General features: G+C 41.9%; 15 protein-coding genes and 2 long non-coding RNA genes across 45 annotated transcripts; 7 read left to right on the top strand and 10 right to left on the bottom strand.

Moving 5' to 3' along the window:
* Positions 1-3,744: 3,744 nt before the first annotated feature.
* Positions 3,745-15,235, bottom strand: LRRC57 (leucine rich repeat containing 57). Of its 3 annotated transcripts, none has more exons than XM_061611288.1 (6): positions 14,742-15,235; positions 12,689-12,869; positions 8,895-9,030; positions 8,029-8,297; positions 6,395-6,580; positions 3,745-4,734 (listed from the first exon to the last, which is right to left on the bottom strand). In XM_061611288.1, exons 2-6 carry the CDS (start codon positions 12,770-12,772, stop codon positions 4,693-4,695), a joined length of 717 nt encoding a protein of 238 aa, XP_061467272.1. In that variant the 5' UTR covers positions 12,773-12,869; positions 14,742-15,235; the 3' UTR covers positions 3,745-4,692. The 3 variants fall into 3 exon arrangements, with proteins under 3 accessions (XP_061467272.1, XP_061467274.1, XP_061467273.1); XM_061611290.1 differs by lacking the exon at positions 14,742-15,235 and adding an exon at positions 14,540-14,649; XM_061611289.1 differs by lacking the exon at positions 14,742-15,235 and adding an exon at positions 13,964-14,083.
* HAUS2 (HAUS augmin like complex subunit 2) lies at positions 14,850-26,170 on the top strand. 2 transcript variants are annotated; one of them, XM_061611292.1, is made up of 7 exons: positions 14,850-15,024; positions 15,159-15,384; positions 17,752-17,844; positions 19,443-19,512; positions 22,666-22,798; positions 24,265-24,373; positions 25,704-26,170. In XM_061611292.1, exons 2-7 carry the CDS (start codon positions 15,295-15,297, stop codon positions 25,860-25,862), a joined length of 654 nt encoding a protein of 217 aa, XP_061467276.1. In that variant the 5' UTR covers positions 14,850-15,024; positions 15,159-15,294; the 3' UTR covers positions 25,863-26,170. The 2 variants fall into 2 exon arrangements, with proteins under 2 accessions (XP_061467276.1, XP_061467275.1); XM_061611291.1 differs by having other exon boundaries at positions 14,850-15,059.
* A 4,201-nt stretch (positions 26,171-30,371) lies between these two features.
* On the top strand, positions 30,372-247,389 carry STARD9 (StAR related lipid transfer domain containing 9). Of its 5 annotated transcripts, XM_061611273.1 has the most exons (35): positions 30,372-30,477; positions 31,354-31,563; positions 42,833-42,902; positions 57,819-57,935; positions 113,036-113,152; positions 114,158-114,190; positions 114,287-114,348; positions 116,476-116,588; positions 129,008-129,077; positions 134,110-134,182; positions 134,686-134,753; positions 135,710-135,807; positions 137,278-137,478; positions 148,185-148,282; positions 148,864-148,941; positions 150,358-150,432; positions 151,014-151,193; positions 160,728-160,779; positions 160,947-161,084; positions 168,981-169,063; positions 171,951-172,057; positions 176,402-176,446; positions 190,024-190,226; positions 198,290-198,758; positions 200,316-210,755; positions 211,963-212,160; positions 217,509-217,689; positions 228,476-228,622; positions 229,717-229,825; positions 231,649-231,818; positions 241,824-241,888; positions 241,977-242,185; positions 242,782-242,861; positions 244,018-244,176; positions 244,697-247,389. In XM_061611273.1, exons 2-35 carry the CDS (start codon positions 31,517-31,519, stop codon positions 244,796-244,798), a joined length of 14,457 nt encoding a protein of 4,818 aa, XP_061467257.1. In that variant the 5' UTR covers positions 30,372-30,477; positions 31,354-31,516; the 3' UTR covers positions 244,799-247,389. The 5 variants fall into 5 exon arrangements, with proteins under 5 accessions (XP_061467257.1, XP_061467258.1, XP_061467261.1 ...); XM_061611274.1 differs by lacking the exon at positions 30,372-30,477 and having other exon boundaries at positions 30,902-31,563; positions 135,710-135,753; XM_061611277.1 differs by lacking the exon at positions 30,372-30,477 and having other exon boundaries at positions 30,904-31,563; positions 200,316-201,566.
* Positions 247,390-248,304: 915 nt separating this feature from the next.
* CDAN1 (codanin 1) lies at positions 248,305-332,152 on the bottom strand. The gene is made up of 28 exons (XM_061611278.1): positions 331,647-332,152; positions 326,400-327,082; positions 323,600-323,815; positions 322,546-322,739; positions 321,898-322,017; positions 320,467-320,548; positions 318,582-318,702; positions 317,304-317,413; positions 313,257-313,346; positions 304,974-305,049; positions 304,437-304,645; positions 302,070-302,181; positions 293,807-293,950; positions 288,595-288,761; positions 287,679-287,760; positions 287,369-287,458; positions 287,137-287,191; positions 269,308-269,441; positions 266,913-267,016; positions 264,910-265,059; positions 264,459-264,522; positions 261,649-261,727; positions 258,784-258,941; positions 257,564-257,671; positions 256,956-257,019; positions 254,035-254,240; positions 250,385-250,492; positions 248,305-249,523 (listed from the first exon to the last, which is right to left on the bottom strand). Exons 1-28 carry the CDS (start codon positions 331,740-331,742, stop codon positions 249,398-249,400), a joined length of 3,948 nt encoding a protein of 1,315 aa, XP_061467262.1. The 5' UTR covers positions 331,743-332,152; the 3' UTR covers positions 248,305-249,397.
* Positions 332,153-332,226: 74 nt separating this feature from the next.
* On the top strand, positions 332,227-340,420 carry LOC133377349 (myb-related transcription factor, partner of profilin-like). The gene is made up of 2 exons (XM_061611285.1): positions 332,227-332,889; positions 338,904-340,420. Exons 1-2 carry the CDS (start codon positions 332,448-332,450, stop codon positions 339,551-339,553), a joined length of 1,092 nt encoding a protein of 363 aa, XP_061467269.1. The 5' UTR covers positions 332,227-332,447; the 3' UTR covers positions 339,554-340,420.
* A 3,778-nt stretch (positions 340,421-344,198) lies between these two features.
* TTBK2 (tau tubulin kinase 2) lies at positions 344,199-508,151 on the bottom strand. 9 transcript variants are annotated; one of them, XR_009760697.1, is made up of 18 exons: positions 507,397-508,149; positions 467,812-467,971; positions 462,831-462,978; positions 418,598-418,671; positions 409,915-410,055; positions 406,168-406,272; positions 403,507-403,572; positions 395,185-395,277; positions 392,581-392,706; positions 388,832-388,989; positions 380,998-381,211; positions 378,179-378,390; positions 377,034-377,595; positions 366,217-366,465; positions 357,691-358,955; positions 353,801-353,910; positions 349,786-349,872; positions 348,661-348,672 (listed from the first exon to the last, which is right to left on the bottom strand). XR_009760697.1 is itself a non-coding variant. In XM_061611282.1 (17 exons), the coding sequence occupies exons 2-17, from the start codon at positions 467,878-467,880 to the stop codon at positions 348,567-348,569; spliced, it is 3,675 nt and encodes a 1,224-aa protein (XP_061467266.1). In that variant the 5' UTR covers positions 467,881-467,971; positions 507,397-508,150; the 3' UTR covers positions 345,306-348,566. The 9 variants fall into 9 exon arrangements, 6 of the variants coding, with proteins under 6 accessions (XP_061467268.1, XP_061467266.1, XP_061467267.1 ...); XM_061611282.1 differs by lacking the exon at positions 353,801-353,910 and having other exon boundaries at positions 345,306-348,672; positions 507,397-508,150; XM_061611283.1 differs by lacking the exon at positions 348,661-348,672 and having other exon boundaries at positions 349,778-349,872.
* A 38,407-nt stretch (positions 508,152-546,558) lies between these two features.
* UBR1 (ubiquitin protein ligase E3 component n-recognin 1) lies at positions 546,559-668,828 on the bottom strand. 2 transcript variants are annotated; one of them, XM_061611261.1, is made up of 47 exons: positions 668,537-668,828; positions 659,167-659,423; positions 656,652-656,730; positions 652,783-652,893; positions 652,089-652,219; positions 643,785-643,923; positions 635,870-635,932; positions 635,442-635,565; positions 631,220-631,327; positions 626,533-626,621; positions 624,947-625,045; positions 614,831-614,988; positions 614,090-614,189; positions 613,500-613,628; positions 612,461-612,641; positions 611,384-611,445; positions 604,898-605,008; positions 602,906-602,971; positions 602,706-602,807; positions 601,983-602,046; positions 599,865-599,989; positions 599,005-599,057; positions 597,168-597,270; positions 594,990-595,038; positions 593,244-593,398; positions 592,056-592,155; positions 591,022-591,131; positions 587,479-587,568; positions 586,568-586,752; positions 583,915-584,117; positions 583,355-583,448; positions 582,612-582,761; positions 582,175-582,272; positions 581,270-581,363; positions 580,692-580,840; positions 575,942-575,997; positions 574,061-574,157; positions 573,719-573,786; positions 572,957-573,107; positions 571,261-571,348; positions 569,894-570,027; positions 568,683-568,791; positions 563,459-563,515; positions 562,094-562,171; positions 557,232-557,402; positions 556,851-556,952; positions 546,559-549,943 (listed from the first exon to the last, which is right to left on the bottom strand). In XM_061611261.1, the coding sequence occupies exons 1-47, from the start codon at positions 668,615-668,617 to the stop codon at positions 549,802-549,804; spliced, it is 5,265 nt and encodes a 1,754-aa protein (XP_061467245.1). In that variant the 5' UTR covers positions 668,618-668,828; the 3' UTR covers positions 546,559-549,801. The 2 variants fall into 2 exon arrangements, with proteins under 2 accessions (XP_061467245.1, XP_061467244.1); XM_061611260.1 differs by having other exon boundaries at positions 546,560-549,943; positions 643,785-643,926; positions 668,537-668,827.
* A 729-nt stretch (positions 668,829-669,557) lies between these two features.
* TMEM62 (transmembrane protein 62) lies at positions 669,558-716,356 on the top strand. Of its 7 annotated transcripts, none has more exons than XM_061611266.1 (15): positions 669,558-670,039; positions 670,179-670,710; positions 671,532-671,643; positions 676,099-676,236; positions 677,125-677,170; positions 677,611-677,752; positions 695,056-695,180; positions 695,314-695,436; positions 701,900-702,055; positions 702,513-702,672; positions 704,858-704,971; positions 705,427-705,511; positions 707,625-707,729; positions 708,764-708,882; positions 710,696-716,356. In XM_061611266.1, the coding sequence occupies exons 2-15, from the start codon at positions 670,528-670,530 to the stop codon at positions 711,023-711,025; spliced, it is 1,938 nt and encodes a 645-aa protein (XP_061467250.1). In that variant the 5' UTR covers positions 669,558-670,039; positions 670,179-670,527; the 3' UTR covers positions 711,026-716,356. The 7 variants fall into 7 exon arrangements, with proteins under 7 accessions (XP_061467250.1, XP_061467249.1, XP_061467253.1 ...); XM_061611265.1 differs by having other exon boundaries at positions 669,563-670,039; positions 670,179-670,776; XM_061611270.1 differs by having other exon boundaries at positions 669,945-670,039; positions 670,179-670,272.
* PTGR2 (prostaglandin reductase 2) lies at positions 715,183-737,716 on the bottom strand. Its single transcript, XM_061611272.1, has 9 exons — positions 737,637-737,716; positions 734,460-734,578; positions 730,234-730,425; positions 727,280-727,450; positions 725,703-725,912; positions 718,250-718,371; positions 716,561-716,648; positions 716,242-716,281; positions 715,183-715,941 (listed from the first exon to the last, which is right to left on the bottom strand). Exons 1-9 carry the CDS (start codon positions 737,671-737,673, stop codon positions 715,877-715,879), a joined length of 1,044 nt encoding a protein of 347 aa, XP_061467256.1. The 5' UTR covers positions 737,674-737,716; the 3' UTR covers positions 715,183-715,876.
* Positions 737,717-746,175: 8,459 nt separating this feature from the next.
* Positions 746,176-747,769, top strand: LOC133377344 (uncharacterized). Its single transcript, XR_009760694.1, has 2 exons — positions 746,176-746,415; positions 747,635-747,769. It is a non-coding gene; the product is annotated as an uncharacterized LOC133377344 (long non-coding RNA).
* Positions 747,770-756,137: 8,368 nt separating this feature from the next.
* Positions 756,138-766,064, bottom strand: LOC133377343 (uncharacterized). The gene is made up of 2 exons (XR_009760693.1): positions 765,548-766,064; positions 756,138-756,488 (listed from the first exon to the last, which is right to left on the bottom strand). It is a non-coding gene; the product is annotated as an uncharacterized LOC133377343 (long non-coding RNA).
* MIDEAS (mitotic deacetylase associated SANT domain protein) lies at positions 765,493-850,595 on the top strand. Of its 3 annotated transcripts, XM_061611264.1 has the most exons (14): positions 785,959-786,550; positions 805,037-805,154; positions 808,057-809,734; positions 814,175-814,486; positions 816,803-817,148; positions 817,874-817,940; positions 822,813-822,955; positions 823,936-824,039; positions 825,995-826,070; positions 829,963-830,051; positions 832,456-832,605; positions 833,088-833,285; positions 835,043-835,260; positions 843,907-850,595. In XM_061611264.1, the coding sequence occupies exons 3-14, from the start codon at positions 808,259-808,261 to the stop codon at positions 844,127-844,129; spliced, it is 3,402 nt and encodes a 1,133-aa protein (XP_061467248.1). In that variant the 5' UTR covers positions 785,959-786,550; positions 805,037-805,154; positions 808,057-808,258; the 3' UTR covers positions 844,130-850,595. The 3 variants fall into 3 exon arrangements, with proteins under 3 accessions (XP_061467247.1, XP_061467248.1, XP_061467246.1); XM_061611263.1 differs by lacking the exons at positions 785,959-786,550; positions 805,037-805,154 and adding an exon at positions 765,493-765,692; XM_061611262.1 differs by lacking the exon at positions 805,037-805,154.
* A 5,564-nt stretch (positions 850,596-856,159) lies between these two features.
* Positions 856,160-884,257, bottom strand: DNAL1 (dynein axonemal light chain 1). Of its 5 annotated transcripts, none has more exons than XM_061611257.1 (10): positions 884,140-884,257; positions 883,059-883,145; positions 878,531-878,569; positions 877,741-877,850; positions 875,969-876,024; positions 873,625-873,680; positions 872,453-872,579; positions 870,736-870,882; positions 865,985-866,079; positions 856,160-856,180 (listed from the first exon to the last, which is right to left on the bottom strand). In XM_061611257.1, the coding sequence occupies exons 2-9, from the start codon at positions 883,059-883,061 to the stop codon at positions 866,033-866,035; spliced, it is 585 nt and encodes a 194-aa protein (XP_061467241.1). In that variant the 5' UTR covers positions 883,062-883,145; positions 884,140-884,257; the 3' UTR covers positions 856,160-856,180; positions 865,985-866,032. The 5 variants fall into 5 exon arrangements, with proteins under 5 accessions (XP_061467241.1, XP_061467240.1, XP_061467239.1 ...); XM_061611256.1 differs by lacking the exon at positions 856,160-856,180 and adding an exon at positions 858,360-858,708; XM_061611255.1 differs by lacking the exon at positions 856,160-856,180 and having other exon boundaries at positions 863,092-866,079.
* Positions 884,258-889,433: 5,176 nt separating this feature from the next.
* LOC133378359 (acyl-coenzyme A thioesterase 1-like) lies at positions 889,434-895,928 on the bottom strand. Its single transcript, XM_061613190.1, has 3 exons — positions 895,337-895,928; positions 892,080-892,282; positions 889,434-891,514 (listed from the first exon to the last, which is right to left on the bottom strand). Exons 1-3 carry the CDS (start codon positions 895,911-895,913, stop codon positions 890,939-890,941), a joined length of 1,356 nt encoding a protein of 451 aa, XP_061469174.1. The 5' UTR covers positions 895,914-895,928; the 3' UTR covers positions 889,434-890,938.
* Positions 895,929-900,245: 4,317 nt separating this feature from the next.
* LOC133377337 (acyl-coenzyme A thioesterase 1-like) lies at positions 900,246-905,466 on the bottom strand. Its single transcript, XM_061611254.1, has 3 exons — positions 904,812-905,466; positions 903,790-903,992; positions 900,246-902,746 (listed from the first exon to the last, which is right to left on the bottom strand). The coding sequence occupies exons 1-3, from the start codon at positions 905,419-905,421 to the stop codon at positions 902,141-902,143; spliced, it is 1,419 nt and encodes a 472-aa protein (XP_061467238.1). The 5' UTR covers positions 905,422-905,466; the 3' UTR covers positions 900,246-902,140.
* A 2,851-nt stretch (positions 905,467-908,317) lies between these two features.
* On the top strand, positions 908,318-950,941 carry HEATR4 (HEAT repeat containing 4). The gene is given in 18 exon segments (XM_061612796.1): positions 908,318-908,329; positions 908,542-909,506; positions 912,092-912,279; positions 912,967-913,104; positions 919,525-919,725; positions 919,939-920,085; positions 921,060-921,248; positions 922,927-923,087; positions 924,725-924,829; positions 925,841-925,959; positions 929,919-930,099; positions 932,408-932,477; positions 937,044-937,233; positions 939,875-939,953; positions 941,674-941,845; positions 943,071-943,132; positions 950,428-950,505; positions 950,507-950,941. Coding segments are annotated over 18 exon segments (3,174 nt in total). The 3' UTR covers positions 950,624-950,941.
* Positions 943,149-945,160, bottom strand: RIOX1 (ribosomal oxygenase 1). The gene has a single exon (XM_061611253.1). The coding sequence runs from the start codon at positions 944,975-944,977 to the stop codon at positions 943,190-943,192; it is 1,788 nt and encodes a 595-aa protein (XP_061467237.1). The 5' UTR covers positions 944,978-945,160; the 3' UTR covers positions 943,149-943,189.
* Positions 950,942-966,202: the final 15,261 nt, after the last annotated feature.

Below are 966,202 nucleotides of genomic sequence, written 5' to 3'. Positions count from 1 at the left end.
AAAATAACAGTATTGGGAGAAACTCAAACCTCAACCATTCTCCTTTCCATATATTTATGTCAAATGGCATGTCCTTTGATTTTTGTCAAATGCTATATACCATGAGGAATTTCTAAGAATTTAGGGCTACAAAGGCTATGATAGACAAAGAACAGTTCTTTTGTTTACTTCAGTTTTGTGGGAGTAGCTTATTTTTTTTAATCTCCCCATGTAGCTTTTTTGCTCACAGAGGAAGCAATGATCCATATAGGATTTTGTTTAAGAAATCTTTCTCCTGCACCCTTGTTACCCTATGGACCAGAAGATGAACATATTTGGGGGCAGGGGTTGCTGTTGGAGCAGTACACTGGAAAGTGGGCACAGGTTTTATTTTTGAGTAATTGGGAAAATACTGCTTTTTATCTGTAAAACAGTATTTTTTAAAAAATCATTTTTAAAATGAAAGCAGGTAACACTCTGCTTTCCACAGTTCCCTGTCCCTAGCAGCTATGGGCCTCAGGTAACTCCTCTGAAGAATCAATCCACTGCATACAACTAACCTGAAAATAAACTCGGTTGAACAAGTGGGGCTATGCATCTAAAACATGAATCAAGTCAGACTTAGATTGGTTGAAGTGTTGCAGCTATATTTATTTGTGGAGGGAGGCTGCAGGAAAACATGGCCCTTGGTAGTACAAAGATGCATCAGCCTGGTTAAAAGGAACCAAATGTGGATACCTGTGATAGAAGCACTAAATCCCCTTCCACAGCCATTTTATACCACTAACAACAGTCATGTGAAGCAGGTTTGGCTGAGAGCTAGCAACTGGCACGAGACAGGAAGTGAGCAAAAAATAAGAGAGTTTAAAATGTGAAACTCCACCTGCTCAAGAGTATTTTTCTAGCCTACAAAAGCTTGTGTTGCAGTAAACTTGTTAGTATTCAAAGATATAACACCTACTTTGTGGTACCTTTATGGGTGTCTTTTCAGGGTAGGGGGCTATTTAGGGAACTGCACCAGAGCAAATTCTTACCACCTCACCCACATTAATCTAGCATTCACAATAATAACCTAATTTCCAATACTTTGCTTCAAAGTCCTTGTTTAGGTCTTTGAACAGCTTTCAATTTATGCATGAAACAATGGTAGTCTTTACATGCTTGAGATACAATGACTGTAGACAGATCCTCTTAATGGATAAATACTGTGATAACTGAGTCGACTGACTTGTATTTATACTGAATTGCTCAACTTTTTCTTTATTAAAGCAACAGATCATAGAGTTGGACAGGACCTATAAGGCCATGTCAATCCAAATTAAAGCATACTCGATAGGTGGCTGTCCAGCTGCTTCTTGAGTATCTCTATTGTTGGAGAGCCCACCACCTACCCAGGTAATTGGTTCCACTGTCATACCGCTCTAAGAGGAAGTTTTTCCTGATGTTCAGTTGAAATCTGGCTTCCTGTAACTTGAGCCCATTACTTCGTGTTCTGCACTCTGGGATGATTGAGATCCTGGCCCTCCTCTGCATGGCAACATTTCAAGTACTTGAACAGTGCTATCATATCTCCCCTCAATCTTCTCAAGGCTAAACATGCCCAGTTCTTTCAGTCTCTCCTCATAGGACTTTGTTTCCAGTCGCCGATCATCCTTGTTGCCCTCCTCTGAACCCATTCCAGTTTGTCGGCATTCTTCAAAGTGTGGGATCCAGAACTGGACACAGTACTCAAGATGAAGCCTAACCAGTGCTGAATAGAGTGGAACCAATACTTCACGCAATTTGGAAACTATACTTCTGTTACTGCAGCCTAAAATAGCATTTGCCTTTTTTGCAGCCACATTGCACTGTTGGCTCATATTCAGCTTGTGATCAACAATTCCAAGATCCTTCTCACATGTTGTATTGTGGAGCCAAGTATCCCCCATCTTATAACTGTGCATTTGGCTTATTTTTCCTAGGTGTAGACCTTTGCACTTGTCCTTCTTAAATTTCATTGTTTTCAGCCCAATGCTCCAGGCTGTCAAGATCACTTTGAATTTTCTGTCTTCCCTCCCAATTTTGTATCATCTGCAAATTTGATAAGCATACCCTGCCCCTCCCCATCCAAGTCATTAATAAAAATGTTGAAGAGCACTAGGTCCAGGACAGCCCTGCAGTACTCTGCTGGTTACCTCCCCCCAGTTTGAGAAGGAACCATTGAGAAGCACTCTTTGAGTACAATTCTGGAGCCAACTGTGGATCCACCTGATAGTTGTTCCATCCAGCCCACATTTAGCTAGTTTGCTAATCAGAATATCATGCGGCACTTTGTCAAAAGCTTTGCTGAAGTTGTGATGTATTATGTCCACAGCATTCCCACAGTCTATCAGGGAGGTTACCCAATCAAAAAATGAGATAAAGATTAGTCTGGCAGGATTTGTTCTCGATAAGTCCATCTTGGCTTCTAGTAATCACTGCATTGTTTTCAAGGTTCTTACAGATTGACTGCTTTATAATGTGTTCCATAATTTTCCCAGGGTTCCCTTCCAAGGGATCATAGCTAGTACTTCTTCACTGGTAAGACTACTTAGGTTTTCAAATGGCAACATCCAAGTCTGACTAAATTTAAGCTAAATAGGTATGTATTTTGTACTGCATTGAGCAGTAAAGGCAAGAACAAGTGTACAGTTTTCAAAGGGAGAGCCTGTGATGTTCCTGTATTAATGTATATATGGTAAGTGCTGTTTGTATAGAAGATATGTGGTAAGTGGAATGAAAGAGGAGGGGGGAGTAAATGAGCAGTAGAATGCTGGATGATTGGCTGAGGGTTTGGATGGCTGAGAGTATAAATGGAAGGATGACAGTTGAATCTGGGTGGACGTGAGTGGGTTGTTTTGGTGGAGTTGGGAGGTGGGTGTGAGTTGGTGTATGTCAGGAGAGTGTGGAGAAAGAGGGAGGTGGAGTTCGGATTAGTAATAAGTCAAATATCACAGTAATAGATGAAACCATAAGCTTGTAGATCATTATTTATTTATTTAATTTATTTATTTATTTAATTTAATTTATATACCGCCCTAAGCCAAAAAGGCTCTCTGGGCGGTGTACATAGAGGATATCAAAGTTATCTTGTTATTAATGTTATTTAATAAATACTATTTTGGTTTACCGAAGGCCTGATACTTGGCTGGGGTTTCACAGACCAGAAGGGAGGGTAAGGTAATAACCAAGGCTGAAGGGAAACAGTAACAAATGGTGGCAGCGGTGAAGAGGAGAAGATAACATTATAAGTATCCAGAGCAACCCCGAGTTATGAGTTATCTGCATTGATACAACGGGGTTGGGAACAGCATAGGCACACAGTCACAAATGTAACCGGACAGAGAGACTCAGGCAAGGTCTCTGGGAACATTGGTTGTAGAACGTGACTGGTGGTGCTGCCTAGCAGGGGGATCTATTGAGATCTGTGCTAGAGCGGAGAGAGAAACCATAAAAAGGACAGTCCGGACTGGTGGAGTCCCTGGTGGTGCCTAGTGAAAGGCAGTAGCCACGAGCAGGTAGGAACCTGACAGGGAGAGCCAGGGAAGGGCATCAAAGAGCCCTTGCATGTTCTTTTATCTCTAAAACTATGGACTCCTTTCCCTACAATTAAACGCAAGTAGTTAAACCAAACTGACCACATAATGTTTCTTCATACACCCCCTTTCAAAGCAGCCACCTGTGGAGATAGGGACATGCATATTGTTGATCTTATTGATTCTATGTAGAACCATGAAGCATACAGTATTCCTTTTCCTCCAGAGATTTTATTTTAAAAAGAACAAGAACAACTTTACCTGTGCATATTTGTTTTTTACTATTCCGTTTACATGGCAAGAACTTATATATTAACTAAAGTTTGTCAAAAGGTGCCAAATAGCTTAAGACAGTTGCGGATGCAAGTTCTCTTTAGTAAAAATATACAAGTTATTCAAGGAAGTTGCATATCTTCAGTCCTCCTGGGTGCTCTGTATAAGGCAGCAATAAGGTGATTAACCCCATTTAACATTAAACTAAACCCCTACTGCCATGAACATTGAGTGCAAATGTCAGATTCCCTCCCCCATCAAATAAAGCATAGACAATATGATAGTGTATGTCATTAACTTAGAATGCTCAGAGGAACTAGAGGACACTTTGCCATCAAATGGAAGACAAGCCATTCAGACTTGTTGAACAAGTATTAGCCCAACTACTGTGCTTCAAAATGTACATGATTTTTTTTAAAAAAAGGTCAGCCTCTTCTACACTATAAACATTTAATTCAAAGAGATGACTTTGCAATGTAGAGTTAATCCTGTTACAGAACCCTGGCAAGTATTCCTCTTACATAGTGGGTTATTCCTTACTTTAAGGCTGCCAACATCTGTAATCAAACCGCTTCGGCCCAAATAAATTTTACAACATTTTTCTTCTTAAATCATAATGATCCCTGAAGATGGACAATCACATAAGCGTAAGTGTTCTGCTAGCGGGAAAGGTGTTGTTACATATAGAATAGTTTCACCGATTCCTGGCTTCCTTTGTAGCCTTAATGACAACATACGACACCACTTCAAGTCCATGGACCACTGTTATCTTGACATTAATCCAAGCCTTGAATTTCCTTCTCCTGGTAGGCTAGCAGCATAGAAGATACATGTATCACACCTCTTGTCTCTCTCTCATGGAAAAAAGATATGACTGAGCAATCCATCAGGCAAATTTTTTCTTTGTGGCTGTGAATCTCTCCATATACTAAAAAAAATGGACAACATTAGTTTGGTGGAAGGAATGCAACACAAGTGAAGTTGAAGTTTTCTATATGGGCAAGTATGACCTTTGTAGAGATTCTCAAGGATGTTTCCAATTCAGCGGTTTTTTATACTAACCAATTCAAGATCATGGGTTGTATCCTGTTAGTCCTACTTAGAGTAGACCCACTGAAATTAATGGACATGCCTAACTTAGGTCCATTAATCATATAATTGGAAGGGGCCTATAAGGCCATTGAGTCCAACCTCCTGCTCAATGCAGAAATAAAAATTAAAGCATTCCCAACAGGTGGCTATCCCCACTGCCTCCTGAAGGCCTCCAATGTTGGAGAGCGAACCACCTCCCTAGGTAATTGGTTCCATTGTCATACCACTCTAACAGTTAGGATGTTCTTTCTAATTTCAGCTGTCTACTCAGAGAATGACTTAATTGGTTACAATACCATGATCTATACTGGCCAAGCAAATATCATTGTTTTATAAATAAAATATTCTAATGTACAGCAATTGATAGAAACAAACAACTTTTCAAAGTAGGACCCTGGCACTTACTCCAAACAAACTAAAAAGCAAAGAACTCATCTCTGATATTTTCCATCTATGATTAACGTCCAGTGATGACATCAGTACACCATTAGTTTGATGAAGCAGCAGATCCAACTCACCATGTTACCTCCTTTCCCAGGTGTCTTATAAGATGGATTCATAGCTAGTTGAAACAATGCTACTACTTGAACTAAGACATTGCCTGGCTTAGTGTGAACATGCAGGTTCCTAGAGAGCTGATCACAGCTGCTGCACTCCACTCCAGTCCTTTTAACTGCCAGGCTGACTTAAATTTTGGCCGAGCATGTCATCCAACCCATACAAACTCTCTCCAGACTCAGCATGAGCCCAGGTTCAGATGACACGCTGAGCCAAGCTCTGGCTTAGCACAGGGCAGCACGGCAACAAAAAGGACCGGGAAGGAGCAAAGCAACTGTGAGGTCCTCTCCAGGAACCTACACATTTGCCCCAAGCCAAAGTTTGGCTTAGCGTGACATGCAAACCAGGCCTCTCTTGGATCTGATCCAAAGGTTTCAAATCAGAGGTTTTAATTGACAAGAGTCTTGAACAACAGCCTACATGAAATAATGCTTGTGTGAGTAAGTTATCTTAACTAGAGACACTGCACCCCTCTTCTTTTTATTGTAGGCTGATTTATTTATTTATTTATATTCCACCTTTCCTCCAAGGAGCTCAAGGTGGCATCCAAATATGGTTCTCCCCTTCCTGATTTTTTCCTCACAACAACCCTGTGAGATAGGATAAGAGACAGTGACTGGCCCAAGATCACCCAATGAGCTTCATTACTAAGTGGGATTTGAACCCTGGTCTCCTAGGTCACAACCTAGCACCCTAACCATTATACTACACTGGCTCTCAATTCAGAAATACACTGTAATATTCATAACTGGATACAAGTATATATCACCAAGGCCTGACAGATACTTTGGAACCAGATATAATGAGAGGCAAAGAGCTAGTCTGGACTTTTTTTCCTGATTTCATTTCCCAAATGGCCCTTATTTTCCCAAAGCCTATTGGTTTATTTAAGGTAGAAAAGGGGAGGGGAAAGAAAGAGAGGGAGAGACCCTACAAACCTTGTCATATCCATCCAGTTCTCGGAGTTTCTTGATCTCAAAGAGATTACCCTCTACAGCAAGCAGGGAGATCTGAGAATCACTGAGAATACTTTGAGGAAGCACACTTAGTTCTAAACAGTTCTCTTCCAGACGCAGGACCTTGAGGCGTGGACAGTAAGATATCTGCGAGGAGATCTGGGAAATCTATCATGCACAAAAAGGTGCAAGGAAAAAGTTATTGTTCTGTCACTGCTACCAACAGCTCTTTTAAATTTCTTTTAAAAAACAAGTCTCTGTTACAAAGTATCCCATATCCCACAGATTTTCGTTTAATTTACATTAGTCATCCCTCGATGCTAGACAGCAGGTGCTGAATATGTACTGAATAGGCCCTAACTAAAATGCAGTTGTGCATAATTCTCAACCTTCTACTGATTAAATAAAGCTGTTCAAAATCTTGATACACAAAACTGGGTAGTTAGGACGGACTTGCTGTAGGTAGCCAAGCCACAGCAGCAATTAACACCAAGAGTTAAATTTCAGGATTCCAATACTGAGTTTGAGTGCAGACACATTTACAAATGTCACAGGGCCATGAATTTACTAGTTCCCCATTTCCTGTATTACCAATGCTAAATAGAGGGAACGGGACTTGAGCTACATATTTGATTGAACAGGATGTCTATGTTTTGTCCATCATGACTAGCATCAACTCAGTGCTTTGGTGTGAACTTCTCATCTTATTAACAGGATTACAAATGTTTCACTGTATTTTAAAACATGAAGACATAAAATTTTGCTACTAAAGTTGTCATTTCAGCTTGAACAAAATGCAGGTTCAAACTCACTTTCTATTACAATACTAAGCAAAAAAAAAGTCTTCAAGTTAGACATAATTTCAAGCAATCACAATGTTATTTTTGCTAGTAAGCTGCCTCCAATGGGTTATACCGAATGATGTGCAACACTGGGCCCATCTCCCTCCTCCCCTTGCACCTCCCCCAAAAGTCTCTCTCCTGAACATTGTGTGCTGTGTCCAACGGGGTTGCAGTGGGGGTGAGGGAATTGTTCATGCAAGATTTAAGGTGATTTCTTCTCTCCCATACTAGCCCCATCAGACACAGCACAGTCAGTGTCCTTTTCAATCCCTCTAGAGAGCTTTTTGGAAGCTACAAAGTGGAAGAAAGGGAACAGGAAGATCAGTCATATGAACTGTCTTCCACTTGCACATGGTTGGATGCAACACCCTGGGCTCCTTCTGGGAGGAAGGGTAGGATATAAATTTAGTAAGTAAATAAATAAACACAATGTCTCCCTCATTTGTGAAGTGCACCTAAATTGCCATTAAAAATGTATCATTCTAATAGAATTGAAAAAAGACTAGTTGAGGAAAGATGTAATGTTCAAAGCATTAATCCTACAGAAATGAACTCTGCCCCCCAACAAATGGAAAACTGTACTAGAAAGTAGAGAATAACATAGCAGGATTTCCACCAACACAATCATTTATTGCAAACAAAGCAATAAATAACTTGTTAAATTTTGCTTGCAGAATTAAGTGGGATTCCCACGTCAGGAGTATTTTAAGTGACGTCTATGTTGAGGAGCTCCTTCCTCCTTAACATATATACCTACAAAACCAGTTTCCAGACCTGGTTCTGATTCAAGTTCAGTTCAATAGCCTGCAGCTCCCCAACTGTGTCTGGCACACTCTGGATCTGATTTCTGGAGAGATCCACCACATCTAGCTGACGAAGACTGCAGAGCTGGATAGGTACAGTTCGGAGCTTGTTTCCAGAAAGGCTCAGAGTCTTTAGTGCTGCAAGTTGTCCAAATGCAGCCGGTAATTGTGTCAGTTGGTTACTGTTCAGATGTAAAGCTTCTAGCTTTTTCAATTTGCACAGCTCTTCAGGTAATGCAGCTAGCAAGAAATTATGAGCAGAAATAAAATCAAGCTGTTCATTAAATTATCAAGAACAACCTTTGTCAAATAACATAACACCCCATGCAATTAGGATTTTAGATAGTCACATTTTTGTTTCGCAATAGGTCAAGGTCAAGGTACAGTTGCCTGGATTAGCATACAGGCTCCACCTTCCCTTTGGAATTCTAGATGTTTGGACAAAGAGGGAGAAGAAGCTGGGCACGATTAAGGGAAATTATTCAAGTTAAGGGCTTGTTGCAGAAGAGCACATTTCAACAAGACAGGATAATTTCAAGTATCTTAGCAACGTGCAATTGTAATGGTGACAAATTAAATATTTGCTACCTTGGAAGCATCCTCGTTGTGAAGTGTCAGGAGCTTTTAGTTAATGTATTGAGTTATCTCCTTTTATTATTTTGGAGGGAAAGGATGGAATTTAGGAATTCTAGTAATTTAGGTTTCAATCCTAAACATGTTTTCCTGTCAGTAAGACCTACTGAAACTATGGGAATTACTTCTATGTAGATCTGAATAGAATGGCTCTATAAGTGCACCATATTCAGCAAATTGATAAGATATTTAAAGAAGTCATACTTAGTTTGTTGTGATTTAGAGCAAGGCTTTTCAACACAAAGAATTTTCCCATTAGCGGTGGTAGGACCTCAATCTTATTGTTGGACAAGTCTATTGTTCTGAGATTACTTGCAAGTTTCTGCAGATCTTCAGGAAACTGAAAAAACAATTCAGAAATTATAAGATAATTCCAGAGAGCCACAAATTATATTAAGTATACACAGGCAGGCAATTTAGTAAAAGCTGCAGGTGAGGGACTTTTTGGACTTATAAGATTGTGACACATAATTATAAAAATTATGTTGTGTGAAAGTCTCTCCCAAGATTGACGATCAGAATGAAGTATTTCATATTATGCATAATTAATTTAGTGAATTGATCATCGCAAGTTGTAAAGCCCATAGGTAACTTAACCAATGCAATAACTTATCCATTCACATTTCTTTTTAAACACTTGCAGAGCAATCCAATTCAGGATGCTGGCAGGAGTGAAGGTGGCAGAAGTGGAGCCAGCTGAAGGGGCTGCCACATCCAACTGCCCTTCAGGAGCCGCTCAGAGAGGAGAATGCTGGCTGTGCCAGCAGGGCATGGCAGAAGAAAACAAAATGCATGTTTCCTTCTGTCACCCATTCCCAGAGTATCAGTTGCCAAGACGGAAAGCTGCAGGACTAAGCCAAATGGGCTCAGGATGCAACGTAAGACCCCCTCCCCTTGGTTCCACCCCAACATGCCCCTGGAATGCTCTTTTTTTGCCTGGGTGGTAGCAGAGTTCCCCCATGGCACCACCCAGGAGGACTTCTGCTGGTGCTGTCAACACCTTTCCTCCTCCACCACAGCTATACCGCATTCAGCAGCCCCTCAGCCCACTGTATCTAGGAGGTGGATTGCACGCGAAGGCTATGTCACTTGGTCTGAGTAGCAATTGTCTTAATGTTGCAATCCTCAACACATATATTGGGGAGTAAGCCCTAGTAAAGCCAAGAAGGATTTATTTCTATACCTAGGATAAGGTACAGGTGCATTAATTGGCGGGAGTTGGCTGTATGAAATATATATCCCCGCACAGAAATAAAGAAGGATGAGCTTGGTAAATCCATTGAGAGTATCTGGATTAAAATGAATGGGGCAAGTAATAAAAGGAATGTGGTGCTTGGAGTCTACTACCGACCACGCAATCAATGAGAAGACAAAAATGTAACTTTTGAAAAGCAAATTGCCCATGTTTCAAGAAGGCATGATGTAGTAGTAATGGGGGACTTTAATCATCCCGCTATCTGTTGGGAAAAACTCTGCCAAACACAGCCCCTCCAAGAAATTTCTGGCTTGTGTTGGAGATAACTTTCTCGTACAGAATGTGGAGGAAGCAACTAGAGGATCAGCTATCCTGGACTTGATTCTAACCAGTAGAGATGATTTGGTGGATGAAGTAGCAGTTACGGGAACTCTGGGGGAAGTGGCCACACCATACTTGAATTCTGGATTTTAACAGAAGCAAAAGCTACGAGTAGCCATACACACACCCTGGACTTCGGGAAAGCTGATTTTCATAAACTCAGAACAACTGTAAATAAGGTTCCATGGCAAGTGACCCTAATGAGAAAAGGAGTCCAAGATGGGTGGGAGTTTCTAAAAAAGGAAATTCTAAAAACGCAATGGCAAGCAATTCCAACAAGGAAAAAAGGGGGGGAAACAGAAGAAGCCAATGTGGCTTCACAAAAAGCTTAGAGATGACCTGAAAACAAAAAGGGACACATACAGGAAGTGGAAGGAAGGCCAGGCCACAAAGGAAGAGTGCAGGCAGGTATCACAGAATTACAGGCATGGCGACAGGAAGACTAAAGCTGAGAATGAGCTGAGGTTAGTGAGAGATGCTAAAAGCAACAAAAAAGCTTTTACTATGGACGTACCTGAAGAAAAGAAAGGGCTGCACAGCTACTCAATGAGGATGGCAAAATGACAACAGATGATAAAGAAAAGACAGAAGTGCTCAATTCATACTTTGGCTCAGTCTTCTCCCAAAAAAGGGTCTATGACCCTCCCGGGAAACATGAAGTAGAAGGGGTAGGATTGGACCTTAAGACTGATAGACAAACAGTCAAGGAATATCTAATCACTTTGAACGAGTTCAAATTGTCAGGGCCCGATAAACTGCATCCTAGAGTATTGAAGAACTGGCTGAAGAACTCTCAGAACTGCTGTCTATTATCTTTGCGAAATCATGGAGGACTGGTGAAGTGCCGGATGACTGGAGGAGAGCTAATGTTGTCCCTATCTTCAAAAAGGGTAAGAAGGAGGAACTGGGGAACTACAGACCAGTCAGCCTAACATCAATCCCTGGAAAAATTCTGGAGCAGATTATAAAGCAGTCAATCTGTAAGCACCTTGAAAACAATGCAGGGATTACTAGGAGCCAACATGGATTTATGAAGAACAAATCCTGCCAAACTAATCTTATCTCATTTTTTGATCGGGTAACCTCCCTTGAAGACAGTGGGAATCCTGTGGACATAATATATCTCGACTTCAGCAAAGCTTTTGACAAAGTGCCCCATGATATTCTGATCAGCAAGCTAGCTAAAAGTGGGCTGGATGGAACAGCTATCAGGTGAATCCACAGTTGGCTCTAGAATCGTAATCAAAGAATGCTTATCAATGGTTCCTTCTCAAACTGGGCAGAAGTAACAAGTGGGGTACCACAGGGCTCGGTTCTGGGCCCAGTGCTCTTCAACATTTTTATTAACAACTTGGATGAGGAGGTACAGAGCACGCTTATCAAATTTGCAGATTATACAGAATTGGGGGGCATAGCTAATACCATGGAAGACAGAAAGAAAATTCAAAGGGACCTTGATAGGCTGGAGAAGTGGGCTGAAAACAACAGAATGAAATTTAACAGGAATAAATGCAAAGTTCTACACTTAGGAAAAAGAAACCAAATGCACAGTTATAAGATGGGGGATACTTGGCTCCACAATACAATATGTGAGAAGGATCTTGGAATTGTCGTTGATCACAAACTGAATATGAGCCAAGAGTGCGATGTGGCTGCAAAAAAGGCAAATGCTATATTAGGCTGCATTAACAGAAGCATAGTTTCAAAATCACATGAAGTATTGGTTCCTCTCTATTTGGCACTGGTTAGGCCTCATCATGAGTACTGCATTCAGTTCTGGTCTCCGCACTTCAAGAAGGATGCAGGCAAACTGGAACAGATTCAGAGGAGGGCAACAAGGATGATCAGGGGACTGGAAACAAAGCCCTATGAGGAGAGACTGAAAGAACTGGGTATGTTTAGTCTGGAGAAGACTGAAGGGGAGATATGATAGCACTCTTCAAGTACATGAAAGGTTGCCACATAGAGGAGGGCCAGGATCTCTTCTCGGTCGTCCCGGAGTGCAGGACACAAAATAATGGGCTCAAGTTGCATGAAGCCAGATTATCAGAAAAAGCTTCCTAACTGTTAGAGCCATACGACAATGGAACCAATTACCTAGAGAGGTAGTGGGCTCTCTGATACTGGAGGCATTCATGAGGCAGCTGGACAGCCATCTGTCGGGAATGCTTTGATTTGGATTCCTGCATTGAGCAGGGGGTTGGACTTGATGGCCTTATAGACCCCTTCCAACTCTACTATTCTATGATTCTAATTAGAAGCCATTCAACTCACATGTATATATGCTTGTTATCCCACAAATCTATTAAAATAGTTTTTCAAAATATAAAAATTCTTCAAGGCACAAATATTTTTATCTCTTGCATTTTGCACTATAAAATAAAAATTATTTGTGGCACGTGTTTATGAAATAGGTATTTACCTCAGAAAGGCCTTTTCCTGTCAGCTGGAATACTCCTGTTTTCTGGGCTGTTTCCAAATGCGCTTTTAAGGCACTGTTTCCCATCTTCCTGCTTTGGTGTCAGAAACTGACAAATGGTTGTGGCACAAGTCCAGCTGAATCACTTTCATTCACACCACATTAGGCAACACGAGTTTATTTTCTATTAAAAGGTAAGACCTGTTTTAATCTTTTAGTAGCTGTTTGTTTTAAATGTCTTTAATTACTTGTTTTTAACTGTTTTATTGACAATTTAAATTTTTTGTAAACTATTTAGAGGTCTTTACATTGAAGTGGTATATAATTTTTGTTAAATAAATAATTTTTTTATTATTATTATTACTACTACTACAACTGATTAAATTTCTATCCTGCCCTTCCTCCAGAAGAAGCTCAGGGCAGCACAACAAGGGACAAAACACTAAAAATGTCTTTAAAACATTTTTAACAAACAATCTTTAAAAGCAATTCCAACACAGACACAGACTGGGGTAAGGTCTCTACTTAAAACCTTGGGCCAGCCTAGAATGTGGCACAGGAGCAAAAAGGACTCGGGAAGGATCAAAGTCCTGGTAGTCCATAGTTTGGTTATAAGGAAATACAAATCATCACACAGGAGAGTGAGTGCAAAGGTACTTGCACAAAAAGTTCTAGCAGATGTCCCTCAACCAACCTTGCAAACTGCATTAAAACAATGAGGCAGTACAAAAAATATTTGTGTATTAATATGGCTTTGATAATCATCCCTGAAAATCCTAGATTAACATCAAGCAATGAGTAACGGAGATAAATGCTTTCACAGTCCTAAGCAAACAAAAGACAAGGATCCAGAGCACCAGAAGGTAGTATTTATCTCCTCAGTATTCCCAAATTTGCTTTCATCAATCCCATCTACCCGACAAAATACTCTCACTGCAAACAAGCAAATAAGGGTTGCAGATAGGACCTCATATAACCTGTTTCGCTTCCTGGACATTCAAATATATATGTATAGCAAAAACTGCAGTCTGCGTCTGTGTTGGAATTGCTTTTAATATGTTCTTAAACCTTTTTTTAAAATGTTTTTAATCTTAGATAATGTTTTAAAAGCTTTTTTTTAAAGAAACGTTTTTAAAGATGTTTTGTTTTAATGTGTTTTAAAGTTTGTTTTTATGATGTTTTAAAGTTTTTAGTGCTTTTGTTTGCCACCCCGGGCTCCTGCCAGTAGGAAGGGTGGGATATAAATAAAATAACAAATAAATAAAAACCCCTTTTCACCTAATAATAGTGTTTAGACAGCATATCTTGGCTCTACCGAACCAGGTTTTATAAATCCGCTCTTGAGGTCGCCTCCTCACTTCTCTCAGTTGGAGCTCAGTTGGTGCAGACAGGCCCGATCTAAGGAGAACAAGCCCAAATCCAGGTACCCTACCTTCTACCACCTCAGCAGGCGATAGAAAAAGAAGAATCCCACTCCACTGAACTTTTAACTTCCACACACGGCTATTAAAGCCCGGATGGGGGGCGGGGGAACAACAGATCCTCTGTCTAGAGCAAAACGATGTAAGGCTATATCCAACCCATTGGACTTGACCCACTGAAGTTAATGGACACAGATACATTAATTTCAGCTGGTCCACTCTGAGTATAATTTTCTTGGATACAATCGAGGCGGACTAGGAGCGGTGAGGAAAAAGCAGACCGGCATATTTAAGATGGGCGTTGTCCAAGTTACCCCACGTTAGTTATTTACCATTATTCAGAAGTCAATCACATTGAGTTCAGTGGGACGATGGCTACAGCCTTCAGCATACTGGTTTGGAGTAGGAACCATCATATTCAAATAAGACTTACTTTCGACTATACATGCAGAGGTGGGCTGCCCGGCCGCACTGCCATACAATCTAGCTGGGTGTTAGTTCCCAGGGACAACTATATTTGGGTAAAGCTACTACAAACTTTCCTCTCTTAGTTTGACTTTCCTAAAAGGAAGAAGGATGGGAACAAGGGCTATTCTCAGGAGAATGACCTAATGCAAGCACCTGACTCTACTTACCTGTAACCACCGTCGCCGCTGCTTCGCATCCTAGCAACAAGCACACGCAGTATAAGAAACACCATCCACGCTATTTTGATCCCCCATGGTGAATCACAAGACCCAGATGAAAGCCGAATCCGCACTATAACAGGAATAATGGCGAACCCTCCGCCCGGAATAAACAGCTTGGGTCCTCCGGGGCTGGACGTTTCCCAGCTTGCCAGATTCACTTCCGCCACAAACAATATGGTGGGATCACACTTTTTCGTTCTCTGAATTCCAGTGGCTTCATTATGTCAAGGTGGCCCATCTACCGCAGCCGGCATGGCTAAGCAAGTACTAATGGGGGTTACATTGGGATTGCATCTCTTAAATGGGAGAGTTCTTTACTCTCTGCAGCAATAGAAGCAGTCCCTTCCTTCTTTTTTGCTGCAGAGTCTACTATGGTGATTAGCCGGTTTCCCACACTCAAGATGGCGGCGCGAGTTTCAAAGAAAGCGAAAGGTGGGATTTGCTAAACAGCCAAAGCGCGCGCGAAAGTTTTAGGTCAGCGCCAGAAGCTATCACTGCTATGGCTTCTTCAAACCCTTGGGATGCTGTGCAGCCGTCGGCGGCTGGGCTGCTACTAACTCGGTGCCTGTCCGCGGGAGTGGTGTCCCAGGTGAGATTGTTCGTTCACTCTCTTCTCTTCACCCGTATTGTATAACTATGCTCGCATTGTAAACTGTAATCTGAAATCTTTTTATTTCAACGCGACCTTACGATTTTTCTCTTTTGCAGCCCTGCTACATGTGTTCATTTGGAAAATAGCCATTTTTATTCCTAGTCTTGTCTCACCCTTTGCTTTAAAGTATATCTAGGTGGATTTACTTTGAAATAGGCATTATTTAAAGTATTTAAATTTCCACCATAAATGTGTAGCTATAATTGCATAGCTGTCAGTTCTTGTATCTATTTAGACCATCTGGATCGAGTTCTGTTCCTAAACAAGAAAATGTTTTTTTTTTCATTTATAGCTTGTTTCTTCATAAAGACTGTGCATGTTTTATATGTGGTGGATATGTGATAAGGTAACTCAGTTTTGGAAACTTGTTTTTAATAAGTACCTTTATTCAACAAAACAGTTGTTTGTTCACCTCAGCTTTATTAACTTCTTCATTAAAACCAAAAGGATTGTCTACACAAGGAACTGATCACTTTCCTTCTTGTTGCTGCCGGATGAGTTATTGTGCAGCACTGGAAAATACTGGACAATGACATTCCTGGAGGGAACGAGCGTGGACTTCTGCATTAATGGAAAAGTTAATAAATCAAGCAAGGGCTTTGAATGATCACAGAAGTACACATGATTTTTTTTGAGATATGGTATCCGTTCATAACTTTTGCATCTGAGAATAGACAAAACTGGAATCTACCATTGACACATTAACAACTTTGGGTTGGTGTTATTTTTAAATGCGGCTTGTTCTCATGTCCATCCTATGGGGGGGAGGGTTATGTGTTATATCCTGCTATTTGTTATTGGAAAATTCAATAAAAAACATTAATTAAAAGAAAGACTCTGCAAGTTTTATATAAATACTTCAGGGCTGATCCAGTCAGCAGTGTTTGCAATGCCCATGGGTGGAAAATTCCCATAGGTTCAGTAGAACTCTTTTTGTTCCTCCCCTGCTTCATTGCAAACTGGTAGCCTGAGATGATGTTTGGGGTATTGGAGTGGGGGAGTCAATGCATGTGTAACCGTTGAGCCAGAGCTAGGGCAGCCTTTACCAATTGAGTGCACTCTAGATGTTTTGAACTACAACTCTCATCAGCCCTGTGTTTGCTGGGGCTGGGAGTTTTAGCCTAAAATATCTGAAGGGCACTTGATTTAGTTGGCAAAGGCTGAGTTAGGGATTCTCTTCCAACTCAAGCAAAGTACTCTGTGCCTTCCAATGTCGTATCTGACCCTCTCAACTAGTCCAAGAAAGTGCATGCTGTAATAAACCTATTAATTTTGAAGGTGCCATAAGACTTCTTGTTGCTTTTACTTCTATACAAGTTGCTTTGGTTCCAGAGCTTAAGTCAGTTACCCAAAGTGGAACATAGGAAACTGTGTTACACTGAGTCAGACCATTTGTCCATCTTGCTGAGTAGTCAACACCGACTGGCAGTGTGCCCCTCCAGAGTTTCTGACAAGGCTATCAGAGTCTGCAGACATTCCATTCCCCTAACAGTCCATGAAGTTGCATGTGAACTCCCCCTGTGTTGGACTGATTGATGCCCAGTAAATCTTAAGAAAAAATAAAATGTTTGAAGAGGCCTTCCTTTAAATATTTAAGGTATGCCTATTCCTACTCTGACACTACTAGGTAGTGTCTTGTGGCAGAGCTTCAGAGAGCAACTGGCAGTTTTAATGCAGGTTCTTGTGCTTGGTTGCCAGAGTGCCCTCTTTCTTATTGTACTACAGATTTGGGAGTTGGGTTCAATTTTAATTAATTAATTAATTCAAAAGCAGAAAGGATTTGGATGTTAATCACACATACTAAGGATGATTTTCCTCTACTTCTTGCAAATATGTTTTGAAATGTACCAAAGATCATCTTGGGTTGCAAAGATTGACCAAACAGAAGAATGATACCAGAATTTCCAGGTAGCTGTTTTTAGATGCTTGTCATTTCAATAGCATTGATTTCATATTTGGTGAGCACAGTAAAAATAATCAAATGGGAGGAATGCAGTCTTGTCCCCTAATTCATTAGCTCCTGAGGAATAATGGATGCAGTGTATTGTCTTTCACAGTTAAACTTGTGGTCATGCAGCCTGATTCCAAGGATGTTTTTAGGGAGTTCAGTGGGGCTTATTCCTAAATAAGTCTGCCATCCTCACCATGTCTACTCAATAGTAAATCCTATTGATTTCAGTGGAGCTTACTCCCAGGTAAGTAGGGTTAGTATTGTAGCCTATGTGTATTTAAGACTGGAAGCCTAATTTCAAAGAAGCGCAAGTTGCATATGTTTGTTGTCAATTCTCATGTTTCTGTTGCAAGGAGGCTGTGGACATATGTGGAAAACCAGCTCCTTGTTTTGTTCACCTCTCAGAAGCAGAACAAGTTGCAGATCTACAAGCTGAACTCAGCCAGGTAAAATAATCTTTCAGCATTGGAATAGGCACGGTACTGATTAGCCATATATAAAATTTTCTTGGCGTTGTAACGTATGGTTTCATAATGGTGAAACAGTATTCTAGTAACATAAGATCATAGACTTGGAGGGAATTTGTAGGCCATCTAGTCCAACATCCAGTTTACTGCAGGAAATCCAGAGCTAGAGCATTTCTAACTAATTGCTGTCTGGCCTCTGCTTGAAGACCTCTAGTGAGGGGCAGCACACCACCTCCTTATGAAACTTGTTCTATTGTTGAACTGCTCTTACAGTTAAGAACTTTCTTCTAATGTTCAACTGAAACCTTTCCTGTAACTTATGCCCAATAGATCTAGTCCTGCCCTTTGGGACAGGAAAGAACAAATCTTTAATCCCAATCATCTTAGTTTCCATACGCTGAATTTCTTCTAATATATCCTTCTTAAATTGTGGTGCCCAGAACTGGACACAGTTTTATACATGGGGTCTGACTAGTCCAAAATAAAGTGGAACTATTATTACTTGTTAGAAACTGTGGTTCTATTAATACATCCTAAAGTTATATTAGCATTTTTTGCAACCCCATCACACTGCTGACTCATGTTAGCTTGTGATCAACTACAATCCTAAGATCTTTTACACATGTACTACTGCAAAGCCAGGTATCCCTATACTATACCTGCACATTTGATTTTTTTTTTTGGCTTGGTTGATTTCAGAAGAAACACTTATCAACTGAACAATATCTTTTGAAATCAATGTTAGAAATTTCTTAGTGAAGACTGGCTCTGCCTTCTCCTTGTTTTTTGGCACCTAAATACCCAAAGAATTAGAAAAGCACACCTATCCAAAGGCTTAACAAATTATCACACATAATTCTCTTGAAGATATAATCCATAATTCAGTGATATTTTTTTATTTGGTTTTGTGACTTGGCTATTGGAAATTATATTAACTAGGAATGTAGCCTGTAATGCTTCTACCTAGTACAGAATATAAACAAACTATTACAGATTATGAATAGAAGAATTCTAGAATCATTTAGTTTGCTGTTGTTGTCATGTGACTTCAAGTGGACTACGACTTATGGTGACCCTATGAATCAGTGATCTCCAACAGCATGAGCTGTCGTGAACCACCCTGTTCAGATCTTGTAAGTTCAGGTCTGTGGCTTCCTTATGGAATCAATCCATCTCTTGTTTGGCCTTTTTAATGTTCACCATTTTCTAGCCAGATCACAATATCTGAAAAAAATGCCTTTTCTATAGTTTGTATAATGAGAGTTTGGATGTTGGCAAACAGAAGAACGCTGTTAGACTGAAACTCTTACTAAAGCTGGAACTAAGGTATGATAATTGAACTCTTTTAAGGAAGAGACTGGATTTCAGTTAGTAGATGCAAACTAAGCTTCCCTCAAATCATACTAGAAATAAAAATATGTAGTGGCTCTTGAAAGCATAGAAGAGTTAATTTTTTTCCCTAAACAACAATTAGATGGTCAGGGTTGTTGTTGTTTTTAAAGGCAATTATAAATGCAGCTGTAAATGCATTAAACGTACTGCATGTATATAAAATGTAATTATTTCAATATGCGTAGATTAAGCTGGATACTGAAATCCTGCAGATGGAAAAAGATACAGCAGATGTTACGCATCCATTCTATCTGAGTAAGTATTTTTGTTTTAAGCTATTATCTGACCTTCCAGGAGTGCCATTAATGTAATACTGTTACTTGGACCAAGCTTCACAGCTTCATACTGCTATCGGCATTCCCATTAGAAAGATTCGTTGAATAACAAAGTTACCATCTATGAGTAAGATCCAGCATTATTTCAGTGGACACATTAGGACCTAACCCGCCTCCTCTTCTCCCTTGCAGCCCTCCATGCCCCCAAATATGTTCCCTCCAGAGCAGATTTGGGGGGCTATGAAAGGGGAGAAGTGTACCTCCCATTTGGCTGGATGACGGCTAGAGCGCAAGTGGTGAAATACATGCTGTGAGGCTGATTGGGCATGAGTAAAACATAACCGTCCCTACCGTGTGGCTGTGAGAGGAGCGAAGAAGGCCCACTTCTTTGCCGCCTTCATATCAAGTAGCTGTACAGTGGAGCTTTTCCATATTGTCAGGGGTCTGTTGACATCAGCTCCAGGAAATAGAGTTTCAGACCCTTCGGAGGCCCACTGTGAACTGTTTGCAAGGCACTTTGAGAGTAATGTTGCCCGCCTCTGTAGCAATCTTGATGCCCCATCCACATCTACTGTAGTCCACAGTGAGGTGTCCAGTGCAATGTCTGCTGCAACTTCTTGGGATTAGTTTCAGTTGGTGATGTGGACAAGGTGCTTGTGACGAATCGGTAAGCAATGTAACCTCTCGACCCTTGCCCTTCTTGGCTTATTAAAGCTTGCTGGGGGGGGTATGATTGAGTGGATCCAGGGTGTGGTCAATTTGTCTTTGTGGGAGAAAGTGGTTCCAGCCACCCTGAAAGAGGCGGTGATCCAACCTCTTCTGGAAAAGCTCACCCTGGATCTATTAGTTTGTGACAACTACCACCCAGTCGCAAACACCCCTTTTTTAGGGAAGGTGATTGAGAGGGTTGTGGTGCAGCACTTGCAAGTACTCTTGGATGAAACAGATTATCTTGACCCGTTCCAATCTGGTTTCAGGCCTGGTTATGGGACTTAATCGGCCTTGTTCACCCTGATGGGGTCGCCCTGATGGATGACCTTTATTGGGAGAAGGACGGAGGAGTGTGACAGACTTTAAAATACATTAAAACAAAACATCATTTAAAACATCTTTTTAAAAAAGGTTTAAAAACATCTTGAAAAATAATTCCAACACAGATGCAGATTGGAGTAAGATCTCTACTTAAAAGGTTTGTTGAAAGAGGAAGATCTTCAGTAGGTGCTGAGAAGATAACACAGATGGTGCCTGTCTAAAATTTAAGGGGAGGGAATTCCACAGGGTAGGTGCCACAACAGTAAAGGGCCGCTTCCTATGTTGTGTGGAACAGACCTTCTAATAAGCTGATATCTGCAGGAGGCCCTCACCTGCAGAATGCAGTGATCAACTGGGTATATAAGGGATAAGATGGTCATTCAGGTAGCCTGGTCCCAAGCTGTATAGGGCATTGTACACCAGAACCTTGAACTTGGCCCAGTAGCTAATGGGCAGCCAGCACAATTCTTTCAGCAGTAGGGTGACATGTTGGCAATACCCTGCCCTAGACAGGAGTTACACTGCCGCATTTTGCACCAACTGCAGCTTCTGGACCAACTTCAAGAGCAGCCCCTGATAGAGCACATTACAGTAGTCCAGCCTGGAGGTTACCAGTGCATAGACAACAGTGGTCGGGCTATTCCGTTCCAGAAATGGCTGCAGCTGTCTTACCAGCTGAAGCTGGTCAAAGGCACTCCTAGCCACTGAGGTCACTTCAGCCTCTAGCAACAAAAATGGAGCCAGGAGCACCCCCAGACTATGAACCTGCTCTTTCAGAGGAAGTACAACTCCATCCAAAGCAGGCAGCTGACCAATTATTCGAACTCGGGAACCACCAGCCCACAGTGCCTCCGTCTTACTAGGATTCAGGCTCAGTTTATGGGCTGTCATCCAGCCCACTACCAATTCCAGGTCTTGCATGGCCTCTCCCGATTCAGATGTTACAGAGAAATAGAGCTGGGTATCATCAGTGTACAGCTGACACCTCGTCCCAAATCTCCTGATGACCGCTCCCAAGAACTTCATATAGATGTTAAACAGCATGGGGGACAAGATGGTACATGCGGGACCCCACAGCACAACTGCTAGGGGGCTGAAACAATTGTCCAATGCTGTTCTCTGAAAACAACCCTGGAGGTAGGATCGGAACCACTGTAAAACAGTGTCTCTGATATCCATCTAACCAAGTGAGCTCAGGATACCATGGTCAACAGTATCAAAAGCCACCGAGAGATCAAGTAAAAATCACAGGGTTGCACTCCCCCTGTCATCCTGGTAAATAAGGTCATCCATCAGGCGACCGAGGGTAATTCAGTCCCATGTACTTCACAGGTGTGTGTACATCTATCCTGAAAACATTATAGCTGCAGTCCTCTATGTATTTACCTGGGAGCAAGTCCCGTTGAACACAATGGATCTAACTTTTGAGCAAACACACATAGGATTGTGCAGTGACACTTTGTTTCAAAACAGTTTCAGTGAATGTTTTCCAGAAATGTACATCTTTTAAAATTTACTTTATAATTTATAGCCATTAGTTTTTGTACACATAGTCATCTTAAATATGCTTCTTCTATAATGGTTTTCATAGTTTTTCTCCTTGTAGACCTCTGTTGGGCAAATCTTAGGTAGTTGTGTTAGGGCTAAGTGTTGCCCTGCATTAGTGGAGAATGCTCATCATTTTTTTATGTAACCCGCTTAGAGGTTTTGATGATTAAGCACTATATAAATCTTGTAAAATCAAATTCTTGCACTGCAGTGAAAGATTGGGAATGGTGAACAAATTGCCGTTTTCAGCAGTTTGTCTGCTCTTACTTGTCTTGTTATCAAAAGTTTGCAGCATTCCCTGGAACATATTTCTCAGCTGCCGCCACTTGCTTTCTAGTCTGCTTCCAAAGGAGTCTCCCAACATGATTTGCAATAGTTAGTCTTTCAGGTGTTACATGAGTCATATGCTTCTATTATACAGTTATTAACATGGCATACTACCAATATTTGCCTGTTACTCAAAGGATATCAGTAATGTTTACAAAGGACCTGCTGTCACTTCAATTCATGGCTAACTGTGACAGATTTTTATTTTATAAAAAATCTTGTATAGCTCAGAAGTGCCAGGCTCTGCAAGTGATGAACAGGCATCTAGAAGCAGTGCTGAAAGAGAAGAGGACTCTTAGGCAGAGGCTAGTGAAACCATTGTGTCAAGAAAGTCTGCCCATTGAAGCTGCCTTTCACAGGTAACAAACTGTCAGATGGCATTTTGCTTTATTTTACTTTGATTTAACATATATTAGGGAAGAGGGACAAAACAGACAGGTATTTATTGTATTTGTATACCGCCCCATAGCTGAAGCTCCCTGGGTGGTTTACAGCAACTAAAAACATTAAAAACAAACATACAAATTTAAAACATATCTTTTAAAACACAATTTAAAAAATTTAAAACAATTAAAATGAACACATGCTAAATTGCCTGGGAGAAGAGGAAAGTCTTGACCGGGCACCGAAAAGATAACAGTGATGGCCGGGCGCACCTCGTCAGGGAGATCATTCCATAATTTGGGGGCCACCACTGAGAAGGCCCTCTCCCTTGTTGCCACCCTCCGAGCTTCCCTCGGAGTAGGCACCTGGAGGAGGGCCTTAGAAGGTAGCTTAAAAAAGAAACAAAACTGTTTACGTAACATAAACTAGATTATTTTAAAGAGAAATCTCAACTAACTTGTGAGGAACAAAGAAAGGGCCACTGGCATCTTTCAGTGATCCAGGAAGGTGAAAGTTAAGGTCAAGAACTGGGAGATTTCCAAATCATTCCTGATAGACAGAACTATTGGGGGTGGGCAGGGAGAGATATTCTAGCCTGTGTGCTGGAGCGCATATAATACATGATAGAGAAGTTGCTCTGCAATGGGGAAGCTCGGCCATTATGTTAGGTACATTGAAGTTTTAAAGAGACAGACATTTTATTCTCAGGTCTTTCTCCCCAATGTGGCTAGCAGAATGTTGTTTGGTGCATAGTGATTGGAATACATTACATTGATCCTATATAAACTGCATTAGATACTTCTTTATTTCTGGACTCATTTTTAAAGTGCTGGTATTAACCTTTAAAGGCCTTTATGGTTGCGACCATGTTATCACCAAGGACCATCTGAACCTACATGAACCTGCCTGAGTCTTTTGATCAGCCTTTAAAGCCCTGCTCTGTCCTCTCCACTGGTGGTACAGTAGATAGGCCTATCTCTAGTGCCCTTCTCAGTAGTAGCATCACAGTTATGGAATGCCCCATCCTGGAGAGATCTGCAAGGGCTATGAAAACATTTTATCCTGGCAGGCATCTGACACTGCTGTTTTACTGTTTACTATTTTTATTTTTTAGTGTTTTAACTTTTAAGTGTATGCACTTAAAGTACATTTTGTGTAGAAAAGTGGGGTAGAAGTTAAGTAAAATAATGGCATCTTTCATAATTGTTCCTTAGCTTTTACACATATTCACGCTTCTGGCACATTTCTGGAGTACTTGGGCTTGATTTAGGTATATTCAGGCATATTTTAGATTTGACAAAAATGGCTTATATAAACTTAGAAACTTGATATGAATGGTTTTATCTAAATTTATTAAATAAATTAATGAGGATTTGGGAATGAAAGGCAAATGTTCTTAAACTGCAGTATTTTGAATAGTCTTTGTTTCTTTTTACCCCAGGCATGCAGTAGAATTGTTGGCTGTGGCGGTGGCTTTCATTGAAAACCTAGAAATCCATCTAAATGCAGTAAGGAGCATTCCTCAGATACCTCTAACTATGAAAAATATGGTGAGTAGCCTGTCCCATGCCTTCTACTAGCTTCCTTTAATAGTAAGCATAGTTTACAGCTGCTAAAGTTGTGGCTAACAACATGAAATCTGAGCTGAATGTCCTCAATTCAAATTTCGTCTTGGCTATAGACTCCATGGCTTGTCTTAAGTAAGCTCTTATATCTTAACTTCAGAATACCTACCTACTTTCCAGGATAGGCATGTAACATGACATAATATATGTGAAGCACTTCAGAAAAAAAGTGGTGTAATTACTTCATACTAAGCTTGTACCTGGAATTAGAGAAACTATAAATCTGTGTATTGGTCTTTTAACAAAGGAGATTCAAAGAGAAAACTACAGCATGAAACTGCTGAATTGCAATTGATGAAGAAGTTCAGTTCCATTCATTTGGTCTGAATCTTGTTATCACCAATTACTGTTACTGTGAAAGGTCACTCTGGCTGTTTTGCATACATTTCAATTCCAGTTACTGGCACAGACAGTTTTTTTTATTATTTGCATTTTGTTGCCATTTAATTCCAGTGTTTCCATTTTTTCATTGATTTGGAATATTGATTGATATACCTCCCTCTCATTAAATTCATGCCAAGTCAGGGTACAATAAAACAATTAAATACAAAACAACAATTGAAAAACAATCCAATAAACAATAAAAACAGCATATCAGAAATACAGTAGCCAGGAACTGTTCAACTGATATCAGAGCCCAGGGAAAACTTGAGTGAATAGATATGTTTTTGACAGTTGTTGGAAGCTCTCCACAAGAGATGCCTACTACTTCTCTCTCTTGATAAACCTCTGCAGGCTGCAGCATAACTAATAGGGTCTCCTCCAAAGATCTTGGTGAATAGGCAGATCTATATGGGAGAAGGCATTTTTTCAGATAACCTGGTCCTAAGCTCTTTAGGGCTTTATAAGTTAGCAACAAAACCTTAAACTTGGCTCAGTAGCAGACTGGCATTTCTTTGTGTGTGTACTATATGTCTGCTGACTGAGGATTATACATTATGCATGTGATATAGTGAACTCTAGTCTATGAAAACCTATGCCATGATAAATGTGTTAGCCTTTAAGGTGCCACAACTACTGGTTTTTGCTGCAACGCAATAATATGGCTACCCCTCAGGAAATCCTATATCTGTATGTTCTTTTCTAATACTGAAGCCATATGAAGGACTCTTTCCCTGGAGTATGTTGACAAATGCCAGGGCAGCTACATTAGTTTTACTTCTCTTGCTTGAACAACGCTCCTTGTGATTAGAACTTATGTTGCTGAAGCCTTAGCATAACATTCTAAAATATTTGTTTTCCTATTTCATTTCAGGACAGTGCACTAGCAAAAATAGACTTGCTGGTAACAGAGACAGAAGAGCTGGCAGAACATATAATGGTGTGGAGAGAGAAACAAAAGGGAATCTTCTCTGACAATTCACAGCTGACTGTTGGATCAGATTCCTGGTTCAAAAGTATATCTCTACAATAGTGCACACTCCCCCCCCCCTTCTCCTTCCCAATTTCAAGGCTACTTAGCAATTTTGTAGGTTGATAGAACACATCTGCATTTTATTCTTGCTCTCAGATTTACAACCAGTTGTGTTTGCCTTCCAGAATGATTATTTGTATGTGGAACTAGTGTTATGTAGAAATCGACAATGGATGTTAAATGGACCTGGATGTTACAAGGAATATTTTAAAGAAGCAATTTCATGATACTGCTGTAATGTCAACTTTATGTTCATATGTCTTATATTTTATAGAAAGTGAATAAACCTAACATTACCTATTTTAAAAGTGAGACCACTGTTGTATTTTGTACAAAACGTCAATTGAAATACTAGACTATAGACCCTCTGGTAGGGGTGGAGAACCTTTTTCATATTGAGGGCCAAAGTCCCTTCTGGGCAACCTTCTGGGGACCACTTGCTGATAGCAAAAGTGGACAGTTTAGCAAATGTAAATGTTACCCTAGTACAATACTCTACTTCTACACATGCTCAGCCCATATCCCAGCATAAGCTTTGAAGCTTTAAAAAAAAAACACATTCTGAAGGCTTAGACTTCTGCTTAGAAAATACATTGGAGAGGCAAGTATATTTCTCTTTAAGCACAAGTGTAAGGTCCCAAAGTGGCTAATCTAGGCATTCTCCTGAGGTAAGAATTTTGACTTGGGAGACATTCCTAATAAGTGTATTTCTCATTATTTCTCTTTCAAGTATTTATGTGCACTCTTCATGTTGCTATACCTAGTCATAAACTAGTAAATTATGCAAGGTATGGAGAAAGTGAGTAGTGAGAAGTTTTTCTGCCTCTCATAATACTTGAAAGTGGGGCCATCCAATGAAGGTGAATGTAGGAAGATTCAGGACAGACAAAAAGAGGTGGAACTTCACACAACGCATAGTTAATTACAGAATTCGCTCCCTCAAGATGTAGTGATGTCCATCAGCTTGGATGGCTTTAAAAGAAGATTAGCCAAATTCATGAAGGATAAGGCTATCAATGACTACTAGCCATGATGGCTATGTTCTAACTCCAGTTTTGGAAACAATATGCTTCTGAATATCAGTTGCTAGGAATTACAAGGGGGGAGTGCTCTTGCACAGGTCCTGCTTGCACACTTTCCATAGGCATCTGCCTGGCCAAAGCAAGACCAGGATACTGGATTAGATGGGCGTTTGGTCTGATCCAGCAAGGCTCTTAATTAAAATTATGGAACAGACTTCCCCATCTCTTCCTGCCCTGTATGCCCCCGCATGCCCTGAAAATCTGCTGTGGGGGGTTGGAGAACTTTCCAGTGCAGATTTTGGGGTGTACAGTGGAAGAGAGGACGGTGAAGTCCCATTGTGCAAGTGGAAGGCCATTCATACAATGTTGGATTCTGCCTTATCTCTGTTTACATGCATATGAATTTATTTAGTTTGATACCTTTGCTCTTTATGCTTCTGAATATTGTACGCTCTTCCTCTGCATTTTCTAACTAAAACTTTTTTTTTAATTTGGATAAAAAAGGGGGTTAACAATTGCATGCAGATAAACTGCATGCAGAAATTTGTAGCAAATTCATGTGTTTCCTAATTCTCAGCCAGCTATGCTTAATCCGTAATGTGTGACTTTCATATAGCAGGAAATTACTCCAGTGGTAACCATGTGAATAAACTATTGCTGCACAATGGGAGATGGAAGACTCAGTGATTCTCTCATATCCATTTACTCTCCATTTGACACTTGGAGAAACACAAGATAGCTGCTCTAATATGTAAACTGCATTCACATGTGTTCTCCTGTGTAGTAATCATGAGGCATATCTTAAATCACTGCAGCAGTTCTTGGCCTCCACAGTCACAGACACCCTGGAAGATGATCTTACTCGGCCATGAGTGATCGCCAGTGAATGAAATGAAGACCATTCTTTTATTGCAGTGCCTATATAAAAAAAACCACAAGCAGGGCACTTCCTGCAATAAATGCCTATGTGCATACAGCATATGGAGCAGGTATTTGTGTGTTAATAGAAATGGATGAGATCTACATTCACACATACAATGGTAATTCTAATACTTTATAGTGTTCATACTTGTTACTAGGTGACTTATAGGTAAATATGTAAATTCACCCATGCATTATCCCAGATGTATGGACCTTTCTTTGGAACTAAGTCTTACTGAATTCAGTGGAACTTCCATGTTTCTGCAGTATTACAGTTGTTAGCTTAACATACCTAACACATGCTTGTAGATTGAATTCTGAATTTATTTCTGCTGAATTTTGTTTAAAGATGTTAACTGGCGGCTGAGATCTACAGATAAATTAAACTATAGTAATTTAAGCAGATATTCCCATTAGAATGTGTTCACAAAGCTTACATGATGCAACATCAGGACTTAATTTCCCAGCACACTCCTAAGTGCACCGCTGCCGTTATTACCATCATGGGCATGGAGGCATGTGGTCCCAGCCCTCGGGCGCTGACTTCCTGGGACGTGGAGGAGGTTGAGTTGCTGGGCGCCGACACCCAAGGCTCTGAGTCCGAGGTCAGAGTTCGAGTTTGCTGACTTCACTGCCCAGCTAGACTCGGAAGTGGGGGGGTGATGGGCAGCGGCGGCAGCAGCAGCAGCGGAGGAGGAGGTTCCATGCAAGGTACCCCTGGAGTCCAGTGGGGTTGCCCTCTGTCGCCTCACCAGGGCAGCTGGACGCCCAAGAAAATCAGGACATTCCCCTCCCAACAATAAATATTTAAATATTAGGCAGGTGCCATCTCTGCTATCTTTTTGGCGCCTTTTGAAGATTTTCTTCTTCCAGCAAGCCTTTTAAGTTGAGACCTATCCCAGTCTGCGTCTGTGTCAGCAGGGCTGTGGAGTCAGCGTCATGGAGTCGGAGTCGGTAGAAATGTACTGACTCTGACTTCAAAATAAAATTAATATTAATATTAATTTATTAATATTAATACATTAATATACACTTGCCATTTATGAAGGAGTCAGAGTCGGAGTCAGTAGAAAAATTAATATACATTTGCCATTTATGAAGGAATCGGAGTCAGACAGAAAAATAGAGGAGTCGGAGTCAAAGGTTTGACATACCAACTCCACAGCCCTGTGTGTTAGAATTGCTTTTAATGTCTTTTAATATCTTTAACCCTTTTTTAAAAATATGTTTTTAAAGTTTTTTTAAATGTTTTTAACGTTCTGTTTTTAATGTATTTTAAGGTCTTTTTATGATGTTCTAAAGTGTTTTTAGTGTTTCTGTTTGCCGCCCTGGGCTCCTGCTGGAAGGAATGGTGTGGTATACATAAATTAATAAATAATAAATAAATAAATAAAATAAACATATGAAACTATAGACCTGGTTGTGAATGCAATTCGGCTGGCTTTGAGGAGACTGGAATTTAACACAGAAAATGCAGTTACTTGTACCATGGATAAAGCCTAAGAGCTACTATGTGTATTGTTATTTAACTTTTGCAGATTGTATTTTGTATTTTGCATTGTTTTATTGATGCATTTTTATATTGTATTATATTTGTGTTTTTTGTAAGCTGCCTTGAGGGCCTTTGGCCAAAAGGCGGGGTATAAATAAACTAATAATAAGTATGCTCACTCATGAGACTTTCTTCTTCATAAGTGTGTTTAGGACTGTGGCCTCAAATCCAAAGTGATATACTGTAGTCTAAATTAAAGGAAATAAGTAATCTTTATACAAACTAAACTGATGTAAGAATATTACTACCTGAGAAAGCTTAAGATAAAATAATTAAAAGCCAATACAACTTCTTAAACTTTGGTATTTATTGGGAGTTGCAAACATTGTGGCTACATGGGCCCAGCATTACACTAGGAGATGTTTAAATAAAACTAATTGGTAAGTCTTTCTTTACATGTTAAATGGGTTATTTCATTTGAGCATTAGTGACTTATGAAGATGAATTGAACTTCTCATACCATTTTATGCCATCTGAGAAAAAGGAAGATCAAAGTGGCTGATTCCTGAGAACAGCATAGAACAGATGACTGGTAAGTTGGTAACTGCATGTATTAAAATGCTGGTCTCTCCTTGAGAAATGCTGAAGCATTTTGGAGTACTGATGTGTTTGTCACTAGGGGGCATAATTATTAATGGTTTGCTTTTGTTACTGGTAAGTAACTGCAATAGTCTATGTCATATGTTTACTTTGTTTTTCCTCTGTTTTATTTACAATCAACTTGGGGTGGTTTAGAGCAAGATTGTATATCTCAGTATCAGTTCTATATTGTAAAATGGAAATAATACTAAACTGTCTCATAGTATTGTGAAGACAAATACTTTAAAGTCAGCAGAGCTGTTTATAAGTACTAACTAGTATTTCCTAGCAAATGGGAGGTGTTTTATGTGTTAAACCAATATTGTACTAACTGCACTGGATGCCAGTATGCTTATAGGTTCTAAATGAAAAGCTAGAGCTTCCCTTTTAAAAAGCCCTTCACACCCTGGACCACATCTCTCTGGTCACTTCTCTTAGTATTTATTGACTATGCCCCTTAAGTTATATACAGACTCCATGGGAACATAGCAGGATATTTCCATCAATTGCTCCAAGGCTTTGGAATGATCTTCCCTCAGAGGTGAGCTGGGAGGGGAAATCTTCCCTTTATTACTCTGTTTTTTACAATGCAGTGAATCCAAAGCAACCAAGGAGCTAGGAAACAAGCCATCAACAGAGTGGTGGGCCCGCAACAGGTAAAAGTTGCAAGATGGCCTGTGTGGCTAACAAAGGTGTATCATCATAGCAGCAAGCAGGAGCGTTCAGCAATTTAGATCAGTCATGGGGATAGATGTCTTGATTGTGGTTTATCCATATATGAAGGATCAGTTTCTGGTAGACTGCTGGGATTTTTGCAGACAATGCTAGATTAAGAAATTAGTCTGATTCAGTAAGGCAATTATGTACATTCAGGATTGCCTGTTACAGAACAAATGTCTCAGTTGTTGGGAGAACTTGACCGATGTAAACTGAACACAATGGACTACAGTATGAGGATTCCTGTTTTTGTTTTTAAAAATGCAGACCACGTGAAACTGAACTCAGCCCATCCCTGTTCTCTTTATTTTGTGGTAAAGCAAGTCAGGAACCCACCACACGCGTTGTTCTGACGAGAGGCATACTCTGATTTATTTTCTTTTTTGACGCACATGTCGGATTGGCATCCTTAATTTTGGGCGAAGTCTTGCTCAGTTTTGTGTTTTTTTGTGGCATTTCCAGCGCAGTCTTTAGGTCAACAGTGGAGGGTTGTGGAGTTAAGCTATTTAACTCCTTCTACTCCCCATGAAATGTTCGCAAGTTTTACCCTCAACTTCGTCGCTAGTTGGAACAGGTCACATAGTCAGAAACAGCGACTCGAAGAAAACAGGGAGAAATGAGAGACCCCCCCTCCCCTAAACTGGCCTCGAGAAGCAACCACCACAAGGAGCCCCTCCCCATTTCCTCTTCTCTTCCCCAGGCGGGCAGGCCCTTCCCTCAAGAGCAGCCGCGTTGGGCGGGGGCGGGCCATGGCCGGGGCTCTGAGCCGAAGCTCTTGAGCTGCTGAGGGACAGCGATGTGATGTGGAGTCGTGGCTTGGGCGGCCGAGGAGCTGGCGTCTTTTCCTGGGACTCAGACGGGACATGGCAAACGTCAAAGTGGCAGTGCGGGTCCGGCCTCTCAGCAAAAGGTGAACCAGCAGCTCTTGGGGATGGGGGGGGGAGACCTCAAATGTATACACACACGCACATGTGCACAAAGGATGAAGGTACATCTGCACCCACGTACGCTCAAACTTGTTTGAACTGTAGAGAGGAGTGCGGCTTGTGCATGCGTGACTCGTCTTTTTCCCCCTCTGGGATGTGTTTGCGTGTGCGGAGCTGCCAGATGTACACGTGCAGCCTGCGTTGCTAGCTGGAAACCTGGGAAGTCAAAAGAACTGAAGGTACTACGCTGTGTGGGTAGCTGGTCCTATGATGGGGACGAAAGACTTTTGTATTATATCGCTCAGTCCGATGCTGTAGGACTATCCATAAAGTATATCGTGCTTTAAAGGGAAGGGTTCAAATGGTACAAAATAGTACAGGTTGTGTCAAAAAGGGCCAAAAAGAAGCGTGGCACATTTCGTGAACCGTCTCTCTACAGGTATATTGACTCAAATCAAGTCAATGGAACTTACTCCCCAAAAGCATGCTGTGTAAACTATGCGTTATTTTCATGATATACTTGTTATATGAATATTCTGCATTATTAAAATTATGTTATAAGTTCACAAGAACTAGGCTGCAGTTGAATTATATAAGGGCCTTTCTAGGCAATTAGTTTATATTGGTGTGTTGAAAGTGCCATTGTTTCTCATTTGTTAGAGGATTCATTTGGCTTCCCAAGATTACACTTTTGTTGTTAAAATACTGCCTTTTCCATGCAAATTGTACATTTTATCTCTGAGAATGTGATTTTTTTCCCCAGCTACCACGTTGACTGCTTTTCTGATTGCTGTGTGGAACACAAAGTATAGTAAACAATTATTGAAATTGTATCTGTGGTAGCTAAAGATGAGCCACACAATTCTCCCCCATGCAACTCTTATTTTTAATACTTTGATGACCTTTGTTTAAATGCCCTTGTAGGGCTTTGCTACTCCAATGCTGGAGTGCTCATCTAGGGTTACTTCATAATTGCCAAAAAACATATTGAAAGGCAAGCTACTTCTCTCCCCACAGAGCCCTGCCAATTTCAGAAAACTTTACCCAAAATTGTTCCTTTGTTGCTGGTTGTACACTCTCTGGTTGTGCAAACCCAGAGCTATCCTACCCTATTTACAAAATTTTCCCGCAGCAAAATTCCTCTTTTCACTAGGGCTGGTCCTACCATTAGGCAAAGTTAGGTGACTACCTCAGGCAACAGTTGCTGGGGGACAGTGATGGCACCTCTTGGATGTACTCTTCTGAACCCACTGGCTGTAAAGGACAAAGTTGCGTGTATTGTATGGCCTGTCCTATGCTTCCATAACTAGCTGGCCTCATGTGTGGTGGGGGATACTGTCCTGTTGCCGGTACTGAAGTAAGATTCCATTGTCAAGCAAGTTTCCATAGAAAGAACCAGATCAGTTCTAAGCCTCTGTAACATTCCCACCTGCACCCCCAATCTTATTTTGATAGATGCTCTTCCTTCTCCCTGGTTTCTAGGCTGAGTTAACATATTTAATAATTCCACAAAGCTGATTCTCATTTCTGTTGCTGAACGTTAATCTTGATATACAAGATTACAGGACTGCAAATTGAGCTCTCATAAGTGCTGGAAAGGCCATTGTGTAAATGTGTTCCTGTGTATAACGGGATAATTAAAACAATGTGTACTGTGGAAATTTTGGGAGGGTGAGATTGAGAGTGAGTTTTGGAGTTGTGCAAAAATGTGTATGACTAGTAACATAACTCCTCCTCTGGAGAAAAAAGAGAATAGCAAGAAAGTAACATTGAACAATTCAGTATGCTCCTTGTTTCACTAGCTTAACTTTACTTCTTAAATGTGGTTCAGTCATGTTGTTGGACCACTGGCCCTCATAATAAATAACCATTTATGTTCTAGGTGGAACAGTTTCTCAGTCTTTAAAGTATTAAGATGACTTGAGTAGCCGTAACTCAATTCACAAAGTCCTTAAAGCAAAGCCCTGAATATCTGTGCATAAATGCAGCTACCTAACTAGCTTCCAGAATCATACTCTGAGTAGACTTATCAAAAGCAGTGGGGTTGCCCAGTTATTTCAGTGGGCTTACTTTGAGTATGATTTAGTTCAGATTTGGGGAATCTCTGGGCCATGGGCCATTCTTGGCCTGCCATTGGGTTCAGTTTGGCCTGTGAGTCCATTTCCCCCCAAACTATTCCTACCTGTCTATCAGCTAACATCACTGGGTAATGTCAGTTGATAGGCAGGGCATTTAGATTTGTTGGATGCTCCTTTGCCACTGGTTTTCCTGCAGGGAACATGCTAGTAAAGCAGAGCCTACCCCCCACAATCAATTTTGACAGGTGGGAAAGACCGTCCACATATCAGTCACTTGACATCATCATGACAGCAAATGGTTGACAGGTGAGTGGCCCCACCCACCTGTCATAGTTGGCTCACATGGTGGGGGGAGATAAAGATCTGGTACACTGAGCCAAAAAGGTTCCCAAAAAGGGAATAACTATGAAAATTCTTCACTGAAGAAACTCTTAAGTCAGTCTCTGTCTCTAAGCAGGTCTTGTGGGACTTCTGCAGTTGGTTCTTGAAGGGAGTTGTCTTGTACCAGTATTATTTCTCTTTGTTGTGGCTTCTGCTCTTGAAGCACTTACCTGCTGTTTTCTATGCCCCATAACACAAGGAACACGTTTCATCTTTGAACATAGAAACCCTGCCCTTGGCATGCCTCCCAGATTTCCTCAGCTAGCTCTGCCCCCATGGGTCAAACTTAGTGGGAGGTAGTAGAGCCAGGGATAAGACAGTAGGATTCCCGGGAATCAAGGGCATATTTACAGTGATACATTAAACCCAGTGGTTCAGGGAAGACTGGTGGTATGTTGACACATGTTTAATTCGTTCAAGAGTTCTTAAGTACCCCACAAAGCAAGAACACAATGATTGGTAGGTTAGAATAAAATAAATTATTCTGTGCACAGCCATTAAGCTAGCTCAAAACATGATGAGTTTTCCAAGAAGGCTTTTAATGAACATTTACTGACTTCAGTAATATCAGGAACAATATCAGGGTCCCAACACAATCAAGAGGGCTTGTCAGGCCCTGTACACAAGTGAGTCTATCTCCCTAGCTGACATCACTTAGTCATTGGGAGGGGTGTATGTTGTTTCATTTTATTTTTATCTTTCATATCCTACCATTCTCTTTCAGTGCCTGAGGAGGCCAGCTGGTGTGAATTCTACATCCTGTAATGGAGCCTCTCTTTTACTTCGGGGGAGGGGGGAGGGACTGTAAGCCATAGAGAGCATGAAATGCTGTATTTGGATGTGTGTGAAGAGGAGAGTGGCTGTGTGGGTTAAATGTGTCTGTATCAGAACTTCCTGGAGAGCTTTCTGGATTGGATCAATAAAAGCAGGCCATGCTGTTGATGTTGCACCCCAGATGTTTGTTTTGTTTTTTGAAAGACACAATGTCTGGTGTGTGATTGGTGGCCATGTTGAGTGGGGAGGACACCCAGAGTAAGAAGCTGGGTGGGTGAGGTGTATGTAGTTTTATACCCACCATTCCTGGGTCAGATTCAAGGGCAGGTGGTGGTGGATAGAGGTTGGTATCTGAGAGACAGATACCTGTTGGGGGTAGGTGAGCATTGGTTTGATATGTGGTTGGGGGGCATTGGTTGTTTGGCACGCCAGGATTAGGGAGTAGGCTGCTTGAGATTGCCTGCCACTAACCAGCAAGTAACAGTCGAACTTTATCAGGGTTGATTTAAAAAAAATGTTTTTTTTAAAAAAATAGGCATTTTAAAATTTTAATAGGATTTTTTTTTATTGAAGTCAGATATTAAATTTTTCTTAAAACAATTAGTAAACAAAGAACCTATGTCAAGCATATCATAATGAATACTAATTATACAACTTCTAATTATATTCTATGATTATGTTAACAGCAGTTTATGGAGATGGGAGATGACCTGATCAGTCCTATTCTGCAGGTAGCATACATGAAATATACTCTCTCTCTCTCTCTCCCCCCCCTACCCTGCCTTGCCTCTCTCTAAGTGCAAAGATAGAAAATAGAGAATTTGGGGAGATGGAGTAGATCTGAACAAGGAGGAGACCACTGAAGTAGTAATCCAGCTCTTGACAGCAGTTGCCTCTTCTGCAGGTGTAGAGATTTTTTTTTCTTCCTTTGGGCTAATTCATTCTAAATTGAGAAAGAAGTTGGGAACTGAAAAAGCAGGAAAGCTTGTATTTCTTTTCCAGATAATGAACAAGGAAGACAAAGGTGAAGAAGACTTGAGTTAACTGTGCCACCCGTTGTTTTAAGTTTTTCATGTTGACTTGGTTGAAATTGCCTACATTTTATTTTTAAAAGAACTTTACCTTTATCTAAAAACTGAAATAGTGAACCATTCAAAAATCCATGTGCACGTTTTGTAAATGTTGTTGTTTATTTAAAAAAACTAACCAGAAGAATAAACAATCAATTTAAAAGCCTGTTTGGTGGTGGTGATTCTGGCACATTATGACAAAAATATGACATGCATTACTGAGAGCTGAGTGGGCCTGATCTGCTCCAGCTCTGGATACTCAGTACAGTACCAATACATGTTGAAGTGTTGGAGGTAAAGTTTCAGTTACCCATAAAAAATCCATCTGCCTGGCTGGCGAAACTAATCCGCCTTGGGGCAAAATTTGGGTGATTGCCCTGGGTGTTAAGCCACAGAGACAAAACGAGGATACTTGTGTACCAGGTGAACTTTGGGGATGCAAGGTTCCTCCACTGAAAATGTCCCCTCCTTTGTAGCCATCCATCTCACCTCAATAGGTGGTGGCAGTGGAAACATGGCCTCTGAAAAGAATCTTAGGATTTGGGTGGGTATATGCAAGAGGAGGTGATGTTTCAGGTATTGGTCCCAATACTTAGCACTTCATTGTCTAAAACCAGCACTTTAAATTGGGCCCAGTAATAGACTGGTAGCTCACACAGCTGGTAAAGAACTGACATAACAGACATAATATAATGCCAATCCCCAGTCCCATAGAATCATAGACTGGTAGAGTTGGAAGGGGCCTATAAGCCATTGAGTCCACCTCCTGCTCAGTGCAGGAATCCAGATTAAAGCATACCCAACAAATAACTGTCCAGCTGCCTGCCTCTTGAATGCCTCCAGTGTCGGAGAGCCCACTACCTCTTTAGGTAATTGGTTCCATTGTCATACCGCTCTAACAGTTAAGATGTTTTTCCTGATGTTCATTTGAAATCTGGCTTCCTGTAACTTGAGCACATTATTTCGTGTCCTGCACTCAGATGATCGAGAAGAGATCCTGGCCCTCCTCTGTGTGACAGCCTTTCATGTACTTGAAGAGTACCTCCCCTCAGTCTTCTCTTCTCAAGGCTAAACATGCCCAGTTCTTTCAGTCTCTCCTCATAGGGCTTTGTTTCCAGTCCTCTGATCATCCTCGTTGCCTTCTCTGAACCTGTACCAGTTTGTCTGCATCCTTCTTAAAGTGCAGTGTCCAGAACTGGATGCAGTACTCAAGATGAGACAATCCCAAGATCCTTCTCACATGTAGTATTGCTGAGCCACATATCCTCCATGTTATAACTGTACATTTGATTTCTTTTTCCAAGGTGTAGAACTTTGCACTTATCCCTGTTAAATTTCATTCTGTTGTTTTCAGCCCAATGTACCAGCCTGTCAAGGTCCCTTTGAATTTTCTTTCTGTCTTCCAAGGTATTAGTTATTCCTCCCAATTTTGTATCACCTGCAAATTTGATAATTATTCCCTGCACCTCCTCATTTCATTTCATTTCATTTTATTAAATTTATATACCGCCCATAGCCAAAGCTCCCTGGGCGGTTCACAACAATCAGCAAAAATACAATAAACACATATTTAAAACAGTATTAAAAACTTAAAAGTTAAATTTAAAACGTAAACATTTTTACACAATACTAAAATGCCTGGGAGAAGAGGAAAGTTTTAACCTGGCGCCAGAAAGATAGTAATGTTGGTGCCAGGCATACCTCATCCAGAAGACTATTCCATAGTTCGGGGGCCACCACTGAGAAGGCCCTTTTTCTTGTCGCCACCCTCCGAGCCTCCCTCTGAGTAGGCACTCGGACGAGGGTCTTCGATGCTGAGCGTAGCGTATGGGTAGGTTCATATCGGGAGAGACGTTCCATCAGGTATCGTGGTCCCGTGCCGTGTAAGGCTTTATAGGTTAGAACCAGCACCTTGAATCGGGCCCGGAAACCTATAGGCAGCCAATGCAAGTGGGCCAGAATCGGTGTTATATGTTCGGACCGCTTGGTCCCCGTTATCAATCTGGCCGCTGCATTTTGCACGAGCTGCAGTTTCCGAACCGTCTTCAAAGGCAGCCCCACATACAGCGCATTGCATTAATCTAATTTAGAGGTTACCAGAGCATGGACAACTGAGGCGAGGTCGTCCCTATCCAGATAGGGGCGAAGTTGGGCCACCAGACGGAGTTGGTAAAAAGCACTCCATGCCACCAAGGCTGCCTAATCCTCAAGTGACAGGGATGGTTCTAAAAGAACTCCCAAACTTTGAACCTGCTCTTTCAGGGGGAGTGTAACCCCGTCCAGAACAGGTTGGATATCCACCATCTGGTTGGGAGAACCACCCACTAACAGCATCTCGGTCTTGTCTGGATTAAGCCTCAGTTTATTAGCTCTCATCCAGTCCATTGTCGCGGCCAGGCATCGGTTCAGGACACTGACAGCCTCACCTGAAAAAGATGAAAAGAAGTAGAGCTGCGTGTCATCAGCATACTGATGGCAACGCACTCCAAAACTCCTGATGACCGCACCCAGGGGCTTCATATAGATGTTAAAATCATGGGGGACAAAACTGACCCCTGCGGAACTCTATACTGGAGGACCCAGGGTGCCGAGCAGTGCTCCCCAAGCATTACCTTCTGGAGACGGCCCACCAAGTAGGAGCGGAACCACTGCCAAGCAGGGCTGCCAACTCCCAAGTCAGCGAGTCTCCCCAGAAGGATACCATGGTCGATGGTATCAAAAGCCGCTGAGAGATCAAGGAGAATCAACAGAGTCACACTCCCCTTGTCTTTCTCCCGACAAAGGTCATCATACAGGGCGACCAAGGCTGTCTCTGTGTGAAAACCAGGCCTGAAACCCGACTGAAATGGATCTAGATAATCGGTTTCATCCAAGAGTGTCTGGAGCTGGCTGGCAACCACTTGTTCGAGGACCTTGCCCAGGAATGGGACATTTGCTACCGGCCTGTAATTATCATCCAAGTCATGAATAAAAATGTTGAAGAGCATTGGGCCCAGGACTGAGCTGTGCAATACCCTGCTCATTGCCTCCCTCCAGTTTGTGAAGGAACCATTGATAAGTACTCTTTGAGTATGATTCTACAGCCAACTGTGGATCCATCTGATAGTTGTTCCATCCAGCCCACATTTAGCTAGTTTGCTAGTTTGTGGTACTTTGTTAAAAGCTTTGCTGAAGTTGTGATATATTATATCCACAGCATTCCCCCAGTCTACCAGGAAGGTCACCCTGGTAGTCAAAAAATGAGATGAGATAAGATTAGTCTGGCAGGATTTGTTCTTGATAAATCCATGTGGGCTTCTAGTAATCATTGCATTGTTTTCAACAGGGCTGTGGAGTCAGAGTTGTGGAGTCGGAAGCAATTTTGGGTGGAGTCGGAGTCGGTAGAAATGTACTGACTCCGACTTCGGCTTCAAAATAAAAACTTTCATAGGAATTTAGGAAAGTTTTCTTGTTCAGAAATTTTAATCAAATAAATATATTTTATGTTCTATCAATCTAGCCTGATGATTCATGTGGTGGTGATGAAATGCCTTGTGCTACCATTTTACTACAGTAAACGGCTGTGGAGTCGGTATGTCAAAACTTCTACTCCGACTCCTCTATTTTTCTACTGTCCAACTCCGACTCTTTCATAAATGGCAAATGTATATTAATTTTTCTACTCTGACTCCTTCATAAATGGCAAATGTATATTAATGTATTAATATTAATAAATTAATATTAAAATATTAATTTTATTTTGAAGTCTGAGTCAGTACATTTCTACCGACTCTGACTCCACCCAAAATTGCTTCCGACTCCAACTCCATGACTCCGACTCCACAGCCCTGACAGTAAATTTGTTATTACTAGTTAATATACATTTGCCATTTATGAAAGAGTCAGAGTCGGACAGTAGAAAAATAGAAGAGTCGGAGTCGAAGGTTTGGTGTACTGACTCCACAGACCTGGTTTTCAAGGCGCTTACAGATTGACCGCTTTATAATCTGCTCCAGAATTTTCCCAGGGATTGATGTCAGGCTGACTGGTTTGTAGTTCCCAGGTTCCTCTTTTTTGAAGATAGGGACAACATTAGCCCTCCTCCAGTCATCTGGCACTTCACCCATCCTTCATGATTTTGCAAAGATAATAGGAAGCGGTTCCGAGAGTTCATCAGCCAGTTCCTTCAATACTCTAGGAAGCAGTTCATTGGGCCCTGGAGATTTGAACTCGTTCAAAGTAATTAGGTATTCCTTGACCATTTGTCTATCATTCTCAAGGTGCGATCCTGCCCCTTCAACTTCACGTTTCTCAGGAGGATCATAGACCCTGTTTGGGGAGAAGACTGAGCGAAAGTATGAATTGAGCACTTCTGCCTTTTCTTTGTCATCTGTTACCATTTTGCCATCCTCATTGACTGGCTGTACCACCATTTCTTCTCTATGTCTTTTATTATGGATGTATCTGAAGAAAGCTTTTTTGTTGCTTTTGGTATCTCCCGCTAACCTCAGCTCATTCTCAGCTTTAGTCTTCCTGACGCCATCCCTGCAATTCTGTGCTACATGTTAAACACATGTCAGGAATTTCTTGGAGGGGGTGTGTTTGGCAGAATTTGTCTCCCAACAAATATTGAGGTAATTGAAGTCTTTCGTTTGTTTGTTCGTTCTTTTATATTCTGCCTACATCATGCCTCCTAGAAAATTAGCAATTTGCTTTACAAAAATTTCATCTTCGTTTCCTCCTTGATATGGTGGTTGGTAGTAGACTCCAACCACCATGTTCCTTTTATTCCTTGCCCCATTAATTTTAATCCAGATACTCTTGATGGATTTACCAAGCTCATCCTCCTTTATTTCTGTGCGGGGATATATATTTCTAACATACAGCCAACTCCGCCTCCCTTTCTATTCCTTCTTTTCTTTTTGAAGACGTTATATCCTTCAATTGCTGTATTCCAGTTATGGGAGTCATCCCACCAAGTTTCATTTACACCTATCAAGTTGTATTTACTCTCCTGTATTAAGAGTCAGGTTTGTCCTGTTTGTTTCCCGTGCTCTGGGAATTGGTATACAGACATCGAAGACCATGTGATTTACTGCTTGGCTTCTTTCCTACATTTTTATGAAAACTATTACTGAGCCCCATTAGAGCAGTTCTGTCAGTTCCTCTTGTGCACAAGGCTTTGTTAGTCATTACTGCCATGTTCATGTCTCCCTCCCCCTTAGGATTCAGTTTAAAGCTCTTCTGATGAATTTCTCCATGCTGTGGCCAAACACATTCTTCCTAGTCCTTGTGAGGTGCAGCCCATCACTTGCCAGCAGTCCATCTTCCAGGAAGCGTAGCCCGTGGTCCCAGAATCCAAATCTTTCACGTCAGCACCACCTTCCTAGCCAATCATTATACCCCGAGTATTTTTCTTTCTCTTTCCATTCCTAAGTACCGGAAGGATGGACAAGAAAACTATCTGGGCCCCAAAGTCCTTGAGTTTCCTTCTCAGAGCTTTTATACTGTTTTATACTGTGAGTAGAGGATTGCTCTGTTAATTGATATCAAGTTTTTTGGAAATCTTTTACGTAGAATAGTTATTTCCCTTTTTACCACAAATTACTACAAAAACAAGTGCCTGGTATGTTGCCAAATGTATTATTATTTGAAAGCAGGAAATATTTGGCTCATGTATTATTTGTATGCAGGGAATATTTGTTCAAAATGTTCCAAACAAGGGTTTTTGAATGACACCTTCCATCCCTGGCTAGTTAACAAAGATGTAAGTTGCATAGGAACCATAATGTATATCAGCTGTGACCAAACCAGCTCCAGACCCTGGGTAGGCTACCCTCGGTGGGTCCCCCAGTATCTGCTGCTACTTGGGCCTTCTGGCATTGGCAGTGTTGCTGCAACCACCAGTTTTGTCCTTGGTTTCATACAGGCTTACTAGGCCCTGCTGCTGGGGGCCCAAGTGGCAATGGTTGCTAGGGAGGAAGGGGTTCAGGCAAGGTTGCTAGGGAGGAAGGGGTTCAGCAGCAGTGGGCCCTGCCAAGGCATGTGGGGCCCGGCAAATGTCCCAGCAAATGCTGATGTTAGGTCTGGAGGTGACAATTTAATAATTGTAGATATGGGCCTTACTTTAGCTGGTCTGATGTAAAGGCTGCAGTGCTGAAACCCATGTTTGCAGTTAAACAAAAATAACTCTGAAGTGTAATGAAACAGCATTATTAATATTGTAAAAATGAAACATAACTCAAGATTGCTTTCTGAAGTAACTTGCCTTTGTAAAAAAGTGCCAGACCTTCAGTTTATGGCACTGTACTCCAAATTAAGCGTTGTCTCAACCTTGTGGAAGTTCTTTTTCATCTGTTTCCATCTTTTCCATCATCATCAGACTTTTAAAACGTATAAGTACATTAAAAATCTTCTCAAGAGTAAAAAGAATGTAATTTTCCACCTTTGAAATTCTGTATGTATAGAATATTGGTTGGTGTGTGTCTCACTGAACTAATGCTTTTTCATTATTTCTCCTATTTGTATTTTTTTTACTGCAGAGTTGTTTGTCAACAGTTCTATAAATAATTTTAACTTTCAGCATTGGGGTGGTATTAAATGCTAGTCCTGCTCAGACTATACCATTGGAGTTAATAGACATGACTAACTTAGGTTCATTAATTTCAGTGGGTGTACTCTGAGTAAGATTTAGTTGAATACAATCCTAAGACCGTAAGCAAATTATTACATAGCAATATGTGAAATATAGGGAATGAGCCCACTGAAATTAAGCGTTTTCAGGTTGTGCTATTGGGACAATTAAGAACGCACATGACTTTTTCCTATTTAAGCCAGTGGGACTTAAACGTTCTGAATTTTAGCTGGATCATGCCCATAATGTTTAATACATATCATTATTGGTTTTTAATACAGAAAAGCTTGATAACTTAATTGTTGTCTAATTTTGTTTATTTTCATATGATTTTCAGAGAGCATTCAGAGGGAAGAAGAATAATTGTAGAAGTTGAAGACAGAGTGGCAAAAGTCAGAAATCTAAAGGTATGCTTTATTTTTACTTTTGGCATCTGAAAACCTGACATCTCTAGTAAAATAATTGTCACTTGTAGAGTAGAGACAGTGTGGTGTAATGGATAGAGTATTAGACTTGGAGCAAGGGAGACAAAAGGTCATTGCCATTCAACCATGAAGCTGACTTGGTGAGCTTGGACAAAGTCTAAGCTATATCACAGGGTTGTTTTAAGAGAGAAAACGGGATAATCATATATACTTGCTAGCATTTGAGTTCCTTGGGGAAAAGATGGATTAGGAATATAATAAATAAACAGAAGCAATGCAAGAGAGGCTTGAACTGAGAATCTGAGGTTGGTCTGTGCTCTACCAACCAGGAAATGCAGAGAGATTTATGTTTATCAGTACTTTGCTGGTACATTGAAAGCTTCCTATTCTTATATATGTGTGTGGCGGTCATATTCGCTTCTTTGATCTGAGCATCCAGTCATCCGCTTGTTGCAGGTCACTCTGTGCAGGTTGAATCTTGGCTTCAACCTGCTGTGACTTTGTTTGCTATGCCTTACTCTGCTTCTCTCATTGCTTTCCCTCTGTCCCCTGCTTGGATGGATTCTCAGAAATGCTTGCATCAAATTCCCAAATTGGTTTTGAACTCAGAGGTGGGCTCCTTCTGGGAGGAAGGGCAGGATATAAATTTAACAAATACTTTTGAAAAGGATTTTGAGGAGTCTGTGGAGCCTTCTGAGAAAAAATGCACTTTAAAATATGTGCCCCTCTGGATCTGGACATCAGAGCAAAATCTGGAGCCATATTGATAACTGATGACAATAGGCTCTGAGGATAATGTAATACAAAGTATTAAAAAGACTTTAGTTCTGTGTCTGGCATTGGAACGTATAGGTGAGGAAAAACAACAGGAAAAAGTTTGAAAATGGAAATGGATTGCTTTCAAATCGATTCTGACTTATGGCTACCCTGTGAATAGGCTTTTCATGGTAAGTGGTATTCAGAGGTGGTTTACCATTGCCTTTCTCTGAGGCTGAGAGGCCGTGACTGGCCCAGTGTCGCCCAGTGAGCTTCATGGCTATGTGGGGATTCGAACTCTGGACTCCCAGGTCGTAGTCCAACACCTTAACCACTACACCACACTGGCTCTCACTAGGTTTATTGTCTGTTAAAAAAATATAGCAGTTATCAGTTCTTCAGAAAAATCTGTTGAAGTCACTCACTCTTTCATATCCCAGAAGCAAGCTTTAAAAATAAATCAGGAAGGAAATGCAAAAGGGAGCAAGGAGAGAGAGTCCAAATTGGCACAGCTTCTGAATTCCTTATAGAACTGAAGTAAACATCTTCTAGCCTTAACCTTTTTCTAGCCACGCTGCTGTTCCTGACTCCCTGCATTTCAGTTGTATGCCTTTATTCTTTCAAGGCTGTCAGTGAATTGTTAGTAATAGCAAGATAAGCACAAAATTCCAAACATCTGGATAACTTTCTGGCTTATTTCTCTCCTCTTGCTTTCCTCATAATTGCAGTCTAATATGATTACAATTAATCTCTGGGAAACTTAACAGAAATGTGTATTGAACTACAGTTAACATCCTGATGGGTGACTGGCTACATTTAAAATTGACTTAGTTGGATTGTACATCCTTTCCTTTTTGAGATTCTTGGAGGCTTCCTTTATAGGGCATGGGAAACAGAACTGTTTTTTCCAGACATTGGGACTCCTGAATGCTACTGTACTCATTTAGTCAAATAGTAAAATGGGGCCAAAATCAGTTTCTGTTGGCAATGTATCTTACTACTCAGAAGGCAGGCAGATAAGTGAATTATAGAGTTACCGTGATTACTGTGGGAATTCTACAGGACAGATGCTTTTTATTTCTTGCTTAGTCTTTATTTGTATCTTCATGTCCGCCTGATTATTTTAGGTGACTTGCTTAAGATAATTAGTATTTTAAATGTCTTAAGAGGAAGTTGGCAGAGATATAATAACTAGATAAGTGTTATTTCCTCCTTCTTTTATGTACTTTCTGGAGCTGGGTTAATTCTCGGACCTGTTCTAGGAGTATGCCAATAGATGGTGTTCGGTGTCTTTTAGGACATTCAGGAGATCAGTTGGCTGGTTCTGTACTGTGGGTTGTGATATGGAAGGCATATTGTTTAAGCAAAGTAATTTTTTTCTTGTCATATGTAAGACACTGCAAGGTGTTGTCCAAACACTTGGAGCAACTACAGATGAAGCAATTTGTGGACTTAGGATATATTTATGTGAAATACTTGCACTTAATAGAGCTAAAGAATCATAGAATAGTAGAGTTGGAAGGGTCCTATAAGGCCATCAAGTCCAACCCCCTGCTCAATGCAGGAATCCAAATCAAAGCATTCCCGACAGATGGCTGTGCAGCTGCCTCTTGAATGCCTCCAGTGTCGGAGAGCCCACTACCTCTCTAGGTAATTGGTTCCATTGTCATATGGCTCTAACAGTTAGGAAGTTTTTCCTGATAATCTGGCTTCATGCAACTTGAGCCCATTATTCCGTGTCCTGCACTCTGGGAGACCGAGATCCCGGCCCTCCTCTATGTGGCAACCTTTCATGTACTTGAAGAGTGCTATCATATCTCCCTTCAGTCTTCTCCAGGCTAAACATACCCAGTTCTTTCAGTCTCTCCTCATAGGGCTTTGTTTCCAGTCCCCTGATCATCCTTGTTGCCCTCCTCTGAAGCTGTTCCAGTGTCTGCATCCTTCTTGAAGTGCGGAGACCAGAACTGGATGCAGTATTCAAGATGAGGCCTAACCAGTGCTGAATAGAAGGGAGCTAGTACTTCACGTGATTTGGAAACTATACTTCTGTTAATGAATGAAATATAGCATTTGCGTTCTTTGCAGCAACATCACCCTGTTGATTCATATTCAGCTTGTGACCAACGACAATTCCAAGATCCTTCTCGCATGTCGTATTGCTGAGCCAAGTATCCCCCATCTTATAACTGTGCATTTGGTTTCTTTTTCCAAAGTGTAGAACTTTGCATTTATCCATGTTGAATTTCATTCTGTTGTTTTCAGCCCACTGCTCCAACCTATCAAGGTCCCTTTGAATTTTTTCTGTCTTCCATGGTATTAGCTATGCCCCCCAATTTTGTATCATCTGCAAATTTGATAAGCGTGCTCTGTACCTCCTCATCCAATTCGTTAATAAAAATGTTGTAGAGCACTGGGCCCACGACCGAGCCCTGTAGTACCCCACTTGTTACTCCTGCCCATTTTGAGAAGGAACCATTGATAAGCACTCCTTGAGTACGATTCTGGACCCAACTGTGGATCCACCTGATAGTTGTTCCATCCAGCCCACAATTATCTAGCTTGCTAATCAGAATATCATGGGGCACTTTGTCAAAAGTTTTGCTGAAGTCGAGATATATTATGTCCACAGCATTCCCACAGTCTACAAAGAAGGTTACCCGATCAAAAAATGAGATAAGATTAGTTTGGCAGGATTTGTTCTTCATAAATCCATGGTGGTTCCTAGTAAGCCCTGCATTGTTTTCAAGGTGCTTACAGATTGACTGCTTTATAATCTGCTCCAGAATTTTTCCAGGGATTGATGTTAGGCTGACTGGCCTGTAGTTCCCTGGTTCCTCCTTCTTACCCTTTTTGAAGATAGGGACAACATTAGCTCTCCTCCAGTGAGGGCCAAACCTTCGACTCCGACTCCACTATTTTTCTACTCTCCAACTCGACTCCTTCATACATGGCAAATGTATATTAACTAGTAATAACAAATTTACTGTAGTAGAAAGGTAGCACAAGGCATTTCATCACCACCACATGAATCATCAGGCTAGATTGATAGAACATAAAATATATTTATTTGATTAAAATTCCTGAACAAGAAAACTTTCCTAAATTCCTATGAAAGTTTTTATTTTGAAGCCGGAGTCGGTACATTTCGACCGACTCCGACTCCACAGCCCTGCCTCCAATCATCTGGCACTTCACCAGTCCTCCATGATTTTGCAAAGATAATAGACAGCGGTTCTGAGAGTTCTTCAGCCAGTTCCTTCAATACTCTGGGATGCAGTTTATTGGGCCCTGCCAATTTGAACTCATTCAAAGTGATTAGGTATTGCTTGACCATTTGTCTATCAATCTCAAGCTCCAATCCTGCCCCTTCCACTTCATGTTTCCCGGAAGGGTCATAGACCCTTTTTGGGGAGAAGACTGAGCCAAAGTATGAATTGAGCACTTCTGCCTTTTCTTTGTCATCTGTTAGCATTTTGCCATCCTCATTGAGTAGCTGTGCCACCATTTCTTTTCTCTGACTTTTATTATGGACGTACCTGAAGAAAGCTTTTTTGTTGCTTTTAGCATCTCGCGATAACCTCAGCTCATTCTCAGCTTTAGCCTTCCTGATGCCATCCCTGCAGTTCCGTAATACCTGCCTATACTCTTTCTTTGTGGCCTGGCTGTCCTTCCACTTCCTGTATGTGTCCTTTTTTGTTTTCAGGTCATCTCTAAGCTTTTTGTGAAGCCACATTGGCGGCTTCTGCTGTTTCCCACCTTTTTTCCCTGTTGGGATTGCTTGCCATTGTGCTTTTAGAATTTCCTTTTTTAGAAACTCCCACCCATCTTGGACTCCTTTTCTCATTAGAGTCGCTTGCCATGGAACCGTACTTGCAATTGTTCTGAGTTTATTAAAATCAGCTTTCCTGAAGTCCAGGGTGCATAATCTGTCATTGTAGAACATGAAGTGAAATGTAGAAATGAAGCTTGATTCTGAATGATTGTAAAATATAAACCTAATTTTTAAAGATAATGCTTTTGAAATAATTGATAAAAAGACCAGTTTAAATTATACCAGGAGGCAAATCAGTTCAAGTTAGTTTAATATGACTAATTTGTTCATATGGGTTAGGGTTACTTCAACACAGATTAAATTTTATTAAGGAATAAAGTATGGATGTGGGAGAAATTTGGTTTGGTAACATTTGCATTTCCTGAACAAGTGTGTGAACCAAAATGCAGCTATCTTTCATAATTTGACTTCTACAAATTTTGTAATGCAGCTCTGCAGCCAAAAACGTATTACAAAAACATAGGAGAAATGACTCTATAAGTGAAAATATATTAGTAAAAGTAACATAGAAATATGTATTTATTAATTAATTTGTGAATTGCTTTTCACATAAGTCTCATGAAATTTACAATCATATAATTAAAACAACTAACAGGTTTAAAAACAATAAAAGTAGGCAGAAATCTACTTTTTTAAAAAAAATCCATGTAGCTGAAAAAACTTGTTGAAACAAAAATATCTTCAAATGTATCCAGAAACTACAAATAATGAGTGCCTGTTGTATCTCAGCAGGGATGCTGTTCTGCAAAACAGCTCTCCTCAGAGAAAGTCTTACTCTGAGTTGCTGTAAACCAAGCTTCTGATATTTTAGAGTCTTCAGGGAAAAAGCTCTCCTGTAAAATATAGTGACCTTCTGGGTACGTTTAGGGGTAAAGCAGTCTCTCGTGTAACCTGGTCTCAAGATGTATATTAGTACTAAAATCATGACCTTGGCCCGCTAGCAGGTTGGCAGCTAGTTCAGATCCTGTAGTGCAGCCTTGTCCAACCTTTGGGCCACAGATGTTGCTGGACTACAGTTCCCATAATTCCTGACCATTGGCCATGCTGGCTGGGGCTGATGGGAGTTGCAGTCTAGCAACATCTGGGAACCCAAAGGTTGGACAAGGCTGCTGTAGTGTTTTATGCTGGTGGCAGTTTGATCCCACAAGCAGCCTAGCTGTTGCATTCTAACTATCTGTAGCCTCTGGACTAACCTCAAGGGTAGGTCTGCACAAAGCACATTGCAATAATCTAACCTTGGGTTACCAATGCATGTACAACTGTGGTCAAGCTATTCTGATTCAGGAGTGGCCGAAGTTGTCTTATCAGCTGAAGCTGGTGAAAGGTACTTCTCGATACTGAGAACATTTGTGCCTCTGGTGACAGATCATCTTGGATCTAGGAATAACCCAAACTATGCACCTGCTCCTTCAGGGAAAGTGCAGCCCTGTCCAGGGCAGGCAACAGATTTCCCACAGAGTCTACTTTTTGCTGGAATTCAGACTCTGTGTATTAGCCTTCATCTAGCCCACCATTGCATTCAGACACTGGTCCTAGGCCTGCATAGCAATTCCTGATTCTTATGTTGCAAGGAAACAGGTATCAACAGTGTACTGATTACACCTTGTGCCATATCTCCTAATGACAACTTCCAACAGCTTCATATAAATGTTAAAAAGCATAGAGGCTATATAGTGTCCTGTGGCCCCCCATAGCTCAAGAACAAAATGGCTAAGTACTTGTCCACTACTTTCTTCTGGAACTATCCCTGGAGATAAGATCAGGACAGCTGCAGAACTGTGCCCCCAGTACCCATCTCACAGAAACAGTCCACGAGGATGCCATGGTCAGTGGTATCAAAAGCTAATGAGAGATTGAACAGAAGCAGCAGGGTTGCATTCCCCCTGTCCCTCTCCTTATAAAGGCCATCCATCAGGGCGATCAAGGCTGATTTGGTTCTAAACCCAGATTGGAATGAGTTTTGATAATCTGTTTCCTCCAAGAATGCTTACATCAGCACTATCAAGACCCTCTTGCCCAAAAATGGAGTATTTGCAACTGGATAGTAGTTGTTAAATACTATCAAGTCCAAGTTGTTGTTGTTGTTGTTGTTTTAGGAGTGACTGCACTACTGCTTCCTTCAAGGTGACAGACACCACCCCTTTACACAAAGGTGCATTCACCACATCCCAGACCCGCCCAGCCAAGCCCTGCTAGCTTTAATCAGCCATGCAGGGCAAGGGTTGAGAGGGCATGTGGTTGGCTGCATACTTGCGAGTACTTTGCAAATCACCAGGTTCCATAAATGTATTAGGGCATTGTATACAAAAAAATGTATATTAGGAGAAATCCACACTAAAATGTTGGGAAATTTAAATGAGGACTTTAAAAAAATAATGATCACAAATTAATGCAGAAATGTGGCAAACAGAATATAAAATTGGAAAAATTAGAAATGGAGAAAAAGAAATTGACAGATTCACCCATCCCTAGATCAAAGTTATAGAAGGCGTTTAGGTAGTTTTCAGCATGCTTACTCTGAGGAGCAATTGCATTGCTGTTGATGTATATGTTTTCATTTATTGCTCTTTTTTGTCATTTAGGATATTCCTTGTCTGTATGTGGTGGTCCTGACATATGGGGCATACATTCTGGATAGTATGGACATTAATGTGACAACACATTCAGATAGAGAAGGCTAAAATGTGGGTCAGCTTTTGTTAGTAGCATATTTGGAAATAATTATTTTGTTTTTAGTTATTTTATTACCATTATTGACTTGTGGACAATGTCCCTTCCAGACTCTCAAGGAAGTTGCTTGTCTGGCAAGTGCAAAGCCAAGACTAGAAAAATGGGAAGAGCGTTTAAAGAACTTTGTATAATAAAGGAATACCTTTCCTTTAATATATGACACACTCGCAATGCCAGACTCCTTTTTATACAGTGAACTGACACTTCAGTCCTCCTTACTGACTTAGGCCTGTGCGGTGTCATGGTGTTGCCCAGGTGCCACTGCAAGGTGCCACTCCCATGCTGATTCGATACATTGATGAGTTCTGGATTTATGGGTTCTCGCATCCATTCTGTGCCTTGCACTTAAACTGTATATTATTCTAGACTCCTCTGCCACTTCTAGCACACAATCACAGCTCCAACCTCATTAGACTTACTCTTCAGGGTACTAGTAACAGTTTCCTTTTTCTTCATCAGCTTTATACCCCTCACCTCTCTGTTCTCTATATTGACTCCCCAGGTTCCCCCCCCCCGTTTGTCTCTTCCCCACCCCAGTATTCTGAACTGCTTGGCAACAGTTGCCAGGGCTATCCATATGAAACATGAGTCACACCTGCCACATGTATTAATATAATTCCTCCATAAAACGTGTACATGATGTTGCACATGCGCTTTAATGAGGAGTGGAGATGATACATGTGGACATGGTTTGCATTTGAAGTGTGGTTCCTGTTGTGGAGAAAGTGGATGGAGAGAAGTTTTTCTTCCTCTCAATACTAGAACATGGAGCTGTTCAATGAAGCTGAATGTTGGAATATTAAAGGACAGACCAAAGAGTGTATGTTTTCATATAGTGCATAGTTAAACTTAGGAATTCAGTTCAACAAGATTTAGTGATGGCTACTAACTTGGATAGCTTTCATGGAGGATAAGACTATTAATGCCTATTAGCCATGATATCTATGTTCTATCTTCACTGCCAGAGGCAGTATGTCTCTGAACACTAGTTGCTGGTAATCTGAGGTGGGAAGAGGATTGTTGCAGTCAGGTCCTTCTTGTGGGTTCCCCATAGTTTTCTAGTGGCCACTGTGAGAACAGGATGCTGGACTAGATGAACCTTTGGTCCGATCCAGTAGGGCTGCTCTTATGTTATGTCCTTATTTTGTGCTTGGGATTTCACAGCTGCAGGTGTCATAATAAACTGGCTTAAGGAACTCTGTAATTTGCTATGGGGTTGGGGAGTCAATATTCAAGCAAAAATATCAGACTATTGGCTTCTGAAGTGTTATTTTATGTTAGAAGAACATCAGAAGAGCCTGCTGGATCAGAGCAATGACCCATTTAGTTCAGCATCTTGTTCTCACAATTGTTATTAACGGACCTTGAACTTCCTCATGAGCATAGCTCACTAGACGTGCAAGTTTCCCTTGCAGCAGGATCTTTTGCTGGAGTTACCCGCATGTCACCCCCAGAGCATGTACACATTTACCTTTAATCCAATGACACACACACACAGAAAGTAAAATAAAGAGTGGTTTTATTAAGAGAAGACACAAGGAAAAATATTGCTGTGTACCAATTTAACAATGAGCAGCTTTCTAACTATTATTCATTCAGGAACTAAATAGACTAAAGCAAAGAGACTGAACTTATACACACTTTCACATCAAACTCACCCACACAGAAAGAAAAGAAAGAAACGCAGAAGTTGTGTATACCTTTCCTGGAGAGTTGCTGGGAGTCTAAGGCTGAGAGAGTCTTTCGTATCTAGCCCAATGAGCCAAAGCTCCGCCCTTTGTAACCTGCGCTAGATTTGAAAGATCTCACCCAAATCCTTAGCTCTGAAGCTCTGCAATTGTCCCAAAGATGCTAGGGAGAGTTGATAAGAAAAGCAGCTGTTGGAGCCCTCCAGAAGAGGAACTACCGACTCCTTCCAACCCCTCATGTTTTATACCTTTTCCTAACTAAACTGACCCCAATGTAAACCCAATGTAAATGTCCCCAGGAAGATGTGGACGTGACAAAGAACAATGAAAGAATTTAGGATCAGTCAAGGAATTTGGTTTTCCCCCAGAAACCATTCCTTGATGAATTCCCAGATAATGACTGCAATATCCTACCTGTGAATTGCTGATGTTCTGTCTCCGCTTAAAGATTAAGATTATCATAACTGTTATGCAGACCATTTCCTAGTTTGAAAGGAGCTATCCTGTCTCTTCCTAAAGGCTAGATTATAATAAACATTTCCTTGTTTGAAAGGAGCTCCTGTGCTTACTGAGTGACATTCCCCAAATTTCCATAGGAGTCAGGAGTTCAGGCTTTCAAGATATGTACTCAAGGGTCACAGAGGGGCTGTCTCCCAGGAATCTTTGCTGTTGCAGGCTTTCCAAACTCTGGTTCACTGAGGTGAATCAAAGATTAAAAATCCTCAATATTTGATTCCTCTTTACACAATGGCCAACCAGTTGCCAATGGGAAGCCTGCAAGTAGGACCTGAGTGCAAGAGCACTCTTTCTTCCTGCAGAGCACTCTCTCTTCCTGCAGTTTCCAGCAACTGATACAGTTTTTGGAAGCACACTGCCTCTGACTATGGAGGCAGCACATAGCCATCATGGCTAGTAGTCATTAATAGCCTTATCTTCCATAAATTTGTCTAATCCTCTCTTGTGGGATCGAATTCTATAATTTAACTATGAATGGTGTGAAGAAGTATTTTCTTTTGCCTGTCCTGAATCTTCCAACATTCAGCTTCATCGGATGTCCACAAGTTCTAGTGTTATGAGAGAGTGTGAAAAGCTTTTATCTATCCACACTTCTATCTTATTCATCTTTTCTCTAAACCAAAAAGCCTCAAATGCTACAACCTTTCCTCATAGAGGAGTTGCTCCATCCCATTGATAATTTTGATTACACTTTTCTGAACTTTTTCCAGATCTACAATATCTTTTTTTGAGGATGAGGCGAACTGAACTGTACACAGTATTCCAAATGCAGCCTCACCTTATTTTGTATAATGGCATTATGATATTGGCAGTTTTATTTTCAGTATCTTTTCTAAAGATCCCTAGCATGGAATTTGCCTTTTTCACAGGCTCGACACACTGGGTCAATATTTTCATTGAGCTCTACAACCGCAAGGTCTTATTCTTAGTTACTCACAGCCAGTTCAGACCCTATGAGTGTGTATGTGAAATTAAGATTCTTTGCTCCAATACGCACAATTTTACACTTGTTTGCATCAAATTTCATTTGCCATTCTATGGCCTATTCACTCAGTTTCGAGGGGTCCTTTTGGAGCTGTTCACAAAACCTTTGTGTTTTAAAAGTGCTGAGCAATTTCGTATCATCAGCAAATTTGGCCACCTCACTGTTCATTCCTAACTCTAGATCATGTTTAAACAAGGTAAAAATCAAAGATCCCAATACTGATCATTGGGGGACTTCACTTTCTACAGCTCTCCATTACGAGAACTTTCCATTTATTCCTACTCTCTGCTTCCTGTTGCCTAGCCAGTTCCTGATCCACAAGAGGACCTCTCTTCATATTCCATGAGTGCTAAATTTACTCAGGAGTCTGTGGTGAGGTACCTTGTCGAAAGCTTTTTCAAAGTCCAAGTACATTATGTCCACTGGATCATCTCTATCAATATGCTTGTTGACACTCTCAAAGAACAATACTTTGTACCAGTTTTCCCAGACATTAAGCTAACTGCCCTGTAATTTCCAGGATCGCCCCAGATCCGTTTTTAAAGATTGGTGTTAAATTGGCCATTTTCCAGTCCTGAGGTATGGAGTCAGATCTGAGGGACAAGTTACATAGTTTTGTTAGAATAGCAGCAATTTGATATTTGAGTTCTTTGAGAACTCTTGAGTGGATGCCATCTGGATCCGGCAATTAGTCAGGTTTTTTTTGTCTATTAAACCTAGAACTTCATCTCTCATCGCCACTATTTGTCTCAGTTCCTCAGACTTCCTTCCTGCAAAAGTTAGTTCAGAGACAGGGTCTACCCTATATCCTCCACTGTGAAGACGGATGCAAAGAATTCGTTTAGTTTCTCTGCAATCTCCTTACCCTGCTTTAGCACACCTTTGACTCCCTTGTCATCTAAGAGTCCAACTACCTCCCTAGTCAGTCTCCTGCTTTGAATGTATTTAAAGTTTTTTTGTTGGTTTTTATGTTTTTAGCAATGTGTTCCTCAAATTCTTTTTTTAACATACCTTATTGTCTTCTTGCATTTCTTTTGCCATAGTTTGTGTTCCTTTTTATTTTCCTCACTTGGACAAGACTGCCATTTTTTGAAGGAATTCTTCTTGCCCTCTAATAGCATCTTTGACTCTGCTTGTTGACTACACCAGCACCCTCCTCCAGTTGAACTTTTAATATAGTGTTTTTAAACAGCTCTCAAGCATTTTGGAATGATTTTACCCTCAGAACTTTGCCTTTTAACTTTCTTTTTACCAATCCCCTCATTTTTGGGAAATGTTACCGTTAATACTTTTCTCAGTTTTTTCGTCACTGTTATTTATCTTCTTGAGACGAGCAGCTTTCTATTCTGGGTGGCAGAGATGTGATGCAAAGCTGAGAATGGAGTTCCTCAGGCCTATTTCCTAGTTACTTCAGACAGGTCCTCTGTCTCTCCCCTTCTCCTCCTCCTCCTAACTTGTGTTGCTGCTGCTCCAGACTGTCTGTAATTTTTTCATCAGCAAAGTGTAAATGGTGTGTTATCTTGCATTACTGCTAGCCATGTGGTGCATGTATCTGATAAACAGAATGAATTCCCATTGAGTGTAAAAGGATCATCGATGGAATCGTAATATACTAGATTATGTTAATAAAAAATAATTACATAGCACTGAGGTATGCTAGTTTTAAATTATCAAAGTTCTTGTCAAGGTTGTTGTAAATAGGTGGGCAGGGTTTTGTGCTAAGCAGCAGAACTGCTTTTGGGCATTGTTGGGGCAGCAAACATCCATTACCTTTGGTTAGCATTTGGTTTTAATTAATACAAGTCACTTCAGAGTAAATATTGCTAGCATTTAAAGAAAAATTATCTGATTGCTTTCAGTGTATTTTCAGTCTGTGTTGTGAATGATGATCTGTAAAAATGTTGAGTTGTTTGTTTTTACTGCGGTTAGGGTGCTGCTATTTCTCCTCAGTGTGGTGACTCAGTGCTTTCCTCTTTTGATGAGCACAAGATAAAAATATATTTGTTTAGGGACATGCCCTGCCTGCTTTCCTGGTGCAGACAGATTAGTAATAGAGTAGCCTACCAGAAGTCAAAAACAATAGTTTGCGTGTTTTTCACTTCTGTCCCTCTGTGTCTGCTATTAGTTCAGCACTATAGGCATAAGTAATGTTTCCTTAAATTGTGAAAAAGAAGAACCCTATCCTGTAATGTTTATCGCCAAGCTATTGATTTAGGCCTTGCATTAATTATGAATATGTTACAAATAGTGAGTATGTCAAGTATGAGGCTAATTCACAGACTATGGCCGTTTCTTCTGCTCACAAGAAGTCTTACATCAGTTGTATAATGTGAGTTGAAACTTGCAGTTCTCGCATCTCCTTCCAACTAGTATTGGTGAGGTGATATAACGGTCAAAGGGAAAGCACTTGAAAAGCCTATTTGGTGTATTGGTTCCCAGTCTCTGGTGAGCCAGTGATGTACATCCATTGCCATACACAGTTGCATCCTAACTCTTATTAGCTGACATACACAAACCAGCTGGTCATGGGCTTGACAACAAACATATGCAAGCTTTTTCCTTCTGCATGTGTGCAACCTTGTGAATCTGATCAGCTGTAGCAGCTTGTGCAATAGTTAAGATATAATATACTTTGAACTTGTTATATTACTAATGTTTGTAGATGATTTTTTGCAGGCAAAAGAAGTAGCCAGAAGTATTGTGTGAATCAGATGGAGAAAATGAATATATTAAAGCAAATATGTGTAATACTTTATAGAAAATAATATGGCATTCTTTTGTAGAATTGTGGTGTTCTTAGGGTTTAGGGTGTTTTTTTTAAAAAAACTAGCAAGTGTATACTGTATATCATGTAACTGCAGCACGCCCTCCCCCCAAAAACACACACACACAGATATGGCAGTTTCTGCTTCAGGCATTTTAGCAAGATATTTGAACAACTGGGTACTATCACAGCTCTCAGTCCTTTCCCTAGTATTACCTCATGAGTTCTGAGCTTCTTTTCAGGTTTCTGTAATTCAAAGCAAAACCCATAAAGTTTTGAGGGTGTGTGAAGTGAGATACAAGTTCTTTCTGTGACAGTTCATTAACACATGCAGATTGCCACTTGATAAAGCAGTGATCTACTAGAGAACATGCATATATGAACCAGTCGCTATTTACTTGTGCCATTTTATCAGTATGCATAATGCTATATGTTGTTGTTATGTGCCTTCAATTATGACTTATGGCAACCCTATGAATCAGCGACCTCCAATAGCATCTGTCATGAACCACCCTGTTCAGATCTTGGATATGGAATCAATCTTTCTCTTGTTTGGCCTTCCTCTTTTTCTACTCCCTTCTGTTTTTCCCAGCATTATTGTCTTTTCCAGTGATTCATGTCTTCTCATTATGTTTCCAAAGTATGATAACCTCAGTTTCATCATTTTAGCTTCTAGTGATAGTTCTGATTTAGTTTGTTCTAACACCCAATTATTTGTCTTTTTCGTGGTCCATGGTATGCACAAAGCTCTCCTCCAACACCACATTTCAAATGAGTTGATTTTTCTCTTATCCGCTTTTTCACTGTCCAACTTTCACATCTATATACAGTAGGGCCCCGCTTCCCAGTGCTTTGCTTCCCGGCATTCCGCTAATGCGGCGGCTTTCATTCCCCATTTTAAAGCCGCTTTTGCGAGATTTTTGCGCGACGCACCCCATTATACTCACTGGGGTTCCGCTTTACGGCGATTTCCGCTGTCCGGAACGGAACCTGCCGTATAAGCGGGGTCGGCCTGTATAGAGATCAAGAATACCATGGTCTGAATGATCCTGACTTTAGTGTTCAGTGATACATCTTTGCATTTGAAGACCTTTTTTAGTTCTCACATAGCTGCCCTCCCCAGTCCTAGCCTTCTTCTAATTTCTTGACTATTGTCTCCATTTTGGTTAATGACTGTGCCAAGTTATTGATAATCTTTGACAAGTTCAATGTCTTCGTTGTCAACTTTAAAGTTACATAAATCTTCCATTGTTATTACTTCAGTCTTCTTGACATTCAGCTGTAGTCCTGCTTTTGTGCTTTCCTCTTTAACTTTTATCAGCATTCATTTCAAATCTGGTTTCTGCTGGTAGTATGGTATTGTCTTGGGTATACGAGAAACAGGATTCTGAGTTTTTTATTTTCATTGCACAACTTCTGGACACCCTTGCTTAAGTGGCATTTATTATCTTTTCATGCATTTGTTTTAAATTTAAACATATGAAGAGGAATACACAGACTATGTTTAGTTCTGTAAATATTTTTTATGGAAAGCAATGTACTCAGTGTAAACATCAGACTTGTTCTAGAATAATTCTTGTAGATATAACTAATGTATACTGCATCTTTCTATTTCTTTCCATCTCAGGTGGACAACAGGTACGAGGGCCTTTGGGACACAAGAGAGAAAGTTGTGGCATTTGGCTTTGATTACTGCTATTGGTCAGTTGATCCTGAAGATCCCAAATATGCATCTCAGGAAGTGGTAAGTGGTGATGACTTCAGCTTTTTTGTTGTTGTTGTTGTTCATTCTTTTTGTTTTTACTTGGAAATCTATAAGAAGAAATTTATTTGTTTGTAAAATCAGTAACACATTAAAACCAGCAGTTACTACTACTACTTCTTTTGGTATATATACTGTGTCAGACCAGTTATGCCCCCTTACAACCCACTCAGGATGTTCTTAACATTGTCCAAACTTCAAGATGGTTTGGAGCAGACTTGCAAATAAATACAAAAATGTACCATCCCATCTGTCAGTGACATAAGACAGAACAGTGGGCTTGGCAATAGATCTACCTGGAAGGAATCATTGCTTCCCATGGATTAAGTGCTAACTGCAGTGATTATTGTAATGCAAGATGTACTACAATTGGATGCTCAGGTTGATGTAAACCTCTGCTTCTACTGTTCCCTTTCCCCTCATCAGCCCATTGTTGGTTACATAGCAATCTGGAGCTTTTGCCTCGTACCCTAGCTTTGGTCTCCAGTCAGTAGCTGTGTGTTTCCCTCATTGTTTGGATTGACCATGGTGATATCCAATTGAACCCTTCTCCCTGCCTCTACCACCTTGATGTTCCTGAGATGATTCTTGGAACAAGATATGTGCATGTGGATATATATAGGAAACCTTGACTGATTTGTTTGGTTTTTTACTTTGTGTGAACTTGCTGTGATACAGTTTGAAAGTTCTTCAGAAAATAGCAGGAGAAGACATAAAGGGAATACACCATTTCTTCAAACCTTTTTCAGACTAAACATTTTAGAGCATTGTGAACATCAAGATGAATGTCCTTAACTAATATCTATAGTTGCACTTATATTCTGTTATCTTGTGTAGCCAGTTTTTAAACCCATTGCAATTTGGAAGAATGGATACAGATAGCCATTTGCAAACTGTTGTACATGCTGTTCCATTCCTGTACATCTGATTAAAAGGGGTATGTCAATATGAGAGAGAGAGAGAGAGAATGCAGTGGCTTGCTGTTTACTTTCTGATACTTGTTTGAGGCTTTTTATTTATTTAAGCCAGTGAAGAGTTTTGTGGACAAGCCTATCATGCAATGCCATTGCTTTTTATGATAGTCTTGTATACTGGAGGCACAGCAAGTTTCGACTTGTTATTCAGACGTTGACAGAGGAAATATATGGAACCAAAGAGTGTATTATGGACAAACATATCTTTGTACTTAACCATTAGTTATGTCCTTACAGATTGATACAACAAAACATTTAAGGGCTTGTGTTTGTCTTCCAGCTCTTTGCAACAAAGATTAATTAATAAGTTTGCTGAAATGCATCTCTGTCTACTATGAAAATTAAACACTTTTACTGACCGAAACTGGCACTTGGAATTAGATTGTGGAGAAATTGAGCTTGCTCACATTGCCAGAACCACAGACTATAAAGCTTTTGAGGAGAATTATATTATGTTACAGCATTTTAAAATTGCATGCTTTCCAAAAGCCATCAAATCTAGGTTTCAATCCCTGCAAATTTCAGGTTACTAGATTGTTTCCCTTTTCTAAACTACAAAACTGGTAATGGTTCCATAGGTGGTCTATTAGAATCGAGGCCCAGCCAAGAAACTACCAATAAAAGTATAGTCTAGGGCAGTCGTTTTGACATTCCTTCAGAGAACCCTTTAATTGTTTTAAACTGCCCAGAGAGCTTTGGCTATGGGGTGATATACAACTGCATTCAATCAATCAAACAAACCAACAAACAAACCAACAAACCCTTTCCATATTATCTTATTCGTTAAAAATACCTGCAATTGTGCCACTGAAATCTAGCATATAGCAGAAAATTCTGGAGCATGATCTAAGACACACATTCTGTGGAGTACTGGGCAGGCCTCACTCCCAACACTCACTTGTGACAGTGCATTGCAGTGAGGCCAAAATTCTATAGAGTGAAGCATGTTTGCTTGACTGATCTTCTCACTGGTGGGCCTTCCTAAGTTTCTGAAGAACCTCAGAGTGACTGGAACACACTGTGAAAATCACAGGTCTTAGATGGTCATGGTCAATTTTATATCACATTTTAAGAGTGAAAATAATGTTTTCAAAGATTTACTGCAACAGGTTGTTAGAATATTAAGAAATTTAAAAAAAATTATCAGCCCTGCTAATCTTAATCATGTATAAACAAACAGAGAGCTTAGGGCTATACAGTTTATCATATCTGCAGAGGCTAAGTAATATTTGCAGATTCTCCAAAGTCCAACTCTGTCTTGTTCTTTTGCAAGTTCTTTTTTCAAATTCAAAAAATTGTTTTCATGAGGTCACCTGGAATTTTTTAAAAGCAGAACTATAGAATTACTTTTTGTTCAGCAAATGTAATACTCCCAGTAAGCTATTTCCTGTAAAGGAAAAAGTCGGCTGGTATTGTATAAACCAATATATTTTATTTTAAAGGCACAACTAAAATAGCCTTTAAAAAATAGATTTGCCCTTAATTTACCCTCCCACCATTTAAAATGTGCCCTTGCTGATCAGTCAGCTAAAACTTTGGTTAATTAATCATATGGCACAATGAAGATTTTATCAAAACAAGACAAAGAACCTTGGTGCCTAGCAGAGCAGCTGGAAGTTCTTGTGCATTGAAGTATTTTATAAACATTTTCCTGTAAATATATTTCCATAAAAAGCCTCCAGACTGACATAAGAGCAAGAGGAAATGCTATTCATGGAGTAATATGACTACCATGTGCCAGTACTGGCACCTAGGGTTATAGCACTAAAGTTCTTTTTAGCACTGCTTTCATGATATGATAGAAATCTTAACTTTTCTCCAGAGTTTCATAGCTGGAAAACACACACACATTGCACACATGGAAGCCATTGTTAAAAACTATTCTGTCTGTTCTTTTTCTTCACTTTTCTCTATTCTTAGCTTAAAGCTCACTATCACTTGCCCTTGTATAGATTTTAATAAAAGACACCTTGAAAGAGCCTATCCCTTATAGAAATGACCACATTTCCTGATTAAAACCCCTACCATCTACTTAGTGTTTCTACAAATTAGATTGTACAGATAAACTATTTGATTCTAATCTAGACCATCACACTGCTAGTTTCAGTGTTTCTGATGTGTAAATCTACATATAACTCTTTATTCATATTAGAGATAACTGCGATGGAAAATCCAGATCTTCAATCCTGCTTTTGGATTGTCAATGGTGGTTCTTGGCCTGATTGACAGGTATCAACACAGCATTTATCTGTGAATATGCACCCTTCCCTTTCCTCCAGTTTCTTGGACATTATCAGTTCTACTACTTTTTTCGTCCAGCAGTTCATAACTATTCCATTCTCTCTGTGTTATTGTATTCTCATTTGGCAAACTGGGAAGGAACAAAATCAGATGAGTTTAGGACAATAACGCTTATGTTGGTTGAGCAGGTTATGTTGGTTTCAGAAACACATACAGGCATACCCCGCTTAACGTCGCTTCACTTAACGTCGCCTCGCTATAACGTACATGCTCCATATGCCTGTATTTCTCCAGAAACGCAGTGCAGCAGCAGAGGCTTTAGCACCTGGGGGTGGAAATAGACGCGATCGCGCCACCACAAATCAGCTGGGAGGCGCGATCGCGATTAGCTGAGAGGCGCGGCAGCACAGCAGCAGAGGCTTTAGCGCGCAGGGGTGGAAATAGATGCAATTGCGCCACCGCAAATCAGCTGGGAGGCGCGATCGCGATTAGCTGAGAGGCGCGGCAGCGCAGCAGCAGAGGCTTTAGTGCGGGGCTTTGAGGCTCCGCATGAAGGAGAGGTAAAAAAAGTTTTACCGTAAAAGGTTGTGCTTCACTTTAAGGACATTTTTGGTTTACATACTCGCTCTGGTCCCATTGAGTACGTTAATGCGAGGTATTACTGTACTTTTTTCCCCTCAACAAATTTAAAGAAAAATCTATAAGTTTTTACTTTGTAACTTGCCCTGTATTGATAGTATGGTATAAATAATATGCCTAATAATTATTAAATTATCAGGGAAACAATTATGATGGACCTAAAAAGGGTTTTAAATAACACACACGCCAACCCAGTAAGTTGCACATTGTGGTGTTACGTTGGTCACAAGAGCTGTTGCATATAAAACACATTTCAGTTAACATCTCATCACATTTTCTTAATACTTACAAACTCAAAGAAGAGAATAAAGAGTTTTAACAAAAAGAGACAGATCCCTGCCCTTAAGAAGGTTACAGTCTAAAAGACTAGACAGACAAGGGCAGGGAGGATATACATTACTGCTTTTAGAAGAAAGTTAATAGAATTATATGTTAATATATTTAGTAATTAGATAATGCTTTAGGTTAATTATCCGTAAACTTCAAACTAGATGTAGTTTACAAAAATGTAGAATTGATATTTCTCTACTAGATGCCCACCCACTTTTCTGAAGCTTGTAGAAGTTTCTAGCAGCCTCCTCTCAGAGATATCAAGGAGGCAAGCCTGTCATGATTGCCTCTCCCTAGCTATGCTGAATAGGTGGGGTCAGGGGTTGCTAACCTTTCTGGACCAGAAGGTACATTTCAAATTTTGAGAGAGTACTGGGGGCACCAGTCACAAAATGGCTGTCAAGGGGTGTGGCATAACACAAAATTAAAGAGTAGTCATTTCATTTATTTATTATTTGATTTATATTCTGCCCTTCCTCCCAGCAGGAGCCCAGGGCGGCATGCTGAAGTCATGCTGAAGCTGTCCCCATAAATGTATTTCCATACTAAAAAAATGCTTGACCTGTTGAATTTCTGTCTACCATACAGCTATTAAAGGCACTGTTCTTCCCCAATGCCAATGTGATGTTCCATATTTCTGTGTAAATAATTGTTGTGCATTTTTTTCAATGTTTATGGTAAGTGACCATGATATAATCGTGTGAGTATGATAAATAGTAAGAGTTGGGAAGGAGGAATGACAGTATGGAAGGTTGGTGAATGCTGCACATGATTGGTTGGGGGAATGCAGAATGACTGATATATATTTGACAGGTAACAATTGGATAGGGATTGAGGTTGGAGAGGGATAGGGTTTGACATTTCGAGGAAGAGGGCTGGAGGGTGTGTGTGGGTATGAGGGGGTTGTAGAGGATTATATAGGCAGGTTAATATTAATTGACAATACAGTAAAGACTGTTGGAACTGTACAAGTAAAGAACATATTTAGGAATCACATGCTTGAGTACTTGAAACGTAAACAATCCTGCTTAAGAAACATCTGTTAAACAAATAAACTTATTTGTTCTTTTTAAACATGCCTGGTTACTGGCCAGCTTTTACAAGAATACAAGGGTGACAAAATATAAACAAAAAGGGGGAAACAGGATCAGTGGTGGCAGCGAAGTACTTGAGAATGTAACTGTAGCAGGTTACTGAATGTGGGAAGATTCAGAACATATAAAGCGAGGTTTACTTCACGTTGCACATAGTTAATTATGGAATTCACTCCTACAAGATGTAGCAATGAGCACCAATTTGGATGGCTTTAAAAGGAGATTAGATTAATGGAGAATAAGGCTATCAAAGGCTACTAGCCACAGTGGCTGTATTCTACCCCCACTGTTGGAGGCAGTATATCTCTGTATACCAATTGTTGGGAATTGCAAATGGGGAGAGTACTGTTGCACTCAGGTCTTACTTGCAGGCTTCCCATCAGCATATGGCTGGCCACTTTGAGAACAGGATGCTGAACTAGATGGACCTTTGGTTTGAACCATCAGTGTTCTTTGTATGTTCTTAGATTCAGCTAACAGTCATAGAACAGTGCCAAAGGATGGTGTAGTGGTCAATATGTTGGAATTTGGCTGGAAAGACCTGGGTTCATATCCCTTTGGCTGGAATCCTTAGCATAGCTACCTGGGAGTAAGTTCCATTGGTGCTTACTTTTGACTGCATAGGTTCAACTTCTAAAACACACTGAGCATGAACAAAAGATCTTCAGCCAGCTGAAATGCAACCTTTAGTTTTAAATTAGAATTGCAAAAAATCCTGAAAAGTGTGTCTGTTTGAAGAAGTACCTAGCCTCTGCTTGATTATTTTCTTTATTCTCTGACTTTCTTTCTCCTAATTTGTCAAAAACTATAGAAATACTTGAAAGCCTTATCACTTCATTCACTTGCCAGAGCACTGAGGTTCCATCAGTTACCATGGTGTTCAGCAGATGACCTCTTCATTCCTGTTCTACATACACATACCACAGTGTTGCTCCACTCCTGCTCCATGCAGTCATGCACAGCACTACTGGTGGGGTGTTTGTTTCATCGTTTATGCCTCTGTGGATCTTTAATGATTTAATATCATTAGTATAATTGTGTTCTACACTGTATCAGTCTTTATTGTCTACCAGCAAATTGCACAGTCTGTGCCAAGGCTGGGAAATTCTGGGGTGGAGGACTGATTTGGAAAATTTTATGTATGTTGTAGAACTTAGGAAAACTAATTAATAAAGCATTAATAAATTGGTTACATGTTTCATGATACTGTGAATTTCCAAACAGAATTATAAATCTCTCTTTTCCTGTACAACTGTATAGTAGGCAACACCCCTACACCAAGACATCTGTTTAACAGATAATATTGTTTGCACACACTTCTGATATTTTCCATTATGTGATTTCGTTAGAACTGTTTACACCCTAGGGACAGGAGTGGATATTGTTGAAGCCAGGCATATAATGAGTCAATGCACATGAGATTTAAAGACAGGGATTTTATAAACAGTGATAAAAGATAGCTTGCAATTAAAGTGCTTTTGCTCTTGAACATATGTTTTCTTAAAATGTGTATATTTTGTATCCAAAGCAGCACTAAATCATAGTACAAGGATTTCCACTGGCACAACAGGACTTCCCCTCCTCCCTTGCCCCATGGCCCCCTAAATCTATTCTAGGGGTTCCTCCAACCCCGAGAGCGTAGAGGGAAGGAGAGGAGGAGAAGGTCCCATTGAATAAATGGAAATCCTTGTACTGATGGGGTGTGTTAATTGGGTATTGCTTTTTGTTAAAAGTGCAACTGAACAAAGTATGGGGGGGAATGAAAAAGAAAAAAATAAAAGCTAAAATTGGAAACAACTTTAAAAAAGAGGTAAAGTATCAAATATTATTTGGTTGGCAGATATGATCAAAGGATTATGATAGTAGAATACAAGAATACTGCTTGCAGGCTTCCCAAAGGCATTTGATTGGCTACTGTGAGAACAGGATGCTGGACTAGATAAGCTATTGGCCTGATCCAGCAGGCTCTTCTAATGTTCTTATGCTCTTAAGATAGAGACCACGATACAAACTGCAGAACGGCTAGATTCAGGCTGCAATGCTATGCATTATTACCTGGAAGCATTATGGAAACTATTCCTGAAAAATCTTTCATAGGAATGGACTGTGATGAAAAATATAATGTGAAATTGGGGGCTTCTGGAAGAAGCAAACACTTAGTAGGTGTGATGGCATTGGCTATAGCATCCACCAAGAGTAGGAAAGGAGACAAGCAAACCAGCCAAACCAATCCCTCATCTTTGTTGTTAACTTCACCACTGCCACTGGGGAAGGAAGGATCTGTCAATTTTGGTTTTCTCAGTTTCTGAGATTTTTCCAATCTTTAATTCAGTTCCCAGGGCTGGCACCAAAGGGCGGCCAGTTTGGGCCCTAGTCGAGGGCCCTGAAGGGCCCCTCGTTAGGGTGGGAGAGTAGCACTCCCCTTTTGCAATCATGTCAACCAAGATGACAGTGACAGCTTTTCTAAGGGGCTACTACTGCCCCCACAGCCGTCTTGGTTGATGGCACGCATGCGCAGTATGCTACGTGCGCACACATGCCTACAATCAACCAAGATGGTGGTATGGGCATCAGCCCCTTAAAGAAGCTTCTGCCACCATCTTCGTTGATGGCAGCCCTGCGCGCACAGTAGCAGAATGCAGGAGAGAGGTAGGTGGAACAGGTAGGAGCCACGCACCCGGCCAGGCTGGTACCGGCCATGTCAGTTCCCCACATTTATGCAGCAATTTGCTATTTTTTTTAACCCTCATGAAAATTCTTCAGCATTTTAGTGCATTTTAATGTAGTTTTGATTCATGTAAACATTTTTGCAAGCAATTTCTTATAACATGATGTGTTTTGTATGCTGTTTTCACTAATATAGTCATTCTTATGCTCGCTTGTCCCAATATATACATTTTTTGTAAACATCATTTGGTTAGAGAACTGCATTGCAAAATTTGGATAAGTGCGAATTTAGAAGGATGGCTGTATTTCAGTTCTCATATTGTTTTGGCAAATGTGAATTTGAAGGATCGGCTTTAAATGCAAATGGAAACAAATTTCTCCCACATCCCTGACTGCTACCAAGTGAATATATTTTTCCCCACCTTTGGGGGACTCCGCTAAACAGCTCTTTAACATTGTAAACTTTAACTGGCCTAAAAATGGAAATGGACTGCCTTCAAGGAAGGCCCTACCATGATGGGAAAATCAGCCCGCACTTCTAAGGAAGATACAGACCCAGTGCTTGAGCTCCTTCAACAATTTTAAAAAGAACTTAACGAAGAGTGGATTGCTACAATTAATCCTTTAAAGACAGAGATCAAGAGCCTTTCAGAGATTTGTGAGATCACTTAAAAATGCAGACGCAGCCCTTGATCTAGGCCTAAAACACAAGTCTGCCATTTCAGCATTATAAAGGGCAACTGCACACATTCACCAAAGGATGTCTGAATGGGAAGATTGCAACCGTAGAAATAACCTGATGACCTGAGGGATTCTTGAATCAGAAGGGAACCAAAACCTCTTTTCTTTCTTTAGCACTTGGGCTAATGATACCTTCCCTCCTCAAGGATGCACACCTTAACCTGGTGAGGGGGGTTGAGAGTGTCGAAGAAGTTGAGAGCAATGCCGTCAGGAGTCTACACAAAGAGGCTAGACACCTAGCAGTGTCACCCAAGGTGGAATGTTCGGGAAACAAGATTAAACGGGAAACCTATTAATACAACCATCATCCAAATCTGCGCTGCAACAGCAAACACAGAAGAAGAGGAATTGGAGAGATTTTACACAGAAGTACAGAAAGAAATTGATCACACACCAAAAAAAGATGTTCTGATAATCATGGGGGACTGGAATGCAAAAGTAGGGAACAGAGAAGAACTAGGAATTGTGGGGAAATGGGGCTTAGGAGATAGAAATGAAGCAGGAGAGAGACCTATTGAATTCTGTGAAGCCAATAAATTTGTTTCTTGCAAACACATATTTTGAGCAACCAAAAAGAGGACTGTACAATAGACATCACCAAATGGTCAATGTAGGAATCAAATTGATAATATAATTGGTAGCAGGAGATGGAAAAGTTCCATACTTTCTGTGAAAACAAGACCAGGAGCAGATTGCGGTACAGATCATGAACTGGTAATATCGAAAATCAGAGTAAAGGTAAAGAAGAAGAACAAAGCAATCATAATGCCAAAATACAATTTAAATAACATCCCAGAAGAATATAAAGATCAAATAAGGAACAGATTTGAGGCTTTAAACTTAGTTGATAGAGAACCAGAAGAACTATGGATTGAAGTCAGAGTCATTATCAGGGAAGAATGCAAAAAGACAATATCTCTACTTAAAAAGAGAGAAAGGCCTCAATGGATGACTGACGAAACTCTTAAAATGGTTAAAGAAGGAAGGAAAGGAAAGCAAAAGGAGACAGAAACACAGTCAGAACCCTAAATGCAACTGTACAGTGACTAGTACGTAGGGACAAAGAAAATCGTTACAATAGTTATTGTATAGAAATAGAAGAGGACAACAAGAAAAGGTAGAACAAGAGCCCTATTCCAAAAGATTAGAGAAATGAAAGGGAAATTTAAACCAAGTGTAAGGATGTTGAATAATCAACAGGAGAACACACTGACTGACTGAGATTAAATAAAAGGAAGATAGAAGCAATACACTGCAGAACTCTATAAAAGAGATGACAGATTCATTCACAGAGGAACGGTATGATGAAGAACCAGAAATTTTAGAATGTGAGGTGAAAGCTGCTCTTAGAATACTTGCAAGAAACAAATCAACAAGAACAGATGGCATACCAGTAGAGTTGCTACAAGTTACTGAGACTGAATCTGTCCAAATTTTGACAAAAATCTGTCAGCAAATATGGAAAACTAAACAGTGGCCCACAGACTGGAAGTGTTCAATGTCTATCCCAATTCCAAAGAAAGGGATCACAGGAATGTAGTAATTATTGAACTATTGCCTTAATATCCCAAGTAAGTAAAGTAATGCTCAAGATTCTACAACAAAGGCTGTTACCATATATGGAGAGAGAAATGCCAGATGTCCAAGCTGGATTTAGAAGAGGAAGAGATACCAGAGATCATATTGCAAACATACGTTGGATAATGGAACGAACCAAGAAAATCACCTTGTGCTTTATCAATTACAGCAAAGCCTTTGACTGTGTAGATCATGAAAAACTATGGAATGCTTTAAAAGAAATGGAGGTGCCACAGCATCTGATTGTCCTGATGCACAACCTGTACTCTGGATAAGAGGCTACTGTAAGAACAGAATACGGAGAAACGGATTGGTTCCCAATCGGAAAGGGTATATTTTATCGCCTTATTTGTTTAATCTACATGCAGAACATATCTTATGGAAAGCGGGATTGGACCAAGATGAAGGACGTGTGAAAATTGGGGGGAGAAATATCAATAATTTAAGATATGCAGACAATGCTATACTACTAGCAGAAACCAGTAATGATTTGAAATAAATGCTGATGGACGTTAAAGAGGAAAGCACAAAAGCAGGACTACAGCTGAATGTCAAGAAGAGTAACGACAATAGAAGATTTATGTAACTTTAAAGTTGAGAATGAGGACACTGAACATGTCAAGGATTATCAATACCTCGGCACAGTCATTAACCCAAATGGAGGCAATAGTCAATAAATTAAGAGAAGGCTAGGACTAAGGAGGGCAGCTATGTGAGAACTTGAAAAGGTCCTCAAATGCAAAGATGTATCACTGAACACTAAAGTCAGGATCATACAAACCATGGTATTCCCGATCTCTATGTATAGATGTGAAAGTTGGACAGTGAAAAAAGCAGAAAAGAGAAAAATCAACTCATTTGAAATGTGGTGTTGAAGGAGAGCTTTGTGCATACCATGGACTGAGAAAAAGACAAATAATTGGGTGTTAGAACCAATTTAACCAGAACTATCATTAGAAGCTAAAATGATGAAACTGAAGTTATCATACTTTGGACACGTAATGAGAAGACATGATTCACTAGAAGAGAGAATAATGCTTGGAAAAACAGAAGGAAGTAGAAAAAGTGGAAGGCCAAACAAGAGATGGATTGATTCCATAAAGGAAGCCACAGACCTGAAGTTACCAGATCTGAACAGGGTGGTTTACAACAGATGCCATTGGATGTCGCTGTTCATAGGGTCGCCATACGTTAATCAACTTGAAGGCACATTACAACAACGATACCTTCACCAATATACATTTGGAAGAGAAAGCCACTAAATGCATTCACAGGGCTTTAGCTCTAAAGCCACCTCAGGGACAGTGTCCTAGAGACATTATAATTAGATTCCACCATTACCAAGTCAAAGACAAATAATGTGTGACACTTGAGCAAACCCTGATCTCGTGTGCTGGAGAAAAAAATTACCCTTTCCTAGATCTGAGTAGTGAAACACTGGAAAAAAAGGCGCGAGTTCAAGAACTACACTGAAAAGCTGAGGCATGCTGAAATCAGATACAGGCAGGGATTGCCCTTCAAACGGATTGTAATCAGTAATGGAACTATGCTGACTGCTACTACCAATGAGGAAGCAAAAAATTACTTGGGAGGCTGAAACTTAATCAAGAAGAAGAGTCAGACTCAGATGACAATGATCTGAGTGACCCAGAACAAGTCTGTATGACTGACAAAGACGAAGAAAAATAGGAAAAAGCTGAGAAAGGAAAAATATAATGGCACCTGAAAATATCCATGCCTGGGATCTGTATCTGAAAAGAAGTGCTTTCTTAAGTCTACTTATGACATCTCTTACAGTTCATCAAAAATGGGTGTTAATAGTTGATCCACTTGTATTTGGTTTGCTATAATTAGTTAAATACAGGAAAGAACCTTGAGGTTGTTTTTCTTTTGTGCAGAGGATAGTAATAATAGCGGTATGGAGCAGGGGAAGGTGGTAAAAACATTCTCTACTTAAACTCCCTATCCATCATTGCCTCTCCTGAGTACAAACTCTGGGTTTGTACTGAGTCTGTGGAGGGAGACTTCTTTGTTGGGGGGAAATTGGGGGCTGGAGGGTTGTTCTATGTTGAAGGAGTGCATATTCCATGTGTATTTTTGCTATACATATTCATTTGTATACTTGAACTGTCTCTGGAATTTAGTTTTAAACAATTCTTGATTTCTGTCAGCAGTTCAAGAGACCAAACATCACTCTTGAGGGCTGTAAGTTGGTCAGTTTTAGAGGAAAAGATCTCTCTCAGCATTTGATGATACCAAGCCTGTGGCTTATTGCTAAGTGTTTTATATTATTAATTAATGGAAAGGATGGATCTACACTAATTCTAACATTGATATTATGGATGTGAAAGTCTGTACATGGAATATTAATGGTATGGGCTGTCCAGTTAAGAGAAGAAGAGTGGTCTGCATTAAAAAAGAAGCTCCAGACATTATACTGGTACAAGAAACCCTCAAAAAAAATCCACATATTTAAAACCTTTGATTTCTTGCACAGAGGGCGAATGGCATATGGCCCCAGACACCTCCGATGCTAGAGGTGTGGCAATTTGGAGTGTCAACAGTTTGGGCCTAGTGGTGCAAGATACATTAATTGACCTTAAGAGCAGATTTATTTTTTATTAGGGTGCTTATACAAACTGTTGAAATAACTGTAGGTTCTGTATATAGCCCTAACAATGGTCAACGAGACTTTTTACAGCAAACTCTTCCATCACCCAATTTGTAAAAGGAACTATAATTCTTGGTGAAGACTTTAAATTGGATCAATGATGCAAAAAAAGATAGGAGAGGGAAAGTGAGAAAGACTGATTTGTGAAGATTCTAATTTAAAAGATATTTCTGATGCTGCTGATCTGATAAGATATATGGTGAGGAAAAAAAATCCTACAGACTTAAATTACACATTTTTCTCCCACAGACACAATTTGTACATGAGGATAGATTACTTATTAAGCACAAATCTGGCTGGACAAATACTTTCCTTCTCTATAGGCTGGAAATAAAACCCTATGAGGAGAGACAACTGGGCATGTTTAGATTTAAGAAAAGGAGGGGAGATATAGCACTCCTCAAGTACTTGAAAGGTTGCCACACAGAGGAGGGCCCGGGATCTCTTCTTGGTTTTCCCAGAGTGCAGGACACGGAATAATGGAAATATTGCTCATTTTTATGTAAATAGGAGAAATAGTATACAATTATGGAATAGTCATTATTGTCAGATACAAATACCCTCTTGCTCCTCCTCCTCCTTCCTCTTTATTATTATTACTACTACTATTACATTTTAAATTGTGTAATCATATATCTATGCAGCATATAAGATACAAAATTTAAAAACCAGCACAAAAATAAAACAATGAGATAACATAATAAAACACAACATAAATTCATAGAAATACAGTATGGGTCACTTTCAAGAGAATGTTAATCTGAAAATGTTAACTGTTATTTTTTCTTCTTCTCTGCTGTTATGATATGTGTGCATTATCTTTTGTATATTAGAATTAGACAGCCAGGGAAAAAAGGCCTTTTCCATTTTCATTTGAACATTTTTTTGTAAATGTTCTTTGGGAACTTGTGCAATGCCTCTATTGAAAGAGATTTGCCAACAAATTTATTTATCTATTTATTTATTTATTTATTTATTACACTTGTATACTGCCCCAGCTCTCTGGGCGGTTTACAGCAATCAAAAACATTAAAACAAATATACCATTTAAAACACATATTTTAAAAACAATTTAAAACACAATTTTAAAATTCAAAACAATATAAAAACAATTTAAAAACACATGCTAAAATGCCTGGTAGAAGAGGAAAGTCTTGACCTGGCGCCAAAAAGATAACAGTGTTGGCGCCAGGCGCACCTCGTCAAAATAATCATTCTATAATTTGGGGGCCACCACTGAGAAGGCCCTCTCCCTTGTTGCCACCCTCCGAGATTCCCTTGGAGTAGGCACCCGGAGGAGGGCCTTTGAACTTGGACATAGTGTACAGGTGGGTTCGTATCGGGAGAGGTGTTCCATCAGGTATTGTGGTCCCAAGCCGTGTAAGGCTTTAAAGGTCAAAACCAGCACCTTGAATTGAGCTCAGAAACATAAAGGCAGCCAATGCAAGCGGGCCAGAATTGGTTTTATATGTTCCCTTTTATCTGGTCCCTTTTACCAATCTGGCTGCTGCATTTTGCACAAGCTGCAGTTTCCGAACCGTCTTCAAAGGCAGCCCCATGTAAAGTGCATTGCAGTAATCTAATTTGGAGGTTACCAGAGCATGGACAACTGAAGCCAGGTTATCCCTGTCCAGATAGGGACGTAGTTGGGCCACCAACCGAAGCTGGTAGAAGGCACTCCGTGCCACCAAGGCTACGTGAGCCTCAAGTGACAGAGATGGTTCTAGAAGAACCCCCAAGCTACAAACCTGCTCCTTCAGGGGGAGTGCAACCCCATCCAGAACAGGTTGGACATCCACCATCTGGTCAGAAGAACCATCCACTAGCAGCATCTGAGTCTTGTCTGGATTGAACCTCAGTTTATTAGCCCTCATCCAGTCCATTGTCACAGCCAGGCACCGGTTCAGCACCTTGACAGCCTCACCTGAAGAAGATGAAAAGGAGAAATAGAGCATACTGATGGCAACGCACTCCAAAGCTCCGGATGACCGCACCCAACGGTTTCATGTAGATGTTGAACAGCATGGGGAACAGAACTGACCCCTACGGAACCCCATACTGGAGAGTCCAGGGTGCCGAGTAATGTTCTCCAAGCACCACCTTCTGGAGGCTACCTGCCAAGTAGGAGTGGAACCACTGCAATGCAGTACCTTCCACTCCCAACTCAGCTAGTCTCCCCAGAAGGATACCATGGTTGATGGTATCGAAAGCCGCTGAGAGATCAAGGAGAATCAACAGAGTCACACTCCCCCTGCCTGTCTCCTGACAAAAGTCATCATGCAGGGCGACAAAGGCTGTTTCCGTGCCAAAACCAGGCCTGAAACCCGACTGAAATGGATCCAGATAATCCGTCTCATCCAAGAGTGTCTGGAGCTGGCCTGCAACCACTCGTTCCAGGTCCTTGCACAGGAATGGAACATTTGCTACCGGCCTATAGTTATTAAGATTTTCTGGGTCCAGGGAGGGCCTCTTCAGGAGTGGTCTCACTACTGCCTCTTTCAGGCTGCCAGGGACCACCCCCTCTCGCAGAGAGGCATTAATCACTTCCCTGGCCCAGCCGGCTGTTCCATCCCTGCTAGCTTTTATTAGCCAAGAAGGGCAAGGATCCAGCACAGAAGCGGTTGCATGAACCTGTCCAAGCACCTTGTCAATATCCTCAAGCTGCACCAACTGAAACTCATCCAAGAAGTCGGGACAAGGCTGTGCTCTGGTTACCTCACTTGATTCACCTGCTATAACACTGGAGTCTAAGTCCTGGCAGACGCTAAAGATTTTATCGTGGAAGTGCCTAGCAAATTCATTACAGCGGGCCTCAGATGGTTCTACCATGTCCCTGGGGCCAGAGTGTAATAGCCCCCGGACAGTTCTGAAGAGCTCCACTGGGCGGCAGATTGATGATTTGATAGTGGCAGCAAAATACTGTTTTTTTGCTGCCCTCACTGCCCCTAAATACAGCTTACCATAGGCACTTACCAGTGTATAATTGCATCCACTAGGAGTTCGCCTCCATCTGCACTCAAGCTGTCTGCTATATTGTTTCATTGCTCTCAGCTCTGGGGTATACCATGGAGCTGTACGAGCTCTACACAAGAGAGGGCACTCAGGAGCAACCATGTCAACCGCCTGGGTCATTTCTGTATCCCACAGTTCAACCAGGGTTTTGACAGGAGCACCAGTCCTATCAGCCGGAAAACTCCCCAGAGCCCTTTGGAAACCATCCGGATCCATTAGTCTCTGGGGGTGGACCAACTTAATAGGTCCCCCACCCTTGCAGAGGGGAAAAGCCGCTGTAAGTCTAAACTTCAGCAAGGAGTGATCTGTCCATGACAGGGACTGATATAAGGCCCCCCAATTCAGATCACCAACTCCATGTCCAGATGCAAAAACCAAATCTAGAGTATACCCTGCTACATGTGTTGGGCCAATGGCATATTGGGACAGTCCCATGGTTGTCATGGAGACCATGAAATCCTGAGCCGCCCCGGATAAGGTGGCCTCAGCATGGATGTTGACATCCCCCAGAACCAACAGTCTGGGGGATCTCAACAGTACACCCGAGACCACCTCCGTCAGCTCAGCTAGGGAGTCTGTTGGGCAGCGGGGTGGGCGGTACACCAACAGAATCCCCAGTCTGTCCCACTGACCCAACATAATTTATATATTTAAAGAATCCAGGATTGTGTTAAAAATTACTTTTGAGTTATAGAACAGAATAATTATCACAATAAATTTGGAAAGGTTTTAATGGATATGATTTAAAAAACTGAAGTAGATAGCAGTGATGGGGGCTACATAAACATATTTTGTTCTCTTGTGAAATTCCAGTTTTATCTGGTTTGTAGTCCTTGGCAGAAGCTGTATCCTTAACAGAAAGATTGGTGTATTTAATTGTAAAAAGCAGTTAATAATTAGCTTTTAAATACATATATTGGGAAGTGATTAATGCAATGTCTGTGGGTGTAAATGACATCATGAAATACTTGCAAAGTGCTGAGCATTCAATTGTCATTGTTTTCCCAGTCTTGAGCGAAAGAAATGAAAAAGAGAGCATGCTGTAAGAAAAGGGGTTTTTGTGCAGTAATTAGATCAGTATATAATGGACTGCAAGAGGGGGAGGGAAATCTCCTTCATGAATGTTTCAGTTATGTTACATTTCTTTTGCCAGCAATACAGCTGCTGTATTCAACAGGCATTTAAATGGCTTGGATTTTACATGAATAAGGTCACTTTTTTGGCATTAACATGTTTTGTTCCCCCTGTAGAATTCTTAACATGGAATCAGCGAGCATAATGAATTAATTGTATATTAAGAAAAGATACCATGCAGTAAGGAACAAAAATTCTTCCTATTTAAGTTCTAGTTTAATCTTTAATAATATCTCACTATACAAATAAAAAGATCCTCCTTGGCGCAGAGAGGTAAGCGGCGGTAACGCAGCCAAAACTCTGCTCACGGACGGAGTTCAATTCCAACGAAAGGAGGAAGTTGAATCTCCGGTAAAAGGGGTTGAGGTCCACTCAGCCTTCCATCCATCCGTGGTTGGTAAAATGAGTACCCAGCATATGTTGGGGGGGTAAAGAAAGGCCGGGGACGGAACTGGCAATCCCACCCCATATATATGGTCTGCCTAGTAAACAGCGCAAGACGTCACCCTAAGAGTCGGAAACGACTCGCACTACAAGTGCGGGGACACGTTTACCTTTTTATACAAATAAAAAGTTGTATAGAATTGTATCTATTTTAAAGCTGTGATCTGCAAACTATAACGCCAGCATGTTAATTTCAATTAACCCTTGCAGTGTTAAGTAATTTTTGAAGACTTGGCAGACTATTATGACGATAAAGTAGGAAATGATTAAAAAGTTAAAAATGGTTGTCTGTCACTGACCTTTGGAAGTCCTCAGTAATTGGCTAAGCTGTTGTGAATGTGTCAATAGTTACAGGAGGTATGAAAACTGGAGGGAGAAATATCAATAATTTAAGATAGGCAGACGATACCATACTGCTAACAGAAACCAATAATGATTTGAAACAAATGCTGATGAAAGTTAAAGAGGAAAGCACAAAAGCAGGACTAAACCGAACGTCAAGAAGACTAAAGTAATGACAACAGAAGATTTATGTAACTAGTTGACAACGAGGACATTGAACTGGTCAAAGATTATCAATACCTTGGCAGAGTCATTAACCAAAATGGAGCCAATAGTCAAGAAATCAGAAGAAGGCTGGGACCAGCGAGGGCAGCTGTGAGAGAACTAGAAAAGGTCTTCAAATGCAAAGATGTATCACTGAACACTAAAGTCAGGATCGCTATGTATAGATGTGAAAGCTGGACAGTGAAAAAGCGGATAAGAGAAAAATCAACTCATTTGAAATGTGGTGTTGGAGGAGAGCTTTGTGCATACCATGGACCATGAAAAAGACAAATAATTGGGTGTTAGAACAAATTAAACCAGAACTATCACTGGAAGCTAAATTGATGAAACTGAGGTTATCATACTTTGGAAACATAATGAGAAGACATGATTCATTAGAAAAGATAATAATGCTTGGAAAAACAGAAGGAAGTCGAAAAAGAGGAAGGCCAAACAAGAGATGGATTGATTCCATAAAGGAAGCCACAGACCTGAACTTACAAGATCTGAACAGGGTGGTTCATGACAGATGCTCTTGGAGATCACTGATTCATAGGGTCACCATAAGTCGTAGTTGACTTGGAGGCACATAACAACAACAAATAACTGTACTGGTTATTAGCCACTTGCTGATTCTTTGGTCATATCCATACCATACATTTAAAGCACACTTATACCACTACAACAGTCATGGTGTTGTCACAAAGAATCCAAGCAACTGAGGCTTACCCCTCACAGAGCTACATTCCTCAGCATCCCTAACAGACTAGAGTCCCCACGATCCTTTTATGGAAACCATGCACTTTAAATGTATGGGGTGGTATCCAATTAACTTGTTGCGTTAGCAGGAAGATTTACACTTGTGCAATGGAACTTTCCCCGTGCCATCCCTCAAATCTAGCATATATTGGATATAAGTCATAGTTACTAGATAAATAATGGTATTAAGTACTTAATTTTGCACATGCAAACTGAAGCTGTGCTAAGATACTCCACCACCTCTCATACCACATATGCAAATTTAACCCCTTTGTCACATTAACAAATCAATAATATGCTCCATTCCTTCATTTAATACACAGACCTGAAGTTTCCAGATCTGAACAGGGTGGTTCACAACAGATGCTATTGGAGGTTGCTGATTCATAGGGTCGCCATAAGTCGTAATTGACTTGAAGGCATATAACAACAAACAGCCTCTGTAACAGAATGAAAGGGCAGTTGAGATGGAGAAAATCTCTCACAGGGCCTAGAGGCAAGATGTTAGTCAGGTTGGGCGTTCAAGGGCTGGGAAAGCAAGTAAGAAGACAACCCAGAGAACGTTTATAGAAAAGATGGTTGAAGGAAGACAGTGGAAACTGTCTTCAGAAACAGGAACCTGAGAGAAAAATAGCTATACAACAGTAATGGCATAGGGAAAAGACAGAGTTTAGGAAAGCAGGGACCATTGAAGTTTGATGCTGATAGCCAGGGGTTGTAGAGGGGACAGAGGAGAATTTGGAACAGGGAATTTATGGGCTAAGGAGCCTAGAGGTGTGTTAGTATTAATGGCATAGATTGTTTTTGTCTGTTTTAGTCTGCAATCCATACACATTTATCTGGGAATAAGTGTCAGTGAAACTTACATCTGGGTAGAAATGCATAGAATTAGGCTCTTAGTTCTTGATAGACTCCAGGAAGTACTTTTGTCTTGACCAGATTTTTAGAAGGCCCATTGAGTTCAATTGAATTTATTCCCAAGTAAAGGGATATAGGCACTAAAACATTTATTTTCTTCAGTTTCATGGTAGCCTATGATCCTATCAACCAAACTATTAGATTGGGCTCATGAGTTTCTGATTTGTTGAAATAAATTAAATTGGACTTACTTGTGGTCAACCTTACATTTATAATAAGTAATAACAATTTTTTATGGTTAAAAGTACTGGTTTCATTTTCAACCATCGTACAATCCCTTAAGATATCTAGCAGTTGAGGGTACTGTTCTGAAATAACTTTATAAATGAACAGTGAAATTTGTAACTACTGGGAAGATTGTTGGATGTGTCTATACTAATCTTGAATAATGGAATAACAGCTGCAGTCTAGCACAACACAGACCTTCTTCCAACTCCTAAAATGTGTTGTGTTGATATGTGTTAGGCATCAATTTCATTTGCCAGCCAAAACTTTTAAGACTATAATTTGAGATCCCACTGAACTCAGAGGAATTTACTTTTAAGTAAGCACATTTAAGATTGTGCTGTTAAAAGTCAATCCACTTGTAAACACTCCTGTGTTCAGTTAATCAGAAGTAGCAGTTGCATGCAAAACGTTTTTCACCAGATTTATTTCTGTGTTGGTATAACTAATCTTGGAGACTATGGGTTGTATCCAACATGTGTAGTTAGACTTGATCCATTGAAATCAATGGACTTAAGTCTATTCTGAGTATAATTTGGTTGAATACAATCCTATATTTTCAGAATAAATTTTATTAATTGAAACAGATTATATTAAATTATTGCTCTTGAATGTGGAGCAGTTTTTAGAACCCTCCATTTAGGAACAAATTATACATGTCATGCCCTCGGTCCCTCAGGAACCACGGGGTGCATGCTTCAGACCCAATTCCCCCACTTTGGGCAATTGATCTGGAACCCAATTCCCAATTTCCCCTTGCCAAGGCTGTGCAAACCAACCCCAACCCTGCAAGGTAGAAGATAGGCTGCCACCACCCCTTCAACTGGTTCCACTCTGAGTTAGGGGACACCCAGAGCCCAGGTATAGGTAACCAAGGGTTCCTAAAGACAAGAGCCAAACAAGCACTCCTTGTCCAAAAGCCTCTGGTAAAGCCAAAATACAATCCCTTCTTCTTGGTAGTTATGGTCAGTGGTCAAGGTGCTGGATTCAGAACCAAATTGGTCTCACTCAGTCAATACACAAGGTTAATAAGAAGTAGCTTTATTAAAAATATAAGTGCACATTTAATATATAGCAGCAAAACAATTCCTCAAAACCACACCCAACCAGGGGTTTAGATATAACACAAGAGAGTTCAACACACAACAGAAAATAATAAACTAACTAGCCTGTTCTACTTACTGAAGAGGTAGTTGTTTGTAAATCTCATCTCTCCTCAGAGAGAATAACATCAGGTTGGTAAGAAGCAGTGGAACCCCATATGGCATCCAAAGAACAACCAGGGGACCATTCAAGAGAACGCCCTAGGGGAACAAAGGCTATGGGTCTTGGCCGCTATACTTAAGGAAAAAGGCATACAATGGTTCAGGATGAATCAGCCAATCAGGGGGCTTTCTGATACAATCATATTCCCGAAGCTTCCTCATTTTTTCGCACCTTGCAGGCCCCCCTCCCTTCTCTGATCTCAACCTTCTCAGGCCCGCATGGCCTTGAGCACCAGACTCCCAGCAGAGATAAACAGGTGTTTCTGTTCAGGCCTCCCAACTGCTTGCAGCTGGAAACAAAACTTAAAATTTTCCTCTCACAGAGGCCTGTCTCCTTCCAAGATGTAACTCCCACAATTCCCTGTATCTGAGCCATGTTACAAGAAAACCAGGTTAACAAATTTGCAAGTTCATGACAATACAGAGTTCTAAGCATATAAAACTTTAAAATCTTACATTGAAATCTAAACCCCAGCCGGGTTGCAGTGGGACTTAATTGAGCAGCAGTGCCACCGTCACATCTGCAGCCCTGCTGCTGTTATCACATGGGGGAGAAGGGAAGGGGGCAGACAAATCATTGCACCAACCTGGAGCTGGCACAGCAGTCAAGCCCAGATTGGGCCCAGTGCTGTCAAGTGACAGCAATTGTGCTGGCTTGGGATCAAGTGGATCCTGGTCAGCAGAGCAGAATAGGGTACTCCACATTGGCAGAGTGACACTGGAGTCACTCTGTGGGCAGAGGCCAGGAAGGCTATGTGGAAGGATACCTCCACCCACTCCAATCCCCCCCCAGCCTGACACAAAGAGGGATTGTAGTACAACCTTGACAGTTGACTGTAACTAATTTATCAAAATATTTAGTGATGTAATAGACTTCTCTGGGTGATCTCAGCATACTCCTCTCCCTCTGTCTTGGAGCTGCTCATTGTAGGGTGTGTGGTGTTGTTTTTACAATTCTAAACGCAGTGAGGATCTCCCACAGCATAGTTCAACCACTAACAAGACCCAATTACATATAAAAGTATGTATTAAATTCTCATTTAAACAAAATATCCATACATACACACATGCATACAATAGATAACCACAACATATGCATATATTTGTAAATGTATCAATGTCCTAAAACCACAACAGAGTACTGGTAATGGACCACTGGATAAAACTCAGATAAAAATTTATTTTACATTCGAATGAAGTTTATTTTGTCCTAGAAGGCATCTTTGTTATCTCTGAACAACAGAGAAGATGTCGATAAAAATGATGCAATAGATTGCCATAACATGGGAGTATAGGAAACTGCTTTATATTAAGTCAGACCATTGGTTCATCTAGCTCAGTGTTGTTGAAACATTTGCAAACCAGACTAGGGCTGGTATCATAGATCTGTTTTACAACTTTTTCATTATCACTTGAGAATCTTTGTCTTTTACTAATTTGCTCTAATACACAGGGATACACAGTTTTTAGCTGGCCTGGCTACTCAAACAAAAATTTGTAGTCATGAAAACTTGGCTTGGCCCTGTACAGCTAACACGCTGTAGGCTTCTCAGCATGGAGTGGCCAAGTAAGCTTCCTGCAGGCTTTCTGTAGTTTGGATGACTATGTCTTCCTAATTTGTCCACTACTGGGTTGAGGTGTTCTGGTCTTTCAGAAGTACAGTGGCCAAACAACCCCCAGCCTTCCTCTCAGACATGGAGATGAGGACACATTGGGGATTATTATGAAACTGCCAGAAGAATCTCTTGTCTCCCACTCCAAGAGAGAGGCTGGTTGCTCATAATGCTCACCAGAGGGCAATGGCATGCTCACAAATACAAGCACAGTGAGCAAAAATGCATGAGCCTGCTACCAACATTTTCAAGTTAAGGTTTTCCCATTTAAAATGTTACTACAGCTCTTCCAGATATCTTCTCCCATCTCACTACCCATAGCACCATGTACACTTGGATACATTCCCGCAATTACAGTCTCTCCCACAGCAATTCCTTCACCAGCATCGCCCCTGCTAGGGAATGGATCTGTCAGTTTTGGTTCTCTTGGTTTGACATTTTTCCAATATTAAATCCATTTCTCCACGTTTCTGCAGCAATTTGGTTTTTTTTTTAAAAAATCCTCATGAAAATTCTTCAGCATTGTGGTGTGAATATCTCCTAATTAACACATTTTTGTATGCATTTTTGACCAATGTACACATTTTTGGAAGCAATTTCTCATAATATAATGGGAGTAGAGTAATGGTGCACAAGTGAACCATACCAAGGATTCTGCATAACACTGGCATTTATGGGAGGGTGGCAAAAAAGAAGCCATTACTCAAAAAGTACCATCTGAAAGTACATCTGGAGTTTGCCAGAAAGTATGAGAGTGGCCCAGCTGCGATGTGGGGAAAGGTTTTGTGGTCAGATGAGATCAAGATAGAGTTTTTTGGCCAAAACTCAAAGTGCTATGTGTGGCGCAGACAACACTGCCCATGCCTCAAGACACACCATCCCTAAGGTGAAGTATGGTGGTGGCAACATCATGCTGTGGGGATGCTTCTCATCAGCAGGGACTGGGCATCTTGTTAAAACTGAAGGAAGAATGGATGGAGCAAAATATAGGGAAATACTGCAGGAGAACCTGCTTCAGTCCACTCAAAAACTGAAGCTTGGGAGGAAATTCACTTTTCCCAAGCACAAGGCCAAAGCAATATTGGACTGGCTCAAGAACAAAAGGGTGAATGTCCTACAGTGGCCCAGTCAAAGTCCTGATCTCAATCCCATTGAGAATCTGTGGCGCTCTTTGAAAATTGAGGTCCACAAGCGATGTCCAACCAACCTGAACGACCTAGAGTGAATCTGTCAAGAAGAATGGGTCACAATCCCTCTGATACTGTGTGCAAAGCTGGTAAGTACTTACCCCAAAAGACTTAAAGCTGTTATTGCAGCAAAAGGTGGCTCTACCAAATATTAATGTGTGGGGGCTAAATACTTATGCAGGCAACACATTTCGTTTTTTATGTTTCTTGCAAACATTTCCCAACTTAAAACCAATGTTACCTTACAGGAATTGATTTTGAGTTTCAGTGTTTCAAAATAAAATATCATACAGAATGAAATCACAATGTACTGTTTGTAATTCAGTAATATGAGAGCATTGGTCAGGGGTCTGATTACTTTTGCAAGGCACTGTATGCAGCAATTTCTTTTAAGGTTTGAAAAGTAGAAATAGAATTGAGTTTCCCCAAGAGAGTTTATATTTTATGTTCTTTATTGTGTTTATTTAATGGGTTGCTATCAGCTATTTCAAAAGAGTTATTATAAATAGTAATTCTGGAGTCACTACACAGCATTTATTTTAGAAATTCTACAACTTATTCTTGTTCCTAGATTCTCATGTATTTCCCATTTTCATAGCCCTGGAATTTCTGTCTGTAGACTCACAGGCTCTGTCTGTATGTAGCTTTGCCTAGCACAGTGTGTGTATTGTTTCACATCCTACTGGGTATAATTTGCATACATTTATTCCCTGATTACAGTAGATTGAATAGCAACTTCTTAGAATAGTTTGCTACCGTTGAATGTCATAGAAGGAGACGGAGGGGTATCTGTGAAAATAAAATTTAAAAAAGTTTTTTCAATCCCACAAGATACCTGGAATCAACAGGTGCTTTTACTAAGTATTGAGATCTCTGTGGTCACTGGAAGTGGATGTGCCACCATTAGATTTGCAGCTAACCTTACAATACTTTCAGTTTCTTATCAAATACATAGATTGATCTTGCATGCCTCAACATATTTAAGGATTCAGTTAGTTTATCTGCTGGCAGCTGCTAGAATATAAATAATCAGGCATTGGAAAACGAGAGCTGGGAAGGGTTGCTTTGCTGCCTCTGAGACGAGCTCTTGTCTCAGAAGAAGCTTTTTCAGCTTTAAAATCAGTCACAACGCTCTTTTTGACTGATAAAGATTTTCTCCCGATCAGGGAGAAACGTAGAGATTAACCATAAAGCCTGTTTTTGTGGGGAGGACTGGATTTCATTTATTTATGAGAGAAGGTTCAAACTGCAATGCCGGACGGACTTTCATCAAGTTCTTGCTGATTACAGCGACACGTTTATCTTTTCTTTAAAGAAAAACGGACTTCAACAGGCAGATAAGCATCCTTCTTTATATTTTCTTTTTTTACTTGGTTTAAATTGGTGTAGCAAAAAGATTTGTCAATGAATCAGCTGTGAAGAACTTCTAGGTGTGTTTATGGCTTTTCTCTTTCACTAACGAAATTAAGGAGGAAAGAAATCAAAAAAGCTTATCTTTGTTTTTATCGCAAAAAGCTGTCCTGGAGGTGCATTCTAAAGATACCAACGGAAGAGGGATTTCTATTTCGAGGAGGGGGGAACAAAAACTTTTTTTTTTGGTCTATTTCATTTTGACGAATCTGCTTATTCACGACGCCACTAATTGTTTTGATGTTGGGAACTAAGTTTGTTTTTGTATTCCTGAATACATAGAGATAAGGCAGGCTGTATTGTCTACACTGATATAAGCAAGCCTGGAACATTAACCCAATTGTGGCTGAAATAATTTTTGTTTCTGTGATTTTAAGAAAGACAACCAGGAAAGTGATTGAGACCATGGAAGAAATTATGTTTCAGAAAATAATGGGTGAGATTGAGATAACGAAACAAACCCTGAGACAGGGTAGACAGGAGATGAAAATTGAATTTAACAAAATGACGCAGGAGCTTAAAGAAACAATGGATTTTGTGAGAGAGGAGTTTGATGGGATAGGGAAGCTACAAGCCCTGGAGATTGGAACAAATGTGAAATTGGAAAAAGATTTGGAGTTTATGGATGTTAGAAATAAAGTTTACTGTTTGGAATTCAACGTTGTCTCTGAAGAAATTAATGAAGATTTTGGTTGTAAAGTTATCAATGTCTTGGATAATTTTCTGGACTGGAATTATGTGATGGAGCTTAACATAGAAAAAATCTATGGAGTTGGCTACAGATATGTGACAGTGGAGAAACTCTTAAGAAATGAGCCAGTGCATTTTGTAAAAAAGAAGAACAGAGATATGACTTTGCAGCAATATTTCAGCAACATATTCAGAATTCTTGACTGGAATGATGTGATGGGGCTTGACATAGAAAAAAGTTATGGAATTAACTACAAATATGTGACAGAGCAGAGATGCACCCAGAGCAGAGATGTGACTTTACAACAATATTTCAACAAGATATTCAGAATTGATGGCAAGGACATATTTGTGATGGGGGAAATTCCCATCAGACTCTTGTTATATGACTATGGCTATGACAGCAAGATCATCATGGGATACTGGTAATGGATGAATGGATACTGAAACCACTGGATTTAACAGGACTATTGAAGATGGAAGATGGAATTAATATTGATAATGGAAGAATGGTTATGGAAATTATTGGACTTAACAGATTTGACGAGATGGATTAATTGATATGTTTACTTGGACTATGGCTATGACAACAAGATTATTATGGGATACTGATAATGGAAGAATGGCTACTGAAATTACTGGACTTAACAGGATTATTGAAGATGGAAGATGGAATTAATATAGATAATGGAAGAATGGCTATTGAAATTATTGGGCCTAACAGATTTGAATTAGATGGATTAAACGATATGTTTATTTGGAGAAAAATTGAAAGATATATCTCTCAAGGAATTGAAACCTCTCTTGGACTTTTTGTGGAAAGAATAAAATAATGTTTATGAGATTTGATGATTAATTAAGATAACTACTGGAGGAAAGTGATTTTATAATATAATTTTAGAGATAGGATTGTTATATATTGTAGACCTATAACTGATCTGCGACAAATCGGAAGTCAACATTTTATTTTATTGTTTGGTTGTTTTTGTTTTGTTTTGTTTCTTGTCTTTGAAAATTTGAATAAAAATTAATGATAAAAAAACTGATGGTGTTGGGCTTCCAGTGTCAGTAGACCCAAGCTATGAGTGCAGTCCAGTAATGTGGACTGCAGAAAATCATTGCAAGAGCACACTACACCAGAAAAAAATATGAGAAGGTTAGTAGGACAGGCTTGTGTTAATTTGGAGATGCAAAGGCTTAAAAATAAATAAATTAGAGAATATCTGTTGTTTGAGTGTATGTCTGTCAAGATATTTCATTATAATTGTATTATGAAATGGTTTTAATAATACACATGTGCACGCACACACACACACAAATATTTAATAAATTTAAAAAAAAAAAGAAAGAAAACGAGAGCTGGTTGGCCAGAATCTTGCAGCTTGCAGTAGCAGAAAAGCTTACAATTCAAAGCAGACTGGCAAGAGGGATGGTTAAATAAGATAATTTTCTTGAAACATGGTTTCTGTTCTTCACATATGTTAGTGGAAGAACATCATAAACCGCACCCCCAGCAGTGCATGTATTATTTGTTTTATTAGTCATGTACTACAAGAAAGTCTCATAAAAAAAGTTAGAAGGGACAAAATATAAAATGGACCATTGGTCTCACCTGAAGGGTGGTTTTCCCAGGTATCATGCCATCACGTGGGTTATAGCGCCATTTAGCATCCGAGGGCAAGAATGTACTGAAGTCAAGACCTGGGGGCATCCATGCCCCTCTCACTCCAGTTCATTTGTGATGAGGCTGAAGTGAGATATCTGAAAAAGTACCAAGGACCAACAGGCCTACCAGCAAGGAAAACAGAGACACTACCTCAAATAACACCAAACCACATTCATTCCTAATTGAACCAGAAAGGTCTTGACTCAGTCACACAATGTACTCAGTAAAAGTTTAACAGAAACAATTTGAGAGGTGGTACGAAACACCCAGGCATCCTCCAACAGGGAGGGCCGTGATGGCATGATACCTGGGAAAACCACCCTTCAGGTGAGACCAATGGTCCGTTTTCCCCAGGTAGCATGCCATCATGTGGGATGTACCAAAGCAGCCCGAACAGTGCGGGACCACCCACTGCTTACATATGAGAAAGAATCTGTTGCAGAACACACCTCCCAAAAGAGGCATTGGCAGAAGTGTAGTGGTCTATCTTGTAATGCTTGAGGAAGGAATCTGGAGTAGACTATACAGCCACTCTGCAAATATCTGCAAGAGGTGCATTGGATGTGAATGCAGCCATAGTGGCTGCCAATCTAGTCGAGTGCGCTGTTATCTTTCTAAGCACTGGAAGCTTAAGCGACTCGTAAGGCAGGCGCGCAACCAACAAAACAAGGTGGAGTTAGAAACCTTGTTCCCCAATGACCATGGTGACAGGATACAAACAGTGAATCCATTAATCTTATGCCCTAGGTTTGAGACAGGTAGGACTTGAGGGGGCCCCAAACATCGAAAGAGTGCCAGACCTTCTCCAGTGGATGGACGGGCTTAGGACAGAGCGAGGCAAGACTAGTGTCCTGATTGCAGCGGAAAATGAATTGACTCTGGGATGAAAGGTCAGATCTGGACGCAGCACAACTGAGTCCTTATGGGCGATGTAAAGATAGTGTGTCGATGACAAAGCTCCCAGCTCTGAAACTCTTCTCACCGCGGTGACTGCCACCAGAAACAGGACCTTGGAGGGCAACAGTTGAAATGGTACTGACCTAAGAGGCTCCAAGGGAGGTCGCTGCAGGGCTTGCAGGACCTTTGGTAAACTCCAGGAAGGAAAAGGTGACACACTGCCAAGGGAAGGAGGGCAGCTGCCTAGAAAGAACCTACAATCATCGGATGCGGGCCCATTTAAGCATGCGAAGGGTAATCAAACTAAGCCTGGCGATGCAAGGTGTTACCTGTCACTCCCATCTTCAGACCTCTATGAAGACACTGGAAGACTTGTTTTAACGTGGCTCGTGAAGGTGGAAGAGCCCTGGAAGCATACCCGTTGGAGAAGGTGGACCATGAAGTCTGGTAGATGTGATTTATTGGCGGCCTTCTAGACGCCAGCATGGTATCAGCACCCTTCTGTGATAGGCCTGTGCAGATCAGCTGTGCCCACTCCAACGCCAAGCCATCGGGCTCAACAAGTCGGGATCCGGATGCCAGATTGGACCATGTGAAGGAAGATCTGATCTCGATGGCAGCCACCGAGGATCTGCTATTAATAGGGCAAGCTGATCTGAGAATCACAGTCGACACGGCCAGTGCATAAGGTCCTGTAGCGCGGAAACTTCCACAGTGCTCTGCCCAGGAGGGAACCAAATAGGAGACGGTCCAGTCAGGGGTTCCCAAGGGCATCTACGGAATGAGGGAACTGTAGTCCAACATCTGGGGACCCAAAGGTTGGGAAAGGCTGATCTAGAAGGAAGTTACGCAAACAGCTAGCGAACAGAATCCAGTTCGCTGAACATCGAAATGAGCCTTAATAAGGCTGCATGGAATTTGTAATAGACGATATCACCCAGGGATCTGCTGGTGACAACTCCCCTAGCCACCAGGTTCATGATGTTATTCTGCTAAGCATCATTTACCAAGGATAAATGCTACACAGTCAGTTATGAGGGCCTGCAAAGGTTCACACAGAGATATGGAGGGCTGAAACCTAGAACTGAGGCTGATGCAATTCAAATATCTGAGGCCTCTATAGCGGTCACCAAGTTATGAATCCTGCCAAGTTTACACCAACGGTCATGAAGGCCAGCAACTGTTCAAAGGGACAGAGTAAGGCTTTGAGTTATAGCTCGAAAAGCCAGTCGTATATTTCAGGTACATCGAGGCCCCTAGAGGAGGCACCACGTTGTACCACTGTTGCCCCAGGAAGTGGCCTGCTATTAGATCAGGCCTAAGGAAGAAATGGGAAATCAAATATTGCTTTCAATGCAAAAGCTCGGACATAATTCCAGCCGAGGACTATGCCATCTCTCTGGCCTAAGCTTCTGGAGAAATAGCTGGGCCCCTTTTCCCAGTCACTAGAAAGAATGACAGGAATTCCTCAGCAGAGGGCTACACCGTTTTCTGCCCAAGGAGTCTGGGTAGCAAACTAGGCCCTTTCCCCAGGGTTTTGAGTGAAAGGCTAAGCCCTTCCACAGTCACTGAACAGACTGAGAAAACACCCATTAAGTTCCACAAGCAGCATCAACACCCTCAGCGTCAACACCAACCTTGCTGCTCATGTGCAATTGCTGAGGAGGAATACTCAGAAGGCCCAAGTTTGGCTGCTATACTCACTGTAGGACCGCCTTGCATACCTTAGGGTCAGTGTATACCTTGTGCAGCCCAAATTGCATGCAACATTCCTCCCAGCAGAATTCCTTCTGACGCAGGCTGTGCGAAAAACTGACAGCTGCTGAAAAAGTTACTGCTGCATATCAGTGACTGCTGCTGAAGTGGGTGCTGGTGCCTATCACTGACAGCTGAAGAAATGGCTATCGCTGCCTATCACTGTACTGTGCCTAAATAACAACAATTAGAAAACCAACATAGGGTGATCTGGCCTCAAATGTGCACACACAGTAGAAGGAAGCAGACTCAGACCATATATCAACATTCGCACGGGAAGAGGAGAGTAGCAGAATAGCGAGGCCCAAAATGACCCCATCCCCAGAGGGTGGAGGTCTGATCTTTAATGAGCTCTAAATGCAGCCAAAGGCTGGATTGGTGAGGCCAAAAAGGACCCAACCCAGATGTTAGGAGAGGTCTGAGCCCAAAGGAACTCTGAATGCAGCCAAGCAGAAGATAACTACCCAAGGTAGAGGAGAGCGGTAAAAGCGAGCCCAAAAACTGTCGCCTGGCCTGCTGTTGGTGCCCGAACCATGCGGTACCTTTAGTGAAACACACACACTAGAAGAGGGGTGCGGTGTGAAGGGGCACCAGCACACGCCCACGGATGAGGGGAGCGGTACAGCCCCAAGTGCACTGCAGGCGATGAGGTACAATGAAGTCAAAGCTCAGGTACACGCACACAACGGGAGGGGTGCAGTACTGCTCCTGTGCACATATATATCTGGTAGCCTCTCCGCCTCCTAGAACTGTTTTTTAAATTATTTTATTTTATTTAAATAAAAATAATGTTTACAAATATGCCTATATATCCCCCTGTATAAATACCAGTACATTGACCACACAGTGCTGACAGTTGTAATATGAGGAGGGGAAAAATAAATGGCACTAAAGAAAAGATGCCTTGGGGAAAAGGGCAGGAAAACAGTAAAGCAAACAAAATGGCAGCCACTGAGTCTACACTACCAGGCCTCGAAAGGAGCACAGTGGCAGCCATCACAGTAGTAGAAGTGACTGTCTGGGGGGCAGCAATAAAGGCAGCCACTGTGATGCCCTTCCCTGGCTCTCCCTGTCAGGTTCCTACCTGCTCTTGGCTACTGCCTTTCACTAGGCACCACCAGGGACTCCACCAGTCCGGACTGTCCTTTTTTATGGTTTCTCTCTCCGCTCTAGCACAGATCTCAATAGATCCCCCTGCTAGGCAGCACCACCAGTCACGTTCTACAACCAATGTTCCCAGAGACCTTGCCTGAGTCTCTCTATCCGGTTACATTCGTGACTGCGTGCCTATGCTGTTCCCAACCCCCTTGTATCGATGCAGATAACTCATAACTCTGGGTTGCTCTGGATACTTATAATGTTATCTTCTCCTCTTCACCACTGCCACCATTTGTTACTGTTTCCCTTCAGCCTTGGTTATTACCTTACCCTCCCTTCTGGTCTGTGAAACCCCAGCCAAGGATCAGGCCTTCGGTAAACCAAAATAGTATTTATTAAATAACATTAATAACAAGATAACTTTGATAATGATCTACAAGCTCATGGTTTCATCTATTACTGTGATATTTGACTTATTACTAATCCGAACTCCACCTCCCTCTTTCTCCACACTCTCCTGACATACACCAACTCACACCCACCTCCCAACTCCACCAAAACAACCCACTAACGTCCACCAAACACCTCTCAAACAACCCACTCACGTCCACCCAGATTCAACTGTCATCCTTCCATTTATACTCTCAGCCATCCAAACCCTCAGCCAATCATCCAGCATTCTACTGCTCATTTACTCCTCCCTCCTCTTTCATTCCACTTACCACATATCTTCTATACAAACAGCACTTACCATATATACATTAATACAGGAACATCACATTTCCCCCCTCCTTAAAATAATGGCAGAGTATTATTCCTGCTCTAGGATTCATACGCCGCGTTAACAATAAAACCAAGTCTTTATGGGGAAAATGTCTTTTTTGTTCCTACGTCTGCGTCACGTCACTGCAGTCCCGGCCACTTGCCTTGAAAGTCCATCGACGAATACATTGTCCTTGCCTTTGCTGAATTGGAAGTCCACTTGATAGTCTTGTAGAGCCCAGGACCACCTCTGCAGCATAGTGTTATGGTTTTTCGTAGTCTGCAACCATAACAAGGCCCGATGATCTGTCGTCACCGTAAATCTTCGTCCCCACACGTATGGGCGCAACTTGCTCAGTCCCCACACGACCGCTAGGCACTCCTTTTGGACCGACGAATAATTCTTCTCCCTCGATGTTAGCTTGCGACTCAGATACGCCACCGGATGTCTGGTGCCTCCTCTCTCCTGCAGCAAGACGACTCCCAGCGCGAGGTCTGATGCATCCGTAGCCACGATGAATGGTTGCTCATAGTCTGGTGCTATTAATATAGGTCCTTGGCACAAGGCTTGCTTCAGCAGATCAAAAGCCTTTTGACATTCATCCGTCCATACCACACGTTCAGCACACTTTTTCTTTGTCAGCTCATGCAAGGGGGTCGCTATTTCCCCAAAATTTTTCACAAACTTTCGGTAGAATCCAGCCACACCTAAAAATGCCCTAACTTGTTTCTTTGTTAAGGGGATAGGCCATGATTGTATTGCCTCAACTTTGCTCCATAAGGGGGTTATTTTCCCACTCCCCACCTTATGTCCTAAATAGATGACCTCATTCAATCCAAACTGGCATTTCTTAGCTTTTATTGTTAGCCCTGCTTTTCTTAATGCCTCTAATACTGTGGTAATTACATACATCACTGTGTCAAGCTTTTCTCTTATGGTATATGGTCCCTCCCAGTTAGCCTGTAATTTATCATGTTTCCTGGGTATGAATGCCATAACCATATCTCCCACATCATACACAAGTTCCCTGGCTGTTCTGTCATACCAGTAACTTTGCTTCTCCTGAGCTTGACTCAGATTCTTTTGTACAGCTTCCATCATCGATGTTAATTTGCTGCGGAAGTCTAATACAAAATCAACTACAGATGTTTTGTACTCTCCCAGGGTTCCTTCCCATGAATTTTTTAACAGTTCCAAGGGTCCCTTCACTTTTCTAGTGAACATCAGTTCAAAGGGTGAGAAGCCTGTTGACTCCTGAGGGACTTCTCTGTACGCGAATAAGAAGCACCCCAAACGTTCTTTTTTTTGCCATTGTTTAAAAGGTAAATCAGAGGATATTACAGGTATTGTTTGAAATAGAAACATCATTCTTGGCAATACATTCATTTTTATTACAGATATTCTACCCATTAATGACAACTGTAATTTATTCCATTTTAACAAATCTTTCTTAATCTCTGTCCATAATTTTTCATAATTATTATGAAACAACTTTGAATTTTTATTTGTCATAATAATACCTAAATATTTCACTTTTTCTTCTATTTTAAAATCTGTCTTCTCCATTAAATCTTTTTGATCCCTTAACGATAAATTTTTCACCAACATCGTTGTTTTTTGGTTATTGATCTTAAATCCTGCTAATGGTCCAAATTCTTTTAGTTTATCCATCAATACTTTAATTCCTTCCAAGGGATTTTCTAATACAATTATCAAGTCGTCAGCAAATGCTCTCAGTTTATATTCCTCTTTTTTTATCTTTATTCCCGAAATCCTTTTGTCTTGCCTTATGTCTCTAAGCAGCACTTCTAGAACCAAAATAAATAAAAGAGGGGACAGTGGACATCCTTGTCTTGTACCCTTTTGTATTTCACATGAGTCCGTTAAATCCCCATTGACAATTATCTGTGCCTTCTGTGATGTATAAATCGATCTAATCCATTTTATAAAATTATCTCCAAAATCCATTTGCTCTAGAACCTTAAACATAAATTTCCAATTCAAATTATCAAATGCTTTCTCAGCATCCAAAAAAATCAAAGCTGCTTGTATGTCATTTCGTTGTTCTAGATATTCCAACACATTCAAAACATTCCTGACGTTATCACGTAGTTGTCTTTTAGGTAAAAACCCCGCTTGATCTTCCTGAATAAATTGTTGCAATATTATTTTCATTCTTTCTGCCAAAATCATTGTAAAAATTTTATAGTCATTATTCAATAAAGATATTGGCCGATAATTTTTTGTTTTAGTTAAGTCCTGCTCCTCTTTCGGTATTAATGTTATATTAGCATTTTTCCAACTATCCGGTATCTTCCCCTCTTGCAAAATTGAATTCATTGTACATTGTAAAGGTGACAAGAGTTCCTCCTCCAAACATTTGTAATACGCTGCCGATAATCCATCCGGTCCTGGTGCCTTTCCTAGTTTAATTTTACTTCTTGCATCGGATATTTCTCTTAACGTAATAGGACCATTAATAGCTTGTCTCTGAAAATCTGTGATTTTAGGCAAATTCTGTTTGGATATATACTCTTCTATTTTTTCAGAAGGAATTTCCTGACATTTGTACAACATTGAATAATATTGATGAAAAGCTTTTTGGATTTTTACATTGTCTGTCAACATCTCTTCTCCTTGTATCTTTAAAATGAGATTTTTTTGGTCGTTCTTTTCTTAATTTATATGCTAACCATTTCCCCGGTTTATTTGCAAATTCAAAAGTCCTTTGTTTAGCAAAGTTTAATTTCCTTTCAATTTCTCTAGCTGTCAACATTGACACTTGTTTCTGTAACATTTTAATTTGATTTATAATGAAAACTTTAGTTGGATTCTTTTTCAATTCTTCCTCTTTTTGTTTTATTTCTTCCAGAATTAATTGTATTTTCTGTTGTTTCTTCTTTTTTAGTTCAGAATTGCATTTAATAAAATATCCCCTCATAAGTGCTTTACTTGTATCCCAAACAATATTTTCATCTGTTCCTTTGTATAAATTATGTTCAAAAAACTCTTTTAATTTCTTCTTACATTCTTGCACTACTTTATCATTCTGTAATAAAGATTCATTTAGTCTCCATCTAAATCCAAGATTTTTTTTTTTTAAAGTCAATATCACAGGGTTATGATCCGAAAAAGTTTTTGGTAGTACATCCATCTTGGAAATGTCTTTCACTAAATTTTTAGACATCCAAATCATATCAATCCTCGAAAATGTTTTATGTCTTTCTGAAAAGTAAGTAAATTCCTTTGCATTGTCATTTATATATCTCCAAGCATCCACCAATTCTAAATTTTCCATCAATTTGAAGCAGATCTTCGGCAATTTGCCCTGTGTCTCTTTAATATTTTTCTCAGAAAGTCTATCCATTTTTGGTGAAATTACCCCATTCCAATCACCCATGACACACCAATGATCATATGCAAACTCTGATAATTTTTCCATAAGTCCTGTATAAAACCTTGTTTTATCTTCATTGGGGGCATAAATGCCCACTATCAAAATTTTTGTACCCTGTATGGTGATTTCAACTCCCACAAATCTGCCACTATCATCCAATAATATCAATTTAGGAGACAGTTGTGAGTTAATATAAAGAACAACACCATTTCTTTTCTTGGATCCTGCCGAAATAAATTCTTCACCCAAATTTTTACAGATCAAATATTTAGAATCTTTCTTCTTAATATGAGTTTCTTGTAAACAAATTATATCCAATTTTAATTTTTTCAAATAATGAAATACTTTCTTTCTCTTCTGCGACGTATTAGCTCCATTTATATTCCAAGTTAGATATTTGTAATCCATTTTTGGCATGTATTTTAGAAAAGTCTGTACCTGTTGCTCCCTTTAATTCATCATCATCCTTTTCTTCCTCTACCTGTTTCTGTTGACTTTGTTTCCCAGGAATTATATCCATGTCTTTAAGTTTGTCTTCTTCCATGTCTTTTGAAGCTTTTCTCAAGAAATCCCTTGCTTTTTGAACAGTATTCAATCGATACTTCTGTTGTCTAAATGTAAAAATCACTCCCTCTGGAACATCCCATCTAAATTGAATTTTACATTGTTTGAGTTTTTCTGTGAAGAAAGCGTATTCTTTTCTCTTACGTAGAAGTCTAATAGGAATTTCCTTCATCACCAATATTTCTTTACCGTCAATTTTGAAGACATTGTTAAAATGATGTTGCAAAACCATATCTCTGGTCCTCTTTTTTAAAAAGTAAACAAGCACATCTCTTGGGATTTTTTTCAATGTTGCGTATCTGGAATTAATTCTATAAACTTTATCTATTTCAAGTTCCATCTGATCATCATCCCAGTCCAAGAATTTTACCAAGGCATTAACCATTTTCTCTCTGATATCTTCACCTGTTTCCTCAGGAATTGCATGGAATCTCAAGCAATGTTCTTTGTCTCTGAGTTCTATGACAGCAATATAGTCCAAATTTTTTTCCAATTCTATATTTAAAATATCTGTTCTATTCTCTAAGGTTTGCACCTTGTCTTTAACATTTTTTACATTTTGTGTTAGTTGTCCAATTGTGACTTTAATCTGATCCACTTCTATTGTGATATGATCTTTTAAATCTTTAAAATCCTTTTTCATATTGCAAAAATCACCTTTAAATTCCTGTCTGTCCTGTTTCATCTCTTGTTTCATCTCTTGTTTAAGATCATTAATCCCCTCCATAATTTTCTGGAACATATCTATCCCTTCCTGTGTATCAGTTGAACCTCTTCGCTCTAAAACTTTGGCTGTTTTCCTGGTTGTCATTGTTGAAAAAACCTTTTCTATTATCTAGTCAATGTTCCCAAACTTAGAGGCAAACTGTTTCTTTTTTCCCCCAACAGCAAAAGAGTTAATATTCCAGGCCTGTTAATATGATCTGACCAGCACGGTTCTTATCTCCAGCACGTTCAGGAATGTAAAACAAATCCAGCTCTCAGCATCCAGCAGTTAGTAACATACACGAACAGCAGATTCGTTCAAAGAACAATAATCCAAAAAAAGGAATAAAAAAATAGTCTCAGATATATTTCCTTCAAATAATCAAATCATCTTATCTAATAAATTGCCTCTTATCCGTTGTAATCTTTGTAATTCCAAATTTAAGCCAGCTTTTTGTCATAAAAAAATAAAACAAGTTCTTTAAGTTGCTCCCTTCTTCCTTAACTTTATATAAAAGAAAAAAGTGTGACTCACCCAGATTCCTGAATTGCTGATTCATAAACAAGTCTCTTTTACGGTAGTAATTTAAGTCAAATGATAAGATATAGACAGAAGGAGGCTCGCTCGTTAAAAACGTTTTTTTGAAAGAAAAAAAAAGTCTTGCTTATTTTCAGCACAGCTTGTTGTAAATCCGGACTCCGTCTTCCGCTGCTAGATATGGCTTCTTATCTCAGGGGATTCCTGATCATATCCAGCTATCTACAGCTCAACGAAGTTGACGTGGATAATCTCTTTGGTTCTCCTTTATCTTGGAGAACATTTACGCCAGTCAGAGATTCCTCTTGACTGACTTTTAACTGAAAAAAGCTTCCTCTGAGGCAGAGCTCCCTCAGAGACAACCACCAGACAGCACTCCTTCCGGGAAGTCCCACGTTCATCCCAGTCTTGTGGGTGAACTTGAACATAACTTCTTATCATGCCCTTCAGAACCCCATTAAATCTCTCAGTCAATCCGTTAGTGGCTGGATGGTAAGTGGTGGTCTTTAGATGTTTTAGACCACAACACTTCCACATACATTGCATCACTTCTCCCATGAATACACTGCCTTGATCCGTCAGCACTTCATGAGGGAAACCCAGCCTCATAAAGATTTTTAACAAAGCCTCTGCCACTACAGGGGCTTCTACGGATCTTAATGCTTCCGCGTCTGGGTACCTGGTGGCAAAATCCACCACCACCAATAGATATTTCTTGCCATGCCTTGTGGGTTTGGAAAAAGGGCCCACCAAATCTACTCCCACTCTATAAAAGGGTTGTCCAATTATAGGAAGGGGCTTTAAGGGTGCCTTAGTCTTTACTCCACTTTTTCCCACCTTTTGGCATATACCACAAGATAGACAATATTGTTTTACATCTTTGGAGATATTTAGCCAATAATAGTGTGCTGCCAATCTCCTCTTGGTCTTTTTTATTCCCAGATGTCCTGCACATGGGACATCGTGGGCTACCTCTAGCAATCTGGTTCTGTATTTGCTAGGTACTATCAATTGCTTCACTGGTTCACATTCATCCTTTCTCTCAGCAGGCATCCACAGTCTATATAAAATCCCATTCTCACACACAATTTGATTCCTCAGTTTGTCAGTGAAAGGAATCTGTTGGGTCAGGGCTTGCTCCTTTATTTGCCTCAAACTTGTATCCCTATTCAGTTCTTCCCTGAACTGCTCTGCCTCTTCCCCAGAGACCATTTGATACAGTTTGTCTCCTTCAGCAGGCCTGCCAAGGGTTGCTATGGTGACCGTAGGCTCGATAACAGGTTGCACCCTGTTTTTTTCAGCCTCTGTTAACATGGCTTCTGTCTCTCTGCCAAGATGTCGTCTGGTCACCACATATATTTTTCCTTGTGCCCCCATTACATACATACTTTATAATTTCCCTCTTTGCCTCTCCACTGTATGTTTACCAGGGCCATGGGTAAGTTTTCTGGTTCACCCCTCACTCCTTGGATAGTCACCGTTTCCTGAGGTAATATTTCCTCAGATTTTATTAAATCTGGCCTCAGTAACATCTGAGCGGCACCAGTATCAAGCAATGCCCAATAATTTGCCCCTTGAACACACACGTCCTCTCTTAGACTCGTATCCAAGTCTTTTACTTCTGTCCAGTTTATCTGGCAGAACTGAACCTTTTTTGTTTCCAGCTCTTTTGGTTCTGTTTTCACTGCCCTTCCCTGAGCAGGATTACTAATGGGGTTGGCAACCTCACATTGAAAACGTAGGTGCCCCGGTCTACCACATTTATAGCATAATTTCTCCTCCATTTTAGGGTACACAGATCCACTCTGGTGTGTCCTGTGCCCTTCAGGTTTTATTGAAGGACTCACTCGCTGTGGTACTACATCCTTTCTGCCACCATTATATGGTCTGGGTTTAAACTCTCTTGATGTTTTCCCCACCCAGCCAGTTCTATTGGAGGCAAAGTGATCCGCCATCTCTGCGGTCTCCTGCACCGCTGTAGGGGAACGGTCTTTGACAAGGAGCCTTATTTCTGGTGGTAACTGATGGAATAATTGATCCAGTATCATGAGGCTTTTCACCTCTTCCACTGACTGAGCTTTGGCACTACTCATCCACTTTCCAAATATATCCATCAACTTTGCTCCCAGTTCAACAAAAGACCTCCCTGCTTGGATCTGACAGTTTCGGAATAACTTTCTAAAATAGTCAGGTCCCAGTCTGAATCTTTTGTATACTGCCTCTTTATACTCAGCATAGGTGATGGGCCTGTCTGAGGGGAAATATTGGTATACCTCTGCCAATTCCCCTTTGATCAGGTTTGATAAATATTGCATATATTTATCCTCCGGTAGCCCCCACGTTTGAGCTGCCTTCTCAAAAGTGCTGAGGTAAATTTGTGGATCTTGTCCAGGCTCAAACACTGCAAAATCTTTCGGTGTCACCTTTATTTTAGTTTCATTTCTGTCCTTTCTTGTTTCATCAGAATGAAACTTCTCTCTTTCAAACGTTAACTTTTCCACCTGTATCTCAGCATCCAATGCTCGTTGCTTCTCTCTCTCCTCAAACCCCATTCTCATTCTCTCAATTTCCAACTCCCGCTGTTTTTCTTTCTCATCAGCTTCAAAGACCCGCTGCTTTTCTTTCTCATCAGCCTCCCTCCTCAATCTCTCAGTTTCCAACTCATGCTCCCATCTTAACTTCTCTCTCAAATACTCTATATAAGCGGGATTGCTTGAATACCATTCTGGGGTCTCTTCCCTGACAGGTTGTTTTTGCTGGACAGTTGTAAATCCTATTAGTGCTACCCTCAATTCATCTACCCCTTTACCCTCGTGAGGTAAATTGAATGTTATGCACTTCTCCACCAGCTCCTCTCTTTTCATCTTTATGTATTCAGCCATGATGTTGGAGTTCACTCACTCTTTGCCACACACTCTTTGCCAGTCACTCTCACAAGTAATCTTTATTTGTTATTTCTGTTTGCCACACCACTGTTAGGTACTCTCTTTTGTATCTGGACTCTCTTTTGTTCGTATCCCACCGCTACAGCCAACACCTGTGACGCCCTTCCCTGGCTCTCCCTGTCAGGTTCCTACCTGCTCGTGGCTACTGCCTTTCACTAGGCACCACCAGGGACTCCACCAGTCCGGACTATCCTTTTTTATGGTTTCTCTCTCCGCTCTAGCACAGATCTCAATAGATCCCCCTGCTAGGCAGCACCACCAATCACGTTCTACAACCAATGTTCCCAGAGACCTTGCCTGAGTCTCTCTATCCGGTTACATTCGTGACTGCGTGCCTATGCTGTTCCCAACCCCCTTGTATCAATGCAGATAACTCATAACTCTGGGTTGCTCTGGATACTTATAATGTTATCTTCTCCTCTTCACCGCTGCCACCATTTGTTACTGTTTCCCTTCAGCCTTGGTTATTACCTTACCCTCCCTTCTGGTCTGTGAAACCCCAGCCAAGGATCAGGCCTTCGGTAAACCAAAATAGTATTTATTAAATAACATTAATAACAAGATAACTTTGATAATGATCTACAAGCTCATGGTTTCATCTATTACTGTGATATTTGACTTATTACTAATCCGAACTCCACCTCCCTCTTTCTCCACACTCTCCTGACATAAACCAACTCACACCCACCTCCCAACTCCACCAAAACAGCCCACTAACGTCCACCAAACACCTCTCAAACAACCCACTCACGTCCACCCAGATTCAACTGTCATCCTTCCATTTATACTCTCAGCCATCCAAACCCTCAGCCAATCATCCAGCATTCTACTGCTCATTTACTCCCCCCTCTTCTTTCATTCCACTTACCACATATCTTCTATACAAACAGCAGTTACCATATATACATTAATACAGGAACATCACAGCCACCCCCGCAGTCAATGAAAGAAGGAGAAAGCCACTGTAACACACTCTAGGCGGGCCGCACTACCAGGCGCAGCCGCCTCTCCTTTAACTGGAGCTGCAGCTGCATGCTCCAAAAGGGGGGGGATGGGAAAAAGCCCCCTCGCAGGTAGAGACAGCCTCCTGAGAGAGCAATAAGAAGACAACCACCCCAGGTCGCTGTCGCCAGGGACAAAGGAAGAGAGCTGCCGCTGCAGGCACTAAGCGCACCTCAGCAGCCAAAACAAGGAGCCACTGCCGCGAGCTCCTTCAAGGGGTGAAAAACAGAAGCCACCGCTGCAGTAAAGCAGGATGCAAGTAGAAGGTGCAGCTGCACGCTTCAAACTTGCCGCTTTTGCCGGTGGCAAAGTAACCGTCCTGAAGGAAGGGAAGCCGCCGCTGCTGCTGCAGAGGCAGAGACCCAACATCTCCCGCTGTCGCCAAAAAAGTCGGGGGAAAAAATACCAACTAAAAAAGCAGAGGCAATACCTGCAGCCTCCGCTGTCTCCCCCAAAAAGGAGGGACAAGCAGGGCAGGAGGAAGGGGGAGGGAAACACAACTGAAAAACAACCACCTCTACCAGCCCAGACTATCCCAAAAAAGGGTAAAGGTGAAAGAGGGGGGGGGGACTGGAAACAAAACCCTCAAAAACAACAACCCCCAGTCCCAACACACTATCTCACACACAACACTAAAGTCTCACACTACAAGTAGGTATAACTGCCTCGGACAAAGGCAAGAATGAACTGGAGTGGGAGGCGCATGGATGCTCCCAGGTCTTGACTTCAGTACATTCTTGCCGTCAGACGCTAGATGGCGTTATAACCCATGTGATGGCATGCTACCGGGGAAAACAATACATTTCAATAAAACGATTCCAATCACTCATAAACAAACTCAGCAGAAAAACAACAAAAACTTCAGCAGCAAGAATATTCCATCCAATAGGCCATCAACCTGCTTGTTATAATTTGTAAACTACTAGAAGAAGAGATACGGTAACTGGTTGAATGATACTGATTCTCTGGATTCATTTTAATCTAGTATCCAGCCTTGGCACTGCACCAGCTCAACCAATTAAGGGTGGTATCCTAGCTCAGGTCCTCCTGGACACAGTTATTCTCACTCTGGTACCATCTCAGTTAGACTACTATAATGTGTTATACATGGCGCTGCCTTTGAAGATTGTTAAGAACTGGTTGGTTCAAAATATAGTGGTTGGATTAGTGACTAGTACCAGGTGAATGGAACATATCTTGGCAGTTTTAAAACAGTTACACCGGTTCCAGGCTCATTGCTGAGTACAATTCAAAGTGTTTGTTTTAAACTTAAAATCCTAAATCTCATGGAATGTTTTATTTATTAATAATTAAAACAAATTGGGATGGGAAAAAGACCTCTGCAAAATTACTTATTTATATAAGCTTTGTTCATACAAAGTGGAAGGCTCTAAAATAGCATACACCATAACGTAATTTTAGCAATTATATATGTATTATGTGAGAGTTTGTGCTTTGCTTATTCCCCCCCCATTATTTTAAAGTGAAACATTACAGTTTATTAACTAGAAATCTAACTTTGATGAAATTACTGCATGCTCTGGATGCATGGGGGAGACCTTGCTTAAAATACCTATATCATTTAAATTGAAAGCATTTTATATGAATTTATTATTTGTATCTAAATCCCCAGTGTCCTTTTGCAACTGTTTCCATGTAAACACAAAGAATAAAATTGACATCATTTAGGCTTTGTGCAGCTTTCTTTAATGTCTGTCAATTTGCTCAGAATGTGACATGAGAGCATTATTGACAAACTAAGATAAATTAGACAGACATTTGACAACCTGGTGCCCTCCATTCCAAAACAGCTGGAGGGTGCCAAGTTGGCAAAGACTGAATTAGACTTTTGGAAATGTTAGGTAGGCATTACTGAGTTGCCTGCCTGCATTGAGAAAACAACTGTTGGAGACCCGAAGTCTCCAATCCCTGCCTTGGGGCTATTAGAATTTAAAGTGAGAACTAGATGATCAGAATAATTTTTAATAATATTTATTTTATGAAAGCTTAACTGAATCTGTACCTCTGAATATCAGATCTGTAGTCTTCATGCCCTTGTGAGCTTTCCAGGGCTGTCTTGTCAGCTATTGTTGAAAACAGAACGATGGACCTTTAGTTGGAATCAGGAGGACACCGTCTTATGTGTCTCTTATAAATTGCCACTGTGAAGTATACAAAACCAACTTTTTTATTTAAAATAATAGTCTTATTTATGCTATATTTTAAAGGGATCCTTTAAAGAGCAAATGTTACAAGACATATGCCAGGACATTTTAGCATGCTTCACTGACAGGGATGTACAAAAGAAAGAGTGGCTTAGAAGTTGTGTAGGATTTCAGAATTTTGGGATACCACCCTGCAGGCCTGACCTCTTCCACACCTCTTCCAGGGCAGAGCATCTGCAGATAAAAACAAGGAACAAGGCAAGGGAAGTAACAAAAATAATGGGGCTTGGTTCATTCTCTAGCCCTGGTAGGTGGGGGAAAGAAAGAGAATATATTAAGAAGGGTGTTCAAACAGCAGCTCCTTCAACAGGTGTGAGGAAGGGCTGCCTTGCTTATTTGTCAAAACTTGGGTGCAGAACTGAGGAAGCTACCAGTGCTGTTGAGGTGATTTTGTGGTTCAGAACAAGTTTAGGTAAAGTCTTCTCTTCCAAACTGTGGAGCTCATGTTTTCTTCCTGGGTTCTTCCGTCACTCTTACTCTCTCCACCTCAACTGTGGAAAAGGAAGAATGGTTTTAACCTTTGAAGGATGGAAGTACCATCCGCTCTCCATGCCTCCCAGCCAGTCCTTCTCCTGGTTGCAAGTGGCCATTCCTGATTGTGTTTCAGTTGGGAAACAATTCAAACCACAGTAAGGGAGGCTGGTTTTTGTCAGCAGCACTTGTTCTGCTGTTTGATGGTCAGGGTGGGTGAACATAATCACCCAAGGCTAGTATGGGGGGGAGGTAGCTGCCAGATATAAATATAAAATTCAGGGATTTCACTGCTGGCAGGAAAGAAAACACTGTTTCTAATTCAGAGAGAGAGAGAGAGAGACTGACATTGTGCTGTTAGAATAAAAACTGACATAAACTTCATCCTATAGCATCACTATTTTTGTTAAAAAAACAAAAACCTTGGGTTGCATCCAGCTAAGTCTTACTCAGTAGTCCCATTAAAATTAATGGACCTAAGTTAGTCATATCCATTTATATCAACGGGTCTGCTCTGAGTAGGACTTAATTAAATAGAACCCATTATTCATATAACTTAAGAGTTTGTTTTATAAAGCTGTTTTATCAGTTGAATGGTGCCAGTGGAAACTTTTCTTCAAGAGCTAATAATGGCTTTGGGGTGGCAATTTCTGTCAGGACCACATTGTGGAAGGAGACGTTAAACTTCCCTTCCCCATGTACAGTGGACCTTGACTCTATTGCTTTATTGATTTACAATCTGTATTTTGAATCATGTAATGGCATGATTTTTTTAAAAATCATGGCCATTGTGGTAGGTTTTCCTGTCCCTTATAAATTGGTTATTTGTCTCTCTCAATAGCAATCTGAGCATGGTGTTGTACAGGGGACTACTATCCCAAAGCATACCTGGTTCATATTTCACTGAACTAAGTCAAAGTGTTTTTCACAGGATCCTGAATGGACATATTCTGCACTATGTATAGAGTGAACAGCTGAAATAACAAAATGAATCCTTCATCTGGAAGTCCTTATTAGAAAGAATTAGTACAGCTAGGGAGACCTCCACAAAGTATATTTCAGGCAGATTTTTAATGCTTTCCTGGTAGACTGTGCAACATCATTTTGTGATATAAAATACCTGAGAGAGTATTTTTGGGGATCCATTTATATTGACTAAGAAAGTATGCAAAGTTAATGTATCAAATCTTGGCTTTGCACTAGCAGAAAGTACTTCAGCAATGCATGGTGAATTGGCCTGTTTTTTTCAATTAGAGGAAGGAGAGAGATGCCTTCTAGCAGCAAGTTTTCAGGAAGAATGTTTTTGGATAGTTGGTAGGACACTTTCTTGTACCTCTTGATGGAACTGTGCTTTGGACAGCTGCTAGAATTACTGGATCCATTTCAATCGGGCTTTCGGCCAGCGTTTGGTACAGAAACTGCCTTGGTCGCCCTGTATGATGATCTCTGTCGGGAGAAGGACAGAGGGAGTGTAACTCTGTTGGTTCTCCTTGATCTCTCAGCGGCTTTTGATACCATCGACCATGGTATCCTTCTGGGGCGACTTGCGGATTTAGGAGTTGGAGGCACTGCTTGGCAGTGGCTGTGCTCCTACCTGGAGAACCGTCTCCAGAAGGTGATGCTTGGGGAGCATTACTCGAGGCCCTGGGTACTCCAATATGGGGTCCCGCAGGGCTCAGTTCTGTCCCCTATGCTCTTTAATATCTATATGAAGCCGCTGGGCGAGGTCATTAGGTGTTTTGGAGTGCGTTTTCAGCAATATGCTGATGATACGCAGCTCTATTTCTCCTTTTCATCTTCTTCAGGTGAGGCTGTTGATGTACTAAACCGCTGCCTGGTTGCGATAATGGTCTGGATGAGAGCTAATAAACTGAGACTCAATCCTGACAAGACTGAGATGCTGTTGGTGGGGGAGCCCTCTGCCCAGATGGTTGATGTCCGACCTACCCTAGATGGGCTTACACTCCCCCTAAAGGGGCAGGTCCGTAGTTTGGGGATCTTATTAGATCCGCTCCTGTCTCTGGAGGCTCAGGTAGCCTCGGTGGCACGGAATGCGTTCTACCAGCTTCGGCTGGTAGCCCAACTACGACCCTACCTGGACAGGGAGAACCTTGCCTCAGTTATCCATGCTCTGGTAACCTCTAGATTGGATTACTGTAATGCACTCTACGTAGGGTTACCTTTGAAGACGGTTCGGAAACTTCAGCTGGTGCAGAATGCTGCAGCCAGAGTTCTCACTCGGACTAAAAGATCTGATCATATAACACCTGTCCTGGCCCAACTGCACTGGTTTCCGGGCCAGATTCATAGTGTTGGTTCTTACCTATAAAGCACTTAACGGCACCGGACCGCAATACCTGATGGAACGCCTCTCCCACTATGAACCTACCCGTTCGCTGCGCTCAACGTCGAAGGCCCTTCTCTGGGTTCCAACTCACAAGGAGGCCCGGAGAGCAATAACGAGATCTAGGGCCTTCTCGGTGGTGGCCCCCGAATTATGGAATGCCCTCCCTGACGAGATACGCCTGGCGCCTTCTTTGATATCTTTTCAGCGCCAGGTAAAGACCTACCTCTTTGCCCAGGCATTTTAGTCTTAGTTTTTAATTAATATTATAGTTAATTAATTGTAATTTTTATTAATTTTGTCTTAATCTGTTTTTAATGTGTTTTATACTTATATGTTGTACTCATATTTGCTGGTTTTAAATGTGTTTTTATCCTGTTGTACACTGCCCTGAGAGCCTGTTGCTATAGGGCGGTCTAAAAGTGCAATAAATAAAATAAATAAATAAATAAATAATAGAGTGTTCATTTTCCAGCTGTGTGTTTTATTTTCAAAGGGTTGTATCCAGTGAAGTCCCATTTGCACAAGGACTTCTGCTTCTGCAACAGAACGTCCCCTCCCTCTCCTCTTCTTATCTTCCTACCGTACATCCATATATGCTCTGGAAGATTGTGGGAACTCCTAGAACAGATTTGAGGGGCACATGTGGGAAAGAGAAGAAGTTCAGCTGCACAAGCAGAAGTTATTGCTCAAATAGGACAACTTCATTGGATACAAACCATGGTTAAGTTATATTCCTTAAATCTGAAACTTGTATACAAATGTTTGGGCTTATACATTGCCTTGGCCTTTAGGCAGAACAGCCAAGTGATAGGAATCCAACTCAGAGTTACATGTGCCTTAGTTCCGAGAAGAGGAATTTAAGCATGCCTAACTATTAACCGGACTGCAGGAATTGCCCTTATATAAAAAAAGATATCCATATTCATTTTCTTATTTTCTTATCCGTTTCTTATTCTCAATAAATGTTAGTGGAACTACTTATATCCTATGTCCCAGGGTATAGTCTGAAGACACATGAGACTTACACCTTGCAGATCTGGGTCTGATTAGTGCTGGGATGAGAGACTGCCTGGGAAACAGTTGTATGCTGCCTTGGGTACTATGATGGAAGAAAGGTGAAATAAAATAATAAAAATATAAGAAAGTAAATAAACATTAAAATTCCACATTTGTTAATTAGCTTTGGTCCGTGTATACTTTAGACTACATTCTGCCTTTTGAAGGAGGCACCACAGGAATAGAAAACATTCAATAGTGAGTCCTTTTATCTCAAACTTACTGTTTTCTGGGGCTAGTACAGCAACTGTTCTCTGTGCTTCATTTTTACCGTGGTAAACTAAGTGAGATGAGGTAGACAACAACCTGTCTATGGTTGGGCAGTATGGTTGCAAAAATATGAATTGATGTCCCTTTGGTCAACTGGAAATTCTCTAGTAGGAGAGCCAGGTTGTTTTCAGAACCCCAGAGCTCCATTCTAGCCACGCAGCCAATAGAGTTTTTTTCCATAGATTTATCTGTTGGAGAGCAGCCTTCTGTTCTGTTTCGCTATTTCCTGTTTAATTGAGCAAAGAAGTGAAGAGTTGAGGATTGGCTAGGATTCCTAATAGCGTAGCCAGTCATCTATTTACAAGAGAGAGAAATGCTCCAAAATGACCACAGTCTTGCTTTTTCTTCTTCATTGTGAATAGTGTAATGCTGCTTAAATAAACCTAGTGTCATAGCAGAAGATTCTTGCTCAAATAATGAGTATAATGGGGTTCCCTGTGTTCTGGTGGCTGCTTTCTTTGAACACAGAAAGCCTTCAGCTGGGATTAAGTTAGTATTCCTCATGAGAGCTCACATGCAGAAAAGACCCTGTATCATTGAAACAAAGCTATTACATTAGTCCTTCCTTCATGCATTATAGTCTTTTTCCTTTTTAATAAGAAAGGACCCCATTCTCTGCACCCTTTCTATAAAGTTTTCTATGATTTTTTGCCATTGGCTTTTACTATCTTGATAAAGGGGTGCAGATTATTTGATAGTTTTATCAGAGGTTATGGTCTGACACTACCTAGCAGTTGACTTGGAGTGGAACAACTAATTATGTATTGTTCCATGATGCTTCTGTCAGCAGCTGAATATGGCTTCAGGCCAAGCCAAAGACCAGATAGAGGTGTATGTGTGTTTAATCCTTATCTCCTTAGCCATGTCTACTCAGAAGAGCCCCCTGAACTGATAAAAGATGCAGGGGCTTGTATCTTTGATTTTGCAAGGAGAAAAGCAGTGGGGTGTGATTTTGAGCAAACAGCTTAAAAGAATCAGGTTAAACAACCCCTCATCCCTCCATGAATTGCCTGTTCAGAGTGAAGACATATAGTACTTTACCTCAAATAAAAACAGAATTCTCGGGGAAAGAATAATGAAACCACATGTTATATATACAGCTGCATAAACACTATACATCTAAAGCACATAGCTTCCCCCCCAAAATTCTGAGAACTGTAGTTTATCCCTTACAGAGTTACAGTTCCCAGTACCATGGATTCTTTGGGGGAAGTAATAAGCTTTAAATGTATGGTGTGTACGGAGCCTTTGTTTTGCAGTAAAGTTTTCCCCCCTAAAGTTATTAGCTTTTCATATTTTCATATGAATTTACGGGGATCAGCTTCTTACAAGAGTAGGAACCATATTCTCATGTCTTTCAGTGTATCAATCATGGCTTAATAATGCTTAATAATGCCATTTATTACAGGTAAGACTGCTGACTGACTAGGTGTTCCTGGTCTGCTTTTGGGCACTCAGTTAAAAGTGCTGGTCCGGTCCTTTAAAGCCCTATATAGCTTAGGACTAGCTTGCACCCATATGAACATGCCCAGATGCTGAGATTCTTTTCAGAAGCCCATTTTCATGTCCAGCTGAGGCTTTTGGGTGCAATATCTTTTAGCCCCACTTCACACATAAGGATCAAATTAAATTATATGTAAGAATTCCAGAATTTGGATTTTTCATGTTCTTTCTTAAAAAGCAGCTGTGGTAGATGTTTTGGACTGGGAAAGGGTGGGTCTAACCCTTTGCCTCTGCACCAATTCCTTGACAGTTTCAAAAATGTGTCTGTAAGTTTTCATCTCTGTGGCAATATCTTCAGGAGGGTTTTAAGTTTGGCAACCAATGCCAGGGCAAAGAATTATGCTGCAGCCCCTGTCTAAATAGAAGTCTCCAATTTCTTTTTAAGAGGAAAAAATGGAGGTTCCTACCACAGAACTTGCACCTTGCCAAGCTCTTTGGTGTCATGCCCCTCTCCCTTCTCTTCTTGGTCACCAGCAGTGATACATGGTATTTGGAAGCCAGGTGAGCAATGTTGCCCTGCCAGCCAGGGCTGTGGAGTCGGTACGCCAGACCTTCGACTCCAACTCCGACTCCTCTATTTTTCTACTGTCCGACTCCAACTCCGACTCCTTCATAAATGGCAAATGTATATTAACTAGTAATAACAAATTTACTGTAGTAAAATGGTAGCACAAGGCATTTCATCACCACCGTGTGAATCCAGAGCTTGGGAAAGTTACTTTTTTAAACTATAACTCCCATCAGCCCCAGGGATTGGGCTCGTGGGAGTTGTAGTTCAAAAAAGTAACTTTTCCAAGCTCTGGATTCACGTGGTGGTGATGAAATGCCTTGCGCTACCATTTTACTACAGTAAATTTGTTATTACTAGTTAATATACATTTGCCATTTATGAAGGAGTCGGAGTCGGTACATTTCTACCGACTCCCGACTCCACCCAAAATTGCTTACGACTCCGACTCCACAGCCCTGCTGCCAGCTGCTACTGCTCTAGTATATGCATTTTAATACACTTTACTTGGCTGGAGAACTGCATTGCAAAATTCAGGGAAGTGAGAATTCCAAAGGATGGCTGCTTTCAGTCCACATATTATTTCAGAAAATGTGAATTAGGTAGGTTCACCTTTAAATGAATTGAATTTCTACCCCATCCCTACTTCAAGGATCCTATCCTGACTAACCCAAGTGGTACACTTTAGGCAAAGGGACAGGGAAGAGAAGGATGGAGAGGAATTAGCTAGAGTTGGAGCAAACTGCTCCTGGGTAGGCTCAATGAAGATTGAGCAGACTAAACAACTTGGTTCTTGCTAGGACTAATTGATGGTCACATCTAGGTATGTGCTAGTGTTGGTTGGCAGTTAGCAAATAGATCAGGTGCAGAGAGTTCAACATTTGCATACATCTGTTCGTCTGAGACACTGAGGGAAGCTTGTTTGCTATTAATGAAGGTAGCTAGTGTAAGCCAAGATTAGCCTTCTCTGTGCACTTGCCAAAGCCTCATGCTTTGCACAGCTACTTGTAGAGCAAAGCTAAAGGAGCCAAGGAGTTAAGGGTTATGCTTAAGGTGCCAGCCAGACTGGGCACCTGGGTAACACACACCATATTGAGGTGCAGCAAAGGCTTTCCTAACTCTGTTGCAGCAGGTGCCTTCAGAATAGGGCACAGCTCTAAGCCCAAGCAGTTTTCCTCTGAAGTCTTGTTGTGCTGGTTCACTATGCCTCTGTAGGCTCCGCAACATGTAGACAATGTATTTATGCCATTGAATAATCCCATCTCCAATTCAATTTGGAATTATTTCTGGCTTAAACATTAGCTGGAATAAGACACAAAGAATGACTGTGTTCAAAAGACCAGAATCCTCACAGTGCCAACAATTTCAGTTACAAAGCATTGTATTTTGATATTTATGTGGTGTTTATTGTGAGCCACTTTAGGCACAGTCCATTGTGGAAAAGCAGTGTTTAAATAAATTAAAACAAACTAATTTGGGTGTTAATGCTGAAAAATATTGTACAATGTTATTTAAACTAACGTGGAAAATATTTTAAAACAAATGTTGAACAACGTGCAGATGGCTGCTGGCAAACTGGCCTACTACGCTACAAACCAGAGCTTGGAAAAGTTACTTTTTTAAAACTACAACTCCCATCAGCCCCAGCCAGCATGGCCACTGGATTGGGCTGATGGGAGTTGTAGTTCAAAAAAGTAACTTTTCCAAGCTCTGCTACAAACTGACAAGTGTACTTGACTAAGAGGGGGATCCACAAGCTGAAAGTAGAACTTCCATATGTGTTCCAATGCTTTTTTTATAAGTAACAGTGAATTCAATGGAATTTTTGCCTCCTTGACCGTGCTAGCATTCTTTCCCTCCCCCAAGAAGGTGCATTGGGTGATAGGCTGTGTTTACTGATACTCAGAGCAGAGCCCCTGGAACCAATGCACTTAAGTAATTTATGACCATCGATTTCAGTTAGTCTAGTCTGTGACTTAGTTAGATATCACCCACTGTCTTCTTCATAGAAACCAATTTAAGTAAAAACAGATGTTAAAATAGTGCTGTAAAGCAACCCAAGGTAATGTCAGGCCAAAACCAGCTTTCCACTGCAGTGTTTTTCCACACTCAGAGGGGGGAAGATCAAGAGTATACATGTGATTACACAAGGACAAAAACTCTTGAAAATTGTAGTTGTGGTATTTGAGAATATGAGAAGCAAGTGAAATTAATTTGAAAGAATTAGGCATATTTAGCCTTGAGAAGACTGAGGGGAGATATGATAGCACTCTTCAAGTACATGAAAGGTTGCTTCATAGAGGAGGGCCAGGATATCTTCTTGATAATCCCAGAATGCAGGACATGGGATAATGGGCTCAAGTTGAAGGAAGCCAGATTTTGGCTGAACATCAGGAAAAACTTTGTCAGAGCAGTACAAACATGGAAACAATTACCTAGGAAAGTGGGGGGCTCTTCAACACTGGAGGCATTCAAGAGGCAGCTGGACAGCCACCTGTCGGTTGTGCTTTAACTTGGATTCCTGCATTGGGCAGGGGGTTGGACTTGATGGCCTTATTGGTCCCTTCCAACTTTCCTATGATTCTATGACTCTATGAATTTGAGATGTTCCTAAAACAACTTAGGGCTCATTCAAACGGAGTGGGATAATCCACGTTTTCCATATCTGGTTCATCATCTGACAGTCTTCACTTTGCCTGTTTGTTCGCCCTTTCCCAATTAAAAAACCTGCTTGTTTTGCGCCCACACACGCAGTGAGAGGACCCGTACTTCTTCTCGCTTTTTCCCAGCTCCGCCCATAACACTCCCCCCATCAGCCAATTGGTCCGCAAAAATATGACGTATGCTCCTCTCCCCCTTTGCAACAAAACACAACAAGGCGCATGCGCTTGAACGTATGAGTGCGAAAGTTTGAATTTCCTGATGGGAATGGAGTTCCTTGTCGCTCACCACCCTGGAGCAGTGCCGGCTGGGGTGGGTGTGTCTCTAGGTGCCCCTGACCATCCAGGGGGATTGTGGGCAGTGCAAGGGATCAACGCTTGTAATCGCCGGGCAAATCCCACCCACCCCCGTAATCCTTGGGCTCATTCACTGCAGGGTTCAGTCCCGGACCGTTATGTGGCTCAGCGGCAGGAATGCTGCCCCTGAGGGAAGCAAACAGCCCCCCCCCACGGGTGGCCGCTCTCGGCTCGGGCAGGGAATGCGGGCAAAAAGCCCCACATGCTGCTATGTCAATCTGCGCTGAAGCAACCAGCACAGGCTTTGCGGTATTCCCTCTGATAAAAGAAACATGCAAACCACTTATATGCCTATAATTCCTGTATTTTTGTTTGTATTTGCGATATTTCGCAAAACCGACTGTATGCTTTTCTAACTTTAACGTTTCTGGAGATACACATGATTGCAATTCCACTTATTTCTCCAGAACAGCAAGTAACGATGTGTCATGTCTAGGAAGGTAGACCACCAGTCTCTATGGTTGCGGGTGGCTGAGATGCTGTAGCAAACCATTTATATGCCAATAATTCCTGTGGGATTTTTGCTTGTATTTGCGATATTTCGCAAAAGCGACTGTATACTTTTCAGCTCAGTTGGGCTGCAGAGAACCTGCAGGCTGTGGTTGAAATTGACAAGACTCAAAGAGAGTAGCCCTGCAGGCAGGAAAGCGAAATTGGCTAAGGGTGCCTGAGTGTCTGTAATCCAAGAGGAAAGTCTCTATTTCTCTTCTCCCCCCCTCGACTCTGGATGCCTGGAAGCAATGACCAATATGTTCAAGAAGGACATTTGATGCGGGGGGGTGAGGGGTGGGAGGTGGAGGTTAAGCAAAGATAAATATTTTCTCCCTTGAAAAAGTTTACAAACAACCACAATTGCAGATCTCACCCTGAGCGGCTGCCCAGTTTGCAGGCTGGCTAAAAATTAACCGCTGTTGCTGCTTCTGCGCAAATGCACTTTTTTGCATCTGCGCAGTACACCACACCATTGCTCTGATAGGTTCCTTTTTCCTGGCTTTACCCGGACATTCGCACACATGCACAACAGTGGAAATACGTGATTGGCTGAGAATGAGGGAAGGGATATGGGGAACCGCCCATCAAATGCCCACAGCTGTAAAGTCCACGGTATTGCATCCAAGCACCTGAAGGTACAGCGGATGATTCCCAGTTTAAAGAAGCAAATCGCATGATTTGCAGTATTGCAGGAGCAGATTTAACTGTGTGAAAATGCGCAAAAGCGCACGGTGTCATATGGACGACCAAAAAATAATGAAAACACAAAGTGATCATGTCACACATTTTACAGTCATCTGGATGAGCCCTTGTTCAGCCACACAGCTTGTCAAGGAAGAGTAACTTTCTCCACAACAAGTCTACAAGATTTTCATAAGCCTGACCTCAATGTCTTATTAGTTGAAGTAATGTGAAGTATAAAACAGTAATAATTTCAAAATTGCCTACTAAATTTATAGAAAGACTACCCTGAATATATTCAGATCAGGCAAAAAGTTTTTTAGATATTCTCAGCCTTTCCTCTGCATTGTTTACAGATAATCTTTCCATGTCTTTAACAAAATATGTCATCATAGCTAACTGTGCTTCATTAGCAGGTGATTTATTGCCTTTGTGCAATAAACAAAGTCATTTTTATTTTAATATACTGTGTCTGTGTTTCATGTTTTACTGCCTTGTAAACATATGGTGTCCTCTTGCCATGTGGCTGAATATTTGCTGTGGTACATTTCTGGAAGGCCTTGTTATTGAAGCTAGTATTCTTAGGAAGAATGAAACGAAACTGTATTTATGTGTATATTTGGAACACCTGAAATACAGTCATCTAAGTGCAAAATCTGATAATTGATACAAAATTTAGAGCAGCAATTAAAAAGCATCTGGGTTCTGTTTCACAGCACTACCTCTATAGCCCACTTTTCCCACATTCTTTATACCTGTCCCATCTTCTGGGCATCCTGTATTCTTTGAAACCTTGGATCTTTGAAACAAGATTATTTATGCAAAATAAAACAAGAAAGTATAGCCAGGCTTCAGATAGTTTAAAGAGGTTGACAAGTCATGACAATTCACTGATGCACAGAATGCATCTTCCCTTTTTGAAGATACACAGGCTGGAGTGACACCTTCCTACTCATGCTTCCTGAGTATTACTGAGTATAATTTCTGAGTATACTGAGTATACATACTGAGTATAATTTCCCTGTCTTTCTTTGTTCATGGCAGGTTTTCCAGGATCTTGGTACTTCAGTATTATCCGGTGCTTTTAAAGGATACAACATTTGTCTTTTTGCTTACGGACAGACAGGTTCAGGAAAAACATACACCATGATGGGAACTCCAGTGAGTAACATCATCAAATACATTCTGTGCTTTATTTTAAATTTGTTGTTGGCGCTTGGGACTGGTTCAATATGCAGCAAAATTTTTAATATGGATAATGAGTAGTCACAAGTGCACTGGTATAGATATTATCATCGCCTATGTATGTCATTCCTTCAAGGCATTCTTGTTTTCACCATCTGGACTTATTTTGACTACAGTCATCCAGTCCGGAGGGCTACTTCTGGTTTTGTGAGCCTTGCTTTTACCCTTGCTGTATACTTTGTAGTACATTTGAATCTGTACAATTTTAATTAACAGGAGTGTTTGATATCAAAGAGCTTGTTCTTTCACAAAGGAGCGGACTACATAATTTTCAACTCTTATAACTTATTGGGTTGCATACAAAATTACAGAAACAAGTCTGCTGTCACAGCAGGGCTTTCTTGTCCTCTCTGCCCCACTACAGTCCTCTTTGCCTTCTTTTGTAGAGCCTCTGTTGAGGATTGAGGGGCCCTCAGGAAAGGCCTGGGATTTGTTGCTTTGTGTGGGGAATGCATTGGGAAGAGGGAATAAGTGAAAATTGGATGGAGACAACTTACACGAGCTTCTGCTCACACAAGCACTCTCTGCCCAGTTTTCACTGATTTCACACACACAAACAGACAAGAGACTTTGCAGGGGGGGCAGAATGGGGAAGAACTGGTGGGAAATTGCACAAGTGGACTTCTGCTTGTGTAACTGTGGAAACATCTCATTATTTAAAACAGTTTTTTAAAGCTTTTTGTGTTATACAACAGAGCAACAATCCTGTTCTTCCTTCATTTTCCAACTATCCAGTTTTATGATCTGAGCTAATAGGTACTAAAGCTGGAGAAGCTGGTTGCATTGTTGAAACAGTTTTGTCCCCATAACTTTTTTTTAACTTTTCATGTTTTAGTCAGATGGTACCATGGAGATTTTACCATTGTGTAAACACTATTTACTCTTTATAAAGTGATCTTATCTCTTTCTTCACTTTTCAAGGCATCCATTGGATTAACACCTCGTATATGTGAGGTATTTATTTCGTTGAACCAAATATTTACATTGTTTAAATTCCATTGATCTTTTTCATCCTAAAAGCAAAAAAATGAAAATGTTTGACTTCTTTAGGGTCTGTTTTCAAGGGAAGATGACTATTCAAAACAGTCAGCATCATGCAGAGTGGAAGTCAGGTAAGCCTGCCCCTCTCTGTCTTTTTGTTGTGTAGTTCTATAGGTCTTAACACATTTTATTTCTTCATCTAAGATTGCAGTCTGACACTTACACACCCGATCTTTGCTGCTGGAGTAATTAGAATTTCCCTGGCATCCCCATCCACTGGTCTCCATAGAGAAGAGAGTCACTGCTGCTTCTGAGGCTCTCACTGCAGCCATGGAAAGTACAGTAGAGTAAGTGCTACCACCAGTGGTATTACAATGGAGGGGCAGAGCAGGTCTCATAATGGATCTGCTGGATCCTAAACTGGGCTTGTCCATGGAGAGGGGCCTGTTCTGGTCCTTCAGCCGCACAAACCTGCAGCTGATACCGCCAAAAAAAATTAGAGGAAAAACTATCCCCACCTTCCATCCTGAGTGGTGCGAGCAGTAGGGCTTGGGGTGCAGTGGTTTATCTGCCATTTCACTGCTACCTGCCTGGCCAGAGTTTGGATTGGTCTATAATTGAGCCATCTCAGTTTTTCTGTTTCTAAAGCTGTAGGCAATTTTTTGGAATTAGATTTGTATGTGATTATTGTTTTCTGTTATTTCATCTGTTTTATGATTTGCATAGATATTTAAATGTCACTAGATCCAGTTAGCATTAGACATTTTCAGGTCCTCTCGACACTATAGGCCCTCCATAATAACGGCAGAGCGCCCAAAGGAATCCTAGTTTGTTCAGTTTTAGTCTAGATTAATACAGTGCATTAATGATAGATGCAATCATTATGTAATTATACTTATGGTATATAAGGGAATGTATATAAGGGAATGTACAGGAAATACTGGTTCCATCAGAGGAAGAAAGGAACGTTTGGATCCAATGTAGGGTATCTACACTCAGAGGCAGATATTCAACAAGTAGCTTATCAGTTGCATAGTATTTTTTCTAGCATTTGTAAGCACACATGGAACACTTGTACTGTTTTATAACTTGCCTATACATTGCAGGTACATGTTTTCATGGCCCTAAACTTGTCTTAAATACCTTGTTTTGTGGCATAGCATATTTCAACCTCATCTGGACTAATGTCTCTATGACTAGAAGCACCTACTGAAGACCTTCCTCTTTCAACAAGCCGTTTCATTAGAGACCTTATCCCACTTTGTGTCTGTTTTGGAATTGCTTTTTAAGATATTTTACAAGATTTTTTAAAAAATATTTTTTTAAGAACATAAGAAGAGCCTGCTGGTTCAGGCCAGTGGCCCATCTAGTCCAGCATCCTGTTCTCACAGTGGCCAAGCAGATGCCCATGAGAAGCCCGCAAGCAGTACCTGAGCACAAGAGCACTCTCCCCTACTGTGGCTTCTGTCAACTGGTTTTCAAAAGAATACTGCATCTAGCTATAGTGGCAGAGTACAGTCATCATGGCTAGTAACCACTGATAGCTGTATCTTCCATGAATTTGTCTAATCTTTTTTTAAAGCCATCCAAGTTGGTGGACATCACTGCCTCTTGTAAAGTGCCTCTTGTTTTTAAGATGTTTTATTTTTAAAAAAAATTAAGATGTTTTGTTTTGGGGATGTTTTTAGAGTTTTGTTCTTTGTTTGCTCCTTCTAGGAGGAAAGGTGGGATAGAAATTTTAATAACAATAGCAATAAATTGATTGATTGATTAATATCCCTCCCTTTCTCCCAGCAGGAGCCCAGGGTGGCAAACAAAAGCCCAATAATAATAATAATAATAATAGGCTCCACATGGTGAGGGAGGAAGATTGTTCCCTCCCACCTCAACCACTGGATATGCCTGTCCTGCCTCTGGGCCCACTGGATGTCTACACAGTGGTATCCATTTTACATGTGGCCTACATGTGCAGCATCCAATCAAGTAGGCTGAATTCACATGGCTGATTACCAAACTGCAAGTGGTATATCAGTCAGTGGTTAGGCTTTTTCATGCATTAGTTTTATGTATGTAGGCCGGAAGCAAATGTTAGGCCCTAGCCAGTGTTGCGTTTAAAAATCCTAGGGATGGGACAGGTGTGTCTGCTGGGCAAGACAGGGTAAGCATAATCTTGTTTTCTCATCATGAATAGCTCCTCCTTATGGAGAAGTACATCCAAACTGGCCCAGAATTCCTGTATCATTACCTCTACTTTTCAGTTTCCTAGAAGTCTATAATGAGCGAGTCCGAGACTTATTAAGCCAGTCAGACCATAAGAAGCCATATACGCTTCGTGTCCGTGAACATCCTGAGATGGGTCCATATGTTCAAGGTAAGTGACTTTTAAGGGGGCTGCAAATTGATATTATGTGCATATTTTGCTCATTTGTGTTGTTCCCTCCCTTTTGTTAATTGTAGATTGGAAACATAGATGTGGAAGGGAAATCAGATTCCCAAAATTGTGATATGTGACTTCTGTATGTTTACCTACTGATGGTATACAGCATGTGTGAGAAACCTTTGGCCCTCCAGATGTTGATGAACTACAACTCCCATCAGCCCCAGGAAGCATGGCCAATGGCCAGGGATGATGGGAGTTGTAGTTCAGCAACATTTGGAGGGCCAAAGGTTCCCCACACCTAGTATACAGCTCTGAGTTACACAACAATACACCGAAGTAGAAATGGGTGAGCTTCCAAATTCCCGCCTCAGTTTAACTTGGAATTTCTCTCGGTTCTTTGGGGAAAAATGGAAACAACTAGTCTAATTGTTCTTATCTTTTTTTAAAGAAGTATTTTATTATTTTTGGTTGCAACAAAGAAGAACTTGCGTAATAGTTCAGAGCCAGTCTGAGTGCTCATCTTGGGAGCCTTTTTTCTCCTCCAGATGATCCACACACATAAAGCAGGATTAAGGGTCTGAAATCATGCTGTGGCCTTCTGGCTGTGAATTGAGCCCTCCCCACCATCACTCTCATCTGTAGCAAGCAAGTATTGGGGATATCTAGAGGTTGTTCTGGAAATTCCTGTTACTCTGTGTTGTTTGCTGAGCAGGCTGAGGCTCATCTCTTAACAGAGATACTTCTGTTCCCATTACTAAATAACATTAAGAAATGTAAAAGCTATGTAACAACTGAATGCTTTCAGACCAGTTGACTTTGTCACAAATTCTCCATATTGATGGGACAATCCACGGAAACCTTTGGGGCTTCTTATTTTCCCAGACTCTGGAAATTGCAATGTTCATGTGATAGTATTTTTTCAATGCGGATTAAGATAAATATTTGCAACTAGTGATTGTGAACTGCACATTAGATGTTTCTAGGTTTGTTACAGTTCAAGAAGAACTAACACCATGTGCTAGATATATTACATGGTGATATTTCTTCCTGTACTGTAGTGAACCTAGAAACATATAACAAGGGCTTTCCAGCCTTTTTTGAGAACAGGAATAATGTTGCTGTGAATTATTAATTACGCCTTAGTTCTGAATTTGGGAAAGGTCATTTGAACATGCCCCATGATATTATGATTAGCAAGCTAGCTAAATGTGGGCTGCATGGAGCAACTATCAGGTGGATCCACAGTTGGCTCCAGAATCGTACTCAAAGAGTGCTCATCAATGGTTCTTTCTTAAACTGGGTGGAAGTAATGAGTGGGGTACCACAGGGCTCGGTCGTGGGCCCAGTGCTCTTCAACATTTTTATTAACAACTTGGATGAGGAGGTACAGAGCATGCTTATCAGATTTGCAGATGATACAAAATTGGGGGGCATAGCTAATACTATAGAATACAGAAAGAAAATTCAAAGGGACCTTGATAGGCTGGAGCCGTGGGTTGAAAACAACAGAATGAAATTTAACAGGGATAAATGCAGAGTTCTACACTTAGGAAAAAGAAACCAAATGCACAGTTATAAGATGGGGGATACTTGGCTCAGCAATACGACATGTGAGAAGGATCTTGGAATTGTTGTTGATCACAAGTTGAATATAAGCCAAAAGTGCGATGTGGCTGCAAAAAAGGCAAATGCTATATTAGGCTGCATTAACAGAAGTATAATTTCCAAATCGCGTGAAGTATTAGTTCCCCTCTATTCAGCACTGGTTAGGCCTCATTTTGAGTACTACATCCAGTTCTGGTCTCCACACTTCAAGAAGGATGCAGACAAAGTGAAACAGGTTCAGAGGAGGGCAACAAGGATGATGAGGGGACTGGAAACAAAGCCCTATGAGGAGAGACTGAAAGAACTGGGCACATTTAGTCTGGAGAAGAGAAGACTGAAGGGAGATATGATAGCACTCTTCAAGTACATGAAAGGTTGCCACACAGAGGAGGGCCGGGATCTCTTCTCGATAGTCCCAGAGTGCAGGACATGGAATAATGGGCTCAAGTTGCAGGAAGTCAGGTTTCAACTGAACATCAGGAAAAACGTCCTTAACTGTTAGAACCATATGACAATGGAACCAATTACCTAGAGAGGTAGTGGGCTCTCCGACACTGGAGGCATTCAAGAGGCAGCTGGACAGCCATCTGTCGGGAATGCTTTGATTTGGATTCTTGCATTGAGCAGGGGGTTGGACTTGATGATCTTATAGGCCCCTTCCAACGCTACTATTCTATGAACAAGTAAATTCTTTCAAGTCTCTGACATTTTTCTCTTAAATTACAAGTGAAATTACTGTGACCTGCTTATGAAAAACAAATCATGTTTCATGAAACATACTTTTAAAGTGCACAGACATGATTGGTTGTGACATAGACATAGTGCCTGATAATGGTGTTTCCTTATGGCATTTATAATTAGAGAGGGTGATCTCTTCTTCCCTTACTTTCTAATAGCAATGAGAGCAAAGGCATAACAAGGACATTGGAGGAGAAATGGCATCTATCCAAATTTTGGGAATCCTGCTTCAGCACACCATATAAGGTTGTTGTTGCCTTGTATCTGTGTCTTCTGATAGGCTCCTAAGTTCCAACAAAGTTCTGAAGCACTACTCTTGCTAACGATTAAACACTGCAGTTCAAATGTTTAGAAAAACTTGGCTAGATGCCTCAGAGATGAAATACTGTATTTGTTAAACAGTGTGACTTAATAGTGTAGACTTAAAATGCTTGTGTGAGACCACATAAACTGAATTGATTTTTAACTGGTGATTCAGTTTGGTTGAGTTACTAGTCAGATGGTAGGTTGGTACATGTACACGAATATTTTAAAGATTTATTTAAAAAGTAGGTGAATATTTCACTTTATTCTATCCATATCTTGTTTTAATTATTTCTTTAGAGGAGCCTTCTCCAACCTGAAGGGGCCTCCAGATGTTTTGTACTATAACTCTCATCAACCGCAGTCAGTATAGCCAATGGCCAGGGATGACTGAAGTTGGGAAGGCTTTTTTGGATTAACAGTCAATAAAGAAGAGTGTGAACCATATATATCTGCATATATTCCCAAATTAAGTTTCATGGAAAGTGAAAATTTGTAAAAGAAACACCATAACTTGCTCATTAGAATAGGCACATGGATGTTAAGAAATATACAGCCTGATTTCATGCCTGTTTACATAGATGTAAATCCCATTGTATTCAATAGGATCTACTTCAAAGAATGTTGGATTACGTGTGCAGCCTTAGCGTCAAAATTATTGTTTATTAAATTTATATTCCATCCTTCCTCCCAGACAAATCCCAGGGCAGCAAACAAAAATACTAAAAACATCTTTATAACATCTTAAAAACAAAACATCTGTGGGTAGGTGGTTCCCGAAAGCCTGCTTTGGATCGGGTCATCCGTAGTCTGGGGGTGCTCCTGGATCCATCTTTTTCACTAGAGGCCCAGGTGGTCTCAGTGGCTCGAAGTGCCTCTTGCCAGCTTCAGCTGGTGTCCAACCCAAAGACAAAGGAACCAGACCGAGACGAGGTGTGATCTGTTTGTTGTTTTATTATTGTGATGGTCACATCCAAAGCGGTGCGCTTCGTATACCTGTCTACCCTGACTCACTACTTTCCCTAACTATTCTGCCTAAGCAGTCTCTGCAGCATGTGGGGAGAGTTGACCCGGCACTAGAGTCTGGGGAGGCACCTGCTTAAGTAGGGAAGGTCTTTGTGAGTAAACGACAGCTCCGATGGAGTTCCACCCTTTGAAAGTCTCCCTTCTCACGCCTCCTTGTGCAGGCCATGGGGGGGCAAACCTCAGACAGCCTATCTGAGAGCAGGGCTTCGCTAGGTGACAGCGCGGGCTGTGAAAGTGCAATGCTGATTGGTGCAGAAGCGTTTGAAGTGCCTGGCAGGGGATTCCTGCATGGGTGGGGTTGGCACGAGTGAAGGGTCGCTTCCCAACAGTTCTGGCAGGGGACTCGCAGGCGGGGCTGGAACTGCCTCGATGGGGGTGCCAGCCATGGGAGTCTGCCAGAGCCCTCCCTTCCTCCAACGCCCCCAAGAACCTCGTCCTCATCTGACTCCTCTCTCTGATCTAACTGTCCTTGTGTCTGGGGTGCAACAGCTGGTAAGACGCTACAGCCATTTCTGGACCACAGTAGCCTGACCATTGTTGTCCATGTGCTGGTAACCTCCAGGCTAGATTACTGCAATGCACTCAATGCAGGGCTGCCCTTGAGGTTGGTCTAGAAGCTGCAGCTGGTGCAAAATGCAGTGGCCTGACAGCTTACTGAGGTAGGATACTGCCAACATGCTACACCACTGCTGAAAGAATTGCACTGGCTGCCCATTAGCTGCCTGGCTAAGTTCAAGGTGCTGTTTTTGGTCTATAAAGGCTTACACAGCTTGGGACCAGGATACCTGAAATACTGTCATACCCCTTATATGCCTAGTTGATCACTGCATTCTGCAGGCTAGGGAATCACCTACCTACAGTGCCTCTGTCTTCCTAGGATTCAGAGTCAGTTTATTGGCCCTCATCCAGCCCACCACCACGTCCAGGCACCGGTCCACTGCTTGCACAGATTCATACATTACTGAGAAATAGACAGTCACCCAGTGATATTCTCTGAAAACGACCCTGGAGATAGGGTTGGAATCACTGCAAAACAGTGCCTCTGTTACCCATCTCCCCAAATGGGCTCAGAAGGATACCATGGTTATTCCAGGCTGTCCATGGAGGCTCAGATTTCGGCAGTGAACTGGGCAGCCTGGTACCAATTACACCTCATACGTAGGCTGCAACCCTACCTCCCTGTTCATCAGCTCCCACTGGTAGTACATGCCCTGGTCACCTCTCGATTAGACTACTGCAATGCGCTCTACGTGGGGTTACCCTTGAAAACGGTCCGGAAACTTCAACTGGTACAGAATGTGGCGGCTCGTTTACTTACAAACAGTCATCGCCGTGATCATATTACGCCAGTATTATTCAATCTACACTGGCTTCCAGTAGTTTTCTGGGCCCAATTCAAGGTGTTGGTGTTGACCTTTAAATCCCTATACGGTTTCGGCCCAGTTTATCTGAAGGAGCACCTCCAGCATCACTAATTATGCCGCCAGACAAGATCAGCCACGCAGGGCCTTCTCTCAATCCCACCAACAAAAGCAGCTAGGTTGGTTGGGGCTAGAGAGAGGGCTTTTTCTGTGGCGGCCCCCACTCTCTGGAATTCCCTCCCGTTCGATCTTCGGCATGCCCCTTCCCTGGATACCTTCCGCTGAGCCTTAAAAACGTGGCTGTTTGGACAGGCCTTTGGGACTGCCGGGATGGGCTAATTACATACTGAATGCCCGTTGTTGTGTACTGCATATGTTGTTATTTTTGTTACTGCTGATTATATTGTATTTTATTGTAATTATTGTATTTTATTGTATTTTATTGAAATTTAATATGTACGTCGCCTAGAGTGGCTTCAACCAGATAGGCGACCTAAAAATTAAATTTACATTTACATTTACATTTAATGGTATCAAAAGCTTCTGAGAGATCACTCCCCCTGTCCTTTTCCTGATAAAGGTCATCCACCAGAGAGACTAAGGCCAATTCAGTCCCATAACCAGGCCTGAACCCAGATTGGAATGGGTCAAGGTTATTTGTTTCATCCAAGAGTACTTGCAGTTGCTGTGCCGCAACTCTCTCTACCACTTTCCCTAAAAAGGGAGTATTTGCAACTGGGTGGTAGTTGTCACTAACCAGTGGGTTCAGGGTGGGCTTTTTCAGGAGTGATCAGATCACCACCTTTTTCAGGGTGGCTGGGACCACCTCCTGCAAAGATGTGTTGACCACACTCTGGATCCATTCGGTCATATTCCTGTAGCAAGCTTTAATAAGCCAAGAAGGGCAACTGTTGAGAGGACATATTGCTGGCCACATTGTCGCAAGCACCTTTTCCACGTCATCAGACCACATAACTGAAACTGATCCCAAGAAATTATAGCAGATGTTGCACTGGGCACCTTGTGGATGGGGCATCAAGATTACTATGGAGGAGGAACTTTACTCTCAAAGTGCCTTGAAAACAATTCACAGTGGGCTTACAAAGGATCTAAAACTCCATTTCCTAGAACAGATGTTAACAGACCCCTGACAATACAAAAAAGCTCGACTGGATGGCTACTTGAGGATACAGTGAAGGCAGAGAAGTGGGCCTTCTTCAACGCCTTTACTGCCACACATTGGCACAGTTATGCCTGGTCAGCCTCATAGCACGTCTTTTGCCGCTTGCATTCTAGCCCTTGACCAGTCTGTTTCATTACCCTTGTTCAGTGGAATATCAAGGTGCAAACTGCACTCCATAATGCCAGAGAAGTTGCTCAGGGGCAACCATGTCAAGAGCCCGATAGATCTTGTTCCACAGTGTGACAAGGGTTTCAGTAGGGTCACCTGCTCTATCTACTGGACCACACACCCCCTGAGCATTCAGGACTCAATTGGATTCCATTAGTTTCCGGGGGTGGACCATCTTAGTCTGTCTACCAGGCAGACTAAGACAGGTGTGTTGCTACAGCTTACTGGGAGGGAGAAGGGTAGGGGCGAGGCAGCAGGTAGGTTGCTGAAGTGCGAGAATTCCCCAGAACCAATCTGGTGCTCCCTCTGGTGTGTCTGCACCATGCCAACATCCCCACTGCCTCGCCCTTACCCCTCCCAGTAAGCGACAGCAACACACCTGCCAGGAAGCTAGCAACACACCCCATCAGGGGAGCCACTTCTGAGTATTTAGAATGAATTTGGACATTGATTCATGTTTCTTCATTATACCTTGGTGATATAAATAATATGTGTGGTTTAATTTCTGGAACATAGGGCAAAATGTAAGCTTTCTATTTTTGCATGCATTGTGCTTTTTAAAGTCCAGTCAGGAAATAGCTTATAGATAGGGGGGGAAAGTGTTAATCTTTTAGCTCAGTGGGGTAGGATGTGCCCTTTTTATGTTATTGTAGGATGAACACTTCTAGTGTATTAAATTTTGTTATTGGATGCTTTTTAAAAAATTATAATTGTTTTGAGGCAGTATTTTTTGTAGTAAGCGACAGATGATGATAATAATAACCATAACCACCACCACCAAAAAAGTCTGGAGTTTGCAGGAGAGTTGTGTACCACCCAGTTTGTTTCAATTACAAACTGCATTCTCATATATATTTGAAATAGTCAAAATTGCAGTCTGTTATGCAATGTTCAGGTTCATTTGCTTGTATGAGGATTAATGCATGCCACTGAAAGCAGCATTTTTTGTTATCCCCTGTCCGTCACGAGGTCTAGTAAAGTAAAATGTGGGATGTGACATCATTGAATTCCTAGGTTCCCTGCCCTACTCTGCTTCATTGGTTGCTACTAAAGAGTAAGGCAACTTGCAACAAGACGACATCTGTCACACATTAAAATATTTTGTTTTAATAGATGGTATGGGGGAGAAATGCGAGGGAGGCATGAGAAGTACTGTGGGGGGAGAGAGAGAGAGAAGAGTTTGAACAGCAGCCGCACATCCTCAGAAATGCCAAGTTCTGGTCTTGGGTACAATTAAAATATGCAAGTTTTGGTCTTATGCTTCTTGCATTTGTACTGACCTTAAATATGAACAAGGTGTCCATACTTATTTCAATTGCATTTTGATTCTCTCTGTTTATAAGCAGTGCGTTTCCCAGATGCAAAATCTCATTTTTTTAAAAAAGAAACAGCACTAAACATTTTGGATAGCTTCTATACTATCATTCTTCACTGCAAATGTTTTTGAGATCCTACATTTTAAATGCTGAAAGGCTTTCAGTGCTTCTTATTGGAATGGTTTCAAAATTTTCCCATCCAGATGGTTCAGCTGTTAAGGAACCAGCATCTTTTAACATCAGGAAATGATGCAATACAAGACGTATTATTAGCCTAGAAAGACTTTCAGATCTTTCTGTGATATTTAAAAATGACCATTCTTTTCTAAAACAGCCAAAATTGTGCTTTTCGTGTTATTTCATCTCTACCAGCTTGGCATACTTAATTTTGTGTGACCTTTAAGAGTAAAATGTGGATTACAGATTCCATAAGGTGGACCAGAACAAAGATTCATCTGGTTCACCATCCTGTTTCTAACAGTGGCCAGTAACGATGGGGGAGAAATTTGATTCTGTTCTCATTTAAAAGTGAATCTACTGAATTTGCACTTTCCAAAATAATACACAAGCCGAAATAAGGCCATCCTTCGAAATTTACACTTCACATTTTATAATGCAGTTCTCTAGTCAAGTAATATGTACAAAAATGCAGATGCTAGGGTTAAGCTGGTATAAAAATAGATATATTGGTGAAAATAGTATGTACAATGTATTATTAGGGGAAATTGCTTGCAAAAAATGTGCATGTTGGTCTTCATTAGGATATATTTTAAGTTGCAAATTGTTGCAGAAATGTGGAGACCTGAATTTAAGATTCGAAAAATGAGAAACTTGGAGAATGAAAATTGATTTCTTGTCCATCCCTAGTGGCCATCCAGATGCTTCGATGAAGCCCACAAGCAGGGCACAAAGGCAACAATTTTATTATGGTTTATTACTGTTTATCAAACAGTGTTGCTCAGCTGATAGTAAGGATTCTGTCAGTGTAATGGGGAGGGCAGCAGTTTGCAGCAATCCCTCCTCCTTCAGGCAACTGCCCCCCTAAATCTGCTGCGGAAGGTCCTCTGACCCTCCGGAGCAGATTTAGGGGTGGTGACAGGCTACAGGAGGGACCTCTCTGTTTTGCTAATGGAAGCCTTACTGTCAGCTGAGCAGGACTGTTGCCCACAACCCATACTGTTTTTGCTCCAAAGGCATATTAAAACAACAAAAGATACAGTGCATTACAATAAATTGCCATAAATAAAAAATCAACCAAAACAATATAGGACTGCAAAATTGCAATGTAAAGGGGCCAGAAGAAAACCTTCCTAAGCCAGGGGCTTATAGAGTGGTTTTACTCCACTTCTGTTACTGTTTAATAACCTGCTACCATTTGACTATTGCTTCAGATTTATTAGGGCTACAAAAAAAGGCTGAAGCATTTGAGGCTCTATAAGCTTAGAATAAAGCTCAGATCCTTCAGCCTTTCTTTGTAGCCGAATAAATCCAAAGAAATGGTCAGCAGGTAGTTGGCTTTTAAATAGTAACAGAACTAAAAATGTGAATAACTTTATATTTCTCCTTTAAGATTATGTACAAAGAAAAAATTATTGACAGAACAAAGATACTGAGTCATTCATCACAGTTACAATTCTCTAATAGGCAAAAAAAAAAACTTTGCAGTTTAAGAATATACCTATAGCCAACAGATATTTCTGTCAAACTTTTAAAAGCAGGGAAATTGGGCAGTGTGATGCGTCCTTCCCTGGCTCTCCCTGTCAGGTTCCTACCTGCTCGTGGTTACTGCCTGTCTCTAGGCACCACCAGGGACTCCACCAGTCCGGACCGCTCTCTCTTATGGTTTCTCTCCCCGCTCTAGCACAGATCTCAACAGATCCCCCTGCTAGGCAACCACCAGTAACGTCCCAATACTAGTATTCCCAGAGACTCTGAATACTGGTATTGTTATTCTCTTCACCGCTGCCACCATTTGTTACAGTTCCCCTTCAGCCTTGGTCATTACCTTACCCTCCCTTCTGGTCTGTGAAACCCCAGCCAAGGATCAGGCCTTTGGTAAACCAAATTAAGTATTTATTAAAGATAACAAAGCTAACAAGATTAACAAGATTTCTTCTTAAGGCGCATAAGCATATGGTTTTACTCAATACTAATCTGAACTCCACCTCCCTCCTGGTAAACAACTCTCTAAACCCCACCAAGCAATCCACTCTTTCTCTTCTCCCCCTATTCCACTCTCACTCTTCCTTTTATACATTCAGCCATTTTAAACACTCAGCCAATCATCTAGCATTCTACTGCCCATTCACTCCCCCTCTTTCACTCCACTTACCATGTATCTTCTAAAACAACAACACTTACCATATATACATTAATATAGGAACATCACAGGCAGCTATAGTGAATGCACCAGGCGAGCAGGAGACCTGACCTCCTCTCTGAGATATTGTACCGTCCTACAAATTTGTCAAAATGCAAACACAATTTGGGTTGGTCTTTCACAGTCCAATCCACTTCCTGTGTAGCTTGGAAGAATTTGGTGGCACATGTCTCTGAGCAAATGGTGAGTGGTGGCAACACCTGCAGTCAGTCCAAATAACAGAAACGAGACATGTGCTGTGCTGATCGTATTTTAGCAGGAAGGAAGCAACTATATTAAGACAGTTGATATAGCGGAGGGGAAAGACTGCTCTGGTCATTTGCATGCTCATTGAGTTCAGTGGGATTTGCTCCCATGCGATCATGCTTAGAATAGGTAAAACTAACCTTGAAGAAAGGGATAGGTACGGGGGGGATTTGAAAGAGGGGGGGAGGGGGCGAAGGAAGGGAAGGGATAGGAGGGCAGGAAGAAAGCTCCTTTCCTTTCCAAAAGGAACACATTGTGAACAGTATCATTGTTTTTGAGGGTTTCCCCCATCTTTTTATTCTACAGCAGGCACATGTAGCCTCCCACCCAAATTTAAACCAAAGCTGTCCCTGGCCACATCCACACCAGACTCTCATTTCACTTTAGACAGTCATGGCTTCTCCCAGATAATCCTGGGAAGTGTAGTTAGTGAAGGGTGCTGAGAGTTGCTAGGAGAGGCCTTATTCCCATCACAGAGCTACAATCCCCAGAAGAGGGGCTGACTGTTAAACCACTGTGGCCACTGGAGCTCTTTTAGGGGAATAAGACTGTCCTAACAATTCTCAGCAACCTTCACAAACTACACTTCCCAGAATTCTTTGAGGGAAGTCATGACTGTCTAAAGTGAAATAAAAGCTTGGTGTGGGTGTGGCCCCCTGATTAGCCTAGCGAAGCAGCTGAGTCTGGCTTTTAGAACACTGACAGTTGGTTCTTGCTGAGCATGCGTGGACTTATAATTGACTCCAATGCTAAATTTCTTAAATTAATTAAAAATTGGCCAGGCATTTTTTAACCTTTTAGACTGCAGAAGATGAAGGTCAGAGTATGGGGCAAGGTCTGTAATAGGATTACAGGTACTCTGTGAACATGGCTGATTTTTAATTAATTTCAAAATATTATGAGAACACTGACAGAAAAGAGTCCAACAGGGGTCTGTCGTCCCCCCCCTTTTTACACTTTGAACTCTTGATTCTCTCTTGACTGTTTTGTGTGTCACTATGAAAATTTAGAGGGTTGTTAAGCAAGTGTTTCTGAGTTCAGGACTATACGTTTTGTAAGGTTTTGTTTTGAAATGAGCTTATGGGAAGCAGCAGTATGGCATGGGGGAGTATTTTCAATTTAACATCGCGGAATGTGAAAAATCCATGTTGAGTATAGTGTACAGCCGCTCTTGTGGCTGTACAATTTCTCTGCAAACTTTACTGCAGTAGCTATGTGAAATCTTTGAGTTCCACGTGACCTCTGGGCGCTAAAGAGATCTTCCAGCAGGTGAACTCTCTGAATCCTATTTCAGGTGCTGCAGCAGACAGGTATTATAGAACCACAAGAGACCTGTATTTATGCATTTTTTGTTTCTGCTGCAACATATTTTAGTAGCAGCTTGCTCATACAGAGCTGTAAATATAAAGCAGTGAGTCACTACCAATACAGCACTCATTATTCCTATGATGATAATTTTATATTAATCATATTGAAGGAGCTGTATCTCTACAATATACTGCTCTCCAGTGGGGCTGCAGAGACTATTTCTGCATTCTGCAATGAAGTATCCTTTATTCTTTGTCTTGTCATTTTCTCTTTTTCAAGTTCACAGAAAACTTTTTAGTTAAATAATTGTTTTCTTGTTTTCTCTTGTACTAATTTGTTTTGATGTCATTTATCAATTTGATTTCATTTATTTGATTTCATTTATTTATAGTTAACACAGTAGTGATAACAGTCTTAGAAAAGCTGTTTGCATTACATTATTGTCAAATCAGTTACTTTGATTTTTTTTCTTCCTGCACAATCAACCACAGTTCAGGATACCAAGGACTGTACATGCAGCAACACGTATGCCTTGGAGCTTTTCTGGCCTTTCTTCCTAGGAAATGCAGCCTCTTGTGCTCCATGAAAAGCTGCTCCTAGTGGAGACTCTCTGGAGTAGATTTACCAGTATTCTCTTTCCTCCCACCAGTACACATGCAGAAGTCCTTTCCACTTTTGCATGGAGTTATTCGGCTCCTCCTGACTATATTAGGTCTAAAAAGTAGGAAGGAAAGCTTATTAACTATAGGTCCTTTTGTTTTTAAAATCTCTGCTAGGACTGTCTCAACATGTGGTTACAGACTACAAACAAGTAGTTGGACTTCTAGAAGAAGGAATAGCAAACAGGTATTTTTTTCAAAAAAAGAAACTTCCAAGATATGCTACCTCTTTATTTATGTTGATTTTTCTAGGTGTGCTGTGTTCCATCTTACATAAGATAAGAATAGTTAATACTTGCAAGGACATTGATATCTTAGTTATTCTCAAGATGACCAGGGTGTATTGATGCTTTCAGTGCTATCTATCCTTGATAGTACTGAAACAACACTTCCTGATTTAGGCTGCAGTCCATTACATTTCTACTCAGAAGTAAGTTCCATTGGGTTCAATGGGAGTAACTCCCAGGTAAGTGTGTATTGGATTGCAGCCTCGGTTATAATAAAACAGTTTCTGAGGACAATTCAGTTTTAGGCTGATGTTTGTTTTAAACTAATTGTTCACTGTAGACTCTGCAAGATGTGTTTTGATCACTTGGCCATATAGTTCACTATATTTTGGGAGCATTCTACATTATGTTATTTATTTTTCATTTCATAAATAACATAATTAGAAAACATTGAATGATATCCAATCTTAGTCATACACAGAGTAGACCCATGGAAACAAATGGATTTAAATAACTTTATGTTCTATTTCTTAATTTTATTAATTTATTAAATGTATATCCCGCCCTTCCTCCATAGTAGGAGCCCAGGGCTGCAATTCAATTTACTCTGTAATGTAGCTTATCATGATCAGTGAGTTTCTGTTGAATATAATGCCAGAGTCCAGTTTTATATACTCAATCAGTGGAAACCAAAAAGAACATGCAAATGTCAAGACATTTCCAGATAATCAGTGACCACTGTGAAAGCACAAAAAACAAATAATCCTGGAGAAAGTTTATTTTATTTATCTATTTTATTTATTACATTTGTATATCGCCCCATAGCCGAAGCTCTCTGGGCGGTTTACAACTATTAAAACATAAAAACAAATATACAAATTTAAAAACACATTTAAAAACCAATTAAAACGCATGCTAAAATGCCTGAGAGAAGAGAAAACCTTTCCAAAGTAGCAGTGTTCTACTAGTAACAGGTGGCCTGTAAACCTGGGATCCAGTTCTCTTCAGCACATAGTCCACAACGTCAGGGGTCTGAGTCCAGGAGAATCACACTTGGTTAGCTTTGCATCTCTTTTTACTTAATTCTTAAAGCATTAGGGTTCCATTAAAGGTAATGAGGGTAGGACTAGGTCTAATGGTTTTAAGTTGCAGGAGCGTAGATTCAGATTGGACATTAGAAGGAACTTCTTGACAGTAAGGGCAGTTCGGCAATGGAACCGACTGCCTAGGGAGGTGGTGGGATCCCCTTCGCTGGATGTCTTCAAGCAGAGGCTGGACAGCTATCTGCGGGAGATGCTCTAGCTGTGGATTTCCTGCTGTGAGCAGGGGGTTGGACTCGATGGCCTACAAGGCCCCTTCCAACTCTATGATTCTATGATTCTAATGATAGACATTTGAATATCCAGTTGGTTCTCTTAACTTTTCCCTTATGACTTTTTGCACCCCAGGTGTTTTGCATGTGTGTTGTTCGACCTACACTGGCTACCAGTTGTTTTCCGAGCCCAATTCAAGGTGTTGGTATCGACCTTTAAATCCCTACACGGTTCCGGCCCAGTTTATCTTACGGAGCGCCTTCAACGCCACCAATTATGCCACCCGACAAGATCGGCCACACAGGGCCTTCTCTCAATCCCACCAACAAAAACAGCCAGATTGGCGGGTACAAGAGAGAGGGCATTCTCAGTGGCGGCCCCCACTCTTTGGAACTCCCTCCCACAAGATCTCCGGCACGCCTCTTCTTTAAATGTGTTTCGGAAAGCCTTAAAGACCTGGCTCTTTCAGCAGGCCTTCGGGGTATCTGGGGAGGGTTAATTGTTATAACTGAAATGCCTCCTGCCCAGTTTTAATATTGTTGCTGCAGATGTGTTGTTTTTATATTGTATTACTGTATTTTATCAATTGTATTTTAACAATTTTGTAAGTCGCCTAGAGTGGCCATTGGCCAGATAGGCGACGAAGAAATTAAATTTATTATTATTATTTATTATGTTCTGTCTGAGTCAGATGTTCCAACAAGTCCCTAGATGTTCCTATTTCTGTGTTTGTATGTGCCATATAGAACATGTTCATGTGCAGAGGAATTTCTCAGTTGAATGCTAATTCTCACTTCCCTGTTCTCTGACATTTTCCTTTGTCCTGCTTGTTTCCCTTTTTCCATTTTCACTTCAGCCCAATCACAAGCCTAACCACAAGCCATATTTCCTGTCATGGTACATCTATGAACTGTACTAAGTGCTGAAATAACCTCACACCCCCTACTTTATGTGCCTAAGCTACAGCCATATGCAATTTGATATTTACTACACAAGGTGAATGAGCTGGTTCAATATGGACCTCTTTGGGCATTATTCAAAGTCTTCCTTCAGAAAATCCAAGTGTTTCCCCATTGACGTACCTGGGGAAATGAAAGCAACAACGGCTATATCCTTTTTACTCATTGGCAAAATTGGATGAAATTTGCAGACATAGTTGCACCTTCTTGCACCAATGGCCAGATAGGCGACACATAAATTAAATTTATTTATTTATTTATTATTTATGAGGCCACCAAATATCAGACAGATAGATGCAAAGGGTCTAGTGCAAAGGGAATATTTAAGTTTAGGGGAAAAGTGATTCACACATGCACATGCACACACACACACACACACACATCTCAAAAATAGTGGGTTCTTTTGGAAATTATTATGAAAATAGCATACACCATAGAAATTCCCCCAGGTAAGTAACATAAACAATTTCAGATGAAAAAGTTTGAGGGCTTGTTTTTGTTTTCTTTTCAATTGACACCAACTAATAAGTTCCTTTTGTGCTCCTCCCAAAAGCACTGTGATTGGAATTAAAAAGGAGAGCACTGATAAAATTATTTATTTGTTAGCAGCAGTCACAAAACTATATTCCTTTCCTCTCCCTTCCCCCTGGCTTCCATTTTCATTTAATGAAGACCTTGGAGGGGAAATGTAACCATTTATAAACAGACAGCGAGACTGTAGGATTCTGTTTCCAGCCTCCAAATCTCTGAAATGGACCCGAAGCTGCAGAAGCAGCTCTATTAGCTTTGAGACATAATATGAAAACTGTGATTGACATGAGGCGAAGCCCGAGTTTCTGCAAAGCTGCCCACTTCAGTTTTTGATTTCAAGTTCATTTGAACTTGATATACACCCCTATTTAATATTACTTTAAGATCATATTCCTTGAAACATAATTATTTCAGCTTTGTATATATATTGGGCACAATCCAGATGTACTAGAATGTAAAAGAACTTTGTCCAAGGCAAAGCAATGTTTCCATAAGCATCTCAAAACAAATCAGGCTGGTCTTGAACCTTTAGGTCAGAGCTGGAGAGTCAGACTGCCTTAAAATCTGGTTTGGTTCATATTTAAAGATGAAGATACCTAATTTGCATATCCAGCAACAATACACAAACCGATACACAAATCCATATACCAGGGGAAAGTGTGCATAAAATGCATATATAAGTGAAAATAACATACAAAATGTGTTATATTAGTGAAGAGATTTGCAAAAATGTTAGGCAAGATTGCATTAAAATGTGTATGTTAGGAGAAATTCAGTGATGAATTTTCATGAGTTTTTTTCCCTTTTAATCGCAAATTTAGGTGGAAATGTGGAGAACTGAACTTCAGATTGAAAAAATGAGAAACAGAGAAACTACAGTTGGCTGCCATGCCTAACAGCAGGCAGGGGGAGAGAGAGAAAGGGGGAGTGATTTTTTCATAATTGTAGCTTTCAACCAGGGAATAACTTTACCTGGTTCTCCTTTTTATTGATTGATTGATTGATTGATTGATTGTACTTGTATGCCGCCCCATAGCTGAAGCTTTCTGGGCGATTTACGGCAATCAAAAACATTAAAACAAATATACAATTTAAAACACATATTTTAAAAACAATTTAAAACACAATTTTAAAATTTAAAACAATTTAAAACACATGCTAAAATGCCTGGGAGAAGAGGAAAGTCTTGACCTGGCGCCGAAAAGACAACAGTGTTCGCGCCAGGCGCACCTTGTCACGAGAGTCATTCCATAATTTGGGGGCCACCACTGAGAAGGCCCTCACCCTTGTTGCCATTCTCCGAGCTTCCCTTGGAGTAGGCACCCGGTGGAGGACCTTTGATCTTGGACGTGGTGTACGGGTGGGTTCGTATCGTGAGAGGCGTTCCATCAGGTATTGTGGTCCCAAGCCGTGTAAGACTTTATATGTCAATACCAGCACCTTGAATTGAGCTCGGAAACATACAGGCAACCAATGCAAGTGGGCCAGAATCGGTTTTATATGTTCGGACCATCTGGTCCCTGTTACCAATCTGGCTGCTACATTTTGCACAAGCTGCAGTTTCCGAACCGTCTTCAAAGGGAGCCCCACGTAGAGTGCATTGCAGTAATCTAATTTGGAGGTTACCAGAGCATGAAGCCAGGTTAGTTGGGCCACCAACCGAAGTTGGTAGAAGGCAGTCCGTGCCACCGAGGCTACCTGAGCCTCAAGTGACAGAGATGGTTCTAGGAGAACCCCCAAGCTACAAACCTGCTCCTTCAGGGGGAGTGCAACCCCATCCAGGACAGGTTGGACATCCACCATCTGGATCCACCATCCATTCGCAATGCACAAACTAGTCATTTCATGAAATGTGCTTTCACTTCCGGATGCAAGGGTAGATCTTTAGAGCAGGGGTGGGGAACCTGTGGCCCTCCAGCTGATGACAGAGTGCAATTCCCATCAGACCCAACTGGCTTCACCCAGATGGGAGTTTTAGTCCAGCAGCATCTGGAAGGCCACTGGTTTTCCACACCTCCTCTAAAGACATTAATAACTGATGACAGAAGTGGATAGTCCCCACCCCCAATCTAAATCTTTAAACCAGGGTTGTTATCTTGATTCTTTAGCTTTTTAATATTAGTTATCTGTTTTCTATACGACCTTACAGACAATGAAATTTTAACCGTTGTGCTTTTTCTTGCATGTAGAATTACAGCAGCTACGCAGATTCATGATGCCAGCAGTAGATCCCATGCTATCTTCACCATCCAGTATACTCAAGTTAGTCCCATTTTCCATTCCAGCATTTTTGACACTGATAAAGATAAAATGTATTGGCTTTGATTTGAACAATAAAGCCATTGTATCAAAATGGCTTGCATGCTCATAAATCTAGTCATTTTAAATTGGACTTCAAAGTGTTTATGTAGATTCCAGCATTTTCCTAACAGATGGAAATCTTTCAAGCATTTTAGTCCTTAGACTAGCATGCATTAGAGTACAATTAACTGAAACCCTCAGTAAGTATCACACTTTTGTGAAAATCATGGCATATGTTCTCATCTTGGATGGTGTTCTGGTGTGGTAAAATCCATGTCAGTTGATGTACATGAACTGGAGGGCTTATTTGGACTTCCCATGTAGCAGTTCTTATGCTAAACCTTCAACTGCTTTGTGAATTTCTTGGAGGATGCAGGAAAAACAAAAATTGTACACACATAAGAATAACTTAATTTTGTTTGAATTAGTGTGAATAACTAACACTTGAATTTGTTTCCCTTCAGGCTATATTAGAGAACAATCTGCCCTCTGAAATTGCAAGCAAGATCAACTTAGTGGACCTTGCAGGCAGGTAATATTTTGCCTTCTGAGATAGCATTCTATAAGCAATTGTTTTTAAACTTTTTAGGGAACAATTATCATATTGACTTGTTTCCCATGGGGCTCCTGTACAGTGCAGAGAACTCCAGGGCATGTTCACACATCCTGATTTGCTTTCACAAAGCGTACATGGAGGTTAGACTATGTTAGGTCTTTATTGAGCATTTGTTCTGATTTGTTTGCGGAGCAGTTATATGACAATGAATATTCATCCTGTATTGCTTTTTAAGATCTTTTTAAATCTTTTTTTTAAAGATTTTTTTTAATATATTTTAAAGTCTGTTTTTAAGATGTTTTAGAGTATTTTTAGTGTTTTGTTTGCCACCCTGAACTCCTTCTGGGAGGAAGGGCGGGAGATAGATAAATAAATATAGAAATAATCCTGATATGCTTGCAGGGTGTTCACGTCTTCCCATTAATCATTTGTTTATTACACACGTTAATGCAGTTCCCCATTGCTTTCCAAACCACAAAAAATCTGATTCTGCTTAAAAGTAGATTTGTGGCAATATGGTAACAGAGTGCTTTAATCCACTTTAATCATACAAACCTAAAGTTCCGGTATGCACTTGCATCCCTCCCGTAAAACAGTGACAGTCTGGAGGAACCCTGAGAGTTGTCTCTTGTGCATCCCTTTTGTGAGGCTCTCAGAGGAGTTTAAAATGGCAGGTGCATAATTAAATAATCACTTCCTTGTTTCTTATTGCCATAGTTTAACCTGAAGCATTTTCTAGAAAAGTTTAAAAGTTTTTACGACTGGTTTTTGATAGTGGTGAGAAACTGCTTGTTTTATTTTTTCCCCAGTTTTGTAGGGATTTTTTTTTGGCTTTCATTGTGTTTAAAGTTTGAATTTATACTCTTGGCTTTTATTTATTGTCTTTCTCAGAGCCGTGTTACTTACCGCCTTGTTTCCATTGTGTGTTTCAGTGAAAGAGCTGATCCTAGTTACTGTAAACATCGGATTATAGAAGGTGCCAATATTAACAAATCATTGGTTACTCTTGGCATTGTCATCTCTACATTAGGTATAGATAATGTTGCCCTTCATTTGAATAATAACTGGACACAAAGCTGCAGTACAAAGCACCATATTGAATTTTACTATAAAATTTACCAGACAAACAATCATGATGCTTCTTTGTATTCTCGCTTAGCATAGTAAATCAGTTAAATATTCATAAACTATTTCAGTGGTTTTCAAGGGAAACAACTTCTGCTTAGGATAATAAATGAAACCTTGGCCTCATGTGCATATCACAGTAAGCCAGACTAAGACCTAGTGGGAGCATGCAAACATGAGGGCTCCTGGAAAGGAGCTCCCAGCCACTTTGCTCCTCCCCAGATTATTTTTTCCTGCATTGTGCTGACCTAAACCAAGGTTTGGCTTAGTATGTCGTTCGAATCAAGGCTTGTGGTTAAGCTCTCTTCTCGCTAACCACCAGTTGTAGCCAAGAACAAACTTTTTAAACAGTGCAGTAGTGTGGTTTCTTTTCTTCATAAACTGGATGGAGATAACCTTTATGTGGGGAGACATCCAATCTACTTTCAACCTTTTTAAAAAGAAAAACCTCTGTAGGGCAGAGAGCTTCGGTGAAGTACAAAGCTGCTCAAGGAAGTTGAGTGTAAGCTATTTTCTGACTCCGAATAGCAATGGCTAACTTAGAAAACAGGAAGATGCCTCATGCCATTTTTTTAAAAAAAATATTGCTAGACGATTATCCTTGCATGGGAACTATACAATATGGGAGCATTTATTTCACATTTTTTTAAAAAAAAATGAAGAAAAGTAAAGTGAGTGAAGGAGTTGTGTCATTTATTAACATTATTATCTACTCTACTCATATTCCACCCAAGAACCTATTTGCAGTGGTGGCACTATTATCTGTTGGAAAATTGTATTTACTCAGGCCACATTCACACCATACATGTATTGAACTTTAAACTGTCATGGCTTCTCCAAAGAATCCTGAGAAATGTAGTTTGTGAACGGTGCTGCTAGGAGACCCCTATTCTCACAGAGTTTCAGTCAATTCCTCTTACCAGAGAACTCTGGGAATTGTAGCTCGATGAGGAGAATAGGGGTCTCCTAACAACTCTCAGCACCCTTCACAAACTACACTTCCTGAGATTCTTTGGGGGAAGCCGTGGCTGTATAAAGTGGAATAATAGTGGGCAAAATGTATGGTGTGAATGTGGTTTTCATGGCAAACCATCATGGTTTTAGTTTTGAGCAGATACAGTATCTCAGTGACACGAATGCTACATTTAGTAAAGATCTGTGGTTCTCCCACAACTATTGAGTGGTGACTGTATATTTAATACAGGGGTGGGATTACAGGTGTTGCTGGATTACAGCTCCCATCATCTCTGGCTATAGGCCATGCTGACTGGTGCTGATGGGAGTTGTAGTCCAACCACATCTGGAGGGCCACAGATTCACCACCACAGATTTATTATATAAGGTAGAGCCTTATTGTTGATTTCCCCTTTCTCAGCACAAAACTCTCAGATGTTCAGCAGCTGCCAGAGTATAAACAGCATAGCCAGTGAAGTGGATAGCAGCCACGTAGACAATCCCTCTGGAGGTAGTATCAGCAGCCACAGACGTCAAGCTTACATCCCATACCGTGACTCCATCCTCACTTGGCTTCTGAAGGATAGTCTGGGTGGCAATTCCAAGACCATTATGATTGCAAGTAGGTTCAAGATCTTATTTTCCTAACATTCTGCTGAAGAATATCACACTGCGATGGAAATTTTGGAAGGTTTGATGCTTAACTTCAAAATAAAAAGTGTTTATCTTATGGGAGGGTACAGTGTGATTCTTTGAGTTACAGGGAGGTTTCCTTATTCCTTAATACATCTAACAAGAATGCAAAATCTGTGTAGTGTAGACCTGGATTAATACAATATTAACTTAATATAGGATCTTGGGTTTTGCTAGTTTTGCAAAATTGGCTGCTGTGGAAAGAGCTCTTTTTCAGAGATGAAACTTTTAGTTATTGCTGCTTCACAGCAAACATGCAAAACCTTCAGTTATGAATTATATGCACAAGTCTGGGTGCAGATGGGAGGTTCCCTATAACAAACACTGTTATCCTATGGAAGAAACTCATGTATCGCCCACAAGGCCAAACCTCTTTCAAGATACGTGCAGCACGGAGCAGTGTGAAACTCCCACTGATCAATCACTCTCAGCCATAATATGAATATAGAACTACCTTTTTTATCTCTAAGTTGCCCCACCATTATTTATTTATTTAAACAGATTTATGTACCATCTTTCTATTGTAGGCAAAATACCCAAGGCAGCTAACATTTTTAAAAAAAACCCTACAGCTTGAAAAAGGAATTACACAAATTCATCGAGGATAAGTCTATTAATAGCAGCTAATTATAATGTTATTTATTTATAAAATATTTATATACTCCTATTCATAAAAATAACAAAGTGTTTTACAACATAAATACATGATAAAGCCATATAATTTAAATTTTAAATAAGAAATCATTAACTAACTATTGCAGAAAGATACCTTGCCTGCATAAGCCTGGTGACATAGAGGTTTTCAGCAAGCATTTTAAAAAGTCAGAACAGAAGGTGCTTGCTGAATCTCTGTTGGCAGGTAATTCCACAGGACTGGGCTGATGATGCTAGAGGCTGGATTTCTTGTTGTCAAATGAGCCTCACCAGCTTGGGGAATGACCAGTGATGCTCCTACAGATTATCTCAGTGATTGAGCTGGGATATAAGGGCTCAGGCAGTCCCTAAAATAACCTGGAACTAAGTTGGTCAGGGCTTTGTAAATTAGTATAAGGATCTTGAAGCTGGCTCAGTAGTAGATGGGCAGCCAGTGCAGATGTTTTAACAGTGGTGTCACATTTTGTTAGCCATGTGCCCTGATCAGCAGTCTGGCCCCTGCATTCAGCACCATCTGGATCTTATGAACCAGGCACAAGGGAAGCCCCACAAAAAGTGCATTGCAGTAATTCAGCCTTGAGGTTACCAGTGCATAGACTCCAGTGGTCAGGCTACGTTGCCCAGGAACGGCTGTAGCTGGTGAACTAGACGAAGCTAGTGAAAGGCACTACTAGCCACAGAAGTCACTTGAGCCTCTAATGATAGACATGTATCCAGGGTACCGCAAGCTGCATGCCTGCTCCTTCAGTGGGAGTGTGGCCCCATCCAGAACAGGTAACATTCTTCTAGATATGGGAACCACCCACCCAAAGAATCTCCATCTTCCCAAGATTCAAGCACCATTTATTGGCCCTTTACCACTGCGTTCAGACACTGATTCAGAGCTTTCACAGCCTCACTTGGTTCAAATGTTATGGAAAAGTAGAGCTGTATGTCATCAACATAGTGATGACACCTTGCTCCAAAACCCCTAATGACTGCTCCCAATGGCTTCATGTAGATCAGCCTTTTCCAACCTTTAGGTCCCCAGATGTTGCTGGACTGCAACTCCCATCAGCCCCAGCCAGCATGGACAATGGTCAGAAATTATAGGAACTGTAGTCCAGCAACATCTGGTGACCCAAAGGTTGGAAAAGGCTGATACAATGTTAAGTATCACTGAGGAAAGGATAGTACCCTGCGGAACTCCATAGTACAAGTACCAGGGGGATGAGTAGTACTCACCCAGTGCTACTGTCTGAACACTGCCCTATAGGTAAGAACGGAATCACTGTAATACAGGGCCCCTGATACTCATCCCACTGGGTTGGTCCAGGGGAAGATACCATGGTCAGTGGTGTCAAAAGCTGCTGAGAGATCGAACACAATAACAGGGTTGCACTCTCCCATCTCTCTCCTGATAAAGGTCATCCGTTAGGGTGACCACGGCTGATTTAGCTTCAAAACCAGGTCTGAATCCAGACTGTAGTGGATCTTGGTAATCAGTCTCATCCAGGAATCCACTATCATCCACTATCTTTAGGATCAGAGGCTCCATGCCTCTCAGAACTGGGGAACAGCAGTGGGAGAAGGTTACTGCGCTCATGTCCTGTTTGTGGGCTTCCCATAGGTGTCTGGTTGACCACTGTGGAGACAGGATGCTAGACTAGATAGGCCAGCCTTTCCCAACCAGTGTGCCTCCAGATGTTGTTGGACCACAACTCCCATCAGCCTCAGCCAGCATTGCCAATGTTCAGGAAAGATGGGGATTGTGGTCCAACAACATCTGGAGGCACGCTGGTTGGGAATGGCTGAGATAGGCCTTTAGTCTGATCCAGCAGGGCTGTCCTTAGTCATACAATAAAAGCAAGAAACAGGAGCAGTATATAAAATGGCCTAAAACAAGGGGCCAAATGCTTGTCAGAATAATAGTGTCTTGGCTAGGCTGGAGAGAGGTGACCAAAGAGACGTCCTAAGGAATTCCATAATTTAGGTGCTGCCACAGAAAAGGCTTTCTTCTCTATCCCAGCCAGTTACGTGTCTGCAATTGATGAGTAGCAACAAAGAGTGCTGAACTTAATGAGAGGCAGGCTCATATGAGAGGAGATGGTCCTTTAGATATCCTGTGTCCATGCCACTTTAAGTATAACAAACTGCAAATTCAATTTTGCCCAGTGCAGCTATTGTAAAATCAGTATCAAGGCCTCCCAAAGTCAAACACCCACGAAAACCCCTTGCTGCCACATTCTGGATCAGATGAAGTTCTGGTAACTCTTCATAGGCAGCCCCCTGTACGGTACATTGCAGTAATCTAATCTAGAACATAATTAAAGCATGTGTCACCATGTGTCTAACCTTCCTGAGATTGGGGGCTGCCATTAAGCTGTTCTTTACCATGAACCTGTGCTAGTAGGTTCCTTGTCTGCTTGTCTGTTTCCATGGAGCTTGGAATTTAAGAGACTTGTGTTGTGAGTATCTACTCCAAGGAAAGCCAGCCACCATGGCCCATCTTTTCAACAATATTCACTTTGTCAAAAATGTACATTTGATTTATGTGCTGTGATTTGTCCTGAATTAACAACACTCACACATGGCCAATAATCAGTGGGCGGCCCAAAAGTGCTTTCTAGTTTCAGTGCAAAATAGATCTTAAGATTTGATTTCAAATCCCAGCTTACCCCAGGACTCATCAGTTGGCCTTGGGCAAGACTGTAGATAGTGTAGTGAGAGTTTGGCTTGGAGGGCCAGTTGTGCAAAGGCAGGAGTGCTGTATTGTTTATACTCCCTTTCCTGCGCTTTGTACACCCTCTCCTGCCCTACTAGAAACACCCCATTTTCCACAGGTAGACTGCCACCAGGCGGGTATTATAGCTCCACCTAGCATCTGAAGGCAAGAATGTTCTGAAGTCAAGACTAGGGGCCTCAGGCCCCTCCCACTCTCCAGTTTATTCTTGCCTTCGTCTGAGGCAGTTGGATAACTAGAATCGCGTAGCGTATAGCTAAGTTTTCTGTGTTTGTGTTTTGTGTGACAGAGTGTGTGGGACTGATTGTTGTAGATTCCTCTTGTTCCCTTCCCTCTGTCATTGCCTTAGGAGTGTGGTTCTGATCGTTCATTCACTTCGTTCATTTTTATGTTTAGCTGGGATTTTTTGGGGGGGGGGTTGTGTGCGTGTTTGTCTTGCCCCTCCCCCTTGGTCCCTTTGTTGGGGATGGCCGCCGCTTCCCCTCCGTTGGCTGAGAGATCACTTCCGCTGTTCTCCCTTCCTTATACGGCGACGGCTTGTATTTTCCCAGCTGGGAGTCTGCGGCTGCGGCTCCCTCCTTAGCTCCACCGCTAAACCGTTTTTGTGCCGCTGGCTCAGCGGCGGCTCAAGCTGTTTCTTTTTAGCAGCCAGGATCCTGCGGCTGCGGATCCTCTTTTTCCCTGAAGCTCTGCTTCGACGCAGCGGTGCCTGCTTTGTTGGCACCCCCCCTGCTCACTACTGCTGCCGTTTGGAGAGCCAGCAACTGCTATCTCAGCCTAGGAGCACGCGCGGTTTTTCCTGGCGGGGTGACTGCGGCTGCCTTCCTCAGTTCCTCCCACCTCCCTCCCCGGCTAGCTATTGCGGCTGTTTGCACTGACCGCAGCTGACCTCTTAGCTCTCGGCGGCCGTTTTTTCTCTAGACGGCAGCGGTTCTCCCAGCTGGCCTTTAACGTTTCTGGTAATCTCAATCACCGTCATTGCTCCTTCCTTTCTCCAGCCACCATTTTGTTTCACTTTTTTCCCACTCTTTTGGAGGGTGCCATTTTGTTTTAGCCTTTTCCCCGCTCTTTTTCTCTGAAATCTACTGGTTTATCTCTCTGCCTGTGCTAGAGTTGTTTAGACCTGTGTTTTTCTTATTTTGTTCCAGTACAGATATATCTTGAGTTTTTCTTATTTTATTCAAGTATAGATAAAGCCTGCACAAGATCCTTCCGCATAGCAGCTGTACATCCTGCTGTGTGTGTACTGCAGTGTATTGGAATCAGTACATTCTCCCCCATCTGTGGGCGTGTACTAAAGCCTTCAAGTTTGCACATTCTCCCCCATCCGTGGGCGTGTACTGAGGCTATTTGGAACTGTGAATTCTCCCCCATCCGTGGGCGTGTACTGAACCCCTCTCAGAGATATCTGATGGCGGATCAACAGTCAGTGGCAACTCAGGCAACCAGGACAAAACGATCAGGCAAAACTACTTCGCACAAGTCAGCTAAGCATAAGCAACGCCAAGGCTGTTGCTAAAACTAAACATCTGTCAAGCCACAGCACTTCCAAGCGAGCACCTTACATGTCTTCTCTAGCTTCTGAGGATGTAGGCCAAGAACAATTAACAGCCCTTTTTCATTCCCCTGCCCGGTTGTCTGGGGATGAATTTGAGGGGTTCCCTGCCCAGCCAGCGGTCAGTTGCCCGCCTCCACCTATATTGCCCCCTAGGGCTCATTCATCTCTTCAGCCTGATGAGCTCCCTGTAAATTTGCCTCAACAAGGGCAACCATCATTGAACCAGCCGGGCCACTCAGACCATCCTACCCCACCGGGCCTGCAGTTGTCTCCTGAGTTTCTCTCTCTGTTACAGGACATGCTATCATTTTTTTCTCAAGCGCAGTCACAATTACAGGTCACTGCCCTTCATCAGCGGAGCGTACACAGTCAATCTGGCACTTGGGGACACTACGTAGCCAATGAGGCAGATCCATCCTGCTCACCAAACCCTTTCAACGTTGCCAGGGGCAGGTTTGGCGATGCGATTACCGGTTTGGAGGATCTATCGTATACTATGCAAGCCGAAGGAGACGAGTGGAGTGATCAGTCAGAACAGGAGGAGGATGCATCCTATCGCCTGTTTGATGCAGCCAATTATCATCCCCTTGCTCATAGAGTTTTGAACACCTTAGGCCTCCAACCTCTGCAACCTGCAGCTGCCACTCCCCTTGTTAAGGGGGCCAAGGTTTTGAAATCCCCCAAATCAATGGAGCACTACCTCCCTGTGCCAGATCTGATCAACAAACTGACCAAGGATGAATGGTCTCGCCCGCTGCAGACACGCCGTTTCATGGCCCTTTCTGACAAGCTTTACACCTTGGCTCCAGAGTTTACAAATCGGCTGGCTGTCCCTTGTATAGACGAGCCAATTTCTAGTTTGGTTTCTCGATCCCTCCTGCCGAGGGACGCCTCTGAGCGTTGACTAGACTTTGCCTTACGTAAAAACCACGAGTCTACCGCCTTTGCCATGCGGGCTGCTGCTTCAGCTTCCATCTTCTCAAGGACGTCAATGATGTGGTTAGATGACCCCAATCCCGATCCAGTCTCTCTAAGACGGACCCTGGTGAAACTATGCAAGACAGCGGCATTTGTAGCAGATGCCACCTTGGATTCAACTCAGCTGGGAGCAAGAGCCATGGCTGCTCAGGTGGTGGCTCGGTGAACTCTCTGGCTCTATCACTGGGAGGCTGACTCTACAGCCAGGGTCAACTTGTCAAGGGCACCTTTCGCTGGATCATTACCCTTCAGGGAGGAAGCCCTAAAAGCAGTATTAGTGGACCCCAAGGATGCTCGGAAGCCTGACTTGGCCACTGCCCAAAATGATGATCGCAGGCAGTTCAGACATTTCGCCCCATACCATGCGTTCCAGGCCTTTTCGAGGAACGCGGTCCGGGGGATGAGGCTGCGATTTTCGAGCCACCGACTTCTGTTCCTCCAGGGGAGTTTGGCACAGACAACGTTACCCGGGCAGAGGTCAGTACCAGGGACGCAGAGGTACCTCAACATCTTTATATCATGGAGGGGTTCGCCAGCGCAGACAATACTGACACGATCGCGGTCGGGGGCAGATTACTTCTGTTTGCAAACCACTGGTGTCCCATCCAGAGTCGATACCAGGAGACTGAGACGCTGGTGCAAGTAAATCTCATTTTATTAGAGTAATGGGTACATCAAAAGCAGTGCGCTTCATAGAAAACCCTACATTAACTCACCAGGAATCCCTAACTACACTCTTGAGATGCTCTGCGACGTAAGAAGAAAGTTGACTCAACACCACCCTCAGTACTCAGCAGACTTATATAGGGAAAGTTTTTGAGTGCAATCTCTCACTCCTTCGCACACCCGCCCTCTGCCCGGTACGCTTTTCCCGCCGCCGAGAGCGAGGTGAGGGGGGGCAAGCCTCCATGGGCTCATCAGACGAAACAGGGTCCTTATCAACAGTCCAGGAAGTAGAGGGCTGAGAAGCATCAGGCATCTCTAAGTTACTGCGGGACAAAGGGGGGGTTACTGCTAATTCACGGCTTGGTGAAGGAGGAGTTACTGCTCTTTTGGAATCCTCCCCTAACTGATCCATTGGGATGGTTGAAGGCTGAGCGCTGTCCCCAAGGGGGGCTGGGTCACCCATGGGAATTGGCGGCGCATCTAACACACTCCTTTCTTAATGTCTGGAATAGACACAACAACAGCTGGATCTTCCACGCCTTCTGGCAGTTGAGGCATCTGCAACTCATGCCTTCCCCCTCCCTGCCCTTCCAGAGAGAGCTGGAGCTCAACAACTGGCTGCGTCTGACACAGGTCCCTTGGATCAGAGATCTTTTTCGTCACGGCTATGCACTAGAGTTTTGGGCAACCCCTCCAGACAGATTTCATCCCTCCCCTTGTCCCAAGGCTCCATCCAGACACTACATCATGCAGAAAGCCATACATCACCTCTTGGACATAGTGGCAATAGAGCCAGTCCCCACAGCAGAGAGGTCGGAAGGGGTGTACTCCCTCCTGTTTGCAGTGCCCAAACAAGATCTGTCATGGAGGGCGGTGTTGGACCTCAAGTTCATCAACCGTTTCGTAAAGTATTGCAGGTTCAAAATGGAATCCCTCCACTCCATTACAGAAAGCCTTCACGAAGGAGATTTCCTGGCTTCTGTCGACCTAAAGGAAGCATACCTCCACGTGCCTATTTGCATAGCTCACAGAAAGTTCCTTTGGTTTGCCTTCGGCCCCCAGCATTTTCAATGAGTGATGCCATTCGGTCTCTTGTCCACCGCGAGAGTCTTCACCAAGGTGCTACTCATTTTGGTGGCTTACCTCCGCCTACAAGGGTGCATATCTACCCCTACTTAGATGATCTATTAATACGGGCAAGTTCCATGGAGCTGGCTCATCTCCATCTGACCCTCACGCTCCTTGTTTTGCGGATCCATGGTTGGCTAGTCAGTCTCGACAAAAGTCACCTCCAGCCAACCCAACAACTACAATATCTAGGAGCAATGCTAGACACCTTATAGGCGATGGTCTTTTTGTCTTCAGACCGCATCACAGCCGTCAGAGATATGGCACTCCTTTTGATGCGTCGTTCAAGTGCAGATGTGATGCTTCTAGCAAAGGCTGTGGGAATGTTGGTGTCTACCATCCACATTGTACCATGGGCACGAGCTCATACTCGCCAACTTCAGTGGGCCTTATTACCATTCCAGCAGGACATTGCCAGATCCAACCACCAAACAATCTTCGTGGATCATGCACTGCGTTTTTCCTTCCACTGGTGGACGATAGTCCAAAATCTCAACAGGGGCACTCCATTCAGAGAACCCCACAGTACTGTTACAACCACAGATGCCAGTCTCACCGGCTGGGGAGCCCACTGCAACTCCAAGTTTGTTCAAGGGGTTTGGTCCGACGTCGAGCGGACTCAGAGTATCAGTTGGCTGGAATTGAGAGCTGTCCACTTAGCTCTTCTTCATTTTCAGTCTCTATTCCCCTTGGACCATATTCTCATTCGAACGGTCAATACATGTGCGAAATCTCATTTAAACAGACAAGGGGGAACCAGGTCTCGTTCCATACAGAACCTAGCCTACCAAATATTCGAGTGGGCAGAAAAACGTCTGAAATCCTTGAAAGCAGAACATCTCAGAGGAATTTGGAATGTGACAGCAGACTGGCTCAGCAGACAACAGGTCTTTCCGGGAGAATGGAAACTTCATCCGACGATATTCCATCTTCTTCAATGTTGATTCAGCGTTTTCTCAGTGGATCTGTTTGCCTCCAGTCTCAATTTCCAGCTGCCCAGGTATTTCGCACGGTACCTGGACACAACAGCGGAAGCAGTGGATGCTCTATCGATACCATGGCCAGACGGCCTGCTGTATGCATTTCCTCCAATACCACTTCTGGCCAGAACTCTGAGGAAGGTTCGACGTGAGAGGGCCAAGTTGGTTCTAATAGCCCCGTATCAGCCCCGTCGACCGTGGTTTTTGGACCTCCTTGCCATGTCAGTGACAGACCCTTGGACGCTCCCAGTCAGGCCAGACTTCTTATCACAGTGTCCAGTATGGCATCAGGACCCCAATTGGCTCAACCTAACAGTTTGACTTTTGAACGGGGACATTTGAGGTACACAGGCCTATCTAAAGAGGTAATTGACATTATACTGACCTCTAGACGTCCCGTCTACCACTCGTATATATCAGAATACTTGGGTGGCATTCTCCAGGTGGTGTCAGTCCCAGACCTTCCATCCTTCTCAAACCACAATACAACAGGTGTTGCAATTCCTTCATAAAGGCCTAATGATGGGGCTTAAACCCAACACCTTACGTTGACATGCGTCCACTTTATCGTCCATTCTCTCAGTTTCATCCACTGATACTCCTATTGCCTCGCACCCTCTTATCAAATGTTTTCTGAGGGGAGACGCTCTACGTTCGCTGGCTGTATCCCATCGCTTTCCTTCATGGAGTTTGTTAAAGGTTCTGCAGGCTCTACAATGCCCTCCATTTAAACCCCTTAGGACTGTGCCATTACGTCTGTTGTCATTCAAAGTCTTGTTCCTGATAGCGATCACCTCTGCGAGAAGAGTCTCAGAATTGGACGCATTGTCTTCCGCCCACCATCTTTGTGTTTTTCATAAGGCCAATTCAGCCTTTCATTGCAACCAGGACATCATTCTTCCTTCCTTTTGCCTGAATCCCATCCATCCCCTGGAGAAGGCTTGGCATTCGTTAGATGTCCGGAGGGCCCTCAAGACCTACTTGTCTTGAACCCAGGATATAAGACTAACTGAGTCCTTGTTTGTATCCTTTCATCTGTGATCTGTGGGGAAGAGAGTAGCTAATTCTACCTTATCTCGCTGGTTGCGCGCATGTATTACCTTGGCTTATGAGTCTCTTAAGCTTCCTATTCCTTCTAGAATTCTACTAGATCAGCAGCCACTACGGCTGCTTTTGCAACCAACGCTCCCCTTGCAGACATTTGCAGTGCGGCTGTTTGGTCTACCCCAGATTAGTTTATAAGGCATTACAAAATAGACCATTATGCCTCCTTTGGTAGGTGGGTGTTGCAACAGGTTCTCAATGATGATTAGGATGTGGGTGGTCCCTCCCCGTTATGGGCTGCTTTGGTACATCCCGCTTGATGGCAGGCTACCTGTGGAAAATGGACCATTGGTCTCACCTGAAGGGTGATTTTCACAGGTAGACTGCCATCACAACCCTCCCCGTTGGAGGATATCTAGGGATTTTCCATCTGTTTCTATATATTTCTGTTTACTCCATAAGGTTTAGGTTCTATGTAATGAAGTCAAGACCTTCTGAATCTGTTATATTGAAATGTTAGTATTGTATTATTATGGGATCGCAATTTTGTTATTTCCTTGTCCGTTGGCCTTTTTTCATACATTTTTAGATATCTCTCTCTGGACTCATCGCGAATGAACTGGAGAGTGGGAGGGGCCTGAGGCCCCTAGTCTTGACTTCAGAACATTCTTGCCTTCAGATGCTAGGTGGAGCTATAATACCTGCTTGATGGCAGTCTACTGTGAAAATCACCCTTCAGGTGAGACCATTGGTCCAATTTCTATTCTTGGCCATTTTCACGCAGACAGGCTGAATTCAAAATAGGGTATATATTCTCTTATGTAGCTCTTGTGTGCAGGAATAAAAAGTGTAATTTGGTTTTGCAGTCAAAATATTATTTGCACAGTTTTTTTTTTAATCTATAGCTATCTCACCTGCAAGTTCTTGTTACATCGAGACCATGAGTACCTTGCGATATGCCTCAAATGCTAAAAACATTATAAACAAACCCCGGGTAAATGAGGTAAGCTATCATGCTATTTTGTTATGTTTTCTTAATAAATATTTTTCTCCATGTATCAAATCAACCAGAGCATCTCTTACAAAAGCACAATAAATAAATTGCCGTCCTGGGCTCCTGCTGATAGGAAGGGCAGGATATAAATCTAATAATAAAAATAAATTAATTAATCAGTGTGGGGCTCAGCTTTTTATCTTATATGTGTGCATGTTAAAATGCTATTGTTTGTTTAAATGTTGCATTGTTAGTTCTAATTCCTTATACTCAAGGTAGTTTTTCATCATATATGTACCTACTACACATGCTCATACCAATTATCATCACGGTTTGGATTTTAACACAGAGGGAAGGGGGAGATTCAGTACAGATATTCTGTACAGTAGGCAAAGTATGAATTTGGCATGAGAGCCATTATTTCTCTCTCTCCTTCCCCCCCATTGTCATTTATAAATAATATATGGAATTCTGGGAAACATCCAGTGGATTTCTTTTAGAACAAGCTGTATGAAATCAGTTGCTTCCATCATTTCATAGGATTGTTGTACTGTTTTTTAAAAAGTGTGTTTGTCCTCTTAATTTTTCAGGATGCAAATGTAAAGCTGATTAGAGAATTGCGAGAAGAAATAGATAGATTGAAGGCTATGCTGATGAGCTTTGGGCTGGTGCGTACAAATGTTTATTTATATGGAATTTAAATGAACCATTCATTAGAGGTGTGGGCTTATGTGTGTGTTAAGGGGAATGTAAATTGAGTGGTTAACATGCATAATAACTGACCAATTCGCATATTCACGAGGCGTGATGGAAAATGTGCATATTAACCTTCAGTGAAGAGGGAATTGTGCACTTTCCCGGTCAATATACATAATCTCCAATAGGTCTTGGGAAATGTGCATATATCAGTTTAGTTTTGTACATTGTCTGACCACTGTGCATAATCTCCAACAGGACTTGGGGAATGTGCAATGTACAGTGTTGCAGTGCAGATGTCACTTGCTAATACAAAATTATAAAGTTGATATAATTTCTTTTTAACTGTTTTTAATGTTGTATATTTACCAAAACAATGAGTTTTTTCAATTTTATTAAGATTGGATATTTTTAGGCTAGTCTTGTTTTGAGCCCTACATGCACTGTGAAAGCATTTTTAGTTGTTCTTGATTTTAGAATTAGATGTCTCCAAAAGAGTGATGACCTCTTTGAGACTTTAAAGGCAAAATCTTCAATCACACCAGATTCAAAGGAATCACCAAAAGAAAAATCCAGGAATATACTTGGTTCTTACACAGAAATCCACATGTGTCTGTGTGTGTGTCTGTCTAAAATGTTAAACAGAACAGAGCTGCTGCCCATTTTTACAAGTGCCACTTTGTTTTGCATTTCCCTTGTCTGTAAATAAAATATTGTTAGTACTAGTACTAGTAATAGTAATAATAATAATTTAATTATGTAATTTATATCCCGTCTTTCCTCCCAGTAGGAGCCCAGGACAGCAAGCAAAACCACAAAAAACTCTAAAACATCTTAAAAACAGACTTTAAATATATTAAAACAAAACAGCTTTAAAGCATCTTAAAAAGCAATTATATTGAATTTAAAAACCTGATCTCTTACACTTTCTATACTGCATTAACAATATTTCAGTCAATGCCATTCTAGTTCAGATTAGCAGCCTACAGAGACAGCAGTCATGAATCTCCTTTCTGATGTCTGGCTTCTGATGGCTTTGTAGTTAACACTGCTGAGTCATCTCAGAGAATTTCAGAGACTTTGTGGAAATGGCAGACTCCTGGTGGAGTCTGTCCATGAAGTCCTGGAAAAAGGTGACATCAAATTTGAGTCCATGCACTTATGTAAAGAAAAGACAGATTTATCTTTAAGATCCAGGTTTTCCTCTCCACCCCTGCCCAACCTTCAATTACTGTGATTAGAAATACTTTGTAAGTAGATAAGAATAGTCAAATATAGAACAATTCTGACACGAATCTTTATGTTCTGACTTTAGGAAGGTAAAACCATTAGATCATTTTGTCTTCATTCTGAATATGGAAACATCTCTCTGATATTTGTTTCTACAGAGGAATTCTAGTCCTTCATGGAGTGATGACAGAGAAGGAAATCTAACAGAATTAGTTCTTCAGAATGAACTTAAGGTATGTACACTTAATAGTTTCCCCAATGGCTGTGTGGCATTTATATTGAAGTGTATATGTATAGTTTAGCAAATTTCCCAAAGACTCTTTCTGAAATCCCCATGTGGAGTGTCCTCTTGAGCAGAGTGACTGTATGGAGAAAGCCACTTTAAGGTGTTAGAGTCTCAAACTGGGAACTCCTGCAGTATTCAAGCATCCTTGTACCATTGTTACAGCTTGCAAGTGGAGAAAACTGCTGGCTTGAACTTGACTAGATTGCAGTCATCACTAGAAATGGTTGGGATCATGCGACAAGGAATCAACAGAGCCCCAGTTTGGCTCTATAAAGCTTCTGACTCAGCTTGGCTCCTCTGTCTGGGCAATTTATAATTCCATGCAGATCAAGTTTCCCACCTATTTGACTGCTGTGGAGCCATCTTCTTGCTTCTAGAATGCTATTTACAAACATGCTGATGAGCACTCTTTCCCAGCAAGAGAGTAATTTGTGTCCTTTTGTAATTTCATACTTGCTTGCAGAAAAAAATGGGTTTACATTATACTATTAAAATAAGCACATTTTTCCCCATTTACTGTCTCCAAAGATTGAGCAGTTGACCAAAGACTGGACAGAAAAGTGGATTAACAGGAAAGCTATTATGGAAGAATACAATGTGGATATCAACAAGAAAAAAGCTGGAGTGATGATAGACTCCAGTTTACCTCATTTAATGGCCATGGATTATGATATCCTTAGTACGGGAGTTATGCTCTATCATCTCAGGGTGAGATAGAATCCAAGTATTTATTTACTTTCAAATGTCAACAGTTATATTGAATAGAGAGAAAAGGTTGATTCTACTGTGTTTGTTTAATAGCACTAATGTGGACACAAATAATTTGAAATGATATAAAGCTTCAAAATTGTGAGATGAGAAAAAATAATTGCATTCTTCTTTAAGAAGAGTTTAAATGGAAGCTAAACAATGGTGCATCTAAATTTTGCACCTCAGTTAATATTTCCATTCATTTGTCTAGCAAACAAAAGGGAAGGTTATATTATCTGTGCTTAATGCTAGCATATAGACTGCATTATTGCCATGCAGAAACAGAAGAAATTCCTGCTTTGGGGGAGGGAACTTAAAAAATGAAGAGAATGTCTGGTATCCAACAAAAGTGCTTCTGCTAGTGCAAGGATTTCTGCTTTCACAACTAAACTTATCTTCTTTCATCTCTTCCTGCATACTTCCTGTATTCTCTCCAAATCTGCCTAGAGGGTTGGGGAGAACCACAGAACAAATTTATGGGGCGGGAAGGTTAGAGTGGTATTGCATTCAGGTCTTGCTTTTAGGCTTCCTTTAGGCATCTGGCTGGCCACTGTCAGAACAGGATGCTGGACTAGATGGACCATTAGTTTGAACCAGCAGGCTCTTCTTATGCTGTTATGTACTTCTTACAACAAAGTTTCTTTTTGGAACGTAAGAATGAAATCCTTTGCATGCTTATCATGAGTAGATAACTCAAAAACAATGTAAGCAAGAGTGAGAAGATGAATTGCAGAAGAAAAAGAAGGCAGTGATCCTATGCCTTTATTGATAATATAATTTTTATTCTCCTGTGCATGTAAAGATGACCTTTATATGCACAGGAGCTAGCTCCACCTAGCGGTTGAAGGCAGAAACAGTGCTGTTCAATTTTGCAGGGACTTTGTTTCCTGCAGCTCCTTATCTCCTTTCTGCCTTCACCAAAGATGATTGACTTCACTCTCTGCTCTCTTGGTTCAGGCCTGTATATTTCTATGTTTGTTTGTCTTTAGTTGTCATTCTCCTTGGGTCGGTTTGATCCTTTCTCCCATTCCCATGGGTGTTCATATACACACACATATGGATATATATATATATACATACACACATATATGGAGATACACACACACACACACACACACACATGTAAGAGGAGCGGGGGACCACAATACTTCAGCTGTGAGGGAGGGAAATACCTCTCAAACCAAATTCTTTACGTGCCGGCAGGCACACGGAAGAATCTTGCCCACCTGAAACACTAAGCATTGGCTTTCCTTTTCTTCCCTCCACTTCATCCGAGGCCGCAGCAAGCACAGAGGAGTGTTTCTCAGCCACCAGCAATTATCTGGCCGCCTACCCCACTTCACCTCCTCGCCACCAGAGCCATCTGTGGCCACCAAGCCACTACATTGCCACATCCACCTTCCTCCCTCCCCATTGTCCTTCCTCACTGTAGGCCACAGTAGGCCCACGAGTAGGCTGCAGTAGGGCCAACGAAGCCTGCCAAGCCGCTACATTGCGGCATCCACCTTCCTCCCCCCCATTGTCCATCCTCACAGTAGGCTACAATAGGCTCCCCGAGTAGGCCGCAATAGGACCAATAAAGGCCCAACAGAGCCACTGTGGTTGCGCCATTGGGACAGAGATCCCATGGCTTACTCTACTCTGGTCTCAGAACCCTACATAGGAGCTAAGCTGTTGGCTGACGCCGCCCTCGCAGACATCCTGGAATCTAAAGAAAAGAAGAAATCCCTCAACCAGGAAAAGAGACTATAGAAGGTCCTTTCGGAGAATCTTCATCCTTATCAGACATCCTAGCCCTTTCGAGGCTCCAGGCCATTGGGAAGGGCTAAGCAAGGCTGACCCAGCCGCCCCTTCTGGAATAGACAGAGCAGCCAGGTCAGGGGCCAACAGGACCGGATTCGGGTCTTTATTGCGTGGAAACAAACACCAATTCTGGCACCTGCACCACTCTAGTGGGAGGTCACCTCCACCGGTTCGCCCTTCGATGGAGGGACATATCATCAGACCAATGGGTGCAGCAGACCCTCTGGCATAGGCTACATCTTGAATTCACATTCTCCCCTCAACCAAGGTTCATACTGCCTCCCAGCTTGACATCTCCACACAAAAGTGAGAGGATCCTCCAGGCAATCTCTCACCTGCTGCAGATAGCAGTAATAGAACCTGTTTCCACAGGAGAGTTTTTTGGGAAACTACTCACTCTTTGTTACAGTTGGGAGAAAAGAGTTTCTTCAGAGCGATACTCGACCTGCACAACCTGAATGAGTACGTCACATGCCACAAGTTTTGCATGGACACCTTTACCTCACCTCAATAGACTTAAAGGAGGCGTGCCTACATACCCCTATTTTTCCAAATCACCGATGCTACCTCAGGTTCACAGTAGAGGGAGACCATTTCCAATACAGGTCCAGGCCCTTCGGTCTGTCATCCACCCCCAGGGTCTTCACATAGTTGTGGTGACCCTGATGGCATGCCTCAAGACGCAGGAACTACACATTGTTCCCTACCTGGAAGATTTCCTAATTTGATCCTCATTGATTCACAAATCATGGGAGGGATCTACACATCACCTTAGCAGCCTTTAATCAATAATGCCAAGAGCCAGTTGTTCCGATCTCTTCGCCTAATGCACAGAATTATTAGACTGGCACAGGACAGAATAAACAAGACATGTACAGTGATGTCACATCTTCTGTCCTCTACATCAGTGGACCCCGTACACGGGACAGTAGCCCCAGGCTTGATTGTTTCTACATTCCAAACCACTCCCAGGACAAGTCACCATTTGCGTCCCCTGCAGTGGTCGATACTGCTCTTCCAAGCGACATAGCAGCCAGGCGTCACCAAAGGCTAGCGCTATCACCAAGGTTCATCACTCCCTACTATGATGGACACATGAACCCAATCTGTAAGGGGAATTCTGTTTCATGACCCTAGGCGAACACTAATCAAATCACATGCCACCCCTCACAGGATGGGGGGCCATACGCGATGGCCAGATGATCCAAGGATTTTGGTTGACACAGGAGTTCTTACTTCCCATCAGTCTTCTGTAGCTGCACATGATCCACCTAGCACTAAAGCACCTCGCGAGATTGAGAAAGCTGGAGGTGGTGATTGTGAGAACCAACAATGTGGCTATCTACCTCATTTGAATTGTCGGGGGCATAGGGTCGGCTCAGCTCCAGAGGGAAGCCTCACTACTGTTCCTATGGGCAGTGGTTTACCTGGATTCAATCCAAGTGGAATACCTCAGAGGGGAGGACGACAGTCAAGCGGACTGGTTGAGTTGGGAGCAAATCCATCAGGGGAAGAGTCAAAGTAGATCTCTTTGCCACCCACCTCAACTGTCAGGTGAAAAGGTTCTTCGCCAGATACGCAACACCAAAGGTGGAAGGAATAGATGCCCTGACATCCTGGTGGCCTGCAGCTCATTTGTATGCCTTCCAGAGGGTACTCCAAAAGAGCTACTGGTTGCTCTATATTGGCCAAGGAGAGCCCAGTTTCCGGAACTCTTGACCTGGTGGTCACTCCTCCTTAACAAATTTCCCCTAGGGATGTCTGCTATCACTAGCACAGCTTCTCCTCCCAGACTTGGGATGGCTGGTGCTTCATGTCTGCAATTGAAGAGGTGATGCCTGCTAAGAAGGGCCCTCAGCCGTCGGTAATGGAGACAGTGATGGCCTCTTGACATCTACCTACTATTTGGATTTACGAGGGCACTTCAAAACCTTTCTCAACTGGGTCTCAGAGGAAGAAGATACCTCTTAAGAAGCCTGAATCAGTGAGGTTCTCTCCTTCTTCAAGATGGGTTAGCGTTGGGACTCTGACCCAACACCTTGAAGCATCAGGCTTCAGCTCTGTCAGCAATTCTGTCCTGATCCCCAGTGAATCCACTGGGATCTCATCCCTTCCTGAAGCATTTCCCTTGCGGAGCAACACCGCTACCCAACATGGGACCTACACAAATGCTGACTGCCCTTCAGAACTTCCCTTTGAACTACTGAGTAAACTTGGTCTCCACCTACTGTCCTGCAAGGTGTTATTTCTTGTGGCCATTACCTCGCCTCAGAGTGTCACAGCTGTTGACAAGCGTTACTGGGTGTTTTCATAAAGATAGGGCTGTTCCCTGCACTGTCCCTTCCTTTTCTCTTAAAGGGTTGTTTAACTTCCTCTGTCAGCAAGAGCTTGTTTGTCTTTCACCCAGCTTCGTTAGGGAAGAAGGTTTCCACCTCAGCGCTAGCCAGGTGGATGAAGCCTGCATTACGATGGCATATGCTTCCCTGAGGTGAATTCACCCCACCAAGGTAGTGGCCCACTCCACTAGGGTGGCAGCCACATCTACAGTGTTTTCCTACAGTACTTCCCTCCTGGAGATCTGCAGAGCGGCTACATGGGCTGATCCTAACACATTTATTGAACTCTACAAAATAAATGATTACATCTCTGCTGAGGCGACATTTGGGAGGAGAGTGCTACAGCATGTTCTCCCAGACCAATAATGTTGTTACAGCCCAGCTATATTCCCACCCTACATGGATCAGCTTTGGTATGTCCCACCTGAGATCATATTCGTATGCACAGGAAAAAAGACATTTGGTCTTACTGTGAAATGGTTTTCTCTGTGCATGTCAAAGATGACCTCAGAGCCACTCCCTATGAGGGCTGGGCTGCCATAGTTCTTTAAGTGAGCCTGTGTTTAGCAGAGAGAGTGTGAGTGCTGTTTGTTTTTCTTCAGTTGTATTTTCTACAGGTTAAGTCTGTACTCTTCTAATTTGCTTGTCATAAAGAACTGAGATAAGGAGCCACAGGAAGTGCCTGCAAAATTGAACAGGGCTCTTTCTGCCTTCAACCACTAGGTGGAGCTAGATGACCCACTTGAGGTCATCTTTGGCATGCACAGAGAAAACTGTTTTATGGTAAGACCAAATGTCTTTTTTAAAACAATTCTGTCATACATGTTAAGAATGGAGCATAGCTCACTAGAAATGCAAGTTCCTCTGTTGTGAGTACAGCAGGATCTTTTGCTGGAGTTACCCGCACGTCACCCCCAAAGCGTATATAAATCTACCCTTAACCCAATGACACATACACAGAAAGTAAAATAAAGAGTGGTTTTATTAAGAGAAGAAACAGTGAAAAATATTGCAGTGTACAATTACAATTTAACAATGAGCAGCTTTCTAACTATTATTCATTCATTCAGGAACACTAGATAGACTAAAGCAAAGAGACTAAACTTATGCACACTTTCACATCAAACTCACCCACACAGAAAGAAAAGGAAAGAAAGAAACCCAGAAGTTGTGTATACCTTTCCTGGAGAGTTGCTGGGAGTCTAAGGCTGAGAGAGAGACTTTCATATCTAGCCCAATGAGCCAAAGCTTCACCCTTGTGTAACCAGCGCTAGATTTGAAAGACCCATATCCTTAGCTCTGAAGCTCCGCAATTGTCCCAAAGGTGCTAGGGAGCATTGATAAAAAAAAAGCTGTTGGAGCCCTCCAGAAGAGGAACTGCCGACCCCTTCAAACCCCTCATGTTTTATATCTTTTTCTAACTAAACTGACCCCAATGTAAACCCAATGTAAATGTCCCCAGGAAGATGTGGACGTGACAGATAAGAACAGTGAAAGAGTTTAGGAGTCCTGGTGAAGGAATCTGGAGTTTTTTTCCAGAAACCATTCCCTGATAAGTTCCCAGATAATAGGTGTGATCTCCCTGCTGTCAATTCCTGATGTTTCAGGTAATCGTTATCCTGTCTTCTCCTAAAGGTTAACATTATCATAATCCTTATGTAAATAGTTTGTTTGAAAGGAGTGCCTGATTCTTACTGGGCAACATTCCCCAAATTTCCATAGGAGTTAGGAAGTCCATACCCTCAGGCTTTCAAGATATGTAGCTACTCAGAGATCACGAGGAGGCTGTTTCCCAGGAATCTTTGCTGTTGGACTTCCGGGAAGGGTGACTTAGCCTGTGCCTGCTTTTGAGACGGGCTCCTGCCTCAAAAGAAGCTTATTCAGATATATCAGTCAGTTTTTTTTTTTTTTTTTTGACTGATTAAACTTCTCCCGGGTAGGGAGAAACGAAGAGATTAACCTCAAAGCCTATTTTTGTTGGGACGACCAGATCTCATTAATTTATGGGACGAGGTCCAGCCGACGAAGGTGGGACGGATTTTCAACAACAAGCTCTATCTGATAAAGCGAACGTTCATCTTATCTTCTAAGAGAGAACGCACTAACAGGCAAGCACCCTTCTTTCTATATTTTTCTTTTACTTGACTTAAATTGTTGCTGTTTAAAAGAGATTTGCCAGATTGATCGGTTTTTGACATCTCACTGGGGAGCCATAACTTCTCTCTGCTACTCACTAATTAATAGCTTATCTCTGTTTTTGTTGCAAAAAGCTGTCCTGGATTTGCATTCTAAAGATATACACAGAAGAGGGATTTCTATTCCAGATTTTTATTTTGAAGAATATTATATTGTCTGAGACTACTCTCTTTTTGGTCTATTTTATTTTGACGAATCTGTTTCCTGACGACCGCCATTAATTGTTTCGATCCTGGGAACTGCATTTTGTTTACTTAAGCATGGAGAGATAAGGCTGTCTGCTCTGTTTATACTGTGATGTCACCAAGTTTGGAGTATTAACCCAATTGTTGCTGAAATAAGAAGTGGTTTTCCTATATTTTTCTTTTAAAATGGCAATTAAGAAAGTGGCTGAGAATCTGGAAATAACTATGTTTCAGAAAATAATGGATGAGATTGAGATAACGAAACAAAACCTGCGACAGGGTTGTAAGGAGCTGAAAATTGAATTGAGTAAAATGAAGCAGGAGATTAAAGATATAGGGGTCCCTGTGAGAGAGGTGACCCTGGAAGGGGTCCCTGTGAGAGAGGAGACCCCGGAGATTGGAACAAACGTGGAACAGGAAAAAGATTTGGAGTCTATGGACTTTAGAAACAAAATCTATTGTTTGGAGACACAGGAGATTAAAGACATAGGGGTCCTTGTGAGAGAGGAGACCCTGGAGACTGGAACAGGGGTCCCTGTGAGAGAGGAGACCCTGGAGACTGGAACAGGGGTCCCTGTGAGAGAGGAGATCCCGGAGATTGGAACAAACGTGGAACAGGAACAAGATTTGGAGTCTATGGACTTTAGAAATAAAATCTATTGTTTGGAACTCAATGTTATCTCTGAAGAAATTAATGAAGATTCTAGAGATAAAGTTATCAATGGCATGGATAATCTTCTGGACTGGAATGATGTGATGGAGCCCAATATAGAGAAAATCTATGGAATTAACTGCAGCCATGTGACAATGGAAAAACTTTCAAGAGATGACCCAGTGTATTTTGAAAAAAAGAACAGAGATATGATTTTACAGCAGTATTTCAGCAACCTATTCAGAATGGATGGCAAGAAAATATTTGGGATAGAGGTAATTCCCATCAGACTCTTACTATATGACTATGGCTTTGACAGCAAGATTATTATGGAATACTGATAATGGAAGATTGGATACTGAAATTACTGGACTTAACAAGACTACTGAAGATGGAAGATGGAAAATGGAACTAATAGGGATAATAGAACAATGGCTACTGAAATTACTGAACCTAACAGATTCTGATGTGATGGATTAATTGAAATGTTTATTTTGACTATGGTTATGACAATAAGATTATCATAATTAGTAATGAGATGGATTAATCGATATGCTTATCTGGAAAAAAAAATTGATAGATATATTTCTTAAAGAATTGAAACCTCTCTTTGACTTTTTGTGGAAAGAATAAAGTAATGTTTATGAGATTTGATGATTAAGTAAGATAACTACTGGAGGAAAGTGATTTTATAATATGACTTAAGAGACAGGATTGTTATATATTATAGACTTATAACTGATTTGATCTTTGACAAATGGGAAGTCAATATTTTACTCTTTATTTTTTATTTTTGTTTTTTTTTTCTTTTTTTCTTTTTGTTTAACTATTTTTGATTTTGTTTTTTGTCTTTGAATGTTTTATGATTTCGTCTTGTATGTTTTATGAAAATCTGAATAAAAAATATTGAAAAAAAAAAAGGAATCTTTGCTGTTACAGGTTTTCCAAACTCTGGTTTACTGAGGTGAATCAAATATTAAAAATCCCCAATATTTTGTTCCTCATTACAATGTTTACACACTTTTTGTTTGATCTATATATCTAAAGCTGGAGTTCAACTTCCTAGGAATTCTGTCAGCAAAATTATAGAAAGAACTTATTTTTACTATGGTTTTGTATTTATTTTTTTTACTGACACTATGAAGTCAGTGCCTTGCTTTAAAATTTCCCATTAAGGAATCTAGTTCAAGAAGGGTGTTCAGTAACAGTACATCCCATGTTCTCCTCTTTTTTCCTTTTCCTAAGCTAACTTTCACTGTTTAAAGCTAGCCAATGAGTATCATGTCACTTCAGCTAACATGAGATATCTCAAATTTCAGATGATTTGCCCGGAGATACTCCATTTACTCTGCTCTCCTACTTCTCAAAGATAATTTCAGATCCAAGAATGTTGGTCTGTGCGTTCTCTTTTGCCGATTCTTTATGATTATTGGTATTTTGTCTTAAAGTTGTGCCATATAAGGCCCCATGATTGAATATATTTTCCATTGTTTGGGTCTGGTGCAAGATGCAATATTTGCCTAGATTTCTCTGTCCCACTGTAATAGAAAGCCAAGCCTTTTTCAAAATGTTTCTTCAGTTTTTAGTTTGCCAAAACTACCAGGGGTCTTATCATGGCAAGGTAACCGTTCAGACACCATAGAAAGAATGGCTTTCATAACAAATGGCTTTCATAACATAATACTTAATGTTGCACAATACTCACATTTTCAGTGTCTGAGAGAGAAAGAAGATATCTTTATACACAAGGAAGCCTTGTTGCATACTCACCAACAGCACTTTCATTAAGCTCTCTTGTCTGTTTCATTTACACTGCACTAACAACTTTCTCCCCTCTTTCTTTGCTTCTAGTTGTTGCCTTTTATTTCTTTTCTTTATGCTTTGCCTTTTTTAGATTCAGGTGTCTGTTACCTTCCTCTGAGGAACAAGAAGGTAAAATGTTAATGTTATTTTTACATAGACAAAGTGCTATCATGCCATCTTGCATGACTGGCAAAGGAAAAGAAGCCAGCTTTAGGTCATGATGTACATTGACCCTCGTGCAGCTCTTGTTACCTGTATTTTACCATGTCTACCAGGTGTGGCAGCAGTTGTATAAAAGCAGAAGTACAGGATTTACTTGTGACAAACTGACAATATATTTAGGGGGAGAATAGCATAATTAAAATGTCTCCAGACAGTGTAACTCTGCTGCCCGCTGCCATGAAAATGTTAAACAAAGTATAAAACTCTGCACACTTGTATGGAAGAGAATATATAACTCTATCAAAGTCTTTTTTTAAAAAACACAAAATTTAATGTTGTTGTTTCAATTTTGTAGGAAGGAACAACCAAAATTGGAAGAAGTGATTCAAACCAGGAACAGGATATTGGTAAGAGTTATGAGAAAGTCCCCAAGCTCTTGCAGAAAAATAGTGAGAGCTTATCCTTACTAGTTTTTCTGGATATTCACACCAAAATTTTCTACCAGGAAAATAATAAATATTTCCCCCTCCAAATCTCACAATTTAAGTAAATAAGAAATCCATGCATTTTGCAGTTTTGCAGGGTCAGTGGATTGAAAGGGACCATTGTGTTGTAGACAACCAGCATGGGATCGTGACTCTGCGGCCTCTTCAGGGAGCACATTGCATTGTGAATGGTCATGAAGTCACAGATTCTGTCCGTTTGTCACAAGGTGAATTCTATTCTTCTGCCTTTACAGTACTGCTGCCATCAGCCATGCCTAATAGTTATGTAAAATGTTTTGAGAATAGCATTATTTATGGAAAAGGTTCATAATGTCTTTTAAACATTGAATGGCTTGATCCTAGCTATGTTTTCTCTTGATTTCAGTGGGACTTACAATGCATAACATTTATTGTTACAGTAGTGTGTGAGTGCAATAATTGCTATGCCCATTTTTCTGGGGGAAATTAGATTTGAGAAATACTTGTTTAACCAAAGGCCACGCTAGCTAAGATGGGGTTTAAAATCAAGCCGCACTGGTAGCTTTGGCTTAGCACCTCCGATGCTTATATTGAAAGTCTGTAACTGAATGTCTCATTCAGTGTTCTCTGAAGTCTTAATGCAAAGGCCAGCATGGTGAATTGAAAACAAATTCAATAATGATGTGATGTACCAGATGTAGTGGCAGTCTTAAGGTTTCATCTCATATCATTTCAAGTAACTTCCAAAGTAGACACACTATAAAGATGCCTTCATAATTGGTGTGCAAGTCTCATTTTTCTTGCAGTGCCAACACTGGTGAACGTGGCATGGCATATCTTTCTTAAAATTTTTATAATGCCATTGGAAAAAAGATTGAAAATAAATCTGCCAGCTTCAAGATGCTGTTATGGTACAACTAAATTTGGGATACTGTGTACGGTTTCGGCCGCCCCATATGAGAAGGTTATTGTAGAGCTCAAAAATGGGCAGATAAAAGCAGTCCAAAATGATCAAAGTAGATTGGGCACCTTCCTTATGAAAGAAGGCTAAGGGTTTGAGGCCTTTTGGTTTAAAAAACGAAGAAGATGGAAGAGAGACCTGATAGAGATTTATAAAAGAACACATGATATGGAGAGGGTGGATACTCTCATAATGCTAGAACCCTGAGTCATGTATGAAATTGATTGGGAGTAGATTCAGGATGGACAAAACATAGCATGCTTTCATACAATTCAGAATTAATTTAATGGAATTCACTGCACAGGATATAGTGATGCCTATTGGCTTAGATGGTTTTAAAAGATGATTAAACAAATTCAAGGACTACTGATAGACTTAGAATTAGCTATATGGATTCTCTCATGGATGACAGACGTCTCCAAGTGGGTATTGTAGCTCCCCCTATAGCTCAGAGACAGCAGACGTTTAAGTTCCTCCCCTCCTGCTGAGGCTTAGTTTTAGTTTCCTGTCAGCTCGGAGAAAATCTTGTCTGGGTTCTCTATTCTCCTCACTGAGATTGTTTTTCTTTCTGTGTTCCTTTCCGGTATATTTCATGGTTTTCATCCTTTTCTGCCCTCCCTTATGTTCCTGAGTGCTTTCTGGGAAAATTCTTTCTCCTTTCAGGTCCTTGTTTACTGAGTGTCTTACCTGTCAGTTCGTCTGTTCTTTCTTCAGAGCAATTTGGTGGTCTTTAACCTACTTCAATGTCTTTCCTTAAAAAACACACACAAAAATCCCTGTTTGTTTGTTGGTATTTTCTTTCTGTCACATCTAACGCTTTCTCTCAATGCTGCCTAACTGTCTTCCTCTCAGTTCCGTTCAGATCTGCCTTTCCTGATCAGCTGTCTCGTTATCTGAGCTTATTTTCTCTGTTAACTCCTGCCGGACCTACTATTTTGTAATGGAGAAACGTAGCGTTAAGACTCAGCATTCTAAGAAAAAGCAGGCTAAAAAATCTGGACAGTACTCAGCCACAGCCATGTTCAGATCCCAGTCCTCGCAACTTCCCTCCATTTTGAATAGAAACCCACCTCCGATTACTAATGACCCTGAGGAGGGCACTTCATCCAGCTATTGCGGTAGACATGGCCCTGGTATGGAAGTATTCCCAGGTAGGGAGGCCACGGAGGCAGCCCCTTTGCCTGAGGGGTTGCGGGAAGCAGCGGTGGTAGCTGCAAGCGGAGACGTGGCTTCAGGCTCTAGCAGGCCAACGGTGGCAATGGACGCCATTTTTGGTAGCAGGGCGAGGATGCCCGCCAATTTGGAGGCTGGAATGAGAGAGCCCGCCGTTTTGAATGCTGGAATGAGAGCGCCCGCCACTTTGGATCAGGGCAAAGTGGCAAGGCCTGCAATTTCAGTGCAAAGGGGCGGTATAGCCCCCGCTGGCTCACAGGGCAGCAGATCACCACCACCCGATTATTCACAGCGTGCCCAAACTGCTGTGTCTTGCATTCCCGCCCTGCCACTGGCACGGCACACGCAATATTCTGTTCCACCCACAGCCTCATCCATGTCCGCCCTGTCAGCAGCACGGCAAATGCAATATTCTGAGCCACCCTATCTAACATGTAATGACCCTACGCGTCTTGAGCTTCTATCTTCAGATGAAGAGGGCGCAGGAGCTTCACCACAAGACTGGCAGAGCTAGATGGAGCAACAGTATGTGGCAGGGGCATTTGGGTTGCGTAATATTAGTCCCCCTTCCCATCTCAGAGCGACAGCATATGTCAAGGATTCCGCTGCAACAGCATCAGCCACAAGTTCTGTGGGCTGGCTTTTTTTCACCCGCAGTTCTCCAACATTTAAGGGAGGCTATGATAGGAGATTTGGCTAATTAATTGTCTGTGGGAGGCCCCCCAAAGCATATGTTGCCTCCTCCACAGAGCACAATGAATTTGGATCCCCTTCTCTTAAAGAGACACTCAACGGGGCAGCAACAGGATAATTTGCCTTCCCCGAGTCATTTCGCAGTTGCCAGGGGGCATGCTTCAGTATTGGGCTCTAGACAACAACCGCCTCATGATGTTGACTCACAGCCTGAGGCTGAGGGAGATACGATGCTAGATGATGGAGAGTAGAATGATGGTTCGGGCATGGATGAGTTAGTGTCAACTAGACTGTTTTTGGATGTGTATTTCCCTCCCTTATTTGCTAAAGTGATCGCTGCTCTGGATTTATCTTCTATGCAGCAGCAACAACAGCAGGAACCGGGCTCTAAAAGTGCTATGGTGTTACCAGTTCCTAAGACATCAAGTAGATGCATTCTGTTACCCGCCCCATTCAAGGCTATAATGAAATCAAACTGGGATTCTCCGTTACAGTGTAGGAAGGGCCAATAAGTTTTATGCTGTCGGAGTATCCACCTGCCAGGTTCCTTCCTTCTCCAGTCTCCAGCTCCGTAGTGGAGCAACAAGCAGTCTCCAGCGAGATTCGTCATCTGCTGAACATCTCTGCAATAGAGGAAGTTCCTTCTGACGAGTGTTTCACAGGGCTCTACTCAGTCTTCTTCTTGGTGGGGAAGAAAGACAGAATGTGGCGCACGGTACTTGACCTCAAATTTCTCAAATTGCTTTGTTACCCAGTGGAAGTTCAGGATAGAGACTCTAACGTCCATCAAGCAGGCTCTGCAGCACCAAGATTTCCTAGCATCAATAGACTTGAAGGAAGCATACCTTCGTATTCTGATTCTTCCAGCACACCAATGTCTGCTGCATTTTTATTACAATGGAGATCATTACCAGTTCAAAGTCTTACCTTTTGGTTTGGCGTCTGCTCCAAGAGTCTTCACCAAAGTAATGGCAGCATTAGTGGCCAGCCTTTGAATGTGAGGTCTGCACATATATCCTTATCTGGACAATCTCCTGATCCAATCAAAGTCCCTTCATCAGGCGCAGGAGGACGTCCAGATAACATTGGCCCATCTAAAAGACCATGGCTTCTTAGTGAACATTACAAAGAGCCAGCTAATTCCATCACAGCAGTTGCAACACCTGGGGGCATGGCTGGACACTGTTCGCCAATCCATCTCTGTCTCACTGGAGAGGGTTCACAAAATCAAGGTCATGGTAATGTTGTTGGCTTGCGTGGCATCGTCAGATTTCATGAAGTTGGCAGAATTGTTGGGTGTGATGGCCTCTGCCATAGGAATTACTCCTTGGGCTTGTTTGCACTCTCGTCTGCTACAATGGTTGCTACTCCGCTACCAGGATGACATTGTGCACTACAGGCACTGCTGTGTCCTGATTCCCCGACACATCAAGACTTCTCTGTATTGGTGGACATCAGAGATGTATCTGCAGAGGGGCATCCCTCTGTATGATCCTCCTCGCTCACTCATTACCACCAATGCGAGTCTCAAAGGTTGGGGAGCTCACTGCCAGGGGCAATATATCCAGGGCACGTGGTTGTAGAGAGAGTCGGCCAGAAGCATCAGTCGGCTGGAGCTTCGGGTGATGCATCTGGCTCTTCGACAGTTTTATAACTCACTCAGGTTTCCAGATGTTCTGATTCGCACCGACAACACTACAACCCGGCCCACTTGAACAAACAAGGGGGCACTCAGTCATTGGCACTGCACAGGGAAACTATGGTCATGCTTTCCTGGGCAGAGCAGCATCTTTCCTCAATCAGAGCGGAGTAGATCCAGGGACAATTGAATGTGACAGCCGGCTGGTTGAGTTGACAGCACCTGTTCCCGGGGGAGTGGGCTCTCAACAGAGAGGTTTTCAATTTCCTTCAGACAACGTTCGGTACATTCATCATAGCTCTGTTCACCTCGGAGGACAATCACCAGAAGAAACGTTTTTACTCTTGCTACCTGTCTCACAGGGCAGAACAATTAGATGCCCTAGCAGTTCCCTGGCCGAAGGGCCTGCACTATGTCTTTCCTCCGACACCTCTATTATCCAGAGTGCTCAAGAAAATTCAGTTAGAAAGGGCCAGGGTGGTGTTAGTCACCCCCTATTGGCCACGACGTCCATGGGTTTTGGACATCATTCAGTTCACCACATCACCACCACTTCATCTTCCGTCGCGCCCAGACCTGCTCCATCAGGGTCCTCTGATGCATCTGGACCCCCAGTGGCTTCAACTAACCGCCTGGAAATTAAACACCTGCAACTGTTGAATTCTGGCATTCCGGCAGAGGTGGTGACAACATCTAAGCTGCCAGGCGCCCATCGACCATTCAAAGTTATCAGGTGACGTGGGCGACATCTTGCTGTTCGTGCAATAAAAAAGGAGTTGCTCCTGTATCGGCTGGGGTGTCTAACGTACTGTTGTTTCTGCAAGAAGGTCTTCAGAAGGGCATACGTCCTAACACTTTGAAGAGGCAGCTTTGTCATTCGTCTTACAAGACAGGGCGTTTGATTCACTAGCGATGCATCCATAGTTGAAGTGTTTCCTCAGGGGAGCTACAAATCTTAGTCTACCAGTTGTTCATCGCTTTCCCACCTGGAGTTTGCATACAGTTTTGTCTGCACTGCAGAAACCTCCATTTGAGCCTCTGAATTCCGTCCTACTGAGAATCATGTCGCTTAAAACAGATTTCTTGGTTGCCATTGCATTGGCGCGCAGGGTATCGGAATTACACGCGTTATCCATTCAAAAGCACCTATGTTCCTTTCATAAAGACAGAGCGGTCCTACGCACCTATCCAGCCTTCGTTCCTAAGGTGAACACATTGTTTCACAGACAACAGGAGTTAATCTTGCCTTCATTCTGTCCTAACCCTTCTCACCTCAAGGAAAAGGCATGGCACTCCTTGGACATTAGGCGCACATTAAAAGTATATATTAGCAGAACCGAGTCTTTCAGACTATTTCTTTCCATCCAGCCACTATGGGAAAACAAGTGTCTTCTGCAACACTGGCACATTGGATTAAGGCTTGTATTTCACTAGCTTATGAGGCACTACACCTACCATCTCCTTTACATATTACAGCACACTCTACCAGGTCTGCTGCCACTTTGGCAGCTTTTTTCATGGATGCTCCATTGGCAGATATCTGTCGAGCAGCAATATGGTCCACTCTGAACACTTTTACCAAACACTATAAAATTGATTTGTATGCCTCGGTGGAGGCTTCTTTTGTCTGCAGGGTTTTACAACAAGTCCTGCCTACATCTATCCCGCCCTAGATCTGCAGCTTTAGTACGTCCCACTTGGAGACCTCCGTCATCTATGAGAGAAGGGACAGTTTGTCCTTACCATAAACAGTGTTTCTTCATGGATGACAAGAGGTCTCCAAGGCCCACCCTTGCAGAGTTTCCTCTGGTGGAGGGGATGAAGTCAATGAGTGCCATGACTTTTCTGTATTGTTTGTTGTTGGTCAGTAGACCATGTTACTAATACACTTAGTGACTATCAAGTTTGGATGTTTTTTCTATGTTTTATGTTGAATTTAAACTGAGGCTGAATTCCAAAGCTTTACAAGAAATGAATTGAGCCTCAGCAGGAGGGGAGGAGCTGAAATGTCTGCTGAAGTGTTTCCTGTCTCTGAGCTGTCGAGGGAGCTACAATACCCACTTGGAGACCTCTTGTCATCCATGAAGAAACACCATTTACAGTAAGGACAAACTGCCCCATCTCTGTGTTTGGATGCTGAATACCAGTTGCTGAATGATAAAGAGTTGGTGAAATTGTTGCCCTCATACCCTGTGTTTGTGTGGGCTTCAGGGATGGGTGAGAATGCCACTGAATCCAGATTTAGTACTGGATTTTTCAATGGTTCACATAGTCTCCATCTTTGTGGAGCGATCCTGTTTGCTCTGAAATTCAGTGGCTTTTCCCCGACACCGTTTTTTCTCCCTCGAATATTCCCTCAAATAGATTGTTCTTTTACTGTTTTTACTGACAGCACAGTACCCCTGCCACCTCCCACCACTCCAATAATCCAAACTCCAAGTGGGGGGAAAAAAGCCGCATCTCACCCACATTAACTCTAGGAGGAGATGGGAGGCTCTGAAAGCTGCTTTCCTCTTTTCCTTTCTAAAAATAAAATAGCCTGTCTCTGCTTGCTTGCTAACATGAAAACTGACCAGCCTCACAGCTGAGAAGGAGAAGGCAAAACTGCTTTCCTTTCCTTTTATCAATATTTTCTTTCAAAATATTTTTGGAGTGGGAAAATCTCAGACTGGTAAAACCAGCAGAAAGTGGACAAAGAATGAACTCGAATTGATACTGCTTGTTAGGTTGATAGAATGCTTTCAAAGTGGCACCAGCTAACGGATCCCATCCCTAGTGGGCATCTAGGAAGCATCTGGTTCACCACTCTGAAAAAAATATGTTTTAAGTTTGTATATTTGTTTTTAATGTTGTTAATTGTTGTAAACTGCCCAGAGAGCTTCGGCTATGGGGCGGTATACAAATGCAATAAATAAATAAATAATAAAAGGATGCAGGGGTAGATGGACATTTGGTCTGATCTAGAAGGGCTTCTGTTCTTAATAATTGGTGTAGTGATAGGTGGGGAATTGTGCTAATTTCCCATGATTAATGGCATGAAGTTCAGCCTTAGGAGAGTCGCCATCCCTGAGCCAGCTTCCCCACAAGGTTTTGGTGAGGATAACAATAACAGATAAAAATATATTGTAATCCACTATGAGCTTTTCACTGTAGCAGCAAAGAAATATAAGTATGTTGATCCAATCTAATTTTGTTTTTCTTTAAAATGTGGCTTTACGTAATTTTTCCTAAACACTTCATTTAAACCAGTTTCCCCCAACTTGGTCCCTTCAGATATATTAGGCTACAACTTTCATCAACTCCACCCACCATAGAAGTCAAAATCCAAAACATTTGGAGGGCCCCATGTTGGGGAAAGGGTGATTTAAGCATTTTATACTTTGTTTTTTATTTCTATAATGTTTTCACTTGAACAATTTGAGAATCTCAGTTAATGCCAAACTAGGATCTAAAATGTCTTTTAGTTACTAGGATACTTCCAGAATTAAATTAATAAAAATATATTTTTAGTCACATGATATCTGATATTTGCTTTTATTTTTCAAAGCTTAAAATTATAGAGCCAGAAACACCACATTTGCAGTAGAATGTACCATGAATACATGTAAAAAGTCAAATATTTGTGACATCGTTTAAATAACTTCAGATTTCTCATTTTGTCTTTTCTCTTGTTTTTAGGAGCTCTTGTTATTCTGGGCAAAGTTCACAAATTTAGGTTCAACCACCCAGCTGAGGCTGCCATTTTAAGACAAAGGCGATCAGTAAGTTTGGTGTGTTGTCATTTCCCTCTCCCCATTGCTTCATTGGCTGTTAATGTCAGTAAATGGGAAAACGTAACATACTTATTTGCCAGGAAGAAAACTTACGTACTTTATAAAAGGACTGTGTGTTCAAAAATGTTAGGGACTTGCTATTGGATAGCAGTTTTTGATACCATTGACTGTATTGTCCTTCTGGATTGTTTGGTCAGGATGGGGCTTTAGGCCAAGGAGTAAAACCAGCATGCCACATCACCCTCTTCCTAAATGGTCCCTGTAGGAAGGACCAGAACCACTATAAAACAATAGTCTGGGTCCTTCCTAGAGGGGTAATTTCAGAAGAGAGTTTTACTCACTGGCTTTTGGCCTCTGAAGTTTTTCAGAGTTCTCCTCTGTCCTCCATGCAGTTTAGCATCTACGTAACACCACTGGGTGAGATCTTCTGGGTATTTTAAGTTTGGTGTCACCAATATGCAGTTGTCACCCAATCTGTATGTTTTGTTTCCATTATAGTCTACATTTTAAATTGGTGCCTGGAATTAATAATGAACTGGATGGAGATAAACAAATTGAAACTTAATCCAGACAATACAGAGGTGTTCTGGGTCAGTAAAACAGCTAATCCAGAAATAGATTTATTTTTGCTGAGTGGGGGCAGCACTCACTTAAAATAACAGATCCTTAGCTTGGGTATGTTCTTGGACCTACCCTTGACCCTGGATGCTTATGTGATGGCCATGGCCAGGTGTGCCTTTGCCTACCTTAGACGATGTATCAACTACTCCAATTCCTGAAGGCAAATCTGACCATAGTAACCCATGCCCTAATTATAAAGTGACAGATGCTTTTGACTACTGCAATGCACTCTCTTTGGAGCTGCCTTTGAGCAGTGTCCAGCAACCTCAGCTTGTTCAAAATGTGGCAAATAGGTTGATGACTAGAGCTGTGTATTGGGTCCATTGCTCAGACAGCTGCATTAGCTCTCTGTTGTAGGCCCAGATCGAAGTGCTGGTTATGACCTTTTAAAGACCCATATGATTTGAAACGAGGATACCTGAAGGACTACCTTCTCCAATGTGAGTCTACCCAAGTATTAACAGCCTGTCTGCTGTTTGTTTCTTTTTTGTTGTGGTGTTTTTATTGTATTCGTTAGTGTTTCTGTATTTCCATTTTGTGTGTTTATATATTTGTTAGCCTTTCTTTTGCAACTGGCAGGATATAATTGCTGTATATTACACACACACACACACCCATGGAACGTTACAGGTAAGGAGGAAGTGGAGGAAAAAACTATTATCTTTTTAGTTCTCATTCTTTTTCATGGAACTGTTAAAGCATATAAAGACTGAGAACGATAGGAAGTGGTGGTGGTGGTGGTGGTGGTGGCGGTTATAAATATTTACAGCGGAGTTGCATCTTATGCAGGGGTTAGGTTCTAAAGTCAGCGTGTAAGATGAAAATCATGTATAGTCAAAACTACCCTTGAAAATCCCTTAAATCATCCATAAAGTACAGTACGAAAAACTCATGTCTTTAAACACTAGAGTCACACTCAGCACAGCAAGATGCTCATACTATGAGAGGCATGCGAGAACTGAGACCGACTGAGGGAACAGCATATTTATGACTCCCATCTCACACTCATTCCAGGGCATGTGCTCATTGAGTGGAATGACAGGCAGAATCGCCTGCACTATTTAATTTTGGTTTTTTTGAGTACGTACGGTTGAATTTGCATCAGTTAAATGCGCATATGATGCGACGCCACTGTATTACCCACCCTTTATCCAAAGGTCCCAGAGCAAGCTATAACAATTTCAAAATACAGCATTAAAAACAATTAAAAAACAACCTAAAATCACAAAATATATAAGTTGTTTAAGGTAAAGCCCTAAACAATTTAAGCACTACACATCTGAAGGCCTCATATGCTCCCTATTTTATTTATTTATTGTATTTGTACCCTGCTCTTCAGCCAAAAAGGCTCCCAAAGTGGCTTACTTGCAGTCAATTAATACAAGACAGTCCCTGCCTGCACACTTACAATCTAAAACAATAACATGACATACAAAGAGAAAAGGGCCAATATGAGCATGTAAGGTGATTTATACCTCTATTTTTACTTCACTGTGGTCTTTATTTAATATTTTGTTATGGTATATTCTGTGGTTTGAATTATATCTTGATTACATGCCAATTATATATTGATTCTGCATGCATGTACCATATTGAGCCATTGGTTTGGTAATCTAAAATCAAATAATATAATGTAAATATATAAATCATATAATTGATAAACTGCGACGGGCAACAAATAGCTTGATGATGGCATCCTTTCATGTATTATATATATATCATATATATATATAATGCAGTTGGGGCTGCAACGCAGAAAAATAAACAGAATCTTAATATTGTGGGTCTGTTATACAGTAGCTGAAATGGACACAATTTTACAGGACCTTTTTCTGCTCATATTGAAATTAAATTTGAGTTTTGGAAAATACACCCCTGGGGCATTCACATGCATTTCTTTAGGACTTCTGCTGAATTTGTTCCAAGCAGATTGGGCACCTTATCACTCAGAACCACTGGAATAATCCTGAATACAACACAAGTCCTCTTCTTACCCACACTCATGTGGTCATAATTAGTTAAATCGTGTGTATGACTGATGTGGTCTGTCAAGAGTGCAAAGCTCTTTGTTTCGTGATAGGCTTGGATATAAGACCCAGCCTAGGACATGAAAGTGAGATTTAAATCTCAGTATCAGTTACTGAGACTTTTGGCCCTATAAAGCAGGGGCTGTATTTTATAGCAAATACTGTCAGCAATTAGTTTAATTATCTTGTGCTTTTTCACATCCTTCCCTATATTTTCTATTTTATAGATCAGTGAGGCCTCTTCTGTGGCGAGTTGTAGATCTCTTGAATGGCTAGATTTGGATGGAGAATATCCTTCCCTTTCCTATAGCTTTTATCGAGCTGAAACAGAAAGGTACATTTAAAAGGATTTTATTGAACTAAAATGCCATTTGTCTGAATTCTTCTGTTTGTTTTTTTAAAAAAAGATTGTAAAGGTGGAATCTTCAGTTTTCCCCAGGTAGCATGCCATCAAGTGGGTAATAGCGCCATCTAGCATCTGAAGGCAAGAATGCACTGAAGTCAAGACCCAGGGCAACCATGCCCGTCCCACTCCAGTTCATTCTTGCCTTCGTCCGAGGCTGGTCATATCTCCATAGCATGAGGAACATTAAACTCAAGTTATACAAAGCGGCTGCATTTGTGGCGGATGCCACACTGGACACAACTCACCAAGGAGCACGGGCCTTGGCTGCTGAAATAGTGGCTCAGCGAACACTCTGGCTCTGACACTGGAACATGGATGCCACAGCCAGGGCCAACTTGTCTACGGCTTCATACTCTGGGTCCTTGCTGTTCAGAGAAGAAGCCCTTAAAGCTGTTTTGGTAGACCCTAAGGACAACCGAAAGCCAGCTTTAGCCATGGCCAAGAAAGATGACTGCAGACCGTTCCAAAGGTTTGCTCCATATCACTCTTTCCAGCCCTTTCGGGGGGGGAGGCCGCGAATCTCAAGTTGCCTATTTCCGCTCCTCCAGGGCACCCTGGCACAAACAGCGATTCCAGGGCAGGGCTCAGTACCGGGGACGACAAGGTCCTTCATTTTCATCATATGGTAGAGGAGCTCGTCAGTGTAGACAATTCTGATGTCATCCCTATTGGAGGCAGGCTACTTCACTACACAAGATCCTGGTTCGCCTTAACTCAGATCTCTTGGGTCAGAGATATTTTCTCCCACGGTTACAAAATAGAGTTTTGGTTGACTTCCCGGACAGATTTCATCTTTCTCCCGTCTCCAGTTCCCAGGAACAGCGGAGAGTCATTCAGGAAGCAATCAGTCATCTACTCGACATAGCCGCAATAGAACCAGTACCACCAGCAGAGAGATCGGACGGCATTTACTCTTGTTTGCGGTTCCCAAGCAAGATCTGCCGTGGAGGGCAGTCTTAGACCTCAAGTTTGTCAACCGCTTTGTGAAGTATTGTCGGTTCATAATGGAGTCCCTGGCATCGATTGTAGAAGCTCTGCAACAAGGGGACTTTCTGGCATCCATCGACCTGAAAGAGCCATACCTCCACATCCTGATTTGTCCTGCCCACAGACGGTTCCTGAGGTTTACATTAGGCCAGCATCATTTTCAATACCAGGCCATGCTGTACAGCCTTGCGTCGGCCCCAAGGGTATTCACCAAAGTGATGGTCACTCTGGTGGCTTACCTCCGCCTCCAGGGGGTCCATATTTACCCATACTTGGACAGCCTTTTACTTCGGGCGGATCCCAGGGACCAGGGCCACAGACAGGTTTTCTACACTGTTGAGATTCTAAGGACCCATGGTTGGCTAGTCAACATCAAGAAGAGTCACCTAGACCCAACTCAGCAGCTGCAGCATCTGGGAGCAATACTGGATACTGCTCAGGCCATGGTCTTCCTGTCTCCAGAGCATACTACAACCATCAGAGACATGGCAATTCTGCTGTCGCGACGCTCAAAAGCGGACGTAATGTTTCTGGCAAAAGCTCTCGGGACGTTAGTATCCACCATTCACATTGTACCGTGGGCTCAACATCACACTCAACCACTCCAGTGGGCCTTATTACCATTTCAGGCGGACTTTGCCAATTTCAACCATCGCGTGATCCACCTGGATCCTTCACTGCATGCGTCTTTCCGCTGGTAGGCAACAACTCAACACTTCAGCAGGTGTACTCCATTTCGGGAGCCAGACAAAACTATAATAACCACAGATGCCAGCCTGACCGGCTGGGGCCCCCACTGCAATTCCCATTTTGTCCAGGGTCTGTGGTCCAGAGCAGAGCAATGTCAGAACATCAACTGGCTGGAAGTAAGAGCTGTCCATCTGGCTCTTTGACATTTCCAGCCAATCTTGTTGTTAGAGCATGTGCTAATCCGGACAGACAGCACATGCGTAAAATCACATTTGAACAGGCAGGGGGGAACCAGATCTCAGGTTCTTCAAGTAGAAGCGACCCAAATCTTCGACTGGGCCGAGAATCATCTGCTGTCACTGAGGGCAGAGCATCTCAGCGGGGTTCTGAATGTGATGGCCGATTGGCTCAGCAGGCAGCACATGAGTTCAGGAGAGTGGAAACTTCATCCAGCGGTGTTTGACCTTCTCCGGTGTCAGTTCGGCATCCTCTCAGTGGACCTCTTCGCTTCAAGTCACAATTGCCAGCTGTCCCGGTACTTCTCGAGGTACCTGGAATTGACTGAGGAATCAGTAGATGCGCTGATAACACCCTGGCTGGACGGTCTGCTGTATGCCTTTCCCCCAATTTCTCTACTGGGCAGAATGCTGAGGAAACTGCAATGCAAAGGGGCTCAATTGGTCCTGCTAGCCCCATATTGGCCTCGCCGACCATGGTTCTCGGACCTTCTCTCACTGTCAGTAACAGACCCTTGGAGGTTGACTGTCAGGCCGGATCTTATTTCACAGGGACCGATCTGGCATCTGGATCCCGACTGGTTAAGTCTGATGGCTTGGCATTTGAACAGAGGCAGCTGAGTAGCACAGGCCTACCTCAGGGGGTGGTTGACACAATTCTGGCATCTAGGAGACTGTCGACAAATCGTATCTACCAGAGAACTTGGCTTGCTTTTTCCAACTGGTGTACGTCCCAGGGCTTCCTACCTTCGCAAGTCACTATACAGCAGGTTTTGCAGTTCCTGTATAGAGGCCTGAAAATGGGACTAGAAGTAAACATCTTGCGTCGTCATGCCTCCACTATCTCCTCAGTCCTGTCCGTCTCTTCATCTGCTGTTCCCATGGGTTCACACCCACTTTTCAAACGTTTTTTGAAAGGGGCTGCCCACCCTCCGGCTGTGTGTCACCATTTCCCTTCCTGGAGTCTACCTAAGGTCCTGCAAGCCCTGCAGCGCCCTCCATTTCAACCCCTTGTTTCAGTGCCATTGCAACTGTTATCCTTCAAGGTCCTGTTTCTGGTGACGATCACATCAGCGAGAAGAGTCTCAGAGCTGGGAGCTTTGTCATCGGCCCGCCATCTCTGCATCTTCCATAAAGACTCAGTAGTGTTGCAGCCAGATCCATCTTTTTGTCCCAAGGTCAGCTCAGTGTTCCACTGTGACCAGGACATTGTTCTTCCATCATTCTGTCCGAAGCTTGTCCATCCACTAGAGAAGGCCTAGCACTCGCTAGATGTTTGGAGAGCTCTCAAGATCTACCTATCTCGAACTCAGAATATAAGGCTAACAGAGTTATTATTTGTATCCTTTCACCCAAGGACCCTGGGGAAAAAGGTCTCTAAATCTACTTTGTCTTGTTGGTTGCGCGCCTGCGTTGCACTAGTGTATGAGTCACTTAAACTTCCAGTGCCTGCTAAGATAACGGCACATTCCACCAGGTCAGGCGCTACTACGGCTGCCTTGCAACCAGCGCACCTCTTGCAGACAACTGTAGAGCGGCTGTATGGCCTACTCCAGACTCCTTTATTAAGCATTATAAGATAGACCGCTATGCCTCTGCTGACGCTTCTTTTGGGAGGCATGTTCTGCAACAGGTCATTTCTCATGACTAATCAGGGGGTGGTCCCTCCCTGTTAGGGCTGCTCTGGTACATCCCACGTGATGGCATGCTACCTGGAGAAAACAGACCATTGGTCTCACCTGAAGGGTGGTTTTCCCAGGTATCATGCCATCACGGCCCTCCCTGTTGGAGGATGCTGGGGTGTTTTTACCATCTTCTAACTCTTTAATGTTCCAGGTTACATGATTTTACTTTATGCATTAGGTCAAGATCCTTTATTATGTTAAGAAGGTATGTGTTGGTATTACACAGTTAGTTCCTGTATTTTCCTTGCTGGTAGGCCGGTTGGCGGCCACTGTATCTTCTCAGGTATCTCACTTTGGACTCGTCGCGAATGAACTGGAGTGGGAGGGGCATGGTTGCCCTTGGTCTTGACTTCAGTGCATTCTTGCTTTCAGACGCTAGATGGCGCTATTACCCACGTGATGGCATGATACCTGGGAAAACCACCCTTCAGGTGAGACCAGTGGTCCGTTCGTAGACCATGCCGTAGCACTGAGTGTTATTCACGGTTCTGAAGCCTTCTCGCTTCTCTTAACATTAGGAGACAGAGCTTCTTTTGATACTGAATTAAGCATTGCAACCATCTTGTGGGTTTTCTTTCATTTTGTGAGAAGCAGAAAATGCCATTAATTTAGAAAATGTGTTTTGCAGCCCTATGTCTGTGGGTGGAAAAGTAATGTATTGCTTCCTTTCACAGTCTGGACTCTGCAGTTCACAATGACTTCAAATCTTCTGAAAAGAGGTAAGAAAATAACCTAAAACTGAAATCAGTTTACCTTAGGACATGGAACAGCTGCAGGGTTGCAGATTTTGATTTTGTCTAATATTCACGGTTTGCGTATCTGAATGTAACTTCACATGATTCTCAATGAAATAAGTTGTGAGGCAAGGGCATCATCCATATCCTCAGTAGTATTAAGCCCTTTTATTTTTTTTCAGATTATTCAAATATCATTGTCAATAAATAATATTATTCTTATCTTAAACTGCCAGAATCATAGTGGATGATCCAGTACAGATGTGTGGACCCTTCACCAGTGGTAGGGAGAAAAGCTTGGTTTTTAATATTTTTTTCAATATGTCAGCTCCAAGAGAGAAGTGCCTCTCCTTTGATTCTTCCATAGTTTGTCATCTTGTGAGAGGGCAGTGAGGTAGGGTTTCACGGAGGCTCTGCTTGTTTGAATTTAGGGAGGACTATTTATAGTTGTTGCTATTATCATTGTCATCATTAGTTTGGAAAATGTATTCCCTGCTTTTCTTAAAAATGTAATTGAAAGTGGCTGGCATTGAAACAGAATAAGCAAGTATTTAGGCCTAGTTTTATCTTTTGCCTCTCTTTACTACTAGTTGGAAGGGGAACTTCTCTGATCTCCTGAACCACCATGACTTAGGGCAGTGGTTTTCAAACTTTCTACCTTCAAGGAATATTTTCTGCACCAGTGTATCTGCCGAGGAGCCCCCACAAAAGCCTAGTGTGTTGCAGAGGATTCAGGAGCCTATACATTCAGTTTATGTAGAACAGTGGTCTCTAGTTGTTGGGGTCACCATTGATCTGCATGAACTGAATGACCTCGAAGATTACCAGTTCTGCTGCCTTTTATTGCAGGGAAAAACAGCAAAAGATAAATGGGCCAGTTGTCTTTTAGAGAAGCTTATCGACCATTACAGGATGTGTCATTGAGGGACCACTGATTTAGTTTCAAAGGAATTCCAGGGTTCTGTAAAACACAATTTAAAAACCACAGTTGAAGCGAACACTTAGGAAACAAGAGTATGCAGCAGTTTGGCAGGCATCAAACTATCATTTGTGGTCATGAGGAGGGGGAAGTATTATGTGGGGGATTGACTGTAACAGCTTAGAAGTAGTCAACTGAAGGTTATCACATTTTCTGAGCTATCTTTAGCTTCCAGGAACTGGGCTGTCATGCAAACCTACCTTCTCACTTGGTGTTGGGGTTGCTGCTGAATGCAAGGTCAGTCCACCATAAAACTCTCTCCGACCTGATCACAGATGAGGTTGCTGTGCTAGTGTGCATAATTGAAATGTGGAAGATGAGCTTGGGAGCCTGATCTGACTCAGCTTTTCTCACAAGGGCAGTGCAGCACCAGCATTCATCAGAATGGGGCTGCAGTGATCCATAGAGATTCCACCTGATTTTGCAGGAAACTGATCTGCTTGGGAGTGGAATGTGGGAGACTGTACCTGGTGTTAGACCAGAGAGACAGAACAGGGATCTTGTTCGTATACTACCCACCCAGCTGCCCAACAACCTCCTTAACTGAGCTGGTGGAAGTTGTTTCTGATGGGGGTTTAGAGAAGCCCGGTACACTATTACTGGAGAACTTAAATATCTGTGCCAGGGCTGCCTTGTCAGGTCCGACTCTCAGCTTCATGGCTACCATGATAATCATGGTCCTACCTCAGAATATCACTGGCCCAACTGTCCTGTTCTCACAGGGCTCCTTAAGGAGGTGAGAGATTCCGCAGCAGAAACATAGGTGAGGGCAGCACAAGGGCAGTATCCAGGGTCAGTCCAAAGCCAGAGTCAAGAGTCTACCTGAAAACCAAGGGGGACAGACAAGATTCAGGATCAGAGCAGTCCAGGGTCAGAAGCCAAGCAGTTGGTAAGCAATCCAAATAATGGGGAAGGCAAGAGACAGGTCTGGGGTCTGCAGATGATCTTTAGGCAGGGCAGGTAAAGAGCTGATGTACAGACATTGTTTCAGCAGCTCTTCCAGCCTAGCACTGGTGTTTTTATGTTGGAGCTGCTGAACCAAACCCCCAAACCTCAGCTGACTCCCATTGATACCTGCAGCCAGACCTTTACTCCTGAGGAGTCCGGTCCTGAAGTTGGGCACTCCTTTGGATGGGCCGGGTCTCCATCTGGCATCAGAGGCAACCTTTCTTGGGCTCGGGAGCTGTTCAGCCTTGATGTGAGAGGCTGAACTTGCCCTGCGTGAAGATGGCCCATCCTGGGCCTCATCACAGGATCCTGACCTCCTTATCCTCAGATGGAGCCTGAGCCAGGGCTGGGCCCAAGACCGGAGCTCCTGGTCTTCCTCTGATGAGGTCTCTCGATGGCACCTGACAATAACACACATTGCAAGCAATACTTTTGATCTGATTTTTGCAGCAGAGTTACTACCCCATTGTCACAAATGGATTACTCCTTGGTGAGATTTGGGTTTACTGACTCCCACTTCAGGGGTGGGGGATCCATTAAGATGATCCACACCCAGATTTATGGGATATGAGGGATTCCTGAATGCCCTGGGATAGATAGGTAGATAGGTAGATTGATTGATTGATTGAGTTTATTACAGTGCATAGACCAGTTTAAAATACAAGGTAAAAATACACAAAAGAATAGAGAAATTCAACCACTCGTTTTCTCAATTTTACAGTTAATACAAAATATAATGCTTAAAAGAAATTCAGGTTAAAATCAGTGCTGTGTTATTTGGGCAGTAGTCAGATTCCTTCTGCAGCATATGGCAGCAGCACAAAAGCTAGCTACCTTGGCTGATATTTGCGGAGTAAGATCGGATAGAAGGAATTCCACATAAAAAGCCTCGTCCCTACCAGGAATATTTTGCAAGATAGGAGTGATTAAAACAGAACGTAGATCACAATAAAATGTGCAGTGCAGTAGGACATGGCCTACTGCCTCCACTGCCCCTTTGCCACAAGGACAGATCCGCTCCTTATACGGAGTTTTTTTAAACCTACCCACTAAAAGTGCCGAGGGTAAAATATTGAGCTTGGCACGCGTGAACGCTTTCCTGAACTTGGGGATAGTCAGGGTGGCTAGATAATGAGCGGGGGCAAATGGTCTAGAGTTGAATCTGAGATCAGAGTAAGGAGCAGCCAACGTTAACTGATTTTGAAAATCTGTATCTAGGATTCGTTGGAATATGGAAGCTTTTGCTTTAGTATAGCCTAAAGTGAAAATCGAAGTGGTGGAGAAGCCTAATGTTAGTAGTTCCATATTAAGCGACCGTTTCCACTTGGACTGAAAAGGATTGGACAGTATAAGTGGGGCTAAGCCTACAGGAGCAAAAATCGTTTTCAGCCAAAATTTTATCCTACACGTCCAAATATGAGTTTCTATCTTGGAGACCCCGGCTTCTAATCGCAGGATGGAATTGGGTACTCAGGCAGGGATACCAAGAATAGAGCATAAGAATTTAGTTTGGACAGATTCTAGGGGGACGAAGTTATCGTAGACACATACTTGTAAAGCATCTGAGCGATAACTTTGGCTATAAAGATCTGGATTGCTGATGGAACATGTTGCTTCCCTTTGGAGTAAAAAAAGGAAAGGTGGGCCTTCGTACTTTTCTGGCCATTTAGTATGACACTCTTTGCTTGATGACGCCACGTTCCAGTCGAGTGCAATAATATCCCAAGATATCTAAAAGAAGTTACCTGTTCTATTGAGTGCCCATAAATCTGCCAGCGATGCATAACCCTTTTTCTAGAAAAGACTAAAACCTTTGATTTAGTATAATTGATTGTCAAGAGTTCATTCTTACAAAAAGAGGCAAGCGCACTTAGCAAACGTCTTAGACCAATGCATGTTAACGATAAAAGGACTACATCGTCGGCATACAAAAGGATAGAGAGAGGCCTCTGGGACAGTCTTGGCTGATGAGAACAGGACAGGGTCAAGCTATCAACCAAGGAGTTAATACAAAAATTGAACAAGGTGGGAGCTAAAATACATCCTTGCTTAACTCCCTTGTGGGTAGGGATAGGCTTGGATAACTGGCCAGCGCTATTACATCTTACGCGTACTTGAGTGTTATCATATAAGCAACGTATGAGTAACAGAAGACGCCTGTCCATGTTGGTGGACTCCAGTTTTGCCCAAAGTCTGTCTCTAGGGATCAGGTCAAATGCAGATTTGAAGTCGATAAAAGCCGAATACAAGGCTCCCCCAGGCTTGGCCATATACTTTTCTGCCAAATGTTGGAGGACTAGACCATGATCCATAGTGGAGCGATGCGCTCTAAAGCCGGCCTGTTCATCGGCGAGAATATGGTCTTGTTCAAGCCAATCTTGCAATTTCTCAAATAAATGGCGTGCATATAACTTGCTGACAATATCGAGGAGGCTGATTGGTCTGTAGTTAGAGGGGTCAAATCGAGAACCCTTTTTATAGATTGAAATAATTATAGCGAGGCCCCAGTCCTCCGGAATACAGGCCGAGCGGTCTGTGGTGGTGAATAAGGCAGCCAGCGTTGGTGCCCACCATTCCGGAAAGGATTTGAATACCTCGGCTGGAATGTTATCAGGACCTGGAGCTTTGCCTAATTTAAGACTGTCAATAAGATTGGTGACTTCCCTCGCAGTAACTGGTGGCCAATCTGGATACTCATGCATATCAAAAATGGGCGATTGATGGCATAGTTGTTTGCAGGCATATATTTTGCTAAAGTGAGATTCCCAAGTGCTCACTGAGATGTAATAGTCTGAATTAATTGAGGATTTGGGCCAACCCCTAGCGACCAGCTTCCAGAAAGAGCTCGAGTCCTTTAGTCTAGAGGCTTCTAACAAAAGGTGCCAACTTTCTTTTTGGGCTAAGGACTTTTTCCGTGCAATTAAGCGTTTATAAGATTTCTTTAGTTCCAAACATTCCATGAACAAAGACTGAGAATTGTTTGCTCTGTATAGATTGTATATAGCAAGTAAGCATTTTTTTTTTCAGAGCCAAACATTGTCAAACCAGGGTTTGGATTTGCATGTAGGAAAAAGACTTTTTGAGCAAGATTTGGGGGCTAGATCTTTTTGTAGAGTCAGAATCAATTGGTGAAAGGAGTTGAGCAATTTTGGGGGACGTTGCTGTAGATATAGCTTCACGGAGGCCAAGAGATTTGGCTGAATTTAATATCCCTTTCAGGTCCTTATCTAGCTTGATCGACCACTTAATACAGTTTGGACGTAGTTCCAGCTCTTCATTCAGAGTTGGTTCCTGTTTAAGATGTATGGGATGGTCGCCGCAGTGCAAAGTAAGGACTAGAGGGAAATGGTCGCTTTCAGAGTGGTTGTCCCCTACGCAGGATAAAACTGTGTGGTATAAGTCGTAGGATGCCACAAAATAGTCGATGGTGGATGTTCTCGTACCAGATAGAAAGGTGAACTCACCATTGCTATCACCCTTTACGCTACCATTTGCCATAACTAGGTTCTGGTTGTTCAACATCTGTATGAAATATAATCCAGCATAATTATATCCGATGTCCTTTGAGTATCTGTCCGGTATGCCCAAAAGCTCATCTGGGGGCTGCGATGCCTCTTGGAAGTAAAAGAAAAGGGCGTCGTCGCTTGGACCTGTTCAAGCATTAAAATCGCCGGCAACCACCACCATGGCTTCAGGGGCTTCAGGGTATAATGTTGATGTTTTATCGATATATTCTTCTAATTTTAGCATAACAGCTTTCATTAAGGTTTTTTGATGACAGGGAGGAAGGTAGACATTAACTGTATTTTACTGTAACTGACTCCCACTTCAGGGGTGGGGGATCCATTAAGATGATCCACACCCAGATTTATGGGATCTGAGGGATTCCTGAATGCTCTGGGAGATTTTCCAGTTGGTATTGTTGGCACTCCTGTTGAGGTCCTTGTCTTGCTGCTGAATTATGGGATGGAAAGTGCTGTTGACAGGATTGCTCCTAAGTGCCCTCTCCAGTCCTTTGGAGTCTGAAAAGTTCCTCAGTTTTCTGAGAAGCTCTGGACTATAAAGCAGGCCAGTAGACAGCTACAGCACAAGTGGCATAAATCTAATGACAAAGATAACATGTGTGAGTATATAACTGTGCCTACCATGTTGTGGTGGTAGCCACAAAAAGAGCATACTTTGGCACCACCATTGCATCCTCAGTGAATTTCCCAGCAGAACCTTTGATAGTGGTGACAGGGCTGGTTAAATCCGCTATAGCTCAAGGGACATCAGACTACTCGGAAGCCCACTGCAATGAATTTGTGAAGTGCTTTGAGGGCAAAGCTTCTCATATTCATTCTGAACTTGACACATGCACAATTGAGACATCCAGGGCACTGCAACTGTGTATTATGGGATCAGTTTCAGCATTTTCAACCTATGGATGCGAACAGGACATTTGCAGGCATTTGGCTGACTACATGCCTTTTCAACTCTTTCCCATTGTGATTTATAAGAACCAGCTGGGAGAAATTGACTGGGTGAGCCCAGGGGATGTTCAGTGCATCACTTCGGGAGGGGGTGATGCCTGCCTCCTTGAAAAGGGTGGGGTTGTGGTTCCTCCTTAAGAGGCCTTCCCTGCACCTGGAGGTATTAGACAGCTACTGTCCAGTCACAAATACCTCTTTTTGGAGTAAGGTGATTGAGTTAGTGGTAGCTAGCCAGCTGCAAGTATGCATGGATGCTGCATTTCAATCTGGCTTCAGGCCGAACTTTTATAAGGAGAAAGATGGGAACTGCTACCCTGTTGATTCTCCTCAGCCTCAGGCTTTTGATACCTTTGACCACAGTAACCTGCTGGAGCAGCTGTACAGGTTGGATGCTGGGGGCACGTTTATGTTGGTTCCACTCCTTGCAGAATGCAAACTTCATTTGTGTGTGTGCATATGTATGATATGTTATGGAAAAACAAAAATCACTGGGGATACTTATGTAAGTGTCTATCCTGAAGTTCACACAGCTTCACGTCCTTTTAGTGATTCTGGGTCTGCATCCCAGCTGCATGGCTCAGAAAAGTTTGAGAAAAAGAAGAGCTTTAAGAGATAACAATTTCTAGTCTGTACTGTATACAGTTGTAGAGGCATTGGGTTAAATTTTATGTCTGATCCTGTGTAGCTGCCATAATTCTGTGCTGCTACTGTGTTATGCTGAGGTTATGGTGGGCGTTGAAAACAACCTCTTGATTGGATAGATGTGCAGGGGAGGAGAGTTATCAGACAAAAATGCAAATCAGTGGATGAGCTTGGTGTGTTATAATTCAGACTCATAAATGATTTAAGTGGCAGCCTTCACTGATTGCAGGAATACATAACAGCTTTCTTTTCATCTCTATTTTTTAAAATCTCTAAACTAAATTAATAAATTGTACCTAATATTTAGGGAGTTAAGAATAAATTTTCTGATTCGGCTGAAGTTTTTTTTAAAAAACCAAACTGTGGTTTTCAGGTACCCTTTTGCTCTAGTTTTGTGATCGGAGCTTCAGTATACAGTTTTAGCAAAGCCCTCGGCTTCATTGCTTGGCTGTTGCTGCCTAGCTACTGAAGACTGCATTATGCTGGAGAAGCCGCCAGATTCTGCATCAGCCTGAGAGGTGTTTTGGGGAAGAGGGGAGGGAGTTACACAATAGAATCCCAGGAAGCTGATAACAAAAAACCCTGAAGAAAATGTGATTCTACGAAAGGCTAATTTAGTATGCTGACTGCAAAGTTAATGCGTAGAAGGAAAAGATGAAAAATGAATCAGCTGTTTTCATAATCCTCGGAATAATTGGTATATACAGTTGCTTTAAGGTCAGTGGCATTTAAAAAAATGTTTGGTGTGTTTCTGTTTCTTAATAGGAATACTATTGCTGTAATAATGCTTTTAATGTTTGTTAAATCTAGTGAGAAATAGATCTTCCAGATTCTGTTCTCCCTGTTCCTTAGATTGATGGTTTTGCCTGTGTCATTGCATGAAGCGAGTCAGGTCTTGCACAACAGGGAACAATGTTTTCTAAGGTAAAGCCATTTTAATGCCAGTAAAGCTGCATTAACTTTTTTAAAAAATGAAAAAAGGGATCCTGAGCAATAGGTATATTTTTAGTGCTTGAAATATAGAGATTTAAGAGTGCCTGAAACAATTGTGTCAATATCAGGGTAAAGCTATTTCTGTGGACCAGTAAAACAATTAAATTATATTCACTTATTTAGCAATTCCTCTTTGTATGGAATGTTTTAGGGGTTGGGAGATTTCAATCACACTTATGCTGCTTAAGGTGACCCTGTCATTGGTTATCCTCAAAACCAGCAAGTATACTTCATGGCAATGAATCATGATTTCTGTGTCTAAAACAAAACTCTATTGATGTGGATTGAGCAATGTAAACCCCAGGTCCTGCCATTTTCAAATTCTCTAGTGGTGTTGCAGCAGGGGTGCCACATTACCTGTGTGATGTAAATGTCAGGCTGGATGAATTTTTATTACCTATCTACTTAATGCAGTGATCTCTGTGCTCTGAATATATAAAGAATGCTTTCTGTTTGCTCTTGGCTTGAGTACTTGAACCTGCTGACACTTGTAAGAATCACAGGAAAGGTAGAAGCATTTTGAAACAAATGGATTTTACACTTTATTTAACACAACCCCGTATTATTTTCTCCTTATGTGGCATTAAAAACTGAGAAAGCAAAAACTGTTTATATCTGCCTTCCTGTAGTCACCATACAGTATGCACTATTACATTTTATAACAACTGTTTTTCAAGACCTGAACAATAAATGGTTCATAAAGTCTTAATACCTTGTCTCTTGTAGTGGCAATTAGCAAATGCTGTGGTGACTCTGAATAGGACTGTTGTACAGCATTTCATCTTCATTCAGTTAAAATTGAGGTCTACTTGAGGGTTAATAGCCTCTCATGTCACAGCTATTTAAAAAAACTGTTATCCTTGAATTGGTCTAATTGCTTTTTGAACCCAGCTATGCTTCCCATTTAAGTGGGATGTGTAGTTTAATTGGCTAGTTCTTGTGTTTTAAAAAAAGGGTAAATGGAGCCTTCTGGTGAGTTTAGAGTGGTTGAGAGGTACAAGAGTCCTTTGCTTAGGAAGAGCCATTCGTTTAGAAAAAAAAGGGAGTAAAGATGGCTGTAATGCTTATGACTTGCTGAGTATCTGTTTATTTATTTGTCTCCTTGGCGACCAGACGTTTCGTAGCCTTCAGATAATCCTGAAACTAGCATGGATGCTCCTTACATGACTACTAGCCATGATTGCTATGCTCTGCCTCCACACAGTCGGAGGCAGTATGTTTCTGAATATCAGTTCCTGGAAACTGCAGGAGGGTAGAGGGCTCTTGCGCTGTGGCCCTGCTTGATGGCTTCCCGTAGGCATCTGGTTGGCCCCTGTGAGAACAAGGATGCTGGACTAGATGGGCCATTGGCCTGAACTAGCAGGGCTCTTCCTATGTTCTTATGTACATTGATGGCTGGGCACACTTTTCATCAGTTCCATCAGGACTGACCTTCATAGCTGTTCAGAAACTTCAGCTAATATTCTTGCCTCCTAACAAGGTAGGAATAAATACCCTCCCCAGCTGTCCTGATCTCTCCTCTGACTACATTTACAATTTCTGATACCAGTCCGGGGCACAAAACATTTTCAGCTTAGCTTAGCAAAACAGATTTTCTTGTATGGGAATGCACTAATACACATGTAGCAGTGGGAGGAAAGCAAATAATTTGATGATGCTTAAAGTGAGGATCTTACTGCTGCAGAATGTTTGTGTGTGTGTTTTATTTAAAAAAACAGGTTTCTAGTCCTCAAAACAGAGCTAATGATATGTGCCCATCTTAGCAAGTTCTTTTGCTGGATTGAATAGTGGCATAAAAAGCAAAATAAATAGATTGGTCTCTAATAATGAGTTTGTACACATTTGCATTTGGAAAACTTTAATGAAACTTGCACTTTCCCTTTTCATGAAAGATTGTTGAACTTTATAAGGAAAAAAATGCAGTTTTCATAGGTAATGAAGCGAGAGGCCACATTGCAACATAGCTTATGTACCAGGTTGGTTCATAAGACCTCACTAATTCATGATTTGATTGGGAAGAAGGTTCTCACCTGGCATGCATTACTGAAATCTGGGTGGGTATGCTGGGCAGAGTTGATTTGACCCAGCTCTGCCCACTTGGGTACTTGGTACAGCACCAGCATAAGTCAGACAGCCAGAGAGGTTTTGCCATAGTGCAAAAGGATTGCATCACCAGGAAACCACTGTGCCTTAGAGTGGGCTTAGAGGGCCAGTATCTGGTGCTATGCCATAGAGACAGATCAGGAATGATAGTGATGTACCATTCTCCCCCATGAGCTGGCGGAGGTAGTCTCTGACATGGTATTGGAAGAACCCAGGATGGTGGCCCCTGGGAATTTCAATATTCATGCCAAGGCCACTTCTGGGGGCTTCATAGCCTCCATGGCAACCATGGGGCTATCTCAGTTTGTCATTGGCCCAATTCACAGGGCAGGATACACACTAAAATTTGGCAGTAGTCCAAGATGTGAAAGGGAGCCTCTGAAAGGGGAATGTTCGTAAGTTTATCCCTTGAAATGGGGACAAGAGATACTCCAGAACCAAAATAATTCCAGGCAACCCAGAAACCTGAGAATTGGCAGTAGCCAAGATCTGAAAGTGAAAAGTCTTAAAAATCAAACACTGTGTATTTCATAACAGAGACCAACATTCCAACACAGAACAAGCCAGGATGTACCCAGTATGGGATTCTTGGTTATGGGAATAAACTTGGATTTGGACACTGAAGCACTTCCAATTGCAGCCTAAGGCATGCACCCATGCTTGCAGAATGTAAGCTAGCTATCTGTGACAATTCTGTAGTGCGGCTGCACTTGAAATACTATATCCCATTCTAGTTGCTTCACCTCAGAAGGGGTATTGTAGAGCTGAAAAAAGGTTTAGAAGGAACAACCAAAATGATCAAAGGGATAAAGCAACTGTCCTATGAGGAAAGGGTACAACATTTGGGACTTTTTAGTTTAAACCAAAGACTATAAAGATGTATAAAATTATGCATGATGTGGAGAAAATGGATAAATATTTTCCCCTCATAATATTGGAACACAGCGATATCTAATGAAGCTGATTGTTAAAGATTCAGGACAGAAATAGAAGTACTTCTTTGCACAGCACATAGTTAAACTATGGAATTTGTTCTCATAAAAGGTAGTGATGACCATCAACTTGAATGGCTTGAAAAGAGGAATAGAAAAATTCTTGATGGAGTGTTGTAGAGCCAATATGGCTGCCTGGTATTCCTGGGAACTTTATGTAATGAAACTATCCAGCTGTAAATGGCATAAAACATGTTCCCATACCAACCAAACACCAGTTAATCATGCCTACTGCATGCCAGTATGGGAGGTACAAAGACCTATTTTGCTTATTCCATTGTATCCTCACGTAGTTGTCTTTTCCGAGCTTTTCAGAGTAGTCAGAGGACTTTATTGTCTGCCCCTATGGAGCCCCCAGCAAATTGTTTGCAAGACAGTTTGAGAATAAAGTCAGTCACCTCTGTAATGATCTTGATGCTGTTGTTATTACAGAATCTGTCAAGTATGTGGCACACCATCTGAACAAGTGTTGTGAGACCAGTCTCAGTTACTGTGGCCTGATACCATAGACAAGATGCTTGTAGCAATGCATCTGACAACTTGTCCTCTTGGCACTTGCCACTCTTGGCTGATTGAAACTACCCATTGAGGGGGTTGACTGGGTGGGCCCAGGGTGTGGTTAATGCATCCTTGCATGAGGATGTGATGCCTACCACCTTAAAAGAGGTGGTGGTATGACCACTCCTGAACAAGCCCAATTTGGATCCAATAATACCTGACAATTTCCATCCAGTTGCAAATACCCTCTTTCTGTGGAAGGTACTGGAGAAGATAGTGGTGGCTTAACTGTAGCCAGTCTTGGATGAAGTTTATTATCCTGACCCTTACCAGTCAAGGCTCTGACCTGAGTTAGGAACAGAACTGCCCTTGGTCACCCCAGTGGATGACCTTTATCAAAAAAGAGGACAAGGGAAGTATAACCCTGTTACTCTTGCTTGATTTCTCAGCAGCTTTTGATATCAATGACCATGATGTCCTCCTGGATTGACTCGTAGCATTAGGGGTTGGAGACACTATTTTTCAATAGTTTTATTCCTACCTATAGGGCCAGTTCCAGAGAATGGCACAGGCTGACTATGTGTCAGCATAGGAAGTTATGGCATACCACAGGGAGTTGTTATATGCTCAATGCTGTTTAAGTTGTTAGGAGCTGTCATTAGAGATTTGGAGCATGATAGCTTCAGTATGCTGATGACAATCAGGCCCCACGGTTCGGAAGCTACAGCTAGTGCAAAATACGGCGGCCAGACTGCTAACAAGAACTAAGCGGTCTGAGCATATAACACCTGTTCTGGCTCGCCTGCACTGGCTTCCAATATGCTACCGGGCCAGATTCAAAGTGTTGGTATTAACCTATAAAGCCTTATACGGCGCGGGACCACGATACCTGCAGGAACGCCTCTCCCGTTATGAACCGGCTCGTACACTACGGTCTACTACGAAGGCCCTCCTCCGGGTCCCGACCCATAGGGAGGCCCGGAGGGTAGTAACAAGATCTAGGGCCTTCTCAGTGGTGGCCCCCGAATTGTGGAATAGTCTCCCCGAGGAGGTACGCCTGGCGCCGACACTATTATCTTTTCGGCGCCAGGTTAAAACCTTTCTCTTCTCTGAGGCATTTTAATCTAAGTTATTTATGTAAATGTTGTAATTGGTATTTTAATTGGTAATTGGTATTTTAGATGATGTACTTTTATATTTGTTATATTGATCTTGTAATTTTATTATTGTATATGTTTCTATGTTTGCCGCCCAGAGAGCTGTTTGCTAGTCGGGCGGGATATAAGCTGAATAAAAAATAAATAAATAAATAAATTTCTCTGTAATATCTGAATCAGGTGTGGACGTGCAAGTCCTGAGCTGGTGTCTGGATACAGGCCAAAAAACTGAAGCAGAATCTTGGCAAGACAGAGGCCCTGTAAGTGGGTGGTTCCTGGGTCCAGTAAATTGGCCATTTGCCTGTTCTGGACAGGGCTAAACATCTTCTGAAGAAGCAGATTCATAGCCTGGGGCTACACATTCATTCATTTTTGTCACCAGAGGCTCAAGTGGCTTCAGTGACTATAGGAGTGCCTTCTACCAGTTCCAGCTGATAAGCCAGCTACTGCTGTTCCTGGAAAGAGATAAATTGTCTGAAGTATATTATGCATTGGTAATCTCAAGGCTTGACCTTACTGTATGGAGGCTGCTATTAAGCTTCTTTTAAATTTCATGCTACCAATGAAAATTCTGACCTTACTGTGACATCACACACACGCACACATCATATACTTTCTCTTACCCATTCTCTTTGCCATCTTTCGTTAGGACCTAAAGTTTTCATAGTACAAACAAATAGATACTTTAATTTTGACTGACTTGAAAACTTGCCTGATTTAAAGGGATATATGTTTGATGTGCAATTATGTTGCTTTCCTTGTTTAAAATCTTTTTTAGATTTTCTAGCAGTGACCAAGGAGGTGCTGTACATGAAGAATGTCAGCCAAAGCTGAAAAGCCAGGGGGTGCTCCACAGCAGGGAAATTCAACAGCAGCAATTGTATGTTGAAGAATTACAACAACAGATCTTAGATGGGCAGATCAAAGCTGAGCAAGAACTAGAACATGATGAGGCAGTAATCAATCAGCAGATCAAGGAAGGTGAGTTCTTTTCCTCTCTCTTACTATCATTTTTTCATTCTCATTTTTACTACTTACATGATTGGTGCATCATTTTAATCATTTTACTCTGTATTCATTATTTCACCCATTCTTTCCTCATCATTCTTAAAATGAGGTTAGTGCTGAAACAGCAGTTTTCATTTTATTAACATTCCTTCATAGTCTTATGGGTCATTTCTAGGATGCATTAAGATATACTCTTGGTCTTCTTAAAACTACTGGCCTCAGATGCTCGCTGCCTTTAAATTGGGATATGGGTGCAGAACTAGTAATTAAGGCTGTGTCAGATATTACCCAGTCCTCAGTCTCATTTCTCAGATCAAAAATAACTATATCAGTGGATGAGAAATTCCCTTTCCCTTCAAAAAAACACTTAAATATAAAAATACCCATCCCCCCCCCGCCTTTTAGGTGTCATTGTTTTCCCTGGTTGGTGCTTTTGTTTCAGCACCATAATTTTCCTGCTGATGCTTCTTTCTCCTTCCTAGATTGACCTCAGTGATTATTCCAACTAGTTAGCAATTATATAGTGATTGAGCTGGTGTGATAGTGCTGTGTAGCCAATCAGATTTGCCTACATGAGGATGTCACTGAGGATATTTGATAGAAAGGGGAGCAAATTCCCCTCAGTGAATTATCCAGCAGAGCTGTTTAGAATGGTAAATCAGCTGGTACAGACCAATGCTTCATCATTAACAGACCATTCAATGGCCTTCTGTGAAAAATTTGAGGGCAAAATTGCTTGGATCTGTGCCAAACTCGATGGCACAGTTAGTCCAGGCTCATTAGAGGTCCCAGGACCAAGGTTGAGTTTCACCCTGTGGAATTAGTTTCATGTTGCAGCCTAATGACATAGATGAGACACTTGTGGCAGTGAGGCCAACTATTTGCCTTCTCGATCCCTTGCCATCATGGCTGATAAAATCAGAGGAGATTGATTGGATGGGTCCAGGGAGTGGTTAATGCCTCATTATAGGAGGGAGTTTTGCCCATTGCCTTGAAAAGAGGCAGTGATAAGGCACTTATTGAAGAAGCTGGATGCAGAGATTCTAGAAAACTATTTGCCAATCTCTAATCTTCCAATCTCTGATATTCCTTTCTTGGGCGTAAATGACTAAGAGGGTGGTGGCTGGCCAGCTGTAGGTATGCCTGTAGGAAGCAGATTATCTAGCCCCATTTCATTCTCTTCTACCCTCCCTTTCCCCATTGAGGTGCTCACCACCACAAGATAAGGATTTAAATACTTTCACAAGGCTGCCCCTTATCCAAATTTCTCTGGGGTCTTTCTGAAGCCTGAAGTTTTATGGTTTGGGATGTGAGGTTATTTAAAATAAACAGAGACTACACCAGACTTATGGGACAAGTTCTAAAGTTCACACAACAGAAAGAAAAATATATTTCTTCAAGTCTCAAAGCAATAAATAAAAAATTACAGAAAATCAGTATATTCCTCTTTGGAGCAAATTAACAAAACGAAACAAAACAAAAATGATTAAGACACCATCCTCTGTTCCTAGTCTGTAACAGTCTCTCATTCACCAGACTCTCAGAAGTTTCCTACTTACCAAGCTTATCACATTGTGACCCACTTTGATCCAGCTAACTTCAGATATACCACCTGTAGTTATCATCTCTGTTGACCAGCACCCTGCCAATCACAGGCTCCACCCAGCATGATTCAGCCAGCAGGAAATACTGGTGTTCAGGGTACTGGCAGCAGGAAGCCCTCAGACGAGAGATGTGCGTTCTCACATAAGCAATGGGGTTTTCACTGCCTTAATATTTGAGCCCCAGGATAGGTCATGTGATCAGCCAGACCTGGTCATTTGAACAGGTTAACCCTATAATCCCCAATGAACAAACAAGTAAAAACATGCATTCCCATATTATACATACCATTCCCTAAAAAGCATGGTCCATATTAACAGTCCAAGATAGCAAAGTCTAATTCCTTACACATGCAATAACCAGTGTTTCAAGTTACAAATAGCATTAGAAAATCCAACACCAGCAAAGATTACCATCCCAGAGCTGTTGGGTTGTTTTTTCCCTTCTCTCTGACCTTTAACTTTACAAAATAAATATTGGTCTTTTATCATTTATTTATTTACTTACTGGCATGTATTATGGAGACTTGGCTGGACGAAGCCTCTGCTCCAATTCTTGAGGCCATGTGTCCGCCAGGCTTCCGTTATGCACAGCAGCCGAGGGTGGGAAGGCGGGGAGGGGGTGTGGCAGTCATCTATCGAGAGTCCTTGGTTTTTGCCAGACCTCCCCTCCATAGGACTCAATTTGTTGATTGTATGTACTGGAGGTTGGGCCCGAAGGGCAGTTTAGGGATCTTGCTGGTGTACCGCCCACCCCGCTGCACGGCAGATTCCCTGGCCGAGGTGCTGGAGGTGGTCTCGGCTGTACGGGCATTGTCCCCAGAGCTGTTAGTGCTGGGTGACTTTAACGTGCATGCCGAGGCCGCTCTCATAGGAGCCCCTCGGGATTTCCTGGAAACCATGGCTTCCTGGGAACTGTACCTAAGTAATACTGGGCCCACCCATGTAGCCGGTCATGCTCTCAACCTAGTATTTGTCCTGGGAGAGGAGAGAAGTGGTCTGAAGTTGGGAGTGATTCACGCCACTCCTGTGTCATGGTCAGACCACTACCTGGTAAATATGGACCTCTCGTTGCCATGCCCCCTCCGCAGGGGTGAAGGACCTATTAAAATGGTCCACCCCAGACGCCTGATGGATCCGGATGGATTCCTGACTGCGCTTGGGGAATTGGAACCTGCTGAAGGTCGCCCGGTCGAAACCCTGGTGAAGGAGTGGAACGTGGGGATCACCAGGGCATTAGACCGGGTGGCTCTGAAACATCCTCTCCCCCTGAATAGAACTCAGCTAGCACCATGGTATACACCGCGGTTGCGAAGTCTGAGACAGGAGGTGAGACGACTAGAGCGCCGGTGGCGGAAATCCCGCTCCGAAGATGTCCGGACACAGGTTAGAGCAGCAATAGCTGCCTACCAAGTGGCAATAAAGGTAGGAAAGAAGGCTTTCTTTGCTGCCTCTATTGCGTCTGCGGAGTGCTGTCCCAGGAGGCTGTTCCAGGTGGTCCAAAGCCTGGTCGGTCCAGTTGCTCAGGAACCCTTGGAACAGTCAAAGGCCTCCTGTGACTTATTAGCAAAACACTTCGCTGATAAAATCGAACACTTATGGAGCTCGATCCCGTGCGCCGTGGACACAGTGGATGAACCAGAGTTGGCCAGTTGCATGCCGGTAAATTGGGATCGGTTTCGGCTTCTCCCTTCTGAGGAAGTGGACAAGGTGGACAACTCTGGCAAAATAAATGCAAGAAGACAATAAGGGATGCTAAAAAAGAATTTGAGGAGCACATTGCTAAGAACATAAAAACCAACAACAAAAAATTCTATAAATACATTCAAAGCAGGAGACCATCTAGGGAGACAATTGGACCCTTGGATGATAAGGGAGTCAAAGGTGTACTAAAGAACGATAAGGAGATTGCAGAGAAGCTAAATGAATTCTTTGCATCTGTCTTCACAGTGGAAGATATAGGGCAGATCCCTGAACCTGAACTAACATTTGCAGGAAGGGATTCTGAGGAACTGAGACAAATAGTGGTAACGAGAGAGGAAGTTCTAAGCTTGATGGACAATATAAAAACTGACAAATCACCGGGCCCGGATGGCATCCACCCGAGAGTTCTCAAAGAACTTAAATGTGAAATTGCTGATCTGCTAACTAAAATATGTAACTTGTCCCTTGGGTCCTCCTCTGTGCCTGAGGACTGGAAAGTGGCAAATGTAACGCCAATCTTCAAAAAGGGATCCAGAGGGGATCCTGGAAATTACAGGCCAGTTAGCTTAACTTCTGTCCCTGGAAAACTGGTAGAAAGTATGATTAAAGCTAGATTAACTAAGCACATAGAAGAACAAGCCTTGCTGAAGCAGAGCCAGCATGGCTTCTGCAAGGGAAAGTCCTGTCTCAGTAACCTATTAGAATTCTTTGAGAGTGTCAACAAGCATATAGATAGAGGTGATCCAGTGGACATAGTGTACTTAGACTTTCAAAAAGCGTTTGACAAGGTACCTCACCAAAGGCTTCTGAGGAAGCTTAGCAGTCATGGAATAAGAGGAGAGGTCCTCTTGTGGATAAGGAATTGGTTAAGAAGCAGAAAGCAGAGAGTAGGAATAAACGGACAGTTCTCCCAATGGAGGGCTGTAGAAAGTGGAGTCCCTCAAGGATCGGTATTGGGACCTGTACTTTTCAACTTGTTCATTAATGACCTAGAATTAGGAGTGAGCAGTGAAGTGGCCAAGTTTGCTGACGACACTAAATTGTTCAGGGTTGTTAAAACAAAAAGGGATTGCGAAGAGCTCCAAAAAGACCTCTCCAAACTGAGTGAATGGGCGGAAAAATGGCAAATGCAATTCAATATAAACAAGTGTAAAATTATGCATATTGGAGCAAAAAATCTGAATTTCACATATACGCTCATGGGGTCTGAACTGGTGGTGACCGACCAGGAGAGAGACCTCGGGGTTGTAGTGGACAGCACGATGAAAATGTCGACCCAGTGTGCGGCAGCTGTGAAAAAGGCAAATTCCATGCTAGCGATAATTAGGAAAGGTATTGAAAATAAAACAGTCGATATCATAATGCCGTTGTATAAATCTATGGTTCGGCCGCATTTGGAATACTGTGTACAGTTCTGGTCGCCTCATCTCAAAAAGGATATTATAGAGTTGGAAAAGGTTCAGAAGAGGGCAACCAGAATGATCAAGGGGATGGAGCGACTCCCTTACAAGGAAAGGTTGCAGCATTTGGGGCTTTTTAGTTTAGAGAAAAGGCGGGTCAGAGGAGACATGATAGAAGTGTATAAAATTATGCATGGCATTGAGAAAGTGGATAGAGAAAAGTTCTTCTCCCTCTCTCATAATACTAGAACTCGTGGACATTCAAAGAAGCTGAATGTTGGAAGATTCAGGACAGACAAAAGGAAGTACTTCTTTACTCAGCGCATAGTTAAACTATGGAATTTGCTCCCACAAGATGCAGTAATGGCCACCAGCTTGGATGGCTTTAAAAGAAGATTAGACAAATTCATGGAGGACAGGGCTATCGATGGCTACTAGCCGTGATGGCTGTGCTCTGCCACCCTAGTCAGAGGCAGCATGCTTCTGAAAACCAGTTGCTGGAAGCCTCAGGAGGGGAGAGTGTTCTTGCACTCGGGTCCTGCTTGCGGGCTTCCCCCAGGCACCTGGTTGGCCACTGTGAGAACAGGATGCTGGACTAGATGGGCCACTGGCCTGATCCAGCAGGCTCTTCTTATGTTCTTATGTTCTTAGGTGCTTTCATCTGTGAAGCCAACCACTTGTCTTACTGATCCTTGCCCTTCGTGGCTCCTTGTGAGCTGCAGAGAGAAATTGGGCGAGGGGATCAAAGCGGTGGTAAACGCATCCTTGAAAGAGGGTGTGATGCCATCAGCCTTCAAGGAGGCAATTGTAAAGCCCATCTTAAAGAAGCCCTCCTTGGATCCCCAAGTGTTCAATAACGTCCGCCCAATTTCGAATCTACCATTTCTGGGCAAGGTCATTGAGCGAGTGGTGGCCAGTCAGTTGTCAGCACACTTGGATGAAACGGATTATTTGGATCCATACCAATCGGGTTTCAGGACTGGTCACGGAACTGAAACAGCCTTGGTCGCTCTGGTAGATGATTTGAGGAGGGCATTAGATAGGGGAGAATCCACCTTTCTTGTCCTCCTCGATCTCTCAGCGGCTTTTGATACTGTTGACCACAGTATCCTTCTACTTCGCCTGGAGGGATTGGGAATTGGAGGCACTGTATTACAGTGGTTCCATTCCTTTCTCTCCGACAGATACCAACAGGTAGCGTTGGGGGAGGAGGTGTCAGACCCTTGGCCTCTCAATTGTGTGCCACAGGGCTCTATCCTCTCTCCCATGCTATTTAACATCTATATGAAGCCGCTGGGGGCAATCATCAGGAGATTTGGGCTGCAGTGTCATCAATATGCGGATGACACTCAGCTCTATCTCTCGTTTAAATCTTCACCAGAGTTGGCTGTGGAGACCTTGTCCAAGTGCCTGGAATCTTGTCCAAGTGAATGGATGGGAAGGAACAAGCTGAAGTTGAACCCTGATAAGACCGAGGTACTACTTGTGGGGGACAAGAGAAGGTTGGGCGATACTGACCTGAAGTTCAATGGGGTGAGTCTACCCCTAAAGGACCAGGTCCGCAGCCTTGGGGTTGTGCTTGATTCCAGGCTGTCCATGGAGGCTCAGATTTCGGCAGTGAGCCGGGCAGCCTGGTACCAACTACACCTCATACGAAGGCTGCAACCCTACCTTCCTGTTCATCAGCTCCCACTAGTGGTACACGCCCTGGTCACCTCTCGTTTGGACTACTGTAATGCGCTCTACATGGGGTTACCCTTGAAAACGGTTCGGAAATTACAACTTATACAAAATGCGGCAGCTCGACTACTTACGAATAGTCGCCGCCGAGATCACATCACACCAGTGTTGTTCGATCTACACTGGCTTCCAGTTGTTTTCCGAGCCCAATTCAAGGTGTTGGTATTCACCTTTAAATCCCTACACGGTTTCGGCCCAGTTTATCTCACGGAGCGCCTTCAACGCCACCAATTATGCCGCCCGACAAGATCGGCCACACAGGGCCTTCTCTCAATCCCGCCAACAAAAACAGCCAGATTGGCGGGTACAAGAGAGAGGGCATTCTCAGTGGCGGCCCCCACTCTTTGGAACTCCCTCCCACAAGATTTCCGGCACGCCTCTTCCCTAAATGTATTTCGGAAAGCCTTAAAGACCTGGCTCTTCCAACAGGCCTTCGGGGTATCCGAGGAGGGTTAATTGTTATAACTGTAATGCCTCCTGCCCAGTTTTAATATTGTTGTTGCAGATGTATTGTTTTTATATTGTATTACTGTATTTTATCAATTGTATCTTAATGATTTTGTAAGTCGCCTAGAGTGGCCATTGGCCAGATAGGCGACAAAGAAATTAAATTATTATTATTATTATTATTATTATTATTATTATTATTATTATTATTATTATTATTATTATTATTTATATCCCGCCCTTCTTCCCAGCATTATTTTTACTGACTCTGTGTAGTAATAAATGGGAACCATTTTCCTAGAAAGTTGTCCACAAGGAAGTCTTACATGCCTCTTTAATTTGGTTTAAAATCCTTTCTGTCACTGAAACCTCATGTTTTTTCTTAAACCAGCTTCTAACTGGTGATAGATGCTTGCTTTTCCATCTAGTTGTTACTTTGCAGTTTAATAGATAATGATGATAAGTTCCCTTCTAATTTTTGGTGGGTGTTTCCACTGCACTTCATGGGTGATACCACGGCTAAGGCGAGGCCTGGAGGAATGCTGTTAAAATATGGCTCACTAGCCAGTGGCTAGACTGTTGGTTCAAATCTCCACTTAGCCCTTAAGTTAACTGAGTGACCTTGAACCAATCATTATTTCTTAGCCTAACCTTCCTCACAGGCTGTTATGAGGATAAAACAGTGGAAACTTGAATTCCTTGGAGGAAGGGAGGGATTAAAATATAATAAATAATGTGCCATCACCAAGTAGTGACAGAGGAGGCTTTAAAAAAAGGAAAGAAGCGTGGTCCTTTCTGCTCTCCTTCATACGCCACTTTGCAGTGACTGCTGGGAATGTAGCATATGGCCTATGACTAAACCCTGTTCTAGCTGACTTTATGCTTTGCATCCTGTTGTAAAGCTGCAAAGTCCTATGACCCATAGAAGCAAACAACTTTTAACTTAGAAAAAAGAATTAGATATGGGATCACATCTTACGATTTTTAAAAAGATGAAATTACTAATGCCAGCCTGATGTTGCTTAACTGATTTCTCAAAACAAATTCTAAAATTAATATATTGATTATTCTGTGTGTTGACAAACTAGGGACACAACAAAACTGATAAGGCTGATTTTCATGTTTTTGTTTTGTTTGTTCCTAGACCAGCAGTGGCTCATTAATGAAAAGAAATGGCTGGCTGTCCAGGAACAGCAGCGAGAATCTGCTGTGCAGACAGAAGTCAAATCATATGCAGAAACTGGAGTCCAGAATGTACTGGAATCAGAAACTGGCCCTTCCCTGACAGAGCAGAACAAGAAGAAACTGGTACAGCTAGAACTTTTACGAAAATACTCTTTGAAGAAAGCAGAAAGACATTTAAGTAGGAAGAAGGTTAAACTGCATTTGGAGAGGATTGTGAAGAAGCAAAAATTGCTAGAGGCCAAGAAAAACCTGGAAGAGTTAGAAGCTAGTTGTTGGATCAGTGAGGACAATTCAAAACATTCTCAATCTCTGGACCAAGATATCACAATAACATATTGGGACTGTAAGAATTCACAACCAGAATCAGGCTCCGGCTCCTTGCAGTGCAGAACAAACGCCTTTTTAAATCGTCAACTACCACATTGCAGGTGAATACTTTTTACAGTACTTCTTAAAACAGTAATCTGATCTGACCAAGCACATTTTTATTAAATCTGGGATACACTTTAAATTGCATGGCTCCAAGCTTTAATCAGTTTAATCAATAGATGTATCATCTAAAGTTTTAATTGATTATTCATTAAAGCCCTATCTTAGTTGAGAAGACTTGAGAGTGAAAGGCACACTTGTTTATTTTTTTTAGACACCTTATCTGGTGTGCTATATTTATTTATTTATTTTAGAATATTTAGTGGCCATAATTAAATCTTGAAACCCATAAAACAGCAAATCACAAATGATAATAGAATAAGACATAGCAGGGCAGCACTGGAAATATTAACAAAAAACTACACATAAAAAGCATAGGCAAATAAAAAAGTGTTCATGTGACATTGGAAAGAAAATAAGAACAGCACTAGGCAGACCTCTCTGAGGAAGGAATTGTTAAGACAAAGTGCCATAACAGAAAGCACAGTCTCCAGTCAATATCTTACCTGGAAGGTAGGAGGATCCAGAGCAAGGCAGTTTAAGGGTAGGTTCATGCAAGAAGGTTGTCCTTTAAATTCCTAGTTCCAAACCATGCAGACCTTTATAGATCAAACCCAGCACTTTGAATTGTGCTTGGAGACAGACCGGCTATTTAAGAACTGGTAAAATGCTGCATTAAATCTCATACCTCATTCCCTATCTCAAAGGGCGCCTGTATTGAAGTTGTAGTAATACGCAGTTTTCAGGTGTGAATCTCTCAGTTCAGCAAACACTGAGGGTTGTATCCAATGCTCAAAGTAGGCACACTGACATTAATGGACCTAAGTTAATTATGGCCATTCATTTCAGTGAGTGTACTCCACAACAGGATTTGACAGCTTGCTAAGGCCTCTTACTGGTCCCATGGGCTAGGATGGGCCCACCCATCCATGTCTTCTATTGGGTAGGTATTAAATTCCTTCAAAGTTTAATTGCTGAGTCATTTAGGTAAGGGCTCGCGCTCCAAAACTTCGTTGACGCTGCATTTGTGTTCATATTACCTTGGGTTGGGAGCAGCAGGGATGGGGAGCCTGTAATCTTCAAGAAATTGTTGGATGCCCATTATCCTGTCGGATTGGCCATGCTGGGTGGGGCTAGTGGGAATTGGAATCCAACAATGGCTGGGAGGGCACAGGATCCCCATTCCTCCTGTATGTTCTTCACATCAAATTTGGCATGTCAAATTTGCCCACCAACAGAGTCCACAGAGCAGCCACTTAATACTAAGCAAATGTTTATGATAGGATTTCCATTGAGTTAAATGTTAATTTGAAAGCAGTGTTGTAACTGCCTTTAATTTTTTTAAAACATTTGGGAGGCTGTTTCTTTTTTTTCTTTTTTTAATAATTTTTATTCAAATTTTTCAAAAAAACAAATAAAACAAAGTCAAAAAAACATACAACAACAAAAAATAAAAATAAAATAGTTGACTTCCGATTTGTCGCAGATCAGCTATAAGTATATAAAACAGTCATGGGAGGCTGTTTCTTATTGTATGGTTGGTTTTATTTTTACAGCTTTTTCCTGAAGAGGTATCCCTCTCAATTACCTACCTCAGCACACAGCAATGGATTCTATAAAGTTAATCCACCAAGAAAATCACTGTCTGTAGAATATCTTCCAAGAACAGTTAAAGAACCTCACAGCAGAGATAACATTCATGATGAGAGAGATGACTCCTTCCCAATCCACAAACAGGTGATCAAAAACCAGAAGTCGTATTTGGGAAGTAAAGGAAGATTGGACAAGCACAGTAGTAATACAGAAGTAATTTCTCATATCTGCAAAGATAACAAAACAATGGAGAAATGGGATAACAGACCAAGGCAAACTAGATCTAAAGCCCAGATTTCTAAGACTAGTTCTCCTGACCACTTCAAGAAAAAAAGTGAATCTGAAACAGGAAAACAAGCGGGCAAAGCAAAAGCACTGGGAGACTCAAATCAACTTACAGGGGCGCACTTAGAAAAGAGTGATACTCAGGAAGCTAGCAGAAAGATTAGAACCGATACAAGAAAAAAGCACAAAGGTTTACTTCCAGGAAATTTCATTAAGGAACTTAAAAAAACAGCAATATGTGGTAAACCACCAGAACAGCACCTAAGCCAAACAGAAAATAACATGAAAAGAAAGTCAAAGAATAAAAAATCATTGGAACATCATGATCTCCTGAGGTTAGCAACTTCAGCAAGAAGTCTGAACAACATAAATGCCTCCACAACACTATGTCATGGTGAAAAAAGATGGCATAGTGCTGAGGTGTTGAGTGTTGGATTCTCAAAAGCAGTCCCTGAGCCATTGAGAAGCTGGCAAGAAGATGAAGACATTGAGTTTTCTGATACAGATAGTACCTATTCCGTTGATTCACTTTCATCTGCTAGTGCAAAAGTCCTGTCAAATAAACTGAGTCATGTGGAGTTGGCTGGAATCAAGGACACTGTTGAGCTGGAAAGTTCTGAAAGTGATGACAGTCGGATGTCCCAAGATTCTCTTTCAGAAAAAGTAAACAAAACTGAAAGCCCAGATGTAATTAATCTTCCTGAGGTACATCAACAGCCTGTTAAATTTTGCAAAGACAATAACTGTCAGCCTGCCTCATTGTTAGCAAACACATCTAACAATACTTGGAGTATGATGGAAAGAAGCTTTTCTCTTGATAGTCTAGGTGATGCTGATGAAGTTTCAGGAGAAGATTTGGCAGAGGAAATTAAAAGAGAGTCATTTGATGAAGTGCCTGCAGAGGTTTTTTGGAAGTTGCAAAATCGAAGGTCAGAATCCATAAAGAGCAACAAGCAGCACAGTGCTGAGATATGTAATGAAACTGTAAAAAAATCTAATGATGTGAATCTGAATACTCATTCTTTTTATCTGGATGCTAGTACACAGTCTAGTTTTAATAGCATTTATGATAAGTCAATAAAAGATATGGAAATTTGTTTTTCTGGACCAGAGTTCTCACTAGATCAAAGATCAGACAATGCAGGGGAAAACCTTCCAATTTTGCCAGATGCCTGGTTGTCCTATGACTTGAAAAATGGCAAGAGCAGCCCCATAATAGCAGTGCCCTCTTCCCAAGATCCCTCAGAGTTTCAAGTTGCTCAGCTGCATCCTGTTAACAAGTCAAACTGCTGGATGAAGAAAGATGACCTAAGGCAGTCAGCTGCTGAACTATCATTTGTCTCTTGTTATAAAAAACTTCATTGGGTTTCTCATGAGTCAAACCAGAATGAAATGCTATTTTCATCAGCAGCACCAACAGTACCTTTACCAGAAACAAGGAAACAAATTGAGATTGATGCTCCAGGAGCCACTCTATCATTTTCTCTATCAACCAAAAATGTTCAATTTGGTCACGTTTCTACATTTCCTACAAAACATGGTTACTCTGAAGTTGCCTCTCCACCTAAGTCTAATTACCAGCAGCCTGATGAATTGTCTGAAAGTGGACCTACTAATAAATGCAGGCAAACATCTAGCTGTTTGAAAGAAGCCTCAAGGTCAGATAGTTTATCTCAAATGTCAGAAAAACAAAACCTTTTTGTTCCTTCAGTTTCTCCTGAGATGTCCAAGGATCTGGATTTGGAACACAGCTCATTAATTTCTGCTTCAAGTACTACACCTTTGCAGAAAGAAGAAATTTATGCAAATACTAATTTCAAAGAATGCCTCTTTAGGACTATTGAAAAAGGAGACTTCAGTTGTGACTCTAATAGCAACATAAGGGACTCAAAGGTAGTTGACTTAAACCCCATAGATAAACCAATATACACAGAAGCCAATGGATCTCCCTGCTTAATTTCATTGTGTACAACACAGGAAAAATATCAAGGTCATGAACATTTGCTTTCAAAAGAGGGAGGAACTTCAGTTAGTGATGAAAGTTTCTATCTCTCTGACACATTAAAGAAGAATACCAATTCTGTTACTAAAGTTGGGGAAGAAGAATATACTGGAGATAAGATGTATTTACGAAGATATAGTGGAAGTAGTTTTGATGTGCAGAAAACAAGATACCAACAAGTGTCTGCAAAAAGCTGTATAAAAAATAAATTGTATCAAAGTAAAATAATGGCCTTTTGCCACGATGATCAATTTGCTCTACCAATACAAACTTCTGAGACTGAGAGGGTCAGTATGCAAGAAAACAGAGATGCCTTAACAGAATCTGCTTTAGAGGTTCCTTCTTTTAGAGAGGTGGAAGAAGAAAAAGCTCAAGATGAAGACTGGGGTTCAGAAAATAGCTATGAATTTCAAACTAAATCCTTAGTAAGTTATTCCCATTCAGGTGTAAAACCTGACCATTCTGGAAGTAGTGTGAGCCAAGATGTTTTATTAACTGTTGACCCTGAAAATACAATGGGACACAGTAAAGAGAAAAATAATGTGCTTTCTTTTTCCAGCCAAGAAACATCTTCATCTACTTCTGTGGATTTGGTGACTGACAAATCAGTGTGTTCTAATGCAGACACAAATGGGGACAAAACTGAACTTTCAGTTGATAGTTCTTGTGATACTGGTGATAAATCCACTTTACAATCCAGCTCAAATGTATATTATCAAGACACAGCTGGAGTGGGGAGATGCAATGAAAAATTTCAAGGTTCTGTGACTATTAAGGATGCTTGTGTGACCAGATCTAGTACAATGGGAAATAATGTAAATGATCCTGACTGTATCAGCACCCCCAATCAGAAACTCATAATACATAAGGAAGTTGATGATTCTCTTTTGTTTGGCGCCAGTCTTCACTCTGGCAAAACAAATGCTTGGCACATACCTGCATCAAGAGAGGTGAAAGAAGCTCCAGTTTTCCATACGGTCTTCAATGAAAATGATTGCTCAGGAATTGAACTGCATTCTAATCAAGCCACAAATTACACTGAAAAAGACTTTGGAAAAGTGTTGGGAAATGATGGAGTTGTATCAGTCATAGCCTTCCAAGAACAGGATCTGCATGTGAATATAGAATCTGGACATCTAAAAGAGAGTGTTGATAATAAACCATTAAGTACTTCTGAAGATAAGGGTGAACATATTAGTAAGATGATAAACTCTGAAGAACTTACTAAATTAATAAATAGTGTCAATAAATTGGAATGTGACATTTTAGAAATTAAATATAGTCAGAGTAAGAGTTTGCACAATTACCTTAGAACTGAATCTCAAGGTGAAACTGTAGAGAGTAGAATGATCTCTGAAAATGATGGCTTGATTCAGAGGCCCAACAATGACCATGAGAAATATTATAAGCAGCTGTCTGCAACAGTAATACGGGAAAAAATAGATATCCAGCTAATTGATGATAACAAAGGAGAACCATGTCCAAGAAAACCAGCAGTGGGGCCTGATAGCATTATTCAGTCAAACAATATTAATCAAAATAAAATCCAAGGGAGTGCAAACCAAAGTGATTGTCCTGCAGACAAAGAAGCAAGTTCTACAAGCACTGTGCCAGGTGGATATTCTAGCTCAACCATTTTTACTCAAAATACGATCAATTTCCTTGACATGTGTGAGGAACCCATTCAAGTTGACAGAACTATAGAAAATGTCTGGAGTTCTGAATCCTCAGTGACTGCAATAACCATTGAGTACAGAGAAGAGGATGATTTAAACTGCATTATTGATGATAAAAAAATATCTACTAACAGTGAGACCCATTTAATAGAAAGCTTGATAATGTACCCCGAGTCTGTTCCTGAAGAAAATAAAGTTAATGGGGACATAATTTGTTCTCAGAGAGTGAGAAAAGAACAGTGTGATACAACAGAAAATAAGGAATTTGTGAATTCCAATTTAACTAGGCTACACACTGATGAACATGTTGCGTTGCAGCAAGAAAATTCACCTCATGGTTTTATTGATAGTGACAATGGCAATCATGTAACAAATGCTGAAATACCAGAAATATACTTCACTGCTTCTAAACTGGAAGAACAAGAGGACATGCATCAGTTATCAGAAGTGTGTCTTGATACAGATAAAGAACAAAAAAGCCCAGCAGCTCTTTGGTGTCACACAGGTGTCATTAATGAGACACTGGAAGATGATAGTAATGATGGCTGTGCGGGTGATAATAGAGCTGTAATTGGACAGAGTGGGACTAGTGAAGTCTTCAGACAAGTTGGCAATATTGTAAATATGAATGCATCTAAACTTCTTTCTGCAAATTCTCATAAAAATATCTCAGAACATTGTGATATAAATTTTGTTGGAAACAGACATGATAATGATAAATATGTGCCAGTTAGCTGCATACCTAAGGAAAAACAGACAATACACCTGATAACTTCCACAACCCTGGTAGCAACCAAGAAACTGGCCCAAAGTACTGATACACAAAACATGTTTATTTTAAAGACAGAGAAGGATGAGGGAAATTTGGAAGAAAATAAGGGAAGCTTGGAAGTGGATGTTTCATCAAATCAAGCTGAAACTCTGCCAGAGAACAAATGTAGTTCCTGGTTTTCAAACAATGACACCATATTAAGTGATGCAGCAAAAGGAAAGGAAAGGTTGCCTGTCATTCTTTCAAGGAATAATCCTGAACTTGTTGATGACTCAGTACCTGATAACCAAACAGATTCACTAGAACATAGAAATCAGGACGATGGGATAACTTCTGTGACTGTTAAAGACTTTTCGAATCAGCCTACATGTTATTTGTTGCCTGGAGTAAGTGCAAATGGAGAAAATATGAAGGATGTCCCTACTGTAGCAAGCAATCCTGCAATGCCATTAAGTAATAGTATCAACAATGAAGTAGTTCTCCAATACTATGAAACACAAGTGGACACTGACCTGCAGGCTAGGGTACTTTGTACCATTAACAAAGGGGAAATAAATGAATCACTTTCTGATGTCATGCCAAATAAATGTATTACATTTCCTCCTGATCACCTAGAACAGGATGGGGAGGTAAAGGGGAACTTAATATCCAATAAAACCTTTTATTGTACTGCATCTGAGCAGAGTCCTAGTAAGGATGACACATTTTCAAAATTATGTATAGCAGAATGCCATGAATCACTAGTGTTGTCTTCTACTGATGATCCACAAAACAAAGTAATTCCTCTCAAAAGATTGGTTTCTTCTAAAAGTACAAGTCATGATATGGACAGGTTTCAAAGACAATACAGCACAAGAGAAGAGAAAAAGTCAGAACAGTATTTAAATTCATTAAACATCTCTCAAAAAGAAAGTGCTATGTCTGAAAAAACAACTATGTATCCCTCTTCAGTATTAAAAAAAAATGTAGAAGAAATAATGCCATCATTACCAGAATGTTCTCAGGAGTGTTTTAACAGTATTATCAGTCAGAAAGAACTGAATTCATTGGTGCAATATGATCAGACAAATAAATGTGTAGATTCCAATTGCATTGAGACAGAATACAGAATAAATAGTAAAAGCAAGGGAGAATTGGAATGCCAAACAGAAACTGCTAAGATTCTTGCATGCAGAATTTCTCAGGATTTCTGTATGGGGCACTCAAGTGATTCTATAGCAATATCTGAAGATGGAGCAAATATTTCAGGTTATTCTGATGAAGCTCTTTGGGAAAATGCACATTATGATGAAGACAAGGCTGCAGATTACAATATGAATTCTTACATTTCTGAATACTCTCTGAGTTCCTTGAACAGCTCAGCAATTCTTCCAAAATGTTTGTTAGAATGCCCTATCGACAAGTATGGAGCTGATGCTCCCTATTTTGGGGAAGGCAAATACTTGGACTCAGAAGATTTCAATATTTCTGGTTCAACTTCAGGTGATTGCTCTGTGCATCAACAAGATAGGAAAATAAATAACCCTAGTGATAGTAATAAAAATACTCAGCGAGTGGTGGAAATGTATCAAAAGGAAAACCAAGGTCAAGATTATTTGCCTGATTGTCTGCGTAACCAAGAAAATAATACCTCTTTACAGTCTGAGAATTGTGTGGATAGGACAGAAATAAAATTGGAAGACAGAAGCTTGCTTACTTACCAAAGTTTAGAACAAATAAGCAATGGTGAAGCATTACCACCTGCTTTTTGCTCTGTTGAAGATTTTTCCACTTGTACTGTGTTTAAAAATGCAAAAACTCTTGAGTCCCCAAGATCATCAGAAGGTTTCTCATCTTCTGTATATAGGTTATATAATAACTCACTGCAAGATGCTTTTTTGACTCCGCATTTGTCAACTCCATTTCGAATACAAGAAAGTCAAGTGCTTTGTCATCAGGGTTTTCCAGATATTCCTCACTTATCTTCAGAAAGCTCTCTTAGCCTCAGTACTAGTCATAGTGAAGCTGAAAGACATGATGTGCTATATGCTGCTACATCAAGCTATCCAGCACTTGCTATTGGTCAGATGCAAGAAAGTCATTGTGACAGTTCTGTGATATTAGACCAGCAGCTGTGTGCTCCTGAAACAACTTCTCTTCCTCTTGCAAAAAAAAATGGATGTCTCCCACTATCTGATACTAAATCTAGTTCTCAAAGAACCTCCGTTTTAGATTGCAATGAAATACACAAATTTAAATCCAAAAAATTCTACCATGAAAGAGATGTTTGTCAAGAACCAAGGGATACAGCTCCAATGCAAAAAAGTTGCTTAGAAGATATCGGCAAAACTTTGTATCACACTTTAAATTCAAGTCTTGATTTGGAAGAAGATGAAAATACACCGCATTTGAACTTCCCTAACATAAATGTAGATAATTACCATAAGGTGATGAAGAGTGAGAGAGAGTCTTTGACATCAGAACAGCCAAATATTTCAGTAATAAATAACAGCATGTCCTCCAAGTATTTATCAGGAAGCAGCTGTTTGGCTTTGCAGGAAGAACCTGCACCAGAGATAATTAAGAATGAAAATACTGCTTGTTCTTCACAGAATTTAAACAGAAGTAAAGAAGATAGACAACGACCAGGTTTACAGAGTCATAGTTTATCAGCACCAGCTATTACTGTAATATCAAATTTTGAATGTGCTCCAGAAACTTCTAAAATAGACTTTTCTGTACATTCTACCTCTAAGTCATTACAGGAGTTAAATATGAGTGTTGAACCTCCATCTCCAACTGAGGATGACCTGCAGAGAGCTGAAAGCTTATCAAAATTAAAGACAGACAATGAGGTGTCAATTAAATATAAACTCAGATTTCAAAAGAAATCCATTCAGGGCCAGAGGTTTAGTTACTGTGATAAAAAAAGCTGTAGAGAAAGTGCTCAGGAAAGTAACTCTTCCAATCCCTCCCCTGTTCACTATCCAATAGCTGTTGGCCACACCACTGGAAATCCCATGGATACAGAAACAGGGAAGTGTTCACATAATGTTTCTTCAGTACATGGACACAGCACGAGCACATGTAAAGATGTAATGCATCAAATGGAGGCAACAGGAGGACTACTTCAAGACAATAAAGATGCCATGCACTTTAGTTCAAGTGATATCAATCCATACATACATCCATGGCAGCAAGATGGCTCCTGCAAGATTGGTTGGAAGCAATATGTTTTTGGAAGTGCAAGTGATGTCTCTAGTAACCCACCTCCATTGAGTTTGGATAATCAAACAGTTATGAGGTGCTCCAGTGTGGATAATGGCTTGAATTCTCAAAACTCCCCTTTCCATTCTCATCTCAGTTCATACGCTAATGCAAGAATGATGTCCAGTACCATAAGTAGCACAGACGATCTCCAGGGATGGGATGTTGCAAGAGAAGGCTTTGAATCTACACATTCAGATGAGAGTGGCAAGCATAATACCAATGTTTCTCGTGATGAATTTGTGACAAAGTCAAGAAAATGTATTTCCACAGGTGAAAACCATTCTCAACAGTCTGGAAACACTTCCATGCAAGTTGATGAAATTGTTCTTCTCTACCCTTCTGAGTCGGATACATCCTTCAATAAACCACAAGGGCTACTCACTTGTGAACAGGAAACACAGACAGAGGCACCAGCAAGGCATAAAAGACAGAAGAGGCACCAGAGAAGCTACACAGATATATCTGCAAGAAATCCTGGGCCAGGCAGTAATACATTCCAACAACCTTCTTCTTGGTCAAGCATGCAGAATCTTTCCATGCATCTTTCACAGCTGCTTCACAACACTTCTGAGCTGCTAGGAAATTTGTCCTTACAGACTGTTAAAGATGATGAACAAAGTGACCATAAAGCAATTGATGAAGAAACCTCAAGAACCACCATGACTGACAGCTGTACCCAAACAACAGAAGACATAGGCGTTCAGACAGATATTTTAGGACACCTTCAGAACAAGGACAAGGAAAGCCAAATCAGCACTAATTTAGAAAGTGAGCCAATGAAATCTCGGGAGGTAAATGTTGTTGTGAAATTAGTCCATACCGATACTGCAGCTCTGACTAAGGAAAGAATATCAGAAGACATGGGACGGATATTGCAGAACATGCCTGACATAAGAAGCCATGATACCTATAACGCAGAAGATTCTGTTATGCCTCAGCCTACCTTAAATAAAAACGCCAGTCCTTCATCAGAAGTGCCCAAAATGCCATTGAATGCTCCACCAGTACTTGCTCTTGGTAATTCCAAAATTTCTCCTGTTGCATCTTCATTTGATTCTAGATATGAGTCTTCAAGTGTTGTAGTTAGTAGCCCTGTCTCTAACATCTCTCTTTCTCCAGCATGCTACTCTCAAGATAAGGAACCTTTTGGTAAAACTGGCATTGTAGAAACAAGGGATAATAGCTTGCTGGTTGACCGAGCCTCGTCCCCTATTTTAACACTTAGTGCCAGTCCAGTCAGCCAGCAACTTATATCAGACAAGATTGCTTGTTCTTTCAAAGGATATGCTGGACAACAAAAAGGTACTACAGGTTTAGAAACCAGTTTTAGAAAAAAGGGTTTAGGACCACAGTATGACTTACATTCTTGGGAGTCACGTGTGGACTCATCTTCACAAACTGAGGTTGACAGTGAGTCTACCACATATAGAGAGAGCAAACACATGCGCAAAATGCCTGAAAATGGCCTGGATAAGAACACAACTAGAGAACTTTCAGGAATAGGTCCTTCAAAACAAAATCACAGGTTTACCATTGACACACACACTGCGGTTCACACCAAAAGACTCTATCATTCAAGTAGCACTTTAGAACTTTCTAGCCATGGCAAATACTCAGTTGACGATCACAAAGAGACCGTTCCAGTAGAATGTTCATTTCATCAGATACAAGCCACAAAAAGGGCAAGAAACTTCTCAGGAGGATTCAGATATGAAAGCCCCACTAGAAATTCAGAATACTCACCAACTAAAAAGTCCTTTCAGAGATCTTTAAATGAGCACCATATATCTTCATCTTTAAAATCTGATGACGCACCAGAGTGTGTGCTCGATTCTTTTTCTCCACAATACCACCAGACATGGAGAAATCAAAACCACTGCCCTTTCCCCATGTCTGAAATGAGTGATATACAAGGTGAGGATGAAGACGATGGCGATGCAGGATCTGATACTGAAAGTGAGTGTAATACTGAAATTCTACTAAGTGAGAATACCTCCTTAGTAAAGACCCATAGACTACGAAGCTATAGTCTTCGTGACCTACCCCTGCACAATAAATTCAGCAACTGGTGTGGTGTGAAAGGAGGTCCTCATTCTTCTTTAACTAGCCTGACTAGAAGTGCTGGTGATAACCATAGCCAGGCAGAAAGGAAGACAGGTAACACAAGAGAATCTGAAACAGAAGAGAGATCCCTGCTTAGCGAAAGGAGAGCAAAAGAGATCGAGAGACTACGAAGAGAGCGTGCCCAGGTTATGTTTGGCATACATTTAGATGTGAATCAGCATCCTCTTTCTATGGAACTTACTGAAGCAAAGCTCAATTATGGCATTGGGGAAACAGATGCACAGCTGAGGATTCTTCAGAGCGGCGGCGTTGAGGATATGACATCAGTGCCCGTAAAGCAGCGACTCTATGAAAGGTGAATTACTTTATATTTTTAATGCCGGGAATCTGCCTAAAAGTAGAAGGGCTTTTCAGGAAACAATCTTGAATATTTGTTGTTAAATGGTAACTACAAGATCTGTTGAATGTGTTTGTTTACAAAAGAAGTAAATGCTATGAAAGAGAGCAGAGCAGCTGATGACGACAGGTTCTCCCTCTTGTTAATGTGCAGTGTCACTTACCCAGAGTCTCAACATCATGATGTTTCCCCCTTGGTCGCCAGCAATGTGAGGTTGGTAGAAGAGAAACAAGCCTAGCTTGACAACATAGTAAACCAAATAATGGCTTGCCAGCATGAATTGGTCCTCACCAGTCCTTTTTGTTTTTGTGCTGTGCTGAGCTAAGCCAAGATCCGCCTTAGTATGTTGTCCAAAACTGGACTAATGGTTAAGCTCTCTCCTTACTAACCACAAACTGTAGCAAAGGTTTGTCTTGACATCAGGAGCCAGGTTAAGCTGTATTAGCTGTTACAGAGGAGCAGATGGAAACTTGACATAGATCCACTGTTTTCAGCAACAGCCCTATATCTTATGTAATTTAACTCTCATTTTCAAAGTAGCAAGGATTTCAAGAGGTAAACAATGAAAATAACCCTCTCAACTTTCAAGGATGTAATTATTATTCAACAATGCAAACATCTGTTCAGCAGTCAGTGCCACTTACCATTGCTTCTAACAGGCAACCAATTTTTTCTTTGATGCAGAGGTAAACCAGTGGCAGGTGGTATCAAGTAATCCTACCTTCTGACAAAACGGCCACAATACACTGGAGTAGCAATGAAAATATTTCATATTGATAAAAATCTTCATCGGATAAACCTGTAGTCCAGTGCACACTGACCTGAGAGTGAGTTCCATAAGTTACATTGGGACTACTTCTAAGTAAATATTCTTAGGATCAGACTGTAATTAGAGATGTGAAGGCCTGGAAAAATGGGGGGGTGATTTTCCAATTTTTTCATTTTTCCCAATTTTTCAGAGGGAAAATCAAAACAAAATTGCAGGTTTTCTCCCCAATTTTTCTGTTTTTTTCTGGGCCTTCACATATCTAGGCTGTATGTCTGAAAACAAGATCTTATCACTAGTACCTAAAATTTCTTCATCCTTAGAGCTCCAGGCATTTAAAAGATTGAATTTTTGTATGTTGTTATCAACCTCTTTTTTTTCCCCTCACCCCCACACCAGGCATAGGAAGTCAATTGAAGTACTGAGAAAGGAGAGGGAGGAGAGATTTCATTGTTTTAGAAGAAGCCGTAGCCTCAGTCCACAAAAGCACCTTAGTCTTTTCAAGACAGTCGACACAAACCAGAGAGATTTGGATCTGCCTAGCCGCCGCTGTGAATACCTGCAGCAACTGAGACGAGATGTCGTGGAAAATACAAGGTAGAGATGGCCAAAAGCCATTTGGTAGCACTTTGTGGAATACATCTGATGGGACAAGAGGATAGTTCTTGTTCCAAACAAGTCGGGACCTGTTTTGATTTGTTTGATCTCCCTTCTCAGCCATCAAAACATTTTATCAAATCTTAAGAAAGGAGATCTTAAATATATAGAGAATTATTTTTTCATATTATATGGGTATATATCTTGCTTGATTTCATAGAGTATCCATATTGAATTGTTAACATGGTCTTTTACTGATTTTTTCAGTAGGAAAGAGGCATAATGCCTATCCCTTGATCTCACCTCAGTCAAAATGATCAGGGGGATGAAGCAACTGCCCTATGAGGAAAGACTGCAACGTTTGTGGGCTTTTTAGTTTAGAGAAAAGGCAGATAAGAGGTGACATGATAGAAGTGTATAAAATTATGCATTATTATAAAGCCACGAGAGTGGCTGTATACTATAGCCAGTGTGGATTTTTCACATTCCACAGTGTTAAATTGAAAATACCCCCCATGCCATTCTGATGATTCCCATAAACTCATTTCAAAATAAAACCTTACCAAACTTACAGTCCTGAACTCAGAAATGCTTGCTTAACAACCCTCTCAATTTTCATGGCGATACACAAAACAGTCAGAGAGAATACAGAGTTCAAAGTCTAAAAAGAGGGGGGGAAACTCCAGAGCCATTTTGGACTTTTTTCTCTAAGAGTTCTCATAATCTGTTGAAATTCATTAAAGATCAGCCATGTTCACAGAGTACCTGTAATCCTAATACTGACCTTGACCCATACTCTGACCTTCATCTTCTACAGTTTAAAAGTTAAAAAAATGCCTGGCTATTTTTTAATTAACTTAAGAAATTTTGGCTTGAAGCCAATGATAACGCGGGTCATGCTGAGTAAGAACCAACTGTCAGTGCTCTAAAAGCCAGACTCACAGCTGCTTGGCTTGCTCAATCGGGGCCACATCAGACTTGATTTCACTTGAGACAGTCATGGCTTCCCTCAAAGAATCCTGGGAAGTTTAGTTTGTGAAGCATGCTGAGAGGAGACTCCTATTCCCCTGAGAGAATGGTTTAACAGTCAGCCACTCTGATTGAAGGTCAGTGAGAGGAACAGGGTGTCTCCTAGCAACTCTCAGCACCCTTCACTAACTACACTTCCCAGGATTCTTTGAGAGAAGCCATGATAAGGTTTGAGCCATGGCTTTGAGAGAAGCCATGATAAATTGTTTTAAATTGTGTTTTAAATTGTTTTTTAAAGATAAGTTTTTAAATTTGTATATTTGTTTTTAATGTTTTTAGTTATTGTAAACTGCCCAGAGAGCTTCGGCTATGGGGCTGTATATAAATACAATAAATAAATAAATAAATAATGATTGTGCAAAGTGTAATAGAGGCCTGGTGTGGATGTGGCCAGGGACAGCTTTGTTTTAAATTTGGGTTGCCAGGCATGGCCTCTAAGAGGTCTTTTGTATATTTAAAAGTTGTGCAGGGGGAAGGGAGAATTCCACCTTGTGGTTTTTCCCATTACAGTGTTGCAAGAACACCTGCACTTGGCTGACATTCTCTTCTCCTAAAGATACAGGATCAGTCTCAGGCCCTGAACTGGCAGCCCTAGTGGGAGGCTACATGTGCCTTCTGTAGAATAAAAAGGTGGGGGAAATCCTGAAAAGCAATGATACTGTTCACAATGTTTTCCTTTTGGAAAGGAAAGGGGCTTCCCTCCTGCCCAGTGCCCACCCACCCAATCTCCTCCCCTCCCTGCCCCTCCCCCAGGTCAGTGTTGGACTGCAACCTGGGAGACCAGGGTTTGAATCTCCACACAGCCATGAAGCTCACTGGGTGACCTTGGGCCAGTCACTGCCTCTCAGCCTCAGAGAAATGCAATGGTAAAACCACATCTGAATACCATTTACCATGAAAACCCTATTCAAAGGGTCGCCATAAGTCCGGTTGACTTGAAAGCAGTCCATTTCCATTTTCAAACATGATTGCACAGAAATAAATCCCACTGAACTCAAAAAGTATGCAAATGACCAAACCCACCCTCCCTTCTCCTCCCTTCTATCCCCTCCCTTTTGCCCCCCCTCCCCTTCCCTTTCTCCTCCCCCTTCCTCCTCCCCCTTCCCTTCCTCCTCCCCATGTTCAGTTTCATCTATCTTAATCATGATTGCATGGAAGTAAATACCATTGAACTGTATAAGCATGTAAATGATCAAACCTGCCCTCCCCTCCCCCTTCCTTTGTCTCCCTCCAATATGCTTCTTCCCCCTCCCCCATGGTCAGTTTTACCTAACCTAACCATGATTGCATAGGAGTAAATCCGATTGAACTCAATAATCATGCAAATGATCAGACCTGCCTTTCCTCTCCCTTCCTCCTCCCCTCCCCTGCCCACTTCAGCCCTCTGTCCCCCTCCCCTCCAGTCAGTTTTACCTATCCTAAGCATGATTGCATGGGAGTAAATCCCACTGAACTCAATAAACATGCAAGTGATCACATCTGTCCTTTTCCCCTCCCCCTCCTGCCTGCTCCCATCACAGTCCTCCCCTCTTCCTTTCCACCCCTCCCTCCTCCTCCTCCCTTCCCCATTCCCTGTGGTCAGTTTCACTTATCCAAAGCATGATTGCAGGGAAGTAAATACCACTGAGCTCAATAAACATGTAAATGATACATCTGTCCTTCTCCCCTCCCCTTCCTGCCTGCTCCCATCCCAGTCCTCCCCTCTGCCTTTCCACCCCTTCCTCCTCCTCCTCCCTTCCCCATCCCCATGCAAATGATCAATCTATTCTCAGCAAACTTGCACAGGATCCCATTTCTTACCTCCCGGATTAAAAAGCAGGGAAATTCACTAATAGGCAAAAAACCTTGCGGTTTAACAACATACCTATAACCCACAGATATTTCTATCCAACTTTAAAAAGCAGGGAAATTGGGCAGCTATAGTGAATGCACCAGGGGAGCAGGAGACCTGATCTCTCTGAGATATTGTACTGCCCTACAAATTTGTCAGAATGCAAACACAATTTGGGTTGGTCTTTCACAGTCCAATCCACTTGCTGTGTAGCTTGCAAGAATTTTGGCCTCTGAGCATATGGTGAGTGGTGGCAACACCTGCAATCAGCCCAAATAATAGAAAGAAGACATGTGCTGTTCTGATCTTGTTTTATCAGGGAGGAAGCAACATTATTAAGACAATTGATATAGTTCAGATGGTCACTTTAAATATGTCTGATTTACTTTGCAATTTTAGTGGTTTTTTATAGGAAATCATTTTCTTTTGTTTCTATTTCTGTGAATATGTGAAGTATAGCAAAATTTGCACTAAAAAAACTTCAAACATAATTGTGGAATAATGGCACTGACTTCTGCAGAATAGTCTCCAGTGGACCTCAGGAGTGTGTCAATTTGCACAAGGTAAAACAGTGGTAGGTGAAATATATTCTAGCAAAATTCTAGGTGTGCTCTATGTTTTTAATTGACTGTGCCCACCTTGCCTTAAATGAAGTAGTTTAAACATAGCAGGCTGAAAACATGCATCATCTTTTTTCCCACAGCTAAGAGTTATTGCTGAAGTAGCAACATATTGTATTCAGTCTGATTTTACATCAAACTGCAGTTTCAGATTCAACTGTTAATGCACCCAAAATAGAAATAGAACATAACCTCCAATTTGAAACACAAAAGGCTGTCTTCACCATGATATGACATTGACCAATAAATTGACCAATGCAGCGGCGAGACTGCTCACTGGGGCAGAGTATCGCCAACATGTCACCCTGCTGCTGAAAGAATTGCACTGGCTGCCCATTTGCTACTGGGCCAAGTTCAAGGTTCTAGTTTTGGTGTACAAAGCCCTATACAGCATTGTTGGGCATTGGTTAAGGCCCACATATGTTCTGTCCCAGGTGGTGGTTTCAGTCATGTGATAATTCCAGTCCAAGCAGGAAGTTCTAAGCAAAGGTTTGGGTTCTGGCCAGGCGAGCAATGTAAGGTATCGTTTTGTTTCCCATAAGGTGAAGCAAAGCAAGACCAAATTCAAGTTCCAGCTAGCACCCTGGATAAGTTCCACGTGGAACATAGGCTGGAGATCCATAATAGCAGGCTCAAATGCAACAGACAGCTCCTGACTGAGAACTGAATAGGGCTTCAGCACAGTCTGGTCAGCGCCATCTCAGTTGGAAGCAGCCTTTTCCTTGCCTGTTTTAATAGCCTCCAACTTCATGGGGAAAATTATTGCTCTTTTGAGGCTTCTTGACCAGAGTCCTTGGACTTGAAGGACAGCAATGCAACCTCTTAGAGCTGGGGAGGTGGTAGCAAGATTAGCAGAGGTGCTTCTAGGAAAGTAGGGTTGGCATTGAGGGCAGTTCTACTTCCTCCGAGTCCTTGACCTAATCTTCCGAACCTAGGGAGCCTGACCACACTACTAACTCCTTGAGCCTCTTGGCTCTGTGGCGGCTGCTCCTCCTTGTTGCCTGTGTCTGTTCAACTACCCCTTCTAAGCAAGTGAGCAGTGATAATAGCAAGGAGAAGATGCAGAAGCCTCTGTTATCCTTACTCTCTTCATTTGGGCAGCTATGCTGATTGGGCCACAAGAAGAGGGCAAGTGAATGGATGGTAGGGAGACAGAGACAGGCCCAATGAGGACCTCAAAACTTGGATCTAACACTGCCAAAGCTCAATGCTGTGGCCGAGCCTAGAAAGATTTCGTGACATCTCTAATATGAATGGAAGTCTTATCTTCCCCTCTGCCCAGCCCAATCTTTCACTTGTTAAATGCATTTCCTCTCTAAATTTGTGCTGTTGCTCCCATTCATCCCTAGTTGCCTTATTTGTTTGTTCTGTTAATATTTTGCATGCAGAAGCTCAACCCAACCATCTCATGATACTTTTTCATAGTTCATGCAGCATGTAATTTTGACGGATTATTTCAGCTAATTCAGCATTCCTTTACCTTTTTTAAAAAAAACCAACTATGCAATTTTTGGAAGCCAGCAACAGAAGAAAGGGAAATGAACAAAAAAGGACATCTGGCACAGCAAAACGGAAAAGTTAAATGCAATGAGCACTGGTATGGTCAGACACAGCATTCAGCTACCAATAATAAATTAATGTCTTAACTAGCTCATCATTAGTTTTAACAGCATGCATTTTTAACCAGACCAAATAATTAAAAGAAAAAAATCCTTCAGATTTTATAGACAATTACAGCCTCATAAGCAAGTAGAGAGTATATTCTCATTTTTCTTCCTCCCTAAGTGCCAGAAAGCAGTTCTCACTCTATTTACCATTATCAAAAAACAATATTGTTTTTTCATCATTATCATCCCCCTCTCCTCCAGAATTCAAGAACCAAAAATGAGAATCCAGCATCCTTCTGAGATTGAGCTGCTGCTTCGAGATTATCAGAGGGCAAGAGAGGAGACCAAAACAGAAATTGCACGAGCCAGAGACAAGCTTCGGGAAAGAGCAGAGCAAGAGAAAAGGCGTATTCGAGAGCAAATACTCTCTCAACTGCAGAAGGCAAGTTTTAAACCACTGAAGCTGTCTTAGCAGTTTGTGTTAATTTAGGGCTGCATCTCACAACCAGGGCATGAACCAAAGGTACAGGATGCAGTAACCTTGCTAAAGCTAAGCTTAGATGAGAGACTGCATGGGGAACCAATGTACACCACCACAGAAGGAAGGTAGGATATAAATACATTAAAATAGATAAACAGTTTTCTACTTTTTATCCTGGCCTTCAACACCTGAAACACATATTTTTAGGACCCATCCTATTTGCGACCTACTGCCGAAATAAAGCACAGACACCGTTCATTGGGTTGAATCATGGGCCACTTTATTAAACAGAATCCAGTTAGCATAAAGAACCAGCAGAGGGGAAATTAAGTGCGTTGGCGACCCACGTGCATGCACCCCCAATATGGCGGCTCAGGCTTCGGCTGTGGCTGCAAAACGTGCCCCTTTGGCCCGGTAAGTACCGGGCGCAGAGCGGGATTTGTGATTTTAGGTTGTTATTAGGTTGTTTTTGTTTTTAATGCTGTATTTTAAAATTATTGTGACCTGCTCTGGGACCTTTGGGTAATTAATAATAATAATAATAATACTCATTGAAGTGATCCTTCCCACCAAACTTGTCAGAAACTGCATCTTTATTTCTGCCCTAAGACTATTCACATAGTAGTCCTTTCCAAACGTGGCCTTTGCTAGCAAAATCCCTGTTATTACACATGCTCTCTATTAGTAGAGGCCAGGTCAGTTAGTGTGCTAGGCAGAGGGGAGATTCCCCCCTCCCCAAATGTATTTAGTGCTGTACTTTTCCCTGTAGAAATAAATAGGAGCCATTCACTTTTGTGGAAGAAAGTGCAGGGTAAACCTCCCACTTATGGCTCTTTTCTATCCCCTCACCGGCTTGCTGTTTATTTTTGGGATCAAGTCACTTTACTTTGTCCTACAGAAATTAATGTTTTGATCATTAATCCTGCTCCTAGGTGCGTAATCTTGCCTTGCTGGTTACCATTTCTTTGTCATAGTAGTGTGTGGCAAAGATGCAGAATCTAGCAACTGGCTTTTATATATATGACACACCAGAGTAATTTCTGGGAACACTCAAATGAGTGCAAATCATCAAGAGGGAAAAGTCTTGTTTATAATCAATTGACCATTAAGTTAATGCTTTTTAACTGGGCTTAGGAGTCTTACCTTGTGAAAGATGAGAAAGTTGTGCACTTGTCAGCAGACACCATTGAAATCATAAGATCTACCTGGTGGTCCATATTAAAATTCATAGAAGTCAGAATTCAGTGCTTTAAAAGATCCTGAATGCTAAACAATGTAGGACAAAAGAAGCAGCTGACTAAAATTAAGAAAATTATGAGAAGCATGTTTGTACTGTACTCATTTTTCAGATGACAATTTAACTAATTAAGCTAATTGTCTAAATGTAGCAGGATTATACATCCCAAGAATATATATATCCTAGCAACAGAAAAATGCCAATAGCCACAAATTGAGAGTGAGCCAAATTATTACATTTTTATCCCACCCAAAAAGAGCCCAGGGTGGCATGTGTTCAAATACATGCTGCGGATCCTCACATCCCTGTTTGGCCAGATATACATCCTCAGAAAATTGAGGAGTAACCAGTTTTTCCCATTTTTCGCAGAAGCCAGTTATGCAGAGTGCAGATCGATTGATTCTTGTGACAGTTGTCAACCATGCCACCTCCCTCCTTCTTAGCTGGCTGTGCAGTGTTCCAGTTAACTAACCCTTGTGGCAATCATGAAGACACTCTCCTCTCCTGGCCTGAGGCAATGTTTCAAATTTTTTAAAAAACATACACTTCGACTGGCTTTTTTAAAAAGAGAGAATGCACTGGATCAAGATGCCAAGTGTCTGGGAGGGTTAAACTCAGCACTAGATTCAAAGTCAGGTGTATATTTCAGAAGAGAGAAACTGGGAAGAAGGAAATGCATTGGTTCTTGTATGTAGCTTAAATCCCTCATAAGGTTGTCAGTTGCTTATTATGCAGCCACGGGAGTGGCTGTATACTCTAGCAGCGTGGATTTTTCACATTCCGCAATGTTAAATTGAAAATACCCCCATGCCATTCTGATGCTTCCCATAAGCTCATTTCAAAACAAAACCTTACAAAACGTAAGGTCCTGAACTCAGAAATGCTTGCTTAACAACCCTCTCAATTTTCATGGCGATCCACAAAACAGTCAGAGAGAATAGAGAGCTCAAAGTCTAAAAAGAGAAAAAAACCTCAGAGCCCTTTTGGACTTTTTTCTCTAAGAGTTCTCATAATCTGTTGAAACTCATTAAAAATCAGCCATATTCACAGAGTACCTGTGATCCTAATACTGACCTTGCCCCATACTCTTGACCGTCCATTTCCATTTTCAAACATGATTGCACAGAAATAAATCCCATTGAACTCAAAAACTATGCAAACAATCAAACCCACCCTCCCTTCTCCCTCCTATCCCCTCCCTCTTTCCCCTTCCCTACCCCTTCCTTTGCCCCTCACTCCCCATTCCCTTCCAATCCCCTCCTTCCCCCTCCCCTCCCCATGGTCAGTTTTACCTATCTTAAGCATGATTGCACGGAAGTAAATACCATTGAACTATAAGCATGCAAATGATCAGACCTGCCCTCCCTTCCTTTGCTCCCCTCCAATACGCTCCTTCCCCCTCCCCCATGGCCAGTTTTCCCAATCCTAAGCATGATAGCGTAGGAGTAAATCCCATTGAACTCAATAAGCATGCAAATGAGCAGACCTGCTTTTCCCCTCCTTCCCCTCTCCCCTCCCCTCTTCCTTCTTCCTCCTCCCCTGCGCACTCCAGCCCTCCCTCCCCCACATTCAGTTTTATCAATCCTAAGCATGATTGCACGGGAGTAAATAGCACTGAATTCAATAAACATGCAAATGATCAAACCTTCTCCTTCTCCTGCCCTCCCCCTCCTGCCTGCTCCCCTCCCAGTCCTCCCCTCTGTGTTTCCTCTCCTCTTCCTCCCCTCCCCATCCTCTGTGGTCAGTTTCACCTATCCTAAGCATCATTGCAGGGGAGTAAATCCCACTGAACTCAATAAGCATGCAAATGATCAATCCATTCTCAGCAAACTTGCACATGATCCCATTTCTTACCTCCCGGATTAAAAAGCAGGGAAATTCACTAATAGGCAAAAAACTACATCAAACTGCAGTTTCAGATTCCACTGTTAATGCACCCAAAACAGAAATAGAACATAACCTCCAATTTGAAACACAAAAGGCTGCCTTCACCATCATGTGACATTGACCAATAAAAAGGCTTTGAAATTAATAAAAATAAATTTGACACAGATTTCTAGGATGAATAATGAGGGAAATAAAATTTTCTAGTTTAGATTCTCTGTAGAAACATTAGTAACACAAGAAAGAAGCAAAGTAAGAAGAATACCAACAAACATACAAAAAGATAATTTTCCATATGAGGACTGCCATCATGCGGGTAATAGCTCCACCTATCGTCCGAAGGCAAGAATGTTTCTGAAGTCAAGACTAGGGGCGTCAGGCCCCTCCCACTCCCCAGTTCATTCTTGCCTTCGTACCGAACAAGATTGATATTTCTTATAGCGATAGTGTCTAGCTAAGTCTTTTGTGTTTGTTTGTGTATTGGTCTGACAGGGTGTGGAGGTATTGTTACTTGTGTGTCTCCCGAGTGTTCTCCTTCCCTCTGTCTTGTATCTAACGCTGTTTGGTCTATTCCTGGGGAAATTTCCTTGGGGGGGGTTCTCCCTTGCCCAGGCAGTTTATTTTCCCAATTTTTTAGTCCAACGGCTCTTAGAGAGACCGCGGCTGTGGTTCTCTCTACTCCCAGCGGGAGCTTGCGGCTGCAGCTCCCTGCGTTACCCGCCAATTGTCTCGTGCTTTCACGACGCACGTTTTCCCCAGGAGCCTCTTCTTGTGGCTTCTTCTCTCTCAGTCCCTGGCTGTTTGAGTTAATACCTTCCCGGTTTCTGCCGCGGCTTTTCTCCTCACAGCGGTACCTTTTATTAAAAAAAAAAAAATTCCTCGGGAGCCTGCGACTGCGGCTCTCTATTTGCGGCTTTTATCCGTTGGACTGTCTTGAGCTTCACTCCGTGACTTTAAATATCTCGCCGCGAAGGTCTCTGTAGACGGCGGCTGCGGCTGCTTCCTACTGCTGCCTTAGCTGCTACGTTTTTTTCCTGGCCGTCCCCGGCTTGCTTTTTCAGAGCCGCGATTACGTTATCGGCCCCGCGGCTGCAGCACACATTTGAGACTGTGCTGGGCAGCTCCTCCCTCAGCTCGCTGGTGTACCTCAGTCCGCCATTGCTTCTTCTTCATTCTCCGCCATTTTTTATTGTTTTTTCCCGCGCCTTCTACGGGCGCCATTTTGTTTGTTCCTTTTTTCCTGTTTTTTCTGTTAGCCTCCCCTGTACTAACAAATAGAGGGTCTGCCTTTCAAGGGCTCTCTGTATGTGTGTGGCAGATAGGACCCTATAGCTATACAAGGGTTCTTTTACCACACGGCTATTGCTGCTGCTCATTGCTACTATTTGATCTCTACATCTTCTGTGGCTGTATCATCAAGGCTGTGGCTGTGATCTAAGCTGTCTGCACTGTACTTCTGTGGCTGTCTCATCAGGCTGTGGCTGTGATCTAAGCTGTTTGAACTATACACTTTTGTGGCCGTGTGCTGAGACTGTTGTTACTGTGCACAAGCTCTGGGACTGTACATTCTGCCCCATCCGTGGCCGTGTGCTGAGACTGTGATAATCTGCACAAGTTGTTGAACTGTACATTCTGCCCCATCCGTGGCCGTGTACCTGACTGCCTACACTGTACATTCTGCCCCATCCGTGGCCGTGTATCTGGCTGTTGATTCTGCACAGCAATTAGCGTTGTACATTCTGCCCCATCCGTGGCCGTGTACTTAGCCATCTGCCAGTGCATTCTACCCCATCCGTAGTCGTGTACTGAGCCTGTTCAGGTCTGTGCATTCTGCCCCATCCGTGGCCGTGTACTGAAACCCATAGAAAATATAGATGGCGGAACAGCCAAAGACAACTCAGACAGCCAAGCCACAACCATCTAAGGCGGCTAAGCATAAGCACACCAAAGCGGTTGCCAAAACAAAGCATCTCACCAGCCACAGCAAAACTAAGCGCCCACGCTATGTCTCTGTTCCAGCTTCCAATCGAGTAGCCCAGGAACAATTAACGAGTCTATTTCACTCTCCCACTGCTTCTTCCGAGGAAGATTTTGCTGGGTTTCCTGAACAGCCAGCTACCAGCCAGCCCCCTCCCATATTAACTCCCAGGCTTTATCCACCATCACAGCCTGCTGTGCCACCTCCACAAGCACAACCGTCTACTTCACCGGGGCTGCAGCTGTCTCATGAGTTCCTCTCACAACTTCAGGGCATGCTGTCATTTTTTAATCAAACACAGCCACCACCACGAGTCTCCGCCATGCCTCAGCACAATATGGACCACTATGCATGCAATGAGGCAAATCCATCATGCTCCCCAAATCCGTTTGATATTGCCAGAGGCAGATTTACTGATGATGTTTCCTGTGAGGAGGAGTCACCTTTTGCCGTGCAAGCTGAAGGAGACGAATGGAGCGACTATTCCGAACATGAGGAGGATACATCTTATCGCTTTTTGATGCCTCAGATTATCAGCCTCTTGCACGCCGAGTATTAAACACCCTTGGTCTACAAGATACACTACCGGCAGCTACCGCTCCCACCATTAAAGGGGCCAGGGTTTTGAAATCACCTGCACCAACTGAGCGCTACCTTCCTGTGCCAGATCCCATTGCTAAACTGGCCAAGGATGAATGGGCCCATCCATTGCAAAATCGCTGTTTCAACGCCCTTGCGGACAGGCTTTATTCTCTGGCTCCAGACTTTGCCAACAGACTGACCATCCCTGGCATTGACGAGCCGATCGCCAGCCTAGTTTCTCGATCCCTTTTGCCGAGGGAAGGAGAGTCCAACCTAAAGGACGCCACTGAGCGGAGGCTGGACTTTGCTTTACGCAAGACTCATGAGGCCACCGCCTTCTCCATGCGAGCTTCTGCATCAGCTTCCATATTCTCCAGGGCTATGATGATGTGGTTGGATGACCTCTTAGTAGATGCCAATCCTGATCCTGTATCTTTGAGGAGGGCAGTGATAAAATTGCGCAAGACGGCGGCGTTTGTAGCCGATGCCACCTTGGACGCAAATCAACTGGGAGCACGAGCTATGGCAGCGCAGGTAGTCACTCGAAGGACCCTCTGGCTTCGTCACTGGCAAGCTGACTCTACAGCCAGAGTTAATCTATCAAGGGCACCTTACTCCGGCTCTTTACTTTTTGGCGAGGAAGCCCTTAAGGCGGTCCTTGTTGATCATAAGGAGGCTCGAAAGCCTGTTTTGGCCACTGTCAAAAGCTTTGATCACAAGCCATTCAGGCGTTTCCCCACATACCGCTCAACCCAGCCCTTTCGAGGAACGCGGCCTGGGGGACGAGGCCGCGATTTCCGGACTTATGATTTTCGCTCCTCCAGGGGAGGCTGGAACAGGCGTTTTACAGGCAGAGGTCAGTACAAGGGGCGCAGAGTTTCCTCAACTTCCTGATATAGGGGAGGGTCTCGCCAGCATAAACAGTACTGACGCGATACCGGTTGGGGGTAGACTGCTCCTGTTTGGAGATCATTGGCTGCATCTGACTCAGGTCGCCTGGATCAGAGAGCTTTTTTGTTACGGCTATGCAGTTGAATTTTGGGCAACACCTCCAGACAAGTTTCATCCCTCCCCTTGTCCCAGGGCATCAGACAGGCACTGCATCATGCAGACAGCCATACAACACCTCTTGGACACAGCGGCAATAGAGCCAGTCCCTCCAACAGAGAGGTCGGAAGGGGTGTACTCCCTCTTATTTGCTGTGCCCAAACGAGATCTGTCATGGAGGGCGGTATTGAACCTCAAGTTCATTAACCGTTTCGTAAAGTACCGCAGGTTCAAAATGGAATCCCTTCACTCCATCACAGAAAGCCTGCAAGAAGGAGACTTCCTGGCCTCTATCGACCTTAAGGAAGCATATCTCCATGTGCCTATTTGCATAGACCACAGAAAATTTCTGTGTTTTGCCTTTGGCAGCCAACATTTTCAGTATCGAGCAATGCCGTTCGGTCTCTCGTCTACCCCGAGAGTATTTACCAAGGTGCTACTCATACTAGTGGCCTACCTCCGGCTTCAGGGGGTGCACATCTACCCTTATTTGGACGATCTTTTAATACGGGCAAGTTCGAGGGAGCTGGCCCATTGACATCTAAAGCTCACGCTCCATGTTTTACAGACCTACGGCTGGTTGGTCAATTTCGAAAAAAGCCATCTACAACCAACCCAACGCCTACAACATCTAGGGGCGATGTTAGACACCCAGCAGGCGATGGTGTTCCTGTCTCTGGACCGCATATCGGCTATTACAGACATCGCAAGAATTCTGATGCGCCAAGCGACCACAGATGTCATGCTTCTAGCCAGGGCTCTCGGAATGCTGGTTTCCACCATCCATATTGTGCCATGGGCTCGAGCACATACTCGCCAGCTTCAGTGGGCTTTGCTGCCATTTCAGCAGGACATCGCCAACTCAACTCATCGAGCGATCTCCATGAGTTCAGCACTGCGTCTGGCATTCCGCTGGTGGACGAGGGTTCATCATCTCTCCCAGGGCACTCCCTTCAGAGAACCCCGCAGGACTGTCATCACCACAGATGCCAGTCTCCTCGGCTGGGGAGCTCACTGCAACTCTCAGTTCGTTCAGGGAGTTTGGACCGCAGCAGAGCAGACTCAGAGCGTCAATTGGCTGGAGCTAAAGGCTGTCCACTTTGCTCTGCTCCATTTTCAGTCTCTGTTCCCCTTGGACCATGTCCTCATTCGCACGGACAACACGTGTGCGAAATCACATTTAAACAGACAAGGGGGAACCAGGTCCCGTTCCTTGCAGGACCTAGCTTCCATCATCTTCGACTGGGCAGAACAAAATCTACAGTCCTTGAAAGCAGAACATCTCAGAGGAATTTGGAATGTGACAGCGGACTGGCTCAGCAGACAACAAATCTTTCCAGGAGAATGGAAACTTCACCAGACTGTTTTCCATCTTCTCCAGCGTCGGTTTGGCATCTTCTCAGTCGACCTGTTCGCCTCCAGTCGCAGTTGCCAGCTACCCAGGTACTTCGTTCGATACCTGGACACGACAGCAGAAGCGGTGGACGCACTATCAATACCGTGGCCCGATGGACTTCTGTACGCCTTCCCTCCCATTCCACTGTTAGCCAGAACATTGAGGAAGGCGCGGCACGAGAGGGCACAGCTGGTCCTGATAGCACCATATTGGCCCCGGCGACCGTGGTTCTTGGATCTCCTTGCAATGTCAGTAACGGAACCTTGGACACTTCCACTCAGGCCGAACCTTCTATCCCAGGGCCCAGTATGCCATCAGCATCCCAAGTGGCTCAATCTAACAGCATGGCTTTTGCACGGGGACATTTGAGGTCAGCTGGACTGTCTGACGCTGTTATTGACATTATTTTGGCCTCGAGAAGACCATCTACCACCCGTGTCTATCAACATACTTGGGTGGCATTCTCCAGGTGGTGTCAGTCCCAGCACCTCGATCCGTCCCAGGCCACAATACAACAGGTGCTACAATACCTTTATAGGGGTCTCATGATGGGACTTAGACCCAACACCTTACGTCGGCATGCGTCCACTCTCTCCTCAATTCTCTCAGTGTCCGCCACTAGTGCCCCTATTGCATCGCACCCGTTTATCAAACGCTTTCTGAGGGGAACTGCTCTACGCTCACCGGCTGTAGCCCACCGTTTTCCCTCGTGGAGTCTGTCTAAGGTCCTGCAGGCTTTACAACACCCTCCATTCGAACCTCTTAGGACTGTGCCTTTACGTCTGCTGTCTTTCAAGGTCCTGTTCCTGATCGCGATCACCTCTGCAAGACGAGTTTTGGAACTGGGCGCATTATCTTCTGCCCGCCATCTCTGTGTCTTTCACAAGGACTCTGTTGTGCTGAAAACTGATCTTTCCTTCCGTCCCAAGGTCAATTCAGTTTTCCATTGTAACCAGGACATTGTTCTTCCTTCATTTTGTCCAAACCCTACCCATCCTCTCGAGAAGGCTTGGCATTCGTTGGATGTTCGGAGGGCTATCAAGACCTACATCTAGGACCCAGGCGATGCGACGAACGGAGTCTCTGTTTGTATCCTTTCATCCAAGGTCTATGGGGCATAAAGTAGCTAATTCCACCTTATCCCGCTGGTTGCGCGCATGTATTGCCTTAGCTTATGAGACCCTTAAGCTTCCAGTTCCAGCTAACATAACAGCGCATTCTACTCGTTCAGCGGCCACTACGGCTGCTTTTGCTACCAACTCTCCTATTGCTGATATCTGCAGGGCTGCTGTTTGGTCTACCCCACACTCGTTTATAAGGCATTATAAAATAGATGCTGATGCCTCTTTTGGCAGACGAGTGTTGCAACAGGTTCTTAATGATGCTTAGGATGTGGGTGATAGTCCCTCCCTGTTATGGGTTGCTTTGGTGCATCCCGCATGATGGCAGTCCTCATATGGAAAATGGACCATTGGTCTCATCTGAAGGGTGATTTTCATATGAGGACTGACATCATGACCCTCCCAATTGGAGGAGACCTAGATATTACTTTGGGATGGTTAAATATTTAGGTTACGCTATTATATTAAGTTTAGATTTATGAAGTGAAGTCAAGACTACTATTAATGTTATATCGCTAAGTTAGAGTCATACTATTATGAATATTGCTATTGTGTTATGTCTTTGCTGGTAGGCCCGTTGGCCTTTTCTCCTGCATTTTTAGATATCTCTCTTTAGACTCGCTGCGAATGAACTGGGGAGTGGGAGGGGTCTGACGCCCCTAGTCTTGACTTCAGAAACATTCTTGCCTTCGGACAATAGGTGGAGCTATTACCCGCATGATGTCAGTCCTCATCTGAAAATCACCCTTCAGGTGAGACCAATGGTCCATTCTCCATCTTTGGAGATGGCAGGTATTGCCACCGCTCACCATATGCTCAGAGGCACATGTTACCAAATTCTTCCAAGCTACACAGGAAGTGGATTGGACTGTGAAAGACCAACCCAAATTGTGTTTGCATTTTGACCAATTTGTAGGGCAGTCCAATATCTCAGAGAGGAGGTCAGGTCTCCTGCTCCCCTGGTGCATTCACTGTAGCTGCCCAATTTTCCTGCTTTTTAAAGTTTGATAGAAAGGCTGTAGGTACTTTCTTAAACTGTGGTCCTTGGACCACTAGTAGTCCACAAGCTTCATTCAGATGACCCATGGTGTGCCTGTAGGTTTACAGAGACGGCACATCCATCACATGAAATATTCATCTTGATTTTTAATTGTATTTTTATTGCTGCTTTTATTTCTTTTATTGTATTGCAATTTGAATTCTATGGAATTTGAATTCTGATAAAATGATATACAATATATAAGGAATAAAAGAAGCAATAAAATACCATTAAAATCATACAACATTTAGCACAGCACGTGACAGTTTCTACAACAGGCAGAGAAATCATTACGTGGCCTGCCGAGACCCTCAGAAACTTTCAAGTGGTCCATGGGAGGGGAGTTTGGGAACTACTGAAATAAGATAAAGACTGAAAATAAACATCTTGAGTGATTGTGTAAATAAGCTCTAAAGAAGTTTGCTTTTCTAGAATTTCCTTAGTATTGGTCTATTTGTTTCAGGAAGAAACTAAACTGAAGACCCTTGTAAGCACAAGCACTTTACGCACAGATTCCACCCTCAGTCTTTCTTCAGGACCCACATCTGGATACAACAGTAGTAACACAGCTACTTATGCTACTAGCATCCTTGGCAAACAGGAATGCCGGGTAAAAAACTTTCTAATGTGTCATAGATGCGTAACAAGTGAAGGCTTTTATACAGACAAACTGATGCTTGGCAGTTGATCTCAACTTGTCAAGAATTATTATTTATTATTATTATTATTATTATTGAATGAAATGGGCATCAGTGAAAGAAATACACTAAGTGAGATTTTCCAGTTTACTTCCCAAAATATTCAAGATGCATGTAAGAATAGATATATTTCCATAGAATTAATTTTTCTACAAGCTTCTTTTAAGTGTGCAGGGCTGCCTCTAAAAATCCAATAGGTTTCATATGTGACATTCAGTTGAATAGCAGCATTGCCAATGTGTCTTATAATCTCTAATGTGTTATGGGTAACATATTCATTTAGGACAGAGGTAGCTGACCCATAGCCCATAGGCAACAACCCTTCCAAAGAGATTTTTGTGCCCCCCCCATTTATCACTTTCACTTTTTAAAATATATATTTTAAATTAAGTATTTTAAAATTTGACTGCTCCTTTGGGTACCCTGTTATGGTGCCATAATGCCAAAAGGTTTTTTATGAGAAGGAAAAAGAAAAAATACTGATTGCTCCCATAGCTCAGTATAACTATACTATGCCAAAACATTTTTAAATTAAATTGTTTTAAATTTTTAAATTGTGTTTTAAATTGTTTTTAAAAGATGTGTTTTTAAATTTGTATATTTGTTTTAATGTTTTTAGTTACTGTAAACTGCCCAGAAAGCTCAGCTATGGGGCAGTATATAAGTACAATCAATCAATCAATCAATTTTGTGACTCACCAAATTTGCCCATTTCTTTTAGAAAAAAATTGAAACCACTCCTGTGGGTCCCCTGCTGTGATTGTGATGCCAAAAGGTTCTTCTGCCCCCAAAGATCCCCAAAATGTGTCCTTATTTCGCGGGTAAAGAATATGAGGTACTTATAGGAAAAGAGAGCATGTGGTTACTTTGGAAGTTCAATATAGAGGCTGCAAAGGTTAACAGCAGAAAAGGAAAGGGACTGTCTGAGAATGAAAAGCTGATGGTTTTGAATGTGGCTATTCATTTCCACATATGAAATACACATTTACTTTTTTCTGTATACCAGACTTTTCCCGAAGATGTAGAACACACAAGAGAAGATATGAGAGGCCGCTCATTTGTCAGAAATCATCAGCTTTATATACTTGAGCAACTTCAAAAGGGTTCTACAAGTGGTGAGGGTTAAATAAATCTGCTTATGATGAATTCCACATCAGATATTTGCAAGATGGGTTGCCTGTTTTTTAAAAAAAGAAAAATGTCCATGGCGTTACAAATCTGCATTTCATGCATTAGCAGTTTAAGAAAGTAGCAGTAAGCAAATACGGCTGTATTTTGTAGTAGCGGAATAAGGACTATTTCACAGGTTCCAGGAAAACACAGTTCCTCAAATTTTTACAGCAAGTTGACCACATCTTCTGGCACACTTCAATGGGAAACATACATTTCTTCCATGCTTGAATGCTCATTTCTCCTTCACATATTACAGAAAAGTTGATAGCGACATATGAAAGTCAAGGAAGATAGGAATATCAGTGTTAAATCTAGAGGGTGAGAGGACGTATGTCCGCACATAGCGAAGTGTTGGAACCTTTGTTGTTGCAGAGGTCTTTGGTAAATACCTGGTTCAAGTGATGGGCTAGTTCCTCTCAGCTCAGTTCAGAAATGAGATGCCAGTTCCGAGCATTATTGGAAAAGATGTTCCCACCCAATTGCCTATTTCTAGTTCTTCAGTGGCTCACAGTTCTTTGTGCATGTATTCCTTTCTAGTTTGCATGTATGTTAATACATGCTGCTTGAGAAATGTAGAGTGGGAGTAGGAGAAGGCAGCATGTTATGTAGGCATTTTGGCCAAATATTTGTTCAACACAAAAGCTCCAAGGCATCAAATTTCCCCCCTCCCCACACCAGCAGTGAAAACAAACAAACAACCAATCATGAAACAAATACACAACAATCTTTGACCTTATGGATTTGGTCCAACTCTGATCTTTTGCAGGGCTCTTGCTTAGTTGAGGTAAGATTCAAGTGGCCATTCCTCACCCGGATTGGGCTTAGTGTGCAGGAGATTTCAACCACCCCTGACTGATTGCTCTGGAGCCAAGGTGTTCTGTATATTACATTACAGTGGGGTGGCTGTTAGTCTTTAAGGTGTAACAAGACTAACAAATTTAGTCATCAGAGTTTCATTGAGAGGGTGGGGTAAAGTAATCAACTTCTGATAATAAAGCCAGAAGCCATGATCACACTGAGTGTCAGTATGATGAATGCAAACCATGCCTGAATTTGTAATTGTTTTGATTTAAATTATGATGAGGAAATAATAATAATAATAATAAATTTTATTTGTTAGTCGCCTATCTGTCCGAGTTAACGGACACTCTAGGCGACTTACAACAACCAGAATAAAATACAATATACAATCAAAAAAGTACAAAAATAATCGAAACATCAATTAATACATTATAAAAGCTCATCCACCCTGAGGATTCTGTAGGCCTGCCTGAATAGCCAGGTTTTTAAGGCTATTTTAAAACCCATCAGGGAGGAGGCATGTCAAAGATCAAAAGGGAGAGAGTTCCAGAGAGTGGGGGCCACAACCGAGAATGCTCTCTCTCTGGTCCGCACCAGCCTAGCTGTTCTGACTGGTGGGACCGAGAGAAGGTCCTGTGTGGCTGATCTTGTTAGGCGGCATAATTGGTGATGCTGGAGGCGTTCCTTCAGATAAACTGGGCCGGAACCAGTCAAGGTAAGGGAGCTCTCCTCAGAATACATCTGGGCATCAGAGCTGGGAATATTCACGCTCAGAGTTGGTTGTTTTTGAACTTTGGTAACCTCATTACCTTGTCCAGTCTATATCAATTGCTATGTAGAACACTGAATTGATTCACTAAAGCTCATCATTCAAATGCAAAACATAAAATAAAAATCCAAATCAAATCCAACTGTCAGCAACACTGGAGTGGCATAGACTCCTTATTTGTCTCATCTGTTTCAGAGACTTTTCCTATGACCTCATCTATGGAGAGGAGCAGTATCCAGTCACCACTTGCATGCAGCCATAAGTATTCTCATAGCCTAGTGGTTTCACCTAGTACCTTCCCATCCTCTTCTGTGAAAGGATATGAAGATCTGTCCAAACACGTCTTGGCTACTGCTACTGCAGAAGTGAGTACATTAATGTGGTGATGGTTCTTTTATCCAGCCTACAGAAAAGTGTTACACATTTGTTACTTAATGGTCTCTTTATAGTTACTAAGAGCCACCTCACATACGACATTTTTCTTACATGAAGGCATGGCAATAGTAGGAATGTCTCTTTTGTGATTGTTTGCACCTGAAAGTTACTGAGAATGCACATAATGGCAACAAAATGAGTACTGGCATGGTTTTTACTGGACTGTGTACATGTTTTCCTTATGCAGAGGTTGTGTCCATGAAGGTGAACTGTCATCTGTGAGATGGCCCTATGAAAGCTGGCTGAATGCAAATGATACAATATTCACTGCTTTAGAGCTGCAAGAAAATTCCATGAAGCTCCACTGAATGTATAATGTTGCTTTAACAGGGATCAGACAATTCTCAAAGAGAATGGTATTGTCTGCTGCTGTTTATGTAGAAACTCACTATAAATTGAGTTAATGGTAGAATGGACCATTGGTCACACCTGAAAGGTGGTTTTCCCAGGTATCATGCTATCACATGGGTTATAGCGCCATCTAGCATCCGAAGGCAAGAATGCACAGGAGTCAAGTCCCGGGCTGCTCCTTCTGGCTCCATTCCAGTTCATTCGTGACGAGGCTGAAATGAGACATCTGACCTGCAGTCATACACAGAACAGGTAGACTTGCAAAGAAAAAGGGCAACTGCCCAAACAAAGGAGCAGCAACAGCCAGAACACACTCAAATGGGTCTTGACTCATTCACACTTTATAAACTTATTAAAATGATAACTTTAGCACTAAAAACGTGTATAAACAATGGTACAGTATAATACTCCCAGGCAGCCTCCAACAGGGAGGGCTGTGATGGCATGATACCTGGGAAAACCACCTTTCAGGTGAGACCAACAGTCCGTTTTCCCCAGGTAGCATGCCATCACGTGGGATGTGCCAAAGCAGCCCTAGTAGGGAGGGACTAGTTGCTGCCTAAACATGAGAAACAACCTGTTGCAGAACATGCCTCCTGAAAGAAGCATCAGCAGAGGCATAGTAGTCTATCTTACAGTGCCTAATGATAGAGTCCGGAGTAGACCATAGCACCGCCATGCAAATGACTGACAAAAGTGCATTTGTTGCAAAAGCAGCTGCGGTAGCTGTGGATCTGGTAGAATGTGCCGTGATATTGCAAGACACTGGAAGCTTGAGTGACTTGTAGCCCAAGGCAATGCAGACATGCAACCAACAGGATAAGGTAGATTTCACCACTTTCTTCCCCAACCTTCCCAGGTGAAAAGATACAGATAGGAATTCTGTTAGCTGTATGTCTTGGGTATGGCAATGGCAGACCTTGAGGGCTCTGCTAATGTCCAGCTAGTGCCAAGCATTTTTGAGCGGGTAAACAGGATTAGGACAAAAGGATGGAAGTACAATGTCCTCATTACAGTGAAACACAGAGCTTACTTTGAGTCTGAAAGATGGGTCTGGACATAAGACTACTGAGTCCTTATGAAAGGTGCAGAGATGTCGGGCCAATAAGAGAGCTCCCAACTCTGAGAGCCATCTAGCCAAAGTGACAGCCACTAGGAAAAGAACTTTAAAGGAAAGTACCCGCAAGGACACTACCCTGATTGGCTCAAATGGAGAGTGCTGCAGCGCTTGAAGCACCTTCTGTAAACTCCATGACAGAAAATGATGACACTATTGGAGTGAGTGCCACAGCTCCCTTCAAAACATATTTAATGAGAGGATGAGAACCCATGGGAATACTTGATGAAGTGACCACCAAGATAGAAGATACAATAGAAGTTTGGCGCCGCAGAGTATTAGGCTTCAGTTCCATCTTCAAACCCTTGTGAAGGAACTGTAAGGCCTGTTGGACTGTGGCTTTAAAAAGTTGTAGACCCTGGGAGACACACCAGGTGGAAAATGCTGACCACATACTATTTGATTAGTCGATAGCTGTCTAGAAGCCAGAATGGTGTCAATAACCTCCTGCGACAGGCTCGTGCGGATCAACTGTGTCTGCTCAAACACCAAGCTGTCAGACTTAGCCAGTCGGGATCCAGATGCCAGATCGGTCCCTGTGAGATAAGATCTAGCCTTACTGGCAGCCTCCAAGGATGTGCTGTTGATAAGGCAAGGAGATCTGAGAACCACTGGCGGCATGGCCAGTATGGGGCTAGCAGAACTAATTGTTCCCATTCATGCTGCAGTTTCCTCAATGTTCCGCCTAGCAGGGGAGCAGGAGGAAACGCATATAGGAGGCCGTTAGGCCAAGGAGTCCGAAGGGTGTCTACACACTCCCCCTTTGTCTCTAGATATCTTGAGAAGAAGTGGGGAAGCTGAGAATTGTTGCTCAAGGCAAACAGATCCACAGTCAAAAGTGCTGAAGCGTTGCTGGAGAAGACAAAATACTGCTAGATGTAACTTCCACTCTCCCAGAATCACTTGCTGTCTGCTTAGCCAGTCCACAGTGACATTCAAAACCCCGCTGAGATGCTCCTTCAGGGACATCAGGTATTTCTCGGCCCAGTTGAATATCAGAGTGGTCTCTGCCTGCAGAATCCGAGATCTGATGTCCCCTTGACGATTCATGTGTTGTCTGTATGGCTCAGGACATGAGTGAAATGAAACATTGGAAGTGATGGAGGGCCAGATGGACTGCCCGCAGCTCCAGCCTGTTTATGCTGTGATGCTCTCCGACATGGACCAGGAGCCTTATGTGAAGCAGGACCTGCAGTGGGCCCCCCAGCTGATCAGACTGGCGTCTGTTATAAGAACAGGCCTGTCTGGTTCTCGAAATGGAGCCCCTTATCAGAGATTCAGGTTAAGGACCACCACCGGGAGGAAGACAGCAGTGAGAGGGACAGATGAATCTCTTGATGTGTGGAATCGGCAGTGTCTGACTGAAATGGCAATAAGACCCATTGAAGCAGACAGGTATGATGTCAAGCCCATGGGACAATATGAATAGTAGATACAAGCATGCCCAGAACCTTTGCCAGTAACATTACATCTGCAGTCGAACGGCGCATCAGGATCCATACCATGTCCTTCATCACTGAGATTCGATCCGGTGATAGAAAGACCATTGCTTGAGCTGTGTTCTGAATGGCTCCCAGGTGCTGAAGTCTTTGGGAAGTTTTTGACTTATCTCGAGATTGACTAGGAACCCGTAGTCCCTCAGGGCAGTGAGAGTATGACAGAGATGAAGTAAAGCCTGCTCCCTGGATTCCGCCTGGACCAATAGGTCATCCAGATATGGATAAATGTGGACACCCTGGAGACAGAGGTTGGCAACCGTGGTTACCATCAGCTTTGTAAACATTCTTGGAGCCAATGACAGACTGAACAAAAGGGCCCGATATTGGAAGTGATGGTGGCTGAACGTAAACCTCATGAAGCATCTGTGGGCAGGACAGATAGGAACATGCAGATATACCTCCTTCAAGTCTCAATGGATGCCAAGAAGTCCCCTTCCTGCACTGCCTCTATGATAGAGGCTGGCGACTCCATCTTGAAGCAATGATATCTCACGTACCTGTTCAGAAACTTGAGGTCTAGAGCAGCTCTCCATGAAAGATCTTTCTTGGGGACTGCAAACAGAATGGAGTAGACTCCTACATGGCGTTCACTTGGCAGCACTGGCTCTATTGCTGCTATGTCGTGAAGGTGCTGTATGGCCTCTTCCATCACTAACCGTTTACCTGGAGAAAGAGCTGGGGAGTAGGATAAAAATCTGTTTGGCAGGTCATCCAGGACTCTATTTTGTAGTCGTAAAAAATGAAATCTCTTACCTAGGAGTCCATCATCATGCATTGCCAATGTTCTGCAAAATGAAGTAAGCTGCCGAGACAGGGATGGAGCCAGTAATGTCTCTGTTGATGGCCTCCCCTTCCCGTAGAGGAAGAGGGACCAGATCTCCCTGGTATTGACCTTGCCCGTGGATTCGCTGCTTGGACCAAGAGCCTTTGGAGGCTTTAAAGTCATAGCCCCTTCCCCCAGCTCATGATCCTTGAAATGGCTGAAAGGAGTGGTATGGAGCAAACCTTCTAAATGACCTCCAGTCCTGTTTTTTATTTGTGGCAAGGTTCGGCTTCCGCTTGTTCTTAGGATCCACCAAGACGGATTTAAGAGACTCTTCTCCAAATTGCATAGTGCCTGTATGGGGTACCATAGAGAGATTAGCACGGGCAATAGTATCAGTATCCCTGTGACAAAGCTAATGAGTCCTCTGCGCTACCACACTTGCTGACACAGCATGAGCCGCAAATTGTGTCACGTCCAGGGTGACATCAGCTACTTGCCTTGTGGACCTTTACAAGGGCCCTTCTGATCTTGGCTGGATCTAGATGGGGGTTGTCCAGGTGGTCATCCAACCACATCATGGACACTCTGGTGAATATAGACGCTGCACAAAAAGCCCTGATAGAATAGGCAGTTGCATCATGGTTTTTACGAAAAGCAAAATCCATTCTTCATTCAGACGAGTCCTTAAACCAGGAGTCCCCTTTTTTGGGAAGAAGAGACTTGGTCACCAATCCTGAAATTGGCTCATCCACTGCCCAAATCTTCAAACAATTCATAAAATTGGAGGCCAAAAAGTAGTGTTTATTAGCCAGCACTGGCACCCATCTGGCATGCAGCGGGTGAGCCCATTCTTCCTTTGCCAACTTATCCAGCGGGTCCAGAACAGGAAGGGAGTGTATTGCAGACCAAGGAGTTCTTAGAACCTTGGCACCCTTAAGTAGTTAAGGTATAGGTTCCAAAGGGGTAGACTGGAGACCCAAGGTTTCCGGTGTCCTGTGAAACAAAGGTAAGAAGTCAGCTGAATCAAAAAGATGAGAGGTATCCTCCTCTGCCTCTGATTCTCCACTCCAGTTATCACCTTCTTCATCCAGTGGCAAAGAAGGGTCCATTAGATCTGTCTCATCACCCATAGCTCTGCCTCTGGCAACATCAAAGGAGTTCAGTGACGTGGGTCGACCTTCATCTGACTGGCCGTAACAGGCAGAGGGCCTGGCATGAAGTTGCCTATGAGGGAGAACTTGGAAGCTTTCTCCCTGGACATGTGGTTGCACCAGCAGAACTTGCGGCAAGGAGAACTTGTGGCAAGGAGACCAGCAACGCATCCTTCAGCTGATTAACAAATTCAGCAGTCAACTGCAGTCCAAGCAAGGGCACTTGAGTGGTCGGGGGAGGAAGTGGCCCCGTAGGCACTGAATGAACCTGTTGTGGTGGTGACATGACTGCCACAGTAGCAGGTGACTGATCTGTAAACTCAGTACAAATAGTGGAAGGCAAACCCAGCGACTGGCGCATTGGAAGTACTGATGCAGGAAGCTGGTAGGCAGTAGAATGCTGAGCTGGAAACCCATCAAACTCCTCATCTGATGACACGGCAGGAGAGAGAAAGAGGGCTGTCAGTCTTTCGTGGCCTGTACCAGATTCTTCCCCTGATGCCATGGTGGCTGTAGTGGGGGATGCTTCCAATGCGCTTGGAAGGGACACATACCGTGCCCATCTGGCTGCAAGCTGAGTCGAGGAATGCTTAAATTTGGCCACCACCGTAGAATGTTGCTTAGAAGACTTGCGCTTTGGTGTCTTAGGCTTAATCTCTTGAGATGTTATGGCGGATGTGCCAATCTGCTCCACATCAGAATGCCAATCTGCAGCCTCATAATTGATATCTGACTTGCCACGGTATACATGCATACAATAGAGGGGTGCGGTACCAGGAATCCATCACATACACTGGAAGAGGGGTGCGGTGATTGCCCACCTAGACCTGCCTATCCATGCACTTAGGCACATGTACACAGTAGAGGGGTGCGATGAATTGACACTTAGACACATGCACACAGTAGAGGGGTGCAGTGCATTAACACATGCACACGATGGAGGGGTGCAGTGGGCTGAGACAGACATGCACACAGTAGATGGGCGCAGTGAATTAGACACACACACACACACACACAGTAGAGGTGCATTGAATTGGCACTTAGGTTCACGCACACAGTAGAGGGGTGAGGTGAATTGTCACTTGATACTTAAGTAGGGCTTGACAGTAAATTACTCACTTAGACCCTGTAGATGGGTGCAGTAACTAAGGGGCTGACCCACACACACTGTATTGGGGTGTGGTATAGCCTCAACTGTATTCAGTAATCAGGGTGTGTTTTTTAATATATATATATATATATATATATATATATATATGCCCTAATAATCTCTTTAGGAGGAGGGTACACTAAACAATGTTAGTCACCAACCGAGGGTGATTAGAAACAAGTAAAAGGGCAGGAAAATTTGAAAAACATAATGGCGGTCGCAAGTAGCTGAAGAAAAGCAGTGGGCAAAATGGCAGCAAATGGCAGGTGTTAGCAAAAAGGGCGGGAAATGCCAACCACTCAGAGCCGCCGCCACCACACGCTCCAAAGCCTCTGTCAGCCTAAAACCCAACTTGGGGAGTGCCACCACCTCGTGATTGGCTAGAGCTGCAGCCACGAGCTGCAGCACTAAGAAGCGCCACGGCCTCCGGTATGCTATCCCTTGAGGGTGAAAGGTTTAATTATTCTCCAGGGCTGCAACCGCAAGCCCCACAAAGAAAACAGCCAGCTAGGTGATTGACGGGAGGAGGTAATGATCCTCCGGGCTGAACCCATGAGCCCTGCAAGGTGAACAGCCATCTCTCGCTGCTAGGGAAATGGGGGGGGGAGATTTAGCAATCCTCCAGGGCCGCAGGTGTGAGCCCCACAAGGTACAGCTCTTGGGGGGGCATGGCGACTCTGCCACACTCCCTGTGAAGGTGAGTCTCACTGCCCTCTAGTCCAAGGGTTCCGTGAGGCCGCAGCTGCCTGCAAAGGAGGGAACTGGGAGGGAGGAAAAAAAGGGCTGGGGATTTTATTTATTTATTTATTTATTATTTGATTTATATCCAGCCCTTCCTCCCAGCAGGAGCCCAGGGCGGCAAACAAAAGCACTAAAAACACTTTAAAACATCATAAAAACAAACTTTAAAATACATTAAAACAAAACAGCTTTAAAAACATTTTTTCAAAAGCTTTTAAGACATCTTTTTAAAAAAGGTTTAAAAACATACTAAAAAGCAATTCCAACGCAGACGCAGACTGGGATAAGGTCTCTACTTAAAAAGCTTGTTGAAAGAGGAAGGTCTTCAGTAGGTGCCGAAAAGATAACAGAGATGGTGCCTGTCTTATATTTAAGGGGAGGGAATTCCACAGGGTAGGTTTGTTGTTACGTGCCTTCAGGTCGATTATGACTTATGGCGACCCTATGAATCACTGACCTCCAAGATCATCTGTCATGAACCACCCTGTTCAGATCTTATAAGTTTAGGTCTGTGGCTTCCTTTATGGAATCAATCTTATCTCTTGTTCGCCCTTCCTCTTTTTCTACTCCCTTGTTTTTCCCAGCATAACTGTCTTTTCTAGTGAATCATGTCTTCTCATTATGTGTCCAAAGTATGATAACCTCAGTTTCATCATTTTAGCTTCTAATGATAGTTCTGGTTTAATTTGTTTGTTTTTGTTTCTTGATTTATTGTATTTATACACTGTGCTTGTTTTATCTTTTGTACACCGCCCAGAGAGCCTTCGGGCTTAGGGCGGTATATAAATAAAATAAAATAAATAAATAAATAATTTGTTCTACACCCAATTACTTGTTTTTTTTGCAGTCCATGGTATGCGCAAAGCTCTCCTCCAACACCACATTTCAAATGAGTTTTTTCTCTTACCCGCTTTTTTCACTGTCAAACTGTCGCATGCATACATAGAGATCAGGAATACCATGGTCTGAATGATCCTGACTTTAGTGTTCAGTACTACATCTTTGCATTTGAGGACCTTTTCTAGTTCTCTCATAGCTGCCCCCCCCCAAAGTCCTAGTCTTCTTCTGATTTCTTGACTATTGTTTCCATTTTGGTTAATGACTGTGCCGCCACACTAAAGGTCCGTTTACTATGTTGTGCAGAATGGACCTCCTGATGGAGGCCCTCACCTGCAGAGTGCAGTGATCAACTGGGCATGTAAGGGATAAGATGGTCTTTCAGGTATCCTGGTCCCAAGCTGTATAGGGCTTTGTACACCAAGTCTAGAACCTTGAACGCGGCCCAGTAGCAAATGGGCAGCCAGTGCAATTCTTTCAGCAGCAGAGTGACATGTTGGCGATACCCTGCCTCAGTGAGCAGTCTCACCGGTGCATTTTGCAGCAGCTGCAGTTTCCGGACCACCCTCAAGGGCAGCCCAACAGAGAGCGCATTACAGTAATCAAGCTTAGAGGTTACTAGTGCGTGGACAACAGTGGCCAGGCTATCCTGGTCCAGAAACGGCCGCAGCTGTCTTACCAGCCAAAGCTAATAAAAGGCACTCCTAGCCACTGAGGTCACCTGGACCTCTAGAGACAAAGATGGATCCAGGATATCCCCAGACTATGGACCTTCTTTTTCAGAGGGAGTACGACCCCATCCAAAGCAGGCAATTGACTAATTATCTGAACTCGGGAACCACCAACCCACAGCTCCTCCATCTTGCTCGGATTCAGACTAAGTTTATTGGCCCTCATCCAGCCCACCACTGAGTTTGGGCAGCGGTCTAGGGCTTGCATGGCCTCTCCCGATTCAGATGTTACAGAGAAATAGCGCTGGATATCATCAGTGTACTGCTGATGACTGCTCCCAAGGGCTTCATATAGATGTTAAATAGCATGGGGGACAAGATGGTATCCTGAGGCACCCTACAGCACAACTGCCAGGGGGCCGAAAGACAATCACCCAATGCTATTCTCTGAAAATGACCTTGGAGATAGGATCGGAACAATTCTAAAACAGTGCCTCCAGTACCAATCTCACCAAGTCAGTCCAGAAGGATACCATAGTCAATGGTATCAAAAGCCACTGAGAGATCAAGTAAGAGTAACGGTCGCACTCCCCCTGTCTTTCTCCTAATAAAGGTCATCCAAGGGCGACCAAGGCCAATTCAGTCCTATAACCAGACCTGAACCCAGACTGGAATGGGTCAAGATCTGTTTCATCCAAGAGGTGCCAAACACTCTCAAGAACTGCCTCGGACGAAGGCAAGGATGAACTGGAGTGGAGCTGGAAGGAGCAGCCCGGGTCTTGACTTTTGTGCGTTCTTGCCTTCGGACACTAGATGGCACTATAACCCACAAGATGGCATGCTACCTGCGGAAAACAGACTTTTATTTTGACGAGGCCTGGGAGCCTGCACAGAGTACAAGATAACTTCTCTAGCCAGGACACACCCGAGCCACCTCTCCAGGATCATAGCTATTTCTTCTAAAAGGAGCCATGTGTTGATTATTTAGTTGATAATGCATACATTTCACTGTCTAATTGTACTTTCCGTATCAGAAGGAAACCAAGACCAAAAATGTGATGGTGCAACAAGCCATAATGCTCTGTACTAATCTCACTTCCTGTTTTTTTCTTAAGTGAACAGTTTTGTTTGCAATAGCAGTTTATATATCTGGGAAGGAGCTGCATTTTGCATTGTTCAGATCTTATCATAATTTGAATATATTGCAAAGACAAAGTCTGGATTAGGAACAGTAACGAAACTGTTGTTAGTACTATATACATAATGTATAAATGAAACAGCATCTGTGCAATTTTGACCAGCTGCCATTTTTTTATCCAGTCATAGGTCATAATTGATACTCCATTTGGTATCATAGAAATGTCAGAAGCAGTTTATGCTATTCAGTTAACCTGATGGAATATGATTGGTTTACTGTTTGTTTAATTTATGTCCTGCCCTTCCTCCTCAAGGAGACCATGGCATTTCTTTAAAAAATAGCAAAAATGAGGTCCCAATCTCAATATATTAATGGATAATTATATGGCAGAAGAGAACATTAAAAATTCCATTCTCTAGCTTAGTTTAGTCACTGCATTTAAACAAATTTAAATTTAAATTTAAGGGATTTGCAACTTCCTTAACTATAGCATTGAATTTTAATTGCTTTAAAGGTTATGGCAGGATGCTCCAATGACCTGAGGAATCTTTACAATGGCGAGGCAACGGCTGGTTGGAAGTAAGTTTATACCAACTGTTCCTTCAAGTATATTTGGATCCTTTTTATTCATAATGAAAATGTATTTCATGTTGCCTTTCTCAACCAGGTACCAATGTGTAGAGAAGGATGTATTAGTTTATTATAAAGCTTTCTCATCATCTGCAACTAAGCATGGGTTCCTGGGAGCAGGCATGATCAAGAGACCTCTTTCCACCGTATTGTGTATGTTGAAGGATCCTAGTAAAAGGCATCTGTATGACAAAACCATTACCACAGCTCAAGTACATAAGAAATTAACCAGTAATATTGAGTTGGGTGAGTACATTTTTATCTGTCTGTTACTACACAATAGAAATCGTCCATAGTGTTGCTTATTTATTTATAGAAGGCTTATTGGAAAGCCCAAATAAAGTTATAGAAGGTGAACCAATATCACTAAATTGCTACACATGCCACTCACAACTTGAACTGCAGGACTGGTGAACCATTTTATTTATTTATTATTTAAACTATTTCTATCCCACCCTTCTACACTATAGTAGGGCACTCAGGGCGGCTTACAAAAATAAAATCAAACATGTACATAATAAAATTGTAAACAATAAAATCACAAGAACATTAATTTTCCCTACTAAGGAAAACCATCATAATGAAGTTTATCTCTGTCTGCCGAAAAGCAGAAATTGGGAGGGAAAACTTAACCTTTTCCATCTCCCAAACCACCTTCTCTCAGATTTCTGGCAAAGGTTAAACAACACTTTGCACCTGCTGCTTTTTTTTTTAATTTCCCAGATCTAGGCATACCTCTAAACATCTAGTGCCGCCCTTTGAATGCTGCACTTTTTTTGGTGAAGTCTGACTGAATGAATACAAAAATGGTAATAATTTCTACCTTATGGATTTAATTACAGTGTACGTGGTGAGTGATGTTTCTTTGTGTTACCAAAAGCAACCAAGAGACTTCTGCTGCATCACTGTAGAAGCCAAAGAGGTAAATATCAATGTTCAATTATCTTCACCCAGCACAACATACAAAAATGATCAAACTAATTTTGTGATGAAAGTTGGGCAGTTTTCATGTAACAGTATTACTGCAGTTATGAGACTTTTGGTGAAGAATGTTTTATTCACCACGACTTTTTAATCCAGCCTGTTTTATGCTCTCTGTTGTAATGAAAGTTTATTTGCTACCTTATTGGGTTTTTTTATTTTTATTATATATTGTATATTTGGTGTAGCGATTAAGGTGTTGGACTACGACCTGGGAGACCAGGGTTCAAATCCCCACCTAGCCATGAAGCTCACTGGGTGACCTTGGGCCTGTCACTGCCTCTCAGCGTCGGAGGAAGGCAATGGTAAACCACCTCTGAATACTGCTTACCATGAAAACCCTATTTATAAGGTCACCATAAGTTGGAATTGACCTGAAGGCAGTCCATTTCCATTTTTAACATTGTTTTGTTTGTGTGCTGCCCAGGGAATATTTATTGATGAGTGACTAAATTTAATCAATAAATTAATTTTTGGAATCCATACTGCTTCTGGATGGTTAGACACAAATCCTTTTATTTCCATGACTCAAATCAGACTAGTTAATTGTGGTAAAATTTTATTTATTTATTTATTCAATTTCTTAGTCGCTCATCTGGCTGGCTACCCAGCCACTCTGAGCACCGTTCAAAGCAAAAAACATATAAAACATCAAAAACACCAAAACCCTAAGCAAGAAAGCTAAACAATAACATAGAGATTAACTCAGTTACAAAACCCTTCTCTTTCCCATTAATAAAAGCAGCTGACCTCTGCATTATCTGTTCGTATGCTGACCTCTAAAGAAGTGTCTAAATTATTTATTTATTTATTATTTAATTTATATCCTGCCCTTCCTCCCAGTAGGAGCCCAGGACGACAGACAAAAGCACTAAAAAAATCTTTAAAACATCATAAAAACAGACTTTAAAATATATTAAAACAAAACATCTTTAAAACAATTTTTTTAAAGCTTTAAAACCATCTTTAAAAAAAGGTTTAAAAACATTAAAAAGCAATTAATGGCAGAAAAGCTGGGAAAACAAACTAAAACTCTATGCTTGTTCCTACTGGGTTTTTCTCAGGGTAACTCTTTATTGTGCTTTCTTTATATTCAGGAGAATATCTGCATCCTGGCTATTCAGTCTGTATATGAAGAGTCAATGCCTCGTCCTTGCAAAGAAATGGTACGAGGAGAGATTTTGCCCAGTGCTTGGATATTAGAACCTGATACAGTGAAAGGAAAAGACATCACTAAAGTCATCTACATGGTACAGGTAAGTGCCCATGCAAATCTAGAAACAAAAAAGATGTACTTGGGAAAGCAGTGAAGGGTGATAGTGTTCTGGAAGCCCACAAACAGGCACTGACACCATGACTTTCCCCTGACATTCATGTATTAATCGTGGATGTTTGCAAGGGGAAGCCTGTGCACATCAACTTTTCCCCTTTGCCAGTCTGTGCTAACACACATTTGTTGGAACATGTGAAAGGTGCCTCTGTTGCTCTGATTCCCACATGCCTGCCAAAATACAACCTCCTTCAGCTAGACCAGCCTTTCCCAACCGGTGTGCCTCCAGATGTTGTTGGACCACAACTCCCATCAGGCTCAGCCAGCATTGCCAATGGCTGAGGTTGATGGGAGTTGTGGTCCAACAACATCTGGAGGCACACCGGTTGGGAAAGGCTGAACTATCCCATCTCACCAAATAAGAGGATGTGATTTGGTGTATTTCATCAGAAGCACTTGAAATTGACTCTTAGCATTACTGACAAAGCTTTATTTTATTGCTTCAGGTTGACCTGGGTACCCCCGCCATCCCTGCAAGACTTCTGAGCTCTTTTGCAAAGCGACAACCTTTGGTGATTGCTAGGCTTGCTCACTTTCTGGCTGGTTAGGTATGTGTGGTACATTGTCCACAAACTCAACGGCAATGGCAGAACTTTTCACACAGCTCTAAAACTGGAGGAAAGAAATACTATAAAAGCTCACTATACGATGCAAAATCACTAAGGAGCATCTGTATAGGACATGGCAATCAGAGACCAAATCTTAACAAAGACCAAGTTTTCCTGTTTTTAGAGAGAGGCAACTTCTACAGAAGCAATAGTCAAGTGAGAAGCATTCCTTTTGCAAACTACCAACACTGACAGGTAAAGCCTGCTTGCCACCATTTGCAAAATTTTCTTTCAGATTATTGGAAGACTTCTGGTGCTGTAAGTCACAAAAAAACTTGAAATTTAGTAATAACATTTATTTTAAAGGAACACTTCACTGAAGCAAAACTACTGTAATGTTCTTTGCAGAGTGCCTGACTGAAAGGGTACTTGTAAATGAAGAATGCATTGTAGCAATCATTGTACAAAATCAGCTTATTGGAGAACTTTCCAGCCCTTTCCAGGTGAAGTAAGGGTATCTTATAGAGCATTTAACAAGAGCTGTTGGAGTGATAGCTCTTGTGGTCACTTTTTGTCCTCAGTCAGAACCACAACTCAGGAAGAGACACACTGTACAACTACAGAATCGCTGTATCACAAACCTAAGGGTTTGAATCTGGATAAACCACAATTCAGTGCATCAACAGGGACACTCGTTTAATGTATAGCATCAACTGGTCTATAAATCATGGATTGGAGCTTCTGATACTGTATCTGGTGCATTCAGTGGGTTGTAAACTCTTCTCTGGACAAGCAGCAAGTTACATTATTGTTAAGATAAGCTTAAAGTAGGGTAAGTTCACTAATAGCTCTTACCCTACCAAGCTGAATTTGATATAGGTCAGCAAGAGTATTTCCTGCCCTGCTTTCAGCCCTAACTCTTCCCTCACTATGCTTATTGGTATTCCACATGACTTGTTCCCTTTACTGTCGCTGCACTTTCTGCTCCTCAACATCTGGTTTATTGTAACAAGCAAACCCAATTACATGATTTGTGCCATTTAAATGATTTTGTTCAAAGTGAAGGAGTTATATTGTCTCTTTCCCAATCCCAAGTTTCTATAAACTAGTGTCCAAAAGCATGTTTTGTTCATGTGAAGGTGTAAACCATTTGATTCAGGTTGTTTCCAAAAATAGTAACACACAAGTAGTACAGGAGCATCATATTGTAGCTATTGCATCATTTTCTGCCGATCTGCTTTTGTCAATTAGGAGCTTGTTTCTTGAGCAATGTTTTCTCAGAGCTATTTGCTGCTGCTAACTTGTTTGCAGCATTCTATGTGAGAAGCGAAGGAGATACCTGATCATGAGCTCCTTTTCTTCAGTTTGCTGCAGTACGTCTGCTGAAGATAATGAGGCGAGGCTCGTTTCATTCAACAGAAATGAGGCAATGATTGAGGCTGCTTGCAGACATTGTTGGTAGGTGATACAATTAAAGCTTAATAATTGCTGAGTAATAATCCCAAGTAGTTGTGCACTGATGCCATGGTGTTTCTAGAACTCCCAGTGGCCTAGGGAAAGGTCATGCCCTTGAGCATGTAGAAGTGCCTTCTACTCCTGGATAGGGCTGGTTAAATGGATTCTAGCACCCACATGTTTTCAAAAAATGGGGGTGGTACTCGGCTTCAAATTTCAGTAATTTCAGAAATCTGATTTAGATGGTGACCATGTAGAACTCTTCGCAGCAGCACTGAGGCTGAAATCCAATGTGCACTTATTTCAAGATAATTAACTGAATTTAATATGGTTTCAGAGTGAACATGGATAGGGATTGTTAACCTATTTGTAAGTATCTAATGATGATGCTACTATAAAAGAAATCAAAGCACAGACATTCTGTTTGGTAATTACCAAAAAACGGTTTAGTTTATTACAGAAATTCTGTGAAGTGACTGAGATTGCAATGGCAAAAATAATTTGCAACATCTAGAACACCAGCTTTGCATTGCCTGTGATTTGGGGTGGGAATTCTGTAAATTGCCCACAGTACCAGTAATTTAAGAAGGCATTAGCAACAGATTTTAGAAAATATTTCCAATGATCATTGGCCAAGTATTTGCTACATTAGTTTGTTTCCTTTAATTGTGTGGACATGGCAGTTTGTTAATGAACCAACAGTTTTAGCAGGAACATCTATGATGGACTCTACTCTCAACACAGATGGTGCCTATTGAAGGATGATGTCTTATTGTACAGTGCATCAGATGTTTATTTTTGTAATTGCATACAATTGTTTTTCTATGTTTACAAATTAAGTTATTTATATATATGGTTTTATATGCTGAAGCTAATTATTATTTTTCCAGGTATTCAATTAACGTATGCATTTTAGAAATACTTGATACTTCAAACATACTATTTATATAAAAATTGATTTGTTTTGCAACTATAATACTATGGTACCTGTAAATGTCGAATGAAAAGAATAGTCTTAAAGTGGGGCAAAACTATTTTCTGTGAAATCTTTTATTGATTGTAGGAAAATATAGCCAGTTACTGTACCATATCATTAGCCCATATCTGCTTTTAACCAAGATTGCTATTTTCATATCCTCACAATAAATAATTATATATATATATATAGAAATGGCTGAAAGGTCCATTATTTCCTTGCCTATTTTGAATAATTTATACAGGAAGCTCAGTCCACACTGACTAGCAGTGGCTACACAACGTTTCACACAGTCCTACCTGGAGTTGCTGGGGATTGAACCTGTGACCTTCTGCAGGCAAAGCAGATGTTCTTGTCTCTTCCCATCCACAAGTCACTTATGTCAACCTTCCTGCCTACACTGAAGTCTTCCTACAGTACCTCCTTTTTGCTATTCCTGCTGTGTTAATACAGTCTCTATAGCAAACACCTTGAGTCTTGTCTGCACAGTATTACACAAGAATTAGCAGTTGTATTCATGTAACCCTGTTGCAATAACAGACAGCATGTCAAACTTAAACTTATTAACTAAGTAAAGAATGCCCTTAATTTAAGTTTGTCACAAAACTCTTCCTTGGATCAAAATGGACCATTGGTCTTACCTGAAGGGTGATTTTCATAGGAGGACTGCCATCAAGCGGGTAACATAGCTTTACCTATCGTCCAAAGGCAAGAATGTTTTGAAGTCAAGACTAGGGGCATCAGGCCCCTCCCACTCTCCAATTCATTCGCAGTGAGTCCAAAGAGAAATATCTAAAAATGCAGAAAAAAGGCCAACGGGCCTACCAGCAAGAACATAACACAATAGCAATATTCATAATAATATGACTCTAACATAGCGATATAACAGTAATAGGAGTCTTGACTTGACCAGGAATACACACACAAATCTCTACACCCTGTCACACAGATACACAAAACTTATCTACGCTATCTTATACTCCAACTTGCACGGACGAAAGGCAAGAATGAACTGGAGAGTGGGAGGGGCCTGATGCCCCTAGTCTTGACTTCAAAACATTCTTGCCTTTGGACGATAGGTGGAGCTATGTTACCCGCTTGATGGCAGTCCTCCTGTGGAAAATCAGTAACATTCAAACAGACTAAATTGATGAGTTATACTGAAGGTTACCTCACTTAGAAATGCTAAAGAAAGACTACTTGGGGCACATACATTCATTCTATTAACCTCTTTTTTTTAATAAAATAAAAAGCAAGCAGGATTCCTAAAGAAAAATGTGTCTGAAGAACAAAGAAACAGGAGAGGGTTCAGGAAAGTGGGGCTGAGCACCAAAGAACTTCAGAAGTCCTTGAATAGGAAAAGTTCTAGAGCACACCTGGGAAGGGATTGTCATATTAAAACATATTGGAGATGCCATCTCAGGGCTTTGGGGTGGGGAACTAGTTTTCAGCTCTGCAGTTCCATATTTAAGAAAAGTTTTTAAATGCTGCTACTTAATACTGTCCTAATAAAAGTAAAACTTCTTTCCTTATTAGAAAATCAAATATACTAAAAGCTACTTTATGGAAGGGGCAAACACTAATTTTTTAAAAAACCTCCAAGCCAATGCTTGATAGTTGAGTAACAGTTATATTTAAAGACATGATTTGACCTTTTAAAAGGAGGTAACAGATGAGTTCTTGATAAATATCTTGTCTCTGAAGGCCACTCATGAACTTTACTAGAAGACAGAATTTTCCAAGTAGGAATCCTTAGATGCTTAAGAATCTATCCTGCCAGCTGTTACACATCTGTTCTGATTTCAGTTTCTCTTCTAAAGATGGAGATCCTGTGGTCCTCCAGATGTTGCTGGACTACCATCATCCTGTCCATTGATCATGCTGGCTGGGAGTGATCAAACTTGAAGTCCAACAATATCTGCAGGGCCACAGGATCCCCATCACCACTCGAGGACTAAAACCCATATCTCTCACACACAAACAGAGCTGGTCCTGTGATTTCAATTAAGATGCTTAACAATGGCTCCTTTTGAAACTGTAGTTTCCCCTTGTAATATCTGGACATTATTTGCAGAGGACAAGGATGGAACTCCCCCATAATGCCCAAGTGCAACCACAGCTAGGGAATTAATGAACCGTGTCAGCAAGTTTTAAGCATCAGGCTTGTGCTAGCTTTGTGCTGCCACTGTGCCTCTAGACTGTTCCACCAATTCACAAGGCAGAGTCTTTGGTTCTTTAACGCAATCATCAGAACTAAATATTTGTAACAGTGCTTCAAGTTCTTTGGAGAAATCCTGTAAACAAACAAACAAAACAGCAAAATTAAGCGTGAAGGGAAATACTTCACTCTTTGGATAATATAGATATGGTTCACAAGGCATTAACAGAGCTAATCACTGTGATTGCAAGCTTTCCCTTTAACACTGTCCATAAGTGCTGACTGCTGCTCCTATTTTATTTCAGTAGTATTGTATTGTTTGTATTACCTTCTTGTACACAGAATGCTTCTATACTGAAGGACAGGATAATTGTTTTTTCTAAATTCTAAAGTCTTTACATTTGTTTGCTCCTCTTAATTTCCAATTTCAATGGGAAGTGAAGGAAGTTAGAACCTTCACTAGGCTGAAGTGAGATAGTATTTTAAATTCAAATTTATGGGCAGCTTTTCAACCACAAGTCCCTCCAAGTGGCTTATAAAATAATTAAAACATAATACTACACTTGTTAATAGAAAAAAATTACATCTCTCTAGGTACATATCAAAAACAAACTTCAAAAATCTGCTAAAGTTGGTCTTTCACTATCCATCTGAAGAGACCAGATAAGTAAAGATAATGCACAGATATTTCTAGAAATGGAGGATGTTGCTCAACTTGTTGGCCCCATGCCAGCTCTGAAATATAATGTGTTACCAATGGTACTTTACATTATAAAATGAAATGGGGTGGTGATACTGACATCAATATTAAGCCTTACCATATCCTTCTCCCTCCCCATATATAATATTTCTTGCCCAGAAATGGGTAACAGGAGTACAAAATAAGCCTTCGAAAGCACTATTTTTGTTAACAGTGCTGCCACAGGCTCTTCTAGGAGGAAGGGTGAGATATAAATTGATTGATTGAATGAATAGCAAATCAAGTAGACATACTTACTGAAGGCCATGGGAGTTTCTGGAGGTCATGCAAACAGCGTTGTACCTCTATATCAGCCATTAAGCCATGTTCAACAAGACCATGAAGCATGAATAAGAACAAATCCCACTGCAAAAACACAAAAAAGAAGCATCACGGCCATCTACCTTGTAATTAAAATCCTGTTCAAATGAATATGCTGCCCAAGGCATCAAGAAAGCAGTTGTATGAAATCACACAATATTTACCTTGTGTTTGATGCAAACAAACAAAAGCCTTGCCTCTCCTACCCAAAACTGGGAGGGCAACTTTACCCGTTATGCTCAGGGCAAAAAGGTACACTGCCAGATCTCGGCCATTAACTGGCGATTTGAAAGGGAAGGGGCAAGAATGAACCCAGTTAGCAAGGCACAAGTGCTATGAAGCTGTTCTGTATAGAAGCCTCCAGCTGTTCCACTAGCCAAAAGCTCCAATTAGATCATTTTTCCCTAGATGGGAACACTACTAATTGGTTATGACTGCCGACATTTTGTAGGAAGAAAGGGATGCACCAGTACCAAGTTTACCCATCTAAGAGTTTGGTGGTATATTACACTTCCAACATGAACACTGACTCTTGAGGATTCTGAAACTTCCCCACTAATTTGGCAGAGAAAGCTGCAAGGGACAGAACAAACATACAAAGGGAAAGAGGATCAACTGGCATAGCTGCCCTCCCTTCTTAGCAAATTTATTTATTTATAATAAGATTTCTTACCTGCCCTTCACCATAAGGTTCCAGGGCAGATTACAATAATACATATATCAAAACACAAGTGCAATTTAAATATGAATTGACAAAGTTTAAATCGGAAAATGGAGGTAGGTATAGAAACACCTCTCAGCTGTTAAAGGCCAGGGTAAATTTCCCTGGATAATTTTCTTGCAACCAGAGGCTGTTCCCTCTGTGATTTCTATGGCCTCCACATTTCTGTGCTATGCTTTTTAGTGGGAAGGGTTTTCTAAGCTTTCAATAAGCAGCACTCTTACGTGGGAGTATAAATCTAGGCTCTGTATCACATAGGTGCAGCTAGGAAACACACAGTCCCTCTCTACTTCTTGGTCATGGCTTAGCTGTTGGAAAGGATATCATTAGCATGGAAGAGCCCCACATTAAATTACCATGGGCAGAATTTTCATGCCACCTCAAGTAATATACTTCAATGATTTTCAGAAGAGTAGCAGAGTTGGTTATTTTTGCTGCAGCAGTCTAAGGCTGCAATCTAACCATGCCTACTCAGATGTAATTCAATGGAGTGTACTCCCAGGTAAGTGGAGTTAGGATTGCAGTCTAAACCTTGAAAGTGCCTCAAGACTAACAAATGTTATTATGGTATCAAAGACCCAATCTGTATGTATGGATGTGAAAGTTGGACAGTGAAAAAAGCGGATAAGAGAAAAAACCCATTTGAAATGTGGTGTTGGAGATCTTTGCGCGTACCATGGACTGTGAAAAAGACGAATAATTAGGTGTTAGAACAAATTAAACCAGAACTGTTTGGCACCGAGACAGCCTTGGTCGCCCTGTATGATGACCTATGTCGGGAGAGGGACGGAGGGAGTGTAACTCTGTTGATTCTCCTTGATCTCTCAGCGGCTTTTGATACCATCGACCATGGTATCCTTCTGGAGAGGCTCGCGGAGTTGGGAGTTGTGGTACTGCTTGGCAGTGGTTCCGCTCCTACTTGGCGGGTCTCCAGAAGGTAGTGCTTGGGGAACACTGCTCGACACCGTGGGTTCTCCAATGTGGAGTCCCACAGGGGTCAGTTCTGTCTCCCATGCTTTTCAACATCTACATGAAGCCGTTGGGTGCGGTCAGCTACAGCTTGTGCAAAACGCGGCAGCCAGACTGATAACGTGGACCAAGCGGTCCGAACACATAACACCTGTTCTGGCCCACTTGCACTGGATTCCAATATGCTTCTGGGCCAGATTCAAAGTGCTGGTTTTAACCTATAAAGCCTTATATGGCGCGGGACCACAATACCTGCTGGAACGCCTCTCCCGATATGAACCTGCCCGTACACTACGTTCTACATCGAAGGCCCTCGTCCGAGTTCCGACTCATAGAGAAGCTTGGAGGGTGATAACTAGAACTAGGGCCTTCTCAGTGGTGGCCCTCGAACTCTGGAACAGTCTTCCTGATGAGGTGCGCTTGGCGCCGACGTTACTGTCTTTCCGGCGCCAAGTCAAAACCTTCCTCTTTTCTAAGGCATTTTAATCTAATTTAATTTAGTTTTAATATGTGTTGTAATTGCTTTTAGTTTTCTTATTCTTTTACATTGTTGTTGTATTTTACTATGGAATTTTTGTATATTTTTGCACTTTGTTGTACACCGCCCAGAGAGCTGTGCTAGTCGGGCGGTATAAAAATCTAATTAAATAGATAAATAAATAAATAAATGAAACTGAGGTTATCCTACTTTGGACACATCATGAGAAGACAGGATTCACTAGAAAAAACCATAATGCTGGGAAAAACAGAAGGGAGCAGAAAAAGAGAAAGACCAAACAAGTGATGGATTGATTCCATAAAGGAAGCCACAGACCTGACCTTACAAGATCTGAGCAGGGTGGTTCATGACAGATGCTCTTGGAGGTCGCTGATTCATAGGGTCTCCATAAGTCGTAATCGACTTGAAGGCACATAACAACAACAACAACCAAAGACTATACCCTCCTTCATCAGGTATATGAAGTATTAGGTACACAAACACACCCATTAAAAAAAAGGAAAGTTTGCATTTAAGGAGCAATGGAATGCAAAAAGTACTGTGACAATTCAGTTAGAGAAATTGTACTTTAAAAATTTTAAAAATTCATTGCCATTTAACTCCAGCCTTTATTTTTTACATATCTATACTGAATAGCTTAGCTTTCTCACACTGATTAATTTAAGGGACTTGGCACCATGTTCTTACATTTCTTCACAGATTGTCATTTCATCTGTCATTTGACTAAATCGGGACACCAACCTTTTCAGACCAGTGGGCACTTTTCTAATTTTGAGAAAGAGCTGTGGGCACCAGTCACAAAATGGCTACCATGGAGGGGGGTGCATAACACAAACATGGTCGCTGTGTGAGTGTGGCATAATTCAAAATGAGAGAGAGAGAGTAATTACTGCTACCTCCACCCAGGGACAATAGCTTGTCAGGAAGCCATCTTCATCCTGCTGGGTCCTGATAGTGAAGATCACAGAATACTGATTTCCTCCCTCACACACACAGACACTGTTGCTATCTAACAACAGGGAGCATTCCCCAGTACCAGGAAAAAGGGCACATGACACCACCACACATAGCACACACTCCCAGACCACAGACACACATGTATCTCTCTCACACACACACTTCATATATACTTACCCCCCTCTCACACATTCTACACATACATCTTGTCCCCAAGGATACCAAGGAAGGCCTTCATGGGTGCCAGTTTGGCAATTCCTGAATTAAATGCTTGTTTCCACAATTGGCACCTTTGCAGAAACACTACATGACACTTTTCCTGTTTCGCTGCTTGCTGAACAGCTGCAGCCAAGCATCCCCCAACCTTACCTGTATGATTAAGTCAAAAGCTACAAGTACAAGGCGGTTTTTAATGGCTATAAAAGCATCCAGGAGCCCCACCTGATGCTGTTTGTTCTCTGCAAGGTAGGCAATGTTTTTGTTACTGAAGATCAGCTGTAATGGTACAGGTGCCTGAAAGTCTTCTTTCCAGATGGAGAGCAGAGATTTCAGAAGGCTAGAGATGACGTGGCTCTTTGCTGCTTGCTGCTGCTCCTGCTTCTTTGGGGATTGAAAGGTCAGCCCATGGATAGGAACACAATCTGAAACTAAAAGCAACTGAGATAGAAAGATATGCTGGACTTGCCCACAAAAATTCTTTTTAGTCAAGAGTGTGTGACATTTTGTGAAGATGGCAACTCTTTCCATTCACCTAAGAGGAGACAGGGCTTCAACCTCCAGGGGGTGGGTAAGGGGAGTCCTCCCAGGTTAGGAGGCTCCCACATCCCCTCTTTTTTAAAAAACAATTTATTTTTAAATAATGCCAATGAATTATTAAGCAGAGCCACTGACCCAAACCCAGGTTCAAACATACAATAGTATGGTGGGTTTTTTTGGGGGGGGGGTACAGATAATCGGTCATCTGATCTCTGGTTGAATCCATTGCCTATTCAGATAGTGTCACGCTATGCAAACAGATCTGTACCAAGGAGCCCAACTGATTGAGTTCATATTCACTTATTGTAGTCTGCGAAAGTTTGTTTTAAATACCACATTCTAACACTGTGTTAAGTATCTTAAGAGTAGTCACTCATGAATCACTTTATCAGCCAAGAACAGTGACACCATCCCAGCTGCCTAGACCAGATGAAAATATAGGCATGAAACCAACAGATAGGTAAAGATAATAGAATATTATTTTCAGACACGGAGGGGAATGTTGCCCAGTTTGCTGGCTCCACCTCAACTCTTGAGATATAATCAATAGTATCTTAAATTATAATGCCAATACAAATCATGGGCCACAGGAGTATATATTATTATTAATAAATTTATATCCCACCCTTCCTCCCAGAAGGAGCCTAGGGTGACATTTAATAATGCTAACATATTAAATAATAATATGTATTAAAATCAGTCTTGGTTAGTATCATAAGGAAACTTTCAAAAAACTCAAGAGGAAGCAAAGGATGTATTGTAGCTATTGTAAGATAAAACCTAAAAGAATGGCCCTGCATTTAAGGAAAAAGAATATAGATTGTGCTATTGACAGAAATAATTGAAGATCATCCCAAAGAAATGAAGCCAATAAAAATTTGAAAGGAGGAATGTTTGAGGCGAAAGACAGGATGGTATACTGGCTAGAATTCTTGCAACTCAGGCTCAAATCCCTACTCAGCCATGAAGCTTATTTGGTGTCCTTGGGCCAACCATACACTCACAGCTTAATCTACTTTACAGGGTTGGTGTGAGGATAAAAGAGAGTTGGAAAGTATGTTGTCTTAAATTATTTTGAGCAACAGTGAGAGAGAAATGTAAATAAATAATTTTCAGAGCAAGCTGCAGCAATTGCTATGGAATAACCATTCTTTTTAAAAAAACATCTGCAATGCTGAGTAGAACAGTTGATAGGTGACATTTGGATAATTTAGCCCTGTAACTTAGGGCCCTGTTCAATAAATCTTACAACTTCTTAGTTTCCTCCTCCAACCCACATGGAAATTAAGTTCCTAGGGTGGTATTCAACTAAATAATTATGCAAGAAGAATGACCTCCACTTGCACAGCAGGACTTCCCCCCTCCTCCACCCATGTGCATCTCACACCATCCCCAAATCTCCTCCCAGGGTTGGGGGAACACACAGGACAGATGGGGGGGGGCATGGACAGAGGAGATGGAGAGAAGATTTCATTGTACAAGGAGAAATCTTTGTGCTGGCAGAATTTGCCTTAACACTATGTTGAATAAAATCCCATGTCAATAAAAAGTATGTGAATTGGCATTTATTACATTTGTTTGCACTATGTGACCACATCCTGAGGATCTGATACAGGGCAAACCATTCAAGATAGCCATTCCTCAAAAATGAGATGGTCTAAACCAGGGGTTCCCAAACTGGTCTGTGGACCTCCAGTGGTCTGCAAGCTTCATGAGAGCCAACAGTGCAAAAAATTCTACCTTAGGCTGCATTAACAGAAATATAGTTTCCAAATCGCGTGAAGGACTAGTTCCCTTCCATTTGGCAATGTAGGCCTCATCTTGAGTAGTGTGTCCAGTTCCGAACTGTGCACTTTAAGAAACATGCAGACAAACTGGGACAGGCTCAAAGGAGGGCAACATGGATGATCAAGGGACTGGAAACAAAGCCCTATGAGGAGAGACTGAAAGAACTGGGCATGTTCAGCCTTGAGAAGACTGAGGATAGCACTTTTCAAGTACTTGGAAGGTTGCCACACAGAGGGGGGCCAGGATCTCTTCTGGATTGCCCAGAGTGCAGGACACGGAATAATGGGCTCAAGTTACATGAAGCCAGATTTCAGGAACTTCCTAACTATTAGAGCAGTACGATAATGGAACCAATTACCTAGGGAGGTGGTGGGTTCTTCAGCACTGGAGACATTCAAGAGGCAACTGGACAGCCACCTGTCGTGTATGCTTTAAGTTGGATTACTTCACTGAGCAGGGGGTTGGATGATGATTCTAAGATTCAGGTGATCCATGGCACCTCTGCATTAAATATTCATATTTATTTTTAATTGTGTTTTCATTGCTTCTTTCATTTCTTATCTTACATGTTATTGTATTGCAATTTGTATTCCATAGAATTCAAATTGTAACAAAGTAAAATACAATGTAAAAAATGAAAGCAGCAATAAAAATACAATTAAAATAATACTGCATCTAGCACAGCACATTACAATTGCTAAAATAGGCAGAAAAAAAAGTGGTCCACCAAGTCATCTGTGGAGAAAAAGTTTGGGAGCCAGTGGTCCAAACGAAAAAAGGGAAGAGAGAGGAACCGTGATAAGAAGTACAGTTCTTACCTAGGAGGGAAGCCAGCTCTACAGTGCACTTAGCCAGTTGTTGCTCTGATGTTGGGCATAGGAACTGAAAAACACAAGGCTGGTAACTGATCATCAAGAAATACTTTCACAGGTAAGGGAACTATACCCAAGGCTGCAGTCTTATGAAACGTTTTATATTTTGGGTATTCCACGTATTCCAGTAATTAAGGGCAGGCACAACTATGACTTTACATACATGCCAACAGGGATTTGATTCCTTTCAAAAAGCCACAACTAATACATGTATGTATCTTTCATATCCAAGTATTTTGTGCTTATGATTCCAAGCAAATTTTCTAAAAGGTGCCTTAAGAGGGGGCTTGTATTTAGAAATGGCTTGAGAAAAATGAGAATGCTCACAGGGACCATAACACAACTTAGGCCATGATGAGCCCTAGTACATTAACATTCCTTTCTCCCCCCCCCACACACACACCCCTCCCTCTCTCTCTCTCTCTCTCTCTCTCTCACTCACACACACACAAACAAACACACCTACCTCTGTGTGCTGGAGATAGCAAATTAATTCAATTGTCAATACAAGGGTAGCTTGGAAATAATTCTGCATGTAATACACCTATTTCTACCTTTCTGCATCGAAGTGTCTGGCTCAGCCTTCCCAACAAACTTTCCAAATCGACAAACTGGATTTCTTCATCTTGGTCCCTTGGGCCCACAGCAAGGCAAAGCACTTCCTAGATATGACAGCATTTGTGACTCAGAATGCACATATATGTTCTGGGGTTCTAGAGAGCTCTCCTAACCACACAGAAAAGACACAATACCACAATGGAGCCTGAGACAGGACAAGAAAGATGGGCAGCACTATCAGCTCCATCCTACCCATTTGTTGGAAGTGGGGCAAGAGCAACTCCTGTTTGGGTTCTTTTGTTTGTATTTCAGAAGGAAGAGAGTTAGGATCCTTCAGCTGGCTAGCCTTGCCGACCTTCACCTGTGCTCTTCTCTACCTAACTTCCTTCTGTTGTAAACTGATATGCTCAGGGAAGCTGACCTGCCCCTCTTCCATCTTCCTCTTCTACTGTCCGAGGAGAGAGGAGACATCTTCGTCTTTGTTCTCTCTCCTGAGCCATGAGGGCAATACCCAAGTCTGGGCATTGTGCCTCCAACTTAGTTAGTTAGAACTAGGTATGCCTTTCCTATCTACTATGTATTTCTATAAATAAAGTAGCTTTTCTTATTTTACTAAGTCTTAAGTCTCAGTGATCTAAATGTAGGGTAAAAGCCTGCTACTTAGGTAAATACACATACTGGCACACACACAACTCAGACCGCTGAATTACTCTGCATATTTCCGTAACACGATTGCCCCCTCAAATAAGCCTCCTTGCAGACAGGGATGCTGGGAAGCAGGGGAGGGGGTAGTGGCTTTATCCAGTAGATAAAGGAACTACAGGAACAGGCTTGGGACCAGGTTACCTAAACGACCACCTCCTCTCACATGGACCCCCAGACCCTGAGATCATCTTCAGAAGCCCTCCTCTGATTGCCCTTGCAAAGTGAGGTGTAATACTTAGCTACTGGGGAAAGGGTCTTGTTGGATGCTCTCCCCGGAGAGGCTCATCTGGCATGCCTACTTTGTAGCCTTTTTGATGCCAGGTGAAGACATTTTTATTTTCACAGGCTTTTAAAATCTAAAATCTGTTTAATTTATTTCCTGGTTATATTTTATTGTTTACGTTTATATTCTATTTTTACTGTAAGCCGTCCAGAACTTTGCACTGGGTAGCATATAAATACCATTAATAAATATAACAGAGGTCAAGAGGAGAGAGTGGCAGATCCATACCTTGATTTCATTGATGATCTGAGAGGGGAAGGCAGTCCGATGCGGGCAGTGGGGGGGGCAGCTCTTCTTCTGTGTACCATCACTGGTACTGGACAGAGAAGGCACCTGAATTTTCAGCATGCGACCGAAGGTGGCTTTTACTTCTTTCTTAATCAAGGCTATAAGGAAAAAGCATGAATACTTATTCATCTTCACACGCTGAAAATAAAAAATGGGCACGACTGCATATATCAATCCACTTACATCTCGCCTCACCACCAACATTATGTGGTTCCACCTTTATTTCAACATTCGCTTGGCATCTACTCCACAGCTGATAACTCCGTAGAGAGGCAATGTGACTCCTTTCCAGGGGGCCAGCAGCATATGTGTGAGCAATAGAAGGCAGGAGTAATCTGTCAGGGTCTGCATGCTGGCAGTAGATGGGGGCAAAGCCAAAAGGGGGTGGGGCCACTCCTTTTCTCTGTTTCTACTACTCCTTCTGAGTCACCCTCCAACCTGCACGCTGCCAGCGAAGGACAGATCATTTTTGCTGAATTGGGCCGGGAAAAGTTGTTTCAGTAGTGAAGTAACGTGTGCCCAATACCCAGCTCCAGTTAACTTCACAGCTGACGCATTCTGGACAAGTTTCCAGGCACTTTTCAAAGGCAGCCCCATGTCGAGTGCATTGTAGTAGTCCAGATGTAATGTAACAAAGGCATGAATCACCACTGCCAAATCTGCCCTTCCAAGAAACAGATACCTGACACACCAGCTTATACTGGGCAAAGATCCTTCTTGCACAGCCATCAGCTAGCATCTAGGGGTAAAGCACGAGGTGAAGCCCTGTTTCCAGATTGTCTTTTCTACTGGCTTGGAGCATCTTGCATTAAGTTTCACTTTATTAACCCTCATCTAACCCATTACCATCTCCATACTGACTTCAGAACTTCAACAGTTTCACAGGAGTTTGATGGAAAGGAGAGACAGACCTGAGTGTCATCCATAAAATTGATTACACCCAACATCAAACACCAATATGATCCATATTAAAAAGCATGGATGACAAGATGGGAACTTGTAGAACCCTATAGGCCACTGGCCAAGGGGATGAACATGTCCCCCAATGCCACCTTCAGGAGTTATCCCTCCAGGAAGGGCCAGAATCATCATAAAACAGTTTCTCCAGATCTTATCCCAGAGGATACCATGGTCAATGACAATGAAACCAAGACACAATGTGTTCTCTCTCCAGCTGCCATCCCTGCACCAAGTGCTTCTGCTTCTCTCTCTCTCTCTAACAACACCGGCATCTCCAACACCATTTATTTTTCCTTGCAAGCCATGGGCCTGTGAGACAGCCTTGAAGCATCACATACATCTTGGAGCACCATGTATTGCCTTATTGCTACTGTGTGTGTTATGTGCTTTCAAGTCGGTTACAACTTATGGCAACCCTATGAATCAGTGACCTCCAATAGTATATGTTGTAGACCACCCTGTTCAGATCTTGGAAGTTCAGATCTGTGGCTTTCTTTATGAAATCAATCCATCTCTTGTTTGGCCTTCCTCTTTTTCTACTCCCTTCTGTTTTTCCCAGCATTATGGTCTTTTCTATCTAGTGAATCATGTCTTCTCATTACGTGTCCAAAGCATGATAACCTCAGTTTCATCATTTTAGCTTCTAGTGATAGTTCTGGTTTAATTTGTTCTAACACCCAATTATTTGTCTTTTTCATGGTCCATGGTATCCACAAACCTTATTGCCACTACACCATTACATTTCTCTACTAGGCTACTTTGATCCCAACAACAAAGATGGATAAATCTCTTTGCCCACAGCACAGAAGCACATTAGGTCCCTTCCCCAAACCCCTAAACCCTGCTTTTATCACCTGCTTTCTTGAGACCTGGGAATTGCATATGGCTTTAAATCAACAATAACGTATGACAGCATTCAAACTACTTAAGAGGTCTGCCCAAAAGATGCAGTCCTTGGTACCTGAAGTACCTGCCACCCTGGGCTCCTGCTGGGAGGAAGGGTGGGATATAAATCAATAATAAATAAATAATAAATGTAAGTATGGGCATTATCCCAACTCCACCCAAGGCAATTTAATTTCTATATTACAGATGCCATCCTGGCTCCTTTGGGAGGAACGGTGGGATATAAATTTAACAAACATGTTGCTTTTTATAAAACAAAGCTAGATGTTTGGAAGGATGATGAGTTAAGTAGAAATCTCCTACTTCCAGAGGCTAGCTAGCCCAGCATGACTCAAACATGTGCATGACTCAAATATGTGCACCCTTCTAAATCTGTTCTAGGGATTCCCCCAACCCTCTGGAGTCGCTTTGGGGAGGCCACAGGGCATGTGGGGGGAGGAGAGGGGAGGAAAGTCCACTTGAGCAAGCAGAAATCCTCGTGCTGATGGGATGGCAATAGTTTAATACTGTCCATATGTTCTATATGAAAGGTACACAGTTCTGTGCATTGTAAGTCAGTTGTGACCTAGTCACTCATACCATCTCTGTCCACCCTGTATAGCCACACTAGCCCAGATCTAATAATAATAATAATAATAATAAATTTAATTTTTGTGTCGCCTATCTGGCCGAAGCCACTCTAGGCGACGTACATATTAAAATTCAATAAAATACAATATAATTACAGAATAAAATACAATGCAGTCAACACTAATGCAGGCGTAAAACTATGTAGGGCAATCAGAAACAATAAACAATCACAGAAAAATTAGCCCACCCCGGAGATCCCAAAGGCCTGTCCAAAGAGCCAATCTACTAATGATTTGTGCAAAACTTTAAAGTCAAGATATCCAAATAAAACCTATGTGATTCTTTCATACAAAGAGCAGACAAGCCTACCTGAGATATTGGTGGTGAGCCAAGTACAGGCCTTCTCAGTAGCTAGTTCCACTGCAATATTCGCTGCACAGCTCAAAACCTTGGGTGGAAGAGCATGTGAGATTTATAATCATCTCCACTGATAAGCTCAAGGCTGGCAATACACAATCAACAACTGGACAAAGCAATTACAACAAATCAATACAAAACTACAGCAAATACATGAATACAAATACAAAATTGTTCTCAAAAGAAAACCGAGGACTGATTTTGGTCTCTCACCCTCCTGCTGAGATGAAATATGGGTACTGATGCTAAAATATAGATTAGGAAGAGTATAAAACAACAGCCTAATATGATAATTAGACGATTTTATTTTCTAGCTGCAAAAAATGCAGACGAGTATTACTGGAACCGAAGAGTTGGGGGCTGTTACATGTACTTTAAACAAGACTGACTGAAAGAGGATGCTGAGATTTTAAGAATGGCTTAACGTTTCAGCTGCTTGTTCATTTCAGCTAAAAGGTCTGACTATTTTAGATGATCATGAGGTTAAGAAGAGCCTGCTGGATCAGGCCAGTGGCCCATCTAGTCCAGCATCCTGTTCTCACAGTGGCCAACCAAGTGCCTGGGGGAAGCCCGCAAGCAGGACCCAAGTGCAAGAACACTCTCCCCTCCTGAGGCTTCCGGCAACTGGTTTTCAGAAGCATGCTGCCTCTGACTAGGGTGGCACGGCACAGCCATCACAGCTAGTAGCCATTGATAGCCCTGTCCTCCATGAATTTGTCTAATCTTCTTTTAAAGCCGTCCAAGCTGGTGGCCATTACTGCATCTTGTGGGAGCAAATTCCATAGTTTAACTATGCGCTGAGTAAAGAAGTACTTCCTTTTGTCTGTCCTGAATCTTCCAGCATTCAGCTTCTTTGAATGTCCACGAGTTCTAGTATTATGAGAGAGGGAGAAGAACTTTTCTCTATCCACTTTCTCAATGCCATGCATAATTTTATACACTTCTATCATGTCTCCTCTGACCTGCCTTTTCTCTAAACTAAAAAGCCCCAAATGCTGCAACCTTTCCTAGTAAGGGAGTCGCTCCATCCCCTTGATCATTCTGGTTGCCCTCTTCTGAACCTTTTCCAACTCTATAATATCCTTTTTGAGATGAGGCGACCAGAACTGTACACGTATTCCAAATGCGGCCGCACCATAGATTTATACAACAGCATGATGATATCAGCTGTTTTATTTTCAATACCTTTCCTAATTATCGCTAGCATGGAATTTGCCTTTTTCACAGCCGCCGCACACTCGGTTGACATTTTCTTCGTGCTGTCCACCACAACCCCGAGGTCTCTCTCCTGTTCGGTCACCGCCAGTTCAGACCCCATGAGCGTATATGTGAAATGAAGATTTTTTGCTCCAATATGCATAATTTTACACTTGTTTATATTGAATTGCATTTGCCATTTTTCCGCCCATTCACTCAGTTTGGAGAGGTCTTTTTGGAGCTCTTCGCAATCCCTTTTTGTTTTAACAACCCTGAACAATTTAGTATCGTCAGCAAACTTGGCCACTTCACTGCTCACTCCTAGTTCTAGGTCATTAATGAACAAGTTGAAAAGTACAGGTCCCAATACCGATCCTTGAGGGACTCCACTTTCTACAGCCCTCCATTGGGAGAACTGTCCGTTTATTCCTACTCTCTGCTTCTTAACCAATTCCTTATCCGCAAGAGGACCTCTCCTCTTATTCCATGACTGCTCAGCTTCCTCAGAAGCCTTTGGTGAGGTACCTTGTCAAAAGCTTTTTGAAAGTCTAAGTACACTATGTCCACTGGATCACCTCTATCTATATGCTTGTTGACACTCTCAAAGAATTCTAATAGGTTACTGAGACAGGACTTTCCCTTGCAGAAGCCATGCTGGCTCTGCTTCAGCAAGGCTTGTTCTTCTATGTGCTTAGTTAATCTAGCTTTAATAATACTTTCTACCAGTTTTCCAGGGACAGGAGTTAAGTTAACTGGCCTGTAATTTCCGGGATACCCCCTGGATCCCTTTTTGAAGATTGGTGTTACATTTGCCACTTTCCAGTCCTCAGGCATGGAGGAGGACCTGAGGGACAAGTTACATATTTTAGTTAGCAGATCAGCAATTTCACATCTGAGTTCTTTGAGAACTCTCGGGTGGATGCCGTCTGGGCCCGGTGATTTGTCACTTTTTATATTGTCCATTAAGCCCAGCACTTCCTCTCTCGTTACCACTATTTGTCTCAGTTCCTCAAAATCCCTTCCTGGAAATGTTAGTTCAGGTTCAGGGATCTGCCCTATATTTTCCACTGTGAAGACAGATGCAAAAAATTCATTTAGCTTCTCTGCAATCTCCTGATCGTTCTTTAGTACACCTTTGACTCCCTTATCATCCAAGGGTCCAATTGCCTCCCGAGATGGTCTCCTGCTTTGAATGTATTTATAGAATTTTTTGTTGTTGGTTTTTATGTTCTTAACAATGTGCTCCTCAAATTCTTTTTTGGCATCCCTTATTGTCTTCTTGCATTTCTTTTGCCAGAGTTTGTGTTCCTTTTTATTTTCCTCATTCAGACAAGACTTCCATTTTCTGAAGGAAGACTTTTTACCTCTAAGAGCTTCCTTGACTTTGCTCGTTAACCATGCTGGCATCTTGTTGGCCCTGGTGGTATCAGGTTCAAAGCTAGCTTTTGGTTTCCACCAATTTTAAGTCATCCATGTCAGAAAAGCACAATTTTCCAGGGAAGAAAAAGCAATAAAAAGAAATCCGGGGGGGGGGGGAGAGGACAAATATTCTAAAATATACATACTGCTGCAGATGTTTCTTCCGGCAGCAGCATTTTCACAGCCTCAGGGGCCTTTTTCCTGCAAAATCTGTAAGGGAACATAGGAACCATTATAAAAAGCACAACCTAAAATATTTGAAAAACACAGAATTAGAAAATCTGGATTATTAGTGCCTCCACTACTTCCCCAGGGATCCGTCCCAAAAGATGACCTCAGATGAATTCATAGTGCTGGAAGCAGCTGCGTCCATAACCATTTCCCACTCAGTTCCCTTTATATTTGGGTCCCTCCATCTGAAAAGCCAGAGGGATAGCTTAGCAAATCACTCCGTGACTTGATTGAAGGAATTAACCTGACTGATACCAAGGTTAGAATTGAAGTAGCCATGTACTGTGATAGCCCAGGCCAGCAGCATGACAACTAGGGAACTGGAAAGGGTTTTTTTTTTTAAATCAGTCGGCTGTTGCTCCTTACTCTTTGCCTTGTGTAAGAGCCTGTGCCCCTTCTTCATACAGCTGAGGGCACACTTCATCCAGAAGTCTGTCAAAATTGGCATCTTCTGCCTTCACTTTTTCATGTAATATGACCCCAGCTCTTTTCACTAACTCTGCTACCAAAGTTGCCCTGTGAAAGGCAAAAGTAAGAGAGTAGGGGAATAAAAAACAAAATATCTCCCGAGGATTTAACTACACAATACATATCTTTACAGTTTGAATCCAGTCTGTAGGAACTGCTTAAACCCTGTGTGAGTGGCTTGGACTTCATGAAAACAAACACTGAAGTACAATCCTGAACTCTCAGGAAAAAAAGCAGAACTCCAGAATAAATTTCTATGCTACCACCTCAAGCAAAAGGCAGGAATGTTAGGGGTCACTTCTGGGAACAGAGCTGTTTAAAAGTTTCCCAAGAGGGAACTACGTTCATGCCTTTGAGCAATAGGGGGAGTTCTACAAAGTGCACAGTTCTATATCCAGGAAAAAGAAACCAAATGCAGTTATAAGATGGGGGACACTTGGCTCAGCAATACTACATACAAGAAGGATCTTAGGATTGTTATTGATCACAAGCTGAATATGAGCCAACAGTGTGATGTGGCTGCCAAAAAGGAAAATACTATTTTAGGCTGCATTAACAGAAGTATAGTTTTCAAATAGTGTGAAGTATTAGGTCCCCTCTATTTGGCACTGGTTAGGCCTCATCTTGAGTACTGCATCCAGTTCTGGATACCACACTTTAAGAAGGATGCAGACAAACTGGAACGGGTTCAGAGGAGGGCAACAAGGATGATCAGGGGCTGGAAACAAAGTTGTATCAGGAGAAACTGAAAGAACTGGGCATGTTCAGCCTTGAGAAGAAAAGGCTGAAGGGAGATAGGATAGCACTGTTCAAGTACTTGAAAGGTTGTCATACAGAGGAAGGCCAGGATCTCTTCTCAATCATCTCAGAGTGCAGGACACAGAATAATAGGCTCAACTTACAGGAAGCCAGATTTCAACTGAACATCAGGAAAAACTTTCTAACTGTTACAGCAATACGACAATGGAATCAATTACCTAGGAAGGTGGTGGGCTCTCCAACACTGGAGGCTTTCAAGAGGCAGCTGACACGCTTTAATTTGGATTCCTGCATTGAGTAATGGGTTGGACTTGATGGTCTTACAGGCCCCTTCCAGCTCTATGATTTTAAACCCACCTAGGTCCAGTGTGACATCGCAAGAGAACTATGGTTTAACAAACTAGGAAATCTGCTGTGAAGCTGGGCACATGAGGGAGAAGAAGAAGCCCTTGAACGTCTCCGTCACTGCCAATCCAACAGACCAGGATTTGCTGGCTTAGAAATGTTATATATGATGGGACCCAAGAAAGCAGTACAATTGTTCTTCTGGGGAAATTTGTTTAAAGGATTTATATACTGCCCTACAATAGGTTCTCAGGACAGCTTAATTTATTTTATTGTAATTAAAATTCTTGTAAGACAAAAACCTTAACACACTACAATATAAAAACACTGTTACAAAAGCAAACAGAAATAAAAGCAAACACACAGGAGCTTAAAAGCAGAGTATAGAGGATTAAAACGCCAAGGGGGAAAAAATTGCCTAGCACCAAAATATCAAGAGAGGAACCAAGCAAGCTTCTGTGTAGAGAGCACCAAGAAGGCCCTTTCAAGCAAGGAAAACCCAAAGAAAGCTCAACAATGACACTTAATAATGATCTCACTCAAGAGTTCTCCCATTTCAGAATTCACCATTACAATTTGTTCTACTGACAACTTTTCCTACTGTAAAGGAAGTGCAAGACTAGATATAAGAGACCTACCAGTAAACCCACAGACACATATCCCTCCATCAGTTTAAATCTGTCTTCTTATAGATTAACACAAGGCGCAAAAGTCTTTCATCAAGAGGGTACCTCAGTTCTCCCCACCAGGCAATTCATGAAACCCAGCAGGTTAGAGGAACCCTTTCCTCCCCTTACTTGATGTGCTTGACACAGTTCGATCCAATTCTTTCTGCCACAAATTCTACGGTTCTCCGCAAAGATGGGGGCTGATTGTGGAAGAAGGCTTGCTGCAGCTCTGCCTAATAAAAGGAGGAAGAACAAGAATCCCAAAGAAACCAGAATATTCCATATGATCCCCTGTCCCGACACAAGTCAATCCTAAAGAGTATTTGAACACTATGTATTTTTAAAATTCAATTTGATTGGCATTTTAGAAGAGAATATCAAACAACTGTGGTAAAAAAAAGCCCACAAAAGGGGGGATGGTGGAAGGAGAGAGAGGAATCAAAAGGGGGGATGTTGCACTTTCAATCCACTGACCTGCATCCAAAGCAGCTATGCCTTCATTTTTGAAGATCATATTTCACATGATGCTGCTTTAATATTTCATAGGCTTGGCAGTGAATTCAGGTTTTCCCCAACTTTATCTTCCTAGAGATTAATTACCTCTTGCAAGTTTGCAATTCACACAAAGTTGGTAGTATAAGATATACGCCACTATACAAAAAATGTAGCACAGTGCAAGTTGATAAAAGGGTCTGATTGACAGAAGGAGGACTAACTATTTTGCATGCAGAAGCAACATAAATATAACTAGCCAAGTCACTGCACTTAAATATAGCGAGCTAACCTGCCACCTTGATTTACGAGAACCAAACAGTGCAGGCCTGCACGTACCGAACGAAAAAACAAACCCAAGGAATAGAGTAGCCATGCAAAAGCAGCCCTTCTTCACTGTGGGCTGTAAGCTGAGTGTGTTGGCCAACACAGTGGAAGCGCTGCTCTCACAGGCCATGATGCCCTTGAAACTACTGGACTGGTAACACTATACGCATTGTTACTGCAGTGGTGCATGGAGGTGGGGGAGCAAGTGAAGCTACAGGCAGGCAAGAAGGTAAAGAAAGTGGTTACAAAACACTTTGCCTCACAAAACAAAAGCATATTTTAAAACAAGTGCTTTCAGGCCATGGGGAACTCTGAGCATAACTGACAGTTCTATGTAGGTCAGAAAGCAGATAAAAGAAAAGGAAAACTCAGTCACCAATCTTGACCCCATTTCTTTGGAATGGCAGAAATTATGTTATTCCTTCCTGAAACAATCCAGCCTTCCTCAACCTGCTGCCTTCCAGATGTCTTTGCAATCCAGCTCCAGTCAACCCTAACCAGCATGACCACTGGTCCGGAAGATGGGAGTTACAGTCCAAAAACACCTGGAGACTACCAGTTTGGAGAAGGATGAACACATTCTGGTGTCATTTCAGAAGAGCAAGACAGGTTCCTAGTCCCTCCTCTTCCTCATTGTTTATTCAATTATCCTTAAAAGGGGGAGGGGAGAAATAGGCAGCAGTCCTAACCATGTCTACTCAGACGTCCCACTGAATTCAATGGCGCTTACTCCTACGTAAGAGGATTGCAGTCAGAGACAATAAATGAGATGTTAATATGAGGTGTTAAGATCTGGCAGGGTGCTTGTTGCAGAACTTTGATACAGTAGTGCCTAGAATCAGTCTTTCCCAACTTTCCCAAGATATTGCTGGATTACAGTTCCCATAATTCCTGACCATTGGCTATGCAGGTTGGGGCTGATGGGAGTTGTAGTCCAGCAACATTTGGGGACCCAAAGGTTGGAGAAGACTGGCCTAAATTATACCTTTGTACTCATCAGCTCCTCCTTCAGAATTGTTATAGTTCCCTGATTCTTTTCCTAAAAATAACTAATGGGAAATCTCCATTTCACCTACAGAAATGAACTGAAAGGCTAAGAAAAATAAAAGAGTGAACACATCGTGCTATAGCTATCCAACCTGCAGCTACAAGAGGACTGACTAATCTTGACTAATCTTTAGGAAGGCACCATCGCTGCTATTTTTTAAAAGAAGTTTGAAAACATTTTTATTCCACATTTAGCAGATTTGCTGTGCTGGAAAAATTTTAACTGCTCCTGGCTTTTAATTTTGAATTGTATTTTATATTTTTCTCTGGTCCTATGGTGCTGTCTTTTCATTTTGCTCCTAATTTAAACTTTGACATTGTATTTTAGAGTATTGTGTTTCCATGATGTTGTTTTGTTTTTTGTAAGCTGCCTTGCAAAGGCAATCTGCCCTGAAAGGAGATGTATAAATGCCTTCATTAATGAATTAATCGATCATCAGTATGTGCCATTCCCTCTTTTAATAAATTTTCAGGAAGATGCTTCGTGCCATAGATCCATCAGTTTTCCACATTTTTAATTACTCAAATAATGACACAAATGGGGACTTCTTCCTGTATACACATTACAGTATCTTCTGTGAAGAGTTGCATGATTTTATACAATCCTTATTATTGCTGCAAAAATAGATCTTAGTGCTTGCTTACGGAAACACCTCACCTGAAGCTTCTGCTGAGTGATGGAAGGCTTCGGGGCCAAGGCCTCTGCAGCAGTCGGGGTTATTTTTCTTACATAGCCACCATTCTTCCCTCCGCTTCCCAACACAAAAGAGGACAGTAGTTTCCTCAACTCACCTGGAGTAAAAGGATACATGGACTACAAGCTGACATACATAGAGTGGGATATAAAAGTGCAGAGAAGTATCTTAGACTGAGCACACAGCTCAATGAGTGCAGGAGGAAAGGCAAACATAATCCCAACATTACTCTTGATTAGGAGCACCAGGAAAAGCAGAAGACTATTCACTCTTGCAGTTAGGTTTTTTTTAAAAAAAATCAGCACCATTTTGCAATAAGTTTCAAATTTATAAGACAAATTAAAGCCAATAAAATCATTAATATAAAAACCAAGCACAAGCATCTCGCAAATCTCAAAGGCTCTTTGCCTTTGAAAAAACAAAAGTGGGAAAGTATTCCAAACCACTGGGCCACACCAGAAAAAGCCCTGCTTTTCAAAGGCTGATCTGGTCTCCAAATGACACAGAATTCAATACAGAGCTTCACTTGTAGATGTTAACTGCTCAGAGCATTCATATGTGAGGAAATGTTCCCTGAGATAATCAGAACCATTTACAGGGACTGGTCAAAAGAAAAATTTTAAATTGAGCTGGGAAATGAATTTGGCAGCCCCTGCAATGTTTCAAAATAGGCAATCTACAAGTATGCCAACTTGAGCAACAGAATTTTGCACTAGCTGGAGTTTCCGAACTATTTTGAAAAGCTAGCCCCACATATAGCTATAGAATGGATTAATCTCCAGTTCTCATTTTTCCAGCCTTGAGTTCACCCCACTTCCACATCTTTCTTAAAAAACATTTTTGTGCATAGTTCTCCAAACGCATGCATTTTGTATGCAAGTTTGTCCAACAGATGCATTTTTACAAGCAATATTTCCTAATATGTAGCGTTGAATGTTATTGACACTAACAGATGTATTGTTTGTCCACAAATTTTGGTTGTAGAACTACATCACAAAATTCAGAGAAATGCAAATTTTGAAAGGTAGCTGTGCACTTATTGGTTCATGGTGTGCAAATTAGATATGTCTGCATTAAAATATGAAGTGGATGGATTTCTTCTCTACTGTAGTTTCAGTCTTATGCTGAAGATGCACCTTTTTACCCTGGCCCTTAGGACCAACCCAATTCTTGTGACTAATTTGTTTTAAACTGTTTGTATTGTATTGTAAACAATTGTATGAATTGTATTTTCAAACTGCTGTAAACCCACCCTAGGACCTTATTGTGAAGGGTGTGTAAGAAATTGAATTAATCATTATTAATCATGGGATGCATAAACAGAGCTATAGTTTCCAGGTCGAGGGAAGTAATAGTCCCACTATATTCTGCATTAGTCAGGCCTCATCTGGAATACTGTGTTCAGTTCTGGGCGCCTCATTTTAAGAAAGATATAGACAAGTTAGTGCGGGTTCAGAAGAGGGCGACGAGGATGATAGCCGGTATGGAGAACAAGTCTTATGAGGAAAGGTTGAAGGAACTTGGCATGTTCAGTCTGGTGAAGAGAAGGCTGAGGGGTGACATGATTACACTCTTTAAGTACCTGAAGGGCTGTCACATAGAGGAGGGTACAGATTTGTTCTCTGCTGCCCCAGAGGGTAGGACTAGGTCTAATGGTTTTAAGTTGCAGGAGCATAGATTCAGATTGGACATTAGAAGGAACTTCTTGACAGTAAGGGCGGTTCGGCAATGGAACCGACCGCCTAGGGAGGTGGTGGGATCCCCTTCGCTGGATGTCTTCAAGCAGAGGCTGGACAGCTATCTGCGGGAGATGCTCTAGCTGTGGATTTCCTGCTGTGAGCAGGGGGTTGGACTCGATGGCCTACAAGGCCCCTTCCAACTCTAAGATTCTATGATTCTATCATTCTCTATGTGCAGGACACTGCAGTAATCCAACCAGGTCACTATTTTCCAATAGTGAGCATAGCTGGCACATTGACCAAAACTGATAAAAGGAACTCTAGACTTCAGCTACCACCTGACAATGCAACACCAAGTCCTGACACAGTCCCAGACTATGACCATGATCCCACCAGCAGAATGCAACCCCACCCAGAACAGACCATTGGTCTCACCTGAAGGGTGGTTTTCCCAGGTATCATGCCATCATGTGGGTTATAGCGCCATCTAGCAACCGAAGGCAAGAATGTACTGAAGTCAAGACCTGGGCTGCTCCAGCCCCTCCCACTCCAGTTCATTGGTGACGAGACCAAAATGAGATACCTGATCAGCCGTAATGAATTGCACAGACACAATACCAAGAAAAATAAAGGCAACTGTCCAGCTAAGAAACAGCCACCTCCAGAAAGGTCTTGACTCATTCACACATTATAAATTTATTAAATTTAAACCCTTATCTGTAAAACACGTATGAAAGAATGATACAGTGCAATACACCCAGACATCCTCCAACAGGGAGGGCAGTAATGGCGTGATAGCTGGGAAAACCACCCTTCAGATGAGACCAATGGTTCGTTTTCCCCAGGTAGCATGCCATCACGTGGGATGTACCAAAGCAGGGAGGGACGACCTGCTGCCTATGTACAAGAAACAACCTGTTGCAGAACACACCTCCCGAAAGAAGCATCAGTAGATACGTATCAATCTATCTTATAATGCCTGATAAATGAACCTGGGGTAGACCATACCACCGCTCTGCAAATATCTGCAAGAAGTGCATTTTTGCTTTACTTGTTGCAAACACAGCTGTGGTAGCTGCAGACCTGGTAGAATACGCCATGATATTGCGAGGCACCGGAAGCTTGAGTGACCCATAGACCAGGCAATGCAAGCGTGTAATCGATTTTTTTTTCAGTGTCCTTGGGTGAAAGGATACGAACCAGGAATTCATTAGCCTTATGTCCTTGGTACGAAACAGGTAAATCTTGAGGGTTCTGTGAATGTCTAAAGTGTGCCAAGCTTTCTCAAGTGGATGAATGGGATTAGAGCAGAACGATGGAAGTACGATGTTCTGGTTGCAGTGGAACACAGAGCTTACTTTGGGGTCGAAAAGAAGGATCAAGGCATCACACAACTGGGACCTTATGAAATACACAGATGGCAGGCCGATGACAATGCACCCAACTCTGGCACTCTTCTTGCCAAAGTGACAGCTACCCAAAAAAACGAACCTTGAAGGAGAGCAGTCGCACAGGCACCACCCTGAGGGGCTCAGGGAGGGTGCTGCAGTGCTTGCAGTACCTTCTGTAAACTCCAGGAAGGAAAATGGTGTCACACTGCCGAAGAAAGGGGGGCAGCTGCCTATAAAAAACGTTTAATCAGCGGATGCGAGCCCATGGAACCACTCGAAGGGTAACCAAACAAATTGAAGATATACTGGAAGCCTGGCGATGCAAGGTGTTGGCTGTCAATCCAATCTTCAGACCTCTATGAAGATACGTTAAGACTTGTTGGATGGTGGCTTGCAAAGGTCAAAGAGCCCTGGAAGCACACCAGTCAGAAAAGGCGGACCATGCACTCTGGTAGATGCAATTTGTTGACAATCTTCTAGATGCCAGAATGGTATCAATACCCTTCTGTGATAGACCTATGCAGATCAGCTGTGTCTGCTCAAACACCAAGCCGTCAGACTCAACCAGTCCGGATCTGGATGCCAGATTGGTTCATGAGAAAGAAGATCTGATCTCGTTGGATCTGATCTCGATGGCAGCCTCCAAGGATCTGCTATTAATAGGGCAAGCCAGTCTGAGAATCACAGTCAGCATGACTAGTACATTTGATCCTGTTAGCGCCGAAGCTTGCAGTGTTCTGCCCAGGAAGGAAGCAGATCGGAGACCGTCCAGCCAGGGGGTTAGAAGGGCCTCTACGGACTCTGCCTTTGTATCTAGATACCTTGAGAAGTACCAGAGAAGCCGACAGTTGTGACTCAAAGCGAACAGTTCCACAGTCAGGTTGCCGAAACAAAGCTGGAGGAATGAAACACTACCGGATGTAGTTTCCACTCCCCTGGAATCACTTGTTGCCTGCTGAGCCAATCTGCAGTGACCTTCAGAGCCCCGCTGAAAAAATCTGCCTTCAAGGACAGCAAGTGTCTCTCGGCCCAATATAATGATAGCGTGATAGCATGGCCTCCACCCAAAGGGAAAGAGCTCTAATGCCCCCTTGCTAGTTTTAATGCAGTTTCACATCTTCATGACTGGAAGATGCAAGGGGCCAGATAGACTGCTCTCAACTCCAGTTACACAAGATAAACAGTGAAGTAAGCATTACCAAAACTAAATGCTTTGATAAATGTAATATGGAATGTTAAAACTGTTATTAGTCACCCAGGGAACTGGTGATGACGGTCAGGACTTGAGTGATCAATCCCCACCTTTCAGGAGAATTGCACCTCAGGACATAAATGCCTATGTAAGTAACAGTGAGTTTAGACTATGTGATTAATCTTGAGGCTAGTTTTGCAAACAGCTAGTGAACAGAGTCTAGTTTGCTGAACAGCAAAATGAGCCTTAATAAGGCTACATGGAATTTGTAATAGTCAACATCGCCCAGGGTCCTGCTGGTGAAGACTTCACCTAGCAACCAAGTTCATTTAAGTTATTCTGCTAAGCAACATTTACCCAGGAGGATAACCACGGGATCCTTAGAGCCTTCAAGGAAGAACCTGGATAAATCCAAAAAATTTCTCAAACAGTTAGGAAGGTTGCAACTGTTCAGAGTAGCAAGCTGGAGCTTTCCATTAATGTCCCCAAAAATAGATAGGGCAGAAACCTCATGTAATAGACAAACTGTATTGGTCATTACTTCCCCGCCCCCCGGATGAATAAAAAGTCCCCCTCCATATGGAAGTCACCGGATAATTTCAGAGGTTTACACCGCCAGTTCTGAAGGGCTAGCAAAACTCTGCACAGTCAATTATGAAGGGCTGCAAAGGTTCACGCAGAGAACTATGAAGGGCTGAGACCTTAAACTGAAGCTCATGCAATTCATATATCTGAGGCCCCTATAGGAGTCACCAGGTTATGAAGGCTGCAATATTTACACCAACAGCCATGAAGGACAGCAACTGTTCAAAGGGGCAGAGTAGAGCTTTGAGTTGTAGCTCAAAAAGCGGTTCATATACCTCCGGTACATCAAGGCCCCTTAGAGGAGCCCAGAGTTATTCCACTGTTGCCCCTGGAAACAGCATGCTATCTGTTCAGACCTAAGGAAAAAACGGGAATCAAATATTGCTTCCAGTGAAAAAGATCTGACATAATTCCTGCCGAGGACTATGCCATCTCTCTGCCCAAAGCTTCTGAAGAACCAGCTGGGCCCCTTTTTCCAGTCGCTAGATAGAATGGTCCCTTGGACCCACCTGAAGGGTGATTTTCACAGGTACGCCTGCCATCAGATTGGGTAGTACTGCCATCTAGCGTCCGAAGGCAAGAATGCACTAGAGTTAAAACCTGGGGCTCGAGCCCCTCCCACTCCAGTCTTCATGATGACGAGTCCGAAGTGGTAAATCTGAAAGTAACCAAAGGGCAAAAGCCCCAGCAGCAAAGAAAATATACATAGCAAATATCATAGAACTTGCAACATGAGAATAGGTTTTAACTAAAGAAAATCAGACAGAGCACGAAACATATAGGTTGAACTATATACAAAATACTGAACAAATTTCCCCAGAAATCCCCCACAAGGGAGGGACGTGATGGCAGGCGTACCTGTGAAAATCACCCTTCAGGTGGGTCCAAGGGACCATTTTCCACAGGTAGCCTGCCATCAGATTGGGATGTACCAACGTAGCCCCCTAATAGGGAGGGATTCCTAGAGAGTTACAAATCAGAAATAACGTGTTGCAGGACACGTCTTCCGAAAGAGGCGTCAGCTGAAGCATAGTGATCGATCTTATAATGCTTCACAAAGGAGTTAGGGGTAGCCCATACCGCCACCCTGCGTATGTCTGTAAGAGGAGCATTAGTTAGGAAAGCCGCCGTAGTGGCAGCAGACCTGGTCGAATGAGCCGTGATATTAGACGGCACTGGCAAATTAAGTGACTTTTTTCGGCATTGATCAGCCAGCCGTGAGAATGTAGTGCCTCTAGGGTGAACTGGATCTGCCTGTTGGCCAAGTCCCGGGAGCCTGCTCGGAGGAGGAGGTCGTCGAGATAAGCATAAATATGGACCCCCTGGAGGCGGAGATACGCCAGCATGGTGGCCATCACTTTGGTGAAGAGTCGGGGGGCCGAGGAGAGGCTGAATGGAAGGGCCTGGTATTGAAAATGGAGGTGGCCTAGTGCAAATCTCAGGAACCGTCTGTGACCCGGGCAAATTGGGATGTGTAAGTAAGCGTCCTTCAGGTCGATGGATGCGATAAAGTCCCCTTGTTGTAGAGCCTCTACAATAGACGCCAGAGATTCCATCTTGAAGTGGCGGTATTTGACGAAGCGGTTGAGGCCCTTGAGGTCTAAGACCGCCCTCCATGAGGAGTCTCGCTTGGGAACCGTAAAGAGGACGGAGTACACGCTTTGTAGCCGTTCGGATGGAGGAACAGGCTCTATAGCGGCTATCTCTAGGAGATGTCGTAGGGCGTCCTGCATGACCTTTTTGCGTGCCCTGGAGACGGGGGAGATGCAAAATTTGTCCGGTGGTGTCCGCCAAAATTCTATATTGTAGCCCTGGGTGAAGAGAAGTTTGACCCAGGAGATGTTTGTCAAGTTTAGCCAGATGCTGGAGAAGGAGAGTCTGCCTCCAATGGGGATGGAGTCAGAACTGCCTGCGCTGACGGGTTCCTCTGCCATATGCCTGCCTGCTCTGGTATTGGCCCCTGTATTGTGAGCGTTGTCTAGGCCAGGGTGCCTTGGAGGGACGGAAATTTGTAGGCCTGGTATCCCGTCCTCGTCCACCTGGTCGTCCTCTCCGAAAGGGTTGGAAGGAACGGTAAGAAGTAAACCGTCACACGGGTCTGCGGTCGTCTCTTTTGGCCGTAGCTAGTGCAGGTTTACAATTGTCCTTGGGGTCGACAAGGACTGCTTTGAGTGCGTCCTCGCCGAACAGCATAGATCCCGAGTATGGAGCTAAGGATAAGTTGGTTCTGGCAGTCGAATCGGCATCCCAATGTTGGAGCCATAGGATACGACGAGCTACAATTTCGGCTGCAAGGGCGCGTGCACCGTGATGGGAAGCGTCTAACGTGGCGTCGGCCACAAAGGCAGCAGCCTTGTGTATCTTGAGGATACATTTCCTTAGTTTGGCGGGATCCGGGTTGGGGTCGTCAAGGAGATCCTCTAACCACATCATGGAAGCCCGTGAGAAGATAGAGGCGGTAGAAGAGGCCCGGATGGAGTGAGCGGAAGCCTCATGGATCTTATGGAAGACAAAGTCAAGCCTCCTCTCATAGGGGTCCTTGAACAGTGATTCGCCTTCCTTTGGGAGGAGAGACCGGGATACGAGATTGGAAATAGGTTGGTCCACCCCCGGGACGTTCAGAAAGGACATGAATTCCGGGTCAAGGGTATAGAGCTTGTTGGCTAAGGATGAGGAACGACGTGGACGAAGGGGACGGGCCCATTCTTCTCTGATCAGTTTTTTAATGGGGTCTGGTACACGAATGAAGTGCTGCACTGATCTGGGGGACTTGAGAACTCTGGCACCCTTGACAGGAGGGACAACCGGTTGTACAAGTTCTGGTTGAATGCCAAGAGTGTCCATGACTCTACGTGACAGATGAGAGAAATCCGCCGGGTCAAATAGGCGATAGGAGATCTCCTCCTCCTGGTCAGATTCCCCACTCCATTCATCCAGGTCAGTCTGAAAAACGTTCATGTAGTCATCAGTCTGAGATTGCTCTACGTCCAGTCTACCCCTGACCACCTCATATGGGTTAGGAGAGGGTAGCATCAGTATTGTCACCAGGGTGTCTCGCAGAGCTGGGCTGTCGTGAGGTTCCGGGCTGAGAAGACAAATGTAGAGAAGGCTGGGGTTGGGATAGGCACCCCAGCAGCTCTCGTAGTTGTTGCAGGAAGACAGGGGTCAACTGTATCCCTGGGAGAGTGGAAGACGGTAGCGCCTGTTCCTGAAGAGGAATTTGAGGCTGCCCAGGCGGAGTTTGAGGAGCTTGACTGGGGAATCTTTCAAACTCTTCCTCTGATGACTCAGAAGGAGACTGGAAAAGTGCAGGAACAGCTGCATGTCGAGGTTTCTCCGGAAGCGAGGGTGATACGTAGCGTGCCTTCTTGGGTGCCCGGCGACCAGACAGGTGTTTAGTCTTTGCTTTTGCCTTGGCGTGTTTATGTTTAGCTGGCTGGCGTGGTGATGGACGGCCTGCTTCAGGGGATATTGTCACCTCAGGGTTCAAATCCGCCATGTCAATCTCTGAATGAACGCCCACAATGGGGAAGGAGCGGTAACAGAGCTAAGGTAGAAATAGTATAGGACAGACTAGAGACAGTATGACAGGAGTAAGTACGCCCAGCACGAGGAAAATAACGACTCGGGTAAGGCTGGCGCCAAGCTAAGTACACGCACACAATGGGGAAGGTGCGAGACCGCTAGTTACGCTGCCACTTTGGCCACGAGCAAAGTCCACACACACAATGGGGAAGGTGCGAGACCGCTAGTTACACTGCCAACTTGGCCATGAGCTAAGTACACGCACACAATGGGGAAGGTGCGAGACCGCTAGTTACACTGCCAGAAAAGATAAGCCTTATTTAACAATCGCAGTGTGGCCAGGGCTAGATACACGCACTCAATGGGGAAGGTGCGGTACCGCCAAGGTGCACAGACTAATAATGCGCCGGTGAAGGTGGAGCATAAGTCAATTGGATGTGCACCTACAAATATACACACACACAATGGGGAAGGTGTGGTATAACGGGGCTACTGGAGGTGCACCTACAAATATACACACACACAATGGGGAAGGTGTGGTATAACGGGGCTACTGGAGGTGCACCTACAAATATACACACACACAATGGGGAAGGTGTGGTATAACAGGGCTACTGGAGGTGCACCTACAAATATACACACACACAATGGGGAAGGTGTGGTATAACAGGGCTACTTGATGTATCTGAAGGAAATACTGATTAGGTGAATATAAGTTTGTTAACAGGAGACTACACAAGTCCCACAACAGGGCTACTTGATGTGTCTGAGGGAAATACTGATTAGGTGAATATATTAGGTGAGTATATGTTTGTTAACAGGAGACTACACAAGTCCCACAAGTGAGAAAAGTATTAGAAAAGAAAAAAGCGGCAAAAAACAAAACAAAATGGCGGCCGCGATATCGGAGCCTCTCACTAAGGCCCTAGAAGGGTTTGAAAACGGCCGGGAGCCAGCTGGAAGGATATGCCACCGGAGGGTGCCAAAAAACAGGCAAGAGAGGCGATATCAGTAAGCCTAATTAAGCCCAAGCCGGGCTGAATGAACAGCCGGGCTGAGGGGCCTGTGTAAAAGAATTGAATAAATAATTAACAATGGCGGCCGTGATATCGGGGTTGGCGGGAAAACGGGAGCGCCACAAGAGGCTTCAGTAATCCCTGAGGGAGGAAACGGGTGGGGTGTCTACGAGGGAGCTACCGCCGCAAGCTTCCCTATGTAGAGGCTGAATTACAGACGGAAATAAGGAGGGGGGAGACCGCAGCCGCGGAGCCCCCGCTAGACGATAAAACAGCAACCGCTGCTGTTGGAACCTCAGAAGACTGAATTACAAACGGAAAAAATGAGGGAGGGGACCGCAGCCGCGGAGCCCCCGCAAAAAAGAGAGAGCAGCAGCCGCTGCTGGTGGAGCCTCAGAAGGCTGAATAACAAACGGAAAAAAAGGGAGGGGGGGGACCGCAGCCGCGGAGCCCCCGCTAAACAGGAAAGCAGCAGCTGCTGCTGATGGAGCCTCAGGGGAAACCCCGAAGAAATAAAGAGGTAAAGCGATAAGGAGAAGAGTTGAAAATAAAGACTTAGCTACGCTCTGTCTAAATTCCGATCTGCCTCGGACGGAGGCAAGAATGAAGACTGGAGTGGGAGGGGCTCGAGCACCAGGTTTTAACTCTAGTGCATTCTTGCCTTCGGACATTAGATGGCAGTACTACCCAATCTGATGGCAGGCTACCTGTGGAAAATGACAGGAATTCCTCAGCAGAGGACTACAACATTTTTCTGCCCAAGGAATCTGGGTAGCAAACTATTATTATTATTATTATTATTATTAGATTTATATCCCATCCTTCCTACCAGCAGGAGCCCAGAGCATCACTAGGTCCCTTCCCCAGGGTTCTGAGTGAAAGGCTAAGCCCTTCCCACAGTCACTGGACAGACTGAGAAAGCGTTGCCCATTACTTTCCACAAGCAGCATCAACACCAACATTGCTGCTCAGGTGCAATTTCTGAGGAGGAATACTTGGAAGACCCACGCTTAGCTGCTATACTTACCTTAGGGCCGCCTTGCTTACCTTGGGGTCAATGCACACTTGGTGAAGCCCAAATTGCATTCAACATTCCTCTCAGTAGAATTCCTTCTGACGCAGGATGTGCGAAAAATGGAACTGATGGCTGCTGAAATGGCTACTGCTGCCTATCACTGCGTTGTGCCTAAATAGTGACATTCATAAGACCAACACAGGGTGATCCAACCACGATTATGCACACACAGTAGAGGGAAGCGGACCCAGGCAATATATCAACACCCGCACAGGTAGAGTGGTGCAGTAGAGGCCAAAAGTGACCCAACCCAGAAGTTGGCCAAGGGCAGAAAATAACCATCCACAGCACAGGACAGGCAATATATCAACACTCACACAGGTAGAGGGGTGCAATGAATTAATGAGGCCAAAAATGACCCAACCCAGAAGTGGGGAGAGGTCCGATCTCTAAAGAACTCTAAATGCAGCCAAGGGCAAAAAATAACCATCCACAGTATAGGGGAGCGGTAATTAGTGAGGCCAAAAATAACCACACACAGTAGAGGGAAACAGTGTGACCTCTAAAGGCAGCCAATTCCTGATTAATCAATACACACACAGGTAGCAGGGTGCGGTAGATAGCGAGGCCAAAACTGACCAACACAGGCAGGGGGAGTGGTCTGCCTCTAATGAGTTCCAAATGCCACCAAGGGCAAACAAATAATTGCACCGGTAGAGGAGAGTGTTGACTTATGAGGCCAAAACTAACACCCCCCCTCTCTCTCTCTGTGTGTGGGGCAACCTCTAAAGAGCAAAAATAATCGCACACAGTGGAGGGGGCAGTTAGAGCTCTAAATGCAGCCAGGAAATCCAGCCAAGGGGTAAACCAACTGCACACAGTAGATGGGAGCGGTTCAACTCTGAATGTAGCCCAGAGATGCAGCCAAGGGCCAGAACATCTAAACACCATCAACTACGGCCCAAACAAACTACTTGTGGCAGAGGGGCAAGTCATTTGAGGTAGTTACATGACAGTAGCATCAACTGACAAACGGGAACAGAAGGGGTAGTGGAAGCTGAGGAAGGCCCCAACGTGACAGTGCCAGGTGCCTGAGTCCTAACCTCCAAGATGGTCTCGTTGGCAGTGGAGGCAAATAAAAAGGACATCCAATCAATCTGCTCCACAGTAATCATTACCAAGGTAGAGGGCACTTCCAGTGAGCTTGGAGGAGACACATGCCATGCCTGCCTGGCAGCCAGCTAAGTAGGGGAGACCTGGTGCTTGGAGGTCCTGTACTTCAGGCCTTATACCTCATAACAGATTGAGATGTGAGGTAAAGACAATGATGCTCCACATCCGAAAACTGATCGACATGGAATACACTCACCTGTCACCTAGCCTGCCACTGGTGCTTGAGCCACCATGTTATACACGCACATGAGCGAAGGGTGCGGTATCTTTAGTCACACGCACTGGAAGAGGGGTGCAGTGCGAATAGGGAGCACCAGTACACACCCACAGACGAGGGGAGCGGTACAGCCCCGAGTGCACTTCTAGCGTTGAGCACGATGACGTAGGGGCTCAGGTACACGCACACGGTAGGAGGGTGCGGTACAGCTCCAATGCCCTTTTAAATTCTTGGTTGTCTCACTCTCTCTTGTTTTTTTAATAAAAGTAAGGTTAGTATAGCTATATATGCCTTATATATCTCCCCTGTGCGTATATATGTATGTATGTGTATGTGTATATAAAGAGAGATATATCGTTACCACGTATAAATGCCCCCATATGGGGGGGGGAACAGAGGGCTAAAAACCCTTAACTATAAAGAGAGGGAATAAACAAACTGGAAGGTGTGCCAAAAGGCAGGAAAAGGTAAAGGAAATGGCGGACACAAATGTCAACGGCGCCAGTTAATGAAATGTGAGGGGAATGAGGCGGGCGTATCAAAACACTACCACCCCTGGAGTCGACCAGAGCCACAGACATGAGCTCCGGTATAGTCCTTCGGGACTGCACCGCAAGCCCAGAGATGAGGAAGGTGAGGGGGGAAAGAGCTGCTGCCGCAAGCTCCAAACAAGCTGCGCTAGCAGGCGCTGCCTCCCCAACTGTCGACTGGAGCCGCCACAGCGAGCCCTGAGATGAAGGAGAGAGGAGAAAGAGCCACCACTGTGAGCTCCAGGCTGGCTGCACTAGCAGACGCCACCGCCCCAACTGTCAACCACAAGCCCCGAGATGAGGAAGGCGGGGGGAAGAGCCGCTGCCGCAAGCCCCAGAACGAAGAAGGCGAGAGGGAAAAGAGCCACCACTGTGAATTCCAGGCAGGCGGCACCCCAATCATCAACCGGAGCCACAGTGCAAACTCTGGTTCAAAAACGAAAACCAGGTAGGAGATAGGGAGAGTTTAGCAATCCAGAGGTGGGGGGGAAATACCAAACCCCGTAAACCCCAGAAATTAGGGGGGGAACTGCCAAACCCTGTAATAACAGCAATGAGGGGGAAAAGAGCTAAGGGGAGGGAAGGACTAGGAAAAAGCAGCCCCCAACACCAAAATCTCTCAACACTCTCTTCACCCACACACACTTTCATAGAAAAGTCTTACTACATACAGATACAACTGCCTCGGACGAAGGCAAGAATGAACTGGGGTGGGAGGGGCTGGAGCAGCCCAGGTATTGACTTCAATACATTCTTGCCTTCGGATGCTAGATGGTGCTATAACCCACGTGATGGCATGCTATCTGGGGAAAACAGCCATTTCCACAGCTAGCTGGCCCACTGAGTCCTCCACCATCATTCATTCTGTCTCATTTGGACTATGTTCCAGTTTATTCACCCCCCACTAATCACAGGCACACATTCCGGGACATCACCACTCCTCCTAGACTAGGTGAAAAAAGAGATAAAGCTGGTTTTCATCAGCATACTCATGGCACCAAGCAACAGCTTCAGAGTACTTCATCCACCACCATTGTTTTGGCGGGTTGGGGGGAGAGAACGTTTCCTTATGTTGCCTCCCCTACTCCTATCAGGGCCCTGCTATAAATGTAATTAACTTAACGCTCTGGCAGACAATCGGCAACCCCCAATGTCATTTAATGCAATACCAAAGACTCACAATGCCCCCCCAACACAGTTCCTTCCTCCTCATTTGTTTCCTGCTTCCTCACCTACTCAGGCTTTTGAAGTGTTCTCTCCCTTTTTCTTTGTAGTTTCAGAACAACTGAGTCAGAATTTTATTTCATAAAAATAAATGTATTATACAGCCACAAGAGTGGCTGTGCACTATAGCCAGCATGGATTTTTCACATTGCGCAATGTTAATTGAAAATACCCCCATGCCATTCTGATCCTTCCCATAAGCTCATTTCAAAACAAAACCTTACAAAACTTATAGTCCTTGCTTAACAACCCTCTAGGTTTTCATGTTGATACACAAAACAGTTAGAGAGAATCAAGAGTTCAAAAAGTAAAAAGAGAGAGAGAAAAACCAGACCCCCTTTGGACTTTTTTCTCTCAAGAGTTCTCATAATTTCTTGTAATTCATTAAAAATCAGCCATGTTCGCAGAGCACTTGTAACCCTATTACAGACCTTGCCCCATACTCTGACCGTCATCTTCTGCAACTTAAAAGTTAAAAAATGCCTGCTGATTTTTAATTAAAGAAATTTTACATTGAACTCAATGATAAGGCCCCAGCATGGTCAGTAAAAACCAAAGGTTGGTGTTCTAAAAGCCAGACTCACAGCCGCTTGGCTTGGCTAATCAGGGGGCCACACCCACAACAGACCTTTATTTCATTTTAGACAGTCATTTTAGACAGTCAGAAGCCTGAGAAGTGTAGTTTGTGAAGGTGCTGAGAGGAGATTCCTATTCCCCTGACAGAGCTCCAGTGGCCAGAGCGGTTTAACAGTCAATCACTCTGATTGAAGCTCTGTGAGGGGAACAGGGTGTCTCCTAGCAACTCTTGGCACCCTTCACTAACTACACTTCCCAGAATTCTGGTGGAGAAAACCCTGAAAAGCAATACTGTTCACAATGTTTTCCATTTGGAAAGGAAAGGGACTTCCCCTCTGCCCAGTGCCAACCCACCCAATCTCATCTCCTCCCCTCCCCCTCCCCTCCCCTCCCTGCCCCGCCCCCAGGTCAGTTTCACCTATCCCAAGTACAATTGCACAGAAATCCCATTGATCTCAAAAAGTATGCAAATGTTCACACCCACCCTCCCCTTCTTCTTCCTATCCCCTCCCTCTTGCCCCTTCCCTCCCCATTCCTTCGCCCCTCCCTCCCCTTTCCAATTCCTTCCTTCCCCTCCCCTCTTCCCACCCCCTCCTCCTCACTCATGGTCAGTTTTAACTCTCCTAACCATGATTGCATGAGACAGAACTCACAGAACCCACAGAACTCAATAACCATAAAAATGCTTTTCCCCTCCTTCCCTTCTCATCTCCCTTCCTCCTCCCCTCCCTTCTTGCTTCTTCCTCCTCTCCTGCCCACTCCAGCCCTCCCTCTTCTCCTCCTTCCCTCCCATGGTCATTTTACCTATCCTAAGCATGACTGCACAGCAGTAAATCCCACTGAACTCAATAAACATGCAAATGATCAAACCTGCCCTTCTCCTCCCCTCCCCTTCCTGCTTCCCTCCCCCTACTCCCCACTGCCCTTCCTCCCCTCCCTCCTCCTCTGCCTCCCCTCCCCATCCCCTGTGGTCAGTTTGCAGGGGAGTAAATCCAACTGAACTTAATAAGCATGCAAATGATCAATCCATTCTCAGCAAACTTGGACAGGATCCCATTTCTTACCTCCCAGATTAAAAAGCAAAGATATTCACTAATAGGCAAAAAACCTTCCGGTTTAAGAACATACCTATAGCCAACAAATATTTCTATCAATCTTTAAAAAGCAGGGAAATTGGGCAGAAGAGCTGGCCTCCTCTCTGAGATATTGTACTGCCCTACAAATTTGTCAAAATGCAAACACAATTTGGGTTGGGCTTTCACAGTCTAAACCACTTCCTGTGCAGCTTGGAAGAATTTGATAATGTTCTTCTGAGCATATGGTGAGTGGTGGCAACACCTGCAATCAGCCCAAATAACATAAACAAGACATGTGCTGTGCTGATCTTGTTTTAGCAGGGAGGAAGCACCAATCTTAAGACACAGTTGATATAGTTCAGGTGGTCACTTTAAATATGTTTGATTTACTTGGCAATTTAGTGACATTTCCTATAGTAAATCATTTTCTTTTGCTTCTGTTTCTGTGAATATGTGAAGCACAGCAACACCTTGCAAAATTTACACTAAAAAACAATTGTGGAATAATAGCACTGACTATTCTGCAGAACAGTCTCCAGTGGACATGAGGAATGTCTCAGTTTGCACAAGATAAAACAGTGGGAGGTGAAATATATTCTAGCAAATTTCTAGGTGAGCTCTATGTTTTTAATTGACCGTGCCCACCTTTCCTTAAACGAAGTGGTTTAAACATAGCAGCCTGAACACATGCATCTTGGGCAGGCCAAGTTTGTTTTTTCCAAGAACTAAAGTTATTGCTTATGTAGCAACATTTTGTAATCAGACTGATTTTACATCAAACTGCTCTTTCAGATTATACTGTTAATGCACCCAAAATAGAAATAGAACATAACCTCCAGTTTGAAACACAAAAGGCTGTCTTCACCATTATATGACACTGACCAATAAAAAGGCTTTGAAATTAATTTAAATAAATTTGACACAGATTTCTAGGATGAATAATGACAGAAATATAATTTTAGATTCTCTGTAGAAACATTAGTAACACAGGAAAGAAGCAAAGTAAGAACACCAACAAACATACAAAAAATGTAATTCTCCATCTTTGGAGGTGGCAGATTTTGCCACCACTTATCATATGCTCAGAGGCATATGTTACCAAATTCTTCCAAGCTACACAGGAAGTGGATTGGACTGTGAAAGATCAACCCAAATTGAGTTTGCATTTTGACCAATTTGTAGGGCAGTCCAATATCTCAGAGAGGAGGTCAGGTGTCCTGCTCCCCGGTGCATTCACTATAGCTGCTCAATTTCCCTGCTTTTCAAAGTTTGATAGAAATATCTGTTGGCTATAGGTACATTCTTAAACCGCAAGGATTTTTGCCTGTTAGTGAATAGGTGTATTTTTGCCCTGGTTGTATGACTTGAGGAAGTTGTTCCCCTGCTATTTACGAACAAATTGGTAGGCTTCTGCCTCTGCATGTGTGCGAGTCTGAAATCAGAAAGGAATTCTTTTCATCTGTTCTCCAGAACAGTAGATGTATATTGGTCTGTTGTACTTCAGCAAATCCTTTTACAATTATTTGAAAGTAATCCCATCAAGCCCCATGGGATGAAAATTGAAGCAGGGCTGTCTTTTATTCAAGAATAGTTATTCCAGAACACTTTTGTTCCAGGCATCATCCAGTTCCAGTATGCAGCCTGACAATTAACTCCCAAAGGCAAGTGGCATTCAAGAGAAAAAAAGTTGCCTTCCCCTGGTTTAAATGTCAAGCATGCCACATGTTCTAGTCCATGCATTTAATACACAAAATGTACTCCAGCAGCTTACTTAGTTCCAGACAAAGAGACTTGCAAGATCATTTCCATATTTTGCAGTTGTTGCATGGGAATATACCTTAACACAGAGAGTCAGTCTTACTCATTAGTTAAATAAGCTTTGAAAAAAATGGAAAAGGACTGCCTTCAAGTTGATCCCGACTTATGGCTACCCTATGAATAGGGTGTTCATGGTAAGTAGTATTCAGAGGAGGTTTACCATTGCCTTCCTCTGAGACTAGTCCTCCCCAGCTAGCTAGGGCCTGTTCAGCTTGCCACAGCTACACAAGCCAGCCCCTTCCTTGTCTGAAACTACCAGCTGGGGGCAGCTGGGCTCCTTGGGACTATGCAGCTTGCCCACGGCTGCACAGGTGGCAAGGCACGTAACCCCTGAGCCACTCACTGTGGGGGTGATCTTTAGCTGGCCCTTTACACCCAGGAGACATGAGCGGAGATTTGAACTCTGGACTCCCAGCCAGGCTCTCCTCCCCACTGTGCTATACCAGCTATACTAAACAACCTTTAAGGTATTTTAATTATCATCAGAATTATAAACAGGACATCACTCAGGGCCTGTATCAGTGTCAGAGCAAGGTCAAATCACCAAACAGTACTTCCAGACGTCACAATCCCCTAATCCACAAGCCTAATTTAGTTTAGTCATGCTAAAACACATACAGATATGCTTTTTGATAACTACTGTTAGTGGCAACTCAGTTTTGGAGCAGGAAGTTCACTTTTTTCCCCTAGAGTCTCTCTCCAATATCAAATAAAGGATTCCAGATTTCAAAAGGAGCATTTTTTTACATAAGACATACTTTGATAAATGACTTACCAAGATATGGACAACAGGTATAAAGTAACTGCTGATCCACCAAAGGCACAGAATCCTAAGGGGAAAAGAATGAACCATAGATTGATTTCTTTCAGAGGCACTGGATAGTGTAGAGAAGCCCACAGACTGCTTGTCATTGGCAGGTCATTCTTAGTTACACGTGCCTCAGACAACTAACAATGTAACAGCTCCTCATATGCACATTCTCTTATGCTCATTTATACAAGTTTACCAGAGCTTGAACTGTCATTCCAGAGTCTGTGGTCAATCCTTCTGGTCTTGCTTGGGCAGCAAAGAATAAATTTTCTGGGACAGTAGGCACCTGGAACAGAAGCCCTTGAAGAGTTAATCCTCCCAGCAGGACACAACAAAGCAAAAATACAGCTTCACCTACAGCAGTGGATGAATGCTTACATATGCGAAGCTCTTAAAACATTTAAGAAAAGTATTGTAAGAACAGTTTTACATTTTACTTCTATAGCACTTGCTAAGTATTTTCAAAGGTACATTGTTTCTTAAATGTATGTTGCAAACAACCATACATGAAAAAGCCATCCCAAAACTGCAAGGATCAGTAGCTTATTCAGGAAACACATCTCTTTATTTTCAGAAAGTAGCAGGTATCTGTAAGAGAAAGAGAACATTAAATTTCAAACGTTTTATCAGTTACATCATCTCTGAATTTCCCCTTTTCCAAGGGTCTGTTGTTCTGCTCATTTCCCTTACATTTTAAAACTCTGCCCCCTCTCACACGTCACAGTAAACCTGTGGACAAGCCACGAGCTAGTGCACACTGCTAAATTGCTCCTGTTTCACTCCACCATTCATTATACTGTGATATGTGAACCAATCCTTGTGGTTTGTTTCTTCCAAAGTGCTGGTTCACACGACATAGTTAGCCAGGGCTTATGGTTTCTTGTTTCTCACTCCAGAAGTGATAGAACAAAACAGAAACAATTCAGCAATGTACACCAGCATGCTGTTCTTTCATTGTAAGCTTTGGTTTATGGTTAATTGTACAAGGCAATCAGCATTCAATGTGCACTACTAGAAAAAAGTTGGCTATCAAATCTCTTCATTTGTTTCTGGGATCTGCAAATACAATACAACTTTAATGTAAAAACACCCCAAAATTAAAACAGATCAACAGCTGACTATTACAGAAAACATTTTTAATTCTCTGCATAAGCCTGGCAGAAAAGAAGTTTCCAGCAAATGTATGATGTGTTGTAAGTGATCGGAGCTTTCTTATATTGTAATAATGAAACATTTAACTCAGTGCTACAATACCTCATGGTTGACAGTAAGACAAAACTTCTAGTCATTTTTGTAGACATAGAAGTTATTAATGGCAAAAAGACAAGTTTCGCCAAAAAGCCAAGCTACTACTCCCACAAGAATTTAGGTCCTTGATGCAGATCTCAATCAAGATACAAGTATTCCTTTCCAAACTCTTACCTGTATAGCTGCAAGAGGAGAGTAAATATCTTCCCATAGTAATCCAGATATGGGGCAATATAATCCATAAGGGAAAGGAACTCTACAACCCAAGGCACAGTCAAGACCGTGCATCGTTTCTTTATAGATTGCCTCAGCAGCTTCAATATATCCAGCACAGGAAGGGTCTTAAGGGAAAACAAACATTGGAAAAATGTTTTCACACTGGAAGCTAACTTATCCATCTTACTTGTTCTTGTTTGCTTGTTCTTCATGACCCTTCATTTGGGAATTTTGCATTTCATGACAAAACACCTCTATATTTGCAGCACCATGAAGTAAGAATCAATTCCTCGTTTTGCTATGAATTCCTCTTCAGCACATGTTACTTGTTGTCATGGACAACTAGAGTGTTACCATTTTGATTACCAAATGCCAAGGAGTATGAAAGGGAGGTAGACATCTCCAAACCCCTTCATTACTGTTCCCATTTTCCGCCACTGAGTTGTCCTTCACCACCAAGAAGAAAACTCCTTCCTTGACTAATCTGTATGAACGGATTGTCCATCTTTTGTACAGATGGGGTAGGAGACAAAACATAACCATCTAGGCTTATTATTCAGGTACTACTGCACCCCCCTTTGTATTTATACACTTTGTATCAGGGAGCCCAAATTTTAGCTAACGAGGGGTTTTTTTTGCCAACATCAATTAAGGCACTCTCAGTTCAGGTCCTAGCTCTAAAATAAGGTTTTTGGGAGAGGTTTTGGGAGAGACACACATGTGCGTTCAGTTTCACATATCAGGGAATGGTAACAGAACAACTTCTTTAAAAGAAATAATTCACTAATAGGCAAAAAACCTTATGGTTTAACAATGTATCTATTTTTTTTTATCCTGACTTATGGCTACCCTATGAATAGGGTGTTCATGGTAAGCAGTATTCAGAGGGGGTTTACCATTGCCTCCCTCTGAGGCTAGTCCTCCCCAGCTGGCTAGGGCCTGCTCAGCTTGCCACAGCTGCACAAGCCAGCCCCTTCCTTGTCTGCAACTGCCAGCTGGGGAGCAACTGGGCTCCTTGGGACTATGCAGCTTGCCCACGGCTGCACAGGTGGCAGGGCACGTAACCCGAGCCACTCACTGGGGGGCGTGATCTTTAGCTGGCCCTTGACACCCAGAAGACACGAGCGGGGATTTGACCTCACAGACTCTGGACTCCCAGCCAGGCTTTCCTCCCCACTGTGCTGATATTTCTTTCAAACTTTAAAAAGCAGAGAAATTGAGCAGCTATAGTGAATGCACCAGGGGAGCAGGAGACCTGACCTTCTCTTTGAAATATTGTACTGCCCTACAAATTTGTCAAAATGCAAACACGATTTGGGTTGGCCTTTCAGTCCAATCCACTTCCTGTGTAGCTTGGAAAAATTTGGTAACGTGCCTCTGAGCACATGGTGAGTGGTAGCAATACCTACCATCTCCAAAGATGGAGAATTACATCTTTGTACATTTGTCAGTAGAGAGCCAGTGTGGTGTAGTGGTTAGGGTGTTGGATTACCACCTGGGACACTGGAGTTTGAATCCCCACATAGCCATGAAGCTCACTGGGTGACTTTGGGCCAGTCACTGCCTCTCAGACTCATGAAAACCCTGTCCATAGGGTCACCATAAGCCAGAATCGACTTGAAGGTAGTACACATACATACATGTTTGTCAGTGTTCTTCTTACTTTACTTCATTCCTGTGTTACTATTGTTTCTACAGAGAATCTAATCTAGAAAATTTTATTTCTCTCATTCATCCCAGAAACCTGTGTCAAATTTATTTTTATAAATTTCAAAGCCTTTGTATTTGTCAGTGTCATATGATGGTGAAGACAGCCTTTTCTGATTCAAATTAGAGGTTATGTTCTAGTTTGGGTACATTAACAGTTGAATCTGAAATTGCAGTTTGATGTAAAATCAGACTGATTACAATATGTTGCTACTTCAGGAATGAGTCTAGCTGTTTGAAAAAACAAACTTAGCCCACCCAAGATGCATGCTATGTTTAAACCACTTCATTTAAGGCAAGGTGGGCACAGTAAAAAACATAGAGCACACCTGGAATTTTGCTAGAATATATTTCACCTTCCACTGTTTTATCTTGTGCAAACTGAGACACTCCTCATGTCCACTGGAGGCTATTCTGCAGAATAGTCAGTGCTATTATTCCACAATTGTTTTTGGAGTTTTTTAGTGTAAATTTTGCAAAGTGTTGCTGTACTTCACACATTCACAGAAATAGAAGCAAAAGAAAATGATTTCCTATAGGAAACGTCACTAAAATTGCGAAGTAAATCAGACATATTTAAAGTGACTATCTCAATTATGTCAACTGTCTTAAATGTTGCTTCCTCCCTGCTAAAACAAGATCAGCACAGCACATGTCTTCTTTCTATTATTTGGGCTGATTGCAGGTGTTGCCACCACTCACCATATGCTCAGAGGCACACATTACCAAATCCTTTCAAGCTACACAGGAAGTAGATTGGACTGTGAAAGACCAACCCAAATGGTGTTTGCATTTTGAAAAATTTGTAGGGCACTACAATATCTCAGAGAGGAGGCCAGCTCTTCTGCCCAATTTCCCTACTTTTTAAAGTTTGATAGAAATATCTGTGGGCTATAGGTACATTCTTAAACCACAAGGTTTTTTGCCTATTAGTAAATTTCTCTGCTTTTTAATCCGGGGATAAGAAATGGGATCCTGTGCAAGTTTGCTGAGAATGATCATTTGCATGCTTATTGAGTTCAATTGGATTTATTCCCCTGCAATCACAGCAGATGGGGAGGGGAGGAGAGAGGGAGGCAAGGAGGGGGAGGGGAGCAGGAAAGAGGGGTAAGGGGAGGGGAAGAGAAGGACAGGTTTGATTATTTGCATGTTTATTGAGTTCAGTGGGATTTACTCCTGTGCAATCATGCTTAGGATAGGTAAGACTAACCGGGGGGGGAGAGGAAGGGAGGGATGGAGTGGGCAGGGAAGAAGGAAGAGGGGAGGGGAAGGAGGGGAAAGGTAGGTCTGATCATTTGCATGCTTATTGAGTTCAATGGGATTTACTCCCATGCAATCATGGTTAACATAGGTGAAACTGACCATGGGGGGGAGGAGGGGGAGGGCAAGAGAGAGGGGATAGGAGGGAGGAGAAGGGAGGGTGGGTTTGATCATTTGTATACTTTTTGAGTTCAATGGGATTTATTTCTGAGCAATCATGTTTGGAAATGGAAATGGACTGCCTTCAAGTCGATCCCAACCTATGGCGACCCTATGAATAGGGTTTTCATGGTAAACAGTATTCAGAGGTGGTTTTACCATTGCCTTCCTCTGAGGCTGAGAGGCAGTGACTGGCTCAAGGTCACCCAGTGAGCTTCATGGCTGTGTGGTCATTCGAACCCTGGTCTCCCAGGTCGTTGACATTGACCTGGGGGAGGGGCAGGGAGGGGAGGAGATTGGGTGGGTGGGCACTGGGCAGAGAGCAAGCCCTTTTCCTTTCCAAAATGAAAACATTGTGAACAGTATCATTTTTGCAGGGTTTCCCCACCTTTTTATTCTACAACAGGCACAGATAGCCTCCCACCCAAATTTAAACCAAAGCTGTCCCTGGCCACATCCTCACCAGGCCTTTATTTCACTTTGGACAGTCATGGCTTCTCTCAAAGAATCTTGGGAAGTGTAGTTAGTGAAGGGTGCCGAGAGTTGCTAGAAGATGCCCTGTTCCCCTCACAGACCTTCAATCAGAGTAGCTGACTGTTAAACCACTCTGGCCACTGGAGCTCTGTCAGTGGAATAGGAGTCTCCTCTCAGCACCCTTCACAAACTACACTTCCCAGGATTCTTTGGGGAAAGCCATGACTATCTCAAGTGAAATCAAACTCTGGTATGGGTGTGGCCCCGATTAGCCAAGCCAAGCAGCTGTGAGTCGTCTGGCTTTTAGAACACTGACAGTTGGTTCTTACTGAGCATGCCCGACATCATCATTCAGTTCAATGCAAAATTTATTAAATTAATTAAAAATCAGCCAGCCTTTTTTTTTTAACTTTTAAACTGCAGAAGATGAAGGTCAGAGTATGGGGCAAGGTCACTAAGAGGATTACAGGTACTCTGAACATGGCTGATTTTTAATGAATTTCAACAGATTATGAGAACACAGAGAAAAAAGTCCAAAAGGGATCTGGGTTTTTTCTCTCTCTCTCTTTAGACTGTCGATTCTTTCTGACTGTTTTGTTTATCACCATGAAAATTGAGAGGGTTGTTAAGCAAGCGTTTCTGAGTTCAGGACTATAAGGTTTTGTTTTGAAATGAGCTTATGGGAAGCATCAAAATGTCATGGGGGGTATTTCCAGTTTAACATTGCGGAATGTGAAAAATCCATGCTGGCTATAGTATACAGCCACTCTTGTGGCTGTATAATATATTTTGGCATAAACAAGGCTATGTTCAAATTCAGCTATTTTAAGTCACTCAGCTGAACACACATTGTGCTTTCCATGTTGAGCTGGCATATTGACCAAGCACACACCACGGTCTGACATCAAGAGAGCCAGCACAATTAAGCAATAAGGGCACTGGACATAGACATGAGAGAGAGAAGTTGGGGAGTGGGCATGAACACAGTAAGCAATATGACTACTAATAATAATACATGGAGACTATTCCAGAAAAGTGGTTGTGGTATGATGTACTGAATTAGTTACTGATATGGTATGGTACCTCTCAGATGTTATGGGTTACTTGTCTGAATCACCCTTGTATCAAAGTTCTACATCAAAAACAACCCTTTCTGCAAATGTGCAAGCTTCGGATATGACAGCATTTGCAAACAAATGAATGATTTCCCTTTTCCTCCTTGCCAAGATAGTATATGACTATACCACACGAGTAACTGGATGTTAGAGAATCTTCCCTCAGTTTAAAGCAACAACACAAGTAGCACTGTAGAAACAATACGAGTGCAGAGCAAGGAAACCTCTGACACTCCAGATGATGCTGGACAACAACTTTTAGCATCCCTTATGACTGGCCATGCTGGGACTGGGGCTGATGGGAGTCCAACAACACCTGGAGGACCATAGGTTCCCATCCCTATAAGAAATCAATTAACTGGGACAGGAGTTGTAACAGCAAGTGTCTATTTCCTCAGAATGAATCCAAAACAAGACTTTATATTTTTCTCAGGTCAATATGGTTGGTTACCCACTTGGTTTCTTAACATCACTGCAGACTCCAGCAAGTCTCCAATTGCTGGTTCTGATGTGTGATAAGGCAGGAAGACAAGGAAACCAAAAAATTTTGCCAGGAGTCGGAGGCTCATAAGAACTGCAGCAAAACGCTTCTTTTCATCCTGAAATGGAAAGAACACCCAGGCATGTTACAGTCACAAGGATTACACCATCAATTAATATTCATACAGATCTTTCAAGCATCCAAAACACTACACAAGAATCATCTACTTAGAATCCTCACACCAAGCCTGTAGGTTAAGTCATTATCCCCCATATTGCAGGAGGGGGAATTAGGAAAACAGAGAGGGTGGCTTCCCTGTGGTCCCCTAACAAGCTTATGGCTGAAGCAAGATTCAAACCAGGGATTTCCTGATTTGCAGCTCAGTCTCTTAGCGACTACGCTACAACAGATTTTCCTCTTGACACTCTTTGAGAGCCCTTCCTACACTGAAGAGTAGGGCAAGACTGTGGTATCCAAGCACAGAAGTTTAAAAGAAAGTCCAATTCAGAGGATCATTTCCCACTTCCATGAAAAGCACTATTTTATTTAATTATGGAGGGAGCTTTAGGGGGAAAGTGTGCTGAATATTTCAGCACAATGTCCATTTAGACCAATGTGGCCAATGTGGTGTCTGCCAGTTGTTGTTGGACACTCAAGAAAGGAAACCGTAGGTGACTGGTGCATGTGTGTCAAGTTATGCAAACCACCTATCAGTTTAGCCTTGGAAAACTCTGCATGCCCAACAAGAAGCAATGTTCAAGTTAAGTTCTATTCTTAGTTGGGCATGGCAGAGGTCCAAGTTTGATGTATAATAGCTACGTGGCAAGTTGGGTGAACATGCTGTATCACACATCTCCCAAACACAGCATCAGCTAAGGCATGTATGGCTAATTTATAATGGTGTGTGAATGTACTGACTGTTGACCAAGCAGCCGCTTGGTAAATCTCATGGACAGGAACACTGGTAGAAAAGGCTGTTGATATGGAGGCCACCCTAGTGGAGTGCACCATCATATGCACTGCTGTTGGCAGATGTCATGCCTCATAGGCTAGGAGAATGCTCTTTAACCTTGGGTCCCCAGATGTTGTTGGACTAGCTCCCATCACACCCAGCTCGATTAGCCTACGATCAGGGATGATGGGAGTTGTAGTTCAACAACATCAGGGAATCCAAAGTTGAAGAACACTTGGCTAGGGCAATACAGGTTCTTGGACATAGGGTGGACATAAGAAACTTGTTTTTAGCTAGGATAGTTTGATGGAAGAAGACAAGTACGGTTTTGCTTTGTCTAGGCACGTGTACAAGAAATGTAGATCCAGATTACTCATCAGACACCTAGCTTGTGAAAAGCCTGGTCATTTGGGTGAGATGGTTTAGGGCAAAAAAGGACAGAAGGATCAGCTTCTGTGATCTGTGGAAAGACGAGTTGATCTTGGGACCAAAGGTTGGTTTGAGTAAACACAAGGGTGTTGAACTCTGAGATCCTTTGTGCTGTTTTGATAGCTGTAAGAAAGACTATCTTAAAGGACAAGATCCAGAGGAGAACTGACAAGAGAGGTTTGAAATGGCTTTTGAAGTACTTAAGAAGACCAGATGGGAGACTGGTGTACCACTGGTGGCTTTAGGAGTGACACTCCTCGTAGGGAACTACTGAGAAGCAGATGGGACCCGAGATATTGGACGCCCAATCTTAATAGGACTGATGACAGTGATGACGTTTAGTGGTTAAGGGTGATGGACCTGAAGCCCAAATGTAGACCAGCTTGTAATTAAAAAAAAAATCAAGGAGTTCCCTTATGCTTGCAGTTGAAGTCTCTTTTGCATTAAAGATGGATCTCCAGGTTATATATTCTAATTGCGGACTTCCTTCAAGAGACACTGATAGTTGAAGGATCAGGTGGAATCCTGCCTTCAAGAGAGATCTCCATTCAATCTCTACTTGACTATTTGGAGTCAAGCTGGGTCTCGATGTAGCAGGGGCCTCTGCAAGAGGAGGTCTGGTCTGAATGAGTCTGCTTTATGGGGAATTTGTAAAAACCAGGGGCATCTAGGCCAGTGTGGGGCTGCTAGGATGATGTTCAACTTCTTCAACCAGATATTTATTTATTTATTTATTTATTTATTTATTTCCCACTCAAGGATGCACACGTTAATGTGGTGAGGGACTTTGAGAGTGTCAAAGAAGCTGAGAGCAATGCTATCAGGAGGCTAGACCAAGAGCCTAGACACCCAGCAGGGTCACCCAAGGCTGAATGGTCAAAGCTGAGACACCAGACTAAGATGAATCCAGCCTCAAATGGTTAATATAGGAATCAAATTGATTCTATAATTGGTAGCAGAAGATGGAGAAGTTCCATACTTTTTGTGAAAACAAGTCCAGAAGCAGACTGCGGTATAAATCATGAACTGGTAATATCGAAAATCAGAGTAAAGCTGAAGAACAACAAAGCAATCATCATGCCAAAATACAATTTAAATAACACCCCCAAAAAATATAAAGATCAAATAAGGAACAGATTTGAGGCTTTAAACTTTATTTATTTTATTTGTTTATTATTTGATTTATATCCTGCCCTTCCTCCAAGCAGGAGCCCAGTTGATAACTATGATACCAGAACTATGGCTTGAAGTCAGAGACATTATCAGGAAAGAATGCAAAAAGACAATACCTCTACTTAAAAAGAGAGAAAGACCTCAATGGATGACTGGTGAAACTTTTAAGACAGCAGGAAAGCAAAAGCAAAGAGAAACATGGTTAGAACCCTAAATGCAATAATGCGACTAGTACATATGGACAAAGAGAACTATTACAATAGTTATTGTACAGAAACAGAAGAGGATAATAGAGCCCTATTCCAAAAGATTAGAGAAATCACAGGGAAATTTAAACCAAGAGTAGGGATGTTGAATAATCAACAGGGGAACAAACTGACTGACCGAGGTGAAATAAAAGGAAGATGAAAGCAATACACTGAAGAACACTATAAAAGAGATGCAAAGATGACAGATTCATTCACGGAGGAACTGTATGATGAACCAGAAATTTTAGAAAGTGAGGTGGAAGCTACTCTTAAAATACTTGGAAGAAACAAATCACCAGGAACAAAAGGCATACCAATAGAGTTGCTACAAAATACTGAGACTGAATCTGTCAAATTTGTCAACGAATATGGAAAATAAAACAATGGCCCACAGACTGGAAGCATTCAATATACATCTCAATTCCAAAGAAAGGGGATCCCAGGAAATGCAGTAATTATAGAACTATTGCCTTAATATCCCATGCATGTAACATAATGCTCAAGATTCTACAACAAAGGCTCTTACTATATATCGAGCGAGAAATGCCTGAAGTCCAAGCTGGATTTAGAAAAGGAAGAGGTACCAGAGATCATATTGCAAACATATGTTGGATAATGGAATGGACAAAGGAATTTCAGAAGAAAGTCACCCTGTGCTTTATAGATTACAGCAAAGCCTTTGATTTTGTAGATCATGAAAAAGTATGGAATGCTTTAAAAGAAATGGGAGTGCCACAGTAACTGATTGTCCTGATGCGCAACTATACTCTAGACAAGAGGCTACTGTAAGGACAGAATATGGAGAAACCGACTGGTTCCCTATCAGGAAGGGTGCGAGACAGAGGTGTATTCTATCACCCTATTTCTTGAATCCATATGCAGAACATATACAGAAAGCAGGTTTGAATCAAGATGGAGGCTTGAAAATTGAAGGAAGAAATATCAACAATTTAATGTTGATGAAAGTTAAAGAGGAAAGCACAAAAGCAGGACTACAGCTGAACGCAAAAAAGACTAAAGTAATGTCAACAGCAGATTTATGTAACTTTAAAGTCGACAATGAAGACATTCAACTTGTCAAGGATTATCAATATCTTGGCACAGTCATTAACCAAAAGGGAGACAATAGTCAAGAAATCAGAAGAAGGCTAGGACTGGGAAGGGTAGCTATGAGAGAACTAGAAAAGGTCTACAGAGGCAAGCAAGGTGCTACGGAGGCAAGCTATGTTACCCTCAAAGTGCCTTGCAAACAACTCACAGTGGGCCTCCAAAGGGTCTAAAACTCCATTTCCAGGAGTTGATTTCGACAGACCGCTGACAATATGGAAAAGCTCCACTGGATGGCTACTTGAGGATGCAATGGCAGTAGAAAAGTGGGCCTTCTTGGGAAGAATGTGTGATAGATGAGGAGTTGGCGTGAAATTAATCAAGAAGGCTGATGGATAAATCCATGGTCCTTTAGGAAAGCCAATGTGATCCACAGATCATGACAGGTTTGATGGAGAAACGGGAACTGGATCAATAAATCATCAAGGTAGAGCTATACATGGACCTTTTGGAGCATGAGAGGTATCACACAGTTGGCCATGAGCTTGGTAAAGATGTGTGGGACTAAGGCTATGCCAAATGACAAGGCTCAGTACTAGAAATGTTGCTGCCTGTAAGTGACCGTCAGTGATTGCCAGTGAGCTGGATGGATGGGAATGTGAAGAAAGGCATCTGTCAGGTATGTAGATGACAGGAATTCGTGTTGGTGCAGGGCCCTGCAAAGGGATTTCAGTTTCCATATGCATTTTTCTATATTTTACATATTTATTGAGTTGGAGGTCCAGGATTGTCCCCATGTTCCTCCCTTCTTTGGCATAACAAAAGAGACTGAGTAAATTCTGAAGTATTTCTCTTCAAGATGACTTGTTCGACGGCTGCAATTTCCAGAAGGTGTGCAATAATTTCTGGATAGTCTTCTGCTTGTCTGTAGATTGTGAGATCAGAGATGGGATCCTGGCAGAAGCGGATCCTTGGAACTCTGATTCTATGGTCCAGAATCACGCACTGCCAGGTGGGAAGGAAGTGATGGAGCCTCCTTCCCACTGGAAGGAGGGTGGTGTCAGAACTGTGACTGTTTTCCATTTGTGGCCTGGGAAAGGCCTGGTATAGATGTGGTGAAGGCATGTCCTCTGGATGGAGCTTGTAGACTGTTCCATTAAGAGCTGCCACTATGGAAGTCTCTGACTCTAGAAGAGAACTTCTGGGAACAAAAGGAATAGTAAGACAGAAAGGAACACTGGGGCTAGTGTCTTTCCTGTCTTTGGGGAGCAGAAGGGATGGTCCTGCATTTGTTTTTGGACTTTACTAGGACCTCCTTAAGAACTTCCCAAATAGTTCAGTTCTGGAAGCACAGTCTACATTCCAGTACTGTAACCAAATACTTATCCTAGCTACTGCCCCTGCTGCTATGGCTCTGGCAAAAAACTGGGTGGCATCTAAGGCTGCATTGGTTATGAACTCCAGTGTTTTGGAAAGCTTTTGAAGGTTTTTTTTAACCTCTGACTGATCAATGATTTGAGATCATCAAGCCAAATTAGGGCTTGTGCATGTTATGTGCCTTCAGGTCAATTACAACTTATGGCAACTCTATGAATCAGCGACCTCCAATAACATGTCCACATCATTACTACTACTATTACTACCACTACCATAGGATTAGTTTCTCCATATTGTCCTTACAGTAGCCTCTTGTCTAGAGTATAGGTTGCTCATCAGAACAATCACATGCTGTGGCACCCCCATTTCTTTTAAAGCATTCCATAGTTTTTCATGATCTACACAACCAAAGGCTTTGCTGTAATCTATAAAATACCTGGTGATTTTCTTCTGAAATTCTTCTGAAATTAGGGCAGCCGTACAAAACAAAACCATGCAGAGGAGGTCCACCTGAGAGAAAGGGTTGAGGTCTCATGGCTATGTTTTAGGGCAAGGTCTGAATGGTGTTCTGACACATCCTTCAGCTGCACACATCCATCTTCCAAGAAAATAGGGGAGCTGCTACGAAGGCATCCATAGCTGGGACTTTAAGGTGTAGCCCACTCTGACAATGTTTTGAAAATCAACAAACAAAGGAACTACCCTCTGAGGAAATTTGGATTCAGGGAACATTGAGATTCTTTGAGAGGCTGTGGGGGTGGGTCAAAGCTTTGGGGTGGGTCAGAGACCTAAGGAAGAGTTTGGTTTGCATAGCAACAGGCAAGAAGTCAGCATCATAAGAACTGCCTTCTGGATCAGGCCAGTGGCCCATCTATTCCAACATCCTTTTCTCACAACAGCCAACCAGATGCTTATGGGAAACCTGCAAGCAGGACTTGAGCACAACAGCACTCTCCCCTCCTGCAGTTTCCAGCAACTGGTATTCAGAAGCATTCTGCCTCCAATAACCTTATCCTCCATGAATTTGTGTAATCATCTTTTAAAGCCATCCATGTTGGTGGCCATCACTGCTTCTTGTGGGAATGAATTCCAGTTTAACTATGCGCTGTGTGAGAAGTACTTTTTTGTCTGTTCCAAATTTTCCAACATTCAGTTTCACTGGATGTCCACAAGTTCTAGTGTTATAAGAGGAAGAAAAACTTTTCTCCATCCACTTTCTCCACACCATGCATACTTCTATAAATTTCTACCATGTCGCCTCTTATTCACCTTTACCCTAAACTAAGAAGCTCCAAATGTTGTAACCTTCATCATAGGGGAGTTGCTCCATCCCCTTGATCATTTTGGTTGACCTTTTCTGGACCTTTTCCAACTCTATAATATTCTTTTGAGGTGAGGAGAACCAGAACTGTATATAGCATTCCAAGTGCTATTACACCATAGATGTGCATTATGATATTGGCAGTTTTACTTTCAGTTACTTTCCTAATGATCCCTAGCGTGGAATTTGCCTTTTTTAATTTTTATTTTTTTATTGCATTTGTATACCACCCCATAGCCGAAACTCCCTGGGCTGTTTACAACAATTAAAAACAAATATACAAATTTAAAACACATTTTTCACAGCTGTCGCACAGCATCATGAAACAGCCTAGTGCTAGACTAATTAACTAAGTGTGAGCCCTCACTCCCTTTTCCTTCCTCATAATCTGAATGCTGAAATGAGAAATGGTCCTGTTCTGGATTTGATACAGTCTGCCCTTAACTGATCGCGAGACAAGAAGCTGGGGATGGTCTTTTGCTTGTTAGAAATAAGCCCTTTTAGGCCAAACGTGGATAAAGAGACCCATTTCTGTTAAAATTAGAGGAACACTAAATAAATATGGAACATTTTTGTTTCTGTGTCGCAACTATTAGCTATTCCTCTGAAGAGGTGATGGTTTTAATGGGTGGTCTGGAGTACTCGGGTTGCACTTTGGGCACCGGCTCCGTAGTAATGTTGGCTAAGGGAGCTTTCCTGTTTTTCTGGCTAAAGAGTGATTTGATAAGAAAAGATGGGATTTGAGAAAGGCTCTAGCACATGAAGGATCTCCAAAAGCAGGTTCCTTATCTCTGACTATTCTTTTTTTTTTAACAATCTGTATTTGCTCCTGTGGTTTTCTTTCTCTGATACTAGGTATTCAATGCATCCCGTGATGCCCTGCATCCTCTGTTAAATGCTAAAGTACTATTTTGCTTTCTTGAAGATGACGCCTACTGAGTAGGCAGGTGGGAAGCCACTTTGATGGTTTGGGGTTTTTTTTAGAGGGTAGCAGTGCAGCGAGGACAGGACCATCCAGGTCAGAAGTCAAATCAACATGGTGGTTAATCATCTCCCCGGTTGCAGTGAAACCTGGGAGAACTGGGGTTCACTGGACAGCGCTGCTGTTCTCTATATACTTGCACTGTAATGGGGAAGAGGATGGGACTTACTCTGCAGCTACCACCCAAACTGTCTACTGTTGGTTCACTACCTGAACTTGTTTTTGGAAGGGGTGCTTTTGGATGATTTCCCCTTCCCTGGAGGAGCCACGATGGAGGAGTTTTCAGTGGGAGTGGGGGGAGAAAAAGGGAACAGCACAGGAAGGAGGCAGTCAATCGGAAGGACAGGGAGTGAGAGGGAATAAAGGTAAAATGAACCTCTTTTCAGAAAAAACAATGCATGGCAGAAGGGAGAAGCAAGAGAGGAGAGAGGGAGACTCACACTAGGATAACAGGTAATTAAAGACAATTAGACAAAAAGAGACACACAGGCCTGAGCTGGAAGACACAGAAACAGACACACACAAAGTGAAGTGAGTACTGCTCCAAAAGAAGGCAGGAAACCAACTCTGAAACTAATAGAGGGAGAGGAAGGAAGCAAAAAAAATCACGAGTCACATGTTTGTTGTCTTCCAAATAATAGGAGAGCATTACCCACTTGGACACCTCCCAAGCAAAACTGAGAATTATTGTTTCCGTGTGATGCCCACCTGTTCATCCATTGCTTCTCCATCACTGGGTTCATGTTCCACCAACGCAAGGCCATCTAGCTCAATTATTTGCAGGCACAGGCTGTCCATAAGGTGCTGATTAAATTGATAGCTTCACCAAAAAAAGATAATGAGAACAACTTGACCTCATGACTGTATCTGCATCTGGGAATGATTACTACAGTGCAAGTCTAGATTTAAAATCATGTAACTCCTGCCAAACCTTCATGGGCTGGTAATCAGCATTGTTGCAGACACTGTGGAACACTTCCCAGGGAAGCCCACCTGATGCCTACATCAGGCAGAAAGTTTACTATTTTCCCAAGTCTTTTAATCCAAAATGTTCTCTCTCTATAAAAATCTTCCAAAATCCAAAAAGATAGTGTATCTGCTTAATAAATCATTAATGGTTTACCATGAACATGCTGGTCTCATCTGCTTTGCTCCTCTCTGCTAGCACATGGGAGAAACAAACCACAATCCTTGGCTTAGCATTATGTCCAAGCATGGCTTGTTTCGTTCTAAAGAAACCATGATACCTAAGTCAAGAGCAAACCTTAATTGCAGATCATGGTTTATTTGAAGCAAAACAAGCCGCAATCTCTGGTTTGGACATAACACAAACCAGGGATTGTAGTTTGTTTCTCCTACACGTTAGCAGGGAGGAGCAAAGCACTCAATGTATGTTTATGGTAATTCATTGATGGCTTACTGTGATGTTAAAACAAGGACATTGTATTTTTTTGTTTAGGACTATACGCTTCCCTGGGAGTTTGAAGGTTGGGAGATAAATGAAACAAAATAATAAACATAACACTGAGGTTGAATCAGGTCACTTAAGATAAATTATGAGCTTAGATTATATTTACTCCTCAGTCCATTACATATCAGCTTCCTCCTTTAGAAGCCCCAGTCCCATCAGATAAAGAGGAACTGTAGGAACCTAGTTGCATTTCCAATCTGATGAAGTGAAGTTTGCTGGTAAAGAACATACTTCACCTACAACACCTAATTTAAAAGATGAAGACAGCCCCCCTTTCTTCCTCAACACATGAACCTCCCTCTCTTCTCAAGTGACTGGCAGACTTTTGCAAGTATCAGCCCATAATTCTGTCAATCTACTTTGATATCAGTTTTGATCTATTACTGCTGGGAATGAAACTCTATTGCTTTATTTAGCTGAGGCGCTCCTTCTCCATCCTTGGTACATAAACTGTCACCTCTAGTGTTGTCCTCTCAGCATGTCTCAAGTGTAAGCCAACTGGTCAGGAATTCCTATTTATGCCATGGCACACTCTTGCTAACAAATTCAAAAACAGCAGCAGATCAGAAGCAAACTCCAACAACCATGGGAAGAGTGGATACATGCCAACAAGGCACTTTTAATGCAGCCTGTGGAATTGTGTAAAAATCTTAAGAATACAGTTTCTTTAATTTGTTCATGTGCTGCTATTCACACACTTGCAGTACACACTGCAAACTAACAAAGGACAAGAAATAACCAAAAAAGCCCCAGCAAAAGGTGCCCTTTCAACCTGCAAATTGGAGTGCTTACTCATAAGTATGATTACTCAGAGGCAGATGCTCTGACTTGCCATTTCAAACAGTAAATTTGAAGAGAAAGCATTCCACTTGACATCTTTCCATATTGTACAAAAAGCAATGAGTTATTTGGGTTTCTGGGACAAATCCAGAAGTGGGACCTTGATGGGCACACCACTCAGGATGTGGCATCAATTGCTACATTCCAGATGCTACTTATGGAAAGTAACTGCTGCAGATATGCCCTTGATCAGCATAGAGCAGAGGCAGTAAAAGAATGGAACCAGGTACCTAGGGAGGTGGTGGGCTCTCCAACACTAGAGGCATTCAAGAGGCAGCTGGACAGCTACCTGTTGGATATGCTTTAAGTTGGATTCCTGCACCAAGCAGGGGGTTGGACTCAGTGACCTTATAAACCCCTTCCAACTCTGCTATTCTATGAGCACATTTTTAACAGAATTCCTAGCTTTCGCAGTCATGAATTACGTACATAATGCAGACCCCTCGCTGGAATTGGCCTCCACAGTCACTTACGGACCCACTGTTAAAGACCTTACCCTGGAAGACAGTCTTACTCTGCCACGAGTGATCGCCAATGAAAATGACATAATGCAGACTAACTACCATACATTTTAAGGAGAGGCATTTGCATTTTGGGTGATTTTGCAAAACAAACCACAGAATCATCACACATTCATTTTTCTCAGCAAAAGACACAACTTTCCTTTGATCTCCAGAGTATAATCTCACATTACTTTGCAGAATTTGGAAAAAAACACAGTGTGGTCCATATAACTTAGACAGAAATAGAAGTAAGTAGCTAACCTTGCAGCACTGAGGATGAAGTCCTTGAAGAACTGCTGGCATCCAGGGAAGGAAGGAGGTGGACAAGGCCCTCTGATGCTCTGAGGGACAAGGAATCTTTCTTTCAGCCTTTTCAATCGGCTCAGATTATCTGAACCCAGCATGTTAAGAACATCCTGGTCTGGAGCATCTCCCCAACTTGTGCCACCACTAGCTGGACCTTTACACATCTTTAACACAGAAGAGGAAATGAGAGAACAGAAGGTCACATTTTTGCCATCAGTGAGCAGTGGTAGTGTTAACTCTGTTACAACATGAAACAGTAAAGAGGACAAGTAGTCTATATAGCCAAAACCATAAACTACTAAGTAGATGTAACTCCTGTTCCCCTATGCAAAATAGTAACTGAGGAACTATGAATTAATTATGCATTCTACTAAGAAGATTTTTCCCACATGTTAGATGTGAACTGAATATATTTTGCTACTGTGACAATCTTGCTACCATATAGCAAAACATACAATTTTTGGTTTATGGGGAACATGAGCAATTATTTACCTGAAGAAGCTGTTTCTGAAACAGCCTGGCAAAGTGGCTGTAGTTACAAGCTGCAGAAAGATGAGCCATCATAACCCTGTGAAACAAAAACCAAACTAAGAATGCCACAAAAAATCAGAATAATTCTCCATATGGCTATCTAGAAGATAGTAAATGTCTGGGAGACCTAAGTAATTATGAAAATACTATTTTTAAAAAGTTGTACATGAACTGAGAATTCTCTCCTAACCTCTCCAAAATTATTTACACAATTTCTTCTCTGTTGTGAACAAAGTAGCAAACAAAATAATGAGCTGTAGAATTAGTTTCTGTTCTTGGTTAGGTATGCAGTGAAAGTAGTTTCAATGTTTACTTCCATTTCTCTACATGCTGTGAAACTGGGAGCAGGAATCAGGCTTATGTGCTTTGTCCTTTTCCCATTCCCAAACCCAGAGATTCCATGCTTTTACAAGTATTTTTAACTACTGAATTTGGATTAAATACCCAAGGAAAAGTCAACTGCTGTTCCCATTCATGTTTTCCTTCTTTGGGTATTCCATAATGGTCTGGTATGAACAGCATGGTAATCCATTTATTTATTCTATGCTACAGCTCATGGTTAGCAAGGGTACAGCTCAATCTTGAGTCCCAGTCTGGACATCACACTAAGCCAAACCTTAACTTTGCTCAGTGCAGTGCAGGAATTAAAAAAGATCAGGGATGGGCAAAGTGGCTTTTACTGTGCAGTCCCAGTAAGCCATAGTTTGGCTTACCATGCTGTGCAAACCAGGTCCAAGAGGAGGGCAAAGTAGGGAGGCAAAATGAAGTGTGAGACCTGCTCCTAATTACACTGAATGTAGTAGTGGAGAGGGAAGAGAAAGAAATGAACTGTTTGGTTCTCACCTGAAAGGTGATTTTACTGGATGCCTGTCTATCAGATGGGGTATTAGTCTGCCATCTGGTGTCCAAGGACAGATAATGCACTGAAGCTTGAAACTTTGAGGAAGTAGCTAGACATCACTGGCTTGCAGAGCCCAGTTCATTTTCAGATGCAGTCCTCTGAGAGGCGTCATTGGAGAACCTATGTGTAGGCATGTGGGGGGGAAAGGGAGAAGACAACAGCCCAACAACAGAAAACAATGTCACAAGCAAGCGATGTCTTTGCTCAACCTGAGGCTACTTCCTCACCATGCTACCAAGAGGTCTGAAAGTTCTGTGAACTGGAACAGATAGAATACAGTGCCAAACTCAGTCCTAGATTGATTGTCTATAATTGTTCCTATACAAATACACATACAAATATTCAACCTATTGACATACTAGACTTTTCAATTATGTCCCTTTTTTTTAACAAGAGGAAGCTTAAGCTTAAACTGACTTAGCGGCTGCACCCCGAAAATAAAAAAAGAACAGGGCGGGCTGTGATGGACTGGCACTAGTAAAATCACCTTTCAGGTGAGAACCAACGGTTCATTTTCCCTGGATGCCAGTCCATTATGTTGGGACATACCAAAGCCATCCCAGTTGGGAGGGTCGGGGCAAGCCAACTAAGTCATTGGTACCACTTGCTATAGTACTCTTCTTCCAAAGGAGGCTGAGAAGTAACAGTCTATCTCATAGTGTCTGATGAGCATAGAGGGAGATGATCAATTAAGCTACTCTGTAGATGTCCCTTAGGGATGCATTGGTTGAGAAGGCTGCTGTGGTAGAGGCCGATCTTGTACAGTGGGTCATTATGCTCTGTGGCGGCATACAGTCGAGGCCTCGTAGGCCATTCGGATGCATGTTCTTAGTCAGTGTGCTAAGGTTGATGTCGATGACTTCTTACCCAGAGACCTAGGATGTACTGATATAAACCTGGCCTCTGTGGTCCTTTGTCCTCTTTATGTACATCCTGAATGCCCTTGAGGCATCTGGGCAGTGCAGGTCCTTCTCCAGCAGATGCACCAGTCCTGGGCAGAACGATGGTAGAACCAACTCCTGCTCTCTATGGACATCCGTATTAACTTTGGGGACGAAGGATGGATCTGTCCTGAGGGTTATCCTGTCTTTGTGAAAGATGCAGAGGTAGTGTGCAATGGACAGAGCCCTCAGCCCTGAAATACGCCTGGCTGTGGTAATGGCAATGAGGAATAGGACCTTGTAGGACAGGACCTGAAGAGGAATGTTATCTAGTGGTTCGAATGGTGGTGGTTGCAGGGCCTGCAGGACCTTCTGTAGGATCCATGAGGGGACGTGGTGACTGGTCAGCGGTTGTGAAGCCACGGCTCCCTTGAAGAAGCGCCGGATCAGCTGGTTACTGCCAATTGGGTGGTCGGATGTGGCTGAAAGAACCACTGAGATGGCTGATACCTGTCTCTGTAGCGTAGAGACCTTCAGACCTAGCTGGAGGCCCTTATGTAGGAAGTCCAGGACCTGATGAATGGTGGCCTTGGAAGGTTGACTGCCCTTGGTTTGGCACCATCTTGCGAAGACCTTCCAGGTTTCTTGGTAGATTCTTGTTGTGGACGGTCTGCACGCAGCGAGAATGACATCAATGACTCCTGTGAAGAGGCCTGAGTGCTTCAGATTTCTCCGTTCGTGCCGCACCATCAGTTTCAGCCAGCCTGGATGTGGATGTCATACTGGACCCTGGGATAGCAGATCCGGACTGTGGGGTAATCTCCATGGCTCTGACCCTGAGAGGCAGAGAAGCTCAGAGAACCATTGTCTCCATGGCCACCAGGGAGCAATCAGCACTGTGTGCCCTGTCTTGCCTCACCTTCTGCAGGGAGCGTGCTAGCAGAGGCATTGCTGGGAAGGCATACAGGAGGCCCCATGGCCAAGGTTGTGACAGGGCATCTAATGCTTCTGTTCCTGGTGACCAGTGTCTTGTGAAAGACCGAGGAAGTTGATGATTCTGTGCTGACGCGAAGAGGTCTATTTCTACTCAGCCATATCTCTGCTGGGTCTTGACAAAGACCTGTGGATGTAGAGCCCATTCCCATGGGAGAATTTGTAGTGTCTTGCCTCCTCCTCTGGCCATGTTCCCTGGGTGTAGTTTGGGTTGCAGTGAGCTCCCCATCCCAGTAGGCTGGCATCCGTTGTTATCCGTTGTTATTATGGTTCTTGCAGGGTCCCTGAAGGGAGTGCCTCTTAGGAGGTGGTCCCTCTGTATCCACCATAGGAATGAGTGGTGGAGTTCTCTGGACAATGGAATTCATTTGTGTCACGACCTCGCCAAGTCTGCTTGGTCGGGTAGCACAGCCCACTTCAGGGTTCTCGTGAGGTGGTGGACCCATGGGGCTATCTGTATGGTGGGTATGAAGCGACCCAGGGCCCTGCAAGACTCATGATATCTGCTGCTTTGCTTTGGTGCAGTATGGTTGCTGTCACTATGATGGTCTGTATCCTTTCTGAGGGAAGGCATATGAGACCCCACTTGGTGTCTAGTAGGGCCCCCAGGTGTTGTAGCCACAGGGAGGGTACAAGGAGACTCTTCATGGTTGACCAGGAAAATGAGGGTTTGCCTGAAGCGCTCTGGTGCATGCTGTAAACTGTTCGCCCACACTAGTAGGCCGTAGAGATACAGGTAGATGTGTATTCCCCGCAGATGGAGAATTGGGGATGGTAAGAACCTGTGAACTGGACAGTTGCAGAATTCTATACAGTATCCTTTGGTGATCGAGTCGAGCACCCAGCATCTGTCTTGATGACCTTCCAGGCAGGGGTGAACTGTAGAAGCCGGCCTCTGATTCCCTTGGCATCAGTGTTGCTGGCAATGGCCACCCCGTTTGGGTGTGGGAGTCAGGCTGATTGGCCTACCGCCTTGATTATGTTGCATTCTGGGTTGGTACCAAGGCTTGTTCCAGGTGTAGCGAGAGGATGTTCTGTAATCTTGGCCTCTTGCTGCCAGTCTCCCTGACTGAAAGGGATGATAGGCATTGTACAGAGTGTACCCTCTTGAGACATGTCTATCTTCCCGCATTGTGGTTGCCAGGTACAGCTTTCCTTTTCCATTGGAGTCTACAAGGACCTCCTTCAGGGTCTCGTCGCCAAACAGTTTACCTCCAGCAAAGGGTTTGGTGGAGAGGTTTGCTTTTGCTGTGTTGTCTGCATCCCAGTGTTTTAGCCAGGGTGTGCGGCATGCCACAATGTCGGCAGCCACGGACCTGTCTGTGAATTGAGAGGCATCTAGTGTGGCATCTGCAATGAAAGAGGCTGTCTTGTGGAGCTTCAGTAGCAACTTTCTGACCCACTCTGGGTCCTGGTCAGGGTTTTCCAGCAGATCATCTAGCCAGACCAGAGCGGCCCTGGCAAAGGTTGACACGGTGCTGGAAGCTCTGAAGGAGTTGGCATTTGCCTTGTGGGACCTCCGCAGGGCATAGTCCAGCTGGCAATCCGTGGGATCACTGATCTGTGTTTCGCCTCCCTTATTTATTTATTTGAAATATTTCTATCCCGCCCTTCTACCCTATGATAGGGCACTCAGGGCAGCTTACAAAAATAAAATCAAACATGTACATAATAAAATTGTAAACATTAAAATCACAAAAACATTAAAATAAATTAAAATACATAAAATACAATATATACATATATATATACAATATATACATATACATATATATATACACATACATATATATACATACATATACATATATATACATACATATACACATATATATATACATACATATACACACACACGTATATATATATATACATATACACATATATATAGATAGAGATATCGAGATCGAGAGAGAGAGAGAGAGAGAGAGAGAGAGAGAGACACACACACACACACACACACACACATATACAGATAAGACATCTAAAAGGGAGAACTTTTGGATTTACTCTCTGGACACATTGGCACCACATGGCCTGAACCTGGAGGAGACAGTACCACCACTACTTAGCTTCTGCAAATGAAGCCCCTCTGAGCATTCCATCGTCAAAGCTCTATAACTGCCACCTTGGTAACAGCATTTGTATGTTGGCAGCTGATGAAGGCGGAAGCCGAAACGTTTTGGTATTACAATAAAAACCTCTGTTTGGTTAATCACAATTACGTTCATACACACATGTATACATATATATAGGGATTGGTACTAAAGGGACTGCACAGGTAAAATTTAATGTAGAAGGCATAAAATCCTTAGGGAGGATGGACCTTGAGATAAGACTAAGGACTGGGCTGTCCACAATTGGGACTCATAGAAGCTCCATGAAGTCTGTCTCGATGGAGTAGAACTTGTTGGCCTGTGCCCTTCTACTACGAGTGGAGAGGTTCGCTCCATTCTGCTTGGGCATTCTTGCGAGCTGGCCCTGGCATTGGTGCTGAGGTGTTGGGGGAGGGCTGCTCCTGCCCCGAGGGACCTGCTTCCACTGAGGCACCCTTGTTTGCTGCTCAGTTCTCTGCTCCTAAGGCAACCCAAGCACTCTTTAGCAGGGGGAGGTAATTGGAAGCCTGGAATAGTCATTGTGGAGGCAGCCCCGGTCTCTTTGCCTCTGTGTCTGTGCTCCACTCCACGTCTGAGAGGTCCTGATCCGATGAGGGATTCGCATCATCGTAGGGCTCCCCTTGTGGTCTGCCTCTCAGCATGTCGAAAGGACTTGGTGATGAGTCCACCTTCGTCTGAGGAGTGTGGGGGTTCCTCAGTATGCTTGGCTTTACACTTGGCCTTTCGCCCCCTTGTGGTGTTCATGTTGGTAGGCTGGTTGGCAGCTGACGCTTGTGCAGAGCTTGTGCTGAGGTCACCGGCTAATGACCCAAAGAGAGCCTCCTTGAGTCTCTCTATCACCTGATCTGAGAATTCCAATAGGATGCCCTAGCACAAAGTTGACCGGCTCACTGATTGTGTTGAGCAGGCTGTTTGATGGAATACTCCGCTGGGCTCGTCATCTGAGACCTCTGAGATGGCTGGGTTAGCTGCTTTCTGCACTGTTGAACCCGGTGCCTTGAGAGACTGTTCCCCTTTGGCAGGGGTTCTTGCACCTGCTCCTCATGACCCATGTACCTGGCCCTATATCCAGCCTGGTCAGATGGTCCCTTCTCTCATATCTTCCTGGTATTTTTGGCCTCGGGGGGCTCTGCCCACAACTTATTGGTTGGTAAGATCTGAGAGACACAGTGTTTGACTGAGGGGGTGCTCTGGGTCATATTATTATGCGCGGCTTGCCCTGAGGAGCAGGGCTGTTCGGGGGCATCTTGCTTTGTTGCCATAGATATTGGCTGTGGAGGTCTGCTCTGCCCGCTGTCGTGCTTGGAGAGGGGGGAGAGCATTTAAATCCATGTTGTAGCCAGGCAACTGTCCTCTATGGGGACTCTGTCTTCTCTGTAGCCTGTCCAAGTTGGGGGAAGTATAGAATCCCCCCAGAGGAGAGTAGTGCTAGTACCAGCGGCGATGGTGGCGGTGGTGGTAGTAATAGTAGTAATGATAGGGACAAGGTTAATAATGATAATAATAATGATGATGATGATGATGATGATGATAATAATAAAGTATATAGGGTGGACCAGGTGGGGGCACTGCAGCCGCTGGTTCTCTAGTTGACCAAGAGAGGGGGACCCTCTGTGCCAGGAGAAGCTCCCTCCCTCTAGTAGTAGCAGGACAAAACAAGGGGAAGTAGCAGACCTGCTGCCTGGACCGTGCAGGTAAAGGAGAAAAACAAACCAAAGAAAATAATTTTGTTTGTTTGTTATTGCCCCTGATGGGGGCTGTGCAATGACTGTGCTGGGACAGCCCTAGGCACGGTAAAATCTGTTTCTGTGCTGGCCCTGCCCTCTTTTTTTTTGCGCTGTGGGAGCGCCAACCACCGGCAAGGGGGGGGCGGTCAAGCGGCAGCCATCTTCAGGAATGGAACGCAGCTGGGCATGGAAGGAGCGTGGGGGAAGCAAACCACCCAGCTGAAGGGGAAGGCTATAGCTCCCGGCCGCCTGGCTTAGTATGGCCAGGGTAAAATGGCAGCTGGCTTTTGCGCCCTAGGTGTTTTCCACAAGGTCAGCAGGACGCTAGGTGACCCCGTCAGGTTAAAATGGTGGCCACGCCTCCATGCTCCTGCTTGGTTCTGCGAAGGTAGAGGGAACAAACAGCCCAGAAAAAAGGGGAGAAGGTTCCTTTAAAGGGGCAACAACCTCAGGGATCCTCTGGGGATTGGGGGGGAGTCCTGATGGTTTCCAGAAGCGCAAAAAGGGAAAAACCCAGGGGGGAAGGGGAGATTGGAAAATCTCCTTCCCCTCCACAAGAAAAGAAACTGAAGGGAGAAGGGGATTATTATTTTTTTCAAATAGCAACTAAACCAGGAAATCAGAATAAAGGGACATTAAAAAAGGATTTGAACTCACACGATGGAAGAGAGTGGGAGCAAGGACTGAGACATCTGCCTTGGACCAAGACAGGAAATGAACTGGGCTCTGCAAGCCAGTGATGCCTAGCTAGTTCCTCAAAGCTTCAAGTTTCAATGCATTTCCTGTCCTTGGACACTAGATGGCAGACTAATACCCTGGTGATGGACTGGCATCCAAGGAAAATGCCCAGAGTGAAAGCTGGGTTGCAGAAAGGCAAGCAACAGAAGAACTGAGTTGCTAAACATTCATTACCAACAATACTTTAAGTGATATCTATCTCGTCTTTCAGAATTAAATTCAACAAATGCATTAACACTGAAAGACATTTGTATCTTCTACTTGAATGATTTAATACAGAAAGGCAGTGGGACTCTAATGTGGACATTTATGAAGTAAACCCTTGGAATATTTTCTCCCTCCTCTCTCTCTCTCTTTAAGGGTAGTAATCAAATTACATTTTTTACACCTCCACTATATCAAAATTTTCTCATTTAGTGTAGGATCTATGAAACATTAAACTGAGTTGTTTATTTGTCCAAAGTTATTTCTACAAGGTAAACTGCAACATGGTCTTAGGACCATATGCAAGCCAGTTTTGCAACACATCCCAACATACTACTGGGACTAATCCTTACAATGGAACCAAGAATGAAACCCAGGCCTTTGACATTTGAGATGAATATTTTCAGGACACGCCCTATATAATTTGTTTTAAAGTTTTTAATGTTGTATTTTAAATTGTTGTGATCTGCCCTGGGACTTTTAGGGTGAAGGAAGGGTCATAAATCAACTAATAGTGATAATAAGTGTACCAGAGGCAATTTCTTGCTGCCACCACCTATGCTCTAAAAACAATCCTTCTGGAGAAACATAGTAAACAGGATACCCAGTGCAGGACCAACTAGGCATCAGTAATAAACAGCACTCTTCCAATTATTGTTAAATTGATGGCCAAAGATTCCTACCTGATCCTGTCTCCCAGACACTTTTCAAAATCCCAGCCTGTTTTTTCAGAATTGTCTTCCCATTCACGTAGCAACTCATAGAAAATATCTCTATTAAGCAAGGCAAACATATTAGCTTCAAAATCTAAAGTCATAATAATTAGACGTACTGATTATAATAATCAACATATAATAAATAAGGACATGTTATTCTACAAGCATCATAGTCATGACAAACCTTTGACAATTCCAGTAAGAATTCTCATTCTACAGCCCACAATTGACAGATCTGGTTACAGAGTTCAAGAACAAAGCCCAAAGTGCAGACACACTTACAGCACCAGCTTATTATACAGCCACTTATGTCCTATAGTCCTGAACTCAGAAATGTTTGCTGAACAACCCTTTAAGTTTTCATGGAGATACATAAAACACTCAGAGACAATAGAGAGTTCAAAGTGTAAAACAAGGGGGGGAAATCCAGACCCGTTGGACTTTTTTCTGTCCGTGGTCTCATAATTTGTTGAAATTAATTAGAAATCAGCCATGTTCACAGAGTACCTGTAATCCTATTACGTATTTCCCCCCATACTCTGACCTTCATCGTCTGCAGTTTAAAAGTTTAAAAAATGCCTGGCTGATTTTTAATTAATTTAAGAAATTTAACACTGAAGTCTATTATGGTGTCGAGCATGCTCAGTAAGAACCAACTGTCAGTGTTCTAAAAGCCAGACTCACAGCTGTTTGGCTTGGCTAATCAGGGGGCCACATACACACCAGGCATTTATGTCACTTTAGACAGTCATGGCTTCCCCCAAAGAATCCTGTGAAGGGTATAGTTTGTGAACTATATCAACTGTTTTAATATTGTTGCTCCCTCCCTGCTAAAACAAGATCAGCACAGCACATCTTATTTCTGTTATTTGGGCTGACTGCAGGTGTTGCCACCACTCACCATATGCTCAAAGGCACATGTTACCAAATTCTTCCAAGCTACACAGGAAGTGGATGGGACTGTGAAAGACCAACCCAAATTGTGTCTGCATTTTGACAAATTTGTAGGGCAGTACAATATCTCAGAGAGGAGGTCAAGTCTCCTGCTCCCCTGGTGCATTCACTATAGCTGCCCAATTTTCCTGCTTTTTAAAGTTTGATAGAGATATCTGTGGGCTATAGATACATTCTTAAACCACAAGCATTTTTTGCCTATTAATGAATACATTTCTAGTCAGAAGTAAGTCCCACTGAGTTCAATGGGCTTACTCCCAGGCCAAGTGGGTATAAGCTTGCAGCCTTAAGCTGCTATCCTAAAAACACACATATTTGGTAGCAAACTCCATTTAAATAAATTCAAGCAACAACTTATGTAGGAAAGTGGTGTGGCCATCTTCTTTCAAATAGAAGGGGGGGGGGAGACAGCATTATTTCCACAAGGGATGCAGAAAAGAAGAGGCTGTACCTTTTAGTACTTGTGACCTGAGCAACCTGAATGAGGGAGTCCCTGGCGTGTTAATTTCTTCATTTCTGGACTACATTAATCAGTCTTATATTTAACAACTTCCCTGGTTGCCATAGGCAGCCAGGAATTCCATGCAGGTGGGTGAGGTGATGACTTCCTCCTCAGCTAGCATGGAAACAAAGTGGGCTGGCTATATTGCTGCACCTATCTTTCGCTTGGCAGAAGGCAGTTTTTTAAAAAACTAATACATTTTCTGGGCTTTTTTACAAGGGTAGCATTAACAGTGGCAAATAGGTCTATTACTGCCATAGCAACATTCTTTTCCTGGGGCTAAATCTGTGAAAGCCAGCAACAAGTGGTGCCTAGGCATCTCATGTTTGGTGCGGCTATTTGGTGCGGCTATTTGGTGCGGCTATTTGGTGCGGCTATTTGGTGCGGCTATTTGGTGCGGCTATTTGGTGCGGCTATTTGGTGCATTCAGGGTAGCTTGGTTTAAAATATTTTTTCCTGCTTGCTGAAGTTCTTCATTTATCAATATTTAATGGTCTAGGTCTCTTTTTTACATGTATGTATTACTATTCAGTTTATTTCTCTTCTACAGTTTAGCATTAGCTTGTTCGATTTACTTTTAATGATTAATCATGTATGTCAATTGTGAAGGTTTGTTTTAGATGGCTAACTATTGAATGAATAGTTGTATATTTACCTTGTTTCTAGAGTAACGACCAATTACATTTATTTATTCATTTTGACTTGCTTTACATTTGAGATGGGAGGGGGGAAGAGATAACAGATATAAAAGTTTTACCTTTCTGTTTAGATTGAAGACAACAAAATTCCATAGTAGGTCAGATTCTAAAGACAGTGATGATTCTAGCTTTAAAAACCTTTGAAGGTTTAAGTTTTCTGACACAAATAGACTAGAACAATAGCTTCAGCATACTGGTAAAACAAATAGGACTCTGACCAACATATGAAATAGATCCATTGGAGATAAAAATTACTAATTATGACAAAAGTATAGAAAAAATGCTGGACAAGCAAAAATTGCCTGTTAATGTTCTTAGATAAAATTTAGGATTTACATCAAGGGAGGCAAGATTTTTCAAGTCAAAGGCCATGATTCCTCAGGAAATGTGGTGGTGGTGGTGCACAGTAGTCAAAGCCAAAATGGATGAGAACATCACTTTTTTCTTTCCACCACGCCCTTTGCTATTCATTCTCTCTATCTACCTCCCACCCTCCACTTCTCTGGAAGGTAGTTAGTTGCTAGGTATCAAGTGGGAAGACTGCTGTTACACTCAGGTCCTGCTTGTGGGCTTCCCATAAGCATCTGGCTGACCACTGTCAAAACAGGATGCTGAACCAGATGGCCCCTTGGCCTGATCTGCATTCCACTGATTCATCCTCTCTTCCATTAATTCTCTCACACCTTCACCCATCCATTCACACAAATATCAAGGACACCAAGTGTAAATAGTCCTGCCTAGTGCTTCCCCCCCAAACTTGAATCTCACTATCTCCATTTCTCATCCATTTCACTCACACACACAGGTAAGCAGTAGCAACATCACTGTCAGGCTATTGCTGTGACTCTACCACAGCTGGCGAGCTGCTCCTGCACAAGCTCAGAGGCCCAACCACAGAATGCAGTGCCTAGAGCACCATTCCAAGGGATGCTATGCAACTCTAGCCACTGCACTCTGTGGATGGGTTCTGAGCTCATACTTCCATCTCTGTTCACTTTTACTCATGTTAGCAGCAGCTAGATTGCAGTTGGCAGGTACATGATCAAGTGCCCGAACTAATAGGAGATTCCAGGCTGGGGGGATCGGAGATCATACAGAATGAAACCAAGGACTTCATGCAGGCCATGGGTGGGTTGTCCATGCCTGATTTACATAATATAGCCAGAAAGAATAATTTGATTTGCACAGGAGTACCCAAAAGGTAAACTACTCTCTCATAAAAAGATTTTTAAATTTTTTTTAAAGGAGTGAGGCTGCTTTTAAGTTCAGAACTAGATACTGCAGTTCAAATAAACATCTGCAAGACAACTGATCAAGGTGTGATAATATTTGTTTATAATTAAGACAAATGTTCTCAGAAGAATGTGGTCAAATGATGCATAACTTTCCTGTTCCATTATTATCATTCCTTTCTCTTGAGACACACTATAGCAGCGATGGGGAACCTGTGGCCCTCCAGATGTTGCTCCCATTATCCCTGACTATTGGCTATGCTGTCTGGGAGTCCAACAACATCTGAAACTGGGAACTGGGAGTCCAACAACATCTGGAAGGCCATAAGTTCCCCACCCCTGCCTCTATAGGAAGATAATGATTTCTGAAGCCGGGACCAAGTGTCAGTAACATGGGCTCCTCCCTCACCTGTCCTATAGTGTACCAGCTTCAGAGCAGAGATCCAGACACTTGTTCCTGGTTTCATAAAGGTTTTTTGAAGGGTATGTTCAAACCAGGCCTATGAGTCTGGAGAACTGGTAAGAGTAGAAAACTACTCTCCTTTTCTCTGCCATATATTTTAGCATACTAAAACAGTTGATGAATTGTACATCATGACAACATCCCACGATGGAAAACAGACGATACCTTTGTTTCTTAAACACGTGAAATGCCTTATCACTGGAAAAGTTGGACCGATTGTCAGTTTCTGGCTGAAAGGAAACTGATTGCACACCTGAAGGCAGCAACAAGGAAACCTGTTCAATATACAAAGTAACAGGTAAGCAGAATATATTCCTTCTAATCTAACAGGAAGTCCGCCAAAAGTGCTCACAGACAAGCAAACTCAGAGGCTGGGATTACAACTTCTTCTCCTCCCTTCTACACTCTTCTGTCAGGTTACTAGAGTTTCAAGTCCCATCACCTTTAATGGCGTTAAGATGTGCCGACTTAGCAGTCTGCAACAGATCAACCCTTTCTAAGGCTGCTTTCACACTGCACTTTATTCCGTCATTCTGACAATTTCTTACCTGGTAATTTGCAGATTGTATTTGATATTTCACACTATGTACAAGCTAGCTCCGGAATTCTAGTGGAATATAGTACAAGTTTCGTGCAAATTTTCATGATACCAGAAATAATCCATTAGCAAAGCTGGGAACCTGGAAAATCATGGGAGTTTTTCACTAGCTGCAGCTGCTCATGTGACAGGCATCCCAGCATGCAGTGCATTCCTGCCGTTTAGGCGTGCTTGGGGCTTTTTTGCCTGATGAAAATTGTACCGTGTTCTGGCATAGGGGCAGACAGCAGCAGCATTTCCCACACACACCCGTGTTGATACAACTAAAATAATTTAAAAGGTCAGATCCTAAAAGGAGAGGGCTTGCATGGCAATAGATCTTAGACCTCCTACACAATGGAGAACAGTGTGCATGTGTATAATGTGTAAGGGACAAAAACAAGATATTCATTGCAGCTATATGAAAAGACAATTGTGCAAAATGCCGGTATATCGGCTGAAAAAGCTACTGTTCCTTAATGCAACAGGTACTGCAGTGTGAAAGGAATTTTAGAAATTGGGACAAAAGCACTACCTTATTAATCCATTAAATTAACATAGTCAGTCCCATGTGTGAAAGCAGCCTAACTCATCAAAAATTAGTGAATCTCATCTCACTCTGTCTTTTTGGCATACTGGTAGATATTGTATTCTCATTTAATTACAGATGTCATTTTGGCTGCAGAGAAAGCTTCTGTATAGTACACAGACATCTAACAACTAATCTCTATTTCTGGAAGAGGATGAATGCTGCAGACAGCAGAAATAGTGACAAGGATACTGAAGAAAAAGTGATTTCAGTCCCCAAGAAATGTTGGGCAGATCATGATTTCATGCTGTTCTTCTAGTACATGGTCAGTTTTTACCTTTGCTGTGCTGTTTTCATAGGCTGCTACAAGTCTCTCACGCAAGTCAGGAGAAAAGGATGTAATCCTGTCACTCTCAGCCAAGAGCTTCAGCGTCCCTTTCTCTAAATGAGATATAATTCTGCCAAGGCAACAGCAAAAAAGAAGAGGAACACACAACTAGATCTTTTAGATTTGATCTTTCAGTTAAAGTTCATTCCACTTAATTCCTCATCAATACGTTCTCCAACTAACAAAAGCCAATCTATACAGATATACTAAACTGTAGTCCAGGGGTGTAGAACTTCCAGCCTGGAAGCCAATCTCAGCCCACAAGGTCATTTCCCCCAAACCACCTATCAATCACCTATTAAAAGCAATTCTAACACAGACTCAGACTGGGATAGGGCTCAACTTAAAAGGCTTGCTGAAAGAGGAGTCTTCAAAAGGCACTGAAAAGATAGCAGAGATGGCACCTGCCTAATATTCAAAGGGAGGGAATGCCACAGGGTAGGTGCCACCACACTAAAGGTCCGTTTCCTATATTGTGCAGAGCGCAGTGATCGACTGGGTATATATAAGGGGTAAGACAGTCTTTCAGGTATCCTGGTCCCGAGCTGTATAGGCCTTTGTACACCAAAACCAGAACCTTGAACTTGGCCCGGTAGCAAATGGGCAGCCAGTGCAATTCTTTCAGCAGTGGGGTGACATGTTGGCGATACCTTGCCCCAGTGAGCAGTCTCGCCGCCTATAAGGTTCCTCACCCCTGCTTTAGTCTAACGAAAACAAAAACAACTTGAGAAGGAAGTTCTCAGATTTCTTTTAGCTCATATGGCAGTGGAAGCTAAACACCAGCTCCAAACACATTGGAAGACACCCTTCTACAGAAGGACCATATCTTCCCATATAAGCCTGTCCAAACTTTGAGTTCATCGGGGAGGCCTACCCCACCACCCTCAAAGGCACATCTGGTGGGAACATGGGAGACAGCCTTCTTAGTGGCTGCCCCCAAGCTCTGGAACTCCCTTCCTAGGGAGGTTAGACTGGCTTCTTCCCTGTTGTCTTTCCATCAGCAGGTGAAGATTTTTCTATTCCGATAGGCCTTTGGGAACTGACTGCAAGGGCTTTTAATAAGTTGCTGCTTTACTGATTTTTGTTTTGTTTTTTAATAGAGATGTTTTAAATTATTTTAACTCTATAGATAGCTTAATTATATTTTAATTCTAGCTTTCTGTATGTTTAACTTATATGTATTTAGCTGTATTTGTTTTAATTTTTGTCAACCGCCTTGAGTCCCAGTTCTGGGAAAAAGACAGGATATAAATGAACAACAACAACAACAAAGAAGTAAAAGCAGCTCTTAACTGAAACTGTCAATTAGCAAATGACAGAAACCACATTTTCAAGCTTAAGGATACGTTGTTGTTATGTGCCTTCAAGTCGACTACGACTTAGGGTGACCCTATGAATCAGTGACCTCCAAAAGCATCTGTCGTGAACCACCCTGTTCAGATCTTGTAAGTTCAGGTCTGTGGCTTCCTCTATGGAATCAATCCATCTCTTGTTTGGCCTTCCTCTTTTTCTACTCCCTTCTATTTTTCCCAGCATTATTGTCTTTTCTAGTGAATCATGTCTTCTCATGATGTGTCCAAAGTATGATAACCTCATTTTCATCATTTTAGCTTCTAATGATAGTTCTGGTTTAATTTGTTCTAACACCCAATTATTTGTCTGTTTTCGCAGTCCATGGTATGCGCAAAGCTCTCCTCCAACACCATGTTTCAAATGCGTTAGCAGAATGCAATGTGAGGCAAGCTATTCAACTTATAAATGACAGCAACAAGCAAGCACTTGAAAGTGCAAGCATATGTACATTTATAAGCACACCCCAAACCATTCAACTTACTGAAACTGATAATCCAAAACTTGCACAGCAAAATAGACACAGTTGTGTACACTTCGAAAGTGTTGCCTCTCTAGTGCAAACTCTGTAAAGAAAAAAAAAGTTAAAAAATAATCAGACAAAAAGTTGTAGGTAATCCCTGTGGTGGAAGAACTGGGTCTCTGTAAGAACTTTCATCTACAAAACACAAGCAGATCAGCCTCTGGTCACCAACAAATCACAAAGAAGGACAAACATCAAATGGGTTCTGCCAATTTATCAACCTGTTCTTGGAAACAGTTTCATAAGGAAATAAAAATTTAAAGATTGCCCTAAGCAGACATAAGGAACAAGTGCCAAATGGACGTTATTCCTTATTCAAAGCTCAAGCTTAACTTGGGTTTTTTGGATAGTCCACCTTTTCATAAAGAAATATCCGTTTCCACGGACAGCAACAGGCTATCCGCATATCCCAAGGGAGCTGCTTCTTTTTAGGAACACTGACAGCAAGCATTCCTTGCAACAGGATCAAGCACTGTAAAAACAAGTCAAACGTATAGACATACTTTGATTTTTTAAAGGGTATTAGAGAAAACAAGCACCCTCTTAAAAATGGACTTCTACTCAGAGAGACCTTTTGAAATTGAAGAACCTAAGTTAGACATGTCTATTAAGTTCAAGGGGACTACTCCGAATAGGACTAGCACTGAATACTACCTATTATTTCTATTGCCATTAAGTTTCTAATTTGTTACACTTTGCTGCCTTGTTTTTTTAAAACAGTACAGCTGATAAACTGTAAGTGATGTGCAAATCTTTAACTTTTAGGACTATTGAAGATAATTGTAGATATAAATTACCCATGGATCTTAAAGGATTTTTTTTACTAAGTAACCTCAATGGGATATTACCACTTAAGTGTAAACTCATGATTGCTTATATGTTTGTTTCACCTCAAATTTCAGTAGCTAAAAAAGGGGGAGGGGAACTGCAAACATTTGGTGAGTGGAAGAATAACATAGGATATACATTTCTAAGATTTCATATTTTAAGATGATATGGGAAGGAGTTGCAAAGCAATATTCTTTAAAACAATGGGAGAAATTCATCCAGTGTTGGAAGTGTAAAAATAAGTAACACATTATAAGGGCCAAGAAGTCCTAGAAGTTAATAAAATTTATTTACATGGATATAAATAAAAAATGAATAAAATAATGTTATTCTATTTAATTTATATGAGCATAAAGTACTACATGTTGATCCATGTATAATGGGCTGAAATATAATGTATTTCATTTTGAACTGTTAATTTCTGGAATTTCTATGGGGGGGTTGTATCACATTTAAACCCCATTAATAAAATCACATACACACCCTCCTCTAACTCATTTTAGCAGATGCTACAATCTAGATCATATTAATAGCCAAGAATCCTTATCCAATATAACTTCTGACCTTTATACTCTCCAGTGAAATCCACATCACTCTCTCCATCTTCCAAAGAAGAAGTTCCCTTGGATGTTAGCAGCTGGAACATAAAAAAAACCTCCAGAAAGATATTTGGCACCAGATTTTCTACAAATAAAGTAAAGGAACAGAGTGAATCATTCAAAAGGACTTTTGTATTTTCTTTCAAAAACATCTAATCCTATCACCATAACAAAAAATCATCCTGAGTGATAGGATTAATATGAAACAATTATTTTTAAAAATCAACTAAGTAAGATGCATCTTAAAAGTCAGATAAAATATCTACAACTAAAAAATATCTGGAAGCAAGCACAGAATTTGCTTCAATACACAGGATTTTTAAAAGGGATTCATTTCTTTTCTTTTTACAATTCCAACACATCAACACAAAACACATTATTGATCAGTGTTTGGGAATAGGCCTTATCTGTACTCTGATATTCTTTGCAAGGACAGAGGTTGATATTTGGTATATGATAGGAAAATTCAAGCCATTATCTAATTCCAAGGCAAAGTTCATTTAAAATTTAATTACTAATAAAATTTTATTTTGAGGACATTTCTATGGGTTATCATTCTTAGCATCTTCCCAAATCAATATGAACTAAAAACCATTCTATGTCATCTCTTTACCTGCTATGCAAAATGAATAAAGCTGAGCCAGCTTTTCCAGCTGTTTTCTGCAGGAAACCTTTCTGACATCTGCAGAGGTTACCAACTGGTTTTCAGCAAGGAGACTTGCATTCTGACCAACATTAAACTTGACTGGTGTGCCAGAATCCAGAGGTAATCCTGTTGAAGAAGATGTGTCGTGCAACAACTTGGTTCTGTAATTAGAAAGAAAAAACTGAGCACAGAACTAAGAACAGTAAGAGAACTGAAAACTTCTGCTCCACCTTAAGAAATTAAGAGGAGCCTGCTGGATCAGGACAATGGCCCATCTAGTCCAGCATCCTGTTCTCACACTGGCCAACCAATTGCTCATGGGAAACCCAAAAGCAGGTATTGATCATAGGAATTCTTTCTAACTCTTACCAATTAAAGAATATACTCTCTTCAAAGAAACACATTATTTCACAAAGCAATACTTATAATGCCATTTGTGATGTGTTAAAACTGTTAAACATTCTTCAGAGTTACAGATCAAATTCTAATCTTTATTTGTATGGTTAAAAGACAGCAAAAATTAAGTCATTTTCACAAGTGATTCTAAGGATGACTTTTGGCTTTAGCTTGGGATTTTTGAACTTGTGAATCATTTATTTATTTATTGCATTTGTATACCGCCCCGTAGCCGAAGCTCTCTGGGCGGTTTACAACAATTAAAAACATTAAAACAAATATACAAATTTAAAAACACATTTTTAAAAAGCAATTTAAAAACACATGCAAAAATGCCTGGGAGAAGAATGCAATGCAGAAAACAGCCATTTTTAAAATTCAAATTACTGCCACTACAAACGTTATGTTTGTTCAATGTTAACACTGCATTATCATATAAATATATCTACACAGTGTACAAAATTTAAAACAGATCAATACAGAAAACATTAAAAAATGCAGCACATTCGCAGAAGTACCATATGGGTCATTCAGTTCTATTTCTCTAAGGCACTGCCAAACAACATTTGACCCATGGCAGATGTGGCCCATCTCTAAATACCCCATCTCAAAAGTCATAATATACCGTTCCTTCTTCAGCATCTCTCTCTCCTCCTGAAGGCTTCCTGGAACAGAAGTCATCTTCACTTCCTTAGAGATAACAAAGGCCTCAGGACTGGTTCCAGACTGAAACGCTTGAGACTTGTCAACAGGAGTGGAGGTGAAGCACATCTTGGGCTTGGAGAAGATTCGCTCAGTACTCACTGGAGTAGGGTTGATTCTTCTTGATGGTTTGGCTTTGCTGAAATGGAAAGTAAAATTGGATCAAGAGGAAGAAAACACAGCAGTACATTGTCCCTGGACTCTAAAATTGGATCAAGAGGAAGAAAACACAGCAGTACATTATCCCTGGACTCCAAACACATACGTGCTCCTTGGCTGCCTTCAGACATGGGATTTACTGCATTAATTTTACTGATTATAATGGTAGCACTTCTGTCCTGATTTCTAACATTCCTTTCACACTGTAGTAGTTGTTGCATTGAGGAACTATAGATTTCGGACCAATTATTATTATTATTATTATTATTATTTTATTTATACCCCGCCTTTTGGCCAAAGGCCCTCAAGACGGCTTACAAAAAACACAAAAATAAAATACAATATAAAAATGCATTAATAAAACAATACAAAACACAATCTGCAAAAATTAAATAACAATACACATAATAGCTCTTAATGGTGGCTTTATCCGTGGTACAAGTAACTGCATTTTCTGTGTTAAATTCCAGTCTCCTCAAAGCCAATTGAATTGCATTTGCAACCAGGTCTATAGTTTCCTATGTTTGTTGTTGGGAGGGGAATGTCCTGATTTTCTTGGGCATCCAGCTGCCCCTGCGAGGCAACAGAGGGCAACCCCATTGCCCCTAAAGTAGATCCACATGGTTGTTATAGATTGGTGAGTTTGGCAGTTCTGTAACACATTTCAGTATATAAAATCCTTTACAGTTCTTACTTCGTTTATTTTATGTGGTGACTCCAGTTCCATTTTCCAGTATTTCCTTTTTAAAAAAATTGTTTGCCTTTCTCAAAATCGAGCTGTAAGCCAAGCATCAGTAGCTAGGCTGTCTTGCTTTATTGTGTCTTTCTTAACACATTTGGGGAAACAAGGATGAGTTTACTAGAATTCAGAAGCTTTTGAAACACCTTATTGTATCAAGATATGGGTAAGTTTGCCAACAGTCTCCCATCAGCTTAATAATTCACAGAGCCAAACTGGAAAACCTACAGCAGTGTAATTATCTCATGATTTCCAATGTGGAAAATGTACCTAAACTGCTCCATGCATTGGGCTCCTTCAAAAAATTGCTTGCAGCTGAGCAGCACGATGAATATTCTGTACTGAAGATAATCTGGCAGTAAGCCCCACTGAACACAATGGGACTTATTTCTGAGTAGACTTTAAAAAAAAATTGCAGTGTGAGTCCTCCAAAGCTTCCCCCTTCCTGTTTTTGCCTCCTTCCTTCCCTCAAGCTCATTCTTTGCTAGCACACACAAGTTCTGCTTCAGGCTGGTCTTTTTTCCCTCTTGCCCTTGCCTCCATTTTAGCCTTATTCCTCTTTCCCCTCTCTACTCTGACCGATGTCCCACCATGTCGCACTGAATTTCATTCACACCAGTGGGTGTGGTGAACATTATGGGACATGCTGCTACCCCACCCTTTCTGCACATACGCATGTCTGATCCCCCATTACTCCCCCCTGAACACAGCAGGAGATAACTATATGCTTGTATACCACCCCAATTTTTTTTAACTTTACTCCCATGAATTTCTGGGTTAATGGGGTTGCAAATGGAGTTTTTCTGGAAGCAATTAACACAGAAATGAGCACTAAACTTCCACTATATTCCGCTAGATTTCCAGAAGTGGCTTTTATGTTGTGCAGACCATCAAATAAAATGTGGATATTATCAGGTAAGGAAATGTCAGGAATACAGAGTAAGCAATCTGAATGTACCCTTTGTGGACACCAACTGATCATACATACTGTGATTCTAGATACACTATCGAAATGACAAATGAAAGTACAGAACATGTAGATTTTTTAAGAAATAATTCTGCTACTTGGCAACAAAAGCTAAAAAAAGAGCAGAGGTAATCACAAGCTGCTCTCTTTTAGTCTGAACACCTTTTCTATCTATTGTCTGCAGTGCTGAAATACAGAATGCTCTAGTCAGAGTTCAGGCTTAAGATTAATCAAACAAGCATAAATCAACTTTAAGCATGCTTACTTAAAGCAAAGTTTAAGTTTTTCAAGACATGGGCAAGGAGAACATGACTTAAAATGCTGGCATTTGGAAGGAGATGGAAAGTGATTGGCAAGCAGAAGCCTGGAATTTACAAGGGGCATTCTAGACCTCAACACTAGGGGAGAGAACATGTCCTGCTAATCAAGTGGTCACTGGGCCAGTGCTTCCCCTCCACAACAAGCCCCAAGACAGGAGCTGCTCAGCCGAGGGGCAGCATGGTGGAGCGGCAGCAATAGCCTCTCAGTTGGTGTGTCATTGCTGCTTACTAGGAGGGAGAGAGAACATAATAATCCTGCTGGATCGTTTTCTCACAGTGGCCAACCAGATGCCTGTGGGAAGTCTGCAATCAGGACCTGTGTATAACAGAACTCAGGTGGTGACAAAGTCAGAACTACACCAGGAAGCTCAGGATTTGCTCTATCAGTGTGCCAGTATAACCCTGACCTCACCACCACCGCCTCCTCTCCAGGGAAGCAGCAGCAACACTGCTGCCAGAAGGCTACTGCTGTGGCTCTGCTCCCCACCCAACCCAGGCAAGCTGCTCCTTAGCTGTACTACCTTTACATCAGACTTACTTTCTCATTCCAGCAGCACTCATGAGTGGGAACTCCTCCAAGTCATTTAGGTTAAGGTGGTCAGATGGGCAACTGGTAGACACAGGACTCACTTCACTCTGCTTCCTCTGCCTTGATGAACCCAGTGATGGATTGTCGCCCTTTATGTCTTCATCCACTCCTCTTCCCAGGTCTTGTGCCACTGGCCTGCCAGAAGCAGAACTGTTGCCTTTTCTTCTGCCACGCCTCACTGGGGCAGCAACAAGAAAACTCCCTAAATTTATTTTCCGAGCAGAGCGCCTCTCACTGCGAGAAAAAATGGGACTTGAACCGAAACTTGGGCTAGTGCTGGAATCTGTAGTTAGGCAATCACTGCATGAACTCAGTAAGTTTGATCCATGCGATTCCAAAGCAGAAATATCAGTAATAGGGGTGTGCAAACTGGCAGGAGTTGCATCACAAAAAAGCTGCCCTCGACTGCTACTGGATCCTGCTATGCTACGAGACCTCCTTTCAGAGCCCAGCCTTTGGTTCCTATAACTACCAGAACTCCCAAGGAGCTTGGAGTTTGGTGCTTTAGCAGGGGTAGGTGGTCCGTTGGTCAATATCCGACTAGTCTGTTCTCTTAAGTAATTCAGCAAAAAAGGCACAAAGTCTTTCTGAAGCAAGTTCAGGAGGGCCAGCTTAGGATGGACTTGGCTTTCCTACACAAACACACACAACACAAAAAACAAACCATGACTAGTATTTATTTATTTATTTATTTGTTTATTACATTTATATACCGCCCGACTAGCAATAGCTCTCTGGGCGGTGAACATAAAATAGCATAAAATAGCATAATGGGCATAGTATAACCCCATTTTTTAAAAAAGAGAGAGATGCATGAACTGACATTTTTACATTTTTTTATAAAAATGAGTCTAAACAAGATTATGAACATCTAAAGCAAAATGAACCACTTTGAAAAGACAAACCCCATTCGAGTGTTCTAAAACCAGAAACCAAAGACCCTCAGCAATTGATTAAAATAGAAAACTTCTCTCACGGTTTATTACTATACTACATTTAATAATTATTATAAGTAATAAGCTTTTTTCAAGCCTAATGTTTGCAGGAAAGTAATGCGCATGGAGGATGCAACTGGAAAAATAAGGGTTAACCCTTCCTTACTCAGCTGTGAAAAGCGGGGTGGGAATCACCCTCCCTATTTGCAATTAAGCTTCAAAAAAGCCCTCCATCGGGACTAGCTATTGGGTGGGTGGGTGTGATCTTCTTGCAGATTAGGGAAAGTTAATCTTTTAGGTTTGGAAAAAAGGTGGGAAACTGTTTTCAAGTCTAATTGCTGGTGGGGTAGGGGAGAACAAAAGTGTGTGCCCATGTGTGGTTGCTGTGTGTGCATGGTTGCCATGTGTACATGTGTGTGGTTGCGGCATGTCTGTAGTTACTGTGTGTATTTGGTTGCAATGGATGCATATGGTGTGCATTTGGTGTGAAGAGCTGTTTCTCCAGTTTGCAAACATGCCTTCAGGCCCAAAAACAGGTTGGCGGTCCCTGACCTATCCAGACACTGAAATGGTTCTCTGCACACTGGGAAGTGTAATTTGTGAAGGGTGCTCAGTGTTATTGGGAAACTTCTATTCCCCTGACAGAGCTCCAGTGGTCACAGTAGTTTAACAGTCAGCCCCTCTTCTGGGGATTGTAGCTCTGTAAGGGGAATAACGGTCTCCTAACAACTCTCAGCACCCTTTACAAACTACACTTCCCGGGATACTTTGGGGGAAGCCATGACTGTTTAAAGTGGATAAACATCTGGTGTGGATGTGGCCTGTGACTCTCTTCTTTCCTCCTCCTTTCCCATTCTCCATCCTATCCAGTTTTTCCCACTTCTAAATCAACATTCAGTGACACTGAATCTTTATGGGGTTGGGCTTTGGGGTCTCCCCCAGGGGTTTTTTTTTTTGCTTCTAAAAAGATCAGAGCTTCCCAACAATGCCGCCTTCTTGGCTGTATAAAGGCAGACACTCTTCCTCACAGTTTGAAATACAAGATGACTGATTTAACTCACCCAACACAGCACCAGGGCTGTGCTGATTCACCCAGTGCAAAGAGAACACAGGAAGCAGTCCAAATAAGTGATTGTCGAGGTGCAATTAAGAAAATCCTGTACCATCCCTGTCCCCCTTTTTATAGTACTGTTTCTCATAAATCTGATTTAGGTGCAAATAGCAATTATGCACTAAAAGGTGCAACCAGTAATTATGGGAACTATCATCTATAACTAACATTAATTATTTTACAAAGAACAGTGTGATGCTTTTCCACATTATCCTAAGCACATTTATTCAAAAGACCTAATGAATTCAATGGAACACACTCTAGTCTAGGATGTGCATTTAGGAACTTTAATATAGTACATCGCACAAAGGAAAATCACTAAGATGTACATTGCCCTCTAGTGTCCCATAATAACATTACTTAAATACTGAAACAGTGACAGAAATATACTGGCCTCATTTAGATGCAACCTTAAAACATGATTTAGTATTACAAGAAAACTTGTAACTTGCCCCCTACACACCTCTTCAAGCCCAGCTACAAAAAGGAGTTCGGAAACATTTACTTCTGTTTTAGACTAATTGCACCATGTCATATCAAGCAAGCCCAGAAAAATTATGGTTAATCTTAGCTATTGTTTGTTGAAATGGGCCAACTTCAAAGCATACGTTATGAAGCTGACTTTTTTCAACAAATCACAGTTAAGGTTCAACACAGTTTAGGGTTTGGAGAACACGCTAAACTATGGTTAATCTACAATGAGACTGTTAGCTTCCAATCTGCTCCATGATAGGAGGATGAGAATACATGAGCCCAAGGCTATGCATTACATCTGAACGCAGTCTGCTAGAACAGCAATTTAGCAGAATTCATGCTATGCTTAATTTTTAATCTCTTTCATATGACATGACCATCAGATTAATAATGCTTAATAACTATTTGCAGAAAAATTAGCAAAGAAAATTCCTGTACAAGATATCCTTCCCTCCAATACACAAATATATGTCCATATTAAGGACGGCCAACTTAGCCTCAAAGGCCATCCATCAGTGCCTCAAGAAGTAGCCCAGGGTTACAAAGTGTATTTTACTATATCACTGACTTCCTCATGCTCTAAAACAAAGTTTCTATATAACAATTAAATGTTGAGTTTATGTTTTATATATTTTGAAAACACTGTATTTTTCTTACAAGTGAAACTGAGCAAAGTTTTCCCAACCTCAATAAAAATTCAATAGGGATCAAAAATGAAACAGACTGCCTTCAAGTTAATCCCGACTTATGGCGACCCTGAGGCTGAGAGGCAGTGACTGGCCCAAGGTCACCCAGTGAACTTCATGGCTGTGTGTGGATTTGAACCCTGGTCTCTTAGGTTATAGTCCAACACTCTATCCGCTACACCATACCAAGGAAGCTAATGAAAATTGTTCTGGAAGCCACTAGTTGGCCACTTATCATCTATGCATATACTGCAAGATGTTCTAGTGAACTCCCAGTATTGCAATCCCAAATCAGCTATAATTACTTGTAGTTATTCAAAAGGGTTTTAAATCAAGATTTGGACATTTGTTTGCTCCTTACCTAGTTTTATGTTTCCACATCTTTGGGACTTATTACTATAATTTAACAACAAAAGTTTCAGTAATGTATGGGCAATAACTAGACCTATTGGCTGCGATCTTCATTTAGTCATTACTCAGTATTATTAATTGAGCCAAGACAGGAGAACTAGTTCCCATCTTCCAGCCCCACACTGAGTGTGAGAGCACTTTACAAGTAACACAAAATGTTTTAATCTGAAATTTGCACTTACGAATGCAGGGTGTAGAAAGCAGGGAAGAACCACTTTCAAATCATGTATGCACTAATTACAGACACAAAAATATATTCAAACACTACTGGAATAGCTCACTTTACTGTTCAGCCACTGAAAACTGATGAAAGAATGTTGATTTGCATTATTGATCCAACCAGCTATTTCTTGAGACTGATCCCCAACTACATAGCACACTTACATCTTTCACACTAACAGGCTGTGGCATTTATCACACACCAAAATTAAGTGATTTAAGCTCTGGTCCTATGCATCTTTACATGAAAAGAAAACCCCAATGAAGTAAATGGAACTTACTTCTGAGTAGACCAATATAGAATTGCTCCATTAGTCATCACCTAGGAATCCCTTACCCTATCACCAAACCAGAAAATTCCTATTCTGTTCACAAGCAAAGATCCTCACATTTTAAAGGTCAATAGGCACATGCATACACTCCTTTCAGCTAGTACAACAGAGGACTTAGACCCATATTTGCTTAGCTCTGGAAGTATATAGCTCTTTTAAGTTGTCTGGCTTTATGCATTTTCACACCTGAAGGATATTAAGTGTGTCCCTCTGCTCCAAGGCACAAGGGAAAACCCTATGGAATCTGCTGCTTTAGGCAGCTTTCTATTAACGCTTTGATCGTTAGTATCCTAGATGGCGATCCAACACTGTGCTTTAGGTAGAGCAGCGACTGAAACAGATGATGAAGCAGCACTAGTCACCCCACACCCGAGATTTTGTGGATCCAAAAACGCACTGAAATTTATAACTTATAATTCATACGTGTGCAAACGAGCAACTTCTAATAATTCATACGTGTGCAAACGAGCAGAAGAGAGGCATAAATGTAATGTTAACTAAGGCAGAAAGATTATGTCACCCAGTCTGCAGAATACCTTGTCAAGGGAGGTACAGCAGGCCCCATCACCACAAGAATATAAGACGAGCAAGTTGGGAGAAAGTTCCAGTGTACTCGGTATCTTATTTTCGAGTAATTGTGCATACAGGATCGGCCTACGAGGACAAACGAGAAGCCATTCCTGCCAATTTCACATCCTAAGGAGATCCAGGGCTCTGAAATTCAGAGAAAGGCTACCACAGGGGATATAAACTTGGGCTCCGAACCGCTACCCCGAGCGCGCTCAAGGAGCCAACACAGCGCAAGGCTGAAGGCTGCAACTTTCCACATGGCTTCCTACTTAGCATCCCACCAGGGGCGATAGGGGTAAACCTCCAGTTGCCGCAACGACCCTTCTCTATCCCACCTCGCACTCAGAGCGGACAGTTTTGAAGATAGGGAGCAACTTGGCTGTCCTACAAACTTCCCGCCGGAAATGAAGACGGGAGAATAAGAAGAAAGACGCTGGTGTTAGGGCTGCGCGTTTTACCTCCATGGGGCAGGGGCTCTGGCTTGCCTTCAGCCACCACATCACGGCGCTAGCTGCCACCTCGTCCCGCAGCAACAGCTCCAAAACAGCCGCCATCCCCAACTCCTCTACAACTACCACTCCTCCAGTCTCCGGGCAGGCGCGCGAGAATGTGAGCGCCAAGAAGCCCTAAAAAAAAGAAGAAAGAAAAAAAGTGGGGGGGGCGGGTTCTAATTATCTTGTAACTCCGGGTTAGAGCGCAGCACGTGAGGGAATGGGTGGGCAAAGAAGACAGACAGACGCAGAACGTCGGACATGGGGCGGGGAGAGAGAGGAAGGAGAAGGGGCCTGCCTCCCTAGAGACTCGTGGACATCGCCTCGGTCCAGGAAGGCGGGATTAGATTCACCAGAGTAGCAAGGAGCGCGCGCGCTGCTTTGATCTTAGAGTGGCTACAACGCTCAGTCTCTGGGAAAGGGGCGCGGCTTTAGAACTCGCAGAGGAGTGGTGGAGTCGCAGCGGCTTCCCGGCAAGGCTCCCCATTGGGAGGCGCAAAAGCTTTAGTGGGCGGGGATAGGTGGCAGGCCGGCCGGCCGGCGGGCAGGGGGGCGGGCTGAAAGGAGGAGCTGCAGTGAGAGCATATCCTCCCCCCCTTCCCATGTCAACAAGCTGGGCGCCTGCGCCGGGGGTTTGCGCGTCTTTTCCTCTCATGCGCGGTATTTGCTTCCCGAGCAGGGGCCGGGGTTTGGCCTAGACTAGAACCGGCGGGGGCGCCATAAGTGGGCGCTCCGTTCCCCGTCTCTGGCTCCCGCGGGTTGCTCAGGATGGCGGAAGATTCGCCCAAGCGGCGCAAGGCCAATTTCAACGAGGCAGAGACGGAGGTGCTGATCGAGCAGGTGCTGAAGCACGAGCAGGTGCTGTTCGCGGCGGGGCCTGGCCGGGCCTCACCCGGCCAAAAGCGCAAAGTGTGGGAGCTGATCCGGCACAAGGTGAACCCGGTGGCCGCCTGCCCCCGTGAGGTTGAGGACCTCAAGAAGCGCTGGCGAGACCTGAAGCGCCGTGACCGGAGCAAGCTCTGCCGCATCACCCAAGGGCCCGTCCCCCACCCCGCCTCTCTCGGTCTCCTGATGGCCAGCGAGGAGATCTCGCCACCCGATCACCTCCGATCCTACGCCTCGGGGCTGTCGGTTCCTAATGAGGCTTTGCCCATCGTTGGCGGCATCGACACGCTGGATTTGCCTGGAGCTTCTTCCGTGGCGGATATCGGTGAGTTTGAAGAAGGAGCCAGCAGCCCCTTTCTGTTCTATGGGGCTGCAGTGCTGGGGTTGCTACCTTCCTCCATCTCTGCTGCCATATCTCCTTTCTCACAGGCGCAGACAACGGTTTTGGGCTTCTTTGCACGCAGTAGGTGTTTAATGTGATGTGCCCTTCTCACCCTACAAAGCCTTGGAAGTAGGACGAGAGACCGCCCCTCTCCCCTGCAGATCATTCTGTGGCATCCCATTCTAAGTATGTCCTGGAATAACCTTCCCAGAACCACTTTTTTCAGTTTTCAAACAGTTACTGATGTTCAAGATCTCATTTGGGGAGGAGTCAAATCCCATTACCGTTGGCCGGGACCGTGCTGTAAAAAGTACCACCAGCTTGCCCCAGGGATAAGTTTGGGTCATAGCATCTTCACGTGGGCCCTTTTGTTGAAGGATGCTTCCACAATAGTACAAATGCATTTTATGCCGGTGAGGAGTGACTTGTGAATATAAGAAGCTGCCTTAGTCATGTAGTTTGCTCTTGTCTATGCAGACTGGCAGTAGCTCTCTCTCAGAGGTTTCATACAGAAGTCTTTCTCTGGAGATGCTTGGGACTGAACTGCATCTATTTATTTTTGGCATTTATATACTACCCAGTTAACCATGCCTCCCTTGCCTTTTGCATGCAATTACCTATCATTCCCATGTTTTAATCATAATGTGGAATCGAAAGTGGGCCAATTTTGTCTGCACTGTAGCAGAAGTAAAGTTTGCATGGGAGTTTCCAAGGCCAGGAAACTCAAAAAGCACATCACTCATGAAAAGAGCCACATGCCTCATTCTGAGTCTCTGGCTATTTGGGGAATATTAAAAATAGTGTTAACATGTTTGCCTATTTGTTCCAGAAACTTTTCATTCTAAACACAGTCTTGTACTATTCTTCTTTCTGGAAATAATTACTAGGCAATCAGAACTGCAATATAAGGGCATGTCTATGCCTAGTTGGTTGCTTCAGAATTCAAAATGCCTGTAATAGTACACAGAACAAGGCAGCATTTTCCTCCACCTTCCAGTCAGCTATTGATAACCCTACAATACTTGATAAAAGTGATAAGCAAGGAGCATTGGATAGGTGATGAGTGTCTTTTATTTTTATGTTTTTCACATTTATTTTCCCACTTTTCCTCCAAACTGCTCAGGATAGCACACATGGGGCTGTCAGATTTGAACTAATACCTCCCAGTCTGTGTCATAACTACATATCCTACACCATGCTAGCAAGGCGTGTTAACAAAGCTGCCCCTACGCTTTGATAGTGTTGTCTGTTCCTTCTTCCCATTGATAGTCTGCCACCATTGTGTATATATTGCTTTTAAATAGGTGGGAAACTGTCTAGTAGTAATTGGGTGCAATATTAATAAAGACCAAGGCATGATCTGTAACTTAGTCCCTTAGAAGGGACCCATTCCTTGGGGGATGAGCAGCTATCCTCTCGTGCCGAGGATATATCTCCAGGGGGGTGGAGGGATCCTTGTAGTGGGCGATTCGATCATTAGGAACATAGACTGTGGGGTGTGTGATGGGCGTGCAGACCGCAAGGTGATTTGCCTGCCTGGTGCGAAAGTTGTGGATATTGCCAGTCGTTTAGATAGTTTGGTAGACAGTGCTGGGGAAGAGTCAGTGGTCGTGGTGCACGTTGGCACCAACGACATGGGGAAATGCAGCCAAGAGGTCCTGGAAGCAAAATTTAGGTTGCTAGGTAGGATGCTGAAAGCCAGGACCTCCAAGGTGGCTTTCTCTGAAATGCTACCGGTTCCACGTGCAGGACCAGCCAGACAGGCACAGCTTTGTAGTCTCAATGCGTGGATGATGGTGTCGGGAGGAGGGGTTTGGATTTGTTAGGCACTGGGGAACATTTTGGGACAAGCCGGGCCTGTACAAAATGGACGGGCTCCACTTGAACCAGAATGGAACCAGACTGCTGGCACTTAAAATTAAAAAGGTGGCAGAGCAGCTTTTAAACTGACTGAGGGGGGAAACCCGACAGGAGCTGAGGAAGGTCCGGTTCAGAATAAACCTCCCCCCTGGGATAAAGACCAAAGAAATGATGAAGTTTTAAAAGAGGTAGGCCTAGAAGTAGGCATTGTGAGAGCAGGGGCACAGGATATCAATTCAGCAGGGGGAAATTACCATAGGCCAAACCAAAAGTGCCAAAGACACTTGAAGAGAGACACTGCTTACAAGTGTCTGTACACTAATGCTAGAAGCCTCCGAACCAAGATGGGAGAACTGGAGTGCTTGGTCTTAGAGGAGAGCATTGATATAGTGAGCATAACGGAGACCTGGTGGCATGGAGAAAACCAGTGGGATACAGTTATCCCTGGATATAAACTATATCGGAAGGACAGGGAAGGACGTATTGGTGGCGGTGTCGCTCTATACGTGAAAGAAAGCATTGAATCCAGCAAGATCGAAACCCCCAAAGAGGCAGACTCCTCCACAGAATCGTTATGGGTGGTGATACCATGCCCCAGGAGGAATTTAATACTGGGAACGATCTACCGTTCCCCTGATCAAAATGCTCAGGGAGACCTTGAGATGAGATATGAAAATTGAGAAGTATTCAAAATAGGAAATGTGGTAGTAATGGGTGACTTCAACTACCCGGACATACTGGCCACATATGTGTTCCAGTCACAACAAATAAGCAAAATTTCTAGATATTCTAAATGACTATTCCCTAGACCAGTTGGTCATGGAACCGACCAGAGGGATGGCAACCCTGGACTTAATCCTCAGTGGGGACCGGGACCTGGATGTAAGTGTTGTCAAACCGATTGGGAGCAGTGACCACAGTGCTATTAAATTAAACATACATGTAAATGGCCAATTGCCAAGAAAATCCAAAACAGTCACATTTGACTTCAAAAGAGGAAACTTTACAAAAATGAGGGGACTGATAAAAAGAAAGCTGAAAAACAAAGTCCAGAGGGTCACATCACTCAAAAATGCTTGGAAGTTGTTTAAAAACACTAGAAGCTCAACTGGAGTGCATACCGCAGATCAGAAAAGGTACCACCAGGGCCAAGAAGATGCCAGCATGGTTAACGAGCAAAGTCAAGGAAGCCCTTAGAGGCAAAAAGTCTTCCTTCAGAAAATGGAAGTCTTGTCCGAATTAGGAAAATAAAAAAGAACACAAGCAGGAGACCATCTCGGGAGGCAATTGGACCCTTGGATGATAAGGGAGTCAAAGGTGTACTAAAGAACGATAAGGAGATTGCAGAGAAGCTAAATGAATTCTTTGCATCTGTCTTCACAGTGGAAGATATAGGGCAGATCCCTGAACCTGAACTAACATTTGCAGGAAGGGATTCTGAGGAACTGAGACAAATAGTGGTAACGAGAGAGGAAGTTCTAGGCTTAATGGACAATATAAAAACTGACAAATCACCGGGCCCGGATGGCATCCACCCGAGAGTTCTCAAAGAACTCAAATGTGAAATTGCTGATCTGCTAACTAAAATATGTAACTTGTCCCTCGGGTCCTCCTCCGTGCCTGAGGACTGGAAAGTGGCAAATGTAATGCCAATCTTCAAAAAGGGATCCAGAGGGGATCCCGGAAATTACAGGCCAGTTAGCTTAACTTCTGTCCCTGGAAAACTGGTAGAAAGTATTATTAAAGCTAGATTAACTAAGCACATAGAAGAACAAGCCTTGCTGAAGCAGAGCCAGCATGGCTTCTGCAAGGGAAAGTCCTGTCTCAGTAACCTATTAGAATTCTTTGAGAGTGTCAACAAGCATATAGATAGAGGTGATCCAGTGGACATAGTGTACTTAGACTTTCAAAAAGCGTTTGACAAGGTACCTCACCAAAGACTTCTGAGGAAGCTTAGCAGTCATGGAATAAGAGGAGAGGTCCTCTTGCGGATAAGGAATTGGTTAAGAAGCAGAGAGTAGGAATAAACGGACAGTTCTCCCAATGGAGGGCTGTAGAAAGTGGAGTCCCTCAAGGATCGGTATTGGGACCTGTACTTTTCAGCTTGTTCATTAATGACCTAGAATTAGGAGTGAGCAGTGAAGTGGCCAAGTTTGTTGACGACACTAAATTGTTCAGGGTTGTTAAAACAAAAAGGGATTGCGAAGAGCTCCAAAAAGACCTCTCCAAACTGAGTGAATGGGCAGAAAAATGGCAAATGCAATTCAATATAAACAAGTGTAAAATTATGCATATTGGAGCAAAAAATCTGAATTTCACATATACGCTCATGGGGTCTGAACTGGCGGTGACCGACCAGGAGAGAGACCTCGGGGTTGTAGTGGACAGCATGATGAAAATGTCGACCCAGTGTGTGGCAGCTGTGAAAAAGGCAAATTCCATGCTAGGGATAATTAGGAAAGGTATTGAAAATAAAACAGCCAATATCATAATGCCATTGCATAAATCTATGGTGTGGCTGCATTTGGAATACTGTGTACAGTTCTGGTCGCCTCATCTCAAAAAGGATATTATAGAGTTGGAAAAGGTTCAGAAGAGGGCAACTAGAATGATCAAGGGGATGGAGCGACTCCCTTATGAGGAAAGGTCTTTTTAGATTAGATTAGGGGCTTTTTAGTTTAGAGAAAAGGGGCTTTTTAGTTTAGAGAAAAGGCAGGTCAGAGGAGACATGATAGAAGTGTATAAAATTATGCATGGCATTGAGAAAGTGGATAGAGAAAAGCTTTTCTCCCTCTCATAATACTAGAACTCGTGGACATTCAAAGAAGCTGAATGTTGGAAGATTCAGGACAGACAAAAGGAAGTACTTCTTTACTCAGCGCATAGTGAAACTATGGAATTTGCTCCCACAAGATGCAGTAATGGCCACCAGCTTGGATGGCTTTAAAAGAAGATTAAACAAATTCATGGAGGACAGGGCTATCGATGGCTACTAACCATGATGGCTGTGCTCTGCCACCCTAGTCAGAGGCAGCATGCTTCTGAAAACCAGTTGCCGGAAGCCTCAGGAGGGGAGAGTGTTCTTGCACTCGGGTCCTGCTTGCGGTCTTCCCCCAGGCACCTGGTTGGCCACTGTGAGAACAGGATGCTGGACTAGATGGGCCATTGGCCTGATCCAGCAGGCTCTTCTTATGTTCTTATGGTGGGGACCCTTTTTTGACCTAGCGGGCCAGATGCATGGGCCAACTGACAGAAGAACCCACTTGTCAATTATCTGATGTTATATCCACCTCAAGAGACTGCTGGTTGTTGGGCACTTGGGAACCACAGACAAAGGGCTTTGGCAACCTTTTGCTTGGCTGTTGGGAAGCAAGTGCTGACCATAGGGTTGGGTTTCTGTAGGGATTGCCTGCGCAATTCAATTCTCTATGGGACCTCCATCATGCAGCTGATGGGCGGTGACCTCAACTCTGCTTTCTGCAGAAATTGGCTATGCAGCAGAGTTCCCTACAGGAAACTTGATTACACAGCCAATCCATTTACTTCTCTATCTGCCCCACATCTAATGTTGTTTATAATTGGGGGGGGGGGGTAGATGTGGTTTGGGAGAAAACAGCCTTGCAGAGCAAATTTGACCTGCTGACCAGAGGTTCCCCACCTCTGACTTAGCTTTTTAATGTTGTTAGATCACTAAAAGTTGCCCCTCATCAAAAGTGTTCAAGAAAAGGTGTAGAAACACAATTTCAACAGCGAGCATGTTCCTGCCATCGTGCACCCTGGGGAAATGGGGGGGGGGTTTACTTCCAGCACAGATGGAGGTGCAGGGAGAAGGAGGTATCACATTGTTGAATAGCACTAAGAGACTCTCCCTCTTCCAGCATTCAATTCAGGAGTTATTTATCTTAGTGGCCTTTTAACTACCAGTTGAAACTAGAACTACAACTGAAGATGAGGAAACTCAGTAAAAACTGTGTAGTCTGGAGATAAATTTTGGCAGCATTTTATGTGGCTGTGACATTCAGGCTGATAATTGTGCTGAATCCACAAAAACAGTGAAATCTAACCTTTTCTTTCCCCCTCCTCCATTACCTTTTTAGGTTTTACAGATGATCCAGGCCCATCTCACCAACCATGTGTGGAGAAGATAAATCTAAAAGAAGAGATAGTGGTGAAAGTAGTGGAGCCTGAAGAAAGCTCGGAGGACATGGCTGTAGTTCCTCCTAGCCAGGAGCAAACACCTTTTTTAGGGATACTCAATGGAGGTCCCTGTGGAAAAGTAAAAACTAAAACAAAAACTCAGCCCCAGACCGACCCCAATGAAATTACAGAAGAGGATCTATTGCAGATTCAGCAAAACCAACTCCATGTCATCCAGTCTGGCTTTGATAGTATCAACCATAATCTGCGTCTGCTGCAGCAAGCCATGCAAGATCTGAACAACAGCCTAAGCATGGCGGCACATACTTTAGTGGCTATTAAAAATGTCTACGTGAAAAACAACGCTGGGCCGGCCACCTTTGCTACAGTTGCTACTCAGACCACCTCAGGATACTTGAGCCCTGAGTCCCCATTGGTTGAGGACAGAGTCAGAGTACCGGTAGCTGGAAGTAGTAGCAGAAGCAGCAGCTGCAGCTCCAGTTCTATGTCACAAGAGCCAGGCCCTTCAGAATTTCCCAGGCCCCCGCACAGACCCATTAAGAAGGAACATCCAAATGGCTGTTACTATTTCTGTTTTGCAGATGTGTAAGACTTGAATACTACTGTGTTTGACGGGCTATTTTGTACCCTGCTCGATAATGCATCATGGTGGAGCAGGCTTGTCTTGCTGTCCTCTATAATGCTAAATATGTAAGATTTCCACCACCCCCAGCTGGGGAAACCTTACATAGCATGAGGCATTATGCTAACTGTTTTTACATAGATTTATTATGGGCTTGTATTTTAATTATTGTAAGCAGCAATGTGAATGGATTGGAAAGGTGGAATATAAATCTTTTAAATAATTACAGCTCTTAGAAGCTAGTCCTATCTATGTTCACTCAAAAGTTAGTCCCACTGAATTGTAGGACTAGCTCCTAAACAAGAAAGCATAGGATTGCAACATTAGTAGTTATTCAGTAGGTTCTGCAGTTGGTTGATATGTAGCATCTTCCCTTCTATTTTCCCCCTTGGAGGGGGTGAGAAAGACTTGACTCATCTAGATCTTCCTGGTGTTAATTGGCCTTTTAAAACAAAGCAGTATAAAAACATAGCAGTAAATTTATCTAGTATCTGGTACAGAATTTGGCATACAGTTTTATTTTGTTTTAGCAAGCCTAACTGCCCATTAGTGATAAATTTAGTACTTGGTTGTACTTTTTTCAAAAAAGAAAATCTGCCTACTTCTACTACTTCTGTAAGGAGCCTATGCAGTTTGTCTGTTGTAGGACTGGGAATTAATCTGGGTACTGAGCCACAAGCAAGTGCTTTTAGGTTTTCCTTGATCATCATTCTTTGCTGCTCATGTCCAGCTCCTTTGAATGCATCTTCCCTGCACAAGCACTCTGCTCACAACATGCAGTAGTGGGGAGGCTGCCCTTTGTTACATAATTAAAGAAAATTTGCCAAAAATGAATCTTGAGTGCTGAATGTGCTTAATAGTCATCACTGGAGTGAATGTGCTCACTACAAGGGTATATTTAACACATGCTGCAAAATACATTATAAGACCCAATTTGGACTTAATGTAAAACTGTGGTTTTAGCAGTACATGAATTATCAGTAAGCCTCAAGTCTTGCACATTTCTCTGGAATTTTTCATTATCTGATCTGGGAATACTGGTTGGTTTAAAGTATGGTTTGTGAAACAAGTCAGGAATCATGAAACAGTTTGATCATGCCTTATTTCAATAAAATATACTAGTATTCCCAGTTCAGATGTGAAAAACTCCAGTTAGTTTAAAAACAAGTCACAGATACTTCCCCTCTCCTCTAGGCTGACAGAGGACATGGGTAGCTTGTGCAGGTACTACTAAGTTGTGACCCACAGCCTATTATGTTTTGCTTCGGAGATACTTGAAACTGTAAGTAGGAAAAGGGTCCTACCTTGCTGGCAAAGCACATGCTTTGTATAAAGAAAAGCCTAGATTCAATCCTTGACATTTCCAGGTAAGGCTGGGAATGAGCTGCTGCCACCAATCAATAAGCTTGATGGACCAATGGTATGATGCAGTAAGACAGGTCCCTATGTGGAAGGTCATGACAGCTAGTAACAACAACTAGTAACACCTAGTTTTCTTTAAGATACTAGAGAAATGATGGCTGGGAGGAGGAGATGACAAACACTTCTGTTGCAAATAATGGATGCAAACAGAGGTCCATAAATGCACAAAATAGTTTTATCTGCCATTGTAGATAGATATATAGAATGCTTTCCTAGGGTACAGAGCTATATCAATGGATCTCAAAGAAATTACTTGCCCTATGTGAATTAAAGACAGCCTACCTGTTGGATACTGATTGGAACAGGTTTTGCAGATTTTGCTACATGGAAGGAGACAGAAGCAAATTTCTCAACACCAGAAAATATGTCATAACATTCATAATTTATGAAGAAAATGGGGCAGAGCCTAAGCCACTTAAAGGGGGATCCTTTATGAATATTGGGAGTAAACAGTTGAAGAAATATTGTTCATATAGAACAGCTGAGATTCTGTCTTCACACACATGTAATGTCAGTAGTTGTAGCATGATACAAAGGGTTTCAAATACATGTAAGATTATATAATGCCATTTTCCCCTTTTACTTCTGGGATGGCTCCAGTGGGTCAATTTTTTGTTTTTCAGCATCAGAATAAATGTTACTGATGAAATTGGGCTTCTGATACCATATAATGATGATTTCATGTTAACTGTGAACGCCCTTTGTCTCCAATCATAATTAAATTGCATACACACACCCCAAAACAGCACAAGCCAATTTAGAGCTGAAAGGGGGAAGCAATGCTTAGGGCACCTACATTCTTACACTATTGCATGGGAATTACTATTTTTTGCTGTGAGGCGGGGAGGAAGAGAGGCCATACATTTCTTCAACCAAAACTTCAAGCATTTGAGTAGGCTTTCTCATGTCCCGTCTTGCTGCAATGAAATACATAAACATCTTCTTAGTTACCGGATAGATACTACTGGTGAAGGAACAAAATTGGCACATGTTTGTAACGTCTCATTTTTAATTAGAAATGGAGTAAGAATTTCAGGGCAAGAGAGTGACTCATAGTACAATTGAGTAGTGATAAAAAGATGGGGCATCAATGCCTAAGTCAAGTATTGCAGATGAGGAAAACTTGTATTTTGACCCCATTATTTTCAAACTTCAGCATCAGTAACTTGCGACAAATCGGTACTATAATGGAGATGCTGACATTTCAATGGAATAATTTCCCCTCAGTTACAGTATAGACAAGGGGGGAATAAAGTAATAATAGTCACCCATAGCAGCTGCTCAGTAATTGGAAGGCAGAACCAGTATTTACATTGGTCAGTCTCTGAGTGTTTATAGCTTTTCAGGCTGACAGTATTCAGTTATATTTAATGCTTTTCACAAAGCCTTGTTGTACCATATGCTTCCATTATAATTTGAAACTTTATTGTAAATAAATAATATTTACCCTATGATTTTAAAAGTCCATTTCCACAAGATTCTATTTCAGAAAAAAAGCTTGAGTAATATGACATTCCATTCAGTTAGGAAAGCATGTCATTACTGTTTTAGTACAGATATTGGATGGATGGGAGAGAAAGGCAACCTCATTATTTATTAGATTTATATCCTGCCTTTCCTCCCAGTAGGAGTCCAGGGCGGCATGAGTGTTTCCTGTTAAAAGTGACATATAAGCACTGTGTGTGAGAGGGATAATCACTGAAGGCAATGAGCATGGAGATGCTGTTGTGCACCATATAATTTCAGTCACGAGACTCTCAATACTATACATACATGTCTACTCAAAAGGAAGTCCCACTGAGTCCAATGGGGCTTATTCACAGGAGGCGGCATTGTAGCATTAAGAAATTACGTAGCAAAAAAAAAGTGTTAATTCCAATTCCTACAGCACGCTCTATTTCCTTGTCCTTGTCTATGTTTTCTCAAAACTCTGACCTTTGAGCTTTTTGTTGCCATTTAACTTATATTTGCCAAATAGTAGCACCAGCAGTTTAAGACAGCAGTGATTTACATTTTCTTACAGATATCGGACACTGAATTAACACAATTCCACAGTGTACTTTACAGGTAGTTATAGAATTAATTAACAGGAAGAAAATTTGTGTTAAAGAATTTTAAGTGGCTTTCTTTAAAGTAGCTAGTAGTATAAACAAAGACAGTATTCTTAATACATTTAAAAGTTTGTATGATGAAGAATGGATGTTCTGCTCTATGTAACTCATACTGTTCAAAGATACAGAAATACAAATTATGTAGCCCAAATGCATTCCATGCTTTGCAGAATTTGCACATCTTTGGCACACAGTGCAAATCTTTCTAGTTTGAAGTATGCTCACCTCTAAGTTCTTTACTAGATCTTTTCCATTCAACTACTTTTTAATTTTTTAAAAAAACAACATTCTGCTAGTGGCAAAGAGTTCTACTGTTAGAGTCTAGATGATATAATTAAATCTAGGAGAGATTAATGTACAACATCTATGGGGATTGTCATTTATAACAATGTCCTTGAGCAAGCTGAATAGACTAGATGATCATAGGATACCTTTTAGACCTGTGAATCTAGCTTCATTCTTCACAACCACAGCATGGAGCAGGGCTTGCCTTGTAGAATACTGAGCCAACCCACATAGTTGCTTCTGTTGCAATTAATCACAATATAAATTTGACTACTGCTTTTGCTATCTTGCTAAATTGTATTTATACAAAATTGTATTGCACAAAATGCAGTTTTCTTGTGAGCTGCCTTGAGCCCCACAAAGGTGGGATAGAAACTGAAAAGTAACAGCAAATTATCTTACCACACTAATGCCACATTAAGGACCTGGGCTTAGCTGTTGCTTAAAGCTCAAAACTGACAAATAAGTTGGGACTCTTATTTGTTATTTAACAAAATTTATAATCTAGTTGAATGGAAAGACCTCTAAGTGGTTTACAAAAAACATTAACGTTATCAAGAAAACAGTTAAAAACAAGTAATTAAAACATATTTAAAACAATTAAAACAGCTTGTTACTAAATAAATTAAAACAGATCAACATCTATGTGTCTGTATGGGCTTATCTAAACAAAAAGGTTTTAAGCAGGCACCAAAAGGGATACAGTGAAGGCATCTGCTTGATGTCAGTAGGATGAAAACTGGTACCACATTCAATATAACAGCACCCAGCAGTTGTCTCCTTAATCCAACCACTGAAGTTAATTTATTTCCCATAATTTGGAGAAGGGGTGGGGCTTGGTGTCCAACTTTCCCATAGCCACAAGTTCCTATCCTCCAGTTCCTCTCCCAGCAGTTTCAGATTTCATGAAGTCCACCTTTTCCTGAGTAGTTTCCACTCCTTCCTGTTCAGTACAGTTAACAGGGGTTCCTAAGTGCAGAACAAAGGCAGTTGTGGCCACGTTTCTTTGATTGCAGTCTAAATTGATTCTAGATTACCTCCCTGCTGAACTCTAGATTGGTGGACATGGGACAGAAAGTTAGTGATAAAACCAATGCCATTGTACAGCTTATTCGGTCAATACTTTGTCCCAGGAATCTACCAACGAAGAGACCAATCTTTTGCAATCACTCATCACACCATGGAGAGAAGTGGAGTGCTACCAAAGAAATCCCGATGCAGGGTTTGTGAGTGTGTCAGCATATGAAACAACTGGATTGTTCCCAACAGTTAACAGCCTTAATCCAAACAGTTTAGCACTTTAAATACAGTTCACCAAAAGGAAGTTACAAGCCATTATAGAGATGTAACAATAATTACCTATGGGTTGTTAAAGCAGTCTGCAATTCTCAACAAGCCAATGTGTCTGTGTGCCTAATTGTCTATGTTTGTGATTATGCCTTTCTGAATACTAGATTTTACTTTACTTGGTGAAGAGTTCTGTGTAGTTCTTAAACCCTATATACTCCTTAATGAATAAGAGCTATCACTATAAATATCACCTTACCTGTTTTGTATTTCTTATTTTCTGGGCAGAACCTATCATTCAGTGATGTTTAAACACTACCAAATTGACCCCTACAGAAAGGAACTTGGCTGATATTTCCTAATTGCAATTTGTACCTAGTATTGATTCACTGAATGCAATAGTGAGAAACTAGAAAGCAGAAAAATGTTCATTTCACTACAGGGGGGGATTAAAATGCCATCAACATTTCAAAACTGATAATTCACAGATTGGCACTACTATTTTCAGCACCAAACTTCCATTTTACAGGAAACAAATTTCATTGCTTTTCATTGTTCAGTTCAGAGGACGCTATTTTCAGAACTATAGAATAAACTGACAAAACTAGTCAAAGTTACCGTTTGCATGCTGAATGATTTTTTATTTAGAACCAGTTTATAAAAATAAAATACAAAATAATTTGAAAAACAGAACTTAAAACATTTACAAAGCCTTGCTATGATACAAATGGAGGGGGGGAATAAATAACTACACCTTTATGTACAAATGACAATTACAAAGACAGTATGTCAGTACCTTACGTCCTTGAATGACTGAGCAAAAATCAAACAAAAATACATCTAAGTTGAATTTCAGAAACAAGTGGAAAACAATGAGTACTTGACAATACTAAGTTATCTCTCCAGAACAATGTTCTACTTAAATTCATCATAGCTGTTATTCTTGAGATGCTAAATGCTTTCTAGTAAATAATGAATGTGATTCTTTGAAACTGAAATAATTTTTAATATTGTTAAGAGATTTCAGGTTAGTTAGCAGTTCAGTGCTTCAGAGGTCACTCCTGGTTTCAAAGCCTTTATTTCCTTCATTTTTTATTCTTGTTGTAAAGTAGTTAGGGGGAAAAACCCAAATACAAAACATGATCAGGCATAAATAGTTCAGTAAGAAAGCAGATGTTAATGAGGAGACATTTAGAAAGTTGCTTTCTGGCCACCAAGGAACAGCATGGAACAGAGGTTAGAGGACCACCTAGATGCATAATACTGTTCTTTTGGATTATTTGGAGACCTGTGCAAAAAGCCTTTTTAAAAGGCAGTCTTTCATTTATCAAGTCAGTCGGTTGTATCCAATGTTACTCATACTCTTGTGTAGACCCACTGAAATTAAGGGATCTATTAACCATGACCATTAATTTCAATGGGTCTAAGTCCAACTAACATTGGATGCAACCTTGTATTAATATCATTCTGCTATGTATGAGCCAGGACAGCTGAGACATCTCCTGATATAACCCACAGACCTAAGAAAATCTGAGCTGTCATTTTGTATCTCAGAAAGAAATGGAAATTGCCTTAAGGGCTCCTAGCTTACTGTGGATTGAGATGAGATGCACACTCAATTCAACATAGATTAGTTCCCACTAAGAACTTATGGTGTGTTTTGCCATCTTCTCTGGAATGGACAAACACAAGCTACATTCTTGGTCACAGACAATGACGTCCTCAGAGCAGCAGTAATAAAGAAATACACTTTTGCACAAAATGTATGCTTTCCTATTTAAAGAGAGAAATCCTGGCACACAATTATCCTCTACGGCTCATTCTTTTAGTCCATTTATAGACAATAATTTGGCTAATGCCATGAGGAATTATGCCTCCATAAAAAGTGACAAAAATACAACATGTCTAGCAGAAAACTAACATAAGACCCAAATTTTAAAAGGCAGGACTTACCAAAGCAAATAAATTCTTGAAGACCCAAGGAATTACATTTCTAAATCTACATATGCTGAGATGTCAGCAAAATCTTTTATTGAATGAGCACTCTAATTAAAATCTAATTAGATATTGCACTGCTATCTCTAGTACTAATAACAGATGGATTCTGCAGTTTAACCCAAATTCTGCAGCCTATAGAACTATACAAAAGTTATAGACATAGTGGATTGTACCACTGCTGAGGAGTCTCTGAGATATGTCCTTGAGATCAATTATTGCAGCAGAAAAGTTTTATTTCTTTGAGTTATCTACAAGCAAACTGAGTTGTGCTCTCAAAAGCAAGTTGCTAGTCTAAAGCTGCAGAAGTTAAATCGAAAGGCTTTCTAGCACTAGGGAGTTTGGGCCATTATTAACTATTACTAGAAAGCAGACGCTGTTACTAGAAAGAGAACAGAGACCAAAACCATCTAAAAGCAATAAAATAACACAGCAATCACCAAGTTAAAAAAACAAGACTAACATACAATATGCTTCTATATACATATATATATGTATGTACACACACACACACACACACACACACAGCCTGCTGTGATAATAATTATATAAATGTATATGGTATAGGCAACACACTTGCCTAAAATTTTATTATTTGAGTTGTTTACATTCATATTTACTCCATTTGCTTGTTTTCAGAAAACTATTTTTGTGGGGTTATGAGGAGAAAAAAGTTCATCTGAAGTGGAAGGCCAACATTTGGAGAAAGCTGTTACACACAAATTTTTAAGTACATTTACCAATCGATCACTAAAACACATGTAAAACAATAAGCATTTCACACATCTGGTTTAAGGCCTGTGCCCACTCATCCCACTAACCTGTTTTACTAACAACAGATCTAGTTGGTGAAAAAGCAAGCTACACAAGAATCAAAAGCATAAAGTTTGCCTTTAAAAAAAATCCCTGACTTATTTGATACAAAGAAAGAGATTAGGCACTATCCTAAAATTTCAGAGTACTCTGGGTAACCCTTAAAAAATTAAGGGATCAGTTAGTAAGTCAACTGCTATAGCCTTTACAGCCCGATTCTCAAAAGTAGTGGAGAGAACATATTTTGGGAAGGCTGCTTCATTTATTCAATGAGCCTCCATGTATTGTCACAACTCCCAGAATCTTCACACTGATCTGAAGAAATGTCCCCCTATGCAGCAGCGTAAGTTTTGTACTAACAGACAGTGGAGAGGAGCAGGCACTGTGCTGGATAAATAAAAGATTGCTTTTGGGGAATCATTACAGTAAGAAACCTGATCTTAGGATAAAAGGAAGTGACCAGAGGATCCATTCCCTGTGCACGGCTGGGAAAGGAGATCTGTGCCAGCTAGCCTGAAGGGTTGCACTGCCCTTAATGTGAAATGCAGAGGGACCAAGACTACAGATGACGGTATAACAGCATAGTAATTTAAGAATATATAATTTAGTGACTCAAGCCAATAAAATGCTCTCTATCTTAATTTCCTATTAGCATTAACTAGGAAAACAACACTGCTCCACATCTTGCACTATTGCGCCTATAAAAGCAGCAAGGTAATTTTTTTCTCTCAGCTATACTAATAAACCAGTTGGCCTATGACTATTTTTACCATTTTTTAACTTTTTAGGCAACAAAAGAAAATGTGCAAATAATATTTTAGTTAAGTTAAAGGGATAGATTTTAAAATGCAGACAGTGTTATACTTTCATACTCTTAAAAGGATTTATATAAATTATTGGCATATATTCAGTGTCATGCTGATGATATTAGAATTATTGTCCTATGTTTTCTGGAGACAGGACTGAAGATATGAAAGCATTTCATAAGAGATTTACTACTTTAGACAAATCAGGTTTTGCTTATGTTTATTTCAGCAATGACTTGAGTTTGGTGGCATAAGAGAACATTACATTTCCAAGTTATAAGCGTAAGGAGTCATAGAATTGGAGCAGGGTTTGAGTATCAGTTCCTCTTGATTAGACTTGACAAAGATGATATTCAGTAAGGTCTGGCTGATACGATGTATAAAGAGACAGAGACAGGGCCTGATTAGAATTAAAATTAAAGGAAACCTGAATTTAAAAAGACTAAATTTTTAGAGCTCCATGCTTTCTTGTTACAGTTCAAGAACCGTATTAGGGGACAGACGATCTCAAATGCAGATGTTAAAGTCTCTCTGTTTCCCTTTCTATAGACAATATGTGAGCATCATGGGAATACTATGTAACTGTTACCCTGCCAAGGTACTTAAGATATTTATAATTTCTAGCTACCTTCCCTTTCCGTGTGGCTATTGTATATCAGGGCTGTAGCTAACATTCCCTCAACTACTCCAGGAGAAATTTTTGAACAAGGTAAAAGTGGAGTTTGCCTACAATAAACGTCTGTTATTTTTCTCATCTATGCCATTTTTTTAAAAGGGTGAACTACACACACCACAATATAGTAGCCTAAAATGCTAACTTTTAAAAACTGTGCAAAAACGCTATAGAAAACATTTAACTAAGATGATGTTATGTTCCCAGAAACAGTGGAATCAAGTGTTTTCAGCACAGTGGCAACACTTTAAAGGACTTGCAGGGTAAGTACCTATTATCCCTGTCATTGTTTTTGAGTAGAGCATTCTTCACGTAAGTGGAGATTGCAAGAAAGGTGCAGGATGTTCCTATGGGATTGAATCCAGCAATGTTGCCCAGCTGCAGCAGTGTTGCCCACCTGACAATAAGACATCTCTCAGCTGAACAGGAAAGGAAGCATTTTTTGGTGATTCCCCCTCCGCCCCTGCAGTCCTTGTGCCCCCGCTAAATCTGCTCCAAAGAGTTGGGAAACCCTCCTTACCGTCTGATGAGCAGCACTACTGGATACAACCTATGCAGTTTCATTTACAAAATGATTCTATTTATGGGGAAATGCTTGCATCCTATTCAGAAAAAAATTGTGCAACTGTTCCTCACCTTGGCTCAAGCTGAGGAGGAAGTAAGATTTATTCTGATTCAACCCCAGCCATGCTTATTCTTTCTTACCCTTGATTTGCATATTTAAATTTCAGAATTATTCTCCATGACAAACTCAATTAAGCAATTCTAATTAATCCCATGAAGTTATGAGAGTAATTATTTCCTTACTATGTAGCTAGAGTTGTTGTAATCAAAATTAATTCACAATACATATTTGGTTCCCTTCCAGGAGTGAGAAAGGCTATGGAGAAATCCCTGCAAGAGATGGAGAAACAAAACCACTGATTAAGACAGAGAATATGAGATAGTAATCCACTATGCTAATTTAAAGCTTCATTAGTAAACCAAGGGCTTTCTAATCACTATTGGATCAGGTGTTTGACAAAGTGACACCCTCAGAAATAATTTTTCCAGTCATTGCATTAAGAACACATAGGCATCATCCTGTGCTTTACACAATTACTCTCTAGTCGGACCTATATCTCTTTGCATTTTGTACAACTTGGAAAGAAACAAATGCATTTCAACATAAAATAGTTTGAACATTAGAATACATATTAACATAAGAGGAACACATAATATTTCAACAACATTCTTTTTAAGTCAATGCATAGGATAGGAATTGTTTTGTCCCTGACAGCAAAGCATGAAAATACATCTTTGGGATATGCATCTCCCTACATGTAATACTGATGCTCTGGATGTGTTTGGAAAGGAGTTCCTCCAGGGCTCTTGCAGAAGCATCATGTCCTCAGATTTAGTGGGGGGAAAATATAAAAAACAGAATATTGCAAGTAGTTTAAACAGGTCACAAGTACAGACAGACCTTTTTAAAATTGAATTTTAGAAATAAAATGGACATATGGCATTAAATGCCTCAGAAAAATGTAAGAATGAGCATGAAGAATTCATACAGCTCTGCTGTTTCAAGGCAAGTTATCACGAAGTAATGTAACTCTACGTGTATCTGATTCAACCACGACTTAACCTCATGATAAATTATTCTCTGGAAATACTTATGTATCATCACAAAAGACCATGTAGAAGTACAGTCTTTCCCAAACATGCGTCCTCCAGACATTTTGGACAACTCCCATCAGCCAGCATGGTCAGGGATGTTGGGAGTTACACTCTGGAACATCTGGAGGACACCAGGCTGGGAAGACTGATGCAAAATGGTTTCAAGTACATTCTGCTGGGATAATTTAATTTAGTTGGAATTAACCCTATAAAATCTGGTAATATGTGAAGACCATAACACTTGGATTCCAGCTTTAGGGGAAGGGTGGAGAATCCAAACAAGTTCTCATAAAAATGGGGGAGGGTAGGAGATAAGAGCTAGCAAGGCAAGGAATAAGAGAAAAATCTAAACTTCTTTGTATAAATACTGATCTACTTATCGTCACTCACTGCCCAGTGTCACAAGGAAAAATTTAAACATGAAAGCCTGCTGATGGAAAGATGTAGGGAAAACATGAAAAGTCAAAATCAGAAACACACACTCCACTTGGCCATCAAATGCATAGATCCCTTCTTTCCATTTCATTCAGAAATTTAAAACTAAAGTGACAAAGCTGACAATGAACACTGAGTTGCTGAGCAATCACCAACCCTTCAGTCCTGAACTGAGCCATTGAATATTCAGCTTTGTGCAAGCCAGGAAATGGGAGCAGCAAGTCCAGGGGTTCAGGCACGCAACAGAAGAAGTACTGCATTGTCTATGGCCCAAAATATTACAAATGAGAAACAAGAGAGTTAAGCAGATAGATGTGTGTGTGTGTGTGTAATATATAATTTACCATGAGAACATGCAATTATTGGTATAGCACCTATCGTACAATATAATACAACAGAATAGGTCTTATAAATCATATAGTTTCTCAAGAAACAGCAGGTATGCTCTCCCTATTGCATTCGTCTGCAGTGTTTGAAACCTAAATGAGGCTAAGGTTCCACACTGTGCTACATTACTTATGGGAAACAATATACACATTTAAGAGTAAAAAAAAATCCAACACATTCGGACAGAACCAGAGAAATTCAGTGCAGCTTCAATGCAGCATTAGAAATATGTTAGCCCAGAGAGAAAATATTCCCCTTTCCATCCAAAGATACTATTTTGGCAGCAAATGAAGTTAAATAAAACAAAGTTAAATTAAAAATAATATATGCTGGCTACAGGCATATGACTACAGCAAGCAGATCAGTAATTGCCACAGCTAGTATCCCCTACAGCAGAAACCCATTCAGAAAGCTGGTTGCGTCCATAATCCACCACTGATTTCTAAATCTAGCAAAACAAGTCATTCCTCTAAGAGTCATACAATGAAGTCCAAGTAAAGTCTGGGAAAACTAAAAGCCATTGATTATATTAGGAGACAGAATGGAAGACAATCTTTGAACTTGAGTTTTCTGTGTGTTGTTTTCCATATTACAGTGTCCCTAAACACAAGAATACTTCTGAGTAAGGAAGTATGTATACTTGTATTGTAGGGAAGCCACACAGGTGCTGGCTTCCACGCCTTACATAAACATATACAACTACCAGTTCAGATTATAGTAGCAATGTGTGCAAATTGGACAGACATGTGCTCTCGCCATACAATATAGGTTTAGGGATGTTGAGATGTGAGAAACACCTGTAGGTTTGATTATCAAGTATTCTCTTCCAGATTCTCAATAAAGGAATTGCTGCTTCTTTCTATCTAACCTACTACATGTTTAGGCTCTGCAATGTCCTTTGAGTAATAAAAGCTTCCATTTTTCTTCTAGATTTAAGAAGTCTTAAGTGTGTAAACATTTTTGCTCTTCTTCAGTACAGTTACACTGGAGAGGAACACTGTGTAAGGAGGATAAATGGATTAAACATCTCACCCCTAAAGGGTGAATTCTGATCAGCTTTAACAGTGGCTCTTCTTTGTACCCTGAGAGGCTATTGCACAAACAATTGTTTTAATTACAGGAATATTTCAGAATCCAAACTCTTCTGGTTTTCCTCCTTAATTCAGACTGTGAGCATTATTTCCAGATCCTTTATATATGGTATGATGTAAACCTGCCATAGCTCCAGAAATTAACACACAGATAAATGATCAAGTTGTTCAAGGATCAGGATCTGAACAAATATTGGTACACAATTTTTTTTAAACACATGCTTGCAAACCTGTACAGTCACATAAATGTTAAATGGAATTGGTTTCAATGGATTTGTACATATTTACACCCACATTAAATATATAGTAGTATAAGATTAGAGAGGGTTGTTTTTGTTTTAAAAGGAAGTATAAGCCACGAAGGAACATGGACAGTGAGCAACTTGAAAACAGATGTGTGAAGCCCAACATTGATAGACTGACAGAACTATTGCTGTTTCAAATAATGTGCTTTTTTAAAAACTCTACAAACACACAGCTGAGTAATACTTCAGATGTAATGGTGTCATGGTGAAATCAATTTCATGTTTTGTAATTTTGAAAAAGTCTAATATATGACATGTTTTCTTATTAAATAAAAAGTAAAGTGAAATCTTATTAAAAATATTCACCTCCAAAGCAATGCTTGTTTTGAATATTTCACACACCTTGGACTTTCCAGATGCTCCATCCTTGCCCTTTAGCCTCCCAGATCTGCTTGCAGCATGTTCTTAGGCAATGCCTGGCCACCTATATACCAAGTGGGCCTTATAAATAATTTATCTTAGTTTTTTTTTCCTTTGAAAGTCAGGATGAACACTGATTTTTGAAGACTTTTTGTTTAAATACACAGTACACAAACACAACATGCATCAGATTAAGGAGGGGGCTTTGACACCGGACAAAACTCAGTTCCTATCTGCTAAGTTTGCTGGCCGATTTGCTCTTCCCTGTGGGAGATTTAATGTTAGAGGAGTGATGGCAGGAGCCACTAGATCCTTTCAGACCATTCTTGTTAGACTTGTAGCAGTGCTCTTGTTGGCAAGATCTCCTGGAAGATGAAGAGCCTGAAAGACTGGGAGGTGATTTACTCCTTCCAAGATGTGGGGATGAACTCCTCTGGTCATGGTGAGGGCGCCCACTCCGGGATGGTGAGGAACTGGCAGTACGGGGCAAAGAAGAGCTCCTAGGAGAGGCACTGGGACTGCGTCTGGGGATGACTGGGCTTTTGGGTGGTGTTTTGGGACTATGTGGAGACCCTGGACTCTTACACTGAGAAGAACTCCGTGGTTTTTGAGATCCATTCTGAAGGATTTGAGCCAGCCGAGAGATCAGGTCTGAATCAGAGCTGCTACTTCCTAGCACTTTGTACCTGCGTAACCTCCAAGAGAAAGAGAAATTGATTAGTTCCACATCCTGCTTCTCCAGGGCCATGACAGGGTCTGGGTAGGCTCACGTTCTACAACCTACGATTAGAGGGCCTTCTCTGTGTGCAGCAGAAGTCCGGAGGACGGAAACAACAGAACAGTCCTTTTCAGCGGTGACTTCCCATCTTTAGAATGCTCCCTATAGATAGGCTAACCTAACGCTGATTTTAGCAGCCTTTTGCTGCCAAGCAAAGACAATCCTCTTCTCCCAAGCATTTGAGTGTTAATACCACCATGGTTCCTGTCAGCATTTTGACTAGGTACTTTTCAGTAATCATGCTTACGTTATGTGAGGGAATGGCAGTTGCTTATTAATTATAATTAGTGGATGCTCACTTTCAATGTGTTATTGTTGTTTAAAATGTTGTATATGTATGGATTTGTATTGTTATAAGTTGTCTTGTTGAAAGTGATGAATACATTAATAATTATTATTTATTTTTATTTATTATTAAATGTACATCCCACCCTTCTTCCCATAAGAGCCCAGGGTGGCAGACACCAATAAAAATTTCTAAAAACAATTCCAATTCAGATACAGTCTGGGAAAGACAGAGATGGTATCTAATATTTAATAGGGAATTCCAAAGGGTAGATGCCACAACACTAAAGGCCCAATTCCTATACTGTGCGGAACAGACCTCCTGATAAGGTGGTATCTGCAGGAGGTCCTCTCCTGCAGAGTGCAGTGATCAATAGAGCATATAAATGGGTGGGACAATCTTTCAGGAATCCTGGTCTCTGGAGGTAGAACAGCCTAATAATCTGTGCATCACTCCGGCAGGGCAGGATCAGAGCCATAAGTACAAATTTCACTGGGAAGTGATCTGACCATGACAAGTAATAAAATAAAATGTGTCATTTTTACTATTTATTTCCAAGCTCAGCTACTGTTGACCTTTAAAGCCCTCAAAAAGCCTAGGAACAGGATACATCAAGAACTGATTTATCCCATATAAAGTTATCCACGTCCTAAAATCAACCTAAGAAGTCCTGCTCTATGTTCCATCATTATTACAGATTTGATGAATGGAAACAAGGGATACAGCCTTTTTTGGTAGTGATACCAAAGAGGAAATGCTTCCAACAAGAGATCCAACAGGTTCCCTCTTTTCTCACATCTAGGAAGGCTTTGAAAATATACTTATTCAAACAGGCTTTTAATGTTTAATAAGCTGCTTTTCCTTATACAGAAGCAGAATCTTAACTGAATTCATAAATAATACATAGTTATACTATTACTATATACTGTAAGCAGGAAAAGGTACACTGCATGCATTCCTGTAAGATACAAATGGCATTCAATGTGGCATCCTAAAATCAGCTTTTAAACTTCAGTTTGTGCGGAGATAAAAGCCTAGAAGGACGCCATCTCTATCCATAAGAATGCTGCACAGGACCATCCAGAGGTCTTGGCTATTGTTCCTTGATCGTCATTTTAAAAAGAATGTTAAGGGAAATTTTAAAACATTATGATATAATTACTACATCCTGCAGTCAGGGCCGGTTCTAAAGGGCAGCCAGGTTGGGCACTGGCCCGAGGGCCCCAGAGCTACAGGATCCCCTGAGGGGCCCTCCACTTCCCTTCCGTGATCCGCGCCCCCCCATGCCCCCCCTTACCTGTCAGCTGGCTTTTTAGCATTGCCCTTAATGAAGATGGTGGCTGCAGCTTCCCTAAGGTACTGAAGCCGCTGCCGCCATCTTAGTTGATGGCAGAGATGTGCGCGCATAGCACGCACATGTGCCATCAACAAAGATGGCAGCGGAAGCTTCATTCCCCTTAGGGAAACCACGGCCGCCATCTTCATTAAGGGCAATGGTAAAGACTAGACAGGTAGGGGGGCCATGGGGGCGTGCACGTGTGCGTACATGCACGAGCGCATACCCACCACCCACCGGGGGGCCAGGGCAAGCTGATGCCCAAGGGCCCCCACATGCCTGGAGCCGGCACTGCCTGCAGTACAAAAACTTGTTTAACCAGAATCTATAGCAGGGTAAGAAAAAAAAATCACGCAGCACAAGAAACAAGAGCAATACCAGTCTGTGTTACCTTGAATAAGCTAACCAGAAAACGTTTTTATTTGAAAGGAAAGCTATAAAAAATTGTCTTTTCTTTCTGCCTACCCTATGTTACCAAGTCCTTTATATAAAAAACTTAAGACTTAAGTATTGCTCTAAAAAAAGTGTAAAATTTGTTGTAGATGTTTTTTGTAAGTCAGATGAGGAATGGAAACAGAAAGGGTATTTCCTAATGGCATTACCAAAAGATACATGATAAGGAGCAGCTTATATTGGAGCTATAGTTAGATTTTCTGACTATCAAATCCAGCTCAATTGCGTGTACTCATAAATAGTTATATGCAATCCAAGTTCATTTAAATCTAGAATTAAAATCTTTTAGAAACCCAGTGTTTATTTTATTTAACAAAATTTATACACTGCTTGAATGTAACAATAACTAAGCGGTTTACAAAAAAAAATTAAATGATCAATAATAGTTAAAAAGAAGCAATTAAAAACATATTTAAAATATTTACAACAGTAACTAAAAAGATAAAAACAGATAACATCTATGAGTCTTGATAGGCTTACCTTATAAAAGTTTTAAACAGGCACCAAAAGAGATACAGTGAAGATACTTGCCTGATGTCAAATAGGCAGGGTGTACCAAAGAGTAGGTGCTGCCACACTAAAAGAACAATTTCTTACAAGTGCAGAATGAGTATTATGTGGCACCTGTAAAACTGCCTGTTCTGCAGAGTGAAGTGCTCAAGTGGCACATATGGGGTAGGGTGATCTTGCAAGGAAACTGGTCCCAAGCTATTAAGGGCTTTATATACCAGTTGTAACACCTTGAACTTGGCCCTGTAACAAATTGACCACCAGTGCAGATCTCTGAGCAGAGGTATTATATGCTGAGAGGGTCTCGCTTCCATCAGCAATCTGGCTGCAGCATTCTGCACTAATTGCAGCTTCCGGGTCAAGTGCAAGGGAAGCCCCACACAGAGTACATTGCAGTAATCCAGGCTTGAAGTCATGAATGCCTGAACTACTGTGGCTAAGCTCTCTTAGTCCACAAATGGTAGTAGTTGTCTTACCAGATGCAGCTGATAAAAGGCACTTCTAGCCACTGAGACTACTTGAACCTCTAGTAACAGAGCTGGATCCAGAAGCACCCCACACCGCATACCTACTCCTTCAGGGGGAGTGTGACCTTGTCCAAACCAGGCAATTAACCAATTTCTCAGACATGAGAACCACTCACCCACAGTGCCTTTGTCTTTCCAGGATTCAAGCTCAGCTTATTTTCCTTCATCCATCCCACCACTGTATCTAGGCACTGGTTAAGGGCCTGTACAGCATCTCCTGATTCGGATGTTATGGAGAAGTAGACCTGAGTGTCATCAGCATATTGATGAAACCTTGCCCCAAAATTCTTGATGATCACTCCCAGCAGCTTCATATAGGTAGGCAATAGCACTGGCGACAGAATGGTACCCTGCGGCACCCTATAGCACAACTGCCAGGGTTTAAAGTTAAGATTGTATACAGATATTGCTAATGTTCTTATTCAGGCAAACCATTTCTAAATTTGGAAACAGAAAAAAGGTTCTTTACATGTATAAGCACATATGCTCAGCTTCAAATACTGGAGGTATACACTGCATGGTATCATACAAAATCTTCCCCAAATCACTCAAATCTGTTTCAAATGTATAGTGGTTTTTTCTTACCTGGCTTCTACTCCAGGCCTTGTTGGTGGTCTTCCTGGTGGTGGTCGAGGAAAAAACTGAGCTGAATTTGAACTGCTAACATGATCTGTGGGAGTCCAAGATACAGGTCTTGGAATTTTGCTCTTTCTGGACTGAGGACTGCTTGGTGACAAAAAACTCTCCTCTATTTGGCTGTGTAAATGAGTGTCCAATGTCAGTTTGGAAAAGGACAACACATCTTCAGAAAGTGGTAAGGGACCAGCAACTACTTTTTCTTTCAATGATTTGTCAGAGGCACTTGAGATATCACCAAGGAAAGTTTTGAGCTGTCTCTTTTCTACCAGTAGTCTAACCAAGTCTGTCTGATGGGCCTTTTTTAGAAGAAGCTTCTCCTTTGCTGAAACAGGAGACGATTCTGAAGAGGAGTCTATCTCTTGTGCTAAAACTGGAATGCGACTCTGTCTAGCTACAAATGGGGATCTAACTAACTCCTTCTTGGACTGATTAGAACTCTCATTTTCTGAAATGGAGTGCAACAGTTCTCCATTTCTTTGAACATTTTGCTCTTCTTTCTCCTCTTGGTGCAAAAAGGTGGCAAGGGTCACCTGTTGGCATTGCAATTCTTCAGCATGGTCAATATCCCCATCATCATGGAAACCATTTTCTTGTACTGGTACTCCTTGGCTTTCCTGTCTCTGAGCAAATGGATCTGTACTTCTCGATAAAGAAACATCTGATGTTTCAGCTGCTGACTGCTTCTGTAACTCCTGTTTTGCATCCTGATTTGGCAATAAAGAGGAAGGAATTAGCCTCTGTTCTTCAGGTTCTGTAACAACCTGAGGTCCATCCAATATAGATTCTGTGTTTCCTTGAGCAGCTGAATATGGTCCTTTAATTTGTATTTCAATTGCATTCTCATAAACCACTGGTTTTTCTTCCACTTTTTCAAAGAGATTCACAAGTTCTCTCTCTCCTTTTCTCTTCACGTATTGTTCAAGTAGGTCTGTTTGGCTATGATCTTGGATTCCAACACCTTCTTCAATACACCCTTCCTTTTCAAGTGCCTCTAGGTTATGGTCTAACTTGAGTACTAAATCTGTTCTATTGCCACTACAAGTTAGTGAATCATTTGCCACCAAATCAGCTAAGTTCTCCTTACGAGAGCAAAGTTCAACAGTATGTTCCAAAAGCTGGGGATCCCGATCTTTCTTCTCTACATGCAGGCCATAGTGAAAACTCTCAGAAGCAGACTGTGTGGATGCCATTGACGGTCTGGGTATTGTAACCTATACAGAAAAAAGAAAAAAAATGATGTTACAGGAAAGATTCTTCTTGGCTTTGGAATTGCATGTTCATATTGTCAAATAATTTTCTCGGGTACAAAAAAGAGAGTTAATAGTTAATTTGCTCTTACAAGACTAAGCAGCACCCCATCCTGGTATGTGCATGTCCCATGCCAACTGACAATATTTACTGAAAACAGTAAAATACAACTAAAAAAAGGTTAAGCTATGTTGTAAATTAAGGTTGACATGACAATTCCATAGATGTATGCATGTAGTAACATTGAAACAGTCCTCATCAAAATCACTGAACTCCTCACTCCAGGTCTCTGCTCAGTCCTCATCCACCTCAGTCATTACCATCTTTGATTTGGCTGGCCTCCTTGACACCCCCCATGGTTCTGATCATAGATAGTTGCGTTCCTACCAGCTGGATAATTCATTCAGCATTTCCACAAAAATATGGTCCTCTTCAACCATCCCACTGTTCTTTGGAGTTCCTTCAGGGATTCCTTCTTCGTTCCTTGCTATTCCCTCTCTGCACACTTTCCTGAGCAACCTCATCAAAACCTTTACCTAGAGGTTGACAGTACTTAATCACACCTTTCTATTCCAGTACCTTTGCTCCAACAAGTCTTGCATTTCCACCTGCCTATCCTGTATTTATCTGGAAGTCTCTCCATCATCTCAAATTCCCTATGTCCATGACTGAACTACCCATCTTTACTCTATAGCAGCCTTTCCCAACCAGTGTGCCTCCATATGTTGTTGGACTACAACTCCCATCTTCCTGACCATTGGCAATGCTAGCTGAGGCTGATGGGAGTTGTGGTCCAACAACATCTGGAGGCACACTGGTTGGGAAAGGCTGCTCTATAGTAACCAACATTATCATCCACACTGTTGACAAGGGGGAAAAATTGAGTTGTTTTTAATTTTTCCCTTGCTACCATATTGGTTCTGTCACCAAGCCAACTACTTCTCCCTATACTACACTGCAAAAATCCAGCCTTTCCCTGCAGTGTTGTCAACTAAAATATTGGTTAGTGATCTGCCTTGATACTGCAGACTTCTCTTCCATTAGGTAAAAGGACTTCACCCGTGTCCAAAGCTCTGTTAAGCAAATATTCAATTTTCTCATTGTTCATATTTTTATTGTTTGCACCCAATGGCCATTACATTGGCCTGGCTTGCATATTGCCCAGAGAGCTTAGGCTATGGGGAGGGATATAAATGTAATAAATACATAAATAAATAAATATTGTATTAAATCATAGGTAAGCCATGGTGTGGCTTGTCGTATCATTTAAACCCGGGGTTTGTTTCTCCCAAACAAAGTGTGTATAATTTTAGTGATGTGTGCCAGCACATTGCTTGTTCATATTATACTATAGTTTATACTATAGATAAGGCCAGATCCTTATCTCCTCCACCCTCTCCTCCAAGGGCCAACTCTGTTTCATATCATTCTAGAATCTATTTTGGCAATCACTTTCGCAAATTACACAGCTACTTTCCACACGTCTTTCAACTGCTGTTCCTCTCCCTCCACACACATACACTTCTTACATAAACCTACCTTTCTGTTACTGAAAAATCTATTACCCTGTTGCATGGTTAACCATCAAAGTCTTACCCCCTTGCACACAGAGTACTTCCCTGCCCTCAGAAGCTAGGCAAACAAAGCATTTTTTTCTCAGGAATCTGCTACTGCTGTATTTAACACTGACCATCATCTGCACATTCAAGGTGTGTAAGAAGAGGTTCTATGTAATTTCTCACATGTCCCAAATGTGAGGGGGGGGCAGAGCTTGGAAAAGTTACTTTTTTGAACTACAACTCCCATCAGCCCAATCCAGTGGCCATGCTGACTGGGGCTGATGGGAGTTGTAGTTCAAAAAAGTAACTTTTCCAAGCTCGGGGGGGGGGCGACTGTTACCAGCAGTGGCAAGCCTAACCCATATGGTAGGATCACTCTGCAGCTATATCTGCAACAATGAAAGCTAGATATCTGCATTTTAATAGTTTAAGATGACTAAGGTTGGATGCTTATGAGTCAGAAAATGTAGATGAAGAAAATGTAGCGATGCTAGGGAAGAGGCAGGCTATGGTACTTAGAATGGGCCTTGATAACCAGAACTTTAGAGAGTCTTTTTAGGGGATGTTATGGTAATGAAACAACTCAAGAGCATCAAGAACTGATGGCTTAGCCTGCTACAGTAGAAGAGTCGACGGGCCTCCCTTTCTTCTCCAGCAACTGATAAACTTTTCATTAAGCAACTGATTTCAAGGAAGAATTTGCTACAGCTCAGGTTAAGCAGGGTAACAGGACAAAGGTTCTTCTTGCTCCCAATGCTCCCTTTGCCTCCTCTAACAGAGGGACAGAAGCTTCTCTCTTCCATTCCCCTAATTCCATTACCACCTGCTGGAGGTTTTTTGTTTTGTTTTTTCGCTGAACCAATTCAAAAGAAGCTTGAAATGCAGCATATGCTCCCCCCAAATCATGAATTGCCTATGAATGTTAATGCCCAATGTGGCAGTATTGAATAACCTTATTGTAAGAATACGTTCAACTCTACAAAATTCGTATTTTGATAATTTCAAATAAAAAGGACCAGTGATTAAACCCCAAAGTTTAAAGCTTGTACAAACTACACCTCCACAGCCAAAGTCTTTTATATTTTAATTTATATTCTTCCATTTGTGGAGGAAACTGGAATTCCATAGAAGCTCTCTGCTGAAGGAAAGGGGCAGGGAGGTAATTTTTACTAATTCCCCCTTCTCCCTGCAGCCTCAGTGCCACCTCTCACACAGTACCAGAGGGTCCCAAGGGAAATTCCAGAGGGGAGGAAGAATTGGGAGGAAATTGCCTTCCCACTTACTTACTTAAGCGCTAGCAGAATTTCAATGAGGAAAAGTCTGGTCAAGCCCATTACTGTTGCTGTTTATTATTTATTTATTTATTTATTTATTTATTATTATTTGTTTGTTTGTTTATTTGTTTGTTTGTTTGTTTCATTTATAAACCGCCCATAGCGAGTAGCTCTCTGGGCGGTGTACAAAAAAGTTAAAATACAAAATATCACAATAAAATCAGCCTACAAACAATGAACACAAGCAGCAACAAAAGAAAGTAGAAAATTTAAAATTATAACATTAAACGCTTAAAATGCCTGGGAGCATAGCCAGGTCTTAACTTGGCGCCGGAAAGATAGAAGTGTAGGCGCCAGGCGTACTTCTTCGGGGAGGCTGTTCCACAGTTCGGGGGCCACTACAGAAAAGGCCCTAGATCGAGTAACTGTCCTCCGGGCTTCCCGATGGGTTGGTACCCGGAGGAGGGCCTTAGATGCTGAGCGAAGTGACCGGGTAGGTTCATAGCGGGAGAGGCGTTCCACAAGATATTGCGGTCCCACGCCGTGTAAGGCTTTATAGGTCAAAACCAGCACCTTGAATCTGGCTCGGAAACAGATAGGTAGCCAGTGCAAACGGGCCAGAACAGGTGTTATATGCGCTGACCGGCTGGTCCCCGTCAGCAGTCTGGCTGCTGCGTTTTGCACTAGCTGGAGCTTCCGAACTGTCTTCAAGGGCAGCCCTACATAAAGCGCATTACAGTAATCCAGCCTAGAAGTTACCAGAGCATGAACAACTGAGGCGAGGTCATTCCTGTCCAGATAGGGGCGTAGCTGGGCTACCAGCCGAAGGTGGTAGAACGCGTTCCTTGCCACTGAGGCCACTTGCGCCTCAAGAGACAAGGAAGGATCGAAAAGAACCCCCAGACTACGAACCTGTTCCTTCAAGGGGAGTGTAACCCCATCTAGAACAGGGTAAACATCCACCATCTGGGCAGGGAAGGCATTCACCAACAGCGTCTCAGTCTTGTCTGGATTGAGTCTCAGTTTATTAGCTTTCATCCAGTCCATTATCGCGGTCAGGCAATGGTTCAGCACATCCACAGACTCACCTGCAGAAGATGAAACGGAGAAATAGAGCTGCGTGTCATCAGCATACTGGTGGCAATGCACACCAAAACTCCTGATGACCGCACCCAGAGGCTGCATGTAGATGTTGAAAAGCATGGGGGACAAAACCGACCCCTGAGGGACTCCACAATGGAGAGTCCAAGGTGTCGAGCAATGTTCCCCAAGTACTACCTTCTGGCGACGATCCGCCAAGTAGGAGCGGAACCACTGCCAAGCAGTGCCTCCAACTCCCAACTCCGCGAGTCTCCCCAGAAGGATACCATGGTCGATGGTATCAAACGCCGCTGAGAGATCAAGGAGAATCAACAGAGTCACACTCCCTCTGTCCCTCTCCCAACAGAGGTCATCGTACAGGGCAACCAAGGCTGTTTCAGTGCCAAAACCAGGCCTAAAACCGGATTATTATTATTATTATTATTATTATTATTATTATTATTATTATTATTATTATTATTATTATTATTTCATTTGCTGAATTGGTCTTCCTTTAAATACATTGGTTTGGAATGCAATCATGAAGTATCTGACTATGGTCACTTCCGCACATAACAGTAAGCCAAACCATGTCTTAGTGCAGACACCCAGAGATGAGACTGCAGCCACTTTTCTCTTCCCTGGTCCTTTTAGCTCAATGCAGCACAGCAGCTAAACTAAGGTTTAGTTTAGCATGTCATCTGAACATTGTAAACCGCCCAGAGAGCTTCAGCTATGGGGCGGTATATAAATTCAATCAATCAATCAATCAATAAAACTTGGCCTCATGGTTAAGCTCTCTCCTCCTTAGCCAAAGACTGAGGACAGACAAAGTCGGTGCAAGCTCCTCTTCAGGAGTCAGCACTTTCGCGTGGTTCCAGTAAACCATAGTTTGGATTACCATGATAAGTGAACCAGGGCAATATAAGGGAAGCAAACAACAGTAACTAGACTGATAATATCAGGGACATACATGATGGCAAAATGTACTGTATATGTATGGATTTTAGTTTCAGATTTTTAAATAAATTAGGTTTTAAGACTGGAAAAAAACTCCCCATATTGCATTTCTATGTAGCAACAAGAGGGTGATGCCTAGGATGCCAAGTAGCACACACACACCTATAGCAAACTAAATTGGTGAAAGAAGAAATGTATATATTGATCAAATTGTTCTCTAATGACTTCTATGAAGTTTAAGTAGTATTACTAATTCCCTAACTTTTAGATATGAATACAAGGCAGCTTAAAGACAGGGAATAAGAAAATTACAACAATCAAATTAAAAGCAACATTAAAATCCCCTTTATTTTGCTCGAAGTTCTTTGGGAACTGGAATTGTTTCAATACATCTATATACTTCCATTCTGAACGGCTTGTAATTTTTGCTTATCTACCGCATTGACCTTCACTACAACCTTGTGCTGTTATAGGGAGGAAAGTTAGAGGGTAGGACAGAAAACTGGTTGACAGCAATTGCTGCCAGTTCTATAGAGCTACATTAGCTACCTTATAGTTCCTAATTTATAAGAAAGAAAATATCCATCTTTGCATTTCTGATTTTTCATTGATGATTCCAATATATTCCTTAAATTTTCACTAAATCAAAATCTAAGTGTACTTTCCTATTTTGAAAATTTTTCACTTGCCCAAAATTTCTCTGATACAGAGCTTGCCTTTTGATAGACAGATATCAGAACAGTGAAACTGCATTCTAGCCTCAGGTCACAAAAGAAGATACATGGTGCTATTCTGGTTGAACTTTTGAAAAACATGAACTTTATTTTAAATCTCCCTCCTTTCTTCCACAGAATTCAAAGCAATCTTCCATCTAGGAACTGACCAGACTGAGACTTGCTCAGCTTTAGAAAGGTTCCTGCACCATGCGATCATGATTTTGAACATTGCAGTCTTCCAAGTAATTTTAAACATTGCTACAGTTTCACCATAAAAAACCAGAAACCAAATGACAAACTAAATAGTACCCTAAGGTGGGTAAGAAAATCTACTTGCTACTGTACAGACAGCAATGATTATTAAATTCAGTGACAAAATATGCAATTTGAAACAAATGCTATTTATATAAAGCAAAATAAAGTGCTATGCTGAAATGTCCTTTATACATGACAATATTTTTGGTGGGATGGACTAAAATGGGAGGTTAAACCACACTGCTTAATAGTCATTGCACATAGAAGTTCCTAAGTTGCTATTATCAATAATAAGACTAATGCTATGATTTTGAATATTAGTGTTTGCTCCTGGAAATAAAAATAGCTTGGAAATTGGGTTCTCAAAGTTTTCTTGAATCTTACCTGTTTAGTGTTACATTTCTTAATACTACTTAGTCCTACTGCTAATTTCAGTGCTTTGAACAACACGCATATCCCATTGTAGCTTCCTATTTGTTGTGGAAATAGCTAACAATTTTGAGAATTGTTAGTCAGGACCTGAGGCTCAAACGCAGGGGTGGAGAACCTTTTCCACTGCTGGGCCAGATCCTGATCTTCCCCATCCCACAGTCCACTTTGACAGGAAGCCCTGTTTTGCCCGTTTGCAGACATGGTTTGGCCTGCAAAGAGACATTTTTCTGCTGCAGACCAGCAAAGCTATCTGCAAAGCCTGTCCACAGAGGAGAAATGTCTGTTTGCAAACACAGACTGAATCTAAACAACAGTTGCAAATGAAAAAGTTAAAAGGGGCTCATTGTCAGGGCAGTCAGTGAGCTTCAACTGCCAAGGAACAATTGGGAGTGTACTTTAAGCTCCCGATTGTTCCTTTTCAGCTATGTCTTTACCTGCTCCACACCTGACACCACATATAATGTCATGTGTTGGGCAGATGGGTGTAGCTTGGTGAAAAAGGTCTTGTGGGCTAAATTAGGATCCCTATCAGGCCTAATTTGGCCCACAGGCCAGAGGATCCCAATGCGCTCTCGCTGTCACACACACACACAGTTCAGTATATTCAATAATAAATGTTCAAGCCACCTATACTTCCGAGCTCTTATTTATGGACACGGTTTCCCAAGATTAAAACTACAGAACTTCTCATTCATAGTTTCTTAAATCTGCTTAATGGATTCTTTGTGTTCCATTCTCTGAATATTTTAGTACTGTTTTTGTCTCAAGTTTACATCTTTTAAGTTATTGATTTTTATTTCTCAAGAGCAATTATTTTCCAGACTTTACCCACAAAGACAAGTATTTAGAGTACACAAGTCTACATATGAGCAATGCAAAGCAGCTGGGAACCATAAAACTTGACAAATGACTGACACAGTGTAGTTGCTTTGATGAAGATGCATTCACCTGCTGAAGTTGTGCTTTTGAGATGCGAATGATAGGGGGAAACTTGTTTCCACTGGGAATGACAGGAAGTTGCCTACGGGCAGCTGACCAAGAAGAGGAAGAATGGCTCTCTGTTGATTGACTCCTTGGAAAGCCAGCCTCTTTCTTAGAGTCCGGGTGGGTGGTGAGGTGGGTTATAGGGCTCAGGGTACGGAGGATGGGACTTGAAATTCTTGGGATGGAGAAATGCAGCATGTGAAGTGAGTTGAGCTGTGAGAACAACATGGCAGGGAAAAGAGAAAATGCTTCAAATATATAAAGAACACTTTATTTTTCTCTGCTCTCTGTAGCTTTAAACTTTGTTTTTTCTAGTAGTCAATATTACAAAGAGTAAATACTGGCACTTTTAAAATTTATAGAGGGAAATCCCAAAACAATTATGAGCTATCCCTACAGAACTTAACAGTGTCTGCCTCTGTGTCATTTAATCCCTCTGAAAGCATAAATTCAGAAAATAATTTATGGAAAAAAGACTGCTTGCAAAAGGCATTTAATAGATAAAATATCTGTCTTATTAACCTTGCTTAATAAGCACAGTCACACAATGGTGAAACATGATCAAGCAGTGGCTTTACCTTTATGTTGACAAAGGATCATTCAGACACATTGATATGTGGGCATTTCAAAATCATGAAATGAAATGATGATAGATTGAAATAACTCATAATGCGTATTATGAATGCCATCTTTCTATGTATTAAAGTTGCACTGAAAACTTCATTCCAGATGTAAGGAACATTGTAACATATTGATAAATACTCAGAACAATTTTATGTGAAACAATACAAATGCACATGAACTCAGGGCCAGTGTTTTCCTAAATTAAAAACATCCTTCAGCTACAATCAAACATAAGATTGCATACACAGGGTGTGCATACATAGTACACTAATGCCAACTAAACGTTTCACACTGAAATATAAGGAAAAAGATAAAAAAAGAGTAATGTTGATTGTGAGAGTTTGTAGACAAAATGTCTATTTTCCTTTCGTAATTAGGGACTGTAAAGGGAGGGTGCAGAAAATACACTGTTTCTAGTTTGCTGAAGTGACTTTGTCTCACAAGCAGGTGCAGACACAATGGGTCGTATCCAACACTGTGCAAACAGAGTTCCACTCATACAACAGGACTTCCCCTTCCTCTCCTCTCCCCGCACATCTCCAAAAACTGCTCCAGAGGGCTCCCCAACTCTCTGGAGCAGATTTGAAGAGTGTGCATGGTACTGAGGGAAGTAAAGAGAGAAGTTCCATTACACAAACAGAAGTCTGTTGCATAAGCAGAATGGCAGCATTGGATACATTCCATGTGTAATGGCCTGAAAGACTGTCTTACTCCTTATATACCAGTCAATCACTACGCTCTACAGATGAGGGCCTCCTGCAGATACCATCTTATCAGGAGGTCCGTTCTGCACAACATAGGAAATGGACCTTTAGTTTGGCGGCACCTACCCTGTGGAATCCCCTCCCCGCAAATATTATTGACGAGGTGCGCCTGGCGCCAACACTGTTATCTTTTCGGCGCCAGGTCAAGACTTTCCTCTTCACTCAGGCATTTTAGAATGTGTTTTAGACTGTTTACATTTTTAAATTGTGTTTTAAATTGTTTTTATAAGATCTGTTTTAAATTGTATTTGTTTTAATGTTTTTAGTTACTGTAAACCGCCCAGTGAGCTTCAGCTATGGGGCGGTATACAAGTATAATAAAAATAAAAGAAATTATGTAGGCGCCATCTCTGTTATCTTTTCGGCACCTATTGAAAACATTCCTCTTTCAACAAGCCTTTTAAGTTGAGACCTATCCCAGTCTGCGTCTGTGTTGGAATTGGTTTTTAGTATGTTTTTTTAAAACCTCTTTTTTTCTAAACAATTTTAACCCTTTTTACTGAAGATGTTTTTAACGCTTTTTAAAGAATGTTTTTAAAGTTGTTTTGTTTTAATGTATTTTAAGGTCTGTTTTTACGATGTTTTAAAGTGTTTTTAGTGCTTTTGTTTGCTGCCCTGGGCTCCTGTTGGGAGAAAGGATGGGATATAAATCAAATAATAATTAAATAAATAAAACAGGCTTGCTATTAACCTGGATTTCTGACCAGCTTCGAAGCCTGTCTATGAGGAAAAGCTACTGCCATTAACAGTTAATGACTGTGCTGATAGAACCCATAACAATAGCTATGACTGGCATGTATTTTTATTTATTTACTTATTTTCCCATTCTGGAACACTTTTTATTAATATAAAATGGACCATTGGTCTCACCTGAAGGGTGATTTTCCTATGAGTACGGCCATCACAGCGGGTTGTAGCTCCACCTATCGTGCGAAGGCAAGAACTTTTTTTTTTTGAAGTCAAGACTAGGGGCGTCAGGCCCCTCCCACTCTCCAGTTCATTCGCAGCGAGTCTAAGGAGAAATATCTAAAAATACAAGAACAAGGCCAACAGGCCTGCCAGCAGGAAAATAACACAATAGTAACATGCATAATAACATGACCCCAAAATAGCGACATAACAGAACTAGACGTCTTGACTTCACTCTTAAATTTAAATATAATAGCGTAGCAGTAATATATAACACATTAGAAAATATCTAGTCATCCTCCAACTAGGAGGGTCGTGATGGCCGTACTCATAGGAAAATCACCTCAGGTGAGACCAATGGTCCATTTTCCATATGAGTCCGGCCATCACAGCGGGATGTACCAACGCAGCCCATAATAGGGAGGGACCACCCACATGCTAATCCTCATTAAGAACCTGTTGCAACACTCGTCTGCCAAAAAAGGCGTCAGCAGAGGCATAGCGATCTATTTTATAATGCCTTATAAACAAGTGTGGGGTAGACCAAACGGCAGCCCTGCAAGATCAGCAACAGGAGCGTTGGTAACAAAAGCAGCCGTAGTAGCCGCTGACCTGGTTGAATGAGCAGTTATGCTAGCTGGCACTGGAAGCTTAAGAGATTCATAAGTTAAGGCAATACATGCCCGCAACCAGCGGGATAAGGTGGAATTAACTACTTTATGCCCCATAGAACGTGGGTTAAAGGATACAAACAGAGACTCAGTTCGAAGTATATCCTGGGTCCTGGACAGGTAGGTCTTGAGAGCCCTCCGGACGTCCAACGAATGCCAAGCCTTCTCGAGAGGATGGGTAGGATTCGGGCAAAAGGAAGGCAAAACAATGTCCTGGTTGTAATGGAAAACTAAATCAACCTTGGGACGGAAGGAAGGATTAGCCTTCAGTGCAACAAAGTCCTTATGGAAGACGCAGAGATGGCGAGCAGAAGACAATACGCCCAACTCCGAAACTCGTCTGGCAGATGTGATTGCGATCAGGAACAAGACCTTGAAGGACAGCAGACGTAGAGGCACAGACCCGATGGGTTCAAACGGAGGGCGTTGCAAAGCCTACAGAACCTTTGACAGACTCCATGAGGGAAACCGATGGGCAACAGCTGGAGATTGTAGGGCGACTCCCCTCAGAAAGCGTTTGATGAACGGATGTGAAGCGATAGTCGCACCAGAAGAAGACACTGATAAAATAGACGACAAAGTCGAGGCATGTCGACGTAATGTGTTAGGTCTGAGTCCCATCATAAAGCCGCTATGGAGATATTGTAGCACCTGCTGCATGGTGGCCTGGGATGGATCGTGATGGTGGGACCGGCACTACTTGGAAAAAGCCACCCAAGTATGTTGATAAATACAAGTGATAGATGGTCTTCTTGAGGCCAAGATAATATCAATAACAGCGTCAGACAGGCCAGCCGACCTGAAATGTCCCCGTTCAAAAGCCACGCTGTTAGATTGAGCCAAGTGGGGACCTGATGCCACACTGGGCCCTTGGACAGAAGATCTGGCCTGACTGGAAGTGTTCAAGGATCCGTCACTGACATTGCAAGAAGATCCGTGCTATCAGAACCAGTTGTGCCCTCTCGCTCCGCGCCTTCCTCAAGGTCTTGGCTAACAATGGAATTGGAGGGAAGGCGTACAAAAGACCGTCTGGCCACGGTATTGACAGAGCATCTACTGCTTCCGCTGTTGTGTCTAGGTATCGGGCAAAATACCTGGAAAGCTGGCAATTGCGGCTGGAAGCAAACAGGTCGATGGAAAAGTTGCCGAACCGACACTGGAGACGATGGAAAACGGTTGAATGAAGTTTCCATTCTCCCGGAAAGGCCTGTTGTCTGCTGAGCCAGTCTGCAGTCACATTCCAGATCCCTCTGAGATGTTCTGCTTTCAGGGATTGCAGATGTTGTTCTGCCCAACCGAAGATGAGGAAAGCTAGGTCCTGCAGAGGACGGGACCTGGTGCCCCCCTGTCTGTTCAAATGTGATTTTACACATGTGTTGTCCGTTCGAATAAGGACATGGGCCAAAGGGAACATAGACTGAAAATGAAGTAGAGCCAAGTGGACAGCCTTTAGCTCCAGCCAATTGATGCTCTGAGTCTGCTCTGCCGTGGACCAGACCCCCTGAACATACTGGGAGTTGCAGTGGGCTCCCCAGCCGATGAGACTGGTATTTGTGGTGACAATAGTCCTGCAGGGGTCTCTGAAAGGAGTGCCCTTGGAAAGATGTTAGACCCTCGTCCACCAGCTGAATGAAAGGCGGAGCTGAATTTAAGGGGATTGCTCGATGGTTTGAGCTGGCAATGTCGTGTTGGAACAGTAGCAAGGCCCACTGGAGGTGGCAAGTATGAGCTCGAGCCCATGGCACAATATGGATAGTAGAGATGAGCATTCCGAGTGCCCTGGCTAGGAGCATGACGTCTGCAAAGGATTTGTGCATCAGAGATCTTGCGATGTCTGTGATAGCGGCTATGCGATCTGATGATAGGAACACCGTCGCTTGCAGGGTGTCCAACATTGCACCTAGATGCTGTAGACGTTGCGTTGGTTGTAGATGGCTTTTGTCGAAGTTGACTAGCCAAGCGTGGGCCTCTACCCTGGAAGCATCTATTCCAGCCTCCTGTGGAGGAGTGGAAATCATATGTAGGGAACTCGCGGCCTCGTCCCCCAGGCCGCATTCCTCAAAAGGGCTGAGACGTGCGGAATGAAGTGAAACGCCTAAAAGGTCTGTGCTCCCTGTTTTTGACGGTGGCCAAGACGGGCTTTCGAGTGTCCTTAGGGTCAACAAGCACCGCTTTTAGTGCTTCCTCGCCAAAAAGTAATGACCCGGCATAAGGTACCCGTGATAGATTAACTCTGGCAGTAGGGTCGGCCTGCCAGTGACGAAGCCAGAGGGTCCGTCGGGCCACGACTTGAGATGCCATTGCACGTGCTGCTAGTTGATTCGCGTCCAAGGTGGCGTCGGCCACGAAAGCAGCTGTTTTGTGCAATTTTATAAGCGATCTGCGCATTGAAACAGGATCTGGATTGGGATCCTCGATGAGGTCATCCAACCACATCATCGCTGCCCTGGCGAAGATAGAAGCTGAGGTTGATGCACGCATAGAAAAGGCGGTGGCCTCATGGGTTTTGCGTAGTGCAAAATCCAGTCTCCGCTCAGTAGCATCCTTTAAATGAGATTCTCCTTCCCTTGGCAAGAGGGATCTGGAAACTAAGCTAGAAATAGGCTCGACTATGCCAGGGACGGCCAGTTTGGTAGCAAAGTCCGGGGCCAAAGCATAAAGTCTGCCTGCAATGTTATTAAAGCGGTATGCTTGTAGGGGGTGAGCCCATTCGTCTTTGGGCAGTTTGGCGATGGAGTCTGGCACGGGAAGGTAGTGTTCAGCTGGGGTGGGAGATTTCAGAACCCTAGCCCCCTTTAAGACGGGAGTGGAAGAAGTAGTTGGAGTGGATTGAAGGCCAGGGTGTTCAACACTCTGCGCGCCAGAGGCTGGTAGTCTGAGGCATCGAAGAGGCGATAGGATGTGTCCTGCTCATTCTTATAATGGTCACTCCAATCATCTCCTTCGTCTTGCAGCGCGAATGCGGACTCCTCCTCACCAAAGGCGTCATCAACACACCTGCCTTGGAGTTGTGAGATAAGCTCCTGGGATAGTCGCAGGGCTGGAACTGTGGACGGTTGCTCTTGGGCAGGCGGACTGGGCGGCCCCACAGGTAGGGTAGAAGAGTAAGCCCCAGGTGGGATGACAGTTGGCTGGTCAGGAAAGCCCGGAAAATCCTCCTCGTCAGAGAAGGCAGCAGGAGACCGAAAAAGGGTAGTTAGCTGTGCAGGGGTTGACCCCTGAGGAGTCGGAACAGAGACATAGCGAGGCCGTCTGGCAGTGCTATAGCCAGAGAGGTGCTTTGTTTTGGCAACCACTTTCGTATGCTTATGTTTGACCGCCTTAGGTGGTTTAGGCTTGGTCGCCTGGCTTGTCTCTGTATGATGTTTCGGCATGGGCGCCTGGGTTGTTTCCGGCTGTTCTGCCATCATATATATATTAGGGTAGCTGTACACGGCACACGACTGGGGCAGAATGCACAGACCCGAAGAGGCTCAGTACACGGCACACGACTGGGGCAGAATGCACTGGCAGATGGCTAAGTACACTGCCACGATGGGGCAGAATGTACACTATGAACAGGCTTAGAACAGGCTCAGTACACGGCACACGACTGGGGCAGAATGCACTGGCAGATGGCTAAGTACCCTGCCACGATGGGGCAGAATGTACAGAGTTAACAGTTCAGACAGCTCTTATGTGGGGTAGATGGCTAAGTACACTGCCACGATGGGGCAGAATGTACACTATGAACAGGCTTAGAACAGGCTCAGTACACGGCACACGACTGGGGCAGAATGCACTGGCAGATGGCTAAGTACACTGCCACGATGGGACAGAATGTACGGAGTTAACAGTTCAGACAGCTCTTATGTGGGGTAAAAGTCAAACCGCTGTATAGTATTCACAGCCTTGTATGTATCAACAGTCTTGTACACTGCCACGTAGGGGCAGAATGCACAGATCAGGCGGCTTGGTAGAGAATCAACAGTACACGGCCACAGCGGGGGCAGAATGTAGAGACCCGAACAGGCACAGTGTACGGCCACAGAGGGGGTAGGATACACTGGCAGATGGCTAAGTACACGGCCACAGAAGGGGCAGGATGCACTATGGTATCAGCGTTAGTATAATGTAGGCTGGGTTTCAGGCTTGGTACTGGAAGGTTGCGGCTTGGCTGTTGAGACATGCCTGGCTGTTCTGCCATCTGATATTAACTTTGGGTGCAATACACGGCCACAGCGGGGGCAGGATGTAGAGACCCGAACGGGCACAGTGTACGACCACAGAGGGAGTAGGATACACTGGCAGATGGCTAAGTGCACGGCCACAGAGGGGGCAGGATGCACTATGGTATCAGCGTTAGTATTATAGGCTGGATTTCAGGCTTGGTACACGGCCACAGAGGGGGCAGGATGTACAGTATAGAATTCAGGCTTGGTACACAGCCGCAGAGGGGGCAGAATGTACAGTATAGACTTCAGGCTTGGTACACGGCCACAGAGGGGGCAGGATGTACGATTCAACAGCTTGTGCACAGCATCACAGTCTTAGCACATGGCCACAGATGGGGCAGAATGTACAGGTCAACAAGTTGTGCTCCTAGCGCCAGAGCCAGCAAGGTTCAAAAGTCTAAAGCACAGTCACAGCGATAATGAGGCAGCCACCGAAGTACAGGTGTTAGCTGTCAGCTAGTTGTCAAAAACCGCAGCAGTAGTCATGTGATAGAGGAGTCCAAAGAGCTGAGGAGTCCTATCTTACACATACATACAGGGAGCCCTTGTCAGCTAAGCTCCCTTTATTCAGTATAGGGTAGACTAAATATAAAGTACGGGAGAGGACAGACAAAGTGGTGCCCGCAAAAAAGAGCGGGAAAATAATGCAATCAAAAAATGGCAGCTATGGAGAAGGAGCAACGGCGGGCACTGAGGGGCAGCAAAAAAGGACTGCTAGTAACGGCCGCCGAAGCGTGCTACAGCTGCGAGGGAGATAATCGCGGCTGTAAAAGCCAGGCAGGTGAGACTCAGGAGGGGAGGCAGAATGGCCGGGGAAGGACCGTAGCAGCTGAAACAAGCCAAAGCCGCTGACAGAGAGACCGTCGCGGCGCGCTTTAAGCTGCGGCGGCAAGTCAGAAGTCAGAGCAGTTCAGGGGAAAGGGGATCTGCAGCCGCAGTCTCCGGGCCGAAAAGGAACCGCGATGAGAAAAGCCGCAGCCGTATGAGGCAGGCGGCAACCCAGACGGCCAGGCACAAAAGCAAGGGCTGGCTCCTTTGAGACAGGCAGGGAGCTGCCGCCGCAAGCTCCCGCCTGGGGAGAACGAAAGAGTTGCAGCCGCGGTCTCTAGTAGAGCCGTGGGCGAGAACCTGGGTAAACAAAATAGACCCGGACAAGGGAGCGCGGGGAGCTGCAGCGCAAGCTCCTGCCTGAGAAAAACAAAAGAACCGCAGCCGCGGTCTTTAACAGGGTCTGGGTTAAAACCTGGGAAAATTAAATTGGATTCGCCAGAAAAACGAAAAAGACAGAGTTAAACACGAGACAGAGGGAAGGAAGGAATGTGGGAGACACACACACAGCCAACCTCCACACCCTGTCAAACAAATACAGCAACGAAACACACAGAGACTTAGCTAAAACTACGCTATCTGTATATCAATCTTGTTCGTACGAGGGCAAGAATGAACTGGAGAGTGGGAGGGGCCTGACGCCCCTAGTCTTGACTTCAAAAAAAAAACATTCTTGCCTTCGCACGATAGGTGGAGCTACAACCCGCTGTGATGGCCGGACTCACAGGGAAAATGTTATAGATAATACTCAATTATGTACAAAGTATCATATAGAGCAGGTGTGGGGAACCTTTGGCCCTCCAGATGCTGCTGAACTACAATCCTATCAGCCCCAGAAAGCATGGCCAATGGCCAGGGATGATGGGAATTATAGTTTAGCAGCAACTTGAGGGCTAAAGGTTTGCTACATTTGATACAGATAATAAAGAAGAAATGTAATAATACATTTAAAATACTATTGAAAATATATTTTTTTTATTATTTATATTTGTCACTTACTATAATTTCCCCCCTCAAAGCGACTTCCAATACATAAATTTAAAATACATGGAAAGATAAAAGAACACTATTAACTAAAAGTTATCATCCTACAACGACATAATAAAGTACACATCCTACCCTGCCCAACTACAAGAAGAACACCAATTAGGAGCAAAATCCCTGGGTGAATAAAAATATCTTCAATTTGCATCTAAAGATTGATTGTGATGGTGCCAGACCTTCCACAGTTAGGAAGCCACCACTGAAAAAACCTGACCTTAATTGCCACCCTCCACACCTCTCTCAGAGGGGGCACACAAAGAAGGGCCTCAGATGATGAATGCAGGGTCCAGGTAGGTTCAGATGGGGAGAGGCAGTCCCTAAAGTACTGGGGTCTTAAGCCACATAAGGCTTTATAGATCAAAACCAGCACCTTGAATTGAGCCCCAAAACTAATTGGCAGCCAATGAAGTCAGGCCAGGATTGGTGTTACCTGATAAAACCTCCTACCTCCAGTCAACAATCTGGCTGCCGAGTTCTGCCCTAGCTGCAGTTTTCAAACTATCATCAAATGCAGCCCCACATGTAACACACTGCCGTTTATATATATATATATATATATATATATATATATATATATATATATATATATATATATATATATATATATATATATATATATATATATATATAAAATATACTCCACAAGTATATCACTGTTTAGCTCTCCCTCCTTCTCTTTTATATTTTTTTAAAATTACAAGTAAAAATAACACTAATTGTATCCAAATAATCAATATTTGGCGGGGTATAAATAAACATTAACATAACATAACTAATAACACAATGGACTAATAAAGTCTTGCACTTTATCATTCCAATAAATGATAGACTAGCTCCATTTTCCCACAAACTGGCAGGTTTATAGGCGAGGGGGATTGGGGAGTGCATGCTCAAGAGGACAGAGAGCACACACTCCTATGACCTTTACCTGTTCCATTAATATTAAAGGAACAGATCACAGTCTTTCCCTTCGACTACGTTAGAAACTTTCATTTTTACCTTTTTTTTTAAAAAAATGACAAGTCTAAAGAGTGGATTATATTTCTTTTTTTGAATAGATGGGTTTAAACACAACATTTTATCAAGTAGTGCAAAATCAATTTGACTAGAAGAAAAAACTGATACACAGTCTAACATTAGTAGCCATATGATGTTGGTAAGAAGAGAGGTTGAGAATGCTTAATGCTGGGACCAAGAGTGTCAAAGTAAGGAAAGGAGAGGAAGAACTGAACAGACAGTGAGCTGTGAAGAACCAGAGAACTGAAAAGGATAGTTCATACTTGGGGGTAATATTTTGTCAAAATACTTCAGTATCTACTATCAACAGTTATTGGTGTCTGATAATAAAAGTGGAATTCAAGTAAGGTTAAATTATATGCAATTAATTATGTCAAGTAGGTATACTGCTTATCATTTCTACACTTCCAAAGTGGTCTTCAGAACTGAACAAGCCACTACTCCTGGGCCAAGAGAACAGAATTATTTGTATTATGGTCACTGTACAACCTTGACCCTTTTCATTATTCTCAAACGTACCATCATCCATGTACTTAAGTTGTTCCTGCAAAGTGTAATCAACTACTATCCTCTTCTTAAAGAACTAAATTAAATCTGACTGTAAGTAGGATATTATTTCTAAGCAGCATTTTTATTAGACTTCAGATCTTATTTTTTCGGGTAATTATTTTTCAATAGAGTTGAGCTACAGCTATTAATAGTTCACTTACTGGAGTAAGAGCTCCTCCTGCCTGGGCCTCTATTAGGCTTGTGGGTGTGACTGGAAGAAGATGGCCAGCAGTTCCAACTGGAAGTCCTAGTTGATCTGTTAACTGTTCAGAAGCTGCAGTACCACAACACTCAACACCTAGATCCAAGGCTGCTCCCACAGCTGTATTCTTCGTATGAGCTCTAAGCTTATTGTCTTGTGGGGACTCCTCAAGGACTTGAAGTACCTCAGGCTCCTCATCAGATGGGCTTCCAGCTGTTTTATGCCCTACAACTCCATTAGTCCTGAAATCCTGAAGGTCTCTTTCCTTATCCACAATCACCCATTCCTTGGAGTCAACCTCCTGTTGGCAGGAACTCAGGTTGACAGCCACATATCCATTGCTGACACCACCATCACCCTGTTCTGGAGAGCTGCCAGAAATAGGCTTGGAAGCTTCAGGTAGGTATTCTTCATCATAGCGCCAAACATGCTCATGACTGGAAGCAACTGTAGGCTTCGGTGTTTTATGAGACGCCACAGATTCCTTGCCAGCATTCAGCTCTCTTTTCTTCTTCTCCATGCTTGGGAATGTTGAGAGAAATTAGTGAAATATTATATATCAAATTTTACTTAAAACAGTGTAAAGCAGAGAACAAGATACCATTTAATGCAGATGAATTCTCAGATCATTTGTTATTTTAGAAAATTATCAGTATCACCAGATTTATTTATTGCACTTGTATACCGCCCCATAGCCAAAGCTCTCTGGGCGGTTTACAGCAATCAAAAACATTAAAACAAATATACAATTTAAAACACATATTTTAAAAACAATTTAAAACACAATTTTAAAATTTAAAACAATATAAAAACAGTTTAAAACACATGCTAAAATGCCTGGGAGAAGAGGAAAGTATATATAGAAAGTGTATTTCTAGCAGATGTTCTAACTTATCTTTCAAAACTGGGTTTTTCAAATTATACTATAACACAGGCTCCCCACTCCTAAACTGAAGTCTGGAATTACCTTCCCAGCATTTGTAGGATCAATCATATGGCATGAGTAACAGTGAAATCTGTGCCAAAGAACTGATCAATTAAAAATGACTCACTTAAGCAAAGCAACTGCAAAGAAAGTTCAGCACAAAAGAAGCCATTACATACCAGATTTCCAGAAATTTCTCTGTATCTGGCTTTGATTCCAAGGTCAGACGTTTCTCCAGTTCAAAACTATGGATTGATCGCAGCTTCCGCACCAGAGGAACATCCCGATCTAGCTGTGTGATCTCAGAGCGGACTCTAATTGGAGAACCAAGGCTTGGTGCGTTAAGCATGCCATTAATTGGCCCATGGCTGTTTTCCTCTTCTGTAGCAGCCTGTAATACACACACAAGAGAACTATAAAGCATCAGGTAAAATAAGACAGGCCCCAAGTATATCACATAGCAGTTGGCTTCCCAGCTTTTCATTTGGTCTAAATACTTTCAGTTCTTATAACTGATAAGCTTGCAATGCTATGTGTAGTCAGACATGCAGCAGATACACTGCTGCCCAAGCTGATTTTACCACCAAAAGTAATTAATGCTTTCTACACAACCTATCAATTTTACTTGTGGCTAATATGCAATCTTTTGTAAGTGTCATTTTGAAATTATTTCTGTTAACTTTTATCCCAAATCAGTGTCTGTATCTAAAGGGAGCCTTGTATACTACTTAATATCCAGGGTTTGTAATGAACACAGGAAGCTGCCTTATTCCAAGTTAGGGCTGTTCACATGGCAACTTACTGTGAGATTGGTGCTACTTGCATCCCCATTTAATTTACATGGTTCACATGATGTGGCAGGCAATCAGCATCTATCACACAGTTTCCCCGTATCAAACCAATCAAATTAAAATCTGAAAAGGAAAAAAGTCTCCACTCCATTTCTCTAGGGCTTGCAGACCCTTTGCTCTGATGTTCGTAGGTGGGTGTGTCAATCATTCCCCTCTCCACGCCCACTCCCTCCTCCTCCCTTTGTTCATGTCATTTCCTGCTGGCTCCCGTTCTGCAAGCTTGCAGCAAACGGTGCTTTATTTTTCTTTCCCCCATAACTTGTGCAAAAAAGAATAACACTGTTCAAACAAACATTTGTATTTCAGCTGGATTGTGAAAAGACAAATGATCGCACTTCAGGTTTTTTCTTTTTTTTAATGAAACTTACTCTGGAACAAACTGAGCATGCCCGGTTGCCAAGGTAACCAGAGGAAGTGAAATTTTGACCTTAAGAGGGCATGGTCATTAGGAAGCTGCGTGATTGATCCTTTCCCTTCAGTGTGAATGGAAAATAGCAGATTGGAAGGTAGGAATGTGAACCTTGCAAATCTATCATGATGGCAAAAGTTGTGTCTTTAATCCGAGGTTCAGCTCACGTGTGAACCAGCCCTTAGACCAAGCTCAGAAATGTCTACAGCGGTGGGCAGTAACTCTCTGAGGTTTCAGACTGGAGTCTTTCTCAGCTGTACCTGAAGAGGCCAGGAAACAGAGACCTTTAACTTGCAAAGCATGTGCTCTTTCCCTGAGCTTTCAAACCTTTTAAAAAAATAAGTTTTCATGTTTTCTGAATTCACTCCACACACAGCTAATGCCATCAACTCACATAGGGGTGCAATGAATTGTGCAAACAGAAGAAGTCCACCCATTCGCAGAACAGACCTCCATCTAGCACAGGCCTCTGCTAAATGAGGGGGCAGGGTGGATTTCCACCAATTCCCCTTTCCTCCTGCAGCATTCCACATCACATTCCATGCTGTTCTGAAGGTTTCCCAAAACCCTCCAGAGCAAATTTTTAGGAAGCAGCTGTGGCTGTCCGGGATAGGGAGCAGGGAGGAGAGATGGAACTGGCAAAAACGGCCTATCCCTCCCTCCATTAGAAGAGGGATTCACTGGAATTAAAAGACTTCCCATTTGTGGAATAAAACAAATTGATTCTACCCAACGTCCCTACCACCACACAAAGGGAACTGCATGTCTCATCACTGCTCTAAGGGGTGGTGGTTTTGCCTAAGTCCCACCTTAGTTGTGACCAACACAAGCAGCAGGAAAACAGTTTTTTACAATAGGCTAGAGAAACAAGCAAACACAGAAGACAATGTTGGATCTCAACTCTAGCTTACTCTTATGCTCAGTTATCAAAACATGAAAATATAAAGTGATGCACAGTGGGTGTAAAAATAATTTCAAGTATATACTGGTAAATTGCCTTCAGCCAAATGCTGTGACTGGGGTCACAGTAAAATGCTCGTTGTAATGACACATGCTAATTGTAATGTCAGCTAAGTGTGCTTAGCAATAATTAGGAAAGGATATGTAAAAAGAACGCATTATCACAGTGCTACCATATAGCATCAGTTGCAACAGGATAAATTATGGTCATGCTGAAAGGTTAGCTGGAGAAGAGATAGAAAATAATAAATTATTACAAGGAAGTAGTATCTTCCCTATGACAAAGGGTTCAAGAAATTGAGATTTTTGAAATGGGGGAAGAGAACTACAAGAGTTTGGGAAGGACAAAAAGAGGTTTATAAAATTATGAACAGAAGAATTATTCTCTCAACGTGCTAGAGTTCTGGGTCATCCAATGAGAAGCCTGTCAGTAGGTTCACAACAAACAGAAGAAAGCATAATTAACTTATGTAAACCACTGAAACAGGATGCAGTGATGTCCATTATCTTATATGGCTTTCAGGAAAATATTAAACAATCCATAGAGCACAACTCTATCAATAGCAGAAAATAAAACCTCCATGTTAAAAGTAATATATCAAGTACTGGGGACAAATGCTGTTGCTGGCTCCATCACACCTTGCTTATTCATCTCCCAGGGCATCTGTCTGACCATTGCTGGAGATACAGTGCTTTCGTTTGATCTAGTAAAGTTAATCGTAAGTTCTTGAAGCAAGAAACAATGGACTGTTATAGTCTATTCAGCTATAGCACTTACTTTATGGACACCTGGTTTTATCTTATTCCTGTTTGCATCCATTTCCTCCCATACATCCTTTTCCTGGGGACGATGTCCGGGAGACTCTGGCAATTTCTCTGGAGAGATTCCAACAGGAATACCATTCTCGCCATCACTAAGCTGTTCATCTGGAAACACATCATCTGTATTCTCTCGCAACAGATCTCCTGGTATTGGTGTAGCATTGGCAATTCTATACAGAGGTGAAAAATAACAGTGAAAGTAGGAATGCAATGTTTAATCAAACAAAGACCTTCCAAACAATTAAAACAGTGTCCCTGAATTAACTGATTGCCACTCAGAGAAGACATTCCCTTCATGCCCCCCAATTCTAAAGTGGCACCTGCCACTTTCCCTCCTTGACTGGGACAATAAATAAGGAGAATTACAATACATGTATCATAATCCATTGCTGGGCTGATCCTCTTCTAAGCAGGAGAAGCAGTTGACTTCGGAAGGAAAAATGGCAATAAGCCCGCTCCACCATCAAGAAGATATTACAGTGGCACTTCCAAACAGACTATAAGGCTGCAGTTCCACAGATTTTCTTGGCAGTAAACCCCACGGAAATCAGTGGGATGTATTTATGAATAGCGTGGCACAAGTAGCATGTTCTTTTTCTTCAGAAATACAGATTTTAGCATATGCAAATTTATACAAATATAACTGAAAAACCAACTAACATCTCTTTAATCAAGTGATGAGACTGGTTGAAAGCAAAGACCATCACAACCACAGGATTGTGCAAATATGAAGACGCAATTCTATGCTCAAACAAAATTCAAAGAAAGACAGCCTTGCAAATATGACAGTTGGAATCAGGGATGCAGCACGTTATTTATTATTATTTATTTAATTTTTATCCCGCCCTTCCTCCCAGCAGGAGCCCAGGGCGGCAAACAAAGCACTAAAACACTTTAAAACATCATAAAAACAGATCTTAAAATACATTAAAACAAAACAGCATCTAGTGTCTCCAATAAAGGGGGAAATACTTCTCAGTTGAGGACTATACCATATCTCTGCCCAATGGTTCTGAAGGGTAAAGCTAGGCCCTTTCTACAGTCACTACACAGACTGGGACTAAGTGTAGGGTTGCCATATTGCCCGGTTAACCGGGTTTTACCCGGATTCTAATCATACAACGCAGCGCCCACTTAGCTGACTGGCTGGCCCGGATTCCCAGCCTTCATTTTTTTTTAAAAAAGTCTCCAGCCACCTTCTCCCGGCACCACGGTGCAAACACGCTGCTGGCCACTCTCACCTCTTCCTCAGCCCCGGCTATACGCCCCAGCGCGTCTGCCTGCACAACACATGCCTATGCATGCCTTTGCATAGAGACTGTTGCTGGCAGCGCCCAAGCAGATAGGCAGACGTGCCAGCAGGGTAGTTGCTGAGAGGTGCATGTGTGCACACAGAGCTCCTTCCCTTCTTTGGCGGCAAAGCAACCTCATCTCTTCTCCAGGTCTGGGAAAGGCAAATGGTGGTGAGAGCTGCAGCCCCTGTTGCCCGCTGGAGCCGGCAGTCTGGTGGGGCGCTACCATTGCATGAGGGCAGCGGGCAGAGGCGGCTAAAGAAAGACAGAGGAGGAGGGTGAGTCCTGCCTGCCCTAGGTGGACACTGGCTCACTCCTGGCAGTGACTATTGTATTGTTTAACATTAAGTGTCAGCCAAATACTTTTAAAATCAAGCAATTATATTCCTGGTTTGCTTTTTGTTGTTGTTGTTTCTGTTACACATTTAAGGTATCTTCACACACACCCCATTTTATTTGTATTTATTTTCTATTTCCCCAATATCTTCCCCTGGCTGTTTTTATGTATTTTAAATATTTTTAGATTAAATAAATAGGAAATCATAATTGTGAACCTCCCTAACTATCCTTATGTTTTGGCAAAGTGATGGTGTGAAGGTATGCTGGTAGAACAAGAGACCATGTTTGAGACATGTTATAAGGTGTTTGAGGACTTTGTCACACATTACTTTTTGAGACCTGTAGATTCATGTTGGAAAGAACACATGCACGTATTGAATGGTGGCTTGGGTGCTGTTGTTTCAGTCTACGCTGCATGCGTAGGGAAGGTGATACATCATCTGGCAGCTAGCTTCATAACGTGAGAATGAAAAACTTGTGGATCACCATTCACTTTTCTCACTATTGAGACCACTTCATACATTACTTTTTCATATACAGAAATTTAATCTTTGTATAGGAAAAAGTATTTCCTATATAGGAGAAAGTATTTTGTAAAATATGAAGGACAGTGGCTGCCCAGTCAGTATAACCACTGTACAAGATCTACTCAGCCACTGTAATTACCTTTTTGTTTTGAGTGCTTAGTTGTCTGGGTCTTGGTTCAGGTGTGTATCCAACTTTGATGTGCTTATGGAAGAGGTGTGTAAGTAGTACCCTCCCCCCAAGTGTGGAGGCTTGGACAAACATTGTGTTATGGAAAACCAAAGTCTGTATGAAAGTACGTATTTGGGAATGCCATCAGTGTGATCCTAAGCACATTTAATAAATAATGTCATATCGAACTTGCACGTCACAAAATATTTTACGGTCATGTCCATAAAAAGTCCATAAAAATCCGAGAAAAAGGGCCTTCTCAGTGGTGGCCCCCGAACTGTGGAATACTCTTCCTGATGAGGTACGCCTGGCACCAACATTATTATCTTTTCGGCACCAGGTAAAAACCTTCCTCTTCTCCCAGGCATTTTAATATTTTAATACCTTTAATATTTAATATTGTAATTTTTAACACCTTAACATCTTCACATTCTAATATCTTAACTAATTTAATTTTAATATTTATTATCTTGTAAAGAGTTTTTTAGTTACTTCTGTGTTTAATTATGTTTGATTTATAATATAATGAATCTATTTTAAAGTTGTTTAACATATGGTTTTAATTGTATATTGGTTGTTTGTCTGTTGTGCACCGCCCAGAGAGCTTCGGCTATGGGGCGGTATATAAATTTAATAAATAAATAAATAAATAAATAATAAATAAATAAATAAGCACCAGGAGTGTAGTCACCCAGGGGGTCTTAGTCCCTCTGCTTTTTTGGGAGCAGAGTCCCTAAGTCTCCAAGCATCCTACAATCAGCATGAAAAGGGAGTGTGTTAGTCACTGAGAAGAGTCTTCCAATATGCTTCCTTGCCTTTCCTGCTGATTGGAGCCAATCAGAGTGAAAGGAGGTGAGTCAGCCACTGAGAAGACTCTTCTCAGTTGCTAACGCTCTCCACTTTCATGCTGATTGGCTCCTAGAGATGTTTGTTGTTGTGAGAGAATGCATTAACAAAGATCTCATTCTTAATCCAGGAGCAAAAAAGGGTGTATGTGGCTGTAACTATCATGAAGGACCCTGCACTTCTGAATTTTCTACTAAACTACTGATAAACACCTATGTAATCTTGTGTCTGGAGACTTATTATTAAGAATCACTTTCCATAACTGTAAGGAGGTATGTCCACCTGCATGCATCACAGGCACCTAAACGAGGGGTGAGAGCAGCATAGGGACATAAGCATATGTCTTATACCAGTGGTTCCCAACCTTTCTTCTACATAGACCACTTGAAAATTGCTGAGGTCTGAAAGTATCTGAAAATTTACTATGGGCATATGCAAGATAATTAATTCCCATTAGCGATAAGAGCAATAATTTATAATTATTATTTTAATTAAAACAAGAGGCTTATCAGTACTTTGAAGAGCACCAGAATTTGTTTTCTTTCTGAGCCCAGGACTGGGTCTTTCATGATGCTGGGGGGGGGCAGGAGAGTAGTCAATAAGACAGACATCCTGGCATTGGTAATCTAATTAGCAAGGTATGTGTGGGATTGTTGCACACTTCCTTCCTTTCATTTTGAGTAGGGAGGTAGAACCTGTGTAGATGTGATTGATCAAAAGGAGAAGAAATTTTGAGTTAAGCAAAGCTCTGCTTTTATAAAACCTAAGAAACATACAGATACTTTGAATGTCTGAGTGCCTGCACCAGTGGAATACTGGAGGAACTTGTAAAACTTACTGCTACAGTATTTAGAACTGAGCATCTGGTGTGAAAGACTCATTTTCCTAACATTTTGGCTTCTTGTTTTTCTCCACCCACCACATCTCTGAAATATATCGTATATGTAATGGTTAACCATGCCGCTGCCCTGACTTACTTTGTTTGTTGCTATTTTGTGTTTTTTATGTTTTTATATTGATTGTGTATTTTTATTGTTTTTATTATATTTGTAAGCTGCCCTGAGCTCTGTTTTTAACAGCAGAAGGGCAGGATATAAATCCTCTTAATCAATCAATCAATCAATATTCCATAGTGTTGGAAACTAGAGTCTAGGCATTTAAGGCTGAAAATGTAAGTTTTTTTAAAAAAAGATTTCTCACATCTTTCCCCAGTTTTTGGTGGTAATTCCTAGGCACAAAAACAAAACAACTGGACAATCCAAATATTAATATGCAAATAATTTCCATAATATGCAAATTGGTCTGCCTGGATTTGGGGAACTGGAATATGGCAACCCTAACCAAGTGAGAACAGAGGTACCATAAAAAAAGCAGGAAACCTTCTCAGCAGAGGCCTACATCATATCTCTGCCAAGGATTCTGAGTAGCAAAGCTAGGCCCTTTCCCCAGGGTTCTGAGTGGAAAAGCTAAGCCCTTTCCACAGTCACTGAACAGACTAGGACCCAAACCGCAGCGGAGAGTGATAAAGCACTGCCAATTTCTCTCAACCACAAGCATCATTCACACCAAATGTTGCTGTTCTGGTGCAATTTCTGAGGGGGAATACCTGAAAGGCCCAAGTTTGACTGCCTTGCTTACCTTAGGGCCTGTGGTGACCAAGGTATTACACATAGGAAGTACGGAACACGCAAGGTGAAGCCCAAATTGCAGTTCAACATTCCGCCCAGTGGAATTCCTTCTGATGTGGGCCATGAGATAGATGGAAGTGATGGCCCCTGTGATGGCTGCTGCTGCTGCACATCACTGCGCTGTGCCTCGATAGCGATATCCATAAAAACAGCATGGGATGGCCTAACCATGGTTACACACACACAGTAGAGGGGAGCGGTACCAGGCATTATATGGATAGATTCCTGATTAATCAACACATGCACAGGTAGAGGGATGTGATGGATTAGTGAGGCCAAAAATAACCTCACACAGTAGAGGGGAGCAGTTTCAGTTCGAAATGCAGCCAAGAAATGCAGCCAAAGCCAAAAATCACTACACAGTAGAGAGGAGCAGCTTGAGCTCTAAATGCAGTCAAGGGCAAAAATCACCATACACAGTAGAGGGGAGTGGCTTCAGCTATAAACTCAGCCAAGAGAGAAAAATGTTTTTATTGCTGCCTAGATTTCTGACTTTTCTGAAGAGGAAAGGAAGAAGACACAGATGGGAGGAACAGACTGGAGCCTGTACAAATGGGGGGGGGGGCAGAAAAGGGCGGGAAGGCTAATAGAGGAGAGAAGACAAAATGGTGGTTGTGAAAAGAGATTGTGAGGCAGCGGCTGAGGAGGCAGCGGCTGACAGGGCGATCCACCCTCGCTAGCTGCAGCGGCCAAAGGGGCTATCCGTGGCCGGACACAATCGAGTAGTAGGGGGGAAAAGAAGCCACAACTGAGTGGCGCAGGGGGGAGAGGCACGGCCTCCAGACGACTTGAGGGGAGAAGGAGGGAGACGCTAGGAGGACAGAATCCCCAGCAGCCGCAAGGCTGGTGGCCAAGCCTGAGAAGGAAGGCCAGCTGTATTAACACAACAATTTTTTTAAAAATAACCAGTTAAGGTAGAGAACAGAATACATGACAAAAAAGAGAAACACAGTAATAGAGAACACAATAAAGGAATGAACTCACAAGAGCTAAGGCAGAAGGATCCAACCTCGGACAAAGGCAAGAATGGACTGGAGTCAAGCCGGAAGGAGCAGCTGAAGCGTTTATTCTTGTGCATTCCTGCCTTTGGACACCAGGCGCCACTACAACCCACCTGATTGTATGCTACCTGGGGAAAACAGTGTGCGTTCTGGCCTCAGAACTTTCTGTGACATGCAACACCAACCTTTGATTCAGGCAGGGAGTATAAAGCACCTGGAGTAGACAGACCTAGTAACACACACTAAGAATCTTAACAGAGCAGTACCTTCTACGGGCTTTTGGCTCCAGCTTCTTCCAACTCAAACCTCAGGGAACCTGAACTCAGAACAGTCCCATCAGTTCTAGACTGAAAAGTAGCTATCCCACTTCTGCATCCTCCTCAGCCATAGCACAATGTGGAGGAGCAATGTTGTTCTAATACATTAGAAGACTGTATTGTGTGATGCTGCCACCATTCTATGAAGTAATGGTGGTGGTGAGGAGAGCAGCCAGGAGATATCTCACCTACATTAATAAATGAGGTCTGGCACCTGTAACCAGCAGGTACTGCTATATGAACACCATTACCCTCTATTTTTAATTCTCTGGAATTACTAGAGTGATATCAATATCATTTTAAGTACATAAGAAGAGCCTGCTGGATGAGCCTGCTAGTGGCCCATCTAGTCCAGCATCCTGTTCTCACAGTGGCCAACCAGATGCACATGGGAAACCCAGAAGCAGGACCTGAGCACAAGAGCATTCTCCCCTCCTGTGGTTTCCAGCAACTGGTATTCAGAAGCATACCACTTTTGATAGTGGAGGCAGAGCACTGCCATCATGGTTAGTGGCCACTGATAGGAAACAAAAAACAGCCAGCATCCAAAGAACCACAGAGAGAAAAAATCCCAAAATGCTGAAAGAAAATTTATCACTTGGGAAAGCCCAATGCGTTTCAGCCTCTGATATATTGGGCCTTCATCAGGGGCTATAAAGAAGAATATACTACAGGGCAGTACACTATAGGACAATACAGGACAGACAAAAGAAAGTTCTTCTGCGTACTATGGAATTTGCTCCTACAAGATGCAGTGATGGCCACCATCTTGGATGGCTTTAAAAGAAGATTAGACAAATTCATGGAGGATAAGCCAATCAATGGCTACTAGCCATGACAACTGTGCTCTGCCTCCATAGTCAGACGTAATATGCTTCTGAAAACCAGTTGCCGGAAGCCACAGGAGGGGAAAGTGCTCTTGCACTCACGTCCTGCTTGTAGCCTTCCCATAGGCATCTGGTTGGCCAGTGTGAGAACAGGATGCTGCTCTAGGTGGGCCACTGGCCTGATCCAGCAGGCTCTTATGTTCTTAAGTTCTCTTCTTAATACATAAAAATGGACATTAATAAATCTCACCAGAAAATACAGCATTAAACAGGGCCAGCACCAGGTTGAGGTGGGCCCTCGGACACCAGGTCGACGTGGGCTCTCGGGCACCAACGCCCCCCCAACTGCTCCGCCTGCCACATCATGAAGTCAGCATGCACTGACATGACAACACAGAAGCCCGCACCAGTTATGCGGGGGGTTGTCTGAGAAGGTGGTGGAACATAGTTTGGGAAGGCCTTCCATATGTGATTTCTAAATCTGTTCAAAGAAGTACTGACTTTTTAGAGACATATGAAAGATTTTTCCCTGCAAGATCTCCAGTGTTTATGTTTGTCAACACCTGATTATGAAAGGAGAACATCTGGTTCCCTCAGCATTACAATGCTAACGCAAGTGAAGAAGGACCTGCCAATGTTTTCCTGTGAAGTTAAAGGCACAGAAACCTAGAAACCTTTAAATCAGCACTTCAAAATTTTAGGAGAAAGGAGAAAAACTGTTGACTACTGAGAACTTCACATGCTACATCATTAACTGGATAACATAAAAAATGCTTCAACATACCCTATGGCAGCTGGGGTCAGACGAGTGTGCAGTTGAGGAGTAGTTGAAGTGGTGGTGGTAGTTAAAGAGCCATCAGCTCCACTCTTTTCCCAGTCAAATAGGTCACTTTCAGTTACCCCAGAAGTCTTCATGCTGTTGTCAAAGACGGACATGAGAAGCTATATAAACAAAAGAAAAAAGCTGATATTCTCCCAGGTTACGTTACTAAAACTCACCAGTATGATTTTTTCATGCCGTTCATGAAATCATTTAAAAATATATCCTATAAAAGGCAAAACATTTATGTTAAGACTAGGGTCTCTGTCCCTGCACGCTTTGCATGCCAACCCCTCCACCTTCCTCCCCCAGGTTGCCATGACACCTCCCCCCCTTCCCAGTCCTCCAGGTCATCAAGCACCCTCCTCTCTGCCAGGTCATCAAGGGACCTCCCCCCCTTGCCCCAGGTCACCAAGGCACCTTCCCCCTTCCCCCATCCCCTGCTCCCCACCCAGTCTCAACAACCCTCCTTGCTTTCCCCCACCCACTACACACTCTGGAGAAAAGGGATGAAAGACCTCCCATGAAGTGGTTTTGCAAGTCAGCTGGGCCACTTTCCCACCACCTGCTCACTCATCTTCATTCCCAAGCCTTGAGTCCAGGGGGGGGTGTGCTGTTGTCTTCCCCCCCCGAGCCTTGAGCCCAGCACAGTGGAGGTGCTGCCTTCTACTGCCAGGTTGTTCGCCTTCTTCCCCTCCACCTTGAGTGGCTGCTCACCTACTTACTTTCTCCCCCCCCCCAGCTTGAGTTGAGCACAGCTGGGTGGCCTGCCACCCAGTCAGCTTCCTTCCCTCCCTCGCCAGCCTTGAGCCCAGCCCAGCTGGCCGTCACCCACCACCATCAGCTTGCTTGCCTTTTCTGCCCCTTGCCTTTAGTCCACCGCAGCCACCCACCCGGTTGCTTTCTTTCCATCATGCTTGAGTCAAGCATGGCTGGGCCACCCACCACCTGCTTGGTCACCTTCATCCCCACCCTCACCAGCCTTGAGCCCAGCCATCTGGGCCATCGGCACCAGTTTGATTGCCTTCTCCATCACACCCCAGCTTTAGTCAAGCGCAGCTGGGCCACTGCCCGTTTTCCTTCTTCATACCCCCAGCAGCATTCAGTCTAGCACCACTGGGTCACTGCCCACTGAGTTGCCTTCTTTCCCCGTCCTTGCCTCCTGTCCTTGAGGCCGGCATGGCTGGGCCACTGCCCACTACACCAATGCTCACCCTCCCACTTGCCTTCCTTCCCCTTCCTTCCCCCCCTTGAGCCCAGGATGGCTGGTTCATGATGTAGTTCGCAGCAGCACCTCTCTGTGGCACTGCAAACTGCAGCATGACGCATTCAGGACTTACAAAAATATTCTGTAGTTAGATTAGATACACAATGTGTACTGTGGCATAAGCATTAAAGGCAGAGTGGGTAATAAAAAGAACAGGGTATGTGCATGATAAAAAAACACAATGGCAAAAATGAGGAACTAGACACTTCTATATATTCTGTTTCTTGTAATGCTTTCCAATTTCTTTTGCAAAACAATTGCAAAACTACTTAGTATGAACACAGTGAAATTCTGCATGGTTAGTTCATTTCTCTAACTGATACTAACTGATACATTACTGCGGAAAAATGTTTTGTGTATACACACACACACACACACTACGGATGGGAGGGAATTTCTCTGAGCTTGAATTTGGTACAGGATTTCCCCCCATACTTTGCACATTTGCTATTTATCAGATTGATCTTTTATGCTGCGAGTTTCCACAACTCTTCCTGACACCTGATTTAAAAGAAAACAGTGAATATAACATTAAACCGCTTTGTTATTTGTTTACTAAGTGGTGAAACTGACTAGCTTGCTCTGCTTTTTCCATGGAGGTGTGTGGGGAGGATCGAATATGATTCAGGAGGAGGGTGGGTGGGGAAAAGGAGGAAAAAAGAGACATGAGAGAGCGAGAGAAAGAGAATGGAAAATAGAAGAGGCACAGGGGGAAAGGGAGTTTGATCTCTGCCCTGCTGAGAAAAAGAGAAAGGGCAAGAAAACATCAGTATCATCAAACTGTATTAGCTAGCAGGAGGGAGGGAGGGAGGGAGAGGGGGAGGGAAAGAAAAGACTGACAAGTCAGAGTCAGTGCATTAAACAGTGCAATCCTATACATACCTACACCAAAGTAAGCCCCACTGAGTTCAATGGGACTTCCTTCCAAGTAAATGAGTGCAGGTGGGTTTGACTCCCCTTCCCCAAGTTGTTGCTAGGAGGGAGGGTTTTGGGTTCTGTGTCTGCATGTGTTTTGCATGTGGAGGGAGGAACTGATGCTGCTTTGGGAAAGGGAAAGAAAAGGGGGGAAAGTTTTGCTAAGGTTGTAGCCTCTCTCCCCCCTTCTCTTTTCCTCTGTGTGTGTGTGTGTGTGTACATGTGTGTGTGTACGCACAAATGTACGTATGTACAAGCGTTCTCAATCAAAGGAGGAGGCTGTGACTGGGCAAGCAGTTGCTTCCCTTTATTATTCAGGAAAAAAATGAACCAGGAACAGCCCAAGGTTGTGATAAACAAATGAATTCAGAAAGAAACCAGCTGTCAGTTTTGATAGAATTCAATCAAAATGAAAACATGCAGATTCCACCCTAACACACACACACAGCACAAAAACATGCTGTGAAAATCTGAACTGTGGTTGGGAATCAGTGTATTGAAACATGTCCGCTACTTCTGTCTCAGATACCAGCATACAGAAACAAGACATGCACAAGCAGTTTAAAAAAAAGTAAAGAAGAAACCATTCATTCCAGTTTGTCATTTTTTTCCTTTAGCAGTCTCCTAGTAAGATTAGCATGGATTTGTTTGGATACGACAGAACACAAGCAGCAAACATAAAGTATAAGGATAATGTTCCTAATTAGCATTTACTAATGATTGGAAGAGATGTATGATTGTATGTTGAAGTATTTACCAAACGTGGGAATACTAACAGAAGTGAGTGCTTCACTGTTCTGATTTTAACTATTAACATAACCCTTTCTAACTATTAAAGATGGTGGGAAACCTCTGGGCCAAATTTGGCCTGGCACAGGTCTCAATTTGGCCCACAAGGTTGTTTCCCTCAAAACCACGCCCACCCATTCCACACCTGACATCATATGGGATGTCAGGTGTAGGGCAGATAGACATGCATCTTGACTGGCTGCATGAACAAGTTCCCCATAGGGAACTCAATTGAGCAGCCAATCCTTGCAAAAAGCAGCTTTGAAAGCCCTGTGCTCAGGCATAGAGCTGGCAAAGCGGCTTGTGCTGCAGATCCCAAGCGCTCAACAGTCAGCTGGCTGTTGGGAGCTTGGGAAGCACAGCACAAGGGTCTTTGACAAGTGGGCAGGGCAACCTACCAGTCAATCATCTGACATAATGACATCATGTCACTGACAGGTAGGTTACCTCACCCACCTGTCAACGTTGGCCGAGGGAGGGACTCAAAGATCTGACTTGCTGAGCCACAAAAGTTCCGCACCCCTGTATAAAAGTAACCTTTTAAGTGGGAATTAAACTTACTCAAGTATTTTTTAGAAAAATACAAAAATGCTAAAGCAGAAATGATATTAATCTATGCCATATGAATCTACCAAACATGCTAGAATAAGTTTATTTTCAATAGGCCATGAGGGTTCAAACAATATAATCAAGGGAATAAGATTTCCAATAAAATAAGACATAAAATTTTTAAAAATCATACCTGGTAATCAGGTTTGGTAAAATAATCTAAAGTAGAAATGTGATCTAGAAAGATGTTAAATTCTTGAGGGAGATGTTTCAGCATCAGCCGGTGGTCATACCTTTCTTTTATGGAGCCCACTTGCTCCTACAAGCAGGAAAATGAAACAAATTACCATACTATCTTTCACTACCTTACAGACATTTATTTATTTATTTGCCACCGCTCTGCCAAGGTACCGAATGCAGTTTACAATTTTAAAATACTAAACAACTAAATGAAATGAAAATCAAGACTGACATGCTGCTAGTGGGTGGTTCTTCTGACCGGATGGTGGATGTCCAACTTGTCCTGAATGGGGTTGCACTCCCCATGAAGGAGCGGGTTCGTAGCTTTAGGGGTTCTCCTAGAACCATCTCTGTCACTTGAGGCTCACATAGCCTTGGTGGCACGGAGTGCCTTCTACCAACTTCGGTTGGTGGCCCAGCTACGCCCCTATCTCGACAGAGATAATCTGGCTTCAGTTGTCCATGCTCTGGTAAACTCCAAGTTAGATTACTGCAATGTGCTCTACATGGGGCTGCCTTTGAAAACGGTTTAGAAACTGCAGCTTGTGCAAAATACAGCAGCCAGATTGGTAACAGGGACCAGACAGTTTGAACATATAAAACCAATTCTGGCCCGCTTGCATTGCCTGCCTGTATGTTTCCCAGCTCGATTCAAGGTGCTAGTTTTAACCTATAAAGCTTTACATGGCTTAGGACCACAATACCTGATGGAAGGCCTCTCCCAACACGAACCCACCCGTACACTATGCTCAACATCCAAGGTCCTCCTCTGGGTGCCTACTCGGAGGGAAGCTGGGAGTCTGGCAACAAGGGAGAGGGCCTTCTCAGTGGTGGCCCCCAAATTATGGAATGATCTTTGTGACGAGGTGCCCCTGGCGCCAACACTTATCTTTTTGGCGCCAGGTCAATACTTTCCTCTTCTCCCAGGCATTTTAGCATGTGTTTTTAAATTGCTTTTTAAAAACGTGTTTTTAAATTTGTATATTTGTTTTTAATGTTTTTAATTGTTGTAAACCGACCAGAGAGCTTCGGCTATGGGACGGTATACAAATGCAATCAATCAATCAATAAAATGCAAAGTTGGCCGGGGGGGGGGGGACATGAAGAAGGCAGGCCAACTGGAGCAGGCCCCAGTGTTTCCTTTGCCTGCCTACCTCACTCTCTTCTTCCTTCCATTAGAGTAAATCTTATATTACTTTAACTTCTTATAAGTATAGTAGGACCTCAGGTGTGGCTTTCTAATTCAGGTAAAAATCAATAGTTCTGGTTTTAAAGGTAAAGGTCTGTAGCAAGCTTTAACATGAGCAATCTTGATCTAAACAGGCAAGCATATTATTAAAGTAAAACAAATGCTCTTGGATATACCTCCCTGTTAACTAAAACGTGAAACTAGCCTGTGGTAAAAAGCCATCTGAAATAAAACTGAACTTCTGCCAAGTATTGTAGTGTGAGACCCAAGGTGCTCTTCTCCAATAGCAAATGTGGAACTAACTGCTGGCCAAATACAGTGAAGAGAAATTTTAAATTCTGTACAAAAAGCACTGTCTCAATTGTGTAGCACAAAAATGGGGAATCTACAGCCCAGAGACCAAGGTAGACACACCAGGAATCATAATTGGCCCACAAAGTTGTTTTTCCCCAGTCATGCCCACCTGCTATCATATGACATCATGGCTGCAAAGAAACAATCAGGAGCCTTAGAATGTGGTCTCAATTGTCCCTCTGCAAGCAGGGCTTGAATTCAGTCCTTTTTAATTTGGCATCAAGTCCAAATCCCACTGGGACTGGTTCCACTCAGATCTCCCAAATGGAGCACACTGATATACTGTTAAGGTGTGTTTAGCTGTGTATGTTAGTTTGGAATATTATTTGTTTCTTATAATAAAAGTTTTTTTAAAATAATTTAGAAGAAAATGAAGCACAGTTCTATAGAAACTGGGGCTTGCATTTTACAGGACCCTTGCAACCACAGCATGAATTCAAGCCATGGCTGCAAAAATTCTGCAAAGAAGAATCAAGTGTGCATTTACATTCTTCCTTTGATGTTTAATCACCGAATGTCATACGAGATGTTATGTTATGGTTTATTTCTATACCGCCTTTTGGCTAAAAAGGCCCCTAAGGCGGCTCACAAAGAATACACAGAAATACAAAATACAAGTAAGAAAAAGAACAATACAATTTACAAACATTTAAGACAACAAAACAATAATATTTTTAAAAAGCAACAACAACTAAAAGCTAAATACATTCATCTTCCTGGTAAAGGGCAGACAACAGGTCTTTGACATGTGGGTGGCCCTGTCCACTTCTGGATCTGGCCTGCCCACCAGATCCAGTTTCCCACCACGGTGCAGAAGATGAGTTTTATTACATTTAACTAAGGTAAATGGAATTCTGTACTCATACCAGCTATGTTAAGGATTTAAATTTTTAAAAATGCACTGAAATAAGAACACATTGTTTTGAAAGAACTTAATACATTGAAAAGAATTTAATGAACATATTCAAAAACATTATCTGCAGTGTATCTCCATCAGTACATTTCTTAACAGACCTTATCTTTAATTTTCCTCCAGGGCAGTTGTCCAACCACAAACTCCACCAACATGTAAAACAGAGACCAGAGGTCATCATGACGTCCCATTTCCTATAGAAAAGAAGACTGCAAGTTGTTACGCAGTCTTGTGCTACCCACACAATGCATTCACATGCTAAAATTCCCTCCCTCATCCTCCTTTATACCTACATACTGAAAACAAGCTTATAGTTTACATTTTATAAATCTGGCATGTCAGCAATTCATGCATAACCCTTCAGCATGATTATATTTTTCTATATGCACACACTTATAAGATTCCTATCATCCAAGTCTTCATTTTCCCTATGTCATATGATTAAAATAGTAATGAAATTATTGAACAAATTTTAGTCGCCGTATTATTTCCACTGCCAGAACACCCAGTATGATTAAAGAAGCAGAAACAGATATTTTCTTTTGCCAAACTAATCTTTTGTCAAACTAATCTCATCTCTTTTTTTGATCGGGTCACTAGCTTAGTAGATGATGGAAATGCTGTAGATGTCATCTATCTAGATTTCAGCAAAGCGTTTGACAAAGTCCCCCATGACCTTTTGATTAGCAAACTGGTCAAATGCGGACTAGATGGAAATACTGTCAGGTGGATTCAAAACTGGTTGGAAAACCATACTCAAAGAGTGGTCGTCGGTGGCTCTGCTTCGGACTGGAAGTAGGTTTCGAGTGGAGTGCCACAGGGTTCTGTCCGGGGGCCGATACTCTTCAACATTTTTATCAATGACTTAGATGACGGGGTGGAGGGAAGCCTTATGAAGTTTACGGATGATACGAAACTGGGAGGGATACCTAACACAATGGAAGACAGGAATAAAATGGACCATTGGTCTCACCTGAAGGGTGATTTTCATAGGAGGACTGCCATCAAGCGGGTAACATAGCTCCACCTATCGTCCAAAGGCAAGAATGTTTTTGAAGTCAAGACTAGGGGCGTCAGGCCCCTCCCACTCTCCAGTTCATTCACAGCAAGTCCAAAGAGAGATATCTAAAAATGCAGGAGAAAAGGCCAACGGACCTACCAGCAAAGACATAACACAATAGCAATAATCATAATAATATGACTCTAACGTAGCGATATAACAGTAATAGCAGTCTTGACTTCACTAGTAAATCTAATATAATAGCGTAACAGGAATATATGAAAAAAACCCAAAAAATATCTAGGTATCCTCCAACTGGGAGGGTCGTGATGGCAGTCCTCCTATGAAAATCACCCTTCAGGTGAGACCAATGGTCCATTTTCCATAGGAGGACTGCCATCAAGCGGGATGTACCAAAGCAGCCCATAACAGGGAGGGACCACCCACATCCTAATCATCATTAAGAACCTGTTGCAACACTCGTCTGCCAAAACAGGCAGAGGCAGAGGCATAACAATCTATTTTGTAATGCCTTATAAACGAGTGTGCGGTAAACCAAACAGCAGCTCTGCAAATATCAGCAACAGGAGCGTTGGTAGCAAAAGCAGCCGTAGTGGCCGCTGACCTAGTGGAATGAGCTGTTATACTAGCTGGAACTGGAAGCTTAAGGGACTCATAGGCTAAGGTAATACATGCACGCAACCAGAGGGATAAGGTGGAATTAGCTACTTTATGCCCCATAGAACGTGGATGAAAGGATACAAACAAAGACTCAGTTCGTCGTATATCCTGGGTCCTAGACAGGTAGGTCTTGAGAGCCCTCCGAACATCCAATGAATGCCAAGCCTTCTCTAGAGGATGGGTAGGATTCGGACAAAATGAAGGAAGAACGATGTCCTGGTTGCAATGGAAAACTGAATTGACCTTGGGACAGAAGGAAGGATCAGTCTTTAGCACAACAGAGTCCTTGTGAAAGACGCAGAGATGGCGGGCAGAAAATAATGCGCCCAGCTCCGAAACTCGTCTCGCAGAGGTGATCGCGATCAGGAACAGGACCTTGAATGACAACAGACGTAAAGGCACAGTCCTAAGGGGCTCGAACCGAGGGCATTGTAAAGCCTGTAGGACCTTCGACAAACTCCATGAGGGAAAACGGTGGAATACAGCCGGTGAGCATAACGCGGTTCCCATCAGAAAACGTTTGATGAACTGGTGCGAGGCAATAGGAGCACCAGCGGAGGACACTGAGAGAATGGACGACAGAGTGGACGCATGTCTACGTAAGGTGTTGGGTCTAAGTCCCATTAGGAGGCCCCTATGAAGGAATTGCAGCACCTGTTGTATTGTGGCCTGGGAAGGATCGAGGTGCTGGGACTGACACCACCTGGAGAATGCCACCCAAGTATGTTGATATATACGGGTGGTGGATGGTCGTCTCGAGGCCAAGATAATGTCAATAAGAGCATCAGACAGGCCAACAGACCTTAAATGTCCCCGTTCAAAAGCCACGCTGTTAGCATGAGCCAATTGGGATCCTGATGCAATATTGGGCCCTCGGATAAGAGGTCTGGCCTGACTGGGAGCGTCCAAGGATCCATCACTGACATGGCAAGGAGATCCGAGAACCACGGTCGACGGGGCCAATATGGAGCTATCAGAACCAGTTTGGCTCTCTCGCGTCGCGCCTTTCTCAAGGTTCTGGCTAACAGTGGTATTGGAGGGAAGGTGTACAATAGGCCATCCGGCTACAGTAGCGACAGGGCATCCACCGCTTCCGCTGTCGTGTCCAGGTATCAAGCGAAGTACCTGGGTAGCTGGCAATTGCAACTGGAGGCAAACAGATCGACTGAGAAGACGCCGAACCGACACTGGAGAAGATGGAAAATGGTTGGATGAAGTTTCCATTCTCCCGGAAAGACCTGTTGTCTGCTGAGCCAGTCTGCTGTCACATTCCAAATTCCTCTGAGATGTTCTGCTTTTAAGGATTGCAGATGTTGCTCTGCCCAGTCGAATATGAGGGAAGCTAGGTTCTGCAGAGGACGGGACCTGGTCCCCCCTTGTCTGTTTAAATGAGGTTTGGCACACGTCCGTTCGAATGAGAACATGGTCCAAGTGGAACAGAGACTGAAAATGGAGCAGAGCGAAGTGGACAGCCTTCAGTTCCAGACAATTGATGCTCTGAGTCTGCTCTGCTGTGGTCCAAACCCCCTGAACGAACTGGGAGTTGCAGTGGGCTCCCCAGCTGAGGAGACTGGCATCTGTGGTGATAACAGTCCTGCGGGGTTCTCTGAACGGAGTGCCCTGGGTGAGATGTTGGACCCTCGTCCACCAGTGGAATGAACGACGCAGTGCGGGGCTCAAGGGAATTGCTCGATGATTTGACCTGGCAATGTCCTGCTGAAACGGCAACAAAGCCCACTGGAGTTGGCGAGTATGAGCTCGAGCCCATGGCACAATATGGATGGTGGACACCAACATTCCGAGAGCCCTGGCTAGAAGCATGACGTCTGCGGTTGCGTGGTGCAACAGAGACCGCGCGATGTCTGTGATAGCAGTTATGTGGTCTGGAGACAGGAACACCGTCGCCTGCAGGGTGTCCAACATCGCCCCTAGATGTTGTAGGCGTTGGGTTGGTTGGAGATGGCTTTTGTCGAAATTGACTAGCCAGCCGTAGGCCTGCAAGACATGGAGCGTGAGCGTTAGATGGCGATGAGCCAGCTCCCTGGAACGCGCCCGTATTAAAAGATCATCCAAGTAGGGGTAGATATGGACCCCTTGAAGCTGGAGGCAAACCGAAGGAATTTTCTGTGGGCTATGCAATATGCTTCGTTTAGGTCGATAGAAGCCAGGAAGTCTCCTTCGTGAAGGCTTTCTGTAATGGAGTGGAGGGATTCCATTTTGAACCTGCAATACTTTACGAAACGGTTGATGAACTTGAGGTCCAACACCGCCCTCCATGACAGATCTCGTTTGGGCACAGCAAATAGGAGGGACTACACCCCTTCCGACCTCTCTGTTGGAGGGACTGGCTCTATCGCCGCTGTGTCCAAGAGGTGATGTATGGCTGTCTGCATGATGCAGTGCCTGGCTGGTGCCCTGGGACAAGGAGAGGGATGAAATCTGTCTGGAGGAATTGCCGAAAACTCTAGTGCATAGCCATAACAAAAAAGATCTCTGATCCAGGCAACCTGAGTCAGACGCAGCCAATGGTCTCCAAACAGAAGCAGTCTGCCCCCAACCGGTATCGCGTCAGTACTGTCTGTGCTGGCGAGACACTCCCCGATATGAGGACAATGAAGTACCTCTGCGTCCCTGGTACTGACCTCTGCCTGGGAAACGTCTGTTCCAGACTCTCCTGGAGGGACGGAAATCATAGGTTCGGAAATCGTGGCCTCATCCCCCGGGCCGCGCTCCTCGAAAGGGCTGGGTCGTGCGGTATGAGGTGAAACGTCTGAAAGGCCTGCGATCAACGTTCCTGACAGTGGCCAAGATAGGCTTTCGAGCATCCTTGGGGTCAACAAGCACTGCCTTTAGGGCTTCCTTGCCGAAGAGTAATGAGCTGGAATAAGGTCCCCTTGATAAATTAACTCTGGCTGTAGAGTCCGCTTGCCAGTGACGAAGCCAGAGGGTCCATCGAGCGACTACCTGAGCTGCCATAGCTCGTGCTCCCAGCTGATTTGCGTCCAAGATGGCATCAGCCACAAACGCCACTGTCTTGCGCAATTTCATCAGTGACCTCCTCAGAGAGACAGGATCGGAATTAGGATCATCTAAGAGGTCATCCAACCACATCATCGCTGCCCTGGAAAAGATGGAAGCTGATGCAGAGGCTCACATGGAGAAAGCAGTGGCCTCATGATTCTTGCGTAAGGCAAAGTCCAGCCTCCGCTCAGTGGCATCCTTTAAATGTGAATCTCCTTCCCTCGGCAAAAGGGATCTAGAGACTAGACTGGAGATCGGCTCATCTATGCCAAGGACGGCCAGTCTGCTTGTAAAGTCCGGAGCCAAAGAATAAAGTCTGTCCGCAAGGGCGTTAAAATGGCATGTTTGTAATGGATGAGACCATTCGTCCTTGGCCAGCTTAGCAATAGGATCTGGCACAGGAAGGTAGTGCTCTGCTGGTGTGGGGGATTTCAAGACCCTGGCCCCTTTAATAGCGGGAGTGGCAGCTGCAGGTTGTGTAGATTGGAGACCAAGGGTGTTCAATACTCTGCAAGCAAGGGGCTGATAATCTAAGGCATCAAACAGGCGATAAGATGTATCCTCCTCATGTTCCGACTGATCACTCCATTCGTCTCCTTCGGCTTGCATAGCAAATGGTGACTCCTCCCCACAAGAAACGTCATCAACAAACCTGCCCCTGGCAATGTCAAAAGGATTTGGAGAGCATGATGGATCTGCCTCATTGCGTACATAGTGGTCCACACTGCGCTGAGGAATGGCGGGGACTTGTGACGGTGACTGTGTTTGAGTGAAGAACGACAGCATGTCTTGTAGTTGTGATATGAACTCATGAGACAGCTGCAGCCCCGGTGAGGTAGATGGTTGCGCTTGTAGAGGCAACGTTATGGACGGCTCAGCAGGCTGGGAAGATGAATAAGCCCTAGGTGGTAATATGGGAGGAGGGTGGCTGGTTGCTGGTTGGTCAGGAAACCCAGCAAAGTCCTCCTTGGAGGAGGATGCAGTCGGAGAGTGAAATAGATTTGTTAACTGTTCCTGGCCCGCCTCCTCAGAAACCGGAACAGAGACGTAGCGTGGCCGCTTGGTTGTGCTGTGGCTGGATAGATGTTTAGTTTTGGCAACCGCTTTGGTGTGCTTATGCTTGGTTGCCTTAGATTGTTTCGGCTTGGTTGCCTGAGTTGTCGCTGGCTGTTCTGCCATCATATATTTTCGAGGGGGTTCAGTACACGGCCACGGATGGGGCAGAATGTACAGACCCAAACAGGCTCAGTACACGGCCACGGATGGGGCAGAATGCACCGGCTCAGATGGCTAAGTACACGGCCACGGATGGGGCAGAATGTACAATTTCAACAGCGTTGGTACACAGCCACGGATGGGGCAGAATGTACAGTATCAACAGCCTTGGTACACGGCCACGGATGGGGCAGAATGTACAGATCAAACAGCCTTGGTACACGGCCACGGATGGGGCAGAATGTACAGTTCCAGACAGCCTTAGTATACACAGAATGTACAATTTCAAACAGCCTTGGTACACGGCCACGGATGGGGCAGAATGCACAGTTCCAAACAGGCTTTGTACACAGCCACGGATGGGGCAGAATGTACAGTTCCAACTAGGCTGGATACACGAAACAGCTTCAATAGTCAGCTTCAGGCAGCAGTTTGTGTTGAAGAACTTATAGCAGGATTATAGAGGTTCTGCTCTGCAGCATACACACAGAAACTGACAGAAAAGGCAGAAACTGACAAAAAAGGCCTTGAACAGAATCCTTTACTATAGAAAGGACCAAACAGAAAGGGCGGGAAAAAAGGGGGAGGAACAAAATGGCGCCCGCGAAAAGAGCGGGAAAACTGGCCAATCAGAAAGGTTTGGGGCGATGAAGAAGCAATGGCGGTCACAGGGGAGCACCAGCGAGCTCAAAAAACGGCCTTAAAAAAAAAACGCTCTGGAGCCGCGGGGCTGAGAAGCGCGATCACAGCTTAGAGAGCGAGCCGGATCTCTACAGCCGCGGGACAGACTCAGCAAGTGAGGGGAGAGGGGGGGGATAAGGAGCCGCAGCCGCAGGCTCCGAAGGCAGTCGCGGCAAGATTTAAAATGCCGCAGAACAAGCCGAGGTAGGCGGGGCAGCCCCAACCAGAAAGGGACACTGAAAGCAGAAAGAGCCGCAGCCGCACGCTCTGGAGAAAAAACTAAGGGAGCTGCCACAAAAATAGGCGGCGAGTTGAAAAAAGAGCGGCGGCGCAAGGCAGAGAGCTGCAGCCGCAAGCTCCTGGATTAAGTCTGCATCCACCGGCTGAGGAAGGGAGAACCGCAGCCGCGGTCCCCCAGAATCGCCGTTCGGCTAGGCAGGGAGCTGCAGCCGCAAGCTCCCATAATAAGGCTGCGTCCGCTGCCTTAGGAAAGGAGAACCGCAGCCGCGGTCTCCCAGTAAATAGCTAGGGACTGAGGGGAAAAAATAGACAAAAAGGGGATCCCCCTTTTTGCACACACTGTGTGCAAAGACAAACAAAGTAGTCAGTCTCACAGACTCTAAAGTAAAAGACAGAGGGAAGGAAATAACGTGGAATACACACACAAAACCTCCACACCCTGTCACACAAATACACAAAAAACTTATCTAGACGCTAAGCTATATATCCAACTTGCACGGACAACGGCAAGAATGGAGAGTGGGAGGGGCCTGACGCCCCTAGTCTTGACTTCAAAAACATTCTTGCCTTCGGACGATAGGTGGAGCTATAACCCGCTTGATGGCAGTCCTCCTATGGAAAATCCAAAGGGACCTGGATAGACTAGCAAATTGGGCTGAAATTAATAAAATGAAATTCAATAAAGACAAATGCAAGATTCTGCATTTAGGCCACAAAAACAAAATGCACGGGTACAGGATGGGAAATACCCGGCTTAGCAGTAGTGCGTGTGAGAAGGACCTTGGAATTGTAGTGGATCGCAAGTTGAACATGACCCAGCAGTGTGATGCTGCGGCAAAAAAGGCAAACGCGGTTTTGGGATGCATAAACAGACCTATAGTTTCCAGGTCGAGGGAAGTAATAGTCCCACTATATTCTGCATTAGTCAGGCCTCATCTGGAATACTGCGTTCAGTTCTGGGCGCCTCATTTTAAGAAAGATATAGACAAGTTAGAGCGGGTTGAGAAGAGAGCGACGAGGATGATAGCCGGTATGGAGAACAAGTCTTATGAGGAAAGGTTGAAGGAACTTGGCATGTTCAGTCTGGTGAAGAGAAGGCTGAGGGGTGACATGATTGCACTCTTTAAGTACCTGAAGGGCTGTCACACAGAGGAGGGTACAGATTTGTTCTCTGCTGCCCCAGAGGGTAGGACTAGGTCTAATGGTTTTAAGTTGCAGGAGCGTAGATTCAGATTGGACATTAGAAGGAACTTCTTGACAGTAAGGGCAGTTCGGCAATGGAACCGACCGCCTAGGGAGGTGGTGGGATCCCCTTCGCTGGATGTCTTCAAGCAGAGGCTGGACAGCTATCTGCGGGAGATGCTCTAGCTGTGGATTTCCTGCTGTGAGCAGGGGGTTGGACTCGATGGCCTACAAGGCCCCTTCCAACTCTATGATTCTATGATTCTAACACAATAAATATTTCAGACAATATTATTTCCAATTATAAATCCTGTATAGGAAACCACAGAAGAGCCAGAAAATTATAAACTATACCATTTGTAATTATTTCAATTACAGGCTGATGTAAATACTAATTACTCACTCTGTTTCTGTGAGCATTGACTGATGCATACCGCACTGTCCCTCTAAAACCAGCAACAGCTCTGGGCTATCAATGCAGGAGAGGAAAAAATTCTGTATTACAGAGTATCAATTACAGTTACACATATAAGAGACAATACAAAGAATAACATAGGCCTTCTACTTTTGGAGTCTTCCTCCACTAACAATTCACAAGTCTATTTAACCTATGTCAGCCTTCCTAACCTCTGGATCCCCAGATGTTGCTGGATTACAGTTCCCAACTTTCCAAACCACTGGCCATGCTGTCTGAGGCTGATGGGACTTGTAGTCCAACATCATCTGGGGACACAAATGTTGGAAAAGGCTTCAAAGTGATTGTTGGCCTCTCTGTGGCTTCTCTCACAAGTCTCCTTGTTCGAGCGCTGAGTTTTGAGGGACGGCCTTTTCTTGGCACTGCCTGGGTGGTGTGATGCAGCTTCCACTTCCTGATTATTGATCCAACTGTGCCCGTTGGGATATCCAAACACTTGGATATTATTTTGTACCCTTTTCCTAATCTATGCATTTGTATTACATTATCTCTCACTTCTGTAGAATGCTCTTTGGTCTTCATTTTCCTTCAGATCCACAGCCTGACCAATGATCCTTCAGCAGTGGGGGTTTTGTCCTGACACTGTGACAGCAACTTTAGTGGTTCACAGGTGGAGGCCAATGGTAAGGTAATTGTGTCTTCGATAGGGCAATTTCTTTCATCTGTGTAACCTGGGAGCTTCCACAGCACAGGGGCTGAACATTTATGGAAGCAACATGTTTCAGTTTTTTATGTTTCTTAAAAACATTTCCCAACATAAAACCAAAATCACCTTACAATAATTGATTTTGAGTTTGTGTTTCAAAATAAAACATCATACATAACGAAATTACAATGTACCATTTGTAATTCAGTAATATGAGAGTATTGGTCAGGGGTCTGATTACTTTTGCAAGGCACTGTATCAAGAGAAGTCAGTCAGTCTACAAAAAGATCATTTATCACTACGGCTTTCTATCCTTTTCCCCATTTTGATAAATTTCCTGCAAAAAAGTTTATTGTAGTAAGGGGGAGTCACCATTACACACGTATTTATCCTTATCAACATGAAGCTGAGGGCAGGTCAATAATTATAAATAAGTAAATCATAAACTAGGTTAAATAGCTGATTTAAGGTTTAGTAGTAATATGAGAAGCCTTGGTGGAATCCAACATAGTGTTAAGCCTCTAATTCTGTCAGTACAAGGATTTCTCCTTGCTGTGCGAAACATTCCCCCCTTCTTCTCCCTCTGTGCGCCAGCTAAACCTATTCTAGGGGTTTTCCCCAACTCTCTAGAACAGATCTGGGGAGGGCATGGGACACACACGGGGGGGGGGGAGTCCTGTTGCACAAGTGGAAATCCTTGTGCTGATAGAACACAGGAGTGAATACTACTCCTAAAATAGAAATGATAAATGATGGTAAGTTACATATGCTGAAATCACTGGGAAAACTTACATTTAATTCCACAAAGCACCTAACCAGCCTCCTTGAAAACCAGAATGGTTTAAACTGATTTCTTTATCTGGTCCCCCGGCTGACAATATCTGTGTATTATTTTCTATATCTGGAGCAGCAACAAAATGTTTGGGGAACTGTTTATGGCAGAGATGGGCAAGCTGTAGGTGCTCTCACTGCATTCTGCCAAGCACTGGAGAGACCCACCCACCTTTCCTCACACTGCCCAGCTGATCAGTTGGGTGGCACGGAAAAGACTGTTTCTGCAATATAAACAGCAGCATAGGAGCAGTGATCTTGTGTAAAATCAGACGCACGGACTGTGTTACAATTCTGTACATTTTCCATGTACTAAAGATACATTTTACAATACATATATACAAGACCGAGTATCAGATAAAACCTGATTATGCCACTGAACACAGTATTGGGAAGCCCTGATTTTTACTGTTGTTCACCTGAGCAGGCTGAACCAAAGAACTCAACAGTGCCAAGGTCACACAGTGGCCTGGCTCACATTACATTAAACCATAGTTTAAAACAAACGATGGTTTAATGTGAAAAAACAGCATGCTACTGCATGCTGCTCAAGAAGTTTTTTTTATAAGTTCCCATGGTGCTCTCCTCCCCCCCCTCCCCCTTATTGTGCCAGGCAAAATCAGCTAGAGTCTGGCCTGTGGTGTTATTCAAACCTGGGCTTGTGGTTTGGTTTGCTCAAACAAACAAGGCAGAAATCCAAGAACAAACCTTGGTTATCACTCAGGGGTTTGGGGGGTAAAACAAATCACAAGCCTAAATTCAGATGACATGACAAACCACACTCTGCCTATTTTGCCCATGGTATGGCAACAGCAGGATAAAGGAGGAGTGTCCTGGGAATTTTGAACATGCTACATTAAACTGTAATTTGTTTAAAACTATTGTTTAAATGTAACGTGTGAAGCAGGCATTATATAACTAGCTCAAGACAAAGGGATTTCATCAAATCCATATTTCTTTATAATAACTACTAGGATCACACAAACCTCCCAATTTCTAAGAGTAATGAATCAAATATGGATAAGAGAACTCAGTCTGACAGTCATTTTAGGAGTAGTTTCAATACATCAAATTAAAAATTATTTATAAGAAGTTTTATTAGAATTTCTTACTGGTCTGACATCCCCACATGAATTTGTAAACTGACGTGCCAAGCCAAAATCCAGCATGTAACACTTCCTCCAGGTACTAGGAAAGCGCCCCATAGCAAAGTTAGACTAGAAAAGTAGAAGACATGCTGATTTATTATAACATACAAGTTATTCACTGCAATCTCTGCTTTCATTTTATATTTATGGTTTATAACAATCTGGACCAAAAAACCCCAACATCATCAGTTATCCATATCACATAACCAGAGGTAGAAAGCATCCTTCAGTATTACAGCACTTCCCTCCTGAATGTAGAAATCTTGTAGAGATTTGCACTCCTAGGCTTGGAACTGTTATAAAGGCAAGACATTAACAAAAACTTTTTAAATGCCTGTTGAAAACTTTCCTACATCACCAAGCTTATGCAGGTAATTGAGAAATCTTTCTGCAATAGTTAGTTAATGATTTCTTATTTTACTTTTTATATGGTTTTATCATTATATATGTTGTAAACTGCTTTGATTTTTTAATTTTTATTTTTTCCAACATATTTTATTAGATTTTCATATCATACAAAGCAGTTAGCATACAATAACCAATAAACAGATTACAAAAGCAAATAAAAATGCAAGTACACAAAGAAAATCCAGCATCAAATTTTTAATCAGGGATAATGCAGCAAATTTAAACCATATTGAAATACACTATTAATATAACTGATAAAACTAAGTGCTAACAACTCTCATGAAAATATAACAACCTAATAGCAACCAGTGGACTAAACTGTTTTTCTTTTTCTGTTTCATCACAGATTGGAAAGCTCACAATTTAAACTCTCCAGACCTTAAAATAAGTTGATAGAACAGGGTGTTCATGTGCATCTTCATTCATACAAGAAATAAAACAAAATCATATTGCAAAAAAAATGGTCCTGAGTAGTGTGTCCCCTTGATAGTTTCAATTTATGCAATAGCTTTTCCAACAGGGCAATTTGAATACCTTTGAATACCAATAATCTAGATTCTGGAGATTAAATGTCTTGTTGCCTGGGCTGCTGCTAAAAAAAAACATAACCAGCTCTTTATTTTTTATAACTCTATCCAGACCAATAAACAAATTATGAAGACCTATATACAGAGAGTGGGAAATCTTTTATTTAGTGATAAATGAAATTTCCACAAATATTTTTCCCCCAAATCACCTCACATTTACACAATCCCACCTCATGTGGTTTCAAGTACCAATCACTTGGCATCCTTGCCAACACACAGGGGATATACCAGGTTGCATAAAAGAAAGCTGTCAGAGGGTCAGATGCAACCACAGACTACTTGTAATAATAATTCCCTAATTTGGGATGAGAGTGATTTATGCAGAGTTTTAATCCAAGGTTTACTCCACTACTCATCCTCTATAAGAAACCCCCAATTTAAGAAACCCCACCATACTGATTATTATCTCGCCCAGAGTCAGCACTCAACAATCATTTCTACAAGCGTGAAATCAGCCCCAACTCTACATTAGATTTTCTCGAAGGGTCAATTGTCTTTTTGTATCTTTCTGGGTTTAAAAGGAATGACCATAGTTTGCAATTGAGAAGGTATCTCAATAGTTAGTTAATGATTTCTGGTTTTACATTTTATATGGTTTTATTATGCATCTATGCATGTTGTAAATCACTTTGATTATTTTTATGAATAGCAAATAAATAAAAATAGGTTTTTTGCTTATAATAAAATATTGCAACTTATGACAGATTGTGAACATTTGGATTCCTGTCTACCTTAAGAAAACAGAAGACAGCAGCAAGAATTGCAAACTGCCAGAATTTTTTGCCAAATCAATTCTTACTTCAAGGATAGAATTCTTACTGGAAGATACTAGACCTCCTCTGCTGTGCTCCCATATGGACCCTTAAGGAACAAGCCCTTTGATATAAATGTTAATAATATAAATCCTGGCCCACTCAGTGAACAGTCCCTGCTCACATGTAAAAGGAAAAGCAGCAATTTATGTATGTATATATTCTTCATATCTGACTCAGTATTTTGTACCATTCCATAGTACTGGCACATGGTTTAGGATTAGCTATAAACCTTCTTGTGATCTGAATATAAACTATGCTGCAATAAAAATACATATACACATCTTTTAATTATTATCTTGCATAGATTAAAGAACTTGAGGACCTGGCACTAATCCTAGATGTTCAGATGGTGTCAGTGGCCAAGATTTCTATCAGCTTTAACTAATTTGCCAATTACAACCCTATCTGGAGAAAGCATATTCTGCTTCAGTTATACATGCATTGGTGGATGGATTACTGTAATGCCATTTTACTTGGGGCTGCCTATTAAAGACAATTCCAGAACTTTAAACAGTTCAAACTGCCAGAATGTTGGTAAATGCAAAGCAGTCAGACAGCTATCCTGCACTAGTTACCAATTTGTTACCAGGCTAAATTTAAGGTGCTGGATTTCACTTGTAAAGCCTTGAATGGTATGGGACCCAGTTATCTAAAAGACTGCCTCTGCCTATATGAACCAACAGGGATTTTAATTTTTTTTATCCCAGGCCCTGCTTTCTGTCTCCCACTGAATCAGACTTGTTTAGCCAGGGCCTATTTGGTTGTGGTACTCAAATTATAGAACTCTCTCCCTTAGGATAAGCAAAGCCCTCTCTCTATGCATTTAAGCATGTATTAAAGACACTTTATTTAGGAGGGACTTTTATAATTAGTTCTAATATAAACGTTTTGGAATAACTTTTAGAAGACTTTTTAGCCAAGCTCTTTAAAGTTATTTTGTTGCTGTTATTTTTATTGATTATGTGATGTACTTTTTTAAATTTTTATAAGACACCTTTTAAGAGGTGGTTTAGGAGTTTTCCTAAAAGGTAGGGTATAATTATATTACATTTTAAAATATTAAAATTAACTCTTAAAATCATAACTCAAATACCAAATGCTACATTGATGCAACCAAGCAAAAAAAAAGTCATATCTAACCAAACAAAACTAATTGCCTTAATTTGCATTCATCAGTTTTGAGCTACCCTAAAGAAAGGTTTCCTATCTGCCTAATTAATTTATTATTTAGAGTGCAATTTTGCTTAAGTTTTAACACAGTATACATGTTCTGCTTATATATAACAAGAAAACAAATATTACAAAAAAAGATAACACTGGTCTCATAGCACACACCTGTTGATGTTTACTCTGAACAAAGTCCTTTTACATTCAACAGGACTTACCCATAATGTATTCAGGATTGTAGCCTAAAGCTGCAATCCAATACACACTTACCTAGAGTAGGTTCCATTGAACCCAATGGAGCTTACTTCTGAGTAGACATCATGAATTGGATTGCCACCCAATTTTTACAAAAAAAGGCTGTATCCAACTAAGCTCTACTCAGAGTAGATTTAAATTAGTTATGTCCATTGATTCCATAAAGGTACTCTGATTAGGACTAACACTGGATAAAACCTTAAGGCTGCAATCAATTGCTTGCTTTTAAAACCCAAAGCAATTATTATTACTAGATAAGATCATTACAGTTAAGGAGTTCTAATGTTACTTTTATAAATTTGTTTTCAGTAACAATCGAGCATTAGTTTTTAAAATATGCACTGTCATCTTAATAGCTTCATATCCAATTTCCTGGTTGATCTCACTACATTATCATCTCCTAATAAGTTACAATGTAATGACAACAGTTGCAACTTAAATTTATTATTGGTTTTGACAAAATGTATGGGGAAACTCACTGGTTTAATATCTCTGTGTAAAAAACCCACAGAATGAATGCTCTCAATAGATTCAAGAATTTGCCTGCCAAGTCGCAAGGTAGTACTGATTGTGAAGGTCCCTCTAGTTTGGCTTCGACGTAGATCTGCCAAGTTCCGACCCTGAAAAAGTAAAAAAGTACTGTTAAGTGGAGATTGCCCTCTGCTACTCCAAAAAAAGAAAGACAGAAATTGCCAGTAATATTTACTTTTTCTCATTGACTTTTCATAATCGTTTTATAATAAGCAAAATAAATCAACATGAGGATTTATTTTATTGTTTTTTATGACAAATTGATCAAGGGGAGAATATATAACAAAATATAAAGTGGCCCAGTCCATAAGCCAAAATAAACCATAGCTATTGTTATTCTTGTCTTTGCTACTTGCTTTATTTAAAAGAAGTCTCAAAGTGACTTATCAGCAAGATAAAATACAAACAAATAAAAACAATAAAAAACCATGTTCTTAAAAAAGTTAATCCAATAAGAAGGAAATGTCCTATCCCACCCCACTAAAAGAAGAGCAGCACAAAAGAGGCTACCCTAACCACCAAATGGCTGGGTAAATAAAACTATACTAGGCTGGTGTCTAAAAACTGAACATGATGGTGCCTGGCCCATTTCTTTGCGGACAGCATTCAACAGACAGGGAGCCACCAATGAAAAAGCCCATTCTTGTGTAGCCACCCTCCACACCTCTCTTGGAATAGACATACGGAGAAGCGCCTATGATAAAAACTGCAGAGTCCAGGCTGATTCATGTGAAGAGAGGCAGTCGTTGAGATACTGAGGTTCTGAGCTGCGTAAGGCTTTATAGGTCAAAGAACTAAACCAGAACACTAACCAATAGCCAGTGCAGTCAAGCCAGAATTGGTGTAACATGCTCAAATCTCCTGGTCCCAGTCAGTAATCTAGTCTCTGAATTCTGCACTAGCTGAATAAGAACATCAGAACATAAGAAGAGCCTGCTGGATCAGGCCAGTGGCCCATCTAGTCCAGCATCCTGTTCTCACAGTGGCCAACCAGGTGCCTGGGGGAAGCCCACAAGCAGGACCCAAGTGCAAGAACACTCTCCCCTCCTGAGGCTTCCGGCAACTGGTTTTCAGAAGCATGCTGCCTCTGACTAGGGTGGCACAGCACAGCCATCATGGCTAGTAGCCATTGATAGCCCTGTCCTCCATAAATTTGTCTAATCTTCTTTTAAAGCCGTCCAAGCTGGTGGCCATTACTGCATCTTGTGGGAGCAAATTCCATAGTTTAACTATGCGCTGAGTAAAGAAGTACTTCCTTTTGTCTGTCCTGAATCTTCCAACATTCAGCTTCTTTGAATGTCCACGGGTTCTAGTATTATGAGAGAGGGAAAAGAACTTTTCTCTATCCACTTTCTCAATGCCATGCATAATTTTATACACTTCTATCATGTCTCCTCTGACCCGCCTTTTCTCTAAACTAAAAAGCCCCAAATGCTGCAACCTTTCCTCGTAAGGGAGTCTCACCAACCCCTTGATCATTCTGGTTGCCCTCTTCTGAACCTTTTCCAACTCTATAATATCTTTTTGAGATGAATGTTTTTGAGTTGTACTATATTCAAAGACAGCCCCATGTATAACACACTGCAATAATCTAACCTAGAGGTTACCAAAACACAGACAATTTAAGGTAGGTTATCCCCATCCAGACAGAGTGGCAGCAGGGACACCAGCTGAAGCTGTTGGAAGGCACTCAGAGAAACTGAGTCCACTTCTGCCTCCAGCAACATCAGTGGATCGAGGAATACGCCCAAGCTGCGCATCTGCTCCTTTAGGGTGAGTGCAACCCCTTCTAGAAGAGATTGAACCCCACCCGTCTGGTCTAGAGAACCACCCACTAACAATGCCTCAGTCTTTTCTGGACTGTGCTTTAGTTTATTAGCTCTCATCCAGTCCAGCCACCAATCCTGCACATCCTCTGCACCACCTGCGGATGTAAAGGAGAAATAGAGCCATGTTTCATCAGTATAATGATGACAAAGCACTACAAATCTCTGTATGATCCTACTCAGCAGTTTTATATAGATATTAAAACAGAATGGTGGATAAGATCAACCCCTGTGGAGCCCCACATTGAAGGTTCCACAGGGCCAAACAGGATTCCTCACTCACCACTTCCTGGAGATGGCTGTGCAAATAGGACTGGAACCACCACAAAGCAGTGCCATCCAGTACCAGTTTGGACAGCCACTCTAGGAAGATACCATGGTTGATGGTATTTAATGCTGCTGTGAGTTCAAAGACAATCAATAGGGTCACAATCAATAGACAGAGTTCATCATACCGGGTGACCAGGACAGTTTTTATGTCAAAAGCAGATCTAAGCCTCAACTGAAATGAATCTAAAAAACTGGTCTCATCCAAGACAGCCTGCAGCTGTGGCTGGTGACAACCCACTCAACAACCTAACCCAAAAAGGGAGCATCCCACATGATAGTTATTAAAATTGTCTGTATCCAGGGAAGATTTCTTAAGGAGTGGCCTTACCACTGTCATCTTAAACATGCAGGGATTCTTGTCAAGAGACATCAATCAGCTCCCTGGCCCAGAAAGCCATTATTATTATCATCATCATCTTCATCATCTTCATCATCATCAACAACAACAACAATTGCATCCCGCCCTTCCTCCCAGTAGGAGCACAGGGCAGCAAACAAAAACACTAAAACATTCTAAAGCATCATAAAAACAGACATTAAAATATATTAAAACAAAACATCTTTAAAAGCCACATTTTTAAAAAACTTAAAAAATATCTTAAATAGCAATTCCAACACAGATGCAGACTGGGATAAGGTCTCTACTTAAAAGGCTTGTTGAACGAGGAAGATCTTCAATAGGTGCTGTAAGTTAACAAATGGCACCTGCCTAATATTTCAGGGGAGGGAATTCCAAAGGCATGGTGCCACAACACTAAAGGTCCACTTCCTATGTTGTGCAGAACAGACCTCCTGATAAGATGGTATCTGCAGGAGGCCCTCACCTGCACAGCGCAGTGATCAACCCGGTATATAAGGGGTAAAACAGTCTTTCAGGTATCCTGGTCCCAAGATGTACAGGGCTTTGTAGACTAAAACCAGAACCTTGAACTTAGCCCGGTAGCTAATGGGCAGCCATTGTAACTCTTTCAGCAGCAGCGTGACATGTTGGCGATACCCTGCCCCAGTGAGCAATTGTGCCGCTGCATTCTGCATCAGCTGCAGCTTCCAGACCAACCTCAAGAGTGTTGACCCTTAGGCTATACTACCTCTGGTTATTTTCCATCAAGTCTGAAAGCCTGGAGCAAGGAAGAGTTGTATGTTATGTCTTGCTGGCCGTCAAGGTTGCTGGTTCCTAAGCAACAGAAGATAAGAGCTGGAGTGAGAGCAGCCAGCTTCTCTGTTTTCTCTGTGAGGGGGTTTGTTCTTGAAGGAGCAACAGCTTTCTGTGTGAGCTCTTGCTTAATGCTTAATGCCTTAATGTCCTGAGTAAATGGACTCTTAACACTATGTCGTGTTCTTGGAATTTCTTGACCACTTATACTCTAATGCAACAGCGCTTACAACGCACAACGCACACATCAACAGGTTTATGGGCCCAGATCCAGCGCACGTTACAGAGTGAGTAAGTGGTCTGAGCTGCAGACTGAGTTCCAGAGAGCAGCGTGATTGATTGTGCCAGACAGAGGTGAGCAGAGATGGCTGTAAACATGTCTGGAGGCATGCCAATGGAGAGACTTAATGAAAGTAATTACGCCAGCTGGAAGATGAGAATGCAGGCTTTCCTGATAAAAGAGGAGTTATTTGCTGTGATTGAAGGGACCCCACCGGTACCACCAACAGCGGCCTGGACGCGCAGAGATGAGAAGGCGCAGGCTTTTATTACCTTGGCTCTATCCAACTCTCAACTGCTGCACATAAGAGATGAACCCACAGCCAGACGTATGTGGGACGTGTTGCAGGCTCTTCATGTGCAACAGACAGCGGGATCCAAGCTGTGTCTGGCAAGGAAGCTGTACCAGATGCGTTTCACGGATGAGTGCACCATGAGTGAGCATCTTACTGAATTCAGGCGCCTATTTGCTGAATTAGAAGACCGAGGCGTGGAACACAGTATCCTTCAGAAGACGTATATTATCCTGGCTTCACTCGATGGAAGCTGGAATAATTTTGTCATGGCGATGGAAGCAATGCCAGATGGCAGACTGAATGTGGGTTTTATTGAGGAAAAGTTGACCCAGGAGTGGCAGCGGAGACAGGAGGCGAAAAAGGCCGAACCGAAGGAAGCTGTCAGAAGCAAGCAGGCAAACTACCAGGAGCAGCAACGGCTGAAAACGTGTTATTTTTGCGGAGCGCGTGGACATATTCAAAGAGACTGTGCAGAAGCAAAGAAACAGAGATGGAGGCTGGAAGCAGAGCAGTGTGAACTTTGTCAGCGCAGAAAAGCCTCAGTTTATGGAGACAGACTGGACTTTGGACAGCGGAGCGTCCCATACCCTCGTAAAGGACTTACATTTATTGCACACATCAAAAGAAGTGCAGGACTATGTTTTACTGGCTGATGGATCGAGACGAACTGTCAAAGCGCGAGGGATGCTGAAATTTAGTAAGATTGGCATAATTTCTGATGTATTGTATGTCCCTGACTTGTCTAGTAATATTTTGTCTGTTCGAAAACTGACCAGCATTGGGTTTTCAGTGGTGTTTGACAGAGACAAATATTTTGTGAAAAGGGGGGGTGAAATTTGCATGCAAGGGAGCCTGAAGGATTCACAGTTTGTAATAAAAAGCAATCAGGCAGGGTGTGTTGCGTTTGGTGCTGAGGCGCAGACACATAAAGGCTGTGTGCATGATTGGCACAGGAGGCTGGGGCATGCAAATTATGAAACAATTAAGAGAACCCCGAGTCTGAGTGAAAACATTTGTTTGACAGATTGTGGTCAGATAACGGATTGTGATGCCTGCAATAAAGCTAAAATGACTATTGCACCAATAAACCGGGAGGCGGAAAGCTCGACAACCGCTCCCTACCAGCTCATTCATGTTGATTTATCAGGGCCAATAAACAGTTCACGAGGAGGTGCAAGGTATTTTATGGTCATAGTAGATGACTTCTCGAGATTCACTCATGTTTATTTGCTGAAGAGGGAAGACGAGGCAGAGCAGAAATTGCGTCTGTTCCTCAAGAAAATTCAAACTCAACATAATGTCACTGTGAAGGCGATACGATCAGACCAAGGGATAGCGGAGAGAAAAAACAGGGTGCTTCAGGAAGCTTTGAGAGCCATGTTGGAGGATTCTAGTCTCACACACTCTTTTTGGGGAGAATGTATTTTGTATGCGACTTATATATACAACAGGGTGTTACATAGTGCCATTGGGATGTCACCATACGAAAAACTCACTGGGAGAAAGCCGAGGGGGCAGCACATTGAGAGATTTGGAGCCCGTTGCTGGGTTCATATTACACAAGGGAAAAGACATGGCAAATTGGCACCTAGAGCACAGGAAGGGTTTGTGCTGGGTTTTCAGAATGCATATTACAGAGTGTGGATTTCAAAAACACAGCAAGTTGTTCTGAGCAGAAGCATTAAAGTCTTAGACAAGCCTTGGGATCAAAAGCAAACAGTTATTCTCAATGGATCAGATGACACAACACTTACACCAACACCTACACCTACACAAGGGGTGAAAGAGGAAGGAACAGATATTCCACTGAAGGATGCATTAAATGAACTGATATGGGGCAAACGTAAAACAAAGAAACGTAAGGCTGACGATATGACAGATCCTGAGCAAGCCATGCCAGGAACAAGTTCAGGAGGGGGTGCAGTGGGAGCAGAAGCTCCAATTCTTTTAAGGCGCTCTGAGAGAGCTAACATTGGGAAACCTCCTGACAGATTTACTGTGGGTTTAGTCAGCAGCCCAGGTATGCACCAAGTCATGGAGATGGATGCAGAAACATTATATCTGACTTGTGTACAACCAAAGTTTGATTAATAAAGTTTGAGCTTGGAAACTGTAATGTATGATGCAATGAATTAAAATGTATTACTGGATGCAAATGTATAACCATGTATTGTAGAACTGTATTGCTGAACTGGAAATGTTATAGTTGCAAATGTTATAGAAGCAGCCTTGATGAAAAAGGTGGGAACTGTTGACCCTTGGGCTATACTACCTCTGGTTATTTTCCATCAAGTCTGAAAGCCTGGAGCAAGGAAGAGTTGAATGTTATGTCTTGCTGGCCGTCAAAGTTGCTGGTTCCTAAGCAACGGAAGATAAGAGCTGGAGTGAGAGCAGCCAGCTTCTCTGTGTTTTCTCTGTGTGGGGGGTTGTTCTTGAAGGAGCAACAGCTTTCTGTGTGAGCTCTTGCTTAATGCTTAATGCCTTAATGTCCTGAGTAAATGGACTCTTAACACTATGTCGTGTTCTTGGAATTTCTTGACCACTTATACTCTAATGTAACAGCGCTTACAATGCACACCGCACACATCAACAAAGAGCAGCCCCACATAAAGCACGTTACAGTAATCCAACCTAGAAGTTACCAGCCAAAGCTGGTAAAAGGCACTTCTAGCCAATGACGTCACCTGGGCCTTTAGTGACAAAGATGGGTCCAGGAGCACCCCCAGACTACGGACCTGCTCTTTCAATGGGAGTACAACCCCATCCAAAGCAGGCAACTGACCAATTATCCGAACTCGGGAACCACCAACCTACAGCGCCTCCATCTTACTAAGATTCAGACTCATTTTATTGGTCCTCATCAAGCCCACCACCAAGTCCAGGCAGTGGTCCAGGGCTTGCATGACCTCTCCAGATTCAGATGTTACAAAGAAATAGAGCTGGGTATCATGAGCGTACTGCTGACACCTCACCCCAAATCTCCTGATGACCGCTCCCAAGGGCTTCATATAAATGTTAAACATAATGGGGGACAAGATGGTACCCTGCAGCATCCCAGAGCACAACTGCCAGGGGGCTGAAAGACAATCACCCAATTCTATTCTCTGAAAACAACCCTGGAGGTAAGATTAGAACCACTGTAAAAACAGTGCCTCCAATATCCATCTCACCAATATCCATCTCACTGATCATGACAAGAGACAGACGTTAAAATCCTCCATTCTGAGATCTTCTACTTCCTGCCTGGCCGAGAAGACCAGAACCAGAGCATGACTTGTCACATGCAATGGGCCAATGACATGTTGGGACAGCCCCATGGTTGTCATAGCAGTGATGAAGTCTTTCATTGCAGCCATGAAGTCCCTCACTTCGTGGCTACAGCATGAATGTTGAAGTCCTCCAGAAGCAACAACCTCAACACACATCCAAGTCCACATCTGTCAGCTCAGACAAGGAAATTGTGTTTTAAATTGTTTTTAAAAGGTGTGTTTTAAATTTGTATATTTGTTTTTAATGTTTTTAGTTACTGTATGTAAACCGCCCAGAGAGCTTCGGCTATGGGGCGGTATACAAATACAACAAACAAACAAACAAACAAACAAACAAACTGCTGCACAGCAGGTGATAAAACCAGCATAATCCCTAATCTGTTACATTTGTATGGGGCACAAATACTCTAGATCTCCACTCAAGCAGACAGAAAGCTTGGACAGAAAAAGTGAACTGCTATGGACTACAGCAAAAAAAAACCCAACCAGACCCTCAAGCCTGCTCTGATGATACACCAGGTACCCAGGCAGGCACAGCATAGACACACCAACTTCCCCCTGCTTGCCCACTCAGATCTCAGGAATACAAACCAGGATGGTCTTCTCATCTACAATCAAATCATAGATAAGGGTGATCTTATTTAAAACTGAATTTAGTGGAGTTACAAAGAATGAAATATATGCTTCTGGTTTCATGAGATTTAGCTGTGTATGTGTACATATGTGTGTCTGTCTAGTCCTACCCATTTTGGGGTTTGGCTCCATTCATTACAGGAATGCAGCTCCCAAAACCAGTGTGAAGTGGTCCTCAACCAGAAAAAGATGCCCTACCCTTGTCTAACTACGGCCATACTACCCGATCTCATCTGATCTCAGAAGCTAAGCAGGGTCAGGCCTGGTTAATACTTGGATGGGAGACCACCTGGGAATACTGGGTGCTGTAGGCTTAGAGGAAGGCAATGGTAAACCACCTCTGAATACCTCTTACAATGAAAACCCTATGAATATATCAAAAAAACTTCATAGGATCGCCGTAAGTCGTAATCAACTTGAAGGCATATAACAACAATACACCCTCGTCTAAGGAACTAGTGTTCACCCTCAGGTTCAAACCATTTCAGTCTAGAACATGAAACATTTCTACTTCTATGTTCTACAGTTCCCCATTAAAGGAAAATACTTGATTAATCTCATCATGAACTAAAGAATATACTGTAAGTGGAATAGTGAATGTTGTACATTTTAATCTGTTCATCAATTCACAAATGTATTCTTTCAAAGAAAAAGTTGGATCATCATAAAAAAATAATAATCCTCCAATCAAACAAGCACCATTAGATTAGCTGTACTGTATTTTCAGGATCTTTCCAAATTAAGTATCAACAGAAGTTTCTTTTAATGATTGCCTGTGCATTACTATCTTTAATGCATGCACAGCTTATATTCTTTTAGATAATGAATAAATGTAATAAACTCACCTGCAACTGCATGACTACATAGTTAAATCTGTCATTCCTTCCACAGCCAACAAATTTACAGACGTGATCTTTTCCTGCAAAAAAAAAAAGATGCAAATTTTCCCATATTTTTCTTCTCACAAGCTTAGATCCAGAAAAGCACCTACAAAAGTGGGGTGTAGAAAGGTGACTTTTCTGACCTGCTGTAGAAAAGTCTCTTCTAAGGCTAAGCTGTGGCTTGAGTGGCTGAAAGGAGATTGGGGGAGCCAAAAATTGGATGGATTCCTGCTCACAGATGGTGCCTCCAACTTATTTCAGCAACTCTCTCTACTCCAGCCCACCCCACTCAGGAGGTCTCAGCCCTCAGGAGAAGCTTTTCAGGGAGCTGCTAGGAGAGGAGGCAGTGGGAAAACCACTTTCTACTAACCCCCTCCGTAATTACTTCTCTGAATCCAGACCATAATTTATATTTCTGAGTGATAGTAAAAAGAAACACTTAGATGCATCCTACATGCCTTTTACAAACTGAAGGAGCAAGAAATATACGTGGAAGCAACTTCTGAAAGATGAAAACCACTTTGTCTCCATATCTCTCCCTTCCCAAGGAACTTGTTTTTTCTTCATTTAAAATTAAATATTGCTTTATTACGGGACTTGTTAAAATTCATGAAAGTAAACACATTTCAGTCTTGATAATTTTTTTAAAAAAGGATAAACTCTTTTCCACAAGGTCTTATCCACTAGGTCTGATCTACCCTATGAAATTCTGATACAGTTATATGATGAAAGAATGCTCAAAACAATAACTATCAAACGAGTCCATCCAATGATTTTATTACACTGAAAATGAAAAACAGGTTTAAGTATAAAAAAATGGTCAAGTGTAACAAAAAAATAACATTTTAAAATCTTACGTCTCAGAGCTTCAGAAACTATGAGCCAAACTATGGGTAAGACCCGTAATCAGAATTTTCTGCCTCTCTAACAGAACTTAACACCAGCCACAGGGAGCTCACAAATCTAATCAGGACCACAGCATTGGGGGGGAAAACCTCTTTCCCCAGCACGGTCTTCTCACCTAAAATCCTTGCCAAAGCTGCTACTTACCTTGCAAGTGAAATCATAAAACTGCAAATAGCGATTTCATAGGGAGAATGTCAATCAGAATAACGGTAAAGATAAAAGAAAGAGAAAGAACTCAATGGATGACTCACAAAACTCTTAAAATGATTAAAGAGAGAAGGAAAGCAAAAGGAAACAGAAACGTGTTGAGCCTCGGCTCTCCCTTCAGGGGCAGGAAAGAGGGAGGCATGAGTTGCAGGCGCCTCAGCTGTCTGAGGGCGTGGAAGAACCAGCAATTATTGAGTCTGAGCAGGACCTTGGGAGGGGAAGCGAGCCTGAACCTGGGCCAACTCCCACTGATAGCCGCCCCCAGTTGTCGCAGAGGAGCCATTGGGGGAAGTTCAGGAGACTCTGCCAACTCCTCCCCAGCCAAGCAGTTCTCAGGATGCCAACAGCGTGACGCAGCCTCCTGACCTCGAGCCTTACTCCGGAGCAGGTGTCTTCCGATGAACCGTTGGAGACCCACCCCCTGTCGCCTGCCGCCATGAGAAGTGGACAGGGCAGAGACAGGACTTGCGAAGAAGTCAGAGTTTACGCTTAAAAACATTCCCTACTTAAGCTGGCAGCGCACGGGGGGGGGGTTGCTGAGTCAACTTTCTTCACACGTCATAGAGCATGTGTAGAGTGTAGCTAGGGATTCTAGTGAGTCAGTATAGGTGTTTCTTATGAAGCGCAATGCCTTTGATGTATCCATTACTTTAATAAAACTAGATTTAATTGCACCCATGTCTCAGTCTCTCGGTTCCGGCTCTGGACGGGACAGTTTGACTCAGCTACCATCCCTACTCGAATTTGTTCCCATGACTGACGACATGGTCCTGGACGGAGCAAGAGGGGGAATACCCATAACCATACCGAGATCCAGAACCTCCGAACAACCACGCAAGCCCTACAAGCCAAGAACCAGAACCTTAGAGCCACGACACAAGCCCTGCAAGCAGATAACCAGAATCTCAGAACCTTGATTGCCCAAGTCCAAGCTGCGCCGCCCAGAGCAGTGCAGTGGCAGCCCTTGTCAAAACTCCGGTGGGACTTCCAGTTCGATACGGGGGTCAGAGTGAACAGTACGCTACATTTCTAACTCAATGTGAGTTGTACATTCAGGTGCGCCAAGCTGAGTTCCCGACAGATGATGCGAAGGTGGAATTCATCATCGGCTTACTGGAAGGTGAAGCGGCCAAATGGGCCACCCCATATTTGATTTGCAGCGACCCAGTACTGCGACAGTTTACTGCCTTTAAGAACGCAATGGGGGAGATGTTCCGAGACCCCCAGAGGAAGGAGACGGTGGCTCACCAGCTAGGAACCCTGCGGCAGGGAAGGGGTCCGTGGGAGCATACACCAATGCTTTTCGCGTCTTGTCTCAAGAAACAGAGTACAACGATCCCGCCTTGATGTACTTCTACAGAAATGGACTGAGTTCAGAAGTTTTGGATGAACTGGTGTGCTCCACGCCCCCAGACTCCCTGAGGAGTCTGATTCAATTGAGTCTGCAGATAGACAGCCGCCTGGAAGGGAGGAAGCTGGAACAACGGATGGAAACCTCTCGGGGCCAGGTTGCCGCCCCACCACTTCATGCGTGCCCTGTACCCAGCTCAAGCATCCCTACTCTCTCGGGAGAGGAACCCATGCAGATTGGGGGGGCCAGACCGCGCTTGACAGAGGAGGAGAGGGAAAGGCGCCGGAGGGAAGGTTTGTGTCTATAGTGTGGGAAACCCGGTCACATCGCCCAAAACTGTGCAGCCAAAACAGGGAGACCCCAGCCGCCGGAAAACTCCACATCCCAGCTCTCGTAGAGGCTATAGAGTTGGGGGGTGTCACAGACATTGAGCCTCCGTCACAACCCCTTCCATCCCAAGGTGCCCTCCTGTTACCCATTCGTGTCACCCTGCCTTCGGGCGAGAGTTTCTCAGCCAAGACTATGATTGACAGCGGAGCATCTTCTTGTTTCATGGACCGAGAGTTGGCGCGACACCACGCTATCCCCACACAAGAACTGAACCAGACGTTGGCAGTGCAAACTATAGACGGCTGGCCCCTGAAATCAGGGGGAGTAACTCAAGCAACTGAGGTGTTGGAAGTGACAGTTCCTGGACATGGGGAAGAACTGTCGTTCTATGTGGCGTCTTTGCCTCGCTTTCCGGTGGTGCTGAGCATGCCTTGGCTGGTCAAGCACAACCCCATGATCTTCTGGGATGAAGCCGTGGTGGTTTGTACTTCCAAGTATTGCCATCAACACTGCCAGCCTGAAGAGAAGCCGGAGGTGATGGCAGGTGTGCCTGCTACCAAGGAAATAAAGTTGCCCTCCAAGTATGGGGATTTTCAGGACGTGTTTGACAAAAAGGAAGCAGACCAACTCCCTCCTCACCAGCCCTATGATTGTGCGATTGATTTGATGCCGGGGGCACGCATTCCCACTGGAAGGATCTACTCCCTGTCTGAACCAGAGTTGGCAGCGCTAAGGGAGTTCCTGGACACGAATTTGAAGAAAGGCTTCATTCGCCCGTCGCAGTCCCCAGCTGGGGCACCTCTGTTGTTCGTAAAGAAAAAAGGGGGGGAGCTCCGTCCATGTAATGATTACCGCGCCCTCAACCAAATCACGATCCCAAATAGTTATCCCCTGCCGCTCATCAGGGAGATGTTGGAGCGGCTGCGCTCCACCAAGATTTACACAAAGCTGGACTTGGGGGCTTATAACTTGGTGCGGATTAAGGAAGGGGATGAGTGGAGGACTACTTTTAAGACCCATTACGGTCAGTTTGAGTATTTAGTTATGCCATTTGGATTGTCGGGCAGGCCAGGAGTCCTCCAGAATTTCATGAATGACATCTTCAGGGATTTTGTGGACCACTTTATGATTCCGTATCTGGATGATATCTTGGTGTATTCGGATACCCCCGAAGAACACGACGCACATGTGCGCGCACTGTTGCAGAAGTTACGAGAACACCGCCTTTACGCTAAGCTGGAAAAATGTGGATTTGACCTGACCACTTTGGACTTTTGGGGGCATTGGGTCTCCCCGGCAGGAGTAGAAATGGATCTGGAAAAAGTCAGTTGTGTACTCACATGGCAGCCCCCCAACACTAAGAAAGACTTGCAGCTCTTCTTGGGGTTTGCCAATTACTACCATCGGTTCATAGACAATTACTCCAAACAGACGGCGCCGCTCACGGATTGCCTAAAGGGCCCCGGACCTTTCCACTGGACAGAAGCTGCTCAGAAGGCCTTCAAGAACCTGAAACGAAGTTTTGCTACCGAACCCATCCTACAACATGCAGACCCTGCGCTTGCTTTCATGGTGGAAACAGATGCATCAATTGGAGGCGTCCTTTTGCAACCGTCTCAGAAAGGGGGAGGGCTGAAGCCTTGTGCCTACTTTTCCAGAAAACTAACAGACTCTGAGCAAAATTACACTGTGTCGGGAAAAGAGCTGTTGGCCATCAGAGATGCCTTTGAAGCCTGGAGACACCATTTGGAAGGGGCGCAGCATGAAATTGAGGTGCGTACTGACCATCGTAATCTGGAGAGCCTACACACTGTCCATAAACTCAACCAATGGCAAGTGCGATGGGCACAGTTCTTCACACAGTTCCATTTCAAGATTCATTATATATCTCAAGCGCAAAATAAGAGGGCTGATGCCCTGTCCAGAAAGCCGGAGTATCTGGGGGACCCCACCCCAAGGACCTTGCAATTCATTATCCATCCAGAGAAGGAGTGGTGGGGGCTTCTCAAGAATCGTGGGAGGCTGAATTACACGAGGCACAAAAACAGGACCCCTTCGTCCAGGAGCAGCAGGCCAACACAGATGTACCGCCTGAAACAGAACTGAAGGACTTTACATGGAAGGATGACATAGTGCACCATCAGGAGGCTAATTACGTGCCCCCTGGAGAGTTGCGAGCCAGGGTACTGCGTCAGTGTCATGATTCTCCCACAGCAGTCCACTTCGGAGTCTTTAAGACCCTCCAAGCCGTCACCAGGGAGTTCTGGTGGCCCAAGGTGAGAAAAGAAGTAGAGCGTTACGTCCGCTCCTGTCCCACTTGCATGAGAGCCAAACATGCCATGGGGAAGCCATCGGGGTTGCTGGAACCCCTTCCTACTCCATCCGGACCATGGCGGATGGTAAATATGGACTTTATTACAGACCTCCCACCTTCTCAGGGAAAAACCACAGTTTTGGTGGTAGTTGATGCTTTCTCGAAAATGGCTCATTTCATTCCATGTGCTGGACTTCCAAACGCTCAAGACATGGCCAAGCTATTTGTTCAAAATGTGTACCGGCTGCTCGGACTGCCAGACAGCTTGGTTTCCGACCGGGGATCACAATTTACTGCGCGCTTTTGGCAAGCATTGTGGAAGTTACTACAAAGTGAATTAAGACTGTCGTTGGCTCATCACCCCCAAACGGATGGGCAAACTGAGAGGGTGAACGCAATTTTAGAACAGTATCTACATTGTTACGTGGGGTACCAGCAGGACGATTGGATGTCGTACCTGCCTTTAGCCGAATTTGCCTATAATAATGCCGTGCATTCGCACACGCAGCAGACCCCTTTCTTCGCCAACCTTGGCTATCACCCCCGAGTGTTTCCGTCCCCAAAGGACAATCTCTCCGTCCCAGCCGCTGAGGAATTCTTGCAAGAACTCCATGCTATGCAACAGTTACTCCAGGAACAACTGGAACGAGCCAAGGCGGATTACAAACGCACAGCCAACCAGCACCAGCAAGGAGGAGTCCTCATTCAAGTGGGAAACCAAGTGTGGGTGTCTACACGTTATTTACCTATGCATGGCCGTTGTCATAAGCTTCAGGATTGTCGGGTAGGGCCATTTGAGGTGGAGGCGCAGATTAACCCCATGGCTTACAGACTGAAACTGCCTCCTACTTTCAAGATGTACCCGGTCTTTCACAGGGCATTACTGACCAAGGATGCTCCTCCCGACCCTCACCGGCTGTGGATCGAGCCCACACCACCGTTGTTGGTGGATGGGGAGGAGGAATACGAGGTGGAACAGATATTGGACTCAAGGAAGCACCGCGGCCGCCTTCAGTACTTGATTCACTGGAAAGGGTACGATCCATCCGAACGTTCGTGGGAAACAGCGGAAGACGTGCACGCCCCGGCTTTGGTGAGAGAGTTCCATGCGGTTTACCCAGCAAAACCCAAACCTCGGGGGTGGGAAGGGTTAAGGCATGGAGGAGGGGATGATGTTGAACCTCGGCTCTCCCTTCAGGGGCAGGAAGGGGGAAGGCATGAGTTGCAGGCGCCTCAGCTGTCTGAGGGCGCGGAAGAACCAGCAATTATTGAGTCTGAGCAGGACCTTGGGAGGGGAAGCGAGCCTGAACCTGGGCCAATTCCCACTGATAGTGCGATCTCAGAAGCAGAGAGCGCACCGCCCCCAGTTGTCGCAGAGGAGCCTGTCATGGTCTCCCACCCCTACAGGCACGGAGACCAAGCTTCAGACCCAATTCCCACCCTTAGGGCAATTGATCTGGAACCCAATCACCAAATTCCCCTTGCCAAGGCTGTGCAAACCAACACCAACCCTGCAAGGTAGAAGATAGGCTGCCACCACCCCTTCACTGGTTCAACTCAGAGCTAGGGGAACTCAGAACCCAGAAAATAGGTAAACCAAGGTTCAATAAGACAAGAGCCAAACTTCCACTCCTTGTCAAGAAACCTCTGGTAAAACCCCAACATGAATTTAGGCTTAACTCCTGTTAGGGTGACTTGCTCACCTCAATTCCCGGGTGGAAGTGAGAGCTGAGGAAAACCTGATTGACTGCTAGGCTTTCGGCCAGGTACCATAGTAAAGACACATAACACACAACCTCTTGATCAAGAGTGGCCCCAGTCTTAACACAGGCACAACAGCCTGGCAAGAATGAGAACCCCTTTTATTTTCAGCAGAGTCAATATATAGGTTTCAGAAGTAGAAGGAGTAAAAGAGCAATAAACAAAATGTAACATAACATTGTTGACAACGTCAGAGACAAATAACAGGCTCCTGCTACAATTCAAAAGTCAGGACGTTCCTCCTTTGAATCTTTGGAGCCCTTGAGTAATACATTGTGAGATAGGGATGGGGATGAGGCGAGTAACTGACACCTCTAGGGGTCATAAACATAGGAACATATACACAAGAAAATACATATGGCCCTGGGGAGCCCTCTTATCAATGAAACTACGAGATTCCGTTACTAAGCCTCTGAGGAAGTGCCCAGAAGGAATTCAAAGAGAAATACAAAAGTCTTAATTATACAAAGAAGATACATGGGTGTAAATACACATTAAGTACTGCAAGAATAAAACAGACAGCTCAGTTTATTATCTTCTCAAAACACTGACATTGTAGGCACCTCCAGGGCTAAATTTACAGAAAAGGAAACAAAACTTAGAGCAGCTGTGCTCTCCCTCCTGTTCCATCAGAGTTCCATCGTGCTTTGCTACTTTGGCTCACAAAGCCTCACAAGTGCCTCTGATTTTATTCCTAACACTCCCTTATCCTTGGTAGTTTCGTAGTCGAATGGTCAAGGTGCTGGATTCAGAACCACCCTTACCCTCAATGAACACACCAGATTAAATAGAAGTAGCTTTATTAGAAAAATATAAGTGCACATCAAAATATAGCAGCAAAACAATTCCTCAAAACCACACACTCAATCAGGGGTTTAGGTATGCATAAGAGAATTCACACACACAACAAGAAAATAACAACCTAGCTAGCCTGTCTACTTACTTAGGAGATAGTTGGTTGTAATCTCATCTCTCCTCAGAGAGAATAGCATCAGGTACAAAACAATGGAACCCTACATAGGTGACCACCAACAAGATGGACACCCATAGGCATCATCCAGAGAAACCTTTCAGAGGGAACCTTTCAGAGGGAACAAAGGCTATGGGTCTCAAACCCTATACTTAAGGAAAAAGAAACCCAATGGTCCAGAATTAATTAACCAATCAGGAGCTTTCTGATGTAATCCCTTCTCGAGGCTTCTTCACTTTTTTGTGCCTTGCAGGCCCCCCTCCCAACTGTATTCTTAACCTTCACAGGCCTGCATGTCCTTGAGTACCAGGCTCTCACTGATTAGCAAAGATAACCAGGTGTTTCTATTCAGGCCTCCCTAACTGCTTTCAGCTGGAAACGAAACTTAACATTTTTGCCTTTCCAGAGGCCTGTCTTCTGACAAGATGTAACTCCCAGAGTTCTTTGTACTGAGCCATGATATTAAAAATCAATTTAACAATTCATAAATATTTACAATTTCATGACAGAGCCGTTGGGGGAAGTTCAGGAGACTCTGCCAACTCCTCCCCAGCCAAGCAGTTCTCAGGATGCCAACAGCGTGACGCAGCCTCCTGACCTCGAGCCTACTCCGGAGCAGGTGTCTTCCGATGAACCGTTGGAGACCCGCCCCCGTCGCCTCGCGCTCGCCGCCATTAAAAAAGGGAAAAGGGCAGAGACAGGACTTGCGAAGGAGTCAGAGATTACGTTCGAAAACGTTCCCTACTTAAGCTGGCAGCGCACGGGGGGGTTGCTGAGTCAACTTTCTTCACATGTCATAGAGCATGTGTACAGTGTAGCTAGGGATTCTAGTGAATCAGTATAGGTGTTTCTTATGAAGCGCAATGCCTTTAATGTATCCATTACTTTAATAACACGAGATTTAACTACACCCGTGTCTCAGTCTCTTAGTTCCAGCTCTGGATGGGACAACATGTTTAGAACCCTAAACACAATAATACAGCAACTAGCACACAGGGACAAAGAGAACTACAGTAGGGCCCCACTTATACGGCAGGTTAGGGACCATACCCCTGCCGTAAAGCGAAAATCGCCAAAAAACAGAACATCGATCAGCTGTAGTGCGGGGCGCTCCAGCTTACAGTGCTTGGTCCCTGAAGCTCCCCCTCCAACAGCTGATCGATGTTTCGTTTTTCTGTGCATCGCTCTCTCCCCCCCGCCCGCTCACTCACCCTCGCTATGGTGGGGGAGTAGTGCTCCACTTCCACGGCAGGCTCCCTGCCACGAATCGCAGGGAGGGAGCTGCCTGACCGACCACACCTGCTCGCTTGCCCTCCACCGCCTCCCTGGCTCGTCCCCCCCTTGCCCACTCGCCCTCCCCTGCCTGTTTGCACGTGTGCTGTCCGCCACCTCCCTCACTCGTCCCCCATTGCCTGCTCGCCCTCCCCCTACCTGTTTGCACACTTGCTCATTCTCTGCCACTTCCCTCACTCGTCCCCCCTTGCCCGCTCACTCTCCGCCTGTTTGCGCGCTCACTTGCCCTCTGCCGCCTCCCTCGCTCGTCCGCCCCCCTGCCCGCTCACTCTCCCGTCTGTTCGCTCGTGCACGTGCTCACCCTCCCCCACCTCCCTCGACAATAAAATGGCGCCGGACACCCTTCTCAGACTCAACTGCTGAGCGCATCGTCCAAGCTTGGAAACGTTTCTTTTTTGAACTACAACTGCCATCAGCTCAACTGTAGTTTTAAAAAGGAACGTTTCCAAGCCCTGATGATGCACTCAGGGCGTCAGGCACCATCAATTCGCATCATGCCGCAAAATCGCCGCAAATACAGTACAAGTGCCGAATATATGGGACATGGACCCAATTCAAAACTGCCGCATTAGCAAAGCACTGAGAAGTGAAGCATCGTAAAGCGGGGCCCTACTGTATTACAATAGTTATTATATAGAAACAGAAGAGGACAACAAAAAAGGTAGAACAAGAACAAGGAATGTTGAATAATCGACAGGGGAACACACTGACTGACCGAGATGAAATAAAAGGAAGATGGAAGCAATACACTGAAGAACTCTATAAAAGAGATGCCTGGATGACAGATTCATTCACAAACCGTATGATGAAGAACCAGAAATTTTAGAATGTGAGATGAAAGCTGCTCTTAATGTACTTGGAAGAAACAAATCACCAAGAACACTGAGACTGAATCTATCCAAATTTTGACAAAAACCTGTCAAGAAATATGGAAAACTAAACAATGGCCCACAGACTAGAAGCGTTCAATATACATCCCAATTCCAAAGAGAGGGGATCTGAGGAAATGCAGTAATTATAGAACTATTGCCTTAATATTGTTGTTGTGTAAATTTTTATATTTGTTAAGCAGAGAACAGCGGTCTGAAATGCGTGTGTGCCAATGTGTGCGTTTACCTAAGAAAGCAGGCTTTTACCCTGCATTGAGATCACCGAGACTTAAGACTTAATAAAATAAGAAAAGCTACTTTATTTATAGAAATACATAGTAGATAGAAAGGCATACCTAGTTCTAACTAACCAAGTTGGAGGCGCAACGCCCAGGCCTGGGAGTTGCCTTCATGGCTAGGAGAGAGAGAGCAGAAACAAAGGTGTCTCCTCTCTCTCAGACAGTCAGAGAAGAGAAGAGAGGAAAGGGCGGAAGGAGGAGATGCAGATAAGCTTCCTTAAGACGTATTAGTCTAACAACAGAAGGAAGTCAGTCAGAGCATCACAGGTAAAGGTAATAAAGCCTATCCATCTGGAGGACCCTATCTCTCTTCTGGAACACAAACAAAAGAACAAAACAGGAGGTGCTCTTGCCCCACTTCCAACAAATATCTCATGCAAGTAAACCAATGCTCAAGATTCTACAACAAAGGCTCTTACCATATATGGAGCAAGAAATGCCAGATGTCCAAGTTGGATATAGAAAGGGAAGAGGCACCAGAGATACTGCAAACATACGTTTGATAATGGAATGGACCAAGGAATTTCAGAAGAAAGTCACCCTGTGCTTTATAGATTACAGCAAAGCCTTTGACTGTGTAGATCATGAAAAACTATGGAATGCTTAAAAAGAAATGGGGGTGCCACAGCATCTGATTGTCCTGATGTGCAACCTATTTTCTGGACAAGAGGCTACTGTAAGGACAGAATATGGAGAAACCGACTGGTTCCCCATCGGAAAGGGTGTGAGACAGGGGTGTTTTTTAACACCCTATTTATTTAATCTATATGCAGAACATATAGGGAAAGTGGGATTGGAGCAAAATGAAGGACGTGTGAAAATTGGACGGAGAAATATCAATCATTTAAGATATGCAGATGATACCACACTACTGGCAGAATCCAGTAATGATTTGAAATGAATGCTGATGAAAGTTAAAGAGGAAAGCACAAAAGCAGGACTACTAGCTGAACGTCAAGAAGACAAAAGTAAAGTCAACAGAAGATTTATGCAACTTTAAAGTTGACAATGAGGACATTGAACTTGTCATGGATTATCAACACCTTGGCACAGTCATTAACCAAAATGGGGACAACAGTCAAGAAATCAGAAGAAGGCTAGGACTGGGGAGGGCAGCTATGAGAGAACTAGAAAAGGTCCTCAAATGCAAAGATATATCACTGAATGCTAAAGTCAGGATCATTCAGACCATGGGATTCCCGATCTCTATGTATGGATGTGAAAGTCGAACAGTAAAAAAAGCGGATAAGAGAAAAATCAACTCATTTGAAATGTGGTGTTGGAGGAGATCTTTGCACATACCATTGACAGCGAAAAAGACAAATAATTGGGTGTTAGAACAAATTAAACCAGAACTATCACTAGAAGTTAAAATGATGAAACTAAGGTTATCATACTTTGGACACATAATGAGAAGACCTGATTCACTAGACAAGACAATAATGCTGGGAAAAACAGAAGGGAGTAGAAAAAGAGGAAGGGCAAACAAGAGATGGATTGATTCCATAAACGAAGCCACAGACCTGAACTTACAAGATCTGAACAGGGTGGTTCACGACAGATGCTGTTGGAGATCGCTGATTCACAGGGTCACCATAAGTCGTAGTCGACTTGAAGGCACATAACAACAACAACAAAAATTAAATGGAACCGCAGTGAAAAAGTTTTTTAAGTTTTCAGAAGGGTAGCAGTACTAGGTTTTACTGCTGAGTGTGATGTGCGACACCTCAAACACAAATCATAATGCTATAATAAATTTGTTAGGGTGGCATCCAACAAAGTAGTTCCGTCAGCAGAAGGATTTTCATTTGCACAATGGTACTTCCCTTCCCTCTTCCTGTACACCCCTCCACCCTCCCCAAATCTGCTCTGGAGGGTTGAAGGAACCCCAAAAATAGATTTAAGGGGTGCATGGAGATGCATGGTGGGAGTTCCATTGTGTAGCCAGAAGTTCATGCACTAATGGAATAATTATGTAGAATACCACCCTTAGCAGATTTGTAGCACCTTAAAGAAATTTAATGCTGAGTTCTTTTTATAAAAAAGGCATCTTAAAGATTATCATCAGTACTCCTGAACAGTCAGCCACCTTTCCCTAATTTCATATGAAGCACACCTACATCTGTGCCCAGTTTCTCAGTGATGTCAATTATTTAAAGTATCACTTACTCAGACTGACTAATATTTAACGTTTTCAGTAGATAACAATGTGCTAAATAAAATCTTTAACACCACAGCTTGTCAGAACAAAAATACGCAGCATGTTTTCCAGGACGCACCAGTGTGCAGTCTATTCATTAACACTGACATTTATAATACATTTTATGTCATGAATGCAGTACTGTAGTGGCAAATCCAAAAGTGCAGGGTCCCTTCATGTTAGTCACAACTATGCCCCCTCCCCCACTTTTTTGCTGAGAGGTTGAATATGAGATCCTTGTTAATGCCCACAACAGACATCCCTAGGAGCCAATAAACATGAAAGAGAGTGTTAGCTACTGAGAAGAGTCTTCTCAGTGGCTGACTCACCTCCTTCACTCTAATTGGCTCCAATCAGCAGGAAAACACAAGGAAGCATGGTAGAAAACTCTTCTCAGTGGCTAACACACTCTCCTTTTGTGCTGATTGGCTTGTAGGATGCTGGAGATATAGGGACCCTGCTCCCAAAAAAGAAAGGGGTCTAAGATCCCCCCAAGACTCCAGAGGACTAAACCCCTGCATGAATGTATATATTTAATTCACATGTCCAGTGTAACAAAGGCATCTAACGTAAGCACTACATTGGAAAGCCATTTTTCATTTCAGCAACAATTCTCTAATGAGTTTGGAATCAACTTTTGAAATTTAGCACAGAAAGGAGCCTCAATTACACTGTCAAGTTCTACTGCGGCTGAACTTAAACATTTCTTGCAATGCATATTTAAACATAAATTGTATTTATATTAACACAGCTTGCTTTAGCACAATTTATTTCAAAAGTGACAGCAAATGTAACACATTTTATGTTCCCATATAACAAACAAGAAAATACAACTTAATGCTGTGGTTTAGGTTGTAAATATCCTCTTTAAGAACAGGCATCTCTATCTATGATGTGTCAGGCCAGAACAACAGAGCAAGTTGAATGTAGAACTGCTTCAGGTGAGGCAAGAAAACAATTTGAGGAGTGACAGTGTTTTCCTGCTGCAAGCAACAGGAGGAACATGTTACCCTGGGCCACTCTGGGCTCCTGCTAAGAGGAAGGGTGGGATATAAATCAAATAATAAATAAATAAATATCCAATTCGTAGTGCCCACTGGAGCAAGTAGCATTAGAATTAGAGATTACATACTGCTTTTCATTTCCTTCCTTTTTATGAAAAAGTATATTAATTGTTTCATTAAGAGAGGGAGATAGGGAGAGGTGAACTTTATTTCCTCTCAATAGAGGAAATAGCTACAAGTGGAATTATTGCATGTGTTTATTTTAATTTGTTAAAAATTCATTTTTGTTCAAGGATGACTTCAACTTTTTTAGAGAGTTATACTGTTCCTGAGGCAAGGCAAGAGACTATTCTTTCAGCTCCTGAGATAAATACTGTATTTATATCAGTCTAGATGAACTCACCATGACACACCTGCCTCCCTGATTCTTCTGAGGGAAGAAGCTTCTACACATTTCAAGAAAGGGCATGGGGGTCTAGCAAAGAAATATCAATTCAACACTTTCCTAAACCACATCCATGCTGAAGTTACTGATAATTAACCTAAAAAATTATAATTAGATAATATGTTAATATATTTAGTATCTTCTAAAAGTAATAACTTATATCAACCGTCTCCTTATCCTTCAGATTGTAAGCTTCTTGGGGCAATGACCTATCTCTTGAAAAACTCTGTAAGATGCTCTACATTAATGGAATGGTGCAAATAATAGGCCTAATTATTATTAAATTCTCAGGGAAGGAATTATAACAGTCCTAAAAAGGGATTTAAATAACACTCATGAAAACACGTTTATGCTACATAGGGTGCACACTATGGTGGTGTTAGTCACAACAACTTTTGCAAGTAACACACATTTCAGGTAACATCACATATACTTAATGAAAACAAACTCAAAGAACAGAATAAAGTGAAAACTTATAGATCTTTATTTTCATTTGTCATTCATGCATTTTTGTGACCAACATATCATGCTCAACCAACATATGTTTTATTGCTCATCTGATTTTGTTCCTAATGTTAAATTTATTCCCAGTTTTTCAAATGAGAGAGGAAAATTATCAATACAATGAAGGGTTATTAACCTATTGTTTATTTTCTTGGAGGGGTCTTTAACTGAAGATTAGGAAAATAGAGAAATTCTGAGTCATCTTGCGTAGTTTTACCCATGTGTAAAATGCTGTTTTGAAAAACTGTTGCCACATAATGAAATTTGGGGAAATAAAATGATATAGAACATGTTAATTATATATTAAAATGAAAAATGGGTCCATGGGTTGACATTTTCATGGAATTACAAACCTTTTCCAGATATATCAATTTTTAGCAGACATGAAAAGTGCTAAAAGTGATAATGATAAAAGACATGCTTGCTGACTCTCAAGGGTCACTATGTATTTGTTAAAGGTTTATTTGAAGGGCAACATATTACAGCCCTAACACCCATCAAGCTGACTTTCTCAAAGAGGCTCTACCAATCCTAGAAAGTTTTAGTCAAGGATTAGTTATACTTGGGAGAGATCTAAATAAAGTACTAGATTACTCCATGGACAGAAGTGGGCATATATGGGGAGTCACTGCAGGTCTCACTCCGCTTTTGAGGATTTCTATAAAAATTTATATAGTTTGGACAATCCTGACCCTTGTAAAATTCACTTTTGTGTCAACTGCAAAATTGAAACCACTGAAGCAAATCCATCAAGACCTGTTAGATAACCAATAGAAGAGGAGGAAGTGCAACAGTAATTAAAAAGCTAAAGGGGGGAAAGCCCCAGGTCTTGACAGATTGAGTTCAAACTTTTATAAGAGTGTCCTGGACATTTTAGCTCCCCAATTGGCAGCATTGTTTAACTTGGTGATGAATGGTGAAGGCCAGCCACTCTCCTGGAAGGAGTCACGATTGATAGTAATCACAAAACCAGGCAGAGATCCTAACTTTTTTGGGTCGTATCGTCCCATTGCTCTCATCAACCAAGATGCCAAGTTGCTGACAGCAATATTGGCATTGAGGTTGAATGAGGTGGTGGGATTTTACATCAAGCCTGACCAGAAGGCGTTTATCCCCTCTAGGCAAATAGCAGACACAGTATGGAGATCTTTAAATGTGCTCTACTTTGGGAAGTCTACGAGCTCACCTTTTACCCTACTATCACTTCATGTTCTCAAAGCATTCGATAGGGACGAATGACCTTATCTACACAAAGTATTAGAAGTTATGAACTTTGGAAAGAGATTCCTAAACATTACAAATGAGATTTACTGTACCGCCACAGCCAAAGTGCGAGTTGAGGGTCTGGACTCTCCCCCCTTTGCTTTGTACAGAGGTACGCAATAGGGTTGCCCCCTATTGCCCTTGCTTTTTGTCTTAGCCCTGGAAGCTATGGCTAAGAGAGTGGAGATCAGGGGTAGAGACTTGTTGGAATTATATTTACTTTTTTCTGACAACAAAAATTAATAAACATAATTTGAAAAAAAAATATTCCAGGGTGATCCACAAAATGTTTTTTTTTAAAGTGTGTAATGTAAAAATGGAATGCATGAGATGTCAGCCAATTCACCATGACTACTCCATTAATCACACTTTTCTAATTTAACAATTCATCTTCTACATAAATATGCTCATTTTAGAAGTCTCACCAAATCATAATCAGTTAAGAGACAATTTCATGTTAACTCCTTTACATCACTTCTGCATATCCCACTGGCATAGACATAATGCAGGAAACTGTTTTCATATCCCAAGGCTAGATGGTACCCTGCTTAGCATCTACTATAATTCCAATGTAACCCTTTATCATGGTTAAGGCTGGCAAGTGAAATTAATGTGTGAGAATGTGCATGATTCTGCAGCCTACTCTAAACAAGACATGTTGTACTGGCCCTATGATGATTGTAAAGTAGCATAGCTCACCATAGAAAATCAGTTTAATTCCACCCCAAAAAACTGGGGAAAGATAAAAGCAAAGTGAAACACATGTAACCAAGAAGATTCTTTTCCAAACCAAATACTGTGATCTGTCAAATCAAGCATGAGTAAAAAACACCCGAGTCTTCGAAAAGCAAATTCTTTAACTTCAACCTTTGACCATCCCACATCCTGTCTCTGAGGAACTAATATCCAATAGGTATAAAACTTGTTGACAAAGACACACAAGATGTAGCGGTCTCAAACTATGAAAAAAGATTAACTGAATTAACAGGACTTTCTCCATGTTCAGAGCTCTTTAACATGGTTATTAATGATCTAGAAGAAATGGAAGGTATATTTATAAATTTGTTAAATAAAATAAAATTTGGAAGAACTACAAATCTTTGTTCTTATACAAGGTAGACACTGCAGATATTTTAAAAAGCCCAGTACAGAGAGGTATATGATGCAATAACAAGGATGGGAGTATTACCATAGATCCATGTCAGCAACATAATACGAACCACCAAAAAAATAGTACAAAGGCATTATGGATGGTATTAGCATTATCACAGCTCAAACAGCAACACTCAGTTCTAACCAGGATTCAAAAAAAGGAGATGTCAGTTATAACAACATTTAAATAAACGCTGGTTTCTGCTGTGAACATGGATACAAATTCAGGTACATCAATACTGTTATTTATTTATTTATTTCCCGCCCTTCCTCCCAGCAGGAGCCCAGGGTGGCAGACAAAAGCACTAAAAACACTTTAAAACATCATAACAACAGACTTTAAAATATATTAAAACAAAACATCTTTAAAAACAATTTTTAAAAAGCTTTCAAGACATATTTTTAAAGAAAGGTTAAAAACATACTAAACAGCAATTCCAACATAGACGCAGACAGGGATAAAGTCTTAACTTAAAAGGCTTGTTGAAAGAGGAAGGTCTTCAATAGGTGCTAAAAAGATAACAGAGATGGCACCTGTCTAATATTTATGGGGAGGGAATTCCACAGGGTAGGTGCCACCACACTAAGGGTCCATTTCCTATGTTGTTCAGAATGGACCTCCTGATAAGATGCTATCTGCAGGAAACCCTCACCTGCAGAGCACAGTGATCAACTGGGTATATAAGGGATAAGACAGTCTTTCAGGTATCCTGGTCCCAAGCTGTATAGGTCTTTGTACACCAGAACTAGAACCTTAAACTTGGCCCGGTAGCAAATGGGCAGCCAGTGCAATTCTTTCAGCAGTGGGGTGACATGTTGGTGATACCCTGCCCCAGTGAGCAGTCTCACCACCACCACATTTTGCACCAGCTGCAGCTTCCGGACCAACCTCAAGGGCAGCCCAACATAGAGCGCATTACAGTAATCCAGCCTAGAGGTTACCAGTGCATGGACAACAGTAGTCAGGCTATCCCGGTCCAGAAACAGCCGCAGCTGTCCTACCAGCCGAAGTTGGTGAAAGGCACTCCTAGACATGGAGGTCACCTGGTCCTTTAGTGACAAAGATGGATCCAAGAGCATCCCCAGATTATGGACCTGCTCTTTCAGAGGGAGTACAACCCCATGCAAAGCAGGCAACTGACCAATTATCTGAACTCGGGAACCACCAACCCACAGCGCCTCCATCTTGCTATGATTCAGACTCAGTTTATCGGCCCTCATCAAGCCCATCACCGAGTCCAGTCAGTGGCCCAGGGCTTGCACAGCCTCTCCCAATTCAGATGTTACAGAGAAATAGAGCTATCATCAACGTACTGCTGACACCTCGCCCCAAATCTCCTGATGACCTCTCCCAAGGGCTTCATATAGATGTTAAACAGCATGGGGGACAAGATGGTACCCTGCGGCACCCCACAGCACAACTGCCAGGTGGCAGAAAGACAATCACCCAATGCTATTTTCTGAAAACAACCTTGGAGATAGGATTGGAACCACTCTAAAACAGTGCCTCCAATACCCATCTCACCAAGTCGGCCCAGAAGGATACCATGGTCAATGGTATCAAAAACCGCTGAGAGATCAAGCAAGAATAACAGGGTCACATCACAGTCCCCCTGTCCTTCTCCCGATAAAGGTCATCCATCAGGGCAACCAAGGTCGATCAGTCCCATAACCTAGCCTGAACCCAGACTTGAATGGGTCAAGATAATCTGTTTCATCCAAGGGTACAGTAGGGCCAAGCTTTTCAGCATTCCGCAAATATGGCAGCTTTCAATTAGTGTAAGGCCCCACTCATACAGCACTTGTTCCATTTTCATGGTGTTTTTCAGGCGTCAGGCACCATTCTATTGAACGAGTTCCACTTTTCGGCAGGTTTCACCTCTAGGTGGGGGTCTGGAATGTAACCCACCGCGTGAGTGGGGCCCTACTGTACTTGCAATTGCTACACCATAACCCTCTCAATCACCTTCCCTAAAAAGGGGTTATTTGTGACGGGGCGGTGATTGTCGCACACCAATGGCTCCAGGGTGGGCTTTTTCAGGAGCAGTCAGATCACTGCCTCTTTCAGGGTGGCTGGAACCACTCCCTCCCACAGTGATGCATTGACCACACTCTGGATCCACTCGGTGAAACCACCTCAGCAATTTTTAATAAGCCAAGAAGGGCAAGGGTCGAGAGGACACATCATCAGGCCACATCAACTGAAACCATTCCCAAGAAGTTGCAGTAGACATTGCACTGGACACCTCACTGGGGATCACATTAGATGTGTATGGGGTATCAAGACTGCTACGGAGACAAGCAACTTTACCCTCAAAGTGCCTTGCAAACAATTTACAGTGAGCCTCCGAAGGGTCTAAAACTCAATTTCCTGGAGTTGATGTCAACAGACCCCTGACAATGCGGAAAAGCTCCACGGGGCAGCTACTTGAGGATGCGATGGAGGCAGAGAAATGGGCCTTCTTCACCGCCCTCACTGCCACACAGTAGGCATGGTTATGATGTTTTACTCATGCCCGACCAGCCTCACAGCACGTCTTTCGCCACTTGCACTCTGGCCATCATCCAGCCTGTTTCATTGCCCTTAACTCACTGGTGTACCAAGGTGCAAACCAGGCTCCACAATGCCGGAGAGGGTGCTCGGGGGCAACCATGTCAAGAGCCCGAATACTAAGCTTTATGCTGTTGAAATGAGGCTGATGTTTCTTAGTTCTTTAACTGTAAATGGCAAGAACATCACCAGCCCTGAAGTTCAGCTTCATTATGCTGACCAGAATCATGACACCAAGCACAACAGCAGAAAATGTGAGAGTGCTAGATAGCACTATTTGAATCTAGCTCTCTTCCCAATATAGGTAGAATGTAGAGTGCTATAAGTCTGTCTTTTATAGGGATGGGATCCCTTCATTGGTGCTTGTTTGATTGCATTCCACTGAACTGGCAGGGAACCCAGTTTTGGGTTAGTTATTTTTTCCCTTTATCGTTGGTTTTTACTGTTCCAATTTGCCCCTCCCAAAAATTATATTGTTAACAATGTTTTCCTTTTGAAAAGGAAAGCAGCTTTCCAGATGCCAAGTGTCCACCCACCCACTCCTCTCTTCTTCCTCTCCTTCCCCGCACCCAGCCCTGGGAGAAAGTGAGAGATCCTGTTAATGCAAAGCAATGAAACATGCGGATCAATTTCACATCAGCAAAGCAAACACAGGCTGGTCAGTTTATCATCTGCAAAGCAAACAGGGGCTGAGCAAAGCAAACAGATGGGCTGGTCAGTTTACCATCCGCAAAGTAAATACATGTGCTTGTCAGTTTCACATTAGCAAAGCAAAGTTTGATGCATTTGTTTTTTTTAAAAAAAAATCCAGTGTCAGGGAAAGTTGGGGAAATTCGCAGCATTCGGGATGGGTCCACAAAGATAGCGAAGCTGCAGACTTTCGGGAAGTCCGGTGCTAAGATCAATTGTTGCGAAATTCTTGCCCAACCCTAATCTTTTCTTCCTCTACTTTAATCTCGGGGCAGGATCGTGAACACACAATGAAAGTGTAAATGAGATCAACACAAAAGCTCTCACAATATTTACATGAATCTACTTAATCTCTGTACCACACAGATGCTTCTATGTCATTCTGGTTTATATCAAATTGTAATAAGAAGAAACTTTCCATGTCAAAGGCTTTGAAATACAAAATGTATTAAAACCTTGAAGCACATAAACTCTTAGAGGAGCTAAACTCCATGGAAACTTTAACTGGATGATTTGCCTGTCACATTGCAGCACACTCTTTCCTAGATCAGAAACATTAACTTCCAAAAAGACTAAGACATCATCACTATATCAAGATCAACTGCAAACTCATTCACTTGTTTGTAGATGACAGCAACCAGGACAACCCTAAGGTGAACCAAAACCATCAACCTCTTTTCCCCTCTTGGTTGGGGTACCACAGGGCTCAGTTTTAGGACCCTTGCTGTCTTCTCTTTATGTGCTATCCCTAGGCAACCTTATTCAGTCTCATGGCCTTTGGTATCATTTGTATGCTGATGATACAGTTATATTTTTCAATCCGAGAACTCTCTTCTGATGTCCAACATTGTATTATGGCATGTCTTTCAGACATTTCAGCCTGGATGCTTCATTGACGCCTGAAACTTATTATGGTGAAGATGGAATTGCTCATCTTTCCTCCTAAGTCCTCTTCGCAATATGCATTTTCCATTGCTGTTAACAATGTCCCTCTCTATTTTGTGGAGGAAGCACAAAGTCTTGGTTTTACTTTTGACTCTTCTCTTTCTTTTGTTCCCCACATCAAGGCTATAGCAAAGTCCTGTCATTTTCCCCCTCTATAATTTTGCTAGAATCAGACTTTTGTCTGTCTCCTCTGCATAGACCAGCCTTTCCCAACTAGTGGGCCACCAGATGTTGTTGGACCACAATTCCCATCTTTCCTGACCATTGGCAATGCTGGCTGAGGCTGATGGAAGTTGTGGTCCAACAACATCTGGTGGCCCGCTAGTTGGGAAAGGCTGGCATAGACATTACAGAATCTGGCTCCTCCTTATCTCTCACTTCTTTCCTCTTTATAACCCTGCTCGGGATCTCTGTTCCTCAAACTCTGTGCTTCTTACCCGTCCCAGGGTTACTTGCTCTTTTGCTCAACTTTGTCTATTTTCTCTCGCTGCTCCATATTCCTGGAACAGTCTCTGGAGCACCTGCAAACTGTTCCCTCAATTTCAGTTTTAGTCTTATTTAAAAACCTTTTTTCCAAAGCTTTTGGACTGTTCAGCTTAAGTTTTTTATTTTCTATAATTTGGATACCTATAATTTGGATACCGTGGCGCAGAGTGGTAAGCGGCGGTAACGCAGCCGAAGCTCTGCTCACGGCCGGAGTTTGATTCCAACGGAAAGAGGAAGTCAAATCTCCGGTAAAAGGGGTCGAGGTCCACTCAGCCTTCCATCCATCCGTGGTCGGTAAAATGAGTACCTGGCATATGCTGGGGGGTAAAGAAAGGCCAGGGAAGGAACTGGCAATCCCACCCCATATATACAGTCTGCCTAGTAAACTAAGAGTTGGAAACGACTCGCACTACAAGTGTGGGGACACCTTTACCATTTTTTTTTTAGAGTAAGTGTATTTGAAGTCCGCACTTTGTCCTCTGTTTCCCTTCACTTCCTTTGTTCTCATTTTATTTTATTTAGATTGTATGCCTTTTGGTGCAGAGACTTGTTTTTATTGTTTTGCTTTATGTACAGTGCCATGTGCATTTGATGGTGCTATATAAATAAATAACAATAAATAATTAAAGACTATAAGCAGTGAGACCTAGGACATAGGCTAGAAAGCACAAAGCAAAAAGTTGAGTGCACTCAGAATATGGCTCAGACAAAGATCTAGGCTTAACCTGCAAACTTATATTTTATTTTAAACTTAGATCTCTAGACTAAAACAGAAGTTGCACAGCTGTATAGGAAGATAGCAAATAACAGCTGTATTTGCATACAGCATTAAGCCATGGTTTCTTTTAACCATAATTTGTTCAACAAACCATGAGTCATCTGAGACAAGCAAACAAGCCATGATCTGTTTCTCCAAAGCTTGGGTTGTTTTCCAACTGCTCTTGCCTCATGTCCTCCAGGCATCTCTATTTGTCCCCAAATTAAAGTTTGCAATATATATATATATATATTTGTACAAACTCCACACCAAAAGCCCCTGAGTAAACTTGGCAGTCATTAAATAAGAGGACAGGTTCTCATGCAGACTAGTAAATAACTGGGAGCAGAAAATTGGAATGAACTGAACATTTTCATAATGAAAGGAAGCCAGCATTAGAGCTTCCCAAGGGCCTATACTGGGATTGATGCTATTTAATTTGTTCATTAATTGTTTGGAGTAAACGGTGAGCAGTAAACTCAAGTTTGCAGATGAATTATTTAGGATGATCAAATCCAACATCAAAACCAATCATACACACAAAAACCCAAACACAACATAAGACAACATGAGTAAAAATTAATCTAACCCCTTGTTTTTGGAATTGTCTTTATAGCATGTCTGAATGCTAAGAGAGAGCCAAACAAGTTTCCAGGCATAATGCCACAACCTGTTGGCACTCTGGCTGCTGCCTGGCTGGCGGTGAGCTGTGACAGAGCCTTCTTGGTGGTGGTTCCCCATTTGTGGAATGCCCTCCCTGGTGAGATGCACCTGTCTCCCCATTACTGATTTTCAGGAGAAATGTAAACACATTCCTGTTTACCCAGGCATTTGGGAGCTGAGAGATACTGGCCACAGCAATCATGAAATTAATAACTATGAGGGTATATTATTACTTTTAAATGTTCTTAGATGTTCTAAATGTTTTAGATGGCTTTTACATTGTTTTAAATGTTTGAGATATGTTTTTGTTTGATTTTGTATTCACTGTTTTAAAACGTTGATGTTTGCTACTCTGGGCTCCCTTGGGAGGAAGGGCAGGATACAAGTTTAACAACAACCACCTGAGTTATGCATCTGAATCGGTCCTGCTCCATATTCCAAATACATTATTTTAGGCAGTGTGAAATACAACAGGGCCTTCACTGAGAACCTAATTGGATATGCAGGATCATGAGGGAGAAGGCCATTGGTCTCAAACAGATCTGTGAAAACAATCCCCAAACTCATTTCATATACAAATGGTCTCAAGTGTTTGAGTCTCCATTAGCATACATGTAGCAGCACTTGGTGTCAATTCTTCCACACATCCTATCATCAGAGTTCCTCAATAATCACCACATTGCTTCTGGTCATTTGTGTCCAAATTAGACCATAGGCATTTTATGCAAGTTATTTATTTATTTATTTATTTATTTAAAACATTTCTAACCCGCTCTATTTTCCTGGAAACTCAGAGCGGCGAACAATCTGACAATAAAAACATAAGAAAATAAAACACAATACAGTTTACAATCTCTATAAATAATTAGTATACTAAAAAATTACAATCAATAATCTTATACTTACTATCATAAACAATCAAGTTAAAAAATCTTGTTCCGCATTCAAATTAAACGCAACCCGAAATAGAAACGTCTTAACCAGGCGGCGAAATGCAAAAAGCGAAGAGACAGAACGTATCTCCAAAGGTAAAGCGTTCCAGAGTCTAGGGGCGATGACAGAGAACACCCTATCTCTGGTCCTAGATAAACGAACTTCTGTAGCAGAGGGGATCCCAAGAAGGAAGTCATCAGATGACCTCAAGGGACGAGAGGGTTCATAAAAGGACAACCAATCGGACAAATAGACAGGGCCCAAGCCGTGAAGGGCTTTAAAGGACAACACCAGCACCCTGAATTGGGTCCGGAAGCAAATCGGTAACCAGTGGAGCTGTTGTAACAGGGGGGATGTATGGGCACGAAGGCCAGCCCCGGTCAGCATCCTAGCTGCTGCACATTGCACCAGTTTAAGCTTCCGAACTGTCTTCAAGGGCAGCCCAACGTAGAGTGCGTTGCAGTAGTCCAACCGGGATGTAACTAAGGCATGTGTTACTTTCGTCAAGTCAGACATCTCTAGGAACGGGCGCAGCTGGCGGACCAGTCTTAACTGGGTGAAAGCGCTCCTGGATACAGCCGAGACCTGAGCTTCCAGGTTCAAGGCCGAGTCCAGAAGCACGCCCAAGCTGCGAACCTGGGTCTTCAGCGGGAGTGTAACTCCATCCAACACAGGTAAATTCCCTATTGCCAGTTCAGACCCACGACTGATGAAAAGCACCTCTGTCTTGTTTGGATTTAATTTCAACTTGTTCACCTTCATCCAATCCATCACCGAAGACAGACACTGGTTCAGGGGCTGGACGGCTTCCTTGACATCAGGAGGGAAGGAGAAATAAAGCTGAGTATCATCAGCGTATTGATGGTAACACACTCCAAACCTCTGGATGACCTCGCCCAGAGGCTTCATATAGATATTAAATAGTAAAGGAGATAAAACAGAACCCTGTGGAACCCCACAAGTCAAAGGCCAAGGGGTTGAACAGAAGTCTCCCAGCATAACCCTCTGGGTCCGGTCCACCAGGAAGGAACGGAGCCAGCCCAAAACAGTGCCCCCTAGTCCCATCCTGGATAAACGATCCAGAAGGATACCATGGTCGATGGTATCGAAAGCCGCCAAGAGATCCAGAAGAACCAACAGGGACACACTCCCCGTCTAGTTCTCTGCGGAGGTCATCCACCAAGGCGACCAAAGCCGTTTCAGTTCCATGACCAGGTCTGAAGCCGGACTGGAATGGGTCGAGATAATCAATTTCATCTAGTGTTGAAGTTGAGTGCTCACCACCCGCTCCACTATTTTACTTAAAAAAGGTAGATTGTAAACTGGCCGATAATTACCCAAACACAATGGGTCTAAAGAGGGTTTTTTCAACAATGGTCTTACAACTGCCTCTTTTAGGCACCTTGGAAAAGAGCCTTGTTGAAGAGAGGCATTAACTACCCCACAGACCCATGAGGCCAGACCCTCTCTGGCCTGTTTTAAGAGCCAGGAAGGGCAAGGATCAAGCGGGCAGGTTGTAGGTCTCATCCCTCTAAGAAGCTGGTCTATATCTCCAGGTTGAACAAGTTGAAAAGAATCCATCTTAATAGGACAGACAGAAGCCGGAGGTACATCCAAGGAGACTGCATCAAAATTGGCATCCAGGTCGGAGCGGATCAGATCGATCTTGATTGCAAAATAAAAGGCAAATTCTTGACAACGAGATGGTGAGAGGTCCGCGTCAATCTCTTGATGATCAAGATTGAGAAGGCCTTTAACCACTCGAAAAAGTTCCGCTGGTTGATTAACAGCTGTGGAAATAGACATTGAAAAGAAAGCCTTTTGCATAGTTCCTCTTGTAGATGAATAAATTTTTGAGAATACTTTAACAAGAAGTCGGTCTGATTCGCTTCGAGTTTTCCGCCAACGTCGCTCTAGACCCCTACGAGTGCGCCTCATAGCTATCAGTTCACTGGAAAACCATGGAGCTGATTTTGCTCTGATGCGCACAAGGGGACGCTCAGGAGCAATTGTGTCTATTGCCCTGGTCATCGAGCTGTTCCAAAAGTTGACCAGGGCATCGGCAGGATCGCTTACTTGAAGGACAGGGAACTCCTCAAGAGCTGCCAGGAAACCAATCGGATCCATTAATCTCCTAGGGCGGACCATTCTAATAGGTCCCTTCTTCCTGCAGGGGGTATGAGTCGCAGTTAATCTAAAACTGACCAGGAAGTGGTCTGTCCAAGACAGCGGAACTATTGAAAGATCCACCACTCCCGGATCATTATCATCCTGTCCCGCATAAAAAACAAGGTCGAGGGTATGGCCAGCTGCATGGGTAGGGCCAGATATTAGTTGAGACAGCCCCATGGTTGTCATGGCGGCCATAAAGTCCCGGGCTTCTCCATAAAGTACGGACTCCGCATGGACGTTGAAGTCACCAAGAACCAACAGTCTAGGAGATTCCAACATCAACTCAGAGACCAGCTTAGAGAGCCTGGATAGGGAGAGCACTGGACATTGGGGGGAACGGTAAACCAGTAAGATCCCTATCCTGTCTCGACCACCAAGCTTAAGAACCCAGTAAATTGCGGGAGAGGGCATCTGGTCATGGAGATGGAATCACGATAGACCACCGCGACTCCCCCACCCCGACCCTCAGGTCTAGCTTGATGTTGTACACAGAAACCTGGTGGACAGAGATCAGAGAGATTGACCCCACCTAATTCATCCAACCAGGTTTCTGTAATACATGCCAGGTCGGCATGTTCATCTAAGATAAGATCATAAATGATCGAGGTTTTACCATTTACCGACCTGGCGTTAAAAAGAAGAACTAGTAACCCAGGGGAACTGTCATCCAAGTACACCTGTCTGTTTACCCGAGGAAGTCGTACAGGGATCGATAACCAACGGTGGAGTTGATTCCTCTTGGGATGATATGAGATTTTCCTCATATCATATCTTCCTCTACCGGGCACAGTTGTCATAAATTCCCCAACGGGAGGGTCCCTTGGGGCCATTGATGAGTCCTCATTGGTAGTCCCTAACAAAGCTACAGGAGAAAAAGGCAAGATAACTGGCTGGAACATATGACATCAAGTTGGTCTAGGTTCCTCTTGGTGGGCTGAAACTGGATACTGACAAGTAGTATCCAGTAAAGCAACATTTGCTGGTACTTCTATAGTATAGACTTTATAAGGTAGCTCAGGTCCGTAATCCTTGAGGGAACGAGCGGACAACCTCCTATCCTGTAAATTTTTTAGAAGTTTTTGCAAGTTACTAATAATATCTTGCTGGACATTATCGGAAAAGCTAGTGAAATTAGACAATAATTCATCTGTTCCATCATAGGAGGGTACAGATAACATGTCCTCAAAGTGACCCTGAGTAGATAGCTCTAATGGTGACAGGACTAAATTATCTATAGCTAAGGGGCTAATAGGACCACTGTAACTATCCAGGAGAACAATATCACTACTCGTGATGTTAAAATGGGTAGCTGTCATAGATATATCATTGTCCTGGAAAGATTTCTCTCGGACTAATGGTTGAGTATGGGCTGTTAGATCAAACCGACGCCATTTTACACATAAAGGGCGTGGTTCTACTAAATTAGTGAAATGCCTTTGGACCTGGATACCAAATCACAACAGGGAAGATCTATTAGCTAAGAATATATCTGCCATTCTATAAGAACTAAAGGTTAATAGTGTCACCAAATCAAAAGGCGTTACAGTAAGGATTTCTACTTTAAGTATATCTTGTAATTTAACTGGGGTCACATTCAAGGATTGTAAAAATTTAAAAATATTAATTTTCCAATGTAAGTACTGATCCCTATTACTAGGACAAGGGAGATGAGATAAGACTATCTTATTCCGACTAAGTCGCAAGGACCAATACTCTGAATCATCTTTTTTAGAAAAGGTCCTGGCAGGAAGAGCCCTCTGCCTCTTAACAACCACGAGTGGTGGTGTTTCACGAGACACCATAGACGTCTCGTGAACTAAAAGCGATAGATTGGAATCCTTCTTAGGTGACTTCTTAGATAGCTTCTTCTTCGTAAATATATCCAGACAGTATCGTGGTTGTATTTCAATTGAGCTATCAATCTCACCAGAACAGTGAGATTGTATTTCAGTTGGACAATCAGTGACAAAGAGGCAATCATTTTGATGCTGACCAGAAACTGGCTCAGACATCAAGGGGGTCAGTTCAGATCCAGGCACTGGTGGAGCAGCAGAGGTCATTAGCGAAAGCCCAGATTCGGGTTTCGACCCGATCCGATGAATCACCTTGGGGGATCCCGTTACTGAGGAGGATGAAGTCAGCTGACGTGCAATTGTATCCAAAATCTTAAAGAGAGGTTTATAATTCATTTTTTTTTACCAGATAGCCTTACAGATATTATCTGGATTCTCACAGTTCACATGTGTGATCAGACAAGTACAATGGAAAATTCTATTGCATAACTTAACAGAAACACCATGGAAAACCATGTGCCTTGCCTCACAGTCATAAATACAATACCCTTTCTAAACCATTATTTTAGGTATGGTAGACTTGCGGAGTCATATCTACAACCCAAACCAAAAAAACAACAATGGAGCATATAGTATGCAGGAAAATTGCTGCTTAAAACAGAGAAATATCCAGGAAGACAAGTGGCAGTGGAACAAAATAATTTCTCATCAAAGAGTTCCAGGCCAGCATCTACTACAGACCTAGGTTTATATTTTTACAAACATTAACTTTTCAGAGTTCCATACTAATATGAGATAGAATTCTTCAAGACTCCAAAATGGGAAGCCGTGTAAAAATGCAGGATATCTAAGAAACGCACCCCCACATCTGTGCCTTCTACCAAATAGCTATCAGTATCTGAAACAACTTCATTCAGTTTCTATTTCAAGATCCATCCTGTGTAAAACAAAGCTTCGGCGAGAGACTATTACAACCTCATTAATCCCACGGTTTCTACTAACAAACAGTTCTTGTGTTTTCCTTCATGGAGTATGTCACATTTTTCACATATGTACTATACGGCTTAGAGATAACCAATGTGGTGCCTTCCAAATGTTTTGAACTATAAAACCTTTCTCACTATTGGCCATGCTGCCTGGGGCTGATGAAAATTGTAACCCACAACATCTGGAGGGAACATTTACTTCCATATTCCACAGTGCTTAATACAGGAATTTATCCTACACCCTGTGACACACAGGATTGTTAAAGTACATGTTTTAATAGAACTTTTTGTGTACCTTGGAATAATATTTAAAAAGTTTAAAAGCCAAAGTGATTCGTTCTCTTGCAGATATCCTCTCCCATTCGGTGACACCCCCCCTACCCCTTCCAATAATTAAAAAATAGGAAGAAAGAGGAAGCTTGCTATCACTGGCTGAAGAGACTAATCCTAAAGCAGAGTCTTACATTCTTCATCGTCATTTTATTTGTATGCCACCTTTCCACACATACACAAAAATCATAAACATGGCTTACAAGGAGAACAGCAATACACCACAATATCAACAACTGCAAGAACAATTTCATAACAGCAATAATAAGACAGCAACATAATATCAAACTGTAACATACAGAGAGCATTAATAATATAATAAATGTCGCAACAATATACCTCCTGGAAAGAGCAAAACATTTTAATTAGATACTAGGTTCTTCACCCCATGCACTTTGCGCACACCCCCACAGGACTCCCAACGCCCCACCAGGACTCCCAAACACACACACAGAGGGACTCCCAAACACACACACAGAGGGACTCCCAAACACAGACACCCCAGGCATCCCCAAATATACACACACAAAATACTCCCAAACACACACCCAAGCAACTCCCAAAACGCCTATCCACCAAACAAATCCCAAAATGCACCTCCCATCCCCAAGCAAATCCCAGAATGCCCCCCAGTACTTCCCGGCTTCCTGGGCTGCTACTGCTGCCCTGCCTCAACTGTGTCCTACATTGTCACTGCTGCTCACTCACCACCTGTATCCTGCCATCCTTGCTTCCATCACTCCCTTCCTCACTTGCCTGCTATCCTGCTGCCACACCGCACACTGTCCCACCCCATGCATGACAGCTTACAGAAATATTATATAGTTAGACAATGCTTATTTGTGCTAACAGAGCACCTGTAGCACACCCCATCACTTCACTTTTCTCACATTTATACACCCTCAGTCTTTCATACTATCCCCATTACACTTTTGCCTTGTGTCACAGGAAGACAAAAGATTTTAAAAGAATGTTAGTGAGTGGGTGGTTCCCTAGACCAGATGGGTGGGTTGTGGCCTGCTCTGGATGGGGTTATACTCCCTCTGAAGGAACAGGTACATAGCTTGGGGGTACTCCTGGATGCATTACTGTCATTTAAGGATCAAGTCAGTGGCGTCACTAGGGTTGGTGTCACCTGGTGCAGTAACTCCTGGTGTCACCCCCATGGACCTCCTCCCATATCAGACCATACAGAATCCTTAGTAATGTTTTTTGTACTAATGTTACTCGTAAATCGTAATTCCCATATATCACTGAATGTAATGGCAATAGTAGTGACATAAACAACTAGCAAAATTAAAATTACACCTTTAAATTACAATATCATATGCACAGCTCAAATTCTTGCTCTTATTACTAATGGGAGTTAATTATCTTGCATATGCCCATAGTAAATTTTCAGATACTTTCAGACCCTCAGCAATTTTCAAGTGGTCTATGTAGAAGAAAGGTTTGGGAACCCCTGGAATAAGACACCTCCTTATGTCCCTATGCTGCTCTCTCCCCTCATTTAGGTGCCTGCGATGCATGCATGTGGACACACCTCCTTACAATTATGGAAAGTGATTCTTAATAACAAGTCTCCAGACACAAAGTTACATAGGTATTTATCAGTTGTTTAGTAGAAAATTCAGAGCTGCAGGGTCCCTTCATGATAGTTACAGCCACATACACCCTTTTTTGCTCCTGGATTAAGAATGAGATCTTTGTTAATGCATTCTCTCACAACAACAAACATCTCTAGGAGCCAATCACCATGAAAGTGGAGAGTGTTAGCAACTGAGAAGAGTCTTCTCAGTGGCTGACTCACCTCCTTTCACTCTGATTGGCTCCAATCTGCAGAAAAGGCAAGGAAACATATTAGAAGACTCTTTTCAGTGACTAACACACTCCCTTTTCATGCTGACTGTAGGATGCTTGGAGACATAGGGACCCTGCTCCTAAAAAAGCAGAGGGACTAAGATCCCCTGGGAGACTACCCTCCTGGTGCTTATGGACATGACCGTAATATATTTTGTGACGTGTAAGTTCGATATTATTTATTAAGTGTGTTTAGGATTACACTGATGGCATTCCCAAATATGTACTTTCTTTCACACAGACTTTGGTTTTCCATAACACAATGTTTGTCCAAGCCTCCACACTTGGGGGAGCACTATTTGCACACCCCTTCCATAAGCACATCAAAGTTGGATACACACCTGAACCAAGACCCAGACAACAAAGCACTCAAAACAAAAAGGTAATTACAGTGGCTGAGTAGATCTTGTACAGTGGTTATACTGACTGGGCAGCCACTGTCCTTCATATTTTACAAAATACTTTCTCCTATACAAAGATTAAATTTCTGTGTATGAAAAAGTAATATATGAAGTGGTCTCTTTTTTTTTCAATTAATTTTTATTCAAATTTTCAAAACCAAAACAATACAAAAAGAAAAAACACAAATCAATAACTAATACAATAAAAAAAGAAAAAAATATATAAAAATATTGACTTCCGATTTGTCATAGTTCAGCTATAAATCTATAATATATAACAAGCCTGTCTCTTAATAGATTATAAAATCACCTTCCTCCAGCGGTTATCTTAATTGGTTTCAAATCTCATTAACATCATATCATTTTATTCTTCCACAAAAAGTCAAAGAGAAGTTTCCAATCCTTGAGATATATGTCCATCAATTTTTTTTCTAGATAAACATGTCAATTAATCCAACTCATCAAGTCTACTAAGTCCAGTAATTTCAAATCGCTCTTCTTCCATTATCCATATTGGTTCCATCTTCCATCTTCCATCTTTACGCACCCAATAATCTTGCTGTCATAGTCATATAATAAGAGTCTGATAGGAATTTCCTTTATCACAGATATTTTCTTGCCATCAATTCCGAACGTATCACTGAAGTATTGTTGCAAAGCCGCATCTCTGTTCCTCTTTTTTACATGATACACTAGCACATCTCTTGAAGATTTTTCCATTGACACAAAACAGGGATTAATTCTGTTAACTTTCTCCATTCAAGTTCCATCAAATCCTTCCAGTCCAGGAATTTTTTTGAACCGATAATATCTTTATCTCCAATCTCTTCAATTCCTTCAGGGACAGCGCTGAGTTCCAAACCGTAATATTTGTCTCCAGGATCCATCACAGCCAGGAAATCCAAATCTTTTTCCATGTCCATATTTAATCCAATCTCCATAGTTTGAACCTTGCCTTTAATTTCTCTTTCATCCTTTTTTGGTTTTCCAGATCTATCTTTATTCTCCTTTCTCATAGAATCCTGAATTTCTTTCAGCTCCTGTCTCATTTCGTCAAATTCAATTCTCAACGCTTGACTATTATTTCTCAGTTCTTGTTTTATTGACTTAATCCCATTCATTATTTTCTGGAACATGTCTAAAGATAAAGTCCCTTCTTGTACATCCATGATCTTCTTAATTGTCATTCTTAAAGCCAAAGGAACAAAACTCCTTCAATTTTCAATGTCCCAAGCAAAGAGCAGTTTATTTCTTTATCCAGTTACAAAGGAGTTAATCTTTCAAACCAACTGGCGTCACACTCTAGACAGCCCTTATCTCTTATATGCCCAGAAGTGCAAAAACAGCTTTAGTTCACAGCGTCCGAATAACTAGTAGCAGAAAGAATGAGCAGATTCGTCAAAAAAAAAAGTAGATCAGAAAAAATAGTCCCAGACATATATTACACAAAAGTCTTATAAATCAAAAAGATTTTTCTTTTCTCTTCCAATCAGAAACCCCTCATCCGTTGTAATCTTTATAATGCTATTTTCCATGTCAGCTGTTTGCATTAAAAAAAAAAAGGCTATTTTTATTTTCTTCCCCCTTAGTTCCGTGAGTAAAAGAGAAGGAAAGTTTTGACTCACCCAGGTTTTCTTAATTGCTGGTTCTTTGACAAATCTCTTTAGCTGTATAGATAAGAAAGTAATAAGCGTAGACAGGAGAATGCTTGCCTGTTAGTCCGTTTTTCTTTAAAGAAAAAAAAAAGGTCACTTATTCAGCTGAGCTAGCTAGAAATCCTCGCTCCGTCTGAGCTGCTGGAAGACCTTCTTTCACAGACAATTCTGACGAATTCCAGTCTCCAACAATCACAACAAAGCTGTGTGGGAAATCTCACGTTTCTTCCTTATCCGGAAGAAATTATTCCCAGTCAAAAAAGACCCTTCTGACTGGATTTAAAACTGAAAAAGTTTCATCCAAGACGGGAGCCCGTCTCAGAGGCTGCACAGGCGGAGGGATCCTCCTGGGAAGTCAATATATGAAGTGGTCTCAATAGTGAGAAAAGTAAATAAGTGAATGGTGATCCAAATGTTTTTCATTCTCACGTTATGAAGTTAGCTGCCAGATGATGTATCACCTTCGCTACGCATGCAGCATAGACTGAAAAAACAGCACCCAAGCCACCATTCAATACGTGCACATGTTCTTTCCGACATGAATCTACAGATCTCAAAAAGTATTGTGTGACAAAGTCCTCAAACACCTTATAACATGCCTCAAACATGGTCTCTTGTTCTACCAGCATGCCTTCACACCATCACTTTGCCAAAACATAAGGATAAGTAAATTGCTTTTAGGGAGGTTCACAATTATGATTTCCTATTTATTTAATCTAAAAATATTTAAAATACATAAAAACAGCCAGGGGAAGATATTGGAGAAATATAAAATAAATACAAATTAAAAAAAGGGGGAAGGTGAAGAGACCTTAAATGTGCTACTCACCATCTCTCAGCCTATCCTCCCCTCAGGATGAAAACAACAGAGAACCATGACCACTCCCAGGAAGAAGGGCACACTTAAAATGTAGAGGAAAAAATCATCTACAACCATAGTGTGAAATCAAATACTTATTGGGACACAGTATGAAGAAATATTTATATAAACATGACTCTCAAATATATTTATGAATTACACAATCTGTAAATAAATTTATAGTGCAATCCGATGTTTGTTTACTCAGAAGCAAGCCCCAATGTATTCAATGGGGCTTACTCAAACTGGGAAGTGTGCAGAGAACTACAGCCTCAAGTGATAAGGAACTTGTTCTTTCAACTTGTTCTTTCAAGTTGAGACCTTATCCCAGTCTGAGTCTGTGTTGGAATTGCTTTTTAATATGTTTTTAAGTCTTTCCTTTTTCTAAAAAAAATGTTTTTTTAAAGCTTTTAAAAAATATTTTCAAAGATGTTTTAATATATTTTAAAGTCTGTTGTTATGATGTTTTAAAGTGCTTTAGTGCTTTTGTTTGCCGCCCTGGGCTCCTACTGGGAGGAAGGGCGGGATATAAATCAAATAATAAATAAATAAACTTCATTCACCCAACCCAAAATTCAGAATCATGCCGCTTTAGGCTGTTTTCCAACTGTTTATTCTTGCTTTATGGTTATTGGATTTTAAATGGCTTTATTTCTTGTTGTGAGCTGCCCTGGTTTCCAACCCTACCTCACAGGGTCGTTGGAAAGACTACACACACATACTGCAGATGTATAAATACATACAGCCCATATAATAATTTATTGTCAAACCAGTTGGTCATTGCAGAAAAATCAGTATTAGTTTTTAAAAAATCAGTATTAGTTTCCTACAGAATAAAAACTGTAATACCTAAGTAAGCCCTGTCTACTTGCTTTAAAATAGGACTGGAGGACAACACAAACACAATTCTTTTTTACATTCACTCCAAAGTCCCATTGATTTTCAGCACATTCATAACTATGTCTACTCAAAAGTAAATCCTATTGAATTCAATGAGATTTACTCTGGAGATATGGGATTAGCAATGCTTTTACCCCGACAAAAACAAGTATTGGGAAGGTTCTGAAAACACTGCCCCCGGATCTGACTCCTACAGACAAGAGGGGAAAAAACTGAAATGTATATACTTACCCAATTTATGAGATTTTCAGATAAACGGGGGGGGGAACCACCATTTTCTGGCCTTGCAATGAGGTTTACTAGACACTGCCACAGGTCAAACAAACACTTCACTGATTGGCTGCAATCTTGAACGGGCGGGGTTAAAGCTACAAAGTGCTATACAGTAGTTTAAAAAAAGATTTAACGGGGGCGGCTGACGTTTTTATGTATATCTCGAGAACCGGACCACCTAGAAACTTAATTTTTTTTTAATTAAAGCTGAGAATCACCCCCCTCTGATGGTGTCACCCGTTGTGGTCCACACCCCGCGCACCCCCCTAGTGATGCCACTGGGGGCGGCTGACGTTTTTATGTATATCTCGAGAACCGGACTACCTAGAAACTTAATTTTTTAAAAAAATTAAAGCTGAGAGTCACCCCCCTCTGATGGTGTCACCTGGTGCAGTCCGCACCCCCCTAGTGACGCCACTGGATCAAGTGGCCTCAGTACCATGGAGTGCCTTCCATCAGCTTCAGTCTGGACTGGGACAGCCTAACTTCAGTTGTCTACACTCTGGTAACCTCTGGGTTAAGACTACTGCAATGCATTACATGTCGGGCTGCATTTGGAGACAGTCTGGAAACTCCAGCTAGTGCAGAATTTGGCACCAGACTGACCAAGATAAATCAGTCAGTACATATAACATCAATTCTGGGATGGTTGCAATAGCTACCAATTAGTTTCTGGGCTCAATTCAAAGTGCTGGTTTTGACCTCTAAAGCCTTATGAGGCTCAAGTCCTCAATATCCCACAGACCGCCTCTTCCCGTATGAACTAACCTAGACCCTGCACTTGTCATCAGAGGCCCTTCTTCATGTGTCCCCTACATGGAAGGCACTGAGGGTGGCAACACAAGAAGGGCTTTTTAGTAGCAGCTCCACCATCTGCGGAATGCTGTTCCAAGAGAAGTACATCTGGAGCCTTTTCTACCCATATTTAGGTGCCAAGCAAAGCTTCCTTTTCACTCAGGCCTTTGCCCCTTGAGGTGTGCTGTCTTAGTTTCTTTTGTTTGGGTTTTAAGTTTTTATACTGTGTGTTTTAAAATGTATATATATTGTATGTTTTAAAATCTGTTTAATATTGTACATTTTTAAATGTGCTGTAAGTCACCTAGAGACCTCTGATTATGAGGCAACCAACAAATGAAATAAATAAAAAACCATATTAAAAATTGCTCATAGATAGTACCTCACCCCAGGATAGCTTTCCAGTTAAATCAAACATAATCTTCTAGGTGCTGGAGGGTCTGCGCAATGACTGGAATATATCACCCTATGCAGAGCTTGGAAAAGTTACTTTTTTGAACTACAACTCCCATCAGCCCCAGCCAGTATGGCCACTAGATTGGGTTGATGGGAGTTGTAGTTCAAAAAAGTTAACTTTTCCAAGCTCTGATCCCTATGTGGTGGGATTGTGGCTAAATTCAGCAGTTTTGGAATCAAATTTTTGATGCAATTCAACAAATAACAGCTGAAGTTATTGACTGGACTCCACAATCAACAATATTAAGTTTTTTAAGTCTTAATAAAGGTTTAAGCAGTAAGTTTCCTTGAGGGCATCTCTTGATCGCTGCTAGGCTTAAAATAGCTGCCCACTGGAGAGATCTTAAAGGTGCCGCTCTTAGAAAATGGTACCAAAAGGTATGGTACCTGGCTTTTATGGAAAAATTAACAGTCAAATTTAGAGTTATATGGGGAGCTTGTGAGAAAAATACATTTCTTAAAATATGGTATCATTTGTGGAATATGTACATCAAAAAGAATATGGACAAGATCCTCCACCTCAATACGCACAAATATGGAGATCTTGAGGAAAATTCTGGACCATTCTTGAATTTCATGTGGTCCAAGGTTGTTGCAGTTGGACTAGTAAGAAAGTTTGTTTTAATCCATCCTCGACGATTATGTCCATTCTTGTTCCTGTGATGCTTCTCATCTGCTCTTGCCATGGTGGGGGATGGGAAGAGGGTGGGTGGGGATTGTTTCTTTTCTTTTTCTTTTAACTGGTCTATCTGGGTTGTTTGATGAGCTAGAAAATGAACTCCTATTAGTTCTGTAATATTGTTTTGGCATGTTATCAAGTTGGTGCCATGTTTTTTCTTTGCTTATTATTCTCAAAAGTTAATAAATTATTTTTTTTAAAGAAAGTTTCAACTTTCAGCTCAGTTTAAAACCAGCTAAAATCTAGTCTGATTTACCAAATCTAGACTGCAAGGTACAACCTAAAACTACACAGTAATTTGCAGTTTTAAAAGTGTTGTGTTCAGTAAAAAAAAAGATCAAGTAAAAGCTAGTTAAAGTTTAATAATAGAAAAATTATTAAAATTATTAAAATTAGTCCAAAGGAAAAAAATATTTATCTACACCTGCAGAAGAGGCCATTGCTGTTCAGAGATGGATTACCACTTCAGTGGTCTCCTCCATCTCTCCAAATTCTCTGTTCTTTGGCCTTCTCTATCTTTACACTTAGAGAGAGGCAAGGCCTTGAAAGAAAGAGTGCACTTCATGTACACCACCTGCAGAATAGAACTGATCAGATCTCCCATCTCCATAAACTGCTGTTAACATATTCATATAATATAATTAGAAGTTGTATAGTTAGTATTCATTATTATATACTTGACTTAAACTCTTTTTTTACTAATTGTTGTAAGAAAATTTTGAAATCCAATTTAAATTAAAAAATCCATTTTTTATCATTGATTTTTATCAACCCTGTATTTGTGTGGATTGCTTTGTTGGGTGGGGAGAAGTGAGAATTCTAAAGGTTTCTGTTAAATGCAAGTAGTGAGGTTGCTTAGAGAGTGGGGAGAAATAGAGGTAAGCGTGCGCGTGCGTGCATGGTTTCCACTGTGGGAAGCAAGATACTGAACTAGATTGATATTTGGCTTGATCCAGCATTATATTCAAAGGGATTCCAACGCCTCTTCTAAAAAAAAAGTTTACTTCTTTCCAGTTTGTTGACTCCAGTTTATTTTTATTTTTGCTAACCCATGAACACAATTCATTGCTTCAAGAACCTAAGCAAACCCCAGTATCCTGAAGCATGATTTTAATTTTTCACAAATAAAGCATTTTACCCTACTCTTCAGCCTAAAAAAGTTTCCAGAGATGCTCACTTAGATCAGTAATATGACTAGACAATCATAATCAGTAATAAAATTAAGTTTTAAAATCAAGCATTTCTCTTCCACTCACTTCACACCATTGCACATTAAGGTTTGACTTAAAACGACAAAGTCCCACCCTGTTCAGATAGGTAGGAACTATAAACCACTTCTATGCCCAAACTTCCAAACGTTTGTGGGGGGAGGGATACCCAAAACATTTAGGACAATTAAGGCTATATTATATAAATTACAAACATAAACAATTTTCTCCCACAAATAAGTGTCTTGGCAGGACCAGAAACCTCTTAGAAATGGGAGTCCAAAAGGAAACATAAAAACACAACTGATGCCTGAAGAAAACCTTCTCTTACTGAATAAAGAGGACCCACAAACATGAAAGAAAGGAAGCATCTCTTCCCTTTAGTTTAGGATTTTCACTGGGGAAAAAACATTCTTGTGCCTTTTAACAGCTGTATTTCCACAATCAGTGTTAAGAGTTTTTGGTATATATACTACAGCAAAGTGGAGAAACAACTGGCCTGTTAAGACTGGTAGCTGAAAGAGTAAAGAAACTTAAGGTTTATTACTACAAAGAGGTAAACTCTACATGCTGTGAAGCAGCCATGCAGCCTGGACTCAGGGAGCCACAACTAACTTAGAACAAAGATAAGAAGAGAAGGGAAGAAGGGCAGGAGCAAAGCCTACAAAAACAACAAACGCTTTAGAGGGGAAATCATCAGCGAGAATAGATCGCCTTTCTGTCTAATTCCCCACACTGGTTCAGGTCACCTGCAACATATGTTGGTGTTTTACTCCAAACAATCAAAACCAGCAAGACATAGCTGATTTCCCACAGTAAACATGAGGTTGTCTGGGAGGTGGGTGGTGGGTGGAGGGAGAAGCAGCAATGCCTCCAACTGTGACCACAGGGACCCCTTCTGAACCAAGGTAAGACTTCTAGGTACTATATATTTGTAGAATTGTACTGCTAAAGTGCCCACTGTTTCTTTGCAAGGAAGTATGATGGGGACCTCATAGGCTCTGCCATGTGACCTCAAAGGCACCCCACCAGGTTTAGGTTCTACCAGCCTCCAGTGGCATACACCATTATACACATTATTGTAACCTTTGATCTCCCCAAAGTTATCTGCCCAACCAATTACACCAAGATCCACAACATTTCTTCCATTCCATTAACTGAAGGGTTCTTATCCACATATTCCCACAGATTTTCACAAAGTCAACAACACTATGTGCACAGAGCATTGCAAGCATAGTCATATTTTCCAAAAGTAGATAAGTTTAATATCCTGCTACTCACATTTATACATACTGTATTTATTTATTTATTTATCATTATCATTATTATTATTATTATTATTGATTTATATCCCACCCTTCCTCCTAGCAGGAGCCCAGGGCAGCAATTCATTCTAACATTTTGCAGTAGTAATGCACGTACTTGCTGATATGAAGTTATAAAAGTTATCAAGTCTGAGGTCTCAGGAATATCTATTTCTGTACATGGAAAGTGTGTATAAAATCAGTGTGTACAAAAATCTGTATAGCAAAATTATTATATGGAGAGATTAATAAACACTGTTGTATGCTTACAAATTTGTTTCCATATTTCAAGGCAACATGAGAGATATTAGCTGCTGTGCAAATTCACATTATTACCTTTTTTCTTGAAGCTAATTCATTAAAAATTGATATATTTTGGAAAAAGGGCAGGGTAAAAATAATGATAATAAATAATAATAAATATATCATTTTAAAAGTAATTTATCAAGACTGCTAAATATAGACCCAGTTCACATGTCATGTTGAACTAGAGTAAAAAGCAAACTGGTTAATGTGATTGAGCAGCATGTTTGTGCACACTGCTGAACAGTTCTCACTATGTTCCTCCTGTGTCACCAGGAAAAAGCCAGAGCCTCACTTGCCTCAACATCCGAACCTGGGTTCATGATTTATTATTCTCCAAACACACACAAGCAGCAAGTCCAGGTTCAGACATCACAACAAGGCAGACCATGGGGCTGTCCCAATTTGTTACAGGCCCAACACGTGTCGGGACATACTCTAGATCTGATTTTTGCCACTGGACATGGAGAAGGTGATCTGGAGTTGGGGAATTTTTCATCTATTCCTTTGTCATGGACAGATCACCGCTTGTTGAAGTTTAGACTCGCAGCGGCCTTTCCCCTCTGCAAGGGTGGGGGACCCATTAAGTTGGTCTGCCCCCGGAGACTGATGGATCCTGAAGTTTTTCAAAAGGCTCTGGGGATTTTTCCGGCTGAGAAGACTGGCGCTCCTGTCGAGGCCCTGGTTGAACTGTGGAACACGGAAATGACCCGGGCCGTTGACACAATCGCTCCTGCGCGCCCCTTCCTATGTAGAGCTCATACAGCTCCGTGGTATACCCCGCAGCTGAGAGTGATGAAACAAGAAAGGAGGCGGCTTGAGTGCAGATGGAGACGAACTCCTGACGGATGCAATCTTGCACTGGTGAGGGCCTTCACTAAGCGGTACTCAGAAGCAGTGAGAGCAGCAAAGAAGCGATATTTTGCTGCTACTATCAAGTCATCTCTCTGCCGCCCGGCAGAGCTTTTTAAGGTTGTCCGAGGGCTATTACATTCTGGTCCTCGGGACATTATAGAGTCATCGGAAGCTCGCTGCAATGAGTTTGCTAGGCACTTCCAGGACAAGATCTTATGCATCCGCCAGGACTTAGACTCCAATATTACAGCAGTTGAACCTAATGAGGCATCCAGAACACAGTCTTGTCCTCATTTATTGGATGAGTTCCAATTGGTGCAGCTTGAGGAAGTTGACAAGGTGCTTGGACTGGTGCGTGTGACCACTTCTGCTCTGGATCCTTGCCCCTCTTGGCTGGTAAAATCTAGCAGGGATGGAACAGCCGGCTGGACCAGGGAAGTGATAAATGCCTCCTTACGAGAGGGAGTGGTCCCCAGCTGCCTGAAAGAGGCGGCTGTTAGACCACTTCTAAAGAAGTCTTCCTTGGATCCAGAAAACCTAAATAACTATAGGCCGGTAGCGAATGTTCCATTCCTGGGCAAGGTCTTAGAGCGGGTGGTTGCTAACCAGCTCCAGACACTCTTGGATGAAACCGATTATCTAGATCCATTTCAATCCGGTTTCAGGCCCGGTTTTGGTACTGAGACAGCCTTGGTCGCCCTATATGATGACCTATGTCGGGAGAGGGGTGGGGGGAGTGTAACCCTGTTGATTCTCCTTGATCTCTCAGCTGCTTTTGATACCATCGACCATGGTATCCTTCTGGAGCGACTTATGGAGTTGGGAGTTGGAGGTACTGCCTGGCAGTGGCTCTGCTCCTACTTGGTAGGTCGGCTCCAGAAGGTAGTGCTTGGGGAGCATTGCTTGATACCCTGGGTTCTCCAGTATGGGGTCCCGCAGGGATCAGTTCTGTCCCCCATGCTCTTTAACATCTACATGAAGCCGCTGGGGGCGGTCATCAGGAATTTTGGAGTGCGTAGTCATCAGTATGCTGATGACACGCAGCTCTACTTCTCCTTTTCATCTTCTTCAGGTGAGGCTGTCAACGTATTGAACCGCTGCCTGGCCGCAATAATGGACTGGATGAGAGCTAATAAATTGAAACTCAATCCAGACAAGACTGAGATGCTGTTAGTGAGCGGTTTCTCTGATCAGATGGTGGATACTCAACCTGTCCTGGACGGGGTTACACTCCCCCTGAAGGAGCAGGTTCGTAGTCTGGGAGTTCTTTTAGATCCTTCATTGTCACTTGAGGCCCAGGTAGCCTCGGTGGCACGAAGAGCGTTCTACCAACTTCGGTTGGTAGCTCAGCTACGTCCCTATCTGGGCAGCGACGACCTCGCTTCAGTTATCCACGCTCTGGTAACCTCAAGACTGGACTACTGCAATGCGCTCTACGTGGGGCTACCTTTGAAGATGGTTCATAAACTGCAGCTCGTGCAAAACGCTGCGGCCCGATTGTTGACTAGGACCAAACGATCCGAACATATAACACCTGTTCTGGCCTGTTTGCACTGGCTGCCTATATGTTTCCGGGCCAGATTCAAAGTGTTGGTCTTGACCTATAAAGCCTTACACAGCGCGGGTCCGCAATACTTGATGGAACGCCTCTCCCGATATGAACCTACCCATACACTGCGTGCAACATCGAAGGCCCTCCTCCGGGTCCCGACTCATAGAGAGGCTCGGAGGATGACGACAAGATCTAGAGCCTTCTCAGTGGTGGCCCCCGAACTATGGAACAGTCTCCCTGACGAGGTGCACCTGGCACCAACATTGCTTTCTTTTCGGCGCCGGGTTAAAACGTACCTCTTTTCCCAGGCATTTTAATATATTTTAGTATATTTATAACACTCTGGTATACTAAATTAATTGTGTAATATGTTTTTAGCTTTGAGAATTGTTATTATGTGTGTGGTAATTATTATGTGATTTTATCTTATTGTATTTTTATATTTATGTTGTTCACCGCCCAGAGAGCCGTTGGCTGTGGGCGGTATAGAAACTGAATAAATAATAATAATAATTGTTGAAAGGCAAGAGCAGAGGAGTGCAATGAGAACTTTTCAATAGCATGCACCAGCACACTGCTCATTCACATTAAACTGTATCTTGTTTTTAACTGTAGATTAATGTGACAATCACCTGACTGTATATTTACTAATAAAGTACCAGTAAATCTGAATAATTTCATCAGCAATTTTGTTCATGTTCAGCTGATTAAGATGCAACTGTCTGAACATTAAAATGCTTCCAGAATTTTAGTTATCAATACATTACAGCCTACCTATATTCTTGCAAAGCTTTTCAACTCAAAAAGGACAATTACATCAGTCATCGGAACAGCCAGGGAAAACTTCACAAATACTGGGAGGGTGTGAAGAAAAATCCCTAACACAGAGATTCCCAAACTGTGGTCCATAGACCACCAGTGCAAGCTTTATTGAGGTGGTCTGCAGCATGTCCATTTTAAATAGTCATATTGATTTTTAGTTGTCTTTTATTGATTCTTTTATTATATTGTATTATATTTTGAATTCTATGGAATGCAAACTGCAATACAATACAATAAATAAAAGCAATAAAAATGCAATTTAAAATGATACGTGGTCTAGCACAGTGCACTGCAATTGCTACAGCAGGCAGAAAAATCATTAAGTGATCCACCAAGATTATCAGAAATTTTCAAGTGGTCCATGGAAAAAAAGGTTTGGGAAACAGTGCCCTTAGTGGAAGTATCACTGCTCCAGTCCACCTCATAGGGATATAAAAGGCAGCAGGGCACGTGGTCAGACATTCAGTAATGAATGTTCTCACATATCTGTACTGTATGGTCCCGTAGATATTCAATTCAATTTAACAAGATAATGTGCCTGTTAAACAGGACCTGAAGTGAGGCTTGACTAGGAACTTGAGGCTTTTTGCTTTCCTCATATTGATCTAAGAAACAGGAAGAAGTTTCTCAGCGCTCTTGTGGCAACCAAAATATTTCTTTCTTTTTTAAAGACAGCAGCCACAGGGTTCACATCTCCATCTGCTTCACACATTCTCTTAGAACAATACTTGGCATCTTTGCACCTACCTCAGATTTATGGTACATTATCAACTTGAATAATTATAAATAACAAATTAGTATAACTTTCCCTTGTCCTCAGTGCTGGACTAAGGCTGCAATCCTACACACATTTACCTGGAAATGAGCCCCATCGATCTCAATTGACTTCTTTCTCTGTAGATATGCACAGGGTTGCACTCAATCTTAATTGTTCCATATTAACAATATTTGGCTCTCTGTACTGATAAATATAGTACAATTTAATACTCTAAGCATTTTCACTGATTTTTCTCTGCCTATAGACAGAAAGGAGTGGGAGAATCCAATTCCTCTAAGCATCAGACACATGTTCCTTCCGAAAAAGGATCTTTTCAACCTTACCTTGCAGTTTTTTCAACACAGCTACTTCCATTTTCAGAACTTGCTTTGGTTGCTGAGCTGACTCAACCTTCAATGCAACATTCTCTCGGGTAAGCAAGTCCACCGCATCGTAAATTTCTCCAAACCCTCCACCTCCTATTTTTCTCAACTGCAGCAAATAAGATGATTAATTGCACATTGTTTAAAAATTATAAAACTTTCAAACTGACAAGTCTACACTGAGAATATGATCTAGTCACTAAATCTGTTAGCCTTGCTTTCTCTGCTTAATGGAAAGCTTATTTTAAAAATTATTTCTTAATCTACTATAACACCTAACGTAAGAAAGAAGTTAGGTATAACAACAAATTATGTCAGCATGAACTCTCAAGGAACATCCTATACAGTATATAGACAATGCCTGAATTTCAGAAGCTAGATGGATGGCTGAATAAATTTCTAGTGGTCAGAAGTTGGGTATCAGTATCCTGAATAGCTCTTTTCTGCCATGACCTACAAAACTAAAATAAATAATGCAAAGTAGTACGAAAGGCAAAACATATGCAAAATAAGTAGGACTACCACCTGATTAAAGATATCTTAGCAGAACACAATTTTGCAAGTGAACAAAGTGTTATTTGTGAAGGAAAAACGGACTCTCCTTATTTTCAAAATGATGCATGCACATGCTGCAGCAAGCACTGTCTTAGAAGAAGCATTTTCTCCTAAGTGATGGAGATGGGGTGGGATGCCCATTCTAAGATAGAGTCTGCTACCTACACAAACTTAACGTATTTAAAAAATACAAACTGCTGCCCAGACAGTGATACCTAGCTGATTAACAGGCTTTAGATCATTAATCTAAAAGTGTAGGGAACATTTGGCCCTCCAGATGTTGCTGAACTACAACTCCCATCAGCCCCAGCAAGCACAGCCAATAGCCAGAAATGACAATAGTTGTAGTTCAACAATATCTGGAAGGTCAATGGTTCACCACACCTGACTAACTAAATATTGAAGCCCTAAGAAAAATTATGCAAATATGCTTAATTTGGATAATGACTGCAGGTTGCCGAGTTTTCTTTAATACTTTTAGCACAGAATGTACAAGCCCTGAGAGTAGTCTAGCTATATTATTATTATCATTATCATAATTGTACAGAAACAAGCAGAGAACCACATAAATCACAGCAATGAGGGAATCAGGATAGGATGAGGAAGAGGGCTTCACATAGGCTAGGGGAGAATAAGTGGGCAACTGCTCCTTTCTAGTCCAATACTGGTATCAGTCATCCTTGAATGGTCCCAAATGAAGGCTCATTTGTCCCTATGAAGTAGATATTTGGGAGGAGTGAAAGAGAGGCAGTAAGGATAGATCATCTGCTTCCCCACAGCTTAACATATCCAACTCTTTCTCTCTTGGAAGTTCCTGCCAAAAAATTATACAAAGTCACATCGTATGATTGCTAGGCTGCCCTAGTTACTTACACACACCTAGTTGTGTTCTTTACTGCCTGCCTGCTGAATTTCAGTTTCAAAATTAAGATATAGATGAACAACAGCCATCAGGACTGATAAAAGTTGAAGACTTTGTCACCTAACAAAAGCCAATTTGCTCCCCGCAGAAAAAGGTACCTCCACCCAATGTCCCTTTTCCTTCTCTTTCAGCCCCCACATCACATCCCACCACTTCAGGAGGATTCTTCCAATCCTCAAGAGGGGCTTTTTGGGAGTGGGGGCAGAATGGGGAAGTCATGCTCCACCCATTCCCTCAAGATCCAGGCCACTGTAAGTATATGTGTACGCATGACATTCCTAAGCAATGCAACAAAGACCAAACACTATGCATCTAGCCACTTGTGGCAAGGAAGAATCTATCTGGGAAGTTATGCGAAAAAGGTGTTGTAAACTGAAAGAGTTCAATTTTTTATGTCTTTGAGGCCAACAATGTGCCCACGAAGATCAGCATACCTAAGTACAGGCAAAGAGACTACAGTTTCTACTTGTTAGCAAAAAAGATGATCAAGACCATAATTTTAAGAGGGAAATACTTCTACAATCCAAGCTTGAAACCCCAAAAGAGGCAGACTTCTCCACAGAATCGTTGTGGGTGGTGATACCATGCCCCAGGAGGGATTTAATACTGGGAACGATCTATCGTCCCCCTGATCAAAATGCTCAGGGAGACCTGGACATGAGATATGAAATTGAGGAAGCATCCAAACTAGGAAATGTGGTAGTAATGGGTGACTTCAACTACCCAGACATAGACTGGCTGCATATGTGTTCCAGTCATGACAAAGAAGCAAAATTTCTTGATATTCTAAATGGCTATTCCCTAGACCAGTTGGTCATGGAACCGACCAGAGGGACGGCAACCCTGGACTTAGTCCTCAGTGGGGACCGGGACCTGGTGCGAGATGTGTTGTCAAACCGATTGGGAGCAGTGACCATAGCGCTATTAAATTAAACATACATGTAAATTAAACATACACGTAAATGGCCAATTGCCAAGAAAATCCAACACGGTCACATTTGACTTCAAAAGAGGAAACCTCACAAAAATGAGGGGATTGGTAAAAAGAAAGCTGAAAAACAAAGTCCAGAGGGTCACATCACTCGAAAATGCTTGGAAGTTGTTTAAAAACACTATATTAGAAGCTCAACTGGAGTGCATACCGCAGATCAGAAAAGGTACCGCCAGGGCCAAGAAGATGCCAGCATGGTTAACGAGCAAAGTCAAGGAAGCTCTCAGAGGCAAAAAGTCTTCCTTCAGAAAATGGAAGTCTTGTCCAAATGAAGAAAATAAAAAAGAACACAAACTCTGGCAAAAGAAATGCAAGAAGACAATAAGGGATGCCAAAAAAGAATTTGAGGAGCACATTGCTAAGAACATAAAAACCAACAACAAAAAATTCTATAAATACATTCAAAGCAGGAGACCATCTAGGGAGGCAATTGGACCCTTGGATGATAAGGGAGTCAAAGGTGTACTAAAGAACGATCAGGAGATTGCAGAGAAGCTAAATGAATTCTTTGCATCTGTCTTCACAGTGGAAGATATAGGGCAGATCCCTGAACCTGAACTAACATTTGCAGGAAGGGATTCTGAGGAACTGAGACAAATAGTGTAACGAGAGAGGAAGTTCTAGGCTTAATGGACAATATAAAAACTGACATATCACCAGGCCCAGATGGCATCCACCCGAGAGTTCTTAAAGAACTCAAATGTGAAATTGCTGATCTGCTAACTAAAATATGTAACTTGTCCCTCAGGTCCTCCTCTGTGCCTGAGGACTGGAAAGTGGCAAATGTAACACCAATCTTCAAAAAGGGATCCAGAGGGGATCCCGGAAATTACAGGCCAGTTAACTTCTGTCCCTGGAAAACTGGTAGAAAGTATTATTAAAGCTAGATTAACTAAGCACATAGAAGAACAAGCTTTACTGAAGCAGAGCCAGCATGGCTTCTGCAAGGGAAAGTCCTGTCTCAGTAACCTGTTAGAATTCTTTGAGAGTGTCAACAAGCATATAGATAGAGGTGATCCAGTGGACATAGTGTACTTAGACTTTCAAAAAGCGTTTGACAAGGTACCTCACCAAAGGCTTCTGAGGAAGCTTAGCAGTCATGGAATAAGAGGAGAGGTCCTCTTGTGGATAAGGAATTGGTTAAGAAGCAGAAAGCAGAGAGTAGGAATAAACAGACAGTTCTACCAATGGAGGGCTGTAGAAAGTGGAGTCCCTCAAGGATCAGTATTGGGACCTGTACTTTTCAACTTGTTCATTAATGACCTAGAATTAGGAGTGAGCAGTGAAGTGGCCAAGTTTGCTGACGACACTAAATTGTTCAGGGTTGTTAAAACAAAAAGGGATTGCGAAGAGCTCCAAAAAGACCTCTCCAAACTGAGTGAATGGGCAGAAAAATGGCAAATGCAATTCAATATAAACAAGTGTAAAATTATGCATATTGGAGCAAAAAATCTTAATTTCACATATACGCTCATGGGGTCTGAACTGGCGGTGACCGACCAGGAGAGAGACCTTGGGGTTGTAGTGGACAACACGATGAAAATGTCGACCCAGTGTGCGGCAGCTGTGAAAAAGGGAAATTCCATGCTAGGGATAATTAGGAAAGGTATTGAAAATAAAACAGCCGATAACATACTGCCGTTGTATAAATCTATGGTACGGCCGCATTTGGAATACTGTGTACAGTTCTGGTCGCCTCATCTCAAAAAGGATATTCTAGAGTTGGAAAAGGTTCAGAAGAGGGCAACCAGAATGATCAAGAGGATGGAGCGACTCCCTTACGAGAAAAGGTTGCAGCATTTGGGGCTTTTTAGTTTAGAGAAAAGGCGGGTCAGAGGAGACATGATAGAAGTGTATAAAATTATGCATCACATTGAGAAAGTGGATAGAGAAAAGTTTTTCTCCCTCTCTCATAATACTAGAACTCGTGGACATTCAAAGAAGCTGAATGTTGGAAGATTCAAGACAGACAAAAGGAAGTACTTCTTTACTCAGCGCATAGTTAAACTATGGAATTTGCTCCCACAAGATGCAGTAATGGCCACCAGCTTGGACGGCTTTAAAAGAAGATTAGACAAATTCATGGAGGACAGGGCTATCAATGGCTACTAGCCGTGATGGCTGTGCTCTGCCACCCTAGTCAGAGGCAGTATGCTTCTGAAAACCAGTTGCCGGAAGCCTCAGGAGGGGAGAGTGTTCTTGCACTCGGGTCCTGCTTGCGGGCTTCCCCCAGGCACCTGGTTGGCCACTGTGAGAACAGGATGCTGGACTAGATGGGCCACTGGCCTGATCCAGCAGGCTCTTCTTATGTTCTTAATTCCACATTACTATTTTTTCTACTTAGCTAACAAGATGCAGTTTGTGGCTGAGTCTTCCTTCTTACTTGGTTCCTTAAGGTTTGTTTTCTTTTTATGTGGTTGAGTGCTTTTGTGTTCATATATCTGGAAGAAATAAAGAGGATTTAATATACTCACCACTTTCCATCTTTCTTTGACTAATATTCCCACACTAAGGATATCTGGTTGTTCCCCTCCTCCACTCATTGCAATCTCCTGTGGTGGTGTAGCTGCTATGCAAAGCCTACGTCAGTAGAGACCATCCAGCTCCCAGAGGTGGCTTCCATTTAAGCAGAGGCTATAAAAATAAACGGCAATACATATTATCTTGATAATTAAAAACTGGCAAAAAGATTGCCTTCCTAACCCCTTTCTAATAGTTATTTTTCAATTTCACAATGTTGACCAAAACGCAACCAGAAAAATTCAATAGAAACAATTTTCAGAAACAAAAATATCATAAATATTTTGGATATATGAAGTCAGCTTGCTGTTTGTGCGTTTATGTTTTTATTGAAATAAACATTTCTGCTATACCTTTCAAAAAATTGTAAAAGCTTCATTTATGCTGAGGAATTTTATGACCCCCCAAAATGAGCAAAAATCATAAGCAGTAATATTTGTTTGCATAACTTTTCTTCCCTCTTGTTTCCAATGCATTAAAATAATTCTTACACTAGCTCTGCAGATAATCCATTTTTATCTTTTTAAATCTTCATATTATAGCCAGGAGGGTTAAGCTGAGAAACCATGACTTGCCTAAGGCTAAAAAAAGGTCATGGCTAGAGATGTGAAGGCCCAGGGAGGAAAAGGGGAAATTCAGGGGGGAAAACTTTTTTCCCATTTTTTTGCAAAGCCTTTTTTGTTTTTTTCCTGAAAAATTGGAAACATTGAAAAAAAGAAGAAAAATGAATTATGGAATGTTTTATTTTAATTCAATTCAATTAGTTTATTACGGTCATAGAATCTTGGTCCCCCTTTTCTCTCAGCTCTTTTCATGGGTATGGATACTTTATGTCTGCTTGACACTGTAGAGGACTAGTGGAGACAAATAATTTTCTTGTTGATGGTTTCTTAAAAAAATGTTTTTTGCCTGCTCCTCATAAACTGGCAAAACGAAAGAGGTTCCTTACAATTCAGGAGCTTATAGCTCCATTTGTTACAAAAATGTAAAAATTTTAAAAAATAAATTCAATTTGTAGTAATTGTTTGAATAAAATGTACTTTTTATATACCAAATGTGATAATTTTATGCCAAACCAACTTGTACATAATTACATTTTATGTTCCTGAAGTGAATGAATGAATCTTTATTTTTACCCTGCCCTTTTTCCAAAACTGGAACTCAGGGCGGCTTACAAATAAAAACTACACATAGGTAAAAAAACATACAAAAATATACAATTAAAATAGAATTAAACTATTTGTGACATTAAAACCATGAAACATACACTTAAGATACTAAGACAATTTAAAACATTAAGAATAGGACCATAGAACAATACAACAGACCTTATGAGGCCCTATCTTAAACATCTTCTAGTCTAAAAGCCTGTCGGAATAAAAAAGTCTTTGCCTGCCGACAGAAGGATAGCAAGGAAGGGGCCATTCGTGCTTCCCTAGGAAGAGAGTTCCAGAACCTGGAGGCAGCCACCGAGAAGGCCCTATCTTGCGTCCCCACCAATCGCGCTTGCAAAGGTGTTGGGACTGAGAGAAGGGCCTCTCCTGAGGATCTCAATGCCCGGGCAGGCTCATATGGGGAGATACGGTCTGACAAATAGTCTGGACCTAGGCCGTATAGAGCTTTATAGGTCAAAACCAGCACCTTGAATTGTGACCAGAAGTAACAAAATGACTTTCAATCTGTAAAAAGTTTTAATACTGCATTTTTTTTATTTTTTCCAAAAGTTCTATTTTTTTAAAAAAATGTTTTTTTTCCATGGCTTCAAAATTTCCAGAAATTTTACATCTCTAGTCATGGCCAAGGTTGTGTTCCTTACATAAACTCTAATGTAACAGCTTTCTGTTATCCTAACTAGAAATGTAAAGTCTCTGGAAATGTTGAGGCTGTGGGGTTTTTTTTGGGGGGGGGAGGGATGGCAATTTTAAGAAATTAAAAAATATGCATTTCCATGCAAAGAGCTCAGAAAAAGAGCGGAGTAAACCAAGACTCATCGAATACAACATGAAACTGAATCAATCTTATTTTCTGAACGATCACTGCCAGTTTCTGCTTCTTCTAATTCTTCATATTTGTCATCATATATATTTTTTAAAAAACCTAAGCAGTTTATAAGAAACATTAAAACTATTAATAAAAACATTTTAAAATGATTAAAACAGCTGTAAACCAAAGAGATTAAAACACATCAACATCTATTTTTATGCAAAGGGTTGCCTAAACAGGTGCCAAAAAGAATAGAGCACAGGCGCCTGCCTGATGTGAATAGGCAGAGAGTTCCAAAGAGTAGGTGCTGTCAACTAAAAAAGCAATTTCTTACAAGTGCAAAATGAGTATTATGTGGCACCTATAGCAGTGCTTGCTCTGCAGAGCAAAGTGCTCAAGTGGGCACATATGGAATAAGGTGGTCTCACAAGTAAACTGGCCCCAAGCTGTTGAGGGTTTTATATACTAATAGTAACACCTTGAACTTGGCCAGGTAACAAATTGGCAACTAGTGCAGATCTCTGAGCAAGGGTGTTATGTTGACAGGGTCTCACTCTGTCAGCAACCATGCTGCAGCATTCTGCACTAACTGCAGTTTTCAGGTCAAGCACAAGGGAAGTCCCACAGAGTACATTGCAGTAATTCAATACTGAAGTCACCAATTTATTATTTATTTATTTAATTGATTTGTGTCCCGCCCTTCCTCCCAGAAAGAGCCCAGGGGGCCAAACAAGGCACTAAATGCCTAAACTATTGTGGTCAAAGCTCTCCTGATTCAGGAATGGTCATAGCTGTCATACCAAATGTAATGGATAAAAGGCTCTTCTAGCCACTGAGGCTATCTGGGCCTCCAGTGACAAAGCTGGGTCCAGAAACACCCACAGACTGCATATCTGCTCCTTCAGAGGGAGTGCAAGCCCACCTAGGGCAGGCAATTGAGCAATTTCTCACCACTCACCCACAGTGCCTCTGTATTGCCACAATTCAAGCGCAGCTTATTTTTCCTTATTTTTCCTCATCCAGCCCATCTTTGTGTCCAGGCATCTGTCCAGGACCTGCACAACCATTCCTGATTCAAATGTTATGGAGAAACAGCGCAATGACAGCACCTTGCCCAAAACCTCCTAATGACTTCCTAGTAGCTTCATATTAAACAGCATTGGGATAAAACATTACCCTGCTGAACCCCACAGTATAACTGCCAGGGAGCCAAAAAGCACTCTCCCAACACTACTCTTTGGACTTGATCCCGTAAGTAGGACTGGAACTACCATAATACAGTGCCTCCAATTCCCATTCTACAGAGCCGGTCCAGGAGGATACTGTGTTCAATCATATCTAAAGGTGGAAAGATCAAGAAGCAGAAGCAAGGTTGCACTCCCTCTATCCCAGTCTCTGTAAAGGCCATCCATCAGGGTGATCAAGACTGACTCAGTCCCATGGACAGGCCTGAACTCAGATTGGAACAGGCCCTTTTGGTAATTCCACCACCCTCAGAAGTTCGGGGGGTGGCCCAGGAGAGGGCATTATATGTGGCAGCCCCTAAACTATGGAACTTCCTTCCCACTGAGGTGCATCTGACAACTGCATTGTATAACTTTCAGCGAATGCTGAAGACGCACATCTTTACCCTGGCCTTTGACACCTGAAATATATATGTTTAGGACACACATTATTTTCTGTGATGTTGTTACGTTGTTTTTAATTATGTGTGTTAAAATTGATGTAACCTGCCCTGGGACCTTTGGAAGAAGGAAGAGAAAGAGGAGGAGAATCCATGTCACCCAATGATACTTGCAGCTGCCCTACCACTACTCTCTACACCACCTTCCCCAAGAAGGGGGTCTTTCTGCCTGGTCAATAGTAACTCCAATCTGAAGTGTCCAGGGCTGGTTTCTTTAAGAGTGGCCATACCACTATCTCTTTCAAGGCAACACAGACTACCTCTTCACGCACTGAAGTGTTAACCACACTCTGGACCAAAATAGTCAGACCTCCTCTGACAGATTTGATAGGCCAAGAGGGACATGGGTCAAAAGGGCACATGGTCAGACATGTAACCACCAGCACCGTGTCCACATCAGCCGACTGCATTAGGTGAAATTGATCTCACAACACATTACCAACTCCACCATTGCATACTTCCCCTAATTTGGATGAAGTCAGTAAAACCATCAATCAAATGAAGAACACAAAGCTAGTAGACCTGATGGGATTCCTGCTGAAGTCTTTAAAGAAGGTGGGCTTGAATTTACACAACAACTTCGTAAGCTCATCGAAAAAATCTAGATGAGGGAGGAGATCCCACAAGACTTTAGGGATGCCATAATTATCACCCTTTTTAAGAAGGGTGATAGAACAGATTGCGGGAACTATCGAGGTATCTCTCTTCTTGCTACCACAGGTAAAATCTTTGCAAGGATCATCACAGATCACCTCCTACCAATCTCAGAGGATGTCCTCCCCAAAACTCAAAATGCTTTCCGCCCTTCCAGGGGGGCAGTGGACATGATCTTCACTGCACGACAGCTTCAAGAAAAATGTCAGGAGCAGAATCAACCTTAATCTATGGCGTTTATTGATCTGACTAAGGCCTTTGATACTGGGAATCGAACCGCTCTCTGGACCATCCTTCTAAAAACTGGATGCCCTGATAAATTTGTGAATATTTTGTGACTGCTTCATGACAACATGACAGTGACAATTTTGGATAACAATGCCTTTCAGAGCGAACCATTCAGTGTTGGATCAGGCGTAAAACAGGGATGTCTCATTGCTCCTCCTTATTTGCTATCTTCATTGCTATGATTCTCCACCTTATTAAGGGGAAACTTCCTACTGGTGTGGAAATCATATATCGAACAGATGGAAAGCTTTTTAATCTCAGTAAGCTGAAAGCAAAAAGCTAATGTGATAATGTAGTCTCCACGCATTCAGAGAAAGATCTTCAAACTATCTTAAATGTCTTTGCAGAAGCATATGGAAAGCTTGGACTCTCACTTAATATTAAAGAAACCAAAGTGCTTCATCAACAGGTGTGAACTAGTCCATCTGTAGCACCATCAATCCAGCTTAATGGTGTGACGCTGGAGAACGTTGATCACTTCCCCTATCTTGGCAGACATCTCTCTGTAAAAGCTGACATCAATGCTGAAATTCAACATCGTCTGAGCTCTGCGAGTGCCACATTCTCCCAAATAAAGCGTAGAATGTTCGAGGATCGGGATATTTGCAGGCAGACCAAAATGCTTATTTACAAAGCCATTGTACTACCAATCTTACTCTACACCTGTGAAGCATGGACCATTTATAAATGCCACTCCCAACTTCTTCAAAGATTCCACCAATGCTGCCTCCAGAAAATTCTGCAAATTACTTGGGAAGACAGATGGACTAATGTTAGCTTTTTGGAAGAAGCAAAGACTACCAGTGTTGAAACAATGATCCTTCAACATCAACTTCCCTGGACTGGCCATGTTGTTCAAATGCCTGATCACCGTCTTCCAAAGCAGCTACTTTACTCCCAATTTAAGGATTGGAAACAGAATATCGGTGGACAGCAAAAAAGGTTTAAAGACGTTCTTAAAGCAAATCTAAAAAAATGGAACATGATCATTGAGAACTGGGAAGTCTTGGCCCATGAACGTCCCAAATGGAGAGCGGCTATTATCAAAGGTGCTATGGACTTCAAAGACGCACAAATACAGGGTGAACGGGACAAACGAGCTAAGTGGAAGGCATGTCAAACAAATCCTCATCGAGACCATCTTCCATCTGGAAACCTATATCCTCACTGTGGGAGGCTGTGTGGATCCAGAATTGGCCTCCACAGTCACTTACGGACCCACTGTTAAGGACCTAATCTTGGAAGACAATCTTACTCAGCTACGAGTGATTGCCAATGAATGAATGACTTTATCTGAAACCACAACAACTGCAGAGTCAAAGTCACTCTGAAGTTGATCAACTGTATCCTCCAAGTGTGTAGTCAGTTGGTCACAGTGGTTCCTCAAATGCTCCAGAGGCCCCTCCTCAACAGTGGGAGTCAGTAACCTCCAGAACATCTGAAATAACTCAGCTGGCTGGCTACTAGAGGATGCAATGCAAGATACAAAATGAACCTTCTTTGAAGCCTGTACTGCCACATGGTAGGCACAATTGTGTATACGAACCAGTGTTCGGTTGGCTTCAGAGGAAGACTTGTGCTACTTGTGCTCTAGATTTTGGCTTTTCATAGCCCAAAGCTCCACAGAACATGAAGGAGCTCCTCAGGCTCTACAACACTGGGCAGGGCGCTCAGGAGCAATCATGTCAACTGCCCATTTCATCTCATCATTTCATAAAGGAACTAGAGCTTTGACAGGTTCTTTAGCTTTCTCTGCTGGAAAATCCCCCAGAGCATTCAAGAATACATCAGGTTCCATCCAACATCAAGGGTGGACCTACCACCCTTACAGGGGGGAATTGCCACTACCAGTGCAAATTTCACCACGTAGTGATCCAGCCATGATAAAGGACTGCATTGCACCCCCATCTGCAGTCCAACCCTCATATCACTTGGGATAAAGACTATGTCATGGGTATGTACTGCCCAATGTGTTGGACCAATGACCATTTGAGATAGCCCCATGGTTGCCATGAAGTCCTATACCAGCCCAACAGCATCCGTGTGTATGGTGATGTCACCCAGGACTATTGCCCTGGGGTTCTCCAATACTACGTCTGAGACCACTTTGGCTAGCTCAGTCAGGGATGCCGTTGGGTAACAGGGTGGTCAACAGACTAGCAGCATCACCATTCTATCTCTCTGGCCCAACACAGGGGGCAAACCTCTAAGCCCATCTCAAGAACAAAAGGTTTTCTGGTAAACAAGATTGTCCATAGAAGCACATGGCAATACACACCTCTGAACCTTCCAATTTAGTCTGGCACTGTACTGGGTACCCAAATGGCCACAGCTGAGTTAGGTCAGACCCACCCAACTCACCCATCCAGCCTGTCGCCCACAGTGCCTGGCCTACAATTCTGTATCCTAGCTGACAGAAAGAATGCCCCTGCCATGGTATCTCCACAAAGTACTGGCCCAAAAGCATATTCTCAAGCATGGATAATGGCCTGGTCATGATGGTCTGGACTTGAGGGTTGGATAAACTGAGTAATTTGAAGTAATCTGAGCCAACTGATCTGGGGATCCCTTAATTTTTTTCTCAAGTTGTGGTTTGGTCATGAATGTATAGATTCTTAATATGGAAAAAAGATATTAGAACATTAAAACAAGATATAGTAGAACAATGGTGTTGCTGGTGACATCTGGGGAGCCAATCTCTTATGGCATGTGAGTTTTTATGGCTTCTTATGGCAACTTCACTCTTGGGAGCACTATCACTCAGTCCAATAAGAAAAAACACAGAGACTAAAATGATGTTGGCAGCTGCCATGCTCATAACCTTAAATCTGATAGTTATCACAAAGGATATGACAAGGGGCTCCAAGTATGTACAAAAGGGGCAGCCCTGCTTAGTTCCTTGAAACAGGAGGCAGAGAATGGAAATCCAAATTATTAGTACACATCACAGCCTGTGGGGAATACACTTTAGAAATAACCATCTCCACTTTATCCCTCCCTCGGTATTTGTGCAGTATCTGCAATAAGCACAGCCACTCAAGATAATCAAACACCTTTTCTGCATAAAACGTAATCAAAACCATGGAATTATCAGAAAGGTGGCTATGACAAATAAGATTAAAAATCCTGTGGATTGAATCAGAGAACTGCTTTCCCGGCACAAACCCCATCTGAAGAATATAAGCCACAATACACTTATTAAAATGGTTTGCAAGGACTGCTGTGAAAATGTTTTGATCCTAGTAAAGGAGAGAAATGGGGTGGTAAGATTCCAATAACTCAGGCTCCCTCTCTGGTTTTGAAATAGTCCCCATTCTTGTCCTCACCTAGGATTCAGGGATGTCATCCCCATCTGGCATCCATAAAATAGGGTAGCTAAATTTGGGAGGAGAATGTCCCACAAAAGTTTGTATAAGGCCAGGTGACTTATGAGGCTTCACCTTGAAAGATGAACATAAGTTTATATAATATTCTGCTGATTCAGCACTAATGTCCCCAGGGTCCCAAATGCTGTCAACCCATTCAGAACAAACTGAGACAATTCTACGCTTGAAATGTTTGTTTCAGAGCATTCACAAGTAACTTGGAGTTCTTCAAACAGAACTCATAGCACTTCTGCTTTAATCTATAGTTTAAATGTTACATACTGTACTTTTTTTTTGCAGTCCACTTTGAGACCCAAATACAGTGAAAAGTGGGGCATTAGCCTCTACAGCTCTATGAATCCTACAAGATTCAGTCACCCTGCCCTATTTCTCAAGATCCTGAATTTCAAATTGAGTGCGTGGGGCAGGGTGGGGAAAAGATCTTTTTCAACTTAACAGTTCCACTAGCAGCCTGCCCCTGGAGCACAGCCTTCATGGCATCCCATACATTTGGAAAAGAGAGGCAACTATCAAGATTAACATCACAATACCCCATTATCCCCTTCTGCAGTGTCTGAAGACTGCTCTGGCAGATGAGGGATCATAGAATCATAGAATAAAGTTGGAAGGGCCTATAAGGCCATCAAGTCCAACCCCCTGCGCAATGCAGGAATCCAAATCAAAGCATTCCCAACAGATGGCTGTCCAGCTGCCTCTTGAATGCCTCCAGTGTCAGAGAGCCCACTACCTCTCTAGGTAATTGGTTCCATTGTCGTATGGCTCTAACAGTTAGGACGTTTTTCCTGATGTCCAGTCGAAATCTGGCTTCCTGCAACTTGAGCCCATTATTCTGTGTCCTGCACTCTGGGATGATCGAGAAGAGATCCCAGAGCTCCTGTGTATGGCAACCTTTCAAGTACTTGAAGAGGGCTATCATATCTCCCCTCAGTCTTCTCTTCTCCGGACTAAACATTCCCAGTTCTTTCAGTCTCTCCTCATAGGGCTTGGTTTCCAGTCCCCTGATCATCCTTGTTGCCCTCCTCTGAACCTGTTCCAGTTTGTCTCCATCCTTCTTGAAGTGTGGAGACAAGAACTGGACGCAATACTCAAGATGAATCCTAACAAGTGCTGAATAGAGGGGATCTAATACTTCACGTGATTTGGAAACTATACTTCTGTTACTGCAGCCTAATATAGCATTTGCCTTTTTTGCAGCCACATTGCACTATTGGCTCATATTCACCTTGTGATCAATGACAATTCCAAGATCCTTCTCACATCGTATTGCTGAGCCAAGTATCCCCCATCTTATAACTGTGCATTTGGGGGGTTTTCCCTAAGTGTAGAACTTTGCATTTATCCCTGTTGAATTTCATTCTGTTGTTTTCAGCCCAATGCTCCAGCTTCTCAAGGTTCCTATGAATTTTGTTCCTGTCTTCCACATTATTAGCTGTGCCCCTCAATTTTGTATCATCTGCAAATTTGATAAGCATTCCCTGCACCAACTCATGCAAGTCATTAATAAAAATGTTGAAGAGCACTGGGCCCAGGACCAAGCCCTGTGGTTCCCCACTCGTTACATCCGCCCAGTTTGAGAAGGAACAATTGATAAGCACTCTTTGAGTATGATTCTGGAGCCAACATTGAATCCACCTGGTAATTGTTCCATCCAGCCCACATTTAGCTAGCTTGCCATTCAGAATATCATGGGGCACTTTGTCAACAGCTTTGCTGAAGTCAAGATATATTATGTCCACAGCATTCCCACAGTCTACAAGGGAGGTTACCCGATCAAAAAACAAGATAAGATTAGTTTGGCAGGATTTGTTCTTCATAAATCCATGTTGGCTCCTAGTAATCACTGCATTGTTTTCAAGATGCTTACAGACTGACTGCTTTATAATCTGCTCCAGAGTTTTTCCAGAGATTGATGTCAGGCTGACTAAGTCTGTAGTTCCCCGGTTCCTCCTTTTTGCCCTTTTTTTTATAATAATTTTTTTATTATTCACATTTTTATAAAAACAAATACAAATACAACAAAAACAATAGGAAGAAAAAAAATAAAATAAAAAGAAAAACTTGACTTCCGATTTGTTACAGATCAGCTATAAGTATATAATATATATCAAACCTGTCTCCTAGAACATACGAAATTCACTTTTTTCCAAAGTCTATCATAATTAATCGTCAAATCCCATTATCATCATTTCATTTTTTTCTTTCAACAGAAAGTCCAAAAGAGGCTTCCATTCCTTAAGAAATGTATCTGTCGTTTTTTCTCTAATAAGACATGTCAATTTGTCCATCTCAACTAAGTCCATTAATTTCAATAGCCATTCTTCCATTGTTGGTATCGATTCCATTTTCCACTTTTGTGCATATAGTAATCTTGCTGCCGTGATCATATATAATATTATTCTTCCATATTTCTTTTCCTTTTGTTTATCCATAAAACCCAATAAAAAAATTCTGGTTTTGACTGAATATTTATCTTTAAGATTTTTTGCATCATCCTACCTATCTATGCCCAAAATGATTTTGCCTGTTTACACAACCACCACATATGATAAAAAGATCCTTCTTGTTGTTTACATTTCCAACATACATTAGAAACATTACTATACATTTTTGACAACTTTTCTGGAGTCATATACCAACGATACATCATTTTATAAAAATTTTCTTTAAGATTATAGCATAATGTAAATTTCAAACCTTTTTTCCACATATTTTCCCATTGATCCATTTGTATATTATAACCAAAATTTTTTGCCCACTTAACCATCCATGTCCATTTTTAATAAAAAATTATACATTTTTGCAATTATGCATTTATCATTTGTACACAAACCTATTTCAAAATCAGATTTATTTATTTCAAACCCATACATTTTCTTGTCCATTTTAAATCTTTGTAACAATTGTAAATAGGCAAACCATTGTGAACTATATCCTTCCTTTATTAGTTGTTCTCTCTCTTTCATTATATATTCACCATGCACATTTTCTAATAGTTCTTGGTAAGTTAACCATTTCTCTTTTCCAGCCATTTCTCTTCTATAAAATGCTTCTTGACTTGAAACACATAGTGGTATTTTTGAAAAAAAAACTTGTTTTGTATTTATTCCATATATTCAACAAAGGACGTCTTATAAAATGATTATTAAAATCCACATTAACTTTTACTTTATCATACCATAGATATCCATGCCATCCCCACTTCAGGTTGTGACCCTCCAAATCCAATAATCTTTTATTCCTCAATAGAATCCATTCCTTTATCCAGACTAAGCAACAAGCAGCAAAATAAAGTCTCAAATTTGGTAATCCCAGCCCTCCTCTTTCTTTGGCGTCTTGTAATAATTTAAATTTAACTCTTGGTTTTTTCCCCTGCCAAACAAATTTAGAAATATCTTTTTGCCATTGTTTGAAAGGTAGATCAGAGGATATGACAGGTATTGTTTGAAATAGAAACATCATTCTCGGCAAAACATTCATTTTTATTACAGATATTCTACCCATTAATGACAACTGTAATTTATCTCATCTTAACAAATCTTTCTTAATCTCTGTCCATAGTTTTTCATAATTATTATGAAACAACTTTGAATTTTTATTTGTCATAATGATACCTAAATATTTCACCTTTTCTTCTATTTTAAAATCTATCTTCTCCATTAACTCTTTTTGATCTCTTAAAGATAAATTTTTCACCAGCATCTTCGTTTTTTGATTATTGATCTTAAATCCTGCTAATGGTCCAAATTCTTCTAATTTATCCATCAATACTTTGATTCCTTCCAAGGGATTTTCTAATACAATTATCAAGTCATCAGCAAATGCTCTCAATTTATATTCCTCTTTTTTTATCTTTATTCCCGAAATCCTTTTGTCTTGCCTTATGTCTCTAAGCAGCACTTCTAAAACCAGAATAAATAGAAGGGGGGACAATGGACATCCCTGTCTTGTACCCTTTTGTATTTCACATGAGTCCGTTAAATCCCCATTGACAATTATCTGTGCCTTCTGTGATGTATAAATAGATCTGATCCATTTTATAAAATTATCTCCAAAGTCCATTTGCTCTAGAACCTTAAACATAAAATTCCAATTCAAATTATCAAATGCTTTCTCAGCATCCAAGAAAATCAAAGCACCTTGTATGTCATTTCGTTGTTCTAGATATTCCAACACATTCAAAACATTTCTGACGTTATCACGTAATTGTCTGTTAGGTAAAAACCCCGCTTGATCTTCCTGAATAAATTGTTGCAATATTATTTTCATTCTTTCTGCCAAAATCATTGTAAAAATTTTATAGTCATTATTCAGTAAAGATATTGGCCAATAATTTTTTGTTTTAGTTAAATCCTGCTCCTCTTTAGGTATTAATGTTATATTGGCATTTTTCCAACTATCCGGTATCTTCCCCTCTTGTAGAATAGAATTCATTGTATACTGTAAAGGTAGTAAAAGTTCCTCCTCCAAGCATTTGTAATACATTGCTGATAGTCCATCCGGTCCTGGCGCCTTTCCTAATTTAATTTTACTTATAGCCTCAGATATTTCTCTTGATGTAATAGGACGATTAATAGCTTGTCTCTGAAGATCTGTAATTTTGGGCAAATTCTGTTTGGATATATACTCTTCTATTTTTTCTGTGGGAATTTCCTGACACTTGTACAAAGTTGAATAATATTGATGGAAAACCCTTTGGATTTTTAAATTGTCTGTCAACATCTCATCTCCTTCTTGTATCTTTAAAATAAGATTTTTTTTGACGTTCTTTTCTTAATTTATATGCTAGCCATTTCCCCGGTTTATTTGCAAATTCAAAAGTCCTTTGTTTAGCAAAATTTAATTTCCTTTCAATTTCTCTAACTGTCAACATTGACACTTGTTTCTGTAACATTTTAATTTGATTTACAGTAGAAGCTTTAGTTGGATTCTTTTTCAATTCTTCCTCTTTCTGTTTTATTTCTTCCAAGATCAATTGCATTTTCTGTTGTTTCTTCTTTTTTAATTCAGAATTACATTTAATAAAATATCCCCTCATAAATGCTTTACTTGTATCCCAAACAATATTTTCATCTGTTCCTTTATGTAAATTGTGTTCAAAAAACTCTTTTAATTTCTTCTTACATTCCTGCACTATTTTATCATTCTGTAATAAAGATTCATTTAGTCTCCATCTAAATCCAAGATTATGATCCGAAAAGGTTTTTGGTAACACATCCATCTTGGAAATATCTTTCACTAAATTTTTAGACATCCAAATCATATCAATCCTCGAAAATGTTTTATGTCTTTCTGAAAAGTAAGTAAATTCCTTTGCATTGTCATTTATATATCTCCAAGCATCCACCAATTCTAAATTTTCCATCAATTCGAAACAGATCTTCGGCAATTTGCCCTGTGTCTCTTTAATATTTTTCTCAGAAAGTCTATCCATTTTTGGTGAAATTACCCCATTCCAATCACCCATGACACACCAATGATCATATGCAAACTCTGATAGTTTTTCCATAAGTCCAGTATAAAACCTTGTTTTATCTTCATTAGGAGCATAAATGCCCACTATCAAAATTTTTGTACCCTGAATGGAAACAGGACAGACAACAACTTAAAGATGAATTTTGCAATATGAAAAAGGATTTTAAAGATTTACAAGATCATATTAAAATAGAAGTGGGTGAGATTAAAAATAACATTGGGCAATTAACACAGGATGTAAAAAATGTTAAAGATAAGGTGCAAACCTTAGAGAATAGGATATTACAAATATGGAATTGGAAAAAAATTTGGACTATATTGCTGTTATGGAACTTAGAGATAAAGAACATTGCTTGAGATTCCGTGCAATTCCTGAGGAAACAGGTGAAGATATCAGAGAGAAAATTGTTAATGTTTTGGCAAAATCCTTCGACAGGAACGAAGATCGGATGGAATTTGAAATAGACAAAGTTTATAGAATTAATTCCAGATATGCAACAATAAAAAAAATCCCAAGAGATGTGCTTGTTTATTTTTTAAAAAAGAGGACCAGAGATATGGTTTTGCAACATCATTTTAACAATGTCTTCAAAATTGACGGTAAAAAAATACAGGTGATGAAGGAAATTCCTGTTAGGCTTCTACGTAAGAGAAAAGATTACGCTTTCTTCACAGAAAAACTTAAACAATGTAAAATTCAATTTAGATGGGATGTTCCAGAGGGAGTGATTTTTACATTTAGACAACAGAAGTATCGATTAAATACTGTTCAAAAAGCAAGGGATTTCTTGAGAAAAGCTTCAAAAGACATGGAAGAAGATAAACTCAAAGATATGGATATAATTCCTGGGAAACAAAGTCAACAGAAACAGGTAGAGGAAGAAAAGGATGATGATGGATCAAAGGGAGCAACAGGAACAGACTTTTCTAAAATACATGCTTAAAAATGGATTACAAATATCTAACTTGGAATATAAATGGAGCTAATTCGTCGCAGAAGAGAAAGAAAGTATTTCATTATTTGAAAAAATTAAAATTGGATATAATTTGTTTACAAGAAACTTATATTAAGAAGAAAGATTCTAAATATTTAATTTGTAAAAATTTGGGTGAAGAATTTATTTCGGCAGGATTCAAAAAAAAAATAGTGTGGTTCTTTATATTAATTCACAATTGTCTCCTAAATTGATATTATTGGATGATAGTGGCAGGTTTGTGGGAGTTGAAATCTCCTTTTTGCCCTTTTTGAAGACAAGGACAACATTAGCTCTCCTCCAGTCATCTGGCCCTTTACCAGTCCTCCATGATTTCTCAAAAATAATAGACAACAGTTCTGAGAGTTCTTCAACCAGTTCCTTCAATATTCTAGAATGCAGTTTATCGGGCCCTGCCGATTTGAACTCGTTCAAAGTGATTAGGTATTCCTTGACTGTTTGTCTATCAGTCTTAAGGTCCAATCCTGACCCTTCTACTTCATGTTTCCAGGGAGGGTCATAGACCCTTTTTTGGGAGAAGACTGAGCCAAAGTAGGAATTGAGCACTTCTGCCTTTTCTTTGTCATCTGTTATCATTTTGCCATCCTCACTGAGTAGCTGTGCCACCATTTCTTTTCTCTGTCTTTTACTATGGACGTACCTGAAGAAAGCTTTTTTGTTGCTTTTAGCATCTCTCGCTAACCTCAGCTCATTCTCAGCTTTAGCCTTCCTGACACCATCCCTGCAATTCCGTGATACCTGCCTGTACTCTTCCTTTGTGGCCTGGCCTTTTCTCCAGGGCTGTGGAGTCGGAGTCGGAGTTGTGGAATCGGAGTCGGAAGCTATTTTGGGTGGAGTCGAAGCAATTTTGGGTGGAGTCAGAGTCGGTAGAAATGTACTGACTCCAACTTCAAAATAAAATTAATATTTCAATATTAATGTATTAATATTAATACATTAGTATACATTTGCCATTTATGAAGGAGTCAGAGTCAGACAGTAGAAAAATTAATATACATTTGTCATTTATGAAGCAGTCAGAGTCGGACAGTAGAAAAATAGAGAGTCGGAGTCGGAATCAGAGTCGAAGGTTTGACATACCAACTCCACAGCCCTGCTTTTTTCACATCCTGTATGTGTCCTTTTTTGTTTTCAGGTCATCTCAGGCTTTTTGTGAAGCCACATTGGCTTCTTCTGCTGTTTCCCCCCTTTTTTCCTTGTTGGAATTGCTTGCCATTGTGTTTTTAGAATTTCCTTTTTTAGAAACTCCCACCCATCTTGGACTCCTTTTCTCATTAGGGCCACTTGCCATGGAACCGTACTTACAATTGTTCTGAGTTTATGAAAATCAGCTTTCCTGAAGTCCAAGGTATGTGTATGGCTACTCTCAGCTGTTGCTTCTGTTAAAATCAAGAATTCAAGTATGGTGTGGTCACTTTCCCCCAGAGTTCCCGTAACTGCCATTTCGTCCACCAAATCATCTCTATTGGTTAGAATTAAGCCCAGAATAGCTGATCCTCTGGTTGCTTCCTCCACTTTCTATAGGAGAAAGTTAAATCCAACACAAGTCAGAAATTTCTTGGGGGGGGCGTGTTTGGCAGAATTTGTCTCCCAGCAGATATCGGGATAATTGAAGTCCCCCATTACTACTACATCACGCCTCCTCGAAACATTGGCAATTTGCTTTTCAAAAGTTACATTCTCGTCTTCTCCTTGATTGGATGTTGATTGGGTGGTCGGTAGTAGACTCCAAGCACCACATTCCTTTTATTACTTGTCCCATTAATTTTAATCCAGATACTCTCGGTGGAGCTACCAAGCTCATCTTCCTGTATTTCTCTGCAGGGATATATATTTTTAACATATAGTGCGACTCCACCTCCCTTTTTATTCCTTCTGTTCTTTTTGAACAAGTTATAACCTTTAATTGCTGTATTCCAGTCATGGGAGTCATCCCACCAAGTTTCAGTTATACCTATCAAGTCGTAATTACCCTCCTGTATTAATAGTTCAAGTTCATCCTGCTTATTTTCCATGCTCTGCTGAAATACCAAATGGGGGTACTACGCACTGGAGTGTAAACTTAAAAGGGCCCACCAAAGCATGAATTCCTCCAAAAAGTGAGTAATCTGCTAATACAGATTTGAGCCTTGAGAGATTTATGTCAAGAACAAAACATGAATCCAGAATCAGTTGGATGTCATTCACTCCAGACATGTCCCAAGCCATAGGTATGAAGCAAGTCCTATTTAGTTTTCTGTACCTAAAAAGGGGAAATAGCATTGAAATTCATCACCACCACCCTCAATTAATTATTCCCTGTTGCAGTATAACAATCCCCCCCAAAATATGCTGAAGGTTATGGAATGAAGCTGGATTTATCAGGATGAATAATTTCACTAATTATGTTCTTGAGAGAAGATGCTAAAAGAACCATAATCATTTTATAATCTTGATTTTAGGAAGTAAATCGGACAATACGATTCCAATTTCAAGGGACCTTTGAATGGTTTTAAAATAATGTGTGTCACAAAGGATCTCATTCCATCAATTTATTAAATAACCTTCATAAGTGGGATATTAGAATATATCTGAAGTGCTTGTAAAATTCAACTGTACACCCATCAGAGCCTGGAGACTTACTAGTTTTAAGACTACCAATATTAATTTATTTATTTATTTAATTAGATTTTTATACCGCCCGACTAGCACAGCTCTCTGGGCGGTGTACAACAAAGTGCAAAAATATACAAAAATTCCATAGTAAAATACAACAACAATGTAAAAGAATAAGAAAACTAAAAGCAATTACAACACATATTAAAACTAAATTAAATTAGATTAAAATGCCTTAGAAAAGAGGAAGGTTTTGACTTGGCGCCGGAAAGACAGTAACGTCGGCGCCAAGCGCACCTCATCAGGAAGACTGTTCCAGAGTTCGGGGGCCACCACTGAGAAGGCCCTAGTTCTAGTTATCACCCTCCGAGCTTCTCTATGAGTCGGAACTCGGAGGAGGGCCTTCGATGTAGAACGTAGTGTACGGGCAGGTTCATATCGGGAGAGGCGTTCCAGCAGGTATTGTGGTCCCGCGCCGTATAAGGCTTTATAGGTTAAAACCAGCACTTTGAATCTGGCCCAGAAGCATATTGGAATCCAGTGCAAGTGGGCCAGAACAGGTGTTATGTGTTCGGACCGCTTGGTCCACGTTATCAGTCTGGCTGCCGCGTTTTGCACAAGCTGTAGCTGACCGCACCCAACGGCTTCATGTAGATGTTGAAAAGCATGGGAGACAGAACTGACCCCTGTGGGACTCCACATTGGAGAACCCACGATGTCGAGCAGTGTTCCCCAAGCACTACCTTCTGGAGACCCGCCAAGTAGGAGCGGAACCACTGCCAAGCAGTACCACAACTCCCAACTCCGCGAGCCTCTCCAGAAGGATACCATGGTCGATGGTATCAAAAGCCGCTGAGAGATCAAGGAGAATCAACAGAGTTACACTCCCTCCGTCCCTCTCCCGACATAGGTCATCATACAGGGCGACCAAGGCTGTCTCGGTGCCAAAACCAGGCCTGAAACCCGATTGAAATGGGTCTAGATAATCAGTTTCATCCAACAGCGCCTGGAGCTGGCCAGCAACCACTCGTTCCAAGATCTTGCCCAGGAATAGATCACAACAGTAAGCAGCTCACAAACAAACAGTTAAATCAAGATTATACAATCAAAAAATCATAGAGTTGGAAGGGGCCTATAAGGCCATCGAGTCCAACCCCCTGCTCAATGCAGAAATCAAAATTAAAACATACCCAAACAGATGGCTGTCCAGCTGCCTCTTGAAGGCCTCCAGTGTTGGAGAGCCCACCACCTCCCCTAGGTAACTGGTTCCATTGTCAAACTGCTCTAACAGGAAGTTTTTCCTGATGTTCAGTTGAAATCTGGCTTCCTGCAACTTGAACCCGTTATTCTGTGCCCTGCCATCTGGGACGATCAAGACGCCCTCCTCTGTGTGATAACCTTTCAAGTGACATTCTTCTTAGGGGGAACCTTCATTAAGTCAGAAGGATTATAGATACACAGCCCCAAGTTGCATTATAGCACTGCCCAATTTAGCTGTCAGGAGAATGACCTGGAACCGCAAGAAATCAAAGGAAAATGCCTGGTAATAGTGTGGTAGTTACATTGAATCAAATGACAGCTTAGATATGCACTCAGAAGATGTGTGTGTGACGCCCTTCCCTGGCTCTCCCTGTCAGGTTCCTACCTGCGCGTGGCTACTGCCTGTCACTAGGCACCACTAGGGACTCCACCAGTCCGGACTGTCCTTTTTTTATTGTTTCTCTCCCCGCTCTAGCACAGATCTCAACAGATCCCCCTGATAGGCAACCACCAGTCACGTCCTAATACTAGTATTCCCAGAGACTCTGAATACTGGTATTGTTATTCTCTTCACCGCTGCCACCATTTGTTACAGTTTCCCTTCAGCCTTGGTCATTACCTTACCCTCCCTTCTGGTCTGTGAAACCCCAGCCAAGGATCAGGCCTTTGGTAAACCAAATTAAGTATTTATTAAAGATAACAAAGCTAACAAGATTAACAAGATTTCTTCTTAAGGCACATAAGCATATGGTTTTACTCAATACTAATCCGAACTCCACCCCCCTCCTTCTCCACTCTCTCCTGGCAAACAACTCTCTAAACCCCACCAAGCAACCCACTCAGTTCACCTCATCCACCACCACCACCTCCCAGATTCCACTGTCTCTCTTCCTTTTATACGTTCAGCCATTTTAAACACTCAGCCAATCATCTCGCATTCTACTGCCCATTCACTCCCCCTCCTCTTTCACTCCACTTACCATGTATCTTCTAAACAACCAACACTTACCATATATACATTAATATAGGAACATCACAGTGTGACATGCAGTTATTGCTGGGCTGTACTATTTCAGACTGCTCAGAGAATAGCTTGAAGGCACATAATGCTGGGGAACTGCTGAAGCTAAGCAGGTCTGATCATGTAAGATGACTGGGTGGGAATCTGCCTAAGGACCATATAAAAGCTGCCCCATGTTCTTTAGAGGAATGACAAGAGTGTAAATGTAATGAATTCTCTCCTTGGGAGCATTAACATATGATGCTTCCTAGCTGTATTTTGATTGGTATGATTCACTTAGAGGTCTAACACTTGCAGCAAAATAAGGTGGTGGAGTGATGGATTGTATTACATCAGGCTGCATGCAGAGAATGTCACTGTTGAATGTTCCACCACATAAAAGAAATAAAACACTTGATGCAAGTAAAAAAACAAACACATCTCAGAGGACGGTTCCAGGGTAACCTTCTCACTGCTATGGTAGTATTTTACTGGCAGCAAGTTGGATTCTCAAAAATATTATACAACATATATACACACACATATTTACATATACACACAATGTAATATTACATGTTTTTGGAAGCTTTCAAATAGTTGAAGCTCTAATGGAGGACTAAAGTGGCACAAGTCCATTTTGCCACTTCAGGTCTCTACCACCTAATTCTCCTGCATGTGTTTCTCAGGGCAGTGGAGTATTACAAAACTCTGTGGATATTGTGCATTAGTTCCAAGAACAACAATGTGATGACATGTAAATGTGGTTTTCTTTGTAGTCAAGCCATTGTAAAGGTAACAATAAAAATATACCCATTTGTATGGGAATTACATCCTCTCCCCAAAGTAGTAAAGTTTCTTAACCTCAGGAAATACCACCCCTATTTGTTGTGATATACTCTGAGAAATATTGCTAAGTGGAGTAGCATAAGCTAACTCTTTTGCTATGCTGCAAGCAGAGCTTGGAAGTAACTCGTTATTTTTAACGAGTTACTTGTAATTCGTTACAATTTTAAATAACGAGTGGGTAATTCCATTACATTTGGCAAGTAACGGAACGACTAGTAATTTCCTTACTTTACAGCTGCAACTTTAACGTTTCCACGTTAGGTTGGACGTTACTTGGGGGCGGGAACAAGGGGAAGTCAGCTGCTGGCTGTGATTGGTTAACACAAGACATGTGCCTCACACTGATTGGACCTCTGCGCAGACTCTCTCTTCCCTCGTGATCTGTGTTAGGAGGCACGAGGGAAGGTGAATAGGCAGGGCCTGCTAGCGTCTGAGAGGAAAAAATGGACGCCGGAGGAAAAAGCCAGGGCAAGGGCAAGGACAACGGAGAAGGCAGCAGCAGAATGGCGAAGAGCTCTGTGTGCGTGTGTGCGTGCGTGCGTGCACGTGCGCCCCCCAACCCCTTCCGCCGCCGCAGCATTTCCCCCCTGCCCCCCCGCAGCCCGTTCTGCCCCCCCACTGCCTCTCCTTGCCTAGATATGCATAGGAACAAGGGGGAGAGTTCAAAAAGGGGGGGAAGGAAGAGAAGTAGGCCAGAGCTTGGAAAGTTACTTTTTTGAACTACAACTCCCATCAGCCCTAGGCAACATGGCCACTGGATTAGGCTGATGGGAGCTGTAGTTCAAAAAAGTAACTTTTCCAAGCTCTGGCCTACTTCTCTTCCTTCCCCCCCTTTTTGAACTCTCCCCCTTGTTCCCATGAATACCTGTGTGCTGTATTTATCCAGACAGAGCACTCCTGCCTTTTAAAATGCCAGCTAGCTTTTTATTGTATATTTATTTGAACTCCATCTTTCTTTTTATTTGTATTTTTGTCCTGTTTAATCACAAGACTGAATTGTATGTGGGACAAAAACTGTCTCAGTAATAATAATAATAAAAAAAATAAAAATCATTAGGCGTATAATAAATGGCTTAGGGCTGATTTTTTTGTTCTTGGCAGAGATGAGGTGAGAAGTAGGGTCCTTGCAGCTCCTCCTCTCAGTCCCCCAGCTCTCAAACTCATGTTCTGTGAGAGAGAGATTCCCAGTCCCAGAGAGAGATAGACTGTTGACAATCTCTGCTAATATCTATACAAATGTACATAACATGCATCACCTGAACACACATGATCTAGAGTTACCTTAGATCTTGCAAGATTTGCAAATCAGAAGCAATAGGGTTTTATATTAGTTCTGATTGTCTATTGGGCTATCATAGGTTATATGTTTTTTTCATTTTCTATGGCAAAAAATTCCAACTTCAGTGGAATTTATGTGATGTGTTCTAATCATTTGAATTTGGCAAATGAATGCTTTATTCTTTCATCAGAACTTTAGCAGTAGTACTAAAATATTAATAAAAAAGAAAAGGGAAAGAAAAAATACTTTACATACATCATTCAGCTGTATTGCTAATTATAGATATAGATATAACAGATAAACGGCATTTTGTCAAAAGTATTTTTGTCTACATTTTATACCTCATCCTTGGTTTTCCAAGCTTGGCATGGAATGCTTCTCATACAGAATTAATTTGAAATGCTGCATATTTATTATCATAATCATCATATTCAAAATAAAAAATATATGTACCGCCTTCAAGTTGATTCCAACTTATGGTGACCCTATGAATAGGGTTTTCATGAGGCTGAGAGGCAGTGACTGGCCCAAGGTCACCCAGTGAGCTTCATGGCTATGTGGGGATTTGAACCCTAGTCTCATTTTGTTCTCACAACAACCCTGTGAGATAGTAGGTTAGACTGGCCCAGGCAGGGTTATTCAGTGAGCAAAAATGATGCAAATAGGATCTCTTTTAATTGTGCTATCGACCTGCTTACTTCCACTCTGACTGGGGGATCTTGCAGCATGGGGAAGAGATGGGGGCACATCACAGCTGAAGTTCACCCATATAGGAGCATTATCTCTTGTTTATTACAGAGACGCCTGTTGCAGGTTTTGCTGCTGAGAGCAGCAGTCAGTTAGTGTGGCCACTTGAGTCACAACTTGTTGATCCTGAGGAGGCAGAACTAGAAAGTGAGGTTCAGAAAGGAGGCCCTGTGCATGAGGAGGAGGAGGGCATGAAGCAGTGCCAGTTGCCCACAGCCACATCTGCAGAACAACAAGTACCATGGTTTGGCTTTGAAAAAGCTTGTACATTTGTGAGCCAGAGTGGGAAAAATGTTGTTGTACGATGTTGTTCAGTAAAGCAAGCTATGAGACTCACAGACAGGGATTTTTAGTGAGAGAAGGAAACCTGCAATAAACGGGTTAAGCAGAGCAGAACAGAGCGCCAGGTTTGCCAAGGTCAGCAGCTGGTGGGCAAGTAGATAAGAAGGAACTTGCAGAAGCTCTGGTGTGGGGGAAAGTAGTTTGGAGAGAGAGAACTGTGCTTTAGGATTTTGTCAGTAAAGACTCTTACAAGAAACTTGCCTGGCCTGGCTCATTTACTGATCTATGCGTCCCTAGAACTTCTTCCTTGTATGATCTCTATACGCACACACCGACAGGGGTTATGGGCCCAGCTTATCATACAAAGTAAGGGGTTCGAGTGACGTTGCTGCAGAGAAAAGAAAGTGCAAAAAAGAGGCAAGTAAGAGTGGACAACGTGGCTGTAAACCTGTCATCCGGGATGCCGATGGAGAGACTGAATGCTGTAAATTACTCCAGCTGGAAATGGAGAATGAGAGCAGTTCTGATTAAAGAAGATTTGAATGATGTCGTAGAAAACCCCCCTCCGGCAGCTCCTTCAGCAGTGTGGACGAAGAAAGATGAGAAAGCGAAGGCTTTTATTACTCTGGGGCTGTCTGATTCTCAACTGTTGCTGGTGAGTAATGAGCCGACAGCTAATCAAATGTGGGAGAAGCTAAGGGCCGCTCATGTGCAGCAAACCGCAGGGAGCCGGCTGTGTTTAGCACGGAAACTTTATCAGATGCGTTTTACAGATGAAGTGACTATGACAGAGCATCTGGCTGAATTTTGTAGATTATTTGCTGAACTTCAAGAAAGAGGAGTGCATCATAGTGACATTCAGATGGTCTATATACTGTTATCTTCATTTGATCGCAAATGGGATGTAATGGTCTCGAGCTTAGAAACTTTACCAGACGGAACTTTAAATTTGGACTTTGTAGAACAAAAACTTCAACAAGAATGGAATAGGAGACAAGAGAGTAAGAAGACTGAATTAAAAGAGACTGAGGCTGTACAACAACATCAATATCAAAGAAACAGGCAAGAGAATAAAATATGTTATTTTTGTGGGTCCCGAGGACATATACAGAGACATTGTTTAAGTAAGAAGAGAAATAACAGGGACTTTGGACGTCAGAGAACAAGCGTGAACTTTGTTACTAAGGAGGACAATAAACTAATTAACTCTAAATGGCTGTTAGACAGCGGAGCGTCAAATTGCCTGATCACAGACTCTAGTTTATTTTACACATCAAAGCCAGTGCAGGAGAAGATGTATCTGGCTGACAGATCGACTCAGGACGCAATTGCAAGAGGCACGCTCAGGTTAAGTAATTTGGGAACTATATTGACAGATGTGTTATTAGTCTCTGGTTTAAAATATAACATTCTATCGGTACGAAAACTAGCTCAAATAGGTTGTAAAATTACATTTGAAGGGGATAGATGTTTTGTGAGAAAAGATGGTGAAATCTGTATGCAAGGGAAATTACAGAACCAAATGTTTATGGTAGAGAGCAAGCTTGATAAACCCACGTGTGCCTGGATAGGAGTAAATAAAACCAAACACGAAAACTGCATACATGAATGGCACAGAAAATTAGGGCACGCACATTTTGAGAAAGTGAAAAATACTCCAAAGCATAGTCAAGATTTGGAACTAACACATTGTGAGCATGTGGATGAATGTGAGGTATGCTATAAAACAAAAATGACTGTGACTCCTGTAAATAAGAGCTGTGAAAGTACTACCACTAAACCCTATCAGCTTATACATGTGGATTTGGCTGGACCTTTCCAGTGTTCAAAAGGTGGGGCAAGATTCTATTTAGTGATTGTAGATGATTTTTCCAGATTTACACATGTATTCTTATTGAAAAAGAAAAGTGAAGCAGAAGATAAATTAAAGGCATTTATACAGAGGACAGAGACACAATATGGGGTTGTTATCAAAAATATCAAATCAGATCAAGGTGGGGAATTTACCAGTAATTCATTTAAAATATATTTGGAAAAGAAGGGAATAATACAAAGTCTCACTGCTCCCTTCAGCCCATCCTCCAACGGAACTGCAGAGAGGAGGAACCGGTCACTGCAGGATTCAATGAGAGCCATGCTGGCTGATGCAGATATGAATAACACCTATTGGGGTGAATGTATTCTGTACACTGCTTACATTCAGAACCGCCTTCTGCACAGAGTAATAGGCATGTCTCCATATGAGAAATTGACTGGAAGAAAACCCAGGGTAAAACACATAGAGCGTTTTGGAGCAAAATGCTGGGTGCATGTGTCAAAGCAGAAAAGACATGGTAAATTAGCTTCAAGAGCTCAGGCAGGTCGTATTTTGGGATTTCAGAATTCATATTATAGAATTTGGTTGCCTGAGAAACAACAAGTAGTGTTAAGTAGAAGCATAAAGGTAATAGATAAACCTTGGAGAGACAGTCAAACAGTAATACTTGATGGTGCAAGCAAGCAGGAAGCAGCAGATGTTCCTTTTGGGCATCAAATACCATTAAGAACCGCATTGACTGATTTAATTCAAAGTGGCAAGCGTACTGTGAAAAGACTGAGGAATGAAGACATAGCAATGCAAGATAAAGAGGTGCCAGGTACTAGTGCAGGAACAAGTGCAGACACAGGTGCAGGACCAAGTAAAATTGAAAGTGAGGAAGAAATGGAAATAGATACTGTTAGACGGTCAGAAAGAAAAATGAAAGGAAAACCACCTCATAGATTCACATTTAACGTTACACAAAAGAATGATGAGACAGATGAATATCCTGTAGAATGGGAAAAAGAAGGGCCAATAGACAAAGAAACAATGGATCTCATGTGGAAATACTGTATTGAAGAATGAAACATAAATGAGTGTTATCAAATAAAAGTGAACAAAACTCTGTAAAACTTGTATGAATAAAGAAAAAAAACAGAAGTGGAAACGTAAATAGATACTGTAAGGAAACATGTACTGAAGTGTATTGAAATGACAAGTTAAGAATGTATAAAAGTAACAATGACATGTAGTTTTGTAATCTGTGAGTCTCAGGTGGGGGCTGTTGTTCAGTAAAGCAAGCTATGAGACTCACAGACAGGGATTTTTAGTGAGAGAAGGAAACCTGCAATAAACGGGTTAAGCAGAGCAGAACAGAGCGCCAGGTTTGCCAAGGTCAGCAGCTGGTGGGCAAGTAGATAAGAAGGAACTTGCAGAAGCTCTGGTGTGGGGGAAAGTAGTTTGGAGAGAGAGAACTGTGCTTTAGGATTTTGTTAGTAAAGACTCTTACAAGAAACTTGCCTGGCCTGGCTCATTTACTGATCTATGCGTCCCTAGAACTTCTTCCTTGTATGATCTCTATACGCACACACCGACAATTACTGCCTTCCAAGGATCAAAAATCTGAGATCAGCTGTTTCCTCCTCATCCAATGTGAAGAAACATTTTGAGGTAAGCCTTTGTCATGCTGGTCCTCAAAGAGTGTCCATTGTCTACTTATGTTTAAATTGTGAAGTTCCTCTTCCATTTTTTCTTGGATTCATGCTTTGTTCTTCTTCCTCAGAGGGCACACCCTGAGAAGCTGAGAGCAATTGAAGAAGCAATAAAGGCAAGGAGACGTGGCCTTCCTGAACCAATGCATGACACCCCTCCTCCCAAAATGCTGAAGCAGCAGCAGACAACCCTTGAGAGGTGGGGATCTGGCAGGGAGCCTGTCACCCAGAGCAATCTCGACAGGAGAATCATTGATTTCATTGTAGAGGAGACATTACCACTTCAGACTGTGGACAACCATCATTCATTAATCTGGTTCGCATTGGACTCCCCAAAGATCTCACCATCATATGTGCCAAGACTCTGAGAGACAGAATTGAAAAGAGAGCATGCCACATGAGAGAAACTCTTGCAAACCAAATGGGTGCTGTGGCATATATAGCAACCACTGCAGATTGTTGGACCAATGGCAAGAAGAGTTACTTTGGGGTAACAGCCCACTGGATCAACCCAACTACCCTGAAACGTGAGGTCGGGGCCTTGGCTTGTAAGCGTCTGAAGGGGCGCCATACATACGATGTCCTTTCAAAATCACTGCATGATGTACATGTGCAGTACAGGATCCACAACAACATTATGTGCACTACTACAGACAATGGCTCCAACTTTGTGAAAGCGTTCAGAGTTTTCATGGCCAAAGAACCAGTGGAAGCTGCAGGCACCAGTGACGATGATGGTGATAACCAGGAGGAGGAGGAGGCTGAGGTGGAGTTTGTGCCTATCTGTGAGATCCTGGACACAGGACCTGAGGCAGAGGAAGAAGCTGCAGACTCAGGAGAGGATTTTGTTTTACCACCACACCAGAGATGTGCTAGCCACACCCTCAACCTTGTGGCAACACAAGACATAGAGGCCATGCTTTCTGACTCCTCCAAAAGTAGTCTTCTTGGTCCTTTCAAGAAACAGTTTCGTTCCTTGATGGGAAAGTGCAGCAAGTTGTGGTCCAAGCAGAACCAGTCAGCACAGATTGCTGAGTATATCTGTGCGCAATGTGGTGTGTATCTGAAGGTACCGAATAAGACCAGGTGGAATTCCACCTTTGATGCGTTGAAGCAACTACATGAGCTCCTAACTGTGCCACTAAAAATGCATGCCATAATGGACCGCTGCTCCTTGTCCAGGATCACAGCTGCTGAGATTGAAGTGGTACAGGAATACACAGAGATTATGGAGCCACTAGCCCAGTCCCTAGATATCCTGCAACGGGAGAACGGCATGTTCATGGGGTATTTGCTACCAACGCTCTGCAATCTGGACCGTAAGTTAGAAGGACTGGAAAACAAACCTGAGAGGTACACATACTGTTTTCAGCTGCTGAGAGGTGTGCGCGAAGCCCTAAGAAAGCGGTTTGCAGCTATCTGGGAGGACAAGAGGCTTCTTCTGGCAGCCTGCCTACACCCTCGCTTCAAACTAGATTGGCTGGAATCGTGTCAGGCCACCACCCATACCAACAAGTAAGAACATTAGGGAAGCCCTTTGGGTGGATTACTCCAAGGGAAATGTTGTCTCAAGGGAGGCATCAGAGGGCTTAAGGTGGTAGGCAGGGGCTGGGCCTTTTCTTCCTGGGGCTCCTCATCACAACCTTGGGTTGCTGCAGGTAATCCTTAAGGGTCTGCTGTGCTGCCCCATGAGTGTGGTGACTTGGTCACCTTCCTACCTTCCATGTCATCATCCACAGGCTCAGGCTGGACCCTGAACCAGGGGACATGACAAGCATCAGGAAATGAAGAGCAGATGATGGTTTCCTAACATATATGTGTTAACATATCCTCTCTCTTTCTTAGATACACAATGGAAGCCTTGTTGAAAGCTGAAATAAAGATGGGTGTACTTAATGAGGACAGTGATCAGTCTTCAGATAAAGACCAGGAAGGAGATGACTCAGAAGATGACTTCTTTAACTTTCTCCCCCAGGGCAAGAAGTCAGCAGTGGACACTGCTGAGGAGGAACTGGTGAGGTACCTGAGGTCTCCCAGCAGGGAAGTGTCATCACTCCATGGCTTTCCACGTGTGCTGCGGTGTTTTTTGCAGCACGACACAGGCATGCCTTCAAGCGCCGCAGTAGAACGCCTGTTCAGTACTGGTGGCAACGTAATGGCTGTAAAAAGACATTCCTTGTCTGACATGCTCTTTGAGCATCTTGTTCTTTTGAGACATAACAGAAACATATTATAAAAGCATTTCAAGTGTAAAATTTGATTTCAAGAGTTGGGGTATCTTCATTGCTTGGGGGGATGTGAGATTCTGTTATGCCATTATGTTATATCTTATGGATAAAAAATTTTATTCTACTACCCCCTGTGTGTGTGTGTTTATTTTTAATATTGTTTTAGGCTTCTTAGATGTGCAGCAGCCAAGCCCAGCACCTTGTAGGAGTTTTTTTTTAAAAAGTAACTGAAATGTAATTGTAGTGATTACTTTTGAGAAAAAGTAAAGTAATCAGTTACTTTCAGAGCAATTGTAATTGTAACGGTAATTACTACTTTTTGGGCCAAGTAATTGTAACTGTAATTTATTACTTTTTAAAAGTAATCTTCCAAGCTCTGGCTGCAAGTGTTACCTGTCAGTGGGCATCTCCTGGAGGTTTCCCAGGTTTAAGCCAATCCAAAGTCTGCTAGCACAGATGTCAAGTCATTTTTCAGCAATACATTTTTGTTCTTGAAGTCCCTGTGTGCTATAGCATTCAGAGCTTGTCTAGATGCTTCCGAAACATAGATGCAATTTCTGTTTAAGGTCCACAATTCTGTTGTGTTTAGCGTTTCTCTTGGTAGAAGCGCTCATAATATTTGGAAAATGTGCCACATTATTTGAGAAGGGTAGAAATATTTTGTTTTGACAATAGAGCCCTAATTGTATTCCGACTTCTCTGTTTAAGCCTACTGGTTACCAGTTTAGAGCTCTTATTGTCAAGGTCATAAATTTTTGTTTCCTAATAGATCAGCTTTGTTTCTAAAAGTTCAGTTTTTTTCCTTGCTTTGTCTAATGTTTCTTGTATTATATATGATCCTCACTGACTAACATTTCTAAATGTAAAGTGTTTTTCTCCAATTTAACTGCTTGTTCCCTGTTTCTTTTCAGCTCACTTTAATGCAGGCTTCTCAAGTCACCTCCTTCATTGCTTCCCACCCTAATTTAGATATTATTTCTTCCACATTATTCTCTATAATTTTCCACACTTTTTTTTCAAATCCAAGATCAGGAAAATTGGGATGAACCTCCAGGGCCTTCTAAACGGGGGGGGGGGGGGAGGAACAGACCATAATACTGCTGTGACAGGAGCACAGTCTGTTATTTTTATCAGTCCAATTTCTGTCTCAACCACCATACACAACAGTAATCCTAGCACCTGAATACTGACAAACCTTGAATAAGTATCAAATGGCAGGAATCAGAATGTTAAGCTTTAATCGAATGGGTTTCATAGAATCAAAGAATTGTAGAGTTGGAATTGGCCTATGAAGTCCAACCCCCAGCTCAATGCAAGAATCCAAATTAACGCATACCAAACAGGTGGCTACCCAGCTGCCTTTTGAATGCCTCCAGTGTTGGAGAGCCCACCACCTCCCTAGGTCATTGGTTCCATTGTCATACCACTCTAACAGATAGGATGTTCTTCCTGATGTTCAGTTGAAAGCTGGTTTCCTGTAACTTGAGCCCACTGTTCCAAGTCCTGCACTCTAGGAAGACGGAGAAGAGATCCTGACCCTCCTCTGTGTGGCAACCTTTCAAGTACTTGAAGAGGGCTATCATATCTCCACTCAGTCTTCTCAAGGCAAAACATGTCCAGTTCTTTCAGTGTCTCCTCATAGGGCTCTGTTTCCAGTCCCCTGATCATCCTCACTGCCCTCCTCTGAACCCTTTCCAGTTTGTCTGCATCCTTTTTAAAATGTCATGTCCAGAACTGGACACAGTACTCAAGATGAGGCCTAACCAGTGATGAATAGAGGGGAACTAATACTTCACACAATTTGGAAACTGTACTTCTATTAATGCAGCCTAAAATAGCATTTGCCTTTTTGGCAGCCACATCACACTGTTGGCTCATATTCAGCTTGTGATCAACAATAATCTCAAAATCCTTCTCACATGCAGTATTGCTGAGCCAAGTATACCCCATCTTATAACTGTGCATTTGATTTCTTTTTCACTTATCCCTGTTAAATATCATTCAGTTGTTTTCAGCCCAATGCTCCAGCCTATCAAAATCCCTTAGCTATTAGCTATCCTTCCAAATTTTGCATCATCTGCAAATCTGATAAGCATTCCCTGCCCCTCCTCATCCAAGTTCTTAAAAATAAGTGTCCCAACATGCATCACTTTACATTTGTTTACATTAAATTGCATCTGGTCACTCAGTCTGGAGAGGTCCTTTTGGAGCTCTTCATAATCCCTTGTTGTTTTAATAACCATGAACAATTTAGTGTTCACTAATAGGCAAAAAACCTTGCAGTTTAAGAATGTACCTATAACCAACAGGTATTTCTATCAAACTTTAAAAAACAGGGAAATTGGGCAGCTATAGTGAATGCACCAGGGGAGCAGGAGACCTGACCTCCTGTCTGAGATATTGGGACTGCCCTACAAATTTGTAAAACTGCAAACACAATTTGGGTTGGTCCTTCACAGTCTAATCCACTTCCTGAGTGGCTTGGAAGAATTTGGTAACATGTGCCTCTATAAGATGAAGGAGGTGTGAAAATTGGAGGGAGAAATATTAATAATTTAAGATACGCAGATGATACCATACTACTAGCAGAAACTAGTAATGATATGAAACGAATGTTGATGGAAGTTAAAGAGGAAAGCACAAAAGCAGGACTACAGCTGAACGTCAAGAAGGCTAAAGTAATGACAACAGAAGATTTATGTAACTTTTCAGTTGACAACAAGGACATTGAACTTGTCAAGGATTATCAATACCTTGGCACAGTCCTTAACCAAAATGGAGACAATAGTCAAGAAATCAGGAGAAGGCTAGGACTGGGGAGAGCAGCTATGAGAGAACTAGAAAAGGTCCTCAAATGCAAAGACGTATCACTGGACACTAAAGTCAGGATCATTCAGACCATGGTGCTCCCGATCTCTATGTATGGATGTGAAAGCTGGACAGTGAAAAAAGCGGAGAAGAGGAAAATCAACTCATTTGAAATGTGGTGTTGGAGGAGAGCTTTACGCATACCATGGACTGCAAAAAAGACAAATAATTGGGTGTTAGAACAAATTAAACCAGAACTATCACTAGAAGCTAAAATGATGAAAATGAGGTTATCATACTTTGGACACGTAATGAGAAGACATGATTCACTAGAAAAGACAATAATGCTGGGAAAAACAGAAGGGAGTAGAAAAAGAGGAAGGCCAAACAAAAGATGGATTGATTCCATAAAGGAAGCCACACACCTGAACTTACAAGATCTGAACAGGGTGGTTTATAACAGATGCTATTGGAGGTCGCTGATTCATAGGGTCGCCATAAGTCATAATCAACTTGAAGGCATAGAACAAAACTACCTCCATTAAATCCTGTTTAAATTATTTAGCTATAGAGCCAGTTCATCTCATACACTATATTCCTCCTCTGTTTGAGCACTCTATGTCACCTTCTGTGGAACCAGTACCATTGAGGCATCAGACTGCCTCAGGAGGTGCCTGATTATTTCCTTTTTCTCAAAGCTTAATGCACCCAGTAAGATCTATTTCCTTATCCTTTGATGTTCCTGAGAGCATCCCGCATCTGTTTTATTGGTAGAAAAAGGGGGCAGCATTCCCAGTTGTTTATACCAAATATCTGTTTAATCTACACAGTTCATTGAAAACTGGTCATAGCAGGCTTTCAAGGGATTTCCCAGCAGATCCCCTGAACCTACATGCAAAACGTTCTTTACCACTCAACAAAGCTCTCTGTTGGTCAGCATACAATGATAGCATAGTAGTAAGATTTCTTTACCACCTCCACTTATTTAATTTAAAAAATAAAACTTAGGTTCAATTTGTAGGGGCACAATGTGAACGTCTGTGCAAAACGTATACAGTGGCAGTGGCTTTCAGCAGGGTAGTAACAGAATTTTATAGTCCTATGGGACCACTATCATATTGACTGACTGTATACACCCTCCTTTATGATCTAGTGCAGTGTTTCCCAAACTGTGGGACTCCAGATGTTGCTGGACTACAGTCCCATCAGCTCCAGCCACCATGGCTAATGGCAAGGAATGATGGGAACTGTAGTCCAGCAACATCTGGAGTCCCACAGTTTGGGAAACACTGATCTAGTGGAAGACTGCTGAAAGTCCTATCAGTAAAGGTAATAAGAACATAAGAACATAACAACACATAGTGGGTCCCTCACACCACAGCAACAGTGTTGTAGAATGAGCATCTGTTGGATTTTTAAAAGCATATAATTCTGTTAAGCACGGGCTGCAAAACGTTTCTTTTCCAACAGTCTGAATCTGTGTTGGAATTGTTTTTAGTTTTTTTAAAAAATATATATGTTTTCAAGATATTTAAACATGTTTTTAAAGATTTTTTTTAGATGTTTTTTAGTGTTTTTGTTTGCCACCCTGGGCATCTTCTGGGAGGAGGGGCAGGATCTAAAATTAATTAACGACAACAGCAACAACAAGGCAGGTTGATTGGAGTGTTTCCTGTATAGACAATTTATTTTTAATGTGATTTGTTATTTTCATGAGCTTAATTTTTTTATTGGAGGAAAGCCACCTTGAGCTTTCTCAGTATCAGACACAACACTATTACACGTATTTACATTCCTAGAAATGGGTCCTACTACGAAATTCTACAATATGCCCTCACACCCAAATAAGGAGTGCTCCTGTTCAGGGTTTCTTGGCCCATTATGCTAGTCAATGTCCTATAATGAAATCAGGTTCCTCAGTAATACCAATGCACGTTTCTATTTTCCTAACCATGTAGATTTACTTATTATATTTATAGACTGTCTTTCAAACATAATGGTTCCCAAGGTATCTTACAATCAAAAGAAATTAAAATTTCATAATTAGAATCTGACATGTTCTTCATTAATGTTCCTTCACAAGAGACTGGTAAAGCTAGCTGGCTGGCATGCAGGAGAGTTAGGAATGTCCACTTTTCATTGTTGTGTTCCTGTATAAAAAAGGTAGTTGCTTTAGCAAGAGGGGAGAAAAGAAGAGGTATAAGAGATTTTCAACCCCTTTCTGCAGAGATGCTTGGAAAGAGTCAGTAACCAGGCTCATGCTAGAATGTGTCATGATAATTTACACTGTTGAAAGTGTGGTGAATTTGTGTCTGCCTATGTAGTAGGGGACATCTTGCCATCACCATGCATTGATTGGTTGCTTCTCTGCACAACTGATGTAAAGGTGGCAATGCACCAAGCTACGATTAGTATGCGTCAGCATGCTGTGTGCATGTACACACAACAGTTACTACATTTTCCATAGTTTTAAGCAATATTGCTTTGCCTTGTCTGCTAAGAGCATATAGGATCCTGAGCACACTAAGCTGACATTCTACCAATGCAATGGGACCATAGTATGGCTTTTCCTGTAACTTATTACTGCACTTTGGAAATTTGATATAAAATAACTAGCACAAGTCCAACACATAACATTTCCACAAATGTACTGCTTTGAAACAATAATTCTTAATAATTCCTACTTGCCTATAAAATGAGAAACAAAAGAAATTTACTGTTTATATTTACTGAAACCACAGTCAAAACATAATACAAGAATCACAGTTAATTTTACATCTTAGATTGAACTGACTTTGCTTGACCTCCACATAGAAAGAGCTACAGATACTATTTATAGCCATGATTCCACATGGCTGTAGCACCTACTGCATTTATGGATGACTACTCAAACTAAAATGTCTAATCAACCACCAGAAATCTTGTGCACCACTCTTCTAGCTTGCTCATTATTTAATTTTATGCGGTGGTGAAGGTATACTGTCTTACAAACATAGACCAAGGATCAGGAAAGCTATTAAGAAGAGGATAAATTTCTTTTTTAACCTATTAGGAAAGAAAATACTGCAATCACCTTTATGAAACAGAAAAACTGTATAATGAGCATTGAGCTATTTAAAAATATTTATAGCCCACACTTCATTATGGTAGATCCCAGGACAGGGTACAAAATATAAAATCGTAAGATCACATAGAACAAAATGCAACCATAAAAATCTATACAGTAGGAGCAGCTAAAATAACAGAACAGTAACCTATCATCACAAAGTAATATACTGGTGCTCCATAAGCAGACATCATAAGAAAAGGCTCCTTCTCATGTCACTATATAATGCACATCCCCTAACTACGGGTATGCAGCAGATATGATCTCCTCAAAATATGTTAGGAAATGGATAGGATTGTATATGGAGAAAGAAGTGCCTCTTCAGATATTTGCACCCCAAGCTGTTTATCACTTTATAGGTAAGCAGCAGCAATTTGAGTATGGCACAGAAACAAATAGGTAGCCAATATAACTTCTTCAGAATCAGTATAATGAGATTCCATCCATATGTACCATAAACATTCTTGCGATGCATTCTACACTAACTGAAGCTTCCAGCTCAAATTCAAGGGCAGCCACACACACAACATTATAGTACAGTAGGGTCCCGCTTTTCGGTGTTTCACTAACACAGCAGCTTTCAATTAGAGTAAGGCCCCACTCATATGGCGCTTGTTCCACTTTTATGGCATTTTTCAGGCATCGGGCACCATTCTATTGAATGAGTTCTGCTTTTCAGCGGGTTTCACTTTTAGGTAGGCGTCTGGAACGTAACCCGCCATATGAGTGGGGCCCTACTGTAATCAAAACAAGAGGCTTACCAGAGTATGGGTCACTATGGCAAGACTATCTCTGTCCAGGAACAGCCATGACCAGTGAACCAGCTAAATCTGGAAAAAGGCACTCCCTGCCACTGAGGCCATATGGGCTTCCTTGCTGCCCTGGGTTCCTACTGGGAGGAAGGGCAGGATATATCTATATATCTAGATATAGATAGATAAATAAATAAACAAACAAACAAATAAAGTGACAAAGCTGGATCTAGAAGTGCCTCCAAGCTACATACCTAATCCTGTAAAGAGAATACAATCCCATCTAGAATAGATTGTACACCCAGTTTCCAGACAAAAGACACACCTACCCGCAATGCCTCAGTGTTGTAGAGATTTAGCTTCAGTTTATGGGTCTTCATCCAGTCCATTAACTTAGTTATATGCCAGCTAATGCAGCCACTGCTTTGCAAGTAATCATTACCAAAGAATGTAGCCATAATCCAACTATGCGTCCAAGGGTTTGCTCATTCACAAAGGAAGTTCTGATGTTGCTTCCTTTGAACACAAGATTCCTATGCTACATCACAAATGGCTTTTGAAATTTCCCTCACTTTCAAAGGTGGTTTGCGATGAAACTTATGTACCTGCCATTTGGGAAACACGGGCCTAAAGCTCCCTTGGAAATAAGTAACATGTTACACAGTTCTTTCAGTTCTAGCCTCAGTATCCATCTTTTTAATTGCCTGCGTAAGCCTAGCAGAACAGAAAATTTTCAGCAGAGATTTAAAAGTTAAAACAAAAGGCACCTGCTGAATCTCTGCAGAGCATTCCAGATAACCATGCCAATGACACTGAAGACTCAATTTGTGTTGATGTTAAATGAGTCTCATCAACTCGGGGGACGATCAGAGCCACTGCTGCAGATGAGCTCAGTAATCAAGTGGGGATATAAGGGTTCAGGCGGTCCCTATGATACCTGGACCTAAGTTGTTCAGGGCTTTGTAAATTAATACAAGGACCTTGAACCTGGCTTGGTAGTTGATGGGCAGCCTGTGCAGATGTTTTAAGAGTGTCGTTATATGTTGCCAGCCATTTGCTCCCATCAGCAGTCTGGCTGTCACATTTTGCACCAGCTAGAACTTCAAAAACAGGGCCAGGGGCAGACCCACATAGAGAACATTGCTGTAATCCAACCTCAAGATTGCCAACACATGGACTACAGAAGTCAGGCTATCCCTGTCCAGGAACAGCCGTAGCTGACGAACCAGACAAAGCTAGTAAAAGGCACTCCTAGCCACAGAGGATACTTTGTCACTAGAGGCCCAAGATGAATCTAAGAGTACCCTTAGGCTACAGACCTTGTCCTTCAGAGGGAGCGTAACACCATCTAGAATAAGTAACTTGCCTATCTCCCAGACATGGGAACTTCCTACCCAAAGAGCCTCCATCTTCCCAGGATTCAAGCACAGTTTACTGGCCCTCATCCAGTCCACTACAGCATTCAAACACCAATCCAGAGTGTTCACAGCCTCTCCCGATTCAGATGTTATGGAGAAACAGAGCTATGTGTCATCAGAAAATGCCTGGATATTGCCAACAGGCACATCAGTGTTGAATGACATTTCATTGCCCAATAATGTAAGCAAGCCACACCAGGCCAGTGCAATTGTCCTGTGTCTGCCTCAACTCCTTCCTTGCCAAAAGAGACTTATACTACACATCAGGATGTAAAGAGAAAACATTATAGCTATATGAAGTGCAATCAATGTTAAATTTAGACAAATAGGCTTGGATCTGGAGTTATTCCTTCTCTTTGTAACAGCCTTCAATCCAGCAGAGGTCCCCACTGGCAGAAGGGGATGCCCATTCATTCCTTCTAGTACAGACCTCCACACCTCTTCTCCACACTGTCTAGAGTGTCCCCCAATACTCTGGACCAAATGAGAGCATAGGGGGCTGCAGGAGCAAATCAGTAAAACTGTCTCCTCCACATCTACCAGCAGAAGTGTGTCCCATGAATGGAGTTCTGTTCATGGGATCTCAGGATTCAAACCAGAGTTTGGGAGGAGGACAAGAATGCCAGTAGTGAAAAGTATAGACATTTAAGAGGTTCTGGACAAAGCTCCTCCAGCAGAAAAACAAGGATTAAATCAATATACTGCGTAGTTTAGTTTATGTTAAGCCACTGTAACACACACAGAGCTTTCTGTTTGCAACTTGTAAGAACAGCATTCTCCCAAAAAAGCCTTTCTATGGCTGTATTTTTAGTAAGTTTATGTGAACGGTGTCCTTGGACAAACAAATAATATCAGATGAAAGGTTGTAGTTAGTTAAAAGCTACAAACACATACAGCTAGAATTAAACAACTGGAATACAGTAACCAATCTGAACAGCCTATAGGCTATAACACAAAGCTTTAATTTTATGAACTAGCCTATTAAGTCCCAAAGGAATATTCCTTGGGTGTTACCAGCCTAAGAAAGGTTTTACTTTTTTCTTTCTAAATTAGGATGCAGTGTACAACTTGTTTACTCCGAACTCACTGTTCTTAAAAGTGTGGGGAATGTTCTCCCTAAAGAGACAGCGGCAGGCAGATACAAGCTGCAGTGTAACTTTCACATCAACTCCAGTTTGTGCATGGTTTGTCTTGACTGGGTTAGAAGACACAAAACACTCCCCTCTGACAGATTCTGCAACAATCCCTTCATCCCCACCCCACCCAAAAAACATATAGCCCAAACAAGCAAAGTATCCCATCCCTTGTTTTCCTTTTTTGTTTTACTTCAGTCTGCCTTCTGAAAGACTTCGAAACTTCCTTGCTTTCTCTGATCAAGAGAAAAAGTGATGCCAAATAATATCTCCCATTATGATGATAAATTTTCTCTTTTGTCTTGGGACATATCTGCACAGCAGTTTCCTCTACTCCCCACATGAACACATGAAATGAGAAAGCCAACATGCCTATTCACTAGACTTGATCTAAGGCTCAGCTCCAAATATTTAACATTCGAATCCTACTGAAAAATATTTTGAAACAGCCACCCACAGACATCTATGTAAACTCAAGCTCTGGCATATCTCACTTATAATTTAAGTACCCAATATCAGTACCTAGAAGGGTTGGTATGATGCCGGATATTCTGCACTAGTATCAGTCTCTCTATAAGTGCATTTTTGTCATATTCTTCACTTCGCTTTCACCTTTACTAGTTTTCAACATAGTTGTTCGGACAAAAAAAGTGTTCTTGATTACACAATACATAAAATATGCTGCATACGTTTTTGAAAGTTACAGGTCCTTTTGAATATTCACTCTCAGTCTTGTAATTCATTTGACATTCCTCTGCAAACTGCAAAGGCATTTTCAAGGACTAATTTCAGGCAGCCTTTAAAGACAAAGTATTGCTTTATCTCATTTTACACAACTTAGGCTGCAATTCTATGCACATTTACCTGGTGTAAATCCCATTTAACTCAATGGAGCTTGCTTCTGAACATACATCATTAGGAATAAGCACAAAGGTTAAGTCCACACTAAGTGGAAAAATGTTAAGTGTATATAATCTTGACGGGCAATTTATACCAGATTTATACTTGATGGGCAATTTATACTCTTGCTGTTTTATATCAGAAATGCAAAAGAGCATTCAACATAGACATATCCCTCTAGCATATTTTCTCTCTTCCCATTGCTGGCAGCTGGTCATTTTAAAGATCTCTGGCATGGGACCATACCTCTCTCTTTCAAAACAAAAATCTATGTATCTGTATTCATATCTTCATGCAACTGCCGATACTAGCAGCAATGTTTAGCCTCAGGCTCCATCTGCCTCTATGCTAGAGCATATTTGTATGAATAAAGGAGAAACAGAAGCATCAACATTACCAGATTTACAAGTCAAGCAGTCTAGTTTTACCTTCAGGGAGCGTTCTTCTTGTCAATAATGAAATAAAGGCTGAAATAGCTAGACCAGGTGACCTTAGAGAAAATAAGTGAACAACTCTTCCACCACCCTGCAGTACCCATAATATTTTTACAGCAGCATCGTCCACAAACTGCTGTAGCATCACCTGCCATCTCATCGGTACCAGGCAGCAAACTTCTGCGATCCGCCTCAGCTCTGCTCGGCTACCAAACAGGATACAAGGAACAACAGCTATCCCGCTCCCCAACACCGCAAAGGGGACAGAGGCGTCGGTCAGGCATACAAGCCAAATAAAAGGGGTTTAGCCGAGCGCTGCCAGATCATCTCCTATACAAGGCTCGAATCTTTTTTTTATGCAACATCCCCGCCCACCTCCTGCCCCTGAATGCAAAGCTGGAATAACCCGGGGGACGAGATTATGGGTGCCTGAAGGTTCCCCCCCCCGCCTCCTTTTTCATAATTCTCAGATCCCAGAAAGCCGCTTCCTCTCCCTTCCCCCCTCCCTTAGATAGCGCTACAAGAGACGCATCCCGTTGATGCTCCCGCCCCAAGGATGGCGAAGGAAGGAAGGGCCCCGTCAACCTCAAGAGTCTCCGAAGCAACCCCAATACCGGGTGGGCTGGTAGTTGTGCACCCCACGGCCGCAGGAGAAGCGGCCTCCCACTAGCTGGAAGATGCTAGACCGAGTGGCAACCACGCTCGCCCCTCCCCAGCGCCAGTCCCGCTAAACAACGAACCCCCCCCTCCGCGAGTCTTAGCCTGAGGGGAGCTATTACCTGGAACGCGGCCGGCGCCCCTTCCTCCTTTCCCTCCGAGCAGGGCCGACTCCGGGTTAACTCTTTCTCCCAGGCGCCTCCGACGAAAGAAAGGAAGGGGGTGAGGAAAGAGGGATATTATCGGTCGTCCCGCGACGCCCTCCGGTTCAGCCCGGCGCAGCCCAACAGCAGACTCCTGCCCATGGCTTACGAGTAAGCGGCAGCAGCGCCGTAGTCGCCGTAGTCGTCTCTATGGTGACTGCGGGGCCGGGCCGGAGTAGGCTAGGCTAAGTAGAAGCCTGAAGGAGCCCGAGCTGACGGGCGGGAGAGCTAACGGGGAGGGCGGGAGAGCTAACGGGGAGGGCGGGAGGCGGCGGCAGGCAATCAGTGAACGGCTCAGCAGCACTCGCCGAATGGCCGTTGTCTCTGCCCCTGCAGGGTTAACCGCTTCCTCGCCGTCGCCACCACTCGCTGCCTCAGCTGCAGTCCCCACAGGACGCGACTGATCCGTCCCTCTCTCTACCTCCGCAACAACCCCCCTCTTTTTCTCTTGCCCTCCATCCAAGCGCTAGGTAGCCACCTATTCCCCTGAAACATTACTGGATCGTTTGTGAGGGACCGATTAAGCAGATTGGACAGTAATCCTATCAATCATTCCGGCGGGCAGCCGTATCTTAGAAACGCCGTTGTACTCGCGTTTGCTTATGAAGCGAATTTGTTCGTATTGCGCTGATTTGAAAAGAATTCTGGGAATTGTAGTTTGGCCCGGTCTTTGTCGGAAAGGTGTTTAAAGGTTTTCCAAATGGTGGCTTGCAGAGGCAGGGGGTGCTGCGTCATGGGGTTTGACAGATTAATGTTAATGTTATCTTGCACTTTGGGATTACCTACTTTTTGAATCTGAAAGTGCTGAAACACGCAGTGCTAAAAGCAATTTGTTTACCCTTAACAAAACAACCTACTACGTTTACACACTCAAGATTAAGGCAGCAAAAGCAATTAAATTGGGAAATATAATGAAAAGAGACTGTTTTTCATGGGGTTCTTAGTAAAAAGTGCGATACTTGCTTTTGGGGTCCTGATGCAGGGTCAGTTATTTTTCTGTATTTTTGTGGAGATACTCCATCAGCCCTGCTCTCATTTTCAAAGATAGATCGTTTGAGGAAAGGGAGGCTTCTGAACAAAGCAAAAACCAATAACAACTGTGTTTCAAAAATAAAGTTAGTACATTATGCAAATATAATTAACTGAGGGCATTTTAAAGTAGTAAAGCAGCATAAACATTTTATATGTATGTTAGTATGACAAATCAAATCCCTATGTAACGCTGTGGAGAAAAATAGAAGCCACCAAGCGGGAAAGGCTAGTAGTGCGCTCTTGTTGTCAGGTACCCAAGATGCATCACTGTGAAGGAGCCTGCTTTGCATGTTGGGCAGAACTATAACATATGCCTTATTGTATCGGCTGTAATGTGTTTGTCACTATATGTGCTCCCTCTCCAGCCGCGTTCAGCCAGTAAGAAAGTAAGAGTGGCTCTGGGAGTGAAAGGCTGAAGCTCTTGTCAGGGAACGAAACTAGGGGGTGTGGGGGCTTTCCAGTGTTTTGCACTGCCTGCAGCATGTACGACTATCTGCCTGTTGGACAGAAGTTGTGGGTGTGCTCTCGGTGCAATGAGCTCCTGGCTCTCCGGGAACAACTTCATTTCCTTGAGGCCAAGGTGGTGGACCTGGAAAAGCTGAGAGAGGCAGAGAGGTGTGTGGAGGAGGCCTTCAGGGATGTTATAGCTGTGTCCCACTCCAACGATGATAGCTCTCCTGCTATCATGGAGAACAGCTCTCCTTTCCTTGAGGCCAAGGTGGCGGACCTGGAAAAGCTGAGAGAGGCAGAGAGGTGTGTGGAGGAGGCCTTCAGGGACGTTATAGCTGTGTCCCACTCCAACGATGATAGCTCTCCTGCTATCATGGAGAACGATGGTCTGGGGAAGGAGAGCATCCAGCTGAGGAAGAGGGAAACGATCCCTTAGAAGGGACCCATTCCTTGGGGGATGAGCAGCTATCCTCTCGTGCCGAGGATATATCTCCAGGGGGTGGAGGGATCCTTGTAGTGGGTGATTCAATCATTAGGAACATAGACAGTGGGGTGTGTGATGGGCGTGTAGACCGCAAGGTGTTTTGCCTGCCTGGTGCGAAGGTTGCGGATATCTTTGGTAGACAGTGCTGGGAAGGAGTCAGTGGTCGTGGTGCACGTTGGCACCAACGACATGGGGAAATGCAGCCGTGAGGTCCTGGAAGCAAAATTTAGGTTGCTAGGTAGGATGCTGAAAGCCAGGACCTCCAAGGTGGCTTTCTCTGAAATGCTACCAGTTCCACGCGCAGGACCAGCCAGACAGGCCCAGCTTCGCAGTCTCAATGCGTGGATGAGACGATGGTGTCGGGTGGAAGGGTTCGGATTTGTTAGGCACTGGGGAACATTTTGGGACAAGCCGGGCCTGTACAAAAGGGACGGGCTCCACTTGAACCAGAATGGAACCAGACTGCTGGCACTTAAAATTAAAAAGGTAGCAGAGCAGCTTTTAAACTGACTGAGGGGGGAAACCCGACAGGAGCTGAGAAAGGTCCGGTTCGGAATAAACCTCCCCCCTGGGATAAAAACCAAAGAAATGATGAAATTTTCAAAGGGGTAGGCCTAGAAGTAGGCATTGTGAGAGCAGGGGCACAGGATATAAATTCAGAAGAGCAAAATTACCACAGGCCTAACCACAAGTGCCAAAGACACTTGAAGAGAGACACTGCTTACAAGTGCCTGTACGCTAATGCTAGGAGCCTCCAAACCAAGATGGGAGAACTGGAGTGCTTGGTCTTAGAGAAGAGCATTGATATAGTGAGCATAACCGAGACCTGGTGGAATGGAGAAAACCAGTGGGATATGGATAACCTATATCGGAAGGACAGGGAAGGACGTATTGGTGGCGGAGTCGCTCTATACGTGAAAGAAGGCATTGAATCCAGCAAGCTCGAAACCCCAAAGGAGGCAGACTCCTCCACAGAATCGTTGTGGGTGGTGATACCGTGCCCCAGGAGGGACTTAATACTGGGAACGATCTATCGTCCCCCTGATCAAAATGCTCAGGAAGACCTTGAGATGAGATATGAAATTGAGGAAGCATCCAAACTAGGAAATGTGGTAGTAATGGGTGACTTCAACTACCCGGACATAGACTGGCTACATATGTGTTCCAGTCATGACAAAGAAGCAAAGTTTCTAGATATTCTAAATGACTATTCCCTAGATCAGTTGGTCATGGAACCGACCAGAGGGACGGCAACCCTGGACTTAATCCTCAGTGGGGACCGGGACCTGGTGCGAAATGTAAGTGTTGTTGAACCGATTGGGAGCAGTGACCACAGTGCTATTAAATTAAACATACATGTAACTGGCCAATTGCCAAGAAAATCCAACACGGTCACATTTGACTTCAAAAGAGGAAACTTCACAAAAATGAGGGGATTGGTAAAAAGAAAGCTGAAAAACAAAGTCCAGAGGGTCACATCACTCGAAAATGCTTGGAAGTTGTTTAAAAACACTATATTAGAAGCTCAACTGGAGTGCATACCGCAGATCAGAAAAGGTACCGCCAGGGCCAAGAAGATGCCAGCATGGTTAACAAGCAAAGTCAAGGAAGCTCTTAGAGGCAAAAAGTCTTCCTTCAGAAAATGGAAGTCTTGTCCGAATGAAGAAAATAAAGAAGAACACAAACTCTGGCAAAAGAAATGTAAGAAGACAATAAGGGATGCTAAAAAAGAATTTGAGGAGCACATTGCTAAGAACATAAAAACCAACAACAAAAAATTCTATAAATACATTCAAAGCAGGAGACCATCTAGGGAGACAATTGGACCCTTGGATGATAAGGGAGTCAAAGGTGTACTAAAGAACGATAAGGAGATTGCAGAGAAGCTAAATGAATTCTTTGCATCTGTCTTCACAGTGGAAGATATAGGGCAGATCCCTGAACCTGAACTAACATTTGCAGGAAGGGATTCTGAGGAACTAAGACAAATAGTGGTAACGAGAGAGGAAGTTCTAAGCTTAATGGACAATATAAAAACTGACAAATCACCAGGCCCGGATGGCATCCACCCGAGAGTTCTCAAAGAACTCAAAGGTGAAATTGCTGATCTGCTAACTAAAATATGTAACTTGTCCCTTGGGTCCTCCTCCGTGCCTGAGGACTGGAAAGTGGCAAATGTAACACCAATCTTCAAAAAGGGATCCAGAGGGGATCCCGGAAATTACAGGCCAGTTAGCTTAACTTCTGTCCCTGGAAAACTGGTAGAAAGTATTATTAAAGCTAGATTAACCAAGCACATAGAAGAACAAGCCTTGCTGAAGCAGAGCCACCGTGGCTTCTGCAAGGGAAAGTCCTGTCTCAGTAACCTATTAGAATTCTTTGAGAGTGTCAACAAGCATATAGATAGAGATGATCCAGTGGACATAGTGTACTTAGACTTTCAAAAAGCGTTTGACAAGGTACCTCACCAAAGGCTTCTGAGGAAGCTTAGCAGTCATGGAATAAGAGGAGAGGTCCTCTTGTGGATAAGGAATTGGTTAAGAAGCAGAAAGCAGAGAGTAGGAATAAACGGACAGTTCTCCCAATGGAGGGCTGTAGAAAATGGAGTCCCTCAAGGATCGGTATTGGGACCTGTACTTTTCAACTTGTTCATTAATGACCTAGAATTAGGAGTTAGCAGTGAAGTGGCCAAGTTTGCTGACGACACTAAATTGTTCAGGGTTGTTAAAACAAAAAGGGATTGCGAAGAGCTCCAAAAAGACCTCTCCAAACTGAGTGAATGGGCGGAAAAATGGCAAATGCAATTCAATATAAACAAGTGTAAAATTATGCATATTGGAGCAAAAAATCTTAATTTCACATATACGCTCATGGGGTCTGAACTGGCGGTGACCGACCAGGAGAGAGACCTCGGGGTTGTAGTGGACAGCACGATGAAAATGTCAACCCAGTGTGCGGCAGCTGTGAAAAAGGCAAATTCCATGCTAGCAATAATTAGGAAAGGTATTGAAAATAAAACAGCCGATATCATAATGCCGTTGTATAAATCTATGGTGCGGCCGCATTTGGAATACTGTGTACAGTTCTGGTCGCCTCATCTCAAAAAGGATATTATAGAGTTGGAAAAGGTTCAGAAGAGGGCAACCAGAATGATCAAGGGGATGGAGCGACTCCCTTACGAGGAAAGGTTGCAGCATTTGGGGCTTTTTAGTTTAGAGAAAAGGCGGGTCAGAGGAGACATGATAGAAGTGTATAAAATTATGCATGGCATTGAGAAAGTGGATAGAGAAAAGTTCTTCTCCCTCTCTCATAATACTAGAACTCGTGGACATTCAAAGAAGCTGAATGTTGGAAGATTCAGGACAGACAAAAGGAAGTACTTCTTTACTCAGCGCATAGTTAAACTATGGAATTTGCTCCCACAAGATGCAGTAATGGCCACCAGCTTGGATGGCTTTAAAAGAAGATTAGACAAATTCATGGAGGACAGGGCTATCAATGGCTACTAGCCATGATGGCTGTGCTCTGCCACCCTAGTCAGAGGCAGCATGCTTCTGAAAACCAGTTGCCGGAAGCCTCAGGAGGGGAGAGTGTTCTTGCACTCGGGTCCTGCTTGCGGGCTTCCCCCAGGCACTTGGTTGGCCACTGTGAGAACAGGATGCTGGACTAGATGGGCCACTGGCCTGATCCAGCAGGCTCTTCTTATGTTCTTATGTTCTTAACTAGGACTGGAAACCATTAACTTTACTTGTGGAGTGAAGAACTCATTGGTTGCCGTTAAACGTGGTTGCAACCAGGCCTACACTACTTCAGCAATTGCTGTGCTGAATGCTAGAAACAATTTGCTAACCTTTCCTAATTCAATACTATAATTATTATTGGTTCTCATCACTAATAACAGGGTTCATCCTGCCTTCCTGAAATCACTACCGCGATGGGAGTTTTCTGGGCCACGCTAGCAAGTGGGGTTTTGCTAATACTTCTTATTGGCTGAAACTGCAGGGGCCAAAATAGCTACAACAGTCTGTTTGCTGCCACCTGCTGGTTTGAATACAAAATTTGCCCTGCCACAGGTTGGCTTAAGTATTTGCAACACACCCAAATTTACTACTACTGCCTGCTGTACAGTTTATGTTGCAATGGTCTCCAGTTTTTGCATCTTCATAGAACATGCCATGGGCTCCATTCACTGACTGTATCATTGAATTCACTATTGGCAAAGCCAAAGGACAAGGACATCGATTTTCGTTGGCACATCTAGAGCCTGGGAGAAGGTAGTTTTGAACTAGGGGATAACTTTGTGGTTTTATCTATTACCAGTCTCTTGTTGATGAGGCTACAGCTTCTTAACCTGAATTAACTGTTGTTTAGCCACATCTCTGGTGTGCATGTGAGGGACAGGGAGGATTGCTACCCAGACAACCAAATCCCAAGTTTTCATGGGTGGAGGCTCGAGCCAGAACCAAATAGAAAAGGAAAATAGCCCCTAGACATTGAACCTGGCCCTGATCCCAAGGGTTAGAACAGTGTATGGTAATAAGGGAATACAAGTACCCTGAGGCATTAGTGATGTATTTGCCAAAGAAATGTGCCTAGTAGATACAAATATTAGAGTATAGTCAAAATAAGCTCCTTGATGTCCTACTTGTGACCCATTGAAGAAGTTAACGGGTAGGCTATCCATCATTTTCTAGTTTAAAAGGTGGCAATCCTAACTGAAAAGAAAATGTTAAGAATGGTATGGGCCAAACATGATGAACTGATTACAGCCCGGTCCATCTCAGTTCTGAATGGAGATGAGACCAAGTCCATCCCATCCTGTTTCAGTGTGTGGATTTTTTTTTTAATGGACTGCCTTGAAGTCGATCCCGACTTATGGCGACCCTACGAACAGGGTTTTCATGGTAAACGGAATTCAGAGGTGGTTTACCATTGCCTTCCTCTGAGGCTGAGAGGCAGTGACTGGCCTAAGGTCACCCAGTGAGCTTCATGGCTGTGTGGGGATTCGAACCCTGGTCTCCCAAATTGTAGTCCAGCACCTTAACCACTACACCACAAAAAATCCTTTAAAATGTCCACAGACACACAATTTTTTTTAAAAGTAAAGGCAGCCTGAGGGCTGCCTTGCCACATTCATTCTTGTAAAATATGTTTCTGTCTTTTCAACTTTAAAAAAAAAAAGCTAATCCAGCCTCCCAGAGCCTGGAGTGGATGGCACGTGGGGCTCCTTGCTGCTGCACACTTTGAATGCATACAGCAAACCCATCTGGAAGCAGTAAGATTTGATGACATTTTGTCACTCTCAGGGGAAATTGTACACAAAAAACATGGCTGACCCCATGTAAAAACAAAGTACTCATGTTTTTTCCATTCATTTCTTCCTGACAGCCATGTATTGCTGCCTTACACAAGTAACAAGATTACCCCTCCCCCCCCCAATATTCTGCATACAGACTAGCAAACAGACTGGCAGTTGAATGGTATTTCATCACCGGCAACAGAATAGCATCTCCACCACACTTGAGGGTATTACAAGACTTTGCTCGTTTGGCATACACATATTTTAAAACCCAGTTATACTCTGGATCTTTTCAATGTGCAAACACTGGTACATTTTAAACACTGGAAAAGATCTATATTTATATTTACAGTATTATAATTACTTCATTTATACCACAGAACTTCTGGGGAGGTGGGAAATTGTTTAGAAACCACTATGCCCTGCAATTTTCTTACAGGGGGTGATACTATAGTTAAGATAATAATGCAGGAGGTCTCCATTGTTTAAATGTACTAGGGTGCAACGTTAGATAACAGAGAGGCATCATATTTTCTCCATATCATTTCACCATTTGAAACTTGAAAGCATACCTAAATGCATACCCTGTGTAACTGAGGATCTAGGTTGTTTTCCAAACAGAATTATAATGCATTATACCCAAATGCATTTCTGAATAATAGAAGGCCTTAAGGGAATTCTCTGTCATTGCTCACTGCTTCCTGTAAAACTATATCTTGCACACACTGCTTTGGAAGACTGGTTTTAGGTCAAATAGCTTTGCTAGTAATTCTAGAGGTCAGAAAACAGACTAAGGACTCATTGTCATAAATCAGATTATCATTACATAGAAACAAAGCAAAATTTCAAAATAAAATGTGTTGTTACCCTGCTTATTTCCATGTGTAAACTGATAGCCAACAAAATTATTCCAAAAGTTTACAATTTAACATATCAATAAGAATTTTGATCGCATGATTCAGAAAATTTTATATTGTAACACTTGTAAGACAGTGCATGCCCCTGCTGCTAAGGTTTCTTTTGCTAAAAATAACAACCAAGAATAAAATTTATTTTAGCAACAATCATAAAAATATGATTCCTTTAAATAATGTGAAATTCAGAATACAAACAGATTATAGTGCCCTGAGGAACCTGGCATGGTCTAGTTCATTGTTTGCCAATCTAGTGCCCTCTATTTTGGATTACCACTTGCATCAGTCCCAACCAGCCCAACCATACTGGAACTATGGGACTCGTGGTCGAAAACATCTGGAGCATACCAGGTTGGTGAAGGCTGGTCTAGTTACTCCACTCTAGACTCTAGTAGTTGGGTTTCACATTTGAGTTCTTTGAAAACTCTCATGTGGCTGCCATCCAGACTCGGCAATTTGTCAGTTTTTATTTTGTCTAATAAGCCTAGCGCTTCCATCACTCGTCAGCACTATTTGCCTCAGTTCATCAGACTCCCTTCCTGAAAGTGTTAGTTCAGGTTCAGGGTTCTGCCCTATATCCTCCACTGTGAAGTAAATTTTGAAGTGCATCCAAAGAGAGTTAAAAAATACAGTCACCTATATTGATCAATATTTAAAATATACCTACATGCCCCCTGAATTTAGTGGCTTAAAGGGCTAGCTAGAAACTTGACAGTATAACTAGATATTCTTATATAATACATGGTAAAAAAAAGCAACAAATTGTGTTCTATGTATTTTTAGTTTTGGGGGTTCTTATTTTGTCTTATTTTTTGTTATATTTATTTGTTAGTTTTAAATTATATGTTGTGTGACCTACGCAAATGACCCTGGAATCTTTTGATGAAGGGTGGTTAGAAAATATTTTAAATAGATAAATAAGTCAAAACATAACAAAATATTGTCTGGATTGTATGTCTCCTTCCTCCTCCCCAGATAACATAGCTAAGAATCATAATTCTGTTGAGGTGGGAGTGGTATAAAATACATTGTCATGAGTGCCATCTCTTGGAGTTAGGTATGAATACACGTGAACAGAAGCCTGCACCTGTACTGCAACTGCTTTTAAGATATTTTTAGTGTTTTATTGCTTGTTTGTCATTCTGGGCTCCTTTAAGAGGAAGGGCAGGAAATTCCAAAGGGATTTTTCTTTATAGTTGAGAAAGTGGTAATGGGAAGGGAAGCTGTAATTGCAGAAGTGTAAAGAGAGTGAAAGGAAAAAGGTGTCTTATCTTGTGTCACATTCTGTTGTAGGATAAATTCTTACTAATTGTAGGCTTTAATCCTATGCACAGTTACCTGGGATTGGGAATAAGTCCCACTGAAACAAGAGTGGAATTATACAGATATGAGACACCCAACCCATTATATCAAATTATGCCTCCAAATTATGCATTCATTCAGCATGGAAAGCTCAAAGGACAAGCTCCTTTCTTGTGTCATCTGGGAAAGCTTGACTATAATATGCATTTGTGTCAGGGTAATTCCACAGTGACCAATATAACATGTGTAAGCTTCTTTATGTAATTTGTGTTTTAGTTATTGTGTGAACCACAATTAGCATTAAACTATTTGTTGGTTAACTGATCTTCCCTACAAAAGTAAATCATGAAGCATGCCACAGGGCGTTTACGTATTTCCTTTTTATTGTGTTTTAAAAGATGTGACCAATATAACCGTTTTGTAACCTCAAGAATTTATATGTAACTCAAACAACTGTGTTCTCTAAATGTATAAATAAAAAAATAAATTCCATCTGCAGCAACACACATAAACAGCTAATTTTTCATGGGCAAGTGTCAGACCTATAGTAATATTTATTGGAAACTGTGAGAAAAAAACTTTCTGGCAAACGACCTGTGACCAACATAACGTGTGACAACTCAGTGGCAGACACCCACAGGTAAATGCATCCAAAAGCAAGACCCTCTTCAAATGTCACTTTACCATACATTTACAAGTTGCAGATAAGCATCAAGTCCATGAAGAAAGGTGTAAAGCCCATGGGAATTCACACTTGGCTATGGCAACACCCTAATTATTTGTTTCTTTTCAACCCAACATTTGATTTGCAGGAAAGACAAATGTCAGAGAAGTTTTTTTTAAGAAAATAATTTCATATTCATTAATATCATATTGCATCACCTGGACAACAAATTTTCTTTTCAATTTTTCAGACTCAAATTCAACAATAACAAATTTGGCAACTGCTACCAGTACTTCAGTGCCTGTTTCTGCTTCTGTGCTTTTTTCCTGGATAATCACAACTCATTTTTTACATACATATATATTGCTTTTTAATCAAACAAAAGAACATAATAACAATCAACAGTAACAAACTGAATCACAGAAATTTAGAGTGACAATACTGGAATTGGAAGCTGATATTTATATGTACAATTATCCAAATTCACTAAGTCACCATGTGTACTAGGTGGAGAAAACTCATTAACTTTATGAGAAACATATTCAATAAACTTCTGTAAATTTGTGGGGGGTTTTTAGGACAATCACATCTCCCATAGGTGCATCATCCCTTGTGTTTTGATAAATGCATACCCTAAATCTTCCCATGCTGACAACACATCTTGCTGATTGTATACCTTTTGCTGGATTTACATTTTCAGACATCTTCTCCAGGTATTTTTTTCTCTCTCCATGTTTTCCTCAGTGACGAGCAAACATGCTGTATTTGGCGGTGAAGTTTTTCCAAGTTCAAGGAAAAAATTAATGCATTACTGCCTGTCCTCTCAAAATTCTGCCCTATACAATTCTTTTGACTATTGCCCCCACTCCATCATGTGGTCTTTTGCCATGGTAAGACTTAACTGAAGTTCCAGGATTTGTAAATACATGAAGATGATGGGCAGAGCAATCCAAATGCTGGGGAGGCAACAGAAGGGGCGCTGGCAGAGGAGGAACTGGCAGAAGGCTTCATGGGATCCTCCTCCTGCTTGCGAACTGCCAGCCTGGCTAAACGCCAGCTCTGTTTGGAGCCATGTGCTTGAGCCAGCCGGGAAGCATTGGCTCCCATGAATCAGCCTCCTGTGGAGTAAGCACTCCCTATAGAAGCCGTTTACATTTTTTTTACTATGCCAGTCTTTTGGCCAGCAGGACCCAAAGAAGGGCTCTGACACACATGACATTTATCCTATGTAAGTTGTACATTGTGGTGTTACCTTGATAAAAAAACATTTCATTAACATCTCATCACATTTTCATAATGCTTACAAACTCAAGAGAATAAAGTAAAAATGTTTGTTTTCATTTGTTGAGGAAGAAAAAAAGTACTGTATGTGTTTCTCTGACCACGTAACACACTCAACCAGCATAAGTTTTATTATCCTAAACTCATCTGATTGTGTTCCCAACGTAAAATTTCTTCTCAGTTTACCAAATGAGAAAGCAAGGCTATCAGTTCAATAAAAGGACATTAACCTATTGTCTATTTTCTTGGAGAGGTTTAAAACTGAAGATTGAGAGGGGAAATGGAGAATTCTGAATCATCTTGCATGCCACTATTCTGATTATTTTACTCATGTGTAAAATACCCTTTTGGAAAACTGTTGCCAGATAACAGAACTTTGGAAAGTTATATTTAAAATGATATAGAACATGTATGAAAATGAAAAATGGGCCTGTAAATTGACATTTTCATGGAATTATCTGTCACTAATATCAGAATTTTAGGTTTAAATTTATGACATAATCCTAGAACACATAAACACTAACTTTATAATTGTGCTAAATTCACATAGTAACTGAATGATCTTAAGATTCTTTGTAGAATTTTATTCTTGGGCAAAGACAAGTAATTTTTCTAACTTGCCTTGGCCATAAAATGATCTGCTAACTATTTGTAAGATGGAACAAAAAATTCATATCATCATCATACCTCATCTGAGTAGCATTTCAGAAATACTCACACACACACATATAAATAAAATTTACACACACATAGAGCTTTATAAATGTTAAAATGATTTGTCTGTCTTTAAGTGACTATTTGAACTATGCAATTGTGCAATATGTTCTTAAACACAGCATAGTAAAGCTCAGTTCATAACACTATTAGTGGCAAGTTGGGAATGCTATCTTAATGTTTGAAAGACAGAAAGCCCCATATACATTAGCTGAAGACTAATAAATGTCTCAAATGGCCAAAGAGGGCATGTAAACCAATAAAACAGGCTTTGTCAGGTATTAATGTTGTACTACAGGACTCATGTGTTTCCAGACAGAAAGGGGAAGGAAAATAAGTGCTGCAGATGGGAGCACCACAGGGAGAAAACAGGACAGTGGATCCATTAATTATGCTGTGCCTTAAAGGCTCTTCCATTGAATGATAATATTGTTTGTCAGAGAGATTGCTTGGAAGATATGAACAAATACTTTTTTTGTTTAACGTAGCAAAACACAATATAGTAGGAGAGAAGGACAATATGATACAGTCACGAGAGTGGCTATATACTATAGTCAGCATGGCTTTTTCACATTCCGCCCTGGGCTCCTGCTGGGGGAAGGGCGGGATATAAATCATATAATAAATAAATAAATAAACAAACAAACAAATTCCGCAAAGTTAAATTGAAAATAACCCCATGCCATTCCAATGCTTCCCATAAGCTCATTTCAAAACAAAGCCTTACAAAACTTATAGTCCTGAACTCGGAAACACTTGCTTAACAACCCTCTCAATTTCCATGGCGATAAACAAAACAGTGAGAGAGAATTGAGAGTTCAAAGTGTAAAAAGAGAGACGAAAAAACTCAGACCTCTATTGGACTTTTTTCTGTCAGAGTTCTGACAATATTTCACAATATTTCACTCTTCACAATATTTTCCTTTTGGAAAGGAAAGGGCCTTCCCTTCTGCCCAGTGCCCGCCTACCCACCCAATCTCCTCCCCTCCCCTTTCCCTTCCTGCCCTCCTCCTCCCCCTGCCCCTCTCCCAGTTCAGTTTCACCTATCCTAAGCATGATTGCACAGGAATAAATCCCACTGAAGTGAAAAAGCATTTAAATGATCAAACCTGCCTTCCTCTTTTCCTCCCTCCTATTCCCTCCCCCCTGCCCCTTCCATCCCCCTTCCTTCATCCCTCCCTTCCAATCCCCCATCCCCTTCCAATCCCCTCCTCCTCTTCCCCCCTCCTCCTCCCCCTGTCGGTTTTACCTATCCCAGGACTACAACCTGGGAGAGCAGGGTTTGAATCCCCACACAGCCATGAAGCTCACTGGGTGACCTCGGGCCAGTCACTGCCTCTCAGCCTCAGAGGAAGGCAATGGTAAACCACCGCTGAATACCGCTTACCATGAAAACCCTATTCATAGGTTCACCATAAGTCGGAATCGACTTGAAGGCTGTCCAATTCATTTTCAAGCATGATTGCATGGGAGTAAATCCCACTGGACTCAATAAGCATGCAAATTACTTGTAATTCATTACTTTTTTGAGGAACAAGTGGGTAATTCCTTTACATTTTGAGTGTAATAGAACTAGGAGTAATTTTACTACTTTTGTGGAGTAATTGTAACATTTCTAGAATTACTTTTGGGCATTACTTGGGGGGGAGCAGGGGAAGTCTTCTACTCCTCTGATTTGTGGATGAAAATCATGTGCCTCAAACTGGGCTTCTGTGCAGTGTCGCTCTTTCCTCATGCTCTGTGGATGGGTAGGAGGCGACGAGGGAGGAGGCAGAGAGTGAGACAGGGTGGAGTGGAGAAAACAATTATTTTAAAAAATGGATAGTGATGGTGAAGAATTGAGTGGAGGGGAAAAGGATCTGGAGGTCAAGAACATGGATAGAGGAGTCAAAATTTCCGGGAAGGGTGACTTCGCTTGTGCCTGCTTTTGAGACGGGCTCCCGCCTCAAAAGAAGCTTATTCAGATATAAATCAGTCAGAACATTTTTTTTTTGACTGATGAAATTTCTCCCGGGCAGGGAGAAACGTAGAGATCAACCTCAAAAGCCTGTTTTTGTTGGGAGGACTGGATTTCATTAATTTATGAGAAAAGGTCCAGCCAACAATGCCAGACGGACTTCCAAACTTTTGCTCTATCTGTTTAATGCGATACGTTTATCTTTTCTTCAAAGAGAAAACCGACTAACAGGCAAGCACCCTTCTTTCTATTATTTTTCTTACTTGGTTTAAATTGTTGCAGCAAAAGGAGATTTGTCAGATTGATCGGCTTTGAAGTACTCCTGGGTGAGCTATAACTCTTCTCTGTTATTCACGAAATTAACAGCTTATCTCTGTTTCTGTTGCAAAAAGCTGTCCTGGAAGTGCATTCTAAAGATATAAACAGAAGAGGGATTTCTATTCCGAGGAATGTTATATTGTCTGGGACTATTCTCTTTTTGGTCTATTTTATTGCGACGAATCTGCTTCTTCACGACGCCACTAACTGTTTTGATGCTGGGAACCAAATTTGTTTTGTATTCTTGAACATAGAGAGATAAGGCAGGCTGCTCTGTTTATACTGTGATGTCATCAAGCCTGGAATATTAACCCAATTGTTGCTGAAATAAGAAGTGGTTCTTCTTTACTTCTGTTTTGCTTTGTTTTCGTGGTTTTAAAAATGGCAATCAAGAAAGTGGCTGAGAATCTGGAAGTAATTATGTTTCAGAAAATAATGGATGAGATTGAGATAACGAAACAAACCCTGCGACAGGGCAGTAAGGAGCTGAAAATTGAACTGAGCAAAATGACGCAGGAGCTTAAAGAAATAGGGGATCCTGTGAGAGAGGAGAATGAGATCAGAGATGAGAAAAGAAAAAATAAAGGGAAGATACAAGCCCTGGAGATTGGAACAAATGTGGAATTGGAAAAAGATCTGGAGTTTATGGATATTAGAAATAAAATCTACTGTTTGGAATTTCACGTTATCTCTGAAGAAATTAATGAAGATATTAGAGATAAAGTTATCAATGGCTTGGATAATCTTCTGGACTGGAATGACGTGATGGAGTTTGATATAGTGAAAATCTATGGAAGAGATGAGCCAGTGCATTTTGTAAAAAAGAAGAACAGAGATATGACTTTACAACAGTACTTCAGCAACTTATTCAGAATGGATGGCAAGAAAATATTTGGGATAGAGGAAATTCCCATCAGACTCTTATTATATGACTATGGCTATGACAGCAAGATTATTATGGAATACTGATAATGGAAGATTGGACACTGAAATTACTGGACTTAACAGGACTATTGAAGATGGAAGATGAAATTAATAGGGATAATGGAATAATGGCTATTGAAATTATTGGACCTAACAGATTTTGAAGAGATGGATTAATCGAAATGTTTATTTGGAGAAAAATTGATAGATATATTTCTTAAAGAATTGAAACCTCTCTTTGACTTTTTGTGGAAAGAATAAAGTAATGTTTATGAGATTTGATGATTAATTAAGATAACTACTGGAGGAAAGTGATTTTATAATATAATTTAAGAGACAGGATTGTTATATATTGTAGACCTATAACTGATTTGATCTGTGACAAATGGGAAGTCAATATTTTATTTTATTTTTTGCTTAATCATTTTTGTTTTGTTTTGTTTTTTGTCTTTGAATGTTTTATGATTTTGTTTTGTATGTTTTATGAAAATTTGAATAAAAATTATTGTAAAAAAAAAAAAGAACATGGATAGAGGAGGAGAAGGAAGCAGCAGCAGAATGGAGATAAAGAACTGTGGAGGTGAAAGATAACAACGTACGTGTGCGTGTGCGTGCGTGCATGCGTGTGCGTGCGTGCATGCGTGTGTGAATACTGTGTTTGCACTTGGCACACAAAGTGGCCTCCACCACCCTCTCTGGCTACTGTGCTGCATTTGCAGTATTTTAACTTTTTTGCATCTCAGGAAAATGTTTGCTTGAGTGAGTGTCCCTTAGTTGGTGGCAGGGCAGGGTCTGGGAGGTGGTTAAGTGAGAGAGATTATGCTTGCTGGCTGAGGGGGGGTTGCACTTGGTTTGACGTGCAAAGATCTGAGTAGTAGCCTCTGCCTCCCTCCCCACCACCCGTACCAGCGGAGAGACCACCATTGCTATCTTATGAATAAAAGTAATTATTCTACTACCTCTGTATGTGTTTGTTTATTTTTAATGTTGTTTTAGGCTACTTAGATGTGCAGCAGCCAAGGCCAGAACCTTGTAGGTGGTTTTTTTTAAGTAACTGAAATGTAATTGTAATGATTACTTTGGAGGAAAAGTAAAGTTACTTTCAGAGCAATTGTAACTGTAACGGTAATTACTACTTTTTGGGCCATGCAACTGTAACTGTAATTTATCACTTTTTAAAAGTAATCTTCCAAGCTCTGCCCCTCCCCTTCCAATCCCCTCCTTCCTCTCCCACTCCTTCTGCTCCCCTCTCCCCCTTCTTCCTTCCCTCAACTCTTCCCTCCCCCACCTCCTTCCCATGGTCAGTTTTACCTATCCTAACCATGATTGCATGGGAGTAAATCCCATTGAACTAAATGAACATGCAAATGATCAAACCTGCCCTCCCCTCCTCCTCCCACCCATCACCTCCCTTTTGCCCCTTCCCTCCCCCCTCCTCCTCTCCTTCCAATCCCTCCTTTTCCCTTCATCCTCCTTCTGCTCCCTTCTCCCCTCCCCTCCCCTCCTCCTTCCCTCTCCTCTCCCATCCCCCTCCTCCTCCCCCATGGTCAGTTTTACCTATCCTAACCATGATTGATTGCACAGGAGTAAATCCCATTTAATTCAATATGCACGTGGGAGAGAGCTTTTTCAGCTGTGGCCCCCAAGCTTTGGAATACCCTACCCCAAGAAGCCCACTCTGCTCCCTCCTGATGGTTTTCCGGAGACTTCTGGAAACCATCTTGTTCCAGAGAGCCTTATTTATAGTATTTTATGTATTTTAATTTATTTTAATGTTTTTGTGATCTTTATTGTATACAGTTTTATTATGTATGTGTTTGATTTTATTGTAGGGCCGCCCTGATTGCCCTATTGTAGGGTAAAAGGGCAGGATAGGAATATTTTAAATAAATAATAAATAAATGATCAGACCTGCCTTTCCCTCCTTCCCCTTTCCTCTTTCTTCCTCATCCCCTGCCCACTCCAGGCTTCCCTCACCATGGTCAGTTTTACCTATCCTAAGCATGATTGCATCCAAAGATGAAAAATTACATTTTTGTATGTTTGTTGGTGTTCTTCTTACTTTGCTTCTTTTCCATGTTCCTACTGTTTCTACAGATAATCTAACCTAGAAAGTATGTTTCTCTCATTATTCATCCTAGAAATCTGTGCCAAAATTATTTTTATTAATTTCAAAGCCTTTTTATTGGTCAATGTCATATGATGATGAAGACAGATTTTTGTGTTTCAAATTGGAGGCTATGTTCTATTTCTATTTTGGGTGCATTAACAGTTGAATCTGAAACCAGTTTGATGAAAAATCAGACTGATTACAATATGTTGCTAGTTCAGCAATGACTCTAGCTGTTGGAAAAAACAAACTTGGCCTGCCCAAGATGCACATTTTCAGCCTGCTATGCTTAAACTACTCCACTTAAGAAAAGGTGGGCATGGTCAATTAAAAACATAGAGCACACCTAGAATTTTGCTAGAATATATTTCACCTCCCACTGTTTTATCTTGTGCACACTGAGACACCCCTAGGCAAGGCTAACTACTTGCACCCCCCCAAAAAAATTGCTAACTTCAATTTTCAAAAACAGATATCTTGTAGAAAAAATGAAAAGCACAAAACTTGAAACTGCTAAATTTATTTTAAATTGCAAGAATAGGTAATACAACAATATTTGATTATCTTTCTCAAATACAAAAGAAAATGTTTTAGCACACAAATCATTTTGAATAATCTTGTGAATTGTGATGTTAAAATTTAAGTCTCTTAAAAGTTTCAATTTCAGGCACATCAGAATCTCACTTTGCGTGCCTTTTCCTCTGCAAATTTTACTTCAAAAATGATAAAATTCTTCAAAATATAAAATAAAAGTAAAATATCAGAAATTTATAAGATATAACAAAAATTACATGAAAATTGTACAAACACGGTTACTCACTCGATCACGATTGATGACATGAGTCACATGATGTAATGTATCCAGCTGTAAACTTAACACATGTTGCCAACTAAGAAGAATAAGAGATTTTTTTCTTAGCCAAAAATATTACTAAATTTCAAAAATAAAAATAAAAATACATATAAAAAGGATAAATAAAAAACAGAATATAATTTTTTCTCATAAGACTTTTTAATTAATTATATTCCATAGCACTGTTGTGGTATTTATCTTAAAATAAAAAATATACATTGTCAGTTGCATTTTTACAAGGGTTAAAAAAACTAATCTGTATAAAACTGTGCCCCTCAAAGGTCAGTACTGTGCCCCTCTGAGGTCTGTGCCCTAGGCGGCTGCCTAGTTGGCCTAATGATAGCACTGGCCCTGGACACTCCTCATGTCCATTGGAAACTATTCTGGAGAACAGTCAGTGCCATTATCGCACAATTGTTTTTGGAGCTTTTTTTAGTGTTGCAAAGTGTTGCTGTACTTCACATATGCACAGAAACAGAAGCAAAAGAGAATGATTTACTATAGGAAACTTCACTAAAATTGCAAAGTAAATAAACCCATTTAAAGTGACTGAACTATATCAACTGTTTTAATATTGTTGCTCCCTCCCTGCTAAAACAAGATCAGCACAGCATGTCTTGTTTCTGTTAGTTGGGCTGATTGCAGGTGTTGCCACCACTCACCATATGCAGAGGTGACGTCTCCAGCTCCCCTGGTGGATTCACTATAGCTACCCAATTTCCCTGCTTTTTAAAGTTTGATAGAAATACCTGTTGGCTATAGGTACATTCTTAAACCGCAAGGTTTTTTGCCTATTAGTGAATAGCTTTTTATTCATTTTGGTACTGTAAATAATTTAGGACATTTATTTTATCAATAACATTATCCTCTTTTGCATACATATAAGTGTGCATGTGTTAACAGGATAATCCACAGAAGACAAACAGAAATCCAAGTAGGTTCCTGGAAGAGATAAGAACAGGGCCCTGTTTAGATGTTACTTGAAAGGGAGAAATTTTCAGTTAAGAGTGTCAGGTTCTATACTACACAACTCATCCCCAGTGTCTTAACTACAAGGAGGCAGTAACTTCTGGTCCAGGACACACCATATTTTTTGAGTGCAGAAGCTCTCCAACTTGTCCCCAGAAAGAATGGGGGAAGGGAACATTGGTTGCTGTGTCAAGTTAATGCAGTGCAGCTTGAACCAGCTGTTATTTTCTCTTTGTCGTGAAGAGAAAGGGCATGTGCTCACGTGAGACTCTTCCCTGTCAATAACGTTGAAACGGTTCTTTTGGAGCTCTACTGACTAAGCTACCTACTTTGTTGTCCTGGAAGACTATCAGCACAGCTAAATAAAAATTAATATCTAAACCAGGGGGTCCCAAACTGTGTTCAATGGATCCTCAGTGGCCAACAACCTTCATTCAGGTGTACTGTGACATGTCCACAATAAATATTCATATTGATTTTTAACTGTATTTTAACTGTTTCCTTTTTTATATTGTATTTTATTATATTACAATTTGAATTCTATGTAAGCAATAAAAGAAACAACAATACAATTAAAAATCATACAGCATCTAACACAGCACACATTACAATTGCTATATCAGGCAAAAAAAATTAAGTGGTCCACATCAGCAATTTTCAAGTGGTCCATGGGGGAAAAAAACTGAAAACCACTTATCTAAACTATTTGGAAAAGTACTTTGGAAAATGCATGATGATCTACAACAGATGCCCTGTATTGTTGAGGAATCATTTGTCCACAGTGAAATCTTGGTTGAATTTCTCAGTTGTGCCACCCTAGATATTAATTGTTTAAAAATAAACACAACCACCACTCCTGTAACAGAAAAGCACAATGTCAAAGAATCCTAGAACTTAAATGACTAATGTATTTAAGATATTTTTCCTTTATATTAGTTGCAGCTCTATAGTACTGTATAGAAAAATATATTATTGATTCAAAAGCAAAAAAAAAAAAAAAAGAATGGGTAGTTTGAGTAACATCTTTACCCCAGAAAAAATGCAATTTGAAAGCAAACATCTGTAGTCACATTAAAAATAACTGTCTTATTCATAGGTAGAAAGGAGTATTGACAAAAACAATCCAATTGTATTAAATACAGTACAAAGCTGGAACTGATTCTTTTGGAATTTCAACAATTTTCAGTCATTACAATCTGAGATTGGGGACATATACATATGCACAGCTGAAGGATAATTCAAATGTTACAAAATGTTGATATGGAAGGCTCAGCAGCAGGGATGGAGTGAAATTCTGTTTATTTCGCATTGGAAGCTGAATTTATCAAATCCGCACTTTCTGAAAGAATGTGAGAATCAAAACATGGCCATCCTTCGCACTTATTCAGATTTTGCTGTGCAGTTCTCCAACCAAATAATTCTTACAAAAATGCATATATTGGGGGAAATGTGCACAAAAATGAATATAATACTGAAAATAGCATACAAAAAGGCATTAGATGAAATGAGAATGACTTGCAACAATGTGTACATTAGTCAACACTGCATGCAAAAATGTGTTTAGCAGGAGAAATTCACACTAAAATCCATGTGTAAATCATCAAATGGCTTCCATGTGCCTTTGCCCTATTCAATAACTCTGGCACACACAGACCCAGACTAGTGTTCTGTTCTGTTAAGTATTTATACTAGATGCAAAAAGTTCTGAAACAAAGTTCTGAAACAATACTAAGAGGAATCAAAGTAGAAACAAAGAAAGGCACAAAGAAGAAAAGTGGGAAGAAGGGGAAGGGGGGCAGAGAGATTGGTGAGTGACAGATGAAAGAAGGCGAGAAGCAGGGAGGTTGAGACAAATGGCAGGGTTATCAGTAGGGAGAATTGGGGGACTGACTGGGAAAGGATTAGTAAAGTATAACACACCATTGGATGTACATGCCAATAACGCCATCTATTGTTTGCTGGCTTTCACTGCAGACAAGGATTGGTGTTAACAAAACAGGAGTTCAGAAATTATTTGTTAGTTTAAGGCATTTGAAACCCTTCCTAGCCCAGGAAGAGGCTAGGGGAATGAATGCCTTCCCAGGGCTGACTTTGGGTATTTTGGCAGACAATTTTTTAAGTGTTATATTCCCAATCTATAGTGAGCTCCCAGCCTGTACGTCCCTCCTCATCTACCCAACAAGTTCACCAGTAACTTGGTACTTAGTTTTAAAAAATCAGCTCAGTGAACCTTGCTTGGCTTCCATGCAGCCTCCCTTCAACCTCTTTGAAAGTTGAACTGTGCAACATCATCACGTCCTAATGTGCTTGCCCATACTTCACCCAATAAACTGCTGTTTCTTAGAGGTGGAGACAATTGTCTACATGTTCCAAACTAGGGCTACTAACTGTACAAAACTGTTTCAAAAAGTCAAGGTTTCTGAATGGTTTTCCAGAAAAAGGAATTGTCCTTTTCTCAATCTGTCTAGATTATTTCTGGTATCACTTGCAGGCTCCAGTTACATTACAGTGGCCTCCAGCAATACCTCCACCATTTGATCAGACAATCCAGAAGAAAATGCAAGCTGACACCTCCTTGCTAGTCTATAAATGGATCTGGGAAAGTGAATCCATCTTTCTGAAAGGAAATATATTATGTTGTTTTGAGCCCCAGCTTTGTCTGCAGTTTCTTCCTTTATTCTCCTTATGCACAGGTTTTATTTTATTGGATGTGGCAAAGGCTGCCCAGAGCACAAACTGTAAAACTGGACTGTAGAACAAAGCAAGTGAGACCTTCAACAAAATGTATCTCACCTTCTAACATGAGTGATTCTCTGCCAGGTTTCAGCCAGCCATGCCCTCCTCCAGATTACTCCATTCCTCCTCTCCATCCCATTTTGCATTTTCTTTTCCTATTGATACTAAACATTATTGTTGTTGTTGTTATTATTATTATTATTACCTTGTGTTTCTCTCAAGTGTACAGATATCTCTTGTTGGGAGTTTGTTACAGGAAGTCCTCAGAACCCCAAATCATTTCCTTACCTCAGAGTTTGCCTGGTGGATCCCTACTCCCCAGGGACCCATCTCATCAGTGGGCTCCTCAGGTCAGCGTATGGTAATTGTTTTTAATGAACAAACGTTTCTGGCTTGCCACTGAGATTCCTGCTCAGACTTCTTTCTCTTACAGTTCCAATTACATCTCCTCCCTTCTCTCTTAACCTTCTCTGTTCCAGGCTGTAGCCAAAGGCTTGGAACTTTCTCTGCTCCTGACTCAAGCCTCCTTCCTCCCCCCACCCCAGTATACCGTTCCCCTGTACCTCTTTGTTCTAGTTCTGTCTCTCACTATTTCAGTAGCATTCCAAGCTGACCCAACCATGTGACTCCTACTGCTCACACTTTATGCTGTCACCATGCATCACATGGTGTAACCATAATTGCCAAGGCGTTCCTCTTCTGGTCCTCCAGTCATTGCATCTGGGTGAGCCTCAAGAGCTATCCTTGCCCATGTTGGCTCCCTTTTGAAATGAGCTGGAAGAGGGAAGCCATGGAGTCTGGGCTCAATTGCTGGCTCACATCCAACCTCCTCCTCACATCTCCCTCCTCTTTTTCAGTAATATTTTGTATTTGCAATAGAGACAGTTGTTGGCTTGATAAACCAATATATGAATGTGCCATTGTCTGTATCCCTAACTATAATGTGGAAGCTCCAATTAACTGTGGTTTCCCATTTAATCTGACCAGCTAGCTACCAGTTACCAACCATCTTAAACCAACTTAAAACTGTTCCTCGTTGCTTTCAGGCACACTATGGAGGGAAGAGAGAAAGGGCTTTACATAGGCAAAGCTTGTTCATATCTTGGCTAAGATCACACATGATCGTCAGGATTGGGCTCTGTTAGTTTTATATCATGTCAGAAATCACATGCTAGCTGGAGAACCAACTAGCACTTAGGCTAACTTTGGAGCAATCTGCAATTGTTTTGGAAAAGGAAGGAGCCGCTTAGATTGTAGTTTCCTTACTTTTTAGAATTTTGTCCTGTACAGGGATAAACTTCAGTAACTATAAGTTAATTCATGTTTTTCTTATGAAGGCTTTTATATAGAAATCTAAGAGCAATTAACTAACTTGTGAGCCCTGGTTTTTTAAAAAAGCTGGTGAAAGTAGGTGCCCTAAGAGCAGACAGAAGTCACAGGGGTTTCAAATTACATTTGGTTAAGTGGCATGTTTTTCAGGATTTAACCTGGAGACATAAGTCTCCTACAATAAATCTCTTAGCCATGATTAGGAATGCATCAGGGATTAGCAAGGTGTGGCACAGGGAAACCATTTTCTCTATCCTGTCAACTACACAGTAACAGTTCTAGTCCACACAGACTGAAATGACTGGAGCCAAACCTTCCTAAGCCTCCCCTCTGACCTGGCCACACTTCACTGTAGAAGTGCCTGCTCTTAGAAGATGACAACACAGGTTAGTGGCTTTATTCACATCAACTGTTTGTGGCCATTTTTAAGGCTCCTGCTGGGAGGAAGGGCAGGATAGAAATTGAATAATAAATAAAGGATGTATATATGAAAAAGCATTTTCTCTCCACCCTTACTCAATCTAAACTGTGTTTCATATCTATAGTTTTCAAGCAACCTTGTTACTTTCAGTTTAGTTGGTAAATTTGTGCCAGACGTAGTTCTGTTTACACCACATTGGTCACAGTGTGATGTAATACAGGAATAGAGGAAATAGAGGAAGAATGAAAATGTTACAACATGCTGCATTTGGTACCATTTTTGAAGTGCACAGTCCTATGCGTTTCTATTCAGAAGTTAGCCCCACTGAATTCAATTACACATAGTTCATGGTGTGTATATAGGATTGCAGCCTGAATGAGGAAAAGTAACACATCAACAGTGGGGGGGAAATGAAACTCCATATTGGTTGCACCCCAACTTTTTAATTAAAAGGTATTTCTCGGTTCTTCTTTGTTAACAGAATATAGCTCTTCCAGAGAGAGAAGAGAAAGTGAATTTGTGTATATTGTAATATGGGGTAATGCTAATAAAATATGGTTATTATTTCTAGCAATTTAAAGAGACATCTCTTGGCTCTAAAGGCTCAATAGAAAGAAAAGCGAATAGATTTCTATATTCTAGGTATAAACTCATAAATGTAGTACAATCCTGTACATCTATTTGGAAGTTAGCCCTATTGCATTCAAATGTAATGGTTAACTGTACTGCTGCCCTGACTTACTTTATGTTTGTTGCTATTTTGTGTTTTTATTATGTTTTTATATTGATTGTGTATTTTTATTGTTTTTACTATATTTGTAAGCTGTGCTGAGCTCTGTTTTTAACAGCAGGAGGACAGGATATAAATCCTCTTAATCGATAAATATTTCCTAGTGTTGGAAACTAGAGTCTAGGCATTTAAGGCTGAAAATGTTGCTTTAAAAAAAAAGATTTCTCACATGTTTCCCCAGTTTTTGGTGGTAATTCCTAGGCACAAAAACAAAACAACTGGACAATCCAAATATTAATATGCAAATAATTTGCATAATATGCAAATTAGCCTGCCCAGATTTATGGAACTGGAATATGGCAACCCTAATCTAACACCAGCTGCCCTTTGAGAATGATCCTGGTTACTTATGTATTGATATTTTTGTTGTGAGTTATTAATGCCTTTTCCCCATTGATATTACTTGTAAGTGGCTGTAAAGGATTTGTATCATGAAAGGCAGGACATAAATAATTGTTATAAATAAATAAATAATACATATGTCCCTGGGTTCCTGGCATCCAGAACAGATACTGCTGTTTCAGCATTCTAAATATCAGGGAGTAATGAAGGCCTCACAGGGAAAAGCTGCCTGTGAGGCCCTGTTGTGGCACCCAACAGGTTCTAGACAAGGCTACAGCTCTTCCTGAAAGATAAATTACTGGAGGCAGTAGCAGTGCCGGTGGGCCCCCGCAGCAGTGAAGACGGGCAGTGGGAGGAGGAACAGGCATGGCGCTGGTGGGTGGTGGGCCCTTGTGAGCTCCTGGGCCCTTGGGCCAGTGTCTAACCTGGTCACCTGCTGGCATCAGGCCTGAGAGCAATCGATATCTCTAGCATCAATAAATGTTTTCTTGCTAGGCAAAACTGTCTCTTAAATGATTCCCATTCAGATGATTCCCTACAATATTTGCCATTAGTCAACTGTAAGTGAAATGTTTACCTACTCACACAAAATCATTGCCCTATGTCAGGTATCTATTTATCTACATGAACACAGCCATTTATTTGGCATTCCAGTGTTGGTTTTGCTTTCAAACAAGTTAGAATTTCCTATCCCGGTGCCCCATTATTTAGCCAATTGTTACACTGAATGGAATTTAATTAACGTGAGGAATACAATGATGTGAAGAATAGTCAATGGGGCTTACTTCTGAGCAGACATGGTTAGGTTTGTCAGGTACATTACCACACTGCAATTGCAGAAGAATCCAAACTTGCCATGCTCAAAGAGAAAGCATTAAATCTTTGTGAACAAGAAGCTTTTGAGCTCTCTCTAATTTAATAAATATAATGCTGGTTCCAGAAAAATAGATAATATTTATGTTGTTAAAACACTTTCCCCCAAAAATGTAAAGAAACCATCACAGCACTTTAATACTGGGATGGTATTAATGTATAGGTGTGACTGGTTTTAGTGGTGTAAGAAATCAGCAATGTTAGAAATTTCAGTACTAACTTTTTAGTTTTTGGTCAAAACAGTTTGAATAGGCACCTGGAAAAGAAACAGGCTATTGGTCAGATATCTGCCTCCCTAACTGTGCATAAGCCCTCTGTTTCTTCATTAGACAATTTAATAAATATATTAAATACTCGAGGCTATACCTAATTTTTAACTGATTTTATATACAAACACAGAGACATTAAAACAGAAAAGAAAACTAGGATGATAAAAAGTACCTTATGCTGTATGCATAAAAGAATGGACAATTCAGAAACAAATTTTCAACTGACAACTCTTACACGTGTGTCTATTGGGAATCATTGTGTGTGAACCTTCCATCCATGTATCCCTTTAAACATGCCTCCTAGGCACTTGCCCTGAAATGTGCCTAAACAGAGTATGTATAGCCTAAGAATATAGATCCAAACCAGACTAAAGCAAAGCTTTCTCTTATTGAAAGAAAAGAGAAGACTAGTTATACAAATTTACTGGGTGCGTGGCAGCATTAATAATTAATATCCTAACCCATTCATAACTCTACAGAAATAAAAGATCCCTGCTATAATAAGAAATAACAAGTAGCAGAGATTACGTATCCTAGGGCCAGGGAGTGGGCAGTGGAATACAGCTGCGTAGTGTATATTTGCCAAAAATAAAAGGCTGAACCTGGTTAAACTATGTTTTCAAAGCCAATTAATTAACATCATGGGAAACAAAATAATGTCTCATCTGGGAACGGATTGCAAGTTTTTTTTAAGATGCAGATTTACACTGTTTCTTATGTGACTTAATAGTCTATATAGACATTTTTGTTTCAGAGTACAACTGGTGAGTCAACTACACTACATATAGTACAGCAGCCTAACAAAATCTATTATAATGCTGGCATTTTATTAATTGAAGCAGTGTGAAAGGAAATGAACAGTAAGCTTATCTGCCGCATCTCTGTATACCTACTTTGGGTTCTGACATGAGTCACTGAATACAGCTACCCACTCAGCTGTACAGATGGCTTGAAAGATGCAGCTATTTACTCTCTGAGACTTCCATTATTTAACATTTGTAATTCACAATCTCCATCTGAAGCCAAGAGATCTGCAGTTCCAGAGCATCTAAAAATATCTATAAACATGTACTTGTGTTTGAAACCTCATTAAGTGCTAGCATACTTTAATCAAAGGAAAGAAGGAATATGTTATCCCAGCAGTAGATTAATGTTTTAAACTATAATTGGTTCAGTTCACATGCTTATAACTTTTATCTGATATGTACAATCATTTGTTATAATTTGCCTGGTTTGTGTATTTGTTGTACTGTCTCTTTATTTTATGTCTTACTGTGAGGCATTTCAAGTATGCTTCTACCTATTGAAGGGCAGCCAATACATTCAGTTATTAATAAATGATAATAAAGGCAGTGGTATTATTAAGCATAATAGACTGAATCCAAAGGTGCCCTTCTGACAATGCAGGGAGTCCTTTGATTTGCAGAAGAGGCTCCCTCAAATAGAATGGAGGGAGGTGATTTCTGCCAATTATCCTCTTCTCCCTGAAGATTTCTGCACCACCTCTAGAAATGTTCTATAGAATCACACAACTGTCCAAAGCAAATTGAGAGGGGGGAATACAGTGAGATCCAGGGAAGATGGGGAAACCAAGATTGGTAACCCCCAGGCTGGATTACTGTAATGCGCTCTATGTGGGGCTGCCCTTGAGGTTGGTCCGGAAGCTACAGCTGGTGCAAAATGCAGCGGCGAGACTGCTCACTGGGGCAGGGTATCGCCAACATGTCACCCCACTGCTGAAAGAATTGCACTGGCTACTGGGCCAAGTTCAAGGTTCTAGTTTTGGTGTACAAAGCCCTACACAGCTTGGGACCAGGATACCTGAAAGACCAACTTATCCCTTATATACCAGTCAATCACTGAGCTCTGCAGGTGAGGGCTGTGATGTTCCTATATTAATGTATATATGGTAAGTGTTGGTTGTTTAGAAGATACATGGTAAGTGGAGTGAAAGAGGGGGAGTGAATGGGCAGTAGAATGTGAGATGATTGGCTGAGTGTTTAAAATGGCTGAATGTATAAAAGGAAGAGTGAGAGTGGAATCTGGGGGGGTGATGAAAGTGAGTGGGTTGCTTTGGTGGGTTTTGAGAGAGTTGTTTGCCAGGAGAGCGTGGAGAAGGAGGGGGGTGGAGTTCGGATTAGTATTAGATAAAACCATATGCTTATGTGCCTTATGAAGAAATCTTGTACGCCATGTGCACGTGCACACACATGCCTGCCATCAACCAAGATGGCAGTAGGAGCATAAGCCCTTTAAAAAAGCTCTGCTGCCATCTTGGTTGATGGAAACCCTACCCACGCAGCGCATGCAGTCTCAGAAGACAGGATAGAGAGGTAGGTGGAGCAAGCGAATGGGTGGGCAGCCTGAAAGCTTCCTCTCTGTGATCTGTGGCAGGACTGCCGTGGATCATGGAAGAGCGCTGTGATGTCCCTATAGTTTGATAACTGTAAATATGGTAAGTGCGGGTTTATTAAGCGATATATGGTAAGTGACTGAGTGAGAGGGGGGAGTACATGGGCTAGAATGCTGGAGAATGCTGTATGATGATTGGCTGCGCGTTTGAGCGGCTGAAGGTATAAATGAGAGGATGACAGTTCTGTTTGGTGGGGGAGTTGTTGGTGATTGGTTGTGGCGTGTGGATTGGAGTTGGTTGTGGGTTGGATTATATTTGGCTGGTATTTAGGCAGAATATATAAGACTGGAAACATAAAGAGTGACACTAAATGAAACCATACGCTTGTTGAACATTTCTAAAGTAATCTTGTTATTACCTGTTGTTATCAAATAAATACTTTTATTGGTTTACCTAAAGCTTGATCCTTGGCTGGGGATACACAAACCAGAAGGGAGGGCAGGGTAATTACCAAGGCTGGAGGGAAACAGTATCAAATAAATGGTGGCAGCAGTGAAGGGAGATATTGTAACATCGTCAAGTATCCAGAGCAACCCAGGATTGTATGCTTTATAGACAAAGATACAAGGGGGTTGTGGACAGCAAGGGCACCCAGACACAAAGTAACAAGCCATAGGGAGACTAAGGCAAAGTCTCTAGCAGTATTGTTTACAGGGAGTGACTGGTGGTGCTGCCTAGCAGTGGGATCTTGTGAGATCTGTGCTAGAGCGTGTGAGATAACAAATAAAAACTGAGATCCTGACAGGTGGTGGCCCTGGTGGGAGTATAACAGGTAGAGCCAGCTGGTGGGAATGTCACATGTGGTGGCTGTAGCGGTGGGATACGAACAAAAGGAGAGTCCGGATACAAACAAAAGAGAGTCCCTAAAAAGTGGTGTGACTGTGAAAGAAATAACAAATAAAGATTACTTGTGAGTGTGTGGTAAAAGTGTATGAGCTCTAAGAAACATGGCTGAGTTCATGAAAATGAAAAGAGGAGCTGGTGGAAAAATGTATAGCTGTTCATTTACCTCATGAGGGTAAAGGGGTGGATGAATTGAGGGTGGCATTAATAACGTATACGTCAATGCAAACCAAAGAACCTGTAAGAGAAGAGACCCCAGAAGAGTGCTTAAGTAATCCTGCCTATGTGGAGTATTTAAGAGAGAAGTTAAGATGGGAATATGAGGAAAAATATGATAGAGAGATTGAGATGGTGAAATGGAGAATGGAGGCTGAGGAGAAGGAAAAGCAGCGAATGTTGGAGACTGAAAGGATGAGAATGGATACTGAAAGAGTGAGAATGGAGGCTGAGATACAAGTGGAAAAGTTAAAATTAGAAAGAGAGAAGTTTCATTCTGATGAAACAAGAAAAGAGAGAGATGAAGCAAAAATAAAAGTCACTCCAAAAGACTTTGCTGTGTATGAGCCTGGTCAAGATCCACAAATTTACCTCACAATGTTTGAAAAGGCAGCTCAGATATAGGGGCTACCTGAAGATAAATACATGCAGTATTTATCAAATTTAATTAAAGGGGAATTGGCTGAGGTGTATCAATATTTCCCCTCAGACAGGCCAGTGACATATGCTGAATTCAAAGTAGCAGTGTTTAAAATATTTAGACTGGGACCTGATTACTTCAGAAAACTTTTCAGAAACTGCCAGATACAGACAGGGAGGTCTTTCGTGGAGTTGGGAGCAAATCTGATGGACATATTTGAAAAATGGCTGACAAGTGCTAAAGCTCAGTCTATGGAAGAGGTGAAAAGCCTCATGATATTAGACCAATTATATAATCAATTGTCATCAGAAATTAGATTGCTGGTCAAAGATCGTTCCTCTAAATCTGTGCAGGAGGCAGCAGAGCTGGCAGATCATTTTACCTCAAACCAAACTGGTTGGATGGGAAAAGCACTATAAACATTTCGTTCCTTCTTCGCAAAAAAGGGCTTTGTCTAGAGGAAATTAAACTGACAACAGAAAAAAAGTAATTTGGTGTCAGTTGCACCCCCCACTGTATCCCGGCTTAGCGTGAGATTGACAGAACTCCTCCCCTTCTTGATTAGCCATGTTCCAGAGGGAGTTAACATTTAAATTGGGGGGCGGGGCCACAAGAAAACAGCGATGCTAATAAACACAAACGTGTGTGAACAACACAGCAAATTGGAAGGTAGGGAGGATGGATGTGTGTGAATTGTGGAACTCTATCGCAAAGGGGAAAGCTTCAAATTCAATATGGATTTTAGCTCCAATGTGAACCTGACCTATGTCTCTGATCCTGAAAAAACCTCTCTTTCCAGTCTCGAAACCGTTGGTATTTTTCAGGAGAGGAGTATTCTGGGTGGTCAAGAAAGGGGATTAGGGGGAAGTCCCTCGGAGCTAATAATATCTCCCATCTTTGCCAAACCGCCAGGGTGGCATGAGTAAAGGGATTTGCTACTTTATGGATGGCTGCCCAAGATAAATGTGGAAAAGGGACTGCTTGGAGAGAGGCGTGCCCAGGAATTAATTCGATTTGTATCCATGGAATATTTACATTTCCGTTAATGACATGTATAATTTGCTTTAATTGAAACACATCATAGTTTAGTTGTAGATTAGACATAGTTAAGCCACCTTTATGTTTCAGTCTATATATTACAGAATTAATGAGCTTGCTTCGCTTTCCCCTATGGACAAATTAATTAAGTCTATTTTGCCAAGCATTTATATTTTTAGCTTTTAAGTGGATAGGCAGGGTTTGGAACAAAAATAAAATTTCTGGAAGAATAGACATCTCAACAGCCACTATCCTTCTTAACCAGGAAAGATTAAGGTGTTTCCAAGAATGTAGCTCATTTAATACTAACTTGTGAAGGCTGCCAAAATTTCTTCTATATAATTGGTTGAGATCTTTTGGGATAATTACTCCCAGACAGGGCCGGTGCCAGGCATGCCAGGGCCCTTGGGCACCAGCTTGCCCTGGGCCCTGGAGTGAGTATGCGCACACATGCCCCACCTACCTGTCTCTCCTGTCTTTTGCAGCTGTATGCACTGTGCACATAGGGCTGCCATTAACCAAGATGGCAGCAGAGGTTTCCCTAAGAGGCTGAAGCCTCTGCTGCCATCTTGGTTGATGGCACACATGCATGCTACACGTGCACATCCTGACCATCCTCCAAGATGGCAGCAGGGGAATCAGAACCTTAGGACAACCTCAGCCTCCAGCTTGGTTAATGGCAGCCCTGTGCATGCAGCCCACACAGCCACAAGAGACAGGAGAGATAGGTAGGTGGAGCCAGCAAATGGGTGGGTCGGCTGGGAAGCTCTCTCCCTGCAATCCACAGCAACTATTCTGCTGCAGATCGCAGAAGAGAAGTGCTACTCCTCCCCCACCCTATCGAGGGGCCCCTTAGGGGCCCTTGGTCAGGGCCCAACCTGGCCACCTTTAGGACCAGCCCTGCTCCCAGATAGCACAAGCCCCCATAGCATGGAGTCCCAATTGATGACCTAAAAATTTGATCTCTCTCCCATTTAGACATATTTAGAGGAAGGACTAGCGACTCAGAATAATTAATTTCTACGCCCGCCACTTTGTGGAAATCTGCTAGGACTGTCTTAAGGGGTGACAGAGCCTTCAGTGGGTCTTTCAGCATTAAAAGCATGTCGTTGGCAAATAGATTGTGTTCTACTCTCCTGATGCTTACTCCATTTATTCCTGGATGAAATCCAATGTTATTTGCCAGTACTTCAGTAGCAAGTGTAAACAGCAGGGGTGACAATGGACACCCCTGCTTTTTGCCTCTGCAGAGCGTAATACTTGAGGAGTCAAGCCCATTAATTCCTACTGTTGCTTTTGACTCTGAATAGTATTGGTGAATAAGATGTAAAAATTACTCCCCAAAATTCATTTTATGTAACAGACATTTACCATTCAATTCTATCAAATGTCTGGAAGGCATCTAGTGATATCAGGGCTGCCTTCATTTTTTTTAATTGGTAGTCTCATAAACTATGTTTAACACCCTTTGAATGGAGTCTGCTATGTTGCATTGTGGAATGAAACCCGTCTGGTCTGAGGAGATATATTTCCCAATGAACACATTTAAACGGGCTACTATAACGGCAGATAGTAGTTTTGCATCTATAATGATTAGGGCTATCAGCCTATACGAGCTACTACAGTGGGGTCTTTGCCCGGTTTCAATACAACCACAAGCCTGGAGTGCTGCCATGCTTCTGGTAATCTCCCCCCCAATAATATATCATTGAACAGTTTTGTGAGCCATGTTAACTCATTACTGAAAGCTTTGTAGAAGTCCTCCGAGAACACATCGGGCCCCAGAGACTTCCCAGTTTTGAATTTTTGAATGCTGCCAAAGCGTGCTCTGTAGGATTCTCTATATGTGGCTTACTTTTAAATGTTCGATCGCTCAATTCTGCCACCTTTTATCGCCTTTATTGTCCTATAGCTGTCGGAGCGGATCTGTCTTGCTTCCATTCAGCTCTAGGCCCCGTTAATAGCTTTGAATACTATCTCTATGCTGCAGGTGGCAATTGTGGGTACTATAGACGTGACCCTTACATGTTAGGACATGTGCACCACTTTGGGTATCATTTTTATTTAAGATTTGCTTTCTCTGGAGGCTGTGATTAGATGGTTTTTGAGCCTTTTGTCCTTACAGTATGGATTTTCATGGTTTTTATTACTGATATCTTACTATTTTAATTGTGTTCTGTGATTGTAAATGATGTGATTTATTCATATGTAAACTGCTCTGAGGTCACGTGATGACAAAAGTGGTACATAAAACATTAAATAAATAATAAATATTATGATACTGGGGTTAAACCAGAGCTTGGAAAAGTTACTTTTTTGAACTACAACTCCCATCAGCCCAATCCAGTGGCCATGCTGGCTGGGGCTGATGGGAGTTGTAGTTCAAAAAAGTAACTTTTCCAAGCTCTGGGTTAAATGGGGCATTTTCACAATGGTACTGCCCATGGCATTGCACTTGTGCAGTTGCCATAGGATCAGCAACCAAACAAGTTTATGAACAGCCCTATTGGATCAGACCAAATGCCGTGGGCCTGAACTTACACAACAACTTCATAACCTCATCAAAAAAATCTAGATGAGGGAGGAGATCCCACAAGACTTTAGGGATGCCATAATTATCACCCTTTTTAAGAAGGGTGATAGAACAGATTGCAGGAACTATCGAGGTATCTCTTTTCTTGCTACCGCAGGTAAAATCCTTGCAAAGATCCTTGCAAATCACCGCCTGCTGATCTCAGAGGATGTCTTCCCCGAATCTCAAAATGGTTTTCGCCCTTCCAGGGGGACAGTGGACATGATCTTCACTGCATGACAGCTTCAAGAAAAATGCCAGGAGCAAAATCAACCTTAATCTATGGCGTTTATTGATCTGACTAAGGCCTTTGATACTGTGAATCGAACCGCTCTCTGGACCATCCTTCTGAAAACTGGATGCCCTGATAAATTTGTGAATATTTTGCGACTCCTTCATGACAACATGACAGCAACAATTTTGGACAATAATGGCTTTCAGAGCAATCCATTCAGAGTTGGATCTGGTGTAAAACAGGGATGCGTCATTGCTCCTACCTTATTTGCTATTTTCATTGCTATAATTCTACACCTTATTGAGGGGAAACTTCCTACTGGTGTGGAAATCATATATTGAACAGATGGAAAGCTTTTTAATCTCAGTAGGCTGAAAGCAAAAAGTAAGATAATGTCAACCTCTGTCGTAGAACTTCAATATACCGATGATAATGTAGTCTCGGCACATTCAGAGAAAGATCTTCAAACTATCCTAAATGGCTTCACAGAAGCATATGGAAAGCTTGGGCTCTCACTTAATATTAAAAAAACCAAAGTGCTTCATCAACAGGTGTGAACTAGTCCCTCTGTAGCACCATCAATCCAGCTTAATGGTGTGACGCTGGAGAACGTTGATCACTTCCCCTATCTCGGCAGCCATCTCTCTGTAAAAGCTGACATCGATGCTGAAATTCAACATCATCCGAGCTCTGCAAATGCCACATTCTCCTGAATGAAGCATAAGGTGTTCGGGATATTCGCAGGGACCAAAATGCTTATTTACAAAGCCATTGTACTACCGACCTTACTGTACTGTGAGACATGGACTATTTATAAACACCACTCCCAACTTCTTGAAATATTCCACCAATGCTGCCTCCGGAAAATTCTGCAAATTACTTGGGAAGACAGATGGACTAATGTTAGCGTTTTGGAAGAAGCACAGACTACCATTGTTGAAACAATTATCCTTCAACATCAACTTCGCTGGGCTGGCCATGTTGTTCGAATGCCTAATCACCATCTTCCAAAGCAGCTACTTTACTCCCAACTTAAGGATGGAAAATGGAACATCGGTGAACAGCAAAAGAGGTTTAAAGTTGTTCTTAAACTGAATCTAAAAAAATTTAACATCAACATCAACAACTGGGAAGTCTTGGCCCATGAATGTCCCAAATGGAGGTCGGCTATTATCAAAGGTGCTGTGGACTTTGAAGAACCACGAATACAGGGTGAACAGGACAAACGGGCTAAGCAGAACGCACGTCAAACAAATCCTCATTGCGACCATCTTCCATCTGGAAACCTATGTCCTCACTGTGGGAGGCTGTATGGATCCAGAATTGGCCTCCAGAGTCACTTATGGACCCACTGTTAAAGACCTTATCTTGGAAGGCAATCTTACTCGGCCACAAGTTATCGCCAATGAATGAATGACTTTGCAGTTGCCATAGGATCAGCAACCAAACTAGTATATGAACAGCCCTGTTGGATCAGACAAAATGCCTATCTAATCCAGCATTTTGTTCTCAAAGAGCCAACAAGATCCCTGTGGGAAGGTCACAAGCAGGATATGAGCACATCAGCACTCTCCCACTTGTGATTCCTGCAGCTGGTATTCAGAGACACTGTCATGCTGCCTCTGATTCTCAGGGTAATATATAGCCACAATGAGTGATAGCCATTATAGTTTTATCTGCCTTAAATTTGTCTAATCCCCTTTGAAAGCTACTTTAATGATAGTGAATTGTGGTAGTGAATTCCAAAGTTTAACTATAAACTGTATGCATAAGGAATTTCCTTGCTCTGTCCTAAATCTCCCAACATTCAGCTTCATTGGAAGACCTCGAGTTCTAGTATTATGAGCGGGGACGACAACTCTCTAGCCACTTTCTCAATTTTATATACCCCTACCACTTTCCCTCCTTACTTTTTTCTATATTAAATAGCCATCATAAACGCAATCTTCCCTTATAGAGGAGTTGCTCCAGCCCTTTAGTAATTTTGGTTGCCCTTTTCTGGCACTTTCCCACCTCTACAATATCCTTTTTGAGATGCAGCAGCAAGCAGAACTGTGCACATATTCTAAGTATGGTTGCACCACAGATTTGTGTAAAAGCATTACAATATTGGCAATTTTATTTTCAGTCCCTTTCCAAATGATTTCCAATATGGAATTACCTTTTTCACAGATGCTGCATGCTGAGTTGAAAAGCTATCCAGTGCAATCCCTACGATCTAGGTCCTGGTCAGTCACCACCACCAGTTATGAGCCTATTAGTGTACATGGTTAGATTTTTGCCCCAATGTGTTTACGTGCTTACAATGAGCTGCATTTGCTATTTGAATACATATTCATCCACTTTGGAGAGGTCCTTTTGAAGCTCTTTGCAATAACCCTGAATAATTTGATGTCATCAGGAAACCCTAACTCCAGGTAATTTATGTGGCTCATCCCAAACTCCAGGTCATTTATGAAAAGCTAAAAAGCACAGTTCCTAATACAAATCTTTGGGAGACCTCACTTCTTCCATTCTGAGATCTATTTATTCCAACTCTGCTTCTAGCTCTTTAACCTATTATTGTACATATGAAGACCTGTCTCTTGTCCTATGACTGCTAAACATTATTTACTATTTGGCGAGATATTTTATCAAAAGGTTTTTTGAAAGTCCAAATATACAATGTTTATTGGATCACACTTATGGATATGCTTATTAACACACTCAAAGAATTCTCAAAAGGTTAGGCACGAATTATCTTGGCAGTAACAATTCTTCAGCAAGTGTCATAGGCCTCATAGAGAACTACTGGCAAGGTGAGCAAGAGGAGGAGGACTGAGATCCTGGGGAGGGCCCTAGCAATCTGCAGAGGGAGGGGGCTGGAACCAGAAAAGACTTCAGTAGTCTGGTCAGCAACAGCCCCACCCCCAAGCTGCCACCAGCTGTGAAAATGACAGGGCTGGCCAACAAGCCTCTACCCACCATGCCTCCAGAAGTAGCCAGCATTCCTGAGCTGCCCCTGGCACCACCTCCAAAGAGGGAGGAACAGGCAGTGAGACCAAAGGAGACTGGGGAAGAATGTGCTGATGTATCTCCCCCCCCATCACCAAGGCCATGCCAACAGTTGCGCAGGTGCAAACAGACGGAGGTCGCTCCCCTGCCTGTGTGACAGTGTCCACTTGTTTGCCCAGTCCAGATCTGAGAGACACTTCCTGTGCAATTAGTGAGCCCACCCTGTCCCTATTTAAGTGGTCCGAAGGGGAGTGTCAGGTTGCTGCAACTTCTTCACTTGAGTAGCCATGCCTACTAATTTCCTGTAATATTGCAAAGACCCATGTTACCTATAAGTTGCCTCTCTACTGTTACATTTCACATTAAACATAAGAGAGACAAACATGCCAGTGACTCTGAGTCTGATTCCAAGAAGGCCAGGACAGCAAGACTTGTTCTTTTAAATGCTTGGCAATGCCATTTTTTTCTGGAACAGATGTTAAGCTAACTGCCTATAACTTCCTGGATCCACCTCATTTTAGAATGATCTATGAAAGCAGGAAAGTAGAAGGCAAGCAGGCAGTTTGCAGCATATGACGTGAAAATGGTTTTTTAAAAACAAACTTTTAATTCTGTGGCTGCTGTACAGTTTGGAGATTATGAGTTTGTTGACCAGATCATTTGTCTTGTCAAGTAAACTCTCCTGCCTTGTTTCATGAGCATTAACATGCTCTATCATGTTTTTTCAGGGCCATCCTTACCAGTAGGCAGAATAAGACACCTGCCTCAAACGGCAGATGCTAGCTTGCCCTGTGCCACCTAAGCTAGCTTGCTGTCTGGCCACCAATGTCAAATAAGACTCAACTGTCAGGGCAATTGGCTTCAGTATGAGAAATGGACATATCATCTTGGCCTTTGCCTCAGGCAGCAAAATGTCTTGGACTGGCCCTGCTTTTTGTTGTTGGGAAAATGGTGTCTACATCAAGCCAATAAACTACATTGAACTGATATTCAATATACTGAGAAAAGTGTGGCACAGCAATAGAAAATAAGGGGTAAACACTCAAGGTTGAAGAACTTCAGTATTGTAACCAAAAGCGATCAAATTTCTCTAAACCTTCCTCCACAGGCTCCAGGAATCTTCAGACTCCTGGTGATCTCAGCAATCACAGAGATTGGAGCTTTTTCATCATAGGATCCTCTTTATCAAGCACAATGCCAGCTGTCATGGTCCCTGCAGAGGACTCCTCAGAGGAGGAGGATGACTTGGGAGCAACAGCAGCAGACCCAGGAAAAGGAACAAGCAGAATCCCTGAGGATGCAGCTCCAGCTCTCCCTCAGCTGGAGAGTGTCCAGGACATGGCTGAAGCCCCTCAGTTGGATTCAGAGATTGAACAGGAGGCTCCGCTCCTCCCTGCAGAGCGAAGACGCCATCGAGTATTGCAACAAAGCCGTCGGTCTGGCCATTTAAGACAAGCAAGCTCTTAGAAGCCGGGAGGCCGATTACCTGCACCTGTCTTAGGAAGTGGGATTTAAAAGGCAGTTCGTGACTGCAGCAGGCTGCTGACTACATCGTCAGTCGTGACCTCCATGTGAGACCTAGCTTCCAGAACCCAGACCCTCAGACTGAACTCTTGGCTCACTGGACCCAGCTTTCCTTGACTGTGCTTTTGGACACCGATTTTGGTACATTGCTTGGAAACTCTCCTCTGAACTTCCCTCGTCCTGTTCCTGTTATCTGCCTAGCCGTGGCAGATTTACGACCCAGCTAACTGCCGGCTAATTAGTTTACTTAGGCTGGAACGGTGGAGGTCCCACTCCGTGATCCACATCAGTGACAGGCTGCAGGGCCCAGTGACCCAACACTAGCATGGATAACAGAACAGGAGCTCCACCCTCCCAGGAAACACCCGCAATGCAGGCAGCACAGGCTTAAATAGGTTCACCTGCCCCACCTATGTCCTGCGTCAGTGTGCTGCAAGCTTATGCCTGCCATCACTCAAGATGGTGGCAGGGGCGTCCCTAAGGGGTTGACACCCCCAACTCCACCTTGGGTGATGGCAGGTATACATGCTTAGTGCTCTAATGTGCTGATGCAGCAATGTAAGAGGTACTTGGGGTGGGTGGGTCTATTTAAGCCATGCCGCCTGTATCAGGAAGGGGTGGGTAGCTCTTTATAGTGATATTACTCACATGATTTAATATATTGGCTGATAATTTACTAACTCTTGTCTTTGCATTTTCCTTACTGGATGTAATCCATTACAGTGGCCTACAAGTGTGAAATTATTTCGAAAGGGAAGTCCACAAGGTATGAGAAGGTACTTTATTTCCTTTTTAAATATACATATACAAGATATTTTAAAAGGACAAGAACATTATACAAGGCTCAAATTTACATTTTTGCAATTAAAGGATAATATATGCATGTATGTAAATAAATTCCATTCATCTTCCTTATAATTAATATCAATAGCATTAGCACTGCATGTTCACTAAATACAGATTATTGTCACAGTGAACTAAACTGCATAGTAATTAATGAAACTAAAAATGACCATTCACCCTCAATCTGTGCATGAGTTTATTTGCTAGAAAAGTCCAAACACTTAAGAACAGAAGCCAGCTTGTTTGTTTGCCTCTAATTTTTCTCAAACTAGGATTTTTAAAAAGCAGGGTAAATTGAAGAAGCTGACCACTGTGTATAAAGCTCCCAATTCAGCTAGATGTTTGTACGCATATCCTTAGCTAGATAGGAAATGGCACACAAAATGTGGCTTGCGTGCAGACAACCCTTTAAAAGAAGAGGAATCCCAACCAGTGGCTGTTCAGCAAGAGAAAGGAGCATATTTCGGTTCCCCTAATTTGGCCTCTCCTCCAGCCAACAGCCGGGTGAAATTTTAGCTTCCTGTAAATGACTACATACTGTTACTGATAGCTGCTGTGGTTGTATACTGTTGTATTCAATAAACAGCAATATTCACATGTAACTAAACTGAAAACTAATCCTACTGAGTGCATTCTGGATAATCTTAAACATTTTAAAATCTGATTTCAATTTAAGAAAATTAAGAATATACTTAATTCTCTAATTGAATCGATGGGACTACCTGGATCATGCCCATTGTGTTCAAGGTCTAATTCATTATTTGACTGTTTGAGGACTTCACAGTGGAATTAGCTCTCACATTCTTATCATTAGACATCTGTTTACAAGCCTCTCTTGGCAATTACCATGCTGAACAAGGAATATTGGTAGAAGTCCTCACTATTTTCATCTAGGAGAAGTGATTATTCCACGTGTGAAAACCACCCACATCAGAAAAACAACACAGGATGCCCAAATCAGTAAGAGATCCTCCTGGGCTAACACAGAACTACCATTGGGGATACGTAGAATCTACTCTGGCAGGACAAGGACAAGTATTGAATCATAAGTAAGACAGCATGAGCAAATGGGTGTATAAACAAAAGATGACAGAGTCAGTGAATGCGATCAAAACAGGATGAACCCTGGCTCATCTCTGCTTAGCATGAAGCATTACTGGAACATTTTGCACTAACCTCAGCACATGTCTCCTTAACAATTGCTATTTTCTGTAAGCCGCTTAAACCTCCATTTGGAAGTTTCCAAAATGATGTTCATCTGCAGAGTGATTTACAATTTTTAATATCCAGAAAAAAACATCCACTAAGACAGCAAAATCTTGATGGCACAGACAGTTATTAAAGACTATCTGAACTGCACAAAGAAACTTAAACGGATAAACATTTTAAAGAAATTATCTAAGTACCGAACATTCTAACTCACCGTACCCCAGTAGCAGTTGGTGGGGTGGTGGTGCTTACCTGTCCTCCCAGCAGTGGAGCCACTGCTGCTTACTGGCAGGAAGAGTAAGAGGGGCAAGGTGGCAGGGAGGTCAGTGCTGTGCAAATGCATCAACAGGCATGCCATATTGGCTCTGCCAATGTGTTTGCACAGCGCCAGTTTCCATTCCACTTGGACCCTCCCACTCTTCCTTCCAGTAAACAGCAGAGACTCCACTGCCAGGAGATCAAGTAAGCATTGCTGCCCTTTTTTCCCATCCACTATTGCCATACAGTGATAACTCCTCAGTGCATTGATATTATATTGTGAAATCATACCTTCTGATTTAATTGCCTATCATGTCTTCTTACTTTGCCAACTGGAGACTGAATTTTTCAAAAACTAAAAACGCATGAGCCCACACATTTCTTATACTCACTCTTAAAATCTGAAACATACACAAAATACTTCAAAAAAGGAAGTAGGAAGGCCAGAACACACAAATAAACTGCATCAGGATAATTTAACTTTTAAGACAGAAAAAGGAGAATTCCTTGAAGACAATAGTTACCCAAAGGCTTATTAAGGAATTTTTTCCTTTCTTATCACAAGCTCCCCTTGACATAATTATGGCTCTAATCAATATACAAGGAAAAGCAACACAAACATTTGAATGCCATCTTTTATAATTGTGGCACCTCATTAGCTATTGAAAACAACTTGTTTTTTTAGTCAGCTTGATGAGACCAGACTACATGCAGTCACTGGAGTCTCCACAGAACCAAAAACATACAATGAAAAGCCCTTTGTACATATACTAAGCTAACTTCCATTTTTATTTAGTTGCTTTTATTAGTCTCTAGAGATGGTGTTAGTGACTTGAAAGCAGCTGCATATTCATGGCAGTCTGGGACCTATGCTGGTCCACAGGAAGAAAGTTTGCTGTAGATAACATTTGTCTACCATTGCCAGACCATGATAATGGGTAACTGAAATCCTGGACTATAATCCTGGGGAGAAAAAGGACATTTTACAAGATGCTGATCATTGAACACTGAATTTTGGTGCATCCAACTGGAAGGTTTTGTGGTGGTTTAAGGAGTGAACTGATGCTCACAAGTCTCAAAGTATTCTCAGTAAATTCCAAAATCCTCCAATGTGCAGCCTGTATAGTGCACTTCTCATTTGCACGGCTTAACCCTCAGACTGTTGCTATGGATTGCTAGATGCCTGGCACCAATGCTCCCTCTCAGAATAAGACCACAGACTAAGTTAGTTGCAGACTATGGCTACTTCGAAAGCTGGAGGAGGAAACTAGATGCAGAATCGGGTGAGGAAGGATTAAATAGTTCTAAGTAAATTGTCCTCATATTCAGATGCACTGAAGCCATTTAAGGAACTTTAGGTCCATTCTGAGCTGCTGCTAATATATGTGAAGAAAAATATTATCTGTTCCTTTATTTAGGTTAAGATATTGAAGATGACAGAAGGCAGTTTGCAGCATCTATGAAGAGCAGACTCAGGTGGAAAGTAGCCTCCCCAAGATATCCACTGACCATCCCACTTCTAGTAAACAATGATTTCTGGTTCAGCTCAATCAGCAATCACATTGAGAGGTTGTGTGCATTTGTGTTTCTCTAAGCAAATTTGATCCAACACAATCTATTTAATTTAATGGGCTAAACATTTCTCCTTAAAATAAGCATCTTATTATTTCCTGTGTAACTTTTAAAGAGATTCAGTCATGGCAATTTAATCCAGAAGAGCCTGGCACTCAGAGTAGGTGCCAATTGAATCCAAAGAAGATCTGATTAGTTTCCTGGCTTCGAGCAATCTCTTCTATGATGCAGTGTTGCTGCCACAGCAAGTGGAGCTTCCGATAGCGTTCATGACACAAATGCAGAGGATTGCCACGTCTTCAAAAGAGAAACAAGAAGAATACATATATTAGAGTCTGAGAAAACTGGTAAGTGGTAAGTACGTTTAATATTGCTTTATTCTGACAAATTCAAATTGGTGTATGTACAAAATGCTAGCTACTAAGAGTGAATGGACCATTGGTCTCACCTGAAGGGTGATTTTCATAGGAGGACTGCCATCAAGCGGGTAACATAGCTCCACCTATTGTCCAAAGGCAAGAACGTTTTGAAGTCAAGACTAGGGGCATCAGGCCCCTCCCACTCTCCAGTTCATTCGCAGTGAGTCCAAAGAGAGATATCTAAAAATGCAGGAAAAAAGGCCAACGGGCCTACCAGCAAGAACATAACACAATAGCAATATTCATAATAATATGACTCTAACATAGCAATATAACAGTAATAGCAGTCTTGACTTCACTAGTAAATCTAAATATAATAGCGTAACAGGAATATATAAAAACCCCAGAAAAATATCTAGGCATCCTCCAACTGGGAGGGTCGTGATGGCAGTCCTCCTATGAAAATCACCCTTCAGGTGAGACCAATGGTCCATTTTCCACAGGAGGACTGCCATCAAGCGGGATGTACCAAAGCAGCCCATAACAGGGAGGGACCACCCACATCCTAATCATCATTAAGAACCTGTTGCAAAACTTGCCTGCCAAAAGAGGCATCGGCAGAGGCATAACGATCTATTTTGTAATGCCTTATAAACGAATGGGGGGTAGACCAAACAGCAGCTCTGCAAATATCAGCAACAGGAGCGTTGGTAGCAAAAGCAGCCGTAGTGGCTGCTGATCTAGTGGAATGAGCCGTTATTTTAGATGGAACAGGAAGCTTAAGGGACTCATAAGCTAAGGTAATACATGCACGCAACCAGCGGGATAAGGTGGAATTAGCTACTTTATGCCCCATAGAACATGGATGAAAGGATACAAACAAAAACTCAGATCGTATATCCTGGGTCCGAGACAGGTAGGTCTTGAGAGCCCTCCGAACATCCAACGAATGCCAAGCCTTCTCTAGAGGATGGGTAGGATTTGGACAAAAGGAAGGAAGAACAATGTCCTGGTTGCAATGGAAAACTTAATTGACCTTGGGATGGAAGGAAGGATTAGTCTTCAGCACAACAGAGTCCTTGTGAAAAACACAGAGATGGCGGGCAGAAGACAATGTGCCCAGTTCCGAAACTCGTCTTGCAGAGGTGATCGCGATCAGGAACAGGACCTTGAATGACAACAGACGTAAAGGCACAGTCCTAAGGGGTTCGAACGGAGGGTGTTGTAAAGCCTGCAGAACCTTTGACAAACTCCATGAGGGAAAGCGGTGCAATACAGCCGGTGAGTGTAGAGCAGTTCCCCTCAGAAAATGTTTGATGAACAGATGCGAGGCAATAGTAGCACCAGCGGAGGACACTGAGAGAATGGACGACAGAGTGGATGCATGTCTACGTAAGGTGTTGGGTCTAAGCCCCATCATGAGGCCCCTATGAAGGAATTGCAGCACCTGTTGTATTGTGGCCTGGGAAGGATCGAGGTTCTGGGACTGACACCACCTGGAGAATGCCACCCAAGTATGTTGATATATACGAGTTGTAGATGGTCGTCTCAAGGCCAATGTCAGACAGGCCAGCAGACCTCAAATGTCCCCGTTCAAAAGCCACGCTGTTAGGTTGAGCCAATTGGGGTCCTGATGCCATATTGGGCCCTGGGATAAGAGGTCTGGCCTGACTGGGAGCGTCCAAGGGTCCGTCACTGACATGGCAAGGAGATCCGAGAACCACGGTCGACGGGGCCAAAATGGTGCTATCAGAACCAGCTTGGCCCTCTCGCGTTGTGCCTTCCTCAAGGTTCTGGCTAACAGTGGTATTGGAGGGAAGGTGTACAATAGGCCATCTGGCCATGGTAGCAACAGAGCATCCACCACTTCCGCTGTCATGTCCAGGTATCATGCAAAGTACCTGGGTAGCTGGCAATTGCGACTGGAGGCAAACAGATCGACTGAGAAGACGGCGAACCGATGCTGGAGAAGATGGAAAATGGTCGGATGAAGTTTCCATTCTCTCGGAAAAACCTGTTGTCTGCTGAGCCAGTCTGTTGTCACATTCCAAATTCCTCTGAGATGTTCTGCTTTCAAGGATTGTAGATGTTGTTCTGCCCAGTCGAATATGAGGTAAGCTAGGTTCGGCAGAGAACGGGACCTGGTTCCCCCTTGTCTGTTTAAATGAGATTTCACACACATGTTGTCCGTTCAAATGAGAACATGGTCCAAGGGGAACAGAGACTGAAAATGGAGCAGAGCGAAGTGGACAGCCTTTAGTTCCAGCCAATTGATGCTCTGAGTCTGCTCTGCTTCAGTCCAAACCCCCTGAACGAACTGGGAGTTGCAGTGGGCTCCCCAGCTGAGGAGACTGACATCTGTGGTGATAACAGTCCTGCGGGGTTCTCTGAACGGAGTGCCCTGGGTGAGATGTTGGACCCTCGTCCACCAGCGGAATGAAAGACGCAGTGCGGGGTTCAAGGGGATTGTTCGATGATTGGACCTGGCAAAGCCCACTGAAGTTGGCGAGTATGAGCTCGAGCCCATGGCACAATATGGATGGTGGACACCAACATTCCGAGAGCCCTTGCTAGAAGCATGACGTCTGCAGTTGCTTGGTGCATCAGAGACCGTGCGATGTCTATGATAGTGGTTATGCGGTCTGGAGACAGGAACACCGTCGCCTGCAGGGTGTCCAACATCGCCCCTAGATGTTGTAGGCGTTGGGTTGATTGGAGATGGCTTTTGTCAAAATTGACTAGCCAGCCGTAGGTCTGCAAGACATGGAGCGTGAGCTTTAGATGGCGATGAGCCAGCTCCCTGGAACTCGCCCGTATTAAAAGATCGTCCAAGTAGGAGTAGATATGCACCCCTTGAAGCCGGTTGTAAGCCACTAGGATGAGTAGCACCTTGGTAAATACTCTCGGGGCAGACGAGAGACCGAACGGCATCACTCGATATTGAAAATGCTGGGGGTTGAAGGCAAACCGAAGGAATTTTCTGTGGGCTATGCAAATAGGCACATGGAGATACGCTTCCTTTAGGTCGATAGAAGCCAGGAAGTCTCCTTCGTGAAGGCTTTCTGTAATGGAGTGGAGGGATTCCATTTTGAATCTGCGATACTTTACGAAACGGTTGATGAACTTGAGGTCCAACACCGCCCTCCATGACAGATCTCGTCTGGGCACAGTAAATAGGAGGGAGTACACCCCTTCCGACCTCTCTGTTGTAGGGACTGGCTCTATTGCCGCTGTGTCCAAGAGGTGATGTATGGCTGTCTGCATGATGCAGTGCCTGGATGGTGCCTTGGGACAAGGAGAGGGATGAAATCTGTCTGGAGGGGTTGTCCAAAACTCTAGTGTATAGCCATAACAAAAAAGATCTCTGATCCAGGCGACCTGAGTCAGACGCAGTCAATGGTCTCCAAACAGAAGCAGTCTGCCTCCGACCGGTATCGCATCAGTACTGTCTGTGCTGGCGAGACCCTCCCCGATATGAGGACGTTGAGGTACCTCTGCATCCCTGGTACTGACCTCTGCCTGGGAAATGTCTGTTCCAGGCTCCCCTGGAGGAATGGAAATCATTGGTTCGGAAATCGCAGCCTCGTCCCCCGGGCCGCGCTCCTCGAAAGGGCTGGGTTGTGCGGTATGAGGTGAAACGTCTGAAGGGCCTGCGATCAACGTTCCTGACAGTGGCCAAGACAGGCTTCCGAGCATCCTTGGGGTCAACAAGTACTGCCTTTAGGGCTTCCTCGCCAAAGAGTAATGAGCCCGAATAAGGTGCCCTTGATAAGTTAACCCTGGCTGTAGAGTCCGCTTGCCAGTGATGAAGCCAGAGGGTCCGCCGAGCGACTACCTGAGCTGCCATAGCTCTTGCTCCCAGCTGATTTGCGTCCAAGGTGGCATCAGCCACAAACGCCGCCATCTTGCGTAATTTCACCAGTGACCTCCTCAGAGAGACAGGATCGGGATTAGGATCATCTAAGAGGTCATCCAACCACATCATCGCTGCCCTGGAAAAGATGGAGGCTGATGCCAAGGCTTGCATGGAGAAAGCGGTGGCCTCATGGTTTTTGCGTAAGGCAAAGTCCAGCCTCCGCTCAGTGGCGTCCTTTAAATGTGAGTCCCCTTCCCTCGGCAAAAGGGATCTAGAGACTAGACTGGAAATTGGCTCGTCTATGCCAGGGACGGCCAGTCTACTTGTAAAATCTGGAGCCAAAGAGTAAAGCTTGTCCGCAAGGGCGTTAAAACGGCGTGTTTGTAATGGGTGAGACCATTCGTCCTTGGCCAGTTTGGCAATAGGATCTGGCACAGGAAGGTAATGCTCTGCTGGTGTGGGGGATTTCAGGACCCTGGCCCCTTTAATAGCAGGAGTGGTAGCTGCAGGTTGTATAGATTGAAGACCAAGGGTGTTCAATACTCTGCGAGCAAGGGGCTGATAATCGGAGGCATCAAACAGGCGATAAGATGTATCTTCCTCTTGTTCCGACTGATCACTCCACTCGTCTCCTTCGGCTTGCATAGCAAATGATGGATCCTCCCCACAAGAAACATCAACAAACCTGCCCCTGGCAATGTCAAAAGGGTTTGGAGAGCATGATGGATCTGCCTCATTGCATGCATAGTGGCTCATATCATCGGGTTGTCTGCAAACACTCCGCTGAGGCATGGCAGTGACCTGTGACTGCGTTTGAGAAAAGAACAACAGCATGTCTTGTAGTTGCGATATGAACTCCTGAGACAGCTGCAGCCCCGGTGTGGGAGATGGTTGCACTTGTAGAGGCAAAGATATGGGCGGTTCAGCAGGCTGAGAAGATGAATGAGCCCTAGGTGGTACTATGGGAGGAGGATAGCTGGCTACTGGCTGGTCAGGAAACCCTGCAAAGTCCTCCTCGGAGGATGCAGCCGGAGAATTAAAGAGATTTGTTAATGGTTCTTGGCCCGCCTCCTCAGAAACCGGGACAGAGACGTAGTGTGCCCGCTTGGTTGTGCTGTGGCTGGATATATGCTTGGTTTTGGCAACCGCTTTGGTGTGCTTGTGCTTGGTTGCCTTAGATTGTTTAGGCTTGGTTGCCTGAGCTGTCACTGGCTGTTCTGCCATCATATATTTTTGAGGGGGTTCAGTACACGGCCACGGATGGGGCAGAATGTACAGACCCAACAGGCTCAGTACATGGCCACGGATGGGGCAGAATGTATAATTTTGAACAGCCTTGGTACACGGCCACGGATGGGGCAGAATGTACAGTTCCAAACAGGCGTGGTACACGGCCACGGATGGGGCAGAATGTACAATTTCAAAAAGCCTTGGTACACGGCCACGGATGGGGCAGAATGTACAGTTCCAAACAGCTTCAGTAGTCAGCCTCAGTCAGCAGTTTGAGTTGAGAGACCTGTGTTCTACTCTGCAGCACACACACAGAAACTGACAAAAAAGGCCTTCAAAAGAATCCTCTATTATTGTACTCTGCAGCACACACACAGAAACTGACAAAAAAGGCCTTGAAAAGAATCCTCTATTATTGTACTCTGCAGCACACACACAGAAACTGACAAAAAAGGCCTTGAAAAGAATCCTTTACTGTTGTAAGGGTTAAACAGAAAGGGCGGGAAAAGGGGGAACGAATAAAATGGCGCCCGCTCAAAGAGCGGGAAAATAAGCCAATCAGAAAAACGTAGGGACGAGGAAGAAGCAATGGCAGTCACTGAAGAACACCAGTGAGCTGAAACAGGGCCGACCGAAAACACTGCTGCAGCAGAGCGGCGTCAAAATAAGCTCTACAGCCGTAGGGCTGAAGGATGCAATTGCAGCCTTAAGGGCCAGCCGTGAAAATCACTGCCGAGGAGGCAGAACGGCCTGCGAAATCCCTACAGTCATTGAGACAGTCGCAGCTAGCGGGGGGGGGCAATCGGCAAAGAAAGCTGCAAAACGGGAAGGAGCCGCAGCCGCAGGCTCCTGAGGTCAGTCGCAGTGAGATTTAAAATGCCACGTAACGAGCCGGGGAGGGAGGGAGATGGAGCAGCCCAACTAAATAAAGGGCCACTGGAAAGGCAAAAAGAGCCGCAGCCACAGGCTCCTGGGGAGGAAAGACCAAGGGAGCCGCCGCAAAAGTAGGCGGCAATCTATAAAATACACGAGACAGTGGAGGCGCAGAGCAGGAAGCTGCAGCCGCAAGCTCCTGGATTAAGGCTGCATCCGCCGCCTGAGGAAGGGAGAGCCGCAGCCGCAGTCTCCCAGTAAGTCGCGGTTCAGGCAGGGACTGAGGAAACAAGGGCGAAGAGCAACCCCCCAAAGAAATTCCCCAGGACAATAAAAAACAAAGACAGAAAAAGAACAATCAGTCCCACACACACTAAATTAAATAACAGAGATACACAAAACTTATCTACGCTATCTTATACTCCAACTTGCACGGACGAAAGGCAAGAATGAACTGGAGAGTGGGAGGGGCCTGATGCCCCTAGTCTTGATTTCAAAACATTCTTGCCTTTGGACGATAGGTGGAGCTATGTTACCTGCTTGATGGCAGTCCTCCTGTGGAAAATAGTCACAGTTAACTCACAAAGAGATGCAATTTAATAGTGACGCCAGCCACCAATCTCACCACAGAACTTTTGCTAGCCGCAAAAGCCTCTGCTATGCAGCGATCAAACAAGTTACAAGCATTGTTATGGTAAATGCATGCTTCTGTTGAAAAGGATAAGAACAGTCAGAAGGAATCCAAATAGTTACTGAAAAATACCAAAAGAAGGGTATTTGCCAGATTTCTTTGGCATCAGATAATTATTGTACAAAAGCATAATAGGAAAACAGAAAAAGCAACAAGATGAAACTTCCTAAGAGACAGAGGAAAATATCAACTTACGCCAGATTTGGGTCCGTTTCTCCATATTCATCTAGGTACGGTGCAGGATAGAAAGAGCCTCTGGTTTTCCCCCCTATCAAGACAACTTTGCAGTCCCTGATTCTGAAGCAGAAAAGAACTAAGTTAAAGAAGAAGCCCAAAAGATGGCAATGGCCTCAGTACACAAACCACTTTTATCAATAAATAAACACAGTAAATATCAGGCTTTAAGTAGGCAGTGCTATTTCCAACATCTTTTGGAGGTGGACTTTTTGGGGAGGGGAGAAAGTGAACAAGCTACTCCCCAGCTCCCTGAATCAACTTGTGTGAACAGCAGGATATTGTGCTATTGTCACCAGATTGGGGCTAGTGTGAATATAGCACTGAAAGCTTGCTACTTACTTGAGAAAAATGCACACTCCAGCACCACAATGGACTGCATGTGAAGTGCAGGCTCCTAGTTCCTCCCCATTCACCAGCTCCTGACAACAGATGTTTTGAGAACACAGCATAGCACCACAGAACAAACACAACACAGCGTGCTTGGTTTCATCATCAGAGGATCGAGGGCACCTGAAAATGTAAAATTAACTAGAGAATGATGGCTGGAACCAATACTGATTTTAGATACACAATGAGTAGCCAAGAGGGCTTTGTGACCAAAAAAACTGCTTCATTGCTAGCATTCAGTTTATCAGGCCTTCCTTATAAACTTGTCTGTCTCTCAGATATGAAAAACTAACTAAATAGATTCTGAAACTAGTATTTCACCCAAGTTAGAAGTTAATACAGTTTTATGCGAAATTACTTCCTATGGTTTTGAATTCAGACTCAAATTAGGAGACATGGATTAGGTTCAGATAGAAAGCGAAACCATAGTTTGTGTTAACATCTGAACCCAAGCCTGCCCGCAGACTGTGGTCTGTTTGGGACTGACAAACCAGGTCCTGAAACTACAGCTTGAAGATGGTTTGCAAACCAGAGTTTTTGCTAATTATGCTTTCCTGTTATGCCCAAATTAGCAAACTCAGTTGGGGCCATTTATTCACCTAAAAAGGCTGCAGCAGCATAAAAGCAGGAGTTGCTCTGCCTCAAGAGGCTGCTGCAATTTGGGGACAAAAGCAAGTTTATCAGCTTATAAAGCGAAGTTCTGAGCAAATGGGAAACAAAAGCAGACAAGCCCTCAATCAGAGGTTGTTAACCTGTGGCCCTCCAGATGTTGTTGTACTTCAGCTCCCAACAGCCCAGACAGCATGGTCAACGATCAGGGATTATGGGAGCAACAACTGGATGGCTACAGATTAGCCATCCCAGCCCTAAACCATGATTTGGCTGTTGTACGCCTGGAAGTTATAGCTATGGTGTGGACTTTTAACTGTGGTTAGCACAAGCCATTATTCACAACGCCTGTGGTTAGCACAAACCATTATTCACAACGCAGATATCAAAACGTTAAAAATTGAATCCAACAATATAAATTCAGGATATAAATTCAGAAGAGCAAAATTACCACAGGCCTAACCACAAGTGCCAAAGACACTTGAAGAGAGACACTGCTTACAAGTGCCTGTACGCTAATGCTAGGAGCCTGCGAACCAAGATGGGAGAACTGGAGTGCTTGGTCTTAGAGGAGAGTATTGATATAGTGAGCATAACGGAGACCTGGTGGAATGGAGAAAACCAGTGGGATACGGTTATCCCTGGATATAAACTATATTGGAAGGACAGGGAAGGACGTATTGGTGGCGAAGTCGCTCTATACGTGAAAGAAGGCATTGAATCCAGCAAGCTTGAAACCCCAAAAGAGGCAGACTCCTCCACAGAATCGTTGTGGGTGGTGATACCGTGCCCCAGGAGGGACTTAATACTGGGAACGATCTATCGTCCCCCTGATCAAAATGCTCAGGGAGACCTTGAGATGAGATATGAAATTGAGGAAGCATCCAAACTAGGAAATGTGGTAGTAATGGGTGACTTCAACTACCCGGACATAGACTGGCTGCATATGTGTTCCAGTCATGACAAAGAAGCAAAGTTTCTAGATATTCTAAATGACTATTCCCTAGACCAGTTGGTCATGGAACCGACCAGAGGGACGGCAACCCTGGACTTAATCCTCAGTGGGGACCGGGACCTGGTGCGAGATGTAAGTGTTGTTGAACCGATTGGGAGCAGTGACCACAGTGCTATTAAATTAAACATACATGTAACTGGCCAATTGCCAAGAAAATCCAACACGGTCACATTTGACTTCAAAAGAGGAAACTTCACAAAAATGAGGGGATTGGTAAAAAGAAAGCTGAAAAACAAAGTCCAGAGGGTCACATCACTCGAAAATGCTTGGAAGTTGTTTAAAAACACTATATTAGAAGCTCAACTGGAGTGCATACCGCAGATCAGAAAAGGTACCGCCAGGGCCAAGAAGATGCCAGCATGGTTAACAAGCAAAGTCAAGGAAGCTCTTAGAGGCAAAAAGTCTTCCTTCAGAAAATGGAAGTCTTGTCCGAATGAAGAAAATAAAAAAGAACACAAACTCTGGCAAAAGAAATGCAAGAAGACAATAAGGGATGCTAAAAAAGAATTTGAGGAGCACATTGCTAAGAACATAAAAACCAACAACAAAAAATTCTATAAATACATTCAAAGCAGGAGACCATCTAGGGAGACAATTGGACCCTTGGATGATAAGGGAGTCAAAGGTGTACTAAAGAACGATAAGGAGATTGCAGAGAAGCTAAATGAATTCTTTGCATCTGTCTTCACAGTGGAAGATATAGGGCAGATCCCTGAACCTGAACTAACATTTGCAGGAAGGGATTCTGAGGAACTGAGACAAATAGTGGTAACGAGAGAGGAAGTTCTAAGCTTAATGGACAATATAAAAACTGACAAATCACCAGGCCCGGATGGCATCCACCCGAGAGTTCTCAAAGAACTCAAAGGTGAAATTGCTGATCTGCTAACTAAAATATGTAACTTGTCCCTTGGGTCCTCCTCCGTGCCTGAGGACTGGAAAGTGGCAAATGTAACACCAATCTTCAAAAAGGGATCCAGAGGGGATCCCGGAAATTACAGGCCAGTTAGCTTAACTTCTGTCCCTGGAAAACTGGTAGAAAGTATTATTAAAGCTAGATTAACCAAGCACATAGAAGAACAAGCCTTGCTGAAGCAGAGCCACCATGGCTTCTGCAAGGGAAAGTCCTGTCTCAGTAACCTATTAGAATTCTTTGAGAGTGTCAACAAGCATATAGATAGAGATGATCCAGTGGACATAGTGTACTTAGACTTTCAAAAAGCGTTTGACAAGGTACCTCACCAAAGGCTTCTGAGGAAGCTTAGCAGTCATGGAATAAGAGGAGAGGTCCTCTTGTGGATAAGAAATTGGTTAAAAAGCAGAAAGCAGAGAGTAGGAATAAACGGACAGTTCTCCCAATGGAGGGCTGTAGAAAGTGGAGTCCCTCAAGGATCAGTATTGGGACCTGTACTTTTCAACTTGTTCATTAATGACCTAGAATTAGGAGTGAGCAGTGAAGTGGCCAAGTTTGCTGATGACACTAAATTGTTCAGGGTTGTTAAAACAAAAAGGGATTGCGAAGAGCTCCAAAAAGACCTCTCCAAACTGAGTGAATGGGCAGAAAAATGGCAAATGCAATTCAATATAAACAAGTGTAAAATTATGCATATTGGAGCAAAAAATCTTAATTTCACATATACGCTCATGGGGTCTGAACTGGCGGTGACTGACCAGGAGAGAGACCTCGGGGTTGTAGTGGACAGCACGATGAAAATGTCGACCCAGTGTGCGGCAGCTGTGAAAAAGGCAAATTCCATGCTAGCAATAATTAGGAAAGGTATTGAAAATAAAACAGCCGATATCATAATGCCGTTGTATAAATCTATGGTGCGGCCGCATTTGGAATACTGTGTACAGTTCTGGTCGCCTCATCTCAAAAAGGATATTATAGAGTTGGAAAAGGTTCAGAAGGGGGCAACCAGAATGATCAAGGGGATGGAGCGACTCCCTTACGAGGAAAGGTTGCAGCATTTGGGGCTTTTTAGTTTAGAGAAAAGGCGGGTCAGAGGAGACATGATAGAAGTGTATAAAATTATGCATGGCATTGAGAAAGTGGATAGAGAAAAGTTCTTCTCCCTCTCTCATAATACTAGAACTCGTGGACATTCAAAGAAGCTGAATGTTGGAAGATTCAGGACAGACAAAAGGAAGTACTTCTTTACTCAGCGCATAGTTAAACTATGGAATTTGCTCCCACAAGATGCAGTAATGGCCACCAGCTTGGACGGCTTTAAAAGAAGATTAGACAAATTCATGGAGGACAGGGCTATCAATGGCTACCCTCAGGCACCTGCTTGGCCACTGTGAGAACAAGATGCTGGACTAGATGGGCCACTGGCCTGATCCAGCAGGCTCTTCTTATGTTCTTATGTTCTTAACAGTTTAAAATCAAACTTAAAACAAAACCATATGAGCAGAACAACAGACAACATCCATCTATTTACTGCTGTAATTTGTCTGCACCCTGTCATCAAGACTTCAAATACAAGATGAGTTAGACTCAATTCTCAGTTCATAAACTATGGTTCAAATTAGGTTGAAATTATAAAAACAACTAACAGCAATGGGAATAAAGGTAGTAATGATATTGTTTATTGTTTTTATGTTGTACAATGCTTAGAGATTTTAAAAATATGATAAATATTTTTAAATAAAAAAATTAATAAGTATTTTACTTCAGAAATTTTGTGAGGGCAAGTAAGACTTGCAATGCACTTGCAAATTCTGAATATAATGCAATAATAATACTGTACACATTGTTATATTTTTAGCCATTATGATCTGTTACTACTACAATGGTAATAATATCTCCTTCTCCAATAACAAAAATTATATAATCTACAACTAAAAAATAATAAATGCTTACAAATAGCCAGTGCTTACAAAGTTGGTTTCATACACAATCTCAGACACATTTCTCCCTGTATACAAAATTTCAAGGCTACCTTAGCTTTTTTATACTTACACTGTAAGTATAAAAGTCTGATCTTGAAACAAAGTCAATTTATCACATTTTTGCAACACCATTTGCAGAATCAGATGGTACTGCTTTATCAAATTTAAAAAATACTATATATTTCTATTTAAAAATTCTTCTCTTAGTACAATTATGCCACATGTCTTGATTAGTTATGCAAAACTCAGTTTTGTAAAGAACAGTTCTGTAAAAAGTCACAAAATAAGTTCTCACCTAAACTGAGAGCCTTTATTCAGAAGGCAACTGTAGTCTTCTGGAAGCTCTACTAATTTATTTCTTTTCCTTGGGTACCTAGTTAATTCAAGTAAGAAAAAATATTACATTCTAGGATACAATTACACACCAAAGAAACAACTATGAAACATTTTGCTGAACTTTAAAACTTCCACAGTTCCTCCAAAATTTGCACAGGTTGATGACACAAAGACAGCTATGTTTTCTACAGCAGGAGCTTGCAACTGATTGTTATACACTATAATCATGCATATAAGGAATTATAAAATTAGCTGAAAAAATAGTATTACCTAGAAAGCACCACCTTTCTAGACAATGGCTCCAACCTAGAGACATTTGCAACTAGCTCCATGTACACTGTTATAATCAGAACAGATGTGCTGAGAGAAATCTGTGATATGATCTCTAAAAGCAGATTTGGGAGGCTCTGAAGTAATTCAAAATGATGGAACTAGGAGGAAGGAGATTTAACTTCCCCCTCCTGCTGTGACATTTCATTGTAGAGAAAAATGATCGGCTACATAGCAGGTCTGAGGGAGCAATAAATATTATGGTAAAGATGCAAGAGGTGTTGATGAAAACACACTCTTGAATATTCAAATACAATGGGATTATTATTATTATTATTAATTAGATTTATTAGTTGCTTGATACCCAAAGGTCCCCAAGCAACTTACACAATGTTAAAACAAAAACAAATAAAATACACTATAAAAACTTAATAAACCTCAACAAAACTATAGCAATACCACCACCACCACACAGCTACAGGAAGGTTTGGCAGCATATTAAAACAAAACATCATCTCAATCTGTCAAATGCCTAGGAGAAAAGATATGTCTTTACCTGGCACTGAAAAGATGACAATGAAGGTGCCAGGTGGATCTCACTGGGGAGCATATTCCACAGATGGGGAGCCACAACTGAAAAGGCACTCTCCCTTGTCATCACTCTCCAAGCCTCCCTCAGAAGGAGGACCTGGAGAAGGGCCTCAGAGGAAGATCTGAGGGTTTAGGTAAGCATTCCAGAAGACATTGGGGACCTGAGCTGTAAAGAGCTTTATAGGTCAAAACCAGCACTTTGAATTGGGCTCAGAAGCATACAGGCAGCCAATGCAATTGCAACAGGATAGGTATTATATGCTCTGTTTGCCTTGAACCCGTCAACCATCTGACAGCTGCATTCTGCACTCACTGGAGCTTCCAAACTCTTTCCCAAGGCAGCGCCACGTAAAGTGCATTGCAATAATCCAACCTTGAGGTTCCCAGAGCATAGATTACTATCCCTGTCCAGATAGGATGGCAGGACTACTTCTGTTTCAGAAACAAAAGAAGCAAAACTAACCTTATTGCAATACTTTTCCCCTTCAGAAAGTTGAGTACAGCAGGATCTGCACACCACCTGTATAAGAAATTCTCTATCAGGACAATAATATGGTATAATATGGCTAGTTTGTTTCCCACCACAACCAGTTAAATTGGCATTCTGCTAGTCTTACTGATAATTAGAATAACCCTTTTTAATAGTACAGTAGGGCCCCGCTTTTTGGCGTTCCATTAATACGGTGCCAGCAGGGTGATCAGCTGGAGGGGGGCTGGAGCTCTCCGCACTCCAGCTGACCGCGCCAGAGGAGGGAAAAATCAGCTGTAGCTCGCTACAGCCGATCTCCTCCTCTTCTGGTGCAATCAGACTCCCACTGGAGCTGATCGCGCCCGAGGAGGGGAAGATCAGTTGCAGCTCACTACAGCCGATCTTCTCCTCTTCTGGCGCGATCAGACTCCTGCTCGAGCCCGAGGAGGGGAAGATCTGATCTACTCCTCTGGTGTGATCAGCGGGTTAGGTTCCAGACACCCATGCTACAGCTGATCCGCTTTCTGGCAGTTTTTGCTTTCCGGCGGGGGTCTGGAACCTAACCTGCCATATGAGTGGGGCCCTACTGTAAAGTAGATAGCAAGAGTCTGGACACACTGGTGGCAAAATGAGGGAAGAGACAAGACAGGAATGGGTATCTACAGATGCCCACCCCCAGTATATAAACACACACATGCAAGTGTTGCCAAGGAATACTGGCAGTGCACAGGCATGAACCTCATCTCTTTTCTCTCTTTGTCTGTCACCTCCCTTTCCCCTCATTTTCTCCCTCCTTGCCACCTGCATGAAATCAGGTTTTGTTATGTGCCTTCAAGTCAATAACGACTCATGGCGACCCTATGAATCAGCGACCTCCAAGAGCATCTGTTATAAACCACCCTGGTCAGATCTTGTAAGTTCAGGTGTGTGGCTTCCTTTATGGAATCAATCCATCTCTTGTTTGGTCTTCCTCTTTTTCTACTCTCTTCTGTTTTTCCCAACATTATTGTCTTTTCTAGTGAATCATGTCTTGTCAGTATGTCTCCAAGTATGATAACCTCAGTTTCATCATTTTAGCTTCTAATTATAGTTCTGGTTAAATGGTTCAAACACCCAATTCTTTGTCTTTTCTGTGGTCCATGGTATGCGCAAAGCTCTCCTCCAACAAATTTCAAATGAGGTGATTTTTCTCTTATCTGCTTTTTTCACTGTCCAATTTTCACATCCATACATAGAGATCGGGAATACCATGGTCTGAATGATCCTGACTTTAGTGTTCAGTGATACATCTTTGCATTTGAGGACCTTTTCTAGTTCTCTCATAGCTGCCCTCTCCAGTCCTAATTCTAATTAGTCCTTCTAATTTCTTGACTATTGTCTCCATTTTGGTTAATTACTGTGCCAAGGTATAGGTAATTCTTGACAAGTTCAATGTCCTCATTGTCACCTTTAAAGTTATATAAATCTTCTGTTGTCATTACTTATAGTCTTCTTGACGTTCAGCCGTAGTCCTGCTTTTGTGCTTTCCTCTTTAACTTTCAACAGCATTTGTTTCAATTCATTACTAGTTTCTGCTAGTAGTGTGGTATTGTCTGCGTATCTTAAATTATTGATATTTCTCCCTCCAATTTTCACACCTCCTTCATCTTGGTTCAGTCCCACTTTCCGTATGATATGTTCTGCATATAGATTAAATAAATAGGGTGATAAAATACACCCCTGTCTCACACCCTTTCCGATGGGGAACCAAACGGTTTCTCCATATTCTGTCCTTACGGTAGCCTCTTTTGCAGAGTATAGGTTGCGCATCAGGACGATCAGATGCTGTGGCACCCCCATTTCTTTTAAAGCATTCCATAGTTTTTCATAGTTTTGACATTTGGTCAAAGGCTTTGCTGTAATCTATAATGCACAGGGTGAATTTCTTCTGAAATTCCTTGGTCCGTTCCATTATCCAACGCATGTTTGCGATATGGTCTCTGGTACCTCTTCCCTTTCTAAATCCGGCTTGGATGTCTGGCATTTCTTGCTCCATATATGGTCAGAGACTTTGTTGTAGAATCTTGAGCATTACTTTACTTGCATGGGATATTAAGGCAATAGTTTGATAATTACTGCACTTCCTGGGATCCCCTTTCTTTGGAATTGGGATGTATATTGAATGCTTCCTGTCTGTGGGCCATTATTTTGTTTTCCATATTTGTTGACAAACGTTTGTCAAAATTTGGACAGATTCAGTCTCAATAACTTGTAGCAACTCCATTGGTAAGCCATCTGTTCCTGGTGATTTGTTTCTTCCAAGTATTTTAAGAGCAGCTTTCACCTCATATTGTAAAATTTCCAGTTCTTCATCATATGGTTCCCCAGTAATGAATTTCTCATCCTTGCATCTCTTTCATATAGTTCTTCAGTGTATTGCTTCCATCTTCCTTTTATTTTATCTTGGTTAGTTAGTGTGTTCTCCTGTTGATTATTCAACATCCCTACTTTTGGTTTAAATTTCCCTTTCATTTCTCTAATCTTTTGGAATAGGGCTCTTGTTCTACCTTTTTTGTTGTCCTCGTCTATTTCTATACAATAACTATTGTAATAGTTCTCTTTGTCTCTACGTACTAGTCGCTGTATTTAGGGTTCTGACCATGTTTCTATTTCCTTTTGCTTTTGCTTTCCTTCTTTCTTTAACTATTTTAAGAGTTTTGTCAGTCATCCATTGAGGCCTTTCTCTCTTTTTAAGTAGAGGTATTGTCTTTTTGCATTCTTCCCTGATAACGTCTCTGACTTCATAATTCTTCTGGTGCTCTATCAACTAAGTTTAAAGCCTCAAATCTGTTCCTTATTTAATTTGGCATGATGATTGTTTTGTTGTTGTTCTTCAGCTTTACTCTGATTTTCTCTGATTTACCCAGATTTTCGATATTACCAGTTCATGATCTGTACCGCAGTCTGCTCCTGGTCTTGTTTTTGCAGAAAGCATGGAACTTCTCTGCTACCAATTATATAATCAGTTTGATTCCTATACTGACCATTTGGTGATGTCCACATGTTCAGCCATCTTTTCAGTTACTCAAAAAATGTGTTAGCAAGAAACAAATTATTGGCTTCGCAGAATTTCTGCTGCTTCGTTTCTATCTCCTAAGCCCCATTTTCCCACAATTCCTAGTTTTTCTCTGTTCCCTACTTTTGCATTCCAGTCCTCCATGATTATCAGAACATCTTGTTTTGGTGTGTGATCAATTTCTTCCTGTATGTCTGCGTAAAATCTCTCCAGTTCCTCTTTTTCTGTGTTTGCCGTTGGAACATAGACTTGGATGATGGTTATGTCACTAGGTTTCCCATTAAATCTCATTGATATCACTCACGCAGACCTTGCATTCCATTTCTTGCTTAACAATTTCTAACTTTCCCTGGTTCATGCTTCTCACATTCCATGTTCCTATTGTGTATGTCGTGCAACTCTGGTCTCTCCTTTCGCATCTGTGCGCATCAGCCTCTGGGCTTCAATTCAGCTTTGACCCAGTGGCATCATTAGTCACAGTGCTACTTGTACTTGTCTGTTGTTCTTCCCTAGTAGCTCACTGAGTGCCATCTGACCTGGGGATCTCATCTTCCAACACTATCATGTGTTGCATTTTGGATAGGGTTTTCATGGTAAGAGATATTCAGAGGTGGTTTACCATTGCCTTCCTCTAAGTTTGAATGCATCTTAGTCTGGTGTTTCAGCTTTGGCCATTCTGCCTTGGGTGACCCTGCTAGGAGTGTAGCGTATTGGTCTAGACTCCTGACGGCATTGCTCTCAGTTTCTTCAACACTCTCAAACCCCCTCACCATGTTAAGGTATGCATCCTAGAGGAGGATGAAATCAGGTAGGGGGCCCATATACAGCCCTTGAACCTGTGACCAAGGGCTGCATATGAAATCAGGTAGGGGGCCCATATAAAGCCTTTGGTCACAGGTTCCCCACCCCAGCCTTTGACAGATGAATAAAGCCTTTCATAAATATCTGAAGGCTGGTGCTTCAGTTTGGCACACTGGATCCCCAGTAGGATAAGGTTGGCTTGATGGGCAGCACCCCCAAAATGTGTTTCTTTCCTAAGGCCATAGATAAAGGCAGAGCTGACCCTCTCAATGCAAATGCACTGGGATAACAAAGAACTAAGAATTTATAAAATTAAGCTTTACTTTCAGGGCTGTGGAGTCGGAGTCAGGGAGTTGGAGTAGGAAGCAATTTTGGGTGGAGTCGGAAGAAATGTACCGACTCCGACTTCAAAATAAATTTTGATTGACAAATTTTTTAAAATATAAATTCAAAATGTCAAAGAAGCTTCCCATGAAGTCAGCTGTAGTTGAGCATTTCACCATAACTCAAGATGGAAAACATTTTGTGTGTCAGTGTATGACACAGGACCCAGACGAAGACAAATGCTGTGATGCCAAGATCAGCGCATATTCAGGCAGCGATAAAAATGCTCCTATGAGAGCTTCCAATTTAAAAAGACATTTACAGCCCTTTCCAGGGCTGTGGAGTTGGAAGCAATTTTGGGTGGAGTCGGAGTTGGAGTTGAAGGTTTGGCGTACCGACTTCACAGCCCTATTTTCTTTACTAATGTTTAATGCAATTAAATAAATTGAAACATATTAGGCTGCCTGTATTAAGGTTGTGGCTGTTCTACAATGACAGACATCCACACACTATGTACTCTCAGCCCATCCACATCACATTTCTGAGCATGGGTCTGGTCTTTTACTGTAATGTGCAACTTCGTCATCTGGAGCAGCAGACCTTTATATGGGGCACTTGATAGAATACACAGTGGTTTAAGTTGTATAGGCTGTGAAACACTGGTAGCAAAATCATCCCACTTTGAGGCAGGGGGTTAGATTAAACTAGTCTTTGCCAACTTGGTGCCTTCTAGATGTTTTGGACTTTCAACTACCACATGCCCCAGTCAGCATGGTTGTGTTGGCTGGGGCTGAAGGGAGCTGTACTCTAACATCCAGAGGGCATCAAGTTGGTGAAGGCTGGACTAGTGAATCTCTTGATTCCACTCAACTCTATGGTTCCCAACTAGCTATCTCTTCCCCATCTCTAGCTGCCCATACTTGATCAAGCAGCTATTTCATATCCATCAAACAGCAACAGTTTTTACAGGATGGGACAATCTTATGTTCTATGTGAGTACCTAAAAAAGTATATTGTTCTCACGACAAAAAGTTGTACCTTTGGAGCAAAGGCTCTACAGTATCCCAATATTCTTGGAAAAGCAAGAACAGATTGGTGGGGAGAGACAAGTACCCACAAAGTGCCTTGAACTGGCCTTCCTCTGAAACTGCAAAGGAAGAAGATATTAGATGTACCATTAACTGTAGCTACTAACAAAACCTTTTTCTGTTACAAGTTAATGCAGATTTATAAAGTAAAAATGCATCAGATAAAAACATGTGAAGGTTGGTGGAAGAAGACTGACAATAGTCGGTTTAGAATGATAGCCTACAACTACTTTGTGTAAGAAATCCATAAAGAGACTCACTGATGTGGAGGGTAACGTACAGGATCACATTGAAAGCTGCCAGTACATTTTCTCTAAAAGTCAAAGTGAACTGTTGCAGGGAATGCACAAACTGTAAACCATGTTAAGGAAGAAGACAAGAGCTACCTCTGTGTAGAAACATGTGGGAGCCAATAAGTGGAATCCAATGTAGTGCGAAGACAACTGTTCTGTCAGTGCATGGATTTTTGCTTGGGCAATGGAATGTTCTCCTCCTCTCCTCCCCCTACATGACCCCTAAATATGTTCTAGGGGTTCTCCCAATCCTCTGAAGCAGATTTGGGGAGAGTGTAGGGTGCATGCAAGGGAGGAAGGGGGGAAAGGTCTGTTGTGCAAGTGTATACTGCCCAACTACTTTGGGAATACCTGTGTCAACCCTCCTTGTAAGGTGTGACATTTTCAGTGTAGGTGTGTCTATTATGGGAGATCAGATTTAGACCGAAAGGCTAGATAGAAATAATTTCATAAGAGAGAGGCAGTGAGAGGGTGGGCCAGGATAATTTTGTGCCACTATAGTTAAAAGAGCCATTCAGTACAGGGCTCTATCCTAAACATGTCTCCTTTTTACTTTGACCACAACAATTGCTCAAAAAATGAATCAGAGCAGCTAAAAACCAGTACTACACTACAGACCCCTTGCTACAATGATGAATGATAAATGCAATTACTAACAAAACAGTTAATAAACATTCACATTTCAAGATCAGTGAGGACAACTGAATGAAGCAGAGTAGCTGGTGTTAAAGTACAGATTTTTATGAACGGGGATTATTGATATCAAAAGAAAGTTTTGACAACCATTTTGTAGCAGCTGATATTTTTCAGCAGATTTTTAGTTTGACCCTACTTTGCCATGCTGAGATTACCGCATTCTGCAACTTACCCAACAAAAGTTCCTCAGGTGGAGGCACTCCCATCAAGTAATGGAAAAACAAAGCAGCACAACGAAGGTAGGATATGATGCCCTTCTGAATACAATCCCACAAATACCAGCCTGGAACTGTTTGGCTATAGCATCTGCAACACAGATTGAATATATGTATTTAGGACCTTCGACTCTCAACAAGGTTTTATTTATTTATTACACTTCTATCCTGCCCTTCCTCCCAAAGCAGCCCAGGGCAGCAAACAACAAAGCAAAAAAATACAATTAAAAAAACTGAAATAAAAAAACTGGAAAACATTACGAACATCAAAAAGCACTGAAGAACAGTCACATATCCTTCAAACTTAACCATTTCATGGTTGCCTGGAGCAGTATCTTTCAGCCATCAATTGCCTTGGTGAACAAGAATGTTTTTAAATTCCTCCTAAATGTCAATAACAAAGGAGACAGGTGCACCTCACCAGGGAGGAAGGGCATTTCTGGAAAGAAGTTTTATGCCCAGATTAGCAATGGGAACCCAGAACCTTGGCTGAAACAGTGGTTCAAAGCCTTAAAGAAGTTCTTCATCTTTATGTGTTACTTTTCAAAGATGCCTTAACAACTTGGTATTGGTGGTCAAATCGAACAGATTTAAAACACGGTACAGGTTATGCCTAGAAGCTCGAAGGTAGTTAAAAAAAGGAAAGGTAAAAACTGTTACAGGAACTTTGTGCATCATATTACAGCTTTGCCAGATCCTTATGTGATGATAAAGCTTTCTCCCTTCTTTCCTGGGGAATGTAAAACATCAACGGTATTATTTATTTATTAGATTTATATCCCACCCTTTCTCCCAGCAGGAGCCCAGGGTGACAATACAGTAAGGCAGCAATGTCAGCCTTTAAGCAAAATTCCAAGATCATATCAGAGCAATACGTGTATTGGGCCAATGAAAACGTTACAAAGTGTGTGCAAACTTTTGAGTTCTCTTCAGAACTCTTCATCAGGCTAGATGATAAACAAAGGTAGGTTTGGAGAGGGTGGGGGAAGCAAGGAAAAAGCTTGGCTGCTGGTTAAGGTATTCCTTCTTCCAGGAGGCTTAGGTGCAACTTGAAACCTGCATAGCACCTAACAGAGGCTCATTGGAATACCTGCTACCTCCTCCTATATTCGGTTTTGAGACTTTGACCAGATGCAGGCTCCATGGTTTGATCACCAGCTACATTCTTCCTCCCCTCCCCAGCTTTATTTACCATCTACCCTACTGAAGAGTTCTAGAGAACTTGGAAGCTATTTTGTGATATTTTGTTTGTCCTAATAAAGATATTGAAATCACTACTATACACTCCTTATTCATCAAGACATGTTGCAGAAAAGCTACTTACCCACTTGTGTACCGGCAAACTTCTTTACAGAAAGAATCAGCTGCTCGTGCTTCCTCACTATAGTTCTGTACCTGAGCAGACACACCCTCTGTGCAAAAATTAGTTAAAACAAAAATAAATATTCTGGGGTGTTTTTTTCAGGTTAAAACATCTTACTTAGTAGCACTGACACATTTTCATGTACTTTTTCACTTTTATAAAGACCCACTCCTTTTCCATTAATAATTACTTATTTATATGGTGCCATCAGTACGCATGGAATAAACAACATGCCCCACTTATAAATCCAAGACAAACAAATTGACTATCATTTGCATCAGCTTCATTATGCCAGGCCAGTGGAAAACCCAGCCTTAAGCCCAAAAGACACCCATGCAAAACAAAAGGCAGAGAGGTCTTTGTAATCACTGCCTTAATAATATTGTTGAGGATGATGTCCTGATGCTGTTGACAAGAGTGAAACATACACTGGCAGAGGCATGGACATGTATTTATCTTGTTGAAACAACATGCTTACCACCTTCACATTCAGCCTGGGATAATTAACACACAAAAATAGGTAGACTAAATAGCTTACATACTGGCTCTTTTCAGGCACTTTATTATTCCACTACTTTAACAAAGATATTGAGTTAACAGAGGCCAAACAGATGACACTCTTTTTAATACAGGAAGCTATCTAGCTTCCTATAGCCTCTTATACAAGAAATACGGAACCAAAGTGGCGGCATAGTAGAGGTATAAGACCAGACATTCAAAATCCCCATGGCAAAACGTAAGACTATAAACAAGAGAAAAAAGTTTCTTATAAAAAGTTAAGAACTTAAAAAGCACCCTCACTACCATACACATGTGCAATGATAGAAAGGAACCTAATGCTGTACTCTGTTCTCTTACTACAGGCACATAACTTGTCAGCATGATGTCCACCAACATGGGAGCTGTCAGTGTATTGTTGACACACTTGTACTGACGTTCCATCCAATGAACACAGTAATCATTCTGTTTCTAACTGGATACATTTAAGTGTAAACTAACAGCCAATGACCTGGTTCACACATCCTTTCCAAGCACAGTTAAACTATGGTTTAAAGGAAATGTGCAGTGTGCTAGTGCACAGAGCAAATTCTGTGGCAGCTTCACTTCTCCACCAGTCTTGCTGTGCAGCCAGAAGCTGGTGTGGATATGAAGGAAATATGTATGCTCAACTGTGGCTAGACTTTTAAGTTGGGGGGAGGCAAGGAACCATTTTAAGTCCCCTTGCGAATCTTGGGCAAGAGTAGGGGATCTTTACTGTCAGTAGATACTCTCTGTAACACACCACCACCACCACCACCACCACTTAGGCCCCTGGAATATCAGTGAGTGAACACCCCACTTTACAAATACATGGAACTATTTCTGACCAGGGCTGTGGAGTCGGTACACCAAACCTTCGACTCCGACTCCTCTATCTTTCTACTCTCCAACTCCGACTCCTCTATTTTTCTACTGTCCGACTCCGACTCCACCCAAAATTGCTTCTTGTCAATCAAAATTTATTTGGAAGTCGCAGTCGGTACATTGCTACCGACTCTGACTCCGACTCCACAGCCCTGTTTCTGACAACTGGGAAGCATAAAACTCTCCTGCCAAAACACCTAAAAGTACTTTACTGTGTTCTCTAGAAAAATCTAAACACAAAAGACATCATTACCTGTAGTTGTAGTGAGGATAATTTGTGTTATGTGTGCCATAGTGATCAGGTGGAAGAGGTAGAGATTATTACAGGCAGAGCTAATAGATGAAGGTTGTAAGTCTACAGTATCCTCCCAATACAAAGATGGAAATGATAACACAGCACTGACCTACAGAGGAAATAAGACACTCATAATCTTGGCATTCATAAGAAATTAAATAAGTAGTTCTACAACCACTTTAACATACTGAAAATATGCTTCAAATATATAGGTTCAAGTGTGGGAACCTCTGGCTAGTGGGCCCAATTCAACCCGGCAAGAGTCCTAATTTGGCCTGTGAGGCAACTGTCATCAACCCATGACCACCTGCCCAACACCCAACATTATCTGACCGGCACCAAAAGCCAGCCCCTTTGAGTTTCATCAGCTGCTTGCCAGAGCGCATGCTTTCAAAGGAGCTCACTGCAGCCTTTGACTGCTTGCAGTCACAGTTTCGATTCAAACCATATCTGCAAAATGCATTTTTGCACTGCAGATAGCTTCAGAGGAAAAAAGTCTGTTTGTAGGAGCAGTTTTTCTGTGACAAACTCTAGGCTTAAAGAGGAAATGCAAGTCAACCCCAAAATAAACCAAAAGCATTCTCAATATAATTCTCACAATGGACTACCAACAGGAACTCCTGCAGACATGACTCCAGACTGTACAAGCTACGGGACTAATATCTGCACACAATCTCAAAACTTGAGCAACAGTGTTAAAAGAAGTCAACACACACTTACCAAAACATGAAAGAGATCTACATCTAGAAGGGATGGTGTGTCTTCCACTTTTAACCTGGGCAGAAGAACTACAAGAGCAAAACATTATATATTTTATGGACATTCTGATTATGTTTTCAATAAAGCTACAGTAGATTGAGAAGGAAGGGTTTGCATAGAAATAAGACCCCCCCCTTTTGTTAACTCTTGTTTCTTCAGGCTCCCTAGACAAAATACAAACCCCCCCACAACCCTCCATAAAACTTGGTGCCTCTTACCTGAATGATGTAACTGTGTCAGGAAAGGAACCTTTTCAAGAAGATTTTACTTATTTCCAAAACTTATGATAAAAAAAAAAGTTACCTCCTAGGAGACGTACAAGGTGTTGCTGGATCAGGCTTTGTGGAAATGTAGACCTCTGAGCAACGGCAAACTGTAGCAAAGCTTTAAGACCACTGTGCTAGTGGGCAAGGTGATATAGGAGAAAGGTTTAATTAAAAGAGGATTGTGCTTTTCCATGTTTTTTCTTCAAAGAAATTTGCCTTCTAGTGGCTGGAGATATATAGCACCCAGAATCTGGGCTGCTTACAGATAGCAAGTAAGGAAAAAGGTAACTAAAGGGGATGGCATTTGGGTTGCTAACTCCTGCTTAACTTCAAGTTTACAAATGAAACAAATGTTAGCTGAAAAATTATATATATGCCACAATATGAAGAACTATTTAAGAATGTTCAGTATTTATGTATACTTGATGGAATGTTCAGATCCTCTCCCTGCCCAACAGAAAAGGAATCCCTAACCCAGGTTTCAAAATTGTCTTGTTTAATTGGGTGGTGATGGCAATTGTCAATTGAAAGTCCAAAGCCTAGTTGAGCACATGAAATATATGTGGCGCTATCCAACTTTGTGCCAACAGACATGACAGGACATCCTGTTCCTCTTCTCCTTCCCTGCAGCCCCATGCACAGACTCAAAATCAGTTCCAGAGGGTTGGGGTAGCATTCGAGCAGAAGGGGAAGTCTCATTGCACAACTCAAAGTCAATTGCACGTGCAGGATGATACTGCCGGACATCACTCATAGGCTCCACAGCATTGGATCCTCTGTATTTTTCAATTTTTTTGGTACTTTTTATTTGGAGAATATAAAACAAACTCATTAAAAACACAAGAGTACTACTATGCATCACTCTCACATTTGAAAGTGTTTTATGAATAGGTAATAACTAGCTTCCTGAATGACATGTAATAAAAAGTGCAATGTTTGAGATGCTGAATGGTTCACCTACTGCAGCACACTGGGAACTTACGTCACAGGTTGTATCTGACTAAACATATTCACAGTATACCCACTGAAATAAATGGATGTGACTAACTTAAGTCAAATGACTTCAAAGGTCTACTCTGAGCATGACTTAGGCTGCAATCCAACACATGCTAACCTGGGAGTAAGTCCCATTTAACCCAATGGAGCTTGCTTTTGAGTAGGCATGTACATGTTCAGTTAATGGTTTCTGAATGGCCATGACTGAAACGGAAATGGACTGCCTTCAAGTCGATCCGGACTTATAGCTACATTATGAATAGGGTTTTCATGGTAAGCGGTATTCAGAGGGGGGTTACCATTGCCTCCCTTTGAGGCTAGTCCTCCCCAGCTGGCTAAGGCCTGCTCAGCTTGCCACAGCTGCACAAGCCAGCCCCTTCCTTGTCCGCAACTGCCAGCTGGGGGCCAACTGGGCTCCTTGGGGCTATGCAGCTTGCCCATGGCTGCACAGGTGGCAGGGCATGTAACCCCTGAGCCACTCACTGTGGGGGTGATCTTTAGCTGGCCCTTGACACCTAGGAGACATGAGCGGGGATTTGAACTCACAGACTCTGGACTCCCAGCCAGGCTCTCCTCCCCACTGTGCTATACCAGCTTAGAGATGTATAAAACATAATAGAGAAATCCCTTGCTGTTTGACCTCAGGACTTAGCTGTGTTAACTGCAGAGTAGCTTCCAGAGTGTCATAACTCATACAATTGTCTCCAGGTTTGTTGTGTGATGTATATTTGTTATTGCCATTTTCCCAAGAATAATGAAAACTTTGCAAAACATGTATATAATGTAACATGGGAGATAGCTGTTAAAAGACTCGAAAAGGGGGAGGAGATCCTCTAAGGGAACTGATAATATAGTTGGTAATACATTTGGTATTGCTATGGCAATTATCTCATAGTAATATTACATTTCTGAACATTCATACCTGTCTATTTTGCAGAGAACCAAATAAAGGCTTGCCCTCATCTCCTAGAAGATTCTCTTAAAAAGAAACAAAGTTTGTAGTGAGTCATGTAATCTACAAGCAGTCAAAATGTTTTGCATTTCAGTTTTCAAATAAGTTAATGAAAGTGCTCATGTTGGTTTTGAATCTATATTTATGCATTCATTCATAGCATAGGGACGCCTTATAAATTTATGTAATTTACTTTTATCTTATTGGATGTTATGCAATTCAGTTGGTATCCAAAGCCTAATTCTCACTGGGATAGTAGACATATATGTGGCATGTTCCCACTTCAGACTACAGGAGAGGGTTCACATGGTTGAATGCTCCTCCATACAACACTAGCAGGTCATGAGGAAGGCTGGGCTAGAATCTATCTGATAAGCCCTCCTGTAGTCTGAATTTGTACATGCCAGGCACAGATTCGCTATCTCAGCAAGAGCTAGGCCCATGCATCACTAATATTTTCATAAAATGTATTCAGGAAATATCTGTTATTCTATTAATCTTCAGTCTATGAAGACTGAACCAGCACATTACTGTGTGAAAGCTAGTATAGCACAGGACCTAACTGTGAGCTGGGAACTTGGTTCAAATTTCACCTTGACTGTAAACATACTAGATGGTCTTAGGCAAATAATTTTATCTCAACATCTGGAATTTAGAGATAATGTTGGCCTACATAACAGGGCTGAGAAGAATGTATGGAAAGAGACCATCGGTCTTACTGTGAAGCAATACTTCTACATGCATGTAAAGATGATCTCAGGTAGGACTTGAGCTGCCCCTAGTGGTTGAAGCAAGACTTCCCATTCTTTTTTCTTTTTTGAAACTTCTGGGTGTCATATGGACTTTATTTCCAGTTTTTAATGATAAACCCACATAGAAGAAAGAGAGCAAACACGGAACGGCAACAAAAAGGATGACAGACAAAAAAGAGGACCCTCTCTGCAACAATTGAAAAAGGTTTGTAAGTGACCAAACAACTACTAGGGAGCCAAACAACAATTAGGGAGAGGCCCTGAGGTTATCTTTACATGCACACAGAAGTACTGTTTCATGGTAACACCAATGCTGTTTTCCCCAAGCATGTAAGATGACCTCAGGTGGAACATACTGAAGCTAACCCATGTAGAGGTTGGGAAGTATGCTGCATACTGGCCTGGAAGAATGTGTTGTAAAACCCTTCTCCTGAAGGCTGCCTCAGCAAGGCATAACCATTAACTCTGCAATACCTAATAAATGTATTAGGACTAGCCAAGTTGCTGCCCAACAGACTTTGGCAGCTTTTTCTTGAAAATCTCTCCTTCACAAAGTAGCTGTTGCCCTGGTAGAATGGACCAATATCTTAGCTGGTGGAGGTAAATATAAGTTGACTTTAGGGAGAAATGGTGTGTTTGTTTTAGCACCACTCTGTTTTTGTGAAAAATGCACAAATGTTTGACCACCAACAGGGCATTTAATTCTGAGATTCTTTGAACTTATGTGATGACTACTAAGAACAGAACTTTTAAGAACAGTAATCATACAGAGATAGATTTTAACACCTTGAAGGAGGGTTTCTGAAATGCAGTGAGAACTTTGTGTAAATCCCATGTTGGGAATCTATGCTGCATTGGAAGGAAGACAAAGTAGCCCCAATGAGAAATTGTTCGAGGAATAGTAGACATCCAAGAGATTTGCCTTTGAGAGGACCAAAGATAAGGAAGATGCCTGCTGCTCAATGTATTTGGCTTGAGGCCCATAGACAGACCATCCTGCAGGAAGGGCAAGACTTCTGACTTACCTGCCTTTCTTGGGGCAATTGACTTCTTTGTACACCATAGCACAAATGCTTTCCATGTACTTTGATAAAGACAGTTAGTGGAAGGATGTCTGGAGGACTTCACGGTTTCCTCTACTGAGCATGGAAATCCTGCCTTGAGGAGACATTTCTGTTCCATTTCCAAGGTCTAATAGTGCTGGACCCAGGTTATGGAGTAGGTCCTCCTGAAGAGGAAGTGGCCAGTGAGGAGACATCACCAAATTGGCAGGGTCTCCGGGGCCAGACACCACTACTGCCCACTTCTCCTGAATCTTCTTCAGAACTTGGAACAGGAGAGAAATTGGTGGAAAGGCATGCAGGATCCCTGGAGGCTAAGAAGAATTGAGAGCATCTACTGCTTCTGCTGTTGGTGCTGAATATCGGGAGAAGAACCTGTTGATCCAACAACTGAGTGGGGATGCAAAGAGGTCTCCTTGAACTTTGCAAAAAAGAGCTGTGATCTGCTTAAAGACAACTGGATGAAGTTTCCACTATCTGTGTTCGAGTTGCTTTCTGTTCAACCAGTCAGCCTGTGTGTTGTCATCTCCCTTTAGATGTTCTGCTGCCAAGGAGTTCAGATGTTCCTCTGGAGCAAGATAGTTTCCTTCTGAAGTGCCAGGGATCTTGTCCTGTCCTGAAAATTTAAATGAGCTTTGGTGGTTATGATGCCTGTTCTTATTAATACTGACCAAAGAAATCTCATCAATGTGAAGTGCTGGGCTGTTAACTTTGCTGCACACAGCTCCAGGAGGTTGACTTGATATGGTCTGAGGAATATATGGCATGGCAAGCATCTGTTCTTTAGTCAAAACTACCAAAAGCACCTCCTTTAAGTGTTGTAGCATGTTTGAAGAAATTGAGGCTGATTTGACGAAGCATGTTCCTGCTGGGAATTAAGCACAGGAACAACAAGCAAGGAGTGGACTGTTGGGGCAGCAGAGGGTAAATGCGCAGTTTGAACACCAGGAGAGTCTTCTACATGCCTAAATTCCTCCAAAGAGGACTGCACAGAAAAAATAGATACCAGACCTGTAATGAATTGGCCTCCCTCCTCCTCTGACAACTCCTCTTCAGCCCTCAAGCTTCTGCGTGTCAAGTGCTGGCTCTTATCCAAGGCCTTCCTAAACTTCCCAGACTCCTTCTCGTAAGGAATCTGCCTCAGTAGAAAGGAGAAAGACACACCATTGTTGCTGATTCCTCAGTCCCCCAGGTTGGCAGTAGAGAAGTGTCTCAGGTAGGTCCACAAATATTTATGAAAGAGCCCTAGGCAGCTGTGCCTCCAAGCTGGCTAGCTGCCAAAGCACCTTTGTCCTGAGAGTCAGAGGTGTTGGTCCAATCCATCATTGCTGACAAATTCTGTGGCACAGGGGCTGGTGCTGCACCTTGTATGCTTGCAGCCAGAACTGGAACTGTGCAGATCTTTCTTGTATATGTGGCTTTTCTTTATTATTTTTTCCATCACTGCAAAGGTGCTTGGTCCAGAGAGGATGGACAGTTCTGGGGCTTTATGGCTTAAAGACTGGAAGCAGGTGCAGGGGGACAAGATGGAGGGCACACCAATGGTGAAGAGGGAGGATTCTTCGGAGACAGAGGCAACGAGAAGAGGAATCACACAAAGGGCTCCTTCCACCCCTCTTTTTTTGAAGAAAGATGGGGAAAGGAGGACAGGATCTAAGTGGAGTAATAGGGATGGTGGAGAAGTGGCTGAGGTAAAAAATTTAAACTAGCACCCAAAGAAGAAAAAAGGGGTTATGAACTGGGTCATAATAAGGCACAAAATACACACACACACACACAAAGAGACAAATAAACAAATAGGCCTTAGTCAGAGAAGTAATCAGGGAGAGCACTGAACAACTACTTAGGGTGAAGGCAAGACAGAACTGGAGGTAAGGTCCACATGACACCCAGAAGCTTCAAGAATAAGAAAAAAGAACAGCAAGTCTTGCCTTCAACCACTAGGGGGGAGCTCAAGTACCACCTGAGGTCATCTTACATGCACTGGAGAAGCACTTTGAATACTTATATGTGCTATATAAACACTAAAGTGTTACTGTGACAAATTAAGCCCCACTATACTCAGTAAGACTTACTTCTATGTTAGCACTATCATCTGCTCATCACAGGGGTTGGTCTGTTATGTCTATTTAGCAATTTTACACATATTAATACTATCTCTGGCTCTCCCCATCACTTTTCTTCATGACTAATTGCTTAAAAAGCCCAATTAAATCTACGGCAACAAACTGGTGCCCACCCTTTGAATGATATCATCTAATTTTTACATTATCACTATTTCAAAGAACACACACGTATCAGTATTTTTGCTTTGAAGTCTGAGCAGAGTTTTCACACCAATTATTATAGAGCCAAAAAAAAATACAGATACTGTGCCATTTTGCAGTCCATGGGAATTGAGCATACTGACATATTCTCAACTAAAATAGATTTTGGAAGTGACTTATGAACTAGCTAAATACCCATAGTATTAGCTGAACAAGTACAAGAAGCAGATACTGGAGACAATTACTTCCTAAAATTAAAACGAAGCATTTCACCAGGGCTCTCCTATCTTTTGGAGCCTAGGGGCATCTCATTTTAAAATAAGCAAACACTGGGAGGGCAGGGGGCCTTATCAGGCACCAATGGGGTTTCTGAGGGTGTCCTGGTCTGCAAAGGTACCATGCTGGGGACCTCAGCATTTAAATATTCATTTTAAATGGGATAGCTTGATAATGGGGACTGTTAAGATTCTGATTTTTGTCCAGTATCTGTACACTTTATCTAGTATTTTGCCCTGTACTCTTATTTTAGAAATTATATTTTAGTAGCTTTCTTGAATTTCCAAGTTTAAAGCTCTAGCTATTTTCATATATAATATTAAAAAAAGCTGAAATCCAAATTGTGAAATAAATTCTTGCTTACCTAAACACTGGACAGTAAATGCACATGTGCTCCAAGTCATCATAGGAATGCGTGGATCAGTTTCATTGGGTGTCACTTTTAATCCAATTCTGTAAACTGCAGTGGCAAAGAGAACCACCATCTCCTTGATACTATTAGAATACCTGACTCTGTAGAGGGAGACAGGAGAATGTCAGACTGTGAATCAGTGATGATATAGTTCAAGGAATTGAGTATGAGAAAATTTACAATTGTATTTATTTGTACTTCACAATTGTCACTGAATTAGCATGGTAAAAGGAAATCCTTTTTCAGCCAGATGCTTTTGTTCATTATTATACATTACTCTTTGGTCTCTGCATGCTTAAGGTAAAAACCAGAAACTTTCACATTATATCCTAAGGATGATTATGGTCAATAATTAGACAAAACTCTGGTAGAGTTTTGCTTGATAATCAGAGATAGTAATCATCACAGGCCACTTAGATTCAAAATTGATACTTTTTATTAAAAACTATTTCACCAAGCAGAAGACAATGCCCATTGTATATCTTCCAGATTTATCTAAAGAAATTGGAAATGTGACTCTTAAAACTTACAAAGGATCAACTCCAAAGCTAAGAATGGAATGGAATTCAGATGAAGCATCTTCCATTTTTCTGTCAAGTACAGATGGCACAATCTGTTTTGCTTCTTTTTTTAAAAAAAGAAATAAATCCATGTCAGACTACTGTAGTTCAACCAAACGATATAAAATTATTCATTTTACAGTAAAATTTCTTAGATCATGCAATGAGAAAAAATTAGCCTTAATAATTCCTATAAAACAACCTCTTCTGGGAAATTAGATGGCAAGTGCAGTGTGCAGCTGCCTGGATCAATATGCAACCAAATTAATCTTTGAATATCAATCTTCAGCCTAAGTCTGGGAGCTTCATTTGCAGAATAGTCAAAAAGCCATTCTAATGCATACCCAATAAAGTAAAAGATAAAAAGGTGTGGCTGAGGGAACCAACCTAATGTAAGTGAAATGGATCCTACATCTCAAATGACTACATGAGAAGCATATAACTAAAGAAAAATACAATTTAAAAATGAGGTAGAAAATCTGCAGTAGACTTCAGCACCATGAACCAACACACACACACACACACACACACACACAGAGAGAGAGAGAGAGAGAGAGAGAGAGAGAGAGAGAGAGAGAGAGAGAGAGAGAGAGAGAGAGAGAGAGAGAGAGAGAGAATCATAAACCCTTCGATATTCATGGGAGGGTTGGGGACTAACTTCTTTTGTAACGCTTCATACTCGGCTAGAGAGGCCTAGTTAACACTTTGAGAAGCCTGACTTTAGAAGTTATTTCAATTATCTATAATTACGGTAGACAACAGAATTGTAATGCTGCTCAAGATTATAACCAATATGAAAATAATGCCTATGTGTTTAAAGATTCAGCAACCTGAATCGTTTTAAGGATGTAACATTATGAATAAAATATACAGACCTTCATTGTTTTTCTTGTTGTAACCAGATATCCTGGCCATAATAATCTCTATCCATTTTGTCAAAGACAGAAGTTGTGCCACCACCTCTGCATCCTCACTGAAAATACAAAAGGGTAATTGTTTTCACAAGCATAATCAAAAATATAATCCCTGGAGTCCAGGTCTGAGATGTTCATGCCTTGTATAATAGACACTTTGAACAGCTATTTAGTTATTTAGTTGATATTTGAATAGCTACATTTTATCAAATTTGTTTCAGCCATCCAAAATTGATATTTTTGTACAGGTTGAATAAGATCATACAATAGGTATTGTTTCATAATAATTACTGGTATAAAGCAGTCATACACGAATAAAACAAACATTTTCCCCATATACGCCACAAGAATATTGCTGTCAGACTAAAATAAAAAGAGAATTAAATGTTGCAGCATACCTGTTCATCTTGTGTGTTTGCAAAGGAATAATGGGTATCACAGTATTGCATAGAGATTTGCAAAGTGGGCAGAGATACTCTCCATTCTCCAAGTCAAAAACCTGTTCAACGTGATGACGTTGGCGAGTTAGATGAATGGCTTCAAAGTATCTGCAATATTCAAATGGACAACCAAAAGGAATGTTTCTGACATTAACATGGAAAAACAGAGCAGTTGTACCTGTTTTTTGCATCAAAAAACTTTGTCATTGTGCACTTTTCTTACTGTTATAATTTTATGTTTGAACATAGGAGAAACAGAGGGACAACTCTGCACCAGTCATATAAAACATTGTGCCTCATTAATGAGCTACAGGATATTGTGGGCGATGACAAGAAGTGCAGTGCAGTGGGAGAACTCAGGATGCAGTGCAGACCATGGCTAGTTCAATCCCAGTAGGCAGTGCAGGAAGCAGAATTCCAAGAGCTCCAGATTAATATGGTAAATGGCAGCCTTCTCCAACCTGGTGCCTTCCAGATATTTTGGACCACAACCCATCAGCCCCAGGCAGCACAGCCAATATTATTGCTTTTATTTGCCTTTTGATTTTTGATTATACACTCATCCTAGTCTGCTTTCATTTCTTTTGCTGAGATACTTGAAGCTGCTTGGCCATTAATATGCTTAAGCACCTTGGAAGCGATCATTGAAACCCTATAGCTAAAACAAATAAATATAAAGTTTACAAAATATATCTGCTTACTTCTGCCAGCAGGCAGCATGCATCACATGACCACAACTTCCTGTATGAGTTCCACATGACAAATCAGGATCCATGAAAAGAGGATCTATTTTATCTATTGAAGAAAAAATGATATGAAGGATGATTACAACATTTAGTCAAATGAAAACATGTTTTGCAAAGTCTGTTCTAGCAAAAGCATACATTTACTTCTACTAAAGAGGCATCTTTTACATCTTGTACACCTTACACTCATGGGAAAAATACTTCTTGATCTTCTTTATTATTTAATATCAATTAAGAATTTCACCATCAAATGAGATTTGTGCACGATTTATCAGCTTTGCTCTTGCATTTGATATTACTAGGGTTTGAGATTTTTTTCTAATTAGAAGGCACCAACAGGATGATTTCTCAGCTACATGGCACTCCACTGAGATGACTTTTAAAATCATACACAAGTGTTTTATAACATGACTTTTAGTTTTGTAATTTGATCTAATAGACAGAGCCTCAAAATGAGATCTAAAACAATATTAATGCTTATGCAAGCAGCTAGCTTGGAGAGAGGATATACATACCCCCAGAAAGTTCAAGCATTTTCCCCCTATGCTGGGTTAAGGCAGTGGATCTCTGAACACAGGCAGATAAAACCATGGCAGCACACTCTAGCCTCACTTCCTGTTCTTCCTGACATAGGATACATGTCAACACTTCTTTTTCTGAAACAGATGGCCCTCTCTTGGGTCCCAAGGCAATTCTGGTATAATCTATAATTGGCGGGCTGTTATAAAGACACAACAAGATTCAAACTAGCAGATTCCAGTCAACAGACATTCTCACGCAAACAACCAAAAATATTTGCAATTTCTATTTCAATAAAATCAAATCAAAAATATACGAGAGTGGCTGTATAATATAGCCAGTGTGGATTTTTCACATTCCACAATGCTAAATTGAAAATACCCCCATGCCATTCTGATGCTTCCCATAAGCTCATTTCAAAACAAAACCTCACAAAACTTATAGTCCTGAACTCAGAAACACGTGCTTAACAACCCTCTCAATTTTCATGGTGATAAACAAAACACTAAGAAAGAATCAAGAGTTCAAAATCTAAAGGGGGGGGCAGAACCCTTTTGGACTTTTTTCTCTCAGGGTTCTCATAATCTGTTGAAATTCATTAAAAATCAGCCATGTTCACAGAGTACCTGTAATCTTGTTACTTACCTTGCCCCATACCCTGACCCTCATCTTCTGCAGTTTAAAATTTTAAAAAGTGCCTGGCTGATTTTTAATTAATTTAATACATTTTGCATTGAACTGAATGATAATGTTGGGCATGCTCAGTAAGAACCAACTGTCAGTGTTCTAAAAGCCAGACTCACAGCTGCTGGGCTTGCCTAATCAGGGGGCCATGCCCACACCATACTGAGATTTCATGTGACACAGTCATGGCTTCCCTCAGAGAATCCTGGGAAGTGTAGTTTGTGAAGGGGACTGAGAGGGGGCTCCTATTCCCCTGACAGAGCTCTTCCCGCCAGATTGGTTTAACAGTCAGCTGCTCTGATTGAAGCTCTGTGAGAGGAACAGGCCATCTCCTAGCAACTCTCAGCACCCTTCACTTACTACACTTCCCAGGATTCTTGGAGAGAAGCCATGACTGTCCAAAGTGAAATAAAGGTGGATGTGGCCAGGGACAGTTTTGTGAGGGAAACCCTGAAAGGTGGGGAAAACCCTGAAAAGTAATGATACTGTTCACAATGTTTTCCTTTTGAAAAGGAAAGGGGTTTCCCCTCTGCCCAGTGCCCACCCACCCAATCTCCTCCCCTCCCCCTCCCCCTCCTCTTCCTGCCCCTCCCCCAGGTCAGTGTTGGACTACGCCCTGGGAGACCAGGTTTCGAATCCCCACACAGCCATGAAGCTCATTGGCTGACCTTGGGCCATTCACTGCCTCTTAGCCTCGGAGGAAGGCAATGGTAAAACCACCTCTGAATACCGTTGACCATGAAAACCTAATCATATCATAGGGTCACCATAAGTTGGGGTCGACCTGAAGGCAGTCCATTTCCAAACATGATTGCACAGAAATAAATCCCGTTGAACTCAAAAACTATGCAACTGATCAAACCCACCCTCCCTTCTCCTTCCTCCTATCCCCTCCCTCTTGCTCCTTCCCTCCTCTCCCCCTCCCCCTCTAATCCCCTCATTCCCCCTCCCCTCCCCCTCCTCCTCCCCATGGCCAGTTTTACCTATCTTAAGCATGATTGCACAGGAGTAAATACCAATAAGCATGCATAAATAACCATGCAAATGATCAAACCTGCCCTCCCCTGCCCCTTCCCCTCCAATCCCCTCCCTCTCCCCGCTCCCCTCCCTTTCTCCTTCCCTGTCCTCTCCCCTTCCCCTGCTCCTCCCCCATGGTCAATTTTACCAATCCCAATCATGATTACATAGGAGTAAATCCCATTGAACTCAATAAGCATGCAAATGATCAGACCTGGCTTTCCCCTTCTTCCCCTTTCCTCTCCCTTCCTCCTCCCCTCCCATCTTCCTCCTTCCCTGCCCACTCCAGCCATCCCTCCCTCCCTCCCCCCCAGTCAGTTTTACCTATCCTAAGCATGATTGCACGGGAGTAAATTCCACTGAACTCAATAAACATGCAAATGATCAAACCTGTCAATCTCCTCCCCTCCCCCTCCTGCATGCTCCCATCCCCCTCCTCCCCTCAGCCCTCCTTCCCCATTCCCTGTGGTCAGTTTCACCTATTCTAAGCATGATTACAGGGGAGTAAATCCCACTGAATAAGCATGCAAATGATCAATCCATTCTCAGCAAGTTTGCACAGGATCCCATTTCTTAACTCCCGGATTAAAAAGCAGAGAAATTCACTAATAGGAGAAAAACCTTACGGTTTAAGAATGTACCTATAGCCCATATGTTGGCACGTTACCAATTCTTCCAAGCTACACAGGAAGTGGACTGGACTGTGAAAGACCACCCAAACTCTTTGCATTTTGACAAATTTGTAGGGAAGTCCAATATCGCAGAGAGGAGGTCAGGTCTCCTGCTCCCCTGGTGCATTCACTATAGCTGCCCAATTTCCCTGCTTTTTAAAGTTTGATAGAAATATCTGTGGGCTATAGGTACATTCTTAAACCACAAGGTTTTTTGCCTATTAGTGATTATTGCCAAAGCTATTCTAAAATTTATTACTAATTATTCTTTTCCTACCTCTCTTCTTCCATAACATCTCTTCCCTGTGTTTCTTGCATATTTTCATATAAGAGCTTGTGACTTTCAATGAAATTCTTTTGCAAAGCAGACATCTGGGCCATGATCTTCTGGCGATGACGTCTGGCTGCGTCTGCCTTCCTCTTCCTCTCAGCCTTTTCCTTGTCCTTTTGAGTTCTTTGTATCTTATTTATCAGCAAAAAAAACCCAAGCAGACTATTTATTAATGAAAAAAATAGCTGAAATAAATCAAGTAACAATGGAGAAGGGTTGCATAACAGAATATGTTGTGGAGACTCTGTAGGCTTAATTGAAATAATATTGTGACACTGTTCCACCTCCAAGTCCCAAGCCTCCCACAGCTAACCAAGGAGCACTAGCTTCAGCTTTTGGCACCTTTCCAGTAGCAGTGCAAAGCATACTCATTGTAGTTATAGGTCTGCTTTCCTCTAAATAAAGCTCCCACAATATGTTTGGGGAGTGAAGCAGACTATGACTACCCTGTTCCCAACAGATAATCAGCATTCTGAAAATGCTTCATCAATGCAATGGTGTGTAGTGCTCATAATACATTTTAGGCTGCAACAGCACAGATACCATAATGCTGCATTTTCAGCTTAAAACCACAGTCCATGTGTCCACCCTGCCATGGAAGGGAATAAGCACAAGTAGTTCTCAGGGGCCAGAGAGCCTACAACTTCATGTACTACAGAGATGTGGCTAGGGCATTACAGAGGGTTCTCCCAGCAAGGTGTATGGGTAGTGGGAGCTTCTCCGTTCCAAGTGGATTCCCACTTGTAAAACATGCAATTTTATTAATCATATAAGGATACTTATTGTTACATTTAAATATTTTGACCTGTGAGTCCAGAGCCTAGAATTGTATTATTTATTTCCTATTTTGGGGATACCTCATTGGTGTTTGCAGATTCTGGCCCAGGTGCAGCAGCTATTGTGGGAAAACAAGACTTCTCTCTCAGACGTTTTATTGTGTCAAACATCTGGAACAGAGATTTAATAGTGAAAATATTAACAGACTGATATTAATATGTGATATTTCCAAGTTGTATGATGGTTTGCCCTGTGAAAAACATATGTGGGCCCAGACATACTGAATTAGTAGCAGCACCAATATTCAATACAATCAACACCACTTTTCACCACCTTTACATTTACAATAGAATACCTTGATTTCCTTTTCTCTATTCAGTCTCTGCAAAGACCACTGGTAGTAATGTTTTGTATACAGTAGGGACCCACTCATACAGCAGGTTAGGTTCCGGACCCCCGCCGGAAAGTGAAAACCGCCGAAAAGCGGATCAGCTGTAGTGCGGGGGTCTGGAACCTAACCCGCTGATCGCACCAGAGGAGGAGAAGATCAGATCTTCCCCTCCTCAGGCGCGATCAGCTCCAGCAGGAGTCTGATCGCGCCAGAAGAGGAGAAGATCGGCTGTAGCGAGCTGCAGCTGATCTTTCCCTCCTCGGGCGCGATCAGCTGGAGTGCGCGAGTCTGAACACCCCCAAGGAGGATAAGATCAGATGTAGCATGCTACAGCTGATCTTCCCCTCCTCGGACACGATCAGCTTAAGTGGGAGTCTCATTGCGCCAGAAGAGATTGGCTGTAGCGAGCTGCAGCTGATCTTTCCCTCCTCGGGCGCGATCAGCTGGAGTGTAGGGAGCTCCAGCCCCCCCTCCAGCTGATCACCTCGCTGGCGCCATATTAACAGAATGCCGAAAAGCAGGGCGCCACTGTATATGGAGCCTCTCAATGTACAGAAAAGCATATGTTAATCACATAAGATGCCTATGACAATTATGTACTTTTTATGTATAGGCTATTAAAATGGATTCTGTGGTATTAAAAAGTATACAGATTTATATAATAAAAATCTGTAAGCAGTTTACATAAAAACAGTAAAAACATTCAATAAATTTTCCTGAAAACTAAATAAAAACAAGACACAGTGGTATATCACAAATAAAACTGAGCAGTGTACAAAACAAAACAAAAAAAATTAAGAGTCAAGAGTCCAGGGTAAATATTTAAGTTTTTAAAGAGACATTTAAAGGTCATTGCTGTCACCACCTCATGAATTACTTGCAGGAGGGAATTCCAGAGGGTAGGTGCTGTCACCAAGAAGGCCAACTTCTGTGTTGTCCCCAAGTGACAATCTCTGGTCATGGAACAACCAGCAGGTCTCTTTAAAAGATCTTAAAGACTGGCTTGGCCTTTATCAGGAGAGGCAGTCTACCAGGTGTCCTGTTCCTAAGTTATTTAGGGCTTCCTATTTCAACAACAAAACATTCATAGTAGTCAGTGGTTGAGCCAAAGCATGAAACTAGTCATCCTAAACCTTTTGCTGAATTTACTGGGGATCATGTTTTGTCACAGAGTCCTTTACACTAGGAATAGCCAGTTCATTTCATACAGCCTATCAAAAAGCCAACAAATAGCAACATTTCATAACTGTTACATATCTCATTTGAAGTAGAAGGGAGACACTGCTCTTAAACAAATTGTTCTCAAATCTTTGCGATCCCCCCCTCATCTTTGAGATCCCCCTACCAATCATTTCCAGCACATGACCACACAGTTATCAATTCTCTGCATGTTTTCTACAACATTATTTATCCCCATTAGGGCTCTTAGCCTGAGCATCTGTTTACAAGGCTGGGAAGAGTGGACATGAGCAGTGGGGTGGCCACACATGGGAAATAGGAACCTGCATTAAAAGGCCTGGTCAGTTTGAAAAGGGCAGGATGCTTGAATATGAAAGCCGACCCCACCTTGATCGTTCAGGGATGCTTTCTTTCCAACAGGTCACACACACAGACCCTGATGTGTTGAGTCTTTAGCTCTGATACATGGTCACTTGTGTGAGGCCAAGAAAGAATTTTTGGTGCACTCTCTGAGTGGCTCCGTATGGTGTGGTTTTTTTGCATTCCCCAGGGCTTTGGATCAGGGTGAAATATGAATAATTTGATTGGCTGTAATCTGTTCTAATACTTTCTTCATCACAACGTTTGGAGGTGGGCCAGTGATGGAGGAGGAGCTGGGTAGATCCAAACTGAGCAGTGGCATCATTAGTATCAGATATGATGGAAGTCAGGATAGCTACCTGAACTGCCATCAGCTAAAGTTAGGCAGAGGGGATATGAACCTGATGGCTTGGCACAGGTAGCGGCTGGTGTTTCATTCCAAGGAGCTTGCTATGTTCTATTTGAGAGCTCAGTAGTGAGCTGACTTCTGGGAGCCATTGGAAGGAGAGGCAAGTGAAGTCCCAGGAGAGTTGAGATGTTAGGGGCTTTCCTCCATCACTGGCCACTGACTCAGGAGTTGTTATTTTCCATGTTGCAGAACTGATTATTGTACTAATAAAGTTGCAATCTATTTTAATCCAAACACAAACAGTTTGGCAATCAACCGGTTATCATAACACATTGATGGTCTTTTTTTTTAATTAACAAGAGAAGAGGGACACAGGCAAAGACCACCACAGAACATACTCCAGCTGAACTTCCCCCGCCCCCTCAATTATATCCACCCATCTCTCCCACTTTGTCACTTTGTTTCTAAGCAAAAAGCCCTAAACATTTTAAGTCTTTAATTATGGGGAGGGTGCTCCCTTGATAATTTTGGTTACCCTTGTCTGTATCTTTTTCAGTTTGATAACAAAGGGGGACCAAGTGTAGTTGCATCATAAACATTGGCCATTTTATTTACAGTCCCTTTCCTAATAATCCGTAGCATGGAATTTGTCTTTATATCACCACTGTACACTGAGTGAACATCATGAGCTCAAGAATCTTTTTTTTTGTATTTAATATTTTATTGATTTTCTAAATAAAATTCACATTATGAAATAACAACAGCTTTTGTCATTCTTTCTGAGTGTTCAGTGCATACATTATGATTGTTTGAGATCACAGGTGAATTATAAAATTGTTATATTCAAAATAACTAACTACAAACTTCCGAACAGTCCTCTCTCCCCCCAACCAGGTGGTGCCACTTAGGAAATAATAAGAAAGAAAAGAGAAAAGGGGGGGAGGAAGGAAAGGAGGGAAGAAGAAAGGGGGCAGTGGGTGAATAGAGAAGCAAGCAGGTAAACAACGATGGGAGAAGCACAGGGATCTTTATCCTGGATAGTCATAGCTAGTTCAGACTATTCGTTTATATATGAAGATAGGAATTTTAAAATCACTGATTAGCCTTTTACAGCTTAAGGCAACTTGGCAAGTTTTGGGGAAGCTTACATAGCTTTAGTTTCTAAAGATTATGGATATGAAATAAATGGTTTCTTTTCAAAGACAGTAACAAAATATATCTGTATAGGTTATTATCCTTTAAAGAGATTACTTTATGCATAATCAGTATTCTGAGGAATAACTTCATCATGTTCTTTAAAAAATTTAAATTGGCTTTAAACATTTGGGTTTTTTGCTTGTTTACCTGTAGTACCCAGTTGATCATGTCTTTTTGTGATTCCAGCAATTGAATTCCTTTCAGTTTTTCCAAAATCATTAGTATGTTCATTGCATTCAAAGCAGAGCTTCCCATTCCTTTGTAAACAGATACAGAATTTTTTTAAACACATACACTTACTCTCATAAGAGATTAGCATTTCCCCTTGTACTAATCATTACTATGACTTGAAGTACTACACATGACAAGTTTTGTTGTAATAAACCTGCTTTACGTCACAGCTGACCTGTAACTTCTATGTCAATGATCACTCTTCAGTTCTTTACAAAATTATATAAATGATTTTCCCTCTTGAAAAATCCAAGCTCCAAGCAGAAGGAAGCAAGTCAAGCCTCTCCCATGTTAACGACTCAGGGCTTGCTGGTGGGGGGACAATGACGACAATGAAAGCTGCTTTCCTTCTTTCTTTTCCAAAAAGGAAAACAACTGGTCTCTGTTTACTAACATGAAAACTAATGAGCCTCAGCTACAAAGGAGGAGCAGGCAAAGCTGCTTTCCTTTATCAAGATTTTCTTTCAAAAATACTTATTTCATTTATTCATATTTTCTTTCAAAGTATCAATATTAAATATTAATATCAATATTTTGGGGAGGGAAAAATTGGACTGCTAAAAGCAATGGATGGTGCACAAAGAACAAAGTCAAATCAATACAGCTTCTAGGATGATGGAATGTTTTTGAAGCACTACTGGCCAACGGATACCATCGCTAATCTGCAGACAAATTAAGATAACTAAACAACTCACAAGAACTGCACAACTCACAAGGAACAAGATTCACAGACTCTAAAAAACAAGTCTGAGCCACAGAGGTAAAGCAGAGAGTTTCTCTCCAACCACTTTGGGTGTAGGCAGAAATAAAACTAGAGCTTTTAAAGAAAAGAAGTCTTAAGCTAACAGCGATTTCTGCCTTCAAGCACTAGGAGGAGGTCACGTCCCACCTGATTACACCTTACATGCTCAAGAGAATTAATATTATCTTTTTAAAGAGGGCACACTTACTTGATGCTTTGTGATAGAAGTCAAAGGTCACTTCTTCCTCTGGAACCTTCTCTAATTGCTGCTTCTCTTCAAGTAACCCCAAAGCAAGAAGGTGAAGAACCTAGAGAAAGGTTGACAAGCATCAAACATGGGCTGCTTATAATGAAGTCCTCTCTAGTTAGCAAAGGACTGGGAACTTTTTTTTTATCCCAATGACCATATTCCCTTCTAGGCAACCTTCCAGGGGCCACATGTCAGTGGTGGGCAGGGCCAAAAGCAAAAATGTTAATTTACTCACATCTCACTCTATCCTCCATCCAATTTATGATCCCCAGCTATATTACTTTAAAAAGTGGGTTTGATTTTGGATTTATTTTATGACATCTGAGAGGTGTGTAATGCCATCTATGTAGTATCCTTATGCTATTTGCTTTAATTTTTGCTGATACAGACTTTAATGTGCATTTCTCCCAAAGTTTGTGCCATTCAGCTGGTTCAATTGTACAGTTCAAATCTGATTCCCATAGTGATTTTAAGGAGTCCAGATAGCCCATCATTACATCACAGAGAATTGTACAGATATGTGATAATAATTTTTTGGAGGTGTATGTAGTGTTTAAAAGCAGCTATTCTATTGGTTTGTGGTCTGATGGCCTGAGACCGCACTACAGGATTAGATGCATTACCTGGTGAATTGTCAGCCAGTCTATATGTAAGGTTCCTAGTTTTTTTGGCGGCGGCGGGGTTGAGAAGGGAAGGAAGATGAGAGTTAAACATGGCTACCCCAGCAAATTGGCAGCCCTCCGCAGCTGCATTTCAGTAAAATAAAAAACACTGTGAGGTGCAGTCATGGATCTCCTTCATGTGTAATTTGGTCCAGATGTATATGCACATGTGAATGTTCTACTCTTTAGATAACATTAGAGTAAATACCATAAAAACTGTATAAAACTCTGACACACATTTACTAACTTTACAGTTATCAGATACCCCAATTTACTAGTCTGTTATGCATTGGAAATCTAAATGCTAGGACAAATACTAGGGATCTCAGGCCTGCATGTTCACCACTTTATGCCACTGATTGCTCTCCTGGAAATTATTTGATGAGCAAAGTAAAAATAACTGAAATAAATGGAAAAATCTTCAAAGTAAAAGCATTTCAAAGGCATCCCACATCCCAAAGCAAGACACAGTTGACAAGCATACCATCTGGATCATAGCTTCTGTCCACAAGTGGCTTTCCAGTTCTAGCACTCTTTGTAACACAGTTCTGAGAATATGCATCATGATATCAGAGTTCAGAACTTTCACCACATTTCTGAAAGCTGCACTGAATTCAGGAGGTGGAGGAGGTGGCAGAGCTAAAACAAAAGTAGACAAACACTGGTGCGTTACTAACTTCCTGACTGTCTTATGATACAACGAAAGCAAGAAATACAGTAGGGCCCCACTCATATGGCGGGTTACGTTCCAGACCCCTGCCTAAAAGTGAAACCCACCGAAAAGCGGAACTCATTCAATAGAATGGTGCCCAACACCCGGAAAACGCCGTAAAAGTGGAACAACCACCGTACGAGTGGGGCCTTACTCTACTTGAAAGCCGCAGTATTAGCGGGCCGCCGAAAAGCGGCCTGCCGAAAAGCGGGCCCCTACTGTATAGATGTTCACATTTGGCTGTGAGCCATGAAGTGATATATAAGCAGGTGTAAAGTGGATATTAATTTAATGCATTGTATGAAAACAAGTTCAGCTGGATACACTTCCTCCTATACAGTGTTGTGGCAGAACTCCAGACTAACTGGAGCAGATATGTGAACATATGATGCTGCCGTATACAGAAGTTCAGTATCATCTATCTCTTCAATGATTCAGACAGAATTATTTCCCTGCTTTACTACTCAGAGAGCTTTTAAGTGGGGATGCTGGGGACTGAACCTGGAACCTTATATATACAAACATGTGCTCTAGCACTCCGAAACATAATTGCTCACTGGTAAGCATTACATCTCAAATATGCCAATTACAGAGTAACAGCATCTTCCAGAGCATACTGATATTATTTAATAACAGCACTTAAATCCTTTATTATTTAAAATGCTTATGGTAAATCATGGGCCACTTCAGCATAACCTTAGAGCAAGTATGGGGAACCTTTGGCCCTCCAAATGTTGCTGAGCTAACAACTCCCATAAACCTCAGCAAACATGGCCAATGGCCAGGCATAATGATAGTTGTAGTTCAACAATATCTGAAGGTCCAAAGGTTCCCCACATCTGCCTTAGAGTAAGTGCTTGGCATTCCTGGAAACTATTAGGTTATTATTTTACTTCTACACTTTATCACTACACTTCGGCTTCTCTAGCAAGATACTAACCTCTAAATAATTTCAAAGCAAAACACAATTGTTGCAAAGAGAAACTACAGGGGCCAAGTAATAAGTTGAAGCTGAAGCATAAAACAGTGCAACAAGATAATCTAAAAAGGCTCCAATCCATGTTTGTAGCAGTCTCCGCAGTTCCTACAGAATAATGGACAAGGGTGTAGGAAGGCTCCCCACCTCCTGCATGCTGGAGCTGACAGAGAACGTCTATATACAACCTCAAAGCCTAGGGGACACTTCCAATATAGCAGCAACTATGTCAACAACCAATCTGATGTTAAGAAGCAGTGTAAACTGTGGCAGAAATGGACAAATGACCACAACCTCTAAAGTGGATCTAATTAGTTTCTGCATCAACCAAGTAGCACACAAAAGTGGCATTTAGGGTCATCTCAACTGAGGGTCACTATATCTTGTACATCTGCAAATACACGACTTGGCATATTTACATTTTTAGATCATTATGAGGGATGACAATAACCATATCTGTTGTTTTATGAAATGTACTGCATTGCAGATATCTAAGCATTAATGTCCCTGCAGTTATTGTGTTCCTTGTCCCAACTTTTTACCTTCATCTCTGTTTTCTTGCACTCTTCTTTTCTTTTCCATATGTTCAGCCTGCAAGAAGAGTCAATTAATTGCTCTCAAAATACCAAATGCATGAAAGGCTTTTGACTGAATGCACACGACACAAAATGTAGGTGTAAAAAAGATGAGAATCTACCAAAAGTACTTAACAATCAAGTAATAGGAACTTGCTCACATCACTAGGAAATGCTACAGAAGGGAGAAAAACATGAACAAAAACATACACACACACACACACACCTGTAGCATTAGGAAAATACACATTTGTTAAAGGTGCACTGGGAAGAATAAAGAAAATTGCTCCCCTCTCCTTTTTGTATCTGTCTATGAGCATACACTAAATATTTATGTTTGCTCCCACTTTGAAGGTAACAAAATTAGTGAAATAGTGCACAGGTGAAAAAACAAATTCTGGATGTCATGGCTTACTCTTACCTATGGGATGCCAACAGGATCCCATAAAGATGCTTGGCTCTCAGCTATAAAGAAAAAAGGTTTCTGAGCAGCACTGTTTCAAATGTTGGTACATATCTACCTTTTACTTGGGGAAAATGTTATACTGCTGTGGAATAAGTCACACATTAGGACCTCTGTATATCAAAGAGAACAAAGAGTGCAACAAGCTAGAAATCCCAATAAAGGCAGACTCCTCCACAGAACTATTGTGGGTAGCTAAACCAAGCCTCAAAAGAAATTTCAAAACTGGACACATGCCGCTGTGCACAAGGGTGATCTTGAGATGAAGAAGGATCAAGGAAGGATCCAAAGGAGGAAGTGCTGATGTAACAGGTGACTTCAATTACGCTCACACAGACTGAGTAAAATGTATGTTCCAGCCACAACAAAGAGGTAAAAGTTCTTGATACCCTAAAATGAATGTGCCCTAGAAATGGAATAAACCAAAAGGGAGGTGATCCTAGACTTAATCTTAAGTAGTGTTCAGGGCCTGGTGTGAGATGTAAGTGCTGTTTAACCAGCTAGGAACAGTGATCACAGCACAACCAAATTCAACATGTTACGGGTAAGGCTATCAGTGGCTATTAGTCATGATACCTATATACTACCTCCAGTATTCTAATGAGTTACTGAGGATCGTGAGTGGGAGAGTGGTAATGCTCTCATGTCCTGCCTATGGGCTTCCCATAAGCATCTGGTTGCCACTGTGAGAAACAGGAAGCTGGGCTTGATGGTCCTCTGGTCTGATCTAGCTGGGCTGTTATTATATTCTTATGCTTTCTGGGCTCTGGAGCAGCTCAGTGCCTGACCACATGTGTCACATAGACATCAGGAGTTGGAGAGAGCCAGAGAGGGAGGCTTCCTGTCTCACCTCTTAAATTTAGAACATTCATGTTTTAAAACTTTTTTTGTTTTTATGGTTAAATCTCTTTAGGATGTTCAACTGGAAGTGATTCATAAACGAAATGAAATATATAACTGAAGAAAAGGGGGATTACCTGCCCCCTGTAACAGGAATCTATTAAAGTCTCACCAAATCCCTTAAGGAAGGGTTGAGAAAGCCAATTAGAACTTATAGAAACATGAATGGAATCATGCACCCAAGCTGAATCATTGCCTTGCCTTTCTGCCTAGAAACAAATATATTAGTATTTTAATTGGAAATATGATGAGGACATAATTTCCACCTAATATTTCTCCAAGTTCTGACCGAATTTCCCTCCTTTTAGATGTAGGTGACAGTGAGATGCTAATTCTTCTAAGATCTGGCTGCTGTGTGGCCTATCTAAAAAAAATTATTCTTTTAAAATCGAAGCTAGTCACGGTAAGGTGACTAAATCACAGCTGCCATGATGAATACAGGTTGTTAAAAACAGGAGAGACCACAGAAATTCTCTATAAAAAGAAAGGATCTAGATTAGAAAAACACAGACAAAAGAAGTTTGGAAATCAAGATTGTGTTCAAACAGGTAATAAATGGTTCTTGCTATGTTTCAGCATCTAAGAAAAATGTCTATGGAAAACCTCTGCAGTTAACATCAGTAAGTATGTTTCCTGAGTGATAAAAAAATGTTTTTTTCCATGCTGAATTTAATTAACATTTCCCCTTCTCTCTGCGATGCCTAACAAGTATGCTTAGACTGTAATAGAATAGCATATCCATATCCTGCCTCTGTCTGTCACTGCATGTTTTATTTCCTTACCTTGCTGTGCTGTGTCTTGGTGTAATGATAAAAGAATACATTGTACTCCTTGAGGCATTCTTCCTTCAGTTCATAGACTCCATGACCTGATACACCTGGTTTTCTTTATATGAAGAGCAAACAAAGGATGCAATTATTGGCAGTAAATTATTAAAAGGAACACGCAAGCATTTGGTATGTGCAAGAACCTCCAGGTACCACTCTCAGCAGCTGATTAGCCACTGTGGGAAACAGGATGCTGGACTAGATGGACCATTAGCCTGATCCAGCAGGCTCTTCTTATGTTCTCATACAAAAAAATGTGCTGGATCAAACCAAAGGCCTATCTTGTCCAGCATCCTATTTCCCACAGTGGCTAACCCGATGCCTGAGACAAGCCAGTAAGCAAGGTATGTGGGCAATTGCCCATTCTTCTGTTGTTTCCCAGCAACTGCTATTCGGAGCCAGGCTGCCTCTGATCCTGGGGATAGCATACAGCTATCATGACTAGTAGCCATGGATAGCTTTATGCTCCATAAATGTGTCCAATTTGTTTTTAACATTTTCCAAGCCATTTGCCATCATCACATTCTGTGGTAGAACATTTCATAGTTTATGTATGTACTGTGTAAAGTGGTATTTCCTTTTGCTGCCTTGAATCATCAATCAGTTTCATGGGAAAATCCTGGATTCTAGATTCATGAGAAAGAAAGAAAAAACCCTCTCTATCCACTTTCTCTACACCATGCTTAATTTTAGACACCTTCTTATTTGTCTTTTTCCTAAACTAAAAAAGCTCCAGATGTTACAATCTATCCTCTCAGGGGAGATGCTCCACCTCCATAACAATTTTGTTTTGTCTTTTCCTGCACCTTTCCAGCTCTACAATATTCTTTTTGAAGTGCAGGGACCAGAATTGTACACAATATTCCAAATGTGTCCACACCATAGATTAGTGTAAAGGCATTATAATGTTGGAGGTTTTGGAAATAGGGGAGTGCTGCAAATTACCAGCTTCGCAAAGACTTCAACAACTTCACAACTACATAAGTACTGAAACATTGTTTCTAGTACGTGACAGAATAGCTATTCATGGGCAAGTCAGTCATTATATTAGTCAACATGTTACTTCCACCTTGGTTCATCTACACTAGCTTCTAATCCCAATGCAAAGTGCTGTGCATTTTTTTTACTTACAATGCTGTACAGTCAGAGGCCTGCATATTTTTTTCCAAATACTAATCATCTTTGAGTAAAATAAAATTCTCAAGATCCAAGAATGAATGCTAAAGTATCACAAGTTATATTCAGTCTTTGGGATATTTTTGAAGCAATGATGTACATCAAACTGTGTTCCTAGGCAATCCAGGGATTCTTCACAAGCTTATCGGGTTCCTCAGTATGAAAATTAACCACAATGGACAATTTTCCTTGAAAGACAGCTTGCATACCACTATCCTTGCAATTCACAGTCACAGGACATGTTAGGCATTTTGAAGGACACATACTTAGTCCAAACAGAAGCACAGTGAAATGCAACCAGGTTTACTTAGAGTATGCCTAGAACATGTCACAGAGGTTCCTTCAGCAGGAACAGAACAGTTCTTCAGCAGATGAGTTGATTTGGAGAATCATTCCCTCTCAAGATAAACAAATATGAAAAGCCATTACCAAAACAGAGCTAATACTTTTGGAGTCCAAGTACATGGATTGACACTATCTCTTCAGCACATCATTTTGAATGCTTTCTATAAAACTTTGAAAGCAAATGCATTTCAAATGTCAGGCTCATTGATGTGTGACAAACATATCATATCACTATGCTTCAATTACTGGTTTAAAAGGAACAAAAGCTTACTTGAATATGGCCACTTTGTGGATAACCTTCTCCAAACCAGTTTCATTGTTTTCCTATTAAAGACATTTGATATGCTTAAGTACTAAGAACAAAATATATCTGGTGAAAAACAGTAAATAAAAGAAAATCAAGCTGCTTACGAATCAGAAGCTAATGCACATCAACAAATATTCAGATAAAACTGTATGTAAGCATTTGTCATTATGCTACAAATACAGCAACAACCCCTCCTGCTGGGAGGAAGGGCGGGATATAAATCAAATAATAAATAAATAAATTTAAAAATCCAAATGACAGCAGAGGCATGGGGAGTTGTGAAACTTAATTTCATATGTGCACTCTGGTAAGTATTAAATACAATCAGAATTTTCAAAATCAAAGTATTATCAAGGCCAGTAAGTCTTAACAAATAGTTAAAATATCATCATGTCCTTTTCTTTATAGCTGATTAATGCTAATGTTGTGAAATCTGATCCAAGATGACATTGGTATGTGGAGCTGCTAGCATACATGCTTTTGGCAATCATGGCAGTACTGAAGAAGTTCTATATTCACAATGTCAGAGAGTGAGTGAGTGAGTGAGTGAGTGTGTGTGTGTGTGTGAGTGAGTGAGTGAGTGAGTGAGTGAGTGAGAGAGAGAGAGAGAGAGAGAGAGAGAGAGAGAGAATGGATTGTACCAGGCAAGAATGTTTAACATTTCTGCTGAAAGGAACACAAAATAAAGAGAAAACATCAGGAGCAGGAGAAATTTTAGCTATGTTTCATCAATAATGTTATGCACACTGCTGAAGAGCAGTGACTGAATAAGCAGTCTATAACCTTTCTAAATAAATAGAAAGCAAAACAAGAAAATTACGCACATCCTTCGGCAAAGATTTCGCAAGAGCACTATGAGCCATGGGTTCAATGCAAAGCAGATGGATAATTTCTCGCATAGTAACATCTTCTTTTGTCACATGACTGACTCCTGGTACATATCTTTCTCCTGTCAGTGAAAAGAAGAAAACAGTAATATCACACATGGACAGTGTGTGTGTGTGGGGGGGGGTTTGTACATCCAAGAGATCATATTGCAATAGTGATGGTTCCTAGACCAACAATTCTCCAAGTGGCATGGAATGCTGCATGAGGAGACATGACCAGTTTTCTGAATAAACAGTGAGTCTTAGAGTAGATGAGAATAACAATCCTACTCCCCCTAACTAGCATAATGTTAGAAACTCCATGCTAGGAGTAGGGAACTTTTTTTAGCTCGAGGGTGATAAGTGGGACCAGAGACAAAAGTGAATGGAGCAACAGATGCAATTCTTACTTTTGTACATTAGGTGATGTTACAGTCACACAAAAGCCAGAGGCCCCTATACTACCAACCTCTCTCCATCAAGGCAAGCAAAAGGCATGATCACAGTTTAAGAACACATTTCAGCCAGGCAAAAGCACCTGGGGGAGAGGGGAGAGAAGCAAGGCCAATGAGAAGCATGACAAAGAGAGAGCTAGACAGATAGGCCTGGAGGCATTTGGCCCATAGGCTGAAGGTTCCCCTGCTCTATGCCCAATCCCAGGGGTGGGTAACAGGATCTGGTTAGTGGGTCAGATAATTTTCTCCCCTACCCCATGCATGCCAAAGTGACTTTTTCCCTATGGAGGCCTTCAGAAGGTCCTTTAAAGCTTTATCTTGATGAGTGCTTTGGAAAGGGCTTCTGGAGATGGGACAATAAGTTGATTGTCGAATCTCTAGAAGCCCCTTTCAAAGTGCACCCTCTCTCTTAGATTTGTAATAAGCTAGCTGCTTTTCCACAGTTTTTTCTCTCTCTCTCATTTTGCTTCAAATAGTTTTAATTTTCCTTCCATTTTCCCTTGATTTTGCTCTAATTTCAGGAGGAAAATTGCCTCCTCAACCATCTTTTGTCTAAGCTAGTTTTGAAACCACAGCACTGGATCAATATATTAAAAAATGTATTACCTAAAGAGGTATTTGGTACAGACTGTGTTTTTTTAGTAAAAAAGAAAAAACAAAAAAACTTGTATCTTGATAAAAGTGCTGTGGGTACCAGCACAAAATGATTGCCATGAGCAGCCAAAAAAGAGGTGCCGGTACTCTGTATTGTACTGGTAAGTATCATCACAAAACAAGCAAAACAAAAAACAAAAAAACCCACTGGGTACAGTGCACCCTGCTTTATCACAAACACATCTATACACATGATTACCTTTTATGTAAAGAAAATACTTTTAATTCACTATATTGGGGTCTGTGGAAAACCAGTGGTCCACCAGCTTCATGCTGGTGGTCCACAGCGTGTCTATGAAGAACAGCAGGAGCAGCACCTTCTTTCATTTTGTATTACAATATAAATAAAAGATTAATAAAAATACAATTAAAAATCATACAGCATCTAGCGCATTACAATTAATACAACAGGCAGAAAATCATTAAGTGGTCCACCAAGACCCTCAGCAGTTTTCAAGTGGTCCATGGGGGAAAAAAGTTTGGGAACCACTGCACTATATACACGCATCCTCTTCTGCCGCTGCCAACATCAGCCACTTCCAGAAGTCCTTGTTCCCTCACAGTATTCAGAAGTACGGCTGAAAGCAGTGTAATGCTGCCACTATCATCAACAGCCAGTGGAAACCAACTTTTCATCATGGCATGTATAGGCTATCCAATAAGGTGACTATGCAAACAGCTAGGTTGTTCTTTCGAGAAACACAACCACACACCCTGAATAGGCAATGGTAATTCCATGTATGGCTGCAGACGGTGGTGGAGGAAGAGAAACAGAGCCATGTAAAAAAATTGAACAATGTTCAAAGTTGTTTCATAATTAACCCAAATAAGATGTATAATAGATATGCCACCTAACACATTTGTGTTAAGCAAGGTGGCTTCAGATATTCAATTTTCCACTACTGGAGCACCTATGATATATTCTGAAGGGGAAAAAAGCATCTTTTCTAAAAACCATTTTTCTTACCCACAATGTAGATAAGAACTTGAAGCATTTCTTCTATTAATGTGTTGCATTGCTTATTCAAATCCTGTAATATTTAAAGCAAGCACAAACAAATGAAGTTTTTGGAAAATATAATTATGTGAAAAATGCAACTCTAAAGTTTACTGAAGTGTTTCAAAGTACAATACACAGATTTATAAATAGAAACGTCACTGGAAAAATCGAGGGTAAGAACAAGTTGGTGCCCTTCCATTCACAGAAGGGCTTTTGATGCAGCACATGCCAATTTCTGCTCCCCACTACAGCCTTGAGTGCCATGCAAAAAATCAACTCCGGAGTGCTGGAGAACCCTCCAGAGTAGGGTGGAAGGTGGCAGGGCAAATTGTCAAAAATCACTCCTGTTAGTAGAGACATCAACTGGATCTAAAGCCCATCAATGAATGCAGGGATGCAAACTAGATTCCACCCAAAGTATCCCCCCGGTGTCAGGACATTAGGCCTGCAAGCTGGATGGAAATAACCTCTGCCAATAAATCAATACCCTCTTAGTCATTCCACAGGGTTACTATTTTTAAGTTGCATACAGTTTATGGTCTATGAAGTCTGTGTGACTTAAGAAAGACTCTCCAGTGGAGATGTGTGTTTTTAGCCAAATATTGTACCTTCATTGAAGCAGATATAATCAGGGAATTTCCACATGCTTATGTTTTTAATGGTGAAAATTAGCAGGATACATCTGTTTACCTGGTCTTTGGTTGGCACAATTTTCTTAAAAGAATCAAGCAGTTCATATCGTTGGAGTACCAGCAAGAGAAAACTGTTTGGATCCATAAGAGATGCCCCAATCTATCAGATATACACATATTAAATAGCATTAAAAGATAATAAAAACAACACACAATGCACTGGTACTATGTGACCAAAGAAATTCAAATCATATTCACCTGGAGGAGAATTATATCCTTATCATACATTTCTTCTCGACATTTAACATCCTGATAATAAAACATCTGAAAGAAAATAAAACCGTTTTAAAAGTCCATGGTAAAACTTCACATACAAAGCCAACCTCTTATACTTTATCCATATACGCAGGGGTTCTCAATTCAGCAAAACGCTCTCCACACAACTTGTATCTTTGCTCCAAGAAGTTGATACTGACAATAACACCTGAAATTGGTTATGACAAATCCTCTTGGCTTTGATCCAGAAAAGCAACAGTGGAAGGTGACCAAAAGGTGACTCCTTCCTGTCCCCTCCCAACAGCAGCTCTCACTCACAGAAGATGCCGCTGGGAGATCCCCACTTTTCCCCTCTGTCACAACCCACCATATTCAAGAGGGCCCTACAGCCCTCAGGGGAAGGTTTCTGGGATGCTACCAAAGGAATGAAGGGGTTCAGGCAAGAAGTAATTTTCCTCCGATCCCTTCTACCAGGGCTTCTCTGGATCCAATCTCTTCTGTTTATAATAAATTTATAATCACTTCTTGAAAAACATTTTGAGGAAACATTAACATTTAGTGACAGATCCTGCTTCTACTTGCAACTCACAGAATCATAGAACAGTACAGTTGAAAGGGCCCTATAAGACCATCGAGTCCACCCCCCTGTTCAATGTAGGAATTCAAAGCTTTGGCTAAATTTCAGTGGCTGCAGTTAACCATATGTGGGAATTGAGTTTTAATGTTGGTTAGATTAGTATAATTTCTTTTTTAACCGACTCTTTTAGTATATTTGTAGTTTCCCTGAGCCTTTGCAATGGCCCATTCACATGTTATGCTAAACCATGGTTTACTATACAGTATATGCACAAGTAAGGAGGAGCTGCTGCAAGTCTTGGGCTTTTGCACTCCCACACATCTGGAAGAAGAACTTTGCATGTGATTACATTCATTTTCCACTAATCCTGGCTTATCATACTAACCAGGGACTGTGAATTAAAACAAATTCTGGTTAGCTAAAAACCAAGATATAATCCATGGCTTGTTTAGCAACTAATCCATTTGTTGTACCATGATGCCTAGGTTGTATGTAACACTAAGCTGAGATTCTTTGAAAGTAAACTTGGCAGAAGTCCTTCTCACACCACATGTGTGTGTGAGAGAGAGTGTGTGCGTGCTTGCACACAGGTGTGCATACGGAGTATATGAGCCACAGGCTCATAACCATTTCTTTGATTGCATGAGTACACATTGTCTTAAACTATGGTTGAGCGTTACATGCAAACATGGCCAATGGAAGCATGAAAAATTCATATATTTATTTTAGTTTCTAAACATAATGAAACAATCCTCTATATTTATTTCATGCCTTTCCATTCAATCATGTGCATTTATTTCCTGCTTGTTGCGTAGAGTCCACACACTTTCGCTTAAGGTTGTACATTTGTCACAAAATATTCCCACACTTATATTTATTGCTTGCACCTAAGAACATGAAATCGGAAGCATCTTTCAGTTATAACACTCAGTGATACTATCCATACGTTTCTAACAAAATCAAAGTTTGTTATTTGTATCTGTTTCTTTTATTAGCCACTTCACTTGGACTTTGTACCACAAATTGAGGAACAAATATCTGATCCTTCATTTTTACATAATACCCAGCAATGACCATCTTGTGTATACAAAATTAAAGTTATCTAGAAAATCCTTATTTGGGGCTTATATGAGGTCATTTTAAAGTTTCTATTTTAAACTATCAGATTGTTATGCTGTCTTTCCTCCAAGAAACTCAACGTTGCCTGCTTTTACTCTCATAACAACTCTATGAGAGTTAGTGACTGGCTTATGATCACTGTCACCTTTGTACTTAAGTAAGCTTTGCAAAATTTTTGTCCACTAACTTACTTGCAGTATTTATATTGGTAACTTAGTCTCTGTGGGAAATACAGCACCACACACAAGAATACATTTGTGTTGACATTTGAAGAGTACCTGGCTTATTAGAGATAGTCCATTCCTTCTCCACATTTCTGCGGCAACCTGAGCAACCAACGCTAGACAACGCAAAGGATATTCTATCAACATCTGAATTTGGAATTCTTCCTAAAGACAGGCAAAAAACATTTGATTGTGTTAAAGATAACTGATAGTTTGCATAAAAAAGCTGATCACTACAGATAAATAGCATATAAAATCCTCATTTTACTATTATAAAAGAAAAATACAGTAGCAGGTTAGAGGCAGAATTTGTTTCTTCTGTACCTTACTATAAAAGCTCAACCATTGCACTGTTTGGTTTCAACCAAGGCAAGTCAATATTCAGTCAATGTCCAACCACTACAGACCTTCAGTCTTCAGAAATCATAGAATCGTCGGGTTGGAAGGGGCCTATAAGGCCGTCGAGTCCAACCCGCTGCTCAATGCAGGAATCCAAATTAAAGCATACCTGACAGGTGGCTGTTCAGCTGCCTCTTGAAGGCCTCCAGGGTTGGAGAGCCCACCACCTCCCTAGATAATTGGTTCCATTGCTCTAACAGTTAGAAAGCTTTTCCTGAAATCTGACTTCCTGTAACTTGAGCCCATTATTCCGTGTCCTGCACGCTGGGATTATCTAGAAGATATCTTGGCCCTCCTCTGTGTGACAACCTTTCAAATACTTGGAACAGTGTTATTATATCTCCCCTCTGTCTTCTCTTCTTAAGGCTAAACATGCCCAGTTCTTTCAGTCTCTCCTCATAGGGCTTTATTTCCAGTCCCCTGGTCACCCTCATTGCCCTCCTCTGAACCTGTTCCAGTTTGTCTGCACCCTTCTTAAAGTGTGGTGTACAGAACTAGACACAGTACTCAAGATAAGACCTAGTGCCAAAAAGAGGAGAACCAATACTTCACGCAATTTGGAAACTATACTTCTGTTAATGCAGCCTAAAATAGCATTTACTTTTTGCAGCCACATCAAACGGTTGACTCATATTCAGCTTGTCATCAACAATCCCGCATGTAGTATTGCTGAGCCAAGTATACCCCATCTTGTAACTGTGCATTTGGTTGCTTTTTCCTAGGTGCAGAACTTTGCACTTATCCCTGCTAAATTTTATTCTGTTGTTTTCAGCCCAATGCTCCAGCCTATCATGATCCCATTGAATTTTGTTTCTGTCTTCCACGGTATTAGCTATCCCTCCCAGTTTTGTATGATCTACAAATCTGATAAGCATTCCTTGCACCTCCTCATCCAAGTCATTAATAAAAATGTTGAAGAGCACTGGGCCCAGGACCGAGCCCTGTGGTGCCCCACTCGTTCCATCCCAGCAGTTTGAGAAGAAACCATTGATAAACACTCTTTGAGTACGATTCTGGAGCCAACTGTGGATCCATCTAATAGTTGTTCCATCCAGCCCACATTTAGCCAGCTTGCTAATCAGAATATCATGGGGCACTTTGTCAAAAGCTTTGCTGAAGTCGTGATATATTATGTCCAGAGCATTCCCACAGTGTACAAGGGAGGTTACATGATCAAAAAATGAGACAAGATTAGTCTGCCAAAATTTGTTCTTCATAAATCCATGTTGGCTTCTAGTAATCACTGCATTGTTTTTAAGGTGTTTACAGATTGACCGCTTTATAATCTGCTCCAGAATTTTCCCAGGGATCGATGTCAGGCTCACTGGTCTGTAGTTCCCAAGTTCCTCCTTTTTGCCCTTTTTAAGATAGGGACAACATTAGCCCTCTCCCATTCATCTGGCACTTCACCCATCCTCCATGATTTCACAAAGATAATAGACAGTGGTTCCGAGAGTTCTTCAGCCAGTTCCTAGGATGCAGTTCATCAGGCCCTGGAGATTTGAACTCATGCAAAGTGATTAGGTGTTCCTTGACCATTTGTCTATCAATCTCAAGCTGCAATCCTGCCCCTTCCACTTTTCTCAGGAGGGTCATAGGCCGTCTTTTGGGAGAAGACTGAACCAAAGTAGGAATTGAGCATTTCTGCCTTTTCTTTGTCATCTTTTATCATTTTGCCATCCTCGTTGAGTAGCTGTACCACCATTTCTTTTCTCTCTTTTACTATGGATGTACCTGAAGAAAGCTTTTTTGTTGCTTTTCACGTCTCTTGCTAACATCAGCTCATTCTCAGCTTTAGCCTTTCTGACGCCATCCCTGCAATTCAATGCTACCTGTCTGCCTTCTTTCCACTTCCTGTATGTGTCTTGTACTGTCAACAGGTTTGGAGATACTGCTGGGCTGAAGATATTTGCCCACACCTCCACAAAACCATAAGGGTCTGTATGAGGGATGGGGAACCTGTGGCCCTCCAGATATTGGATCCCAACACCAACCAGTATGGCCAATGATCAGGGATGATCAAAAATATAGTCCAACAACAGGCATATATGACAAAAACACAAGAACATATTTGGGCCTATGTGACAAAGTCAATTGCAAAAAAAAAAAATTATCCCATTTTCCTGGAACACCATTTTAGCCTTAACTGTCCAAATATTTACCAGGGGTTGTGTTCAACTAAGTCCTACTCAGAACAGACCCGTTGAAATCAGGGTAACCACAATCTTGGTGAACACCCTGGGGACTGAAGCCAGACCAAAGGGCATCCCCCTGTACTGACAGTGCTGATCGTTCACTACAAACCAGAAGTAACAACAGTGAGCTTGGTACACCGGAACATGCAGGTAAGTGTCCTGCCTGAAGTCAAAGGACCCAGTCTCAGACGTGTCTGTGGTTTTTTTCTCATTTTATAGATCCATCAAAAGCCGTGAGCCTCATTTAACCTATCTAAGATTTCTAGGAACTTTTGCCTTGAACTAACACTGACTAGCATGTCTTTGCAGCTCTCAGAAGTTGACTCAGCAACTGGTCCTTCCCGAGTCAACTAAAGTAGGCTTGGCTTTTGCGCATAAATGAAGGCTCCTCCTCAACTCTGTCTGTTGAATTTCCCACCTTTGACACCTCAAAGCATGGGGCGCTGGGGGTTGGACTTCAGCTTCCCCCTCCAACAGGTGGAGGCAGACTGCCTGCTGAAGTGTGGGAAGCTGCGTGGCACGTGGCTGGGGAATGTCAAGTGGACATGGCGACACCGCAGGCGAGGGAGGCGTGTCTAACGGTGGAGTCTCTGACAGTCCAAGTTGCTCTTCTGCAGTGGGGCCTGGATTGGTGAGCTGTCGGTGACAGGGGTCTGGGTGCACTGTGAACTCTCCTCTCTGCTAGTCCCTTCTCCAAGTTCATTGCCCCAGTCCTCATCATCAGTGTTGCCCTTGTCTATGCCTCCCCTCCCAGCCTGGGTCACAACAGCAGGCCTCCTTGGGTTCTATTGATGAGGGGAGATCTTCCTGTCTGAGAATGTCCTTGAAGGACATCAGGGTATCTATCCTGAACCTGTGATACCTTATGAATTGATTAAGGTGTTTTAAATCTAATATCGCCCATGAACTATCTTTCTTGGCTACTGTAAAAAAAGTACCCAAGCAGTGGTACCATGGTGGCACTAGCTCAATTGCCATAATGTCCAGGAGATGGTGAAAAGCCTCCTGAACTCTGGCCCTTTTGACGGGATTTGTTGGATAAGGAGATGGTATGAACCCGTGAGGTGGTGATGCAGTGAATTCCAGGCAGAGGCCCTGTCTTAGCGTCTGTAGCACCCATCGGTTCAAAGTGATGTTGTCTCATTTGTCCAAGAAGAGCTGCAGACAACCACCCACAGGAGGAAGGGTATACTCAGAACTGGTGTTTGTTCCCTCATGTCTGTGAACTAGAGCTGGGCTTCCCCAAGAATTGGTGTTGCTGGCCACGGGAAGTGAAATGCTGCTTGCCCCAAGGTTGAAAGGTCCAAACATCTCTGACTCTGCCTGTCACAAGGGATGAAAGGACTAGTAAGACTGATTGGATGAGTATGGGTGGTAATATTTCCAAAAACTGCACTTGTCCTCCCTCTTTTTTGAGGAAGGCATGACTTTCTTTTTATCCCTGGACTCCACTAAAACCTTCTCCAAGGCTGTATCACCAAATAGCTTGCCTCCTACATAAGACTCTGAAGCAAAATTAGAACATGTTGTGAAGCCCGCATCCCAATGACAAAGCCAGAGTTCGCTAGGCAAATATGTCAACTGTCAAGGCTCTACCCAAAAACTGGATCACATCCATTGAAGTGTTCACCATAACATCACTGCCCACAAAATTTTCAGTAGAGCCTTTTAAACTCAGGGAGGATCCTGCTCAGAACTGTCAAACTGCTCTTCCAACCATAGTGTAGTAGCTTGTGTAAATATTGAAGCTGAGGCTACAGCCCACACCGAGAGAGCACTGGCATAATGAACTCGCTGGAGTCCCAAATCCAACTTCTATTCCATCATATCTTTAAGTTGTGCATCCAAATCTTTAGTATTTAAGGAAGGATTTACCAAACGTTGCCCTGGGGCATCAATGAGCGGGAACTTCAACTGATCCATAAGTGACTGATCCAGAAGGTAATATTTATTTGCAGTGGGCACAGACTTTTTATATTGCAAAGGTGTATCTGCTTTAATGACCTTAGGAAGCAATGATGGAAGTTTGACCCCTCAAGACTTAAGCTTGGGGTCTAGGCACAATGCTGCCACTCTAGAGGAAGAGGAATCTATATCAGGTGCCTCTGAACAATCAGTAGGAGTTGGCTGATGAGCTCTGTCCCTAAGTACCACATGAGGGTCTGGTGAGGCATGCCTATGAATCCTCATAGCCTACTGAGGGTGTGGATTATGGGACTGAAGATTTTGGAGCTGAGTAGGCTGAGGCAGCTGATTCCCTTGAGACTGAGGGCTGAGTATTGAAATTGGAAGAAGTGCTAGGTGCAGTAGCAATCAAAGGCCGCAAGGTAGCAGCTAGGTCCTTTTGGCAGCTCTGCTAGCAAAATATATTTCAGTTGTACTAGTATGTCTGGGGTCAGATGCAGCTGTATAGGAGGGTGCTGAGCCTGCAGACTCTCTGCTCCTGAACCCTCCCCACAGAGAGAAGTGATTAGCCATCTGCTGTTGCCTAGTCAGACTGCACAGTGGCTGAGTCCTCAAATCCTAAAAAGGTCTCAGGAGAAGTCTTAGTGGAGAAAACGCTGCCAGATCCCCCCATATTGATCTACTTCATCCTCCAATGATTTCTCATCTCTTAAAGACCTGCTCAAGGCACCTTCAGAGTCTGCTGTGCAGAATTTCCCACCAAAAAGTTCTCTCCCCCTTCTTCCCTGTGCTCTCCATGTTGTTTGAGCTGACGTCTAGCGAAAATAACATGGGTTTAATATCTGGCTCCCCATAGTCTCTAAGACCCAATGTAGTAAAGGACTGAAGAGCTGGCATGAGGGCTATAGCTGATCTAGCTGGCTACCCTCTTATGAGCAATGAGACCGCCAAGACACCCTCTGGCCTGTTGGACAAGAGATTGGCAGTAGCTGTTTGACTTCCTGCTGCGTCTGCTGAAGTGCTTTGAGAGGCAGGAAGGTGCAGTATTGGCAGCAGTGGCTGGGCCTTCTTAACTGGCGTGGCTGACTTTTCCTTAGATTTCCCCATGTCAGGTTGGGAGGCAGTGCTACAGCACAACTTGTTGGCTTGCAGCTTGCTGGCTGGCTGGTTAAGGGCTAACTCTGTTTGCCAACTATGCAGAGGCAGTAGGGAGGAGATGAAGCGGAGGCAGTGGGGGGAATAAAAAGTACTATGAGGGGAAGTATGGAGGGGTCAAGGTAAAACAATGTTCAGACGAAGTTAAAAGGAAAACTTGATCCAACGTAGAAGACAAAATAGCAGGCATGATAAAATAAGCGATTAGGAGGGGTTTTTTAAGTTAGTACAAAAGCAAACACAACACAAATGCAAATCTGATAGAAAAACACACCAAACACAGAATACCAGCCTGAAGGAAGGGCAGAATCACAGAAGTGAGCACAGAGCATGAAGAATTTGACCACACACAGTGAAGGCAGAATAGAACTGCTTTCCCAAGGCTAAGGGGAAGCTAGAAGAGGCAAGAAAAAACCGTACAGTGATATTTTGCCTTCAATCACAAGGTAGAGCTCAAAACCCACCTGAGATCATCTTACATGCATGGGAGAAACAGACACACCATCAATTTTTTTAGCCCAATATTTCTTTATATTTTGCAACAAAGAACTATTCACAGCAGGGCTTTGCAGTTGGATGAAAGAGCTCCCTACATTAACAGCTTATTAGTATCTTTTATTATCTGTTACATTTACATCCCATCTTCCCTCTAAGGAACTCAAAGAGCTGTATCTGGTTCTTCCCCATCATATTTTATCCTCACAATAACCCTGTGAGGTAAATTAGGCTTAGAGGCAATGACTAGCCCAAGGTCACTTAGTGATGTTCATCACTGGATAGGGATTTGAGCCTGGAATTGTATTGAGACCCGACACTTTAACAGCTGTACTACACTGCTGTCATATTGGCTGAACTTTCAAACACTATTGAGTGTGGAGATACTTACAGATGTAATGAATTCTTGGAGTCTGGAAATTACTCCAGTTTTGCTCAATTGTATGTGCAGACCTAGTAAATACATTAACAATAAAATCTGTATTAATAAAAAGTAAATCGCAAAATGCAGTGGTACAATCCCCACACATTTCAATATTACTTACACAGGACTTTTTGCATTTCTAAATTTGCAAAAGATTTAAAAAAAACCCAATTAGACATGCAAGTTAACAAAACATACAAGGATTTTTGCTTCAGGTAATATGCGCAACCGGAGGATCAAGAGTTTAGAGAACTTCCCTATGAAGAAAAGGTAAAACATTTGGGGCTTTTTAAGATAACCAGGTGTGGAAAAGTATGACATAAGCCTGGTTTGCACTACATGGTAAGCCAAACCATGGCTTATTAGGACACCACAAAGAGAAGCTCATAGCCACTTTGTTCCTCCTAGGGCGTTTTTTTACTGCCACGGCCAACTAAGCAAAGGTTTGGATTAGCATGTTGTCTAAACCCGTGCTCATGGTTAAGTTTTCTCCTCACTAACCATGACCTGTAGCCAAGAACAAACCTTAGTTACAGCTCATGGTCAGTGAAGAGAGAGCTTAACCATGAGCCTGGGTGTAGTGTGGGAGCAAAACAGAGCAGGGAGGAGCAAAGTGGCTGCAAGCTCCTCTCTGGGAGCCCACAGATTTGCATACTCCAGGTAAGTCAGAGTTTGGTTTACTGTATAACACGAACCAGACCATAATAAATTTATACATAGTGTAAATATATATATTCTCGCTCCTATGTTAGAAACTACAATCACTCAATGAAATTGACTGGCAAGAAGATTCAGGGCAAAAAAAGTAATTCCTTCTTTACAAAAAGTGAGGAATTCAAGGCCTCAAAGGGTGGTGTTACTTGCTTAGATGGCTTTTAAAGAAAATTAGAAAAATTCATGTAGGAGAGGTCCAACAGCACCTATTAATAATGATAGTTAAAAAGAACCTCCACCTACCTCCAGAATCCTTAGCTGCTATTTTTCTCAAAATAAGAGCAGAAATTGACTGCAATTCTCAGAAATTGCAGGCAGCAGGACACTCACCAGCAAGCATTCTGGACAATGGTAGATGTATGCTGACAGGATCTGCAGATACCTTGAAGTGTTTGCTTTCCAGAGTATGGCCACATAAATGAATCACAGTCTTGTCCCATGAACAGTTACTCACACTACATCTCATTTTTGTTGCATGGCATTCCTTGTAAGCCATCCCCAACAAAGCTTCCTAGAATGGACAGTATTTTTATAATTATTAGTTTTAATTTTTAAATAATTACTTCAATATAGCTGTACTAAAAAAAAACATACTAAAAAAAACCATATAGTCTCATTTCCATGCTTTAATATGGTTCATACATTTATCTTTGATTAGTGGCAACAGAGTTGTCTATTCCTACATGTTTAAAATAAATCTAAGAGAAGTGGTTACAAGTTATTTTATGAGAATATGGATTGTTCCGTTGAATCACTTTGTAACAACTTTCCAGCCATTTTTTCCGTTGCAGTTCTGGTCAAAAACATGTCTATCACATGTAAATATCTCTACAGTAATTTCTTTTCCAGATGCCTTTCTGATGCTTTGCTACTTAACCACTTGCTTTCAGCTCTAAAGCTTTAGCTCCAGAATTTGTCAGCAAGTCATTTTTCAACCTTTTGCAGTGGTGTGTGAAAATAAATAGCAGAAACTCAAGAGATTTTTAAATAACTAGCTCAGCTTAAAGAAAAGATTCAGATTAGCCGTCAAATCCAGAATCTGCATCTTGTCACTGTTAAGTATTATTTTACCATTTAATATCCAAGCATATTAATAGCTTCACATAGGAGGGAAGTCTTCTTTTGGTTTTTGCTGAATACAAATACTTCCACATAGTTTCCAAAGTAATAATCAACAGAATTTATCGTAACAGCATTTTGTTACATACCGTCAGGGTAAGATTTTTAGGGTAAAACACATTCATGGGTTAAGTTAAAGAGTCAAGGGGGAGGGACCTGCTCAGAAGACATCTTCGACCATTTTAGACTGGTCCATAAAAAGGTTTTTTTCCCTACTATACAGTACTGTAATTTTAGTGAAACCGCTTACATCACAGGCACACCACTCCTGAAACATCAAGAGAATATTCTTCAGTTGCATCTGGATAGTAATGGCTGCTTCCCAATCAGGATCCACCTCAATGTGCTGACCAATTTGCCTCTTTATTTCCTCCATCCCCTGTAATGACATTCCCAGCAACACAGTATTCAAATATTTTAACAAATCAAGATCCATGTAACTAAATTGAGGCTTACTTCAGAGAGACATAAAGGTCATGATTCTAGGGAAAGATACAGGAAAGTAAGGTCCAACTGAAACAAGGCAATTTCTATGTAGGTTTATAAACTGCTTAATCAACAAAAACCTCTAAGCAATTATGGTGTGTGTTTTAATTATAGCCCAATTTATATTAATATATAAATGTTGCTGAATAAACAACCTGAAAGAAAAAATATATATAAAATACCTTAGAAGCAAGTTTATGAATCATATTTTGACAGAACATAATATTGCATTAGGCTATGAGCATGTTCAGAATACACCAACTTAATTTGTCATCCCACCAGTTACCACCATTTGAGTGCAACATGTTTTTTTTTTAAATAGCAAATTAGAGATGCATATATTATATATTGTACCTGCATGCAAGTAAGAATCTTCAGGAAGGACCGGAACCCTTCAAAAAACTGCTCACGCAGTTTGTCTGTCCACACTGTAGGCTTACTGATTAAAATATATCTGTTGCAAAAAAAAGTTTTCTTTTAATTTTAGGAGTCTTTTCTTGAACAAGCAGGCTTTAGATTGGGACTACAGGGCTGGAATCGCATGTGGCTGGGCAGGATTTTGAAACTTTCTTGAGGAAATTTCCACTGGTCTTGATGTCTGCACTACTAACAGCCTTGCCTTGACTATTGATATCCACTTGCACAGCTTTGTCTGCACAAGGTCTACCCAGCACGGGAAGACATAAAACATGACACAGGAGATGAGCTTTTTTATAGGCACTGATCAGTTTGCAACATACAGTAAGGGGACTATGCCCCTTGTGACATACACACAAATTATAACTCTCCATGGCCGCTGAACTGTGTTAGTAATCAGTTCTAGAATGATAAAGTGGCCAATCTAGTTGCTGATCACGGTTCTAAACCTTAGAGACACTGAACAGTAAGTTAGGTCTGACCAACCAATGATTTATTTATATTAATTTGCCTAATGTTGTAGTTGCACATCTACAATAGGATTCAAATGAAGTATGTTTTGTAAAGCATATCCCTGACATGGACTTTTTACTCGAATATGTAAAGAGCTAGATAAGAAAAAAAAAACATGTCTGCCTACTGAGGTACTTACTAATCTCCATAAATAGAAACACTTACTTGAGGTCATATATGACTGCATATACTCGAACTAGTTTCTCTTGGTTGTAACCCTGGAAATTGAACTTGCCATTTTTATCCAGATATTTCGGCAGCTCTTCAAGTAGTGTCTCTGTTATAACAGTGATTACATTTTGTTCTTCAATTAGATGGCGAGCCTAAGAAGGAAAATATAATTAAAAACAGAAAAAATCTGTCCTGTTTTTATTTCATTTTCCATTTTATTCAAAAATTGGGAAACCTTCAGATGTCACAAAATGTGCCCCATGAACTTGCTGAAACACAAGAGCTACTTAAACCACTTGTGTAAATTAGGAACTATACTTCTTATTAACAGGCAAAAAGATTCTGAGCGTCTGTCCAAAGTATTTTTGAGTAGCAGTGAGCAACTAGGCAACAGGTTTATGCCCTAGAGCTCCAATAGCACCAAGGTCTGACAAATTACAATACAGCTGCAAAGGAAAAATCAGGAGGCTCAGATTGCACTACAGATTGTTCCAGTGCAAATGGAGTTTGCATTTTTGAGCCATTAGGAGCCAAATGTGAGCCCTACTGGGATCAATTCTAGTCAGAAGCTTCCTATCAGAGTTTTCAATATCTACTGAAAGTGGGGCTTGGATTTGGCAGGAATCTTTGTAATCGAGGTTTAAATTCAAGACACGGCTGTGAAGTTTCTTCTTTTGAAGTTGCACTGGATGTCATATGACATTAGGTCAGTGGTTCCCAAACTTTTTCCCCCACAGACCACTTGAAAATTGCTGAGGATCTTAGAGACCACTTACTGATTTTCTGCCTGTTGTAGCATTGTGATGTGCCAAGCTAGATGCTGTATTACTTTTAATTGTGTTTTTATTGCTCCTTTTATTTCTTATATAGAAATATATTGTATAGAATTCTAACAGTAAAACAACAAAGTACAATAGAAGAAATAAAAGAAGCAATAAAACATAAAATTAATATGAATATTTAATACAGACATAACATGGACCACCTAAATGAAGTTTGTGGACCACAGTTTGGGAACCCCTGCAGGTAACTGACAGATGAGTGACCGGGTCAATCTGTTGAAAGTGGCTTGCAGAGGGTGGACCAATTCTGGACTTTGCCCATTGGTGGGATCCAATTCCCCACCCCTGCTTTATGTAGTGCTATAGAAGAAGAATCCCCTTTGGGTTTTCTTGTGCGACATTCTAGTGCAGGAATAGAGAACCAGAGACACTTCAGATGAGACCGTTTGTTCCTACCTACCTATGAATGGGTCTTCTTCATGCATGTATCAATGACATCAGATGGGACTCTCACTAGCCTAGCGATCTAAGGCAGCATCACTGTTCAAATCTGTAAGGCACTCCTGCCTTTCCATAGCCAGTTCGGTTGAGTTCCATTATGACAAGCCAGACCAGAGGAGAAAACAGGTAGGAACAGCGATAGCAAAGTGAAAGGGAAGAACAGATCAAGACTCTCTGCAGACAGAATAAACTAGGAAATGCAGTTCCACAAAACAGTTTTGTGGAAAGGCAGCTCTCAACTGAAAATGGAAAACAAAAAACTACAGAGTGGCCCTGATGTTATCATTACATGCACGAAGAAGATATCTTCACAGGTAGGACCAAATATTCTCTTCTCTCATGATGATGACATCAGGTGGGACACACCTAAGCTGGCCCATGTAGGGTGGGAAAATTGAAGTCAGCAATGCTAGAGAGCTGCCTACTGACCTGGAAGAACATATTACAAGACATACCAGGCCTTCTCAGTGGGGTGGACCAGAGAGGGACTGAAAGTAGGAAGAATAAGATCTTGTTGGCAGTGAAAGTAGAATGAACTTTAGAAAGGATGCATGGATGAGTACGAAGACTCACCCTGTCCTTATGAAAAATACAGAGATGTTTGTCAACAGAAAGACCATTAAGTTCAGAGATCTGTCTAGCAGATGTGATAGCCATTAAAAACAAAACTTTGAAGGACAGTAAACACAAGGAAACAGATTTTAAAGGGAAGCTTCTGTAGGGTGGTAAGAACCTTGTGTAAGTCCCATGTGGGAAAGCGGTGTTGGACTGAAGGCAAAGATAATGAGGTACCACATTAGAAAGGGATGAGATCCCGAGTCTTCTTGGATCCTTCGATAAGAGACAGGGTTAAGTGATGCTTGAGGCTGTTGGGCCTAAGACCCAGCGAGAAACCATCCTGGAGGAAAGACAAAAGTTCTGTGATACCAGCCTTCCTAGGGCAAAGAGTTTTCTCTTTGCACCAGCAAGAAAACACTTTCTAAGTAGTCTGGTACATATGAAGAGTCGAGGGGTGCCTGGAAACCATCATGAGACTGATCACCAATGGAAGAAGGCCAGCCTTCAGGAAGTGTGACCTCTCAGTTTCCAGGTATGAAGGGCCAGCCTGGTCAGATCTGGATGGAGAAAATGGACCTGAGGGCAGATCTGTGCACAGAGGAAGAGGCCAAGATGGAGTCACCATCAGGTTGACCAGCTCGGAGAACCAGGGCCTCTGAGGCCATAGCACAGCTACCAGCAGGACAGTCGACTGTTTACTCTCACCTTCTGCAGGACCCGGGGAAGGAGCAGAAATAGAGAAAAGGAGCCCTGGATGCCATGGGGAGACCAGTGCATTCACACGCCCCGCCAAGAGTGCTACATACCAGAAAGAGAAGCTGGGAACTTGTCAATTGTCTGAGGATGTGAAAAGGTCCACTTAAATTCTCCCAAGATGATCCACTAACAGCTGGAAGACCTGAGGATAGAGCTTCCACTCACCGTTGAGAAGCTGTTTCCTGCTCAGCCAATAGGCTTGAGCATTGTCATTTCCTTGAAGGTGCTCTGCTGAGAGCAAGTCCAGGTGTTGTTCTGCCCAATGGAGCAGGAGCGAGGCTTCTTGTTGGAGTGCCCAAGATCTCACTCTCCTGACGACTGATGTGGGTTTGGTGGTCACGTTGTCAGTGCCGAGAAGGCATTAAATGGGGCCAAATGAGGAGTGCCAACAGTGCTTGACTGAACCAGAGAAAAAGAGTTTTAAAACAGGCCTGAGCCAAGGGTGAAGTAGAGAGCTCGCTATTCACGACTGCTGAGGACGAAGGCAGAATCAAACTGGATTGGACTGGACTGACTACAGAAAGCAAGACATGCCTTACAAATTGAGCAGCATCCTATAGTTTCACCACCTCCCTTAAAACTCTATGGGAAAGATGTAGGTGCTGAAATCCAGCTTAGTGTTTGGAATAAACTTTGGTATGCTTGTCCATTTTGATCAGTGTCTAGTTTTATGAGACAGAACTCATTAAAATTAATTCATCGTTGGTACTACACCCCAGTACAACTCCCCCATATGTTCTCATCTATTTCACCATTATTTACTGGGACCTATTTTCATTTATGGTAGTCCTGTGATTATGTTAAGAACTTTTGGACTTTGGTTTACGAACAAATGCTACTTATTTCACAAGTAAATTTATGATTTGATCCCAAATTTTTGTTGTTAAATATTTTTGAAGATGAACATTTGAACATAATGTCAACAGAACTTATAATTTACATGGCTTTAGCAGCAAGATTAGCTATTACCATGAAATGGAAATCAACCTTGGAATTATCAATTGATCCCTGGTACCAATCACTGTGGAACACTGCAGTAATGGAAAAGATCACACACCAGTTAAAGCTCTGACAAGGTCAAGACAAACCTTATACCTTCTATATGGTATGGCATAAATTTATTGACTTTACTTCAGAAGACAATTTTATGAAGAGACCATCTATACAACCTTGGCAGATTTGGCAACAAAAATGAGCAATAAATCAATAGAACATATTTTTTTCTTTTTCAGTCTAATACTATTCCTCACAGTCTTTATGATTTATGAATTATTTTTACTATGTTTTCTGCTCTAAAAGTGAAGTGCACGCCAAAAGTTTGGTTGTTGTTTATTTTTGTTAATATTATATGTTTATCTATTTTTCTTATTCATCCACAATGATGCTCTGATGGTTATGTAAAGCCATCATTCTGTAAATGGAAGATAAATACTTTAAAATAATACAAATTTATTTACAAAGAAAACAAAACAATTTTGAACAGCAATTCTGCCTTCAACCACTAGGGGGAGCTTAACTTCCACCTGATGTCATCTTCATGCACAAGAGAAGTTGCTGGACTCAACTCTCATCAGTCCCAGTCACAGATGATGGATTAGAGAGCATATTTTATTACATTAGCTTTTTTAACAGTCCCTTTAATATGCAACAATAAATTATACCTGACTGTGACTCTTTGGGTGGTATTCAACTAAAAGGATGTGCTATTAAACCTGGATTCCCGCCAACCCCCATCCTCCCTCCGCACCCTGCACCATCCTCAAATCTGCTTTGGAGGGTTGGGGGAATCCCCAGCACAGATTTAGAAAATGCACAGGGGAAAGAGAGTTCGTTCTGCTGCATAAGGAGAAACCATTGTGCTGACAAAACAATCTGCTTAACACTACACTGCACACAACTCTTTGTCTTTGTAAAGAGACCGGCAAGGTTTTGAATAATTATACAAACAGAAGCATTTCACAACTTACAGTACTAGTAATGTACTACAAGTGGATTGGCTCCAAAGGTGTGCAACAAAAGAAGAAGCACACTAATGCAAGGGGGTTCATGATTTCTGCCAAATCCCTCCTCCACCTGCAGCACCCCACCAAAGAACTGGCTTTTGGGAGGACTAGTAGGGAGGAGGGAACAAGAAATCCCCATTTTGGAGCAGGACACTGCTTGGGATTCTTAGAAGGCATAATCTAGTACAACTGAAGGTTAATTGTAGGCTTGTGACAGAAGCAAAAAAAGTGGAAGTCTACAGAGATATGGTTGCCCCTTTGGCTACAGTAACTGAAACAAAAATTAAATATATTTAGGACCTTCCATTAGGATGCACACCTTAAAGTGGTGAGGGTGTCAAAGAAGCTGAGACTAATGCCGTCAGGAGTCTAGACCAAGAGGCTAGACTCCTAGCAGGGATACCCAAGGCGTAATGGTCAAGGCTGAAACAACTGACTAAGATGCATCCAGACTCAGAGGAAGGCAATGGTAAACCACCTCTGAATACCTCTTACCAGGGCTGTGGAGTCGGTACGCCAGACCTTCGACTCCTACTCCTCTATTTTTCTACTGTCAGGCTCCGACTCTGACTCCTTCATAAATGGCAAATGTATATTAACTAGTAATAACAAATTTACTATAGTCAAATGGTAGCACAAGGCATTTCACCACCACCATGTGAATCCAGAGCTTGGAAAAGTTACTTTTTTGAACTACAACTCCCACAAGCCCAATCCCTGGGGCTGATGGGAGTTGTAGTTTAAACAAGTAACTTTTCCAAGCTCTGGATTCACGTGGTGGTGATGAAATGCCTTCTGCTACCATTTTACTATAGTAAATTTGTTATTACTAGTTAATATACATTTGCCATTTATGAAGGAGTCAGAGTTGGAATCGGAGTTGGTACATTTCTACCGACTCCGACTCCAACTCCACCCAAAATTACTCCCGACTCCAACTCCGACTCCACGACTCCGACTCCATAGCCCTGCTTCTTACCATGAAAACCCTATGAATAGAGTATCCAAAATGTAACATGAGATAGTGCTGGAAGATGAGACCCCCAAGTCAGATGGCACTCACCGACCTACTGGGGAAGAACAATGGACAAGTACAAGTAGCACTGTGACTAATAAAGCCACTGAGTCAAAGCCAAATGGAAGCCCAGAGGCTGATGCGCACAGATGTGAAAGGAGAATCCGGAGTTGTATGAAGTACACAATAGGAACAAGGAATGTGAGAAGCATGAACCAGGGAAAGTGAGAAAATGTTAAGCAAGAAATGGAATGCATCAACATTACAATACTTGGCGTGAATGAATTAGAATGGACGGGAATGGGACACTTTCAATCAGGCAACTACAAAACATTTTTTCAGGAAATGGCAAATTGAGAAGAATCAGGGCTGCTGTAATAGTGAGCAGTGATGTAGCAAAAGCAATTAGGAGATATAACACAAGGTCTGTGCGAGTGATATCAATGAGATTTAATGGGAACCCTAGTAATAAACCATCATCCAAGTCTATGTTCCAACGGCAAAAAAGAAGAAGAGGAATTGGAAAGATTTTATGCAGAAGTACAGGAAGAAATTGATCACACACCAAAACAAGATGTCCTGATAATCATGGGGGACTGGAATGCAAAAGTAGGGAACAGAGAAGCATTGAATTCTGTGAAGGCAATAATCTGTTTCTTGCTAACACATTTTTTGAGCAACCAAAAACACGACTATACACATGGACATCACCAAATGGTCAATACAGGAATCAAGATGATATAATTGGTAGCAGAAGATGGAGAAGTTCCATACTTTCTGCAAAAACAAGACCAGGAGCAGACTGCAGTACAGATCATGAACTGGTCATATCGAAAATCAGAGTAAAGCTAAAGAAGAACAACAAAGTAATCATCATGCCAAAATACAATTTAAATAACATCACAGAAGAATATAAAGATTAAATAAGGAACAGATTTGAGGCTTTAAACTTAGTTGACAGAGATCCAGAAGAACTATGGAGTGAAGTCAGGTCAGAGACATTATCAGGGAAGAATGCAAAAAGACAATACCTCTAGTTAAAAATTGAGAGCAAAACCTCAATGGATGACTGAAGAAACTCTTAAAATGGTTAAAGAGAGAAGGAAAGCAAAAGCAAAAGGAGATAGAAACACGGTCAGAACCCTAAATGCAACAATACAGTGACTAGTATGTAGGGACAAAGAGAACTATTACAACAGTTACTGTATAGAAATAGAAGAGGACAACAAAAAGGGAAGAACAAGAGCCCTATTTCAAAAGATTAGAGAAATTAAAGGGAAATTTAAACCAAGAGTAGGAATGTTGAATAATCAACAGGGTAACATGCTGACTGACAGAGATAAAAGGAAGATGGAAGCATACACTGAAGAACTATATAAAAGAGATGTAAAGATGACAAATTCATTCACGGAGGAACCGTATGATGAAGAACCAGAAATTTTAGAATGTGAGGTGAAACGGCTCTTAAAATACTTGGAAGAAACAAATCACCAGGAACAAATGGCATACCAATAGAGTTGCTACAAGTTACTGAGACTGAATCTGTCCAAATTTTGACAAACATTTATCAACAAATATGGAAAAGAAAACAATGGCCCACAGACTGGAAGCGCTCAATATACATCTCAACTCCAAAGAAAGGGAATCCCAGGGAATGCAGTAATTATCGAACTATTGCCTTAATATCCCATGCAAGTAAAGTAATGCTCAAGATTCTACAACAAAGGCTCTTACCATATATGGAGCAAGAAATGCCAGATGTTCAAGCTGGATTTAGAAAGGGAAGAGGTACCAGGGATCATATCGCAAACATATATTGGATAATGGAACGGACCAAGGAATTTCAGAAGGAAATCACCCTGTGCTTTATAGATTACAGCAAAGCCTATGGAATAATTTAAAACCTATGGAATGCTTTAAAAGAAATGGGGGTGCCACAGCATCTGATTGTTTTGATGCGCAACCTATACTCTGGACAAGAGGCTACTGTAAGGACAGAATATGGAGAAACCAATTGGTTCCCAAATGGAAAGGGTGTGAGACAGGGGTGTATTTTATCACCCTATTTTTTAAATCTATATGCAGAACATATCATACGGAAAGCGCGATTGGATAATGATGAAGGAGGTGTGAAAACTGGAGGGAGAAATATCAATAATTTAAGACGATACCATACTACTAGCAGAAACTAGTAATGATTTGAAATGAATGCTGATGAAAGTTACAGAGGGAAACACAAAAGCAGGACTACAGTTGAATGTCAAGAAGATGTAAATAATGACAAAAGAAGATTTATGTAACTTTAAAGTTGACAATGATGACACTGAACTTGTCAAGGATTATCAATACCATGGCACAGTCATTAACCAGCATGGCTTCTGCAAGGGAAAGTCCTGTCTCAGTAACCTGTTAGAATTCTTTGAGAGTGTCAACAAGCATATAGAAAGAGGTGATCCAGTGGACATAGTGTACTTAGACTTTCAAAAAGCATTTGACAAGGTACCTCACCAAAGACTTCTGAGGAAGCTTAGCAGTCATGGAATAAGAGGAGAGGTCCTCTTGTGGATAAGGAATAGGTTAAGAAGCAGAAAGCAGAGAGTAGGAATAAATGGACAGTTCTCCCAATGGAGGATTGTAGAAAGTGGAGTCCCTCAAGGATCAGTATTGGGACCTGTACTTTTCAACTTGTTCATTAATGACCTAGAATTAGGAGTGAGCAGTGAAGTGACCAAGTTTGCTGACGACACTAAATTGTTCAGGGTTGTTAAAACAAAAAGGGATTGCGAAGAGCTCCAAAAAGACCTCTCCAAACTGAGTGAATGGGCAGAAAAATGGCAAATGCAATTCAATATAAACAAGTGTAAAATTATGCATATTGGAGCAAAAAATCTTAATTTCACATATACGCTCATGGGGTCTGAACTGGTGGTGACCGACCAGGAGAAAGACCTTGGGGTTGTAGTGGACAACACGATGAAAATGTCAACCCAATATGCGGCAGCTGTGAAAAAGGCAAATTCCATGCTAGCAATAATTAGGAAAGGTATTGAAAAGAAAACAGCCGATATCATAATGCCATTGTATAAATCTATGGTGCGGCCGCATTTGGAATATTGTGTACAGTTCTGGTTGCCTCATATCAAAAAGGATATTATAGAGTTGGAAAAGGTTCAGAAGAGGGCAACCAGAATGATCAAGGGGATGGAGCGACTCCCGTATGAGGAAAGGTTGCAGCATTTGGGGCTTTTTAGTTTAGAGAAAAGGCAGGTCAGAGGAGACATGATAGAAGTGTATAAAATTATGCATGGCATTGAGAAAGTGGATAGAGAAAAGTTTTTCTCCCTCTCTCATAATACTAGAACTCGTGAACATTCAAAGAAGCTGAATGTTGGAAGACAAAAGGACAGACAAAAGGAAGTACTTCTTTACTCAGCGCATAGTTAAACTATGGAATTTGCTCCCACAAGACGAAGTAATGGCCACCAGCTTGGATGGCTTTAAATTAAGATTAGACAAATTCATGGAGGACAGGGCTATCGATGGCTACTAGCCATGATGGCTGTGCTCTGCCACCCTAGTCAGAGGCAGCATGCTTCTGAAAACCAGTTGCCAGAAGTTAGGAGTCAGGAGTTAGAGTGTAAAACTCGGGTCCTGCTTGCGGGCTTCCCCCAGGCACCTGGTTGGCCACTGTGAGAACAGGATGTTGGACTAGATGGGCCACTGGCCTGATCCAGCAGGCTCTTCTTATGTTCTTATGTAACCAAAATGGAGACAACAATCAAGAAATCAGAAGAAGGCTAGGACTGGGAAGGGCAACTATAAGAGAACTAGAAAAGATCCTCAAATGCAAAGATGTATCACTGAACACTAAAGTCAGGATCATTCAGACCATGGTATTCCTGATGTCTATGTGTGGATGTGAAAGTTGGACAGTGAAAAAAGCGGATAAGAGAAGGATCAACTCATTTGAAATGTGGTGTTGGAGGAGAGCTTTGTGGGTAGCATGGACCACAAAAAAGACAAATAATTGGGTGTTAGAACAAATTAAACCAGAACTATCACTGGAAGCTAAAATGAGGAAACTGAGGTTATCATACTTTGGACACATCATGAGAAGATATGATTCACTAGAAAAGACAATAATGCTAGGAAAAACAGAAGGGAGTAGAAAAAGAGGAAGGGCAAACAAGAGATGGATTGATTCCATAAAGGAAGCCACAGAGGTCGCTGATTCATAGGGTCGCCATAAGTCAAAATCGACTTGAAGGCACATAACAACAACAATATAAGGACTCAAGTAAAGATATTTGCAAATCTTCTTCTCACACATTGCATACTGTTTCCACTGTATGATGCCCACCCAAATCATATCTAAGCAGAACTCAATAAACATTTTCTTTGGAAAATTTCTTAAAGTGTGCAAGTCACCTATAAATATTGCAATTACCACAATACAAAATGTTCTTTACGTACTTGAATGATTGGCTATACATACCAATGTAGGAACTGTGAACATCTGAACGGAAAGCGCTGTCACAGAAATCTGCTTTTCATGATCATCACTGATGTACTCTCTCTGCAGTGTTTTGTAATGCTGTAAAGAGAAGAATACAAATTAAAGTACCTGACAGTTATTTGAAACCAACGGCATGAGGAAGGGACACTTGATAAATGAAGTCACCACCTTTCCCCAGGAACATATCCTATCTCACCAGACAACCCAGCTGTGGAGGATGGTTGTTCATTCCTTTTTAAAGTTTGGGACAGAGAAGGACTGTTTCCTTGTAGTCCATTGGGCAGCATGGTTCTGCTCCTATATTTTAAGACTGCAGTAGGTGGTTGGACACTACCACACCTTCAGTATGTACCACAGGTATGTACCAGCACCTGTCATCCTTGGAGCAAGATAACAGAGTGAACCTCTGGCCAGTGAAAGGAAAATCTTACCTAAAGATGCTTTGACCATGGTAATTAGATTGCAATCACTTAGACGAGGATTGCTTCTACCTCAAGACTTTGATAAAGCTTGTTGTAAAAGTCCTTTCTAAAATTCAACTACAAATGATGTTAATAATCATTGAACCCAAGCCACTAATTGAAACACACAGGCTCAAAGAAGGAGCGTGATTGGTGGGGACGCGAGATAGGGCCTTCTCGGTGGCTGCTCCCAGGTTCTGGAACTCTCTTCCTAGGGAAGCACGAATGGCCCCTTCCTTGCTATCCTTCCGTTGGCATGCAAAGACTTTTTTATTCTGACAGGCTTTTAGACTAGAAGATGTTTAAGATAGGGCCTCATAAGGTCTGTTGTATAGTTCTATGGTCCTATTCTTAATGTTTTAAATTGTCTTAGTATCTTAAGTGTATGTTTCATGGTTTTAATGTCGTGAATAGTTTAATTCTATTTTAATTGTATATTTTTGTATGTTTTTTTTACCTATGTGTAGTTTTTATTTGTAAGCCACCCTGAGTTCCAGTTTTGGAAAAAGGGCAGGGTAAAAATAAAGATTCATTCATTCATTCATAGAATCTTCTCTTTAATGAACTCATGTAATGAATAATTTAATCTCTGTTATTAAATTATTTTATGTAACCAGCTTTGAACATGTGTTGAAAAAGTGCCTTACAAATACTTAAAATATTTAGTATGTAAACTGGGGTTTTAACAACCTGCAACAATGTGAATGAATACTCAGCTAATACTTTAAAACAATTACATAAGAAATTAAATAACTGAGAAAGTATTTTCTTTTAATCACACACTGTTGGATTGTATCCAGCAAAGTTGTACCATTAGCACAATAGAACTTCCCCACCCTTTCCTGTCCCCGCACCCTCTAAAATCTGCTCTGTAGGGTTGGGGGAAAATCCAGAACAAACTTGGTTGGGGGGGAGGGAGAAGGACAAAATGACTTCAATGGATACAACCCACAGATAATATGGAAAGCACAGAGGATATAGAGGTTACTGCCAGAAGGCTATTGTTGTGGCTCCGCCTCATCAGGCAAGCTGCTCCTGACCATTTAAGGCTTTACAAAACAGACCTTGCTACTATAAAGTGAAAGATAACAGGAGAGAAATTACCTTAACAAATTCCATGGCAAAACTTTTTTTGTACTCCATTTCCATGAAAAAACTGCTAAAGATTAATTCATGTAAGATCTTCCGGGCGCCTGAAAAATTAAAGTTAATATACTTTCCCATAAAATGTCCTCCTTTATTTAATAGGGAGTAATCAATAGGAAAAAGCAAATGAATATCAAATTATAAGAAATATTCTATTCCATATTTTACAAAATGCAATGCTTTTATCAATAATGAAATAAGTAATAAACTGTAAGTGCTGAAATTTCTAAAGATACACTGTTGCCAAATATACACAAGTATAGGCCACCTGGGGAACAACCTTTGTTTGAAAGGCAAGACATTAATCTTTTTCCTAAATTAAATAAAGCAGCTTCCAGTCCATTTTCAAAAATCAAACTATCACTCATCTTAACGTGAGTGATATCCAGTGCAGGCTTAATACATCATAACTAACTGTGTAAATTAGCTATTGGAATATGTGCAGGTGGATAGGCAGGGAGACATGTATTGCTAAACCTACATTAATGAACACAGGAGGACTCCTGGTTTGTCGTGTTCACAACAATAAAAAATATCAAAGAGAGACTTGCATTATTTTAATTTACGTGGACCTACATATCAATTTCTCCCTTTCCCTATCATCCATTAGACTGAGCATGTGAGAACTCTGCTGTATCAGACAGAAAGTCTATCAAGTTAGTATTCTGCTTCCCACAGTAGGCAACCAGATGCTTACAGGAAGCCCTGAAATAGGCTTCAAGACAATAATCCTCACCACTGTTGCTTCCCAGCAACTGGTATTCAGTGGCATATTGCTTCTGAATCTAGTAGTTCCATATAGCCATCATAACTAATAGTAATTGACAGATCATCCTTATTCAAGGAAAGATGCATACAATGAGTTATGGTGCAGTTCTATTAAGACTACCAAGAATATCACACTTAGTGAAGCAGTATGGACAAGCACAACCATTATGCAGTTATTATGTGAATCAAAACTGGACTGAGAGGAGTACGGCACATGTATGTCAGATTCACCATAAAGCCATCACAAAGATTGTGAAGATGTCCCAAAATCTACAAATGTATTTATTTATTAAATGTGTTAGTTGCTGCAGTATGGAAAATCTGGAAAAAAGCCTCTTCTCCCACCCCTCCCTGATAATACCTTTCTCACATCACCTACTATTCTATCACATAGACAAGTTTACACAGTTTCAGAATTGGGAACCCAAAGGATTCTACACCCTTAGAGTTCTCTTGCCTAACTCTTCTCCCATGACCCCTCAGCAATTAAGAAAAAAATTGGGACCCTCCTCCTGCACATGGTTCCAACTCCTTCAAATACAACATTTCACATTGATCCCCTCAGCCAAACAACAAGGTACTAAAACCCTGACCCCATTTGAAAATCTTATCTCACGGAGCTCCTTCACAGACAAAGGTTTATTATCAACTCTATACAAATGACTAATAGAAGTGACAACTGGAATAATGGACAGACTCCAAAACATATGGCAACAGGACACCACTACTGAGACTGATCTCATCAAATGGAACCCCATTTGGGGGGGAAATTCCTTTCGCTCTGCTTCAGCCAGGCTGAGAGACAACTCCTTCAAATTGATTCGCAGATGGTAACTAACCCCCCACACCCTCAGCGGAATCACTACAGATACTAGCTCATTATGCTGGAGGGGCTGTAGGCAGACAGGTACCTTCTTTCTGATGTGGTAGACATGCCCAGTCATTTGGACTTTTTGGAACAAAGTTTTCCATGAAATTGGACTCATCACAAAATAACAAACAACACCTGACCCACTCACATCCCTCTCAATATTCCAGGGAGACAGCGAGACTTTGCACTTCAAGGAGTGAAGCACCCTTCTTTCTATATTTTTCTTTTACTTGACTTAAATTGTTGCTGTTTAAAAGAGATTTGCCAGATTGATCGGTTTTTGACATCTCACTGGGGAGCCATAACTTCTCTCTGCTACTCACTAATTAATAGCTTATCTCTGTTTTTGTTGCAAAAAGCTGTCCTGGATTTGCATTCTAAAGATATACACAGAAGAGGGATTTCTATTCCAGATTTTTATTTTGAAGAATATTATATTGTCTGAGACTACTCTTTTTTTGGTCTATTTTATTTTGACGAATCTGTTTTCTGACGACCGCCATTAATTGTTTCGATCCTGGGAACTGCATTTTGTTTACTTAAGCATGGAGAGATAAGGCTGTCTGCTCTGTTTATACTGTGATGTCACCAAGTTTGGAGTATTAACCCAATTGTTGCTGAAATAAGAAGTGGTTTTCCTATATTTTTCTTTTAAAATGGCAATTAAGAAAGTGGCTGAGAAGCTGGAAATAACTATGTTTCAGAAAATAATGGATGAGATTGAGATAACGAAACAAAACCTGCGACAGGGTTGTAAGGAGCTGAAAATTGAATTGAGTAAAATGAAGCAGGAGATTAAAGATATAGGGGTCCCTGTGAGAGAGGTGACCCTGGAAGGGGTCCCTGTGAGAGAGGAGACCCCGGAGATTGGAACAAACGTGGAACAGGAAAAAGACTTGGAGTCTATGGACTTTAGAAACAAAATTTATTGTTTGGAGACACAGGAGATTAAAGACATAGGGGTCCTTGTGAGAGAGGAGACCCTGGAGACTGGAACAGGGGTCCCTGTGAGAGAGGAGACCCTGGAGACTGGAACAGGGGTCCCTGTGAGAGAGGAGATCCCGGAGATTGGAACAAACGTGGAACAGGAACAAGATTTGGAGTCTATGGACTTTAGAAATAAAATCTATTGTTTGGAACTCAATGTTATCTCTGAAGAAATTAATGAAGATTCTAGAGATAAAGTTATCAATGGCATGGATAATCTTCTGGACTGGAATGATGTGATGGAGCCCAATATAGAGAAAATCTATAGAATTAACTGCAGCCATGTGACAATGGAAAAACTTTCAAGAGATGACCCAGTGTATTTTGAAAAAAAGAACAGAGATATGATTTTACAGCAGTATTTCAGCAACCTATTCAGAATGGATGGCAAGAAAATATTTGGGATAGAGGTAATTCCCATCAGACTCTTACTATATGACTATGGCTTTGACAGCAAGATTATTATGGAATACTGATAATGGAAGATTGGATACTGAAATTACTGGACTTAACAAGACTACTGAAGATGGAAGATGGAAAATGGAACTAATAGGGATAATAGAACAATGGCTACTGAAATTACTGAACCTAACAGATTCTGATGTGATGGATTAATTGAAATGTTTATTTTGACTATGGTTATGACAACAAGATTATCATAATTAGTAATGAGATGGATTAATCGATATGCTTATCTGGAAAAAAAAATTGATAGATATATTTCTTAAAGAATTGAAACCTCTCTTTGACTTTTTGTGGAAAGAATAAAGTAATGTTTATGAGATTTGATGATTAAGTAAGATAACTACTGGAGGAAAGTGATTTTATAATATGACTTAAGAGACAGGATTGTTATATATTATAGACTTATAACTGATTTGTTCTTTGACAAATGGGAAGTCAATATTTTACTCTTTATTTTTTATTTTTGTTTTTTTTTTCTTTTTTTCTTTTTGTTTAACTATTTTTGATTTTGTTTTTTGTCTTTGAATGTTTTATGATTTTGTCTTGTATGTTTTATGAAAATCTGAATAAAAATTATTGAAAAAAAAAAAAAAAAAGGAGTCGCTGGTTTCCTTTTTCGTAGCAGCTTGCATCATCATGGCACACACAACATGGAAATAGGTAGTCCATCTTAATGAAAGAATGGTACCAACTAATCTGGGCAATAGCCCTTATGGAGAAACTCACCCAACAACAAAGAAAGCAACATAACCCCTCAAAGGAAGATACATTTCACAACAAATTGTACATTATGATGTTTTAGAGTGTTTTAGTTTGCCGCCCTGGGCTCCTACTGGGAGGAAGGGTGGGATATTAATTAATTAATTGATTGACTGATTAATTAAAATAACAACAATAAAAAATGTTTATTAGCCATATTGCGATAAAGGAGCATGACTGAAGCCCTCCCTCTACCCACGACTCCCTATGGAGAGATGTCCATTCATACCAACCAGCTTACCTTTATGCCTCACCCAAACATTCCTAACACCTTTTCGTATTGTCATTTAAATGTTATGTATATATACAAGTCAAATAGCGATACATTGAAATATGAACGTTGTTCACACACCCCTCCTCTTCCTTAGCAATGCCTTATTCTGATCTCTCGTCACTTTTCAACTTCTCTTCTATCCCCCTCTCTCCTTTTTCCTCCTCCCTTTTCTTTTTCCCTTCTTCCTTTTCTCCCTCCCCTCTCCCCACCCCCTCTATTCATTATTGTCATTATATTTATTTATTTTCTAATTGTGTTGTAATTATCTTTTTTGAATGTTGGACATCATGTCCCTTTAATTCATGTATTTGAAAAACTTTACAATAAACAATTTGGTGTTTTCTTTAATTGTTAGTCACTTTTCTTCACAAAAGTGAACCAAAATGACTTACAAAGGAGTATGCCATTCATTATCTTTGCAATGATGCCAATTTAACCATTCTTCTTAAATACTACAGCAATAACCTGATATTTTCCACTCTAAACTAAAAACAGGCACTAATAAAATTCATTCAACTTACCTTTGTAAAGTTTTGCATCCCAAAGCATCAATGAGCTTATAAGACAAGGCTTCTCTGAATCACTTTCTTCTTTTAGACATATTTGACAAAATATCTGACGAAAATCACCTAAGACAGAAGCACATGATTTGACAGGATGGATTTTGGAATTATTGTGGCCTGCTTAAATGGTGTCTTCTTTTGACAAAAAAACCCTTTTGCCAATAAATCTTCAGATGTACGAGAAGTATCTCTCTGCTGAAATATTTTCCTTACATTCACAGAGATCCAACCTCATCACTGATGCTGTGTCTCCACATGTATCTCTCAATCAATGTTATTTCCTTTGAAATGCGGATGCAAAAGTACTAGAACTAATAAGAACATAAGAACATAAGAAGAGCCTGCTGGATCAGGCCAGTGGCCCATCTAGTCCAGCATCCTGTTCTCACAGTGGCCAACCAGGTGCCTACTACTACTGTTTTGCATATTGCATATTTGAAATGTTATTCTGAACCAGTTCTGAACAAACAATACCAATAACTTACTATAACTACTACTACTCAGAGCTTGGAAAAGTTACTTTTTTGAACTACAACTCCCATCAGCCCAATCCAGTGGCCATGCTGGCTGGGGCTGATGGGACTTGTAGTTCAAAAAAAGTAACTTTTCCAAGCTCTGCTACTACTATGGTTTATTAGATTTCTTACCCGCCCTTTACCATAAGATCCAAGGATGGGTTACAACAATTTAAAAATACAGTAACAGTCAAAGCAAGTTCACGTTATCCGTACTTTTTAAAAAATAGTTAAGCCTAGCCACTTTTATTCTGAAGTAAAAGCAGCCATGGGCCCCATCAATCCTAACCAGACCAAGGCTCTGGTTTGAAAAGCCACCTCCTTTGCTGCTTTTTGCTCCCAAGGGTGATGTTTGCTTTTCAGCAGCAAACTACTGAAGGGCCTCAATCAGGATTTGGAGCATCTTCTTAATCAGGGTAGTGGCTTTTTCTTTTAAAAAAAAAAAGTTTAAGCACACTTTTTTCAAAAGTGTGAACAATGTAACATGTAATTTGGCTTCCAAGTTTGGGTATTTTTCATACTCGAACTTCCCTATTGATTGATGGATTGATTGATCGATTGCACTTGTATACCGCCCCATAGCCGAAGCTCTCTGGGCGGTTTACAGCAATCAAAAACATTAAAACAAATATACAATTTAAAACACATTTTAAAAACAATTTAAAACACAATTTTAAAATTTAAAACAATATAAAAACAATTTAAAACACATGCTAAAATGCCTGGGAGAAGAGGAAAGTCTTGACCTGGCACCAAAAAGATAACAGTGTTGGCGCCAGGCGCACCTCGTCACTAAACTCATTCCATAATTTGGGGGCCACCACTGAGAAGGCCCTCTCCCTTGTTGCCACCCTCCGAGCTTCCCTTGGAGTAGGCACCTGGAGGAGGGCCTTTGATCTTGAACGCAGTATACAGGTGGGTTCGTATCGGGAGAGGCGTTCCATCAGGTATTGTGGTTCCAAGCCATGTAAGGCTTTATAGGTCAAAACCAGCACCTTGAATTGAGCTCGGAAACATACAGGCAGCCAATGCAAGCGGGCCAGAATCGGTTTTATATGTTCGAACCGTCTGGTCCCTTTTACCAATCTGGCCACTGCATTTTGCACAAGCTGTAGTTTCCAGTTTATTAGCCCTCATCCAGTTCAATGTCGCAGCCGGGCACTGGTTCAGCACATTGACAGCCTCACCTGAAGAAGATGAAAAGGAGAAATAGAGCTGCGTGTCATCAGCATACTGATGGCAACGCACTCCAAAGCTCCGGATGACCGCACCCAACGGTTTCATGTAGATGTTGAACAGCATGGGGGACAGAACTGACCCCTGTGGAACCCCATACTGGAGAGTCCAGGGTGCCGAGTAATGTTCCCCAAGCACCACCTTCTGGAGGCGACCCGCCAAGTAGGAGTGGAACCACCGCAATGCAGTACCTCCCACTCCCAACTCAGCTAGTCTCCCCAGAAGGATACCATGGTCGATGGTATCGAAAGCTGCTGAGAGATCAAGGAGAATCAACAGAGTCACACTCCCCCTGTCTCTCTCCCGACAAAGGTCATCATACAGGGCGACCAAGGCTGTTTCCGTGCCAAAACCAGGCCTGAAACCCGACTGAAATGGATCCAGATAATCGGTCTCATCCAAGAGTGTCTGGAGCTGGCCTGCAACCACTCGTTCCAGGACCTTGCACAGGAATGGAACATTTGCTACCGGCCTATAGTTATTAAGATTTTCTGGGTCCAGGGAGGGCCTCTTCAGGTGTGGTCTCACTACTGCCTCTTTCAGGCAGCCAGAGACCACCCCCTCTCGCAGAAAGGCATTAATCACTTCCCTGGCCCAGCCAGCTGTTCCATCCCTGCTAGCTTTTATTAGCCAAGAAAGGCAAGGATCCAGCACAGAAGCGGTTGCACGAACCTGTCCAAGCACCTTGTCAACGCCCTCAAGCTGCACCAACTGAAACTCATCCAAGAAATCGGGACAAGGCTGTCCCTATATCACCATACTGAATAAAATTATGGCAACAGTTGCCATCATTCTGTCTAACAAGGTTCAAGCCATCTGGGTAGGGATCATATTCTTAAAGTTATCTAACCTGCTGTGAATACTAAGTGTGTGTCAAACTGGAGATAGCCAATATAGTACCCTCCAGATATTGTTGGACTACAGCTCCCATCATCCCTGACCACTGACCACGCCTGCTGGGGTTGATGTGATTTGGAGTCTATCAACATCTGGAGAAGTGTTGGCTGCCCCTGTGGTAAGCACTCATGATGACTGAAATGCTGCTGTACAGAGTGCCCAGAAACTGCTGTAGCCAGCTTGGTTTTTCTCCCATTGCTTGCTTAGCCAGTCAGTAAAATGCTGATACTAAGGAAATTCCTCTGTTATCACCTGTCTTTATTTATTTCAAAGATTTTTATCCTGCCTTACACTGGCAAGATTTCTGACATGGCTAATGAAACAACTTATATAAAAAAACCAAATATATTTATGGCAAAAATAGACAAGTTATACACTGAAATTTGCAATAAGCTAGATCTAAAGCATAAAAGCTGCACAGGAGACATACAGAATAAAACTACAATGAAACTACACACAAACATTAAAATAATAAACACAGAAAACAGCACATTAAGTCATTCCCTATTCTTTTAAAAAGAAACATTCATTCTCTCCATTCCATCTCTCAAGTGTGGCAACCTATCAAGTACTGGTGGCTAGGACATAAAAAAGAGGAAGGCAGTCACAGATATACCAGCAACTGGTGGTGAGTCAACCCAGATCTGGTAACGACAGGTGTGATGGCAGCCCTGTGAAGATTTGGCATGCTGAAAAGTACAAGAGGGAAGATGAAGAAAGGCTGCCAGCAACAAATGCTCTGGGATTTGGCACAGGGAGGTCACTGCTATTTTGTCAGGGCAATTTCTCTTTGTCTCTGTCATGTACACATATATACAAAACAGACCCAGATTACTGAAGTTGCCACATTAACACACCCAACTAGCCATCACCATATAATTGAATGGTCTCCAGCTGACCCTCACCTATATTCAGAGCTTGGAAAAGTTACTTTTTTTGAACTACAAGTCCCATCAGCCCAATCCAGTAGCCATGTTGGCTGGGGCTGATGGGACTTGTAGTTCAAAAAAGTAACTTTTCCAAGCTCTGCCTATATTATCTCTGGGTCAGCCAGAGATAATATGACAAGATTGTGCTACTTCTACTGCCTCAGAAAAACATAAGGAAGTAGAGGCTTCAGTTCAAGTGAATGAATGTATTTCTGAACATACCAGCAGGTTTTACACCTGTATGATTATACTGCGATAACCTGTGCTGGGACCTTATAGTGAAGGGTGGATAAGACATCAAATAAATAAATAAATCCCACCTTGGTCAGATAGATATTGCAACTGGTACATCCTAGAGAGTCTCTATCAAGGGCCTCAGGGTGAAATATATACTGGACCAATAAACTGCAATATACTAGATTATTTGTAGCATGAAAATCACTACTCTAAAAATGTTTGCAAAGGAAAAATTATTTTAAATAGCAATAATATTTTTGCTGTTTAAGGAGGAGAGAAAACTGGTACTGCTAAGGAAAGACTGAAAGGGTCTCTTGTCAATGTTTTGGCATCTGATAATGGTACAGAACAATTTAAGATACTTACTTGAATAACTCATAAGTTTGTTTAACCAGGAACCAAGACGCAAAGCAAATTTCTGGTGAGCCATAATATCAGCATGAAGAACCTTCACATTAAGAGGACCTTGGGAAACATTGTTCGAATGTTTCTAGAAGATAAAAAATATTTTACACTAGGACAAGAGATTATTCAGTGGTTCTTTGATCTTCCCTACCTTTTTCCTGTCTTATTCTCTATCATGCCATTTCTGCTTCAAAATAACAAGTAAAATCAAAGACAAGTGGAACACCTGGAGTATGAAGTCTTAAGAATAATTGAATAAATGTGATCAAAGATGTAGGATGAGAAATATTTGAAAAGGTCAAGAATGTTTTGAAGTCTTAGCATCTTTAAAGTAACAAAATAGTTATTCAGTATTAACCATGTGTCTTTGACACATTTCAGGAAGTTACCTTAATATCTTCTTTTGCTTCCTGGCAAACAACATATGACCCTGCCTTAACAGTCTTTCGACCCTGTACAATTAAAAAAAAAGTGACATATTTAAGTTAGGTGATTGCAGAACTTGAAGTTATTAGAGTATATGAACAAAGGTAAGGATGTTTAACTATTTCATAAGCAACTTATGATATGGCATGGGGGTAGGGAAGACAGTTTTTTAAAGTTAAAGATTTCACTAGACTGATGTAAGGGAGGAGACTCTCCTGCTTCAGTCTTTCCCAGAACACAGTGCACTCTATAGTGTGGTCACATTTAGAATAGTGAGTGTATTTAGGGTTGCTCCATCTCTAAAAGAGTATCATAGCACTACAAAATGTACAAAAAGGGCAATTTAAACAATCAGCAAGTATATTTCCTAAGAGGAAAGACAACATAGTTAAGAATTTTTAGTTTAAGACAACTTAAGTGGGGACATGACAAAGGTTTATAACAATGTTAAGGATGAGAGATCACATTTTTCCTCTGTATCTCATAACACTAGAACTTAGGGCTACTAAATGATATTGATTAGCAGCTGACTAATTGATTAGTCAGACAAAAGGAAGCACTATTTCACACAACACTTCGTTTATTTAAAGTCATGGGATGCAATGATGGACATTAGCTTCTATCTTTTTCTTTTAAAGGGTTAGACAAATTAATGGCAGATAGACTATCAATGGTTATTAGCCATGATGGCTACATGCAGCTTCCATGTTCAGAAGCAGTATATTTCTGGATACCAGATGCTGGGGGAATAAAACACGAAAGGATTTTTGCTGTCATGTCCTGCTGTGAGCTTCCTGGAGGCAACTGGCTGGCTACTGTTGGAAACAGAATGATAGGCAAGATGAATCCTCTGTCTGGTCCAGTAGGGCTCTTCTTCTTATGTTCAAGGGCAGGACAGAGAGAGATTTTCTTTCACTCCTTCTCACTCTTATATTGCAAGGAAAGTCTCCTTCATTCCTTTTTTCTCATCCCTTTGTGCCAAACAGATGTAATGCTATTCATGCCATTAGCTGTGATTGTTTTAAAACACAAGGAATAATGTGAACAATATCACATCTAGTGACTTCCCGGAAGGAGTGCTGGCTGGTGGTTGTCTCTGAGGGAGCTCTGCCTCAGAGGAAGCTTTTTTCAGGTTAAAAGCCAGCCAAGAGGAATCTTGGACTGGCTTAAATGTTCTCCAAGGTATAGGAGAACCGATCAGATTTTCCACAAGACTTCGTTGAGCTGTCGGCGGCTGGAATTGATCAGGAAATCCCTGAGATAAGAAGGCATGCCGATCGGCTGAAGACGGAGTCAGGATTTCCACACAAGCTGTACTGGAAAAAAGCGAAGCGTTCTTTTTTTCTTCTTAAAAAAAACGTTCTTAACCAGCGAGCCTACTTCTGTCTAAATCTTATCATTTGGCTTAAATTACTACAATAAAAGGGATTTGTTTACGAATCAGCAACTGAGAAACCTGGGTGAGTCATACTTTTTCTCTTTTAAATATAATTAAGGAAGAAAGAAAATGTAAACAACTTATATACTTTTTTTACGACAAAAAGCTGGCCTGAATTTGGAGTTTTAAAGTTTAGAAACGGATGAGAGGTAATTATTATATTTTGGACTATTTTTCTCTTTGGACTATTTCTTTTTGGACGAATCTGCTGCTCGTATATGTTACTAATTGTTTGGTGTTGGGAACCAGAATTGTTTTGCATTCTTGGATGTAGATAAGAACTGTGCTGTGCTGGCTGGACTTCAATAACAGGCCTGGAATATTAACTCTTTTGTTGGTGGAGGAAAAAAAAAAGAAATAGACTGCCTCTAGGTTTTGGAACAGTGATTAATATCAGAAATTAAAGGCTTTTCTTGAAAATGACAACTAAAAAAGCAACTAAGGCCCAGGAGCGAAGAAGTTCTATTGATCCACAGGAAGGGGTTATACCCCCAGATATGTTTCAAAAAATAATGGAAGGGATTAATGATATAAAACAGGAAATGAAAACTGAATTGACAGATATAAAAGACTATATTAAAATACAAGTGGATGAGATTAAAGGGACAATTGGGCAAATAAAGGAGGATGCAAAAAACACTAAAGAAAAGGTACAAATCTTGGAGAATAGAACAGATATATTAAATCTGGAAATAGAAAAAAACTTGGACTATATGGCTGTGACTGAAATGAGAAATAGAGAACATTGTTTGAGATTCCGTGCAATTCCTGAGGAAACAGGTGAAGACATCAGAGATAAAATTGTTAATGCTCTAGTAAAATTTCTGGATTTGAATGAAGATCGGATGGAATTTGAAATAGACAAAGTGTATAGAATTAATTCCAGATATGCAACAATGAATAAAATTCCAAGAGATGTGCTTGTTCATTTTATAAAGAAGACGACCAGAGATATGGTATTACAGCAACACTTTAAAAATACCTTTAAAATTGATGGTAAGGAAATACTGGTGATGAAAGAAATTCCTATTAGACTTTTACGTAAGAGAAAAGAATATGCTTTCCTTACAGAGAAACTTAAGCAACGCAAAATTCAATTTAGATGGGATGTTCCAGAAGGAGTGATCTTTACATTCAGACAACAGAAATATAGATTGAATACTGTTCAAAAAGCAAGGGACTTCTTGAGAAAAGCTTCAAAAGATATGGATGAAGATAAACTCAAAGATATGGATATAATTCCTGGGGAACAAAGTCAACAAAGATATGCAGAGGAAGGAAAGGAAGATGATGGATTAAAAGGAGCATCAGGCACATTTTAAAATACACGCTTAAAGATGGATTACAAATATCTAACTTGGAATATAAATGGAGCTAATACGGCGCGGAAGAGAAAGAAAGTGTTTCATTATTTGAAAAAATTAAAATTGGATATAATTTGTTTACAAGAAACTCATATTAAGAAGAAAGATTCCAAATATTTGATTTGTAAAAATTTGGGTGAAGAATTTATTTCGGCTGGACCAAAAAAAAAAAATGGAGTTGTTCTCTACATTAACCCACAATTGCTTCCTAAATTGGTATTACTGGATGATAGTGGTAGATTTGTGGGGGTTGAAATTACTCTACAGGGTACAAACATTTTGATAGTGGGTATCTATGCCCCCAATGAAGATAAAACAAGGTTTTACACAGGACTTATGGAAAAATTGTCAGAGTTTTCATATGACCATTGGTGCGTTATGGGTGATTGGAATGGGGTAATCTCACCAAAAATTGATAGGCTTTCTGAAAAAAATATCAAAGAGACACAGGGTAAATTACCGAAGATTTGCTTTGAACTGATGGAACATTTAGAATTGGTGGATACCTGGAGATATATAAATGATAATGCAAAGGAATTTACTTATTTTTTAGAAAGACACAAAACATTCTCGAGGATTGATATGATCTGGATGTCTAAAATTTTAGCGAAGGACACTTTTAAAATGGATATATTACCAAAAACTTTTTCGGATCATAACCCTGTGATATTAACTTTAAAAAAGAAAAATCTTGGATTTAGATGGAGACTAAATGAATCTTTATTACAGAATGACAAAGTAGTACAAGAATGTAAGAAGAAATTAAAAGAGTTTTTTGAACATAATTTACATAAAGGAACAAGTGAAAATATCGTTTGGGATACAAGTAAGGCATTTATGAGGGGATATCTTATTAAATGTAACTCTGAATTAAAAAAAAAGAAACAGAAAATGCAATTAATTTTGGAAGAAATAAAACAAAAAGAGGAAGAATTGAAAAAGAATCCAACTAAAGTTTCTATTGTAAATCAAATCAAAATGTTACAGAAGCAAGTATCAATGCTGACAGTTAGAGAAATTGAAAGAAAACTAAATTTTGCTAAACAAAGGACTTTTGAATTTGCAAATAAACCTGGGAAATGGTTAGCATATAAATTAAGAAAAGAACGTCAAAAAAATATCATTTTAAAGATACAAGAAGGAGATGAGACGTTGACAGATAATGTAAAAATTAAAAAGATTTTTCATCAATATTATTCAACATTGTACAAATGTCAGGAAATTCCATCTGAAAAAATAGAAGAGTATATATCTAAACAGAATTTGCCTAAAATTACAGACTTTCAGAGACAAGCTATTAATGGCCCTATTACGTTAAGAGAGATATCTGAAGCTATAAACAAAATTAAATTAGGAAAGGCACCAGGACCAGATGGGTTATCTGCAATGTATTATAAATGTTTGGAGGAAGAACTCTTACTACCTTTACAGTCTACAATGAATCTTATTCTGCAAGAGGGAAAGATACCGGATAGTTGGAAAAATGCTAACATAACATTAATACCTAAAGAGGAGCAAGATTTAACTAAAACAAAAAATTATCGACCAATATCTCTATTGAATAATGACTATAAAATTTTTACAATGATCTTGGCAGAAAGATTGAAAATAATATTGCAACAATTTATTCAGGAAGATCAATCAGGGTTTTTACCTAAAAGACAATTACGTGACAACGTCAGGAATGTCTTGAATGTCTTGGAATATTTAGAACAACGAAATGATAAACAAGCAGCTTTGATTTTTTTAGATGCTGAAAAAGCATTTGATAATTTGAATTGGAAATTTATGTTTCAGGTTTTGGAGCAAATGGATTTTGGAGACAATTTTATAAAATGGATTAGATCGATTTATACATCTCAGAAGGCTCAGATAATTGTTAACGGAGATTTAACGGATTCATGTGAAATACAAAAGGGTACAAGACAGGGATGTCCTTTATCTCCTCTTTTATTTATTCTGGTCTTAGAAGTGCTGCTTAGAGATATAAGGCAAGATAAAAGAATTTCGGGATTAAAGATAAAAAAAGAAGAATATAAATTGAGAGCATTTGCTGATGATTTGATAATTGTACTAGAAAATCCTTTGGAAGGAATTAATGTATTGATGGATAAATTAAAAGAATTTGGACCGTTAGCAGGATTTAAGATCAACAATCAAAAAACAAAGATGTTGGTGAAAAATTTAACTTTAAGGGAACAGAAAGAGTTAATGGACAAGACAGATTTTACAATAGAGAAAAAGTTGAAATATTTAGGTATCATTATGACAAATAAAAATTCAAAGTTGTTTCATAATAATTATGAAAAATTATGGATAGAGATTAAGAAAGACTTGCTAAGATGGGATAAACTACAACTGTCATTAATGGGTAGAATATCTGTGATAAAAATGAATGTATTACCGAGAATGATGTTTTTGTTTCAAACAATACCTGTAATATCCTCTGATTTACCTTTTAAACAATGGCAAAAAGATATCTCTAAATTTGTATGGCAAGGAAAAAAACCAAGAGTCAAATTTAAATTACTACAAGATGCCAAAGAAAGAGGAGGACTGGGATTACCAAATCTGAGACTTTATTTTGCTGCCTGCTGTCTAGTCTGGATAAAGGAATGGATCTTATTGAGGATTAAAAGACTATTGGATTTGGAGGGCCATAATTTGAAGTGGGGATGGCATGGATATCTATGGTATGACAAAGTAAAAGTAAATGTAGACTTTAACAATCATTTTATAAGACGTCCTCTGTTGAAAATATGGAATAGATATAAACCAAGGTTTTATTCGAAAATACCATTATGTGTCTCAAGTCAAGAAGCGTTTTATAGAAGAGAAATGGCTGGAAAAGAGAAATGGTTAACTTATCAAGAACTATTAGAAAATGTACATGGAGAATATACAATGAAAGAGAGAGAACAACTGACAAAGGAAGGATATAGTTTTCAATGGTTTGCCTATTTACAATTGTTAGAAAGATATAAAATGGACAAGAAAATGTATGGGTTTGAAATAAGTAAATCTGATTTTGAAATAGGACTGTGTACAAATGATGAAAATATAATTGCGAAAATGTATAAACTCTTATTGAAAATGGATATGGAGGAAGAACAAGTAAAAGAGTGTATGGTAAAGTGGGCAAAAAATTTTGGTTATAATATACAAATGGATCAATGGGAAAATATGTGGAAAAAAGGTTTGAAATTTACACTATGCTATAATCTTAAAGAAAATTTTTATAAAATGATGTACCGTTGGTACATGACTCCAGAAAAGTTGTCAAAAATGTATAGTAATGTTTCTAATGTTTGTTGGAAATGTAAACAACAAGAAGGATCATTTTATCATATGTGGTGGTTATGTAAAAAGGCAAAATCATTTTGGGCACAGATAGGTAGGAAGATGCAAAAAATTCTAAAGATAAATATTCAGTCAAAACCAGAATTTTTTTTATTGGGTTTTATGGATAAACAAATAGAAAAGAAATATGGAAGAATAATATTATATGTGATTACGGCAGCAAGATTATTATATGCACAAAAGTGGAAAATGGAATCAACACCAACAATGGAAGAATGGTTATTGAAATTAATGGACTTAGTAGAAATGGATAAATTGACATGTTTACTTAGAGAAAAATCGACAGATACATTTCTTAAGGAATGGAAGCCTCTCTTAGACTTTTTGTTGAAAGATCAAAATAAAATGATGATACTGGGATTTGACGATTAATTAAGACAGCCTATGGAGAAAAGAGATTCTGTATGTATATATTAAGGGACAGGTTTGATGTATATTATATACTTATAGCTGATCTGTGACAAATCGGAAGTCAACTATTTTATTTTCATTTTTTGTTGTTGTATTGTTATGTTTTTTTGACTTTGTTTTGTTTGTTTTTGGAAAAATTTGAATAAAAATTATATATATAAAAAAAAACAATATCACATCTAGTTTGGCCTTTCTTACCCTCCTTCAAGAAGGACAGTAGTTTGGTGGTAGAGCACATGCTCTGCATGCAAAAGGTCTCAGCTTCAATCCCTGGCATCTCAAGATAGGACTGAGAGAGATCCCTCTCTAAAACCCTTGGGAGCCAATCAAGGTAGACAATACTGAGTTAAGATGTACCAATGGTCTGACTTGGTATAAAGCAGCTTCCTATGTTGTTCCCCATCCCTCTTGCACATGGGGACCAAAACACTGGGCAGAGGAAGAGGAGGGAAATGGGCAAGATAGTGGCAGGAAAGTTGACTCTTTCACCCTCATTTTGCTATTCCCCTTCCCTCAGTTTTTCTTTAAAAGGTACATCCAAACAGGTATAGGAAAGTGTACAGTGTCTAGCCTGCATGGCAGTGTGCTCAGCCCCACTAATTAATCCTCAAAAGCTTTTAGTAGAATAACCTCCCAGTTAAACTTTAATTGATTTAAGGTACTTTTAAATAATAACTGGGTTCTATGTACAGAGCCAATTGTACTCTTGCAGTGTATAACTTGATTTCCATGGATGGTGAAGTGCCAAAGCTCAGCAGTAGAGCATCTGGTTTGCATGCAGAAGGTCCAGGTTCAACTCCTGGCATCTCCAGATAGGGCTGAGAGAATCTTGTCTGAAACCCTGGAGAACCACTGCCAGTCAGTGTAGACAATACAGTGCTAGACGGACAATGGTCTGACTTTGTATAAGACAGTTTCCTATGTCTATCAAGACAGGGCATCACCTGAAGAATGTCATTGTATGTCCCAGTTTACCACAATGATTAATTCCCACATCATATACTGACAAAATCTACATATTATTTTCTTCTTGAGATTTCCCTCAATAAAAGACACATCTTTCAGTATATATTTCACATAATTACCTGAAAAATATGCGACCACAATACTGAGTGCCACAGGCAACATACCGCATCAAGTGATATCACTTGGGAGAGAGAAAAATGCAACCATGTAATGCAATACCAGCACTTTTGAAAAATTCATTCTCTTCCCGTTCATGGAAATCATGCTACAGACTGCAACAATACATCTGGCTCTCTCTCAACTGGCACACCTGTAACAGAAATGGTGCATACTACTAACCTCTTTATCTATGGCAGCAGTATATAATTGGGCCTCTCCAAGCTCACAGCCAAGAGTTCTTTGTAGACTATAGATAACATGGTCATAAGAATGATGTTCATCATTGAAAAGTACACAGTAGTGTTTGTCTGTCTTCTCTCTACTGGGAAGAAACCAATACATCATTGGTTTCTACAAAGAGAATAGTAAAATAAAGTCCAACATACATATCGGAAACAGAACTAATACAAGCCAATAAATAAAAGTGGGGACAGACAACCAAACTCAAGGAATTAACATGTCTTTGACAAAACTAAATGTTCTCATTTACTTTATAATAGTCATTGATCCAGATATTTATCATTCAAAGGGTATTGCCACATTCTTGGTGGATTTATCAGTACTGAAAGAAGAAGTATGATGAAATTCAGAAGTGTTTCTTCCATAAAGTTGTATTTGAATGTTCATTAATGATCCAAGAACCCCATGACCAGACTTAGGCATGGAATCGGGTATCTGCACCACCCCCGTCTTTCATCCTTAAGCTAGCTGAGCTTCAATTTTTCAGCTCCCTGTTCCTCATCATTACTGTTTTCAGATCCAACCAAGCTCCTCACCAGTATGACCTTTTCCTCCATTCTGCAAGATGAAATCTGATCACACTACTTCTCTTCCTCCTCAATACAGCAAAATGGACTATTGGTCTCACCTGAAGGGTGATTTTCATAGGAGGAATGCCATCAAGTGGGTCATAGCTCCACCTATTGTCCGAAGGCAAGAATGTTCTTTGAAGTCAAGACTAGGGGCGTCAGGCCCCTCCCACTCTCCAGTTCATTCGCAGCGAGTCCAAAGAGAGAAATCTAAAAATGCAGGAGAAAAGGCCAACAGGCCTACCAGCAAGAACATAACATAATAGCAACATTCATAATAATATGACTCTAACATAGCGAGATAACATTAATAGCAGTCTTGACTTCACTAAGAAATCAACATATAATAGCATAACAGGAATATATAAAAAACCCCAGAAATATATCTGAATATCCTCCAACTGGGAGGGTCGTGATGGCATTCCTCCTATGAAAATCACCCTTCAGGTGAGACCAATGGTCCATTTTCCATAGGAGGAATGCCATCAAGCGGGATGTACCAAAGCAGCCCATAACAGGGAGGGACCACCCACATCCTAATCATCATTAAGAACCTGTTGCAACACTCACCTGCCAAAAAAGGCATCAGCAGAGGCATAACGGTCTATTTTGTAATGCCGTATAAACGAGTGCGGGGTAGACCAAACAGCAGCTCTGCAAATATCAGCAACAGGAGCGTTAGTAGCAAAAGCAGCCGTAGTGGCCGCTGACCTAGTTGAATGAGCTGTTATACTAGCTGGAACTGGAAGCTTAAGGGACTCATATGCTAATGTAATACATGCCCTCAACCAGCGGGATAAGGTGGAATTAGCTACTTTATGCCCCATAGAACGTGGATGAAAGGATACAAATAAAGACTCGGTTCGTCGCATCGCCTGGGTCCTAGACAGGTAGGTCTTGAGAGCCCTCCGAACATCCAACGAATGCCAAGCCTTCTCTAGAGGATGGGTAGGATTCGGACAAAATGAAGGCAGCACAATGTCCTGGTTGCAATGGAAAACTGAATTGACCTTGGGACGGAAGGAAGGATCAGTTTTCAGCACAACAGAGTCCTTGTGAAAGACACATAGATGTCGGGCAGAAGACAATGCGCCCAGTTCCGAAACTCGTCTCGCAGAGGTGATCGCGATCAGGAACAGGACCTTGAATGACAACAGACGTAAAGGCACAGTCCTAAGGGGCTCAAACAGAGGGCGATGTAAAGCCTGTAGGACCTTTGACAGACTCCATGAGGGAAAATGGTGGACTACAGCCGGTGAGCGTAACGCGGTTCCCCTCAGAAAACATTTGATGAACGGGTGCGAGGCAATAGGAGCACCAGAGGAGGACACTGAAAGAATGGACGACAGAGTGGACGCTCGTCTACGTAAGGTGTTGGGTCTAAGTCCCATCAGGAGGCCCCTATGAAGGAATTGTAGTATCTGTTGTGGCCTGGGAAGGATCAAGGTGTTGAGACTGACACCACCTGGAAAATGCCACCCAAGTATGTTGATATATACGAGTAGTGGAAGGTCGTCTCGAGGCCAAAATAATATCAATAACAGCATCAGACAGTTCAGCAGACCTCAAATGTCCCCGTTCAAAAGCCACGCTGTTAACTTGAGCCACTTGGGATCCTGATGCAATATCGGGCCCTGGGATAATAGATCTGGTCTGACCGGGAGAGTCCAAGGATCCGACACTGACATGGCAAGGAGATCCGAGAACCACGGTCGACGGGGCCAATATGGAGCTATGAGAACCAGGTTGGCCCTCTCGCGTCGCGCCTTCCTCAAGGTTCTGGCTAACAGTGGTATTGGGGGGAAGGCGTACAATAGGCCATCCGGCCACGGAAGCGACAGGGCATCCACCGCTTCCGCTGTCGTGTCCAGGTATCGAGCGAAGTACCTGGGTAGCTGGCAATTGCGACTGGAGGCAAATAGATCGACTGAGAAGACGCCGAACCGACACTGGAGAAGATGGAAAATGCTCGGATGAAGTTTCCATTCTCCCGGAAATATCTGTTGTCTGCTGAGCCAGTCTGCTGTCACATTCCAAATTCCTCTGAGATGTTCTGCCTTTAGGGATTGCAGATGTTTCTCTGCCCAGTCGAATATGTGGGAAGCCAGGAACTGCAGAGTATGGGACCTGGTCCCCCCTTGTCTGTTTAAATGAGATTTGGCACACGTATTGTCCGTTCGAATGAGAACATGGTCCAAGTGGAACAGAGACTGAAAATGGAGCAGAGCGAAGTGGACAGCCTTTAGTTCCAGCCAATTGATGCTTTGAGTCTGCTCTGCTATGGTCCAAACTCCCTGAACGAACTGGGAGTTGCAGTGAGCTCCCCAGCCGAGGCGACTGGCATCTGTGGTGATAACAGTCCTGCGGGGTTCTCTGAACGGAGTGCCCTGGGTGAGATGTTGAACCCTCGTCCACCAGCGGAAGGAAAGGTGCAATGCGGGAGTCAAGGGAATTGCTCGATGATTTGAACAGGCAATGTCCTGCTGAAACGGCAACAAAGACCACTGGAGTTGGCGAGTATGAGCTCGAGCCCATGGCACAATATGGATGGTGGACGCCAACATTCCAAGAGCCCTGGCTAGAAGCATGACGTCTGCGGTTGCGTGGTGCATCAGAGACCGTGCGATGTCTGTTATAGCAGTTATACGGTCTGGAGACAGAAACACAGTCGCCTGCAGGGTGTCCAACATTGCCCCTAGATGTTTTAGACGTTGGGTTGGTTGGAGATGGCTTTTGTCGAAGTTGACTAGCCAGCCGTAGGCCTGTAAAACATGGAGCGTGAGCGTTAAATGGCGGTGAGCCAGCTCCCTGGAACTCGCCCGTATTAAAAAATCGTCCAAATAGGGGTAGATATGGACCCCTGGAAGCCGGAGGTAAGCCACTAGTATGAGTAGCACCTTGGTAAATACTCTCGGGGCAGATGAGAGGCCGAACGGCATTGCTCGATATTGAAAGTGCTGGGAGCCAAAGGCAAACCGAAGAAATTTTCTGTGGGCTATGCGAATAGGCACATGGAGATATGCTTCCTTTAGGTCAATAGAAGCCAGGAAGTCTCCTTCTTGCAGGCTTTCTGTAATGGAGTGGAGGGATTCCATTTTGAACCTGCGATACTTTACGAAATGGTTGATGAACTTGAGGTCCAACACCGCCCTCCATGACAGATCTCGTTTTGGCACAGCAAATAGGAGGGAGTACACACCCTCCGACCTCTCCATAGTAGGGACTGGCTCTATCGCCGCTATGTCCTGGAGGTGATGTATGGCTGTCTGCATGACGCAGTGCCTGGCTGGTGCCCTGGGACAAGGGGAGGGATAGAACCTGTCTGGAGGAATTGCCCAAAACTCAAGTGCATAGCCATAACAAAAAAGATCTCTGATCCAGGTGATCTGAGTCAGCCACAGCCAATGTTCGCCAAACAGAAGCAGTCTGCCCCCAACCGGTATTGTGTTAGTACTGCCTGCGCTGGCGAGACCCTCCCCTATATGAGGACGTTGAGGTACCTCTGCGCCCCTGGTACTGACCTCTGCCTGGGAAACGTCTGTTCCAGACTCCCCTAGAGGGACGGAAATCATATGTTGGGAATCCGCGGCCTCTTCCCCCGGGCTGCATTCCTCGAAAGGGCTGGGTCGAGCGGTATGAGGTGAACCGTCTGAAAGGCCTGCGATCAACGTTTCTGGCAGTGGCCAAGACAGGTTTTCGAGCATCCTTGGGATCAACAAGGACTGCTTTTAGGGCTTCCTCGTCGAAGAGTAATGATCCGGAATAAGGTGCCCTATATAAATTAACTCTGGCTGTAGAGTCAGCTTGCCAGTGACGAAGCCAGAGGGTCCGCCGAGCGACTACCTGAGCTGCCATAGCTCGTGCCCCCCGTTGATTGGCATCCAAAGTGGCATCCGCCACAAAAGCAGCTGTCTTACGCAATTTTATCAGAGTCCTTCGCAGAGAAACAGGATCGGGACTAGGATCCTCTAGGTGGTCATCCAACCACATCATCGCTGCCCTGGCAAAGATGGAAGCTGATGCAGAAGCTCGCATAGAGAAGGCGGTGGCCTCATGATTCTTGCGTAAGGCAAAGTCCAGTCTCCGCTCAGATGCGTCCTTTAAATGAGAATCTCCTTCCCTTGGCAAAAGGGATCGAGATACTAGACTGGAGATTGGCTCATCTATGCCAGGAACGGCCAGTCTGCTAGTAAAGTCCGGAGCCAAAGAATAAAGTCTGTCCGCAAGAGCATTAAAACGGCGTGATTGTAATGGATGAGACCATTCGTCCTTGGCCAGTTTAGCAATGGGATCTGGCACAGGAAGGTAGTGCTCTGCTGGTGTGGGGGATTTCAAGACTCTGGCTCCTTTGATAGCAGGAGTGGCAGCTGCAGGTTGTGTAGATTGGAGACCAAGGGTATGCAAAACTCTGCAGGCAAGGGGCTGATAATCTGAGGCATCAAACAGTCGATAAGAAGTATCTTCCTCATGTTCCGAATGGTCACTCCATTCGTCTCCTTCAGTGTGCCCAACAAATGGTGACTCCTCCCCACACGAGACGTCATCAACAAACCTGCCCCTGGCAATGTCAAAGGGATTTGGAGAGCATGATGGACCTGCCTCATTGCATACATAGTGGTCCACACTGCGGTGTGGGACGGCGGGGACTTGCGAGGCTGACTGTGGTTGAGCGAAAAAAGACAGCATGTCTTGTAGTTGTGATATGAGCTCATGAGACAGCTGCAGCCCTGGTAAGGTAGATGGTTGCGCAAGTGGAGGCGACGTTACGGACGGCTCAGCAGGCATTGAAGATGAATAAGCTCTAGGTGGTAGTATGGGGGTAGGATGGCTGGCAGCTGGTTGGTCAGGAAATCCAGCAAAGTCCTCATTGTCGGAGGATGCAGTCGGAGAGTGAAAGAGATTTGTTAACTGTTCTTGACCCGCCTCCTTGGCAGCCGGAATAGAGACATACTGTGGCCGTTTGGGTGCGCTGTGGCTCGATAGATGCTAGGTTTTGGCAGCCGCTTTAGTGTGCTTATGCTTGGCTGCCTTAGATTGTTTCGGCTTGGGTGGCTAAGCTGTCTCTGGCTGGTCTGCCATCATATATATATATTTAGTGGGTGCAGTACACGGCCACGGATGGGGCAGAATGTACAGTCCCGAACAGGCTCAGTACATGGCCACGGATGGGGCAGAATGCACCAGCTCAGATGGCTAAGTACACGGCCACGAGTGGGGCAGAATGTACAAGTGTAACAGCGGTGGCACACAGCCACGGATGGGGCAGAATGTACCATTCAAACAACTTTGTATAGTATCAATAGCCTTGGTACACGGCCACGGATGGGGCAGAATGTATAGTTCAGGCAGCTTTGTATAATATTGATAGCCTTAGAGCATGACCACGGATGGGGCAGAATGCACAGTTCAGACAACTGTGTATAATATCAACAGCCTTAGTACACAGCCACGGATGGGGCAGAATGTACAGTTCAGACAGCTTTGTATGAAATTAACAGCCTTAGTGCACGGCCACGGATGGGGCAGAATGCACAGTCCAATCAGCTCTGTATAATATCAACAGCCTTAGTACACAGCCACGGATGGGGCAGAATGCACAGTTCAAGCAGCTTTGTATAATATCATCAGCCTTAGTACATGGGCACGGATGGGGCAGAATGCACAGATCAAGCAGCTTTGTATATTAGTAGCAGCCTTGTAACTTAGTAGATGGACCTGTATGGACTAGAATCCTATCTACAACACACACACCAAGGATAGATCACGCTGTGGGAGCAGATCTGAAGCGTCAGGTTCTGCTATCCACAGCCCTTTCAGTATTGAATATGGTCTAAATAAAAAGAGCGGGAAATTGAGACATGCAAAATGGCACTCGAATGAAGAGCGGGAAAAAAAGCGATCAAAATGGCGGAGGGAAGAGGAGGGAGCAATGGCGGACACTGAGGATCGGCAACGCCAGGAAAATTAAAGGCGAAGGTACGACCTCAACTGCGTTCTACAGCGGCAGTGCTGAGAGACGCAATCGCGGCTATAACATCCAAGTATGAGAGACTCCGCTAAGGAGACGGCCAGCCAAATCCCGAAACGGTTAAGCTGTAGCAGGGAATTTGAAATTAAGCCGCAGCCGCAGGCTTCTAGAGAGCGGCGCGGCGAGATTTTTTGAACGGGCGCGGAACGAGGCGGGGGAGGCAGACAAGCCCAACTGATAATAGCCGCTAAAAGGGAAGTGGGGAGAGCCGCAGCCGCAGGCTCCTAAGGAAAAAACTCAAAGAAAAGGTCGACAAAAGGAGAGAGCCGCAACAACAGGCTCCAGGGGTAGACAGGGAGCCAAAAAGGCACGAAAAAAGCGGTGGCAGAACAGTAAGCTGCAGCCGCAAGCTCCTCTGCTTTCGCCGCCGAGGGAGAGAGAACCGCAGCCGCGGTCCCTCTAAGTAGCCGTTAGGCTAGAGCTGGGGAAAAAACCCCTGGCAGGGAAAACTTCGAGGGAAATTTCCCAAGGATAACAAACGAACAAACAGTTCAAGACAAGACAGAGGGAAGGAAATAACATAGAATCACACACAAAAGGTCTTCACACTCTGTCACACAAACACTCAACACTTATCTAAACGCTAGTATATCCAACTTGCACGGACGAAGGCAAGAATGAACTGGAGAGTGGGAGGGGCCTGACGCCCCTAGTCTTGACTTCAAAGAACATTCTTGCCTTCGGACGATAGGTGGAGCTATGACCCACTTGATGGCATTCCTCCTATGGAAAATTGTTGGTAACTGCATCTCCAGATTGTATTGCAGTGCCCAACAGCTGGTAGCAACAGAACTGGTATATTTAATAATTATTGTAAGATACAGTTATACTGTCTCCTTGTTCTCATATTGGAAGTCCTGAATTCTCCCATTTCCCCTTTAAAATCTGAGTAAGTCCGAGGACTCTTCACCCTTTTGTAAAAAAAACAAAAACAGGACAGAACTAGGCAATATTTCAGCAAGTGCACAGCCCCAACCTCTTATTTGCTGTCATAATACAAGGCAAACTTGGTGAACTTAATTCGTTTCAAACTTTTGATTCTCTCTTGCAAATACCCCTCATAGGTCTATAGGGCAACAGCTGGGGGAGGAGAAGAGATTAAGTGTATGTGCCAGTTTCTCACCTGCTAAATGCAGCCTTTTCCCTAGCTCTTACATTAGCAATACAATGTTAGGAACTTCACATTTCCCTTGTAATGACTAGTTCCATCCTATCGGGCCTCATGTCCTTAATACTATTGTTATTATTATTAATTCTGGTAGTATTAATAATTTGTCGCCCAATACAAAATGTCTCTAGATGACTTACATAGAAGAATAGTAGAAGGAAGCAATACATAAACAGTTTGAGAACCGTCAGCACCACATCTCAACCATCACACAATCCCTTATCTGCAAAATGGAGTTGTTACAGAACATGGCAGGAGGACTAAATTTGTCTTGCAAAGCCGTAACTGTAGGGTATTTAAACTATCTGGTAACTCTCACAGCTTTTTCACCTCCAACTTACACAGCCATTTTGACTTTCCTTGCTACGTAACAGAAAGACTTTGTTTACATTCTGTTTCATTTACTAAGGTTTTACAACAAATAAATTTGTAAGAGAGGCAAGTAAAGTACTCAGCATCAACTCAAGCACATCACTTACCTTGTCATAAGCTCTGAAGGCAGCTCCTTCTCTTCATCCCCAACAGTCATATCTACAATATATTTTATCACTGAAGGAAATATTTTTCTCGCTTGTGCTCTTAGCTCTTCATTCAGCTGGCATTCCAAATTCTACAGCAATTTTAAAAAAGCTAAATGAATTAGGATATATGATAGATACTGAAACAAGAATTAGCAATGTTACAGAAACAGAAATGCTGCACAATATTACTCCATTGAATAGAAAGAACATACCTTCCCAAAAAGATTACAATAACCGAAACAATGGAAATTTAAAAAGCTTTTTAAAAATACAGACAGATTTTAGCCTAAAAATTAAGGAAAGATGAATCTTAACACACACACACACCCAAAACCCCTTCACACACACCCAAAAACCCTTATGTCCCAATTAAAACATTTAAACCAGCATGACCGGATAAATGCCTTTCTAATGTCACTGCAACACTTGCGTAACATATTTTGGTACAAAAGTCATTCTAAGCACGTGTTTGCTGTTGTACAAGTTTTAGGGTTACCATACACAACTGAAGTGTATTATCACTTTAAATCATGAAGTGTGTCCAAAGGCTTGTCTGCAATGAAATACTGTAAATTCCCATACTAGCAACAGGTACATAATGAAGAGTGAGGTTTTAAAATATTTGTTTTCTAATTTATTACAGATATGCTACCTCTTGTGTGCTTCCTGCTGCTCCAGGTTCATGATTTGTACAAAGTGGTCCAGTCTTCCATGCTTCTTCATCCCCACAATCACAAAATCCTCCTCCAGTGGAAGTGTGCATCTGAAACAATTAATGCCCTTAGATACAAGATCATGCCCAATAGCCCTTTTAGGACATGCCAGTCCTAACAATAGTTTACGTACATTCGTAGTAGCAAGCCTTGGGTTTGCGTGCTCCTTCCTTCTCCTTTGGCATGGCCATGGAGAGATCATAAGCTTTCACGTGTATTTTAAAAACATTTGGTCAAAACAGGAAAACTCTGGTTAGTTTAAACTATGGTTTATCCTAACAAGCCAGAATCATAAACCAATCTTTCCAGGAACTCTTCTGACTACGTGCTGGATGGGCCATGTTCCAAGTGTCAAAACTCTCCCCTAGATTATTCCTTCCATCACTGCTACCTTTTTGGCTTTCTCCCACCAGCATGAAATTAGGCCAAGGCTACAGGTTCCCGACTCTTGCCTTACTCTCTAAGTCCTCATGGCCATATCTAATTGGTGAATTCTCCTGCCCCCATCAACCCTGCTCCCCTGATTGTATAGTGTTAAAAATGGGGACTATTCCATATGAAAACGCTGTCACCTACTGAACATCGATCCTTGCTCCTATCAATAATGTCTGAGATTCCTCTTTAAGACTGTCTAATGCAGATTTAAAGAACTGTTTCTGTTTTATGCTGCCTATCCTTTTTCTTCCCTATCCCTTATATTTCCAATAAATTATATTCATTCATATTTGCAATAAAGTTCCTGGGGTTTGACACTGACTTTTGACAATCTAATTATCTTTTCCTGCTTGATAGACCACACTTTCATGGTAGCTAAATTCTTTGACTGGGAGAAAACTGGCCGAACTCACGCAGCAGTAACTGGTGAGATGGAAGTTGAATGTTAACCTACAACTCCTGGAATTCCTCTTGTTCAGATGTTAGGTAGTGGTAGGCATAAGTTGGGAGGTCATAGGCTAGGCTCGCCTTCAAGGCAGCTCGAGAATTTCCACACTCACCTCCAAATAAATGGCTGTGATCTACAAAGCTACTATAGCGTATATTTAAGTGCTTGGGAATACCCATTTACATTTTTCTTTGAACACATCCCCATGCCATCTCACAAAGTGATTTAACAAGGCTTCCATTGCCAAAGTGGCTTGTCCTGTGGCATGGAACCTGCTGTTCAAGAAAAACAAGCCTAAAGCTCCCTCTGAAAAGTAGAAAGAGTCACACAGTTGTTTGAATTCCAGTATACCCAGTGTAAGTGTTCAGGGTTCAACTGGCAAAACAACTAGCCGAAGTTTATCAGGAAGTCTGGAATTCAGGAAAGTAATTAATCTAGGCCTCCCCTCATCCGAAACATACATTAATCTTCCTCCTCTCCTACCCTTGAGAGCCTGAAAGCAAGTTTATGAATTCCAGTAGTCTGCTTTTGGATTCTGCCTAATAAACAATTTTGATATAGCCACGTATATACAGTTTTAATCCTTTACATATTCCACCTATTAAAGTACACTAATAATTAATATTTCACTCATGTTCCATAATTTGAATGCTTAAAGCAAAAGGTTCATATCCTCGGAAGAAGAAATCAAATACAATAAATACAGATGTGACAGACTAATTTTTCAGCTTGCATATTTTATTTATTTATTATTTTATTTATATCCCACCCTGCCTCCCAGTAGAAGCCCAGGGCAGCAAACAAAAACACTAAAAACACTTTAAAACATCATAAAAACAGACTTTAAAATATATTAAAACAAAGCATCTTTAAAAACATTTTTTTAAAAAGCTTTAAAAACATCTTTTTAAAAAAGGTGTAAAAACACATCTTTTTTAAAAAAATATTTAAAAACTTATTAAAAAGCAATTCCAACACAGACGCAGATTGGAGAAGGTCTCAAAAGGCTTGTTGAAAGAGGAAAGTCTTCAGTAGGTGCCAAAAAGATAACAGACATGGCACCGGTCTAATATTTAAGGGGAGGTAATTCCAAAGGGTCGGTGCCGCCACACTAAAGGTCCGTTTCCTATGTTGCTCAGAATGGACCTCCTGATAAGATGGTATCTGCAGGAGGCCCTCACCTGCAGAGCGCAGTGATCGACTGGGTATATAAGGGATAAGGTATCCTGGTCCAAAGCTGTATAGGGCTTTGTACACCAAAACCTTGAACTTGGCCCGGCAGCACATGGGTAGCCAGTGCAATTCTTTCAGCAATGGAGTGACATGTTGGCGATACCCTGCCCCAGTGAGCAGTCTTGACGCCGCATTTTGCACCAGCTGCAGCTTCCGGACCAACCTCAAGGGCAGCCCCACACGGAGCATATTACAGTAATCCAGCCTGGAGGTTATCAGTGCATGGACAACAGTGGTCAGGCTATCCTGGTCCAGAAACGGCCGCAGCTGTCCTACCAGCCAAAGCTGGTAAAAGGCACTCCTAGCCACTGAAGTCACTTGGGCCTCTAGTGTCAAAGATGGATCCAGGAGCACCTCCAGACTACGGACCTGCTCTTTCAGAGGGAGTACGACCCCATCCAAACCAGGCAACTGACCAATCATCAGAACTCTGGAACTACCAACCCACAGCGTCTCCGTCTTGCTAGGATTCAGACTCAGTTTATCGGCCCTCATACAGTCCACCACCGAGTCCAGGCACCGGTCCAGGGCTTAAACGGCCTCTCCCAATTCAGATGTTACAGAGAAATAGAGCTGGGTATCATCAGCATACTGCTGACACCTTTCCCCAAATCTCCTGATGACCCCTCCCAAGGGCTTCATATAGATGTTAAACAGCATGGGGGACAAGATGGTACCCTGCAACACCCCACAGCACAACTGCCAAGGGGCCAAAAGATAATCACCCAATGCTATTCTCTGAAAATGACCTTGGGGATAGGATCGGAATCACTCTAAAACAGTACCTCCAATACCCATCTCACCAAGTCAGCCCAGAAGGATAACATGGTCAATGGCATCAAAAGCTGCTCAGAGATCAAGTAAGAGTAACAGGGTCACACTCCCTGTCCTTCTCCCAATAAAGGTCATTCATCAGGGCAACCAAGGCCGATTCAGTCCCATGACCAGGCCTGAACCCAGACTGGAATGGGTCAAAATAATCTGTTTCATCCAAGAGTACTTGCAATTGCTGTGCCACAACCCTCTCAATCACCTTCCCTAAGAAGGGGGTATTTGCAATCAGTCTGTAATTGTCGCAAACCAATGGATCCTGGGTGGGCTTCTTCAGGAGCAGTCAGATCTCTGCCTCCCCCTTTACCACCTCCCCTTGCATATACACACAACAGTTCCTACCTGCACTATCTAAAAGGATACTATTACCTTCATATGCAATAAGAACATCACACTAATCCTAGCAACTGGAAAGCCCAATAATTAGGCTTCTTACTAATGTAACAGTTTAATACCTCTACAACCTACATTGTCACATGTGCACCTAAGAATGCTCAGCAGAGCACAACAGCACCAGCAACAAGGCATTATTATTTTCTTGTATAAAAAACAGCAAATTTGATACCAGGCTCTTTTTGGAGAACCAAAGACTTCAAATTTGAAAAAAGCAGGCCAAATACAAAAGAAAAAAAGGAAAAAGGTTTATTTTAATATTTTAGAATGTCTTTGCCATTCTATATTTGAACATTTATCTTTATTTTTAAAATAGCTTCTCAATTGTAGATAGGTTTATGTCAATAAACCAGTAATTCCCAAGCACAAGAAATAATTCACTATGTATTGCCCTTATTTTACTATGTTTACTGCTTATTTATTTGCTAGCACACTACAGCAATTACTCTGAAGCATTTATTTTCTTACCTTGTAACGATGATTTTTGTGAATGCTATTCTGGAAACAATCCATGCAAAGTACACAAGTTGGATCAATTGCACAGTCTCTGCAACAGAAACAAAAAACGAGTGCCATTGTATAATCACCCACGCCTCCAAACCACCGTATTCCGGCAGTGTTAGTAACAAAGATTTAGTTTAATACATTATATTCATTTTCAGTCATGCAGTCATAAAGTATGCCCCTCAAACATTCAATATTATTATTTTGGCTTCAGCATTAGGATCAACTATAAGACGAGGGTTAAAAATGGTTGAAGTTCAGATATAACATGAAATTGCAGTTTGTTCAGAAGTATAACCAGAAGTGTACCATCTCTTCCTCTCATCTTGTATATAAAGAAGAGGAAACGGATAAGCCCAAGGCTCACCATGGGTTGTCTCCACTCATCTGAACTACAGTTTAGATCACTGTCTGAACTGGGTCACCATTTGTCTAATAGCCATCAACAGTCAGTACAAACAACAGTTATTAGTAAAAATATTTTAGAACACCCTTCATTCTCCCAAATACCAGATGGAATACAATGTATGATTAAAATTAATCACATGAAAACATAGATACAACAAAACAATAAGACAAAACCTTCATAAAAACTATTTATAAGCAGTTAAAACAATACAGCAGACTAACAAACTTAAACTACTTAAACTGCCACTTAAAATGCTGGCCAAATAAAAGAAGTCTTGACCTGGCACCTCGGAGAAAGTTGTACCTCTATGGGGTGGGTACTCCACAGTTGGGGTACCACCACACAGTAGGCTCTCCCCCTTGTTATGTAACTTACTTCCCCCATTGAGACTACATGGAGAAGCACCGTAACTGAAGATCTTAAGACACAGGCAGGTTGATATAAAGAAAGACACTCCTTTAGGTATTTGGGCCCGAATCTATCTAAGGCTTTAAAGTTAAATTCCACAACCTTGAATGGGGCTTAGAAACAAGTACGCAGTCAGTGCAGTTTTTGCAGTCTTAGAGTAATGTGATTCCACCTAGTTAACACTAGTTAGAAGTCTGGCAGCCACATTCTACAGCAACTGAAGCTTCAGGGTTGTCTTCAAGGGCAGCCCCACATTTAAATGCATTACATCAGCAGCAGACCACAATAATTCATGCTCTAGCAACCTCCCAATTGGATTACTGTACTGCAGCAGCCGACAGTGTGGTAGAACTGCACCATTCACCTGACCTCCATCTGGCTGAGCCACTGCAGCATACCAGGCCAGAGGGGGGGAGGGCAGCGTGGTTGGCGTGGTGTAAATGCTCCAGTGGAGCTAATCCAGAGCGCCTGTTGCTATGTTTACACTGCACTAACTTGCTGGTTTTATTTAATTTTGATTTTTTTAGGTGAATTTATTTTTAACTTTAATTTTAATTTTATCAATAAACTGCTTAGATGTTTTTGTGATTAAGCGGTATACAAATTCCATTTAAATAAAATAAAATAAAATTCTACCCCAGGTTTAGTAGCCCTCAATAAGCCCATTACCAATTCCAGATACTGGTTAAGCACCTACACAGCCTCCCCTAATTCAAGATAATGGGGAGAAACAGATGGATGTCATCAACATACCAGTGACACTTAATGCCAACTCTCTCAAGACCTCACTCAATGGCTTCATATAGATGTTAAAAACAATGGAGGATAAGATGGAACCTTGTGGAACTCCACAATACAAGTGAGAATACAAGGTTAATAAACTGCAGAAAGGAGAATAATATAATTCTTACTCAGTCCTGTGGTAATTTACAAAACAACACCCGTGGGAATTAAAGTTCCAGATGTCAGAACCAATCAAAGTAGCACAATGCTCGGGATAGGCTCTGATATTATAAAACATCCATGGACATAAAATTAGGAACTTGCCCCTAACAGCGAAACAACTTAACTACCTTTATCCCATTAAAATTCCATAATTCTCACACTTGCCCTTGGGCTCATCCAAAGTGGTGGCATCCAAATGGTAGCCCTCCCCTTTGTGTCACACACACCCCACCGATGTCCCAACACACCTGTGGCAGATTCCATTACAATCTCCTTGACCCAGAAAAAGAAAACTCCCCAACACCAAAACTATCAGTCCACCAGAATGGGCAGATCTTACTGTTCTCATCGTTTTTCCATTGCCTCTGTCTGCCTCTTTTTGCGCTGCATCTCACACAGCAGCAATACTGGGAGGTGGGGGACTAGATATCAATTAACAGAGGTTCTCCTAGCTTCCCATGTTCCAGCTTCTGTCTCCATTTTTGAAAAAATGAAAGTTTATAGGCTTTTACAATTGTTTTTCCTTTTTCTTTAAGGTGTGAGACCCCTCTCTATCCCTATCCTTGCTTTCTCTTGTTTTTATTTGATAATTACCTTACTCTAGCATCCTCAGAAAGTACAAGCATATTAGAAATACATGAAGCATCAAAACGAAGTATTTTAAAAATATATATTGCTGTGTAAGAAATATTAAAGAATAAAAGCATTATTATTCACCTGCAGGAATATGTTGTCTCTCCACCTTTGAACACCTTCCCACACAATTGAGGAATGCCACTCTGTCGTAGCTTCTCCAGACAGTTATCTGGATCTTTGCCAAACAGATACCACTCCAGAGGGTCAAGTATGGTCATCTGGGCGATTTCTTCCTCCTTCTCTGGCAAGGGATCCATTTCATCAAAATAAATGTCTGGAACAACTTTTGCCAGATGTTGAAAAAAGGCAGTATGAAAGTCAAGTTTCTCATTCCACCACTGCAAGAAATAACAAGAGTATATTTAGACATGGCAGGGGCACCTGGATAATCTGAGCACATGAACAGACTGTGTGGAGATGGGCATTCCTCATGGTCTTAAGCTAAGTTGTACAGGTCTTTACAGATAAGCATCAGTTCTTTGAACTATGCTCTGAAAGGGGACAGTAAGCAATGGTGATGTTTAAACATTGGTGAGATATGATTCCATTTATGGTCTTGGTCAAAAGCCTTGTAGCTGCATTTTCTACTAGCTGTTTCAAACAGTCTTTAGGAGCTACAGGCATAATTTACCTGGCCTCAACTTCTCTTCCTTCTTACAGGTATTTATGGATAATGAAGCATCAGGAGAAGCTATGGCATAACTGGGACGACTCATGTATATATAATAGTCTAGAAGCATTTCTGCCACTACAGTCAACTTCATCAACATAACCATACTTTTCTAATACTTGACTGTAACTGTTCATAACAAGACTGCATATGGCATGCAATACAGGAGGGACAATGCTCCACTTGTAAGCTATATGATATAATTGCAACAATTATAACATTATACAAGCCAGGCAGATCATTCTAGCTAAAGTCATAAAATTAGGTGCTATACTCAAGCATTTATACATTTAATGACATATGCTATACAACCAAAAGGCACCAAGGAACAGTTCCCAATAACAACACTTTTTATTTGCCACCCACCCTTCACCTTAAAGTCCCAGGGCTCATTACAACTATTTAAAAATACAACATTAAAAACAGTTTACAACAGTGGTTCCCAAACTTTTTTTCCAATGGACCATGTGAAAATTGCTGAGGGTCTTGGCAGACCCCGGTTGTAGCAACTGTAATGCTCTGTGCTAAATGCTTATGTAACTTACTGCTTTTTTATTTCTTGCATATTGCATTACAAATTGAATTCCATAGAATTTAAATTGTAATACAATAAAATACAATATAAGAAATAAAAGCAATAAAAATACAATCAAAAATTAATATATTTAATGCAATGGATGTGCCGTCTTCCATCTTCAAACACAAATCCACAGACATACCATGGAGTTTGCAGACCAGAGTTTGAGAACCCCGGTGTATAATCAAGAGACTACAGTGAATTTTAAATATGTATCTTAGGTATCAAAGGGCAGGGTAAAGACTAGGGTATTAGTTCATTCACACATACAGATATAACCACAGCAAGGATAAAAGCAAGTATGGTGTATTATTTATTTATTATGACATTCATATCCCACATTTCCTGTAAGGAGCTCATGATGGCATACAAACAGGGTTCTTCCTCTCCTAATTTTATCCTCACAACAACCCTGTGAGGTAGATTAGGCTGAGAGATAGTGACTGACCCAAGGTTACCCTGTGAGCTTCATGACCTACATCATTGGGGTGTTGAAAGGATGAAATGGGGAGTAAGGGGGAGAACCATATATGCCACATTGAGCTCTTTGGAAGAAAGGTGGAAAATAAATAATAAATTACGATTTAATACAGTCTTGCAAATAAGTCTACAAAAGTTACTAGGCCACCTGCCGGCATATTAGTCATGTGTGGAACATCAAAGGCGAAAAGGAAAAGACAGTGTCTTTTCCTACTAACAAAATAATGGCCTTCAATCAATTCTGTCTCATTAAACCATCTGTGATTAACATCCTGTCATCTTCACTGAATTATCAGACATGTTACACAGTACAATCAGTACTTCAAATAGGGAAGAGGACAACATTCTAAAATTGGCAAGAAAGTGGATAACAAGAACTTCACTTTATAATTGTTTTTTATTTTAAAGCAGTCTATCAATCAGAGTGCAAAGCTCTCTTCAGTTTGATAGGCATTCTCTGCTCTTACAAATGCATAATAATGCAGAAATGTAAACTAAAAAAAAAACCTTAAAAAGTCTAATTTCAGCATGGTTTCTCAAAGTGCCTTCAATGTTATTCAAAACTGGCATCAGGAAAGAAAATAACTCCTGCTTATTAATTTCTGTCTAAACTCTATTCTTACAATATGCCTTCAGAGAAATAAACACATTAAACTCCATGAAGATATGTAAAACAAAAGCAACAGAAGGGCTAGTACTTTATTTAAATACTGTGCAAGTCTACAGGATCCTTCTTGATCTGTCATGCTGTCTTGTAAGCTATGTACCTGCATAATTTTACAACACATTCTGCCATACATACACGTGTCTTAACATTCAGCAGGATGGTCCAGACAATCAAGTATGGACTGAATATTATCTCTGCCCCCATACTATTCTTTCTTTTAAATCCCCTCTTTCTAGGGGCTCGTTTTTCTTGTTTCATTTGTCTTACATTCATGTTTACAGTACCAAATCCAGGGTCAGCATGGTACAGTATTGACAATCACAACCCTGACTTCACTTATTGGCTAAAAACCTGAAAGGGTAGGGATTAGAGCAGCCAGTAGTAACAGAAGTTGTGGGGGGGGGGGGAGCTGACATTTTGGTTTATATCGTTTGAACCAGACCACCTAGAAACTTAATTTTTAAAAAAATGAAAGCTAAGAGTCCAGAGATTAAGATTCTAGCAAGTTAAAAATCTGGTTTAAACCACCCTAATTCTCTCCATCAGGGAAAAACTAACCAAATTAAGACATTAATACTTCTGATTTCAATCCCCTATCAATACATGACACACTTACAGATATATTTCACTTTTAATTTCATTTTTAAATTGTTATTATATACAACAATAGATTCCTAGGATTGTGCACTTCAAAAATAAAATTGCCAGAAATTTTAGTACATGGAGTTTATATACTGAACCCTTAACATCTGCCTAAGTGTGATTTTTTTCTAGACAACATTCGGACTTCTTGACAATGCAGACTCTGCTATCATAATGTCCCATGTTACAGATGATTAGCAATCCCAAACGTATTTATCTGGGAGTAAGCTCCATTGAATTCATAGGACTTACTTCTGAGTAAATATGGTCAGGCTTGTGGTTTAAGAGTCATTAGTGGTTCTAATCTCTCTCTTTCCACACCATATTAAAAAATTATTCCTCATATGAAATTAATTAAAGTTAGAGGGGTAAGCCACCTTTTAAGACAAAAGTCCTCACAAGGCAACTTCCATAAAAACTAAAAACCACAATATACTTAGGCAAAAAATACCAACCATCCTTAAAAAATAATAACACTTAACAACAATAACTATAGGACTATAAATACATGAAATATATTATTCCTTATATACCCAGATGATCACTGCGTTCTGCAGGTGAGGGCGTCCTGCAGATACCATCTCATCAGGAGGTCCATTCCGCACAACATAGGAAGTGGACCTTTAGCATTGTGGTACCTACCCTTCGGAATTCCCTCCCCTTAAATATTAGGCACTCGTAACCTTTTTGGCACCTATTGAAGACCTCCTTCTTTCAACAACCTTTTATTCCAGTCTGTCTCTTTTGGAATTGCTTTTTAAGATGTTTTTAAGGATTTTTTGAAGAAAAATGTTTTAAGAAGTTTTTAGTGTTCTGTCCCTTGTTTGCAGCCCTGAGCTCCTTCTGGGAGGAAGGGTGGGATAGAAATTCTATTATTATTATTGTTGTTGTTGTTATTGATGATGATGATGTTAATACAAACATAAAATTATTAAAACCAAGTACAATGTTTAACACCAGATTCATGCCAACAGCACTACAAATGTTTCTGGACTGTCTTTAAAGGCAGCTCCACATAGTAGTTCTCTAGTATTGTTCATCAGTAGTGCATGAGAACCAGAGACTACATCTGTCCTCTCTAGACATGTCTGTTGCTGGCACACCAGCCTAAGCTGATAATAGGCACTCCTAGCCACTGCCAGCACCACTACATGTGGTTCCATCGATAGTGCCAAGCACCAGAAGAACCCTCCCCAGAGCTTACCTGGCACTCTCTGTCATCTTTTCAGCACCAGAAGAAGACCATTTAATTTACCTTTTAAACCATTTTAAATCTGGACTGTAAACTATTTTATATTCTTTATGTAAGGAAGGGTGTGTGTATGTTTTGCTATATTTTATTATTTACTGTTGGGTTTCAGTTATTGTGGTATATTGTGCTTTTGATATTTTGTTGTAAGCCACCCAGAATATGTTTTTTGATGGGCAGCTATTTTCAGTTGTGGCTCCCGAACTGTGGAATGGTCTCCCCGATGAGGTGCGCCTGGCGCCGACGCTGCTATCTTTTCGGCGCCAGGTGAAAACCTTTTTATATTCCCAGGCATTTTAATGCGTATTAGTATATGTATTTGATGTATTTTGCTACTGTTTGATTATTTTGTTTACCTTTGTTGGTTTGATTTTATTGTATTATTGTATTTATATATTTTGATTGCTTTATTGTATGTACACCGCCCAGAGAGCCCTTGGGCTTAGGGCGGTATATAAATAAAATAAAATAAATTATAATTATTTATTATTTAAATAATAAGCCCGAAGCTGTGAACTTCATTCTTCAGGGACAGTGCAGCCCCATTCAGAGCTGGTTGCACACCTCCATCCAGATCAATCCATTTTTCTATTCACAGCACCCCCACCATGACTGAATTAAGCTTCAGCTTGTTTGTTCTCATCTATCCCAAAACTATTCCCGGATACCAGTTCAAGAAGCCCAGAGCCTCACTGGGATAGGTAGAGGGAAATGGGAGTAAGAGCTGTATGTCTTCTGTGTAGTACTGATGACACTGCAGGCCAACCTGCAGAGGACCTCTCTTAGAAATTTGTGAACATATTCAATAACACAGGGTACAAGTCAAAGGCCATAAGCTGAAATAGAAGTCCCTCATGATCACCTTTTGAGACCAACTCTCCAGAAGGACTAGAACCACTACAACTGGGTACTTCCCAAGCCCAACCCAGCCAGGTCATCCAGAAAAATACCACAGTCAATGGTACTGACTGCTGAGAGGTCAAGGAGAATAGAGTTGCATTACCCATATTCACTCTCCAGCGTAAGACATCCACCCAGGCAATGAAGGCTGTTTCCATTCTAAACCCAGGCCTAAACCCAGAGGGAAATGAATTAAAATTATTAATTATCATCCCAAACCACCTTGAGTGCCTCTATCTAGTGATAGATAAAGGAAATAGTGGTTCAGCTACTCAATGAGGATGGCAAAATGATAATACATGACAAAGAGAAGGCAGAATTGCTCAATTCCTTCTTTAGCCCAGTCTTCTTCCAAAAGAGGTCTATGATCCTCCTGGCAAATGCAAAGTACAAGTTGAAGGGGCAGGATTGCTGCTTGAGATTGACAGACAAATGGTCAAGGAATATCTAATTACTTTGAATGAGTTCAAATCTCCAGCGCCCGATCAACTGCATCTTAGAGTAATGAAGGAACTGGTTGAAGAACTCTCAGAACCGTTCTCTATTATTTTTGCACAATCGTGGAAGATGGGTGAAGTGCCGGATGACTGGAGGAGGGCTAATGGTGTCCTTATCTTTAAAAACGGCAAAAAGGAGGAACCTAGGAACTTACAGACCAGTCAGTCTGACATCTAACCCAGGAAAAATTCTGGAGTGGTCAGTTTTTAAGCACCTTGAAAACTATGCAGTAATTACTAGAAGCCAATAGGGCCGTCACTAGGCATGTCTGGGTCCTTGGGCACCAGCCTGCCCCAGGCTCGCGGTGCTGTAGCCGAACCCCCCCATACCGGCGGCACAGAGCTAATAAGCTGCCCACATGTCCCACCTACCTCCTGTCCATGTGAATGACATGTGCACTGTGTGTGCATGCTTGCCATGCACCAAGATCATCAAGCATCAGCCCCTTAGAGGAGGTATATGGTCCTTATTGAAGCCAGCACTGACTGTATTGGCGGGGCCTGGGAGCTCCCTCTCTACAATCCACAACAGGGTCAGGAAGTGACACTGCTGCAGACCGCAGAACGGAAGCGCTATCCTCCCAACCCTAAGGAGGAGCCCTTGAGGGACCCCTCTGGATCGCTGGGGCACTTGGCCAGGGCCCAACCTGACCACCCTCTGGCACCAGCCCTGGAAGCCAACATGTATTTGACAAGAACAAATCCTGCCAGACTAATCTTATCTCATTTTTTGATCACGTAACCTCCCTGGTAGACTGTGGGAATGTTGTTATAATATATCTTGACTTCAGCAAAGCTTTGACAAAGTGCCCACTTTTGACAAAGTGCCCCATGATATTCTAGCTAGCTAAATGTGGGCTGCATGGAACAACTATCAGGTGGATCCAGTTGGCTACAGAATCATACTCAGAGTGCTTATCAAAAGTTCCTTCTCAAACTGGGGGGAGATAATGAGTGGGGTACTCAGGGCTGTAGAGTCGGAGTTGTGGAGTCGGAAGCAATTTTGGGTGGAGTCGGAGAAATGTACCGACTCCAACTTCAAAATAATTTTTGATTGACAATTTTTTTAAAATATAAATTCAAAATGTCAAAGAAGCTTCCCATGAAGTCAGCTGTAGTTGAGCATTTCACCATAACTCAAGATGGAAAACATTTTGTGTGTCAGTGTATGACACAGGACCCAGATGAAGACAAATGCTGTGATGCCAAGATCAGCGCATATTCAGGCAGCAATAAAAATGCTCCTATGAGAGCTTCCAATTTAAAAAGACATTTACAGCCCTTTCCAGGGCTGTGGAGTTGGAAGCAATTTTGGATGGAGTCGGAGTCGGAGCCAGACAGTAGAAAAATAGAGGAGTCGGAGTCGAAGGTTTGGCGTACCGACTCCACAGCCCGGGGGTACTGCAGGGCTCAGTCCTGGGCCCATTGCTCTTCAATATTTTTAACAATTGGATGAAGAGGTGCAGGAAGTGATTATCAAATTTGCAGATGATACAAAATTGGGAGGGAGAGCTAATACCCTAGAAGACAGACACAAAACTCAAAGTGATCTTGATAAGCTGGATTACTGTACTGAAAACAACAGAGATAAGTGCAAAGTTCTACACCTAGGAAAAAGAAACCAAGTGCACAGTTATAAGATGGGGGATACTTGGCTCAGCAACGAGAAAGATCTTGGAATTGTTGATCACAAGCTCAGTATGAGCCAACAGTGCGATGTGGCTTCAAAAAAGCAAAATGTTATTTTAAGGCTGCATGAACAGAAGTATCCAAATCGCATGAAGTACTAGTTCCCCTCTGTTCGGCAATAGTTAGACTTCATCTTGAGTACTGTGGCCAGTTCTGGACACCGCACTTTAAGAAGGATGCAGATAAACTGGAACAGATCCAAAGGAGGGCAACAAGGGAACTGGAAACAAAGCCCTGAGGAGAGACTGAAAGAACTAGGCAGGTTTAGCCTGGAGAAGAGAAGACTGAGGAGAGATATGATAGCACTCTTCAAGTACTTGAAGGTTGTCACACAGAGGAGGGCCAGGATCTCCTCTCAATCATCCCAGAGTGCAGGACATGGAATACTGGGCTCAATTTACAGTAAGCCAGATTTTGGCTGAGCATCAGGAAAAACTTCCTAACTGTTAAAGGCATACAACAACTGAACCAATGACCTAGGAAGGTGGTGAGCTCTCCAACACTGGAAGCATTCAAGAGGCAGCTGAACAGCCACCTGTCAGGTATGCTTTAAATTAGATTCCTGCACTGAGTATAGATTGGACCTGATGGTCTTACAGGCCCCTTCCAATGCTACTATTCTAGGATTGGATCCCCTGATTATTCTGCATTTAGTTACTAGTCCACTTTGCTCTCCATTTTAAACATTTGCACATTAACCTCTTTCCATGACATACCTTTAATGAAGAAATCCTGTAAAATTTGTTTCACACCATTTCCAAACATTTCTTGCTTATGCCTAGGAACCTAATACATAAATTCTAGCTATGCTACTCCTTTTATCCAGAACACCAAATGCACTGCCTAACCTTCCTCAAAACTCATGGCTTTCTTGAACCGTTATTTTATACAGTTAAAATGAAAGCTCTTGTTTTCTCTGGATATTTTCACACTTAAAAGTTGCATCCGTATCAATATTTATAATGTTCTTACACTTTGAGAATGACAGTAGAGATAGTAAAAACAAAATTAACAAGCAAAAAAGGTAACAGGTCCTTGTGTGCAATCTTGGGCCTGCATTTGTTTATTATACCTTGAACATGTTTATGAGGCTTTAAAGAAGTTATCATTATATTTAGCAAGGATTAGATATTATATTTAGCAAGAGTCAGATGTTTCTCCAGAATTTAATAGAGAAATTAAAATATGGCATTGGTGGCCACCACATAGGATCCACTTGTAGATTAAGAACACTATCATAAAGATGTTTAGAAGAGCTCTACTATGCCAATGCCAACAAGTTTGATGGGATTTAGCTCAATTATGGCCTAAGCAACAATCCACCAAGCCCAACCAGAATTAGGAGGAAGAAGGAAGAAGGTACAATTTAATCTTTGGGCTCAGCCCTCTTCCTTTCCTACCTCCAACTTTATAATAATAATTTTCAATCTGCCCTAGATTGCACAAATGCTTTAACCAGTAGTGCCAATAAATGCTTGTTCATGGTGGAAGAGAAGATCACCTCCTTCTTCCACCAGAAAAGACTTCTCAAGACTGCCTGAGGATTTGTTTGTTGGGGAGGCAGAAGAGGGTACATTTACGTTTAAGAAAACGGCTCCCTCTAATAGCGAGTCCCTTTGTTTTGACTGCCATAATAAAGGTTAAGAAGGTCCTAATTTTTTTGCCTGTCATTTAAATGAGTCCCCGACACCATGCACGTTGTGTTGTGCCCTGTGCAGGTGTTCACTTCCAATCTGTGGCAGAACTGCAAGGATTAACCATTTGCAGAACGGCGAGCAATTAAGGATTATCAAGGGGTAGACACCAAGCACTTCTGGAAAAGATCGCCCTCTACGCAAGCAAGGAAGCAACCTTATTATCTGGTCTACGTGGGAGTACAGACTTCGACTACACTCTCGAAGTACAGACTTCCCCCTTCCCATAGCACACACTAAATGGGACACCCCACATGGTATACCAGCTTCGAGTCCGTAGGGTTTGTTGTCTCCGCCCGGGAAGAACAGTACCGTCCCCCGGCGCGGTCAACACACGGAATTAACCCCACGGGCGATAAAACCCTGCGGCGGGAGCGGAATCTCACCCTGGCCAATTCCGAGGGTTTCACGGGGACAGCGTCGCCCGTTTCAGCCATCCCTCCTGCTCCGTCGCCTCCGTCCGCCATCTTAGGAGAACCGACAATCTCCAAGCTGATCCCCGCCACAGCCCGACCGGAAACCAGCTGTGGGGGAAGGAGTGGGGGATGGCGGGATTCGCAAAAACTTGACCCGATGCCCAGCGCTAGAACCCCGGCAAATCTGGTCCTTGGCGAAATTGAGCATGCTCGGAAGATAATTCACGCATGCTCAAGAGAACACTTGACGAATCCCCGATTGCCAGGAGTACACTGGCGCCTGGGTCGTAAAGCAGGCGGGCAGTAGCAGCACCAGAAAAAAATCGGGGTGGGGGCACAGGAGAGGCAAAGTATATTTCGGGGAGGGGCGATTGCCCTCCTCGGCTCGACCCTGCAGGCGAGGGGAAGAACGCGAGAATGTGGAGTGTGTGGGAACTTTGCCTCGCTGCTTCTTCAGGAATCCATCTCAGAGATCCTTTCCACTTCTATCTACATAAATTGCCGTCCCGTGCACGCATATCTGGAGCGAAAAGTCCTACTGAACTTCATGAGCTTACATCTGAGTATGCAATATGATTAGCATCAGGGTAGACATATTAGTGAGCCTGTCAAGATATTTTGGTGTCTCGGGGAAAGGACAAAAAGTTGCCCACCTTCCAGTTCCATGTTCAGTTACTGTTCAGAAAACAGTACTGGCTGTTGACTCTTCCTTCAGCAGTGGTGATCCACCGCACATGAGCGCTGCAGGCTAGTGGGTGCATGACACAGCCCATGTTGAATACACAGCTCTGTTCTTCAACAGAAGAGAATGGCCTGAGAAACAGCTGCGAGGCTACTGCTTCGCCCCTACAGTATCTGCTGCCTGAGGCAATTGCTTTTTTGCGCCTAAGGACAGGCCCTGATAATGCAGTGTTCTAATTTGCAAAACCAATACTCCAAAAAATATAATTTCTAGAGGGGTAGTTTGTTGTAACAAAATCAACAGAGTCTTGTACCAACTTAAAAAAAAAATTATTATGCCATAAGCTTTTGTGGATTTACAGTCCTTCAGATGCACAAAGTGTTGCCCTGAGTTGCAATGGGTATTGTAAAAGGTGAGGTAGGAGGAGCATGAAATGTAGGAGCATGAAAAGGGAGAGTATTAGCTACTGAGAAGACTAGTTTTGTGGCTGCCTCACCTCCTTTCACTCCGATTGGCTCCAATCAGCAGGAAAGGTCAAGGAAACATTAAGATTCTTCGCAGTGGCTAAGACACTCTCCTTCCATGCTGATTGGATACCGGAGACACAGGAACCCTGCCTGCACCCTGCTCCCAAAGAAGTAAAGGGTCTAAGACCCCCTGAGACCCTGGACGACTACACCCTGGTGACAAGGGCTGGTATTCAAGCCGAAAGTAATACTAAGGCACCCCTTAATAAGCTTTCTGGATTGTGTCCACGTGAGCAGCACATCCTCAAGTCTTCTTCACTCTTGGTATTTACTGTTATTTATTCGTTTTATATAAACAGCTTCACAGCCTGTAGCCATGAAAGCAGCATACAAGAAGATAAAAATGCGATAAAATGCATGCTGTAGAAACATTTTTAATTTCTGCTGCTGTATGCTGCTGCAGGTCCGTCAAGCAAGTCTTCACTCATATCGTAAAGGAAAGCAGCTACTCTGCGTGTATAGGCACTTTCCAAGGAAAGAAGGAAGCCGTGTGGGAGGTATGACCATGCCACAACCCTTTTGACCATCTGGCAAAGCACAGCCTAAACAGGTTCTACACTCGCCACCTGCTGGACTGGCCGGGCGCTTCTTGCTTCACCTCCTGAGCTCTGACGGGAGAGGTAGTTCTCCAATAAAGATGAGGAAGGGAGGGCCTAACAAAACATGATGGGCAGACGCGGAAGCGAACGGTTTAGTCCGTACCACTTTGTTCCAACGGGGACTGGTGACGCTTTGTGCTCGCATTCGGGTGGATGATTACGAACCAATCAAAAATGCTACGGTTGGTAGCTGGACTAATTGCGGCCGGTCTGGTTGCGCAGTTGGTGGACTGGTATGGCTCTTCGGGGCCCCATCAGCTGCAGGGCCAGCCTCGCTCCTTGGCTTCTGAGCCGGCGCCCGGAGCTGAGGCGAACAACCTCTTCTGGATAATTCAGGCGAGTCGAGGCGGGGCAACCTATGACCCTCCGATGAACTCCGGAGAGAAATCCAATCCAGCACCAGTGAGAAGAGAGCAGGAAACCCGCAATGTTACTTAGGGTTAAATTTATAAGACAAACATTGTTTTAGCTATATGACACATATGACATTATCCAACAGTTGTACTATATTTTTAAGTTACTGGTTTTCTATTTTTCAGAATTGGAGGAAAAGGGTCTATTGGTAAAAGTAAATGGTATATAGAATAAGGAAAATTACAGATTGCTGTGACATAACTAATGAATGACAAATAGCTGTGATATATGAGATCAGGAAACAACATTAATGCACTGTTGTGTCAGATTTAGCTTGGCAGAGGTATGTTTGCAACAGATATAAGGTGTTATATCAATGAGATCAGGAAATGGCATTAATGCACTGACATATTAGATTTGGCTTGGTCTAGCTATGTTTGCAACAATGTACCCTGCCAGCACTATCCTAGCATACTGTCAGATAGTAATTTGTTTATAGATGTTGCATGGGTACACCTTGCTCTGATGAAAAATAAGTCAGGTTAACCTCTCTTATGTGTTCAAATAGGGAACCCAGCTTTTCTAGAAATAAAAATGTGAATGACTATTGCTAATTTACATGGCCAATTAACATAAAGACCAACCAAAAGTGCTGATTGTGAAATTAAGCTATCAGGGTTTGAAGTCTTGTTCTATTTAGGCAATATTTTTTCTATAAATATTTAGAGCTGTTCCTATAAACAATTTCCTAAATACATTATTCTTTAGTCATTCTGTCATCCTTCTAATTGTTTTCCTTGTAGGTATCAGATTTGCACATCAGTAAGTTTTTGAGTCCTGAAAGAGCTTCTGATTTCGAAAAGTTCTGTGTGGAAACAATTCCTGTAATTCAACCTGTTCTTGCTTTAGTAACAGGTGAGACATCTCCTTCTCCTCCTTACCCCTCACCTCCCACTCCAATTTCTTTGTAGAATACATTACACTACTTGAAGCTTGACTTTCACAGTCATGAATGATGGTTGCTAGGTCTGGATCTAAAATAAAAAGTTTTAGCATTGTCACTGGATGGGAAATGTAAGCACAGGAATGAACTGAGGAGCACTGAAGTTGGAACTCCATTATCAGTAGTATGAGAGCCTGCTGGATCAGGAAAGCAGCCCATTCATCTAATTTAGCATCCTGTTTTCACAGTGACCAACCAGATGCCTATGGGAAGCCCATAGGTAGGACTTGAGTGCAACAGCACTCTATCCAGAGCTTGGAAGATTACTTTTTAAAAGTAATAAATTACAGTTACATGGCCCAAAAAGTAGTAATTAACGTTACAATTACAATTGCTGTGAGAGTAACTGATTACTTTTCCTCCAAAGTAATCACTACAATTACATTTCAATTACTTTTTAAAAAAAGCCTACAAGGTGCTGGCCTTGGCTGCTGCACATCTAAGTAGCCTAAAACAACATTCAAAATAAACAAACACATACAGAGGTAATAGAATAATTATTTTTATTCATAAGATAGCAATGGTGGTCTCTCCGCTGGTAAGGGTGGTCACTATGCAGATCTTTGCAACGTCAAACCAAGTGCAACCCCCCCCTCAGCCAGCCAGCATAATCTCTCTCACTTAACCACCTCCCAGACCCTGCCCTACCACTAACTAAGGGACACTCACTCAAGCAAACATTTTCCCCTGAGATGCAAAAAAGTTAAAATACTGCAAATGCAGCACAGTAGCCAGAGAGGGTGGTGGAGGCCAAGTGCAAACACAGTATTCTCTCCCTCCCCCCCCCCCCCCTCTCTCTCTCTCTCTCTCTCTCTCTCTCTCACACACACACACACACACACACACACACACACACACACACACACACACACACACACACACACGTACATTGTCATCTTTCACCTCCACAGTTCTTTATCTCCGTTCTGCTGCTGCCCCCTTCTCCTCCTTTATCCATGTTCTTGACCTCTGGATCCTTTTTCCCTCCACTCCATTCTTCACCACCACTATCCATTTTTTTATATAATTGTTTTCTCCACTCCACCCCGTCTCACTCTCTGCCTCCTCCCTCGTCGCCTCCTACCCATCCACAGCATGAGGAAAGAGTGACACTGCACAGAAGCCCAGTTTGAGGCAAATCAGAGGAGCAGAAGACTTCCCCTGCTCCCCCCCCAAAGTAATGCCCAAAAGTAATTCTGGAAATGTTACAATTACTCCACAAAAGTAGTAAAATTACTCCTAGCTCTATTACAATCAAAATGTAAAGGAATTACCCACTCGTTACTCAAAAAAGTAATGAATTACAAGTAATTCGTTACTTGTAACTAGTTACTTCCAAGCTCTGACTCTATCTTCCTCCAGTTTGCAGCAACTGGTATTCGGCAACATACTGCCTCTGATGGTGGAGACAGAAGATAGTCATCATGGCTAGTAGCCATTGATAGCCTTATCCTCCAAGAATTTATCTAATCCTCTTTTACAGCCATCCAAGTTGGTGGCCATCATTGCCTCCTGTGGGAGCAAATTACATAGTCTAGCAAACTATGCTAAACTAGTTAAACATAGTTTAACTACATGCTATGTGTTTTGTCTGTCCTGAATCTTCCAGCGCTCAGCTTCACTGGATGTCCATAAGTTCTAGGGTCATGAGAGAGGGAGAAATCTCTCTATTCACTTGCTCCACACCATGCATAATTTTGCACGCTTCTGTCATGTTGCCTCTTACTCACTTTTTATCTAAACCAAAAACCTTGTCCTCTTTCCTCCATTGCTTTCCCAATCTCATCATGTAATTGCTTCAGCCTTGTTTGGATTCAGCTTAAGTTTGTTTGGGTGTACCAAGTTTCCTCCTGTATACTCCCGCTTTTCCCTTACCATCTACCTTAGAGGCCCTCTCATGAGTCTGCAGTCTTCTGAAGTAGTATATGTGGCAACCAGAACTTTTCTATTCTGATGTTTTCTCAGGAATACCTACAGAGGCAAGACTAGTTTCCTCCCTATGTGTATTTGAAAGGCTGACTTTCTTCTTAAGATGCTTTTTTTTTGGTCTAATTATTTTAGTTGCACGGATTGTTTTACATCAGTCCACTGTTTTATCATTTATTGTTGTTGTTCTTATGTGCCTTCAAGTCGATTACAACTTATGGCGACCCTATGAATCAGCTACCTCCAAGAGCATCTGTCATGAACCACCCTGTTCAGATCTTGTAAGTCCAGGTCTGTGGCTTCCTTTATGGAATCAATCCCTCTCTTGTTTGCCCTTCCTCTTTTTCTACTCCCTTCTGATTTTCCCAGCATTATTGCCTTTTCTAATGTGATCTCATTATGTGTCCAAAGTATGATAACCTCAGTTTCATAATTTTAGCTTCTAGTGATAGTTCTGGTTTAATTTGTTCTAATACCCAATTATTTGTCTTTTTTGCGGTCCATGGTATCTAAAAAGCTCTCCTCCAACACTACATTTCATATGAGTTGATTCTTCTCTTATCTGCCTTTTTCACTGTCCAGCCTCCACATCCATACATAGAGACTGGGAATACCATGGTCTGAATGATCCTGACTTTAGTGTTCAGTGATACATTTTTGCATTGAGGATCTTTTCTAGTCCTCTCATAGCTGCCCTCCCCAGTCCTAGCCATCTTCTAATTTCTTGACTATCGTCTCCATTTTGGTTAATGACTGTGCCAAGGTATTGATGATCCTTGACAAGTTCAATGTCCTCATTGTCAACTTTAAATTTACATAAACCTTCTGTTGTCATTATTTAGGTCTTGATGTTCAGCTGTAGTCCTGCTTTTGTGCTTTCCTCTTTAACTTTCATCAGTATTTGTTTCAAATCATTACTGGTTTCTGCTAGTAGTATGGTATCATCTGCGTATCTTAAATTATTGATATTTCTCCCTCCAATTTTCACACCTTCTTCATCCAACCCTTCTTTCTGTATGATAAGTTCTGCATATAGATTAAACAAATAAGGTGATAAAATACACCCCTGTCTCATACCCTTTCTGATTGGGAACCAATCTGTTTCTCCATATTCTGTCCTTACAGTAGCCTCTTGTCCAGAGTATATGTGGCACATCAAAACAGTCAGATGCTGTGGCACCCCCATTTCTTTCACAGCATTCCATAGTTTTCCATGATCTGCACATCAAAGGCTTTGCTGTAATCTATAAAGTACAGGGTGATTTTCTTCTTAAATTCCTTGGTCTGTTCCATTATCCAACGTATGTTTGCAATATGATCTCTTGTACCTCTTCCCTTTCTAAATCCAGCTTGGACATCTGGCATTTCTCACTCCATATATAGTAAGCACCTTTGATGTAGAATCTTGAGCATTACTTTACTCAGAGCTTGGAAAAGTTATTTTTTTGAACTACAACTCCCATCAGCCCTAGCCAGCATGGCCACTGGATTGGGCTGATGCGAGTTGTAGTTCAAAAAAGTAACTTTTCCAAGCTCTGACATTACTTGCATGGGATATTAAGACAATAGTTTGATAATTACTGCATTCCCTAGGATCCCCTTTCTTTGGAATTGGGATGTATATTGAACGCTTCCAGTCTGTGGGCAATTGTTTTATTTTCCCTATTTGTTGACAAATTTAATGGCCATGCTACCGGGCAAGTAAGGAAGTAGGAATGGGCACGGTTGACCAGCCTCATCGATACCCCTCACTAATCTTGGGAACATCCTAGATGGCAGGCTGTGGCCTATGGAGGTGTAGGATACGTGGAAGGTCTGCTAAGAAGTACACATTAAGCCCCTTCCAGAGGGCCCTAGTTAGTAGTTTTTAGGCTGTCCACTGTTGGGCTGAAGGTTATGCTTTGCCCTTGCTGCATGAGTGTGTCCAAGTGTCAGGTATGCTTTAACTTGGATTCCTGCACTGAGCAGGGGGTTGAACTCGATGGCTCCTTCCAGTTGTACTGTTCTATGATTTTAAGTTCAGCACTTCTTTTTCCCATGGCTGCTAGTAACATCTAAAGTAAAGGAGTACACTTACAAGCATATTTGGGATGGAGGCTGATTTCTTTCTGTTCTGGTTGTCCCAGTGTCTGGGGGCAGGTTCCTGCTTATACCACTACTTTGGCTTTTTAAATAGACCAAGTTCATTTTGTGTCATATAAGTCAAATGGAAGCTTCTCATTGGGGCAGTGGGCGGAAGTGACTTGTAATCCTATGACACAGTGGGGATATGCCTGCTGCTCTACTACTGGCTCCAGAATAAGGGGCTGAATAATTTTGTACATGCGCACCTATGTCCCATATTGTAGCCTCCTTCAATGGCCTATTCAATATCAGTACTTTATATATTTTTACTATGACATTTTTATATGTTTTATGTTCTGTGGCTCTTTCATCATTAGGTGATTTGACTGATGCCAAAACGAAAGATAAACTTGGGTCTGATCAGTTTGAAGTGGAATGGCAAACTTACCAGACAATCTTAAAAAGGACTAAGGTCATGGAAAAAACCAAATGGATAGACATAAAAGGGAATCATGGTAAGAGAGATGTGAAACTCTAGAGTTGGGATTTCAGTTTGTTCCCCATCTGTGGAGCAGGAGGAGGGTTACTCCTCCCATTTGGTCCAAGAAGAATCTTCATCCTGGTCAGCTGGAAGAGTAACCACCAATTTTAATCGCCAGCTTGGTTCTCCGCCACCTGGAATAGCCTTGAACAGTTCTTCTGAATTTGGTCAAGTATTCTCCTGAGTAGTTTCAATCAAGAAACTATCATAGAAGTACTGTCCTTTTCTAGGAACAATGTTTATCGTAGTTACCAAACTCAAATAAATCTTTTTTTTTTAACCAGTAAGTGTTGTCATTTCTGAAAAAAGTATTTTCTGAGGTCTTTCTGTAGATCCATTTGTAGGTGGTTATCTTTGTCATCTCTAAGTCCATCTGCAATTCCTGCCTATTCTTTTTAGAAAGAAGAGTCTGGAATCTGGATTGTTGTCAACTCCCAGTTACCAGAAGAGATGGCCATACAAACCCTCATGTCTTCGTATTAAAATTCTACCTTTCTGTGTACTTTAATTGTAAGCCACTTTGGGAGCCAATCTTGGTTGGAAAGCAGAAATGTAATTTAAAAATATATGATGATCAAATCATTTTTATTATTTTAGTTTTTATTCTACAGTAGCTTAGGTATTATTAAGTGCCTAGCAATGAGAGATAATATTTATAAAGAACTTCACTATTTTTCAAGACTAAAGTCATGTTTCAGCATTTGCTTTGTAGGGTAAATCTTTATTGGAATAAAGCTTTGATAGCTCCCTGGCTATCCTGCTTTGATCTCAAATTCATACTGCACAACACTGGATCTGTCTTAATCTGGACTCTCTGAATCCTACATTTCTTTTTAAATGTTGTTTGCTGCTTTCATTGCAGATACATTCAATATTCCAAGCCTGGAAAGTGTCCAGAATTACTACAGGTATGTCAATGTGCCATGATGAATTCAGAAGTCCAGAAAATGTGTGATAGAGAGATGCTCTTTTTAAACAAGGTATATTAGCATTAGGAAAAATGATTTTATTAAAGTAGCCTAGCAAATAAGTATTTAGAAGGGTAGTCATTTGTCCCAGTCTTTGGCTTGCCCGTGTTGTTCCTCCTTCCTTGCTGCCACGGTTAAGATTTCTGTGCCGCTTCACTCCTCTGTCTTTATCCTTAGAGGCTAGAAGAGGGAGAATCCAACTTGCAAGTGCAGGCCTCTTGTATTAATAGCGTAGGTGCTGAACTGAGACAAATGCAGTCCCGTTTCTCCCTCTTAGTCTTACAGGACTTCTGGTGGAAACTATGTGCATTTAATTGCTTTTCACATTTCTCTTTCATCCAAACTTTTCTGACTAAAATATTCTTGTCTCCTTTCGATAGGAAATACTCTGCTTGGCAAAAGGATGGCTCCTTCCATTACATCCACAGCACACCTTTCGGCAAATATTCTTTCATTTGTGTCGATGCAACTCTCAATCCAGGCCCCAAGAGACCCTACAATTTCTTTGGGATATTAAATGCGGTAATGTAAAACACTGTGCATTACAGCCTTAATTTGTCTGCTTATGCAGCTAGTAAAATTTTAAGCCTGTGTGACACCTGCATGAATTCTGTGAAGTCTTTAGAGCAATAGAGGATTAATTTCCACAGATACAGTGCTTGCTTGGATTTGATTTCCTGTGGAAGGGGGGGTCACTGGAGAATTGCAGTGTTCTGCAATATTTGAATTTATTCACAAATATACAGGTTTTGCACCAGTGGAGGCAGGCAATCTTTCTAACAACGCAAATTTTGCTGCCCCATATCCAAAACACTGTGTTTCTCCCAGTTTGGCTCAAAACTGCCATTTTGCACCCAGACTACATTATATCATCTTCATTGTTTGTTTGTTTGTTTGTTTGTTGCCTCACACCTAGTGCCTCCTTGAGGACAACGTTCCGTAGCCTGGGGCTACGACTGAAAAGGCCTGTTCTCATGTTGCTAACCTCTGAGTCTCCCATGGAGGGGGCTGTGACGCCCTTCCCTGGCTCTTCCTGTCAGGTTCCTACCTGCGCGTGGCTACTGCCAGTCACTAGGCACCACTAGGGACTCCACCAGTCCGGACTGTCCTTTTTTATTGTTTCTCTCCCCGCTCTAGCACAGATCTCAACAGATCCCCCTGCTAGGCAACCACCAGTCACGTCCTAATACTAGTATTCCCAGAGACTCTGAATACTGGTATTGTTATTCTCTTCACCGCTGCCACCATTTGTTACAGTTCCCCTTCAGCCTTGGTCATTACCTTACCCTCCCTTCTGGTCTGTGAAACCCCAGCCAAGGATCAGGCCTTTGGTAAACCAAATTAAGTATTTATTAAAGATAACAAAGCTAACAAGATTAACAAGATTTCTTCTTAAGGCACATAAGCATATGGTTTTACTCAATACTAATCCGAACTCCACCCCCCTCCTTCTCCACTCTCTCCTGGCAAACAACTCTCTCAAACCCCACCAAGCAACCCACTCTTTCTCTTCTCCCCCCAGATTCCACTCTCACTCTTCCTTTTATACGTTCAGCCATTTTAAACACTCAGCCAATCATCTAGCATTCTACTGCCCATTCACTCCCCCTCCTCTTTCACTCCACTTACCATGTATCTTCTAAACAACCAACACTTATTTTATTTATTTATTTATTTATTTTTAAAACTTATATACCGCCCGACTAGCAATAGCTCTCAGGGCGGTGAACATAGATACAATAAAATACAATATAATACAAAAACATCAGTCTAAAATCAAATTTCACAATCTAAAAACAGCAAAGGCTAAAATCAAATTACAAACCTTACAATCATTAACAAAAACTTAAAATGCCTCGGAGTAGAGAAAGGTTTTAACCTGGCGCCGAAAGGATGATAGTGTTGGCGCCAGGTGAACCTCCTCGGGGAGACTATTCCATAGTTCGGGGGCCACCACTGAGAAGGCCCTTGATCTTGTCACTGCCCTCCGAAGGGCCTTCGTAGCAGACCGTAGTGTACGAGCCGGTTCATAGCGGGAGAGGCGTTCCGACAGATATCGAGGTCCCGCGCCGTATAAGGCTTTATAGGTTAACACCAACACTTTGAATTTGGCCCAGAAGCGTATTGGAAGCCAGTGCAAGCGGGCCAAAACAGGTGTTATATGGTCAGACCGCTTCGTTCTTGTTAGCAGTCTGGCCGCCGCATTTTGCACCAGCTGTAGCTTCCGAACTGTCTTCAGAGGTAGCCCTACGTAGAGCGCATTACAGTAATCCAAACGTGAGGTTACCAGAGCATGTACTACTGATGTAAGATCCTCCTTACTCAGGTAGGGACATAGCTGGGCTACCAATCGAAGTTGGTAGAACGCATTCCGTGCCACCGAGGCTACATGAGCCTCAAGTGACAGGGAAGAGTCTAGAACGACTCCCAGACTACGAACCTGTTCCTTTAGGGGGAGTGTAACCCCATCCAGGACAGGATATGTATCCACCATCTGATTGGAAAAACCATCCACCAACAGCATCTCAGTCTTATCAGGATTGAGTCTCAGTTTGTTAGTTCTCATCCAGTCCATTGTCGCGTCCAGGCAACGGTTCAGCACATTGACTGGCTCACCTGAGGAAGATGAAAAGGAGAAGTAGAGCTGCGTGTCATCAGCGTACTGGTGACAACGCACTCCAAAACTCCTGATGACCGCACCCAACGGCTTCATATAGATGTTAAAAAGCATGGGAGACAAAACCGAACCCTGCGGGACCCCACATTGGAGTACCCACGGTGTCGAGCAATGTTCCCCAAGCACTATCTTCTGGAGACGGCCTGCCAAGTAGGAGCGGAACCACTGCCACGCAGTGCCTCCAACTCCCAACTCCGCAAGCCTCTCCAGAAGGATACCATGGTCGATGGTATCAAAAGCCGCTGAGAGATCAAGGAGAATCAACAGAGTTACACTCCCTCTGTCTCTCTCCCGACATAGATCATCAAACAGGGCAACCAAGGCCGTCTCAGTGCCAAAACCGGGCCTGAAACCCGATTGAAATGGATCTAGATAATCGGTTTCATCCAATAGCGCCTGGAGCTGGTCAGCAACCACTCGTTCCAAGATCTTGCCGAGATATGGAACATTTGCCACTGGTCTGTAGCTGCTGAAATCCTCTGGGTCCAGGGAAGGCTTTTTCAGGAGTGGTCTCACTGCTGCCTCCTTCAGACAGCCAGGGACCACTCCCTCTCGCAAGGAGGCATTTATCACTTCCCTGGCCCAGCCAACTGTTCCCTCCTTGCCAGTTTTTATTAGCCAAGAGGGGCAAGGATCTAGTACCGAAGTGGTTGCATGTACCTGTCCAAGCACCTTGTCCACGTCCTTGAACTGAACCGACTGAAACTCATCCAACAAAACATGATAAGACTGTGCACCAGACACCTCACTAGGGTTAACTGCTATAAAATGAGAGTCTAGGTCCCGACGAATGCGTAAGATCTTATGCTGGAAGTGCTCAGCAAACTCATTGCAGCGGGCCACCGAAGTATCTACAGTGTCCTGAAGGCCTAGATGGAGTAGCCCTCGGACAACTCTAAAAAGCTCCGCTGGGCGGGAGAGAGATGCCTTAATAGTGGCGGCGAAATATTGTTTTTTCGCCCCCCTCACCGCTCCTATATACCGCTTGGTGAAAGCACAAACCAGCGTATAGTTGCATTCATCAGGAGTTCATCTCCATCTCCGCTCAAGCCGCCTCCTATCTTGCTTCATCGCCCTCAACTCTGGAGTATACCAAGGAGCTGAATGAGCTCTGCAAAGGAGAGGGCGCGCAGGAGCGATCGTGTCGACAGCCCGGGCCATCTCCACATTCCACAGATTAACCAGGGCTTCAACAGGAGCGCCAGTCCTATCAGCTGGAAAATCCCCCAGAGCCCTTTGAAAACCTTCAGGATTCATTAGTCTCCGGGGGTGGACCAATTTAATAGGTCCCCCACACTTGTGGAGGGAAAAGGTCGCTGAAAGTCTAAACTTCAGCAAGCAGTGATCTGTCCATGACAAAGGGAGAGATGTAAAACTCCCCACATCCAGATCACTATCCCCATGTCCAGTAACAAAAATAAGGTCGAGTGTATGCCCCGATATATGTGTTGGGCCACTAATATATTGGGACAGCCCCATGGTTGTCATGAAGTCCATGAAGTCCTGAGCCGCCCCAGACAAAATAGCCTCGGCATGAATGTTGACATCCCCCAGTACTAATAGTCTAGGGGATCTCAACAATACCTCCGAGACCACTTCCGTCAACTCAGTTAAGGAAGCCACTGGGCAGCAAGGTGGGCGGTACACCAAAAGGATTCCTAGTCTGTCCCTCTGGCCCAACACAAGGTGCAAACATTCCAGACCAGTAGTTGTATGGACATGGTGCTTGGTGAGTGAGATGGAACTCTTATAGACCACAGCAACCCCACCTCCCCGACCCTCAGATCTACCATGATGCTGAACCAAATACCCCGGTGGGCAGATCTGGGAGAGACTAACTCCTTCCTGTTCGCCCACCCAGGTCTCGGTTAGACATGCCAGATCGGCTGCCTCGTCCATAATCAAATAATGGACGAGAGGGGTTTTATTATGAACCGATCTGGCATTAAAAAGCAGCAGCTGGAGATCTGAGAGTTGGCTGAGAGGACAACCAACAACCCTGCGGGTATGAGAAGGACCGGAACAAGGCACAGCCACAACATGTCTGGGCCGCGTTCCCCTTACCTGGCACGTCCTTCTCATAACACCATACCTCCCTCTGCCCGTCACTACGGCAATTGGGGTCCCCTCATGTCTCCCCGCTAGATGGAAAGATCTCTTCCCCAGACACATTATAAACTATAAATACAAAAAGAAAAATACAAAACACTCAAATACATAAAATACACACTCTCACAACATGCATTCATATAAGCACCCAGAAAGAAAGCAGCAAGAGCAGCAACCTCTCCTTCCCTTGGGGCGATGCTTTCTTTCTCCTGCAGGGCCTGGGTCTCCCAGGCCACCTCAGCCAGCCGGCTTATGTATCCCTCCAGAGAGGGACAGGTGGTAAGAATCAGTCCTGGCTGGCTGGGTACCTGGGGCCTGGTCCTGCCAGGCAGAAGTCCCTCAGGGAAGGGTGGTGGAGGTGGTGGTCCCACAGCAGCAGCAGCAGCACAGCAGCAGCGGCCTCTCCTTCCCTTGGGCGATGGTCTCTTCCTCCTGCAGGCACTGGGTCACTTACCATATATACATTAATATAGGAACATCACAGGGGTACATGAAGAAGGATCTCAGGTGACAAGCACAAGGTCCAGGGCAGTTCATAAGTGGAGAGGCAGTCTTTGAGATATTGAGGTCCTGAGCTGCATAAGGCTTTATAGGTCAAAACCAGCACTTTGAATTGAACCCAGAAACTAATCGGTATCCAGTGCAGCTGTACCAGAATTGGTATTATATGTGTGGATCAACCTATCCCAGTCAGTAATCTGGCTGCCGTGTTCTGCACTAGCTGGAGTTTCCAAACTGTCTTCAAAGGCAGCCCCACATATAACGCATTGCAGTAGTCTCACCTAGAGATTACCAGGGTGTAGACAACAGAGGTTAAGCTATCCCTGTCCAGATATGGGTGCAGCTGGGCCACCAGTTGAAGCTGGTGGAAGGCACTCCACACCACTGAGGCTGCTGGAGCTTCAAGTGACAGTAATGGATCCAGGAGTAGCCCCAGGCTAAATACTTGCTCCTTCGTAGTCCAAATCTCTGGATGACCCCACTCAGTGGTACTCAGTGGTTTTACATAGATTTTAGCTAGGAGGGAGAAAGATATCCCTACACAATCCTTAAGATCCTTTTCCAAGGCCCTGCTTTGTGTGCCCCACCAGGTAAAGTGAGGTGGGTGGCCACTAGAGAGAGGACCTTCTCTCATGGTGACACCCTGGCTATGGAATTCATCTGGTACCCTCCTTATGCTCTTTTTAGTGCCATGTTTCAGGCCTTTTAAACAACTTGTCTGTGTGTGTGTGTGTTTTTAAGAACCCCTTTCCCCAAATAAATGTTTTATTCTATAATTTGAGCTACTGCTTTTTTTTTTATTTTTCCTCTGCTAAAGAGGAAAGCTCATATGCTGCATTCTAATGTTATTTATTTTAACTATTGTATTTTGTATTTTAATTGCTTTGGGATGTTTCATGGGAAATTATTCATAAATGAAATAAATTATAATAATATAGTATCTCATACTTCATGCTATGACCTGTGTAAAGAACAGGGCTCCTTGTCATCCCCAATCAACTCCCTAGTGCAGCTGAGGGAGCTTGTTTTTCTCCATCTGTAGGAAGTGGTTTGGATTCAAAGTTTCCTCCGAACAGAGCATTTTTCCTCTTCCAAATGGACTTAAAGGGGGCTTGCTGTAACCACAAACCAACTGATAGGTGGTTACAGCAAGTCTCTTTGAAAGGGCACTTACACTGCCAATCAGTGCACCTTCAAAGGAGATAACTGAAATTGCTGACCAGCTAATTGGAGAATGAAAGAATCAAGGATCTGGCCTACTGGCCCAATCTAGTTCCCCACCCCAGTTTTAACAGTTGGCTTCCATTGAGAAAACATCACTTAAATATCACAGGCAATTAACATTCCTTTGTCTAGTCCAAGACTCTGGACAGGTTTTGCCTTAAGGCAAAACCACAGTGATAGTCCTATTTATAGAATCTTTTGGATTTGGTAATTACTGTTTTTGTATATTTTGTACACTTCCAATGTAGATTGTAATACTCATGGTACATGATTTCCATTTGCCAACACAAACTGTTATGTTTAAGTCATAGTACAACTTTATATGAAGGATATTCTAATGGAAGTTGGTACTAGGAGCGGCAGAGTTTCTAGTGGGAGTTCCCCCACCCCCAAATGCAAATAGCAGGCACTAGGGGCTTGATCTGGATTGGGACCATGCCACGTAGGGGAGCTTTTACCCTTTGCCCCCTGTGGTGGTTCTTATCTGCATTGGGACTCCCGTGCCAGCAATTTACTTTGCCAAGAAAGGGTCCATTTGTTTTAGTGAACACTTTTTTGGTAATGCAATTTGCAGGTCTGGCGGGCCTGAGAGAGATTGGGACCACAGCAGGGGGCAAAGGGTTAAATCCCCTGTACTCTCATGCTATGTTCCTGGTCTGGATTAAGTCCCCAGTGCCTGCAATTTTCAACTTTTCCCCTCTCTTTGCAGGCAACATGGAAGTTGAAAGGGTGGGTTGGTGAGAGGTTCCAAATCCCAAATTTGGTGATTAGGGCAGCTAGCTCTACATCCAGAAGGGCTTTGGACACCTAGCTTACACAGAAGAGTAGTCTAAAGGAACACCAGATTTCCTTATAGGCTTCTTATTTGACCTTCTTCCTTGTTTATTACCTGCTTGTTGACAACAATTTGCAGTATGGCATGGGGAAAAGTCCACTGTTCCAAGAGAAAGGACCACTCTGCATGTTCTCTGGAACATGGCTTACATGTTATACAGTTTTATTTTTCCAAACTTGAGCATTGGGATTTTAATGACAAAAAGAACAATAACAAATAATTCAGAAATATCCACTCACAGAACCCAAACTTCTGGAATGGCTGTTGATAAATACCTCTTGCAACTTAATCTGATGCATGTTTTACTTAAAATTTTATTGTTATATGCCTTCAAGTCAATTATGACTTATGACGACCCTATGAATCAGCAACCTCCAATAGCATCTGTTATAAACCACCCTGTTCAGATCTTGTAAGTTCACGTCTGTAGCTTCCTTTATGGAATCAATCCATCTCTTGTTTGCCCTTCCTCTTTTTCTACTCCCTTCTGTTTTTCCCAGCATTATTGTCTTTTCTAGTGAATCATGTCTTCTCATTATGTGTCCAAAGTAAGATAACCTCAGTTTCATCATTTTAGCTTCCAGTGATAGTTCTGGTTTAATTTGTTCTAACACCCAATTATTTGTCTTTGTCACGGTCCATGGTACCCACAAAGTTCTCCTCCAACACCACATTTCAAATGAGCGGATTTTTCTCTTAACCACTTTTTTCACTGTCCAATGTTCACATCCACACATAGAGATCGGGAATACCATGATCTAAATGATCCTGACTTTAGTGTTCAGTGATACATCTTTGCATTTGAGGATCTTTTCTAGTCCTCTCATAGCTGCCCTTCCCAGTCCTAGCCTTCCTCTGATTTCTTGACTATTGTGTCCATTTGGGTTAATGACTGTGCCAAGGTATTGATAATCCTTGGCGAGTTCAATGTCCTCGTTGTCAACTTTAAAGTTACATAAATCTTCTGTTGTAATTACTTTAGTCTTCTTGACGTTCAGCTGTAGTCCTTCTTTTGTGCTTTCCTGTTTCAACAGCATTTGTTTCAAATCATTACTGGTTTCTGCTAGTAATATGATATTGTCTGCATATCTTAAATTGTTGATATTTCTCCCTCCAATTTTTACACCTCCTTCATCTTGGTCCAGTCCTGCTTTCCATATGATATGTTCCGCATATAGATTAAACAAATAAGGTGATAAAACACACTCCTCTCTGACACCCTTTCTGATTGGGAACCAATCGGTTTTTCCTTATTCTGTCCTTACAGTAGCCTCTTGTCGAGTATAGGTTGTGCATCAGGACAATCAGATGCTGTGGCACCTCCATTTCTTTTAAAGCATTCCATAGTTTTTCATGATCTACACAGTCAAAGGCCTTGCTGTAATCTATAAAGCATAGGTTGATTTCCTTCTGAAATTCCTTGGTCCGCTCCATTATCCATCGTATGTATGCAATATGATCTCTGGTACCCCTTCCCGTTCTAAATCCAGCTTGGATGTCTGGCATTTCTCACTCTGTATATGGTAAGAGCCTTTGTTGTAGAATCTTCAACATTATTTTACTTGCATGGGATATTAAGACAGTAGTTCAATAATTACTGCATTTCCTGGGATCCCCTTTCTTTGGAATTGGGCTGTATATTGAATGCTTCCAATCTGATTTAGAATGGGCATGCCGGGCATTGGCAGCCAAACCTAAGGATGGAGCCCCTCCGAGGGCCATTATAGTTTGCTTCACACAATATACTAAAAAGGAAGAGCTTATGTCACGAATGAGGAAGTTGAAGGAATTAACATATAATGGACAGACCGTGCTGACATTACATGATCTCTGCCCTGAGACACTGAAACGACGAAAAGAGTTTCGCCCAATCACAGCAACATTACAACAGGCTAGTATAAAATACCAATGGGGATTCCTTTTTAGACTGATAGTCATTCATAATGGCCAACAACTCACCACAACATAGCTTAAAAATGCTCTACCCTTCCTCACTGCCTGTGGCTTGGAATGGCCAGAGAATCTAGCAATGGAGAGTGAGGAGGATGCAGACATAGAGAATATCAGGCAAAGCTAAGCTCAGAGATGGGAAACCAAACGTCCCAAAACAACATTCAAGACATGCAACACCTTAGCAAAGCACTCTTCACGACTGTCAATTTGACGTGGTGATAGCACCCCAACACCTCATAAAATACCTAATTCTGTTCTTCTCACAACAGTGCTCTTATACACTCTTCCCCTGATTTGGCAAGTGAATTAGCATCAGCGGGCAAAGTGGCTCAGACTGGATTACTCTCCTTATTGGAAGACGAATTGTTAAATTTGTCAGCAAGCTTTCCTACAACACAAACAAAAAAGATTCAGGAGCCATCAGGTCCCTTAGACTCTACTCTTCAATCTATTCTGGACCCACCTGATCCTTTGCCTCCTCAAGATAAGAAGTTTCTGACTGATTTGGCAGATAACTTCCCTACTGAGTGGTGGCTTTATATGTTAGCCAAGGATATTGACCATATTAAAAACTTTTTGGCATTAACCAATAAATGTCTAACTACACTGGTGGAAATTAGTAGGAAAAAATCTTTTTCGTCTTGCCCTGTATCACAGGGCACCCAAACATGTAAAAAACCAGTGATAGCTAGCTATCCAGGAAAGCTAAAAAATATAAGACCCAGATTATCGAGGATATCTACACGGAGGAATAAAGTTAACAATATTAAATTGAGCAAGAACGTTAAACATCCGAAATTCCAGCGATATAGGAAAATGAATTTTACTAAACTGTTTAAAGCACTAGAAGCCTCCTCTCTTTCAAAGAAGATTGAGAGAATATATCCTGTTTCACAACCCCTCTCTAGAGAGGATGTCACAGTTGTTGCCTCTAGAGAAAATGACAAAGTTGCTTCGACCTGTCCATCATCCTTTAGGTCCTCTTTCTCTTTACCAACGACCACCCCACTACAACATCACACCCCTGAGCAGCAAATACCTTGGCCTCCTGTTTCTAATGATATTGTACTCAAGCAGATGTGAACTATTGCTCCTACATGGCAATTAATTCTTAATCGCCGGAAGCTGGTGCTATTAAATTACCCTAAACCTTGGGGATGTATTACTCAAAAAGATTGTAAAACTCACCTCTTGGGAATTCTCGGAAGTGTTTGGCCGGGTTTTTTTCTTCTTCAGGACATAGATCATGTGGAATATCTTTATTATAATTTGACCACAGCTCGTACTGTTGTGTCTTTTAATTCACATGAAAAAGCTGGGTGGCTATTTCAACACAAATGGTCTTTGGAACTACTTGATATAGAAATTATGAGATTTTTTGAAAATATAGCCCCTGCGCAGCCCCTTGTTAGTGGCATTTGTAAGACAACTCAGCGGCTAGCAATAACATCAGAACCAGCTGTTGTTTGGGATTTAATCGACCTGGATTCCGTACATGATGCTTTTTATCCTCTAGGCTTTCAATCTCAGTTATCGAACCCTAGGAATGATAAATGTGAGGAGGATTTTTGTTCATTGAATCTGGCACTGCCTGTAATTAATGATCATACTACTGTTTTGTCCACAGCAGATATTAACTTTAAATTTTCCAATATAATTCAGGTGTCCGGAGGGAATGATTGTCCAGCTACGTTTTCTACTATGACAGTACCGCCTAGTTTACCATCTTACTGGACTGATAGGGGGAACCTGGACAATGATGAAGTAGACCCTCCTCAAAAGGCTGGTTCCTTTGGAGGTTTTTCTTTAAACCCTAAACAAATACACCTTTCGAATGTATGCTGTTTGGACTCTAGTTTAGAACGAATTGAAGTCTTGCCAGACGAATCTTCTGTGATTATTAATACCAGATTAATGCCAGATCTAGCGCCCCTAAGTTTTGCCTCAGTGGCTCGATTGACAAAACCTTGACTACAAGTAACCCCTGAGAATAAGGGAAAACAACCATCTACATGGGTGAATGAGAAATTAACAGAGGGGTTTCAAGGGGCGGCAATTGGTGTTTTGGAGGGGCGAGGGAGATAAGGTCCTGGGAGACAATTATTTAATCGAACTAAGGGGAAATCCAGCAGAATATTGATAACCCCTAAGTTGTCTCCCAACTCAGATAACCTGGATAGCCTTGGTGACACTTCCCCCGGGCTGAAAATGCTGCTTGTGAATGCCAGGTCAGTGAATGGTAAATCTAATGCTATTCAGGAATTGATTCTGGATGAGCACGCTGACCTGGCGTTGGATGAAGCTGGGGGGGGGTTACTCTCTCTCAGCTTTGTCCTCCTGGTTTCTCTGTTCATCAGCAGCCCAGACCTGGGGGACGGGGAAGTGGAGTTGCAGTGGTTTTTTGAAATACCATCCACCTAGCCAGGCATCCCCTCCCACAGTTCTCAGGGTTCGAATGCGTTTATTTGAAGGTGGGTGCCCAGGACAGAATAGGGATTCTGTTGGTGTATCGCCCACCCCGCTGACCAACTCTCTGCCTTCCTGAGCTTACTACGGTAGTTTCGGGTTTGATATTGGAGTCCCCAAGGCTTGTAGTCTTGGGTGACTTCAATGTCCATGCTGATGTTGCCCTTACTGGAGTGGCTCAGGATTTCATGGCCGCCATGACAACCATGGGTCTGTCCCAAATAATTTCTGGCCCCACTCACGCTGCTGGTTATACTTTGGACCTTGTTTTCTGTATTGGACGGGATGTTGGTGATCTTGGTGTGGAGGAACTTTCATTAGTTCCATTGTCATGGACAGATCACTACCTGGTTAGGTTCAAACTCACTGCAACTCAGAACCTCTGCAGGGGTGGGGGACCGATTAGAATGGTCCGCCCCAGGAGACTGATGGATCCAAATGGTTTTCTGACGGCTCTTGGGGTTTTTCCTGTCACTTCGGCAGGTGATTCTGTCGAAGCCTTGTCTGACCTTTTGAATGAGGAAATGACCAGGGCGGTAGACACAATCGCTCCTAAGCGTCCCCTTTCGCGGATTGGAACCAAACCTTCTCCTTGGTTTACTGAAGAGTTGGTGGTGATGAAACGCGAAAGACGAAGACTAGAGCGACGCTGGCAGAAAACTCGGAGCGAATCTGATCGATCATGGGCTAGAGTCTATTTAAAGACTTATTCCGTGGCAGTGCGGGCTCAGAAGAAATCTTTCTTCTCTGCCTCCATTGCATCTGCTGGATCTCGTCCGGCGGAATTGTTTCGAGTGGTCAGGGGGCTCTTAAGTTCTGACCCCCATGAACTCGATGCTGACCACTCAGCAACCCGCTGTCACAAATTTGCGCGATACTTCGCAGATAAAATTGCTCGGATTCGTTCTGACTTGGACACCAAACTTGATACAGTCTTGGTGGATGTAACTTTGGCCTCTGCTTGCTTAATTAAAATGGATTCCTTTCAGCTTGTTCAACCCGAGGATGTGGACAAAATCCTTGGAGCGGCGCGCCCGACCACCTGTATGTTGGATCCCTGCCCTTCCTGGCTTATAACAAATGCCAGAAGGAGACTGGTTGAGTGGGCCAGGGAAGTGATTAATGCCTCTTTACAACAAGGCAGAATGCCTCCTAGTTTAAAGGAGGCAGTGATTAGACCATTGTTGAAAAAATCCTCCCTGGACCCCTCATTATTAAGTAATTATTGCCCAGTCTCCAACATTCCTTTCTTGGGCAAGATAATAGAACGAGTGGTAGCCGCCCAGCTCCAGTGCTTTTTGGATGAGACGGACTATCTTGATCCATTTCAGTCTGGCTTCAGGCCCGGCCATGGAACTGAGACAGCTTTGGTCGCCTTGGTAGATGACCTCCGCAGGGAACTGGACAGGGGGAGTGTGTCCCTGTTAGTTCTACTGGATCTCTCAGCTGCTTTCGATACCATCTACCATGGTATCCTGCTGGGTCGCCTATCTGGGATGGGACTTGGAGGCATGGTGCTACAATGACTTCGATCCTTCCTAGAGGGACGGACCCAGAGGGTGGTTATGGGGGATGCCTGCTCGACCTCTTGGCCTTTGACCTATGGGGTCCCCCAGGGTTCAGTTCTGTCCCCCATGTTATTTAATATCTATATGAAACCGCTGGGAGAGGTTATCCGGAGTTTTGGGGTTCGGTGCCACCAATATGCGGATGACACCCAGCTCTATTTCTCCTTTCCACCTAATGATACCAAGGAAGCTGTCCAGGTTCTAAACCGATGCCTGGTATCAGTGATGGACTGGATGGGGAAGAACAAGCTGAAACTAAATCCCGACAAGACAGAGGTGCTCCTTATCAGTCGTAAGATGGATCAGGGAATAGGGATTCAACTTGTGCTGGATGGGGTAACACTCCCCCTGAAATCATAGGTTCGCAGTCTGGGAGTACTCCTGGACTCGGCTTTGAGCCTGGAGGCCCAGGTCTCTGCTGTGGCCGGGAGTGCTTTTGCTCAACTAAGATTAGTTCGCCAGTTGCGCCCGTTCCTTGACGTGCCAGACTTGACTACGGTGACACATGCCTTAGTTACATCCCGATTAGATTACTGTAACGCGCTCTATGTGGGGCTGCCCTTGAAGACTGCTCGGAAACTTAAATTGGTACAAAGAGCTGCTGCCAGAATGTTAATTGGAGCTGGGCCCCGAGAACATACAACTCCTCTGTTATACCAGCTCCACTGGCTGCCAATTTGTTTCCGGGCACAATTCAAAGTGCTGGTTTTGACCTATAAAGGTTATCTGTTAGATCGTGTCTCCCTCTATGAACCTATCCGGACTTTAAGATCATCTGGTGAGACCTTACTCACTATTCCATCTTTTCCGCAAGTTCTTCTTGCTAAAACACAGAATAGGGCCTTTTCGCTGGCTGCCCCCAGATTGTGGAACTCCCTCCCCAGTGAGGTTCGATTGGCCCCTTCGCTTTTGTCTTTTCGTGCCCAGGTGAAGACTGTTTTATTTAGACGAGCTTTTAACTGAAATTGACAAATATTTTTATTTTCTCTTGATTTTTAATCATTTTAAACGTCTTAATCTGTATGATTACTGTTTTAATTGTTTATGGTTCTTAATTGTAAGCCGCCCTGAGTTCTCCGGAAGTAGGGTGGGGTATAAATATTATATAAATAAATAAAAGTAAACAGGACATGGATCATCTCGGACTCACCATCAGACAAAGTTACTGACTCAGAACCACAGTAGCTGGTGGTGAATGCTTTTTTCTTGTTTGTTTGTTTAATTTAACATATTTTAGATTTTAAATTTTTGAAATGGGAACTGGAAAAAACAGTGCGAATGGATTTCTCTTCACACACTGATTTAATTAGATTTAATATAGTTTATCCGGAGGAGAGAGGGTGCTTTTTTTTTGGATCATTATAGCTATACAGCGCTTATTAGTTTTCTTTCTTTCAAGGAGTCTTCCCCTTATAATTTGCACACAAAGATGTGTGCAAGGTTTAATTTTGGAGCATGTGCCATGAGGCACACACTCTGGCTGGGTTATAGACCTATGTCAGATTGGATGTTTTGGGTTTAGGATGGTTCTTAATATTTTTACATTTTTGGTTACTATGGGGTTTGTTGAGGGAAGTTGGGAAATGTTGGGAGGGAGGATTAGAAAAGGGGCGGCAGCCCAAAGGCACACATTTCTGTTATGGCAGAATCCAAGCTTATTTTCTTCAATTAGGAAGAATTATGACGGTAATATTTTATTTATAATATATACATGGATGATTCAGACAAGTTAAAAATTGTTACACTTAATGCTAAGGGTTTAGGCCACGACTTTAAAAGGAAAAATATTACAAGTTATGTAAAAAGAATGTTTCCTTCAGTACTTTTTTTTTTACAAGAAATTCACAATCCAAAGCCAAAGGAAGCTTTGTTAAAGCATGGATACTTAGGTAAACAATTCCTGGCTGCTAGAACATCAAAAACACAGGGAGTTGCTATAATTTTTAGGTGCAATTTCCCTTTTATGGTTCAGAAGATTTGGAGAGATCCAGAGGGACATTTTCTTTTTGTAGCAGGATTGTTTGAGGGCAAGGAACATTTAACCTTTGGTACAGTGTACACTCCAAACAAAGGGCAGATAATTTTTTTTAAACGGGTTCTTAGAAAACTTTATAAATTTCAACTTGGTCAAGTAGTTATGGGAGGTTACTTTATTGACGCAGTACATACTCCCACTTGCAGGAGGGGATGTGCCTCATTGGGGACTTACCATCACATGTGGAGGGAATATGCTCGAGTGAAGCCTTTCTGGACCCGAGTCTTTGAGGAAATACAACACATAACAGTCTCGGTTCCAAAGAGGACCCCACAACTCACAGTTGTGAATCTTTTTGTAGGGGCCAATAAAGATCTTTTAAAAAAATCTCTTATAGGCTATTTACTGATGGCCGCTAGGATCACAATTGCAACTTATTGGAAGGATTTAATTGAGGCCACCTTGGAGCATTTGCATCGAAAGGTTTGGTACCTGGCTTTTTTATTTATTTATTTGTTTGTTTGTTTGTTTATTATTTGATTTATATCCTGCCCTTCTTCCCAGCAGGAACCCAAGGCGGCAAACAGAAATGCTAAAAACACTTTAAAACATCATAAAAACAGACCTTAAAATACATTCAAACAAAATAACGTTAAAAACATTTTTAGAAAAAAGCTTCAAAAACATCTTTAAAAAAGGGTTAAGAACATATTATTTTTAAAAAAACGTATTAACAAGCAATTCTAACACAGACGCAGACTGGGATAGGTCTCTACTTAAAAGGCTTGTTGAAAGAGGAAAGTCTTCAAAAGGTGCCGAAAAGATAGCGGAGATGGCGCCTGCCTAATATTCAAGGGGAGGGAATTCCACAGGGTAGGAATTTTTTATGGAAAAATTAACAACTAAACTCTGGCTGGCACAAGGTATAACCAAAACAGACAAATGTTTAGATACATGGAACCCGTTTGTAGCATACATTAATCAAAATGAACAGGGTAAAAAGCCACCCTCATATTACACTCACATTTGGAACGCCTAAGAGTTGTGGTGGTAACTTTGAGTTGTTTAAGATTTTATTAACTCATCATTGATATTTGTTTTTTGTCTTTTTATTTATGTTGTGTAAATGCTTTGGCAAAGATCCTTTATTATTCATAAATAATTGATATGGAGACAGAATGTCAGTAAAATTTATTTTCTAGAAAGTGCTAGGATGGGCAAGGGTGGGACAGGGTATGTTGGGGGGGAAGAGTTAGTTGTGAGATATACTTTATGTTTTTCTATTTCCAACAGTTGTATTGGCAATGGAATATGCTTAATTTGAAAATCAATTAAAAAATTAACTAAAAAATATATCTAATCAATTTGATTCCTATATTGATGATTTGGTGATGTCCACATGTATAGTCATCATTTTGGTTGGTCAAAAAATGTGTTTGCAAGAAACAAATTATTGGCTTCACAGAATTCAATACTTCTTTCTCCTGCTTCATTTCTATCTTCCTAGTTCTTCTCTGTTCCCTACTTTTGCATCCCAGTCCCCCATGATTATCAGCACATCTTGTTTTGAGGTGTGATCAATTTTTTCCTGTACTTCTGCGTAAAATCTCTCCAATTCCTCTTCTTCCGTGTTTGCTGTTGGAGCATAGACTTGGATGATGGTTATGTTGATAGGTTTCCCATTAAGTCTCATTAATATCACTTGCTCAGACCTTGTGTTATAGTTCCTAATTGCTTTTGCTACATCACTTCTCACTATTAAAGCAACCCTATTTCTTCTTAATTTCTCATTTCCTGCATAAAATATTTTGTAGTTGCCTAACTGAAAGTGCCCCATTCCTGTCCATTTTAATTCACTCACACCAAGTATTGTAATGTTGATGCGTTCCATTTCTTGCTTGACAATTTATAACTTTTCCTAGTTCATGCTTCTCACATTCCATGTTCCTATTGTGTACGTCGTACAACTCCGGACTCTCCTTTTGCATCTGTGCGCATCAGCCTCTGGACTTCCTTTCAGCTTTGATCCAGTGGCGTCATTAGTCACAGTGCTACTTGTACTTGTCCATTGTTTTTCCCTAGTAGCTCAGTGAGTGCCTTCTGTCCTGGGAGTGTCATCTTCCAGCACTATCTCGTGTTGCATTTTAGGTACTCTGTTCATAGGGTTTTTGTGGTAAGAGGTATTCAGAGGTGGTTTACCATTGTCTTTCTCTGAGTCTGGTGTCTCAGCTTTGACCATTCTGCCTTGGGTGCCCCTGCTAGGAGTCTAGCCTCTTGGTCTAGACTCCTGATGGCATTGCTCTCAGCTTCTTCAGCACTCTGAAACCCCCTCACCATGTTAATGTGTGCATCCTAAAGGGGGTACTTAAACGTAAGTCCCACTAAATTCAGTAAGACTTAACTTGTTAGTGTGGGTACTTAGGACTGTAGCCTTGATAATACAAAAACTTTGCATTATGTTGAAGTCTTGGTAGCCAACATGCTGCTAAAACTCTTGCAGTTGTTCTTTCATTTCAGATTAAAATGCAAGAACTGGCTGCGCTGGCTGCAGAAAGTCATGGCAGTAACCATACCATTTGGTTTGGTCATTATCCCACCTCAGCAATCATTTCTCCGTCTCCAGGAATACGAATGACAATGCGGTAATATTTATTTTCTTTGGTGCAAATGTATTTAGTAACTAGGAATGTTAATATTTTTTACTCATTATTGTTAACTGTCTATAAGCTACTATTTCTTCTCCAAAATCAACAATAATCATTACATTTTTATTAGCTCTGCCACAGCATATTTGTGTGGGCACTTCCATACATTGGGTGGTCTGATGCCAGTCCTACATACTCGTCACCATCATGGAACTTTAGAACTGGAGCTGGGAGACTGGAAAGATAGTAGGAAGTAAGTAAATAACCCAGTGCAAGAGTGATCCTAATTGTGTGTGTTGGCTATTTTCAGTACTATTCTTATAGCAATGTAAAATCAGTATAAGAATCTTTTAGTTTTTTTATTGAAAAGATTACTGATCATCTGCTTATATATAAGAACAGTGTGCATGCCATGTTTTAGAACTAGGGTTCTCAAATTATTAGGCAGCCTCCCATAGATGCTTAGGAAAGAGAAGAAACTCCCTCTAGATGCTTAGGAAAGAGAAGATATAGAATTTGTGTGGGTCAACAAAGTCAATGGACAATTGTTATCATGATTACTGTTGATCCCACACATCCAAAAGATCTCTCACACACTTATCACAGGCTTACTTTTATATATCGCCCCCTTCCTGGACACCAGAGTACTTTGCAGACAGAAGAAAGAGATCCTCAGATCATGATGAATAATTCATAATTGAAAATATCAACCCAGTACTTAGTGAAAAGCGGGAAGAGGGAGGAAGAAAGGAGCCATAACCTGCTTACATTGTTTTTATATTAACATTTTAAAATTAATTTAATCATACATGACTATATATGCCTATGTCTCTCTTGGGGACAATCATGTTCTGTAGTTTATTGTTTGTTGTTTTAAAAAAACTAAATTAAAAAATATATGTTTAAAAAATGTCAACCCAGTGTTCAGCAGCTGTGAAAAAGGCAAATTCCACGTTAGGGATCTTTACAAGTATTTGCATATCACCTCCTCCTCTAGAATGCACACCTTAATGTGGTGAGGGGGTTTGAGAATGTCAAAGAAGCAGAGAGCACTGCCGTCAAGAGTCTAGACCAAGAGGCTAGACTCCTAGCAGGGGCACCCAAGGCGGAATGGCCAAAGCTGAGACACTAGACTAAGATGCATCCAGACTCCGAGGAAGGCAATGGTAAGCCACCTCTGAATACCTCTTACCATGAAAACCCTATGAATAACACGAGATAGTGCTGGAAGATGAGACCACCAGGTCAGATGGCACTCACTGAGCTACTGGGGAAGAACAGAGGACAAGTACGAGTAGCAGCGTGACTAATGACGCAGCTAGGTCAAAGCCGAAAGGAAGCCCAGGAAATGAAAAATTAAGAAGAAATGGGGTTGCATTAATAGTGGGAAGTGATGTAGCAAAAGCAATTAGGAGCTATAACGCAAGGTCCGAGCGAGTGATATCAATGAGATTAAATGGGAAACCTATTAACATAACCATCATCCAACAGCAAACGCAGAAGAATTGGAAAGATTTTATGCAGAAGTACAGGACGAAACTGATCGCACACCAAAACAAGATGTGCTGATAATCATGGGGGACTGGAATGCAAAAGTAGGGAACAGAGAAAAACTAGGAATTGTGGGGAAATGGGGCTTAGGAGATAGAAATGAAGCAGGAGAAAGACGTATTGAATTCTGTGAAGCCAATAATTTGTTTGTTGCAAACATTTTTTGAGCAACCAAAAAGACAACTGTACACGTGGACATTACCAAATGGTCAATATAGGAATAAAATGGATTCTATAATTGGTAGTATTTATTTATTTATTTATTTATTGTGCTTTTATACCGCCCTTTAGCAATAAGCTCTCAGGGCAGTGTACAACAATAAAAACAGGTTAAAATACAAGTGAGTATAAATAAAATGCACTATAAAACATATGTGAAAACAAGATTGCAACAAAAAAAAATTAAAATTAACATTTGAAATTTAAAATTTAAATTTAGAAAGCCTGGGCAAAGAGGTAGGTCTTTACCTGGCGCCGAAAAGATAACAAAGAAGGCGCCAGGCATATCTCGTCAGGGAGGTCGTTCCATAATTCGGGGGCCACTACTGAGAAGGCCCTAGTTCTAGTTATTGCTCTCCGGGCCTCGCTATGCGTTGGGACCCGGAGAAGGGCCTTTGACGTCAAGCGCAGCGAGCGGGTAGATACATAGCGGGAGAGGCGTTCCGCCAGGTATTGCGGTCCGATGCCGTTAAGGGCTTTATAGGTAAGAACCAACACTTTGAATCTGGCCCGGAAACATATTGGTAGCCAGTGCAGTTGGGCCAGAATAGGTGTTATATGGTCAAATTTCTTTGTCCCAGTAAGAACTCTGGCCGCAGCATTCTGCACCAGCTGAAGTTTCCGAACCATCTTCAAAGGTAGCCCTACGTAGAGTGCATTACAGTAATCCAATCTAGAGGTTACCAGAGCATGGATAACTGGCGAGGTTCTCCCTGTCCAGGTAGGGTCGTAGTTGGGCCACCAGCCGAAGCTGGTAGAACGCATTCCGTGCCACCGAGGCTACCTAGTAGAAGGTGGAAAAGTTTCATACTTATGTGAAAACAAGACCAGGAGCAGACTGCGGTACAGATCATGAACTGGTCATATCAAAAATCAGAATAAAGCTAAAGAAGAAGATACAAAGCAATCATAATGCCAAAAGACAATTTAAATAATATCCCAGAAGACTATAAAGATCAAATAAGGAAGAGATTTGAGGCTTTAAACTTAGTTGACAGAGAACCAGAAGAACTATGGATTGAAGTCAGAGACGTTATCAGGGAAGAATGCAAAAAGACAATACCTCTAATTAAAAAGAGAAAGACCTCAATGGATGACTGAAACAACCCTTTAAATGGTTAAAGAGGGAAGGAAAGCAAAAGGAGATAAAAACACGGTTAGAACCCTGAATGAAACTATACAGCGACTAGTACGTAGGGACAAAGAGAACTGTTACAATAGTTACTGTATAGAAATAGAAGAAGACAACAAAAAAGGTAGAACAAGAGCCCCATTCCAAAAGATTAGAGAAATTAAAGGGAAATTTAAACCAAGGGCAGGGACAGGGGAACACACGGACTGAGATAAAATAAAAGGAAGATGGAAGCAATACACTGAAGAACACTATAAAAGTGATGCAAGGATGACAGATTCATTCATGGAGGAACCATATGATGAAGAACCAGAAATTTTAGAATGCGGGGTGAAAGCTGCTCTTAAAATATTTGGAAGGAAGAAATCACCAGGAACAGATGGCATACCAATAGAGTTGCTACAAGCTACTGAGACCAAATCTGTCCAAATTTTGACAAGAACTTGTCAACAAATATGGCAAACAAAACAGTGGCCTACAGATTGGAAGCATTCAATATATAGCCCAATTCCAAAGAAAGGGGATCCCAGGAAATGCAGTAATTATTGAACTACTGTCTTAATATCCCATGCAAGTAAAATAATGTTGAAGATTCTACAACAAAGGCTGTTACCATATATGGAGTGAGAAATGCCAGACATCCAAGCTGGATTTAAAACAGGAAGGGGTACCAGAGATCATATCGCAAACATATGATGGATAATGGAACGGACCATGGAATTTCAGAAGGAAATCACCCTATGTTTTATAGATTACAGCAAAGCCTTTGATTGTGTAGATCATGGAAAACTATGGAACGCTTTAAAAGAAATGGGGGTGTCACAGCATCTGATTGTGATTGTTTTGATGCTCATCCTATACTCTGGACAAGAGGCTACTGTAAGGACAGTACATGGAGGAACCTATTGGTTCCCAGTCGAAAAGGGTGGGAGACGGGTGTATTCTATCACCTTATTTGTTTAATCTATATTCAGAACATATACAGAAAGCAGGATTGGACCAAGATGAAGGAGGTGTGGAAATTGGAGGGAGAAATATCAATAATTTAAGATACGCAGACGATACCATTCTACTCTAGCAGAAACCAGCAATGATTTGAAACGAATACTGATGAAAGTTAAAGAGGAAAGCACAAAAGCAGGGCTATTTCAAGAAGACTAAAATAACAACAGACGATTTATGTAACTTTAAAATTGACAACGAGGACATTGAACTTGTCAAGGATTATCAATACCTTGGCACAGTCATTAACCAATATGGAGACAATAGTCAAGAAATCAGAAAAAGGCTAGGACTGGGGAGGGCAGCTATGAGAGAACTAGAAAGGTCCTCAAATGCAAAGATATAACAGTGAACTATAGTCAGGATCATTCAGACCATGGGATTCCCAATCTCTATGTATGGAAGTGAAAGTTGGAAGTGAAAAAAGTGGATAAGAGAAAAATCAACTCATTTGAAATGTGGTGTTGGAGGAGAGCTTTGCACATACCATGGACTGCAAATAAGACATATAATTGGATGTTAGAACAAATTAAACCAGAACTATCACTAGAAGCTAAAATGATGAAACTGAGGCTATCATACTTTGGGCACATCATGAGAAGACATGATTCACTAGAAAAGACAATAATGCTGGGAAGAAGTAGAAAAAGAGGATGACCAAACAAGAGATGGATTGATTCCATAAAGGAAGCCACAGAACTGAACTTACGAGATCTGAACAGGTGCTATTGGAGGTCGTAATCTACTTCAAGGCATATAACGACAACAACAGATGGCTTTTAAATTGGAATAGATAAATTCATGGAGGATAAAGCTAAAAGTAACTATTAATCATGATGGCTGTGTGTTACTTCCAGGATTCCAGTTGCTGGGGAACAGTTGGAGAGGGCTATTGTTATCAACTTCTGCTTGGCATTTGGTATATCATTTGGGAAAAAGGATGCTGAACTAGATATATTTGGTTTGATCAGCTCTTCATGTGTTCTTATGCATATCATGTGGTCTTCCATATTTGTTTTTCTAGCTGTTGCCAGAACTGTGATTGGGTCTTGTCAGGCATTTGTACTATACTCATTAACTTCATTGCAGTCAAAGAGTTTTATTATTGATGTTGAATTAGGAAGGCTTGGTAAAACACAGGTTGCAAATGCCTGCCTTTTGATCACAAGAAGAACAACCAAACTTTGTCTAGGGAGTTTCTTGTGCTTTTAAGTCATTTCCTATGCAGTTCCTGAGCAATCCATGATAGAGAATTCTCCACACGCTCTCCACCTATCAAATTAATTTTCTGATATCATGACAAAAATGTGCGAGCAACACCCTGATCTCTACAGTGGACGACCACTTGAAAATTGCTGAGGGTCTTGGTAAACCACTTAATGATTTTTCTGCCTGTTGTAGCAATTGTGATTGCATAGAATTCAAACTGTAATACAACAAAATATCAGAAATAAAAGAAGTTATAAAAATACAACAAAAATAAATATAAATATTAAATAAAAATCAATATAAATATTCAGTGCTGTCTCCCATCTTTAACCACAAATCCATAAACATGGCACGGACCACCTGAGTGAAGCTCTATGGTTTGGAAGCTCCTTCTCTAGAGTATTCCAAGATAGTCTGGAGAATTTTAGGCTGGATTTTAAAGAGCATGAAGAGAGAGCACTTGTGGCTTTCATAGATGTGACCTACCTGGGAGCAAAAAATGACTATTTTCAAGATAAACTCTGAGAAATGCCTTGTTTTTACCTGAAGTCTCAAGACAAAGTCGGAAGATTTTCAGCTCATGTGTATGAAACTACAAGAAACTCTGTTTCTTTCAGCTCATGTCATCACCGATGACAAGGGACTATTATCCAATAATATGACAGGAACTAGCCTATGACACTTTCACAAGCATATTCTAAACAGCACTGTACACTGAAATGGTTCTGCTAGATGGAGACAGAATTGCATTTTATGAGGAATAATATATGTGCTTGAGACAATGGGATAGTTTACAAATGGAAGTGAGAGAAGACAAATAGATTCTGTACAGTTAAAAGAGCAATAGTTGTGCATTTGGTTGTACTTTAAAGGTCTTTTGTGATGGCTAGGTTAAATATAGAGCATTGGCCACTCATGAAATGTAATGATAATGAAGATAAGCTTGTCTACGAATATTGCTGTTTAGAGGTTTAATGACAGAGAACACATTTAGAAACAAAATACATTTTTCCTCTGTTTTCTATTGGCTAGTAGCAGTTGGGAGGAGGCAGCACTTTCCTGACTTCCTGTCACCGGCGTTGCTGTGGCTTACCCAGAGGGAGAGGGCATGGTAGTAATGGAGCATCAGACTGGCTCTTCCAGTGCATTTTTTACTGTGCTACCGCCTCACCTCTCTCTCTTCCTATAAGCCACAGCGACGCCAATGACAAGAAGTCAGGTAAGCACCCCCACTGACCACTATTGCTATAAACTTTCCATAATCTCATGTTCAAAAACTGAATGTAGGGAACTCTAAATGTTTAATATATGCAAACTGCTGAAACAACATCAGTATTTATATTTAAGATATCACACTGCTCTATTAAGTTCTCACTTTTTTAAAAAAAAAAGTTGCCTGTTTGATAACTATAAATGAAGAAAGTTTGACTGGTAGAAGACAGTCAATCAGGCTATAAACTTTTCATCTTCCAGGAAAAAAAATGGATTAAATGGAAGCAAAGGAAAAATCAATAAAACCATATCATCAGACAATATAAATCTTCTGTCATTAAGATGTTCTTTGTTAACTAAAAAGGTATTGTTTTTAATTGTTGGCCATCAGGTACCGGATCCTTGCTTTTGATCATGATCTCTTCAGCTTTGCTGACTTGAAGTTTGAGGAGTGGCCTGTGGTTCTTATCACCAATCCCAAATCATTCCTTTATAGTAGTGCTGCTCATGAACCACTGCAGAGAATCCTTCACTCTACGCATATAAGGTAATCTGATGTAGTTTGAGACTTCTGAATTTTTTAAAAAATGTTTTCTTGTCCGTATGTGACTGAGTCAGTGTTTGCATATTCAGACATTAACACAGCAAGCGCTCTCAGTTTCAAAAGCATTGTAAAAGACTGTTCAATAGGCCATACTGCATCTGCTGATATATGCTTTAACCATGTATTAAAATAAGCCTTTTAAGTTATTTTAAAACTGATTTTTAAAGAACCATCAAATTCTACAGCAAAGTGAATTCTTATTTCTGATTCCAAAGACTGTCATGTTCACCCTAAAGTTATTTTTACCTGAACTCCTTCCTTGGTCATCATCAGGAGATAAGCACTATAGTTAGTATGCCTTAATTGGGGATCATTTATACATAGTGACTTTTATTTTAACCTTAATAACGGTGATATCTTAACAAGTCCCATGACATACTGGTTTATTATTTTTAATTAGGATTTTGGCATTCTCTCCTTCTTCTATCAAGTTTGTCAAGGTCAGTGTTGATGGCATTCATCTGGGGGATGCTGTTCAGGTGTCTGGACCTCTCTATGTACTGAAATGGGACCCACAAAACTACAGTGAAGGGTTTCATCATATAGATGTGACAGTTCAGGTGAGCTCTTTGCTGCTGCTTATAATTTTATCATACATTTTATAGCTTTCAGCTACTAAAAACTGTATTTAAGAGTTGTTGTTTTTAAACTTGGAAGAGCTCGGTCATTCCCTGATCATCCGTAACTACTCGTTGAGTGATCCTGGGCGAATTATTATGTCTCAGCCTCATTAAAATGAGAACAGTGCAGATACCACAGAATTGTTCTCGATGTGAGAGGGAAAATATAATGTTGTTTGTATATTATATGCTTGGTTTTCCAATATTTATGTCACTCACTAGTAGCATAACCAAGAAATGGAACTCAAGATGGAGCTATGCAAATAGAATCAGTCTTAACTCTAATGCTGCAGAGGCTGTGAGTGGGTTTAGCCCTCACATCAATAATGCCATTGAATTAGAGCCAGAGATCTTACTGATTATTGCTAATTGTTGTTAACGTGGTCCTGAGCTGTATAGGGCCATATTTATCTGAGAGACCACCTCCACCATAGTCTTTATGATCTGAGGGCTAGAAATTATTTATTTATAAATGTATTTCTATGCTGCCACTTCATAAAAGATCAGGGTGGTACCCAAAAATAAAAATACTCTCAAAACCCATGCCCATCCTGGGTGTGGTGAACACTTCATTGCGTAATAGAATGGACCCTGCTGCCTTGAAGGAGGCAGTGATGCAGTCACTCCTGAAAAAGCCCACTCTGGACCCAAAGGTTTGGTCACTAATAGACCTTTTTTGTGTTGACTGATTGAGAGTGTGCTGGTGGTTCAGCTGCAGACTCTCTTGGATGAAACTGATTATCTTGACCCATTCCAGTCTGGGTTATGGGACAGCTTTGGAACAGAAGCAGCACTGGTCTCTGTGATGGATTATCTTCTTCAGAAGAAGAACAGGGAATGTGTGACTGTTGGTTCTCCTGGATTTCTCAGTAGCTTTTTTACTGTTGATCACAGTATCCTCCTGGACTGCCTCCACAGCTGGGAGTTGGGGGCAACATTTCACCATTGCTTCACTATATATGGAATCAGTTCCACAGAGTACTACTAGGTGACTATGCCTCCCCCGATACAGATCAAGTCCATCTTTTATGATCTGCCAAGGAGACTCTGCTGGTTATCCACAACCAGTGGATTGTCACTTGGTGACAATGTATGAGCAGACCATCTTGGTGATAGCACCTACTCTCTGGAATGCCTTTTTACTGTTTTTATGTAAACCACTTAAAGATTCTTATTATATTAAGCAGTATAAAAACGTTTATATAAAAAAATTAAGAAATCATCCAGCAGTGAAGGAGTAGGAGTGGTGAAGACTGGCACAGCAGTGACACTGCCAAGAGCATCAGCAGTATCCAGGGGCCAGGGCTGAAAGCAGTGGCAACTCCTCACCACCTCTCAGTAAAGGAGTAGTGCTGGGCTGTGTGGCTGAAGCCACCACCATCTTATTTTACCTAGAATGCGTCTGGGCCAAATGCATCATCACAAAGCGATACTACATTGGTGGCAGGACCTTGAGACATTCTGCTGAAGTAAGATTGTGGCTGCTTCAGCCATGTGGGCCAGTGCTCCTCTCAGTAGCATCCCTAAAATAACACAGTAGGGCCCCACTTTTTGGCGTTCCCCTAATATGGCGGCTAAAATTAGAGTAAGGCCCCACTCATACAGCACTTGTTCCGCTTTTACGGTGTTTTTCGGGCATCGGGTGCCATTTTATTGAAGGAATTCCACTTTTCGGCGGGTTTTGCTTTTAGGCGGGGGTCTGGAATGTAACCTGCTGTATGTGTGGGGCCCTACTGTAAAATGCTATTAATAATAGGTGCCAATGTGGGCAATGGTAGACCCTCTTGAGTGCTTGGGCTTTGGCACTTGTTCAAGAGTGCCATGCCTGCTTTGAGTGTATACCCTTTAACTTTCTTCTACAAGAGTGAATGACAACTACATGGGGGGGGAAATAAAGTAGTGCACTTTGGGATGAGGGTGAAGCCTAGTCTCCATCCATGACATGTGGTGTCCAAGTGCTCACTGACTATGATCCCATGGTCCTTGCAATATATACACTGCCACTCTCACAAGCACATGTGCACAGATACCATACCCCATAATGACAGGCACTAGTAATTGTATTAGTAGTTTTGCTATCATATACTTAAAAGTCTTGTTTACTCCTTTGTGTTCCCATATTTAGGATGCCAGTGGTAGGAGTGCTACTCGGCTTCATACATTTGCTATGGAAGAAAACCTTTCTCTCACATTTGACCTTCTGGCATCTTGGCTGCTTCTTACTGACCTCTACATATGGGTGATTATTCCAGAGAGGGGCAGAGTGGGTGGGTGTGAGAAAGTTGACAGGATTTTATTTAAAACTTTTTGTTAAACAGCTGCTTTTTATAGTTCATAGCAGTTAATTAATTGAAAAGATAATAAAATCAGCCAAAACAATGTAAAAAATAAAATGTTACAGAATAGCCACAGAAACCAAATGCCTGTTGCAAAAGGAAAATTTCACATAATTTTAAGAACCCTTGGGACCTTATTTAAAAGAAGAAAAGATTGACACTCATGGAAAACTTCATGATGTTGGATTCGACCTTTGCTGTCTGTGTGTGATCTCATTTCCCTTTTGGTCCCTTGGCATTTTTGGTCTATTGCCTCCAGTTATTCCAAATATGGGTAAATGCATTTTAGTCTCCCACCTTATTGACCCTGTTTGCTTTGCTAGGTATAAAATATTTTTGGTATTTTTTTCTTTTTCAGCCTCGAGTAGTGTTTGCACTATTGGTTGTGGTTCACATTGCCTTGTTGATTATTTTCCGGTATCGTAAAAAACCTACACTTAAAAGTAAGAGTAATTCTTTTCCTTAAACTCAATTTAGATCTTTCCCTTCCTTACTCTTTTTCATTAAGTGAATGATTTAAATTAAACAAAATACACAGATGTGATCTTCAGGAGTTAGCTCTTAGCTAGGGTTCCCTCCCACCTTTTTTTTTTTTAGTATTATAATCTGTGTAACCCTGAGATACTCAGTATTTGGGGTATGTTGTTGAAAAATAACTGTTTTTAAAAGATACAGCTAAATTTTGTTCCATACCTTTCTTGGAATGGTTGATACACCAGAGATCCAAACTTACAGTAAATGTGTAGTTGTTCAGCCCCAGCCTCACCAGATCAGATTCTTATGTTAACTCCTTAACCAATAACTGCCCCTTATCCAGCCTTTCTTTTTGAGGAAAGATTATGGTTAGTTATTCTGCAACCTCTGTTGCAATAAGGTGTTTTTTAAAACTCTTGTACCAAAGGCTGGGTGGCTTAAAATGTATGGAATGTTAATGACTTTGTGAGAGTACAGCACCCTTCATGACCTTGACTGTGAATTGTTGGAACTAGGAAATGTTGGGACTCAGATACCTGTATGACTGCCTGCTTCCTTATATATCTGCCTAGTCTTTGGGGTCATAGAGGATGCCCTTCTCACATTGCATAGTTCTCTGACACAGCATATATGGCAACTTTTGAGCAGAGCCTGGAAAAGTTACTTTTTTGAACTACAACTCCCATCAGCCTAATCCAGTGGCCATGCTGGCTGGGGCTAATGGGAGTTGTAGTTCAAAAAAGTAACTTTTCCAAGCTCTGCTTGTGAGAGGGTGTTCTCAGTGGTGGCACCTCTACTCTGAAATGCCTTCCCCTTGCAGGTGCAAGTAGCACCAACACCAATAGAGTTGCGACACCAGGTAGAAATGTGGCTATTTATCTGAGTATTCGACTAAAGTCATGTTGTTAGTATATTGTCTGGGGTTTTTTAAATTAAGCTGTATTTAAATAAAATATTGTTTTATGGTATTGCTTTCAGGCTTCTCACTCTGGGATTGTGCAAACAATGAACAGTGATAATTTAAATAAAATTACTGCATTCGTTAGACACTGCTAGAGTTATTCTGCTTCTTGATAAAAAGTCCCAGGAAGCAGTGATCTCTCAGTATCTTGCCTTGTGGCCAAGAAGTCAAATGAAATCCTGAACCAAAACAAAAAATGAGCCTTTATTTTTATTTTTCTTGAATATGCACAGTAGTTTATTTGAAAGTATATAGCTCTATTCAGGCATCTACCCTTATGTAATTATGATTCCATGAGGGGACAGAGAGCAGCTCTAAATCAAGCACAGAGCCTACTTGTATAGAAGAGGCTCCCCACTTTAGAACTTTCCTCTCCAATGCCTGGAAGGCAATAGAGTGGGATAATGGGGACATGATAAAGAGGGCAGGTCCATAAAAGGTGGCCCCAATCTCTTCTCTCTGCTACTCTAATCACATGAGGGACAATGCCCAAATAAGGCTTTTGTTGAACCTGAACCAGAACAGCATCCTAAAAATAATAATCAAGTTACCAGTTCATTAGTCAAGTCAAGTAATAAGAGTTTGACTTCAACAACAACAACAACGATATAGTGAGTAATACAATCACTAACCCCCAACCAGAGTGAATCATGATAATCCTAAGGATCTAGGAGGTGTTCACCCATTCTGGGTTGTGCTTAAAGGACTACGAAGCAGCAGACAGGACAAAAGCTTGCTGCTGTAACAGGTAAGGACATCGTTCACTGTAATTAAAGTCAAAGTTAATATTGCATGTTCTAGTTACTTTGATTTCAAGCACATTTCAAGTACTTACTGGTTACAGTTGATACTTAGTTCAATCTAGTTAGACCCAGAATAGGGTGCAGAACATCCTTCATAGATAAAATTTGGTGAATTTTACATATTTAAATGCTGGAGTGTATATTATATATATGATGTGTACTCTGGTTTGAAAATGCAACCATCTCAAAGTTTTCTTGCAGAAGGTCTTGTTCAGTGAATGAATTTGCCCTTTGATGGTGCTGTAAAATGCTTACCTATTTGTGTTTTCAATAGTAGTGGGCAATTTTTAAAAAACTAAAATTATATTTCCCTTTTAGAACCTATGGGCATGGCAATCCGGGCCTCTTTTTCTCTCCACATTCTGAGCAAAACCAACTTTTTCTATTACTCGTTTCTGCTGCTGAGCTTGTATACTACTCTGGGTAAGATGCAAACAACACTCAAAAATAGACATTGTGAGTTCATGGGTGTGCCAGTAGAGTTTCTAGCTCAAAATCCTCGAACATGTTGTCTTTCACTAACAGTTCCTTTTTTTATAGGACTCTAAATTGAAAATTTAAATCATGAATTTGCATTCTGTAAAACTGATAAATCAAACATGAGGCAAAAAAACTTACATAAGGTACCAAGGTCTGTGAACAGAATGGTTTTGAACAGACTTGTGGACTTCAGGAAATAATGAACTTGACATTGCATATCAAATAAGGGTATTTTAAAATTTGGCAAGCTATAAATTTTCAGTGACAATCCCAATATATCTGTGTAAGGCTTCTGAAGGACATCAAGCCACTCCTTGTCCTACTATATAACCACCAGCATTGCACAAAACAAAGAGATGAATGACACCTGAGTTTATGTTCACTTATAAGTCAGCAATGCAAAACCATTGTGCACTTTTCAACCCTTATTACTATTTTCTACCGTTTAAGATTTAGATCTAATTCAGCAAAGTTCTTTGCAGATCCCCTCCCCGGCTTTCCAATATCTCCCATTTTATAGAAGAAGACGGAGCTTTGAAAGACTTCCCTACAGAGTCTATTACAGCGGTGGGATGGAAACACAGGTTTCTCAGATCCAAGTCCACCTTCCTGGCTATTGGCTCACAGCAGCACTTAACAAAATGTCTGAGTGTAACAATTTTAATTTAATTAATTTAAAAGACTCCCACCTTTCCATGTACAGTTCAAGGAAGCTAACAGAAATCCTAAAATAAAATAAAGTTCCATTTTCTGTGTAAGTTACAAATCCTACACATTGAATATGTTGCTGCTCATCAGTGACATTACTGACAGTAATATCTTACATGGATATCTTTTTTTTGTCACCATGACTGGTTTTAAGTGATACTTGGACAAACAAGTAATTTTCCTTAATACCAGGCAGCTATTTTAGAGCTAGACAGGGCCAATTTGTTCTTATAATCACATTCAATATAACACACTTTTCTTCCCTACAGGGCCCTGGTTTATTGGTGAGATTATAGATGGTCATATGGGCTTCTGCTTTTCCTTTGGGGTAATTGTTGATGGCTGTTTATTTGAAGGCAGTACAACTTTCCTTATTGGAACTCTGCAGGTAGGATTATCAATACACTGGTTAACAAACAGATACTAGTTTGATGTTTTTCCAAATATTTTCAGAATTTGAAATAAAATATACTGGGAGGAGTTGACCTAATATTTTGATGATAAATGAATGTGATATGTTTTAAGCAATAAATATATTCACTAATAGGCAAAAAAAACCTTGCGTTTTAAGAGCATACCTATAGCCAACAGATATTTCTATCAAACTTTAAAGAACAGGGAAATTGGGCAGCTATAGTGAATCCACCAGGGGAGTAGGAGACCTGACCTCCTCTCTGAGATATTGTACTGCCCTGAAAATTTGTCAAAATGCAAACACAATTTGAGTTGCTGTTTCACAGTCCAATCTACTTCCTGTGTGGCTTGGAAGAATTTGGTAATATGTACCTCTGAGCATATGATGAGTTGTGGCAGCACCTGCAATCAGGGCTACATTTCCAAAGATGGAGAATTACATTTTTGTATGTTTGTTTATGTTCTTACTTTGCATCTTTCCTGTGTTACTACTGTTTTTACAGAGAACCTAACCTAGAAAATTTACTTCTCTCATTATTCATCCTAGAAATCTGTGTCAAATTTATTTTCATTACTTTCAAAGCCTTTTTATTGGTCAGTGTCATATGATGAAGACAGCCTTTTGTGTTTCCAACTGGAGGTTATGTTCTATTTCAATTTTGGGTGCATTAACAGTTGAAACTGAAACTGCAGTTTGATGTAGAATCAGACTGATTGCAATATGTTACTACTTAAGCAATGCATCTAGTTGTCGGAAAAAACAAACTTGGCCTGCCCAAGATGCATGTGTCCCTTAAGGAAAGGTGGGCATGGTCAATTAAAAACATAGGGCACACCTAGAATTTTGCTAGAATACATTTCCCTTCCCAGTGTGCAAACTGAGGCACCCTTATGTCTGCAGAATAGTCTGTGCCATTATTCCACAATTGTTTTTGGAGGTTTTTTTAGTGTAAGTTATGCAAAGTCTTGCTGTACTTCACATATTAACAGAAACAGAAGCAACAGAAAATGATTTACTATAGGAAACCACTAGAATTGCAAAGTTAATCAAACATACTTAAAGTGACTTTCTGAACTATATCAATTATCTTAATATTGTTGCTTCCTCCCTGCTAAAACAAGATCAGCACAGCACATGTCTTGGTTTCTGTTATTTGGGCTGATTGCAGGTGTTGCCACCACTCACCACATACGCTCAGAGGTACGTTACCAAATTCTTCCAAGCTACAGAGGAAGTAGATTGGAAGGTGAAACACCAACCCAAATTGTGTTGTATAGTGAGTGAAGACTCACTATAACACACTAGCAGACAGAGATTAGCTGAGCTAAGGCTGGAAAATGGCTATGGACAAAGGCAGGAGCTAACTTGGGAGGACAGGAACAAGCAGCCCAAGTCTTGACTCCTCTGTATCCCTGCCTTCAGACACTAGGTGGTACTACAGCCCACTTGATGGCTTGCTACCTGAGGAAAATCTATGTCGGCTAAAATTGTGGTATCATTGCCTGGAGAAGACTGAGCATTTTGAATTTCCCAGTAGACAGGAGCCTTTTCTACCTGCCACCAGACAATAGACCCCCTCTAACTTTTCCTGTCCTTCTGGTTTTAACTCGGTCGCCAATATCTAACTGAGACAAAACTTATAGGAGTTTGATCTGCTGGAGCAGAACTCTGTGGATTCACATACCAGGTCTTGGAACAATTTTATGTACTCTTGTAACCTTCCACATTCTAACAGTCTGTACATACCCAGAGAAAATAGTCTAATGTATCAATTTTGTTTTGGCAGGTCATGTTTTTCAACCTACCACTAATGGCATATATGTGTTGGTGCCTTTTGCTTCGTTGCCAAGGGCACAGCTTTGGCTCCCATCTGCATCAAGTCAAAAGGCGTTGGGCTGTGCCCATCCACCTAATAATGGCAGTCCTATTTTTGTGGCAGGTCTTTTCCTGCTATTTTCTGTTGAAGACATACGGAACTGTAGCTTTCTTCTTATCTCCACTGAGAACTTGGACTGTGGGCCTTACTCTCTTTCTGGTCTACAGAACCTGGACACTGCAGTCTTCTGTGCTGAGAAACTTTATTGTTGAAATGAAGAATGTACAGACTTCTGAATAGCTCCTCTTCAGGCAGTTGAAGTAAACTTTCACTTGAATTGTTAAGTGGTGAAGCTGTGAACTACAGGTTTGTATAGATATCTCTGCAGCCTGAAAAACTGAATGCGGGGGCTTGGAGCGGTCCCCAAATTACTTCCAAACTGTGGTATAATAAGGACTTTAGAGTATGGAGGTCAGTCTATAAGGGGATCAATAATGCCTGTCTCAGAAGCTGCTTCTAACACTTGTAATTTTGTTTTGAATTGCTGTCTTCATGCTAAATGAAGTTTTTGGGTGCAATATTGTAATGCATTAGAACTGCTTCTACCTTCCAATGTGTATATATGGTGTTCATATATAAACCTAAATCTAAATCATATGTACACCTAAATTTGGAAGCACCTGCTGTTTAGTCATCAGTAATGGATTTGGCCATAATAAGGGTCTCAATAGGACATGTCATCTTTTTTCCTTCTTTTTTCTTTTTCTTAGGACAGCCAACACTTTCTCTCTCCATCCTCCCTTCCAATTCACTGTAGAAACTGCTTTTGAAACCCCTGTGTTTCAAATATGGTTACCATTTAGTATTTATTTAATGAATTACATCCTGCCCTTACTGAAATTGTTATGAACTACTCTGGGAACCAAAATAAACCATTCAAAATAATAAGAAAGCAATCAGAGCCCAGAGCTTCAAGGACATAGCTGAATCTGGAGGGAGTTCCGTAAGCAAGGCACTACCACTGGAGAAGTCCCCTTTTCCCTGTTGCACTCTACTTCTCTTCAGATGACAGCAGCACCCAGAGATGAGTACAACAGACTTACCTCCATACACTAGCAAGTTGGTTTGGGAACAAGTATTTCTTCTGGGTCCTGATGTCGGCACCAAAACCTTATACTGTGCTAGGAAATGAACTGGCAGTCAGTGTAGCACTTTAAACACTTTGCTAATATTCCAGAGCCTGGTCCCAGTTAGTTCAGAACACACATAGCTGCCAAACTACTAACTAGTTCCTCGGCAATCTTCAGTGGTAGCCCTATGTATAATGCATTACAGTAATCAATCCCAGATGTTAGCCCAACCAGTTAGCCATGTTGTGGTATCTCCATGCAGGAGATGCCACATACGGGACACCAGCCTCAGCTGATGAAAGGTGCCACAGGAACTACTTGGGCCTGTAGTGACAAAGCTGGATCTAGAAGCACCCTTCCTTTCCCGGGGAATGTGTCACCATCTAGAATAAGCTGAATACCAACTCAATGACCAGATGAATCACCTACTCGCATTACCTCTGTCTTGTCAAGATTAAGTTTGTGTCTTGGCCCTCATCCAAATCATCACTGATTCCAGACACTGCTTCTGCATTTCTTCCACATCACCTGACTAAGATGAAAATGAAAAATAGAGTTGGGTGTCATCTTCAAACGACCTCTTCCACAACTCCACATAGACGTATAAAGGCCTTGGGGAGTTGCTATTGAAATATATATAAGCCTTACTAGATATGCAGAGTTTTCTGGATTGTAGACTATCTCACTTAAATGTTTTCTGCTAATTTGGTTTTCAAATGTTGCATATCACCAACTGCTTGACTATGGAATGTGCCTAATTTGTTGGGCTATTACCATGTATGAAGTCACAATGTGATCAAAATACATACCCTCAGTCTTTGTCTTATGGTAACTGAATTATAAGGAGCACGTGCATAAGTTATCAGTAAAAGTATTGCACAGTGCCTTTTGTGGAAAGTGCATGCTACACTCAATTTAAAATAGCACAGAACTATTATTATTATTATTATCTTTATTTTTACCCCGCCCTATTTTCCAAACTGGAACTCAAGGCAGCTTCCAGATAAAAATACATATAACTAAGAACATACAATAATCTAAAATAAATAGAATTAAACTATTTGCAGTATTAAAACCGTTTAAAACCTACTTATTATAGGAAACACAGGACTGCCTCAGATAACGGCAGTCTCACGTTAAGTTATCCCTCTTTAAGTTATCCCTCTTTTCAATGTGCAGTACAACTTGTCCTGTGTCCTGATGACTGCTCCTCTGCCAGACATAGCCAATGATGTAGGGTGGGAAAATGTACAGCATAAGGAAATTGGGACACTTGGTAAGGTTGTCCATGTATTACTGGAGCGGGAGGGGGTAGGCTTTAACACTTACCTACTGTTTTTAGCAGCAGCCTTGTGTTAGGAACATAGGAGGTAAGTCAGACTCATTGGTCTATCTCAGTATTGTCTACACCGAGTGACAGTGGCTGTCCAGGGTTTCCCAGTCCTACCTAGACATACTGGGAATTGAACTTTGGACCTTTGGCATCCAAGGCAGGGGCTCTAGCACTGATCTGAGGTCCTCCCCCCATAGTGTTTCTTGTACTATGAAGTCCTGTCCTTTAATTCCTATTTCTTACAGATCCTCCTTCCCTTTTATACTTAATCTGTGCCTTTCTATGTATGAAATGTGATCCTTTGAACTGTTTAGAAGAAGTGTTGTTTGGGCTGCTTGGCCATGCACTTCCTGTGTTTCCATATGTATATATAAAAATATGTAGGATCAATTTTGCAAGACCATCATGGGATATTTGCTAGGCTGTGCAAACACGTATGTGCCAGGAAAATAAGCAACATTCAGACGCTGCCCCCATTGTATGGCTTCTGTATGCAGAGGAATATAGGAGCAAGGCTATACGTATGTAGAACTTTTACAAACACATACATTTTGTACAACTGGCCCTAACATGTATGTATTTGTCCATAAGTATGTTTTTAACTTCTACAGTATGGGTTGTGTAGGCAGCATACACTCTAGAACAGCTTGTATGTGTGTAAACCTGAAGTGTGCTCCTGCCGCCCACTACTTAAAAAGAGCACATGGGCTGAGCCTGTGCAATCACTATGGCCATGTTTGTTTTACCAGAATCTTTTGCAATTCTGTGTTACAAACTATAACTAATAGGCCTTGTCATCACATTGTTAAATGAGCAATTTCACATTGTTTTTCCATCTCTGCTCCATTGATTTTGACATAACAATGCATGTCAAAATACAGTCTTAGGCATGTCCACTTAAAGGTAAGCCCCAATAAATTCAGTACAACTTACTCCAGTGTGCAGAGTAGGACTAGCTAACATTGTCCCCTCCCGTAATTCCTGAACCTTGATAATGGTGGCTGGGGATGATGGGAGTTGTAATTCAACAACATCTGGAGTGCTGAAGGGTTCCCCACTCTTCTTAGAAAGGATCTCTCTATAAAGAGCACTCAGAGGGATCTTTGGCATCCAATATCAGTGCTAAGCACCACAGTGCTGATATTAGAGACAGGCCCTCTGCCTGGTCTTTAACAGTGAAAGGCAGCATTTCCTCCTGTCTCTGGAAGGAGGGAGGAGGGAAATGCTGCCTTTTATCTCTGGCCTCAGCACTGTGGTGCTTAGTGCTGACATCAGAGACAAAATATCCGTCTGACTGCTGCACGGAGATCCCCTCTAACGAACAGCCAAAGGGATGTTTTATCTCTTGAGCAGAAGATAAGTGCTCTGACTGCTCTGTAGAGATCACACACTATAGAACAGACAGCTTTATCACCCAATCAGAGTGGGAGATAACTGGCAGGGGCTGGAAGGCCATTGCCTGTGGCTCAGCAGGCTGGATGCAGTCTACCCTGGTATAAACAAAGATTGAAGTGGGTTATTTAACTCTTCCCCTATTACTCAAATGGTTCTTTAGGCTGTAGTCATATACACCAGGGATTACCAGCGTGGTACCTCTAGGCACCAGTGCACCTGTGGAAGGTCTCAGTAAGTATACTCTCAGAAATCCACAATGCATGAAAAGACTGTTTGCTCTTCCTGCTCAGTACCTGTTTGCACTAAAGTACACAGTACCTGTTTGCACATGCTTCCTTAAATATGTTCACATTTCACTGGATGCCAGCATACCCACCATCTTCTCTGAACCCAGGAGAGGTGCAAAGAACTTTCTGTGAGCAAGTGTGGCAGTGACCAATGTAGGTGCCTTTTTACCCGACAATGCAGTCGGGAAGGATACCTACACTATTGGGGAAGGGGTCCTACCACTTTCTGCTCTTTTGGATGCAACTAGTGCCCACAGCACTTCCCCCAAATACCAAATGCACCCACTGGCCCAAAAAAGGTTGGCAACCCTGTACAAGAATTTTATAGTTTTTATTTGGAAACGCAGATGCTACCAACAGCAGCTCCTTTCCCCATTAAATTGGAGCAAAATCAACAGTTTATTACATTTGTTAGTTGCTTTATACAAAAATGTCTCAAAATGAGTTAAGATAAAACAAATAAAATCATGTATATATGCATATACAAGCTGGGAGGAGGTTATAAAGAAATGAAGGCATCAGCCTGACTACTGCTGTACTAGGAAGGACACTTCATTGCATTCATAAAGAAGCCAAGTCATAAATCTTTTTTTTTTTTAAATTAACATTTGTACTAGCAGTAACTAATGTATGCTATAACAGTGGAACACAGTTGTTAAATAGTAGTGTTCAGACACTTGAGATTGGAGTGCAGCATATTCTGACTGGAAGTAAACTTTACAAAATTATTTCCTGCCTAAAGGCAAAGTGTGCAGGAAGAAATGCACAAGAAACATTTAGATAAGGAACTTGGAATTAAAACTGGACTTGCTTTCTATATCGTCACAATAAACAGAAGCCTTATCAGGGAACCCAAGTGTTCGCTGTTAAAAATCTTGTATTTTCAAAATAAGAATAAAGTAGATAGCCACCCAACTTCTACATTCAAATGCAAGATGCAGAGCTCTGTTTCTGCAGCATGAGTACTCATACCTTCTTCCTGGTAGGAAACACTACAAAGACTTATTTACTCAGAAACAAGCACTATCTGTTTTCCAATGTTGCCCCCACGCATCATAGACTGGAAAGCAGCTACAAGAGAACAAAAATAAGTAGTAGTAAAAAGAACTTGCTCCTTTTGTTTGTTTGCAATGAAATCTTTCTTAATAGACTTAAACGTACAGAGGAAATTATTTCTCTGTCCAAAACATGTGATGGACTCTCCATGATCTCAGGCAGTAGTCTTTTACATCACCTGTTACATGACCCTTTCAACTGGAGATTGAAAATCTGGGACTTTCTACATTCAAGTAACATGCTCTGCCATTGAACTATGGTCCATCCCTGTCCTGTAGTTGAGGACAGGTAATTGTGAGGAACAAATAATATTACCTCCAATGTTTTCCAAGCCTTCTACCACAGTCTCTTTAACCTGTAAAAGAAGAAAAGTATAATGTTGGTTTTCTACTCCAATTTTGTTTCTTAAAAGCGATCAGTTTTCAATTCATTGGGGAATAAAATATCAAAGGAAGTTCTCTTAACCTCATCTCATTCTCTAGATGAAACTGTTACATTGCCTAATCAGGTTATTTTTTAAAGCGTCTGTGTTCATTGGGTGAAATAGGTAATTTATGGCACTACACAATGAACAGGACACATGAAAAGAAGATTATTTTCATCTTATGCAACTAACTTCAGATTTGTGTCATACCTTCAGTTTTCCCTCTTTGATCCACTGACAAAGCTGCAAAGTACTAGCTGCATATTTGTCCATGTAGTTCAGAACTAGGAATCGTTCCCTGTCAAACAGTAAAATGGACATTCATTCATTCGGTAGTGATGTTAGTGAAAACATTTCAGAAGGGTAATTTTAGATTCAATTTTATAAACAAAATAAATATAGCAGTGACCAATTTAAGACAGTAATTAGATTTTCTAGCCCAGTTAATTTAGGATAGTAATTAAATTTTCTAGCCCAATGTATGCATCTTTCACAAAACAATCCTAAGCATGCCTGTTCAGAAGCAAGTACCACTGAGTTCAGTGGGGATTATTCTTCTCAAGTAAGTGTGCACAGGACTCCACCCTCAGCATAAGCAGTATTTGCAAGAAACAGACATCTTTGTAGTGAACTGAAACACATTATGGTTACCTTCTGCAGTTAGATATAACGACATATAGGCAATAGCTTTAGTTTAAAGAAGCAAGCAATGCTGATGCATTTGGTCAAAGGTATTTACAAATTGGAAGTTGTCAATGTATTTGGGAAGGGCTGTGGCTCAGTAGTAAAACACATGCTTTGCATGTAAAAGGTCACAGATTCAATCCCTCACATCTCCAGGTACAGCTGGAAACCCTGGAGATCTTCAGCCAGGCAGCATAGACAATACAGAGCTAGATGGATCAATGGTCTGATTCAACATAAGGCAACAGATCCTATCTGAAGTTGTACAGTAGCGAGGCTCCACAAGAAAGAATATACCTATGACGATGGAGCAGCAAAGGAAGGCTTGAAGCTGAGTGCACACTGGTGTTCATCTTAACTTTTATTGACTTGAGGCTGGCACTCTGCTTCCTCATTGGCCACTCCAAGGCACAGGGGTCTGACCACGAAACATCCACCTTACTGTTGCAATAGGCAGGTGTGCATTCCTGCTCTCTGCCTCACTCTTGCTCTATCATATTCTTGCCTCGTATTTTGACCTCAGCTGCTATCCCTACATGTACTTAGCTCCTCTAGATAGCAGGCTTGTTTCCAAATGGACATAAATGAGGCACAGACTGGCAACCTAATTACTTTCATTCTGCGCTTTGTATACCTGAAATTAATACTCAGCACTTTGAGCGCTAGAAGTATTTACACAGGAAGCTGCTTTAGACCAAGTCAGACCATTGGTCTAGCAACTTAGTATTGTCAGCACTGTCTGGCAGTCATTCTCCAGAATTTCCAGACAGGGGACTCTCCCAGCTCTACCTAGAGACACCAGGGACTAAACCTGGGACACGCCAGGCATGCACTCTCCAAGTGAGCTATGGCTTTTCTCCCTCTTCATATATATTTATCCACCGAGTTCTGCATTAGCTGCAGGTTTAGCCATGTAATTCAAGCATTAGGCACATTTCACTCAAGTGTATAGAAGTTATTCTTCCCAGCTTGTTTTTCTATCCAGCTGCTTCCTTACTGAGGACTAGTAACATGGACATTGGTTTCTGTAAATATGATCTCTATCTTCAAGTAAATATTTAGGTGACCACTTTCCATTAAGGTGTTTGTTGCATTGCAAAGATCTAGTAAGGCTTCCCTTAGAAAAACAACAACAACAAAATTAACAATATAACCCAGCAGAAGTAACATCTGTATTCAGTCCAGGTGGTAGCTAGGCTGATGAAAAGGAAATACCTAGTGATATTCTGTGCTTTCCTTATTTCTTCTATCGCAGGAGGCAGAGGAGGAGGATAAGGCACATCCTTGTTGTACTGGGAGATCTGGCCACATAAAATGATATGGCTATTTGCATTCATCTGGTGGGAACAAAATAAAAGAGAAAGACACTATTTTCTTGCCTTGCCATAAATACGAAAGTGTACATGTGATATCTTATATTTCCATTCCTATGAACAGCACACCAGTACGGGTAACTTTTTTTAGGAAAAAAAATTAGGGAGGTGGTTCAAAAAGCCACACAACCATGAACAAATAACACCATGTGCACAGTTTAAAAGAGTAGCGATTTTTTTCATGAAACATTTTCTATTTTAATTTTCTACTGAGGAACCCCTGCATGTTGCAGAGAATTCTGGGAGGTGTTCTAGGGTGCGCTCTCAGAACTTGTTCTAATGAGCCTCATTATAATCCAGCATGAACCAAGCCCCCCCCCGAATACAGCCAGAGTTCTGTTGCAGGTGTGTATTGTGCATGCTGATTACTGACCAATATCAAACATTAGGAAAACCAAATTGTGCTTTTTTCCATATTGATCCTTTTCTCCAGAAATGAACTCCCATCCTTCTTTTACATACTTTTTATGGAGAATCCAGGCAACATATTTGCTAACCTGTTGCATTTCAGGATCTTTGGAGCTATCCTTCCTGCAGACTGCTGCTATTTTGCAGAAGAGATTAAAGTGCATACCAGAACCTTAGGTTTGCACAATTAAAGTGGATTCAAGCACTTTGTTGCCCTACAAATCCTCTTTTTTGAAAAACAAACTTCTGCTGTTAGGGACAGGTACTGAAAAGTAAGGGATGAATGGATAATTACCAGGAAGACATTTAAACACCTTGCAAGCAAATCAGGATGAGTGCTCATTGTCGTATAGCTGCCCTGTAAACATATCAGGATGAATGCTCAGTAAGAGAATGCTCCTCCAGACTGTTTTGTGTGTGTGTGTGTGTGTGTATTCTGCAACCTTTAATTGACACAATAACAGTGATGGATTTATACCTAACCATCCTTACATCATTCCATTTTATTAGTTGTTCTGCGATGCTTCACCTTTGTTGCTGTCTGGAGGAGCACTCTTATGCAACGAAAGTGGGATAAAAAAACCCAGAACATTTGTTGTGTTGGAAGTGGGGCAAGAGCAACTCCTGTTTTGTTCTTTTGTTTATGCTCCAGAAGGGAGATAGAGCTAGGGTCCTCCAGATGGATAGGCTTCTTTACCTTTACCTGTGATGCTGACTGACTTCCTTCTGTCGCTGGACTGTTACATCTTTAGGAAGCTTACCTGCCCCTCCTCCTTCCACCCTTTCCACTCCTTTCTTCTCTGACTGTCTGGGAGAGAGGAGACATCCCTTTGTCTCTGCTCCCTCCAAGCCATGAGGCTAACTCCCGCATCTGGGTGTTATGCCTCCAACTTAGCTAGTTAGAACTAGGTATGCCTTTCTATCTACTATGTATTTCTATAAATAAAGTAGCTTTTCTTATTTTACTAAGTCTCCAGTCTCAGTGATGCTGATGCAGGGTAAAAGCCTGCTTTCTTAGGTAAACGCACACACATGCTGGCACACTCACATTTAAACATCTGCTGTTACTCTGCTCCTGTGGTGTTGCTTTAAACGAAATTAAGCACACAAATTACACACAGCCAACATGTCGTATAAAAAGTTACAGAATTTTAGCAGGAAACTACAGGACATGGACCAATCGGAAATGAAACGGTATAGTTGCACACACACCATACTTTTAAAGCACATTTAAAGCACATGACTTTCCCCAAAGAATCCTGGGAACTTAGCTCAATGCAGGGTAACTTGCCACCAAGCCAAGCAACATCAACACAACAAAATGGAGGAAAGCTTTCTCCCAATCAGTGAAAATCCAGCACAAGAACACTTTAAACCAGGGGTGGGTAACTGGTTCTGGCTGGTGGGCCAGACTGTTATCTCCCCCACAGGCCAAGTTTGACAGGTGGTGGAGCTGCCCACCTGTCAATCACCTGACATCAGGTGACCCTTTTTTGCTCACATAGTTTGAAATCAAACCATGCAGGCAAAGGCACAGACTGCAAAGTGCTGGTAATCAGCTGATTGTCAGGTATTGTGGAGCGCTTTGCAAGGAGTTTAGCAAGACCCAATGATCATCTGATTATGTACAGGGGTTTGCACAGAGATTCACAGGCACCATCTATCAGCTGATCAGTGATGTCTGCAAACCCCCTTTCAGCTAAGTCAGGTCCCACACCTGAGGACAAAACCAAAATAGCCTTACAGGCCAAATGTGGAGGACTGGTAGGCCTCATTAAGCCTGCAGACTGGAGGTTCCCACCCTGCTTTATACTGCTGCAGGACATTCCTGCAGTGACTTCATTAATAATAGTGTCCAGAAGAGGGCAACAAAGATGGTAAGGGGGCTGGAGACCAAGTCTTACAAGGAAATATTAAAAGAGGTCTGAGAAGAGATTATTAAAGCCAATTTAATAGCCATCTTCAAATATTGAAGGGCTGTCACACAGATGATGGAGCAAATTAATTTTCGGTTGCTAAAACAGACAGAAGCCAAACCAATGGGTTCAAATGAAAAGAAAAAGAATTTGGATTAAAACATTAGGAAGAACCTCTTGATAGTATGAACTGTTTGAGAGTGGAATGGGGCATGAACAGGGCGAGAATGAGGGGGTGTCCCATTGTGCAAGTGGAAGTCATTTCATTTGCCCAATTACTTAACTGAATACTGCTCTTACTCCCAGGAAAGGGTATGTAGGACAGTGTTCATTTTTAAAAATATGTCTAGGAGAGCTGTACAATAGAGGGAAGAGGGCTGTACAGCCTCTGGAGAACAAAATACAAGCTAAGTACTAGAAAGATTTTCTCCCTCCCTCTCCCACTATACTCCCAGTGTAAAAATATCATGCTCTGAATTCTCATAAAATAAGGTATCCTGAGGGAAGATGTGAATATTACAATCAATAATATGGGAAACACATTTGTGCACACCTACTGAACAAACAAATTATTGTGCAGAAGAGCCTAGGAACTGTTCCTAAACAACTGTTGATAAGTTTTTTTATTTTATTTATTTGTTTCATTTATAGACCGCCCATAGCGAGTGGCTCTCTGGGCGGTGTACAAAAAGGTTAAAATACAAAATATCAACAATAAAATCAGACAACAAACAATAGACACAAACAGCAACAAAATAAAAAATAAAAAATAAAAATATAAAATTATAACATAAACGCTTAAAATGCCTGGGAGCATAGCCAGGTCTTAACCTGGCGCCGAAAAGATAGAAGCGTAGGCGCCAGGCGTACTTCTTCGGGGAGGCTGTTCCACAGTTCGGGGGCCACTACAGAAAAGGCCCTAGATCGAGTAACTGTCCTCCGGGCTTCTCGATGGGTTGGCACCCGGAGGAGGGCCTTAGATGCTGAGCGAAGTGACCGGGTAGGTTCATAGCGGGAGAGGCGTTCCACAAGATATTGCGGTCCCACGCCGTGTAAGGCTTTATAGATCAAAACCAGCACCTTGAATCTGGCTCGGAAACAAATAGGTAGCCAGTGCAAACGGGCCAGAACAGGTGTTATATGTGCTGACCGGCTGGTCCTCGTCAGCAGTCTGGCTGCTGCGTTTTGCACTAGCTGAAGCTTCCGAACTGTCTTCAAGGGCAGCCCTACATAGAGCGCATTACAGTAATCCAGCCTAGAAGTTACCAGAGCATGAACAACTGAGGCGAGGTCATCCCTGTAGCTGGGCTACCAACCGAAGGTGGTAGAACGCATTCCTTGCCACCGAGGCCACTTGCACCTCAAGAGACAAGGAAGGATCGAAAAGAACTCCCAGACTACGAACCTGTTCCTTCAAGGGGAGTGTAACCCCATCTAGAACAGGGTGAACATCCACCATGTGGGCAGGGAAGGCACTCACCAACAGTGTCTCAGTCTTGTCTGGATTGAGTCTCAGTTTATTAGCTCTCATCCAGTCCATTATCGCGGTCAGGCAATGATTCAGCACATCCACAGACTCACCTGTAGAAGATGAAAAGGAGAAATAGAGCTGCGTGTCATCAGCGTACTGGTGGCAACGCACTCCAAAACTCCTGATGACGGCACCCAGAGGCTGCATGTAGATGTTAAAAAGCATGGGGGACAAAATCGACCCCTGAGGGACTCCACAATGGAGAGTCCAAGGTGTCGAGCAATGTTCCCCAAGTACTACCTTCTGGCGACGATCCGCCAAGTAGGAGCGGAACCACTGCCAAGCAGTGCCTCCAACTCCCAACTCCACGAGTCTCCCCAGAAGGATACCATGGTCGATGGTATCAAACGCCGCTGAGAGATCAAGGAGAATCAACAGAGTCACACTCCCTCTGTCCCTCTCCCGACAGAGGTCATCGTACAGGGCAACCAAGGCTGTTTCAGTGCCAAAACCAGGCCTAAAACCGGATTGAAATGGATCCAGATAATCGGTCTCATCCAAGAGCACCTGGAGCTGATTGGCAACCACCTGCTCCAGAACCTTGCCCAAAAAGGGGATATTTGCCGCCGGTCTATAATTGTTCAAGTTATCTGGGTCTAAGGAAGGTTTCTTCAAAAGAGGTCTCACTACTGCCTCCTTGAGGCTACTAGGGACTACTCCCTCACTCAAGGAGGCATTTATCACTTCCTTGGCCCAGCCGGTGGTACTAGTCCTGCTAGCCTTGACCAGCCAAGATGGACAAGGATCTTGAGCAGACGTGGTCGCCCGCACCATTCCAAGCACCTTGTCCACTTCCTCAAGCTGCATCAACTGAAACTCATCCAATAATGAAAGACAAGACCGTGTTCTGGACACTTCAATGGATTCATCTGTCATAACATCAGAGTCTAGGTCCCTACGGATGCATGCGATTTTATTTTGGAAGTGCCCTGCAATGTCGTTACAGCGAGCTTCAGATGTTTCAATGGTAAGAGTCCTCGTACAACCCTAAAAAGCTCTGCTGGGCGGCAGAGAGATGTCTTGATAGAGGCAGCGAAGTAGGACTTCTTCGCCGCCCTTACCGCTTTTATGTACGACTTAGTAGAGGCACTTACCAAAGCATAATTGCATCCGTCTGGAGTTCGTCTCCATCTGCACTCCAGCCTCCTTTTCTCTTGCTTCATCACTCTCAGCTCCGGGGTATACCACGGAGCTGTATGAACTCTGCATCGAAGAGGGCGCGCGGGAGCGATCGTGTCGATAGCCCGGGCCATCTCTGTATTCCACAGTTCGACCAAGGCCTCGACAGGAGCGCCAGTACTATCAGCTGGAAAAACTCCCAGAGCCCTCTGAAAACCAATAGGATCCATAAGCCTCCGGGAGCGGACCAACTTAATAGGTCCCCCACCCTTGCAGAGGGAAAGAGTCGTCGTAAGTCTAAAACTCAGCAGGCGGTGATCTGTCCATGACAATGGAGTAGATGAAAAATACCCCACCTCCAGATCACCATCTCCATGACCAGTGGCAAAGATCAAATCAAGAGTGTGACCCGACACATGCGTTGGGCCAGTAACAAATTGAGACAGCCCCATGGTTGTCATGGAGGCCATGAAGTCCTGAGCCGCTCCAGATAAGACAGTCTCGGCATGAACGTTGATATCCCCCAATACCACAAGTTTGGGGGACCTCAACAACTCCTCCGAGACTATCTCTGTCAGCTCAGCTAGGGAAGCTGTTGGGCAGCAAGGTGGGCGGTACACCAACAAAATTCCCAGTCTGTCTCCTTGGCCCAGTACAAGGTGGAGGCACTCTAGACCAGTCGTCATCTGGACAGGATGCCTGGTGAGAGAGAAAATACTCCTATAGACCACAGCGACCCCGCCTCCCCGGCCCTCAGATCTGCCATAGTGCTGCACCGTATACCCAGGTGGGCAAAGCTGAGAGAGGGCAACTCCTCCCTGCTCACCCACCCAGGTCTCGGTTATACACGCCAGGTCGGCACCCTCATCCACAATTAAATCATGGACGAGGGAGGTTTTATTATATACCGACCTGGCATTCAAAAGCAGCACCTGGAGATCTAAGGGCTGGCTGATAGAACAACCAGCAGTTCTGTGGTCTTGAGGAGAACCGGAACAAGGCACAGACACAACTTGTCTGGGGCGAGTTCCCCTTACCTGGCACGTTCTCCTCCTAACGCCATACCTCCCATTACCCGTCACTACGCTAATTGGGGCCCCCAGAAGCCCCCCCGTTAAATACAAAGCATGCTCTCCCAGGCACATTTTAAAAATATTTAAATACAAACAAACACATTCACACAACAACGCATAAAAATACACATAAATATACACAAACACGTCCACACAATCTCATTCATACACACAACAGACAAAACAAACAGACAATTAAAATGCACCCAAACAGCAGCAATAGCAGCCGACGTTAAAATTCTCCTCTGCATCAAGCTTCATCCATAAGTAATGTCATCAAATAAAGTTGTAAAATATCTGCCCGCGACCCAGTAAACAGCAAGTAAGCAAGCCAGAGGACAAGACACGCCCCAAGCAGCGAACTTGAATGGAGTGGCGGCAAGCAGGCAGAAAGCCACGATGAAACAGCGACAGAGCAGCAGGCAGAAGCAGCGGAACCCAGCAGCATCGATCCAGCGACAGAGCAGCAGGCAGAAGCAGCGGAACCTAGCAGCATTGATCCAGGACTCACAGGCGTGTCGCAGCCGCGGCAGCCAGCGACCGACGACAAAGCCGAACACCGACCAACAGGCAGTCCAGAAGACCCGGAGAGCAGCAGCAGCAACAACAAAAGCCAAGGCAGCAGCAGTTGTAAATCCGAAACGGCCAGAGCCCTCATCAGACATTTGCCTGAACATACATGGTTTAAAAGTGTGTAGAAGAGCAGCGGTGCACATGGATGTCTCACCTTTAATGTTCCCACATGTGGGCGCTCCTTTCACGATCTTTGCTGGTTGAGTTTGAAGGTCTAAAAGGGTCTTCTATACAGGTTCAAGCGAAGATGCTTAGAAGTCTCCATATGACTGGGAATCCTGATAAGGCAGGGTTCCCAATTGCTTGGAGACTTCTAGGCACATTCAGTGGAACATGTGCAGAAACCTCCTTCAGACCTTTGTACTCAGCATGCAAAGGTCTAAATGGAGCCCATGCATAGGGGGTGGGGGGAAGACACTGAGGGCAGGGTTTGTGCATGCTCTCCTACCTCTCTACACACTTTTAACCCTCTTGTGTTCAGGCAAATAAGCTCCCAGCGTTTAAGGATCCTCACAAAGGTCTTAAGAGCATAGTTATAACTGGGCATGGTTACACAGACAAAAAGGCCATTGTATCTTTCACCAGGCAGACAGATTTACAGTAATATTCCATCAGTTTGCATGGAATCTGGAGTAATGAAAGGGAAGAGACAAAAAAAATAACATGCACACTGACCTGACAGATCACTGCATCGCTGATGTCTCCACCAACATTGTCGAAGTATACATCTACTCCAGCTGGACAGAGTTGGTGCAGCCGTTGTGCCACATTCTCTTTCTTATAGTTGATAGCTCCATCAAACCCCATTTCTGAGACCAGAACGGAGCATTTTTCATCTGTGCCACAGATACCAACCACTTTGGAACAGCCCTCCAGGAAACCTATCTTTGGAAGCACCATAACCATAGTCATCACAGTTCATGAATTTCTAGCGCTGTGCAATAATAGTGGGGGTGGGTTTTTTATTGTTTTGGTTTTATAGCATGATATATTTGTTTTTGGTTTTAACATTGTTGTAAGTTGCTTGGAGACCTTTGGGTTGCAAGCGACTAATAAATCTAATTAATAATAATAACATATCATGAGGATAATTTTACAAAACCAAGTTTACCTTCATTGTTCTTTCTGTAACAAAATAACCAGAATTATCTCCTTCCCTGCCATTCTTCTCTAACTTTTATGTTCCTCCTTATATAGTATTAACAGGAGATTGACAGTCAAGTTAACTAATGAAGTGGATACACTCACTGCAGTGAACTCAGTGTAGCTGAACCCCATTGCAATAAATAAAGTAAATTTGCCATCAAAGTTTACATGGAAAGAGAGGATCATGAAATCTGCATCAATCTCTTTGCTTTACATCAGGTGCATCAATCTCTTTGCTCTTTGCTTTACATCAGGTGTAGACACCCTAAATGAATGGGTCTAGCCAGTGATTTGCACAAGGACAGATGCTCTTGGCTGCTCTTGGCCCACCTGAAGGAGCATGCAAATCCACTGGAATGACTGCAACCCAGCTGTGGCTACACGGAGATATTGATTGTTTAAACAAGCGTCTCATGGGACAGACTCACAGCTACTGTGACCTACTTGAGAATGGGCTGCTATAATCATATAAACCACAGTAGCAATGTGTCCACTGTCCACCTGGAGGTGCTGGTTTACACAATCAGCCACTCTGTGAAATACCAACTATGTAACAGTCATGTGACCCTACACTGTCACAAGCATCACACCTGGGCCATTATTTCTCAGCCTCAGTCCCTCTCTGCAAAATGGATTTAATCAAATGTTCTCAGTTTCACTTGCTAACCTCACCAAGGTGATTATTTCAGTGAGACGTTGGGGAGTTGAAGGAGATATGAATATATTGGTAATCCTGAGTCTTAGGCTGATTCACTGATGTTACTCCTGCGTTGTGGGAGCCACTAACAGCACTACTCAATCCTGCACCACTGAGGTAATGTGAGCAGTCTGGAATCACAAAGCCCTGCCCTGCTGCAGGACCAACTCCATTTCCCAAGGGTTGACAGTTGACATGGGAAAGAGCCTCAGTATAGGCTCTCCCTACACAGTCCAGGCTTTCTCACTTGGCAGTGCAGGAAGTGGTGGCACTGTAGTGGCTCCCATGTTGCTGGGGTAATAGCAGTACAATTATATTTGCAACTATTATGGCTCATCTCAAAAGATGCAAAACAAAACAAAAAAAACCACCCCTCTAAGACGTAAGGGTTGGTCTTGAGCCCGCTTACCTGCCCAGCCAATGAACCACAGGCACCAGCAGCGCCACTGACCACCAGGGTTTGATTAGCACCCGAGGACACATGTCCTTTCTCTCTTATTCCCAGCAAAGCTGTCAGTCCAGTCAAGCCAGCTGCACCCAGAAAATAGGAAAGATGTCCATCTACAAGCTGTGGATCAATCTGAACAGAGACATGTGGTTTAAAAAGCTACCAATATACCTTGCAGCAAAACAATATATCTTGCAGTCACCCCAACCAAAATCCACTCAGATCCCTTTCTTGTCCCATCTGTATACTTTCAGGCACATTTATGGGACTGCAAGAAGACCAAGCAATTTCTTCTAACTTGTTTCCATTCTTGACCTCCCTATAGCTCTCCCCTTGCTACCACCCCATCACATTATTAGCATTTAATGTAAAAAATACACCTTGAAACTATGTGGACTCGTAAGAGTACTTCACTTAGGCTGTGTAGGGTATCACAGAGTGAGGCCATTCCACACTTGCACTACAAACACCCACAAGTTTGTTCTCCAAGTCCCTGACTCACAGCAAAAGCAATAGGTAGATACCAAAGAGTGGCATTGGAGGATGAGGTTTCGGATCCTTGGCCTCTCACTTGTGGGGTGCCACAGGGTTCCATCCTCTCCCCGATTCTGTTCAACATCTATATAAAGCCGCTGGGGGCAATCATCAGGAGATTTGGGCTGCAATGTTATCAGTATGCGGATGACACGCAGCTCTATCTCTTTAAATCTTCACCGAGGTTGGCTGTAGAAACCCTGTCCAAGTGCCTGGAGTCGGTGAGTGGCTGGATGGGAAGGAATAAGCTGAAGCTGAACCCTGACAAAACCGAGGTACTGTTTGTGGGAGACAAGGGAAGGCTGGGGGATGTGGACCTGGTGGTCAATGGGGTACGATTGCCCCTGAAAGACCAGGTCCGCAACCTGGGGGTCATTCTTGACTCCCAGCTGACCATGGAGGCTCAAGTCTCGGCTGTGAGCCGGGCGGCGCTGTATCAACTCCATCTGATACGGAGGCTGCGCCCCTACCTTCCCAACCATCTGCTCCCACCGGTAGTACATGCCCTGGTCACCTCTCGCCTAGACTACTGTAATGCGCTCTACGTGGGGTTACCCTTGAAAACGGTCCGGAAGCTGCAACTGGTACAGAATGCGGCGGCTCGTCTGATTAAAGGCAGCCGCCGGCAAGATCACATCACTCCAGTGCTGAAGGAGTTGCACTGGCTACCGGTTGTTTACCGGGCCCAATTCAAGGTGTTGGTTTTGACCTTTAAAACCCTATACAGTTTTAGCCCAGTCTATCTGAAGGAGCGCCTCCAGCATCGTCAGGGATGCCGCTCAACAAGATCAGCCTCAGAAGACCTTCTCTCAATCCCACCGGTTAAAACAGCTAGACTGGTGAGGACTAGAGAGAGGGCTTTTTCAATAGTGGCCCCCACCCTGTGGAACTCTCTCCCAAATGATCTCCGCCATGCCCCTTCTATGATAAGCTTCCGCCGGGCCTTGAAGACCTGGCTCTTCAGGCAGGCTTTTGGGGTGGGTTAGGTTTTTTTACTGTTATGGTTTTAAATTTTAATGTTTTAATGTATTGTTTTATCTTGTACGTCGCCCAGAGTGGCTGGACAACCAGCCAGATGGGCGACTAATAAATTTAATAAATAATAATAATAATAATAATAGAATAGTGCAGGCAAAGAAGCTTGTAGATACTTCTAAAGAAAGAGCCTGCCTTGGAATGAATGGCCCAGACAGGATGTTGTGTGCTTGGCACTGCCCCTGCAGAGAAAGCAGAGAGTTCTGCTGACTCCAATGAGTTAGGTTTGCACACTACTCTGTGCAAGCAGGCCACCTGCAAAATTGCAGTGTTAAATGGCATAAGTTCCACCTGACAACTACACGTTTCATGGACAAGCATTTGCAGGCCTGTCAAACTGTAATTAATTGAAACAGGGAAAGGCCTGAGCTCAGTGACAGAGCACATGTTTTGCATTTAAGAGGTTCTGAGGTTTGAAACCCAGCATCTCCAGCTAGGGATAAGAATGTCTCTCTGAAATCCTGGGGAGAAATGCTGAGTGAGATGGTCCAGTGGTTTGACTTGGTATGAAGCAACTCCCTATGTTCCTATAAACTGGGGGTTGCCAACACAGCTCCCTCCAAGGCTTCCCAATCCCCCTGAAAGGACCTGAGCCCAGCTGCAGCAGTGTTCCCATCACCCCTGCTGAAATTAGATTTGAAAAAGGCCATTTACTTTTGCTTCTTGCAGCGTGGAGGGGTATTTTGGAGTATTCCATGTCCTGCATCCAAAATTAGGTGGGAAAGAAACTGTCCACTGGAGCTAACAAAAGGCTTCTTCCAAACCTAACTGCAATAGGGGAGGGGCAAATGGGATGGTAAGGAAGGATTGGGTGATGGAAGGCTAACTCTTTTCCCCAGCTGTGATTTTCAACCCCAAAAATGCACCCTGCACTGCAGTTAGGCTTGGGGGGGAAAGCCTTCTATTGGTTCCAATAGACAGCTTCATTCAAATCTGACTACAATGGGAAGGGGGTTTTTTCACTGGGGGATCACAGCTGTGGAAGGGACTAGTTCAAGCCTAATTGTTCTGGGGTGCATATTTGTGATCTTTTAGAGAATTTAGCTGGGTGAGAGAGGTTAACCCCCTTCCCTCTGTAAGAAAATCAATGCTCCTACCACCAAATAGGCTTGAAAAAACCTAAAACAAATCTGATTGCTGGAGGGGGTATACACCTTGTGTGCTGTACAAATGCATGCATATGCATGGGGTGGCATTGGGCCTTTTAATTCTTACATGGGATAGGAGCTTGACTGGTGCCCATAACTCTCAGAATCCAGTAGGTGGGCATAGGCCTGCAACGGCTGGTGACTCCTGCGGTCTCTCTGTCTCTATTGTTTCTCCCCAGAATGAAATGGAACAAGTACCTTCTCGAGTTGCTTTCCATCTAGAATGGCCTTTGTCTGCCAGGGCCAGTTGAAAGAAGTTACAAAGTCTCCTGCAGCAAAATGCACATCTTTGCTTTCCTCTACAGAACCGATTCCCCCACCATCAGTGACTTCAGACAACTTCCAGGACTGGAGGTACTCAGAACCAGTGTCTTCATTCATACGACATCGCTGAAAGATAAAACTTTTGTAGTGAAAGAATCCTTTAAAGTACAACAATATACAGTTATGCTAAACTGTTAACAATAGCAGCAACAGAAACCCCATCTCATCTTCTGAGATTTTGGTTGTCTTTTGAGTCATTCCTCATGACAACAGGATATTTTAATTTTTCCACATTAACACAACAATGCACACACAATAGCACTGAAGGACATTGTGTTCCATCTACCTTGACTAAAGAGTTTTGCTTTTACTGACTGAGTAGTAAAATAGTTGGGATGATTATACTCTGAGGGGTTATCTACAAATAATTTTATTCACCAATCCTATGCAGAGACTCTTTTATAGCAGAATAGGAGAAGGACCATAGCTCGGTGGTAGAGCATCTGGCATGCACAAAGTCCCAGGCGCAATCCTCTGCATCTCCAGGTAGGGATGTGAATGTTCCTGGTCTGAAACCATATGTTCCTATCAATTGGGGGGGTTAGTATCCCCTGCCAGTCAGGGTACACAATGTGGAGTCAGCTGGACCAACGGTCTCATTTGGCACAAGGCAGCTTCCTATGTTCCTAGGGTGGAAAGTCAATAGCTATTAGAAAACGGCCAAAGTTCTACATTTATTAGCGTTTCCTGTACAAACCTTGCTGACACATACGACAAGCCTCCATCTCTATGTAACTTAGAACCTGTGAGGCCGTGAAATATCCCGTTCCCTTGTCACATGAAGCGTATCAGAGAACATTACTGAATAAGGTTACTAAGGGCCAAACTAAACATGATATTGCTCACATCTTTAGCTCTTGTACAGATTATTTCAAATAAATAAATAAATAGCTGGCATAAGATGGGTAGAGTGAGGGGACCTTACCCTTTCCCCCACACACACTCCTGATCCAAGTTGGGAGGAGGTGCAGGGGTTGCACCTATTTGCAGTGGGAGGAAAGCTCTGCCTGGCATCAATAGAAGCTCTCCTCCCTTTGAAAATAGCAAGCTCAGGACCCCTGCCACAATACTTTTTTCCTTTTGTTGCAATAACCCAGGGATATAGAACCTGTGGCCCTCCAGATGTTATTTGGACTCTCAACTCCCTTCAGCCCCAGCCAGCACAGGCAATGGTCAAAGGTTGATGGGAGCTATAAACCAGTAACATCTTAAAGGCTACAGGTTCCCCAGCCCTGCAATAGCCTAACATAGCTACCCCTCTGAAGCCATCTCCCCCTCCCCCCCCATTCTGGTTCACATTCTGGGGTAAACTAGTCATTCCAAATCTGCAACAAAGTCTAGTGGTGTAATCCTGGAGAACTGGAAGCAATTAATAAAGCCACTCCAACAGAACCTCAAAGAAAATATATCCAAATATGCATACTGCTTGTGAGATCACATGGCTGGTTCACACTTGTAGTATTTCACAATGTTCCAGTACCCTATAGAATGCCCACATTCTCATGAAAAAAAACAGTGGGTGCCCTTGAAGTGAACACACAAATATGTTCACCCAGTTACATACAGTGTTCTAATTCCAGCAGTTATGTTGGCTTCAAAAGTAGCTGCTGTGATCACCAACTGCTTTTTACACACAGATGGGCAATCTGTATGGGCTACGCTGAGGAAATTAAAGGAAGAAAGCCAAGTATGTGCACAAATTTCTTGCACACACACACTCAGGAACTCATATCGTGAGATCTATACAGGCCAAAATATCCCCAAATATTATGCAGCCACAAGAGTAGATGTATACTATAGCCAGCATGGATTTTTCACATTCCGCAATATTAAATTGAAAATACCCCCATGCCATTCTAATGCTTCCCATAAGCTCATTTCAAAAGAAAACCTTACCAAACTTATAGTACTGAACTCAGAAAGGCTTGCTTAACAACCCTCTAAATTTTCATGGCAATACACAAAACAATCAGAGAATTGAGAATTCAAAGTGTAAAAAGAGAGAGAAAAAAACAGAACCCAGCTGGACTTTTCTCTGTCAGCGTTTTCATAATTTGCTGAAATTAATTAAAAATCAGCCATGTTCATAGAGTACCTGTAATCCTATTACTGACCTTGCCCCATACTCTGACCTTCATCTTCTGCAGTTTAAAAGTTAAAAAAGGCCTTAGTGATTTTTAATTATTTATTTATTATTTGATTTCCTCCCAGTAGGAGCCCAGGAAATTTAAGAAATTTAGCATTGTTGTCAATGATAAACCTGGTTATGCTCAGTAAGAACCAACTGTCAGTGTTCTGAAAACCAGACTCACAGCTGCTGGGCTAGGCTATTCAGGAGGACACACGCATGCCAGACTTTTTCCACTCTACACAGTCATGGCTTTTCCCAAAGGATCCTGGGAAGTGTAATTTGTGAAGGCTGCTGAGAGGTGACTCCTATTCCCCTGACAGAGCTCCAGTGGCCAGAGTGGTTTAACAGTCAGCTGCTCTGACTGAAGCTCTGTGACGGGAACAGGGCATCTCCTAGCAACTCTCAGCACCCTTCACTAACTACACTTCCCAGGATTCTTTGGGAGAAGCCATGACTGTTTAAAGTGAAATAAAGGTCTGGTGTGAATGTGGCCAGTGACAGCTTTGGTTCAAATTTGGGTGAGAGACTACATGTGTCGCTGAAAAACAATGATACTGTTCACAATGTTTTCCTGTTGGAAGGGAAAGGGGCTTCCCTCTGCCCATTGCCCACCGACCCAATCTCCTCCCCTCCCCCTTCCTCCTTCCTCCTTCCCCCTCCCCTTCCTGCCCTCCTCCTCCCCTTCCTGCCCGTCCCCCAGGTTAGTTTCATTTATCCTAAGCATGATTGCACAAGACTAAATCCCACTGAACTCAAAAAGCATGCAAATGATCAAACCTGCCCTCCCCTCCTCCTCCCTCCCATCCCCTCCCTCTTGCCCCTTCTCCCCCCCTCCCTCCCTCTCCCCCCTCCCTCCCTCCCTCTCCCCCCTCCCTCCCTCTCCCCCCTCCCTCCCTCCCTCTCCCCATCCCCTTCCAATTCCCTCCTTATCCCTCCTCTTCCTTCCCCACTCATCTCCCCTTCTCTCCCATGGTCAGTTTTTCCTATCTTAAGCATGATTGCACAGGAGTAAATCCCATTGAACTCAATAAGCATGCAAATTATCAAACCTGCCCTCCCCTCCTCCTCCCATCACCTACCATTTGCCCCTTCCCTCCTCCTTCCTTTGCCCCTCCCCCTTCTAATCCCCTCCTTCCCCCTCCCTTCCTCCTTCCCTCTCCTCTCCCCTCCCCCATGGTCAGTTTTACCTATCTTAACCATGATTGCACAGGAGTAAATCCCATTGAACTCAATAAGCATGCAAATGATTAGACCTGCCTTTCCCCTCCTTCCTCCTCCTCTTCCTTCCTCTTCCCCTGCCCACTCCATCCCACCCTCTGTCCCTTTTCTCCTCCTCCTCCTCCCCATGGTCAGTTTTACCCATCCTAAGCATGACTGCATGGCAGTAAATCTGCAAATGATTGAACCTGCCCTCCGCCCCCCTCCCACCTGCTCCCCTCCACCTCCTCCCCTATGCCCTTCCTCCTCTTCCCCTACCCATCCCCTGTAGAAATTTTCTGTAGAAACAGTAGTAAGGAAAGAAGCAAAGAAAGAAAAACAACAAGTATACAAAAATGTAATTCTCCAACTTTGTGCTCAGAGGCACATTACCAAATTCTTCCAAGCTACACAGGAAGTGGATGGGACTGTGAAACCCCAACTCAAATTGTGTTTGCATTTTGACAAATTTGTAGGGCAGTACAGTATCTCAGAGAGGAGGTCAGGTCTCCTGCTCCCCTGGTGCATTCACTATAGCTGCCCAATTCCCCTGCTTTTTAAAGTTTGATACAAATATCTATTGGCTACAGGTAAGTTCTTAAGCCGCAAGGTTTTTTTGCCTATTAGTGAATTTACTCTACAAAAGCCATAAGCCAATATTTGACTGGAATACAAATCATTTGGTTCACTTTAAATGTTCTGGCTGGCAAACTATTATTCAATGACACTCTGAATTTTATGCTCATCACTACCACTTATCATACAGACTTACCATATAAGGGTCAACAGACAGACAAAGTGTACGAACTTTGACTTCACCTTCAGCAATTTTATCCAGTAGGGTAGCTTTCTCCATACAAAAGTTTTCTGCAACTGGCTCTCCATTGATGCCTAGAACAGGTTAGATTGTCAGTTTAACTGCAAAGATTTTTCTCTCAACCAGACACTATCTCTCTTCAGGCACTCCAACAACTGGGTAAACCACTACAGTGGAAAATCATGTTTCAAGCTTCTCACTTCACATAGTCACCCTCCAACTCATTGAGCAGGGGCAGACCTACCACGCTTGTTCCACACACCCCACGTATGAGCTTACCCAATGCTTGAAGAGGGCAACTATAGTAGCTAAATCAGGGTTTTTAATCCATTACATCTGAGCTCAGATGATTCACAGTAACTAAACTCCTGTAAACGTGTTGCCTCATTCTGTGAACTCCTACCCCATCCATCTCCCTACCTGTTCCTCCCTGTTTCCTCATGTTTCAGCTCCAAGCCCTTCCTTCCACCCTAGCATATTTCTTCACCTTTCCACCATTCCTGCCTGCCCTCCTGCTTACTCCAGCCAGTCCTCTATGGGAAGGGCTGTCTAGTCCAAAGTCAACTTAGACAAAGAGCCATTAGAAAGGAGGGCAGAGGTCTCGAAGTTACCGCTCAACAATTAGCACCTGGACAGGAGATTGAGCAGGCAGGCAGGCACACAGGTCACCGTCTTCCCCACTATAGTAAAATGTACTGCATTTCTATTTAAATTACAATAATTATTTCTAAATCTATATACAAATTAGCAAATGCAATTTTTATGTAAGTCTGCATCCTCCTTTATCCTCTTTCTGGTGATGCATTACTATTAACTTATTTATTTGCAAGCCCTTTAATGGCCATCTGGAGCCATACACTGCATTTTAACCTTTTAAATCTTTTGCTTATGGGAACAGTCTGAGTCTTTAACCCCAAATACAGACCATCTCCCTTCTTGTTACCTTAAACATGGGTTGTGGACCCACATGCATTGTTCAGTCCAGTGTCTATGTTCAAGATCCAGTACTAAAATGACTTCACTCAGTCCTGCATAAAAGCACCATTTACATTTTAAACCTTGTTTGCTGAAGCTGGTCTAAATTCAAAAACTGTACACACCTGTGTACCCTGTACCAGTTTGATATTTCCAGCAAGCAAGTAGAGGCCTATAGCAAGATATTGTAGCCTTATGTTAAGCATAGATTCAATATGTATTTGCTAGTGAACCTGGAGGCTTGTATTCCCCCTTTCAGGCCCCTGCATTTCTTAAGCACCTGAAAACTTAAGCTAGAAAAGGGCATGATGACCTGCCCAGTATAAGGCTGGGAATGTACCTTGTTAGTTAGAGAAGCATCAAAGGAGCCAATTAGGCATATATTCAAGAATATGTTATCAGTAAGGTGTTTTATAGATGATTTAAGCCTAGTTGCTCATTAAAGTAGCCAGGTGGACGAGTCAAAGGACGGTCAATGATGGGAGTTGCTTGTTAGCAAAGATATATGGCCAACATATATCTTGCCAAAGGAGTGCCAGGGTGTTTCCATATAGTTTTCTAGCAATTAGTTGGCTTTTGAAGATGTTCTATGAGAAGGTCAAATAACCAATTATCGGTATTATGCTGTAATGTTCAATGCATAAAAAATATCATTTGTGTATGTAACCCTGCCAATATTGTATGTAATCATGCCAATGCCATATGCTAGCTTCAATACTATAAAAGTGTTGCATGTGCCCAATGGGGTGTTCAGTCCGAGCCAGCTACTGCAGAGCTGTGTGGCTGTTCCACTTTTATTGGGCTACTTGGCTGTATGCTTGTAAGTTACTCAATAAATTTTAACTCTTTGTAAGCAAACCTCTTGTCTGCATCTCATCTCTGGTAATCCAAAACAACCTGAAGTGTTACAACACCCTTAACACTGAACTCAGTGCGATTTACTTTTCAGTAACATGCTTACGACTGAGTGGCAAAGTAGGTTAGGTTACTATCAATTTTTACAATAAAACATACAGAGCTATTATTTGGAAAAAATGCTTCTAAGCTGAGCATGGTAAAAATAGCAGGACCAGGTTTGAGGGGGCCCTTGGCAACGAGCCCTTTGGAGTCCCCCCCCCGAGGTCCACCCTGCTGGCATCATCAGAGAAGTAACTGGATGGGCAATGAGAAAGATTAGATGAGCAGTGCCATTGAAAGGAGCCACAGTACTCCTCTTAGCTTCACCCATAATCCAGTGCTGAGGAGAAGAACTGCACTGTACCAAATAGCTGCAGTGCAGTTACCGCTATCCCATATCCCAGCCTTCTGCCCTCCACAAGAATGCTTTGAGCCATTGGGAGAAGAAACATAGTGACTGCAGCTGCCTGGCTCTTCCCCTCTCAGCACTGAGCCCTACTTTTTAAAAACAGCAACAAGAAAGAGGTGCCTGTGTCCGCACCTACTACAGTAAGCCCTCCTGGACCCCGGCACCTGCTTGACTGGGCTGCATGCTGATGTCAAGGCCTAATAAAGCACATTAGATTAACGATAGTCTAACTACATGAAAACAAGTTCCAGAAAAAATGTTGGGACTTATTTGAAAGTAACTGAACATACGACGGGGGGGGGGTGTCTTAAGGATTCATTAAAGACATCTTCCGACATCCCAGCAACATAAATGGAAAAAGCTGGGGAAAGATAATGACCAGAGCAGAGATATCCAGCTGCTTTACAAACCTGAGAGGAAAGAGAAACTAACAAGTAGCCAGACGGAAATACGCAACTATACTTCAAAGTTAAGAATGAGCTCTTGGTACTAAATTGTTATCTGTAGTTATTGCTATGAGTCACTAATGTATGTACAACATGCTATTTACAACATACATCCTTAACTTCCTTGTATCATGCTTCCTAAAATGATGCTACTCTTACTAAGGCTACTGCTTACACTGTTCCACTTTTACAAAAATGAATTCTCACCAACACATCTGGTAAAGAAGGATGCCTGCTGTGAATATCTTGCTGAAGATTTTTTGCACAGGCAGTTAAAAGGTTTCACGACAAGCCTTGAAGCATTACTATCAAAAGCTTGGCTGCTTTCTGCAGTTTTCCTTCCCGTTTTTCACAATGTACAAACACACCAAACTCATTACAGTGCTCTGACAAGTAGAAACATACCAGGGCGTGATTTCAATACCACTCTCTGTATAATCATCAGCCTGTCTGCCAAAATCCTACACAGATGGAAGTCCGTTTCCCTGTAAAGCAGAAGACATTCAACACAGACAAGGTTACAAGCCGTCTGTTTTAGGGTAATAATTGGGTGCAATGAAAGGAATTTGGCTGTCTTCACATTTAATACTAAGCTACAGTTTCTTTTAACCATGGTCTGCTCAACAAATCCTGAGTTTCCTATCACAGACAAGCAAACAAGGCACAGCTTGTTTCTCCAACGCTTGTTTTGTTTTCCGGCTGCTCATGCCTTGTGCCTTTGTAGCTTGGTAAGCATCTGGTGTAGGTTAAGCAAGGCTGTTGGGGTCAGACATATAATTAAACCATAGTGGGGGAAAAGCCATGGTTCATAATCCAACCACAAGCCATGGCTTCGTAGCATGGTTTGTTGGCAAAAAACAAGCACCATGGTGAGTCTGCTGGGCTGGTTTGGATATTCAAACAATGTAAGAAGCCAAAGGGGGTGCAGGTGAGAATTAGACCCTTATCAGTGTTGGACTATAACAACACACTCATTGGCTTTCCACAGACATGGAAAATACAAACAACTAAACATATCTCAGAGTTTTAGGTAGGAAAATCCAGCAGAGCATCGTGCTTCCTTTTTTGCCTCTAGTACTTGTTAGTATATTAATGGGAAACAATGTTAGCAAGCACAGAAGGTAAAGAACAGATTGAAAAAGCACAGAGGATAGAACAAAGTGGGAAACAGCTAGGATTGCTAAAATATGCAAGAACCATGCAAACAAAAATCATTTTAAAAATAACATTAACATAAACACTAGCACTTTGCCATAATACACCTCAAAACTATTCTGGCAATGGGCAGGAACCCAAAGGTTCAACTGTTGAAAAGCACTGAAAATGTGTCTCCTCTATGGAACTAGATTACGACTGGCATAAACCAGCACTCTCCACAAAGCCTTGGCCAAGGACAACACATTTTCCAGGAGCAACACCAAAGAAGAGCACATGCTGGTGGCAGATCTTCAAGCATAAAAGGCCACAATCTTAAGGAGACTTAATTACAGCTAAATCTCATTAATGTAACTGGTTCTAACATAAATAAGATTGGGTCTCTGCCCCTACAAACCCTTATTAATTCAGTTTATAAGAAACAAAAATTGGAATATCTTTATAGCTACATTGCATGTGCCTCCTTCCAAACGTTTACAATCCTAGCATCTAGCTTGAAAGAGGAGCAGAGGTGACTGTGAAATCAATGTCTGGTACAGTAGCAAAACACAGTGTCATGCAGCATTCACACCATGCAACCTTTGAAAGTAATATGTTGTTATGTAAGGACTAGTCACTCACCTTTGGATTATGCAGGTTCTATTTTTGCAGATATATGATGCTAAAATTAGAACTACACAGCATACACACTACCCATCACACTGAAATGCATGCCATCTCTAATAGCAGTTTTCACAAGTTCTGGGAAATAAATACAACATGTTCAAATATGCTAAGCAACAGATAATGGACATTATAGAGTTTTATCAAATGCGTAGGACAAACTATGTTGATACTGAAAGAGGAATAAAATCTCAAGACAAACTGTGATTTTCCTTTGTGATCAATATTAGCAAATAATTACACTATTTATAGAAGGTGTTTGTCTAGGGTTTTTTTTGTTTTTAAAGCTGATATTGTATTTAATTGAACATTCGGTTATTACGTTAAAACAGACACATACTGATTTCAGAATAGGAGCTGAACAAAATAATTAATTGGGTCAGTTTTAACCTTATGAATAAATATGGAGGTGGGATGCAAAAGTACAGGGATGGAATTCAAGGATCAGGGAGGGGAAATCCTTTCATCTTTATAAATGACCTACAGAGCGAGAGAGTGTTTGATTTAAACCTGGTTTAATGTCAAGATATGAATGAGCTTTTTGTGCACGTATGTAACCCATTTGTTCCTCCCTTTGTAGGCCCGCAAACAAACAAATTATAGGAAGTCTATAATTTCCCATTTTATCAGAACCAGGAAACTATGGTTAACAGCTCTGGAACAAGCCAGGATCTTAAACCAACTTCAAATTGTGATGTAATATCCTGGGTTGTTTCAAAGTTATTAACCATAGTTTCCCAGTTCAGACAAAATAGGAAGCCATAGCTTATGAAAGATTTCCATAAGAAAAAGGTGGGTGGGTGTACGTGCACGCACAGAGAAAAGGACATTCATATCTCAGCTTATTATACTAAACTATGATTGTCTGAACTTTCTCTGTTGTGACTATTGCAAACTTTTAAATAGGCATCTGTACTAGGTATGTTTGCCAAAGGCACAAAAATCTTTGCTTGTTTGACTGACAATAGCACTGATATAAACATTGTGAGGAATAAAAAAAGTAACACAACTAGTTCTCTTAAAATACATTTTGGGGATTTTGTTTTTGTTTGTTTGCTGTTTAATTTTGAGCATGTATTGAAGAATAGACTATTAAATCACTACTGAGTAACTTTCCCTCTCCTGCTCTACTGAAATAATACCCCTTTAACTGAATAATTCTCTCATTCTAGAAATCCTTCTTGGACCATGGTAAAAGACCAGCGAAGAATTGTGAGTTTTATGGCACAGTAGCACTGAAATCATATTGGGCCAAACACCAAAGGCCAGTTGTCATTCAGTTCAAGCTGAAAAAGACAACTTCAGTGAGATGATTTGTAATTCAGCCTTTCCACAGTTTAACTGCAGACTCAATGCATTATTACCCAGAACTCATGCAAGTAAGTATGCATAGGACTGTGCTGCAAAAGATACAGACTGGTTGTGGAGGCAGAAGCACAACATTAGAAGAAGACCAGACATACTGCAGATGTGGTTTTTCTTTCATGGACTTACATGGCACTGTGGTGTTTAAAACAAGGAGATTCTTTTATAGTTTATGGTGGTGTAATGTTTAAGGGAAAATAGGTACATTTATCTGCATCCTTAGTATTTTTCGCGTTTTGTTTAGCAGACTTTTCCATTAGGTTATACAGGTTTTTATGCTGGATTGGGTTTTTCATCTTTTGTGCTTTTTCATCTTTATCTTGTTGCTTGATTTTTACTAAAAGTGTTGTTAGCCACCTTGAGAGCTATATTGACTTAGCAGGAAGGCAGGATATAAATGATGTTAAGCAAACAAGCCTATGGGATTTGGGGTTTTGAAAGCTTGCAAGTCTTTTAAATGACCATTTGCTTCCATCCTCCCCAATGTTATTATTTCACTTGATCTGTCTCTTATCCTAGAATAAGAGACAAAATATTTTTATACAAGAAGCAGCGCTTGAAAAGATCCTCAACTGGTGATTTCGGTCATTTCCTTTTGCTGGGTTATGGAAACGCAACTTTTTTACCGCTTCCTCCAAATCCTAGTAGTACATCAATTCAGAAAACATGCAGGATACCACACACTATTTTTTTTTAAAAAAAACTATGGATAACCCTTATTGACTAGATGCTGAACAAATCGGGTTTACAAGCCAGACTTTAATATCTATGAAATGGGGAGCAGCTATTGTTTCGTTATCCCAGAATCCTAGGGGTGTAACGTGTTATCTGTAGCACCTGGGAGGAACCATCTTGGAATTAAGTCTATAAGATGTTCTCACAGCTACAACAGCTAGCCTAATTTTTGTATTTTTAAAATTTTTCCTTATGAGCCTTCTGTGTGCAATATCTTGCTTGATTAAGACAATTCAGAGCTTGTCACAATTTTGTGACATTTTGATTGGGCCTAATAAAGATATTGCCCAGCTGTGGACCTTGCAGAGATGTTACTGTAATTACATTCTGAATTAATACAAGAAGCTGTAACTTAAGGCCATTTGCCCTGCAGACTTTGTCGATAGTACAGTTAGAAAATGCAGTTTGGAGACATATAACCATCCAATAATGCAGGGTCAGGGGAGCACTCCCTTCTGGGCACTCTTCCAGGGGCAACATGCCTCCGGGGGGGGGGGCAGAGTTCTTTCCCCTTTGTTCAGTTAGCTATTTTCTACACACCCCTCTCTATGCAAGCAAGGCATATTATCAGAGCTGAAGGACACATTCCAGCCACGCCAAAACACTCAAGGAAGATGTGAAGCAGGGCTGCTGAGGGGCGTTGCCTGGGGAGGGGGGGAGGTCCCAAGGAACAGTTAGAGGGGATCGAAGGGTCACATTTGGCCCCAAGGTCTGAGGTTCTCAACCCCTGTAGTTTTGAAAGCAAGAAGGAAGGAACAACAGGAACAGAAGAATCCCTGAAAAACATAATGGAATATTATTCTGGGAAAACCTTTCCTCCATGTTCATCTTTGAGCGAACTTAGTTCCAATATATTATTAAGGCAGATCCCTTGATGAAACCTATAATCCACTTTCCTGCCTTCTATGTGCACAAAAGCCCATAAAAGGTTCCTAATACTGTTGCAGCACTTACTTTTGCAGACTAAACACGTTGCTCTTATTAAGATTTACATATGTTTCTACTGGTCAATGCTGATCACCTACACATTAGTAACATTTTCCAAAGCGTCAACCCCATGGCAGGATTTGTAGGGGAGACAGTTCCATCTAGTTTTCATTTCATTTCATTTTTCCTGGCTCCTGTACATTTAAAAGCTACACGCTAGGAGCACGTTTAGACAACTACACTGTTCTGTCACTGGATTATCATGCCAAAACAAAAAGCTTCACCTGCTGAATTTCCATTTGTCATGCAGTTCTTACCATACAGCAGCTAAAGAGGAAGAAGCCCTGTTTCTGTGGCAGGGAGGGCTGAGTGGACGGTCGACTAATCAGAGGCACAGGAGGCTGGATCAAGGACTCCACACGTTAGCTAGAAACTTATTTAAACATAGTAGGAAGCCGCCTTATACCAAGACAAACCATTGGCCTATCCAGGTCAGTACTGATTGCCTACTTTTTAGCCAGCTCTCACCCCCAGCCCTACCAGCAATTGAATCTCGGACTTTTTGCAGGCAATGCAACTACTGTACCACTGAGCTATGGCCCTGCCCCAAAGCAGCTAGTAACTAGTACCTACGGTGCAAATGCTTACACTAAAAACAACTTGCAGGGACTCGGTTCCTCCTCCCCGGCTGGCTCCCGTGTCCCCTCTTAAGCAGAAATCACCTTATCAATATTCACCGAGACGCGGGTCAGTTCTTTGCTCTCCGAGTCGTGAAGAAACCTCAATGTCAAAGAGCACAAAACGAGACCATAGCATATGCCTAGCCTGCCTCTTAAAAGGGGAGTGCAGGGAACCCTGGGCCCACTTAAAAGGGTAATGCTGGAACGGCTATTCAGCCTCGGTTTATGTATGTTTACTGTTTGGGGTAATAATGAGGTCGTCTGTGTTCAGTGGATTTTACTCCCAAGAAAATGAGTCGTAATTGCAGCCTTTCATTGTTTTGGGTCAGATACATTTTTAGGTAAATTTACTTGTGGGGGAGTTCCATGGAAGACAGGGATTTAACTCCCCAAGTACGCAGGCATATAATTGGATAAAAAGAGAAGTCCAGTGTGTTTGGATTACATGCCTTTTCGCCTGGGAGCTCTGACCTCTCAGATATGTAATAATGATTGACAAAACACTTTGATTTCATTTTCACTATATTCATTTCATTTTCACTATATTCATTTGGTGTCTGATTATGCGCTATTTTTTCCTCCAGATGTTGTATGTATTTTTATCTCAGATTCCACTGTATCATTAGAAATATGTATATTTTTACATATTACATAGTTCATAATATTAATTTTGGGTGACCCCCAGTGCTATCTGTCCACTGACAGAAGGAACTTGTGTGATTTTAAAATGTATGGAGGATAAGGCTGTCAATGGCAACTACCCACAATGGCTGTCTTCCATCTCCACTGTCATAGGCAGTATGCCACTGAATACCAGTTGCTGAGGAACACAAGTGGGGAGAGTGGTCTTGTGCTCAGGTCCTGCTTGTGGGTTGCCTGTAGGCATCTGGTTGGCTACTGTGAGAAATGGATGCTGGACTAGATGGGCCTTTGGTTTGATCCAGCAGAGCTTTTCTTATATATTATTATGTGCACTCCAGTCTCCAAGCGGTGAAAGACTTCCTGTACTGAGCAGGGGGCTGGACTTGATGGCCTTATAGGCCCCTTCCAACTCTACTTCTATTCTATTCCAGGGATTCCTGCGCGTTAACCATGGTTTGGCTTCCTTAGAATGAAGGTCAGCAGAAACTGTGGTGTTTTATAGGATATATGGTTTTCATTTACACAACTATACAATCTGAACATAAGATGGAGGAGTTTTCAGCATTAACAGTCCATCAGAACTTGCTCCCTGAGCCCCATAGCTTTGGGGCCCCTTCAGACACAGACAGCAAACAAGCGTCTCTCTGTTTTCAGTTCCCCACCTTTTTTCAGACTCCTGCTAACTTAGACATACAAACTACTTTCTTGTTGGGGGTGGGGGATGCCACTCTTCTGAAATAGTTCTTAATGACCCACATCGCTTTCCTGGCCAATTCTTACTCTTGTTAATGGAGGCACTTGACACATTCCATTAGCTTATGAATCCATTAGCTTATGAATGGAACTAGTCTAACCAGTAGAGCAGGTTTCTTCCTTCGCAGTTCCCAAATCAGAGGCTGGGAAGGGGATTCATGGAAATCATCCCTCTCAACCCTCAAATCCCATAACAATAAATTATTCACCATAAAGCACATCCTACCGATTTGTGTTCCACCACAAATATTCAAAGGTTACAATCCCTATCCCATGCATGTGTCTGTCCCACTGTGGAACTTGCTACCAAGGTATTTATATTCAAGTGCTCACATGGTCAGCAAATTTTCAGTGCCTGCACAGAATACACTGGGACTTGCTTCTGAATAAATAAATGTAGGTTTGCACTATAAATATCTTTACAGGTTGTGTAAATAATAAATATATATGATAGTCATGCTTATACAAATATTTCTTCATTTTTCATATTTTTGGTTTTGGTTAGGAATCCTGACTCGTTGTGAGATGCTTAGTTTTCTGCCTTACTCATAGGAATCTTGTTGTGGTTGGTATGGTGTTGCATTTAAGAAATCGTCACTGTCTTTTGTTCTTCTTTTTCTATTTACATTTCATTTACCTTTATCCTCACTCCCTTTCATCCATAGAAGCAACAACAGTGGTTCCATGGGCTCCACTCAACCTTCTTAAACCCACTGATGATTCACCTTGTTGTTTGTTTCTTGTCCAATCGTGGTAAAAAAGAATTCACATACTGGGCAGCGTAGCTGCAATTGTTGTTGTTCCTAAGCTACTGCCTGTGAAGGTAGACCAAATCATGTGTGCTTTCTCTCTGTCAATTATATTCACTGTAATTGGGTTGGCTGAAAAAGTGAGTTTATAGCAGTTTACAGGGGAGACAGAAAAGTTTACAGTTTACAGGGGAGACAGAAAAGGGTAGAGAATCTTCTTACTCATTACTCAGACCTCTTTCTGAAGTGAAGGGTCAAATCTGTAAAGAAATTTGGATGTTAAACGGTAGGGGTAAGGCATTCTAGGCAGGGGATTGCCAACCTTACTTGGATATGGGTATCTTTGCAGAGGATCCCTTGTCAAGCTTTACCAGCAACACAATCTCAACCATATCTACTGAGAAGTAAGTCCTATTGAGTTCTATGGGGCTTAGTCCCTTAGTAAGTGTGTTTAGAATTGCAGCTCTTCGGAGGCATCCATCTTTATTCCTGAGTGCTCCCATCTAACATCTCCACAACACTAGGCTCCTTTCTTCCTACAATGGCCTTCGGGTGACTGGCCTGGCCTGGCCTGAGGGCACCTGAACCCTTTTTGCCAGAAGCTAATTGGCTAGATTAAATGTTCCCTACCCAGGCTCCCTCTTTTAGCTAAGATTTCTATCTTAATTTCCAATCAGATAAATGTTTTTGTATGAATTGCATGCACCAAGCAACTGTGGTTGATGCTTAATGTATCATGCTTAATGACATCACTTGGACCCGCCCCATGATGTCACTCGGACCCACTCTGTGACATCACTTGGACCCATCCCATGATGTCACTTGGACCTGCCCCATGATGTCACTTGGACCCACCCCATGACATCATTCAGGCCCGCCCCCAAAATCTCAGGGTTTGGGATGCTACTGACCTGGCAACCCTATGCAACTCCAGGGTCTAAAATTACTCAGCTGCCTTGCTGCCTTCAGAAAGGTTATTTCCCTGAATTAAAAGTACGGGAGTTGGTACTACTGGCAGAGTGTAAAGTTGCTGAAAGGAGTGGCGCTGCTGACCTGCTGTACTCAGATTCTCAGCATCAAATAGTTGTAACATTATTAAATTGTATAGCACTTCCATTTTCAATCCTCCAGTTCCCATTTTAGAGATGAGGTTATGTGAGGTAGCAATATAGCTCATCAGTAGGATACTGTACAAATGGCAACTCTTACAACAGAGTACTCTGTGTCTCTAGAAACTGTTTCTGTTTGCTAAACTGTTCTTGTTTATTTCAGAAATGGAAGATATTACTTGAGGGAGGAATACATGTGGAATGAACAATGTTTATTTGAGACAATTATGGTCTGGAAAATACACAAACCTTGCAAATCATAGCAACAGAGCAGACAGCATAGCAACAACAGATGCTGCAGTGAAAAGAAAAATCAGATGTAGGTTTTAAGGAGGAAAATATAAGGCATGGAGAGACTGCCTGCAAGGGAGCTGTGTAAGAATCAGTGCCAGTAACATGATTTACAGTAAGTAATAAAGTGTTCAGTTTCTCTTTTAATGTTAAGGACTTGTATACGAGTACAAATATAGCTATGCAGAGGTTATTGTCAGTTCTTCACGTAGGTGCAAATTAGGGAACTGGGAACTTCCAGAACAGGATAAGAATAGGAGCTCATCCACCCTGGAGTTTAATGTAGATTTGAAGCTGCTGTGTATTATTTAGTTTATTGCTTGCAGCATCTTCCTCATCCCAGTGGCAGCCCACACTCCCCCCCACAAAAATTTTTGGATTTTCCCAGTCCACAGATAATCTGATAAAAGAAGAAAGGCTGGATGAGAACTGAAACTCAGTCTCAACAAGACAAGAGATTCTCTGGGTAGATAGTACAGAAATACTGGGTTCAATCTGTCCGAGAGGGGGTTGCACACACCCCTTAAAAGGATCAGGTTACATTTGAGTTTTCCTATGTGTTCCTATACATGCTTTAGAATTAGTTCTAACCCTTGTATTGGCTTTAAATGCTTAAACTTAGCCTATTGTTAATGTGTGGCTTATGAAGGTTTATATTTGTAGTAAATGTGCTAAAATACCTGACTTTGTTTTTAATTTTGTGTAGTCTGAGTTAATCTGGAGATACTCCTGGATACAGCTTTGTCACTTGTAGCAAGGACTGTCTTTCATCAGCTTCAGCTGGTGTACCAACTGTGGCATTTCCTGAACAAAGATAGCCTAGCTGCGATTATCCATGCTCTGACTGTCGTAATGCATTGTTTGTGACTCTGCCTTTGAGGACTCTTCAGAACCTTCAATTAGTTCATAATACAGGCACTAGGCTGTTGACTGGGACTAACCAGGGGCAACATATCTCACTGAGATTGAAAGAACTTCATTGGCTTGCAGTTTGTTTCCAAGCGCAATTCAAAGTGCTGGTGCTTACCTTTAAAGCCTTGTATGGCTTAGGCCTCAGACATCTGAAGGAATGCCTGCTCCCATACCAACCTGACAATGCAGTGTGGTGGTCTTCAGAGGATCCTCTCCAGGTGCCTCCACCATCTGAAGGAAACTGGGTGGCAATCATAGTGGTGCCACATTTATGGAGTTCTGTCCCCAGAGACCCACCTGCAAACATAGCTGTCCATTCAGTGCCAACCAAATAGGTTTTTATTTTTAAAGGGTTTTTATGTGTTTTTCTTTTTTAGCATGTTGTTTGTTATATTTTATTTGTGTATTTTATCTTGTTTCAGCTACACTGAAGGGCAGTATATTGTCTTTGAATGAATGAATAACATCCCAACCAGACAACGGATAGCATACGGGCACTGTATCTCTTCCCACAGGCCACAGATTCGATATCCAATTAATAAAAAGATTTCCATCTATACATGTTTTCATATTACATTAAAAATCATCTTTCAGTAGTCAATACATTGTTCAGCATAGAAAGCACTAAGCTGTCAAGATGTCCACTTCCCTTCCCAACTCTTTTAAGTGTACATCATGTGAGTCATGCCTCTGTGTAAGGATTTTCATATTGGCAGGGATGTGTGGTAAACAGCTCCTGCAACAAGGACTCTGAGTAGAAAGGGGAGCAAATACATTCTGCTCCTCCCAATTTCTAAAACAAGCAAGATGGATACAGAATATTTCACCCTTGAGGTTACTTTCATATCACACTCCTGTGGTTTGCATCACAGCACATACAACGCAAACATTTAATTTCTAGAACAGAACAGCTGCAGCACTGGGGGATTGGAGAAAACCTGCCCTGGGAGTGAGTACCTCAGCATCTGGGTGTTTGCTTGCTTGATTGCTCACTCCTCTGGGTTTCTGTCTGTCGAGACAGCTGAAGTCCCTGGTAAGTGTTGCAAGGACTGGGACCCCCTGCCTGATCCTGACTCCAGAGAGGCTGCAGCCAATCTTGCATCAACTCTTTTGTTACAAGAGTCCGGAGATATCAGGAGCCAGAGGAATTGTAGCGGGAGGAACTCAGAGACTTGACTATTACAAGGGAGATAAGGACTCCAGCAACAACAACAACAACTAAGCAAGATAAAAGCAGCTGGTGGAAAGCTAGACATTCCTCTAGAACATCACAGTGGAAGAGATCTGCTTAAGAGTGAATTGGGCAGACTTAACAGAGCCAAGTAAAGCACTGGCATGGATACAGAACGGGCGTGAAGAGAGGAAGAGAAGGAGAGTATCCAATAACAACAACAATAATTAACAACAACAGTAACATCAGCCGCTGCCATCACCATAGGAGAGGAAGTGGACCAATATAATTCTACAGGAAAGACGATGCCAAACATCAGGCGAGTGTATCATTTTGTGATGCCAGACGCCAGACTCTCCCTGATAACGAGTTACAGATAACATCTAGAGGCTGTAGAGAGGAAGAGGTTGATGGTGGCTGTTGCAGTTGCGGCTGCAACCTTGGACCTCGCCTGCCTTGGACCTTGGCTGCCTTGGTCCTTGGCCTCGCCACTGGGACTCCCTGCTCTTTGCAGGACCATGACCAAGGCCCCGATTTAGGACCAAGATCTAGGTCCTGACTCAGTAGTTTTTATTACCCACCCAGCTGAACTGCCTGGCCTATCTAGGCCATAAAAACAGGATTCTTGCGGGCTTGCTACCAAAGGGAGAGACACCAAAGGGGGATCACCCATGGGGAGAGTCAATTCAGGGGTGCTCAAGGGCATTACTTTTTCTTTGTAAGCCAGTGGGTTTCTATTTGTTTATATTGGCCTGTTGGCAGTGTGTTTGTTTTTTAAGAGCAAGTCTTTGTTTGCCTATAGCAGAAGGATGTGTTTTCAACATAAGAGGGTAGGGAGGGGGATCCAGGGGGCTGCCATTAGTGTTGTAGAGGGCAGAGGGAGATATGGAATGGGGAGGCAGTTATGTTATCAGGGGAGAGGGGAATGCAACAGGGTGCTGGTTGCCCCCAAACTGTCTCCCCTTGCAAATAGCCTGGATAGCCTTGGTGACAGTCCCCCTGGGTTGAAATTGCTGCTTGTGAATGCCAGGTCGGTGAATGGTAAAACAACGGCCATTCAAGACTTGATCCTGGATGAGCATGCCGACCTGGCTTGTATTACAGAGACCTGGTTGGATGAAGCTGGGGTGGGGTTAATCTCTCTCAGCTGTGCCCGCCAGGTTTCTCTGTGCAGCAGCAAGCAAGACCTGGGGGGCGGGGAGGTGGAGTTGCAGTGGTCTATCATGATACCATTTCCCTGACCAGGTGCCCTATCCCACAGTATCCAGGGTTCGAGTGTGTGTATCTGAAGTTGAGTGGTCGGGACAGAATAGGGATTCTGTTGGTGTACTGCCCACCCCGCTGCTCAACAGTCTCCCTTCCTGAGCTAGCTGGGGTGGTCTCGGGGTTGATGTTGCAGTCCCCTCGGCTTGTGATGCTAGGGGACTTCAACATCCATGCCGAGGCTGCCCTGTCTGGAGTGGCTCAGGACTTTATGGCCTCCATGACAGCCATGGGTCTGTCCCAAGTAATATCTGGCCCCACTCATGTTGCTGGCCACACCCTGGACCTTGTTTTCTGTGTGAAGGGGGATTATGGTGATCATGGTGTGGAGGAACTTTCTGTAGTTCCGTTGTCATGGACAGACCACTACCTGGTTGGGTTTAGACTCACTGGGACTCAGAACCTCTGCAGGGGTGGGGGACCGATTAGGATGGTCCGCCCCAGGAGGCTGATGGATCCGGATGGTTTCCTGATGGCTCTTGGGGATTTTCCTGTCACCTTGGCAGGCGATTCTGTCGAAGCTCTGGTTGACCTCTGGAATGGGGAAATGGCCAGGGCGGTGGACACGATCGCTCCTGAGCGTCCCCTCTCATGAAGTGGAGCCAGACCAGCCCCCTGGTTTACCAAGGAGCTGGCGGTGATGAAACGAATGAGACAGAGACTAGAGCGACGTTGGCGGAAGACTCGGAGTGAGTCTGATCGAACACGGGCTAGAGCCTATTTGAAAGCCTACTCCGTGGCAGTACGGGCAGCAAAGAAAGCATTCTTTTCTGCCACTATTGTGTCTGCAGGGAGCCGTCCAGCGGAGCTGTTTCGAGTGGTCAGAGTCCTTTTACATCTTGGCCACCGTAGGGATAATATAGACCATTCAACAGACCGCTGCCAAGAATTTGCACAGCACTTTGCAGATAAAATAACTCAGATTCGTTCCGACTTGGATGCTATAGTTGATACAGTCTCAGTGGATGTAACTTTGGCTCCTGCCTGTCCAATAATAATGGATTCTTTTCAATTTGTACAGCCTGAGGATGTGGACAGGATCCTTGGAGAGGTGAGAGCCACCACATGTCTTCTAGACCCCTGCGTTCCTGGCTCATTAAAAGCGCCAGAGGGGGACTGGCTGAGTGGGTAAAGGGAGTGATCAATGCCTCCTTACAACAAGGCAGAGTTCCGGTGTGCCTAAAGGAGGCAGTGATTAGACCATTGTTGAAAAAGCCCTCCCTGGATCCCTCCATAATGGACAATTATTGGCCAGTGTCCAATATCCCATTTTTGGGCAAGGTAATAGAGCGTGTGGTGGCCTCCCAGCTCCAGGGATTCCTGGATGAAACGGAGTATCTAGATCCATTTCAGTCTGGTTTCAGGCCTGGTTATGGGACGGAGACGGCTTTGGTCGCCTTGGTGGACGACCCACGCAGAGAACTGGACAGGGGGAGTGTGTCCTTGTTGGTTCTGCTGGACCTCTCAGCGGCTTTCGATACCATTGACCATGGTATCCTTCTGGGCCGCCTTGCTGGGATGGGACTTGGGGGCACTGTTTTACAGTGGCTCCATTCCTTCCTGGAGGGACGAACCCAGAAAGTGGTGCTGGGGGATTCCTGTTCGACTCCTTGGCCGTTGGCCTGTGGGGTCCCTCGGGGTTCAGTTTTGTCCCCCATGTTATTTAACATTTACATGAAACCGCTGGGAGAGGTTGTTTGGGGGCTTGGGGTTCGGTGCCATCAGTATGCTGATGACACCCAACTCTACTTCTCCTTTCCACCTAACTCCAAGGAAGCTGTCTTGGTTTTAAACCGGTGTCTGTCATCAGTGGTGGACTGGATGAGGGTGAACAAATTGAAGCTTAATCCAGACAAGACAGAGGTGCCCCTGGTCAGTTGAAAGGCAAATCAGGGAATAGGGATTCAGCCTGTGCTGGATGGGGTTACACTCCCCCTGAAGACGCAGGTTCGCAGTTTGGGTGTGCTCCTGGACTCAGCTTTAAATTTGGAGGCCCAGGTTTCTGCGGTGGCCAGGAGTGCTTTTGCACAATTAAGATTAGTGCTCCAACTGCGCCCGTTCCTTGAGCCGTCTGATCTGGCCATGGTAACACATGCCTTAGTTACATCCCGCTTAGATTACTGTAACGCGCTCTATGTGGGGCTGCCTCTGAAGACTGTTCAGAAACTTCATTTGGTGCAACGTGCTGCAGCCAGAATGTTAACTGGGGCTGGTTACAGGGACCATACAACTCCCCTGTTACAAAAGCTCCTCTGGTTGCCACTCTGTTTCCGGACACAATTCAAAGTGCTGGTGATGATCTATAAAGCCCTATATGGCTTAGGTCCAGGCTATCTGTCAGACCGTATCTCCCTATATGAGCCTGCCCGGGCCCTGAGATCCTCAGGAGAGGCCCTTCTCTCGATACCTATGTCCTCACAAGCACGACTAGTGGGGACACGAGACAGGGCCTTTTCGGTGGCTGCCCCGAGGCTTTGGAACTCCCTTCCTAGGGAAGCAAGAATGGCCCCCTCCTTGCAGTCCTTCCGTCGGCAAGCAAAGACTTTTTTATTTCAACAAGCCTTTGGAACTGAAAGCTGTTAAGGACAGGTCTTGAAGGGTGCTGCATTGCTGTTGCCTAACTGTATTATTTTAAACTGAGTTTGAATTATTTTAACTGTATGTATGAATGGTTTTAATACTGTAAATTGTTTAATTTGTAAACTAGACTTTTGTATGTTTTTAATTATATGTGTGCTTTTATCTGGAAGCCGCCGTGAGTTCCAGTTTTGGAAAAAGGGCGGGGTAAAAATAATGATAATAATAATAAAAATAACTCCTGCCTGGGTCAGGGAGCATAAAAGCCAGGCTGCCCTTTGGGAGTCCTGAGGGTGCTAGCCTCGTCAATTAAAAACAAACAAACAATCTGGAGGAGATTGGTAGTGAGGAGGGTGTATGGTGCATGTGTAGTTCCTGCACAGGGTGAGAGCCTGTGGAGTGGAGTGAACTGAACGATAGGAGAAAGTCACCAGATGCCTTCAAAATGAGAGTCTGTAACTGGCAGAAGGCTGGCCCTCCTTGGGTGTGAGACGAGGAACCCTGTGTGAAAGATATTGAGTGGGTCTGACTGTTCCCAATTTTCTAAGAGGCCTACTGGGATAATTGGTTCAAGTAGGTTTTGTTGGTGGGCTCTTGTTGGGTTCGTATCAGGTATGTAGGAGGAGACTTAGTAAGGAGGAACATGGGTGATGCCACCCAGTTTCAGTTATCATGGGTAGAGGGAGGTATAGCCATGGCGAGGTAGTGAACCATGGATGAGGGCAAGGCTATCTACGCCTTGTTCCTCGCTCCCACTCCTCTCATGGATGGGTTCCTTGTTGCTTATCTGCTGTGCCCACTGGCCTGTGTGCGCTGTTGTTTAACGCCAGATCGGTACACAATAGGACCACACTCATCCACGATGGATGAAGGTGCCGATTTGGTGTGCATTACCGAGACCTAGGTGGGTGAGCTGGGAGGAGCTGATCTGACTCAGCCTTGCCCACCTGGATACTCGGTGCAACACCAGCACAGGCTGAAGGGATTGGGGAGGGGAGGAGTTGCTGTCGTCTACAAAACTTCCATCTCTGTCACCAGGAAACCACTCTGTCTTGCAGCTGGCTGTGAGGGCCTGCACCTGGTGTTGAGCCCAAGAGACAGTACACTAGGGTTGTTGCTGAAGTACAGTCCACCCTGCTGCCTAGCAGCTTCTCTGGCCGAGCTGGCAGAGGCCATCTCAGCTGTGGTATTGGAGGAGCTTGGAATTACAGTCCTGGGTGATTTCAATGTTCATGCTGAGGCTGCCTCTGGTGTTCTGGCTCAGGACTTCATGGCCTCCACGACAACCATGAGGCTGTCTCCGGCCCAACACATAGGGCAGGGCACACCCTTGACTTGGTTTTTTGCTCCAGATGGAGGAAGGGGTGGTCTGGAGATAAGGTATGTGTAGAAGCCCCTCATTGTCATGGTCAGACCACTTTCTGGTGAAGTTTAGACTTATCGCTCCGATCCTTCCCTGCAGGAGCGATGGACAGATTAAGATGGTCTGCCCCCAGTGATTAGTGGAATCCACTGGATTCCTGAATGCCCTGGGGGAGTTCCCAGTAGATAGAGCAGGTAACCTTGTTGAAGCCCTTCTCATGCTGTGGAACAGCAAGGTATGTTGGGCTCTTGACATGGTTGCACCCAAGAGCCCCTTCCAGCATTGTGGAGCCCGGTTTGCACCCTGGTACACCAGGGAGCTAGGGGCAATGAAACAGGCTGGATGACAGCTAGAATGCAAGTGGTGAAAGATATGCTGTGAGGCTGATCGGGGATGAGTAAAACATAACTGTGTCTACTGTGTGGCGGTGAGGGCAGCAAAGAAGGTCCACTTCTTTGTCACCATTGCATCCTCAAGTAGCCGCTCAGTGGAGATTTTCCATATTGTCAGGGGTCTGTTGACATCAACTGCAACTAAAATTGAGTTTTAGACCCTTCGGAGGCCCACTGTGAATTAATTGCAAGGCACTTTGAGGGTAAAGTTGCTTGCCTCCATAACAATCTTGATGCCTCATCCACATCTACAGTAGTCCCAAGTGAGGTGTTCAGTGCAACGTCTGCTGCAGCTTCTTGGGAACACTTTCAATTTTTGCAGCCTGGTGATGTGGACAAGGTGCTTGCGATGATGCGGCCAGCAACGTGTCGTCTTGCCCCTTGCCCTTCTTGGCTTATTAAAGTTTGCCGAGGGGGGTTGATTGAGTGGATCCAGGGTGTGGTCAACACATCGTTGTGGGAAAGAGTGGTTCCAACTGCCCTAAAAGCGGCAGTGATTCGACCGCTCCTGAAGAAGCCCACCCTGGACCCATTGGTTTGTGACAACTACCAACCGGTCGCAAATACTCCCTTCTTAGGGAAGGTGATTGAGAGGGTTGTGGCACAACAATTGCAAGTACTCTTGGATGAAACAGATTCTCTTGACCCATCCCAGTCTGGGTTCAGGCCTTGTAATGGTACTTAATCTGCCTTGGTTGCCCTGATGGATGACCTTTTTTGGGAGAAGAACAGGGGGAGTAAGACCCTGTTACTCTTACTTGATCTCTCTGTGGCTTTTGATACCATTGACTATGGTATCCTTCTGGGCCGACTTGGTGAGATGGGTACTGGAGGCACTGTTTTACAGTGGTTCCAATCCTATCTCCAGAGTCGTTTTCAGATTATAGCATTGGGCGGTTGTATTTTGGCCCACTGGCAGTTGTGCTGTGGGGTGCCACAGGATACCATCTTGTCCCTTATGCTGTTTAACATCCATATGAAGCCCTTGGGAGCGGTCATCAGGAGATTTGGGGTGAGGTGTCAGCAGTACGCTGATGATACCCAACTCTATTTCTCTGTAATATCTGAATGGGGAGAGGCTGTGCAAGTCCTGGACCAGTGCCTGGACTCAGTGGTGGGCTGGATGAGGGCCAGTAAACTTAGTTTGAATCCTAGGAAGATGAGGCGCTGTGGGTTGGTGGTTCCTGAGTTTGGATAATTGGTCAATTGCCTGCTTTGGACGGGGTCATACTCCCTCTGAAAGAGCAGGTTCATCGTCTGGGGGTGCTCCTGGATCCATCTTTGTCGCTAGAGGCCCAGGTGAACTCAGTGGCTAGGAGTGCCTTTTACCAGCTTTGGATGGTAAGACAGCTATGGCTGTTTCTGGACAGGGATAGCCTGACCACTGTTGTCCATGCACTGGTAACCTCCAGATTTGATTACTGTATTGCGCTCTGTGTGGGGCTGCCGTTGAGGTTGGTCCGGAAGTTGCAGGTGGTGCAAAATGTGGCAGCGAGTCTGCTCACTGGAGCAGGTTATCCCCAACATGTCACTCTGCTACTGAAAGAATTGCACTGGCTACCTATTAGCTACCTGGCTAAGTTCAAGGTTCTAGTTTTGGTGTATAAAGCCCTATACGGCTTGGGCCCAGGATACCTAAAATACCATCTTATCCCTTATATACCCAGTCGATCACTGCGCTTTGCAGGTGAGGGCCTTCTGCAGATACCATCTTATCAGGAGGTCCGTTCCACACAACACAGGAAACGGACCTTTAGTGTAGTGGCGCCTACCCTTTGGAATTCCCTCCCCTCAAATATTAGACAGGCACATTTTGCAACACCATCTCTGTTATCTTTTTGGCCCCTACTGAAGACCTTCCTCTTTCAACAAGACTTTTAAGTAGAGACCTTATCCCAGTCTGCATCTGTGATGGAATTGCTTTTTAATATATTTTTAAACCTTTTTTAAATGTTTTGAAAGCTTTTAAAAAAATGCTTTAAACCTGTTTTGTTTTAATATATTTTTAATGGTTGTTGTGTTTTAATATATTTTGAAGTCTGTTTTTATGATGTTTTAAAGTGTTTTTAGTGCTTTTGTTTGCCGCCCTGGGCTTCTAATGGGAGAAAGGGCGGGATATAAATCAAATAAATAAATAAATAATAGAAGCCAAGCAAAGGAAGTGCTAACCATTTAATCCTGTTAGGGGAGACAAGGTATGCTATCAGAGGAATAATTATTCTAATATGTGACAAGTATAATTAATCGTCTTCATTGGCATATTCATTGGCATCTTTGACTAAACTTAACAGTTTTCTGGCATGTTTACAGAAGATAACAATGCAGCAGAAAATCCTTCTGTTTCTGGTGTTTAGGCCAAAGTCAAGGCCATTTTACACATGATATTTCTATTGTCAGACCAATCCGTCTGAGATAGCCACAGATCTGTTGGATCTAGGGATGGAAGAATCTGTTAATTTTGGTTCTCTCCATTCTTCACTTTTCCTTCTTAAATTCAGTTCTCCATATATCTGCAGAAATAAGGTGAATTGTTTTTTAAATCCTCATTAAATTCTTCAGCATTTTAATGCAAATTTATCCTAATAAGCACATTTTCCATGAAGTTTTGACTAATGAACACAACTCCTAATATATTTTGTATGTTATTTTCACTAATATATGCATTTTAATGCACATTTTCTCCTAATATATGCAATTTTGCAAACATTGGTTGGAGAACTGCATTGAAAAATTCAGATAAGTGTGAATTTTGAAGGAAGGCTGCTTTTCAGTTCTTATATTATTTTGCAAAATGCAAATTTGATAGATTCAGCTTTAAACACAAACTGAATCTTATTTCTGCCCCATCCCTAGTTGGATCCTAAGCTGGTCCAGCAACCAGAGAAGGGTCCAATCTGAACCACTCTGCAGCTCAAGCCTGGAGCTGGAAGAGCAAATATTAGCTTATTTATTTATTTAGGTTAGGTTAAATAATTAGGTGATTTGTTTATATCCCACCTTTCCTCCAGGGAGGTCAAGGTGATGTATATGGTTCTCTTCTCTTTCCATTGATCCCTACAACAATCCTGTGATGTAGGTTAAGACTGTAACTCACCCAAGGTCAGCCAGCAAGCTTTATGGCAGATTGGGGATTCGAACCCTGGTCTCCCAGGTCCTAGTCCAACATTCTAACCACTTTGCCGCATTGGCTCTCTATATACTACCATCCTGGCTAGCATGAACAGCAGGGCTTTAAATGCAGTGGTGGCTCTGTCACTCCATTTAGCCCTGTGGCTCCCCTGCCAGGAGTCCTCCCTAAGTGGGTATAGGATTGCAGCCTCAAGAAAAAGGTGCAAGGGAAAAGGATTAACCCCAGCCTTCAGTGCTGCTGCCCCAATCTGAATCCCCTCATGGCTGATTAAAACAAACAAACAAATAAACCACAGGAGAACCTATTATGAATCTCCCTGTCAGGTTCCAACCCTATCATTAGGCAGAGTAACGCTAGCTGTCATGAAGGGGCAACAAATGTTTAGTTACTGACAAAGCCATATGGTGAGGGAGATTCTGTAGCAGCAGAAGAACCACCAAATCCAAAGCCCTGCTGGTCTCAGACCCCCCTAGACAGAAGGTGGGGACAGCCAGAGGGCAAATAACAACATCAACTCCAGGTCAGTCATATTTTCCCTCCCTTGTTGATTTGAAGAGAGGGGGGTATTTCACAGTAATCAAATGTCTTTGGATTCTGTAGGCTCAAAGCCTCCCTGACGCTTCCCTTCTCTTCCATCAACGCAATGGTCAGAGTACTGACAGCAGAAGAGGAACAGCAGTGCAGGTTTCTGCAACAGTGACAAGGAAGTCTCCTGGAACAGATCTTCTCCACCTGCAGAGAGGGAGGTTCAAAACATCCAAGGGGCGATAGGATTGTGTCTATTTGTTGTTGTTGTTGTTGTTGACAGCATTGGCATCTGTCTCAGGTGCCAAAATAACTTGGCTGGCCAAACTGAGCTGAGTTAAGTTGCAACAGTGTTCAGAAAGACACCAGGTTGAAATTGGTTTCTGAGGAAAACTCGGTTTGAAACTTGTTGGTATCAATTAAAAACCCTCCTTTCTTTTCCACGGAACTGGCGCTTCCTGCTTTCCTTTCCTTTTTGGGTATTAGGCACCTTGACTTTGCTGCTGCGTGTCAGACAACAGAATTACTTGGGCCAGTCAATTAGGGCCAGCAAGAGGTAACATAGTTAAAATGTATGTATTTATTTCCATTTATGAATCGTTTTCTAAAAATAATCTCAAAGCAACTTAACAATAGAAATATCAGTTATAGGAACATAAGAAGACCCCTGATGGATCAGGCCAAGGGCTAATCTAGTCCAGCACTCTGTTCTCACAGTGTGGAAAATGATTTTAATTTTGTTATAAGTAGTTTGTTAGTGTAGTACAGCTAATCTACAGTTAATTTTACTTGTGTGTGTGTTAGGAGAAATGCTAATTTGCTGACTTGCATTATCATTGTTTGTTTGAAGCTGCGTTTGCAAAAATAAGGTCTCAGGCTTTTTGTTGCAATGTCCAGCTGTACTGTAGAAAAGTATCAAACTTTGTTGCAGATACAAGGTCAAAATGAGCAAACAAGTGTGAAAAACAAGTTCCAAATATGGTTACCAGAAGGAAGTGGGCATGGATTAAAGTGATGTATGGAAAACAAAAGTGATGTAGTTATGATGATTATGATGTATGAATAATTAGTAAAACAAAGTTGATAAAAGACTTGGCTGTGCCTAGCTGAGTCAGAACTAGCTTGCTACTTCTCCATGTGCACATGTTAGCAATAAATATACTTAATCCTCCATCTTGTTTTGTTTGTTTCTGAGCTCTATTGGGGTGAGTATTGGGAGCGAACTCAAGCCACTAGACCTCAAAAAGGGGCTAGGGCGTTTTGTTTATAACAACAGTGGCCTATCAGATGCCCACAAGCAGAACTTGAGCACAACAGCACTCTCCCCATCTGCAATTCCCAGCAACTGGTATTCAAAGGCATATTGCCTCTGACAGTGTAAATAGAACATAGCCATCCTGACTAGTAGCCACTGATAGCCTTATTCCCCATGAATTTCTCTAATCCTGTTTTAAAGCCATCCAAGTTGATGCCCATTACTAATTCTTGTGGGAGTGAATTTGGTAGTTTGCGCTATGTGAAGAAGTACTTCCTTTTCTCTTCCAACATTCAGCTTCATTAGATGAACCCATGTTCTAGTATTATGAGAGAAAATGTATCCCTATATGCTTTATCCACAATGTGCATAATTCGCCACACCTCTGATATGTCACTTCTTACTTTTTCTCTAAAGTAAAAAGGCCCAAATGTTGTAACCTTTCCTTCTAGGGGAATTGCATCCCTTTGATAATTTTAGTTGCCTGTTTTTAAATCTTTTTCAGCTCAACAATCTCCTTTTTGTGGGGAAGTGATCAGATATTCCAAGTGTGGTCACACCATAGATTTGTATAAATCCATTATGCTAGAAAGTTTTATTTTCAGTCCCTTTCCTAAAGATCCTTAGGATAAAAGTTGCCTTTTTTGCAGCTGCTGCACACTGGGTCAACATCTTCATCAAGCTATCCACTATAACCCCAAGATTTCATTTCTGGTCAGTCATTGCCAGTTCAGACCCCATAAGTATATGTGTAATTTTCAGGATCACTGTCAGGAATGGGGGCCAAGTTACCTACTTTTGTTACAAGAGCAGCAATTTCACATTTGCATTAAGAACTCTCAGGTGGGTGCCATCCAGACTTGGTGACTTACCAGCTTTTCATTTGTCAGTAAGGCCTAGAACTTTGTCACTTGTCACCACTATTTGCCTCAGTTTTTCAAACTCCCTTCCTTGAAAGTTACTTCCAGTACAGGGACCTGCCCTATATCTTCTGCTCTTAAGACAGATGCAAATAATTATTTTAACTTCTCTATAATATCCTTATTGTACTTTAAGCACAGTTTTGATTCCCTTGTCATCCAAAGGTCCAACCACCTCCCTAGGTGGTCTCCTGCTACAAATATTTTTAAAGAATGTTTTTGCTGCTATTTTTGTTTTTAGCAATGTGTTCAAAAACTTTTTAGCATCCCTTGCCATATGCTTGTATTTATTTTGCCAAAGTTTATGTTCCTTTTCTTCTCATTTGGAAAAAAGAACAAAAGCCTTCTTGTCTCTAATAGCTTCTTTGACTCTGTTCATTAACCACACTTGCATCCTCTTGGTCCTGGTAGTACCTTTCTTGACATGCAGTATACCTTCTAGTTGAGCTTCTAATACCGTGGTTTAAACAACTCTTAAACAGTTTGGAAAGATTTTACCTTATTGACTTTGCCTTTCAGTTTCCTTTTTACCAATCTCCTCATTTTTGCAGAGTTTTCTCTTTTGAAGTCAAATATGACTGGGTTGAATTTTCTTGGCAATTGGCGTTTTACATATTTATATATATTAAATTTGATAGTGCTATGTTTACTATTCTCAACTGGTTTCAAAAACGCATCTCACATCAAGTGCTGGGCAACACTTAAGATTAAGTCCAGGATCGTCACCTCTCTGGTTGGTTCCATGAAAAACTTTTCTAGGACATAGTCATTAATTTTATCTTTAAAATTAGGATATATTTAGGAGGTAGTTATTTTTGCTGTTACTAGGATTATGTTTTTGTATTTTATTGTTGGACCTTACTGTGAATTATAAGTGTATTGTTTCAATTTATTGTATATTTCTTAATCAGATGTTTCTTTAACTTACTGTATGACTATTTTCAATTTTGTTTAGTAACAGTGAATTATGTAACTTTTTTCATGTTGTGAGCTGCCTTGAGCACAGATTGTTATGGAAAGACGACATACAAATAAACCATGATGATGTTAGTGCAGATGGGGCCACAGATGCCTCCTTGATTTCATTCTCCATCTTCAGATTGCCCTGAGTGTTTAATCATCCCCAGTACTAAATTACTCTTGGGGCCCAGTATCAACACCCACAATGATTCTGTGGAGAAATTTGCCCCTTTTGAGGATTCTAGTTTGTTGAAATTGATGTCCTCTTTGATGTACAAAATAACACCACCTCCAATAAGCTCTTCCTATAGAGATTATACCCAGAGAGAGACATTTCCCGCTTGTTTTCTACATTCCACTAGGTTTCCATTATGTCCTCTATATAAATGCTATCCTCTAAGACCAAGGACTCCATCTTGCCCTTCTTGCCTTGGAGGCTTCTAGCATTAGGGTAGAAATACTCATATACAGTCTCTCTCTCTAATTGTTGTTTGCAATTTTGTTAGTCTATGATGGTTTGACCTCTCTGAATTGTTATAATGTGCCCCTACACTCTCAGTGCCTAGTTCTACCCCTCCCCATTTAAACAATCATCATTTTTTCACTTCTTGGGGGAAATGAAGCAGTTAAAACAATTTCAGATATAAAAACAATTAAAACAGTACACCACAATACAGGAATTGGACCTTTAGTGCACTGGCACCTACTCCTTGGGATTTCTTCCTGCTAAATTTTAGACAGGTGCCATCTCTATTGCCTTTTCAGTGCCTACTGAAAACCTTCATCTTTCAACAAACCTTTTAGGTAGACATCCTGATTCCAGTCTGCATCTGTGTTGAAATTGTTTTTGTTTATATTAGTGATTGTTTTTAGATTTTTTACTGTAGTTTTTTCCCACTGAAGTGTTTGCCACCCTAGGGAGGAACAGTGGTAAGCTGCTAGGGGCAGACCACGTCAATTTAGAGGAACAGGAGATAGATGCGTAATACCCATCCCCTGTTCCAGGTCTGCCCAAAACCAGAAGTCAACTGGGGGACGCAGGATTCCTACCGACCTTCGACTGCTGCTGTGTAATGCCAGGTCTGTGACACAAAAAACATCTGTCATCCATGATATGATATTGGATGAGTGCGCAGACCTGGTGTGTATTACAGAGACCTGGCTGGACGAGGCCTCAGCTCCCATTCTTGAGGCCATGTGTCCGCCAGGTTTCCATTATGCGCAGCAACCGAGGGTAGGAAGGCGGGGAGGGGGAGTGGCAGTCATCTATCGGGAGTCTTTGATTTTCACCAGGCCTCCGCTCCCAAGGACCAAGTTTGTTGATTGCATGTACTGGAGGTTGGGCCCGAAGGGCAGTTTAGGGATCCTGCTTGTGTACCGCCCGCCCTGCTGCACGGCAGACTCCCTGGCCGAGGTGCTGGAGGTGGTCTCGGATGTGCGAACACTGACCCCAGAACTGTTAGTGTTGGGGGATTTTAACGTACATGCTGAGACCACTCTCATTGGAGCCCCTCGGGATTTCCTGGAAACCATGGCTTCCTGGGAACTGCACCTTAGTAATACTGAGCCCACCCATGTAGCCGGTCATGCTCTCGACCTTGTATTTGTCCTGGGAATGGAAGGGAGTGTTCTGAAGTTGGGGCCTTTTCTTCTACCCCTGTGTCATGGTCAGATCACTATCTGGTGAACTTTGACTTCTCGTTGCCACACACCCTCCGCAAGGGCAAAGGACCTATTAGAATGGTCCGTCCCAGGCGCCTGATGGATCCGGATGGATTCCTGACTGCACTGGGGGAATTGGAACCTGCTGAAGGTCGCCCGGTCGAAACCCTGGTGATGGAGTGGAATGAGGGGATCACCAAGGCATTAGACCGGGTGGCTCCGAAACGTCCTCTCCCCCTGAACAGAACTCAGACAGCACCGTGGTATACACCCCGGTTGCGAAGTCTGAGACAGGAGGTGAGACGACTAGAACGCCGGTGGCGGAAATCCCGCTCTGAAGATGTTCGGACACAGGTTAGAGCAGCAATAGCTGCCTACCAGGTGGCAATAAAGGCAACAAAGAAGGATTTCTTTGCTGCCTCTATTGCATCCGCAGAGTGCTGTCCCAGGAAGCTGTTCCAAGTGGTCCGAAGCCTGGTCGGTCCAGTTGCCCAGGAACCCTTGGAGCATTCTAAGGCTTCCTGTGACAAATTGGCAAGGCACTTTGCTGATAAATTCGAACACCTAAAGAACTCGATTCCGTACACTGTGAATGCAGTGGAGGATCCAGAGTTGACCAGTCACAATCTGGTTCACTGGGATCGGTTCCGGCCTCTTCCTTCTGAGGATGTGGACAAGGTGCTTTCAACGGTAAAGCCTACCACCTGTCTGACTGATCCTTGCCCATCATGGTTCCTTATGAACTGCAAGGAGAAATTGGGCGAAGGGATCAGGGCGGTGGTAAATGCATCCTTGAAGGAGGGTGTATTGCCACCGGCCCTCAAGGAGGCAATCATAAAACCTATCCTTAAAAAGTCCTCCTTGGATCCCCAAGTCTTGAACAACTTTCGCCCCATTTCGAATTTGCCATTTTTGGGCAAGATAATTGAGCGAGTGGTGGCTAACCAGTTGTCAGCACACTTGGATGAAACGGATTATTTGGATCCATACCAATCGGGTTTCAGGACTGGACATGGTACTGAAACAGCCTTGGTCGCTCTGGTGGATGATATGAGGAGGGCATTAGATAGGGGAGAATTCACCTTTCTTGTCCTCCTGGATCTCTCAGCGGCTTTTGATACCGTTGACCACGGTATCCTGTTAGATCGCCTGGAGGGATTGGGAATAGGAGGCACTGTTTTACAGTGGTTCCGATCCTTTCTCTCTGACAGGCATCAACAGGTAGCATTGGGGGATGAGGTCTCAGACCCTTGGCCCCTCATTTGTGGAGTGCCACAGGGCTCTATCCTCTCTCCCATGCTATTTAACATCTATGTAAAACTGCTGGGAGCCATCATCAGGAGTTTTGGGCTGCGGTGTCACCAATATGCTGATGACACGCAGCTCTATCTCTCTTTTAAATCCTCACCGGAGTTGGCTGTGGAAACCTTGTCCAAGTGCCTGGAATCCGTGAGTGGGTGGATGGGAAGGAACAGGCTGAAGCTCAATCCTGATAAGACCGAGGTGCTGCTTGTGGGTGACAGGGGAAGGTTAGGTGTTGTTGACCTGAAGCTTAATGGGGTGAGACTACCCCTGAAGGATCAGGTCCGCAGCCTCAGGGTTGTTCTTGATTCCAAGCTGTCCATGGAGGCTCAGATTTCGGCAGTGAGCCAGGCAGCTTGGTATCAGCTACGCCTCATACGGAGGCTGCAACCCTACCTCCCTATTCATCAGCTCCCACTGGTAGTACATGCTCTGGTCACCTCTCGATTAGACTACTGCAATGCGCTCTATGTGGGGTTACCCTTGAAAACGGTCTGGAAATTACAACTGGTGCAGAATGCGGCAGCTCGTCTGCTCACAAACAGCCGCCACCGTGATCATATTACGCCAGTATTATTTCATCTACATTGGCTCCCAGTTGTTTTCCGGGCCCAATTCAAGGTGTTGGTGTTAACCTTTAAATCCCTATACGGTCTCGGCCCAGTTTACCTGAAGGAGCACCTCCAGTACCACCAACTAAGCCACCTGACTAGATCAGCCACGCAGGGCCTTCTCTCAGTCCCACCGACGAAAACAGCTAGGTTGGTGGGGACTAGAGAGAGGGCATTTTCAGTGGTGGCCCCCACTCTGTGGAACTCCCTCCCGTTCGATCTTCGCCATGCCCCTTCCCTGGATATATTTCGCCGAGCCTTAAAAACTTGGCTCTTTGGACAGGCCTTTGGGATCTCCGGGATGGGCTAAAATTGTTTGAAATTGTCTATTGATTGCCCTACATTGTTTTATACTGCTGCTATTTAAAATGGTTATTGTTGACTGCATTGTATTTTATGCTGTATTTATATTGTATTTTATTGTATTTTAACGTGTACGTCACCTAGAGTGGCTTCGGCCAGATAGGCGACACAAAAATTAAATTTATTATTATTATCAAATCTAATGCAAATACAGACTGGGATAAATGCAGCTACACATAAAATAAATTTGCAAATTACAGGTTGGGTCTGAAAAACTGGCAAAATGTCACAGCGAGCCATATCGGAACGAAGGCGACAAGCCAGTGTCAAGGGCCCTCGCAGAACGTCATCAAAAGAATGCCTGTCTACTCCAGGCTCCTGCTTGTTAACAATCCAGAGGCATCTGGCTGGCTACTGATGGAAAAAGAATGCTGAACTGAGCTGCAACCAGGGCAATCATACCTTGCTGTTTTCAATGTTCTTCCTTAATTTTTTATTCATATTGCAAACATTTGTAAAAGTAATCCCTCTCTCCCTTTTTTTTTTCATATCCTCGGTTAGAAACAAGTGCCTAAGGCTTGAAAACGATAGGGGGTCATATTCTCAAATGGCTCCTGATCAGAGCTTGGAAAAGTTACTTTTTTGAACTACAACTCCCATCAGCCCCAGCCAGCATGGCCACTGGATTGGGCAGATGGGAGTTGTAGTTCAAAAAAGTAACTTTTCCAAGTTCTGCTCCTGATGATACCACCGGGAGGAAATTTCCTTGGGAAGGGTCGGGAGCAGCACTCCGTGGCTCAGCCCTCTCAGGGCTGCTGAAAGAGGCGGACGCAACCAGGAGAGGAAGGGCAGAGCCGAGCTTTAAAGGGCTCGTTTTGGCATCCACCCCACTTCTACTTACCACGCTAGGAAGTGACGCCTTCCCAGAATCCTAGCGAAAGGCGCTCAAAGTTGGGGTTTGGTTGCCTTTTGGTTAGTTGATTGGGGCTTCTTCGCTCCCGGACTCGTCTCAGGAGTGCTGATTTGCGGCGCCTATGGCATTAAAGGTGAGCAAACTTCCTGCGCCCCGCTTGGACGCTGGACTTTGCTTTTTTGTCATTTGCTTCCTCGATCAATTTAGTTGGAGCAATTCAGGTTAGGATGGCGATTTCCTTCTTTCTGCTGCTTCCAACCCCCTCCGCCCCGCTCCCAAAAAGGGTTAGAAATGCAAGTTGATGAAGGGGTTTGGTCTCCGCATTTGTAAGTAGAATAGCAGGGAAAGAATGGTGATAAGGCGCTTTACTGGGGCGGCTGCTCGTGGCAGGGAAGCGGCTTGGCTTTTGCAGAAGTGACAGCAACAGCCGACTGACCACTTGGCGGCTGGAGTTCATCCTGCAGGACTAGGGCGCTGCAGAAAGACAGGGACGCAAACTGGTTAATTCCCCTCCTCGGATTACCTCGGTTTTTGTCGCTTCTTCTCTTTTGAAACTGCCAGTCCCTCTCCGCTCTGGCAAAGGCTTAGCGATGTTATTTTTTCTTGGATCAGCCACGCCAGTGCATAAAAACAAACATTGTTGCATTTGCATTGTTGCATTTTTTTGTTTATTCCTCCACTGGCGGTTGAACTTTACGCCGAAAACAAAAGAGTTCTGTTTAATAATCCCTTGCTACTGACATTGCACCAGGGGTGGGGTGGGGGGCGAGGAAGAGTCGAAGTGGCGCTTCCAAATATGGGATCAGCTTGTGGTAAGGAAACAGAAGGAGCTCTGCCTATCTGCCCTGCAACAAATAATGACGTCTCTTCAGCCTACAAGCTTCGAGATCGCCTTTGGGATTTCAGCAAGCTTCCCCACCACCACCTCGAGGCCTGTTTTTGTTTTTTGTTTTTTAAAACAACACTTTAGGACAAAAGCTGGTTACATGGCGGTTCCGACAGTTGTTCTATGTTGTGTATATCTCTTAATCATGCAGTAACTGAAAAGGACGGGTACTTTGACAGTTTGTTGACAAAGCTGTCCAAACACCCACTTACATATGTGACTGTGTGCCTTACACAACTCTTCTGATAAGCCTGGATGAAGGTTTATTTTTGATGTAGCCTTGTAGGCTGCACATGACAGATTTTGGGGAAGGGTGTATTTGTGTGTGTTTTTCTGCACGGAATTCTTGCTTGTTTTTGAAATTTATTATCAGCATGGAGAAAAAAATTATTTTAAATGTAGCTTTATTGAAGTATAGGCAGTTCAGATGGGGAAAAGTGCTGTTACTGACTAGTAGAGCAGCTGCTTTGCATACGGACGGCCCTGGAGGACTGGAAGAGGCCCAGTCTGAAATCCTGAAAAAAACACCAATGATCTGATTCAGTATAGGACAGTTTCCCATGTTTCTGTGTTCTCTGCAAAAAGGAAAAAAAAGAACAGTAAAGGGCCAATACTATAAACAAAGTAAAACGAAAATGATAATTGCACAATTTGGTAAGAAACTGTTCAGACATACTTAAATCCTTGTCATGGGAACTTGCCTCCAGGTTATTAGGATTGCAGCCTTAACAGTACATTTAAAGATCATTTCCAGAATTTGAGCCACACATTAATATTGTCAATGTGAAACAATGTACTACAAAAATTTAGTCACTATGGGTTTTGCATTCATACTATATATCAGCTGAAGTACCAATTAATGCTGCTGGTGTGTGAGAGCCTGCAGTTGAAAGCATCCAACATTTTATTGCAAATTTGGTGTATGGGTATTAGCTGGGATCTGAGCAAAAGTTGCATCTAGTTGGGTTTGCATCATGTAAAAGTTATGAGGATCTTGCAAGAGTAGCTGAAACATCTTTTTCTATTATGGGGTTATTGCTTAAAAATACAGTAAACATGAAGGGGACTGTGCAAAATGGGGGGGGAGCAGTTTTGCTTTGCAAATAAAGAACAGTGAATTTGCTCCTTATGCAGCTGCCAAGTTCCTGCTTGACCTCGAGTGTGTGATCTTCCTTGGAGTCTTCCCAATAATAGATGTGGATTTATGGTTGTACTTGCAGTTTCAAAAAAGGAATTGAGAAGGAAAAGGTGGTACAAGAAACATGAAAAAGGAAATGGACTGCCTTCAAATGGACTTATGGTGACCCTATCAATAGAGTTTTCATGGTAAGCGGTATTCAGAGGTGGCTTACCATTGCCTTCCTCTGAGGCTGAGAGGCAGTGACTGGCCCAAGGTCACCCAGTGAGCTTCATGGCTGTGTGGGGATTCGAACCATGGTCTCCCAGGTCATAGTCCAACACCTTAACCACTACATATGCCTATAGGAGCTCTAGTCTTAAAGACGATGAAGTCCTGGAAGAAAATCTAAAATTTCAGGAAGCTTTGACAGCAGAACACCTGACCTCTCGGAGCAATTTGTATAGTGCAGATTAAAAAATGACCACCACCCCCCCAGTGGAATTGGCATAGACTTTCAGAATAAAATAGGAATTTTGAGAAGGGCTCGATTTGCTTCAGGATAAGTGTGCATGGAAGAAGAATGGAGGGTATTTGCAATGCAATAAAAATGCCTTTATACTGTGGTCTTAGCTTTTGTTTGTATAGGCTGGGATAGAGGATTTTGTGAGCCCAAGGACCACATTTCCTCCTAGGCAACCTTCTGGGAACCCCATGCTACTGCTGGGTGGGGCCAAAGAGGCAAAAGTGGGCAGAGAATAAATGTAAATGTAGGCTAGTTGTACATACACTCACACACCCCTCTGTATCCTCCATCCAGCGAGCAAGAGACATTATCCGACTTTAAGGACACATTCCAGCCACACAAAAACACTGAAGGAGAGTATGAAACAGGGCCAGTAGAGGGTGTGGCATGGGGAGAGTTCTAAGGGCCATACAGAGAGGCTAGGAGGGCCACATTGGCCCTCAAGCCTGTTTTCCACCCCGATATAGGCAAACACAAACCTAAGTCTGCAGTATAAGAACACATTATTTTGTCCAGTAATGTTCTTGGTTGGGGTACTAATAGTAGGCTTGCCCCTGATCCTGAGGGCCACCTCAAGTTACATTGTTAGCAGATACACTTTAAACACGTTAAAATAACATGTTTGTAGCAGTACTGTAGGTAGAATATTGACTAAGTGAGAACTGCTAAGTCCCTGGTTCTAATACTACTTCTTGTCAAACTCATTGCTTGGACGAAGGCAAGCCACTGCCCCCTTAGCAATACCTCAGAGATACAGGCCTTCCTTCTATGACTGTTGTAAATGTTACTGAAATTATGTATGTGATTTAAAAAAAAACCACGCATTTGAAATATTTTTGACCGCACATACACTGTGGGTACATTCAGCAGCCCTTAAGCGTGAAAGGTGCCCTAAGACAAGCACTATAGATCCACTATGTAGTAAGTGCTACATGTGGTAGCTGCCTCTGTATGGTTGATCAGAAGAGCAACTTGCTATGCAGAGAAGCCTTCCAATACCATCACCATCACACATTTTAATTGCGTTTATAGTGTAGTGTGGCAATAATTTGGGCTTTTTCATGTAGCTTAGTATGTTTGACGAGCATGACAATACCGACTGTGCAGTCAGGTTACCAACTTGCTAAAAAGCCCCTAGAACAGTCGTCTTCTCTCTCTTTAGTAGAACGAAGCAGCAAAAGCTTTTAAGGGCATGAAGCTAGAAATTATTGCCTGCTAATTGCTGCAGAGCAGACCAAAGTGCTGTTGAAAAGATAGCTACAGGAGCCAGTGCAAGAGCTGGTGACCCTACCATGTCAGACCACTCCAAGGAACTGTTGCCTGTATCTAAACTGATTGATGGTGGTGGTGACGTGTCACCAGTCTGGGTTCTCTACACTAAAAGCAAAGTTTAAGGGGTGCAGGATGAGGGAGATGCACAAAGGTTTCAAGATGGAGGGGCAGGGCTGGCTCAGTTTATATTGTTGATCTAGATGAAAATTAATGAATATATTTCTTTTTGTGTCTTGATGTATGCTGGAGTGGGGGTGGGTGAATTGTCTCCTCCCTCCCCAAGGGTTTTCCCCGTTCCATAAATCAATCAAATCAGTGATTAGAGGCTTAAGTTTAGAAAACTGGGGAATGAGGATTGGAGTTTACATCTGAACTCTGTTGTCCTGAGGTTTGGAGTAGCAATTGTGCCTCTCCCCCCCACCTTTGAGGGGAACACAGCACCTCTTGAATTGTGACACATTGAGCCACTTGAGTTGTGCTAGCCCTGGAGGGAGAAGTAGCAGTGGAATTTTAAAAGGGAAAGTCTGCTCAAGAGTTGCCAAATATGTTGGATGTAAAATACATTGCTTGTTAGCCGAATAAAATAATTTCATTCCAGGCACAGGACTGTTGGCCATTTCAGTGACATTCAGCTGGGAAACTACATTTAGCATATTCACAGACAGCTAATGTTGTTGACCCACTAGACAAAAAGTCCAAAGACGCATTTGCTATTGCATATGCAGGATTTGTTTCCATAAACACTGCCAGCCTGTACATATCTGCCCCATATTATAAAGCAGACCCTCAAGTCAGATATGTATATAGACAGGGATGGGTTGTTAGGGTTGCCAGACTCAGGGCCTGAGACTGATCCTGTATCTTTAGGAGAAGAGAAAGACAGCCAAGTGCAGGTGTTCTTGCAACAATGTAATGGGAAAAACCACAAGGTGGAATTCTCCCTTCCCGCTGCCCAACTTTTAAAGATACATAAGACCTCTTGGTTGCCAGGCCCAGCCTCCAAGGGGTCTTCTGTATCTTTAAAAGTTGTGCAGGGGGAAGGGAGAATCCCACCTTATGTTTTTTCTCATTACAGCGTTGCAAGAACACCTGCACTTGGCTGACTTTCTCTTCTCCTAAAGATACAGGATCAGTCTCAGGCCCTGAACCTAGCAACCCTAGTTAAACAGCACCTTACATACATTTCCATGTGCTTAGCTACTATGCTGTAAACTCTGCCAGGCTTTCTAAACTAGGCTGGCAGAACAGTGTTTGCTGAGTAATGCTCTCTGGCTGTGGGAGTGCCCCCTCTCCACCCAATAGCCAGATACAGTCACAGTTACTGCATTTTAGATGCATTTGAGGACTTGCATGCTGCCCAAATATTTCCAGTATTTCCTCTGGCTTCACTTCCATGGAGAAGAAACTTTGGGGGGGGATTAGACTTTAAAAAAAAGTTAGTCATCTGGAACAACTGTCTAACTTGGTATTTGTATGTTTATCTTATATCTCCAGTTAAAAAAATATGTGACTTTAAGTCCCCATTTATTCCAAACAAATTTCTTTAGAAGTGTGCCTAGGATCATGATTCATGTGTATATTGAGATGATCATTCTGTTAATAATTTTAAATTCAAGTCTCATAGACAACCTGCCTTTACAAAAGTAAAATAAAAAGTCAGGTCCATGCAGTATTCCTGGATATTTAAACCAGAGGAGCCCAAGATCAAGCTCCAGTTCAGTTTTGCTTAGTATTGCATTCTTGCACCAGTACTGTGATGTGAAGATCAGGTTTCCCCGCCAGTACTTCTTGCCTTCGGATCTTTCCATGTAAAAGGCTGGTACATGGTGGTTAAATGGGATAACAATGGGTGTTCAGATATATCTCAGGGCTTGTTTTTAAGTTTTTTGGAACTTGCTATTCTGTAACAGGAATTTTCAGCCACACCCGTTTGCTGATTCCCTGTCTTGGGTCATTCACAGGTCACTGTTTTAAGGCAGTGGTCAACAAAAATGCTGGGTTGCTGATAGGGTTGCCAGTTCAGAAGCATTCCAAACCCTGAGATTTCAGAGATGGCCCCTAGTGATGTTATGGGGGCAAGCCCTAGTAATGTCATTAAGCATCACTTCAGTTGCTTGGAGCATACCACTCAAACAAACAAACATCTGATTGGAAATTAAGATAGAAATCTTAGCTAAATGAAGGTGTTCCTAGGTCCATCTGAAGTGATGGGATCATTCCTTGTCATCTGGTTAAGAAGCCTGGGTTGGAAACATTTAATCTAGCCTACTTGCTTCTGGTAAGAAGGGTTTAAGTACCCTCAGGCCAGGCCAGTCATCAGAAAGCTATCGTGAGAAGATGGGAGTCTAGTGTTGTGGAGATGTCAGATGAGAGCACTCAGGAGTAAAGATGGATGCCCCTGAAGGCTGCAATTCTAAGCACATTTACTAAGAGCCTAAGCCCCATAGAACTCAACAGAACTTACTTCTGAGTAGATATGGTTGGGATTGTGCTGTTGGTAAGGCTTGACTAGGGATCCTCTGCAAAGATATCCATATCAAAGCAGAGTTGGCAACCCCCTGCCTGGAATGCCCTGCCTGCGTTTTAACGTGGCTGCTCCAAACATCTTTACAGACTTTACCCTTCACTGCAGAAAGAGGTTTGAGAAATGACTAAGAGTTAAGAAGATTCTCTACCATTTCCTGCTTACTCTGTGAGCTGCTATAAACTCACTTTGACAGCCAACCCAATTCTCATGAGTAATAACTGACAGAGAGAAAACACACATGGTTTGGTCTACCTTCACAGGCAGTAGACTGGGAACAACAGCAATTGAAGCCACACTTCCCAGGATGTGAATTCTCTTTTACCACTATTGGGCAAGAAACAAACCATCATGGAAATAACAAGATGCATAATCAGTGGGTTTAAGGGAGTTGAGTTGAGCACATGGAACCACTGTTGTTGCTTCTATGGATGTAAGGGAGTGAGGTCAGACGTAAATGAAATGCAAATAGAAAAAAACAAAAGACAGTGATGATTTCCTAAATGCAATGCCATACCAATCACAAGAAGACTCCTATGAGTAAGGCAGAAAACTCAGCATCCAACAACAAGTCAGGATTCCTAACCAAAAAGCAAAACTAAAAAAAAATCCTGGCAGCCCATCAGCCAAGGACACAGAAATCCCTATGCAGTACAACCTGATCTGGGGGCTGCAGTTAGTGCAGAATGCTGTGGTACGATTGCTGACATGAGTGAGACCCTATCAGCACATAATACCTCTGCTTTGAAATCTGCACTAGTTGCTGATTTGCTACCAGGCCAAGTTCAAGGTGTGCTTTCCATGTTACGGGGTCCACATAGTACTTGTTCTGCTCTTGTAAGAAATCAATCCTTTAGTGTGGCAGCACTGACGCTTTGGAATTCCTTGCCTATTGACATTAGGCAGGTGACTTCATTGTACTCTTTTCAGCACCTTCTAAAAACATGTTTTGTTTAGGCAAGCCTACCCAGGCATGTAGAAGCTATTATGTCTGTTTTTAACTCATTGTTGGTTTTATTATTTTGAATGTTTTTAAATACCTGTTTTCAACTGTTTTTGCCAATAATGTTATTGTTTTAATACCTTCTGTAAACTGCTTTGAATTTTTTACAGTATATAAAGAGGTATATAAATGCTGTAAATAAAATACATAAATAAAATTTAGTGTCACTGTGGCCCTTGGGTCTCTTTCCTCTTTTAGGAACAAAGGAATCTATCTTATACTGACACAGGCCATTTGGTACCATCTAGTTCAGTACTGATGGCATGGACTCACATTAGCTGTTCAGGATTCCAGGCAATAGTCGTTTCCAGAAATTGAATTTTGGACCTTTGCATGCAAAGCATGTGCCCTACCACTGAGCTACAACCCTTCCCCTGTTTAAAAAAGTATATTTTAAAATTGTTCTTTTCAATTCACTAATGAATGCACAACATACCTAGGGCAGGTCCACACCATTCATTTAAATCACACTCAACACACATTTGAAGCACATGAATCCCAACACAAAATCATGGGGACTGTGGTTTGTTAAGGGTGGTGGGAACTATAACTGCGAGGGGGGAAGCTACACTTCCTAGGATTCTTTGGGGGAAGTCATGTGCTTTAAATGCAAGTTGAATGTGCTTTAAATGTATTGTGGATCTACTTCATAAAGGTTGCCTGCATGTAAATAATTTTAATTAATTTTTAAAAATGGAAATGAGCTACAAAGTTTACTGGGTGACCATGGGCTACTCACCATCTCTCAGCCTAATCTGCCCCTCAGAGTGAAAACAACAGAGGGGGACTATTACCACCTCAAGGAAGAAAGGCACACTTAAAATGTAGAGGAAATAATAATGTATAACCATAGTGTGAAATCAGATACTTATTGGGACATAGTATGAAGACATAGTATGACCTGTAAAGATATTTCTAGTGCAATCCTATGCTTGTTTACTCAGAAGCAAGTCCCAATGTATTCAATGAGGCTTACTCAAACAGGGAAGCGTGCAGAGGACTGCAACCTCATGCGATAAGGAACTTCAACCCAAAATTCAGGATCATGCCACTTTAAGCTGTTTTGCAACTGTTTTATACTTGTTTTATGGTTATTGGATTTTAAATTGATTTATTTCTTGTTGTAAGCTGCCTTGGTTTCCCATCAGCAGCTCTACCTCACAGGTTTGTTGGAAAGGTTCCATATATACACACACCCTGGAGATGTAAAAATACATTCACCCTATATAATAGTTTGATCATTGTAGAACTTTTTTAAAAAGAATAAAATAAAATCAGTATTGAAAATGGTAATGGACTGCCTTCAAGTCGATCCCGACTTATGGTGACCCTATGAATACAGTTTTCATGGTAAACGGTATTCAGAGGTGGTTTACCATTGCCTTCCTCTGAGGATGAGAGGCAGTGACTGGCCCAAGGTCACCCAGTGAGCTTCATGGCTATGTGGGGTTTCGAACCCTAGTCTCCCAGGTTATAGTCTGACACCTTAACCACTACATCACACTGGCTCTCAAAATCAGTATTAGTTTCCTACAAAATAAAAGCAGTGACACCTAGGTAAGCCCTTCCTAATTGCTTTAAAAATAGAATTGGAGGGGCAGAGAAAGATTTACAACACAAACACAACCCTTTGCTATGTTCACTCAAAAGTCCCATTGATTTACAGCACAATCCTAACCATGTCTACTCAAAAGTAAGTGCTATTGAATTCAATGGGGTTTATTCCTGGTATGCCCTCTTCAGCATCCCAGGACAATTTAAACTTGTTTGACTCCTCGTAATTAGAAAAGTATAACACATTGTAATCATAAGCTGCATGTACACTTCTTTTACATTTCTGTTAAAAATTATTTGAAAGATAAAATGTATATGCTATTTTAGCAAGTAATTAAAAAAACCCTGCATGTACACTTTTATGATAATCATAACTGAATTTTTTTTACAGTAAATTGCCTATTTTTGTACTGCTGAAAAGCTATATACTTACATAATTTATGAGATTTTCAGACAAGCAGGAAAAGACAACAGTTTTCTGAACTTGAAATGGGTTCTGGCTGTTGCCTGGAGGTCAACAAATCCCTTGTCAATCATACCCGACTTCACTTATTGGCTATTAATCTGAAAGGGCGAGGTTAGAGCTGCAAGCTATGAGCTCATTTAACAGAAGTTTGGGGGTGACATTTTGGTGTAGTTCTCTTGAACCAGACCACTTAGAAACTTTTTTAAAAATTAAAGCAGAGAGTCCGAAGAATGGGGTGACTCACCCGGAGACCCAGAGAGGACCCCAAAAATCTGGAGTCTCCGGGCGAAAACCAGAGACCCAGCAACCCTAGTTGCTGGTCTAAGGCAGAGCTCAAAGGGTAGATGCCAAGTTATTTCCCCTCCACCCTTACTTGCTGTTAAGAGCATACTGAAAGCTTGATGCAGTTCAAAGTTCCAGGCAAGTGGATTGCTTTCCTTTGGGATGAACTGCAAGAAACACATAACTAGGAAGGCCTGATAAGCCTATCCAAATGCCAAAGGAACTCCTACTGGTATGAATGGGAGAGACCAAAGCTGCTCCTCTTATACAGATTTAAATATGTGCGGGTGTGGACTACTCTGGTCTAATTCAAATGGAGGATATATATATATATCCTGGACAAAAGGTATATGGCTGGAAGCACTTTCCCTGAGAAGAAAGCGGGCACTGTTGAGGTTGGATCCAATGGGAATATATTGTGGACAAATTTTTTAGGCTGCTAAATTGTGTGCCAAATTGGCTGCTGTTGGCAGGTCATGATGGGACACACCTTGTGTCTGTCTGTTTCCACTGAATCCAACTGTAAGGATGTAACTCAGGGGTCACCAGCATGGTTGTGGTGTGTGTATATGATGTTCACAACAGTTTCTTAGATTTGCAAATGTGCCCATGGGCCAAAAAATGTTGGCTTCCCCTCATGTAATTGGAGGACATGGAGTAGTACAGTGATGGGTCAGTTGCGTGATTCTATATGAAAAGGACAGATTTGGTCCACGGGCACAGGTTTCCTGTAACTGCTTTATGGTTGCCGCATGTAACAAATCTGCTACCATATATGTGATCATGATGTATTCCAAGATGCAAAAGAGCTGAGTCAGGAGCTCCTTACCTTAATGGATTCCTGACTCATTTTTCAGGTTCCTTCTATGTCAGACTTACTTTTGGAGCACATTAGAGTTTCATGTAAATTGAAAACATTTGATTCGCCCCTGGCAAAATCAGTGTGACCAACTGTGTCCACAGCCCATTACACTGTCAGTACCCTTGTAAATTATTTTGAATTTTAGTAACATTTGCCATTCCTAGAATAGACTAAGAGATAGTTGGATCTGCCTTCAATAAATAAGGATGGTTTTTTGGAAGGGGGGGCTTTCCAGTCAATGTATTTGAAGAACATTTAAACTTCCCATTCAGTCTCCACTTTATAAAGCAATTAATATAGCAATACACTTTAATTGTTGTTCAAAGTGAGTTTGGAAATTGCTTTACTACATGTTGCCTCTGTTTGAAGGCATCACTAAACGGGTGTAGTTGAGGTTGAGGGCAATGACCCAAATACCTGTCAACATAGGCACATGTTGGCCCATTTACACTTGCTGATAAATAAAGGGCCAGTGTGCTGTGATATCTCTTAAAATGCCAGTTTTCAAGGTAAGCTAATATTTAGCCATGTGCTATAAATGCATTTTAAGCACTTTTAAACCTGCAAAAGTGGTCAGTCTGCCTAAGTGCCCATATAGCTTGAATCTCAAATCCAAGGATTAGTCCATAATAACTCTCCACACAATTCATACGAGTTGATATTTTACACAGACTCATGAAAATATTGTTTCTGGTGGATTGGAACATTTTTCTCTTTTTGAGTAGCTGTAATTACAGAAACGTTCTGGGATTTCTTTATTTGAGGGAATGATTAAAAAATATGTCTGGGACTTGGGATGTAATAGGATGAGAAAGAATGACTACCTAACATACTACAGAGGATCTTTTTTAGGATGAAATGTGAAGGCTCCCTGGATTCTTTAGAGCATCCTTTGCCAATCAGGTGCACTCCAGGTGTTTTGGACTACAACTTCCAGCCAAGGGTATACAGGTATCCCTCTCTGTCATACCTCTGCTCAAAGCCATTACCTCCCAAGGCTGCTTCTCATTTTAAAAAAGGAGGAAGTCAAGGCTTTCTTACAAGTAGGTATGGGTAATGTGCAGTTTGCCACTTGCTCAGTGCAAGAAAATATTATTCTCTGTATGAGAACAAAGCAAAGAGAAAGAACAGTAATTTAAACTTCACTGAGGGGGCAGTGTGGATCTTGCTGAATTGAATGTGGGTGTAAATTAATGCTGTCTGGAAAAGGAGGCAAGAACACATCCTAAACAAATTCTGGATCAGAATGTGGAGCTACATATTTGTACTGTCTGGTACTAATACAGAGGTACATTTAAGAACTGGTCCACTGTTGACCCACAAGAGAATCCAAACATTACAGCAGGTTGGTTAAGTGTTTGCAGTATGGTGATGCATAATAGAATTGTGGTATTTGAGTAACACAGTGACAGGAATGATACAAATGTTTTAATTGTTCTGGCATCTTGATAGTGTCAGAAACCATGGGGCTTCTTTTGACCGATATTTCCCAAAGTTTACAAGGACAGCATGAACTGCACTCATTAGTCTTGCTATCTGCTTTCTTGGACTTGCAGATCTGAGATTGTTCAAGTAGCCTACTGCTCTGATTCTAAAATCATTCCACTTGTGCAACATGTGGGACTTCTACCTGTATTGTGGTCTGAACAAGTATAAAAATCTGTGTCTTACGTTGAGGAGGAAGTAAATAGAAAAAATTACCTGTATGGAGGTATACATTTCAAAGTCCAGCTCTGATTGTTACCGTTGCTTCTATGGAACATTATCTCATTTGAGTGTTAAACTTCCCATGTCACTAAAATTAAAATGGAAAGAACAAAAAGTAATGTTTTGGTGTAATATTTATTTAGTTCAATGTATATCCTGCTTCTCTGCTTCCAGGAGCTCTCACGATGGTTCACATAAAATACAGGTTAAACCATCCAGCAAAATACAAACCATTAAAAACAAGCCAAATATTAAAACCCGGTAATCAGCAGTATTAATAGTAACTGAAAGATGGATGAAAAAAAAATGCCTTGCAACAATCCTCTTTGATTTAGCCACCTGAGGTGCATGAAGTGGGCCTCTCCCAATGACCTAAGTGTGCAGGGAAGGGTCATATGGAGACAGGTGTTTTCCCTACATTCCATAGTTCCAAATATCTTATGGTTTTAAAGGCTGACTTTCAGTTGTGCACAGAAGCAGCCACACAGGTGTCAGCAGTAGAAACACCTATGGCCTGGGGAAGAAGCACTTTCCATTATCATTGTCCTGCTAGCCTTCATCAAGCTTCTCTGTCATTAGAGCGTCAGACTGTCCAGCTGCCCATGTGAGGAGATGCTCCATGCACCCAAGGACTAAAACATATGGTACTCCCTGACCCTGAAATACTAGATAGCACACACTGAAGGGAGGTCTATCCTTCTTTATGGTGTCCATGGAATCTTTGAAGTCCAGAAGTTGAAACATTCACACCAGTGGCAACAGGAACATCTAAGGCCAGGAGAGAGGATGTCTCCCCAGAGCCATCATAGGTCACCACTGTTTTGTAAAGTTATTGATAGATATCAGTTTTCACTTCTTGTCAGCCACCTTGGAGGCTTATTGTCATACAGAAATAAATTTACCTGGGAGACGATAAAGCTCTCTGCAGTGGTGTAAAATGTTCTCTGAGACAAACACCAGATAACCACTGAGCTGTCATGTTTAGAAACAGTTGGTTTCAGAATGTTTTTTTATAGGCAGGGCCTACATGCAGGAAGATAGGAAGCTGCCTCCTACTGGGTCAGGCCACCGGTCCATCTAGCTCAGTATTGTCTGTACTAACTGGCAGTGACTCTCCAGGGTTTCAGGCAGGGTCTCTCGCAGCCTTACCTGGAGATGTTGAGGCCTGAACTTGGCCTCCTTCTACATGCAAAGCAGATGCTCTAAAACTGAACTGCAGCCCTTCGCCCCGTGTGGCAGAATGCAAAGTAGAGTTATTAAGCAGACAGTGCCCAAATCTTAAGAATTATATATTGACTGAGCATTTTGCATACATATTATATCTGACATGTATAAAAGATACTCAAGCTGTTGCACTTGTTTCTTTTCCTAGGTGTTAACTAAGTAGGAGAAGTGTTAAAATCACTAAGTGTTATAAAAATAATAAAGAAAGAAACAGATTGATGATTTGGAGAGACTCTCAGTGGTCATCTTGTCCATTCCTGAAATACATATCTTAATATAACAAAAAACTGGAAGATTTCACAGCTATAATTTATACTTGCATCCTACTCCTTTGGGAAGCTCAGAACAGTTATACACATTACAGACATGGACCGCCAGCTCCCTATGCCTGCTCTCCTTCAGTTGCTTGCTGTTAATTGATGATAATGTGTAAAAAATATCTTGGGTAGAAAAGCTGAATAAGGCTGTGTTCTACCACCTTTCCTATGGAGGAACCTCTTTGGACATTCCAAACAAGCACAGCCAAGCAAAGGGGCTCAAGGCAAGTTAGATGTAAATCTGTGTAAGAAAGCTTCAATGCAATTTAAAAAGAAAAAAGCCACTTAAGAAAAGGAGAATTTAGATTAGAGAATCAGCCAAGTGAGAATGTGTTTAATTCTTTCCCCACCTGCTATTTATCTATTCTCTAAATAACACTCCCACACCCAGCTTTTGTCCCTGTGGGGTTCCTGCCCCATTTAGCCCTGCAAACATGTAGCTGGACTTCTATGGAGGGAGAAACTACTATACGCAATTTGGAGCAGACAAATGACAGCGGGAAAATATGGTTAAACTGCTCTTGTTCTATCTGCTTCTCCATTCTAATTTTTAAAAGAAAATGTTGTGAAGCTCATTTAATAAGCATTTCCTTACCATGTAGTTAGTTCCTCATCATTACAAAAGACAGTGCTGCCAGCTTTTGTCGATAATACATGAAGCCACTGAGCAGCTTATGTGGCCCTATGATTCAGGCACTGATCAGCTTAGCTTTAACCCAGTCAGGAGGATCATCTGCTTTCTAGGTTCCAGGTTTCGTGGCCATGTCATGAACAGCAATCTTAACTAATATGGTATATTCTAAGCCCATAAAGAATGAGGGAAAATTATTTTTGAATTAAGTTTGTATATAAGTTTTATGGACATTAAACAGCACAACTTGTTTTGGATGATGCTGCACTTTTAAGAGCATTGTGGATAACAGTATCATGGGAGTCACTTTCCAGTCATATGTTGTTGCTTACACAGAAGGGATCTGAAAGTCTAGTGACATGATTAGTTACTCAACATGTCTATTTTTGGGAGCTAATAAATTGGCAGGACATAATGACCTACCCCAAAGTCACTTTTTAATGCAGATATTTCAGTGACACTTGAATCAAGATCGGCCCAGCCTAAAGACTTTGGCAGCTGAAATGTCACTGTCACTCTTTTATGAGAACCCCTGAGGTTTAATTTTTTCCTACACACTTCAAGGTATTCCGGGATTCAACTTGAAAGACACTGATTTAAATCATAAGTTGTATCTATATTATCAGGACAGTGTTTCTTTACCTTTCAGAGTTTCACAGAAGAGAGCATTCTGTCAGATGTGTCTTCTCCTGTTATCATAGCATGGTGACTTGGAAAACCAAAGGGGGCAGCTAATACAAAAGTACAATAGGGTAGAGTAGTTAATTTATTTGAACTAACCAGACAATATTTTGCCTGCAGGGTTGTAGTATTGATAGAGTGCTGTTCAGTGATGGTGCTTTATGAAGAGGACCTGTCAAAAGCTAACCTGCACAAAAACTGTTAGGTGGAAAAGTCACCATGAGATGCCTTACATTTTCATGTAATTAACTTAAAATTGCGAAAGTGTGTCAGTGCAATCAGATCAGTAGTGGGTAGTTCCTGAAAATTGTTATAGAGGTCCATGGGCTTGTTTCCACAAAACCACATTTATTGCATGGAAATAGAAGCCTAAAATTGTTGTGAGCACATCACATTTGTTATGCTTGGTGAATGTGGAGTGGCAGTCTCTTGCCACTAATGATTACTCTGCAATCCTGTGCATGCTTGTTTGGGACTATAGCCCACTTTACTCAGAATGGCTTAATTCTCAGTAAATATGCATAGGATTGGTTTGCAAATCTGCTATCACTTGTACTCACAACAAACCTTTGCTGAAACTGCATTTAACCATTCTGAGCTCTTGTTTCAAAATGTTTGAATAATTGTCATGTTTTCTTGTGTTGTGCTTTCTTGTGTTAAAAGCTGAACACCAATTTGTAAAAGAGCTTTCTGGGAAGCATTATCAATACACACACAAAAAAACATAAATCTCCATGACATTGATGTTCTTCTGGCCAGGGACTGCATGCGTTGCACTCTGCATAGCTGAGAGTGATAGCAAAAAACTGCAAAATGTTACAGGATCTCTTCCTTTCTTTAACCCTCCTCAAAAGGGTGATACTCTTGATTTGGTTTGCAAGGAAGGGGGAAAGATACATAATAACCTTTCTAGTATCCTACAAATTGTAGAGTTTCCTTGGTATTGCGTTTTTAAAGCATATGCTGCAGTGCCTCCCCTGAATTGCTGCAATCACAGTGATCAAAACAAACCTGAGTAGGCAGATGTCCCTTGGAGCATCAAACATCTAGCTTTTACTGCGCAGTCCCACTTATAGGCTCTGCAGTGCACCTGCACAGAACCATCTTTGGAAGCCTTCTAGAGGCCTATCATCTTACTGTTTGAGGTCGGGAAACTCTAGAACCTCTGTGCAGACGCAGAGCGTCTATCTGGGTCTGTGCAGAAACCACTGCATTTGACTGTCAGATATATGTAGCTGAATCCTGACAGTGGGAGATTCAGTGGGGGAGAAATTAAACATCACCATCATTGGGTGACCACTGTGTGGGTGGGTTCATAGAATAAACTGGACCTTCTGCCATATGCAAACTTGTGTTGTATGGAACCACTGATAAAATAAATATGCCTTTATCATAAGGAGAAAATACTTGTTCTTTATGTGTGTGGTGTTAGGAAGAGTGAGGCTTATGCCGTGGTTCTTCCAGGAAGCAGCCAGCTCTCTTAAGGGCGTGACTCTCTTGTTCATTTCAAATAGTGTATTTCACATTTCCACAGTGAAAAATGTGGAATCAGCTTACACACTCTGAAGATACAAACTTATGCCTGTTTACCTGGAATGAAGCCTCACTGAACTCTTACTTCTAAGCTGACATGTATAGGATTGTGCTGTAATGACAGAATCCTCAATAGTATCTGAAACATTGCTTTAAATAGAACGTGCATTAATTTGTCTCTGAAATCTCTTATCGGTACCACTTACTCCGTGATGTGAGAATGTTTTTGTTATCAAGGCTCCATTTATTGTTGCATTGAAAAAATTGGAAAAATAAAACCTAAGAGTAAATGTGAGTTTTTCCAGGAGAAAGAGCTTATAATACTTTTAAGGTTAACTTGGGAAGTGTGTTTGTGGTTTCTTGAGCCTTTTCTGTAGAGCCTGTTGACATATGTTCAGACTTCACTCTTTTTCATGAATGAGAGAGAGAGAGAGTGTGTGTATGTGTGTGTGTTTGCATACTGATAAAACAGCCGCTGGGAACACTCTTACAAGTAGTACTGTGAATTATGGTAGATCTGGAAATATATTTGTCAGTGTTGCTATTTTCTCCAAAGGCATGCTGTTCTTAAAATTCCGATGCCCTTTAAATTAACTGAGAAATACAAGACCCACAGCATGATTCTATTTGCTACTGAACATTTGTCCCCAGATGTGCTCAGGGCAGCAAACCCTTGGCATCCTTTCCAGGAACCCGGGGTTTTTCCATTGGTTTGGAATGTATGCCACTAGGCTGCGTTCATTTCTCTTAGAGGGAGGTTGTAAGCAGCAGCTCTAGAGTGTAGTCCATCATCAAAGACTTTTATATACAAATTCTTTACTCTGCAATCTGAAACTTGTGCAGTTTTATTTATTTTACTTTATTTTTAATTCTGAGGGCATGGATTGTATTAAGGAAGAGGTGTGCAAGTCTAAGAACTAGTGAACTCATGGAAAAAATTTTAAATACTACTGTTTGCTCCACTTCATGTGTGTTACAAGGAAACAGTGATGGGGTATAGCACACACTTTGCATGTATAATGCCTCATGTCATGTCCAGTCTCTGGTATTGCCTGTTAGAGGATCTCAAGATTACAGAACTGGGTAACTCCTCTGCCTGGAAAGTAACTAGATAGTACTGAGTTAAACAGACTAGGGAAAGGCTGGGGAACCCATTGCCCTTCAGATGATGTTAGGACTACAACTTCCACTATCCCTGGCCATTGGCCATGTTGGTTGGGCTGATGGGAGTTGGATTCCAACAACATCCGGAGGGCCACAGGTTCTCCATCCCTGAAATACGCTGACTTCAATCTTGTGTGCTTTGCTCTTTTTTTTTTCTGTTTTACTTGAATACGTGCAGTCCACTGAGGTGTTTTAAATTTACTTTGCAAGGGTGCAAAACCAGTTTTTTAAACAATCCTGGCATAAGTAATCTATGTTAAGCAACCTTGAGTATGCGTTTGTGCTAAATGACTTTTAGAGGGACTTTGAGGGTGCTGCACAGAAATAACAAAGAGTCTTGTGGCATCTTAAAGAGACAAGGCTTTTTGGTGGTTTTCCTGCATCTTTGGAACTCTCTTCCCATGTATAGCCCATCATTGGTGGTCATAAAGAGAAGCTTAAAAGACATTTAAAAAAATTAAAGTCTGCATTTGATTAATTTAATGTGCTAAGCTTTGAAACTTTATTGCTACTGCTTATAACTTAGTGAGATGTTTTATTGTTGCTGTGTTTTGTGTTTTAAAATTCTTGTAAACCACCTTATGATGGCAGTACTAGTCATTTATTTATTTGAGTAATTTCTAACAAATTTCTTATGGCATAAGGCCAATAGAGGCCACTTCATCAGGCACATGAAGGGTTATCCTCAGTTGCCAGGTTTATATATACATGAGTATAGAAAAAGAAATGACCAAAGAATGCAAAAAGTACTGTCTGAGTAAATTCAATTGAAGCTTAAGCAATAAAAAGTGTTTTTCTACATCCAGTCAAAATTCTTTGCAAGATTCCTACAAATCAGCAGGGACTATGCAATCTGCCAGAAGTTGGTCAGTGATCCACAGGTGGGTTGTGGTCTACCTTTTCACTATCCCAGAGATAGACCATTGTTCTGCCTCCACTGTTGAAGGAAATATGCCTCTGAATACCAGCTGCTGGGAATTGCAGGTGGGGCTCTTGCAGGCTTCCTATGGGCATCTGATTGGCCACTGTGAGAACAGAGTGCTGGACTAGATGGGCCTTTGGCCTGATCCAGCATGTCCTTCTTTTGTTCTGTCAACTCGTTATATATTTCACTATGGTAAATTTGCACTCAAAGCCTCCCTAAATTCCAAAGCCTCTACTTTGCACAATTTTGTACTCAAAGTCTCCCTAAACTTGTTGCTTTGCACAATTGATTGCAGCTGCATAGTTTGAATTTTGCAGTGTGTAAAGATTTCCAAATCTCTTGACTACAAGCATCTGACTAACAAGTGTTGGACTTTCACATGTAGCTCTCCCCAGCAAGAGGAATGTGGTGAATGCCGCTGCAAGATGGTACATGACGGAGCTCCTGCTTAGTTGTTATGAGACTGCTTTCTTTCTCTTTCTTTTTCTTTCTTTCTAATTTTCAGTTGCAGGGACCAGCACACAACTAGAGTATTGATTCCTTCCTGTTCTGCCACAGCACAATTTCTTCCTTTTGCACTAATTTGCAACGCACGTTTCTTTCATGCTGTATTAATAGTAACAAAAAGGCATGGATCTCTAGTGTGCTGTGCAAGATGCAAATACAAACTGAAGTTGGAGAGGGGTAAATGCTGATTACTTAGTGGGAGGTGGCAAGAGAAAGAGGCCTTACAGTTACAAAACTCAAAGCGCTCTAACGGAGTGATTTGTATCAATAGCCGTCTTTCATATACATAAAAGAGCTAGAGCTGTTGCACAAGAACAAGCGATGAGTCATGTGGCAAAGCAGCTCGGAGGTCTCCTGATACAGTACTCGAATCCGACGCTGTCGCCTATCCTGCTTCCTATGTTTTTGTAACAATTCCCCTCCCTTCTTCCCGCTTCCAATTTTCCCCCTAAGCCGGTGTATAAACAAACAAACACCACCACCACCAGTAAATGTCGTGGCACTTCAGAGACTAGCTGGTTCAATAAGGCAGGCGTGCAAACCGGTGAGGACATCGCTGTGCAAGACTGACAGCCCAATCCTATACATATTTAATTGGGATCGGAAGTAAGCCGTACTGCATCCCATGCAATGCCTAAGGCAATCCTACCCAGACTTATTTGGGAATAAGCCCTGGTGGAAGGAAATGGCACGTACTGGTCTAGAATCGGCCTGCGCCCCTTCAATATGCAGCCGAGGAATTTGTGCTTCTAATCAAATATGTGACCATTGACCACTTTCCCCCTCGCCCATCCCATTTCCTGCCCCTAAAGATGGGTTCTCAACGCTTTCATTAGGGCTTTTGCTTTGGGTTGGTTTTTTGCCTAACGCGTCCGGTGCAGAAGCGCGATTGACTGGCGAAGCCTATAAAAGCAAGAAGTGACCAAAGTAAAAGTCCCTTCAAGCGGGGAAAAGTCAGCACCGTTCCTGGCAAAACAGGATTTCCAGTAACGTGATCAGGCTCTTCCCCCCGACCTTGTGGCTCTATCGAGACGCTAATGCATGCCAGAGCAACTGGATCTTCCTGCCAACCAAACATTTGGACGGACGGACACACGCTGTCGTACTCATAGACACACGAGAGTGTTCAGTTACAGGATGGTTATATTAAAAAAAAAAAAACTTTATTCGCCTTATATGGCAACAGGAAATGGGCGTGACTTAGGTTTGCTGCAGGGTGGGGGAGCCTGAGCAGGAGGCAGTTGTGCTGATGAAGTGGAAGAGCTGGTTGTACTTCTATTGCAGGGCATAAGTGTTTTGCAGGAGGCTGCTCCTAGTTTCCTTTCCTGGGAGTTGTGCAATCTTTGTTCTCTGTGTTCTCTGAAGAAGGGAAGGGAAGGGGGGGGAGCCAGTTTTCGCCGCCGCCGCCGCCGCGCTGCAGTTGCTGTCGCCTTCGCAAGCTAAGGTTCTTCTCTTCCCGCCTCCCCCCCTCTCTTCTGTTCCCCAAGCTGTGATCTCAAATCTGTGACTCAGAGACTTGCAATCCTGACACTGCAACGTGCGGTTGGCGGCGGAGAGGGAGAATGAACCGGGGCTCTCGACGTCCGAGCCAGGTACGCTGCAGGACTGTGTGCGCAGAAGGAGCGCTGAGCGGGCTGACAACCGCACGGGATATCCGCGATTGTAGGGGAAACTTCCTGCTTTCTTTCCGGGGAGCCTTTGGCGAGGAAGGTCGGTTCCTTAGTCGTTGTTGCTGTTTGGATTGGGACTTAACTGTAAGCAGAGCGATGGTAACTAACCGGGCTTCTATTTGGCGCATGAAAGCAAGGAGGTAAGTTTGAAACCGAGACAACGCCTGCAAGGTCCGGAGGGCCTCTGGTTTTCTTCTTTTTGCGTGCAGCGTCGGGTTCCTGCTCGAAACCAGAAGAAACCGCAGTGTGTGGAGAGAGAGTGTGCTTGCAGCCCTGAAAGATTTTGCAAGGAGAGGATGGAAGAATTGGGGAAGGAGGAGGCGGTCGAGGGTTTTGGGAGGGGGTGACTTTTTGTTGTTGTTGCCTTTCCTGTTCCTTCAGAACCGTCTGCATAATGCGTGCCTTGCGTGGCTCTTGTTTGTGCAGCTACGCAGTTCGGCACAGCTAATGGGCGGCCGCGGAAAGGAGGTTTCCTCCCTTCAGCACCGGGAAATGAGACGCACGGAGTCTTTTAGTTTGTTTCTTTTTTAAATGCTTCACCCCCTTGCTTTAGGATGGGAAACACTTCCAAAGGGAGAAAAAGCCGAAAAAGATCATTTGGGTTGCCTTTTGGTCCTGGTCATTAGATTAGCATTATTTTCTAAAATACATCGCTATTTCAAAACGACTTTGCCTTCATGCAATCCCCCCCTTCCCCTCCCCTGCACATATAATTAATCCCGTGGTCCTGATTAATTCCCAAAGTGGAATTCAAACTATGCTTTCTATCTGAAGGTGGAAGACATGCAAGATTTCTCTCACGCACCCGTTTGCCTGCTTCTATTCCTGGTTACCAGAGTATTTTGATGAATTGCGAAGCTAACAGCCCCCACCCCACCCCCAAGATACACATACAGACCAAAATCTCGGAACTGTCAGGTAGTGCTTTTCCATCTTGCTAACAACAACATGCTCTTACCTCCCCCCCACCACCATGTACAGACAGACAGGAGCTTCAAGGCTTTATTTACTAATTCTGAGGGTTCAGGGTTTGTGTGCATCAAAGTTGTGTTTGTGTATGTAGTTCCTGTATTCCTGCTTCTAGATCTTAGATATTTTTTGCAGGAACGGGGATTGCCGAAAGGGATAAAAAACTGTCGTTTAGTACCTTCTTTCGGCCCCCCAGAAACATGTCACCAGCAGACCTGTAGAATGTATTCCTGTCTGTAGCTTTGCCTAAGTGTTCAGATTCTCCTGGTCATTTCATCAGGACATTTTAGGGAATGAGAAAAGGGACGTGAAAGGAATCAAGGTATGTTCAAGTGACTTTTGGATCCCAGAACTGTGATCTCATCTTGCTCCAGTGGCTGGTGGATTGCAGAAGTGGCAGTAATGTTGAAAGATATGTGTAATCACAGTCATGGTGACTTGCCAGGGCGTATGGCCATAGTTCTGGCAGGTGACATCATTGGAGCTGTTCTAGTTCCTGTAGAAATCAATGAGGACTTTGCTATTAACTGAATGTGAATACCGCCTTCAAGTCGATTCCTACTTATGGTGACCCTATGAATAGGGTTTTCATGAGGCTGAGAGGCAGTGACTGGCCCAAGGTCACCCAGTCAGCTTCATGGCTATGTGGGGATTCGAACAGGTCATAGTCCAACACCTTAACCACTACACCACACTAGAAGAGCATAATTGGTCCTTGTGCTTGGCGAGTGTTGCATCTTGGATTGTTTTGGCTCCGAGATGGACAACTTTCAACAAATGTATGTTTCTTGATGACATTCAAGTAAAGGATAACTTAATGTTTTTATTTTATAGAGAAGAGAATGTGTCTGCCTGGACAGGAGATGACTCTGTGCATTACTAACTTCTTGATAGACTTGGAATTAAATGCACTCTTTTTTGGGGGAAGGTCTGAGTTTCATGCAATTCCCAGTTCCTATGCAACATTCAATGTGTGCAGATGTGTAGGTAACGCTTGCTTCTGCCCAAGGCTGATGTTAGGAGTGTAGCATTTAATTTATTGTTTCTAGACAACTGTAAATATCAGGGTCTAGGCTGAAGGATACAGGAACTACACATACTTTCACTTTTTCTGGCTGTACTCCTTGTCAAAATTGCAGAGGATCCTTGACAGACAAGTTGCTGTGGAATCTTAAGGTTTCATTGAAGGTAGAAAGTTTGAAAAAATAAGAACACTAAAGAAATAAGGCAATACTCTCTTTATCTAGAACTAGAAGCACTGAGAAGCCAGTGATATGCCTGAAGAAAGGCCTTTAAGTGTGTCTAGGCTTCAGAGAGGTGCATGCAGTTCTTAAGAACTTGATGACCTCATTTGAATATTTTGGAGCAAGAAGATGATCTAATACAGAAATCTGTATCAAAGACACTGCACCTTCTACACTGATGGTCTCCAATCTAATATAATTCAGCCTTTGTCAACCTGGCACCCTCCAGATATTTTGGACTACAATTCCCATCAGTCCCAGCCAGCACGGAGTTGTCATCTGAAACATTTGGAGGGTGCTAGGTTGGCAAAGGCTGTGTTAATTAGTCCTGGGCAGAATAAAAGTTTGAACAAACAAAAGGCATTTACTTCTTACACACTTAGTGGCTTGTCACATTTTTTTGTACTGATCCTTTTATTAGACTTGTTGGGATTGAGGAAGAGGAATTCTATGCCTCAATAGGTGTGACTGAAGTGTCTCCTTAGTTTGTTCCTTTTCTTCAGAAACTCTGCAAACTACACAGGCTTGAGGCTTTGGCTTACTAAAGAATGAACTTGAGGACAGGCTGTGGGTGATGGTAAGAGGTCTGAATGGCAGAAGGAGTCAGCCATGTGGCACCAGTTGTGGGAACCTTGCTGCAGCATACAGGTCTCTGGATGCTGAGACATGAGGGTAACTTTTGATGGTGGATAGCAGGCAGGTAACATGAGTCTTGCATGTCTATAATTTGGAATTGGGGATGGATTTGGGTACAACAGCACTCTGACTCCCCCTGCCTTCCAGGATCCACATCAGTACATCGCCCTGATTTTTTTGATGGCTGAGGCTCTCTACCTGTGTCTAGTTTTAGGCCTGGTACTGCAGTATTCTCTAGCCTTGTCATCCCAGTATTCCTTTGTGTATTCTGTACATTGTTACCCAGAGGGTTGGGGGCCATGATTTGGGAAGCTGTTCCCTGCTGCAGTTTCATTCTGTTTGCATGCTTATTGTAGTGGAAGAATCAAGGCAATGTACACTGCCAAGAAAGAGAGACCAGTTTTTAATTGTGGATTTAAATAAAGCTTCTGATTTTGTAATTCATGCATTTCCTGTCCAAGAATGCATACTAATTGGGTATATCCCAAGTGTTTGCAACTCAGTAAAGAGTTTACGCTTCCTAGGAGCATAATCCAAAACCTTTGCTCATGCAATCCAGATGTCTTTCATGCTGCACAATTTTATCTGTTTAGAGATAAGGGGAAGGGGTAACTGTCAAATTAATGGATTTCTGTTCAGCTCTCAGTACACATGCAAGGATATTGAAAATATTGCTTATTTGAAGAGGTACCACAATCCAGTGCAGAGTTAGGTGTGCTGAATTGTGGGCAAAATTCCCAGAATGTTGCAAAGCAAGGCTGTTAATTATCAGACAAAACAATGTTTCTCTATATAAATGTCCACACTTGTTAGTAGTCTACTCTCTCTCTCTCTGCTGTAATCATTTATATAATGAGTTGTTACATCATACTTATAACTTTTAATTTGTTAGTCAAATATTTTTCTCCATGATTTTTTTCCACAGAAGAGCAAAATTTAAATCAATTTGTTTGATAAAGGATTGGGAGTTGCATTATGAGATGTAAGAATGAAATTTAACATTTTTGTTAAATTCAGATATTCTGTTTTTTTTAAATACATGAATTGTAACTGAAATTTTAAAACACTATTAAAATATCTAATGAGCGAGTGTTTTTTTTACTGAACAAAAAACTTTTTTTAATCCTTAGTGATTTTTTGGATATCCTGCAAAAGATCTCTGGGGTATAATCTGAGATGGTCAGGAATGCAGTGTCCCTGTTACTAGTTTGTCATGGGTGGGAATCCCTTCCTGGATAAGAATAATTTCAGCATGCCACAATTGTAGGGCATTTGTAGAACTGTGAATAAGATGCAGAGTTGGGAAGGTTACCTGTGGAACTGTGGCCTGGTTTGTTATTTAACCCAACTCATATCTGACACAGTTATACATATAAGGCTGTTGGGCTTGATCACGCAGGGGCTGTAATTAGTGCTGATGGTTAAATATAGATAATACTTGAATTTTTGTAAAAACAATTTCTGCATTCAAAGTAGGTGTTTGAATAAGAGTGCACTCATAGAGTTTCAAACTTAATTTTCAGATTTTTATTATGTTGATAGCTTGTGATTTCCAGTGCAAAACCATTCCCTCCGTGCTAATTCCTGGTCTAGCTGCCGTGAGGATGGACCTTGTGACAGTTGGTCACTTGCACGGAGCCAAAAAGAATGTAGAAGGACAGATCTATAGCATTGTGCAGTCATTTCATAGCCTGTCAAAACTGGTCATAAATACCTTAAGCAAAATGGGTAAAATTATATAAGCATCTATAAAGTAGAAGTTTCCCTTTGTCCCTTATCCTTCATACAGTCACTGTTCTTATATCCAATCTCTTCCACTGCTTTATTATATAACCTTGTGTGCATCCCACCAATACACATAGTTCCTCTTCTATGAGGACAAGGATAATCTTGTTTTGTCTAAGATACGTGGATAGTGAGGCATAAGTACTTAACGTTTGGATGTGGAGCCTTTGCAGCTGTCTCTTAATGTAACAATTTCCAGGGGTAACTGTTTTAGTCTGTTGCCTCAATAACAGGAGAGTTGTGGCACTTTAAAGACTAACAAATTTATTATGGCAGTGGTGAGGAACCTGTGGCTCATGGGCCTAATTCTGGCCACCTGGACTCCCCATTTGGCCCATGAGGCTATTTCGGCCAAGTCTTGCCCACCTGTGGTACATCTGATATTATGTATGACACCAGGTGTGGGGCAGGTAAAGATGGGGCTGTATCAAAAAGGGGGGTTGCAATTGCTGCTGATCAGCAGTGCCTGCAAACCCTCTTTGACTCAGTGGTTCACAAGATCTGACAATCAGCTGAATGTCAGTGCTTTGCAGACTGTGCTTTTAATTTGAAACTGAATGGGCAAAAATAGGTCACCTGGTGTCATGTCAGATGATTGACAGGTGGGCACCCTCACCCACATGTCAACATTGGCCTGTGGGAGGAAGGGAGCTAAGAATCGGCTTACCTTGTATCCCTACGTAAAGGCAGTTTTCATGGTGTAGTCTATCAGATGCATGAAGTGGTATCCCACGTTGGCAACTAAATATACACATATTTAGAGAGAGAGAAAACATAAGTGATGGGTTCAGAGGAAAATTAAATTAATACAATGTGTAACAATTACACTAAAACTTAAATATATGTAAAATAATATTCAGTTACCATTCACAAAGCAGTATATAAAATTGTTTGCACATTTCTTGCATTTCCCCTTACCTAATATACTTGCCAACTTAGAGTGATATCTGATGAAGCCGCTTCTAATCCATGGAAGTTTGTCATTTTAAAAAACCCAATAAATTTATTTAAGATGCCTTAACACTTTTTTTTAAAAGGTAGCATTTCACGTTTATAATCCAGCAAAAGCACTTTTAGGTACTACTTTTTTTCTGTGAGAGCTAATCTACGCTTCTCCCATTGAAATAGGTGGAACTTAAAAAGTGCTTAATTTGGGTGGATAATACCTTCTATATTAGTGTGTGTGTGTGAGTGAGTGAAGTGGTCAGTTCTTACGAGGGAAGAATTTTGCATTCTGCTAATGTATGTGGCCATAAATGCTTGGATACAAGAGAACTGACTGGGGTTGAATCCAAAGAAGTTGAGGTAATAGGAGAAGCTGCTGGAAGATGTTAACAGGCTGACTGTCAGCTCCTTCATTTGTGGGACATTTTTGTTCTTTTGTTGCTAAAATATATTTTATGGGACTACTCTTGATTCTGACAGCTATGGCTAGAAGCATTTTTTTCACCTTGATATGACATAACTGCATCTTTGTGGAACTTGCTCCATTGGCAATGTCATTGTATTCTATAGACTGAACTATTGATTAGATGTAATGCATCATATCTGGTTGTATGCTCTTCATGTCTGGGTTCTTTTGAAGATATCCAGTCTACAGTGTTTTTTAGACTTTGAAACATATGCACTTAAATATATTCACGTGTGAGATTTTTGCCTCCTCTTGAGTCTTCATGAGAATTTCAGTCATTGGTAACATTCTCGCTAATAGTCCCATACACAGTCACTCCTCGCATAAAGAGTGATGCTGTAGTTTTGTTTCAATTTGATGGTCACTCAAAAGCAAGGTTGGAAACTTTAAAAGCAAAAGGTTTTGGCTCCAGTAATAGCAGCCATTTCTTGTAGTGTTGAAACATCCCTTTCCTCTTCTTCTGCCTACCCCCTGCCTGACTGCATACAGCTTGTGGACAAAAGTAATTGTGCTGAAAATGTGTAACCTTTTGTCACTATGTGTGGAGTTTAAGGGACAGAAACTGACAATGCAGAACTTTTGGGTTGGTGTTTCAGAATATGGCTCAACAATGAGCTATAGGGTGGGAATGAGCCATCGGAAGTATTAAACTAGTCTTTGGGCCCAAGTGATGGTGCAAACCATGTCTTCTCTGTGGAAGTAGAACCTCTCTGCATATTGCAATAACTTCCAGACTTCCCATTATTTTGCCTCCTTTCAGTTTCAGGTCCCTTGCAAATAAATCGGTAGCCATGTATTTTAAAAATAACAGTTTTGCCTTTAGTGGCTGATGTATGCATGCGTATGTTTATAAGGTGCTTTGGGTAAATTGATCCTGAACTACTACTTTAATCTAATTAAAGTCACCAGATATTTTATCTTGCACCATTAAAAAAAACATTTTTAAAACTATGAATAACATGAGAAGTACTGGCTGATGATGGCAGTCCTATCTTGTGTCTTTCCAATTTTGTTTACTGAGCCATAGGAATTTGCCTGATACGGTATTGTCTATATGGACAGGCTATAACTCTCTAGAGTTTTCTTCTTTTCCATCCCTTCTTGGAAATGCCAGGGGTTGAACCCTGGACCTTTTGCATGCAAAGCATGTCCTCTACCAGCAACGCCACTGATCTAGCCTTCCCCAGGACACAAGATTTTGGCCTCCTTTTCACCTCTTGGTATGGCTTTGTTACTAGTTTGAGGGGCCCTGTGCCAGTAGTGAATCTGCTCAATCTTCATATTCTAATCTGCCATACAGCTTAAGTCTGTCTTGTTCCTCACCTTTGGCCCAGATACTGATTTGTACTGGAGTGGAAAGTCCATGAGGGAGCAAAGATTACCTTTGCCATGCAAATATTCTACTATGTTCCTGCACAGCCTGCATCCCCCCCCTTTGCAAAAACAAAGCCATTTTAAACCTGGGAGTTGTCTCTAGCTTCCATAGTTTAGCTTGTTTATGCCAGTTTATTTTGCTCCTAGTGCAAGCAGCCATAGTATTGTGTTGGGTATGGGAATATAAGTACAAGGAGAACTTCTGGCCAACTCCATGTCATTCTGACTCCAGGGGCGGCTGCAGTTCCTGCATGGCTGCTGTAAACAGAGCTTTCTGTTGGTAGCAACTACCTTCTTGGCAGTTCCAAAGAGAAAAGCCAAAAATAGCCTAGTTAACAGCTCTGTTAACTTGTTTCCAGAAGGAATAAATGTGTACTTTTATGTCAGAATTGTATAGATTACCTTTTCCAGATCCTACTTGCCTATACATCAGGCAGCTCAAATTACTAGTATTTCTCATAACAGTAAGTAATACTTGTGCTAAAGTGAGCCATGTCTCATTTGTCAGAGCGATTTCTGAAACATGAAGCAGTTAGACAAAACAAATGCTGCAAATCTAATTTTGCTGACATAAAATCTGCTTCCCCATTCTGTAGAAGGAAAGTCATCTCCTCACTGCACCCCATCCCATCTCAGGTGTCTGCAGTTCTCTTCTTCTGTTGCATGCTGCTTTGTTTCTTACACATGCCTCATAATGAAATCTCTTTGCAGCTGCTTATTTGAGAAGTCTCCCCCTCCCTTTCTACATCTCCAAAGTTTGCTTTGGTTTTTAAGTTCAGATTAATGGTTGGATACTTTCAGTTTTAATTTTATACCATGGTCATTCTCAAAATATTGTTCCAACCCCCAAAACAGCCCCTAGACTTTATGAGAAGTAGTTTGAGAATTCTGTTCCCCCTTAAAACTCTCCTCCCTTCCTGCAATGACACCTGTTCAGAAATCTGCAGGTTTTAAATTTTTTTGTAGGGATTACATTCAAGTGCAAGGTCTTCTGGGCTAGCCTATTGTGTAGAACACTGTCCACTTCAATTAATTAGTACTTCTTCTAGTAGAAACAAAGAAAGAGTCCCAAACCATGTTTTTTAAAAAACAACTGAAGATTGCACTAAGGTTTGCAAGCAGTTATTTCAATAAAAGAGGGAGGGAGGAGACCATAGGTTGCACTGACATTTCACCTTAAAAGCACAGAGCCCTTCTGTATAAGGTACTTGGCTGAAAGCCAGCCTCTGAGTCATTTTTGATGCTTTGTCCCTCAAATGCCACCCTAATATTTCTCCATTTCCAGTTGCTAGAGCATGTTAAAGGGGTTGAAAGGAATGACAATAGTGCCATTGAAGTGAATAATAAATAAAGGCAATAAAGTTTTTGTTAAGAGACCAGAGGAATAGTTGATGTGTGTGTTGAGGCTGGGGCTGGTAATACTTTTATTTTTTTAAAGCCGTAGCTGTTGTTCAAACAACTAAAGAGCAAACTGAATCCTGTTTTGTAATATTGGAATGCTTTCGTTCTCCCGGTCTTGCAAAAGCATGTATTTTGGCGGCAGCTGTAGAGTTGTGAGGTGAAGAATGAAAATAATAATAGTGACAGTAGCAGCCAAATTTTTCATGCTTGTAAAAATCAGTGTAGTTTAGTGACAAGAGTGTTTTGGAGCTTTTGAGATGGGAAAATCAGTTTAAAATTCCCACTCGGTTACTGGGTGGCTAAGATATCCACACTGAGGGGGGAAGAAGAGAGAGTATGTGTGAAAACTAAGGCCTGCTTAAGCATAGAAACGAGGGCAGCAAGCAAGGTGAGCATCCCTTATATTGGATGTGGAACATCCAGTCAGCAGCAATAATGAGAAGGCCTAGGGTTATCACCACAGGTGCTGTATCAGTCCTGTAATGAGGCTTGCTGGCTATTGTAGGCCTTCACAAATTCAAAATCCAAACATTTAGCAAACTTTCTGAAAGCAAGCAATGATTACCCTGCAATCCAACGAGTGTTCGACTTCAATTTCATTTCTGTTCATAATGCTGAGTCATGGTTGGCCAAGGTATGCACAGCTGCAACAGGTGGCACAAGCTATAAGGGTTTGTATCACTTCTGAATACGAACAAGAGCGCCGGTGGGTCTAGCTATAGTGTACCTGTTACTGATGCCTATCTGTACAGCATTGTGCTGTGGCCCCTGGCATAGTAGATTACAGGAAAAACTAGATCAGGGGTTGGAAGGGTTGCAGATTGCTTTAGTCCTTTACAATGGGCATGACTTGTGACACACTTTCCTATGTGCTAAGCGGGTACATTTCCCTTCCCCTTTTTAAATCTTAAAGACTTTCTAACTGTGCTACTGCTAATGGGAAAATAGAGAAGATGCTGCTCAGTATGGTAGAACTGCTTAACTGTTGACTTAAAAAAAAATCAACTTTTTCTTTCCTCCTTCATGATTAGACATTATTTCTTTTCCTTACTCTCATTCCTATCCCAATCTTGCTGTTTGGCTACCCTGTTGTCCATAAATGCAGGATATTTTCTTTGGAGATAGAATGCAGGTTTTCTTTCTCACTCAAACCACCAGTGTGTAGGAAGGCTATGCTGCTGTCATTTCCCACTTCAAGGAGTAGAGGGTGGTGAGTGGGAGGCAAAAGGCAGATTGCAGGCAGCCTGCAGGAATTTTAATCATGCTTACTATTCACAAGGCTGGAATTGGTTGAATTTCATCAATTGGATTGATGTGAGCATGTGGCCAGAGGCAGGCTTTGGAGACAAAAGATGATTTTGACCATGTTTTAGTTAATGTATATGTACGTGCACACATTTACCCTTAACTTGCTTCCCTGGCTCCCAGCAGTATCTGTCACTATGGATGGCAGTTTCATGATGTAGATGGAGCTCCACATGACAAGAATGGCAAACTGCTCGCAATCTGACCTTTTCCAGGACTATTTTGTTAGTGCCATGTATCAAATCTTGATCACGCAGATAGCTTCTGATGAATAGATAGCTTTTCTGCTGCAAAAATTAGTAATGTTTGGGACAATAATGAAGCAGAAGGTAAAACCTACAGTAAGATTCAGTCATATTATGAACTTGACTTTGCTTCTTTTCCTATCATGCAGCTCATAAGTTCAGATAGATGTCCTCTATGTGGTGCTGCCCTTAGAAACGCTTCCATAGTAAAAAAAAAAAGAGAGAGAGAGAGAGCTTGTGGGGTGGCACCATTAAAATGTCCTTGTTTTCTGTCCCAGTTCTTCAGATTCTTGATTTGTCTTTCAGTTCTTCAAATTCTGTCTTTAGTTAAGAAGTGAGGCCACAATATTCTCCTTAAACTATATTTGTCCTGTGTTACCTTGAATGATTATGTCACATTATGGCTCTACATTTTTCAACATTTGTGATTGTTGCTTGGTCAGGCAGAAAACAAAATGATCTAGGTTAAAAAAAAAGTGGGGGGGATGAATCCCTTATTTTCCAAGGCTTGGGTGGTACCTTTAGGCTAATATGAAAATTGGGTCCACATAACCAACTCCTACACTGTATATTAAATAAGGACAATTTAAGGAAAAAACAGACCCAGAAACCCACAGTAAGAGAAGTATTAGTGTTTTTGTGTGCGTATACATTTATTTAACAAAATTTATATACTGCTTGATTGTAGAAACCTCTAATTGGTTTACAAAAACAAATTATATGGATAAAGAGCTGCACAAAATGATGAATGCATGTTTATTTTTTCAGTTTTTTTTTTAAAAAATCTTAGATTTATATTCAACTTCCTTCCATCGTGGAACCCAAGGCTGAGTACATCTGGTTCCCAAGCAGTAAATCACCAGGCACTGACCAGACCTGCTTAGCTTCAGCTGAGTGGTGGCCTCATGTGCCTTCAGACGATAGAGGTTTTTCACAATCAAATTGTATATAAATTTTGTTGAATTAACTTAAATAACATATCCTGGGACCTATATGATGGAGGTGAATAAAGAGAAGTTTTTCTCTCATTCTGTTAGGACCCAGGGTCACCCAATGAAGCTGAATAATGGAAGGTTCAAGACAAACATAGAAGAAGAAATAATTCTTCACACAGTGCTTTGTTCAACTGTGGAATTTACTGCCACATGGTGTAGTGATGGTCACCAGCTTAGATGGCTTTAATAGAGGATTAGAACAATTTATGGGGGATAAAACTAGCAATGGCTGCTAGTCATGATGCCTGTATACTACCTCCTGGATCAGAGGCACTATGCCTTTAAATACTAGTTGCTGGAAAGTAACAGTAGGAGAGCACTATTTGCCTCTTGTGGACTTCCCATAGGCATCTGGTTGGCCGAGGATGTTGAGCTAGATAGGTTTGGGGTCTGATCTAGCAGTGCTGCACTTACATTCTTATTTCTTGGAATGGCTGATGAAGCAAATTGCTCAGGTTAAAGCAGTGCAGGCATTTTTACTAAATCCTGATGCTGATTATTAAAAAAAGAAAAGAAACCGAAGGTGAAACTAACAGGTGCATGTGAATTTTATTACAGTCTTGTAAGTGTCACAAAGGTTTCTGGCTCAGGGATACTTTTTATTAGCCTTCCTAACCACATACACTGTTTAGAGCACTGAGGTGCCCTGGGAAAAAACCTCTTTTCTAGCTTCTGAATGCTGCCTGGGAGTGACCAAGTGAGTGGCTATTTACACACTTGATTGATTTAACATGGTAATACTATTTCAGATGCTACCAGTGTCTTGGGGGGTGGTCTTTATTTTATTATTTATTTATTAAATTTATATTCCAGCCTTCCTCCCAGAAGGAGCCCAGGGCGGGGAAACTAATATATTATTCCATGTTGTTATTGGAGAGGGAGTTTTATTAAGTGTTAAAATAAATTATGTAGCAGTGTATGTTCCTTACATTACATTCCTATGTATCTAGTCAGAAGTAAGTCCCATTCAATTCAGTGGGATTTACTCCAGGTAAATGAGTATAGGATTGCAGTCTTATTCTAGTTTACTGTGCATTGCTTTGGATAAAAATGTCTTAAAGGAAGAGCCGCTGTTACTTAGCACAGAAATCAGTTTGAGGGCTGCAATCCTGTGCAGTTTCCTGGGATTTAGCTCAACTGAACACTGTGGAAATATGCATAGGATTGCACTGTAAGGGTCTGGATAACTATGTGCCTGCTTGTGATTCCAGATATAAGTGGAATAGCAGATGAAATTGAGGAGAAGGCAGAACTGCATGAGGCTCTCAACAGATGGGTAGGCAAATGGGAGTTTAATGTTACTAGATATGAGGTCATGAACTTGGCTTTTGAAATAGAACATATACGCAGGCTAAATAGAAAATAATATTTGAAAGGAAGAGGAATTGAGCCACTGGTTCATTTTTCAGAACTATCTTTTAAAGATCTTTGAAGAAGTATTATACAAATACAAGGCATTTAATATGAAGGGAGTGCTGTTGAAATGGTAAGCCTTTTATAATGATTCTAAAATTAGACATTAGAAATCAGGCAAGCACTGTCCTTGGTAAATTTCAGATGCCAGATTAATATGGTTTTATTCTAGGAGGCCTTTGCACCATAAATGCTGTTCTAATGTTTTGTTCTTCAGTGACCCAGATATGGTGAAAAACGTGATATAATTTTTTAAAAAAATAACCAGGAGGACTACTTTATGTTATTTGTGTCATCCTTTCAACAAGTTGCCCAGGGTGGTATACAAATTAAACCACAACATTTGCAATAGAAATAATACTAGTATAATGAAACTTTACCAGCAGTAACAGCTGCAGGATAAAGCTATATAAAATAACATGTAAATAGCAGCAAGCCAGCAGGGAAAGTAAGTTACTTACAGAGAGGTTTTAATTTAAATGTTGGAAATGCAGGTGCCTGGTGGGCTTCTTTGGGAAGAAACTATTTCACAACACAGGGGAAGATGCTACTTCGTGCTTTAGTAGATGGGGCATATAGTAATGCCACTCCAGGTGACTGAGGTTACAAAGAAACGTGAGAGAAGGTGATTCTACAGGTATGTTGAAAGGTGATAGGTAGCCATAGCAGCTGTGCTAAGTCAGGAGCACTGTGTTCACTTCATTTGGTTCATGATCATAGTTGCTGAAGTTACTTAGTTTGTGCATAGGATTGCAGTGTTCCTTGTGACTAAGCCCCATTGAACTTTGTGGGAAAACATTTAATCTACATTTATCTCAGTAAATTCTTGCACCAACCCAGTAAGTCAGGTCAGGATTTTCCCAATATGACAGATTGCAGCTGAGTGCAGTGGCTTGCCTAATTCCACCCAGGACATGGCTGATGTGGAGGTGAACCAGCAGCTTCCTGACTTACAGCTCATTATTTTATTTAATACATTTTAATCCTGTTCTCACAATCAGGAAAGATGGCGTATTTATATTATTTTTTTTATAGGATGGCTTTCTGGGCAATGACCATCCAAGGTGGCTTGAAACAACAGAAATATCAACAATACAGCAATCATAAGACCAGCAACCCCCACCCTGCAAAGAACAGCTAGTAACAATACTCAGACAACCAGTTCAAACGCTTTCCACAGTAATGACAAACCACAATTCTGGCTGTTAAACCACAATCATGAATAAGCCGGTGGGAAGAGTGTATATGATTCCCTCCATTAATATTTTTACAGCAGCCTTAAGAGGTAGGTTAGGATAACAACTCTCCAGGGTCATCCAGTGAGCTTCGTGGCTTATTTGAACCCAGGTCGTTCCCGTTTAATCCAGCATTTGTATCCACTACACAGCACTTGCTGTCAGTAGGTATGCTACAGTAACTCACTAAACCTCTAAAATGTTTAGTGATTGTCGTCACGGTAGTAACCAAAAGTTGTTATTTAATTTTAATGCATTTTCTAAAAAAAAACATTATGGCAGGAACCCCTTGCTCTGTGCTCTTGAAGCTCGGATGTTAGCTTTTCATGGGCCAGGAAACTGTCTTGGAAAGATGCCACCATTTACTTGGCTTAAAAGTAAGGCAGAATAAAGTAAGTCAGAAATCTGTGATTAATATTTTGTAAAAATGTTATATTGGCACAAGGAGGGCAAAATAAATTGTTCTTTTCTGTATGGATTAGTTACACATGTTTCTTTTCAAATACCTGCTTTTGATGCACTTCTTAAGGGCTTGCACATCTCCGGGTGGATTTTTTTTGTTTGAACATCTGGCCCCCATGCCCAATTTGGAACACTATTACAAAAGCATCATTTTAAATGAGCAGATATGAGGGAAAAGTTGAGGTGTGGGAGATCCATGATTGAGTCTCTGAATGTTTTCTTTTTTCTCTTCAAGTAGAGGGGAGGTGACACAAAATTGGGTCAAGATCATGGTGTTGTGGGAGGAGGTTTAACTCTGTCAACAAAGCCATTTCCCTAGAATCCCTTTCCTCAATGCTGCAATTCAGTCCAGTTTGGTGCCCCCTCCTGTTTCTTTGACGAATCAAAGGGAATCACTGGGAGATCCAAATGACAGATATTATCTAGTTTGGTCCTGCACTGCTATCTTTCCTTGTCCTGCTAACAACCTTGTGAGGGAGGTAGATTAGGTGAACCTATTTTACAGCTGTGGAAACAAGAATGACTAGTTAAAGGCCACAAATAGTTTGCATGGCATGAATGAGTCACAGTGACCCCCGGGCTACCCCCTTCCCCTCTCCTGCTCCTGGGAGAAGGAAGAATTCAGAAGCTTATGCCTTTCCTTAACTGTAGTTTGTTGTGTTGTCTGGACTAAGGTATGATTGATTTCAGACAAGTGAACTTCAAACCATAGTTACTGAAGCTGGCTTGTTTAAACTAAGCATAATAAAGATTAACCACAGTTTCAGGTCTGGACAACATAGCAATATTTGGTTAATAAAAAGTGGAAGCTTCCAAATTCTTCCTTAACAATGTGGGGAAAGGAGCAAGGAGGTGGGGAGGAGTGCATAAGCCCAAGACTCACTGAAACCCATTCCTGGTTGTTCACATCATGCTAAACTGTGGTTTAGTGTGACATACAAATACGGCCACTGAGCACTCAGCAAGAACTGAACTTTGGTCAGTAAACTATCCTCTTAATCATATGGGCTCTATCTGTCCTTGATATTCAAAGGAAGCAATCACATTAACTTATGAGATGCTGCTGCTTGAAATTAATAAACTGACCTCTGTCGTTATTGCTGAACCGATATCTTTCAGCAACAAAACAAATGCTATTATTCCGACCACTTGAACGGAATAAGAGATTTTTCCTACCACCCACAGAATACATTTTTCCATCCCATTTCCTTAATTTTGTTTTTCTTTTATGATCGAAACTGTTTTGCTGGCTTGTGTACGAGTGCAGTTGTGTGCACATAAATGTACTGAAGTAAACCATCAACGCTGTTTTCTCCACCTACAGTGCGAACAAGATAATTTTTATGAAATGTACAGTACCTGGAGGAGAGAGAATTTCAGTAAGATGTCATCGCTGGCTGTCCTAAGCTTGCTTACTCTTTCAACATCAGGATGACACTTGTGTTTGTTTTTTTAAAAAATTGATAAAACTAAGTATAACGGTGGCAGTGATGACATCAGGAGTTATCCAGAGTTCAGAGAGGATAACTGAATCTGAGGTGGACCCAATGAGACTGACTTCCAGGAGAGTTGGCTGAACATTATAAAGATGATTTCAACAAGGTTCTGGTTTGGCCAAAACTCTTAATTCTTAGAAACTGAATTCTATAATGTAAAAAAACAAAGCTGTTTCTTGAGAGTGAGAAAGAAAACATGCAGCACCAGAATATGGGTGAGGAAAGAAAGATGAATTGATGGAGGACTCATGATTATGCCTTCTTCATTGACTGTATTGGGGAATTGGTTTGGCACTGTTCTGAGACATCAAACTCCCTTTGTTTTGTTTTGCAAGAAGATATTGCCAGTGTGTTACTTTGTATGCCAGGGATCAAATGTGGCAATATTTACTACTTTTAGTAAAAAAGAGAAAGCGAGAACTTTTTACAACCTCTTTCATGGGGTTTGTTTTAGGTCCAGTAAAAGAGGGATTGTTCTTTTGTGGTGCTTTCTCCTGCTAGAGTTTCATAAATATAAGTAGATTGTATATCAGTTGCATTTTTAAAGCAGAATTTTTCCATCTCTTGGGTCTCTCATTTCTCTCCTGGAGATATTTTTGTGCTATCTGGAGGGGAGTGGAAAAATGAGCTGAGAGCATTTTATCCTTGTTGAAGGAACGCCCTGGCTCTGTAATGCTGGATTGCAGGATTCGACTGCTGGCAGCTGGTGTGGAGAGGGAGGGAGGGGGAGAGAGAACAAGAAGCGTGAATGCATGAGGAAGTGAGTCAGTAAAATGGCAGGCCCATGATCCACGTGCAAGGAAGTAAAGTTCGCCCAGAAGGTAGAAGTTGCAGAAGCCCCCACAGTGCTTACCTACTCTTCTCTCCACTTTTCTACGATTATTTGTGTTCTCTTCTTCACATCTACACCTTTTTAACTGTCTTAAGTTTTGAGAAGATCCTGCTAACAGGAGTTTGAGACAGAAATGCACATTAATTTTTAAATATGTAGAAGTAAATGCATTGTTTGAAGTGCAGTGATTACACTCAAAGAGAGGCACTGGTGGAGTTGAATACAGGCTTGTATATAGCCACCCATCTAACAATCTCTCCCACCACCCTGGTTAAGCAGGCTGAGAAGGTTCAGTGTGGAGTTAGTGGTTCTTGCTTTCAATCGATGCACACAAATGGCTATGTAAGTGTGGCTAGGTGGACTCCTAAAAATATTTATACTACTAAGTTCTATGGATATATGTGCAAGTGTAGATGAACAAGTCAGACAGATTTGGGATCTACTGATCAGCAAATTATACAGTACAATAAACTATTCCATGAACTTCCATCAGATACTGACATTGCAGTTGTGTTCTTTCATTTGCATTCTTTCCCAGTTGTTTCCGGATCAGTCTGACTCTTCAGGATGTTGGAGGAACTGAGATAAACCATGTGTTACCCGGCCAGGTTCAAGGTTCTTGTATTTATGCCCTTAACAACTTGGGTCCAGGATATCTTAAGGACAGCGTGATCCTTTATATCCCAGTCCAATCACTGATATCTTTGAGGGAGGCTCTACTGGTGGTGCTCCATGGCTCAGATGCACAACTCGTAGCAACTAGAAGCCATTCATTCAGTGTAGTGAGCCAAAGCCTATGGAACTCCCTCCTAACTGAGATTAGGCAGGCAACCTCCTTATCTAACTTCAGGTGTATGACTAAAACTTTCTTGTTCCATCAGACATTTTAAGGTAATGTTTGGTTTTATTATTATTTCATTGTTCTATTGTTTTATGTGTGGCTTGTTTTTATGCACACCACTTAGAAATGGAAATTATTAAGCGGTATAAATGTTTTAAATAAATATTTAAACAAGGTAGGTGTAGAATTCTGAATCATTACAATGTTCTCAGATGGTTCCATAGGTAATGTTGAATTAAGATTTTCCAAGAGCTTTATCTGTCTCCTCTTTGTGTAACCAATTGCTTTATTTGCCTTGAGACAGGGAAGCTTTTTACACATTACTTCATTTGTACTCTACAAAAGGATGGGTGATAACTGTTTTCTCATGTGGCCCTGCATGTGTTGGAAAGAATGCCAAATCCAGATTGCTTTGGCAAGTCATTGGTGACTGTAGTTGGCATTAATCTTAATTAACCTTAATATCCATGGAAAGCATTTAGCTAAGTGTCAATTGCTGCTATGGGAGTGGAGACATTTCATAAGATGGGAAGAAGTTTATTGACTACCTCCATTTACTGGAAGTAAAACCCACCTGACAACAAAATGTATTGCTGTCCCCCCAAAAAGAATCTTTTCAATCCCTTGTCTGTTCTTTATGCAGCAAGCTGTATGGTTCAAGCTGTGTGTACTTAAAATAGTATTTAGTATCTTTGTGTCTTCTGGAAGATTTGTTGGTAGGAGTCATCAAGCTCATACTTTTAATTGCATTGACTGTACCATCTCAACCCATGAAAGAGATTGTTTTTTACTTCTAAAATTGTGAATATTGTTTCACTATGTTCTTGTCTAATAACTTACTGTGCAACAATTTATGTAAGCTGAAGTTTTTCAGCGGTTTGGGGGTAAAGTAAACTGCATTTGTGACAAATTCACTTCTACATTTCTGGTTGTGATATGTTGGGAAATAAAGGGGTGGGTCCTTATTGTTGTCTTTGTTTAGGTACTTTTCTTCTTGGATTTACTGTACGTTGCTCAATGCTGTTCCCAGTAGAATGGAATGAATGGACTGCCTTCAAATCGTTCCATCTTATGGCGACCCTATGAATAGGGTTTTCATGGTAAGCGATATGCAGAGGTGGTTTACCATTGCCTTCCTCTGAGGCTGAGAGGCAGTGACTGGCCCAAGGTCACCCAGTGAGCTTCACGGCTGTGTGGGGATTCAAACCCTGGTCTCCCAGGTCGTAGTCCAACACTCTAACCGCTATGCCACACTGGTAGAATAGGAAGCTGCTAACTGGTAAATTCCTGAGCAGAAATGACAGCTTCTAATATCTATGAAAGCCCCTCTGAGAAAAGTGAGCATATGAGGCCTTGCCTTCTAGAGAACTCTGTACTTAGGTGCAATTCATACTTCATCAGCCCTGCAGAAGCTTCTGGTTACATCATCTTCTATTCTCAGTATATAGCAGTGGCTCCTGTGGTGCTTAACATCTATCTAAGCTTGCATAAAAATGCTGGGCTGGACTAAGAGTGGCTGAGAATGGGCAACCATTTTGGGGATGCTTTGGTTGGGAAGGAGGTGATATTTGCAGATTCCCATAGTCCCCTATGCCCCCTGAAATTGGCAAAAATTGCCTCCTCTCCTCTCCTCTCCTCTCCTCTCCTCAAACCTTCAGTAGAAGATGGTCCTGAATCTCAGTCTCTTCTATAAGTGGAAGTAGCCCTTCCATATGCTGAAGGGGCACACTGGATACAACTTGCTAGTGTCATTCTGTATGTCCAGAAGATTCCACTACTGCTTTTGCTACCGAGCTCCTAATTTGTAGATTGTAAGACTTGGGTAACCTTTCTTACAAACGCAGCCTTGCCTGACAATACTCAAGGTGACTTGCTTTGGATTAAAAGAACTGTCAGTGGGTGCACAGTAGGATTTATTGCAGGAGGGAGGAGTAGAACACTCCAGCACATCTTGAACTATGAACTTGGGAACTAGATTTTTTTTTTTTTTGCAAAAAACACATCTGTTCAGGCTCTGAAAAAGAGTCCTCTGTTAACTACCTAGTACTTTTCGTAATGTACATTGTTTATATAGTGTTTCTGTGTGGAGAGTTATTTATACTTGAAATAGTTTCTACCAAGCTGTTATTTAGATCAATTATTATGTTTTCTTTTAAAAAGCCTCCTTTGTAAAGCTTGTCTCTGGTTCTCTGGTCATTATGGTAAATCTTTACTACATCTTCTGGTTTGATACCTAGACATATCTTGGCAAACTGAACTGTGCTATTAAAGTAAGGGTCAAAAAAGGTTTGTTGCTAGTAGTACACAGCAAATTAAGTTGGGCTATCTGTGCAACACCGCAGTGCACTTTACTGAGTCATTGGAGAAGAGAACATTCTGCTTGCAACAGAGGCACGGAATGCGTCTAGTACTTCTACAAAGCAAACGGTTGTCTCTAGTTTCAAACAGACTAATTCCATTTGACCAGGGGGTGGTTGGCTATCTTACAGTATACGTGATCAGGCTTAAGATACTTGCTGTTAAACACTTCTGTTGTACATTCATTTGTCAAACCACTAAATAAATTACATAAATGTCCCCTCTAGGCTAGTGGAGGGATTGCAGAGTTCTCAGATTGTGGACCATAGAGCACTCATTGTCCATGATCAGGTGGTCTACAGAAAAGCTGCAGACCAGTCAGGTTTATGCGTACTTGGTTGTGCACACTATTTTTAATTTTTCTAACAATGAAGATTGAGGCCATTTTGACCAAAGTTTACAAAGCTGTGGCCTAGGGCCTACGATTATCATAATATGGCTCTGTTTTTTGTTTTGTTTTGCTTGTGTTTTATATCCATTTATAATCTGTCTTTCACCCAAAGGGCCTAGGGTGAAAAATACATACACATTTAAAACCAAGAATTAAAAATACAAATTTAAATCCAATGCAACACACATGAATAAAATTACAAAAAAGCGACTCAATCCCCCAGTGCACCTCCCCTCTCCCCCAAATCCATAGTTTTGATGGTAATGTTGGTGTTCAAGGGTTTTATTTATTTTTCTTTATATTTAATCCAAAAGCCAATATAATATTTGTTTGGAAGCACATCTAAGATTCGCATTTGAGATCTGCTTTGGAGGGGCATTCCTGGTTTGCTCACCGCCTAGGTTGGTAACGTTGGTTGCCAAAAGGGACAGGTTCTTATCTATGGCTATGGAATTCCCTTTCACTAAACTTTTTCTAACTTGGGGATTAATAGTTTCTAGTCTCCATCTTGTAACTCAGTTTGAGCTTTCAATGCACAAGTTGTATACTGAGCAAGATGCAGTTCTCAAAAATGTAATGCAGAAGCAACAAACTCTTTGCATAAAAGTATTAATATCTTTTGTTAATAGAGGCTTATGCTTGGTTTTTATTATTACATAACGTTTCATACATCTGCAAATATCCCATTCAAATCTTTCTAACATTCATCGATTCAATTTCTTTTAAAGAAGTAAAAAGTGTGTAACCCATATATTAATTGTATTCTGCTTTTTAGCTAAAAAGGCATCCAGAATTGCTAGCGAGATGTAAAGGCAATCATGAAAAATACAAGCCTGGGCTCTGATGTTTCTTCAGACTGAGCTCTGTGTAATAGTAGTAGTAGCAGCTGCTGCATCCCAATTGTTACCCCACCGACATGGGAAGTTGCGGGGCTCAGTCTGCTCCAGTAATCTTCTACTGTGATGGAGTGGGAGAGTCTCTGGCTGTCACTGTGGCCCCTGCAATGTCCAAATCTGAGGATGGCAGTGCCACATCCTTGGACTGGAGGGGCATTGCCCTCCCTCAGTTTTTCTGGTGCAGGCACTTCTGGGTCATGCCCTTTCCTTCAGAGTCCTTTCCTTCATCCCCTGAAAAAGGGGATCTGATAGGCATAGATTGACTGACTGACTTTTAAAGCTTTACCAACAGTGTTGAGATACATTGAATATCAGAAGTTTAATTCTCTGCTTATTTCTTTCGCTTTTTTTCCCCAGGTGCTGAAACTTTGTGGACCTCTGAGTATAAAGAGGGCAGACTAACTGGAATCTTACCTCTCTGCATGGACTAGACTGAAGAGAGAAAAAAGATTTTTGCTGCCTTTATACTGGCCCTCCCCTTTGTGCTCCAGCACTAGCAGTGGGTTGACTGTTAATCTGATATATATTTTTCTTTATCCCTGGGAACACAGACTGAACCATGAGTCTGCAGGCTCAGCCAAAGTCTTCAAGCAAGAGGGCTGGGAAGCGGATTGCATTTTTTAACGAGCAAGGCCTCTTGCTGAAAGAAGCCCAGCAGCAGCTTCTGAAAGAAGGGCAATACTTCAACCATGGGGGGAATGTACCTTCCTCCCAGGGAATAGAGCTTTCCAAGTCAGGCATATACAGTGGAGTCCCCAGCAATGCTGCTTTGCTGAACTCTGTGTATCAAGATAGAGGCGAGGCAAGGATGATTTCCCAGCAGTTGTCTGCTGCCAAATGGCAGAACTCCCTGATGGGGAACCGGTTGCCGGAGTGCAGTGATGGCACTTGGCAGCCTCAGCCTGGAGGCTGGAATCATGGGATGGTTTATGGGGGCAGCCAAAAAGTGGGGCACCCCAATGCCAACATCCCCAGTTTCTACAACCACCCGGATGCCCTGAAAAGAAACCAGGAGAAAGGTGTGGTGGTGTCGCAGCTAGATCTGTATGGAGGTGCTGTCCAGCAGATGATGTCTCAAAAAGCCCAGTTGGAACAGCAAGCCCTGGTCAGACAGCAAGCCCAGATTAATTCTTTTCAGCAAATGCAGAAGCAGCAGCAGCAGCAGCAACAGCAGAATCAGAGCCTCCCTCTGCAGCCTTTTCAGCTTGCCTTTGGTCACCAGGGACAGAAGCAGGGTCTCCCTGAATTGTTGCATGTCTTTCAACAAGCTCCCCCTACTCCCACCCCAGCCTTTACCACCCAGCAGACGCAACAAGCTCTTCCACAGTTGCAGCTGTTTGAAAACTTTTATCCTCAACAGCAGCAACAGCACCATCAGCAGCAGGCAGTTGTGCAAGCCTTTGGCATTCAGCAGCCTGCCTCTGCCACACAGCCTCGTGGGGCAGCACCACCCCAACCTCCTCAGCATCATATGGTTTCCCACCAGTTCCATCCAGTTCCTGACCGGAACCAAGAGCTGCTGAAAGCCCTAACAGAGCCAAATCCACAGACTGTCCTGCCACAGGCCCAGATCCCTCTCCCAAGGAGGTCACGGAGACTCTCTAAGGAAAGTGTCTTGTCAGCGTCTTCTGCAGAAGAAGCATTGGCATCCAAGCCAGCTGAGGAATATTCTGGTAACATGTTGCCACATCACTGGCAACCCCAGCAGCATCCAGAAGTCCAGTTTCGACATCAGCCTGAACCTTTCAGTCACAACAAGGAGACTTATTCGCAACTGAACAGAGCAGAGCTGGAACTTGGGGAGATGCCACCTGATGGTCAGCCAGGCCAGCCTGAAATGGAGAAAGTGGGCACATATGAGAATGCCAGGCAAGCAGAAAAGCAGGTGGCCACAACGGAGAGAGCTAATGACTTTGGTGGGGTTAGAAGTGGTGTCATCCAGAGCACACGGAGAAGACGACGTGTTTCTCAAGAAGCCAACTTGCTAACCCTGGCTCAGAAGGCTGTGGAGCTAGCTTCTCTTCAGAATATCAAAGTAAGTTGATGTTTCTTGACTTGAACCATGTCTGTTGCCTCTCTTCACTGTATTGTTGCTGGGACTGCCTTCAAGTCAATCCCGACTCATGGCGACCCTATGAATAGGGTTTTCATGGTAAGTGGTATTCAGAGGGGGTTTACCATTGCCTTCCTCTGAGGCTGAGAGGCAGTGATTGGCCCAAAGTCACCCAGTGAACTTCGTGGCTTCGAACCCTGGTCTCCCAGGTCATAGTCCAGTACCTTAACCACTACACCACACTGGCTCTCCTTCACTGTATACAACCCCTTAAAAAGTTAGCAGCCGTTGCTAGTCCCTCATTTATCCACTTAGAACACATTATTTCAGCACGAGCTTGCTATTGTCATCAAGTTGCTGTTTTTGCAGTGCATACACTGCTAAATAGTTCTTGGGAAGCAGGTGATTCTTGTCCTATCCATTTTATTTTGCTGTGGAAATGTTGACTTCTCTAGTGTCATGGGGACCTAGTAGATGATAACAACTGTTCGCATCGTAGCCAGGTACAAGGCCTTCCACACTTAACTGGACCATTTGGAAAACAAAAACAAAACAATCTTTCATGTGTGCTCTGCTGTTCCTCTCATTTTCAGAGGCTGTTTGCTTATCCTGTCCAGCACAATTTCTGATAACCAAAGAGAGGGGGGAAAACACACCAGCTATCCCTCCCAGCAGCAAGGTTAGCTTTGCCACTCCCACGGAATGGGATGAGGCTGTGGAATGAGGAGAATGAATCTCTGTGAGAGAACTATTATCTCTCTTCCTCCACCTCCTGCTACAGGACCTAGAAAGGCTCCAACCAGGGCTGTGGAGTCTGTATGCCAGACCTTCGACTCTGACTCTGACTCCTCTATTTTTCTACTGTCCGACTCCGACTCCTTCATAAATGGCAAATGTATATTAACTGGTAATAAATTTACTGTAGTAAAATGGTAGCAGAAGGCATTTCATCACCACCACGTGAATCCAGAGCTTGGAAAAGTTACTTTTTTAAACTACAACTGCCATCAGCCCCAGGGATTGGGCTCATGGGAGTTGCAGTTCAAAAAAGTAACTTTTCCAAGCTCTGGATTCACGTGGTGGTGATGAAATGCCTTGCGCTACCATTTTACTACAGTAAATTTGTTATTACTAGTTAATATACATTTGCCATTTATGAAGGAGTCGGAGTCGGTACATTTCTACCGACTCCGACTCCACCCAAAATTGCTCCTGACTCTGACTCCAACTCCACAGCCCTGGCTCCAACATAAACTCTTGAAAGTTTTAGCAAAACTTTTGTAATTGCTGAGCTTACTTTTAAAAAAGGAAATAAATCAAAGTTCTAAGCACTTAATTGAATCTTCCTGTTGTTTGTAATGGAAAATCTTCATGCTGTTGATAGGGGAGAGGATCGGATGGGGGTGGGCATGATGTTTATCTGGTGTTGTCATAAGATATTTGAAAAAGTAAATAAAATATGATTAAAAATATAATAAAAAAGGAACAAATCAAGTGAATAGCCTGCAAAAGCTAAAGCTAGAAATGTATTGGCAATTTCTTTAGTAACCCAGATAAATTTGGATGTGACATTATAGCAGTCACATGGCAAGCAGTTGACTTCAGAGTGTGAATTATCTACATCCTCCACTGTGCTAATAGAATTGTGAATTAGTCCTGTCAACCAGTAAGGGACTAGGAGGAAGGAATGGCATACATAGCCAGGATGATGTAATTACTAGGGTGTTAGATTTGGACATGGGAGTTCTGGACTGGGAGTAATCGGAAATCTGAAACAGTAATGCACCCAAGCTTGCCCTCTGCCTTCTATTCATTATCCAAATGGACCACCTAGACCAGCCTTTCCCAACTAGTGGGCCACCAGATGTTGTTGGACTACAACTCCCATCAGCCTCAGCCAGCATTGCCAATGGTCAGGAAAGATGGGAATTGTGGTCCAACAACATCTGGTGGCCCACTAGTTGGGAAACGCTGACCTATACAATGAATAATGGTATATTTATTTATTTATTTTAAAGATCAAATGCAGTCAAGCAATCTTGTCCTCCAGTAAACTCCATTTCAGAGCAGATTTTTCCATCCTAGTAAACACTGCAAAGGATGTGAATCCAAAAAAATCAACAGGAAATTAGATTTGACAGTTAGTAATGCGCTGCTGTATCCAATGCTGTCCATGCACGAGCAGAATGGACTTCTGCTCGTGCAACAGAATTTCACCTTCCTTTCCTCCTCTCTGCAGGCCCCTGCACACTCTCAAAATCTCCTCTGGAGCAGATTTTGAGGGCACTCAAGAGGTTGTACAGGCGAGGAAAGGAAGGGGAAATTCCCCTGGGTGTGTGGAAGTTGGTTCATGCAGTGTTGGATTCTGTTTAATATCCTTGGGGGGGAAATCTGTTTTGCTTACGCAGTCAGCCCAAAGTTCTAGGAGAATAAATGCATTGGACTCCTGGATTGTGTGCACAGGAAAGGAAGGCAGGTGACTCCATTATTATTATTATTATTATTATTATTATTGCGTGACTTTGTGTCCTGCAGTAGAAGATGCTGCTGTTTGCTGTTATTTAATTCTTTCTACAGCTGGAATTCAGGTTCATAGACTTTTACACAGCACCGAAGTCAAGAAAAATACCATACTTGCCTGTTTTGGCAATGTCCCTTTTAATGTGGGGACAATTGGATGCATATGTGATGAATCACATTTGAATTCAAAAAGGTTTAGTAGCATAGCAAGTCTTGTTTGTTAGTTCAAAATGTATACCCTGCTTTTTTCCTCCACAAAAGGAGAGTTGTTCAAAGTGGCTTACAAATAGAAATACAAACATTAAATAATCCAGCTATTAAGACAGAAATCATAGAATCATAAAGTTGGAAGGGGCCTATGAAACCATCGAGTCCAACCCCCTGCTCAATGCAGGAATCCAAATCAAAGCATAGCTGTCAGGTGGCTGTTCAGCTGCCTCTTGAATACCTCCAGTATTGGAGAGCCCACCACCTCCTGTGTTAATTGGTTCCATTGTTGTACCGCTCTAACAGAAAGTTTTTCCTGATGTTCAGTCAAAATCTGGCTTCCTGTAACTTGAACCCATTATTCTGTGCCTTGTACTCTGGGACAGTCAAGAAGAGATTGTGGCCCTCTTCTGTGTGGCAGCCTTTCATTTACCTGAAGAGAAGAGATCCTGCTCCCCCTCTTTGTGACAACCTTTCAAGTACTTGAAGAGTGCTATCATATCTCCCCTCAGTCTTCTCTTCTCCAGGCTAAACATGCCCAGTTCTTTCAGTCTCCTCATAGGGCTTTGTTTCCAGTCCCCTGTTTATCCTTGTTGCCCTCCTCTGAACCTGTTCCAGTTTGTCTGCATTCTTCTTAAAGTGCAGTGTCCAGAACTGGACACAGTATCCAAGATGAGGCCTAACCAGAGCCGAACCAAAACTTCACATGATTTGGAAACTATACTTCTGTCAGTGCAGCCTAAAACAGCATTTGCCTTTTTAGCAGCTGAAAAATTTTCAACCTGAAAACAGCAGCAAAAGACAAAAGCTCAAGAAGCTTTTCCTTAAGCAGCAACAGAATCAAAATCTTTTTTTAAAAAAGGAATACTGAGGAAGATAACATAATAAAGAGGAAGATAACATAACTTCTTAGAACAGGGAGCTCCACATATGGGGCATGGTTTATTGTCATGTGCAAACTGGCTCATTGGAACTGTTAGACATAATGCTAGGTCACAGCCCAACATTATGTGCATGAGCAGTCACTAGCTTATATGCTGCTTCCTGCCATCTCTCCTTCCTTCCAATGCAAGGGAATAGACATTCCTAATTATGATTAGTGGTAAATCAGTTTGTGATTCTGTCTGAATCCAGCAAACTATGGGTTGCACAAACTATAGTTTGCCCTTAAACCAAGCCAGGTTTGTAATACTGGTTTAAGGGCAGACTATGGTTTAAGAAACTATGTTTGCCAGATTCTAACAGAACAGAAAAATGTGGTTTGCTATTAACCACAATGAAAAACTTCAAAAGAGAATGACAGAAGGCTGCATACATAACTCTGAACATTGGGTTCACACTGTATTTTAATGCAGTTTCTGTGAGTTTATAGCTTTGTCCGTGTTTCTAAATTTCTGAACAAAGATCAGTATTGAGATGTATAGTTCATTTTATGTTCAAGCACTTTCAACTTTCTGTCTCTCCAATGCTCATTTGTAGATTATTTTCACTGATAACTTCTTTTAACTGTATACTGGTCATGCTGCATACTGGGAAATTTAAAGCATCTATAAAGATACTGAAAGGAATGTTCATTTTACCTCTTCTGTCTTGTTAGTAGGTGATAACACCTGTTTTCAGTAGCTCAGATCTCTCCATATGTACCTAATGATTTGTTTAAGATACCTTAATGTTCCCTTTTTGTTTTGTTCTAAGGAACCAGAAGCTTCAGAGGAAAGGAGCAAGAGTGAAGTGGGAGTAACTGCACCTAGGAGCGTTGTAGAGTTTGCTGGTTCTTCACCAGCCCCAAAGAGAGGCAGGGAGGATAGCAGCCTTGTGCCTCTCATCATTCCTGTATCTGTACCAGTGAGGAGGCTGGACTGCCATGAGGTTGGAAGCGAGAAGGGTGAGGATGGAAAGCTGCACCATTTCATGATAAATGACCATGGGCTTTCTGAAAGCAAGCCTTCTGTAATAGTCACCCGGAGGAGGTCCAATCGCAATTTGAACATGGACATGTCAGCCCAGGTAGGTTTCTGTTTGGAATCCTAATGATGACTGTGAGTGGGTGGGGAGATGGGATGAATCCTCTGAGCTAGCAAAGTGAATCTTCCTGTTTCTCTCTCTCATTGGTTCTTTGTGCACCTCTTCTGTAGAACAGGCTGTGGTTTGTTTCTATCATCCCTCTTGTTCTCTGCCAGTAACACACTGGCCAAACTCTGGTTTACTGGGACCGTGCAAATGTGCTCATTCTGAACAGGAGCTTGCTCCATCTTTGCTCTTCCTGTGTCCTTTTAGCTCTCTGCAGCATGACAGCTAAGCCAAGGTGGCTTTGTATCCTCTAAACCCGAGATTGTGGTTAAGCTTTCTCTTCCTTAATCAGGATCTGTAGCCAAGAACAAACTTTCGCATTATGTGTGAACACAGCCATTGCAAGACTGTGTTGTTTTGCAAGCTATTTCAAGCTGAGGTTTCGCTATAGGTGGCAGGGTGGGTTTTTAGCAGCTTAGTCACATCCCCATTTTTGAAAGTAGTACCATGGATTCTGCCTTCTGTAATATCATGGGGCTGTCAGTGATGATAAAAGTGCAGAGTCTCATTCTGTTTCCAAGGCCCTGAAGTACATTTTAGTTTTGTAGGTTTTTTAAAGTTCTGGTTCTGAATATTAACTAGTTTCTTCCCTGCTGCCTGTTGGTTAATATATACTACATATTGGCATAGGAAGGTGGGTGCCTTTGGAAGTGCCTTTTTCCATTTCTTCCTTCCCACATGCTCCAATAGTCATCTCAGGCCCTACTCCAGTTCCCTTAATCTCAGGAGGTGAAGCTGATAACTGTTGTAGCACCTACTCTGTGGAACACCTTTTCGACCCCGAGGTCCATCGCATCCCAAGTTAGTGAAGACCTGACTTTACAAACGCTTTGGTTAATTGTATCAGTTTTTGCTGGCTTAGTTCTATGTTACTTTTGTGCTTCTTGAATTTTTTAAACAGATTGGATATTGTTAATTTACTGACATGAAAGTATACTTTTATTTCTTTATTTTTTGAAATCATGACACTTGATGTAGGCCCACTGAAATGTATTCTGGTGTGATCTGGTGTCGGGTTTCACCTTTTTTTTTGTTTGTTCTGTTTTTATTATTGTTCATTAGCCACTTTGCGTGTACTTGGAGAAAATAGGTGGGGCCCACGTTTTTAAAATAAATCAATGGTATTAAAATGGCAAAGCAATCCCTCTTTAGATACTTTGACAGTAGAAAAGGGGAAGCAAGGTAGATGAAAGGGAAGTCCTCTTTGACTGTAGCACTTTGATATGTTGAATAGTTGTCATTTGAAAGAGTGCTCTCAAGGAGAGTTTATCATGTGAGGTGTGTGGATTATTTTTGAATTGTACAGACATTTCTTAAAAGAGTCTTTGGGAAATCACTTCTGTGTGAGAAGAAACCGTAGATGGCAAATGTAAACAATTGCACATGAGGATTTTTCAAGGTTTCTTTCTGCACAAGTGCTTTTCCTATGTATTAGGTTGGACATGATCATCCTAAGTAAAACTCTTTCACTGTGCCTATAAGCATTGTGTGGTCACTAAGTAGCCACAGCTAGCCTTAATCCAACTGATGTGCTTATGCCTGTGTGGGACAAATTTTTCTTTTGATGACCACATAAATGACTGACAATATAATCTCCAAGAAGAAAAGGTTTTCTGAGAGGGGCTTATTTGTGCTACATCTTGACAAGGTCATTTTGGGTTTCTCACAATTCAGGCCTTGAGAAGAGAAGACTGAGGGGAGATATGATAGCACTCTTCAAGTATTTGAAAGGTTATCACCCAGAGTAGGGTCAGGATCTCTTCTCAATCATCCCAGAGTACAGTACACAGGATAATGGGCTCAAGTTACAGGAAGCCAGATTTTGGCTGTGCATCAGGAAAAACTTCCTAAGTGTTAGAAGTGAGAAGGAACCACCTCCCTACGTAATTGGTTCCATTGTCGTACTGCTCTTTTTTATCCTCACAACAGTCACAGGTGAGGTAAGGTTAGGCTGAAAAACAGTGACTGGCCCAGGTCATGCCTAAGCTATTCAAGATAGAAACTTACAATTTTCATAGAAAGGGTCTTCTCTTTTTCTACTCTAAAGTGCCATATAAGTTGATGGTGCTGTATACATAACAATAAGACCCATGTAAATTAAAAGAAGCACACACCACTGGCTGGTATGAGCTAGTGGAGCAACCGTATCATTTCCATTTATTTTATCTTGATCTTCATGTTTGGGGGAGGAGGGGATGTAGTCTAGAAAAGTACTCTGAACTGTGTGAAACAAAACCTGTTCCCTTTTCGTAGCATGAAGGTACTGCTCCAAAAGAAGAAATGGAAGGTTTTGCACGGAAACCAAAGCAGCGGCCCAGACCAGAGCCTCTCTTCATACCACCAAAAGCTGGCACGTTCATTGTTCCGCCAGTCTACGCCAACATCACACCATACCAGAGCCACTTGCGCTCACCTGTCCGCTTGGCAGATCACCCTTCTGATAGAAACTTTGAGCTACCTCCTTACACTCCCCCACCAATACTTAGCCCAGTGCGAGAGGGTTCTGGACTGTATTTCAATGCTATCCTTTCTGCTAGTGGCAACTCGGTTCCACCTCCCATGACTCCTAAAAGTGCGCACAGGACACTGCTCAGATCCAGTAAGTTTCTATGTACTGCCCTTTCAGGGTTAGAATGGCAAGGGGATCAAGGCTGGAGGGAAGAAATTATGACTAATAACTGCAGATGGTCCTCACAAGCTCAGGGTTGCCTGTTCATTAAGGTTGGGCTGCAACACTCTGGTTATTCTGCCATAACTTCCTAAATTAGAAAATAATATTGGAATAGTGTATAATACCTTAGCATTCTTCCAAATGCAGCTATCAAAAATATTACATGATCAAGTGATGATTGTAAGACTCTCTCTTCTTATAGCCAGATATCACTTCACCACACACAAAAAGTTACTATTCTATTAACTGGCCTTCTAAATAAGCCCACAAAATTTACTAGCTTGCTATGAGGCTAGTAGGCTCTCTTCCATGCTGGCTGTGGAGGAGGGGAAGGCCCTTTCTTTGCAGCTAGCACAAAGACACAGGGCACTACTACTCAGCAGGCTGCTAAAAAAAAAATATTCTACCAAGTAGTAGACTGATAGGATGGCAGTCTCCCCTCCATCAGCCTGCTGAGTTTCTGTGCTTTGCTCCCTCCATGGTGAGCCTGGAAACCAAGCATGATCCATCCCTCCTCTACTAGCTCTCTCGCTCACCTGTATGTGATTCTTGGTTGCAGATTGTTACCAGATGAATTGTTAAACACTTTAATATTAAATCATCCTTAAGTACAAGATAGGACCCTGAATTAATTATGTCATCTTGACTTACAGATAGTGCAGAAGTCACCCCTCCTGTCCTTTCTGTAATGGGAGAGTGTACTCCTGTCAGCATTGAACCGTAAGTACTCAGTTGGGGAAAATGTATAGCACAACTACTGAGCTCAAATGTCAGAGCATCCTTTCCTGTCCACTAGAGGTAGAAAGTTTCAGTAAGCGTGACCTAAGAAACCCTTAAAATCTGTTGCTTTTTCCTAGGGAGAAGCGGGGCCAAGGTCCTTTGCTCCTCCTCCCAAATAGTAGTATATGCATACCTCATTTTTCCTTAGCTTACAAATCTGAGCCCCAAATGCTTGCTTTCAACTGGCCTCTTTATATTCTAAAACTTTGGTCATGCAAGTGAGACTTCATAAACTCAGGATTTTACCATGGAAGAAAGTTAAGGTGCGTTAATCTGTTAAATGTTTTAATGACTGAATAGAATTTTATATGGGCAACTTAACAGTTTTCACAATGTGTTCTCTCATGTCTCTCCCTGTTTTATCTAATTAACTTAGGTCAAAATATTTACTTTGCCAATCCCATTCTGCACCCATCTGGTCCCTCATCCAAATGCCTCTCAGAAGCCTGCAAGCAGGACCCAAGTGCAACAGCACTGTCCTACTCGTGTTCCCCAGCAACTGGTATTTGGAGGCATACCACTTCTGACACTGGAGATATTATGCAGCCATCATAACTAGCAGCCATTGTTAGCCTTATCTTCCATTAATTTATATAGTGTCTTCTCCATAAAAACCTTAAAAAGCTCTTTCTGCATATTTCTGTTAACCGTTATTCTAATGAATCACTTGTTATCAACCAACTGTATATAGCATTTTGCAAAAATGCTATAATATTTATTGCATTCATCCTCCAAGCAGCTGGATCCCAAAGCAGATATAGTCACATGTAGCAACACACCTCCAACTTGAGATAGTAGTTGGTGGCATTCATTCCCATCCATGTTGCAAAATGAATAGAAATGTGCAGCTCAGCCTGCCTTGTGTAGTGCAAAGGTGGGTGGATCTCAGGATTGTTCTTACTACAGCTCTGTGGTTCACCAGTCATTCAGTTCTTACTTGGCTCTTTCTACCAGCAGCTGACAGAAAAGTGAAGAAAAATCAAGCAGGAAAGAGCTGTGGCTTTATAGAAACAATTTGTTTCCACCATCTGGTTTCACAAACTTGTAATTTGTTGATAATTCTGTGTGTGCATTTTAATGGGAACACACAATATTCCCATAACAGGAATATGGGTATGGAGCTTAAGCACGATAATGAACCTCCAGATATAGAGGCTGTATACCTCTGATTAGCAGATGTTGATAATGAATAATGATGATGATTTAGAGCTACCAGACAAGATATAAATTCCTGCTCCCTGATAGTTTTTCATGATGGCAATTGGTTCCAGAAGCCCACAATGTGTTACCCAGATGTTGTTGCAGCATAATCCTAAACAAGATTACTGAAAAGTAAGTCCCACTGAGTTTAATGGAGACTTTGGTTGCTAGTTCTATTCAGAGTGGTGTTGATGGTGGCGGTTCTTGCGTGACACAGCATACGTTACTTTGGAGTTAAGTTGAGCAAGAAACTTCTCAGATGCATTAGATCAGGTTAAGAGTCTTTATTAAGACATTAGGGCCAACAGGCTTAAGAGTAAATACATGTAGAGTTTCTTCAGTCACCCCCCCCCCTTCTGGTACATCTCTCTCCAAAGGTAAACACAGAAGACAACCTCTCAGTTCAGAGGCAATATACAGAAGACACAACTTACAGACTCTGTTAGAACTTTCCCAGTTGCTATCTCACGTTACCATGACAACCGCTGGCCTTGGATGTCTGCTCTCTCTCAGGCCAGGAGATAACAGTTACTTCTCCAAACTTGCAGGCTTTATGGAAAACAACTAGAGACAGTAATGCCTATGGGTCAACAGCCCAACAAGTGGACGTATGAGAATTAATAGGCATTAATAACTTAGGCTTAGTAGTTTCAGTGGGTCTACTCTGAATAGGACTTAGCTGGATACATTCCTTACTCCCTAGTATGTGTTCTTAGGACTGTAGCCTGGTTTGGTGCAAACTCACTTTTCAAAAAAAATCCCATTCAGTACATTGAGTTTTACTTGTGATTCACATGCAGAGGACTGCTCCTTTGCCCTGGTCAGAAGAACTTTAATAGGAGGAGACTGGCTGGATACAGCAGCTGGGCTCAGAAGTCCTTCCTCCCTTGCCTTGCCTCAAGAACTAATCAAAGCTTAGTATTTGTGCCCAAAGAACATATATAGGCAGAGAGAATTCTCCATTCTCTTCTCCTTGCATTCTCCCTTTGTCTATATTCAGTGTGCTTCATTCCAGTTTGTGGTTGTTTCAATGAAAAGTGCAGTTCTAAGGCTGGGAGGAGAAATGAAACTGCTGGTTGCAGCTTTCAAGGCAGCTTCTGAGCTGCTGTTGCATATCTTTACTGCCTGCTACTGCACAGCTGAGCTGCTGGTTCCTTGGATTCCCCCTGATCCACCCTAGGGCAAGATGCTGCAGTTATGTCTGAGGAACAGAAGCAGCAGTGGTGGCATGCACCCTTTACCTTGATGGATTGCAGACAACAGAGAATGCTCATTCATGAGCAATGTAACAGGCACTAAGACTCTCAGTAAGAGTTCAAAAGCTGCCTTGAAAACTGCAACCCAGTGGCTTCATGCCACCTTCTTATCTCAGAGGAGAGGATCATTGCATGTTCTAACAAGGCAGAGAATTGACTTAACAGCTCTTAATTCCAGCCCATTCCAGGAAGAGGCTTCACACCTCTGCCTACCTGTGCAGCTGGGACTCCCCCAGAAATTGTGGGCAGTGAATGCGTATATTGCCATGCAGATGTAAACCTGCAGACTGCAAGCACAGCTCTGAAATTTGCAAGGATATCTAAGTACAGAAATTGCTTCCATGAGCTCTCTTTCATGTGTCTGCAGATGATAGGTGGCTTTTTCAAGTTGTGTTGCTGAAGCTGAGGAAAGGTAGAGCTGGAATTTGAATCTAGATTTTCAAGTCCTAGTCCAGCAGCCTGCCTTGGATAATCTTGGGGCCTTCCTGTGCTTGATTAGAAGAAAAAATAGTTTCAAGGATATGCAGGAGAACAATTAGTATATAATTCTTCGGCAACAGCAGTTGAAATCTAAACCTTAGCCAGCTTCTGAACTATCAGATAATCCACCCCACTTTCAAAATAAAACAAACTGGCATCTTGCAGCATTCTTTATAAAGCATTCTTTTCAAGTATTGCAATGCTTGTGAGTAATATCAGCCATGCTTGCCTCTAGATGGCAGACTTCAGGCCTGCTGCAAATAAACTTAATACAGAAAGCCTCTTTTTTCTTACAAAAATATTTTTTTATTTCTTAAACATGTTGGTACAAGCTTCTGTTTATTTAATTTGTATCCTGCCATTCTTTCAAGATGTTTTGAGTGCCCTCTTGCCCTCACATCAACCCTGAGAACTAGGGTTACATTTGCACTATACATTTAAAGCATGCTTATATCTCCTTGAACAGTCATGGCTTCCCCCAAAGAATCCTGGAAACTGTAGTTTGTTGAGGGTGCTGTGAGTGGTTAGGAGACCCTATTCCCTTCACAGAACTACAATTCACAGAGCGGTTTAACGATCAATCCCTCTTCCCAGGGAATGCTGACTTAAACAATATAGTCATATTTCTAGGTTTGAACTTGACCTTTCAGCTCTGTGAGGGGAATAGGGGATCTCCTAACAACTCACGGTTCCCAGTATTCTTTGGGGGAAGTCTTGACTGTTAAAGTAGTATGATACTGCTTTAAATGCATAGTGTAGATGGAACCTCAGTTATACTTACATTAGTTGAGGACTACTGAGTAAGCTTTGCAGGTTAGCAGGAATTTAAATTCACACATCCAGGCTCAGGGATGGCTAATTCATGGGTTGCCTTCAGATGATATGGACTGCAGTTACCATCAGCGTCAGCCAGCATAGCCAATAGACAGGGAGGGTGCCACATTGGCTACCTCTGAGCTAACCTGTGGCCTTCCAGACTTTGGGCTAAAACTCCTATCATCCCTAACCATTGGCCACACTGGTCTGATGGGAGCAGAGTTGAACAAACATCTGGACGTCCCTAGGTTAGCCTATCCATGCTGAAGCTACTGTACATTTATTTATTTATTACATTTATATACCGCCCCATAGCCGAAGCTCTCTGGGCGGTTTGACTTAAAAATATAGTCATATTTCTAGATTTGAACTTGACCTTTGACCTTTCCATAACTATCATTTAGCAGGATGCTTGTGTGGAAAGTGGAAAGAGTAGATGAGGAAATTTGCCATATTTGGCTCTCATATACTGTTGCCTGTAAGTAAACAGACGGATGGTTGTGCTCCTGTGGATAGCTTCTGAATCCAGTTTCTTCATGTTTAGCATCCATACTCCTAGCTGGCATATATTGGATGGCCAAAAAGACAAAAGCAAAAACTTTTATTTTGAAACTAAAGCTTAGTGGGTTGTAGTTGACGAAATCCTACTCAGAATAGACCCATTGAAATTAATGAGCATATGTTAGTCATGTGTATTAATTCTATTTAAAATGTAGATTTTTATATGTCCAAATTATATGTACCCATTTTTAGTTGTAAGCTGCCCTGAGTTCCAGTTTTGGAAAAAGGGCGGGGTATAAATAAAGATAATAATAATAATAATAATAATAAATAATATTAACTTCAGTGGGTCTACTCTGAGTAGGACTAGCATTGAATACTACTCAGTGTTGGTTTAAACTGGAAGAAGCAAGTCATAAAATTGGGTATTGTCCATTTCAGCCTATGCTATCCACTGAGATGTGGCTTATTTCGCAGAAGCAAGCTTTTAATCTTGGCAAATTGATGCCTTAGAAGTTGCAGGCTGAGTCATTTTCTTAATGTGTATTTATTTTGATAGACGGATCAACGTGGGGTCCCGGTTTCAAGCAGAAATCCCAGCTCTTAGAGATCGATCTCTGGCAACCTCTGACAAGGCCAAGGCAGAATTGGTGTGGCAGCCATGGGAGGAGCATGAAACGGACATGTCTACCCTAGAGAATGGTAAATAGCTTGAAAACTGAAGCACTATGAGAAGTATTGGATGTAGTGTAACTCTTTAAAATTTCAGTATGGATTTGTTGACCATTGATTCACTGTAACGGTTAAGGCATGCCAAATATGACGGGAAGTCTAGGGGCATGGGAGCATTTCTTTATATCAAATACATTTCTTTTACCTTCATTATGGATTTGCACCATCCACAGTTCCTGCTCAATGTTAGCTGTCAGTCTGTGTTTCCCATTCACACAAGTAGACATTCCTCTAGGAAGGATTGTCACTATTTCCTTGTGGCCCCACCCTCTAATTATACATTTCCACTCCCTCTGGTTGCTAGGTGACTGAGCATGCTCAGTCTGTTCTACCAGCTGCAGTAGGTTCCTTTTTTAAAAAAACCCAGAAGGCTGAATATCTGTTTTTTCCCTTCTTATGGTTGGTAGAATACAGCTGAAATACAAATATCTGTTTGACCAGTGTTACACTTTTGTGCACAAGTTTTTTGGGGGGAGGGAATAAATGCACCGTTTGCAGCAACATAAAAAAGGCCAGCAGAATGGAGGAGAGCAGCCAGAAGTTGCTTGTCAGCCCACAGGAAACAAAATGAAAGAAGGCAGGAGGAGACAGTGGGTATGGAGAGGAGAACAATTGACCCACCCACCAAAAAGCATTGAAGCAAAGAGTCTACAACCACTAGAGAAAAGGAGTGGAGATGTTTTTTCCTCCCCTTTTTGTATTATCAGCAGATAGGGTTAGTACAGATTTACAGGGGGAAAACTGCATGATAGCTTCTGTTTGTGGTAACGTGATGTGAACCATGCAAATTTAAAAGAGATGTGAGTGGCACCAAACACACAGTAAACCACCAGGTAGATGAGCCCTAGGTAGAAAATTGGTATGTGGGGTTGGAATTTCTGTATAAACTAACCTTTTGGTTCTTTCACCGACCCACCGACCCACCCCTTGTCTTTTTTGTGATGTAACAGTGGAGAACCTGCTAACTGCTGCTTGCTCAAGTGTATTTCCTGGAGGTGGTACCAACCAAGAGCTGGCATTTCACTGCTTACATGAAACAAAAGGAAATATTCTGGTAAGTCTTCAGCAGTCCTTGGTGGGTCTAATTGGATTTGGCAGGAAGGCTGTTGGTATGATGTCTGTGAGGGAAGCAATGATACTAGCCAAGCCTATGCCTTTTGCAGGCTTTCGCCTTCTACAATATGAGTATATATGGTAGGATTCTACATTTTTGTAGAACATAAATTCTGCATTTTGGAAGAATATTCCTTTTGACATTCTTCTTCCCTTCTGCACTCTTCCCTGCCCCCCTCTTCAACTGCTGATCAATCTCTGGCATCTCCAGGTATGGCTGGAAAAGCTACCTGCTTGAGGTCAGACAGAGCACGGCTAGTCAAATCAAATGATTCTGATCATAGTACATAGGAAGTTGCCTTATGTTGTCCATCTAGTATGTCTTCACTGAACATAAGAAGAGCCTGCTGGATCAAGCCAGTGGCCCATCTAGTCCAGCATCCTGTTCTTGCAGTGACCAACCAGATGCCTATGGGAATCCTGCAAGCAGGACCTGAACACAAAAGCATTCTTCTCTCCTGTGGTTCCCAGCAACTGGTATTCAGAAGCAGGCTGCCTCTGATCCTGGAGGCAAAGCATAGCCATCATGGCTAGTAGCCACTGACTGCCAGTGGCTTTCCAGGGTCTCAGGCAGGAGCGTTTCTAGTTCTACCTGGAGATGCCAGGAATAACACAGTTTCATGTGTGCTGCTAATGGATGATTCTGTTGGAAAGCTGTCTTGGAATGTGTTTAGCTATTGGAGAGGAAGGTTCCAAAAATAAAAGAGAAAAGTAAAGACTTTTTCACTTAAGTTGAAAGCCATATCTTTATAGGAGAGCTTCCCCTCTATAGAGCTGGATCAGGTTTCTGATTCTTAATTGGCTGCCTGGAGTGTTACAGATGGAAAGATGGGATATAAATTTAACAATCAAGTAAGTACGTTATCGTTCCTGTCGCCTTGGGAAAACTTATTGTTAAACTCTCTGCCTCTAGCTGTATAGTGAAACTGCTTTATAACACCAGCAGCAGAATATGCATACAGGTCCTTGGAAAATCTTCTCAACCTACAGATAATGAGTTTAATAGTACCTGCTGCCTACATTTTGCTTGAGCTCTAGTAGTAGCAATTGAGGGCTAAGGATGGTTTTGGACTTCATTTATTTCCTTGCTTTGGAATATTGTTTACTTGAGTGAACTGAATGATTAAACATGGGTGTTAACTGGCTCTGTAAAGACTCAATAATTAAGGCAGAATCCCTGGTTGGGAATTCTTCTGTAATTGGGCACTGGCTGATGGGGACCATTATCAAATGAGATTATACTTCGGTGTAGGAGAAGAAATGTAATTAATTATGATTCAGATACCTTTACAGGAAGTACGGGAAGGTTTTTTAAAAAATGAGAGAAATTGTAATCCTCTGTCTGTGACTGCATTATTTAAGCTTATAGTTTAAATAAAAAGATATAGAGTAAACATATATCTGCAGTCCACTCTGGGTGTCCTTTTTAGAATATGCTGCTCTCCAGCCCAAATCAGTCTTTCCCAACCTGCTGCCATCCAGAAGTTTTGGACTACAACTCCCATTGGCCCCAGCCAGCACGGTCATGCTGACTGATGGCAGTTGTAGTCCAAAACTCCTGGAGGTCACCAGGTTGAGGAAGACTATTCTAAATAAATAAAGGATGTTTGTGACAAAAAGAGCATTGGCCCACAAAATGTTATGGTACTGTACATTTGTTAGCTTTTTTAAAGGTGCCACAGGACTTCTTGTTGTATAATTATTCCTGTGCCACCTACCTCAAAAGGTTAATTACTAGGATGCATATGGAAACACTGGTCACTCTGCACCTTATTACTCAGGTGGACTCTAAATATGCTACTGTAGTAACCAATAAAGATTGAGTCTACTTAGTGTAAATGTACTTGTTCAGATTTTACCATTGGCTAATTTGTGTGTGTGTGTGTGTCCTCCCAGGCTGCTCTGACCAAAATGCTGCTGAAGAGATCTATATGGCCTGCAAGCCACCCGCTGGCAGACTATCACTACACAGGTATGCTGGAAACAAGGCAATAGACATAGCTGCTTCTCTACTCCACAGTTTTTGCTCTGATACTTAACTGTTCAACATAAGAAAAAAAAATAAACCACAGTCATGATACTGGGGGGAGATATTTTTTTAGGTGAAATATGGCAGTGTTCAGTGGCCTATTTAACAGAGGCTGTGTGATATTCCTTCTCCACTTTTACCTTGATCTATAGGTTTATGTTTGCTACCAAGTCTATACATGTCCCTAATTGTATGTTACACAAACACTTGTATAACCATGGAGGCATGATACTTGGGGATCGTTTATTTATTTATTATTATTATTTATTTGATTTATCCAAAGTTATTGCTTGCCATGGGAGAGATTACATTGTACCTTTTATTAGTTGAGGTAATTAGCAAGAACCACTGAATCCCAATTTCAGGTTCAAAGTGAAAAATGTTTGTTTATGCACAGCACCAAAATGGCATTTGAGAGTAAAATTAGATTTGCACCCTGAATTGCAAAATGCAATATTTACAGAAGAGTGAAATGGTTGTACATAGGCCAGCAGCTTACACTTAACTATGTGACACTTAGCATTGCTATGACAGAGACAAAAGTAGTGGAATCTCACTGTGGCTGTGTATTATATTAACCTGTGGCCCATGGAGTCCGTGAAGCGGGTGCAATAAATAAATAAATTTCCAATGCAATAAAATAAACTGTATGCTAATTTGTGTGTGTGTGTTTATGTGCATTTTTCAGGGGAGGGGGTCCATACCTTTCATCAGATTCTCAAAAGGGTCCATGACCCAAAAAGGTTGAGAACCACTGCTGTATAAGGAGCAGGGGTGGAGCTAGAAATCTAGTGGGCTGGAGGCTTTGATGCACCAGGGAAATACTCAGATATAAATGACACAAGTATGGCTCCCTCAAGGACAGAAAGACATCAAGATTTAGAATGGAAATGGAAGAATGAATAACTAATAATTACTTCTTCCAATTATTATTACCTGTGTCCCAAATGAAGACGTGGAGGGACTTAACCCTAAGAGATGCAAATAGGTATCAGTCAGGTTACCAGTGGGACAGTGCCAGACAGAAGGAGGGTTTTGTTCTCACCAGGGCTAATCAAGGCCAAATAGAGGCTTGCACTAGTTAGCCTCTAAGTTAGCAAAGAGGTTAGAAGCATAATTGGGAACTGGCATACAGCCAGTGTTCTTGCACTTCTCAGTCTCATGACAAGTAAATCATCTTTCCATGGGGGCAACCAGTCTGTGCCAAGCTACTGTCCTCTGTACGCTTGCAAAGAGTGTGCACTCATTGCAGAGTTACCTGTAGAGCAAAGCTAAAGGAGGCAAGGCGTTCAAGAGCATGTGTAAAGTGCCAGCTGAACCAAACACCTCAGTAAAAACTGGTTACAAATTAGTCTATTCCTGCCTCTCTCACTGCATATAGAATTGTGCTGCCTAACTGAGGGATTGAGGGTTTATTTGGTCATGGCTGTTTCAATATCAAATGTCAAGGAGATTATGTGCCTGTATAAGCGCAGTGGGTTGGATCATGAGCTGCCCTTCTGTAAATGCAAGGGGGACTTCCTTTTATAGAAAGAACTGCAATCCAGCCAGCGAAGACTCCCCCTGGAGGGAAGGTGTGTGGGAGGGAGGTGACTATCAATGATTCTTCCTGCAGCCGCCCACTGCAGATTAGACAAAGATTAGACAAATTCATGGAGGACAGGGCTATCAATGGCTACTAGCCATGATGGCTGTGCTCTGCCACCCTAGTCAGAGGCAGTATGCTTCTGAAAACCAGTTGCCGGAAGCCTCAGGAGGGGAGAGTGTTCTTGCACTCGGGTCCTGCTTGCGGGCTTCCCCCAGGCACCTGGTTGGCCACTGTGAGAACAGGATGCTGGACTAGATGGGCCACTGGCCTGATCCAGCAGGCTCTTACGTTCTTATGCACCTCACATGCTCTTCTGTAGGGCTCCCTAGCCTTCCAGAGCAAATTTTCAGAGGGCACAGTGGTCTACTAAGGAAAGGAGGCATGAACAAAAATCACCTCCCATCTTGCCAGTGGGGATCTCCCATGGGTCTGAGCCAGCATCTCTTGGTCCAGGGGTTAATTCTACACATGGTGAGAGAAGCAAGAAGGAACCATGTCAGTGTGAGAGACTTGCTGAATGTAGAGGATAAGTTGGGGGGCATTTTTAACAGCCCCCTTATGGATATTTGAACAGCAGGAAGGCATGGAGCCAAATTGGATTATGATATATCAAGTTATTTGTGACACTTCACTGTGAAGATACTAATAGTGTAGCTCCAGGGTACCCAAGTATGGTCTGTGGACCCCCCAGTGGTCTGCGAGCTTAATTCATGTGATCTACACCATGTCCATGTTAAATATTCATACTGATTTTTAATTTGTATTTGCATTCCTTTTTTATTTCTTATATTCTGTACTATTGTATTACGATTCGAATTCTAGGGAATGCAAATGGTAATACAATGAAATACACTATAAGAAATACAAGAAGCAATAAATATACAATTAAAAGTCATACAGCACCAAGAACAGTGCATTATAATTGCTACAACGGACAGAAAAATAATGAAGTGGTCCTCCAAGGCCATCAGTAATGTTCATGTAGTCCGTAGGGGGGAAACAATTGGGAAATACTGCTGTAGAACCCCAAGCACCATTCCAGATCATAAGTTGCTTCTTTGTACTTGTTGTATTCCCTGTGGAACCATAATACTTTCATCTGGATTCTGGAGTATCTGTGACAACTTGTACTTAATGCATGGCTTGCTTCAATACAGGCTGCTTTTAGAAAAGATGCTAAAAATACCCTTTGGTATCTAATGTGGCGTGTGTGAACTTATGAAAATGATTAATCAAGACTGGAATAAAGGAAGTGGACAACTTAAAAATTTGATGCAATAATACAAATGGCTCATTGTATGCATATTGTCCACCTTATTGGTTTTAAAGTTAGTCTCCTGTCATTCATAGAGAAAAATCAACTCCTACTGGAGGCTGTACCTCCTCTCCTGTATTATTAGGAAACTGAAATTATTTCTAAGGCAATCATCATTGCTCATTTCTAAACCTTGGGTGATATCAAAGTTATACTTACTCATACTTGGAGTAGATCCATTGAAAGCAGTGGACTCCTTCATTGATTTCAGTGGCTTTACTCCTGAGTATGGCTAACATTGGATATTGCCTCTTTTATGAAAAGGGAATGCATTTTAGATTCACACACCCTCTTCCCCTACACCACTGCAGGAGAAGAAAGTAACCCCGAACACTTCTCTCATAATCAAAGTGTTGTGGGCTATAGCTTAGATCCTAACTCAGGTTCCCTGGTGGGAGCATCCTGTGATTAGAGTTGTGTTCATGGGATGCTCCTGCCAGCAGAACGAGAAAATTTCTTCTGGAGGATTGGGGGTGGGCAACATGACAGGCAGTGCAGGAGGCTGCATGATACAAAATGCCACTCTGCCACTTAGACCAGTGGGAGTCTCCGTTGGGTCCCAATTCTCTCTGCGACTAGAAGGATCCCTTTGGTTTGCATATGGATAGTTAGCATCCAAGCCTATGTGTATAAAGTTCAGCTTTGTGTGATATAGGAGTGTGCTATGACTTTGAGGCACACGTGTCATGAGAAACTCAAGTATTTTGCATATGCAGTGGTGTACTTTAAAACAAAATACAACTTCAAAAATGCCTGTCACAGCATTTTCCTACAAAAACTTTCTAGAAAAACAGATGTTAAGGTAAGAGTGATAACATCAAAGAAGAGATGTAGCAGAGATATTCAAGAGATACCTATCTTAACAGTAAAATGTGTAAATGCCTGGAAAGAATTTTAAAAACGTAATGGAGTGTTCTACTCTTTTTTTTCAGGATCAGATAAGTGGAGTACACTTGAGAAAAAGCTCTTTAATAAGGGGATTGCCATCTACAAGAAAGACTTCTTCTTAGTTCAGAAACTTGTGAGTTATTTGTCATTTCCCAAATGCATTGCAAAATAATTGATGTGCAGTCGCAGGACACGTGCAAGAGTTGCTGTTTCATTAACCTTAGTGTTTGCTTTATCCTCTAGCTGAGCACTTTAATTCTGTAGTGTTAATGCAATGAAATATCTCAGTGCCACTTCATAGGTGGGATTTTCTTGCGTGCAGATCATCTGCCCATAGGAAAAGCCTGCATGCATCACTTATGTCATGGGTCGCCAACCTTTAAGGACCAGAGGGCACATTTCAAATTTTGAGAGAGTGCTAGGGGCACCAGTCACAAAATGACTGCCATGGGGGTGTGCATAACATAAAATGGCTGCTATGGGATGTAGTGTAGTCTGGACAGTAGTCATGGTGAAGCTTTTCGCATAATTGTATTTCCATACTAGAAAAGGCTTGACCTGCTGAATTTAATCTGTTAAATGACAAAGCCTAAGCTGCTATACTGTACTGTAAACCCCATTAAACACACAAACTTACTTTTGAGTAGACATGTAAATTTAAGGTACAATGGTAAACTAAACAGTGAATTCTTAGACTCCCTGGTCTTTAGCTCCTACAAAGCAGGAGACATGCCTAAGCCTCTTTGCAAAGTTTTTACATTTGTCGAGGGGGGGGGGGGCGGATTCTTTAACATTCATCCACACTTATTGTGTAGTAGTATTTGGTGAAAATAATTTCTAGGCACTACCTGATCTCAGGTGAACCCAGCACAGGGAAGATGCACCCTGGTTGCTAGGGAAAAAAGAAAGGCAAACTGTGGAGATTCCAAGGATGAGAAAAGACAGAAGCAGGAAAAGTGCACTAAAAGGGAGGGCAAAACAGCAGCTCTTCATGACCCCAGGGATTCCTATTGCCTGGTGTCCAAATAAATCACTTATCAATCACAGCTCTGACTTCACTCATTGGCTAATAACACTGATAGGGAGGAACCAACCAGGCTGTCTCATTTCACAGAAATTGCTTAGAAGGGTACCTGCATGTTTCTTTCCAAGAGGGCTAGAGACTTACTTGGGGGAAAAAAGCTCCTATTCTGGACTACCTGCTATGGGCACCATTGCACTCATGAGCAACAGGTTGGCAACCCCTGACATAAGTAGTGCAGTGTGACAAGTTTTATTTCGCTCTAGGCTATCTAACAACAAGGTATTTCACACGTTACGTAGTTTTCTGAAGGTATCTGTGGAGGGGAAAAAACAGATGAAGCATAAGTGTATTGGTCATGAACAGAAAAGTAGTGTGGGAGCTGCAATACACATCTTAAAATATTGGAGGGAGAAGTGAAGAAGGGGGGCATCTGAAGATGTATAGTTTTGTCAGAACCTTCTACTTTGCCAGCTCTCAGCCGTCTAATTCCCAAGGTGTTAGGTGAAAGATGGAAGGTCCTGGTGATAGGGAGGTAGTTGTGGGAATCCAAGCCGGGGGGAAGTTGAAGTCCTGGATGTTTTTAATGAGTTTTTTCTTCCAAAATTATCAAACATTGGAAGAGTTGTACTCTCTTGTTTATGTTATATGATATACATACATATACATAGTTAACTTTCTGAGTCTTTGGAATGAGCCAGAATAAAAATCTATAAACAGTTTTGATTTTACAACAATGGCTGCCGTCCTAATCCCACTTACCTGGGAGTAAGCCTTATTGAATTCAACAGTACTTACGTCTGAATATACATGGTTAGGATTGCACTGTAAGGCCCCTTCTGCACTATACATGTGAAGCAATATTATACCACTTTCAATAATCATAGCTTCCCCCAAAGAATCCTGGGAACTGTAGTTTGCTAAGGGCACTGAGATGTGTTAGGAGACCCTTATTCCTCTTGCAGAGCTACAGTTTCTAGGGTGGTTTAACTTGACTGTTAATCCTCTTGTTGATCCTCTTCCCAAGGATCTCTGGGAATTGTAGCTCTACAAGAGGAAGAGGGGTCTCCTAATAACTCCCAGAACCTTTAACAAACTACAGTTCCTGGGATTCTTAATTATTTAAAGTGGTATAGTACTGCTTTAAATGTATAGTGCAATCTGTGATCTTGATCAAGAAAAGTACCAGACTCTTGATCCCAAGCCAAGAAATTATTAGTACAAGTCCCCAGTAGAAATTCTGAACCTTTTTCTTCATTTATAGCAGTTCATCCCCATTCTAGATCCCATATGACAAGCAAGTTCTGAAACACAGGAAATAAAAGTAAAAGTCAGATCATGCTGGGTATATGTCAACACTCAAAGGATAGACCCGGATGAGCTCTCAGAATTGTGGCCTGTATTTTTGAGGGACATGGATATGACAACTATGTGTGTATAATGTAATTGATTTTGTCATTTTTCTTCCATTTCCTCCCTTGTCTCTTCCCGTTCCCACCCTCAATAAATTCTCCAGATAAAAACAAAGACTGTGGCCCAATGTGTGGAGTTCTATTATACATACAAAAAGCAAGTGAAAATAGGCCGGAATGGGACATTAATCTTTGGGGATGTTGATGTAGCCAGTGAAAGAGCTATTAAAGATGAAGCTGAAGTTGATATCAAGGTAGTGTACCAAATGTTAACGTTAGCACTTAAAATATGTTGGCTATAACTGTAAAAGTCTGTGTACAATTGTATAGCAGACGATAAGACATGAACATAGAAATAGCCTTATTTCTTTTTTTTTAACAGTGGCATGACTGATTAATTGGAATGACTGGAAATTTAGAAATTACAAATAAGAAGCAACAAGACAAAACATTAGGATGGCTTTGCATAGAACAATTTAGCTTAGTTCAAATATAAGGAACAACATTAACAAATTTAATCTAATCTTCTACAAACTAAGGGTGAGGAGCAGGCTTTTCCAGTTTCACAATACTTCTGTTAGACTTCATGAGGAGGAGCTGTTGGAATGGTGCTGACTGGGCCCCATTGGACATGTACTGATGCTGTTTATGGTATTTTCCTGTCTTTGCACTGAAGTGGTTTAAAAAAAAATAAAATCTTAACTTCTATCCTCCTCCCTTTTTTATCCTTACGAAGAGTTCTCATAGGCTTACACGAACTCTTCCTCCCAGAACATATAATGAAGATTATGAAAACACTGAAGATGAGGAAGAAGAAGAGGAAGCGGACAATGGATTTGTGATAAAACAGGAAGTGATAGAAGCAGATGAGTTGCATGACAAAAACAGCACAATGCCTCTCAAACCTATACAGGCTCTACACACTGAGGACCAGGTAAGTGTTGAATGACTTGTGGTCTGCACTTTATGCTTACAAGAGTTTTGCCAAATGGCTGACTGACTATAGGAGAGTGGGAGTGCTTTTGGTTTTCCCTAATGTCACGAACTGCTTAAGTTGAGAGCTTTTTCTATGGTAGCTTTGTCACCTGCTGATGCTCTCAGTCAGATAAAGGTTTAGAAATGGAGATGTATAAGATCTTTTTCAATAGACATCCAGTTTTTTTAACAAGGAAACAAATATTCTTGAACTATGGTTGTGATCCTTCTGTGCATTTCCAAGGTATTGAGTTCTGCATACTTGTGATTGTGGTAAGTCAAGGTAACCATGCCCTTGTAAGTTTTGGAAGCTTCATCTTGTGCCTTCCTCCTAATCCTATCCCTATATGTATTGTCAGTACTCTGATATTTATCTGCTACATCTTGTATTTTTTGTTTATACCTCCCTTCCTCCATTGTGCTCATAGCAGGGTGTCTTTAGTTTAAAAAAATATTGTGATGGATGTATAGGAGGAGATAGTCTCTGATTTGGGTTCAACATCTTTAAAATTTCATAGGTCAAAATTAGCTTCTTGGCACAAGACACTGATGCAAGAGCCAGTACAGATGTCAGCATGCTGATGTGGCGTGGTTCTGGCAGGTCTTCAAAAACCACACCAGATCAGGCTTCAGCTTTCTGCAAGGGAAACGCTATCTAGAGTAGATGTCTAGCCTTGGTTGCAAAGACATGCATTCCTGAGATTTTTCATTCCAGTGAAAAAGTGAGGAGAACAACTACTCTTATGTTGGGACATTAAGCCAACATTTTTAAAGAACAAGTATTCCTACCTTGTGACATGATTATTATAACATATGGACCCCTCCCGACATTTTTTTGTCGGTGCATTCTGCAATAAGCCATTGATGCAATGGTAGTACATTAGTGGTGGGTTTATACAGGACCCTCCACACATCATTCTCCTTTTCTATTTGTTCTGCAGTGCTTCCCTAATGTTACTGCATTATTGCTGTCTAGAGAAGTACTCTTGTGCTATAACAACCAAATGAGGATAAAGAAACACCACCACCTGGGGCAGTATTCAGCTAATGCATCCTGTTAGCACAACGATTTCCTCTTGCACAATGGGACTTTCTCCCCCTCCCCTCGCACTCTCCCCAAATCTGCTCCAGAGGGTTGGAGGAACCCCTAGAACAGATCTAGAGGACACACGAGTGGAGGAGAGGGGGAGAAAATTCCACTGTGCAAACAGAAATCCTTGCACTGATGGGATGTTTGCATAGCACTATGTTGGATACGACCCCAGAAACATCTTTGATATTAAAAATTAAAGGATTTTATCAGGAAACCATGGGACATACACCTGTTGCAAACAAAGCAATATGACTGCCTTGAAACTTTTACGGGTGCAAACAGTATTGAAAGTGGGATCATGTGTAACTACTCTGAAAACATGAGCACAAATCATCATGATTGCTAAAAAAAGGGATATCTGGAGGGATCCTGTATTACAAAATGCTTCCCTGTGGCATTTGAAACTTTTCATGTTGTCATTTGTTTAAAAAAAACCAAACAGTTAATGTGTGTTAACTTCATAAGTACATATTAATTTTCATGCTTTCATCACTAGATTTTTTCCCATGTATATTTTGCCATTAGATTTTGTTGGTAAACCAACTTCTCTGGCCATTGCCAAGCATCCATCCCCTAAATATTCTTATAGTTCCATCTTGGAATAATTGTTTCTTGCTCTGAAGGTTGGTAGTCTGCTCACAGAAAAAAGGCAGGAGCCTGCTGTTCCAAGAGTGGCAGAAGCCAGAGGCAGAACTTCGCGGAGAACAAAGGAAATGCCCATTAAATACCGAAAGACTTCTCCGCCTGCCCAGAAGAGAAAAAGAAAGCCCAAGCCCAAGCAAGATACCACCAACAAAGCCCAGAACCAAGAGGAGGAATTTCCATGCAAAAAATGTGGCAGGTAAGAGTGGGCAAATGAGGGTTCTGTTATATTGTTTTGTACAAGAGGAAGTGAAGAATGAAGAATTGAGGACATGGTTGCCTTTTATTATTATTATTACGTAACCACTGTTTTAACAGCTCAGATAATAATAATCTTCTAGTTGTTTTTGTTCCATTTTAACTTCTGAAATAAAATAACATCATTTTCTTGTATGTATTTCCTGTTGTTGCAGATAGATACTCCTTAGTGTTCACGAGTATTGCCAAAATGCCATGCTCCATCCCAGGAGCTGTCTCATTTTGCTGATTTGAATGGTGTGATTCCTGCAGAGATGGGAAAATGCTTCAGGGACATTTTAGAGGAGTGGTTCAGTAGAAACCTAGATCATTATTTCTTTTCTGTAGCAACTGACACCAGTTCAGGACTGAACATGTAGGCTTCTATTGGAGGTAGACTAAGACAGAGAATGTTTGTTGCCTGCAGGGACCATTATGTTAGAAAGTTGTCTGCTCTGTAAGGTTTGCATAAACCCAGTGAACAGTGAGCCTTAGCTGGTATTTCAAATGATGAAATGAAGACAATGGAGTCTCTGTTCATTGCATTCACGATTTGGGAAGGCAGTAGCACTTAGCTGGCTAAAACAGAACACTCTCCTGATCCGACCCTCAAGATTATTGGCTGGTAGTCAGTTCTGTTTTCCTACAATTTTCACAGATTGAAAAGAGGCACATGCTCACTAGCATTCCAAGTTCTTTCATAGTTGTTTTCCCTAAGAACTGTAAACGTCATCTTGAGGGTCAACTGACTGTACATTAGTGATAGGGAGTCTGAGGTCTTCCCAATGTTGTTGGTTGGAGTCTTAACTCCCATCATCCCTGACTATTGGTCATGTTGTCTGGGGCTGATGGAGTCCACGACATCTGGAGAGCCATGGGTTCCCCAACTGTGACGTAGCTGGAGGGTGTTCATGATACTTGGATTTTCAAAAAGGTTTGCAAAAGGCTGCTAAGAAAATAAGTATTAGTAAATGACTAAAAAACCAGGAATGGATGAAGAGAAACCAACTGTAAAAAGAGTCATCAGTAATTTGAGATCAAATTATAAGACCTGGAGGCATTGAGGATCAATGCACAGATGATTTCTATCTCTGTTGAATAGACTCTAAAGAAATCAAAGGAATATTTGAAGGGTATGATTGGGACTGTAATGGGTTTTTACTTTTTGTTGCTTTTAAACTTCCAGGCATGCTTGCATAGGAAAAAACCTCTTAGGGCTCATCTACATAGGAGCATTTCTTCGTAGCAAATACACTGCACATACCTTCATTACAGATTGGCACCGTCCACAGTTCCTGCTCAATGTTAGCTGCCAATTGTTTTTTCCCATTCACACAAATAGGTGTTCCTTTGGGAAGGATTAGTCTCGCTGCTTCCTTGTGGCCCCACCCTCTAATTATACATTTCCACTCTCTCTGGTTGCTAGGTGACCAAGCATGCTCAGTCTGTTCTACCAGCTGCAGTAGGTTCCTTGAAAAAAAAAAAGGAAGTGCAGATACCTGTGTTTTCTCTGCCTATGGTCGGTAGGATACAGCTGAAATACAAATCTTTGAGCATTGTTAGCTTTTGCAGACAAGTTAGGGGAAAAAGAAAATAAAGGCATAATTTGCAGCAACGTAAAAAAGGCCAGCAGAATTGAGGAGAGCAGCCAGAAGTTGCTTGTCAGCCCACAGGAAACAAAATGAAAGAAGATAGTGGACATGGAGTGGAGAATGATTGACCCACCAAAGAGCATCAGAGCAAAGCGTCTGCAACCACTAGAGAAATGGAGTTGAGACTTTTTTCTCCCCTTTTTGTATTCTCAGCAGACTGGGTTAATATGGATTTATAGGGGGAAAACTGTGTGATAGCTTCTGTGCTGGTAATGTCATGTGAACCATACAAATTTAAAGGAAATGTGAGTACCACCAAACATACAGTAAACCACCGTATAGATGAGCCCTTAGTTCAAGCCTTTGCTAGCAAAAACTTAAAAAAAAAAAAAAACTGTTCCCATCAAGTTAAGGATCACTTGGATACTCCAAAATAAATATGAACCATGGGGACGACCTTTGTTAAGGCCTGACTCCCTCTCTGTCCTAGCCAGGTTCTGGTTTCCCTTTGCTATTCCAGGCATGAGACCCTTTTCCAGAAAGCACGAAACCACAGAATCTAGGCAATCCTTGAGAGCAATTTGATGTTATTAAAAAGAGCTCTTATTAAATGCCATACTTTGCTATAGAGTAGAAGCAGAAAGTTATAACTTTTTAAAAAATAGCAAATTAAAAGATTACTTAGGTAGATCCCTTTCTGCACTGCTTAGACCAAGGTACAACTACTATACAGGGCTCGGTTCTGCATGGAGTCCATTTCATAAGTCCTAAGATAGCACTGATGCTTGGTCCCTGCACTCTCCCTGGAACAGCCTACCTATCTCCTGTCGTGATGAATTCATTGGGTAGAAGTCAGCCCAGAAAGAGAGGAGAGCTGCCACTTCTGCTTTTTTTCTAAATGTGAAATGTCCCACCTTGATTTCAAGATCATGCCGCTATACTTCAAGGGCCTATTAAAGCTCGGCCAATCATGAATGACAACATACACTGATGCTCAGGTTACAACATTTATTAATATTTAAATTAAGAATTCCAGAAGGGCTAGTCAGACTAGACTGGCTAAGATCTAAAGTTCAATGTACTGGGCATGCCCAGTGGTGCTTTTTCAGATGCCTATGCCATAGCATAAACTCCTTTTGAAACTTCTTTAGGTTTTAGAGCAGATCAATCATTGGGCATTGGGAGCTGAAGGAGTCTGGTGTGCAAATAAATAAATAATGCAAGCCCAAATCTCTCTTGGACACACAGAACTAGATGCATGGTGGTTTGCATCCAGGCCAAAATACACACATACACTTCTTTCCTAGGTGGACCTGGACCGGGAAAGGCCCTGTTCAACAGACAGGATTAAACAAAAAGAATACAACATATACATATAGCCAGTAAGACTGGCTTATATTTTGCTTGCTCTCAGAGTGAAGTTTGTGCTTTGTAAACTGTCATTGGCATGTCAGTCGGGCCAGGATAATCGCAGGGACAATTTGGTGTGTTATTATGGACTATAATATACCTTGTTTGATCTGCTTATTGTATTGCTATTGTGTTCAAAGGAAACACTTCAATATGTGAATGTTCAACTGGTTACAACATTAATAATTTTTGCTAGTATTAAGATTGCCTACAGATCTATTCACCTGGAAACACAAAGAATGAAAGCTTGATTACAAAGAGTTTGGAAAGTTCTGGATCTAGTTTATTTGACACAATAGCCCAGTTCACACATCACATTAAGTCATTGTTAAAAACAAACAATGGTTTATTGTGAATGAGCAATGTTCACAACAAGTTGGTGCATGCAGTTCATGCTACCAGAAAACAAGACAGGGTCTTGCTTGTTGTGACACCCAATCCCAGGCTTATGATTTGTTTCCCCCTAACAAACCATGAGCAGTAAGCCAAGAACAAACTTTGGTTGCCAAAGGATTTCATGGAAGAAAAACAAACAAACTACTGTACAAGCCTGGATATGGATGTAATGACAAGCTTGTTTTCCGGCAGCACAGCAAGAGCAGGGGAGGGGTGTAACAAGAAAGTATCAGCAGCGTGCATGAGTGCACTATGCTTTCACATAAAACCATAGCTTGGTTTTAAGTATAGCTCTATAAGAAGTGATCCAGGCCAATGGCTGTTGACATAGCAATAGTCAATGGTTTATCATTGCATGAATAAACCGAGGTAAACCTTGGGTTTAGGCATTCCCTCCTTTATTCTCCAGTGTTGCTGCGAGGAAGAAATTGGAAGCTTGTTTTTGTTTTTTACTAACTGCAATTTAGCACTGTAACTCAGGCAAACCACAGTTAATCTTAATTGTGGTTTACTGAAGCAAGCCATCTTCATACTAGGGTTGCCAGATCTCCATTTTTCGGCCTGAGACTCTGGTTTTTGGGGGTCCCGTCCGGCTCTCCGGCTGACCCACCTTAATCTCCAGACTCTCAGCTTCAATTAAAAAAAAAATTAAGTTTCTAGGTGGTCTGGTTCCCGAGATATACACCAACACATCAGCCGCCCCCTGCAACTGTTAAATCTGTTTAACGGATCTGTTATAGCAGCTCCTAGCAGAGCTTGGAAAAGTTACTTTGGGGCTGATGAGAGTTGTAGTTAAAAAAAAAAAACTTTCCCAAGCTCTGGCTCTAACACTGCCCTTTCAGGATTGCAGCCAATAAGTGAAGCCAGGGTTGTGATTTGTTGACCCAGGCAGTGCCTAGACTTCACTGCAAGGTCAGAAAATGGTGGTTTTGAGATTTTCAATTTGTTTGAGTAAGTAAGAATATGGCTTAAAGTTTTTTTTCTCTTGTGTGCAAGTGTCGGACCCTGGGCTGTTGGAGAGGGCAGTGCTTTGAAAACCTTGGCAATATGAAAGTATTTAATCCAATATTTGCTTTTCTGGGAGTAAAGCAATGCTAATCCCATGTACCTGGAGTAAACCCCATTGAATTCATTAGGACTGACTTTTGAGTAGACATGGTGTCGGGATTTCAGATCGGGATCCTGAAGATGCTCTAAGAAAAAGTGGGGAGGGGGATTTGGGATTCCAGGAGTTGCAGATGGGGAGTGAGGAGGAAGGGGACGAGCGAGAGATGCAGACAGTTAGGGACCTTGGAATTCCAACGGACGAAGACTCATCCCTGTCAGTTCACGCCTCCTTTCGCGCCGCAGGGAGGGGGATGGGAGGAGGAGACGGTAGAAAGAGGATTCCTAACTCCCCCTCAACTCAGCAGTCCTGGGAAGAAGCCGGCGCCCGGCTCTACATTCTCCGCCCCCCCCTGGGCTGGATAGGGAAGTCAGCACTTTGGAAGGGGAGGGACCCAAGGATCCCCCATCTCCTCGAGCCCGAAGAAGGCAGAGGAGGGATGAGCAGAAAAGGGGGGAAGGAGGGGGATCTCTCAGGAGAAGCGCAAGGTTACGCGCCCGCCTCCCTCCTTCATAAGTGTCGCAGAGGCGGGAAAACTTTGCTCTGTCAACTTTCTTTCAACGCTGCAGGATTAGGTAGTTAGGGATACTAGTGATGTAGAATAGGGGTTTGCATGAAGCGCAGTAAATATAACGTTGAGATCTCCTTAATAAAGAAAGAATTGCTTACAACATCGAGTCTGGTCATTGAGTCTCAGCCTGGGCGCGACACATGGTTAGGATTGTGCTGTAAATTAATGGGACTTTTGAGTAAACATAACAAAGAATTGTGTTTGTGTTGTAAATCTTTCCCTTCCCCTCCAATCCTATTTTTAAAGCAATTAGGCAGGGTTTAGGTATCACATTTTTTATTATGTAGGAAACTAATACTGATTTTTAAAAAAATGTTCTGCAATGACCAACTGGTTTGACAATAAACTATTATATGGGGTGTATATTTACGTGTGTGTGTGTGTGTGTGTGTGTGGAGTCTTTCCAACAACCCTGTGAGGTAGGGTTGGTGATTGGAAAACAAGGCAGCTCACAATAAGAAATAAATCCCTTTAAAAACCAATAACGATAAAACAAGTATAAACAGTTGCAAAACAGCTTAAAGTGGCATGATTCTGAATTTTGGGTTGGGTGAATGAAGTTTATTTATTTTTATTTATTATTTGATTTATATCCTGCCCTTCCTCTCAGTAGGAGCCCAGGGTGGCAAACAAAAGCACTAAAAACACTTTAAATATCATAAAAACAGACTTTAAAATATATTAACACAAAACATCTTTAAAAAACATTTTTAAAAGCTGTGATTCCAAATTTTATTTATGTATTTTACTTATAACAGTTATATACTGCTTTATTGTAAAAAATCTCAAAGCGGTTTACAGAAAGAATTAAAACAATCAAATTATTGGCAAAAACAGTTAAAGACATGTATTGAAAAATATTCAAATTAATAAAACCAACAATGAGTTAAAAACAGATTTAAAAACACAATAGCTTCTACATGCCTGGATAGGCTTGCCTAAACAAAAATAATTTTAGCAGGTGCTGAAAAGAGGCGTCTGCCTAATGTCAATAGGCAAGGAGTTCCAAAGCGTAGGTGCTGCCACTTTGTTGTTATATGCCTTCAAGTCAATTTTGACTTATGGTGACCCTATGAATCGGTGACCTCCAATAGCATGTGTCATGAACCACCCTGTTCAGATCTTGTAAGTTCAGGTCTGTGGCTTCCTTTATGGAATCAATCCATCTCTTGTTTGGTCTTCCTCGTTTGCTACTCCCTTCTGGTTTTCTGTATTGTCTTTTCTAGTGAATCATGTCTTATTATGTGTCCAAAATATGGTATGTGTCCAAAGTCAGAGGAAGGCAATGGTAAACCACCTCTGAATACCTCTTACCACGAAAACCCTATGGACAGAGTATCCAAAATGCTGCCACTTTACAAGACTGATTTCTTACAAGAGCAGAACAAGTACTATGTGGGACCCATAACATGGAAAGCACAGCTTGAACTTGGCCTGGCAGCAAATCAGCAACCAATGCAGATTTCAGAGCAGAAGTATTATGTGCTGATAGGATCTCACTCATGTCAGCAATCATGCCGCAGCATTCTGCATTAACTGACTGGCTGCAAGGATTTTTTTAGTTTTGGTTTTTGGTTATGAATCCTGACTGGTTGTGGGATGCTAAGTTCTCTGGCTTGCTCATAGGAATCTTCTTGTGTTTGGTATGGTATTGCATTTAGGAAAGCATCACTGTATTTTGTTTTTCATTTTTTGTTTGCATTTCATTTACCTTCAACCTCACTCCCTTCAATCCATAGAAGCAACAGCAGTGGTTGCATGTGCTCAGCTCAACCCCCTAAAACCCATTGATGATGCACCTTGTCGGTTGCATGGCAGTTTGTTTCTTGCCCAAATAGTGGTAAAAGAGAATTCACATATTTGAAAGTGTGGTTGCAGTAGTTGTTCCAAAGCTGCTGCCTGTGAAGGTAGACCAAACCATGTGTGTTTTCTCTCTGTCAATTATTACTCGCTGGAATTGGGTTGGCTGTCAAAGTGAGTTTATAGCAGCCCACAGGGTAGACAGAAAGAGTAGAGAATCTTCTGACTCTTACTCATTTCTCAGACCTCTTTCTGAAGTGAAGGGTCAAATCTGTAAAGAAGTTTGGCGCAGTCACATTAAAAGATAAGGGCAGGGCATTCCAGGCAGGGGGTTGCCAACCCTGCTTGGATATGGATGTCTTTGCAGAGGATCCCTAGTCAAGGTTTACCAACAGCACAATCCAAACTATATCTACTCAGAAGTAAGTCCTGTTGAGTTCTATGGGGCTTAGTCTCTTAGTAAGTGAGTTTAGAATTGCAGCCTTCAGGGGCATCCATCTTTACTCCTGAATGCTCCCATCTAACATCTCCACAACACTAGGCTCCTTTCTTCCTACAGTGGTCCTCTGGTGACTGGCCTGGCCTGAAGGCACTTAAACCCTTCTTGCCGAAAGCAAGTAGGCTAGATTAAATGTTCCCTACCCAGGCTCCATCTTTCAGCTAAGATTTCTAGCTTAATTTCCAATCAGATATTTTTAAAATTGTATGCTCCAAGCAACTGTGAATGATGCTTAATGTATCATGCTTAATGACATCACTCGGGCCCGCCCCCATGACATCACTCGGGCCCACCCGTAAAATCTCAGGTTTTGGGAAGCTTCTGATCTCCTTGTGGTCATGCTGGAAGAGGTGAAGAGAGATTGTGCATGCTTGAGGCTTGCCTGGACTTGTTCCTATAATAGTTATAATTGCATCTGAATGAATTATGTAAGAATTAGAGCAGGACAGCAAGTGACATTTTCAGATAGGTAACTTTTCAACTTTTGGGGATATTAATTTTGAGCAAAGCCTCAAGGGAAACTGTGAATATGAAATATGCAAAAATGTCAGTTGGGAACTGTGCATCCTGTTCAGGGTTTGTTTTAGTTCATAAAATGAGCCTTTTTCTCTTTCAAGACTTCATATAAGATATGTTGACAATGGCTACTAGCATAACAGCTAAGACTGGAAGCTACCAGGTTCATTGATCATCAGATGCCAGGAAGAAATGGGAAAACCATCTCCATCATGCCTTGTTTGATGGGCCTTTTAAGTGCATCTGACCAGCCCCTGCCAGAGGCAAAATGCTGGTTTGGATTCACTATTAATCTGATCCAGCAAGGCAGTGGAGCCAGGTCCACAGTTGCTAGTACTACCTTTTTAACATCTCTTATGCCTCAGATTAAATTAGTACATTGGCTATATAAAAATGCATAGCTAAAGACAATCATAAGTGCTGGGAAATGGGAGTCTGTGCTACAGGGACAAGGTGCTTTGCTACAGATACTGCAGCTGAAGATTCAATTTTTATCCAGGCCTTCTTACTCAGTATGTTATCCTGTCCAGTGGCCAACACTGAACATACATCAAGCATCAAGTGGGAGCAGAAAATGACCACAGTGCACTTTCCACTGGTGACCTTGCTTGGGGAAGTTAGCAGCTTCTTTTTACATTGGAGAGGCAGGTGAATCTCTCAAATTCAGAAGGAAAACAAAGGTGAGCTAGAGTAAGTAATTGCATTGTATGTGTCTGCAGGGTCTTCTACAAGGTGAAAAGCCGCAGCGCTCACATGAAAAGCCACGCTGAGCAAGAGAAAAAGGCAGCAGCTTTGAAGCAGCGAGAGAAGGAAGAGGCGGAGGCAGCAGAGGCAGCCGCAGCAGCTCGCAACCGGGCTCAGCGTGAGGAAAGCAGTGACAGTGGAAGCAGCAGCGGGAGCAGCAGCAGCAGCAGCAGCTCAGATGAAGACGGAGAGGTCTAGCAGAGGCTCAGAGGAGGCCGTACGGACCCTTTGGGCCTTGAGATGTATTTGCATCTGCACCTGTATTCTTCATCTGAACAGACTCCCAGCCCTCTGGCTTCCACTTCTTTACTTGCCTTGCTGACACAGACTGAGTTCAACTGGTAGATTTTAAAAGAGAGGGGATTTAAAATCTACTTTTTAAAGAACATCAAAATTTTATGAATCATTTTATTTATAAATGTTTCAGTACCTATCTGAACAAATTATCCTGGCGTGGAATCCAGTTTTCCTTTAATTCAAGCCACCCTTCCGTGGGCTCACCAGGAATCATGGCCAAAAGCCTTAGGCATGGCATCCACATCAGAGAGAGGGGTGGGGAGAAGAGAGAGAAACCTGCAAAGCATCCAAAATTGTTTCCATTTTGCTTTTTCTAACTTTTCTCTAGGAGTTCCTTGCAGTTTTGACACTCATTGAAAAACTTAGTTAGGGCTCCAACTAATACATGTTTTCTCTCCTCCATGGTCTGACTTTGTGTAAAGAGGGTAGATAATTCATAAATCCCAACTGCTGTGGTATATATGCTGAGAAGTGACAGATGCCTCTGGATTTTATCATGAAGCCGCCATGTTCTGTAACCCAAGTGAGTTGGATTTGGTGTTGGTTATTTTCCTTTTTGATCCTTTTCAGATGGTCCACAAAATAATAGCCACTCAAAAAAGATTCCAGTTATAAACATTGCATGTTTTCCTTTTTTAAACACCCATATGAGAATACTCAGGGTAACTTGACTGGTTTAAGAATATATATATATATTCATTCCTACATGCACTTGGACAACCCACACTACTGGCCTTAGCATTTACCAACTAAAGAAGAGCCTTAATTCACAGTGTTTACAATTAGCACTCCGTAGATCTAAGACATTAAAAAAATCAAGGATATCAAGCATACTGAGAAGGGGAAATCTAGATTTGCAGTGATAGTGCCCCAGGATTTCTCTGTGGGGAAAAAGTTAGTATTTAAATGGCATATATGCCACAATTAACTGCAGTGTTTGTAGTTGTCATCTTACGTTGTATAGAAAGGTATCTCCACATTCCTGCAGATGAGAGTACCAGTTTTCAACCTTGCAGTGGGAGAAGAAGCAGGGCAGAAGATGCATCTGTCTCAAAGAGAAGGTACCCTATCCCCTTCTCCTGCTGCAGAGTCAACAACTGGTAGAGACAGAGACAGAAAACTAAAACATTGCCATTAGTAGTGGTGTTGGTTTATTGCTCGTGTGTGTTAAAATGCTGCTCAAATGTACAGCAGCTAGTTAGGTAGAAGATTACGAATGTTCAAGGACTAGATCTGTAAATTATATCTAGGAAGATCTGGGATTCCATACTAAAATTCCTGAGTTCACAGATATAGGAACTCCTAATTATGCAAATACAATTGAATTTATTTGCACATTTCAGTTGTCACATTTGTGTTTTTACTTGTTCTTAAAAGAATGTTGACCTTAAATAAAAAATCAAGGGCTAGAACAGTGAAAGAGAAGACAGTATATCCCCATTAGTTGTTAGCAGATAGTAGCTACATATGTTTAGAGATGTTTACCATTCTAAAATCATGAAGGCTGTGAAAGCTCAGATGTTGAGAATTCTGTAAAATGCATTAACATTCTGCAGTGGAAGCTTTGAGTGTGTCACAATGGGATTGTGTCTCGGCAGTTTTCAGGATCTCCTGAAAACTGCTGAAACCACCAACTTCTAGAAGTGTACATAGATGTTATTGAAAAGGTTGGCTTTAAATCCCTGCTTCCCATCACCAGTGGCAGTGTGATCAACAAATGAAGATCGAAATATATCTTCCCTCTGAAGAAATGGGTTAATATGAATAAGCCATGACACGTTTACTTTGCTAGGTTGCTGTTGATACCACCAGCTACCGAATGCATTCAGCTGAGCTGCATGATCAACAGACTCTTACATGGTGCAGTTTTTTACTTGACTGTATTCAAAATATAGCCTCAGGATTGTATATTTCAATGCTGTCATCTATATTTTTTAAAAAACACATCTTCTAGACAGTGCAAATAATATTGGAAATGGATTATAGACTAGTTTTCTTTATGCTGGGATTTTAAAGTGAAGGAGAGTTTTATCCTTCACCTTTAGTCTGAAGTGATACAGTCCAAGTGCTGGCTGTATGATTCTGCTGATCATCAGCTTGGACTATGGTGGCCTATAGTTTGGTAGCCCAGCGCATGCTTTTGCAAGTCAAAGCTCCCAGGTTCAACCTCTGACATCTCCAGTTAAGACTTTGTGGTGGCAGCGCTAGGAAGGAACAGTCAGAGGATACAGTACTAAGCTAGATGGATTGATAAATCTTCAGTCCTTATAAGATGACTTAAAACATGTTCAGCTTCATAATGGAAAAACTCCCATGCTGCTAAAGAAAACAAGCATTTGTACCTTTTTTAGTTACAGAATAATGCAAATTCCGCTAGAACTCTTAAGTGAGTCCTTCCAGCACATCATAAAAGCAGTTTCCAACTCAAACTGATGGGCCAAGATTTGTGTGTGTTCTTTTTTGTACAGCTTCAGGCATGTGACACTTTTCCTCATTCCTCTCTTCCTATGTTTGTTTTTATTCCCTCTCCTTTCAGATTATAGATCTTTGCAATACATAATAGTAAGAAAGTATATTTTCCCCTTTTTAAATGTGGCACATTCTGGGGTGTGTGGCTTTTAATTGGATCTTTTTCTTTTGCAGATAGCCTGGACTTACTCCTGCCTAAAGGCTCAAAAAGTTTTGTTCAGATATTCACTAGAAAGCTGTGTAAAGATCAGGGTCTCTTCCCCCCCCCCCACTTTTAATACTCTGGGAAATAGGTCTAGAAAATGAATCCATGATATTATTGGTATAGAAAATAAAGTCTGCCTTAAAAGGGGGAGCTAAATTAAAACAATATTCTGTGTTGAAATAGAATATATTTTCTGAAATTGAAGAAAATGCCCGTGGACATTTTCTTGAAAGAAAAAAGGTGTGCATGTGGATCAGTTAACAAATATGTCCCAAATGCAGTTGGCACAATCCAGCACAGAGCACTTTAGGCTTCATTGTGACCCATTTTGTGGCTACAAAAAGGGGACTCCATAAATGGGACTTCTAAAATTTTAGTCATATTATATGAATAATAAAAAATGAATCAATTAAATTATCCCCATCAGTCAAAGGGGAAAAAAATTAAATGTTCTGCTGTTTGTTGTAACAAAATGGAAGCTAGTTTTATATGGGGGTAAATCCTGATTCATGTCTGTTTCAAGGGCATGGGACAAAATCCAGTAAAGTTAGCCATGACTAAATCAGATTTAAATAAATGGAAATTCATTGAAAGCTACATCCCATTTCATAGCTTTTGATTGGCCTTAGGTTATGGATACAATTGAACAAATCAGTATTGACTGTACTCCTTTAGGTAAAAGCAGAACTGAATTGCCTTTACCTCTTGTTCTCATCTTCTTTTCATGAGCATAGAGCAAACACATGGATGGGGGAGCATTATTATGCTTCCTGATGCTGACTTATGCATTTATTTCCCACAGTCCCTTGTGATAAGCATAATATGAAAACATTCTCTACATGTGTAGAAATGTATGTGGGAGATATACATGCAGTGGGAACCTTGGTGTGATAAGAGATCCACACATGCATATTATGAAACTCGGTGCATGAAACAGAGATGAGAATAGGGTTCCTGTATTCTAAAACACTGGCCTTCAAATGTTGGGTTACAGCCTAGCCTAAGGCTGGTCAAAACAACACTACCATCATACAAAATACATGATAAAAATTGACAAGTGTGTGTCACATCTAAAAAGGTAGAAGATTGCTGTTTTAGAATAAACTCAAATACTGGGTGGAAAATCGACAGTGGTATCTTAATTGCTGGATGCAGTGCTTGATTCTAAAATCATCAATGCCATCTTTAAATAATTGCAACTGTTCTTCACTTTGAAGACCACCTACTTTGATTTCTCTCCATTTTGCAGTCTGTATATAATAGACATTATTTTATAGCCAGTGGTCTCCATGTGGAGTTTCAGGTTATCTTAGAAACCAGAGATATCCTACTTCTGTGTATTAACCTAGTCAGTGAAAGTATTTTACAGTAAGGTCCTCATAAATGAGAAAATTCTTCAAAAAGTTTATAAAATCTAGTAGCCCACAACATTTGACCCGTTCACTTAGGCATCTTTGCTAATCATTTGTGGCACATTTAATGACCTGAAAAGGTGTAGGAACAAAGTCTCTTCTGATTTCCAAATACTTCCCTGGCTGGTTACCTGGCTGCTATTTTCATTCAGCCATTCACCAGCTTGCCTCTGGTATCTAAAAGCTTGGATTAGAATTCTTCTTATGCTAAATTTAGATTAATAGGCATGGTTACAAAATTGGCCTTTTTTCCTACTAAACATTGAATGATGGATGTGGCCTCTACTTTTGAGTTGTCATGGGTTTGTAGAAACAGGATCCCCACTCTGCCTTTCTGCTGGGTGTGTAATATTCAACATCCTATGACAGCATGTTTATGAAGACACTTTTTTGAGATTAGATGGAACTCTACTGTAGTTTCCCAATATATTGCAACCGAGCTGCATGCTGCAGTTTCACATTCAGCACAATATATAAAATCATTTGCAAGGTGGCTAGTGAAATTTTAAAAAGAATTGAACGCTACAGCACACATCTTAATTTCTGATTGCTGTCCATCGTTTTATTGAAAAAGCAACTGGACAAACAGATGAGCTAGCCAAATACTACTTGGCTTAACTGCATTTCTAGAACATCACTTTAGCTAATTAGCATTTTATTCATAATACCTAACAGCACATCGTATGCATGTGTTACTCAGAAATAAGTCCTATAAAGGACCAGATAAGCATGCAGGTGAGCGTGCCTAAGGCTGCAATTCTAAGCCCAGTACTAGGGAATAAGTCCTACTCAGGTCAGTGGCATTTAGTTCTTAGAAAACATGCTTAGGGGTGCATTGCACATCCAGTTAAGCATAAGATTGTTAAAGCTGCAAATGAATGTCCCTTCAAGTCAATGGGAAAGCCTTTTTTTTGCTGATTCCATAAGGATGCCTATTCTCGCCATGTTTCTTGCTATCTTTATGAAATGTTCATAACCAACCAATCAAATCTAACCAACTGCTTTTCAGAAAGTTATATGGTGGCTGTTTATCCTTATACTTCTTGGTTTGCTTCCATTTCTCCCCCTGCTAGCAAGAGATCTTGAGTGTACAACACTGTTGTAATCTAGTGTCTCACAGAGTATTATTCTTTAAGCGCTTTTTTGCTACTTATCAAAATTATTTGTTTCCCAAGGCTTTTCCCCATACAGTTCTTTCCTCTAGTGCAGGTTTACACAAATGGTCTTCTAGTGACCACTTTCATAGGAATTAATTCAATATTTTGGAGGAGATGGAAACAGCACAAATGCTTCTGCTTCCATTGTTTGTTTTTCTTCAAAATTGATCTGAAAACCATCCACTTGGGTTCAGCTGTCTGTTTAATCCCAAATATTTACCACTATATTGCAGAGCTGAAATTTTCCAGGCATTGTGACTGTGCAGCTTCCTTCATTTCAGTGGGGCTGCTCAGGATTCCTGCCCAAGCTGTGTTAAGATGAGTGGACTTTTTTAGGCTGGCTGGTCAGGCTGTCACCCTAATCTCCAGCTGCTTACATTTTCTCCTTTCTCCCTCTCTTCCCCCATCCATCCCCTTTCTGGAATATGTGGTTTATATCAACAGCTGAACCTATAAAAATGCCCAGCTGCTTATGTTCAGAAAGAGGTGAAGATATATTTTTGTAAAATATAATTGTGTGTGTGCTTTTTTAACACCACCTTTTCCTCTGTTTGCATCTTCCAAGTTTTATGGTGGTTCTCCAGAAGCTCAGATTTGGTACCAATTGGCTTTTCTTGAGTCGGTTTTAATTTGTAATGCTGGAGTTTGTGGTTTTTTTTGGTGTACAGAAATAGTCTGCCTCCTTGTAATTATTGTATAAATGCTTTTTATCAAAGTATAGAGCTTTTATTTTAACAAATATGCAGAAACTGCCTTTTGTGTATTTGCTGCACTTTTTGAACAGACTGTTACATATTAAAATATTGTACATACAAAAATATTATATACCTCTTATGTACAGATGTGATAGACCCGACAATTTATTTTTGTGCTTTTTTTTTTACAAAACATTAATACACTAAAGTCTTGCTGATGTGATTTAATGTCCTCATGTAACTTATTTACTTCTGAATGTTCCATTGTATTCTTTTTAAACCTTTTATTAAATAAGGTTTAAAAACAACTTTTGTAACAAGTTTTTTTAATTGAATATTCTGAGATAAGAGGGTGGTAAACTTTTTTCCTCCATCTACGATGGTGCTTTTTTTGTTTGACATAATTAAACATGATTGGTGTGCTGCAAAGAGTATGTGTTACTTTCCTGCTAACTGTTTTGATTCTGTTGCATTATTTTTGCCACATTCTGTTGTGATTTTCTTAATATCTTGTCCTTTCTCTCATGAGAGCCAAAGGCAGGTTACAATAAAAAACAAAAAACACAGCATTCAAATAAAAGTAGAACTATGATACTAAATAAAACATACACTAATCATTAACTTTATACTTTACAAATAGTGTCAGCATGCTTTTTTTTGAGGGGGGAAGATGTGACAGTACTCAAACCTTAATAAAAGCCCTGTGGGTGCCAGCACAAAATGGTTGCCATGAGCAGCAAAAAGCAAGGTGCCAGTAGTCCATATCGGTGAATACCATCACAAAAAAAGCTTGCTGAAACAAATAAGTCAAACATAAGACTAGGCCAGAGTGCTGTTCATATTACGGCCAACCAGATGCTTATGGGCAGCCCATCAGCATATATAATGCACTAGCACTTTGCTACTCAAGCTCCCCAGCAAGTAGTATTTAGAAGCATGCTGCTCCCAACAATGGAGGTAATACATTGTCATCAAGACTACTAGCCTGTCATAGCCTTATCCTCCATGAATTTGTTTAATCCTCTTTTAAAGCCATCCAGGTTGGTGGTCATCCCTGTCTCTTGTGGGAGCAAATTCCATAGTTTATGTGTTGTGTAAAGAAGTACTTCATTTTGACTTCTACTATTCTTTGTAATGAGATGACACCCCCCCCCCCGGCTTCCAGTATTATGAGAGGGAGAACAACTTAATCTACTTTTTTCTAAACTAAAAAGTCCTCTCTTCATTGCAGGGACTATCTATCCATTTATATTTTCTGCTTTCTGTTCTTTAACCAGTTATCAATCCAAGATATCTGTTTCTGCCAAGCTGGTCTTTGGTGAAGGACTCTGTTAAAGTTTTTTTGAAAGTCCCAGGAATCAATCATCACTATCCATGCACTTCTTGACACTCTCAGAGACCTCTAAAGGTTAGTAAGGCAAGGCTAACCTTTACAGAAGCCCTTGTGATTCTTCTGCAGCAAGACTTGTTCTTCCATATGGTTGATTTTTTGTAAATACTTATTAAATTTTCCACACATGAACAATAAAACTATCTAGATTGCATGAAGTGTCTTGCACAAAGAAATGAACACAACAGCCATTTTGAAAGACAGTAAAACAGTGGTAAGCAGTTGAAGAGACTAGACAACAAGGGTATCACCCCAAAATGAAAATTGAGAAGGATTAGTTTTTTAAATCTTAAATAATGCTTTCCACCAAGTGGTTCCTTGACACGGGAGCCCCAGTGGACAACCTACAAGTGGATCTTCATTTACTTCAGTAGAAGGGGAAACTTTGTATTTTAAGTGTTTGTATACTACTCAATCATATATTGCCGGGTACTTAAGGGATGCATGGTGAAGATCCTTTTGCACTTGAAATTAAAGGAAAAAATCTCTAGAGAACACTGGAATGCATAGCTCTGGATATAAGGGTCTCCATTTCATTCACATTCACCTCAGAACATTTATTATATTGATACATGACTGAAGTAGGAATGCTAATTAACATAACTGTTAATACTGGAATAATTTTTCATTAGAGCTTTAACATTATTTTCCCCATTTTTGCTTAAGAGCTATGTTCACTTGCCCTTTTGCTGAAACTGAATTCTGAGATCTGTGAACAGAGCCAGCTTTGTTTGCTGGGAGGACCTATGCTAGTCTGTAACAGCAAGTGCCAATTTTTATTTTTATTATGTTTACTGTTGCTTCCTATGAAATGCTGTGTTTCTGTGGCTTCACATCCAGTGGGGCCTTTCTTCTGCACTTTGTTATACAGGGCTTATTGTTTGTTCATAGTCAGTGGCTACAATCTCTTTAAAATCCACAAATAGGTAGTAATTCACTAAGAAGTAGTATTACCTTACTCTAGGTGGGTTGGTGATGAACCAATTAAAACTAGGCTTGAGCAGTAAGCACAACAGTGCTTGGATTGAATAAAGATTCTCTACACTAATGTTGGGGCTTCTTAAAACCACCTGCTTAGCTGTGGCTAGATGAGCAGTCAATCACTAGCTAGCTACAAAGAGAGTATAAATGTTCTACAGCGCTGAGATAGACAAAACCTTGATGAAGTTGCTCTCTTGAGGATGGAACCGCACACTGCCTTGGCAAGCACATCTTTTTAAAAATGTAGCATTTGCTAAGCTATACCACAACAATGGCAGGGGGCAGAATTGCGGGGCAGAACCAGCAAGGGGCAGGAGGAAGACTCTCCTCCCCATACCAGCCAATTATCTGGTGTAAAGAATTGGCTGCTCCCTGCCCTGGGCTTATTTCTGGTTTTAGAGGAGAGAAGCTGACGCAGAGGGCTACGGAGGAAGGATAAAGCATCCCTCGTTTACCACTCCTCCCCTCCAACACTCTACCTTAATGTGAGGAGACAGAGCATGTATTTATTTTATTTAAATTATCCGTTCACCACTCTTCAGCAATAAAACAAATTGTGCTAACAAACAAGTTGCAACAAAATGATAATAATAAAAGCAGCATAAAACAGAAATTAAACGGAAAAATATATTTTTGAGTGGCACCTAACAGAAAAATAAGGTTGGTGCCAGATGAACCTCTCGGGGAAGTTTCACCTGAATTCCAAAGGTGACGCCTAACTCTCCTGCCATCATCCACTTTGCCAAGTTGATTGCTTCATCACTTGTTGGCTCTATGCATAGTTTATATAAATGCAGTCATTACATGTTAACCATGCAGGGCAAATCGTGCATTTTAGTTCCGAGTTAGTGTGTGATGCATCACAGATTTCTTGGCACATAACCCAGCAAAACAAGGCTCCATCAGGCTCCTCCCCACCATCAGCTTTCACTTGTCAACAGGCTACAGCAGAGGGAGAGAAAGGAAGCAGGGACAGGCCACCAGCTCTGCTGAAATACCAGCCAATTTTGGCTCCCATCTCTCTCAGAAAGGCCAACTTGAACCCAAGCCTATCCATCCACAACATTGCTTAGACTAGATCCGGGGAAACTTTTCCATCTAGTGGGCTGGAGCCCAACTTCCCCCATGCTGGTGGGCCACCCACCTGTCAATTACCTGACATCATTATGACATCAGGGAACAATTTAAAAGATCACTTACAGTGCCAACTAACTGGCGCAGACAGCACATCTTCAAAGGGTTTTGCTGCAAGCCTCACTTTGATTGTAGGCAAGCTGTCTGCCATGGAAAAGTGACAATTTACAGGCAGTTTGAATTAAAATGGCTGCAAATGGACAAAGGGGGGCTCACAGGAAACTCTTCTGATGCTGATGGTGCACCTTCAAAGGGGCTGGCTTTCAGTGCTAATTGTGGACTCCCTGGTGCAGCCTATCCCAGTAGGGCTTGCTGTCTGATCAGTGCTGCCAGCAAGCCTTGCTTGCAAAGGAACAATTGGGAGCTCCCTTTAAACACTCAATTTTTTCTTTGGAGCTGACATCAGGTGGCTGTGGTTCGGATAAATGGCTTTGCAAGCCAAACTGGGGCCCATGCTGGTCATAATTAGGTCTAGAGGCCAGAGGTTCCCCACTCCTGCATTAGACTAAAGTCTTATTGTTCAAAGTCGGCATAGGCACATAAAAATCACCCCTCCACCTCTTCCCACGACTGATCCCAGGCCATGGTCTGAAGGCACGTGAGGCCACTACCTTACTGAAGCTAAGCAGTTCTGGGTCCGGTCAGTGCCTGGATGGGAGACCCCCTGGGAACCACATATATGCCCCTTGGGTTCCAGGGTGAAAGAAAGGCGGGGTATAAATGTAATAAATAAATATTGTTGTCACTTTAGTTAAATCTGACAGGAAACCGAGGCAGTCCTTCCAACTTACATTTCTTCTGCTCTCTGGGCATAGTGAAATAGCCCCCAAGCATCAATCTACAAAGGTTTCCTGTGTAGGTCACATGTCTCATAGCTGTCCCATGGCCTGTTCCAAACGGTTGGGCTCCGCACCCACCCCCTCTGTAAGACATAGGTGAAATGATTTGTTCTAATCATTGGCACATCTTGGATCCATGCATTTGCCAGGTATGCAAGGTGAAAGTCATAGCTTGTTCAGCTCACACTGTTAATCTAGCCTGGTGTTCAGCTTATGTTTGATTTTATCTTGTACTTTGCTTATGTATTCCTTAATAATTACTTTTAAAAAAACTTATCATTTTGAATACTGGAGGTTGGCTGATAGCTTTAGAACAGCTCACTATGGTTTACCTCCCACAAGCCAGGCGCTCTGGCAATACACTGCAAGGTTTGTCCAACCAGGGACAGCAGGTTCCTAGTTCCCAGGACAAAAGCCTGAAGGCTGTAGGTATTTTTGCCCCCACCCGAGTTAGATGCTCAAAAGCAGTGTGGAGGTCGGAGCCATAGGTGACAGGGTGGGTGCACACAGAGGGGCTCCATGACACTCTACTTGCACCATTTCTATTCTGGCTGATAATTGTAAGAACTTTGTAATTAAGAACTCTTGCCTGAGTTTGCTTTTCTTTCCCTCCTCTCTCCCAGTGCCTTTTCCTTTTGGGTTATGCTTTTTAAATGGTTTGCATAAGAAGAGGAATTGATTTATTATTGCTCTTTGGAAGTAGCTGAAGAGTAGTGTAAAACTTTAAAAAGCAAATGAAGTTATATAAATTAATCATAACTAAATTGTGTCCTTGATCTGTGGACAATAATGGACTGCCTTCAAGTCGATTCCGACTTATGGGCGACCCTATGAACAGGATTTTCATGGTAACTGGTATTTAGAGGTGGTTTACCATTGCCTTCCTCTGAGGCTGAGAGGCAGTGACTGGCCCAAGGTCACCCAGTGAGCGTCATGGCTGTGTGGGGATTCAAACCCTGGTCTCCCAGCTCGTAGTCCAACACCTTAACCACTACACCACACTGGCTCTCACATTACAGGTAGGACCTTCCCTTTTCTCCATGTTTAAATTGCCAACCTTGAATGCCTTATGTTTTATAGCAACTAAATGTATTTATTAAAATGTCTGGTAAAGACAGTCTGTCTCAACAAACACGTGAATCAAAAGCAGATACGTTCCCATAGTAAGTATGCTTGCAAAGACCTAATATACTCTGTCTGTCACCTCAAGGTTTCACAATGCTCTCCAACGGTGAATCAGCTAAGTTGTTAGGATTTCAAGTGTATCTACAGCACATACTTTGCAGTTGTGACCCTTTCACAAGTAGGAGGCAGGTCCCTTCTTCCACACATGTAGCCTTCAACAATGGCCCCTTAGGCCATCTGTACACAAGATGTTAGTGGTGAGCAGTGAGGTGGCCAAGGTTGCTGATGATACTAAATTGTCCAGGGTTAAAACAAAAAGAGATTGCAGAGAGCTCCAAAACAACTTTTCCAAACTGAGTGAATGTGCAGTAAAATGGCCAATGAAATTCAATGTAAACAAGTGTAATGTTATGCATACTGGAGCAAAAAAAATCTTAATTTCACATATATGCTTATGGAGACTGACCTGGCAGTGACTGACCAGAAACAAGACCTTGGGGTCGCAGTTGATACCTTGATGAAGATGTCAACCCAGTGTGCAGCAACTGTGAAAAAGGCAAATTCCATGCTAGGCATCATTAGGAAAGGTATTGAAAATAAAACTGCTGCTATCATAAAGTCATTGTATAAACCTATGGTGCGGCCGCATTTGGAATACTGTGTACAGTTCTGGTCACCTCACCACAAAAAGGATATTGTAGACTTGGAAAAGGTTCCAAAAAGGGCAATGAGAATGATCAAGGGGATGGAGCGACTCCCCTGGAAGGAAAGGTTGCAGCATTTGGGGCTTTTTCGTTTAGAAAAAAAGGTGAGTCAAGAGACGCCATGACAGAAGTGTATAAAATTATGCATGGCATGGAGAGAGTTGATACAGAGGTTTTCTCCTCTCATAACACTAGAACTTGTGGACATTCAATGAAGCTAAATGTTGAAAGATTCAGGACAAAAGAAAGTACTTCTTAATGCAGTGCACAGTTAAACTATGGAATTTGCTTCCAAAAGAGGCAGTGATGGCCACCAACTTGAATGGCTTTAAAAGATTAGACAAACTCATAGAGGTTAAGGCTATCAACGGGTACTAGCCATGATGGCTGTGCTCTGCCACCATAGTCAGAGGCAGTATGCTTCTGAAAACTAGTTGCCGGAAGCCACAGGAGGGGAGAGTGCTCTTGCACTCAGGTCCTGCTATATCAACAGAAATCAACAATAATTTCAGCTGCCTGGCGATTAATTTCTTCTCAACCTAGCCTACCTCATGTGCAGAAGATACTATTCATGATGGTCTACCTATGTCTGTAGCACTATTATTTTTCCTTCTATAATCACCGGACTTCAAGGGGTGGCGATGGGGAAGCCCCATTCTACACAAACTCTCCTAGGAAAATCAGACAAGAACATGGCAATTAATGAATGAGGATTACCAACTTTTCCTCCACAATCACCTCTCTTGTCTTCTGACCCTGGTCCTGTGTTTTTAGCATAAGAGTAGTTTAGCTCATGATACCTTATGCATCACTTAACCCCACAGCCAGAAAAAGCTTAATCTTAAATTCTTTTGGTGAGGATCAGGAACAGGGCTCATTGTATGTAAATAGAAACCCTAATGTTGGAATATTTTAGTTTGCATACCTAGGAATGATCACACACTGAATTCTTAGTTCAGTGTGTGAGTATCCCTAGGTATAAGGAAAATTTGTTTTATTTATTTTTATTTCAGAACTTACAAACCACTCTACATTCAGAGAATATGCGAGCGGTGTACCAAAATAAAATATAAAAAATAAAGATAATAAAACAGTGTTAAGACATAAAACCCAACAAGAATTAAAAACAGCATAAATAAAATAGAGTAATTTGGGAAGGCTTAAAAGTTTTCAACAAACATCAAAATATAACAATTTTGGGGCTTGCTCCACCTCTTAGGGAAGAGAAGTCCAGAGAAATGGAACCACAAGCATGTGCTCTAGTCACAGCATGCTTTACTGCAGGGCTATAGCACCAGCACCAGTTCTTCCTTAACAGATTTAAGCGAACCAGGTGGGGTGTAGGGGGAAAGGTGGCTTCTCAGATACCCTAGTCCAGAACCATATAAGGCTTTATACGTCAGCAGTAAATCCTTGTATATAGCTCAGTAGCTAATTGGCAGCCAGTATTAAATACAATTTAAAGTGAAAATACTCACAGCGTTACTAAATTCAGGACAAGAAACTAAAAAGGACAAGAAACAGTCTCTTGTACTCTAAGCTGCACCATGCAGCATTAAAACAGCTGGTAAATAATAGAACAGGAGGAGTTTGTGTGTACTGCATGATAAGGCAGTGATCTCAGTCTCTTTTGGAATGTTAGATTTTAAAAATGCCATCATTCACAGAACTCTACTACTAGGATTAGTCTTGGAACTTCATATTGTTAGTGCCAGATTTATTCGGAGTAATTTCTTGACTTTGGTATTAAAGTTGCAGGCCATTGATTCATACTGTTGATGTGGCAGATGCTTATATTAATGTCTACAAGAGGAGATGAAGCCAACAATTATGTTTTCACAGTTGTCTGTAACTCAGTTTCAGGGATACTCCGGAATGAATCCTTTTTCTTACTGCCAACCTGAGTGCAGGGTTATTACTGAACAATTCACTAGTACAAATGATAGCCCAGATCTTCCTTTGTATAAAATATTTATTACAATTTTGAATAAGTTTCACAAAAGAGTTAAATAACTTGACAAAGTGTGACAATATGCTATAGAATTACACTGTATAAAAAAGGTTATCACCATGGTAGGTGTTTAAAAAGCAGAGTCTTCTAATGGAGCCATAATGGTCAACAAGTGAGAACTGCCTACTTCAATTGTCCTTTGACACCTTTGTATAAATGTATAGTACCTGCTTGCAGATAGATAGACTGGGAAGCAAGACCTCTCTAGATTTGATGTCAATATGTTTTAAATTTAGTAAACTTCAATTAAATAAGTTTAACATAAGCCACCCTATTTCCAACAAGATCAGTGCTTAAGAGCTTTCATCCATGTTCCTTTCATCCATGTTCACCAATATAGGCGAAATAATTGCAAGGGCTGTGGAAAGACAAGATAGTTCAAACTCAGAAAGAAAACCTTTTTAATTTGTTGCTCTACCCTGCAACCATTTTCTCTGAACCGCCTCATAGCAGCTGCTAACCACTTACTTTACTTTTCACCAAAATCCAGTGCATAAATTTAAAGTGCAAATCTTTTTTTTTAAACGCCCCTTTTTATTTTGGCAATTGACTTTTTGATTTTTTCCACAATAGTAAAAATAATCAATTCAACAAGAAATGGCAGCTCCTTTTCACCTACATGTAACCTCTTATGACAAGTGAAGATTCTTCTAATGTACCAATTCCTTTGGAATAATTTGACAGTAATGTCAGATCAACCTGATGCTTGGCTTATGTCTAGAGGATCTTAGACCACTTTCCTAACTCTACCTATTAGATGACAGTTTCACCATTCTGTTGCAAGATGTAGCTTTTATAGGTCTATGACCTCCATGAGATTGCAGACTGCACTCCTGACACTCACTGTATGAAGGACTTAGAAAAAAAGAGGGGTCCCACCCTGCATTTCCACACCATGTTGGCCATGTTGTTTCTGTAAAGTTTAAATGGTAGATATGTGCATGCAGTTGGGAAATTAGGCTCCAGACCATGTTCTTTGTATGTTTGCATGTATATGTCTCCCATTCAAATGTTGTAGGGAAAAAGACACAGGTGCACTGTGGAAACATGAGGATCCATCTTTTTGCAGTGTGGAACAGTCCTAAGGAAGCCAGGAAACAGGGAAAAGCTCATCCTGACTATCTCCAAAGATGTCAAATGCCATTGCTAGAACTGTTTTTCTCGACCAATTGTATGCATGCTCTTAGCTTTCTTTACACAGGATATTTAATGTATGCTTGGCAAATTTCAGAAAGATACAGCATCCAAGCATCTTAATAATGATCTTTCACTGACCCTCAAGTCTTTAAATAGTTCAACTCAAAATTCCGCCTGTTAAAATTATCTTCCCCTTCCTTCTGAAGGCAGCTGAATTGGAGTATACGCCATTGATTAAATCTTCATCTCACTTGCACACGAGACATTTCAGTATCAAAATAAAGGAAAGCCAACCTTGCTGTTTGTTGGGAACCTTAAGAAAATGCATTTCTATAATGGCAGCTACTATTGATAACTGTTTGCATTAGAAGCTGTTGCCATCTACACCCCATGCTGTATTCCGGAGTATGTTTCATGCACTGCTTCCCTATCCCCTCACAAAAAGCTTGAACTTTTAAAAACCTTGCTTAGCCTGGAGAAAAATATCTTGCTCTCCTGCCCTCATTCTGCACTGTGACAATTTTTTCTCAAATTGTGTGCTGAACTTACACCACTGCACCTGTGTGTCTATTCATGAGATGTCTTGATAACTCCTGACAATTTATTAAGTAGTAACTAATCCTGGTGAAATCATTTCGGTTCCCTCTTCTCCCATCTTTTCCAACACACTGCACCAAATTTATGGTGATGTTTATACATGCATGAGTGTAGCAGTGCATATTCAGCATTATTTAGAAACAAAAAGTTTCTAAGTTCTGGGAGGAAAAAGAACAATGTGCATGGAAATACATTACAATTTTTTACTAGGACAAGCCAAAATCACATCAAATGTGAGTTTTGGTCTGGATAGTTTAGCATTATTGTTACGTAGTATTTCTACAAATATCAGTTATATTTCACAAATATCAATATACAATGCTGAACCTGAGTAACAGAGCAGACCAATAGGAGTGAAAAAAAAACTTTTCTGGCTTTCAACTATGACCACGCAAGGCAAAAAAGGCATGTTTTTCTTAAAGTTATATAAAAATAATGCCAACTATCTTAGATTTCTCTGTTTTCCTCTATTCAGCCTCCTTGGTTTTCTCTAAATCACTTATGTAAAAGCAGATCAGATGCAGACAGCTGGGTAATATGGGCATCTTTTCCACAAACAATGGTAGCTTGAACCTGAGCAGCAATAACATTCTGGACTGAGAACTAATTTGTCCAGCTAATCTCCACCAAAAAACATCAGCTGTCAGTAGGAGTTTAAGAATGTGTTACTTTGGGAAAGCTTAGCACCAAGACTTAAAGAGACTTGTTTTGCTAATTTTATTTGTTGCTCATCTGTTCTGCTCCTAGCCCTAAATCTTACATCACTTCACAAGATGTGCACAACCACTATGTTTCCAGTAACATTTACAGAGCAAGTTATGGGAAATGCTGGCTTCTGAACAATCATATTTAAGGGCAGCACAGTTTTTAGCCTAATTGGCTTTAGCAAGACCATCATCAGCCTTTCCCAACCTTTAGGACCCTAGATGTTGCTGGACTACAACTCCCATTAGCCCCAGCCAACATGGCCAATGGTCATGGGAATTATGGGAACTGTAATCCAGCACCAACCAAGGACACAAAGGTTGAAAAAGAGTGATGATACTAACCCTTATCCAAAATGTGTTGCATCTCATTTCCTGAGTACATATATGTGCATGTAACAGTGCATGTAAGCAACAACTCTGAAGCTTCTAAATGGCAGCAAATGTGTACAACTGCACTATAATGCAGCTGAAAGGATTCCTTACTAAAAGATTTTATTTTAGAAAACTAGTGAGATTACAATATTCCCTGCATAGGTAATGTCACACCAACCATAGTGAAAGCATCCTGCAGTATCCTAGCCTTAAAAATATGTCCATAAAAGTTACTAGTCCATAAATTTTTCCAACTACCCTGTTCACATGCCAGTCATCTATGGCACACTGGTGATATGAAAGGGAAAAAAAGAGGTAACTTTTCCAATTTACACAACCTTTCCTGCCTCATCATCTGCAGGCAACTGTTATTTGCCATAGGTGACTTGGCAAGTGGCTTTTAACAATCCTGCAGGACTCATTACCATGGTGTGCAGAAATACCCTCTCTCAATCCAATGCTGCAACACCCATTACCCCACCATCTTCATCTGCCTCCTGATCAGCGGAACCTGCTTGTGGGGCAGGCTTCCCATAGTATCAGGTTGGCCACTGTCAGAACCAGATGCTGGACTAGATGAGCCTTTGGTATAATCTACTAAGGCTCTTCTTACGTTAGAACCAACATCTTGATTGGTACAGCAGCAAGGAAAGCAAGCAGGCAAATGAGCTATTGCAGTACAAGAACAGGGAACACCATTCCCACATAGCTTCAGGCTGTTAAAGAAACAACTGCTACATCAGGAACTGTCAGCTTTACTATCTATTCGCAGAAGACTAACTGTTTTATCAGCCACTAACCTGTGTTACTGTCTAAGGTAATATACCGTCAAAATGTTAGAAAAAGGTCACCACTGGGAAAATAATGTCAAGGAAGTCAGATGTGTGAAATTATATATATAATATATAGCTCTGAGAATCAAACTTATTTGCAACACTGAAGATAAATACCAGAGAAGGATCAGTGAACTTAAAGAACACCTTCTTCTAAGAGGATATTCTCCACGTATTATCAATTGCAACATCCACCGAGCCTCCATTCTGTCCAGACAAAACCTCCTCCATCATACTGAGGTGTCAAAGAGCAGAGAGCAACAGATTCCGTTTGCGGTAGATTTCCATCCAGCATCTCCTAACTATCACTGAGCAATCAGGGAGAGCTACCCATTGCTGGTAAACTCTGAACATCTTACTAGAGCCATCAGCAGGCCTCCTGTGATAGCATTTCACCAACCTCCTAATTTGTGCAGACTGTTGGTGAGTGCTGTGCTTAAGCCACATATCACCAATCCTGGGTCTCATCCATGACACCCCAAACACTGTATCACCTGTGTGTACCTCAGGGAGACAGCCACTTTTACAAGCACTACAGGCAAGACATATTACATCAAACAGAACATCACCTGCAGGTCCTGCAATATAGTTTACATCACCGAGTGCAAAAGACCAGGATGTCATATCCAATATGTAGGGAAGACCACAACTGACCTACGCACGCGCTTCAGGAACCACAAGTCAGCAATCTTGACAAAAAAAGTGGAGCAACCAGTTGCAAAGCATTTTAACATCGAGGGTCACAGCCTGTTGGACTTTTCCATTACAGCAATAGAGATGCCAGCAGATCCAGCAGCATTGACCAAAAGGGAGAACTTTTGGATTACTCTCTGGACACATTGGCACCACATGGCCTGAACCTGGAGGAGACAGTACCACCACTACTTAGCGTCTGCAAATGAGCCCCTCTGAGCATTCCATCCTCAAAGCTCTATAACTGCCACCTTGGTAACAGCATTTGTATGTTGGCAGCTGATGAAGGCGGAAGCTGAAACATTTTGTTAATACAATAAAAACCTCTGGTTAATCACAAAGATCTATAGAAATAATTAATATGAAATTTAAATATACACTACAGAAATAAAAAAGTAATGCTTCTTGGGAAAAAAGATTTTATTTCTTGGCATTCATTGTACTGCTACTGGAAGAACAATAAATTAATCCTACAGATTATTTTTACATTCCAAATATTGTTAAAGGAAATTAAAGTAAAGGGAATAGTAAAAGCAATGATTCTGTCACAACAGCAATCAAATTACAGATTAGGGAGGCTAGCCTTTTTTTATTGAGTGCTGTGTTTATTCTTGGCCAACCGTTCAGAGGCCACAGGACAGCAGTGGGGGTGATCAAAAGTCTTTCATGCACACAAAGAAGAAACACACACAGAGGCTTACAGCCCTCGCTCCACAGCTGATCCATGCAGATCAGCAGAGGGGGATTGTCGCTCCCTCTCACATCAATCCGATGACCGGGAAGGAGGCTATTTGCATCTATACCAGGACACTGGGCTCCACCAGCACTGTGTCTGCTTATATATTCATCTTTTTGCTGCCACCAAAATTGGTGGGGTCTTGAGTGAGGGGGAAGAAAATTGGTTAGGGGTCAGATCAGGCCCCCGTACTGGGGGCTAGCCACCCATGCTCTAGATTAAGAATCTAAAAGGGATTACTTTTACAAGCCCAAAGCTGGAAGGGCATTCTCCCTCCCCTTCCCTGAATGTATTCCGCCAAGCTTTGAAGACCTGGCTATTCAGACAGGCCTCTGGGACTTACGGGGAGGGTTAAATTTTTACGACGAATAGCCTACTACTCTGTACTGGAACTGTTTTATTGTTTTATTGTTTTATTGTTATATTGTATTTTATGATGTATTTTATTATGATGTAATGTATTGTTGTTAAATTGTACGTCGCCTAGAGTGGCCATTGGCCAGATAGGCGACCCACAAATTAAATTATTATTATTATTTATTATTATTAAAAGGATGGTTAAATTCAGACACCTTACCTAATTAATCAGAGGTTCATTGGCTAACGCCTAATAAAAAACAGATTTTGGACAGATAGGGTACCAAATGATGCTATATAACTGCCACAGAGCCTAAAACAGCTGGTAAAATATATAACTTTTCTAGCCAATCCAAGAAACAAAGGTTAGCTCTGGGGCAAATTTATACCCTATAGCAATGTCTGAAATTTACCATTTAATTATTTCATCATGTAGATTCCACATGGGACTATCTCTTTTTATTTTTTCTATACATAGATTGAATGGACCTGTACTTATGCATTTACAAACTTGGTTCCTCCTTAGCATCAACTGGTAACCCAATTTAGATACTACAAATGTTACCAAACCTTTTACTTCTTTACTTTGTGTTTTAGATAAACCTTCATGTGAGTCTTGGCTTTTAAATCACTGGTTAATTTTTCACCACTCCGAGAATGAAATGCATTTGGGCCTTTAATATATTTTCTTCTTATATGTGCCATATATAAAATCCAGTTCATCATTGTTATTTATTGCATATTAATATTTCAGTTTAGTATATATATTTAGTTAACTAAATCACATGGTTTTTTATCCTTTTCCCCTTGACTTTTGTTCATTTGGTTTAGTTTATGGGTACAACAATATCATTTTTTGTTTTGTTTATTCAACTGTTAAACTACAAATATTATTGGATGAGGGATTAGAGTACGTGGGAAATGACTATGTAAAATGAAGCATTTTTTAATCACTTTACTTTTATGCTCCTATTTCACATGTTAACAATGAAATTGATTGTCTAAGCCAAAATCATTTAGTAGGAAAAACTGAAGTGAGGGAACCAACTGCAGCAAGCCATAACAGGTTAACCTCTGCCTTTAGGTTAACGACTGCAAACTGCAACACCTCATTTCTCTCCTTTTAGGACTGACTTTAGAAATTCAATGGTGCAAATAAAAGATCTATTGGTGAAAGGGATGTGGAATGTGTTTAGGGCTTTCTCATTTCATCTAAAAATACGCTGCATATCAGCAGACAGACTAAAGGCCTCATTCCCTTTCCCTTCTTTCCTGCCTACAATTTCTTCAGCTGTCATTTACCAGCGATTGAACCTGAAACTTATTTTCAACTAAGCTGCAAGTTTTGGGCCTCTTTAGACAGCTGCTGACTCTCCTTAGATTACTCAAATTCCAGAGCGATGAAGGATTTTGCCATTCAGTAACACTCATATCAACAGCACAAGTCTTTGTTCAGCTCTAGAATCTCTTGTTCCTTAAAACAAAGTGTGCAAAACTCAACTCATGCATCAAATCAAACTGATGTTTAGGAAAGAAGTGATTCATCTACAACAAATAATTACTGTCTTCACTTATTCAACCAATACTGTATATAAAAACAGTAAGTGGCTTCAAGAAATGTTTACAATTAAGATCCCACTGCAGCTCAATACAGTAAGATCTGTTTTTTGTTTTTTGATCCATGCCATGAATTTTCTTTAGTACTAGACAAAGCCAACACTGTCACTAGTGCCTATATGGCTATAATTAGCATAGCAGATGGAGGAAAAAGATGAGACACTGTGACAAATATTTAGAGCATACCATGTTTGAGGTGCTTTCTTTAAAAAGGAGATGCTTTTTAAAAAAGCACATGGCATAAAGGATTCTCATACAAAAGTGTTGCTGCTTCATCCTCAACTTTTCAAATGATTAAAAACTCTGCTGAACAAATGCATTAAGCAAATGTACTTATAACTAGGAAGACTGAAATAATTTTTTTAAACAATCACTATGTACTTGCAACAATCACATATTAAATTAAACAAAACAGTAAACTTCCATAGTAAAAAAAGAAAAGAAAAGACAAAAAGTTCACATAATTGGCATCCCCAGTTTTGGTAAACAAGTCTTTGGGTGAGAAAGGAGAACATGGAGATGAGCCAACAAAAATGTTGACCAAGATTTTCTTCAAAGACGTATTTATACAAAAGCTTCACGTACTGTATGCAGCTGGAGACACTTCAATAATTTAATAGGAAAGAAGTTGTGCTAGTTTTCTCCTTCTTCACCTTCTTCCTGCTTAATAACTGGAATACCTAAAAATTAGAGTGGAGAAAAATTAAACTTTTTTAAAATAAACCTTTTAAGAAAAGCAGCATAAATAAGAAAACTAACTAAAATGCAGCACAGTCCTGACTTAATAACATGCCAGCAATTAAGCACTTAGGAAACTAGTAGTAGCTGAACAGATATTCAGGTGCAAGAATACAGATGAGAAATAGTTTCAACGTCTAATGAGAAAGTTTTAATTCCATCCTCACCAGGCCTGGCACTAGCACATGGCCAGGTAGGGCACTAGCCTGAGGGCCCAGGATCTCACACAGGGCCCTGGGATAAGCACAGGCCAGCAGCAGAGGAAGAAATCAGCAGGCGGCGGTGCAGGCAAGGCCCGCCAGCTCTACAGCAACAGTTTGTCCTGCTCACCTGTGCCACTGCCAGGGAAGAGAAGAGCCCAGGATGGTTGCTAAAGAGCTGCCCCACCTATCACGAGTTTCAGACATGGGAGGCGGACCTTAGTGGTCTGTAGCAGCAGAAGCGAGACAATGCTGAGGGGAGGAAGGCGCTGGAGAAGAGCCTAACTATGTCTATTCTAATCGTTCAGAAGTAAGCCCTGTTGAATTCAGAAGGGCTTTCTCCCAGGTAAATGTAGCTAGAATTGCAGCCTAAGAGTGGTCTGTGGAGCTTGGAAGGAAGGTAAGAAGGCTTTCCTGGTTTTCTTAGGCTGCATTCCAATAATGTCTACTCAGAAGTAAGTTCCATTGGGTTCAATGGGACTTACTTCCAGGTAAATACATTAGATTGCAGCCTCAATTACATAATAATTATTGCCTCCCCACCCCCTCGTTTCCTTTGCCCCACTTATCAGAGAGAGAGAGAGAGAGAGAGAGAGAGAGAGAGAGAGAGAGAGAGAGAGAGAGGAGTTTCCTTCTCCTTTTACAGGCAAATTTCCACCCCAGTCGTGGCTGGGAAGCTCCTATTATTATTTTCAGATATCTTGCTTTTTCTAGAGCTCAAAGATGGTGCTTTCCCTCCCCATTTTGTCCTCTCAACACCCCTGTGAGATAGGTTAGACTGAGAGACACCTGCTGGCCCAAATCCACCCAGCGAGCTTCATAGCTGAGCAGGGACTTTAAACCAGGGCTGGCAGTAGGTCCTAGTTATCATGTGTCTCTTTAACTTGGACACTTGGACATTTATGATGCTTGGTGGTAACATGGCATGTTCAGAGACTAATAGTTTGTCCCTAGAAAGGCCCTTTTTTTCAGTCCTTCCTACAAAGTGCTATATTAATAACACTAATAGCATTAAATCTCCACCAGTGCTGTGTGTTTATTCTGCACTAGACATCAAAAGTGATTCCTCTTATTAGACATTTTATGAGGGTTGCTGATGGACTGAGGCATGCTGGAGTATTGTATTGCATCTGCGTTAATATGGGTCTACAGTATCTGAAGGTTTCTCTGCATGTAAGGCCTATGATGTGGAGGTATCCTTTAGGGTCATTTTTGTATACTATAAACACTTTTTAACATACAGGTGAATTGCAGCTGAATTATTGTGAATGCTTTCTTTTTGAGAAATGAAATTTTAACTTTAAAAAAAATGTTACGTGCCTTCAGTCGATTACAACTTATGGCGACCCTATGAATCAGCGACCTCCAATAGCATCTGTTATAAACCACCCTGTTCAGGTCTGTGGCTTCTTTTATGAATCAATCCAACTCTTGTTTGGTCTTCCTCTTTTTCCACTCCTTTCTATTTTTCCCGGCATTATTGTCTTTTCTAGTGAATCATCCCCCTCTAGGATGCACACCTTAACGTGGTGAGAAGAAATGGGGCTGCTTTAATAGCAAGAAGTGATGTAGCAAAAACAAGAGCTATAACACAAGGTCTGAGCGAGTTATATCAATGAGATTTAACGTATGATAGTTATGTTAACATAACCATTATCGAAGTCTATGCTCCAGCAGCAAATGCAGAAGAAGAGGAATTGGAGAAATTTTACGCAGAAGTAGAGGAAGAAATTGATCACACACTGAAACAAAATGTGCTGATAATCATGGGGGACAGGAATGCAAAAGTAGGGAACAGAGAATAACTAGGAATTGTGGGGAAATGGGGCCTAGGAGATAGAAATGAAGCAGGAGATATTGAATTCTGTGAAGCTAATAATTTGTTTCTTGCAAACACATTTTTGGAGCAACCAAACAGACGACTGTTCACGTGGACATCACCAAATGGTCAATATAGGAATTAAATTGATTATATAATTGGTAGCAGAAGATGGAGAAGTTCCATACTTTCTGTGGAAACAAGACCAGGAGCAGACTGCAGTACAGATCATGAACCGGTCATATCAAAAATCAGAGTAAAGCTAAAGAACAACAAAGCAATCATAATGCCAAAATACAATTTAAATAACATCCCAGAAGAATATAAAGATCAAATAAGGAACAGGTCTGAGGCTTTAAACTTAGTTGACAAAGAACGAGAAGAACTATGGAGTGAAGGCAGAGACACTGACAGGGAAGAATGCAAAAAGACAATACCTCTAATTAAAAAGGGAGGAAGACCTCAATGGATGACTGATGAAACTCTTAAAATGGTTAAAGAGAGAAGGAAAGCAAAAGCAAAAGGAGATAGACACACAGTTAGAACCCTAAATGCAACAATACAGCGACTAGTACATAGGGACAAAGAGAACTATTACAACAGTTACTGTATAGAAATAGAAGAGGACAACAAAAAGGGAAGAACAAGAGCCCTATTTCAAAAGATTAGAGAAATGAAAGGAAAATTTAAACCAAGGGTAGGGATGTTGAATAATCAACAGGGGAACACACAGACTGACCGAGATGAAATAAAAGGAAGATGGAAGCAATACACTGTAGATCTCTATAAAAGAGATGCAAGGATGACAGATTCATGCACGGAGGAACCGTATGATGAAGAACCTAAATTTTAGAATGTGAGATGAAAGCTGCTCTTAAAATACTTGGAAGAAACAAATCACCAGGAATAGATGGCACACCATTAGAGTTACTGAGACTGAACCCGTCCAAATTTTGACAAAAAACTGTCAACAAATATGGAAAACTAAACAATGGCCCACAGACTGGAAGCGTTCAATATACATCCCAATTCCAAAGAAAGAGGATCCCAGGGAATGCAGTAATTATCCAACTATTGCCTTAATATCCCATGCAAGTAAAGTAATGCTCAAGATTCTATAACAAAGGCTCTTACCATATATGGAGCAAGAAATGCCAGATGTCCAAGCTGGATTTAGAAAAGGAAGAGGTGCCAGAGATCATATCGCAAACATATATTGGATAATGGAATGGACCAAGGAATTTTAGAAGGAAATCACCCTGTGCTTTATAGATTACAGCAAAGCCTTTGATTGTGTAGATCATGAAAAACTATGGAATGCTTTGGAACTATGGAAAGAAATGGGGGTGCCACAGCATCTGATTGTCCTGATGCACAACCAATACTGGACAGAATATGGAGAAATGATTGGTTCCCAGTCGGAAAGATGTGAGACAGGGGTGTATTTTATCACTCTATTTGTTTAATCTATACACAGAACTTATCATACGGAAAGCAGGACTGGAACAAGATGAAGGAGGTGTGAAAATTGGAAGGAGAAATATCAATAATTTAAGATATGCAAACAATACCATACTACTAGCAGAAACCAGTAATGATCTGAAACAAATGCTGTTGAAAGTTAAAGCGGAACGCACAAAAGCAGGACTACAGCTGAACATCAAGAAGACTAATGTAAGGACAACAGAAGATTGACGTAACTTTAAAGTTGACAATGAGAACATTGAACTTGTCAATGATTATCAATACTTGGCACAGTCATTAGCCCAAATGGAGACAATAGTCAAGAAATTAGAAGAAGGCTAAGACTCGGGAGGGCAGCTATGAGAGAACTAGAAAAGGTCCTTAAATGCAAAGATGTATCACTGAACACTAAAGTCAGGATCATTCAGACCATAGTATTCCCGATCTCTATGTATGGATGTGAAAGTTGGACAGTGAAAAAAGCGGATAAGAGAAAAATCAACTCATTTGAAATATGGTGTTGGAGGAGAGCTTTGCAGATACCATGGACCACGAAAAAGACAAATAATTGGGTGTTAGAACAAATTAAACCAGAACTATTATTAGAAGCTAAAATGATTAAACTTTGGACACATAGTGAGAAGACACGATTCACTAGAAAAGACAGTAATGCTGGGAAAAACAGCAGGGAGTAGAAAAAGAGGTAGGCCAAACAAGAGATGGATTGATTCCATAAAGGAAGCCACAAACCTGAACTTACAAGATCTGAACAGGGTGGTTCACAATAGATGCTATTGGAGGTCACTAATTCATAGGGTCGCCGTAAGTCGTAATCAACTTGAAGGCACCTAACAACAAACATTAACTTTAATGGGTCTTCTCTAAGTAGGACCAGCATGGAGTACCACCCATATTTTAAAGCATTAACAAACAGAAAATATATAGGGATCTACCTTTAAAAAAAATTAAAAACCATGGCATGACCCACTCGATATACAGAAACTCCAGACAGAAAAGAACTCTAATCTACACTAAAATTACTTTTTATGGGAAAATTACAAGTTCTTTGCTTGTCTCATCTGATAAATACCATTCTGCTCCTACCCAGCTCTCACCATCAAGTTTCTTGAGTTTGGGCACTCGTTTGGTTGCTTCCTCAACCCAGGCACTCTGCGAATCTGCGGAGTATTTCTCTTCCAGTGGATTACCTACAAAAACCAGGTCTTCCAATAATGGCAAATCTGCCAGCCTCACAAACTCTGCTGCAACCACAAAGAGATACAGAGAGAAATTGAACTGGGGTATAAAGGACACAAAAACCTCACAGCGGTTTGAAGGCTCCTCTCAAGAGCAAAAGACACTAGATGTTGATCAAAGCACATTCACTGTGTAATTTCTTAATATCATAAGCCTTAAACACATACAGGAGACTCAAAAATAGCTATACCATTACATTCTTCACAGTTCAGTAGTTATCATTTAGAGGTTTGAAAATTTTCTTGTTCATGCAAGTATTTAAATCTCTACAATATTATATGGTAAAGACTTAGAGTTGCATTTAACTACAGTAAGTTACATTCACAATAGACCCCACTGAAATCACCAGGGCTGTGGAGTCAGAGTCGGAAGCAATTTTGGGTGGAGTCGGAAGAAATGTACCGACTCCGACTTCAAAATAAAATTAATATTGAAATATTAATATTGATTTATTAATATTAATAAATTTATATACATTTGCCATTTATGAAGGAGTCGGAGTCGGACAGTAGAAAAATAGAGGAGTTGGAGTTGAAGGTTTGAAGTACCAACTCCACAGCCCTGGAAATCACTGGACTTAAATTAGTCAATTGATTTCAATGGGTCTACTGTTTGACATGGGATACAACTCTTGCTGCTAAGATTAAAGGAAACTGTTGATGAGTGGTTCAGCTGCCCAGAAAGGTGGAATTAAATCAGTTCTGGACAGGGTTGTACTCTCAACTAAAGTATCAGGTTTTCAGTCTGGAAGTGCTACTGGATGCCTTTTTGTTACTGGAGATGCATGTGACATTTGTGGTTCAGCGTACCTGTCCACTAGCTGAGGCTGGTGCATTAGTCATGGTCCCTCAGGGATGGAGACAGCCTGGCTTTCTGGTCTCTTCTCGATTGGGCTATTGCTATGCATGGTACATGGGGCTGCCTTTGAAAGCTGCCCAAAAATTTCAGTTAGTCCATAACACAGTTGGCTAGATTACGAATAGGGACCAGGTGACAGGAACATAAGTTGCCAGTCCTTAAAACAACTTTACTGGGTGCTGGTACATTTCTGAGCACAATTCAAAGTGCTGGTGCTTGCTTTTAAAGCCCTTTATGACTTGGGACCTGTACTGCTATCTCCCACATACACCAGCCTGTATGCTAAGGTCATTTCTGAAGCTTCTTAGCTTCCTTAGGAAGTCAGGTGGGTGGCTACTAAAGAGAGGGCCTTTTCAGTTGTGGCCCCCTGCCTTTGGGGAGGTTTGCCTGTCACCCAATCATTTGTTTTTTAGCACCAAGCAAAGTCCTTCCCTGAACCCCAGCCTTTTAAAACCTTAGTTGAATTTGGGCTTATTCTGTTGTGGTGGCTTTATGCCTTTACTGTCCTCCTGTTTTTATCAATACATGATTTCATTGTATTTTTTATAATTTAATGTAAATTGTTATAGCCCCCTTGGGAACAGCAGTGCTGAAGGCCATTGTATATATGATCCAAAATAACTTCAGGAACTAACTACTTCATCAACCTAAGTTACCTAGTATGAACTCAAGTCTAAATTATCAATATGTTTTAAAAGAGAAACAAGTCTGACTTACCCCAGTCTTTTACTAGATTATTTGACATGTAAAGAATTCTCAGCTTCTTCATCACATGGAGCCCCTTCAGTTTCTCAATCAGGTTGTATGAGATCCACAGCTCCTCTAAAGTATCCCCAACTGCTTCCTGAAACAAAATATTGCTTCAGAAAAGATTGCTCTGCATTTTCCTGTTATCATGTCCACTGTCATCTAGACCCCTAAAGAGTACATTGAAGAAATACAGGGACTTCTTTGGAGTCCTTGCTTCCCCGCTAGCAGGTTGCAAGTTGAGACAAGCCTAAGAGAGGACAACATAATTCAGAAAGAAATCAAGATTCCAAGCCCAGGATATATTAGACATCTTGGTAGAGAGGAACTATATTCCAGACATACAGACACAAAAGGAGATACAGAACTGTTTGCAGATACCTACATATTAGATTAGTAGTTTCTCAGCCAGCTAAACGTGGTTTGCATTTTACTGTGAGGAATTGGCACACGCTCTGTTACTAAGCTACTCCTTCTGCTCTTCTCAAACTGGGCAACACAGCCTTAAATCCAGGAACCTCTCATGAACCAGAGGTGTTAGGAGACCAGGAAATATCTACTTGTTACTACAAAGGGTGCACTGTCTTTTCTGTGTTGTGGTAGTTCAGTCAATGTTGATCTTTTGAATTTAAGACCCACGTCCTAGCCCTGCTACTGATTAGTTTCTCCTAATCTCCATACAAAAGTGAACTATTATTTACTGAATATCAATAATGATAAGAGTAAGTCTTGGATTATTTGCAAGTCAACAAGAGTTAACAGTTGAGAAAAAGCAACATCCATAAAGAGGATGATTTTAATTAATATCTACAAATTCTTGCTGCAGGATGTATAACCACTGGGTTATATCATCAGATTGCTGTTCCTCATGCCTGAAAACTTTTACTAGTCATGATGTAAATGTTGGGAAATTGAATGGGTGGAGTGTTGGCAGCACCCTCTGCCAATAGTGCTTTATCTGCACAGTTGCTACAGGAGTTTTCCTGTGTGGTGGGGAATTTGCACTGTTGCTACAAGTGTTGATGATGTCTCTGCATTTACTGTATTTTAAAGTATTGTTAGCCAAATGCTATTGAGCAAGGATATGATGCTAACTACTTTGCAGTGGTAAAAACAGCTGCCATCTTAGGGGGATTACATACCAGCCCATTCAGATTCTTTATGTTGTTTCTTCCCAATGACAAGATCCGTAAGTTTTCTGGAACAGAAACAGAATACCTACTATTCTACAGTGCTGGTTATTTAAGTAATTCACTAATAGGCAAAAAAACCTGTGGTTTAAGAATGTACCTATAGCCAAAATATATTTCTATCAAACTTTAAAAAGCAGGGAAATTTGGCAGCTATAGTGAACGCACCAGGGGAGCAGGAGACCTGACCTCCTCTCTCAGATATTGGACTGCCCTATAAATTTGTCAGAGCAAACACAAGTTGGGTTGGTCTTTCACAGTCCAATCCACTTTCTGTGTAGCTTGGAAGAATTTGGTAACCTGGCCACATCCGCACCAGGCCTTTATATCACTTTGGACAGTCATGGCTTCTCCCAGAGAATCCTGGGAAGTGGAGTTAGCGAAGGGTGCCGAGAGTTGCTAGGAGATGCCCTCTTCACAGTCACGGTGGTGGACTGTTATACCACTCTGGCCACTGGAGCTCTGTCAGTGGAATACGAGTCTCCTCTCAGCACCCTTCACAAAGTACACTTCCCAGGATTCTTTGAGGGAAGCCATGACTGTCTCACGTGAAATCAGTCTGGTGTGGCCCCGATTAGGCAAGCCCAGCAACTGTGAGTCTGGCTTTTAGAACACTGACAGTTGGTTCTTATTGAACATGCCCGACATTATCATTGAGTTCAAGCCTAAATTTCTTAAATTAATTAAAAATCAGCCACGCATTTTTGTAACTTTTAAACTGCAGAAGATGAGGATCAGAGCATGGGGCAAGGTCAGTATCAGGATTACAGGTACTCTGTGAACATGGCTGATTTTTAATGAATTTCAACAGATTATGAGAACTCTCAGAGAAAAAAGTCCAAAAGGGATCTGGGTCCCCCCCCCCTTTTTAGACTTTGAACTCTCAATTCTCTCACACTGTTTTGTGTATCACCATGAAAATTTACAGGGTTGTTACGCAAGCAATCCTGAGTTCAGGACTATAGGTTTTGTAAGGTTTTGTTTTCAAATGAGCTTACAGGAAGCATCAAAATGGGAAGGGGGGTATTTTCAATTTAACATTGCGGAATGTGAAAAATCCACACTGGCTATAGACCCAGCTGTGTTAAAGGGAAAAGGGTATAGTCAAGGCAGAGGATGGAAATAGATGGCCACTCACTGAAGGGACACAATTTTAAACTTTCATGCATAGTTGCTCTAATCCAGGAATGAGAAATCTGTGGCCTTCCTGATGTTGTTGGACAATAGCTCCCATCATTTTTGACCATTGCCCATGCTGGCTGGGGCTGATGGGTAATGGAGTCCAATAGCACTTGTATAGTTACAAGTTCCCACTCATGCTCTAACCACATGGACAGTTAACCATCTATAGGTTGTGGTCATATGCAAGCAGCCAAGTTTCACCACATCCCCCCCTACTTCTGCACAGTAACAGAAGTGAGCAACAGTTAATTATATAACTGGAGTCTATAAACAGCCAGCTTCCCATGTGGTTAGAATCAGTACGTAGTATGCTTTGCAAAGCAACCACATAGTAGGTAGGCATCTTTCCCTCCAAAACATGTAATGAATAAGGAGACTGAAAATCAATATAATTGAATACAGTCTCCTCAATGCTGCCAGAATAATTACTGTCTTAATTTGTGCTTGGTGACCAGCCACCAATGGATGCTACAGAGCTTATGGATTTTGCTGAAGGAACTAAAAAAAGCAGCAGCATGTAAATATAAGATGAACCTGTATCTGTCCATGTTGGGTATGAGTTCAAAACAAAGAAGTAGCTACCTTATCTGGTGTGTGCATGGGTTCAATAGGGCTAAAAGTCACAACCCAAATGATGGCATGAATAATTTCATCTTACAAATGCAGTCAAGTATAATTACTCAAGGCCTCCTAAAATTCTACTGCTTATTTCATTTTCTAGTGAAGTCTTGGTTTTCAGTTCTGTTTTCTGCTCCAGTCAATGAGAAAGATTAACACCAAATGCCTCTTTTTAAAGATGGTAAAAGCCGGTATCAATTGTTAAGATCAGTGAGTAAATGAAAACTTAGGGTCTGCTCACATCCTACTTTGAAAAAACAGGATCTCCCTGACCCTGCGATATGGAACATATGGGATTTCCTGATACTGATACTCCTACATACAGGAAGGGGGGTGGGAGACTATGGGTGCACATAAGGCTGAGTCCTGCTTCTGATCTCACAGCTCATACAGATTTGGGGGAGGAGCAGCATCTGAACAGGCTCCAAGAGTAAAATAAGTGGTACATATAAAGAAGTAACTTGAAAATACACATGATTGTTCACATATCACTTACTTAGCCCATTCAAGTTGGCAATTTTTTCAATGCAGTTTGTCGATAAGGACAGCTTTCTTAAAATGGGAAAAAAACACAGAAATTGAAGAGCAACACTAAAATTACTGAAGCAGTCTTTCTTTAAAAATAACATTTGCTCAATAACATCTCTCTCAGGCAACTTCCCATATATATCAGTTCACACAATCTCTACAGGATCCTTCACCCATGACAGTTTGGGTTTGCACTAAGCTTTCAATGTTTCACACAAAATGCCTGCTGCACTATGAGCTCAAGTCTTCAATGAGCTCTGTATGAAAAACAACATATTTCATTGTGGCGTGCTGGAGATCTGAACCTGCAGTAAGTCAGTCAAATGCTCATTTTGCCAAGCAACTACCAAGTGCCCAGTTCATCACTCACACAGGGTCCTCCAAGCTCACCTATCTCAAGCGTTATTCATCTGCATTGGCCCTTACCTATTTTGTGGACCTATGCATTTATCTTTCGATATACATTTTATACTGTCTATAGCAGAGATGGTGAACCTGTGGTCCTCCAGATATTCAACTTTTGCTTCCGTTTTCCTTTAACAACAGTGTGTTGCGTCATCCAAATCAACAAACTGTAGTTAACATTAACAATGGTTAAGAGAAAAAGAGGAAGGCCAAACAAGAGATGGATTGATTTCATAAAGGAAGCCACAGACCTGAACTTACAAGATCTGAACAGGGCAGTTGATAACAGATACTATTGGAGGTTGCCAATTCATAGGGTCGCTATAAGTCGTAATCGACTTGAAGCCACATAACCACCATCACAACAACATGGTTAATTTAGTGGGCAAAATTCCCATGCAGAAACAGTGATTTGGAGGCATTGTAAAGTGGCCATGACACATTGTGACTGGGTTTTTAGAGAAGAATGTGGAAGAGTTGTTAGAGATTTGTTTAATCCTGCATAAACTTTTGTACCACATAACAAGATTTGTACTGCATTTTCTTTGTTATTTGTTAAAATAATAAAACAATTGTTTAAAAAAACTATGGTTACTTTAAGACAAGCCAGCTTCCAACCCTGGTTTCCAAAGCAGAGTTTTTTAAACTAACCATATTTAAGGTTAATTGCCATCTGGATGACACAATGGTTAGGATAACACTACAGTTAGACTAACGCAACAAACAGCAGCTAACCAAAAGCAGAAGTGAGAGTTTCCGAACCTCTCCTCCCAGGCACGTGGGAGAAGGAGAGGGGAAGAGGGAGCGTGTGAGACTGGGAGGAGGCTAGGCTCATTCAGGTCTTGTTAAACTATGTCCAAATATGATATCCAAACACACAATTAACAAGTCACGGTTTGTCATTGGCCAGCAAAACAGAAGGAGATTTGTAAACCATAGTTTAGGCCAACTTATGTTTAGATGTGATGTCTGAATTTAATAGTTACAGCTGTTGCTCTGCCTCTAGAAACCAATGCACCTAGAATGCCTAGATGAAAAATGAAAGTAGAGATGCAGCTCTAAAGCCATATATTTGGAAGCTGAAACTATGGTTTGTGTTTTTGAACAGTGAATAATGTGTTAATTGAGGTGAACATGAGTAATTAGGTAGCTGAAAAGTCAGCATATATGAAGCTGCTAAGTGAAGGAACAAAGAGATACGAAGACTGTTTAGACATATTGGAGACAAAGAGGAAAGGATTTCTAATGAACACTAAACCGGGGGGGGGGAGCAAAGCACAGAAAGCAGAAATAACCTAAAGTGGCTTCATCCCACTTTTATTATACAGAACCTACTCGCAGTTAACAAGAGTGGAAAGAGATGCATCCATTTTCTCTATAGGGGGAACCTGGGCATAGAGTTTCACTTCCTTGGCCTCTGACGGCTTCTGACCATTTTTTTCTTCCTAAGGAAAAAGAGAAATAGAGGAAAGAAGACATCCTCTTCAATATACCATTATAAACATTCAATCAAGAGAAACAGGAAGTACAACCTTTTAAAAGCATATTTCTTATGGCTACTCAGCAGCAGAATACTGAAACTTGTACATCAGCTATAGCTATTGTTGGCTGAGAACTAGTTCATACCTTGAGTATGTGGTAAAATGCTTTTGTTCTCCTACAACCAAGGATGGAATTCTAACTGAAGAAGAAGGAAGGTCCCCACAGATGATTTGAGGCACCCATTATATCAAACTGTGGCTCCTTGCAGAGCATCATTCAGCAGAGGGGCGAGTCAAACAAACATATGACAACCTATCACAAATAAAGGACTGGACAGTGAGATCCCAAGAATTAAGCTGGAGCCACCCTTTAAAAATCTATCTTGCCTATCTAATGTAGATTGTAAGTCCTGTAGCACCGACTATATACCATCTATGTATAAATCAGTGTCAGCACATTGCTGAAGCTATATAAATATTGACTAGCCACAGTAGTAGTAATATATGTCCAATTCAATAATTTAGTGACCTAACAATACAAAAGTGATGTTCCTTTCAATTTGTTGTCAGATTACTGCTGACAACTTTGATTCTTGACAACGAAAAATAATATGACTACATAAACAAAACAAATTTCTACTTACCCATTTGGCTAGAGCTTCCTTAATAGTTGTTGCTTTTGCCTAACAAAACAAAGACATGGAAATAATTTTAATGAGTTAATATAGGCAGTCAACTAGTTAATTTAGTTTTGCTTTGAAGTGATTGGTTATATTTAAATACATATACATACCAAAAACATCACTGTCAAGGAAGAAGCCAGTTTGATTAATCATTTACAATGTTCTAAAAATAAGCTTATATTGTGTTGACAACATGAATTATCCTAATTATATGACACATCACAGCAAAAAGGAAAGACCAAGGATTAAAAGGCATAGTAGCAGTAAGTTCAGCTGAGAGCTTGTTTGCTTATGGTACTTATTACTGAATGGAAAGTCATAGTAGTTTTTACTCTACTGGCTTGAATATAAACTGAAAAGATAATACATGTTTAAGTTTCCTTGTTGCCAACCCTAGTGCATGGAAGAATCAGTGTAACTGCGTAGCTTGTACAATAGTGGTCTATAAGCACTTTGATTCCCTCAGGCTTTCCTACTTGTCAGTTTCAAGCAATGGAAAAGGTGTTCTCCATTTTAATGTATTCCACACCAAGATTACATTAGTTAATTCATTTCACTAACTGATTATAGTCTGCAACTCCAATCTTTATTCAGCATTAACTGAATATCAGGATGGTAAAAGGCAAAAAACTTAGGTTCCAAATTATATAATGTCTCCTCTCCCAAAAATAAAAAAAATGTTATTTTGGTTTTACCAGTGAAGTAGTTTGAAAGCATGGTTATTTCCCTACCAGCATTAACAAAGGCGATATGGATAGGGATATATGGGATATAAAGGTTACATGGATAGATTTTATGGATATAATCTTCATTATATTCAGTCACACATATTAGGCATTTTAGACCAAACAAAGAAAGGTATATTTTTTGACTGGGAACCAAACACTACATAATGGGTCAGTAATTTTTTAAAACTCTTATCAGTCCCTGTGTCTCATAATCAGCAGATTCAAATGCTCCTACCAGATAGGATCAGCACAGCTATGTGTTTCAGGTCATCTCTATAAAATATAAGCACTGCACACCCCTAGAGAAAGAAATGACATACAGCACCTTGCAAAAGTAATCAGACCCCTGACCAACGCTCTCATATTGAAAAATGGAAATGGACTGCCTTCAAGTCGGTCCCAACTCATGGCTACCCTATGAATAGGGTTTTCATGGTAAGCGGTATTCAGAGTTGTTACCATTGCCTCCCTCTGAGGCTAGTCCTCTCCAGCTGGCATGGGCCTGCTCAGCTTGCCACAGCTGCACAAGCCGGCCCCTTCCTTGTCCACAACTGCCAGCTGGGGGGCAACTGGGCTCCTTGGGACTATGCAGCTTGCCCACGGCTGCACAGGTGGCAGGGCATGTAACCCCTGAGCCACTCCCTGTGGGTGTGATCTTTAGCTGGCCCTTGACACCCAGGAGACACGAGTGGGGATTTGAACTCACAGACTCTGCACTCCCAGCCACGCTCTCCTCTCCGCTGTGCTAATGATACATTGTAATTTTGTTCTGTATGATATTTTATTTTGAAACACTGAAACTCAAAATCAATTATTGTAAGGTGACATTGATTTTATTTTGGGAAATGTTTGTAAGAAACATAAAAAACTGAAACATATTGCTTGCATAAGTATTCAACCTCCACACATTAATATTTGGTAGAGCCACCTTTTGCTGCAATAAAAGCTTTAAGTCTTGGGGTAGGTATGTACCAGCTTTGAGTAGCAAGAGTGGATGGCATCCAACAAAGCAGGAGGATTGGGGGGGGGAGGGGAACCCAGGATGCCAGAAGGGAAAAAAGTAGATGATGACGTTCCAAATGGATTTATTAAAAATAGTAAAGAAAATATGCCCAACGCGTTTCGGCCAGACAAATCTCGGCCTTCGTCAGGGGCAAATGTAGAATCTGTAAAGTCATTCAATAGTAAAATGATACAAATAAGGCAAATAAACTGCAATTCTGCATAGAAAAGTGAATCTAGCATCTTGGGTCCCCCCCCCATCATCCGTGTACCAGCTTTGCACACAGTGTCAGGGGGATTTGGGCCCATTTTTCTTGGCAGATTCACTCCAGGTCGTACAGGTTGGCTGGACATCATTTGTGGACCGCAATTTTCAATGACCGCCCATGATTCTCAATGGGATTGAGATCAGGACTTTGACTAGGCCACTGTAGGACATTCACCTTTTTGTTCTTGAGCCAGTCCAGTGTTGCTTTGGCCTTGTGCTTGGCATCCTTGTCCTGCTGAAAAGTGAATTTCCTCCCAAGCGTCAGTTTTTAAGTGGACTGAAGCAGGTTCTCTTGCAGTATTTCTCTGTATTTTGCTCCATCCATTCTTCCTTTAATTTTAACAAGATGCCCAGTCCTTGCTGATGAGAAGCATCGCTACAGCATGATGCTGCCACCACCATACTTCACTGTAGGGATACTGTGTCTTGAGGCATGGGCAGTGTTAGATTTGCGCCACACATAGTGCTTTGAGTTTTGGGCAAAAAGCTCTGTCTTGGTCTCATCTGACCACAAAACCTTTTCCTACATCACAGCTGGGACACTCTCATGCTTTCTGACAAACTGCAGAGATACTTTCAGATGGTACTTTTTGAGTATCGGCTTCTTTCTTGCCACCCTCCCATACAGGCCAGTGTTATGCAGACCTCTTGATATGGTTGACTGGTGCACCATTACTCCATTCCCAGCCACTGAACTCTGTAGCTCCTTCAGACTGACTGCTGGCCTCTCTGTGGCATCTCTCACAAATCTCCTTCTTGTTTGAGCACTGTGTTTTGAGAGATGGCCTTTTCTTGGCAGTGAGGGGGTGGTGTGATGCAGCTTCCGCTTCCTGATTATTGATCCAACTGTGCTCACTGGGATATCTAAACACTTGGATATGATTATGTACCCTTTTCCTAATCTATGCATTTGTATTACATTATCTCTCACTACTGTAGAATGCTCTTTGGTCTTCATTTTCATTCATATCCACAGCCTGACCAATGATCCTTCAACAGCGGGGGTTTTATCCTGACAATGTGACAGCAGCAATAATGGTTCACAGGTGGAGGCCAATGGTAAGGTAATTGTGTCCTCAATAGGTCAATTTCTTTCATCTGTGTAAACTGGGAGCTTCCACAGCACAAGGGCTGAATACTTATGCAAGCAACATGTTTCAGTTTTTTTATGTTTCTTACAAACATTTCCTAACATAAAACCAATGTCACCTTACAACTGATTTTGAGTTTCAGTGTTTCAAAACAAAATATCACACAGAACAAACTTACAATGTACCATTTGTAATATAGTAATATGAGAGCATTGGCCAGGGGTCCGATTACTTTATAAGGCACTGTATCTCCTTTGTAACTGAGAGCTTTATAGTGGCTAGGCCAAAAGTAACAGGGGCAGAATACAGAAAAGGATTGTAATACAAAATATAATCAAACGCTATCAATGGCTACTAGCCATAATGGCTCTGGCTCTGGCTCCATAGTCGGAGGCAGTATGCTTCTGAATACCAGTTGCTGGAAACTGCAGGAAGAGTGTGTGTTCTGGCACTCAGGTCCCGCTTGCAGGCTTCCCACAGGCATCTGGTTGTTCACAAGATGCTGGACTAAACGAGCCACTGGCCTGATCCAGCAGGCTCTTCTTATGTTGTTATACTAGCTTTACAGTCTAATCAGGTGCTTGGCAATTCAAATACTAAGCTGCCCACTCCCTAATGCCTGTAAAGCACCCTCATCCCATTGCATTGCTTCATTTTTGTCTTGGGAAATTCCTGCATTTTAGGGTTTTATGTGGCTTTTAAACTGCAAGAAAGAAAAACAGCTCTGTGGCTCTGCCTTGCTTTGGATGCAGCTTTAGGTATTTTGCTGCTTTTATGTTAAAATCCAAGAAAGACTCAGGGCGTTAGTTGTGTTCCATTGCCTAAAAGAGTAGCTGGCCAAAGACAGCAAGGGCAGGCAGAGTTCAGGCTTTTCAGTTGTTTTTTCCTTGAATCCTATGATCTACCAACCACAGCAAGTGCAAAAGACACACAGTAAATATCAAGGGAATTTATTTATTTATTTATTTATCTATTTATTACATTTACATACCGCCCATAGCCAAAGATCTCTGGGCAGTTTACAGCATTTGTTGTCAGTACCTGAACTGAACTGAGCTCATAATCTTTTCATACAAAAGTTGGTTACTTTTCTTCATTTCAGCATTTAGGTGGGAAAAGTTTTGTTGTTGCTATTATTGTTGCAATTGTTAAGAAAGTTGGGAATTAAAAAAACCGTTGCTAATCTATTGCAAATTACTCAGAGCTGCTAGTAGATCCTGGTCTACCACTGCTTTACAGTAAAATTAAGAACTCCACAGAGCACTAAGCAGATAATACAAGCATAAATGACAAAAGCATTATGTTCTGGAATTTATCATGTTGATAAAAGAAAATTATGTAAATGTCAATTTCAAGCTCACTGATGCAGCATTATGCCAATCTTCAAAGTATTTATTTACCATTCTACTGACGGCGACTTCTGATACACAGATGACTTCTGGATGAAGAATAGTCTATTTAGATCTCTCTTCAAATGAATACCCTTCCTATTTAAAAAAATGGTCAGGATTATATCAAGCTTCAACTATCATAGAGATTATCCTCAAAGTCAAGTGAGAAAGAATATGGTCCTGTTATTAATGATAATTGGCATTTATATAGAACTTTAGAGTGAACATAGTGATTCACATACATTGTCTCTCATGTATTCCCAACTAGAACTTTAATTAACTTGTGTTCTGCATAATATTGTGATACATCAACAGCTGCACTGCTATTGCACTGCTTGGCCTTTTGAACTAATTTTGTTTTAAAAATAAAACAAAATCTCCCCTTTGTATACTCACAGTATGTCTTTCTATGCTCATATATTTTTTCTGTTAGTTTAAGAGACAACTACTTCATGCATCGGATGAAATGAGTGTTGACTCATAAAACCTTGTGCTGCAGATGATGGGCTGAAACTGGTTTGCCTTAAGTGAGATTTGAATTGGAGCCTTTCCAGTCACACAAGACAGATCAGGCTACATTGCAAATTTAGGGGGTGAAAACTGAGAGACAGAAAGAATAATCTCTCAGCTACCCCTGCTTCTATTTGCCCCAATGCTGACATATTCCTTCTCTTGAAAGTGTTATTAAGGCATTGATCCTCTTCGACTCCACGAGCCGGTTTCACACCACACACAGGCCCCTTTAATATCCCTTTTCCCAAAGGGGTCCTCTCCTCTCTCCGGTACCTAAGCTAACAACTCTGTTCCTCTAAGCCAGGCTATGCCTCTTCCTCTCCCCCAAACAACTCCCGAATTCCTGCCCTATCAGCAGTTACGATCCTTTTTTCTTCCTTCTCTCAGTTACTCCACTCCCTGCAAACCACTGCCAACAGCGTTTCCCGCCACAGCTTAGTCCTGTTGTTCCCAACTCCAGTACCTCGCGGGGTCTTCCCTGAGCAAACCAAGGCTATCCCCTCCGCCTTGTTTGTACCGCACGTCCAGTCCCCCAGGCCTCCCTTTCCTTCTCCGGGCAGCCTTCGAGCGGACTTACCATTATTATGATTCTGGTTGCTACCGTCTACTGCTCCGGTTGCTATGGCACGCTAAGCCCGTGCGCATGCTCACCTGGAGTGAGGGACGGACAGGGCGGCTCAGGAAGAAGAGTGAAGTCAACAGCTGGATCATAGAGACTCACCTGAAAATAGAAAGTCTTCGATTCCGGAAATCTTACCATGATCATAGAGAAAAGAAAAAAAGGTTACAGAAAGGGATCAGACGCCCCCTAGTTTCCGATATTATTTTCTGACTACACTATAAAACAGTGTCTTTATACAAGAGGACGTTGATGCTGTGTTTTGAGGGGTCAGTTTAAAGTAATTTCCCTTTTCAGAAAACTAAGGCACATTTCATGTAAAAGATCTTGACACCCAAAAAAGCCAAAGTGATCATAGGCAGGGAAAGGGGGCTCCCGCTGTAGCATTTTAAAATTACCGTTTGACAACTGTGGGTTGTTTGCACAAAAGTGACAAAAATATATTTGATATTTCTAATTAATCTGCATTATGTTTTCTTGAATATTCATGTGAAACCCACAATACATCTGCCAGATGTATTAGACCAGGGGCTCTCAAACTGTTGTCTGTGGAGCAGCAGTGGTCTACGACCTTCATTCAGGTGATCTGTGCCATGTCCGTATTAAGTATTCATCTTTTTTTACTGCTCCTTTTATTTCTCCTCTGTATCTGCGTGGCTGAAGCAAGACGAGAAAGCGAAGGCTTTTATTACTCTGGGGCTATCAGATTCACAACTGTTGCTGGTGAGTAATGAGCCGACTGCTAATCAGATGTGGGAAAAGTTAAGAGCTGCACATGTACAGCAAACTGCGGGAAGCAGGCTGTGTTTGGCACGGAAGCTTTATCAGATGCGTTTTACTGATGATGTGACTATGGAAGAGCATTTGGCTGAATTTCGTAGATTAAATGCAGAGCTGCAAGATCGAGGCGTACATCATAATGACTTGCAGAAGGTTTATCTCCTGTTATCTTCATTGGATCAAAAATGGGACGTGCTGGTTGCTGGTCTTGAAAGTCAACCTGACGGGACTCTATCTTTGGACTTTGTGGAACAGAAACTTCAACAGGAGTGGTATAGGAGACAAGAAAACAAGAAAATGGACTTAAAAGAGGCTGGGACTATGTCTGTACAACGGAGTCAAAGAAGCAGGGAAGAGACTAAAACATGTTATTTTTGCGGGTCACGTGGGCATATACAGAGACATTGTTTAAAGAAGAGGAATTACAGAGACTTTGAAAGTCAGAGGGCAAGCGTGAACTTTGTTTCTAAGGAAAGCAATAAACTGATTAATACTAAGTGGCTTCTTGACAGTGGAGCGTCTAATTGCCTAATCACAGACTCTAGTTTATTTTACACTTCAAAGCCGACGCAGGAGAAGCTTTATCTGGCTGACGGATCATCTCAGGACGCGACAGCAAGAGGAACGCTGAAGATGGGTAATTTGGGAATTGTAACAGATGTATTATTGATTTCTGGTTTAAAATATAACATTCTATCAGTGAGAAAATTGGCTCAAATAGGTTGTAAAGTTACATTTGAAGGGGATAGATGTTTTGTGAGAAAAGATGGTGAAATATACATGCAAGGGAAATTACAGAACAACATGTTTATAGTTGAATGCAAGATTGATAAAGACATGTGTGCTTGGATAGCAGTAAATAAAGAGAAACATGAGAATTGTGTCCATGAATGGCACAGAAAATTAGCACACGGACATTTTCAAAAGATACAAAACACCCCAAAATATAGTCAAGATTTGAAGTTAACACACTGTGAGCATGTGGATGAGTGTGAGGTATGTTATAAAACAAAAATGACTGTGAATCCAGTAAATAAGAGCTGTGAAAGCACGACTTCAGAACCATATCAGCTTATACATGTGGATTTAGCTGGTCCTTTTCAGTGCTCAAAAGGTGGAGCAAGGTTTTATTTAGTGATTGTGGATGATTTTTCCAGATTTACACATGTGTTCTTATTGAAAAAGAAAAGTGATGCAGAAGAGAAATTAAAGGCATTCATTCAGAAAACAGAGACACAACATGGGGCTGTTATCAAAAATATCAGATCAGTTAGAGGAGGCGAATTTACCAGTAATTCATTTCAAACATATTTGGAAAAGAAGGGAATAATTCATAGTCTCACTGCTCACTTCAGCCCATCCTCCAACGGCACGGCAGAGAGGAGGAACCGGTCATTGCAGAATTCATTGAGAGCAATGCTAGCAGATGCTGATATGAATCAATCTTATTGGGGTGAATGTATACTGTACACTGTTTATATTCAGAACCGCCTAATGCACAGAACAATAGGCATGTCTCCCTATGAGAAACTGACTGGGAGAAAACCCAGGGAGACACACATAGAACGTTTTGGGGCAAAATGCTGGGTACATGTTGCAAAACACTCAAGAGCACAAGCAGGACGCATTTTGGGATTTCAGAATTCATATTACAGAGTTTGGTTACCTGAGAAACAACAAGTAGTGTTAAGCAGAAACATAAAGGTGATAGATAAACCTTGGAGACACAGCCAAACAGTGATCTTAGAGAGTGAAAACAAACAGGAAGCTGCAGATGTGCTTTTCGGGCAGCAAATTCCATTAAAAGCTGCTTTAACAGATCTAATATATGGTGGCAAACGTACTGTTAAAAGACTGAGAGGTGAAGACATAACAACACATGATACAGAAATGCCAAGTACGAGTGCTGGTCCAACTAAAGTTGAAAGTGAGGAAGAAATGGAAATAGATAATGTCAGGAGATCAGAGAGAAAAACGAAAGGTCAACCTCCTCAGAGATTTGCATTTAATGTTACACAACAGAATAATGAAACAGATGAAATTCCAGAGGAATGGGAAAAAGAGGAGCCTATAGATAAAGAAACAATGGATCTAATGTGGAAGTATTGTGTTGAAGAATGAAATGTAATGTATCATCAAATAAAAGCAAACATGAATCTGTGAAACTTGTGTAAATAAAGAATAAAGAGAAACTGAACTGAACTGAAACTGTAAATAGAAACTGTAAGAATCCATGTACTGAAATGTATTTGTAATGAAGGTTAATGTTGTAGAAATGTAATAATTGTGACTTGATGTTTTGAAGTCTGTAAGTCTCAGGTGGGGGCTGTTGGTCAGTGACGCAGGTTGTGAGACTCACAGACAAGGTTTTTAGCAGAGAGAGAGAAACCTGAAGCAGAAGGGTTAAACTGTGAGAACAGAGTTCCAGACAATCAAGGTCAGTGTGGCTAGCTGAGTGTGTGATAAGCTGGGAACTGGCAGGATCTCGGGTGTGGGGGAAGAATTGTCAATGGAGGAAGATGTCTCTAATGTCTTTGCCTAGTAAAGACTCTTACATGAAACTTGCCTGACCTGTCTTATTCCTGTTCTAAACGGCTCTTGGATCCATACCACGTCTCACCTACACACGCAGTGCGCTACAATAAACTACAATAGAAGAAATAAAAGATACAATTCCAAATCATACAAAATCTACCACAGGGCATTAACAATTTCTAGAACAAGGCAGAAATAGAATTAAGTAGTCTGCCAACAAGACCCTCAGCAATCTTTCAAGTGCTCCATGGGGGTCAAAGTGTGAACCACTGTGTTAGACATTTTGCAGAGGTGTTCTTTTCCTATGCCGTGTCCCCATTTCTTCCATTGTTGACTAGAAAGATGCATATTAACTGTTATTAACATAGCTAGTTAACTTTGATTAATGTTTCTCTTAGAAACATTACAGTCTTCAGGGTGTTAATACTTTCCTTTTTTTAGCTGTTCAGTGATTATTGTATTTTGGGAACTGCTGCAGATGTTGCTGGACACTATAATATCATACCCCCTAAAATTGTATTATTTGGTTATCGAAAAATCTGATTCTGACTGAAGATATAGAACTTATTAGATAATGGGCAGAGCAATCCAACTCAGGGAGGCCAGTGTAAGTCGTGCTGGAGCAAGAGAAGCCAGCGTAAAGTTCCGCCACATCCAATTGCCACTCAGGAGCTTCTGAGTTGGCTGAACAGTTGCTCAGCCAGGAGCTGTGTGCAGGAATCAGAAAGTAAAAGCCTGCTCTCCCAAATACCAGGAAGTATTTGGGAGAGTCCTCTCCATTGACATCTATTGCAATTATTTTCTGACCTTTTTTCTGGCATAATTTTTGCCAGGATTGGGACCTGCAGGCAGGGCCGGCACCAAAGGGTGGCCAGGTCGGGCCCTAGCCGAGGGCCCCATGGCCCATAGGGGCCCCTGAAGGGCTCCTCGTAAGGTTGGGGTGTAGCACTCCCCTTCTGCACTTGCTTGCCGGCCCGCCCGCGCTTGCTGTCCCGCTCCATGCCTGCCCACCCCCCTTGCCCACCCGCTCACTTGCTCACCCTCCTGTCACCTCCGCCCACTCACTCACTCACCCTCCTGTCTCCCCTGCCCGCCTGCCCGCTCGCCCACCATCCTGCCTCCCTCCCTCACTTTCCCATCCCCCACTTGCCTGCCTACTCACAGTCCTGCCCCCCCTGCTCACCCGCCTGCTTGGTAGGTAGGTAGGTGAGGCGTGCGTGTGTGTGCCAGGGCCCAGGGCAGGCTGGTGCCCAAGGGTCCCAGCATGCCTGGCGCCAGCCCTTGAGCAGGAGCGCCCTGGACACGAGTTGGATGTGGTCTAAGTTTCCTCACCTCGGCCCCTCTCCAACATGCCCCTTTTTCAGGCCTTACTCTGGCTCCACTTGTGCCGGTCCTGCCTGAGCTAGGCTGAGAGACTCACGCCAGCATAGCCCAGCGGAACCAGGACCCAGCCAGCTCAGCTGGAGATCTGCCACCTCCAACTCCTCTCAGCCTAGCATAAATGCAAGTTGGATTGTGCCCCTATAATACAACCATAATCTTTATTTTCCCTCCTATATATTCTACACACTATTATATATATATTATATTATGCAAGTTAAAACAATTGTGGATTGAATCCATTTCAGTCCAGTTCTACTCAGAGTAGACCAATGGACACGCCTAACTTAGATCCATTAATTTGGGCTCCTGCTGGGAGGAAGGGCGGGATATAAATCAAATAATAAATAAAATAAATAATTTCAGTAAGTCTGCTCTGAGAACTTGTTGGATCTCTCTCTCTCTCTCTCTCTCTCTCTCTGTATGTATTATAAAGATTGTATTCAAGTTTTTTCCTTTTTGTATAAATAAAACATTACTGAGAGAAAAAATAAAAACAGGACGCAAATTTCTAAGAAATATGAGAGTCATAAATAAAAGCAATTTAATAGTGCACTCCTATGCATGTCTACTCAGAAGTAAATTCCAGTACTTACCTAGAAGTAAGTGTGTATGGGACTGCAGCCTAATAGCAATTTGGAAAGTACATTAGCTCAAACAAAAAGTTAAAGCACTCTAGTTTTGCAAAAACTTTAAATTAACAAATAAATTCTAAACCATTTTAAGAAGTTATTCACACACGCACAAATAGAAGTCATACAATCCAAAGTCACCAGCACAGATGGTGATATATTAAAAACCCAAATGTATGGTTTATTTAATCTATTCATCTGGAAACTGTGTTGTGATGCTAATTTACAGTCTCTTCAACAGCACTAATCAGCAAACTGTGTTAATTTATCCTCTTTCCCAGTCATATGTTCACCTCATGAATCCAGCTCAGACATTCTTCTTAGGTTTCTTCTCTTTCTTACCCTCACAAAATATAGAAACTGGAATCAAGATTACCTGTATTACTGGAATCTGGCCAGGAGGCCAGGCCACAAGTTCCAGGGCAATAGCAGGACAGATGAAAAATATTCTGAAAATTTTGGCTATACCCAAGAATTTTCACTGGCTTAAAACATATAACCAAAGGGCAGAAGTGAAAAAAGGATATAATCTTATAAATTGTGATTTTAAAAATCCAGCATTTAAATACATAGTACTTTATAAGAGATAAATACCCACTATGCAAACATTTCCAAACTCAAAGGACTGCAGACTAACATATCTATACAAATTATTTATATGTATATGTTAGACAAATGACAATCCTTCTCCATTAAGTAGTAAAAATTATGTTTAAAACAAGGAGTGTATAGTCCCATTGCAGTCCTCATTGGCACTACATTATACTGGATACTAGTATCTTTTTTTATACTTTCAGCAAAGAGATAGAGTAATGCCAGTCTACATCCATGGAAAATTATAGCCAATTGTTGTTTTCATTTTAAAATTAGGTCAGGCTATGTGTGACTTTAGTCTTTTTCTGTCTATATGTTTTAAAAAGACCTTCTGGCTCTTTCTTCAAATAGTAACATTGGCTCTGTTTGCTGAAGTTAATCTGATTCCAGAAATACAATTTCAAGATGGCAGAAAATAGTCATATTCCAGATATTCCATTTCAAAATGGCAGAGAGTTATAGCTGGTTTTGAAGGGCAAATTGATTTACAATTTTTTTCATTATACTTTGCCACCTTTAATCTTTTAAGGACTGGCCAGGATTTACAGCTTCATATTTATTAACTTAAAACAACATCCCCTACCAATGTCTGTACTGGGAAACATGCATTCATATATCACCTGCATGTTTTCAACATTTGAGTATTTTATCCCAACTGCATTTTATTACACACACTGTTGGCCATTCCATCCTGAATTTGGTCCAATTTTATCTTGACATCCACTTGGATGATAATTTAATCACGATATGCACATATGTCTCATCTCTTTACTTTCTTTTCAATCCCCGTGGCACATTTATCTTCATTTTCTCTCAGCGTTCAGCTATTTGAGTGCTCATCTCAAGTGGAACTGCAGAAACTCCAAAATCTTCCTCCAAGAATGTTCTTGTGCATGGGCATGAGCTCTGCTCCCTCCACCACCCAGAATAGGCACCCCTAAAACACGGTCTAAAGCTACCAGGCAAACTGGGGTAAAAGATGGATTAATTCGATGGCCTGCTCCAGAGTAACTCAAGAGTGTAAAGTTGTTCTTCCCATGTTGCCGTAGGTACCCAATGGCTATCTCAGCATATGAAGAACTCTTCCAATGCCGGTCTTCTTCCCCTACCACAAAAAGAAAATGACCTTCTGCTTTTTCGAAGGGGATGCGGCAGTGTGAATTAGCTGGGTCCATTGGGTCATCCAAGGCTTCATAAATATCGAACACCCCACTCTCTGAAATATTGACCCTGCTCATGTTGAAGCGAAGTCCAGGTAGAGTAATTTTGCCATAATGGACGGCAGTGGCTATGATGGAGCTGCAGCCAGAAATGCAGACAGCAGCCACCACTTCAGGCAAGAAAGTCATCATTGAAGATGCCAATTCTGCTCCTTTGCCAGTTCCAACAACACCAATTCCTGGCCCTTTAACCTTTAGGAGTGAAACAGCAGGGGTGGGAATTATATAGCAGAAGAGAAGAGAGAACACATATTAGCACTATATGGCGTGGATCATCTGTAGCATTGATTTGGCTAGAAGTACTGGTCAAATTATTAACTTCTGAGAAAACTACACACATTAAGCTTAACAATGGATACAAAAATTTCAGTTCTAATAGTTTTACTCATTAAAAAATATATTTTCTTAGGCATGGAAACTTAAGTAAGTCAAATTTTACATTTTACGTTTACATTAAAAATATTTGCTAATTTCTTAAAATAAGGACTACAGTCTATCCCCTCTCATATACACAGCTTTTAATCCCTGCTCCAAAGCATATCCTAGTAGAACCAGGCTTTTTCTACAATGGCACAGTGAATTTCCCAGAGAGATCCCTCTATCATTTCTTCTTTTAGCAAGTTCAAGATCTGAAAGCAAAACTGGTATTTCCTCAGGGGATGAAGGAGCAAGTGTATTGTTTCTCTCAAAGTGACATATTCTCGTTCCATTTTAAGAGGAGGTATGTATATAGGTAAGTTTTCCTCACCATACCCACCTTTGGGTGGCGCAGCAGAAGCCTGACTGCCTCTTCAAAGTACTCAAGGTGGAAATCCTCCATGGCTTTAGGGAGATCCTCAAAATTGAAATATGGCAGAGAAAGGGCAGCAAAGCCATGAGTAGCCAGAAGGCTGGCTCGGTATTCAATTAACCCGCCTTCATCACCAAACATATCTATCACTCCTGGAAAGGGGCCATTTCCTAATAAAAGCAGCAGAGAACAACCGTTGCTGGGCCACAGGGCATTGAAAGAAAGCATGGTAAAGAGCAAAACTTGAGCATTTTAAAAACTTTATTTTTATTTATACTATTTTCATAAAATTTTAACAAGAACAACATTATTAAAACATTATGAAATTATCAAAATGCAACAAAACACTGCTGCCATATTTTCAGCAAAAGGGAAGAAAGAGAAGATGCTTTTAATGACTTGCAGCACATTCCTAGATGTGTCTACTCAGAAGTAATTTAGTGGGACTTATTCCTAGGACAGTGTTTATAAAATTGCAGCCTAATATACGTTTCCATTCTTTGATATCAGTGTTAAAATAACCATATAATAGCTGTATTGTATTTTCCTCCTAGGCTAATAAATAACCCTCACTAGGCTACTGGATAGCTAAAAATCTGTGTTTTATATACAGTACAGGATCCATTTTAGCAAAATTATGACATTATATTTGTACCAAAATAACTTCCTGTATTGTTCAGGCCTGCTTATTCTTAAACACTTCTCAACTAGTGTGTGTGTCATTAGAATCACATCTGTGAATGGAAATTTGAGTAGGATTTCCTACAGCAAAAGCTGGGGGTGGGGCCTGATCTGGGAAGTGGCTACAGAATGAGGACTCTCCTCTTTGGTTCCTTCAGAATTTAGGATAGGAGCAACAAAGCTAAGCAAACCATCTATCTCCCCCACCCATTGGCTAGATGGTTTATCCCAATGTCCAGATTTTTCTGGGAAGAGGGATTGACCGTTAAACCACTCTGAGAATTATAGTGTTGTGAGGTGAATAGGAATCTCCCAGCAACTCTCAGCACCCTCAACAAACTAGAGTTCCCAGGATTCTTTGGGGAAACCATGACTGTATGATACTGCTTTAAATGTATAGTGCAGATGAGGCCATAATGGGCTAAAATCTAACCACTAGCCAGCCAATGATCTGACTTGGGATAAGGCAGCCTTCTGTGTTCACATAACACACCATGTTAAAAATAGCTTGTTTAATTAATGTGTATTTTGAAAATACCAAATAACTGAAGATATAAATAAACAAAATGTTAGCTGAATATAAAGTTGAGCTTTAAGCCACAGTACACATTGGGTGTGTCAACTAAGCTCTACTCAAAGTAAACCCTCTGAAGTTAATGAAACTAAATTAGTCATGTCCATCAATTTCAATGGAGCTACTTTGAGTAGAATTTAGTTGGACATAACCCATTGTTGATGCTACATAAATTTTAACCAGAAGTGGTAAGTATTCCTCATCAGGCCAGATTTTGTTTTTAACATTGAATTAACATGTACCAATGGGGTGCCATATCAACCCGATATCTTGGAAACCACTGAGGCAGAAGAACCAAAGATGTCAAGCTGCTTCAACTCAGTCAATGCAATGTAAACAGTTATTAAACTATGGCATTTGGGTTAATAATAATAATAACAAAAACAACAACAATAATAATAAAGCTCAAGATTTATTTTGAACCCTGCAAGGGATGTTCTGCCTTTTTCTACTAAAGCAGCAAAATTGCTGCTAGAAATGATTAATAAAGAAGGGAAACTATTCTAGCTTAACCAGATGCACATGACCTTGTAATTACATCTCCCCAAACGGCAAACATTTATTCATATTTGCAGACTGCTGTCTCCAGATGAAATCAGCACAGATAGTTTCCTGTGCTTTATAGGTTACAGCAAAGCCTTTGATTGTGTAGATAGTTAAATACTTTACACCACAGCATCTGATTGTCCTGATGTGCAACCTATACCTACTGTAAGGACAGAATATGGAGAAACTGATTGGTTCCCAATCAGAAAGGGTGTGAGACAGGGGTGTATTTTATCACCCTGTTTGTTTAATCCATATGCAGAACATATCATACAGAAAGCAGGATTGGACCAAGATGAAGGAGGTGTGAAAATTGGAGGGAGAAATATCAGTAATTTAAGATATGCAGATGATACCATACTACTAGCAGAAACCAGTAATGATTTGAAACGAATGCTGATGAAAGTTAAAGAGGAAAACACAAAAGCAGGACTACAGCTGAACATCAAGAAGACGAAAGTAATGACAACAGAAGATTTATGTAATTTTAAAGCTGACAATGAGGACATTGAACTTGTCAAGGATTATCAATACCTTGGCACAGTCATTAACTAAAAGGGAGAGAATAGTCAAGAAATCAGAAGAAGGCTAGGGAGGGGCGAGGGCAGCCATGAGAGAACTAGAACAGATCCCCAAATGCAAAGATGTATCACTGAACACTAAAGTCAGGATCATTCAGACCATGGTATTCCTGATCTCTATGTATGGATGTGAAAGTTGGAAGTGAAAAAAGCAGATAAGAGAAAAATCAACTCATTTGAAATGTGGTGTTGGAGGAGAGCTTTGCGCATAACATGGACCACAAAAAAGACAAATAATTGGGTGTTAGAGCAAATTAAACAAGAACTATCACTAGAAGCTAAAATGAGGAAACTAACGTTATCATACTTTGGACACATAATGAGAAGACATGATTCACTAGAAAAGACAATAATGCTGGGAAAAACAGAAGGGAATAGAAAAAGAGAGCCAAACAAGAGATGCATTGATTCCATAAAGGAAGCTACAGACCTGAACTTACAAGATCTAAACAGGATGGTTTACGACAGATGCTATTGGAGGTCGCTGATTCATAGGGTCGCCATAAGTCATAGTCGACTTGAAGGCACCTAACAACAAACATTAACTTTAATGGGTCTTCTCTAATTAGGACAAGCATGGAATACCACTCATATTTTAAAGCATTAACAAACAGAAAAAATATAGGGATCTACCTTATATATATATAAAAAAATTAAACATTCCGTAAAGGAAGTCACAGACCTGAACGTACAAGTTCTGAACATGGTGGTTCACGACGACAGATGCTATTGGAGTCGCTGATTCATAGGGTCGCCATAGGTCTTAATCGACTTGAAGGCACATAACAACAACAATAAGCAGTCTGAGCTTCCTCCCCCCGTTACAAAGCTACCCTACTCACCTGGGGGAAGAAACAAACTCCCCCTCACTGCACCTTCTTTCAGCCTTATCCTTCTAACTTCAGGAAGAATGAACCACCTTTCCACACGCGTTTTGGCAAGCACCGGTCCAGGGATAGCATCCGGCTGACTGTACCCCTGGTGCACGAACATTTCCATTTTCATGGGAGCCTTCACGTTCCTGGGCTCCAGTCTTTGGTAAGGTTTCTCCATTGCAGCAGGAGAGAGGCTCCAAAACAGCCCCATCGGCTCCAGTCCAGTGTAGTCTCCTCCCTTAGAGGGTTCTCCGGACAAGTCTATCTCCCCCTGCTCACCCGCTTGGTAGTGAGCACAGGAATCAAAAAGGGTGCCCTGCTCGTTCACCACTAGCGCCCTGAGGGTCACTTCCTGAAGCGGAGGCAGTCCCAAAACAGCAACCTTCGCGGGCTGATCTGCCAAGCCTGCAGCGGGGCTGACTGAGATCGTCACTACCCCCCTTTTGTTGCAGCTTCTAAGGGAGATCCTCCCAAAGGGGCGGCTCAGACCCGCGAAGTGTTCCAGACAGACGTCCCAAGCTCTGGCCGTGACCCGTCGCCACATGACTAGTCTCCTTGATGAGGTACGCCTGGCGCCGACGCTACTATCTTTTCGGCGCCAGGTGAAAACCTTTTTATACTCCCAGGCATTTTAAAGTGTATTTTAAACAGCATTTCCGTATTTTGGATGTTATTTGGTTCGTTATTGTTTGTTTGTTTGTTTTTTATTATTTATTGTATTTATATATTGTGCTTGTTTTTATCTTTTTGTACACCGCCCAGAGAGCCTTCAGGCTTAGGGCGGTATATAAATTAAACTAAATAAAAATAAATAAATAAATGATGGCTATCGCTAATCGGATCCGTTTGATATTCTTGTCGCTGTGTTGCCCTGATCTGGGAGCAAAGTAGAGAGAAAAACAACTCACTACCTCTGCTCTGTGTTGAAGTCCACGTGGGAGCACAAAAGGCAGCATTAATCGATTCTGGAGAACACGCTTTGTAATAGGGAGTTAAAAGTCGGTATCGCGTTAGCCTCTGCCCAGGTACTACAGACGCTTCTTGATTCGTGTACAGGTAAAAGTGACAAAGGAGGTTTCCTTCTGCTTCCAGCAACTAATAGGTATAATCCCCAGACGAGGGAAGAAAGGAAACCTACGGGAAAAGTAGACTTTTCCAGCGCTAAGGTTCGTGCGGCAAACGCTGTCGTCTGAGGGCTGAGGTGCAATGGACAGAGGTCACGTTTTCAAAGGAGTTTTCACTGTTTACATACGTATCCACCCATATATATCTGCCAACAGAGGCAAATATTTAATAAATGGATTTAGGATGCTGCAGCACACTAACACCGTTACACCTTTAGAATTTACACATAATATTGTGCAACTCTAAACACAGCTTAGAGTTTTAAAAATATTGAATGGTTTATAAATGCTTTTAAATAAAATAAATAAAAACTGCTGGCTGTTGTCCAAGGTTTTACTTCTCTGCTGGTGTTTCCCATAATTGCTTTTCTCCAGGCACATTGTCATGCCACACATGGGTTCCTATTTATAATTACAACCCTCTTTAAGAGGTCAAAGAAGAGATAGTATATAGCACTCATCATCATCCTTTATGACAGGTCCCATTAGCCAGTAGGAATCGAGAATGTCATCAGCCAATAGGAAGCGAGAACAGCTCCATCCCCTTTTGATATTAATTTAAAATCAAATCATAGGTCCTGCCCTATAATTTTACATTATAGGCCCTGCCCCATTTTTTAAAAAAACCCTTTCCCCCCCCATCCCCCATGCACCCTGCACCTGTGTATGGTGTTCAACAAGATCCTGAGATGGTGTTCAGGCTGTTCAGAGCTCCCCCTTCCCTGGATTTCCCTCTCCCCACCCTGGAGTATCTGTGTGTGGTATGTTTTGAGCTCCCTCTGGGAGAAGCATGTGCTTTGAGCCACCCATTTAATCCCTCCCCCAGCTATCTTTATGGGGGGGAGTGGCTCTAAGCAGAAACTATGTTAAAACCTGGCTTGTAGACCGAGAGGCTTACACCTACACACTGTATAAAATGGCTGTTTCAGAAGCAGAAGGGACAGCAAGAACTCTTAACTAATACCACCCTGCTTAATTTCAGGCAGTTTCCCCAAACTTTGAGACAGAGTGCTTGCTCAGATGCACACCCAATGTCCCCAGTTCAGAGATAGCTTGCCTCTGGACATGGAGGTTCCACTGTCTTTGGTGGCTGTTTGCCAAGTTTCTTCTGAGCTGCGTGAGGGATTATGTCTCAGCACTGTATTTATTAATTATCAGTAATATGTGTGTGCATTACAAAATCTCTTCCATGAAAGCAGCAGGAATATAAGACTGCAGCATGCACCAAGGCTATTGAATGAGCATTTTAAAATGCTCATTTTTCCCCCCATGTGAGGTTTGCTGGAGGGAATAGTTCTGTGTAGCTTTTCACAAACCTTTTCTTCCTACATGTCACAAAACCTCTGGCCATTCCTTATTCCTCATAGGTAGGTCCTTGTTTCAAATATGACCTTGAGTGCCTTCAATTGTTTATCTGGCAGATACAGCCTTGGTCTCTCTGGTTGATGATATGAGGAGGGCATTAGATAGGGGAGAATTCACCTTTCTTGTCCTCCTCGATCTTTCAGTGGCTTTTGATACTGTTGACCACAGTATCCTTGTACATCGCCTGGAGGGATTGGGAATAGGAGGCACTGTATTATGGTGGTTCCATTCCTTTCTCTCCGATAGGCATCAACAGGTAGCATTGGGGGAGGAGGTTTCAGACCCTTGGCCTCTCAATTGTGGTGTGCCACAGGGCTCTCTCCCATGCTATTTAATATCTATATGAAGCCGCTGGGGACAATCATTAGGAGATTTGGGCTGCAGTGTCACCAATATGCGGATGACACTCAGCTCTATCTCTCGTTTAAATCTTCGCCAGAGTTGGCTGTGGAGACCATGTCCAAGTGCCTGGAATCCGTGAGTGGATGGATGGGAAGGAACAGGTTGAAGTTGAATCCCGATAAGACTGAGGTGCTGCTTGTGGGAGACAAGGGAAGGTTGGGAGATGTTGACCTGATGTTCAATGGGGTAAAATTGCCCCTAAAGGACCAGGTCCGCAGCCTTGGGGTTGTTCTTGATTCCAGGCTGTCCATGGAGGCTCAGATTTCGGCAGTGAGCCGGGCAGCCTGGTATCGATTACACCTCATTCGTAGGCTGCAACCCTACCTCCCTGTTCATCAGCTCCCACTGGTAGTACATGCCCTGGTCACCTCTCGTTTAGACTACTGCAATGTGCTCTACATGGGGTTACCCTTGAAAACGGTCTGGAAATTACAACTTACACAAAATGCTGCGGCTCAACTACTTACAAATTGTTGCCGCCGGGAACACATCACTCCAGTGTTATTCGATCTACACTGGCTTCCAGTTATTTTCCGGGCTCAATTCAAGGTGTAGGTACTAACCTTTAAATCCCTACACGGTTTCGGACCAGTTTACCTGATGGAGCACCTCCAGCATCACCAATTATGCCACCCGACAAGATCAGCCACTCAGGGCCTTCTCTCAGTCCCACCAACTAAAACAGCTGGGTTGGTGGGGACTAGAGAGAGGGCATTTTCAGTGGCGGCCCCCACTCTCTGGAACTCCCTCCCGTACGATCTTCGGCATGCCCCTTCCCTGAATGTATTCCGCAAAGCCTTGAAGACCTGGCTTTTCAGACAGGCCTTTGGGACTTCCGGGGAGGGTTAATTTTCAGGACTAACTGCCTATTACTCTGAACTGTTATCATTCCTATTTATAGTTTCCTTGTTATATTGTATTTTATGTGTATTTTATTGTGCTGCATTTACTGCAACTGATTTGTACGTCGCCTAGAGTGGCCATTGGCCAGATAGGCGACACATAAATTAAATTATTATTTATTATTATTATTACACCATGTATAGTTGATTAGTAGCCATTTTTGGATTTTTAGAGGTCCAAAAATGAGAAAACATTTTATCAAGTTGCCTCTTATGGACTCAGGCTGCTTTTCCCATTCATATCACAGGCACTCTCCCCTGGATGCCCTTGAGAGTTATACAACCCTGCTTCCATTAAACAACAATCAGAGCAGCAGCAGTAGCTGCCCTAGCTGAGGACGCTATAGAATACTGTGTTTTTTTGAAAAATACTTTTACTGAATTTTACATATTTTTATACAAACAATGTTTGTATAACAATTGTTAGAAACAATTCACTTATGAACAATGCTTCTTTATAACTAAACTTAAATTTATTTAAACACTATCTAAATTGTATCCCACCCCTTCCCCCCAGAATACTGGGTTTTAAAATACTTGCGAATGTGCATAACTGAAGCACTATGTGATGATGTTAAGATGCCGTATAGAGAACTGTTCAAACGAGATCATGTGGAAGGATCTCATAGGGAAATTAGGTGTATATTATTTTAAAATGGACTGAAGATGTTATGAAAGATGAAGATGTTAGGCAGTGGCTAATGGCAATTGGTTGTAGTGCTATCAGACAACAATTTTGTCCAGGTTTTCTGCAAAGAAGAGCAAACTCATATAATAATTAAGCTCCTGGTACAGACTGCAAATTAGCAAATGGCAGCAGCTCAGGAGAACTATGTGCTTAACTTGCTGTTATTAATGGAAGATGTGATGATTTCTCCACCACCCACTCATGGCATTTGGGGTGGAGACTAGCACTAGCTAGTCTAGCTAATTTTTGCTTTGGATAAAGATGTATTGATAGGACTAAGGGCAGTTGGTGGATCATGTAGGATGTTGCTACTTTTCACTGGATTAACACAACTTTGTGGTTTAGACAGACTTAGTGTCGTATCCAGGTTGGGACTCAGGAACCAGACCAGTTGGTGAAAGCAATTCAGTTTTTATTAAAGTAATATCCAGACAAAGACTACGCCTTCTCATGAAGTTTCACTACTAAACATAACCTGTGACTTGAAAGAGAGTTGACAGAACAAGGAATCATTATTCCCCCTGTCCCTTAAGAAGGGGGCAATCGGGCGCGAATTCTCTCACTCCGCCTCAAAGTGCTCTCATCCACTTCCCTCCTTTCCCTCTTCTTTTGTTGTCTCTTTTGCTGTCTCCTGGTACGTGGTGAAGGAGGTGCCCCCTCCCCTTCTGAGGGCTCTGATTCAGGTATTGGGGAAAGCGGGGGGGCAGGCCTAAATCGTCGGGCTGTTTCTCTTTGCTTTTCCCTGAGTCAGGAGGAGGCTGGATTCCCCCTTGCCCTCCCTCTTTCTCCAACTGCTCTGAGCTCGAAGGGGGAGGGGGTGTGGGAAGCTCCTGGGAAGGATATGTGTCTGTGGGAACTTCAAAGTCTTCTCTGCCAGACAGTTCTATCTCTGAGACTCCCTCCCCCTCCTCTGCGTTTCCTTCACACGGCCCTGGCCAAATGAACCCCTCCCTCTCTTCGTCCTCTGAAACATCAGGGTCCCAATCCTGCATCCCGACACTTAGAGAAAACCTTCAGTGAAATTCTCTGCATCTGTTCAGCACTATTTACATGCTTCAGAACATATAACTACAGACAAAACAGCAGCAAATATGCTCCATTGACTTTAGTGAAAAAATGTGATTCATTTCCACTCAAACATTTTTATTAATAGTTTACAAAACTGTGTTTGAAGTTCCAAGTTAAATTGGATAGTACTAACACATCTGGATTACAAACAGAAGTACTTAATAGCCAGAAAACAATAGAAAGGCTGTTGCCTGTAATGTTAGCTGAAATAACATTTGACAAGAAATGCAAGTATAAGGCTAAAAGATAACAGGTTGTGCCAACCTTGCAACACTGTGTCACTCTTAGGCAGGTGGATCTTCTGTCAGCACTGTGAAATAGGATTTTTCAAAATGTATTCACTACTAGTAGTTTAGTAGTGGAATCCTCCGTGCAATCTGTTCAATAATAAAATCTATAGTGTGTTCATGCCAGCTTTTCTCCATGGGATATATACAGAGAAAATTTGGTGTAGTAAATGCTGCAACCTGAGTCAAGTACCTCCTCTGCAATATCTAAAGATAATGGAAATCATTGTGCAAGCACCACAATCTGTCAGGAGTAGCAGTTGAGGGTACTTACTTGTGACCTTTTTTCCTGGCAGGGAGAGATCCAGTTTCTGCTTGAAGCTTAGACCCTTCCAGCTAACAGATCTGCTCTCGCAAGGGCTGCAGTAGATCTGCTGGCTAGAAAAAGGTCCATTTCAAGTAGCTGAGTAGAGTTATCTCCACCATCATGTTTAAGGAATGAGTAAACACCCCAATATTCCACTTCCCACAGCAAGCTCAACTAATTATTTTATAAGTGCTGCTATACACTTATAAAAAAGCAGCAGCAAAATGTTCAGAGTCCTAGAAGAAAGGATAAACCTACTCCTCTTTCTCTTCTGGGGGTGGAGACAACAACTTGGACAAAAAGGTGGCACATTCCTGCATACTTAATCTTTATAGCGATCTCAGCTAGTAGTATGTTCAGTTGTTCCTCTTATGTCCAAAACACCTTTAGAACTCCATGCATCTCTATCAGCATTGTGCCATTCCCAGTCTACAGAATAGTTGAACAGAACAAAAGCACAACGTTTAAAGAACAACAAAAAAGCCATTGACCCCATCACTTCAGAGACTCCTATACATGTGTACATGTATGTACAAGTCACATCCAGGATTTATCTTTTATTCTCAACATTTTTCTTAGGAAGACACACGCCCCTTATCTGATAAAACATCTCTCCTAACCACAGCTCTCACAGCTTGCTCTGTCCTTCACCTTGTTTCCTGCTGAGGTGTTTGTGGAAGAAGGCTTGAATCTGCTGCCAAGCATCCACCTGTGCTACAGCATGAGCCCTGGGCTCCCCTCCCCAAATCACTGGTTTGCCCACCAACAGATGCATTGAAGCTGGGCACATTGGAAAATAAGGAGGTTCAATGTAATGCCCTGCTCCAGGATAGCAAATTATCTCAGGTTTTTCTTTTCCATGAGCCTGCAGCCGGTTGGAGGCTTCAACAGCGAAGAATTCACTCTTCCAGTTGTGATCATCCTTACCTACAATGAAGAGAAAACATCCCTCAGCCTTCTCTATTGGAATCAAGCTTTGGCGGTCAGGGCCCTCAAGTGGGTTGTTCAGGATATCCACAATATCAGCAGTCCCAGACTTGTCCATTTTCAACCGCTTTAGATTGGCACCAAGAGGAGGAATGGTGATATCCTTGTAGTGCAGTGTTGCAGCCACATTGGCTATGGTACCATTAATGGTGACTGTAGCAGTGATGCCCTTTAAGAAAGAGGCCATGGAGATACAGAGGTCACCTCCTTTCGAGTGTCCAAGCAGTCCAATTCCTGGACCTTTAACCTAAATGGTAAGGAAGAAAAGAAGTAAAAAAATCCTGATACATATGTGCATCTCACCTGTGCCTTCCACATGACTATACTGTGGGCAGGAGCCCATGCTGCTCATCCCTAGTTAGGCTAAAATTCTCAGCTGAGGATCATTACTATCAGTCACAATTACTGTCCAAGACTTGCCTGATCTAGTTAATCTGGCATCCCTTTGCTGCCAGGAATGGAAAAAAATGGGTTGCTACAGTCTTTAACCTTTCACCATTGTTTTATTTCAGGAGCTTAGCACAAAGAATGAAGTATGAAGTATTAGAGCAATACAAGTAACCATGTGATTATCAGGGTTCAGCTCAGGTAACCCTCTTGAATCAATAACTCAACCACTCTCAGAATAAAAATACCAGGGAATTTATACTTCTGCAGAAAATTAATACCCACAGGCTATCACAATTTTTGCTCATGATTCACCCAAGTAGAGATACGACAGGCACAAGATTCCTAATGGATAAGCCTCCTCCCCAATGACTTCCAGGACTATACCATCTGGACATTCCCTATCATGGTGGAATGCCCATTCTTGATGGTTGTTTCACCACTGCGGAACTGGCACTGCCTGAGGCGGCACATCTTCTGAAAGCACTACAAGATGTTCTGGCCTACATTGGCTTTTTGTAGCTAGAATCCAGCTAATTTTTGGTGGTTTTATTCTGTGGTACTTTAAGTCTGTATTTGGAACAAGGTTTAATGGTTTTGTAATAAATCTAAACACTTCATGCTTGACCATAAAATAAATCAGCAGCACCTAACTGCCACATTTAAAAAGAAGCAATATGAAAACTAACAAAGCCACCTGACCTTATGCATGCTTATTTGAAAGGAAGGCCCACTGTTCAGAAGCATACACTCCCAACTAATGCAGTCCTATCAATACACATCTTTGAGTGTGAGCTCCACTGAACTCAGTCAAGTTTCACAAGACTTTTTCCAGCTCCAAACATAGCATTGTCACGAAAAGAACTTGCTGTAATTGTGAAGGTTATTCATGTGTGGCCCTACCTTTGGATGTTTCAACATATAGTTTACAGCTTCTTCAAAATACTCCAGATGGAATTCCTTCATATCCTTAGGGAGATCTTCATAGCCATAATAGGCCAATGCTAACCCAGCAAAGCCGTAATTGGCCATCAGGCAGGCTCTGTATTCTGGGAGTCCTCCTCCAGTTCCATAAATATCAATGATTCCAGGAAAGGGGCCATCACCTGTAGAAGATAGAAAGAAGCAGCATTACCTTTATTTAGACCTCTTTAGAACTCACCTTGCTGGTGAATTCTACTGTCAAAACTACTGGTGAAAAACCACTGTCAAGCATAGAATCACAGAATTTGAGGGGCCTTGGAGGTCATCTAATTCAACCATCTAGATTGAGTAGACCCTTAATGATGACCCACTTTGATGGCTGACCATAAATTATGGTCCTTCATAATGTACGTATCTATCCTATTCATAGCTCATCAAAAGAAAAGAACTGGAGAGTCCGCAGTTGGAGGTGTGAGCTGGATTGCAGTACAAAGGAATACAAAGGAAAAGGCAAGTACAGGGCCAGCCCAGCCAATCATTAGACACAGCAAGGCAAATTATAAATTCTATCCCTTTGTATCTGATAAAGTGGGCTCTGGACTATTACAACTTATGCCACAACAACATTGTTAAGTCTTTTAAGGTGGCACCAGGCTTTATTGCTTTGTTGCAGCACACTTACACAGTTTATTTTCGACCCTCTCCAAGCAAGAGGAGCGTTTTTATTTCGTGCTCAACACACAGACATGCTTTTTGTGAACAAGGTGGAAAGTCTAGTTAGGATTGGGAAACCTACTCCCATCCTTTCTGACAATTGGCCATGCTGCCTGGGGCTGATGAGAGGTGGAGTTTAACGACATCTGGAGAGCCACAGGTTCCACACCCGTGGCTCGAAGCGATGATTAAAAGGGGGGGTTCATTTACACGAATTACAGGAGTGGGACTTTGCGTGCACATTGCTGTATGAAGGCCTGTTGGTGAGGCCAGAGTCCACCGCTCACCTGGGGGCAAGAAAAGCGTGCCCCTCACCCTCCCTTCCCGCACCGGGATCCTCTCGACACCGTCACGCACGAAGCCCCGCTCATGTGCGCCCTTGGCTAGGACGTTGCCTGGAAGGGGGTCGCCGTGACCTTCCAGCACTTCTAGCTCCAGGCGGAAGGGATGCTCTACGTTGCGCTTCACCAGGCGCCGAAAAGGCCTGTGCGGCTTCAGCGACCACAGCAGCCCCATCGGCTCCAGGCCGGAGAAGCTGCCGCCTTCCAGCGCCGGCGAGCGGCTCAAATCCAGTTGCCCGCTGCTGTCTACTTTGTAGACGGCATGCGACTCGAAGAGCTCCCCGGTGTCGTCCTGCAGCGACGCCCGGAGGGTGACCTCCACCTGGGGACGCAGCCCCTCCACCGAGATGGCCAGCGGCTCATCGAAGAGGCTCCAGCCGACGGGAGAAAAGTTGACGCGAGCTTCCATCCGGGAGACCGACGCACAGAACGAGACGCTCTGCGGTCGCCGGCCTAGGCACCTGCCGAAGAGGAGGGCGACAGCGCTGGCCGGCAGACTCGTGTGCTGGCAGCGGCCTAGGCTCGAGCTAAAGAGCAGCCGCGCCAAGGAGGCCATAACAGCTTCAGCAACTGTCACTCCCACCACGGAAGTTGAGTCGGAGGCCGCCTGTCTCGAGTTACATGCCTTCTGTTGGGAAAGTAGCCTTGCAGGCCGAATCCACTTGAGTTCTGTAATTATTTCATTTAATTCAGTGGGGTTTACCGAAACGCAAATCCTGAGGACTGAACACTCAAGAGTATGATCTTAAACAGATAACTTGGACGTATCTCTCTCTCTAACAACATAAGTTTTGTAGTTTCTTTTCCTGTTGATTGCCGCATTTGTTATATGTTGTTAATTCATAAAATACTTGTTTCAAAGAAAAAGCACTGACTTACTATTTACAATTTCTCTCTCTCTACTGGCATATAACACTAATTTTATTCATTCATCCATCCCATTAAGTGGATACAAAAGCTTATGTCACAGTAAATGTGTGACAGAGCAATCCTATGCATATCTACTCAGAAGTAAGCCCCATTGAGTTCAATAAGACCTATTCCCAGTTAAGTATGTAAAGGATTGCAGCCTGAGTCTTTAAAGTTCCATAGAATTCTTGTTCTTTCTACAAGAGATTGGCATTTATTTATTTGCCACTCAATAAGTAATACCCACTTCTCTGGAATTGGCAAAAGTTGCAAAACGTATCAGATAGCAAAAAAATTAACACATATCCTAAACCTGGGGCTCCCTTTGAACTTGAGGCCCAGGCCAACTCTCCTCCCCACCTCCCTCTGATTAATATTATTAACATTTATTACCAGCCTATCACCCCAAGGTCCTAGGGCAGGTCATAACAATTTTAAAATACAACATTGAAAACAATTAAAGAAAAACTAAAATCACAAAATAGGGTGGGTTCTAAAAATATATGTCTCAGGTGTCAAAGGCAAGGGTAAAGAGGTGCATCTTCAGCATTTGCCTAAAACTGTACAGCAAAGTTGCTAGACACACTTTGGTGGGAAGCTCCACAACTTAGGGGCCAACTTGAGTGCGGCAGCAATCCATTATAAAAAGGTAAAGGTCTTCAAAATACAAAATGCTTGTTACAGGAAACTCATATTGTAAACAGCCAGCCATATTGCCAGAACAAATTACAATGAGCAAAAGTTTTATTTAGTACATTCCATGTATTACAGATGTCTGCTTAATGTTTGTAAATGTTTGAAGAATTCTGGAGATAACACCTAGCTTGAAGGCTTGTGCATGTCCCTCACCAATATAAAGTCGTTCAATAAATGTTACTTTACTTGCTTTGTCTCCCTATTTAATTCAGTGGTAAAGAACCCATGAAACAACAGGGTTAAGACGAAATGGCTGAAAGCAACTTCACTTGGGAGCTCTATTTAAAATCAACAAATCAAATCTGACAGAATGTGAATACATCATTTGTAGCCAAGCAACAACTGTAAACAACTAGAAGAGAGATCTGGGGAGACAAGAAGCTGATTTCTAATACGTAAGTGCTTCCAATTTGCTTGTGTCCGCACAAGTGCAGATTTGTGAAAGAATGGTTCTGAAGGATTAGTAGGAACTTTTCAACCTGCATAAATAACAAGGAAAAAATACCTGGAAATTGAATGATCTAAACAGTTTGGGATACAAGATTGGCTGAACTTGTGAGCAGTTCAAGGAAAAACAGGGATTCTTGTACAATACTGCAATATGAATTTTCTGGTTTAAACTCAGAGAAAAGTGAACAAAAAAGGTGACAGGCCACAGTGGCCTGTATTAATTCAATGTATACCTAAGTTCCTAATGATTATCACTATTTTTAAAAAGATATTATTAATTATTTATATACAGCAGTAGAAATTAATATATTGTGTCCTGTATAGAGATTATGTACTGAAAAGTGTATGTCACTTTAAGAGAAGAGAACAAAACGTCTTGTGGCACCTTAATGATTAATAGACTGTGTATGACTAAGAAGTAAGCCCCATTAAGTCCAGTGAGACTTTCTCCCAGGTAAGCGTGCATAGGATTGCAGCCTCATTGTGGCATAAGAGTGATGAGAAGAAAGCTAGGACTAGAAGAGAAAATGGGGTTGTAAGCTAGGATATAGTTTAAGTCAATAAAATTAACTTGAATGCAATTATCATTTTTAATACATTATTTCACCTGTTGAAATCAGATGAGCAAGACTTGTTTGAACCGCTGATATATTGGTTTTTCCAAGTCACATATTCCAAACAGAAACAAGTCATTCAGGTTCCAGAGCTGACAGTGGTAACATTTACAAATAAGAGACGTTAATAGGACTTGGGACTGGATTGGAGTACTACAGAAAATGCAATATACGTGGACAAGAACTGAGTATGTTGCATGGACAGTAACAGAATAGAAATCTTACCACTTGATGTGGAAATAATTATTGTCAGCAGAAAGCATGTTGCACAAGTGTAATTGTAATTGGGAAGACAAAATTAATAAGATGGAAATTGGGAAAATAATTCCACTTATCTTTTTCTCTGTGCTAATGCAAGTTGTCCTTAGCTTACTATAAGAGATTCACAGCATCATCCTAATGACCTGGAGTGGGACTTGTTTTCAAATATCTTATAGAATTGCAACCTCAGCAGAGCAATGGTTTTAACACAGGCAGGACCATTTGTAGGTTTACTGTAGAGAAATAGGCAATTAAGGAAGCAATACTCCTAGGATCTCAAGCCCTGATGTGAGTTTTTAACCCCTTCTGGAACATGTTTTGATGATGAAGAGGTGACACTAAACTGGCAAGGACAGTGATAATGGTGACATCGTGGGTGATAATTTCCCACCACTGCCTTTCTTTGTTTGAAGAGCCAGAAGTGGAGAACAGCATTTGGGTATCATCATGCACAATAGCATCTTGTTCTCTTGCTTGGCCCATCCCCAATCATATCATATCTACTATAAGTAAGCAGCCGCCATGGAGACACAGGTACCAGCATTCTTCAGTAGTAGCCTGTTCGGGGAAGAATCATGGTGCTGGGTGATTGCTTAAATATTAAATTAATTGCTTTTATAATTTGATACAGTTCTTTCTTTTCCCATTGTGGTTTAGGAAATGCTGATGTGTCTTCTCAGAAAACTGTAGGACATCCGTTTCTTTACACAGCAGCTAAGTCTAGCCAATGTTTTATGAAAAATTAGCCACTAGCAAGGAGTTTCATCAATCTTGAAAGGATGGAAGTACCAGCTTTTTTCAAGAGCAAAAATCCTTTCCCTCTTGAGTCTAGTCTGAAGGCCAGAGTTGACAGACAGAGCTTGCCATCTCACAATGTAATGGTGTCAATGAGGGCAAAAATGCCATTCATGTACCAGAGAGATGTTTGCCATGCCAAAATGTATTATGAACACTACCAGAAACAATGCCTCAGGAATGTAGCCAAGGACCTTAATTTTTCCAAAGACGTTGTCAACCACAGAGGGCCATTAGCTCTATCCTTTAAGGAATATGACCCTAAAGGGCTATATGATTTTTCCAATGCTGTTCAGAAACAAAAAAGTGAACATATTATTGCTGAGAAGCGACCAAGTAGGCTCAAACCTTTGAGGAGATTACCTCACCTGATAAAATCAGATATTGCTCCTCCAAAAGAAACCACTACTACTGTTCCTCTCTGCTTGGAGGAGTTTATCTGGAAAGCCAAGATGGAAAGCACACTTGCAGAGCCACAGCTGCTGATACCCATTCCTCCCCCTCCTCCTCCTCCTTGTGAGCTTCCTTACCCACAGGCATTCCTGACCGAACCTCATGAGATGTTAGAAGACTTGATGACCAGAAGATGGCAAACAACAACATCCCAGGGCACCACGGTCCATGAGCCAGATCATGGGGACCTGGGATGGGAAGAAAGACTGCTGACAAAGTTAAGTAAGGCTACAGCTCAATGGATTGTGAACAATCAGCCCTCTTGGGGAGGCTGGGTTCAGGGTAAGCTACGGGGTTTCAAGAAGCAAAAATATGACTGGAATAGAATCAGGTATGTGCTCCCTTTTGAAAGTGATGTAGAATTACTGGATGAAATTCAGGCAGAGGATACTGTAGAGGAAGGTCGAATTCAAAGCGACAAAGAGAAGAAACCAGAGACACCTCTCCCTGCCTATTATTACAGGTAAGACATAAGTCTGTTTTCACACATCAGGGTGCATTCCATTCAGATGTAAATGTACTTATTTGGAAATAAGTCCCATTAAGTTAAGTGGAATCCACTTCCATGTAAGTGTGCATGGAAAGTTAAAGTTGCTATTTATTTCCACATTTCTTTTCATTTGAAAGATGAAGAGACAAAGTATGGCTTTATGTAAGGCTCCTATAAAGGTCACTCTATCAGTAATTAGCCAAGTAAGGTAGTGTCAGTGTTGTCTTGAAGCATGCTCTGCTTTAGACCGTTGATTGATGATGTGATGACCACATTTCCATTAAAGGTTCAGGCACAGGGCTCATCATTGCCACTGAGATTACTATTGGTTGCTAAGATTCCCAGACTGCCCTGCAATTCTGTTCAAATCTTGTGAGAACATAAGAAGAGCCCAGCTGGATCACACCAAAGGCTTATCTAATCATAATAAGCATAATACTACTGTTTCCCACCATGGCCAAGCAGAGGCCTAAGGGAAGCCCACAAGCAGGACATGAGGAAAGCAGCCCCCTTCTACTGTTTATTTATCTGTTTATTTTTCACCTACCCTTCATCACAATAGTGATCCAAAGATGAGATACAGTCAAAACAAGTTGCTGTTGTTCCCCAGCAACTAGAATTCAGAGGCATACTGCCTCTGATCCTGGAGGTAGTACATATAGCCATCACAACTAGTAGCAATTGATAGCCTTACCCTTTCCCTGAAATGGTCTAATAACTTTTTAAAGACACTTAAGTGAGTAGCCATCACCACGTTCTGTGGTGGTAAATCCCACAGATAAACTGTATGATTGAATTTCTCTGTCCTGAATCTCCAACCATTCAGCTTCATGTTGATCTGTGTGGAAGTTCAACAATTTTATTATTATTATTATTATTATTATATCACTATCTGCATCTGTCCCATGGCAATGTACAAAAACATAAAAACAGGTAAAAACAGATACAGAAGAGCACAAAAAAACAACAGAAGGTGAGTATAAAAACAATATGGACACCAATATAAGAGATCTATTCATCCAGTTGGGAAAATGTCTTCACTTGTTTCCAGAAAGTGCAGATAGTGGGTGCCTGTTGTATCTCAACAGGAATGCTGTTCCACAGAACAGGGGCAACCACATTAAAAGCTCTGCTCTGAGTTACTGTGCAGCAGGCTTATGATATTTTTGGAACTTGAAGGAGCCTTCAACATACTGTATCAATATTTTTGAAGGGAACCCAAACAGTCTGATAGTTATCCAAGGCAATATCATTCAAACTGGGGTCCCTAATGTGGCCCCTGTGGGTACCATAGTACCCTCAGACACCCTCTGTCCCTCCAAATGATTTTTTAAGTAAGATTTTTATTTTTTTTAATGGGGAAGTTGCCTGTTTTGGGGGGGGGTTCTTTTTTTGGCGGTGTTTTATTTGTTTGTGTGGGGGTGTAGATGTTACTGCCTGTTGTTTTGGGTGGAGATTCTGAGCACTGCCACTCTGCCAATTTCTCTTCTGTGAAACGGGTATTTTGCAGTGCTTGTGACAGTTTCTCACATTTCCATATTGTCCCTGCTTGGGCCCCAAAAGATTGAAGACCCCAGCATTAAAAGGTTGATCTGGAATAGAAAAAGGGACAGTAGCAACACTACAAAGCTTTTTTAGAGAGCAAGGAAGAACAAAACCTGTCCTGGTTGCAAAATGTTTTACAGAAATTATACTCTGAAGTAGGAGGAGCATCAGATAAACGGGAAAGCAGTTTCTAAATGAAGCATTTACTACATTTGCTATCCTGTAATATTCCCTAGGAAAAAGGAAGAATTATAGTATTATTAATAATGCTACCAATCATTTTATTTTTTTAAAAAATTATTTGTCAGGCAACTCAATACCTGTACAGCTGGTCTACCTTGCAAAGTTGGTGTAAACTGAGGGTTGCTGAGATCATATATGTAAAGCACTTCAAACACTTTGCAGTAGCACCGTTATTTTTCTATATGTTGCATCTGCACAACTTGTGGTTCATCAAGCCAAATGCAGACCACTAGACATGTACTGAATGACATGCCAGGTGCCTGTACTGTGTGGCGTTTCTGCAGTCCCTGGCAGGCAGCAAAAGCATGTGATTTATTGAGCCTGTGGCATTAGGGATGCCAACCAATTGACCAGCCAACCCGAAAAAGAACTGCTAAAAAAGCAAGGGGGTAGGCTGTTTCTTCACCATCACTCCAGTCTTCTTCTTCAAAAAGATGTACACCTTGTGGGTTTTAATTTTGCACTGGGCTGCTCTCTTACATCAGTCAGAAAACACTGAATTTTGCTCCCAGACTTTCCTCAGACTGCTAGCCTTTCCCCCAGCTGCAGTCTGGCTCCACTCTGGGCTCTGCCAATAGCCCCTGCCTTGGTATCCAAATTCTCTACTTCAAGAGTTGACAACACTACCTGATGGACCACCATATGCGACTGATGGGCTGCATTCTTCTGAGTAAATCACAAATTGTACAATGTTTAACCATGGCTCTGTTTCTTTCCTCTTCTAGTTGAGACACCATGTCTCAACTAGAAGCATATTTCCCGTCTTCCAGGGTGCCATCTTTCCACACGAGAGCGTTGTGCACAGAAGATCCGATTGGTAAAAACAGAACAGCAGATCAAATATCAAAGAAGAGTGTCAAACAGGTATCTCCTGTTAAACATCGGGAACGGTTGAACTCCCATGTGGGGAAATACTCATACACTACCCAGAATGTCTTTGAACAAGAGCTCTATTTTGGTAGGTGGAATTGGAACGTCTGTAAATCCTTTTGCTTAGCACTGTACAGGGATGGATGATCCAAGCATTATTTGGGTCAAAGATTAGCTAGCGCAAAGCTCAACTACACCAAATCTAATATGGTGTTAATACAATCATATCTTAATACATTTCTAGCTATGTTTGGTAGCCTGTACATATGCTGTAGTTTTTTAGCCATCCCATCATAAGCTGCTCCCTGTGGCACTTTAAATGGAATACATAGCTGCGTCTAAAAAAATTAGGGAGATAATTGTTTGCACTTGTTTTGCATATTGTTTATTTCAGTTTTTCCAGTAAGGACCTCAGCAAATCTGTAAAGGCAGAGTGATGATGACCAGACCAAAGTCTCCCAGTAACCTTAGTGTCTCAGCAGCGATTTGAGCTCAGGACTCCTTTAACGCTAACCAAACTGTACAATGTGATGCCCTCCAGATGATGTGAACTACATTTCCCATGAGTCCCAGCCAGCATTGCCAGTGGTTAAGGATGATGGAAACTGCAGTCCACAACATCTAGAGGGCATGATGTTGGCTGGCCCTGCTCTAACCACTACACCACACTGTCTCTCATATATACTTATATGCCACTGGGACATTTTGACAAGAGGAACTAGATCACCAGTGCCATCTCCCATCTAGTTTTCTCCCCTCCTCTGTATGTATTCAGGGTCAGCCAGCATTGTTCATCAAGAGACCAAGAAGGATCGTTTGATTATGGATAATCATTATGAATATTATAAACACCTCCAGCAATGCTACCCAAGACCTCCAGAGGTCTGGAGCTTCAGACCATCAAAAAAGACAGGTAAGAGAGGGCTGTATACTAACAGGAAAAGCAGAATGATGCAGAACAAAATTGCACAAGAAGTAATATTAGTGTTATTTGTTTATTATTTAACAAATGAGACGACCTCGCCTCAGTTGTTCATGCTCTGGTAACTTCGAGATTGGATTACTGTAATGCGCTCTACATAGGGCTGCCCTTGAAGACAGTTCGGAAGCTTCAGCTAGTGCAGAATGTGGCAGCTAGACTATTGATGAGGACCAGTCGGTCTTCGCACATAACTCCTGTTCTGGCTCGCCTGCACTGGCTACCTATTTGCTTCCGGGCGAGATTCAAGGTGCTGGTTATGACCTATAAAGCCTTACATGGCGTGGGACCACAATACCTGGTGGAACGCCTCTCCTGCTATGAACCTACCCGCTCACTTTGTTCAGCATCTAAGGCCCTCCTCCGGGTACCAACCCATCGTGAAGCCCGGAGGGTGGTTACTAGATCTAGGGCCTTTTCTGTGGTGGCCCCTGAGTTGTGGAATAGCCTCCCCGAAGAGGTACGCCTGGCGCCTACATTATTATCTTTCCGGCGCCAGGTAAAGACCTTCTTATGCTCCCAGGCATTTTAATCTTTTAATCTTTTTAATCTTGTAATACTAATCCTTTTATCATCTTATATTTTGTTTAATTGTATTTTGTTTTCATTGTGTCTTATATGTTTTGTGATTTTATTATTATGATGTATGTATTTTATCCTATTCTGTTTACCGCCCTGAGAGCTACTTGCTATGGGCGGTATATAAATGCAACAAAATAAATAAATAAAATAAATTTGTTAAACAAAGTGTTAACACACTGGTTCTAAACAAGTTTATTTGGAAGTTTGTACCATGACTTCTAAATAAGTGGGCTTAGAGTTACAGCACAGAGACACTTTATTACTAGTTAGTGTATGGCTGCCCTCTAAGCCACCTATTTTCTACCTAACTCCAGCTGGTGGACCTTGAGATTCTATTAAAAAAAGATGAGATCCCGGAAGCTTGAAGTCTGCCCACCTTTGACCTATATAACTTCTGGTTAAATTATCCAGAGACAGCGCTATCTATTCAGTGTATTCTGAGACTGGTCACTCCTCCTACTCTCTACACAGGCAGAGCCATGTTAATCATTCCATTGCAGTCTCTTATTTTTCAAAGGGAAGTGTCCCTGTCTCAGTCATGGCCTTGGTTCCTCTTCAGGAACAGAATTTTTCAGGAGCTCTAGCTCCTTGCATTTAGAATGTGAGGTGAAAGCTGCTCTTAAAATACTTGGAAAAAACAAATCACCAGAAACAGATGGCATACCAATAGAGTTGCTACAAGCTACTGAGACTGAATCTGCCCAAATTTTGACAAAAATTTGCCAAGAAATATGGAAAACTAAACAATGGCCCACAAACTGGAAGTGTTCAATATATATCCCAATTCCAAAGAATTCTTATCAAATTCTGTGAATCCAATAGTTTGTTTCTTGCAAACACATTTTTTGAGCAACCGAAAAGACAATAGTACACATGGACATCACCAAATGGTCAATATAGGAATTAAATTGATTATATATTGGTAGCAGAATATGGAGAAGTTCCATACTTTCTGCAAAAACAAGACCAGGAGCAGATGTTACCAAATTCTTGCAAGCTACACAGCAAGTGGATTGGACTGTGAAAGACCAACCCAAATTGTGTTTGCATTCTGACAAATTTGTAGGGCAGTCCAATATCTCAGAGGAGGTCAGGTCTCCTGCTCCCCTGGTGCATTCACTATAGCTGCCCAATTTCCCTGCTTTTTAAAGTTTGATAGAAATATCTGTGGGCTATAGGTACGTTCTTAAACCGCAAAGTTTTTTGCCTATTAGTGAATTTCCCTGCTTTTTAATCCAGGAGGTAAGAAATTGGATTCTGTGCAAGTTTGCTGAGAATGGATTGATCATTTGCTTGCTTATTGAGTTCAGTGGGATTTACTCCCCTGCAATCATGCTTAGGATAGGTGAAACTGACCACAGGGGATGAGGAGAGGAAACACAGAGGGGAGGACTGGGATGGGAGCAGGTAGGACGGGGAGGGGAGAAGGACAGGTTTGATCATTTGCATGTTTATTGAATTCAGTACGATTTACTCCCATGCAATCATGCTTAGGATAGGTAAAACTGACCAGGGGGGAAGGGAGGGAGGGCTGGAGTGTGCAGGGAAGAAGGAAGAGGGGAGGGGAGAAGGAAGGTGGAAGAGAGGGGAAGGGGGAAAAAAGCAGGTCTGATCATTTGCATGCTTATTGAGTTCAATGGGATTTACTGCTATGCAATCATGGTTAGGACAGGAAAAACTGACCATGGGGGAAGAGGAGGGGGAGGGGGAAGGACCGTATTGGAGGGGGCAAAGGAAGGGGGAGGGGAGGGCAAGTTTGATCATTTGCAGGCTTATAAAGTTCAATGATACTTACTTCCATGCAATCATGCTTAAAATAGGTAAAACTGACCATGGGGAGGAGGAAGGGGAGGGGGAGGAGGGGGAAGGGGAAGGAGGGGATCGGAAGGGGTTGGGGATGCAGAGGGAGGGGCAAAGGAAGGGGGAGGGAAGAGGCAAGAGGGAGGGAATAGGAGGGAGGAGAAGGGAGGGTGGGTTTGATTGTTTGCATACTTTTTGAGTTCAGTGGGATTTATTTCTGTGCAATCATGTTTGAAAATGGAAATGGACTGCCTTCAAGTCAATCCTGACTTATGTTGACCCTGTGAATAGGGTTTTCATGGTAAGTGGTATTCAGAGGTGGTTTTACCATTGCCTTCCTCTCAGGCTGAGAGGCAGTGACTGGCCCAAGGTTGCCCAGTGAGCTTCATGGCTGTGTGGGGGTTTGAACCCTTGTCTCCCAGGTCATAGTCCAACACTGACCTGGGGGAGAGGCAGAGAGGGGAGGGGGAGGAGATTGGGTGGGTGGGTACTGGGCAGAAGAGAAGCCCCTTTCCTTTATTTATTTATTTATTATTTGATTTATATCCCGCACTTCCTCCCAGCAGGAGCCCAGGGCAGCAAACAGGAACAATAAACACTTTAAAACATCATAAAAAGACCTTAAAATACATTAAAACAAAATGTTAAAAACATTTTTAAAAAAGCTTTAAAAACATATTTTTTTAAAAAAGGGTTAAAAAAACATTATTAAAGAAAACATATTAAAGCATTTCTAACACAGACACAGACTGGGATAGGTCTCAACTTAGAATGCTTGTTAAAAGAGGAAAAGTCTTCAAAAGGCGCCAAAAATATAGCAGAGAGCAAAAGGAAAACATTGTGAACAGTATCATTGCTCTTCAGCGTTTTCCCCACCTTTTTATTCTACAGCAGGCACATGTAGCCTCCCACCCAAATTTAAAACAAAGCTGTCCCTGGCCACATCCACACTAGGCCTTTATTTCATTTTGGACAGCCATGGCTTCTCTCAAAGAATCCTGGGAAGTGTAGTTAGTGAAGGGTGCTGAGAGTTGCTAGGAGACGCCCTGTTCCCCTCACAGACCTTCAATCAGAGTGGCTGACTGTTAAACCAGTCTGGCCACTGAAGCTCTCAGCGGAACATGAGTCTCCTCTCAGACCCCTTCACAAACTACACTTCCCAGGATTGTCTGAGGGAAGCCATGACTGTCTTATGTGAAATCAAAGTCTGGTATGGGTGTGGCCCTCTGATTAGCCAAGCCCAGCAGCTGTGAGGCTTTTAGAACACTGACAGTTGGTTCTTACTGAGCATGCCCCACGTTATCATAGGCTTCCAGCCAAAATTTCTTAAATTAATTAAAAATCAGCCAGGCATTATTTAAACTTTTAAACTGCAGAAGATGAAGGTCAGAGTATGGGGCAAGGTCAGTATTAGGATTACAGGTACTCTGTGAACATGGCTGATTTTTAATGAATTTCAACAGATTATGAGAACTCTCAGAGAAAAAAGTCCCAAAGAGCTCTGAGGTTTTGACTCTCATTTTAGACTTTGAACTCTCGATTCTCTCTGACTGTTTTGTGTATCACCAAGAAAATTCACAGGGTTGTTAAGCAAGCGTTTCTGAGTTCAGTACTATATGTTTTGTAAGGTTTTGTTTTGAAATGAGCTTATGGGAAGCATCAGAATGGCATGGGGGTATTTTCAATTTAACATTGTGAAATGTGAAAAATCCACGCTGGCTATGGTATACAGCCACTCTCGTGGCTGTATAATACAATGACTAGTATGTAGAGACAAAGAGAACTATTACAATAGTTATTGTATAGAAATAGAAGAGGACAACAAAAAGGGAAGAACAAGAGCCCTGTTCCAAAATATTAGAGAAATTAAAAGAAAATTTAAACCAAGGGTAGGGATGTTGAATAATCAACAGGGAAACACACTGACTGACTGAGATGAAATAAAAGGAAGGTGGAAGCAATACACTGAAGAATTCTATAAAACAGATACAAGGATGACAGATTCATTCATGGAGGAACCGTATGATGAAGAACCAGAAATTTTAGAATGTGAGATGAAAGCTGCTCTTAAAATACTTGGAAGAAACAAATCACCAGGAATAGATGGCACACCATTAGAGTTGCTAAATGTTACTGAGACTGAATCTGTTCAAATTTTGACAAAAAATTGTCAACAAATACAGAAAACTAAACAATGGCCCACAGACTGGAAGCGTTCAATATACATCCCAATTCCAAAGAAAGGGGATCCCAGGGAATGCAGTAATTACCGAACTATTGCCTTAATATCCCATGCAAGTAAAGTAATGCTCAAGATTCTACAACAAAGGATCTTACCATATATGGAGCGAGAAATGCCAGACGTCCAAGCTGGATTTAGAAAGGGAAGAGGTACCAGAGATCATATCGCAAACATACATTGGATAATGGAACGGAGTAAGGAATTTCAGAAGAAAATCACCCTATACTTTATAGATTATAGCAAAGCCTTTGATTGTGTAGATCATGAAAAACTATGGAATGCTTTAAAAGAAATGGGTGTGCCGCAGCATCTGATTGTCCTGATGTGCAACCTATACTCTAGACAAGAGGCTACTGTAAGGACAGAATATGGAGAAACGTTTGGTTCCCAGTCGGAAAGGGTGTGAGACAGGGGTATATTTATCACCCTATTTGTTTAATCTATATGCAGAACATATCATATGGAAAGTGGGATTGGACCAAGATGGAGGTGTGAAAATTGGAAGGAGAATAAGATATGCGGACGATACCATACTACTAGCAGAAACCAGCAATGATTTGAAACGAATGCTGCTGAAAGTTAGAGGAAAGCACAAAAGCAGGACTACAGTTGAACGTCAAGAAGACTAATGTAAGGACAACAGAAGATTTATGTAACTTTAAAGTTGACAATGAGGACATTGAACTTGTCAAGGATTATCAATATCTTGGCACAGTCATTAACCTAAATGGAGACCATAGTCAAGAAATCAGAAGGGCAGCTATGACAGAACTAGAAAAGGTCCTCAAATGCAAGGATGTAGCACTGAACACCAAAGTCAGGATCATTCAGACCATGGTATTCCTGATCTCTCTGTATGGATGTGAAAGTTGGACAGTAAAAAAGGTGGATAAGAGAAAAATAAACTCATTTGAAATTTGGTGTTGCAGGAAAGCGTTGCGCATACCATGGACCATGAATAACTGGGTATTAGAGCAAATTAAACCAGAACTGTCACTAGAAGCTAAAATGATGAAACTGAGGTTATCATACTTTGGACACATAATGAGAAGACCTGATTCACTATAAAAGACAATAATGCTGGGAAAAACAGAAGGGAATAGAAAAAGAGGAAGACCAAACAAGAGATGAATTGATTCCATTAAGGAAGCCACAGACCTGAACGTACAAGATCTGAACAGGGTGGTTTATAACAGATGCTATTGGCAGTCACTGATTCATAGGGTCGCCATAAGTCGTAGTCGACTTGGAGGCACATAACAACAACAACTAATCACTAATAGCCTTACTGGATTTCCTTACTTGATTTATCAGAATTAATTACTTCATTGATTTACTGGAATTAATTTATTATTGGATCATGAGCCATACCACTGCCATCTTACACATATATTTTATAAGCTAGTGATCAAAATCTCCACATGTAAACTAGTATTATTGTTAAGGTTGAAACAGTCTTTCTATTTATCCAAACATCTATTTAACTGAAGGTGTGCTGTAATTCATTGTCTATACCAGGAGTGGGGAACCTCCAGCCTGTGGGCCAATCTTGAGGTCCAGTTCGGCTCTTCAGGCCATTTCCCCCAAACCCTACACACCTATTCAAGGAGAGTCTGGAGAGGGCAAATTTGGTGTTTTGGTTTAGATTTCTGGGTTCATTCATGCCTTTGTGGGCAAGGGCTAATATGGATGGCTACTAACCTATTTCCATTATAATTCTATTTGGTCAGTTCAAAGGGTGCAGAAGGGAGCTGTCCACTGGGCAGCACTTCCCACTGTCATTGAAGACTTTGCTAAACTAAGTGAAGCAGAATCCCTTGAGCTAATTAGGAAAAAAAGAGAATCGCACAGGAAGACTGAACAAGATGTGTCTGAGGATATCCGCATCCGTAGGACTATGCTGGAGCAGTGGAAGGCCGCTTGGAAATTTGGTGAGTTTTCCAGTTCCATTTTTAACTGCCCATAATCCACTAAAATAATGCCCATTTTTCTATTGGCATTGACATTGCTATTGTCAATAGTGGCTAGAGGACATAACTAACTTGTTTTAGTGGATCATCTGATAAGAGCTAGCAAACTCACATCCTTTCCATAAATATTCACACCTGTGCTCTTTCTGTGGTATTTTTCTTCTCAATGCTCAGATCCTCGGTGGCAGTCAGCAACTATTGAAGGATTAATTAGAGACTTTGCAGATGTGCATGTTCAAAATCGGATCAATGCTATACTTATCTGTGCATCTGCTGTGCTTGAGCGGCCCCATGCAGTCAAAGGTGCAAGTGAGGAGTCAGGTATGAGCAATCTCTATTGGAAACTGCCATTAACTTCTGTTGTGTTTCTCTAGTATAGCAAGGAGACCGAGAGGCACAACTGTTTGGGTTTGGGATACTTCTGGATTATAGATAGATTGCAGTCCTAGCCATACTTTCCAAAGATCAGGCTGAGACATACTTCTCAGCAAACCTGTAGAGGATTTTACTATTAGAATTGTACTGTTTAACCTAAGCTATTTATTGGAAATATATGTAACAAATTGTCTGACTAGGTCTCAGTGTTGTATTGAATGCTGTTGCTATGTCAGTACGATGAAAAGTGCTGCCTTTTATTGAGTCAGACCAATGGTCTATCTAGCTCTGGTACTTACTGGTAACTGCTCTCTTTCCAAGGATGGCAGCCTAGGATTTTGAAAAGGAATGCTAGGGGCTGAATCTGGGATTCTTACTATATATGTGTTTGAACAAGGCCCGCTCTGCTGTTGATTATGTAACAGTGTTTCATCCATTGTTACAGATTCTAACACTAAGTAAGATATTAGTTGTCTTCATTTTGCAGTTGCTTAATTCATTTTATTTTGCAATCATATCCTCACTCACTGTATGGTATTCTGCATGTGGATCTCACAACAGACCGTGACTAAAGCATATAGCTGGGCATATGGAAATGGGGATTCACTTTTAGAGATTTCCTTTGGGAACTTGGACAAATGGTAGAATTGGTCTTTCCCCATTTTTCTCAGTGGTTATGCCTTTTTTAATTAGAACTGAAAGGCTCAGAAACCATTCTCTTTTGGAATTAGTATTTGAAAACCTGTCTGAAATTGTTAGAAGAGAGGACCTTAAGAGTGGCATGTTTTCAGAGTGAGCATATTTAAAAAATGAATGATTAATAATAAACAGTGAAAGAAATATCAGATTTTTTTAAAGCTGGCATAGTTTCTGTGTCAGCAGATAAAAACATGAACATGTGAATGTTATGATTTTCTCAGTAATAGGAATAGAACCTGGTGCCAAGGATGTAGAAGTCGAAGATATGCCAAAGAAAATACAGCCTTTGCTTAGAAATACTCTGTTTGATAAGGATGCTCATGTGAGAATGGCTGCTGCAGTGGGCTTCTATGCCATAGGGAAATGGAATCGAGTGGCACAGTCCATCATGAAGCATGCTCTGATAAATGGTTAGTACAGTAACTTTAATTTTCTTTCCATATAAAATCTGTTCTTGTGGATAGATGATCTCCAAAGCCATGATAACATTTTCTCTGACAAAGAATATATAAGCCAGACTAGGGCACTGATCCCACTAAAGTTACACTGGTATCCTACACACATGCGCCTGGGAGTTAGTCCCATTCAACTCAGTGGGGCTTATTTCTGAGTATACATAACTAAAGCTGCAATGCAAGCTCCAGTCTGCCAGGGTGGAGGAGATTTGGGTGAGGGGGAAGTGCCCCTCTGCCCAGCCCTGCCTGGCTTTTCTGGCCTTCACCACTGGGGGCAGCTCTGCCAGTGCAGATCACTTGAAGGCACCAGCCCAGGCAACAGTATCCAGCAGAAGGTGGGAATCCTGAGCTGGTGCTGATGCCATATGTGATGGCAATGGGCCTCATCCAGGCCTCTTTCCTGTACCAGCTAAGGTGGTGAAAAGGGTACTTTTTCCTCCTCCACCACCTTCCACCTTGGCTGGCATGACTACCAGGGTGTCCTGCCCAGAGATGAAGGATTCAGACTGAAGCAAGGTGATGTCTTTTTCTCTTTTTATTAGAGTTATGGTTACATCCAAAGTGGTGCGCTTCATATACCTATCTACTCTGACTCACTACTTTCCCTAACTATCCTAACTAAGCAGTCTCTGCAGTGTTTGGGGAGAGTTGACTCAGCACTTGTGGGCTTGGAAGACACCAGCTTAAGTAGGGAAGGTTTTTGTGCATAAGTGGCAGCTCTGCCTGAGTTTCACCCTTTGAAAGTCTGTTTTCTCACACCTCCTCACGCGGGGTGAGGGGAGGCGAGTCTCAGCTAGCCCATCCAACAGCAGGGCTTCGCTAGGTGACAGCGTCTGGAAGCCGGATGCTCATTGGCTGGGAAGCATTTGAAGTGTCTGGTGGGGATTCCTGCACAGGAGTAGATGGTGTGATCGGAGAGTCGCTTCCCAACTGCTCGGGCGTTGGACTCGCAGACGGGGCAGGAGCTGCCTTGGTGGCAGTGCCGGGCATAGGAGTTTGAGGGCTGCCAGAACCTCCCCACTTGTCTCCCTTCCTCCAGCTCCCCAAGGAGCCTCATCCGCATCTGACTTCCCTCCCTGATCTAACTCTCCCTTCAACTGGGTACAACACAGGGTTGTGGATGAAGTGGGGGGTGTACCTCTTTTAAGCCCTGCTGCTGCCAGCCAGGGGTTTGGATTACTCTGCCTAGCCCATTGAAAACAATGGGATTTATTAGACTTACTTATAGTCAAGATTTATTAGGCCTACTTACGGTCAAGAGATGATATTTTTATGTGACAAAATGACATTTTCATGCTGTCTCTATGTAATATTTTTAACAAAGCTATTTTGCTTACAGATCACTTTTCTGGACCGTAAACACTGTAATAAGAAAAAGAGATGCCCTAAACTATAAGTCTCGTGTGTTCTTACATAAGATCAGGGGTGGCTAGCCTGTGGCCCTGAAGATGTTGTTGGACTCCAGCTTCCATCAGTCCCAGCCAACATGGCCAATGGTCAGAGATAACGGGGACTTGAGTCCAGCAATATCTGGAGGGCAACAAGTTCCCTACTGCTGCTTAGACTAAGCTGAGATGGGCTTCTTTTTATTATATCTCGTTACATTATACAGTAATTCTTCTTTTGCTATTAGGTAATACTGCGGACAGCTGGGCAGCAGCTCAGGCCCTGGCGCTGGAGGGCAGTACCAGTTTCCAAGTAGTGAAAAGGATCCTGTCTCAAATTTTTCATCAAAAGGATGATGCCACAGAAGACCAGGCTTGTCTTTTATTATCTCGGCTCAGCAAACACACAGTAAGTACAGTACCATGGCTCAGGTGAAAGAACAAGGTGGAAATACATGACAATTGTGGCCAGCTGATATTTTTTCACTCATGCTTGCCATCATTGTTGAATACAGACACTGGACACTCTTTGTAGCACAACGCATGTTACGTTGCAGAAAAGAAAGGTGAAAGACCCGTTGTACTACGCTGAAGGGATTAGGCCCATGGGGCAGGTTCTGCCTCCTTGGCCAGAATCCCACAGGGAATGTTCTGATGGAAAACTATTTCGTTTTCTGTCTGTGAATAAGTGGCCAGGCCAGTTATTGTTCTATGGGAACCATGAGACAATGATCAACAAGGGTATTCTTTTACCTTTAGTTCCAGTTAGGTTAGCCAGATGCTCCTGGGTGCCATTGTCTGCAATATTCCAAATCAGATTATCACAATGCCATGGCAAAGAGCTCCACTCTGTGTTTTTTTAAAAATTTTGAATGGGAAATTCCTAATTTAAAATTAGTAGGGGAAAAGTTTCAGCAAGACATCCGCTTGCTAGAAAACTCACAAACAGGGATAATCCACCCTTTCCCTAAGTGATAGAAAGTTACAGCAATGGCCTATTTCCAGGGTCACTTTGCTTGTAATGAAATAAAGCACAGGAGACTTATGATGTCTTTGTAACCCATCAGGTTATTAAAATCAGCCTCTGAGCCCTTGAATCCCCCTCTCCTAATTATCTGAAGAAAGGGAAATGATTATCAGATACAGGGCCTTTGTAGTACCCTACATCTCCTTCCCTAGAGAGGTTTGCCTGGGGACATCTGTGTATTATTCTCAGTGCCAGGTTAAAGCCTATTTATTTGCCCCGGCTTTAAGGTTTTCTGTATTTTACTGTGCTAGAATTTTGAATCTCCTTTGTTGATATGGTTTAGTATTTATTGTATTTTGTAGTTTTCATATGAACACAAGCTGCTCTGAGTGTTTCAGATGAAGAGAGTCAGTCGATCAATCCATACCAGTTCCTGAAACCAAACAGCATGCCTTTGGAGCTGTCATAGAACACATTTCCTAGTCAGCTCCAAACCTCAGTCCTGTATTTTCAGCTGACTGTAGAACAAATAACTTGGTAGGATGGTTTTTGTGATGCTGAAGCCTAGAATGCCCCACCCCTCCAATCCTCAGCCATGCTGATATCAGATGCTGCTGTTCCCATCTTCCATTTACAAACTGGTCTTGGCCATTTCCCCTCTTCTTGGTATTTCCAATTAACTGTATTGTGGGACTGCACACTGCTAATGGATGCTTTCACACCTCCCCTCCCCACTGGATGGCTGTGTTAAGACTTTTTCTTCTTCCTCCTCAGGCTTTTTTTCTAACTGGATCTCATTTGGGAACCTCCTACAATATCCTCCTATTGGCATTCTAATTCACATTCTGTTCTTCCTAGGAACTCCCCAGATTTGCTCTGATACCCTAATAAAATAACAATCAGCCGGTAGGTTCTCCAAAAATGAAGGCATTTCCATAAGTCACATACCCTTCTGAGTGATGATACCTCCTCTCCGGGAAGGATCAGCAAACCCATGCCTGCCTTCTTTACACTGAGAAATTTCTGCTGTGTTTATATAGTGCTTTCTGGCTTTCTGCTTATTGGCTTAATCCTTCCAGGGCTTGGTACATTGTTTACTGGCATCAGAACTGAACAGTTACCAATGGAAACATCGGGTTTTGGCCTGTAAAACATTCTCGCGTATTCCTGGGAATGTCAGCCAGGTATGTTATGCTTCATGACACCAACATATTACAACATATATACGAGAATATTGGTTGTGCCATCTTCCTGACTGAAACACTAACAGATTCTAATATTCCATCTGACATGATTCAAGCTTACTATATATTCCATTCTTCGTTATTTTAGAGTGGGAAAAAATCTGTTTTGTTTATCCCTTCATTTAGGACGTGCACCAAAACCAGTAACTTTACACACAGTAATTTGGGAAAAGTTTGCTGCAATGGTGATTTCACCATTAAAGGTATTAAAAAAATCTGATTACAATGGCTCCTAATTGGCACTTGTGAAATGATGTCATAAAGACTGGGATGTGAATATATAGACAGAAAATTCTGAAAAAGATAAATTAAGGAAGTTCCCAGAAAGAAGATTTCCTGTCCCCTGTCCTCCTCGGCAGCCCTCTGCAAAGCCTCACCAAAGAGTCAGGAGCTCCTCCTGAACAATGTGGAATGGGGCTCAAGTGTGTGCTGCTGGGGAGGGACTTCCGTTCTGTGAATTTCCTTAAATTAATTATCTTTGGACCCAACCCTGCTTTTGGGACATGCCCCTGCCCACATTGTTTAGGAGGCCACTCTTACCCTCTCGAGAGGCTTCTGGGAGGGTATCTCCAGGGGGGAACAGGGAATAGGAAATGTTCCTTTTATGGGCTTCCTTAAATTAACTGATCTAAGGATCCAATATACTGTATAAGCCCACTAGAATTGAGAAGTGCAGCCTAAGGTTTTTACTGTTGGCAGAGACCCTAGGCTTGCCAAAAGACATTTCCTCCCTCCCACAGGGCTACCTCTCTTCAGAAGGGGCCAGCTTCCTTGATTTCTATACGCTCCTCCATGCCCACTCTTTTAATGTGGGTCCCTCTAAGAGTTCTTTCCATGAAGATACTGACATCAGAAACTATTGAACTCTTCTAAAATTGTGCCTTTTGAATCAAGGTTGTAAACGTATCTGTGCCACCCAAGGTTCTTCCAAGTTCTTTTTCTTCCATGTAGGATCTCAAAAATAAAATTGTCCAGCTCATGTGGACAGATTGGAAGTTTGATGTACGCCAGGCAGCTGCCAAGGCTTTGGGGCATTTGGAACTTGGGAAAGAAGTCCATGATCAGCTCAGGTGAGAGCTGTGCAACATGATAGCCTCTAAATCTGTGGCAAAACATTTCCTTTGCAATATCCTGAAATGCAGATAGACAACATGTTGGAAACAGATGGCCTCAGTAACATATGGTGGCATTTGAAATGATGAGACATGTTGAGATCCTTATGTATGATTCAGTGAAGAATCTTCTTCACTGATGGGCAAAGCAATCCTATAGTCTCATTTATGCACAGTGTGGATAAGCCATAGATACTCTGGCAAGAGTTTTCAGCCAGCGTACCAGGGAAGTCCTGTCAGCATAAGTGTCATTCTCCTGGCTTAGCTCCATGTCTGCCAGCAGAGCAGGTCTTATGCTGCTTCCTAAGACCACTTAGATAGCATAATTCCTTTACAGGATTGCTCCCTTAGTTTGCTCTTTGTAGTGACAAAATAGGATAAAAACAACAATAAATGCACAAAACTGTAGCTTGATCCAAACTTTCCTGCCTCCCCCTTACCTCTGGAGCCCTGCAACCTCCTGAATATCTTCTCCTGAAGGTTGGGGGAACCTTCTTAAACAGAAAGACATATACAGTAGGGCCCTGCTCATACAGCAGGTTCCATTCCGGACCGCCGCTGTAAAGCAAAATCCGCCGTGGTGGAACGCATTGACTAACATTGTTTAAAATGGCGCCCAATGCCCGAAAAACGCCGTAAAAGTGGAACAAGTGCTGTAGGAGCGGGGCCTTTCCGCAATTGACAACTGCTGTATTGGTGGAACGCTGCAAAGCAGAGCACCCCAAAGCAGGGCCCTACTGTAGCAAGAGGAAGGAGGAATCACTGAGTATCAGAAATCCTCCATTGAGTGAGTGGCAGTGCCTCCCACTTGACCAATTCCAGCTTTGGATCCAAGCCCAAGACTTTAACAAGATCTCTAGGAAGCTGCAGATATAGGGCCCATCCAAACAACTGTATAATCCGCAATGTAATTGCTTTGTGTAGTGATTAATTCTCTGTGGTTCATACGAAATTGCAAGATGTTGTGGATTTTCGCTCTCACAAATCCGCATTTGCGATTCCTTGGAAAAACCGATTTGCTTTCCTAAAGTGGAAATCAATCGCATCACCTTCATGGAGCTTGGATGAAATGCCACTGACTTTACTTAAATGGGCGTTCCAGGGCGGTCCATGGGTGTTTTCCCATCATTTTCTAAGCCCCTTCTGTCCTTCCCAGCCAATAGCGCATTCAAATCTGCGCATGTTTGTTGAAATGCAGATTCAGCGCAACATGGGGGGGATAGTACATGTCATATTTTGCTGACCAATTGGCTCATATGGGCGGAGTGACAGACGGGGCGCTGGGAAAAACTAAAATGAATGTATTTCATGTCTGGGTGCAAAAACTGCGGATTTGTTAATATTGAAAACAGTGAACAAACAGCCAAGGTGGGTACACTCCAATTACAAAACAAATATGGAAAATGTGGATTATCAATGTAAGTTTGGACAGGCCCATAGTCAGGGTGGCCAATGTGACTGTGTCCTGCTTCTGGTGAAAATGAATCCCGCAGTTCTAAGTCTACACAGGGTAGTAGTCCAAAGTCAAAACACAGGGGCAGCACAAGAGACAAGGTTCAGAAACAGTCCAAGATCCAAACACGGGGTGGGTGGGGGTGTTCCAGTAAACAAGGAAACTCAGGCTAGGAGCTGGTGCAAGGGTGCTGTTCCAGACCTGACCTGTCAAGACCCCCACCCAGAGAACAGCTGCAGGCCATCCAGGCTGCCTGAGAAGTTGGTCTACTTATGAGTAGTATCTTAGTCACAAGTAACCCTTTATTATTATTTATTTATTTAAAATATTTCTATCCCGCCCTTCTACCCTATAATAAGGCACTCAAGGCAGCTTACAATAAAATTGAACACATGCACAATAAAATTGTACACAATAAAGATCACAAAAACATTAAAATAAATTAAAATGCATAAAATACAATTAAAATACATAAAATACAATATATATAATATATACATATATATACTTATATATGCATATATATGTATATATATACATAGGAAACAAACCTTTAGCGTGGCGGCACCTACCCTGTGGAATTCCCTCCCCTTAAATATTAGACAGGCACCATCTCTGTTATCTTTTCAGCGCCTATTGAAGACTTTCCTCTTTCAACAAGTCTTTTAAATTAAGACCTATCCCAGTCTGCATCTGGGTTGGAATTGCTTTTTAATATGTTCTTTTTAAAAAAATGCTTTTAAGCTTAGAACATGTTTTCATAGCTTTTTTTAAGTAGAAAGCTAAAATCAATTTAGGCTCTACGTTCAGTCCCTCCCAAAGGCTCTCTGGAACAATGTGGTTTTTAGAAGTCTCTGGAAAACCATCAGGGAGGGAGCAGAGCAGGCTTCTGTAGGGTATTCCAAAGCTTGGGGGCCACAGCTGAAAAGGCTCTCTCCCACGTGCCTGTCAGTCTAACATCTTTCATTCCAGGCATGCAGAGGAGACCAGAGGCAGATGATCTTAAGTCCCAGCCAGGTACATATGGGCGTAAGCAGTCCCTCAGGTACATTGGTCCAAGGCCGTTTAGGGCTTTAAAGTTCAGAATCAGAACTTGGAATTGGGCCAGGAAACAAACTGGAGTCAATAAAGCACAGGGGTGATATGTTCCCTGTGCCGTGCTCCAGTTAACATTCTGGCTGCTGCATTTTGAACCAACTAATTTCTGAACCATTTTCAAAGGCAGACCCACATAGAGTGTGTTTCAGTAATCAAGCCTCAATGTCACCAATGCATGTGTCACTGTGGCCAAGTCAATGGCTTCCAGGAATGGGCGCAGCTGGTAGACCAGTTTGAGTTGGCCAAAAGCACTCCTGGCTACCGCAGCCACCTGATGTTCAAGCAGCAAGGCAGTATCCAGGAGGACTCCCAAACTGTGGACCTGATCCTTCAAGGAAAGTGCAACTCCATCCAGAATAGGTTGCAGCCCTTACCCTGGTGTAGTTTCCCCCCTGACCAGCAACACTTCCATCTTGCCTGGATTAAGTTTCAGTTTGTTAGCCCACATCCAGCCCTTCACAGCCTCCAGGAACTGGTTTAGGATGAGCACTCCCTCTCTGCAATCAGGTGGTAGGGAGAGATAGAGTTGAGTGTCATCAGCATATTGATGACATTGTACTCCAAATCTCTGGATGACCTCTCCAGTGCTTTCATATAAATGTTAAAGAGCATGGGAGACAGAATGGAACCCTGTGCTACCCCATAGGCCAACGGCCAGGTGGTCAAGCAGGAGTCTCCCAGCATGTCTTTCTGGGTCCTGTCCATCAGGTAGGACCAGAGCCACCGTAAAACAGTGCCTCCCAATCCCATCCCAGCTAGATGGCCCAGAAGGATATCCCTTTACTCTTGAAGAGTCCTTGTTCCTCAGGGGGGGCACTCTGGTGTCTGCCCCCAACTGAGCCTGCATCTCTAGGCAACTGCATTTCCCACATACTTGATGGCTTCTCAGCCTCTGATCCTCCACAGGGACCCTCTGTGTCTTGGGGAGGAGGTTGGGGGGCCATGACTCATTGAAGGCCCCAGATCCCCCTGCTGCTCCTCAGTGTTCATTGATACAGCCTGTTTCTCTGAAACATTTGCCTTGGGGAGCTCCAGGTCCTCCAGCAGAATCATGACAGTGGTGCCCTCAAAATGTTGGTGGACTACAACTTCCGTCATCCCTGACAATTGGCCAGGCTGGCTGGAATTAATGGAAGACGTAGCCCAACATTTGAAGGTCATTGCATTGGCTACCCTTACACTAAACACGTCCAGCTCATGAGCATGGGAGATTATAGTAATGCTGATTCTATTAATGCTGGTTGAGTTATAATTAATTACGTTTTACTTCAAATAGGCTTAGATAAGAACAGGCTTAGATAAGCCTGAATAACCTGTCTTGGATACACAAACCAAGCTCAACTACTGTTCACACTTGTGCTGTCAGGGAGAAGCTAAAAAGAGGGGATTTCCGGATGAAGGTGGAAGCTCTTTCCTTGATTGGTTGGCTGAAACTCATGACAGCTAGGCTGCTTCCTGGCTTTCTTCAGTGTTTCACTGATGATTTTGTAGCAGTTCGCAAAGAAGCCTGCTGGGCAGCTGGAGAACTCGGAATTAAAGAAGAGATGGTGAGTAGTCAAAAATGCCTGACAAAGACCCTGAACGCATGAGGTAAGGATCATCTCCATTCCTGAATGCAGAGGTGGCTAACCTTTGGATTCTTCAGAGTCTATTCTTCAGATGCTAGTCCAAGGCTTGAACAACACTGGCGGTATTCACCTAAATAGTTTCACATATGCAAGGATTACCACTAGCACAAATGGACTTCCCCACCTCTCCCCCACCCCCGCATGCCCAACTCCATCCCCAGATCTGCTCTGGAGGGTTGGGGGAACCCTCAGAACAAATTTAGAGGGGGCGTTGGGGAAGGAGAAGGGGAGAATGATGGAATGAGTGACTTAGCGCTACACTAAACACAGCCTTATATCCTAATGGATTAGTTAGGTGCCCGGATTCAACATGGGAGATCTGTATGCAGAACCAGCCTTCTGTATGCACAGTGGATGTAACACACATGCACATCTGGATGTGCAAACCTACATCTACATTGTGGAGCCTGGATGCACCTGGATGCATGGTGCAGAGAAAGTGCATAGAGAACAGTTTCTCTCTTTCTCAATTTTGGAAGCAGGGGCCATCAATTAATTATTTAGTTTATGTGTTGCATTTATATACCACCTTTATTCCAATGAACTCAAGGCAGTTTATCGTTTTAAAATACTAAAACAAATAAATGGCATCAAATATAAAATATCAGACTCCTCTCAGGCTGACTGGTGGTTTCTTCAGGCGCAAATGGCAGAAGCTCCCGAGGCTTGGCTGCTTTTCTCCTGCCTTCCCTCGGGATCCACAGGTCTTTCTGAAGCAGCCCAAGGGATGGCAGTTGGTCCCCCTAAACCTTGTGATACTATTTGTCTAACTGCAGACAAGCTTGAAACAGGAGTTGCAAAGCCAAAAAGGGCTTAGTGAGAAATTAATGTTTAGAGTCATAGCCAATATGAACATAGTCTGCAGCCTGGTTGACACATCCCATTAACCACAGTTCAATACAAACCAGGGTCCAATGTGAACATGCAGCATGCCTGTCCATGCTGTTTATAAGTTTCTGTGCTCCTGCTTCCGTGTGCCTTCAACAACAAAAAATCAGTCATGTCATCTGAACCCAGGCTCATGGCCTGCCTCTCTCCAAACAAACCACAAGCAGCAACCAGGGTTTGTTCTTGGGGGATATGAAGGGCAGACAAAACAAGGTACTGCACACAACGCATAGCCGAACTAAGGCATTCACTCCCACAAGATGTCGAGATGGCCACCAATTTGGATGGCTTTGAAAGAGGATTAGACAAATTCATGGAGAAAAAGGCTATTAAGCTCTACTAGCCATGACAGTTATGTTTGATCTACAGTGTCAGAGGAAGTGTGCCTCTGTATACCAGTTGCTGGGAATCACAAGTGGTGAGAGTGCAGTTGCACTCAGGTCCTGTTTACGGGGTTCCCATAGACATCTGGCTGACCACTTTGGGAACAGGGTGTTGGACTAGATGAGTCTTTGGTCTGATCCACCAAGGCACTCTCATGTTCCCACATCTCATGCTGATGTGGATGCCAACATTTGTCACATACAACTTGAGCTGGAATAGAGACAGGATCTGTCCATAGCCCAGGAACAGGAAACTCATTGCCCTCCAGATGTTGTTAGACTCCAATTTCCATCAGCCCCAGCCAGCATGGACTATGATCAGAGATTATGAAAGTTGTAATCCAGCAACATCTGGAGGGCCACACGTTCTCCATCCAAGTTCTATCTTGTTCCATCTCAGGGAAACTGTGTTTTTCTACCACATGTTAAAAATTTTTTTGGGTAGAGCCAATTAAGTTGCTTTGGACCCTGGATCCAGTTCATGGACTTCTTGTTCGCCATCTCTAAAAGTCCATCTCTTGTGTTCTTTAGCTGAGAAAATATTTTCTCAATGCTTAAAATAATTCATCTATATTTATTATTAAGTCATTCCCATATTCTTGAAAGGAACAGGAATGCAGTGAGGTGGATGAAGGCAGATAGGTGCAATTGTGTTTCTTCCCTTCCTTATTATGAGGCTTACAAAGGACAGGGAAGAGAAATACACATAATAGAAAGATGGATCTACAAGACAGTGGAATTGAATGAAATAAGACCATTATTTTTTTCTATGCAAAATGTTATGGACCAATCACAATACATGATTGATAGACAGTGTTTTGCCTGACAGGTGCCATATTGTGCACACCTGCTGTCTCTGTGTTACAACTGGGAATTCTCTTTTGGAGCAATATCCAATTTAAAGCAATATATATAACATTCTGTGTTAACTAACAACTGTATTTTTTGCTTCTTAGGTGCTTAAATGCCTATTTAAGATAATGCAGACTGACCCCCTCTGGAAAATCAAGGCTCTAGCTATAAGAGGTATTGTACAGGCCAGGCCTCTGACATGTCCTACTTGGGTGCAGGTCCAACCTGTAACTAGTTTGAGGATTGCCGCTTGGGATGATCACGTTCCATTTGGTAAAAATGCTAATCCCAATTTGTGAACATTTTAATTTTCTGGACTGAAACAGCCCTAAGATTGTTTCCCAAGAATTATATTATTTGATCACCTCTTTCAAATGTGTTGACAGACCAGAAAGCGATCATTCCCCCATTATCATGACTTTAAATTGTGGAGACTTCCCAGTTCAAATTGATCCCCAGACCTACCCCAGGACAGCATACGAAGTCTATCCGGGAAAGGTCAAGTGGATCCCTAAGCTTGCGAATGAAATAAATGAAATGTTGGATTCCTTAGACTTGCTAGCTTTAAAGGATGCAATACAGTTATCCTCCCAGTCTTCTGTTGTCTTTCACTCTTTCCAACAATTAATGACCCTAGTGCAAAGACTACTGATATCAAATGTTAAAACTAAATCAAATAAAGTAATATCTAAATCAAAATCATGGTTCGATAAGGAATGTGTGCAGGGAAAAAAATTATTAATATCTAAATTTAAGGCGTTCAAAACGAATCAAGAACCAGTGCTCTGCAAGCATATTGTGAAGAAAGAAAACAATTTAGATGTTTAATTAAAAATAAAAAGAAACTAGGATTACATGAAACTTGGCAACGTCTTTTACATGGCTCCCATTTGAAAAATTCTAACTTGTTCTGGAAAATCATTGCTTGTAACTGGCCAAACTCCTCTCCAAATATGGGCTGCCATGTTCCCCCCAAACAATGGGAGATTTATTTTACCAAAATATATGAACATAACAGTGGTCAGGTAGACCTTCCAGACCCTACATATGATATCCCTAAATGGGATCCGGTCTCAATAAATGAAATCATAGATCTTATAAATAAGTTAAAAACTAATAAAGCCCCAGGTTCGGATAACATCCCTCCAGAACTATTTAAATCTAATATTGACTGGTGGGCACCCTTGCTTGCAGCCTTATTCACCCATATAGATCTTTCAATGCATATACCCAGTGATTGGGGCATGGCAATTATTGTGCCAATCCATAAAAAAGGCTCGTTACACGAACCGGCCAATTTCAGACCAATAAGCCTTTTAAATATTGTTTGTAAATTATATTCGGCTCATTTATATAATAAATTAATTTTATGGATAGAACAAAATGACATATTGGCTCCAGAGCAAGCGGGATTTCGTACAGGACGCTCAACTATTGACCATGCATTAGTCCTGCAACATTTTATTAATAAATACAAGACCAAATTGAGGAGTGCGTTATATATAGCATTCATCGATTTAAAAACAGCGTTCGACTCTATTTTAAGAGAAAGACTATGGAATAAGCTTATTGAACGCAATATTGATACTCGATTACTAACTCTTATTCGAGCACTATATAATAACACATTTCTTCGAGTCAGATGCAACAATAAAGGACAACTAACAGACCCCATACCCACCTTTAAAGGGGTCATACAAGGATGTATTCTTGCTCCGTTATTATTTAATTTATATATAAATCCAATTGTAGATAAGTTGACAGCAATTACTTCACATCCTCCAACATTAATGACAAATTCTAGACCGATATTGTTGTATGCTGACGATATTGTGCTAATATCACAAACTCCCGTTGGTCTTCGACGATTGTTATCTGCCCTTACTTCATTCTGTCAGGAAGAATCTCTTGTGATAAATTATGAAAAAACTAAGATAATTATTTTTTCTAATAAAAGACCAAAACATATTTGGAGGATAAATGATCACCTAATCGAATAAGTTAGAGTATTCAAATATTTAGGCTTCTCTTTCCAAGCTTCTGGTTCATGGTCTTCACATATGAAACAAGCAGTTGTTAATGCAAAAAGAACTATGAAGGCCTTACTGTCCTTTTATTATAATAAAGGAGGTCAAATTCCCACTGCTGCTATAAAAGTTTTTAAAGCGAAAATAATCCCCCAATTGTTATATGGCTCTCAAGTTACAATTGGTGAGAAATTTATTACGTTGGAAGCGGTTCAAAATTCATTTCTCAGAGCCATTTTTGCAATTCCCACCTGTATCCCTAGTTTCATTCTAAGAATGGAAGCGGGACTTCCCTCTATAGAATCTTGAGTATGGTCACTCAGAATCAACACCTGGCTCAAGTTACTGTTTAATCCAATAGGTCTGGCCCCTCACATATTACAAGATAAATTTTATTCTCCATGGGAAAGGATGATTATAGATAAATTATCCAATCTCGGTTTTTCAATTCCCACAATTTTAACAATGGGTTATAACAAAGCCAAAGAGCATATTTCTTTACGAATTAAAGACATTGATTTTCAACAACACCTGGTCCTTGTCAAAAAACATATATAATGCTAACCCTCAATATCCTATGCCATATATATCCAACTTACCTTTACCCAAACATCGTAAGGCTTTTATAAGGGCTAGATTAAACTGTTTACCCTCTGCAATTTTGTTTGGCAGATATAAAAAAACACCTTATTCTGACAGAAAGTGCCCTTGTGGTGTAGGTGCGATAGAGACGTTAGCTCATGTCTTACTCCACTGTGAATATTATAATGAACCTAGATGTCAACTAATTAAACCTTTAATTACTCACTTACCTGGGAGATGTGAAGTAGTCTATCTTGAGTACCTTCTTGCGGACCATTCATCCCACATAACTGAAATTGTAGCTAAGTTCTGTGCTGCTGCTATTAACATCAGGAAACTATTAACTTCAGAAAACTAATATGTTAGTTCCCATGTATCGTGTTTTATAATTTTATATTTGTATATTGGTATATTTTTGTATATTTTTATTCTTGGTCATCGACCGTAATAAAATTGACTGACTGACTGAAACAGCCCTAAGACTAATAGTAGTATTTTAGCATTTACATAGCATTTGTACTTCATATTATCTCAGTATCAGTTTCCAGAGGGGAAGCCGTCTCTGTTGCAGCAAGAACAGGGTCTTGTAACCATTTAAAAACTAACACATTCCTTATGGCATAAGTTTTCATGGATCAAAGTCCAGTTCATCATCAGAAACAGACCTATAAGATAGGCGTATTTTAATCTCTCTTGCTACAGATTTTTATTATTTATTTATTTGTTTGTTTGTTTGATTGATTTATATCCCACTCTTCCTCCCAGTAGGAGCCCAGGGCAGCAGATGAGTGTCTGATATTGAAAGCAAACCCTCTTGTCTAAAGCCCTGTCTTGAGATAATAGTTAAATGATTTGAACCAGGGACTTAGCTCACACACTTAGGGCGAAACTGGGCATGACACTATATGTGACTTTGCATTTAATATGTATGCTTTTAAAAATGCAAATAAATGGTGCAAGTGGCAACGGGGCGGGGGGGAATGATCATAATCTTAGTGGGCTCGGGAGTTGAACCCTTTCCTCCCCTGCTGTGGCTTGAGGAAAATCCCACCTCTGAAGTTGGTATTTGCATTGGGAGGAAATTCCCTGTATTAGCAGCAAATGATAATTTCCTCTCAATGCAAATAGCACAGAGGTGGGGAACCTCGGGCACAGGGGCCAAATGTGACTCTCCCAGGCTCCTTGTTTGGTCCTGGGGACTCTCCCCATGCATCCACTTCACAACCACATCCTGTCTCCTCAGGCTGGACCTTAATTCATACCCTCCTTGAGTGTCTTTGCTTAGCTGGAAATTGTCCTGTAATGATGATTCTTCCTTGTTTGGATGAAGGATAGAGTGATGTTGAGGAATGTGTGTAGAAATTAGAGTACTGCACAAAGTCACAATTTACATTCATTGCTTTGCCCACTTTTGCCTCTGGCCATGCAGCAGCCCATGGAAGGTTGCCCATAATATAATGCATCTCTTAGGCTGAAAAATGTTTCCCACTCCTGAAATAGCATTTTCAGAGGAAGGATTTCCCATGGGACCACAGCAGGGGAGGATTATCAGCCACTGCTATTTGCAAGTTAAAATAACCAGACATACTCAACAGCCTGTCTGATTGGGGCCTTAGTTGTTGACACTTAATATTAATTGCACTTGTTAACTTTTGTGTATGCCTCAGGAGTGTCTCCTTGCTGCTGAAATTTCATATCAAATGTGTGTTTTGGATCCTAGCAGTCCATCAGAGTAAAGCATCCTGTTTTTTAATGTAAAGCTGTGCCAAACTCAGTACATCCAGGAGCACAATATTGGCCTGACATCTGTGGTTTGATTTCCAAATGTATAGACGTGAATAAGATTAGCAATAATACCTGCATCGACAAAAGATAATTTGGGTATAATTGTAGTGATTGCTGGATGAATATATTTTCATTTTGATTTGGTTACAATCAGTTTTGTGCTTCAAGGAATAAAAAATCACTAGGAAGGTTGGAAAAGGTAACATTTTGTTTCAGAAAATAGGATGTACAACTATATATATGTAGTGTTCTGCTCATATATCTGGCAGCTAATGGTGTCACTTGGGTCATTGCCGTATCTTCCTGGCATAAGTGTTGAAATAAACACCATCTTATTTTCCATCAGCATTGGGTCAGATAGGCGAGGCAAGTCCCTACTTAAAAGACCTTCTCCTCTGGGCCCTTCATTATGAAGAAGATCCTGGAGTACGGAGGGAAGCCTGCCGTAGTCTCATTATCCTCAAGCTGCAGGATGAAACTGTCCGGGCTACTTTGCTGGAGAGAATGATATTGGAACCAAATGAGTTGGTTAAAGAGTAAGTCACTGTTTCCCTAAAAGAAGAAACATTTCTGCATTTAGAAAAAACACTTCCTCCTCCTGGGACTTCTTGGTGGATGTACAATAATTTCATTTCTTCTGGATAATATTTCTGCGTAGCACATTGGCATCTTCTAGGAATGCACTTTACGCTTTAAGTGTTTGAAAAAAATGAAGGCCGCTGTCCTGAAAAATAAGCTCAGCATCTTATTCCACTGATTTCATTAGTATTCAAATGAGCACCCACATTGGGGGTGAGTGGAAGCACGCTTGTCTCCACTGGCCATCCCCACCTCACATTTGGTGAGTATAAGAAGGTTATGTGCAGAGAGCTCCTCCACTGAAGAGTCACTCAGGGTTTCCCTCTTACCTGAACAAACTCCACACATATATGTTGGTATGTGCTAGGACCACTTCTCACACTTGGCAAACATGTCGCCAGCAAGGGGTGTGACCACCAAGAACAAGGCTGTATGGCGCTACAGTCCCCTCATGCATTGTAATTCCATTGATTTCATGATAGGTGTTCAAATGAACACCTCACATGAATCCTAGAGTGGCTTTATAGAACTCTAGAATATGCTCCAGCTGTGTTTAAATAAATACACAGAAGCTATTTATTCAGTGCTTGTACAGGTAACTAGTGTCTTCAACTTGTACTTAATGGAAAACAGCCAACTGTTCATATTTACTTAACATGCTATCTTCTTCCTTACTTTGGAACTCTATGATAGAACTCTTCATATGGCAAATTTTGAAAAACTGAAAGTATTGATATTTGGAAGCAGGATGTGACTTTAAACACAAGATATAAAGATGCCTTATATTGAAACAGACTGTTTGCTCCATCTAGTCCGGAGCCACCCACTCTGACTAGCAGCAGATCTCCAGGGCCTTCCTCAACCCTACTATCCTAGAGAGGCACCTGGTTGGCCACTGTGAGAACAGGATGCTGGACTAGATGGGCCACTGGCCTGATCCAGCAGGCTCTTCTTATGTTCTTATGTTCTTATAGCAGAATTTGAACCTGAGACCTTCTACATCAGTCGGGAAACCTTTTTATATCATGAATTATTGAGCCAAAGAGGAAAATTCATTGAGATGGTGGTCATACAATCAATCAGATTCCACTGTTTTTGTGGGTTAGTGGCCTGAAGGACACCTTTGAAAGTTTAGATCAATTGATTCAATCCATAGTTGCCAGCCAGCCAGGTCCATGCTTTCAAAATTCCTCCTCAGGTGGGGACTAGTTGCATTAGGAAATGGGCTGTACCTGGCCCAGGGGCTGAAGATTCCTACTCTGCTTCTATGTACAAATATGTGTTCTACTACTGAACTACAACCCCTAACCCCAGCTGAGCATTAAAATAAGCTTTGAGGGCTGCAAGATCTGCCTGTCTATGTGCATGTGTTTGCATCAACCTTGACATCAATGTTTCAGAATAAATGGCAAGATCTTGGGGATCTTGCTGGTTTTTACCTTGTTCATAAACATACTGTGACTTAATATCAAACATATCTACCCCTGATCCTCAGGAACATATTTTGAGGGTACGTGGAAGGCTGCAGGGAGGAAGAGAGAATGTGAAGTTTTGCTGCACAAGTGTAACACCTTTCCACTCATGGAGATAGAATTGGATACAGCCATACTGTAGACCAGCCTATCCCAACCTTTGGGTCCCCAGATGTTGCTGGACTACAATTCCCATCATCCCTGACCATTGGCCATGCTGGCTGGGGCTGATGGGAGTTGTAGCCCAACAACATCTGGGGACCCAAAGGTTGGGAAAGGCTGCTCTTCTAGACTGTCCAAAAGTCTGCAAACTTAAGTCTCAAGAAACATTGCAGCCTGCTTTCAAGACTAATTTGAGTACTGGAACTTTGGCTTCTATGTCGCTTAGACAGATCTGAACCTTTTATTGCAACACAAACATTACTTCTGAGAAATACTCCTAAATCTGGTCCATTCCTCCTCCCCCCACCCTGTTTCTACATAGTCACATGCTGCTGACTAACATGCCAAAGCCTTAACCAGACAGAACTGGATTACTACCAATATTGTGTGTTAATTTCTACCTCCTAACTTAATAACCTTATCCTATGAGCTGCTGCACTGGCCACGCAGATCACAGGATTGTACAGACGAATGCAATTTACGATTACAACAACTAGCATGTCTGAACCAAGTCTCACCTCAGGTCCACCGCAACACCCATATTTTTTATCTGTTGCACATAAATGTGCTGTAAATTTGCATAGCAAAGAAAGGTTGTAGAGCCCTCTGCCTCCACCCATCCCTTGTGTTACATCGCAAGGATTTTTTTTGGGGGGGTAGGGTTATCAGATGTACAGAGACAAATGGAAGTATGAGCCAGGTTCAGATAAGCAAAAAGGTCTAGTGGTGGCGGCTTTCCCTAGCTGGGAACAACCTATACACTACTGCAGTGGCAGAAGGCACTTCCTACACCATTGCAAATATCTCAGATTAGCAGAATAAGGGTGCCAGCTGCATATGCACTTAGCAAATATAAACTAAGATGGCTAGCACCCTAATTGGACACTAACTCCTTTCTCTGCTGGGCTTTCATTTGGATCTCTGAAGCACACAACTAACACTCTGCCCATTATTTCCAATTCAGGGAAGTGAGCCGTGCTGTGACAACTTTCAATTTTGAACAGGAAGAGGAACACGAAATGATTCAGAAGATTAAGGACAAGGTGGGGAAAAAATTACAATTAGCAGAAAGAACTGGATTCTTTCTAGGAGTAAAGAATTCAAACATTATGAGAACTCCTGTATCCACCTATTCTTCACCCTATTGTAACTTCTGAAGATGCAAAACAATATGGAACTGTGATACATGAGGTTTTATACTTCAGAACGTAGTGAAGTATTTGGGTTATGGAATTCTATAGAATTGGATGTATTCAGGATGCGATGAGATGGGCATATTCCAGTTTGCAGAGAATTGTTCAGTGAAGGCTTGGCCAATATGCTTAGAGAGCCAGTGTGCTGTAGTGGTTGGAGTGTTGGACTGGGACCTGGGAGACCAGGGACCAAATCCCCATTTGGCCATGGAGCTTGTGCCAGTCACTGTCTCTCTCAGCCTAACCTACCCTCATAGAATTGATGCGAGGATAAAATGAGGAGAGGAGAACCATGTTTTTACACCACCTTGAGCTCCTTGGAGGAAAGGTGGAACATAAATTTAATATTAAATAAACAAATAGATGTGACTAAGGAAACTGGAACCAGGCAAAGAAAGTATGGACAAAAAAAGAGATTAATACAGTAAGACTGTAAAGAGAGCAATATGTGTATATATTTAAGAGTCTACCAAAAAACTCAGAAAGGGGACTATGCCACCATGTCGAAATTGCATTGAATGACGCTCCTGTCAACATCTTACTGCATATGGAAAGCCAGTGTAGCATCTTCATGTGCATTCTGGAGGTGGCAAAGTCCTGTGAGAATTGGCCACATTGCTTCCTGCATTCAGGTCTAGCAGCCTATTGAGCAATTAGCTGGTAATGCCCCTTTTTGTCCCTCTACCCTTTTAGGTGGATTAGTGTGTTAGTTTCAGCTCTAGCCTTACATCCCGGAGGCCACAGAGAAAACGGGAATCTTACTGAAGAGTTAGGATCTAGTTTCATAGAATCATGGAGTAGGAAGGGGCCTATAAGGCCATTGAGTCCAATCCCCCTGCTCAAGGCAGGAATCCAGCTTAAAGCATAACCAACAGGTGGCTGTCCAGCTGCCTCTTGAAAACCTCCAGTGTTGGAGAGCCCCCCACTTCCCTAGGTAATTGGTTCCATTGTCATCCTGCTCTAACAGGAAGTTTTTTGCTAGGCACATAGGGGTCCAGCCAGTCTTAATTTAACTGCCTAGGCTCTCTGAAGCCTAATCATATCATTAATTTTTCACATAACTGGGTTCTACTAGCTAGCACCTGAAAGAGAAGTGGGCGCAGTATTTATTCATTTATAAACCAGAAGGAATGGTGGAAAGCTGGCACAGACTTCAGTTATCAAAGATCAAGTTAAAAACATTTAATGATCCCACTCCCCAAATATAAATCCTACTCACTTTGTCCCTGTGTTTACATAATGAGAATATACTGTTTTAGTTTGGTCAGATAGAATTAAGATCTGGTAAATGGAGCAGGTAAAATTTAGTGACAAATGAAATCATTACTCTCCCCCCCCCCCGAAATACAGCAAGTACCTATTCCGTTGCAGTTTGGGTGCAAACCTTGTTTGCTTTGGCATTTGATGGTTGATTATGCCAGCCATTATGATTTTAAGCTCTGGCTACTGGATTTTTTATTTTTTGCTTTTAGTATATTGGTTTTTTACTGTTGTACACCACCTTATAAGTTTTACATAAGAGGGAAATACAAAATTTTAAATAAAATAAAAATAACTATCTCTGATGCAGATTGCCACATTAAGCCAGAAAGACTTAATAACTGAGAAACTGTGGAAACTTAAAGAGTTAACAGAGAACACATGGCATGAAGCCCACCGCATCTATCGAGAGAAGGGAGACATATTTGCATACAGAGAAATACGGGACATCTTCCTTGATGTTGTTCAAGTTACTTTCACAGGTATATTGGGATGGTGGGAAAAGCAGTTTAGTAGAATGCTAGTTTGCTTCTACATTTCCTTTTTTACTTTTTGCACAAAGGGCACTCAATGCAAGCTTTAAAGAAGGGTTCGGAAACTGGATCTGGCTGGTGGGCTGGTTCCAGAACTGGCCCATCCTCCACAGGCCACTTTAATTCCACAGCCCTGACTTTAATTCAAGCCATAACTACACAAATTTCTTCCAAAAACAGGTGCAGGGTATCAGCTTCAACCAGGAGCTGGTATTTAAATTGAGTATGGAAAGCAAGCTCTACTTTTGGTAAGAATTGGCTAGTAAATTGTACTGTTTGTCCTGCCCATCCTTCAAGTGAACAACTGGTAAAAGATCTAATAAAACAACACTTAGTTTCACAGAATATTAAGTGTGATGGTAGGAGGAAATGTTACTGAAATAAGAGATTTGCACATAAGTATATATAGAGTTGTCAGTTGTGCTAAGGCTGCTTTGATCTTATAGTTTTTCAAAAAAGAAAGTGAACTCGTGTTAAAATACTACTCTCTGCTTAGCTTCTCCTATGTCATATTTATATCCTTATCTACACCAAAACATAAAGCATTCACAGTCCTAGGCAGTTTTTTAAAAAAAGAATGAAGTGTACCATATTCAAACAGTCTAGGTACCTGCACCTGTAAAATATATTAGTTTCAAGGGGAGCATAAACAGAAGTGTTGTGTAATCAAAACTGTCACCTACTCATCTTTCTGTGCATATATAGGTCTATAACAATCTAACTGTATTATATACAATCTGTGTGTATTTTAATTTCTAATCAACACCCAATTCAAATATCCATTCACAATATTTTGTTTAAATATGGGAAGATCTTGTTTTTGCCAAAGAAAAAAACTCGTTTATGCTTATTGCAAATGTCATTGAAATAAAATTCGTTAACACCTTCATTTGAACCACATAACAAAAAGAAGACCTAGAGTGATAGTGTAGAACAAGATAGCCAATATAATGCCCTCCAGATGTCATTCGAGTTCAGCTCCCATCATCCCTGCCCATTAGCCACGTTAGAGGAGCCTGAAGGGAGCTGATGTTCAACAGCATTTGGAGGGCACCATGTTGGCTACTCCTGCATCAGGATACACTATGTAAGCAGTTCAGCTTAACATGCAGATGACATTAATCTTTATTCTTTTTGTAACCAGACTAACACATATATCCATTTGTCTATCCAGAAAATTTTTGTTGTCCAACCAGGAAGTTTTCGAAGCTTTGGACTGCTATCTTGAATTTACTAGTAAGTACAACAGATAGGCATTCTTACAACATATTTATTCTGATATAATTTAACATGTTACATAGACAGTAGAGGGTTCTTTGTAATCAGTAATCCCTTCTCAAATAAGACAGTGGCCAAGGCAATCTTGTCATCCAAGGTAGCACAAGGAATGTCTTCCACACTGACATACTTTGGGTAAGAAGAGAGCAAAAATTCAATACCATCTGTATATTCAGGCTCTATTTCACAGTACTTGGGCTCCTCCTTGTGGTAAACCCTTGAATTTTCTGTGGTATAATGTAGCAACAAGGCATCTCCTTCATTGCACAACCTGACAATTCCATACCGAAGCAGCCGTACCTGTGTCTTTTTCTTCAGCTGGACATCAAGATTTTGGACATTTCCATTCTCCCACCGTGCTGGATGTCCATATACGCTCAATGCCTTTTCGCTCTCAGTTAGCACTGGAGGGAGGCAGTCACGAAGAAAAGCCTTGGCTTTTTGATCCACTGCAGCATCAACTGGTGCATAATCTATTAGTTTGGTTATTAGAGCCTTGACCTTTTGCATAAAGGCAGCTCGACGAGGGTCAACAAGATCCGAGTTCAAGACTCCCATGTATTCCAGGTAGTCTGTGGGCAGACCCTGGCGGTATTCCACATCCTCTTCGATGGCCATCTCCAAAGTTGCGGGGAGGAGCTTTTCCAAAAGGTCTCCCCAGGAGTTTCGCTGGTATGAGGACACTGTTATATGAAGTGAATGTGCATCTGGGAGACAGTCCCCTTGGTGGATAAACCCACGGGGGAAATAGAGCAAATCCCCAGCTTCTAATACCGTCTCCAGAACAGGGTCTCCAATCTCTCTCTGACTGAAGTTGCTACTTGAAAACTGAGGCAACACCTCCACCTTTTTTCTTGGGCTGTAAACCCGCCAATGCTTCTTCCCTTCCAGCTGGATCACAAAGGCTTCAATGTCATCATAATGAGGTGCAAAGCCTTGGGTACCAGCAGGGGTCAGGTAAGTGTTGGCTCCAACCATGCTGCTGAATTGCTCCTGTAGGATGGACAGGAAATGCCAGACTGTGGAAGAAAAAGCCTGGGGGTTTAGCATCCTGAGGGAACAGCCATTCTTGTAGAAATCCCACACTACAGCTGGCACAGCTCTGCCCATTGGATTGTGTGTCTCCCTCTTCCCGTCTTCGTAGCTGGTCACATCCAAGTTGATGCCAAACTGGACATTGTTTTCGCGCAGGATAGCATCAAACTCAGCTGTAGAGAAGAGATTCTGATAATAACTTGGATTGTCCCTGTGGATCAAGAGGGGCTGCTTCTCCCAGTAGCAGTCAAAGAACTGCTGAGGGGAAATGGGAGCAATGAGCCACTCAAAAAGCTTGGCGGCCCGCTGCCGGCTATGCTGAATTTGCCCCAGTTCTTGGAGGAGACACCGGAGCGAGGAGCCCATAAAAGGATGCTGAGAAGGTGCCTTATCTTCTCTATGAGGTGATGCTGATAGGCTTTCGCCTACCAGCCCGGACTCAAGCCTCCCCCGATCCGCCTTCCTTTGACTCTTGAAGGGCGCCACATCCTGGGATCTTGAATTCATTCTCCGCTTCTTTCCTAGTTTCGTCGCTCCAACCGGGACGGGACGTGCGTTGCTGTACTGCTCCTCGTTAGTGGTCCCTTGTGCATCCGGGCAATCCTCGGCTGCTGCCCTTTTAAAGGGCCGCTTCTTGATTTTTCGACGTCTCAGGGAGACAGATAGCCCGTGCATTGGGTGTCGTGGCCGGTCCCGGTCCCGGTCCCCGAGCTGCACGGCGGAACGATAGGCCGAAAGCGCAGACACACGTGGACTCAACAGCTCCATGCGTAAACTGCAGTTTCCGGCCTAGGGGGAAGCTTTTATTTCTAGTCTTCCTGCGCTCTTCGTGTGCCGCTCTGGGACTACCGCGGTCATAGAGGAATGGTGAAAATGGCACAAGTGGAGCGGATCTGCTCGATGTAGAGCCGGAACGCGTACATAAGGAATTACTCCTTATTGGCTTTTCCGGTTTAAACCGGAAGTTACCCACTCTTCTTAACGTCCAGTGCAAAGTATATAGGGTATCATAGAGATGCCAAGAGATAGACGGCTTAAAGAGCCGTGTCACTTTACACCTCTAGTGACTGTAAATAGTACGTAGTTATGCTTTTCAAAAACAATTATTGAAGTTTAGGCTGTGTGAGACTCTAATTTTGTTGTCTTCTATAGTCCGCTCAGCAGGCGTTTGCAGACAAACCACGGTGGAGCAAGTTACTTGTGCCTGCAATCCTAATCATGCTTTCCTGGAAGTAATTCTCTTTGAACTCTATGGGATTTACTTCCGAGTAAGCACGCTATCGGCTCGGGTTGTGAGGCTCCAGTGCACACATTAAGTAAATTTTTGTGAGAGTCAGGATTGTTGAACTTGGAATGGCTTGTCCCCTTGAGTAACCATGCATAGGGGATTAGGCTGGAATTCTAAACCATTTTACTTGGAAGTAAATCCTGTTAATCCCAGAAGAGCTAAGCATAGCCTTCAAGCTGAACAGTTGTGCTATGAGGATGCTGCTTTGCCTATCCAGAAATCCTCCTCCCAATATTTTACAGCCAGTTTCAAAATAGATAATGGCAATATCAAAATACTTATAGCTGCTTAACAAAGAATAAATATTCATGTTATTTAAAATATATCCAGCTGACTTCTGTTACTTTTAGGGTATGTTTGGAGGAGATGCACAGAATATGCAGAAAGACAGCTAATGCAATATCTCTAGAAAAAAATATATATTAATATTGAGCAGAATACACTATCACTTGTAATTTGAAGTTATTTCCATCAGGTCTTTTTGAAGCTTCCCAAGACACAGGCTTTTATCCACCAATCATTTAAGCCAGTGTAAACATGATTTAGCTATGTATGCTTATTCAGAAGTAGGTCCTACTGTGTTTGACAGGGCTTACTCTCAGGTAAAGGAGCACAGAACTGCTACCTAAATTACCTCTTTAGTGCAGTTTGATCTACTCAAAAGCAAGTACTTCAGTTTATGTCCTCAACACACTTACTAGGAAGTAAATCTCTTCGGAGTAAGTAGATGCTAGTTATCATCTTGCACAGCCTTTTGCATTTAGACATTTAGGAGAAATGAGTTTTTCACCTGATTTGTTTGATTACCTGAGGTACAGCTTTATAGGTAAGGTAGTCAAATTTTATTTAAGCCACTTGTACACCATTTAATTAGCATTTCTCAGAGGTGTACATAGAAATAAAGCATACAAAAAATAAAGTTTGATCATAAAACTGACGCTACCTTAAAACGCCTGCTGCAACAAGAAAGTCTTAATGATCCACTTTAAGTTCAGCAAGGGTCACAGTCTAATCTCAGTTGGGAGGGAGTTTCACAGGCTTGGGCCTGCTACACAGAATGCACAGCTTTGAATATTTACAAGCCATGCATCTGAGCTATGGGGAACCATCAGCAGAGATTTCCCCAAAGATCTTAGTGATCAGGCCCAGTATATCAGGGAACAGTTGGTCCTTCAGATACCCTGGAGCCAAGTTGTTAGTCCTTGTACATTAATACAAGAACATTGAACCTGGCTTGGTAGCATATTGGCAGACAGTGCAAACTTTTAAGCGCTGGAGTTATGTGCTGGTGGTAGTATGTCCCTTTTTTGTAAGAGCTGGAGCTTTCGGACCAGGCACAAGTGCATTGCAATAATCAAGTACTGTGATTACCAATGCATGACTTACTGCAGCCAGGCTATCCCTGTCCAACAATGGCCATAGTTGACATATCAGCTGTTGCTGATAAAAGGCTCTCCCAGCCACTAAGGTTACCTGAGCCTCAAGTGACAAAGATGGATCCAGGAGCACCCCCAAACTACGTACCTGTTCTTTTAAAGGGAGGGTAGCCTCATCCAGAACAGACAGATGGCCAGTCTTCCAGACACTGGAACCACCTACCCACAGTGCTTCTGTACCCCCAGGCTTCAAGCTTAGTAATAATTATTAGCCCTGATCCATTCCACAACAGCATCCAGACAATGTTCCAGACCATACTCAGCCTTTACTGACTCAGATGTTATGGAGAAATGGAGCTACATATCATCAGTGTACTGATTAAACATTACTCCCAAACTCCTAATGACTGCTTCCAACAGTTTCATGTAGCCTCGGTGGCACGGAATGCGTTTTACCAACTTCGGTTGGTAGCCCAGCTACGTCCCTATCTGAGTAAGGAGGACCTTACATCAGTGGTTCATGCTCTGGTAACCTCACGTTTGGACTACTGCAATGCGCTCTACGTAGGGCTACCTCTGAAGACGGTTCGGAAGCTACAGCTAGTGCAAAATACGGCGGCCAGACTGCTAACAAGAACTAAGCGGTCTGAGCATATAACACCTGTTCTGGCTCGCCTGCACTGGCTTCCAATATGCTACCGGGCCAGATTCAAAGTGTTGGTATTAACCTATAAAGCCTTATACGGCGCGGGACCACGATACCTGCAGGAACGCCTCTCCCGTTATGAACCGGCTCATACACTACGGTCTACTATGAAGGCCCTCCTCCGGGTCCCGACCCATAGGGAGGCCCGGAGGGTAGTAACAAGATCTAGGGCCTTCTCAGTGGTAGCCCCCAAATTGTGGAATAGTCTCCCCGAGGAGGTACGCCTGGCGCCGACACTATTATCTTTTCGGCGCCAGGTTAAAACCTTTCTCTTCTCTGAGGCATTTTAATCTAAGTTATTTATTTAAATGTTGTAATTGGTATTTTAGATGATGTACTTTTATATTTGTTATATTGATCTTGTAATTTTATTATTGTATATGTTTCTATGTTTGCCGCCCAGAGAGCTGTTTGCTAGTCGGGCGGGATATAAGCTGAATAAAATAAAATAAATAAAATATTAAACAGCACTGGTGACAGGATTGTGCTCTGGAGCACACCATAGCACAAGAACCGTGGGGCTGACACAATCACCCAATGCTATTTTTCTGGTCACAGCCCTGCAGTTAAGAATGGAACAACTATAAATCTGTGCCCCTAGTACCCATCCCACAGAGCCAGTTCAGGACACCATGGTCAACAGTATCAAAAGTCGCAGACACATCGAGAAGCAGGAGCAAAGAAGCATTTTCCCTTGTCCCACTCTTGATACAGGTTATCCATCAGTTTGACCAAGACTGATTTAATCCTAAAACTACACCTGAATCCAGATGGAAATGGATAGTCTCCTGTAACTACTGTGCCACCACCATGCTTAAGAAGGGAGTATTCACGACCAGGTGGTAGTTACTGTAAACCACAGGGTCCAGGGTGAGCTTCTTCAGGTGTGGATGCGCAACTGCTTGTTTAAGAGCAGCAAACATCACTCTGTTGCATAGAGATGTGTTCACTATACCCTGGACTCAGTCAGTCAGTCAGTCCGTCCCCCCTGCCCCCCGGATCTAACTGGCTTTCACTAGCCAGGATGGACGGGTCATGAGAGCAAGCGTCCTGTCCACATAATCAGGACACATAAACTGATCCCATAAAATATGGGAAGGTGCTGCATTGGACACCTCAACTGGACTTGAAAAAGTTGCTGTGTCTAAGCTCCGGCTGGTAGCCCAACTACGACCCTATCTGAGCAAGGAGCATCTTGCCTCAGTTATCCATGCTATGGTAACCTCTAGATTGGACTACTGTAATGCACTCTACGTGGGGCTACCTATGAAGACGGTTCGGAAACTTCAGCTAGTGCAAAATGCTGCGGCCAGAGTTCTCACTGGGACAAAGAAATTTGACCATATAACACCTGTCCTGGCGCAGCTGCACTGGCTACCGATATGTTTCCGGGCCAGATTCAAAGTGTTGGTTCTTACCTATAAAGCCCTAAACGGCATCGGACCGCAATACCTGATGGAGCGCCTCTCTCGCTATGTACCTACCCGTTCACTACGCTCGACGTTGAAGGCCCTTCTCCGGGTCCCAACCCATAAAGAGGCCCGGAGATCAACAACTAGATCTAGGGCCTTCTCGGTGGTGGCCCCCGAACTATGGAATGCCCTCCCAGACGAGATACGCCTGGCGCCTTCTCTGTTATCTTTTCGGCGCCAGGTAAAAACTTACCTTTTCGCCCAGGCTTTTTAAATTTTGTAAATTTTTAAATATTTTAATTTAACATTCTAAACTTAATATGATCTTAATTTAAATCTCAATGGCAATTTTATTAATGTTTTATAATTGTACTATATATATATATTTTTCCACACTTGCTCATATTTTAATTGTGATTTTATTTGTTGTACACCGCCCTGAGAGCTTTCTGCTATAGGGCGGTCTAGAAATGTAATTAAATAAATAAATAAAATAAATAAGTCACTACAAAGCTGAATGACTTCATCCTCAAAGTAACGTGCAAACTGTTAACTGGACATAAAGAGTGCTCCAGAGGGCCATCTACCACTTCTGGTGTGCTTAGCTTCTGGACCTTCTAGAATAATTCTGCTGGGCAGCACACTGAGGCTATGATGCTGGTAGCAAAGTAAGTTATTCGCTGCTTTCATTTCCACTTGGAAGGCAGAATTGTGTGACCTAACAAGTGTGTGGCCAGCTTTGCAGCAAGTTTTCCACCATCTGTGCTCCAGTCTCCCAGCCTGCTTCATTGCCTGCAACTTCTCAGTAAACCAAGGTGCAGTGCAGGCCCTGAAGCATCAGAGGGGACCTTTGAGAGCAATTGTGTTGACAGCCCTCCTCCCCATCCCTCAAGAGGATCACTGGCTTTTTCTGCTAAGGAATCTCTCAGAGTATTCAAGAGTCTCCCAGATTCAATTAATCTCCAGGTGTGGACCATCCAAAGCAATCCCCCACCCCTGCAGAGTAGGGCTGCTGCCAAAAGTCCAAATTTAACTAGGAAGTGATCTGACAATGACAGTGGGGTTATGACACCACCCCCCATGTGAATGTAACAAATAATACTGATCATATTTATTTATTTATTACATTTATACCCCGCCTTTCTTTTCATCATAGAAACCCAAGGCAGCTTACATATGGTTCCCAGGTGGTCTCCCACCCAGGCACTGACGACACCTGACCCTGCTGGCCTCATGTGCCTTCAGACCATAAAAACACCAAGATTAAATGTTATTCACAAAATATATACAGACAGCAACTGACAGCAAATACTGGGGGAAAAGCCATAAAGAAAGGCATAATTTGTTGAAGGATTATTTGCAAAGACAGATAAGAGGGATCTATGTATGGTTTCACCTCTATCAAGTCAAATCTTATTTTACTACTTGCATTTCAGCCTTGGTTGGGAATACCTCCAAACCCATGGACACAAAGAGCCTTCTTAGAAGCACTGAAAATACACAATGCTGAGAGGGAAGAACGTGCCAAGAAACCAAAAACACCCACAGAGAAGCGGAACAAATCCAGGGTCAAGAAGAGGGAAGAAACACTGCCCAGTGTCCATTTTGTGCATTGACCAGTCAGTTACTTAGCTGACTCTTTTACTGTGGGAAAGGAGGTACAAAAATTGAGTATAGACAATAGCTTCTCAGAGGCTTGGAAGAATATAGTACATTCGTTAATTTGTGCGTGTATGCCTGTGTGTCTGTCCCACCATGGTCTCTAGCCAAATCAGTTCTGCAGGGTTTTGAATAACTGAGCTTTACATCCTGAAACTAGATACAGAAGCATTACCAGCATTGCTGTACTGCCAGCAGCACATCTGTTACAGCATTGCTGGTGATACTTCTGCAATAGATGTGTAACTGTCATGGGTGCCTGTTATCGGATAGTACCTATTTAAAGTAATATATTCCTCCACTGTGTCTAAGGCAGGTTTGGAATTTTTATGATTAAAAAAAAAAGTTTTATGATGTACTGCATGCACTACAATGCATGCCCACGTGTGCTCATGCAGTCCTTTAGAAAAAATAAATAAAGGGGCAAAGCTACTACTCCCTGTCAGCAATGCCACAATTTTCCTTTTTCAAAAAAGTTTTGGAGAGGAGAGATTAGAACAACAAAAGTTGTTAGTACTCTGTTCATTCAAACAGGACATGGGAAAGTGTTTGCTATTAGGAGTAAATGCGCTTTCTGCTTCCTACATATTAGGGAACTTTCCCTTTGCTTTAGTTATATTTTCATACATATCAGGCTTTTGATGCTGGATCAGGGGTAGTAAGCCTGTAATTCTATGCACACTTTCACAAATGGGGCAGCAGTGGTGCTTGCTTCTGAGTACATCTGCTTAGGAATGTGCTGTAAGTCATTCTCAGGGCTCGATCACATGGAGGGTAAGTGCGGATCTGGTGCTTTTTGCAGATCCTCTTAATTTGGACTGTTTGCATTACGTTTTTGCCAGCGTGAGTGCATTCAGCTGCTATTGCCTTTAAATCCAGATTAAATCAATGCGATAAAAATCCGAAATTGGTTTTAAAACCACACTCGCTTCGGTGCCTGTCTGCTGTGTGGTTGCTTTGTCCGCTGTTTTTGGCTGCACGGGTTGTTCACCATTTTAGACCCTCCCTTTCTCTGCCCCTACACTGTCTATGAACATAATTTTGTTTCCTGCTGCTGACGAACAAACTTCTGGTCGCTCTAGCCTTCCTTTCCCCCACTTCCCCCCCCAAGTGCCCTCCCTCGGTCCTTTAAACCAGCTATGTGCTTGCTATTTTAGTTTACGAGCTGGGCGGGGGCAGCGAGGGTAGAGAAGAGACGCTGCACTGCCACTCTCCCCTGCGCCTCTCTCTGCCAGGGGGGAGGAGGAGCTGCTTCACTCCGCACCAGGGTATTTAGGGCCGGTAATTGGGGCGCAACGGTGGAGAGCAGGACTTGCTGTGGGATGCGCCAGGGTGGGCCTGCTTGCTTTTCTGGAGGGGAAGGAGGGGAGGGTCAACCTGACCCCCCCATCTAACACTTTCCGGTCGGGATGCAGCCCGAGGAAAGCTCCTGCAGAAGCCCTGTTGCAACTAAGGTCTCGTTCACAATAGAGGTTGTGCGCACACACACACAAACACAAAAATATACACACTGCGCACTATAAACATTTCATTCCTTCTTCACAAAAAAGGTCTTTCTAGAGGAAATGAAACTGAGAACAGAAAAAAAGTAATTTGGTGTCAGTTGCACCCCCCACTGTCTCCCGCTTAGTGTGAAATTGACAGAAAACCCCTCCCGATTAGCGATGGGGATGTTCCAGAGGGAGTTAACATGTAAATCTGGGGGCGAGGCCACAAGGAAACAGTGATACTAATAAAAGCGAACATGTGTGAATGCAAAACAGCAAAGCAGCAAACTGGAAGGTAGGGAGGACAGACGTGTGTGAACTGTGGAACTCTATCACAAAGGAAAAAGCTTCATATTCAATATGGATTTTAGCTCCCATGTGAACCTGGCCTCCGTGTTTCACAGAAATGTCATCCATATGGATGACAATATGTAATATGGATTCTGTATACACCTAAAGCTCTTTGGCAAGACTAATAAGGTGTGTTTTCATTTTCACATTTCAGAAATAATATGGACCAAATTGACTCATATTGCAATCCAATCTGACAATTCAGGGAAGAGTTCATTAGTTCAATCACATACAATACAGCTGTTTCTTCTGTGAGGCCAGTGATCCAACATGAACATGAGCTAGAGAAAGTTCAATATGCTGCACTTTTTCTTAGCAGTGAATGGAGTCCCAAGAACATGTTTGAGTCAAGCTAGAGCACAGGTCTGGTTGATGCACACACACTTATTAGAGCAAAGTATTAAAAACTTCCTTCCGTTGTATAGCTGTTGTATAGCTGGAGATATAGGGTGATAGCCAGTGTTAGTCGCACTTAAACCCATTAAAATTAAAAGACTCAAATCTATTTATTTCATTTGGGTTGACTCTGAGCATGCCTAACATAGGTTATCATCCAAGGTATGAGTTTTAGAGTAAAATGTGACTCTGTTTTCTCAAGCCTTCACGATTTTTTTAAAAAAACAATCTTTAATTTAAATTCTTTAGTAGACATAGAATAGTAAAGAAAAAGAACACTGAAGAAAAGGGCAATAATAGTACAATCCGTCATAACAAAATAATAACTATGTGTCCCAGTTATTAAGTTCCAGAGAGCTTTAAAATATTCACAAACAGAAATGTCATAATGTTCTCATCAATTTGTATGGATTTATGTTTTCTTGCACCTTATTTTGTTGTTGTTATATGCCTTCAAGTTGATTTTTACTTATGGCAACCCTATGAATCAGCAACATCCAACAGCATCTGCTTTAAACCACCTTGTTCAGATCTTGTAAGTTCAGGTCTGTGGCTTCCTTTATGAAATCAATCCATCTCTTGTTTGGTCTTCCTCTTTTTCTACTCCCTTCTTCCCCCCCCCAGCATTATTGTATTTTCTACTGAATCATGTTTTCTCATGATGTGTCCAAAGTATGATAACCTCAGTTTCATAATTTTAGCTTCTAGTGATAGTTCTGGTTTAATTTGTTCTAATACCCAATTATTTGTCTTTTTCACAGTCCATGGTATGTGCAAAGCTCTCCTCCAACACCACATTTCATATGAGTTGATTTTTCTCTTATCCACTTTTTTCACTGTCCAACTTTCACTTCCATACATAGAGATCTGGAATACCATGGTCTGAATAATCCTTGTCATGCCAGCTTGCCTGCCTTACCCTGGCCTGCATTTAAAATGGCTAATTCCCAAAGCTTTATGGGGAATTCTTCCCCTTAACATCTTCCTCGTTAGCTTGCTAGCAAGCAGTTAAATCTTTGATGTTTTTTCATCACTGTGACTTGGTGATTTTTACAGCACAGCTGTACCAGCTTACAGTAATTTTGCACCTTATCAGTGGAAGGGGCCTGGTTCCGTCAAGGCCGTAAAACTCCTTGCTTTGTTATGGGAAACCAAGAGGAGGCGCCAGGTGCTGTGGGAACATTGTTTTTTCATCCCTTTGATGAAAATGTTAATTGGGTAATTGTCTCCGGCTGGGAGGGAATTTTCCTACATAAGAGGAGGCTCAGAACTCTGGGTTGGTGTCCCACTTTGGAGCACCACCTTGCTTATGGTGATGTTCTGTTGTGGTTCCATTTTACATCTTGACTTGCAACTCCCTGAGGGGAAGAAGGCTATCCAGTGAAGATCCTATGCTCTTGTAAATATAGCTAAGGTAGATAGCTTTGTTATTTTGATTTGTGCCAAGAAACTTTCCTGTACCTTTGTTACTAAACACCTTACCCGTTTGGGTGTATGGTTTTAGGATTCAATTTGCTGCTACAAATTATTTGTGTGTACCTTTTTGCTTTTTGTAACCTTTTTTACACTTTTCTTATTTTCTTTTTAATAAACTTTAATTACTTTAAACCAACGTGTGTTTATTCTAGAGAAGGGGGTCAGTTCCTAAATTCAGTCCTTGCCATTTGACCACAACTACCGTGTAACAGAGAAACGTGTTTACCTAAGACTTCAGAAGGGGCCAGGAGGGTATCTAGCCTCTGGCCCTGAGAGGCTCAGGTGTTTAAGTGGGCTCTGGGGTTCCCTTTGCCCCAGAGTAGCTAACCAGTTGAAGGGTGGTGGCAGTACTACCTTGCAGGATTAGTGTTGGCGTGCACAACCTTCGCAAACCAGGATTTGCTGGGATCAATTGCCGAAGGCTGGGGATTGACTCCTAGGACAGTGAGAGCAGACGGGGAAGAGCTCCCCGCTTTCACTACAATCCTGACTTTAATGTTCAGTGATACATCTTTGCATTTGAGGACCTTTTCTAGTTCTCTCACAGCTGCCCTCCCCAGTCCTAGCCTTCTTCTGATTTCTTGACTATTGTCTCTATTTTGGTTAATGATGGTGCCAAGATATTGATAATCCTTGACGAGTTCAGTGTCCTTGTTGTCAAGTTACGTAAATCTTCTGTTGTCATTACTTTGGTCTTCTTGACATTCAGCTGTAGTTCTGCTTTTGTCCGTTCCTCTTTAACTTCATCAGCATTCATTTCAAATCATTACTGGTTTCGGCTAGTATGGAATCATCTGCATATCTTAATTGATATCTCTCCTTCCAATGTTCACACCTCCATCTTGGTCCAATCCCGCTTTCCGTATGACATGTTCTGCGTACAGATTAAACAGAGTGATAAAATACACCCCTGTCTCACACCCTTTCCAATTCAGAACAAATCAGTTTCTTCATATTCTGTCCTTACAGTAGCCTCTTGTGCAGAGTATAGGTTGTGCATCAGGGCAATCAGATGCTTTGGCACCCCCATTTATTTTAAAGCGTTCCATAGTTTTTCATGATCTACACAGTCAAAGGCTTTGCTGTAATCTATAAAGCACAGGGTGATTTTCTTCTGAAATTCCTTGGTCCATTCCATTATTCAACATATGCTTGCAATATGATCATAGAATCATAGAATAGTAGAGCTGGCTATAAGGCCATCAAGTCCAGCCTCTTGCTCAATGCAGGAATCCAAATCAAAGCATTCCCCACAGATGGCTGTCCAGCTGCCTCTTGAATGCCTCCAGTGTTGGAGAGCCCATTACCTCTCTAGGTAATTGGTTCCATTGTCGTATGGATCTAAAGGGAAGTCTTTTCTGATGTTCAGTTGAAATCTGATTTCCTGCAACTTGAGCCCATTATGCCATGTCCTGCATAATCTCTGAACTCTAGTACCTCTTCCCTTTCTAAATCCAGCTTGGACATCGGGCATTTCTCGCTCCATATATGGTAAGAGCCTTTGTTGTAGAATCTTGAGCATTAGTTTACTTGCATGGGATATTAAGGCAATAGTTCGATAATTACTACATTCCCTGGGATCTAAACTATAATTCTTTAAACTGAAGTTGTCATTGTCTGTCATGTCACAAATAAAAAAGGCAGTTTCCCCAAAATAAAATCGGGGGGGGGAGCACAGCTCTAGGGGTTATATACCTACCTAGCTTCTGAGAAATTTGTATTTGATGTCTACCCCTACATTGGTTCTCAATGGGTAGAGCTGCCGTTCATCTATAGATGGACTTGGCTTCCAGACAATGCCTTTCCATTCAGCGCTGAAACCACTGGATATCTGCTGTTATTTGTGAAGAAAACAACTTGTGAGGCTTTCCGATAAGGGATAGTTTCTTGTTGGGAGAATAACACAAAACACACTTTGCTCAGGTTTTTCTTGAATGGTGCCTTATTTTTCAAACTATAGCAAACAATATGTTTGAATATCAACCTATAATTCTGAACATTAAGAAAGCTAACTCAAATTATGGATATCTTGTTGTTCCTATGCCTACAAGGCATTTACCCTCCCTCTCCCCCCCATTTGCTCATCTTCCCATGGATATAACTGGCAGTGGGAGGATCCGGCTGTAACTGAGGAATGGGATTTTTGTAAAGCGGTGATGGTGATGGTAGCGGGTGAAAGCACCGACAGAGGTCTTGCACATATTGCTGTGCCATGTAGCCCACAGGTTGATTCAGTTGTTGTTGGGGGAGTGCAAGTGGCTGAGCATTAATTACACCCACAATGCGCTCCAGAAGGAAGTCTTCCTTTTGATTAAGGCAAAGTTCTCTGTGCCAAAACCATCTCACAGCTGCCTTTGTTGTAGAATCTTTAGCACTACTTTACTTACATGGGATATTAAGGCAATAGTTTGATAATTACTGCATTCCCTGGGATCCCTTTTCTTTGGAATTTGGATGTATACTGAACGCTTCCAGTCTGTGGGCCATTGTTTAGTTTTCCATATTTCTTGACAATTTTTTGTCAAAATTTGGACAGTCTCAGTAGCTTATAGCAACTCTATTGGCATGCCCTCTGTTCCTGGTGATTTCTTTCTTCCAAGTATTTTAAGAGCAGTTTTCATCTCACATTCTAAATTTCTGGTTCTTCATCATACGGTTCCTCTGTGAATGAATCTGTCATCCTTGCATCTCTTTTATAGAGTTCTTCAGTGTATTGCTTCCATGTTCCTTTTATTTTATCTCAGTCAGTCATTGTGTTCTCCTGTTGATTGTTCAACATCCCTACTCTAGAGAAATTAAAGGGAAATTTAAACCAATAGTAGGGATGTGGAATCTTTTGGAATAGGGCTCGTTCTACCTTTTTTGTTGTCCTCTTCTATTTCTATACAATAACTAGTGTAATAGCTCTCTTTGTCCCTACGTACTAGTCACTGTATAGTTGCATTTAGGGTTCTAACCATGTTTCTATCTCCTTTTGCTTTTGCTTTCCCTCTCTCTTAAACCATTTTAAGAGTTTTGTCAGTCATCCTTTGAGGTCTTTCTCTCTTTTTAACTAGAGGTATTTTCTTTTCGCATTCTTTCCTGATAATGTCACTGACTTCACTCCATAGTTCTTCTGGTTCTCTGTCAACTAAGTTTAAAGCCTCAAATATGTTCCTTACGTGATATATTCTTCTGGGATGTTATTTTAATTGTATTTCGGCACTGAAATTGAAATGGACTACCTTCAAGTCGATTCCGACTTATGGCGACCCTATGAATAGGGTTTTCATGGTAAGCTGTGTTCAGAGGGGATTTACCATTGCCTCCCTCTGAGGCTGAGAGGCAGTGACTGGCCCAAGGTCACCCAGTGAACTTCATGGCTGTGTGAGGATTCGAATCCTGGTCTCCCAGGTTGTAGTCCAACATTCTGACCACTGCACCACACTGGTTCTCATTTTTGGCATTATGATTGCTTTATTACACCAGTTGCTTTATTACACCAGTATAAAATAAAGTTCATCTTTCAACAACAACAAAAATAAGGCTGTCTGCCCCCTCTAACTCTAATCATGCTGGTCAATCTGGCCATGCCCACTATATGGCACACTGTAGTTAACCAACTATCCAATGTCAGTGTTTGAGCTTTTTCCGAGGCATAACAGATGGTTGTTTGAGAGGTAGTCAATAACTATTTAGTCATTTTTTTCTGGTAGGACTATGAAATTGTTGCTGTTGTTGATTCAGATATACATTATGCAAGCTTTAGAACCAACTACTTTTTCCCCCTTCAAAATACTTTCCCCTGAAAAACAATATGTTCTAATAGAAAGGAACTTTATTGTCCATCTTGGATACTTGCTTGGATGATCAAACCTACCAAATTACATTTTCTGAATAGCATCTCATTTCTAAAACATTGTTGTCCCTGGAGAAGCTCACAGGGCAATCCTATGCAGAGTAACTGTTGCCTAAGCCCTTTGATTTAAATAGGTTTAGGAATGCCTAACTGTATAGGATCAGTATAGTTGGCATCCATCCATTACATCACTCCACCTGAAACAGGGGTTGCATAATGACTGATAATTGTAAACTACTCTGGGAGTCTTTTTCAGGGTAAAAATACTTAAATAAATCATTTCTGCCTTTCTTTCTACCTTTTCTGCATAAATCCTTATCTGTCATTTCTGTCCTTCCTGTCATTTTACATGAGTCCTCTTCACATTAGCCATTGGGTGATTCATGTGACCCCCTCCATCCTTTTATTTGGAAACATATAATAATTCATAATTTGACATTAAGTAGAATTTGGACTCTCCAGTAATATAATCAAAACAATACCAAGAAACATGATTTCTGGATAGATTACAGTTTTGTTGTGAAGCTGGATTTTTTTGAGTTACACTTTGTGGTTTCATGGCTCAACGGATACCACCAAGTAGTAGAAACATAGGGTAGAAATCCCAAAAATAAATTAAAAAATGAGTGGTTTCATATCAGTTTTCCAATTTAAAAAAAAAAATCTTTGTTGTTGCAAAGACTATAACAAGATCTGTATGTATCTACCAAATATGAAAGACTCTAGCAGATGTAACTTTAAAGTTGACAACGAGGACATTGAACTCGTCAAGGATTATCAATACCTTGGCACAGTCATTAACCAAAATGGAGGCAATAGTCAAGAAATCAGAAGAAGGCTAGGACCAGAGCTTGGAAGATTACTTTTAAAAAGTAATAAATTACAGTTACAATTACTTGGCCCAAAAAGTAGTAATTACCGTTGCAATTACAATTGCTCTGAAAGTAACTGATTACTTTACTTTTTCTCAGAAGTAATCACTACAATTACATTTCAGTTGCTTTTTTAAAAAAACTCCTACAAGGTGCTGGCCTTGGCTGCTGCACATCTAAGAAGCCTAAAACAATATTAAAAATAAACACACACACACAGGGGGTAGTAGAATAAAAAAAATTATCCATTAGATTAACACAATGGCATAACAGAATCTCACATCCCCCCAAGCAATGAAGATACCCCAACTCTTGAAATCAAATTTTACACTTGAAATACTTTTATAATATGTTTCTGTTATGTCTCAAAAGAACAAGATGCTCAAAGAGCATGTCAGACAAGGAATGTCTTTTTACAGCCATTACGTTGCCACCAGTACTGAACAGGCGTTCTACTGCGGCGCTTGAAGGCATGCCTGTGTCGTGCTGCAAAAAACACCGCAGCACACGTGGAAAGCCATGGAGTGATGACACTTCCCTGCTGGGAGACCTCAGGTACCTCACCAGTTCCTCCTCAGCAGTGCCCACTGCTGACTTCTTGCCCTGGGGCAGAAAGTTAAAGAAGTCATCTTCTAAGTCATCTCCTTCCTGGTCTTTATCTGAAGACTGATCACTGTCCTCATTAAGTACACCCATCTTTATTTCAGCTTTCAACAAGGCTTCCATTGTGTATCTAAGAAAGAGAGAGGATATGTTAACACACATATGTTAGGAAACCATCATCTGCTCTTCATTTCCTGATGCTTGTCATGTCCCCTGGTTCAGGGTCCAGCCTGAGCCTGTGGATGATGACATGGAAGGTAGGAAGGTGACCAAGTCACCACACTCATGGGGCAGCACAGCAGACCCTTAAGGATTACCTGCAGCAACCCAAGGTTGTGATGAGGAGCCCCAGGAAGAAAAGGCCCAGCCCCTGCCTACCACCTTAAGCCCTCTGATGCCTCCCTTGAGACAACATTTCCCTTGGAGTAATCCACCCAAAGGGCTTCCCTAATGTTCTTACTTGTTGGTATGGGTGGTGGCCTGACACGATTCCAGTCGATCTAGTTTGAAGCGAGGGTGTACGCAGGCTGCCAGAAGAAGCAGATCCCTGCCAGATCCCCACCTCTCAAGGGTTGTCTGCTGCTGCTTCAGCATTTTGGGAGGAGGGGTGTCATGCATTGGTTCAGGAAGGCCACGTCTCCTTGCCTTTATTGCTTCTTCAATTGCTCTCAGCTTCTCAGGGTGTGCCCTCTGAGGAAGAAGAACAAAGCATGAATCCAAGAAAAAATGGAAGAGGAACTTCACAATTTAAACATAAATAGACAATGGACACTCTTTGAGGACCAGCATGACAAAGGCTTACCTCAAAATGTTTCTTCACATTGGATGAGGAGGAAACAGCTGATCTCAGATTTTTGATCCTTGGAAGGCAGTAATTGCATCGTACAACAACATTTTTCCCACTCTGGCTCACAATGTACAAGCTTTCTCAAAGCCAAACCATGGTACTTGCTGTTCTGCAGATGTGGCTGTGGGCAACTGGCACTGCTTCATGCCCTCCTCCTCCTCATGCACAGGGCCTCCTTTCTGAACCTCACTTTCTAGTTTTGCCTCCTCAGGATCAACAAGCTGTGACTCAAGTGGCCGCACTAACTGACTGCTGCTCTTAGCAGCAAAACCTGCAACAGGCGTCTCTGTAATAAACAAGAGATAATGCTCCTATATGGGTGAACTTCAGCTGTGATGTGCCCCCATCTCTTCCCCATGCTGCAAGATCCCCCAGTCAGAGTGGAAGTAAGCAGGTCAATAGCACAATTAAAAGAGATCCTATTTGCTCACTGAATAACCCTGCCTGGGCCAGTCTAACCTACTATCTCACAGGGTTGTTGTGAGAACAAAATGAGACTAGGGTTCAAATCCCCACATAGCCATGAAGCTCACTGAGTGACCTTGGGCCAGTCACTGCCTCTCAGCCTCATGAAAACCCTATTCATAGGGTCACCATAAGTTGGAATCAACTTGAAGGTGGTACATATATTTTTTATTTTGAATATGATGATTATGATAATAAATATGCAGCATTTCAAATTAATTCTGTATGAGAAGCATTCCATGCCAAGCTTGGAAAACCAAGGATGAGGTATAAAATGTAGACAAAAATACTTTTGACAAAATGCCGTTTATATTTTATATACATGAGCCTGGGTAGGGAACATTTAATCTAGCCTACTTGCTTTCAGCAAGAAAGGTTAAGTGCCTTCAGGCTAGGGCAGTCACCAGAAGGCCACAGCAGAGACAAAGGAGCCTAGTGTTGTGGAGATGTTAGATGGGAGCTTTGGGGAGTAATGATGGAGGCTCCTGAAGGCTGCAATTCTAAACACACTTACTAAGGGATTAAGCCCCATAGAACTCAACAGGACTGACTTCTAAGTAGATATAGTTTGGACTGTGCTGTTGGTAAACCTTGACTAGGGTTCTTCTGCAAAGACATCCATATCCAAGCAGGGTTGGCAACCCCCTGCCTGGAATACCCTGCCCTTATCTTTTAATGTGGCTGCTCCAAATGTTTTTACAGATTTGACCCTTTACTTCAGAAAGAGGTCTGAAAAATGAGTAAGAGTAAGAAGTATCTTTTAAAATTGTTCTTTTCAATTCACTCTTGAATGAACATCATACCTAGGGCAGATCCACACCATTCCTTTAAAGCACATTCAACACCCATTTGAAGCACATGAATCCCACCACAGAATCATGGGAACTGCAGTTTGTTAAGAGTGGTGAGAACTATAACTGTGAGGGGGAAATGACACTTCCCAGAATTCTTTAGGGGAAGTCATGCGCTTTAAATGCGAGTTGGATGTGCTTTACACATATTGTGTGAATCCGCTTAATAAATTTTGCCTGCATGTAAATTGTTTTAATTAATTTTTCAAAATGAAAATAAGCTATAAAGTGTAGTGGGTGACCATGGGCTACTCACCATTTCTCAGCCTATCTGCCCCTCAGGATGAAAACAATGGAGAACCATGACTACCCCAAGGCATACTTAAAATGTAAAGGAAGTATTGTACAACCATAGTATGCAATTGGATACTTATAGGGACACAGCATGACAAAACTGGGTGGAAGTAAAAGTTCTACACTTAGGAAAAAGAAACCAAATGCACAGTTATAAGATGGGGGATACTTGGCTCAGCAGTACGACATGCAAGAAGGATCTTGGAATTGTTGTTGATCACAAGCTGAATATGAGCCAACAGTGTGATGTGGCTGCAAAAAAGGCAAATGCTATATCAGGCTGCATTAACAGAAGTATAGTTTCCAAATCATGTGAAGTATTAGTTCCCCTCTATTCAGCACTGGTTAGGCCTCATCTTGAGTGCTGTGTCCAGTTCTGGTCTCTGCACTTCAAGAAGGATGCAGACAAACTGGAACAGGTTCAAAAGGGGGCAACAAGGATGATCAGGGGAATGGAAACAACGCCCTATGAGGAGAGACTGAAGGAACTGGGCATATTTAACCTGGAGAAGAGAAGACTGAGGGGAGATATGATAGCACTCTTCAAGTATTTGAAAGGTTGCCACACAGAGGAGGGCCGGGATCTCTTCTCAATGAGTGCAGGACACTCAGAGTGCAGGACACAGAATAATGGGCTCAAGTTGCAAGAAGCCAGATTTCGACTGGACATCAGGAAAAGCTTCCTAACTGTTAGAGCCATACAACAATGGAACTAATTACTAGAGAGGTAGTGGGATCTCCGACACTGGAGGCATTCAAGAGGCAGCTGGACAGCCATCTGTCGGGAATGCTTTGATTTGGATTCCTGCATTGAGCAGGGGGTTGGACTTGATGGCCTTATAGGCCCCTTCCAACTCTACTATTCTATGATTCTATGAAAATATTTATATAAGCATGACTATCAAATATGTTTATTTATATAACCTGTAAAGATATTTATAGTGCAATCCTATGTTTGTTTACTCAGAAGCAAGTCCCAATGTATTCAATGGGGCTTACTCAACCAGGGAAAACTGCAGCCTCAAGTGATAAGGAACTTGTTCTTTTAACAAGTCCTTTAAGTTGAGAGCTTATCCCAGTCTGCGTCTGTGTTGAAATTGCTTTTTAATGTTTTTAATTTTTTTCTTTAAAAAAATGTTTTTAAAGCTTTTAAAATGTTTTTAAAGATGTTTTGTTTTAATATATATTAACATCTGTTTTTATGATTTTTAAAGTGTTTTTAGTGCTTTTGTTTGCTGCCCTGGGCTCCTACTGGGAGGAAGGGTGGGATATAAATAAAATAATAAAAATAAATAAATAAACTTCATTCATTTTTTAAAAAATGAGTATTAGTTTCCTACATAATAAAAACTGTGATAAACCCTGCCTAATTTCTTTAAAAATAGGGTTGGAGGGAGAGAGATTTACAACACAAACACAAGTCTGCACTTTACTCACAATCATGAAAGGGCGGGGTTGCAGCCAGAGCTTTGAAAAGTTACTTTAAACTACAACTCCCATCAGCCCCAGCCAGCATGGCCACTGGATTGGGCTGATGGGAGTTGTAACTAGAGCATGATCTGTTTAAAAAAAAGTTGTGCAGTGGGGTTTTACGTTTTGGTGTATATCTCGGGAATTAGACCACCTAGAAACTTTTTTTTAAATTGAAGCAGAGAGTCCAGAGAGTAAGGGGTGGTAGCCAGAGAGCCCCCAAAAAACCAGAGACTCCAGCCGAAAACACACACACCGGGGCACACACACACACAAATCATCGTCACTCACCTCCACAGCTCTTCGCCATTCTGCCTTCTTGCTCTGCCTTTTTCCTCCGGCATCCATTTTTTCCTCTCAGAGTCAGACGCTAGCAGGCTCCCCCTGCCTATTCATCTCTTCTATCGTGCCTCCTAACACAGATCACGAGGGAAGAGACAGTCTGCGCAGAGGTCCAATCAGTGTGAGGCACATGTCTTGTGTTAACCAATCACAGCCAGGAGCTGACTTCCCCTTGTTCCCGCCCCCAAGTAACGTCCAACCTAACGTGGAAACGTTAAAGTTGAAGCTGAAAAGTAGGGAAATTACTATTCGTTCCGTTACTTGCCAAATGTAATGGAATTACCCACTCGTTATTTAAAATTGTAACGAATTAAAAGTAACTCGTTAAAAATAACGAGTTACTTCCAAGCTCTGGCTAGGACTGGGGAGGGCAGCTATGAGAGAACTTGAAAAGGTCCTCAAATGCAAAGATGTATCACTGAACACTAAAGTCAGGATTATTCAGACCATGGTATTCCAGATCTCTATATATGGATGTGAAGCGGACAGTGAAAAAAGCAGGTAAGAGAAAAATAAACTCATTTGAAATATGGTGTTGGAGGAGAGCTTTGCACATACCATGGACTGTGAAAAAGACAAATAATTGGGTATTAGAACAAATTAAACCAGAACTATCACTAGAAGCTAAAATGATGAAACTGAGGTTATCATACTTTGGACACATCATGAGAAAACATGATTCAGTAGAAAATACAATAATGCTGGGGGGGGGGAAGAAGGGAGTAGAAAAAGAGGAAGACCAAACAAGAGATGGATTGATTCCATAAAGGAAGCCACAGACCTTAACTTACAAGATCTGAACAAGGTGGTTTAAAGCGGATGCTGTTGGATGTCGCTGATTCATAGGGTCACCATAAGTCGTAATCACCTTGAAGGCACATAACAACAACAAAAGCATGGAACTAGTTTTGGCATCACCAGACACAGCTGAATAAGCCTAGCTAAATAAGACCATTAAGCCTAAGAAAAGGATGCATCAGGAATTATCTACTGTTGGTGCTGCGTAGGAGGCATGACAGTTATTTGTGACTTAGGCAAAGAGCCTACAATGTTCAGTGACTACTATTTTACATTTATTTAGTGCCAACAATAATATCTGGTGCAAGTGTTTTACCCTGAGTCTCTGGAAACCTCTCTATAGCTCTGGTCATAACGTATCTTAAGCATCACAGTTTTTATTTTGCCTCCAGGTGCAGAAGGACATGAGTGTACATCTGTCATACAGAAATGCCTTGGGGATTTGATCAGATTGACTAGCAGAAGCACACTTTGAAAGACAATTGATGGATCAGAGAGCTGGCTAGACAACGTTACAACAAATACGTGTTTGTAATGCTCTCCTATGCATTTTAAATTTGTACTCATTTACTAGCTTTGATTTCTTACTTCTGTGCAGCAGTATTTTTCAATTAAACTAAAAGTCCTAAAACCAAAGCAAAGATTTTAGTCTACCACAGTTCCCTGCCTTCACATTTCCTTTATTTCCCTTCTTAAAAGAATAATCTGTATAAGTAGAGTGTTATTGAATGGGATTGTCAGGGAAACATCGATTGAACACAGCAGTCTAGTTAGGTGAATTATTTTTAAAATATTGTTCAGCACTTTATATGGAAAGGTAGCATAAAATATTTTGAAATAAAGTAGCATGCTGCACACAGATTCATGCAACCAGAAGATTTGAGCAGCATACAGGAATTGTCCAGTAGGAATCTTGAGTGTCTGGGTAACACTACTACAGTATATAGTGATGGGACAATAGAAAAGTGATGCTAGATGGTTAATCTTGAAGTAGGCAGAAACAGTAAGATAGGGAGTTTTTTGCCAGGACATTATTCCTTTACATCGGTAAGCTCCTATTGGTTAATTCTGCTCCACAAAACTAGTTGATAGGGTATTTTGATTTGAGTCAATGTAAAGCACGCAGTCCAGACTCATGTAGGGTTAGGAGTGCCTAAGCCCATTGATTTTGATTGGCTTGGGTACATCTAATTATGTGTAGGATCAGGCTGTACAATGGCTTAAAACTAGGTACTTGAGATTAGCTGATTTGTGCTTTATCTTGTACACAGAGATCTGTTGCCATATCACTTTCCTGGAAGCACTGTTGCTGTCAAAACACAGGCTAGGTACCTAAACGGAAACATTAATTCCATGTAGAAACATCACAACTATTACGTCAAGTGAGTTGAAAGCTGACAAAGAAGAAGTGGTGGGTTCATAAGAGAACAAACTGTTTCATTGCTCATCCTAACTTGGAAAG

This window comes from Rhineura floridana, chromosome 2, assembly GCF_030035675.1.
Source record: "Rhineura floridana isolate rRhiFlo1 chromosome 2, rRhiFlo1.hap2, whole genome shotgun sequence".
NCBI lineage: Eukaryota > Metazoa > Chordata > Lepidosauria > Squamata > Rhineuridae > Rhineura > Rhineura floridana.
Note: the sequence above shows the minus strand (reverse complement) of the source record. Positions and strands in the feature narration are given on the sequence as shown.

What these genes read in the sequence shown, in the direction of transcription:
- LRRC57 (XM_061611288.1), bottom strand. Translation starts at nt 12,772, where the DNA reads ATGGGAAACAGTGCCTTAAAAGCGCATTTGGAAACAGCCCAGAAAACA. An exon ending in CAGGAAAAGGCCTTTCTGAG is followed by an intron (nt 9,031 to 12,688) that starts GTAAATACCTAT and finishes TTGTTTTTTCAG; the next exon opens with TTTCCTGAAGATCTGCAGAA. An exon ending in TCTAAATCACAACAAACTAA is followed by an intron (nt 8,298 to 8,894) that starts GTATGACTTCTT and finishes ATTTCTTGCTAG; the next exon opens with CTGCATTACCTGAAGAGCTG.
- HAUS2 (XM_061611292.1), top strand. Translation starts at nt 15,295, where the DNA reads ATGGCTTCTTCAAACCCTTGGGATGCTGTGCAGCCGTCGGCGGCTGGG. An exon ending in CCGCGGGAGTGGTGTCCCAG is followed by an intron (nt 15,385 to 17,751) that starts GTGAGATTGTTC and finishes TTCTGTTGCAAG; the next exon opens with GAGGCTGTGGACATATGTGG. An exon ending in ATTGAAGCTGCCTTTCACAG is followed by an intron (nt 22,799 to 24,264) that starts GTAACAAACTGT and finishes TTTTTACCCCAG; the next exon opens with GCATGCAGTAGAATTGTTGG.
- STARD9 (XM_061611273.1), top strand. Translation starts at nt 31,517, where the DNA reads ATGGCAAACGTCAAAGTGGCAGTGCGGGTCCGGCCTCTCAGCAAAAG. An exon ending in TATCGAGCTGAAACAGAAAG is followed by an intron (nt 172,058 to 176,401) that starts GTACATTTAAAA and finishes TTCCTTTCACAG; the next exon opens with TCTGGACTCTGCAGTTCACA. An exon ending in GAGGCAACGGCTGGTTGGAA is followed by an intron (nt 241,889 to 241,976) that starts GTAAGTTTATAC and finishes TTTCTCAACCAG; the next exon opens with GTACCAATGTGTAGAGAAGG.
- CDAN1 (XM_061611278.1), bottom strand. Translation starts at nt 331,742, where the DNA reads ATGGCGGCTGTTTTGGAGCTGTTGCTGCGGGACGAGGTGGCAGCTAGC. An exon ending in TTCAGAAACAGCTTCTTCAG is followed by an intron (nt 304,646 to 304,973) that starts GTAAATAATTGC and finishes TCTGTGTTAAAG; the next exon opens with ATGTGTAAAGGTCCAGCTAG. An exon ending in AGATCATCAATGAAATCAAG is followed by an intron (nt 257,672 to 258,783) that starts GTATGGATCTGC and finishes TGTCATATCTAG; the next exon opens with GAAGTGCTTTGCCTTGCTGT.
- LOC133377349 (XM_061611285.1), top strand. Translation starts at nt 332,448, where the DNA reads ATGGCGGAAGATTCGCCCAAGCGGCGCAAGGCCAATTTCAACGAGGCA. An exon ending in TTCTTCCGTGGCGGATATCG is followed by an intron (nt 332,890 to 338,903) that starts GTGAGTTTGAAG and finishes TTACCTTTTTAG; the next exon opens with GTTTTACAGATGATCCAGGC.
- TTBK2 (XM_061611279.1), bottom strand. Translation starts at nt 467,880, where the DNA reads ATGAGTGGAGGAGGGGAACAACCAGATATCCTTAGTGTGGGAATATTA. An exon ending in TCAATGCTCACAGAAACAGA is followed by an intron (nt 395,278 to 403,506) that starts GTGAGTAATTAG and finishes TCTTTTCTATAG; the next exon opens with GAAATGGGACGTCATGATGA. An exon ending in TTACCAAACCTGATTACCAG is followed by an intron (nt 388,990 to 392,580) that starts GTATGATTTTTA and finishes TTGTTTATATAG; the next exon opens with CTTCTCATGTCCGTCTTTGA.
- UBR1 (XM_061611260.1), bottom strand. Translation starts at nt 668,617, where the DNA reads ATGGCGGACGGAGGCGACGGAGCAGGAGGGATGGCTGAAACGGGCGAC. An exon ending in ACCTGAGGAACTTTTGTTGG is followed by an intron (nt 568,792 to 569,893) that starts GTAAGTTGCAGA and finishes CTTCCTTTGCAG; the next exon opens with TTTCAGAGGAAGGCCAGTTC. An exon ending in GTAGAGCCTTTGCTCCAAAG is followed by an intron (nt 563,516 to 568,682) that starts GTACAACTTTTT and finishes TTTCTTATACAG; the next exon opens with GTGGTGTGCAGATCCTGCTG.
- TMEM62 (XM_061611265.1), top strand. Translation starts at nt 670,528, where the DNA reads ATGATTACGAACCAATCAAAAATGCTACGGTTGGTAGCTGGACTAATT. An exon ending in TCTTTGGGATATTAAATGCG is followed by an intron (nt 677,753 to 695,055) that starts GTAATGTAAAAC and finishes CTTTCATTTCAG; the next exon opens with ATTAAAATGCAAGAACTGGC. An exon ending in ATATAGATGTGACAGTTCAG is followed by an intron (nt 702,673 to 704,857) that starts GTGAGCTCTTTG and finishes TCCCATATTTAG; the next exon opens with GATGCCAGTGGTAGGAGTGC.
- PTGR2 (XM_061611272.1), bottom strand. Translation starts at nt 737,673, where the DNA reads ATGATTATACAGAGAGTGGTATTGAAATCACGCCCTG. An exon ending in GTGGTTCATTGGCTGGGCAG is followed by an intron (nt 725,913 to 727,279) that starts GTAAGCGGGCTC and finishes GTGCTTCCAAAG; the next exon opens with ATAGGTTTCCTGGAGGGCTG. An exon ending in AAAGCACAGAATATCACTAG is followed by an intron (nt 716,649 to 718,249) that starts GTATTTCCTTTT and finishes ACTGTTTGACAG; the next exon opens with GGAACGATTCCTAGTTCTGA.
- MIDEAS (XM_061611263.1), top strand. Translation starts at nt 808,259, where the DNA reads ATGAGTCTGCAGGCTCAGCCAAAGTCTTCAAGCAAGAGGGCTGGGAAG. An exon ending in CTTCTCTTCAGAATATCAAA is followed by an intron (nt 809,735 to 814,174) that starts GTAAGTTGATGT and finishes TTTTGTTCTAAG; the next exon opens with GAACCAGAAGCTTCAGAGGA. An exon ending in TCTTCTTAGTTCAGAAACTT is followed by an intron (nt 830,052 to 832,455) that starts GTGAGTTATTTG and finishes TAAATTCTCCAG; the next exon opens with ATAAAAACAAAGACTGTGGC.
- DNAL1 (XM_061611257.1), bottom strand. An exon ending in TGCCAACTTGAATGGGCTAA is followed by an intron (nt 873,681 to 875,968) that starts GTAAGTGATATG and finishes TTTCTGTTCCAG; the next exon opens with AAAACTTACGGATCTTGTCA. An exon ending in CAAACTCAAGAAACTTGATG is followed by an intron (nt 866,080 to 870,735) that starts GTGAGAGCTGGG and finishes TCTAATTTTTAG; the next exon opens with GTATTCCAGTTATTAAGCAG.
- LOC133378359 (XM_061613190.1), bottom strand. Translation starts at nt 895,913, where the DNA reads ATGTGGCGACGGGTCACGGCCAGAGCTTGGGACGTCTGTCTGGAACAC. An exon ending in GAGTTTGTTTCTTCCCCCAG is followed by an intron (nt 892,283 to 895,336) that starts GTGAGTAGGGTA and finishes TGCTTTTATTAG; the next exon opens with GAAATGGCCCCTTTCCAGGA. An exon ending in TTCTGCTGCGCCACCCAAAG is followed by an intron (nt 891,515 to 892,079) that starts GTGGGTATGGTG and finishes TCACTCCTAAAG; the next exon opens with GTTAAAGGGCCAGGAATTGG.
- LOC133377337 (XM_061611254.1), bottom strand. Translation starts at nt 905,421, where the DNA reads ATGGCCTCCTTGGCGCGGCTGCTCTTTAGCTCGAGCCTAGGCCGCTGC. An exon ending in CACGCTTTTCTTGCCCCCAG is followed by an intron (nt 903,993 to 904,811) that starts GTGAGCGGTGGA and finishes TATCTTCTACAG; the next exon opens with GTGATGGCCCCTTTCCTGGA. An exon ending in ATATGTTGAAACATCCAAAG is followed by an intron (nt 902,747 to 903,789) that starts GTAGGGCCACAC and finishes CTTACCATTTAG; the next exon opens with GTTAAAGGTCCAGGAATTGG.
- RIOX1 (XM_061611253.1), bottom strand. Translation starts at nt 944,977, where the DNA reads ATGGAGCTGTTGAGTCCACGTGTGTCTGCGCTTTCGGCCTATCGTTCC.